Source organism: Podarcis cretensis (genome assembly GCF_951804945.1).
Source record: "Podarcis cretensis genome assembly, chromosome: 11".
NCBI classification, from domain to species: domain Eukaryota; kingdom Metazoa; phylum Chordata; class Lepidosauria; order Squamata; family Lacertidae; genus Podarcis; species Podarcis cretensis.
In genome coordinates, this window is record NC_137180.1 from 53,672,993 (window position 1) to 54,826,425 (window position 1,153,433).

Here is a 1,153,433-nt window from a genome sequence, read left to right on the forward strand (position 1 = left end):
GAATCTGGTGTCCTCTTTCCACAGCCTTTCCCATTCATTCATCCATTCATTCATGTATATATTGTGTCCAATATCTTGGGCCCAACGTATCATGACATCTTTCACCTCCTCCTCTTTTAGGGGGGAGATAACATTTTGACTTGCCACAGTGGTGGCTGCTGCTCATTGGAACTGGTGGGGCATGCCCCCCGACCCGCGAAGGAGCCTTTTTAAAGGCTACGGAACGGGTGCCGGGGAGCGGCGTGGTGCTGTGAGTCCTCTGCTTCCCCCGCTGAGTGAAGCCGCAAGCCATTTGCCGGACAGCGCCGGCTTCTTCCGTCTAAAATTCGGATTTAAATTTAAGAACAACCCGTGAGTAATTTGGAACCGAACTTTTTAAATTATTTCGTTTATGGATCTGGCACGAGCGGGGGGAGGTGAAAAGAGGAAGTCCGCCTCACCCCCATTGTAAACAGTCTAACAGCAAGGATCTGCCAACTAAGGTTGTGAGAAGAGTCGTCGGTTATCTTTGGTGATTGGATAAAAGATATTAATTCCACGGACTTTAAAAGATCAAGTTATCGTGCTGGAGGGCAAGAGCTTATATGTTTTGATTAAGTACCACTTTTCTAGAGACCGGGAGTAACTCGTGAAAGAGCCTGTGGTGGACTTACAGGAAGCCTTTGACAGCTGTCAGATTAGCTGTCAAAGTTTGGAAAGAACTGAAAGTTTTAACTTTAGCCGGTTATTTTGATATAAAGTAACTTAAAGCAAGAGGGACGCAGGTGGCGCTGTGGGTTAAAGCCTCAGCGCCTAGGACTTGCCGATCGAAAGGTCGGCGGTTCGAATCCCTGCGGCGGGGTGCGCTCCCGCTGCTCGGTCCCAGAGCCTGCCAACCTAGCAGTTCGAAAGCACCTCCGGGTGCAAGTAGATAAATAGGGACCGCTTACCAGCGGGAAGGTAAACGGCGTTTCCGTGTGCGGCTCTGGCTCGCCAGAGCAGCGATGTCACGCTGGCCACGTGACCCGGAAGTGTCTCCGGACAGCGCTGGCCCCTGGCCTCTTAAGTGAGATGGGCACACAACCCCAGAGTCTGTCAAGACTGGCCCGTACGGGCAGGGGTACCTTTACCTTACCTTTAACTTAAAGCAAAGGAAGATTGATACAAACAACATTGACTTTTGGGTCGGAAGTGAAAGAAATACTAAGTAACAAGAATCCCTCTAGAGGGGATTCATGGACACTACAAGATGGAAATACGTCGGGAAATACGAGCAGAGCTGCAAGAGCTGGTCGTTCTCATGAGAAAGCTGCAAGAGACGTATGAGCAAGGTCATGTTTGGTCTACAAGCCCTTCAAAGTCGAAACCTACAGAAAATATAGTTACTGAGATGGAAAAGGGCCTGATACTCAAAACACGGGCAGCTGGACAAGAAATGAAACTAAAGAAAGAAGAGGAGGAAAAGACACTTGTTAAACAAGGGACGGCCGAAGTGATACAGAACACAAATGAGAGCCAAGGACTTATCAAGATGATTTCAAACCCGACCAGAGTGAAAGTTGGACTAGCTGGGATGTATGAACTTAAGAAACAAAGACGGAGCTTCACATTTAAACAACTTGACTTGGTTGAAAAAATCACTGACAGTATTGAGAAAGTACTTTTTCGAGTTTGGGTATTTAACATAAAAGATTTCCAAAGAAGCCGGCTGAGAGGGACTGAAGGGGACTTGAGAGCCTCGGACGTAAGGGCACCGGGCTAAAAAGATAGACTTACGGATTTAGGTTTGGGGTGGAAACCGGGGATGGAAAAGGAGGGCTTGGGAGCCCGAAGGGGGCCTGATTTTCACTATGTAGTCTAAAAATCCTCTTTTCTTTTTTTATGTCAATCATTAGTAATAAAATGGGGAATTCGTGGATGGGAACCAGGGACAACCTTAGGAAAAGTATTTTTATTTTGTTTTTGATTTTTTCTGTTCTCTTATCTTTCGTATATATGAATAAGGTATATAGTTAATGTGTCATTGATTAGACTAAAGTAAATATAACATTGAAATAATGGCTAAAATAAGTGATGATATTAAGGTAACAACTTGCTGAACAAATATGGGAAATGGAATACAAGAAGGGGAGGCGTGGGGAAGTCCAGAAAAGAAGCTATTGAAAATGGGATTTAAAAGGTGGAATCTCTTTTTCTTTTTTTCTTTTTTCTTTTCTTTTCTTTTCTTTTTTTCCTTTTTTCCTATTTATGTATGTATTTTTGCTATTTGTACCTTTTAGAAATGATAATAAACATTATTTTTTTTTTAAAAAAAGGAACTGGTGGGGCATGAGAAGGCACAGAGAGCAACAGCAAGTGGAATCAGAGGACAGGTAGAGCCCATCCTCCTCCTGGCCCAGTTCTGCAAAGGCAACACCAAGACTAAGGGGCAGGGGAAAGTAGATAGGCAGTGCCACTCTTTGGAGTAATTGTAAGTAAGAAAACATGTATCAGTGTGTGGGGGGGTGAAGTTGGTGGGGTCCTGCCACATTCACTGAAACAGACCATCCTCCTGTGGCCCATAGAGCAGATCCAATTTTCCCACCCCTGCTCTTTAAGAATCCCAAGCAAATCTGGAGTTAAAAAATAGGCGAGAGGAGCAGCATTCTCCCACTCCAGCCGACTCTTTCAGCTATCGCAAAGCATTGCCTCGTCAGAAGAAATCCGCATTGTGTGTGGGAGAAAGGACTATTGGATGTGCATCCAACACCTTGGGTTATTATTGCTTTCTCTTTTCCAGTGAGGCTTCTAAAAGCATCTTTTGAGGAATTAAGAGGAAAGGAAAACCAAACGCAAGGAACCTGCCAGAGACGGAAAGAAAAGCCATCAAGTCTGTAGCTGTCAGAACCAAAGCGGTTTCCTCTTAAGGCGCCCATGGTGAGTGGCTGCCTTTTCCCCCCAAAGCTTCTCTGCTTCAAAAGTACTGTGGGAAGGTTGAGTTAAAAGCACCACCTTGACAGAAAAGAATGGGAAGGGAGGCAAGATGGTATTAGATGTTTGACAGTGCAGTTCACCAAGAGGGCTGCAGCCACTAGGCTAGCCTCTTGCCAGGTGAATCACTGTTGCTTACTGGGAGGGAAGAGGTGGCAAGGAAGTTGGGGTGCGTGTGTAAATATGCTGGCATGAGCACTAGATTGACTCAGCTGGTGCTTTTGCACCGTGCTGACTCACCTGCTTCCTCTTCATCCTGGTAAGCAACAGCAAGCCACCTGTCATGAAGCTGGCAAGCCACATCTGATGACAGCATTCAGTGCAAAGGTTGGGAATCTCTGGAATGGAGAGTCACAGCTATTGCCCTGGCCACTTTTGCCCCTGATTCTGCCCACACCTTGAAGGTGACCCCTGCAAGGCTAGTCATGAAGAAATGAGGCCCCTGGCCTGCAAAACATCCCCCAACCCTGATTTAATTTGTCCTCTGAGTCGTGGTAGTAAAGCTGCAACGAAAGCCCTTTGGGAGAAGAGAGTGACATAGTCTAGGTTCCACCACCGAGAAGACCCTGCTTTCCATGGACACCCACAACATTTCAGGCAGCAGGAAGATGTGTGGCAGGACCCCTGGCCTGAATAAAGCAAATAAACAAATCAAGTCTGTACGACAGGATGTCACGGGACTGAGCTTGTTGCGCTTCTGGATTGAGAATGCATATCCCAATTCACCCAAACATCTCTTTCACACCTGATGCATGAGGCCGACAGAAGTAGATTTTGTATCAAAACTTTTATTTATTAAACAAAAAAATGCACCATTGGAATAACATTTCTATAAAAAAATGAATATGAGACTGTTCTACAGTACATTACAAAACCCCCCTTTTTTCCTCATGTAGTAGTATACAAGATTGTGTGTAGAAACAGTCATTTATTTCCAAACCCTAAGCAAGTTCCCTTCCTCGTAGAACAAGATTTACACTTAAATATTGCAGTCACTAATCTAATTTGGTTAACAATGCTAGAGTCCAACAATTCAAAGAAAACTTTTGTAGGCTCAAAATGCCCAATTTTTAGGCTTTTTGTAACAACAAGATTCTTTTTCTCCCCCTAAGGCTAGTTAAAACTGTGGTGTAAGTCACTCCTGTTTGATAAATGCCTCCAGACACAGGTTAATGACTTGTATGGATTCTCTCTTGAAGACTGGACAACGGCAGAACCTAATAACTATGAATTAGCCAGAGGATGAAACCTTGGAAGCCATGCTTTAGGATACAATCCTTAAAAGGAGAAGAAGAAATAAATCTCCTCTGCATACCCACACACCTTTTCAATAAGAATTGAGAAGGAACAATGCTTAGTATGTTACATCCTCATTATTTTTTTTACACTGATGAAAGGTTTTTGGTTTGTTGTTTTGTTTTTTACAAATAAGGGCTCCATCTGTTTGGAAGTTCTCCAGCGCAAGACAGGCCCCAATGGAAATGAGCAAAAGCTGCCACTTAGCTTCCATTTCTTTCAGGGGGAGAACTTCCCAGCAGATCGTGTCCAATGTTTCTGAATATCCAATCCCTGCAAATCACTGAATACAGTGCACACCAAATACAATGTATGTGCTTAAGGCAAACAATTGGTTGCAACAGATATAAACAGGAAACTCAAAAGCAAACTGCAGAATTCTCCGATATAGTCAGGAGCTCGGGAAAGCAAGTCAAAAACAAATCCCCAAATTGGGCAGCTGTGAAACCAAATGCTAAGATCAGGAGGCTAAAATCTGCCACTGGAATCGATTTTGCACACTGAGAGAAACTATGCAGCTTTCTATTGGTCTGCATTTTAACAAAATATGTAGAACTGCATATTTCCTGAACCTTTGAGGACTGATACACACATTGCATTTTGCAAGTGAACACCAATCTTTTTTTTCTTTTTTTTAATGTAAACTTACAAATATAATGTATGAAAGAGACAAACACGTGTATCATAGAGCCAGATTGGCTGAGCCAAATGTACTCTTGGTCACCAACTCTGGCTTCCTGCCACATATGGGAAGGCTCTGAATCAGTTTGCGTTGAGAGTCTCTAGCTAGAAACTGGGAAACAAGGTGTGGTAGGGTAGGGTCATGAGACTATAAGAGAAATGGAGAGAAGTGAACTCAAGGCTATACAGCCTTTACTGTCACTGGATTGCGGTTCCCATCATCCCTGACCACTGGTCATGCTAACTGGTGCTAACTGGGGAGTTTGAGTCGAACAGCATCCAGATGGGCACCAAGTTGGCTACGCTTGCTATAGAGAAATAACTGAAGTCCAGTTATTTCACGGCATACCTGTCTCTGGATTGTGTCCTATGTCTCCAGCCCTCATGAAGAAGAGGGTCACATCAGCATATTAAAACATCGCTTCCCGTGTGCGTTTATGTCAATGTATACTTAAGCACTCAAGAGAGCCAGTGTGACATGCTGCTCTCATGGAGGGACCTCCAAATGAGGACTAATTTGACCTGCAAGGCCACACACACACACACCCTAACATGTCACCTGTCAACCAATTGACATCATAGGATGTGGGGCAGGTAAAAACCATGGCTATTAAGGAACAACTGGGGGTCTTGGAGGGTTGATTTGAGAGCACATATTGCATTTGATTCTATTTAAATTTGGTGCTGTAGGCAAGTGTGCTGGGGATCAGATCCACCTGACTCATATGATGTCAGGTGAGGAACAGACAGGTGTTCCCACCCACCTGTGAAATGTGACTTGTGGAAGGTGAACAAATTCCAGAAATTTCTACATAGAAAACTAGCCTGGTAGGAAAATGCCTACTGTGTGGGAAGGTGGTTCTGCATGCCTCACCTGCACTTTGAAGAAACATAGCTCAATGAAGTTGACTACCTCATTGAGAATCTGCCTTGGGTTACAGACACAAAAGTCACCTCCTGGCTTGGTCTTTTCACCCCAGGGAAATGAACACATAGTAACTGTTTGCACATTACGATGAATAAATATCATCCAGCTTTCTAAGTACTCTTGGTTCCCAAGGCTGCTCCTTGAGTTAATTTAATTAAGTGGTCACCTTTTGCAATCTCATCCTAGACGTAAGAAGAATGCCATCCTTACTGTAGAACTTTTTCCTTTTTAAAGCAATTTGAAATCTCATTTACCGTATTTTTCGCTCTATAAGACGCACCAGACCACAACATGCACCTAGTTTTTGGAGGAGGAAAACAAGAGGGAAAAAATTCTGAATCTCAGAAGCCAGAACAGCAAGAGGAATTGCTGCGCAGTGAAAGCTGCAATCCATCTTGCTGTTCTGGTTTCTGGGATAGCTGCGCAGCCCGCATTCGCTCCATAAGACGCACACACATTTCCCCTTACTTTATAGGAAGGAAAAAGTGAGTCTTATAGAGCAAAAAATACGGTATTTCAACCAAAGGATTATGTATTTGCATACGCCTCTCCCATTGCAATACACAGAAATTAAAAGGGATCTAGGTCCCAGTGGCATATTTTGCCATACTGATTACCTGAAATCCAAGCTTCCTTTAAGATGCCTAGGAAGATCTGCCTGGAGAAGACTGCGCCAAAGACTGAGGCTGAGATAAGGGGAGCGCAACGTACAGCGAGATGAGATACACCACAGCTTTAACATCCTGCTCTAGGTCTCCAACCAGATGTCCCTTTTCTCCCCACCCACCCCAATCATAAATTATCCCAAAGAAACCACTCTAAATAATAAATTAAATATTACTTATAAAAAATTGTACCCTTCTTCCCTCCCTCCCCTCCCCGTCCCAAACATGATGACAATTCACAAAGGTAAGAATTGCCAGGTCTATTTTACAATAATAAAAACAGCATTGTTCCTTCTACCTACCAGCATCGTTCCCTCACTCTTCGTCAAAAGACATTTACAGCATAGCAGTGAGATATCACTGGCCTGGGTGACTTCATAGCATGTTATTTTTACCATGTTGTTATTACTGGTCTCAAGGAGAAAATCAAAGGAGGAGGGGGGGGGGGATGATTGAACATTTGCAAAATGTCTGCTAACATAGCTAACAAGGAAGATACATAACCTCAGAGTATTATTATCATTTTTTGAATCAGAGAAGGCATAGAATTGGCTAATAGGGGTGAGCAAAGAGTTGTTACAAAGATTAGTCTTTTCTAATCACATCTTAAAAGACACAAGTTAGAATGGGAGGTGGATTTTTTTTTTTTTGAATACACTCAAATTTGCAAAGATATGATAAAAGACTGATCGTTTAAAATGCACATGGGAAGTCACTGCAGTAGTTCTCCAGACTGGTGTAAACTCATTTGTCATCTCTCTTTCAAGCACCAGATACGCATTCATACAGGGCTTGCTCCCTTCTCTAGCCATGCACTAGAATTCAAGTAGCATCCACAGCAATTCCCATATACAACAAAGCACGGAAAACTGTGGCTTCACCAATATACAGCCTCAGCAGGGTATTTTTAAAGAGAATTCAGAACAATATTCCCTTTTCTTCGTTGATTCAGAGTTATCACTATGCTTATGGTCATAAATATCCCTCCACTCCTTGCTTTCCATAATTTTAGGGGGAATGGATTTGGGCGATCAGATCTGAGGACTTGCAGTTAAGATGGCACATTAATAAAAACCAATGATATCAAATGGAAAGTTTGAATGGGAATGCATTTATTGGAGCACGGTGTGCAATGTGGCAGGCACCACTCTGCTGAGCAATATCCATGCCACAGTGAGTCAGTGTTGCTGTTATAGATGTGAATGGTGTAGACAAATTGGAGAGGAAATAGGCAAGGTCGAGATGAACAAGATGCTGAGTGCTCTGCAACCCTAAAAACACGGGACCTTGTGAGGAGCCAACAACTGCTAGGGCTTCCCTTTCTGTTCTGTCAGGGATTGGAATACACATTGGAGCCAATGAATTATGGCCACTACTTGGAATGAGCTGATCATAGGAGGAGGAAATTGTTTGCTGGGACCTGGGATTAGAGGGAACGAGAAGGTTAGAAAGATTTTGGGCTCAGCTCGTAATAAGCTCAGGGTTTATGAGATGGGGTTGTTTCTAAATCTCACCTATTCTGAACTTCAGCTCCACGGTCATTTATGCTGCATTAGATTAACAATGCTAGTGCAGTAATTTAGTACGTTCCTGTTTATTAGTGTGATGGGAGAATAATCTGAGTAGTAACAAAGTAACATCCCTCAGTGTAAATATACTCTGGATGGAAACAGCAAACTGAATGCACAATTACATCCTTGGCATTTGTTTTCTATGATCAGGATTGACAAGATGCTTACCCATGGCTGGTATTCTTTGAATGGTGATCTGTAAATGATTAATTTGAATCTGCACCTAGAATCACAAAAGCATAGAATTGTAGAGCTGGAAGGGTTATCTAGTCCAGCCCCCTGCAATGCAGGAATATTGACAAAAGTGTCCATGGCAGATGGCCATCCAACCTCTGCTTAAAAACCTCCAAGGAAGGAGAGTCCACCACCTCCCTAGGGAGACCGTTCCACTGTCAAACAGCTGCTACTGTCAGAAAGTTCTTCCTGATGTTTACTCAGAATCTCCTTTCTTGTAACTTGAAGCCATTGGTTTGAGACCTACCCTCCAGAGCAGGAGAAAACAAGCTTGCTCCATCTTCCATGTGACAACCCTTGAGATATTTGAAGATGGCTATCATATCACCTCTCAGTCTCCTCTTTTCCAACTCACTCAACTGTTTCTTTATCATCTTGGTCACCCTCCTGTGCACACGTTCCAGCTTGTGCAGAGCAATTTGGGAACTTTCTTAATCTGTGGGCCATGTGACTGCAGAAATGCCCATGTGAATAAAACCCATTAGAGGTTAATAATAACTGCCTTTTGTTATGAACTTTGTGCAGTCTCACAATTGGGAAATTTTAAAGTGAATTCTGGTGATGTCCGTATAAGGTTCTTGCGGATTGTTCTACGAAATGCAGCATTTTGCATAGAGCACAGAGCTTGATTAATATTAAAGTTGAAAAGGGCAAGCATGGAAAGAAACACCCCAGAGGAAAGCTGACAATGTAGCCTCTGGTACTTTGACTCTTAAGAGTAGAGGAAAGGATGGCTTCACCATTTGGTAACCAGGAGTAATAGAATAACGAAACAAACCAACCCAATGGAACAACTTCTGGGAAGCAATGCAATTACCACACATATTGTATCCACAGATGTATGAAGATGGAAAGTCAGGAAATCTGGGGTATGTAAAGTCTATATTTCTTAAGCTCCAAATAAAAAGCAGTGATGCTAATATCCTGGCACAAGTGGAATGGACATGCCAAATCACGGAGAATGGTAAGCATCAGGTTAAAGTAGGAATGCTGGTTTAGTACGGAGAACCAACATCTCAATTGCTCTATGTGCAGCATAGATTGAGCTCTAATTTTGATCTTAAAGCAAAGGAGGCATAAATCACAGGGCATCACGGCTTCAGGGATCATCCATGAGTTGCATCAGAACTAGGGAGAGGCTTCAGATTGAAAGAGGAATTCTGGCAGGCAAGTACATGGGAGCCAACCCCTTCCAGACCAGATGGGCGAAATTAAGAGAAGACACGGAAATGATGTTCATAAATTGCTGACATATGAACTCATCTTTCCCAGTATCTTCAGAAAGATATTCTAATAGAGGATTCATATGCATTCAACATTTGAGAAGTCAGATCTAGTATGAGTCCATTCTCCACACCTTGAAGTTTCCTACTAGGATGCAAAGAAGGAAAGTCTGGCACTGGAGAGAGATGCGTAAAATAATTTCTGGACAGTTAAAGAAGGTTTGTGAGCCAAGGTTGTGGCCATCATGAGATTATGAAAATACAGTTTTGGGAAGTACTTGTGGATAGAGAGAATATATACCTAAGAAGCCCCATCCAATGGTACCAAAATCTCAGAGAACCCCAATACCTGGTTACCTTGAACCAGAAAATTCAGCACTTGGTATTGTCTGAAATTGCCTCTTAGGGAGATGCATATACACAATCGTGAAGGTCATAGAAATAATGAGGGGTGATGAATCTAAGTATAGCCCTTGGTACCAGATGCAGACACAATTAGGATGTAACAGCTATTATCATAGACACTGTCCTGATGAGAAAAGGCACATCTGTGAAGCATATGCAAAATGGACCCAATTCATCAAATTATTTGTCCATATTGATGCAGACAAAAACATCAAGGGTGAAATGAAGAGGTTTCTGTTCAGTGCTTTGCTATAGACTGATAACAACGATAGGATTGGCAGGGAAGATCAACAGGTTCTAGAAACAAGAGAAAAACACTTATGTCTGCCAAACTCTCAGTGCCATGGACAGTTCGATGGGCAGGACTAAATACTGGAAGTATTTGTCCCTGGCAGCAAAGTGAAGGAATCAATGGTATTGAAGTAACAGACAGACCCAATCAACTATCTTTCTTCAGGACAGTTAAGTAATAAAAGTAGAAACCATATTGATGTCTATGTATGGGAATAGATTCAATAGGTCCTTTGTTTACAACAGGGTTCTCCTCCCAAAGTAATACTAGATTAGGACAGGTACTCTAGAAGTGAAGTTCTGTGGAATAACCTAATTTGACAATGGCAAACACCTAACTGTCCAAATCCATCTCTGAATGTAAACTAGAGAATGAAAAGGATGCCTTAGCATGGAAAAATTGATGACTACGTGTAGAAATTGTCTAAATCTCAGGAAGTTCACCCTTTGGCTTCTGATACTTCCTTTTGGAAGAGTACATTTTCTTAGCTGGGAGATGTCTCAAGGGCTTTGGGGGTAAGCAACTGTAGTGTCGTTTGTGCTAACAGACTGAGGTGGCACCTCTCAGATATATAACTAGAAATATTCAAGAGCACCATCAGATTGTGCACTAAATAAACCATCTGATTTTAAGCACACCCATCCAACTGCTTTGGAACCAGTGGGATAGAAAGTTTGTCCTTTGAGGGGGGATACCAATATTGTAGAAGCCTGTTGAGAACTGGTATCATTGCTCAGCAAGGAAGTTGTTTGAGCAGATGTGCTAGTAGGGTTGCCATATGTCCTGTCTCCACCCCAGGATACGTCCTCTTTTTCATGGGTATGTAAAATGAGAGTTGTCACAGCGATCCATAGGAAATAGTCAAAGTCAGCAAATGTGTCCTCTTCGTTGCTCTTCAAAATATGGCAACCCTATCTCTGTAAATGAGTTCCCTCATTGGGTCTATTCCCACATCAGGGCACCGAATAAAAATAAATCCAGGAGAATAATTTCTTCATGTTGTGTTTGGTGTTGACCTTTTACTCTCCACCAGCATAGATCAGGCCCTCTGAAATAGGAACTCCTCACCACTCCAAGCTTGTTGTCGTTGTTAAAAACGTGCCTTTGCTGTTCCACAGATGCACAAGTTGCTGAATACAGAAGAATAATTCATGGGAAGCAGAATTCACAACATCTAAGACAAATCACATGTCGCCTCCCCTGCAATGGCAACAAGTGAGAGAAAGGGAAGAAGGAAATGTGGGGTTTCATAAGGAAATTTACGGGGGGGACGGGACACTGTAGTGATCCTGATTCCATGGAAGTCAGATGTTAACTGTTGCATCTTCAGGACATAGATGGACACATCCTACTTAACCATGGGTAGGTGCACTTGCCCTCTGACTAGTGTTCCAGAAAGTTCTGAAGATACAGGTTCAGAACCCATTAGGGGCCTTCACAATGAAGAACGAAGTGTGTTCTCATTTTCACATTCTTGCAGAACTATCTTTTCAGCTGATAGTGTTTTAAATGCAGAGTCAGATTTGCTTTTAGGAATTTAGCAGTAGGCCTTATCACTCTACTAAAAATTCATAGATGTTTTTCTCTTCTTCTTTTTTTTTTATCTCTCCCAGTTGGAGAAGCAATCTTGTCATTCCTGCTTTTGTTGAAACAAGACATTGAGTTCCACGGCATCAATGCAACTGGATGCAGCTGGATGCCATCCCAAATTGGTCAGAACATTAAAAACTCAACCTCCCATACTAAATAAGACTGCCTAGTCATTAGGAAATGTTGCATTAGCATTCCAGGCTAAATTGAATAAGAAGCATTATTTTGGGAGAACACTTTCACAATGAAACTAGCATTTCTAATGAAGCATTTGAATTCTCTTTTCTCCTACCCACCATAAGGTTGTGTGTGTGTGTGTGTGTGTGTGTGTGTAAGTTTTCCGAATTATTACTTCTGATACTGTGCCATTTTATTCCAAATATTTTATTCAGGACTTCACATATAATTACCTTCCTAATAAAAAGAGCTATTAGGATGTAAAGATCCTCTCTCCCTTCTATGCTCTTTTAAAATTATGACCTACTCAAGCTTGAAATCAAAGGCAGTGCTGAATGCAATAACTCAGCCGAAACCTTCTCATTGGGCTTTTGCAGCCTCATAACTGATAAATATGCAAATTTAGCTCCCTTTTGGTGATTTGCCTGCGAAAACAGGGATTAACTCTGAATGAATGCGGAAAGTTCAGCACTGGGAAGTATGCACACAACATTTTGTTCATGTTACCACTTATGGATGTCAATAAACACTGCAACAAAAAGCCAGAATACTGGAATGGGAGTGGTAGGTAACACTTAGAAGGCATCATTTCGGTTCATAGCCAGTATCCTGCTGTAATGGTGCAGACCATTCGCTGGCTGCTGCCAATATGGAAACTGTTGTAGAAGGACTTCCTTTTTTAAAAACTTTCTGGCACCTTGTTTGTAAACATTTGCACTGGGGGGTGTTACCCCCAGTAGTGCTGGCAAAATGTCATACCTTGTGACACAACATTCTATTTACCATCCTGTTCTAGGAATTTCTTCACCAGCACACAGATCTAGCCACTGGTTCTTCAACTCACTGTCTGCACCTAGGACTTGCTTGATGTCGACAAAGCTCAGCGTTTCCCATACGTTAGATGTTTTCTTCTTGGATAGTTGTGTTGCAGAGTTATGAAACCAAGCAGTCTTTGGGGGCGTCAGGATGAAGCAGAGAGAGGGCTAGAGTGAGCATCCTTTCCCACTGTGATGCTGCTAAAAAGGTGGCTCAGGGTGGCACAAAACCTGCATAGCTTTAGACGTGCCTCAATTCCTAGCTTAGGAGCAGAACAACTGCATATCAGAGCTCATTTCAGATGTATATAGAGGTTGACAGCATGGCTCTGTTGCCAATTAACTTCCCCCTCTACTCATATCTTATGTTTAGGCATACGTTTAACTATGGGGAGATTTGCAAATACTTGCTATGTGGGCGATTTCTCTCCATAAATGGCTCCACCGCTTGTGCAAGTTGAGTGCTTAAAATAATATTTCTTGGCTTTATTTTTTTTTTAAAAAAATGAGTGTTATTGTTATTTTTCTTCATGTTTTGTGCTGTTGAGAATACTTCCAACCCTTTGGTGCTATGCGATGATGCTTTTGCGTTGAAACGATGAAAAGTAAGAGGATCTACATATTTTGTATGATATCACAGTGGCCTACAATGTGCATCGCAATGCACCTGGAAGATCTACACACACAAAAACTCTCCTAGAACCCTCTTTAGAAGTTAAAAAAAATGTTGGGCCTGCTACACATATTATCCTGGTGGTGTAATTTTGGCGGGGAACCTGAAGCACATGGGTGCTTCCTCACAGTTGAACACGCCAATTTCAACAACAGTGGAATTAAATCATTATGAATAAAACTAGCACAAAGCACAAGAAGGCTCCCTTCCCAAAACGCCAAGCCACATGAGCGATGGGTATGCGAAACATGGGTAAATTTTGCTAGCGGTATCAAAAACTCTTTTGGCTTCCTTAGAAATTCCTACAGTGCTTCTGCCTGAGGAGAAAAATCTAGTTTGGCTTCTCATTTCATATTATGAACAATCCAGGGACAGAGCAATGGATAAGCTCCCCTCCAGCTCATCTCATTATTTATTTCTCGCTTACTCAGAGTCCTCAGAGTAGGGATGGGGAAGCATGTAAGTTCTCCATATCTTGCTAGACTCCAGCTCTTATTAGCCCCAACTAGCATGGCCAATGGTCAGGGCTGATGGGAGTTTTAGTTCAGCAACACATGTAGTTCAACAGGTTCCTCACTTGGACTTAGCGAAAACGAAGGGTGTTTATTTTTGCAAATGTTTGTAGAATTGGTAATGAGCACCTGGGGAGCTTCCTGTCTGTGTTCTCTACTACCCTTCCCATAAGGGGGCCAGCGGTGAGAAGGGCTGGTAGGGAGCGTAAACAGTCGTAAAGGTCCTTCTTTAAGACCTAGGCACTCCAACCTGGATGCTCATGTGGAGAATTGGTTAATGCTGGGAAAGTGAGAGATATTAGAAACTTGTTTGCACAGGCTCTCTGGCAACAAACAGTTTTGGGAAAGGAGAAGGGCTGGAGGAAGTGATGGCTTGCTAGCAGCAGGGAATGTTGACAGCAGGATGAGTCCATTACATGCTCGGTGGAACCGCAGGCTTGGCTTGGAATGGGCTTCAGTGGGAACGGGAATGATTTGTAAAGTGTCTTTACAAGTTTTCAAATTATAAATTTTGGCAGCAGAATCACTTCTGACAATCTGTGGATGGGCACTCAGTCTACCACCCACTAAGAAATGCCAGGAGTGTCTTTGACGTCCCTCAAAAGATCTCAGGAGTTTCACCTGAGGAAGAACCACCCAAATCATTTTGAATTTCACTGGGGACAAAATTGGTGGCCTCCCTCATGTGGAGAGAGGCCAGCCTAGGTCAGGTTACCAGCCACATGATAATGTGTGAAGCAGACCTTAAGTAAGATCCCACCCTGCACACACTGCGAAGATCAGCAGAACAAAATAGGCCAGCAGGAGGCACTGGGGGTGGGTCATGGAGACATCTTGTTTCTTGCTTCTCAGGGCTGCTCTTTCATCACTGCTTCAGACTGTTGCTTGACCAATAGGAATGCATGATGGCATTTCAAGACTGTGAGATCTCTCCATAGAACGGGGTTTGATGGCGCATCGGTTGGCTTTATGGCAGACGCGGGTGTTTGGTGGTGTTGTGTGTGTGAAACGCTGGTATGCTGCAATGTTCCCGGGTTACTCCATTCTTCTGTTCATCCAAAGCTTTCAGAAGGCCGAGCCTGTGATGGCATTAAGCTGCTTCATTAGCCCCTCCAAACTAGCCATCTGTTCACTAAGATCATCCTGTTCATATACCTGCGGAGAAAGAAAGCAGCTAGTTAATGCTGTTTCTTTAAGCTTGTGTCCGAATCTATCCAAGATAATCAGCATGGATAACAATTACGACCAGTCACTGCAGAAACATGGAAAACTGCATTTAAGATTGGGAAAAAATAGAAAGGGACAGATCCATCCATCCCTACCCTGGATCCAACCCTGACCTTCTCCGGTCTTGCCAGTTTTAAAAGCAGTCTTTCGGCGGATATTTTCAGCATGACTATCCTGATTCAGTATCAGTACATCACACATGTAAAATGGAAGAGGTTGAAGGGAATGTCCTATAAAAGACATCTTTATTTATATGTGTTTGAAAGGGAATGACATTATTTGAAAGTAAGTTGGGAGGAAACTTAAAAGCTCATTGTCTTTAGCATGCCCATAGAGGTTGAGTGGGACTGAGAGCCTGAACTTTGCTCCCTATAGGCTCCTCTTCCATTATCTCCTCTAAGTGCTCCCACTTCTGCAGAGACTTCCCTTGGGAAATAATTTGTCCAGCCATTACGAAAAATAAGATATTTAGAGCTGAAACGTTCCACACTCGACAGCTCCTTATACCAGTCATTTCAACCAAAGTGGTCGTTTTCATTTCTTCACTCCCTTCCCAATTGCATAGCGCCAGGCTGCCTTATCTCCTGTACACAGAGCGGCCGTCAAGGCTTGGAAACCATTCAGAGGCAAAAAAAAAAGCTGTGCAATAATCCAAGAGCTGCCCTGGGATGGCATTGTGCAGCGATGGCTTTTGCCCACCAGTTAGGCTGCCTATTGTGTTTCCGCTCACTTCAATTACCATTTGTTTCAGTTGCTGCTGCTACTTGCAGGGGATGGCCTCTAAATCATGGTGCTTGAATTGCACTAGTGGAGCAAAAGCCCTGGACAGGATCCAGACAGGGAAATAGAACCGCAAAACACCAGAAAGAAAGAAAGAATCACTGGAAAGATTCTTCCTTTTAGGGTGTGAGGATAATAAGGGGGGCAGATTTAAAATCCTTCTACACTGGCTCCCAGTATGTTCCCGCGCACAATTCAAATTGTTGGTGCTGATCTTTAAAGCCCTAAATGACAGTGGCCCTATATAGCTGAAGGAGTGTCTCCACCCCCATTGTTCAGCCCTGAGGTCCAGCTCCGAGGGTCTTCCAGCGGTTCCCCTACTGTGAGAAGTGAAATTACATGGAACCAGGCAGAGGACCTCCTCTCTCTCTCTCTCTATATATATATATATATTTACATAAAATTTTCAAAAAAACATACAACCTATTTTCTTATCTTATACAATGTTTTGGCCTTCCATCAACTACATCTGAAGATTTTTCAGTCTTTATCACTTAATCTGCATTTCATTAGTTTCAATATTACTTTTAATAGTCCTTCACTAATAATTCTCTTCATGCTTTTCTCTGAAATATTTCACATAGTCCTCCTTACAAAACTTCTTGCAGTCCTACCAGCATAATCTGTTGATTCCACTTGCTTTGCAAATAATTCACATATTTACTCCAGTCCTCTGAGAATCTCTGACCCTGCAGGTTTCAAATCCTTCCTGTCATTTTATCTAATTCTGCATAGTCCATTAATTTCAGGCAGAGGACCTTCTTGGTAGTGGCGCCCACCCTGTGGAACGCCCTCCCACCAGATGTCAAGGAAATAAACAACTATTTGACTTTTAGAAGACATCTGAAGGCAGCCCTGTTTAGGGATGTTTTTAATGTTTGATGTTTTATTGTATTTTTAATATGCCTTTGGGAGCCACCCAGAGTGACTGGGGCAACCCAGTCAGATGTGCGGAGTATGAATATTGTTGTTGTTGTTGTTGTTGTTGTTGTTGTTGTTGTTATTATTATTATTATTATTATTATTATTATTATTATTATTTTCTGCTTGTGGAAGTGGCTGAACACACTTCCATGTGGCAGAGCTTTACATTCAGGGGCAAAGGTTGAAACTATATAGATTACTCTATCAGGGTCCCCCATTTTGTGGAAGCTGGTAGCTGCCAAGAATGTAGGGTATAGTCGGAGCCATCTATATGGCAAGTGCATTTAGAATGATGCAGCCCCCATCTGGACCGAGTCTGTTCTAGATTGCAAATGGGGAGAGTACAGGAGTCTATGCTCTTCCATTCAAAATAATAATGATAAAATCATTGCACACAGAAAACTAGCAGGTCAGCTAAGCTAAGAGCTTTCTCCCTGGTGTGTGACGCAGTCAGGTAATTTTTGACTGGACTTAATGGGCTTACAGAGAGCCAATTCTTTAGATGGCAACAGGCGTTACTTATTTCAAAATGTGAGCCAGCCCTGCTGTGTTTGGGGCTCTCCTGCTGTTTCACCTGACTGGGGCCATGGTCACCCACTCCAAAGTTCTGCCCCAACAGCTCTTTGTGATCTAGTTTTTTACATGGAGGGAATGGTTTCCATCCAACCAGAGCCAAACTAGACTCGGCATTACTTGCAGTATTGCAATCAAAGTGCACATCTTTTTGTAGAAGTCTCAGGGAAACCTGAATGGAATTGGAACCATGGTGGTTGGGGAGGAGAAGTTTAACTCTTTCCTGCCCTGCCATTGTGACAAGAGAATCCTCTTCTGTGAAGCTGAAACTTGCATTGTGAGAAGACTTCCCACTGTCTTCCCACACAAGTTGGCCAACAAAGATGTGAAGGTACATAGTATCCTTGTGGAAAACTGTGGTTCCCGTGATCTACTCCCCATGTTTGTTGATATGCTATTGTCTTTCCCTGATTCATCTCAGAAAGATTTTGAACTTCCTCGGGGGTTGATAAGCTTTCTCAACAAATCTGAGCTTCTGGGGTCGGTGTGAATGGCGGATAGACTGCGGGTTTGACAGCTCCGTCAGGTCCGACACTGCAGAGGTCCACGGGGGAAGAGCCAAGGCAAGGCGTAGCCCCCAAAAGCCTCAAATGAAAATTTGAGGTGCTGAGGGGTCTCTGCCTCCGCTCCGAAAGGTGTGGAGAGTGGAGGGGGGGGGGAGCTGAGGAAAAGCCAGCGAATTAGGCACTCTGCAGAGCGAAGCCTCTGAACCAGCCAGCAGCGCCTACCATTCCAACTAACTTCAAACTGATTTGCAAGGTGAGAAGGAAATTAACTATTAATTATTAATTTGGCAAAAAGGGAGGATAAAAAGGAAGTCCACTCCTGTCCCTGGGTATTTAAACTGTGTGAAAAACTTTACAAGTGAAAAAGTTGCAGACTAGCCTTGGAAGTTAAAACAGCTAATGGCTGAGAAGGACAAAGTATTTTACAAAGCTCTTTGAATACCGTTCTGGATACTTTACAGATCTTTTTTTAAAAAATTAAAAAAAAAATGAATTTGAATTTGAACGACAGACCTGAACTTGAGAGTGCATTTGAACTTGACACAGACTCTGTAATATATTAATATTGAACCTGAATTGGCTGAGGGTAAGCTTTGGGAGAAAAAAAATGGGGATGAAATGTGGGAGAAATGAGTATTATCCCTTGTATTCTAAGCAAGGGAAGTGCAAATTGCTATACGGTAGAGAAGGAAGAGGAAGAGGAGGAGGAAATGGGACAGTTATTTTCAGTGCCAGCCTTGCTTTTCCAGTAACACCTGCCTTTGGCAGTCCCATCAATCCAATTGGTATGGGACTGGATCTACAAAACATTTCAGCTAGTGCTTCCAGACTACAAGAGAGCCATGGACTTGCGCTTACATTTGCAGCATCCTCTGTTTGTTTGTGACCCTCTTCTGAGGCTTCTGGGGCTGTTGGCACTGAAACAGGAAGCAGAGGGGATCTTGCTTTGCCAGCTAGTCCAAGCGATGCTGTCTTAACCTGAGCCTTGGGAAGGTTGGGTGCTGCAATATAAATGGAGAAGTTAGGACTATATTAGCACATGAATCAAGCCCTGAAGAAAGCAGAAGCAACATGAGAATACACATGAAATCAGCCGTATTTTGCCCAGGCCATTCCTTACATTTATAATCTGTTATCACCTAAAATGTGTAGTACACATTTTTTAAAAGAATGAAACCACAACAGCATATTGAATCTAAACAGCCCAAGATCCAAGTAGGAATCTTAAAATAAAACCCAGTTAGATTAATGCTACAGTCTTAAGCATACTTACCTGGAAGTAAGTTCCACAGAAATTAATCACAACCATTTCCAAGTCAATTACAGGTGATATCTAGGTAATAAACACTTTTAAATTTTTCATGGATTTCGATGGGCTACCCAACTACATGCTCAAGCCTTTCCCACTGCAATCAACGAGTGCAAAATATTAAATCCCCCCAGTCAAGGGATGGATGAATCTCAGATTTGGTCTCTCTTGGTTTCTCATTTTTCTGATCTTAAGTTCAGTTCACATTTCCACATCGGTTTGCAATTTTTAAAAAAAGTCCTCATGAAAATTCAGCAGCATTTTAGTGTGAATTTCTCCATACAGCTGCAATTTTGTATGTAGTTTTGCTTAATATCCACATTTGATGCATAGAATTATATTAGTTTAATTAATATATCCCCTTCATGGATCACTGCCTTGCCGTGGCGAAGGGGCTTGAAGAACTCAGAGAAGCTATGAACTATGCCGAGCAGGGCACCCAAGATGAACATGTCATAATGGAGAGTTTTGACCAAACGTGATCCACCTGGAGGAGGAACCGGCAAGCCACTCCAGTATCCCTGCCAAGAAAACTCCATGGACAAAGACAACAGGCATATAAAAGTTATGACGCTGGAAGATGAGCCCCTCAGGTCGGAAGGCATCCAACATGCTACTGGGGAAGAGCGGAGGACAAGTACAAGTAGATCCAGAGCTGATGAAGCGGCTGGGCTAAAGCCGAAAGGACGTTCAGTTGTGGATATGCCTGGAAGCGAAGCGAAAGGAAAGTCCAATGCTGTAAAGAAAAATATTGCATAGGAACCTGGAATGTAAGAACCATGAACCTGGGTAAGTTGGATGTGGTCAAAAATGAGATGGCAAGAATAAATATTGACATCCTGGGCATCAGTGAGCTAAAATGGACGGGAATGGGCGAATTCAGTTCGGATGACCATCATATCTACTACTGTGGGCAAGAAACCCGCAAAAGAAATGGAGTGGCCCTCATAGTCAACAAAAGAGTTGCGAAAGCAGTACTGGGATGCAATCTCAAAAATGATAGAATGATCTCGATACGAATCCAAGGCAGACCTTTTAACATAACAGTAATCCAAGTTTATGCACCAACTACTGGTGCGGAAGAAACTGAAATTGACCAATTCTATGAAGACTTACAACACCTTATAGAAGTGACACCAAAGAAGGATGTTCTCATTATAGGAGATTGGAATGCTAAAGTAGGGAACCAAGAGATAAAAGGAACAACTGGCAAGTTTGGCCTTGGAGAGCAAAATGAAGCAGGGCAAAGGCTAATAGAGTTCTGTCAAGAGAACAAGCTGGTCATCACAAACACACTTTTCCAACAACACAAGAGACGACTCTACACGTGGACATCACCAGATGGGCAGCATCGAAATCAGATTGATTATATTCTCTGCAGCCAAAGATGGAGAAGCTCGATACAGTCAGCAAAAACAAGACCTGGAGCTGACTGTGGCTCAGATCATCAGCTTCTTATAGCAAAATTCAAGCTTAAACTGAAGAAAGTAGGAAAAACCACTGGGCCGGTAAGATACAATCTAAATCAAATCCCTTATGAATACACAGTGGAAGTGAGGAACAGGTTTAAGGATTTAGATTTGCTGGACAGAGTGCCTGAAGAACTATGGATGGAGGCTCGCAACATTATACAGGAGGCAGCAACGAAAACCATCCCAATGAAAAGGAAACGCAAAATGGGGCCACTAGGTGGCGCATCAGAAGATGGCTGACAATAACATCTCTCCGACCCACACGAGGTAATTTGGAGGCTATGATGGGGGTAATTAGCCTCCTTAACCCCCCCAGGATTATGGGGGGGACGGCCCTTGCCTGCTGTGTCCTATACCACCCCCAAATTTGTGGGGGTGGGGGCACTAGGCACAAAGCCCTCCTGTGGGATTTTCGGCACTCCTTGACGCCGTCCCCGATTCGTGCCGCTGGTTGCAATGATATTTAAAAGAAATAATTTGGACATGATTAATTGCACATACATCAAGGAAAAAGGGGAGTAAATACTGCTGACAGAAGAGATCTCTGATAACAAGACAACAATAAAATACGAGAAGAACGTCAAGATACGGTAATGACTGAGGGGGGAGGGGGGGAAAAACTTGCCTCTACCTTTTTATGTGATTTAACAAGAATCCCCCTCCCCTAATGAGTCAGAAATTAAGGACTTAAGCTGTGGATTTAAGGCTGTGTGGAGATAAACTTTCGATCCAAAGCAATGTTTCAAGATGAAGCTGGAAAGCTAAGAGTTTTGGAGTGACACAGTCAGGAAAAAATGCCATTCGCCATTTTGTGAGGCATTGTGGGAGCTCTTGGGTCTGGGAGGAGAAAGAGAGAAATAGAGTTGTTTACATATCGTGAATCAACTCCTCGGTGGGACTTAAGAGCGACAAATGCCAAAATTTACGATGGATAAAGTGATGTTATCTACGAAGCAGATATATGGAAACCATCTGGACTTAGTGGAGGAACGGGAAATCCACACAGGATTATTACACTTGCTATCGGCTTAAGGAGACTTACAGAAGAGATCGTAAAGGAAAAAGAGAAATTATACGAACAAGATATGATGTGGCAACACCAAGATAAGACTGGATAGAATTATGAACTTTGTTTGGACTGACTGGGAGTGATTTGGACATTAACGCAGTAATAAGAAGATGATCTGAATTCCCCTTTGGATCTTGAAGTATGGGTTCCCCCAACAAAATTTAAAAATTTGGCTTTGTAATTCGGAATTTATATGATGTGATTTAATTTGATGTGATTGGCCAGTTAATAAAAATTATTTTTTTTAAAAAAAAAGGAGATGCAAGAAAGCAAAGTGGCTGTCCAACGAGGCCTTACAAATAGCGGGGGAGAGAAGGCAAGCAAAATGCGAGGGAGATAGAGAAAGATACAGGAAATTGAATGCAGATTTCCAAAAAATAGCAAGGAGAGATAAGAAGGCCTTCTTAAATGAGCAATGCAAAGAAATAGAGGAAAACAACAGAATGGGAAGAACCAGAGATCTGTTCAAGAAAATTGGAGATATGAAAGGAACATTTTGTTCAAAGATTACCATAATAAAGGACAAAAGTGGTAAGGACCTAACAGAAGCAGAAGACATCAAGAAGAGGTGGCAAGAATACACAGAGGAATTATACCAGAAAGATATGGATGTCTCGTACACCCCAGGTAGTGGGGTTGCTGACCTTGAGCCAGACATCCTGGAGAGTGAAGTCAAATGGGCCTTAGAAAGCACTGCAAATAACAAGGCCAGTGGAAGTGATGGTATTCCAGCTGAACTATTTAAAATTTTAAAAGATGATGCTGTTAAGGTGCTACACTCAATATGCCAGCAAGTTTGGAAAACTCAGCAGTGGCCAGAGGATTGTAGAAGATCAGTCTACATCCCAATCCCAAAGAAGGGCAGTGCCAAAGAATGCTCCAACTATCGCACAATTGCACTCATTTCACATGCTAGCAAGGTTATGCTTAAAATCCTACAAGGAAGGCTCAAGCAGTATGTGGACCGAGAACTCCCAGAAGTGCAAGCTGGATTTAGAAGAGGCAGAGGAACCAGAGACCAAATTGCAAACATGCGCTGGATTATGGAGAAAGCTAGAGAGTTCCAGAAAGACATCTACTTCTGCTTCATTGACTATGCAAAAGCCTTTGACTGTGTCGACCACAGCAAACTATGGCAAGCTCTTAAAGAAATGGGAGTGCCTGATCACCTCATCTGTCTCCTGAGAAATCTCTATGTGGGACAAGAAGCTACAGTTAGAACTGGATATGGAACAACTGATTGGTTCAAAATTGGGAAAGGAGTACGACAAGGCTGTATATTGTCTCCCTGCTTATTTAACTTATATGCAGAATTCATCATGCGAAAGGCTGGGCTGGATGAATCCGAAGCCGGAATTAAGATTGCCGGAAGAAATATCAACAACCTCAGATATGCAGATGACACAACATTGATGGCAGAAAGTGAGGAGGAATTAAAGAACCTTTTATTGAGGGTGAAAGAGGAGAGCGCAAAATATGGTCTGAAGCTCAACATCAAAAAAACGAAGATCATGGCCACTGGGCCCATCACCTCCTGGCAAATAGAAGGAGAAGAAATGGAGGCAGTGAGAGATTTTACTTTCTTGGGCTCCATGATCACTGCAGATGGTGACAGCAGCCACGAAATTAAGAGACGCCTGCTTCTTGGGAGGAAAGCAATGACAAACCTAGACAGCATCTTAAAAAGTAGAGACATCATCTTGCCAACAAAGGTCCGTATAGTAAAAGCTATGGTTTTCCCAGTAGTGATGTATGGAAGTGAGAGCTGGACCATAAAGAAGGCAGATCGCCGAAGAATTGATGCTTTTGAATTATGGCGCTGGAGGAGACTCTTGAGAGTCCCATGGACTGCAAGAAGAACAAACCGATCCATTCTTAAGGAAATCAGCCCTGAGTGCTCACTGGAAGGACAGATCGTGAAGCTGAGGCTCCAATACTTTGGCCACCTCATGAGAAGAGAAGACTCCCTGGAAAAGACCCTGATGTTGGGAAAGATGGAGGGCACAAGGAGAAGGGGACGACAGAGGACAAGATGGTTGGATAGTGTCTTCGAAGCTACAAACATGAGTCTGACCAAACTGCGGGAGGCAGTGGAAGACAGAAGTGCCTGGCGTGCTCTGGTCCATGGGGTCACGAAGAGTCGGACACGACTAAACGACTAAACAACAACAAAATTAATATATGCATTTTTATGCCCACTTCACCCTGGTATATGCATTTTTGCACTCATTCCTTCGCTGGAGAGCTACATCGCATAAATCAGAGAAATGTGAATTTCAAAGGATGGATGTGCTCCAGTTTGCATTGTTTTGTCTGTGTGTGAATTAGGTAAATTGGCCTTCATATGCTAACTGAGTCCAATTTCTCCCCTAGCCCTACCTAAATCTCTTAATCCTGAATCCTTCTTCAAACTGCTGGTCTTGCAGGGCTTTCAAAATATGCTCAGGCTCTGACTTCAAGGGAGAGGCTTTTCCAGCTATGGGGAAGCCAGAAGAAAAGCCAGAAGAAAAGTTGGGACATAAACTGAATTATCCCTTGGGTGACTGAAGAGATCATGATAGGACACAAGGGATGAGAAGGCTTCCTACTGTCTATATAGGACTTCATATATAGCAATTCCTATGTTGATTTCCTCCCAAAAGGGTGTAATCCACCAAGAACCATGGTGGCACCTCCCCTAGATCTGAAAGTTACCATGGGTCTTTGTGCTTTGTGCTCCAGAGTAGTACTAAGTAAAAATGGGCTTCAAAAATTGGGAAGGTTTGTTAAAAGACCAGATGACTTTTTGCTAGGAATTACAGGCCAAGACTTGCCAAAAAAGCATAGAAGACTATTCATGTATGCTACAACAGTGGCTAGGATATTACTAGCCCCCAAATGGAAAGACGACAAAATACCAACTAAAGAAAAAGGGCAAGAAAAACTGGTGGTGTATGCTGAAATGGCGAAGCTAACTGGAAAACTCAAGACACAAGGACAATAGAGACTTTAAAAAAGAGTGGGAACCATTTATGTTGCATCTACAGAAATATTGTATAGAAGTAGACTGACTAGTTGGGTTTGACTAAACACTTACAATCAACAAAATAGAGAGATCAAGATGTAATAACAGGAAAATATCAAAATGTACGTAAGAGGTAATTTGAAAATAAGTATGGTATAAAAAGGAGGAGACTATAATAACATTTAATTTAAAGGTTGCAATGTTAAGGTATAACATAACAAGCAGGAGAAGTTAATGTGTAAAAAGCCAGAGCAGGAAGTTGTGGGAATAATATTATTGTGATAAATATAAAACTGTAAAACCTAATAAAATTATTTTTAAAAAAACATTGGGAAGGTTTTTGGTGGTGGAGAAATAAAATATATCAGAGCGCTTGGCAAAACATCAAAGCATCTTCAGGCACAGAAAAGAATAGAGGTTTGAAATATTGACCTGGGGGACTGGCAGGCAGAAGGAAGGATTTGGGGGCCAGCTCAAGTATGTATACTAAGAGTGGTTGACCTTGAGTAAAGAGAGGTGGAGAGGGCTAAGAGACTTCTCTGCACCCTCACAAAACCACAACTACACTAAGGGGAAGCTATCACAGTTAAATTGGTATAAAAAAGCTGCATTTGTAGCTGGACTGAGCAGAGCCAAAATGCCAAAAATGAGAGGAAATTCTTGCAGAGTGGGAACAATCCCAGGGATGCTTATCTGTTATGGCTTTCTTTCTCTGCAGCCTTGAAAGTAGCTACTGTTTCTCTCCTTACGCAGCGAGAGATAATTTCTTGGTCAGTTGGCAGGTCAATTGGTTTCAACTACCACCGTTCTCCTCCCAGTAGGTGCTGGGATGAGGCAAATATTTATTGGATTTCTTTAAAATAACCGATACACCAGTAAATATAACAAAATCTTGAAGCAGTTCACATCAACCGTGAAATCACAAGCAAAAAGTAAATACATTAAAAAAGAAAAAGTTAAGCAAAGCAAAGCATTAAAACAGAAACACTGAGCAGTGTGACCAGAGGCAGGGAAAGTCTATGGAAACTAGTAGGTTTTCAGGAGCTGCTTAAATCTGGCCACAGTGGGTGCCTCCCAAACTGCATGAGGAAGCGTGAGCCAGAGGGCTGGTGTCACTACAGACAAGTAGCTTGGTCTCAATGCAAGAAGCAGTGCCACTGCTTGGACCTTCTGAGAGAAAAATAACGCTGATGTCCTGAAGACTTTTCTCTACTCCATTGTGTTTGGGCAGTGTGTGCATGTGTGGAAAAAGAGAGCAGGGGTATCCAGTCTTGAGAAACCATTAATATGTGTGATCAGGGAGGAGAGTACTAACTTCACCCCTGCTACCCCACATGTTGGAGGGTGACTTTTCAAAGTAGGGACCCCATGCAATGTAGAACACTGAATTCCATGAGTCTGCATCATGTGGAGAGTCTCTATGACCATGGCAGGCTCCCTCTTTTGGATATTTGATCTTCAGCTCATGGAGGGTGACAGGCACAGTGGTGTTGGGCAGAATTGCCATCCTCGCTCCTGTCCCCCTCTTGTGTATCTGGATTTGTAGAACACCTAGAGCTAAATAATGAGTGTTTTGAAAGTACTCCCTTAAAAGAGATGCTGGTCCATTAGGACTTTCCTCTTTCACGATCACTCGTAGCCAAGTAAGATTGTCTTCCATAAACATGGTTTTAACAATGAGTCCATAAGTGACTGTGGAGGCCAATTCTTGATCCTTCCACAGTGGGGACATCGGTTTCCAGGCAGGAGTTGATCACGGTGTGGATTTGCCAAGCGTGCCCTCCTCTTAGCACGTTTCTCCCTTGTGTCCTGAGTTTGAGTGTCCTCAAAGCCCATGACACCTTTGGTAAAGTCTGTTCTCCAATTGGAGCGCTCACAGGCAAGTGTTTCTCAATTGTCGGTGTTTATACTACATGTTTTGAGATTTGCCTTGAGACAGTCTTTAAACCTCTTTTGTTGACCACCAGCATTACACTTTCCATTTTTAAGTTCGGAATAGAGTACAGTGGTACCTCGGGTTAAGTACTTAATTCGTTCTGGAGGTCCGTTCTTAACCTGAAACTGTTCTTAACCTGAAGCACCACTAATGCTGCCGCGTCACCGGAGCACGATTTCTGTTTTCATCCTAAAGCAAAGTTCTTAACCTGAAGCACTATTTCTGGGTTAGCGGAGTCTGTAACCTGAAGCGTATGTAACCTGAAGCATATGTAACCTGAGGTACCACTGTAGTTGCTTTGGAAGATGATAATCAGGCATCCCCACAACATGACCATGTTAAAGAATCATTGCTTCAACACTGGTGATCTTTGCTTCTTTCAGTACACTGGTATTAGTTCGCCAATGGGACACTGCCCTATGAACCTCAGTCTACCCTTGGACTGCCCCCTTCCCACCCTTACTCGCCTGCCTGCTTACTTACAACATGCCCAGGGGATAGCCCTGGCTGTCAGCTTCCTCCTTAGTTTCAAGTGTTGCCTTTGTAAGACTCAGTAGAGAGGAAGATGGGGGGCAAAACTAAAATTACTTGACTCTGCCCATTATTGACTGTGGCTCTATCAACTGTTGGTCTCCCTGCTTTCCACCCTTCCAGGCCAATTGGACACAGCTACCACTTCTCCTTTAACAATTCAGCACAGCTCCCCCCCCCCAAAAAAAATGGCCACCTCCCCAAAATAGGGTGATGAAATGGGGTGGGCCATTCGTATTCTGCTCTAGTTTGCAGTGGAAATATTTCTAAACATCTGGTTTTAAAGATATATATTTGGCTATACTTAAGAAGTGTAATCCAACACCAACAACAGGCTACAGAGAGAATGTTTAAAAATGCATTTTGATTTTCTTTTCTTTAGAACTGATTTTTCCCCCTTTTCAAAAACCCAAACATTAATTTTAATCAAATGTTAAAGCACAGGGTGAGCGAGGCTTGCATTGCTAAATGCTGAAGAATATTCAAAGCAAAGCTCTCCCAAATTAGAGTGTCACGTTGAACTTTGCCACTTATAAATATCTTTCTACTAGGAAGCATTAGACAAAAAGAGAGCCAGATATTTTCTGCATGCCTGAATCTCTTTGATAATCCAAGTTTAGCTGAAATGAAAAAGGGAAAGCTAAGAAAGAAAGTTAAATAAATTCTTCAAAAGATAACAATCAGCACCCTATCTTCACTGTAATAAATGAGTTCCTCAATAACTAGTTTTGCTGAACTTCCCAGAATCTCAAAGAAAGAACAGATGATATAGCCATCCACAGAAGATAACGGGTGTGTGTTTTAAAATAATATGATCCAAGAGGGGAAAGAGTAAAGGGAAGAAAATGTTTTTAGGCACAACTGCTTGAAGGCATTTTGATACTCTCATTTGCTCCTCTATATGGTGTGAGAGTAGGGAAGGGAAAATCTGCCATTTTCAGGTTCTTTCAGTTTCTCATTTTATTCAGTCTTATGCTTAGTGCTTCATACCTTCCACATCAGTTTGAGATTATTTTTTTTAAGTCCTTAAAAGTGGAAAGGGGTCAAACCATCGCAAGAGTTCTTGAAATTTTGGAGGTTGGATAGTTACAATGGAATGGTCTCGGTGATGGGGTGCACATTTTTATTCTTATTTATTTATGATTGTTACTTTGCCAAAAACAAAGAAACAAAGAAAAAAACCCCAGCTTTTAAAATCTTTCAAAACATAAAATCAACAATAAACTAAAAACAGATTAAAGGGTACATCCACATTCTACACAACTGAGTAGGCATGTCTAAACTAAAATGTTTTTAAAGGTAAAGGTAAAGGGACCCCTGACCATTAGTGACCGACTCTGGGGTTGCGGCGCTCATCTCACTTTATTGGCTGAGGGAGCCGGCGTACAGCTTCCGGGTCATGTGGTCAGCATGACTAAGCCACTTCTGGCAAACCAGAGCAGCACACGGAAACGCTGTTTACCTTCCCGCCAGAGTGGTACCTATTTATCTACTTGCACTTTGACGTGCTTTTGAACTGCTAGGTTGGCAGGAGCAGGGACCGAGCAACGGGAGCTCATTCCGTCGTGGGGATTCGAACCGCCGACCTTCTGATTAGCAAGTCCTAGGCCCTGTGGTTTAACCCACAGCACCACCCGCATCCCTAAAATGTTTTAGTAGGTGCCAAAAAGAGGATAGTGAAGGCACCTGCCTCACATCAATAGGCAGGGAGTTCCAGAGTGTAAGTGATCGAAGTAGTCTAGAGCGCATGCACTGGGTAAGGCGATCTTGCAGGTAAACTATGGAATCTGTGGCACCAGTTGCAGAATGGGACTTTATAGAGACAGCACCTGTGTGCTGAGCAGCTAGTAACTGCATATGTATTCAGGACTTAAAGGTAAATAAATAAACAGCATAGGAGGCACAGCTGACACAAGTCTTTCAAAGCTTATGCTAATTTCTTTCATTTCAGTTTGTTCTTCACATTTGCACAGCAATGCTAATTAAAATTATTGCCAAATAAATTACAGGACTTCTGCTCTCTCTCCTGGAACAAGCCAGTCATTCAAAATCCATTTAGGCCTGGCACACAAACTATATAGCAGAATAAAGTTTGCTAATATATGCCTGGCACATGGAATATTTGCACCTGTGAGCCTGCTGTGGCAGGGAGGTGGTAAGGAAGGGGGGGAGAAATCATGTTATTCACATGTAACTCATTAATTGATGTCACTGGGCCTTAAAGAGCTGCTTCTCTGCACAAAGGCAGATGGCTCCGTTTGGGCATTGCTAATGAGAAACCAAAATGGCAATTAAGTTTCCCCTCCTCTGTCTTTGATTTGGGACTAGCAACAGGTGGCAATTAAAGCTCAAAATTTAAAGTAAAAAAAAATCACACACAGAGGGATAAATAAAGAAGAAGCAAATGTTGGGATAACCTCTTAATCAATGTCGTAAGAGTGAGGAATAAGCAACAGGTAGTAGGGTCAGCTCAGAAGTCTGTGCTGAAACTTTACTCCTATGCCAACTCTTCCTGAATTTCATTCTCTGCTACCTTCTGCTCATCCTCTCTCTGCTACCACTGATCACTGATCACCCTTCCTTCCTTCCTTCCTTCCTTCCTTCCTTCCTTCCTTCCTTCTTACCAAACACTCTTATTTTTATTGCCATTGCATCGGTAGCTAGCTCTCTTCATCACCTCACTTTGCCTTGTTCTGAGAAAGCGCCCAAAGTGTGTGTGTGTGTGTGTGTGTGTGTATGTGTGTGTGTGTGTGTTGGGATTCTACCTTAGAGCAAAGCATTGGAAGTGTTCTGCATTTTTACCTAAGTTCAATAATAATAATTATTTATTATTTATACCCCTCCCATCTGGCTGAGTTTCCCCAGCCACTCTGGGCGGCTCCCAATCAAGTGTTAAAAACAGTACAGCATTAAATATTTAAAAAACTTCCCTGAACAGGGCTGCCTTCCTTTTAAAGATAGGATAGCTGCTTATTTCCTTCACATCTGAAGGAAGGGTGTTCCACAGGGTGGGTGCCACTACCGAGAAGGCCCTCTGTCTGGTTCCCTGTAACCTCACTTCTCGCACTGAGGGAACCGCCAGAAGGCCCTCAGCGCTGGATCTCAGTGTCCGGGCTGATCGATGGGGGTGGAGACGCTCCTTCAGGTATACAGGACCGAGGCCATTTAGGGCTTTCAGGCAGCACTCTTAAGCCTTGCAGCAAGTCAGCAGAGGGGCAGGTGGTCTCCCAGCCACCTCAACCTAAATACATCACACTCTATGGAAGGACCTCCCTCTTTGATCCTTTCCCAGATTAAGGCGGGGTGGAAGGGGACTGACCTGCAGAAGCCTGTAGAAGCCTTGCATGTGCAGCAGGAATGCTGCCACCCCTGTGAGGCCAACACTAAGGCAAGAGAGAAGGAGTCCATGGAGACACCAAATTGCTCCCTCCACCAGAGGCTGCTGGATCAGGCAGGTCCATCAATGTGTTTTGACAGTTGCCAACCAGATGCCCATGGGAAACTGGGAGGAAGCCCCAGGCAAAAGAGCACCCTCCCCTCCAGTGGTTCCCAGCAGCTGCTTTTCAGAAGTATTATTGCCTCTGGCCATGGAGACAGAACAGAGATACCATGCATACTGCCACTTGAGGCAGCTGCCTCAACCTGCCTCATGACTGGGTGGCCCTTACTGGTAGCCCCTGGCTCTTACACAGCTCCTGTCCTGGTTTTGTTGTTCTGTACAGTTTTTTTTTCCTCTGGCCCCACCAGGGATGGGGCCCTCAGAAGATTTCCCAGGAGGCAACATGGCCCTCTGGTTGGAAAAGGTTCCTCATGCTTGCGTTACAGTCTCACTTTCCTCGCAAAATGTGACAAAAAGTCTCATGAGATGCCACCAGAGCCTTGCAAAACTTTGGCCAAACGGCATGGTCACTTTGGTGTGTATGTGTTGTTTTCCACCATCCAAGTGGCTCACTCAACAAGCCGTGGTGGGCTAGCCCAGTTCCTGGGTCTCTGCAGCTAGCTGTGCTCACTCCCTGCAGTCGATTAAAATGTCCAAGAAGGCTTCTTTTCTTTGAATGCAAAAACCGATTCAAGAGAATGACAGCAAAACAAAACGCAGCGAAACAAAGCCTGGCGCACGGGAGGTTGGAACTGTAAGTAAACTGAATTAGGCTAATTATAAAATTAATCAAACAAATGGCACTTGGGTCCTAACGCATGCCAATCCAGTAGGGCATCTCAAAGTGCCAGCAAAATCTAGAAACATGAAAGAAAAATAAAAGGGGGGAGGAGCCCTGCACAGGTTGGAAAGCAAAGAGAGGGTGATGCTGATCAGCTGCTGCTGTGCAGAACCACAGCAGGAATTGACTGTAGGAAAATTTTATTTCCTCCATAGGGTTATTAAACATTTCATTAGCTCATTAGTTTGACGATATATGTCTGCCAGGTGCAAATACTGGCTAGCTTATTATTACCGGAAGGCCTCCTTGAGCATATTAGCTGAAGCTTGCTTTAATAGTTCGGCAGCATTTCATATCAGTGCACAAACAAGAGAGACCTTAACAGATGTGACATTTTCCGCTCCTTCCATAGCCTCGATGCCTCAAAATGGTCGCCCTTTTACAATGTTGTTTATGCATATTTTGGCATCTACAAAATATCCAGGTGCCAAACACCTGTGCTGCCATAAATCAGAGCTATATGCGCCACTTGGCAGTACGACTACGGAGCTAATATCTGATGCTATCATCTTGATTAATGCTATGGTTTGTATGCGTCAGGTCTACCAGGTTCAGTCTCTGGCTCTCTCCAGGTAAATGATCTCTGGAATGGGTCCTTAAACTCCCATAATGCCTCATGCTTGTTGCGATGGAGGATCGAGGGGGTTGCATGAGTGTGTATGGAAACTAGCCTATTGTACAAAGGTAATCTACATTTGTTTCTATACTCCCATCAGCACCAGTCGGCATACTCAGTGGTAAGGGATGGTGAGAGTTGTTGTACAACAACACCAGGAGAGTGAAAGGATCCCCATCCTTGTTTTAAACAAACACTTGTCTTTTGCTTTTGTGGCAACATTATTTTTTTAAAATGATGCTTATTGTTGTAATAATCTTATTTAAGCTCCTTTGTGAGGTCCACCTAAAAAGAGGTACAGTGGTACCTCTGGTTACATACGCTTCAGGTTACATACCCTTCAGGTTACACACTCCACTAAGCCAGAAATAGTGCTTCAGGTTAAGAACTTTGCTTCAGGATAAGAACAGAAATCAGGCTCCTGATGCCGGCGTGGTGGCAGCAGGAGACCCCATTAGCTAAAGTGGTGCTTCAGGTTAAGAACAGTTTCAGGTTAAGTACGGACCTCCGGAATGAATTAAGTACTTAACCTGAGGTACCACTGTATATAAATAAATAAATACCCCAAAGAAGTAGGGCGAGCAGGGCTGAATACATCTCATCCACTGGATTCCAAGATTTATTGCCGGCATTAGTTAGGGAAAAGACAACATTGGCGGTCCCCTTGATGTGCAGGATTTTCAGACCTTCTGTCTGTTGTCAGAAGTGGATTATTTATTGATGGGCAGCAGGTGTTTGAAGTGGGGGGGGGGAAACATGGTGTGGGTTTCAACTGTTGTGTAATTCTTATCTGTCAAGGATTAAGAAAACCTGGAAGACTGAGCAGTTGGGAGTAATCCGATTCTGGACACTTCAAACGATCTCCATTGTGCAGTACATAAACTGCAAGAAAACATTGTGTGATGGCACCTTTCATTTCTTTGAGATATTCACCTCAGAATTTCACAAGATCCACTTGTAGCTTGCCATTTTGAGTCCTCCTGTTTGGTTTGGCTAACAATTGATCACTCCACAGATCTACTAGCCAGTGGCAAGAGAAACAGATTACAGCAGACATGGTCTTGGCAGACAGAACTATCAAAAGCTGCCATGAGCATGGGCATTTAGGGCATCTACAGTGAGGGGGGAAAGTATTTGATCCCCTGCTAAATTTGCCTCGAAATCAGTCTCAAAATCTTACTGACTTGGAGAGGATCTGCAAAGAGTGGGACAAAATACCTCCTGAGATGTGTGCAAACCTGGTGGCCAGCTACAAGAAACGTCTGACCTTTGTAATTGCCAACAAGGTTTTTGCTACCAAGTACTAAGTCATCTTTTTGCAAAGGGATCAAATACTTATTTCACTCATTATAATGCACATCAATCTCTGACTTTTGTCTTCTGGGTTTCTGGGGTTTTTTCCTGTTGTTATTTTGTCTCTCACAGCTACAACAAACCTACCATTAAAATAATGGACTGGTCATTTCTTTGTCAGAGGGCAAATGGGCAAATTTAGCAGGGGATCAAATACTTCCTCCCCTCACTGTATCCTAATGCCTAGGTCAATGTATTTCTTGTCCATGTTGATGTTGCATGTTTTCAATCATTTGTCCATATTATTATTATATTAATTTATCAAGGCAAAATGGGTGTTTCTGTAAACATTTCCTTTTAAATGCACATTTTTCTGCATGCGTTTTCCTCCTAATACTGAATGAAGAACTGCACTGCAAAATCTGGACAAGTGTGCATTCTGAACGATAACTGCATTCTGATCCACATGTTAGTCCAGGGAGTGGGAATTCGGCCAGTTTGCCAATAACACTCATTAGAAAGAAGACACGATACTGTGTGTGATGTAATATTTACATGCTAAAACCTATAGCGTGTAAATCAGAGACATATTTTTGTTTTGTGCTGTAAGCCTCCACACTTAGCTCCATCTCTGTACTGCACAACCACAGGGCGAAATAAGACATGCATATTTCCACTGCAGCTATAGGTCCAGGTCACTAGAAGCCTCAGTGGCCCAGAGTGCCCACCACCAACTTTGGTCCTATCTGGAGTTTGAAACTAGGACCTTCTGCAAGCAAATCAGAGGTTCTACCATGGGGTGAAGGGCCTTTGTTCTGTAGTGGGCACTCTATTTTTTTCCAGAGATCACTTACCTGTTTGAGATAAAAGGGGTGTATAAGGGACTTTCGGTTCTATTGCACTCATTGGCGGAGGTAGCAAGGGGTTGGCGAAGCTGCGCAGTGGATGTGTAGGCCGGACACATGCTGTGGGAATTGTCCTGCTTGGGGCATCTTCGCTGCTGGAGTGTTCAGGCTGCGTCTGCGGTAACATGGATGCCTGCTGTGGGGCTGGTCCTTCAGTCACTGCTGCAAGAGGGAAGATGGAAAAAGATGTAACCAACTTGAACACCAACCTGAACCATAAGGTCATTTATAAGTAATAAGTATAAATATTGTTAATCCAGCACCACCACCGCAACTCTTTACTGGGTCTGTTCCTGTTCCTATATTTATAAGGAGCTGGGCATTCTTTCTTAGGAGCGAAAGCCTTGGCAACATCATGGGTGGGGATGTGTATCAGTTGGATAGATCTCTGAGCTTGCAGATACACCTTGCACTCCCTGCCATACCAGTAGAGATTGGAGAAGGTTTTCTTCCACGTTGCAGAAACAGTCCTTAGCCACCTTAGCACTTAATAGGAAGACTATTAGGAAGACCATAAAGTGAGTGGCATATGGTACCTTAACCACAAGCAAGAAAAAGGCTGTATTTGGAAATATGACTGCGGTGGAGGCGAAACCTATTATCTGGCCTTTGGTGAAAGGCAGGTCCCACCACCACATCAACAGATTTCAGCCTGGAACAAATGAGTCTTTAAAGTACATGTAAGGGGCCTTCCATGGTTCCATAGGAATGGAGTTCTCTAACCATCGGGCCGCCACAAAGAAGATCCTATCCCCTTTGCCTGCCAACCCTAATTGGCCATGCTTGTAGGCATTCAAGGAGGGTCTGTGGAGTTGAGAAGAACATAAGAAGATCCCTGCTGGATCTTCAAATCAAAGACCCATCTGGTACGGAATCCTGTTCTCACAGTGGCCAACAAGATGCCTCTGGACTTGAGTGCAAGTGTGCCCCCCCCATCAGCAATTGCAAGAAATACTTCCTGAGACAACAGATGTGGAACATAGCCATTATGGCTAGTAACCACTGGTAGCTTTATCCTCCATGAATTTGTTTAAGCATTTTTTTAAAGCTGTCTAGTTTGGTGGCCATCACCACATCTAGTGGGATCAGACTCCATAGTTTAACAAAGCACTGTGAGAAGTACTTCATTTTGTCGGTCTTAAATCTTCCAACATTCAGCTTCATGGAATGTCCATAAATCCTATTATTATAAGAAAGGGAGATAAAGTTCTCCCCCCGCCCTCGATCTTAATAAATAAGCAGGATCATAGAACTTAATGAAAGCTTCTGAGAACAGAGCCAACTAATGAAGTCATTTCATACTGTGGCTACCTCTTTAAGAATATCTATTTGCCTAGCTCATATTGTTCAGGTACAATACAAATCAACAGCTTATAAGTACAAATACAGAAAATGAGATTCTGCACATGCATAGGTATATCTTATGCACTTGGTTCTAATTTAGTGCCAGACACCAATTAATGCTCAAGTAGAGGAAAGTAGTTAAGCCCAGTGATGCTCTTGAGCCTTTGGGAAGGAGGAAGAGTTGACATTTTCAGCAAATCAAATATAGTGCATCTAACATTAAGTTGTGAGCTTTGGGGGGGCAGGTCTGAAAGTTTTCTAAAAATACAATTGGTGATCTGTTTCTGAATTGAACTCAGAGCAATACAGTGGACTCTTGGGTTGTGAACGTGATCTGTGCGGGATGCACGTTCACAACGCGCAGTGTTCGCAACCCACAGTGACTTGTCTGTGCATGCACGGATGCAATTTGGTGCTTCTGCATATGCGCAACACACGATTTAGAGCTTCTGCTCATGCGTGACCCCCGAAACCCAGAAGTAACCCATTCCGGTGGGTCCGTAACCCGAAAAAAACATAACCTGAAGCGTCTGTAACCTGAGGTATGACTGTATTCCCATTGCTAGCATCAACCTGTATCTATCTACTTACTCCTGTTACAGTGCACTGCTGAATTTGCACAGAGCCCAGTAATTGGCTGTCTATGCATGAATTTTCAAGGGAGGGGGACACACACACCTGGGGACTGTACTTCTTAACTTTTTTACTGTGATTTCAGGATTTGGAAAAATCAACAAAAGACTTAAGTAAAGCAGCCGAGTAAGGAAGACAGTGACACAAATTGCTGCATACAGGATCCTTTGTGTAGAAGCCTATGGCATTATGATATCTACACCTTCTGACAAAGACTGTAGACAAAGAGGTTGCTTAATTAATTTCTATTTAAACCAAATGCCATATCCTTCCTTGAGACAGCTGCAATATTGCCAGAGCTGTTGCTTTATGCTTTATTATCCTGTATTGAGAGTCAATTTTTCTCTGATTTGAATATGCCACTTCAAACCTTCGCATTTAAATTGGGCTCTCCCATTGTCTGGAGTATTGCTTATAGATGAGGGAAAAGAAAAGAAAAGAAAAGAAAAGAAAAGAAAAGAAAAGAAAAACAGCCTGTGTGCTTTCAGCCCTTGATAGTAGCATGGATACCAAAATAGAGATATGAACCCAACTCACCCCTCTATCCTGGACACAAAGTCAATGGGGTGACTATTTCACATGTGATGCTATTGGCGATGCCATTAGGGCTGCACAGGATCAGTCTCAGCTGGGTAGGGACTATATCCTCTCCCAATGCAAACCCCTTATTCAAATGTGAATTTTGCCCCAGCTTTTAGTGGAACTTCACTTTGAATCCAAGAACAAAGCCATTTTCTTCTTACCCCCCCCCCCAAACCTTAGCAGCTGAGAGACCATGGTGCTTGGAGATAAGAGTGTGTGCTGTACATGCATGCATGAGAAGTTTGGTTCCCCTTTTCTCAATTAAAGGAGTCCTGGTAATTAGGACCATGAAGATCCTTGCTTGACAGCCTGGAATGTTGCTTCTAGTCAGCAAGAGAGTATTGGGATACACTGAACACTGATATGATCCAGGGCTGTCACAAGCATTCAGGACTCATGTAATGTGTGCAGAAGACGGTGACCAAGATGATCAAGGGTCTGGAAACCAAGCCTTATGAGGAACAGTTAATAATAATAATAATAAATTTGTTATTTATACCCCGCCCTCCCCAGCCAGGGACGCAGGTGGCGCTGTGGGTTAAAGCCTCAGCGCCTAGGACTTGCCGATCGAAAGGTCAGCAGTTCGAATCCCTGCGGCGGGGTGCGCTCCCGCTGCTCGGTCCCAGCGCCTGCCAACCTAGCAGTTCGAAAGCACCTCCGGGTGCAAGTAGATAAATAGGAACCGCTTACCAGCGGGAAGGTAAACGGCGTTTCCGTGTGCGGCTCTGGCTCGCCAGAGCAGCGATGTCACGCTGGCCACGTGACCCGGAAGTGTCTCCGGACAACGCTGGCCCCTGGCCTCTTAAGTGAGATGGGCGCACAACCCCAGAGACTGTCAAGACTGGCCCGTACGGGCAGGGGTACCTTTACCTTTACCTCCCCAGCCAAGAGTGGGCTCAGGGCGGCTAACACCAGGTATAAAAACAATTGATTGAAATACAACTTAAAAACAAGATTAAAATGCAACATTAAAATGCAACCTCATCTCAGTAGAAACTCAAATCAAAATCTTTGAGGGAGTTAGGTATGTTTAGCGTAGGAAAGAGAAGACTTTGAAGAAGAAGAAGAAGAAGAAGAGTTTGGATTTGATATCCCGCCTTTCACTCCCTTTAAGGAGTCTCAAAGCGGCTAACATTCTTCTTTCCCTTCCTCCCCCACAACAAACACTCTGTGAGGTGAGTGGGGCTGAGAGACTTCAGAGAAGTGTGACTGGCCCAAGGTCACCCAGCAGCTGCATGTGGAGGAGTGGAGACATGAACCTGGTTCCCCAGATTATGAGACTACCGCTCTTAACCACTACACCACACTGGCTTTGAGGAGATATGATAGCCATCTTCAAATATCTAAAGGACTGTCACATTGAAGAAGGAGCAAGCTTGTTTTCTCCTGCTCTGGAGGGTAGGATTCAACCCAATGGCTTCAAGTTACAAGGAAGGAGATTCTGATTAGACATCGGAAAGAGCTTTCTGATAGTAAGAGCTGTTTGGCAGTGGAATGGACTCCCTCAAAAGGCAGTGATCTCTCCTTCCTTGGAGATTTTTTAAGCAGAAGTTGGATGGCCATCTGTCATGGACGCTTTAGTTGAGATTCCTGCATTGCAGGTGATTAGACTTGATGGCCCTTGGGATCCCTTCCAACGCTACAATTCTCTGATTCTATCTCTCAAAGGCATGCAACAAACACCCCTGGAATAAAGCCATAATGTAAAAGTTGGAGGCAGGAGTGAAAGCGAAAGATAATCCAACAGGAAAAGGTTGTTCTACACAACATAATTTCCCTCCCTCTTCTCTAGCCACTTTGTACGCAGGCTAGTAATTACAGGCTGATTATTACAGCTCAGGGCATCCTAATGAATGTGGCCCAAACTGCTTTGCCAACATGAGGCAGCCATAACTTCAGAGGGCCACCTGGAGAGGAACGAGAGTTCAACTCAATTTTCATGTCCATTTGTTGCTTGGTTACAAGTCTGGCAAGGATGTTAAATTATTGCTCCCATGCATTTATTCACATCAACGAGTGTTTCATTTTCCCAAAGAGCATAAAGTTAAACGCAGAGGGCCTGCACCTGAAGTACCAGCACTGTGGGAAGTTGAGGGCCTGATAATGAGTAATCACATCAAATTGGTAAAAAAACACCCACTACGAGGGCTATTCATAAATGCCACACCTTTTATTACAGACAACACAAAGACATAAAACAGAATGTCATAAAAATGTCACAGTATTAACAAAATAAGTCAGAAATCGGCTAACTGCTTTTGGCCCATTTCATGAAAAAATTAAGATAAAATCTGAATGAATGAACGAAACACTAAAACAATGGGGTTTGAGAAGGTGGTCTATGCCTCTAGATCTTGACATGCACCTGAAAATATATCTCCAGTTGTGTATCAGGTATTTGACCTTTCTGTGAAACCCGTACTTTCACCAGTCTGGCTACTCCCAACATCTCCCTCCATGTGCATCAGGGATGGAGAACCTGAAGCTCTCCAGATGTTGTTGGACTCCAGCTTTCAGCATCCCTGATCATGGTTCATACTGGCTGGGGCTGATGGGAGCTGGAGTCCAACAACATCTGGAATGCTGTATGTTCCCCAATCACTGATATATGTAATACTAGAGGCATCTGCTAGAGCAGGCATGGCCAAACTTGGCCATCCAGCTGTTTTGGGACTACAACTCCATCCCTAGCTAACAGGACCAGTGGTCAGGGATGATGGGAATTGTAGTCCCAAAACAGCTGGAGGGGCAAGTTTGGACATGCCTGTGCTAGAGAGAAGACCCCAATTTTGGCAGAGGAGATGTAGGCTTCATGGAGACCTTATGTATCTTGAACATTCCTGCATCATGGGAGGCTGAACCTTTCACATATGAGGAAGGATGGTAGAGAGGAACTGATCCATACTAGAGAAGTCACATCTTGGCAATGGGGCTTGGCAATTGTAGTTCCCATAAAACATCCCTGGAGTAGCAAAGGCCTTTGTGCACCTCACACTTCTCTTGGTAAAGATAATGGGTCTTCTCCACCATCCCATTATCACCTCTAATAAATGGAGCATGATTCCTCCTGAAATCTCTAGCTGTGAGGAAGTTTCCATTTGGATCATGGCCGTGACACCACGGAAGGCTTTGTTAACCACTTCCTTAAGTCCTATTTCTCCAACCGAATTCTCCCCTCCCCCAGTTGTTACTGGCTATAGCGGGGGAGGTCAGGTGCAATATGGATATTTGCCCCTCCCTACGCCCCACTGTAGATAACAGCAACTTGAACAAAACAATTTCAGCTTTGGGAATGGAGTGGAATAAAGGGATAACAACCTTTGTCCTTCAGGACCATATTCTCAGCCCAAATTGGACCTCCATCTTGGCTATTTTTAATGAAAGAAAAAGACATTGGGATGTCCGATCATGAATTTCCCACCTCAGGTCTTGTTTGGCCATAAATGGCAGAAAATTATCATTATACTGTTGGAGGCCAAACCTGTGTGTGTTAGTGCTTCTTTACAGAAAGATGTGATTGTCAGGATGTTGAATTCCAAACCAGATCCCTCATTCTGTGCTTGCATGCTCTGATCTCAGGGCCCTGGGCTGCACAAAGCCCTGCAAATGAAAGGCATGTCTTAATCTAAAACACAGTGGTTTAATTCACTGCAGGTACAAAAGCCTCTTAATATCTATGCTAGTGGGAACACCTAGGGCTTAGCAGTCAGTCATGCAACATTCATCAAGAGCCCCCAAGACCCAAGCATTTCGTTGTTTTTTGCTAGAGGTAACAGCCTCTCTGCTTATCTACATGATGAGAGCAGACCGTTGCACTCTAGTGCCATTGCTTGCAAAAGCTGAGGCGGCCCGGAAGGACCAGCAGCAGAAAACTAAAAAAGAGCATAGCCAGGTGAACTCTCCAGGCACATTATAATGAAGAATGCCTTGGGGTGTGCATATATTTCTCTATAGGCACCAAATGAGATACTAACTAAGTAGGAAATGCTGGACTGAAATGCATCATTACTATGCTTTCCCAGAATCAGATTATCCAATTCCTGGGAAATACTGGGGATAATTTTGTCATAATGAACTGCAGACACTGGAGACTAGCTGAAAGCTACAAGGGAAAGCAGAGGTCAGTGCCATTTGCAAAAAGCTTTCCTATGTATAGTTAAGTTCCCCCAGTTTCTCCTAATGACTAGAGAACAAGCGAGTTTGTGCTCATTTCCTTCTGCTGCTTCTCTTGGTCACTGCAGTCCTTCAGCAATAACAATTGGTATTGATGTTGCCAGAGCTCATAATTATCTCATTCAAAATACAAATTTGCTTAGCTTGTAAGGCTGAAATGCAATACAGATTAGCTTGGGATGTAAAAAAGGGTTCTGCGTGTGCACACACACACACACACACACACACACACAGTGCATTTTCAATTTAAATCTTCTTTTTTTGTTTGTCAGAGTCTCAGACAATAGTTCAAGCTCAGATAGATCTAAGCAAATAAACACAAATGCGTATTTTTTAAGGTTCTGTGTAAATCTAGAAAAAGTCCAGAAAGCCCATGGGACAAAGAAGGCGTACAACCCCTGAGCTTATCTGACTATGATGATCAAGGGTCTGGAAACCAGGCCTAATGAGGAACGGTTGAAGGAGCTGGGTATGTTTAGTCTGAGAAGGAGGAGGAGGAGGAGGAGGAGGAGGAGAGTTTAGATTTGATATCCCGCTTTATCACCACCCGAAAGAAGTCTCAAAACGGCTAACATTCTCCTTTCCCTTCCTCCCCCACAACAAACACTCTGTGAGGTGAGTGGGGCTGAGAGACTTCAAAGAAGTGTGGCTAGCCCAAGGGCACCCAGCAGCTGCATGTGGAGGAGCGGAGACGCGAACCCGGTTCCCCAGATTACGAGTCTACTGCTCTTAACCACAACACCACACTGGCTCTCCCAGGAGACTGAGAGGAGATACAATAACCATCTTAAAATACCTACCTCGACTATATATTTTGTCCAGCTGTCTCCCCATCTAGGGTTGCCATGAAATACCTAACTGGAGCTCCACCAAGACAGCAGCTATTGAACCTAACCATTCTTTGCATCCATTCTGGTACTGCTTTGTCCCCATTTGCTGAAACATTTCCCAAATGTCATATTATTCAAGCTTTGGACCTCTTCACCCATATGCACCTAGTCGCTTTGCATTATAGGTGCTGAGAGTTGTTAGGAGGGCCCTTGTTTCCCTCACAGAGTCACAGTTTCCAGTATACCCTGGAAAGAGGGATTGATGACTCTGAGAACGTAGCTCTGTGAGGGGAATAGCGAGTCTCCTAACAACTCTTGCCACCTTTAATAAACTCCAGTTCCTAGGGTTCTCTGGGAGAAGCCATGGCTGGTATCTTTGTGGTTTAAACATGTGGTTTTAAACATGTGGTGTGGGTGTGGCCCTAGTCCAGGATTCTAACCAACATGCCATGCAGGCTGTTAAAAGTTACACCATGGTAAAACCAGACAGCTCCGTGGGAACTAGATTCATAACAGAAGGTGATGGATGGTTGTGCATAGGCAAAAATGAACAGAGATGTCTTACTAAGCTCCATTGACTCCCTCCACCTCTTTTGGGAGCTGCTATCCTTTGGTCATATTTAACGCTCCTTGGGCTAATACCAAGGGCTTCATTACGCAGGTTGGCAATCAGCCTGATGGACCGTTCGACATGCACTGTCGTTCTTGAAAGCCTTTCTAAAGCTGCAGGAGCTAAAAATTCAAAATGAAAGTTGACATTGGAAGGAAACCCAAGTGTCATGCGCTGACACACATGCAGAGAGACATCTGGATTTGCCATATGAAGGCTTGATGAAGTAAAACTCCTCCACCCACCCTAGCTGCTACGGAAGAGAGCAGTGGGCTTGTTCTATCAGGATTTAAGGGAAGCTGGCCTGACTTGCAAATCTTTACAAATGGGTTCATCTAGGAAAATGCTGGTGGATCTGAGAATTTGAGAGAGGTGCAGAATATGGAATGCAAACAAGGAAGTAGAAAGGGTAACTAGATATGCTAGGAAACAGGATCCAATTTAGGGGCAGCTGGCAGGAAACTGCCTGGGGGGCTGGGTGGGAGGGCCTTGGTCATGGCCGGGGATGGGGCACTGGTTAAAGGTGCCTAGTCAACTATTCATTCAGCATTTGAAATGTATAGTGCAAATAGTTCATCTTGGAAAGCTGTAAGCACTGATGTGTGTAGGCAACCTTGCATTAATTAAAACAAACAAAACAAATGAAAAAAGCAGAAACTTACAACACTGGTGCCCATTCAAAAGGCAGTCGCTGTGATTGGATCCATGTGTGTAGAATTCTCATCTTATATGACAAGGGATAAACCACACATGCAAACTGTACAGTGCAATTGTGAAATGCAAAGTCGCACAATTGCAAGAAAAGGGTGTTCAGAAGTCGAACAAATAAAGGCAGCAGTGCTGAAGGGAGCTTGCCTGGGATGTAATTTGGCCTGGCACCATCCTTGCCAAGACGTCTCTGGAAGCTCTGTCTGGATGAACTGGGTTAAGCTTGTGAGGTGTGAGCCAGAAGGGTCTCTTGCAGAAATCTCGCTTCAGCCACATGTAAATTAAGGCAGCAACCCTTTCCACACTTACTGGGGATTAAGTCTCATTTGAGCCAATAGGGTTTACTTTTGAGTAGACATGCCTAGATTTCTGTTGCAAGGCAAGCTGCTGATTCTTAGACTCAAACTTCCCCCACCCTGCCATATGGGATAATAATACCAATTTCCCCCTTACAACAGAGTTATTACTGAGTTAGTGTATGTGCATTAAGCACTAAAACACACACACACAAGCAGACACTATATAAATACTGTTATTATCACAAAAGCCTATAAGCCAAACTGGCTTGAAGTTGTTAAAAATTTGCCTTTTGCCTTAAATACTCTTTGCTCTTCATTCCACAAACTCTCTCTGCATGGATACAATATTACAAAGTGGTTAAAAGACACGGCCATGGACAAGCAGATGAAATGAAATGAATACAGTAATGAGATATAAACTGCCATTAGATCCATTAGTCACATTGCTCAGCTATATAAAGGACGTAGCTCTATCTGAAGATAAACAATAATAAAGCTTTTGGCGGCAGCACAAACAACCCTCTGTGCAAACTACAAAAACAAACAAACCACAAATTACATAAAAGACCTAACATAAGAAGAGTGGATTGTAAGGGTCTGGGATACAGCCTACATGTGCCGTGCCCTGGCTCCCATCCCACAACACTCAAGCAGTGGCTTTTACTCATAAAAGAGTGACAGATCTTCAGTCAGGTAAGTAATGGTACATGCTCAGCACCAGACACAGGGCTCAAAAATCACGTTTCAGGAGTGGGGCAAAAAGTTCAGAATTGGACAAGAGCAACAAAGACGTCCCAACAAGTTCTCGCATCCCACCTGCCAGGCAAGCCTTTAAAGATTAGGTGTAGTGTGCTCATGTGTGAGACTAACTATCTTTGCAGGAATGCTGAGATAGCAAACACGGGTTTTGTTAGTGTAGGTGGGTGGGTCTGTTCTAATCTGATAAGGTGGTGCCTGGCTCCCCCTGGCTGTTCAAAGCACTCCCTGCCCTCCATTGAGGTACAGTGGTACCTCTGGTTATGAACTTAATTCGTTCCGGAGGTCCGTTCTTAACTGTTCTTAACCTGAAGTACCACTTTAGCTAATGGGGCCTCCTGCTGCCACCATGCCACTGGCGCACAATTTCCCTTCTCATTCTGGGGAAAAGTTCTCAACCTGAGGTACTACTTCCGGGTTAGCAGAGTCTGTAACCTGAAGCGTTTGCAACCAGAGGTGTTTGTAACCCAAGATACCACTGTACTCTGCTCTGCATGAAGTTCAGCGGGTTGGGGGAGAGAGAACTGACAACCCTTCTCCCCTTCTGCACATTTCTATTCAAAATCACAGCTTGTTATGTGTTTCTGAATGCATGTAGCAAGGACACATTCACTAGTGGCCCACTGGAGGCATTTCCTTTTGAGACCATGTAGTCCACCACATGCTTGCTGTGGTGGATGCCCTAGCATCAAGGTCATACCACTGATTTCATGGACTCTGATCTGGACAAGGTGGTCATCATGCCTGGAACAGTTTTCCATGGGCCTGGACCAGCTTCAGTACTCTAATTCAATGCTATCATACACAGGGTACAATGAAGTTCTTATTGTTTGAGGTTGGAGCATTAATGCGGGGGGGGGGCTGTGGCCCTCTGGAAGTTGTTGGGCTCCCACCAGAAAGGCCAATGGTCAAGGAAGATGGGAGTTGTAGTCCAGGACAAAATCCAGGGTCGGTAGCCTAGAATACGCAGCTTAGATGTTTCCATCACACACACACACACACACACACACACACTGAAGCAGCGCCATGGGTTGAGATCACTCTGACAAGATATGCACCTTTATTTTCTGGCAGAAGGAAAAAGAAGAAAGAAGCCAGTGCAAACTCATTATTCTGGTCAATTGCTACCACCCGCTTTGACAGCAGACAAAATGGCAGGCAGGTTTATCATCCAATGGAGGCAGGCATGACTGAAGTCTGCCTTTCCCCTTCATTTTCTTCAGTTTCTCTTTCAGCAGATGGCTGAGGGAGAATATTGGCCTTTTCTTCTTTTTTTGCTAAGGCTGATTTTTTTTAAGCATTGGCTTCTTTGTAGTTCATTAGAAATGGGTTTCAAGAACAGAAAAGAGGGATTCAATCACGGCCCATTTGGCAGGATGAATGGCTGCACCGTCCATAGTGGCATTGCATATGATGAATTTGAAGGGTGCCTCTCTCCAATCAATAGTATGTGCAGTCATGTAATAATGTAGGGACTGTGACTCTGAAATGAGTTACTGCAGTGCACCGTTTGTACTTGTCTACTGTAATGGTTCTAGGGGTTGCTTGTGTGTAAGTTGCCGCCACTCTTGGCTTGGTTGTCTGGTTGAACCCTTTCTGTCTGGACAGCCCTTCACTTCGTGGCTGTCTCAGTCACTGGCAGAATCCGTCAGTGGGCATTTTTTGAATCTCTTCCAGCAAAGAAGTTCTTTGACGCCAAGTCTCCTCCTACTCTCCCTGCGCGGAAGTCTTCTGAGCAGGGAGGGAGTGGGCAGCACCACCACCACCCCATTAGCTAAAGTGGTGTCTCAGGTTAAGAACAGTTTCAGGTTAAGAACGGACCTCCAGAACAAATTAAGTTCTTAACCCGAGGTACCACTGTATTTTATTCTGACAACCACTCCATGAAGTAGGTTAGGCTGAAGCACAAGGACCGGCTCTTGGTGACCCAGTGAGCTTCATGGCTGAGTGGGTTTTTGGTAGTTCACCACACCAGCTGGTAGTTCATCACACCTCAACCAGTGTAATGTATCAACAGAGTAAGCACAGCCCCAGCAGAGTCTTCAGAGATTTCCTGCTCCTAGACAGTTTCTTCCAGATTAAGGGAAAAGCTCTCCTACACAGATCAAAGCAACACATTTTTTTATTGTCTGCAGATACAAGACAAAGCTGAACACTGCTATTTACTATATGCTGCTCTTTGGGTCCTTGAAGTAAAGATACATACGTACAGAGAGATCCCATTTTGCTGCTATCGGCAAGAAATGGCCGTGAAAAGTTCAGGTGTCGCATTCAAATTCTGTGCGGGCCCTTCCGAAATGTACAGTTGTACCTCAGGTTACAGACGCTTCTGGTTACAGACTCCACTAACCCAGAAATAGTACTTCGGGTTAAGAACTTTACCTCAGGATGAGAACAGAAATCGCGTGGCGGCGGTGCAGTGGCAGCGGGAGGCCCCATTAGCTAAAGTGGTGTCTCAGGTTAAGAACCGTTTCAGGTTAAGAATGGACCTCCAGAACAAATTACGTTCTTAACCTGTGGTACCACTGTAGAGCTAACCAGGCATGAGGAAAATGCAATGAAAAGCAACTACTTGGCTGGTGGTAATGTGTACAGAGTGTCATGTTTTCATCTGGTTGCCTATGAATGCCTCTTGCTTTGACAGCAAGAGGAGTGTGGATACTAGGCACACCAGCGGCAACAATGGGAAAAAGAATTCAATCTTGAGAGTAGTCTCTCTCTCTTTCAGCTTCAGTTCCCGGTCTGCTAAATGGGAGGGGGTGGGTGGCTTTCCTTGGGTAGTTGTGAAGGCAAAACAAGGTAAAGATCACAATCAATCAGGGATGAATAAGGATACTTCAGTTGCACGGTTCCTGTCCCAGCAGGCAGAATCTTTGCTAGAGACAGAAGGAGAATAAGAGAACCCTCGGTGCTTTGAGAAAACTCTCTCCCCATCAGCTTTTGCTGCCGAGCCCCCATTGTTTGAGCCAGCAGGAGGATGGCTGAGGTGTCAGACTAAACTCCTGTGCAACCAAGGTAAAGGAAAAAGGCAGAAGGGGGGCAAGGCAAAGGGAAATAAGCAGGTGGCAAATGCAGGTCAGGACAGAATGAAAATATGACATCTATAGGGGTCAGCAGCAGTGGTTGGCAAGGTGACACTGCTTCCCTAACTTCCCATCAGCATCATTGCTATGGTGTACCAGGAGGGTAGGGGCGAGTCAGCAATGAGGTTGTTGTGGTGCGAACACACCAACAGGACCTCTAGGTCCAAGTGTAAATGGGTAAAAATGAGCCTTTAGATGTGCTTTCATGAAACAATTACAGTCATACCTCGGGATAAATATGCTTCAGGATAAGTATTTTCGGTTGCACTCCACAGCGACCCGGAAGTAACGGAGCATGTTACTTCCAGGTTTCGCTTCTCACGCATGCGCAGACGGTCAAAATGATGTCACACGCATGTGCGGAAGCAGCAAAATGCGACCCACGCACATGCAGACGTGTCTTACGTTCTATTCAGGATGTGAACCGGGCTCCAGATGGATCCCGTTCGAATCCCGAGGTACCACTGTAATTGGATTATTCCATTATTTCCACCTGTCAACCCAATTCATCTGGCTCTAGGGGTCATTTCGCTTTAAAAATGTATTGTTACTGGTGGGATAACACTTGTAGCATCCATTTTGTGTCTTATGTATTTCAGTGTCCTGAAGCTGAGGGGGAAAAGAGAAAACACTTTACTTACTTCTTCCTGTTCCAAATGTCCGGTCAACTGAGAGCGTTGGGAATGGCACAGGTCGAAGCGTGAACTGAGGATGTGGGTATCCACATGTGGGGGATGGCAGGATTCCTGGGTACTGAGCACTTTCTAGCGTTGGCACTGGGATGGCACTCACCACAGCTGGAAATAAAAAAAGGGACAGAATAGTCTTAGTGCTGTGGATTCCCATAGAAGACTCACAAGGGGATATTTGGGCCCAGAATTAATTCAAAGGAATGGGGTGATGATTATTATCATGGCTGTTTGGGCAAGGGAGATGCTTCTGAGAGGTGGGAGACATGATGTTTGGCAGAGACTCCATTGTAATATTGGAGCCTCATTGCTGGCTAGGAGAAAATAAAAGCAAAACTGCTGAATCATGTCAAAATCAGCTGCTCAAAGGAAAGAAGGCACATGATGAATTAAATTACAAATCAAGTTGATGCTATTCATAATAAAAACTGATCAATTAGCGCTTATTTAAAGTTCAGCACAAGCCTCCAAATTAAGAGCGAGGCATGATTTAATGGCAGTGAGTAACTGGAAGATGCCCACTGCTGTCAAATCCATGCGAGCTGCAGGAAGGTAGAATTAAAATGTGAAATTAATTTTGTTTTAAAGAAGAAAAAGAATTTATCATAGTTCGTTTCTTTTTTTCCTGATTTGCCTATAGTGGTCTGGAAAATTAGAGAACAACATATTTAATGCACACCATAGAGAGCAGATGGGAAAGAAGGGCTAGGGAGAGTGTAATCTATCTTGATCATTTTGTTCCTTGAATAAGCATGAGGGTAAAAGGAGTTTATTTTGAATACATCACTCGAGGATCTCAAGGTCAGAATTATAAATCTACTGCAATCATTACTATAGCTAAATTTTACAGTCACAATGATCAGGGCCAATTCAGACTGGTAATTTGTTTCTCTAAATGCTTTTTTTTTTAGGTGACTGTAATAATAAAAACAAAAGTATCATTAAAGTATGCAATAATACATCTCTGATGGCAAGCAGAATACGCTCAGAAGACTGCAGAGATTGTGAGAGTTATCAACGTGTTCCTTTGTATTTCTACACAGTTACCACATTTCTCAAATGAGTCGTTCCCTAGGCGTCTCCAAACTTTTATTAAAAATCAATTTACAAAAGATACAAAAGCATCTAAGTAAAATATAACAGCAACATAGTAAGGGCAAAATAAACACCACAACAGGAAGGCCTTACCCAGTAGTAAAACTGCTGGGTAAGAAGAGCTGGAGCTGGCATGGTTGACATTCTGGCCCCAGGTTCATAGCTGCCCGACACTGATAGGATGTTAGCCTGCTACTGCAATTCACGGGCAAGAATTTTTATCTGGCATTCAATTTATGTCATGACCTGATCTTATTTTGTTCTGATTAGATTGCTGTTATAATAAAGTAAGTATTGTGAATGTGAAGCCTATTATTTATAATCTCCATGGATTTAATTGTGCTTCATTGCTTTCCCCTCAACCCCATATATATGTTTGAGATGCTCCTTTGCAACAGTGAATGTGCACTTTTTGTACTGAGAGTAGAAAACCGCAGGCCAGCTACCAACCACTAGCCTGTGAATAAATTACTGGCTGTTTGGCTTTCTCAGTCCTCCTTGCCACCTGTGCTTTCAAAGGAAAATGAAGACTTGAAGTTTCTCCCTGCTGCTGGATTCAAAGAAAAATTACCCATAGCTATCCGATAGGTAACCTCTTTTTGAAAGGCAGTGGCACAAAAGCAAAGCAGATAAAGACTTTTCACATTTGTGGCCTTTGAAACGGTGGAACATAAATGCTGTTGAGGATTAAACAAGAAGATTAAACACTATTTGTGAATTGAGGACGGGTGGGCAGGGGGTGGGGTGGGGGAGAAAGAGAGAGAGAGAGAGAAAAAGACCATCATTAGAAAAAAGTGGCAGCTGTCTCTCTCCTGCCCCCTCCTTCTTCCCAGCCTTCCACCTGACAAATGGATAAATAAGTTTGCATCCATGTCATGCCAGAATCCTCTATCGCAACAAGCTCAGTGGTAGCCCAACAGATTTATGCTGGCACAAGTGAGTGAAGATTCAATTTCATTTTGTGCAATTATAAAACGCATGGCTTTTACAAAGCAATTATAGCACAGATAAACAGATTACACCTACAGATTGTTGTTTTCTGAAAGAACATTTTACAACAATGGCTTATTATACATGATATAGAAGTTGTGTGTGTGTGTGAGAGAGAGAGAGGGGATGTTGCTAGCATTTTCCAAATTCAAATCAGGAAGAAGTGGCAAAAGCTGTTCTAACAAAAAGACAATGCTATCTTCTACTACTTGACTCAGACTAACACCAACCCATTTTTCCAGATGCAGCTGGTACACTGATACAGCATAATTCTGAACTGTAATACTTTGGATTGTAGGTCATGGTAGAGAGTCATGTTTTTTGAATGCACCAGCTTGAATACAATGCAAACAATAACAATAAATCACTGCATGTGTTCAAATAACACACCAAGGTAGGAACATCTTTGATGCACTAGCTTTTTATGAAAATGGGGAACCGGTTCGTCCTACCTTTTTGCAGTCTGCAGTGTTATCTGCCAATTTGTTAGAGCCTAAAAGATTAAGTCCACAACTTTTTGGGGAGTGGGCAGGGCCCTTTTAGAGCCAACATTGTAGACAGATGTTCAAATGTCATTTGTGGCTTGAAGCATCTTCAACCAACTTTGACTGTTCTGCCAACTTCAGTCCTAGACAAGTTAGGTCTGGCCACAGCTATCAATACCTTGATAATACCAAGAATAGATTACTATATTGTACTTTCTTTAGGGCTGTCTTTGAGATTTATCCAAAGACTTTTGGCTTGATACAGCAGGCCCCTTATTTTCAGCTTACAACAACCAGAATTTAATACTTTTTTAAAAATGCAATGTGCAGGGCATTGCCTTTTTATGGGCTTTCATTGAAAAACATGATCCTCAACCTGTATGTTGAAGGAGTCCAGTCCAGAATTCTATAAACTCATTCTGTGCAGTTTGTTGAACAGCGTCTGCTTGCAGCTCAGAAACCAATTACATCCTTATTAGCTTCTAGTAATTACTCCCTGATTAAAATGATCTGGTGCTGCCATGTATTCCAAATTATTGTTGTTGCAGGTTACTCCCCGTCTTTCTCCCTTACCCAGCAATTTGTTTACATTAGGCTTGCATAACTTTTGACCTTCCAGGACAGGGACTATTCCCCTTCAGCTACATACAGGTGAACTCTCCAGGCACTTGATCAGCGTCCCATTTTTGCTTGTAGCTTGGGAACGCCAAAAAGTAAAAATAAAATAAAAATCCCAAGGGGTGGGGTTACTGAGCACCTGGAATGCTTGGTGATTTCACATTGACCTGGGTGGGTCTGGAAATGCCAGCTGAATTATGTTGCATCTATGCTGTGGCAGCTGCATTGGCACCATGCCTATCTGTTTCTTGGCCCATTTTAAGGTGTTGATATTGATACTGACCTTTGAATCTGAAATCAGATGTAGCCAATGTGTGCCTTGCAGATGTTGCTGGACCACAGCTCCCAGGAATACCTGGCGTGCTCTGGTCCATGGCGTCTTTTAATTTCGTGACTGCTGTCACCATCTGCAGTAATTGGAAGGATGCTAGCCCCACAATTCACATGTAGTGGTACCTTGGTTCTTGAACTTAATCCATTCCAGGAGTCTGTTCGACTCCCAAAACCATCCAAAAACCAAGGTGCGGCTTCCTGCACTCAATCGGAAGCTGCGCCGGACGTTCAGCTTCCGAAAAACATTCACAAACCGGAAGACTTACTTCTGGTTTGCAGTGTTCGGGAGCCACTGGCGGAGGAAGGAGGATGCGGTAGGTGCGGTCCACCCCGGGTGTCATCCCTGAGGGGGGTGACATTGCCACGCCACCCCCCGGGATGCTCGCCACTCGCCGTGGGTGACTAGCTCCACCCGTGGGTGCATGTGCACCACTCTGGGTGCTGGAGCAGCTACTGTAGCTTCGCCTCTGTCGGGAGCCTAGCCATTCAGGAAGGTACAGCTTCCTAGATCCAGGAAATCCTATTGGCATCCCTGGTTTGAAAAGACACCATCCTTCATGCCCACCAGTGGGGCATGGAGCAGGGGCTACAGTGATGTCCTGAGCTGGTGGACAGGACCACATAGGAGAAAACACTCTCAAAATTTTTATCTATTGAGATATTGTTACCTTTTCATATGACAAAATGCAATAGTACTTGTATTTCAGAATTAAAGGTAAAGGTAACCCTGACCATTAGGTCCAATTGTGGCCAACTCTGGGGTTGTGGTGCTCATCTTGCTTTATTGGCCGAGGGAGCCTGCGTACAGCTTCTGGGTCATGTGGCCAGCATGACTAAGCCACTTCTGGTGAACCAGAGCAGCACACGGAAACGCCGTTTACCTTCCCGCCAGAGCGGCACCTATTTATCTACTTGCACTTTGACATGCTTTTGAACTGCTAGGTTGGCAGGAGCAGGGACCGAGCAATGGGAGCTCACCCCGTCGCGGGGATTCGAACCGCCGACCTTCTGATCAGCAAGTCCTGGGCTCTGTGGTTTAACCCACAGCGCCACACGCGTCCCTTGCGTCCCTTTCAGAATTAGGTTGGGCTTTATCCTTTACGCCAAGGAACCTGTAGCTTTGCTACATCATCCCTGACATTGGTCATGCTGGCCAGGACTGATGGGAGGCGAAGTCCAACATCTGGAGGGCCACAAGCTCCCCACCCCGGCTGCAGACACACAACTTACAAGGATTGCTGGGCTGTGAGTCCATTGGAATCATGAGCTTGGTGCGTGTTGCTCTGCGGGCTGCCAGTGACCGCTCCAACGTGGACATGCTGCTCCCCACTTCTTCTGTGTCCGGAGCTGGGAGATTGAAATATAAAGGTTAAATGAGCAAGGGCTCTGCACATCAAGCTGAGTAGGTACCCTCATCCCGGGAGTCATCCTGGGAGCCCAAGAGGGCTCTGTGCAAGATAGAAGTTTCCCCATATCTTACTAGATGGAAAATGTTGGTCACTTGGTAAGCATCACCTCCTCCTAGTACCACAGAATATTTGAAAGACCACTTTGAAACAGGAATAATTGCTTCCCCCTTTTTTTGCAATTGACTTTTAATGTTAGTTCATTTCTATGAAATTTCATCGCAGCTTCGCAGTCGTGCCTCTTTGTAGCTGCAGTAAAATGCACATTGCCAAAAAAGAGAGAAAGAGACCCTGACTGTCATCCTAAAATGTTGTTTGTTCCCAACCTCCCTTCAAGTTCACAGCAAAACTCCATTGCAGGGATGGCCAAACTCCCACATGCTAATTATTTGCTCAAATCAGCATTCTGCCTTCTGTGTGATTGGCCGTAGTGTTTAAAAGGCGGCGTATAATCACCCATTTACTCAGGGCCATTTGCTATAGAGATGAGAGTCTATGCAGTGTATTTGGGAACAAAAATAAGTCTCGCTCTCTATTTAATGGCACCAGATTTAAATGTTTTAGCTGAGTTACGAGCATAAAAAGTGGTTTAATATTACCCCAAATTAAGCTCTTGAAGATTTGGCAAGCTAATGATGAATGCAATGAGATAATGTTTTAGTTCTAAATGTGGTTAGGTAAAGGAAGCTGGGCAGATATCTTTTTTGCCATATGCATCATTTGCTATATTAAATACTGACATAAATAACCCAACTAGATCCTAAAGTATCAATTAGTAGTTTTGCCCGTGGAAGGTTTGCTAAATGAAATCAGTTGAAGCTCGTTAGCGCTTCATTAAGCTTCGAATGACCTTTGAACTATGTAAATATCATTTTTCTCCATGTTGACTTCAGATCTGCTTTTTGCTCATGCTTTGCAGAAATAATGATATATTTGGAATGTCCGAGGCCAGATTTAAATGTGATGCTGATTGGGCTAAAATTGCTTTATCATTACGAATTCCATGCAGTGGGCTTCATGTTTAAACTGGGCCCTTAATTGTGCCAGGGATCTGTGGCCCCAGCAGGTGCTATCCTGGCATCCAAATGGGCTGGGGGCCCAATTTAAATGTGGAGCTGGCTAAGCAAAACACTGATGCATGGATAAACAATTTTTGCCCCCAACCGGCATCACCGATTAAATCGGGCCATGGATATAATTAGCAAAGTTTCCAGCTAAGGACCAAAATGAATAAAGAGCACGCAGCCTCAAGCAGGAAATTCCTCTGGCTGCATTTTGCAAAAACTGTATTGGCATAATCCATCATGGACTTTGCCCACACTTTCTGCTCCATATTAATGAAGGAGGCAGTGTGGTATAATGGTTGGAGTGATGAGTGGTGAGACCAGGGTTCGAATCCCCACTCAGCCCCACTGAAGCTCATTGGGCAATGTTGTGCCAATCAACCATGTAAAAGGTAAAGGTAAAGGTACCCCTGCCCGTACGGGCCAGTCTTGACAGACTCTGGGGTTGTGCGCCCATCTCACTTAAGAGGCCAGGGGCCAGCGCTGTCCGGAGACACTTCCGGGTCATGTGGCCAGCGTGACATCGCTGCTCTGGCGAGCCAGAGCCGCACACGGAAACGCCGTTTACCTTCCCGCTGGTAAGCGGTCCCTATTTATCTACTTGCACCCGGAGGTGCTTTCGAACTGCTAGGTTGGCAGGCGCTGGGACCGAGCAGCGGGAGCGCACCCCGCTGCAGGGATTCGAACCGCCGACCTTTCGATCGGCAAGTCCTAGGCGCTGAGGCTTTAACCCACAGCGCCACCTGCATCCCTCTAATCAACCATGAGCTCCTTGCAAATAATGCAATACATGTACATAAACATAGGTCTGCGCTGGTGACCGTACCAGGTGCCTGAACCAGGGATTAGGTGGACCAGTGGGACTAGGGTGACCATGTTGGTATAATGTGAACAATGGGTTAAATCACCCAGTGCTTGGGCTCATGTCTTGAGGAACACATCCCCCATGTCTGGATGTTCTGAGATAAGGGTGCCCGGCGCACTGGGGTTGCCGTAGCAACACCAGTGAGGTCAAGTGTATGACTTGCTGAACTGCTCACCCTCCCATTGGCTCAGGAAATATGGCTATGTGTAGAAACAGGTATAAGAGTGTCTAGGGCACTGCTTTCACTATGTCTTGTCAAGTCCTGTTGCTGTACTGTTTGCTGTTGGGGTCTGACTCTGAATTTGTGAGTGTCAGGGGAAGAGGCTGTGGGTTTTACACAGCAGTGTTAGCTAGAATGGTGATAGTGCTAGTGGATCTCTCTGTACATATGTATCTTTACTTCAAGGACCCAAAGAACTGCATATGGTAAATAGCAGTGTTCAGCTTTGTCTTGTATCTGCAGACAATAAAAACTTTGTTGCTTTGATCTGTGTAGGAGAGCTTTCCCCTTAACCTGGAAGAACTGGAATGGGTTACTTCCAGGTTTCGGCAGTTGCGCATGTGCAGAAGTGCTAAATTGTGCTTTGTGCATGCACAGAAGCACCGAATCGCAACCCACACATGCGCAGACGTGGGTTGCAAATGCTGCCAGTTGCAAATGTGCATCCCGCACGGATCACGTTCGCAACCCGGCGTCCACTGTATAGCCTTTCTTCCAAGGAGGCTCAGAATACACAAAAATCAGCAATACAAAACAAATCAAGAAAGAAAAGTCAACAGCAAAAAATCTTAACCTTCTCTTAAGCTCAGCACCTTTTTGGAGGGGGAGAGGACATGGGCCAAAGGGCCGGAATTCATTGCAGGGTTTTATTTATTTTTGCTTTTTACATTCCACCTTTCCTCCAAGACACCCTTACTTATCATATGAATAACTGCAGGATCAGGTTATCACTTTCAGGCATTAAACCAAACCAAACAGAAATTCACAACAGAGAAAAGCTTTGATATTTGCCTCAAATTCAATATTTGTCAGTGATGGCCATTCACACATTCATCTGTGAGTCATAGAGGGTTTAGTAATGGAGTGTCAACAATCTCTATGCATGTGCTGACTGGCCCTTCGTACAGATAGAATTATTACCAGACTGTGAGGCACTCTTGCTGCCCATCTGAGTTTCAGATTGGCTGTGGCTGCCTGGGGTGATGTCCTGGCAGCTCTGCATTGGGGAATCTCTTCCTGCTGGATCGGAACCCGCTGGCTTTTCGATATTCTTCATCTCCATCTCTTCATGGTGTATCCAGAGATCTGGGGGCCGCAGGTCTTTCTGGCTGCCCTTCCTCTTGCCAGCACTGTGAGTGGCACGTTTTCTGTTGGGGAAGAGAAAAGGAGTGGAAAGTCAAAACACCTGAAGTACTTCAATGCTGTGTAACTTTCCATCCAGTAGATAATACTATTTGCATCATCAGGGCTTCAGTCTTCAGGCTCCCAAAATTCTCATCACTAGTTGTGATGAGACCATATAACCATATAACACTGGCCTTGGAAGACCTACATTGGCTCCCAGTATGTTTCCAAGCACAATTCAAAGTGTTGGTGCTGACCTTTAAAGCCCTAAACAGCCTCTGTCCAGTATACCTGAAGGAGCATCTCCACCCCCGTCGTTCTGCCCGGACACTGAGGTCCAGAGCTGAGGGCCTTCTGGCGGTTCCCTCTCTGCGAGAAGCCAAGTTACAGGGAACCAGGCAGAGGGCCTTCTTGGTAGTGGCACCCACCCTGTGGAACACCCTCCCACCAGATGTCAAAGAGAAAAACAACTACCAGATTTTTAGAAGACATCTGAAGGCAGCCTTGTTTAGGGAAGCTTTTAATGTTTAATAGGTTATTATATTTTAATATTCTGTTGGAAGCTGCCCAGAGTGGCTGGAGAAACCCAGTCAGATGGGCGGGGTATAAATTATTATTATTATTATTAGCAGTGGGAGGAATATTTTGTTGAAAATTCTGGGGTGGGGGTTGCAAAGGTGAAATTTACTAACATTTTTTCTTAGCATATTCAAATCTGGCCAGCGTGGGTGAGTTTCCACTTTTAAAATCTATGACTCCACCTAGTTCCTAGCCATTCCTAGCTGTGATTGGTCAAGCTATGGGGCTGGGCCAATTCGTATTTTCTTTGCTTCAACTCAGCTCCTATGTAGCAGCGGTGGCCTTTAAGCTTTCCAGCCCAGGCCTTTACTGTTGTACACATGCATGTTTGTGTGGGCCCTTCCAGCTGCCATTGCCATATCTGGGATTCGTCTGTGGGAAATAACGTCTGAGCGGAATTTTAGGAATAGGTAAAAAACTCTGGGGAAACCCGGGCGTAGGGCAACCCATATCAGAAGCTTTGATTTTTTTGGCAAATTTTGTGTCCAGATTTTTACTTTTTGAAATATGGCAACCCTAATTTATTTGACCTGCTGTAGAGCCAGGGGCCACCCCCAAACCAGCTAGGGAGACAGCTTGCCATAGTTTTTAGCACCTCTGCAGGCTGTTGTCAAACTAGCATCCATTGTGGGCTGCCCATAGTCAACTGGTGACTTACTGCAACAACTTAATGGTGAGCTGGACCTTTCTTAAAGAGAAAGTAAACAGTGGAATGTGCAAAATAACTGTTCATGCAACAAATCAGGCTTCGTATTATAGAAATGGCATGGAGAAGATGCCATTGGGGCAATGTTCCAATATAGTATACAGCCATGACTGTTACAGTGATAGATGTCTTGATCTGTTGATCATCCTGTCTTCTATGAAAGCTTCCTGTGATTTATCTCTCCTCCCTTTTAAGCTTGAGACCAGGATGACATCTTTAATTTCCAAGGGCATGGGGTCAGATGCCTGGTTTCTGCTTGGTCTAAAAGTGCAACGGGAGCCCCAGCTGACAAAGGATTTCAGTCCCTGTAATAAAGAGTTAAGGCAAGCCATTAAGTAGACAGGAAAGTGAACCTGTGTGGGTTTACTAAACTGACTTTATACATCCATAGTTATGTCTTCTACCAAAAAAGCATCTCCTGAGTCATTTGAGAGAGTCAAGAGGTCCAGTTCATAGCCATAGATTGGGAGATTTACTCAGCTTGACCAGATTTTGCACCCCAGTATGAAAGTAGCTCATGTATGTTTATATATATGGTCAATAGAAACTACTCAATTCATTTTTTAGATAATGGAAATGCAGAGGTAAATACATTTAAGAACTGGAAGGAGTTTCTTCAGATGTCCATAAGAACTTAAATAAGGCATTTATTTTTGAGGACTTAAAAAAAAAGTTTGAATATAACCTGCTGCTGTTGCTATTTATAGAGTTGGATCCAGAGAGAAGTGCTCATGTGATATGGTTTTAGAAGGGAATTAGAGTAAGGCTCTCAATGACTTCTAGTCATGATGGCTACATGGATCGGACTCTGTATATGCTGGGAAGCAATAGCAATGGATGGCTGCTGCATCTGGTTGGCCAGTTTGTGAAACAGGACCCTGGAGAAGATCGGTCTCCAGTCTGACCCAGCAGGGTTCTTCTTGTGTACTCCCACATCATATGTTTTCTTCTGTTACATAAAGTGACACCAGTTTTAGCTCCAGCTGAGGCTACCTGCCAACCCCTTCCAGCTAGACATCAGGCCCCACGCTGACAGCATATGTTGGGAAGATGCATGGAAGGCGTCCAATGAGAGGAAATGTCAATCGTGGCTTGAAGGGATGCAGGCCTGCAGCTTGACAGAGTAAGTCATTTGTTAACCAGATGATACGCAACCGTTAAAACGGCTCCCTCCAGAAACAGAGGGAATAGTGTGAAGTTCCCCTTTTAGAAATGCGTTCTTTATGATGCAACAATCACCCATTAGTAGCATCAACCCTTTAATTAGTAGAGCTGGCTTGCGCGTCTACACTTCCCCCTCTGTTATGCAGCATATGTTGCATTTATTTTTGACATACATTAAAATGTGTGTGTTTTTTTAATCCAAGGAAGCATTCAGTGTCAGATCCCATTTACCGCTTTATGAATATTAATCACAATATGTTCTCTTGCTGTATGACTTAGGATGTCTGTGCAACTGACCACTCTTCACATTTTTTTAAAAAAAGTATTTCACTTTTCATATGAGAAAAACCAAGTGCTCTTAAGCAGTTTACCCACATAGCACATTACTGAGGATGCTGTTTACATAGAATATGGAATTCATTTCTTTTAAAAGGGGTTACATGCAAAGCTAAGGGGACGCGGGTGGTGCTGTGGGTTAAATCACAGAGCCTAGGACTTGCCGATCAGAAGGTCGGCGGTTTGAATCCCTGCGATGGGGTGAGCTCCCATTGCTCGGTCCCAGCTCCTGCTAACCTAGCAGTTCGAAAGCACCTCAAAGTGCAAGTAGATAAATAGGTACCGCTCTGGAGGGAAGGTAAACAGCGTTTCCGTGCGTTGCTCTGGTTCGCCAGAAGCAGCTTAGTCATGTTGGCCACATGACCCAGAAGCTGTATGCCGGCTCCCTCAGCCAATAAAGCGAGATGAGCGCCACAACCCCAGAGTCGGTCACGACTGGACCTAATGGTCAGGGGTCCCTTTACCTTTACTTTTACATGCAAAGCTAAACCATGTCATTCATCTAGTATTACCATGTTCAGCAAATGGAAGCTGCATGTGGATTGACTTGTCTATGTTTATCTATGACTCTAGTTCTATAGGTCAGGGGTGGGGAATCTGTTCCCCTCTAGACATTGTTGGACTCGAGTTTCCATCAGCCACAGCCATCATGGCCAATGGGGGCAGGGATCATGGGAACTGTAGCCCAGCAACAATTGGAGGTTCCTCATCCATGCCACAAACGTACAGTGCAAGCTCTATTTGAAAGGTCAAGTCAACTTTTGTTATTTGGGGGGATTTGATTGGTTTTTCAAATGACCATTCATTAAACCTAATTTGTGCTATGCCACAGAAACTTGAGCAATGTTCCCAGAAACTGTAAGTAAGAGGTTATAAATAATGAGTGTGTCATTCCAGACAGATCTTCGGTCTTGCATCAGCGACACTACTGCTGCCTAAAGACTTTAAAAGGAGACAATTTAGCATTCAGTACATTGTTTATTTCTGCACATTACCACCAGTCTCACTGATAATAAGCAGTGACAGAAATCTGAGACAAGACTATAGAATGAAAGGACATCAATAACAAAGAGATGAAAATGAATGAGTCATCCAAATGTATGTTCTCCTTGTATAAACATCAGGTTTGAGTTTTGTTCTCAATTATTGTCAAGCTCCAGGACTTCTCAGTAAGCAATACCTCCCTGCAAACTTTCTATAATGAATTTTGACAGCCTGTTGCAATATAAATGTAGGGTAACCTGGCTCTGTTCTGAGTGAGTCAGTGAGCCAAATCCATTTATTTATGGTGAGAAGAATGGGTTTTTTGTGGGGGGAGGGGCTATTGGCTTGTTTTTTTTTTTTTGTTAATGTTTATATTATATACTTTATGGCTTTATTTTGCATTTTTATACTGTGGACCGCCCCGAGATCTTTGGATGAAATTTTTGACCAGCGATGGGATCAATGGACTAATTCAATATAAGGCAGCCTCAGCTGTTCTGCTGAATCTGGACCAGTTTGCAATGCCTTTATTCTGTGATACAACAATGCATATGGTAGCTTTTTGTTTTATTTTATTTTTTAAGAACCCAGACTAAATGAAGGGGACATGACAGTTTAATTTAGTGTGGCATTGCTTACACTTTGGAATCTATTGAGAGTAGGCAGGTGCACGCACTGTCCTCTTTTCAATGCCTATTAAATACTAGCCTGTCAGGGACAAGGGTTCTAGTCTAGCCTTTTCTCAGGACTGCTTGTTTTCTGTATTTGAGTGCTTATCCATAAAAAAAGGAAAGAAATGCAAACATCCGATTTCTTGTCTTGCTTAGCAAAGTGGTATAGTCCCTGGAAGACTTCCTGTGTAGAGTGGCTCTTAGATGACTTTTGAACAGGGGTAGCAAAAGTAGTGGCCTTCAAGTGTTCTTGTGTAGCCTTATTGGAGATCATTGATTGGGTCTGTGTTGCTCCTGGACAGGAGGAAGGAAGTCAAATGACACCGAGGGTTGGTTCAGAGAAAGAGTTCTTTATTTCTGCTCTCCGGAACAGCAGAAAGGCACCTGTGTAGTGTGTCCACAATCTAGATAAGACCTAGACATGTCATCCCTACTCCACTGAAACAGCCAAGGTCATCCTTGCCGTCACAAACTGATAAAGGAGAGGGCTCTGAGCACATGTTTATACAGCTGGGTTTTTGTTTATACATTGACTCAAAGCTCAAGTTAATGGATTTTAGCTAAGGAAAAATAGGGATTTTGGTGCCCGTTTCAAACTGCCTGCACAGTCAGTTTTGGGTTTGGGAAACCCATTCCTTCATTTGTCATGCTGGCTAGGGCTGATGGGAGTTGTAGCTAAATAACATTTGGAACGGACAATGTTGGCTGCATCCACCATGGAGATTCGCACAATGGCAGCTTATGTGTATTCTATACATGACTTTCCTCTGGAATGTCTTATTTTGAAACCTTTAAGAGAAATTTTTGTTTGTTGATTATGTTTCTTTGAATGCATACTGTATTTGACCTCCTTTTTTTTTTTGCAATGTTTTATCTGATGTTTTAATGTAGGCTATAAAGCACTTTTGAGATTTGCCCCTGAAAACTATAAAGCGGTATGGAAATAAAATGAATGAATGAATGAACATAACAAATGAACGATTGCATTTGTTTGGTATGCACAGCTAAAGGCTTTCAAGAATCTTCTAAATGATTAGAAGTACACCTTGAACTGTGCCAAACACATTTTATGTGGTGCTGCCTTGAATGTTCTAAAATTTCAGTTTTCAAGTAGAAACCAGAGATTCCAGTAAGGCAGAAAACTGCCTAGACTGAGTAAATATTCTTCTTCCACCCTGGTTGTGATCAGTGCCATTGTGTAGCCTTGCTACTGCCTTAGTGGCACAACTTTCCCCCTATACTGCTGCTGCTGTTTAACTTGGATTAGTTAGTGAGTGGGACATATGCTGGAGTAGAATTCAACCCAGCACAAGGGTTCACAGCTAGAGCAATAAACTGTCAACCTTCCCTCCACATGTGAAAGCACTTTCTATTTATGCATGGGTTCTTTGGATTCCAGCCAGAGTTTTGTATCAAATTTGCCATAATGTTGCTTTCCTAATCATATTGTTGTACTCTGATGCTGCGCAGTAATGGCAAATAACAAGTGAAACAAGAGCTCATTATTCATTACCATCAGGTCTTTCAATAGCTGGTTGGTATGCAGTTTTCTGTCTTGCCAATTTAAAGCAATTATTGCCCCATATCAGTCCTCCCATCAGTAGGGATTCTGCTCATACATAGCTGTAAACAGGTACAAAGGAAGCGAAAGGATACCAATTTCAGTTTGCCTCATTGGTCCCAACTGCATGTAAGCCGGTGGTATGAAATACTTGCCTCCTTTTGTTTCGCATGGCTCCATAAAGGGGCCTCAACTGATATCAATGCACAAGGCAGTAAGGAATAGATCGTATTTAGAAACAAGAAATAATGCTGTGCAAATGTGACTTCTTGCTTTACATGCTGTCACAGAAGGGCTTGGAGGGGAAGTGAAGCTCTCCTATGGTCACACACAGCCCTGACACATCCATGCTTAGCAGAAAAGAGTCAAGATTTTGAAGCAGAATGCCATAGCTAATGAGTGCTGGAAACATAGTGCAAAGCTAAAAGAAGAACAATATCCCAAGGGGAAAATGGCAGACTTCCTAGTGATGCTGCGTTCTTTCAATGCCAGGATGATAATTCCTCATTTTTATCAGCTTAGCTTCAAAGCCTGATCCAGACCCATAGATGCTTGTCATGATAAGTAATAACTGTGCCAGAAGGCATTCTTAACATATACTTAGTTTCCCTCCTATTACTAGTGAGGGCTGTCTTTGTTCCAGATAGCTTTCTAATATAATAGTCACAGATTGATGCTTTTTTCAGGGATGAGAGGAAAGACCACTCTCCTATGATCAAGTTGCCATATGGATTTTTGAGTTCTTTCTGGTTCTGGGAGTTATTTTATAACAAACTCAGAATCCATGTAAGCCAATAACTTGTCTCTTATGTGTATTGGATAGGCTTATGATCTTTTGCCGAAGTGCTCCATTTGAAACTGCTTCCTCACCCTAATTACATAATTTATCCTTAACAGAGCTTATTAAAGTTTCCTAACACATTCTTCAATGCTACTAGTTGGCAGTATAAGGCATACAAAAGTCACTTCACATTTGTTCTGGTTTCGCTTTACTTCCTCCCACCTCATTTGTGATGTCCCTAGGCATTGTGATGTTGGGCAGAAGACAGGATGAGTAGCTGAAGGTACAAAGGGGGAAATTCAGTGGGCAGCAGAGAATGCAAAAATTAGGGAGAGGATCCAGACAAGGCCTATGCTCTTTCTCTGGCAACTCTGATGCTGAAGCTTTTATAGTTCTACAAGCTTATGGGAAACCTATGAGTTGTCTGGGTGGGTTGACCCACCAAAAAGCATGGGAGGATGTCAGAACCCTGGGAACCTTCAGTCCAGAATGCACTCCAAGGAAAAACAAAGGGTGACATCTGATTAAGATGCACAGCATAGACCTGTTGAAATCAGTTAGTCTTGGTTGATTTATGTCAAGTGATTTCAGTAGATCTACTCTCAGGATGATGTAAAAGGTAAAGGACCCCTGAATGGCTAAGCTCAGTCAAAGGCGACTATGGGGTTGCGGCGCTCATCTTGCTTTCATGCCAAGGGATTTGTCCACAGACAGCTTTCTGGGTCATGTGGCCAGAAGGACTAAACTGCTTCTGGTGCAATGGGACACCGTGACAGAAAACAGAGCGCACAGAAATGCTGTTTACCTTCCTGCTGCAGTGGTACTTATTTATCTACTTGCACTGGCGTGCTTTCGAACTGCTAGGTTGGCAGGAGCTGGGACAGAGCAATGGGAGCTCACCCCATCATGCGGATTCAAACCACCGACCTTCTGATCAGCAAGCCCAAGAGGCTCAGTGGTTTGGACCACAGCGCCACCCGCTCCTAATAAGCATAATGTAGTTGAATACTACCCAAATAACTGATCTCAAGGTCCCAGATTCTAGCCTGGTTCTGGCTTTTGATTCTGGGAGATTCTTTGCAGCTCTTCAGTTGTTATTTTTAATTTATATACCACATCCATATCAGAATGGCCTGTCAGCTACAAAGTTCCACTTGTAGCCAACTTCTAACAGTGCATCCTCCACGATGTGCTCTTTGCGCATGCATCCCATGTGCGAAACCCCCCCTAGATCTCTATCAGCTCCTTATGTTCCAACAGGTAAAGAAGCCCCGTTGTTTCCTATGTTATTGTATTTTTGCCATTATGGGTGTGCATGCTTTACAACTTGGATTTCTGCCTGAGTTTTATAAAAAGTGTTGGGGCTGTCTTTCCTGGCCGCTAAATCAAATGAATTTGACATTTACTTGTTCCACAAAAGTGATGAGACTGTGTGAAGTATCTGGATTCCTAAGCATATTTCACCATTGCATGGACTCTACTTTAGGGTGAAAAAAAACAGGTTTGCTCTGATTGACTTGCTCCAGAGCAGGATGGAAAGATTGATGGACAGGGATATTTTCCAGTTACTTACTTCCTCTGCTGTGCTGATGAACGCCTGGTACAAATCACAGCCACAATCACCACCACCACGACAGTAACCACCCCAACGGTGACAACGATGATGACAAGAAGGTTGCTGTTCTTCTGGGGTGTTACACTTCCATGAGGAGGGTGCATCTGCCCAATGGGGGGTTCTGCAAGAACATAAAAAGTCCTGAAAGACTGCAAATAGCTATAATGTAACATTCACAGTTTTCCAAATGAAAAAATAAGGAAGCATGAAGCTTTAGCAAATGACTACTGAAGCCTTGATTCCTTTAAGCTGCTAAAACGTTAAGGAGGACCAGGTCAACCTGACTATAAAGCTTGGGTGGCTAAGCTGTGGTCCAGTGCTGGAATACAAGTCCCATCATCCCAACAGTTGGTCCTAATGGCTGGAGGTGATGTGAGCTGGAGTCCAAGAACATCTGGAAGGCCAAAGGTTAGCTCCTTCTGCTGTAAAGAATCATGAAAGAGGACAATAGGAATTGGCCTTTGGTCATCTCCCTAAGGATGAGAATAAATGAATGAAAGAAAAAATCATCCAAAAATGTTAATAGGAATTGATTGAAAGCCAACCCCGATTAACATTTTTCAGGTGACTTTTTATCACTAGCTACCACTAGCTTTCGAGAACTTTAATAATAATAATAATAATAATAATAATAATAATAATAATAATAATAATAAATTTTATTTATATCCCGCCCTCCCCAGCCGAAGCCAGGCTCAGGGTGGCTAACAACACTAAAACAGTGCAACATTATAAAAACATTATAAAAATTAATTAAAATCAAAATTGATGGCAACCATAAACTAAAGTTTTGTAAAGATTGCCAAAGGAGGGAGTCAGGCTGCGCCCTGACCAAAGGCCTGGTGGAACAGCTCTGTCTTGCAGGCCCTGTGGAAAGATGTCAAGTCCTGCAGGGCCCTTGTCTCTTGTGACAGAGCGTTCCACCAGGTTGGAGCCGCAGCCGAAAAAGCCCTGGCTCTAGTTGAGGCCAGCCTAACCTCTCTGTGGCCTGGGACCTTCAAGATGTTTTTATTTGAAGACCGTAAGTTCCTCTGTGGGGCATACCAGGAGAGGCAGTCCCGTAGGTACGAGGGTCCTAGGCCGTATAGGGCTTTGAAGGTTAAAACCAGCACCTTAAACCTGATCCTGTACTCCACCGGGAGCCAGTGCAGCTGGTATAGCACCGGATGAATGTGATCTCGCAGCGAAGACCCCGTAAGGAGTCTTGCTGCGGCATTCTGCACCCGCTGGAGTTTCTGGGTCAGTCTCAAGGGCAGCCCCACGTAGAGCAAGTTACAATAATCCAGTCTGGAGGTGACCGTCGCGTGGATCACAGTGGCTAGGTCAGGGCGAGAGAGGTAAGGAGCCAACTGCTTAGCTTGGCGGAGATGAAAAAATGCCGCCTTTGTTATAGCTGCAATCTGCGCCTCCATGGAGAGGGAGGTATTGAAGATTACACCCAAACTCTTAATGGACGGTGCTGGCACTAATTGCACCCCCACAAGAGATGGGAGTTGCCCCCTCAATCCCATATCGTCCCGTCCCAGCCAGAGGACCTCTGTCTTCAAAGGATTTAACTTCAACTGGCTCCCACGTAACCATCCAGCCACAGCTTCCAAGCATCTGATCAGTGTGTCTGGGGCCGAGTCAGGATGGCCATCCATCAACAGATAGAGTTGGGTGTCATCAGCATACTGATGGCAGCCCAGCCCCAAACTCCGGACAAGCTGGGCGAGGGGGTGCATAAAGATGTTAAAAAGCATTGGGGAGAGTATCGCACCCTGGGGCACTCCACACACCAAGGAGTGGCGGGATGACAATTCCCCCCCCAAGCGCCACCCTCTGTCCCCGACCAGAGAGAAATGAGTGCAGCCATTGAAGGACTGTACCCTGGATCCCCACGTCGGCAAGGCGGTGGTCCAGGAGTTCATGATCGACCATGTCGAAGGCTGCTGACAGGTCTAGAAGAATCAGCAGCCCCGACCCACCTCGATCCAGCTGCCTGCGGAGATCATCTGTTAGGGCGACCAGAGGCGTCTCGGTCCCATGACCAGTGCGGAAGCCGGACTGGAATGGATCCAGAGCCGATGTTTCATCCAGAAACCTACCAGGCTGTTCAGCAACCGCTCTCTCAATCACCTTACCCAGGAATGGAAGATTCAAAACCGGGCGGTAATTGGATAGATTAAGGGATCTAATGATGTTTTCTTTGAAACCGGGCGCACCACTGCCTCCTTCAGTTCCCCATGGAATGTCCCGGTGCCAAGGGACAAATTGATGATATCCCCCAGGGGGGCCCGCACCTCATCTGGACACGCTCTAATCAGCCAGGACGGGCACAGGTCGAGAGGACAAGTGGTGGGCTTTCCAGCTCGGAGGAGTCTGTCCACATAGGCTGGGGATATCCAGTCAAAGTGGTCCAATACTGGACCCGAGGACAGTCAACTGTCCATCCTTTCTAGGATTCAGTTTTCTTTTGATCTTACAACCCTGCAGAACTTACATGTTGATAATTGTACTGCGAGGAAGGGAGGGAGGAAGACATTAAAGGCAAAAATCTGCAACTCTGTAGTGACTTCTACATCTTGAAAACAGATTGTGTGAATGGGCTTTTTATCTGAGAGCCAAGGGTCTTAAACTGTAAAAGTGGAACTTAGAAACTGGAAAAGTTTGTTGTCTGTAACTTGAAGCTTTTTTTCTAGGAGCGTCTACAGAAAACCAGACATTTGGGCCAAGTTCCTCTTGCCTGGGCTGAAGATCTCAAAATATGTATGCTGACACATGTGGGCATCACTTGAAGCATAACTATTATGCAGAGTGAGAGCTGGCAAAGATTTCTATGGATTTCTATGAGGAGCAATTCTTTTTTGCACGTCAGTAAGATGTTTTATACTGCAGAAACACATCCTGTGATCTGAGCAGTGAAATATCATGGCTTATGAAAAATATCTGATGTATTTTGATGTGTAGGAAGACAAACTACATAATGCTCCACTGGCACAAATTTACTCCCCTTATTCCCCATGCCCACCTATAAAAACAGATGCAATTTAATACCTGCCAAGTGCATGTGCATTTTGCTCTAAAGAACAGGGCTTGCTTGGGAAAGGGGCAATAAAACTCAGGGAATTTATGCTTTGACACATCATGGAAAAGGGGAGATACCCATCCATTGGCCAGAGAAGGAGCAGGTGCGGAGAACTTTTCTGGTAGAACACTTTGCTCCAATTGGGGGAGCAGAGGTGAAGGAAGGCACACTCTAGCTTCTGCCACTGGTCCCCAGGGCTTCGAATTCTGCCTCCTAGGAGGAAGGACTGAGCACAGCCTCCCCAATCCACTTTGTGGCTCCCTTCCAATCATCCTGACCTGTCCAGGGTCATCCCCAAGGCTACCTGCTCCACCCTGGATCCATGCCTGAAGCTGTTTAGTAGAGGTAAGGCTAAGGGTTGTTAAAACCCAATTTCTTACTTACGATGAGGAGGGAGGTAGAGGGAGCAGGAGATATCCCCATCTTCCGACCAAGACCAGGCAGGTTTGATCCTGCAGGGTGTTACCCAATTGAATGAAGATTCTCAGCATTGCGATGGGGCACCAACCAGCACTGCAGAGAGTTAGATCTTGTGTGGTGCTGATTCAGGAGGCAGGAAGAAGGAGAGGCCTGGTAGGAAGAAGGGCAGGCAGGGTGGGAAAGGCTCCCATCCTACCTTCCCTTGTGACAATGCAATTGTCCAGTAGGTTCCACCTTTTGTGGCTTCTTCTTCTTCCTACTCATGCCTACCTCTCCTTCCTGCCTGAGAGCCAGTGTGGTGTAGTGGTTAAGAGCGGTAGACTCGTAATCTGGGGAACCGGGTTCGCTTCCCCGCTCCTCCACATGCAGCTGCTGGGTGACCTTGGGCCAGTCACACTTCTCTGAAGTCTCTCAGCCCCACTCACCTCACAGAGTGTTTGTTGTGGGGGAGGAAGGGAAAGGAGAATGTTAGCCGCTTTGAGACTCCTTCGGGTAGTGATAAAGTGGGGTATCAAATCCTAACTCTTCTGATGCCCCCTGACAGCCTTGGATTGCTCTGGGATGCACAACTTGACCCATAGTAATCTGGGGCTGTCTCAACATGATCCAACCAATGCCTGGATTCCTCCAAAATGGCCCAATATGGCTCAGGGCTCAGGTGAATCCAGTGAACCCTACAGCACCCTAACGCCAGTCATTAACCAGTGAAGGTACAGGCTTCCTTCTTGCCTCTTTCCTTTGTATCACATCAATTGAATACTTAGCCTACAAGCAGCAATTATCTTATCTTTAGACCCCTGACAGTTCTTGGGAAATTTCAGGCACTTCCTAAGTCTTAAATAACAACACAGAAAGGAAGAAGCCATTTCATTTACTTCACACTAGCAGCCATTTAGTTAGCAATTGCTGGTGCCCATCATTTTATTAACATTATCTCCTTGAAGATGGGAGAACAGGAGAGATGGATTCTTATTTTCCTGCCCAGTGGTGTTTATGGTATAATGAACCTCCTCATCTGTTGTCTAATTCGAGTGCCTGTTTTAACACTCAGCTCACAATCTGTAACAAATTATGTTAATATATTGGTACAGCACCCTTGATTCAAAATTATGATCGCTCTCCTCTCAGGAATCATTGGTGTATATACCAAGCTCGGTGTGATGAGCTTTCTCTGTTTGTGCCAACAAAACCATGGCAAGGGACTGTGCACCTAATTTCATTCTTCCCTGCACTTAGGTCCCCAAAGTATTTGCTGCTGTGCTGAGTGTGGAGGGCAGAGCAGAACTGAGCAGAATGGGAACACTTGTGTGAGCTGTGACTGCTTAGTTGTCACCCTGTGAGACTTCTACCTACCCTGGTATTGGTGCTTATTTTATTCTAAGGAGAATCATTTGGATCATTATTTGGGCTCAGGAGAATATCCAGAGGACTACCATGGCTGAAACTCTACTGGTGGGACCAACTCGATACTACTCCTTTTTTTTCAACCTTATTAACATACTGGTGAAAGAACAAGTAAAATAGAAAAATAAACTCTTCTTATTATGTGCTGCAACTCAGACACTTCTCAAAAAAAGGGGGGGAAAAGAAATCCTTGAGTAATTACCTTAATATTATTTAATAACATGTTTCTCGCTGCTAAAGCATGTCAAGAAAATGTTGTCATTTCCATGCTGGTTAAGTTTAATATTCTTTGCTTTATTATACTAAACCACCTACTCCAGAATTCATTTTAAGGCTTCCAGTCCTTTCCAAAGGAGATCACTTGGCTCAGTTCAGCTCATCAGTTAAGCCAGGCTGCTGAGGCTCCATGCTGAACTATAATTCCCATCATCCTGGATCACTGGCTATGCTGGATAGGAATGAAGGGAGTTGTAGTCCAACAACATCTGGGGTCCCAAAGTTGAGAAAGGCTGGGTTAGGATGTCTGACTGGAATTTGGGAGCCCAGACTCTGAATCCCCACTCAGCCATTTAGTTCACTGGGTGACCTTGGGGCAGTCACTCACTCTCAGCCTAACCTACCTAACAGGGTTGTTGTGAGGCTAAAATGGGGAAGAGCAGACCTGTGTGCACTAACCTTGAGGAAAGGTAGGATATAAATGCAATAAATAAATAAATAAATAAATAAATATTTCTAGGTTATAATTGGATTTATTCTATGTTTGCTAAACTGTTGATCTTTGAATTCATTGAAACATGTTTTGTAAACTGATTTTGTAAAAAATAACAATAAAAAAACCCATGCTTTGTGGAGTTTTGTTTTTTTAAAATTGTAAGCTGCTTTGAGCACAGCTTAATATGGAAAGGCAGCATATAAATAAACTCAACCAACCAATCAGCCAGCCAGCCAGCCAGCCAGCCGGGTTCCATGCCAATATGACTCTATCTAAATCAGGCTTTCTCAATCTCAGCCCTCCAGATGTTTTTGGCCTACAACTCCCATGATCCCTAGCTAGCAGGACCAGTGGTCAGGGATGGTGGGAACTGTAGTCTCAAAACATCTGGAGGGCCGAGTTTGGGGGGTCCCTGATCTAAATCAAGGCATTCATGTGCATGCTGCCATTGACCTCCACTAATGCACACAAGAGTAGGAAAAGAAACTGTAAAGTGGAATCCAGTCTGCATGGGAAGCTGCTACACATTAATGACTCACTCCATAGACCAACCTCCACATCAATGGCTTCATTTCTGACACATGGCAGACATTTCATATGACACTGTTTCTAACCATCTGGTGTGCTTTTCCAATAAATACAGTTTGTTGTGGCTTTACAGGACATTCATGTGTTTACCACTGTAATGTAAAGCCCCCTGCCCTACAGATGGAATGCTTGAAAAGCTAGAAGATTTTAATATTTAAAACCGATAGAGAATGATTGATTTGATGCTATCTTTCCCAAAATAACCTTTTTCCAGAAGCTGCTTTTCCACAGACTCAAGTGATGCTGCAGGTATTAATCATCTGGAACCAAAGGGTGCAACATGACTAGGTGGATATAAACTGATTTCCCTTTGCACTGATCCAAGCTTACTTGGCTCTGCACACATGATATAGTGATGCAAATGAGATTGCGGAGCACTTCTGACTTTACACCAGAGATCTCATAGCACAAAGTCTACAGGGCTTCTCATATAGGAGCTTTATCTTGTAGCCACCATTACCTGTGAACAGAGGGTTCAAGGCATCTTCTGTCTTTTTATTTTTAAAAAAACAACAACTTGGAAATGATTTTCACATTTCAAATCCTGGGAAACAAACCCAGAAGTCCTTGGCTTCCTGTGAAGTTTAATGCACACAATATGGTTTCCACCACTGAGGATGTACATTGCCATCAACAGTCAAGACCCCTGATTTACCCAGGCTCTGATAAAGAAAATTATTAGGTGCAAAACATCATGGAGACCTAATTAAACAGGTTTTACTGATACCATCTATGACAGCTACCTAAAAGACAAAAAAGAAGAAGTCATCTATCTACTGATAAGCTACTTTTTTTAAAAAAGGAAGACAGAATCAAGAATTGCTTCCTCATCTTGTGTATGGAAGAAAAAAATAGCCCATCTGATTTAATCAGCTATGTGTCTTGTACTAATTTTCCATTTTTGAGGCTGGCTTTATGTAACCTTCAGGTTACATTTATTTTCTTCTTTTAAATTCATGAATCCCCATTAGGTATGGCGTGGTAAAGGAAAGAAGCTGGTAGCATGCCTTAACTGAAGTTGATAATGATCAGAAGTTATAAATCTTTTGTAAACCATAGGGGTTTTTTCTTCCACACCTTGCAATATCAGGTCAGGCTTAATTAAAATTACATGTCCCATCAGGAGCCTTTACGAGCAAAATGGAAACAAACCTCACTGCATGCATTTTATGTTCTTTTATAATTATCTGAAAATCATTTTTATCGTGTGAGAGCAATTTTAGTAGCCATTTCAGACATCATCCATCAGGAAGCTCTTCTTATTGAAAGGCAAAGATGACTTGTACAACTGTATGCCCCATTCAATGCAATGGGGTGACATCCAACAAGGGGCTCCAATGGCGCCTCTGGAACTGATGTACTTGTTTCCCCTTCATCCCTGGCTGTCACAAGAGCAGATGTGGTGCTTCTTCTGCCATGAACTCTCACTCTTCTTCCTAGGGTGCTACCCTTTGGTTTCTGAAAGGTCACAGGGTATTGCAGAGCCTCTCCTACAAGGTGTGACCTGAAAGTTCAGTGAATGGTCACAGAAATCGGACAGCGAGAAATATTCGAACATGTATACCTTACAGGTCTTCAAAGTAGGCCCTCTCTAATACAATGCACCATTGACAACGTTCATAGAACTGTTGTAAACTTCTGGAGAAGTCCTCTTTTTGTACTACTTTCAGTTCCCTCGTCACAGAAGCTTGGACGTGTGAAATGTTGGGAAATCTGTGCCCTTTCAGTGCAGATTTCAGTTTTGGAAAAAGAAAGAAATCTGGTTGCGCCAGATTGAGAGCATATGGAGGGTAAGGTAAAGGTAAAGGGACCCCTGACCGTTAGGTCCAGTCGTGGCCGACTCTGGGGTTGCGGCGCTCATCTCACTTTATTGGCTGAGGGAGCCGACGTACAGCTTCCGGGTCATGTGGCCAGCATGACTAAGCTGCTTCTGGCAACCCAGAGCAGCGCACGGAAACACCGTTTACCTTCCCGCCTATTTATCTACTTGCACTTCATGCTTTCGAACTGCTAGGTTGGCAGGAGCAGGGACCGAGCAACGGGCACTCACCCCGTCGTGGGGATTCAAACCACTGATCTTCTGATCGGCAAGTCCTAGGCTCTGTGGTTTAACTCACAGTGCCACCCGCATCCCTCATATGGAGGGTAGAACAACTCATATCCTCAGTAACAATTTCATGTGGAATATGCAATGCTTCCACCACCATTCGGACAGAAAACATCGACCCTGCATCAATAACTCACAAACTCCGTCAACATTTGCTGCCGTTCTGCTCGTCAACAGTGTGCCAGAATGAGAGTCATCTTCAATGGTTTGCCACCCTTCACGGAAATGCTTAAACCATTCATACACTGTCTTTCGAGTTACAGCTTCATTTCCATACACAATTGTGTGCATTTTGTGGGTATCTGATGCCGATTGTATGTTTGAATATTTCTCGCTGTTCGATTTCTATGACCATTCACCGAACTTTATGGTCACACCTTGTATTTTGTTAGGGATCTGAGTAACAGGTTTGTTTATATTTTAAACAAAATGGTGTTGAGACAAAATAGGGCCTGCTTCTTAACACAGTGCAATTTCCTGGCTCTGCAGTTTATATATGCTAAATCTACAGTGCATATAATGACTGCTCTGTCATGGCTAGGAGAAGCCAAGGAATAATGAATTTTCCCCCAATTATCTATTCCATTCCCCTCTTTAATCTCCCGAACTTTCTTTTCTCACAGAGACTCTTTTGCTCCAGTGATTCTGGCGGCATCCTCACATGGGAAAGGACTGTAAATTTATTGCAGGCTTCCACCCTGCTTAATACCTTATCACTGTCATCTGTTTTCCTAGCTTGTGTGTTGGGTCACAACTCTTTGAAAGCTTTGTTCAAGCTTCTCCTGACCTCGCCTGCTCACCTAGCTCAAAAGCATGATGCTGGGGAAAAAAGATGTATCTAAACTGATCCGCTGAGCCGTTGTAAAGGTAAATAAATGATTTCCCCAGGGAGCTGGAGCTGCGGTGACAGTGAAAAGTCGCAATGTGATTCCATGTATACATGGGACATGACAGCAGCATAGTGGTGGACACTAGAGCTTACACCAGGGGTAGTCAACCTTTTTATACCTACTGCCCACTAGTGCATCTTTCTTGATGGTAAAATTTCCTTGCCGCCCACCAGTGCTCGATGGAAGGAGGATTCAGCTTGTGCCATAGAACTCCCTACCGCCCACCTAGAATCCTGAAACACCCACTAGTGGGTGGAAGGGACCAGGTTGACGACCCCTGGCTTAAACACTGATCAACAACACTCTCACAGGATGAAATGCATTAGCGCCATGCAAATCTGCTTCCCCAAAAGGGATTGGACAGAAATACAACAGGCAGATCTAGGGATAGGGTTGCCATACATCTGGAATGTCCCAGCCATTGCCTAAATATGGCAGTCGGAAACAGTGTCTGGGCGGAAATCGCTGCAATGTCCGGAAAATCCAGATGTATGGCAACCCATGTCAGAAGTCTAGAATTGGGTGATTTCCCTTAAAAATAGCTGGAAAACTTCTTTTTTGAGATTGTGCAAAAGAAAAGCTCAAAAATTTTGGGCAAGAGTAAAAAAAGCTCAACAACTGTGCCCCCCCCCAAAAAAAAAAACCCTCAAGAACTTTTGTGTCTGGATTTTCACTTTTTGAAATATGGGAAGCCTATCTGGGGATGGCTAGCCAGAAAGCATTTCAGCTTAAGCCAGCTGTACTCAGTTCTTCTGAAGGAATAACCCAAACACCACGAACCTTCTGCTTGTTTCTTTCACACAGAGAAGCCTTCCAAAACCCTCTTGAATTACAGTGGTACCTCGGGTTATGAACTTAATTCATTCCGGAGGTCCATTCTTAACCCGAAACAGTTCTTAACCTGAGGTGTGCTTTTGCTAATTGGGCCTCCTGCTGCCGCCGTGCTGCCGGTTCGCGATTTCCATTCTCATCCTGGGGCAAAGTTCTCAACCTGAGGTACTACTTCTGGGTTAGCGGAGTTTATAACCCAAAGTGTTTGTAACCTGAAGTGTTTGTAACCCAAGGTACCACTGTAATTAGAATAGGAAAGATCTCTACACATCAGATCCATACTTTCTGCACTAAGAAATGCAAACTAACATGCAACTCCTATCAGCCTCTGCCAGCGTTGCCAATTGCCAGGGATGATGATAGCTGTGGTTCAAAACATCTAGCACCAGATGACATTGCAAATCCCAGAGCTGCTCACTTGATGGAAGCCATTCCATCACAGGGCCACGTATCTCAGCTTTTAGCTCCTATGACCTGTGCTGTACTAATGTTAAGTGTTAAGAATCCTTGTGGTGCTGCCATATACGCTGGGGCATTCTCCAAAGTCGTATTTCTCATAATTTCACCAACAAACTCTGACTGTTATGGTAGGGGCTGTGGCTCAGAAGCAGAGCATCTGCTTACATGCAGGACTCAGGTTCAACTCCTGGTATCTCCAGGTAGGGCTGGGAGAGACTGCCTCTCTGAAACCCTGGAGAGCAGCTGCCAGTCAGTTTAGACAATACTGAGTTAGAGGGACCAGCAGGGCTGGTTCAGTATAAGGCATCGTGCTATGTCTTCTTAGGCCAAGTTGCCTGTTTACGACAGCTGCAGTTGACTGTGCCGTAGTAAAATGTATTATTCCATCTGATGAATGCAGAAAGATTTGATGAAAGTGGAGACAAGGAGGGGGACACGAATAACAAAGACATTCTGGAGTTTAATTGTATTGAACAAAGAAGGCCAATTCAGAGGAAAATGGTTTTAGTCCATATTTACCATTAAGGCTGCTTCGGTCGATCAGATTTGTGTCAACCGGCCAGTAGGCCCCATCGCCATGACGACCTGCAAAAAGAAAAATGAGCATCAGTGCAGAATGGCTGATATACCTGAGTCAAGACAGGCTCAATTCTTCAAACAGTGTCAATCTGACGTTTAAGCTATTAGATATTGTAAGAGGAGGTGACTGAACAGCTGCCTGAGAAAAATCTGCCATAAAAGCAGCCTTTTCTAAACCAAATCTCTGAGCACTTTGACGCTCTCCAGCCACATGCTGCTTGTCATTACTCTGCTATTCAGAATTGCTAGTTAAAAGTGACAAAAGAAGGTGAGGATTGTGGCATGAGCTAGAATATTCTCTCTCAGAAGATGACAAACCTGACAGCAGAGATATTCATGCATCTTAAGACAAGTTTAGTGCTAGATGTGCTCACTTCTCAGAGGTCCATTTCCCCCCTCAAAGCTCCACCTTTGACATTTTATTTCTGTGCATGGAAACTGTATTATTCTGCCAGGTGACACCATGGCTCTCTAAGGCAGTGATGGCCAAACTTGGCCCTCCAGCTGTTTTTGGACTACAACTCCCATCATCCCTAGCTAACAGGACCAGTGGTCAAGGATGATGGGAATTGTAGTCCCAAAACAGCTGGAGGGCTGAGTTTGGCCATTACTGCTTTAAGGCACACACATCTGGAGTAGTCAATGGGGAGCCCAATAACGGACTTTAACAATGCTAACTAGGGCTGATGGAAGGGCATCACGAACTAGACCAAATGCTTTCTTGGTGTATATGTCTCCTGTTGACTGACGGACTTCCATGCAAAGTCAAATCACTCAAAAGGAATATGCTACCCAAAGCTGAAGTGTTTTAAAAAATAAAATAATAACAATCCTGCTCTTGTATTGATCGATTCTGTTTTCACTTTGTGTTGCCTGGTTCCTAACTGTTCGTATAATATTTAATAATATGTCACAGAATGAAAAAAAAATATTGACAGATGGTATAGAAATCTTGTAAATAAGTAAAATATATAGCCTCCTTTCACACTCTGTTATACCAAGCAGCATAACAACTTCTGGACGTCGTATTCCAGAACATAGTAATGGATGTGAGTAGACTTTGTCAAATATAAATGGAAAGTGGTTATTTTACTATATGAAGTATTTTTGAAAAAGTGAAGTTCATTTTTAGAAGTATATATTAGCTGTTTGAAGGACGACACATATAATAAGCTAACCTCTAAGGGCACATGGCTATTACACATATAAAATTGTACGAAATTATAGCAGTTTCTTACAATAGCAGGATTTGCAAACTGTTCACAAATTGCCTCACTGCCTCCTGGTACTAATGATGTTGAGTGACAGTGTGCTTATTATGCAAGTCACATTTTCCCATGACTTGACAGAAAAGAATGACTCAGCAAGTGTGGCGCTGCCCTGCACTGCCATTCCTTCGCAAAGACTCACAAAAAGGCCCTCTAGCTATCTTTGTTCTATATCAGTCCTAGGATATATTCTCAGAAGAGTCAGAAGCACTCCAGATAATTTCTAACTGTGCCAGTTCTAGCCCAAAGTGATTAAACCAGGCAGTTTACTCATATACTTCAGCTTCATTTCTTAAAAAGATTATTATGGATGTATATGTGTATATAGAAACACGGGTGGCGTTGTGGTCTAAACCACTGAGCCTAGGGCTTGCCGATCCGAAGCTCGGCAGTTCGAATCCTCGTGGGGGCTCCCATTACTCGGTCCCAACTCCTGCCCACCTAGCAGTTCAAAAGCACATCAAAGTGCAAGTAGATAAAGAGGTACCACTCTGGCGGGAAGGTAAACGGCGTTTCCGTTTCACCAGAAGCAGCTTAGTCATGCTGGCCACATGACCTGGAAAAACTGTCTGTGGACAAACGTCGGCTCCCTCGGCCAGTAAAACAAGATGAGCGCCACATCCCCAGAGTCGTTCATGACTGGACTTAATGGACGGGGTCCTTTGCCTTTACCTTTTAAAGTGTTGAAACAAAATAAAAAAACTCCTTCCAGTAGCACCTTAGAGACCAACTAAGTTTGTTATTGGTATGAGCTTTCGTGTGCATGTACACTTCTTCAGATACACTGAAACAGAAGTCACCAGACCCTTAAATATAGTGAGTGGGTGGGGAGGAGTATTACTCAGAAGGGTGGTGGGAATGGGTGATTGGCTGATAGGTGTGGTAAACTGGTTGACGACTGTTAACGACTGCAATAGGTCTTACAGGAAAAAGCAAGGGATGAGATGGCTAAAAATAGCTTAACCATGTATAGTGAGATAAGAATCCAATGTCTCTATTCAGACCAGGTCTCTACATGGTTTTAAGTTTGGTAATAAGTTGCAACTCAGCAACTTCTCTTTCCAGTCTATTTCTGAAATTCTTTTGTAATAAGACAGCTACTTTGAGATCTTGTATAGAATGTCCTGGGAGACTGAAGTGTTCTCCTACTGGTTTCTCTGTCTTGTGATTCCTGATATCAGATTTATGTCCATTTATCCTTTGGCGTAGGGTTTGGCCTGTTTGTCCAATATAGAGGGCTGAAGGGCACTGTTGGCATTTGATGGCATACAGCAGACCAACATGGCTACCTACTAACAACCGGGCCGAGAGATCAAAGCAGAGTTGGGAACTACAAGATATGTTATCCTGATTACCCGCATGCAGCAAATTCAGGGTCTTAAATTACAACGGAAACTTTATAGACTCGTAAAAATTACAGGGTTTATAGTCTCATAAAAATAACAGGGCTGCCCCACAGGCTCCGAGTGGTCAGGCATACAACTGATGGATTTGCCCATGTTACCTTGGAGGTGCACACCGTGAAACGAGTTTAGGAGAGGCTTTGCAGCAGCCCACAAGGAGACCTGACATATGCTTTGAGAATGATGGTGGTTAACCTGAGAAGTTGTTTCATTGTGCAGGAGAGGCGCCTGGAGCTTAGGTACACCTGAAATTATTCCTCTTTGCTGATTTGCCTATCAACAGTGTGAAGTGCTCTGGTTTGAAAGGCCCAATTAGGAATGTAAGGTCATTATCATCACGGGCGTTTTCAGCATAATCAACTTCTCAATCAGGATAATTGCAGAGCCATTGGCATTTGATCCTCGGAAGCAGAGTAGAGTTGCACAACGGCTCAGTCGTAATCATTAGAAATGGAGAGCAAATTAGTCATTTTGCACCCACGAGCAGGATATGTGGTGTTTGTTTGTTTGTTTGTTTGTTTGTTTGTTTGTTTGTGCATGTGGTCAGAAATCTTAGACCAGCTGGAACTTGAACCCCTTGAAAAATTGTCACATATTTACTGTACAAATTTTAGAAGGAATGCTGGAACATGTGGAAGAAGTAGGCAGCAGCAATGTTGATGTTATTAGAATGGATCCCATCCCATTTGAGCAAAATTCTATCCTTGCCCAACCATACCTTTTTGCTGTTTTCCTAGGGGCGGTGAGAGAGACACATGGCCTTTAGCTTTACAAAAAACAACCCTGTGGTTAGTTTTAAGCTCCAATTATGCTGGAAAATAATGTAATGAGTGCGAATATATATGAGTTGGTGATTTCATTGCAATCTACCGAAACCTCCTTTAATTATCAAATAAGACCCACTCCAGCTTTAGAATATATTCTAAAGTGTTTTCAAAATAGACCTTCTCCTTAGGGAAGCAAAAGACTCTAGTTTTATGCATGAAAGCAAAAGGTCTGAGCTTTTGATTTGTGGCAATTAGGCTGATAGCAGAGCTATAAATCAAATAGCCCTTAACAAGTCTAGTGCATGGCATTTCAACAAAACTAATCCAACCAATATCTCATATTGGATTTATGGTGATGCAATTTTATTACTCAGCTTAGACTTTGCTTAGACATGCAAAGGGAGCCTGAAGCTCACCAGAGGGAGTGTAATCCTGCTCATCCTAGACCACTCAGAAGCATTTGATAATTTGATAATCAATCCTTCTTGACCACCTGAAATGGATGGGAATGGAGAGCAGTGATTGACAGTAGTTCTGTTCCTATTTGAGGGGTCAGTATTAAGAGGTAGTGTTCTCTCTCTCTCTCTCTCTCTCTCTCTCTCTGTATCTGAATATATCATTGCTCTTTCCAGCTGGAGAAAACACACCTGGGTTCCATCTTGCCCCTGTGCTTTTCAATAACTATAAGGAGCCTCTGAGTTTTGCTATGGAAAAGTAACACTTCAGACTCAAAAGCAAATTCAGAAAGACTTCTGTGTTTGCCTTATATAATAGAACCTCATACACTTTAGATTACTATTTAAGCTGAAGAGATGGTACCTATGTTTGCATTTTTCCTCTTCCTTGCTTTTAATTGTTGTGACGTTTTATTTTTTAGAGCGCAAGACTGTGATAAAAACTATCTTGTTTTTATTGATTCTATGTCAGGTACTGCAGGAGCCCATTCAGCTGAAAAGTGGGGAACAGATGCTCTAAATATATAAATTACTTTAAATTAAAACTGAAAACCAGGAGAATCATAGGGCTGCAAGGAACCTCAAGGGCCATCGAGTCAAAACCCTGTAATGCAGGAACCTTTCACCCAAAGTTGGGCTTGAACCCACAACTTTACCAACTGAGCTAACCCAGAGTTCCTCACCAATCTTGGTTTGCTAGAATATCTTAAAACGACAGACAGAAAACAATTCCAAGGTGACATTCCTCCAAGGTTAGGATTGGACATATGAATAGCACTGAAAAATTATTCCAACAGCACCAACGTCTTGGCATATTTTACTCAGTAGTAAGTCCCACTATGGCCAATGAGGCTTACTCACAGATAAATGTACACAGGATGGCAGCCTAAAGCTATATTAATTTTCTGATCTCCTGAATCTTCTGGCACCAAGTCCCCCCCCCCCCAAAAAAAGACCACAATTGGACCACTGACATCCAATTATATCTTATTATCTCCACATCCCGCTGAGTATTCTCCCTACAGGAAAAATGTTTCATAAAAATCAGAGGTGAAGCAGGAGGAGGGGAACTCTTTTGAGAGAATAGGCAAATATGTATCGGTTCAAAATCATCTCTCACTCTTGCTTTCTCAGTCTCTCTCACTCTTAAAAAAGGCTTTGAAATCCATCTGGATTTCTCTTCACTGCATGACAGCTGTGATCCAGGGAAAGGTAAAAAAAAGAAAATAAAAAACGAGGCATCTTTCTGCTATTACAGCATTGAAAGAGGGGCCTGTCTGCATGCTGGCATTAAGCAATAGATGTAACTTTCAGTTACATCTTACCAGCTGGGAGAAAGCACCGCAACAAGCAAAACCAGACATTTCTGGTGTTCGGCCAAACAGTGTTGAGCAGAGGCAGTTTCTGCTTCAAACAGCCAAGCAGCAACATAACTGTTGTAATCCAAACACGGCACAGGTTGAATTACACTTTTGTTTGGAAAAAGAGAGAGTAAAAATTGGAATGCTCAGGCAACGCTTCAACTGCCTTACAAATGCTATTTCCTTGAAAACTCAGACAATTAGCACTCTGTTTATTCATGAGATTAAAAGCAGCGAGGTGTAAAATGGCAGGTGTCCTGTCAAACACAACACATTAATTCCTCGGCCAGAGAAGGCTCGGCATTTTGAACTCAACAGGGTGGGTTTCAAGTTTCTGCTGTTTGCCTTCCACGGAACAGAGGAGGCAACCATTTCTGAAGTTTGAAGCATACGGTTCTGGTTTTCAGCCTGGAAGGTCTGCACAGTGGTGTCAGTCAACTGGAGGATTATGAGTCTCTTTCCAGCAGGTCCCTTCTAACTCTACATTTCTACGGTTCTGTGATTCTAATACACACTGCAGGCCACTGAAAGACAAAACTGGGGAGTTTCTGAGGAATCCCCCTACACTTCCCCCATTTGCTTTAAATTTCTCCCCTTTTCTGTGACTCTTCACATCCATTTTGTACTTTCCAGAGCCATCCTGCAGAGCATAGTCCCACAATAGAGGAAAAAGTCATCTGGTTGTCTAGACCAGGGATGTCCAACAAGTCAACCGTGATCTACAGGTCCCTGTGTGATAGTGGTCAATTGCAGGCTCATTTTTATCTCCATGGGGGAACTTTGGTTTGCCCCTCCCTAAAAAAAAAGCTCAACAACTTTTTTAAAAAATTAGGAAAACTTTTTTTTAAATTAGTTTTCCGGTATACCTCCAGTAATAGCCAAATTATAACAATAACAATTTGGAAGGCATGGTTGGTTTCCTAGGCAACTGAGTGGCTTCTTCCTGCATCCTGGCACTTTCAGCACAGTGCTGAAAGGGACAAAACATCCACCATCACTGTGCTGGCAAAGGATCAGAAAAGAAATGAATATCAGGGTGGTTTTCTTGGAGGAGAGAACATGCCAGACAGTGCAAGGGGCAAACGTTATGGCTCCCCAAACTGATCCAAAGTGGAGACTGCAAGTTTGAAGTTCTTGAATAAGACTGGAAAGTTAAACATTATGGGTCGTGAGTTTTTCTCTGAGTAGGCCTGTTGAAATGAATGGACCTAACTTGGATTTATCCGCTATTTTCATAATTATTTTCGTATCCATTATTTTCAATGAGTAGGGCTAGCAATGGACACAACCCCTAGGTCAGCATTCAACAAAGTTTTACTCAGAGTAAACCCACTGAAATGAATAAGCAGAACTTCAGTCGGTTTACTCTGAGTAAAACTTAGTTGGATACCACCCTTTGCTTTAGCTCAGATGTACAACAGATTATTCCCCCACCCCTGGTCCCCTTCAAACCAAGAGTCCCATCTAACATATGTTTGGGCTTCTCTAGAAACAATTCTCAGTTCTAATTTCCCAGGTTTTCCTATTGTACAGTTGTTGTTGCTTAACTTTCTCCTCATCCTGCGTACAGTTTTCTTTTTCCTTAAGGGAATTAATTCCTCATTATATAATCACTCTGAAACCAGTGCAAAGAAATGCAGAAATGCACTTTGGTATAATTATATAACCACCAAAGTAATTTCGTTATGAAAACAGCTGGCTTTGTATATATACACACTTCGTGTATATAGGCAACCCAAACTCTGCAGAGACCTTGTGCTGGCCACTGGAGAAATACAACCATTTCATAAAGTATGCAGCAGCTAATAGCATGTAGAGCCACCTTGTAGCTTTCAGGAGAAGCAAATGAAGGGCTTTTGTTACTTGACCTAATTAAATTAGGTGCCGACATAAAATCAAATCAAATCAAGGACTGCATTTACTCAACACCTTTAGCCTGACACGGAAAACTGATTTAATAAACGGTGAATGGAAATCTACCTTGAAATGATTTAAGGGCCCTCTTTTGGCCTTGTCCAGCTGGTTTCAAAAATAGTCCTGGCTTCAAGTGTAGGAGTTCCATAAATTTATTTCTCTAGAACTTAGCTTCCTCCTATTTTGCACTTAACAGCAAAATGTGGGCTGTGCCGGAGCAGGAAGTAAAAATGCAGTTAGGCTTGAGTGAGAAATGGGAAAAGAGGAACAAAGGGCAGAGGCAGTCTGTGCATGCCTGTGTTCTGGTTACCAGATTTTTTTCAATGAATCCGGGTGTAAAGGGATAAAGGGTTGCTTGTGCGTAAGCGCAAACCTGCTCCAAGCAGAGTGTTTGGCTTAAAACTTTCCCTAACCGGACAGCCCTTACTTCGTTGCTGTCTTAATCACTGGCAGAATCCGTCAGTGGGCGTTTCCTAAACTTCTTTCAACATAAAAGCTCCTTGACAGTGAGTCTCCGCCTAGATTCCCTGCGCGACAACTTTCTGCGCAGAGTGGGCGTCCCAATGGGAGGTCCTGAGCTCTCTCTGCTGCCCTCGCTGGAAGCGTCCCTGAGCCTTCCCTCCGACGCCCCCTCCTCCTCCTCTCCTTCCTCAGCGGAAGTTCTCCCTCTCTCCCTGCTAGTTCCCTCCCCTGCATCTGGGAGCCCTGCCACCGCCTTGGGCTCCGATGGCAGTTCCCTGACACCGGGGAAACTTTTTTTTGAAGCTGAGTAGCAACAGGGAGTCAGTAGTGTGGATGGTGAGGCAAAAGACCCTGGGCCCAAGCACACATGCATACTGTATAAAGGTCAAAGCCCTTCTTTCACACCCTGTGAAACATAAATTCAAAGAGTTTTTTTAAAGAACTGGGCAATGGCCCACCGCCCGTCCATGACTCCCGAGCCTTCCCTGATCTCCTTCCCCCTTTGTTTTGACAGATCAGGGGAGGCTCGGGAGTCACGGGCGGGCAGCCGTTGCCCAGGAGGGGCCAGCCTGGTAGTGCAGTTGGCTCTGGCTGACTTCAGGAGCTGCTCACTGCCGTGGCGCAGGAAAAGTGGCAGATGCCATGGCAGCGAGCAGTTCCTGAAGCCAGCCAGAGCCAACTGCGCTAACAGGCTGGCTCCAGGCTGCTGAGGCTGCCGCTGCCACGTTTCCCGGGGACAGATTTGCAAATCTGGGGACTTTCAGGGACGGAATTTGTCCGGGGACGGATCTGGAAATCCGGGGACTGTCCCCGGGAACAGGACAAGGAGGGATGTCAGAGAATTCCATTTGAAATGAAAATGGGGGTGGAAATTCATACAGTTCGTATGTTTGTTCATGGTCAGGGATGGAAATCACACAAGCAAATGTGGGTAGCATCTGTTATCTTTTTAAGTCTGCATTTTTTTAAAAAAAAAACTTTTCCACTGAAATGCAATTGAAATTAATCATGTAATTAATTACGTAAACTGCAGCAATAGCAGATAGCAAGATGAACAATGTAGGTTTTAGCAGAAGCCAAACTACAGGGGAGCAGAAACAGCACTGATTGCAACAAACCTAGGATGGGACAGAAATTTGCTGCTTTGCATTTCCTACTGCAGGTCACTGCTGCAACCTCCAATCTTAACTATCTTGGGACTGTAAGGAATGGCTCTTCTTCTTGTGTGAAGTTATTTGCATATGCCATTCAAATAAAGCTCTTGCTAAACTATAACGTCACTTGTTCTGATTGCACCAAAAGTCCACCAAGGGACCAAAAGCTCCATGGACCAGCTAAAAGGGGATACAGAAGTTTTGTAAGAGCTTCCAAACTTCCAGCACCTAATTAATAATCTCCTAAAATTAAATTTCTACACAAGTTACCTGCACTGCTCCCTGCTGTTCTGTGCTTCCTTGCTTCCCAGAGTAGCAATGAGTTCCAGGGGTACCTGTTTTCTTTTGGAAGACGAGTACACTGGAGGTTTATGGCGTTTGTAATATCTAGGTTTTTTTTACAAATTAGTTGAGGATAGGTGGTCTGCTACAACACACCATATCTGCTGCCCTAGATTAGATCCCAGAGTAGGATTTGGGGAGAAATTTACTTCAGTTTTCATTTTAAACCTACCTTACTTCACACTTGTCAAAAGCAATATGTGGACTGAAGCAAAGCTATCCTCTGAAATTTGCACTTGCAAATTTGGCAGTGCACTTCACCACCAAAAAATGTTTGCAAAAATATTAGGGAAAATAACATATAGAGTACATATGGGGAAATTGCTGGCATTAATGTGTATATAAAGAAAAATGCGCGCTAAAGTGCTGGCAGTTTTTGTAAGATCTTTTTAAAATAAAGAAAAACCCAGGGGTCATGTGAGTTCTAAACTGAACAGTAGCCCATCATCTGACTGCTGCATTTTGAAATCAGTCCTAGATATCATTTTGAGAACCCGACTGTTGCTTTTCACGACGCTTTACAAAGAGTCCTCTGCATCAACATTTCTGTGCATGCATGTATTAGTTTAATGCATGCTTATAAAAAAGGGAAGCTGATGGAAGCTACCCATAAAGTTTAGCTGAATGCCTGCAGCAGAAAAAAGGAAGGTGTGATCATTTACCTTATTAGGTTACCTTATGTTTCCTTGGCTCCCAGAGCTTTCCCCAGAGAACCAGTCAAAATGAGGCAACACATGATTTCTGGACAACAAACGGCACTGCTGTGAGCATATGAGGCCTGGTTACAGCCTCCAACTCCTTGAAGAGGAAGGCATATTGCAGCATACAAACACATTTTCTGCCAAACCCATCGCTAACCTCTGCCACTTCCCATTTAATTTCTTTGGTTCCCACAGTGCAAGCAGAATGAACAAATGGAAGGGAGTGTGGGTGGGAGGAGAAGAGATTTGTTTTATTATTACATACTGGGAACTAATGACTTGTTGACCAAAGTGAGGTTACTGCCACATACACAATCTAATTTGAATCTAGCATGTTTATTTATTTCTCCACATGAAATAAAGTAGTATGAGCTTTCTCAGATTGGGCCAAGTCCTAAAGGGACTTGGTTCTTTTCTATCCTGATTCAAACACATTCAAAGGAAAAAGATGTTCCCAAATTCACAGGTGAGCCTCTGGGGTTGGAACACGGCAGCCTATTGCAGCCCACTTCTATTCCCCAGACACTGAATGGGGAAACTGGGGGACCAGTGGGGCATGCTGGGGGAAAACCAACCAAACAATTGATCTGGTCACACTTGTCAGCAGGTAAATTTAACCACTTCTCATTAGGAAATGGGATTTGCTGTGGAAAAGATTCATCTAGTAATACAATCAAGACCTTGGGCAACTAAGGCAGTACTTCGTCTTTCCAAAAATCACCCCAATTCTGGCGAACCAGGAGTCAGCAAACAAGCACCACGCCTGAGCTATAGCAATAATCTTGAAGCTTGATTCGGAAGTTTTCACTGATCAAACCACCCTGCTGCTAAAAGGAATCACGTGCCACCTTCTTTGCAAGGACACTAAACCAGAAAGCTCAGTTCTAAGCATAGTTTGTTGCTTGGCTAACCTTGTTACTGTGATCCTACTCAGAGCAACTGAACACCAGGACTGTAAAAGCATCCCTGACTACTTGCTATGCTGGCTGGGGCTAATGGAATCTTCTACACTGCTCAGTTATAGCATTAAAATGCATTATAAAAATATGACAGCAGAGCAGCAATACGTTGGCAGTGGGAAATTACATTGAGAGCTATATAACTTTTTTATAGCCTTCAATAGAATTTTTACAGATCAGTGTAGATCCAGCCCAACAATATCTGGAGGCCACATGCTCTCCATCCCTGACGCAGAAAAGTGGCACCCTCTTTCCCTCTCCTTTTTGCTACATCCTACCTTTTCTATTTCTATTTTTTTGGTGATGCTCCTTACTCCATCCATCCTTTTCTGCAGGTGGAGGCTGGGAAAATGAGAGCCGGTTGGACTCTGAAGCATGGCCGTCAGTTAATAGCAGTTACCAGTGCATAGCCTGCCTTGCTGCCTGAAGGAACTGCTCTGGCTCCTGTTATTGCTTGAGCTTTTCAATCCAGTGAGCATTTTTAATGTAATCTTTTTATAGAATTCTACAGCCTATGCCCGATAAGTAGAACAAGCCCCCAACAACAACAGAAGCAATGGTCTTGGCATCATGATGATGGGATTTAGTGTGTGTTTGTGTGTGGAGAGAGAGAGAGAGAGAGACTTACTTTAATGATTTATAAACAACAAGGCACAACCAAGGCTGTAACAAGAATATTCAATGGAGGGTCTCCCCCCTCCCTTTGGTCTTTGCTTGGTTTGGCAGAGAAAGAAAGTAGCAGGCAGAAAGCACACGGTGTGCGCATAGCTCAAATCTTTTCCCACAACAATTCCACTCCTACCTTAATGTGGGGGAGGAAATGCAAGTAAACTCTGAATGAGAAATGGAAGAGTCATGGTCAAGATGCATGGAAGCTATAGGCAAGGAAAATCTCAGTTGTAAGTGAGGGTATAGTCAGGTGAAGGGAAAAGCAGGCTTTGCTAATCAGCCACCCTCGAAATGTCGGAAGGCCTTTCCCAACTATAGAGCCCTTTTGCTCCCCTCCAGAAAATGAAAAGAGCCATTTATTCTGTTCATTTGTATGAGGCAGGAAACAATGGTTCTGAAATGACACTCAGGGCGCTTCTGGGCTGCTGCAATTTTCAGTCACATGCCAGCAAATTCAGGTTGTGCAGTTAAAGTGGATTTGAAGCTCTCGCAAACAAGCCTGCTTCTTCCGAAAACCAGACTTGTTTGCAACAGGGAATGCAATAAGAAAAGGAACTGGAAAGTGCAGGATAACAACTGATCACTGCAGCATCATATAACCTCCCTGCACACAAATTGAAATGAATGCCCTACAAACAGCATACAAACAGGATGAATGCGCAGGAAGCAGCCTTTGCCTCTGGTACTACATTCTTTGTAAGGAGATGTATGGGGAGGAAGAGCCTTAGATTAGACAAATTAGCGGAGGAAAAGCTGTCCGAAGCTCCTGTGAGTTGCTAGCAATGGGCAAGTTCCTTCTACTTCCCTTCCCAAAGCATGGTGATTGGAAATGTGAAAACTGAGAGTTCTGGCAAGATATGCCTTGTTTGAGAGCTAGAGCAGTTAGGCACAACACTACAAGCTCCCCACACAGTGGCGTAGCGTGGGTTGTCAGCACCCGGGGCAAGGCAAGTAATTTGCGCCCCCTAACCCGTGGATTTGCGCCCCCTAACCCTAACCCCCAGATGCTGCGCCTGGTGCGGCCGCCCCCCCTGCACCCCCCACGCTACGCCACTGTCCCCACATCCTTTCCTTCCTTCCTTTCCTTCCTTCCTTCCTTCCTTCCTTCCTTCCTTCCTTCCTTCCTTGAGCTTTTCGTTCAACAGAGAACTTCTCTGGGGTTTTTAATGGACCTTGAGACTGTCTGACTCTCTCTGCATCCTCTGAATGTCTAAGGCACTACTTTGGGGAAAGTTTTGCTTCACTTGGTGCAAAGCCTAAATCACTCCAAAGGAGTCTGCATTTGGTGTCGAATTCAGCATTCAATGGAAGCCGGGGCACATCCTTAACAGCTATAAAGAACCTTCTAGCTGGGGTGCAGCACATCTCTGAGTACTAGCTGTTGGGGAACATTGGAGGTGAAGGGCTGTGGCTTCCATGCCCTTTTAGCTGTCTTCCAAGGGGCACCTGATTGGCTGCTGTGAAAAAGAGGATGATATAGATAGCAACCCCACTCTTCTTTGTACAGTCACTGTAATTAACACAATGCCCCAATATTTTCTATGCAAGTCCGCTTGCTCAGTTCTGTGTGTTATGAATCCCATTTTAGCCACCTTCCTCCTTGTTCCTACATCTGAGCCTCTGCTCTGTTTTGTTTGAGGCCTTGTCTATACATATAGAAGAGTGAGGTTGCAGGATACAGTCCTGAGGTGGTAGGATGGGGCTGCACTACCAGTTCAGATTGAAGGTGGGGTATAGTTTTGGCTGCTCTTCCATGCAAAAAACAACAACACAAAAACAAAAAACTCAACAAAGCCTACACAACAGAACTCACCACAAGTAGAAAGGGAACCCAACAGGGGTCTCAGCCTTTTGCCTCATGTGCTGGGTTTCTGTGTGGAAGCATTCAAAATTAGCTTCTCTACTGAAAATCAGAAGTGATGCAGCTCATTCAACCACCTCCTTGTCCAGCAGTTCTCAACCTGTGGGTCCCCAGATGTTGTTGGACTACAACTCCCATCATCCCTGAGCTCTGGCCTTGCTAGCTAGGGGTGATGGGAGTTGTAGTTCAACAACATCTGGGGACCCACAGGTTGAGAAAGGCTGTCCTTATCTCTCCACCCCACCATTCTGCTGCACGAGTAGATCAGGCTACATTCATCAGTGCAACGGCAAAGTCCTTTTTCACCTTTCCCTTATCCTTCAGGTCCCTTTTCAGGAACAGGATTTATAAACCACTTAATCCTCCACACCTCTATGAAGATTACATAAAATAAACGTCAAAATTACCAAGAGAACCAGGTGTTAAGAACAAGGTAACAACTGGGTGTGGGAGTGGGGCTCTGGGCACCCCAACTTCTCAAGGAGGGGATCCTCAAAATTCTGTGGCAGCCATGCACACATGCTGCATGATGTGTTCACCTCAGTAATGCATGCCGTGCAGCGTGCTTACATCACTCATGTGTGCCACACAGTGTGTGCATGACCTGTCAGCTGGCCCCATCATGTGCATGAGTGACATCAGCATGCCCCATGGCATGCATGCATGTTGTGTGGCTCCAGCCCCCTTAATCGTGGGGGCAAGCCGATATGCTTACAAGGCAGCCATTTTTAAACAAAACAAAACAAAACCGTAATTTAAAAACATGTGTCTTACAAAATAAAATGTGATACCAAAAATACCTGTCAGCTTTGCATATCTAGGTAGCTCTTGTCTTAAGCATTTGCTTTTATCAAATGATATCACAACGAATTCAAGAAAGGGAATAAATATTTATTATTCCTGATACTTCTTACGGGAGCGCTGTATTATGACACTTAAAAAGAACACCTTAAAATATCCATGGTCTTTTAACTCTAAGCTGTACTACAACATGAAACAATGCCTCACAAAGCAGCAATAATTGCCCAGAAAACCTCCATTTTTCAAGCACATTCCCATTGTTATTTTCACATTTCACTTTTCCAAATCTCAATTTATTATTCTGATACCACATAGGCAGGGAAATTAGCAGTGCTGTCACCCGAATGATAAAGAGCCCTGCCTTTGATTCTATTTGTGTTTACTCGGAATCGCTACAAGGTATGTAAGGAAAATGGCATCTACTTTATGTTCCAGAATGTCTATTAAGATCAAACACATTCAATTGTTTACTTTGCCCATTTATAACGGAATGCTAAAGTTGGAGAGAACAGTTTGTTACGCTGCATGACTTTCCAGCAAAAACAAATTAATTCCAAGGCTTTGGCCTCATGGAGAAATGCCATCCAGACGTTCTCTTGAGTTACTCGTTTTATTCAGTGGCAGTGTGAAGTGACAGCTACGGGCTATTATTTTAGTAGAAATGTTTATATTACTTAGCGTGCATTAACACCTAGGAAATATGAGTGTAAAGGACATCATTGTTAGGGGCTGCAGCAAAGCTTTTCAGGTTAGGGCTGGGCAATAAATTGGATTTTGCTTGCGATTTAATGAGAAACTTCCTAATCTGCACTTCTCAGACCAATAGATTAACTGAAACACAGTTGTTCTTAGAAATTTGCTTTTCCTTGAATTTTGCACTGTGGTTCCCCAATCAGTCTGTACAAAAATGCATATATGAGAAAACAGCGTGCAAAATGCACTATATTAGGGGAAATGGTTGCAAAAGTATGCATCAGTCAAAACTGCATCCAGAAAGGTGATTAGAAGAAATTCACACTAAAATGCTCATATTTTCCATGAGGATTTTTCTTTTAAAAATGCAAATTGTGACAGAAGTGTGAAAGCCTGAAGTATAGATTTAAAAAAATGAGAAACAGAGAGAAATTTATAAATTCATCCATCCTTAGTTTGGGCCTACATAAAATCTGGGGCTTATAATGTTTACTTTCAAAGAAGAGGTGAGCACCATGAGACTCCAGAATTAACCTCTAGCTTGGATTGAAATCTAAGGTAGAGGAAAATTCCCAACCTACTCACCCACCTAGACCTCAAATGTCTGGGCCACCTATCTCCATTCCATTTAAACAACCCTTATCCTACTGGGCAGTAGCAACAGATGTTTTCTGTGGGAATTGGGGTGGTGATCTATCCCTTCCTGCCCCACTCTGGTGCACTGGTAGTGTAGCAGGCAGCAATGTCCTGATGCAAACCTACATACCCTGCAAGGAAGATGGATGAGTTTCAAAGTCAGGGTGGTTTGGAAATGAACCAGAGCTATTTAAGGATTCTGTCTTCTTGACTTATTTTCTGGGCAAATCTGATGTGGGATGGGGTAAGTCTGACAGCTGATAGTGTACAGTATTCCCCAGACTTGGATTCCCCAGATATTCTTGGGCTACAAATCCCATTATTGTTGACCATTGGCTATGCTGTCCGGGGAGGTGGAGGCTGTAGTCCAACGATCTAAAGGAATCTAAAGGTTGGAAAGGATGCACTAGGAGAAGAGTTTGTGCTGCATTTTCCATATTCATTTTTATTCATCCTCAAGAGCCTAAAAAGTGTTACTTAAGGAGAGAATGTGAAGAGAGAGCTTTCTTGGGGCTGTTGAAAGAGGAGTGGGTGGGAAGGACCTATGTTCAAGTTGCTATAATATTTTGTTTCTGGGGTGGAGTCTTATGGAGCAAAACGTGTTCTGTTTCCTGGTTATCACCCACCCCCCAACATTTATATTTAAGATCAATCCATGTAGGACCATGTTCTGGAAGCAGGGTCAGAGACTGCACATACAGTGGTGCCTCGCAAGACGAAATTAATCCGTTCCGTGAGGCTCTTCGTATAGCGGTTTTTTCGTCTTGCGAAGCAAGCCCATTGACAGCTTAGCGGATTAGCGCTATTAGCGGTTTAGCGGCTTTTAGCGGATCAGCTGATAAGCGGCTTAGGGCTTAGGAAAAGGGGGGGGAGGGGAAAAACCCCGCAGGAACTCGCAAGATATTTTCGCCTTGCGAAGCAAGCCCATAGGGAAATTCGTTTTGCGAAGCGCCTCCAAAACGGAAAACCCTTTCGTCTAGCGGGTTTTCCGTCTTGCGAGGCATTCATCTTGAGGGGCACCACTGTATTTCCATGGAAACTAGAGCATCTTATGTAAGTAGGTAAAGGTAAGTAGGTAAAGAACCCCTGGACACTTAAGTCCAGTCAAAGGCGACTATGGGGTTGCGGCGCTCATCTTGCTTTCAGGTCGGGGAGCTGGCGTTTGTCCACAGACAGTTTTCCGGGTCATGTGGCCAGCATGACTAAACCGCTTCTGGCATGAGGGAACACCGTGATGGAAACCAGAGCGCACAGAAACACAGTTTACCTTCCTGCCATAGCGGTACCTATTTATCTACTTGCACTGGCATGCTTTCCAACTGCTAGGTTGGCAGAAGCTGGAACAGAGCAACGGGCGCTCACCCCATCGCGAGGATTCGAACCGCCAACCTTTTGATCGGCAAGCCCGAGAGGATCAGTGATTTAGATCACAGCGCCACCCTGTCCCTGTCATATGTAGTATATATAATGCACATGCACACCAAGGACACATTCAGACAAACATCACGGTGAGATTGTGCATACCCAGTCAGAGGCTCCTCTGCCACTGTTGGGCCTACTGAGCATCCACACATGGCTATAATATTTACATAGGGCCTACACAGAATGTGCAAATGACAGATGCACGCATCTGATTCAAAGACTGTGTGTGAGCTGTTGATCACAACATATAGAGCTACATGAATCTTATGCACCTAGGCCTAATCCAAATGTTGACACTGGACATCAGGTATGCCAAGAGGAAAACAGGTAAATCCAGAGAGGTGATATCTCTCAAAGTAAAATAATAATAATAAAAAAAAATATGTGTAGAATCATTTCCTCATCATATATAAGGCCTAATTTTCACTATGTCCCAGAGTGACCAGTGCAACCAAAGTACATTAAGTACAGTAGAACCTCTACTTACAACCGCCTCTACTTGGGCCCGATCCAAGTTGTGACTGCTGCAAACCCAGAAGTAAATACTGGGTTTGCTGTGATTCACGCACACGCAGAAGCGGCTTCTGCCATTTGCGCATGCGCAGAAGCGGCTGCCGCAGTCTGCACCTGCACAGAAGCACACCGCTGTCAAATGCAACTGCGCACAACGGCGCTTCTACCAGCGACCCGGATCGACTTATGGACGGACCTCTGGAACTGATTACATCCGTAAGTAGAGGTTCCACTGTACCAAGCTTGATGAAAGGAGAACCTATTCAAGTGGGGAAAAACAGAACCCTCAGGACATGAAACTAGTGTTATGGGATGTTTTACCCATACATATCCAATGGGTGAATCAATAGAAGCCAACAGCTAAGCAAAGACAGCTATTTTCCTTTCCAAATGCCTGGAGAGACTCAGCCATTCCTCCCCACACAAAAAATGTAATTACCTAAAGTGATAATCAACTATTTCCCCCTTCATAGTAAACAAATGACTACAAGCATTTGGCTTGAAATGAAGAACAAACATCACAATGAGTTTAAAAATAGTAAGAAGAGGATAAAACGCTACCAACAATTATGCCTTGAAAAGTTGACTAAACCACCATCTTCCAACATGAGGGAGAAACTGATTTATGGATAGATAGATAGATAGATAGATAGATATAGTGGTTCTTACCATGAGGCTCCAGAACTTTAATCTATAACCCACAAAAGGGTGTAAGAGCAGCTTGGAAATTATGCCAACCTTAATTATACTTAATGTGAATTATTCAGAAGTGCAGCAGAGAGAGGAAAAAATTTATTTCATACAAAGGAGCCTGACATTTTAATTGGTCCTTCAGAAAAGAGACAAAACAATTTCCTCTCAAGAAAATTTACATCTTCCCCATCAAAACAGCAGCCTCAGCCGAGCAGAACTTCATTAACAAGATTAATTATCATGCCAGTGTCTGCCTCATCAGGTGTGCTGGCCAGGTGAAGAGCAGAACACAAAGGAAGGGGGGCTGGCGTCACACCTACAGCTTGGCACTGATTTCAAGAGAAGACAGGACACAATAAGGCCATCTTACCTTGATCATTAGCCATTTTGTCAGGATGTTCCACTGCAAGGCAAAAACAACAACAAAACAACACTGTCAGTCATTTTTTATCAGTAGGCACTTCGATGCATCAAATCAGCCATTTTGTTAGCTAACTTTCTTATCAAGTTGCAGACTCTCTGTTCTCCCCCCCCTTTTTTTTTTTTACTCTCCAGTCGATTGTATCAGAATATGACAGGGAAGATTTTGACGTTATTCTTTAATTTCAGAATCATCTTGAGAGACGGAAAGTACAAGTGTCAGTCAGTTCATTTGTATCTCATAACTAATGAAGTCAGATGTTGATTGTTGAAGGAGAATAAGAAGTCTCAGGTTGTCTCCACCCACAGCTCCCCTGATCTGGGGTATCATTAGGAAAGCTTAATTAAGAAGTGAGATTCAAGAAAAAGAAGAAGAAATGGTTTCTTTCAATAATTAGGCACAAACCCTCCTGCACACTGAAAGCTAGCTCGTCGTTTCATTTCAAAAGCGATTTTACATGCTTTTAAAATATAATAATCACATACAAAGGAAAGATGGGATTACAAGTGCTCCAGTTAAGTCTTCAGGATTTATAGACATTGCCAAGACTCTCAGGCTGCAGTGGCCTTCAGCTATTTATTTAAATAGTGCAGAGAACGCAGCTCAAGTTGAAATCTTACAGAATTCTGTACTGCTCTTCTATTGTTTCAGAATGTTTGGGAGAAATACTATGTTAGGAGTAACCAATGTGGTGATCTCTAGATGTTTTGGACTACAGAACCCATCATCCTTGGCTATTGTGGGCCTGGGGCTGATGGAAGTTGTAGTTGAAGCAATGATTCTTCAACATCAACTTCTTTGAACAGGTCATGTTGTGCAGGTGCCTGATTATCGTCTTCCAAAGCAACTACCCTATTCTGAACTTAAAAATGGAAAGTGTAATGCTGGTGGTCAACAAAAGACTGTCTCAAGGCAAATTTTTAAAAATGTAGTATAAACACCAACAATTGGGAAACACTTGCCTGTGAGCACTCCAATTGGAGAACAGCCTTTACCAAAGGTGCCATGGGCTTTGAAGACACTCGAACTCAGGACGCAAGGGAGAAATGTACTAAGAGGAAGGTATGCTTGGCAAATCCACACCGTGATCAACTCCTGCCCAGAAACCAATGTCCCCACTGTGGAAGGATGTGTGGATCCAGAATTGGCCTCCACAGTCACTTACGGACTCATTGTTAAAACTGTGTTTATGGAAGACAATCTTACTTGGCTATTAGGGATCGAAGAAGAAGAAGAAGAAGAAGAAGAAGAAGAAGAAGAAGAAGAATTCAACAACCCTGGAGGGCACCATGTTAGTTACTCCTGTGTTATGAAATGTCTGCCCAAGAAATATCATTGTGTAGATGCTTTGCATATCTAGCAATTATGCATCAAAGGGGCACCAGAACATAAGCCCGAGTAGTTCAGTGGCATCTCATTCACCACCCAATTTCTCCTTTTTATACCCATTATCCAGTCATGCTCCTGCCCACACGCAGAGCCCACACATAGTATCATCCTCTAGCTGACCACCCAACTGAGTCGTATGCCTTTTGGGGTAGGTCAGCTACCTACATGACTGAATCTTGCTTAAAGTATGAAGCAATTGAAACAGGTTGTGTTCAAAAGGTGACAAAATACTTTTGGTCTTCATAAATGAAGGCAAGTAATAAAGGATGGATACTGTTCTATCTGTCCATTCACTACTCAATCCAATCTTTATGTTGTCAAAGGTGTGACAAAACAAGCCAGAGGGTATAAGGAATCAAATCTCAAGTCTTTGCAGTTTTCTGATAGGGGTGGCACTCTCACAAAATACATTTATTGTGTTAAATCTGCCAAACATAAATATATAACCAATTCTCCATTAGGAGAACATCTGAGGCATAATGAGTGCTGCTGATTTGCTTTGGAATATGCTATTTTGGTAATCCAGCTCTCGGCTTGTTGGAGACAGAGAAGAGGATATATAAAAAATGAAAAGCATCTTTCTATTATAGCCATGGTGGAATTTGGGCAGTTCATGGAAAATTATGGTTTACAAAACCAGAGGCAACATATCCTTGAATACAAAGGAAGCTGTATCTTTTAAAATTTAATTGGATTAAATAAATTGGCAATGGTAAGTCTACTAATATCTCTTACGTATGACAACTAATTGACACCTCGCCATACGAAGGTGTCATGTACCATGTCAGACCACTGGGTTCATCTAGCTCAGTACAGTGGTACCTCAGGTTAAGTACTTAATTCGTTCCGGAGGTCCGTTCTTAACCTGAAACTGTTCTTAACCTGAAGCACCACTTTAGCTAATGGAGCCTCCTCCTGCTGCCGCGCCGCTGGAGCCCGATTTCTGTTCTTATCCTGAAGCAAAGTTCTTAACCTGAAGCACTATTTGTGGGTTAGCGGAGTGTGTAACCTGAAGCGTATGTAACCTGAAGCGTATGTAACTCAAGGTACCGCTGTAGTGTCTACTCTGACAGGCAGCAGATCTGCAGCACATTGGATAGGTCTCTCTCCCAGCCTGACCTGGAGATGCTGGGGATTGAACCAGGGACCTTCTGCATACAAAGCAGATGATCTACCACTGAGCTACACACTTCCCCTTCTACTGAGCTATGCAACAGCACAGGGGACTCTTGGCTGCATATCCCAGCTGTTCGTTTCCTGAAGTTATCTGACTGGCCACTATAGTAAACACGATAGTGGACTAGATCAATATTTGGTCAATCCTGCAGGACTCTGCGCAAGTTCTTGCAGGTCTTATGGATTTATGTTCTTGCAGGTTTTATGGATTTATGTTCTTGAGAGCCAGTGTGGTGTAGTGGTTAAGAGCGGTAGACTCGTAATCTGGGGAACCGGGTTCGCGTCTCTGCTCCTCCACATGCAGCTGCTGGGTGACCTTGGGCTAGTCACACTTCTCTGAAGTCTCTCAGCCCCACTCACCTCACAGAGTGTTTGTTGTGGGGGAGGAAGGGGAAGGAGAATGTTAGCCGCTTTGAGACTCCTTCGGGTAGTGATAAAGCGGGATATCAAATCCAAACTCTTCTTCTTCTTCTCTTCATTGAGCTAATGAACAATCACCCAACAAAATGTTATTGTGAGAAGAATTCTACTAAATATCTCTCTTGGTTTTGGTCGTTGAAAATCTTACAGTCCTGCTAGGTAAAGGTAAAGGACCCCTGGATGGTTAAGTCCAGTCAAAGGCGAGTATGGGGTTGCAGCGCTCATCTCGTTTTCAGGTCGAGGGGACTGCTTTCTAAGTCATGTGGTCAGCAGGACTAAACTGCTTCTGGCGCAACGGAACACCATGATGGAAACCAGAGTGCACAGAAACGCCATTTACCTTCCTGCCACAGCGGCACCTATTTATCTACTTGTACTGACATGCTTTCGAGCTGCTAGGTTACTCTGTCGCAGGGATTTGAACTGCCAACCTGTTGATTGGCAAGCCCAAGAGGATCAGTGGTTTAGACCACAGTGCCACCCGCGTCCCTACAGTCCTGCTAACCCATATTCAGCTATTCTCCCCAAAATCCAGTTCTTGCTGCATATCTAGGACAGTATTCCCCAACCTGATGCCCTTCAGATGTTCTGGACTACAACTCTCATAACTGATCAACAACCATCTGTTCAAAACATCTGCAGGGCACTAGTGTGGAGAAGGCTGAACTTTATAAGGAAGTGTGTAGGAATCTACTGACCCTTTCGCTTCCACATTGAACCAAAGGACAGAAATCCTAGAGCATAATTTTATAACGGGTTTCTTCACAGGTCTATACCTATGATTTATAATTAGGGCATCAAAAACAAACACAGTTTGTCAACATGCCCTGGCCAAAACCTTTATCTCAAGCATTTATGGCATTTGTAACTAAGCTTTTTTTTGCTTTTCATGTCCCTTCCACTGCTGTACTGCTAAGAGGATGTAACCCTTGTCATAAATAGTGCCATGAAAAATTTCAGGGTTGCTTTGGTCTATGACATTGGTTCCTGGCAAGTTCTCTGTAACTCAGGGATGTAAGTTGGTTTCCCATTCCCACACTTGTCACCCCAGTGAAGCATTAGAGGGCACTGTAACGCTAAAAATTCTGCTTGATGTTGTCTCTTCAAAAAAGAGAGAGAGGGAGAGAAACACTCCATGATGACAATATCAGCAATTATAGAGCAGTTTTTCAAAAAAGAGAAAAGGATGATTGCAAATTTAACACCGTTGTCGATCATGTCCTGCAGAAAGCCCCAAATAAGGACCTTTCTTGTCTGTGTTAATAGGAGGGTAATGCCGATCAGAATTAACAAGCAAAGAGCAACCTCTCTCTTCCTCCCTCCCTCCCCGACTGACACATATCAGTTCACATAATTTATACATCCTTCAAATTAAGGTTACGGATGCTCTCTCTATGTACTGTGATAGCAACGCATCTCCTAGGCAATTTCCAGAGGGTTAGTCTGTTAGTCGGCTGCCGTGAAAACAACAAAGAGTCTTCGGGCATCTTAAATAGGAAGCGTTAGATCCCACTTTAGCAACCCTTAGAGCAGACCCACTGAAATAAATGGACTCAAGTCGGTCATGACTTACCCAAGGCCATTGATTTCAATAGGTCTACTCTGAGTATGGCTTAGTCAGATACAACCCTGGAAGAAAGATGATGGCATATACTGTATTTTTCTGTGTATAAGACACACCCATGTATAAGATGCCCCTTATTTTGGGAGACTCCAAATTAAGAAAACACCCCTCAGCACAACCCATGTATAAGATGAGCCCCAATTTTAAACCTAATTTTTTGGTAGGAAAAAACCCTAGTCTTATACGTGGAAGAATACGGTACTTTTATGGAATGTAGTCCATGTCATCGGATGCATGAAGTATGTCCTTTTCATTTGGCAGGTGACACACACCTGGTTAGGAGTGGTGGATTTTACATAGTGAGGTGAAAAGGAATGAAAGGAAAAAAATACAGACTACAGGGGGAACTGTGGGAAAACTGGGTAGAGCTCTTGCTAGCAGGTCCCCTTGATAATACTGGGGTGGGAGCAGTTTGACCACTATACTAGGAGGACTCTCCTGTGTGAGTGTCTGAGGGCCCTGCTCCTTCCTGCCACTCACCATCTGGCCCAGGGCAGGGCCTGAAGCCTCACAGGGACTGCTGCGCTCTGCTGCCCAGGAGGACTCTCCTGTGTGAGTGTCTGAGGGCCCTGCTCCTTCCTGCCACTTACCACCTGGCCCAGGGCAGGGCCTGACAGGCCTCACTGGGACAGTTGCTGTTACTGCTGGAGGGGTGCAGAGTGCTTTTAAAATGTTTTTAAAATTTTCTTTTGAATTTTTTGTATGTGGGGGGGGGGGATGGATGTTTATTGGGCCTGGCAATTTGTTTGATTTTATGTTTTTGTCATTTTTACTGTTTTTTCTTTGTATTGTTTTATTGGTTTGTTGTTGTTGTTTTTTAAGGTGTTATTTTGTTCTTAAGGGGAGGGGTCAGGGCCGCCGGGGAGTAGGTCCCAGCCAACAAAATGGCTGGGGCATGTTCCACAGGGGGGGATGCACTGGGACAACCGATCTCAGTGATCACGGGTAGGAGGAGGAGTTATGCTAAGACCAGACCGTGTCATTACGGAGAAGGCAGGTTTAGTCGTTGTCTGAGGACTATCCCTGCCTCCGGGTCTGGTCCTGACCGGATGGATACTAGAATCAGCAAGGGATACCCACATGACCTGAAGGTGCTGCTGTGCAATGCCAGGTCAATGATTCATAAGACCACTGCCATCCATGACTTGATCATGGATGGAGGACTTGACATGTGTAACAGAGACTTGGTTGGATGAAGCAGATGGGCCTGTCCTTGCTGCTGCTTGTCCACCAGGTTTCTCTTACACACAGCAACCCAGGTCATGTGGGCGGGGAGGGGGGGGTTGCAGTGATTTTTAGTAAGTCATTAGTTTGCACCAGGCGTCCTATTGGGAAGACCCAGTTTTCCGAGTGCATGTTCAGGAAGTTGGGCAATAGGGGCAGTACAGGATTCCTCTTGGTGTACCGACCTCCCTGCTGCACCAAGGATTCCCTACCCGAGCTGCTTCAGGTTGTGGCGGATGTTCTCCTGGAGAAACCTAGCTTGGTTGTCCTAGGGGATTTTAACATCTATGCTGACATGACCTTACAAGGGGCTGCTCGGGACTTCGTGGAAAGCATGGCCTCCATGGGGCTGTCCCTGAATAAGTCTGGCCCAACCCATAGCTGCTGACATGCCTTGGACCTGGTGTTTACCTCTATGGATGTTGGTGATCTGACACTAAGTAAAAGCGAAACGAAAGAAGTGCCATGGTCAGACCACTTCCTGGTGCAACTGGACTTCTCTGCGACCCATCCCCTCTGCAGGGAGGTAGGACCGATTGGGATGGTCCGCCCCCACCACTTAATGGATCCAAATGGTTTCCAGAGAGTGGTAGGGGATGCTTTATCCCATGTTGATGGCCTTTCAGCCGATTCCCTGGTGGCCCGCTGGAATGTGGAGTTAACCAGGGCTATTGACTGTTTGGCTCCGAAGCGCCCTCTCCGATTGCATGGAGCCCGGGCAGCCTCGTGGTTTTCCACGGATCTGAGGGCAATGAAACAATAGTTGAGACGGCTAGAGCGCCGGTGGCGGATAACTCATTCCGAATCTGACCGGACACAGGTTAGAGCTCAACGTCGAGCCTGCCAAGTGGCGATAGCGACAGCGAAGAAGACTTTCTTCGCCGCCTCTATTGCATCTGCAGAAAACAGAAGCAGGAGACTTTTTCAGGTGGTCCGCAATCCCTTTCAGCTCTATAATTCTATTTTCCTATGATTCCGGGGCAGCAAACTTTCTCTCAGTTCATGGCTTGGCACAATAAAGGACTCTTAATAAGCCACTGCCTCACAGTTCCCACTTATAATACAGTTTGCAATTAAGATTCTTTTGAAAATGAGGAGTGACACATTAGAAGAAAATTATGCTACAGTTGTGGCACAGCAGAATAGCTCTCATTAGCCCTGCTCTTCCTGACTTACCTATTTCAGCCACAGGTGAAGGGGAAAGGCAGACTCTTAATGAATTATTTCAGAGACCGAGGGGGTGGTGGTGGTGGGAATCCCTTCTCTGCATGACATTAATTCACTTGGCTCTTTTCAACCTGCAATTCTGTAGTAAAGAACCTTCTAGAACATAGTGGCATAACTTTGGATACTAAAGAAGAACATTGCTGCTGAATATTTACTATTTAGTGTTATTAATCTGTCTGCTGTAAGCCTAATGGGACATTGAGAGTGAAATGTTGTCTTCAGAATGATTAAGTACGGATCATTAACTGCAAAGGGAACTTCTGGTGCCACATTGCATCATTTTTGTAAGCATCTATGAAGAGGGCATTTACTTCATAAAACTTATATGCCACTTGATTGTAAAAAACAACAACCCTCAAAGCCATTTACAAAGAGAACAAAACCATAAAACTATCCATAAAAACAGTTAAAAACAGCTACTTAGAACATTTTTTTATATTAAAAAATCAGCACTAAACGAAAAATGAACTTCAACATTCTACATATCTGGGTAGGATTGTCTAAACAGAAACGTTTTTAATAGCTGCCGAAAAAGAGTACAGTGGAGGTGTTTGCCTAATGTCAAATGGCAGGGAGTTCCAAAGGGTAGGTGCTTCTATACTTAAATATTTTGTTGTTGTTGTTGTTTAGTCGTTTAGTCGTGTCCGACTCTTCGTGACCCCATGGACCAGAGAACGCCAGGCACTCCTGTCCTCCACTGCCCCCCGCAGCTTGGTCAGACTCATGCTGGTAACCTCGAAAACACTATCCAACCATCTCGTCCTCTGTCGCCCCCTTCTCCTTGTGCCCTCCATCTTTCCCAACATCAGGGTCTTCTCCAGGGAGTCTTCTCTTCTCATGAGGTGGCCAAAGTACTGGAGCCTCAGCTTCACAATCTGTCCTTCCAGTGAGCACTCAGGGCTGATTTCCTTCAGAATGGAGAGGTTTGATCTTCTTGCAGTCCATGGGACTCTCAAGAGTCTCCTCCAGCACCATAATTCAAAAGCATCAATTCTTCGGCGATCAGCCTTCTTTATGGTCCAGCTCTCACTTCCATACATCACTACTGGGAAAACCATAGCTTTAACTATACAGACCTTTGTTGGCAAGGTGATGTCTCTACTTCTCAAGATGCTGTCTAGGCCTGTCATTGCCCTTCTCCCAAGAAGCAGGCGTCTTTTAATTTCGTGGCTGCTGTCACCATCTGCAGTGATCATGGAGCCCAAGAAAGTAAAATCTCTCACTGCCTCCATTTCTTCCCCTTCTATTTGCCAGGAGGTGATGGGACCAGTAGCCATGATCTTCGTTTTTTTGATGTTGAGCTTCAGACCATATTTTGCACTCTCCTCTTTCACCCTCAATAAAAGGTTCTTTAATTCCTCCTCACTTTCTGCCATCAAGGTTGTGTCATCTGCATATCTGAGGTTGTTGATATTTCTTCCGGCAATCTTAATTCCGGCTAGGGATTCATCCAGCCCAGCCTTTCACATGATGAATTCTGCATATAAGTTAAATAAGCAGGGAGACAAAATGCAGCCTTGTCGTACTCCTTTCCCAATTTTGAACCAGTCAGTTGTTCCATATCCAGTTCTAACTGTAGCTTCTTGTCCCACATAGAGATTTCTCAGGAGACAGATGAGGTGATCAGGCACTCCCATTTCTTTAAGAACTTGCCATAGTTTGCCATGGTTGACACAGTCAAAGGCTTTTGCATAGTCAATGAAGCAGAAGTAAATGTCTTTCTGGAACTCTCTAGCTTTCTCCATAATCCAGCGCATGTTTGCAATTTGGTCTCTGGTTCCTCTGCCTCTTCTGAATCCAGCTTGCACTTCTGGGAGTTCTCGGTCCACATACTGCTTGAGCCTTCCTTGTAGAATTTTAAGCATAACCTTGCTAGCGTGAGAAATTAGTGCAATTGTGCGATAGTTGGAGCATTCTTTGGCACTGCCCTTCTTTGGGATTGGGATGTAGACTGATCTTCTCCAATCTTCTGGCCACTGCTGAGTTTTCCAAACTTGCTGGCATATTGAGTGTAGCACCTTAACAGCATCATCTTTTAAAATTTTAAATAGTTCAGCTGGAATACCATCACTTCCACTGGCCTTGTTATTTGCAGTGCTTTCTAAGGCCCATTTGACTTCACTCTCCAGGATGTCTGGCTCAAGGTCAGCAACCACACTACCTGGGGTATATGAGACATCCGTTTCTTTCTGGTATAATTCCTCTGTGTATTCTTGCCACCTCTTCTTGATGTCTTCTGCTTCTGTTAGGTCCTTTCCACTTTTGTCCTTTATTATGGAAATCTTTGTACGAAATGTTCCTTTCATATCTCCAATTTTCTTGAACAGATCTCTGGTTCTTCCCATTCTATTGCTTTCCTCTATTTCTTTGCATTGCTTGTTTAAGAAGGTCTTCTTGTCTCTCCTTGCTATTCTTTGGAAATCTGCATTCAATTTCCTGTATGTTTCACGATCTCCCTTGCATTTTGCTTGCCTTCTCTCCCCCGCTATTTGTAAGGCCTCATTGGACAGCCACTTTGCTTTCTTGCATTTCCTTTTCATTGGGATGGTTTTCGTTGCTGCCTCCTGTATAATGTTACGAGCCTCCATCCATAGTTCTTCAGGCACTCTGTCCACCAAATCTAAATCCTTAAACCTGTTCCTCACTTCCACTGTGTATTCATAAGGGATTTGACTTAGATTGTATCTTACCGGCCCAGTGGTTTTTCCTACTTTCTTCAGTTTAAGCTTGAATTTTGCTATAAGAAGCTGATGATCTGAGCCACAGTCAGCTCCAGGTCTTGTTTTTGCTGACTGTATAGAGCTTCTCCATCTTTGGCTGCAGAGAATATAATCAATCTGATTTCGATGCTGCCCATCTGGTGATGTCCATGTGTAGAGTCGTCTCTTGTGTTGTTGGAAAAGCGTGTTTGTGATGACCAGCTTGTTCTCTTGACAGAACTCTATTAGCCTTTGCCCTGCTTCGTTTTGATCTCCAAGGCCAAACTTGCCAGTTGTTCCTTTTATCTCTTGACTCCCTACTTTAGCATTCCAATCCCCTATAATGAGAAGAACATCCTTCTTTGGTGTCACTTCTATAAGGTGTTGTAAGTCTTCATAGAATTGGTCCATTTCAGTTTCTTCAGCACCAGTAGTTGGTGCATAAACTTGGATTACTGTGATGTTAAAAGGTCTGCCTTGGATTCGTATCGAGATCATTCTATCATTTTTGAGATTGCATCCCAGTACAGCTTTTGCCACTCTTTTGTTGACTATGAGGGCCACTCCATTTCTTTTACGGGTTTCTTGCCCACAGTAGTAGATATGATGGTCATCCGAACTGAATTCACTCATTCCCGTCCATTTTAGTTCACTGATGCCCAGGATGTCAATATTTATTCTTGCCATCTCATTTTTGACCACATCCAACTTACCCAGGTTCATGGTTCTTACATTCCAGGTTCCTATGCAATATTTTTCTTTACAGCATTGGACTTTCCTTTCGCTTCCAGGCATATCCGCAACTGAGCGTCCTTTCGGCTTTGGCCCAGCCGCTTCATCAGCTCTGGATCTACTTGTACTTGCCCTCTGCTCTTCCCCAGTAGCATGTTGGACGCCTTCCGACCTGAGGGGCTCATCTTCCAGCGTCATAACTTTTATATGCCTGTTGTCTTTGTCCATGGAGTTTTCTTGGCAGGGATACTGGAGTGGCTTGCCGGTTCCTCCTCCAGGTGGATCACGTTTGGTCAAAACTCTCCACTATGACTTGTTCATCTTGGGTGCCCTGCTCGGCATAGTTCATAGCTTCTCTGAGTTCTTCAAGCCCCTTTGCCACGGCAAGGCAGTGATCCATGAAGGGGAAAGTTGCCCCTTCCCGAGCCAGCCAGGAGTCGAACCTAGAATCTTCTGATCCGTAGTCAGACGCGTTATCCATTGCACATTTCTTACAAAGGCAGAATGGGTATTATGAGACATGTGAAACAGTGCCAGTCCCTCAGGCCAGAGTGGTTGTGTGGGCATGTGGTGGGGTAATTTCACAGGTAACGTGATCCCGAGTTGTTAAGGACACAGTGTTAGGATATAAACACCTTGAACTTGGCCTGGAAGAAAATAAGGCAATCTGTGCAGATTTCTGAGCACAGGTATTATATGTGGGCAAGGCTTCACTCTTGTCAGCAATTGTGCTGCAGCATTCTGCACCAACTGCAGCTTCCAGATCAAGCACAAGGGAAGTCCCACATAGATTCCCTGGCAGTAATCCAGTCTTGAAGTAACCAATGAAAGAACTACTGCGGAAAACATTCCTGACCCAGGAGTGATTGTTAACTGTGGTACCAACAGAAGTAGGTGAGAGGCACTTCTGGCCACAGAGGTCTCCGACCAAGAAAAGGTGAGCAAAATAACGTACAAAAATGAATTATATCACACAAAAAATGACTATGCATTAGGTAAAGGTAAAGGTACCCCTGCCCGTACGGGCCAGTCGTGTCCGACTCCAGGGTTGCGTGCTCATCTCGCTCTAGAGGCCGTGAGCCGGCGCCGTCTGAAGACACTTCCGGGTCACGTGGCCAGCGTGACGAAGCTGCAGCTGGCGAGCCAGCACCAGCGCAGCACACGGAAACGCCGTTTACCTTCCCGCTATAAAGGTAAAAGGTAAAGGTACCCCTGCCTGTATGGGCCAGTCTTGACAGACTCTGGGGTTGTGCGCCCATCTCACTTAAGAGGCCAGGGGCCAGCGCTGTCCGGAGACACTTCCGGGTCACGTGGCCAGCGTGACATCGCTGCTCTGGCCAGAGCCAGAGCCAGAGCCAGAGCCGCAAACGGAAACGCCGTTTTACCTTCCCGCTGGTAAGCGGTCCCTATTTATCTACTTGCACCCGGAGGTGCTTTCGAACTGCTAGGTTGGCAGGCGCTGGGACCGAGCAGCGGGAGCGCACCCCGCCGCAGGGATTCGAACCGCCGACCTTTCGATCGGCAAGCCCTAGGCACTGAGGCTTTAATCCACAGCGCCACCTGCGTCCCTCCCGCTAAAAAGCGGTACCTATTTATCTACTTGCACTTAAGAGTGCTTTTGAACTGCTAGGTGGGCAGGAGCTGGGACTGAACGACGGGAGCTTACCCCGCCGCAGGGATTCGAACCGCCGACCATACGATCAACAAGTCCTAGGCACTGAGGTTTTACCCACAGCGCCACCCGCGTCCCTAACTATGCATTAGATCCAACCAAATCCTACTGACAGGATATCATCTGGAATTAATGGACCCAAGGTAGTCATATCTGTTGATTTCAATGAATCTACTCTGGATAAGACAGGCACTGGGCACAATCCTATGTTAGGAGAAATGTACTTGAAGATGTCAAAGATGGAAAATGAGAAGAATGGGATTTTGGACTGGAATGAGGAAAACTGAAATTGGTAGATTCATTTATCCTTAATCCACATTCAGAAAGAAAGAAGAAAAGCAAAAAAACCTTTTCAGTCATGCTAAGTATATAGATACACGCACACACACGTAGTATTTCTGCATATTTTAGAGATGGAGGTTGTTCTTTTGATGCTTACATGGTTCCTTGTGAAATTAAATGTATTGTGACCTCTCTCTTTCTCCATAATAATAATAATAATAATAATAATAACAAAAACAATAAATTATTATTTATACCCTGCCCATCTGGCTGGGTTTCCCCAGCCACTCTGGGCAGCTTCCAACAAAAGATTAAAAATATATTAAAACATCAGTCATTAAAAGCTTCCCTAAACAGGGCTGCCTTCAGATGTCTGCTAAACATCTGATAGCTGTTTAGGTGTTATGTGGTCTCGGCGGCCGCTCCCAGTCACCAGTCTAGCTGCCACATTCTGGATTAGTTGTAGTTTCCGGGTCACCTTCAAAGGTAGCCCCACGTAGAGCGCATTGCAGTAGTCCAAGCGGGAGATAACTAGAGCATGCACCACCCTGGCGAGACTGTCCACAGGCAGATAGGGTCTCAGCCTGTGTACCAGATGGAGCTGGTAGACATCTACGTGTTTGCATGTGTGGATATAGTTATTGCCAAGAGATCCTTCTGTGGGACACCAAACACATCTTCTTAATCATTATTAAGGACAAGAATCCAATAGCTTTGCATAATTGAGAGTGTGAGCCAGACATCAGAAGCTCTTTGCACCTTACATGTAGAAGCAGATTTATCGGAAAAAAAACAGTTTGAATGTTATTGAACATGACATATTTAGGGTGGATAGCATTAAATATTCATGCCAGGGTATTAGACAGTGTCCTCATAGGCTATTAGATGACGGAAGAAAATTATTTTTTTTATTTTCAAAAAAATACATCTCCTCTGATCTAAAATTCATCTCCCCGATGAGCTTGATGATACCTTGCATAAACGTTACAAAGTAGGTGATTTTGAGTTCAGATCTAGTTAGATATCTAGGTCTCCTTAGCATTTGATGTCTCATTGCTCTGCAGTTATTATACTTAGATGCTGTGACACCTAGTTGGGGGAAAAAAACCCTTCATTTTAACATGGGTTTTTCCTCTGTCACTCATTGCAAGTATGAAAGGAAGCTGGTGCCCATTTAATTTGGTAGATGAGAAGCCATAGCAAAGGAAGTGTTCTCTCATTGCAATTTATGGTGGTTTAAAAGAAGTGAAAAGCCATCAGAGTTGCACTGATTATTTTATGCAAAGAGAAATCTGACTTGGACAGGCGAGGCAAACTCCTGAAAATCCTGGCTGGGATGCGATAAGCTAAGAATGCATGCAGATGAATTGCTTAGAATTGCTTCACCCAGTTCCTGTTAATTCATTACAAACTATTACATAAAGAAGGTCTCCCATGTTCAATTTGATTTCTTGGTAGCTCTTTTTTTAAAACAACAATAAAAATTAAACAGAGAGGTATCAGCTTCTGCAAAAAGAGCAGCCATCTGTCAGAGCAGCTTAGTGCTCTGGGCTTGTAAATTCTCCAAGACAAATTCCAGTGCTTCAAATCAGCCCTAACTTGCTCACTCATTGAGTAGCACAGATGAAGACACTTGTTTCTTCGGGGTTTCATTGGAAGAGGCAAGCGCCAGGCCATGAGAGATTATTTCTCAGGAGAAACCTGATGTCTAGGCTAGCTCACTGACTCTGTGGACTGAAAGTTGCTAGGAAAAATGGAATGGGCTTGCACATTCCAAGGGCACGAATCATTTTTCTGGAAAACAAAACAAAGAACTTGATATAATTTGGAGGGGGTCCCTTTTTGATATTGTGGAATGCCCTTCCCCCAGAGTAGGGGTGAAAAAATATATAAATTTGGTTTCTCTCAGATTTTCCAAATTTAAATACCGTTCCTCACAATTCCATATCCATTTGCTTTTTGGGTGGTGGGGTCCTTATGAAAAATCATCAGCATTCTAATGTGATCATTTTTCACTATGCAGACCTTCTCCTATGTGATTTTGCCTCATGTACACATTTTTGCAGAGCAAGTTTTGCTAATAGAATGCATTTTGGTATATTTCCAATTATATAAGCATTTATATGCATAGTTCATCCTAGCACATGTGTTTTTGTACAGATTACTTGGTGGGAGAAAAGCACTGCATAATTCAGAGAAAGGTGAATGTCAAAGGGTGGTTGTGTTTCAGTCTGTGTATTATTTCAGAAGGAGCAAAATAGTTAAGATCCATTGACACAATGGCTCGCTGAGTGCTCTCACCATCGCTATGGAGCATGTTTTATATATATATATATATATATATATATATATATATATATTTATTAAAATTTTTAAACATAATTGCAGAAATAAAAAACAATGAAACATATATCATAACATATTTTCTTAGCTTCATTGGACTCCCTCACGTCTCCCGCTCCCACTTGCATCATTGTCAATTCTTACCCGCAATTTATCATCTTGTTTACATTCTTGTATCCCATTCATTTAAAATATAATCTAATAATTCTCCCAAAGGTTTATATTTTTTCCTCAATCTCACTTGTCATCCTAATTCCATCTAGTTTAGTGGTGCTCAATTATTTATGATCTAGCATCCTTCTTAACATTCAACCAAATTACAATGCTTTTTTAAATAAATCTTAAATTTCTTCCAGTCTTCTTCAACTTTCTCTTCTCCCAGGTCTCGGATTCTGCCGGTCATCTCGGCTAGTTCCATATAGTCTATCAGCTGCATCTGCCACTCTTCCAGTGTGGGTAGATCTTGGATTTTCCAGTGCTTAGCGATAAGTATCCTTGCTGCTGTTGTTGCATACATAAAAAATGTTCGGTCCTTCCTTAACACCTTCTGGCCGACAATACCCAAAAGGAAGGCCTCTGGTTTCTTAGTGAAGGTATACTTAAATACCTTTTTCAGCTCATTATATATCATTTCCCAGAAAGCCTTCACTCTAGGGCAAGTCCACCAGAGGAGAAAGAATGTTCCTTCATTTTCTTTACATTTCCAACATTTATTATCAGACAAATGGTATATTTTGGCAAGTTTAACTGGGGTCATGTACCATCTATATATTATTTTCATTACATTTTCCTTCAAAGCATTACATGCAGTGAAGTTCAACCCAATGGTCCACAACCTTTCCCAGTCCTCAAACACAATGTTGTGCCCAATGTCCTGTGCCCACTTTATCATAGCCGATTTAACCATTTCATCTTGTGTATTCCATTTTAACAGCAAGTTATACATTCTTGAAAGTACCTTAGTCTTAGGCTCTAACAGTTCTGTTTCCAACTTCGATTTCTCCACCTGGAACCCTAACTTTTTGTCATTTTTAAAATTCTACAAGGCAGGCTTAAGCAGTATGTGGACCGAGAACTCCCAGAAGTGCAAGCTGGATTTCGAAGGGGCAGAGGAACCAGAGACCAAATTGCAAACATGCGCTGGATTATGGAGAAAGCTAGAGAGTTCCAGAAACACATCTACTTCTGCTTCATTGACTATGCAAAAGCCTTTGACTGTGTCGACCACAGCAAACTATGGCAAGTTCTTAAAGAAATGGGAGTGCCTGATCACCTCATCTGTCTCCTGAGAAATCTCTATGTGGGACAAGAAGCTACAGTTAGAACTGGATATGGAACAACTGATTGGTTCAAAATTGGGAAAGGAGTACGGCAAGGCTGCATATTGTCTCCCTGCTTATTTAACTTATATGCAGAATTCATCATGCGAAAGGCAGGGCTGGATGAATCCCAAGCCGGAATTAAGATTGCCGGAAGAAATATCAACAACCTCAGATATGCAGATGACACAACCTTGATGGCAGAAAGTGAGGAGGAATTAAAGAACCTTTTAATGAGGGTGAAAGAGGAGAGCGCAAAATATGGTCTGAAGCTCAACATCAAAAAAACGAAGATCATGGCCACTGGGCCCATCACCTCCTGGCAAATAGAAGGGGAAGAAATGGAGGCAGTGAGAGATTTTACTTTCTTGGGCTCCATGATCACTGCTGATGGTGACAGCAGTCACGAAATTAAAAGACGCCTGCTCCTTGGGAGAAAGGCGATGGCAAACCTAGACAGCGTCTTAAAAAGCAGAGACATCACCTTGCCAACAAAGGTCCGTATAGTTAAAGCCATGATTTTCCCAGTAGTGATGTATGGAAGTGAGAGCTGGACCATCAAGAAGGCTGATCGCCAAAGAATTGATGCTTTTGAATTATGGTGCTGGAGGAGACTCTTGAGAGTCCCATGGACCGCAAGAAGATCAAACGTATCCATTCTTAAGGAAATCAGCCCTGAGTGCTCACTGGAAGGACAGATCGTGAAGCTGAGGCTTCAATACTTTGGCCACCTCATGAGAAGAGAAGACTCCCTGGAAAAGACCCTGATGTTGGGAAAGATAGAGGGCACAAGGAGAAGGGGACGACAGAGGACAAGATGGTTGGACAGTGTTCTCGAAGCTACAAACATGAGTCTGACCAAACTGCGGGAGGCAGTGGAGGACAGGAGTGCCTGGCGTGCTCTGGTCCATGGGGTCACGAAGAGTCGGACACGACTAAACGACTAAACAACAACAACAACAAAAGACTTCTTTAATCTGAGCGTAGTGTAACCAGTCTCGCACTTTATCCTTCATTTTCTCCAAACTGCAATTTCCAATTGTCTCCATCTTTTTCTAGTATTTCCCAATATTTTGGCCATTTGGCCTCCATATTGGGTCTTTTTCGGGCCTTAGCTTCCAGCGGTGAAAGCCACCTCAGAGTTTTATTTTCCAATACGTCTTTATATTTTGTCCAGACATTAAACACTGCTTTTCTGACAATATGATTCTTAAAGGCCTTATTGATCTTAACCTTGTCATACCATAAGTATGCATGCCAACCAAAAGCATTGTTAAAACCTTCCAGATCCAGAACGTCAGTGTCCTCGAGAAGTAGCCAGTCTTTTAGCCAGCAGAAAGCTGCGGCCTCATAGTACAACTTTAGGTCTGGCAGGGCAAAGCCCCCTCTTTCTTTCGCATCAGTTAATATCTTAAACTTAATTCTGGGCTTTTTGCCCTGCCAGACAAACTTAGAGATGTCTCTCTGCCACTTCCGGAAGCACTCCGTCTTGTCCACAATCTGTAGTGTTTGAAACAAAAGCAACATTTTTGGCAATACATTCATCTTAATAGCAGCAATTCGGCCTAACAAAGAAAGTTTCAATTTTGTCCAACTGTCTAAGTCTCTTTTAATTTCAGACCAACATTTTTCATAGTTATCCTTACAAAGACTCAGATTTTTTGCTGTTATGTTTACCCCTAGGTACTTTACTTTTTTAACCACAGTTAGTTCTGTCTCTCTCTGAAACCGTTCTGACTCTGTATCTGTCAAATTTTTTCCCAGCACCTTAGTTTTCTGTTTGTTTAATTTAAATCCCGCCACCCGACCAAAGTCTTGAATCAATTGTAACACTCTTTTCGTACTAGATTCTGGCTCCTGCAGGGTCAAAACTAGGTCATCTGCAAAAGCTTTAAGTTTGTATTGTTTTGCTCCGACCTGGATTCCTTCCACCAACCGGTCCCCTCTGATCATATTCAAGAGCACCTCCAGAACCAAAATAAATAGCAGAGGGGAAATGGGGCAGCCTTGTCATGTTCCTTTTTCAATTTTAAACTCTTCTGTAACCACATTGTTAACTATCAATTTAGCTTTTTGTTCTGAATATATTGCATCAATCCCATTCTCAAAACCCCGTCCCACTCCCATTTCTTTTAAAATTCCCTTCATAAATTTCCAAGAGATATTGTCAAAGGCCTTCTCCGCATCTATAAAAATTAACACTGCTTTTGTATTTATGTCTGTTTGCAAAAGTTCCAAAATGTCAATGATATTCCTTGTGTTAGCAAACAGGTGTCTACCTGGGAGAAAGCCTGCCTGGTCTTTATGAATTACTTCATTTAATACTTTTTTGAGTCTACTTGCCAAAACGTCTGCAAATATTTTGTAATCCACATTTAAAAGGGAGATGGGACGATAGTTCTTAAGTTGTGTCTTTTCAGCTTCCGATTTTGGTATCAATGTGATAAAAGCTTCTTTCCACGATTCCGGCGCCTTCTTCCCCTCCATAATTTCATTGCTGACCTCCATCAGTGGTTGTATCAGATAGTCTTTTAATGTCTTGTAGTACTTGGAGGTCAGCCCATCTGGCCCTGGGGATTTGCCCAATTGCATGTTCTGAATGGCTTGTTCAATCTCTTGTCGTGTTATTTTGCAATTCAGGATTGATCTATTTTCTTGTGACAATTTTGTTAGTCCATTTTTTTTCCAAAAATTGTTTAATCTCAACCTCATTTTGCGGCCCTTGAGTATATAATCTTTTGAAATATCTCTGGAAGCACTTTCTGATCTCCACAGGGTTCTGAATATTTCTTCCTTCAATTTCTAAATTTGTGACTGTATTTAGTTTTTGTCTCCTCTTCAACTGCCAAGCTAGCAGTTTCCCACATTTATTTGCCGATTCAAAAGTTTTTTGTTTCATTAATTTAATCTTCCACTCTATTTCCTGGTTTATCAATTTAGAATATTGTACTTGATGAAGTTTGATTTCTCTCAGGGTCGGCTGTGACTTCGGATTTGATCTTAACTTCTTCTCCAATTCTTTGATTTTCTCCAATATCTTGTCTTTCCTCTCATTTTGTATCCTTTTCTTTACAGCATTCTGTTGTATCAAGAACCCCCTCATTACAGCCTTACTTGCGTCCCAGATAGTTCTTTTTTCCACCGTAGTGTTCATGTTTATCTCAAAATAGTCCTTCAAGGCTTTTTGGGCTTTCTCAACAATCTCCTGATCTCTAAACAAATTGTCATTCATCTTCCATCTAAAGGAGCCGGTTGGTAGTAGTGTCATGTCCATCTTCGTTGCATTATGGTCAGAGCAGGTCTTTGGGCAGATTTCCACCTTTCTGACCTTGGGTGCCAGACCTCTAGTTATCCATATTTGGTCGATTCTTGTCCAAGTCAGCTGGGCTTCAGAGAAAAATGTTCCCTCTCTTCCCAAGGGGTTCTTCGTTCTCCAAATGTCAATTAAGTCCATATTGTCTGTCATTTCAAAAAAAGTCTTTGGTAGTCTGCCGTCCTTTGTAACATTTTGGCTTTGTGACTTATCCATGTTAGTTGATACGACCCCATTCATATCTCCCATCATAATGATGTTGTCATAGTCCAGATCATAGTCGCTATGGAGCATGTTGGCTGCCTTGGTACTCAATGTGAGCAATGAAACATGAAATCGGTGGCTAGAGCCCAGGTGGTGTAAGGCTCAGTCAGAAACTGACCAAACATTTTTGAGGCCTACCTCACCCATCATGTCTATCACATGGTAGTAGTGGCCGCAGTGAATAAATCTTACTTCTCTAACTCCATGGCGTCCACAAGTAGCTGTCTGGCACAACTTTTACAAGTAGTGAATGGGCTTTTGCCCTCTGACCCAGAAAGTGTTGCCCTGACACACATGGGGGGTGGGGGGCTGCCCGCTTTAGAAGATCATCCTTCCCAACCATGCTGGGGGGGCTGCACTGAGAAGGATTGGTAGGAGTCACCCCTGATTCTGAATCTTCCAAGGAACAGGAGGACAGTATAGATTTGGAAGAGTGGTTTGCAGAGGGGCATAGTTCAGAAGGCAGAAGCTGGGAAATACTGGATGGGGAACAGCTAGGAGAAGAAACACTGGAAGAGAGAGGGTTAACAAATTCACAGTCTCTGACTTCCGGGTTGGCGCCTCCAGGCAATGGCGGAGTTCCTCCGATCGGGAGGAATTTGCTCTGTGGAAATTAGGGTCTGACTGCCACGGCGAAGGCAGAGACCCGTTGAAATCACAGGCGGGAGAAGCTTGTGAACTTGGGATTCAGCTGGCACCTTTTGCGCCTCCCCTACTCGCGGGGAAACCCTGATTTGGGAATCCGGAGCGAAGTGGGGTGAGCGGCACAGTGCTTTGAATCGACTGCTTCTTTTACGGAGTGAAGCCGCATCGCTGTTGCCGGAGAGCGCTGACTTTTTCCTGTGGACAATTTGACTTTAAACAACTACCCGTGAGTAGAACAGAAAATTGGATCTTTAAATTCATTAATTTGGCATCGAAGCGGGAAGGTTTTAAACAGGAAGTCTGCCTTCCTCTTTTGTAAATAGATTGAAGGAAAGACGTTGCAAGTTAAAGCCTTGGAAAGTATTTTGTAAAGGATTAAATCTCCATCGGTTAAAACTGTTAAAACCCTCCCTTGGAAGCAGGAGAAGAGGGGAAATTTTTGGACTTAGTGAGCCTGCAGGAGAGAGTGAAAAATTAAATTACCACTGCTCTGAACCTGGAAAAGGGCTGCCAGCAGAACTAACGTTTTGGGAGAGTTCATTGACTGTGAACGGATAGCATGTTGACAGATGGCTAAATAAGAGAAATATATTGTTTCCATTGTCCTCTTCTGCGTTCAAAAAGGAGGAAAAGTAATTGAAAATCGAAACTAACTTTATATTTTAAAATGTGCATGAAAGGATCAATACAAGTGGAGACTGTTTCCCTCTAGAGGGAGCTTGGTTTTTTCCAGCTGCAAGATAAGAGCTGTGAGAATCAGAGATTGACCTTGGACTTTAAGAATGTTGACAGAAGGAGCTTTAGTGACTGTTTTATGTAAGATAAGCTACTCTCTGGAACAGCTTCATAAAAAGACGGATGTTATGAATTCCAAACTTGAGAACTTGGAACAAAAAGTGATAAATTTGGGACAAAAAGTTACCATTAATACAGAAATTGCTCAGGATTTGATACAGGAAACTACCTTGGCAGGACAAACTGGGGAGAAGAAGGAGAAAGTTGTGGTTGTTGAACCTAAAGTAATACAAGTGGAAGCCCCAGCCTTTCAGAGGCAAATCGAGGACTATAAGTGGAGGCCTCTTATGAATGAATATAGAAAAAGTCAGAATTTGAAGATTGGAGCCCTGCCTGCACTGGAGAAGGAAGGTTGGATAGACTCTTTCATGCAGGGATTTATTGACCTTTGGGTTCTGAATCTGGGTCAGGAGGTGATTGTGGGGGTCTTTGGATCTGGAGGAGTCTTGAAACATGATTTGAGATATTGTATGGATCTTGGTTCTAGCTGTGGAGAGTTGGCTGGCCTGTCAAGAGGGAATGGGGGCATGGCTGGGTTGGGGCCTCCCCGAGACTTGCTCTTCAGCATTTTCAGCATCAAAGAATATGAAGAAGAATTGCAGAAGGGACTTGCAAAAGATTTAAGAGCCTCAGACAGAAGATCTCCAGGTTGATGAACTATATGGAATGGACGGAAATGATTGGCAGAATCCGAGACCAGGGAGAAGAGATGGTGGTAGAAGATTGGGAAAGTCTAAAGTTTGTATATAGAAATATTGTAAAATTAATGAGTGTTTGAAAATTGTTGGAATGAAACTTTATGGCTTTAGCAGAAATGCTATAAGGAGTTAAGTATAAATAAGTATTTTAGTATTAATGGAAAATAAGGTTAAAAATATGTTAAGACATTCATAATGTTAAAAATGGAGAAAGATGGAAAGGATTTGCTGAAACAAGTAACAGAAGTGGAATACAAAAAGCGAGGTGAGAGGAAGTTGATGAAATAAGGGAATGAAAGATAGACTAATGAAATGGTATGCTATATGTTTTTTAAATTGTTGTTGTTTTGTTTTGTTTAATTTAGTGTTAAGGTTGTGTTTTGTATTGTTTATTGTATTGTATTGTTTTTTCTTTTGTTCTTTTTTTTCTTTTCTGCCGTAAGTTTGAAAAGTAATAAAGATTATTTAAAAAACAAAAAAAACAAATCCACAGTCTCTGGACAGCATTCACCCCCCATCCCCAAAGACACGGAGAGCTCAGAAAGTGTTAGAACAGAAAGCGCAGAGGGTACAAGCTCAGATTACAAAACGTAGGAGTGATGTAGATTAATAGGGATTGGGAGGGGAGTAAGCCTTAATTGGGAGCACCGCCATTTCTAGGGAGACGTGCTCTTTTCTCTCTCACTGTGATTATTAAAGACTCTAACTGGTAAGACGTTCCTTTCATTTGATCGTCTTATTTACGGCCACGGGAGAGGAAGCCGGTTCCCCAAAGCCTGACAGTATGTGATCAGAATGGTGATCCTAGGGTGATCAGTACTCATCCTTGCTGCCCCCCCCGAATGTTTTCTTAATATTCAATGTGAATGCATTAAATGGGTTGGTGCCATTTATGGACACTCTTGTGGAAAGTGGTAGACTTCACTGTGGCCACTAATCCCCTTGCCCAGAATGCCACAGAATGGGTAGTACATTAGAGGAAGTAAACCTGCACCCAGGCCACCAAAAGAGTTTCCCAAGGTAAAGGAAGGAAGGCACCAGCCACTGTTAACAGTGGTCTGTCCCTGGAAAAACTTGAAGAAACGCCACCCCAAAATTATTCTTGGTGTAACTGGGGCCATGAAATTCAGGGGCCATTTTGGTGCATGCCCTTCTCATTGCTAGGGTTCTCTGCCATTATTGATCTTCTCCTTTAGCTACTTCCAATAAGCTGGTGAGGAACTCCAGGATTTCCCAGGACATGATTTGAAAAACATACTGCACTATAACTACTCAGGACATAAAGATTATTTGTTTCATGTATGGCAGAGAAAACATTGTCCGCACGACATCTTATAAACCTTGGGTATGTTCATAAAACAATTCTATTGTGCCTATTACTTTTTAATGCATTTGAAAGATCTCCAAACAAAACAAGAAACGGAGACTGCAATTTTGAACTTCCATTAACCTCAATGAGTGAGTCACCGCTAGCTTCTTATTCACAAGAAATCAATACAGAAATGAACAGGCCCCTGGCTGGAGGAAATGTGGGCAAAGGAAATTTCATGTTTGATGCTTCTGTAACTGGCACAAATTTCACTCATCTTTTTCTCAATGACTTTGATGCAATCACAACCGCTGCTCATTATTTTGAGCTACGATTGAGCTACAATTGAACTTCTGTTGTGCATGGGACTGCTAGTTTGTTATTATTATTCTTTCCAGTGGCAGAAAACAGTTGTGTCAAATGTTTTCAGGGGAAGAGCCATAGCTCAATGGCCAGGCATGTGCTCTGCATGGAGGAGGTCCTTGGTTCAATCCCCTGAAAAACGTTTGTTGCAGAAATCACTGAGAGCCACTGATAGTCAGTGTAGACCAGGCTTCCTCAACCTCGGCCCTCCAGATGTTTTTGGCCTACAACTCCCATGATCCCTAGCTAGCAGGACCAGTGGTCAGGGATGATGGGAACTGTAGTCTCAAAATATCTGGAGGGCCAAGGTTGAGGAAGCCTGGTGTAGTCAATACCGCTCTAGTTGGACCACGATCTGGGCTCAGCATAAGGCAGCCATCTATGTTCCTTTGGCTAGTGCAATAAAGTTTATAATCAGGGAACTGCCATCAGGTCAGAGGCGAGAGGGGGAAGGGCAGTTGCGTTATAGGGAACCTCCAAAGATCTTGTGAAGCAGCTCCTCCTCTGGCGAGGAGGAAAGCCCCACCTCCAGTGGAGAGGAGGTGGTGGGACCAGGGGATGCTAGGGAGAGCCTCAATGCCAAGGCTGAGCAAGTCAGAGAGGAGGGATGTACCCCTTTGCCAGTGCCCAGTCTGCGCAGTAGGTTTCAGCACAAGGAGGGGAGGAGAAGGCTGGGGGACACGTGACTGTTATGCTGGGGGAGGTACAAGGACAACCCACTCCCAGATTCTGTTAGCGACTGAGCCAGGAATGAACTTGCGACGCTCTTCACTGTAAATAGTTTGCACTAATAATAAGCCTGGAAAAGACAGGTCGGAATCTTGCCTGTTTGCTTTCGAGCAACCACACCATCACCGGACAATGATGATGTTCCTATGTCCATCGTCTTGCCAGAAAGAGCACACCAAAACTGCAACTGATGTCAAAACTCAAAATCCTGCCCTATCCTATGATCCAACTCCTTAACACATCAATTCACAACAAATAGTTGGAAATCCAAACCTTTAAGAGTCCGGAAGAGAATGGGATCTGAGAGAGGACCCACTCCTTTGGCGTTGCGGGCTTGTATTCTAAAGTAATACACCGTGTCAAGATTGAGGTCCATGATCTGATGGGTGAGCCGGTCGCCACTGATGGACTCCATGACCCAGTCGTCAATGGGGGAATTCTTGTCCAAGGTGAAGAACAGGATGTAAGCTGCAACACACACAAAGACACACTTTCTCTTAATACATGTAGCACACATCTTCACACTGACTACAATCTGTGTCATCAGAAGTGGTCCACCTGGTGGGACAAAGTGCTGGTGAACCACCAGCAGAGTTTCTGCAAGTTACCCAATGGTAGAGGGGAAGAGGACAACGGCATGGTGTGGGTTCAATGGTGGGAGTGGTGGATTGACTCAGCCAGCATGCCAGCACAGTGGTGATTTTCCACTGCCTCACGCCCTCCCTCCAGGTAAGTGACAGTGACTGTACTGAAAGGTAAAAGGTAAAGGTAAAGGGACCCCTGACCATTAGGTACAGTCGTGGCCGACTCTGGGGTTGCAGCGCTCAACTCGCTTTATTGGCCGGGTCATGTGGCCAGCATGACTAAGCCGCTTCTGGCGAACCAGAGCAGCGCATGGAAATGCCGTTTAGCTTCCCGCCAGAGTGGTACCTATTTATCTACTTGCACTTTGACGTGCTTTCAAACTGCTAGGTTGGCAGGAGCTGGGACTGAACAACGGGAGCTCACCCCATTGCGGGGTTTCGAACTGCGACCTTCTGATTGGCAAGTCCTAGGCTCTGTGGTTTAACCCACAGTGCCACCCGCGTCCCCAATTTGCAGGGCACACTGGTAAAAATGCAGAAAAGTGGGGAGGCAGCCCTGACAACTGCTTGGGAAGTTTACTAGAAGCAGGGAGGAGGCACCAGGATGGCACCTCACCACCTTGGGCCACCAGGGCTTTTTGTGACCATGTGTTAGGTGTTCAAGTCTGTCTTGCTGGAATCTTGTTATCACTACCTGCATGAGAGCACACCAGAAGGCCCAACGCAGGGCATGTCAATGTGCACACACAGATCCCACATGCACCGTAAGGCTTCCATTGACTTCAGGGACTTCTGCATCTCACCATGGTACCTCCAGTGGCTTGCTCCTACCCAGCCTCTCAGCGTGCAGACTATTGATGTTCCTGCTGCAGATAGTCTGTGTGCAAAAGAGTGTTCTGGTAGACGCACTAAGCCAAGGCATAAGGGAAGGGCTGCTTGGCAGGTAGAACAGCCACATATTTGCATTTACACAAAGATGGCCTGGCAGAGAAGGGGAGAATTCTAATACTCCCCTCCTGTGCATGCCTCTCTCCAGGCAGAGTGAGCAAGTGGGTTACCCAGAAAGTATTTGAATGTATGTCAGTATATAGTCTCATTTCTGCTTAAACGGTTTCAGTCCTAGCATTTAGATGCAATGGTTTATTATGGGTTTGGGAGAAAGTTCCATTGAACTCAATGAGACTTACAGTATTTCTGAGTAGACACATATAGGAATGCATTGTCAGTGTCTCCTTCCACACACAATGAAGTTGCTGGATTAGGATAATTGATTCCCCCCCCCCTTCTCCAGACATGTAAATATACACTGTGAATGACAGGTTTTCAGATCTCTTACTCCATTGTTCCAATCTACGAGGTCATAGTCAGCACATTTCATACACTGCACAATATTCTTCATCATAATCACATGCTTTGGAGATATTCATTAATAGCCTAAAGGCATCATTTAAATGCAACATCTCTGGGTTTTCATTTATTTATTTGTTTCTTTTAAAAGCAGCTCTGTTCTATTTTTCATAGCAAATTAGCATTACAGACTCCTAATGGAGATCTTAATTAGGCAGCGATGTTACGGCAATATTTGCGGGGATAAGGTCTGTCATTGTATACCATTCATTAAGCTCAGAACTTGTCAGTCAGTATTAAAGGGTTTCAGATCATCAGTGCCTTACCTTGCTATTACAAAGTTAAATATCCACCAATAAATCTTACCATAATGTGTCAGGCCAGGCACCCTATCATTATGTACGTTATGTTTTACATTATTGTCAAACAGCCTGCTTATTATTAGCTATCCCTAATTGCCACTGAGCAGAACACATCGGAAGACCTTTGCTCTGGAGGGCCATGTTCTTGTTAATGCATTCAGTATTTTCATCCATGAAAAACCAAGGACTCACTTTGTTCCTTTCTCATCAACTCTCCCTTGCACTGAATTAATTACTGGACACTTTTGCCAGCTGGAATGAAAAAACAAACCAACAAAAATAGTGGCTGGAATTTTCTCCCAACTATGGGAGCTCTGCGCAAAACCACTTCCCTATTCTATAGTGTCTAGCTGCACTGGGCTGTATCCAACAAACTTCTACTCAGCGTAGAACCAATGAAATAAATGAACCTACGTTAGTTTCAATGGGTCTGCTCTGTGTAGGAACAGCAGTGGATAGAACCTGGAGCCTGTTCAATTCTCACCTGGATTTGGCAATGATACAGCTGCCCCAGTAAGGTAAGCAAAATGGACATGTGCTCTTATGCTAGTTACGGAGCATATAAGTAGGCAAGGGGAGACTATTTTGATGAGTCAGAGTATCCTGCTTTCCACAGTGGGCAGCTACAGGCTGATGAGAGATGCATAGGTAGAGCACACAGTGTTAACAGCCCTCTTTCACTGTTCTTTCCCAGCAATGGTTATTTAGAAGCATGGTGCTGTGATCAAATGCATATTTAATTACATATTTCAATCTGTATTTGATATGGATTTTTATTCAGCTTGTTATGGGGGCGGGTCAGATTAATGCAGAAACGGAGCACAAATAAGGACAGGTGAATGTGCACATTTTGGACACTCTCACTTTCTCATTTTCCCAATCTTAAATTCAGTTCTGTGCATTTCCATATCAGTTTGCTTAAAAAAGAGAGAGAAGTTCTTACGAGAATTCTTCACAATTTCCACACAGATTTCTCCCACTACACACACATTTTTATATGCAACACTTCCTTACATTTTTGCAAAGCTATTTCCCCATAACATAATGAATTGCAATTTTATTTTCACTAATATATGCATTAATATGCATACTTTACCCTGGTGTATTAATTGATGTGTACATTACTTGGCCAGGGAAGCACATTGGAACATTCAGGTACGCATGACTTTCAAAAGATGGCAATGTTTAAATTCACGTATAGCTGCAGAATGTGCAAATCAGCTAAGTTTGCTTTTAAATGTTGACTGGACTGAATGCCTCCCCCATCCTTAGACGCAACAGACATATCAATAAACACATATTGAGATTGACATGAGCTAGAAGTAGACCAATCCTTCCTTACAAAATATGCCCCCAAACTTGACAAAATATGCCTTACAAAATATGCCCCCAAACTTTTTGTGGCAGTGGCGTTTCCACTGACAGCAAATTCCATGCCATTTACCAGGGGGCAGGGGGCTACTTGCATATCGAATTTATCTCAACTAGATTCCCACCCCAGTTTTGTGGTCCTGTATTTCCAACTTGATTCCTGGAGTGGACCTTGAAGGGGGATAGTCTATTTCCTTGCTGACTCTGGGGACACTATTAGAAACTCAGGCTAGAAAAAGAGATCAGGGCAGAAACGTTTGTAGCCTGGAATAGAGACTTGAACCCCCAGTGTGTTTATGGAGAGTGATGGTTCTGTTCCACTCATCCCTACCCCCCAAACCCCCATGATTTTGTGGTGGGCTCTGTTTAAAAGCTCACAACTCTATGTATTGGGTGTGAAAAGCAAAAGAAGACATAGAAGGTGAGAGGACCTTACCAGTAATTTTCCCGTTGGCTTCTAATGGAGGTTGCCAGCTGACAATGACAGCCCGGGGCTTCCCTTCTCGAGTAATGACTGTCAAATCCTTGGGAGCAGAGGTTGGGGCTTAGGAGAAGGCAAAAAACAACAACAACAACAGATAAATGTGTAAGGTGACATATTGGAAATGAAAGCTAAACAACATTGGGCACAGTGCGCAACAAAGATAATCAGGGTCAGAACTGTCATTTAAACAGAGTGAGGTATAGTAGCAGCCAATTCATTCGGGCATATCATAGAACTGTGGAGTTGGAAGGGACCCTGAGGGTCATCTAGGCCAACCCCTTGCAATGCAATGTTGCCAGCTTTTATGCCATACACTTCTTAAATGTGAGGGGCTTCTGAAGGTAGGCAAGGAATTTTGCTTGCCTGAGTTGGGGCAGCAAAGTTGGCATTGCACTCAAGGCCAGATGAGTTATTTGGACACTTGAGAAGAGCATCCCACAGGGGCCTCTTCCCCCTCCCTGCTACAAAAAAAATGCAACAACAATAAATTAAATAGCTAATGATTAGTTGCCCTTTCATGACATCCAAGATCAGCTTCTGGGTGACTGTCTTCTTGGCTGCCTGACCAAGGGCGATACACTTGGCAGGATAAAGGCAGAAAACACCCTTCTTTGATCCCTGCTCTTCTCTTTTCTCTACCTTTCTCCTTGCCTTTTCCACTTACCCCTTTCTCTCTCCAAGTGTTTTGGAAATCTAGTCCAGGGGGCTAGGCAAAAGAGAGAAGGAATGGAGCTATTTCTTAACAACAATACAGGGACGAACTGTACCTTAAAGGAAAATTTAGGAGGCTGACAATGGAGAGTTGCTCATTAGCAGCACCTAATTAAGCCTGCTAAAACTAATAACACGTGGTTGAAAATCTTATTTAAAAAGGGAAATTAACAGAGCTTCTGAAAACATTCACCCATTTCCCCATACTGATGTCAGGATGTAGTCAAAGGTTGGCTCTGTATACCCTATACATGAAGGGGGTTGCATGAGAAGAAGAAGAAGAAGAAGAAGAAGAAGAAGAAGAAGAAGAAGAAGAGGAGGAGGAGGAGGAGGAGGAGGAGGAGGAGGAGTTTGGACTTCATATCCAGCCTTTCACTCCCCTTAAGGAGTCACAAAGCGGCTAAGTATCTCCTTTCCCTTCCTCCCCCACAACAAACACTCTGTGAGGTGAGTGAGGCTGAGAGGCCTCAGAGAAGTGTGACTAGCCCAAGGTTACCCAGCAGCTGCATGTGGAGGAGTGGGGAAGCGAACCCTATTCACCAGATTACAAGTCCACCACTCTTAACCACTACACCACACTAGCTCTGTGACTGTAAGCACAGTTCCCGACCACTGTCCCCAGGCTGACATCAACATGTTGTGCAGAACATCTGAAAAGGGGGCATCTCCAGGAATGTATGATTGGGGGCCCTAGTTGTGCAAGGTCCCTAACAGTGGAGGAAGTCTAAATTTAAAGAGCAGTTACAGATCTAGATTTCCCTTTTAGAGATTGCCCTGAGTTTTCAGACTCCAAGGGAGGATCCAGAGGCTGAGGGCAGAACTGCAAGCTGTGGTTCATCTACCCCCTCCATTTGTTAGGCATATTAGTGGGAAATGAGTGTGTAAAAGAGCCATTGTGAGGCACTGGTATTTGTTATATGACCTCTGATTGGTGGAGATCCAGGACTCATGAATGAACCAGGAATGAGAGAGGGGATATGGTCATGCTGACATTGAAAGTGTAATAGTTAGGGGGTAAACAATGGCAACAAGAAGGGCTTGAACACAGAGTAAAGGTACCCCTGCCCGTACGGGCCAGTCTTGACAGACTCTGGGGTTGTGCGCCCATCTCACTTAAGAGGCCAGGGGCCAGCGCTGTCCGGAGACACTTCCGGGTCACGTGGCCAGCGTGACATCGCTGCTCTGGCCAGAGCCAGAGCCAGAGCCGCACACGGAAACGCCGTTTACCTTCCCGCTGGTAAGCGGTCCCTATTTATCTACTTGCACCCGGAGGTGCTTTCGAGCTGCTAGGTTGGCAGGCGCTGGGACCGAGCAGCGGGAGCGCACCCCGCCGCAGGGATTCGAACCGCCGACCTTTCGATCGGCAAGCCCTAGGCACTGAGGCTTTAACCCACAGCGCCACCTGCGTCACCTGCGCTTACCTACTGTGCTTACCTACTGTGCTTACCTACTGTGAAATCAATATTCCCAGCTTCAAAACAGAAACCCCAAAGCAATACATTAAACTGTTGTATATGCAGCACCAATCTAAATAAATGTGATTTATTTAGGTTTGGATGTTGCCCAATATGATTAATATTTATAATATTTATAACCTACCCTTCGCCATACCTATCTTAGAACAATAAAATTCAGTTTAAAAGAAAACAATTCCTGTACAATAGATAAAGACAGCAGCTGAAAAAATAAAAAAAAATAAATGCAATCAGCAGTCATTAAACTATCGTCAGACTGCAGAGTGGTTATCTGAAATGACAGCTTAGAACCTGAAAGTGCCTGAATATATATGCAAATAATTCAAAATACTGAGGAAGTTATATAAGAACAATTCAAGACTTTGTGTTCTTCATGGTTGCCTTTTTTCACTGATTTTTGCATGTAGTTAGAACAGAGAGGGGTAATACTATATAATAATAATAATAATTTATTATTTGTACCCCGCCCATCTGGCTGGGTTTTCCCAGCCACTCTGGGCGGCTTCCAACAAAGATGAAAGATACACTAAAATGTCACATATTAAAAACTTCCCTGAAGATGTCTTCTGAATGTCAGGTAGATGTTTATCGCTTTGACATCTGATGGGAGGGTGTTCCACAGGGCGGGCGCCACTACCAAGAAGGCCCTCTGCCTGGTTCCCTGTAACTTGGCCTCTCGCAGTGAGGGAACCGCCAGAAGGCTCTCGGAGCTGGACCTCAGTGTCCGGGCAGAACGATGGGGGAGGAGACGCTCCTTCAGATATACTGGACCGAGGCCGTTTAGGGCTTTAAAGGTCAGCACCAACACTTTGAATTGTGCTCGGAAACGTACTGGGAGCCAAAGTAGGTCTTTCAAGACCGGTGTTATATGGTCTCGGCGGCCACTCCCAGTCACCAGTCTAGCTGCCACATTCTGGATTAGTTGTAGTTTCCGGGTCACCTTCAAAGGTAGCCCCACGTAGAGCGCATTGCAGTAGTCCAAGCGGGAGATAACCAGAGCATGCACCACTCTGGCGAGACAGTCTGCAAGCAGATAGGGTCTCAGCCTACGTACCAGATGGAGATGGTAAACAGCTGCCCTGGACACAGATTTGACCTGTGCCTCCATGGACAGCTGTGAGTCCAAAATGACTCCCAGGCTGCGCACCTGGTCCTTCAGGGGCACAGTTACCCCATTCAGGACCAGGGAATCCTCCACACCTGCCCGCCTCCTGTCCCCCCAAAACAGCACTTCTGTCTTGTCAGGATTCAACCTCAATCTGTTAGCCGCCATCCATCCTCCAACCCAGTGGCGTAGCGTGGGTTGTCAGCACCCGGGGCAAGGCAAGTAATTTGCGCCCCCTAACCCATGGATTTGCGCCCCCTAACCCTACCCCCCAGATGTTGTGCCCGGTGCGGCCGGCCCCCCCTGCACCCCCCACACTACGCCACTGCTCCAACCGCCTCCAGACACTCACACAGGACCTTCACCGCCTTCACTGGTTCTGATTTAAAATACGGTTTCAAAACAAAACTTTGCCTTCATACATCCATGCTTGGATGCAGTCAGACTACTTGAGCACTTGATAAATTAGTGCAGAACATGGTTTTCTCTCTTTCTAATAATAAAAGAGGATTTCTACACATGTTTTCATCTGATCTCGAGCTCTTTTGAAAAATGAATTGCAATGATGCTTCATCATTAGGAAAGGTCTTTGAAGTTCATTGCATTTATGCAGTGTAGTATTGTAAATACTACCTAACCCATTTATTAAAGTGCAGCAATCCTGGATAGGAGCCAAAAAGCAGCTGCTAGGTGATGGGCCTGTTTTGCCGTGCTTCCCCCTAGAATGTGTCATGCTTTTCGCAGCAACACAGTAAAATGTGGCCAAAGGAAAATGCAATCTGTGTTAGCAGCGGAAGTGGATGGTTGTAGTGGAAGCCATTAAAATAAACTTGCTAACATTTGAAAACATTGGGGGAAGAAACCTAACGGAGACAGAGACTTCCGGGTTAGCGCGATCGGCTAATGGCGGATTCCCTCCGAGCTCCGGAGGGAATCGGCTCTACTGGAGACGGGTCCTACCGCGACGGCGACGCGGGGACCCTCAGAAACCGCAGGCGCGGAAGCCTGCGGACTTGGTGACTCGGTGGGCACCTTAAGTGCCCCCCCGACCCACGAAGAGCCTTTTTAAAGGCTACGGAGAGGGTACAGAGAGTGGCGTGGTGCTGTGAGTAGACCGCTACTGCAGTGGAGCGAAGCCGCGAGCCATGGCCGGAGAGCGCTGACTTTTTCCCCTGAAATTCGGACTTGAAATAACCCGTGAGTAGAACGGAATTTGGACTTTAAAACTTCTATCCTTGAATTCGGTACGATCGGGGGATGTGCTAAAGGGAAGTCCGCACCCCCCCTACCTACAAAAGATTTAAAGCAAGGATCGGAGAACTAAGGTGGAGAGATCTTTTATTTTCGGTGTGATTTAAAAGATAATATTTCCATGAATTTGACAGAAGATTTGTGCTGGAGACTAAGAGTGGAATTTTAGAAGTTTTTGTCTAACCCCCCCCCCTCCCCGGACCCGGGAGCGTCCTGTGTGTGAGCTGGAGAAAAAGGAACAAGGAGTTTGACAGCTGTCAAAGGAGCTGTCAAACGGGCAGTTAAAGTTAAAAATCTTATTATTTAACATCTCTCTGGACTAAATTTGTTACATTTGAATCAAAGTGGTTGGGAACAAAGTAGTTATAAATAACAAAGTAACGGACTGTTGGGAAAGGACTATTAAGTAACCAGAATCCCCCTAGGGGGAACTCTGAAACATTACAATGGCTGCAGATGGAAAATTACAGGCAGAGATAGAAAGAATGTTTTTTCTCGTGGGAATACTGCAAGAGCAGAGCATGGCTATGAACAAACAACTTATAACCTTGAACTCTAAAACAAGCAACTCTGCTGAATGCACAAAGGATCTGACTGGGGAAAAATCTGCAGCTGAATCAGAAGAGACATCTTTGGAACTGGAGGAGAGGGAAGAAGGAGTGGAGAAAGTACAGGTGGAGAGTACCAACCAGAAGCCTACATTGCTAGAACATAAAGAAGAAGATCTTTGGATTACAAATCTGCGAAAGATGCGAAAGAGGAAGGAGGAAGCCCCTGGAACACTTGGAACAATGGAATTTAAAAGAAATAAGAAATATGATTGGGGCTTCCTCTTTGAGTATGGGAGATCAGTTGACCTTTTGCAGCAGCTGTTACCAAGTATTTCGGATGGAAGAAAATCTGATGAGACTGTGCCAGAGCTCCTTCGAGACCTGACGACCAACAAAGAGGGTTACCAACAAAACCGGCAGAGAGAGACTGACAGAGACTTGAAGGCCTCAGATGTGAGGAATCCAGGCTAAGAACTGTCATTGTGGACATTTATTCGGGAGGGGACAGAAACCGGGGTGGGGAGGGAGGGGAGAACAGAATTTCAAAATTTTTATGACCTTTGTGTTTGGCTATTATGACCTATATTTAATATAAAAAGGGGGAAATTCGTGGAAAGGAATTTGGGTCGACCTTAGAAAAGGATTCAACATTTACAAGAAAATTGGATAAGTAAAATTTGGCCAAGTAATAAGAACTAATTTTTAAAAAATAATAATAATATGTAAAGGATGAGAGATAAGAACTTGCTGAGCTAATTATTTGAATTAGGATGTATGAAGGGGGGTGGGGGGAAGTCGGGAAGTGGGGTTAAGAAAGTAAGGATATGAAATTATACATGTTTTGTCTTTGTCTTTTCTTTTTTGTGTGTGTGTGTTTATAAAATGTGAAAATCCAATAAAAATTTTAGTAAAAAAAAAAAGAAACCTAACTGAGACATACCTGCCTCGTAAGTAGTAGCGTGAGCTGTCATACTCCATGTGCTCGACCTTCGACCTTTCGTGACCATGACTGAGAACTCATACATGGTATTTGGCTTCAGTCCCGATACGGTGTGACTCAAGGCTGTTGTGTCTGCAGACTATAAAGGGGGGAGGGACAGAAAATATAGGTATAAAGGACAATCATGCTATATTCCTGATGGAAAACCAACTTTGAGAATGATCTTCTGAGGCTAGTTCCTCATTCGGGGACCCTCACTTATCAGGGACGCTCCCTTTCTTCAAATTGTTCCTCAAAACCTTCCATTCTCACAAACCTATTGATCAGTCCCCCCCCCCCTCTCATTCGCTATTCTTCAAATACAATTATTTGTAATTGTATTTACTAATATCCATCCCTTTTTACTCTGGGTCTTCCTTCTCTTCAACTGTATCCCACCCCTTGATTATTTCCCATCCATCAAGCTTTGACATTGCATTGCATGCTCCCTGGGGACCATAAATGCTAAGAAATTCGGGAAAAATGGAAGGACAATTAAAAAGCCCCTCACCCAACTTCCTGGCCTGAAAATGGACTTGTAAACATGGGGGAGAAGACCTTTCAGTTCAGCTCTACACTGGTGCACCCCAGGGACCAACTTTTTCCCCACCACAGGTTGTGAAAAAGCAGTGTCCTAACCTATTCAAGCTGGGTTGGGACATTGGATGCCCTTTATGGGACAAACAAGTTTTAAAAAATGTTACTGGACTACTTTGGCTTGAATTACTTTTTTGATATTATATTAAACCCTACCTGGGACCTATAACATGCACTTTATTGAAGAAGTTGTTCCTTTAAAACACACACACACACATATAATAATGCTTATTTACCTGTCCTTTGCAACAAGGACATTCTGAGCCATATTCCTACATATTTAATCAGGTGATCGAAAACACCTCTGCTGCCTCTTGGGTAAATATGTACTGATGCTCTTATAAAAAGTTCTGATGTTAATACCTTGTGCTTGTTTGTGCTTTGGCTTGGTTAAGTGTGTACTTTTGATCACGCGTTTTATGGAGGCCAATGCATTATTCATCTTGTTGATGGAAGTGTGCTAAGAACAGGCAAACAGAAGGGTCCTAATAGGTATATTGGGACTTTGGTAATACAATATTTCTCCTCATCTATCTCTTGTTTAAGGTTGCATTAAGGACCCACTTGAGAATGGCAAGTTTTTATCTTGAAGTATGAAAATGAGCAGCAGAACCAGAGGAAGCCAGCAGTGAGGATAATGGACTATTCTGCAACTTTAGAGCATTAAAGAACAACTCAGGAAGGGATGTAGCCCTTTGGAAGAGTATCTGCTTTGCATGCGGAAGTTCTCAGGTTTAATCCCCAGAATCTCCTGGTAGGTTCAGCTATGTCTCCTGCATGAAACCCTGGAAAGCTGATGCCAATCAGTGTAGAAAATTCTGAGTTAGACAGACCAATGACCTGCCTTGGTAGAAGGTGGCTTCCTATGTTCCCATGTACGCAGCTTAGTTCCCATATTTTCCAGGGCTCTTGAGGATTCGGTGACCCTCTTCACAAGTGGGCAGAGGTTAAGTGTGCCAACTCCTAGGGGCAGAAGTGTCTTTGGCCCTCTCAGTATTGAGGGGCATGAGGAGGCCAAACATGGAGTCAAGCGCAGAGCGGTTCAGTGGCTAGCTCCTCCTGACCGCAAGAGAGAAAGCCATGCTGTGGTGGGCTCCATGCTCGTCCTCCTTCCGATGATGCAACGTTATGCACAATGCATGCTGGGCACATAACATCATAGGTGCATGGTGCACAATACACACATGTTGTTTGCTGCCCCCCCTAATCTTGGCCACAAAACAGAGCCTCTGGTGGGGTGCGTTGCGTAGACAGTTTTGTTTATGAAAGTGGAAATGGAAGCTGAAATTATCTCAGAGTGCTTAACTATAAAGATTTTGGTCCCTATGGGTGTGAAGATAAGTTTGAAAATTAGTGCCTCATGAGGCTTCCATTCTCAAGCAATCCTTCACATCAGCAGTGGAGAATCTCTACACGTTGTTGGGTTACAGATTCCATCATTCCTGTTGCTTGGATCTAATGGAAGCTGGAGTTCAATAATGTCTGCACCACCATATAGGTTCTCCATTCCTGCCCAGCAGTATGAAACCATGTTTTCTGGAACTGTGGGGTATGTGGAGCCCAGCTCATGACAGGCCCATTTTTTCAGCAAATGTTGGGATTCAGAAAGAGAAGCCCATTTATGCCTAAAGCGAAACTTCACCTTGTATTTTGCACTTGTAGAGTAGCTGGTTCTCCATCGGACCGTGTAAAACCGAACCTCTGTTGTCTTTTGATTCTTGGGGACAGAGTTGTCTGCCCAGCTGACCCTCACGGCGTCGTGGGTTAACGCGACAGCCTGGACACCTACTGGTGGGAGCATGGGGGTGGAGATATCTGGGACTGAGGTAGGGAAATCATCAAGCAAAGGATAAAAATCAACTTCTAATGGGTCAATGGGATCTGGGTCACAAAAGCCACCAGAAAAAAATGAGCATACCACAAATTAAAATAAAGAACAGCATCGTCAAAGAAACAAATAAATAAACAGCCACCAGTGAGATACACATCACAATGGGTTAAATGTATGGCAATAAAGATGATGGGAGGAGAATATAGGAACAGGAGAAAAACAAACAAACAGCCATTAATTGAAAAATACATGAGCAATAAGTTAACTCACATTAATTTGTCTAGAGCAAACCAACATTAAAGGCATAATCATATGCATTCTCATTACACTATTTTGCTTTCTTTTCTCCCAGTGAAGTTGCAATACTTGGTGTGCTTTCAGAATGATCCACAAGCCTTTTCAAGGAAACACATAATCAATGTGTTATTTTTTAAATTCCCTACAATGTCCTAAAGCAGAAGTTATTTGAAAGCCTTGTTTTGTAAATGCAGTGCATGTTAGAGTTACCTGTATTACTGCCTCTCTCTTTCAGAATTGCTCGATAATTTGTTCTCTGAACATTGTACCATCTGCTTAACATTTTGTTTTCAGGGAAGTCAGAACAGTATGGGCTTATGTGTGGGGGATTAGTCCTGAGCCAAAACTATTTGTCTTGCTTTTCCTCATTATTTTGAGCATTGAAATGCGTTTCTCTTTATGACTGACTACTTTCAGGGCTCATTGAAAATATCTGCTGTGTTGTGATGCTGTTCTCCTCTGTGATGTTTTTGTTACTCCATGTCCTCACCCACCAGCCTTGCTCTCACTTACTGCATTCAAGTAATTCCGCAGTGATTCTGTAATGATTCCAGCGATTTTGCTTACAGCAACATGAGACTACATTTGATGAGATAGGATAAATGATATTTGTAAACAGAACAATGTGACCTCACGCAGAAAATTAAATTGTAAATAAGGTCCATTGGTCAGTGAGGACAAGTTAAAAATAAGAAAATGGTGCTGAGAAGCAACAACAGCTGGGACAGCAGGATGAAACCAGGATCAAACATTAATACTAGATTATATCCAAAGCTGTGCAAGTCATGTTTTGCTTGGGACTTCACCTTCCTCTTCCTTCCCCACACCTTCCAAATCTCCTCCAGAGGGTCCCGTAACCTTTCTGAAAGTGCAGTAGAGAGCTGCAGTGGAGAGGAGAAGAATATTCCAAGGCAGGAGTGGAAATCTGTTCTGGAATGGCAGTGTTGGATACAACGCAATCCAAATTTTCAGAAAAGGTAAGTAAAGCTGTGTGTATTTTGGGGAAAATGTATTTGCCTCTGTTGAATGTGTAAATTGTGGGGAGGGTTAGGGAATATGCAGCTAATTGCGATGGTGATCCATTTTTGTTAGTTTGATGCTGTTAAAAATGATTCACGGCTACAGATGGATAATTGATTTGTTCAGAATCGTGTCTGTCTACTGCTTGAGGACTAAACAGCACTGCTTCTTCTGGGCCTCAGCTGAGCCTTTTGTCTTTACAATGCGCTACGTGGCATGACAATCTCTAGGCCATGGAAGCAGACATTTTGAAGGCACAAATTGACACATTCCAACAACCTCCAGAGTACATTCTGGGGTTTTGTCAACACACTGCAGAATATATAAAAAGCATAGCATTTCAAACATTTTTTGAATTTGGCAGATCTGGATTACAGTTTTGAAGCTCCCTCGAGTTCTCTGCTTTTTGATGCATGTTTTTTTGAAATGGTGGATATTACACCACACATTGTGTCAGCACCAATCTTTGGCTTCTGTTGTCTCCCTGACACTTTTCCTTTTTCATATGCCAGATGAGAAGATCAAAGGTCCCCAGTTCAGCTTTTTTAAATGAACCTCAATTTAGAAACCACAATTTCCTGTGATGGCTTAACTCTGGAGATTGTGGTTTGTTTATCAAATGATGCTTTCAGAACACTACATTTTGATCCTGGCTAGATTTCGCTAACCACAGTTACCTGTATTTGGATGTCATAGAGCACTGTGGTTAGTTTACAACCAGAGGTAAGAAAGAAGGGGAGAGGGAAGTATACAAGTCTGAGAGCTTGGTTTCCTATTACATCAAATCCCATTACACCTGAACTAGGCTAATGAATTTTATGTTAGCAAATTCATTATACTATTCTGGGTGAAGTGGATAAGGAGTCATACTTGTAGAAGTCAAATCAAAGTATCAATATCTGTGAAATTTCCTAGTTGAGTATTAGATCATTTCCTCTATGTCTGTCTATCTAGCTGTATGTCTTTTTTAAAAAAGTGCATTTTATAAAAGCAATTAGTTCTGCAAATTTTCCAAACAATTATCAAGCAGTACAGCAGTGTTTTGAATAAAAATAAAAACACCCAAGAGAAAAATGCTATCGTAAATTTATGCAGAACCATAAATTTGGGCAGAGTGGGTATATTACTGTGGGGGTTTCCCCTCCCCACTTTTTCATCCTTGAGGACTACCTTATGAAACTTCAGTACAGAACAGAACATGCCAAATTTTCATTTGTGCATGAAATTCAAGTAGACTATGCAAAGTGATTTATGCCTCTGTTGGAGAATAATGGAGAATATTACCCATTTGTTCTTAGAGCTTTCAAGTTCTACTTGTAAACCAAACATTCATTCTCCCACCCTCAAAAATGAAGTAATAGAAAAATTTATAGATGCAATATTGCAAGTTTCCATGGCTCTAGCCAAAAGGTAATGTGTGTTGTACATTAAATATATGAAACACTTTACATCTTCCTTTTACATTTTATCTGCCTTGGGAGATCTAGCAATTTGAAGGCCTCTTGCATATGACACAGTGAAAATAATAATAATCCAGTCTAGCAATATTAATGGTTGGAGTCCATTGGGATGATTTGGATTTTGAGCTATTTCATTGCTAAGCAGCAAAACCAGAGGCATCTCAGTAATCTAATCCATTGGCATAGGAGCCAACTGCTAGAGGCCAAGGTCCCTTCACCCCACATAAAATATTTGAGGGGGCCAGGGTCCCCCAAAGTGTATGTGTGGTTACGTAGGGTGGGGCTTACATGGACCCCCAATATTTTATTCAAGTTGGCACCCTTGTCCACTGGTGTTTGAAAAAAGAGGACCCTAAAAACTTGAACCATTTCCTTCCCCAGAATATTGTCACTCGTTGATGTTGGCACATTGACAGCTGACATTTAGTAATTGTGTGCTCTCAGTGAAAGAAAATGGAGCATGGTTTCTCATTTTGTTTGTTGTTTTGACCACACACATTTTCACACCAGAGCCAGTGCTTGGGGCTTGCATGATTCATCATTGGCCAAGGGCTCAAGGTTCACCAGGGAACCAGCTGAGCTTCTTGTGGGGAAATGGAGGCAGTGAAAGTATCTCTGGTATGGTCTGTGTCTTCCCTGGGTTCTCACTGCATTGTGGTACAATTCTGTTCCTCCAGAGTCATCCGTATCATATTGAGGGTTTGCCGGAGACTCTGTGCTCTATACTGAAGGAATCTTTCTCCATTTGTACGCCCTGTCAAGTTTAAGGAAATACGCTAGTGATCTCTTGCCAAAGAGCCCCTGAATCCTTAAGCAAGTCCTCCTTTGCATCCACACATGGCTGTCAATTTCTTAATTTATGCTTGGGATCAGCCAATCTGGAAAACACATCCTTTGACCTTGAAGACATTCCTTTTGTTCTCAGATGTGCAAAGGAGGTTATGGTCACTCTGTGACCAATTACCTTCACTATCAACCCTCTTTAGTAGGTTAAACCAAGAGAGGTAATTGTTCAAGATCTCCTAATGAGCTTTTGCATTTGAATGGAGATTTGATCTGCAGCACTCTAACCACACTGTCTCTCAGTGGGCCACAGTTACAGGGAAAATTGGCCCATTAGGGGTGGGGAGGGTAAGACATTATTTATACTGAGAGCTTCTATTTTTTTGCTGCTACTCTCAGTGTTGCAAAAATGAGTCCTGATGTTGATGCTGAATCCTGCTGACGCAGCTTAAAATATGTATGTATATAAAAGTCTAACCTACAAAGGTTCACAAGGATTTTTACAAGCTACTAAAAGAGGCTGGGAAAGTAACTTCAAGGATGTGATGTACAACACTCTGCCCCATGTCCAGATTTATCGAACTAAGAAGATGCTCATCTCAGTGGCCTTTTGTGGAAGAAGACGTAGCCTCTATAAGGCTATTTCATTTCTCCTTTGTGTTCCTCACAGACACCACCTGAGGTCCACATTCCTGAAGGGACATCCTTTCAAGGGCCAAGTACCAATGCTCGGTGGGGCTAGAGACTAAAATAGGTGGGGACGGAGGCAATGGTAGCTAGAGCAATGGGTGTGATTCTTACCTTGGTACAGAAGACTACATTCCAGAGCTTTCTACACACTTAAACATCCATCCTTCAGGCAAACAAGAGCCATTATTTGAGAACTGGGTGTGGCCTCAAGAGAGACCTAGAGGACTGGGGGCCATATTCAACTCCCTGTCCTGCAGTCCCCTACTCTCTGGTAGGGATTATATTCCACATTTTTAACAACAACAGCAATAACAATAACAATTCACTGGTTAGGCACACAACTGTTGATAGAACCATGTACTTCAAAAAACCTTTAAAAGAAAAAGTTAACCTTAGATCATTTTGTGATTCAAAACCTGCATGCACAGAAGAGGGAGAGGCGACCTTTGCAATCACCGGAGTGGAGAAGTTGCATTTACAATGGAAAACCACCACATACTGAAGTTATTAGAGTATGGATCACTTTATTCTTAGGAGAGGGTTTTTTTTAAGGGTGAAGATTGGAAAACATAATAGATTTTCTCTCTTTATGATTTCCAATACTTTTTTTTTTTAAAATGGGAATACTTCACAAAACTCATAGGTGCAATGAATGGTTTGCCACTTGGAGCTAACATGCTATAATTTGGTCCAGCTATTCCTCATGAACAACCTTAGTGTTCTGTTATTCAGTCTGTTCTTTCTTGCTTTGCTCTCAGTGACTTGACTTTCCTCTACTTTAGGAAAGTTCTGAACAAGATAGGTTTTGCACGAGGAAAGATGACAATTGTCTACCAAATTATACATGTTGCTCCAGTGGGGGGAAATATGATATAATTTTTAAGATTTGTAAGGCATGTTGGAATGCTCAAAGCACTTCTCATACATTGTCTTAGTAATGCTTACAACAGGTCATGGTTATCACCATCTTTAAGGTGATGGAGGGGAGAGACTAAGAAAGAGTGGTTTGCTTAAGACTACCTATTAAGAGTTCGTGTCAGAGTTGAGTATCACTGGGGGCTCCCAGTACACCTAGCCATTGCACTGTGTTAGCTCACTGAAGCTGTTGTCAAATACACACTTTCTTCAGAGTAAATTCCATCGAGTTTTATGGAGCTTATATCTCAGCAGACATCACTGAGCTCTCACATCCCCTTGAATGATATTTTCTATTGCACACTGATTCTGTGGCTTAGAACCCAATACTTCACCTCTAGTGTCATTCAGTAGCAGCCTGGAAATGTGCATGGAAGGAAGATGATGCTTCAGAAAGGATGTGGATGGTTCTGATTGCTATTCAAAGCTGAGCAAAACTGGCAGTGTCTTAAATTAGTACTAATATATCATCTCAAAGTACAACCTCTCTGCCCGACCCTTGTCTGTGTCTCTGACTTTTGCTGGCTGTGGCAGATTATTTTCAACCTAGCAAAACTTATAAATGATAGGGGGAATGACAAAAACCCATTTCTGGAGGGGCGACAGTGTTAGAATTCTTCTAATGTGGCCTTTACATATTCAAATTATGCCCAGATCTGGCATTTTGAAAAGTAAAACTGCTCAACTAGAGAACATTGTCACAAGGCTGCCTGGAGTTTATAGCCAGCAGCACAAATGTAATCATTTCTGAGAGGTATAATCATTTCATTTTGCTCTGTCACTGGTCCTTCAATTTAAATCTAGACAAAGGAACAGTTGACATCGCACAGAGTCAATTTGATCAGAGTCGGTTGCCACTGCCATCCCAAAATATCCATGCAAGGTCAGGTTTTTATGCCCTGAAAGAAGAATGATTGATTCACATTTGCTTCAGTGGAACTGAACCCCATGCTACCACCATAACATCTGTAAAGAGGAACCTCATTGGATGAAATTACCATCCATATGTAAAGGTAATGGTAATGGATGAAGCTGGCCAAAGACTTAACACCCCTTTTCTCCAATCTTAAGTTTTTCACTATATATTAGTAGAATAGAATAGTATTACAGAATTTGTTAATATACTATAGCCTGAATCCTAATGTTTTACTCCATAAAATGGAAGTAACGTTTAGTCACAGAAAGTGAATTACATTTATGGAGGGGGTCTTTCTATACATGGGAGGAAGAGGTCCTTCAGCAGGGGCAACAAAATTAAGGAGCCTCTCAGCATCGTAACTGTTCTTTCAGGGCTCATATAATCCCTGAGTTCAAAGTACGGGAACCATGACTTTGCAAATTTTCCCTTCAATTGTTACTTCATAGCCTGGAAGCAAGGGACGTGGGTGGCGTTGTGGTCTAAACCACAGAGCCTAGGGCTTGCTGATCAGAAGGTTGGCAGTTCGAATCCCCGCAATGGCGTGAGCTCCCGTTGCTCGGTCCCTGCTCCTGCCAACCTAGCAGTTCGAAAGCACGTCAAAGTGCAAGTAGATAAATAGGTATCGCTCCAGTGGGAAGGTAAACAGCGTTTCCATGCGCTGCTCAGGTTCGCCAGAAGCAGCTTAGTCATGCTGGCCACATGACCTGGAAGCTGTACGCCGGCTCCCTCGGTCAATAAAGCAAGATGAGCGCTGCAACCCCAGAGTTGTCCGCGACTGGACCTAACGGTCAGGGGTCCTTTTACCTTTACCTTTAGCCTGGAAGCTGGGATGTTTTCATGTCTGCACCATGACACACTCTCTCTCTCTCACTCTGTGTGTCTGTGTGTGTGTGTGTTCATGGGTGCACACACATTGATCCTAATTGAGAAACCCATTCTACATAGATACAAGAAGGTTCTCCATGGAAATGAGTGGGGACATTTCTTCCCACCAACACAGAGACAACATGTGCTGGGGTAAGAGAGATGACAACTCTTGAGGTTGCCAATTTCAGAGACTTCACCAATGTCTTTTATTATTCTGGAAGAATAATATTTGTGTTGAAAGAAATGCTGATGAAAGAATGCAATAAAGCAGCATTCCTTCTAACAGGAGGAGAGTTACTCTATGGAGCTTCTCCCCTGTAGGCTTCAGATTCAAGTTAGGATACAGGTCCTAACTTGGTGGGGCTAGGTTGGTGCAAGAGAAAGGAGAGGCTTGTGTGTCTTTATAATTCAGCCATTTTTACAAGTTGCTTTGGGCCCCTTTTGTGAGGAAAGCAACTAATATTTATAGTAAATAATAAATACAACTATTTCCACAGGTGTTAACAGCTTCAGTAATTTATTCAGCTCACATTTTACAGCATTGTAAGTACTTGTCCTTATCAAAGAGCACTGGGCAACTGGGCACTGCATGGATTCTCTAATTTAGTGATAAAAAACAAAGGTCTGCTGAGTCAAATCCATCGTCCCCTAAGCTGTACCTTGCCCCTACAGTGCCTTTGTGTCAGCCACAGGTGAAGACACACCTCTTTCATCTGACTTTTAGAGGTGGAGGGGAGGGGTGTGATGGGTCAAGCCAGTTCATAAGACACTGTTGCTGTATTTGCTATGCAGCTTTTTTATGAGGCTTGGTTGTAATGACTGTATTTGTGTTTTGTTGAATTTAATTTCGCTTTCACACTGCGATGAGTCTCCTGCGGTGAAGGGTGGCATAGAAATACCTTAATAAACAGTTGCACACATGGTTTCCCCACTTGTGACCTCAGAGGCAAAAGAGAATCATGGGGGGGGGGGGGGAGATGGTTATGGCAAAGGGATATATTTGCAATCCATTTGGAGCAAAGAAGGCAGACACACCATGCAGCTCCTCTTTTCATCTTGGAAACTTGCAAGGGTTACAGTTACTTTGAGGCTGTAGGACAATGAAAGATGATGGTCTGGGTGAAACACGGGATTTCAGGCTGTGGTGACTCTTTTCTCCATCTCCACTTCCATCCCCAGACATAATCTAAGACATGGGTGTGTGGAGTCTTGTAAAAGGATTATAGTTCAGTAGACTTGAAGAATGGAAGGCAGGCTGTGTAGACCATCTCCAATGCATATTGATACACAGCTCACACAATGCACAGTGATTCGGGGTTCCCCCATCAGTTCTACATGATAGATGTAGGGAATCATTGGTTGTGCATCCAAAGAACAGGAGAAGAACATCCTTCCCCCTTTCAGGTACCTATTCTATTCTGGCATTTATAGCTTATTGCTCAAGAACCAAACTTAAGGTGTGAATGAACATGCATTCAGTACTGTGAATGATCCAGCACAAGGCTTTGCCCCATGCCATTCTCCCATGCAACATCCTTGGAACAAGTCATCTGCTTCTTCTTCTGTTTTGCATGCAATGCAAGAATGGCCTTAATCAGAAATGGGGAACCTGTGGTCCTCCAGACAGCAGGGGACTCCAACTTCCATCCACCCCAGTCAGCATGCCCAATGGCCAGGGATGATGTGAGCTTTAGCCCAACAATATCTGGAGGACCACAGGTTTCCCCCTCCCTTCAGCATTCTTGTCTTTTCTGATGAAAAGGAACCCTGTGAAGCTAAAAAGCTGTTTTCATGTGTGGCTAAGTCATCACAGATATGTAACACAGCTACATTTATATTGCACGATGCCATCTCAGATGTAGTGCTATGGGGTCAGCACAGTCATGCACCTGAAAGCAATGCTCATGCATTTCTGAGCCAGTCCTGACACACTCTCTCAACTTTTAAAGTTCACCACACCCAGCCTAGTGCATTACACTCATCGGTGCAGGTAATCCAATTAAAAACGCATCAACTCACCTTACATAGACATCCCCTGCTTCCTAAGCACATGCGTTGCTACGAGAGAGTTAGCGATAGAAATGGGCAAACATATCAGCCAAGCATTCCAACTCACCTGTCAGAGATCTGGTAGTGGCACTCTCATAAAGCGGGACTCCCTCCCCAGCATTGTTAAAGGCTTTCAAAGATATGACGTAGTGGGAACTTGGTTCTGTAGGAGAAGCACAGACACAACACAGCTGGAATTAATGGCCTGAAAGCAGATTTTGGCAACCATCTAATATACAGCTGAAGAATCAAAGGGACTTGCAGGATGCAGACAGGACCCTTGGCAAGAGCTCTCATGGAATAATAATAAAAACAATTAATAATAATTTATTATTTATACCCTGCCCATCTGGCTGGGTTTCCCCAGCCACTCTGGGAGGCTTCCAACAGAACACTAAAATACAATAACCTATTAAACATTAAAAGCTTCCCTAAACAGGGCTGCCTTCAGATGTCTTCTAAAAGTCTGGTAGTTGTTGTTCTCTTTGACATCTGCTGGGAGGGCTTTCCACAGGGCAGGTGCCACTACCGAGAAGGCCCTCTGCCTGGTTCCCTGTAACTTGGCTTCTCGTAGCGAGGGAACCACCAGAAGGCCCTCGGCACTGGATCTCAGTGGAAGACCAAAAGATGACAAATTAACTGCTTTACACCAGGCCTAGTGCTCTTTAGTTCAAACATGCATTAGGCATATATAAAGTGCTCTGAAAATCTTATAATTTTTTAAAAAAAGATATAATAGTTTTTTGTCAGGGTCTGGGCAGAGGAGGAATGGTGGAGACTGCCTCCCCAGCCTGACCCTTCCAGAGAAGAGGAAGACAGCTCAGAATTACAACAGGGGTTTGAGAGAGATCACAGATCAGAGGGGGATGAGGGGGAAAGTTGGGAAATAATGGGAGAGGAGGAGGAGGAAGCACCAGGGGAGAGACAGCTATGGATACAGTGTGTTTGGAAAGCATTCCAGACCCTCCCTCTCCTAGAACCTGGCACACCTTGAAAGTAGGAGAGCAAAGAGCTCAAAGGCAGAGGGCGCTTGTCAGCACCCACAGGGATGACAAATGAAGAAGTGGGAGAGACAGGGTGGGGTGGAGGTTCACTCGGGACAACGCCAATATCCAGGAGGCTGTGTCCCAAAGCCTCTCTCTGTAAATACTGAATAAAAAGTGGGCGGTAAGAAACATTCCTTGTACTTGCTAAACAAGTGCAAGTTGCTAAATAAGACCAAGAGTGGGTCTAATGGTCAAGAAGATGATTTCTGAATGGGCTGTAGAGGGAAGTGAGGGGCAGATGGGGCTCATCAACTTAGGAAGGGAGTCCATCTAGGAGAAGGACAACTCTGATCCTAAACCTCCACTGCCTTGTGCCAAATCTTCGGGAGAAGAAAAGCCTAAGGAGAAAAGCCTACACAAATCCAGACTAGAGTCCCTAAAATGGTTAGATTTTGCCTCGTGTGCCTCCTTCTAGCAACTCCTGCAGTCAAGCTGGCGCCAAATGTATTATTCTGCTTTCCTTTGGACCACATCAGCAAGGTTGAGAGGGGTGGGTCTTGTTATCTGGGCAGCCCATGACTTCCACACACACTGCCCAGGCTTGCACCCCAGGGAGGTCACTTCAGTGTTGTTAACACAGCAGTTTGACTTCACGCCCAGAGGCACACTCCACTGTCTCTCAAGACAGATGGATGCCAACAACACAGTTTGCACCCAAACGAATTAAATGCAGCCCTTTAGTCATGTGACCTGGTGGCTGCATAACAATTCTGCAGTCCTAGGGCTGAAAGGGAGAAAAGGAAGTTCAAGTCTGGTGGCAACTCCTGGAAGGCTGCTACACATGGGGACCTGGCTTCAACTCGGTGTAATATAAACTGACTGGGTTTGTTTAGAACCTGGCTACATGTTACACTCACCATGAGAGAATTTCTCAGACATGAGCTAGGAATTTCCAGTTGAGAATTCTGAAGAAGAAGAGGAGTTTGTATTTGATATCCCGCTTTATCACTACCCGAAGGAGTCTCAAAGCGGCTAACAATCTCCTTTCCCTTCCTCCCCCACAACAAACACTCTGTGAGGTGAGTGAGGCTGAGAGACTTCAAAGAGAGACTAGCCCAAGATCACCCAGCAGCTGCATGTGGAGGAGTGGGGAATCAAACCCGGTTCCCCAGATTACAAGACTACTGCTCTTAACCACTATACCACACTGGCTCTCATGAAGCCATCATTGGAGATAGGAAGAGAAGGTTGCTTTTCCCCATCAGTGATCTATCCTTATATTCTTATATCTCTGTTAACAGCTGATCATCCTTGCTCCTTTTCTTCCAAATGCCAGTAAAGAAGAAATAAAGAAAGTGGAATGAAGGGGAGAAGTGGCTAGGAACTTGATAATTCCTTCCAGCATTGGTGCTGCTTATCTCTTGGGGAAAGCCATCAGAATTCTCAACAGTAAGAGCTCGGCTTACACATGTTGCTACTTTTAGCATGAGTGTAGCCACAACCTTGACAAACCAAGTACAAGAGCGTCTTCTTTATTTCCATTCACATCACAGACATGCTATGTTACTGGGGCAATATAACTTTTAGATTATTGTTAATTGCTACCTGCCTGGTTACTGAGTGATCAAGTCTCTTGACCCGTTAATTCTTCCTTCAGGAGAGGAGCTATATCAGTAATGTTCACTTTTAAACTTTAATAATAATAATAATAATAATAATAATAATAATAATAATAATTTATTATTTATACCCCGCCCATATGGCTGGGCCTCCCCAGCCACTCTGGGCGGTTTCCATAGAAACCAAAAATACAGTAAAATATCACACATTAAAAACTTCCCTGAACAGGGCTGCCTTAAGATGTCTTCTGAATGTCAGGTAGTTGTTTATCGCTTTGACATCTGCTGGAAGGGCGTTCCACAGGGTGGGCGCCACTACCGAGAAGGCCCTCTGCCTGGTTCCCTGTAGCTTTGCTTCTCGCAATGAGGGAACCGCCAGAAGGCCCTCGACGCTGGACCTCAGCATCTGGGCAGAACGATGGGGGTGGAGACGCTCCTTCAGGTATACTGGACCGAGGCCGTTTAGGGCTTTAAACATCAGCACCAACACTTTGAATTGTGCTCGGAAACGTACGGGGAGCCAATGTAGGTCTTTCAAGACTGGTGTTATATGGTCTCGGCGGCCGCTCCCAGTCACCAGTCTAGTTGCCGCATTCTGGATTAGTTGTAGTTTCCGAGTCACCTTCAAAGGTAGCCCCACGTAGAGTGCATTGCAGTAGTCCAAGCGGGAGATAACCAGAGCATGCACCACTCTGGCGAGACAGTCCGCAGGCAGATAGGGTCTCAGCCTACGTACCAGATGGAGCTGGTAAACACCTGCCCTGGACACAGATTTGACCTGTGCCTCCATGGACATCTGTGAGTCCAAAATGACTCCCAGGCTGCGCACCTGGTCCTTCAGGGGCACAGTTACCCCATTCAGGACCAGGGAATCCTCCACACCTGCCCGCCTCCTGTCCCCCAAAAACAGTTCTTCTGTCAACCTCAATCTGTTAGCCGCCATCCATCCTCCAACCGCCTCCAGACACTCACACAGGACCTTCACCGCCTTCACTGGTTCTGATTTAAAAGAGAGGTAGAGCTGGGTATCATCCGCATACTGATGAACACCCAGCCCAAACCTCCTGATGATCTCTCCCAGAGGCTGCATGTAAATGTTGAAAAGCATGGGGGAGAGGACAGAACCTTGAGGCACCCCACAAGTGAGAGCCCAGGGGTCTGAACACTCATCCCCCCCCACCACTTTCTGAACACGGCCCAGGAGGAAGGAGCGGAACCACTGTAGGACAGTGCCCCCAGCTCCCAGCCCTTCAAGACGGTCCAGAAGGATGTTATGGTCGATGGTATCAAACGCCGCTGAGAGATCCAGCAGAACTGGGAAACAGCTCTCACCTTTGTCCCTAGCCCGCCGGAGATCATCAACCAGTGCGACCAAGGCAGTTTCAGTCCCATGATGAGGCCTGAATCCCGACTGGAAGGGATCCAAATGGTCCGCTTCTTCCAGGCGTGCCTGGAGTTGTTCAGCAACCGCTCGCTCAATCACCTTGCCCAGGAATGGAAGATTTGAGACTGGGCGATAGTTGGCCATTGTGGACGCATCTAAAGATGGTTTTTTAAGAAGCAGTTTAATAACCACCTCTTTCAGCGGGTCTGGGAAGGCTCCCTCACGGAGGGAAGCATTCACCACCCCACGAAGCCCATCGTCCAGTCCTTCCCGGCTAGCTTTTATAAGCCAGGATGGGCAAGGATCCAGGAGACAGGTGGTTGGTTTCACTCGTCCAAGCAGCCTGTCCACATCCTCGGAGGTAACAGATTGGAATTGATCCCACTCAACTTGACTAGACAAAACTCTAGCACTCTCCCGCCCCGGCCCTGCTCCCACGGTGGAGTCTACTTCTTCCTGAATCTGAGCGATTTTATCTGCAAAAAACTTTGCAAAATCATTGCAGGAGAACATGTGGCCCATACTGGGCCACGATGTTGCAGGTGGTTCCGCTAAACTGTGAACCACCTGAAAAAGTCTCCTGCTGCTGTTTTCTGCAGATGCAATAGAGGCGGTGAAGAAATTCTTCTTCGCTGTCGCTATCGCCACTTGGCAGGCTCGACGTTGAGCTCTAACCTTTGTCCGGTCAGATTCGGAATGAGTTATCTGCCACTGGCGCTCTAGCCGTCTCAATGATTGTTTCATTGCCCTCAGATCCATGGAAAACCACGGGGCTGCCCGGGCTCCATGCAATCGGAGAGGGTGCTTCGGAGCCAAACAATCAATAGCCCTGGTTAACTCAACATTCCAGCGGGCCACCAGGGAATCAGCTGAAAGGCCATCAACATGGGATAAAGTATCCCCTACCACTCTCTGGAAACCATTTGGATCCATTGAGTGGTGGGGGCGGACCATCCGAATCGGTCCCACCTCCCTGCAGAGGGGATGGGTCGCAGAGAAGTCCAGTTGCACCAGGAAGTGATCTGACCATGGCACTTCTTTCGTTTCGCTTTTACTTAGTGTCAGATCACCAACATCCATAGAGGTAAACACCAGGTCCAAGGCATGTCTGCGGCTATGGGTTGGGCCAGACTTATTCAGGGACAGCCCCATGGAGGCCATGCTTTCCACGAAGTCCCGAGCGGCCCCTTGTAAGGTCGTGTCGGCATGGATGTTAAAATCCCCTAGGACGACCAAGCTAAGTGTCTCCAGGAGAACATCCGCCACAACCTGAAGCAGCTCGGGTAGGGAATCCTTGGTGCAGCGGGGAAGTCGGTACACCAAAATGAATCCTGTACTGCTCCTATTGCCCAACTTCCAGAACATGCACTCAGAAAACTGGGTCTTCCCAATAGGACGCCTGGTGCAAACTAATGACTTCCTAAAAATCACTGCAACCCCACCCCTCCCCACCCACATGACCTGGGTTGCTGTGTGTAAGAGAAACCTGGTGGACAAGCAGCGGCAAGGACAGGCCCATCTGATTCATCCAACCAAGTCTCTGTTACACATGCCAGGTCAAGTCCTCCATCCATGATCAAGTCATGGATGGCAGTGGTCTTATGAATCATTGACCTGGCATTGCACAGCAGCACCTTCAGGTCATGTGGGTATCCCTTGCTGATTCTAGTATCCATCCGGTCAGGACCAGACCCGGAGGCAGGAATAGTCCTCAGACAACGACTAAACCTGCCCCCTCTGTAATGACATGGTCTAGTCTTAGCATAACTCCTCCTCCTACCTCCTCCTACTTTCCTTCTTACTAATACTGAGATCTTCTCAAGTGCTCAGCTGCCTAAATAATGTGGATTCCCTTGACTTAACTCTTGGGCGCCGCATATTTCACTGGAGCATGACAGAAGAAATGATTATAATTTACAAAGTGTTGTACTAATGAAAATCACTATCATCATCAAACGAGAATTATCCACATCCAGCAAATAATATTTTGTGGTGCTCAACTGCAGGGAAAGGTTGTAGCTCTGTTTTGTATGCAGAAGGGCCTGGGTTCAATCCTGGCATCTCCAAGAAGGCCAGGGAGTGTTCCCTGCCTAAAACCTTGGAGAGCTATGACTAGTTAGCATAAACAGTACCGCACATGATGGACCAATGGTCTGATTAAGTCTGAAGCAGATTCCTGCATACATATTTAACTAACTCACTGGACAGTTGGTCCCCCCCCCCATTGTTATTTATTTTTGTATTTGGCTTTAGAAGTTTAATAACATGTAATACAAATAACTTGGGCACAATTCTGATAAAAGATAAACTTTTTTTAATGGCTGTGATGCTGTGCACATTTACCTGGGAATCCCATTCAACTCACTGGATTTGCTGTACATCCCATAATTTCAGTGAGGAGGTTAAGCAAGGAGCTTCACAATGGGGGACATATTTAGTCAAATTGCTTAATTTTGGTTTGGATAAGGCTGTAGTATTGCTGGCCAAAAACTCACAAAAAATACCAAGCGAAACAAAGCAAGACATATCCATTTTAAGAAAATAGTGGGTGTCAATGATGCAACATTCACCCACTCATTCTTGTAGCACAGATCAGAAGGTGAAAGTATATATAAATATTGGGGCATCAGGGAGGCAAAAAATAGCTGAAGATCATGCATGCAACCAACCCTACAAAGCAAAAATACCCAGGGATTGCTGCCAAATATTTGCAGATGAATCATTTTTATTCCTTTACCCAGATAGCATTGGCCCTGATCCAGCTTTTATGAGCATACAGAGGAGGAAGCCTGCTAGCGACAGGCAGCTAACAGTAAGGGAAGAGGGATAATAAATAAATTCAAATTGTTCACCTTCCTCACACCTTCTCTTGCTGCTTCCCCTTGGCTCCTGGTAATAGGCTTCTCAGAACTACAAATTCTAATATGGTGTTATTTGGAGATCATCTATGACTATGATATCTCTAAATTTCTTAAATTCTTGAGTGGGACATGTCTGTAATACCCATTGACCTAGCTGGCTCCTCAGCTTGCTTAATACTGTATTGTGAGGCAAAGCAAACTATTTAATTAACTTAATTACAAGCAAATCTCTCTTTAGCTGCCCAGCTTCCAGGCTAGCACCCAGCAAGGCAATGTCCCAGACCAGCTTAGCTTCAGCAACATGGCAGCCTCATGAGCCTTCATGACAGAGGTGGGGAATCACGGTTGGGCAGTGGACCAGATCCAAGTGATGTCAACCTTCCATTGGCCACATTTGAGAAGTGGGTGGAGCTCTTTGCCTATCAATCACCTACCATCATAACATGGTAACAAGTCTCTGGGCAAATCAGGGCAGCTTACAATTGGCACCGACAGTTAAGAAGCACCCAATGCAAACTGAGGTTGCAAAAGAAGACTGGGAGCACGCTCTAAGGCTCCCAATTTTTCCTATACAGCCATGGCTTTATCTGTCCCATGTCACGTGGAGTTCTTGCAGCCTGGACACTGAGGTCCAGCTCCAAGGGCCTTCTGGCAGTTCCCTGACTGCTAGAAGTGAGGTTACAGGGAGAGAGCCTTCTTGGTAGTGGTGCCCACCCTGTGGAACGCTCTCCCATCAGATGTCAAGGAAATAAACAACTATCTGGCTTTTAGAAGAAATCTGAATGCAGCCCTGTTTAGGGAAGTTTTTAATGATTGATGTTTTATTGTATTTTTAGTATTCTGTTGGGAGCCGCTCAGAGTGGCTGGGGAAACCCTGTCATATGGGTGGCGTATAAATAATATCCATAGCTGTTGACTTTAAGATTTGAAAATAAGGGATCAGCAGCCTTGAAAATAAAGGATCAGCAGCCTCACCTGTTTCGGGGACAGTCTACGGGATATCTAACAATCCAGGATAGCAGCGGGAAGCAGCGGGAAACGGTGCTGGAATAAGGGAATTTCCCGCAAAAAAAGGGAAAGTTGACAGCTATGATAATATCAGAGGTTCCTCAACTGTACTTCAGACCCTGAGGCCAGGCTGTTCTGTGTCTATGACTGCACTGGGAAAACCTAGCATTACCTTCTTGCCTCCCTTTGCCAAGATATAATTCAAGGTAGTTGCACGATTAGTGATACATATGACCTTCCCACCACCACCTGATGGGCAGAGAATGATGGGGGTACTCAGCATTGGAAGGTTAAGTTTTCAAGGCACAGTGTATCCATCTTTGCAGCGTATGAGTTTCCCCCTAGTGTACAATATAGGAGTCACTGATGGCAGGCAACCACTGGATCAAGGATCCAACACGCTTGACATCATGCCTAGTCCATGATGCTTAGAGTCTGGCATTTACTGCAGTACTTAGCTAGACTAGATCTGGAGAGCTTGCGAGACTGACACCCTTGGTTCAGAATTCCATATTTCATTCCAATTTATAATCCCAGACATGCTCAGGATGATTAATCCTATTATTCAAATGCCAAATGAATCAATATTACTTATTTTACAATACTGCTTAATGATTCCCTGCCCCCATATTTTGTAATTACTTTTATGTTCTACACGGATACATTTGGTTAATGTTACTAATGAGATGGATGGCGTGCTCCTTGCCAAAAAAAAAAAAGGGGGGGGGAGTGAAACTTTTTTTTTTAAGGCTTCATGAATTACCAGAGCAGTTATCCATTCACAACACTTGAGGGCGAACAGATCATTTTCGCAGCATTATTCATTCCATTGGCATTCACTGCAGCCTTATTGGCCAAGCAGAAACGATTTGGTATTCATGGAGATGGATGCAGAGATATATTCATAGAATTTCCACTATTAACTTTCCGACTAAGGATGTGATTTGCACAGAATGAATTTGCCCAGGGTTGCCTCCCACAAATGAACATACGAAGAGCTGGGTGGGTGAGGTTAGCTGTTTTGAATCCTCAACAGCCACAAACACAGACCTGCTGTCTCTATAGCAACATGGCTGCACTCAAAAACTCATCCCGTCCCTCTGTAAGAGAAATTTCAACAAACACCTTTAATGGCTGGGAGGTCATTAGGGAGAGGAGTCTGCCACCAGTGTACTCCATCAAGCTGTTTATTTATTAATTTATTTATTTAAAGCACTCTTGTCCCACTCTTCAAGCCAAAACAAAATTCAACAGGAAGGCTCCTAGAGTGGCTTACAAATTTCACAGATGCAAATTTATAATCTGATGCACATGGCATGAAAGGAAAGGAGAGTAGGAGGAAGGAGGGAAAAGCAAACTCAATGACAATTTCTAAGCCATGGGTAGGCAAATTAAGGCCCGGGGCGGTGTTGTTGGGGCAGATCTGGCCCAATTGCCTTCTAAATCCAGCCTGAGGGCAGTCCAGCAATCAGCATGTTTTTACATGAGTAGAATGTGTCCTTTAATTTAAAATGCATCTCTGGGTTATTTGTGGGGCCTGCCTGGTGTTTTTCCATGAGTAGAATGTGTGCTTTTATTTAAAATACATCTATGGGTTATTTGTGGGGCATAGAAATTCATTCATTTTTATTTGCAAAATAGTCCAGTCCCCCACAAGGTCTGAGGGACAGTGGACTGGCCCCCAGCTGAAAAAGTTTGCTGACCCCTATTCTAAGCACTAGTTTCTATCACCATCATCTCCCTTCCACCTAGGAGGTCATCCTTCAACCCCAGTCCATCTTCCCTAAACACATTTGCCTGCAGGTATCAGAACTCACTTTGGGTTACTGCAGGGACTCAAGCATCTTTTCTAGCCAAAGGACATGTTTTGTTGTCAAACCCTCTCTTGACTACAAAAGATCTCTCATGTGGTATGCAAAATCCAAGGCTGACAATGGTCCATTTCATCATACCAACTCTTTTGCAAACAGGGTTTAGGAAGTTTGGCACTGAGGAGTGGGTTTTCGGGGGGGGGGCAGTGTCCTGCCCCCCACCCCCACCGGCCACCTGGAGCAGGTGCACAATAAGTCAAGAATGACACAGAGCCCACCTTAAGAACATATCCCCCTTTAAAGAACCTTTTTAATCCTATTAGCTGCCTTTAATCACATTAGCAGTTCTCATTATTATTTTTTTCTTTTAAATGCAGTATTAACATAGCATTAACCTCCTATCATGGTCATGTTCGCCAAAGCAGTTAATTTCCCTTGTTGCCTTGAACCACAGCAAGAGTCTGCTTCTGCGATGCTTCCTTCTTCCATCTTGCACAGCGCCCTGCCTGAACAGAGTTCTGAAATAATCCTGCCTCTCAGGAAGGCATAATCTCTGTTAATTAAACCCCTCTTTAAAATCTGACCTCATCTTTTTTTTGTTCTATTATAGTTTGGGATTAATGCAAAGCCAATACAGAGGCAAATACCTTTCCTACAAGGCCTGGAGAAACAGACAATAGATAAACCCAGGACTGATGCAGAGTTAAGTACAGCCAGCAAAGCCCCTTCATTTTCATGGGCCTAGTTGCACCCAGGGATGGAAGGATGAGTCTATTTTAGGGCCATGGCAACATTGCACGTGTTCATTCATAAATCCATCCCATCTTGTTTCTGCACTACCATGGTTTTTATTTGAAATTCAAACAAACCACAGGACACTATATATATTTTTGAACTTTTAAAAAAAGTGGTTTTCTTACAAAATGCACATTTTTGTTTTTATTTAACAAAATGTATGTACTACTGGATTGTAATAAAACCTCTAAGTAGGTTTTTAAAAAACCCAACACCTTTCCGGCTCATCCCATTTTTGGTGAGTTTTTTTCCCCTTCTAATTGTAAGTTTTAAAAACTGTTTTCAATGCTGTATTTTGGGTTGTCGTGACTCACCCTGGGACCTTAAGGTAAAGGGATGGTTAATAATAATAATAATAATAATAATAATAATAATAGCATCTGTTTATTAAAAAAAAGGTGTTTTCTCTTAATGTTTGCACTTTAAAATGTACTTTCCCCTTATTCACCCATTCACATGTTGGTACATTTCTAAAGCTGAGAATTGCATTGCAAAATTCAGAAGGGTGCAATATTCAAAAGACAATTATGTTCCCATCTGTTCATCAGCCCAAGAGGCAAGGCTCAGGTCCGTTTGCATCAGAATTCACAAAGATCAAATTCCTTAAGCATGCCTAGGCACACCTAATGTCCCCCAGGAACCTGCTCTAAATTGTGCATATCTTAGTTAGGATCCTGTTGAGTAATTGGTACCTGGGCCTAGCATGCATCTTTGACTTGGACACATTTTAATCCCTCTGGCTTGAGAGTAGAGTGTGGGAGAGCTAGTCCACAGAAGCCTTTAAGGTCTGGGGAGTGCCCACAAAACTGCTCTGGCATGCTGCTGGCTGGACTCCCTGCGGTTCCCTTATTTAGCAAGAACCAGTCAAATCTCCACTTGACACATCTCAGGTCAGCAGTTCAAGACTTGCTATAGCTTCAAGCCCAAACATCTCACCTCCATCTTCCATGATTGCCCCTGCCCTAACACCTTTCTCTTTTGCTGTCGATGGCTTGCAGCACCCCAAAATCTGTACTTCCCCGGTTCAGAATATGACTCTGTCCAGAAGAGCACCAAAATTGTTATCTGCCTGCCAAATTTAAATGCTGCCAATAAATGGAATATCCCAGAAAATATAGATTTCACAGGAAACCCAACTCCTTAGCAACAAAGTTATGGAAACTGGAGCTGTCTTCTGACACTCAAATTGAGTGTTAAATATGCAGGGATCTACACCAAATTGCAGGGTCCTACAATGTGTGGGGAACCTCCCTGCTTCAGGCAGTCACCCTGAAATTTGTGGTTGGTGTCAACAAAGCCCACCAGGGAACATCTAGCATGTTCATCCCTTCACATATTTAACACACTATCCAAATACCTGAAGGGTGCAACAGTAGCTTATTTTCCAGAGGAAGAGTGGTTATTTGGATGGCCTTGGGAAAAAATACACTTCTCAGGATCCCTATATTTCATAGAGTCCCTACATTTATAGGACAGAGGGAGGGAAATGAAAGAGGAGGCGCGGTGTGGCTTGGCAGCACTGAAAACATTTTTGGGAGATGGGCTGAGGCACTCAGACCCCATTGTGCTGCAGATGATGCTACTGAGGCTGTGACAGGATCTAAAGGCAGAACTGAATTAGAGGAGGGGACAAGTTATTTCCTCATTTTTACAGATAATGGCCCAGTTTACTGAATCCAGTTTGGAACCGAGTTGTTGGAGTTATTTCCTTATGGCATTAGAAATGCACACGGACACATCACTCATTCTGCATTGAGGGCCTCTGCAAAAGCCAGATGGATGCCATTCTGTTTGTATACACTCACTGTAACCAACAACTTGCATAGCAATTTGCATGTGTGTGTGAAACCTGGGCAGGCTTCCAAGTACAGCTGGTCGACATATTGCACAGATTCTATGGTATTCTTAAACTGAAATGGTTCTCTTTTAAGAATTGTGGCAAATTTAGAAAGTATGGAAAATTGAAGTCTAGTTCTTATGGACATGTCAAATCCCTGTCTGGGCTATACCCACTTCAGTACCCAAGTGAACTGAAAGGCCTTTTAGCCAAGCCACCTGCACCAAAACAGATGTCATATGATCAGGTGGGGGGCAGATAAAGATGCAGCTGCACCACAGAGAGCTGTGTGGCACTCAGCTGATCTTAAAAAAAAGGTAAAGGACTCCTGACAGTTAAGTCCAGTCGCAGACAACTCTGAGGTTGTGGCGCTCATCTCGCTTTACAGGCCAAGGGAGCTGGCGTTTGTCCACAGACAGTTTTTCCGAGTCACATGGCCAGCATGACTAAGTCGCTTCTGGCGAACCAGAGCAGCGCACAGAAATGCAGTTTACCTTCCAGGCGGAGCAGTACCTATTTATCTACTTGCACTTTTGGGTGTGCTATCGAACTGCTATGTTGGCAGGAGCTGGGACCGAGCAATGGGAGCTCACCCCGTCTTGGGGATTTGAACCACCAACCTTCTGATTGGCAAGCCCAAGAGTCTCAGTGGTTTAGACCACAGATCTTAAGTACAGTGGTACCTCAGGTTAAGTACTTAATTCATTCCGGAGGTCCTTTCTTAACCTGAAACTGTTCTTAACCTGAAGCACCACTTTAGCTAATGGGGCCTCCTGCTGCCACCGCGCCGCCGGAGCACGATTTCTGTTCTCATCCTGAAGCAAAGTTCTTAACCTGAAGCACTATTTCTGGGTTAGCGGAGTCTGTAACCTGAAGCGTCTGTAACCTGAAGTGTATGTAACCCAAGGTACCACTGTACAGGCAAAAACGAGTCACCTGATGCTATTGTGTTGACAGGTAGTGACCCTGCCCACCTGTCAAACCTAGCCAATGGGTGTGCTTGTGCATGTGTGTGGAGGAGATAAGTACCCAACCTCCTGCATCCAGCTGGAACCAGTCCTACTTGTCTCTGACCCCCTGGCATAACCTGTTATTCTTATTCCCCTCCAACAGTTTCCCAAGCTCAATCCAAGCATGATTTATACTTCGTGCGAGGGAATTGCTCTTGGACTGATGAGTAATAGGGAAGTTGACCCAGGTGTCGCTTTCCAGTGAGGTGGATATTAACACTTCATGTCAGCACTGCACTGCTCAAAGACTTTCCAAAAGGCCAAGTCTCCAGTGAGTTATTACATCAACAAGATGCCTGGACACCCGAAAAGCCTTGATGGCTCTTCGGCAAACACATTTCGTGAGGCTGAGGGCATGAGGGAGGTAACCCTTCCTTGAACTACATGCTATTAAGAAGATGTCGTTCTGATACTATGATAGATTTCAGAGGTCTTTTTGTGTGCTGATGGACACAGATGCCTTCCAACGGAAGACCTTAAAATTAGGGAGCCGGGCTCTCGTTATAAATTCTCTCTGCTTCGCTAAACCATCAGGCACATTATACTAATGCAGTTCAAGAGATTAACAGTAAATCCCATCTTTAAGGTAGCTTTTAAGATGTCAGCCCATCCTACCTCACACCTGCTCTCCAATTTCTCACACAAGAGACATCCCGAATGCCTCGTAGCCAAATGCCAAGGCCTTTTAAAGGCAGGCTGGAGCCTGAACACACTTAAAAGGAAGTCAAACCCCCTGTGGAGACATGAACCTTTACAACTCCCACAGTGCATTGCAACTTTAGTGCATCCGTTGAAGAGCGTAAAGCTTAACCAAGCTTGGGGAAAATAAGTAGTCTGCATGTGGCATATAAGGTTTGGAATCGATGCAACAAACAGAATGTTAAACTGGCCAAGTTGGAAAGCAAGTAGTGAAGTGAAGAAGAAGAAGAAGAAGAAGAAGAAGAAGAAGAAGAAGACGATGACATATGGAGAAATTAATTAAAAATGAGCCACCATAATCTGAGAGGCATTGTGACTTTGGGATATAAAGTGCATTCAGCATGTAGCCCTGTGTGCAAACATTAATGCACAAGTTGTGCCAGAGTTTTCACAGATGCTTTGCCAGAAATGAAAAACAAAAAACAAAATATGTTAAATGGTTGCATGAGCAAAACATAAGCATAGATATCAAGAGATTCCAGGCCAGTTTCCTGCTCTTTTGTGTGCACGTCTTCAGTATGGGTGCCATGGCCCTTTGCAGTGTTGGTTTAGAGCATTGGGATGCGGGTGGCACTGTGGGTTAAACCACAGAGCCTAGGGCTTGCCGATCAGAAGGTCGGTGGTTCGAATCCCCACGAGAGGGTGAGCTCCCATTGTTCGGTCCCTGTTCCTGCCAACCTAGCAGTTCGAAAGCACGTCAAAGTGCAAGTAGATAAATAGGTAAACAGCATTTCCGTGCATTGCTTTGGTTCGCCAGAAGTGGCTTAGTCATGCTGGCCACATGACCCGGAAGCTGTACGACGGTTCCCTTGGCCAGTAAAGCGAGATGAGCGCCGCAACCCCAGAGTCGGCCATGACTGGACCTAATGGTCAGGGGTCCCTTTACCTTTACCAAACTCTTCAGCCAAAAAGCCTTCAAGAGTGGCTTACATACAACAGGTTAAAACAAGACAGCCACTCTCTGTAAGTTGGTAACACAACACAGAAAGAAAATGGGATGTGGAGGGAAGAGGGGGAAAGCAAACTCAGGCATTTAAAACAGTTCTTCTGATGCCCAACAGCAATGGAAACAGTTCAGGGGCAAATGACTCTTTCTTGGAGCTGGTCTTTCAGCTGGGTTGATAGAAGGAGCCCTGCTTCCCCTCTCTCCCACTGAGGCAGACTGTGAAATGGCTGTTTCCAGCTTAGGCAATTATAGAAGCTCCTTGCATAGGAAGAAAGAAGACAAGGAGAACATCAAAAGATTTCCTGCACACAGTTTTCCTGCTGGATGGGGAAGTACATGTGAATAGGGCCTAAATTCATGTCCAGATGTGGAAGCAGATTTGGGTCAATACAACAGCGTGCATCTGAATGTGAAACATATGATCCACATTTGAACTGGTGATGTTATGCATTTCTATAAGTTTTTCAATATGGGCAGGTGTACAGCAAATTCTTTGCACACAGGAAGTCCCAGTGTGATTTCCTGACCAAAGGGAGCAGTTGATGGGGAAAACATTCACAGAGACACTGGAAGCTGCTGTCAGTCAGATTATACATTACTAGGTTAAATGGACAAGTAGCCTTATCTAGTTTAAGGTAGCATTCTGTGCTTTCTAAATCTTTTTGCCTGTTATTCTTCATTTTATTGATTTATTTATGAAAGTATAGGTCTCCTTTTACATGCGTCTCAAGGCAGTTTACAAACATGCAGCAGAAAACAGTTCTTCTTAAAACCGTAGAGAAAAAACAACAATTAAACATAGGGTTGAAAACAATACAAAATGAATACTTGAGACCAGTGCTTTTTTCTGGGGCTACGCAGGGGTACGCATACCCCTAAAAATTTTGTGAATCTTTGTACTTTTGTACATTTGCTGTATTTATTTCTCCCCATTTGAACTATAAAAGAGTGATTGTCTTAAGTCAAAATGAGAGTACCCCTAAATATGTTTTTAGGGGGGGGGGAGTACTGCTTAAGACAGGGACATTTTTAAATTCAGATCCTGACCCTCCACAGAATCTCTCACTTCTTCATGGGGAGCAAAGATAAGGGAAGCCACACTGAAAGCCCTGCTCTGGGGCCATATCTGCAGTACACATTGAAAGCAATATCATATCCCTTTAAACATTCATAACTTCCACCATCGTGGGAACTGCGGTTTGCTATGGGTGCTGAGAGCCATAAAGAGGCCTCAACCCGCCTCACAGAGCTACAAAGGAAGAGGGATTGTGTTAAGTTGTGGGTGAACATATCAGATGACACAGCGATTCTTCAAACAGCTTTTGTTTATTCACAGGCCAGGACAGAACTGAACTGAAGGGTTTAGTCAGCCTGCTTATATAGAGCTCCAGTACAATGTAACTTAACAATTTTCTAAAACTATCCAATCACTGAATGTCACTTTCTATCCCTTATTTGCATAACTATCTACAGTATCCCCCTGCTGGCTCAGGGTGAGAACTTCAGTACATAACAGATTGATTGCTAAACTACTCTGAGAATTGTAGCTCTCTGAGGGTTCATTTTATTTTATTTTATATTATATTGAAAGTTTTCAGTGAGGAAATTAAGGGAAAGGGGGGGCGAGGAAAAGAACATGAAACTGTGATACTGAAATTGTTGTTAGGGTTTCCTAACAACTCTCAGCAGCCTTAACAAAGGACACTTGGCAGGATTCTCTGAGGAAAGCCATGCCAGTTTAAAGTGGGACCTGAGTTACTGCAGAGGCGGCTTCTTCCATTTTAGGGATGTGAATGAGAAACCTACTCTGTTTTTGATTGGGTGTCAAAGTGCTTTTTACAAAAAATTCCTTTCATCTTTTTGTTATAGCTCTTTACACCAAGGGGAAAAAATGTAAAATAAAATTGACGTGCTGAAAGTGCACTTGACCCTCGCAGGTCAAATAAATATAAAGTTAAAAGAAAGGTATATTCGCTGAGTCTTTGATATTCATTTTGGTGTGCTCAATTGAAACGGATCTGTTCTCAGGCTGTTTTATGAGTATCACTCCTTATCTGCCTTTTGTTGTATTCAATAGGTGTTCTCTCTGCCTTTTTTCAAGTGTATCGGTCTCCCTCTCTGGGTATCACAGACTTCTGATGAATTTAGGACTGTGAGGATCAAATTCTATTTGTCTTCCTGCAGGGAAGCAAGACAGGGACTTTGTCATGAAATCGTGAAGCTTAGGCTCTCCACAGATCAAAATCCCTTTGGTTTATATAGCTAGCTGTCAGCCCAGGGATTTCTATACCAAAAGTGGGGAAGAGGAAGGGGGAGAACGGGGACTTCAATTGCTCCAGTGTGTTTCTGAGCACAATTCAAAGTGTTGGTGCCGACCTCAGTCCAGTATACCTGAAGGAGCATCTCCACCCCCATCGTTCAGGCCAGACACGAAGGTCCTTCTGGCGGTTCCCTCACTGCGAGAAGCGAAGTTACAGGGAACCAAGCAGAGGGTCTTCTCGGTAGTGGCACCCACCCTGTGGCATGTCCTGCCATCAGATTTCACTGAAATAAACAACTGTCTGAGTTTTAGAAGACATCTGAAGGCAGCCCTGCATCGGGAAGTTTTTAATGTTTGATGTCTTAGTATGTTTTGATATATGCTGCGAGCTGCCCAGAGTGGCGGGATATAAATAAAATTATTATTATTATTATTATTATTATTAGTAGTAGTAGTAGTAGTAGTACAGTGGTACCTTGGGTTGCATATGCTTCAGGTTACATACTGTTCAGGTTACAGACTCCGCTAACCCCATTAGCTAAAGTGGTGCTTCAGGTTAAGAACAGTTTCAGGTTAAGTACAGACCTCTGGAACGAATTAAGTACTTAACCCCAGGTACCACTGTACTATGGAATGACACCCTAAATAGGAAGGTGAAGTCCAAAAGAGAGCACACTTTTTCTGTTTTGGCTGAATTTGAATGTCAGCAAGAGTGATGTTCCTAGCTGGGGAACCTTGAAAGTTCATCAAAAAAGCTTCTGCACAACTTAAACTAGTTATCAGCACATCTATCAAGAGGAAGACCACAATCTGCTTTGGATGTCAACAGAACTACCCTCAAGTTGAAGTGCTTTGAGGACATCAGGCCTAACATAAAACATATATGGATACCACACAGAGAAATCTCATCTCCCCCAAGCTTTTGCGAAAGCTACCTTCATGTGTTATTCAATGGTGTGTGGGTCTTTTTGTGGTAGTTCTGATTGTTGTTATAGGAATAATAATTGTTGTTGTTGTTGTTGTTGGTAGTAGTAGTAGTGGTGGTGGTAATAGAATACCCTCCAACATTTCTCCACTGAAAATGGAAATGCCCTATGCCATAATAATAATAATAATAATAATAATAATAATAATAAATTTATTATTTATACCCTGCCCATCTGACTGGGTTGCCTCAGCTATTCTAGGTGGATTCCTACATTAAAAAACCCCTTCCTTATACAGGGCTGCCTTCAGATGTCTTCTAAAACTCCTTGGCTCAGGGGTCGCATAACTCCTTCCCCTCCAACATTTGTCTGATGAAAATAGGGATGTCCTAAAGAAAAGAGGACATTCCTTCTGTAATGCCTTCTGTATATCCAGAACTGTCCCAGGAAAATAGGGATACTTGGAAAGTTTGAGATAGGGCCTCATTGGTAGTGGTGTCCTGACAATGGAAAGCTCTCCCCTTCAGGGAGGTGGTAATAGTAATAGTAATAGTAATAGTAATAGTAATAGTAATAGTAATAATAATAATAATAATAATAATAATAATAATAATTTATTATTTATACCCCGCCCATCTGGCTGGGTTTCCCCAGCCACTCTGGGTGGCTCCCAACAGAATACTAAAAACATGATAAAAGATCAAACATTAAAATCTGCCCTAAACAGGGCTGCTTTCAGATGTCTTCTAAAAGTCAGATGGTTGTTTATTTCCTTAACATCTGATGGGAGGGTGTTCCACAGGGTGGGCGCCACTACTGAGAAGGCCCTCTGCCTGGTTCCCTGTAGCTTCACTTCTCACAATGAGGGAACCACCAGAAGATCCGAGCTGGACAGTGGGAATGGAGATGCTCCTTCAGGTATACTGTGCTGAGGCCGTTTAGGGCTTTAAAGGTCAGCACCAACACTTTGAATTGTGCTCGGAAACATACTGGGCACTGAGGCTGGTAACTTTTCTGGCAGCAGCAGAAGACTATATCTTCTTTTGCAAGCAACCTAAACAAACTATGGTGACTGTTGTTGTTTAGTCATTTCCGACACTTCGTGACCCCATGGAACAGAGCACGCCAGACACTCCTGTCTTCCACTTCCTCCCGCAGTTTGGTCAAACTCATGCTGGTAGCTTTGAGAACACTATCCAAACATCTCGTCCTCTGTCATCCCCTTCTCCTTGTGCCCTCCATCTTTCCCAACATCAGGGTCTTTTCCAGGGAGTCTTCTCTTCACATGAGGTGGCCAAAGTATTGGAGCCTCAGCTTCACGATCTGTCCTTCCAGTGAGCACTCAGGGCTAATTTCCTTAAGAATGGATAGGTTTGATCTTCTTGCAATCCATGGGACTCTCAAGAGCACCAGCACCATAATTCAAAAGCATCAATTCTTCGGCCTTCTTTATGGTCCAGCTCTCACTTCCATACACCACTACTGGGAAAACCATAGCTTTTAACTATACGGACTTTTGTTGGCAAGGTGATTTCTCTGCTTTTTAAGATGCTTATATAATATCCTTTGCATTGTCTATATCCCTAGCTAGTATGTGATGTCAGCTAATGTTAATTGATTTTAGGAGGCCGTCTACCAGGTAGTGTGTGTGTTTTCCCTCCCCTCAGAAGCCCCACTGATATGAAAGAAGGCTGAACATCTGCTTAGCAGAGTACTGAACAGCTGTTTAAACAAACTATGGATTGCTGCATTCAATCATAAGCCAAACGATTTACTTTTGAAATGAGGCATGCTACAGTCATGCAGTTCAGCGGTAGCTAAATTAAGAATGCCTTATTAAAAGACCTGGACTTGGTGATAGCAGGAAGAAGGGAAAGGGATGCTTAGCTTTCTCCCAACCACCCTGAAATAGTTCTGCTTGTGTTTAGTTTTGTGCCGTGCATTCAGTCATCATGTGATGGGGATCAAGGAAAACATGACTGCAAAACTTGACTGCAAATGGAACACAATAAGTTTGGCTGCAGCCTGATGATTATTGGCTTGTGGTGGCACAGTGGCAGGCTTTTCCACTGAAGACACCACCAGGGTTGTGGAATGTCCTCCATGGTGAGATATGAGCATCTCCATTTAAATTGGCATCCCACTGTCTCCCAGAGACCTGTTTAGGCAACCAGTCCTCTGAACTTGAATTTTCAATCTGTTATTTTATTTTATTTTTTTAAACTGTTTTAACTTACATGATTTTTAACTGACTTGCTTTATTGTATATTTAAGTTAAGGGTCTTTTGATGCTCTTGTGAATTTTAATCACACATGGATTTTATAGTTCTAAATCTGTTATATGCCACATTGGCATATAATTTGGGATATAAATTAATATCAACGAGAACAACAACCTGCAGGAGAAGAGGAGAATCTGCTTTGTATGTCAAGGATCGCAAACTCAACCCCCGACTCCTCCAGGTGGAGCTGCAATAGACCACTGCAAGCCAATCCACAAATCATGATTAGGTGTTCAATCCAAATAGGTTCATAAACTAAGGTTGCACTCTTAAACCCACATAAAGGTAAAGGTAAAGGTAAAGGACCCCTGACACTTAAGTCCAGTCATGAACAACTCTGGGGTTGTGGCACTCATCTTGCTTTACTGGCCGAGGGAGCCAACGTTTGTCCACAGACAGTTTTTCCAGGTCATGTGGCAAAACATGACTAAGCCGCTTCTGGCGAAACCAAAGCAGTGCACGGAAACACCGTTTACCTATTTATCTACTTGCACTTTGACGTGCTTTCGAACTGCTAGGTTGGCAGGAGCTGGGAACGAGCAACGGGAGCTCACCCTGCCGCGGGGATTCAAACCACCAACCTTCCGATTGGCAAGCCTTAAGCTCAGTGCTCTAGTTTCCATCACGGTGTTCTGTTGCTCCAGAAACGGTTTAGTCCTGCTGTCCACATGACCCGGAAAGCTATCTGTGGACAAATGCCGGCTCCCTCAGCCTGAAAGTGAGATGAGCGTTGCAACCCATAGTCACCTTTGACTGGATTTAACCATCCAGGGGTCCTTTACCTTTACCTTTTACCTAACTTAATAAGGCAGCATCCTATGTTCAAGGAAACAAATACTCTATAGAACCTGTATTTTGCAGCTGATCTGCTGTAACACTGACCTTCTTCCCTCTCAGAAGTCCCCCCCCCCCTTTTTTATCAGCCTTTGGAAACTTTTTCACATCTACTACTAGTGTTCAGGTCTGCTGACTGAAAAGCAGATGAAAATCGAAGGAGGCACGCAAAAGCACTTTGAAAAACCGAGTGTCTTTTAACGATGGCAAAGTAGGAACTAAAATGGAATCAACCGCTTCGTCTCAGCACTAAGAGTAACAGTTGTCACTTTGTTCCCCCCAAAAACAACAACGATGGTGACTTGATAATCCATCCTTAGAAGTCATGATGGGGTGGGGAGGGAGGGAGATGGCCGAGTCTGAGCTACTAAGGGAATTATAGGTCAGTGCCTGCATCATTACTTGTACCCACAAGGCAACAGAGCATCGGTACAAATCCTGGGACATGGTGCAATGTGTTCCTTGTGGCTCATCACAACCAGGACAGGAGATTGATTAAAACAGCCTGTTGTAAGAACGATGTGGGGGAAGCATAATCGGAAGAACACATCCTCTCACGGGAATGCCACAGCTACAAACTTAAACTGGTCTAACAGTCATTATCTTCCTCCGGAGGGAGCTGTAGTATTTTGAAGGAAGCTAGGAATCTGTAAGAGGCCCATGGGATTCTCAATGCCCTTTATTTCCAGGATTTGTTGGCGCAGAACAATGGCAGTTACGTTGGCGTAAAACTGATGTAAGCGTAGCTAAAGGGGGTGTTCTAGTCAGTTCCAAACCCATCCTTGATTGGAACAAGTGAGACATCTTTCAGCACTCAGGAAGGTCCATTTTGGGCCCTTTAGCCTTCCAGCACATTGTTTAAACCTTCCTGTTTAGGAAGTTTTTGGTCTTTTAGTGGCTGTACCATACCCTTGGCATTGACATAACTGGTACATAATCCTTTTGACTTTATATTTCATTTTATTGTCCCTCCTTAAGAACAACAACACATTTTACTTGCTGGTTTGCTAGTCTTTTGGTTCTCTCCTCTTGTATTTTAGTTAATTTTTTTATATATATATAAATATTTATTCAGAATTTTATTATTATTATTATTACAATACAAATAGATAAAACACAATAATACATGTTGTCAGGGGCTCAGGAGCAGAGGCACAGGGAAGAGAGGAGATGGAGAGCGAAGGGGAAGAATCCGAGGGGAGCGTAGGAGAAGATGACAGTGGACCGAGGGATTCCATGAGCCTCTCCAGCGAATCGGAAGATTCACAGAAGGGGGCGCCAGTGGCCAGGGGTAGGGGGTTCCCAAGGGGAATGCCCCAGGAGCAAGGGGGCAGCAGGGACTCCCAGAGCAGTAGCTGGAAATCAGGACCAGCTTCCCCACCAGAGCAGAGTGGGGGGGAAGAGTCCCAAGGATCGGGGCCAGTGCATTCCCCACCAGGGAGAGAAGATAAGGCAGGGCTGACCACGCCTCCATCAGAAAGTCGGACAACGGAGGAGAGGTCAGATCCGGCCAGTGTCCCGGAAGAGGGAAGCAGTGACTGAAGTACTGTAACGGTTAGGAGAAAGGTCACTGGGCTGGCGCGAGAGGCAAGTTCAAATGTACAGGAGCGCGGGACAGCAGAGAATGAGGATTGGGAACCGGGTCCTAAAGCCCGCCGGAGGGAGGGGGAGGAGCTAAGCGACTCAGCGTCGGAAGAGTCCAGAAAGGGCAATGCCCCAGCGGGCAGGAGGACCCAGAGGAGGAGAGAGCAGCGTAAAAGGTGGAGCAGGGCTAGGATCTTAAACTGGTGTCATAGAGGAGGAGACTCAGACGGGACTTCGCCGATCTAGGGTTTAAGACGTAGGGCTGCACGCTGTGGCTTTGAAATGGAAACTGAACTTCAATAAAGACTTTTGTACATTACTACAGCCTAGCATTGGTCCTCTGTGAGCTGGGACCTAGAGGCAGCTCTGACACATGTCATAACACATTTTCTTGTCATCTTTGGACTTCCTCACATCTCCCGCTCCTGCGTTCCTAATTAAAATTTAATCCAGCAATTTATCACCTTATTTCCATTCTTACTAACTAATTTCCCGATATTATATCCCACAATTTCAATAAATTTGTTCAATACCTTAAAAAAATTAATTTAGCCTAGTCATTATCTAATTAAATAAAACTTATCTTCGTCATACACCTCATCTGTTTTAATGGTGCCAAGTTATTCATAATCTAGCATCCTGCTTAAGATTCATACAATTTACAATATTTTTGCAAATAAGTCTTGAATTTCTTCCAATCTTCCTCTACCGTCTCCTCTCCCAGGTCTCGGATTCTGCCAGTCATCTCGGCCAGTTCCATATATTCTATCAGTTTCATCTGCCATTCTTCCAGTGTGGGTAAATCTTGGGTTTTCCAATGCTTAGCAACGAGTATCCTTGCTGCTGTTGTTGCATACATAAAAAATATTCGGTCCTTCTTTAACACCTTCTGGCCGACAATACCCAGAAGAAAGGCCTCTGGTTTCTTAGTGAAGGTATACTTAAATACCTTTTTCAGCTCATTATATATCATTTCCCAGAAAGCCTTCACTCTAGGGCAAGTCCACCAGAGGTGAAAGAACGTTCCTTCATTTTCTTTACATTTCCAACATTTATTATCAGACAAATGGTATATTTTTGCAAGTTTGACTGGGGTCATGTACCATCTATATATCATTTTCATGACATTTTCTTTCAAAGCATTACATGCAGTGAAGTTCAGCCCGGTGGTCCACAACCTTTCCCAGTCCTCTAGCATAATATTGTACCCAATGTCCTGTGCCCATTTTATCATAGCTGACTTTACCATTTCATCTTGTGTGTTCCATTTTAACAGCAAGTTATACATTCTTGAAAGTACCTTAGTCTTGGGCTCTAACAGTTCCGTTACCAACTTCGATTTTTCCACCTGGAATCCTAACTTTTTGTCAAGTTTAAAAACTTCCTTAATCTGAGCGTAGTGTAACCAATCTCACACTTTATCTTTTATTTTCTCCATACTCTGCAATTTCCAATTATCTCCATCTTTTTCTAATATTTCCCAATACTTTGGCCAATTGGCCTCCATATTGAGTCTTTTTTCGGGCCTTGGCTTCCAATGGTGAAAGCCACCTTGGAGTTTTATTTTCCAGTAAGTCTGCTCACATCTTCAAAACTTGAACTTTAAAATCCAGATAACATGGACATTTCTCCAGAAAAGTATTTAGTTTTACACAACCAGACACATGTTACAGGGGTAGTTTGCCTCCCAATTAGTTGCCTCCCAGAACAAGGAGGGCAAGCTTTGCCAAACTATGAGCAGCAAACCATAGGAGAAACCTTGGTTTCAGCTTGGGGTTTGTTGTTGCTGTTGCTTTGTCATTTAGTCGTGTCCGACTCTTCGTGACCCCATGGACCAGAGGATGCTGGGCACTCCTGTCTTCCACTGCCTCCCGCAGCTTGGTCAAACTCATGCTGGTAGCTTCGAGAACACTGTCCAACTATCTCGTCCTCTGTTGTCCCCTTCTCCTTGTGCCCTCCATCTTTCCCAACATCAGAGTCTTTTCCAGGGAGTCTTCTCTTCTCATGAGCCTCAGCTTCACGATCTGTCCTTCCAGTCAGCACTCAGGGCTGATTTCCTTCAGAATGGAGAGGTTTGATCTTCTTGCAGTCCATGGGACTCTCAAGAGTCTCCTCCAGCACCAGAATTCAAAAGCATCAATTCTTCGGCGATCAGCCTTCTTTATGGTCCAGCTCTCACCTCCATACATCACTACTGGGAAAACCATAGCTTTAACTATACGGACCTTCAGCTTGGGGTTAGAAAAAGCTAAATCATGACCTAAGCAAAACCACAACCTATTGGCGCAGCAGCAAAGCCAAGTAGGAGCCAAGCAGCCACAATTTCCTCTCCATGTCCCCATGTATTCATGCTAAGCAACAATGTTAGCTTAGTGTAATGTGCAAATCAGGCTATTATGCAGGCCATTAAGATGATCCTGTGCAGTCATTTCCTCAAAATTTGATCTTTGTTCCCCCGAAGCTAGCACGCACATCCCACCCTCCACCGCATTTCAATACATTTTTCCTGATATGGCATCAAGGCAACGTGTCAGAGAAAGCACACAATGAATAATGGATAATGAAACACCCCCTGACACTATTTTGACACAGGGGAAGTATGAGGGTTTGATTGCCATTGTGTTCAGACACTGGCAGTGGAGGAACGAATGTGCTCAGAAGTCAAGCGTGGGACTTTGCATCCACTCAGCATGGCACTCATTAGCATTTCAACTTCTCTATGAAGCAACGGCACCCTTTGGAATAACCCCACCAGCATTGCAGTCATGGCGTATAAAATGCCGATTATGTTTCGGACTCTGCCGTTGACGTAACAAGCTCATCATTAGATCAGCTTTTTCACAGAGCCTCCTGCACAGCAAAGCAACTTGATTAGGAAAATGTGTTAGCGGCGCTCTGGATGCCAAGAAATTAATGAGCAAGACAAACACAGGCTGTTTTCAGGTAAGCGGTGGTGGGGACTCCTGAGTTTTGATCTGCTGTTTGCTAGATCAGACTCTTGCCTCCACAGAGGAAGATTAAAAAGAAACACTCCACTTTCTCATGCCTGTTACTGTCTTGATGTTAACAGTCACAGCTGCAAGGGCACTGCCTTTGATCCGCAAGCCAAGTCAGAAGAATATCGGAAGTCATACAGGGAGACACACCAATAATCTTTTTAGCAAAGAGCAGAAATGGAATCTCATAGAAATTAGGGATGCGGAGGTGAGGGGGAAATTGGTTAACATTTTAATCTAACGTTTTAACACAAATCTACCTACTTTGCACTTATTAGAGCATCCACCTGCCTCGAGAGACAATGGAATGTGCTTCCAGGGGTGAAGTCAAACCTCTGTATTAAAACACTGAAGGCGGTGTGTCCTAGGCTGCCCAGGTCCTGGGCTGCCCAGGCAACAAGGGACCTTTCTTGGCCTTGATGATGTGGTCCAAAGGAAAGCAGAGCGATACATTTGGCACCAGGTCGGCTGCAAGAGTTGCCAGAAGGAGACATACAAGGCGTCATCCAACCATCTTAGGAACTCCACTCTGGATTTGTGTAGGGTTTGCTCCTTAACCTTTTCTTCTCTTGAAGATATCCCACAAGGCAGCAGAGATTTAGAATCAGAGTCTTCCTTCTCCTAGATAGGCTACCTTCCCAGGTTGATGAACTACGCCTGCCTCTCACCTCCCTCTACAGCAGGGGTCTGCAAACTTTTTCAGCAGGGGGCCGGTCCACTGTCCCTCAGACCTTGTGGGGGGCTGGACTATATTTTGAAAATAATAATAATAAATGAACGAATTCCTATGCCCCACAAATAACCTAGAGATGCATTTAAATAAAAGGGCACGTTCTACTCATGTAAAAACATGCTGATTTCTGGACTGTCTGCGGGCCGGATTTAGAAGGTGATTGAGCTGGATCCGGCCCCCGGGCCTTAGTTTGCCTACCCATGCTCTTCAGCATATGCTAAAACTGCCTTCTTTACCATTGGATCCACTATCAATCTCATCTGCTTAATCCACAGGAGCCTGTCTTCACATGCAGGGGAGGGTTTGAGACCCACTGGCTCCCCTCACCTGGTTTATCTGGCCAGTTGCTACTAGTTTTGTGATATAACTCTGCAACCCAGAAGTGTGCACCAAAATACATGCATTAGTCAAACTATTGTACAAAATTAAATCATACTAGGGGAAATTACTCACAAAAATGTGTAGCTTGGGGAAATACAGGTATTAGGAGAAATGTGCAGACTTTTAAGAGAGAGAAAACACACAAATTGACATACAGTAGGAATAGTGCAACCAAATTTAAGGCTGGAAAAATGAGGGAGTGTATCCGAACTTGAAAAAATAATCATGCATTCCTTTAAAAATACAATATTTGGAAGTGAAAAAGGTTTTCCTTGTAAACCTAAATCCCACTTAATGCACTTGTAGATGACAACTGGGGAATGGCATAAGTTTTATACTTCCCATGTGCAAGGATCCCTCCCATGCAGATTCAGCTGATTTCCACCAAGTCAGACACCAAAACCAGAGGTTAAGCCCAGCTGAGGGCAAAGCAGAACTGGTGGAGGTGGAAAGTTATGCCTGGCTTCCTGTCATCTTAGCAAGCGCAGGTTTTGAAATTCACCTTGTTTAAGGTAACATTCAGTTGAGCACCCAGTTGGAGATAGATTTCCATGAATGTGCTCTGTTGAAGTTCAATTCAGAAAGTGGCTTCCTCTAGGGGACAGAAACCCCAGTTTCCTTTCAGCTACAGGTTTGCTGGTTGACTAAAGGTGAAAGTGCACAGATGACATCACCACGACAAATGCCATCATCACTGGTTGTCAAAAGAGCACCACAAGTGAAGGGGTCACTTTTTGTGCCCCTGAGACAAGGACTTGGACTCTTGCTAAATAGAAATATATACATAAATCTTAATAAATGTTATGTTATAAAGTATAACGTATGCCTTAATATGTTTGATGAAAGTGTAGATCATAAATATTCAAATATTCAAATACTACTTAGCAAGTCTTACTATTGCCAGAGTTTCACAGTATACCCCAATGACCAGAACTGAATATTTCAGGAAGTAATAAGACAAATCATTTTAGTGACCTTCAGTAATTTAAGTGCAAGGATCCAGGCAATAAGAGTTACTGAATTATATAAGAGAAAAAGAGACAAAAATTTTAGGCAGTTGAGGGGGTGGAACTACCCCCAACCTCAGACGTTGCCAATCCTGGGATATGATGAAGAAGGGGAGCTGATTTTTGTCAATCCATCCAACTGAGTCTGTGATTGCAGTCTATACAACTCAATAGAGAACTGAGGCTACTCTAAAACTGAAAAGAGGTTCACACCTGAGCAAGAGAAAAAGCCGGAACTCAGTCATTGTAAACATATTTCTTTCTACTCCTGGTGCTACGGCATGTAGCCAAGACATTTGTTTCAAAAGTCACATCCTGGAGCTTGAGCCCCACTCCAACAAGCACATAAGCTAGGAGTTCAACTTCATCGTTCTCAAAGTTAATTAATTGGCAATCCCAATTAATCTCAAGTTGATTTTGCCCTGGGCTGCCACAACCATTCGTTGGATGCTAAAAAACAAAGACCCCCCCCCCCATGCATGCAAAGAGGACATGGGGTTTACTTTGGGCTAGGCTCTCCTCTCATTTGTATCGGCAAGAAAGATGACAGGATGACATCTAATGAGTCAAGTAACAAGAGGACAGCATTTCAGTATTCTGTTGGAAGCCACCCAGAGTGGCTGGGGTATTATTATTATTAATAATAATAATAATTCAGTCATACCTTGGGTTACAGACACTTCGAGTTGCATGATTTCGGGTTGCATGATCCATGCCAAACCCGGAAGTACCAGAACAGTTACTTCTGGGTTTTGGCGCTTGCACATGCGCAGAAGCGCTAAATCGTGCTTTGTGCATGCGCAGAAGCGCCAAATTGCGACCTGCATGTGTGCGGGTCACGGGTTGCGAATGCTGCGGGTTGCAAACATGCCTCCTGCATGGATCACGTTCTCAACCCGAGCGTCCACTGTATAACTATTTGCTAACAGAACTCATTGCCTCGAAGGGTGGCAGGATCTTTCTGACCTAGGTCGCATCCACACAGTACATTTAATGCACATAGCTTCTACCAAAGGAACTGTAGTATATCCATCACAGGGCTATAAATCCAGGATTCTTAATCCGCAGGTTTTTTTGGGGGGAACCCTAGCATTCCCCAGGGATACTCTGCATTTATGTCCTGGAATAGACAGTTTGACTGGAAGGCCTAGAAACACATTTCGCCCCCTCCCCAAGCTTCTAAGCATTTCCTGGAGTGGAAATCCCACCTACCCAAGTGTTCAATGGAATAGTAGCGCTGCTTGCTGTCCACTCGCACCGTCTCGGCATATGGGCTCCCCACTCCGTAGCCAATAATGTATCCGCGCACAACGATGTTTGGGTTCAGTGGTGGCGTCCAGCTCATTACAATGCTGGTTGACAAAGGCCTCACATGAAGAGAGCTTGGCTGGTCAGGAACCTGAGATTCTAGGAGTCAAAGGAAGATGCTGTTAGCAGTGCCACCATCTGCGTTTGATCAGCGGCAAGAGCACACTTTAGGCTGACCTGTCATTGTTTCTGGAAAGAAGCAAAGTATCACATCCTTGTCACATGCAGAAGTAGCATGCAAGTCATTAAAATATACAGCTTGTAAAATATCTAGGCTGGGTTATCGTCTTTAAACGCACAACTGAATTTTTTCCCATCGCCAAGCACAAGGTGTCTAACTGTGCCATTCAACAGATGCAGTCATCTCCAAACTATGCTTTTCCCTTCCTGTCATTGAATTATTATTCTTTGAAGAGTCAGACAAGCGGGGAAGCAAGAATTATCCTTTATGGAAAAATGGCGGAGGACAAAGCTAGTAAGTTCAATAAATTAAATACGTGGAAGTCACTCTCATTCTCTCTCTGTGTGTGCATATATTACTCACAGAAAAACATTTCATAATAGTGAACAGCAAGCAAGCTCAGAAAAGCCAGTAAGCGAACAATGGACTAGCAACTTAAGCAGTATTAAATAAGTCAGTGCTTCTAACATTACGTGGCGACAGTCTAGGCCTGTGGCATTCATTATCGCAACCATGCATATTTTCATTTTTCCTTCACTCACCCTGCCTCCTCTGATTAATACTAAAGCACGGGGGGGGGGGTGTGTGTGTAAGATATCTGTCTAGGAAAATAATGATATACCGACAGCATTCTATTAACAATGCATTCGTTTGCATTTTATTACGTGCAAGCCAGGAATGAGATGGTTATCCAGTCTAATGGTGTGGGTGGGTGTTTTAAAAACCCTTTGGAGGTGAAAGCAAGCCCTTTTGCTGGAGGTTTGCCTAGGAGCTACCATACCACAAGTCTCCTCAGAAGAGCAAGAAAGCAGCTTGTCTCTTTGAGAGCGGAAGAAACAAGTTGCAATCCTTTCCCCCCACGAGGAGGCCTGTCATATTTTAGCCAAATGGAAGAGGTAAAAGGACTCAGATGCAAAATGCTGGTGCAAACTCCGAGAAAAGGGCCTCCTTTGAGTGTGAAGTATTCCCACTATAAACGTTGGGTGAGGGGTGGCGGAAGGGAGGCTGTAAAAAACTGACGGGATTAATACTTTTCAGCGGCGCTGTCATTGATTCTGCCGTCCGTGCCCTTGATAGTTTATAGGCTTTGCAGTGAATTTTGGGGGCAGAATAAAATTCTTCTGAGGAACTGCTGGATCCACTGGAAAGTCTTACGAGAATGTTAGAGGTCGCATAATGCACACAGCAACATTTGCAAGGGCTTCACAATCGCCACAGTCTCAAAGTCAATCTATTCTTGAATGATGCTTCATTTAAGGAAGAGCAGACAAAGAAACAAACAAACAAACAAACAAATACGACACCATTAAGTATCTCCTGGACCACTGTGAGCACATATTTGAAATGCAATACATTTTCTTACTGTTAAAATAAAGCAAGCTGTTTTGGAATGCTGGACATCATTAGGAACATATTCAAACGCAGCAGGCATAAAGGGGTGGGATGTTGCGCTTCAAGCGCAGGGATTAAAATGAGGCATATCAAAATGTTCAGGATACTTTACTATTTTTCATAATCCTTCATTGCTCTTCAAGGACAACTTTATACCAGGCACTGAATAGCACATGCATGTGTCCTCATAGGTGTACAATCACAAGGGGAGGGGTGAGTAAAGGGAGAGGATGAAAACATAGGAAGGGTACAGGTATAGCTTAAATGCAAAACTTGATGGGATATGGGATAGTTAACTGGTAGCAAATGTTTCCTGCATGGATGTTGGTTTTCCCCACTGAAAGCTGAGGAAGAATTTAAAGAGAAGTAGTGTTCGATTCATAATTTACCTGTAGGAGGGAGGCAAATTGGAATTCTGATCAAATGAACTTTGAATTTCAGCAATATCACCTGCTTCAGCCTTTTTCCTGTGCAGAGGGCTTTATTTGGTCTAGCCAGACACAAGGAGGTGAAATTTGTATCTATGCATATTCTTATATCAGGGACAGCCAATGTTGTGCCTTCCAAACATTGCTGGACTCCAGCTCCCATTATACCTGGCCATTGGGTGTGCTGGCTGGGGTTGATGGGAGTTGGAGTCCAGCAAGATATGGAGGGCACCATATTTGTTACTCCTGTCCTGGATATTTCTACACTGACAGAAGTTCACCTAAGGAGCAACCTGGGGCAAAGGATTCTACCAGTCAGTGAATCTGTCAATCAATGTGACAATGATACAACCTGAAAGGAATATGTGTGTGTGTATTCAACAGCATCCAACTATGAGTAGGGAGATCATATAAATCAATCCTTTAAGAGGGGGGAAAAATGCTTCAAAAGTTTCCCTCCTCCAAATTTATTCTAGATTTTGGACTACCACATTATTTGGTACCACTGTTTATGCACCAATTTTGTATACAGACAGCACAGGGTGCCACTGCTTCCAGTTCTTAACAGTTCCAGGTCTCAGGTTCTATCTCCATGTATGTCGGGGAGAGACCCGTATCTGAAACCCCAAAGAGCCATTGCCAGTCATTGTAGACAATATTGAAGAAGATGTACCAATGGTCTGATTCAGCCTAAGGCAGCTCTCCACATGGTTATCAGTGCTCAGGAGAGCACAGGTTCATCAGTATAAAACACTGTGTCAAGTGCAATCGTACATACAGTTGCATCAAGAGTCCGTTGTTTCATCAATGTACACAGACGCAATGGTAATATAGAGGGGAAGATGAATGCAAATGAATTGGAAAATTGGAGCAAACTGGGCATTATTAATTCCAGGAATTCTTCTAGGTAAGAACTGAATGGAGAGTGAACCTAGTGCAGAAATGAAGATCTGCTCTTGTCTAGAAAGGAAGTTAAACAGCAGCCCCAGAATACACATAAATATATTCCTCCAGAATATCCCTATACAAGACTGATCCAGGATCCCCAACATCATTACTTAAACTGTTTGAGTCGGATGTTTTGGGGGAAATTGAGCATCCAGTGGTTTCCTTCCCCCCCTCAGAGAAAAAAGCATAATGCTTTATGCTCAAAATAAATATTTAAAATGCTCCCAGCTGTCAGAAAGACTATTCTGACTTTCCAGGGAACCTTGGATCAGCAGCAGTGTTTGGATTTCTAATCGCTTTAACAAAACACACTAATTAAATGGGCAATCCATAGGGAGTTTAGGGAGTTTCTTCAAGACACTCTTCATTTTGTGTCTCTGTGTGTGTGTGTTACTGCAGATGCAAAAAAAAAAAAAAAAAAAAGCATCCGGTGAAGGAACTTCTACAGCAAAAGAGCAGAGAGGGAATTGCAGTTAACAATTCGCACAGCAGCACCAATGGAATTTAGCTGATCCTTGCATGTCTCTAACCTTGCAGATCTCACCAAAGGAGCCATCCCAAGAGGTAGCTAGAGCGCAAAACATGAAGCTGCAAGGTGATGGTTGTTTAAAAAGCCAGACTGTGTGTGTGTTCTGAAGCAATTTAGTCTGGGTCTGCACTGGGGTACAGAACTGGGTCAGTGATTCAAGGTACAGGCTTGGCTCTAAATGTTTTTGTGCCCTTGTGCTTGCTTCTGCAGTGTGAACAAACGGAAACAGGTTTAAAACCAAGTATGGCACAGGGTGCTGTTCTCAGCAGTGAGATGGTTATTGGAGTTTCAATTGCAAAATCCCAATTCCAACCCCCATCCCCCCGAAAAAAACACCAGCCTGAGGGAAAGGATCTCATATCCCTACATAGCTCCCATCTGAGCTATACATTTAAAGGAGTATGATAAACAGTCATGGCTTCCTCCAAAGAATCCTGGGAACTGTATTTTGTAAACAGTGCTGAGAGTACTTAGGAGACCCCAGTTCCCTCACAGATCAACTGAATTCATTGGGAAGAGGGACTGAGGGTTAAACCAATTATTGCAGCTTTGTGAGGGGAATTGGGGTATCCTAAAACAACTCTCAGCACCCTTGACAAACTAGGTTTCCCAGGATTCCTTGGGGAGAGGCGTGATTATTGAAAGTGGCATGATACCCTTTTAAATGTCTGCTGCATATGGGGCCATGAATGGCTGTATCATTGACCAATCAGCTATGACAGCTGAATGAAACATCCATATTTGAAAACTGTACCAGAGGGGCAGGGATACTGTGGCCTCCCCAAGTGTTGGGGTGCAGCTTCCATCATCCCAGGCCCTTGGCCATGCTGGCTGGGAGTGATAGGAGTTGGGGACTGGAAGGCTACAGATCCAATGAGGAATGGTCATCACCATCATGGCATTCGTATAAGGTTTTCAGGGGCAATGGAAATCCCAGATCCAAGTGCCCAGAACTGGCTGCTCAAGTGTTTCAGAGCAAGGGAAGACCAAGGTCCCAGAGAACTTCTGCATATTATTTTGATAGCAGATAGACCATTGGGCCTGCCACAAATAGATCGGTTCTTTTGATAACCCCCCAGAGGAATTGTATCATGGAAGAATAAGCAATACGGTTAAAAACAAACCTGGCTTTCAGTAACCACCCAATATTACAGTTTTGGCAAAAGTTGCAACAGCAACAGCTGGGAAAGAAGTTAAAATTAAACACAGGTGCTAGGAGCGTAGTGGGAGAGAAATGAAGCTGCCTTTCTTTTCTCACTTCTGCTTCACTTGTCCATACACAGGGAAAATTTTAACAGCATGCAGCCAGTAAAAACCTTCTGCTGAGAGAAAGCACTCAGACAACAGCTCCAATGGGTCTGGAAGCTGAATGCTCCTGACCTCCACCGCAAAAAAATAAAATAAAAATGAGAGGCACAAATACAAGATGGGTGACACCTGGCTTGAGAGCAGTACATGTGAAAAGGATCTAGGAGTCTTGGTTGACCACAAACTTGACATGAGCCAGCAGTGTGACACGGCAGCTAAAAAAAGCCAATGCAATTCTGGGCTGCATCAATAGAAGTATAGCATCTAGATCAAGGGAAGTAATAGTGCCACTGTATTCTGCTCTGGTCAGACCTCACCTGGAGTACTGTGTCCAGTTCTGGGCACCACAGTTCAAGAAGGACACTGACAAACTGGAACGTGTCCAGAGGAGGGCAACCAAAATGGTCAAAGGCCTGGAAACGATGCCTTATGAGGAACGGCTAAGGGAGCTGGGCATGTTTAGCCTGGAGAAGAGGAGGTTAAGGGGTGATATGATAGCCATGTTCAAATATATAAAAGGATGTCACATAGAGGAGGGAGGAAGGTTGTTTTCTGCTGCTCCAGAGAAGCGGACACGGTGCAATGGATCCAAACTACAAGAAAGAAGATTCCACCTAAACATTAGGAAGAACTTCCTGACAGTAAGAGCTGTTTGACAGTGGAATTTGCTGCCAAGGAGTGTGGCAGAGTCTCCTTCTTTGGAGGTCTTTAAGCAGAAGCTTGACAACCATATGTCAGGAGTGCTCTGATGGTGTTTCCTGCTTGGCAGGGGGTTGGACTCGATGGCCCTTGTGGTCTCTTCCAACTCTATGATTCTATGATTCTATGAACCTTAGCTGAAGGGCAAGGCAACCATCAGAATGAGCAAAAAGGCAGTTATAATGGCTGTGAAAAAAATACAATTACCATCAAGATCGCTCTCTGGAGTTTCTGCAGTATACCAGTCGGAGGAGGGTCCTGTCCCGTTGACTGTCATAGCTGCAACTTGGAAACTGTACTGGCTGCCTTTGTCAAGACCTGCGTATGATACAAATCAAGACATACAAAAAGCTCAGTTAATATTAGCAGGATTTGATGAGCCACAATCTACAAAGTCCATGTACACCCAGAAGGAGCTTTGTTTATTTGTTTCATTTACAGCCCACCAAGGAATTCAAGGTGGTGTACACAGTTCTCTCCAGTGGCGTGTGGTGAAATTTTCCGTAGGAGAGCCGTTGGGGCCACAGGCACCAGATTGCGAGGGCGATTGGTGGAGGGCTGATGTCATGAGTTGTAAGCATTGCACCTCCCTTCCTGAGCCACACAGAAGTTTCCTGGGCTTTGGGACAGGATCTTGGAGCCTTACTGTATCCTTCCTCAAGCTGGGTGTGCTTTAGGAAGGTGGTCAAAGGGCTCTTTGACCTGTCAGAGCATCGTGCCTCTCTCCCTAAGCCGAGCAAAAGCTTCCTGGACTTTGGAAAGGAGGCACCAGGGGAACATTTAGGGGACAAACTTAATTCCCCTAGGCAACTGACCACATGCCACTGGTTCTCTCCCTCTGCAATTAATCCCTACAACAACCATGTGAGGTAAGGTAAAAGTAAAGTCAAAGGCGACTCGCTTTCAGGCCAAGGGAGCCAGCGTTTGTCCACAGACAGCTTTCCAGGTCATGTGGCCAGCAGGACTAAACCGCTTCTGGTGCAATGGAACACTGTGACAGAAACCAGAGTGCACAGAAACACCATTTACCTTCCCACCACAGTGGTACCTATTTAAATACTTGCACTGGTGTGCTTTCGAACTGCTAGGTTGGCAGGAACTGGGACCAAGCAATGGGAACTCACCCCATTGTGGGGATTTGAACTGCCGACCTTCCGATCGGCAAGCCCTAGAGGCTCTGTGGTTTAGACCACAGTGCCACCCGCGTCCCCATGTGAGGGAGCTGAGGCTGAGAGGCAGTTGCTGGCTCAAATTCACCCAGTGAACTCTGGTTTCCCAAGTCCTAGCTTGACAATCTAACCACAACACCTCCCTGCAGTTCTAGAGGTGCCACCTGCCTTGTGCCTTGGCAAAGCATAGTCTTACTGATTGCACCATGCAGTGTTCCTAACAGAAGTGTGAATGAATCTGAACCAGTGTGAATCCTGGCACAGCTAATGCCTTCTGCTCTATGGCTAGGCTCTATTAGAGAAGCATCATGCTGGTGCTAACTGTGCGCTGCGCCTTTGTTCCCTGCGACAGCAATATATGCTTTTTTATCATTTTGTGTATCTCATACTGACCATGAAGCATAAAGATAAACAGTCACATTTAATTGCAAAGTTCCTCTGGGGAAGAATGTTCAAAATTAAAAACAACACTTTTAAATTTTAGCTGATGGCAAATCTTACAATAAAATCAATCGTCTTGATTTAGAGTCCTTGTTGTAGCTCTGAATTTCTTTGCTATTGCAGCTGTCCTCATTAGTGGGCAGAAACACCTGCCTTCACCAGCCGAAGCTTTTAAGGAGACATAAAGTCTTGCTGCTTGGATATTTAAATCATCTCTTTAAAAGCTGCATGATTTCCAGCTCCTTTGGAAATCCTGTAATACGCAACTAAACAGCAGCAATGAAAGATGTGTTTGCTTCCTTTCCATTTGGCCTACTTAAAAATGAATTTCTACAGCCTTCCTTGAAAGTTCTCGAACAGCTCACTTTATATGAGGGCTGACAAATTGCAACAGATACCCTGCACCCTTGGTTTATATACAAGATTTTTATTTCACCTTTCAATATTTATTTCTAAAGTGATGTATGGCCAAAAACGGAAAGAACCAAATTGCAATGTATCATAAAATATCAGGAAACAGAAAACTGAGAACAGAAATAAAATTGGGCCAATAAATACAAAACTGCAGGACAGCAAATTTTTTTAAAAACTTTGAGCTTCCAAAGAAACAATAAAAGAGAAACGGGCTGTAAAGGTAAGAAAGGTAAAGGACCCCTGGACGGTTAAGTCCAATCAAAGGTGACTATGGGGTTGCGGCACTCATCTTGCTTTCAGCCTGAGGGAGCCAGCGTTTGTCCACAGACAGATTTCCGGGTCATGTGGCCAGTAGGACTAAACCGCCTCTGGCACAACAGAACACCGTGATGGAAACCAGAGCGCACGGAAACGCCGTTTACCTTCCTGCCACAGCAGTACCTATTTATCTACTTGCACTGGCATGCTTTCGAACTGCTAGGTTGGCAGGAGCTGGGACAGAGCAACGGGAGCTCACCCCGTCGGGCAGATTCGAACCGCCAACCTTCCAATCGGCAAGCCCAAGAGGCTCAGTGGCTTAGACCACAGTGCTACCCGCATCCCAGAATTGTATCCAATGCTAGACCTGCTCAGAGTAGACCCACTGAAGTGAAGAGCCACATAAACACCATATATATAAATTACTAATGTACCACTTCACCCAAAGAATTATGGGAAGCGTAGTTTGCTAAGGGTGCCAAACCATTCCCAGAGTGGTTTGACAATCAATCCCTCCTCTCAGGGAACTCTGGGTATGGTAGCTGTGTAACCAGAATAGGTGTCTTCTAACAACTATCAGCACCGTTCTCTCACTATAGCTCTCAGTATCCGATTATAGCCCAGGGGAAGACCTCCTCCTATGTAGAGAAGGTCTATAGCTCATTGGTACAGCCTTTGCCTTATTTGGAGAAGGCCCCAGCATCTCCCGCTAGGGCTTGGAAACTGCTTCCTGAAACCCTGGGGAGCTGCTGCCAGTCAGTGTAGACAAACTGAGCTAGATGGACCAACAGTCTGATTCAGTATAAGCCACCTTTCCAGAACAGGAAGCATGGGCAGCCAGAAAGGGGACTGAGTGCTGGTGAAATTTTTCCTGGAAAGCCAAAGATGCACATTATCCTTGGCCACCTCACTGTCGCCCTCCAGTTGTTGTTGGACTTCAAGTCCCATCAACCCCAGTCAGCGTGGTCAATAGTCAGGGATGATGGGAATTGCAATTCAGAAGCAGCTGGAGGATCACAGGTTCCTTATCCCTGCTCTAAAGAAATTCTCATGCACTCTGAGATGGAAAAATAGAAGTGTCTGTTGCAGGGGAAGAACGCTTGCAAGAAATTGGAGGGCTGATTTTGCCAGCACACTAGATGTCTTAGGCATATCATCAGATAATGTGCTCCCCCATAGGCTTTTGGTGCAAGCTGCTCCTATATCTTTATATGGCTGTAATTTTAGCCTTCCGTTCCATACACAGGCTAACTCTATCCAAACTAATCAAAATTAAATTGATCTCATAACAACCACACTGACAGCTCTTAAATAGCACTGAGAGTTATGCAGAAGAAGGAAATTTCATTGGTGCATCGTTACGCAACCACACCAGCTCTGCACAAGGAGCTTCTCAGCAGAATGTTCTCTTCTAAACAATGTTTAGAAGGTACATTTGTTCTACTTCATACCTGATTATCGCCTACTTTACAGCTTTCCAAAGGGAATAAAAGCATGTTTTCTTCCAACAATCACACATGGAATTATTCTTTAGAAAATGAAGGGGCGTTTTTCTTTCTTTTTTATTCCTGGACCTTTCTAATTCTGTTCTAATTTGTATCATGTCTTGGTAAGGAGCTTGGGACGGTATCATATGGCCCCCAACATCCTCTAGATGTGGAAGCTGAAGGAGAACTTCCCATAAGCGGAGGAGAAACTGCCAGAGTCCTATTGCAGAAGTGGCAGAGTTGACCTTTCGGATGAAATATCAAAACAACAACCACACAAGACGCTCTTTTTTCCGCTTCCTCTATCCCTCCCTGTCTAGTAGTGCCATTAACAGTACCAGGATCCCCTCTAATAGCAAACTCAGGTGGTTTAACAGGAACAGAGTCAAAACAAGGACCAGAGAAACAAGAGTCCACCTATTTATTTTATCTTCTAAGACTGCATAGTTGCCATTCACAATTGCTGCACTATGTCACTTCATTTTCTGGATATAGCTAAACAATGAGCATGGGTTCAGATGACAGACAACGCCCAACCATGGTTGAACATTGAAAACAGTTGAAAACAGTAAAGATCTGATGAAGAGAACACAGCAAAGGTTATATTTTCTGAGAATCCTCCAGAAAAATAATATCTCAAAGGACCTGTTGATGGCATTTTATCATTGTACTGTTGAGAGTGTATTAACTTATGGTCTCTGTGTGTGGTTTGGGAGCTGCACAGTCAGGGGGAAAACAAAGCTGTCCAGGGTTGTAAAGACTGCGGAGAGAATAAGTGGGTGCACTCTTCCCACCTTGGATCAAATCTATGCTTCCAGGTGCCATAAGAAAGATGCAGAGATAGTGCAGGACAGTACGCACCCCGGAAATGATCTCTTTCAGCTTCTGCCTTCTGGAAGAAGGTAGAGGGTTATAAAGACTAGGACTAGCCGCCTGAGAAACAGTTTCTATCCAAATGCGATTTTGGTTTTAAATGCAGTGTAAGGTAGTCTCTATGGGAGTATATTGTATTTAATTATGGGGTATCAAAGTTTTTAGGGGGTTAACCAGGCTGGGATAGCTGGGATATCAGGCTTGTTGGTTTCTGAATGTCTGATGTAGATTTTTTCAATTTCGTTGTTCTGTATGGGACAATGACAGTAAAGATTATCGCATCATATCATATCATAACTCAGCATGGTGCAGCAGAAGAAGAAAGATCAAGGAGAAGCAAAGTCCCTAAAATCTCCTGTCTGGGAGCCCACATGCTTACTTATTTGTGCTAAGCCACAGTTTGGCTTAGCAATCCATGCAAAATGGGCCAGAGTGACGTTGCACCACTGTAAAAACGCAAGAGAGAATCCTTGCATATCCAACCTGTCATAAAAAAATGGACATTTTGGTTTGTTTATGAAGAATAAAGAAATACCCCGGTAGCAGCATGACAGCTTTTGGTTTCATATTTGAGTTGGCATTCATGGAAACTAATTTAGGATAGAAACTGCTAGGCGGAATGGGGAATTGTGTTTCAATCTCATTAAGTGGAGGAAAATGGAGAGGCACACACATAGGATAAAGCCATTAAGGAGGAAACAAAGTAAAAATGTATGAGGGTTGTTGCTGTGCAGTCCAATAAGCGTCAGCTAAATGCAAGGGGAATGACATCCCATTCGAACGGAAAGTGTGTTTTATTCCCGAAACATTTCCTTCATCAACAACACTGTAAGGCCGCAACTGTGTAAACACTGACCTGTGAACAGGTACCAGAGGTTGTTTGGCTCCAATGTTTCTATCTCACCCCTGCGGGCTGTCTTCCTGTGTCGTATTTTGTAGCCAGTGATAAATCCATTTTGTGTGCCAGGAGGCGGTGGTAGCCAGCTCACTTTGATGCTCTGTAAAACAAAAACGTTAAAGCTGATTTTATTTCCGTAGAAGAGGTTTTATACATCAAATTACACACAATACTCACCTACACACACACACACACACACACACACACACACACACCCCACATGTATATACACACATTTATTTGACAGTACTCACTGGTACAGAGTACTGTTGCCATTTTGTTTGTTTGTTGCCCATGGCAGTCATTTTGTGCTGCCACCTTTGACACTTTTATCAAAATAGAAGTACTCTTTTTTTAAACTAAATCATACAAACATGCTAAAGCCAGCTGAAGTGTCAGGGTGGTGCCACTTCAGACTCTGGTTTGGGGCTCACAATCGTGGGAATTCTACTCAATATTGATCCAGAGCAGAACTCCAGCGTATAGTTAGCAGAGTAAAAACTTAAACACATTGCAGGATTCCCCAAAAATAGACCATAGGCAATTAGACCAGAGACTTGAAATAGATTCTCCATGCATGCCTCTCCATGAAAAAAGGGAGATAAAGTACTTTTCTGTATATAAAACTAAACAACCATGAGATGTTCATGCTAGGTTCTGGGTGGTTTTTTTTTTACTTTTCATGTGGTGGGCTATGATCATACAGATGATTATTTGGTCATAGGAGTCTCTCTTTTACAGATTGCAATGTGATGCCAATGTGCCCTACTTTACAGAGGCTACACCTCTGTTTGAAGGGTCATCCAGTCAACATCTGGTTTCAAAATGAAGAAACAAAAGGAGGAAGAGTTGGAGGGGCCTTGAAGATGCCCATGAACAGCAGATCTTAGCAGGCACACGCAGGACAACTGGGACTCGGCTACATTAGTCAAAAAACAATGTTTTGAATGCATTATAAACATTCAGCACCAGATGGTGCTGGAGAGCAAAAAAAATATTTTCGATATTCCATAGTGTTTTCTTTTCTTTTGTTATAACGATTTAATTTCTGACTTATTTATACTGTTTTTCCTCCTGTGTGTAGATCCACCCTGGTTAGCTTTCCCCGCTATGAGGAGACAGACTGCCTTTCTGTTTAAGTTTATAGTGTCTGTTTCTAAATGTGAGACTAATGAAAGAACCAAACAGCACTTCAGACAAGTTTGTTCTGGATCCTGCTAGAATGCAGTCAATCATTAAAACCATGTGTATTTCAGTGATAACAAAACAGTAATTTTAATGTTTAATAGCAAAATATTTGCATCAGTTGCTGTGATAAAAACGATGCTGTTTCCACCACCTTGGATGGATAATAACATCAGGGAAAGTGGAGGGTCAGTCAGGATTACAAGTTAAATTGGGAGTCAAGTGACGCCTGCCAATGACTGCACAAAATCTTGTCACAATTCTGCTGCTCCTTCAAAGTCAATTAATAGCAGGTGTCAATGAATACTTTGCAAACATACCCAGTTTTATCAGTAGGAAGTTGATTAGTTCATAAATAAATATAAGCTTTGGCACACACGTAATTTATTTGCTCATTATAAAACTCAGGTTTGTATATATGTGCTGCCTAAGATTTTGTTGCGTGATACAATCTCAGCTGTGCTCTGTGCAGGATGATACAAAGTGTCCTTATGGCTGAACAGACTGCGTATTTCAATTCTGGAAATGGTTATTTTAAATGTGGGTTTAGTAGCCAGGGTTGTAAAGAAAATTGTAGGCAGATAATGCTTATATGAAAATGCAAATGTTCAAAAATAGCTTTAAAATGCACACCATAAGCCACAGAGCAAACTTATAAAACACTCTTGAAGCACTATCATTTCCAGAGAGTAGCAACAATCCTATAAAAACCTAACGTAAATGCAATCCTATAAAACAGGATTAAATGAATGGTTTTATCTAGTAGTTCAGATCCACCAGAGTCAATGAAAGCCCTAGTTCTGCAAGGGGTGGAACACCAAGACTTCCCTGTGAAAGCAGCGAACTGCAGATTCTTGAGATGTCAAATCTCAAAGGATCAAAATAAACAATTTATTTCAAGTCCAAGCAGTCAAATAAACTACTTCAATTCTCCTATGGGAATATCCACAAAGCACAACTGCTTACATAACTGACCATTTTCACCTTAGTAAGAATGGCTACTGTACAGCACAGAGTTGTTTCCATATAAATTTGGGCTCCTTTATGTTACTTGGGTTGCTATTTTAACTCAGAAGGTTTCTCAGCCCACTTTTGGTTGTGCAATGCTTGTGTTAGTTGCTCGTATGTCAGATTACATGATACCAACCATATACAGTGGTACCTCAGGTTACATACGCTTCAGGTTACAGACTCCACTAACCCAGAAATAGTGCACCTGAGCAGCTATCCCACACCTGGGATGGCACCCTCCGAGCCCCGAGCTCCTCGGGAGCGTGCCCGCCCTGGGAAGGGTGGTCATATGCTCTGCCGCTGACCCTGGCTCAATGTTCAGAGCTGATAACATCACCAGTGATGGGCCTGGAATGAAGATCTTAGCGGCTAAAGCAGGGGTCAGCAAACTTTTTAAGCAGAGGGCCGGACCACTGTCTCTCAGACCTTAGAGGGGGCGGGCTATATTTTGAAATATATATATGAATGAATTCCCATGTCCCACAAATAACCCGGAGATGCATTTTAAATAAAAACACACTTTCTACTCTAAAAACACCAGGCAGGCCCCACAAATAACCTAGAGATGCATTTTAAATAAAAAGGACACATTCTACTCATGTAAAAACATGCTGGTTCCCGGACTGTCCACGGGCCAGATTTAGAAGGCGATTGGGCCGGATGCGGCCCTGGGCCTTAGTTTACCTACCTATGGGCTAAAGCCATTCACACAATTGCTCAGTAAACTGTGGCTCAAATTAAGCTCTGCCTGAATCACAACGTGTAGACTGCAGGAGTCTGCTGCACATTGGACGCATTTGTTATAAAACAGAGCTGCACATTTGCATTCATACAGATACAGCGGTCATCAAACATGACTTACACACCGGACTGAGGCCAATTTCCTTTGGGAGGGTGCAGTATTTTCTGCACTGTCTCCGCTTTTCTTAATCAATACTATTTTAGATGTTGCTTTGGCTCTCGCAGAATCAATGGCAAAGCTGCAAGCTATGCCGTAGCATCATAAAGTTCTTAGGAGATAACAGAAAAGAATACTAATTACCCTACTCCAGACAGAGGGGCAGGGTAACCACCTTAAAAACCCATTATTTGGAGTTGTGATATATCACACCTCTTGATTTCCTAATAGGCCTTTTAGAACACAATGCATGCGTTTGATAAGGAGTGCATTTCCCCCCTAGGAAATTTCACACATCTTACTAAGGCAGAAGCATTCCATGAGGCAAAGGGAGGCAGCCGATTTTAAAAGCTTTTAAAGGTGGCAGAGTGGGAGACAAGAAAATCTGACTCTATCAGGCACAATGAATGGATAATAGAGTGGCTGCCAGTTCTGTTTTCTAGAAAGCACTCCTCTATTTGAAGGTGACCATTAAAATAAATTTTTTTTTGGAAGGACTATCTGATTTAAGTCTGGTTTCAAGATAAATAAAGGGGAGGAGCAGCAGCCTCGCCATTGCACTTCAATAGAAGCATTTGGACAGCAGACTGAGCAGGAAGATTTGTGGTAATTCTACTTAAATGATAGCAATTACTTCTAAATTTAAACGGCTCAGGACCGCAATACCTCAAGGACTGCCTCTTCCCATATGAACCTACCCGGGCCCTAGGATCATCTTCTGAGGTCCTCCCTTGTGTGCCTCCTCCTTGAGAGGTCTGGAGGGTGGCAACACGAGAACAGGGCCTTTTCTACAGGGGCTCCCCATCTGTGGAATGCTCTCCCCAGAGAAGTTGGCCTGGCGCCTTCATTATACACCTTTAGGTGCCAGGCAAAAATTGTTCTTTTTAAGCAGGCCTTTGGCTGATCCGATTTACATCCCACGCCCTTTAAAAATGTTTTAAATTTTTTTATTTTTTTTTGGGGGGGGGCTATTGGGCTGTTGTTTTATTTTTATTAGGTATTTTGTGGTTTTATATCTTGATTTTATTCTGTGAACCGCCCTGAGACCCCCGTGTATAGGGCTGTATATAAATAATAATAATAATAATAATAATAATAATAATAATAATAAATTTTCATTTATACATCTAAGTTGGCATATGAACACTGGGGCAGATTTGTCTAACTGGTTCTGCTTGCATAAGCCTGTACAAGGATTTTCTCTAGCACAATGGACCTTTCCCCCCCTCTTCTTCCCCCATGCTCTACAAATTGGTCCAAGGGGGCGTTAGAAGAACCCCCAGAGCAGCACATGGGGAGATGGATGAGATGAGATGTTCCTTGAAGCAAGCAGAAATGCTTCGATTGATGGAGCGATCTCCCTGCCACTATGTTGAATTCCTCCTATTTCAAACAGATTCCATACCCACCAAGTGTTCAAAAAGAAAAAGAAAAAAGAGGGGACGTCCTGTTTTTTCACACAAGTTCATGGTGGCCATTTGGGATACTGTGATTTCTTGCTCTCACCCCTCCCCAAGCACTTTTTTCCCTCCCGGGGGCACATCCCAGAAAACGTGCATCTTGGTTTTTGAACGGAAAAGGTTGGACAGTATGTCCTCTTCTTTTTGGTGCTGTGCATCCACTTTCTTGGCAATGCACAACTGGTCGCCCTAATAGAGACTTCCCCTGTTCCAAAGCTTAGTGAAATAAATCGTAACAAAACAGCTTTCTTGGCCCAGCTCCCATGCATTGCAAAGAGGATCCTACAAGAAATCTTATTCGCGATTGTCTCTCACATTAATAAGTTGGGGGAGAGAACATTAGGAATTCCTTTTAAATCTCAGACCCCAAAATGCTTCAGATCAACTTGGCCAAAAAATTAATATTTATTCTCATGAGGTTTGCATCCAGAGTGTCATCTGACAGTCTTTCTATCTATCTTTGGCTATTTCTCTTCTGTGATTAGAAAATCACTGGTGAATCAGATCAAAGGGCTTTTTAAGTCCACAATAGCCAACCAGATTCCTACAAGATGCCCAAAGCAGGACATGGACACCATAGCTGTGCCTCTTGCTGTCCCCTACCACACCCTAAACAGCTGGCATTTAATAGCATGCTGCATCTGATACTAGTAGCACTACAAAGCAGCCTTCCACAAATACATCTTCCATGAATTTCTCTAATCCCCATCTATGGCCAGACCACTTGGGGAGCATCAAGACATCTTGTGCAAGCAAACCCAACAGTTTAGCTATGTGATGAAGTACAGTGGTACCTCAGAAGTCGAACGGAATCCGTTCCGGAAGTCTGTTTGACTTCTGAAACATTTGGAAACCAAGGCATGGCTTCCGATTGGCTGCAGGAAGCTCCTGTAGCCTATCAGAAGACACAGAAGCCCTGTTGGACATTTGGGTTCCAAAGAACATTCACATATTGGAACAATCACTTCCGGGTTTGCGGCGTTCGGGAGCCAAAACGTTTGAGTCGCAAGGCGTTCAGGATCCGAGGTATGACTGTACAATTCACCTGCTCTTGAATCTCTCACTATTCAGTATCGTTGGAACGCCCATGTTCTCCGTGATGTACATCATGTGACACCCTTCTCTCATGTCTCTTCCTAGGTGACTTTTTCTAAAGTCACAGCCCCGAATACTGTAATTATTTAAATAACTGGGGACTTTCTTCAATCAATTTATCCACTTTAAGACTTTTCAGTTTCAATTTTGGATGCAATGGAACTAGTTCTATATAGAGAACAGCTGAGACTCATATGAGTCTGCCTTCTTGAATCAGTCCATCTAGTCTGGTATTTTATACTTGGACTGCAGGAACACTTTTGAGGTCTCAGGTTCTTTTCCCAGCTCCACTAACTGGACCTTTTTGGGGATGGTGATGGAGACTGGACCTGGGACCCTTTGCATGCAAGACAAAGACTGACAAAACCAGGCTCCAAAGCTACATCAAAAAGATTAATATGAAAACCTGTTGAAGGGAGGGAGGGAAGTCCATGCTCGATAGAGTGTTGAGAAAATAAGTGTACATAAGAATGTAGAAAGGGACACAGGTGGCGCTGTGGGTTAAACCACAGAGCCTAGGGCTTGCTGATCAAAAGGTCGGCGGTTCGAATCCCCATGTTGGGGTGAGCTCCCATTGTTCGGTCCCAGCTCCTGCCAACCTAGCAGTTTGAAAGCATGTCAAAGTGCAAGTAGATAAATAGGTACCGCTCCGGCATGAAGGTAAACGGTGTTCCCGTGTGCTGCTCTGGTTCGCCAGAAGCGGTTTAGTCATGCTGGCCACATGACCCAGAAGCTGTACGCTGGCTCCCTCGGCCAATAAAGCGAGATGAGCGCCGCAACCCCAGAGTCGGCCACGACTGGACCTAATGGTCAGGGGTCCCTTTACCTTTACCTTTACGACTGTAGAACATTAGTGTATTTATTTTGTTTTGTTTGTGTTGAAGAAAATTCAATAAAAAGCATTTTTTTTAAAAAAAACACAAAGCTACATCAAAAAAATTCCACCATGTTAGTGGGCAGCAGCACGAGGGGGGAGGGGCGTTTTTGCCAAATATTCTAGGATGGGTGCAATCGAAATACACCCATATTTCAAGAAGACCATGAAGAAGAACATTCTCAGGGGGGGAAATGGTAAGAAATGCCTAAGAAATGCCTAAGAAATGCCTAAGAAATGCCTAAGAAATTACGGCCCAGCTTTAAATACATCCACCATATTATCAAGCTATTTTTTCCTTTCCTAGCTGAGAAGACAAAAATCAATGGGTACTCCCCCACGTCCTGCAACCACACACTTTATTATTTTAAGCAGCAAGGTGTTCTGTGTCTAGCATAACTGGAAAGTAATTGGTTTCACCAGGAACTTAAGCATCCTGAGGAGAAAGGAAGAAAGTGTGACGTCCTGACACACTGCCAGGAGTGAGCTCTTTCAGCTTCTTCCAAGGGGAAGATCCATTCTAGTAGGTACCTGTTACAGCAGCTGTGAATCTGCTACAGACACCAGCTGCTAAGTGTCAGAAGAAGAAGCACGATATGCAAAATTCATATTCTTTGCTCAAGCTGTGGAAAGCTGGTGTGTGTGAGTTCGGGGGGGGGGGGGAGCACATCACATAGCAGAGAACATGATGCATATCTCTGCTTGTCGCACCTTCAATCACCTGTACCTCTCTAATTGAGCCACTTTATGGAATTATATGTGCTGTCTCTCTCTTGTGTGTTTGCATATGAGAGAGAAATCCTTTTGCTCATCCTTCACACCAAACTGTGGCCCTTTAGGAATCATTGGATTCCATCTCCCTTAAGCCTCATCCAGAATAATAATAATAATAATAATAATAATAATAATAATAATAATAATAATAATAATAATTTATACCCCGCCCAGAGTTGCTGGGGAAACCAACAGAATATTAAAAACATAATTAAACATCAAACGTTAAAAACTTCCCTAAACAGGGCTGCCTTCAGATGTCTTCTAAAAGTCAGTTAATTGTTTATTTCCTTGATATCTGATAGGAGGGCATTCCACGAGGAGGAAGCCACAACCGAGAAGGCCCTCTGCACCTGGTTCCCTGTAGCTTCACTTTTCACAGGGAGGGAACCACCAGAAGGCCCTCAGCGCTGGACCTCAGTGTTTGGGCAGGACAATGGGGGTGGAGACGCTCCTTCAGGTCTACTGGTTTGAGGCCATTTAGAGCTTTAAAGGTCAGCACCAACACTTTTAATTGTGCTCGGAAACGTACTGGGAGCCAATGTAGGTCTTTCAGGACCAGTGTTATATGATCTTGACAGCCACTCCCAGTCATCAGTCTAGCTGCCACATTCTGGATTTGTTCTAGTTTCTGGGTCACCTTCAAAGGTAGCCCCACATAGAGTGCATTGTAGTCATCCAGACTACTGCATGGCCAGTGGTCAGGGAAGATGAGAGTTGTAGTACAGAAGCAGGGTTCTGCTTGTGTCTACTTATTGTGATCTCAATCCCACTGCTCACTTAACCAAAATGGCACTGGCCACACAAAAGACAGAGGTATCAGCAGATTCAGTGATACCCCAAAGTTTGAAGAAGTGTGTGTGCATTGCACAAACATATATGCGTGCTGTCCTTTAATTATGAATTTAGCTGGTCTATATACCACTCAACGTTTGAAGGAGGGGACTCTAAGCAGTATGTAAGTATATGAAAATATAGGAAATAAAAATCAGAGAATCATTACCCCCCCAAAAAAAGACCAAAACCACTAGTCATCAGTTAAAAACAACACAAGCAGCAAATGAATAAAAAACTCATTAGGGTTTAGAAAAGCAAGGAACCCCAATGGACAATAATGCCAAAAGAGCCCAAAGAGGACAGAACATATTCAAGCACCACAAAATGCAGACTGACAGTTGGATAGAATGAGACGAGGGATGGAATTGAGCATCAACATGGAGTGACTGGCTGGGTGCAATCCACACTGCAACAACAACAACAACAACAACAACAACAACAACAACAACAACAACAACTTTTATTTATATCCTGCCCTCCCCAGCTCAAGTCGGGCTCAGGGCGGCTAACATCAAATATATAACATTGGTATAAAATCAAACAATAATTAAATTACCTCCTAAAAACAGGTCAGATTCAAATTAAAGTCTAATTAGATGGCTTCCCACAGGGTTAGGGTTGGGAGCAGGAAGTGCTCATTGGCCCAACTGTTTACGCTGATCTTATATGGGCCTGTGAGAATGCTAGGAGGCCTCTTTCATACTAGTTCTTATACAAAAAGAAAAGGGGAGTCAGGCTGAGCCCTGACCAAAGGCCAGGCAGAACAGCTCTGTCTTGCAGGCCCTGTGGAAAGATGTAAAATCCCACAGAGCCCTGATCTCTTGTGAGCGAGCGTTCCACCAGGCTGGGTATTTTGTTGCTGAACCCACGTATATGTGTGTGTGTGTGTGTGTGTGTGTATGCAGGAGTGCCAACTTGGCCCCATGACCATGGGTGTCATGCAGCATGCATGGCCCTGGCACCAAATTTTGTGGGTGCCCATCCCCTTCATGGAGAATTTTGTGGGTGCTCAGGCACCCAAGGCCCCAGGGAGTTGGCACCTATGTTTATATGTCTGTACGTGTATCGTTGTTGTTTAAGCACTGTCTATGGCATGAAAGTACATTCCATCACATGCAAAAAAAAAATGCCCTCAGTCTTTCAACTGCACATGATTTCTCATGTACATGACTAATTTGCAGAAGGGGGCAGAGATCAAGCATGTTAATGTAAAAAAATGTAAAAAGCAAAGGATCACAAAGCTACAGTGGTGCCTTGCAAGACGAAAATAATCCGTTCTGTGAGTCTCTTCGTCTAGCGGTTTTTTCGTCTTGCGAAGCATCCCTATTAGCGGCTTAGCGGCTTAGAAAAAGGGGGGGAGGGAAAAAACTCGCAAGACTCGCAAGACGTTTTCATCTTGCGAAGCAAGCCCATAGGGAAATTCGTCTTGCGAAGCGCCTCGAAAAACGGAAAACCCTTTGGTCTAGCGGGCTTTTCGTCTTGCGAGGCATTCGTCTTGCGGGCCACCACTGTACAACAAAAGCAACCTGTAGATGTGCCACTTCCAAAATGATTTGCAGAAATTCTCTTCAAGTACAGTGGTACCTCAGGTTACATACGCTTCAGGTTACAGACTCCGCTAACCCAGAAATAGTACCTCGGGTTACAGAAGTTTGCTTCAGGATGAGAGCAGGAATCAGGCTCCGGCGGCACGGCGGCAGCAGGAGGCCCCATTAGCTAAAGTGGTGCTTCAGGTTAAGAAGAGTTTCAGGTTAAGAACGGACCTCCGAACAAATTAAGTACTTAACCCGAGGTACCACTGTACAGTCATACCTTGGAAGTCAAACGGGATCCGTTCTGAAAGTCTGTTCAACTTCCAAAACATTTGGAACCCACATTGGACGTTCTGGTTCCAAAGAAAGTTCACAAACCGGAACACTCACTTCCAAGTTTGCGGCATTCGGGAGCCAAAACCTTCGACTCGCAAGGCATTTGACTTCCGAGGTACGACTGTAATTGGAAGGTGGGAAGGGAGGACCACTAGGCAGAGCCTACTGATGGAAGATATCTATGCCTCCAACCTAAAACCCAACATATACGCTGCAAATTAATTTGCTAACCGTGCCTGAGACCACTTGCAGTTGCCTAGGATACAAGCATTTTCAGCTTCCCAAACTATGTTGCTGTTTTTGCAAAACATTCTCTAAGCGCTCTCCTCTCTCAATCAACAAAAAGAAAATAATTATATTTGGCTGTCACTTTTAAAACATTAAACCCTTCCAGGCAGCATCAGATTCAAAGCGCAAATTCTAATTTCCATGTTGCAATGTTTATCTTCCACAATTATTTTCATAAATAGCTTATATGTTAAATAACACTTAGTACTGTCAAATTATTCGAGCATTAAAAAAGAATACACTGGGAAGAGAACTCAACACGCCAATCCATACATCTATGTCACATGACTAAAGAGAGAAAGGGGGAGGGGCTAAGGGTTGGTTCCCATCTACATGTTCTGTCCTTCAACTCTCCTTTGATGGTTCAAAGATGAATGCATGAAATGGCTCTGTTGAATAAATTTGTTTTGGAGCTGATGTGAAGCAATATTGAAACTCCTTGGGGTTCCTTCCAACTCTATGAAATATCTCCCTCTAGCATCAACACATGGGAACTCACCACCACTTGATTCCGTACGCCACCTTCTGAGGACCATTATTCTCTCAGAACTGTGCCCGTTAGCACATTAGCTGTCAATGCAGCTCTGTCTACCAAGTATTGTTAGGTGCTGATGGGATAGAATCATAGAATCATTGCGTTGGAAGGGATCCCAAGGATCATCTAGTCCAACCCCCCTGCGATGAGGAATATGCTACTGTGTCATATGGGGATTGAACCTGCAACCGTGCCGTTATCAGCAATACACACACTAACCAACTGAGCTATGTCTCAGTCAACAACCTAGCTACTGCATTCTGTAGCAGCTGCAGTTTCTGAACTAAATAATTTTTATTAACCGGCCAATCAAATCAAATTAAATCACATCACATAAATTCTGAATTACAAAGCCGAATTTTAAATTTTGTTGGGGGGACCCATATTTCAAGATCTGAAGGGGGATTCTGATCATCTTCTTGCTACTGCGTTAATGTCCAAATCAATCCAAATCAATCCAAACAGAGTTCATAATTCTATCCAGTCTTGTCTTGCGGTTTCCACATCACATCTTATTCATATATTTTCTCTTTTTTCTTTATGATCTCTTCTGATAGTCTCCTTAAACCGATAAACACCAATAATAATCCTGTGTGAATTTTTCCGTTCTTCCAATCCTCAAATCGGGATGGTTTCCATATATCATCACCTTCATAGATAACATCGCTCTTTCCATCATGCAAAACTGTCGCTCTTAAGTCCCTCTGAGGAGTTTCACCCACAATGTATAAACAGCTCTATTTCTCTCTTTCTCCTCCCAGACTCAAGACCTCCGACAGAACTTCCCAATATGGCGACGGCATTTTTAACTGCGTCATTCCAAAGCTCTTATACATTCCACGCTCTTCTTAAAACATGCTTTGGTTCGAAAGTTTATCTCCACACAGCCTTAAATCCACAGCTTAAGTCCTTAAAATGACAATTCTGACTCGTGAGGGGAGGGGATTCTTGTTTAATCACATAAGGAAAGAAAGGAAAGTTTTTCCCCCTCCCTCATCAGTCATTTGCCATACCGTATCTTGGCGTATCTTCTCATGTTTTATTCTTGTCTTGTTTTATCAGAGATCTCTTCTGTTAGCAGTCTTTACTCCCCCTCCTTCCTTGAAATATGTGCATTCCTTCATCCAAATTGTTTCTTTTGAAGTTCTTGCAGCTAGTGGCGCGGATCAGGGACGGCGTCCAGGAGCGCCGGAATCCCACAGGAGGGCTTTGTGCCTAGTGCCCCCATCCCCACAAATTCGGGGGTGGTATAGGGCACAGCAGGCAAGGGCAGTCCCCCCCACCATCCTAGGGGGGGGGGGGGTAGGGAGGCTAATTACTCCCATCATAGCCTCCAAATTACCTCGTGTGGGTCGGAGAGATGTTATTGTCAGCCATCTTCAGATGTGCCCCCTAGTGGCCCCCCTGAAGTTTCTGAACTAAGCCCAATGGGAGCCCCACAAAGAGCTTGTTTAAAGAATCTGATCTTGAGGCTTACCAATGCCAGGACCACAGTGGCCAAGTTATCTTGGTCCAGGAATAACTGTAGCTGTCTTACCAACCAAAACTGGGAAAAGGCACCCCTCGCCACTGAGGCCACCTGCGGCTCAAGAGAGCACTGGTCGTCCCAGTTCTTTAGCTGACTCAGCCTCAAGTTTAAGCGGTCCAGTTTACAGCTTCCAAAAGGCTATCAGTATGCGGTCTAATTAACCTCCAGGAGGGCTGAGCAGACACAGATACAAAACAACAGCTTCCTGGCAAGAGAGTAATCCTATCACTGTCTAATGCCTGTCAGATCGGCCATGTAATGGGCCTGGCATTTGCCAGCAGCAGACATGACTGTCACAGTAAATCCGTCTGCTACGCACTCCCTATTAGCCTGCAAATAAACCCATTAAAATGCACGTGTCCATTTAATAACCCATCAAGACAATCCTGGTCTGGAGCAGCGGTTTTTAGTCTTCCATCATACGAAGGGCAGGGGGCATTATGAGAAAGGGTTCAGGGAAGATCGTATTTCTCCAAGGCTGCCTCTCTGAGATGCCAAAGTTCATTTCTAAGAGCACCCTGTGGCTTTCGACCATTTTGAGGGCCACAAGCAACTGTCAATACCTCAGTCCTGTTTTCAATTACAGCCAGGAGAGTGATGCTTTCTAAACTGATGTATAATTAGCGGCTATCATTTTAATTACGGATTGCACCCGTTGCGATTACTTAAATGATAGCTACACCAGGGTCTTGTGATTAAGGGTTTATCTAACGAGGGGCAAAACAATGCCAAGGCAATTAACCTATACAAATTCAGATGAGGAGCAAATCTCTAAAATATTTCTTTCTTTTTTTTAAAGAGGATTTCCATTTTAAACAAGGTGGATACACTATTCCTTTAATCCAGAAGTACTGATATGAAGGGGACAGCAATCACCATAATGCCACTAATCACTTGCCTCTCTATGGGGTGGGAAAGTCATTTGAAATAAGCCAATTGTCCATCAGGACAAAAGGCATATCGAGAGAAGCTCCCAGCAGATCACCCTGACTTCTAATCGGTTTTATTAAATAGTTGTGCTTTGGCAGAGGGAATGGTTTTGTGTTCTTTCGCTTTCGCATTTCACTTTTCTGCCGCAATAGCAACTTTCTAGCAACTTTCTGGTATGTGCATGAAGAAGTTCAGTGAACTGTGAAAGCTGCATAATTCTCTTCAGCATTGTAGCTGCGAACAGCATTCACTGAAGACTTTCTGCTGGCATTCTGACCATTTACTCTTCATACCTAAGTGTACTACATGCCCCAGAGGAGTACTTGATTTCAGTGGCATAGCGTGGGTTGTCAGTACCCGGGGCAAGGCAAGTAATTTGCGCCCCCTAACCCGTGGATTTGCGCCCCCTAATCCTAACCCCCAGATGTTGCGGCCGGTGCGGCCGGCCCCCCCTGCACCCCCCACGCTACGCCACTGCTTGATTTGCACACACAAAAAACCAAACATGTTTTAGTGTTGTGGCTCAGGGGAACCTCAGGCTTGGGGACAAAACTCCCAAAGACATGCTCTGAGCTTGTCATCATCATCATCATCATCATCTTACTGATTGATTGATTGATTGATTGATTGATTAGGCTATTTCCTCACATTGCAATAATGCCATTTGCCTTTTGCGATGGAAACACACATGATAAAATGACTGGTTTTTGAGCGGCAGGACTACTTGGAAACTTCAGCTACTGCAGAATTCAGAGGCTAGGCTGCTCCCTGGGGCAAGTCAGTCTGAGCACATAACATCAACCCTGGCCCAACTGCACTGGCTGCCAGTTAGTTTCCAGGCCCAATGCAAAGTGCTGGTTTTGACTTATGAACCCTTCATTGGCTCAGGACTTCAATATCACATGGACCATCTTTCCCCCTAAGGGAGTCACTCCAACCCCATAGCTTTCTGCCAGAGCCCTAAACTGGGTTACTCTCAACTATGGCTAGTTGAACTGTATCATATGTGTAACCCAGGGTTTGAAGTTGGCTTGACTCCACTATCCATAGTTAAAAGACTAACCAGAGTCCAGGTTCAGACATCACAGCAAGTTATGGTTATTTAAAACGGCAGTGCAAACCACTGAACTCTTCCGCCCAGCCTTACCAGAGATGGAGGGGAGGCAAGTGGGTCAGGGAAGATGCTGGGTTCTTTCTCACAAACACAACTGGTCGCCATGCTGGAGCATCTTCTGAGAGCTCACATTCCAGGAACAAGCATCCGCTGGACCAGTTCTTCCTAACATTATTGCAACTTGCATGTTCATCTGCCTCTCACTATGGCCCAGAAAACAGTGATGAAGTGAGAAGGAGGCACTTACCAGATAGAAAATCTTATTGGCTCTCTACCTGGCAAGTAAGCAGGTGGTACAACAAACAGATAATGGTGGTGAAAAGATGGCCTCACTGAAGGAAGCATGGAGGGAGTCTTGTCAAAGGGCCCTTTAAAACTGGCACTGCTCATAACAAGCCATGGTTTACTGTTACAAGACCAATGTCTCTTTTGGCTGCCAGAAATTCTACATTCTCTTTCAGAGATGTAATCTTGTATCTGCTCGTATCAAAAAAGCATCACCATCACATTTTAAATCCTGCCTGTACACTTCACCCTGCCCAAGGCTGTTCCCACATATACAATTTGATTGAACTCTATTTGTTCCTTTTCCTTGAGCTCCCTTCTCTCTCAAATCTATAAAATATTGTATCCTTAAAGGAGACCCCCCCCCCCCCCGCTCCTTGGCACCACATACCGTCCCTGACTGCAGTCGACCATGAAAACACAAAATCTTTACTAATGATTTTCCTTTTGATCTCTCTATTTCCCTCTTTAGTTTTGTTAAATTCTAGGGGGCCAGAAGGTTTCTGTAATCATCAGGAGATTCAGCGATTGGGCTTAGAGGCGAAAGGAATATGACTGGAAGTCACCAGAGAGTGTAGCACATTGCATTGATTTTTATAGAATTAATGGCCAGGGTCATTCAGGCATAGGTCTTAAAATTTTGCACCCTGTGGCATCTATTTAATTAAGTTACTTTTTATTCCACGACACATGCACTAACATTAAGCAGAGTGCTTGAAAATCAAGAACTTTGCCATGAAACAGCTCTCCCCCTTGTTATTCATTTCTAAAAGCTCTCTTTCAAAGTGATTCCCCCCCATCTATTGAAATGGAGATTATTTCCCAATTACAAAGCAATTATATTGTGAAGGAGCCAAACATTTGAAAATGATATTTAGACCTGCACCTTTGGTATTCAGCAGGTATGTTAATAGGATTAGTAATAGTAGTATTCATCACATAAAAAAATAGGGGGAGCCACAAGAAGGTCTGGTCTAAAATATGGTTGTGCCCTTTGCTGGGATGCTCCATTCCATTTTTATAAAGACATAAGAGACTGATGGATCAGGCCAGAGAGAAGCCATCAAGCAGGACTTGAGTGCAACAACAATCTCACATGGTTCCCACCAATTGATATTCAGAAGTCTACTGCTTCTGACAGTAGACATAAGCATAGCCATCCAGCTTAACAGCCATTAATAATCTAACCCACCATGGAGACACAGGCACTCAGATGGTGTGTCCACAGTAGTGGGCAACTTAGGAATGCCCACTGGGAGGAACATAGAGAGAAGAAACACCATGGTACATCTGCACCAGCACAACTGGATGCCTTTATCTGCCCCACCTGCAACAAAACATGTTTCTCCTATATCAGTCTCTGCAGCCACAGCAGACACCATAACTCTCAAATGGTTTGACTTTACCCGCAAAGGCACACTCTTCCATTGGCTCCCGGGATAGGTGGATGCCAACAATTGTTTAAAGCTATCCAACTTGATGGCCACCACTCTCTCCCTTAGACTGTCCATTCCCCCCCACCAAAAAAGCAACAACCCAACCCTCAGTTAGCATTCTGTGGTTACTGCATGTGCTCATGTATCATTAGGCTGTGTTTTTTTATAAAAAGGTTTCTTTCCCCTCCCCCTTTTAGGGTGCTCTCCTAGCAATCTGTTATAGATCTGCAAACCTGAGGCTGTCCTCAAGCTGGTCTTCATACTAAGTCATGTAATTGGTTCATCTAGACCAGTATTGTTGAAACTGACTGGCAACAACTCTCCAGGGTTTCACATGAGGATGTTGGGCACTGGCTGGATGATGAGGAGTGGTGTGAGGCACCAGCTAGGGAACCCCCAAGGGATATCTCAGAGGAGAATGGAGCTGTTTTGCCTCTGTAAGGTTCCAGCATAGAGAACAAGCCTGCTTTGGGTGGGCAGGACTGGTCCAGAGCCTAAGTGTATTTAACTGCTAGTCCAATGCACCAAGTGTAGTTCTGTGGCTTACCACATGAATCACCTCTGCATGGATCCACAAGGCTCCCAGTTTGAGCTCTACACCTCCTGACACACATTTGGTGCCCCAGTACCATTGGAAGTATTGCCTCTGCAGCAGTGGTGTAGCATGGGTTGCCAGTGCCTGGGGCTATGCAGAGGGGGTGGCTAGAAGGGAGGGGAATAGATGGAGTATGCATACACATTCAACTGCCTTACGGCGCCTGTGTCACCCAGGAAATCTTGGCCACAGAGATAAGAAAAGAAGTGTTGTTCCCTTGTTTGGAGAGGTCACTTCCGGGTACACATGGAGAAGCTGTTTTCAACAGAGCCCTGTGTGACGTTAACATATGAGAGTGCTGGAGGTGAAATAGTTAAACAGATTACCCAATCAGGACCCAGGGGGGTGGAGTCAGAGGGACTATAAAACCAGCTCTGGGAGGAGCAAAGGGAGGAGTTCATTGGGAGTTGGGTGGTTGGTTGGAGTGGGAGTGAATTGGGATAGAGTTTGTAGGTAGGGTGAGTTAGTGTAGCAAAATAAGCTGAGTCAGGAATAGTTAGGGGCTAGGAAGACAAGTAAATATCTGAGAGGTGGTTTAGTGAGTGAGAGCAAGTAGCGGAAGTTATAGGTCTGGATAGGCAACTCATGATTGTAATTGACCGATACCGTTTATGAAACCACATGCTTGTTAAAGAAACAAAAGTTTATGTTCCAATTTAACCCTGACTGGACTCAGTATTGTACCAGGTAGGGCCTGGGTGGTGGCAGTGAGAACTAAAGTGGTGGCAAGGGATCAATAGATGGTGAAACATCTGGAGACCCTGTGTGATTGCCACACCCTGTAACTGTATTGAGGCAGCACCAAATGTCAAAATTTTGCACCCTCTAACAATTTTGTGTCTAGGGCAACTGCCCCTGTTCCCCTGCCCCCAGTGGCTACACCACCGCTCTGCAGAAACAGCTTTGTGAGTGGCATGCGCAATTGAGCCAGGCCTGGCATTCAGCCTGAGCTCTCTTGAGTTGACGCGTCCTCCCCTTATGTTCCGTCATAAACTATAAGATGGGCCAAGAATAGCCTATTAATAATTTATCTTCTTTGTGCCAAGTTAGGTCAACAAGCACGCACACAGAAGCTTCCTTAGTGTTTGGGATTTCCTTCACACAGAAACTCGCCCAGGTGTATTTTAGAGGGACTGGGAGACTTCCAAACTGAAGCTGACATTTGGCAGTGGAGGTTAAGCTGAAATATTTATCTCTGTGTCTGTTCTGCTGATTTTTCAATTGGCTATTGTGGATATGTTTCCATGCATTATTATCAGCCTTTGGGTAAAATAAAACCCTCAGTAAATCAAATAAATGGGGATTGGGAGGAGAAGAAACCAGATAATTCCTGTAAGCTGCTTCTCACGGCACACCAATCCAAACTTTGGCTTAACCTGCAGGCTCCCAGAGAGGCACTCACAGCCACTTTGCTCGACCCGGGTCCTTTTGTCTGCTGTATCATGCTCAACTCAGCCACATTTTAGCATTGCATGACATCTGAACAAGAACTCTAGATTAACTTCTTTCCTCACCAGTTAAAAGCCCAGGGTCAGCGATGAGCTTAACCACAAGTAGCGATGGGGGAGACATTTGATCCAGTTTGCATGTAATGGCAAACCTACATAATTCACAAGGGACATGGGTGGCGCTGTGGGTTAAACCACAGAGCCTAGGACTTGCCGATCAGAAGGTTGGCAGTTCAAATCCCTGTGACGGGGTGAGCTCCCGTTGTTCGGTCCCCGCTCCTGCCAACCTAGCAGTTCGAAAGCATGTCAAAGTGCAAGTAGATAAATAGGTACCGCTCTGGCGGGAAGGTAAATGGCATTTCTATGTGCTGCTCTGGTTCACCAGAAGTGGCTTAGTCAGGCTGGCCACATGACCCAGAAGCTGTATGCCAGCTCCCTTGGCCAATAAAACGAGATGAGCACCACAACCCCAGAGTCGGTCACGATTGGACCTAATGGTCAGGGGTCCCTTTACCTTTACCTTACATAATTCACAATTTCCAAAACATGTGATAACTACGATTTTATGGCATCATTTTCTCCGCCTGCATTGCATTTAGAATTAGGGACACCTATGATACATGCAAATCTGGGGTTCCAAATAACCTGATCTTGGGTGCTTCCAGGCTGATGATTATTCTATATTATTATTATTGCGACAAAATGTTTCACCCACCCTTTGCCCTAAGTTCCCAGGGCAGGTTATGACAATTAGAATACAATTTTAAAAGCAGATTTTAATGACTTAAAATTAAGAGAAATAAAGTGGGTCCTAGCATTATCCACTCATTGTTCTTTCATTTTGTGATACAGAATTATCCACATTTCAGTAGATACATTTTCCTGCCTTCCTTCATGCCAATGCTAACTCGCTTTCACATGGCAAAGAGTGGAAACTCCATATCAGAAATCCTAGTGTGGAAGCACCCTTTATTTCTGGAGTGTTGCCAAAGTCTTAGCAACCTATATGAGGAAGGACCATAGCTCGGTGATAGAGAATCTGCTTTGCATTTTCATTCTTCAAATCATCTCTCTGGTGGCCAGCACTCTGCAGCCTTCCTGGATGCCTGTACAGTGGTACCTTGGGTTACAGACGCTTCAGGTTACAGACTCCGCTAACACAGAAATAGTACCTCAGGTTAAGAACTTTGCTTCAGGATGAGAACAGAAATTGTGCATCGGCAGAGCAGTGGGAGGCCCCATTAGCTAAAGTGGTGCCTCAGGTTAAGAATGGACCTCCAGAACGAATTAAGTTCTTAACCCGAGGTACCACTGTACATCAGTTAAAGTCCAGTGGAGGACATCTTCCCATGAAATGAATGACCAGAGCATGCAGCAGGTTCCAAGTCCAATCCCTGGCAGCTCAAGGTAGGGCTGAGAGAGATCAGGGTCTGAAGCCATGGAGAACTGTTGGCGGTCTGTGTAGACTATACTGAGCTAGATGGACCAATGGGCTGACTTGGTGTAAGACACCTTCCTGTGTCTTCCATTAAAAAAATAACCTGGCTCTCTTAAAACCTCTGTGCATCCCCAGCGAGTGCCTAATTCCTTAAAGGCTACTGATGCACACTGAACGTTGATTAAATCACAGCATGAAAAGGAATCTTGCATCTTGCTATTAAGCGTAGGAAAAAAAGCTTAATAGCAGCATGGGGCCAGCCATCACAGCACGGGAGGGAAGATTTAAGCAGCTGGGGAAAGGTTGCCCAGCAGGGAAAGGAAGGCTGGGGGAGAAAGAGGGTGAAGTACCTTTGATCCTACCCACTGCCATAGTTGGCCCAGTCCCTTGCAACAAACTACCTGTCCTTTCCATTTTGTCACAACTGACATTCAGTGTTCTCAGTTACACTAACATTTGTGGGGGAAACCCTATATTACTGGGTCTGCTACAGTTTTGCATAATTGTTAGCAATAAATCTTTAATGTTTGGCCCATTTATAATTCCCTTTTTCTAAATGGGAGTTTGCATGATCTTAGATATGTTCTCATACAGACCAGAAGACACATTCACATTCCCTGATGCAACTTCTGAGACTTCAGATTTGTACCTACCTTTTTCTTCAAGGACCTCATTTAATCCCCCACAGCGACCCTGTGGCATGGGTTAGGCAGAGACGCAGTGAATCTCCCAAGGTCATACCCAGTGAGCTTAATAGCCAAGTGGAGATTCGAACCCTGCTCTCCCAGGTCCTTGCCTGACCCTCTAACCATTACACCACACTGGCTGTCTTGCATATGACTTGATCCATTTCTCAGCCATGTGATCCATTGGGGAACAGCAGTGCTTAACAGCTCAACAGGGCTACCAGCCTGCCTCGCCGGGGCAGGACAGTTTGAGCATATTACACCAATCCTGGTCCGATTGCACTGACTGCCAATTACGGTAGTTTCTCGGCCCAATTCAAAGTGCTGGTTTTGACATATAAAGCCTTAAGTGGCTCAGGACTGCAATACCTCAAGGACCACTTCTCCCCATATGAACATACCTGGACCCTGAGATCAGCCTCTGAGGCTCTTCTTTATGTGCCTTTTCCTCAAGAGGTCTGGAGGGTGGCACCACAACAATGGGCCTTTTCAGCAGCGGCTCCCTGCTTTTGGAATTATTTTATTTTATTATTTATATGTCGTCCATCTGACTGGATTACCCCAGCCACTCAGGGCAACTTCCAACAACAGAGTAAGAATGCTTTCCCCAGGGAGGTTTGGCCGGTGCCTTCATTATACACCTTTAACCAGGCCTTTGGCTGATTAGAAGGGGGGATTTTTGGGTTAGTTTCAGCCCCTGGACTGACTCCATGCCCTCCAACATTTCTCTGATGAAATTAGGTACGTCCTATTCCATAACAAGCAATGACAAACCTAGACAGCATCTTAAAAAGCAGAGACATCACCTTGCCAACAAAGGTCCGTATAGTTAAAGCTATGGTTTTTCCAGCGGTGATGTATGGAAGTGAGAGCTGGACCATAAAGAAGGCTGATCACCGAAGAATTGATGCTTTTGAATTATGGTGCTGGAGGAGACTCCTGAGAGTCCCATGGACTGGAAGAAGATCAAACCAATCCATTCTTAAGGAAATCAGTCCTGAGTGCTCACTGGAAGGACAGATCCTGAAGCTGAGGCTCCAATACTTTGGCCAAATCATGAGAAGAGAAGATTCCCTGGAAAAGACCCTGATGTTGGGAGAGATGGAGGGCCCAGGGAGAAGGGGACGACAGAGGACAAGATGGTTGGACAGTGTTCTCGAAGCTACCAGCATGAGTTTGACCAAGCTGTGGGAGGCAGTGGAAGACAGGAATGCCTGGCATGCTCTGGTCCATGGGGTCACGAAGAGTCGGACACGACTAAACGACTAAACAACAACAACAACAACTTTACTATTTATACCCTACCCATCTGACTGGGTTGCCCCAGCCACCCTGGGCGGCTTCCAACATATATAAAAACACAATTAAACATTTTTTAAAAAACACTTCCCTATACAGGGCTGCCTTCACTTGGCTCGGGGGTCAGATCTCCATACCCGCCAATGAAAATAAGGACACCATAAGGAAAAGCAGGGCACTCTGGGATCAAATCAGAAACTAGGACAGCTTCTGTAAATCTGGGACTGTCCCTGGAAAATAGGGACACTTAGAGGGTCTGTGACTCTGCCCACCCAGGTTAGTCACTGGCTCCTCCTGGACAAAAAGGAGCATAGAAGTCTTCCTGTTCCTACTTGGGCAAGAAGGGCTTCTTGCATTCTTGTGTGTTCCTTGTCTGTCCCCTTCTTCTAGTCAGATACTTGACCCTCCATTCTAGTTTGCTGTGTGGAACAAAGGCAGCTGAACAGAGACAGTCTTCATTGGCTTTGGCCCACTGGCTTGGTGACCCATTGGATATGGCCCTACATTTTATTTCTGGACACCGCAGATGGATGATCAGGGACAATATAGCTGTAATGAATAATGGAAAACAAATCCTTTATTGTAGAGAAACTCATTAATTCTCTTAGTCTGAGAGCTACAGTCCTGAAATTGAAGTTGATGTCAGAGCTTTCAACAGATGGTAAATTTAATGCTGGTTGTAACTGGATTTGAGATTGGGCTGTAAGTGAGTTACTAATAGAATGTTTTGTCCCCCAACAGTAATGTTATTTAATGGATAACATTACACTGCTCTTTTCCTCCCAGTGCTTCTATATTAAAAATAATCTGAGTGGCAGTTATAATTTAGATATGCAAAAATATTTCCATTTCATTTCTAGATTCTTCCAGGAGTAAAGCATTAGTGTTGCAGAAGGAGCAAATTATATGTTTGAAAGCAGTCTAGGAATTTGTGCTACTTGAGAAAATCCAAGGAAAAGCAAGAAGGCATGAATGAATGAGTCTACAATTGTAACATTTGGGGCACCAATTAGGTCAGCAGTGAATTATACTGCAATAGAATATCCTCTGAATTAAAATATGGTTTCTTCATTTGTGTTGATATTAATACTTCAACACCATAAGGCTCATTCCATCAAATGTATTTTTTTTTTTAGTTAGAATGATTTCTTATCACAAGACTCACATTTTTAACATCAAACATTGGTCTTTATGGAGCAATTCAAACCTGGGTCAGGGAGCAGTGGGGCAGAACAGTCTGGGTAGAAGGTTTGTATGTTTGAATAGTCTTTTGAACATCATTTCTAGACTGGCATAATCTTGAGCTGAAAAACTGACCTTTATTTCCTCTTGGCAAAGAGAATCATTCCAACTTTTGCAGCATTCTGATTGGTTCTCTCTAGTTACTCATGAATAATTCCCCCACGCATTAGAAATCGAGCCTATTTTAATTTATTACTTAAACCAAGTTGCTAGATCTTTGTTCATCTTCTTTTAATCACACTCCCAAATTATTAAACATTCTTATCTAAACTGAGTCATAAACATTGCTCAAACTAAGAAGAGATATCACCTTTATCCCAAATGGAACGAAACAAGAGGTTGCTATCCAACTATCTCTTACTCAGAGTAGACCTACTTGAAAAAATAGACATAGGTCTTAATTGGATTTGCCCCAAGGTCTCATATCCACTATAGATCTACTCCATCCTTTTCCAACTTAATTTCCAGAAGAGGTTTCCACCTCCATACAAGGAAAGGTATACTCTAATGCAGTGCTTTTTTCCTAAAAAAATGTTTAGGGGTACTCTCATTTTGACTCAAGAAAAAAAATCACCATTTTATAGTTCAAACTGGGAAAAATTAATACAGTAAATGGACAAAAGTACAAAGATTCAGAATATGTTTAGGGGTATGTGCACCCCTGCGTACCCCCAGAAAAAAAACACTGCTCTAGTGTAGCAAATACAGCATGTATAGTGCAAGCTTTATGTTAAAAATCAGGCAGAAGAACTCTCTCTTCCAGAAAAAAGAAGAAAGAAGAAAATCTTACATTTCCAAACTACAGCTTTGAGATTTCCACAGCATAGCAGCAAAGCATTACAGTATGGCATTGCATAAAATGCAGAATAATAAAACCATAATGGAGCAAATGCAAATGATACACTTCAGATTTGAATTTAAAGAACCCCAAAATTGTATCTGAATCTACCACTGCTTAACTTCTAGCTATGCATGAATGAAAAGTATCAGATCAGGCCAAAGACCTATCTAGTCCAGCATCTACTTTTCACGGTGACCAACGAGATGCCTCGAGGAAGCCCCACCTGAGTATAACTGCACTCTGCCCATTGGCAATTCCCAGTGGGAGCTAATTCCATAGTTTAAGTAATATCTTTTGTTTGACCTGAATCTTCCGACAGCTTCATTGGATGGCCTCAGATTCTAGTATTATGAGAGAGGGATAATGTTTTCCACACAATGCCTAAGTTTATAAACCACTATTATGTCCCCTCTTATTTGCCTTTTATTTAAACAGAACCCTCAAATGTTGCAACGTTTCCTCATAAGTAATTTTCTTATGGGGAGGTGACTCCTTACTTTATCCCCTTGATAATTTGTGTTGGCCTCTTTCGGGGGGGGGGGGGGTGTGTGTGGAATTATCTGTCTTGTTTCATGACTGGCTAAGGTCAACCTGAGAAACAAATCATAATATCTGAGTTTATTTTGAAAGTGAGGGGGGTAGCCAACAGATGTAGTATTTTTCTGGAGGAGAAATCATCAGTCCCAGTCTTTCAGGTATCCATGTTTCGTTCCTCTGGGTTATATCCAACTAAGTTATACTCAAGAGTAGACCCAATGAAATTAATGAACCTAAGTGAGTCATGTCTATTAACATTAATGGGTTGTATCCAAAGTAGTGCTAGTGGAAAACTCCATCAGTGCAAATGTTTCTTCTTGCACAATGGAATGTTCTACCACAATTGAGACACCTGTAAATCAGATCTGGGGTTCTTGGAGTGGATCTTGGGATAGCACAGGGTGCATACAAAGGAGGCAAGAGGGGAGATCCTATTGGGCAGGCTTTCATTTTCCCTTTAGGTCCAAAGGCGTGAGAAGGAGGAGGGTGGAGTCTGCAGATGAGGAAAGGAAATTCTGTGTGAGAGTATGAGTAGGGAACACAGATCCAGAAGCTCTAGAGTGAGGGAATTCACATGCTTCCTTTCAGAAACAACCATCACTGCCCTTCAGATCTTTGCTAATTGGCTTCTGAGAATCAATGGTTCCTCTTCATCCTGGAGAAGAGTGACTAGTGGGGTGCCACAGGGTTCTGTCTTGGGCCCGGTCTTATTCAACATCTTTATCAACGACTTGGATGATGGACACCAAACTGGGAGGGGTGGCTAACACCCCAGAGGACAGGATCACACTTCAAAACGACCTTGACAGATTAGAGAACTGGGCCAAAACAAACAAGATGAATTTTAACAGGGAGAAATGTAAAGTATTGCACTTGAGCAAAAAAAATGAGAGGCACAAATACAAGATGGGTGAAACCTAGCTTGAGAGCAGTACATGTAAAAAAGATCTAGGAGTCTTGGTTGACCACAAACTTGACATGAGCCAACAGTGTGACGCGGCAGCTAAAAAAGCCAATGCAATTCTGGGCTGCATCAATAGGAGTATAGCATCTAGATCAAGGGAAGTAATAGTGCCACTGTATTCTGCTCTGGTCAGACCTCACCTGAAGTACTGTGTCCAGTTCTGGGCACCACAGTTCAAGAAGGACACTGACGAACTGGAACATGTCCAGAGGAGGGCAACCAAAATGGTCAAAGGCCTGGAAACGATGCCTTATGAGGAACGGCTAAGGGAGCTGGGCATGTTTAGCCTGGAGAAGAGGAGGTTAAGGGGTGATATGATAGCCATGTTCAAATATATAAAAGGATGTCACATAGAGGAGGGAGAAAGGTTGTTTTCTGCTGCTCCAGAGAAGCGGACACGGAGCAATGGATCCAAACTACAAGAAAGAAGATTCCACCTAAACATTAGGAAGAACTTCCTGACAGTAAGAGCTGTTTGACAGTGGAATTTGCTGCCAAGGAGTGTGGTGGAGTCTCCTTCTTTGGAGGTCTTTAAGCAGAGGCTTGACAACCATATGTCAGGAGTGCTCTGATGGTGTTTCCTGCTTGGCAGGGGGTTGGACTCGATGGCCCTTGTGGTCTCTTCCAACTCTATGATTCTATGATTCTATAATCTTTCTTTCTTTCTCTAGGACTCATGCAATCTCCACACATCAGAAAGCCAATTTCCATTTTGCTAGTCACAGTAACCAGTCTCCTACCCTTCTTTCTCAAAGTGCCTTCTCTCTGAAAGCCATAGGCAGCTCTTAATATTAATCTTGTTCCTGGGTAAATTTACCTCCGAGACCTTTTAAGCACTCATTCCAATTGCTTGTGTTTGAGTCAAAATCAAATACTGCAGATACAGAGGAAGTTCCCGAGCTACGCTGAAGCAATAACTCTGCAGCATAACCCTTTTCGCAGGGGAATCTTTCCAGAGCTGCGGAGTGCTTACTTTTTATGACTTCAAAACAATTATATGTGTAAGTTAGAACAAAAAAGAGCCGTCGACAGATGAGACAAATCTCACCCAGGTTTACACTTTATTAGAACATTACCCCTTAGAAGAAAGGCAAGAAGCAATTGACACTTCAGGGGCTCGATTCGTGGCCACTGGAGAAGCACAAGCAATCTGCAGCAATGCTCCTCTTCATCATACATACTTTGGAAGTAGGGATGAGACAGAAATTAGATTCAGTTGACATTGAAAGGCAAAGTTATTGAAACAGTCTTCCCCAAAACAATACACAAACAGAAGCACTAGCTATCCTACAGATTCATACTTGTCCGAATTTTGCAATGCAGTTTCCCAGCCAAGAAATGTGTACAACAATGCATATACTAAGGTAAAGTGTCCATATACTTGCATATATTAAAGGACATAACATATTAAAATGCATTTTGTTAGGGAAACTTTCTTCGCAAAAATGTGTATATTAAGCAAAATTGCATATAAAAATATGCGTAGTAGAATAAATTCACACAAAAACGCTGATGAAGTTTCACAAATGCTTCTTTCTTTTAAAAAAACACAACCACAAACTGATGTGGATTAAGAATGGAAAAATGAGAAACTGAGAAAAACTGAAATCCACAAATCCCTGTTTGTAAGGCAGGCTCCTGCATAAATAAAGAACTTTATCAGAGCATCCACCCCCCCCCATATTTATTATTATTAAATGGGAATGAGATAAAGCTAAGTCATGCCTTCCTAGATCACTTCAGAGCATAATGAGAACTTTCTATCAGCAGAAGCAGCCTCTGTATGCAAACCACCAATATAACCTCATCCCTTCCAAGCGTGGATTGGTTGAAAAACTGTTTGTGATCCAAGAACTTTCATCTGCTTCTGTGAGGTATGTCAACTGAGGCTGCTCTGCTACTCTATGTAGAGGTAAGAGTCTTCAAGAGGATTGGAAGAGGTATGATTGAGGCATAGTTCCCTGTAGCACAGATACTTATTTCTTTCGCCTCATTGTCCCCTTTGGTCAAACAAGTTTATGTGCAAGAGTAAGAGAAACTGAAGGGCATAGAAAGATCATTTTGCAAAACCTAAACAAAACAGCCACATCTTTAGACTGATGGGGGGTGTCACTTGTGGCATAACACTTAGGAAAAGGTACTTGCACCATTCACTATTTGTTCAGTGCAGCGAATCCAGGGGAGACAAAACCTGCAAATTTGCACAAATTGTTGATTGGGAGAGTTGTATCAGGGAGGATATGAAACAAGTTGTGGGATCTCATTCACCAAAAAATGGTCAAATAAAGACCTAAGCATCCATAGGCTAGCCATAGATTATCCTGTTTCATGTGGGGGTGGAGAGAATTGGCTTCCAAAAGATGCAGGCTCCTTCCCACCTTATTGTAAAGGGTTATTTTAATTGTACCCATCTCTCAGCAGAAGCCTCAACACAGTGGAATGAAATAAGAGCATACAAGTTTTTGTAGATTCTAGAACAAGTCCCTTTTTTTATGTGAATAGAAATTATAGTGGAATGAGCATACACACTTTGGGCAATGAAGTCATTGTGATCTGGCAGGATATTGCCTTTCATCAGCTTAAGCAGATTTCTACCTGCTGCAAAGGTTTTTGACTTCCCAGTGAAGGGGGAAGATGTAGTATGTGACATTATTATTATTATTATTATTATTATTATTATTATTATTATTATTATCATATTGACGTCCTGCTATGAGGTCCTCCTTGGTCCTGCTATGACCAAGGTTGACTGATCCAGACTCATATTAGGAACATGGGAAGCTTCCTTATCTTGAGTCAGATCATTGGTCCATCATTTCAATATTGCCTACAGCAGGGATGGGAAACCTGTGACCCTCCAGGATGCTGATGGACTACAACTCCCATCTTCCTTGATGCAATCTGGGACTGATGGGAATTTGTAATCCAACAACATCTGGAAATTTTGAAGTCCACACTGATTTGCAATAGCTCCTCAGGATTTCAGACTGGAGTGTTCTTCAGTCCTATCTGAAGATGCCTACCAGCCATAGCTATTAGTCAAAGTGGCTATGTTCTAACACCACTGTCAGAGACAATATGTCTCTGAATACCAGTTGCTAGGTATCACAAGTGGGGCACCACTGCACTCAGGTACTGCCTGAGGGCTTCTCACAGACATCAGTCTGGCCACTAAGAATACAGAAGGATTGGCTAGGCCTTTGGCCTGATCCAGCAGGTCTTTTCTTATGAGTTTTTTTGCCCAGGATTGAACTGGGCACATTTTGCACAACTGCTGCACCATTGAGCCACAGCCTTCCCCTGATGATCTGTCAGGAGTGTGTGGGGGAGCCAGGCCCTGTGACCGGTAGGGCTTCACAGGACTGGGGCTTTCCTAAGTTTGTTCCAGATACCTGGAAAGGAATCCATCAGCAAAAAAGTGGCATAGGCTACAGGAATTCAGGAAATCTGGAAGCTTAAGAGTGGCAGAAAACTGGCTTTCTGAGATAACCTGTTTGCCAGGAGAACATTAAGTGGTGGTTCTTGTTTTAAGCTGCCATTTGCCCTGGGACATTACTGAAGACACTATCTTTATCCATCAAGGGCATCCATTTGTTCTCACAAGAATCTTAGGGACATTCTACTGGATCAACAAAATGTAGGTGGAATCCCATAACCACCTTCAGTTTGTAAAGTGCGGCTTGCAGTGCTGTCAGGTCAAGGAATCACAGAATCTTAAAGTTGGAAGGGACCCAAGGCTCATCTAGTCCGACCCTGAGCAACGCAGGAATCTCAGCTAAAGCATCCATGGCAGATGGCCATCCAACCTCTGCTTAAAAACCTCCAAGGAAGGAGAGTCCACCACTTCTCATGGGAGTCTGTTCCACTGCTGAACAGCTCTTACTGTCAGAACGTTTTTTCCCGAATCATCACCATCATTTTATTATTTATACCCCACCCATCTGGCTGGGTTTCTCCAGCCACTCTGGGCGGCTTACAGCACTTAAAAAATTGTAAAACATTAGACATTAAAAATTTCCAGATACAGGGTTACCTTCAGAAATGTCTTCTAAAAGTCTTCTAAAAGGGCGTTCCACAGGGTTGGCGTCACTACCAAGAAGGCCCTCTGCCTGGTTCCCTGTAACCTCGCTTCTTGCAGTGAGGGACCCACCAGAAGGCCCTTGGAGCTGGACCTCAGTGTCCGGGCCAAACGATGGAGGTGGAGATGCTCCTTCAGGTAGAATATTTCTGGCCATGACATCAAGGGTTGGTGAAAGACTTGTATGTTTAGTCGGAACACTCTGTCACAAGAGACCAGGGCCCTGTGGGATTTGACATCTTTCCGCAATGCCTGCAAGATGGAGCTGTTCCGCCTGGCCTTTGGCTTGGGCTCACTCTAACGCCTTATATGGGATTTGGTATATAAATCTTAGCCTGCGTACCAGGTGGAGCTGGTAGACAGCTGCCCTGGACACAGAATTAACCTGCGCCTCCATGGACAGCTGTGAGTCCAAAATGACTCCTCCCCTTCATCTCCCATTTTCCAGGCTAAACATACTCAGTTCCTTCAAGGTCAATGATGCACACAGAACTTGTATAGCTGGCTTTTAGCATGGCAGCACCTGGAAATCTGAATGAGTCGTGGTTGTCACAGTCACATCGGGGAGAGAGGAGAAAAATAAGAATTCTCCCTTCATCTCTGGGGCTTGAAACCCTCGGGATCCACTCTTATTTGACACATTTCTACTCTCCTCACCAAAAAAAACCTTTGATATATTACTACTTTGCCATAAAGATGTGTTTATTTAGCAGCCCAAATCCCCAATGGGCACAGCTGCTGAGCAATTAGCAATTCAGTTACAAATTAGGTTTGAGAGACATCCCGGTTAAACTTATCACATATGCAGGAATGAAAATTAATTCTCCTTTTTACTCAAGTAGTCTTATTTCTATGATGCCTCGGGAGGTTTCAGCTTCCTGAAAATATTATAACAATGCTATAATACTCGTAACAGAATGTGCACTTTCTCATTTGCCTCTGTGATTAATTACTTGCAGGATAAGGAAACACCATGTTTAATTTTGCTATCAAAAGGTGATGAGCTCTTCTGGTGTAGCTGACATATCGCTCTACTATTCAGGGGCAGGGTGGGGTCTGTATGAACGAAACAGGCAGGAAGAGGGACATGGGAAATGGAAGTAAACTCCACAGAGGAACACAGAACATACAGTAGCTGGGTCAGAAGAAACCAGATCCTGAGTTTTCAGGGCCCAAACCTGAGAAAAAGAGGCAGGTCCCAAACTGTCTATGCAATAATTTGCAGAGAGGGAGGCTAACTGGAAGAAGGGAAGAGGGCAGACGCCTCCTGCTCAAGAGTTTGTGTAATAATTTGCAGATGGTTCCTGCTGGGCTGAACCTTGCAAGCTGCTCATGAAGTTAAGGTTAACAGATTTTTTTCAATGAATCTGGGGACACTTTAATTAAATAAATAAATACTACATGTTCAGGGTGGTGGCAGATGCCTTGACCTCAACCGCCACGTTTCCCCTTCCTCCGAGGTTTCTACCTCCTTTCTCCATGAGCCTGGGCAGCCCCCCGAGTTGTTGGTTCTTTAGTGGTGGTGTTGGTGGGGAAACGGTGCGCAGTGGGTCAGGCATGGAAGGTGGAGAAGGAGGGCCGAGAGCGGCGGCAGTGGTGAGGCTCAGGCAGCATGATGCCTCCTTTCCCATCGGAGCAGCCCCAATCCCATTCCTACTTGCGTGAAAGCAGGAGGGGGCAGGGATCCCTCAGCTGGGGAGGCTTCCTGTTGCCTAACTGAGAGATCCCTGCCCTGTCCTGCTTGCACACAAGCTCTGATAGGCAGTGTGAAGCCTCCCTTCATAGCTGGGAGATCCCCGCCCTGCTTGCACACAAGTAGGAGTTAGGAGGCTGCTCTGAAAGGCAGCATGAAGCCTCCCTTCACAGCTTAGTTGCTGGGGTCAGGGAAGGTGGAGGCAGCCCAGAAGCTGCATCTTACAGCCCCTGCACCACCATCATATGGGGACTTCCAAGCAGCTCCTGAAGCCAGCCAGAGCCAACTGCTCCGGGCTGCTGAGACTGTCGCAGCTGCGTTTCCCGGGGACATTAGATGAAATCCGGGGACATTCCAGGGATGGAATTTGTCTGGGGACTTATTTGCAAATCCAGGGACTGTCCCCGGGAAACAGGGATGTCTGGTAACCCTACACTAAGTCCTATAGATGCCACTATCCTGATATAGTTTCAAGTTCTCCTCTTGCCACCTGGAGGGGACGAAGCAAACCAGGAGACTTCAGGTCAGACATGGGGGCCCAGTACCCTAATTGGTATAGACTAGGATGATGGAATAGATTCATGTCAACATTGTGGCCATTAAAAATGCCTAATTGTACAGTCACAGCCTATAATTTTAAACGGTATCTGACTTAGTTGCCCAATTCAGCCTCTTTACATGGTTTACACGTATTGTATGCCATTATTTTTATCGATTACAATTTAGTAATGTTTTATTGTAATTGTTGAGAATGAATTTTGGTTTAATTATTATTTGTTTATATTTTGAGAGTTAATTTTATTGGGTATGATTAAATTCTAATAGATTATTGCTCATTAAATTATTTGTTATATTTTTATTATGACTTGTTTGCATTAGATCGGATTGCTATAAGATGCTCTTGTATATTTTGTTGTTTCTTCAGCTTGTAAATCACCCTCTGTATAGCAATATGGAAAGGCAGGGTATGAAGTAAAACTCAAATAAAAATTAGTAATGGCTTCTCCAAAGGAATCCTGGGAACTGTAGTTTGTTGGGGGTGCTGATAGATGTTGGGAGAGTTCTATAACCCCTCACACACCTACAATTCTGAGTCAATCTATCCTCTCAGAAAACTCTGAGAATTGTGGCTCTGGAAGGGGAATAGGGAACAATTCTTAGCACCTTTAAAAAACTACAGCTCTCAGAACGAGCACTTAAAGTGGTGTCATAGTGCTTTAAATGTACGGTGCGAATGTGGTCACAGTTTACTTTCTTTTTAAGAGTTTATAGTTTTCAGATCCAGAAATGCAGGAGAAAGAAAACACACATACTACTTTTGGCCACCTCCAAATGATGAAGTGTAAGCTTGCATCCACTGAAATCATGAAGCGTCCTATAAATGAAGCTATTCAAAGATTGCAAGGAAACTTTCAAGAAATTAAAGGACAGTAAGTGGCTGGCTGGGGACGCGGGTGGCGCTGTGGGTTTAACCACAGAGCCTAGGACTTGCCGATCAGAAGGTCAGCGGTTAGAATCCCTGTGACGGGGTGAGCTCCCGTTGTTCAGTCCCTGCTCCTGCCACCTAGCAGTTCGAAAGCACGTCAAAGTGCAAGTAGATAAATAGGTACCACTCCGGTGGGAAGGTAAACGGCATTTTTGTGTGCTGCTCTGGTTCACCAGAAGCGGCTTAGTCATGCTGGCCACATGACCCGGAAGCTGTACGCTGGCTCCCTCGGCCAATAAAGCGAGATGAGCGCCGCAACCCCAGAGTCGGCCACGACTGGACCTAATGGTCAGGGGTCCCTTTACCTTTACTTAAGTGGCTGGCTAACCTTTCTGATTCCTAGAAGCAGGCCAAAAGAAAAGATTCCCAGCCTCTTCTCTCTGCATCTCTATAAATAGTACTGTTGTATAACATGAAAATCAAAGTGTTGCTAATGGGAGGCGTTTTAGGTAAACGATACAGTAATGCAAAAATCAAGCAACTTTTGCAGGTGATGTAAAATTCCTCTGACTCATAACAAGCCCACAGGGGTGCCAACAGAAGAGAAGAGATTTGTATGAACATTAGAGAAAGGAATTACCAGTGTGCTGATTTGGGTGTGCATCAGAGGCGCAATAAGCTTTTAAAGTGGATCGACTTTAAAGTCTTTCCAAAGAATTGTTGTATCTTTCTTTATTTCTGTTGCATATCACCCCCATAAACAAACAAGGTATGCAAGACCTCGTTGTAATGAATAAACAAACAATCGTTGTCAATGAGTCTTCATGTAGCTGTGTGCAGCCATTTATTTGAACAGACACATCACATTTCATTGCATCTTTCCCATCTGCTTCAGCAGCCAGATAAGAAATGCAAAAAGCAGAATTCACAAGGGCATCAAACAGAACTGGTGCCTGACATCCTTGTCTGCATGCTCTCCCCTTGTCTTTCTACATTTCATTTACACTCTAGAACCCAAATATCTTTTTTTTATTCTTGTTATTGTGAGAGACAGCTCCTCCCACGTTTGCTCCAGTCTGAAGCAAGCTTTTCTCACCTTCCCTTATTTATTCCTGCAAAGTCTCAAAAGCTCAGGTGCCTGCCAAACTCCTTCCTCCAAGCTTCCAGCACCCGGAGAGCAAATAAAACTTCATTAAACATCCCTCAAAACAAAAGGCATTTGAGAGCAGTGTGATGGTTTGCTTGAAATGGCCAACAAATGGCTGTCTTCAAAATATTATATTGCTTCCTCCATGTTCTCTTTCCTCCAAGGGAGGTACTGAATCCTGGGACTCAGTTTTAAGTGCATTTTAAGCGCAATATACAATGTGACACCAGAAGGCGATGGTGAGCCTTAGGGAAAATTCAATATATTTTGAAAAACTTTTTTTAAAAAAAGCATTTCCTGACCTTTTTTTTTTATGTGTGTAGATTTCACCCTGGTGTGTTTTTGCATGTCCAGTGGGAGTGGAAGAGCCATAGCTCAGTGGCAGAAAATATGCTTTGCCTGCACAAGGTTCCAAGGCAGGACTGAGAAAGATTCCCTGCCAGAGACCATGGAGAGCCACTGCCAGGTAATGCTGACTAGATAGACCAGCCATAGACAAACTCCAGCCCTCCAGATGTTTTGGAACTACAATTCCCATCATCCCTAGCTAACAGGAGCAGTGGTCAGGGATGATGGGAATTGTAGTCTCAAAACATCTGGAGGGCTGGAGTTTGCCTGTGCCTGAGATAGACCAATAGTCTGACTGTGCGAGCTGGTCTTTGACTGTAATAAATTATCTGTCTGACTCTGTGCAAAGCATCTTACTGTGTTTTTATGCTCAGTCTTGACTGCTTTTCTGCTTCATGCATCCTGACCATTTCCAGACAACACAGAGAGAGAATGGGTTTGCATGCTCTATCCTCTTCTGACATGCAGGCATTTTAAAGTTTTGAAATATTATTATTATTATTAGTTATTGTTTTTGTTTGTTCCTATGTTATGTTCCTATGTTATACAGTTTTGTGTTTTCATATTGAAAACTGTCCTGTGATCCTCGAATGAAGGGAGATACAGAAATTTAGTAAGTAGCAATGAAAGTGCAAAAAAGAACAGTGTTAAGCAGATTTTCTAGGGAGCACCATGTTGCATCCTTCTGGAGAAAGGGAATTCCCTGTCAGTTTCAACTGATTTCCAGGGAGAGATTGCCAGCTGACTGCCGGCAGTTGCACCCGGCTAGAGCAGTCCACACGTCCTTTGTTTAAATGAAGCTGTGGGCCCTAGATATTTGATTACCTGTACCTAAAATATAATGTATTCTCTCCCTTTCTATTTGCAATTCAACATATCATACCTCATTATTTGATCAGAACAGTGTTCTTTAAATAAGTATTTAAAAGTACTAGTTATTAGAAATGATCTGCCGGCATTTATATGCAATTGATCCATTTTAGTCACCACATTTGTCTCTTTCATTGCAAGCTTCTAAAAGAAGAAGAAGAATCTAGGTGGAATATAACTTTTTAAAAAATCCTTGATCCTCCAAATTTGGGGGAATCCACCGCTTCTTTCTGCCCCCATGGACAATGCCATGTCAAGCTGATTTTTCTTGATTTACTGGAAGAAAAGCAAACACAACCCAAAGTGCATCGAAACATCATCCCCTTCCCTTGGAAAAAAGAGAATAGGCCAAGAGGAAGATAATTCATAATCCAGCACTAGCCTAAACCGGGATTTCCTTCATTTTATTAAGAGCTTTATAATGATAAGATTCCCATCAAATCTCTTTCTAATAAGCGCACATTCTTTTAATCCCCCTTGGGTTGTCTGTGGGGCTGATATGAGGAGGGGGGGGAGAGAACTCTCTTTCCGTCTGGCCAAACAATCTTTTAGATTATTTGGCTATATCCACCTCAACAGGGTTCCCCCCTTTGTTATCTCTGCCCTGAAATGATCTTTTGTCAACTACATATAGCCTATATTATATCTATCTATCCACGGTATTTTCCCATGTATTAGACAATGCTTTTTGCTAAAAAATAATAATAAAAAAAATAAGGCAACAATTGGGTGTCGTCTTACAGTGAATGCAGAGGGGGGACATGCGATTAATGGAAGCAGCAAGCAGGAGATTGGCAGCGGCGCCTGGACAGGTGATTGGTGGCTGCGGCAAGGCCTGCTGGCGATTGGCTGTGGCAATTGGTGGCTGTGGCAAGGTGGGCAGGCGACTGGTGGCTGAAGCCAGTGGGCGGGTGGGCTGTTGGTGGAGGCGAGCAGGCAGACAATTGGCAGCTGCGGTGAGATTTGCGATTGGCAGTGGCTGTGGCATGCAATTGGCAGTGGCAGGCAGGTGAGCAATTGGTGGAAGTGAACTCCCCCCCCCCCCCAAAGCTAAACAACTTAATTTCTTAATTTGGGGTTAAAAAAATAGGGGTCATCTTATACATGGGGGTGTCTTATACATGGAAAAATACGGCATATCATATCTATATATCTATATGTATTATACAGTGGTACCTCGGGTTAAGAACTTAATTCGTTCCAGAGGTCCGTTCTTAACCTGAAACTGTTCTTAACCTGAAGCACCACTTTAGCTAATGGGGCCTCCTGCTGCCGCTGCACGGTTTCTGTTCTCATCTTGAAGCAAAGTTCTTAACCTGAGGTAATATTTCTGGGTTAGCGGAGTCTGTAACCTGAAGCGTATGTAACCTGAAGCCTATGTAACCTGAGGTACCACAGTACAGTGGTACCTCGGTTTTCGAACGTCTCCGTTGACAAATGTTTCAGAACTCGAACTCCGTAAACCCGGAAATAAATGCTTCGGTTTTCAAACGCCTCAGAATTCGAAGATGCCACACAGCTTCCATATTGAGTTTTCAGTTTTTGAACGTTTTGGAACTCAAATGGTCTTCCAGAATGGATTTCGTTCGAAAACTGAGGTACCACTGTATAGTATCTAGATATCTATCTGTAAAGTCAATGCCAGCTTTGGATAATCTTTCAGCGCAGTTACTATGGTTGCAGAGAGATGAACGAAATGCCAAATTAAACTGCAGAACAGATGATTTTGGAGGAAAAAGCAGCTTTGCCAAATTATTGCTAAAATCTGACAAACACACTCTCGCATCAGCTGCAATCCTTGACCCTTGGTTTTGAGGGATCTAGATTCAGTTGACTACAATGACATTTCCCCCACTATTGGCTCAGCTGCTGAGGTGGCATGAAAGGTTTATGAATGTCCCAACCAAGTGTCATGTTTAAAGCTGCCAGCACATGAAGCCTCGTGTAAATGGGCTGGTGTTTCTAGTGGTGGGAAGCGGTGCAGTAGAGAAGGGTTTTGGCAGCCCTAACACAGCTTTATAGTCGACTGTCAGAACATGTGTGGTCCCCGCATCTGAAAGACATTGCATTGTGAATTGCATGCATGCGTAGTGTGTACAAATGAATGTTGCATTTACAGGGCATTCTCCGTGGTGTCCCCTGGGCTGTGGAATGGCTTCTGAAGTGTATCTTGTATCATCAAATTATAGTTTTCGGCGGTTGGGTCAAGATGCACCTGCTTACCAAGGTTTACCAACCTGACTAATCTTAACTTTCCGAAACAACCTACAAGTCAAAACACAGCCACCCTTTGAAATGCACAAGTCTCTGAATTCTGCAATGCTGTTCTCTGGTCAAGTGTTCAGATATGTATCTGCTAGAGTAAACTGTGCAAAAATTGCATACAAAAGAGAAAATAACATTCCAACAAGGCTGCTCATTGTTCTCGGATGAGCGACGGTTGCAAACCTTCGCACAATCCACCATTCCCAGCATCCGAAGTCCACATGTTGGCCGGCCGTTAAGGGAATTGCCTGGCTGGGCGAAATACTGATCAGGATTCCCAGCCAGAAAGTCAAGATATAATGGGCCAATCAGAGGCTCTGATAAGGGCAATGCCTTACTGCCTGGCTGGGTATTGACTGCAGGCCATGCCCAGGCAGGCGGCATAAAGGCAACTGCTTATATCATATTCTGCTTTGCAAAACTGTGTCCATCAGGCAAAATGGCATACTAACATGTGCATATTAGGAGAAAGTACGTAGCTGGTGAAATTTCACAGAGGACTTTTTTGTCTTGAAATAACGCAAACTGATGTGGAAATGTGGAGTGCTGAACTTAAGAATGGAAAAATGAAAAACTACGAAACTGAAATGGACCATTTCTCCTGTCCTGAGATATGTGCAAGAGTAAGAGAAACTGAAGGGCATAGAAAGATCATTTTGCAAAACCTAAATAAAACAGCCACATCTTTAGACTGATGGGGGGTGTCACTTGTGACATAACACTTAGGAAAAGGTACTTGCACCATTCACTATTTGTCATTGTTCAGTGCAGCGAAACCAGAGGAGACAAAACCTGCAAATTTGCACAAATTGTTGATTGGGAGAGTTGTATCAGGGAGGATATGAAACAAGTTGTGGGATCTCATTCTCCAAAAAATGGTCAAATAAAGACCTAAGCATCCATAGGCTAGCCATAGATTATCCTGTTTCATGTGGGGGTGGAGAGAATTGGCTTCCAAAAGATGCAGGCTCCTTCCCACCTTATTGTAAAGGGTTATTTTAATTGTACCCGTCTCTCAGCGGAAGCCTCAACACAGTGGAATGAAATAAGAGCATATATTAATTTCTCATTCCTTTGGCAGACGTTTGCCCAGCCTCTAAGTTCATCTGTGCCTTCAGTGTTTATCCAAATCCTAATTATTACACAAAACCAATAAGCTCCCAATAAGACTAGCTCAAAGTCTGGGGAAAACCATCTGTTGGGATGACCGGCCTTGGAACCAAACGCCTACATTCTTGCTCACTCCTGCTGGCAAAGCTGGGTTGAAACTGGGTGATGATGAGCTGTTGGGTCCCCAGGAATTTGGGCCACAGCAAACCAGTTTGAGGCAGAAGAAAAATTGCACAAATCAACCTAAAAACATTTGCAGACATACCACGTACCAGGGCCAGGCCAAATCCATAGGTGGTCATACATGAATGTGAACCTGGGATCTGGGTTCTACAGTTCATGGGTTTCTGAGGTCAGTAGCTTAATAAATTTATTATTATTATTATTAATACCCCACCCGTCTGGCTCGATTTTCTCAGCCACTCTTGGTGGCTCCCAATAGAACAGTGATAGCCAGACTTGGCCCTCCAGCTGTTTTGGGACTACAATTCCCATCATCCCTGACCGTTGGTCCTGTTAGCTAGGGATGATGGGAGTTGTAGTCCAAGTTTGGCCACCGCTGCAATAGAATATTAAAAACACAATAAAACACCAGACATTAAAAACTTCCCTAAACAGGGCTGCTTTCAGATGTATTCTAAAAGTCAGGTAGTTGTTTATTTCCTTGACATCCGATGGCGCCACTACCGAGAAGGCCCTAGGTCCTCTGCTGAAGACTGAAGTACAGCAAAGAGCATGCACTGTGATGCCAACCAAGCCAGATTCCTAGATTTTATCTCAGACTTGACCAATCCAGGGGTTTCATACTGTCAGTCAGTCACCATTACAGTGGTACCTCGGGTTAAGAACTTAATTCTTTCCGGAGGTCCGTTCTTAGCCTGAAACTGTTCTTAACCTGAGGTACCACTTTAGCTATTGGGGCCTCCCGCTGCCACCGCCACACCATCACACAATTTATATTCTCATCCTGAAGCAAAGTTCTTAACCCGAGGTACTATTTCTGGGTTAGCGGAATCTGTAACCTGAAGCGCCTGTAACCTGAGGTACCACTGTACTTTCTTGGTTTGAAGGTAGTTCTGAGTCCTGATTTCAAAGTGTCCCAGGCACTGTACCAGGCTCCCTCTCAATGTCAGGTTCTGAAATTCATGAGTTTCTGTGCAAAAAGTTGCCAAGAAACTTTAAAAATAAAATAAAAATTCAAGCGGCTTTTAAACACTAACAAACAGAAAAGCCAATCTGAGAGTGAATCCTGACCTCACTTTAGCCACATTGTGTGCATGCACAAATGTGGAAGATGCTTAATCCTTTCCCTGAATACACTTACTCCCAAGCCACATTCATACAGATTATTCATACATTTTGTGTACTAAGCAAAACTGAATATATAAAAAAATCTGTTAGTAGAAATGTGCACTAAAATACTGATGCGTTTTTGTGAGGATATTTTTTTCATTAATTGTAAACTGATGTGGAATTGTGGGGAAACGAACTTGGAAAAATGAAAATCTGGGGGGGGGGGGATGAAATTGACAGATCTCTCCATCTCCAGCAATCCCTCTGTTTATGTGACAGTGATACATCAGCAGAGCCTACAACATAAATAGCTTTTCTTCTTTCCTTTTTCTTACTTTAATATCATAACAATTTAGGACATTTTTGTTCTTTCAGACTTCAATTTCATTTCATTGTTCCCCACTCCCATAATAGTCAGGCTTTCATTTCGTTTTAATGGCAAGTGGCAAAATGTGGGAACATTATACTGAAAGTCTGATGTCCCTGAAGTTTGGGCTGGTCTTGCCATGCTGAAAATGGAGTTACCAAGCTACTGAGACAGGTCACCAACTAGTTATTGCAAGCTTTTTAGAAACAGTCAGAACTTCCTGGGAGGTTTATGCATTCTTCTTAGACCCTTCCTTCCCCCTCTCTCTGCCTGAAAATGGACCAGAGGAAGATCTTCATAACAAAAGGAAGATACAAATAAAAGTTGGAAACAGCCCCCTAAAGTCAATCTAGCAGATGTTTTGCGTAACTCAGAGGAAGGCAAAGGGAGCTTGAGAGTAGCTTTTAATGCATAAGAGCTTGGCAAAGTAAGATGCTTCTGTATTGTGTGTTTTTAAGCCGGTGGCAACAAAGGGAATAAAAGATCTGCCTGCTGTGTTTATAATAATAGAATCAAAGTGGTGGAGGCAGACTTGCAGGTCAAGTTGTCCAGGCCACTACTTGGGTTAGGAAATCCAGAGACAGAGCATATCCAATAAATGCCTGGCCTCTGGCATGGGGAAGGCCCATAGCTAAGTGGTACAGAAGAAGAAGAAGAAGAGTTTGGATTTGATATCCCGCCTTTCACTCCCCTTCAGGAGTCTCAAAGCGGCTAACCTTCTCCTTTCCCTTCCTCCCCCACAACAAACACTCTGTGAGGTGAGTGAGGCTGAGAGACTTCAAAGAAGTGTGACTGGCCCAAGGTCACCCAGCAGCTAAATGTGGAGGAGCGGAAACACGAACCCGGTTCCCCAGATTACGAGACTACCACTCTTAACCACTACACCACACTGGCTCTCATTGTATGCAGAAGGTCCTAGATTCAATCTCTGTCATCTCCAAGCAGGGCTGAGAGAAACTCTAGTCTGAGATCTTGGAGTGCTGCTGCAAGTCAGCGTGTAGACAACATGGATCTAGAATAAATTAAAAAATTTAAAAAATGTCCAGTAGCACCTTAGAGACCAACTAAGTTTGTTCTGGGTATAAGCTTTCATGTGCATGCATATTTCTTCAGATACTACTGGTGCCACTGGTCTTTTAAAATTTTTATTTATTTATTTTGACTGCGTCAGACCAACACAGCTACCTACCTGAATCTAGAAACATGGATCTAGATCAGCCTTTCTCAACCTTTGGATCCCAGATGTTGTTTGGAGAAAGTAGACTGGGAGAGATGTTTCTCCCTCTTTCTTAATACGGAGGTACCTTGGGTTAAGAACTTAATTCATTCTGGAGGTCAGTACTTAACCTGAAACTGTTCTTGACCTGAGACACCACTTTAGCTAATGGGGCCTCCCACTGCCGCTACCACGCAATTTCTGTTGTCATCCTGAAGCAAAGTTCTTAACCCGAGGTACTATTTCTGGGTTAGCAGAGTCTGTAACCTGAAGCATCTGTAACCTGAAGCGTCTGTAACCCGAGATACCACCGTACTAGAACTCAGAGGGTTGAGCCGACCATGCTGAATGGTGGCAGGTTCAAGTCAGACAGGAGGAAATGCTTCTGCACACGTTGCATAGTGGAACTACGGGATTAGCTATTGTAAAATGGCGGCTGCAAGCTAGGATGGATTTTAAAGGCGATTTAACTAATCCATGGAGGCTAAAGGTATCTATGGGGACACGTCATGATGGCTATATACCACCTCCAGTACCACAGGGGGCATGCTTCTGAATACCAGTTGCTGGGGAACAAAACTGGGAGAGTGTGCATGTTCTACATGTTTGCTTCCCATAGGATTTTTCTCCCTGTCTTATGACTAGCATCAGAACCTGGCATTTTTGGCTAGTTGCCAGTTCCCTAGTATAGCCTACTGATGATGCCATGGGCCTACATTAACTAACTAATTAATTAATTAATTATCCATCTATCCATCTATCATCTATCATCTATCATCTATCATCTATATCTGTCTGTCTGTCTGTCTGTCTGTCTGTCTATTGGTCTTTTGCCAAAAGTGGTCCAAAACTTGGAGCAAGCCTTGTCTGTGATGTGGCAAGAGCACAGATGTAGCTCTCAAACACATACCCAGTGCGGTTGGTGGGTATTTTGCTGTTTTATATGGTTTCCCTTGATTTATTGGTTTCCTAGATGCCGCCCATTCAGGATGTCCTGGGGAGAAAGGAAACAGGCTTACTTACAAACTCAGTCTGAAATCCAAGCCATAAAAGGAAAATCTGGAGGAAATTGCATTTGATCCACAAGACAGCTATGCATTGTGAGCCTGGCAAATTTCTATTGCAAGCCAGGTAAATGCAGTCTGCAGTGGTACCCATAATCCTTTCAGACAGACATCTTCAGGGTGTAGTAACATGGCTTTGGTCTAGACCAGCATAGTGGCAACCAGGCTACTTGCTGCAGACGCAGACAAAAAAACATGATTGTCTTTTCATTAACAACTTCATCATTTTACACACATATGTAACAATTTTAATGGCCCATAATCTACCAAAGACTGTAAGAGGTCACTGGCTTACTGATGCAATTAGTCTCCCTGTTTCTGCTGATCTTGAATCCAAATTTCCCATATGCTCATTCTTTTGTAAGCTTATTCATTAAATTCAGAAAGGTAGCCCAAGCCATGGCCTTAACACTAGAGGTCACAAAATGGTTGCCAATTATTTTTAATCAGATCCAGCGGAGCAAATGCCCTAATGTGAATCATTTGGACAATGGTATAAAATTTTATTGCAATTTATTGTAAATCAGCAACATTAGTGTGATATCTCTCGGGGGGGGGGGAGGTTATAAATGGCAATCTTTATATGGTGGACTTTAGCCAAGAAAAATGATGTATGGGTTGGATAATTTATTATTTATTTATTTATTTATGTATTTATTTATTTATTTATTTTGAAAAACATTCATTTTATTGATTTACAGTAAAATATTGAGCAATTGAAGTTTTATATTTAAAAAGTTTTATTTTAAGCTTGGAAATTTGTGTTTGGGGACAGGAAAGGGACAACTGAGTCTTTAGGAGATGGTTACAAAGTCTGGTCTTGGATAACAGCAAGCGAATACACAAAGAGTGCATTCCTACAGTAACAAAGAGCAGATATTCCTTTAAAAAAGAAAGAAGAAGAAAGAGCAAGGAATGCAGAATGGTTTCCAAAATTCATCACCCTAAGAATCCTTTTTTTAAAAACCAAAAAACTTTCACTACACTGATTTCCTCCCAATAATAATGAAGTCATCTGTTGGATGGTGTGAGTTGGATGGTGTGATGGTGGGCACATTCCCCCCCTCCCCCATATTGATGTAGGTTTGGGGAGTCAGCCTGCATGATGTCCTTAGTCCCTTCCAGTTCTCCAGATCCTGTATCTGTAGGGGTAGAAATATGAGTGGAAGCTTGCTAAATAAGCCCCTTTGTCTTTTCAAAGGATGTAGCTGGCTAGTTAACCATGACAATCAACAACCCAAAATAATGAGCCAGGTTGCAAGAGCTACAACTAAGTGATGGTCCCTTCTGGGCAAATGGATGGGCCTTCTGCCCAGGGCCGAATTTAGATTTGATGAAACCCTAAGCTACTGAAGGTAATGGGGCCCTTTATATGTCCAGCTGTCTTTTGTCAACAACAAATTGTCACTGTTTTTTGTATTGAATATATGCTAGATGGTAATTTTTGTTGTTTAGTCATTAGTCGTGTCCGACTCTTTGTGACCCCATGGACCAGAGCACGCCAAGCACTCGTGTCTTCCACTGCCTCCCGCAGTTTGGTCAAACTCATGTTGGTAGCTTCGAGAACACTGTCCAACCATCTCGTCCTCTGTCATCCCCTTCTCCTTGTGCCCTCAATCTTTCCCAGCATCAGAGTCTTTTCCAGGGAGTCTTCTCTTCTCATGAGGAGGCCAAAGCATTGGAGCCTCAGCTTCAGGATCTGTCCTTCCAGTGAGCACTCAGGGCTGATTTCTTTCGGAATGGATAGGTTTGATCTTCTTGCAGTCCATGGGACTCTCAAGAGTCTCCTCCAGCACCATAATTCCAAAGCATCAATTCTTCGGCGATCAGCCTTCTTGATGGTCCAGCTCTCACTTCCATACATCACTACTGGGAAAACCATGGCTTTAACTATACGGACCTTTGTCGGCAAGGCAATTTATGGACCTAATAGGTATCTAAAGCCATTTGCACATAACAAAATATGTATTTTATCAAAGTAATTGTAATTTTTTTCCTTTAAATTTTTTTGGGGAGTCCAAGAGATTGGGGCCCTAAGCGATAGCTTATTTAGCTTATACGTAAATCTGGCACTGCTTCTGCCTCTTCACCTGGCTGGTAGACAGAACAACAGGAGTGTTTGTTGTGTGAGATCTGAGCTAAGAGGCAGGCAGAAGTTAGAGATGCAGAAACATGGATGGCATGGAAACTCAACAGAAATGCTGACAATATATGCTGTAAACCAGGAATGGGGAACCTGCATGGCCATCTAGAAACTGTTCAACTTCAACACCCATCAGCCCCAGTTAGAATGGCCAATGGTAAAGGATGTTGGGAGTTGTACTATGAAAACACCAGGAAGTTATCCATTCTCACCACAAGTAGTTCCTCCTCTGGAACGTCAGTATGGGACTCACTTGCCAAGGTGAGGGCCTAATTGTGGGTTTTGTGCTACGGGTCCATGTCTAGTTCAAGAGACAAAAAGTTATTCTGATCCATAGAAGCCAACTCCTAGGGGCTCAGGTCCCTTCAGCCTCCCCAATAAAATACTTGATAGGCGCTGCCATTCAAATGGTGTGATCAATTATGCAGGGCAGGGCTTACCTGGGGCCCTCCAATATTTTATTCAAGTTGACACCCCTGTTCTGAACTTTACAGGTTTTTCAGAAGGGAAGACCACTCTCTCTACCCCCTGCAATGAGGCATCCAGCTAACAGTAATACTTGGGAATGATGGGTCTTTTTTTTTTTGTATAATGACCATAATTCAGGCTGGGGTCTGAAGAGCTGTTTTGTAGCCGCTAGTGATACAAAATTGCTCTCATAATATACTCAGGTGGAAAAAGAGGTGCTGAGAGAAAAATACATCCTATTAGGTTACCCAAACAACAGGAGCAATGAGACAAAATAGATAAAATGGGTACAGAATAGGCATTTCTTCACACAGAGACAAAAAGCTTATTCTAAAATATCTGAGAATTAGAAGTAGACTTGATGGGCAAAATATGCATATCATAGTTCAGAAGTTATTTGTGCGTTGCTCCCTCCAACCCTGAAGTGATGAAAATCACTGTTATCCCAAACTAGCGATGGGCCAGTCTGTCAATTTTGTTTTTTTCTCTGTTTCTCATTTTTTTCAACTCTAAAGTTCAGCTCTCCACATTTCCATATTTGTTGGGGATTTTTTTTTTTTAAAGTCTTTATGGAAATTACATCAGCATGTATATTTCTCCTAATATCCATGCTTTTGCCAACCAATTTCCCCATACAGTGGAAGCTCGGGTTGCGAATGTGATCTGTGCAAGATGCACGTTCGCAACCCGCAGTGTTCACAACCCGCAGCGCCACATCTGCACATGCGCGGGTTGTGATTCAGTGCTTCTGCGCATGTGCAAAGCGCGATTTAGCACTTCTGCACATGCATGACCGCCAAAACCCAGAAGTAACCCGGTGGTCCTTAACCCGAAAAAATGGAACCTGAAGTGTCTGTAACCCGAGGTATGACTGTATATGTTATGCTAGTCATGCCCTCGGCATTTGAAACTGTTGCATTTCCTTTTAAGAACATAAGAAGAGTCTGCTGAATTAGGCCAGTAGCCCATACAGTCCAGCATCCCATTCTCTCAGTGGCCCCCCAGATGCCTGTGGGAAACCCAAAAGCAGCACCTGAGCAAAAGAGCACTCTCCCCCGCCAGGGTTTTTTAGCAACTGGTGTTCAGAAGCATCACTGCCTCCGACCACAAATCTTCCAGAATTCAGCTGCATTGGTTGTCCCTGAATTCTAGCGCTTTGAGAGATGGGACAAAAGCTTTCTCTATTTCCTTCTCTTGAAAAATTCAACACGCCTCTGTCATTTCCCTCCCTTACTTTTCCCTCCCTCTTTTCTCTAAACTAAAAAGTCCCAACACTGTAGCTTTTCTCCATAGGGGTGTTGCTCCATCCCCTTTATCAGTCTAGTTGCCTTAGTAGTACAGCAGGGGTCAGCAACCTAAGGCCCATGGGCCACAAGCGGCCCATGGGGGTTGTTTAACCGGCCCATGGACTCCCACCGCCTGCTCGGTTGGCTCCTGTGCGCTGCACTAAACCGGCGCAGAGCAGAGCAGGCACCGCCTTCTGCAAAAAAAAAATGAGAGGCACAAATACAAGATGGGTGACACCTGGCTTGAGAGCAGTACATGTGAAAAGGATCTAGGAGTCTTGGTTGACCACAAACTTGAAATGAGCCAACAGTGTGACGCGGCAGCTAAAAAAGCCAATGCAATTCTGGGCTGCATCAATAGGAGTATTGCATCTAGATCAAGGGAAGTAATAGTGCCACTGTATTCTGCTCTGGTCAGACCTCATCTGGAGTACTGTGTCCAGTTCTGGGCACCACAGTTCAAGAAGGACACTGACAAACTGGAATGTGTCCAGAGGAGGGCAACCAAAATGGTCAAAGGCCTGGAAACGATGCCTTATGAGGAACGGCTAAGTGAGCTGGGCATGTTTAGCCTGGAGAAGAGGAGGTTAAGGGGTGATATGATAGCCATGTTCAAATATATAAAAGGATGTCACATAGAGGAGGGAGAAAGGTTGTTTTCTGCTGCTCCAGAGAAGCGGACACGGAGCAATGGATCCAAACTACAAGAAAGAAGATTCCACCTAAACATTAGGAAGAACTTCCTGACAGTAAGAGCTGTTTGACAGTGGAATTTGCTGCCAAGGAGTGTGGTGGAGTCTCCTTCTTTGGAGGTCTTTAAGCAGAGGCTTGACAACCATATGTCAGGAGTGCTCTGATGGTGTTTCCTGCTTGGCAGGGGGTTGGACTCGATGGCCCTTGTGGTCTCTTCCAACTCTATGATTCTATGATTCTATGATTCTATGATGCTGGCCAGCTTCTTTTGTAGGAAGCTCCTGCAGTCAATGGGAAGCTGTGCATGTCTCCTCTGCACTGGAAGAAGCGCCGGAAACAGCATTTGCACCTGCGTGCGTGTGTGTGCACCCACGGCCCACTGTGGCATCTGCGGGACCATGAACCGGCCCAAGCTACAAAAACATTGCCGACTCCTGTATTACAGTAAAAATGACTTTCTCAGTATCATGGGCACTGCTTTGATGGTACCTGTAATGTCAACAGAAAACATCAAGGGACACACACACCCATGCTATTTTGAATAATTCTCATTTTCTATCTTTATCCCTCCTCCCATCTTGACTATTTTCTATCACAAGTGCTCTCTGTGTGCTGTCACACTCAGATTCCACTTCCGGTCTTCCCCTGAGCATCTGGGTTGCCCATTGTGAGGACAAGACGTTGGGCTAGATGCCTTTTGACCTGATCTGGAAGAGCTCTTTTTATGGTCTCATCCCCATCCTATTCTAACTGTGTTTGATCCTTATTCCCCCTCTCCATGCAAATGCTTTGAAGGTTGTGTGTTCAGCATCTGCAATGTTGCAATTAAACAAAAAAAGGGTTATTTCCAGGTGTGCCAGGGGGCATGTTGGCTTATATACTATGGCATCAAGGATATAGTAAAGGTAGTAAACAGCTGAAAGAAAGCAGCACTGAAATAAAAAACCTTTCATCTGGAAACATCTTCAGGTGTCCACCTGTCTTGATAACCATTTCTATGCCTTGTGGAAACCACTGTTTTCAGGGTACAAAATGATAGCATTTGAGTAAACACATTCATTTCTGGTGTCCAGAAATGGAACTTTTTTTTAGGAACAGCAAATGAGACAATGTACCAGCTGCATGATTCTTCTTGGACTAAGATTTAAGTGACATAGATATGTACACTCTGGCTTGCACACCGTAGCATAAAAGCCCCAACTTGCTGCCTGAATGACTATGATTAAGGGGGTTGTTTACTCTCTGCCTTGAGTACAACTTTATTATCTAAATGAAATATCACTCCTTTATCCTTCAGAGTTGACCTGCAAGTGATAACTCTGCTGAAGCTGGGACAAGCAGAACAACAACAAAAAGCAGTAAGAGTCTCTTACTTTGGGCATTCAAAACATGCTCTAAACCATTTGAGGCATTGTTAGGAAGTCTAAGCATGCAAACACATTTGTATAACTGTAAATCAGTGTAGGGTGGCTGCGGGTGGCGCTGTGGGTTAAACCACAGAGCTTAGGACTTGCCGATCAGAAGGTTGGCGGTTCGAATCCCTGCAGCGGGGTGAGCTCCCGTTGCTTGGTCCCTGCTCCTGCCAACCTAGCAGTTCAAAAGCACATCAAAGTGCAAGTAGATAAATAGGTACCTCTCTGGCGGGAAGGTAAACGGCATTTCCGTGCGCTGCTCTGGTTCGCCAGAAGCGGCTTAGTTATGCTGGCCACATGACCCGGAAGCTGTATGCCGGCTCCCTCGGCCAATAAAGCGAGATGAGTGCTGCAACTCCAGAGTCCGTCACAACTGGACCTAATGGTCAGGGGTCCCTTTCCCTTTTTAAATCAGTGTAGCATAGTGGTTAGAGTGCCAGATTTAAACCGGGGTGACCCTGGTTCAAATCTGCATTCAGCCAGGAAGCTCACTAGTTGACCCTGGGAAAGTCTCTCAGCATATGTGTAGATTTCATTACTGAACCCAAATCACTTGCAAGTTTAATAAATGAATTATCTGCCAAAGGTGCAGAGCACATACAAAGCAAGTGACCAGTCAGCAGTTAGGGAAGAGGAGGAAATTTGATTTCCTTTGCACTTAAAATCAAACCTACCTAATTCACACTTTTGAAAACAATAAGCAAACTGAAACATGCCAGTCTTTTGAAATTCATACTTCTTCACATTTTACAGTGCAGTTCTTCAATCAAGTAACATGGGCAAAATGTATGCACCAAATGACTATATTGGCGCATTATATTTAGGATATTCATTTGCAAAAATGTGTATATTAAACAAAATTGCATTAATTATATTAGCTTGTACATTCCTACAACCCATTCACAGTAAAGTGGCTTCAACAAACTTTTGCTCTTTATTTTCCCTTCTTTTTTTGTCTCCTCTTCTATACACCCCCTCATTTATTTTCTATTTTTTTGTACTTGCTAATGCTCTAACAGATTGGCTGAGGAAATTATTTATGTAATGATGTCTAATGAACTCTGTCACTTTTCTCCCCATCTAATTTTGACTTTTTGCTATATAGGCAGCTCCCCCATCCCCTTCCCCCAATTAAAAAGTGATGAACAGAAAATCCTAAAATATCTGAACCACATGATAATATGAAAGCCCTATCATCCATCCATCCATCCATCCATCCATCCATCCATCCATCTATCCATCCATCCATCCTTCTATCTACATGAGAAATTATGAGAAATGAGCACTAAAATGTTAATGATTTTTATGAGGACAAATCTGCAAACAGATATGGAAATGTGGAGAACTGAACTTTAGACTGGAAAAATGAAAAATGCAGAGAAACTGAAAATGACAGTTTTGTTCCACTCTACCAGAAGTGTACAAGCTTCTGGATATCCCTGAATGTCCTTGAATATTTCCACCCGCCCATTTTACCACATGACAAAGTGGCGCCTCTCTCAGTTTACTAATCCCTGCGTTGAAGTGCACTAGACACTGTGCAAACCTCAGCAGATACCATGACATTTTGACACCTGAGGTGAACCCTGAAATGGTGCCTACCTCTCCAGGGAAGAAGGGGTGAGTGAAGATCTACAACAGGAACAAGGGGTGTGTGTGAATATTGACATCGGGATTTGCTGCCCTGGTGGATCTTGCTGCCTGAGGCTCAGAGATCACACCAGGCCACTTGTTGACTGTCTGGATATGCACATGTCTGTGTACATTTAAATAAATAAAGGATTTGAGGAAGTGGGGGGCTCAGTCTCCTCCCCAGAAACTCATGGGTATAAAAAAATTACTATGTGCTTCCTCATTTTTGGCATCAAAACCACCAGTCTGTCTTCCTGTCCAGGGGTATACGAAGAGGGGGGGGCAGAGGGGGCGGTCCGCCCCAGGTACCACTCGGGGTGTGTGTGCCAAGATGGCCCGCTGCCTCCTCCCAGCTGTAGAGTGGCCAAGGGCGTGCACACAGTCAGTATGGGCGCCGCTCGTGTGGCATCCGGGCTGCCTCTCGCACAGTGACTGTACAGGATGCTGTGTGTGCACAGTCTGTGTGGATGTTGTGTGTGCGCCGTCGGGCGGTTCGCCCTGCCCCTCAGCGTCCCGCCCCGGGTGCCAGAGAGGTTTCCTCCGACACTGTTCCTGTCTCTCGTGCTCTCTCCTTTTTAAAAAATGGTTGGAGATGCAGATCATTTAGCCACTGTGCTAAATGTTCAAAGCAAAGACTCGGGTAGGTTTGTTACCAGTGGATTCCCTTCAGTAATAGTTACACAGAGCCAACAGGAGTTAATTACACCACCCATGCAATTTACTTATTCTTGATTAGGGATACTAATCTCCAAGGCTAAAGGTGGCACAGAATTCAATGAAAAGAAGCAATTTGCCTTGTTCCTTTCTACTGGTGCTATCTCATACTTCTCCAGTCCATTGTTAACCCTTGCTTATCCAGCAAAGGAAAAAGAGTGTATATATATATATATATATATATATATATATAGACAGACAATGCAAACATTTGAGCTTTAAAATATGCTTTGTGTGTGTGTGTGTGTGTGCGCACACACACGTGTTTTAACGTTATAATTTAGTTCCAAAATGTTGTGCCTCATTTAGAACACCTTTGCAAAGTCCACTTGCTTGTTCACCTAGGGTGAATCGTGACCATTCTCAGGTGAGTACTCAGCCATGCTTGATGTGGCAATGCAGCTGCAAGTGCTGTTTGCCACAGTAATGCATGCAGGAAAATCTCTGCAATGGAGGTTGTGCAAACTTTTCTCATGATGGAGAGGTACTAAGTTCTTAACATGGCAAGTGAGAGGCTATCATAATATTTGGTTTTCTCCTCACATCTCAAGAGATATGCATGTAATACAAGAGAGAAGCCATTCAGTCTTGAATTAGTTGAACCTTAAGACAGGTGGTGTAAATATTTGGTGGTTTGATGGAAATGTCTGGAGACAGGTCTCAAAAATGGGATGAGCAAGCCCAGCAACTCATGCTGTTGAAATAAATGAGGGAGCTCATTCATGGAGGAGCCATGTGCGTGTGTTAGATGTGCATGGCAGTGGTTTTTCATGAATTCGGTATGTGTAATTTTCTATATGAAGCACCTGGAAACCAACCATAATGAGAAACAGGCAGGTCCCGAACCAATGGATTCAAATTTTAAGAAAGGAGAATCTAACTAGACATTATGAATAACTTTCTGATGGAAAGAGCTGTTCAACAGTGGAAGGTGGTATATTGCACTAATCCAATCTTCACTTTACTTTCCTTAATCTAGAATCACAGAATTGTAGAGCTGGAAGGATCCTAAGGGTCATTTAGTGTCCAACCCTCTGCAGTGCAGGAAACTCTGTTTCCTTCAAGCACACTTGGCAATCCACTGGCTGTTGCCCTTATCTCAGTGTTGTGACATAGTTTAGTGCTGTGACACTGTTCAAATATATACATTGAAATACAGGCAATCCTTGTTTTGTGCAGAGGTTACATTCCAGACCCATGTGTGTGTTGGCAGGGCCCACGTAACGCCTTCAAGTTCTGTCCCACACCAGCCTCATTCCTCACATTTAGTGACATTTTCGGGTCACTTCCTGGATCAATGCTATGTGAGCATTTGCAATAGCACGTCAGTCGCACATGCATCAATTGCTCATTGCCTGTTTGCATTTTCATAATAAAGTGCATATTTAAATACATGTATTGGGGGGGTTAATAATATACACAGATTAATGTGGATTCGGGAGGGAGAAGAATTATGCATAAGTGCCAGAGATGGAGCACAAATTGGTCCAGTGATCCACGCTGCACAGAGCTCTGGATAAGTGGCTTGGTGATCCTCAGTATTCATCCTGCTTGAAACAGCATTAATCACTGGAGCTAGGCCAGCAGTGCTCTGCCAATACAGTATGATCAGTTTGGATGGATTTGCAACATGAGAGTTTATTAGAAATTTAATAGGTGACCAGTCTTAAGGGAGGGAAGCAAAAATGCATTGTGACAGGCTGGTCGATGCTACAGTATATCACCTCCCTTCCATCGACAGAAGTCAGCAAACACAGATGTCAAGCCATGCTATTCCCAACCTTCATCCACTGGAAACATCTGGCATTTCTGTGCCACATGGCTGTCACAGAAGCGTAGAATTATCGAGTTGGAAGGGACCCCAAGTGTCATCTACTCCATCCCCTTGCAATGCAAGAATCTCTAACGGATCAAACATAGCAGATGGCCATCCAACCTCTACTTAAAAACCTCCAAGGAAGGAGAGTCCACCACCTTCTGAGGGAAACTGTTCCACTGTTAAACAGCTCTTACTGTCGGAAAGTTCTGATGTTGATTCGGAATCTCCTTTCTTTTAACTTAAATTCATGGGTTCAGGTTCTAATCTCCAGAGATAGAGAAAACCAACTTACTCCATCTTCCATGGAGGGTCATCTAAAGGGATATTAGAAGTTGGCTGTCATATCTCCTCTCACAGTCTCCTCTTATCAAGGCTAAACATATCCAGCTCCCTCAACCATTCCTCATAAGACTTGTTTTCCAGACTGTCATGGTCCAGTTCACGGGTGATCAAAGTCCCGGCTGGGGATGTTGGGACTGGGGTAAGATGGCAGTGTGGGAGCAGAAATGGGTGTCCAGAAGCCAGGAGTCAGGAAGCTAAGAGTCTGAGGGTCAGAGAGTCAGGAGTCAAGAATCCAAGGGTCCGAGGATCAAGAAGCAAGGAGTCATGAAGTCAGGGGGTCCGAGGATCAAGAAGCAAGGAGTCATGAAGTCAATGGTCCAAGGATCAAGAAGCAAGGAGTCAAGGAACCAAACACAGCAAGGCAGGGAATGTGTTGCTGTGGCAAAGAGCCGAAGGGAAAAATGCTGACCTTATATCCCTTCCCAGCTCTTGCCACCAGGTGCTGTGAGTTACCAATCGGCCTCACCTGTGCAGCCATGCCTTGCCTCTTCAGAACAAACTTAGGAAGGCCCCAGGCCTGCAAAGTCCTACTGGTCACAGTACCTGACAACTGCACACACTCCTGACACTGACCCTTGATTGTCTTGGTTGCCAACCTCTGCATACATTTCAGCTTGTCAATGCCTTTCTTAGATTGCGATGCCCAGAACTCAACACATTACTCTGGGTATGGTCTGATTGTCCGTGCTCCTGATGGGCATCCTGGAAGAGCAGGAAGCAACCCAGGAGCAATCGCATAATAAGATTAGCAAAGCCAAGACTGCTGGTTTTTCTACATTTTTTCAAGGGGGCAGAAGTAATTTTTCATGAGTACTTCTGTTACTGTTAAATATTAACTAGGTCCTAAGTGTGCACTCTGCATCACCCAAGGCAGAAAATACTTTGCAATCTTATCCTACACAATTAGTTTCCACAGCATTTGATGGCTGGGGTCAAGGAAGCAGGCAGCTATCTTGTCAATGCAGGTCGCTTGGGAGGAAGAGCAGGATAGAAATTTAATAAATAAAGGAAATAAAAACACCTCACAGAACAAGCACAGCCACTGCAAAGCTCCTCACTATTATCCAACCCTCTCATGCTTCCACACAGAAAAGAGCCACAGAGTCTCCATTAAGTGGGGATTTATTTTATTTTTCTATTTTTTGTTAATACTTCTGCAAAACTTGAGGTTCTACCAACACAACATTCTACTTATCAATCACTGCAAGTGTGGCAAATGCAAAATGTTTAATTGGGGAGCGCTTTCCCCGAGACTATTGGGGATGTAATACCCATTGTAAAAAACCTTGAAAATCCTGTAAAAAATAATAATAATTGATTAAAAAACCCCGACATCATTTGTTAGGATAACTGAACTCCAAACTCTCTCAGGTGCATGAAATTCCGCATAGTTAGCCCTTCACATATTTCCACTATTTATTTCCGTATTGATTGCCAGGAGTTTGGATTCCTTGCCAGTAGCGAAAACAGTAATGAATGTCTCAGTTAATCAACAAAAGGTCTTCCCAGAATGAAGTTATGGGTAATTTTAATTGGTGGATCAATTTATGAGAACTTTGGTTAGCTTGGTTCTGAAAAAAATATTCAGTTCCTCTCATTAGACTGAAAACAGTTCTGAAGCATTTGTGCACTCCAACGGGACCCTTTTTGTAAGAAATAGCCAATCTGTTTAAAAACAGAATAGGAAAATCATCCACTTAAACGCAAAATGCCCCAAGTGGAAATTTCAGCTGCTCTGTCAAAGGAATAAAAGTCATGTTTGGAAGGGTTTTGATCTCTGACAACCTTATTTTTGCTCCCTCTCTGCTCTATCTGAAACTAGGGCGGGGAGAGAGAAGCAGAAAAACCTCATTGTTTTTGATCAGAGGAATAAAGAATTGAAGGATTTCACACAGAAGCTCTCACTTGAGGGTAACATACCCAATCTGGTACATAATGAGTTTTATGGTAGTTTCCCCCAAAACTTTATGCCTTTGCACAGGCAAATCATTCTGTCAAGTTGCAGTCTGAAAAGCCCTACCTCTGCAGCTGCCCACCCCCTTCCTCGTATAAAACATTTCCCATACTGTCAGAAAAACACAATAAAACACTAGCTTCTACTAATTTCCAAAAAACAACAACCACCCATCCAAAAACATTTCACACTATTTCTGGGAACCTCTTTATCAGCTGAATTGAATAGAAACAGTCTGTGCTAATGCTGGCTTTCTGAAATAATTGTTAGGACAACATCGGCATAGGAGACAACTCCTAGGAGCTGAGGTCCTTTTGCACACACCCCAATAAAATATTTGAGAGGACTACCCCCCCCCCAAAGTTGATGGGCGTTGTCATTCAAACAGTGCGTGTGCATCATGTATGGTGATCGATTATGCCAGATATTTTATTCAAGTTGGCACCAGGGGCATAGAAAGGGGGTGGTGGTCTGCCCCAGGTGTCACCCTGAGGGGGTGTGTGACAAAATGGTGGACAGCCAAGGGCTACACTCACTGTAGGGTGGCCAAAGGCACGTGCACACTTTTGTTATGGGCGGCGCTCAAGCGCTGTCCATATCAGCAGTGCTCGAGCGGTGCTGTCCATATCAGCGCTGCGCGTGCACTGTTCGTATCGGTATCATGCATGCGCCGCAGGGTGGTTAGGTTTCTGTTTGTGCCACTGTGCAGTGCATGGAGTCACAAGACTCTGTTTATATTCCAGCGATTCCAGACTGTTGGAAGTCTCAGGGGAGACGGGAGATGGATGTTGATATTACTGGTTTCCTGTTTCTTTCTACCAGTTGCCTCTCTGCTTTCACAGAGAGAGGATGTATATTTCTTTTCTGTCTGCGTAGTTAGAAATAAAACTCTTAGCTCATATTTCTCATCTTCCTGCTGCTTGGATACCCTGCGTAATGAGGGAACATGCCTGGATCCTCAAAGGCTCAGGTCGGAGGACTCGACTGGAGGAGTAGCTCGGTCGAACGCAAGTTCCAACAGTTTGCCCCGCCCCTCGACACCTCGCACTGGGTGCCGGTGAGCCTTCCTTCGCCACTGGTTGGCACTGCTGAACATCAGTCAATTAATTTTGAGAGGGATCAGCCAAACACTATAATCTGCCCATTGCTGGCAAGCAGCCCTCAGAGAACTGGCTAGGGGTGAACATAGCCTTCTGGTTAAAAAAGTTTTAGCCACCCTGTTTGTAGACAATATTGAGTTAGGTGCTTCTACCTGGCAATTGTTTGACTCACCATAAAGAGGCTTCCGTGTCTCTACCTTCATTTGGTTCTGCTTGTCCGCAGTGATAACCAAATGTTTCAGCAAGTCTGAGGGTGAAGGTGTGCCTGGCCGCTTCCATGTCTTGTTAAAAAATAAAGGCTGAGGGAATAGATTCAGAAACCCTGTGGGATTCCTGATGATGTCAGCCTGAGTGAGTTTCTAGTCTTTCAGGAAAACAACTTGCTTTTCTGAAAGCCAAGCCTAAATGAAGGTTTAGTCCGTCACTAATTTTCATTAAGGGAAGGGGTGTTTACCTTAGGAATACACGCCTGTTACAAAAGGCCATTTATAAAATATAATAATAATAATAATAATAATAATAATAATAATAATAATAGAAGAAGAAGAAGAAGAAGAAGAAGAAGAAGAAGAAGAAGAAGAATTTATTACTTATAACCTGCCCATCTGGCCTTCAGATGTCTTCTAAAAGTCAGATAGTTGGTTATTTCCTTGACATCTGGTTGTAGGGCATTCCACAGGACGGGTGCCGCTACCGAGAAGGCCTCTGCCTGGTTCCCTGTAACCTCACTTCTTGCAGTGAGGGAACCACCAGAAAGCCCTTGGAGCTGGACCTCAGTGTCTGGGCCAGACAACGAGGGTGGAGATGTTCCTTCAGGAATACTGGGCCAAGGCCATTTAGGGCTTTAAAGGTCAGCTCCAACACTTTGAATTGTGCTCAGAAACCTACTGGGAGCCAATGTAGGTCTTCCAGGACCAGTGTTATATGGTCTCGGTGGCCACTCCCAGTTACCGATCAAGCTGCCGCATTCTGGATTAATTGTAGTTTCTGGGTCACCTTCAAAGGTAGCCCCACATGGAGCACATTGCAGTAATCAGATAGCCAGAGCATGCGCCACTCTGGTGAGACAGTCTGCAGGCAGGGAGGGTTTCAGCCTGTGTACCAGATGGAGCTGGTAGACAGCTGCCCTGGATACAGAATTGACCTGTGCCTCCATGGACAGCTGTGAGTCCAAAATGACTCCCAGGCTGCGCACCTGCTCCTTCAGGGGCAGTTGCCTCATTCAGGACCAGGGAGTCCCCCACACCCACCCACTCACCTACCCCCTGTCCCCCCAAAACAGTACTTCTGTCTTGTCAGGATTCAACCTCAATCTGTTAGCTGTCATCCATCCTCCAACTGCCTCCAGACACTCACACAGGAACTTCACCGCCTTCACTGGTTCTGATTTGAAAGAGGTAGAGCTGGGTATCATCCACATATTAATGGACACCCAGCCCAACCCCCTCCCCCCGATGATCTCTCCCAGCAGTTTCATGCCCTCTTGATGCTATGGGGCTACAACTCCCATCATTCTTGCCGGCTGGGACTGATGGGAATTGTAATTCCACAGCATTTGAAGGTAGAAATGTTGCTTGTCTCAATCTCAATAATTGGTGTTTGGTTGTTTTCCTATCCAGGGCCGGCCCTGTCATGAGGCAGAGTAAAGCAAGAGCCTCGGGCATCAGATGCTGAGAAAGAGAAGGCTCAGCAGCACCAGGCTGTTCCATTTGCCTCACAGTTTCTTCTGGGACCCCTAATCTGACCTCATGTGGTAGAAGATGCTATCCTGTCACTGATATCAAAGTAAGATTCAGCTTTCGGTCCAGTCAGCTGGAGGGGGTGTCGTCCTTTGCCTTAGCAGCAAAACGTCCTATGGCAGCCCTGTTCCTTCCCTGAGAGTCTAGGAAGCAAAGATTAGATTTTGGATCTCAACACCTGACAAGTTTGAGTGTACTTCTTGTCCTAGACAATAAATCAGGGTTTTTCTAAAGTGGTTGATATTGATCCTCAAGGCTCAATTGGACTGTGCTAGGGGATGAATAAAGACCTAGGGGTTGAAAGGGAGTCAAAAGGGGCCTAGGGATGGAAAAGAAGTTTAAGTAGTATAATGCCAAAAAGAAAAAAGGAACTATGAGCCTCAGAAATAAGGGACACGGGCAGGTAGAGTGCGCCCTTCCTTTGCCAGTGACAAACATCTGTGTTTAGTAAGATCACAATACAACAGTTTTCATTTTTTCACATTTTGTAACTCTTAGTAATAGTAAAGGTAAAGGTACCCCTGCCCGTACGGGCCAGTCTTGACAGACTCTGGGGTTGTGCGCCCATCTCACTTAAGAGGCCAGGGGCCAGCGCTGTCCGGAGACACTTCCGGGTCACGTGGCCAGCGTGAATCGCTGCTCTGGCCAGAGCCAGAGCCAGAGCCGCACACGGAAACGCCGTTTACCTTCCCGCTGGTAAGCGGTCCCTATTTATCTACTTGCACCCGGAGGTGCTTTCGAACTGCTAGGTTGGCAGGCGCTGGGACCGAGCAGCGGGAGCGCACCCCGCCGCAGGGATTCAAACCGCCAACCTTTCGATCGGCAAGCCCTAGGCGCTGAGGCTTTAACCCACAGCGCCACCTGCGTCCCACACAACTCTTAGTAATAGAGATGGATAATTAATAAATGTTGATATCTCATGGCTTTATTTCATTTACATTCCTAATAATATGAGCTGGGGTCCATGACAACTTTATAAGCTCACCAAGGGGTCAGAGAAGTTTGAGGAACCCTGCCATAGATGATAAATGACTTTACAGATTCCCATTGCTGTTATTAGTAGCACAACTCCATAACCACACAGTCAAAGAAAATACAATCTCCTCTGAACTCTAGGGATCAGAGATCAATAAATCTAAAATCAAGTAAAATAACTTTAGTAAAGGTCTGGGGAAAACATTCCTCACGCCCAGCAGGAAGTCTTGTCAACATTTAGAACTTAAATTGAGAATATTTCTTTATTACCATGAGAGAGGGGAAGGAAAAATCCATATCTTCTGAGACTATGCATCATGAATTATTTTGCAGCATTTCAATTTATGAATATTTCTTTTCTCACTTTTTAAAAAATATTTTTATTCCAGTTTTAAAGATAAGTGCCGTGCAGCCTCATTGCCGCGTCTCCAGATACACGCTCGGGAAGCCAAAATGTGTTGCAGTGCAGTGGGAGAAGAATTATGTAAGAGGCTTTTTGATTGATTGTCTTTGCCACTCATAAATAAATCAGTTGTAAGATGTGTACATCCCTCATAATTTCCAGATGAAGAAGAGGAGTTCAAACAAGGTGTTCTTATATTTGCAAGTGGAGCGTAGTTTTGCCCACATAATTCTTAAAAAAAATAAAAATCATCATCATCCCCTCAAGAGAAAAGCTCTAATCTCTTTGCACCAAGGTGTCTGAAAACACAATGGAAAGATTTTAGCTGTATACCCAAGAAAGAGGCAGGTGGTCATTTTGCATAGTCTGGGGAAAATAGTCAAGGACACAGAAAGAACCTTGAACCAGAGTATTCAGGGATGTCAGGAGAGAATTGTGCACCAACACACAGCCTTAACTAAGAGAAAACTCTAGGTAGATCAGACAAAACTGACACCTGATGAAGTGATGCTCCCTGACCACTATGGATCCAGGATACAAGCTTCCTTTATCCTTGCTTTGCCTGATCTCCATCTTCAGCTGTGCAGGAGCCAAGTTTGACACGTAATATCCTATAGCTCTTAATTACAAAGCAGTGGCAGGTTGCCCAGTTCCATCCCATGGGCAAGAGCGCTTTGATGCAGTGACTCAGCCACCCAACATGGCAGCCCAGAAGCATTCACTGGTATATTTAGAATACCTACTTTGCATGTAACACTATGCCAAGTCCAGCCAAGTCTGTATTCCATTGGCACTACTGCTGTGAAACAGACATTGTTTGCTTGCAGAGAGAGCAAAGGCACTGTGATCAATTGAGGAATACCATGTTCCACAAACTGGTGTAGAATTCTAATTGCATTCTATTCAAGTTACTGCGAAGAGTGCAGGGACACATGTTGAAGGCTCCACAGACTCTCCCAGCTCACTAAGCCCTGTTACTCCTTCAGCTTCTGACACTTCCTTTTTCTGGGCTTCTCCATCTTCTCCCTCTGACTGTATATTGTCATCCCACCACCATTCTCTGGGCTCTGAGTCTTCTGCCCTTCTGCCCAGCGGCTTCCTCCCTCCATCCCTCTGCATTCAACTACTCCCTGACCTTCTAGGTCATAAAGCTATTGTGTCCTGGACATTATCATCTGCACTGATGAAAGCTATATAGATGGAAGGGGCAGACCTCAGGCTTAGGAGCCAAACACAGCACCCTAGGCCTCCGCATTTTGCCTTCGGGACTCTTCACAGGCCACACCTCCTCCCAGCCAAACCTGCAATGGCCTCCTTGAGGGTTTTGAACCTGGCTGGAATGTGTCCTTGCACTCTGATGCGGGAGGACAGAGCATGCTGTTGAAGTATGCATAGAAACTAAGCAACTCTAAAATGGCAAAATTTACATTCAGTGCCACATCCACATATGCCTCTGGCCTCACCCACCACTGGCAAGTGCCCCTTAGGAAGTTGCTCAGAAGAAAACACAGCCCTCAGGCTGAAGAGAATTCCCCACTGATATTGGTTGGACGCAGGTGGTGCTGTGGTCTAAACCACAGAGCCTAGGGCTTGCCAATCAGAAGGTCAGCGGTTCGAATTCCAGCGACAGGGTGAGCTCCCGTTGCTCAGTCCCTGCTCCTGCCAACCTAGCTGTTTGAAATCACGTCAAAGTGCAATAGATAAATAGGTACCGCTCCGGGGGGAAGGTAAATGGCATTTCTGTGCGCTGCTCTGGTTCGCCAGAAGCGGCTTAGTCATGCTGGTCACATGACCTGGAAGCTGAATGCCGGCTCCCTCAGCCAATAAAACGAGATGAGCACTGCAACCCCAGAGTCAGCCATGACTGGACCTAATGGACAGGGGTCCCTTTACCTTTACCTATTGGTTGCATACACACCATCCATTTAAAGCACATGACACCGCCCAAAGAATCCCAGAAACTGTAGTTTGTTAACTGTACTGGGAATGGCAGCTCTGAGAGAGGCAAACTACAGTTCCCAGGGTGGAGTTGTCTGCTTTAAACGGGAGGTCTTTCTGGAGCCACAGACAACTAATGGCTCCATAATACTTGGAGGAATGCATCTCCTCCTAAAGCATCGCTGAAAACAAATCTTGCTTGCAGATCCTGCCTGTTGATTTCACAGATCCAGGATAGGATGATGCCTGTGTCTGCCTGCTGTGGGAGCAAATGAGAGTCCTGCCAGCATATTATAGTGTGTAGACAGAGGCTGTGTAGGATGAATAGAGCAGGCAGCAAAGTGACTGCATATTCTGCTATTTTTAGGAATGTATGGGAAGAGAAAGGTTTTCCAGCAGTAGCCCCAGGAGCACAGGGAGGCAGTGGCTAATGTTGCAGATTCCCCATATGAGGCCCCTGACATCACTCTGGATTCACACAGCTGTAGATTGCAGGATTGCATACCTACAGTCAATGTGGTAGAGCACATGTGTTGCATGCAAAGTGGACCAGGAGCTGGAGCTGGTTTCTCCAGTTATCTGGGAAAAAAACCTTGGAGAGTTGCTCTCAGTCAGCACAGAAAATGTTAAGGTGACCAATGCCTGACTCAACTTAAGGTAGCTTCATCTGTTCAAGCATACTGAAGATACATTGCAGGAAGATATGTGGGCCTCTAGGAAAAAAGGGACCTCCAGCTAGATTAGTTAGAATGAGTGTAGAAGTTGGTGGTTTCTTGGTTTGTTTTTAAAAAGGTACACCTTGCTTCCTTCAGTTGCACATGATGTTGTGGTTTGTGCAAACCCACAGCCTGCCCTGCCTCGCCAGCCTCTAAGGCCAACCTTCATTTCACTCTATAGACTTTCTGCATAATTAGGGACACTGCTGGTCCCCACTGATTCATCAGTGAAATGTGTACTTGAATAATTAAGCCGCAGTTGGGCGGAGGCATCTCTTAAGAGCCAGAAAGTACAGAAGGCAATTAATGAGTTTCATTATTTGGTTTGAGAAAAAACAACTTCTTCACGTTTTTTTTTTCTTCCAGGAGGATATCTCTTTTCATGGCTTCCGAGCTGCTTTATGGGTGGCAAGGAATGCTTTAATGTCTATGCTCAAAAGCTAGTATTCTCTTATAAATTCCAGATTGCAACATCAAGTGTGCCACATGAGTGATGCCTCATTAAAAGTATCAGAAGAAACCATTCTCTTGTCTGTCTTTTAGTGTCAGCAACTGCCTTGCAAAGTCTTGTTGTTGCCAGCAATTAATAACTACCCACATCTGCCCAAGTTCTAGCAAAGCAGGGTGGTTTTATTAATTAAATGGTCACTCTGGTACCTGCGACATCTCACCTCATGCAATGTGTGTGCGTGAGCGCATGTGTGCACGCATGCTGGAAATACATAATGCCTCCCCTGCTGCTTTTCTATCACAAACAACCATTGGCAGCTGGGATGGCCAATGTAACTAATGAGGAAGGATAAATAGGTAATCAACAGAAATAGCTTCCTGGCAAATTTAGAGCAAGTATTTGAAAAATAGTCTGCTTATCGCCAGGTACGTTTCTATAACTTTGGCCTTTGCTAGTGCTGAGCTGAAAGTGTTCCCATGGAACAGTCTCCCTCAAGAGATTGTGGACTCTCCTTCATTGGAGGTTGTTAGGCAGAGGCTGGATGGCCTTCTGTCATGCATGAGCTGGCTGAGATTCCTGCATTGCAGGGGTTGGACTAGATGACCATTGGGTCCCTTGCCAACTCTACGATTATATGATTATACGATACATTCATGCCTGAATTGCAGGAAGAAATGTGTCAAAGCAGCCTGCAACGTCAACAGCAACCAGGGATGAATGGTGCCCACTGGAGCTGGTAGGGCAGTTGGCGAGGAACCAGAGCCAATGAACAATTTCATTTTGTTTTGTCCCTGTCCTCCTCCTGGCTGAGTTCTGCAAGATCAACGCTGAGACTAAGGAGAATGAGGTTGCAAGAACACAGGGAAGTGATGGCAGGCTGAGGTTGGTAGGGCAGTGCCCCATCTGCCCTAATGGAGCAGCCACCACTGCTGGCAACATTTAGGGAGAGCTTGCTGTTGCAATTGAGATCCTTTGAGCGATGGCTGGCTGCCATTTTCCTTTCCCGCAAGTGCCCAGGAACCATGCTAGGTTGTCTTAGAAGAATGTTCTCAGTAGTTTTGGGGAAGTATTAAGTTATACACTAAAACTGGGAGGGACCAGGAGGATGTCCAGGCAGTGGCTGGTATGGAGTAATCCCACCCTACTCCTCTCCAGTCTGGTGGGGCTTTAAGGAGTAGCTAGACAATCACCACATCTACACCCCATTTTAAGGATATCCACCAGCTGCCATCAGTGGGGAGCTGACCAGCCGCACTTCTGCCCACTTGGCAGGTGGAAAGGTGAGCTCTACACCAGTGTAATGATGCAGGCAGGAGAAGGATGGAGCCAGGAGGGCTGGCAGAGGGAGACCTCCACCAAGTCCACACACTTCAGCTCAGTGCAAAGGGGGTTTGGAATGATCTGCCAGCCCCTCGCCAAATTAATTCATCCTTAAAAGTTGGCTTTTTAAAAAAGCGGCATTTTTTGCTCATTTATATATTTATTTTGTTTCTAGCATCACAAGGGACCCCAGGGTAGGGTACAATAAGCAATCTAAAACCATAAGAATAAAATCATAAGAGGGGAAAAAATCCAAATTGTTAATCAATACAACCATATGATAAAACTAGGGCCATTAAAACAGATCAGTAAAGCAGACACCGTTAAAACAGCGAACTACATTTTAGTACCCAGTCTAGACAGAAACATCCAGTAAATCCCTGAGTGAACAACCTTGTTTTCAGCTGGCATAGAAAAGCAAAAGTTAATTTATCCATTGCGTTACAGAGTTCTTGTTACGTTGTTCCTCTCCCCTCTACATATGTCATTTTCTTGTTTCTCTTTTTTATTTTCTCTTTTTTAATATCACTTGCTTTCTTCTTTTGCGTGAGAAGCAAGGATGTTTGACACAGAATGGTTTTGCTACGTATCATCACAGGAGAATATTAATTAAAATATTAAAAAAGGGAAAGAACAAAAATCTAAAAAGAGAAGAAAAGTGAGCAAGCAAAAAGAAACGGAGCTGTCCTCTCTCACTTGGAATACTCAGATATGATCAATATTTCCTAAATTATGGCAGTACATGCATCTCCAGGACTGTTTGAATAGTTTTCAAAAACATCTCAAAACGTGCACCCTAAGAGATCTGAATTATTCCAACACGCTAGCTAGAAATCTGAAAACTGGTACACATGTAGCCCAAGACATTTGGATTGCAAAAGAAGCCTGAAAGGCTATCTTTCATATCACAGAGCACAAAATGGAAAGCACTCAGAAACTTGAAATTTAGGACACAGGTAATCCAAGAATTCAATGCCTTCCTAAGCTGATAATTCCATCAGTGAACAAAATGGGCAGAATCTAAGTGGGGGTGGACATAAGGGGTCTGATGAGAGAAAAGCACAGCTGCCACCACAGTGAGATCCCACTAGCCTGAGCCACATTGGGCTCTAACACAGGCCAACTCCCCTGGCTGCTTCCTAGCTAACAGACAACAACAAGCATCTGAACATCAAGGGCTGGTGGAATGAAGACCAGATCCTTACCCAACTCCCATGACAAGCCTGCTTCCCCATTGTATAAAACTAAATAAAGCTGTGGCCTGTTTCAACCCGCAAATGAGTCTTTGTTTCACTTATTCCTGACATGCTAATGACCTGCAACCTGTGACAGCTGCACAATACAAAATTCAGAAACAGGGAAGCCTTCCAAAAAAACCATGTGCAGGACTGAAGGCTGGGCAGTGGCAGGTCCACTCCTCCTTCATACGCTTCAATAAACTGGGTGGTAGTGGTTGGGGGTGGCCGTGTTGGCTTCCAGAAGCATCTAGCTATGCATATTCATACTAGCAAATAGAGTTAACAACAACAATAATAATTCAAGTTGTATACCACCCTTTATCAAAGGATCTCAAGATGGAGTACAACATTAGAAACACACCATAAACCATCCATGATAAAAAGATAATAAAAACACGGTAAAAAAGCATACTGTCAGACAGCCTAATAGTAAAATAATCATAATAATAACAGTCATCCCCCCCCCTCCATGTGTGTGTTTGTATATATGTAGGCATAGACACAAATCTGGATCATTTCCAATTAGGGTGCTGGACCCTGACTTACCTTTGAGTTCACCACTTCCAAGGAGACATTCTGAGGCATAGCACTTGGAACTGAAATGAAGAGGGGGAATGGATGAGATTGGGAAAACCATAATTAGAGTTACATGTGCCAATGGCACCTTTTCTAAAAAACCTATCTTCCTTACCTCCTCTAAAAAACAACAACACACACAAAAAAAATCCTTCCAGTAGCACCTTAGAGACCAACTACCGTATTTTTCGCCCTATAGGACGCACCGTCCCATAAGGCGCACCTAGTTTTTTGGGGGGGAAATAAAGGGGAAAAAAATATTCCCCCCCCCAGGCGCGGGGCTGGGGCGGGGGAGGCCCGAGCTTCCCCCGCCCCAGCCCCCAAACAGGCAGCTCTCTGCAAGCCGTGGGAGCCCAGCGCTGGCTCCCGCTGCTTGTGGAGAGGTCTGCGAAGCCTGGATGCGCTGAGCTCAGCGCGCGCAGGCTTCTGCATGCAGGCAACTCTCCGCAAGCAGCGGGAGCACTCCCGCTGCTTGCGGAGAGGTCCGCGAAGCCTGCAGAGCGAGAGGGGTCGGTGCGCACCGACCCCTCTCGCTCTCCAGGCTTCAGCGAAAGCCTGCATTCGCCCCATAGGACGCACACACATTTCCCCTTCATTTTTGGAGGGGAAAAAGTGCGTCCTATAGGGCAAAAAATACGGTAAGTTTGTTCTTGGTATGAGCTTTCGTGTGCATGCACACTTCTTCAGATACACTGAAACAGAAGTCACCAGACCCTTATATATAGTGAGAGGGTGGGGAGGGGTATTACTCAGCAGGGTGGTGGGAATGGGTGATTGGCTGATAGGTGTGGTAAACCTGTTGATGACTGTTAATGACTGCAATTGGTCTTACAGGAAAAAGCAAATTGCTACACAGCAGGCGAAAACCCAAATGGCTACAGCTAATCAGCCAAGTGGGGAAAATTCCTGCTGTGCTCCTGTCACAATGAAAGATGACACTCGATGGCATAGCAAGGTCAATCGCAAGATGCCCTAAAATTAGGGAGAGGTGGGAGGGTGTTCCGATGCACGAGCCAAAAGAGGAAGCTCTGGGTCATGTGAATGGGTTTATATAGGTTCCTCGATCCGTTTAGACTGCACCCCATTGGCCAGATTAAACCCAGCAACGAGGGACCTACCAATCAGGTGTTGTGGCTATCCAATAGACCCACCCACAAACAGGAGGTCAGTTTCCAGATCTCACTGCAACACATGCCTTCTTTTAGGGAGGACACGATTTAATGGATAATATTTTAACAGTGCTCTTGCTGTTTTATTACTGATTAGTGTTTTTATGACTGCTAATTGTTTTACGACTGGCTTTTTTATTGCTGCTTCTTGATTTTTCTTATACCTTTTAATTGATTGTTTTTTATTACTGTTGATGGCGGCTTTGTAAATGTATTCTAGTAGTAAAAGTCAGGAAAGAAATGTGCATGGATCCCCTACCTTTGGGATCAGGGATGTAAAACATTGGCCGATGCAATCAGCAGGATATTTGTTAGCCAACAGATTAAATTAGATCTTCTCAGACGAACATGCGGATTGGAACAAAGCTATCCTTTGGTTTTCACACTTCTCTAAATTTTGCACATCAAAGTGCAAGTAGATAAATAGGTAAACGGCGTTTCCATGCGCTGCTCTGGTTCGCCAGAAGCAGCTTAGTCATGCTGGCCACATGACCCAGAAGCTGTATGCTGGCTCCCTCAGCCAGTAAAGTGACATGAGCGACATGAGCGCCACAACCCCAGAGTCATCTGTGACTGGACCTAACGGTTAGGGGTCCCTTTACCTTTACCTTTTACTTTCTTGTGGGCTTCCCATAGGAATCTGGTTAGTCGCTACAGGAAGCCAGATGTTGATTTAGTGGGACCTGTGGTCTGATCCAACACACACAGTTTCCAGAACCCTTAACAAACTACACTTTCCAAGACTCTTTGTGGGAAGCCATAGGCTTTAAATGAACAGTGTCGATGTGACCCACATTTATCCTCCTACCCCATCTAGACTGTTTTTTTAGTTTAGTTTAGTTTTAAATATATTGTCTTTTAATGTATTGGCTGTCCTTTATAAAGATCGTGAACCACATGGAGGACTCAGTTCAAAAAGCAGGGTGTAAACCTACTAAATATTATAACACAACATGATGTAAAATCTCTTTGAACCTGTCTTAGACATGAACTGCTATCATGCAAAATGTAGAATGGTAACTTTTATCATGGAGGCACCAGCAAAGCTCGAAAGCTGATTTGCGTGTACATTATGATATCAGCTGTTTAATTCTGAAAGATCAAGCTGTTATAGCACCAAGATTGAGATTTTAATTAAAGATCAAAGCAATCAGGGTGTTATAAATAAGAACAAGATGCACCTGTTTCCTCAAATGAAATGTTTTAACATCAAAAGTTGACCTCAAACACTGGTGTGCATATTTACATGTTAAATAGCTTCAGTTGCTGCCTTGCACAGTTTGGGGCAAGCACTGAGAACTTTGAAAGTGTTTTCATCCATAGGTGATCAGCTTCACATAAAAATATTCTCATTAAAAACATGTATCAGGCAGTTTTATTATGGAGAAATCTGGGGCAGAACCACTCCTCAAGTAGAAGCAGATGACTCTCAGCTTCTCTTAGTTTCTCATTTTTCCCACCCTTCACTTCACTCCATGACACCTTAGACTTTCTTTTTAAAAAACAAGCCTTCACAAGAATCATCTGCATCTTTTTCCTAATATACCCATTTTTATATGCAATTTTGTCTTACATAATTCATGTGCATGTGTGTTATTTTCACTAATGCATGTTTTCCAGTGGACTTTCCAATGTATTTTTTGGCCGCAAAATTACGTCACAAAAGACAAAGAAGTGCAAGTTTCAACGGATAACCATGTAAAAACCAGCTCAAGTAGTAGAGCAGCATTTGAAACCCAGTTAAAATAATCTGGCCAAGGACAAAACACATGACAAGGGCACAGGAACGAGCCAGCAGTAAATCACACTAAACAAGCTGGAGTCCACTTTTTATTAGCAAAACAGGATCTGCACAGGAGTGTCAGGCCTAATAACCACATCAACTCAGGTCTTGCCCCTATAAGGAAGTAGTCACACTAAAGGTCCCAGCCTCCCCTCAGCCATCCATGTCTCCTCCTCTCCAAGATTTCCCCCAAACAATGAGAGACTAAGTCTGTGTGCCTGCCTTTGCTTCTCCCATTTTATGCCTCTCTTGGTCCCACTAGCTGTCGACCTGTAGGGGCACCGCTTTCCTGTCCCTGATGCAGACAACACTGAGCTAGATGAACCAACTGTCTCAACTGGCATAAGTCATCTTCCTGTGCTACTTAATTATAAGATTTTGATGAATTCAGAATAGTTCTGTGCATTTGGTGATGGCTATTAACATTCTCATGCTATTAAGAGGCGGATAATGAGATAGACCCCTGAGTTGACAGCATCTCTGGAAAGGCCCATTCTTCAAACAATCTGTCCTACTTTTGAGAAATGAGCACATATTTACAACTGGCGAAAGAAAAATTAAAAGTTGCAATGTGATTATAGATACAGTTATTGATTTGTTTCATGCTGCTTTGTATTCCAGCCATTTCATATGACAGTCTCCTTTTTATTATTATTATTCTGGGCAGGCATTGCTGCATAGTGTACCAGTTCTTGATTGGGTCAATCCTATTACTCTGAAAGATCAATAAGAAGGAATTATCCAATAAGCTCAGAGACCAAATCACATAGAATTACTGTTCCTCTCCCAGTTCTAGGAATTGTAAAACCAGATTGTGAGAAATAACTAGATCAAGGAAAATATTAACGGTTCAAACCACTTATCATGGTCGTACATATACTGCCTTAATGTGATCAATCTGCCTTGTCCATTCCTGTCAATTTCTTTATTGGTTTTACCCAAAATAGTTGTTCTGGGGGTTTTACTTTGTGAAGTCCCCCTTTAGGGCATTCCCTGCTTATTTAAAATAATAATAGCTCCACAGAGCTATTGCTAGATGGAATTAACCAGGCAATGAAGCATCAATAGCCAGCCTGCGAGAATTTAATTGCTGCTTTTTTTAAAAAAAAAATGTCACAATATAACCAACACCACATATTTTGGGTGCTAGTTAACTACTTTTTTCACTTCTCAGAAAGTTGTCCAGGATAAAGTTCCAGGCTCGTATCTTCACTGAGGGATAGAAGAGAAGTGAAGAGAATGGGAGGGGTGATAATTTGGTTCTCATTTTAATGCCTAATTTGCCCTTCCTGGATCAATTATTTTGACATGTTTCAATACTACTTGAGCTGGTTTTAACACAGGGGACAGAATTCAGTGAGTCTTGTTAAAAAAACAACAACACATTTTAACGTTTTAACGTTATGTTGTTTGGACTTCATGTGAACTACCCAGAAGACTCTGGTGATTGAGAGGGCAAGTGTTTTGCATCAATAAGCAAAGTGTATCATAAACTGCCCTGGTGGTATTATAAATGCATAGAATAAAATAAAATATATTCTTCAATTCAGCCTGCTGTTGTTAATCTGAGGTTATCAGAGCTCTCTAGCTCATTAGCAGACCTTGATGTTGAGCGGAAGGTTTTATTTAAAAACATTCGTCTCTTGATGCTTTTCTGCTCAAGAAGAATTAAAACTTTATGAGCTAACTTTCTAAATTCCTCCATGAATATGAATCTCCCTTTTTCTCCCGGAAAGTCAAAGTTCAGTGCTGAGGCCATCATCCTGGTCTTCAGAGTCTCAATTCAATCTCCATAAATTAAGTGCAATATAATTTTTTCACCCAATTGTGTTGGTGTGTGTGTTTTGTTTTCATAATTATACGCATGAGGTATTTTATTCTGCCAAGGTCTGTTTTGTAGTATAAAAAGGTATCTCAATTAGATGGATAGGTGAAAGTGCCACTTGAAAATGTATTAGAGAAATGTCAACGGTGGAAATAATAGACCAGCTCTCCAAAAAAAAAGAAGGCAGCGGTATCACAAATTAACTTTTACAAGGTAATAAACAGTGCTGCTTACAATAACATCTATAAAGAGGTTTGATCTACTTAGCTTTGAAAAGGATATTTGTAGCCTTATGAAATGAATGGCTATCTCAAACAGTCCTCTGTGGTTACTGAAGAGGTTTTATTCAAGTAACCACAGGTTATCACTGCGAGGCAATCAAGGGAGAGCGATCAATTCCAAGTCTTTCTGCCATCACCATCCCACATTCAAGTTGGGGTCAGGCCAGCAATTACAAGGGTCAGGAAATGTGTGAAAATATGTATAAGGACACAAGGCCTTTGGGCAGGATGCAGTTTGACTTGCTTTCCTTTGTATAAAACAAGCCCGAAGGAGGCCCCCAACCCGCTCACAGGTCCTTGTATGATGAGTGGAAACAGTTGGTCCTGGCAGCAAGTATTAACCACTCTCAGTTCCAGCCTGATAATTGCCACCTGCCCAGATTTTAACTTGTCTGAATTAATTTTAAGATTTATTTTAATTAATTGATGTCTGTTTTTATGCATATTGTGTTGTTTTTACGATGTTAGCTGCTGTGAGCCCGGCCTCAGCTGGGGAGGGCGGGATACAAATAACATTTTTTCATCTACGCCAAGCTAAGCAGTTGGCTCCTTACCTCTCTCGCCCTGACCTAGCCACTGTGATCCACGCGACGGTCACCTCCAGACTGGATTATTGTAACTCGCTCTACGTGGGGCTGCCCTTGAGACTGACCCAAAAACTTCAGCGGGTGCAGAATGCCGCAGCGAGACTCCTTACGGGGTCTTTGCTGCGAGATCACATTCATCCAGTGCTATACCAGCTGCACTGGCTCCCGGTGGAGTATAGGATCAGGTTTAAGGTGCTGGTTTTAACCTTCAAAGCCTAGGACCCTCGTACCTACGGGACCGCCTCTCCTGGTATGCCCCACAGAGGAACTTACGGTCTTCAAATAAAAACATCTTTTTTATTTTTTAAATAAATTTTTTATTAATTTTCCAATTTTTAACAAACACCAAATGAAAACATCTTGAAGGTCCCAGGCCACAGAGAGGTTAGGCTGGCCTCAACTAGAGCCAGGGCTTTTTCGGCTGCGGCTCCAACCTGGTGGAATGCTCTGTCACAAGAGACTAGGGCCCTGCAGGACTTGACATCTTTCCGCAGGGCCTGCAAGACAGAGCTATTCCGCCAGGCCTTTGGTCAGGGTGCAGCCTGACTCCCTCCTTTGGCAATCTTTACAAAACTTTAGTTTATGGTTGCCATCAATTTTGATTTTAATTAATTTTTATAATGTTTTTATAATGTTGCACTACTTCAGTGTTGTTAGCCGCCCTGAGCCCGGTTTCGGCTGGGGAGGGCGGGATATAAATAAAATTTATTATTATTATTATTAATTGATTATTATTATTATTATTAAGAAGAAGAGTCTGTTGGATCAGGCCAACAGCCCCTCTAATCCAGCAACCTATTCTCACATTGGCCAGCCAGCTGCATTAATTCGAGATTTGTTTTAAATAATTCAGTACATTTTTTTAAAAAAAATACATTTTATCTCAAGGTATACATTTCTGTATTCTAACACACACACATTTTTATGCCTTATGGTACTTTTTTTTTGAGCCAAGAACTGTATCCGAAAATTTGGAACAGTGTGAAATCTGAAGGATGATTGGGTTCTGATCTGTGTATTAGTCAGGCAGGTGCGGATTATTTTGGTTCGTTTAAAAGTGCAAACTGAACAAATTCTCTTCCACCCCTCCTTATCATACTGAGACATCACATTCTGACTCAGTGATCTGGAATATTAGGGAAATACTAATGACCAGTGGTCAGGGATGATGGGAGTTGTAGTCCAACAACATCTGGGGACCCACAGTTTGAGAACCACTGAAATAGGCTATTTTAATGGTTCGGGAATTTGGGTCATGTGGGTTCTACTCTTTTGTTTTATTCCTGCTTGCTCTCAGTCTTCTTTGTGGTCCTATGCTGCCCCATCCAGATCTCCAAACCTGCAGATACTTTCTGGAAGCTAACGCCTCACAACCATTTCAAAGGGCAACCCTGAGCAAAGGGCTGAGCCAACCTACCACTCTGTCTCAGTCAATTTATAGGGTTTTCCCCTCCTCCACAGTGGGCCAACCCACCAAGCATTTGATGCATGAATAGCAATTCACAAGGGCAGTGCTTGGCATAAGAAGAGTTGCAGACTGTACCACTTTCTGCCCATTTACCCCCTTCCTCTCTCCTGTCCGTATATTATTTGCTCTGCCTTACCATCCGAAAGGGTTCTGACTGTCAGGTCTTCAGTTGAAACTCCAGGTCCATAACGATTGTAAGCCAGAAATCGTAGGGTATATTCTGTGAATTTCTTCAGTCCTTCCAGCTTGTATGACAGATCATCAACTTCTATATTCTGGGCACAAAGGAAACAGCGGAAATTATTACTGCACCAACTTGTTATTACAGATAATATTAGCTAGATGGCTTCATTTTTGAGGCCTCCTAAAAACTTCTTTATTCCAGCTCTAGCTGGTGAGGATTTTGAGAACTTATCCCATTTCAGATGGATTCTGCAAAGAGGACTTGAAGTTGCAATTGAACCCTGCATTTAATTTAGCCAACTAAATTTATGAATGATTCCCTCCCTCCCTTCATTGTTTTTTTGCCCATGTGTTCATTTGCTCACCTGTTCTTTCCCAGTAACTACTTCTGTACAGTACAGTCTATAACCTTGGACTGGACCATTTGCATAGGCAGGGGGTTCCCACGTAATAAGAATTGAGGTAGGTGATACTGATACAGCCCGCAGGTTTTCTACTGGTCCTGGAACTTGCACTGTGTTGAAAGAAACACAAACAAGAATTAAGTTATACAAAAGCGAAGCTGGGATTTAAGAGTTTTGGGGTTGTCTCGAAGGGAGTCCTTCCACCCATGAAAGGAGTCCCCCGCTCCCATTTGTAGAAGTTTCCTTGATCTATCACAGGCACCTGCTAGTGAAAGAGGAAGGGAATTTCAATTATTGCATCTTTCCCCCTGTAGTCCTGTGACAACATTCCTCAGTAAAGTTGGGTGTGAGGCAATTTGGCTAGATTTGAATGCTTTAAAATTCAGTAACACTGTAACACTTAACTCATATTTTTGTCATTTTGTCACCCCACCCTTACAGATGACACCCGGTGTGAACCGCACCCCCCTTCCTATGCCCCTGGGTCGAAATAAAATAAAATAATTTTTTTTAAAAAAAAATTCCTTCCAGTAGCACCTTAAAAGTAAAGGGAAAGGGACCCCGCGGACGACTCTGGGGTTGTGGCGCTCGCTTTACTGGCTGAGGGAGCCGGCGTACAGCTTTTGGGTCATGTGGCCAGCATGACTAAGCCGCTTCTGGTGAACCAGAGCAGTGCACGGAAACGCCTTTTACCTTTCCGCTGGAGCAGTATCTATTTATCTACTTGCACTTTGACGTGTTTTTGAACTGCTAGGTTGGCAGGAGCAGGGACCAAGAAACAGGAGCTCACCCTGTCGTGGGGATTCGAACCACCAACCTTTTGACCAGCAAGCCCTAGGCTCTGTGGTTTACACCACAGTGCCACCTGCGTCCCAGTAACACCTTAGAGACCAACTAAGTTAGTTATTGGTATGAGCTTTCGTGGTCATGCACACTTCTTCAGATACCCTGGGTGGTGGAGAGTATTGGGATGTTTCAATGTTTCTTTACTGTGAGCAATAAATATTAATTATTGCTTTCTCATTATCCCTCCCATTTGAGGCATTTGTTTAGTTAAATGCATTTAACAACGCCCTACTTTCTTTGTAGGAAAAAAGACATAGCCAGGCATGCATTATCCATTTTGCCTCCCGTGCAGCCTTTAAATGCAAAAAGTAGAAATCAATGAAAAGCTGACAGCCTCATGTCATAAAACACACACAATACAAATGGACTTTAAAAGGCATTTAATATTAATACTCAGTTGTGAAATCAATAGAGTGAGAGTGTTGGTTCTTCAATTCCCCAAGCTTTCCATTTGGTTGCAAGACAGGCAGTTGAACTAATATGCTTTGTTCCTCAGCGTGCAGAAAGTCTTCAATAATTCCATAGATTCCCCACTGTTAAATAACAATTTACTGAAAATTAACATTTATGGTCTGCTTTCCCTCTCCTTTAAAAGTTCCTTTTGATTTGAGGGCTGTGTCGGAATTTCTTTTTTTACAAACTGTACATTAGACTATTCCCCAAGAATATAGAATTGTAGAGCTGGAAGAGACTCAAGTCCAACTTCCTGCCAGTGAAGGAGGCAACTACTGGAGCCATAACAGAAGGCCAACAAACCTCTGTTTGAATACAGGCGACTCCCCCACTTACGCAGGGGTTACATTCTGGACCCTGTGCACATAAGCAAAATGCACACAAGTGGGGGAACCCACTGCAATACATGCAGCTTCCCACCCAACAGCTGTTGAGTAGGGTAGCATGGCAGCAGTGAGAGCTCCCATGCACCATTTCGGAACCCTCCGAGTCTTTCTTTTGCACTTCTAGCTCACTGACATCCTCTTCAGGGTCTGGGGAGAATCTCCCCCTAAGCCACAAGGACTTTCCAGCTCTCTCTCACTATTTCAGATTAGAATTGATGGATGGATGGATGGATGGATGTCCCGGCACTGTGCAACAAGGTTGCGAGTGAGACCATTGTGCACAAGTGGGGAGATGCCTGTACTAGGGCTCTGCACCCCACACAACAGAGGCCTGAGGCAAACTGAGTATATAAAGAGTGCCTCAAATAAGTTGGGTACACACAGCTGTGGATCACTGTGGTTCAGGTTGGAGTGGTCCAGAGCAATCGGTGGCCATTGGGGTTGAGGCACCAGGCAGGAAGGTGAGGCATGCAGTGCACATAGAATGTTGGGACCTACCTGACCAGTGGCTGTGTCTTTCTAGGAGAAGGTAGACCCAAGCCATGGCTTTCCTTCCTGCCTAGTGCCCCACAGGATAAATGCCCCTGATCAACAGCTGCAGGAAAGCCGCCACTCCTTGTCCTGATCCTCCAGACTGAAAACACTGCCAGCATCACCCCTTTATGAAGCCATTTGACTTTATTCATAATAGAGAGAGCATGCCTTGATAGTGTGTGGGTGTGCGATTCCTCCCCTCCCCTACTTCATCTCCTTCTGTCTCCTTGCACTTAACAGCTTTAATGACATTTCTATAAAACCCGCTTCTGGGCTTCTGTGGGGGTGATGCAACTTCAAAAGACTTGGAGGCAATGTAATTATTAATGTAATGAAATCCCTGCTCCTTTGCTCTGAACATGTTTAGAAGACACGACAGCTATTTGGCAAGGGAGAGAGAGAAAATAACAACACACACACACACACACACACACACACACACACACACCTTTGCTGATGATCCATACAGGTTGGGATCCTCATTCCAAGATCCTTATGTTCAGGACTGTCCCAAGACATTTTGCTGTCTCAAACAAAGCCCAAGATGACCCTTGTGATATAGGGATAGCACAAGTGGCTGTGGTTTGGGGGAAATGGTGTCATGAGCTAAATTAGGACCCTTGTGGGACCAATTAAATATTAAAGTGCTTCTAAGAATATATTTCACATTGGGGCACCTTTAAATGAATCTGGCAGGTGGGCTGGATCCTTCTTTTCCTCTTCCTCCAGTGGGCTACATCTGGAAGGTCGGGTGGAAACACACACTTGCCAATCACTTGATGCTGCAATGACATCAGGCAACCCATTTCCCCATCCCCGCAATGCAGTTTAACATCAAACAGTGCAAGCAAAGCCACAGTACTATGCAAGTCCCAATGATCAGGGTCTAGAAAATGCTGTGCATGGGGCTATGCATGGGCCTGCTCTAACCCCCTTTTGGCCTAGCTACATACTTGGTCTGCCCCTATATTTGGCATGCCCCACACCTGAGATCATATAGGACAAATGGGTGTGGCTTGCTTATGGGGCAATTTATGATTATGATTATTTTATTATTATTATGCATTTTTGTATGTATGTTTGCTTTGCTGTTGTTGCTGTTCAGTTTTAAACTTATTTGTATTTTATGCATTGTGACCAATTGTGACGGCTTATAGCTTTTAGCAATAAAGATTTCATTCATTCATTCATATTATTATTATTATTATTATTATTATTATTATTAATTAGCTTTACAGGGACGCAGGTGGCGCTGTGGGTTAAAGCCTCAGCGCCTAGGGCTTGCCGATCGAAAGGTCGCGGTTCGAATCCCTGCGGCGGGGTGCGCTCCCGCTGCTCGGTCCCAGCGCCTGCCAACCTAGCAGTTCGAAAGCACCTCCGGGTGCAAGTAGATAAATAGGGACCGCTTACCAGCGGGAAGGTAAACGGCGTTTCTGTGTGCGGCTCTGGCTCTGGCTCTGGCTCTGGCCAGAGCAGCGATGTCACGCTGGCCACGTGACCCGGAAGTGTCTCCGGACAGCGCTGGCCCCTGGCCTCTTAAGTGAGATGGGCGCACAACCCCAGAGTCTGTCAAGACTGGCCCGTACGGGCAGGGGTACCTTTACCTTTATTAGCTTTACATACCACCCTTCATCTTAGGGTGGTTCTCAGAATAAAACACAAGATAAAAAAAAGTAAAAGCAAAACAGCAAAACAATAACCCCAACTTCCCACCAATACATTTAAAAGGCTGTAGAATATTAATCAGTCCTACACCTGGTCAAAGAGGAACATTTTTCCCGGTGCATGAAAATATATACACTCTCCATGGGAGAGCATTCCCTAAACAGGGAGCCACTACAGCGAAGGCCCGTTCCCATGTTGCCACCCTCTGGACCGCACGTGAAGGAGGAACACAAAGAAGGACCTCAGATGATGAACACAGAGTCCGGATCAGTTTATATGGGGAGAGGTGGTCCTTGAGGTTATAATTGGGGAGATTGTAACTGAGGAAGGCAACACAGCTCTTGAAACCCTCCAAACCAAAGACTGGCTGGGAGAGGAGGAGATTGATAATGCCATTATGGAAAGAAAACATGGTTGGGCCATATCTGCTGAAAACATCAGAGACTCCTCGTTCCCTGACTGAACCACAACAGGGATGATTACGCTGATTCCAGCTCTGGTATTCAAAAGATAAGAAGTTCATTACCCCGCTGGCAGATTTAGGCTAGTGCACAGAGAGCTGGAAGAAGACAAATAGATTTCCATAGTAGACCATCAAACGGGAGTTTTGGAATAATCTCAAAAGCATCTAAAATTGTTTGTGTTCTCTCGCGAAGGGAGAGATTAGATCTGTTTTGCTTTATAGTAATTGCCAAAGCCTTTCAGATTATGTCAGGCCCAAAGTGAACAAAACACACAGCCAAGCTACTCAAGGCCCGCTTAATCATAACCATCCTTTGATGGACCTAAAGATGAAGAAGGGAAATTGACCGCGGCCTTTCAGCCAGTTTGAAGTGTGAAATTTTTCATATGGAGAAGATGATGTGTCCCATGGTTTAAAAAAGTAAAAATTGAAGGAGAAAAACCCAAACAACCTGCTTGCTGAAAGAATCTGAAAGCTAGAAGCTAAATCCTTCTTTGAGTTATTATGGCACAGAGGCTGGAGTCAAAAAAACTAGCATTTTCCCAACAATACAGTGCTCTTTAAAAGCCAAGTCAAAACCAAGTTGTTGAAAGGGGATCCAAATGTTAGATCAATGCAGCAGTAGCTTGAGAATCCTTAAAGCACAGATTAACAAGGTATTTATTATTTACTAGTCATGGGTACACTGCAATAATAGGGAAGCTTTGGGGTCCAATGAGCTATGCTCCTCTCTCTCTTGATCCCTGCGACATGATCTCATTGATCATTTACCCTCAGTTATCTATCTCTTTCTCTAAAAACCACACTTTGAATGCGGTTCACTAGACTTGTTTCCAGCACTCTAGAGTGCATATTCTGTTTTCTTTTCTTTTTCTTGACTGCTTAAATCAGCATGTCGTGGAATAAGGCACTTTCTGAAACTTCTAACTTGCCTTGGGTAGCACAGGGATGGAGAACCTGTGGTCCTCTAGATGTACTGGTGGGCTATATCTTCCATCTTCCCAGACTACTGGACATTCTGGTTGGGAGTGATGGGAACTGGAGACCAACAGTGATCCCAACCCCTGAAGCTGTGAGTGGCTGGAAACAGTGTTGGAGATACAGGAGAACTGCTGCCAGCAGAGGCAGCTTTAGGGCAGCACAACCAGTTGCCCCACACTGGGCATTGAGCTGAGGGGGTGCTATAGGGTGTTGCAACGACGTAATGGAAGGCATCTGTCAGTTGTATATATGAGATTTCTTTAAAATATTTGAAAAGTTCGCTCCAGGATGGTATCCAGTTATTCTCCTTCTGCTAGATGATATTTTTTCCAGTCTTCAATTCCAGGCATCTCAAATTCATTTTCCTTCCACACAAAAAGAGGTTCTCTGAATACTATTATCAATAAAAGTCAACAATAGTCTTCCTCCTGTCCAGCACACCAGCTTTGCTTCCAATCCCGAGAAACAATATATTATTGATCTTTATGCCCTCAAGGGTCTCTTCACTGTGGTCATATACTAAGGCAGGCACCCATAATTTTTCAGTTTTTGTTTATTCATTAATTAATACACAGGTCTTTCTCTGAACACAACAGTGAACAAATGGCTCTCCAAAAGAGCTGCATAGTCTTAGGCAGGCTAAGGCAGACTGGAACGGGGGAGAGAGACACTGTTTTGTTTTTGGAGTCAGTTCTTCTGGTCACTTCAAACTGTGCAATACAGTGGTACCTCTGATTACAAACTTAATTCGTTCCGGAGGTCCGTTCTTAAGCTGAAAGCGTTCTTATCCTGAGGCCCACTTTTGCTAATGGGGCCTCCTGCTGCATGCGCGCCTCTGGCACGCGATCTTTGTTCGCATCCTGAGGCAAAGTTTTCAACCAGGAGCAGCTACTTCCGGGTTAGCGGAGTTCATAACCTGAAGCGTTCGTAACCTGAGGTACCACTGTAACTGCAATATTGAGGACCTCTGAAGATGCCTGATTTGGCTCAGGCCTCCGCTAGATCTGGTGCACAGCACAGCCTATTGAGTAGCCTTATCCTCTATTGATGGGTCTGATCCTCTTTTAAAACCATACAAGTTTTGTACAGTCCATACAACTAATGGATTTCCATATCGGAAAGTCTATGAAAATCACTGCAAGCCTTACAGTGTAGGATCAGTTTCATAAAATAGGAGGAAGTAGGGAACTGGACAACAAATTAGGAGATCATTGTGGAAAGCCAAGCAGATAATGTATAACTAGGTGGCCAAAGCTCAGATTGCTTTGTTTTGAACAAGAACATCTTGCCATACAGTAGCTATACTAAATAGGAGGGAATCCTTGCAGATAATTGCTCGGAATGCTCCTGTTCTAATTGCTGATGCTATTATGATTGCGGATGTTGTTTTGCTGCTATAATTGTGCCAGCTAAAAGTTTACATGGAAAGGGCATTGCAAAAATATAAGCTGCAGCTCATTAGGCCTCAGAGAAACGCTTCTGTATAACAGAGCACAATTAAAACAAATGTCTTCCTCAGCAGAAGATAATTTTTTTCCCCCTAAGGAGAAAGCAAAGCCATCCTACAGAACTGAGCTCTACTGCTGCCTGTATCCCTTAGGCTATCTTTGGCCACCCATACATGATGTTTTTGACACGATCCTAGGTGCTAGCGCAACCCTAAGCTCATAAGTACATCCTACTGAATTTATCCTACTCGGAAGTGCATCTTATTGAATTCAATGTGGCTTACTCACAAGTAAGTGGGACTAGGTAAATGGTAAATGATCCCCGGACTGTTGAATCTAGTCAAAGGCGATTATAGGGTGCAACACTCATGCAGTGTTGGCTGGGTAAAAGCCTTGCCCCAAATGTGGGAGCTGGGAGAGGAGAGGAGAGGGGTGTAATCCTTCAGGGATACTTTTAATACTTTTCCTGGTATTCAACATTATTATATGCCTTTGAATGTAGAACATGTTCTTGACTTACAGGCATTCTTTTGTTAAGAGACTTTGGATGCTATTGCTGGGGATTAAGGAAGATATAGACTAATTCAAATTCACTCTGAGTTACATGGTTATTATTAGAGTCTTACATGTTTTGGTGCTTTTCAAAGGAGACAGTAGGCTTTTTTCTTTTTTAAGGAAAACTATTCGGTTTTATTATTATTATTATTTTATCCCAGAGTTAAATTAAAATGAACATGAGTCAGGTAATAACTAATCTACTTAGTAATAATTACAGTTAAAGACAAGGCCATTAACAAGTTAAACCATCTGGCAAACTCTGGGGAATCCTTAAAGAAGTGACATTAATTAACTCTTGGCTTGTCGCCGTGCTGGCTCACTCAATTTTTAAAACAATTTCATTTTCAGAAGCTTCAAAAGCTTCTGGCAGCCACCATTTTGCGGGGAAACCAAAATGGTGGACACTTAGAGTGCATTTTATTTTTTATTATTTTATTTTTTTATAATAGATTTTATTAAAGTTTTGAAGGTTACAGAAAGAAAAATAGAAAAAGTTAAACAAACAAAGCACACACAAAAAAACCCACAAATCCAACCTTTACATAACTTTCTTTCCTTTGCTTATTTCCTTGACCTCCTCACACCTCCCTTTTTTGTATTCTAGTTCAATTAGATATTTCAGCAAATCCTTTCCATCTTTGTTTTTATCCTAAAAAATTATCTTGATATACTATAATTTTACATTCTCCTCTTTCACTAATTACCAATCCATTTTTACTTAATCCTTTATAACATTTCTGCTAAAACCACATAGCTTCATTCCAACATCCTTCTAACATTCCTTAATTTTACAATGTTTCTGTAGATAAACTTTAAATCTTTTCCAATCTTCTTCCACCGACTCTTCTCCCTGGTCTCAGATTCTGCCAGTCATTTCCGCCAGTTCCATGTAGTCCATCACCTTCATCTGCCATTCTTCCCGGGTGGGTAAATCTTGTGTCTTCCAATACTTTGCAATAAGTATTCTTGCTGCTGCTGTGGCATACATAAAGAAAGTTCTATCCTTCTTTAACACCAATTGGCCGACCATGCCCAGGAGAAAGGCCTCTGGTTTCTTCAGAAAGGTATATTTAAATACCTTTTTCATTTCGTTATAGATCATCTCCCAGAAAGTCTTAATCCTTGGGCATGTCCACCAAAGGTGAAAGAATGTACCTTCAGTCTCTTTGCATTTCCAACATTTATTTTCGGGCAAATGATAAATTTTTGCAAGCTTGACTGGTGTCATGTACTACCTATAGATCATTTTCATTATGTTCTCTCTTAAGGCATTACATGCCGTAAACTTCATACCTGTGGTCCATAACTGTTCCCAGTCAGCCATCATAATATTATGTCCAACGTCTTGTGCCCATTTAATCATAACCGATTTTACCATTTCATCCTGAGTGCCCCATTTCAACAGCAAGTTATACATTCTTGACAAGTTCTTAGTTTTGGGATCTAACAGTTCTATTTCCAATTTTGATTTTTCCACCTGGAAGCCAATTTTCTTGTCCAAATTGTAAACATCCATTATTTGGTAATAATGAAGCCAATCTCGCACTTTGTTTTTTAGTTTTTCAAAACTCTGCAGTTTTAATCTATCTCCCTCTTGTTCCAAAATTTCCCAATATTTCGGCCATTTGGCCTCCATATTGAACATTTTATTTTTTAAGGCAGGGAGAATGAGCTGCTCTATAAGGAAAGTTTGGAGCCTCCACCCATTAGTGGGTGCAAAGCACCCTCACCTCAAACCTGGAGCCTTTCCTGAGACAATCTCTTTAACAAATATTTCCCATGAAATATTGAAAATAAAACCCAAGTCTTAGCCCCATGTAACTTGGGGGTGGGTTAGCTCATCAACAAAATGTGCGCTGTCTCTGTCACTTCCCACACTGTGGAATGAAAACATACACCGTCATGTGATAGACAACAATCCCATGACTACAAACACGGAGCAGGAATCCTAACACCACTAAGAGGTGCTGCCTGCTGCACTCCTGCCTGATTCGTCATTCTGGCCTTGCCTCCTACTAATCCACCACTCTGGGTGCACAAACTCCACTCTTAATACAATTACCTACCCACAGTAGATGAGAAGAGGGAGCTCTCTAAAGGAAGGTAGCTCATATATTTACAGGGGTATAAATAACAAATGGAGGATGTAGAATTGAAGTGCTCCTACAATTTTAATTCATAAATCAGTTCTCAGAAGTTTGGAAAATGCTATCTCTCTCTATATTGTTGGCATCTGTCTGTCTCAAGAGAAAATGGAATGCACTTCTAGGGATGAAGTCCAACCGCTGCGTGCCTGGAGGTCCTGGGATGCCCAGATGACAAGACCCCCATCTTGGTCTTGCTGATGTGGTCCAAAGGAAAGCCAAACAATACATTTGGCACCAGCTAGGCTGCAGGAGTTGCCAGAAGGATGCAGACAAGGCACCATTCCAGCATCTTAGGTATTTCCCTCTGGATTTGTGCAGGGTTTACTCTATAGCCTTTTCTTCTCTTGAAGATATCTCGCAAGGCAGCACAGGGTTAGGATCAGAGCTTTCCTTCTCCTATATGGGCTACCTTCCCAGGTTAATGAGCCCCATCTGCACTCTCTCTCTCTATCTCTCTCTCTCTCTCTCTCTCTCTCTCTCTCTCTCTCTCTCTCCTTTTCTATTGTATCGAGGACCTATAAGTAGTTTACAAAGTAATAATTTACCTAAAGTATCTCAGGTTTGGAAGCCTGAGCCTGAATTCCTGGCGATCCATTATCCACCACTTTTCATGCAACAGAGTGAGATGGACCATGGAGTGCAACTGATACCCTGTACTAACCTGACTGTAGCCTGTGACCCTCTAGAAGTTGTTGGTCTCCAACAGCCACCTGTTCGAGACAGCATGGCCAGAGGTCTGGAATGATGGGAGCTGCTGTCCAATTACATTGGGAGGGCCACAGTTTAGCCATCCCTGTGCTAAAGCAATTCCACACCATAGATTAAAACAACTTCTTCAATTGTGACATGCAGACACACATTTAATTAAATATGCACACTGGGAATGTATTGATCTTCAAAGACACCATTCTCTACAGCAATGGTGGGGCAACCTTCTCCAGCCTGAGGACCACATTCCCTTCTTGGCAACCTCTTTGGGGCCGCGTGCCAGAAGCAAACATGGGCAGGCCAACAGATGCAACAGAGTTTCTACACTTGAATTGATGCTTTTGAATTATGGTGCTGGAGGAGACTCTTGAGAGTCCCATGGACTTCAAAAAGATCAAACCTATCCATTCTGAAGGAAATCAGCCCTGAGTGCTCACTGGAAGGACAGATCCTGAAGCTGAGGCTCCAATACTTTGGCCACCTCATGAGAAGAGAAGACTCTCTGGAAAAGACCCTGATGTTGGGAAAGATGGAAGGCACAAGGAGAAGGGGATGACAGAGGATGAGATGGTTGGACAGTGTTCTCGAAGCTACCAGCATGAGTTTGACCAAACTGCGGGAGGCAGTGGAAGACAGGAGTGCCTGGCGTGCTCTGGTCCATGGGGTCACGAAGAGTCAGACACGACTAAATGACTAAACAACAGGCAAGCAAGAGTCATTACTCTTCAAGGACACATTCCAGTCAGGCAAGGGCACTCAAGGAGGATATGGAGCAAGGCCAGTGAGAGGTGTGGCTTGGGGCAGAAGGCGTGGTTAGGAAGGGGTGTGGCCTGAGAAGAGGCCCCAGGGACTGATAGAGAGGGCTTGGGGGGCCGCATTTGATGCCCGAACCTGAGGTTCCCCATCCCTAGTCTACATTATAGCCTTTCCCCATTCTGATTTATGCAGGATAAATAAAAAAAGATTGAATTAAAAGTTATGCTCATTTCCTTTCCATCCTTTCAAGAGTTCCGAGCCAAAAGTAGCTTGATTGTATCGATCTATGCAATAATGTCTTCCAGGCGGCTTGGATTGTGTGTGTGTGATTTTCCTCCTTCTTAAAGCGTTTTCGGGAGGAAAGACCAGTACGGCATGATTAACTGCAATATTTAATTCCAGGCTGACTGGCAAGTATGTATTGACAAAGTGCAGGTGATGGGATTATCTTGCTGGCATCTGTCTATCACAGGGAGATGGGTTTATTTATTTTAGCAATACACATTGTGCTGATAAATCCGACAATAAACTGCAGATTCAAAGAGTGAATTAAAAGGCTGTCAGTTTTACTTAGCCCCTTTGATTTATTTGATCCGCTAAGCAAAGCCCCCCCTTCCTTTTATGTTGCAATCTCTGTGGTTGACCTTAAGGTCACCTGTGGAATTGCAGCAGAAACTGAAGGCCTGCAAGTTCAGTCCTAAGCCTACTTTGGCACTTCCTGTGCTGGTACCTTCAAACTGCTTGCCTTCCTCTCATTTCTGAGATCCCAGCTGCACATTACATTCTTCCTGTGAAATGTAAAAAGGTGAAGGTAAAGGGACCCCTGACCATTAGGTCCAGTTGTGACCAACTCTGGGGTTGCGGCACTCATCTCGCTTTATTGGCCGAGGGAGCTGGTGTACAGCTTCTGGGTCATGTGGCCAGCATGACTAAGCTGCTTCTGGTGAACCAGAACAGTGCACGGAAACGCCGTTTACCTTCCTGCCGGAGCGGTACCTATTTATCCACTTGCACTTTGATGTGCTTTTGAATTGCTAGGTTGGCAGGAGCAGGGACCAAGCAACGGGAGCTCACCCTGTCATGGGGATTCAAACTGCCAACCTTCTGATCGGCAAATCCTAGGCTCTGTGGTTTAACCCACAGCGCCACCTGCGTCCCCCTGTGAAATGTAGTCAAGGGTAAAGCCAGATTCTAAAAGCTCCCCAGCAGGCAGGCATAGCAGAGGTTCTGCCTTCCTTTCTCTGTCCATTGTTCTGTCCATACATATCCGTTTCTCATTTTAGCTCTTTGTTCTATCCCTTTCCACCCCTTAGGAAAAATCACCCTTGAGTACTGAGAAATGACAAGCAAAGATAAACCTTGGTTGGAGAAAGGGGCTGCAATTCCCTCCAGTGGTCTCTCCCAGTTTCTAGGAAAGCCTTTCCAAAAGGACTGCTCACCCCCAAATGAGAACTTGTGGGCATTCCAATCAAATGCTCACAAGAAAGCTAAGCACTCTCACAAAGCACCCCCACTGCTTATTGTTTCTCTATTCTCGATGCCCAGAAAATAATATTGGCGTGCAGGGGTGCCAACTTGAATAAAATATTGGGGGAGGTATGTAAGCCCCACCCTGCATAATGGATCACAAGACATGGCACGCACACACCATTTGAATGGCAATGCCCATCAACCTGGGGTGTGTGTGGCCCCCTCTAATATTTCATTGGTGCTGTGACCTACAACCTGGGTTGTGGGGGAAGGCTTCACAGTGCACAATGCACAGCGAGGACACAGGTGAGGTTCAGGCTGCATCCTTAGGGGAAAGGCCATCAGGACCTTATTTAGGGTCCTCCCATACCATCCAACGTTTTGGGACAGGAAAGCAGGATATCTGCACACTCTGCACATGGAAAGGAGCATCTCCACCCCCATCGTTGAGCCCAGGTGCTGAGGTACAGCACCAAGGGCCTACTAGTGGTTCCCTCACTGCGAGAAGAGAGATTACAGGGAACCAGGCAGAGGGCCTTTTTGGTAGTGGCGCCTGCCCTGTGGAACGCCCTCCCATCAGATGTCAAGGAAATAAAAAACTATCTGACTTTTAGAAGACATGAGAAGGCTGCCTTGTTTAGGTAAGTTGTTAATGACTGATGTTTTTAACATTCTATTGGGAGCCACCCAGAGTGGGCAGGGTATAAATAATATATTATATTATATTATATTATATTATATTATATTATATTATATTATATTATATTATATTAAAGGTAAAGGACCCCTGGCAGTTTCCAGTCGCAGACGACTCTGTGGTTGTGGTGCTCATCTCGCTTTACAGACTGAGTGAGCCGACATTTGTCCGCAGACAGATTTTCTGGGTCATGTGGCCAGCATGACTAAGCTGCTTCTGGCACAATGGAACACCAAAACCAGAGCAGCGCACGGAAACACCGTTTACCTTCCCGCCAGAGCAGTACCTATTTAACTACTTGCACTGGTGTGCTTTCGAACTGCTAGGTTGGCAGGAGCTGGGACCGAGCAACAGGAGCTCATCCCGTTGCGGGGATCCGAACTGCCGACCTTCTGATCAGCAAGCCCAAGAGGCTCAGTGGTTTAGACCACAGCGCCACCCAAGTCCATCATCTTCATCTTCTTCTTCTTCATCATCATCATTAAGCTACTGGCCATGGGAAGTGGTGTGCTTCTGGATGTGCTGTGCCCGCTTCCAGGAATATGGCAGTGGCAGAGGTCAACCATTATGGCAGTTGCAGGCTACCCCATTGCAGGAGGAGGAGGCAGAGACGAGGCGATGAAAACAAGACATCATGTACTTCCAACAGAAGTGGGGGAAGCTTCTGTGAATCTGTAATGTCCTGCTTAATTTGGGACACTTGAGTATTGTGTCCTTCTAGTCAGAGGGCATAGCTCTGACTCCATCCTCTGACTCAGAGGATGAGTCCCCTCTAGTCCCTCAATCTCCTCATCCTGGCAGAAAGCAAAGACTACAAAAAAGTGAGGGTCCTTTGACCATCCAGCCAGCTCCCTTACAGCAAAGGAGCCTATTGCACTCCAGGCTTGATCAGCTTACCTCAGGCTTCTGTTGACACTTTCTCCCTACAGAGATTATTTCTCTCAAAGCTTTCATATCAGGCCCCCCCGGAGCTGTCCCGTGTCCAGGCAAGCTGTCTTAGAAATTCAAATTGGTACCCAACAACTCTACAAGATAGAAACTGGTGCCCTCTGTTCTCTGGCAACCTCTTGCAGCCTCTTAGAAGAACCACAGCTATAGCTCGCATATGATCCTCATGCAGGGTGAAAAAGATGAGATAATCTTAAAACAGCAAGAGATTTCTATCCTGATTGATAATATGCTAGTCGAATTATACAGTGTGAGAGCGAGTGGAAGTGAAAGTGGGCAGGCTTCAGCTAAATAATTAAAAGAAATGGGAAGACTTAATCCAGCAACACACACACACACACATATGCCACCCTTCATATAAATCTAGTCCTCCTAGTCAGAATAATTATTTGAAGAGCTGGAACTTGTACTGATCTTTTAAACTGATTACAGCTGGAGAGAATGCACATATTTTATTCTGTTAGAAAGAGAGAGTAAGGGGTGTGTGTTTTGGATGCTCTTTTCCATCATCTATTAATCCTCAACTGGGATAATTTGCGTCACACTTTTGGTATTTCAAAATAATACAAGGAACCTTGGCATTCAATTGGAAATGCACACTGATTACGTCAGGAAAGGGCAGAGGCCAAAGCTGGAGGATTATGCATAGAATGAAGGATGTTTGATAGAGTGGAGATTATTTTGTCTCAAGGGGTGGGGAGCCCCTCCCTGCCCAAAATTAACAGGGATTTAAACAAAAAGTTTCCAGGGTGTTGTAACTAGAGCCCATACATTGAAAGCACTATGATACCACTTTAAACAGCCATGGCTTCTCCCAAAGTATTCTTCCAGAGTGACTTAACAATCAATCCATTTTCACAGCAAACTCTGGGAATTGTAGCTCTGTGAGGGGAAGGGGGTTTCTCCTAACAACTCTCAGCACCATGTTAAATGACAGCTCCCAAAATTCTTTGGGGGATACCATAACTGTTAAAGTGGTACCAGAGTGCTTTAAATGTAGCATGCGAATGTTGTCAAGGATAGATGATAGATAGATAGATGATAGATAGATAGATCTAGATCTAGATCTAGATTTACATATAGATGATATAGATATAGATGATATAGATATAGATGATATAGATATAGATATAGATATAGATATAGATATAGATATAGATATAGATATAGATATAGATGGTATAGATATAGATGATATAGATATAGATGATATAGATATAGATATAGATATAGATATAGATATAGATATAGATATAGATATAGATATAGATATAGATATAGATATAGATATAGATATAGATATAGATATATAGTGGGCCAGGCAATTGTAATCAGGTGGTCCTTCCTCTGCCTTGGAGTCTCTGGAGGGGCAAAAATGCAAAACCTCCTTTCTCTTCATCCCTACACTGTGGCTTTGTCAGGCGCAATGTGAAGCCAGCTCAAGGATTTCGTTACTTCTGCGTTCTTCATTGGACTGACCCAATTCACATGTCTCCTCTAGGCATGGTTGCTCTGAAGTGCGCAGAAGAGCTCCCATACCCCAAAACAGTTTTCCTATCCATTTCCATTCAGATACACAATCTACCCCTGCATTGCTTTATACATCTTTCTATTGTGAAAGGAGGAAAGAAGAGGCACTTCTTTTTAATTCACAAAATCATGCATGCACATGGATCTCCCAATTCAAGTAACCCATTAGGAAAAAGTTTTCAGGTCTGCAATGATCAGCTACAGAAAGGAGAATGTGAGATGGGACTTGGAGAAACAACCCTTGCCAACCTGGTGCCCTCCATAAGTTTTGGACAACAGCTTTCATGTGTTGGCTGGAGCTGGTGGGAGTTGTAGACCAAAACACTTGAAGGGCACCAGGTTGCCAAAGGCTGATGAGAAGCATCATCTACACTGATGGCACACATTATGCAACCCATGTCTTTAAAATTTAACTGCAGCATCTGTTTAGCTCCTTGTGATAAAGAAAGGGCGATCTATGATCTTACTACACCTCACAACTTTCCCACATCGCCTCCTCACCAAGATCCCATGAATTTTACCCCAATGATTTTTAAAGGAAAGTTTCTGGCAAGTTGATTGGTCCCCAACTTAAATCTTCTCCCTTCATTTAAATGAAACGCAACAAACATTATGAACACATGCAAATGAAATTAATGTATGCATTCCTTAAGACTAACCTGGTCCAGAATCAGAGGAGGTGCAGCAACAGAAATCAATGGGAGAATTCTAATGCTGCCCATCCATGATGAGAAATCATTTCATAAACATTTGGAGTGTGCATATAAAGGTCAGCTGTAGAGATGTGAAAACACAAATGGCTGCCAACAAATAAGGATACTTACATTCGGGTTGTGTGGCCACCTTGATGGGCTGAGAGCTTTCTCCTGGCCCCCATTCGTTGTACGCGACCACTCGGAAGGTGTAGGTCTCTTCTGGTTTCAGATTCCCCACGGTAAGCTGGAGCATCCCAGGCTGTGATGTGTTCAGAGCCCGCTCCCTAACCAGAAACAGCAGCACAAGGGGGTGGGGGTACGTCAGGATGAAATACTTCCAGTCACATATTTCTAGTTGGATTCACAGAAGTGCTCGATAATGTGAAAACGATGAGGCAGTGCTGCAGAATAAGCAGCAAACAGCTTAATGAATATAATGTTGTTTCGAAGAAACTGTGGATGGCCGGTTGCTGTTTTTTTATTTTACTTACCCATTCTGCAATGTACCGTATTTTTCGCTCCATAAGGCGCACCTGACCATAAGGCACACCTACTTTTTTTGGGGGGGGGGAATTCAAGAAAAAAAAATGCGGTTCTTGGGGGCTTTTGCAGGAGGTGGGCGAAGTGAGAGAGCCTCGCTCTGTCCCTTCCCCCACCTCCCGCAAAAGCCAGGGATAGCCACAGAGGCTTCGCGGGCTACCCCAGAGCTGCTTTACCCAAAGACCTGCTCTTTGGGGAAAGCCACCGCCAGCCCCAAAGAGCAGGTCAGGAGCAGTGGAAAGGCTGCACACAGCCTTCCTGCTGCTCCCAGAGCTTGTCGGGGCTGGCGAGGGAAGCCCGGGTCCCCCCCCCCCCAGCCCCAGGGACCATACATTCGCTCCATAAGACGCACAGACATTTCCCCTTAGATTTTAAGAGGAAAAAAGTGCATCTTATGGAGCAAAAAACACGGTAAGTCATACTGGGGAGAACAAGCATGGCCAGAGGAGAGGTTCAGAGCCAGGCAGAGAGGCTCAGAGGGTCACATTCATCCCATTGTCCTGAGGTTGCCTATCCTAGATTTAAAATAAGCCTCTCCAGCTGCAAACAGTGGCTGGCAAGCCCATCCATCTCAATAGCCTTCTGACTTTGTTTTGTTTTTTTTAATGAATATTTATTGGCGTTTTCAAAAAGCATATACAAAACAAAAAGCAAAAATTAAACAAAAATTAACAAAATACATACAAAATACAAAACAATTAAAAACACATAAAGTTTCAATTACTTATTTTCTTTTACCTTATTTCTCAGACCTCCTCACACCTCCCCTTCTAGTATTCCCATTTAAAAATTATCAGCACAGCAAATCCTTAACATATATCTCCACTTTAGTTTAATAATTTAATCTAACATAATATTATTTTACTTTCCTTCTTTCTTCCATTTCTTCCATTTTATCTTTGCAAACCTTATTTTTATTTAATTTAAATCCCAATTTTAACTTGTCTAAATTTACACATAAATACTTATACCTCATTAATTAATCTTAAACCTTTTTCCTAAAGTCGATCAAAATTTCCCTTCCACGATTTTCCCAATTTCCATACAAATAACCAAATAAAAAATAAAAACAAAGCAAATTATATTTATATACCCTTTGGATTCCCAAACTCCACCCACCCTTGTCCTGGTTTCAGTCCCCAACAAATAACCATCATTCTCTATGTACTATTTAGCCTGGAGATCTCATGTCCGAGGCTTTTAAATCTCTCTCAGTTCCTCTCTGCCGGTGTTTTTGATAGTCCTTAATATTAAACCCCAAATCTCGGAGAGGCTGCAATAGCCTTCTGACTTTGATCTACCTGCATTCCTCTTCCTGGACTAGATCCTGAACATGCCTGGAGAGGCTTCTTTTAAATTAGAATAAATAGCTAACCTCTATCTTTTCATCTGCAAGTTGAGTCAACCCACCCACTCCCCCGAAATTTCTTACAAATTTGCCCACCTAGCAAGAAAAGAACAACATAGATTTCCTCACTACTAAGTCAGACCATTAGCTGATATTGTCTCCTCTGACTTGCAGCTGCTCTCAGGAGTGATTTTCAGTGATGAAGGAGTTAACCCTTTCCCCACATGTTCCTTCAGTGGATATTGTTGGTTAAAAACAAAGAGCCCCAAGGAAATAAGGATTTAATATTCTTTCATGTAATAGACCACCGATTACTGGCCTGGGACTAGCTCATCTTTCATTTTGGGTGGGGAGAAATTGGTAATTTTCTTTGTTCACCCCCATCTTTCAAGACCTTTCTTTAGTGTGCTGTTTGAGGGCTTTTATGGCATAAACAACATTAAATAAGAAATGTAGCATAGCAAAAAGATCAAATGTTTCAAATTTGCCTGAGGAGAGAAAGGGTAATGGTCTCAGAGCTCTAGCCATCACAGAGTATTAAATAACAGATCCAGATGGGCATCTTCAAAAGCAAAGGGGGTGAGTTTTCAATACTAATTCTCCTAATCCACAACCCTCTTTGCTCAGCACAGTTCCCATGGATCTGAAACAGGAAAACTCCAAATCTGATGTTAATAAAGCACCAAATCAAAACAAAACTGGCTTCATTTCTTTGACCATTATCCTATGTGTGTGTTTCCTGTGGCTGATTAGCTGCTCTCCCTGTGCAAAGGTCAGAGGGGGCAGGGTTTCTGTTGAGGCAGGTGATTAGCTGTGGGAGGAGCTTATCAGAGCTTGCAGGGCAGCAGCTGAAGAAGGAGCAAAAAAGGTTTTCTTGTGTGTGTGTTTCCTGTGGCTGATTAGCTGCTCTCCCTGTGCAAAGGTCAGAGGGGGCAGGGTTTCTGTTGAGGCAGGTGATTAGCTGTGGGAGGAGCTTATCAGAGCTTGCAGGGCAGCGGCACGCGCCTAGTGGCGCGCGCAGTTTGATCCATCTCCTAGTTTGATCTATCTCCCCAAACGTTTGTTGGGGGAGACCTAGTGTTTTTTTGGGGGGGGAGTTATTTGTCCTGTCTGCACACTTCTTATGATGGAGGACCGCTGTAGCCACCCCCAACGACACGTTCTCAAGATGGAGAGTGAGGGAACAGCTGCAGTCGCCTGCGGTTCCTGCACAATGTTAGCCATCTTGCCAAAGGTTGCAGGCAGCTTTACCTGCAGCAATTGCATGCTGATTGCCCTCTTAAAAGACAAAGTCCAGCAACTGGAGGAACGTGTAGCTACGCTCCAAAGAATTAGAGAGCTGGAGCTCTTCTTGGAAGCAACAGAGCGCACCGTCTCCACCAAGGAGGAGACAGGGGACTCCCCTGAGAAGGAGGCTAGTTCACCAACACAGGAGCCAGATATATGGAGAAACGTGACTCAAAGAAGTAGGAAGCCCAGGGTTCGCTCTGATTGTTTAGAAATACACAATCGCTTTGAGGCCCTCTCCCCTAGCATGGAAGATGAAGAGCAGACTCCATTTGAGGATCTCTCCCTCATTACAGTCGATCAGGTATATGAAGACGAGCAGCAAAGTCAGTCCTCAGGGAATGTGCAGGCGACCTTGGAACGGACAGCTCACGGAAGAACCCCGACCAAACCTAAGAGGTGGCGTGTAGTGGTGATAGGGGATTCCCTACTGAGGGGAACAGAAGCAGTGATCTGTGGGCCTGACAAGATGTCTCGGGAAGTGTGCTGTCTCCCCGGGGCTAAGATCCAAGATGTAACTGAACGACTGCAAGGAATCATAAAACCCACTGACAAATACCCCTTCCTCTTGGTTCATGTGGGAACCAATGACACTGCAAGCAATAGCCTCCAGAAGATCAAAAGAGACTATGAGGCTCTGGGCAGGAAATTGAAGCAATTAAATGCACAAATTGTCATCTCATCTGTCCTCCCAGTTGAACGACATGGCCCAGGGAGAGAGAGAAAAATAGTGGAAGTGAACAGCTGGCTTCGCAAATGGTGTAAACAGGAACGGTTTGGATTCTTAGATCACGGACTGCAGTTTCTTGAAGATGGACTTCTGGCAAGCGATGGGCTGCACCTCACAACTGTTGGGAGGAATGTTCCTCTTCTATTCCTTCCTTTCTGGAGGATCTAATGGTCAACCTGAGTAGGCAGAGTCAGTCTAGAACTTGAAGTTATTTCACTGAGAAACTGCCACCTGCAGTTCAAATGTTGACCACCTAGGAAAGCTGCACACAGATCCAACTGGTCACAGAATCAGTAGTGACTGCAGGTGTTATCTAGTCCAACCTGCTGCAATGCATGAATCTTTTGCCCAGCTCCTTCTGGCATTCTTCTTTGGGTAGAGCATACTATGGTATAGACTTAATGGGAGTTACTGTGCCGCAGAAGAGGAAAATGCAATAGTTAGCCTTTGAGAACCTTTCAGAATTCTGGCGACACACACGAACAGGGGTTTTAGTATAAAAATTAATAACGAAGCTATATTTGAAAACAAGACAGCATCTAGGAGCTCTTGAGAAGCAATTCATTAAAACACACACAGAGAGAATTGCTCTGAAATGCTGAAATGTAAAATAAAAGGTAGTTTCAAATATGACTCATTTACTTACAAAACATGGAACCCTCCCAGGGTAATTTGCTGAAATGAACGTAGAGTGACTTATAAGTGCATTGGGGTGTCAAAAATGTAATTGCAGCATTTTTGCACACTTGGTAGGTGGGCAGCCAATACTTCTACAATCTATTAAACACCTAATTAGTTGCTTCAAGGTGGAAGAATCATGATAATGTCTCTGACTGCACAGTACTTAATACTATGAAAACGGACCAAAGGTTGGCCAAGGTCCTTTCTCACCTGTTGCTTCAGACTACCTTGACAAAAATTAATAACAATAAAAGTAAGTAAATTACTATAAAATCAAAGAAGTGTAGGGCTGGAAAAGACCCCAAGGGTCATCTAAGCAGGAATAATAGCCATTATGGGATTTCCCTGAGCACTTTGGCTCTCCAAATGTTGCAGCTCCCATCAGACCCAGCAAGTATGGTCAGTGGCCAGGCATGATGGGAGTTGTAGCTCAACATCATCTGGAGGGTGAAAGATTCCCAACATCTGCCATAGGGAGATTAACCCTGATGCACACACAACCTAAGGCACACTGGCTTCTACAAGGGCAGGAAATGTGAACATGTGACCTATGTAACCTCTCCGTAAAAAGGGGGTGGGGGTGGAGAGACAATTGGTACTAAAAAATGGTTATTTCCATGATTCACTTATATACATGCATACCTACTTCAAATTACGTACATGAAAGGTTGGAGAGGGATTTCATCTTTGGCAAACTGCTCCCTGAAATGCCTTTTCTGACACCCCATTAAATGCAACAGCAGATGGTTGGGGTTGAGACGAGCTGTGTGGGGAGGAGCTTGGGTGAGTTCTGAGGAGAAGGGGAGGGGTTGGCATGAGCTGTGAGGGGAGGAGCTTGGGTGAGCTGTGAAGAGAAGGGGAGGGGTTTGGCATGAGCTGTGAGGGGAGGGGCTTGGGTGAGCTGTGAGGGGAGGAGCTTGGGTGAGTTGTGAGTATGGGAGGGGCTTGGGTGAACTGTTATGGGAGGGGCTTGGGTGAGTTGTGAGGAGTAGGGGAGGGGTTTGGCATGAGCTGGGAGGGGAGGGGCTTGGGTAAGCTGTGAGAAGGGGAGGGGCTTGAAATGAACTGGGAGGGAAGGGGATTTGGGCAGGCTGGGAGGGGAAGGGCATTGTCTGGGCAGTGAGGGAACAGGTGAGGTTTGTGTGCCGTGTAAAGGGAGGAGGGGTTGGCTATGCGTGGCAACTCTGTAATCAAGTCAGTAAGCATTTGCCTTTGCTTTTCCAATTCCTTCCTTTTCTATATTTTTAAGACCTTTGCTGTCCCCTTGATTTTGTGGTCTTCTTACTACCTCAGTCAAAATTTTACTAGAAACTCCTTATAGCAGGGACCTGCTCTTTGAGGTGATATATTACCCTGTTAAGTAACACAAATGGACAGTCCTAGGGTTTAGTCTACTTCAGGTCTGTCCCATTTCTGCATTGATCTGCAATGGACAAAAATTGCATTCAAATAGTATTTAAATACACATTTTTGAATGTAGTTTCTCTCACAGTATGGATTTCTAAGCCTACTTTTAAAAGCATCTTGAGACGTTTTGAATGGAAAAACCCATCACAACATTTGGAGGAGTGTGAAATCTGACTGTTGGCTCTGGGTTCTCACCAACCAGCAAGCAGGTGCAGATCAGGGTCCATTCATATCAGAATTCCAAAAGATAAAAATTCCTCAAGCATGCCTAAATAGCCCCTGTGATTCATGCTACTGTACATATAGCAAAGAGGAAGCTGAGGGTTTGTTTCACTATGCATTCAATTGCTATCTTGCAGAACAGGCTTGTAGTAAACATCTTTCCCCATTGTCCTAAAGGTCACAGTCATTGGTCAATTTACAGGAAATGTATTACCTATTCACCAGTGCAGATAATAGGGTGATGGAACAAAGAGTTGATATGTTTGTAATGGCTACAGTGAATCCAACACCAGTTGGATTCATGTGGCTTATTTGCTCTTTGGGCACAGTAACTTGTATCCACCAAAAGTCTATTTTGCCAAAGAAGGACAGAACTTTTTTTATGTATGCGACAACAGCAGCAAGAATACTTATTGCAAAGTATTGGAAGACACAAGATTTACCCACTCTGGAAGAATGGCAAATGAAGGTGATAGACTATATGGGACTAGCAGAAATGACTGGCAGAATCCGAGACCAGGGAAAAGAGTCGGCGGATGAAGACTGGAAGAAATTTAAAGACTATTTGCAGAAATATTACAAAATTAATGAATGTTAGAATGATGTTGGACAGAGATTAAGTGGTTACCAGCTGTAATGTAAAGGTTGAGCAATAAGTTATAATAAGTTATAAATAAGTTATAATAAGGATTTGTTGAGTTAAGAATTCGAATTGGAATACAAAAGGGGGAGGTGAGAGGAGGTCTGGGAAACAAGGTAATGGAAATAGGTAATGGAATATAATATTTGTTTTAATTGTTTTTAATTTTGTATTTTTGTATTTTTGTTACTTTTTGTGTATTTTTTGTTTTTTTGTTTTTTGTATTAATTTGGAAACTCTAATAAATATCTATTAAAAAAAAACAAAACCACAAAAGTCTATTTTGCAATCTTGGAGACAATTGCGAAAGAACCAGCATAGTGGTTAGAGTAGAGGGCGATGACCTGGGAGACCAGGGTTCAAAACCCCACTCAGTCAAGAAACTCACTAGGTAATTTTGGGCCAGTCAGTCTCCAAGCCCAGAACAGATTTTCAGCAAGTCCAGAAATGTCTATTCTGATTTGTGGGACCTTTTTCGTGTGAATCATGTACTCTATCACCAAGCTACAGTCTTCCTTCCACCTAGCACAGCAATAAAAAAGCAGACTTTAAAGGAAAGCGCACCCACCATTTACATCTGCTAAGCTTCTCAACTGAGAAGCATCTGGGAAATCTTTGAGGAATCTCAGGATGCCCCAGAACATCTAATTCAGCTTTCCCCAACCAGGTGCCCTACAGATGTTGTGGACTACAAAACAGCTGCGCTGGTGGGTCTGATTGAGAGTTGTAGTCCAAAACAGACTGGCAAAGGCTGGTCAAACCTTTGAGTGTGATGTCACAGGACGGTTACAATATAAGGACATGCATTAGCTGAAGATGTGCTGCAGAACGGTTCTATATGCAGTTCTGGCATTACGAGAACTGTCAATTGTCAAGCAAAATTACTGTTATTCTCCAACACCAGGAATCGTTCAGGACTGCGGAGTTACAGTAATTTGTCTGACAATTTCTGTGCATGCCTCAGGTTAATGTCAGATCTGCTGTTATTGTAAAGAGAAAAATAGCTCTTTTGTAAAAATAATGTATAAACAATAAATGACTCAGTGTTCTACCCGAGCACTTAAAGGAAACTACATTTATTTTGTTCACACATTGGAAGCCTAAAAGTTCACAGGACCGGAGGCAGTTCTCGCCACAATGGAAGTTTTAAAATGGGTTTTCTTTTTCTTTCTTTTTAAAATTAAAAGTGGCATTTTAAGCCCAGTGCCATCCCACCGGCAAAAATAGATGATATTCTTTACAGTAGCAGACTTGGTAAGGGGCAAACACTATTTTTCAATGGGCCTCTATCTTCTGTTTCATGACAGTCACTACCTATGTGTGTGTGTGTGTATGTGCACATGTGTGCAAAGCAAGGGTATGCATGAGCAAATTGACACAACTTGTTGCTAGAGGCAGAACTAGATGTTATGCTTGACACAGGGATCTTAGTGGCGCCTTTTTTATGATGATTTCCCCCCAAACTAAAAAACTTGCTGTACTAGAAGCTCTGTTGCAAGCCAAACCAGAACTTGTTTCACCTCTTATGGGGGAGTCTGTTCCATAAATTTCCAAATTTGTTGATTCTCCAAATCATTGCCTTCTCATTGCTTCCCCAGTCCTAGACTTTCTGCTTCCCATCTGCTTCCTTTGTTTGTAGCGCTGAGAGGGAACAAAGGGTGGCATCCTCGCCCCTGCCGCTTTTGACATCTGGCATGCTGCTACAGCTGCAAGCCACACACTAGGGACACTGCGTGTTCCTAACCAGCACTGTTTGACAGGCAGGGAGGAACTGTCTTCCCTGCAGCCAGTTGAGGCTTACTGTTAGGATGACATCAACAAGTTGGAATTGCATAGTCTGAAGGGTCCTGACTCCCATCTATTCCAACCTGATGCCGGTGCAGAACAACTGTTGCTAGAGGACCTCTACATGCTTATCCAGGCTCTGCTTAATACCACCCAACAATGAGGAGGCCACCACCTTCTGAGGCAATCTGTTCCACTGGTGTGCATCCCTATATCCCCATGGGACTGTGGAAGCCCTTTGCAATGTATTTTGTTAGTCTGGAGAAGGAGGATAACAGGGAGGGTGTTGCCTGATGCCCAAAAGTTAAGAAATACCTATTTGTTTTCCTGGGCATTTGTGTGACATGAATGCCTGGCTTTTAGCGCCTATTAGGTGTTCATTTTTGTGTTGGATGGATGGTGGATTTTTTTTTCTTTTTCATGTTTCTGGGTAATGTTTCTAAAATAAAGACCGCAGTATATCTGTATAGTTTTAATTGTTATTTGATTGTATTGTGGTGCAGCTGAGAGCTCCAGATTTGGCTGAGTGTCCCAATCAAACACTTAAAGAGAAAGGCAGAATGAGGGGAGCTTTTAAAGTATTTAATTTGAATGCTTGAAATCCCAAGGGGCAAGCTGATGGGGGGGGGGGGGCAAGTGACAAACATCTCTTATGCATTTTAGAGCCTCAACATCCAACCTGCTTTACTTGCATGTTGTTAACATATGCAACCATGCTAAAAACAAGACTTTCTACCTCCTCTTGCAATGCTTCAGAGTGAAGGTAATATCTGACTGCTCAGCTCCAGTTTACCAAAGATGTCAACAACATTTCTAATCCTCCCATTTAGGCTGCGCTGCATCTTCCTGTTTCTATGGTACAGCAATTTCAAGGACCCACAAATAACACCATCTTGCCTCCAGGACCAGTTCCAGAAATGCCAACTTTAATTAACATGTAGTTGTTGAGAGAAAATACATGCATTTCACACTTTGATGACAAAAAAAGCAAAGCAAAATAAAAACCACTTTGGGCATTGTGTACTTTCCAAAGGTTTTGCTGAGGAAAAGAAACTTCAGAGCCCCCACTCCATTGATAAGGGGATAAATGTAATAGCAAGAGTAACTGAGATATAGAGAAATATGACTACATAGCAATGATTAGCTATCATCACAACAACTTTGTGAAGTAGGCTAGGCTGAGAGAAAGTGACTGGCTCAAGGGCAGGCAGTGAGCTTCATGGCTGAATAGGGGTTTGAACACAAGCTCTAATCCAGCACTCTAACTGCATATGATGATGCATGATGAAAACATTAATACCTACTCTGAAAGCTATCCTGCAAAATTACGCAGTTAAAAAGCTGGGGTTTAGGAGTCCGCGACCAGAAGGAGGAGGAATACCAGGAGGAATGGAAGAAATTTAAGGACTATTTAGCTAAATATGTTAAGGTAACTTAAATAGAATTACTTGCAAGTATCAGATTGGCCTAGGATTTAAATATGTGCTGTTATAGAACAATATGTTTAAAGCTAAAATGAAAAGAAAGAAAGAGGTTAATTGATTAAGTAAATTTTAGGTGAAATTAGTTTTGTAAAACTGCTACAATGGCATATATGGAAATTCAGCCAGGGGGATTTGAGGAAGTCACCAATTTTTTTTAACAAAAATTGAATTATTACAGTTAGGATTTATGTTTTCTTGTTTGTTTGTTTTTCTTTTTGATGTTTTCTTTTATATGTTTGTCATAAATTTGGAAAACCAATTAGAAAAATTGGAAAAAAGCTGGGGTTTAGGTACAATTAAATAACAAAACACCAGTACTCAAAACTGGAGCCTCTTATTTCAACACTGGGGAGGGATACGGTTGCTGTACTAAAGTAGGCACAAATACTAGAGCTAAAAGTTGCAGGGAACATCAAGGAATGTGCAGGGGAAGGGCAAGCTGAATAGTTCAAGCGAGAAAAGGAGAGGATGCAGAAATGAATGAGAAAGAAGTTGATGGCATCGGAGAGGTGCACGATGACTTGGGGGGAATCGTAGATTAAGGTATACCTCTACCCCCACGGTAGACGCTCCCAGTGCGGGTGGCGCTGTGGGTTAAACCACAGAGCCTAGGACTTGCCGTCAGAAGGTCAGCGGTTCGAATCCCCACTATGGGGTGAGCTCCCGTTGCTTTGTCCCTGCTCCTGCCAACCTAGCAGTTTGAAAGCACATCCAAGTGGAAGTAGATAAATAGATACTGCTCCGGCGGGAAGGTAAACGGCATTTCCGTGCACTGCTCTGGTTCGCCAGAAGCGGCTTAGTCATGCTGGCCACATGACCCAGAAGCTGTATGCCGGCTCCCTCGGCCAGTAAAGCGAGATGAGCGCCGCAACCCCAGAGTCGGCCACGACTGGACCTAATGGTCAGGGGTCCCCTTTACCCTTTACCTACCCCCGCCACCACCCTCCATTTCTTACTGTGCCACTGTCATAGTGCTACATCACAACTGTGGAAGTGCAGTGACATACAACCAAACATGTGTAACTACTTTTCCTACAGCCACACACCCTAGCATCATCCCACCATTATTTCCTTCCTTCCCCATCTTACAGAAAGTTATGACTAACTCCAGTCAGTGAGTTTCCAGCATGGAAATAAATTTGAAAACAGGAAACAAGATGGCGGAGGAGTTACTCTTGATTTAACTGGGGGTCAAAAGTTATATCCTACACACGACCCGAATGATCTCCAGCCGGCATTTGACCTCTCCACTATCTTTCCGGCCTCCGTCACCAATCTGCAAGCTCCCATTTCCTCCCACCAGCAAGCACCAGAATCCCATCACTGTCAGCCACATACACCCCACCACTACCATTTCCCCACAGCCAGTCACCCAAATGCTGGCATCTGAACTGCCACCTTCAGCCATCATACATTTCCTACCTCAACCATCTTCCACTATCTTCCACTATCCAATCACAGCAGCGCAAGTGCCAAACCCCGCCTCCACCCCATAACTACAGGCCTCAAAGACTGTCAATCCTTTCCTCCCTTTCCTTTCTCCCCTCTCAAATGCGGAGGAAGGAGCATCACGTGGCGCCACATCTAAAAAGCAGCCAAAAATAAAAATCTATTCTTCAAGGGGGGGGGGGGGGAATGCCAGGCACTCATGCTCTTAAAATCACCTTAAGGATGCCATCATTTCAACAGGAGACAAAGTGGAAAGTGAGGCAGAGCTACAGATGAGCTCCTTCTGTATTCAGTTGCATCAGTTGGTTCTTCTAATGTTGTAATCCAGGGATGTCCAACAGGTCAACTGCGATCAACAGGTTGACCTCCGGTTGTTAGAAGTTGATCGCAGTTGATCACAGGCTCATTTCATCCACGGGTGAAAAGGAGCATTCGGCTCCACCCCCTCCCTCTTTCCTTTATCCATGAATGATTTCAAGAAGGGAAGACGGAGTTTCTGCTGGCAGGTTGACTTATTGTTTATAGACTTTTGTTGTTGCCCTCCCAAAAGCAGCAAAAGTATTTGCTGTGTCCCCCTAAGAAAAGCTTCACAAGTTTTGACTTACCCATGTCAAAAAAAGTTCAGCAGGTTTGACTTGCTCCCCCTAAAAAAACCTTGACAATTTAGACTTGCCTCCCTACAAAAAGTCCAACAACTTTGACCTGCACCCCTAAAAAAGGTCAACAACTTAAACTTGGCTCTGTAAAAAAAAGCTCAGCAACTTTGACCTGCACCCCTAAAAAATGGGGAGATCACTTCCAGTTTTTAATTTTGTGAGTAGATTGCAGTCTCTTGGGAGTTGGACGTCCTTGTTGTAATCAATAACTATTGTAACCCATAAAATAAGTGTCTTCATTAGCAGAAATGGTGTGATTCAGTTGGGAGTATGGGGAACAATATTGCTGCTGGGCTGGCTTACTAATTATGATGATTATACATGGGTTTCATAGTTTGTGTGGCCATCTGTCATGAATGCTTTAGTTGAGATTCCTGCATTGCAGTGGGTGGGCTAGATGCCCCTTGGGATCCAACTTTACAATTATATTATTTCCTGGGGTTTGGTGGTACAGGTCTGGGTGTTTTTCTGCAGGAATCTACAAGTGAAAGGTCATCTGTGGGACAAGGTGTGGTTTATTTGTAGTTCGTTGAATGACCCATGGCTATGTTCAAACCAGGCTAATATCTCCTCTTACGCTGGTTCAATAAAAGAACTTTACAATGAATTATCACTCTTACTCCCCATGATACTATATTGATACTAGCATGTATTTGCTTTGTTTTGAGGAGGCTTAAGTCTTTTTATTAAGGCAATACTTTTAGAAGACTTCTGAAAGCAGCCCTGTTTAGGGAAGTTTTAAATGTTTGATGTTTTATCGTGTTTTTAATATTCTGTTGGGAATCGCCCAAAGTGGCTTGGGAAACCCAGTCAGATGAGCAGGGTTTAAATAATACATCACTATCATCATCATCAGTATGCTATCTACTTGAATATTTGACTAGCAGGTTGGGCGATCTGATTCAGTATAAAGCTGTTTGATATGTTCATGATTAGGAAAAGCAAAAAAAATCTCGCAACACTATGAAGATCTTAATTTGTGCAGGTCGCAGAATTTAGATCCTTCTAGGAGCAGAATTCTTCAGCATACACAGGCATAAGCTACACATGCTATCCAAGTTGGCGTCCAGCATTGTGACCTACCTGTTGATGCTTTCTCTGGAGAAGTAGACTGCATATGTCTGAATGTTCCCTTTTGCCTCCGCAGGTGGGCGCCAGCTGAGACGGACAAATCGACTGGAGACCAAAACAGGGACCACATCTCGGGGAGCAGAGGGGAGGATACTGGAACTTGGGATAGCTAAAGAAGGGGAAGGAGAGGAATCCGTCAGAGAGGTTGGTGGTGCAGGGGTTTTGGGGCTAGTGGGAAGAATTGTAGTAGGCACAACTAACATTTTTGAAAACAAAAGGACCAAGTGGATCAGGTGTGATTCAGATGAATGGAGGAACAAAAAGAGAAAAGAAGAAGAGAACTGATAGTAAAACCACTCTTTAAAATTCAGTTCCTTTCTTTTATAAATAATAATAAAAAGAACATCAAGAAGACATAATTTTGTAACAGAAACAGCAAACACCTTAGCATCCCCAACTTAAGGGTGTCGTCGTAAGGAGGGAGTCCCACTAAATTCAATGGGGCTCTCTCTCTCAGGTAAGTGGGGCTAGGATTACAGTTTAAACTACCCCCTTTTTCACGGAGCTCACATTCCTACAGAGAGTTAAGCAAAATTATTAATTGGGTTCAGTAACACTGGCTGCACACACATTACTGGCTTAAAACACAACTAGATTGCTCTTTTTCTCAATTAGGATCATAGCTAGTTTGGGGGAAGATGCATCAAAATACAGTATTTCATAAGAAACAACAGGATGGATATGGACTGCAACATGCTCACATGTGTACACTGCGCCCCAAACCAGGGGTGGGAATGCACTGCATGCCAAGTAAGCAGGAGTGTGTACACAACCTCTGTGCTGGATTTTGACCAGAATCTAAGATCAGGGACATTGTTAGGAGGTAGCTCAAGGGGTCTGAGGCAAGGGTCTTTTGCAGTGGGCCATTGATCTTCCAATTTCCCCACTTTCTTTAAATAAAACAAAATCTTACTTTATTTAGGCTTATAGGGCAGCTGTGTACACTGGAATGCACAGTGCTGATGGGATCTCAGTCACCCACTGTCAGGGACTCAGCGGGAGCGCAGGGAGGAGAGGAGATGGAAAGCGAGGGGGAGCAATCCGAGGGCAGCGTAGGAGAATATGACAGCAGCCCGATAGATTCCATGAGCCTCTCCAGCGAATCGGAAGATTCACAGAAGGGGGCGCCGATGGGCAGGGCAAGGGGCGACCCAAGGGGGACACCCCAGAAGCAAGGGGCCAGCGGGGACTCCCAGAGCAGCAGTTGCAAATCAGGACCAGCTTCCCCACCAGAGCGTAGTGGGGGGGAGGAGTCCCAGGTGTCAGAGCCCACATATGCACCACCAGCGAGAGAAGATGAGTCAGGGTGGACCACGCCTCCATCGGAGAGCGAGGGAACGGTCAAGAGGAAAGTTGCAGGCTGGGCGCGCGCGCCAAGTTCAAAGGTACAGGCGAGCGGCACAGAAGGTAGCCCGGATAGGGAACCAGGTCCTAAAGCCCGCCGGAAGGAGGGGCAAGAATCGTCAGGGTCAGCGTCAGAGGAGTCCAGGAAGGATGAGACCCTAGCGGGCAGGAGGGCCCAGAGGAGAAAGGAATTTAGGAAGAGGTGGAGCAAAGCGAGAGTCTTAAACTGGTGTGGAGGGGGAGGAGACTCAGACAGGACTTCGCCGGTCTAAGGTCGGGACGTAGAGCTGCACGCTGCGGCTTTAAAATGGAGACTGAATCTCAATAAAGACTTTTGTACATAACTACAGCCTAGCGTTGGTCCTCTGTGAGCTGGGACCTGGAGGCAGCTCTGACACCCACCATTTTGATTTCCCAATGACAACTATGGATTTAAATCTGCATGTGCAAACATTATGCAAATTTGTGCCATGGGCTTGTGCCTTAAGTGTCTAGAAACATCTGTTTTCAATAGACTGTCTTCTGCAACACACAATGATACACGTGGAATACCATGGGTATAAGGCCCAAATACTGGATTCCTGAGAAAACTAGGATTATTAGGGATACAAACCTAGAAATTTCTCAGGTCATCCTCAGGTCTCCCTGATGCCACCATTAATAATGAATATGTCAAAGGCCCAATGAAGGTAGTCGTTGCAATTTTGTACAACCATGAACTTGTACCAGCAAGCCACAGAATATAAGCATAACACAATACGGAATGCAACCACAATGCAAAGAGACAAGAATTAAAATCAGAACTTGCAAACAAATGATTAAGACATTAGAAAGTTTAAATTGAGAATCAGTCTTAAGGTACCAGATGAAGGATTTTTGTACAGCTGCACCAAATGTGCAGACACTAAAGACCTGGACACCCTCAACTTCACAGGGGATGGATAGTTCAGAAAATGAGGGGATGAGGATTCAACAGAAGCATTCAACAACGCATCCCCTGCTGACACAATCACACAGGCAGAGGTTACTCTCTGATGTTAAAGAACTACAAGAGACTTGCCAAAGGTCAGAGGTGGGGAAGCTTTTGTGTCCCAATGGCTACATTCTTGGAGAAGCTTTTGGAGGCCACACACCAATGGTGGGCAAAGCAAGGTGCAAACCTGGGAGGAACAGTGGATGTGACAGAATGCTACACTGCAGCCATAGAACATCAAAAGTCTTCTATGCACAGACATATCTATCCAGGCAACCAATAGGTACCATCACTGTTCAAGGACACATTCCAACCTAATAAAAGCACTTCAGCAAGGCTTCTGAGGGGTATAGTCCCAAGAGCCACACTGAAAGGTCTTAAGGGCCACATTTGTTCCCCATTTCTGAGGTTCCCCATCCCTGCCATAGGTGATCAAATCTACTGCTACAAAAATTTCAATCATTGCTCTGGCAGGGCATACTGATACCTGACCTATGTGGGGTCTTCCCAGACTTGGGTTGGCTGTGCCACAAGGGCAGGCAGTTGAGGAGCTGACCTTTTAAATGTTCCTACAGTGCCCTGGAGTGATACTACATTAGACAGTGTGGGAATGTGAAAATGGTGGATGGATGCAAGCTCATCTTCTACAGATCGCAGCAATGCTGCTGTTACTGCTTCTCATCATAACCAATAAACTAGCCAGCTTGGAGGGTCTACCAGTGTCAAAGGTGGCCCTCTTGCCGTACGTTAGTGGCAGAGCATCTCTTTTGCATGCAGAAGTTTCCAGATTCAATCATTGGCATTTTCACGTATTGCTGGGCTTGGGAAAGAGCTCTGTTTGGAAACCTGGAGAGCTGCTGCCAGTCTGGACCAATGGTCTGACTCAGTATAAGGCAGCTTTCTGTGTTCCTACTGTGCAAGGGCACTTTGCCAGCAGGGATCCCACATCTCATGCTGATGTTGGTGTAAATCCAGTTTCCTTTGGATTCAAAATCCAGCCTACAGTCTTGGGGATGCCCTTTCTGATGTATACCTGAGCAACAGCTAAATCAACTCAAGCAAACTGCATCAGTCGCAATGTGATGCCTTGCTTAACTCACCAACCAGCCAACAACACGCTTTACTATGCAGCTGTCTGCATGTATTGAAATAAGTCCACTGAGCTCAGTCGAGCTTATTACCAGGTAAGCTTGTGAAAGATTGCAGCCTTAAATAAAAGGATTTAAACTGGCTCTTTTGGAATCAGGCTGAAATTCTATTGGCTGTTCTAAGCGCTCCAGATATCAGTAATGAACCTGAGTTCAGAAGCCATTTCATGCATCTCCACCCCCTACCCTCTTGCAATTCTGCAAACAGTGATGTGCTTACAACATAACATTTTTTGTTATTGCTGGTGAAGGGAAAGCCCATACCTCTTTCACCTTTGCAAGCTGCTAGCAGGATGGCAGTGAATAGTAAACATGCAAAAAGAGACAAGTACAGCAACAGCCTTTTTTTTTTAATATTTCTCAATAGGTCCCTTCTAAATCAATGAAAGTTTTTACAAGCATGCTCAGTCATTTCATTCCTTTTCCTTTTTTTCTAATCCAGGGATATTTGCCTTTCACAATAGATTGTACTAATCTGCAGACAATGGGCACTCCCTTAACGCTTTGTCCTTGCACAGTCATTTAAACATGTGCCAGAATACTTTTGCCCAGGAATTAATGGCTGAACAAGGTGGAAATGAATCTAACAGCCAGGTCCATTACTGTTAATTATCTCTACAGCCATTTCCAATGTGCAAAGCACTTTACAGCTTACAGCTCATTTATCCTCACAGGGATCTTGCAAGACTTGCCCAAGCCCACCTTTGTCAGTCAACAAAGATCGAAACCAGAGTCGCTCCATTTCTGTACTCAGGCTTAGGATACTAGACTTGTGCCAAATATTTCTCCTGAATCCCACCCCCACAACCATTCTCCATCAATTAATGAGAAAAAAATGCATCTGAAGATTAACAAAAGAGGCAAAATGACGGGGTCATTTGCCTCATTTTTTAAGTGCTGAAGGAGGAATTTGTGAAATGTTCTTTTGTTCAATCTACAAATCATCTGGCATGGAGGGGGAAGGGAGACATGGAAATTGCCAGTTATCAACCACTGAGATGAGTTCCATGGCTGGTGCTATTTGCAGATTTAGAGGCAAGTCTCAGGATGCCCTTTTGCCTCAGTCTTAATCAAACCCTGAAAGAGTCCTGGAAATGGTACTCTGGCGAAGGAGCGAAGGATGAGTTTGGGCATGGGTGGAACATAGGAAGCTGCCTTGCATTGGGGTTAGACCATGAAGCCCTGAAGCCCTGGATAGTCATTGACAATCAATACAGGCAACAGATGGACCAGTGGGCAGACTCAGTTCAAAGTGGCTCCCTACATCGCTTTCTGCTGCTCCAGAGGGATTGCCAGAAGGGACATTAGGAAGAACGTTCAGTGAAAGCTGTTTAATAATTTGGACTCCCTCGGAAGATGGTGAGCTTTCTTTCACTGGAGTATTTTAAGTGGTGGTTGGGTGGTCATCTGTCAGCAATTCTTTAGCTGTGATTCATGTATTGCAGTGGGTCGGGTGAGATGACTATGGGGGCCCCATCCAACTCTCTACAATTCTATGATTCCTATGCTCTGAAGTTCATTGACCATTCCAGGACCATTCCAGGACAGCCAGAGGTAGATAACTGATTATTTCTGTTTTGTTTTGTTTTGCTTTGCTTTGTTTTGTTTACAAACCCAGAAAGCGCAGAAGAGCAAAGTTGAGCCATTCTGACTCGGATTAGATCTCTTGACTGATCTAATCTGCCAGTACAAGAACAGAACAGCCAGCAGCAAGTATACAAACACACAATGGCAGCAGAGAAGAGCTTTTCATCAGGTCATAATAGGGGCATCGCCTCCTCTCATAAAGCCTGTTATTAGAGGCTAAAGGGACCTATATATTCCTAATAACTCATTAGTGCTGCTAAGAGAGCTTTGTAATAACGGACATCTGGCCTTTTGCTCAGAGACCCAAGCACACAACCTATCAAGATGATACTTAAATGAGGCCAGCAATTTCCCCTATGGACATTTATCTACATCTCATCGACATAGTGTGACTGCTAAGAAAAAGCAATGGAGTTGGTGGAAAGATAAAGAACTTCTCTTAAACATCATCCTCAGCTATTGGATCAGGGCCTGCTTGCATGAGCATTTATTGGGGTGGGGGGCTAGGTGGTAAGCGTCCATGCCAGGGCATCCATAAGAAAAAAGGGAGCTGCTTTCTCACACCACAACATGAAAGTAAAGTAAGTACGTTGTCCATGGAGAAGAGAATGGGTGACCCAGAGAGAAAGGAGTCCCCATATATTTAAAGCACTATGATACCGCTTTAAACAGTTGTAGGTTCCCCCAAAGTATTATGAGAGTTACAATTTGTTAAGGGTACTGAGAGTTAGGAAACCGTTCTTCCCCTTCCTGCTCCAATGCAAAGTTTCCTGGGGATGGGGAGAGACTTAAACCACTCTGGAAACTAGTTCAGAGAGCACCCTTAACAAACTACAGCTACCATAATTCTTTGCGGGAAGCCATGACTATTTAAAGTAGTACCATAGGGCTTTAAATGTATGGTTGCTCCAGCCATACAAGTTGCTGGGAGTCACAAGTGTAGGCAAACTGTTGCTACACTCAAGTCTCACTTACAGGCTTCCTATAAGCAGCAGAAATACAATACAGCTCCAGGAAGCTTGGTTGGGTTAAGACAACCCACCTGTTCCATGCTTTGCTTTTGGTCCCACAAAGCTCTAAGTTATGCCTTTACTTGTTCTTGAGTGCCTTTGAGAAGAACATGGAGTCTTAAGATCTTGAACTACCCCCAGGAAGCTAAGACACTGCAACAAGTCTCAGAATGGAAGAAGCTTCTTGGGCAGGCTGGTATGGATGGAAAAATAAACTGGAACAGCTATATTAGTCTGGATGAATGTGAATAGCATTAGCTATTAGAGAAACTGCAGTTCCTCTCCCGCCAACACTACCACCCAGTCTCCTGACTAGAACCTCTTGCGCAGGCTTCCTCAAACTCAACCCTCCAGATGTTTTGAGACTACAATTCCCATCATCCCTGACCACTGGTCCTGCTAGCTAGGAATCATGGGAGTTGTGGGCCAAAAACATCTGGAGGGCCAAGTTTGAGGAAGCCTGCTCTTGAGGTTATTAATAGCATGCATTTGGAAGCAAATGGGATGAATAAAAACTGACTCTTCCTGAAATAAAAATTGTCCAGTCCAAAAATATGGTTGAAAAGCCTTACTTCAAAACTTAATTCTAAAACAAACTTAAAACAAGTTACATTCAGATAGATGCATAATATCATATGCTGATCCCAGCACAGGCAAAATATCTTAGAATATCTTCAATCCAGAGCTAAACAACCTACTTTAGCCTTCGGCTGTTTTCCTGGAGAGAGATTAGCAACAACCTTTCTCTTCAGTGGCTTCAGAATAAAGAACTAACACCGAAAATGGAAATTTACGGATTAGCACATGCATAGATCTGTAATTGTATCCTTTTCATATGGTTTAAGTTAAACAGCTTGCAAGTGAGGCACAGTCCTGTTGGCATCTGTCTGTCTCAAGAGACAATGGATGCAGCCCTACTGAATCATTAACTGTTAAGCTCTCTGCAACTCTTGTTTAGCTTCAATGGAAATTTCCATGCCATGCTACACAGTATACATGCAGACACATACAGAGTTATTTTCTATTTCAATGTACAATTAAACAATTATACTTAAAAATCCCAGCCATCTGTGCCAAGCTAACATGGGAATGTTATGGAAGACAATCCTGTACAGCTCAAACCTCCACCAATTTCCTGGATCAAGGAGCAAAAACTCAGGTCCTGGCTCCTATTTCAGCCTGAGGTGGGCTCTTGCATACCTATGGACCACAGAGAGCCTGAAGAAGCCTAGACATTTCAGCAAGGACATTTGATGCATGTCACAAAAGAAGTGCACACAGGTAATGCCCGGAGTTCAGCCTGATGCAAGATAACAACCTTATCTCTCTGTCTTTGAATGTAGCATTCAGTGATCACAACACCTGCTGGGGAATCTCAGCCATTGCATTTGATATGTTCTGCTTGCAAAAGGCAACTTTTCCATGTCTGATGGGAGGAAACGGGATGTATTTTTTTTTCATCATAAGCATTTTTGCTGGATTCCATTAGCAAATTGCTGCTGATACAAGTGCACAACAGCAGGAGGGGTGGCAGGTGAGGATACAGAATTGCTGGCAGAGCTGAGCTGAGCTGAGGATGCTCAAAAGAGCATCTGGCCACCCTGTCTCTGGCTTGAGCCCCAAGCTAATGGTCTCTCGCTTTCATGAGCACAGACAAATTAAAAGGGAATGGAGGGAACTGCCAATGCTACAAACCAATTAGCTTTGTACAAACTGTGCGCGATCAAAGTGCCTACTAACAACATGCATATCCGAGAATATATGAACTTACGCAGCGTAAGCCTGCAAAAAATCCACAGATCTCCTCCTCCCAACCTCACAGCATCCATTCTGTTAGTTTTGGCATGCACCATCTGAAGAAACGGAGCGAGTCTAAACTTAGAAGCCCAAACAAAGCCCTCTGCCAGCTCCAGTGCACCAAGACCTTTTCACATCTGCCTTATGTCAAATCAGATCATCCTAGCCCATCTAGTCCAGCTCTGACCACTCAGGATGCTTACAGCTCTCTCCTAGATTAGGTGTCTCCCTGCCCTCAGCTTTCCCTGTAACCAGAGATCTTTACCACTGAATATGCCAGGGACTAAACCTGGGATTTTGTGTATGCAAAGTGCGCGCTTTGCCACCGACTCATCAGTCTTCCCTTCACAAAATCAATAACCATTTAGTGCAGTGTAATGTCCTGATTAGACATGCAAGCAGGGAAGTTCCCGGTTTGAATATCAGCCACAAACTCACTTGGCAAGCCAGCACAGGCTCAGCCACATGACAATTCTGGTGATTGCATGCATGTCACACTGATTGTTTTGCAGCATGTTGCACTTGTGCTCAGGTTAAACTTTCTCTCTCTTCTCTTGAAAAGGATCATTTAAGGAGCTTCCAAACAGTTGTTGTCTTCAGGTGTGATTCAGTTACATACTGGCATACTCAGGTCATGCGCCGGAAGCTGATTTGGAGGTCTTGTGCAACAAACCAGCTTTCACAAAAGTTTGGACTTTTTGCAATAAGGAAAGTAATGGGGAACTGCACTGCAAAGTGACAAATAGTAACTGCTTAATGTAACGTCATCTAACCTCCTCATTAACAAATCAGGGTGAATTCTCAACAAGCAGGTAACCTGGAAGGTCAATTCAGACACACTGTCACCTCTGCTCCTGGGCAATGTTGGTGGGTCTGGAGTGAGGTGATGAGGCCAGTCAATGTGCAATGGTCCTTTCAAACCAGTGGCCTGTTCGAGTGGAGGATCTTCCATGTGGTTAGTGTGCTGGTGTGCTGGATCTTCCATGTGGTCAGTGTGCTGGTGTGCTGGATCTTCCATGTGGTCAGTGTACTGGTGAATACCAATTAATATTTAAGCCCCACATCAGTGGGGAACTACAAAGGAAACACAGCTGACCGCCTGAATTCAAAAAGTGCACAGTGCTTGACTCAATCTCTAGTCAAAAAAGCCCCCAGCATTTGTGAAGTGTGGGAAATATAGGTTGTTAGACCTTTAAATGCCCCATTATTAAGTGCTGACAATGTGCTCCCCTGCTTCTACCCCTCTCAGAGTGAATAGACCATGACCTTGAGTAAGTTTAAATGCTTTCCTTATAGTAATCAGAGGTCTCACTCATGCATCTCAATGCCACAGCAAAGATGACACAGGTCAAAAAATTTCTTGGGTGCAAAAATACAAAAGGATGTCTTCAAACGTAAAGTCTGGGTTAGGGAGCTCCAGTCTCATGCATGTGGTCAGTTACATGGTTCAAACAGAAGAGGGAGAGAGGAATAGGAAACAGGCAATACTTCTTCCTTCCCTGAAGGTGAGGCATGTGTGTGTGAATGAGCTGTGCCTTCTCTGGAAATTTACAGCTCTGTGGTCCTTAACTCCTTAAAGGTAAAGGTAAAGGGACCCCTGACCATTAGGTCCAGTCGTGACCGACTCTGAGGTTGCAGCGCTCATCTCACTTTATTGGCCAAGGGAGCCAGCGTACAGCTTCTGGGTCATGTGGCCAGCATGACTAAGCCGCTTCTGGCGAACCAGAGCAGTGCGCGGAAACGCCATTTACCTTCCCACCAGAGTGGTACCTATTTATCTACTTGCACTTTGATGTGCTTTCAAACTGCTAGGTTGGCAGGAGCAGGGACCGAGCAACGGGAGCTCACCCCGTAGTGGGGATTCGAACTGCCGACCTTCTGATCGGCAAGCCCTGGGCTCTGTGGTTTAACCCACAGCACCACCCGTGTCCCCCTTAACTCCTTACTTACTAGCAATTATGCAAAGTTCTGTTGGGCTGCATAAAATCTCCCACAGTCAGGAGGGTCACTGGCCTCCACTGATACTCCTGAGACTGTTACCTGGAGATCAGTGAGAGGGCCCTAGTTTTCCTTCGAGGTCTTGTGCAGTTCATGGCTGATCCTGACAGAAAGTTGGTGGGGTAGACCACATTGGGGGGAGGGCAAAAGGGATTGTTTTAGTGGACCTTTTGCCACAGCACATTCAATTGCCTCTCTCAGGACCCAATCCACATTACCTCACAGAAAGAGAGAGGTAATGTTCCTTCACTGAAGTCTTTTCACTGTTTGCTTGTCTGCTGACATGTCACCAGCAACAGGAGCAGCAGACTCAGGAAGGTACAGGGAATGGCAGCTCTATTGGAAGCACAGGCATAATCTTTGATCCTTGACACTGTCCCTAGTTCCATAGCTCAGTGGTAAAACATTTGCTTTGAATGCAGAAGGTTCCAGGTTCAATTTATGGCGTTTCCAGAGAGGACTTTGCATGCCATCTGAAAACGTGGAGAACCCATCAGTATGAAGAGCTAGATGGACCAATATAGAGCTAGATGGACCAATGACTTGGTAGAAGGTACCCTTCTAACTCCTTATTTCTGGTCCTCCTAAATCAGGCATGGCCAAACTTGGCCCTCTAGATGTTTTGGGACTACAATTCCCATCATCCCTGACCACTGGTTCCTGTTGGCTAGGGATGATGGGAGTTGTAATCCCAAAACATCTGGAGGGTCAAGTTTGACCATGCCTGTCCTAAATGGAAGGACTAAGTTCCAGCAGGCAATATTAACCAAACTATCCCTGTAGCTGTAAATAGGATGCTGGCCTGTTGTTTGGGGGAGCTAATATATAGGTACATTTCTGAGTGGAAGAATGAAGCTGTGCCTGCAATTTTAATTTAAAATACAGTGTAGCCAAGTCTGGGAGAAAGTGGCCTAGGGGCTGCTTCACATGAGACTAATGCGCTACATTTGCTGCCTAGGACTCTTATGTTATATTCATTTTGTTTCGTCCTGGTAGTGGAAACTCCAAACAAGTTCCAGAAGCTTACCACTTTGTTTGCAACAGATCATGGCCAGTGTATCTCTTTGTTGCTGTGCCGAAATCTCTGGCAAGTGTCTCTGTCCCCCTTCATTTTCAAAAATCCAGGCACGAGCGAAAAAATTGCCACTAAGGCTGTGAAGCTTAAACAGAAAGCTCATTGGCCTGCAAATGGCACATGTGCTCTAAATCCATTATGTGTAAGCAAGCAAAAAAGAAGTAACTCCCTGCAATGATTAATTGAAGTAATAAAAACTCATTATGTGATCATAAATTGTGGGGATGCATCGACCACTATCTTGTTTCCTATCACTTTAGGTAGAAAAAATGTTAATTTGCTAGAGTTTGGGAAATAATGATGTGGTGCCAATAATTATTTTAAAGGAAAACTTCTGCCAACCACACCAATAGAAAATTACTGTGTGTGTGTGTGTGTACACACACACACACACACACACACTAAATAAATAAATAAATAAATAAATAAGAAAATGCAGCATGGACTTAACATACATTAACATTGATAGCTACTGCAAAATATAAAAAGGTGCATTACACTATACAACTTCAGACATACAGTTCTATGAAAAGACCATAACTCAATGGCAGAACATCTGCATTCCATGCAGTGTTAGGGAAAGTGAAAAAAAGGGTTAATTCTCCATGAGTCAGCAAAAATGTCACACACAGACCCGCAGTTGCAGGAATCTTGTGACTTTCTTATCTGAGTTGCTAGGCAAGTTCAGCATGTAGCACTGAGTATGTACAGTGAAACCTTGGTTCCTGAACACCTCTGTTTTGGAACATTTTGGCTTCCGAATGCTGAAAACCGAAAAGTAACTGCTCCAGTTTTTGAACAATTTTCGGAAGCTGAACAGTCTTCCGGAACAGATTACATTCAAACACCGAGTTTCCACTGTATAGGACTTGGGTTACAGCATTCATTGCTGGGGGTTATTAGAGACTGTTGAAGAAATCTATGGAACTGTGTAAATGTTGGAAACTTTGAGAGGAGATCATCTGAAGGAAGCTGCATAATTTGCAAGATTTCTGGACTCAGAGAACTCTGGCAGTTGCAGAACTTTGTTAGCAACTGAATTTTTGAACTTGTCTTGTGGACTTTGTCACAGTAAGGACTTTGTAGGCAGAGAACCCTCTCTGGGCTCAGAGAGTGAAGATGTCTTGTAGCAATTGCAAACAGTGTACAGTGGTACCTCAGGTTAAGTACTTAATTTGTTCCGGAGGTCCGTACTTAACCTGAAACTGTTCTTAATCTGAAGCACCACTTTAGCTAATGGGGCCTCCTGCTGCTGCCGCGCTGCCGGAGTGCAATTTCTGTTCTCATCCTGAAGCAAAGTTCTTAACCTGAAGCACTATTTCTGCGTTAGCGGAGCCTGTAACCTGAAGTGTATGTAACCAGAGGTACCACTGTATGCATATAGTGTTTGTGTATGTCACGTAAAAGCTATCTTGAGTACACAGTTGTTTCCTGTGGTGAGTTTAACCACTTGAATCAACTTACACAGCACATATGCAACACCCAACATGCAGAAGGGTCCCAGGTTCACTCCTCAGGCATCTCCAGGTATGATTCAGAAGGACTTCTGCCTGAAACCCTGAGACCTGATGCTTGTCAGTGTGGACAATACTGAGATAGACTGATCAATGGTCAACTCAGCATAAGGCAACTTGCTATGTTCCTTGCTATGGATAACATGCCTTATTTAAGTTTGTAGGTATTTCTGATTCCCTTTAGACAAAATTCCATGGTGATCCTACATTGTTCTGAGTTTTGGCTGCAAAATCACATATGCACCCTATTTGTTGTTGTTTAGTCATTTAGTCGTGTCCGACTCTTCGTGACCCCATGGAGCAGAGCATGCCAGGCACTCCTGTCTTCCACTGCTACCCGCAGTTTAGTCAAACTCATACTGGTGGCTTCGAGAACACTATCCAACCATCTCGTCCTCTGTCGTCCCCTTCTCCTTGTGCCCTCCATCTTTCCCAACATCAGGGTCTTTTCCAGGGTGTCTTCTCTTCTCATGAGGTGGCCAAAGTATTGGCGCCTCAGCTTCAGGATCTGTCCTTCCAGTGAGCACTCAGGGCTGATTTCCTTCAGAATGGCTAGGTTTGATCTTCTTGCAGTCCATGGGACTCTCAAGAGTCTCCTCCAGCACCATAATTCAAAAGCATCAATTCTGCGCGATCAGCCTTCTTTATGGTACAGCTCTCACTTCCATACATCACTACTGGGAAAACCATAGCTTTAACTATACGGACCTTTGTTGGCAAGGTGATGTCTCTGCTTTTTAAGATGCTGTCTAATATGCACCCTATATTGTGTTGCTTATATTAGGCCGGGGTGGAGAACCTGTGGCCCTCTAGATATTTTTGGATTCCAAATCCCATCAGTCTCTGCCAGTATGTTCAATGGTCAGGAATGATGGGAGTTGTCGTCTAACATTTGGAGGGCCCACATATCCCCTGTCTCTGTATTTGGCAGCAGTTTGGCATTCCTGTCAAGTTTCGTTCTTAAAAAAGAAAGAAAGTATTATTTCACTTCTCTCCTTCATTGGACGGGCAAATTGTTGTTCATGTTTGTGAGAAAAATCAATTGTAAATACAGCCATAATGGCCACTTTCATTTATGCACCGAACAGGTCTCAGTAATTAACTGACACCAAACACTAGGAAATCAATTGGCAAAAATAACAGTGATCAGGCCTTCAGACTCAGAGTCACCCTATTATTGCCTCAATCAAGGGTTGCTGGGGCAGTGTTCACTTCATAGCTCAGGTGACACCTGTCATAAGCAATTAGTCAACTAGAAAGATGTGGGTTACGTGAGAGAAGGAACAATAGCTTGGAGATTTCAAAGAAATTCAATCACCCGCAAATGGTCCCTTAGGAAACAGAGGTCAGTTAATCTAGTCAGGCATTTTAGGTTCCCTGAAGAAGAGTCGGCTGCATTTTATTATTATTTATTATACTAAAAATGATTAATAAACTAATGATTTGTAACTCCATAGATAGGGCTGCCATATTTTGAAGAGCAAAAACTAGGATGCTATGACGGCCATTCAAAACAAACAAATGCAGTTTGTCTCAAATGTTACCCCTGAAAAGGAGAACATGTCCTGGAAAAAGAGGACACATGGCAACCCTGCATAGGAACATAGAAACCTGTCTTACTCTGGGTTAGAGCACTGGTCTATCTAGCTCAATATTGTCTACACTAGCTGACAGAGGCTCTCCAGGGGTTCAGGTAGGAGTCTTTCTCAGCCCTACCTGGTGATTCTGGATCAGACCAATGGCCCATCTAGTCCAGCATCCTGCTCTCACAGTGGCCACCCAGATACCTATGGGAAGCGCACAAGCAAGACTTAAGTGCATCAACACTCACCCCTCCTGAAGTTTCCAGCAACTGTCATGCCTCTGACAGTGGACATGGAACATAGGCACCAGAGTTAGTAGGCGTTGATAGCCTAATCTTGCATTAATTTCTTGAAACCTCTTTTAAAGCCTGTTATTAGTACAGTAATAGCACCATTTTGGTCACACTGGGCCTGGAGCCTCAGAGGTGCCTCTGGAGATGCCACAACTATGATTTGCAATGGAGTGTGAGAAGTGGAGGGGCCTTGAATTTTGGCATCACACAGGAATTTGAGACCCCAAGATCTGTCACTGGTAGCATATGCCCGGATTGTCCTACTCTCGTGTAAGACCCCAGCAGAGACACATGCCCGACTGGCATGTTCTCTCCCTCCTGGTTGGTTGTTTGGGAGCTTCAAAGGCTTTCTCCAACCCGAATATCACAGCGACTGCTGATACCAAAAGGTATTAGCATGCTTAGGGATCCTGCAGAGTATTTGCAGTTTGCGTAACAGAACTCAGTAGCACAGCATTTTGGATAATCTACTTTATTGACATATAATACACTCGGAGCATTCTGACTTAGCTCCTTCCTCTTTCTCATCAGACAGAAAAGAGAGAAAGAACAAAGGACAACAGTCCCACTTCACAGAACGCAGTAACACAAAACATCCTGTCTCTGTCACTTCCCACACTGTGGAATGAAAACGTACACCGTCATGTGATAGACAACAATCCCATGACTGCAAACACGGAGCAAGAATCCTAACAGCATATTACTTTTCTGGCATTCAAGCACCACTTAAAACCAGCGTGGTGGTGATGGCATCCATCTGTCTTGAGAGACAATGGAGTGAGCCTGTGGGGATGAAGTCAAACTGCTGTGTTAGCAGCACCAAAGTGACCTGCCTCTCCAGGGTGGAAGTCTGGGCAGTTTGCATAGATCCTGTGCTGCCCAGACAACAAGACCCCTCTCCCAGCCTCACTGATGTGGTCCAAAGGAGAGCAGAGCAATACATTTGGCACCAGCTTGGTTACAAGAGTTACCAGAAGGAGGAACACAAGGCACCATCCAACTGTCTTAGGGTTTACTCCTTAGCTTTTTCTTCTCCCGAAGATGTCCTGCAAGGCAGCGGTTATGTATTTTTCCTCAGGCAATGAGTATAAGCACAAGACAGTGGAGGTTTAGGATGAGAGTGAATTAAGAGTTAGGTTTAGTTTGGAGAGACTTGGGTTTACTCTCCACCCTCCTTAGTCATTAAACTTACTGGGTGACCTCGTTGCCAGTCAGCATCTCTCAGGCTAAACGGCTTCTCAGGGTTGTGGTGAGAATGAGGGAAACCATACAGACTACTGTGAAGTTTCACACATCTCATTTATGCATTTGCCCAATTCTCTCTTAAAAGCATATAAAGTTAGAAGCTCCCAATACATTTTGTAGCAATATATTCCACAAATGAATTGCATATTGGACAAAGAACTCTGGTGTCTAATTCCCACCAATTCCATGGGGTAACTCCACATTATATAGAATTATAGGAAAAGGAAACATCTTGATTGGACTCACAGGGAAAACGAATTGGGGGGGGGCTCTAATGGAGTCCTCAAACCCTAGCAAATGCTTGTGTCTTTTCAATGAGGTCTGCCTTGTTCATCAGAAACCACAGACTTATGTCTAGAGGGTTGCAGACTCTGTTTGCTCACCCAACATCTTGCAAAATGGAACTATTTGCATCCCTGAAGGTAGCTATACGGTTTTTAATGAACACAGCAGTTTCCAGTAATCCAAATGAGAGCCTGTGAGGAATATACATAATTAACATATGTGAATAATTAATGCCAGCAACAGGGGGAAGCGGAGAAGATTAAAACAAATAAACAATGAGAGAGAAATAGCATAAGTAGAAATAGCGTAAGTATCTGTATTGTTATGTGTATGTGAGTGTGTATGCATAGAGAGACAGAAAACAGATGTATAGACGGACAGATGGAGCAGGGCTCACAGCAGATTTAGGGTATGTGGTTCAGATCTCAAAACAGAGGGTTGCCTCTAACCCTGCAAAATGATGTTCCACTCACATAATGGTACTTCTCTTTCCTTTCCTCTCACCTCTTGCCCTCCAAATCATCTTGGGAGGGTCCCCCAACCAAATTCTGAGGGTTCATGGAGGCTGCAGTAAGGAAGAATGGAGGAGGTATTCCATTCTTCAAGTGGAAGTTCGTTACATGAGCAGAATAGCAACATCAGTGTTTGATGAACTCCAGAGTTGGAGATAGGGTAAACCTCGTCCTCTTCTTCCTCCCCAACACCTTTTGCCAATTCTCTAGTCAGAATCAGATACCTCCAACAGCAGAAATCTTATCAAGGAACTCTCGTGGAACCATGCCATGGTGATTTGAGTCCTAAGTAATCTTTTTGTGCTCTACAAGACACATTTCTTCTTCAGCAAATATCTCAAATGGGCTTCATTTGGTTTCTGCTCAGTTGTGACACCAGAAAATTTTGGCTTCTCTTCTGCTTGAACTGTTTACCATTTCAGCTAGCAATTATCAGGACTCTGTAGCTAAGAACTAGTGCCTGTGTGTTTGACTTTTCCTCCTCTGTTCCCAGTTCTTTTCCTTCTGTGTCTTTAAGATTGTAAGACCAAAAGCATGGGCTGTCTAAATGCTGAGCTGTTAAGGTCATTCTAGAATGCTTCCCCCCCTTTTCCCCTTTTTGTCTGAAGAGTAAAAATGCCCCAGATACATAAAAAAACAGATGAGATGTGCTGATTTGCTACATGTTGGCTGATTCTACCTTAACACAACCAGCAGGATAGGATTGAATTTAGCACCCCTTATTCTCAATTATGTGATCAATTCAATTCCAGAAAGGGGAACAATACCCAGGAGAACACACCATTTCCTTGGACAGGTGAGCAGGAAACATGTCAGCGTATTTGTCAAGAAAACACACTCCTTTACGTCCCTCATGCTTGTAGACAATATCTGTTTATATATAGAGCAACCTTGAAGATTTATTATGAAGGGTTCATACAGATCCAATCCCTTCAACCATGCTATATATTTCAGTAAAGTTTTCAGCCTTGCCTCCTGTGGTTATAAACTGGGAACAGCAAACCAATAAACAAAATGAATCAAATCCCTCACTCAAAAACACTGTTCTTTTAAGGACACACTTTGGCTTCCAAACATCCTCTCTCTGTGCTGCAGAGGACTGCTTGTACCTACATCATTCACTGTAGTACAGAGTATTTATGCCTCATGGTGCCCTTCTAAGATGCCTGGTCAGGAACAAAAACTTCTTGCTGGCTTTTGTTAAATGCCACCCAAGCCCTGCCCACATAGCAACAAGGGAAGACAAGACTTTCAAGAATCTTAACCACATATACTGATCTTCATGCTGAGTGGATAGGGAGCAAGGGAATAAGGAGGGGGGATAAGAATGTAATAATGCTTCTGATGATGATATCATCATCAGTACCCACCCAACTGACTGGGTTGGCCCTGCCACTCTGGGCAGCCTGCAATATAAAAACATAATAAAAGACTGCACATTAAAAAGCTTCCCATGAGAAAAGCCTTCTTTTGTCTGCCCTGAATCTTCCAGTGTTCAGCTTCATTGAATGCCTCCAAGTTTTATTTTATTTTTTATACATATTTATTAAAGTTTTTTGAATACAAATGCATAAATAAAAAACAACATTACTTATATCATAACATAATTTCGTCACTTCTTTGGACTCCCTCACGTCTCCCGCTCCCACTTACATCGTTACAAAAAAAATTTCCAAGCAAATTACCCACTTGTTTGCAATCTTATCTCCGCTCATTTAAATAAAATCTAGCAATTCTCCAAAAAAATTATATTTTCCTTAATCTCACTTATCGTCAAATTCAGATCTAATTCAGTGGTGGGCAATTATTTGTGATCTAGCATCCTTCTTAACATTCAACCAAATTACAGTAGTTTTAGTGTCATGAGATCAATCAACAGTTAAGGAAAAAGGAGAAAAAGCTGTCCTAATAATTCATTGTACTTTTTAAATAGTGTGGTATGGAGATATTGGAAGGGACCATGGTGTCTTCCATATGCAGGAAGTCCCAGGTTGAAGGCACACAATGTCAGATGCTTGAAGTTCAGTGTGAAGTTTCCACAGTCTGTGGAAGGCTTGACAAATAAAGGCTTGACATATCTCGCTTTGCATGTCATGGGTCTATCTCATATATTAGTTTCACCTTTTTAGTTGAATTACTGAAATAAATGAACTTTTCCATGATATTCTAATTTTCCCAGTATCACCTGTACCTAGGCAGATCTGCATGTCTTATTGAAAGCTCCTTTCGAGGCTGACTGCTGCTGAAACCCAACTTTGAGCTCTGCTCTTGTGATCTTCTGCATGAGTTCTCTATGGAGCTGTCCAGGGTGCTACTTAAGCCTTGCAGTGGTCCTGCTGAGGCCGCTTCTCTAAAGAGAACAAAACACTTCGCTGACACTTCAATCAATAGCTGAGCAGCCCAACACTGCTTCTTCTTCATTTAAAAGAGAACAGTGTTACATCACAGCAAACATTTTGAGAGAGGGTCCCAGTGGAAGCTCAGATGGCAAAAATAGACAGCCAAATGGATGAGTCACTCAGCTGTCTTGTAACACCTCCTGATTTGAAGAGAGGTTTGGGCAAAGTATGCAGGTGGGGGTAGTGATACACACAACTGATTCCCCTCTTTTCTTTTTGGAAACTAACCAATAACTTCAATTACCCTTCGCTGACCACTGTTAATGGAAAGTCACCTTGACTTTTACAACCCTTTCATTTGGCTACCAGGAATAAATTTAGCCAGCTAGCTTCAGAACAAACAGGACCGAAAGAGACATCTGAATTCAAGGAGCAAGTCAAAGAGCAAGATCTTTTAATGAACAGGCCAGCTCTGCAGTGGCTTCCTTGACGGCTCATAATGCATGAAACATTTTGGGCTAAACACCTGGAACAAGCAGCTGGGGGTGGCGAGGTCAACAGTGAAATCTGCAAGCAGCTCAGAAAATATGTTCCCTAAAGTGCAGTTCCAAAGTTCTCCCTTCTCCAGCTGTTACACATACTTCAGAGTCAAGGCACTGGGCCATTTATACACACTGCACTCAACAGGAAGCCCTCTAGCAAGCCACAAAACTAGCTGTCTCACAGCACAATGCAGCTATTCCATGCACATATTGCAGCAAACATTTGCCATGAAACGATAATTTAAAAGGCACCTTTCAAAGCATTCACACAGAGATTACCTCACAAATTCCTGCAACAATCCTGTGAGGTAAGCCAATATTATTTCCTCCATATTGCAGATGGGAGACTGAGGCTAAGAGAACAGCAGTTCTCCCTAAGGCTACTGAGTGTTCATGACAGTAATGTGGTTCGAATGGCTTGTGAATTAGCCCCAAGGGTAACAAAGACACCTTGGAGTGAATGCAAGTCAGCTCTCTTTCAGCACACAACTGACAGCAGCCTTCCCCAATCTGATGTATTGGATTAGAACTTCCAATCATGAACGTTGGCCACACTGGCTGGGGGTGATGGGAGTTGGATACCAACAACATCTGAAGAAAAATAGAAGCCTCTTTCATAGAGGTGTTGTTGAGGGACTGGAGGACAGATTTTGGCTCAACGCTACTCTTAGCAGCAATAGATAGATTGTGGGTGGAGTAAGAAAACCACACAGTAAACACAGTCTTGCCAAAATTAAAAGGAGGTGGGAGAAAATAGATAGTGTGGGGAAGAGCTGAACCTTCTGGGGCAGAGAATTCCACATTCTGAGCCCCATAACAGAGAAGGCACTTTCCCTTTTCTTCCAACCAGCAATACTTGTGAAAGTGACAGGACATACAAGAAAGCTTCTCCCACTGACCTTGGGGAAAGAGCATGATTCCATCATGGAGGAGAAGACTGTGCTTGGCAGTATCTTTCTCTAAAAAGATTTTCAAATGGATAATTAATCTGCCCAGGAGCAGAGTGCTTGTCAGTGAAGTTGAGACAAACACCCCCCCCCCCGGGCAACAAAGGGCAACAGAGGTTCTAGTCAAGGTGGAAGAGGGCTCCCAGACTTACTTTAGAACTCTCTCCCCAGAGGCGGCGCGTCCGGCAATGGCTGCCCTCTTCTAACTGCAAAGAGGGAGCTCCGCAGAAACGGGTCATCCGCTATGGCGCAGCGGAGACCCACATCGGAAAACCACAGGCAGCGTAGGCCTGTGGCTGTGGGACTCGGCGGGCACCAGGAGCGCTCCCCGAAACATAGAAGGGACCCCGTAAGAGGTCCCGGAACGTGGAAGGGGGTGCGGTGCTGTGAGTCAATCGCTCTTTCTGTGGAGTGAAGCCGCGTAGCTGCTGTCGGTGAGCGCTGTCCTCTTTTCCTGGAAACATTCGGCTTGAAACCAACAACTCGTGAGTAAGAAAAGAAAGAAAGATTTGGCGGATAAAATCTTTGCTAAATTCGGCTAAAAGCGAGAGACGAAACCAGGAAGTCCGTCTCTTGCCACTGCTTAAGATCTAAAGCAAAGACTTGGATGTTTGGAGCCTTTGAAGAGGTGTTAAAGGCAATTGATTCTCACATCTGTTTAAGTTGCTGTAGGACTTAACTCTTTAAAAGTTTTATTCTGATTATGAACTGTGTTGTACCTGCCCTGCTGGATTTACAAATTGACAAGGAATCCCAGGCAGTCGGACTGCCTAGATAACAGAACTGTCAGATTGCAAGATTTTGACATTTTGTTGCTGGAGCTATTATTTGCTGAGCTTTACTGGAACTGTTGCATTGCACTGCTACATCCTGCACTTACTGAGACATTGTTATATTTTGAGACCAACTCTGCCAAATACAACTCAGTTGAAGGTCTCTAGGAAATTAAAGGCTGTTTGGATATTGCTTTTAAAGCTTTTGAAGTATTGAACTTTGGAAAAATTTAAATAATCGATATTAACAACTTGACTTCTTCCCTTTAATACAAGTGGCTCCCTCTAGAGGATTTTAGAACTACAACCATATGTGACTTTCCTTTCGATTTCGTCTCCTCCTATTTGGTTGTTTATTTTGTGGGCTGGTGGATTCCCATGAGAACATATTCAATTTGACCTTGATTAGCAGACAGAAGTGGAATGAGCAGCACTGGGAGACAGACAAGAGCGGCTAAAGGGAAAAGACAAACAACTTTGAATCTACTTTCACAGCCGCACAGATCATCTGTTCCTGATGTTTTGGAACTAGAGGAAAGTGAACAGCTGCTGGGAGAAGATATGGCATCAGGTGGATCTGCTTCAGTATTAGACAAAATACTTGAAAAATTGTAAGGACTGGAAAAAAAAGTGGATGAACAAACGGCAAAGATTGATCAGACCAGAGATAGTGTTAACAAGTTAACTGAACAAGTTGCTTTGAACGCCCAAGCAATTGGCAATTTATCTGAATCCACTGTAGAAAATCGGAAACTGGCAGAGGAAGCCATTCAGAAAACTGAGGCACTGGAGCAGGAGGTAAGACCACTGCATAAGCAGGTCGGGGAACAACAGGCCTATTTGTCTATGATTGAACTTCGAGCCCGGGAAAACAACTTAAAATTGAGGTTTATACCAGAACTTGAATCCGAACAAGGGAATCTAATTGAGTTTTTAACAAAAGAATTTTCCAAGTGGTGGCCTCTGGAGGAGGAAAAAGACTTTAAAATTGTGACTGCCTTTAGGCTTGGGAAATTCACAAAGAAGGACAAGCCCAGAGATTGTTTGATTACCTTGAGATCCAAGGAGGAAAGGGACAAAATATTAGGACTACACTACGGAAAGTCACTTGAAATTTTGGATAAAAGAGCAGAGATTTACAAGGACATTCCTAAACAACTTCTGGACCTTAGATCCACCTATCTTGAACTAGTCAGGCTGTTGAGAAGCAACTCAATTATCTTTAGGTGGGAATTTCCACAAGGACTATCTTTTACGTTCAGAGGGAAGAAGGTGAAAATCAAAACAGCTGAAGATAGAGATAAATTCTTGAATACCTACGGAGAGGACCTTCAGAAAGGGATTGAAAGACCTTCAGGGGCTGGACCACAGTCTTTACCAACACCTACACCTGTGGGGCCTGAAGGTCAGGATAAAAAGACACCACCACCAGAACAATAACAGATTTGACCAGGATGTCTCTGCAACTTCTGAGCTGGAACATAAATGGCACCAACATTCCGGAGAAAAGAAGAAGGATATTTCACATTTTGAAAAAAGAACAATTGGACATTATCTGTTTACAAGAAACACATGTGACTAGGCTACATAGAAAAGTGTTAATAAATAAAAGATTAGGCCAAGAATTTATCTCTTCGGACCGAGTAAAGAAAAGAGGCGTGGTGATATATGCAAAAGAGAGCCTGTCACCAAAATTTTTATTCAAAGATGAACAAGGACGAATTTTGGCAATTGAGATTCAGACTCAAGGAGAAAAGTTTTTGATATTAGGAATTTACGCGCCAAATGAAGGAAAATCAGAATTTTACAAGAAGCTGCACGAGATCATGCTGGACTATCTGAACTATGATAACATCATTATGATGGGAGATATGAATGGGGTGGTATCAACAAACATGGATAAATCGCATAGCCAAAACGTAACAAAAGAAGGCAGACTACCCAAAACATTCTTTGAATTGACTGACAACATGGACTTGATTGACATCTGGAGAACAAAGAACCCTCTAGGAAGAGAAGGAACATTCTTTTCTGAAGCCCAACTGACTTGGACAAGAATCGACCAAATCTGGACAACTAGAGGCCTGGCACCCAAGATAAAAAAAGTGGAAATCTGCCCAAAGACCTGCTCCGACCATAATGCTGTAAAGATGGATATGAGATTAACGCCAACCGGCTCCTTTAGATGGAGGATGAATGACAATTTGTTTAGAGATCAGGAGATCAGTAAAAAGGCCCAAAAAGTTTTGAAGGACTATTTTGAAATAAATTTGAACACTACGGTGGAAAAAAGAATTGCATGGGACGCAAGCAAGGCGGTTATGAGGGGGTTTCTAATACAGCAGAATACTATTAAGAAAAAAGCACAGAATGAGAAAAAGGATAAGATTTTGGAGAAAAGAAGGTGAGAAGAAACTAAGATCGAAACCGAAATCAAAGGAGATCCTAAGAGAAATTAAACATTATCAAGCACAATATTCAAAATTGATAAATCAAGAAGTGGAATGGAAAGTTAAGTTAATGAAACAAAGATCCTTTGAATCGGCAAATAAATGTGGAAAGCTGCTAGCATGGCAGCTGAAAAAGAGACAAAAACTGAATACAGTAACAAACTTAGAAATTGAGGGAAGAAATATTCAGAACCCAATGGACATCAGAAAGTGCTTCCAGAGATATTTCAAGCAATTATATACTCAAGGGCCGCAAAACGAATCAGAGATAGAACAATTTTTAAAGAAGAATGGATTACCAAGGTTGTCTCTATGGAACAGAACAATCCTGAATTATAAAATAACACAATCAGAGATCGAAGAGGCCATTCAGAATATGCAATTGGGCAAATCTCCAGGGCCAGATGGGCTTACCTCCAAATATTACAAGACATTGAAAGATTATTTGATACACCCATTAATGGAGGTTTGCAATGAAATTATGGAGGGGAAGAAGGCACCGGAGTCGTTGGAAAGAAGCTTTCATCACATTGATACCCAAACTAGAAACTGAAAAGACACAACTTAAGAATTACCGCCCTATCTCCCTCCTAAACGTGGATTACAAAATATTTGCAGACATTCTAGCAAGTAGATTTAAAAAAGTTTTAAATGAAGTAATTCATAAGGACCAGGCAGGCTTTCTCCCAGGTAGACATTTGTTTGCTAATACAAGGAACATTATTGATATTTTGGAACTCTTGCAAACAAATATCAATACAAAAGCAGTGTTGATATTTATAGATGCGGAGAAGGCCTTTGACAATATTTCCTGGAAGTTCATGAAGAAAAACCTGGAAGGAATGGGAGTGGGGCAGGGGTTTCAGAATGGGATAGAGGCAATTTATTCAGAGCAAAAGGCAAAACTGATAGTGAACAATGTGGTGACAGAAGAGTTTAGAATTGAAAAAGGTACACGACAAGGTTGTCCTATATCCCCTTTGCTATTTATATCGGTCCTGGAAGTGCTCTTAAACATGATTAGAGGAGACCGGTTGGTGGAAGGTATTCAGGTCGGAGCGAAAGAGTATAAACTTAAAGCATTTGCAGATGACCTAGTATTGACCTTACAGGAGCCAGAGCCTAGTACCAAAAGGGTTCTGCAGCTGATTTATGAGTTTGGTCGAGTGGCGGGATTTAAACTTAATAAGCAAAAAACTAAGGTTCTAGAAAAAAACTTGACTTCTTTAGAATCAGAAAGGTTTCAGAAAGAGACAGATTTAAATGTGGTCAAAAAAGTAAGATATCTAGGGGTAAACATAACAGCGAAGAACAGGAACTTATATAAAGATAATTATGAAAAATGTTGGTCTGAAATCAAAAGGGATCTAGATGTTTGGTCAAGATTGAAACTTTCCTTGTCAGGACGTATTGCTGCTGTTAAGATGAATGTATTGCCAAAAATGCTGTTTTTGTTTCAAACTTTGCAGATTGTGGATAAAATGGAGTGTTTTGGGAGGTGGCAGAGAGATATTTCTAAATTTGTCTGGCAGGGCAAAAAGCCCAGAATCAAGTTTAAGATATTAACCGATGCTAAAGAAAGAGGGGGCTTTGCCCTGCCAGACTTAAAGTTGTACTATGAATCAGCAGCTTTCTGCTGGTTGAATGATTGGCTACTTCTTGAAAACACTGATGTTTTGGATTTGGAAGGATTTAACAATGCTTTTGGTTGGCATGCATATTTGTGGTATGACAAGGTTAAAATACATAAGGCTTTCAAGAATCATGTTGTCAGAAAAGCAGTGTTTAATGTCTGGTCGAAATATAAAGATTTATTGGAAAACAAGACCCCAAGGTGGTTATCACCAATGGAGGCTAAGGCCCTGAAAAGACTCAATATGGAGGCTAAATGGCCGAAATATTGGGAAATAATAGAAAAAGATGGAGATAACTGGAGGTTGCAGAGTATGGAGAAAATAAAGGATAAAGTGCGAGATTGGTTACATTATGCTCAGATTAAATAAGTTTTTAAGTTGGACAAAAAGATAGGATTCCAGGTGGAAAAATCAAAGTTAGAAACAGAACTGTTAGAACCCAGCTCTAAGATACTTTCAAGAATGTATAACCTGCTGTTAAAATGGAATACACAGGATGAAACGGTCAAATCAGCGATGATAAAATGGGCACAGGACATAAGGTATAACATTATGTTTGCTGACTGGGAAAAGTTATGGACCCCAGGTTTGAGATTTACGGCATGTAATGCCTTGAAAGAAAATATTATGAAAATGATATATAGGTGGTACATGACTCCAGTCAAGCTTGCAAAGATATACCATTTATCTGACAATAAATGTTGGAAGTGTAAAGAAGCTGAAGGAACTTTCTTTCACCTCTGGTGGACTTGCTCTAGGGTGAAGGTTTTCTGGGAAATGATATATAATGAGTTGAAAAAGGTATTTAAGTATACCTTCCCTAAGAAACCAGAGGCCTTTCTCTTGGGCATTGTCGGCCAGAGTGTGCAAAAGAAGGATCAAACTTTTTTTATGTATGCTACGACAGCAGCAAGGATACTTATCGCTAAATGCTGGAAAACCCAAGATTTGCCCACACTGGAAGAATGGCAGATGCAAATGATGGACTATATGGAACTGGCGGAGATGACTGGCAGAATTCGAGACCTGGGAGAAGAACTGGTGGAGGAGGACTGGAAGAAATTTAAGGATTATCTACAAAAATATTGTAAATTGTATGAATGTTAAGAAAGATGTAAGATTAGTAATAATATGGCTTCAACAAATTAGTTATAAAGAATACAAATTTAAGTGTAATTGGAAGAAAAGATAAATTTTGGTTAAATAGTATTTTATAATTAAATCTCTAAAAGAGTGATTTTAAATTCCAAAATTTGAGATTTAATCTTGGGAAATTATATTATATGAATGGAATCATCTTAATAATTTGCCAGCAAAATTTATGAGTTTAGAATGTAGGAACAAGAGGTGTGAGGAAGTCCCAGGATGAGAATGAAATGTGGATATTGGAAAATACTATGTTATTATGTATGCTTTTTATTGTTTTAAATTTTTTTAATAAATATTATAAAAAAAAAAATAGAACTCTCTTCCTAGAGGAGCAAGACTGACTCCCCTCCTTGTTGTTCTTCCACCACCAAGAAAGGTGAATACTTTCTTGCTCCAACAGGCTTTGGGGAGAGGCCTGACTGCTTTTAAGGGAAAGGCTGGTGCCGTGATATTTTTGGTGCCCTCCCTGTGGAACGCCCTCCCACCAGATGTCAAAGAGAACAACAACTACCAGACTTTTAGAAAACATCTGAAGGCAGCCCTGTTTAGGGAAGCTTTTAATGTTTGATGTATTAGAGGATTTTAATATTTTTTTTGGAAGCCGCCCGGAGTGGCTGGGGAAGCCCAGCCAGATGGGCGGGGTACAAATAAATCATCATCATCATCATCATCATCATCATCATCATCATCATCATCATCTAGATGAGCCTGTTGGTCTGTTTCAACTCTACAATTCTATGAATGTTAAATGAAAATCACTATTGTTTTTTCTGTGTTTATAGTGGTTCTTATTTTTATCTATAAGACTTCCCGAGTTCTGTCAGGGGGAAAGGTAAAGGTAAAGGGAGCCCTGACCATTAGGTCCAGTCGTGGCCGACTCTGGAGTTGTGGCGCTCATTCTGCTTTATTGGCTGAGGGAGCCGGCATACAGCTTCCGGGTTATGTGGTCAACATGACTAGGCCACTTCTGGCAAACCAGAGCAGTGCACGGAAACGCCGTTTACCTTCCCGCTGGAGTGGTACCTATTTATTTACTTGCACTTTGACATGCTTTCGAACTGCTAGGTTGGCAGGAGCAGGGACCGAGCAACGGGAGCTCACCCCGTCACGGGGATTTGAACTGCCGACCTTCTGATCGGCAAGTCCTAGGCTCTGTGATTTAACCCACAGCGCCACCTGCGTCCCATACAGGGGGAAAGGTAGGGTATAAATAAATAAATATGATGTATTCAAGAATGATTGTGAGCACAACTTCTACAATGAAAAGGCAGGCTACTCCTTTTTACGTTTTGATGGAAGGGCAAGAGATAGCCCTTCCCTGGGATGTCTCTTTGCCCATGCAAGGGAAGAATGTACATGTTTTCCATCAAGCCCACTACCCTCCAGCTACAGGCCTGTGATATCCCATTTCCTTCCTGACAATCCTCCAGTCCTTAGGAACAGTGGGCTACATACAGTGGTACCTCGGGTTACAGACGCTTCAAGTTACAGACTCCGCTAACCCAGAAATAGTACCTTGGGTTAAGAACTTTGCTTCAGGATGAGAACAGAAATCATGCTCCTCCGGCGGCATGGCAGCAGCAGGAGGCCCCATTAGCTAAAGTGGTACCTCTGGTTAAGAACAGTTTCAGGTTAAGAGCGGACCTCCAGAACGAATTAAGTTCTTAACCAGAGGTACCACTGTATTTTGAGAAGGGGAGGGGGAAAGCCCCATTCTATGAGCAGAACTCTGCTTGTAATAAGCTAGAATACACTGAATGAAAGTGACTTTACCCTTGTATGAAACTTTGCCCTACTCCATTCTGTAAAGAACGCTGGCAACAGTGAGATAAAGACTTGATCTACAGCATGCAAAGTTAAAGGAAACCTGGGTCATTTTCTTTACAATCTACTTTATATTTCCTGCGTTGGGAAGTGTTTCATTTCATTTTGGAACAGATTGTACATTGCTGGCTTCCTGCGTAAGTCAGTAAAATTCAATATTATAGAAGGGGAGGGGGAGGTATCAAATACAACAATGCACCCATGACTATTGCATTATTCTAGGAGAAAAGAATCCACCGCTGCCGGGGATCAATTTTGATATTTTGATATTAATCCTAGTGGGGATGTTAACATAAGATTGTTGAAATCCTGCCATAAACAATAGGCCAGCCTTTGTGAGCTTGTTCTCACAATGCTCACTTTGGTGCTCCAAGCAGTCCTATCTAGTGGTGCTGGCAGGATTTTCCGGGCCCAGTTTACGGTACGTAGATTGGGCCCTCTGCTGCACTCTCCGCAAAGAAGACACAATTCTGCATTTAAAAATGCATACACTTTATGCCATATGTGAATCGGAACCCTCTTTTGTAGGTGTGATTGGCATGCCAAAAAGGAAAGCATGTCTGACAGACATGCTTATAGACAGGTGAAGCTTTCCTTGTGAATGTCATTCCATATTACTAAAAGGTTTACTCTGTTTAATATCTGCCTACCAGCAGGCGTAACTCATCGTGTTTCTCTGCTTGAGATGAAACAGGAAGGTGCTGCCCAACACACACACAATGTGCCCTTCTGCCCCTTGCCACCCCTGTTGAAGTTTTGTTTACTGGGGTCACATGGCTTTGGCTTCCAGGTTCTGGCAAAATCTTGCAATGCCCCAGAACCAGTGGTGTATCATGGTGGGGCTACAGGGGCAGTTGCCCTGAGTACAAAGTTGTTAGGGCTGCAAAATTTCAACACCTAGTGCTGCCTCAACACGGCTGCATGTTTCCATTGCTAGGCTCCATTGAAAATAACTTCTCCATGCAAACCAGGATGTGACCTCTCCAGACAACAGAATGGCACTTCTTATCTTATCACCATGGCTGCGATCTCCTGGGTGACGCAGATGCCGTTAGGCAGTTGAATGTCCATGCATACTCCATACAAGACTGCCAATATTTTGTGGGAGACATTCAGGTGAACACTGGGAAATTTAGGTTTGTGCTGTTAAAGTGGATTGAAGCACTCTGTCACCCTGCTGGAACAAATCCAGTTTTTGAGGCTAGGAAGGTAACGTGGAGTTGCAGTGAAAAGTGTGGGATGAATGAATGACTGATTGGAAGATCACCACTGCACCCAGGGGTGGAGGAAGAGGGGTGCGGGTTGCCCCGGGTGTCACCACTGAGGGGGGTGACAAAATGCCAGGTGGCACTCACCACGGGGCCTGCAGTGCGCCCGAGCCACGCGTCTCTCCTGTGAGTGATGCGGTGGCTTGGGTGCCTGCAGGCTCCACGCTGCCTCAAATGGTTCACCCACCGCCTCCCCCTCAGCTGTAGAGCAGCTGAGTGGGAAGAGGCAGGCAGACTCCTCAGAGGCCCCATAGAGCGTCCTGCCGTGGCTCGCCCCGCCCCTGGGTGCAGATCATGCACGCCGCCCTAGGCACCCAATCGGCTTGCTCCACCGCTGACTGCACCAGCAATCAGGATGTATTTTTATTGTATTATAAGGGGTAAAGGTAAAGGGACCCCTGACCGTGGCCGACTCTGGGGTTGTGGCGCTCATCTCGCTTTATTGGCCGAGGGAGCCGGCGTATAACTTCCGGGTCATGCGGCCAGCATGACTAAGCCGCTTCTGGTGAACCAGAGCAGCGCACGGAAGCGCCATTTACCTTCCCACCGGAGTAGTACCTATTTATCTACTTGCACTTTGACGTGCTTTTGAACTGCTAGGTTGGCAGGAGCAGGGATCGAGCAACGGGAGCTCACCCCATAGCGGAGATTTGAACTGCCAGCCTTCTGATCGGCAAGTCCTAGGCTCTGTGGTTTAACCCACAGTGCCACCCGCATATAAGCACCCCGCAAATGAATGAAAATGAATGCTTAACAAAGACTGTACTCAGTCTAACCTCAATGTAAGCTTTGTGCAAGCAAATCAGGACTGATGCTCAACAGAAGCTCTTGAGGAACCCCAAATTTATCCAGCTTGTAATTCTCAGTTCTCTTTTGTCTCAGAATGTAGAATGAGATTCTTTGAATGCACACAGGGCCCCTAAGGTTATATCTATTCATTGTAGGGATGCTTGAAGAATTTGGTGTTTGCAAATTCTAATGTAAATTGACCTGAGCTGTAACCCCCTGACTAATGTTTGCTTTTGCATTTCCCAGCACACATCTAGGCTCAAAAGAAGCAGCACAGAAAGTGTTTTTTAAAAATAATAATAATCATGTTTTGATTTTTTGTTTGTTTAAAAAATGGCTTCAAAATGCAAATTTGTGTAGTAATAATAATACTAATGGTGATGATGATATTATTTATACCCTACCCATCTGGGTTACCCTAAACTTATAGATGGACACATTTGAGAATGACACAGACCAGAAATAGACTGGTTTCCCAAATTCTTTGTCCAAGTCCTGGCTGCTAATTGGAATTCAGTGCAAGCTCTAACTAGTGTCAGGAACTTAGACATACAGTAGATGGAAATTTATGGCAATGTGTTACCAAGCAAGCAGCATTTTTAGCCCATTTAAATTTGGGGGAAGGGGGCACACATTCCACCCCCCTCCAACACTTGCAGTTGATGATCCAAATCTGGATTGAACTGTGGGGTGTTTATCCATCCCTATTTGCATGGGCAAACACTTTATAAACTAAGCAAATTGTTCTTTTCCAGATAGCGCCCAGTACCCTTTTTGTATATTATAACACTCCAATGAAGGTTTTTTTAAAAAATAAATAAATAATTGGAGACTCAGGAGAACCACAGAAAATGTAGCATATGGCCCAACACAGATAATTATTTCAGTGTGAGCTTAAGCTGGGGCGATACCAGTAAAACTTTTCTGCTACATGTAAAAGGCATGTTGGTATATTTGTGGGTGGGCAGTTATCTGTGCTGTATTTCTGCATTTTGGATCTGCTCATGGTTATTATGGTCCTCCAAGTGATAGGTGTTTAATTTTGCATTGATGTTTAAGAGGGAAGCTTAGCTAAGTATTATCCATGCAGTTCTAAAATGTGGTGGTTTGTTTGTTTTTTACTGCATTTCTTGTACTTGTCTTTCATTTGCAACATTTTTAGGGTGTTGCAAACCACTTGGAGTTTTTCTTTGCCGTGTGGAGCTGAATATAAATTACCTAAATAAACAAATAATAACAATATTAACTGAATCCAAGAGGATTTCTTCTAATACGGACTACTGTTAAAGGTAAAAGGTAAAGGGACGCCTGGCCATTAGGTCCAGTCGTGACCGACTCCAGGGTTGCGGCGCTCATCTCGCTTTATTGGCCGAGAGAGCTGGCATACAGCTTCCGGGTCATGTGGCCAGCATGACTAAGCCGCTTATGGCAAACCAGAGCAGTGCATGGAAACGCCGTTTACCTTCTCGCTGGAGTGGTACCTATTTATCTACTTGCACTTTGACGTGCTTTCAAACTGCTAGGTTGGCAGGAGCAGGGACAGAGCAATGGGAACTCACCCCATTGCGGGGATTCGAACTGCCGACCTTCTGATCGGCAAGTCCTAGGCTCTGTGGTTTAACCCACGAGCCACTAACTACAGTCAATAGGCTGTGTTCTGCACATTGCCATCTTGTTAACAGAAGCACATCTGAACACTCAGCCATTTCCACTGCTGGGGCAACCAGCAATGATTTAACTTAAGCAAATATTATGATGCTAGTACTAATAACAATAGTACTTCTTGGCCAAAGGGCCAAGGTTAAAATTACAACAGAAGGCTAAAATGGACAAAGTTAATTCTGAAAAGCTGGAAAGGTCAGGAAAGAAGTCAATGTTTTTAAATGCTCCAAAGTAGACGATGCAGGTGATTATGAACTCTGATTCTCAGTTTGGATAAGGACCTAAATTGCAATGTCACTTTCAACTCCATCAAAAGTGGCAGTGTTTTGTGGTCAGCATTTTCCTCCTGGTCAGTGATGACATTGCTTCACCTCTCCATTACCTCTTCTGTAAGCCATTTCATTTAACTCCTTAGTCTCTGGTTCCCAGCTTGCTCACATTCATCTCTTCCTACCCTTGCAATCTATGCCGATAGCACTCAGTATATTCACTCATCCCCCCTGGGAAGGTAGCCCATCTAGGATAAGGAAAGCTCTGGTCCCAAACCTCCTCTGCCTTGTGGGATATATGAAGGAGAAGAAAAAGCTAAAGAGTAAACCCTACGCAAATCCAGAAATCAGTCCCTGAGACAGTTGGATGGTGCCTTGTATGTGTCCTTCTGGCAACTCCTGCAGCCAAGCTGGTGCCAAACATATTGCTCTGCTTTCTTTTGGACCACATCTGCAAGGCTGAGACAGGATTCTTGTCATCTGGGCATCCAGGACCTCCATATACACTGTCCAAGTTAGCTCCCCGAGGTCACTCCCGTGCTGTTAATGCAGCGGTTGGTCTTCTTCCCCAGAGGTGCACTCCAACTTCAGTGTGATTTTATTTTTAAGATGGCATTAGGAATTATTAGTTCCCTTTTCCCCATCTGTCCACTTTGAGGCCTATAGTATGTATGGGTTTGGTTTGATGAAGCTTCATGAAAGTAAAATACAAAAGGAAAGGAAAGGAAATGTGTGGATTCGTGGTGGGTGGGAATCATTTCATTCTTAAATATACTCTATTTGAAATGTTATGTCAAAATGTTCTTTATATCTGAGGTTCCTAATCATTTACTGAGACAGGCTTCAAAACAAGCAAATAATTATCAAGAATCCTTAAATAATTGAGCAACAAGACATAGTATGCAAATGTATCTTTACTGTGTTCTAACTCCCCAAGGTTCATTATTTATAATCATTATACAGTGATTAATCTTGTGCATTTTACACCACATCCCTTATAAATAACAAGATTGATTCTTTTTAACAGGATGCAGGGTGCAGATTTGAACAACTCTGGGCAGATACACCTCTAGATTATTGTAATTTCCACCATTTAAAATCACAGGAGAAATTATTTTCTGGCAGGTTTGCACACACATTTATGGGAGGGGAAAGGATGCAAACTGGAAACAACATTGTTTAATGTCATTATTTATTGGCAGAGCTTTTTGGAAGGCAGGTGTTCTAGTTGGAATCCTGTGCCTCCTACTACCACTGGAATCAATGAAAAAGGATATATATAGGTCAGTGGAGAGGAAGCTGCTTTATACTGAGTCAAAGCATTGGTCCATCAAGCTTAGCTTTGCCTATACACAATGGAAGTGTCTCTCCAGGCAAGATTCCTTCCCAGCTGTACCTGGAGATGTAATGGATTGAACCTGGGACCTTCCTCATGCAAATAATATGCTCTACCATTGGGCCACTGCGCTCCCCTCAAGTGCAATCTGGGAATGGCGGGCAAGCATGTCGTTCTGACCATTTAGAAATAGATGAAGGCCTTCTTATGCAGGAGGACTGAGCAGCCTTTTTCCCCTGTCAAGGGCCTTATTGCATCAGGGTAATCTGTTGGGGGCAACGTATCAGTGGTGGGTGGAGCCAAAGTAATAAAGGAGCCCAGGGTTGGAAGTGGGTGCAAGGCAGGAAGTTAGACTAGACGGGTCTTTGGCCTGGTGCAGCAGGCTCTTCTTATGTCTCAGCCTGTGATTCTATGGCAGTGAAAGGAAGAATAGCTCCTTATTTGCCCCTGTCTGCCCTCTGATCTTCTAGACCCTTCTGATTGCTATCCATTCCACTTTTCCAGTGTTTCCTGTCTACTTGGTGGAAGGGGTGACAGGAAAGAGGGCTATGCTCCTTCCTGTATCCAGTATCCCCCCCTTGCGAACAGCTTAGTAACAAGGCACAGGGACCAGCAGTGGAGAGTTAAGAAACTCCCTGAGGATTTGCAATCATTCATCCCTTCAATGTTTTGTGGGTGCTCAAAGGGTTTGCAAGCCATCAAGTGTGGTGTTTAGCTATTCCTACATAGACGAAGAGTCCCAATATCAAGAGTCCCAATAACAAGAGTAATACTTCCTGTCTTCTATTGAACTTCTGTTCTTTTCTATGTTCTTTCTTCCTGCACGGTTTGAAGAAGAATGTATAAAATTAGCTTTGCCTTTGTTTTTGTTTTGGATTATTGATTTGGGAGGGATGGATTGTCCAGCATCTTATTGATCCAGGAACCCTGCTGTTTGCTGATGCAAGCAAATGCAGATGAATGTAACTTAGCACAAGCCAGCCCTTAGGTTTTGAAAATGTCTCAAAGTCCAATTGCCTCTCCACCATTCCATGCTACCATCTGCTTAATACTTCCCAATTTAAAAACTGTAAAGTGCTACCACCACCCAAAATCCCCTTTCCATACAATCTATGGTAGCCCTGATATAGAACACCCACACCCACACCCACACCCACACCACTTCTGAGCGTTCTCTGTTTCATCATCTTATAGTTGTACCATTAATCCCACTAATGCAGACTGTTTCAAATGGAACTCACAAATTACCAAACATTTTGTTCATGCATTTAAGTCCTATATATGCAGGTTAGTGCATTTCATGTATAATGGAACAAGGAAAAAATATTGTCATAACCAACAATTAAACCTCCCTCTCTGCAATAAGTTTTTTCTTTCCCCTTGGGCAACTAAACAAATCCTCTTATATTTCCTTTCCATTGTCGCACTTCCACTCCCCTGCTCAATCTAACATGATTCCCCCACCCCCTCCCCGGCCTGGCCAACTATAATGCTATTTTTTATTTTATTTTTGCAGCTGATATATTATTTTTCTTATCAGTCTCTGACAATTTGTATTCTAACATCCCGCTGTCTGCCATCACACCAGACTGGTAGAATTATTCTAGTGTGACCACTGTTTGAATGTACTCTTTGGTGTACTCTCAAGTTCTGCCTGAGGCAGTTTCTCAGAGTGCCATTTGTTTATACCACCCTGATGACCTGAGAAAGAAAATAGTCTGTAAAGTGTGTGTGTGGGGGGAGCACACAGTTGAAGCTGCTGTTCTGCATTATAAGGCTTAGTAAAAATAGATGCCATGGTATGGTTTGTTTCTTTTGCAAATATCCTTTTAAAAAAGAAAGAAGCAGCTACTACTACTGTTTCAAATAGAGTTCACTCTAGAACAGGGGTCAGCAGGGGGCCGGTCCACTGTCCCTCAGACCTTGGGGGGGGACTATTTTTTTGGGGGGGGGATGAATGAATTCCTATGTCCCACAAAAAAACACACATTTTAAATAAAAGGACCCATTCTACTCACGTAAAAACACCAGGCAGGCCCCACAAATAACCCAAAGATGCACTTTAAATAAAAGAACACATTCTACTCATGTAAAAACACGCTGATTCCCAGACCGTTCGTGGGTCGGATTTAGAAGGAAATTGGGCCAGATCCGGCCCCTGGGCCTTAGTTGCCTACCCATGCTCTAGAATATGCAAAGAGAAATCCTCCCAAAACTGGGAGGTCATTATCGGAAAATGATCAGCATGATCTGCAGATGAGGGAGAATATATGGGTTGTTCTGCATGAACTGCAGATTTCCTTTTCTTTCAAATACCATCTGGGGCTAAAAGTTCTGCTCTGACTTTCAATGCAGGATTTATTTATTTTATTTTTTTTAAAAAATCCCCTCAACAGAGAGTGAAGTGTTTTAAGCTTTATAATAGTTATAGCATTTGTCAGTGGCTGCAGACAGGCATAACACTAAACTATGGTTTGTAAAGACAAGCCATGGTTTGGTGTTGTGTTTGAACTGGTGATGGCTGTCTCCTCTATCAAACATGGATTGTGTTAGCTGCCCTACAAGGCTTCTCGTGGACTGTCTCACCAGAGTGGTGCATGCTCTGGTTAGCTCCTGCTTGGACTGCTGCAAGGTGCTCTATGTGGGGCTACCTTTGAAGGTGACCCGGAAACTACAACTAATCCAGAATGTGGCAGCTAGACTGGTGACTGGGAGTGGCCGTTGAGACCACATAACACCAGTCTTCAAAGACCTACACTGGCTTCTAGTACGTTTCCAAGCACAATTCAAAGTGTTGGTGTTGACCTTTAAAGCCCTAAACGGCCTCAGTCCAGTATACCTGAAGGAGGGTCTCCACCCCCTTCATTCAGCCCGGACACTGAAGTCGAGCGCTGAGGGCCTTCTGGTGTTTCCCTCACTGCAAGAAGTGAGGTTACAGGGAACCAGGTAGAGGGCCTTCTCGGTAGTGGCGCCTGCCCTGTGGAACGCCCTCCCATCAGATGTCAAGGAAATAAATCTGACTTTTATAAGACATCTGAAGGCAGCCCTGTTTAGGGAAGTTTTTAATGTTTTATGATTTATCACATTATTATTATTATTATTATTATTATTATTATTATTATTCTGTTGGGAGCCGCCTACATTGGCTGGGGAAACCCAGCCAGATGGAATGGAGTATAAATAATAAATTATTGTTATTATTATTATTGCTATGATTTTATGAGGTGCTGTCAAATCAAGATATCAACACAAATGCAAATGCAACACGTTGGCTAATAACTGGCAGTGGATATATAATTAATTACAATGCCATTCAAAATATACTAATACGCCACTTCAAAATAATGTATGTATCAAACAGTACATCTCACAAAATATACAAGTAACTGTAAGTTGCTGTATGTATAAGAGTCAAACGAGGAGTCAAACAAGTCAATGAATAGTGAGGAACGCCAAACCGTCTCTCAAAGGAAGACGTCCTATAAGAGTCTTAAAGGAATCACGATATCTGACTGCTCTCCTGGCCCCACCCCACCCTCTGCCCATGTCCCACGATAACTCTCATTTTCATTCTTGGCTCTCCTCCTATCAGACGCACCCTCTGCCCATGCAGTTTTGAGTAGGAGGAGGAGGATGAGCTTGAATATATTTAAACAGGACAGGGGACACTTCTTTCCAAAAAAAAAGGGGGGGGGGACGGCCACATTTTTCTAGGGATGGGTGGCAACCTTACCTTGCCTCCTCCACAAGGTCTCACCAGACTACCTGAGACCAGCCCTTCCCTCACCCAGGAGGCAGCCATGCTATCCTACAACTCAACCGGGGTCATGATACGTTCACACCGAGTCATGAGTTGCAGTGGTGGGCAGGTGGGGAGGAGAAAACAATTGCCTTCCTCTTGTAAGGATTAGTAAAAGAATCTATGTGAAATGAGTTGAACATTCACAAAGCGCTATCTAAATGGGGCATACTATGCTCCTTGAATGAAACTAATTCAGGAAGACAAGCCATTTTCTGCACCTCTAGGCAAGCACAGCGAACCTTCAGCATTTAACTAAGACAACAAATCTTCAAGTATCACATCATCCCTCATGGCAAGACTATGACTGCTCCCCATGCCCCCCCGCCAAACCCTTCCAAAAAAAGTAATTCTGTGGTGAAAATAAGAATGCCAGATCTTCATACTGTCTTCCCAAATATCTCTTTCATACACTGTTATTTATGTGTCACTCAGACTCTGTTTCATAATCAAGGCAAGAACACTGTGTTACATCTCTTTAAAACAGAAAAAAAGGACAACTAGGTCCTTGCTTGATTTGTCTTGTTGGGTTTTCTCCCTAATAAGTGATTTATGGGATCCTTCAAAGTAGAATGTGTTTCTTAAGTGGTTTTGTTTACTCAATTTCATGGGGGACCCAAAATTCACAGGGTAATAAAGCTCAAGATGAACTTTAGGTTCAAATTAGAATAAGAACTTGTGCATATTTTATTGAGTTGGCTTAAAAATCTGCTATATATTTTGGAAGGTTGGCTTATTTGCTATGCATTTGGAAACCTCTTAATGTACTGTAATCAAAATGTTACATGGCGGTTCCTGAGCTGAAGGAACAGGTTTTAGTTTCTGTTTGGTCTAAATGGACACCATTTTGAATTAAGATGGTGAACTGAACCTTTCAAAACTGCACATATTTTTGTTTGTTTGTTTCTTAGAATTCCTGAGCAAGGTCAGGGACAGCGCTGCTAGTATTTCTATAATATGAAACATCATTTTGAATCCTGGACTTGTTCTGCAAAGGGGTCACATTACAGATAGACAGATAACACATTGGGAATGTTAGCTGATATTAAGAGTCACAAGTGGGGGCTGCAACAAAATGTTGCAGTGTATCTGCACACCCTAATAGGTATAAATATAATTGTCCAGAGACTTGCTGGTTTATTGCTGGAACATTTGACTCAAAGACAGTGCATGTGCCTGACTTTTGGGGTGCAGGTCAAATCCACATGCAGGGAAAGAGGGAGAGTCAGAGAGCTGATGGGGTAGTGCGTTTGAGGTACACCACCTTATACTGAATCCAAGGTAAGAACATGAATTTAGTGTGTGTGAATTTTATTTCTTTAGGACATGGACTTCCAACCTGGTGGGTTATATGCTGGGGAGTATAGGGGCCTGGGATAATAGGTCAACCCTACTGTGTTAAAAACAAAAGCCTTCTCTCTCTCTCTTATATATTTGTGTGACTTTATTGTGTGCATGTATCTTTTTTAAAAATACTTAAACTTGTTTAAAGCATAAGCTTGTTTGTTCTGATTGCACATCCAGCAAGCAACCAAGCTTAAAACGTAATAGGATAGTTTTGTAGGAGATTCTGCATCAAACTCTGGATCGGAAATAAAGTCTCCTAAACTTAAATTTCTACACCCTGTTTCAGCTCTAGTCATGACTAGTCATGACCTGCGTTCAAGATTACAGGGGTCAAGTGGCCACATACAGCGCATCATTTGTCTGAAAAGGTCCATTGTTGTTCACGATTCCAGCCAATCGTTACTTCCAGATTGGGCGTTCCACTCTCCCCTTGTGTTCCATTTTTGTTTTCCAAACGCTGCGACATTCCATTCTTCAGTCCTCACTGGACTGTTTTTCAGGAGAATTACTTAGCCACTGTCCCCAGCAGCAAAGAAGCAAATATTTCAGTCTATCAACAGGGCATGAAACTGATGACCTCTTTGCTCCTCTGAGCATCTGGTACTCAGACATCTATTGCTTCTGAAAGTGGAGGTTCTGTTTAGCTATCAGTATTTATTGATTACATCTTTTAGCCAAGTCTTTTTCTAAGGCGCTCAGGGCAACCCATATGACCCTCCATTTTATCGTCCCAACAACCCTAGTTAAGGCACTTGGAGGTTTTCAAGCTGGTTTCATGGTTCAGTGGAGAATCTGAACCTCAGCTTTTTCAGAGATGGAATTTCAGACATTAGATATAAATATTGTGAATAAATGAGAGCTGGTAGTCCCTGAGATCTTTAAACCAATGAATCTCAGTGGCTTAACAGAAGGGGTGCTGAGAACTATACCCCAGCAACATCCAGAGAACCACGGGTTCTCTCTCCCTGCCTTATATGCTATGGGGGCTTCTCTGAAATTCCAGAGCTCATACAGAGTGTAGAATCACAGAACTGTAGAGTTGGAAGGGACCCAAGGATAATCTAGTGCAACCTCCTGCAATGCAAGAATCTCAGCTAAAGAATCCATGATGCTAAAGCTATTGCTATAGTGGTATAGCAAGAGAAGATCAGAAAATATTCCTCTATGTCACAGGAGCAGCAAGGATCCTAACTGCTAAAAACTGGGGGGGGGGGAGAAACTGTGCCAACAAAAAAGCAATTTGATTCAATTTTTTTCATATCCTAGATTATGAAAGAAATATGTAACCAAACACAATTATTATCTTGAACTTGGAATGCTCAGAGCCATTGTGATAATCAGTAGCAACAGCCTAAGAGGCACCGCTGGCATGATGAAGACTCTCGTTGGAAATGAACCCTGCAATTCACATTTAGCACAAGTGTTGTCTGCATTTTCCAAACCCCCACAATGAAAAAAAAAAAAAAACTTTCAAAGCTTTGCTCATTTAGAACCAGACATGGTTTTGTGTCAGGATGAATATTGAGAGATGGGAAACCTGGAACCTGCTGCCCAGAAGGGAGCCTGAAAATCAATGACTCATCATCGGTTGAACATCAAACTACCATTGTTCAAATTGCCAGCCCTTAAAGTCCAAGAGAAACTAATGAGTAGTTTAAGCAGAATCTATGAAAAAGAAGCCTGTTACTCTTTCTAGCTTTTACTAGAAACTGCATCAATAGGAGTATAGCATCTAGATCAAGGGAAGTAATAGTGCCACTGTATTCTGCTCTGGTCAGACCTCACCTGAAGTACTGTGTCCAGTTCTGGGCACCACAGTTCAAGAAGGACACTGACAAACTGGAACGTGTCCAGAGGAGGGCAACCAAAATGGTCAAAGGCCTGGAAACGATGTCTTATGAAGAACGGCTAAGGGAGCTGGGCATGTTTAGCCTGGAGAAGAGGAGGTTAAGGGGTGATATGATAGCCATGTTCAAATATATAAAAGGATGTCACATAGAGGAGGGAGAAAGGTTGTTTTCTGCTGCTGCAGAGAAGCGGACGCGGAGCAATGGTTCCAAACTACAAGAAAGAAGATTCCACCTAAACATTAGGAAGAACTTCCTGACAGTAAGAGCTGTTCGACAGTGGAATTTGCTGCCAAGGAGTGTGGTGTAGTCTCCTTCTTTGGAGGTCTTTAAGCAGAGGCTTGACAACCATATGTCAGGAGTGCTCTGATGGTGTTTCCTGCTTGGCAGGGGGTTGGACTCGATGGCCCTTGTGGTCTCTTCCAACTCTATGATTCTATGATTCTAAAAGTGAAGTTAGTGGAATTAGGGACAGTTTCCTAAACCTGTAGGAATAGTTACCAAAATCTGTACTTCTCTTCTGCTGTTCATTAACTCAGAGAGTATCCTCTGTGTCCTCACCATATCATGCAGAAGGACTACCTGTAGGTGGAGGTCCACAAGCCTCCAAAACCCACGATGCAGTGTGACTGTGAGCAAATGTCCACATGTACAAAAATATCTAAGAGATGTATGGTGAGCGAAAAGAGGACTAATTGGAATCTAGAAAGATTTTTCGCAGGAATTCATTGCTCTGGGCTGGGAAAATATGTCTCAGGATCAGACTAAGACAGAAGTATTCTGCCTTTAAGGTTTCATTACACATTCCAAATGGGTTTTCAGTATAAATCTTAAGGCCAAATATATTGGTAAAAAAAGCGGGGGAACCCAGCAATTTTCTTATCTGTTCTCACTTACTATATTTAAAATGCCTGCCAGGGGCAGTGTGTGGATATCCATGCTCATGGATGAGTGGAGATATATAAATGCTTATGTGTCACAAATGTTCCCTCCTTCATACACTGTAGGTTGGAATAAAGTTTCCCTCCCTCCAGTTGAAAGTGTGGGAAGGCACTAAGTCATTTATACCTTGCTGTTTTGGCATTGCCATAGCAATGATTCAGCTGTCACCTCACCTCCCTCTTTGAGGAGTTTGACGCACCTGAATCAAGGTGCAGTTTGCCTAACACTTTGTGAGTTAAATTGGAGTAGCAGGCTGAGAAGAAATTTTCCCATGAAAGCTCTCTGATTATTCTATGAGGCCCATTGTTTTGTTTCTTTGCTTGCTCTACTATGCACAACTCATTCATTTGAGGCTTTGTTGGCCAATGAAACTTGCTCTGCGAAGGGTGTCTGAATTAGCTCCATTTTGGCTGTTTCAGTCTTACTTTTGATAGGGTTTGCCGTAACTTTAGGAAGCGTGAGTATGAGTACACATGTTGTTACACAGTGGAACAAACTGCCCAAGATTGTGGGAGATTCTTCATGGAGGTTTCAATAATAATAATAATAATAATAATAATAATAATAATAATAATAATAATTTATTACTTATACCCTGCTCATCTGGCTGGGCCTCCCTAGCCACTCTGGACGGCTTCCAACAGGATAATAAAAACACAATAAAAGATCAAACATCAAAAACTTCCCTAAACAGGGCTGCCTTCAGATGTCTTCTAAAAGTCAGATAGTTGTTTATTTCCTTGACATCTGGTGGGAAGGCGTTCCACAGGGCGGGCACCACTGCTGAGAAGCCCCCTGCCTGGTTCCCTGTAATCTAACTTCTCACAGTGAGGGAACCACCAGAAGGCCTTCAGCGCTGGACTTCAGTGTCTGGGCAGAACGATGGGGGGTGGAGACGCTCCTTCAGGTATACTGGGCTGAGGCCAAGGCCTCTAATCAGAGGTTGGTTGGTTGGTTGGTTGGTTGGTTGATCAGGGATCCTTTATGGAGTGACGTTTGTGGTGGACCAGATGAGCTTTGCTTCCTCTCCCTTCTGACTGCAAACTTCTGGGGAGCACCCAGGGCAGCTTCTAGGAAAGCAAGATGGTCCCTTTGGCACACCCATCAGGGTTTGTTTCTTCATCTCATCGTCTGGGGTTTGGCAATTCAGGATTTCTTGAAAGGGGTGGGGCTTATTTCAACAGTGTGATCTTGAAAAGTTTTCCTTCCTAATGCTAGAACTCCTGGGCATCCAATAAGGTCGAATGATGGATGATTCAGTATAGATAAAAGAAAGAACTTCTTTACACAGCACATAGTTAAACTATGGCATCTACTGACAAAGAAAGCAGTGAAGGCCACCAACTTGGATGGCATCAAAGGAGGCAAGACTATCAATGAATGTTAGCCATGATGGCTATGGTCTGCCTCCACAGTTAGAAATGGTATGTTGCTGGATACCAGTTGCTGGAAACATCAGGAGGGAGTTGTGCTCAGGTCTTGCTTGTGGGCTTCCCATGGATATCTGGTTGGCTACAGTGATGACAGAATGCTGGACTAGATGGGCCACTGGTCTGATCCAACAGGGTGATTCTTATGTTCATATAAACATATGGCACTGGGAAACCAGACTCTGCTCTCACATCCAAAGATGGGATTATCCAAAGGCCAGGGATAGCGCTCCTGGAACCCACCACTTTCCCCAAGAGCAGGTTAATACTTCACTGGAAAAGCTGTTTGTACACTTCCAAGTCATCCCATTTTGCAGTTGCTGAGGGCTACAGATAATTCCCTTTCAGAAAGGCATTGTTACTTTGCGCTGCAGCTATTCTGGTAGTAAAAAAAGGCTTACCGATCAAATGATTGTGCCCTTGTTCTGGCAGTGAATGACTGTCAAACAAACACCAGCCTCTTGGAACATTGTGCAATTGTTCCCACCTACGCATGAGTTTGGATGAAAACATCCTTCTTCGGGATTTGGGAGATGGAGGAGCAGGCAACAGTATTCAAGTGTAGCAAGTCTTTACTGTTCTTTCTCAATCACTGGGGGAGTGAGCAAAAGGTCACCCCAGTCACCGGACAAGTCATTGTTAATTAGAGCAAAACCTTGCCCCTGTAGGTGGAAGGGTCATTGCCCTGGGCCATTGCTGCATTTAAAGGTGGGTGTCTTTCTCCAGCTTGCAACTAGGAATGCTGATAACCACTCTCCCATTCCAAAACCTCTCTCTGGAGGGGAACAGAGGCAGTAGTGATCTGCACACCTTTGAAGTGTGTTGATAAAACAACAGCATCTATAAAAAGGATTCCAACCAGTCAATATAGTCAGTAGATGATGCCATTTCATCGTTTTATATACAGTGGGACCTTGGTTCTCAAATGCCTTGGTACTCAAACAACATGGAACCCAAACAGGGCAAGTGTTCCAGTTTTTCAGAAGCCAAACACATTCCATTTTGAGTGTTATGCTTCCGATTTGATTGCTACACTTCCGTTTTGAGTGTTACGCTGAGGCCTGTCTGTTTTTGCTATTTATTTTGTGTTTTCCTTTTTGCGGCTCTTTTGTTTTTGTGACTGTGTGGAACCCAGTTCAGCTACTGATTGATTGATGGTGTGACTGCAGTACATTGTTTATTGCTTTCATTTTATGGATCAGTGGCCTCATTAGATAGTAAAATTCATAGAAAATTGCTGTTTTAGGGGTTGTTTTTAAAAGTCTGGAATGGATTAATCCTTTCTGCATTACTTTCTATGGGAAAGCATGCTTTGGTTTTGGAACACTTTGGTTTTGGAACGGACTTCTGAAATGGATTAAGTTTGAAAACCAAGGTACCACTGTACTGTTAACTAAGTTACCATCTTTTGTGGTGAAAAGCGAACATAAAGACTTGAAATAAATAAACCCCTCAGGACAAAAAGGGAATAAGTGGATGGCAGAATCAATATAACTTTGTACATACCCCCAAATTCCTAGAAATATCCATGGGTGTCATACACAGGGCATCATTTTGTTCAAGGTGCCTATAATGAAACTGAATTACTGGAACAAATTTCCATGAATATCTGATATTAGGGAAAGCTAGAGTGTGACTAATAATGCTGAAGAAATTACTCCACAGTGATTGCTGCTTATATATCCCTGGGTCTGCCCCTGGGATGCTGTCAAGGTTAAGAGGACATTGTCTGACTTCCTCAGACAACATGGGGAATTAAATGGAGATGCTTCAGGTCTCTACCTTTAACATCTATATCCATGGAAATCAATTCTACAAATTACAAAGAAACAAGTATATGATTTTTGCACTTGCGCCTCTTGCACACTTATTTCCTATGTAGTGCCTCATTATTGTGATACTATGCATACTTAATTTCAAAGTCCCACAGAATTCAGCAAGCCTTATTTCTGCAACACGTGTTGGAAAGGGTTTATTTTATTTTATTTTATTTTATTTTATTTTATTTTATTTTATTTTTTTTACTGTACTTTAGTAATGGCCTTCCCCAGTGGTTTGCCTGCAGCATCTGGTATACAGAGTCTCCCCACTTAGGTGGGTGTTACATTCCCTGTTTAGGGAAGTTTTTAATGTTTGATGTTTTATTGTGTTTATATATTCTGTTGGGAGCCACCCAGAGTGGCTGGGGAAACTCAGTCAGATGGGGCAGCATATAAATAATAAAGGAGTTGTTGTTGCTGTTGTTGTTGTTGTTGTTACATTTCTGGGTAACTCGCATGTACATGAAATAATGTTTAGTGGAGAACATCTAAAATGACCTCTCCACAGGCCTCAAAGATTGGTGCAAAGGCTCCTGTGATCGCTAGCCATTTCCCTGATCTTCTGTGCCATTTTTTTTTTTGTAGTTTTCTTGCTCTTTGGGGGCCCTTTGTGCACCTTTTTGCGGTTTAAATGGATTTATTAAATTATTTCCTGGTGCCACATGTCTATGCGGTTGTGCACAAGTTAAACCTGCATAAGTGGGGATATCAACTCTGGATATGGGAGATCCAGTCATCTGTCCCAGTTCTCTCTATTTCCATTGCATTTGGAACTATAGCAGCATAATCTGAAAACAAGAGGTATGTGGCTAATCTGACCGAAAATTTAACCTTGCATGTTGTCTTGGTTATACCAGTTTTGCATTTTTCGGTTTGTTTGTTTGTTTGTTTGTTTGTATGTTATGACTTGTTTAGCCTACAAACTATTTGTTGCCCAGTTAGGTTTTATTAGGGGTGCTTACAGAATCAGTCCTTGCCAGATTCCTCCCTGGAGTTTGAGGTTCTGAATTGTAGAGTAAGGTTACCGAGGAAATGATTAATGTCAGGAACCAGAGTTCTTCTGGGTTTCGTATTTCCAGTATGTTTTCAACAGTTTTTGAGTTGTTTGACTGTATCATTTTATGCGGATCATTTTATATTTCCGTAAGCCACCTTGAGAAGGGTGAGAAGTGCATCTTCTTAACTAAATAATAAATAAACCAGCATAATGTTCTTAATAAATTATAGGGCTGTGCGCTGGCACTGTGTGTACTCTGAGTAACGAGGTGAATGGGAAAAGTTCAAGGCAGTCTTCCACATTACCGAGTTGGATCACACTGCTAACATGACTTGCTGAGGCAAATCGGGGAATGCCTCACTTCTGAGTAGCTCTGTTGCCCCTGGTTTCCCATAAAGTTAAACGTATGGGGGTGGGATTGAAGTAATAAGTCTTGTCAGCAGAAGCCCTGCACAAGGTCTTCTGCTTGTGAAACAGGACTTCTCTACTCTCTCCCTCTGCCATACCCCTGCACCTCTGAAATTGGCTCTGTCAAGGTCAGAAGAACTCCGAAAAATGGCAGGGGGAATAATTCCATATGAAAAATCGAAAAGCTTGTGCTGATGGAACATAATGTGATGCTGAATTATCTCCATGATCATTCCCCCCCCCCCCCATTCAGCCTGGACACTGAGGTCCAGCTCTAAGGATCTTCTGGTGGTTCCCTCACTCAGGGGAAGTGAGGTTACTGGGCCTTCTCGGTAGTGACGCCCACTCTGTGGAACGCGTTCTCATCAGATGTCAAGGAGATAAACAACTACCTGACATTTAGAAGACATCTTAAGGCAGCCTTGTATAGGGAAGTTTTTAATGTTTGGTATTATGTTATGCTAATAATTATGTTATGCTAATAATTATGTTATTATGTTATGCTAGGGACGCAGGTGGCGCTGTGGGTAAAAGCCTCAGCGCCTAGGGCTTACCGATCGAAAGGTCGGCGGTTCGAATCCCTGCGGCGGGGTGCGCTCCCGTCGTTCGGTCCCAGCGCCTGCCAACCTAGCAGTTCGAAAGCACCCCCGGGTGCAAGTAGATAAATAGGGACCGCTTACTAGCGGGAAGGTAAACGGCGTTTCCGTGTGCAGCTCTGGCTCGCCAGAGCAGCGATGTCACGCTGGCCATGTGACCCGGAAGTGTCTCCGGACAGCGCTGGCCCCTGGCCTCTTAAGTGAGATGGGCGCACAACCCCAGAGTCTGTCAAGACTGGCCCGTACGGGCAGGGGTACCTTTACCTTTACCTTTATTATGTTATGCTAATTTTCCAGATGCACCGATACATAAAAAATTGGCATGTGCAAATATTATGCACATCTGTGCTAAGGGTTTGCACCCTGAATCTGCAATAAGTACCTAACCACAGGGGGGCTGCTAGGGGCGCATTGGAAGATGGCCGACAATAACATCTCTCCGGCTCACATGAGGTAATTAAGAGGCTGATATGGGAGTATGCAGCCTCCCTTGTTCCTCAAGGATATGGGGAACACTGCCTTGCCTGCTGTGCCCATAAATCACCCCCGGATTCGAAAGAAGGGGGTGAGGGCACTAGGCACAAAGCCCTTGTGTGGGTCCGGCTCTTCTGGACGCTGTCTCTGATCGCGCACTAGTTGCAGCAACTCAAAATAAACAATTAGAGAGAGAAGCAAATGCACATATTTCAAGTGAAGAACGGGAGTGAAGACTGCTAATAGAAGTGACCTCTGTGAAAAGAATGACGGTTTGGATTTAACAGGAATATATCTGAAGAAGATACATCAAAGGTTTGGTATGTCGGAGTGGGACTGGATGGGAGGGGGAAACTTTTTTCTTTTCTTCTATGTGATTAACCAATAACCCCTCCCCAAGAAAGAACTGTTGCATAACTGACCTAAGCAGGATGATTAAAAACTGTGTGGAAATGAATTACTAACCAAAAGTTTGGCTTATGGAGATCGAGAGAAGAACAAGGGCTCTTGGAATGACGCAGTAATAAAAAGGGAGTCGCCATCTTGGCAGGTTCTGTCGAAAGATTTATGATCGGGAGGAGGAAGCTATGGACTGGCAGAACCTTAGAGGACTGAGAAAGGGCGCGATAGATCTGTGAAGATTAACGAGCAAAAACCCACACAGGATTACAATTTGTTTCAACCCGCTTGTGGAGACTATCAGAGGTCACAAAGATAAAGGAAAAATATATGAAAATAACAAGAAGAGATGTGGAAAATAACAAGAAAGGATTGGATATAATGGTGAACACTATTTGGACAGATTTGTGGACATTAAAGCAGCAGCAACAACAAGAGGATTGGATCCCTTTCGGAACTTGAAATATGGGTACCCCCAACAAAAAATTTAAAATTTGGCTTTGTAATTTGGAATTTATGTGATTTGATTTGATTTGATTGGTCTGTTAATAAAAATTATTTTAAAAAAAGTATCTAACCATACACATGCAGGCCAGAGTTGAAGGTTTTTTGTAGATAGTCACAGTTATGAGGAACACATTTTTTTAAAAAAAGCTTTTTGAAATCTATAAACATTAATCTTTCTGTATTTTACCTAAATTTTATGGGTAGTAGTAGTGGATTTTATGGGTGAGGGGAGAGACTCCATCAGGCAAGGCCTCCTTCCACGTGCCTTGCTATTTCCTCTGCTTCTCAATGTGTATTGTATTGTTTTATGTACTGTGGCTTGCCGTTTTATTGACTATAGTTTAGATATTATTGTAACTGTTGAGTGGATTTCTGTTTAACTTTTATATGTTGATATTATTATTTTATACTATTCTAATGATTGTTGAATGTTACTTTTTTGATGGAGGTTGCCTATTTAAAAGTTATGTTTTGTTATCACATTTTTGTATTGCATTAGATTGTTATAAGATGTACATTTTTTATTTCTTCAGCTTGTAAACCGCCTTAAGTATTGTAAGATAGAAAGGCGGTATACAAATTAAAAATGATGATGATGATGAACCAAAAAGAGGGTGTCTCAAAGGGTAGAGCTCAAAAGAAAGTAGCTAAGAGAGCAGAGATCTCAGCAGGAAACATCTAGCACCAAATGAAGGGTCACCAACTCCAAGACAATGATGTCTAAACAAGTACCCCAAACTGCCTCAGCAAGGCTTGAGAAATGTGTTCCAGTTGACACAAGATGATAATGAGGATGATTATGCAATATTAATTAAACTACATCTCATTTCACTGAAACGTTTATCTCCTTAAGCATAGCATAGTGGCACTGGAGCAATTTCCCTGTTTCTTTTAACTTGCCAGGTACGTGAACTGACCCTGAATGCCAACCTGCCGTTCTTTCATGCTACTCACCTGTTTTATCTCAAGCTGGCTATTTCTCTCTGTATCGTGGCACTCTCCTCTTGGAGCATTAACGAGGGACATTTTCTTTCGAACTGAGTTTCAGCTTTGCTCTTAACTCCTTCAAAATCTCATCTCTTTCTAATAAAACTTTCCCTCCCCCTGTTCTGCCTCTGGAACTTAGAGCAGTCATTTAGTACGAAATGACTGCCAGTCACAGGTGATCTCTGCAATGGGAGGGGATGTTCAGGAGTATTGCCATCAAGGGCCAGCCCTGTCACTGGAAGGAAAAGTTGGCAGTTGCTGCAACAACAGCTCACACAGCCCTTCTTAGGGAGCCCACTGGAAACTCCCCACTGCTGGAGAGCAGAGCTTTGTATACTGCAAATGTCACGCACCCCCTAAACTAGCCTGCTGCCCTCAGATGCACCTCATGACTAGGTACAAAAGGCAAAAGGTAAAGGACTCCTGGACAGTTAGATCCAGTCAAAGGCGACTATGGGGTTGTGGTGCTGATCTCACTTTCAGGCCGAGGGAGCCGGCATTTGTCCACAGACAGCTTTCCGGGTCATGTGGCCAGCAGGACTAAACTGCTTCTGGCACAATGGAATGCTGTGACAGAAACTGGAGTGCACGGAAACAGTGTTTACCTTCCTGCCACAGCAATACCTATTTATCTACTTGCACTGGCTTGCTTTCAAACTGCTAGGTTGGCAGGAGCTGGGACAGAGCAAAGGGGGCTCACCCTGTTGAGTGGATTCGAACCGCCAACCTTCTGATTGGCAAGCTCAAGAGGCTCAGTGGTTTAGACCACAGCGCCACCTGCAATACAGTTTAGGTGGGGATGCCTGACCACTGACAGATTTGAGGCAGGCAGATCATATACTGTAACACCAATACTGTTACAACTATACCAGCTGCCTCTATGCTTCCGATCTGAATACAAAGTGCTGGTTTTAAGCTATAAAGCTTTTCACACACACACACACCTGTACAGTGGTACTTTGGAAGTCGAACGGAATCCGTTCCAGAAGTCTGTTCAACTTCCAAAATGTTTGGAAACCAAGACGTGGCTTCTGATTGTCTGCAGCAAGGTCCTGCAGCCAATCGGAAGCCATGGAAGCCACGTCAGACATTCGGGTTCCAAAGAACGTTCAGAAACCGGAACACTCACTTCCAGGTTTGCAGCGTTCAGGAGCCAAAACGTTTGAGTCACAAGGCATTCAATTTCCAAGGTATGACTGTATTTTTATTCTGCCTTTCCACAGTTCAAACCATGCTCAAAAGCACCTTACAACATGAAAATATACATAACAAAAACCATCATAAACCATAAATAAAGCATTAAAAAATGCACAACTAAACAGAATAATTTCCACATAAATCACAAGATCTAAAATAAAGTTACAAAAACAACAACAACCAACCCAGCAAAAGCAGCAGCAACAACACCCAACAACAAGCCCCAAACAATACTTTGGCCCAAGAGACTGAGTTAGAGCTACTGCTCAGGACATCAGTATCTTCTGGACTCCATCTCCTGATATGATCCTACATGGACCTTTAGGTCATCTTCTGCAGCCCTTCTCCAGGTGTCCCCTATGAGGGAGAATTAGAGGGTGGTGGCAAGGAAAAGGGCCTTTTCAGTTGTGGCCCCTCGTCTGTGGATTGCACTCTCCAACAAAGTCTGCCTGGTGCTTTCACTGATATTGTTTTGGCACTATCTCTCCCCCCGCTGTGCCTTTTGGTAGACTGAAATGATATTGTTTTGTTATTAATGTGTTGCCAAGTTTCCCGTGGCTGCTATGTAAGTTTTTTGTTCTGTTTTCACAGTATTATGTATTTATATTTATGTTTTAAAAGTCTTATAAGTTGTTTGGAGATCTTAAGGAAACAAGCAACTAATAATGACGACGACGATGATGATGATGATGATGATATTCATATTCACTGGAGGATGCTATTCCATTGCTATTCTTGAAGCCAGATTCAGCGGCCAACCCAATCTGCTTCTGCAAATGGAATGGAAGGGGTACTAAGCATGTCCTTTGCCTCAGGCAGCAAGAAGTCTCAAATTCTGGGCTATGATGCCAGTGTGTGCATAGGAAGCTCCCTTGCACTGAGTCATATCAAGGTTTCAGATAAGAGCCTTCCTTTTCCAACCCAACTTGGGAGACGCCAGGGATTGAACGTGCAACTAGCAATGGACATCGCCAAAGTCCCAGCTTTTCAGTGCTGTTTCACTTTTCTCCTCGGTTTCAGTGCAAAGCTGGCTCTCCCCTGTGGCAGACGGCGTTATTGCTCTGCCTAGTCAGAGAAATCACAACACATGAGACTGAAACTGTTGTCGAAAGAGTTTGGCTGCTCTTGAGTGGCAGGCAAGCTATCTCATGAAAGAGCCACCATGTATGTGGTGCAATGGCTAGTTGAGCTGCCTTGAAAATCATTTTGAAACTCACTGTGGGAGAAGCATTTCTGCCTTTTAGTCAGCAGGAGTTTGTTGGGCTATGTGATGAGCAACATGTGAGGTTTCTGCATTAGGGGACTGTTTTCAGCTTCTCCTTTACTCTTGGGAGAACATCTGCAGTGATACTATTGTGAAATAAAACAGAAGGCTGTTTTATGCTGGCTTTTGTTAAGGAAAGGGCTTTTAATTGTGCTCTGCTTTTTTATTCCTTAAAAAAACCTAGATTTGTTTCTCAATATTAATTCCATTAGAGTTTAAGAAAAAGTTGGATAGCCATCTGTCATGTACAATCTAATTGAGATTCCTGCATTGCAGGTGGCTACACAATGTCCTTTCCATCACTACATCCTATGATTTTATAATTATTTAAAAGACAATTACCTTTTATTTATTTTTAGCTTTCTGCATTTCAGCTGTGCTTGTTTAATTTCTGTAAAACACCTTGAGTCCTGCTTCTGGGAAAAGAGAAGGTATAAATAAATAAAATAATAATAATAAGTAATTGGTGTGTTGAATACTATGGTAGAGGATCCACTCTGTTCAAGGATGCTATTGGATTGGATCCAGATCACTGATTGATCTTAGTTCTCATTTAAAAGAATGGAAATTAAGTTTCTAGTGGTACCAGGGCCAGCTTACCCATAGGCGCTGGGGTGCAGGGCACCCGGGCAGCAGACTCTCAGGGATGCCAGGCCAAGAGTTTGGGGCAGAGATTTGGAGTCCGGAGATTGAAGAGCCAGGCCAGGCATCAGCCACTGCCGAGCGGAGCAGAGTCCGTCGGAGCACCACAGGCTTTTCTGCTGTGGGCGCTGAGGCAGCTGGCTGGCTCCGCCCTCCTGCACGCCTGGGATTGGTGGGCCATCAAGAGGCCCACCCAGCACATGGACGCTGCTAACACAAGGTGCGCAGCTTCCCTCCCAAGCCTCTGCGGGAAATGCTCTTCTCCCACAGCAGCATGGGAGAGAGTTGTGCACCCCACCCCCCAAAGGACGCGGGTGGTGCTGTGGGTTAAACCACAGAGCCTAGGGCTTACAAATCAGAAGGTCGGCGATTCAAATCCCCGTGATGGAGTGAGCTCCCGTTGCTCGGTCCCTGCTCCTGCCAACCTAGCAGTTTGAAAGCACCTCAAAGTGCAAGTAGATAAATAGGTACCGCTCTGCCAGGAAGGTAAACGGTGTTTCTGTGCACAGCTCTGGTTCGCCAGAAGCGGCTTAGTCATGCCGGCCACATGACCCGGAAGCTGTACGCCGGCTCCCTCGGCCAGTAAAGCGAGATGAGCACCGCAACTCCAGAGTCGTCCGTGACTGGACCTAATGGTCAGGGGTCCCTTTACCTCCCCCCCCAAAAAAGCTCAAGAACTTTGGCCTGCCCCCGCCACATATGCTAAAGACAGCCCTGAATGGAACTCACATTCAGCGTATTGAGTCTGAGTCCAACCTACTTTCTGTCATAGTATTATTCATATTTGATGTGGGCGCTGAACTATGGCTTTTATCTATGCAATCAGAAACCTTTTTTTTAAGTCACTGCCATTCTTTCTTTCTTTTTTTTCTGCATAATTTTTATTGTTTTTTAAATCATAACAAACAAACAAAAAATACAGCAATTTACACCTTGTTGTCACAGATTTCTTTCTATAAGACTTCCTTCAGCTTCCCCTCAAATCATCCATACCCTAATTTAACAAATTCACACAAATCCTGGCTTATATTGACATTATTTTCTCTTTCCTTCTTTTTCTCTTTAGACAATATTCCAACCTTTTCACAGAGCTTTTTTAAACCCAACTAGCGTTATCTGACCTTCACTTATATTTTCCAGATATTCCACGAATTTCCCCCAATGCTCAATGAACCTTTGGTCTTTTAAATATCTAATTTTCCCCGTCAATCTATCCATCTCTGCGTATTCTAATAATTTTGCTCTCCATTCCTCAAGCGTCGGTATGTTCTGTTGTTTCCAGTTTTGAGCCAATAGGACCCTTGCGGCCGTTGTTGCCTATTGAAAGAATTTACTGTCATTGTTCTTTATATCACTTCCTGCTAGGCCTAACAGAAAAGCCTCCGGCTTTTTCCCAAAGTTGTATCTTAATATACTCTTCATTTCATTATATACACTTTCCCAAAAACCTTTGATCTTTCTGCAGTCCCACCACATGTGGAAGAAGGATCCCTCTTTTTCCCTGCATTTCCAGCATTTATTGCAAGTTTTATATATTTTTGCTAATTTTGCAGGTGTTATATACCAACGGTAAAACATCTTCATAAGGTTCTCTTTTAATGTTATGCAAGCTGTAAATTTAAGATTTTTTTTCCAGAGTTTCTCCCATTCTTCATAGTATATATTATGGCCGATGTCCCTTGCCCAATGAATCATCACCGACTTCACTTCCTCATCTATCAAGTTATACTCTAATAGCATATTATACGTTTTAGAAAGAATTTTATAATCATTGTTTATTATTTCAGTCTGGAATTTAGATTCTTTATCCGCGTATCTTCTCTCGTTAATGTCTTGTCTAAACATTTCGTTTATTTGGAAATAGTGTAACCAATCATAAACTTTTTCTTTAACCTGGTCATAAACTTTTTCTTTAACCAGGTCTTTAACCTGGCCATTATTTCTTTTCATAGCAAGTCTTTTTAAAAATAGGGGCAGTTCCTAATCTGAAGGTACATACAGCAAAATCACTAATGGTCCAAAGAGAAAGTAATCAACACTACCTATCTGTAGCTGCCCTGGATAAACACAGTCAGCTAGAAAGCTGCTGATATTCTTCTAGAGGCAAAGGATTTGCACAATTAAAAACCTTATGAATTTTAAATGATTCATCATTCAGTTCATTCCTCTGGAAAATCTGTCTGCCTTTGCAGACTCCCCCCCACCCCCACCGATATCATTCAGTTTAAATAATTATTATATTCACATTGTAGTTTTGTAGTTTTCAGCTGCCTTTTATTCCCAGTGTTATTATGTACACAGCTTAGAAAGCTCATCGATTAAGCTCTTTTATCATTTTTGAGAGTGTTTAACTGTGCACTTTTTAAAAAGAAAAAGAAAAAGAGAGAGACAGTTAACTTGATAAACACCTTGTTCTGGAATTAAGGGTGATCAGGGAATTGTGACACACAAACAGAGGGCATCTCATCCCACAGGGCAGCAGAAAACAGACCTTTGGGTTTTCATTTCTTCTCACATAGCAGAGTGATAGCTCCTCCCCAGACAAAGCAAATCTGAGATCTTCACTGGATCTACAAAACTACAGTGCACAAGGCAACATTCAATCCAAGCAGCTGCGAGGACTAAAACAACCTCAACTTTACTTTCTTCTCCAGCTCTGAAGGGTTAAAGAGCTCAGCTGAGAAGTCACACACACAGAGAGAAAATGTGATGGATGTCTCCTAGGTCTGAAATTTCCACTCAACTGACAGACTTCTGTGCATACATTTTCCTCCAGTTTCCCATCGTACATAAGGTGATTATTGATTCTTTATGGGCTCTTTTTATAACATGAACCTCATGGAAATGAAGCCTTAAAAATCATGGCCATTTAGCTGGGAGGGGTTTGCAATACTTTTATGGTGAATGCAGGGCTCAGTTCGTTGGAAACTTCTGATGTACACAAACAAACCCCATTAAAACAAATTGGTCACCTACAAAAACCGACCCACCAAATGCTCCCATTAAATACTATGGGAACTACACAGCAAACCAAGCTGTGCTCTTGCACAAACCTCATTCACTTCGATGAAACTTGCATGGAGTACAATTCTTCCATAGAATGTGTTCCTATTTTTCATGTTTGCATACTCTTCTGAATGCTCCCCTCTGAAAACTGCTCATACTCATGAGATGATGTTGAAGAAGCACTTCTTCCAATGTATTCTTCCTTAAGACGGAGATCTCCTCTTATTAGTTATTCTCTTAGCCAAGTTGCTTAGTCCATGTTTCCAAGGCAACAGACAGGAAGCGGGAGTTAAGCAAAATCTTTCATCTGAGGAGGGGGGGATGCTAGGAATGGATGAGGGAGCCTGAGCAAGGTCAGGCGTTTACCGCTAAATACAAATCTGTCACGCCTAATAGATGACGCTCTTTAGTTTCCAAGCTACTCGGCCTGCTCCCAGCAGCCAAGGAGAAAATAAAAAAGGCACTCATGCATGAATGCCAATCAGCATGCGCTGGAAACATTGATGTATCCGCACATGTGCCATAACAGCTGCACCGGAGCAGGGCTATGAATGGTAAAGGTAAAGGTAAAGGTACCCCTGCCCATACGGGCCAGTCTTGACAGACTCTGGGGTTGTGCACCCATCTCACTTAAGAGGCCAGGGGCCAGCGCTGTCCGGAGACACTTCTGGGTCACGTGGCCAGCGTGACATCGCTGCTCTGGCGAGCCAGAGCCGCACACGGAAACGCCGTTTACCTTCCCGCTGGTAAGCGGTCCCTATTTATCTACTTGCACCCGGAGGTGCTTTCGAACTGCTAGGTTGGCAGGCGCTGGAGAGAAGGTCAATATGTAAAAATCTGAATATCAGATACATTTCCATCATCTTGATGTGGGCAGAGGAAAAGCTTGTGTTGTTGCCAGTGTACTCACAGGTGGGCAGCGCATGAGAATGAAGGTGGAGGAAGGTGGAGGAAGGTGGAGGATGCTCAGCAGTTCAGCATCGGTACAGAAAACTCACAGAATTTGGTACCAGCTACAGAAGCCTGTAATGGGATGCGGGTGGCGTTGTGGGTTAAACCACAGAGCCTAGGACTTGCCGATCAGAAGGTCGGCAGTTCAAATCCCCATGATGGAGTGAGCTCCCGTTGCTCGGTCCCTGCTCCTGCCAACCTAGCAATTCGAAAGTACGTCAAAGTGCAAGTAGATAAATAAGTACCGCTCCAGCAGGAAGGTAAACAGCATTTCCGTGCGCTGCTCTGGTTCGCCAGAAGCAGCTTAGTCATGCTGGCCACATGACCTGGAAGCTGTACGCCGGCTCCCTTGGCCAATAAAGCGAGATGAGCGCCGCAACCCCAGAGTTGGCCATGACTGGACCTAATGGTCAGGGGTCCCTTTACCTTTACAGAAGCCCGTATTTTGAGAACTTCAGCTTGCTTGCTTAACAAATATCAACAGTTTCTAGCCCTCGTGGCTTTAAGCCATGTGCAATGTGTACTGAGATATCTCTTTTTTTTAAAAAAATAAATTTTTATTAAGATTTTAAAGGTTACAGAAAAAAGAGAGAAAAAAGAGCAATCAAAAAAGAAGAAAAAGAAGAAAAACAATACACATCCAAAAACCAAAAAAACAGATAAAAAAGAGAAAAAGATATAAAAAAACAAGTCAAACCTTTAACTCACTTACTTACATTCACTTATTTTCTAGACTTCCTCACACCTCCCATTTTTGTATTCTAATTCAATTAGATATTCCAGCAAATCCTTCCAGCTTTATTTTAATCCCAATAATTTATCTTAACATACTGTAGTTCCCCTTTTTGTATTCTAATTCATATAAATATTCCAACCAATCCTTCATCTTATTTTTATCCTTATATCTTATCTTATTGTGCTATAATTTCCCATTCTTTCTTTCACCACATAACCATCCACTTTTACTTTATCCAATCTTAACTCTCATCGAAACCTATATATCTATATTTATTCTTAAGACGTTTCCCTAAGGTCAAAAAAGATTCCATTCCACGAATTTCCCATCTCTCATTAAGAAAACAAAAAACAAATTATATTATATACACTTTAAATTCCCAATTTCTTTCCACCAGATCCCCTCGCCGGTTTCGGTCCCCAGCAAAAGTCCATCAATCTCGTAAAGCCATCAACCCGGAGATCTTAAATCCGAGGCTCTTAAATCTCTTTCATTTTTTTTATTTTGTTTTAATGAATATTTATTGGCATTTCCAAATTTATACAAAATACAAAAACAAAAAGAAAAACAAAAAAATACAAAAAATACAAAAATACAAAACTCAAAAACAGTTAAAAACACATAAAATTTCAATTGCTTACTTTTCTTTTATCTTATTTCTCAGACCTCCTCACCCCTCCCCTCTCTGCATTCCAGTTCAAGTTGTTAACTCAGCAAGTCCTCACCTAATTTAATTCACTTTAAAAACCAATTTTACTTTGTCTCATCTTAGCTCTCACCAAACTTATACATCAATACTTATTCTTTAAACATTTTCTAAGATCGAACACAATTCCCTTCCACGAATTTCCCAATTTTCATACAAATAATAAAAAAATAAAAATAAAACAAATTGTAATTATATACCCTTTAAATTCCCAATTTCTATTCCACCCATACCCCCTTCCCGGTTTCCGTCCCCAACAAATGTCTATCAGTCTCAATATGCAATCAGCCTGGAGATCTAACATCTGAGGCTCTTAATTCTCTCTCACTTCCTCTCTGCCGGTCTTTTTGATAGTCCTTAATGTTGAACAGCAAATCTCGGAGAAGCTTTGGCCCAACAAGGTCCATATTTCTTCCGGTCAGACCTCCATACTTAAAGGTGGAGCCTATGGGGTAGTCCAAATCGTGTTTCCTACTCCTTTCAAGTCCAATTATCCCCACAGCTCCAACCTCCACCTTAATCAAATTTGTAATCCTTAGGTCTTCAGATCTCCACATAAGGAGATCTCTCCATTTTTCACTCTCCAATTCAGGCCAGACTTTCCACATCACATTTTAATTTTCCTTTATTGCCATCATGTCAGGCCTCAAATTGCAGCTCTCTTTTGACCTCTGCAAAATTACGGCTCCTCCTTCCTTTTCTTTAGGGACAACATATATCTCCTTCTCCAATTTCTCAAAGCTCTCAAGTTTCTCTGTTTGTCCAGTTGAATAGGCTTCTTGTTCCAGATCCTTATCAAATTCAATGATGGTGTTTACTGTTAACACTGTTTACTGTAGCCAAAACATCAATTTGGCCTTGTAACTTTCCCAAGAGAACAAATGCTCTGTTCAGCTCAGCCTGAATTTTCCCTCCTCCAGCCATTCTTGTAATGTCCCCAAACCCCCTTGTGATGGGATAATGAGCTGCTTATGCGTAAAAGCTGAATCCCTCAGAGCTTTGCAAAGGTTTCAAAGCTCTGCCTTTACGGGAGCCCTCAAGGCATGACTCCCTCAATCGCTGGCAGAATCTGTCAGTGGGCGTTTCCGGAATTTGCGCCAACATAAGAGTTCTTTAACAGAAACTCTCCTTCGGGATTCTCGGCGTGACAGCTTCCTGCGAGGGGTAGGTGTACCCAGAGGAGGTCCTGAGACCTCCCCGCTGTTCTCACTGGAAGTCTCCTGGAGCCATCCCTCCGACTGAGTTTCTCCATGAACTCTCTCTCTCCCCCTGCTGGTTCCTTCCTCTGCATCCGAGGGTCTCCTAGCCACCTGACTCTCCGATGGCAGTTCCCTGAGACCCCTCTAGGGGGATTTTAGCTCCTTAATGTTCCTTTCAGCTCAAGTCCAAAAATCCAATTAGTTTGTATCAGCCCTTCCTTATTTTCAACAAGTTGTAACAAAATATAACCAGCAAGAGCAACAGAAACAAATTTCTCTTTTTCCGTCTCGACAGCTAACTTGACAGCTGTCAAACTCTTCCGTAGCTCAACAGGCTCTCTCGCGGAACACTCCCAGGTCCGGGGGTGGGGGGGGTGGCACTTCAGCTCCCAAGATTAATTCTTTGTCTGCAGGCTCCCCTGCTTCCAGTAAAGTTTCATATAATGCCAAACTGTGAAATTTAAGTCTTTTGCAAAAAGAAGAAAGATTCTCTTGACCTTAGTTAGCAGGTCCTTTGCTTTAGATTGTTTACAGAGAGGGAAGGCTGAGTTCCTGTTTGGACCTTCCCCGATCGTGCCTAATTCATAAAAAGGAATTTTTCTTTAAAGTTCCAATTTCCGTATTACTCACGGGTTGTTACTTTAGAGTCCAATTGCTCACAAGAAAAAGTCAGTGCTCTCCGACCACAGCTGTGCGACTTCACTCCGCGGGAGAAGCAGTCGACTCTCAGCACCGCGCCGCTCACCCCGTACCGTTCCGGAGCCTTTAAAAAGGCTCCTTTGCAGCTTGGGGGGGGCGCAAAAGGTGCCCGCCGAGTCCCCACGCTCACAGGCTTCCGCGCCTGTGATTTTTAAGGGTCCCCGCTTTGCCGCAGCGGCAAGACCTGATCCCGCAGAGCCGATCCCTCCGGAGCTCGGAGGGAGTCCGCCATTAGTCAGTGGCGCCAACCCGGAAGTCCCTCTTAAATCTCTTTCATGTCCCCTCTCCCGGTCTTTTTGATAGTCATTAGTATTGAAGACCAGATCTCAGAGAAGCTCCAACCCAACGGAAATCATATTCCTTCCTGCCAAACTTCCATGGTTAAAAATAGGGCCTATAGGATATTCCACATCTTGTTTCGCACTCCTTTCAAATCCAAAGGCCCCCAAAACTCCAACCTCCACCTGGCACAGATTTGTAATCCAAAGGTCATCTGATCTCCACATAAGGTGATCTCTCCATCTTTCATTTTCCAAACCAGGCCAGGCTTCCATCTCCAAAAATTTGCTTCTGAGATATCTCATACCTGGGAGTGGGCTGGGAGTCAGTGAGTAGAGATCTTGTGATTTCAGTGATCTGGGCATGGATTTTGCCTGAATCAAGGCAGCTTTTTGCCAGCCATCAATACCAGGGCCAGGCTCAGTAAGGGCTGTAGCATAACTATAGGGCATTGCAGGTGTTTCCAGAGCCCCATTCTACCCCCTCAGAGGTTAGGGCAACTGTTCCTTGGTTCCTTCTACAGCACATGTCTTCTCTGCCTTCCATCAGACCAGGGGAACCCTGCTCATCTTGGGGTAGGGAGTGAATTACCAAGCCTACTATTGCCAAGCTATTCTTTCCTCCTTCAAGATACAGGTTCTGCCTTCTTCAGATCTCTCCTCCTCCTCCTCCTTCCCAGGACTCACTCTGAAGATACTCTGAAGGAGCGTCTCCTCCCCCATCGTTCTGCCCGGACACTGAGGTCCAGCTCTGAGGGCCTTCTGGCGGTTCCCTCACTGCGAGAGGCCAAGTTACAGGGAACCAGGCAGAGGGCCTTCTCGGTAGTGGCGCCCACCCTGTGGAATGCCCTCCCATCAGATGTCAAAGCGATAAACAACTACCTGACATTCAGAAGACATCTGAAGGCAGCCCTGTTCAGGGAAGTTTTTAATATGTGACATTTTAGTGTATTTTTCATCTTTGTTGGAAGCCGCCCAGAGTGGCTGGGGAAACCCAGCCAGATGGGCGGGGTACAAATAATAAATTATTATTATTATTATTATTATTATTATTATTATTATTATTATACTGGAGAGCCACAGGTCCCTTATCCCTCTTATAAATGGCTGTAGCCTGCAGCCTCTCATTACTCTTCCACATGTCTGCAGACTCACTAGTGATGGTCTCCCCAGGAGAAAGCAGATGTTATAGCTGCTGCTTCCCCACACAGAGGGCAATTGAAAAGGCTTTCCAAGCTGCCCAACACTTATTATAACACTGCTACCACCTGCTGTGCTGCCAGGGAACTCAGGGCCCACAACAGACCACCAACACCTGGAAGTGAACCCCTGAATCTAAAGCAGCTACATTGGCTGCCAGTTTGTTTCTAGGCCCAATTCAAGGTACTCACCTTAGTGTCTAAGGCTCTAAATGACTTAGGCCCAAAATATCTCAAAGACCGCTTCCTTCCCTACAGACCCTCTTGGGTGTTAAGCACCACAAAAGGGACCCTCTTAGTATTTCCACCTCTCTCGTAAGTTTGGAGGTGGCCCAGGAGAGGGCATTCTTGTGGCAGGACCTACACCATGGAGATGAAATACCCACCAACCGCCCTGATTTGAGCAGCACATCCAGGAGTTACAGAAACCATCCCGGCTTCTGACTGGATCCCAAGATGTTCCATTTTGGTTCCTGCGAGAGTGCAGCCCTCAAAAGACACATATTTTGGGGGCAGTGCTCTCTAGCAAGTAACCTGGCTCCCACAAGAGCAAGTCCCCAAAAGGCACCGATTTTGGGGTGCCATGTGACTTGCACAAATCATGTGACTTGCACAGGAGCACGGCCCTCACATATGCATGTCCCAATGATCCTCTGTGGCAAGTTGGAGGGTAGGAAAAGAGTGTGAGTTCTTCACTGTACAGCTTTGGTTGATTGCTGAAGTCACACCTCTTTTCACTGCTTTTGACACCTGAGATGTGTGTTCCCAGGGACCACACTATTCCTGTGATTGTCATCCATCTTATTTTTTATTTTTATTTTTTTAAAAAATAATAATTGTTGTAACCTGCCCTGGGAGCTGCTGGTGCAGGGCAGATCATAAATTTAATACTGCTGCTGCTAAAAGCAACCATGATTTTTCTGTTTTGTAGCCACATCTATCATGGGATTCAAGGAACTGGAAGTCTATAAAACATTTTTAAAAAAGAAAGGTATAGTTCCGCATCTCATAAAAGGAAAGACTATGCATAAGCCATATCCCATCACATACAGTTTGGCATTTCTGCAAAACAGACTGGATCGAAATTAGATGCCGTTAAGCACGGTCTGCACATTACACAAACCCACCATAATGTTTATGATGTGTAATAGGCAGGGTTTTTTTGCTTTATGTTCCTCTCTGATGTTTTACAAAGTAAGACACATCTGAAGGTTTTGCAAAACAACAGCAACAACAACTCTGCCATTTAGAACTGCAACAGAATGGCTTGAAGGTCTGGGCACCCCTGAAAAGTGAAGCAACAAATGAAGTGAGAATGGATAGGAAGATATTGCGTATTGAGTCTAAATACTGGGCCATTGAGCTGAATACTGTCTGTCCTGGTTGGCGGAGAATGCTGAGGTACCCAAGGGTGATTGCATCGTTCCAATAAGGTCAACAAGAAGGTGGGGCTTCCTTTCCCCTCTCTCCAACCTAGCAGTTCGAAAGCACACCAGTGCAAGTAGATAAATAGGTACCGCTGCAGCAGGAAGGTAAACAGCGTTTCCATGCGCTCTGGTTTCTGTTACCGTGTTTTGCTGCACCAGAAGCAGTTTAGTCACGCTGGCCACATGATCCAGAAAGCTGTCTGTGGACAAAAGTCTGCTCCCTTGGCCTGAAAGCGAGATGAGTGCCGCAACCCCACAGTTGCCTTTGACTGGACTTAACCATCCAATGGGTCCTTTCCCTTTCCCTGCTACATATAGGGCTGGAGAAGGGCTGAAGGTCCCAGGCATCTTCAGGTAGGACTGGGGGAGACCCTTGTCTGAAATCCTAGAGCTCCTCTGCCAATCCATGTAGTAGTCAACACTGAGATAGATGGACCAATTATCTCGGTTCCGTATAAGACAATTTTTTTACATTTATGTTTTCCTGCACTGTCTTAAGTAAGAGACAAAGCAGGAAGCCTTATTCAACTGTGGCTGAAACACTGTCGTTTGAGTGACCTGTCTTTTTAATGAGCCTCAGAACCCCTCCATGTTTAAGATCTTATTTAATGCCTAGTTCTGCATCGGTAGGTGAGCAGCTGTCTCGATTTTTATCTATCAGTACTTCACAGTGAGTTACATTAATTTAAATCTGGAACAAATCTGTTTCACTTAATGAAATTACACCAGATTTGTACTGGCGAATGAAAGATTAAAGTGGCCGTCATTCCTACTGACAGACGCTTTAGCAGCAGAAAGCAAGAGAGCTCGGCGAGGCTGCCAAAGAATGGTTAACTCAGTGAAAACGGGGAGTGGCAGCGGTGGGAGGAGAGATGAAGAATCTAAAGCTCCATCTGCACCAGCAACAGCCAGGAAAACTGTGTGTGTCAAGCAAGAGTAAACTCCTGTGCAAAAGTGATTATCTGCAGCAGTATTTGCTTATTGGGATAAATAAATCATTTGCACACACAAACACACAACAAAGGAGGTCACAACAGGGTATTTTTAATATATATAAAATCCCTCCTCATCCAGAGGGCTGCCACCAGGGGGCGGGGGGAGGAAGCCAGCCTTTAATGTCAGCTTTGTGGGCAGAAATCAGAAGGTGAAAGTTTTCACAGTCTGAATATTGAAAAGAAATACAGAGTCAAAACTGCCAATATCTATAGAAAAAGGTGAGCAGTTTATCTTCAAAGCTATGATATTAGTGGGAAAGGCAACGATAGCTTTAGGATGGAAAAATGGACAGTATAGGTATGGATTGGTTATTTGTTTGAACTTATTCAGTCGTACATTGTCGCAGTCATATCACAGGAAACAACGTGGAAGGTCAAGTCCACCACGATAAGGAACAGATGGAACCCCTATCTGCAATGGATAAAAACTACTGGAACAAAAGACATTCAGTGGAAACTAAAGACGCTATGCCCATGGCTGGATAATAGTTTGAACCCTTCCAATGGATATGGGGGGGGGGAGGAAAAAATTGTACTAGAAATTTAAAATTGGAAGAAGATAATATAATGTATGTAAAAATCCCAAACTCGAATAAAACTTCAAAACAAAACAAAAAATGGCCAATATCTGCAGTGTGCATCTAATATAGGAAGCTGCAGGGCTTTTTTTTCAGCCAGAACTTACCAGAACTCAGTTCTACTCTCAGGTGGGTGACATTGCTATTATAAGAGAACAAGGTGAGTTATGACACCTCTTTTTCTAGAAAAATAGCACTGGGAAGCTGCCTTCTACTGAGAGAGGCCATAGGCCCACGCAACTAAGTTTTGCCTACATGAACTGTCAATGGCTTCCCAGGGTTTCAGATGGAGGGTACTACCTCCTAGTGGTGTAGCAATAAAAGTTCAAGGACATTTGCAAAGCTAAGCAGGGTCTGGTCTGGTTTCAAACTGGATGGGGGACTGCATGTTGAGATTCCAGCATTGCAAGGGGTTGGGCTGAATGACCCTCAGGATCACCCTAGACTTGCCTCTGCTTCTCCCCCCCCACTCTCTTTATTCTCACCACCAACAAAATTGGTTTGGCATTAAAAGTTCCTGGGTGGCTGATCAGGCCCCCAAACAGAGGGTTTGTCATCTGATATGGAAAATTACAAGCTAGGTTAGGGATAGCCAACCTGGTGCCCCCCAGCTGTTGCTGGACACCACCTCCCATCAGCCACAGCCAGTGAATAGGCATGATGGCAGCTGTTATGTAACAATATCTGCAGGGCATTGGGTCAGATACCCAAGACCTAAATGGTCCAACAGCGTGACTTTTTATAAGACAGTTTTACAAACTTTCACCACGGAACACTAAACATAATCATACGTAAATACCACTTGACATCTATGCAACAGGGAGGCATGGGCAAATCTGACAATTTTAGATTCTTGCAGTTTCTCATTTTTTCCAGTCTTGAATTCAGTTCTACGTATCTCCACAGTGGTCTGCAACTTTTTAAAATTTGTCATTATATTTCAAAAACATTTAATGGACATTTCTCCTAATATACATGTCTGCATGCAATTTTGCCTAATATAATGCATTCTACAATGGCATTTTCACTAAAATGTGGATTTTTATGCAGAATTCACTACACTAGAAGTACTTTTGTACACATTACCTGGCTGGAGAACCACAATGCAAAATTCAGAAAAGTTTGAATTTCGGGGAACGGCTGTGTTCTGTTTCTCTTATTGTTTCAGAAAGTGCAAATGAGTTAGCTTCACCTTGAAATGAAAACTGAATGGAATTTCTCCCCCCTCCCCTAGCAGTGGTACAGCCATTCTGTACTCTGCATTTTTGTAGTACAGTGGTACCTCGGGTTACAAACATCTCGGATTACAAACACTTCGGATTACAGACTCCACTAACCCAGAAGTAGGACCTCGGGTTAAGAATTTTACCTCAGGATGAGAACAGAAATCGTGCAGTGGCGCAGCGGCAGCAGGAGGCCCCATTAGCTAAAGTGGTACCTCAGGTTAAGAATGGTTTCAGGTTAAGAACAGACCTCCGGAATGAATTAAGTTCTTAACCAGAGGTACCACCGTAATTTAGTCTACATGTTGACTTTAAAATAAACAACATCATCAATATGTCACTCACCTTCTAAAGAGTCGTCTCAAGGCAATTTACACACAGGTGAATTTAAATTTAAATTTAAAAACAGGTGAAAAGCACAAAAAAACAACCAATATGTTTAAAGCAAGACTAAAACTCTAACAAATAGGCACTTATAAATACCCTTTTATGCAGCTGTAAAATCCTGTAGGAACTAAAATGCCTTCAGTTCTTCCCACAAAGTGTTGATAATGGGCACCTCTCATATCTGAACACCACGGAGAATCACAGAGTTGGAAGGGAATGTGAGGATAAACCTGTTCCTGTGTTTGGCATAAATTGTGAGCAGCCCTACAAGGATTATATCACACTCAGTGCCAGATTTACGTATAAGCTAAACAAGCAACAGCTTAGGGCCACACTCTCTTGGGGGCCCCCAAAAAAATTAAAGGAAAAAACCTGGATGTATATTTCCAAAATATAAGATAATAAATAAATAAAATAAAACCTACATACAGCAAAAGTGTTTTGTGTTGTGTAGGCTCCTATTTGTTATGTGCAAATGTCTTTAGATACCTATTAGGTCCATAAATTACCATATATCATATATTCAACACAAAAAACAGCGACAATTTGTTGTTGACAAAGGACAGCTGGACATATAAGGGGCCCCATTACCTTCAGTGGCTTAGGGCCTCGTCAAACCTAAATCCGGCCCTGATCACACTACACATTTTTTTCTGTACCAAATATCATGAGCCAGGGGGAGAGGGAGAGGAAACATGGGGTCACTGCATACCGTCGTGTGTGAGACCGAGTCTTCCAGAAACGTTTTCCTCACCCAAGAATTATTTTTAAGTCATTTCGCCTGCTCATGTCGCCAGCAAAAGACCTTGTCTACAAGAACCGGGAGAGCAAAGTGAAAAATCCTTTAAGATGATTTTTTAAAAAAGAAAAAAGGGGGGAGAGGATGTAAAATAAGAGACTACAAGGGAAAATTCCATGCTCGTAAAATTTTTAATCTGCTCAAAGAATACGAGAGAAAGGCTCTGAAAAGAAGAAAGAGATTCAGTCTGGTCTTGTGCAGGAATATAGCCTAATTTAAAGACTAGGGGTTTTCAAAGTCTCTGGTCTGAAATCAAGAGGAAATGGAAGAAGTCCTTTCAAGTGAAAGTCACATAGTTCAGCCTTCAGTGTATTTAAAACAGAACCAGAAACAAAAGGAACCAGCGTGACTGTACTGGATGCATGCCACTCTTATTTTTACAAACAAATTTCCCCGGGAATTGGCACTGAAAGATCTCTGTTGGCAATTTTAAGTAGCATTTTTTTGCTTTCGTGAATTTTCAGTGGAACATAATATATGTGTGAGCAGAATGAAAGCAGGATTTACTAGTATATGACAAGGATATATGCATGCATGCTGTGACCTCACTTTGATTCTCACCTCATGGCAACCCCTCCCTCCACAAACACCCTGGGAAGGACGGCTGAGTCAGCAGTGACTTGGCGAACATCTGGGGGGAAGAACCATTGGCCTATATTAAGAGTGTTTCCCTTGCAGGCAAAGGGTGCCCTGGCATGTTCAGTTAAACGGCTCAGGAAGCACACAATGGAAGAAGAAGAAGAAGAAGATGGAGAAGAGTTTGGATTTGATATCTCGCCTTTCACTCCCTTTAAGGAGTCTCAAAGCGGCTAACATTCTCCTTTCCCTTCCTCCCCCACAACAAACACCCTGTGAGGTGAGTGAGGCTGAGAGACTTCAAAGAAGTGTGACTAGCCCAAGGTCACCCAGCAGCTGCATGTTGAGGAGCGGAGACGCGAACCCGGTTACTCAGATTACGAGACTACCGCTCTTAACCACTACACCACAATGGAAAAGACCTGCCTTTGCTAGTTGGGGTTGTCAATACTTGGCTAGATGGACAAACAGTCTAACCTGTTTAGGGAAGCTTTTAATGTTTAATAGACTATTGTATTTTAATATTCTGTTGGAAGCCACCCAGAGTAGCTGGGGAAACCCAGCCAGATGGGCAGGGTATAAATAATAAATTATTATTATTATTATTATTATTATTATTATTATTTAGTCGTTTAGTCGCGGCTGACTCTTCGTGACCCCATGGACCAGGGCACACCAGGCACTCCTTCTTCCACTGCCTCCTGAAGTTTGGTCAAACTCATGCTGGTAGCTTCGAGAACACTGTCCAACCATCTCGTCCTCTGTCATCCTCTTCTACTTGTGCCCTCAATCTTTCCCAACATCAGGGTCTTTTCCAGGGAGTCTTCTCTTCTCATGAGGTGGCCAAAGTATTGGAGCCTCAACTTCAGGATCTGTCCTTCCAGTGAGCACTCAGGGCTGATTTCCTTAAGAATGGAGAGGTTTGATCTTCTTGCAGTCCATGGGACTCTCAAGAGTCTCCTCCAGCACCATAATTCAAAAGCATCAATTCTTTGGTGATCAGCCTTCTTTATGGTCCAGCTCTCACTTCCATATATCACTACTAGGAAAACCAATGCTTTAACTATAGCATAATTCCACATATACTAACCCTTAGGGACATAGGAAGCTGCCTTATACTGAGTCTAATAATAATAATAATAATAATAATAATAATAATAATAATAATAATAATTTATTTAGACCTTGCCCATCTGGCTGAGCTTCCCCAGCCACTCTGGGCGGCTTCCAACAAAATATTAAAATACATTAATGCATCAAACAATAAAAGCTTCCCGAAACAGGGCTGCCTTCAGATGACTTCTAAAAGCCTGGTAGTTGTTGTTCTCTTTGACATCTGGTGGGAGGCCGTTCCACAGGGCGGGTACCACTACCGAGAAGGCCCTCTGCCTGGTTCCCTGTAACTTGGCTTCTCATAGCAAAGGAACCACCAGAAGGCCCTCGACACTGGTCCTCAGTGTCAGGCTCAGTTATTGCCAACACTGACTGACAGCAGCTCTTCGGGGCTTAAGATGGGGCACATTTCCAGCCCTACTTGAAGAATCAGGGAATAACCTGCATGGAAAGATTAAGCTCTCCCACTGGGCCTTGAGGTAACCCACCCCCTGCCCAGAGATACAGACCCTCCAAATGTTCCTATTTTCCAGTGACAGTCCCGGATTTACAGAAGCTGTCCCGGTTTCTGATTTGATCCCAGAATGCCCCACTTTTCCTAAAGAAGAGGCATCTTGGCCTCTCACAACACTCATGTATTCTGAGGGGCAAGAGGGCCGAGCAACAGTTTTACTGCTCCAAAGTCTCCAGTCTCTTCTAACTGCTGTGCCATTCGAGGGGATGGGAGGCAAGGAGGCTGATGAATATAAATAGGAATAAAGTCTATTATAATTACAAATCCAGCTACCCAGTGCTCTGCTCTAAACCCTGAAATGATAGGCTTGACACCGCCATTCCCACCTAGACACCAATTACAAATACATCTAACAGAGGCCAAGGAACCTGACAGAGGAGAGGGCTGGATGGAGAGACAGGCCCTTCTCAGGGATTCATCCTTCCACGAACTTGGGGGGGAATCTTATCCCATAAATTATCAGCAGATCATCCCTTCTAAATAATTGATGTTTAAATCAGGTGTGTGTTATTATTCCTGAACAGAAGAGAGACGGAGAGTTGGGAGAAGAAGGGGGAGGGGAGAGAGATATGAAGCCTATTTTCTCTTGTCACTCAGAGCGATGCAATATTTCCATTTTACCCATAAGAGATTCTCAGGTGTTCTGGGGGAGCAAAGAAGGTTGTGTTCTTTTCTTTTCTTTTTCCCAAAGAAAGAAAGAAGGCAGGGGGTTGGGGGTTGGGAGGTTTTCTCCATAGCATTCTGAAAATTGTTTACAGGAGAAAAGCAAGTTACATTCAGGAAATATTTTATATATACATTATTACATTTCTACCTGCTGCTTTAAAAGGAAAAGAAACAACTTCCAACAGAATTTTTAAGGTGTTTTGAGGACCTATTCTGTTTAAAATAGAAGAATTCTGGGGGGTGGGGGAATAGCAATGGGCTAAGCCCTACATCAGAAAACACACACTAAATTTAAATGAAATGTTTTCATGCGAAAACTAGAATAGCATCTGGAAGTTTTCATTCTTTTTGTATGTATATGCAATGTGATGTGTACAAGGTTTGGTGTATTGCAGGCAAACGGTAGCCACCTAATTGTGTAAAATACTACTGAGGAAAAGCTCTGGCTGCAGAATCTAATGCTCATTTTATCAGCCCTGCAGAGAAACCTCCCCTCGCCCCCCCACTGTTGACATTCTGAAGTCTCATTTCCATCTTGTGGTAGGTTATTCAATAAACAACTCAAAACACTAAAGAAAACACACACACACTCCTGCCATTGTAACATGGCAACAACAAAAGGAAGACATTGCTTAGCATCACAATCCAAGAGGGTGCTCTTTTGATCTCATTAAGAGACTGTCTGCTCCTAAACTCTAAACTGGGCTTGCACTGCAAAAAATCAATTTGTGAGCTCATTACATAAATCCATATTAAACTATTTAGTCTATATTTAACACTATAGCAGGGATAGGCAGGGTGAATTAAATGGATTGTATTTCTAGATGGCAGAAAGCCAGCATTAACCCTTCTTCCTTTTTTTCCTTTTAGTATTATGTGTGCGCACTTCTTTTGTAGGCCTTCTAAACCTTTTTTGTAACTGGAGGAGAGAGAGGGAGGGAAATTGGCATTTAGAAGCAGCTATGGGAAAGAAAGAGGTGTTCGCATGCAAAAGGAAGGGGGTGAAAAATCGACAGTCCTTCATTATTACATCTTTAAATCCTAATGAGATCAATATATTCAATCCTCCGGGTGCTATTGACAATGCATTTGTGCGGCCTCATTCGAATTCTGCCCACATTGCCTTGTTCTAAGCAAAGATTTTGCAATTACATAGATGGAAAGTGCCAGAATGGATCATACTATACATGCACCGGCAAGTAAGTGTGGTTGTTTGTTTGTTTGTTTCCCATTCTTTGCATGGATGGAGCCAGAGTGACTTTGTGCTCATATCCTCCGTGTGCAGGATATTATTGGCGGTTCGAATCCACACAATGGGGTGAGCTTCTGCTGCTCTGTTCCAGTTCCTGCCAACCTAGCAGTTCGAAAGCACACCAGTGCCAGTAGATAAATAAGTACCACTATGGCAGGAAGGTACACAGCATTTCCGCACACTTTGGTTTCCATCACGGTGTTCTGTTGTGCCAGAAGCGGTTTAGTCCTTCTGGCCACAAGACCCAGAAAGCTGTCTATGGACAAACGCTGGCTCCCTCGGCCTGAAAGCGAGATGAGCGCCACAACCCCATAGTCACCTTTGACTAGACTTAACCATCCAGGGGTCCTTTACCTTTACCTTTTACCTTTTACACTAGATAGGCTTTTGGTTTGATCTTGTAGGGAGCCCCTTGCAGTCTTACCCAGTTCAAAAAACCTCCAAACTCACATTGGATTTCTCCCTGGACAAGATCCTGAGATACTATGGGAATCAGCAGGTATTCCCCCATCATCACCACTTTGCACTGAGAAATCTTACCACCAAAACGTTATATTTTCCTGACAAAATCCCTCAGCTGTTTTGTCCTACAAAGTTTGCTTGAAACTTTTAGTTTTGTGGAAGCTCTTGGTGCAACTCCCCTACAGCAAAACCCTCCAGAAAAACCCACGTGCCAAGTCTAGAAATACCCAAGCACCGTAATAATTGGGAATAGTGAGAGTCTGTGCCAACAATAGGATTTACAGACCCCAGAACCTATGTGAATAGTTAGCTTTGGCCTCTGCTTCCCACACCACCCTTCACTGATGGTTTGGGCCACAACTTTCATCAACCCCATTCATCATAGCCGGTTGTTGTTACTGTTATTTATTCTTTATTCATCACTTTTCACAAAGAACGTGTCCGAAAGTGACTCACAAGTCATAAAATACACATAGCAAAACCAGCACTGAAGGCAAGTATATAAAAACGACAAAAGAACGAAATGTCCCAAAAGTGCTCATCCATCAATAACTATAAAAAAGGGACGAATCGCAAGATGAACACCATAAAACAGGCCAGAAATCACACCTCTCCAAAATTCAATTTAACAACCCAAAGTCTGGGAGGACAAAAAATGCCTTAGCCTGGTACCTAAGAGCTGAGCAACACTGTGCCAAGCTGGCACAGGAGAGTCTGACACTAGATGCCTGGGAACAAGTTCTAAAGGGCATTTGTTACTCATGGATGATTAATATGCATACATACTATACTGCCGTGACTGACTAGAAATGGGGGGGGGGGCATTCAAAGGGACCTTGAAATAGAGAAAGGGCACAAATCCATCCTCATTTTTATTTTCTTTTTACAGAACAGTCAAAGGTCTACGGCAGAAGGCTGTAAGGGGTGCAAGAAGAGTCCATGCTAAAAAATAAAATATAAAATAAAACTATTTGGTACCATCCAGATAGAGTTTTTAACATCTGAAACCTGATCATCCTTTTCATGATATCTTTCTTCCTATCATGGGAGGCACAGCAAAGCAAAGCAAAACAAACACAAAAACAGACTCCGTGCAAATTTCCTCTTATGTGGCATATGGAGACTTATTTACAGCAGAATGAGAATGCCACCTGCTCCTCACTTTTTTTCTAATTGAAATTCCATCATTAACAGAGTCAAATATTTTTCTTTAATTAATACCATTGTTGTTTAACAACAGAGCCATTAGGAAGCAACATGAATCCACTTTGTATTATGCAACATCTTTCATATGCCTCAGGGAAAGTGTAAAAACATTTTATTAAAAATAAAACTGCACTTTAAAGCACACTTACTTTGAAGCAAGTCCTATTAAATGCCGTGGGGCTTACTCTTAGGTAAGTGTCCTTATGCCCACCTACTTGAGAGTAAGCTCCAATTAAGTTAATGGGACTTACGTTTGTGTAAACACACACAGGATTTCACTGCATGCCAGCTTTCTTGGGCTTCTCATACTCAACCTGGCATTTCCAGATAAAGCTGGGAACCTTCTCTCTCTGAAAACCTAGAAAACTACTGCCATTATAGGTAAAGGTAAAGGGACCCCTGACCATTAGGTCCAGTCACGGACGACTCTGGGGTTGCGGCGCTCATCTCGCTTTATTGGCCTAGGGAGCCGGCGTACAGCTTCCGGGTCATGTGGGCAGCATGACTAAGCCGCTTCTGGTGAACCAGAGCAGCGCACGGAAACACTGTTTACCTTCACGCCGGAGTGGTACCTATTTATCTACTTGCACTTTGACGTGCTTTCGTACCGCTAGGTTAGCAGGAGCAAGGACCGAGCAACAGGAGCTCACCCCATCGCAGGGATTCGAACTGCCGACCTTCTGAACAGCAAGTCCTAGGCCCTGTGGTTTAACCGACAGCACTACCTGCATCCCTATTATTACTATTAGGCAGTGCTAAAGGTGTCAGGGCTGTCTCCAGACTTCTGCCACTGATGTGCCCCATTGATGCTGATTGGCAAACCCCAGTACCCCCAGCACTGCTGCTTGTGCCTGATACCAGGCCCTGGCATGCTGCTACAGATATCAGTTTCCCCTGCCATAGGTGGGCTGGCTTACCCAGTGGCAAAGTAATGGGCTGAGAGTTGAGCGTCTCCTGGGTAAGCTGGCAGGAGGCTGTTGGAAGCTACAGCACTCTCAGGGCCAGCATCACCAGGAGTCCAAGAGGCAGGGAGGGAGTGCCAGGGGTGGTAGCAGCAAAGGCCCAGGCAAGGTGTGAGTCCCAAGATGTCCTGCCAGGGCAGAGGTACCCAGCATCTGCCAATGGGCCCTAGCAGCTATTGAAGTTTGCCAAGTGCCAGTGCCAGGCCTGCTCATTGTCTCTATTTGTATTTCTGCCTTCCAACACAGTGGCATCATTTATTTTGGGCATTTATCCCCAAAATAGTGTGTGTACGCTTTTGCAATGCAGTTCTGAGTCATGGTTGCTATGGACCTGAACATTATGATCTGCAATTGGCCTCAGCTGCACACCCTCTTCTCCATTCCCTAGCACAGACCTCTCTCCAAGTCGTCCAATAAAAACCAGACTCATAACTGTGCTCAGATGCTCAATTGGTTTAACGGCCTATCTGTGCATCCAATCCATCCTACATAGGTGGGTGGGAGAGGGGGTATGCAATAATAACATTATTAAATCTGTTGCCTCTTGGGCATCTGATGCCTCAGCAGCATTCTGAGTATGTCAGTCCAATGAAGTGTGCCTTCTGGGTCACCCAGTGGCTCTCTAGGTCAGCATCCTGCCCCCCAGCAATGACAAGGGATGGAAGCTCCAGAAGAAGGGAATGTGATTGTGCAATTGCAATACAGGACTGCTATGGCTGTCATGCAGTGCTGTCTTCATTGAGTCTGCAGTTTACGGAAGGAGATATAAAAACAGTCCCATCAACCTGCTTTTTATGTGCAAAATGCTTTGGGGAATTATAATATTTAAATGGAGAGGAGGCAGATGGATAATTGTTTAAGGCAGGTAGCATTAAACTGAAGCGGTCTGAACTTTTCACACTTATCTGACATAACAACGCCTATTAAGGTTTCGTGAAAACTTGACACAGCAACTTTTAGGGGTGGTTATTTTCTCCCCCTCAAGAGCTTCTAATCACTGCGTAATGTGCTGCAGCACTGTAAGGAGGACATAAAAATTGCTGAGTTTGTGCCAGATAGATACATCTATATTAATCTCAAAGATAAGATGAGCTTTCAGAAGAAAACTCTTGCCGTTCCACTTAAAAATCTTTCCATGGAAAACGAAGCCTAGAAGTTATAGGAGTTCAATCTACTCAATAATGTTCACTTCTCTCCAAACCTAGTTTATCTTGCAGTGCTTGGAAATAACTAGTTCAGTTTAATGAAGTTCAGTGAATTAGTTCAAAAATCTCTGAACTATACTTGAAAGTAGTTTCCATAACTGCTGAGTGAACTGAACATTAATTAATATGCTTTTGGTGCAGAATTTTTAACTATTACAAGTTTATATTCAAGTTCATTTTCTTACATGTGTTCTTAGAAAAACTCTTCAGGCCTTTAAGCTAAAGGTCATAATTGTTGGGAAACATAAATGAAACAATTAACATTCTGCTATGTGTGCACTTTGATGTTTTCATAGTCTTTTGAAATATATTTTACACTTCAGCAAGGAAGCATCTAACATTCTAAATGTGATGATTGATTGATTGATTACCACAGATCATTTGGAAGCAGTTGAATTAGAACTCTGAATTGAACATGAACTGAACCTCTTCATTTTGTAAAGGGGCAACTGTGAACTGCAGTTAGTTCTGTTTGAGGCATGTCAGATTTGAACTAGTTCCTTAAAAAAAAAATTGAACCTTCGAAACTCTGTGCTTTTGAGGTCGAGATTCAACCTATGTAGCAAAATACAAAAGTTCAAAATACAGTACTTCTAAAAACAACAACACCTTGCATTGCAGATTTGAATCACTGTTCTGTGCTGCATACATAGGATGACCCACAACTGGCTCAAAATCATAAAACAGGTGTGAATCAATGTCATTGAAGCCATATTCATTCAAAGAGCAACTGGCTTAAATTGCAGAACAGCTTGCACAGTGGGCCCTGTAATTAATGGGTTCAAATTAAATACATTTTTTCCCAACACAATGTAACACAGTAATCTGTAGCTCTAGAAATTCTTCTGTATATTAAAGGGTGTTAATCATTGTACTTAATTGTCCACAACTGGCTAAGAGGGGACTAAGTAGTACATTACTTCTGCTACTTGTGTGCAAGTACTTTAGCACTGCAAATCCAGGCACAAATTAAATTTTAAAAGATCCTGGAGTGTTAGGGCAAATTGTGTAATTAGTCTTTCTATCCCGCCAGCCCTCTGAAGTTTCCCAGTAATGATGTCCCTGTGATTCTGCTAAAACCCACATTGTAGCCTTCAAACAAGCCACTTATTTCTAGTCTAGTTCCACTCTCTCAGATGTGGTTGCACATGTTCTCAAACACATGCGTATGGCTCCATTGGTGGGGGAGTAGCTAAGGAGAGGGATTGGGCACTGGGAATGTCAGACAATTGTGTTAAAGTATAGGAGAGCATTAGTTCCTCTGGTAGGGGACACACTGCTCTCCTTCTGCGGCAGTTTGTCCCTGCACTCAGCTCTCACTTGTGGCTCTTAGAAGCTGCCATCATGTGACAGTGGCCACACCATGGGAAACAGCCTTGACTGGTGGGCTAACTAGGTGAGTGTAGCCAATGAGTTGGGGACTTCTATGGTGGAGTGAGCAGACAAGACCACTAGTGGGTCCAACAGTCAAGAAGGCAGTTTCTGCATGTGCCACAGAGGGAAGAGAGGAGCAGGAAAATTCTAGTCCCAACCATAACTGTCAACTTTCAGATTTGAAAATAAGGGATCAGCAGCCTCACCTGTCCCAGAGACAGTCTACGGGATATCTAACAATCCGGGATAGCAGCGAGAAGCAGTGGGAAACGGCACTGAAATAAGGGAATTTCCAGCAAAAAAAGGGAAGGTTGACAGCTATGGTCCTAACCCTCTGCTGCCTTGTGGGATATCTTCAAGAGAAGAAAGGGCTACACAAATCTGGAGTGGTTGAATGGTGCCTTGCACACCTCCTTCTAGCAACTCCTGCAGCCAAGCTGGTTCCAAGCATATTGCTCTCCTTTCCTTTGGACCACATCAGTGAGGCCGAGATGGTGGGTCTTGTCACTGGGCAGTCCAGGACTCCAAACACACTGCCCAGGCTTGTGCCCCAGGGAGGTCGCTTCCGTGCTGCTAAGGCTGTTTGACTTCTTTTTTTTTTTTATAAATATTTATTGAGATTTTTTAGATACAAAATGCAAAAATAATAAACAATATGGCATGGATCATAACACATTTTTCAGAACTTCTTTGGACTCCCTCACGTCTCCCACTCCCACTTACATCATTATAATTTTTTTCCAGCAATTTATCATCTTATTTATATTCTTAAATCTTATTCAGTTAATTTAATCTAATCTCCAAAAATTTTATGTTTCCCTCGATCTCACTTATCGTCAAGTTCAAATCTAATTCAATGGTAGGCAATTATTTATGATCTAGCATCCTTCTTAGCATTCAACCAAATTACAATACTTTTGTAAATAAATCTTGAATTTCTTCCAGTCTTCTTCAACCCTCTCTTCTCCCAGGTCTCGAATTCTGCCAGTCATCTCGGCCAGTTGCATATAGTCCATCAGCTGCATCTGCCACTCTTCCAGTGTGGGTAGATCTTGAGTTTTCCAGCTCTTAGCGATGAGTATCCTTGCTGCCGTTGTTGCATACATAAAGAATGTTCGGTCCTTCTTTAACACCTTCTGGCCGACAATGCCCAGAAGGAAGGCCTCTGGTTTCTTAGTGAAGGTATACTTAAATACCTTTTTCAACTCATTATATATCATTTCCCAGAAGGCCTTCACTCTAGGGCAGGTCCACCAGAGGTGAAAGAATGTTCCTTCGTGTTCTTTACATTTCCAACATTTATTATCAGACAAATGGTATATTTTGGCAAGTTTAACTGGGGTCATGTACCATCTATATATCATTTTCATTACATTTTCCTTCAGAGCATTACATGCAGTGAAGTTCAGCCCAGTGGTCCACAACCTTTCCCAATCCTCAAACATAATATTATGCCCAATATCCTGAGCCCACTTTATCATAACCGATTTAACCATTTCGTCTTGTGTATTCCATTTCAGCAGCAAGTTATACATTCTTGATAATACCTTAGTTTTTGGTTCTAACAATTCTGTTTCCAACTTCGATTTCTCCACCTGGAACCCTACCTTTTTGTCATTTTTAAAAACTTCTTTAATCTGAGCGTAATGTAACCAGTCTCGCACTTTATCCTTCATTTTCTCCAAACTCTGCAATTTCCAATTGTCTCCGTCTTTTTCTAATATTTCCCAATATTTTGGCCATTTGGCCTCCATATTGGGTCTCTTTCGGGCCTTAGCTTCCAGAGGTGAAAGCCACCTCAGAGTTTTGTTTTCCAGTAAGTCTTTGTATTTTGTCCAGACATTAAAAACTGCTTTCCTGACAATATGGTTCTTAAAGACCTTATTTATCTTAACCTTATTGTACCATAGATATGCATGCCAACCAAAAGCATTGTTAAACCCTTCCAAATCCAATACGTCAGTGTCTTCGAGAAGTAGCCAGTCTTTTAGCCAGCAGAAGGCTGCGGCTTCATAGTACAACTTTAAGTCCGGCAGGGCAAAGCCCCCTCTTTCTTTCGCATCAGTTAGTATCTTAAACTTAATTCTGGGCTTTTTGCCCTGCCAGACAAATTTAGATATATCTCTCTGCCACTTCCGGAAGCACTCTGTTTTGTCCACAATCTGCAATGTTTGAAACAAAAACAACATTCTTGGCAATACATTCATCTTAACAGCAGCATAAGGCTGTTTGACTTCACTCCTGGCGGTACTTCATTGTCTCTTGAGACAGATGGATGCCAATGAAAGATGTACTTAAAGTACAGTAGAGTTAGTTCTGCCAAATTACATTCTTTCCCCCCTGATCATTATTTACATTTCTCAATTCCAACACGGCTGAGTCACTGTTCATGGTCTCCTGTGGTTTGGGTACAAAACTTGTATCTACCAGGAGCCTTGTGGTTATCTCCCGCTTGGACTACTGCAATGCGCTCTACGTGGGGCTACCTTTGAAGGTGACTTGGAAACTACAACTAATCCAGAATGCGGCAGCTAGACTGGTGACTGGGGGCGGCAGCCGAGACCACATAACACCGGTCTTGAAAGACCTACATTGGCTCCCAGTACGTTTCCGAGCACAATTCAAAGTGCTGGTGTTGACCTTTAAAGCCCTAAACGGCCTCGGCCCAGTATACCTGAAGGAGCGTCTCCACCCCCATCGTTCTGCCCGGACGCTGAGGTCCAGCGCCGAGGGCCTTCTGGCGGTTCCTTCATTGCGAGAAGCAAAGCTACAGGGAACCAGGCAGAGGGCCTTCTCGGTAGTGGCGACCGCCCTGTGGAATGCCCTTCCAGCAGATGTCAAAGCAATAAATAACTACCTGACATTCAGAAGACATCTTAAGGCAGCCCTGTTCAGGGAAGTTTTTAATCTGTGATATTTTAGTGTATTTTTGGTTTTTATGGAAGCCGCCCAGAGTGGCTGGGGAGACCCAGCCAGATGGGCGGGGTACAAATAATAAATTATTATTATTATTATTATTGTGTTCATCATTATCATTTATACCCATTACGTGGAATCAGACAAGCTCTCTTTTCTGTTGCACATCCAGCACTTAGTAAGAACCTTTCTATGCCATTAGGCATTTTAAGTAGACGTTCTGATTTCATGGTTAGTTTTGACTGGTTTTACATTTATTGCATCTTTTTCACCTTACTGTACATCACTTACAGACCAAGTGTGGTAGAAGTTGTTGCAATAAAGTCACAAGTAAACATACGATAAGCCAAACCTGCACCTCTTTATAAATAATACATAGCATCATGTTGTGTCACAAAGAAAGAAGTGACACACTAATAGGCAAGATTCAGAGACTGACATATTCCATTTATTCCTCCTCCTCTTACAACCAGCAGAGCCAAGAGGAAAAACACCCAAATGGTGCTTGAGTTAGATGACGGGTTTTATTTTTAGAAGCTTGTTGAAGGAGGTTTTGAGTTGAATGCTATTTTTTCCCCATTGCATCTTCTTCTTTGCAACTCATTGCACAGGATACAGGGACTTTGGGGGGGGGGGGGGGACGGTTTACTACACAGATGAGACATGGAAGTTCAGATTGCCCAACATGTTCTTCAAACTTAAAAGCAGCCATTGCAATTTGAAAGGGAGCAGTAGCACTTAAGAGGTGAGCAGGAAGGATTATAAGGGTTTGTCCTACTCAATTATCCTCCTGAAATTATTAGACTTCTGTCTGAAAAAGAAAGTTCAGAGAACTGTAGGCATCTTTTTGAACTACATGTCTAAAAGCTTTATTTTTATTTTTAAGAGGGGGCAATTTAGATCAAGGAAATGGGACAAGGGGAAAAGTTAATCACCCTGATGTCAGCGTTTCTCATCAGAGTAAGAAACACCATCCGCAAGGCTGCACTTTAAGTTACAAAACTTAGCCTAGTTTTCCGAACAGTAAATAACGAAATGAGAGCCTGTTCTCTCAGGAACTGTTCCTGGACCAGCACTCTAAGAATGGAAAAAAACAATCTAATTCCAGTCCATTATCAATTTCATCTCTATTCAAATCTGTTCTGCCCCATTTTGCATTTAGCTGCTATTTTTTTAAAAAAAATCTGCATGACAAAGTTACATATGTATCCAAACATTAGTGCTGTGCAACCATTCCAGCTGAATCCCAGATCCTGAACCTAATTAGGTCATTTTGCATTGACCCAGGGCTTGCATGAGTGAGGTGAAGGAATCCTAGATTAGCCTAGGTCATATCTGACCCACCTGGAGCCATCCAGGACTGCCAAAAGGAGAGATGGGGGAGAGATGCAGTCAGCCTGCTTGTGTCTCCTTAGTTTCTCCCTTCTGACGGCATGCTTAGTTGGGTTTCAAGACCGTAATTAAACACTATGCAAGGCCTCAAATTCAGTTTATGGCCCAGATCTGGATTGGGGGAGTCCTGCATTATCCTGGATCAGAATGGAGCCACACTGAAGCCCCTCTTAAGGCCCTGAATCAGATGGGAGGGGCATGCATAACCCTATCAAATATGTTCTAGTTGCAAGTAGGTAGCCGTGTTGGTCTGTCGTAGTTGAAACAAAATAAAATAAAATAAAATAAAATAAAATAAAATAAAATAAAATAAAATAAAATAAAATAAAATAAAATAAAATAAATAAAATAAAATAAAATAAAATAAAATAAAATAAAATAAAATAAAATAAAATAAAATAAAATAAAATAAAATAATCCTTCCAGTAGCACCTTAGAGACCAACTAAGTCACACCAATAACTAACTTATTTGGTCTCTAAGGTGCTACTGGAAGGAAATTATTATTATTTTTTTTCGACTATCAAATATGTGTCACTGAACACATTTTTTTCACTAAATACACATTTTGAAATGCAGCACGTTCTCTAGAAAACAAGCATTTTAAATGTATTTTATCTATTACTCTGTCTATCTATCAGTATTACACCCCATACTTTAGCTGGGAAGGGTAGAGCTGTTCATTTCCTTATCGGAATTCACAAATATCCAAGTTTCCCTACCCAACCCATTCATGTTTGAAAGGCACCACTGATATTTTCCTTTGCATTAGAAAATTCAGTCTAGCGGCTGCCAACAAAATTAATAACTAAACATTCTCTCACCTTGTTAACTTGTACCTACTTCATTAAGATCACATATACCAGGTCAACCTGATGATCTCAGGGTATCCCAGTTCATAGTTTCTTCAATAATTTTCTGTCCATAACAGATATCACCACATATTATTAAAGTCTCCCTTGGTGTCATTACAACACCAGCCTCACCCATTGCTGGCTTTATAGATCTTATCTAACTTCCAAGGTGTAATATGCTGTTGCCGCAGTTAATAACTTATAACAATTTTCTTTGTTATAGGCTCCTCTCTTTATTGCAAAATTCTGAAATATGAGCCTCTGGCTCAATTCAGATGACACAGTGATGGCTCACTCAAGCTGCTCCTGGTTCTGAGTTTGCACTTTGAATCACAGATTAACAAATCAAATTTATTAGCTTGGAAAGACACAAAGCCACTGAGGTCAACAAAAACACCAGGAATATAGCAAGTTGCAGAAGTTCACGATTTATCAGGTGCACATCTCTGCACCAAGTCGTAGCACAATAACCTGTGACCCAGCATTTCTTCCACTGAAGCATGTTGTGGTCCCTGAATTTGTGGGCACATGCTCTAAATAATGGAGCTATGAATAATGGACCCTGCACTCTTCATTGCTTTGAGAAGAGATGTGGGTGTGGATGAGAAAAGCATCATGGAACATCTTCCTAGGGCCATTTGCAACTCCATTTCCGAAGTGCAGTGGAGCTGTGCTGCAAATGGGTGCTCAGCTGAGCCATGGCTATGCTTTCAAAGGTTAGGAGAAAAAGAAAGCTGTTCTTGGATCACAATTTGTAAGTACTATCCTCACCACCTCCTTGAAAACCTGAAGAATTGCACCTCCAAGAATGTCCTTGAATGTCCATCGGTCTTCAGTGGAAAGGTCCAGTGAAGAAAAGGGGGCATTTTCCATCACCATAGTTCAGTTGACCTTGTCTTCCCTCCTCCCTACCACCTTTTCTAACTTGTCAATCAGAAATGGTGGCCCATTTTCCTACAAAAAGAGGTGCCGGACCTCACCATGAACACCTTGCTTGTTCTCTTATAATGGCAATGACACCCACCTGAGAGGTGCTGGTATGGAGTTGCGGCTGAAATAAGCCCTGCTCCCATGCATATCAGGACAACCCAGTGTGCATTTTGCCCCCAGAGGGAAACTGGGGATTCAAGGAAGGGATCCACATTTGAGGCGATTCCATACCCCAGGTGTACAGAGAAAAAACAAGGTATGTCTTGTAAGGAGGGAATAAGTAGTCCCATTAAAAGAACTTCATATTCTCCCAAGGATATCAGAACAGCATTTGCTGCAAGGCAATTTGCGGGTCAGAGTTGAATCCAGATAAACATTTGGCTAATTTGGTTTTAAAGCAGGTTTGTTACAACTCACACATTCAGTGTAAGGTTATAGGATGTTAAACTAAAGGGCGCCATAAAATATGCATAAGCAATAATTCACAGTTAGCATCGTCACTGTTATTATTATTGGTGCTTATGTGGACTCATAAGGGCATAACAAACTGGTTATGCATGCTAAAATATGGGTAATCAAATTCTCCTACATATGGGACATAAAGAGAATATGGCAGAAAGTCAAAAAGTCACTCTCCCCCCTCCCTGCCCATCTGCATTGTTTTGTATGTGATGTGCTTTGGAGCTTTTGGTTTTATATTTTGATTGTGTATTAGATAGATAGGAGGAATTCCTCCTCTGAATGTGTAGGGATGGTTACAGGATGACAAATGGAGAATCACAGAGTTGGAAGAGACTTCAAGGTTTATCCAGCGACTCCCAGATGAGGAAAGATTGCAGCATTTCAAACTTTCTTTTTAGGGAAAAGTCAAGTATGAGGTGACATGGTAGAAGTTTATAATATTATGAATGGTATGGAGAGAAATGTTTTTCTTCCTCTCTTTTACTAGTAGAACTTGTGGACAATCAACAAAGCTGAAGGTCTGCTAGATGGAACAATCCCTTATCATTTCCCAATATGCATGTTCTGACCTCCCCCCAAGAGTGGATTTGGGGGGCGTATGGGGAAAGGGGAGGGGAGGGGAGGAGAACTGGGTGAATGAGGAGCCCCCAAGGAGGACCAGGAAGACACGACTTAGACCCTAGGTCCTGGTGGTGTGACAACGGAGAGGAGGCTGGGGAAGGAATGAGCTGGGAGGTGCTGGAAGCAGTAGGTTTAAGAGATGGGCCAGAAGAAGGCTTCCACTACAGGGCTGGAGGCTGAGCACCTCAGTGTGAGCACATACATAGACGGGGGGAATCAGAGGGTACATTTGCCATCCCACAGCAGGACAGCTCAGTGCTGCTGGCTCTCCTCCTCTCACAACCTGCTTTAGGAGAATCCTACATGTTGCCAAGCAATGGGCCAGACAGGCCCAGAGGAGGAGCTTACCCCCAAAGTCACAGTCTTTGTCTGTTGGAGAGGGCTCCAGAATGAGAAGAAGAAGAGGAGTTTGGATTTGATATCCCGCTTTATTATTACCCGAAGAAGTCTCAAAGCGGCTAACATTCTCCTTTCCCTTCCTCCCCCACAACAAACACTCTGTGAGGTGAGTGGGGCTGAGAGACTTCAAAGAAGTGTGGCTAGCCCAAGGTCACCCAGCAGCTGCATGTGGAGGAGCGGAGACGTGAATCCGGTTCCCCAGATTACGAATCTACTGCTCTTAAGGGGGAAGGTGGGGCTGGAGCTCAGTTTCCAGAAATTTCTCAAGCCGAAGGCATTGAGCCAGGGACTCGCTGTGTTACTTTCTGTGAGTAAAAGTCAATTGCATTTCAAGCCTCTGGCCTTTTCCTGACCTGCAGTGGTCAAGGCACTTTCCTGTCAGCCTTCCTGACAATGGGAGCCCTTGAAACTGCCTTCTGCTAGCACACTGGTTTAGTTGAATCCATGCCATTGTGGTTATTTCTGATGGTTTCTAATATATTTTTGAATTCTTATTGTTCACTTGCTATGCTGTGAGACACTTCAGGCACAACTTTGTGGGGGGAACGGCGCACAGATAAATAATAATGATGATCCTATGCATGTCTACTCAGAAATAAGCCCTGTTTATTTTTATTTATTAACAGACATTTTCCCCAGGCAAGTGGGGGGGGGGGAGGACATATAGCCTTAAATTAAAACCACGGTTGTTCCTGGAGAATGAAGTGCATTGAAATGACCTCCATTGCACTATTGCTTTGAGCAAAATGTCCCTGTTAACACATAGTAGCCTGAATAAAAAGGACATGGGTAATACAATGTAAGGATAAGGTGAGTGAGATGAGGTCAGTGCTGTAACAATGAAAACCCAAGGCTTTATTGATCAGTGCTCTGTGGGAGGGGGGCACAAATGTGAGAAAAGGGAGGCAGAAATTGCACATAGCCCTAAAACGTAAATACAAATTATTGACATTGAACCTAAGGCATTGAACTGCAACATCAATTTATAGCATATGATTGTTTTTAGGCACAGAAAATGTGGGGATTCTAATTGCTGACACACTGAAGGTGGAGGAAATAAAAATATGGGTTTCAGAGATGCATGTACTTAGATTCTAAAAGAGTGAGTTTGTTAGGTGTGGGTTACATCATCGTAAGTTGTTTAAAAAAGTAGAGACATCACCTTGCCAACAAAGGTCCATATAGTTAAAGCTATGGTTTTCCCAGTAGTGATGTATGGAATTGAGAGCTGGACCATAAAGAAGGCTGATCGCCAAAGAATTTTGAATTATGGTGCTGGAGGAGACTCTTGAGAGTCCCATGGACTGCAAGAAGATCAAACCAATGCATTCTTAAGGAAATCAGCCCTGAGTGCTCACTGGAAGGACAGATCCTGAAGCTGAGGCTCCAATACTTTGGCCACCTCATGAGAAGAGAAGACTCCCTGGAAAAGACCCTGATGTTGGGAAAGATGGAGGGCACAAGGAGAAGGGGACGACAGAGGACGAGATGGTTGGACAGTGTTCTCAAAGCTACCAGCATGAGTTTGACCAAACTGTGGGAGGCAGTGGAAGACAGGAGTGCCTGGCGTGCTCTGGTCCATGGGGTCACGAAGAGTCGAACACGACTAAATGACTTAACAACAACAACAACATGTTAACCCTTCATCCAGACATGGCGGAACTGCAGAAAAGTGTTCTAAACCTAGCTTAGGGCAGTAGAGGGGAGCTTTTCAGTGCCATCCTCTTTACAGTCTTTAGGCTGAGGGTCCTTCATGCCAAAGGACTGCTTTTAGGCCAAGATCCCTATCAAGGTCTCAGATGATCACTCACAACAGAAGTGATGCAATTTTAAAAGGTAAAGGTAAAGGTACCCCTGCCCATACGGGCCAGTCTTGACAGACTCTGGGGTTGTGCGCCCATCTCACTTAAGAGGCCAGGGGCCAGCGCTGTCCGGAGACACTTCCGGGTCACGTGGCCAGCGTGACATCGCTGCTCTGGCGAGCCAGAGTCGCACACGGAAACGCCGTTTACCTTCCCGCTGGTAAGCGGTCCCTATTTATCTACTTGCACCCGGAGGTGCTTTCGAACTGCTAGGTTGGCAGGCGCTGGGACCGAGCAGCGGGAGCGCACCCCGCCGCAGGGATTCGAACCGCCGACCTTTCGATCGGCAAGTCCTAGGCGCTGAGGCTTTAACCCACAGCGCCACCTGCGTCCCAATTTTAGGGATCCTCTATACCTGCTGAGGCAAAACCAATGGATTCTACCCCAACTTCCTTGACTTCCTGACCATGCTTTCTTTCTGCTCCTCCAATTCTACTTCTCCTGAATCCTCTTTGGATAGGCTTACCAGACATCCCCGGTTCCCGGGGACAGTCCCCAGATTTGCCTGGGAAACATGGCAGTGGCAGCCTCAGCAGCCCAGAGCCAGCCTGGTAGTGCAGTTGGCTCTGGCTGGCTTCAGGAGCTGCTCGCTGCCGCTGCCACTGCTGAAGGGGAATCGGAGATGTCCGGTGGTGCAGATCTCTTGCCCCCTTCCCCCTTTGTTTTGACAGATTGGGGGAGGCTCGGGAGTCACAGGTGGGTGGCCGTTGCCCAGGAGGGGCACAAGGCATGTGATTTCTCTGCAAGGCAAGGTGCAAAAACCTTCTTTTGCATCCTGTGAAACATAAATGTGCAGAAGTTTTAAAAAACTGGGCAACAGCCAACCGTCTGCGACTTCTGAGCCTCCCTCTATCTGTCAAAACAAAGGGGGATGGGGGCAGGAGAATGGGGAAGGCTCGGGAGTCACGGGCGGGTGGCGCACCATTGCCCAGTTTTTTTACAAACTCTGTGCATTTATGTTCCACAGGGTATGAAAGAAGGGCTTTGCGCCTTTATACAATATGCATGTGTACTTGGGCCCAGGGTCTTTTGCCTCACCATCCCCACCACTGACTCCCTGTTGCTACTCAGCTTCAAAAAAAGAAAAAAAGAAAAAAGAAAAGTGTCCCTGGATTCACTGAAAAAAATCTGGTAACCAAGACTTTGGAGTCCCTGCAAGTAGAAGCCTGGGCAAAGCAGGATTCCTTATTTATTGTGGTCTGCAAGTGCCCTAAGAACACAAGAACAGCCCTTTTGTTTCAGACCAAAGGCCTACCTGGTACAGCTTCCTGCTTCCTACAATGGCCAAACAGACATCTATAGGAATTCCACAATTTCCCCTTTAGCTCTTGGGTCTCCTAGATTATCAAGGGTGGCTTCCAGATGTTGCCAGAATATAACTCCCATTACCCTTGAGCATTGGCCATGCTGTCAAGGGCTGATAGATGCTGTAGTCTGTAGATCTAGAGGGCCAGAGGTTCCCCATCCCTGTCTACAATTTGTGAGCCGACACTGCACACAGCTTTAAGCAGCATGGTGTCCTCCACATGTTGTCGAGCTCAGTGGCGTAGCATGGGTTGTCAGCACCCGGGGCAAGGCAAGTAATTTGCGCCCCCTAACCCATGGATTTGCGCCCCCTAACCCATGGATTTGCGCCCCCTAACCCTAACCCCCAGATGTTGCGCCCGGTGCGGCCGGACCCCCTGCACCCCCCACCCTACGCCACTGGTCGAGCTACAGCTCCCATAGTCCCTGACCAATGACTACGAAAGCCTGGGCTGCTGGGAGATGGAATCCAACAACATCTGGAGTGGATCACACCAGCTACCTCTGCTTTTACACCCTGCCAAGTAGATCTGACTCAACCCACTGGGAGCATCTCCCTGCAAGCTGTACTGAAATGAAGTTTTTGTAAGAGGTGGGAAGATTTGCCTACGATTCATAACAAGGTATATATATATATATATATATTTGCAAGTAATTCCTGTGCAGCCTTATGATCCTTTCTCCGTCTGATAAAGCCAGTACAGCGTGGGGGCTGTCTAGCACAATATTGTGGTAAGACATGGTTTTCTTTATCATGGCACTTGTAAGTTAGCTCCTGCAAACAATGCCTGGAGCTACTAATTAATATTTTTCTCACATGCCCAGGATTGAACATGCATCCTCCAGCTAAGTTTCTAGCTAGCGAGGAAAGTGTTATGAAATACTGTTGACAATTATCCTACTGGTTATACATCAGGTGTGGGAAAAGCTGATTATTTCAAATTTGCCTTGGCTGGCTTTCTCTTCTCCCCCCACTGCCCAATGTGTTACTCTATGGAATAATAATAAAAAAATGCTTCTCTGAGCCTATATCTGAATAGCAAAACAAAACAGAGCTAAAGCAAATGATTTTCACTATGATTATTTGCTAGTTCACTTCTGGGGAAGGAAGTTTCCTCAGGGACATGCTTCTCGTTGCCTGTTGTTTTAATAGCCTCAGAGCCACTCAAGTTTACGGCTACAAGTCGGCAAAAGCCATTTAAGAAGAGGCTGAAAGACTTGAGCTGTGTTCAGTCATAGAAACGCAAGGGGGGATATTGAGTTTTTAGCAGCCTCATTCTGTGCATTCTCTGGCCCCACTCCATACATCGGGGTGGGTCTCCTGGTGCCCTACCAGATGTTAATACTCATCATTTCTGACCGCTGGCCATGCTGGCTAGGGCTGATGGAGTTGGGAGTCCAACAACCTTTAGAGGGCCACAGTTTTTCATCCCATGCATCCTACATCCTCATGTGCTGTAGATCAACAAAAAGAAGCACCTACAGTTGTCAGGAGTTCAGCCTCAAGTAGGACCCTGGTAGAGACACATACCGAACTGGCATGTTCCCTTCCTCCTGGTCAATCGTTTGGGAGCTTCAAGAGCTTTATTCAGCCCGAACATCACAGCGACCGATTCCAACCAACACCGGCACACTTAGGGATCTGCAGAGTCTTCGCAGCTTGCATGACAGACCTCAGCAACTCAGCATTTTGGCTAATCTACTTTATTTACATATAAACACACACGAAGCACTGCAACATGGCTCCCTCTCTCTCTAGCATCAGACAGCAAAGAGAAGAAGACAAAGGACAATAGTCCCACTTCACAGAACACAGTAACACAAACATCCTGTCTCCATCACTTCCCACTCTGTGGAGTCAAAACATACACAGTCATGTGAAAGACAACAATCCCATGACTGCAATCATAGATCAGGAATTCTAACACAGTACTCTTCACCCAACTGAGAACCTTAAGTGGCCAGCTTTCCTGTTTCAGTGGAGGGACTATACCAGGGATGGGAATGCGCATCCTCTCCACAGTCATTGCTGGACTTCAACTCCCATTGGACCCAGCCACCATGGCCAATGATCAGGGAAGATGGAAGCTGTAGCTCAGCAACACCAATTCACTAAATGCATGAGGGAAGTATGTTTAGTTGCCCCAAAAGGCTTTTCCCTGCATGCTCCTGGTTCTGTGTCTCCATGAACCAGTCATCTGCCATTAGGACCTTTCCCTCAACACAACTATTGCAAAAGGATGAGTTGGTCACCACTCACAAGCAGGGATGGGGGAGACATTTGATTCGATAATGCAGAATCTATCACATTCTCACCTTCTGAACTGAATATGTGAACTGAACCACAGCGATCCTTTTGGAATTCCTTAACTGAATTCCGTGAAGCTGTTTTCCAATAAAGCAGTTTTTATAAAAATGCATATATTATGGGAGAGCGTGCATAAAAAATAGAAGATTTTGGTGAAAACTTATCATACAAAAATACATTTTGTTAAGGGAAATTGCTTGCAAAAATGGGTATGTTAGTCAAAATAAAACTGTGGTCATTAGGAAAAAATCGCACTTAAAATGCCGATGAGATTTCATGAGGTTTTTTTTTTGGGGGGGGGTAATTCATGATTTGCTGCAAAATGGGGAAAACTGAATTTAAGAGCAGGATAATGAGAAACTGTAAGCTGAAACTGACAGATCCTTCTATCCTGATTCACAAGACTATATCAAAAGTTCATTAAGCTCTTTAAATTACTGTTTGACCTACTGCTACCAGGGACAGTCTGCCATACTTAATCTGCAATGCTTTGAGGGAAACCATGTCTGATGGAATATAATATACAGAAATGTCTAAAAGACAAGGGACTGTTGGTTTAAATGGAAACAGACACTGAAACTGACTGGCTCTTGAATGGATATTGGTATGAATTTTGAAAGGAGTAGATTTTGAACTATGGTAAACTTCATCTCTAGGGATCTGTGAGCTTTTATCACCAATCATCAGTTCTGAATTTTGGATTTGGGGATGATCTGAGTGGCTATCTGGACATACAGTGAATTTACCGCTTGGGAAATAAACTTGTGAGTGGAGGCCCCGCTCCCCGCTTTGTTATGAAATGTGGTGCTTTGGGTTAAACCACAGAGCCTAGGACTTGCCGATCAGAAGGTCGGCTGTTCAAAGCCCCATGACGGGGTGAGCTCCCACTGCTCAGTCCCTGCTCCTGCCAACCTAGCAGTTTGAAAGCACGTCAAAGTGCAAGTAGATAAATAGGTACCACTCCGGTGGGAAGGTAAATGGCGTTTCTATGCACTGCTCTGCTTCGCCATAAGCGGCTTTGTCATGTTGGCCACATGACCTGGAAGCTGTACGCCGGCCAATAAAGCAAGATGAGCGCCACAACCCCAGGGTCGGCCATGACTGGACCTAATGGTCAGGGGTCCTTTTACCTTTACCTTTTAAGACACATGGACACAAGCATTTTAGGTTAATGGGCTAAAAAAGGCCACAACTTTATTGGTTACAGAATGTGAGTGGTTTTGGTTTAGGCACTGGATCAGAACAGACTATACTTGACTCCTGCCTGCTCTGCAGGGTTAAAAAAGGTAAAGGTAAAGGTACCCCTGCCCGTACGGGCCAGTCTTGACAGACTCTGGGGTTGTGCGCCCATCTCACTTAAGAGGCCAGGGGCCAGCGCTGTCCGGAGACACTTCCGGGTCATGTGGCCAGCGTGACATCGCTGCTCTGGCCAGAGCCAGAGCCAGAGCCAGAGCCAGAGCCAGAGCCGCACACGGAAACGCCGTTTACCTTCCCGCTGGTAAGCGGTCCCTATTTATCTACTTGCACCCGGGGGTGCTTTCGAACTGCTAGGTTGGCAGGCGCTGGGACCGAGCAGCGGGAGCGCACCCCGCCGCAGGGATTCGAACCGCCGACCTTTCGATCGGTAAGTCCTAGGCGCTGAGGCTTTAACCCACAGTGCCACCTGCGTCCCATAACAACCTGTAGGGGTAGCTTGTTGATGCAAATCAACTGGAAGCTTTCCCCTAGAGTCGCTGGAGGGTCATGCCATGGCCCTAGTCACCACCTGGGCATCGGACAGGAACCACAACCGCCGGATTCCTTTAATGGAATCCCCTTCAAGGGGCGGGGTAGGTGATGGCCGCCACCTCCCCTCCAACACACAACACATTTCCCAGTGCCTAACCGCCAAACCTTACAAACTTGTGATGTTTTGCTATGAGGTAGGCAAGAAACCAAGAGGCTGGTGCCAATCTGCCAAGTAGAAAGAATTCCTACCAGACCCCTTGGACAACCAAGGTGACCAACTGAAGTCCATAGCAAGGACAGGTGCAGAAGCAAAACCTAGAGGGAGGGAGGGTGATCCGAGGAAGCTGGAACAACAAGGCAGTGCTTGTGTGCCCGCAACCATTTTTAAACAGCTAAACCCCACCTCCCAGGCAGCCGGATTGGCTGGCTAGGGTGTGTGACACAGGCACAGCATTCCAGTAACGCAAGGGCCTGGCCACGCCCACATGTGAACGCGGGAAGCAATTCCTGCTCACAACCCCTCCCCTCAGGGAAGAGGAGAGGCTTTGTGAACCTAAATTCTAGCCAATTAGTCTAGACTTGAAATTGGAAGACTGAATATCTGCAAAAGGAGGAACTGGCCACCACTTAGAAGACTATATCAAAAGTTCATTAGGCTCCCATAAATATCCTCCGACAGCCAGGGGTGGCTTTAATAGGCCATTGTCTGTATTTCAGCACCAAACAGATTTGTCACAGTTGCTAGTGGTAACACCCCGTCTGTGGCCTGTGGACAGGCTCAAACAGAACAGCTGGGGAATGCAGCCCTCATGCCGTGTGAGATAGGGATGGTGTCCATTTATTGACAAGGTTTTAAAACAGAGAGGGCTATGTTCTTCTCAGTGTGATGAAGTCCAGGGCTCAATTTGTATTTATACCGGGTTCCGCCACCATCTGTGCATGCTGCCGTTCTCAACATCTCAGAGGAATCAGAGAGGCATTGTTTGAAGATCTGATTAAATAGCCAGGGAAAAGCAATCCATCATTTATAAGGGGGAGAATGGAGACAGTTTACAATGGCGTCCCCATAGCTCTTTAGGATTTTGTCTTCATTTGTGTTTGCTTTCATTCTAGTCCAATGCCAAACTTTCTTTTTCAAAAAAACCCGCACACCCAAAGAACAGCAATTTGCTGTCAAGCACTCAAATATCTAGGTGGCAACTGCAATGAATTATACAACTTCCTCTAGGCTGTTCCCAGTGATGAATTAAATGACTCTATCACAAAAGATGGCCTCTATCACTCCCCCACTGGGTTGGCATCTGTGTAAAAGAGCAGAAGCTGAATGTGGGAACCAGACTTCCATGTAAAACAGCCACACACACAAACTGTAGGCTTGCCAAAAGTGAGGTGTGTGACACACACAGCAGTTCTTAAGAGGAAGGTCATCCTTCTAAGCACAGGTGACAAGTAGCATCACAAGCAGGAGCAGCTGAACTTCCTGGCACCAATGGGGAGGGGCAAGGTGTGAATGGATCAGCACATTTCTGGTCCATGTGAGTTTTGCACTCGCATAAATCCATTATTGGGATGCAGGTGGTGCTGTGGGTTAAACCACAGAGTGTGGACTTGCTGATCAGAAGGTTGCGGTTCGAATCCCTGCAACGGGGTGAGCTCCCATTGCTCGGTCCCTGCTCCTGCCAACCTAGCAGTTCGAAAGCACGTCAAAGTGCAAGTAGATAAATAGGTACCGCTCCAGCGGGAATGTAAACGACATTTCCATGCGTTGCTCTGGTTCGCCAGAAGCGGCTTAGTCATGGTGGCCACATGACCCGGAAGCTGTATGCTGGCTCCCTCAGCCAATAAAGGGAGATAAGCACCGCAACCCCAGAGTCGGCCACGACTGGACCTAATGGTCAGGGGTCCCTTTACCTTTAAGTCCATTATGTTCTATTTATGGATTATTCTATGTGTGTGGTGGTGGTGGGTGAATAAAAAGATAACTGCGCAAATTTGTATTTAAATGCATTTTTCTCCCACACAATGCATTTTGAATTTATTTTATCCTAAACATACACAATTTTAAGCATTGCTTTGGGCTGAAAACTGGCACATTGCCAAAATCTGGAGAAGTGAAAAATCCGAAGGGTAACTGTGTTCCAATCTGCACAGTAGTCCAAGGTTGGGAAGCAACTGGATGAACTTTGTATTTTAAGGCGCACTGACCTGTATCACACTTTCCAATATATGTTAACTGAAATTCAATTTTACAAGGCAGTTCTCAAGCCAAATACCATGTTCAAAAATGTGTATATTAGGGCAATGCATACATTAGAAAGGTGTATGTCAGTGACAATAGCATGTAAAAAAAAAAAGGTGTTATATTAAACTGTTTTGGAAAATGTGTATATTATGCAAAATTGCATTAAAAATGTGAATATTAGAAGGAAATCACATTCAAGTGTTGATGAATTTTCATTGGAACTTTTTCATGTTATTAAGAAAGAAATATTAACTGCATTTAAGATGGGGAAAATTAGAAACCCAGATTGCCAGATTCAGCTACCCTCAGTCCAGGGAGTCATGGACCAGGTCGGTTCATATTGGAATTTGCAAATAATTAATTCCTAAAGTATCCCTTTCCATATGTTGCTTATTTATTATTTTATTTCATAACATATAAATATACCATTTACAGTGAGTGTCTGAAAGCTAGGTGAATATCAGCACTTAAATGTAATGTGAATGTTGACAACCCTAAATGGTTTTCTGGATGTACAAAAATGCAGAAAGAGAAACATCAGAGAATGATGAAAGCCATCATAGGTACAATGTGACTTGCAATATGTCAGATCATAATCACATTGTTAATAATAAAACAACTGCTGCATATGAATTTCAGTGGCAGGATATCAAATGACATGCACAAAGAAACACAGATTTGATCAACAGCAAGATTGCATTGGAATGTCTTTGTCCTAGAAAAATGAAAGAATCATGGCGCACGCCCTTTAACTTTTGCAGGGCTGGAATAAAATCTGCTGTACAAAGGTGAGAGTCACATCCATTACTCCACCAACTTTTGTCGCTGACCCCCACTCACCTATAGAACGTGCCCCATGAACCTCAGAAAAGGTTCCCCACCTCTGCCATAATACCTGTGTGAATCAGGCCCTGATTTGCATTTGTATGCATGTCATTGAAGATTGGCAGGTTAGGAACACAGATTATTTTCAGGGTCAAAGATAAAGAGATAGAGATAAAGGCTATGGTGGAATTAGCCACCTGCCCCTGTCTCACCATCTGTTTTCATAAGGATGGTTTATTTTTATTTTTTTAAAAATGCATTTATTTTATTTTTATTTTTCTACCTTTGGTTTCAGTCAATTAGCCAAGATTATTCTGCCTCCAGAATAACAATAAGGTGAGAATGCAAATGGACAGCAAAAAATACGACACACTTTCTATGGAGGTCAGACCCAAAGAAGGAGTTTCAACTCAGTACCTCTGTTCTGTTCTCTAAACGTGGCTTCTTTTTCACCACCTCCTCTTTAAAGAACAACATCCGTCCACATCAAAGTCTCCTTTTCAGCATATGCCTGATCTTTCACTTTCTTTGTAATGCAAACACTTTAAACAACAGCATGCAGCAAGGAAACACATGTCCCCTTCAGGTAATGAAACATTTGCAGGTGGGACGCTCAGGACCAGATTTGGCGTCTCCTTCCATCCACCAGCCTACCAAAGGGCCCCAGCCACCATGGACCTGCCTTCTTCCATGGGCTTCCTCTAATTGCCTTGTCTACACCGCCTCCTAGGTCAGCACAAATAGCAAAACTACCAACTAAAAAGGAGATGAAGGCATGTATGTCACCAAGTCCTACTCTGAATGGTCCCATTTAAAAATGCATTTAAGTTAGTCGTTTTCATGGATTCCAGTGGGCTTACTCTGAGTAGGCTTAGTCAAATACAACCCAGAGATGTGATTCCACACACCTTCTGCTGGGGTGGGGCATGGAGGGGAATGACATTTCCTGCAGCACATGTGGCATCTACTTAGCATCATTCAAGGGACTAGCCTAGGGCTCTTCTGTCCCAATGGAAACGGGTGATACACAACAATGAATGATTACTCGCCAGTATCGCTATAGACCAGGCATGTCCAACAGGTAGATCGTGATCTACCGGTAGTCCAGTGGACGTCAGTGGTAGATCATTGGTAGATCACTGGCTCCCCCAAAGAAGCTCAAAAACTTTGTCCTGCACCCCAAAAAAACAGGGCCCTCCTTCCTAAAAAAAAAAAGCTCAAGAACTTCAACCTGAACTCCCCAAAAGGGGATTGATCACTGCCAGTTTTTAACTCTGTGAGCAGATCGCAGACTCTTGGGAGTTGGCCACCCCTGATATAGACTGATGACCACAATAGTAAGAATCCAAGCAAAAAAAATGCAGGAGCTGGTGTAGGTCACACACAGGGGTGGATGAAGTGGGGTGCAGTGGGGGCAGACCTCCCCAGGTGACATTTGGCGTGCCTCCCACCCACAACTCCCAAGCCTACCCCAAGCCATCAGGGGAAGGGGGGAGCTGCGATGCTTTGCCGGTGGCATTCCCCCTTCTCCCTTCGTTTTGACAGCTGGGGGAGGCTTGGGAGTCACGGGCGGGTGGCGCACTGAATGTCCACAACCAGCGGCTTGCTCGGCCCCAGTGGGCAGCTCGCTCCACTCCTGGCTGCAGGGCGTGCACACCGCTCCATGCACCTGAGCGGCTATCCTGAACCTGGGAGGGCACCCTCCATGCTCCTCCCCCTTTGGGAGCACGCCCCGCCCCCCTCAGGAGCGTGCCCGCCCTGGGCAGCGCTGGCATATGTTCTGCCGCTAGTCACACAGTCCAAGACTCTGCTAATCATATTAATTAAAACAAAGCAAACGATTCTTTATGTCTCTTGCATCTTACCAGGTTCAGGGATGATGAGCTGTGCACTGGTTTGAGCATTCCCAGCATCATTTTCAGCTACACACTGGTAGAAGCCTTCATCTGATTTTACCAAGCCCAGAATCCGCAGGTTGCTGCCACCCTAAAGAGAGGGAGAGAAGCAGATGCAATTACCTAGAGCTGTGCCTCACAAACTTCACAGGTTTTTTTCTCTCTCCTGAATTAAAATTGGAGGCACACTTCAGTTTTACAGTTTCCTCAATGTTTTCAGTGAGATAAGCTGTGGGAAAACTTCTTTTCTATATAGCAGTAGCGGCCAGCAGGGAGCAGGGGACTCCTTGTACCTGACCTCCCATTGCAGGGTAGCTACTGCTTATAGGGAGGAGTGAGGACACTGGCATTTTGCAAGCAGATGGGTAGGTGTGCCAGGTGGACTCCGTTGGTGCACCCACATGGCATCAGCCACCTGCTGCCTCACCCTCTTCTGCAGTGGTGTAGCGTGGGGGGTGCAGGGGGGCCGGCTGCACCGGGTGCAACATCTGGGGGTTAGGGTTAGGGGGCGCAAATCCACGGGTTAGGGGGCGCAAATTACTTGCCTTGCCCCGGGTGCTGACAACCCACGCTACGCCACTGCTCTTCTGTCTCCTGCTAAGAGGTGGAACAGTGGAACGAACTCCCTCGGGAGGCTGTGGGTCCTCCTTAGAGGTTGATTGAGCATCTATGATGGATGCTTTCCTTGAGTATCCTGCATGGCAGGGAGCTGGACTAGTTGGCCCTCGAGGTCCCTTCCAACTCTACAAGTCCAGGATTCTAAGAGGTAATGACTGCTGTTCAGAGGTCAGGTGCAAGGAGCCACCCATCCCTATAGGCCACTACCTCTGTTCAAGGCTTCATTCCCTTGGGGCCAGTAACCAGTTGGGTTCATTGGCTCATGGTGTGCAGGTCTGATGCTAGTGGTGGGCAGATCTGACGCTGTATTGTTTTTAATATTCGGTTGGAAGCCACCCAGAGTGGCTGTGGAAACCCAGCCAGATGGGTGGGGTATAAATAATAAATTATTATTATTATTATCTGGAGCCAAAAAGGTTGATAGGCCTAGCACCAACTATGAGTATGGCCAGAACTGCAAGAAGATCAAACCTCTCCATTCTTAAGGAAATCAGCCCTGAGTGCTCACTGGAAGGACAGATCCTGAAGCTGAGGCTCCAATACTTTGGCCACCTCATGAGAAGAGAAGACTCCCTGGAAAAGACCCTGATGTTGGGAAAGATGGAGGGCACAAGGAGAAGGGGACGACAGAGGATGAGATGGTTGGATAGTGTTCTCGAAGCTACCAGCATGAGTTTGACTAAACTGCAGGAGGCAGTGGAAGACAGGAGTGCCTGGCGTGCTCTGGTCCATGAGGTCACGAAGAGTCGGACACAACTAAACGACTAAACAACAACAACAAAGAACTGAAAGCAGATTTGTCACAGGTCCTTTTTTTCCTGCCACCAATTTTCTCTTTTGTCCAGCCAACCCCTTTCAGCCAATTTTTACCACTCCTTGCCACCCACATGACAAAGGTTGCCTGCCCTACCACTGCACTGCAAGACTATCTGTCCACAAGCCCATCTTTTTTTGTGCTTCGGCCACGCATTGCTGTTGATCCTCTGAGGACAGGTAACCCCGATCCGCATGAGGTGGAACTGCAAAAGTCTGGACCAATTTTTACATTTTCTGTATTGTATTTCTTGCACACCGCTGAGAGATTATTGCAGTTAAAGCAGTTTATTACTGTTACAGTTTATTACTGTTGCCACTATTGAAACCCATCCCCTCAGCAAAACCCTTTTAGTGCCAGCCTCCTTTAGTCATGTTTTAGAAGCCAGCATCACCAGCAACATGGATATGGATAAAACAGGGGAAAGAGTCGTGTGGAAGGTTTCCAGCAACTGGAAGTCAGAAGCATGGATGAATCCATCACTCTGTCATCCCAGTGGCCAACCAGATGCCTATGGGAATCCTGCAAGCAAGACCCAAGGGCAAGAGTATTCTGCCCTCCTGCGGTTTCCAACAACTGATAGTAAAAAGCAAACAGCCTTCAAACATTAAGGCAGAGCATAGCCACTATGGCTAAAAGCCTTTGCCTCCCTGAATTTGTTTGATCCTCTTTTAAAGCCATCCAAAAAAGCATCCTCTTTAAGGTATGCTGCTATTCACTCATGCCCACCAGTTCCTCCCTAGAGGATTGTAATAAAATGCACATACATTAAATAATGTGCTGACTCGGTTTGCTCACCCTGCTACCAGGACATTTGATTAACTAATAGTAATACTGCGGCCGCACATAAGGGCAGTGCAAACACTTTATGCAACATGTAGAATCAACATCAAGAGGGGTCTGCATTGCATAATGGGTGCACTTAGTGTCAGAAGATTCGGTGGATTTGTTTGGGTGTTTTTAAATACTTTTGCAGGCAAGCGAATGGATTTGAAGGTCAACACTTCCCAGGTTACAGGCAGCCACAAAGGGAAGGAGGCCATTTCGTTTCAGCTGCATCCGGGCAGGGTTTCATCTGGAGGTGCTGTTGGCAGGCAGAATTAAATGATGCTGTAAAACTTTGGCTTCTAAGGAAGAGTCTTTGGCACCGCAAAAAAGGAGAAGAAATAAATAAAAATGTTCTGCCTAGAATGATTCTATTATTAAAAGTCTTTCTTCCCTGGGCAGTTTTGGAAAAAAAGAACAAAAAGGGAACCTGCCCTTTCCCAATTACTTAATGAAAATGTCTGTCTCTTGGCAAGCTGAGCAAAGCCTGCCTGATTGTCTTTATTATAAACAGCAATGGTGGGTAAAGTTGTGTGAACTTGGATGCTCCTATAACTGAGTAAATCTTCCTCTCTGAATGAAAAGCGGGGAAAGCGCCCATGCCTTTTTATTAACTGGAACATGTTTAATTTAGATAATCATTGTCAATTTCACTTAATAGAAGGAACATTAATTAAGAAAGGGCAATCTGATCTATATGCATGAGATTGCTAAACCTCTAAAATAAAAGTCATTATGGCGGGCTGGATTATCCAATGGCCACAATTTTTTATAAAGCATCAGTTAACTACTTCTGAACTGAAGACAACTCTGCATATTCCACGTATTGTCTGGGCAGGCATACAATGAAGGTTCGGTGTAACCTTAGACCGGTAACTTCCATTGTACATCCATGATTTCCTGTATCAAAGAGCTTTATGCAAGCTCTATCGGGGGGGGGGGGAGAAAGTCTGGAATGTTATGACAGGATGGGACATACCTGTTTTGACCGCCTAATGGTAAGAGCTGTTCAACTGTAGGGTAGATGTCATTAGGACGCCAAGTGATTGGCATCCACCTGTCAGAGTGGGTTTATGGAGGGTGTTTTGCACTATCCTGATCCACTTCTTGACCCTTGCTATAATTCTATGATGCAGTAGTCTTCAAAATTTCCTCACCTGGGGCCCACCTTTAGTACAAAAATACACCTGATTTCTCACTTATTTGTTTTTTCTTTTTAACCACTTTGTATGATAGTAGGGACGCAGGTGGCGCTGTGGGTTAAAACCTCAGCGCCTAGGGCTTGCTGATCGAAAGGTCGGCGGTTCGAATCCCTGCGGCGGGGTGCGCTCCCGCTGCTCGGTCCCAGCGCCTGCCAACCTAGCAGTTCGAAAGCACCTCCGGGTGCAAGTAGATAAATAGGGACCGCTTACCAGCGGGAAGGTAAACGGCGTTTCCGTGTGCGACTCTGGCTCGCCAGAGCAGTGATGTCACGCTGGCCACGTGACCCGGAAGTGTCTCCGGACAGCGCTGGCCCCTGGCCTCTTAAGTGAGATGGGCGCACAACCCCAGAGTCTGTCAAGACTGGCCCGTATGGGCAGGGGTACCTTTACCTTTACCTTTATGATAGTAGTGCTGTTGTTGTGTTTCACATTAGATAGGGCTCAGTAACGGGTCATTAAAGACCAGTGGTCTGTGGCAGGGGTTTTTTCAGCTGTGCTCTGGGGATCCTTGAAGTACCCCAGAAACATTTTAAGGGTTCCTCAACAAGCAGTGAGTGATGGCAGACAAGTTTCCTGAACAGACAGGTTGCCCACTGCTACACATATTTGTAGCATCTTTGAAGGTGCCCTAGGGAAGTTTTTAATATGTGACATTTTAGTGTATTTTTCATCCTTGCTGGAAGCCGCCCAGAGTGGCTGGGGAAACCCAGCCAGATGGGCGGGGTACAAATAATAAATTATTATTATTCTTATTACTAGGTATTTCTTCTGAGGCCCTTCTCCAGGTCTTCCCTCTGAGGGAGTCTCAGAAGGTGAGAGGCCTTTCCGGTTGTAGCTCTTCATCTGTGGAATGTTTTCCCCACTGAGATCCACCTGCCACCTTTGCTGACATCTTTTTGGAACCAGGTAAAAACGTACCTTCTACTCATAGGCTTTTGATGGACTAAGCTGATTTTCTTTTGCTGTTAGTGTGCTGCCATAGCTTCCTTTAGCTATTGATGGGGAGTGTTCTTTTTTTAATGAGTATACCCAAGTGACCAGGTAGAGAAGTCTGGCTGGTGTATATTAAAGGACCAGGTTCAGAGCACTACAGGGGAAACAGTTGCTACAGCCGAAGGCAGATGGAGGGAAATAGCAAGGGAAATGGAAGAAAACTGGGGAAGCTTGGAGGATCCAGGAGCTAAATGAAAACTAAAGCTAAAACTAAGTCTACTTTTGGTAGAACCTTTTACAGAGCCCATTGAATTGTCTGTTTCCTTGTTTTGGAATAATGGTAAAAACAAATAATGATTACCACTATCTGAAAATAATCACTAGGAATGACGACTTCTCCATTCTTGATCCATTGCACTGTAGGAATTGGTTTTCCAGAAACAGAGCATTCAAACTCAATGTCCATACTTTCATAGGCATAGAGATTTGAAGGATGATTGATAAACCATGGTGGAACTGCAAAAACAAAACAGGGAGAAAAAGATCTTAGTCAGCATGAATGTATATATATCACAAATATATATATATCGACAAAAAAAATTTGACACATCGTGTTCTGCTCTCCCTTTCCTTCTCGCCGACAGCCCAGAGAAAACGATTTCCTCCAGCCTACATCATTCAATGCTGAAAGCTTAAACCTGGCACTGGCCTCTGCCCACTATATATAGCTGGAGGAGCGGTCCCTCCCCTCCTTGTCTGGCAGTGTTCACTATCTCTTGATGGCTTCCTTCATGGGCCATCACTGGTCTTTGTGCCTTAATGGCTTAAACTCAGCTAGCTCTGCCAGGCTAGGGTAGCTTACTAGCACAAGCTAAACCCAGGTATGTTGGTGTTTGACACAGTTTAATCAAACTTGATTAATTCTAACTTCTACTAATTCTAAGAATTATGGGTGACTTGCACCTACAAACTCCAGCACCCTGGATCTATAACAGCAGCCATTCAACTGCAACCATATCTAATATAGGTTTCCATGATGCATCATGTTTCAAAACTGACCAGACCTTTGATGTGTCTGGGCAAAGCTTGGATAACCACATTGATTATGTAACAGTGGGGACAACATCTTCATTTGCATAAGTATAACCTGTGATTAGCTTTGCAAAATGAATCAATACGAGCAACATTATTTCCAAGCACAGAGGAGGAAGACTTAAGCCAGATTATCTTTTCGGAGCACAAATTCCTATTAAGCTGGCAATTATCTGTTGTCTTGTATTACTATAATGTATTAACACTTTTGCTGTATGGTATATGATATGCTAATTTAATTTAATTTCATCATTACCATAATACTAGTTATAGTATGATAAAAATTTGCAATTCAAGAGAAACTGCTAATAACATCACATTTCTAATGAGTTTTCCCATCATCAAAGGAGACAAGGAGGGGTGAGGGGAATCAGTCCTGTTTGTCAGCTTTCAACCAGGGAACAATATTCATTATTTTGAATATTCATGGTTGCTAGAAAACCAAATTAGATTTTAATTTCCTGGGTAGCATCCCTGGCTTATTTTTTGATACAGAAAATGCAATTGTATTTCTTAAGCAGCCATGCATAATGTCTGAATTATAAAGTTTTTACAACTGTATCAATAGCAAATGCCATTGTGAAATATGCACACAGTGGATTCCAGAGTCCACCAGGGCTGCAGACACATATCATGAATTTTCAACCTTCTTGTACTCAGTAGCTAAGGTTCAATTCATATCATTACTTTCCATCACACAAGGTCAGTAAAAATACTTATGTTAAAAATTATATCTAGGCTTTCCTTTAAAAAAATCCAAGTCAGGTAAAATTTCAAGATAAAAAATAACCATATCCAAAAGTGACAATATGAACATTTTAAAAAATAAAATCATAGAGCAGTAAGATATAAACATAGTAAGTATGAATGAGAGCACCAGCGAAACAGTAGCTGTATACGGGATCCTCCTCAGAGGGGGTCCTGGTTGCGCGCGGGCCAGGGGCCATCCCCAAAAACTTATTTGGTAGGGTCCTAGGGTGGAGCCAGGCATGTATAGTGAGGCCCCATAGCCAGGTTGCTTGAGCCAATCCGGTTATGGAGACATGATTGGGGAGGCTATAAAAGCGGAAGCGCAATGTGGTCAACGGCCCTTGCTTCACGCTGCTGAACACCTGCCCTCCCGTCCCTATGGTTTGTTTGTTTGTTTGTTTGTTTTGTCTTGGCCTTGCTTTGGACATAGTGTGGTTAACCTGTTTTGGAATGGGGACCGGGTAGGTTTTTTTTTTCATTTGGCAGATTGGCAATGGCCATTTGGTTTTTGCCTACCCCCTTAGCAATCGTCACAACTTTGTAAAGTTTGGCGGTTAGGCATTGGCTGGGGAGCTGAGTGGGAGGTGAGGTGTGGCCATCACCTGCCCCTCCATGAATAAGGGTATTCTGGTAGTAGAATCTGGGGGTCCTGGATCTTGTCCAAAGTCCGCTTGAGGGGCTAGGGCCATGCCAGGACCACAGGAACCCCGGGGTGAGCTTTGGTTGATCTTCATCGATGTTGCTCCCTCGTTTGGTGTTTACTCTTCCAGACTTCCTGTCAGAGAGGCAGGAGTCAGTTATAGTCTGTTGCCAATGCCTAAGGCCAATACCACTCACTATGCTGTAATCAATAAAGTTGTGGCCCAAATTTGCCCAATTACTTAAACTAAAATTATGTGTCAGTGTGAAGTTATTTATTTGGGGGGTGGCTTGGGGCCTTGAGGCACAAAAAGTGGTACCTTGGTTCTCAAACTTAATCTGTTCTGTAAGTCCATTCCAAAACCAAAGCATTCCAAAACCAAGGTGCACTTTCCCATAGAAAGTAATGGGAATTAATCCATTCCAGACTTTTAAAAACAACAATTTAACAGCAATTTAACATGAATTTTACTGTCTAACGAGACCATTGATCCATAAAATGGAAGCAATAAACGTTGTACTGCAGTCACACAATCAACCAACCAGTAGCTGAACTGGGTTCCACACAGTCACAAAAACAAAACAAAAAGAGCCGCAAAAACCAAAACGCAAAATAAATAGCAAAAACAGACAGACCTCGGCGTAACACTCAATACAGAAGTGTGACACTCAAAACGGAAGGATAAGACTCAAAACAGAGCAGGCTCAGCTTCTGAAAAAAGTTTACAAACCAAAACACTTACTTCCGGGTTTGCAGTGTTTGGGTTCCAAGTTGAGAACCAAGGTACCACTTTACAGGCAACTTGTGGCTCCCAGCCTAATTTTGAAAGCCCTTTTGAAAGAGAGGATTGGAGCCCACTAGCATGAGCAATCTGTCCCCTGCCACTGCAGCCCCACTGGGTGGAGAGGAAAAGGAAGGAACAGGAAGGAGGATTGGTGGAAAGGGAAATGGAGGCTCTGCATGCTTTATAATGTCCTTGTACATTGCTGACTTTAGCGCCACACAAAATCAGCATACAGCCCCTGACAGATTGCAGGAAAATGCAGCAATCATCAGGAAAAGAAGTGGAACATCCTGGCTATACAAGGAATGTCAGGATTTTTTTTTTTTTTTAATTAAAAAAAAACTTCATTAAAAAAGAGTAAAAAGGATGGCATGGAGAAAGCAAACAGAGAACAGCTTTTCTCCCACTCTCAAAACGTTATAACTCACGAACATCCAATGGAGGTGTATGTTGAAAGATTCAGCATAGGTAAAAGAAAGTCCTTCTTCTCACAGCACATAATTAAACTATGGAACTTGCTCCCACAGAAGGCAATGATGGTCACCAACTTGGATGGTTTTAAAAGAGGATTAGACTGATTCATGGAAGTCAAGGCTATCATTGGCTACTATCCATTAGGGCTATGTTCTACCTCCACTGTCAGAGGCATTATGACTCTGAACAGGTGGGTAGTGTGCTGGGCCCGGGGGTAAACCCGAGCATCGCAGTCCAGATCCGGTCCCGAATCCAAGGGTTCTGCGAAGAGTCAGTTCAACAGGGCCAAGGCAGGAAACCAGGCTAAGTCAGGCACAGGGTCACAGGCACAGGTACTAGCAAACAGCAATGTTGCTCCCACAACCTGAGGCAGGGTCTGACAGCCTTTTATCTCTGTCAGAGTAACAGCCGGTCCTGATCCCCCAGTGACTCACCACCTCCCTGTCTTGCCCGAAGGTGAGCACTCCTCCTGCAAGTCTCTCCTTCTCTCAGACCTTAGTCTCTGCAATTCGCCTCAGCCTCTCCTGACCCAACTGGTAGTGGAGCAGCTGTAAGTGATTGCCCAGCTGGAGGCAACGAGGTAATCCCCACATCGGGAGCCAGGAGAGGCTCAGGCCCCTGACTCTGCCCAGTTGGTGCTTGTTGCAGGGGAACCTGTGCAGACTGGAGCTCTTCAGAATCAGGCCCCAGACTTGGTTCCGATGCAGCCTGATGCAGAGGGTCCGGTGCAGACTGAGACTCCTCTGGTTCCGAGTCCGAACCTGAGTCCCAGGCCATCACAGATAGAGTGCTGTCCAGCTTGCAGGCTCCCTGTAGTCATCTGATTGGCCACTGTGAGAATGTTAATAGCTTTTTCCTCCATGAACTTGCACAATCCTCTTCCAAAGCAAACCAAGTTGCAGACCATCACTACCTCTTATGACAGCGAATCCCATAATTTAATTAATTGAATGAATACTTCCTTCTTTGTGTCCAGAGTCTTCCAACATCCACAAAGTATTGACAACAATGGTTAGAGTTGTAATTCTGTCTGTTTCACGAGGCTGCTGAACTACAGGTATGCACATGAACTTACGAAGCAGACTCATACATTCACACCAAGCCTCTCCGCCATTTTATTTTGTCTGACCCGAATCTTCCAACAGCCATCTTCACTGGACGGACATGAGCTCTAGCATTATGTGGAAAGACGAAAAATGTCTCCTAATCTACTTTGCCCATACCATGCATAATTTTTGCCCTGCTCCCTCTTACTCACTCTTTTTTCTAAAATAAAAATCTCCAAATGTTGCAACCTTTCCTCAACAGGGTATTGATCTAATCCAGTCCCTTGTTCTGGCTGCCCTTTTTTGAGTGGGACCCCAAGGCCAAGGAGATAGCCTAATGAGCTACTACAGACATATCAGTCCACTATAGGTCCTTTGCCTATAGGCCAGTTTCTCCAACTTAAGCTCCAGCCCATGACCTCTGGGAGTCTTAGCTGGAGAATAGGCCCGGAAGGGCCTCAAGCCTGAACCCTGACAACTGATTCCTTGGCATTTGTAACAGGGAAGCATACCAGAAACCGTTTCAAGTGCTATTAGATTTCAGAAACATGAGGCAATGTAGTTCTGATCCACACACACAAAATGAGTGTGGTTCTCTATGCTTCCGCTATAGGAATCCCGTGCCTAAACAAACAGACACCGATCCATCTACTTTAGGCCAATTTGCACAACTCAGCTGATATTAGAAAGCAATTTTGAAATCAGCTTCTTTCCCTTTTAGCTTTATTCTGATTTTGCCCTTTGGTCATAATCAAATGCTGGCATTATACACCAGTTCTCTGATTAGCCTTTCACACCGTTCCAAAGGAACTGCATGGTGGGAAGGAGGGAAAGGTTAATTGTTTGTTGACTCTGCTTGTAAGAAAGAAAGCTATGAATAGCAGTGCAGTCTGGGTAAGGACATAGCATCGCTCAATTGTTTCCATCCCCCTCCTCTTCACTACAGATTTCATCATTGGACGTCTGTAATATCACACCACTCAACTGTCCTAGGAAAATTGGGACATTCCACTTTTTAATGCAATCCTGTCAAGGTTTAGTTCCCATACAGTTTCTTTCTTGCTTATATTTAAATACCACTTTCCAGGAAGACCTCACAAAGTGGTTTACATAAGATATTTCACAATAAGCATCAGTATTTAAGAAGTTGCTCCTAAACCATTTGTCTAGAAGAGGATATGTCTAGGGGGTGGATTTTTCTGAAAATATTGTTGTTGAGCCTCCCCCCCCCACAAACTCTTGTCTTGCTGTTTAATCTCTGATAATAATTTTTATTAGTTTTCAGTTACAACAATCCAATAATAGCCTCATTACAGCAATGCCAAATTATAATACAATTAATAATACCAATAACTGAAATGCCAAATTATACAATTTAGGTGCCCCCCCACGTACTAGAATTAATGGTTTGATTATTTATTTTGTTTCTGTGTTCTGTCTTGCTGCTTAATCTCAGTTGGGTGCATTTCTTCAACCAGTTTCACTAAAACAATGAACAATTCTTTTTGCATGTTATATGTATTATTACAAAGATGTTGTTGGACTACAACTCCCATCGGCTCCTTCCAGCATGTCCAAAGACCAGGGACAATGGGAGTTGCAGCCCAAGAAAACAGAGTGCATTTGATACTTATGCTCAATTTCATATATCTATCACATATACAGACTTAAAGTGAATATTGTGAATAATGATAACAAATACAATACAAGCTACCCTCCTGTAAGGAAAGCATTATATAGTTCAACCATAGTCATGTTGGACAATAGTAGAGAAATGGGCAAGTGTAGTCAATTAATAGTCTATCTGAGAATTTGTTGTCTAATGATTTTTCAAAAATCAATTTTTCACCATTCAGAAGGACGTTAAAGAAATGGTTGCCGAAGAGAGTAATGATCAATTTTCACCTTTAATGTCATTATAAAACTGATATTCAAACATTCCCGGTAGCAAGTGACTTCAAAGGCTATTTCTCATTGTCTGAGAACACCCTTTGTCCACATTTATGGCTCAGCATGCCCGGCATCAAGAGAGCTGATGCTGAGGAATGGAATTCCCTCCTGAAGGGGTGTTCGTGTGTCTTCAAGATTACTGTAGAAAATGTCAAGCAATTCCTGTAATGAGCTCACAAAGGTGTCCCAGCAACCCATTGAATGATTACCAGCAAAGGAGCTCGTTACGTGAGGGGCATGGCTGGACGACCTCACCATTCCTTGAAATGTCTTCCTTAGAAATGACACCTGCTTTCGCCAAGGAGAGCATTTCTACGGCAAAAGATGTCCGCTATTTGCTAATGCATAATGTCTCATGCTTTGAATAGCAATAAAATAAATGTGGTGGTGGAGCCAAGGAAGATGATGGCTGTCATCAGTTCCTTAGCCCTGTCAACATTTCCAAAAGGAAGTCTCTAGGGGGCACATCATTAGCAGGCCAGATTGTCCTTTTTTAAGCTGTTTCAAATGAATTTCTAATGTATTTCTCATGATAGATTCACTTTATGAACAATACTCTGGCAATGTTTCTTGTCTTCTCCTTGTAACTTAACCAGATTACGTGCCTGCTGCTTTTGGCTTATAGGTATATGGTTTAATGTGATTATGGAAAAAGACAGACAGAATGAAGGACCTACAGGGATCACATTACCAGCCCATTTATGTCCATTTTGCTCAATTCAAGCAGAGGAGAGTCTGCAAACATGAGAACATAAGGAGAGCCCTGCTGGATCAGACCAAAGATCTATCTAGCCCACCATCTTGTTCTCCAAGTGGCCAACCAAATGTCTGTGGGAAGTCTACAAGAGATAGGAGTTCAACAGCTCTCTTTCCACTGGTGATTTCTAGCAACTACTATTCAGAGGTGTGCTGCCTTTGATGGAAGTGGCATCGCACAGCCATAGTATGTGAAATTGTTTTAATCCCTTCCTTAGGAACACAAGAGGGAAGCGGGTGGTGCTGTGGGTTAAACCACAAAGCCTAGGACTTGCCGATCAGAAGGTTGGCGGTTCGAATCCCCACAACGGGGTGAGCTCCCGTCGCTCGGTCCCAGCTCCTGCCAACCTAGCAGATCGAAAGCACATCAAAGTGCAAGTAGATAAATAGGTACCACTCCAGCGGGAAGGTAAACGGTGTTTCTGTGCTCTGCTCAAGTTTGCCAGAAGTGGCTTAGTCATGCTGGCCACGTGACCCAGAAGCTGTGACCAGCTCCCTCAGCCAATAAAGCGAGATGAGCACCGCAACCCCAGAGTCGGTCACAACTGGACCTAATGGTCAGGGGTCCCTTTACCTTTACTAGGAACACTGGAGCGCAACTCTTTCCTGTTCAGATGCCTCTCTGTTCTTGCATCTGTTCTGTACTCCCACGAGAGCCACTTTATTTTGTAAGGCTTTTATATATTAAAAAAACCTGCAGATAGGACTTTGGGGTCACATCTCAGGTTTCCTGTTAACCTTTAGGGTAATTATAGCCAAAGCTTTTCACACATAATTTTTGCTTAGTTAGAAATTCTGCAGCTCCTTTCTACAAAGGAACCAGAAGTCCCCAGGCTAAGAACTAGCTTTCAACATGTACCTGCAAGAATGCCAATCGAATTTTCCTGGGCTTGTTCTATGGTATACAGATTATCACAGATTATCATAGAATTGTAGAGTTGGAAGACTGGGGACCTTATATTCCCCTCACTGCAATAAATTGCCAAGAACTGCTGCTCATAGGAGTCAACCCCCAGGGGGTGAGAGGTCTTTGCCCCCCCAAAAATATTTGAGGTGGCTGGGGCCCCCCAAATTGATGGGCATTGCCATTCAAATGGTGTGCATGTACCGAGTCATGCGATCAATTATGTGGGGTGGGGCTTACCTGCCCCCCATATTTTATTCAAGTTGCACCCCTGCTAATGCTTAAAATACATATACTAAATAAATCTAGCCTAAGCCCCCTTAATAATGGCAGTTTATCTGTATCTGCCTAATAAGCCTGAGCATGTTGCCTCCATGTTTTGCTTATTAACTTTCTTTTTAGATGTGCAATTGACTTGCTTGTTTAAAAATAAAACTAATGTGTCCCTGGTAACTTGGGGTCTGGCACACATTTAGCCCCTGTGTCTCCCTTTTGTCGGTGGCCTTGTGTAACCCTGTCTATCACTGCCATTCTGATGGAACATCACCACTTTCAATTTCCATGTCATCTATTGGTTGGTAATGCCTCAATATAAGACAATGAAAATGGCTCAGAGACTATGCCACTCAACTATTCCATGGACAAGAGGCACCTCAATTTTTTTTTTTTTTTTTTTTTAAAGGAAAGGGTTCTGACCTCCCTTTGTCTCCTCAGCCTGGTCCTCAGACCCTTGTCGGCATAAAATAGTCCACAAGAATATCCTTGCAGAGTGCTTTCTGCTTTTATTCTTAAAAGTCTTTGTGCAGAAGCGACTGACCAACTATGCACATCAACACTACCAGCTTTCAATAACCAACCAACCAACCCAACCAAAAACTAACATTTCTCACTCTCTATAAACAACCCGGTGCAGGCCGCTGACTCATGCTGACCCAGCTTTTTAAGCATTAAAGAAACAGCGGCCATTTTAGCCATGACAAACCTTTGACCTGCCTCCCATGGTTTAGAGGAAGCTGCTTTTACTTAGTCGGGCTATTGGTCCATCTAGCTCATCCACAGAGACTGGCATTCAGGATCTCAGTCAAGGGGCATTTCTAGCCCTGCCTAGAAATACCGGCAATTGAACCTAGAGCTACTACATGCAAAGTAGATGTTCTACGAAGAAGCTACAGCTAATAGGTAGCCAAGTAGGGAAGAAAATGAGACAGGTCAGAGAGGTGGGGAGGACAGAAAGCCAGATAAACAAGAGCAACCAGGAGATCTAAGTTGGAAACAAGCTGATGATCCAACAATGGAGGAACATCCTGAAAGTGATTCAGAAGAAAGTGTTTTCTCCAGCTTCCTGTCATGATGAGTTCAGCATCTGTGCATCTCACAGGGACAGGTGAATGATCTACTACAGGGGTCAGCAAACTTTTTCAGCAGGGGGGCGGTTCACTGTCCCTCAGACCTTGTGGGGGGTCTGGACTATTTTTGAAAAAATAATAATGAATGAATTCCTTGTTGTTGTTGTTGTTTAGTCATTTTGTTGTGTCCAACTCTTCATGACCCCCATGGACCAGAGCACGCCAGGCACTCCTGTCTTCCACTGCCTCCCGCAGTTTGGTCAAACTCATGTTCGTAGCTTCGAGAACTTTATCCAACCATCCCATCCTCTGTTGTCCCCTTCTCCTTGTGCTCTCCATCTTTCCCAACATCAGGGTCTTTTCCAGGGAGTCTTCTCTTCTCATGAGATGGCCAAAGTATTGGAGCCTCAGCTTCACGATCTGTCCTTCCAGTGAGCACTCAGGGCTGATTTCCTTAAGAATGGATAGGTTTGTTCTTCTTGCAGTCCATGGGACTCTCAAGAGTCTCCTTCAGCACCATAATTCAAAAGCATCAATTCTTCGGTGATCAGCCTTCTTTATGGTCCAGCTCTCACTTCCATACATCACTACTGGGAAAACCAGGAACGAATTCCTATGGAACGAATTCCTATGCCCCACAAATAACCCAGAGATGCATTTTAAATAAAAGCACACATTCTACTCATGTAAAAACACCAGGCAGGCCCCACAAGTAACCCAAAGATGCATTTTAAATAAAAGGGTGCATTCTACTCATGTAAAAACACACTGATTTCCGGACCGTCCACAGGCTGGATTTAGAAGGTGATTGGGCTGGATCTGGCCCCCGGGCCTTAGTTTGCCTACCCATGATTCTACAACTTTGGAGACTTTAGTGGATCCAGAATTCATGTCTCTGCTCAACACCTCTTTCTTCTTACTGTCTTTGTCTCTTTCTTGGAAATGATAACACTGGGCAACCATTTTTTACTTTTTGAATGTTGTCTAGATTTCTACAACTGATTTAGGGTATTTTTGCACTGCTGAATCTGGAAATGGCATCCGTTTCTCTCCATCAGGTCAGGTTTACTGTAAACTGAATGGTGGGCATTGATAAAGGTAAGTACATGTAAATTGCATGTTGCTTCACCATTTTTCAAACTTCAGGGCTTGAACTTCCATTTCTTGGAACTCCTGGAATGCTCAGTGGCAGGGAGGTCTCTCTTCAGAGTCCAACAGTAGTCAGCCATCATGACTGCGTCCCAGCGACCCTGATACCTGGTCTCCATCTCTTTCATGTCCTGATGGAATCTCTCCCCCTGCTCGTCATTCATTGAACCCAGGTTCTCAGGAAACCAGTCCATATGTGAAAATAGGTAGTGCATCTTGACACTCATGTTGCAGCCCAGGTTTCTGAAAGCAGTCAGCATGTTGTTGACAAGTTCTGCATAGTTTCTGGCCTTATTGTTGTCAAGAAAGTTCTTCACTACCAGAACAAATGCCTTCCACGCTTCCAGTTCCACTTCGTTCATTGAGTTTCCGAACTCTGGATCTCTGATGAGCTGACGGATCTGAGGACCGTCAAAGATGCCAGCTTTCAACTTCTGCATGATCAATCGTGGAAAAGCCTGGCACAAGTAAGTGAAGCAGTCACCATCCTTGTCCAGAGCCTTGGTGAACTGCTTGATTAAGCCGAGCTTGATGTGCAGCGGTGGGAAGAGTATTCTGTCTCTGTACACCAGAGGGTCGTTGATGACGTTCCTTTCTTTGCAAGGCACCAATTCCTCCTGCACATGCCAGTCCTTCTTTGTGTAATGCTGAGCACGGTTCCTACTATCCCACATGCACAGAAAACATGGGTACTTGGTGAAGCCAGACTGTTTTCCCAACAAAAAGTTCACCATCTTCAGGTCAACACAAATAAACCACTTATGCTGATCATAACCAATTTTCTCCAGCACATACTTCACCGCTTCATAGTTCTCCTTCAGTGTAGTCGAGTGAGCCAGGGGTATAGAGGCAAACTGGTTGCCGTTGTGTAGCAGAATACATTTCAGTGATCATTTGCTGCTGTCAATGAACAGTCTCCAATCTTTGGGTTCGTACTGTGGCACTCCAAGCTTGAGCAGAAGCTGTGCAATATCTGCACAGTACACCAAGTCCTTCTCTTCCGAGAAAAAATGGAGGTCTCTTGATGCCTGTTGCGGAAGAAGCTGATGCAAGCACTGTCAGAGAGGAGGTTTTTTTCTTCAATCTGGATGCCAACAGTTCGGCAGAGTCCTTTGACAAGCTGAGGTCGTGAACTAGATCATTCAACTCCTTTTGGGAAAATGGATGTGGAGCATTATCTTCAAGAACCACTTCTTCATGTCCTTCAACACTGGAGGCATCTTCGTCACTAATGTCAGGAAGTTCTCCGAAGATAGGCACTGAAATTTCATCACAATGAGCTACAGGACGATGTGCTGATTGAAGATCAGGATACTTGAGGCTGCTCCGGTTCTTTCTGTTGATCCTAGTCACATCAACAGCGCAGAAATAGCAGTCAGTGACATGGTTTGTCGGCTCCCTCCAAACCACGGGAATTCCAAAGTTCTGACTCCTCTTGCCATTGGTCCACCCACGTAGAGTCTCGGTGCATGCCTTGCACACCATGTGTGGTGCCCAAGCTTTATCCTGGTCACCAAGTTTAATACCAAAATAAGCAACTTTATGCTTTGCCACACCAATTTATGGAAGATTTCGAGGTTTTATGACTTCAAACTGATCCCTTTTCGACATAATCACCCAGAACTATCGGACCTGAATACTTTTTGTCATTAAAATAATCATTTCCAATCAAAACAATTATTCAACATGGCATTTTACCCCCACCAACTTCTTCTAAAATGCTCCACACAAGCATACATGTGAACAAAAACATAAAAAAACAACATGTGGCCATAGCTCAAAAACTTGACCTGATTGAGCAAAACCAATGTGATTTTTGGATTCAGTGCATCAGATTCGTCCTAAATCAGCTGAAAAAACGCAGACAACAAATTTGTTGTTGACCAGTGTAATTGCTTAGCTGGGCAATCTCTCAATCTCCTTATCAACCTGAACATAAAGCTAAGAGGTTTTTTTTAAAAAAAAAAAAAAATGCAGAAATTAAGCAATCACCAGTATAACTGAGTCCTGCAGCATCTGGGAGCTAAACCCATTGGATTGAAATCCACAATCATAGCAGCACCTGAGACTTTTTTCTTTCTTTCTTTCTTTCTTTCTTTCTTTCTTTCTTTCTTTCTTTCTTTCTTTCTCTTCCCTCCCACTTTGTGACTATATATAATCATAAAGAACCATACATCGCATAGCAACAGGTCTGGGATATGAGAATATCATTTCTATCTGTGATATAAAACACAGAAAATAAAAAATAAAATGTGATGACATGGGGGAGTGACATTCAGTACACTGAATTCAAATCCTAGAAGGAAAAAGTGTTAAGATAGCATTAGTGATTCATAAGTTACTTCCCCCAAAACTAGGGGCATAGTTTAGATTACTTCTGAGCCAATCTGAATTAAGACTTGTCTGGAAATCCATAAACCCACCAATTCCCCAAATGCCCTGCCCTCTTCTCCTTCCCTTATTATAATGTGAGTGGTTTCTAAATCTTTCAAAATAGACAAACCATTAACTGTGGTTTGCTGTGATGTGCAACCTGGGACAATCAGTGCTCATAACATATTTCTCAGACATGTCTTCTCTATAACATGGCCCAAACAACCAACATTAGAATCCCAAGTGGAATAGACCACTGGATCAGTTCTCAGAAGGGAAAAAAAGTGCACACACTCCGGGGGAGAAGTTGAATTTAAAATAAATGGGGAAATAATACAAAGAACAATTGCGGCTGAACCAGGCTACCTTCTCACCGTTCAGCCAATTTGTTGCTCTAGGGATTGAATAACCTTTGTTCTCAGCACTAAAAGTTAAGTACAGATAGATGAAAGGGAATCAAACCAAGCCTTGCAGCTATAGGCAGTCCATTACATTGCTGCCCTTCCATTTTTGATGAGGTGGCTCCATTTTGATCAAATAGGAAGAAATCATCGAACTCTAATTTGATTAGCAGCAAGCATGCCATGTGGTTTTTAAGTAATCCAAGGTCACCGGGTAGGGAAAGCACTGCTCTTTTGCATGGGTTGTTCAGGGAAATGCAAACCATTCAGCCATTTCATTTGCTGCACAGAGGTGCCATTGCAGGATCAGTTCTAAAATTTCTGCAAGGGCAGTGCAGTGCAAGGAATCACAAGACCGTGTCTGGTCCCTTGTACCATAATCACACACTCATGAAAGGATTGTCACCAATGTTTCCCACACATTGGTTCATTTCTTATGCCCTTATTATTTTAGATTGTCCAGGAAGACTCCCATGGAGTTTCCCACTGAAGCCCAGACTAGATCCAGACTACAACTACTAATTAGTTTCCAGGCCCAATTCACAGTGCTGGTTTTGACCTATAAAACCTTAAATGGCCCAGGACCGCAATAACACAAGGACTGCCTCTTTCCATATGGACCTACCCGGACCCTGAGATCATCTTCTGAGGCCCTTTCTTCATGTGCCACCTCCCTGAGAGGGCCGGAGGGTGGCAACACGAGAACAGGCCTTCGCTGCAGTGGCTCCCCATCTGTGCAATGCTCTCCCCAGGGAAGTCCACCTGGTGCCGTCATTATACACCTTAAGGTGTCAGGCAAAAACGTTCCTCTGTAACCAGGCATTTGGTTGATCCAACTTACATCCTATGCCTTTTTAAAATGTGGTGTTTTTTTTTGGGGGGGGGGGGCTATTGGGTTGCTTTTTTATTTTTATTAGGTATTTTGTGGTTTTATATCTTGATTTTATTCTGTGAACCGCCCTGAGATCCCTGGGTATAGGTTGGTAAGGTAAAGGTAAAGGTAAAGGTACCCCTGCCCGTACGGGCCAGTCTTGACAGACTCTGGGGTTGTGCGCCCATCTCACTCAAGAGGCCGGGGGCCAGCGCTGTCCGGAGACACTTCCGGGTCACGTGGCCAGCGTGACATCGCTGCTCTGGCGAGCCAGAGCCGCACACGGAAACGCCGTTTACCTTCCCGCTGGTAAGCGGTCCCTATTTATCTACTTGCACCCGGAGGTGCTTTCGAACTGCTAGGTTGGCAGGCGCTGGGACCGAGCAGCGGGAGCGCACCCCGCCGCAGGGATTCGAACCGCCGACCTTTCGATCGGCAAGTCCTAGGCGCTGAGGCTTTAACCCACAGCGCCACCTGCGTCCTATAGGTTGGTACATAAATTAAATAAACAAACAATAATTATTTACATCCAATGCTGTCTTCAGTATTTTAGGGCTGTGGCATCAACAAAGCAGACTCCTGAGGAACCTGTTAGCTTCCATAGGTAGGCATACATTAAAAGACCGAGTGTCCAAGCCCCTACTTCATCTTCCTGCAAACCAATAGTTAAAGCTTGTTTGGTGCACAGGGATAGAGTATTATACCACACAGGGACGCGGGTGGTGCTGTGGGTTAAACCACAGAGCCTAGGACTTGATGATCAGAAGGACAGCGGTTCAAATCCCTGCAACGGGGTGAGCTCCCATTGCTAGGTCCCTGCTCCTGCCAACCTAGCAATTCGAAAGCACATCAAAGTGCAAGTAGATAAATACAGTAGGTACCGCTCTGGCGGGAAGGTAAACGGTGTTTCCGTGCGCTGCTCTGGTTCGCCAGAAGCGGCTTAGTCATGCTGGCCACATGACCCGGAAGCTGTACGCCAGCTCCTTCAGCCAATATAACGAGATGAGCACCGCAACCCCAGAGTTGGCCACGACTGGACCTAATGGTTAGGGGTCCCTTTACCTTTACCTATTATACCACACACTATTCCTTGACTGAATATACTCCGGCTATCACTTGTTGGGGCAGCAGTTGGATATAGTCTGAGGCCTGGGTAGGCAAACTAAGGCCCGGGGGCCGGATGCGGCCCAATCGCCTTCTCAATCCGGCCCATGGACGGTCCAGGAATCAGTGTGTTTTTACATGAGTAGAATGTGTCCTTTTATTTAAAATGCATCTCTGGGTTATTTGTGGGGCCTGCCTGGTGTTTTTACACAAGTAGAATGTGTGCTTTTATTTAAAATGCATTTCTGGGTTATTTGTGGGGCATAGGAATTCATTCATTCCCCCCCCCAAATATAGTCCGGTGCCCCATAAGGTCTGAGAGACAGTGGACCAGCCCCCTGCTGAAAAAGTTTTCTGCCCCCTGGTCTGAGGCCTCATGCCAATCCCTCACATTCATTCCCACACCTTCTCCCTGCTGAGCTTTGATTCAATAGACATGCTGGTCAGATCTTCTCCTTCCCTTCCTCCTCAGTTTTAAGGAACTCCGACGCCTCACTGTTAACAGTAGTGTTTCTTCCCAGCTTTTTCTTATCCGCTTTGCTCCCACTGCAGGGAGGAAAGATACCCTGCCTTTCTCTGGCTGCAGACTTCCTCTTATCTATTCTCACCAATAAGACTTATTGACCAGCGTCCTGATTCTGCATCCACACAGAGGGGACACACAGGGAAGCGGTGGTCCTTTGCAGATGTCAATGCATCTAGTAGCTGAGATAAGAAGAAGCACCGCAAACAAATCCAGATACAATGTGAGGTTTTTTTATAAAGAGAAAGAAAGAAAAATGAAACGAAACAACAATTGCCTTGTTACATTCTGGGGGGAGAGAGGTCAGAATTAAAGATGGCTCCAGAGCAAAAATAATAAAAAATAGTGAATGCAGGGTCAAAGCATAATTTCCTTCCTTTTGTACATCTCATTTCTGTGCAGGTAAATATGGGGACATTTCAGCAAATTTCTAAGGGGGGAGAATTAAGAGGGGCACTTGCTGCCTCAAGCTCCTATTAATTCTCTAGAAGCCTCAATTTGCTCAGGGGTGCATTAGTGAAATAAAAAAATATATGGTCGTAAGGCACTAGAGCACCTCACTTTTGCGGGCGGAGAGGCATGACTCATTATATGCAAGCTGAGAATCTTATCCGGAAGCCCCTCGGGTACAATTGTGCCATACGTCTACCTGTGCCATTTCTGGGCTGCCTAGAGCCTTGACCTCAAGCTGTTCTCAACTGCAAAATGTCCAAAGCATATGAATTTTAACAGCAAAACAAGAAACAGGAATCGAAAAGCAAAACAATTACGACTGAGAAGCTGTTCACGTGCCTACTGGATGATGCTCTAGAAGGTATAGCAAGCGGCAGGTCAGATTATTATTCACTAGAGAACAGGGGAAGGGAAGCAATTCTAAGGACAACTGAGTGTGGCAAGGACTGCAAAATCGGGTGAGATTACTCTAGTCCACTTCATACATTACTCGAGCAAAAGGGCAATGTGGATAGAAAGGGGATGCAAGTCTGTGCCTCTAGCATTAGGACAACCACCAGCTGTAGCCTCTGATGAACAATTACAACCTCCCTCTTCCCCATGCATTAAGAATGGAGAAGCATGGGTTACAAAATGGTGACACAACACACAGAGAGTTTCATGTCTCCAGGACTCTCTCTTTAGAAAGGGAGGCAAATATCTGCAAACAGGAAACTTAGAAAGGTGCCTTATGCTAGGAATAGGTGAACATGTCTGTTTTGATTTTTCCAGTCTTAAATTCACATTTCTCCACATTTCCACATCAATTCACAATTTTCTTTAAAAACCCATAAACTTGCCTTGAAAATTCATCAGGAATCCAGTGCAAATTTATCTTAATATACACATTTCTGTATGCAATTTTGCCTAATATACTTGCTTTTGGCCAAACAATTTCATCTAATATAAAGCATTTTGGTATGCTATTTTCACTAATATTTCTGGTGTGCAAACCTTTCTCTGATACAGTGGTACCTTGGAAGTCAAATGGAATCTGTTCCGGAAGTCCGTTCAACTTCCAAAATGGTTCAGAAACCAAGGTTTCTGATTGGCTGTAAGAAGCTCCTGCAGCCAATTGGAAGCCGAGGAAGTCGCAACAGATATGAGGGTTCCAAAGAACGTTCGCAAACCAGAACAATAACTTCTGGGTTTGCAGCATTTGGGACCCAAAATGTTTGTCTTGCAAGTCATTTGAGATCCAAGGTACAACTGTATGTGTTTTGTAAATATTGCTTTGCTCAAGAACTACACTGCAAAATTCAGAGAAGGGCAAATTTCAAGAGATGGCAGTGTCCCAAATCGTGCATTGTTTCAAAAAGTTTGAGTTAGAGTGGCTGGCCATCCCTACCTTATACTGAGTCTGACCCTACCTTATACTGATTCCTTGTAGCTTAGCCTTGTTCACACAGACTGGAAGAGGCTCTCCAGGATTTCAAGTAGGGGTTTATTTTGGTCCTACTTGGAGATTCTGGGATTGAACCTGAGGCTGTCTGCATGAGAAACATCTCATGCTCTCTCACTGCATCTTGAAAATTTGGACAATTTGGCTTGTGCATATTGAGAGGTGGTTTTGAAAACAAAAAACAGCCTCAGCTGAAACAGGAACATTGGAGAGAACATTGTGAGGCATAACAATGAATAGCTAATACCCTCTGAAATCTATTGTTGGGGGGGGGCAATTTATTTCAAGGGAGCACAGAGGGACAGCAGGGAGGGAACTTCAAATCCCCCTGTGTTTTAGGATCTCATTCCTCAGGAATACTTGCCTTTCTTTTCTCATCATCATTATTGTTACTGGGGTTTTTTTTGTGTTACCGAATTATTCGATGCAAACCCCCAACAGATATTACACACATGAATTGCCATACAGAAAGGCGCACCTGTATTTCTGACTCACTTGCTGATTCTACACAGTAAGGGATTATTGTTAGACACAATAAAACAGGTTTAAGTACCAGGCATGTTTGCCAAAGGCACAAATAATATTGTGGGTTAACAGAAGAAGAAAAGAAAAAGAAGAAGAAAAGAAAAACAGTGCAGAGGTTGTTCAGTCTGTGTTTACAGAAATGTTAGTATGAAGCATTTAAAAGTAACCAGAACAAATCTTCCTGAAGTGTTATTTAGTGCTGATTTCTAGTTCTCTGGCTGTGAAAGTAGGGGAGCGATTTCTGCATTCCGGGGGTGGTTGGACTGGATAATTATTTCAACTATGTGGGTAGGGGTGATGGAAGATGGGATTGATTCACTGGTTGGGATTCAATTAAGTTGTTTTAGGCATGGAAAGAAGTCAACTTGCTTTCCCATTTCTTCCCCTGTGCTCCCTAAATCTACTTTGGAGGGTTGGGGGGATTGGGGAAATAGAGGTGATGAAGTCCCATTGCATGAGTGGTCTTCATTCCCTGTGTGCATGCCCTATTTACAGTTATGTTCCACCCATCTGTTTCAGTTTTAATGGGAACCCTCAAAAATCACAATTCCGGAATGAATACATGGACCAAAACACAGCTACCTTCTAAATTCTAAAATTTGAGCTGCAACTCCCTCAGCTCCTATGCTTATGGGCTAGTTTTATACCAGTTTGGGTATTCAGATGTCCTCCTCCCCATCTCCCTAATCATTTGAGGGCATCCTCTTTGCCTGCCCCCCCTTCACTCACAACACTATCAACACTCCCGCAGCCCTCTCTGTGTTAGAAGCTGAACTTCTGTGAAACAGAAGCCTGCTCTACTTGCCAAGGTTCCCTGTTTAATTACAATCCTGGAAGATCACAGTCCTAAATTATGCAAGGTTCCTAATTGTGTAAGATGCCTGTACAAGTGGGAAAGGGTCTCTATTACAACAATGAAAAGAGGTGTGGGAGAAGTGATGGCATTGTGTTGGAAGGAGTGTGTCCAGGGTGTGTGTCCCCAATGGAATTCCTGAAGAGGGCATTCTTTAGGTTGTCACTGTGCCCCCAGAAATTTTCCCCATCAAGGTTACCATTCCCTTTAATGGTAGAACTGCACCAAGACAAACCTGACATCCATGCTTCATGGTTCCTGTAGCTTCATCCTTGCATTAGTATTCATTGAACGCTTTCTGCAGCAGTGATACTTCTGGAATCACCAGAATCAGGAAGATCAGAAGCCAATGCAAATTTCAGCTCGCATGCCAGAAGTATGTGATTTTAAATATTTACCTAATATCTAACGCACTAATTTTATTCAACTAAGCCATTTGTCGATGTATCTCCATGACTTCATTGCTATGCCATTCTACAAAACCACAGTGACAAAGAACTCAAAGATAATGGCCTCAAGGATTTTCTTATTACAGTCATGTGTATCCCTTGGCTTGGCTCATTACCTCTTGACTCACATTATATTTGTCTCTATTACACAAAAGTTTTCCGTACATTTTCTCTAGGCACCGCAATGCTTGCATCCCTCATGATCCGGTTAGTTGAATTATCCATTATTAGAGACAGACAGATGACAATGCATGGCCCTGAACTGGAATATGAATGGGGACTATTAATAGAATTAAATTATTAGAAACCTCTGTTGCATTGTGTGTCTCTCCAAAACTGCAATCAGCAACAAATTTTATAATTACACTCCTCTCCGTTCCGCATATTTATTCTCTCTCTGTACTGCATTATTTGCCTCTCTGCTATTATATGCACAAAACTAACAGAAGGTAATAAATTTAGCAAGTTAGAAGGAGATATTGAACAGGTAAGGCAATGTTTCTTCCATAGATCTTATCTTACCTTTGCAAGCATTAGGGTCATGTAGATGCTTGAGTCACATACAACCCTCTCCAACATAAATCATATTGCCATATATGAATTAAACTTCTAACCTTCTCTGTGCCCAAAGTGACATCAAGGGTCTGAATGAACTTTTTTTGTTGTTGTTGTTCCCATGTCTCCTCTAATAAATTTTGTTTATCTTTCCTAGCAAAAGTCCTGTTTTTAGTAAGAGGTGGTTGGTGGGAATAATCATGAATTGCAGGGATCCCTGAAAGCAATGGAAACCCATCCATTTAGGCAAATGGGGCAGTCTTTTCTCAGGCAGCCTCAACCTGCCTGCCTTCTTATTTAAAACCAGTACAGGGGGCTTCCTCCTCCTCTTAGTCTCAGTGCTGCCTTTGAAGAACTCAGCAGAGATGAGGATGGGGGCAAAACTAGCATTAGTTGGCTCTGTCTGTCATTGGCTCTGGCTCCACCTACCATTGGCCTCTCTGCCTTCCACCTTAACAGTCTCAATGGGCATCAGCCACCACCGCATGCAAGTCACAAGATCCTTGCTGTGCACAAAATGACAAGGATATTAACCATGGGACTGTACCACATCCTGACTTACTTGTTGCTCCACTGCAAAACATAGGGGGTGGAAGGTCTCCTCTTTCACTGCTCATGCAGAAGTGGCAACATCAGAACTCCCCAGTTCTCATAAATGAGTAGAAACCAGGAGAGGTGGCATGGATGGAGAGGCTCAAAGGGCTTCATTCAATCTCTTGCCAGAACAAGTTGCTCATTCAGAGCTCTCCATGGTGCTGAAACAACTGATCTACCTGGTCTATTATTCCACAATGGGGAATGAATAGGACAATTTAGAACTGGGACAGTCAACATGGTGCCTTCCAGATTATGTAAAACTACAAGTTCCGTCAGCCTCAACTAGCATGACCACTGGCCAGGGAGATGGAGTTGTAGTCCAACAAAATATGTTGGTTCCCCCTGATTTAAGACTATGGATTCCATCCAATGTTAGTCATACTCAGAGGATACACAATGGGTGGTATTCAAAAGAGTGTTATTCAGAACAGATCCATGGATATAAATACATCTAACTTAGGTCCATAAATTCAATGAGCCTATAATGAGTAGAATTTAGTTGGATACAGCCCATTTGTTGCACCACATCACTTGAATCTTTATTTTGAATTGGTGATGTGAATTTGCATGAGGAAATGTCTCAGGGTGGGATCAACAGAGAAATGCATATAATTATTCAGGGTCCCCCCCCCCTCCATCTACAGATGAAATAAAGGCCCAGCCTTGTTTGCAATTCAGCTTTGGTTTGACTTTCTACCAGATTATGACAGGGTATCTCAGTGACATAAGTACAATAAATACAATTCTATAAGGCTAGCGACACTGACATTTTTGAAAGGGTGTCCTATTGTATCTTCCATTGTTCCTCCTCCCATAAATATTACAGAACCGCTCAACATAATCTCCTCCACATTGCTGGGATCTCCACTGGAGAGCTGTGTGAATACCACAGATTAACTATGCATTTGAGGCTTTTGAGAAGCAGGCATTGAGCACTTTTATGCTGTTCCACGAGAAGGCAAAAGGTTACACTTTGGTATTCAATGACCTTTGGAAGTTTTAGTGTTTTGATCAACAGTAAGTATATTTTAACAGGAACCGGGAAGGGTAGCCCAGCCCACCCACCCCCTGCAGTCAAATTCACTAATGGGTTGTAAGCTGTAAAGAGAAGCAAAGATACAGCCTGACACATTTTTAAGAGAATGACATGACATTTAACAGCTAGATGGCTAGGATACATAAGCATTAGGCCTATTCGGAATCAGATGGTGAAAATGCCCTATTTATTCTGAGCTTTCAGGAATACAACAGCATGGATGATAAAGGAGCTTCCATTTAATTGATAAACTTCAGAAGTTGTGGTATGGGAGCACTGCTGCACTGTGAAAAGAACCTGTAAATTCACTGATACTGGGAATATATATATATATGATTGAGTATTTTCCCTTCCGTTTCTTACAAATGATGCATAGAACCACCACCACACACTGATCCAAGGAATATTCTACATTCTTTAAATTTGAATGCCCAAAGAGGCTCCCAGGTTCATTCCCCACTATAAACAGGTAGTTCCCTGTCTGAAACCCTGGGAAGCTACTGTTAGTCAGTGTAGACAATATTGAGCTAGATGGACCAGAGGTTTGGCTCACTGCAAGGCGACTTCCTGTGTGAGTGCCTGGAGGCAGTTGGAGGATGGATGGTGGCTAATGGATTGAGGTTGAATCCTGACAAGACAGAAGTACTGTTTTGGGGGGACAGGGGGCGGGCTGGTGTGGAGGACTCCCTGGTCCTGAATAGGGTAACTGTGCCCCTGAAGGACCAGGGGCGCAGCCTGGGAGTCATTTTGGACTCACAGCTGTCCATGGAGGCGCAGGTCAATTCTGTATCCAGGGCAGCTGTCTACCAACTCCACCTGGTACGCAGGCTGAGACCCTATCTGCCTGCGGACTGTCTCGCCAGAGTGGTGCATGCTCTAGTTATCTCCCGCTTGGACTACTGCAATGCGCTCTACGTGGGACTACCTTTGAAGGTGACTCGGAAACTACAACTAATTCAGAATGCGGCAGCTAGACTGGTGACTGGGGGCGGCCGCCGAGACCACATAACACCGGTCTTGAAAGACCTACATTGGCTCCCAGTACATTTCCGAGCACTATTCAAAGTGCTGGTGTTGACCTTTAAAGCCCTAAGCGGCCTCGGCCCAGTATACCTGAAGGAGCGTCTCCACCCCCATCGTTCTGCCCGGACGCTGAGGTCCAGCGCCTAGGGCCTTCTGGCGGTTCCCTCATTGCGAGAAGCAAAGCTACAGGGAACCAGGCAGAGGGCCTTCTCAGTAGTGGCGCCTGCCCTGTGGAACGCCCTTCCAGCAGATGTCAAAGTGATAAATAACTACCTGACATTCAGAAGACATCTTAAGGCAGCCCTGTTCAAGGAAGTTTTTAATGTGTGATATTTTAGTGTATTTTTGGTTTTTATGGAAGCCGCCCAGAGTGGCTGGGGAAACCCAGCCAGATGGGCGGGGTACAAATAAATTATTATTATTATTATTATTATTATTATTATTATTATTATTATTTTATTTGTTTCTATTATTTCTATCCCGAACTTCCTCCAAGGAGTTCAAGGTGAGGCATTTTTCCATCCTCACAACAATTTTGTGAGGTAAATAGGTCTGAGCAATAGCTACTGGCTCAGGAAACTGTGTGTCTGAATGGGGATTTCAGCCCAGTTTCCCTAGTTTAAATCCACTGCACTGTCTCTATTCCAGTATGAAATCATGACAAAGTATTTCTACATTGCCCTTCAGCGAAAACTTCCTGGAGGGCAGAATGTTTTAACTAGAAATGAAAAGCTGTTTTTTAAAAACAAACAAATAAATGCTGGCATTATTAGGACAATTATCCACAAATAAATCTGTTTTAATGCAGAATCAAATGATTATTGTACAGGATTTGCAAATTATTATCTGCAATTGGCTAACTTGTGTACTATGTTCCCACTTCAAAAGCACCTCAGTAAGGCAAAGTGACACACCAATGCACATTTTAAAATTCATAGCAGTTATTAGATGACACCCAGAGTTTGTCATACTCAGACAATAAATTAAGTGTATTGATTTCATAGTCTCTACTCTAAGCATGACTAACATTGTCTGTCACCTGTCTTATATATGCAAAAGCAACATCAGGATGCTGTGATCAGTGGCGGAGCAAGCTGATTGGGTGCCTGGGGTGGTGCGCGTTCCCTGCGCCCAGGGTTGGGGCCAGGTGCCCGCGGGGTGGGGCTAGCCGGGGCAGGACGCTCCATGCTGCCTCCGAGGAGTATGCCTGCCTCCTCCTACTCAGCCACCCTACAGCTGAGGGGGAGGCGGCGGGTGAACCGTTTGGGGCAGCGCAGAGCCGGCAGGTGCCCAAGCCACCATGTCACTTCCAGGAGAGACACGTGGTATGGGCGCGCTGCAGGCCCTGTGGTGAGTGCCACCTGGCATTTTGTCACCCTCTCAGTGGTGACATGGGACACGGGTGGCGCTGTGGGTTAAACCACAGAGCCTAGGACTTGCCAATCAGAAGGTCGGCAGTTCAAATCCCCACGACGGGGTGAGCTCCAGTTGCTCGGTCCCTGCTCCTGCCAACCTAGCAGTTTGAAAGCATGTCAAAGTGCAAGTAGATAAATAGGTACTGCTCCGGTGGGAAGGTAAACAGCGTTTCCGTGCACTGCTCTGGTTCACCAGAAGCGGCTTAGTCATGCTGGCCACATGACCCGGAAGCTGTACGCCGGCTCCCTCGGCCAATAAAGCGAGATGAGCACCGCAACCCCAGAGTCGGCCACGACTGGACCTAATGGCCAGGGGTCCCTTTACCTTTACCTTTACAGTGGTGACACCTGGGTTGGACCACCCCTACCACACACCCCTGCCTCTGCCCCTGGCTGTGATTGATACTGGGGAGGAAGTATGTGTGTGGGGGGGGGAAGGGTGCTCAGCCCCTTCCCCTCCCCACCTCTTTATTTTTGCCAAAAGTGCTCCTCCCTATACCTGTTTTCTCACTGTGGGGAATCAGACATGCTCTTAAAAAGGTAAAGGATCTGATTTCTTTCCACAGGACCTGTAAGACAGAGTTGTTCCGTCTGGCCTTTGGCTTGGAGTCAATTTGATTCCCTCCCCCTCTTTCTTTTTTCCTTTCTCCTCCTGTGATGAGGCTGCATTTTAATGTTTTAATGTTGTTTCTTAATCTTCTTTTTAAGTTGTATTCATTCAACTTGTTTTTATTATTGGTTGTTAGCTGCCCTGAGCCCGGCCTTGGCTGGGGAGGGTGGGGTATAAATAAAAATTATAATTATTATTATTAAAGGGACCCCTGACCTTTAGGTCCAGTAGCGGATGACTCTGGGGTTGTGACGCTCATCTCGCTTTACTGGCCGAGGGAGCCGACGTTTGTCTGCAGACAGTTTTTCCAGGTCATGTGGCCAGCATGACTAAGCCGCTTCTGGCGAACCAGAGCAGAGCACTTAGCCTCTGTGGTTTAACCCACAGCGCCACCCGCATCCTACAGTCATGCTCTTACCATAGTACATAAACATCTGAAAGTCAGTGGAGACAAAAGCAGATTTTTAGAAATAGAAAAAAAATATCAGAGAAAAGGTCTTCCGTGCTCTCATCGGGAGATGCACAGCACAGTTGAACATGCACAGAGTTGTTTTTAAAGGTACAGTACAATTTATTTCTGATCTGGAGTTAGTAAGTACTTTGACATATTCATGTGCCAGAGTATGATGTTACCAAGGAAGACAACTCTCAAAGCACATACAAAACACTCCTCTAACACCTTGAAGAAGAATGGTGAAGATTTGGTGCTCTATATATTTTATTAAACATCCCCTCCACCTCACATTACATTTTATAGCTCTCTCAGGAAGACCATTACACTACAGAGAAATGTTGTAGAGCCATTAGGAATTAATCTAGCCCGCCATATCAACATGTAGAACATGGAAGGCAGACTTCACAGAACAACTGCTCAATCAAGTGAACGAATACCAGCCGCAAAAGGAAAAGGACAACAGCCAGCATCTCATAATGAATAAATTAAAAGACCTGTTTCTCAGCATTGAAAAGCTTGATGGTTTTTTTCGGTTTAAATAAAGTGCAAACATGATGGTACTAAAACTATCCTAATTGGGCCTTTATGCTGATTAAATAAACCTTAGTTGATTAACCAGTGCAAACTGCATTAATTAGCAAATGAGGGAGGGGAAACAATAGTACTTTTTTTAAAAAAGCTAACTTTCATAACTTTTAGATGATGTGCATATTTGCTATTTATTTACTACTTTTATATTTCTTCTTAATTGCCTTTCTGGGTTATCAGTTTAAGAACAAAGCCCTGAATGGACCTACTTGAGATTCATGAACAGCATAATTGATGCTGGCCACGGCCTGCTTGATTGGACATGATTTTAATTATATTTGTATATTATTGTACTACTGTACACCATCTTGAAAGGCACACATAGCAGGTGGTATATAAATATCTTAACAAATTGCTGTACCTGCCAGTAAATAACCTTTGGTGGGATATAATCCTAGAAATATATAAAATAATGTGGTAAAGGTAAAGGGACCCCTGACCATTAGGTCCAGTCGTGGCTGACTCTGGGGCTGCGGCGCTCATCTCGCTTTATTGGCCGAGGGAGCCAGCATACAGGTTCCGGGTCATGTGGCCAGCATGACTAAGCTGCTTCTGGTGAACCAGAGCAGTGCATGGAAACACCGTTTACCTTCCCACCAGAGCGGTACCTATTTATCTACTTGCACTTTGATGTGCTTTCAAACTGCTAGGTTGGCAGGAGCAGGGACCGAGCAACGGGAGCTCACCCCGTCGCAGGGATTCGAACCACCGATCTTCTGATTGGCAAGTCCTAGGCTCTGTGGTTTAACCCACAGCGCCACCCACGTCCCAAAAATAATGTAGTACCTTGAGTATAATCAAAGCATCTTCTCCAAAGCATTAATGAATTAATTGTCTTCAAGGCTGTGTTCAGAGAGCAGCACTGGGTGGTTATTCCCCACCCCACACACCCTGACGCTTACATTGTGAAGTTCCACAGAGTTCTATCCTCTCTACTTTCAACAGCCTTTTTCTAGCTTTGTGTGGTTGGCCAACTGCAGCCATTCCTATATAGGGATACCCTGACCTTTGTAGTCCATGCATTGATGGCACTGAGACTGGTTTACAGCAATGTGTTCTAGGTGGACCTGCTCTCCAGCCTGGTTTGGAAACTTCAGCTGGTGCAGAATATGGTAACCAGGCTGCTGAAGAGGGACAGAGCCAAACTAAAACCTTTTAGAGACCCTAAGCACTTAAAAGATTTTGGTGCCTCCATATAGATCTAAATCAAACTATAAACAATAATACACCGTAAAATAAAGTATTATTTTTTCAAAATGAAACAAAACCTTTTTGTATAATGTTTCTTTTTGTATACTTCCACTTTATTTGAATATTTTTCTCCTGCTTTTTCTAATTGCAAAGGCTTTGATCCGATCCTCGAAACTAATCTTGCATAACGTATCTGCTTCTGTGCTTTGTAGCGATAAGGCACCCAGCCTGCCTTGTTGTGATGTTGGGATTTTTGATGTATGTAAACTGTGTTACTTTTATTGTTGTTAGCTGCTCTCAGCTAAGGTTGGAGAGGGCTGGATATAAATAAAAATATTATTATTATTATTATTATTATTATTATTATTATTATTATTATTATTTTATGTGCCTCAACTGAGAAAATGAATGCTCAGCTGAGCAATTAATGTTAAAGAAATCCAGCAGTGGGAAATTTCTGCGGAGCCTCCCTTCCCTTGGTGGCCTAAGCACATGCTTATTTTGCTTAATGGTTAATTAGGCCATGATGGGGGCACACGGCTGGCAACATGTGACGTCACTGTTAACACATTTGCACCGGCTGCTCATCTACTGCTGAGTCAGGTTCAAGGTCTTTGTATTAATTTACCAAGACTTGAACAACTTAGGTCCAGAGCATCCCTTGGATAATCCGTAAGAGCATTGCTGGTTGTCCGCCAAGTTGGCGGTGCCCATTTGACACCAACACAAAGCTCAGCCTTTAGTCCTGTGTGAAATGCCCTTCCAACCATCGTACAAACATTGAAACATTTGCTGAATACTTTTCTTTGCTGCTGGAGTTGTTGGATGGTGTTCTTTTTATTTAAAAGAATGAAATTGTGCTATATCATTATTCTCGATATTCAATAACAATCTGATGTAGGGAATGCATTAAGAAGTGTTTTTGAACCTTTTCCTAGATTGTGCAAATGAAAACATACCGAGAGGCGTACCCTCTGGGTTTCTCCTTGGGTTCTGAGTACCTCCTATTCAACTGTTCTGAACAAGTACTTGAATATATATATATATATATATATATATATAAATTATAAGTGCTTGAGCTGTACTATTCAGTTAACAGCTTGGTAAAATGCATACTAAGTAGGCTATTATGATCTTGAGAGAGCATTCATTTTTTGTTAACAAGTGCATAATTGATTTCATCCAACAAAGTTTACTGGTTAAGATTTAACTTGTTGCTGACATTCGTGTCTGGAGCTATTAGAGCTAGAACTATCAATAGCTACTTGCCATGAAAGCTAGGTTCTACCTGCACTGTTGCAGACAGTTTGCCTCTGAATACCAACTGCTGGGACAGTGCTGTTGCACCCAGCTCCTGCTTGCACACTTCGATATACGATATCTTTATTGTCATTGTCCCTTGCGGAACAATGAAATTGAAAACTACATAAAACTACATTAAAACTACATAGAACTATCACAAAACTACATAAAACTACATAAAAGCTACATAAAACTACTACAAAACTACATAAAACATTCAAAAACCCCTAAAAACTCTAAAACCGCATTTTAAAAAACACTATACTACAGAGACCCCTTATGCTGCGTTTAGAACCAGAATTGCATTAGCGTAGAAACTGTTTTTCAGGTGGCTAGTCCTGGCCTTTATAACCCTATACCTTCTTCCAGAAGGCAGAAGCTGAAAGAGATCATTTCCGGGGTACGTACTATCATGTGCTATCTCTGCTGCTTTCTTATGGCACCTGGCAGCATAGATTTGATCTAAGGTGGGAAGAGTGCACCCAATAATTCTCTCTGCAGTCTTTACAACCCTGGATAGCATTGTTTTTTCCCTGGCCGTGCAGCTCCCAAACCACACACATGACCATAAGTTGTACGCTCTCCACAGTGCAATGGTAGAATGCCATCAACAGGTCCTTTGAGAGATTGTTTTTTCCAGAGTATTCTCAGAAAATATAACCTCTGCTGTGCTCTCTTCACCAGGTCTTTGCTGTTCTCTCCCCAGGTTAGGTCGTCTCTCAACTCCATTCCCAGAAATCGAAACACTGAGACCTGTTCCACGCACTTCCCCTCAATAATAAGTGGCTGAATGTTCAATTTACATTTCCTAAAGTCCACAATAATTCCCCATATACTCCAACTTGGACTCTGCGATTTCTTTCTTCATGTGCCCCTTCCATGGTACTGCCCATCACAATCCACCATCCCAATAAAGGAAAGAGGTTTTTTTTTTGGGGGGGGGGTCATCAGGTACATAAGAGTATAAAACTTCTCCTAAGGGGGGGGGGGTGGTGGTGACTTATTAAATTTATTAGTCACTTTTTTTTTTGCCATGGCAACTCAAAGCGACTCACAAATACAATACGGTTTTGAGTTTTAAAGAAGTGATATTGTTTTGGTTTCTCATCCTTATGGCCAGCATGGTGTAGTGGTTAAAAGAAGTGGACTTCTAATCTGGTGAACCGGGTTCGATTCCTCGCTCCTCCACATGCAGCTGCTGGGTGACCTTGGGCTACTCATACTTCTGTGAAGTCTCTCAGCCTAACTCACCTCACAGAGTGTTTGTTGTGGGGAGGAAGGGAAAGGAGATTGTTAGCCACTTTGAGACTCCTTAGGGTCGACCAGCCCTCTTTATGGTCCAGCTGTATGGAAGTGAGAGCTGGACCATAAAGAAGGCTGATCGGCAAAGAATTGATGCTTTTGAATTATGGTGCTGCAGGAGACTCTTGAGAGTCCCATGGACTGCAAGAAGATCAAACCTATCCATTCTGAAGGAAATCAGCCCTGAGTTGCTCACTGGAAGGACAGATCCTGAAGCTGAGACTCCAATACTTTGGCCACCTCATGAGAAGAGAAGACTCCCTGGAAAAGACCCTGATGTTGGGAAAGATGGAGAGCACAAGGAGAAGGGGACGACAGAGGATGAGATGGTTGGACAGTGTTCTCGAAGCTACCAGCATGAGTTTGACCAAACTGCGGGAAACAGTGGAAGACAGAAGTATCTGGCATGCTCTGGTCCATGGGGTCACAAAGAGTCGGACATGACTAAATGACTAAACAACAACAACAACAACAGGGTAGTGATAAAGCGGGATATCAAATCCAAACTACTACTACTACTACGCTTCTTCTTCTTCTTCTTCTTCTTCTTCTTCTTCTTCTTCTTCTTCTGTTGGACTTTCTTGGAAGGCAACTACTTTTGGCTCATTCCCCAAACCTTCAAAGGTCCAATGCCATTGTTTGTAGTGCAGACATTTTTCTTTTACCACTGCTGGGGCACAAGATCATAAGAAGAGGCCTGCTGGTCTATAGAGAACCCACAAGCAAGACCTGAGTCCAACAGCGTTCTCCCCACTTCTGTTTCCCAACAGCTGGTATAAAGAGGCAAAAAGTTTAAATAATAAAAGGCATAATTTATTTATACCCCACCCATCTGGCTGGGTTTCCCCAGCCACTCTGGGCAGCTCCCAACAGAATATTACAAACATGATAGAACACCAAACATCAAAAACTTCCCTAAACAGGGCTGCCTTCAGATGTTTTCTAAAAAATCAGATAGTTGTTTATTTCCTTGACATCTGGTGGAAAGGCGTTCCACAGACAGGCGCCACTACCAAGAAGGCCCTCTGCCCGGTTCCCTGAAACCTCACTTCTTGAAGTGAGGGAACTGCCAGAAGCCCCTCAGAGCTGGACTCTGGGCTGAACGATGGAGGTGGAGATGCTCCTTCAGGTATACAGGACCGAGGCCATTTAGGGCTTTAAAGGTCAGCACCAACATTTTGAATTGTGCTCGGAAACATACTGGGAGCCAATGTAGGTATTTCAGGACCTGTGTTATGTGGTCTTGGCCACTATTCCCAGTCACCAGTCTAGCTGCCACTTTCTGGCAGAGCAGTTCATCCTGTGCTTTCCCAAGGGCTGAAATAAGCCATATGAAATACTGGTAAAACCTGTTCTTAAGCTCAATTTCAATCACTAGCTAGGGAGCTGTTTTGTTTGCCAGTAGTAGCACCCTCAGCCTCAGGGCTCGCATACTTTCCAGCTGCATTTGTCCCATTACTGAACTCATTGATGAATTTAATCAGAGGTTCAGAAAGCAAATCTCATCCATCACCTTACTTGTTTGAGTGCACTATTTACAATTACAACAGTATCCATATTAATGCTCTTTTGAACTCCACATTTCCTGAGCATTTGTTGGATTAGTTTGTGGTTATCGATTATTTATAAAAGGGCTTGGTGGGGAGGAAAGTGGGGAAGAGAGAAAGGGCTTATAGAAGTGTAATAAACATTGTTCCTGGCTGTCACCTCTGTTAATATCTAAAAGCTACAAGAACAAGCAAAACCATCCTAGTTTGAACATTGAGTTTCTTCAACACTGTTGCTCTCAAGAACCTAATGATTACTGCAGATTTGAATATCTCAAAATTCCTTAAATTCTAAGCCTAAGATTCCTTAAAGTCTGAGCATTTTTTTAAAATACAAATTTTATAGCTTTTTTAAAAGTGAAAAAAATGGTTTTTTAATAGAAAGAATGATTGCCTCTGGAGGTCTGATTTGAGGGGACCTTTTCTGCTTAAAAGGTAAAACTGGGCTGAATGTCAACTTGCAAAACAAGGGGATCACTTGCTTGACTCTCACCTGGTTTGGCTGATCAATTTCTAGCACAAAGCGTCTGACTGAGTCTGTTCCTTCCCTAATAGATGAGGGAGGTCAACAGAATGCTTTGAAATAAATTCTCCTTGAAGCCTAATTATTTAATTTAATAAACTCAAAACCAGTTTTTAAAAATAAATCTTTTCAAAAGGGAGTACACAACATTTGTAAATAAGTAAAGTATATAGCAATAGCATAAAATATATATGCATTTTTAAAAATAAAAATAAATCCAATTAAAATACAAAGTAGATATCAGCTTAATATCCATCACTGTGACAAGCATGAATAATGTGTTAGCTGGACCATGAAGAAGGCTGATCGCTGAAGAAGAGATGCTTTTGAATTATGGTGCTGGAGGAGACTCTTGAGAGTCCCATGGACTGCAGGAAGATCAAACCTATCCATTCTGAAGGAAATCAGCCCTGAGTGCTCACTGGAAGGACAGATCCTGAAGCTGAGGCTCCAATACTTTGGCCACCTCATGAGAAGAGAAGACTCCCTGGAAAAGACCCTGATGTTGGGAAAGATGGAGGGCACAAGGAGAAGGGGACGACAGAGGATGAGATGGTTGGATAGTGTTCTCGAAGCTACCAGCATTAATTTGACTAAACTGCGGGAGGCAGTGGAAGACAGAAGTGCCTGGTGTGTTCTGGTCCATGGGCTCACAAAGAGTCAGACATGACTAAACGACTAAACAACAACAACAAGCTGACATGAGACCCACAGAAATTTTGTGGACATGATTTGCCAGGAGCCACATGTATGTTTTGACCAGGATTGTTAAGCAATGTTCAAGCGCAGGGGTAGGTAAAAATGTCAGTTTAGGTTTCTCTCCGTCTCTCATTCCCTCATTCCCTTCCAACCCTACAATCGTATGAGTCTATCCTTCCACTCTCAGAGGCAAGTAAGCCCCTGAATATCAGGTGCTGGGAACCACAAATAAGTAGAGCAATGTTGTGCTTATGTCCTCTGACAGACCTTTCATTGGCGCATGTTTGGTCAGTGTGAGGACAGCTATGACTCTTCCCAACATAATTCCTAAGAAAACACTATTTTCCTGCTCTCAGCATCTGAGTATCAACTAACCTCCAAATTGCAGCCTACTCTTATTCTGGTATTCCATTTTGGAAGTGTCATAGTGGCAGAAAGGATGTGAGGGGAGAAAGTCTTTGCGCTGGCCGCCTCTATCTCAAGGATCCTGCCAGGAACATTACGTGCAGGTGTATTTTGATGCATTTGTCTGTTTGTTTTATTGCTATTTTGTTAATGTTGTTAATATTGTTTTATAGATAGTAATGCTGTTGTACTTTGTGAATCCTATAATATGATATTTGTTTAGCTTATTCTTTGGTCGTTTTGCTAATAGTGTTACATAGATGGTAATTGTTTTATTTGGGATTGTTTCACTGATGATTTGTTAAGTATTCTATGAGATTTATGCTGTATTTGTGATGTTCCATTATGTTATTTTTCTCTTTTGTTTGTAAGCCTCTTTGGGATTTATTTGAATAAAAAGCAGCATAGAAATATCTATCTATTTATCTATCTTTATCTATCTATCTATCATCTATCTATCTATCTATCTATCTATCTATCTATCTATATCTATCTATATCATCTATATCTATCTATCTATGTCTATCTATATCATCTATTTCTATCTATCGATCTAATCTATCTATCATCTCAGACATTTATTTTAAAATGTTTAAAAAATGAGCTACAACCCAGAGCAGAGGAAACATTTTGAGTTTCTACTTCAGTTGTGAAAACATGTAAATGAATGACTTCTACATGAATCTCACCTAAGAGAGAAGACACAGTTACCTCACCTAAAACAATGGGTGTTCCTGGATTGAAACATCAATTAAGAACCCAGGAAATTATGATGCATTGACTTTCTCCTATTCCCCATTCTTGGCTAGAAAACAACTCAATTCAATATCAAAATTTTATTATTTATGCCCTTATAAAGTTACTCAATCCTTCCTCACAGTGGAGACCTCTTGTTCCCAACACAACATCCGCTGCTGGCATCAAAACTAATCATTGCGGCATTGAAACACCATCACATAGCTTAAGATATTTCACACTAAATAATGCAGATCTCCCAAATCCCCTCTTTGATGCAAATCAAAAGCAGAATAATGGATAAAAGCACAAGACAGCCACACACCCATGCATGCACACAGACACACACAATCCACAGACAGGAGGCAAAACAAAACCCTCCTATATTCAGTATTGATCCAGCATCTACATGCAACATGGTTACCAGCACTATGCTTTTGGTTTGGCTGCAGTCTACTCCAGGTCAATAAGGCAAGGGTATCAAGACCTAATGGAACAACTGTGCACATATCAGAATTACTGACAGCATAAAGCAAACGTGGAGCTGGTTCTGGAGCAGAATGTTCTCATTGCTTCAGACGTTTGAGTTAAAGGTAAAGGTAAAGGTACCCCTGCCCGTACGGGCCAGTCTTGACAGACTCTGGGGTTGTGTGCCCATCTCACTTAAGAGGCCAGGGGCCAGCACTGTCCGGAGACACTTCCGGGTCACGTGGCCAGCGTGACATCGCTGCTCTGGCGAGCCAGAGCCGCACACGGAAACGCCGTTTACCTTCCCGCTGGTAAGCGGTCCCTATTTATCTACTTGCACCCGGAGGTGCTTTCGAACTGCTAGGTTGGCAGGCGCTGGGACCGAGCAGCGGGAGCGCACCCCGCCGCAGGGATTCGAACTGCCGACCTTTCGATCAGCAAGTCCTAGGCGCTGAGGCTTTAACCCACAGCGCCACCTGCGTCCCGTATGAGTTACTGCGTCCCGTATGAGTTTGAGTTACTGCTTATCAAAACCAATTTACTAAGCTGTGATTGCCACATAGCAACAGCAACCCGGGTCAGCCTGAGGCAAAAGCCCTCCCCCCCTTCCCTAATCAAGATATAGTATATGATTCTCAAGGATGCTTAAGTTGTTCTGGGACCTAAGACTGAAGATCCCACAAGTACTCAAGTCTGATTTACAAGATTCCTTCTGCACACACATGCCAAAAAGGGAAAACAGGTTGTGCAAACCTGATCTCTGCGCATCCCACCATGTGGAAAATCCACATTACATGGTGGAGTGAGGCACATGTGCTCTCTTCTTCACCACGGGAAGAGTACAAGTTGTCTCAGTAAGCATGTGTGTTGGCCCACATTGATTCTGATACCTGCCATTTCAGAATCCTTGTGGCATCAAGTTTACTTGCAGGATCACCATACCCCATACCTGACCACTTGACCATTTTGAACAGTGTTACAGATGCCACATAATACTCATTCAACCATTTTTAAGAAACTGATCTTTTAGTGTGGCAGTGCTGAGCCCACACTTTGAAACTCCCGGTATATTGGCATCAGGAAGACATCTTCAATGTTCTCTCCATTTTAATAATAATAATAATAATAATTAATAATAATAATAATAATAATAATAATAATAATAATAATAATAATTTACTTATACCCCACCCATCTGGCTGAGTTTCCCCAGCCACTCTGGGCGGCTTCCAACAAAGTATTGAAATACAGTAGTCTGTTAAACATTAAAAGCTTCCCTAAAGAGGGCTGCCTTCAGAAGTCTTCTAACATTTCTGTTTAGGTAAGCCTATCCAGAAAGGTTTATGTTCCATCTTGCAATCTTTATAAGGTTAATTTTAATCGATTTTAATTGGGTGTTTTATTGATAGTGCTAATATTTCATATAAAAACATCCTTGGGTGTTTTTAAGCAGAGGTTGAGTCGCCATCTGTCATGTCTAGTTGAGATTTGTGCATTGTAGGGGGTTAGACTAGATGCCTCTTGGGGTCCCTTCCAACTCTACAATTCTATGAATTTTCTTGTTTAAGTACTTATCTCCCCCCGCCATGACAATAACTGTGCTTTTTTTTTTGGGGGGGGGTCTGGCTGCCAATTAAAGAAATTCCTGTAACAATCTATCTGTGATATTGGCCTTTTTTGCCTAATAAATTGCCACTCCTTGGCTTAGGGTTTACCACAAAGTTGTGTTAATATGGCTCAGATTCCTGTTAATAGAGGTGAGGTGCTTGAAGAGATAGCACATATCAAGCAAAACAAAGAAGCACACCAATTTTAATTGCTAAATATCTGCGTTTTCCTTGGCATTCCAAATACTCCTTTTGAGAAGCGCTTAATGCGAGCATCTGGGATATGCGAGGTAAAAAGGCCAAAAAGCTAAGCACTCCAACTGTTGTAGGGAGTGTTATAAGTTTGCGACTTGCAGTGTAATCCTTAGCACTTCCTGGCTGAACTGATAGCTTTATGCAACAGATCAGTGGTCTATAATAAGTTTTCCCCTGCTGAGAAGTCACAGGGGATAAACCTGTTCAAAAGGTCTCATATTTCAGGCACTGTACCTTGCTGAATATTTCTTTTTATCCCATCCCCTGGACTTTAAGCTGTTGTTGTGCGGGTTTTCAAATGTTATTCTTCTGTATATATTACCTTCAGGCACATGTTTGCTGCATAACCGAACTCTGGAACTCTCAGAATGTAAATCTTTTGTTGCAGCTTTTCCTTTTGACTATTACTGATAAAGAGCTGGCCAGATTGTATGTTGACTCACAGCCCTAGTCCTCATGTCTTCTCATTGTGAAGGAGAGATTTCAATCAGTATAAAATGGGTTCCACCATTTTGCTTATAACCTTTGTCCAGCATTTCTTATGAAAAAGGGTTGAGGGCGAGTGCCACACCATTAAGCTATAGAAAATAAAAAGAATGGTTGCAAAGGTGTCTGTTCATAACTGCTAGCACTGGCTTCAAAATTTGATCAACTAAAGCTGTGGTCCTAACCATTGTCTACTCAGAAGTAAAGATGATCAAATCTGTCACATTAGGTTTCTCTTGCCTTCTCATTTCTTTTCAACTCCATTTAAATTCAATTCTCTACATTTCCACATCTGTTAGCAATTTTATTTCAGCGTTTTAAAACGCATACTGACTCAGTATCTCCATCTTCTCGGTAGTGGTGCCCACCCTGTGGAATGCCCTCCCATCAGATCTCAAAGATATAAACAATTATCTGACATTTAGAAGATATCTGAAGGCAGCCCTGTTTAGGGAAGTTTTTAATGACTGATGTTTTAATGTATTTTTAATCTTTTGCTGGAAGCCACCCAGAATGGCTGGGGAAACCCAGCCAGATGGGTGGGGTATGAATATATATATATATATATATATATATATATATATATATATATATAAATAAATACTACTACTACTACTACTACTACAAGGGACGCAGGTGGCGCTGTGGGTTAAAGCCTCAGCGCCTAGGACTTGCCGATCGAAAGGTCGGCGGTTCGAATCCCTGCGGCGGGGTGCGCTCCCGCTGCTCGGTCCCAGCGCCTGCAAACCTAGCAGTTCGAAAGCACCTCCGGGTGCAAGTAGATAAATAGGGACCGCTTACCAGCGGGAAGGTAAACGGCGTTTCCGTGTGCGGCTCTGGCTCGCCAGAGCAGCTTCGTCACGCTGGCCACGTGACCCGGAAGTGTCTCCGGACAGCGCTGGCCCCTGGCCTCTTGAGTGAGATGGGCGCACAACCCCAGAGTCTGTCAAGACTGGCCCGTACGGGCAGGGGTACCTTTACCTTTACCTTACTACTACTACTACTATTACTATTATTATCTCCCATGTGGCAGCCCTTTAGTTATTTGAATATAAGCCCTTTAGTTATTCCATGTGGCTACCATTTCTCCTCTCAATTTCTTATCCAGGCTAAACACACCCAACTCCCTCAACCATTCCTCATAAGGCTTGGTTTCCAGACCCTTCATCATCTTGGCTGCCCTCATAGAATTGTAGAGTTGTAAGGGACCCTGAGGTCATCCAGTCCAACCCCTTGCAATGCAGGAATCTCAATTAAAACATCCATGACAGATGGCCATCCAACCTCTGCTTAAATACCTCCCAAGGAAAGAGATCTCACAAGTTAACTGAAATGGTGCCACCCACCCTTAACTGGGACAGCCGCTCCAAAAGGAGATCCTAGTTGATGGTATTGAAAGCTGCTGAGAGATTGAGGAGAATTGAAAGGGACACATTTCCCCTGCTTGTCTCCCAACAGAGGTCACCATACAGGGCGACCCCAGCGGTTTTTGTGCTGAAACCAGGTTTAAACCCTGACTGAAATGGATCTAGAAAGTCAGTTTGCTCCAAGAGCTCCTGGAAATGTGGCCGTCGCATTGTTACAGATAGAGACGTTGCTTTTGTTCATGTTTGTCCATGCCCTTTTTGTGCAATCTCCAAATGGCTGGAATGAATTTTGGCAGAAGCAATTATATTACCATCAATGCATAGAGAGTCACAACTTTGGGTATGGGATAAGCAGAGTTGACATTTTGTTTAGAAAGTCTTCCATGCAAATCTGTTGAGTAATGCAAAAAAACAAAAACAAAGAGGAAGAAACACAGAAAACATAAATTCAGAGCTGTTTCTAAATAAAATGTTTATTGAAGATTTTTAGGAGGTTTTTGAGTAGTTTCTTAAGTGGAGCGTTATTGGTTTCCCACAGATTATGTACTCCGCAATCATACTGAATTATTGAAATGTCTAGCATCTAGCTATTTATCTGTGCAAAATGTACTGTTTCATCTTCATACTGTGATTCCAGACTTCATAGAGGAAGAATTTCAAAGATGAATGTGCTTACATTTATTCATAAAGCTAACATTTCCTCAGGCACTTCAAGATACCCAACAGAATGCCTGCATCTTGATTTATAGATGAGGTTCTAGTTCTCAGGTGTCGATTAACAAATCTTACCATTTGAGGTCTTGTATTGAGAGCCCCTCCCTTCCTCTTCTCAACCAGGTCCCTTGAAGGTGGGAGGGGAAATACTTGCAGTTTAAGGAAGCAACCACTTAACTACATACCATTAAAGCAAAACAAATCTTCAAAAATTAATCCTACAATATATCTCTATGCTTTTTTTTTTTTGGTTCCGCGTTGAGAGTTATTTCAAACATGGTTTTTTTAATAACTCACCTGCCTCTTCAAAGGAATATTCATACTGACTGGTGTGAACCGTAACATATAAATTGTTCAGTGTGTCTGGCTGTTAACCAGAAGGTCAGTGGTGTGAGGCCACCCAGGGACTGTCAGGAGCTCAGCCTACACTCGAGTAGGACTCTGGCAGAGACACATGCCTGACTGGCATGTTCTCTCCCTCCTGGTCAATCTTTCAGGAGCTTCAAAAGCTTTATTCAGCCCGAACATCACAGCAACTGATGCCAACAGACATTGGCAAACTTAGGGATCCGCAGAGTCTTTGCAGTTGCATAACAGACTTCAGCAATTCAGCATTTTGGCTAATCTACTTTATTTACATATAAACACACACGGAGCGCTGCAATATGGCTCCCTCTTTCTCTAGCATGAGACAGCAAAGAGAAGAAGAACAAAGGACAATAGTCCCACTTCATGGAACACAGTAACACAAACATCCTGTCTCCGTCACTTCCCACTTTGTGGAGTCAAAACATGCACTGTCATGTGATAGACAAAAATCCCATGACTGCAATCATGGAGCAGGAATTCTAACAGGGACAGCTGCATTGCAGAGGGTTGGATTAAATGACCCTTGGTGTCACTACCAACTCTACAACTCTATTATCTTTATATAATAAATTGTGTAATCTAGAGGGTTGGCTTGAGGGTGGGCTGGCAGTAGTTCATGGCTGGCTGGCAAACAACAACAACCACCCCGCCCTCTTACTGGATACTTCATTTCCTTTTCCACATACACACCCCACAACAGTCATCCAACATTTCATGGCCGCTGAGCCATGCCTGTCTCTGCCTCATGGGGTCCCCACCCCAAATATTGTTTTTGTACTTCTGCAAACATCGAAGCTTACCAAGGCTGGTGATGCTTCCCTGCATAGCAAGGGTGATGCCTTTTAGCACAAACAGAAAAGAAGGCTCCCAAACTGCACTGAAAGCACAAACAAGGGGAGTCATTGACCTGGTGGGTAAACATACCCTCAACCGTTCCTCATAAGGCTTGGTTTCCAGGCCCTTGATCATCTTGGCTTCCCTCCTTTGCACATTGTCAATATCCTTCTTAAATTATGGCACCCAGAAATGGACACAGTATTCCAGGTGTGGTCTGACTAAGGCAGAATAGAGTGGTACTATTACTTCCATTGATCTGGACACTATACAGTGGTGCCACGCAAGACGAACGCCTCGCAAGACGGAAAACCCGCTAGACGAAAGGGTTTTCCGTTTTAGAGGCGCTTCGCAAAACGAATTTCCCTATGGGCTTGCTTCGCAAGACGAAAATGTATTGCGAGTTCCTGGGGTTTTTTCCCCTCCCCCCCTTTTTCTAAGCTGCTAAGCCGCTTATCAGCTGATCCGCTAAGCCGATAAGCCACTAAAAGCCGCTAAAAGCCACTATGCTGCTAATAGCGCTAATCCGCTAAGCCGTCAATGGGCTTGCTTCGCAAGACGAAAAAACCGCTAGACGAAGAGAATCGCGGAACGGATTATTTTCGTCTTGTGAGGCACCACTGTACTTCTGTTGATGCAGCCTAGAATAGCATCAGCTTTCTTTTGCTGCTGCAGCACAGTGTTGACTCACATTAAGCTATACATGGTTGCCCCCAGCTCCATCCACTTTTGCCTCTGGTGCCACCCATGACTGTCATGAAGCCACTTTGGAATATCCCCCATGAGAGAATGCAGCTCTGAGACTGGAAAAGTTTCCCACCCCAATCTAGAGGGCTAGAGGCTCCCAAACTTACATATGATCAGTAAAGATCAGTCTACTGTGTGATCTTCTGCAAACTGACTTAAGAGTAATATAATAATAATAATAATAATAATAATAATAATAATAATAATAATAATTTATTATTTGTACCCCGCCCATCTGGCTGGGTTTCCCCAGCCACTCTGGGCGGCTTCCATAAAAACCAAAAATACACTAAAATATCACAGATTAAAAACTTCCCTGAACAGGGCTGCCTTAAGTTGTCTTCTGAATGTCAGGTAGTTATTTATCACTTTGACATCTGATGGGAGGGTGTTCCACAGGGCAGGCGCCACTACCGAGAAGGCCCTCTGCCTGGTTCCCTGTAGCTTTGCTTCTCGCAATGAGGGAACCGCCAGAAGGCCCTCGGCGCTGGACCTCAGCGTCCGGGCAGAACGATGGGGGAGGAGACGCTCCTTCATGTAAATGCATGTTTATCAGTGGGACTTACTTCTGGGTCATATGCATAGAATTATGTTGGACTCTAATCCAAAGCACACTCACTGTGGAGGGAATCATATTTAACTCAATGGTATTTCTCAACATGCATGCCGAGGATCTCACTGCGAATCAGCAGTATAATATTAAATCACAGCTTTCTTTAATTTGTGCCTTCAAATTGCAAGAGCCTCAGGCTTATGAACATCTTTGCTCTCCCACCTACTGAGATGAATAACCATGTAATTAGTTGTGTGCTTCAGCTCCGCCATGTTTAATAGGATTGGAATGCATGCACATTTCTTTAGAATGAAGGCCAATAGTTTGTAGAGTGACACAGCCCAAGAAAGCCAATAATAGCAGCCGACTGTAGAATTCAGCTGAAAATCTTCCTTCATGCTAAAGACACCATGCAGCACACATAAAGGATGCTCAGATCCCGCTCCATGAAACTAACAGGAAGGCAGCCTGCTTAATTGTACACTAGACTGCTCCCTAAATGAGTAAACTAGGCTCTGTCACAACATAAACTCTGATGCAGATAATTTCTCATTTAGTGCTGGTTAGTGGGATGCTTTGCTGAATCTCACGCAGCCCAGCTTCGACAGAAAGAGTGATTAAAGGACTCTTCTACATGAGATCCACTGCTGCCTTCTCAAGAGGGCCCTTAAGGGGCCTCCTGACTCCAGCATGACCTCTGGACATGTCCAGCAATGCAGAGGAATGGACACCAGGTCCATTCTGCACCTTCCATTTGCATCACCTGAGGAATCAGATGGGGAGGTCAAGAAACATAAAATACATATAGTATAAATAAGAACAAAGCAAACCAAGAATCCCCCCTCCCATCTGGTTAGTTACTATGGTGGGGGGCGGGAAATGAAATTGATGGTCCTAGCAGAGGTTTTCTATTGTTCCTATGGTATAAGCTAGAGGAAATCTTCATGACAGGGGAGACTATAAATGCAAATGTAATGAAAATCAAACTGGGTGATTTTAAATTATAAATGTTAACTATATGTTAAAGCCTATGAGAACTAATGCACACAACAGTAATCAGATTGATTACACCTATCCCCAAGAAATATAATTTCATCACATGTCACTTGCCTGTGCTGTGCATTAAAGCTGATTTTTATGGGGTGGGGAGGAATTGATTTCTTTTCCTTTGCTTAGACTAATTGCCACATTAAGTAAATAAGATTATCCCAGTATGTGGCAGCACCTACAACTAGTCTTACTCACTTTTTAGTAAAACTTAGAAGGCAGGGGTACTATTTTATTGATTTCCTAAACTTCTGCCAGATGGATTTTGCAGTGGAGAAAGTCCCTTGGGCTCATTTGTGTGCCAATGCTGCTAACAGTGAGGGCAATGAAATTTGAAGCTCTTAGCATCATAGATTTAGGTGATTGCTTCCTTCAAAGAAACCATAACCTGGATCATAATATATTAGCATTACAAGGATTTCTGCACCAGTATTTTCCCATTAGATTTCCAGTGTCCCCCCCCCCCCCCCCGTTTTCTGTGTTTGAAAGTCATTGGCTAGGCTGCTGCGATGATATAGAATGGGAGGAAGTGAGAGGAAAGTAAGGAGACAGAGACCAATAGAAACAAAAAGAGCTATGTACTTGGGAGGCAAAAAATGTATGGTACAAGCAGTCATACTGTTTGTACCATCATATGAACATTTGGGTTGCATTTTTTGTGTGGCAGATTTTTAACAATGTAATGCAGAGTGAGGTGTGAATGAGTGTAATGAACTGAAAAATGTAGCAAACGGTGCATGTGCAAGTTTCAGAATTATGTCTAGACATTCTCCAAGTTAAGGCAGAATTCAAGAGTATTCCAATACATGACAGAGTGAACCCGTGTAGTAATGAGAAGAACAAAGGAAATGAATTATTCCCTACTGATGAAATGATGCCTGAATTGTGCCTCTTTCAAGTGGTACAGTAATGAGTAACTCACATCACTTGGGAACTGTTGTACTTTTATTGCCTCCACGTAAACCACTTGGAATTGTTTTATTATCTTGAGTGGCATAAAATGTTATGCCTTTTCTGTGTCCCTGTGCTAAGCGTTTAAGGTTTGAAAAGAATGGCATATTATAATACAGCTGTCCTAAGATGACCCATTTATGTGATCTACATACAGAAATGTACTACTGAATTTATTGAGGAATGTATATTTTGCAGGTCTCATGGAAGTAGTTTAGCCGCCATGTGACTTCCTGAGTGCTCTGATCTAAATCTCTTGTTTTCTTAACATAAAACATAAAAGATTTAAGTGAGTGGGTTAATAAAGAGCATTTTATATCCTTGACATCCTTTTCTCTTATGTTGTCTTGTATGTATTAAAAGCATCATATTTCCTGGAAGTACAACTATCTGTGGCAAGTGGTGGAATTAAAAACATAATTTTACTTCAGGGTGTCAACGTTCTCTCCAGCTACTTTCCCTCTGGTTCTTCTACCATCATAAACATGGACATCAGCTTGCTCTACACAGGCTATACCCAGCTACCTGAGAGCCAGCACCACTGAAATCAATGGGTCCTACAGATAGGAATGTATCACTCATCAGTATTCAGTGGGAACATTTTAGTTTGCAGTCACAGCTTTGCAGAGCAAATCTAACAATATGAAGCCAGCACAACTTCACAACAATATGAAGTCCAGTGTAAGTTACCACTGTTCCAAACTGCATTCAGGAGCCTCAGAGAGGGGCTACTGGTGGCTGAGTCAGCAGGTAAGTTTTACAGATTTGACCCTGTCACTGGGCTGAGCTGAGAAGGGATTGGAACAGGTGCAAATATCTTCTTCCCCAGGCCACTTCCCCCAGAACTCCCGTTTTGCGGAGTGGATTACTGTCAGGGACCGTGCTGAGGAGGGCTGCCCTGAGGAGGAATGGTGGGAGCCACCCCCTCCTCATCATCCTGAATCTCCCCAGGAGCAGGAGGACAGTATAGATTTGGAAGAGTGGTTTGCAGAGGGGCATAGTTCAGAAGGCAGAAGCTGGGTAATACTGGACGGGGAACAGCTAGCAGAAGAAACACTGGAAGAGGGAGAGATTCACAGTCTCTGAGTAGTATCCGCCCCCCTTTGCCAAAGTCACGGAGAGCTCAGAAAGTGTCAGAACATAAAGTGTTCTGAACAAGCTCATATTACAAGACATAGGAGTGACGTAGTTTAACAGGGATGGAAGAGGAAGGGAACTTAATTGGGAACACTACCATTTTTAGGAGATGGGTTCTTTGTTCTCTTGCTGTGATTATTAAAGTTTCTAACTGGTAAGTAGACTCCTTTTCCTTTGTCCTGCTTATCTACTGCAAGGGGGTGGGGGTGAAGAAGTTGATTCCCTGAAGCCTGACAATTACAGTGGCTTAAATTCTGCTGAAAGAGCCCCAGCTGAGCTGGGGTAAGGCACTTACACCAGTGCAACTCTGTCTCGGTTGGGGTGAGGAGTTTATGCCAGCTGAGTCCCAAATCCAAACTCTCATCCCAGTTGATCTTGGGTTTGGAACGTACTGTTGGGAGTTCGAATATATTGTCTGAAGACAGACTGGAGAGATGAGATGAACGTTATTAAAATCTGAACATAAATGGTAATTAAATATTGCATTAAAAACAACAACAGCCTCTTAGCAATGTTGTGGGGCAAAATATTACACACATTCCACTGATGTGGCCCTTTCATTCATGCTTCCACTCTGGCAATATCATTCTGATGCAACTCGGATTAACACGACGTCTCTGTATCTGTATCCTCTCCACTGTGGGGGTTGGAGGAGCAGAGCAAAGGAGCTTAGGGATTCCCTTGACTCTACAAGGTCATTACAATTTGTTAGGGCACAGCATGAACACCACTGAGACTTTGACTTGCCAAGACTAAAGCAATCCAGCTGCCACATATTTATTGACAAAGGCCATGACTTATGTGCTCTTCTCACCGGAACTGACAAGACTGGAGCGACTTCTTGAGTAATCATGTTGCCGATTCAAGAAGGCGATGCAAAAGAGGACTAGACTGTGCACTTCACCACACATATTTGGGATGAGGCAAAATCCCCAGACTTTTAAGGTAGATTGACTTCTTTCATTGGGATCAAACTGGATTGATCAACAAGGCAGGTCCTGAGCAGGCTTTGTTTCCGCATTTCTGCCCTCTGCCGAAACTCGCTTGCATAAATTTGCTGCGTGCAAATGGCCGCTTGAAATTTTCTACCTTGTTTGTAGGGAGAGACGCGGAGGGGCAGGAGAGATATTTCAACAACCTTTTGGGCTCTAGGGAATGTTTTTGGACAAGTCAGGCCTGTACAAAAAGGATAGGTTCCATTCAGACTGGGATGAAGCCAGACTGCTGGTGCTTAAAATTAAAAGGTGGCACAGGAGCTTTTAAACTTATTTCAAGTAGGGAAGCCAGCAGGAGCTGAGGAGAGAGATGGGAGAGACATTCGAACCTACAGAAATATGTATATTGGGAGAAATTCACACTGAAAGGTTGAAGCATTTTCACGAGCACTCTTTTTGGTAAATAAATAAATGGCAAACCAGTATGGAAATGTGGAGAACTGAAATTATGATTGGGAAAATGAGGGTATGAGAGAAACAAAAACGGGCTGGTGCAATTTTGGTCACCACCCCTTAAGAAGTTTATTTTAGAGATGGAAAGATTTCAGAGAAGATGAAGCAAAATGAGCAAAAGCCTGGAGCAATCCCCCGTGAGGAAAGTTTACAACATTTGGATTTTCTTCATTTAGAGAAGCAGCAAGTAACATAGGACATGATAGAGGTGTATAGAGTTATCCACAGGGGAGAGAAAAGTGAATATGGAAACGTTTTCTCCCTCCCTTATAATGCTGAGAAGTTGGACCCACCCACTGAAGCTGAGAATCCCACTTCTCTGCACAGTATTAGCTGCGTAGATCACAGTTTGTCAAGAGGGTGTTTTGAGAACTTCCCCTGTGTTTAACTTTCCCAAGCGAGCTTTGCGCATAACCTTTCTGAGTTTGTTTTCTTTCCCCTCAGCTTGGCATCAAGAGAAAAGAAAATGATTAATACCCTTGTTCTTGAGCTAAGCATTTTGTAATCGCTCTAATTAAATCAAGCAATATGCATTTAAGCAGGGCCCTAATTGTAAAGTTTAATCATAACCACAAACAACCAAGCGTCTTCTTCAAAGCATTAATTGGGAGCACCTTGAAGGCTGCAGCTGTCTAGTTTTAGTGTCGGATATGCAATGAGTTTGCATATTCTCTTCATTTGTTTAAGTCATTCTAGAGAATTGGTTTTCTGAATCCTCCCTCCTGGAAATGTGTGTGTGTGTGTGTGTGTGTGTGTGTGTGTGTGTTTACTGCATTTAAATCCCACCTTTTTCTAGGAGCAACAGGTGAGAGTTAAGTGGAGGGTGGGGACCAAAGTTGGACAAACTACTCCAGAAAGAAAACAATGTTTCCACCACCAGAGGAACTACATACATACATACATACATACATATCCAAATAAGTTCTACTCAAAGTAGCCCCATTGAATTGATTAACCTAAGTTAGTCATGGCCATTAACTTCAGTGGGTCTACTCTGAGAAGGAACAGCATCGGACATTAGCCACTGTACATAAAAGAAAAATGGCTTCCACCAAGGGACATTTTTGATCCCATTTTGAAGATGTGCCCAGGGCAGGGGGAATCTAAGTGGTGAGTGTGTGAATTAAAAAGCAGTCCTCAAACCAGCTCAGGAGGTTTGAAGTGAAGCCCTGCCACAATTCAGAAAAATGCACATTCTGTGGAGCAAAAAACCTCTTTGGTCCTCCTATCTATTTTTAGTTTATTGCTGATTTTTTGAATGTTTTCAATAGTTTTTTTAAAAAAACTGTTCTTAGTGGAAAAAAAATATTGTCTTATTCTCTTTGTAAATGACTTTTGGGCTTTTTTAAAAACAACAACAACAACAACAACAATCTAGCGGTGTATACATTTTAGTAAAAAAATTAATATTAGTCCAGGGCAGTCAGACTAGGCAGTTCATATTGGAATACTGAAGAAATTCTGGAATATTGAAGAATACTGAAGAAATTCTTCAAGCATCCTTAAGAGGAAGCAGACTCAGATCCCGATTTTTCATTTATAATTTGTAAGGTACCTTCAAGGATCCTCCAAAGTCAGGGTGAAAAGTAATGAAGACTAAAAATGGAAACAAAAATCTTATGCAACCATTTTTTCCCCCTACTTGAGAGAAGAGAAGGAGATGAAAATGAGTAATTATTAAGCCACAGCAAGAACTAGAGAAAGAAAAGCTTGCTGAAAGTGACTGAACTACTGTTTTCCACCAGTGAGCTTGACTTTCGCTTAATAAACTGCAAGCACAGTGGGAGACATCCTGTAAATTGTATTTATTCCCCTCCCCTTTCTTACTGACATTTAAGGCACAGGATGGGCTAAAGGAGAAGGAGAGGAAAACTCAACGTACTGTGGCCACGACCCTCTGAACACTGAGACCTACACTCAAATCCAGATTCTGGCGCTGTAAAAAAAGGAATGGGGTAGAAATTTAATTCAATTCACATATAAAGGCAAACCCACCTAATTTGCACTTTCTGAATCAAAACACAAACCGAAACACAACCGTCCCTCAAAATTTGCACTTTCCTGAATTTTGCAATGCAGTTCTCCAGACAAGTGACAGATACAAAAATAATGTTTTAGATCTATTTTTATTTATTCATTATATTCGTTGGTTACTTTTGTGGAAATCCAGCCTGATGGGTGGGGTATAAATAATAAAATTACTACTACTACTACTACTTTCTCACAGCATGACCCAAAACTACTTGCATTAGCTACCAATCTACCATTCAGAGTGGTTTTAAGGATTACTGCAATAATCAGTTCTATACATATTTGGAAGCTAAAGCCATGATATTGACTTTGGTTATTGCAAACCATGGTTTGGAAGGATGTCTGAATAAAACCCCTAGTTGAGTTTTGTTTTTTAATTGACTGGACATCTCCTTTGGAGTCGGGGAGGTGTACACTACAAGGAAAGGTTTTGTGGAGAGGGCCAGAGATTTAAAATGTCAGAGGGCTGTCAGAAGTCTCTCATTTCCTCTGTAAGCTCTCAGACTGGGAAAATAATTGGTAGAATGGGGTCGCCAATGTGTTGCCCTCCAGAAGATACTGAACTGCAGCTCACACCAACCCTGCCCATCCACCATTCTGCCTGTGGCTGATGGGAGTTGGAGTCCAAAAAAATCTTGAGGATGTCACGATGACTACCCCTGCAGCAGAGGATTTTATCTCCCCCTGTCAGGTGGCAGAGGATCCAACCCCTACGGCAGTTTGCCAGGAATGGATAAGATAAGGAAAGATTCTTACCAACTGCTTTTTATTCAATATTCACAGAGAGAGACTCTTGGAATAATGGCGTTGCCCCGAGTGAGTCTCCACCCTCTCCCTCTTTGAGCTCTTTGCTCTCCTACTTTCGATGCTTGCCAGGTTCTGGGAGAGGGGATGTTCTGGAATGCTTACTAAAGACACTGTGTCTGTCAGCTGTTGCCCCTCGGCTGCTTCTTCTTCTTCCTCCTCCTCCTCTCCCATTATTTCTCAGCTTTTCCCCTCATCTGCCTCTCAGCTGTGATCTCTCAAACTCCTATTGTAATTCTGAACTGTCTCCTTCTCTGGAAGGGTCAGGCTGGGGAGGTGGTCTCCACCATTTCTCCTCTGCCCAATCTTTGGAACCCCCTGGCCACATTCTCAGTACAAGATATTGTTTGTTGCAGTTAGTAAACCTGGAGGATCAAGGTAAGCATGTTGTTCTCCCATCTGTTGCCAACAACCAAGCACAACTTTGCACCGTGAACATTTTTACAAAGCAATATATATTGGAGTTAATGGTTTTTGTATTGCCGCCACAGAAACAATGGACCTGGACGCCTTTCCATATAAATCGAGCTGAAAAGAAGCACAGCTATCCTTCCCAGAAGTGAGCTGCGAGGTGTTTATTTTAAGCGAGCTCGAGGGCACAGATCTCCACTAGACTGCTTTCCAGGCAGCCTCTCTTGCACGTATATATTTGCCCACTCCACATAACCTCCTGCAAAGAAACAAATTGTCTGCAGGAATGCATGGGTGAATATTTACGGTTTAGTAAGTGAGCAAGAGGCATGGCGATAATCCAAAGAGGGCTCCCAATCAATAATACATGGCCAGAGATGAGTGGAACTGAACTGAAAAGAAAACATCTCCTCCTCTTCTCCACCCACCCTCCCACTGCGGAAAATATCAGTAATATTTTCTTTGTAAAATGGGATTTCCCTTGTCAGGCAGCTAGGAAAATAATGTTTGACATTTTCAGATAACAGGAATTATTGGCAGCATCTCTGTGTGTGGTGAATGTGTCTGCTCAGTTATTTATTTCTTTAAGCACTCACCCAGTCTAACATTTGATCAACCTCATCTTCATTCCCTTTTAGAAATATTTATTGATCCACCTCATCTTGGTTCCCCTTCAGCAATATTTGTTGAATAAAAAACTGTATATGCCTATTAGATAAAATACTGAATGGCACAATGAATCACTGGCATTATTTACTTTGTCTTAAAATAGTTTCTTATATGTTTTATCCACCCTTTCTTCTATAGTGGAGTCCAATGGAATATGCACATGGTTCCCATGGGGTCAACCCTAGGGATGAACAAATATGTCAGATCCAGTTTGTCTCAGCTTCTCAGTTGTCCAGTCCTAAGTTCATTTATCCACAAGTCCACCATAGTATATTTATAGTCCTCGTGAAAATTCATCAGAACTTTAGAGTGAATTTCTCCTAATATTCACACTTTTGTGCAATTTCTCCTAATATACACATTTTTGCTGAGCAGGTTTCTCTAATATTGCGACTTTTATGTGTTGCTTTCATTAGTATATGTATTCATATGAATATCTGGCAGGAGAACTGCATTGCAAAATTCAGAGAAATGTGACTTTTGAAGGATAGCAGTTTTGGTTCGCATAGCATTTCAGAAAGCGACAATTGGGTGAATTCAACTTTAAATTTGAACTGAATAAAATCCCACCCCATCCCTAAACACAGTTCCATGCACAGATTCAGATCTGCTTGTTTTCAGCAGAGTGGTTGTCTTATTTGCCTCCCAGCTATAACGAGGGATTCTTTGGGCTCCTTGCAAAAGTCCTCAGACATTTCTCCTTAGCAGAAACCTCAACTTTCACTGCAAAATCTTGCTTTAAGAGAAACGTCTGAGACCTGTAACAAATGTACCTCCAGCACTTCATAGGGAGTCCTTCCGTTCGGGACCTCAGATAGCATTGAAACCTTTGCCCATTTGGGGGGAGAATTTCTCAACTAAAATGATCCAGCTATTCTGAAAGCTTCCGTATCATCTCAGTGCCATCTCCAATCTTTCCTATAGAGTTCTTCCTGCCTCCCATTCCTCAAACTAAACTATGAAGAAAGTTCAAAATCAGTTTGAGAGAAGGCTTCCCTACTCCAGCGAGGCATAGGCAAATCTGTTTTTCTCAATTTCTCATCTCCCCACACCCGATTTTAAATTCAGCTCTTCATTTCCTCAGCAATTTCCACCACCACCCCAAAAAAAATCCTCATGAAAATTTATTAGAATTTTAGTGTAAGTTTCTCATAGTAAACACCTTTTCGAATGCAGTTTTTAATAATGCACATATTTCATGCACAATTTATCCAAACATTATGTGTGACTTTTCACACACACACACACACACACACACACACGTGTGCATGTTTCTCCAACGTGTACATTTATGGCCACTTTATTTGATGGGAGCACTGCAGTGAAAAATTCAGAGGAGTGCCTTTTCCAAAGAATAAATTTGGGGGTGCAAAATGTGTCTGTGCTTTCTCTTCCTGTCTCCGGGGGTTGGGACAGATCTAGGAAATTGGGGTAAGAAGCAATGGGGGGGGCAACACCCAGAGCACTCACTCAAAAATCCAAATGTGCCCACAAAAGATCGGCAACCTCTGTCATTAAAGTCTTGCCAACAGGGAATTCCCAGCAGAAGGATATCTGGGAACTGTGGTTTGCTTCTGGCTCCTTGAGCACAGGATGAAGTCTCCCATTAAACTAAATCAAATTCAACAGAGCTTATCTTGGGGGGGGGGGGGGGGGTGATCACATTCTGTCTGCTTCAGAGCATTCCAGCATTCAAATGCACCTTTCCACCCCTCTCTTATCTTATTTTGTTTGCCTGTAGGGATGATTTCAAGCCTAGCAAGAATCTAATAAGCAGGGAAAGAAGTAAAATGTCAGTAGAAGCTTATTAACACTGGCTAATTAAGAAGAGGGGAAATACAATAGAGCATGCATCTGTCCCCCATGTGTAAAATGTAATATGCTGTGTTTGCACTAATAAAGTGGGCTAAATCTACTGCTTGCTATACTCTCTGAGCTGTTGTGTATTAATATTCAATATGAAAATGCCCAGTCCTATTGAGGAGCTCCTTTTAATAAACATCCCGTATTTGCTTACCATACCTCTGAGGCCACACAATGGAACAGGATCATTCAGGCTGTGCCAGAGCTCTTGCATTCCTCTAACTGCAGTTGCATTTATTTATAAAATTGGACAACTGACTTTCTGACCCAAACCACTAATGACTGCCTCCTGCTGCTCTTCATCGAACTCTTGTACGCTTTGCTACCATACCTTCCACTCGCAGCGGGGAGCTCTGCCTTGCAATGAGAGCTGCAGTGAACTGGGGCCCTCATCGCTCATGACATATAGACCTGGAGCACTTGTAATGAAGAGGGCATGTGGTCCCTTGGGAACTGCAAAACTACTACGATCAGTGCTGCTCCAACTGGCCCAGAACTAAGGGCAGCTCAGCAAGGTACAATGAATGTGACATGTGTCAGCGAGAGCAAATGCTCCTCTTACAGAAGGTCCCAGTTTCAGTCCCTGGAATCTTCAAGCAGGGCTAGGAAAGATTTGTGGATGCTGTACAAAACCCTGGAAAGTCACTGCCAATAAGTGTAGACAATCTTGGGCGAGAGAAGCCAATGTTCTGACGCACTTATAAGGCAGGTGCTTACATTCCTAGGTGATGGCAAAGGGAGTTGGCAGAATTCTGGGCTCTTGCACTTCAGAATGTGTTGTGTGTGCATGTATGTATGTGATGTTTCAGAATGGAGAAATGCAGCACAGCAGGAATTAGCCTAGTCCACTCCTTGACAAGCTATGTTTGCTATATCTTTCCACAAGGGCCAACATTGATGCCAAAATCCAGCATCGCCTGAGCTTGGCGAGGGCTGCTTTCTTCTGATTGAAGTGTTTGAGGACTGGGACATTCACAGGGAAACCAAAATGCTTGTTTACAAAGCTACCAATCTTACTGTATGCCTGTGAAACATGGATCACTTATAAATGCCATCTCCAACTCCTCGAAAGATTCCATGAAGTGATTTTTTACACATCACTTGGGAAGACAGGCGAACTAATGGCAGTGTACTAGAAGAAGTAAAGATCATCAATGTTGAAGCAATGATTCTTCAACATCAACTTTGTTGGACTGGTCATGTTGTGTGGATGCCTGATTATCGTCTGCCAAAGCTCTACTCCAGACTTAAAAATGGAAAGAGTAATGCAGGGGGTCAACAAAAGAGGTTTAAAGACTCTTTCGAGGCAAATCTAAAAAAAGTAGTATAAACACTGACAACTGGGAAACACTGCCATGCGAGTGCTCCAATTGGAGAACAGCCTTTACCAAAGGTGTCAGAGGCTTTGAAGACGCTCAAACTAAGGACGAAAGGGAGAAATGTGCTAAGAGGAAGGCACGCTTGGCAAACCCTCACCACGATCAACTCCCACCTGGAAACCTATGTCCCCACTGTGGAAGGACACATGGATCCAGAATTGGCCTCCACAGTCACTTACGGACTCACTGTTAAAACCGTGTTTATGGAAGGCAATCTTACTTGGCTAGGAGTGGTCACCAAAGAAAGAAAGATGCTATATTTGCACATTTATGGAGGATTCCCTCCCACCCTCATGGAAGCACATTTGGAAATAGTAACACCCATATTGCATCCACATCTGCAATCTCTATGATAGTCTTTAAATTGAATGGCTTAGAGCCAGGCTAATGAAATGATGGTATTTCATGTAATGCACAAACATACATACCTCTGGTACCAGAACAGGCACTAAAGAAGAAACTATTTTTTAAAAAAACAACAACCAAGAACAGCCCTTTTTATTGCATGGCTTCCTCCTTTCAGTTTTCTTCTTTCCAAGATCCTAAGGCGATAACTCCAAAACAGAGCAAGACTGTCTCCTTTTCCTAGTCTGCTGCCAAATATCAATTCACTAGTTCATCATCCTGCATTAAATTATCCTCCAGTATCATAGAGCATTTGCCATCTAAACCAACAGTGACAGCTTAGATCACATGTCACAACCTATTGCCGTACCTGCTCTGAAATATAAGCTTTGCAGAGAATACCCAGGTGATCCAATTGGCAGAGACAAGGATCCCCTGCAGAGAAAGTTTGTCTCCTTCTCTGTTTCTGATCTTCTTATGTAACCACAAGTCAACAGGCCGTGAGACAGAGCACAGCAGCCATCTCTAGCAGGAGATACCCAGTATTTATGGAGCCACAGCGCTACGGGGCAAAGGCACCCATGCTTAATGGGCCTGGAACTAGGCGTATGAGAAGAAACATGAATACCTAATGTGGATTTCGAAACAAAACACCACAAACTTCAGGCAGGGTTTTAGGAAATGACTGCTTTTAAGGAAAGGTCTTTTAATAGTGCTGCACTGTTTTTAGTAGAATAGTCTGAAGATGAGGACCGGGGAATGCATTCCATGGCAGATCAGCTTCTGTCCGATGGAGAGCTGGAGGGCGAAGAGTCACAGCAGCAAGAATGTTGATTGATTGCACAAAACTGGAAGACTGGAGAAATACCAACTAAAGAACAATGGCAAGAGAAGTTGATGAACTATGCAGAACTGGCAAAAATGACAGACAGGCTAAGAGAAAAAGATGACAGTGACTTTGAAAAAGAATGGGAACCGTTTATATAATAATAATAATAATAATTCATTATTTGTACCCCAGCCACTCTGGGTGGCTTCCAACAAAGACCAAAAATACACTAAATACTTGCAGAAACAAAGAAAGTTGATAGACTTGATGGCAGGATTTAAATAAACATCCACACTATTAGTATTAGAAAATGTTTAGAAGATAGAGAAATATTATGGTGTATTTACTTTTACTTTTATATTTGATGTTTTGTTATTAACAACTTTTTCTGTTAGGAGGTAGCAAAGTGGATGAAGGGAGAAACAAACCAGAAGTGGAAGTTGGGGGAAGCCTAGGTGGGGAGGGAGGAAGGAATACATAATAAATGTTAAGAATCTGAGATGTATGTAATGAATGAAAAAGAAAAATTTATACATATATATTAACAAAGGACTTCGGAATAATAATAATAATAATAATAATAATAATAATAATAATAATAAATTTTATTTATATCCCGCCCTCCCCAGCCAAAGCTGGGCTCAGGGCGGCTAACAACACCAAAACAGTGCAACATTATAAAAACATTATAAAAGTTAATTAAAATCCAAATTAATGGCATTGCATTGGAATGCATTGCATGGCAGCCCAGCTTCTTTCCGATGGAGAGCTGGAGGGGGAAGAGTTGCCCCTTTTGTCCACAGCGTATAGTGAAGCAAAGAGAGAGAGAGGAGCTGAACAGTTTGGGGGGGGTGTTAACCAGTTATGAGATAATGACAACAGAGCCAGAAGGGAGTTAGTTGAGACATCACTTGAGAGCGTGGGGGACCCCCCCCTCACCACGGACTCGGAGGTCCAAATGTATCAGAGAGCAAAGGAGTCAGAGGGAGGGAGGGACTTCAGTTGTTGGAAGGAAAACTAGAATAGGCAACTGCCCTCCTTGAGGAGAGCTATGTATTTGTGCTCACAACATGTAAAGGTAAAGGTAAAGGGACCCCTGACCATTAGGTCCAGTCGTGACCGACTCTGGGGTTGCAGCACTCATCTCGCTTTATTGGCCAAGGGAGCCGGTGTACAGCTTTCGGGTCATGTGGCCAGCATGACTAAGCCGCTTCTGGCAAACCAGAGCAGTGCACGGAAACACCGGAGCGGTACCTATTTATCTACTTGCACTTTGACATGCTTTTTTTTTTTTTTTGGCAGGAGCTGTGGCTGAGCAACGGGAGCTGACCCCGTTGCGGAGATTCGAACCGCCAACCTTCTGATTGGCAAGTCCTAGGCTCTGTGGTTTAACCCACAGCGCCACCCGCGACGCTGTAATAAAAGGACTATAAATCTATCAGCTGCTCATTAATTCTTATCTGTTGAAGTTACCAAAGGGAGGGGAGGATTCTCCACGCCTGACTGAAGATTTATTTACTAGATTTTAAATATTAGGGTTTTTTTATTGTAATGAGGTTTAAAATATTATCTTTTATATGATTTTAGTTTTGGGTGTTTTATCTGCCTTTGTTTTAATTTTTTGTGAGCCACCTCGAGTCCCAGATCTGGGGGGAAAGGCACAATATAAATAAATAAGCATAGATGTTCAAGCTGATCTGGCATCACTTCAAATGTAGATTTCTCCACCTTCCCTGATATATTACACAGACAACCTCTTCTTTTTCCCTCGGATGTGCAGGAAGACATTCCCACTGATTTTTAATTTCAAATGATGTGTAGAAGTGTTTAAGAGGGATACTTTGCTAAGAAGCCATTCAGGACTTAGCAGTCACTGGAGAACATTCAGGATTACAAGGCTTTTTTGGCCCACTGAACACAAAGAAGAAACAATTATTCCTTTCTAGGCCTTCAGACACAATACATTTTCAGCCAATCTGCTTCAAAGGAGAGCGCCTGCCGAACGACAAAGCCAAGCAGGTAAACTACAACGTGGCTTTGTGTCCTCTTACAGCTGCCAAGATTAGAAGCAATTTTGTTCAAAAATAATAATGTGGTTTGCTGCCTCAGGGACATTTTGTTAGAACTTTGCTACAAAGCTTAACTCTGTTATTGTTTGTTGCCATCATGCTGTTCATGGGTATGTGATATTTATGATTATGATTTAAAAAAAAAAAATCACTGTTGGCATCTACTGTAACACTTAAACAGCAATAAAACCATTACCTTATATAACTGTGTTCATCAACCTAGTGCCTTCCAGACTACTCCCATTAACTTCAGCCAGTATGGGAAGGGGCTGGGATGGGGTACCAGCTACAGATGCAGAAGAAATTTAATTCAGTTTGCATTTAAAGGTGAACCTAACTAATTAGCACTTCCCCATACAAATTGAAGCAAAGCCGTCCTTTGAATTTCACATGTCTCTGAATGTGGCAATGCAGTTCTCCTGCCAGAAAAAGTTATTTCTAAAATAGCATGCATTACATCAGAGAACATTACTTTGCAAAAAAAAAAAGTATACATTAGGCAAATTTTTATACAAAGAAGTCACACTAAAATCCTAACTGAGCTGAACCTAAGATTGGAAAAATGGGAGAAACTGAAAGTGACAGATTCATCCATTCCTAGCACCAATGAATACTGTTTCATAATAATGTAAGTCTTGTTCCTTGGCACTTTTTAATCTGCTTTGCTGGCACAGATGAACGTGAAACAACTTGAAGAAGAAGAGGTAATGAAAGGTAAAGATTGTCGTTTGGAATCAATGTTCTTTCACTGGAGAGAGAGAGAAAGATTCAGAAAGCTCCTTCAAATGCCCTAGTCATGACAGCACTGCTCTTAGGTGGTTAAAGAGATGTTGGTGCCTTTGTGGCATCGGCCATTATACCACCTCAGTGTTGGGATACTGCCAGGGAGACAAAGGCCATCATGCAGGCCACGTCGTCTGCAGACGATCATCAGTCTCCCATGGGAACAGCATCGGTCAATTAGCGACACGAGCCTCAGACACATTCCAGGACTCACGTACGCCCTTTTCGCAGAGTTTCCACAACGGAAGATTCACCCAGGAGAGCATATTTTACAGCTTTATTCAACGTTGGTCAGAACAAAGGAAAAACATGACTGCTTGCTTCAATGTCGAGGAAACAGGCAGAAAACAAAAGCTATATACAAAACGGAAACTCCCTGTGAACAGGAAGTACGCAGGCTTGTGACACACAAGAGCCTGCTCCCTTTTTAAGGAGGAATGGAAATATCCTAACACTCAGACCTATTTGCATGTCCAGCAACCAACATAAATCATGCCAAGAAGAGGCAGCAAAGATGAACCTCTTATGTAGACAGTTCTATGCACATCCCTGGTATTTGACGCAACAGATGCCGCAAACATTTCACAGTGCACCTTGAACTGGTTTGGAATAAGTCAGGCACTTTCCTTCCGAAGTAGGAAATGTATTGTCCTTCTCCAAACCCATCCAAGTCCATTCATCCTCTGACACGAGCCTATTTCTCCATCTATTCCAATCTCCCTGCTACTTGCTGGAAGTTAGCCTTTTCCTCTTCCCACCTCCATAGAGCTCTGCAATGAAAGCCAGAGGCCAGAAATATTGAGATATACATTTTGTTTCCCCAGCGTTCCATAATAGCTAAAACTGTAGCACTAAGTTTCTCCTTTCCCCCATTGACAGAACCAGAGGAACCTCAATAATGGGGAAGATGGCTTCTTCTCTGAGAACATAACAAAACAGGAAGCTGTCATAGGATGAGACAGGATATTGGTCCATTTAGCTCAGTATTGTCCACACTGAGTGGCAGTGACTCATCAGGGTTTCAGGCAGGGGTCTCTCCCAGCCCTGCCTGGAGATGTTGAAGATTGAATCTGGAGCATTCTGCATGCAAAGAAGATGCTCTAACTACTGAGCTACAGGCCTTCTACAACTTGGTATGTTTAGAAGGTTGTAATGGTGGGACTTGCAAAGGCCAGAGGGTGGCTTAAATTACAGGTGTCTCCTCACATATGCATGTTTAACTTGCATGCAACCACGTTTACGTGTGGCACTGGGAAATAATTAAATAAATTGATTCAATCTGCAAAAAGGCACGTAAATAGCAAAAACAGCCCCCAAAAAGCAGGAAACTGCAAAAATAGCATGAAAACAGCTGGAAAACAACTGGCAATCCTAGCTGCCTTTGCAACTGCATACCCACGAGCCTTTGCGCTAACCTTTGAGGCCTGTGAAGAGTGTGAGAAAGGAAGTTTGGAGGGTTTTTCAAGAGGGTTTTTAGAGGTTTAGAAGTTATTTACAGGCTTTTAAGATGGTGTTCCCCAGTATACGGCTTTTCACATATACACACCGTACCCATGAAAGTAAGTGAGGAGATGCCTGTATTTCAGATTACATATGCTTGTTATAGCTAAAGAAGCCCTTGATAAGTTTAATTAGCCCTAAGTACCTTCATGGACTTAAAGTTCCATTTAACATTGTAAGTTTTGTTTTGATTCTTTAAAGGTCTAATTTGCCAGTGGTAGGAAAACAACTTGATATCTCAAAGTGTGACATCACAAACTGAAATGCAATGTCAAAACAAAAGAAAACACAATGCCAAGCAGAGCATTGTGAAACCAAAATACAGGGAACAAGACATGTTATTTGGGGATATGTCATTTGTAAAACTGGTTGTTAAGATAGCTAATAGTGTGTGAACACTTTTGTAGGCAGAATAATTAATTAAACTCTGTTAGTCTGCTGAATTATTTCCTTCTCATTTCCCCCCCATCCCTTTTGTTGTGGCATTTTGAACATATGAGCCTGTGAGATCAAGCATCCTGTCTCACTGTGGCCACCTAGATACCTGTGGGGAGTGCAAGTTGGACCTGAGCACAGGAACACTTCCCCCACTTTTTGATGTTACTGCCAACTCATAAAATTGTAGAATTGTAACGTTGGAAGGGAGCCCAATATTCCCAATGGCAATGCAGGAATCACAGAGAATCCCTCTGCTTAAAAAACTCCAACGAGGGAGACCCAACCACCTTCTGAGGGAATCTGTTCCACTGTCTTACAGCTCTTACCATCAAAAGGTTCTCCCTGATGTTTAGCCGGAATGTCCTTTCTCGTAATTTGAATCCATTGGTTTGGGTCCTACCCTCTGAGGAGGAGAATACAAGCTTGCTCCATCTTCCGTGTGACAGGCCTTTAGATATCTGAAGATGACTATCATACCACCTCTCAGTCTTCTCTTCTCCAGGCTAAACACACCAAACTCCTTCAACTGTTCTTCATAAGACTTCGTTTCCAGACCCTTGATCGTTTTGCTTGCCCTCCTCTGCTCACTTTCAAGCTTGTCAATCTCCTTTATTTGTGGTGCCCAGAGCTTGACAAAGGACAGCAGGTGCTGGGTTTGACCAAACCAGAACAGAGTGGTTTAACTATGTGTTGTGGGTACTTCTTTTTGACCTGTACTGAATCTCCCAACATTCAGCTTCACTGAATTTCCATGAATTCTAGTAATATGAGGAAGGGAGAAAAATATTTCTCTAGCCGCTTTCTCTTTGCCATGCATAATTTTATCAATTTCTATCATATGACCTCTTACTTGCCTTTTCTCTAAACAATAATGTTCCAAGCACTGCAACCTTTCTTCATGAGAACTGAAGAATATTAAAGAGAATGGTAGGTGTTATATTGCATGCTTCTTTAAATTTTCTTACATTTTGCAATTGTCAGTTAATGATCTTGCAATGTTGCCATCTTTTATTATTGCATTATTTACAACTACACTCAAACTAGTTATAAAACTGGCCAAAACTTTAACTTTTGAGAATTTTAGGAATGCCTCTATCTCAGTTTGAGTTTCATATGTACCATTTGGTTTATCTGAGAGTGCTCCCTCAACAGCTGCTGCGTTATTGAATATTTTGTACAGAAAGACTGAGGTGGTTGTTGTTTTTTAATGCTTTTTCCTGATGCCTCTCCTGATGCCTTATTGATTATTTTATAGAGACTTTGTTCCTACTCAAACTTTTTTCTTTTCGATTAAATAATGTTATTAAACTTTTTAAAAAATTGTGTAACAGCAATAACAAACAAAAAGGAAAAAAAACTAAGAGAAAACCATATTTTCCCTTCCCACAGTTCACAATAAAGAGGGGGGGGGGGAACCATCACAAACTTACATAACTATGTACAAAATCATACAGACAATTAGAGTAAGTTGTCAGTAAGTGAAAAATAGGTGCTTAGAGAAGTGAAAATACATTGTCTCGGAGTTCAACACAGCAGCAATGCTTTTTTAATGGTCTGCTTCTCTTTCCCTTCCTTTTATGTGCATAAAGATACCAAAGAGCAAACAAAAATCAGTTAGTATGTCCAAAGGTGAGAATACGCTAAAGGTGGTAACTGTTTTCCATTACATTAGCAAAGTTAATAAACGGGAACCTATTCAAACAAATGATGTGATCCTCATTTCCGTTCCTGGGTTGTGGATGAGCTATGGGCAATAAACCAGATTCAGATATTTTTTAATGTCTACTGCAAATTTCTTTAAATTCATAGGAGTTTATCTCAGTGAAGACCTTACTTGGAAAATCAGTACAACCCAGGTGGTTAAGAAAGCCCAACAGACTCTATCTCCTCAGAGTATTGCAAAAGAACAATGTCAATCAACATTTGATGATCTCCTTCTACCGGTCCACAATAGAAAGTGTCCTTTCATACTGCATCACAGTGTGGTACGCTGATTTGACATCAACTGATAGGAAGTACCTACAGAGGGTGGTGAATACAGCACAAGATATTATGGGCTGTCCCATGAATCCACTGGATGAAATAGTGGAAGAATGTTGCCTCAGGAGAGTGAGGAAAATTCTCTGGAATGATTCACACTCTGGCCAGCACTTTCTTGATCTCCTGCCCTCAGGCATGATTAGTCGCACCAACATGGTAAAGAACTGTTTCTATCCGTGGGCTGTTAGGCTGCTGAATGAATAGATAACAACAAGGCAACTGACTTTCAGGTTTGGTGGGTGTGCGTCAGTAAATGAGGGGAAATAAGACTAAGAGAGCTGAGTGGGGGGTTGCTCGTGTAATCTCACTGTATACAAGTTGTACAAGCGACAATCAAGTATTTCAATTCAAAAGAAGGAGGAAGGACATGAGTCCAAGGCTTGTGCCTGCTTCTTTATGTAATGCTAAACCATGGTTTAGCATTCCAACTGACTAGAGTGGAGATCTACTTATCCAAGGTCTTTTGGTGGTGCAGCAGAACTTGCCCTCCCTCTCTTCTCCTCAAGTGTCCCTTACATCTGTTCTGGAGGTTCTCACAACTCTCCAGAGCAGATTTGGGGAAGGTGCATGTGAGGAGAGGAACTTCCATTGGGCTAGCAGACATCTTTGAGGCAGCAGATCTACTTGGCTGGATACCATGCAAAATAACGTTTTGTTGTTTTTCTTTCATTCCAGGCTGGAAGCTGCTTTGTGGTTATTTTCTTAATTGAAAAGGCAGTGCATGGACACCTTAAATAAATGTGTATTTCTGAAATCTGGACTATTTGTTTTGCATGGTGGCATGGAAACAGGCGTTTAAGCCCTTTTGTCTTAGGCTTGACCTGTTTATTTCCTCGCCCAAAAGTGTCTTGAGATACAGTGGTCCCTTGGTTGTCAAACTTAATCTGTTCCAGAAGTCCATTCCAAAACCAAAGATTTCCAAAACTAAGGCTCACTTTCCCATAGAAAGTAATGCAAAATGGATTAATCCGTTCCAGACTTTTAAAAACAACCCCTAAAACAGCAATTGAACATGGATTTTACTATCTAACGAGACAATTGATCCATAAAATGAAAGCAGTAAACCATGTACTGCAGTCACACAATCAATCAGTAGCTGAACTGGGTTCCCCACAATCACAAAAACAAAACAAAAATGCAAAATAAATAGCAAAAACAGACAGAACTCAGTGTAACACTCAAAACAGAAGCACAGCACTCAAATCAGAAGCGTAACACTCAAAACAGGGCATGTTCAGCTTCCGAGAAAGGTTCGCAAAGAGGAATATCTAATTCCGGTTTTGCAGTGTTTGGGTTCCAAGCTGTTTGAGTACCAAGGCGTTTGAGAACCAAGGTACCACTGTAGTGCCATGAAAAAGTCTTGCATCAAAAAGGTCACACAAGGGACAAGTATCTAATGAAGCCTCTCTTAGTTGCATTTGTGTTGGGGAGTTTTGTTTGCAAAGTGAATACAGGCCGTTCATAACATAGTTATATTAGACCCTCCATTCTCATATGCCTTTTTTTTTTTTAGTGGGAGATTTAATTTGAGCAATTTGTTTCTTCTCCCTTTAAATGCTTTTTCCCACTGCCCCTCCATTTGCATCCCCATCTCCCATTGCTCTTCCTTCTGCTGTCGGAATGCATTCAGAGAGGGCATTGAGGAGTGTCTATTATAAAACCAATAAGAAGAGAGGAGACCTTATCTGTGCAATTAATCTTTATAGCTATCTGCTGCATTCAATCTCACCTTGCAATTTTCTGTTATTTTAAAACTTTAATGTTACCAAGTTGGGGAAAAAAAGAAATCACAAAATAATTGCAATTGCTTCTCAGGATTATTTTTATGTTCTAATTTCTGCTCTTATTTAAACCAGCTTTGGTTGTAGGGAAAAGAAGAAGAAGAAGAGTTTGGATTTGATATCCCGCCTTTCACTCCCTTTAAGGACTCTCAAAGCGGCTAACATTCTCCTTTCCCTTCCTCCCCCACAACAAACACTCTGTGAGGTGAGTGAGGCTGAGAGACTTCAAAGAAGTGTGACTGGCCCAAGGTCACCCAGCAGCTGCATGTGGAGGAGCGGAGACGCGAACCCGGTTCCCCAGATTACGAGACTACCACTCTTAACCACTACACCACACTGGCTCTCTGTTGCGGTGCATTAACCACACTGTGCTGCCTCAAAAGAAGCTCACACCAAGGAGGTAAATAGGAAAACACAAAGGAAGACCTCATAGTGATGTTCAGGGAAAGGCCAGAAACATGAATGTTTGAAGGATTGCTGTTTTCAGATACTCTGCAGAAAGGACAGCAATCATTTTAAGGGGGAGGTGTGCCTGAACGGACAGAGGGACGGTGCTGCGAAACAAATTGGTACATCCATAAAGTCATAAAACAAGCACTAGGTGCTGTGTTTCAAACGGGGGTTTCAATAAGTTTTGGTGGAACCTAGGTATAGGCAAACCTGTCAATTTATGCACCTCAAAGAAGACACACCAGTAGGTCATGGAGGTGCGTGATCTTGGAAAATGCAAAGCTTATCTGGGGGTACAGGGATAAGTAAACTTAAACTGCTTATTCAGGCTATGTATGGAGCTCTTGAACCAATATCAACACACCTTTGGGGGTAAAGAAATGCAGAGCCAGTGTGGTGTATTGGTTAAAAGTGGTAGACTCATAATCTGGTGAACCTGGTTCACGTCTCCGCTCCTCCACATGCAGCTGCTGGGCTAGTCACACTTCTTTGAAGTCTCTCAGCTCCACTCACCTCACAGAGTATTTGTTGTGGGGGAAGAAGGGAAAGGAGAATGTTAGTCGCTTTAAGACTCCTTCAGGTAGTGATGAAGCAGGATATCAAATCCAAACTCTTCATCCAGTCCAGAAGCCTCCCTGCAGCTAATGAAAGCCAATTGGGTGGGGAGCTCCTTGCCACCTTTGAGATGGTCCTCTCCTTCCTCCTCTCCCCATCTACTTTCTTTATTCATCTTTTCTAGGAAGGTCTTATGAAGTGGCTCACAAAGTCCAGCTGTTGCCTTTGGGTACTGAGGAAGCTCTTAGGAAGGGCTGTAGCTCAGTGATAGAGCATGAAGAAGACCCAAGGTTAAATGCTCAGAATCTCCAGAAAGGATTTGGAAAGACTCCTGGTCTGGAACACTGGAGGGCAGATTCCAGTCAGGATAGATATTACTTGTCTAGATGAACCATTGGCCCAATAATGTTACAATTTTTCCATTTGGCTAGCATCTGATCATCTGATTTTTTTTCCCCCAAAATGTGTGGGAAGATACATCCCTGTCATACTCAGCGGTGAAGAATATATACTTCTTAAATTCTGGGAATCAAAATTTAAAAAGGATGTTGACAATGAACATGGAACACGTAGAGGAGGCCAACCAAGATTATTAAGGGTCTGGAAACCAAGTCTTATGAGGAATGGTTGAAGGAGCTGGGTATGTTTAGCCTGGAAAAGAGAAGACTAAGAGGAGATATTGCAGCTATCTTCAAATATCTCAAGGGCTGTCACATGGATGAGGGAACAAGCTTATCTTCTCCTGCTCTGAAGGGTTGGAATTGAACCAATGGCTTCAAGTTACAAGAAAGGAGATTTCTTGTAAACATCAGGAAGAACATTCTGACAGTAAGAGCTCTTTGACGGTGGAACAGACTCCCTTGGGATGTGGTGGACTCTCCTTTCTTGGAGATGTTTAAGTAGAAGTTAAGTAGAGTTTTCATTGAGTTTCCTGTATTGCGGGGGTTTGACTAGATGACTCTCAGGGTCCCTTCCAACTCCACTATTCTATGACTCTGGTGATTCACATCTAGTTCAATGATGCCTGGGTGTGCATCATTGGCAGGAGTGTCTCCACCCCCATCATTCTGCCCGGACACTGAGGTCCAGTGCCAAGGGCCTTCTGGAGGTTCCCTCACTATGAGAAGCGAAGTTACAGGGAACCAGGCGGAGGGTCTTCTCAGTAGTGGCACCCACCCTGTGGAACGCCCTCCTACCAGATATCAAGGAAATAAACAACTATCTGACTTTTAGAAGACACCTGAAGGCAGCCCTGTTTAGGGAAGCTTTTAATATTTGATGAATTATTGTATTTTAATATTTTTTTTGGAAGCCGCCCAGAGTGGCTGGGGAAACCCAGCCAGGTGGCGGGGTATAAATAAATAAATTATTATTATTATTATTATTATTATTATTATTATTATTATCTGGCTGGTGCATGTGGTCTGTGACCTAGAAAGGAATCTGCAATGGAAGCTACCCCTGCATTACCGGCACATTTTTCTTTTCAATTTGCTGGTAAATAAGAAAGGATTGTCATCTGATTGTTTTAACATTTACATATCATCTTAAAGAGAACCTATTTGAAATTGTAACGTGGCATTTGTGGAAAACAGTGAAAATACATTCCTTTATTTTTAAAGGTGGATATGGTCCTGGAGATATAAAATGAAAAACTAATAGACAAATGAAAAAGAATGGGAGAAGGCTCCAGTAATAACCCAGAGTCTGGGTCAATTGATATTACCACACTTGTATTCTCAAATATACCTGTGCTTTAAGGATTTTATAATCCAGAAAATAAATACAGACCAGACCAAGAGAGCATGGAAGTCTACTGCTGGCCCTGATGGCATGAATCATATAACAGCATTTTAGGGGGACTTGAGGGGGCTTACGGAATCAGTGATGGGGCTTTTCCTCTCTTTATTGTGTTTCGCTTTTTAATAGTTGAAATAAAAGAGCTAGCAGCTTTGAAATAAAAGAACAGGCTGATTTTATTGAGCAGTTTACAAAAGAGAAAGAGGGATGGGGGAAGCCCTGCTCCTCTTCATCCTCCTCCTTAAAAAGTCCAATTTTGGGGGGCTGAATTGTGGCTCCTGAAACTGCCCACCAGAAAATGTGCCCCAAATTCACCATTTGCAAATGGGGTGGTAAATAGGGAGCATTTTTTCAGTACAGGCCTAAAGTATTCACAGACGCAAGGATTTGTAATTTTATTATTTTTTATGCCGCTCACCACAGTAATACTTTTCTTTTAGCATTGGCAATATTCTCTCTTTTTTTTAATTGCCCATAAAAAAATAACATCAGAACAAACGCTCAGTAAAGATTGGACATCATATAACCTCTCTGCAAGCTTTGTGCAAATAAATAAGGGATTCATGCTCAATAAACAGGTTGTGTGTGGGAGCTCTGAGATGGTAAACCAGTGTCTCAGCTCTATTACCTTAGACTGCAGGTAGTGACATAAAAGGTTCAATAGTCCCACAAACAAACAAACAAACAAACCACTCCATTTGTAAGACTAGCAAGTCAGTGAGGAGGATTTCCAGCCTAGAAGGTGTGTTTTTTTAAAGTTATTAATGTCTTGATTGTTACCATTCTTTTATTATTAATCATAATCTCCATCACCTTCTATACAATCATCCAGTGCTTTTTTCTGGGTAGGACACAAGGGGTACGCATACCCCTAAACATTTTGTGAATCTTTGTACTTTTGTCCATTTACAGTGGTACCTCGGGTTAAGTACTTAATTCATTCCTGAAACTGTTCTTAACCTGAAGCACCACTTTAGCTAATGGGGCCTCCTGCTGCTTCCATGCCACCGGAGCACAATTTCTGTTCTCATCCTGAAGCAAAGTTCTTAACCTGAAGCACTATTTCTGGGTTAGCGGAGTCTGTAACTTGAAGTGTATGTAACCTTAAGCGTATGTAACCCGAGGTACCACTGTATTGTATTTATTTTTTCCGATTTGAACTATAAAATGGTGATTTTCTTGAGTCAAAATGAGAGTACACCTAAACATTTTTTTAAGGAAGAAAAGTGCTGCAATCATCTCAAGGCAATGTACAATAAAAAAAGTTTAAAGCATAAACACCAGCAGGTGCATTGAAAATCCTACTAAACAGACACTTGTGGCAAAGCACCATCTACCCAAATTCATACAGAGACGTCTTCCAAAAACCCATCTCAAACCCGAACACCGTGTTAATGGAAGACAATCTTACTCGGCTACGGGTGATAGCCAAAGAAGAAGAAGAGGAGGGTCTCATATATTAGAAGCAACTCATTGAAACTGGCCGGGCAGCACATTGACACACAGTGCCAACTTGTAAGCAGGGTGTTATATTCTTTTTCCTGGTACCTTGGGGTTTTTATTTCAGCTTTCTGTATGGAGGAGTATTCCACCATATGACCAGCAACCAAAATTTGAAGTGGTACAGTTCAGGCACGAGAGGGACGTAGGTGGCGCTGTGGGTTAAACCACAGAGCCTAGGGCTTGCCGATCAGCAGGTTGACGGTTCGAATCCCTGCAACGGGGTGAGATCCTGTTGCTCGGTCCCTGCTCCTGCCAACCTAGCAGTTCGAAAGCACATAAAAGTGCAAGTAGATAAATAGGCACCACTCCGGCAGGAAGGTAAATGGCATTTCCATGTGCTGCTCTGGTTCACCAGAAGCTGCTTAGTCATGCTGGCCACATGACCCGGAAGCTGTACGCCGGCTCCCTTGGCCAATAAATCGAGATGAGTGCTGCAACCCCAGAGTCGTCCGCAACTGGACCTAATGGTCAGGGATCCCTTTACCTTTACAGTTCAGGCACATATTTATCACCACAGAGGGAACTAGACCAAAAGCCAGCAGATTTGGATCCTACTTCCAGGATAGCTCCAAAGTCCATGCTTCTGACTAACACTGTCTCTGGGATGTGCTTACTTTTAAGTATACCAACACCAGCAGCCAGTCAATTAAAAAATAAAAAATAAACTTTGGATTGGTTGAGTTGCCGGGATCAAAAGATGACAAAGGTCAAAACTCGGGGGGATTAAAGGAAGAAAATGATTTTATTTTAGCATTGCAGCAACTTAATCCCTTCCAGATGAATATGTGGACAATGATTGTTTTGTGAGATTTGTTTTTATTTGCACACACAAACACACACACTTCCAGTGCAGAGATAAAAACATTCAAGGTCAGAGAAATTGTGGGGCTGAATTGCTTCTCAAATTCTCCAAGCAGAGATGCTATCCCAAATGAAGCACCTGTTTCTTATGCAGCCAGGTAAAACCAGAGAAGCCATATGGAAGACACACATGTCAGTTCTCTGCCAGCTTCCAAACCAACCTAGTTCTGTTCATTCATCTCTCACTGGGCTACAGATACTTAATAAGTGCTTGCAGTTTCCATGCATGTATTGGAAGGTTCCATACGGATGCCTGCTTCAATGGTAACAAAACCCAACACATCATCCAACACATTCAAAAGCTTCATGCTTCTGCCAAAAAAAGCAGCCTCTTCATACTCGAGGGTCAAATCACTGTCTCCAAGTCAACTGAAATTATTCGTCTTCTCCCCCTCTCCCCCAGACCACTCACTAACTTCTGCTATTCAGTTTCTCAGCAAACAACTTGTCAGGAGAGTAGGAGGTCAAGAGTACCAGATGTCAAGGAGTGGTGAGCAATTACATGTAGAGAATGTCTGACAAACAGCAATGGTTGTATCCATCCATCTGGGGCACCCATCTTATTTATTATCAACTATACCTCTGAACTATGACTTGATGTAGTTCTGTTCCCACTTAGGCATAGGAACAAAGGATGCAGGATTATACTGAATCAGGCCATAGGTGCATCTAGCCTGCACAGACTGGAAATAACTCTCCAGGGTTTCAGGCTGGGTTCTCTACAGAGAGATGGTGGGGACTGAACCTAGGACTTTCTGCATGCAAATCAAATGTTCCAGCATTCAGCAATGGCTTTCCCCCTGGACTGCAAGTTGTGAGGATCTGCACAGGTAGGTTGCCTATGATGCAGTGGGACTGAACCTGGGAGTTATTTCCCCACTTTGCCAAATGGTGGGAAGATTGCCAGTGTACTCAGTGTGAAACGGAGCCACTGTGGTCTCTGTGGCGTTTGCCCTCCTAGGTGTGTGACATCATACTGGGTTCATAAGGAAAGGGTTAACTAATTGTAAAATGACTAACCAATGAGAACCCAAGGGGCAGAGTTAACTGTGTATAAGGTTAAGCACAGAGGGGTTTTTTGAGGAGGAGTTAGAGTTAGGGTGGTTGAGAAGACAGTCTGGAGTTAGAAGAGACAGAGAAGATAAGTCTGTGGGTTGGGCTAGTCTGATGTGAGAGAGTGAGAGAATTTGTTGAGAGGAGTCAGTCAAACAGTTGCGATCTTCAGTCAGAAGGTATTAGGAAGGTATAGGCCGGTAAAGAGGGACGCAGGTGGCGCTGTGGGTTAAAGCCTCAGCGCCTAGGGCTTGCTGATCGAAAGGTCGGCGGTTCGAATCCCTGCGGCGGGGTGCGCTCCCGCTGCTCGGTCCCAGCGCCTGCCAACCTAGCAGTTCGAAAGCACCTCCGGGTGCAAGTAGATAAATAGGGACCGCTTACCAGTGGGAAGGTAAACGGCGTTTCCGTGTGCAGCTCTGGCTCGCCAGAGCAGCGATGTCACGCTGGCCACGTGACCCGGAAGTGTCTCCGGACAGCGCTGGCCCCTGGCCTCTTAAGTGAGATGGGCGCACAACCCCAGAGTCTGTCAAGACTGGCCCGTACGGGCAGGGGTACCTTTACCTTTACCTTTAGGCCGGTAAAGAAACTGAAGTTAAGATACTTACAGGTATATTATCAGAGAAACCATAAACTTCTTAATGTTTGTAAAATAAACTTGTTTTTGTTTGTTTTTTGGTTCACTTTTAACAACTGTCTGGACTCAGTGTTTTACCAGAGAGTAACTGGTTGGTGGCAGCGGGGAAGTGAGCACAGTGGTGGCACAGGGATCAATAGACCGTTAAATATCTGGGGACCCTGTGTGATCACCACAGTCTCGTACTTCCGTCTTGTTGTACCTGTATTGCAGAGGGTTGGATTTAATGGCTTTCAGGATCCTTTCCAACTCTACAGTTCTGTGATTCTATGAACATAGAGCCTCATCTCTTCTTCAGGTTCTGCCTTTCTCTATATGACAGAAGCAGCAGCTGAGCTGTTGACCTCCATCTCTTCAGATGGTGGCAAACTTTGGTTTAAAAGGAAGACATGGAAACCATCTGCTGAATGATAATCACAAGTCCTAGAAAGTGCACTGAATTCACCTCCCTTTCATAAACCTCTTGGAGTATTCTGATTGAGACCAGGAGTAGGAGGCATTTGAAGAAGAGGACTCTAAAGGGAAGGAAGGGGGAATGAGAAAATGGAACAGAACCTTTTTGATGAGTCCCCACCACCACTTCCAGACCTGCCCCAAACTACTGAGGATGTGGGCATCCCAGAGATTGCCTCTTCCTCATCTGGTGAAGAGAGGATGCCATTAGGAACTGTAGTGGCCATTTCCCCATTGAAGGAAAAGGAGGTGAGTCTGGTATCACGAGAAAAGAGGAGACTCAACTCCTTAGGTAGCATGTTAACTTTCAAGCCAGGAATTCTGACAGAGACAGGGATTCTTGTGAATAGCTGTGGCATCTCCGCCTCTGTTTAAAAACACACACACACACTTGCAGTGCATGGTGGCAGTCCAAGTATCACTTACATTTAAGAACATTCTCAGAGCCATGTGCATTCCTCTCAAGGACTCAAAGATGATCTTTGTTTGGATTCCATTGCTAAGGAGCATGGCAGAGTGGGAATCTATGTGGCACAGCCTGGGGAACCTGTGGCCCTCCAAATGCTGTTAGACTCCAACTCCCATCATCCCTGATCTTTGGCTATGGTGGCTGAGGCTGATGGGAGTTGGAGTCCATCAACGTCTGGCTGGCCACGATTTCCCCAGCCAGGATGTACTGGCATACGGAAAGCACTTTGCATGATGAGATATTTCCCCGCTCTCTCCAGTTGCATCTTGATGAGGGCAACAACAACAAAATACAATCTAGCTGCCAGATTTTATGCCAGATTTTAATAAGATAACCTGCTCAAGAAAACACAGATGCCTCTTGGCTGCGAGGAGCTGATGAGGGAAACAGCCACAAAGACCAAGGCTTCTCGTTTTGAAAATAAAACACAGGAGGCAGTGAAAAACGGCCAGAATTTTCTTCTCCCCCAGCTGATACATATCTTATTTATTCTCCCTTGTAATGTGTGAATGCTGTGCTGTGCCCTATTTTGTCTTCTGCCTCAATTAAAATGTAAATTTCTGCAGCCCATCTCTATAATTCCAAACAGCTCCGGGGATGGGAATTTAAACTGCTTTTAATAAAACCAACTACAGATGCTGCAATAAGATCCCTTTCAGGGTGTTTGAAATCTATATATTTTTTTAATGCCAGCCCACGTGAGACTTGGCGGTGCTGCAGCTGGGAATATTTCCATAAAAGCGAAATGAGGAGTCATGATAAGCCCTGGTGCATGCCCAGGCGTGCATACACATTCCTGCTTCAACAATCATTTGTGGCCAAGGATGTTTCCCAGTGAAATAAGCACATTTCAGCATTGGCTCAAAGGCCACATTTGACACTCATTTTAGTTGGGATGATAATCACTCCAGACTGTGGTGGAGGGGGGGGAATGCATTTCCCCTAACCTGTTCACCCACATCCTTCCTCATTTTTCAGACCTCCAACAAACATCACTGGATGGTTTGACTGGACCATTTGAATAAACCAGGGGTTGGCAACCTTTCCCAGCCAATTGGTGAGTTTGTAATGTTGAGAAAGTGCTGTGGGTGCCAGTCTCAAAATGGCTGCTAGTGGGGTATTGCATAACAAAAATGGCTGCCGTGAGGACGTGGCATGATAACATGACTGTCACATCTAAAAGAGCATGGGAAGAGACAGAGCCACAAAGTTTTCCCCACCAAGCTACATCTTCCATCAGCCCAGGGGGTGGCACTGGCTGACAACCTCCTCCCTTAGTGTCAGTGATGGCACTGTAGGACTGAGGAGTGATGAGGATGAAGACAAAGCTAGAATTATTTGGTTCGGCCTACATTGGCTCTCCATTGGAAGCGGGTGGCACTGTGAGTTAAACCACAGAGCCTAGGACTTGCCGATCAGAAGGTCGGCGGTTCGAATCCCAGCTACGGGGTGAGCTCCCGTTGCTCAATCCCTGCTCCTGCCAACCTAGCAGTTTGAAAGCACGTCAAAGTGCAAGTAGATAAATAGGTACCACTCCAGCGGGAAGGAAAACGGCATTTCCGTGTGCTGCTCTGGTTCACCAGAAGCGGCTTAGTCATGCTGGCCACATGACCCGGAAGCTGTACGCCGACTCTCTCAGCCAATAAAGCGAGACGAGCGCCGCAACCCCAGAGTCGGTCACGACTGGACCTAATGGTCAGGGGTCCCTTTACCTTTCTACATTGGCTCTGGCTCTGCCTACAGCTGGTCTCTCTCATTTTTGCTCTACTACTCCAAATGGGCACCAGCCACCACTGCAAGTCAGAGGCTGAAATGAAGATGGAGGATTATTTTTAAAAACTAAGGTGACAATATGTTTTTCATGAAATAAAAGAAAACTGGTTTTATCTAAATCAAGGTTGGTGGGAAGAGAAAAATCTGTGTTGCAAGCCTTCCAATTAAACTTAATAAACGTCAGTAGTACAGGATCAAATTCATTGGAGCACTTAATTAGGTGCTTAACTACAAGACTAAAGACATATACTTCATTACTTTACTGAATCTGGGCCAGGATTACAGGATAACACTTTCTGTAGTAAAAGTCTTGCTTAAAGTGAACGACTTATGACACTGGATGGAACATTTGGGCTCATACGCTTTCTGGATTAGGTGGGCCTTTCACTGAGTTTTTTAGGGGTCCCTATCTCACAGAGCCACTTCCCCATATTTAAAATGGAGATGGATATTGCTTGGTTGAAGGCCCTCCAGATGTTGTTGGATTCCATCTCAGGCCCCAACTAGCATGACCAGGGATGTTGGATGGAAGTCCCATGGAAGTCCATGGGTACCCTCTCCCTGCCTACAAGGTATATTCTGAGGGTAAAGATCTTAGGATTGTAATTAAGTGTGTCTTAATAGCTAGAAGGTTTAGGAAGTAGTGAAATAGATAACTTCTGAAACACATAAAACTAAGAGAAATGTATTAGAGTGTCAACAAGTCATAATGTGGGCTAGAAGCAATAATACATTTTGGTCACATGCACACTATACACTCAAAGCGTGTTTAACACACTTGTTATGTGCAGATGTATGTAGGTGTCTGTGTGTGGATGGTGGAGTCAATGGAAGTTAAAGAGCTTGAATGCAGAATAACGGCATTCTTCAAAATTGGAAATTAAAATGCTATCTTTCAAAAATGGGAGTGGGGGCAGAAATCCAGAGCCTCAAATGGCTAATATTCTAAGTGTCAGCTGATGTACTCTAGATTTAAGGCAGTTCTGGACTCAAGGGTTCCAAAATGATTTTCAAGCCAAATTTGAAAGTAATTGTGAATTTCCTAACCACAGTTCCATAGAACTTCAATGTCTCTTCTGAGAATTTGTTTAGAGCTTGATTCCACCTATGAGCACTGGAACTTTGAAAATTACTATGGCAATGACCAGACTTTCTACTGCAACAAATTTATTTCAGCATCTTCTTGGTTTTGCATGCAACTTTCTCTTAATACAAATGCTTCCATTTCTCTATTGCTGCCTTTCTGCTAGCCAGTGCCAAGAAGAAACAAAGGCCATGCCATATGCCAGCTCTGCCTGCCAAGTTGGGTAAGCTGATTTCTCATGAGGATTAAGGCTCTGCAATGCCAAAATGGAGCTCGCATTAAGGTGATGCTTTCAACACCACTCCCTAGGAATTAGTAGCTAATGCAGATCTTCTGGCAGCATGTTTAGAATTTAATCTCCAATGGAGTATCAGCCATGGATTTGGAATGGAATGCTCATTTGCTTCGTGATTCTAGGGAAAAAATGGAGTAATAAGCCATCTTACAATTTCCCCATTTCTCAAAGAGATACAATTAATAACATAAGCAGGCTAGTGTTCACAGTGTAGATGGGACTCTCCAAATCTCTGCTCTCTAATGCTCAACACAAATATTTTCTACTAAGCAAGGTTATTTCTTAATCCACATTTCTTGGATGGAGCAGAAATTTGGGGGCACTCTGACTGCACTTAATTAGGAAAAGAGAGAGAGAGTTTAGAATAAAATACTTGCAGCCACTTTGGGCATCACCAAGAACATGTCTTGAGTTCTCATTCAGATTGAAATTGGTCATTTGAGAAGGAATCATAGATCATGCTTTTTTTTTGTAGAAAGCCAATCATTGGTGTCTCCAAATAAAAAAGTAAGGTAGCAAGTGATGGAAAAGACCTGTCTCTTCTTGGAGAACTGATGTCCAGTTTCAAGCTAGGTCATGGTGTTTGACTCCAACTTCCATCAGCCCCAGCGATCATGGTCAGAACTGATGGGAGTTGTAATCCCAATAGCATCAGCTAGACCATCCCATATGTACAAGGGCAAATAGTCTGTCCTGGTACAAGACTGTTTTCTAAGTTCCTAGGCGTGCTTTCCCTGCTAATGGAAATTGATTCCTGCATTTCCAGTTACTGGACCCAAATTCTCTCAGCACAACAAAGATCCTGCTCAAAATCTGTTTGCAGGAGCAGAATGTTCTTAGCACACTGAAAGAAGCCTCCTGCTTATGCAGCCATATTGCTTCCACACAAGCCTATTGTATTCGTAGCCAACCTGCAGTACAGTGGTGAAAAGGAATGAAAAGCTTAAGGCACAATCCTATATACATCACATGTAGTTCTAACAATTTGCACAGAATTGATTTCCATGTGGATTTAAAAGATCATGGGGAACTGAATTTCAGAGGATTTGCTTTTCATTACAGTTGCTGCAGATTGTTTTGCTGAAGGTTCAAATGCACATCCTCCAATAAGTACACCCATTTTGGGGGTTGAGACCTACTGGATAGGTTTTTGTCTTTCGTTTTTGTAAATAAACCAGAAATGCAGCAAACCTTTTTGTCTTCTGATGTAAAAATTGAATGTTCACAGTTGTGAATAAGTGTCCCAAATAAAGAAGCAGATCTAAAAATAGCTACTGCAGATTGACACAAGCTGTTGAAAAGAAGAGAGAGAGAGAGAGAGAGAGAGAGAGAGAGAGAAGGAGGGAGGGAGGAGCACTAGTTAAAGCAGAGGAGTGCACAATAGCTAGCACTAGTTAGAAAAGATGGATGACCAACAGTTATCGATTTCCTAAAATGAGGGATATGATGATGGATACTAAGACAGCGGATCAAATCCTTGCACAGTGCTTCGTCTTTATATGAAGATAAATGCGTAATAATGCTAACATCCAAAATAACATGCAAAGTAACAATCTGGAAAAACTTCACAAAAACTTACCGTATTAGCTTGAATATAAGCCACACTTTCCCCCAAATTCCAATTGTGAAAAGTTAATGTGTGGCTTATATTCGCGACCTTACGCCACCAGCAAAGCGGTGTGGCTCCCCCCCCCCCCCGGGAGCAGCCCGGGAGTGTGGGGCAATGGCGCCCGTCCCATCCATGGCTCCCCAGCCTCCCCCAAGCTGCCAAATTTTAAATGTGTGGCTTATTTGCAGGTGCAGCTTATATTTGGGCCAATATGGTATATTTTGCTGGTTTTTATTGCTGAGGGCTCCTACACATGACCTGTTTCTTGCTTTGCTTTGCTTGAACAAAGCTTATGTGGACATTAGATTATGTTCAGCCTTTATTATATATTCATTCTGATTTCCTCATGGGAAAGTTAGACATCAGTGAACATTCTTCCTGGATTCATCTTGATTTGCTGGCACATCAGTTATATATCTTCCTGGTAATCATTTGTTTATCCTACTCTTTTCAGTGTTTTTTCCTGTCACTTCCCTAACAGCAAAAAGTCAATTCACTCTTTAAAAAACAAATATATATTGCACTGGGCCAATAGAGCATTTTAATCCAGTTTAATTGTACAAATTTAAATTTCCGGAGTGTGCTTGAATCCCTCCTGCAAAATATTGACAGTCTGGAGGTAACCTGAGGTAGTAGGTAGCATAAAGATGTAACAACAACAACAACAACAACAACAACAACAACCTTCTACACACATGTCCTGAATATCCAGTGTCATTTCTCAGTTACACAGAAATAGCAGGGAAGGGTTCACATAGCAGTTTCCACCTTCTGTTCTGTTATACTTGGATTTGAAGTGCCTCGTTTGCTATGTGTGATTTGGGCATGATAAGAGGAAAGTGTATAGTTAAATAAGAAGAAGTCTTCATTTCCCCATTTCTTTTCAACTAAGAAATTCCAATATGCCTGCACTCTGCGAACACCTTCTCAGTATGCAAGCTGAATGGCCCCTGTCCATCTTATGTGATTATTTACATGTTATTGCTTTCTCAAATGGTCTTTTGAAATGCAGCAGTGTTCGGCAAATCAGTTTTGATCTATTCAGTGACACCTTCTGAGAAGCAAGGCAGTCTCTCCTGTCTTTACCAGAAATTTGATTGAGAAACACTTTTGCCTACTGCCTTGCACCAGCTGTGAAATGAGTTTTCAGCCCTACTCAATGCAGTGAACTGGGTGAACCCAAAATAAAAAGAAGTTTAAGAGAGAAAGAGGGAGTGAAGACCTATTTGAAATGCAGATTTTAAAATCATTTGGTTGCTTCATCTAGTGGATTAATCAGGGGTGCATATTAATGTTTGCTGGCCCATGTTGATATCAATTTATATTAGTTTATAAAATGAGGTATGACATGGAGAAAGTGGATAAAGAAAAAGGTTTTTCTCTATGTCTTGAACACTAGAACTTGTGGGATGTATCATCACTGAAGCAGTCAAACACAACATTTCCTGTTGCCTAGAGTGGACACACAAGGGAATGTTGCTCCAGACAGGGAGGACTTCCTGCCATACCTGCTCTGGAGCCCCCTACTCCTGTGTGTGACCAGATAGATGGGCGTGACCCTAGCAGACCCTATAAAAGAGCTAGCCACACAGCCATCTTCCTCTTTGCCCTCTTTTGACTCTTGCTCTTTTGCCATCTTCCTCTCTTGTGGCTCTTAGCCAGCACATGGTTCATCCTTCCAGAAGATGGAAGCCACCAGGAAGATGGAAGCCTAGCTCAGACTTCTTTTCTCTACAAACGTAACCGTAATCACAAGATAAAGCCTGCCTTCACCACTGTGAACTGATTGTAAGTAAACATTACCCTTACTTTTAAAGAAGATTGTCATGTTATTGTTTTTAAGAGGGAAATAAAATGGGAAACTTACCAGGAACTATCCAGACTGGACAAGCCAGACTGGATTGCTTAATTTAAATGATTCTAAAGAACCATTCTAAAGAGTCCCATGGACTGCAAGAAGATCAAACCTATCCATTCTGAAGGAAATCAGCCCTGAGTGCTCACTGGAAGGACAGATCCTTTAGCTGAGGCTCCAATACTTTGGCCACCTCATGAGAAGAGAAGACTCCCTGGAAAAGACCCTGATGTTGGGAAAGATGGAGGGCACAAGGAGAAGGGGACAACAGAGGACGAGATGGTTGGACAGTGTTCTCGAAGCTACCAGCATGAGTTTGGCCAAACTGCGGGAGGCAGTGGAAGACAGAAGTGCCTGGCGTGCTCTGGTCCATGGGGTCACGAAGAGTCGGACATGACTAAACAACTAAACAACAACAACAAAGAATCCATCAACTTGCTTCCAGCAATGTGCAAGGGAATGTGCTCTGCTGCTTGCTCACTAGCGTGAGTGAGGAGGGATAATATTTAATCTCCTACTTTCCTCAACATTCCCACAGAACTCATGGTCATCCAATGAAGCTGAATACAGAAAATTCAGGACAGATAAAAGAAAGTCCTCCATCATGCAGTGCATACTTAAACTATGGAACTCACTCCTACAGGAGGCAGTAATGTCCACCAACTTGGATGACTTTAATAGAGGATTAGACAAATTAATGGAGAAGGCGAGGCACAGTATATCTCTGAAGACCAGTTCCAGGGATCACAGGTGAGCAGAGTGCTGTTGCACCCATGTCCTGCTTACAAGTTTTTCATGGGCAACCGATTCATGGGAAAGGCTATCAATGGCTACTTGCCATAATGGCTACTCTCTGCTTCCACAGTTGGAGGCAGTAATTCTTCTGCATGCCAGTTACTGGAAAGCACAGGACAGGAAAGTGCCCTTGTGCCCAGATTCTGCTTGGTGACACGAGGGTTGAGTGCTCTTGTGCTCAAGTCCTGTTTTCAGGTTTCCCATAAGCTTCTGGTCAGCAATTGTGGGGAGAGGATGCCATTGGCCTGATCTGGCAGGCTGTGTTCACAATTTCATGAAAACTTGATATGCCTCACAGTTGACTTGGGATATTGTAAATCTGCATTCGAATTTATGTTAAGATTTCAGTGTGAGTGAAAATATAAGGTCCTGCCTTGTGGCTTGCAATTCACAGTCTTCTTTACTTCCCCAAGGTATTCTTAAATAAATGTCCCATGTTACCTCAATGGAAGCCATTGCAGCATAGAGCACTCCTAAAATGGGATGGACAATATATTGACATATCACCCCAAACCGATTTGAAGTCCATATCAGCTCCAGCTAGCACATTCTGGCAGGGAATGATGGGAGTTGTAGTTCAAAACATCTGGAGGGAACCCAGTTGGCATCTGTGAAGCCATGAATGGATAACACATTTGTCACATGATTGTATCTCCCAGGAGTCTTTGTCGTCTTCTTCTTCTTCTTCTTCTTCTTCTTCTTCTTCTTCTTCTTCTTCTTCGCAACTGTGAAGGAGGGGGATTATGATCGCCTCACTCCCAAGGCTGCCATTTCTAAATGAGAAATAAGCCTGCAAGAGATGACTATGTGATGAATGTATCATCTATTTGGCACCTAATTTAGGGAGCAATCAGAGGTGAAGTTTCTTTTCTTTTTCTTTAATAAAAATCTTCCAAAGATTTCCTACCCTTGAGGCTCAGTTACAAAGGTACGGGGAAATTACTTCAGCAAAATGAAACTTTTAAAATTTGATCCTTTTACTACTGCAGTGTTATTTTCTAGCTCTGTATTAGGTACACAAATAATTCATAATGATATAATAACTAAAGTATGAGAGTACCAAAAGTCAATTATCATGTTTAAAGGTTAAGAGCTTGGCTGATGAACTTTAATTTTCTTTTCACAGCCCAGAGCTTTCCTAAGAAACCATCTCACAGCGAAAAGAACACTTGAGAATTATTGAGTTTCTTTATCAATTTTCCAAAGGAAAGGGTCTATATTATTTTATTTTTAAATAACATTGCGACCTGAATCATGAAACCTGCAAGATTTTCCACATACAGACATTTCAGGGGCCTAGATTACAGGAAGGCAGATTTCGGATGGCCCCTAGTTTTTGCATTCTGGTGAAATGGACACATTCTTATCCAAGTTTTTGACAAAATAAAACTGATAAACCTTCAGCTCCCATGGGGTCCATTGCTATTTTTACAGCAGAAGACTAGCAGTGATCCATCTATACTGTTGATGTCTCTTCTTCCCTATAAATTCATAACATATATTGATGATGTTGAATACATTCTAATCACAATTTTTAAAATTCATAAGAATGAAGGTGAGTAAATTTGGAAAAGAAGTGAGATCCTTTCACAACCCTTCAACACATGTTGTGAGTGGATAGGAAAAGAGATAGCCTCATAGCATTGTAGAGTTGGAAGTGACCCCAAGGGTCATTAATTTAACCCCCTGCAATGCAGCAATCTCAACTGAAGCATCCATGACAGATGGCCAATCAGTGTCTAATCAGTGTTGCTGGTTGCAAATATCTACTGTAGCAGTCGATCAATTTCTGGGAGAACTGATCTTCATTGTGATCAGATGAATACAGCATAGACTATAATAAGCTTGAGGAGTGGGGAGAGGAAAAATATCCAGTGCAAGAACCTGGGCTTTCTACATACTGAGTCACCAAACATGGTACAATTGTGGACCACAACTCCCATTAGGCACATGCATGGCTAGTGATCAGGACTGATGGGAATTGGAGTCTTAAACATCTGGAGGGTGTCACATTTGCTCCTCGGGATAGGATTGTCACATTTTGAAGAGGAAAAAAGAGGATGTTATGACTCTATGACAGAGTCATTCAAAGCAAATAAATGCAATTTGTCCCAAATTTTACCCCTGAAAAAGACGGCATCTCCTGGAAAAAGAGGACACATGGCAACCCTACTTGTTGTACAAATTTGTTGCTGTTGTATTTTTCAAAACATGCAATTGCTGGCAAGTAGCATACAAATAGCACAATCACAAAGAACACATAGAGGAAAACATGACTGCAGGAAGCCAACCCATTTTCTTTCTCCTTATATGTATGAATGATCCATTGACAATATTGAACTGGAAAAATACTCTATTCCCCTTGCAGTCACTGAAGCCAGACAGGCAATCACTCTCCAGCCCATTCCCATCTCTAAGAGCCTCAGGAGGTTAAGCATCCATTTCTAATCTGCCTACTGTTTAGATTTGCCGAGCTTGCTGAATTTCTAAGTTCAGTTAATAATTCTCAATCGGAAGCATGGAGTAAGATGACTAATCAATCAGGAGGGAAAAGCCTTAAACGAATTAGTGGTGCTTATTATATATATATATATAGAGAGAGAGAGAGAGAGAGAGAGAGAGAGAGAGAGAAGTCAGCTACAGTAAAACAAACACCAAACCATCAAGGCTTGTATTCATGAGAAGTATTGTTTTCCCATAAGTGGAAACCTCATTATGATGAGAGCAGACATCTTAGTGAGGGTCAAACTAGACAGGGCATCATTCATACAATTAGCAATTGCATGAATGGCCCTTTCTAAGTACTGCATTTTTCCGTGTATAAGACACCCCCATGTATAAGATGACCCCTATTTTTTTTTTAACCCGAAATTAATAAATTAAGTTGTTTAGTTTTTTGGGGGAGTCACTTCTGCCAATCGCTTACCCATCTGCCCACCACTGCCAATCGCTTGCCACAGCCACTGCCAATCGTACACCTCTCCGCAGCCACCAATTGTCTGCCCTTTCGCCGCCACCAACAGCCCACCCGTCCACTTGCCACAGCCGCCAATTGCCTGCCCAATTGCAGCAGCCACAGCCAATCACCAGCAGGCCTTGCCACAGCCACTAGTCGCCTGCCCAATCGCTGCTGCCAATCTCCTGCTTGCTGCTGCCATTAGTCACATGTCCCCCTTCTGCATTCACTATCCGTGTATAACACGACACCCAATTTTTGCCCCCCCTCTTTTTTTAGCAAAAAGCATCGTCTTACACACAGAAAAATACGGTAAGTTGCAGATGTGGGAGACCTGATCCAAAGAAAAATTATGGTGGTGATGGTAGTGTGTGTGTGTGTGTGTGTGTGTGCGCGCGCACTAGGGCTTATCCACACCTCCATTTGGCCTGCCACATTCCCCTGGGGAAATCTGACTTTTAGGACTGAATTGGAATGGCAATTTGATTCTCCATGGATTGCCATTTGTTCCAATTTAATGCTAAAGAGCAGGTTTTCCAGGGGAAAACAGTGAAGCAAAGGCAAAACCGCTTGGACTCATGCCTAGAAAGCACAGGTCAAGTCAAAAACCACTCAGCCCCGTGTTTCCAGGCACAGGAGAAGTGGAACACTTAAGACATCTGGTTATTTCATCTGCTAGGTATGAATTTGTGAGGGAAATCAACTTGGGGGTGATAATCAATGATTTTGCAATGAAAAAGACCTGGGGGGAAATGAAGCTTTCAAATGAATTTGTCTGTTGATAAAATGTTAACAGCTGCATTGATCCATCAGAATATTTTTTTTAAAAAATATCAATGTAACAAGGACTGTGTTAGGACCAACCCTGAGCTACAAATAGTCAACAAGCTTTGAAGAACTGCTCATCAGACTGGACACTACCAAAATAAACCAAAATAAGCCAAAGTACCTGGTGCGGCGGGAGGATTTTTAAATTTTTGCTGTGATCTAATTTCAGAAACTTCCCCATGCCTTGTGAGATTCTTTGGATAGGATGGGATGAGGCTGTGGCAAGTGTGGGAGGAGGACCTGTGTTATGACTTTGTACCAGCCTGTCCGCCCCCTAAATGCTATCCCTACACTAGACCAAGAAACGTTCAGCCATATGGTGTGGCGTTATGATGTATCTAGCATTTCTGCTAATGTACATTAGCAGAAACACAGCTCTAGTTTTCCTACTTTTATTATCATTAGTAATGGTGGTAGAGAGAGAGGCTTAAACATAATCTTTTGCGCTCTTGGGCGGGGGGAGCAGGTAGTTTATAAAGGACTTAAGTCTCGACCAGGACTACCACATCGTAGGCAATTAAACTGGTCATACTTAATGTATTAGAGTGATAATGGAACCACGGGTCCAGGGGCCATATGTGGCCCTCCAGGCAACATTATCTGGCCCTTATAACTTGCCCCAGGCTACACCTTCTGTCCTTCACCAGCCTTGCTCTGCCCCTGCCCTCAAGTGCTTTTGCCTTGCAAGAATGCACCATTGGGTTGTAATAACAAGCTCTTGCTTGCCTAGATGGAGCTGCATGTAAAAACTCTCAGATTTTACAAAGGTAAGTGTCACATCTATTGCCTTACCCCTACCCTACCTCTGGTATATAGTCCCTGGGAGGTTGGGCATGACCGAATGGGGCTATTTGGCTAAAAAGAACTCCCCACCCCTGCTTAAGACCACAAGAAGCACACGGAATAAAAATGAAAGCAACAACAAGTTCACGTGACCAGCAGGATGCTGGCAAGTATGAGCTGGAAGCGGGGCTGGAGTCTGACTCGGGAGAGGGGGGTCAGTGATTTGTGGGGAACTGTACCAGCCAGGAGGCAAGAGTCGGAGGCAGGGGAAGCTTTAGGGCTGGAGGGTGGAGCACAGGATGGGTCAGGAGAAGAGGAGGAAGAGACAGGTCAGGAAAGTGAAGGACCAGGTGCTTCCTCGTTGTCTCCCAGAACCAGGAGGGGGTTGAAAAGGGATGAGCAAAGGAAGTTTCCATGCAGGCATAGTCTCCAGCTACATGTGTGCAGCCCATCGGAGGAAGGTTCATAAAAAGGTGGTGGAGGAGTGGTCCCCTGTTGCTGCAACTGCTCCATAGTATGCAAACCTGCGAATACAGTGGTACCTCGGGTTAAAAACTTAATTTGTTCTGGAGGTTCATTCTCAAACTGCAACTGTTCTTAACCTGAGGTACCACTTTAGCTAATGGAGCCTCCCGCTGCTGCCGCGCTGCTGGAGCATGATTTCTGTTCTCATCCTGAAGCAAAGTTCTTAACCCGAGGTACTATTTCTGGGTTAGCGGAGTCTGTAACCTGAAGCGTCTGTAACCTGAAGCGTCTGTAACCCAAGGTAACAATGTAGATGCTTAGTGGGCGTAGGTATCCAGAGCTATAGAAACAACTGTAAGTGTTGTCTTTGACATTAAAGAGTTGACTATCTGCCATGTGCACTCCTTTGGCTAGGGAGAATCCTTGACGGTTCACCCCTTTGTACACCATGCAGTGAATTCTTTAAGCTATGAATTCTCAGCAACGTGGGCATTGTTTAGAATTATTCCAGCGAAAGCTACATGAAACCAGAGATGCAGAAAGGGACTTGAAAAAGCATAGCAACTCCAGTGATAGAGTTTGTCAGCTTTTGTCTTCTACCCAAATGGGATCATTTTTCTTTTCTGTCCTTTTTACCAATGTTACGTATGGGAAATTAGGAAATGACAAAGAGGAATGGCTTGCAATAAACACACTAATCTTCAAGGTGGGGAGAGGGTGGGGGGAATCATTAGAGGGCTGTGGATTTGTTTACAAACCGAATTAAAGATGAGTAGCTGAACAACTTTCTTGGCTGCCTGTGCAGCTGAAATGCAACCCAAATAAGGGCTCCCACTGAAAGTGGGTGGAGAAAACTAAGGAAGATGTAAATTCGGATGACAAAAATCGAGGAAGGAGCCAAAATTCTCATCTTGGCATCTAGCAGTTGAAGAATAGTCATAGCAAGTGGAAACAGATGAGACACACACAGCTTGCAGATAGTGACACTCTGGGTAGGTCCAAGAATGGGTGAGGGAGGCATTTTTCCAAGCCCCGAAGGCCATGGTGAATGGGGCTCCTTACCATGGAGGAAAAGTTGGGGCAATATTGTAGATTATGCTTGCGGACGTTTACATAAAGCATTTACCCATATCTCTGTATGAGGCATCTTGGTCTATGATGGAGCTAAGCAGGAGAAATGATGAAACAGAGCAGGATGGTGTAGCCTCTCCTCTTGAAAAAAAAGTGAGTGACTAAGCTTCTTGAAGGATGGCATGATCTGCAGAGACAGAATGCTCTCTCAAGAATTACAAAAGTCAGAATTCCTGTTGGCATTTCCTTCACACATGCAGAAAGAGTAGCGGGAGATGGGCACAAATAAGGAGGGGCAAGCAGCATAAGAATCAGGAACATTAGCCTTACTCAGGTCTTCTTCCCAATGTGGGATTACCACTGTGTAAAAGGAAGAGTGGGGTTTTGCTTCCTAATCCCATCCCCTTCATTGCATCAGAATCCGGCCTACAGCTTTGCTCGCATCCCCAGCGCTTCTACCAACTCCTAGTTATTCTGGGGTTAGGGAGAACTGAGCATCGAAGTGTTACTTAAACTGCAGCTTGAACTGTCAGCTGCCTTTGTTTTAGAGAGATTTACCATTAGTGTAAGAACTTAAGAGCCCTGCTGGATCAGACCAAAGACAGACATATATAGACACAACACGTAGGCTAATAACTGTTAGAGCGTATATAATAGAATAGCACTGATCCGTAGCATGAATCTGACTTACATACTCTTGTGAAAAATATTGGCTGATGAAGACTATCACGAAACAGTAGTATCATTCCGGAAACACTGTCCTTGAGACTTTTGGGGTGTCTTCCATTGTAACTGTTGTAAAACTATTAAGAAAACTTTACTTTTTAGACTTTTGAGAAGTCTTCTGTTGGAACCTTTGAATAACCATTGTGAGTTTGACCTTTGATGCCTATCTTGAACACATGGCTCGGCGTTCTGTGCCACATTGTATATATGAACTCCAATAGATTTATTTCTACTTTTTGAATGATACCATTATTCTATTATATATTGTGTCTATATTTCTGTGATTGGTTCTCATCGCAACACAGGGATCAGAACTAAAGGCCTATCAAGTCCAAGATTCAGTTCTCAGCAATGGATAACTACATGCCTTTGGGAAGCCCTAAAGCAGGCATGAGCACACCAGCTGTTTCCTTAACTTGTGTTCCCCAGCAACTGGCATTCAGATGCAAATTGTTTCTGATACTGGAAAGAATGGTTTCATTTCTACCGAAGGAAGTTACAATTTGAGAAATGGGAAGGAAGCAGAAAAAGATTGGAATGGTTCGATCTTATTTATGAGCCAAGCCAGAATTCAAAGGACATTTGGCAACTGGGGAAAGGGGTGTATTCTTTTGAACATGTCCACACACTCACATATACACTGTAACACTCAGCAACTTCTCTTACTGATATCTTGCCCCTGGACTTAAGCCTATGCACTATGTATATATTACAATGAAGCAAGACAGCCACACAAAAACAAAGAGGATCTTTCTGCATTTGGCATGAAGTTGATGCAGCAAGGCAGGAGAATTAAACTTGGAATGAGTCTCTAGTCCACCTTAACAGTTACAAATGTGCTGGCATCAACAAATATACCCAAGTGCTACCAGTAATTGTGAATTACTTTGCCATGCTTTCTATTTAGGAAGTGTTAGGAATTAAAGTGCACACTAGACAAATGAGTTCTGCTCCCCTGAACCCACGAAACAACAAAAACTATTTCAGAACTATTTAGAAATCAAGTGAGGACAATATACAATAAAACACAATCCAGTTTAATTAAATGCTCCACTTTCGTCTTTCTGCAACTAACAAGAAAAAGACACACTGATTAAACAGACTTTTCGAATCTATAAAGATCCAAATGTCATTTTTTATTGTTCTAGTTGTACTGAAGGAAAAACATAAACTGCCTCCTTCCATTTGCTATCCCATTTGTAGGTGTAGAACAGGCATGGGCAAACTTACCCCTCCAGATGTTTTGGGACTACAACTCCCATCATCCCTAGCTAACAGAACCAGTGGTCAGGGATGATGGGAATTGTAGTCCCAAACATCTGGAGGGCCGAGTATGCCCACGCATGGTGTAGAACGTAGGAACAGCTGTTCCAATGCCATTTTGGGGCCACAATTCTGCCTCCCAACAAAAATGGGAGAGAGGGTTCATACTGTGGTGATGGGCAAGGGGCCTTCTCACCCCTCTCTCTTTTACCATTTAGAAGCTGCCATCTCTGCCAGCAGCAGGAACAGAACTGTGTTCACCTCCGGAAAAGATGCTAACATGCCCACACTAGTGCCGTTCCTCTAGTGCAAATGTGGCGCCAGCTATTTCATCCTGCTGATGTGTTGCCAGATATGTCTGTAGACCTAATAGCTTTTAAATGGTAAAACAGAGGGTGGAAAATCTCCTCCCCTCTTCACCAAAATGGTTTCATTAGTTTCATGCCCTCCTCCACTTGCCTTGCATAGGGATCCACCTGAAATTCGCCACCCAATATTGAGCAAGGCCAAAAAACAGAAGTGGGAAGGAGCTACTGCACTTAACTTCACTGTAGGTGGGCCATTGCTGCTTCCAAGGACAGAAAGTGGAGGGGCAAAGAAGCCAGGGGGCTGGCACAGTGCAAATGCACTTTGTGCTATGCCAACCTCCCAGCTGCTAGTGTCTTCAGGACCATGTTGTGGTCACTTCCTCCCCAAATACCCCAAGAAATGTAGCCAAAGGGTTATCTTCAGCAAGGGTACTGTCTGTGTAACTGCATACACTTTAGCTGAACCATGTAAATTAACAATTTAAAGTGGTACCTTGGTTCTCAAACTTAATCCGTTCTGGAAGTCCGTTCCAAAACCAAAGCGTTCCAAAACCAAGGCACTCTTTCCCATAGAAAGTAATGCGAAATTGATTAATCCGTTCCAGACTTTTAAAAACAACCCCTAAAACAGCAATTTAACATGAATTTTACAATTTAACATGAATAATGAGACCATTGATCCATAAAATGAAAGCTATAAACAATGTGCTGCAGTCATACAATCAATCAGTAGCTGAACTGGGTTCCACACAGTCACAAAAAGAAAACAAAAAAGCCAGAAAAACAAAAACGCAAAATAGCAAAAACCACAGCGTAACACTCAAAATGGAAGTGTGGCACTCAAACCAGAAGCGTAATACTCAAAATGGAAGCATGGCACTCAAAATGGAGTATGTTCAGCTTCCAAAAAAGGTTAGCCAACCAGAACACTTACTTCCGGATTTGTAGTGTTTGGGTTCTGGTTGTTTGAGTACCAAGCCGTCTGAGAACCAAGGTACCACTGTATGCTCTTTTGCACAGACACCTGCACACACATAAAGACAGTTTGTACCTGAGTTCAGTGCAGCACATGAACAAGCCTTAAGGGTACTTAAACTTCACACACACAAAAAGGAGCTAGAAAGCTAGGAGGTAGATGAGAGAGATGTTGATAATAGCTTCCATAATAGCTGATTTCTGATTTTCACATTTTCCACATGGTTTTTATTTTATTGCTTTTATGTATAATTGTTGTAAAATGCTAAACTGCTCAGATTTTTCTATATAAAAAAAGAATAGCTGTATATCAATATTTCTATAGATAAAATGAATAAATAAATAATCTCAGTGCATTTTGGACCCTAATGGCCCTTCTCCAGGGAAATTCAGAGAAATAAAGATCTGGCATGTACTGCCTCTTTTTTTATATGCTAAAAATATGTTTGAGATCTCCTGTCTCCTGCCACAGAGTTCTCTGAAGAGAGGGAAGTACTCTTAAAGCAATTTAACTCTGCAGTGAAGATATAGCCTACGATACCACAGCTGTCCAGTGATGGACTAGGCCGGCTGAAATGCATATTCGCATAGATACTCAGAATATGAGGGGGCACTATAAAACATGCCCTGTGCATTGTCTCACTGCCACATATGTCTACCTAGAACCTGCAGGAATCTGAATAGGTTCCTTTTATTAGGTCAAATTCAAATACACGAGCTTCAGAAGTAATTACATAATAGAGCCTCTTTTTTCACTTCATCCCCTCAGGAGAAACTTGACTTCAAGTGTGTAATTTGAAGAGACCTTTTGTTCATTCCCACAGATGTATTAAAACATTTCCCTGCAGACTTTGCAAAGAGATGGTGGTTTTTTTATATAAAAAAACCAACCGCTCCATCTATTGCATGTGATACAAGAGGACAAGAGTAAAGAAAGCTAAACGTGCAGCAGAAGCAAATGATAAAACTTCCAAATCTTGTACTTTATGCTTGAAGAGGAAATGGGATGTTTGAATGATCACAGAATCATAGAATTGGAAGAGACACTGAGGAATGTCTAGTACAGCCGCTTGAAATGTAGAAATCTGCAGCTGTCCTTTATGGGGACTGAACATGCAAACTTGATCTCCCATTGGTAGTGGTGCCATAATTCCTGCAGGCATTTGCAGCCCCATTTTCCACCCATGTGGCAGGAGCCATGCTTTGAAGATGACTAAAACTGGGGGAGATTCAGTATGTAGCCCTTGGACTACCTGGTAGTAGTCAGTGTAAGTCCAGGTGCTGAAGAGGACAGGATCTGACCTGTGCAGAAACCTGAAAGGTACAGATCAGGTGAGTTTGCTTCAGATTGTGGACAAACGAACTTGCTCCAGATTCCCTAAGCCACAGTGATCCATGCTCTGGCAGTTCCTAGATGAATTATCACAATGGCTTCGATGTGAGGGGTTTTATTAAATACAACCCAGAAGCTGGAATATTGATGGGTACAAGGAAGAGGTAGTCATCAAGGTCCCATGATAGGCACAGCACCACAAGAGGCAGTAGTGATGGCCACCAATTTGGATGGCTGTAAAATAGGGTTGTTTTACAGGGACGCAGGTGGCACTGTGGGTTAAAGCCTCAGCGCCTAGGACTTGCTGATCGAAAGGTTGGCGGTTCGAATCCCTGCGGCGGGGTGCGCTCCCGCTGCTCGGTCCCAGCGCCTGCCAACCTAGCAGTTCGAAAGCACCTCCGGGTGCAAGTAGATAAATAGGGACCGCTTACCAGCAGGAAGGTAAACGGCGTTTCCGTGTGCGGCTCTGGCTCGCCAGAGCAGCGATGTCACGCTGGCCACGTGACCCGGAAGTGTCTCCGGACAGCGCTGGCCCCTGGCCTCTTAAGTGAGATGGGCGCACAACCCCAGAGTCTGTCAAGACTGGCCCGTACGGGCAGGGGTACCTTTACCTTTAAAACAGGGTTAGACAAATTCACAAAGTACAAAGCTATCAATGGCTACTAGCCTAGAGGGCTAAACTTTGCATTCATGGTCAGACACAGTACCTCTCTGAATAACAGTTCCTGGGAACTGAGTGCTGTTGCACGCTTGTCTTGCTTGTGTAACTGGTTGGCCTAGATTGGCCATTGGCCTGATCCAGCAGGCACTCCTTATGTTCCTTTGTGGTTCCCTCCTCTCTCCCCCAGTAGAAGTAAAGTTTTGCAAAGTGCAGAGTGAGACCATGTAGCAGTGAGTTATACAGAGCCATGCCATTCAGCACAGCGCTACTGCAACTACTCAGTCTAACAACTCTTAGAGGTCCCTCACCACTGCCACCTCTGAACATAAAGGTAAGGGTAAAGGGACCCCTGACCATTAGGTCCAGTCGTGACCGACCCTGGGGTTGCGGCACTCATCTCGCTTTATTGGCCGAGGGAGCTGGCGTACAGCTTCCGGGTCATGTGGCCAGCATGACTAAGCCACTTCTGGTGAACCAGAGCAGCGCACGGAAACACCGTTTACCTTCCCGCCAGAGTGGTACCTATTTATCTACTTGCACTTCGACGTGCTTTCGAACTGCTAGGTTGGCAGGAGCAGGGGCCGAGCAATGGGAGCTCACCCTGTCGCGGGTATTCAAACCGCTGACCTTTTGTTCGGCAAGTCCTAGGCTCTGTGGTTTAACCCACAGCACCACCTACATCCCTTACTTCTGAACATAGGCACCAACTATAGGGGGCCCTGGGGGACCGGGCACCCAAAAAAATTGTGGGTGCTCAGCACCCACAGCACGGGCTCTGATGTGACTTCTGGTACAACCTGGAAGTTGCTTCAGAGTTCTCTCAAGGCCTCAGGCATGATTTCTGAGGCCCCACAAGGCCTTGGAGATCAGGTCCAAGGCCCTGCTAGGCCTCAGAAGCGCTGCTGCGGTGTGCTGATTAGCTTGACGTCATGACATTATAATATCACATGACATCGCAGGCACCACTGGGCACTCATAACCTGAGGCCCAAGTTGGCGCCCCTGCCTCTGAATCTGTCAGATTGTTCAAATGGAGGTACCAAGGAGGGGTTGGGACTTTTGGCAGCTGCCCCACATCGGTTGGAAATAAATATTGCAACCAAAGTCCTCATGTATAACAATAACTGCTCATTTGCTTTAAAAAAAAATAGACTTGGAAAGTTAAAAATACTCCAAAAAAAATAGAGAGAAACGACTGAATATTGATGGGAGCTACATAATTATTTTCAAAGATATACCGGTGAGATTGTTGAAACGGAGAGACCCTTATAAACCATTGGTCCAAATTTTGAAGAAAAACAAGATTGAATTTAAGTGGGAATTCCCTCAGGGGATTTCCTTTATATACAAAGCCAAGAGACATAGACTGACAAGTCCCGAAGAAACAAGCAAGTTTCAGAGACGTTACAAAGAATTGATGGTAGAAGAGGAGGAGGAAGAAGGTGCAGTAGGAGGAGTTGACCCAATGGGAGGGAAATTTTTAAAGGAAAAATCTAAAAAGAACAGAGAGACAGATGAAGAGGAGGAGGAGAAGGATGAAGAAGAAGAAGAGGAGGAGGAGGAAGAAGAAAAAGAGGAATCATAAAGAGAAAATTTGATAAAATTGTATATTTTAATTATTGGAAGACATGGCGTTGAAATTATGGAATTGGAATATTAATGGGATGAACGATAAGAAGAAAAGAAACAGTATTGAACAATATTTAAAAAGAAAAAACTTGGATATCATCTGTCTACAAGAAACACATGTGGCAAAAAAGCATAAAAAAATCTTGATTAATAACAGATTGGGCAATGAATTTATATCCTCAGACAAAGAAAAGAAGAGAGGCATAGTCCTTTATGTTAGGAAAAACATAGAAGCTCAACAGATCTTCAAAGATGAAGAAGGAAGAATAATTGCAATACAGATCAATTGGCAGGGCGAAAAACTAATAATTGTCGGGATCTATGCACCTAACGGAAATAAGACTGATTTTTACAAGAAATTGGAAGAAAGACTGTTTGAATATATGGATCAAAAAATCATAATAATGGGAGATATGAATGGAGTTGTTTCAACGGAAATGGACAGATTAAGAGAAAAAAGTGACAGTAAAGAGGGGAAACTACCGAAGACCTTTTTTACACTGGTGCATAACCTCAATTTAATCGATATCTGGAGACTCAGACACCCATTAGAAAAAGAGTTCACATTTTATTCAGAACCGAATCAGTCCATGTCAAGAATAGATCAAATCTGGATCTCGAATGAACTAACTACTAGAATCCAACAAATAGAAATCCAACCTAGAGTAATTTCGGATCACAATCCAATAAAAATGGAGATAAAGATGTATGAAGAAAGAACATTTAGATGGAGATTGAAAGACTACCTTTTGGAAGATGAAAGAATCATTCTAGACGCCCGGAAAAAACTGATGGAGTACTTTGCAGACAACATGAATAAAGGCACAAAGATTAGTACAGTTTGGGATGCAAGTAAAGCGGTAATGAGGGGATTCTTCATCCAGCAGAATGCGATCAAAAATAAGAACAGAGAGAAAGGGAAGAAGGAAATCCTAAAACAAATAATGGACAATGAACAAAAGTTAATTAAGAAGCCAAATAACATCAAGATAAAACAAAATATTAAAATTCTGCAGACACAATTCGCCATGATTATAAACAAAGAAGTTGAATGGAACATTAAAAGGCTGAGACAAAGGAACTTTGAATTCGCAAATAAACCTGGAAAATGGTTGGCATGGCAAATAAAAAAAAGGAAAGAACAAGGTACAATTAACAGAATTATTGTGGATGGCGAGGAAATAGAGAACCCAAAAGGTATTAGAAAAGGATTTTTGGATTTCTACAAACATCTATATGCAAAGCGAGAGAAAAACAACATAAAGCAGATAGAGAACTTTTTGAAAGGAAAAAAGGTGCAAAAGATCCCGACAGAAATGAAAGACAGACTGAATGCCCCAATAGAGAATGAGGAGATAGTAGAAATTATAAAACAGATGAAAAAAGGAAAGGCACCAGGACCAGATGGATTTACAGCAACGTATTATAAAGAAATGAGGGACTCCTTGACGGTACCACTTAAAGAAGTTATGAACAACATCTTGAAACAACAGGACATACCAGGAACATGGAAAGAAGCCTTTATAACACTCATACCTAAACAAGACTCTGATCTCACACAAGTGAAGAATTATAGACCGATATCTCTACTAAACACAGATTATAAGATTTTTTCGGGTATTTTAGCATCAAGATTTAAGAAGATATTGCAACAGCATATCCATAAAGATCAAGCAGGTTTCTTACCTGGCAGACATATGAAGGACAATGTAAGAAATATAATAAATATTTTGGAATATTTGACTGCCAGCAATGAGAGACAAGCTGTTTTAATGTTTGTGGATGCAGAGAAAGCGTTTGATAATGTTTCATGGGAATTTATGCTGAAAAACTTGGAAATGATGGAAGTGGGAGAAGATTTCTATAATGGTATAAAGGCAATATATACAGAACAAAGAGCTAAATTGATAGTAAATAATGTAATTACAGAGGAAGTGAAAATAAAGAAGGGTACAAGACAGGGATGCCCTCTTTCACCACTGTTATTCATCATGGTTCTGGAGGTCCTACTGAGTTCTATTAGACAAAATGAATTAATAAAGGGGGTAACAGTAGGTCAAAACCAATATAAAGTTAAAGCCTTTGCCGACGATCTGGTAATTACGATGGAAGATCCGACAAATAGTTTAAAAGAAGTCATAAAAGAAATTGATCAATTTGGAAGAGTGGCCGGATTTGTATTAAATAAAAGGAAAACTAAACTTATGGTGAAGAATCTGGATCAAAGTGCGATTGAAGAAGTGCAAAGAGAAACAGAGATGGAAGCGGCGAAGAAGGTAAAATATTTAGGAATATGGCTAACCCAAAAAAATATTGACTTATTCCAAAACAATTACGTGACAATTTGGAACAATATCAAGAGAGACCTCGAAGTGTGGAGCAGGATGAAGTTATCCTTTTGGGGCAGAATTTCTTCAATCAAGATGAGTGTGCTTCCAAGGATGTTGTTTCTATTTCAAATGATTCCAATAATCAAGGGGACAAAGATCTTCAGAGATTGGCAAAGAACGATCTCAAAATACATCTGGCAGGGCAAAAAGCCACGAATACAATTTAAACTACTAACTGACGCGAAAGAAAGAGGTGGCTTCGCCCTGCCGGACTTGAAACTTTATTATGAAGCATCTTGTCTCTGGTGGATAAAGGATTGGATAACACTAAAAGACAATAAGCTACTGGACTTGGAAGGGTTTGATAATAGGTTTGGCTGGCATGCCTATTTATGGGCAGGAAAGAAGAAAGCTCATAAAAGTTTTGCCAACCACATTTTCAGAGGTGCCCTTTTAGAAATATGGGACAGGTACCAAAATATTTTGGAACCAAATGTACCACATTGGTTATCCCCACTAGAGGTCATGAGTGTTAAAAAGATAAACATGAGAAAGGATTGGATGACTTATGGAGATATTGTAATTAAAGAAGGGGGGAAATGGAAACTGAAGCCATATGAACAAGTTAAAAAATATGTATATGATTGGTTGCACTACTTCCAAACAAATGATATGTTTAAGAAAGATTGTAAAGAGAGGAAATATATTGAAGGAGAGTCTAGATTTCAGAAGGAAATAATTAATAATGATTATAAGGTATTGTCAAAAATGTACAAAATGTTACTGGAATGGCAAACAAAGGACGAAGAAGTTAAGTCAGTTATGATACACTGGGCCAGGGATTTTGGTTACAATATACAGTTAGCAGACTGGGAGAAGGTGTGGAATGAAAATATGAAATTCACTGCATGCATGACGATAAAGGAAAATATTATGAAAATGGTATACAGATGGTATATCACTCCCGTAAAATTAGCAAAAATGTATAAGACATGTAACAAATGTTGGAAATGTAAAGAGAGGGAAGGGACATTTTACCATATGTGGTGGGAGTGTAAGAAGGTAAAAGGCTTCTGGGAAATGATATATAATGAGTTGAAGAGGATGTTTAAGTACACGTTTGTGAAAAAACCAGAAGCTTTTCTATTAGGAATTACAGGAAGAGAAATTAATAGAAGCGATTATAAACTTTTTCAATATGCAGTGACTGCGGCAAGAATTTTAATGGCTCAAAAATGGAAACAAGAAGAATTACCAACATTGGAAGAATGGAGACGGAAATTGATGGACTTTGCTGAACTAGACAAATTGACAGGAAAAATTAGATACCAGAAAGATCACAAGTTCACACAGGACTGGAGAAAGTTTACGACTTATCTGGAAAATATTTGTGATGAACAGACAACGCTAGTTGGATTTAAAGAGGCTTTGTGACGAGAAAGGGTATTGTGGGAGGGATAAGAGTTGTAAAGATTAATTAACTGGCAATACAATTATAAAGGAAATGTGAAATAAATATAAAATTATGAGGATTGTGGAGGGAGCGGGGGGAAGTCCAAAAGAAATTTGATATTATGGTTGATGTGAATGTGTCATTTAAATTTGTAAAAGAAAATTTTTCTAAAAATTTAATAAAAAAAAAAAAAAAGGAAAGTTAAAAATGGAAGGTACATGTTTTCTTCTCTTATACATGCAAGTTGGGAGAAAATACATTCATGGTTAATAAGTGGTATACAGTCATGGTTTAACAGGCTATATTGAAATAAATCATTGCCCATAAACCCTATGCTGAGTGTAACTAATGCTCCTACAATATACTTATAAGGGAAGACTGTGTGTTTGTGTTCAAACCTTCATAAGTATTTTTTAATTGCTTATGCCTGGGTAAAATAATAGAACTGCAGTCATGAAAGGACCAGAGACTCCAGACTTGCCACTTCTGTAAGCATTGCTTTGGGGAAAAGGAATTGAAAATTAACTATCATCATGCCAGTACAAAAAACTATGGCTACACTTCATAAGATCATAGAGTTGTACAGTTGGAAGGGACCACAAGGGTCATTTAGTCCAGCCCACTGCAATACAGGAATCTTTTGCCCAATGCTGGGCTCAAAACTACCAGCCTGAGATTAAGAGTCTCAGATGCTGTTGGCTGAGCTATCTCAGGTTGGAATACTGTATCTAATCCTGACCACCACACATCCAAAGGGACATTGTTAAGGTCTACAGAGAGGGGCTGTTTAGTAGAGATGTTGCAATAAATTAATCTAGGGAATCTTGCAGGTGTGAACTCTCCTGAATGATTACTGAGAAGAAGGATTGGGATGTGGAAATGCATCAATGTTAGTTTTCTCATTTTCCCAATCCTTAATTCATTTTGCCACACTTCTGAACAAGTTTGTTTTAAACAGTATGTATATGGTCATTAAGAAATTCAGCATAATAAAAATCAACCATAAAACAAGTGTTACAGAATGTGAGATTCACCACTACCATGTGAGACTATGTCCCCAGGGTATGATTCAAGGATAAGATGGCAGGGGTGTGGGGGGTGGGGAGAGATGAAAAGAATTCACTTCACCCAAATGCATCCCTCCAAAACGAACTCTGTAGGAAGGCACATTCCATTGCCTTGGTGATTGATATATCCAGAAAAAGGAACTCTTTCAAAAATCGCAGTGTGTATGTCTACCAAAGCACACATTTCTATAGGCTGTTTTGCCTAATATACACATTTTTGAAAGCATCTGTCCTAATATACTTTTTGTGTGTGTGTCCTTTTCACTAATGCAAGTCTGTGTATGTTCGTATGTTTCCCGTGCACAGATTAGATACCAGACTGAACAGACAACATGCTGTTACTCTCAGCGGGAGATTTTACATATTTTACATATATATTATGTATTTGACATTCATTTCCTTCTGTAACTCTAACCTGAATTCAATATCAAATACACTTGCATAATATGCAGAATTCCTCCTGAAAGGAATGGTATTTCAAACACCCATCATTCTCAGGGGGGATTGCAGCATTGATTTCAACATGTATAGTGGCAGGACACCAGTGTGCAATGCACAAGAGAGTGAGAATCTGGCAGCACATGAATAATAGAGTGTACATAAGAAGCTATGGGTTAAACCACAGAACCTAGGACTTGCCAATCAGAAGCTTGGTGGCTCGAATCCCCGCGATGGAGTGACCTCCCACTGCCCGGTCCCAGCTCCTGGCAACCTAGCAGTTCGAAAGCACATCAAAGTGCAAGTAGATAAATAGGTACCACTCCGGCGGGAAGGAAAACGGCGTTTCCGTGCGCTGCTCTGGTTCACCAGAAGTGGCTTAGTCATGCTGGCCACATGACCCAGAAGCTGTACGCCAACTCCCTCGGCCAATAAAGCGAGATGAGCGCCGCAACCCCAGAGTCGGTCACGACTGGACCTAATGGTCAGGGGTCCCTTTACCTTTACTAAGAACATGAGAAGAGCCTGCTGGATCAGGCCAATGGCTCAGCATCCTGTTCTCACAACCAGATGCCTGTGGGAAACCTACCAGCAGGATCTGAGCACAATGGCAGTCCCCATTTTTGGTTCCAGCACCTGCTGTTCAGAAGCGTTGCTGCCTCTAGCTGTACCCCCTGCTCTGATACACACATTGGTCCTGGCAGGTGAGTCCATCGGCTCTGGAATCATGGCTTTCCAGATTCCTCCTCCATCCCCAGCATCTTCCAGTCATCTTGCTTCCACAAGATTGCTACTTCCCTTCAGTTGGCCAATCTCTGCTTAAGCATCCTTTGCCTAAATTCGTCGTATATACAGAAGCAGTATGCACAGTGCTTCCGACATTAGGTAAAAGGTAAAGGTAAAGGACCCCTGGACAGTTAAGTCCAGTCAACGGCAACTATGGGGTTGCAGCGCTCATCTTGCTTTCAGGCCGAGGAAGACAGCATTTGTCCACAGACAACTTTCCGGGTCATGTGGCCAGCAGGACTAAACCGCTTCTGGTGCAACGGGACACCGTGACGGAAACCAGAGTGCACGGAAACACTGCTTGCCTTCCTGCCGCAGCAGTACCTATTTATCTACTTGCACTGGTGTGCTTTCAAACTGCTAGGGTGGCAGGAGATGGGACAGAGCAACAGGAGCTCACTCTGTTGTGGGGATTCGAACCGCCGACCTTCCGATCGGCAAGCCCAAGAGGCTCAGTGGTTTAGAACACAGCGCCACCCATGTCCCACATTAAAGCCCTTCCCATCACCCTAGAATCCTGTCCATGCTGTCTAGGAAATAACAGACATATTTTGTGACTGCCTTTGCAGAAAATAACATTCAGATACTGGTGTTTGTACAAATACAAATATTTCAGCACATAAAGTGTACATGTACCCAGAGACTTAAATAACCAACAGGCCAGGTTCAGTAGTTTTCTACTTACATGTTAAGTTCAGCATGTATAGGCAAACTGGGCTGGTAGATATGATTTGAGACCAGGGGCAGATCCCGAGTAAACACACTTTTATATATCCATGCAAAAAGCATATGCAAAAGAATGCAAGAATAGCATTGACTGCAGGAAGGAGTCTATGCTCAATCTTTTTCTTTTTATGACATAGCAATAGCACAAAATTATAAAGCAACAATGTAAAATTATAATGATGTGGAATATCACTAAATTATCACCCATTTATGTATGCTGATGCTTATCAGTTTATGTTGCGTGGATTAATTTGTGCATCTGATCAGGGCAGAGGGAAAAAAGGCGAATCTAAAAGTCACTGGTTGTCTGTCATTTTGAATTTACACTCATTTGCTTAATCTCATTATACAGATGCACAATGCTAAGCCCACTTGGGTGGTTTGGCGATTTAAATACTCTCTTTCAGCCATAGCCCAGTGTTTGCCTCTGCTAGGACACGTGGCCTCTGTTAACCCAGCTCACTTGTCAGATAAATCCTTGCTGTGCTGCACTCCACTGTATTTTAATAAATCAAGCCTGAACCAATTCTCCCAGGATGTTTTGAGAACCAGCAAATAGGTGGAGGAGACCCCACCATGACCTGATCTCCGACTGCCTAGTGAATTTCAGTACAGTCTGAGTGCTCCAGAGGGGATTGATGGGCTACCATAGGCAAGAACTACAAATTATTATCGTGTTCCTCCCTCAGCATGGGGTGAATTCATCAGAAAACTTTCTGACATGTTGTGTGAGAATTCAGTGGGTAACAAAAGGGCTTGAGAATGAGAAGTAACAATGAAGTGGGAGGTTCATTCGTAGCTGAGATACTCAGCTACGTGGAAGTAAGAGGACTTCTTAAGCTCCATTTAGAGAGATATACTAGACAGTAGACAGAGGTGCACAACAGCCACTAGGTTCAGTCTGAGCCCTGATTTAACACTTATAAAATCTGCCTGCCTCAGCCTGAGGCACTTCATATACTTGATTGATTCAACTTGATTATTTAATTTCTATACTGCATAATATATTAAAAGTATCTCCAAGCAGTGTACAGTAGACTGAAGCAGCAACAGACAATTTAAACAAAGTATTTCAAAAATACACAGTAACATATAAAAATGTTACATTAACACAAAGTTGCATACACACACACACACACACACAGAGAGAGAGAGAGAGAGAGAGAGTGGTACCTCGGGTTACATATGCTTCAGGTTACATATGCTTCAGGTTACAGACTCCGCTAACCCAGAAATAGTACCTCGGGTTAAGAACTTTGCTTCAGGATGAGAATAGAAATCGTGCTCTGGCGGCGCAGCAACAACAGGAGGCCCCAGGTTAAGAACAGTTTCAGGTTAAGAACGGACCACTGGAACGAATTAAGTACTTAACCCGAGCTACTCCTATGTCTGTCTGTCTCTCTCATATATATATACCGTATTTTTCGCTCTATAACACGCACCCAACCATAACACACACGTAGTTTTTAGAGTAGGAAAATCCGTAGGCATGCCACCCGTAGGCATTCCCTCCATAACACGCACAGACATTTCCCCTTACTTTTTAGGAGGAAAAAAGTGAGTGTTATGGTGCAAAAAATACGGTATATATCTATCATCTATCTATATCTATCTATCATCTATCTATCTATCATCTATCTATCTATCTATCTATCTATCTATCTATCTATCTATCATCTATCTATCTATCTAATCTCTATATATATCTCAGTATCATTTCAGGGGCTTCTCTCCCCCAATCCCAATTCAGTGTTAGCAAAAAAATTAATAATTGTCATTGCATTTGAATAGCAATGCCCGTCAACTTTTTTGGGGGGGTGGGCTCAAATATTTTATTGGGGGGACGCAAAGGGACCTCAGTCCCTAGGAGTTGGCTCCCATGCAGGGTTGCATCTAATAGCTGCATGTTTTTCCCTCATGTGACCCCATCTTTCTCATGTGGTTTTCTACATTCTTGTATTACCATGGAACCTCGGGAACAAAAGCTTAAAGCCACACACTTCTTTGTTTAACATGTCAGTAAGCTGATTACGCTAGACTTTTTTTGTTAAGAAGCAGGTCTAAATCAAATCACCACCAGAGCCAATATTCCTCCAGGCTGAAGGTAAAGAAGAATGGCTCGCCTAAGGCCAACAAATGGGATCACAGCTGAGATTTGCGTCAGGGACTTCCCCGCTGACAGCTGGTGTTTTTAAGAAATCTCCAGATCTTAATTTCGCTGTTGGCACTGACTATAACCATGTTCTTAGGTCTTACGTAGTGTTTGCTTCTACTGCCCATCAGCTGATGGGCAGTTAGAAGCCCACCTAGGGCAAGGAGAGGAACAATTGGAAGCCCACTTCAAGCTCCAGAGGTCATGAACTGGCAGGACGATGGGGAGGAGGAAGAGGATCCTGATGATGGGTGTAGCCAGGACTGGGACACACCAGGGCAAGAAGAGGATGGGGAAGGAAGTCCTCACAGGGTGACAGAGGATAGCGAGGGGATAGGGGGTCAGTGTGCAGGAACCGGAACAACAGGACCCATCTCCAGAGCCAGAGGGGGCTTTGTCTCCATGAACACAGCAGGCTGAGAGGTTTAGATAGCAGTGGGGGGTATGCTCTAGGTGGCTGAGACAGGCAAGGGCCCACAGACCAGCTCCCTAGCTGGCCAGGTGGAGCTTGCTAGCTCTGGGAGGAGGCGAGTGATTCCTCAGCTGGAGTAGGCTCAAAACAGGTGAGGGTCACTGGCCTCATCCAGCCCAGATGCTGCAACCAACATGCAAGGTATAAAAGGGAAGCAGAGCTGAGGTGCTGCATCTGCTCAACTCAGTACATTGGTTGGAACTTGGTGTGGATGCTCCTGGACCTCTGGACTTTGTTTTGGGTTTGACTCTGAACTGCATTTCCTGGCCTTTGGACTTTGCTTGTGTGGATTGAGCCCTGGTCTTTGAACTTTGGACTTGACATGCAGTCATACCTCGGAAGTCGAACGGATTCTCAAAATGTTCGGAAAGCAAGGAAGCTCCTGCAGCCAATTGGAAGCCGCGGGTGTTATGTACTGAAGTTCTCACCCTGGGCCAGCAGGGGGATACTGTAGATAGTTATGCAAATAAGGGATTGAAAGTGATGTTCAGTGATTGGATAGTTTTAAGAAATTGTTACAGTTACATTGTAAAGGTAAAGGTAAAGTTACCTCTGCCCGTACGGGCCAGTCTTGACAGACTCTAGGGTTGTGCGCTCATCTCACTCTATAGGCCGGGAACCAGTGCTGTCCGCAGACACTTCCAGGTCACATGGCCAGCGTGACAAGCTGCATCTGGTGAGCCAGCACAGCACACGGAACGCCGTTTACCTTCCGGCTGGTAAGCGGTCCCTATTCGAACTGCTAGGTTGGCAGGCGCTGGGACCGAACAACGGGAGCGCACCGCGCCACGGGGATTCAAACCGACGACCATGTGATCAGCAAGTCCTAGGCTCTGAGGTTTTACCCACAGCGCCACCCGTGTCCCCTGGAGCTCTATAAAGCAGGCTGACTGAACCCTTCAGTTCAGTTCTGTCCTGGCCTGTGAATAAACAAGAGCTGTTTGAAGAATCACTGTGTCGTCTGATATGTTCACCCACAACTTAACAGTGGAAGTCATGTCGGACATCTGGGTTCCAAAGAATGTTCACAAACTGGAACGCTCACTTCTGGGTTTGAAGCATTCAGGAGCCAAAACATTTGAGTCACAAGGCATTCACCAACCAAGGTATGACTATATTGACTTTGTGCTGGGTGGGCCAGGGGTTGAGGACACCAGATGATTCCTTTGAAGCCCTGTCCACACCTGATATCAGGTATGCTGTCAGGTGTAGGACGAGTGGGCAATCCCTAAAATGACACTGTGGATTCCTCACCCCTGCATTATACTATCTTTAATCAGTAAATTTATCTGTACTTGTCTCTGCACATTTGGACATTTGCTGCACTTTATGACAAAGCTGTCATTTCACTGAAAACAAGGATTATATAAGAACAGCCACTCTAATTGCTTAATTAATGACATTACTGTTATTTGAATGTATTTTAAATACATTTTCTGTTCTCAGATGTCCTGTTTGTTATCCTGTTAGAGAAAGGGTGGCACTATAAATGTGGTAAATATCTTGTTTACATAAAACAATAGTAGATTTGCTCCTTTTATTCACTGCTGCTATTTTGTAAATGAACCTTTTGCGCTTCCCATGTTTGTGCTCTGAAAGCCTAGACAGCTTGTGAAGTAGCAATGTGCAAAAAAATAAAAAAGGGTACAGAAAGCACTTTTCTATGATAAGAGTCTCTGAAAGAAGGCTTGACATGGTGGGTGGACAACATGATTGCAAACCTTCCTGTGCAGCTCGAGAGAAAAATATTCCCCATTTGCTTATTTTTCCTACAAGTAGAAGTGGATGAGAGCTGTGCCATCAGCAACACTGTTTGGCTGCTAGTTTTCATTTGCAGCATCAGTGGAAATTTTCAGGTGATTCAAGAAATTACACAGCTACATCCAGCACATGGGTGAACCAGAGGGGGAAAGGGTTCTGAAGCAACAAGCATAGTCACTGAGAGACTAAAAACTTCCATGAAACAAAGCAAAGCAAAACATTCAAAAGCAAGAAGCTGTCTTGTACTGAATCAGCCCCTTAGTCCATTTGCTCAGTATAGTGGTGCCTCGGGTTACATACGCTTCAGGTTACAGACTCCGCTAACCCAGAAATAGTGCCAGTGTGGTGTAGTGATTAAGAGGGGTAGTCTCGTAACCTGGGGAACCGGGTTCGCGTCTCCGTTCCTCCACATGCAGCTGCTGGGTGACCTTGGGCTAGTCACACTTCTTTGAAGTCTCTCAGCCCCACTCACCTCACAGAGTGTTTGTTGTGGGGGAGGAAGGGAAAGGAGAATGTTAGCCGCTTTGAGACTCCTTAAAGGGAGTGAAAGGCGGGATATCAAATCCAAACTCTTCTTCTTCTTCTTCAGGTTAAGAACTTTGCTTCAGGATGAGAACAGAAATCGTGCTCCGGCGGTGCGGCAGCAGCAGGAGGCCCCATTAGCTAAAGTGGTGCTTCAGGTTAAGAACAGTTTCAGGTTAAGTACGGACCTCCGGAACGATTTAAGTACTTAACCCGAGGTACCACTGTACTGTCTATGCTGACTGGCAGAAACTCCCTGGAGTCTTTCCCAGCCCTATGCAGGATAGAAACTGGAACCTTTTGCAGACATAGAATTCAATGACAGTTTCCTCACTTTGCCAAACACTGAGAAGATTGCCAGTAAAAGGAGCATGAGGCAGCACCACTGTGTGTGATTCACAAGGATTCCCATCCACCTGTCTTCTACTTGCAAGCTGCCACAGAGGAAGACCTCTTTGCTTCTGGGCATGCCCATCCCCAGAAAGGTGCCCTCAAGGGACTGAAGGCCTTCGTCTGAAAAGGGTTCACCACCACCCAGTAGTGTAGCATGGTTTGCTGGTGCCCGGGGTGGGGTGCAGATGGTGTACAGAGCCTGCTGCAACAGTCCAGCTCTTGCCACCGATATCACCGTAGTGACGCCAGCCGTGCACCACTTTGCAAGGCTGGAATCCCAGCCTCATAAAGTGGTGCAGGAACGGCAGGGCAGCATGAGCAGCAAAGACACACACACCGAAAATTGTGCCTATGCTACACCCCAGCCACTACCATTTTAGACCTAGGAACTGGGAGGCCACTAATCCCTGGCTCTAGCCACTAAGCTTCTTTGAAGAGGAGACTACAACACTGCCTTTTCAACAAAGAAGAGAGTATCAAATATAATGGTTATAAATCACCCACTCTCCACTTCCATCTCATTTTTTATGATGCTGCCAGGCTGACAACTTCTAGTGAAATATATTTTATTGCAACAGACAGTGCGTGGTAATTGTTACGAGCATGAGCCACACTCCTGGTGAATTGATGAATTTTGCTGTAAACAGAATCTGTTCTATGTAATTGTTAGCAAAATGTCCGATCCATTTAAGAGCTAATTATAACTACCAGTTTTAAGACCAGTCTGGGCAAAACTCTTCTGAGTGCAGGGAGGAGGCACAGGATGGGGTCCGAAGGCTCATAATTTGTCACAAGTTTCATTAAGGTCCTTGAAGTGTGATTAAATAAAATTAATATGGAAGATTATTTCCAATATCCTTCAAGAGCGTTTTTTTTTTATCCCCTTTGCATTTTACTAAGCATTCCCAAGCTTATCTGCTAGTAACTAGTTTAATGATTTTCAAATGGTGTTCCTGGGTGTACTTGAGGTTCTACAGAAAGAAATGTACTGGGAATTACTCACTGAGAGGATCACTCATGGTTCACGAGGTCCCTTAGAAGCAGAACTCATGGTTCATGAGGTCCCAAAGCCCATGATTACCTTGGTGTGCCAACTCCCATCATCTCCTCTCAGTGTTTGGAGTTGTAGTGCGGACCACGTTGGGCACTCCAGCTCTAAAGGAACCAGATAAACCAACTACAAGAAGCAAGTTGACACTTTCAAGTTCAGAAACTCGGGATTTAAGCCTCAAATTAGGGCAAGCATACACCCTAATATCAACTATTCATACAGAAGCTTCTTTCTCAAAAGAACTCTCTTTGTCAGTGTTGAACAGTTGCTAAAAGGCACAGCAACAAGAAAATAACATGCACTATTTTGTTTATAGACACTTGTTTCTGAAATGAAAAGATGACTTGAATATTTAAACTGATATTTAACAACTCCTTAATGGTCATACATTTTAAATTCAATGAATAGTAACATTGACTGTGAAGAGTCAAACAAAAGGAGAGGTCTTTGTTTAGCGATAGTCACATGCATCAAACTGCAGTGAGAACAAGTGATAATTTGCAACCGTCTTCTACATCCATGCTTGTTTGTATGCTATTTTTATCATTGACTGGGACTAAAAAGAAATGGGAAAACAGAAAGAAAAACATTTCTTTCTTTCTTTTACATTTTAATAGCTTCACTGTACAACACTACCAATTTTAAATTCTCTTTTCAAGTAGAGGACTGTCTGCTGACAGCTGTCCAGATAGAAGACTATTCTTCTATAAGGCAAGGAACATGGCTATCCTAACAGGAACCCGTGATAAGCAACCAGTAAGGTCCTAGGCACAAGAAACTTGAAGACTTTCACAGTCCTGACAAAACTTGACAGATAGGTCTCTAGATATAGATGTGAGTGCTACACTACACAATTGCAAAACATCATGCACATTCTATCATTAACCTGCTTGTAAGACCAAATAAAAAGAAAGCGTTTTGCAAAACAACTTGTTTTGCTTCTCTCTCTCTCTCTCTCTCTCTCTCAAAAATTACTTTTGTCATTATGAAATAATTGAAACCCATGAAACATTAATGCACCAAAAGCCAGAGAGTTCAAAGCCTCCATCATGCATAATTTCCATAACATTGCATTGTGGCTTAATAAAAGGATATTGTTGTGCACACATCAAATCTCTTCTAATCCAAATAAGGGCTTTCTGTTCACTAATGAAAGCATTTTTATGCATAAGGTTTAAAGCCCAAATGCTAAATAAGCATTACAGTGATATTGGGCTCCTGTTTGAGTAAGTATTATCTGTGTGGTTCCTTAAATCTTTTGGAATCACCCAAAGGTAACTCAGCATTGTTCAGTAATTAAAAACAAACCACCTCTCTAAATGCAGTGTTTGTACAATTCTGATTCCACGAAAAACTGACACACTGGCAAACTCAACTCTTTGATCCCAGACCCAAGACATTTTCCCCTCCTCTCACATCTCTGTCAAATAGCATGCTTACTGGCTAATGAATCATTTGCAGAAAGAAAGAGAGGTTTTCACAAGGATGAAAGCAGGGGCAAAGTGGTATGCTTTGCTGCTCAGCAGGTGGCATGGAAAACAACAGTGCTTCCATTTTTTCCCCTGAGTACTGTTATTTCTGTGTGGTAACCGCTGGCATCAAAATGTTGCATCACAACCGTGCCGTGCATGATGCCTGGATAGGGACCCAGAGACAAAATCAGTCAAGGCTATTCCTCCTGACAGTGGCACTAATATATGTGCTAAAGCAGGTTTTTGTGGGGACAGCTGTGGTGAAGGCAGATGCATGTCATCTGGAATAACAGGAGATGAAGTTTGGGAATTGGATGAATAATTAAAATTTTCATTTTCAGAAGCATAAGTTGCATGCCCAGGGAGGACTGGGGCTTGACTGGCCTCATAAGAACTGCTGCTGCGGCTGCTGCCCAGCAAGGACTTGGGTCTTTTGGGGAAAGTTTCGTTGGGAGTTTTTGCTGCTGTTAGTGATATTACTGATATTAACTTTTTGTATCTTTATTTTTATGTGGAAACTGTTCAGTTTGGTTATGTAGTTTTCAATGTGTCTTATTTATTTTTACGACTACTTTGCTATGTTTGTACAGTGGTACCTCAGGTTAAGTACTTAATTCGTTCTGGAGCTCTGTACTTAACCTGAAACTGTTCTTAACCTGAAGCACCACTTTAGCTAATGGGGCCTCTTGCTGCCGCCACGCCACAGGAGCCCGATTTCTGTTCTTATCCTGAAGCAAAGTTCTTAACCTGAAGCACTATTTCTGGCTTAGTGGAATGTGTAACCTGAAGCGTATGTAACCTGAAGCATATGTAACCCAAGGCACCACTGTAATTATGTAAATCTTTTCATATTGTAAGCCGCCTTGAGCATTGTTTTAACTGTGGAAAGGCGGCATACATATAAAATGATGATGATGATGATGTTTGCACAGATGAAATGCATGTGGAAAATACACACCTTGCACATTTGCCAAAAAATGGAGCAAGCTGTTGTTGCACCATGTTGGTAACAAATGAAAGGTCAATAAACCCACAAACAACAACAATCCACAGGCCTTATGCCAAGTTAGACTATTGGTCCATCTAATTCTGTATTGTCCACATCATGAGTGGGGAAACCTTGGCCTTGCTGTTGCTGAACTACAGTTTCCATCATGGTCAGTGGCTATTGATGATGGAAATTGTTCAGCAACATCAGGAGGCCCAAGGGTTCCTCACACCTGGTCTACAATGATGGGCAGGGGTCTCCTGGTTTTCAGTTCTAGTACCTAGAGATGTGAGCGAAACATGGGACCTGTTGCATCTTGCCACAAAGCCATGACCCTTTCCTTTCCAGGTAAGCATTAGTAAGCTGGGAAGAGAAACAAGAGAAATCTGCTGAACATTTCGATTACGTGCCAAGAAGCAGTTAGGGAATAACCATAAAGCTTGGGAAGCAGGACCAAGCCCAAGGTACTTTGGTGCCTGGGGTTCAGGACAAGGTTTTGCCCCCTGCCATTCCATGTACAGAATCCAACCAAACTAGCAGCTGAATCTTAGTTCAATACTGGCTATGGTGAATTTTTCATAGAAGAATGAAAACCTTTCATGGACTATTTTTCAAAAATACTATAGTCAAATGAAATTGTGGGCAGGATTCGAGCTAAAAGCAGCAGCAGCAGCAGCAGCAGAAAAATGATAAAATAGTTGTAAAAGAGGAACTTTGTGTAATAGATAAAGATATAATGCAGTAGAAAAGGTTTGAGTAAAAACGGTGCGGGGAGTGGGGGTGGGTGGGAAGTCATTTTTTGAATGTAACTATTTGATATGAAGATTATTGTGAAAATGTTTGGAAAATTTAATTAAAAAATTATATTACCAAAAAAATAAAAACCAGGCTGTGGGATGACATCCTTGACAGGAGCTGGAAGCAGCAGGCTTGCTTAGGAGGTGTAGAGCAAGCCAGCTTAGAGGACTCTGGGGAAATGATGGAGAACTGCTGCCCCACCCACCTGCTGCCTGAGGCAGCTGTCTCACTCTGCCTAATGCTAGGGATGGCTCTGCCAGGAAACGAAGCAGCACATCAACACAGAACAATGCTAGGATGCAAACTAATGTGCAAGCTATAAGCCTCAGCAAGCAATCAGCGGTTAAATGGAAGGGTTAGAAATATGAACCCTAACAAGCCAGGAAGTTGCTAGATGGTGATCATGGTCAAACATTGGGAAGCCAAGGGGCTAATGTTAAAGTTAGCAAGTATACAAGCATGGGGTCTAACTATAAGCACTGACAAGCCAGGAAACATTCAGATGGGGAGGAAGGATAAGTACCAGCAAGTTAGTCAGATGTTAGATTAAGAGGAAGGATAAGAGCTAGCACGTCAAGAAAGCACTTAGATGAGAAGGGAAGAAAAGCACCAGCATGGCAGTAAGCATTCAGATAAGACACAGAGATAAGCAAGAGCAACAGGTCAGGCAGCACTTTGAATGAGGAACAATAGACACACATGAAAGGATCATGTGAACTAACACACACACACACACCAATATGCCATCTACCCATTCTGAAAATACTATCCCTACCCTGAATCCATGCAATGGGGACTTTTTGGCGAGGCAGAAATATCCACAGATGCAGGGATATGCTAGGATGTGAGCTGATATTCAATCAGGCCACACAAGTTCAGAAAAATCAGCCTGTGTGTTATCTACTGAATTGAATAGGATCCAAAATGCAGCAGTCTGATTGGTCCTAGAACAATAGGATTCAGAATGCAGCAGTCTGATTGGTCCTAGAACAATGCAGCAGTATGATTGGTCTGCAGGAGCCACCCAATCCAGCTCCAGGTGGAAGTGAATCCACAACCTGATTGGCCTACAGGAGAATCCTGGAATTAGCCAATCACGTGCAGCCCATTGTGTAAATAATGTATATAAAGCAGATACTTTGAGGGGAGTTCCATTCCCTCCTCACCACTATGAGCTGAATAAAGAGCATGAAATCCACCCTCAACTCCGAGTATATTTCACCGTGCAAAAGTTATGTTTCTGCTTAGGGATGAATGCTATCCTGTTGAGTGTATAATGGCACATTTTGGCAAATCATGTCCTCCTCCCAGAGAGCACGCTTTGCGGTGAGATCACCAAGACTGCCCTCACTGCTATTGTGGGTGGGAGCGATTGGATAGCCACAACAGCCCGACTGGTGGTCCCTCAGTTGCTGGGGTAATTCTGGCCGCCAATGGGATCATTTCATGCACGTTGCGTTGAGCTTTCTCTTTTCGTCTCGTGCATCGGATCACCAGCCCACCCTCCCTATATTTAGGGTTCATTATCACCTTACTATGCCGCCGTGGGTCATCTGTTTTGGGGACAGGGGCCCGGTAGGAATTTTCCCATTTGGCTGATTGGCTGGCACCACTTGGGTTTTGCCTGCCGCATAGCAAATAATCACAACTTTGTAAGGTTTGGCGGTTAGGCATTGGTTCAATGTGGTGTGGAGGGGATGTTGTCACACCTACCCCTCCAATGCGCAAAAGGTATTCCTTTAAAGGAATCCAGGGGTTCGCCTTGCTTTTGTCCGATCCCCATCCAGGGGTGAGGGCCAAACCAGAGCCCCTGGGAGCATTTGGGGTGAGCTTGAGTCTGAACCTGGTCCAATGCTTCCCCATGATGTTTTCCCTCACTGACCTCTGCTGGAGTCCAGTCGTCAGTGCTGCCCTGCTAAGGTCAGGTGCAGCTAGCCATTCTGAAGAAAATCAGCCCTGAGTGCTCACTGGAAAGACAGATCCTGAAGGTGAGGCTCCAATACTTTGGCCACCTCATGAGAAGAGAACTCCTTGGAAAAGACCCTGATGTTGGGAAAGACTGAGAGCACAAGGAGAAGGGGACTGCAGAGGATGAGATGGCTGGACAGTGTTCTCGAAGCTACCAACATGAGTTTGACCAAACTGCGGGAGGCAGTGGAAGACAGGAGTGCCTGGTGTGCTCTGGTCCATGGGGTCACAAAGAGTTGGACATGACTAAACAACAGTAAAGGAACCCAACAAGCTCAACATAATGAGGAAGAAAGCAAACACAGGAAAATCATCTTATCCACAGAGCTAAAAAAATCACCTAACCACAGAGACAATATTTGGAATTCAATTTGAGAATAAACACAATTGAATGTTTTTCATGGCATTGTAGGCATGTGAAGATGTCTTTCAACCTGACTGAGATTCAGAAAGAAAACCCAAATAATAACAAAGAAATCTGAGGGTGTTCCAGTTAATTTGCAAACCAGTCATTGTGATATAGCAAACAAGTAACAGGTTTTTGTTTTTTCACTTATTAGATTAGCCCTTGAAAGTATATATTGTATTAAAGGTGGGGAGAAGATACAGTATAAGCCAGCATTTTTATGCCAGTGACGTAGTCTGGACACTTTGTGTGAGCCTCCACAATAAATATCTATCTGGAAGTGCAGTGAATCCTTCTTCAGATGCAAAGGACTTTTTCAGGCCACAAAAGATATAGAATTCTCTGTACTCACCTAAAACAGATAGCTCAGCTGAAGCACTGCTGTTCTCCTCCCTGTAGGTGACCACACAAGTATACGTCCCAGAATCATCATCTGTTGCATTAGATATCAGTAAGTTACTCCCAGCCAGCAATGAATACTTTTTGGATCTGGAATATTGGCAAGAAAACTTGGTTTAAAATAAGGGAACAGGTAGGATGGTTTTGTTAGTTCTAGAAGGTTTACATCCCACCCTCTCCCGGTAGCTCACACCAATTTAAAAAGAAATTATACAATATCATAAGCATGAATGATCAATTATATTCAGTGGGAGGGCTGTTCACTCCTTCCCATGTGTAGGGGTCTAGCAGACATATAATTTTCTCTCCTTTCAGCAATGGTATTCCCACATGGAAGAAAGCAGCTGATCCAAAAGCGAGCAGCAGAATTCTAGATTTGCTCTTCCCAATGCATTGTTGTAAACTGAGGAACTAGGTACCTGAACGGGATTGATTCATCTCCTCGCAGCCACGTAAACGTTGGGGCTGGATAGCCAGAGACACAGCATTCCAGCACAGCGTCTTTCCCTTCGACAACTACCACATTTGACGGTCTCTGCAGGAAAAATTGTTGCCTGTGCAAGCCAGGATCTACAAAAGGAAAAGGAATGGTTATTACTTAATAATCACACCATTTGTCTTAGGAGCAGCGGGGAGGAGTATTTAAATATTCTCAGTGGGAAATCTTCCGTTTCACTGCAAGAGAGAAAATTCACACACGCGTGTACACACACACACACACACACACACTAGAATAAAGGAGCAGAAAGACAGCAGAAAATGAAATACAGGGTAAACATTTGAATCCAGAGAAGTGAACAGCAATTTACATACTAAATGAAAGCGTAATTCTACAGAGTTTGACTCAGAAATAAGTCATACTGAGTTTAATGCAACTTACTACCAGGCACTGGTGTAGTGGTAAATTTTAAAATACGAGTGCATTATGACATTCCCCCATAGGGGAATCCAGAAATGCAGGCTTCTGTAGAATTAAATGCTATGAAAAATTGTGACACTTATATGGAGTCCTAGCATATGATAAACTTCCCAGCAGCATGGCTCCAGTCCCACGTATAGTTTCCTGGGAGTAAGCTTCATTGAGCTCAGTGATGCTTACCTCCAAATGTATGGATTAAACTTGCAAAACAAATTGAGCTTTAGCAAAAGTTCTCCTGTCCACTGAAATGTAACCTTAAGCCTTTAATTAGAAATGCACACAAGCTTGCAAAGATTGCTATGACTTAAACTCTTAGAGTTTATTTTCTTGCCAGAGCAAGGAGACTCATCAGTAACTCCGGTGCTCCAACTGATAACATCACCACATCCTGCATTCCCTTGTCCAGCTGCTCCAGGTACATGAGTGCAGGATTGCAGCCTGATTCTAGGCTTAATGGGCAAATCCAGCAACTAAAGCTTTTGATGATTAATGAAGGGTCAATTTTAATTGGTGAGGTTGAAAGTTAATGCCATACTCGTGCATTTTGCAAAGCTGTGTTTTGGTTCTGGTGTGTTCCTCCAATAGGGAATGAAAAATAAAATATTAAATCTGATATTTCCTTTTTAACCTTGAGTGCTAGTTGCCTCACAGTAGTTCCAGTTCCTAAAAAAACAAATAAATAAATGAGGTTTGGTGAAATGCATATTTTAAGGGGGAGAGGGGAAATTTCCCAAAAAGCTTCCATGGCTATGCAACTCAATATTTTTCAGTTGGTTGACAGCCCTGATATGGAACACAGATCGGAGTTTAGAAAGTATAGTTCAGGGATGGCTCTTGCGAAGCCAGAGCACAGATTAAGAAATGTAATGTTAAGTCTGTTCACACCTTGCAGACAAGAGGGGAATCCCTGAAAAACCACCATATATACTGGAAAGCAGAACACTGGATCTGGTACAGACTGGGAATTAGAAGTCATTTCAGATCCAAAGTGAGACACTTAAGAAACACCCCCACCCTACTTATTTTTAGTTAACACCTGAACAGATATGTTATGAGAACCAAACTTTATTTTGTTATCTCCCCATTGAACACCCCCCCAAATTTAGCAGTAACCTAACTTAGGGACGCGGGTGGTGCTGTGGGTTAAACCACACAGCCTAGGACTTGCTGATCAGAAGGTTGAGGTGAGCTCCCGTTGCTCAGTCCCTGCTCCTGCAAACCTAGCAGTTCGAAAGCATGTCAAAGTACAAGTAGATAAATAGGTACCACTCCAGCGGGAAGGTAAACAGCGTTTCCGTGCGCTGCTCTGGTTTGCCAGAAGGGACTTAGTCATGCTGGCCACATGACCCGGAAGCTGTACGCCGGCTCCCTTGACCAATAAAGCGAGATGAGCACCGCAACCCCAGAGTTGTCCACAACTGGACCTAAAGGTCAGGGGTCCCTTTACCTTTACCTTTAACTCTGTGGTTCTATCCCCCATTTTCTTCGAATTTTCAAAAGTAGGCAAGCAAACATTCTAGACCCAGCAGCCACTATCATATTTTCTGTGAAGAAGTAGTTCAAAACAGAAGCATCTCGACCCCAGATGTATATCAGATCCCCCCTCCTGATTAACATAATGTGCTCTGTCATTATCATTAAAACTTTCCTGTTCCCTACATTGCCGATTGCCTAAATGAATGTCCTTGCTATGCAAAAAACAAAACAAAACACTGAGAAAGGGGGCAGAGAAGTAAAGCACCAACCCACAATTCTTTAATTAAATCAAGGATAGGCTTTACATCAGTATAATAAAACACTAGAAAGATTTGGAAGGTTTATAATGTGCAATGAAATTGAAGTGTAATAACAGGAGCCCTTTTTGTGTTCGTTGAAAGGAGGAATTGTCTACTATTGTGTGAGAGGGCTGGGATATTTTATGGAATTTGGCTGTAACTACTCCAGATAAATGGATGATGCTTCACAAGGGAGACTGATTTGTCACTGCTCGCTTTGAGTCACACTGCACAGAACCATGAAAGTTGAAGGAGTCACTCAGAACAACAATTTATTTTGCTAGAGAAATGCACAACCTTCTTTGTGGCCCTGAATTACTTCCTGTTGGAGTGTTTAGCTGAAGGCAAACTACCATGCCACAATTGCAATTTCCACTGAAACATAATCAACAAATACAATGCATTAGGCTGGTGCAAATTTGATTCCATTGTTTTGCAAAGCAGCACTTCATCCTAACAACCTAGCGAGGTTCCATTAATATGACACTAATGAGACAGAATGCCTCATACTCCCCATTCCTAAATATGATTAAAATGGAAAACCCACCATCTCCTGAATACTCCTGTATAAAGCCCAAAGCTCTCTAGTGCAGGTCACTATGTGCAACAGGTTACAACTGAAACTTAGTAACTTGCTCCTCAGTGCCATTGCGGTTTGCTCAGTTTCTGCAAGGATGTGAAACCCCAGTGCCACCCTCCCGATTTGCAGATAGCTGCTGGTGGTTTGAGAAGCCACAGGGTGACTCCACCTGATCACCATTTCCATACAGAACAGAGGGGATGGGTAGGATTGTGACATATTAATTACAGTAGGCTGGAGGCAGGACGCTAGCAAGGATAAAAGGGCCTTTGGGAAAGGATTCAACTCTGTCTCGCAAACAGCCCAATTCTTTGCTCCTAGACCAATAAAACAGAAAAGTCCCTGCCATCATTTCCAGACCCTCAAAGTGTTTCTGTTTTCCAGGGACAGTCCTAGATTTACAGAAGCCATCATGGTTTCTGATTTGATCCCGAAATGTTCTGCTTTTCCATAGGATGTCTCTATTTTCATTGGAGAAATGTTGGAGGCTATGGAACAGGACATCCCAGGGCTTTTTTTTCCAGTTGAAATTCGACAGAACTCAGTTCCAGTACCTCTCAGGTGGGCACCATTGCCAGAAGAAGAAGAAGAAGAAGTTTGGATTTAATAACATTGCTTAATAACAGGTGGAGACGAATCAGCATATAGAGGGGAGATCCAAAAAATATCTACATGGTGCCTAGGGAACAACTTGCACCTTAATATCATCAAGACAAAGGAGATAGTGTTGGACTCTCGGAGGAAAAGAGGAGAACTAGCCCCGTTGTATATGGGGGGGGGGGTTGTGTGGAGAGAGTCTCTTCCTTTAAATTCCTAGGAGTTTATCTCAGTGAAGACCTTACTTGGAAAATAAATACAACCCAGGTGGTTAAGAAAGCCCAACAGAAACTCCATCTCCTCAGAATCTTGCGGAAGAACAATGTCAATCAACATCTGATGTTCTCTTTCTACCGGTCAACAACAGAAAGTGTCCTTTCATACTGCATCACGGTGGTTTGACATCATCTGATAGGAAGTGCCAAAGAGGGTGGTGAATACAGCACAAGATATTATAGGCTGTCCCGTAAATCCACTGGAAGACATCGCGAAGAACGTTGCCTCAGGAGAGTGAGGAAAATTCTCAGGGATGATTCACACCCTGGCCGGCACTTCTTGATCTCCTGCCCTCAGGCAGAAGATATAGAAGCATGATTAGTCGCACCAACAGGGTAAAGAACAGCTTCTATCCATGGGCTGTTAGGCTGCTGAATGAAAATATAACAACAGGGCAACTGACTTTCGGGTTTGGTGGGTGTGCATCAGTAAACGAGGGCAATTAAGACTAAGAGAGCTGAGTGGGGGGGTGCTCGTGTAATCTCACTGTATACAAGTTGTACAAGTGACAATAAAGTATTTCAAATTCAATTTCAATTTGATATCCCGCTTTATCACTACCCAAAGGAGTCTCAAAGCGGCTAACATTCTCCTTTCCCTTTCTCCCCCACAACAAACACTCTGTGAGGTGAGAGGGGCTGAGAGACTTCAAAGAAGTGTGACTGGCCCAATGTCACCCAGCAGCTGCATGTGGAGGAGCAGAGACATGAACCCGGTTCCCCAGATTATGAGTCTATCACTCTTAATCACTTCACCACACTGGCTCTCTAAGAGAACAAGGGAAGCATTCATGGTGAGTTCTGGCACCACTTTTTCTAGAATAATAGCACTGGACATCCCTATTTTCACTGGGAAAATGTTGGAAGGTATGGAATAGAACATCCTCAGGGCTCTTTTTCAGCTGGAACTCACCAAAACTCAGTTCCAGCACCTCTCAGGCGGGCACCATTGCCATTATAAGAGAACAAGGGAGGAATTCATGGTGAGTTCTGGCACCTCTTTTTCTAGAATAATAGCACTGGACATCCCTATTTTCACTGGAGAATTGTTGGATGGTATGCACTTCAAAATCTACAACAGACGAAAAGCACTAGCAAGGCAGTAGGGGTGGAGGCAGGCAGGCTGAGGCAAGACCAGTGATGTTATTTTAAAAGGCACAACACAGAGATGAGTGAGTTCCCTCCTGCTTCTCTTGGGTTGGCTGGAGAATATGACAAGCTCTTTATTTCTTTAAAGCATCTTCACCCTGATCTATTGACAAAAAGCCTCCCAGGATGATTTATATTTGTTAATTTGTAAAAAAAAAAAAAAGATGGAAAATGGAAAAAAAGATGAAGATTTGTGTGCATCTTTAAAAACCAAAAGGCAAAACAAGACTTTTCTTTTCTGTCTTGTCAGAATGGAAATGTCAAATTGAATGCCTGGCCATTGGGCCTTGGGGGCTGTGTTGCTAATCCAACTAGGGAAGCAAACCTACTGTAAACCACGATAGAGAAATCCGTCATTAAAGCGATACTCATCTCTCAATTTATATAATGCATTAAGGTGTATAACCACAGTGCGAGCAACCTGTCTGAAGGTCTGAATCCCTCCCCACCCTGCTCTCATGATGGAAATTCAAGCTGGGCTCCACAAAGCCAACTAAATGATGTGATAAGGAACAGGATAAAGCAATAAGCAGGTAAAAGGATAATCAAATTCATACCGTGATCTCACTCAGAGAGTGTTTTCAAAAATGCATTATCAAATTTATGGCTGTTTTAACCAGAGGCAAGACCAAAATATTAGATTAACATTTTTATTTATTTATTTATTTGCATTAATCCAATCAAGCATGTTGAATTCATACTCCATGAACTCTGAAGTTAATGCTCACTGGAGCAAAGTCAGGCTCCTTTTTATTATTATTAACTGCTTGTTATTATTTTTTCCCTTGTTTGTGAAGAAAAGGATACGCTCTGCTCTCTGTGGCATGCAGGCTGGCCTTCCTGGCTCCAAGACAGGTTAATATGTAGTAATACCTCTTTCAATATAAACACATTTCCCCATACTGGATCCGAGCACTGATCTGCCTGATCCCATGGTGTCCAACCAGGTGTCAGTGAGAAGCCATGAAGCAGGGATGGGAAACCTCAAACCTGGAAACCTGCCTCTTCAGGCCTCTTTATGTGGCCACTGGAACTTTCTGCAAGTCACAGCCTATTGCCCCAACCCACACCCCTCACATGCTGTGTTGAAGGTTTTCCCTGTCAATAAAGACAGACACCGGGTCAGAATTTATACACCTGTGCAGGGGCTGCAGTGGCATCTCTCCCAAAGGCTGAGCCCCTCCTTGCTCTCTATAGCTTCCTTTTATAGTATGTGAAATATACTAGGAGTTGAGTGTGGATTTCATGCTCTTTTTTCAGCTCATAGTAGTGAGGAATGGAAGTTCCCCCAAAATGTCTGCTTTATATACATTATTTACACAATGGGCCCCATGTGATTGGCTAATTCAGGGATTCTCCTGTAGGCCAATCAGGTTGCAGATTCACTTCCACCTGGAGTTGGATTGGGTGGCTCCTGCGGGCCAATCAGACTGCTGCATTCTGGATCCTATTGTTCTAGGACTAATCAGACTGCTGCATTCTGGATCCTATTGTTCTAGGACCAATCAGACTGCTGCATTTTGGATCCTATTCAACTCAGTACGTAACAGTATGCGACAAACAACCTCTTATAGGCTTACTCAAGCAGGCAAAGAAAGCGGAACCATACTCATGTAGGCAAGAGAAACAGAACTTTTTAGCTTCCCCTACCTCCTGCCCTGTCTGCCCCAAACTATGAGTGAGTTTGTGTACAAACTAGCCCACTGCTCAAAGCACGTGTGTTCTATGCCCTGCCCACTTTGCCTCTGACCACTCACATCACTCTCTAGAGAGCCTTGGAAGGTTGCCCAGAAAATAAATAAATAATAATAATATTAATTGTATCCTGCCCATCTGACTGGGTTGCTCCAGCCACTATGGGCGGCTTCTAGCATATAAAAAACATAATAAAACATTAAAAACTCTGCTATACAGGGAATATGGTTTGAAAGGCTTCCCTTCCTGTCCCATAAAGGTAATGGTCCTCTCCCAGGAATAACAGGTCAAAAGCAAATTTAAGATGGGAAAGCTTAGTTGAATTTGGACCACTAAAGAGAAGAGAAATAGAAAAGAATAAAGAAAGCAGACAACAATGCGAATGGACAGAAAGATTGCTAAGGCCAGATAGTTGTTGAAGATGCATGTCTTTGATCATCATAATTTTCATCAAAAGAGCCAGGTCGAGTATGCCGACTGATTTCATATTTTCTCAAGTGTTCCTCACCTTTGGAGCATCACATGTTCCCTCACTGCAAGTTCTGACATAATTTCCTGCCATTCATCAAGTGTGAATGTAGTGCTAGCCTCTCAGGACCTCACTAGCACTTGCCTAACATAATTCCTTCCCTTTGGACACTGGGTAAACACCTACACACAGCATTATGCTCTGGTGCCTTAAGAACATGGATAGGGAGCTGGATAATGCCCGTGAACCAGAATCTTATCTCCACCACCTCCATAGGCCAAGCTTGCCATGTGGGTGCAAACAGCTGCCAGTTGCCTGACATTAGAATGACCATTTTTGCCCATGTGGTCAATACATCCACATCTATTCAGGCTTTCCTTGAAGTACAACTTGGCCACATCTTGTATCACTAAACTGTTTTACCTTGCATTTTATTTCGTATATACTATACTGTGAGTAGCTTTGAAAAGGTGCTCACCTTTGCCTATAAACCACAGGGCTCCTTTGTTTCTGGACCTGTCATGCTGACAAGTTTTTGCCATAGGCTTGCAACTGATAAAAGAGGCAGAGCACGTGGGAGGGGAAAGGGTGGGGGGCAGAAATCATCATTTTAAACTGTTATGCTATTTTAATGAGCTTGTTTATTATACGTTTTAATTATGGATGTTTTAATGAAATTGTTCTACTACGTGCTTTAATTATGGGTAGTTATATTTTTATAATTCAGTTTTGCTTGCTATTCTGCTGTTGGCTTTTGCGTGTCTGTGAACTGCCTTGGTATTTCTTCTCAAAATGAGGTGGTATTATTATTTTATTGTTATTATTATTATTATTATTATTATTATTATTATTATTAAATAGTGGAGTCTCTGCTTTGCACACGGGACGCGGGTGGCACTGTGAGTTAAACTGCAGAGCCTAGGGCTTGCCGATCAGAAGGTCGGCGGTTCAAATCCCCATGATGGGGTGAGCTCCCGTTGCTCAGTCCCTGCTCCTGCCAACCTAGCAGTTCGAAAGCACAAAGTGCAAGTAGATAAATAGGTACCACTCTGGCAGGAAGGTAAACAGCATTTCTGTGCGCTGCTCTGTTTTGCCAGAAGCGGCTTAGTCATGCTGGCCACATGACCCGGAAGCTGTACGCTGGCTCCCTCGGCCAGTAAAGAGAAATGAGTGACGCAACCCCAGAGTCGGTCACGACTAGACCTAATGGTTAGGGGTCCCTTTACCTTTACCTGCTTTGCACACAAGTTCAATTCTTGGCATCTCCACATAGGACTGGGAATGTGCCCTGCCTGAATCTCTGAACAGTAGCTGCCAATCAGTGTAGACAATACTGAGTAAGATTGAACAATGATCTGAACAGCTTCCTATATCTCTATGAATCTGAGAACACCTCAATCTGCTGGAAGGCAGAACTTGCACATAACATATGTTGTATGCTGTTTTCATTTGCTAGATTGATTCCATATGTTCCTTGCCCTTGGACCACACGGCGAAGGCCGGGTTATTAGTATTCATAATACATGAAGTGAAAAAGTAACAAGCCTAGGAAGGAAGGAAAAGAGAAGCCTTTGCTGCTTATCACTCAAGTGCATTGGTAGTTTTAAGTATTTTAAGTCTCTTACACAGGCAAAGAATGCATAGCAAGATCTTCACATTATCCCATGTTTAGTGTGTGTGTGTTTGTTTTCTCCCCCATACACTGGAGAGTGGACTTGCAGTGAATAAGCAGGACTCATTCCATCAACTCCACTGAAAGGCCCAGGCCCAGTAAGATGTCTCTCCTTCAGCTGTCATTTGTCAGCAGGCTGAAGCCACAGAAGCGATGGAAAGGAGAGGGTCATCCGAACAGCACTGCTGAAAGACGAACTCCACGGAGTTGCTTCTGTCTTTGAACGGCTTCCATTCCAGCTGACTTTAGAACTACTATTGGTAATCAATTCCCCCCTTCCTTTCTCACCATCCTCCCATTTTATGTAATGTCTTTCAGTTTGTAAACACATAGTGTTTTAATTTATTTACATTCATTCATTCATTCATTTGTCTATTTATTTATTTCCAATGTTTATATGCCACCCAATGACAAGTGCCCTCTGGGTGGCTCACAAGTAAATACTAAAAAAAATAAAATAGAAAAGGAAACTATAATCTCACCCAGAATAGGACTAGCAACAGAAAATGACGTCCATAAAATATATGTATAAAAAGCAGGGGAGAGAGAGAGACTGAAAATGCATGCACCTGACACCTAAAAAGTCATCAAGTGGGCACTAGGAAGACCACTATGGGATACCAATACTGAAAAGTTCCTCTCTCTAGTAACCCATCTCATTTGTTTCAATTTGTCCTCACTCTGTCCTGCATCCATTTGTGAAACAACTGGCAGAGGGGAAGTTCACAGCCACAAAACAATTTATATGTTTTGTTATCAAATTGTATGTGAACTCATTGAACAGCAGGGTAAAAATGATCTAGATCAGAAGTGGTCCTCCAAATGTTGCTAAATACAGCTCCCATCAGGCCCAGCCAGCATGGCCAACTGTCATGGTTGATGGCAGTTGTAGTTCAGTATCATCTGGAAGACCAAAAATTCCCCACACCTGCTCTAGAAGATACCATTGACAGTGCTTTGGGATTTTATGGAAATGGTAGTGATTGGATGAGCTGTCCTGATGTCACAGGCAAGGGGCTGGGCAAGCAGTGTCATGGCCCTAGTCATGAATGATATCCAAGGCTTAAAACCATAGAAACCACCTGAAAAAAAGTCAACCAGTTTTGTTGATACTTAACCCAAGGTGATAGCCATGAACCTGACTCTGAGTCATCACACCCATGGACTTATTTGAACTCAAGCCTGATTTATGTGAACCACAGAACCACATCCTTAAGAATGATTCAGCTGGGCACACTCCTGTCTCATGGTGCATCAAGAATCCACTGAGAGACAATAAGCATTTGCTTCCAAGGCTGGGCAGCATCCCTGCAGTGCCTCAGGTGGTGGAGATAGACCCTAAGAGGGGTACACAAAAAGCTGCTGAGTCTGATCATTGGTCCACCTAGCTCAGCACTGTCTACACTAGTGGTCTCAAACTTGGGTCTCCAGCTGTTGCTGCACTAAACTCCCATCATTCCTGAACACTGGTCCTGCTAGCTAGGGATGCTGTAGTCCAACAATAGCTGGAGACCCAAGTTTGAGAAACACTGGTCTACACTGACTGGCAGCAGCTCCCTGGGGTTTCAGGCAGAATCTCTCCCACCACACCTGGAGATGCTGGTGGAGATTCATGGCAGCTGTTTAACTCCTGAGCTGTGCACTCTGTAAGACCTCAGCTAAGCCATGTCTTTGGCAGAGGTGCTCAGATCTAAGGCAGGGGAAGGGAAAACAGGAGGGCAACAGAAAGTGCTGAGGGGGGTTGAAAACAATAGGAAGGGCCTCATTAAACACACACACACAGAGGCAAGGCAAGGAGTCCTGGACAAAAGATGAAATCCTGAGAAGCAAAGATAAACCAGAAGCGAGAGTGGGGCAGTATGTGGGTTTCAGATGCGAAGAGGGCTGACTTTTTTGAAACAGACAGCAAAACACCCAGCAACAGGCTCCTCGTTCTTTTTGATTGCTTTCCAAGCCCGCACATTGCAAAGTGAATCAAAGCAAACAATAAAGTCCTACATTTGTCAGGTAACCTTTTGGGCGATACCTCCGCCAACCATCGCATCAAAGCACACAGAGTTCAGTCTGCTGTGGAACCTCTGAATATCATCTCCTTCTTCAAATAGATTCAGCTCCAAATTACATGACACCCTTAAGCCTCTTGCTATGACTCAGGCCGGTGCTTCACATATCTTAAGCAAAGAACAGCAATCCTATCAATCTCAGATTGATCACACAGGTGCAAATTTCTTTAATCGACAGTGGACAAAACCCTCACCTGGCCACAGGCCAATGTGCTCTGTGTAGACAGAGTGAAAGTCAACTCTTTCCCGACAGCTATTCATTCTGGCTCTTATAACTCTATTATTCTTGTGAGTTCATGGAGCAATTTCATCCCAAAGTGACTCACTGCCAAAGGATGTGTGGTCATGTCTGTGTTTCTTTTTGTTCACCTATCTTGTCATTCACAGTGAATAATGCTTGTATTGGAACAAAGTTCTAGGGATGGTTGTGGAATCCTATTTAGAACTGACAGCAAAAAAGGGGAGGGGGACCTAAAGTTATGGAAAACTTGGGAGTTGTTTCTCAGGGAGATTCATCAAGTGAAATGGCTAGTTCACATGGGGTATGGGTTGATCCCAAATAAGTCATATTCAGAGTGGACCTTCTGAGATTGATGGGTGTGACTAACTTGACTCCCTAGATTCCATTGGGTATGACTGAGTTGAATGTAGCCTTAAGAAAGGAGGGTTGGAAGGACCATGTACCCAAGCTCATTGCTTAAGAACATAAGAAGTGACTGTGCGATCAGGCTCACTTGCTCCAGCATCCTGTTTTCATAGTGGCCAACCAGATGCCTGTGGGAAGCCTGCAAGCTGGAAAGGAACGTAGCAGTGCTCTGCTCACCTTCAACTGGTATTCAGAAGTATGAAGTAGAACATAGTTATCATAGCTAGTAGCCATTGATAGCCCTATCCTTTCTGAATTTGTATGATCATCACTTAAAGCCATGCAAGTGTGGGGCTTGCTGAAATATTAAGCAATATCAAACTGGATCTTTTCTATTCACAGGTGGAGAAACTGGGGCAGGGTATTTTATTTCATATTCTCCAGGGAAAGGCTGATTTTTTTCCTACTGTTCAGGAGGAGCTTGATGACGAAAAAGCAGCAGCAGCGGCAGCAACCACCACCAGAGAATTCTTTTCAGAGAAGTGTCAGCTCAGTCCCACAGAAAACTTCAGGATGTTTATGCTTCAGATAGATAGACAGATAGCTAAGAAGACAGGAGCTGGTCCTACACTTGAGTAGGACCCTGGCTGAGACACATGCCCAACTGGCATGTTATTTCCCTCCTGGTAGATCGTTTGGGAGCTTCATTAGATTTCTTCAGCCCGAACATCACAGCAACCAATGCCAACAGACATCGGCACACTTAGGGATCCACAGATTCTTCGCAGCTTGCGTAACAGAATTCAGCATTTTGGCTAATCTACTTTATTTACATATAAACACACACAGAGCACTGCAACATGGCTCACTCTCTAGCATCAAACAGCAAAGAGAAAAAGAACAAACGACAATATAGTGGTACCTCGTGTTAAGTACTTAATTCATTCTGGAGGTCCGTTCTTAACCTGAAACTGTTCTTAACCTGAAGCACCACTTTAGCTAATGGGGCCTCCTGCTGCCGCTGCACCACCAGAGCATGATTTCTGTTCTCATCCTGAAGCAAAGTTCTTAAACCGAGGTACTATTTCTGGGTTAGCAGAGTCTGTAACCTGAAGCATATGTAACCCGAGGTACCACTGTAGTCCCACTTCACAGAACACAGTAACACAAACATCCTGTCTCCGTCACTTCCCACTCTGTGGAGTCAAAACATTCACTGTCATGTGACAGACAAAAATCCCATGACTGCAACCATGGGGCAGGAATTCTAACAGGGACAGCTGTGGTCAGGATTCCTGCATTGCAGAGGGCTGGATTAAATGACCCTTGGTGTCACTTCCAACTCTGCCTTATTCTGAGTCAGGACAATGGTCCACCTAGTTCAGTATTGTCTACACTGAGGGGCAGCAGATCTCCAGGGTTTCAGGCACGAGTGTCTCCCAGTTCTACAAGGAGATGCTGGGAACTGAACCCGTGACCTTTGGTATGCAAAGCAGATGTTCTGACACTGGGCTGCAGCACTTCCCCATTTGTTAGGTCTTGCGTATGGGGAATTCTATCAGCTTGAACTGTGGCAGTTACTGGAGTGCCATGACCTGCAACCTTAAATAGCAACTAGGGCTAATACAAAATGGATGGTAGTTTAGATAACAAACATGTAGAGCAGGGAAGGGAACTTGTGGCCCTCCAGATGTTTTTGGAATCTGACTCCCATCTGCCCCAGTTGGCATGGCTAGTGATAAGGAATGATGGGACTCATAGCATCATCTGGACATCAACAAGTCCCCCATCCCTCATTTCGATGCAGCTGCATCAACTGCAAGGCATCATGGCAGAGTTCACTAGCAGCTCATAAGTATATCTTTATTACGGTCCAACGACCCATAACATAGATATAGAATAAAATACAGACTCATATAGACAACCCCCCAGGGAAGGGAGACCAAAGCGTTATTTGTTTAGTCATGGGTATGTTGATCTTTGATCCGTATGACTACTGAAAGAAACTTTGCCACAACCACTGTGATATCGTTGGACTTGTCATCCAGAAGATAGGCTTCAGATTGACCCAGCTGATTTGCCAATAGTGGTTTAATCAATAGCTCCCTCGCTTGATCATATTGTCCACAATGCAATAAAATATGCCTCGTGCAGTCAACATCCTGAGAGCACACACAGATCCTATTTTGATAAGGGATACCTGTCAGTCTGCTCAGGAAGTCTCCAACTTCCTGAGCAATAGCTCCCCAGCCCCTAGCTGTGCCATTCCAGGTCAGGTATGGGAGAACCATTTTAGAAATATATTCACGGAAAATTAAAATTTCCCTGCCAGTTTTTATGATGAAGATTCGGCAGAACTGTCACTGCTTCCACAATGGAGCCCAGTTACAGTGGAAGAAGTCTATACATTAATTGGGAACCTTTATCTCAGCTGACTTGATCATATCAAATCAGCACTGGTGGGCTCCTCTTCGGGCGGCACTCTTTACTATAGTAAATAACTCGGGCAAAGTACCATCTAGCTGGAAACATGCAACAGTAGTCCCAATCTTCAAGAGAGGCCAGCCAAACGTGCCTTCTAACTATAGGCCAATCAATCTGCTTTCAGTTTTTCTAAATGACTATAATATACTATCTGAAGCTCAGGCAGCTTTCTGCGAGAACCACTCAACATCAGACCACTGTCTAATGCTGTCCTTTCTAGCCAAGAAGTACACCATACCTCTACAGGGAAAACTCTCTGTGGCCTGTATGGACATGAAATCTGCCTTTGATTCCATCCCCAGACTCCAGCTATGGTCCAAATTATGTCTAGTACAGGGGTCTGCAACCCGCGGCTCCGGAGCCGCATGTGGCTCCTTTACACCTTTGCCGCGGCTCCGGGGCGGATACTAGCGAGGGGAGAAGGCGCATTGTGCGCCCCGACACTCCCCACTGTGGCGGGCGCTGTACTGGCTGTGACGTCGCATGGGGGCGGTGCGTGCGTTAGTCACGCACCGTCCCGACGTCACCTTCCCAGTTTTGCGGCTCCCAGTTTTTCCCCCTTCGGAAATGGGTCCAAGTGGCTCTTTTTGTCTTAAAGGTTGCAGACCCCTGGTCTAGTACATATGTATAACGTCCTTCTCAACTCTGCAATTCTATGATTCTGTTAGATATGCCTCCGACACATGGAGTTTCTTTGGAATGAACACTGAGGTCCAGCTCCGAGAGCCTTCTGGCGATTCCCTCACTGTGAGAAGTGTCAAGGGATCAGATGTCAAGGGAATAAACAACTATCTGACTTTTAGAAGACATCTGAAGGCAGCCCTATATTGGGAAGTTTTTAATGTTTAATGCTGTATTGTGTTTTTAATATTCAGTTGGGAGTTGCCCAGAGTGGCTGGGGAAACCCAGCCAGATGGGCGGGGTATAAATAATAGTATATTATTATTATTATTATTATTATTATTATTATTATTAGACAATTAAGTTTGTCTAGTATATTTTTAAATGGGAGAACAAGTACTCTCCTAGTTTTTCAATCACATGGTGAGATCTAGGTAGTAAATGTTATCTCCCTAAAAAATGTGTTTTGACTTGCAGCTATACTATAAACAGCACAGTTGGATCTGGGGCAAGATTAAGCACACTGTTAAACAATGTGGGGTTGCTTTGTTTATTATTAAAGAGAAAGCTGTTAAGGTCAGTTCATGAACACACTGTATTTCAAAAACAAACAGCAGGGGGGGGGCTAAAAGAACCTTCAGAAATATGCAATTGTCAGGTTAGGATCCAGTGATTTACTATGAAATCTTAGAAATGAGCAACAAACATATTGGTCCTCTTTATTTGAAGATTTTTTATTTATTTATAAAAGCTGCGCAAAATTATTTCTCCCCTTCCCATCCCTACTGCCATTTGAATTAATTGCTCATTGTTCTGAGACAGCCTGATGGCTATCTTTCATTTTTTTTCCCTACTCCTCCTAGCAAGATATAGGTTGCATCTAATACTGCACAAAATGAATTCCATTTGCACACCCAGGCTTCCCTTCCTCTCCTCTACCTGTGTCCCCCTAAAATCTGCTCCAGGGGTCTCCCCCCCCCAACCTCCACAAAACAAATACTAAACAAAATGAGAAAGTTCTGTAGGACAGGAGTGTGGGTTTGGTATTGGAGGGGATTTTACAAAACTGCCTAACATTCTCATTGGGAGGGTACCCAGGAGCTTTAGTGTAAATCCCCCACTGGTTACAATATCTGAATATTGTGGGGTTGATTTTTTATATATATAAAGCCAGGCAACGCCCGCTGGTCTCAAACTGCTGAAAGTAATAATAATAATAATAATAATAATAATAATAATAATAATAATGGGATCTAAGCAATGCTTTGGTCGATGGAACCACTGGGCTGAGCTGGCTCATGTGAATATTGTTTTATAAAGGGAAGGTAAAGGTAAAGGGACCCCTGACCATTAGGTCCAGTCGTGACCGACTCTGGGGTTGCGGCACTCATCTTGCTCTATAGGCCGAGGGAGCTGGCGTTTGTCTGCAGACAGCTTCCGGGTCATGTGGCCAGCATGACTAAGCCGCTTCTGGCGAACCAGAGCAGCACATGGAAATGCCGTTTACCTTCCCGCCGGAGCGGTACCTATTTATCTACTTGCACTTTGATGTGCTTTTGAACTGCTAGGTTGGCAGGAGCAGGGACCGAGCAACGGGAGCTCACCACTGCGGGGATTTGAACCACCGACCTTCTGATCGGCAAGTCCTAGGCTCTGTGGTTTAACCCACAGTGCCACCCGTGTCCCAAAAGTTAGTTCAGTCTAATTAAAAAGTTGGCCAAATAAGCATCTCAATTTCTTAAAATCTCATTAAAGCAATTTATTAATCAACTGAACCAATTCCATACATTTCAAGATGACTTTCAGATATAGTTTGCTATAAGAACATTCAAAATCACCTACCATGGGATCAATACATTTATTGAGTGAATGGCAAACATATCCTCGCCTTTGTCTTCTTTGCAATGTAAGAGGGCATGCAATCAGTTGTGATTAGGTATCAATTTTTTTTAATGCTTTTTATTGGTTTTCCAAAACAAGATTAAATAAAACATACACTCTTACATTCAACATTTTTGTATCTTCTTATTTACCACGCATTATCGCGCCTGGACTTCCTTCCTTCCCTACTTCGGCTTTCAAAGTTAAAATCCTCTCTTACAGATTCTTATTTACACTCTATCCATGTCACAAGATTTATATTAACCCTGCAGCAGTCTTTAAGCTTGTACAGTTATTTCGTATATACTCAACAAATTTACTCCACTCCTATTCGAACTTTGTTACTTTTTGGTTCCGAATCTTATAGGTCATTTTTGCCAATTCTGCGTATTCAAACATTTTTGTCAGCCACTCCATTAAAGTTGGGATTTCCTGGGTTTTCCATTTTTGAGCCACTAGAATCCTAGCGGCGGTCGTGGCGTACATATATAACTTATGATCCTCTTTTCTTAATTCATCCCTTTTATCCCTAGCAAAAAAGCCTCTGGTTTTTTTGGGAAGGTGTGATTAGGTATCAGAAGCAAAATAGGACAGACTTTGTGTCACACCAGCTGACACTGCTTGCAATTGGCTCAGTAAAGAGACTGGCAGTCTCCGGGGTCTGGCTTGAAAAACATGGCAGCCAAGAAGTGCTAAAGGACTATGGCAACTGCCTAAGAACCCCCTTACAAAATACTATTAATATCAATGTTCCTTGTAATGGAGATTTTCTTGATGCTGCCCATAGAGCAGAAAGCCTAAAAATGTGCTGTTAGTAGACAGTAGAAAAATGCTTGTTGCGGTATGTGTGTTAGTGGGAGTCAAGTTCTAAGTCAATTAGTTAGTGAGGAAAGAGCTTGCTCATTCCTGAGATGTACCTGGCTGAATCTGATGACTTCCTCATTAGTATTACCGGGCAGATTAGGCACATATCTTTCTGTTTAAAGGGCTCAGATTACAGCATGGGACACAAGTCATTGGTCATTATCAGGAAGATGTGGGTCCTTGTGGAGCTGCAGAATTATCAGAACATTTTGAGAAGAGCTCATCTGAGAAGAAGACTTGGGGAATTGTCAGACTTCAGGACTCAGAGTCGTGGCAAGACTCTCTGCAAATTGACTTAGAACTTGGATGTGGACTTTGTTCAGCAAGGACTTTGAAGTGCAGAAACCTCTCTGGAACCAGACAGGAGAAAAGCCTTTGTGTACCCTGTATGTAGTGTGTAAATACAGAGTGTGTGTTCTGTGTGTGCCAAGTAAAACAACTCTGCCTTAAAGGACTGTTTTCTGTTGGTGAGCTTAACTACTTTCTTGAACCTCCCATGACGCACACAAACACAGAGCAAGATTTATAAGGTGATTATAAACACACACACACCAACAGGCCTGTTGGGTGTGTATAATGTCTTTCTATAAGGTATTAAAAAAATAGACTTTTGGTATGGAGGGTCACTATAACTGAGACATGTCTCAGAGAATTTATTCAGCCTAATGATGATGCCTTTGTGCTTAAATGCTAAAGCAGTTCTCCTGAATGGGAATGAAGTCTTCGATTGCTGACTGGGACCCGGGGTGCTTTATGTGGTGTTTAAGGAGCTGTGAAGTGTTAATTTCTGCTCATCTAATGTAGCTGTTGCTTAACAACCATCAAGCTCTTTATATGCAAAGCCTGTTGTTGTCTTGTTCCGGTTTTTTTATGTTTTGTTGGGGGTGTTTTTTGTAGATGGAATGGCAATTTTATTTTATTGTTCTTAATGCTGCTTTGTATCCATCTCATCTCCTCTCCCTCCCCCATCCCCATTAACACCTTTATGCATAGAAGTGAATCATCTAAAAAGCCAATTGACTCCAGAATGTTAAACAAGAAATAGACTAACAAGGTTTTCTTCATTTTTGCTCCATTGATTGCCTTGGAATTGTCTCTGAATTGTAATTCTTTCCATTAGGAGTGAAGAGACAAAAGAGAAAAGACTCGAGGAAAACAAAAAGTGGAAAAGGCTCATTGTCATCTTCCGCTAATGATGATGCAATATCGTTAGTAATAAATGGGGGGAAATAGTTACACAAAAGAGCTGCACGGTCCTCAATTATTTGTTTGCTTTCTTTAAAAAAAAAAACTGTATGAAAAGCTTTTAAAAATTAAGGTACCGGTAATTGAAAATAATGCATCAGTGGCAGGTTGAACTTCCAGCCCATGGAGCAAATTAGGTCCTTCAAGCCTTCCCATTTGGCCCACAAGGCCATCTGTGGGGACTTTAAAGGGGTTCCCTGTAACTGTCAATCAGCTGATCAGCAGTTAGAGGGAGTCTCTTTGAAGGCATCCTCCCAGCGCCAATCAGTTGATTGACAACCTTCTTTGAATTTTGACAGGTGTCATTTTCTGGGTGTCATAATGACATCAGTGGCTGACAGGAGGGTAGTCACACCTATGTGCCACATTTGGGTGATGGGGGAGGTTGGGATTTGGCCAGTTGGCCATATCAAGTTCCCTAGGCCTCTCTTAGTTTTTGTTTTCTTCTTATGCCTGAAAATATTCCACTAGTGCTGAAAGCATGTTGGCCCACCACTGTTATTTCTCCTCAAGTCTTGGAAGTGTCAATTCGGATTGCCTGGTCCAAATGACATTTCTCAGGCCTGAAGAAGTGAGGGGCATTTCAAATGAAGTTAGCTAGTGCATTGAAAACCATTGCTCTTTGGGGAAACCCGTCAGAAAACAAAGCAGAAGTATAACTGTCAAACTTTACTTCTCTCAGATAAAAGCATCCTATATTTCAGAGTTTATTTAGCAAGGACAGGGATGGATGAATCTGTCACTTTCAGTTTCTTATTTTTCCCAGTCTTCAGCTCAGTACCAAGTAGATTTGAATTCCATTTCTGTATCAACTCACAAAGTTTACTTTTCTTTTTAAAAAAGACTATTCAAAACTTTTGCGTTTTGTGTACATTTCTCTGAATGTCTGCAGTTTTAGACACACCTTTGCCCAATATTAACCTTTCTGCAGGCAAACCCCCCATAATAGGATGTAGTTTTGTCCATTGTTTTCACTAATACATGCACTTTGGTGCACACATTTTGGATGGAGAACTGCACCAAAGAGCTCTGAGAAGTGTGAATTTCCAAGGGTAGCTGTGCTTCTGTTTCATTTATAGGTTCAGGAAGCACAAAACACGTACCAGTGTTGCTATGCCAGATTTGGAGAGAAGAACCCTATTACTGCCAACTATTTCTGTGGCATATTTGCTTCACAAGGTAAGTTTGCCCCAGGCACCTCTCAAAGCTATTCTACAAGCAACCAGACCATTAATCCCCTTTTAAGCCGGAGGTACTGAAGCAAAGTGAATGGCAGTGCCAAGGTTACCCAAAATTCCAGGAAGAAGTGGGGTTTAAATCCGATATCATACTGCAACACTCCCTCATTTGGACCACATTGACTCCCCCCAATAATATATTGTATACTGAGTAACAATATTTTCTTATCCGCATCAAACAGATCTGCAGTTTTTGTTTTTTATTGTTTTTACATCAAGACTTCAAAATTATATTTATTTGTAGTAGGTCAGCACAAAGCCTGCTACCCCACCTTCACCACATAGTGGTTCAGAAATGAAGACAAAAATTGAATAGTTCCAGGGTCCCGTGAGAAGCTGGGAAATAGATTCAAAGGCTGCAGTTGAGAACACCATATATTGGTTGGTTGGTTCTTCTTGAAGCAAGACATTTCCCCTCCCCCCAGTGCTCTGGGAAGGTATTCATGGGATTTGCTTTTGTAAAGGTCACATTTACATGTTGCATGCTCTGCCCTTGTGAAGAGACCACAGTGGCAGAAAACAGGCACATAAGCTGGTAATACTTACAATTTAAATTGCAAAAAAAGGTCAATTTTCACAGGTTCACTTCTAAAGATATTCACATATTGGTGGGTAAATTTGCATTGCAAACCAGATGTAATCAGACTTCAATGCCATAACTTTAATGAGTGATTTTACATATATTTTTAAAGCTTCTTACCTGACAAAACTCTGACTTCTGCCTCGTTTCCAGTTCTTGAACTGGCAGGGTTTTTTGCAAGGCATCTATAGATCCCACCATCCCCTGCTTGAATTCTGCTAATTTGTAAAGATCCAGAAGGCAGAACTGCCACACGGGTATCACCAGGATTCAAAACCAGATCTTCTTGGTTCCTTTGCCAGTGGATGGTTGGCATAGGTTCCCCTACGACTTCGCATTTTAACAAAACAGTGTCTCCTGTAAATGCTGTGACGGAGTCTGTCTGGGATAGAAACCTCAACGGACCTGTGGAAACAGAAACAAAACACCAGTTGAAAAGAAGATCTAAAATGCAGGGGTATCTTTCCCCCTTGTTTCCTGCTGGTTTGGTTTCACTTAATTGCTCTTCAAGTCTAAACTGGGTTAACCTATTTACTTTGTACCATATTTTTTTGAATGAAACTATGGCTCAGAAGTAGTTTATGAACAATATCCATCAAGATGAATGGCAGCTGTGAAAAAGGTGAATTCCATAATAGGGATCATTTTAATATAACAGGGATCATTTTAAAAATACAGTGAAATACAGTGAAAATAAAACTACCAAGTAATTATTGTAGAAGTGGGGTAGGAAAGCTTCCGGAGGCGGCGCGAACGGTAATGGCGGCCCCTTTACTTCTGTGAAGGGGAAGCTCCGCGGAAACTGGGTCGTCCGCTACGGCGAAGCGGAGACCCACATCTGGGAAATGATATATAATGAGTTGAAAAAGGTATTTAAGTATACTTTTCCCAAAAAACCGGAAGCCTTTCTCTTGGGTATGGTCGGCCAGATGGTGACAAAAAAGGATACTCATTGCCAAGCATTGGAAAACTCAAGATTTACCCACACTGGAAGAATGGCAGATGCAACTGATAGACTATATGGAACTGGCTGAGATGACCGGCAGAATCCGAGACCTGGGAGAGGAGAGGGTTGAAGAAGACTGGAAGAAATTTAGGACTTGTTTACAAAAATATTGTAATTTGGTTGAATGTTAAGAAGGATGCTAGATCATAAATAATTGACCACCACTAAACTAGATGGAATTAGGACAATAAGTAGATTGAGGAAAATATAAACCATTTGGAGAACTATTAGACTATATTTAAAAGAATGGGACCTAAGAATATAAACAAGATGACAATTTGCTGGTTAAAATTTAAGACGATGTAAGTGGGAACAGGAGATGTGAGGGAGTCCAAAGAGGTTTTGAAAATATGTTATGATATATGCTATATTGTTGATTATTTTTGCATTTGTATTTAAAAAATCTTAATAAACATTTATAAAAAAAAAAGGAAAGCTGGGAGGGAAAAAAATCAAATTTGACAACCAATGTGCCCCTTTGGTTTCAGATAGCACATGGGTAGACGAGTCTAAAAAGCCTGAGACACAAATTTTCACAGCCCACTAGTGTCTATGGTGGCTCATTTACCCAAAGTAATGCATTTAGTGTTAGCTCTGGAAGTGTATACTTTGATTCTGACCAAACCAAGCCTCCTAGAGTACAATATACACCAGGAGGCTAACTTTGGTCAGTATAGACTCAGGCACGCCCAACTCTATAGAGACTGTGATCTACTCACAGTATAATAAAAGTGGCAGTGATCTACCCATTGTCATTGCCCATAGTTGTTGAGATTTTTAAAGGGGGGATTGCATAAAATCAATCGCCCGGCACTCCAATGCCCTCCATCCTTCCACCACTCTGAAGCAGGCTCAGTGATTACAAACTTTCACAGTGCATAGCACAGGGTGTGGGGAACATCACAATCAGTCATGAGAAAGCAGGCAATCACTTTTTTTACTCACATGATTGACCTGGAGCTCCCCAACGGTCAACCTGTCAATTGCGGTTGACCAGTTGGACATTGTTGGTATAGAGTATACACTTTCAGAGTTACCATCTTGGCTAAATTGCATGAAGTCTCTTTAAAGATGGCACTGGACACCCCTATACCTTTCAAGAGTTAATTGCACTTTCTCGTCTTCATGCTGGAGAGGACATAAGCTAAATGGAATGCTTCTCCACATGTGGTGGGAGTGTACACTGCTTAAAGATTTCTAGACCCATTTTCCCCCACTACCATTCACCATTACAAGGCAGCATCTTGTATCCGAACCCATGCTACCCTTGATGTTGATGGAAAAAATCTATCAATCCAATGGTCAAGCATAAAGAGTTGAACTTCTTTCTCATGACAGCAATGAGGCAAACCATTGTTTCCAATTAGAAAAAGCACCACCTTCCACCACAGAAACCTGGACCCAATATGTGTGGAAGATAGCACTTAAGGAGCGCTTAATTCATACTAATAGGATGACAAGAGGGGTAACAAAGAAAGATGGGTTTGATTCTGTATGGTCTCAATTTATATCATTTATTAAAATAGTACAGTAATCTCCCTTCTGTCACAGCAGCCACTATGGAGAATTGTCTTAATGCTTAAGATTGAAGTATACCCTGTGGATGTGAGCTGAATTTGTAATGTAAGATTTTCCATGTTTGTTTTGATGCCATACAAGACTTGATATCTGCACATGTATTATTTGTCTTGGAAGACAACACTTTGTCAATCAAAAGTGTGTTTTCAAAACCATAGGATATATAATAAAACAAACACAAAAGCTATTTCGCCAAGAGGATCTCTGTATTGAAGATTGGAGTGGAAAGCCAATGTGGTGTAAAGTGTTGGGATAGGACCCAGGAGAAAAGGATTCCAATCTCCACTCACTCATGAAGCTCACTGGGTGACCTTGGGCCAGTCACAATCCTTCAGCATAACGTAGCTCAAAAGGGATAATTATGTATGCCACTATGCCCCTTGGAGGAATGCAATACTAGATAAATATAAGTCAGGAAATGGGGCATTCTGGCAAACCTTAACACAAGTGTCTCTTTTATTTTACTGAACTACAATATTTGAATACAGGTATATGGATAGCAATCAGCTTCCATATTCAGAGCCGGTATACCTCTGCATAATGAGGCAAGGAACAGGAGACAACTGTTGCCCTTCTACCCTGATTATGGTCTTCTCAAAAGCATCTGATAAGCTATTATTGGAAAACAGGGTGCTATAAAACTATATGGGCCTGTGCTCCATTGTAGGTGGACACTTCTCATGTGTGCTCTTTGTGTCCTTCTGGAGCGATGTGCAGAAGAGGAAGCTCATACAACCCTCCACACGGTCCTCACATCTGAAGCTTGTGCCAATCCCTGTAGAAGAAACGTGTACAGTGGTACCTCGGGTTAAGAACTTAATTCGTTCTGGAGGTCCGTTCTTAACCTGGAACTGTTCTTAACCTGAGGTACCACTTTAGCTAATGGGGTCTCCTGCTGCCACCGTGCAATTTCTGTTCTCATCCTGAAGCAAAGTTCTTAAGCCGAGGTACTATTTCTGGGTTAGCAGAGTCTGTAACCTGAAGCGTCTGTAACCTGAAGCATCTGTAACCCGAGGTACCACTGTACGTCTCCCTTCAGGTGTTACTGGAGGGGGTCTCAAGCTTAGGAAAAGAACACATGCTTTGCATGCAGAAAGTTCAATTCCTGACATCTTCAGGAAAGACTAGGATTATGCCCCACCAAAAACCCTGCAGAGCCACTGCCAGGGACTGAGAACCATTGGCCGCCAGATGTTGTTAAATTACAACTCTGCTCTAGAAAGCATGATTAATGGTCAGGGATGATGGGAACTGTAGTCCAGCAACATCTGGAGTGCCACACATTCCCTGGTGTAGACAGTACTGAATTAAACTGACCAGTTCTCTGACTTGGCTAAAGGCAGCTTCCTATGTACCGCCATGCTCTGGAATTGCAAAATCCAGAAATTTGACTTGCTCATGCTTCATCCGAGCCTCATCCTCCAACTCCTCCCCCCCCCCCCTTTTTGACTTTTTTTTTTTCTGCAGCATTTGCTCTGTTAATTGATGCAACTGTCAAGACAAAGTCTTCCACAGCTCAACTTCACATTGTGTCTTTGTCCCTTCAGGGAAGATTGTCTCCTAACCAGGGTCTCGGAGAATAGTACACCTGCTTTTAAATTCTAATCGGGAAATGGCACGCAAGCCTGATTTGCCCTACGGCCTGGTTGGCAGCCTATCAAGATCCCCATCTTCCCCCTACAGAAGGCCTAATTATTAAGTAATTAAAGTTCATTTAATAAAAAAGGGCTTATCATTTGGGGGACAGACCTTGGGGTCTGGAGCATGTGTGTGACTGTTAAATATTCAGCAATTTAGTAACAGTCGGTGCAATCCCCCAAGGAGCAGTGCTTTAAAATGCTTTGTTTGTTTCAAATTAAAGTCTGCAAGGTTATTTAACAGAAAGGAAGGACCTATTTCCCCGCCCATTGCCTCCCTCCTTCCATTTTCAATTTGTACTACAGCTGAAGGGCAGAGAACCAAAGTAATGGAAAGGAGCCATTTGCTTCAGTTTGGTTCAGATAATACCGAAGGAAACGAACAACAGCAGAGTTGCAAAGTCAAATCTTCCACAAGTCCTTCTTGAGCTTTGGCTGAGTTTTGTTTCTTTCTTACTTTCTCTCTCTCCCATATTAGACTGGAACTACTGCCAACCTAGCAGTTCGAAAGCACGTCAAAGTGCAAGTAGATCAATAGGTACCACTCTGGCGGGAAGGTAAACGGCGTTTCCGTGTGCTGCTCTGGTTCACCAGAAGCGGCTTAGTCATGCTGGCCACATGACCCGGAAGCTGTACACCGGCTCCCTCGGCCAGTAAAGCGAGATGAGCGCCACAACCCCAGAGTTGGCCAAGACTGGACCTAATGCTCAGGGGTCCCTTTACCTTTACATGTGGGGGTTGGGGGTACTGCACTGAGTACATGGGGCACAGGGACAAAGCTCAAACTTTGGGAAGAGGGCTCAGGAGATGGGGAACGCAATGGGGATTCAAGAAGGCAGCAATTTTCATTCTGGCCTGCATTCATCACAATCAGCACCATTTCCATTCTGCTGCACTTCAGATTCCACCAAACACCATGTTATTCATCCCACTGTCCAATACTTAACCATAACTTGGGTAACTGATCTTCTTGGCGATCATTTGTAGCCGAGTAAGATTGTCTTCCATAAACACGGTTTTAACAAAGTGTCCGTAAGTGACTGTGGAGGCCAATTCTGGATCCACACATCCTTCCACAGTAGGGACATTGGTTTTCTGATGGGAGTTGATCATGGTGTGGATTTGCCAAGCATGCCTTCCTCTTAGCATGTTTCTCCCTTGTGTCCTGAGTTTGAGGGTCTTCAAAGCCCATGACACCTTGGGTAAAGGCTGTTCTTCAATTGGAGCGCTCGCAGGCAAGTGTTTCCCAATTGCTGGTGTTTAAATTACATTTTTTTAGATTTGCCTTGAGACAGTCTTTAAACCTCTTTTGTTGACCACCAGCATTACGTTTTCCATTTTTAAGTTGCTTTGGAAGACGATAATCAGGCATTCGCACAACATGACCAGTCCAACTAAGTTGATGTTGAAGAATCATTGCTTCAACACTGGTGATCTTTGCTTCTTCTAGTACACTGGTATTAGTTCACCTGTCTTCCCAAGTAATGTATAAAAAATTTTCGGAGACACCGTTGATGGAATCTTTCGAGAAGTTGGAGATGGTGTTTATAAGTGGTCCATGTTTCACAAGCATACAGTAAGTTTGGTAGTACAATAACATACCCAACTGTATAAGCAACTTCCGTTCATTTTTATGTAAAGGAAATGTCAAAACAATGTAAAAAGAAAGTAATGAATTCCTTATCATTTGTGGACTTTGAAACAATGACGTGAACAAAAACTGATCACATTCACATGACTGATTTTTATTCCGGATCACAAACACTGCAGCAATTTCCATTTCACTAGCCATGACAGTGCAGGCAATGAGACCTGAAGCACAACCCTGGCCAGAAGCTGTGAATGGTCCAAGATTCCAACTCCTTACCAGGCTATATTGGTAGAGAATTGTATCTAACTTAGTCAGAGATGGGGGCGGGGGTGGGCTGAATCTGGCTGGTGGGCCAGATCCTTACTTTCCCCACCCACCCCCACAAACACTCAGTCAATGATCCCACTAACAATCAGTGAGTCACACTATGGGAAGCTGCCTTATAATCTAACAAACTAATGATCCGCCTAGCTCAGGATTCCTTACTGACAGCAGCTCTCCAAGATTTCAGACATGAATCTCTTTCAGCTATATGGATATTAAACCTGGGACTTTTGCAAAGCTGATGTTCTACAGCAGAACTACAGGCATTCCCCTAAGCACTCTGCAGCTTCCAATGCACTTGCAAATTTATTTAGTTGGTTCAGGGTGTTGTTGTTGTTGTTGTTGTTGTTTTAGAAGCAGGGTTTTTACCTGGGGACAAAATTTGAGTTTACAAAGTGAAAAAGAATGGTACACGTCATTTTCTTTACAGTAAACCTTTATCCAGCACTCTGCAGCCTCCCTGGCTGCCAGAACTCCTGTTATGAAAAAGCTCCACAGAAAGGATGTATCCAATGGATAAATCCACAGGTTTTCCCTGTGTTTTGATCAAAGTGCAGGCACTTTGAAAGCCTGTGGAGTGCAGACCCCTGGACAGTTGATTTACAGACTGAAAGAAAGGACACTCACAACATTCCAGGTCACCTCAAGAGTAAAGTAAGCAAAACAAAAGACCAGCACCTCACACATGAGAATTTCACTGAAATTCCCTCTTCCCTTTGAGAATTTTCAAATGCAATTGCTTTTCACATTAAGTGATGGACAAAGGTTGGGATGGAAACAAGGTAATTTTTTTCAGCATAGGTCTAGTTCTCAAGTTCTTATTGTGCAGAGCAGCCATTAGATGCCCCTCATCTAAGTTTAATAATATGAATGAAGGGTGTTTCTGCTCCTGTTCATTTTCAGACCTAACATTCTTTTTTCTTTCTCTTTTTTTTTTGTTCAGATACATCATCATCCACCAGGTTTTTCTTACTCAAACCTGGTGTATTCTTACCAAGATTATATATGGTTTGTCTTGCAACTGAGTCTAATTCTTAGTTAAATAGCTCACTTTTTGCTGCTTCCATTTTTTTTTAATAAATATTTATTGAGATTTTTTTAAATACAAAATGCAAAAATAATAAACAATATAACATGTATCATAACACATTTTTCAGAACTTCTTTGGACTCCCTCGCGTCTCCCACTCCCACTTACATCATTATAAATTTTTTCCAGCAATTTATCATCTTATTTATATTCTTAAATCTTGTTCAGTTAATTTAATCTAATCTCCAAAAATTTTATGTTTCCCTCAATCTCACTTATCGTCAAATTCAAATCTAATTCAATGGTAGCACTTTTTGCTGCTTCCAGTCTTGAAATTTCAAAGAATTATTTCTCATTGTATCTAGTCTAAAGCCTATCATTCTTGTGCACCATTAAACAAATTGATGCATCCCATTGAGAATGGTGCAGAAGATTAGTCGTTCTGCTGCAGGGAAAGTACTTTACATTTGGTGTTGTATCCTGTTTAGTGTTGCTAATAAATGCGAACATTGTGTGAATTAGCACTTCTGATTCCTGGTGGAATACAGAAGCAACAGAAAAAGAACCTGAGAAAAAGAAAAAGAAACCCAAGAATAAGGGGGGGGGGGGTGAGTAGTTAAATAAATATAATGTGCAGACAGGCTAAATTTTTAAGAACAATGGTCTAAATGGCTCTGTCTGAAAATCCCATTTTTTGAAAAACTATAAGCAAAAAATCTCAGTGGAAGTAATAATATTGATGCAGAGTTTCCAGTAAATCTGTGCAATTCAGATTTCTGATTTAGAAGAACCTACTGGGAGAAAATTGGTGTTAATCATATGCATCTAAGAAATGCTTTTATAATGGAAAGCTAAGGAAGCTACTTCACATCGGGGGGGGGGGGGAGTGATAACCAGAGTCTTATTTTTATCAGGTTTGTTAGTACAATTCATCCGATGTTTGAGTTGTTCAACAAAAGGCAATGAAATATACTTTAGTCACATGCCATTTACAACACTGGGAAAATTACTGTCATTTCAAGAGAAGTAAAAAAGGTGACACCAGAAAGCATAGAGGATGAGAATCTCAAAACAAATCTCCCTAAAAAGCAAATCATTTGTATAGTTTGATAGTGCAACAAAAAGCCACCAAGTGTATTTTGCCTAAAGCAAGCTGATTATGGAGATCCCTGTTCAGCTCAGATATCTGCAGAAATGTTAAGATGAAGACCACAGAATTTTAATCAGATTTGCAACATTTCTTGGCAGGAAGGTTTATGAAATGCCTTTCTGAATGTATAACAGTGCCCCCAGCTCCCAACTCCTTTAGACGGTCCAGAAGAATGCCATGATCAATGGCGTCAAAGGCCACTGAAAGATCCAGCAGGACCAGGAAACAGCTTTCACCTTGGTCCTTGGTCTGCTGGAGATCTTTGACTAGCATGTTTCGACTCAAGGCAGTTTCAGTCCCATGATGAGGCCTGAATCCTGACTGGAAGGGATCCAAGTGGCCAGCATTCTCCAGGCATGCCTGGAGTTGTTCAGCAACCACCCGCTCAATCACCTTGCCCAAGAATGGAAGATTTGAGACTGGGCGATAGTTGGCCATATTGGCAGGGTCCAGAGATTTTTTATTTTTTTTTAAGAAGCGGTGGGTGGGGAAGATGGCAGTTCCCAACAACAGCCACAGCAGCAGCAGTCGTCTCTGGTCGGGGAAGATGGCAATTCCCATCCAGAGGCTGTAGGTTTAGCTTCAGCAAGTTGGTGGTCTCATGAGCCTTCAGGCCATCCCCTGGGGCATTTGATGACAGCTAGGAAACTTCATAAAGTGGAAGGGAGTCTGGGAGTTTGCTCTTCTCGATGATCATTGCTGTTAGCTGCTGGGCTGAAGCAATGGCTGAAGGATTTGGTGTGGGGACCTCGGAGCCAGTGAGAAACAAGAATGGTTCCTATGGTGACACAGAGAGGATGCCCCAGCTTAAGTATAGGAACAGGAAGCTGTTTTGTGGAGCTATCACAGTGGCAGAGACAAACTATCAACAGAGTTTTGAAAGACATCATTGGGGGTGTTAATTATCTCTGGAGCTGGCAGGACCAGCAGAACCGAGTGCCAATATTCCCTGTTAATAAGAGTCCTGGGAGGTATAAGCGGCAGCCCACAATGCCTCTTTCCAAGGGTGTGATTGGAACTTGTCAAGGGGATGACTTTTACTCAACAATGGGGGAGTCCTCATGAAAATTCGACAACATTTTTGTGGAAAGATCTCATAACAAACACATTTTTTCCTATGTATTTTTGTCTTATATACACATTTTTGGAAACCAACTTTCCCTAATAGAAAGTACTTTTGGATGTTATTTTCACAAGCATCAAGCATTTTTATACACATTTTAGTATATGGATTTTTGTGCATGTTCCTTGGCTGGAACATTTAAAAAATCAGAGAAGTGTGCATTTTGAAGGATGGCTGTGTTTCGATCTGCATATTATTTTGGAAAGAGTGAATCAAATTGGTTCCCCTTTAAACGGAAGGTGAATTTCATTTCTCTCTAGCTCTCTCTGAGTTCTGTGGAGGCCCAACCTAGTTCCATGTTTGAGGCCCTTAGCCCTAATAAACACACTTGGTGAACAAATGAAACGTGAAAACAAAATAAGGTGTCAAATAGCAAGAGTGAGATGTAATTTGAATACATTTCTTTAACAAATGCTTTTCCAGCTATTTCTGTGATGTGCACTAATTACTGAAGAAAGTCTCACTTTCATGCAATGTCACTGTCAATGCTGTGCATATGACAAAATCTATATGAGTTCACAAAAAAGTATGGCTTTTCCCAAATCACGTGTCTTATTTGCTTAAATTTGCAGATCTCAGATGAGAGAGTATGTCACAATTTGATCCAATTCACACACACACACACACACACACACACACATTTGTGAAACTTATCAACTGCCAAAAAATTAATAAGTGTCTAACTGTACTAGGGTTGCCATATTTTGAAGAGCAAAAAAAGAGGATTCTATGACAGCATTCAAAGCAAATACAGTACATGCAGTTACAGATAGGTAGCCGTGTTGGTCTGCCATAGTCAAAACAAAATAAAAAAAATTCCTTCCAGTAGCACCTTAAAGACCAACTAAGTTAGTTCTTGGTATGAGCTTTCGTGTGCATGCACACTTCTTCAGATACCTTCTTCAGGTATCTGAAGAAGTGTGCATGCACACGAAAGCTCATACCAAGAACTAACAGTACATGCAATTTGTCTCAAATTTTACCCTGGAAAAAGAGAATGTGCCCTGGAAAAAGAGGACACATGGCAACCCTTAGTAAGCTCCACTTTCTGCTTGAGGTCGTGGGCCAAATGCCCTCCTGCCCTTCCTGCTTCTGATTGGCCTTGTTTCTCCCCTATCCCTAGTTGCAGCAATTTAGCAACAGAGAAACTACCTTATACTGAGTGAGAACATTATGCTGTCTGGCAGTGGCTCTGCAGGATTTTGCACAGGGACCTCTCCCAGCCCTAGCGGAAGATGCCAAGAATTGAATATGGGACCTTCTGTCAGTGGAGAACTTTGGGCTCTCAGATCTCAGCGGTGCCCTGTGTGATGCTAAAGTTCAGTGTGCACCCCTCCCCTGCCTCTCTTGTTCCATTCCACCGCATTTTTGGGTGCCCCGTGTAGGGCAGTGACAACACCGGTTGTGGCACCCTAAAACCGCCTTTGCTTCTGTCTGCGACGCACAACCAGAGATACAGCCCTTGACTGGCTTGGCACAGATGAGTTGTGTACCAAGAAACAAAGCAAAAACGCATGACTTGGTACCTTGCCAAGAGTCCATCACACCTCCCTACGTAGTCCCTCAGAGTTTCCTATAGTGAAACTCAAGAACTGCAACCAAACGTTTTGGCTGGCAAGTTCTTGTGCAGACCACCTTCTGTTCTGCACCACTTCATTTGTGCCAAAGCTGAGATTCAGTAAATAATTTTAGTGTCAGGGCTCAGCTCTGTTTATTATGAAAAAATAATGACACCTCCTTTGAGCATCTGTGGAGTTTGCATAAGTAGAGAAAAGAGATCCCAGTTTGATCGAATTTTTTTTCCCCTTGCAAAGAGAAAGTCTGGACAGACAAGCTCTGGCCGTGTTGCTTTTTCTTCTTCTTTAAACTGAGCACTGCCCTCACTCCCCACTTCCCACCCCAGCATGAGAGACATCAACAAAACATGAGAGAATCTCTCCCCTTTGTATTCTGCCACCTTTTTTATGTGTGTGTCTCTCTGGCATGTTTCCATCTGTCTCTCTCCTTCTCACATCAACTCTTCCTCACCCTGTTCTTTCGGTGACGGGTAAACTCCTCTCAGTTTGATTTGGAACTGGGTCAGCAATTACAAGCATCACTGGAGAATTTTTCTGAAGGGAATTATGTTTGATTCGTAGTACACTTCAGCATTACAAGCTAAGCAAATTTGTATTCTGAAGCAGGTAATTACAAAGTTGGGAGACATTGCCCCTCGCTTTCCACCTCCTGCCTCATGCTTTAATATCCAGGCATGTGCTTCACAACCATTGCAAGCACAATGCAATATAAAATGTCTAAGAGAGTAATATGGGAACTAACAGTGTAACCCAATATATGTCTCCTTGGAAGTAAGCCTCATTGAGTTCAAAGATACCAACTCCTCAGTAAGAGCACACAAGAGGGGTGCAGAACCTGGGTCCCCCAAATGTTATTGGACTCCAGTTCCCATACTATCTGACCATTGACAATGCTGGCTGGAGTCTGATGGGAGTTGTCCAAAAACATCTGGAGAGTTGCAAGATTCCCATCCCTGATGTATAAGTTTGCAACATAAATTGCCTAAATTACCTTCAGGATTCTCATTCTCTAATTTTATGACCTTGCATTAAGGGTCATCATCTTCTTAAAGTAGATTTGTTTGGGTTATTTAAAAATAAAAAATGGTGTAAGGCTGTTGTTGATTTGTTAAAAAAAAATTAGAAAGACAAAAGAGTTGTTTGCAACTAACTTCCACTCAAGAGTAGACCCATTGGAACTAATGGACACAAGTACCTTAAGTATAATTTCAATGGATGTACTCTGAATCAAACTGTTGCTGGGTACAACTCTATATATCTTCCAGGAGGTGAAATATAATAAAAATCAAGAATGTAATTGGAAGGAAAACAGGAGAACCCAGAGGTAAAATAAATGATTTGCATAGCTAACGGTGTCTCAAAGAAAGGAGGAAGATAAAAACAAAATAGAACTGTTTCTAGCAATGTGGCATAATTGATAAATAAGGTGGGTAACCATGTTAGTCTCGCAGAAAAACAACAGTGGTTTAAAGACCAAAATATATTACACCATAAGCTTTCATATGCTGGAGTCCACTCCACTTCATCAAAGGAATTAAATAGCAGATAAAGACTGGAGTTGCTCTTTTTATGCAGCTTGCATGTAATAGCTGATTTCTGATTTTTAGATTTTATTGCAAGAAAAGAACTATCGTGCTAAATGCCTGAATTAGGATTGCTAAGAACCTGGACCCTGTTTTGGCTGTTTAAGGCCATAGCTCATGGCTAGATTGTAGGTTCTGTCTGCACACAGTCCCAGGTGCAATCCTTGGTAGAGACCCCTCTGAAGTGCAGATAATGAGTGGTATTTATTCTTTACTCATTATGGGCCTATTGAAAGCAAAGGACCTAACTTAGTCAAATTCATTCAGTCTTGATGAGGCTACTCTGAATAAGACTTAGTTGAATGACACCAAGTATTGAGCTATATGGCATAGCTGTCAACTTTTCCCTTTTCTTGAGAGGAATCCTATTCAGAATAAGGGAATTTCCCTTTAAAAAAGGGAAACGTTGACAGCTATGCTATATGGACATATGTTTGGACACACCATTAAGCAGCTTCCTAGGTTCCTAGTATTAGCATTGAAATAGGACACAATCTCAATTGCTGTCAGGGACAAACTTAGGAGCTGGCACACCAGACTGATACTTTAACCATTACACCACATTAACTCTGAACTACAACACCTATCTCCCTTTATTGTCCATGATATTTGTGGCTGATGTGAGTCTCTAGGGAGCACCGTATTGGCTATCCCTGTTTAAGGTAACCTGATTTTGCACCCATTAGTAAAAAAATAAAAATATTCCTCATTTCTCACAACCTGGTTGGTTGGTTAGTCTTTACTCTTCCCTTGTTGAGCTATTTGCTATTAAACCACTGTCAAAAAAAGAAAATCACAACAAAACTGTATTTAAAGAAACCCAAAGAAAAATAACTTTTTTGCTATCTCTTGTTACGTCTCTTATTTTCTGTAAGCCAGACCAGTTCTCTTACCCTGGAGCTAGACTTTATATCACCCTCGCATTTGGACTGGTTTACTGAAACCAAAGGGATATCTAAAAATCCCAAATTTTCTCAGCTTTTCTCTTGCTTGTTTACTTGCTGGGTGTCAGTCAGCATGACCAGTAAAAATCGAATGTGTTTCTTTCTTTCTGGCTGAATATTTATGCTGCAAGCAAAAGAATTGTCTGTTGTGAACTGGACAGTTCCACAGTCAGTTTAATGTTGGCTTATTCACTGTGTTCTCTGATCCAAGTTCTCTGGCAAAAATAGCTGTTGCCTTTGAGACACCAGAACTCTGGAAATCTAGTAACAATGATGAAATTTAGCTGCTTACTACTTCTATGACGCGGGTGGCACTGTGGTCTAAACCACAGAGCCTAGGGCTTGCCGATTGGAAGGTCGGCGGTTCGAATCCCCATGAGAGGGTGAGCTCCCGTTGCTTGGTCCCGGCTCCTGCTAACCTAGCAGTTCAAAAGCACGTCAAAGTGCAAGTAGATAAATAGGTACCGCTCCGGGGGGAAGGTAAATGGCATTTCCGTGCGCTGCTCTGGTTCACCAGAAGCGGCTTAGTCATGCTGGCCACAACCCGGAAGCTGTACGCTGGCTCCCTCAGCCAATAAAGTGAGATGAGCGCCACAACCCCAGAGTCATCTACGACTGGACCTAACGGTCAGGGGTCTCTTTACCTTTTTACTTCTAGTAGTAATGATACAGTAAAAATACACACACACACAGACACACACGTATTGGTCATAATCTAGCAAAGAGATATCTTAAACACATGGGTTGGTATTCAGCTAACTCACCCCATTGGTGCAAGGATTACTGCTAGCACAATGAGACTTCTCCCTTCTCCCACCTCCCTCCCTGCTTGTGCCCCACACCATCCCCAAATCTGTTCAGGAGCATTGAGGGATTTAGGAGGTGCATGGAGGGAGAGGGGCTGCAAGCTGCAATCCTTGCACTAATGGAACCCTGACTTAACACTAGAGTGGTACCTTGGGTTACAGACACCTTGGGTTACTGACACTTCATGTTACAAACTTCACTAACCCAGAAGTAGTACCTCGGGTTGAGAACTTTGCCCCAGGATGAGAACGGAAATCGTGTGGCAGTAGAGCGGCAGCAGCAGGAGGCCCCATTAGCGAAAGTGCACATCAGGTTAAGAATGGTTTCAGGTTAAGAACGGACCTCCGGAATGAACTAAGTTCGTAACCCAAGGTACCACTGTATTCAACTCATGGATTTCAAGGATCTGCAAGGCACATGGCGCTATGCTGTAATGCTGCTATATACTCTGGGCAGGTTTAGTTAAGTGGGAGAAGGAAAGAGAGGGAATGAGACATTAGAATTCTAAAAAAGGGAGGGGGACCCCCCAAGATAGAGTCAATGAATATGCAGTTCTATACCAGTGCTTGGAAAGTTCATTTTAAAAAGGAATTAGTTCCAGTTCACTCCCTCCAAAATGGAACTAGTTCAGCCAATTCACAGTTCCAGGTGGCCCTTGGAAGTTTTGGTTTTTAGGGGCACATAGCTGTGCTTGGGGTGAAATATTTGGGTGGTGGCGGTTAACCTTTGCTGCTGCTCAAATGTTCTGGTGCGCTGATGCGCCCTGCTTGGCTATGGTCCCCAACCACACTGCACAAAGGTGCAGTCTCAATGGCTTACCCCTGTACTGCTGATCATGTGTCTCACCATCATGCACATGCTCCCTGCCACATCTTCTGCAAGGTCAGCAGACACATCTGGAAGAACAGGGATGGAATAATGTTTGTGGGGATCCTCCAGATGTTGTTGAACTTCCACCAGCCCCAGCAAACATTGCCAATAGCCGGGAATGATGGGAGTTGTAGTTCAGCAACATCTGGAAGGCCCAAAGTCCCAATATCTGGAAGGCCCAAAGATGTAGGATCTGTTGTAGGTCAACAGTGTCACCCAGAGCTGAGTCAAAGTTCAGTACCAGGTATGCAGATAGACCTGCCAAACACACTGGGTTACTGTCGGACATCACATTTGGCAAAAAAAGGAATGCTAATGATATAAATGAACTCATATCTGAATTATCACCATCAGCACCCCACTGTGGGACCAATTATCTGCAGCAGTAAAAGTGGGTATTTCACTTCACTTTTAAAAATGCAGATATTTCTAATATCCCTAGAAATGGACAGAGTCAAGGAAGAAAAGTACTATAAATACATGAAGCCAACCTGCAGTGAGTCAAACTATGGGTTCCTCTAGCCCAGAACTATCAACTTTTGACCTACAAAGACCCTACAGGGTCTTGGAGAAAGAGAGGTCTGTCACAGATCAAATGCTACCTGAGATCTTTTTAATTTAGCATGTGCTCTTCGAACTCTGACCTAAGCTCCTGAAGAATCCAATTGTATTTGGGAAAAATGTATCCAATGATGGTTATTTATAGGAATGGAAGGTGTCCAAACAACCTTTCACCAACCTATATTGCTCACTCTAAGAAGCAAACTGAGGTGGAAGGTACCTAAAGGACTGATCACTGAGAAACAAGGGGGTGGCTTTCAGCATGCTTGGGGGAACCCCAAGATTTGCAGTACAATTCTTTTTTAAAAATGAAGAGGGGTAAAATCACAACAAGGGTTCTATTTCCTCAGCAACTATTGAGGTGTGTCAGCTGGAAAGGTAAAGGTAAAGGGACCCCTGACCGTTAAGTCCAGTCATGGACAACTCTGGAGTTGTGGCGCTCATCTCGCTTTATTGGCCGAGGGAGCTGGCGTACAGCTTCTGGGTCATGTGGCCAGCATGACTAAGCTGCTTCTGGTGAACCAGAGCAGCGCACGGAAACGCCGTTTACCTTCCCGCCAGAGCGGTACCTATTGATCTACTTGCACTTTGACGTGCTTTCGAACTGCTAGGTTGGCAGGAGCAGGGACCAAGCAACGGGAGCTCACCCCGTCACGGGGATTCGAATCACCGACCTTCTGATCAGCAAGTCCTAGGCTCTGTGGTTTAACCCACAGCGCCACCTGCGTCCCTTTGTGTAAGCTGGAAAGAGGGGAGTAAAATGCCCCTCTATCAGTCACTTAGAGATTATAGTATCTTGAAAAAGGACATAATTGGCTAGAATCTGAAACAAGAGCAAGAACCTGATTAGCAGCCAATGATTCACAGCCACATTTTGTTGCAGTTCCCACTCGACGCTAACTGTCATCCAAGCATTTCTGAGTATGATTTCCTGTAGCTATAAGGCTCTGGGCTGGCATCCTTTCGCCATTATTCACCCAAATTATGAACCTGGCCATGATATGACACATTGCAATAACTGGCATGCTATGGAGAGCGCAACATGAGCTATTCCCCTAATGATGATCAATTCTAAGGTCTGTTAATTAACATTTCCTTAATCTGGTTAATCTTTGGAGAGGCTTCCTAGGCCTGTTGTAGGGTGGCTGAGTGGGAGGAGGCAAGCAGACACCTTGGAGGCTCCGTGGAGCATCCTGCCCCAGCTTGCCCTGCCCCAAGGGCAGCTGGCAGGGCATGCGCGCTGCCCCAGCTGCCCAATCGGCTTGCTCCACCTCTGGGGTCACATCCGGCTGGGTGTGGCTGCAAGAGTGGACTAAATTTGCTAACTCAGCTCCTGCTTGCTTATCAAGCAATGGGCATGATGGAGGATAAGGCTAGCAATGACTAGTATCAATGATGGCTATGCTCCCCACTCAGACACAGTAATGCTTCTGAATGCCAGTTGCTGGAAACTGCAGCAGGGGAGCAGGTGCGCCGAGTTGCCCCCAACATTGTGGGGGCCCATCGTGCATGTATGATATCACACTCAGACCCCCCCCCCCCAACCCAGCCAGGCCAACTTGGTCCACCACCACCACCACCAACAGTCTTGCCTTCACTGCATCCCTGGAAGAGGATGCACCAATGTGAAGATGCTTATCACTGGCACATCCTTTTGAGGAACACAGTGGAATGGTTGGAGCCCTCCTTGAAAGCATTGGGTGGCCCTGGCCCCCATGGCTCCTGAAAGATGACCCTCCCCCATAGATAGTGCCAATGGAGTAGAGAGTGTTATTGTGCTCAGTTTCTACTTGTGGGTTTCAAGGTGAGAACAGGATGCTGGATGAGATAAGCCACTAGTCTGATCCCACCAGGAATCTTCTCATGCTATTGTGTTCTTGGAAGCATAAGCTGGTGCAGCAGCAGCCACCAGCAGTGACAGAGCTATGGGGAAACTTTACTTCAGTCTCAAAGGCGGTGAAGAAAGCCAAGAAGAGGCAGATTTAAGGGAGAGAGGACTAAAGCAGAGAACTGTGAGTGGGTCAGTTACACAATTCTGGGCACTGGAGATACCCTGTGGGGAGGGGAAAGTGCATATAAAGCATTGGATGATTAAAACTGTGCAAATATGTCTCAGAGGAAGCTTATGGAGACCAGAGTCTTGGCCCTCCTTCACAGAAGGAGCTGTTTGTTAAACCGAAATGCCATCTTTTATATTTCATGTCGATTCATTAAAAAATATAGAGAAATGATTTGGGAGGCCTTGACTGTAATAGAGAAGAAACAGGAAGGGAGGGCAATAAAAAGTTATTATATGTGGGGTGGCAATGCAAAATCATTAAGGAGGCCTGGGAGAAGATATACAGTACAAAGATTGGAAAGGAATGCGGGAAATGATTGTTGTTAAAAAAAAATGAAGTTACGATATTGAGATGTTCAGGTTCTGTTGGACTTATTGAACAAAATACTTTGTTCCAATACTTAAGAATGAATGCCAGGCCAAGAAGAGTGGATGCCAGAATAAGACTAACCAGCTCCTACAGAATGAAGAAGCCTCCGTCAAAGAAGATAAAGAAGATTGGCAAAATAAACTATTGAAGTATGCAGGACTAATCAGTTAACTTGAAACCCAAGGAAGAAAGAGGACTTTGAACTTTTAAAAAGGGACAATTGTTTAATGCATATATTTTAAGCTTTGTGTATAGTTCTTACATTAGTATAACTTTTAAAAATCACTTGTAATAAGATGACGAAGGTTTAAAATTGAAATACTAAGAGTATAAGGTTTTAAGGACGTGCATGAACAAGTGTTAAACAATGGAACCAAGAGGGGGAGGGAAGTCAAGCAAAAATTATGGTTTAAAAATTTGTTGATGAGGCTTTTTGTTGTTATTTTTGGAAAATTAATAAAATCTTATCAAAAAAGAGAGATTCATTAAAAGATAGTGAGAGATGTTTGATCTATTACTGTAAAGATTTAATCTACACCTAAAGCAACGTCCAGTGATGTCTGCCCACTTGCGCAAGGAAAATCTGCTTGGACAATGGGATTTATGGGTTCTCTTCTCCTCCATACGCCAAATCAAACTTTGTTGGATCTCACCCGTAATATAGAAATCATTCCCAAATGACCCAAGAAAACACCCGACTACCGTGTCCACATAGGAAGTGGCAGCTTTTAAATAGTATATAAATAGTATATAAACAAAAGCAAATGGCTCAGTGCAACTTACAATCTGTGGAAAGTGGTTTCACAAACTAGCTCAAGGGTATATATTCTATGGAAAGATCTGTGCTCTAAATAAAGTACAGTACATTAGCGAAGTAACTGTGTAATTTTAGCTGTTAAAAATAAAACCCTTCCCTCCTCCACCCTCCAGTGTGTGTCCCCCCCCCCATCATCCATATTAGGGAATAATCAATTATGTATCCCTTTAACCAAATAATGAAGAAGGAGCTAGTTATTTATGGTCAATGTTTAGACCGAAAGAGGATGCTCTAATTACAAGATGATTATTATTTTCTCATTGGTGCTGATCTGCCTCATTAGCACCATAATCCCTTCCCTTCATCTTACAGACTGCTGGTAACCTTTCCGATGACTTTGATATTCAAATTACCCACTTAGGGAAGGGGCCTGTGGGCCTCTGAGCACTTCCTGGGAGGGGCCGAGAATCATAAAATATATTCATTCTGTCCCATGTACTAATGGCAACACAATTATTTGAGTGAGGATCCTCATGTACCCAAAACACTGCCGTCTATGCACAAGAGTGGGGTACGAAGAGGCTTGGGCGGCCTGGACAATGACCAAAAATTGAGAGAGAGAGAAAAGTAGGGAGCACAAAATAACTCAAAGAGGACTAAGTAAGCTCAGCACTCACAGAAACTGGGGGAAATGAAATGGAGTATTCAGGAATAGAATATGTGTGGCTGGCTGGAATGTTGGAAAGAAGCACTCCATGTTGCAACCTTTTTGGCCTGAGGGCCTTCTATAGTTTGGCCCCAACTTTGCCAGCTGAGCTCCAATATCAACACACACACACACACACACACACACACAGAGAGAGAGAGAGAAGTCAGACCATTAGTCTAGCAAGGTCTGCACTGACTGGCATAGGCTCTCCAGAATTTCAGATGAGAGACAGCCCCAGTCCTACCTGGAGACCTGGAGATGCCAGGGTTTAAACTGGTGGCCTTTCCCAGGCAAAACAGATTTTGTACCTCTGAGCTTTGGCCATTCCCCAAGGCCCATCTTTACATGCAAATAAGCCAAGCACATTCTTAAGATTCACACATGTACTTTGGCCCCCAGTCTCAACCAGCCAGGAGACTGTGACTTTTGGATGCTTTCTGCCACCATCACTTTCAGGGAGTGTGCAAGGACTTCCTGTGATTGTTTGTTTCCCGCCTAAACCGATTAAAATTATTTACAGTGAGGCAAATCTTCCCGATTTAAGAGTTGGCAAAGTGCAAGTCTATAGATTTACTTTAAAATAATTGCCTTATGCTACATACGGTATTTGATAGAAAGTCCCGTGGGCTCATTTTATGTTCATCGATCAAGGCAGCTTGAATTATAAGCTCCCTGTCTCTCTCTCTCTCTCTCTCTCTCTCTCTCTCTCTCTCTCTCTCACACACACACACACACACACACCTATATCTATATTTATACAACCTTCTCAACAAATAAAGTAGATAGGCTGATCACACACCAGGAAGTGGGCTCACAAAGTGTTTTTTTAGGGCATTAAGTAAATCATAATACATAAACCTTTGCCAGAGTTGGAGGGGGAGACAATAATGCCATTAAAAATATTGTTAATCTTGTCAGATTTGTAACTTGGCAGCTGCTCTTGGTTAGTGGGAGGTGAGGAGGAGAGAGGAGGGGAATAAGTTGACAATGATAAAAGTAGTGATTTGCAGCCTTCAGAATGGGAGGCATCTAGAAGTGATCAAGGTTAGGGATGTGAGAGAAATTGGGTTTAGAAACATAAGGTCGGTCAACTGGATCAGGCCATATATAAATATACTGTTGTGGGTTTGGTGGGGTCAGTCTAGATGATGCTCCCAGTCCCTTCCAGCTGCCCATTTGGGCAATAAGTATTGGGCAGAAAGAGAGACCCACGTTCTGCTCAGGCCCTTCCCACCAGTCTCTGCCAACCTGGGGGTACCAAAATGAATGCGGTCCTTGACTGCAAAGCAAAACAACAACAATGGTTCTCTACCCCCCCCCCCGGTGAATAGGATTGCAGCCTAGGATTGCATTTCTTAATTTGGGTCAGTTGTTTAGTGGGGTAGGAGAGCTGGAAGAAAAATTCACACCTGGGAACCAATGCGCCCCTTTGGTTTCAGATAGTACATGGGTTGATGAGTCTAAAAACCCCAGTACACCAATTTTTCATAGCACTCTAATGGCTGTGGTGGCTTATTTTCCAGAAGCAGGCCTTTTTTCCAACCAGAACCCACTGGAACTCAGTTCCAGTAACTCTCAGGTGGGTGCCATCATTATTAAAAAGAGAAACAGGGAGGTGTTTATGGTGACATTTGGCACCCTTTTTTTCTAGAAAAATAGCACTGACCAGAAGTAATGTATTTAGCCATAACCCTGGAAGATTCTGACCAAACTAAGCCTCCTAGAGCACAATATACACCAGGAGGCTTTGTTTGGTCAGCATCGAGTATAGACTTTCAGAGTTATGGCTAAATACATTACTTCCGGCAAATGAACCTCCATAGATGCAAGAGGGCTGTGAAAATTTGTGTCCAGGGCCTTTAAGACTCATAATATCTGAAACCCAAGGGCACATCAGTTGCCAGATGTGAAATATATTGGCATTACTTTCAGATCTCCATCACTTTGCCTTATCACTCCACTGTGCCAGTCTCAGCAAACACCTTGCTTATAACTACAAGTATATGTTTTGCTTGAACTTTAGGAAAGGCTTTGTGTGTGCTGGTTGGTGTTCCTGTCCATTGGCTAGAGGAACTATCTCAGCAGATATACCTGACACCTATTGTGGGACATAATACATAAGAAGCAGTCAAGTACAACATCCCTTGTTTTCCTAGAGTGGACATGTGGGGGAATTTTTGGTCCAGCCAGTTGAAAACTTCCTGTATCTTTCTGCTGGGCTGGAACATCCTTCCTTTGCATGTGACTGAATGTGGGCGTGACCTTACCTGTTCAGGTAACAAAAGGGCAAGGCATGCAGCACACTCTCTCTCTTTGACTTCCTCCATCGTTGGACCAGATTTTTAGCTAGAAATGCTTTCAGCCAACAGAGGACACTGGGATATGGGATAGATCCACATATATATATCTGTCTGCCTTCAGGGATCCATCTGTGAACTGATGTGAGTAAACTTATTTTATATACTTTAAACAAGATTGTGGTGTGTTTATTCTTTTAAGAGGGATATAAGGGAATTTACCAGGAACCTAATAGTGAGAGGCTTACACAAGCCAGCAACCAGCTATCCACTGTGTATGTTTAAAAGGGGAATGTAAAAATCTGCTAAGTAAAAGAACTTGCTAGTGCAAGTTAGGAAGGATATTAATAAACAATATATCCACTCCTGCCTCCCTGAACATTCCCACACCTATCAAGCCTTCCCAGTGAAGGTAGACAGCACAGAAGGGGTAGAGCAGGCTTCCCCAACCTCGGCCCTCCAGATGTTTTGAGACTACAATTCCCATCACCCTGACCACTGGTCCTGCTAGCTAGGGATCATGGGAGTTGTAGGCCAAAACATCTGGAGGGCCGCAGGTTGGGGATGCCTGGTTGAGGGGGAAACTGGGAGAAATTTGTTGGCACGAGACTTTAAAAAAATAGTCCTTCCAGGCTACACTGGCTTGCTACCAGCTACAGTCCCATGCATAAGACTGCCAAATGCCCCCAGTTTTACAAAACTGTAGAATTTCGTCTTCTTTGAGGATTGCTAGATTTGGAGATAACGGAGCAAGAAAAGCAATCTGGCAGAACCAAATGCATTATTAATTGGTAACTGGGTAAGTTGCAATAAGGTCTCTCTGTGTGTGGCACAGCTGATTTGTACCACAGTGGGCATGCACGCAAGCACACATGCAGCACCACACACAAAAACTACATTTTCACAGAGGTGGCTTTTTTGCAAGCTTGAGAGATGATAGCAGCTTGCATCAGATCAATGCAATGTGTCTTTGCATGCTTTTAAAAAAAGATGCAAAACATCAGCTGGGCTGGGTGATAATTAACAGGACCAGACCTGGCATGGAGAGGGAATTTAACCTTCTCCTGCTGTGGTTTCCTGAGGAAAATGCCTCCTCTGAAGCTCATTTTACCATTGGGAGAAAATTCCCAGTTGACACCAGTGGGGGATTTTCCACGCAAAATACCAGCTTCAGAAAAGTGGTGCTTCTTTTTCTCAGAACCACAGCAGGGGAAGTTCCCTTTCTAGCCTGGTCTGATCCTGTTAATTATCTCCCACCCCAGCTGATGCTCTGCATTTTAAAAAAGCATTTTAAAACAAAAACATAGGCTAGTTGCATTTAATGCCACACCTAGGTTAGCCTTTAGCCTTGTTAATAATTTGTAGCTGAGCTTCAAAGCCACGGACGCTCTGCTCATAAGCTTATATATGGCACTATATAAGCCATATTGAAGGCTATAAGTCAGGGGTCAGCAAACTTTTTCAGCAGGGGGCCGGTCCATGTGGTGGGCTGGACTATATTTTGAAGAAAAAAAATATGAATGAATTCCTATGCCCCACAAATAACTCAGAGATGCATTTTAAATAAAAGGACACATTCTACTCATGTAAAAACATGCTGATTCCCGAATCATCCACGGGCCAGATTGAGAAGGCGATTGGGCTACATCCGGCTCCAGGCCTTAGGTTGCCTATCCCTGCTATAAATGCATCAAGCTACTATAAGAGCTATAAACCACCTATAAGACCTATAAACCACCTGGGAAAGCATGATTACCTAGGGTCAAAGAGTGCCTGACAGGTGGTGTGCAAACATCATTCACCACTAGCCTACAGTACAGCAGTAGTAAACAGCAAGGGAGAGTATGCAGTGCTTGGGAAGACAAACGTATAATACTGTTCTGATGTCAAGTTTCCAGTATTCCTATGACGCGTTGCACCAAGATAATTAGAGATGCTTCAAACAGGTAGAATATGAATCCCCCCACCCTTTGCAAAAAGTAAATCAAATGGGATTATGATGCAAGCTCTGAGCAAATGATATATATGTCATTTAAAACCATGAACACACCCTGATGATAGAGTTCAGCCTTGCCATAACTCCAAAGGAACTTCATTCAGGGAAGAGGAGAGGTCTCAGGAGACCTCTAGTGCCACTGTCACAACTGAGCAGCCCGATTTACCCAGTCCGAAAGACACTTTGCCTGACCCCCTTGAAACCTTACATACCATACCTAGTCTCTTGTCGCGACTCTAGATTCTCCCCCTTCAGCTCCAATTGCCTAAGAGTAGAGGTGGTGTTGGGCTCAGAAATAAGTTTGGAGTTTGTAGAAGAGAGCTAGATTGGAAGCTTTGATAACAATGGTGCACTCAAATGCAGGGAGGAGAAATCAGAAGACACGGTGTGCAATAGGACATAGCAGATTACTAGGAAGCAGAAGGAACTGCCTGAGAGGGGATAAACCTCCCAGTATATGCATTTGCTAGGATACCAGGTCTCTCTTGGTTTTGGTAGCTCTAACTGAGAGATGAGGCACTTCATCCCAGGGGACAGATGTGGAACTCTAGGCTTCTCCACAGGCCATTGTGACTTTCTCCAGGCAATACCCCTACACCATCAGCTCTACTCACAATGAGTGCTTTTGCCTGGCTAAATTTTAGCCCCTTTAAGGATGAAAGGATGAATGAGTCTTTGCAGATGCTCCTGATTTTTGTGTGGCTGTAATTTTGCCTACTGTGCAAAGATGAGAATAGCATCTATTGCTCTGACCACTTTTGCTCCTGGGTGAACCCACACTGACCTTTAGCTCTGCCCACCACTGACACATGACCCCCTGAAATGTTGCTCATGAAGCAATGATGCCCCTGGCATGAAAAAGTTTCCCCACACCTGTGCCTTAACTTCCTTGAGCTTCAACTCATCCTTGTTCCAGGTGATCCTAGCTTCAGCAACAGCAGTGGTGGTTCAGCTGAGAGAGGTGGTGGTGCTTACTTGACCTTCCATTACTGGAATTTCTGTAGAAGGGTGGGGCAGCAAGGAGGTTGGTGCAGTGAAAACACACTGGCAGGGCCAATCCAGCCCTCCTGCTGGGGTGTTTGCACTGCACTGACCTCTCTGCAACTTCACTTCTCATCCTCTCCCTTCTGGCCATGCAGTGATGGGATATCAGCATCCACCCCGCTCAACAACAGTTCTCCTTTGTCCTGCTCCTGGGTACTGGGAATTAATGAGGGGCACATAGCAGTGGGAGAGTGGACAGGAGTCCCAAGACTAATGGCAAGATGGAGAAAGAGAAGAAGGAAAATTGGGGCAACTGAGCATGCTGTACTTAGTGAAAAGGATATCGGAGCATTTTCACTCAGTGGAAGCTGGGGGAATTGACTTAGATGAGTACTATTAAAAGCAGCCATTAAGGCCTCGTTTTCTGCTCCATACATTTGCCCCCAAGGAGCGTAAACTTGCATCCCAGGCATTTGCACAGTGGTCTGATAGGTCTTCATTGACCTTAGTAGAGTTAAAGGGGTCACACGGCTGAACAGTTCCTGAGCAATTTTTTTCCAATGTATTAAGCACAAAAAAGCTTCATTCTAACACCATCACACATGTTTGTTCCACTGATGCATCTCTGCTCCCTCCCCCCTCACCCAAAAAGAGCCATGTTTATTTGAGCAAATGTTGTTCTCCATGTAGATACACGTTTTCTCCTGTGTGTTCCCCACAGGAATTTACTCTCAGTTTTCCCATCATAGATAAGCAAGTCATAAAACAAAGTGGTCCACTGAGGCATCTCGAAGGAGGAGTTTACACACAGGCCTGAATCTCTGAAACGAGGAAAGCGGCTAAGGAAGATTCCTCTAAGCTTCATTTTGCTGTTTGTATTCTGAACTTAATAGTACCGCAGAAACAATCCAACTCAAGTTAGTTGCACCCCCAGTTCAGCTATTGCTAAATACCCTCCAACATTTCTCAGATGAAAATAGGGACATCCTATTCTACATCAGGAAGCTTCTCCCACATTTGATCTTGCCGCACACATACACGTCACATACATCAGTCATCTTGAGCCAATGACAATCCCTCTGCTGAACCTACCTCACAGGATTGTTGTACAGAAAAAAATCTGTGAGGGAAGGGATCTTTTACAACACCTCCCACAGATAAATAGAATGGAAAAAAATGTTTCACTGTAAGTTCCTGTCAGGGAAAAAGATGGGAAATAATAATAATAATAATAATAATAATAATAATAATAATAATGGAAACTGTGGGAATGACTGAAAGAGGACTGAATATTATATATAGATTATATGGAAAAATACTGTAAGAAGAAAGGAATTATAACCGCTTGAACAAACACAGCAGTATATGTGATAACATGTGACTAATGAGAATAATGTAGAAGAATAAGAAAACACAGTTGTTGTTTTTTAAAAAAATAGTAGATAGGAAACCATGGGAAGAGTGGAAGGGAAGTAAATGTAAAGATATATAGGAATTAAACAACTTGAAGGAAATTAGACATGATAGCATTATTATATGTTCATGTTTTATATTTATGTTATCGCCTTTATTTCCGTTTTGTGCATGAATGTAACAGAGTAAGTAATGATGGAAAGATATAACAGAAAAGCAAATAAGAAGCTCTGAGCCCGGCTTTGGCTGGGGAGGGCAGGATATAAATAAAATGTTATTATTATTAATAATAATAATAATATGGAAACTATGGTAATGATCAGGAACATAGCAGAGAGTTAATCCTACTGAACTGAGTGGGATGTACCTCTGAGTAAAAATGCTTAGGATTGCCATGTAAGGCTCCACAGTCTTTACCCAGTTACCTGGGAGTAAGCTCCATTGAATACAGTGGGACTTCCTTCTGAGTAGACAGGGTAAGTTTCCATTTACAATAAAGGAAAGGTTTCCTTTAAAAAGAGCTGGCTGCTGAAGCAATGCAATTACAGAATTTAAAGTGGATTGGTGACATTTTCCTTCAAAAGGAAGGACTTTATATGCCAGCTCCATTTCTATCATTTGGTGCAGGGATTTTATTTTCAGTATAATCAGGATTCCATTTTTGCACCTACACACACACACACACACACACACACACACATCACTTTTAACTGTTCTCTGAGATGCGGAGGGGAGGAAAAGGGAAAACCCGGGACATTCCGGGATCAAATCTGAAACTGGGATGGCTTTTGTAATTTGGGGACTATCCCGGGAAAAACAGGACACTTGAAGGGTACGAGTGCTTGAAATGGCCACGTTCGCTGCTTGATCCATGACTAGTCAAGCCAGATAGCCAGAAGGTATATAATTGAGATTATATATGATCACTGCAGATGGTGATGGCAGTCACGAAATTAAAAGACGCCTGCTTCTGGGGAGAAAAGCAATGACAAACCTAGACAGCATCTTAAAAAGCAAAGTCATCACCTTGCTGACAAAGGTCCGTATAGTTAAAGCTATGGTTTTCCCAGTAGTGATGTATGGGAGTGAGAGCTGGACCATAAAGAAGGCTGATCACCGAAGAATTGATGCTTTTGAATTATGGTGCTGGGGGAGACTCTGGAGAGTCCCATGGACTGCAAGAAGATCAAACCTATCCATTCTGAGGGACATCAGCCCTGAGTACTCACTGGAAGGACAGATCCTGAAGCTGAGGCTCCAATACTTTGGCCATCTCATGAGAAGAGAAGACTCCCTGGAGAAGACCCTGATGTTGGGAAAGATGGAGGGCACAAGGAGAAGGGGACGACAGAGGATGAGATGGTTGGACAGTGTTCTCGAAGCTACCAACATGAGTTTGACTAAGCTGCGGGAGGCAGTGGAAGACAGGAGTGCCTGGCGTGCTCTGGTCCATGGGATCATGAAGAGTCAGACACAACTAAACAACTAAACAACAACAACATATAATTGAGATATACACTGACAATTAGGCAGCACATTGTCATTCCTATATCCTTTATCTGTGGGGGTAGATTATCGCCCTTCTGACAGATGTGCATATCTCCAAGGCCAAACTGTTTCTTTGGCTCTGCTTTGTCCCAAACATCAGATTTCAATGGAGGGGGGGGACTGTTCTGGTCACATATGTGCTATCAAAACTTCCATATACTGGTCCAGTATACCTGAAGGAGTGTCTCCACACCCATCAGTCTGCCCGGACACTGAGGTCCAGTGCCAAGGGCCTTCTGGCGGTTCCCTCGCTGTGAAAAGCCAAGTTACAGGGAAGCAGGCAGAGGGCTTCTCGGTTGTGGCTGTGGAACGCCCTCTCACCAGATGTCAAAGAGAAAAACAACTACCAGACTTTTAGAAGACATCTGAAGGCAGCCCTGTTTAGGGAAGCTTTTAATGTTTAATGGACTATTGTATTTTAATATTTTGTTGGAAGCTCCCCAGATGGGCGGGGTGTAAATAATATATTAGTAGTAGTAGTAGTAGTAGTAGTAGTAGTAGTAGTAGTATTCCATATGCTACCTCCTAGAGAGCCTGTGTACAGATTGGAGTGCAAGACTAGGACCTGATTCAAAGGTTCAAATCGCTACTCCAGCCATGATGCTCATCATGTCACCTTGGTCCAGTCACTGTCACTCAGCTTGGCCTACCTCAAGGGGTGGTTGTGAGGATAAAATTGAGGGGGTCATGCATGCATGCTGCCTTGAGCTCCCTGGTGTGTGTGTGTGTGTATCTCCTTTCCCTTTTTAAAAATCAATATTTTACAAGCTTCACGTGTTTTTAGCAAAAGTGCATTCCCCTCGCAGTTGTGCTGCATGATAGGCTAGATAGTCAGAAACTGCATAGCTACTTAGTCAGTCTCATGCATGCTAGAAAACATTTTGAAGATTAAACCTAGCATTATGGCAGCCTATGTGAGCCCAAACAGAATCCATTGAAGTAATGCACACATTATGTATTCAAACAACCCACCAGTAGGGAAAATAAACTGTGCTGTGGTTTAGTACTATTTTAAGACTCGCCATCTTTTTTGCATATTTCCCTCCTTACCAAGAAAGGCCTTATCAAAGAATAAAACACTGTTTTCTTTGCTGAGGATTTATCTCAAAATACATCCACTGCGCACATGCAGATAGATATAGGAAGAGTTAAAGCTGCTCAGGCGTGTTTTATGGGCTCTCCCCTACGTCTACCAATGTAGGAAACAAGGCTAGTCGCAGCCAAACATGCACAGGCAACCTGCCGTAATAAAGCAGAGTGTGTGAAATGGGGAAAAAATTTTGAGGAAGGAACAAATTTTCCGTTTCATGCATCCAAAGGGATCTGCTTGGATTGCCAGAAGACCGGGGAGTGTGTGGGTGGGTAGAATGAAATGAAGCATAAAAATGTTCTTCCGGTATAATATTTTGGAATTAGCTGACTGCTCTTGCATTTCCAAGCATGCACACACAAGGAAAGAACAGAATAATATGAGAACTGCATGAGAAGAGCATTCCGCCTCCAATAGCAATGAGAAAGATGGTTCCATAGAGGAGGGCGGGGAGAGACACGTTTGGCGAGCTCAAACATGGGTAGGTCAGAGATAAGTAACCTCAGGCTTGGGGCCCAGACGTGGCCCTCCAGATCACTCTGTCTAGCCCCTCAGGACTCTTCCCAGGCGTCAGGGGCTGGACTGAAGAGGAATGGTGGGAGCTGCTGCCCCCTTCTCCTGAACTTTCCCAAAGGCAGGAGGACAGTATTGATTTAGAACAGTGGTTTGCAGAGGGGCATAGCCCAGAGGGGGAAAGCTGGGAAATACTGGGTGAGGAACAGCTAGAAGAGGGAACACCAGGAGAGAGACAGTTGGCAGATTCAGTGTCCTTGGACAGCATTCCTGACTCCCCTTCGTCCAAGACTAGATGGGCTTTGAGAGTGATAGAACAGAGCTTAGCAGCAACAAGCTCAGATTACCCGATATAGATTAATGGGGATGGAGAGGGTGAACCTTTACTGTGAGCAATGCCATTTCTAGAGAGATAAGCATTCCTTTGTCTCTCACTGTGACTATTAAAGAAACTAACTGGTAAGAACTCTGCGTTCATTAGATCGGCTTATTTACTGCTACTGGGGGAGGGATCCGATTCCCTGAAGACTAACACCAGGACATCCCCACCCACAGCAATGCCCTTTATCAACCCTGCTTTGCATCCACCATGCGTGTTTATGCACAGGGGCAAAGGAAGGCTAACTGGCACCCAGGGTGGGGTGTACGTAGTGTCGCCACGCATGCATAGTACTTAGTGGCGGCACACAAGCGCTGCGGGGTGGCTTGCTGATGGCCCCACTTGAGTGGCGTACAGACGACAGCAGGATCCTCTGCTTGTGGCTGCAGTGGCGGCGGAGGGATCTTGTCATTGTCTGTACAGTGCTCGACTGGCGCCATCAGCTACGTACGGCGCATGTGCCGTACGTATGGCACACACACATGCACTGCCGGGCAGATTGTTGACGCTGATGCTTGAGCACCGGGCAGACGGCAGTGGGATTCCACCGCCGCCATGAGCGGATGATTCTCTGAACATGGCTGCAGCAGCGCGATGGCGGTGGCTCACGCCACCACGCCCAGGGTGCCAGGGCGAGCCCCTTGGCACCTGGGTCGGACCACCCCCCCACCTCTTCCTCTGCCACTGTTTATGCCCAGCTGAAACGTGTCCCTGAACTCTGAAAATGCCTTTTGCTTCCCTCTATGAAGGATGTGAGCAGAATCACAGAAACATAGAATTGTAGAGTCGGAAGGGACCCAGATGATCACCAGGTCTAACACGTTGCAATGCAGGAATATGCAGCTGTCCTTATGGGAATTGGACCTGCGCCCTTTGTGTTATCAGCACTGAGCAGAATATTTGCTTCTGTCTCCACTTTTGCTTCTAGACCGGCCAACTATTAGCAAGTAGCACCCGGAAAGTTTAATAGAAGGGCTAAAGTAGGTTCTTAAACCCTAGATTTTGCAGCCATCCAGCTCAGCCCATGTCTGTTTCAACACATGTTTAAAGGGGGGGGGGGATGGAGCCCTAACAGTCCCTTTTGTCACCTGGTCCCCCTCCCAAATGATGTGTTTCCTGCTCTCAATGGGCTTTTTCTGACTGCCATTCAACCCCTACCATACATATTTTGCCTCTGGCAATCAAATATCTCTTCTTTCCCTAGATAATTCCACCTAATAGCTATCAATAAGCAATCTCCATGCATTTCCCCAACTCCTTAAAAGAAAAAGAAAAAGCAGCCAACACTACTGGCCATCCCCAGCTCTTGTGGCAGCAGATGCCCATTTATCTGAGTGTTGTCTTGTTTCTCCATTTGTCCCTGACTTTGAAACATGTCCTCTTTTAGGCATCCTCACAATCTTTGTCGCTGGGATCTTTTATATTGTGCACCAAACACAATCAATGCCTGCTTGCTCTGATTCGCACCATGACTCATTTCTATTATGACCCAGACATCTTTTTAAGAACTTGAGTTGACAATCATGGAAATATAACAGCTGAGACTGTCAACTGTACCACTACAGGTTTGTGGGATTGAAAAAAGGTGATTGTAGAGTCTCCTTTTTTTATCTATTCAAAATAAACTCCAGAAAGTACAGTCTGGCATCTTAGAAAGCGGTATTATCCATTATAGAGACCGAGAGTGTGTATGGCAGCTTTAATGACACATCATTTTTGATGGGAGCAACACAGTCCATCCAAAGGGAGCAGAATGCAAAAAGGAAAGGGAAAGAAAGGGAAAAAAGGTTCAATCTCTTTTGTAAGTTAACTTTTTACCTTCAATATTAGGGATGTGGAGAATCATGTATAGAAATTTCACTCACCCTCTCAAAACATTTTTTCCCCAGCAGGTGGACTTGAAGTGGTGAGTTCTACCCAATGCCTACGCCAATCCTCTTACATCTGTACTCAATAAAGTTGTGGCCTGATTTTACCCCAAAACACTGGTTGGCATGCCTCTTATTCTTGGAGCTGAGGCAGTCCAAAGGACAAGGGAGATACCTTGCCAGGCAAACCTCTGTCTTTTGTGTGATTGGAATGTATCTACTACATTCTTGCAAAGGAAAGAATCACATCCTTTGATCTACCCATTTTTGCATTGGGACCTGACCACCACTGCCATGTGGAATGTAGTCCTTAGGAACTAGCAAGGTTAGCCACCCCTCTGTTAAGGAAATTGCTTCCTTTTTACATTTTAACAATATCTTTCTGCACTGGTTTCTTTAAAGGAGGGAGGGAGGGGGAGAGAGAGAGAGAGAGAGAGACAGAGACAGAGAGAGAGAGACTTCACTTTTAAATAAAACTGCAAAGGGTGGTATTTATTCAAATGAGACCCACTGAAATTATTGCACCAAACTCAGAGTACAGTCATACCTCGGGTTACAGATGCTTCAGGTTGTGCAATTTCGGGTTCTGCACCGCACCGAACCCGGCAGTACCGGAATGGGTTACTTCTGGGTTTCAGCGCTTGCGCATGCGCAGAAGTGCTAAATCATGCTTTGCGCATGTGCAAAAGCACCAAATCGCAACCTGTGCATGCGTAGACACGGCTCTGTGGGTTGCGGATGGTGTGGGTTGCAAACGTGCTCCCTGCATGGATCACATTCGCAACCCGAGCATCCACTGTATAGCTTAACTGAATATCACCCAAATAGCAGTCAACTCTGTCTTCTGAACTTACAGCCAAGAACATAATGGGCTTTACTAAAAGCACAGACCCTCAGGATGGCTGTAGAGTGCAGACCGCTGGAGAGATAATTTGCAACTGGATAGCTCAGTTTAGTTAGAATGTGCTGCTGATAATGCCAAGATTGCAGGTTCAATTTCCGTATGAGACAGCTGCATATTCCTGCATTGAAGAAGATTGGACAAGATGAATCTCAGGGTCCCATCCAACTCTACAGTTCTACGATTCTATGAAAGTAAGGATACAAGCACCCCTTGACCACATCAAAATCGGCTAAATATAATCACAAAATCCCTGCACTGCACCCACCAAGATCTTCACTGATATCTCCTCTTTCATAATTTACAAATGCCATTTCTTTTCTCATCAGTTGATGGGAAATGGTAACACCTTGCTTCAAACTAGGACAGCATCAATCTTTTTCTACATAATCAACTCTCCTCCATCAGCTGGATGAGAAAGTCCCAATAAATTGACCGAGCTCTTTCAGTTGCCTCAACTGCTTGCACTGTGGAGAAGAGGCTCCCTTTGTTACTGCAAAGAATGCCAAAGATTATCTTTAAATGTTTCATAAAATTTTGTAGACAAATTATCTAGGCTGGAAGTTTGCTCGACTGGAAATTGTATATAAAGATTCTCCAACTTTGTTTTTCCTTGTGATCCTGTTTAATGTCACTCAGTGTTCCTCTGACATTTCAGGAGATTGATGAGTAGCCAAATATCCTTGTATGGAAATATTCCATCTCAGTGCTCTGACTACAACTCAGCATACTTGACAAATGTGGCCTTCTTTGGATCATTTACAAAATCTATGGTCCTCTTTCTAAATTGGTGGTACCATTTACTTTTTTATGAGCTTTGTAAAACAGTTTTTTATTGGCTTTCAATAACTGGAATTAAGCGAGTATGTGGGTGGAGTTTCAGCATTATCTTTTACTGGGTTGGAATTAGATTGTTTATCTGTATATAAATACAACCCCGAGCACTGATGTTGATATGCACCATAGCTTTCTTTTAAGCTTACCTTGAAGATTGTAAAATACTCACCCAAAGCCCTTTTCAGACATCCTAAATCTCCCACCACCTCCAATTTGTGGGCCAGATTTGAAAGCTGGGGACCATTTCCCTTTCTTCCCACAGTTTGAAAGCAACAGTGTTCTGTAAGAACTAACATTTAGCTGATGTCCTAAGAGGAACTCCTAGTACAATTGAATCTAGTGGTGTTCACCCAACAACATCAGGTGATGGCTGTCAGTGAGCCACTTTGCAATAGGAACAAGCAGGAGCTCACGTTAACCCCCAACTGGAGCCACATCCTTACCTGCCCCACACCTGAGGTCATGTATGACACCAGGCTTGGGGCAGGTGGGTATGGTTTGTGGGGAGGAGAAACAGTTCCATGGGCCAAAGTGGGACCTCTGCCGAGCCATATCAGTTTGAGGGCCAGAGGTTCCCCACCCCTTCCCCTATACAGTGGTACCTTGGTTCTCAAACTTAATCCGTTCCGGAAGTCCGTTTGACTTCCAAAGCATTCTAAAACCAAGACACACTTTCCCATAGAAAGTAATGCAAAATGGACTAATCTGTTCCAGATTTTTAAAAACAACTCCTAAAACAGCAATTTTTACTATCTAAGGAGACCATTGATCCATAAAATGAAAGCAATAAACAATGTCCTGAACCGGGTTCCACACAGTCACAAAAAGAAATTAACTGAAAAAGCCCCCAAAACAAAAATGCAAAATAAATAGCAAAAACAAAAGTGCCAAATATAAGCTCCAAATATCACTTCCGTGTTGTGTGGGTGCTCAGGACTCGCCAGCTGACAAATCTCAGCATAGCACTCAGAAGAGATGTGTGGCGCTCAGAAGGGCAGCACAGCACTCACATCGGAAGCACAGCACTCAAAATGGAGCATGTTTGGCTTCCAAAGAAAGTTCACAAACTGGAACACTTACTTCCGGGTTTGCAGCATACGGGTTCCAAGTTGTTCAACAACTGAGCCATTCAGGAATCAAGGTACCACTGTGTTGTGTTCAACTGATCATGAATCATGTTTGCAAAGTCCACCACCACCTGCCATGTATTGATCAGCTGTAGTATGTAGATTCTACATATATGTACATATTAGCTCTGTCTCCAGGGTAGCAGAGTTCATATTCAGAGTTTACAAGGAAAACAGCTTGTGCATGCACACACTCAGTCAACACAGCACATGGAACTTGTGAGTGGTGCTGGTGAGCACAACTTCACTTCACCCTAGATCAGCCTTCCTCAACCTGTAGGTCCCCAGATGTTGTTGAACTACAACTCCCATCACCCCTAGCTAGCAAGGCCAGAGCTCAGGGATGATGGGAGTTGTAGTCCAACAACATCTGGGGGCCCACAGGTTGAGAACCACTGCCATAGATGCACAGAATTGTAGAGTTGGAAGAGACCATGAGGATCACTAGTCCAACCCCCTACCATACAGAAGTCTCAACTAAGGCATCCATGAGAGATGGCCAGCCAACCTCTGCTTAGAAACCTCCAATGAAGGAGAGTCCTCCGCCTTCTGAGGGAGTCTGTTCCACTGTTGGAAAGTTCTTCCCGACGTTTTGTCTGAATCTCATTTCTTGTAATGTGAAGCGATAGAATCTAGTACTCATAGACTCATAGAATCACAAAGTTGGAAGGTATCCCCCATCTAGCCCAGCCTCTGCAATGCAGGAATCTCAACTAGATTATCCATGACAGATGGCCACACCACCTCTGTTTATAAACCTCCAAGGAAGGAAAATCCACAACCCCCTGAGGCAGTCAGTTCCACTCTCAAACAGTTCTTACTGTCAGAAAGTTATGCTTGAAGTTTAGTCAGAATCACCTGTCTTGTAACTTGAATCCATTGGTTCTTGCCCTCTACAGCAGAACCTCCTTTTCTTGTTGATGCCACACATCTTACAATGTGTTCTCAGTGGGATGGGGGGGGGATAACCCCCTCCCTCCACCAGCCAATTACTTTCCATCGCAAAGAGAAGCCAGTGGGATTCAAAGCAGCCCAAGCTCATGCCGAACTGCACCAGGAGTCTTCACGCTAATCATCAATCACTGCATTATTTTGCCTTTTGCACAATCATTTCCTCAAATGAGAAGTGCATAATTGGCACCTGTGATTACTTTAAACATAGCTACTGATTAGCACTGAAGAGATGGGAAACCTCCCAACAGCCAGCTGATCACATAGCAGATTATTGTCTTAAATTGTGCCTCAGTCCTAAACCCTGTCCCCGATGGCTGAACAATTGGTGCCTGGCTGACTACTAGAGCAGGCAAGTGGCCAACACTTGGGGGCCGGTGAGCACATCTGCAAAGTGGAGAACCCTTTGCGATCCACATACCACACTTTATCCATTATTAGCTAGCACTGAACTTCACATTCGGTGGGTACTTTACAAATCCACTCTGGATGTGAATTCTTAATTTGTAGGTGTCAGCCTGTTGAATTCTAGACTTCATCATGGCAGGGAACCCTTTTGTCCCAGTGAGCCAAAACTAAGCAACCAAGCAGGATTGGGACCAGATCATGCTTTCTTTTTAAAATAAATTTTACTTTCCATTTTTCAACATAAATTCCATATATTTTCCATATATACAATACTGGGATCTTTTTCAATCCATCAGACTTCCAAATTTAACCTTATTTGAGAGCCAGTGTGGTGTAGTGGTTAAGAGTGGTAAACTCATAATCTGGTGAACCGGATTTGCTTCCCTGCTCCTTCACATGCAGCTGCTGGGTGACCTTGGGCTAGTCACACTTCTCTGAAGTCTCTCAGCCCCACTCACCTCACAGAGTGTTTGTTGTGAGGGAGGAAGGGAAAGGAGAATGTTAGCTGCTTTGAGACTCCTTCGGGTAGTGATAAAGTGGGATATCAAATCCAAACTCCTCTTCTTCTTCTTCTTCTGCATGGATGCCATATGTCTTGAATAAACCGCATGTACCAGAAGCAGCCACCATTATTCAGTACTGAAATGATCACATGAACCCTGCTTGCTGTTGTGCAGTGCACTGCCCCTGAGCTATGCAAGGTAATAACATATAATATCAGTGTCATACTTATTAATCAACATTGAAATCAATCCTTAGTGAAAGAGAAGCCACTCTGCACTGGGGGAACTCCAAATCAGTGTATGGAATATTACCAGACCTTTTTTGGGGGGGGAACCCCCACTAGTCTATTCATCTGGGCTAACTAAATGCTTTTGGACAGGCTGGTGAGAAAACATCCAGGGTATTATTATTTTTAAAACCTCTACATCATCAATCATGATAGTGGAAAATCAAGCAAGAATGTTTCCCAGCTCCAGCTTGCAAATGTTCATGACAGTCTTCGCCACGCTGTATTAGTCCAATTTGATCATGTTGCCCATTTGCTGCGGATCCTGTTTTTAGTGACGCTTCCACGGAAATGACAAGCAGTGCTCATATCAATATAGCATTCAGGCAGTGATTGCCGAGGCTTATGTTCCAGAACATCAACATGAGCAAAGGGGGCTGGGGAGGGCAGGATGACTCACTGTAGCAAAGCACACCTTTTCATGGCAGATTTGTGCAGAGGAGCCATTCACACAAAATGGATGACTTCCCCCCGCCTTTTTTTGAATGATGGGAAATGTAAGACAGGTCCATGATGTGCCAACCTAATAATCAGTGTTTTTTCTTTCTTCAGGGGACACTCAAGGGTACGCAGTACCGGCACCCCTTCTGATGTTGCTATAAAGTGTGGCACAGTGGTAAATTAATCAACGCAGAGTCGACTTCATAAACAGAATAAAACTTTTACTTGAGAAAATAAAGTTGTTCATAAACAGCATAGTTAAAGAGCATGTACAGAGTGCTCATAGCAGCTACCTGACTCTTCACAGAGACACAGTGCTAGTTACTGATTTACAGTCATACCTCGGATTACAGATGCTTCAGGTTGCGTTTTTTTGGGTTGCGGACCGCCAAAACCCAGACGTACTGGAATGGGTTACTTCCGGGTTTCGGCAGTTGCGCATGCGCAGAAGCACTAAATTGTGCTTTGCGCATTCGCAGGTGCACCGAATCACAACCAGCGCGTGTGCAGACACGACGCTGCAGGTTGAGGACACTGCGGGTTGCAAATGCGCAACCCGCACGGATCATGTTTGCAACCCGAGGATCCACTGTACTAGAGTCCTGGAGCCACACTGTCTGCAACAACACAACACACACACCAGCTCTCTCTCTCTCTCTCTCTCTCTCTCTCTCTCTCTCTCACACACACACACACACACACACACACACACCCCCAGAGAGGCTGGCTACTTTTATAGGGAGAATGAGTCATCATTCAAGATGAGTCACGAGTCACAGTGACTTAGCAGTTTGCTGTTCACAGCAGATAGCAGGCTTGAACGATTGTGTAGGCCTTGTAGGCCTTACTGCTTCTGCTCTCAAGAACCTTACTGTAACAACTTCATGGTGATTACCGGCACCTCTTTTTCTAGAAAAAAAAGCACTGCTAATAATGAAGTTTGAAGTATAAAAATGACTTATACTGCTGGCTCCCCATTGTCCTCAACAGACAGCAGCTCCAATTGCCATTAACATCCATTTTTGGGCCAACAAAATCCATTTCTGGGCCAACAAAATCCATTTTGTTGGCCCCAAAATGGAAATCACAAGAAATCCCTACGATTGCGGAGTGGCAGGCGAAGATGATGGATTTTGCTGAGTTGGCCAAACTGACTTGCAGGATCCAAGACCAGGACGATCAGAAATTCCAGAAAAACTGGAGTAAATTTATGGTATACTTAAATGATAATTGTAAAAATCTTAAGACACTAGCAGGACTGAAGTAATTCCTACAATGTAGATAAGATGTAAAGATTTAGAATGCGCGATTGGATCTGATAAGGGATACCAGCTGAAGGGAGGGAGGGAAGTCGCATGCTAGGCAGAGCAACAAGGTATATATGTTGATTAATGTATTTTATGAATAAGTGTGTAAAGAAAACAATTGCCATTAGCATCTAAGCTTCAAATCAGACAGCTAGTTCCTCCCAGAGTAAAAGTGCATGCATGGAAACCCACCAGACATTTTATTGATCCTACAAATCTCCATATCACTGACCAGAAATAACTTGCCTACTGGCAGACCATCTTTGTGTTATAAAGATGTCTGCAAACGTGGCATGAAGGCTAGCAACATCCACCCTGTCGTGTGGGACTCCCTTGCAACTGACCGCAGTGCCTGGAGGCAGACCATCAGGCTGTGTATTCACTCCAGTGACCAAAAGAGGAATGACCATTGGAAGAAGCACAGAGACAAGAAACGCCATAGAACATCTGCAGCAGCGCAACCGGACGCCTTCACCTGCCCCAGCTGCAGCAAAACATGTCACTCCCTTATTGGTCTCTACAGCCAGAGCAGGTGCTGGAACCAAAGGCAAACTCCTCCACTGTCTCCTGAGACAAATGGATGCCAACAAAAGAAGTCCCACAAATTCTGAATCAAAGAGGGAATTCTTCATAGACCTACAGGGGGAGTTGGAGATGAAGCAATGGCTTAATCGAGAGTAAGAGGGTATAGAATGATTAACAGTGAAAAGGAAATCATACTGTTATTACATAATAGATAATACAGCATCACATGATGCTATTGATTTTGTTTGTTTGTTTTATACAACTTATATTTTATAGTGCATCAGGTTTATTAAATTGTAAGGTACGTAAAGGTAAATCATCCCTGGACTGTTAAGTCCAGTCAAAGGCAACTATGGGGTGCACCGCTCATCTCCCTTCAGGCCGAGGGAGCTGGTGTTTGTCCACAGCTAGCTTTCCGGGTCATGTGACCAGCATGACTGAACCGCTTCTGGCACAACGGAACACCGTGATGGAATCCCGGGCGCATGAAAATGCCATTTACCTTCCTGCCACAGTGGTACCTTTTTATCTTCTTGCACTGGTATGTTTTCAAACTGCTAGGTTGGCAGAAGTGATGCAGGTGGCACTGTGGTCTAAACCACTGAGCCTCTTGGGCTTGCCTATCAGAAGGTCAGCGGTTCAAATCCACACAATGGGGTGAGCTCCCGTTGCGCTGTCCCAGCTTCTGCCAATCAATTACATTGTACCCCCTGCTAGGATTATTATTTTAATGAAGAGCAGGTTAGAAATCCAAATAAATAAATAAAATAAGGTGGGGAGCATTGCCATATTCTGAAGCCATGACTTGTAGTCACAAGTTTTCAGGCAAGGAGTCTGAATCAAGCCACTAACCCCGCAAAACCCTTTGCTTTCTCTGAGATCTCAGAAGAGGCAATCATTATATCCTGAAGCTATTTAAAAGGTATTGCAAATCATTAAATCAGAGTTGAGGAGTCTTTAGACCTCACTGTCTACCACTTGGAACTCTTCCCAAGGCACACACACACCTTTCCTCTCATCTGGCCCTGCACTTTAGTCCAAGCTTTTGTCGGGAATTTGTATTGAGCTCTGATAATGTCTCTTCCTTGTCTGAATGATGGACAGAGAGCAGGTGTGTGGGTGCAGAAGTTATCCTATGGTATGAAACTATCATTTACAATCCAGTTGGATGGGCAGGGTATAAAAGTAAGTAAGTAAGTAAAACAATAACTCTACCAAATTTTTGTGGGGAATTGCATATTGACTGAGTAGGTAAAGCCCAGGTGAAGCTCCATTTTATTGAGACTGGGCAGACTGGGTTGATACCAGGTCTTAGGGCCACCTGTGTCTTCCTCCTTGGTCATCTTCTGACTGGCCATTTTGCACCAATTCATATATATGAAGGTGCAAATGCCACCTAATGCCTTCATAGTAGCACATGGCCACTTCACTAGAGGTTATTCCAATCCACAAGCAAGCTAAGAGGCATCAGGTCAGATCAGTCCACTTGAAAAACAAACTGAACAAATTAATCATCAAGGTCAGAGAATAGGTACTACAAATCTACAGTTCAAATAATATTGCCATGGTAAATAGCATAGGTTGGGCTGCCTATCGGAGAGAAAGCACTGATGTTGCACCAATTGTGCTTGGATTCATTTATTAAGAATAAAATACATAAATTAAATAATTATGGCACACATCTTGCTCACCATGACTTGATGATATATCTGAGCTACTAAATTTCTGGGGGAAAAAATTAATTCTCTATTGAATGAATTCTTACAAGTGTAGGTACTCCTCTCCCCTTTCCACCTTTTGCTTCAGCTCACATGGTATTTGCAGCTTGGCTGGTAATATATACCTTCTCTGAATGTAAAATACCCCCCACGGTCTCCCCTCCCTTTAACCACCTGGGTCCTGGCTTGCATATTATCCATGCAGGAATTCTGTTAAGCAGGAAAGATACTACTAGAAAATGCCGCCACCCTCCACACCGCTGGCCACTCTTATTCTGAAAGACAGACTGCAAAGAGCTTCGCCCACCTTACAGCTCAGGCTGAATTTTGACTTCACTATTTTTCTCCAAGAGGGCATGCATGTAAACACTCTGGATCAGAAATTTCTTGGTCAATACATCAATCTCCTCACCACCATCACAATTCAAGCATCGCAGAACAGCTGTAGACAAAACTACTAGTACATGTGAAACCTTTTCCCAGTCCTATATATAATATTAGAAACATCTAGTGCTTCAAGCTAGGCTACGTTGCTGAGACTGTTATTGTTTCTCAAGAATTTAGAGGAGTGGTGTTGGGTTTTCTGCCTTCGGCAAGCACTTTTTCATCTATACCAACTCATTTCCCATGGTACTCCTTTGTATTGTGTGTGAAGCAAAGCCGGCCCTACCATGAGGAGAGTGAGGCAGCTGCTTCAGGTACCAAATGCTGAATGGTACACAGAAAGCAGAGCTGTGTGCTGTTACTGCAAGGTCTTCCCTGTACCCACTAAGAGGGAGCTGTTCATTTGCTAGTGCTGAAGTCAGAAATGGCTCACCAGACTGGATGGAGCTGCTAAGCTAGCTTCCTGGCAAGTGGGCCACAGTTGCCTATCAGGAGGGGGAAGGGAGAGGCAGTGAGGAGGTATGGTGCAAATACACCTGCAGGAGCACCACACCGGCACAAAGAAAGAGTCAATTGCCATTCAGATTGGCTTTTGTTCATAGGTTGGGGAAAGAGACAACTTGCCCTTCTCCGTGGACAGGAAAATGTATTGAGTAGGGCTTGATGGATTCTGGGCATTCTTCAGCCCTATGGTTGGTTCATGTGTCACATTGCCAAAGCCTGGTGGGCCACCCTGGTAGCTTTGTGTGAATTGGAAGCACATCTCTCCTACAACAGGCAATGGCCATAGATAGAAGAGGTCATGACTGGGTGGTGTTGCAGCACATGCGTTTATGTGAACTGATTTGAGTACAGATGCATTTGTGGAAAATGCAGTACATGGCAATGCCTAGATTCCTACACTGAGCAAGGAGCTTCAAGGGCCCCGCCCAATTCTATGACCATTCTACCAGCTCCATCTGGTATGCAGGCTGAGACCCTACCTGCCTGCAGACTGTCTCGCCAGAGTGGTGCATGCTCTAGTTATCTCCCACTTGGACTATTGCAATGCGCTCTATGTGGGGCTACCTTTAAAGGTGACTCAGAAACTGCAATTAATCCAGAATGTGGCGGCTAGACTGGTGACTGGGAGTGGCCACTGGGACCATATAACACCGGTCCTGAGAGACCTGCATTGGCTCCCAGTATGTTTCCGAGCACAATTCAATGTATTGGTGCTGACCTTTACAGCCCTAAATGGCCTCGGCCTTGTCCACCCCCATCGCTCAGCCCAGATACTGAGATCCAGTGCTGAGGGCCTTCTAGCAGGTCCCTCCCTGTGAGAAGTGAGGTTACAGGGAACCAGGCAGAGGGCCTTCTCAGGAGTGGCACCTGCCCTGTGGAACACCCTCCCATCAGATATCAAGGAAATAAGCAACAATCGGACTTTTAGAGGACATTTGAAGGCAGTCCTGTTTAGGGAAGTTTTTAATGTTTAATGCTGTATTGTTGTTTTTAATATTTGATTGGGAGCCGCCTAGAGTGGCTGGGGAAACCCAGCCAGATGGGCGGGGTATAAATAGGAATAATAATTATTATTATTATGACAGAGTTGCCAACTTAAATGCATTCATATTCCATGCAAAACAACATGGGCAGATTGTGTGCTTTATTGAGGGTGCATTCAAATCAGCATTAGATGCGCATCCTGCGGTTCTCAATGTAGTAAGTTATATGTGTGCATAAGCATGTCTGTGCGCATGGCTCTCTTTAGGTGGATTGACGTGTGCATGTGTTCATTGTGTGTTGGGCCATCCCAGGTCACCAGAAGGTAATAACAGTTCAAATTTCCAATCATTAAAATCTCCAGCTCTTGGTCGGATGCAATCTTTAGCCCCAGATTATTTCTTTTCCTAGGCTGTTATTGCTGTGCTGAAATTTAATGAACAGTGCTATGGGTACACATACAGCTTGAAAATGATGTATGGTACAAGCAAACCAATGATGCAGATTATTTCATCCATTTTAATTAAATTTTAGTTTGGGGCATTTCTATGTTTATTTTTAGATTGTGACGTTTGAGCACTGAGATAGGTCTCCAAACCTATTGGTTCACATGCTGTTTTGGAATGTGCAGATTAGGTAGATTTGCCTTTAAATCTGAACTGAATCGAATTCCTCTTCTATCCCTACTTACAATAGGCCTCTAGTCAGGTCTTCCTAGTGTTGGCTTTGTTATGTTAAGCCAGGACAAGAGTGCTCCATCCAGGACAAGAGTGCTCCATCCAACTAGATGAAGACCCTTCCAGAAGGTGGGCTAAAGGGAAGCAGGATTCTACTCTCTCCTGATTTGTGGGTATGTCATCGATGAATGCAATAGAAGGAAAGATCTGGCAGTCAGTGTTGCAATGAGGAGCTGGAAACACAGGTACACTCTCCATGAGAAGCTGAAGCAGTGGCCTGACAGAAGCCAGTGCAAGGGTTTCTGCTAGCAATAGGGGGCTTCCTCCATCTCCTCTCCTTGTACCTTCCCCAAATCCAATCTAGAGGGTCAGGAACACCCCCAGAACAGCATGCAGAGGTAGGAGTGAGGATTATTCCATCTCATAAGCAGAAAAGCTTGCACTGAAGGAACCACCAGAGCAACAGGGCATTGAATTTATCCCAATACAGTGGTACCTCGGGTTACATATGCTTCAGGTTACAGACTCCGCTAACCCAGAAATAGTGCTTCAGGTTAAGAACTTTGCTTCAGGATGAGAACAGAAATTGTGTTACGGTGGCGCGGCATCAGCAAGAGGCCCCATTAGCTAAAGTGGTGCAAACACACACACACACACAAAAAAAAACAAAAAACAGACTGGTTTGAACACTTTAGCATCACTTTTCTTTGCAGAAATCCCACCTTACACATAAAAGTTGGAAGGCCTGGAGAGGCCCCCAAAACGATATTTACAACTACCCTCCCCCAACTCACAATAATATAAAAAATAAATCTAGCCTCTTGCACTTTGACCTCCATAAGACTGGGCCAACATTTTGAGGGATAGTTTCCTGTTCTAATTTTTGGGTGGGGGAGACAGTAGGCCAAACCTGCTTACCTTTATCACTGCTGTAGTTTTGCAGCAGAAGTGGTCTTCCTAGTGGCCAACAGTATTCCTCCCACATCCCTCCAGATTCCCAGTGAACATTATTTCAACAAGTAGGATTATTTAGAGATTTATTGGGGGGGGGGGAGTGAATTGCAGCAACCAGGCTTTGAACAGCATCTGTTGCCAAACCCTAGCCCCTTTACTCTCTGAAAACCACAACAACAACAACAACAAGAAGAAGAAAATGCCCCCAGCTTTGCCTTAAGTTTCTATGGCAAATCCTATTAAGAGCTGATCAACACAATTCAATATAGTCTCACCAGCAAATTCTTCTAAAGCAAACTTTGAAAAAAAATCTATTTGGGAGCTACTTTTCCAGCCAAACCCCGAGGAGCCTTGGGGGAAGACAATGAAATTCCAATAAGAGAAGGAAATTTCTCAGGGGAGTTCTTCCCCTCACTACTCTGTCCCTCGATTCCACCCAAACCTTATTTCAAATTGAATTTGGAGGCTGCCCCTACAGATGAAACATGAGGAATTTTGAGTTTAGATTACTTGCAATGTTCCGAAAGACTGTTTTGCACATCCCGACAGTGTTTTAATTTCTCCCTTTGCTTTCAATACTATGTTTTGCAGGACAAAAGGTTGTTTCAATATTATGATAGGGCACTTAGGATAAACCATGGAGTATTTTTTTTGTAATTGTTTTCAGATCAGTTTTTCCACCCTTTGGCAAAATGCACACTTTAGGGGTGGAATTCTCCTGCTTACAGACTGTGAATTTTGCCAGAGTGGCTCAGCACCACTGGGTTTTCACACCTCCTGAAAAAATATTGCATTAACTCAGAAGCGACGTGTGCAGACTGGCTAGGAAACAATTAGATTTGTTTTTATTCTGGAACTGTTTCTCTCTCTCTCTCTCTCCCTCCCTCCCTCCCTCCCTCCCTCCCTCTCCGCACCACCACACAGGGATAGAGCCGCAAATAAGCCTGGGTAACTACAAAATATGGAAGCATGTTGCATGTCGCAAGCCACTTCTTTATAACCATCTAGTCTTCCGTAACCTGGTGAAACAACCCATTGCCTTTGACAATGGCTGAGGTTGGTGGGGTTGTAGCTGAAAAAACTTGAAGGGCACCAGGTTGGGAAAGGCTCAAATAGCATGTGTGTGTGTGTGTGTGTGTGTGTGTGTGTGTGTGTATTTTCTCCCTGAAGGTGAGATAACTTAAAGTACAGATAAGAGAAAAGATTGTGTTTGGAGAAACATGTAGCCTCCCATCTGGGAAAGATTCCCCCATGTCATTTCCCTAGGAGCTAAATTGGAGAATTCCTCCACCTAGAATCATAGAATCATAGAGTTGAAAGAGACCACAAGGGCCATCGAGTCCAACCCCCTGCCAAGCAGGAAACACCATCAGAGCACTCCTGACATATGGTTGTCAAGCCTCTGCTTAAAGACCTCCAAAGAAGGAGACTCCACCACACTCCTTGGCAGCAAATTCCACTGTCGAACAGCTCTTACTGTCAGGAAGTTCTTCCTAATGTTTAGGTGGAATCTTCTTTCTTGTAGTTTCCGCTCCGTGTCCGCTTCTCTGGAGCAGCAGAAAACAACCTTTCTCCCTCCTCTATGTGACATCCTTTTATATATTTGAACATGGCTATCATATCACCCCTTAACCTCCTCTTCTCCAGGCTAAACATGCCCAGCTCTCTTAGCCGTTCCTCATAAGGCATCGTTTCCAGGCCTTTGACCATTTTGGTTGCCCTCCTCTGGACACGTTCCAGTTTGTCAGTGTCCTTCTTGAACTGTGGTGCCCAGAACTGGACACAGTACTCCAGGTGAGGTCTGACCAGAGCAGAATATAGTGGCACTATTACTTCCCTTGATCTAGATGCTATACTCCTATTGATGCAGCCCAGAATTGCATTGGCTTTTTTAGCTGCCGCATCACACTGTTGGCTCATGTCAAGTTTGTGGTCAACCAAGACTCCTAGATCCTTTTCACATGTACTGCTCTCAAGCCAGGAGATGTTGGTGCTTTTGCTAAATTGGCAATCATTAAACCAATGCCACCTTCATTTCATATCTCACTGCATGCCTCCCACTAAGGGAAAGGACAACTCTGCATGTTGAACATGAATACAGGCATACAGAGGTGAGCAACAGCTAGAATGGCAGTGCATACCCTAAGGTAAAAGGTAAAGGTAAAGGGACCCCTGACCATTAGGTCCAGTCGCAGACGACTCTGGGGTTGCGGCGCTCATCTCTCTTTATTGGCCGAAGGAGCCAGTGTACAGCTTCCAGGTCATGTGGCCAGCATGACTTAGCCGCTTCTGGAGAACCAGAGCACATGGAAATGCCATTTACCTTCCCGCCGGAGTGGTACCTATTTATCTACTTGCACTTCATGCTTCTGAACTGCTAGGTTGGCAGGAGCTTGGACCAAGCAACGGGCGCTCACTCCGTCACGGGGATTCGAACCGCCAACCTTCTGATCGGCAAGCCCTAGGCTCTGTGGTTTAACCCACAGCGCCACCTGCATCCCTATACCCTAAGGAAGTAGAGAGAAATAATTCAACTTCTGAACTTCCTTTTGCTCCCCCAAGTATTATTAATTACATTTACACCCCACCTTTCCTCCAAATAACTAAAGGTGGCATTCATTTATACCCCACCCTTCCCCACTGATTTTTCTTCACAACAACCCTGTGAGGTAGTTTTGGCTGAGTGATTGGCCCAAGGGCACACCTCGTTCCACTGCCTCCCCTAATCCTTCCTCCAGCTGCTTGGTCTTTTATGGCATTAGCAGAAAACCGCTGGCAGGATAGAGACCCTGCCCGCTTCACATTCCTCTCACAGCTACACCCTCCTTCCTTAGCCATCAAAAGTTAGACCTGCCTCCCAGAGACTACCTCAAAATGACAGCATTCTTAAGCACACAAAGCTGGGGCTGAGGAGGAGGAGGAGGAGGAGGAGGATGAGGAGGAGGAGGAGGAGGAGGAGAAGAAGAAGAAGAAGAAGAAGAAGAAGAAGAAGAAGAAGAAGGGGAGTTTGGATTTGATATCCTCCTTTATCACTACCCTAAGGAGTCTCAAAGCAGCCAACATTCTCCTTTCCCTTCCTCCCCCACAACAAACACTCTGTGAGGTGAGTGGGGCTGAGAGACTTCAGAGAAGTGTGACTAGCCCAAGGTCACCCAGCAGCTACATGTGGAGGAGCAGAGATGCGAACCCAGTTCACCAGATTACAAGTCTACCGCTCTTAACCACTACACCACACTGGCTCAGCAGCCATGAAATGAGCCCCCAAAAGGTATGGGAAATGAGCGTCCAGCTCAGGGGTAGTCAACACTGTGTCTTCCAGATTTTTTGGACTCCCAACTCCCATAAGCAAGTTGGGGGGATGTTGGGAGTTGGAGTCCTACAACATTTGGAAGGCACTAGATGATGATGTCAGTATTCAATGACAATTTCATAACCTGCTCAAAGATTCAGCAAAACGAGTGGGAAAGGCATTTATAGCCTCTTAGGAGAATACTCAGCTCAAATTAAAATCAATCAGGCAAACCACTCCTTTACAACCATTAGGTGAATCAATTTATGAAATTAATATGACCCTTTATATTTTCCCATCAAACTAGCCCCCATTCATCTTGCACGTCTTAATCATCTTTCAGCTAACAATCTTTGAACAATTAGTTTTAATACTCAGCCCCCTTCTGTCTCCTTTTTTTTTTTTTTAAGGTGGGGATTTTGTTGTTGCCATTTTAGCTAGAGGGCAAATCTCATCCATTTTTAACATCCCAGTTTAATGAGATAGCCTTTTATATCATCTTCATGATTATCTTTATATATATATAATTTTATTTACATAATTGAAATAAACAAAAGAAACATTCTTCATCATCCATTAATACAAAAATATAAAACAAATCAACTAAAATAAAAAAAGAATCTAATAAAATAGAATAAAGAATACAGTGGTACCTTGGGTTACAGACGCTTCAGGTTACAGACTCCGTTGACCTAGAAATAGTACCTCGGGTTAAGAACTTTGCTTCAGGATGAGAACAGAAATTGTGTGGTGGCAGCAGGAGGCCCCATTAACTAAAGTGGTGCTTCAGGTTAAGAACAATTTCAGGACCTCCAGAACGAATTAAGTTCTTTTTTTTTTTTAATAATATTTATTAAAGATTTTCAAATATAACAGAAAAAGAAAAACATCCAAATTTAGAACCTTATTTTCATTGGCATCTTTCCAGGACTTCCCCTCCCCTCCCCCTCTTGTATTCCAATTCTTTCAAATAAATTCAACAAATTCTTACCCCAAGTTTTAAACTTATTATCATTGGCCCAATTTAAAAATATTTTCCCATCCCCTAAAATCGACCTGTTCCCTTTCACGAGTTCCCCTCTTTACCATACAATACAGATTTGAATAAAAAAAATAAGAAAAAAGAATAAAATGTAATTTAACACCCTTTGGATTCCAAATTTCCCTCCCCCCTTTCCCGGTTGCGTTCCCAATGTCCATCAATGTCTACTGTCGTCCTGGAGCTCCCACATCTAAGCCATAGTCCTTCACCAGTCCGCTTTGCCATCTTTTTAATAGTCTTTGCCGTCTTTTGGTCATCTTTAATTTCGAATGTCCAATCTTGGAAGGAGTCTGTCTCAAAAAGGTCCATTTTTTCCATCCAGATCTTTGTATTTAAGAGTAAAACCTCCAATTTTATTCCTTTAGATCTTTCAAATCTGGATGTCCCAAATGTTCCCACTTCCACCTTTGTCCAGTTCTTGTTATTCTTGTTGTTCTTGTTGATCTCTCTCCTCCTTTTTTTTTTTTCCCCCTGTTCTTCTGCACAAATGTTCTTATTCCAAAAGCTTCTAATTCCTCTACAGAGGCTTTGTTATTCAGGAACAAAACATTACGTCAAGTCCCTTCCATTCTTCAATAGATAAATCTATTGTCTCCTTTAGTGTATAAACCTCTGTAGACAAAATAGTGTTCCACTTCTGCAGTTTCCCAGGAGATAAAAAGTCCTATTCAAATTCCATAGCAACAATACTTGTAGTGTCCCACAGCTCCTCTAGAGGGATTATAGTAACTCAGTTTCCTTCCAGATCACACCCAACAGTCAAAGTAGCTTGTTATTCCTTGTTTTAAACAATTTATATCCAATTTGTAACAAATGTAACCGGCAAAGTCCTCGTAACAAAGTTCTCTTTTTGTTCTTCCACTTTGACAGCTCCTTTGACAGCTGTCAAAACCTCTATTTCTCCTCTCCCGGCGCTCTCACGGATCGCTCCCGGGGTTCCGGGGGGGGGGGGGGTTTGCATTTTAACTCACATTCCACTTTTCTCCTCCAGCCCAGTCTTATAATTTTCCATCGCGAAATTAATAACTTTATCAAAATAAGGTTGCGCTCGATCTTAGTTGTCAAATCCTTTCCTTTAACTCCTCTACAACAGGGGGGGGGGGCTGACTTCCTTTTTGCGCCTCCCCCGCTCGCTCCGAATTTTAAAAAAAAATTTTTTCCCTTTTTAATCCGAGTTCCAATTACTCACGGGTTATTCTTTTAAGTCCAAATTTTCAATGGAAGAAGTCAGCGCTCTCCGTCGAATGGCATGCGGCTTCGCTCGGCAGGGGAAGCGGAGGACTCATAGCACCCCCCCGTCACCCGCTCCGTAGCCTTTAAAAAGGCTCCTTCGCGGGTCGAGGGGGCAAACGGTGCCCGCCGAGTCACCATGCCCATGGGTTTCAGCGCCCATGGTTTTTGAGGGTCCCCGCGTCGCCGGTGCGGTAGAACCCAGCCCCTGCCGAGCAGGCTCCCTCCGGAGCTCGGAGGGAGTCTGCCATTCGGCGATGGCGCCAACCCGGAAGTCTGCCAGAACGAATTAAGTTCTTAACCCAAGGTACCACTGTGTCGTCTTACTTTACATGCAACTTCCCATCCACTCCATATTTCACATATTCTTTATTAACTTATTGCCAAAACTTGTCAGATTGTATAAACAAATATTTGATTATCTGTGGTCTCGATTCTTACTACCAACTACTACAGATGTTATTTGAATGCTACAACAGAGTTTAGACTGCAACAATTATTTTTCAAATATATTTTAACTACTTCCCACTTAGAAACGAATACATGTTTTGGTTTATTTTTCATCCCCCCCCCCCTCGATGAACTGTCCAATCATCTTCATGATAATCACTGGACGAAGGAGTGGGGAGAGCGGAACACCAATTTTTGACACCCTGTGTAATATATCTGTACTTAATCTGGGTATTCTTTAACAGGAAGTTATCAGAAAATGAATACAGGCTGATGGGAGGAAAGCCCAGTAGTAAGTAATTAATAGGAGCAATATTAGCATGGTCTCTCCTTTAGTTAAATATATTTGTCTGATGCCCAGTAAGTAAATTATGTGCGGAATAGTGGAGGCAATAATATTAAAACTCTACACACATACACACACAAACATCAACACTTTGGGAGGATATGAATGTACAAGATTGATGAAATCTTTAGATTAGGGATGTTTCAGAGCTAGAGAGAAGGTGGAGTTAGTAGCCATCAATAATAACTTCCTATATGGATCAACATTCAGATTTAGTATAAGGAGGGCACAGCCAATGGGATGCACTCAGTTGATTCTTTAAAAAAAGAATCCAGTCATAAATTCTGTTCTCCAAAATTCCACCAGTCTGTGACTCATGGAAATTTGTCAGCATTTTAGTGTGAAGTTCTCTAATGCACACATTACTGTATGCAATTTTGGCCTATGTCCATGTATTGCCCTGAATCCACATTTTTGCAAAGCAATTTTCTGCAATATACCACATCCTTGGGTATCATTTTCACAAATATATTTATGAACATTTGACTCTAGCATATGTGTTTCTGTACAAATTACTTGGCTGGAGAACTGCACTGCAAAATTCGGAAAAGCCCAACTTTCAAAGGATGGCTGTTTTTCGGTACACAGATAGTTTCGGAAACTGTGGGTTAGGCAGCTTCACCTTTCAGCCCTTGGGTAGGAGACAACAGTAATCAATGGGCAAAGCTGGTCAGCACCCAAATGAGAAACTGTGATAGAACAGCCGTGGCCCCAGCCTGGTGGAATGCTCTCCCACAAGAGACCAGGGCCCTGCGGCTTTTGACATCTTTCTGCAGGACTTGCAAGACGGAGCTGTTCCACCGGGTCTTTGGGCAGGATGCAGTTTGACTTGCTTTCCTTTGTATAAAACAAGCCTGAAGGAGGCCCCCAACCCGCTCACAGGTCAATGTATGATCAGTGGAAACAGTTGGTCCTGGCAGCAAGTATTAACCACTCTCAGTTCCAACCTGATAATTGCCACCTGCCCAGATTTTAACTTGTCTGAATTAATTTTAAGATGTATTTTAATTAACTGATGTCTGTTTTTATGCATATTGTGTTGTTTTTATGTTAGCTGCTCTGAGCCCGGCCTTGGCCGGGGAGGGCAGAATACAAATAACATTATTACTATTATTATTATTATTATTATTATTATTATTATTCCACCTTCCACAATCAACAAGTCAGTCAGTCAGTGCATTGAGCAGAGAACCCACCACAGCCAAACTACACGTCTCAAAACTTGGCTGAGAGTTATCAAGAGCATAAAGCATTAGCCGTCATGGCAACCATAATGCCATTTTAACCATCCTATTTAGGGCTCAAGTCAATAGCGCCGAGCCATGACTGCTGGCCCACAAGCCAGCCTGGGAAAAGAACAAGGCGTTCGGAACAAAATGGTGTTTTCATCCTGTCCTAAAAGAGATTAGAAATGGTGGTTACATAACCGGATGAGCTCCCTTGGGAAACTAATGGGGAAAAAAATACACCAAATCATATTAAGGCTTTAAAGTTGCATGTTCGTTAGAATGGGCAGTGCCTTACAAAGAAAGGGATAAGCAGTTGTTTGCGTTCCGGGCTTGAAAAGGAAATTACACAGCATCCCGGGATTATTATGGATCTTGTCAAAACTACTCCAGAGGCAGACGGTGGGATTACAGCAGAATTGACTTTCTCTGGATGGTTTTAATGAAAAGTCAGATTTCTGAGACAACGTTATAATAATGTTTCCTCTTTTCCTCACAGCCTGGAGCATCCATTCCCCACCCCTTTTCTTCTCCCAGCGTGTCTTCCTAAACTCTAATCTGTTCTTTGATGCTCTTTTATATATATTTCTCTCTCCAACTAAAGCTTGTTCCTTTGGCATACATATGATTTTCCAACGCACCATTATAGGCATGGCATGTCAGGAAAAGATCAAAGATTCACACTGTTCGCTTGTCTGTGGGGAAACAGCCGTTTGTACTTGAGCCGGAATGACATAGTGTGAAATTGCCTATGCTGAATATACCAGAATAATCGCATATGTTCCTTTCAGATACCCAAGAAGGAGAAATGTAATGCATATATGGATGAAGAAACGCTCTCTGGTGTTGATAGACAAGAAGGTACCTGGCACGTTCATAAATCATGCACCTATAATTGTTCTGAGCGACGCGCGTAATATTTTGCAAGTGTAATTGAGCATAATGCTCTTTCAAACGCACGCATACATCTTTCTTGTGCTTAGAGTAGGTTATACATTGCTGCATCAGTATAATTAACGAGAAAACCCAGACTCATATATATTTATTTGCTAAACTAGGGCTCAGTGAGTGGTTTGGGGTGCATGAAACAATAGCTTTGCTGAAGCTAACCTGATCAGTTTGTTGAATGCAAGACAGCAGGAAGACACATCTACGAGCTGGATATATTTAATATCACTGAATGCTCACTGGGTACCTAAAATGAAATCTCTCCTTCCCTCTCTCTCTCTATATATATACATATATGGGTGTGAGTTGATAAATAAAATGAATAAAAATCCACGCCCAGCTCCCAAACATCTCCGATTTGGAACATTTCGGCTCCTGAACACCAAAAACCCAGAAGTAATTGTTCTGGTTTTCAAACAATTTTCAGGAGCCAAACTGTTTCCAGGGAGTTTTTTCTTCTTTTTTCTCCATTGATTTGCCGACTGCCCTTTGATCTTCAGTTGCGTGGCAAGTTCCCACCTCCCACCAGAAGAAATAAAGACACAAGACACCATAAGTTAAGATTAATGGGCGAAGATTGGCTACAACTTTATTGATTGCAGGACATGAGTGGTATTGGCCTAGGCATTGGTCCTATCAACTATCCGGCTTCAGGCTGTATGCCTGAGAGGCCGGGAAGGGTTAACACCAGCAGGGGGAGCCCTGATGATGCACATCAACTGGGGTCACCGTTCAGGGGCGTGCCTTGTGCCCTGACCTCCCTAGGCTACGGACGGGGCTACGTCCCCGGAGTCCTTTACCACACTACCCTTCGCAACAGAGGGAGGTGATGGCGCTCCCCCCCATCCATCTACATAACAATACCCCGACCAATGCCTCACTGCCAAACCATGGAAGTTGTGATGATTTGCTACGAGGTAGGTGAAAAAACCAAATGGCCGGTGCCAATTTGCCAAGTGGAAAAATTCCTACCAGGCTCCTTAACGGCGACCAACAGAAGTCCATAGCAAGGTAAAGGGAAACCTTAAAGGGAGGGTGGGTCGGAAATTGGATTCCCCTGTACACGTGGGGCTGAGAGCCAGCCTCCGCTCGAGAGTTGGGGGCGGGAAGACTGCAACCCCACCTCCCCCCTAGGGTCAGAAGTGGCTTTGTCGAATGTTTCGAAAGTTGAACGGTCTTCCGGAATGTATTATATTCGACAACCGAGGTTTGACTGTGAGGGTATACCAGGGTCTAGAAGCATATTGTGCCTCTAGTTGCACCCTGACAAAGTGGTTAAAAAAAATAAAAGAGTGGAACCCAAAATGGGGTGGACTGACTCATTTTGGATACTACCTCATCACATTCCATATTCCTGTCAGCCTGAAAAATGATTCATTCTAATCCCCATCTCACAAGCCCTTGTCCATATCTGAAAGACCATCTCCTTCCCTACAGACCCCCTCAGGTGTAAAAATAATCAGAGAGGGCCCTCTTGGTAGTTGCATCACCTCAGACATTAGGCTGGTGGTGGCCCAGTAGAGGGCAGCATCTAAGTTGTGGAATTCCATCCCCACAGAGGTTAGAGTCATAGAATTGTTGGAAAGGACCATAGAGTTGGAAAGGACCACGAGGGTCTTCTAGTCCAATGCCCTGCAATGCAGAAATTGTTCACCCAATGTGGGGCTCCAACCTATAACCCTGAGTTTAAGAGTCTCATGTTCTTGTGACTGAGCTATCTGGCTTCTTCACTATACAGTTTTCGGGAAATGTTGGAGATACACCGCTTTATCCTGGTTTTTGACACATCAGGTGCTTGTTTTTAGGATCCACCTCTATACTTGTGATTGTAATCTGTTTTAGCTTTATTTTTAAATTGTTGTCACCTGCCCTAGGACCTGCTGGTGAAGGGTAGGAAATATAGTCTATCATCACCATCATCACCTACAACATTTCAGTACCCACCCTCCACCCCACAAAATAACTTCCCTTTATTTTTATGATTTATTTTTTTTAAGTACTCATGTGTGAATGCTTTATAAATGCTTGTGAATGATAGTGGGGGGGAAGCAATTCAGGAGAAATGATATCAGCTGCACATGGCGAAAGCATCAGTTCAAATCCTCTGGCGACAGATAATGTTTTTATGGAGGGAACATTCTTCATATCTTTGATTCTTCCATTGTCAAATACATTATTACTACCTTGCCTACACAATTTTCCCTGACGACCACAAATGTCCTACATTTAATAAAAACTATTTAATACACTTTTTGCCCAAGAAACAAACATTGTGCAGTGCGTCGCACGATTTAATACTCCTGGTATTTAAATTTAAGCTTGGAAAGGGGCACAATGAACTTTTGATATTTAGTACTCCTCATTCAGTATTATCTTTTTCCTCCAATGGAATATCCTCCCATCACTGAGATTTCACAGGAATTGAACTAAATAAAAGACACGGGGAGAGGGTTTTCTGACCATTTGTGAGCATATTGCAATATTAAGATGAAAAGCCCTTCTTCCTGGATTGGAGCTGCCTTTGAAACTATCTAAGTTCTCACTTTGGGAGTCCCTGTTGTTGTTTAGTCATTCAGTCATGTCCGACTCTTCGTGACCCCATGGACCAGAGCATGCCAGGCACTCCTCCCTCCCACAGCTTGGTCAAACTCATGTTGGTAGCAGAACACTGTCCAACCATCTTGTACTCTGTCATCCCCTTCCCAACATCAGGTTGTTGCCTTTGCATAGGGCAGTCATTAGACACACAAATTTAACACCAAAAAAGAGACAGTCTCACAGCTCTCTGCTATTTCTGGAGACACGAGCAACCACGGTGAGTAATTACTCTGCTCCTTGCTTTGTGTTTATTATCTGACCAATTAACACGACAACAATGCCCTGTTTCGCCTTGGAGTCCTCTTGTGTTAAATAGGAAGCTGCCATATAGGGAATCAGACCAAACGCTCACATAACTCAACACAAATCCAACACAAGTCCCTAAGATAGTTGGGTTGGCACCTTGTATGCCTCCTTCCAGCAACTCCCGCAGCCCAGCTGGTGCTATGAAGGTATTGCTCTGCTTTCCTTTGGGCCACATCAGCTAGGCTGAGAGGGGGGTCTTGTCGGCTGGGCAGCCAAGGATGTCCATTGCCCAGGCTTGCAGCCTGGAGAGGTCAATTTGGCACTGCTAACACAGCAAAAACAATGCGGCAGGCAGCAGTTACGAGTTAGTGGTCTTTACAGCCACAGCAGGCGCTGTGATTCTCCAGCGGCTTGACTTCACCCCAAAGGTGCACTCCATTTGTTGTTGTTGTTGTTGTTTAGTCATTTAGTCATGTCTGACTCTTCATGACCCCATGGACCAGAACATGCCAGGCACTCCTGTCTTCCACTGCCTCCCGCAGTTTGGTCAGAATCATGTTGGTAGCTTCGAGAACACTGTCCTAGATGACTCCATTTCAGAGCAGCTATGAAGAAACTTTAAAGGGACAAGGCAATAGGGCTAGGTGGTTTTGGAAGCAAGTTTTAGAAAACACTCTCAGACTCACTAGTTCCACAACTGACTAGACAATTTCTGCTTCTCTGAATTTTGCAATTCATTTTCTGTCATGGATGGGCTGGAAGAAGAAGAACGATGGGAGATGCCAGCCCAATAACCTTCCAAGGATGACATAGAGGAAGAAGACTTAGACCCAGGACAGTGGTGGTGGGGCACTGAAGACAGGTCAGAGGAGGGGGCAAGCTGGGAGTTTTGAGTGAACACAGGGAGTCAGAAGAAAGAAGATGTTCAAGAACATGGCTTGGTGCTAAGGGTCTCAGTTTGAGCACAGACTCTGACAGAGAGGAGCCAGATGCAGCCTCAGTTTCACAGCAGTTGGCCAGTCCCTCTGCAGTGGGCTCGCCTCCTCCACTGACCTGGGGATCACAAAGAGCCTTGAACAGAGCCCTCCCATCAGATGTCAAAGAGATAAACAACTACCTGACATTCAGAAGACATCTTAAGGCAGTTCAGGGAAGTTTTTAATATGTAATGCTGTACTGTTTTTAACACTTGATTGGGAGCCGCCCAGAGTGGCTGGGGAAACTCAAGCAGATGGGCGGGTATAAATAATACATTATTATTATTATTATTATTATTATTATTATTATTATTACATTACTGAGCAATGGGCCAGACAGGTCCAGAGGGGGAGTCCCTCTGCCTTGCCATAGTTTACATCTGCTTGGGAGGAGTTCAGAGGCAGCTTGCTAGAGAGGGAAGGAGGGACCAGAAGCCTGTCCCAGCAAGGTCTTCAACTAAGGCAGTCGAGCCTAGGCGAACTCTGCTGTGTTTTCTAAATAAAAAAAGCTGACTTCACGTTGGGTCTCAAATCTTCATTCTGACCTGTGGATGACCCTGCCTGCCCGATAGCCCTGACAATTTTCCACCCAAATAATGTGTGCACATAGTAGGGTACAGTATGCAAATCACCACATAAATTAGCAAAAATACTATAGAAAATAATGTATTATTTTTTTTTTAAAAAAAAGCCTGTTTTGCGAAATACATATATGTGACAAAACTGTATTTTTTCTTCTTTTGTATAGAAAGGCAGTGTCGTGTACTGGTTACAGTGTTGGGAGACCAAGGTTCAAAACCCCACTCAGCCATGAAGTTCACTAGGCCAGTCCCCTCAGCCTAAGCTATCTCACAGGGATGTTGTGGGGACTAAATGAGGAAACGGGAACCATGTGCAGCATCTTCAGCTGCATGGAGAAAAAGGTGAGATATGCATGAAATAAATAAATAAATAGGAGAATTTTGCACAGGAATGCTGATTAATTTTTATGAAGCCTTTGTTTTTGTTTTTAGAGAAGCAAATTTAGGAGGATGCCTTATTATCGGTTCACAAATTGTTTCTGAAAGTACAAATTAGATAAATCCATCTTTTAAGACAAACTGAATCCAGTTTCTTCCCTATTTGTCAACTATCAAAATTGCATTTTTATTATTTATATTATATTATATTATATTATATTAATTAGAATGTTGTATTATTTTATTGTTGTTAGTTGCCCTGAGTCCGGCTTCGGCTGGGAAGGGCGGGATATAAATAAAATTATTATTATTATTATTATTATTATTATTATTATTATTATTACATGTGCATTTCCACGCATGCACTAAAAGAAAAGCCCTGCTGTGTGAATCAGTCCTGAATAGTAATCTGCATAACTGCTTGGAACCCAGTCAAGGTGAGCAGAAGCCACTGTCGTGACAACCTGGAAACTCTCCACTGACCACTAACCCTTCCATATGCTGGGCTGCAGACATGAGGAAAAGGTTCCATGCAACAGCCGAACACAAACTGAGAGCTGCTAAGAAGATGCTGCTCCTCTCGAGATGACATCTTGCACTCCTTGTAACAGCCTGTGATTGCCTGCGGTAAACAAGGCATATAGATAGACCTCCTAGAGAGTATACTGAGCTCCAGAAATCAGGTGCAGGTCCTGTTTGCTCCGAGACAGACTCATCTGACATGCTGAGAGCAATTACAGTCTCTAAGAATTACTATCTGCACAGCCGGTTATTTCAAATATGTAATTTGCTCTGATTAATTGTTTGCTGAGGGATCCGGCTGAAACCCCGAGAAAAATGGCACATTCGCCAGAAGAACTTGGAAAGAGGAGAAGGATACACAAAGGTGCAGTCCAGTCCAATGGTGCTACTTTATTATTACCCCCAGGAGAGAGATGGGAGGGGAAAATACCACAATCGAGAGGTGTGGCTGCCAGCCTGTGCCTATGAGCTAATTGTGGTAAGTTTCTGTGGAATGTCCTTTGGGAATAAAGTCTTCTCATCCCCTCACAGTTTTGCATACTACTATTTTAATTCAATGAAACGCGGGTGGCGCTGTGGGTTAAACCACAGAGCCTAGGGCTTGCCGATCAGAAGGTCGGCGGTTCGAATCCCCGCAACGGGGTGAGCTCCTGTTGCTCGGTCCCAGCTCCTGCCAACCCAGCAGTTCGAAAGCACATCCAAGTGCAAGTAGATAAATAGGTACCACTCCGGCGGGAAGGTAAACGGCATTTCTGTGTGCTGCTCTGGTTTGCCAGAAGCGGCTTAGTCATGCTGGCCACATGACCCGGAAGCTGTACTCTGGCTCCCTCGGCCAATAAAGCAAGATGAGCGCCACAACCCCAGAGTCGGTCACGACTGGACCTAATGGTCAGGGTCATTTTAAATCAATTACAGCTGTTTGGCAGTGGAACAGACTGCATGGGAAGCTGGTGAGCTCTTCTTAATTGAGCGTACTTAAACAGAGTTTGATCAATCATCTGTCAGAGATTCTTTAGTTGTGATTCCTGCACTGTGGGGAGTTTGACTAGATGGCCCTTGACATCCCTTCCAACTCTACAATTCTATTATTCTAATATTCTCTTTCCTGTTCAATTTCAAGTTATCCAATTAGGTGGGGGTTTATATTCAATTTATGAATTTCTTCCTGTTGGTGGTATATAAATATATTAAATGCATGCATTTATTTATTAAAAAAGACATTTTTTATGCTACCATAAAAAATATTTGATTGTTGTAAAACATTTAAAAACACAATTAAAAACAATACCAAAAAAATTACCTTGAGCTACAGACAATGCCTGAACCTCCACCCTCAACAAAAACCTTCAGAAACCTTTCAGTTCAAACATTTTTATATCACCCTTCCTCAAAACTGATTCTAGGGATACAGAAATAGGGACAGCATTAAGGTAGCTATGGGGAATCCCAATGCTATTTTTGAGACAAAAAGAAAAAAGTGAATCAGGAAAATATACAGCTCCATGATCCCTTTGATACTGTCTAACACATATTTTATCCCTGGTCCATTTTTCAGAGGAGAGAGGGAAATATATTGGAGCATAAAAAATACTGCATCACAACAGAAATGCCTGTATCACGCAAAATGATAACACTTGAACCAAAGTCCTTAGAGATGGCTCTCATTGTGTTCGCATGCGTGTGTTGGGGGGGGGGTGTTCTATGCAATGTGTACCTCCAGACCTATGGTTATTCTCATTCTCACATCCATAATTTACAAGTTGTTTTGACTCATGGTACAATGGAGTAATAATCATGAAAAGCTAAGCTGTGAAAAGACCAGCAAAGCCTGACAATGCTTGTCATTGGCTCATTATTATTATTTTTTTACTTATTGCCTTTTACTTTGTTAATCATCACCTCACTTATCACTAACTAAAAGAATTCTGTTGCCTTTTCAGACAACAATCAAGCTGATTCCACGATTCTACTAGACCTGCCTCAGCCTCCACAAATTCATCAAACTCGTGCACCAAAACTACACACATCGGAACAAAGGAATCTGCCTAATACACAGTCAGATCATTGGCGCATCTAGCTCAGTACTGGCTGGACTGGCTGGAGATACAACAGATTGAACCTTCTGCATGTAAAGCAGATGTATGAATGGCCCTTCCCCAAATCATATGCACATAGGCTTAGCCCTTGATATCTGTTTCCTTAATTTTCCAGGGTATGAGATTGTGCAGACTGTGCATCTACAGTTTCACAGAATCATAGAGTTGGAAGGGATTCCTGAGGATTATTTAATCCAATCCCCGGCAGTTCAGGAATCTCAACAGGCAGTCGGCCATCCAATATGAAACCAGACCAGTCTCTGCTTAGCTGTGCAAATCTGCTAGTGGTTTGATCTCTGCACAGACAGAGGTTTTAGAATGGGGCCAGCAGGCACGATCCAGCTCATTGCCTCACCAACTCATTCCTTCACCTTGGGTTGGAATCTGGAAAGGGTGAGAAGTACAGATGGCAGGGAAGTTCTCTGTACTTGGGCCAATAAAATGGATTCAGGGATTCTTGCTCAGATTAACATCACCAACCACTTTCAAGGCTACAGCCACTTTCAGTCTATTTATTGAAATCAATGGGAAGTGCTGCAGCCATTGATTTCAATAGGAAAAACTCAACAGGCTGTACCCAGGAAAAACTAGTCCTGTAAGAGGGCAAATGGCCATCTTCTGCAAGGGCCCCTTGTGGTATTCATCTGTTTGCATAATGGCTGCTCTGAAATGCTGTACCTCAAAACACACACAACTGTGAAATTGGGCTAGTTTGGAAATTAGCTATTTCCCACTTTGGATAAGGAGTTTGATCACCTCTAATGAGACAATAAGTGCATTACAGACCTCCTTTCCTGATGCCTGTCGATTCTAGAAAATGCTAAAATACTTCCCACACATGCTGAAGTTTCTTTAAAGGGTTAAAAATACAATGAATTAGATTGAGACAGAGGCAAGGAGGCAGACAGAGGGAGTAAAGCTTGCGAGCGCAAAGTTGTTTTAAAAGACAAAACGAATAGCACATCAGAGCGTGGCATAAATCAGAGAGGGCCTCCTTCCTTCCTCTGCATGAACTTTGCAAGATCTGTGACTCTTGGCAGTAGAATTTAAATCATGCTTTCTTCAGTGACACCATGGGCTATACAAGGCCTTTAAGGGGTAATGTTCTGATCTGTTGCTAGTCAGCATGCTTGGAATTCCATCCCAGAGCAGGTGCTTAAAATATTCATGGTTCTGGAGTTTGCCACATGTTGATGTCAGCCTCTATAATGAGAAGATCAGAAGTCTTTCCTTGCTGAAGGAGACCAGAGAGCCACTTTGTTTGGCAGATCCAGCACCAGCACCTGGCATTCTTGGGCAGTTGCCTCAGCAGCTAAGAAGGACACAGCATTAAAGCTTGCCCCGTCCCCCACTGCCCACCACACATTTATTCTCAGCACTGGACATCTGGGTCTAGGAGGCATTTTGCTTTCCCACAATACAGTGGTACCTTGGATTACAGAACGCTTCAGGTTACAGACGCATCAGGTTACAGACTCCGCTAATCCAGAAATAGTACCTTGGGTTAAGAACTTTGCTTCAGGATGAGAACAGAAATCGCATGGTGGCAGTGGGAGGCCCCATTAGCCAAAGTGGTATCTCAGGTTAAGAACAGTTTCAGGTTAAGAACGGACCTCCAGAACAAATTAAGTTAAACCGAGGTACCACTGTACTCCCAAACAACAGGCATTGTGAGAAATTAAGATAGAGGCTAGATAGAGATGCTTGGTGCTGGGTGTGACTGCAGATCACCTGTATGGAAACCCACCAGCGGTAGCACTTGGTGAGCTGGGGCGTTGTTGCTCTCCCAGCTTCCCAACACAGTGAGAGTGAGACGAGGGAAAGAGATCTTGGCACTGAGCAATGCCAAACAGACGCTCATGCCACAATGCACCCCACAGCACTGAGCTTCCTGAGCCTTGCCCATCCTTCCAAGCACCAGAGACCCACTGTGAGACGACTTCCCCCTCTCACCACCAGCCCCTACTGCCCACCAGTGTCCACTGATGGAGAGGGTTGCCAGATGAAACTTGTGTGCAGGGGTCTCTTGTCGTCATCATCATCATTTTATTTGTATGCCTCCTACCTTTCCATAGTTAAAACCATGCTCAAAGCAGCTTACAGCATGAAAAGGCTTACATAATGACAAAAGTAGTCAAACAATAAATAAAATGCAGCAAAAAGTGCACAGCAAAATCAGACAATTCGCACATAAATCTAAAAATAAAGATACAAAAATTACAGTGGTACCTTGGGTTAAGAACTTAATTCGTTCTGGAGGTCCGTTCTTAACCTGAAACTGTTCTTAACCTGAGGTACCACTTTAGCTAATGGGGCCTACTGCTGCTGCCATGCCACCACCGCACAATTTCTGTTCTCATCCTGAAGCAAAGTTCTTAACCCGAGGTACTATTTCTGGGTTAGCGGAGTCTGTAACCCGAAGCGTCTGTGATCTGAAGTGTCTGTAACCTGATGTACCACTGTAATATCAATAAGAGCAGCAACAACCAAAACCAGCAACACCCCCAAACAATACCCTAATCATAGGCAATGGCCATCCATATCCCTCTGGGATGCTCACAGGCAAAGCATGAAGGCAAAAGCCCTTGAATACTGGGGCAGAATACACTGCCTCTGGACCTTTTAAACACTATGCTTACCAGAAGACATCATTTTCCCATAGGGTATGTTTCCAAATCCTTTGACTCCCACTGTAGGATTTAAAAGTGCATTGTCTATTTTTTAAGAGAGACGGATGATTGTGGGCTTTGAGCTTTTTGGAGCTTTCTTTTAATCCCCAACAACTACAGCCAAAGTAATGAGGTCTTAACAATGCTTCCAGCTATAACTACAAACAAGAAGAATAAGATTTTTCCGCTTCTAGGCCTAAGGCTTGTTCCTCCCGCTCTGTAATTGTGTTGTAGTTTCACTGCTGTTTGGAACAAAAATGCTGGTTTGGTTCCAAGCACAACTGAGAGTGCTGCTTACAGTTATAGCATTTAGAATCCTATATAGTTTGGGTTTAGGTTATTCTAAGGAGTGAATAGGAGGCTTCAGTGCCAGAGGCGGTAGGCCTCTGAATGACAGTTGCTGGGAATCACAAGTGGGCAGAGAACTGTTGTGCTGTGGTCCTGCCACTGTGGTGTAGTGGTTAAGAGCGGTGGACTCGTAATCTGGTGAACTGGGTTCGATTCCCCACTCCTCCACATCAGCTGCTGGGTGACCTTGAGCTAGTCACACTTCTTTGAAGTCTTTCAGCCCCACTCACCTCACAGAGTGTTTGTAGTGGGGGAGGAAGGGAAAGGAGACTGTTAGCCACTTTGAGACTCCTTCGGATAGTGATAAAGTGGGATATCAAATCCAAACTCTTCTTCTTCTTCTGCTTCCAGGATTCCAATGGGCATCTGGCTGGTGACTGTGAGAACAGGCTGCTGGACTAGATGGGGCACTAGCCTGATCCAGCATGGTTCTTCTGATATTCTTCTGAGCCCATGGTGAAAAGCAGGATATAATGTTTTTAACAGAAGTGTTCCACAAGGAGTTGGTTTCAGGCACCAGACGCATTGGCAGACTAACTCCATGTTACAAAGTTATCTGCAAATTAGACATGAAGACTGGCAACATTGACCCTGCCCTGTGGGAATCCCTTTCAGATGACTGCAGTGCCTGGAGGTTGTGTATCCATGCCAGTGACCACAGGAGGAATGATAAGGTAAAAGTAAAGGACCCCTGGACAGTTAAGTCCGGTCAAAGGCGACTATGGGGTGGCGGCACTCATCTCGCTTTCAGGCCAAGGGAGCCAGCATTTGTCCACAGACAGCTTTCCAGGTCATGTGGCCAGCAGGACTAAACCCCTTCTGGTGCAATGGAACACCATGATGGAAGCCAGAGCACATGGGAACACCGTCTACCTTCCCACCGCGGTGGTACCCATTTATCTACTTGCACTGGTGTACTTTCAAACTGTAACAACAACAACAACAACAATTTATGTATACCCTACCATCTGGCTGGGTTTCCCCAACCACTCTGGGCAGCTTCCAGCAAAATATTAAACTACAATAATTCCTCACATATTAAAAGCTTCCCTAAACAGGTTGGCAGAAGCTGGGGAGCTCACCCTGTTGTGGGGATTCGAACTGCCAACCTTCCAATTGGCAAGCCGAAGAGGCTCAGTGGTTTAGACCACAGTGCCACCCTCATCCCTTATAGGAGGAATGACTGCTGGGAGAAGCAGAGAGAGAAGAAACACCATGGTGCATCTGCAGCAGCACAACCGGACACCTTCATCTGCCCCAGCTGCAACAAAACATGTCTCTCCTCTATCGGTCTCTACAGCCACAGCAGGCACTGTAACTCTCCAACAGTTTGACTCCCCCCCCCCCCAAGACACACTCTTCAATTGATTCCTGAGACATACGGATGCCAGCAACCATGTTTTTAACTAAATAAATCTGTAACCTCAATATCCAGCAGCTGGCTCATCACACCTGCCCATCTTGCCCTGAGCCACAGCTTCTCATTTGGCATTTAATTCAGCTCAACATCATTTTGCCCTCAATGTGATTACCACCTGGGTCAGGTAAGTATCACTGGGTCTATGAATGTTAAGCCCCACCTGTGCTAAACATGTAAAGGAGTAATGCCCCACTTTAGACAGCCATGGCTTCCCCCAAAGAATTATGGGAGCTGTTGTTTGTTTTGAGTGCTGAGTGTTGTTAGGTGTCCTCTATTCCCCCCACAGTCTCACAGTTCCCAGAGGGACTGGTTTTTAAACCACTTTGTAGCTCTCTGAGGGGAATAGGGGTCTCCAAACAACTCTCATAATCCTTAACAGTTCCCAAGTTTCCTTGAGGAAAGTCACAACTATTTAAAGTGGAATGCTTTGCTCTAATTGTGTGATGTAGGTGGGGCCTTGGACTCTATAGATGCTGATAAATGGGACCCCTGGGGATGGGTGAAGCTTCAGTGCCCCACAGAACATGGACGATATAAACATGGAAGTATCTCTTAAGCAACCACCTGACTGCGATCAACTAAACCAAAACCTGCAGATGTGAATTCCCTGTCCTCTGTGACGTTAAATAAAGAAATGCTCTTTTCAGGCACCATGCCTTATTTAGATATGTTCACCTCTCTTATTTTCTAAATCTGTGAAATATTCATTCCTAAGTTAAAATTGTGTGTGCCAGACTTCAGCCCAGGTGAGTTCTTACGGATGAGTTATCAGCTCAGGAAAATAGAGTTTATAATGGAAATTTCAGGCAAGCGCTTAACTGCGGTTGCACTAGTGGCAGCCATGAAAGGCAATCGCTCATTTCATTTTACCAAATTGTATTGCTACACAGGAAATTAAAAAACTTAACTTTTTGCACTCCACTAAATTGCCCTCTTCTCTTCCTCTTCCAGAACTACTTTCTTCTTTTTCCCATTTCCCATTTTGTTTTTATTTTTTCTCTGTGTGTGTGTGGGTGTGTGGGTGTGTGTGTGAGAGAGGGGGGGGGGACCTGGTCATTACAGGGGGTTGAGTTAGATGATCTGTGGAATTCATTCCAACTTTACGCTTCCATGATTCAGCCTGATCTGAGACTGGCTTTATTAAATCAGTTTCTTTATTAAATCAGAATTTACTGTAAGGACAAACTAATATATTTTTTTCATGTCTGCAACTAGAAATATAGTAACACAGTATTGGAAAACAATTACTAACTTAACTCTAGAGGCATAGCCAGAAAGGCTAAGGAATACAACCCTTATGGAGAAACTAACAAAGCATCTAAGAGTACTCAGGAACACAAAGACCAGCAACAATTTCAAAACTGTATGGTATATATTAATTCAGTACATTGGAAAGGACAATGCTGTCCCCTCACCACCAGCTACCCCTGGCTCACACTGGGACAAGCTGTTAAGACAGAGAGTAAAAGACACGTAACTGATGTAATCAATTCTAAACAAACTCACTTAATATTTGACTGCGTTCTTTACATTGTATATGCATGGAATGTTGTTTTTTTAGGGGGGGCATATGTTATATATACCTGAAGGAGCATCTCCACCCCCATCGTTCAGCCCAGACACTGAGGTCCAGTTCTAAGGGCCTTCTGGCAGTTCCCTCCCTGCGAGAAGTGAGGTTACAGGGAACCAGGCAGAGGGCCTTCTCGGCAGTGGCGCCTGCCCTGTGGAGCCCTCCCATCAGATGTCAAGGAAATAAACAACTATCCAACTTTTAGAAGCCATCTGAAGGCTGCCCTGTTTAGGGAAGTTTTAAATGTTTGGTGTTTTATTGTTGTTGTTGTTTTTTTTAAAAAAAAAATATTCTGTTGGAAGACACCCAGAGTGGCTGGGAAGGCCCGGCCAGATGGACAAGGTATAAGTAATAAATTATAATTATTACTATCACTACTACTACTATTTATTTATTTATTATATTTATTTTTAGAAAATGGAAAAATAAAGTTGAAGAAGTGAAGAAGAAAAAGAGTACTTCTTGTTATTCAGCCAGGTAATATCACCAAAAGCAACCAAAAGAAGCTTGTAAACCAGAGCTCTTGTCTTATTAAGCCTTTCCTTTGAAGCATGAACAGATTTCAAGTATAGGAGGTCATGATGTCATCAAAGAGGTTAAACTGAAACCAGGAGAGCATGTGAGCAGGTCACAAGAGCATTTCACTCAACACAATTAGATTAACCTTTCGAAGTCCCTCTGGTAGTTGTCTCAAGTCCCCACCCCCCACCCCTCTTTTTAATGAGGTGAATGAGATTGAATTCCAAAGAGTATGTATTTGGTGGTATATGGAGGTTTTATTGTTACCCACCACACGGTAACTTTCCGTAGCGAATGAATTCCACCAGAATCCCCCTGCAGCGAACCATTTTTGAGGCTTGTCCTTTGAGCACATGATCGATAGTACCTGTTGCTGCCTTCGCAAAGCAGATTTTCTTGGTCAACCTGCCTGCAGGAAGCCATGTTGCACTATAGGAAGGAAAGTTAAGTGGCAAAAAAAGAGGCAATATGCACCCAGTTTTGCCTGCTGAAATAAATTTCCCAGTGGTTGAAATCTCAAGTTAGATATTTACTTTACTCCCGGTTCTTTCTTCTCTCTCTATTTCCCGAGAGAGAGATTGGTATTCTTGCTGCAACCAACAGGAGAATGGAAGAACCATTCCTATACATTTAGCCACATACGAGGCTGCTGAGTGTCCATTCCTGTCCATTCCTCCTTGGGGATACCTCAACCCACTTTAATCCAGGTGCCAAGTTTCAACTCTTCTGAATACCACAGGAGAGGAGAATGATTTTGTGCTTGGATCCACTTTGTGGGTTTCCCAGAGGCATCTGTTTAGAACAGGATGCTGGGATAGATGGGCTGCTGGCCTGATCCAGCACACTCTATCTCTGCTCTACTGTTAGGATAACAGAGGGTTACAGGAGGCAGGGTGGGGGGGAAAGAGAGAGAGAGAGAGAGAGAGAGAGAGAGAGAGAGAGAGAGCTGCTTACCTTGGTTAGGTTGGTTATGCAACCAACAGCACTTACAGCCTTAAGGCTGCCAGCAAGTCAAAAGTGACCTTTTAGGACACTGTGGTCTTGCACTTGACTTAGCAACCTACAGTCTGGCTTCTCCATCTGGCAGGTTATGGCTGAACAAATAGCCTAAAGGTCGCCGAATGCCATTTGGGTGGACCGTGGAGGAAGAGAAAGAGCAGTCCAAGAGCAAGTCGAGACAGAAGGCTCCGAGGAACAAAATGCTGACAACACACGTTAATACCCTTGCTCATCTACGAGGAGACAGTTTGTTGGTGGGGAGAGGGAAAGTGGTTACGGAGAAGGACAAACAAAATGATTCAGGTAGTTGGGAAAAATCTTTAGCATATATTTGATGCTGCTTTGCAACAGAAATGTTATGGATATTCAGAGTAGAATACATGAACAGACTGAGGACCCCCTCCCCCCCAAGATCCTTTTTATTGTAAATTCATGAGGACTTGTGCTTCTGCTGGTTTCTAGACAGTTAGACATGACGAGTCTTTCAATACGGTGTGTGCTGCAAAGGTTTAGAGCAGACATACTGTCTCATTTCCGATCAGTGCATGTCCTACAACTTCCTGCTGAATTCTGTCCACCTCAAAACAGGATTCTGCAGACTGTAGTGTAGGCACTGAGCCCTCAAGAGCTTTCTACAATGCAAATATGACCAAGCCAGACATGGAAAGCAAGAGCTAGCCCTTCTCAGCAAAGAAAAAACATCTGTAGTCAAAGCCCAATGATCGGAATTCTAGCTCCAGTTCCTGGTTTCGGTTTCCCTAACAGAAAGGAGGGACTCTTGGCTGGAAAACCCCAAGGCAGATCTGTATCCTGGATCAGTCACACCTATGGCCCCTGATAGTCTCTGACAATAATGTACGAAAACTGAAGGGAAAGGGTAAGTAAGTGTGGGAGATGGATTAAGGATTAAATCTGTAGATTAAGATGTAACCTCCCCCCATCTCATGTTTGTGGGAGAAATACAAAAATAAGCAGGCTGTGAAGCCTTTTTTAGCAGAGTTAAAGCACATTTTGCAGCTTACTGAAGCTTAGTAGTAAGGCAGTTATACTTTTTCATCCCCTTTTATTTGTGGTCTGCTGACTTTCCCCTCTTCACCCTTGTCGCAGAAGATGAACCACACATTTTAATAGGATGAACCGAAAGGTTTACTTACATTTCAAGGCAGGCAGCAAATACAGCAAGGCAGTATACAGAAAAATACTTCTAAGTTACAGTAAAATAAAAGCTGGGAGTCTCAAACTAGGGTGCATTATTCTGGAGCTCCCAGGCACAGGTGTGCTTAGCTTGGAAACTGAAAAAGAGGGAGTCTCCTCAGAAATGGAATGAAGTGTAAACAATAATCTCCTTTATTACAGAATTCCCACTCAGAAGAGGCAAGAAAGTGGCCACTTTCCTCTCCAGAATGTATAATACCTCTCTAAGTGCTAGCCCTGTGCTTGTCTAGCAAAACATGCATTTGTGATTTGGCTGCAAACCTCTCAGTACCAAAACTCTCACACATTGGAAGTGAATTGAGAAATCACAAAAACTTTTAAAAATGCTGTGCAATAAACACACGCACAATAGAATAGTATTAAGAGATTGACTTGACACTTCTGTTGGGTCCTTTTCTATAAGGAAGTGATAGAAACCTCGTCATCTGCCATTAAAAAAACAAAACCTCTAGAAAATGTGCTGGAGGGAATGGTTCTTTTCAGAGAAGAGAAACTAGTTGGATAATCTAATAGCCAATCTTCCAGGGCTATGATGTATTGCATCATATCTTAAGTGTTTAATTCACTTAAACTGATGCCCTGTTTGCTGTGGCTTCTATGCCTATTCTTTGAGGTGGTGCTACTGCTGATCGATCATGCACATATATTTTAAAAACATTAGCCTACACTGAAAAAGCCTAGGGGGCAAACACCTATGCACATTAGTCCCAGGAATTGCATGCAAATATAAGTGCATTTGCATGATCAGTGTAGAATCCATCTTTTTTTGATTCAATCAACGTTGCTAATGTTTGTTTTCAGGAGTGAAAATCACATGGTCACCGCTGCAGCTCAGTGTCCCAGATATAGTAACAGGGTTCTGGAGAGTTATGGCAGACCTGCCAGCATCTTGGAAAGAATTGCATTTTGCAAACAGTCCTGGTATGAGAAAGAGCTGGGATCTGGTGCAACAGCATGCGGATCACATATAGAGCTATACAGCTTTCTTTCTTGGGGGAAAAAGGCACTTCAGCTAACATTGCACAAACTGCTGTTTGAGTCAATATTAGGGATGGGGGATAAGCTGCAACTAAGATTTATAATCAGAGCAGGGATTTGTATTTCTGTTCCCCCACCCCACCTCCGTACAGCACCAAGTACATCAGTGGAATAATAATTAGCATTGCCATCATAATTTCCTTTGGTTCCATGACACATTCCTGACTACTGCAAGTACTTAGGGAGTACATAGTGCATTCCACTGTGTCAGAAAGTACAATAGTAGAATGGACTTCTAAAACAAATCCAGACAACATGAACATCAATAAAGTTCAGATCGGGAGGAGAATTTATAACAGGAACACACGAAGCTCACAAGGTTTTGCTTAGCTGTTGCATTACTCTTGGTACTGTTTAACAGACCTAACTCCAGTTATCAACTCAAAAGAGGCAGAGACAGCAGTGGAATCATACAGATTTGACACATTATTTGCTAGATCTCCAATTGGACTCAACAGGCTTGTAACCGCCTCCCAAAAATTGGTAAAGATATAAAAATGTTCTTTAGGCCTTGAAAAATCTGCAGCTCATGATTAAAGTGGCAATCCCCCACAGCAGAAAACAACAAAATAAACACTAATTTGCTCCCTATGCTGTATTTGATGTACTTTCCAGGTACCTGGGAATCCGAGAACCTACTTAAGTTTCAAATCCGCTTACCAGCTTCTCCACAGATAGAGAAGACTCCTTAAAAGCACTGAATAAGGAGCTTACTGATAATAGTGAAATAAATGCAATTAACACCTGCCTGGGTTGTTCCAGTTCGATGGGGATAATTAAATAGCCTGATACTAATTTAAATGAACCTAACAGATTAACCTACCCACACTTGTGACAAGGTTCTGAATGCATCACTCAAATGCCTCAGTTCACAAAGAGGTAAGGGGTTAGCACAACTACATTCAGCCTGAAAAAATCAGACATGCTACCTCTAAAATGACTTCAGGAAAACCTGATCACCTAGGTCTTCAAGCAGTGTTAGTTAAGGAGGACCAGAACTTCACCTCTCTGCAAGGCTCAGAGATGAAACATTCCAGCCAGCCTCAGAACCAACAAAAGAAATGTAACACAGGAATCTTAAGCCTCACATTGGAAATAAAGCAATAGCTTTAACAGAGGAATCATGAATGCTCCTCCATCAGTGAAGTGGCTAAAAGCAAGCTTAGTGGAGAATATCACACCCTTCAACATTTATCTGGCAAAAATAGGATGTCGTATTGCAGAATAATAATAATATTTTTATTATTTATACCCCACCCATTTGACTGGGTTGCCCCTGTCACTCTGGACAACTTCCAACATATATAAAAACATAGTAAAACATTAAACTTTTTTTAAAAAAAGAAAAACCTTCCCTGTACAGTGGTACCTCAGGTTAAGTACTTAATTTGTTCCAGAGGTCCATACTTAACCTGAAACTGTTCTTAACCTGAAGCACCACTTTAGCTAATGGGGCCTCCTGCTGCCACCACGCCGCCGGAGCACGATTTCTGTTCTCATCCTGAAGCAAAGTTCTTAACCTGAAGCACTATTTCTGGGTTAGCGGAGTCTGTAACCTGAAGCGTATGTAACCTGAGGTAACACTGTACAGGGTTTCAGATGCCTTCTCTACTTGGCTCAGGGGGTCGTATAACTCCACACCCTCCAACATTTCTCCGATGACAACAGGGACGTCCTAAGGAAAAGCAGGACATTCTGGGATCAAATCAGAAACCAGGGCAGCTTCTGTAAACCTAGGACTGTCCCTGGAAAATAGGGACACTGAGAGGGTCTGGAATATTCCATACACTTATGGGCATTATGGCCAACATAAGCTATGTCCATAAATCCATGGAATATTGTCCAAACCAGGGGCAGGATTCAACTAAGCTTCATCCAGAGTAAACTCATTGAACTGAAATTAATGCACCCAATTTAGTCATATTCATTATTTTCAGTGGGTCTACTCTGGGTAGAACTTAGTTGAATGCCATCCTGGAACCCAGAAACTTTTGCAAAATGTCAATATAACTATAAAAATGGTAAGAGCTGCTCTGTTTCTTATGGATTGCCTTGCCAGACGCAATCGCAATGCAAACAGCATTCACCACCAACTGGGTATGAACTGCCCCCTTACTTTAAATACAGTCCATTAACCCAGATCTTGTAAACAGCAATTTTGCATTGTATCAGCATGAGTTGTTTATAGCACCAATATAAGAAACTGGGGGGGGGGGTCAAGTTTTTTTTTTCTTAAACCCCCCCCCCATAGAATATACTACTAAACAGTTACTTATTTTAATAGGGTAGCTATTAAACAGACATGGCAATATTACACACATAAAATTGAAAGGGGGAAAAGCACCTGAGAATAATATAACAAAACCAACATTAAAACCTAGCCTTGGAATAAAGCCTGTTTGGGAAGTAGAAATAATTCATGTTAAATATCAGCTGCAGGAGTTGCTCCAAAAGCCCTCAAACAAAAATTTGAGATTACATGTGCCATTGTTACTATTCAATACAATACAACACAAAGCCCCTATTATTCTCCATACTTGCGACGTAACAAGATAATTCCTAAACAATTATTGGGATGTCTTACAGAAAGAGGTTTGAATTATCAGATCTGCTCTCAAGTAAATAGAAGTACTACTAGAAAACTATCATCAACAACAACTATTCCTCAGAGGGCTTCTCAAAGTCCAACATGCACAGATATTCAATGGGCTTGGCATATTTACAGCTTAAAATTATACTGAGTATGTGGTCTAAAACTGCTTCACACCAGGCCTGAGTGTGAAGCATATTAGATTTGCATTAAAAGAAAATCCATAGCAGGGAGATATTGATATGAAGTTCATAAAAGTGCAGCCATCCACGAAAATTTGCAATTGGCTAGTCACATTTCCCCCATGGATTGTTTTCCCCTTTGCATTGTCAGTTGCCAGGATTTAGACATTTGTTATTTCAGTGCTATCAAACAAATCAATTTTTAAATGTTGCAAGAGCAAAAACCCTTGAAAAGGGAGCCATTTTTAAAGTGCTGCACCTGTTTGCTATTACATATTAATGCATTGGTAAAAAGTGCAATGGGACGTTTAACCTCGGGTTGCCACTCCTGGCTGACAACTTGGGCTGAAATTAGGGCAATGCTGCAATGCACTCTATGTGGGGCTACCTTTGAAGGTGACCCGGTGACCCGGAAACTGAAACTAATCCAGAGTGCGGCAGCTAGACTGGTGACTGGAAGTGGCCGCCAAGACCACATAATACCGGTCTTGAAAGACCTACATTGGCTCCCAGTATGTTTCCAAGCACAATTCAAAGTTTTGGTGCTGACCTTTAAAGCCCTAAACGGCCTCGGTCCTGTATACCTGAAGGAGCGTCTCCACCCCCATCATCCAGCCCAGACACTGAGGTCCAGCTCCAAGGGCCTTCTGGCAGTTCCCTCCCTGCGAGAAGTGAGGTTGCAGGGAACTAGGCAGAGGGCCTTCTCGGTAGTGGTGCCTGCCCTGTGGGATGCCCTCCCAGCAGATGCCAAGGCAATAAACAACTATTTTACTTTTAAAAGACAACTGAAGACAGCCCTGTTTAGGGAAGTTTTTAATGTTTAATAGACTATTGTATTTTAATATTCTGTTGGAAGCCACTCAGAGTGGCTGGGGAAACCCAGCCAGATTGGGGGGGGGGGTATAATATATAAATATATATGCTGAAGCCTCTCCATTTTGATTTCAAGCCTGCTTAGAACAGTGGTTTTCACACTTTCTTCTTTATGGAAATGTAGGAATGTCAAGAGTCTACTATCAGGTCAAGAGTCAGCAAATTTCCAGGTTTATTAGGCAGAAGACCCTTCCTATCTGCAGTGTCAGGGACTGGCTGGACAAAGAGGAGCGGTGGGAGGCATTGGTGGTGGGACACTGGGGAGAGATCAGTGGGAGAAGATGGCTGGATGCTGAAGAGGCAACAGAGTTTAGTGAGCAGGGGCAGCCGGTGACAGGAGCAGTTCAGACTCTGAGGCTGAAGCAGAGGAGTGGGTCTCAAGAGGCTGCTGAAGAACCAAATAAATATTCCTTGCGACAAGTCCCCTTCCTCCATGGTCTCCAAGAATGCACAGAATAATGAGGAGAGCAGAGCTGAGGCCGGACGTGTGCAGGTGCAGTTTGAGATTGTCCTGGCAACTGCTATATAGGGGCAAGACCTTCTAGGAAGGGTTGCTGAGTTGTAAGCCATTTCCTTGTATACAGAGCTAACTTCACTGATAATGGAGGCCTCTGTCTTTCATGCTGATCCACCTTTGGCTCCAGCCCTGACAATCAGCTACCCAAGCCTTTTAACTGAAGATGTCAATGAGTCAACCTGGGACTGTGTTCCTAGAAAGCATGTGCTGTGTCACTGAGCCCGGACCACTTCCAAGGACAGTAGTCTTTCAAGAAAAATTTGTGTCCAACACAGAAATTCCAACAAGGGCACGTTTCAGTTCACACGGGATACTGACTGACAGGGTTCCCCCCCCCCAGGGGGTACTCAAGCTGGAATCTGAAAAATAACTTCTTCCTGTGGGATCAGAAACTATCAATAACAATAGTATTCACTATTATTTGGGATTTGGCAAGTGGCTGTAAACTTCTAAAATGTAAGCGCTATGTACCCTGAACACTTCCTTGAACTTATGCATTGCAGAGGAGAGGAACAGTGTTGAAAATATCTCTTTCAAAAAGTGGGAATCTGCCCAAAGACTTGCTCCAACCATAATGCGGTGAAGATGGATATGAGATTAACTCCAACCGGCTCCTTTAGATGGAGGATGAATGACAACTTGTTTAGAGATCAGGACATTATTAAAAAGGCCCAAAAAGCTTTGAAGGACTATTTTGAGATAAACCTGAATACTACGGTGGAAAAAAGAACTGTATGGGACGCAAGTAAGGCGGTCATGAGGGGGTTTCTGATACAACAGAATACTATCAAGAAAAAAGTACAGAATGATAAGAAAGATAAGATCTTGGAGAAAATTAAAGAAGGCGAGAAGAAGTTAAGATCGAGACCGAAATCAAAGGAGATATTAAGAGAAATCAAACATTATCAAGCACAATATTCAAAACTGATAAACCAGGAAGTGGAATGGAAAGTTAAGTTAATGAAACAAAGATCCTTTGAATCGGCAAATAAATGTGGAAAGCTGCTAGCATGGCAGCTGAAAAAGAGGCAAAATCTGAACACAGTAACAAATTTAGAAATTGAGGGAAGAAATATTCAGAACCCAGTGGAAATCAGAAAGTCCTTCCAGAGATATTTCAAACAACTATATACTCAAGGGCCGCAAAATGAATCAGAGATAGAACAGTTTCTAAAGAAGAATGGTTTACCAAAGTTGACTCTTCGGAATAGAACAATCCTGAATTATAAAATAACACAATTAGAGATCGAGGAGGCCATTCAGAACATGCAATTGGGCAAGTCTCCAGGGCCAGATGGGCTTACCTCCAAATATTATAAGACATTGAAAGACTATTTGATACATCCATTAATGGAGGTTTGCAATGAAATTATGGAGGGGAAGAAGGCACCGGAGTCGTGGAAAGAAGCTTTCATCACATTGATACCTAAACTAGAAACTGAAAAGACACAACTTAAGAATTACCGCCCCATCTCCCTCCTAAATGTGGATTACAAAATATTTGCAGACATTTTAGCAAGTAGATTTAAAAAAGTCTTAAATGAAGTAATTCACAAGGACCAGGCAGGCTTTCTCCCAGGTAGACATTTGTTTGCAAACACAAGGAACATTATTGATATTTTGGAACTCTTGCAAACAAACATTAATACAAAAGCAGTTTTGATATTTATAGACGCGGAGAAGGCCTTTGATAATATCTCTTGGAAGTTTATGAAGAAAAATTTGGAAGGAATGGGAGTGGGGCGGGGGTTTTATAATGGGATAGAGGCAATTTATTCAGAGCAAAAGGCAAAACTGATAGTCAACAATGTGGTGACAGAAGAGTTTAGAATTGAAAAAGGAACACGACAAGGTTGCCCTATATCCCCTTTGTTATTTATATCGGTCCTAGAAGTGCTCTTGAATATGATCAGAGGAGACCGGTGGGTGGAAGGTATCCAGGTCGGAGCGAAACAATACAAACTGAAAGCATTTGCAGATGACCTAGTTTTGACCCTACAGGAGCCAGAGCCCAGTACTAAAAGGGTATTATAACTGATTTATGAGTTTGGTCGAGTGGCGGGATTTAAGCTTAATAAGCAAAAAACTAAGGTTTTGGGAAAAAAATTGACTTCTTCAGAATCAGAAAGGTTTCAGAAAGAGACAGAATTAAATGTGGTTAAAAAAGTGAGATACCTAGGGGTAAATATAACAGCGAAGAACAGGAACTTATTTAAAGACAATTATGGAAAATGTTGGTCTGAAATTAAAAGGGATTTAGATGCTTGGTCAAGACTGAAACTTTCTTTGACAGGACGTATTGCTGCAATTAAGATGAATGTATTGCCAAAAATGTTATTTTTGTTTCAAACTTTGCAGATTGTGGACAAAATGGAGTGTTTTGGGAGGTGGCAGAGAGATATTTCAAGATTTGTCTGGCAGGGCAAAAAGCCCAGAATTAAGTTTAAGATATTAACTGACGCTAAAGAAAGAGGGGGATTTGCCCTGCCAGACCTAAAGTTGTATTATGAATCAGCAGCTTTCTGCTGGTTGAAAGACTGGCTACTTCTTGAGAACACTGATGTTTTAGATTTGGAAGGATTCAACAATGCGTTTGGGTGGCATGCATATCTGTGGTATGACAAGGCTAAAATACATAAGAATTTCAAGAACCATGTTGTCAGAAAAGCAGTATTTAATGTCTGGTTGAAATATAAAGACTTATTGGAAAATAAGACCCCAAGGTGGTTATCACCAATGGAGGCTAAGGCCTTGAAAAAACTCAATATGGAGGCCAAATGGCCGAAATATTGGGAAATAATAGAAAAAGATGGAGATAACTGGAGGTTGCAGAATATGGAGAAAATAAAAGATAAAGTGCGAGATTGGCTACATTATGCTCAGATTAAAGAAGTTTTTAAGTTGGATAAAAAGGTAGGATTCCAGGTGGAAAAATCAAAGTTAGAAACTGAACTGTTAGAACCCAGCTCTAAGATACTTTCAAGAATGTATAATTTGCTGTTAAAATGGAATACACAGGATGAAACGGTCAAATCAGCCATGATAAAATGGGCACAGGACATAGGGTACAACATCATGTTTGCTGACTGGGAAAAGTTATGGACCACAGGTTTGAGATTTACGGCATGTAATGCCTTGAAAGAAAATATTATGAAAATGATATACAGGTGGTACATGACCCCAGTCAAGCTTGCAAAGATATACCATGTGTCTGATAATAAATGTTGGGAGTGTAAAGAAGCTGAAGGAACATTCTTTCACCTCTGGTGGACTTGCCCTAGAGTGAAGGTTTTCTGGGAAATGATTTATAATGAACTGAAAAAGGTATTTAAGTATACCTTCCTTAAGAAACCAGAGGCCTTTCTCTTGGGCATTGTTGGTCAGAGTGTGCAAAAGAAGGATCTAACCTTTTTTATGTACACTACAACAGCAGCAAGGATACTCATTGCTAAAAGCTGGAAAACTCAAGAATTACCCACACTGGAAGAATGGCAGATGCAACTGATAGACTATATGGAACTGGCGGAGATGACTGGCAGAATCCGAGATCTGGGAGAAGAACTGGTGGAGGAGGACTGGAAGAAATTTAAGGACTATCTACAAAAATATTGTAAATTGTATGAATGTTAAGAAAGATGTAAGATTAGCAAAAACACGGCTCCAACAAACTAGTTATAAAGAATCTAAATTTAAATTTAATTGGTAGATGAAAAGATAAATTTTGGATAAGTAATATTTTATGATTAAGCTTCAATAAGAGTATGTTAAATCCCAAAATTTGAGACATTAAATATTGGAAAATTATATTATATGAATTAAATTAAGTTAATAATTTGCTGGTAAGATCTATGTTTAGAAAGCAGGAACAAGAGATGTGAGGAAGTCCAAAGTTGAGAATGAAATGTGGATAATGGAAAATATTTTGTTATTATGTATGTTTTTTATTGGTTATACAAAAATTTAATAAATATTATTATAAATATATATATATATATATATATATATATATATTTCAAATAAACACCCACTATTACTGATTGTGTCATGCCCCTAAGCAGCTTTTGTGTTGCTCCAAACACAATTATGAGCTCATGAGGAAAAACACTTCAGCTTTATACCTCCTTTTAATTCCCCCCCCCCACCAAGGTTATGTTTTTAACATGTTTCCAGAAAATGGTATCTGTGAACAAAATCACCAATCCTTAAGCTCCCCAATTAGAGGAAAAATAAAAATGGAATCAGCGTAGAATAGCTGGTCTGAATGTGAAGGAAATTATGCCTTACTCAATCAAATTAGCAGAGCTGAATCACCTCTGCAATTATCCTTCTCATCATTACCAATGCATGCAATTGATACATGAAGAAAAATGTCCCTTTCTCCTCCCTTCCTCCCCATACACCTTCAAATGACCAATGCTTATGCTGGCAACTAAAGCCCGAGAAACCTCAGTGCATTGACCCAGGAATTGTTGATGAAAAGAAAAACCAAATGGTTTAACATAATGTCTCTATCTTCAGACCTACCAATTACGAGAAATACCAATAATCAGTAGCCTGTTAAATTGGGACTTTTAATAAGATGTTAAAGTAGGAGGCAGCCTCTTAGTTTCTCTTCACTGCTCTCATTCCCTCTCCAGCCAAGAATACTTTTACAAATGGCGATTGCAGAGGCTTGGGGAGCCCTTGAGAAAGTCCTGGGAAAAGATGATTTCTGATGCCCTGTCAGCACTGTGCACAAAGCATCTTGCCTAATTAAAAAGATGGATCCCACTCATTCTGTTCTCTTGGATCCAAAGGCATTTTTGCTCTGTTCCAGGTGGTGAGGCAGATTGGGGTTCCAGTCCAAGCAGGGCTGCAAGGTGAAGGAGGAAGGCAAGACTTCACTTTCCAGGTAGCACCCTGGACAGCTCCGATAGAAGCTGAGGCTAGAGTGATATGTCCAAAAGGTGGCCTTTTTCTACTGTGACTCTCTGCTTGTGGAATGCATTCCCTAGGGAGAATTGCCTGGCGCCTTTGTTGCTTTGGCCGCCAGTCAAAAACATTCTTCTTTTCCCAGGCCTTTGGCTAATCAAACCATCTATGACCTTTTAATATGTGTGTAGCGGGGTTATTGTTTTTGTTTGTTACTACAGTGGTACCTCGGGTTAATAACTTAATTTGTCCCAGAGGTCCGTTCTTAACCTGAAACTGTTCTTAACCTGAGGTGCCACTTTAGCTAATGGGGCCTCCTGCTGGAGCATGAATTCTGTTCTCATCCTGAAACAAAGTTCTTAACCCGAGGTACTATTTCTGGGTTAGCGGAGTCTGTAACCTGAAGCGTCTGTAATCTGAAGTGTCTGTAACCCAAGGTACTACTGTATGTTAAGAAGTTTTGTGTTTTTATATTGTATACTGCCCTATGATCCTTAGGTAAAGGGCAACAGAGAATTGTTGTTGTTGTTGTTGATGATGATGATCCGTACAAGCAGAAATAAATACTGCCTCTGCAAATGGCTATGCTAGACTGAGACGAAAATACGGGGGCAGTCTCCAGCTCCGCCTCCATTGGGAAAAGCCTCTTGTAGTTACAGGGTTCTTGTTTGTTTTAGGAGATTGTGTTGGAATTAGGTGGCTCTGCTGTAGCATTCAGGCTGGAATCCTCATGCTCCAAGGACATCAGTGCAACTGCCTCAAGTCAGACAGGTAGACACAAGATGGGCTTCTTACTTGTTGCAGTCTGAGCAAGTGGGATCTCCATCACCTCTTCAAAGTCCAGGGCTCCCTGTTCAAACTGGGACCTTTTGCTTGACCAACAGTTGGCTTTCCCGATGCTGACTCACCCTGGCTATTGCGTTGTAGACACCAGCTTTTGACGATGGTCTTTCGACAATAGCTCCCAATTTTGAATTACTTCGAAATTCCAAGGAATGCCTCCAAATCCACTTCAAATGTTGGTTTGTTTGAAATTTCGCTGGCAACTTGTAGCTTTAAACAACATTGTACTTGCAAGGCTCACGTATGCTACGCTAAGTAAAATTGACTGCTTTCATCAGGAACTGGTTTATGAACTACTAATGCTTTGAAAATTAGATGAAACCAAGCACATACTCGCTCTTGGAAGAAAATGCGTTTGACTTAGTGGGTCCCTGTGGTTTGTCATTCATAACCACGAAAGACATTGATTTAATATGTTACCAAGACATAAAAGCAAGATCTTAAAATGCTGCAAGCAGCCCTATTGTCTCCGAATGAGAGTCTAATATTAGATTGTAAGGATTCAGTGACCAAACCCATCCCCACTATATGAAATATTAAAGGGCAAGTAATTTATTTTAATCTCTTTGCTAGTATAATATTCTTTTAAAAAAAAAAAAATGCATCAAAGCAATTTAACATTTAGTAGCATGAAAGTTCCTCATGCCATACATAAAAATCCTCCAGAAAATCATTACTTCTTATGGAACCCATTTAGAAAAGGTAGAAACAGACTTGGTATTTTAGCAAAACCTGCTTTAGGATGCAATTGCAGTTCTGCAACTATAATGGAAATACAGAAGACCTTTGTAATATGAGGAGTTAGTGGTGTACAACAATGTTTCCTCTCATGCTTAGACTTCCCTTCTGAAGTTAACCAGCTGCATTTCCTGTCTTGTGCTGTGTGTACACCAATATTTTCTTGGAGGTCCTTCTTTAGGGTTCCCTCACCATCCAAGGTGATGCAGGTGGCTTCTGGGGGAAAGGGCCTTCTCAGTGTAGGCACCTTCAATGTTCTCCTCAGGGATGCTCCTACACTTGTTGTCTAGGCTAATCTGATTTCAGAGCGAGGTGAAGACCTTTCTTTTAATTTTTCTCAGGTCTTTTATTTCTGTCTGATCGGTCTCATTTCGGTTGAGTTTATTGTTTGTATGCTACTCAGATTTTTACTGTTTTATTATATATTTATATGTTTTTATTCATATATTTTAAATGTGCTTTGTTGTGGTTTTAAACATGGTAAGCTACCCTAGGAATTTTACTTATGGGCAGGATGTAAATCCCCTCAAACAAACAATTATATACCTAAAACAGAATTGAATCTGTTGCCCACTCTCTCCCCCTTACTATAAGGTTATTTTCAGATACTTTCTTGAATGCAGAACAAAGTGTTGGGACAGTTTCAGCATATGAAAGACATGGTTGTCCAACACTCTTGGATATATCTTCAGACCTCCATAGAAGGAAAGAAGCAGTCTGACTCTAGAAAGTAGACACTTGGTGTAAGGCACAAAAGTACACAGAATGAAGACTCTCGTCAAGGGATGACATTCTCCAACAGAGGCAGTACAAAGAATTTCAGCATGAGAGTTTATACCACAAAAAAATGTGTCAGTGCAATAGCCTGTGGTTTTAACTTCACACAGCTTGCTCTATGAAACTCAACACTCATTTTTACCTGACAGCAACTTACTTCCAATATAAACTTGCTTCTTCTCCCTTCCACTGAAAATAGATCTTTGCTACATGGCCTGCCTGAGGGCTTCCCAGAGACATCTGATTGGCCATGGTGAGAAATAGGATTCTGGGATTGGAAAGCCATTGTTCTGATAAAGCAAGACTCTTCCTGGATGAGCTTCTGTTGAAATTACATGAAATTAGTGCACGCAGCAGGAGGGGTAACATGCCCATTGGCTGTTCCAGTCCTCCATGCACTTATCAGATCTTGTGTAAAAGCTTTACATATGCAGGGTATATTTGTGTGATCTGTGTCAGTTGCAGATTTTGGAGGGTCTTCAGGCAAGACAGGCTCCAAGGGCTCTCTCTCCCCCAGTGACCACAGCTCATCACTGCAGCAAATCTAAGGGGCTATTGTCAGGGATGCCCTCAGCAAATGCCCAAACAGCCAAGTTTTGATGCTGGCCCTTCATGGTGGTCATATCCAGTCTCCGTGCTTTGATTCTCCATGGATTCTATGCCATCTGCCCGGTGCAATGATGGCTATTGACCTAGATGGCTTTAGAAGAGAGTTAGACAAATTCATAGAGAAGGGGGCTATTGATGGCTACTAACAGAAATACTTCTGAATACCAATACTTCTGAATATCACAGGAGAGGATACTGCTATTGTGCTCAAATCTTGCTTGCTGGTTTCCCATGGTGAGAACAGAATGCTGGACTAGATGAGCCACTGGGCTGATTCAGTAATCTCTTCTTATGTGCTGGAGTTGTGTGTGAATTTATGAAGTAGGCAGAGGTTATCTGCATTAACAGTTAGAAAACAGGTTAAGGCACAGCTTAATTCCAGAATATAACTGTAATGTGATTTTCTCATAAGCAAAGAGTTTTGTTGCAACACCTCAGGCCTAGAAAACCCCTCCTCCTCCTGCTGCTGCTGCTGCTTCCCTTCAATATGGCAAGCAGTATTTCAGAACAATTCCAAACAAACTTGCCAGCTCACTTAACTGAGAAGGCCAAATCAGCAATGCTTGTGAAACTCATGTTGTGCAATCAGAAGCCACGGGAGTATTCTTTCTCGAAAGGGAAAGCGAGCCAAGGGAATTTGGGCAGGCTGGAGCCCTCCCAACCTGTTTAAACTTTTCTGTTTAGATGTTTCGGATTTTTAAGGATGGATTTACATACACTGGATTCTTTATTTTAGCATGAGCTGGTTGGGGAGCGCAGAGACGGCTGCTAGCCACAAAATACACATCTCAAAATGAATAAATGAATCCACTTTGGGGGAACAAATAAACAGTGAGTTGTGAGGGTCATAGCTCAGTGGTGAAGCATCTGCTTTGCATGCATAGGCTTCTGCATGCGCTCCTAAAACCCTCGAGAGTCACTGGCAGTTGTGACCTAGATGGGCCAATGGTCTGACTCGCTATGAAGCAACTTCCTGTGTTCCTATGCAGTACAGCACCTTTGCAGCAAGCATCAGCAAGCCTGTAAAATCTGCTGAAGGACTGTTGCTGTAATTTAGGACAAGGTAAGACTTTGGCTTGATAGTGTGCTGTTAACTGCTGTCTATGTTAACAGTCAAAAATATCTTTGCTACAGTCATGCTTGTACCCAGTCTGGGAATAAAATCTCTTGACCGAGACTTCACAGAGTTTGTTAGTCATTTTTAGTTAGTCATCGTATCTACGGGACTGCCTTTCCTTGTCTGCCCCACAGTGGACCTTAAGGTCCATGAATAACCATAGTTTAGAAGTCCTGGGCCCTAAAGAAGTCAGACTATCCTCCACCAGGGCCTTTTCAGTGATGGCTCCGACCTGGTGGAATGCTCTGTCCCATGAGACTAGGTCCCTTCAGGATTTAACCTCCTTCTGTCAGGCCTGTAAGACAGAGCTATTCCGCCTGGCCTTTAATTTGAATTCAGCCTGATCTTTTATTTCCCTTCTCTTCCCTCCACCTCCCCTTTTATGAAGATCACCTGCTCTGAGACCCCACAGCTAATTCTCCACTGGCTTCCTCGCTGGCCCAAGTAGGACCAATTCAGCCAGCTAGCCCTGGGGATTATCTAATGCTTATTTCCCCTAAACTGATTTTTGATTTTTATTGTTATTCATGTTTTTATACTGTATTTTATGCTGCTTTTATAATTGTTTTAAATTTGTTGTTAGGCTCCCTGAGCATGGTTTTTGAACTGGGAAGGGCAGGGTATAAATAAATTATTATTATTATTATTATTATTATTATTATTATTATTTTAGAATAACTTCATCATTGTTCACCACTTCCATGAGAGAAAGAAGATAAACACTGCTAAACTCCACTTGACCACTAGTACCTGTGCAGCGAGAGTGTATGGATGGTAACCTCTAAAACAGCTTAGGGACAGAATGTTTCCCAGTTATTCTTTAAAAGAGGAAGGGAGAGGACATTTTTGAATGGAACACAATGCCCAGGTAGCATTGACCTGTGACAGGGGCCTCTCAGTGGCAGTTCACCATTTGTGGAATGCCCTCCTGGAAAGGTGCCTCTGTCTCTCCCATTATTAACATTCAGGAGGAACTTACAAACATCCCTGATAGGGCCGCACAACATATTCGGCCAAATCCCAAACTGAAACCTTGGCCAAGTCAGGTGGAGACAGCCCCAGATTTTCCTGGGTCAGATAATTTATTTATACCCTGCCCTTCCCAGCCTTCATGGAATGATCATGTGCTGTCAGGGGGTGGGGTGTCAGGCGAGAGAGAGAGGCAGGCAGCCCTACTGAATTCCCCATGCTAGGAAAGCAGCAGACCCGATCAGGATTGAATCCTCTGCCCACCAATTTAAAAACCCCAAGGAAAGATTAGCCCGGCCTCCAAAATTGATTTTGGGTCAGGTCAGGTGTTACCCAGGTCAGCCTGAATTGGGCGGGGACTGTGCAGATGCTGTTCCTGGAAATCTCAATATTATTAGCTGTGAAGCTACATGATTGTTCTTAAATGTTTCTAGATATTCTTCATATTTTTAATTTATTTTAACTTTACAATTTTCACATTCAAGGGGTTTGCTACCCTGGGTTCCTTTATGAAGAGAGGTGGGGTAGAAATTTAATCAGTAATAATATTTGTAAAAATAAAAGTAATCCTCATACGTTGTGCAAAATCACCCAGTCGCCTGTTACGTATTGCTGCAATATCTTCTCATACCTCCATAGCCTCTTTCAGTGGGAGTTAAAATCGTCTGTCACTTGTTGCGACTGCTGTCCTGCCTGAATAAGCACATGTGAGCAACTCTGATAAACTAGACCAATGCTTCTTCTAGTCTGTTGTCCTATTTCTACAAATAGCCAGCCAGATGATCTCTTAAAGCCAGCATGTGAGGCATGACAGCAATTATGCCTTTCTGTAAAACTGGGGGTTTATTTTATTTATCTTAAGTCTACTGCCAAATCAACCCAAGTCTGACAGGTAGGAGGGAGCATTCTCTGCACCAACTTCTTCTGTGCCATAGATATTTTTAAAAAGAATCTTTCCCATGCCTCATTAGTTGCATGAACTTACCCCAAGCAACAACCTTACTCTGGAAGTAATACTTCTTGCTTTGCTTTGCCTTACAGATGCCAAGATAAACATGATACCAGGTCAGCCCTTCCTTTTTTTTTTTTTTTATCCTTACACTTTCTCTCTCTCTCCTTTCTTATATTCCATCTGCCCTGTGCCTTAAGACAGGAACATGCTGCCAATATTTTAACGAGGGTCAGCTCAAGCACATTTCCAGTTCAGCTAGCAATATTTATCTCTCATGCAGAGGAAAATGTTTCTCTGCAGCTGAATGCAGAAATTCTTCCCTTGCAGCCTCCGACGTGTTCCCCAGAACACTAAAAATCATTTAACCCTCTCAAACAGCAGGCGCTCCTAATTTCTAGCATTTGAATGATTCCATTAACAGGTGAGGGAAGGCCATCTAGAACAAGGGTTAAAAGTAAAGGGACCCCTGACCAATAGGTCCAATCATGACCGACTCTGGGGTGGCAGTGCTCATCTTGCTTTATTGGCCGAGGGAGCCGACACAGCTTCCGGGTCATGTGTCCAGCATGACTAAGCCACTTCTGGTGAACCAGAGCAGCTCATGGAAACACTGTTTACCTTCCCGCTGGAGCGGTACCTATTTATCTACTTGCACTTTGACGTGCTTTCGAACTGCTAGGTTGGCAGGAGCAAGGACCGAGCAACGGGAGCTCACCCCAGCGTGGGGATTCGAACTGCCGACCTTCTGATTGGCAAGCCCTAGGCTCTGTGGTTTAACCCACAGTGCCACCCGCGTCCCAAGAATGAGGGTTGCGATGCACCAAATGTAATACAAATTAATAAATAGCACTGCCCTTCTAGCAGTATTAATGGACCATTTGTCCCAAGTGTTGACTGCAGGGACTTTCACACAACACTGTGCAGTTGGGTAAGGTAGAAATGAGAGAGGAAGTGGGATTGCAAGTGATTCTGGAGTTTATGCTAAGCTTCAGAGGGGTATGGGGAAGAGAAAGAGGGAAACTGTGTGAAACTGGAAAGATCAGAACAGCCTCAAGTTTGTGATTCTGGTTCAAATAGGGATTGGCAATATATAAACCAATCTAGATGAGCATCTAGATGAGCATTAGGCTCCAGCATCATACCTAAATAATAATAATAATAATAATAATAATAATAATAATAAAATAATAATAATAATTTATTTGTACCCCGCCCATCTGGCTGGGTTTCCCCAGCCACTCTGGGCGGCTTCCAACAAAGATGAAAAGTACACTAAAATGTCACATATTAAAAACTTCCCTGAACAGGGCTGCCTTCAGATGTCTTCTGAATGTCAGGTAGTTGTTTATCGCTTTGACATCTGATGGGAGGGCATTCCACAGGGTGGGCGCCACTACCGAGAAGGCCCTCTGCCTGGTTCCCTGTAATTTGGCGTCTTGCAGTGAGGAACTGCCAGAAGGCCCTCGGAGCTGGACCTGGGAGCCAATGTAGGTCTTTCAAGACCGGTGTTATATGGTCTCGGCGGCCGCTCCCAGTCACCAGTCTAGCTGCCGCATTCTGGATTAGTTGTAGTTTCCGGGTCACCTTCAAAGGTAGCCCCACATAGAGCGCATTGCAGTAGTCCAAGCGGGAGATAACCAGAGCATGCACCACTCTGGCGAGACAGTCTGCAGGCAGATAGGGTCTCAGCCTACGTACCAGATGGAGCTGGTAAACAGCTGCCCTGGATACAGATTTGACCTGGGCCTCCATGGACAGCTGTGAGTCCAAAATGACTCCCAGGCTGTGCACCTGGTCCTTCAGGGGCACAGTTACCCCATTCAGGACCAGGGAATCCGCCACACCTGCCCGCCTCCTGCCCCCAAAAACAGTACTTCTGTCTTGTCAGGATTCAACCTCAATCTGTTAGCCGCCATCCATCCTCCAACCGCCTCCAGACACTCACACAGGACCTTCACCACCTTCACTGGTTCTGCTTTAAAAGAGAGGTACCTCCAGCATCATACCACTATAGCAGCATCATACCACTTCAAACAGCCATAGCTTCCCCTAAAGAATTATGGGAAGTGTAGTTTGTTAAGGCTGCTGAGAGTTCTACAAGAAAACAATGACCAGAGTGGTGATACAACGACTACTGTGATCGACACAAGATAATATCACCAAGGCAACTATCTGTAACTAAACGTCCATAAAAATGGGAAAAGTAGTTTCTTTCCCAAATAGGTTTTATCTTAAACAATAGCAAACACAGTAAATAAAGAGTTCACTTGTGGTTCAGTGCTCATTTCTTCTCTTTCCGAATTAGATTTTGTCTTGAACAATTGCAAATGCAGTAATAAAGAGTCCACTTGTGATATACCAAGTGCTTTTTTTCTGAAAAAAATGGTCAGGGGTACTCTCATTTTGACTCAAGGAAATCACAAATTTATAGTTCAGTTTGGGAAAAACAAATACAGTCAATGGACAAACGTACAAAAATTCACAAAATGTTTAGGGATATGCGTACCCCTAAGTCCCCCCCCCCGAAAAAAATCACTTGATATACCAGTGGTTCAGTGCTTGGACGTCATTCCAGTAATCCAACATTTCGTCGCTAAAGAGCTTAGTCATCAAGATTTGTAGTAAATAATAAACAAGAGAAGACAGTATGTAAATTACTTAAAGCAGGGGTATATTTGTCCCCATCTCTATGTTTCCATCGGGAGGTGCGCAGAAAGAGGATGACATCCTTCAGTTTGTTAAACCTCCTAAACTACCTAGATGAGCATTGTTGTTGTTTAGTCGTTTAGTCGTGTCTGACTCTTCGTGACCCCATGGACCAGAGAACGCCAGGCACTCCTGTCCTCCACTGCCCCCCGCAGCTTGGTCAGACTCATGCTGGTAACCTCGAAAACATTAGGCCTCAGCATTTAAGCAGCATCACACCACTTCAAACAGCAAAGAATTATGGGAACTGTAGTTTGTTAAGGCTGCTGAGAGTTCTGCAAGGGCAACACTGAGACAAAGGAGAGGGAAGCTGACAGGCAAAGCCACCCCACCCTGGACTGGTTGCAAGGAAGAAGTTTGTAGGTAGAGGCTGGTTGAGGGCAGTCTCCACTGATTGTGGGGAAATTATGCAACTTGGCTTTATTTTTCTAGGAATAAAAAGAGAGGCGGGAGGGAGAGGGAGAGAGACTCTTGCAGGGGAGGGATTAAAAAGCTTTCGCTTAGTACCCCAAACCAGCAGTGGGGTGAGGCTTCCCTGCAAATCTTCATTCACATCAGGATTCCTTCCCCACAGTCTTCATTCATTATTTGGGAGGTTCCATTCAAGGTTCTATTGATTGGTTGCGCTAATATAGATCACAGCTGGAAGACACTTCTAAAGTACAAGACAGCAGATTACCAAGTACAAATGGTGGGATTCTTTTTAACATCCGGATGTAGCAAAGTCTTGGATTTGGCAACCTTCACGAGGGTCATGAATCTGAATTCAAGTATTTGTTAAACACCCTAAATCATCTTGCGATTTCAGAAGTGGCCAATTTGCGTCAGCTCTGTACAAGAGGCACTTCACCCAAAAATGAGCGGCAGAAACTAATGCTGCTGAATCCAGTAAGTTTTCTAATGAATTCCTGTCACTCTAGAAAAGCTAAGTAGGGGGGGGAGAGAATACTAATAAAAGCACATTTCACATTCTGCAGAAGTTTGGTATTTTGTTTTTTTCTGACCCTGAATTAATCTGGAAAGCAGTTAATTTCTAGCTTCAAAGACTGCTTCTTGTTTTTGAAGATAATAAACATGCTTCAAATATCACACAGCAACAAAGGGTTGATTAGACATATTTAAGCATGAATAGTAGCTTGTCAGAAATAAATTACTGTGGCAGTAATGTCATGTTTAACTTCATTTCTGTGGAGGAGAAATACCACATATTTTTTTTAAAAAAAGGAATGATAAAAGTTTTCCCTTTTGTCCTGACAGTTATTTAAAATTAAAAGTTGATTGCACGCAACAAGATTTCCATCATTGTTGTACTCTAGAAGAGTTTACCACTGGTACACTGAAATGAGAAGTAGTGTTACTGCTAATATTTGGGTCCTAAGCCATTTAGGGCCCCAATGGTAGGAAAGAGACACAGCACTGGATCCATAAAATGAACAGGCAGCCATTGAAATTATTTTAAAATTTGGTGTGATGAGCATAAGCCTGTCCACACCAGTTAGAAGTCTGGTGGCCACATTCTGCACCAGATTCATCCCTAGGAACTGGTGCTCTGATTCTACAGCACCCTCACACCACATACTTCAATTCTAGGCTATCCCTTACTCCACATTTACACTGATCTTTGCGAGTGTCAAACCCAGCTCTTTGGTTGGGGGAGGGGCAAAATGAGGCAAGGTGAAAGGGGCACTCTGTAGCCAGCAGCAGAAGTTCAGTCCCCCAAGTCTGCAGACCAGAAACATAAGTTTTTATTGTTTCTCTTCATTTCCTCTGTCCTATTCTTGTATAGAGGTATCCTTGATTATTTGTTTCATCTCCCTGCATTTCTCTCTTTTGGCCACAACAGTCTGAATTCCTGCCTTACCCGGATTAAGGTCCACTATGTGCTTCTGTCCTAGCAAGGATTAGGAAAAGCATTAATCCAAAATGCACAAACAAAACAAGTCTTAATCCATGTAGAGTTAGCATGAGAACATCCTCTCACCATGCCAAGAAAGAAAGAAAGAAAGAAAGAAAGAAAGAAAGAAAGAAAGAGGTGAGCTCTTACCTGCTACAGAGACTTTGGCTGTCCGACTGATGATAGCTCCAATACCTTCTAATGATGCTTCACATTGATAAAGACCCTCATCGGGTTTATGGTGTCTGGAATGGACTATGTTTTGTATCAAAAGAGATCCATTGGGAAACTGCTGCCTTCTCTCATCCACTGCCAAGTTTAAAAAGACTCCATCTTTTTTCCATTTGATGACGGGAATCCCTTGATCCGATTCTGCCGTGCAGTTGAGCAACACGTTACTTCCTCGCATGGTGACAGCATCCGAAGGCTCAATCAGGAACCGCAATGTTGTAAATCCCTTAACTTGTGTGCCTGTTGGGATAAATGGTGAAGAATAGCCCAGTTAGTTCACTACAATCCTCAGAAAGCAACTTTTTGGTCTAGGGGACATTGAGATTGCCTCTGAAGAAATGATGCTAATGTATAAATTCCTTTAATTATGGTTGAAATTCCCACTGACATTTTGCCTGCGTTAAAAGCATGCAAATCCACCTCGAATTTTGCTTTAGGAAAAAGTCAGACACAACTTATGGTTGTGTGGCCCTTCCAAGAATATCAAAATCATCCCTCGCCTCACCTTGTCAATCTGCCTTGAATTTTCTTTTGGCAGAAAACTGGTGGCAATTCTATAAATGCTATTTTAGAGAAGCTTCTCTTTCTTAGCAAAATTTCAACGGGGATATATTATTACCTTATCAACCTATGCAAACCAAATAATGAGAGAAGAGAGACCAATTTGTAATTGAAGCAGCCAACCCAATCTCCCCACAGCCTCCGCGTCTCCAGCCAAGATAGCATACAGAAAAATGAGCAGTTAACATCAGGTTCAGCCAACAGCAGAGGCCCAACAACAACTTCTGCTCAACTTATTTCTTATTTAGAGGGCTTAGCTGGGATTTACTGTAAGTGGTTTATTACATCTGCGCCAGCCCTCTGCACCGAGATGAATTTTACTCCCAAGAGGACTGCTGTTATTCGATAGAGCTCTCTCAAATGAACAAATTCCTAGGGAAGAGAAAGCAAATTCTGAATGCCACCAAACCACTTGGGTGGAACACTAAAGTACAGTACACATCTCACTGCCTGCAATTTCATAAAATCCAGTGCAACAGCTTCCCGTAAAAACTGAACTACAAGAAAGACACTAAAAAAAGGGCTCTATGAGTTTTCATATCACTAACCTCTATTACAAAGGTTTCAAACTGTGCACTTGGGGACCATTGGATTTCTCAGAAACTTATCAAAGGTTTCCAAGTGAAAAGATTAGACATGATGACTGTTGCAGGCAGGTTATACTAGCACCTGGCTAGAAACTTTGAAGGCATCAGTTTACATTCAGCCACAGACATGAATTGGTAAGGATGCTTCAAGTATTTTATCTTTGCGAATCCGCATTCAGCCTGACCTGATCTGCACAACCTTAATTAAAGTATGGACCAGAACTGTAAGCTTCTTCACATTCTGAGCATGCCAGCTCAAAACCCTATCAAAAGACATTTTATAAATGCATGTTTTGAGAGAAATATTTTTAAAATACTATTTAAATATTTATTTAAATTTCTGTGAGGGTTTTTTTTTTTTTTTTGCCTTCTCAAGTCACATATCAACATGGAAACAGGATCAAATAGGTGGAAAAATAGACTGAATCACCCAACCTATGAATTGACTCCATTCAACCAACTCAGTCCACAACCAAGGTTATAGGCTGGAACTAACAGACAGCATTTCAACAATGAGGTCCATGCCTTCTTAGTGTGTGTAGACCAGCCTTTGTCAGCCTGGTACCTCCAGTTATTTTGGACCAGGGATGATGGGGGATATAGTCAAAAACATCCCACATCAGCCCTGGCCCAAAACATATGGAAGGCACCAGGTTGTCAAAGGCTGCTGTGAACATTTCCTTTCTTTGGTGTACATCTTATAACTTATACTTTATACTATGAGATGTACATCTAAGAAACGTGATGTCTACACATACTAAGAAGATTTTCATGTGGCTGCTAGGGTTGGTGGCAACTTCTCATCAAGTGTACTGTTGGTGAGAAATACATATTTGTGTTATGCGGCCTTTTCTAAGTCTCCAGATGTTTTTGACTTCAACTCCCAGCATCCCTGACTACATTGGCCACACAGGCTAGGGATGATGGGAATTATAGTCCAAGACATTTGGGACAGTTTCTCTGCCTTTACTAAGGATGGACAGTCTGTGTCAGTTTCGGATTCTTTCATTCAAAAGTCCATTCCATTATGCTGTTAAATCAGACTACATTTTTTTTAAAAAAGAAGTATGAAAAATGGTATAAAAATATTTTATCTCAACGCATGCCTTTATAAACTTATTTTACCCAAAAGCAATTGTGAAATAATACTGTTAATCTGCTTTAAATGGTACATTTTATGAGTTGAGAACTATAGCACAAAATTTGAAAAGGTGCAAAATCCAACAGATAATTACAGTATATGTATGCATTGGTTTTGGTCTGTGGTCTGCAAAGTAGGTCAGTTTGCTTTAAAATGAGGACTGTGCAAAATTCTTCTTCCTCCATAGTTTTTATTGCACTCATACCTGACCCCGTCCATAGCCCAACTTCTAAACTCCATAACACTTCCAAAAATAATTCTCTACTTTCACTGACACTTTAAAAACAATAGTCGTAGAATAATCAGGGAGGTTTTGTATGCTCCAGTGAAGATGCCATTCGTTTTAGCAAAACCATTTAAGACCTTACGCCAGTGATCTATTACCGCAGGAAAACAATCCTCGTATTTTGAAACCGTGGTGCTCTGTCAGTTTTCAGTGTGCTGAGTACATAAAGTCGCAGGAGTTAAACAAAGATTAACTCTATTTTTTGTGCAATTACCCCAGCCATTGAGTCACAATTTCAGCTATTCATATTCACTCCAAAAGCTACAGTTAGCTGAAAATTGCTTTGGTAGACGATGCTTAACAGTTTGAGTGACTGGTGAAAGAGTTTTGGAAGGGGAAAGAAAGGGAAATCACCTCTGAAATACGGTGCCTGGAGAAACCAAGGTGAAGAAGCAAGAGTCACAGGGTGTTATATCACAGAAAATGTATGACTGCTACCCTAGGAGCTGCTGGAAGAACGTTCAAACTGCTTCAGTTCCTTTTTACAGGAAAGAACAGGTGTGGACTGCAGGGAGGGATGTTGGCACCATCACTGCTTCTCTCTCACCAGCAACCAGCCTAGGATTTGGGAAAGTCTTGCCCAAAAGTTCCAAGAACATTACATACGTTATACATATGAATGGCTATGTTTCGTTTTGCTCCATGTAAGAAGCAAGTTGTGTCCAGGAACTGGACTAAAAATAGATGACCTTTTAGGTCCATTGAATGTAGTGTGACCAGCATAATAATTAATTTAGAACTTTGGGGGGGGGAGTGATTCCCCACCATTAAGCATTCTCCGGATTTCTCATTATTGAAGTGAAGGTAGTTTATCCATTGTTAATTAAGAGTAATTAAGAGTAAACTAATTAAGGCTAAACTAACACCTCCGGGTGCAAGTAGATAAATAGGGACCACTTACCAGCGGGAAGGTAAACGGCGTTTCCATGTGCGGCTCTGGCTCTGGCTCTGGCTCTGGCTCTGGCCAGAGCAGCGATGTCACGCTGGCCACGTGACCCGGAAGTGTCTCTGGACAGCGCTGGCCCCTGGACTCTTAAGTGAGATGGGCGCACAACCCCAGAGTCTGTCAAGACTGGCCCGTACGGGCAGGGGTACCTTTACCTTTATTATTGCCAACCTAGCAGTTTGAAAGCACGTCAAAGTGCAAGTCGATAAATAGGTACCACTCCGGCAGGAAGGTAAACGGCGCCAGAAGCGGCTTAGTCATGTTGGCCACATGACCCGGAAGCTGTACTCTGGCTCCCTTGGCCAATAAAGCGAGATGAGCACCGCAACCCCAGAGTCGGCCACGACTGGACCTAATGGTCAGGGTCCCTTTACCTTTACTATTAATGCCAATTTGACAGCCACATCCCCATCTTAAAATATTATAGATGTGAAAATATAAAGTTATGCACATGCACACACACTATAAGAAATGTGATCTCACAAAAAGTACAGTGGTACCTCGGGTTAAGAACTTAATTCATTCTGGAGGTACGTTCTTAACCTGAAACTGTTCTTAACCTGAGGTACCACTTTAGCTAATGGGGCCTCCCACTGCCACCGTGCTGCTGCCTCACAATTTCTGTTCTCATCTTGAAACAAAGTTCTTAACCCGAGGTACTACTTCTGAGTTAGCGGAGTCTGTAACCTGAAGCGTCTTTAACCCAAGGTACCACTGCAGAGGGGAAATGACACAAACATATCCCATTTGTTTTCTATGCATTTGACAGAGAGGAGGGGAGACCACCTTCAATAATTAGAAATGGTTGTTGCAGAAAGCAGTGGGAAAAAGGAAGCTAGACAAGGAGCATGTACTTTTCCTTGTAATGAAATCATTAGAAATATAAGTCTGTAACACAATGTGTCGGATCCAGTTCTGTTCAACCCAGCAAGGACAGACCATTGCACATAAGAGGCACAAATGGCAGAATGTGCAGGTTGTTCAGACCATTTAGAAGGTTGCTCTGGGAGATTTTCTGGCGGTACTGTGCTCTCTCTGTAATCTTCTCCTTTGGCCAGGGCTTGGTGGGTGCACACAGGTTAAACCCCAGCCTGACAGCCCATAAATCCCTGAGATTTGCTGTAGGCTCAACAATTGTAAGCACATTGGTACAGCCCTATCTGTTCTTAATTCATCTCTCAATGTGATGATTTCACCCTCCTTCCACCCTCACACTGTTTTATCTGCAACTAGTTATAGAGTTAGGGGTGGGTCTTGCAGGCCGCCTCGCTCAACCCACTCCCTGATACAGGGAACCCAGAGGTAAAACATCCCTAACAAACTTTTTAAAAGGTATCTCCTAATGTTCAGCTGAACTCTACCCTTCTACAACTTAAGCCCATTAGATGTTTTCCCACCCTCTGGGGCAACAGCTCTTTTCTGTGTCTTTGTCCCCCTTCTGTGTGCCGATTTTCAGGTCACTGACAAGAGCTATCATGCATTTGCACTCAGTCTTCTCTTCCCTGGGCTAAAATTGTCTGCTTCTCTCAAACTTTCCTCTTATGACTTGTCCTTCTGCACATTATCTGATTTGCCTACATCCTTCTGAAAGTGTAAAACTGGGTACCATACTCCATATGAGGTCTGGCTAGTGTCAAGTAAAGTGGATCCATGGATCCATGGGGCCGGCTCTTTTATATGTTGCTGCCTAGCCAGTCATGGTGGTGGCCAATGCCTGGCTGGCCAGCAAAGGAATTCCCCAACACCTGGGCCCTGATTGGCCCATTTGAACCTGGCTGCTAGCCAGAAGGTAATGCAACAACCAAGGGGAATACACCTTCAGCTGATGACCACGTGGGTCTGGATGGCTAGGAAGGAGGCAGAGAGTGAAGGTCCATTTGCCCCCGTTTGCCCTCCTATGTGTGTGACATCGTACTGGGTTCATAGGGAAAGGGTTAACTAATTGTAAAATGACTAACCAATGCACTCTACGTGGGGCTACCTTTGAAGGTGACTCGGAAACTACAACTAATCCAGAATGCGGCAGCTAGACTTGTGACTGGGGGCAGCTGCCGAGACCATATAACACCGGTCTTGAAAGACCTACATTGGCTCCCAGTATGTTTCCGAGCACAATTCAAAGTGTTGGTGCTGACCTTTAAAGCCCTAAACGGCCTTGGTCCAGTATACCTGAAGGAGCGTCTCCACCCCCATCGTTCTGTCCGGACGCTGAGGTCCAGCGCCGAGGGCCTTCTGGCGGTTCCCTCATTGCGAGAAGCAAAGCTACAGGGAACCAGGCAGAGGGCCTTCTCGGTAGTGGCGCCCGCCCTGTGGAATGCCCTTCCAGCAGATGTCAAAGCGATAAACAACTACCTGACATTCAGAAGACATCTTAAGGCAGCCCTGTTCAGGGAAGTTTTTAATGTGTGATATTTTTACTGTATTTTTGGTTTCTATGGAAGCCGCCCAGAGTGGCTGGGGGGGCCCAGCCAGATGGGCGGGGTATAAATAATAAATTATTCTTATTCTTATTCTTATTCTTATTATTACCAATGGGAACCCAGGGGGCAGAGTTAACTGTGTATAAGGTTTAAGCACAGAGGTTTTTTTTGGAGAGTTAGAGTTGTCAAGAAGATAGTCTGCATTTAGAAGAGACAGATAAAAAAGTCTGTGGGTTGGGCTAGTCTGGTGGGAGAGAGTGAGAGAATTTGTTAAGAGGAGTCAGTCAAACAGTTGAGATAATCAGTCAGGAGGGATTAGGAAGGTATAGACCGGTAAAGAAACTAAAGTTAAGATACTGACAGGAATATTATCTGAGAAACCATAAACTTGTTAATGTTTGTAAAATAAACTTGTGTTTTTGGTTCACTTTTAACAACTGACTGGACTCAGTATTTTACCAGAGAGTAACTGGTTGGTGGCAGCGGGGAAGTGAACACAGTGGTGGCACAGGGATCAATAGACCATTAAACATCCAGGGACACTGTGTGATCACCACAGTCCACAACCAACGCCCACCAGGAAAATGGTGAGTGTCCATTAATATAGAGAACTCAATTGTGTCCATTAATATCAATGGCTCTATACAGTAAAACTTAGTTGAATACCACCCATTGTTTCCCAGGATTTGCAAAGTATGGTGCTATCATTGCAGCATAAAATTGCATTCCCTGGGCATTCACTGTCCTTCCATCCAGTTTTCTCTCTTTCACCGTTCTCATCTTTGCAGCACCTCCATGGTAGTTTAAGTAGATAAGTGGCATGGACTTCTCCAAGGTCATACAGTGAGCTGACCAGAATTTTTGAATCCCTGTTTCCCCAGAGCAAATAGGATTCCTTAGCCAGTAGGTTACCCTGACACTGCAGAGCAGATGATTGCAGATGAAATGAACAGGCTTTGTAGTTCTTCACTAATGACTTTTTTTTCTTTCGTACATGGTGATCAGCAAAGCAGCTTTTAAACTGATCTCTCCCCAGGGGGAAGCTGACAGGAAAACCACTGCAGCTATCATTCTGGAATTTAGCAGGATTTGTCCCCTCCAAAGGGATGAACATGCCTGCAAACTTCACCCCCAAATATAAAAGCTATTAATGTTTCCAGATAGCTAGACAGAACTTTAGCAGGGGCTGGCACAAAATCCATTGGACCTGTTTATCTGTAATTTGGCAGGCTCAGTCCATTCTGGAGGGCCTCTTATGCCTACAGATTTCATCCACTTCAATCAAAATGTTAAAAAAAGAGAAAAGTACGTCCTCTTTTCTGAACCAAGATTGGTTTTTATTTATTGTTTAATAATACTATCTAACTTCATTCACGTAGTTTGAAGATTTTTTCCTATGACTTTTGCATTTTTAATATTGTTATTTGTAATTACAGATAAATAAAAAATACTGTATAATAAACATTCAAATGAAAAAGCAGTTATCGTCATTTTAAAAATATTTTAGTTAATTTGGTTAATTTCATATAAGGTGGGTGGGATAATTAAGCCTCTTCTACACACACGTATGTCAAAGCATCTTCAGATCTCAAGTGAAATTAGGCAACCTCTGAAACACATCAGACCAAGGTGGACTGTTTTACAAAGTATCAGATTGAGGTTCAAACATTGTTATCATCATTTGTTTGTACCCTGCCCATCTGACTAGGTTGTCCCAGCCACACAGGGCGGCTTCTATTGGAATATAGAAATACAACAAAATATCAGGTATTCAAAACCTCTTGTGGTCAGAGCCCAGCACTGGAACTCATGAAATTCGCATTAGATCTGACTTGTGGAGGGGACAAAGGCATGCTCAGAAATATGAATCAAGGCTCTGTGGAAGACAGCCTGACATGGGATGAAGCTCTAAGAAGTTATCTGTAATTATTGAGAAGTATATCTGAAGGAGCGTCTCCACCCCCATCGTTCTATCTGGACACTGAGGGCCTTCTGGCAGTTCCCTCACTGTGAGAAGCCAAGTTACAGGGAACCAGGCAGAGGGCCTTCTCGATAGTGGCACCTGCCCTGTGGAATGCCCTCCCGCCAGATGTCAAAGAGAACAACAACTACCAGACTTTTAGAAGACATCTGAAGGCAGCCATGTTTTAGGGAGGCTTTTAATGTTTGATGCATTACTGTATTTTAATATTTTGTTGAAAGCCGCCCGGAGTGGCTGGGGAAGCCCAGCCAAATGGACGGGGTATAAATAAATTATTATTATTATTATTATTATTATTATTATTATTATTATTATTATTGCCATCAGTTGAACAGTTGATGAAATGGAAGTACAGTTGAGGACATGCTTCTTTTAAAACAGCTAATTTGTTTGATAGAGGTTGGGTGGCCACTTGTCATGGATGCTTTAGCTGAGATTCCTGCATAGCAGGGGGTTGGACTAGATGACCCTTGGGGTCCCTTCCAGCTCTGAGATTCTATGATGAGGTTACCCTAAGAAGTCTCAAAGCGGCTAACAATCTCCTTTCCCTTCCTCCCCCACAACAAACACTCTGTGAGTGAGGCTGAGAGACTTCAGAGAAGTGTGATTAGCCCAAGGTCACCCAGCAGCTGCATGTGGAGGAGCAGAGACGCGAACCCGGTTCACCAGATTACAAGTCCACCGCTCTTAACCACTACACCACACTGGCAACAACAATGGCGGCAAGGAGCAGAGCTAGCAAAATCATCCTTCACAACACTTCCCTGTTGTGAGTTTACTTAACACTTTCCACGAATGCTAGAAAGGGCTTACATGTGTGTGTGCCTCTGTATGTTTGCTTTACTGAAGAAAATGGCATAGTTCAAAGTTTTAATGGCATACTACCCATTTCAAAAAGTTATTGAGACATCAGGCTATACCCAACTCTGCAACATAAGACTGCATTTTTTTTTTTATTGACAACAGTATAAGCCTTGAGATCAATACTCAAGCAGTATGAACATGTCACCAGAAATAAACTCTGGAAAGAAAATACAGCCCTGTATTGTATACAGTTGGGTGCGCTTTCTTGTCGATAAGATGCAATAAAGTCAAGGAGAAAAGGGCTTTTCTGTCTCCAAATACCTGTAGTTCTCAACAGAGCTTCACAGCTGGGTTTCTTCAATCTTTCAAAAATATGTTATTTGTGTACAATAAGAAAAAAAAGAAAAGCACACCCTTATTTTGAATACTGAAGAAGTTTCTGTTGTGACAGATCTTTGGCACTGTGCTGCCAACCTTAGAAAAATATATATATATATTGCCTGAGTTTCCAGTTTGTCCCTTAAAAAATATGAACTAGCAAAACTTCAAATTAAGTTGAAACGCCACACACAAGGAAGCTCAGAATGTGGGCATTTCATATTGAGTGGATTACCCTGCTTAAAAATGTATTTGGACGGTGAGCAGAGATAGGTTCTTGAATACCTTCTTTCTCTCCTCCCAACACCCTGACTGCATATTTAATACCTACCGCCTCCCTGTTTGACAGCTCCAGATTGCCCCAGGTGGGTCTGATCCAGTCCAGGGCAGCCTTAACCTGCTGCTGACAAATCCTGGAATGGCTGGGATCTGTCCTATTTGCTCCAGCCTCCAAAATTCACCTAAACCGGATGCAGAGCCCCAGTGCATGGATTAGCAATCTCACATTTGCTTCAACTCTCACATTGAAACATTTAGGTTCCAATCCTATCCATGCTACTTGTATAAAACAGCAAATAGCTAGCAGCCTCAAGTGCTAGCTAGGCAAAAGCCAGTTGTGAAGCTTTGTTACATTTAAACAAATTAATGTACCTATGTCCCGATAATGCGAAAACATGGGGTAATTCAGACAATCAATAAGCACGAGAAAACATGCAGGTTTATTACCTGAAATCTATGGTTATCTTGGATGCACGAGGCTGCTATCAAGGATCAATGCAGCCTGATAAATGCATTTCCAGATTGACCCGCATGTATCTTCCTTTCTTATCATGCTCCATCCTTCCTCTCATGGGTTCAAAGTGGCATGACAGGATGATTGAAGAACAATCCTTGATCATGTGCCCAATGAGAGGTGCTTTGCAACAGGCGACAATAAGGCGACAGCTACCATCTGTCCACTAAGACACGGTGTGCAATCAAACATTGCATTGGGTATGGTCTGTTGCAATGATGTGCGCCTTCACTACTATGATGATAAACAGGACAATGTGGCTCTCGACAGACAGAGGCTAACAGCAAAAACCTTGAAGGGGATAGCTCAGTGGCCAAGAATCTGCTCTGAATGCAGAAGGTCTATGTTCCACTCCCTGAGATCTCTAGGTAGTACTGGGAGAGAACCCTGTCTGGAATGCTGGAGGGCAGCTGCCAATAGTAAGCTGGATGGATAAAGAGTCTGACTCAGTATAAGGAGGTCTCCTATGGTTCTATGAGGTCTTTGAGTTTAAAGGGTCTTAGGGAGCAGAACTGGGAAAGATCCCTGCCTAAGAACTTACACCAGGCTTCCACAACCTCGGTCCTCCAGATGTTTTTGGCCTACAACTCCCATGATCCCTAGCTAGCAGAACCAGTGGTTAGGGATGATGGGAACTGTAGTCTCAAAACATCAGGAGGGCCGAGGTTGAGGAAGCCTGACTTAGAGAATCTTTGTATGCCAGAGTATGCAGTGCAGGAAGAAATGCAAGAATGGGTGCTTCAAGATGTGAAGGCAGCTATTGTCAATCTGGTGTCTACAGATGTTCTGGTGTATAATTTCCATCATCCCCCATCAGCATGGCCACATAGGGTGGTGCTGGTGGGATTTGTACTCCAAACCATCTGGAAGACACTAGGTTGTTGTAGGCCACTTTAAGGCCATGAGAATTTAAAAGAAGGGGATGGATTCCCAGCGTTTCTTTGATCCACATGTGTCAAAAGGGTCGAGAAGTGTTTAGTCTGGGATGGAAGCATTTAAATCCAAGAGACAGTTTACCTGAGACGAAAGTTAATGTGGGAGCAGGGCAGCAAGAGGAAAATCAGTATGCTTCCCCCACTTTAGCTCCAGTTGCAGAGCGTTGATCCTCTTAGTTATCCAGATTTTTCTCTTTTAATATACCCAGACACAGCACTTCATCAACTAAGCAGCACATCACAATTCAAATCTTGTGATGTCACACAACCTAAAAGAAATGGTGTCCCATTCAGGCACAATCTTTGCTTTTGGTCGTGCCTCTGATGGGTTCTTGCCTTCTTCAGGGTAGTGGGGGAATTTAGTGAGGCAAAATTTTGATTTATACTTTGGAGTGAACTCTTTAATCCAGGCTTCCTCAACCTCAGCCCTCCAGATGTTTTGAGACTACAGTTCCCATCATCCCTGCCCACTGGTTCTGCTAGCTAGGGATCATGGGAGTTGTAGGCAAAAAAAATCTGGAGGGCCGCAGGTTGAGGAAGCCTGCTTTAATCCTTATTTGTTCTCTCTCTCCTCCCAATGCACACTCCCAAATTCGCATATATTAGCATAAGGAGACATTAATTACACTGCACCAGGGCTAGGACAAGCCCGGTGCTTCAATCAATCTCAATGAATCACATTGGGAAGGTGAACAACACCGGCTAGCCTTATCAAGACAACATAATAGACACAAAACGCATGCTCTGTGCCTGTTGCAGCTGTGATTTATCCCCAACACCCAAAAACAAAAAGCGGAAAATTACCAGGGGACTAATAAATATCAATTATCTTAATGATACATGGATAAATTGTGTGCTGCTGTATTTGCTGGAGCTGAAGACTGTGCTTACACAAGGGGGATGAGGTGGGACGCACTGGTACAGCCCTGGCAGCAGGAGGTCAGCTGTCTCCTAAGCCTGCCCCCTGCTGCACAGTAGCACAAGAGGCTACATAGATCTCCCAGAATAAAACTGGAAGCAAGCTTTCGTTTCGTGGCTCTTTGGGAGCAGTAGTCCCAAAGGTAAGGCTCAGTTAAACTGCTGCTCATGCAGAAAAATCATAAAGCAGGAATGCCTCCCGAGAATATGAGAGGCAGGGTGTCATTAGGCTGGAAAGGGGTGTGTGTGTGTGTGTGTGTGTGTGTGTGTGTGTGTGTTTACATTGTTTGGTGTACACACAATACATTTTCCCAATACAGTTAACTGAGATCACAAGCCACAAGCCAAGCCAATCAGCACAAAACTAAATTGCAAATCTAACTGCAACTTTCAACAGCTTTGCCAGCTTCATGGAACCCACACTGACTTTCCTTAATGTTTTTTCGGTAGAATCCAGTAGCAACTGTAGAATTGCCAGCCCAGGTTTCAAGGATTTGTCAGGTTTCACAGATTTTGCTGACTCACAGTCTGGACACACCTTTAAAGAAATGCTTTTGTTTGTTTGTTTAGGTATCATCTGTAAAAATTAGCTCAAGGAAACAGAAGGAATAGTGTGGTTTTTTTAATTAAATGAGGCAGAAGCCGAGAGAGGAAGGTGCCATGTCAGAAAACAGCTACGGAATATCACAATGGATGAAATCAAGGTGGCTTCTTTGTTTTATTTTGCATTTCTTTGAAGAAGCATTAGTTTTGAATCGTCTATGTTTAAGAGTCTTGTCACTCATTGACTGGCTTCAAAAGGTTGTGGCAAGGCTCATTATGTTTTGGAGTAAATGGGCTTATATGTGGCTTAAAGAATTAGCGGGTTGGATAGTCTGTCCATAATTTACAACGTACTGTTTCTTCCTAACTTAACTGTCTACAATGTGTATAACTTATATAATATTTTTTTTCATTATTTCCATACACATATTTGCTCAACAAATCCATGCTGCTATACCACCTTTTCAGGAAAACCCTAGCTTAGGGCTTGTCACACTTATCTTTTGCCCCACATTTTCTAGGCACAAGCTCTGTGTCTGAGCACTTTTTCTCTTCCCTGCCGCTTTCCCCAGGAAAACCCGTTCTTTAATGCTGAATTGGAATAAATGGCAATTGAGGTTTTCTGCAGGTTGCTGTTTGCTCTGACTCAGGGGTAAAGAGCAGGTTTTCACAGGGAAAGCACTGGGGCAAAAATAACAATAATAAAGTGCTTGGATAAGGGGCTTTGAAAACACAGACTTCTGCCTAGAAATGTGGCATAAAAGGAAGTCTGGCTGAGCTTTTAGTAGATAGATAGGTATTGGTATTGATATGGACTAGGGGCTGCTCTATGGGACATGGGTGGTGCTGTGGGTTAAACCACAGAGCATTGGACTTGCCGATCAGAAAGTCGGCGGTTCAAATCCCCGCGACGGGGTGAGCTCCCGTTGCTCGGTCCCTGCTCCTGCCAACCTAGCAGTTCGAAAGCATGTCAAGTGCAAGTAGATAAATAGGTACCGCTCTGGCGGAAAGGTAAACGGCGTTTCCATGCACTGATCTGGTTCGCCAGAAGCGACTTAGTCATGCTGGCCACATGACCCGGAAGCTCTACGCTGGCTCCTTCTGCCAATAAAGCGAGATGAGTGCTGCAACCCCAGAGTCGGGCACGACTGGACCTAATGGTCAGGGGTCCCTTTACCTTTACCTAGGGGCTGCTTCCTTTGCTGGCATTGCTCCACAACCTGCCTACCCCATCTCCTGCAAACCCCACCTCCCTTGCCATCCTCCAAACACCTTGCCATCCCCTCCCTTTACACCTCACTCAACCCCTTCAACCCTCCACATTTTTTTTTACATCTCCAACCCCCACATCCGCTCACAGCTCCTTCAACAAACCAACACCTCCATCCTCCACAAAACCTCACACAGTACCAAGTCCCAGATTTTCAGAGGCCAAGATGATACACCACAAACCTCAAAGCAGACAGTCATTAAAATACCGCACTATCCAGTTTAAACTATTACACCTGGGTGCTCAGCCCTGACCATATCCTATTGCACAGGGAGCAGCTACATTATCCAAAAAGTTCTCATCTGGACATAGCTGTCAACTTACAGATTTGAAAATAATGGACCAGCAACCAAAATAAGGGATTTTAGTCAACCAGCTCCCGAGCCAAAGGCGGAAAGCCCAGCCAGCCCACCAGCCAAACAAAGCCTCAAGTGGTGGTTCCCACAGCGCAGCAACCCGGCAAAGGGGATTCAGCAAGGAAAACGACCATCATCTCTCCACTGGGAAGTGCTGAGCAAAGACGAGTCCCCAGGCAACACGGCCGATTTGATCGGCACAAGGCATGCAAGCTCCACCCCCAGTCGTTCTTAGACTCCTTATTGGGTGAGCAACGCAGCCAAGCAACACAGTTGGAGCCTCCCTCCTCCCTGGCCGGGAGGGAGGGAGGTAGGGAGGGGAGCTGCTTCCTTTGAAACCCGGGAAATTTAAGAGACATCATCAATAAGGGACAGCAGTGGGACAGGGCGCTGGGATAAGGGACTTTCCCGCCAAATAAGGGATGGTTAGCAGCTATGCATCTGGAGAGAAACCTTCAAAATGCTCGTAACAGAGAAAACCTACTTCATCTCCCACACCTGTGCATTAGGGCACACCTATAAATAACAATGGGACGCGGGTAGTGCTGTGGGTAAAACCTCAGCGCCTAGGACTTGCCGATCACATGGTTGGTGGTTCGAATCCCCGCGGTGGGGTGCGCTCCCGTCATTCGGTCCCAGCACCTGCCAACCTAGCAGTTCGAAAGCACCCTCGGGTGCAAGTAGATAAATAGGGACCGCTTACAAGCGGGAAGGTAAACGGTGTTCCGTGTGCTGCGCTGGCTCGCCAGATGCAGCTTGTCACGCTGGCCATGTGACCCGGAAGTGTCTGTGGACAGCGCTGGCTCCCGGCCTATAGAGTGAGATGAGCGCACAACCTTAGAGTCTGGCAAGACTGGCCCGTACGGGCAGGGGTACCTTTATAAATAACAATACTTTCCTTTCTCTCCCAAGCTGCAATCTCTTGCTATAATTATCCTTTATGCATTATTCCATACCCAAAATAAGAAAGAGCATTCCGTTCCATTTCTGGAATGAATAACTCCCTCTCCCAAATCTTTAGAGCCTTTCATTGACAGATGCCAGAGAAGAAGAGCAAAATGATTGCCGTTAAGAAAACAAATGGCACTGCTAAGATAATGTATGTTACCGTTAAGGAAACAAATGATGTTATTCAGTGCAGACACAAAGCAGCCTTTTTTTCCAAGCTGCAAAGATCCCGGCGAGCCAACAGAGCAGGGGTCCTGACTGCAATATTTCAGCTTTTCAGAACTCACAAGAAGAGATTTGAAGAAGAAGAAATGAAAAGTAAAGAAAGAAAACGGGCAGAAAATGGGCATAATCAAAATCACAAACTACCTATTAAATGGTGCATGGTACAGCATTGACTGCATCTCAGTGAAAACATCAGTGTCTTTTGCAAGAAAGGCTTCAGCTTGCATCCAGTTCTGTGCATGTTATTTTTTCCTCCTCCTCATCTGGAGGAGTAGATGAAGAAGCTAGGAAATTATCATCACACAGTTCCCACCAGTTCATGTTACACTTCCCTACTTATTCTTTCCCTTTCTACATATTAGGTATGGATGCAGAATAGACCTGCACAATTTGTGGCTCAACAAGCAAAATGTAGCTTACCAGCCACATACTAGGTGCTTGACAACTGTCCTATTTTTGCAGTCCCATGCAGGCAGGGAAATCAATTCTCTTGAGTGGACTGCCCTACATGGCAAATCACTGATGTAACTGGTCTCAAGCAGTGAGGTCCTGATACAGAGTCAGGAACATAAAGCCACCTAATGCAACCCTAAGCTATGAAGAAACACTCTGTTCCACAGTTTCCATTTCCCAGTTTCCTACAAATCAATCTATGGAACCACAGATTGTCACAAACAGATCCACTGGAAGAATCAGAAATGACTCGTCGGAACAAGTCAAGCTGTAAATTGCTGGAGAAAGTTAACAACAAAACCCAAACCCTGAGACACTGCAAATAGGGCCACAGCTCCCCCAAACATAGTCCATCAACCCATCAATTAGGACTTGCCTAATCTCCACAGAGACCTCAGGACACAGACACATCAGCTGCCTAATTGTGAGTTTCTTGTGGGATTGTTATTTGCCAAACAATGTGCAGAGAGGCGCTTTAGCTCAATGGCACAGCATAAATTTTATATGAAGAGCAGGCCAATCAAACTTCCTCTGTGGAAGGAGTGGAAGGGAGTGCTTCTCTAAGGCAGGGCAGACAACACTAGCCTAAATGGACCACTCACCCAACTCATATGGGAAATGGCGATAGCTCAGAGGTAGAGCATCTGGCCTTGCATCCAGAAGATCCCAGGGTCAATCTCTGGCAGCTCCAGGTAAGGCTGGGAGGAACTCCATCCCCTGCTTGAAATCTTGTGGAGATCTTGAGGATCAATGTAGTCATTTATTGAATTAGTTGGACCAGTGGTCAGACGCTGTATAAGGCAGCTTCCCATGTTTCCTCCCTAATTCTTTCTGGCACCCATTTGCCACACCAAACATCAAACTGGGTTTTCAAGTTTTCCTAAAATTCAGTTACATTGACAGGTCATAGAAGTATGGAGCATGATGTTGTGGACTTCTAGAAAAAGCAGGCCAGCCATATGGCAGCATCAGCAACATTATCCCTTGCTAAGGGATAATAAATATTTGGGTGTACGGTTTTCTGCTAGCAATGTTTGTCATCCATGCACATTTTAATCAGGAGGCATTTGGCTCTTAGGGTGGCCAAGAGCAGACAAGGCCTTGGCACGAGTCCCTAAAGCCAAGGTCCCATCTGCATAGTATTATCTACATGACTAGGTTTCCGCCCTCAAAATCAATGGAACCGTATGGTCTTATTCCAGTCTGAAAATCATTTCAAATGGATCCCTGTGTCGTAACAACTCTGCACTTGTATGTTGGCGATTTCAATTTGGAAACCCATTCAAGGGAATAATTTAACATAGGGCTGTTCCTTCTGTTTCCCTTTGGTGGTGACAAACGCCCAACAATTTTTCTATTCTCTTTTCTTTCTTTTTAAAAAATGAATTTATTGTAAACAAGCCTTTATAAAAATATAAAAAATATTTGTATACTGCCAATTCGTCTCATCATGTCATATATATATATATCTCAAAGCAGTTCACAGCAACTTTACAAAAAACAAATACAATGAAAGCCATATAAAAAAGTTAACACCAGGAGTTCAAATTATGAAGGGAGATGGGAACTGGCGAGTGGGAGATTCCTTAGCAATGAGTGCAAATCTGATGGATTTATTGTGGCATAATGTTTATTGTGAATAGCAAATTACATGAACTGACCTCTAATATCGCATGTCTCAAAGGACACACTTAGCAATTCACTCGTTATTCTGAGGCAATAGAATAGACAGACCTTCCTCACACATATGCCACATTCATCAACTCAGCCTGTCGCTGGCTTTCTGCATACTTGGGTTTAGAATTCAAAAATATCATTCGGTGTAGGTGAGGAGACAGAGCCCACTGAGAAGGATAGGGCAGAAGGTAGGGAGACCAACAGCAGATGGAGACAGAGCCAAGGACAGGCAGAGTCAAGTAATTCTAGTTTTGTCTCCATCCTTCTCCCTGAAGAGATCTATAAGGGCAACACCATAACTAAGGAGAGGGACGCGGGTGGCACTGTGGTCTAAACCACTGAGCCTGGGCTTGCCGATTGGAAGGTTGGCAGTTCGAATCCCCATGACGGGGTGAGCTCCCATTGCTCTATCCCTGCCCCAGCCAACCTAGCAGTTCAAAAGCACGTTAAAGTGCAAGTAGATAAATAGGTACCATTCCGGCAGGAAGGTAAACAGCGTTTCCATGCACTGCTCTGGTTTCGCCAGAAGCGGCTTAGTCATGCTGGCCACACGACCTGGAAAAACTTTCTGTGGACAAGCGTCGGCTCTCTCGGCCAGTAAAGCGAGATGAGTGCTACAACCCCAGAGTCGTTTGAAACTGGACTTAACTGTCAGGGGTCCTTTACCTTTATAACTAAGGAGGAGGAAGCTGGCAGCCAGGACCAGTCCCCTGGTGACAGTTTTCTTGAGCATACCCAGCCCAAGGAGGACAAATGGCTGGTAGTTCAACTAATTGTCGACAAAGCACTAACTTATAGTAGCTCCTGGAACCCCTGACCATTAGGTCCAGTCGTGACCGACTCTGGGGTTGCGGTGCTCATCTCGCTTTATTGGCCGAGGGAGCCGGCGTACAGCTTCCGGGTCATGTGGCCAGCATGACTAAGCCGCTTCTGGCGAACCAGAGCAGCACACAGAAATGCTGTTTACCTTCCCGCCAGAGCAGTACCTATTTATCTACTTGCACTTTGACGTGCTTTCGAACTGCTAGGTTGGCAGGAGCTGGGACCGAGCAACGGGAGCTCACCCCGTCACGAGGATTCGAACCGCCGACCTTCCGAGGTGCACCAAACACATACACAAATGCTTTGGGAAAGCTGGTGTCCCTCTCTGGGCTTGAATTCCAAGATGGACTTTTGGAACAATGGTGTGAACATGCCTACAGCCAAACTCATCTGATGTTGCAAGCGTAAGCACCCTTGACTTCTCCTACACAAAAGTCCCAGTCCGGGGAGGGGACAGAGGGGGTTCTTTCAGGCCCCTACATTTGAACACTGACTCTCCCTCTGATCCTGGTGCATCCTGTCCTTTCTCCAGCTCTGGCCCCATGTCTTGCATCTCCTCCCTCATCTCCAACTGCTCAGACCCCTCCTCATCCTCCAGTTCTGGCTCCTGCCTAGTGGGAGGCACAAAACCCCATAAATCGCTATCCCCTTCTCCTGGATCAGCCTCTTGGCCTGCTTCCACTTCCACTCACTCCTCGGAGCCTCACCAGCTCCTGAAAGCAATTTACTGAAAGCCAAGCAAAAGGAGGCTCTGCATTTGCCTGCTAATTTTGCTCCCTGCGAGAATTGGTGGAAACTCCTCTTTTGACATCCTAATTGAATGCTCAGTTTACACTGTGAGTCAGCTGTGCAGATCCACAAATGAGTGATCTGTAGGATGGATCATTTCCCAGCACTTAATGGCAACAGAGGCTTAGATAATGACCCTATCCATTCAGCATGCTATAGCAAAGTGACTGAGTCACCCAATGGCAGTGAACACACTGTCCCCATTCATAATGATTTTTTTCTCTCTCTTTCTCTCTTCATTGAAGACTGACTTAAGCCTAGCATATTGATAGCCTAGAAGGTCAGGATGATGAGCTGAAGGCATCACTTGGATGTTATCTCAGTGCATTCAGAACTGGCTCTGATATCCATGTTCTTTAAAAACAAAGGGAGATGGGTGCCATGGACTGAATATTCTACATGAATGGATAGTGCAGCTGTAATATGAGCCTATTCAATGCTGGGATGAGAACTGAAGATGTTATCTATCCAATTATAGGTGAATGGCTTAATTAGCTGTTTCCTTGTCATAGCTTTCCAACAAATGAAGAAAATAAAAAGGTGTTGTACCCCATTTTTAGTTCCAAGTATCTAAGTTTAAAAAGGTAAAGGGACCCCTGACCATTAGGTCCAGTCATGACCGACTCTGGGGTTGCGGCGCTCATCTCACTTTACTGGCCGAGGGAGCCGGCATTTGTCCGCAGACAGCTTCCGGGTCATGTGGCCAGCATGACTAAGCCGCTTCTGGCGAACCAGAGCAGCGCACGGAAACACCGTTTACCTTCCCGCTGGAGTGGTACCTATTTATCTACTTGCACTTTGTGCTTTCAAACTGCTAGGTTGGCAGGAGCAGGGACCGAGCAATGGGAGCTCACCCCGTCGCAGGGATTCGAACTGCCGACCTTCTGATGGGAAGTCCTAGGCTCTGTGGTTTAACCCACAGCGCCACCTGCGTCCCTATCTAAGTTTACCCTCACACCCTCACACAAAACCCAAAAGATAACCCATGGTGGTTATATAGGATCTATGGGGGTGGGGTGGGGGTTCACCACACCTGACAAGACCCCTGCACACTGAGTTGTGTGGTTCACCAGAATAGATGCATCTGATCTCATTTCTGGAGGTCGCACCTAATTCTCAGTGACAAAACAATGCCCTCACAATCTGACTCCACCTCTGCTGCCTCCTTCTCCGACTCAGCCCCTCCTACTACCTGATCAAACACCTGCCAAATTGTAGGCAGATGTATTCAGGTGTTAGCATGCAGGGGAATTTAAAATACTTTTTAAAAGTCTTTAACTTTTTTTCTGACAGAATTGGATGCACGTTGCAGGCCTGGCTGCCTCTTCTGAGGGAATGAAACTTGAAACAATAAGATCCAGTTGTTCTCTTGCAATGGCAGATGTTACTATTTTGGAGTGGGAAAATAGAAATCATATTCTCTCCTATGTGTTTTTCCCTCCCCCCCCCCAATCAGTTTGAAACCTGCGGACATGAGGAGGGTGCACCTGAGTAAGAAACCAGCAAAATTCAGGTGACTAGGTCTAGCTCATGCTTTTCCCCTTTGTTACTGAAATGCTTTAAAAGTCACATTTTCCCTTTACTCCACTCCCTTCCTTGAAGGAATGGGTGACATTAAAACAAGTTTTAGAGCAGAACAATAAAAATTAACATACACACAACAAAGCTAGGGCTATTAATGTGAACAGGTCTACTCTGAGTAAAACCACCCATTGCCCATGAAGAAAAAAGAGAGAAAGAATGTATGCTACTACAGTAGTGAGAATCCTATATGCATAAAGATGGAGAGAGGAGATAGCACCTACAAGGGAGGAGTGGCAGATGAAATTAATAGAATACGCAGAATGAGCAAGCTTAATCAGGAAAATTAGAGAGCAAGAAGATAAAATTTTTATTTTTATTTTTTTATAAATATTTATTAGGATTTTTTTTTAAAAAATTACAATACAAATAGATAAAACACAATAGTACATGTCATAACACATTTTCTTGTCATCTTTGGACTTCCTCACATCTCCCGCTCCTGCGTTCCTAATTAAAATTTAATCCAGCAGTTTATCACCTTATTTCCATTCTTACTAACTAATTTCCGGATATTATATCCCACAATTTCAATAAATTTGTTCAATACCTTAAAAAATTTAATTTAGCCTAATCATTATCTAATTAAATAAAACTTATCTTCGTCATTCACCTCATCTGTTTTAATGGTGCCAAGTTATTCATAATCTAGCATCCTGCTTAAGATTCATACAATTTACAATATTTTTGCAAATAAGTCTTGAATTTCTTCCAATGTTCCTCTGCCGTCTCCTCTCCCAGGTCTCGGATTCTGCCAGTCATCTCGGCCAGTTCCATATATTCTATCAGTTTCATCTGCCATTCTTCCAGTGTGGGTAAATCTTGGGTTTTCCAATGCTTAGAAATGAGTATCCTTGCTGCTGTTGTTGCATACATAAAAAATATTCGGTCCTTCTTTAGCACCTTCTGGCCGACAATACCCAGAAGAAAGGCCTCTGGTTTCTTAGTGAAGGTATACTTAAATACCTTTTTCAGCTCATTATATATCATTTCCCAGAAAGCCTTCACTCTAGGGCAAGTCCACCAGAGGTGAAAGAACGTTCCTTCATTTTCTTTACATTTCCAACATTTATTATCAGACAAATGGTATATTTTTGCAAGTTTGACTGGGGTCATGTACCATCTATATATCATTTTCATAACATTTTCTTTCAAAGCATTACATGCAGTGAAGTTCAGCCCGGTGGTCCACAACCATTCCCAGTCCTCTAGCATAATATTGTACCCAATGTCCTGTGCCCATTTTATGATAGCTGACTTTACCATTTCATCTTGTGTGTTCCATTTTAACAGCAAGTTATACATTCTTGAAAGTACCTTAGTCTTGGGCTCTAACAGTTCCGTTTCCAACTTCGATTTTTCCACCTGGAATCCTAACTTTTTGTCAAGTTTAAAAACTTCCTTAATCTGAGCGTAGTGTAACCAATCTCGCACTTTATCTTTTATTTTCTCCATACTCTGCAATTTCCAATTATCTCCATGTTTTTCTAATATTTCCCAATACTTTGGCCAATTGGCCTCCATATTGAGTCTTTTTCGGGCCTTGGCTTCCAATGGTGAAAGCCACCTTGGAGTTTTATTTTCCAGTAAGTCTTTATATTTTGTCCAGACATTAAACACTGCCTTTCTGACAATATGGTTCTTGAAGACCTTGTTAATCTTAACCTTGTCATACCATAAATATGCATGCCAACCAAAAGCATTGTTAAAGCCTTCCAAGTCCAATACATCAGTATCTTCAAGAAGTAGCCAATCTTTTAGCCAGCAGAAAGCTGCTGCTTCATAATACAACTTTAAGTCTGGCAGGGCAAAGCCCCCTCTTTCTTTCGCATCGGTTAGTATCTTAAACTTAATTCTGGGCTTTTTGCCCTGCCAGATAAATTTAGAAATATCTCTCTGCCACTTCCGAAAGCACTCCGTTTTGTCCACAATCTGTAATGTTTGAAACAAGAACAACATTTTTGGCAAAACATTCATCTTAATAGCAGCAATTCGGCCTAACAAGGAAAGTTTCAATCTTGTCCAACTTTCTAAGTCTCTCTTGATTTCTGACCAACATTTCTCATAATTGTCCTTAAATAAACTCAGATTTTTTGCTGTTATATTTACCCCTAGGTATTTTACTTTTTTAACCACATTTAACTCTGTTTCTTTCTGAAACCGTTCTGACTCTGTATCTGTCAAGTTTTTTCCAATACCTTAGTTTTCTGCTTATTTAATTTAAATCCCGCCACCCGACCAAACTCTTGAATCAATTGTAATACTCTTTTCATACTAGATTCTGGCTCCTGCAGGGTCAAAACTAGGTTATCTGCAAAAGCTTTAAGTTTGTATTGTTTCGCTCCGACCTGAATTCCTTCCACCAACCGGTCCCCTCTAATCATATTCAAGAGCACCTCCAGAACCGAAATGAATAACAATGGGGAAATAGGGCAACCTTGTCGTGTTCCTTTTTCAATTTTAAACTCTTCTGTGACCACATTATTAACTATCAATTTAGCCTTTTGTTCTGAATAAATTGCATCAATCCCATTATCAAAACCCCGTCCCACTCCCATCCCTTCTAAATTTCCCTTCATAAATTTCCAGGAGATATTGTCAAAGGCCTTCTCCGCATCTATGAAAATTAACACTGCTTTTGTATTGATATTTGTTTGCAAGAGTTCCAAAATATCAATAATGTTCCTTGTGTTAGCAAACAAATGTCTACCTGGGAGAAAGCCTGCCTGGTCCTTGTGAATTACTTCATTTAGGACTTTTTTAAGTCTGCTTGCTAGAATGTCTGCAAATATTTTGTAATCCACATTTAAGAGAGAGATGGGACGGTAGTTCTTAAGTTGTGTCTTTTCAGCTTCCGATTTTGGTATCAATGTGATAAACGCTTCTTTCCACGATTCCGGCGCCTTCTTCCCCTCCATAATTTCATTGCTGACCTCCATTAATGGTTATATTAAATAATCTTTCAATGTCTTATAATACTTGGAGGTCAGCCCATCAGGCCCTGGAGATTTGCCCAATTGCATGTTCTGAATGGCTTGTTCGATCTCTTGTCGTGTTATTTTGCAATTCAGGATTGATCTGTTTTCTTGGGTCAGTTTTGATAGTCCATTCTTTTTCAAAAATTGTTTTATCTCAGCCTCATCTTGCGGCCCTTGAGTGTATAATTTTTTGAAATATCTCTGGAAACACTTTCTAATGTCCACGGGGTTCTGAATATTTCTTCCTTCAATCTCTAAATTTGTAACTGTATTTAGCTTTTGTCTTTTCTTCAACTGCCATGCTAGCAGTTTCCCACATTTATTCGCCGATTCGAATGTTCTTTGTTTCATTAATTTAACTTTCCACTCTATTTCCTGGTTTATCAATTTAGAATATTGTACTTGATAGAGTTTAATTTCTCTCAGAATCAGCTGTGGCTTCGGGTTTAATCTTAACTTCTTCTCTAATTCTTTGATTTTCTCCAAAATCTTGTCTTTTTTCTCATTTTGTAACCTTTTCTTTACAGCATTCTGTTGTATCAAGAACCCCCTCATCACAGCCTTGCTTGCGTCCCAGATGGTTCTTTTTTCCACCGTAGTATTCAAATTTATCTCAAAATAATCCTTCAAAACTTTTTGGGCCTTCTTGATGATCTCCTGTTCTCTAAACAAGCTGTCGTTCATCTTCCATCTGAAGGAGCCGGTTGGTAGTAGTGTCATATCCATCTTTACAGCATTATGGTCGGAGCAGGTCTTTGGGCAGATTTCCACCTTTCTGATCTTAGGTGCCAGACCTCTAGATATCCATATTTGGTCGATTCTTGTCCATGTCAGTTGGGCTTCAGAAAAGAATGTTCCCTCTCTTCCCAAGGGGTTCTTTGTCCTCCAGATGTCAATCAAGTCCATATTGTCAGTGAGTTCGAAAAAAGTCTTAGGTAGTCTGCCGTCTTTTGTCACGTTTTGACTTTGTGACTTATCCATGTTGGTTGATACGACCCCGTTCATATCTCCCATCATAATGATGTTGTCATAGTCCAGATAATCCAGCATGCTCTCATGCAACTTCTTATAAAATTCCGATTTCCCCTCATTTGGTGCGTAAATTCCTAATATCAAAAGCTTCTCTCCTTGATGTTGTATCTAAATTGCCAAAATTCTTCCTTGCTCATCTTTAAATAAGAATTTAGGTGACAGGCTCTCCTTTGCATAAATCACCACTCCTCTCTTCTTAACTCGGTCCAAAGAAATAAATTCTTGGCCTAATCTTTTATTTATTAACACTTTTTTATGAAGCCTAGTCACGTGTGTTTCTTGCAAACAGATAATGTCCAATTGTTCTTTTTTCAATATATGAAATAATTTCCTCCTTTTTTTCCGGAGAATTGCAACCATTAATGTTCCAGCTCAGAAGTTGCAGAGATATCCTGAATAAATCTGTTATTTTTCTGGGGGTGGTATCTTTTTCTCTGGGTCTTCAGGCTCCAAGGATAAAGGTGCAGCTGGTAATCCAGGCCCCAAAGGTGTTCCAATTCCTTTCTGAAGGTCCTCTCTGTAGGCAATTAGAAATTTATCTCTGTCTTCAGGTGTTCTGATTTTAACCTTCTTCCCTCTGAAGGTAAAAGATAGTCCCTGAGGAAATTCCCACCTAAAGATGATTGAGTTGCTCCTTAACAATCTGGCCAATTCAAGATAGGTGGATCTAAGGTCCAAAAGTTGTTTCGGAATATCTTTATAAATTTCAGCTCTCCTATCCGAAATGTCCAATGATTTTTCGTAATGTAGGCCCAATATCTTATCTCTTTTCTCCTTCGATCTCAAAATTATCAAACAATCTCTGGGCTTGTCCTTCCTTGCAAATTTTCCAAGTCTGAAAGCCGACACGATTTTAAAGTCCTTTTCCTCCTCTAAGGACCAAAATTTAGAAAATTCTTTCGTCAGGAACTCAATTAAATTTCCTTGTTCAAATTCTGGAATTGACCTTAACCTTAGGTTATTTTCCCGGTTTCGCAGTTCTATCATGGACAAATACGTCTGATGCTCTCCAACTTGTTTATGCAGTGGTTTTACCTCTTGTTCCAAATTTTCAACTTTCTGGGCTGTTGCCTCAGCCAATTTACGATTTTCTGCAGTGTCCTCAGCAAGCTGTCCATTTGATTTTACATTCAAAGCCACCTGTTCAGTTATTTTGTTTAGGCAGGTTGTGTTTTGGTCAATCTTGGCCGTTTGTTCATCCGCTTTCTTGTCCAAAGATTCCAATTTTTCCAAGATTTTTTCTAAAATTGAAGCAGTTGCTCCTGCAGCCATATCTTCCGGCTGCAGTTGCTCAGTTTCCTCTTCCCCTGCCAGTGAAAGAATAGGCACAATTTCTTCTTCCCGTGCCGCGGGCAAAATAGGGACAGACGACCTACGTGTCTGTAAGGCTGAGGCCAAGGTTGTTTGTCTAGTTCTTACTCTAGACTTCTCTTCTTTAGACTCCTTTTTTCTTGCGCCACTCATTCCAAATTTATCTAATAGTCAAGGTCAAGCTGACTTGTTCCCATGGGAATGCAACAGCCCAGAAAATAAACAGTCACACAGGAGGAAAGGAAAGAAACAATAAAGTAAAATCCTCTAGAGGGAGCTCAAAATGTCTTGAGGGAAGAGGCTAAACCAGCAAGAATCCATAAAGTCAATAAAAATCCATAAAGTCAACAAAGTCCAGTTAAAAGTCCATAAAGTCAACAACATCCAATTAAATTGTCCAGGAACCTTCAAAAGCTTGAATTTAGCAGGGTTGGTTTGAATGTATTACACTGTCTCTGATAAGTAGCAATTGATTTTTCAAAGTATCAAGTCTGTAAGCACTCAGGTTGTAACAAATCCCAGAAATCATGTAGCAAAAACTGCAAGCTGACAGTTCTATTTATTCAGGCAGCCCAAGCACCTGGGTCTCTCAGTCCAAATTTATAGTCCCCAAAAGAAGAAGATTAACACAGTTCCAATAAAAAGGTAAATCACAAGGGTAACTTAAATCTTCACTTTAACCCAACTTCAATGGAAGCCAAGATCAGTTAGTTTTAGCGCCTCTTCAAAGGCTCCATAGCTCAGGATCTTTGCTTTGATGTTACCGCAGCAGTGGAAGACGGACTTCCTTTTTGACGTCTCTCCGCTTTCAGCCAAATTTCTGTTAATTTTAGCTCAAATTTGTTACAGTCTCAGTTTTACTCACGGGTTGTTATTTCTCAAAGCCGAATTTTTCAAAGAAAAAAGGTCAGCGCTCACCGACAGCAGCTGCGCGGCTTCACTCTGCAGAGTAGCGATCGACTCACAGCGCCGCGACCCCCTCCACGATCAGAGGCTCCTTACGGGGTCTCTTCTCAGTTTTAGGAGCCGCTTCTTGCGCCCGCCGAGTCCCACGGCCACAGGCTCTTGCTGCCTGTGGTTTTTCGGTGCGGGTCTCCGCTTTGCCGTAGCGGACGACCCGTTTCTGCAGAGCTTCCTCCTCAGCGAGTGAGAAGGACCGCCATTGCCGTTCGCGCCGCCTCCGGAAGTCCAAGAAGATAAAATTTTTAAAGAGGAATGGAAGCCATTTGTAGATTAACTAAAAAACCATTGTAAAAATGTTAGAAATTTAGTCAGTTTCTAGAGAGCTCAGCAGTTATAGTTTATAATGAGAAGAATCCGAATGTTTAAATAGTTAGGAAAAAAATAGAGGATCCAGAAGGAAATTTTAGGTAGCCATGGAAAGATGGGTGGGAAGTCAATGGAACAGAATTATGAACTGATGTAATGTATCTATTTTTTCTTCCTTTTCTTCCACTTTTTTATTTTATTCTTCAGTTCTGTATTTTGTACTCTTAAAAATTCATAAATACATTTTCTTTTTAAAGTAACAACATGATGCATCTGTAATAGCAAAACCAGACGCTGTCATCTGCCCTAGCTGCAACAAAATATTTTTCTCCTCTATTGGGTCTCTACAGCCAAAGCAGGCGCTGTAATTCTCTAGCAGTTTGACTTTACTTCCAAAGGTGCACTTTTCCATGGTCTTCTGAGACAAACAGATGCAAACAACAATTTGTTAATGTGAAAGTCTCCCCTCAATCACCTTCGTCTGCCTTGTGATACACACACACACACACACACACACACACACCGCCAATGCATGCTCCTTCTATACCGGTGTGTTTGTCAGATCTATACAGCAGTACCTTAGCATGAACCTATGCCCTCTGGTAAAGCTGTCCGAGAAACATCACAACACATGAACTTACAGACATAGTTCACCAGTGCAATAAGTCAGGAGTGGAATATTAAGATGCCATTCCACTGCAGACTAGCTCTTTGGCCCTGGTCAAAACAAAATAAAAGAAAAAAATTCCTTCCAGTAGCACCTTAAAGACCAACTAAGTTAGTTCTAGGTATGAGCTTTCGTGTGCATGCATACTTCTTCAGATACACAAGTGTGCATGCACACGAAAGCTCATACCTAGAACTAACTTAGTTGGTCTTTAAGGTGCTACTGGAAGGAATTTTTTTCTTTAATTTTTTCCTTTTATTTTGTTTTGACTATGGCAGACCAACACGGCTACCTATCTGTAACTGGATCTTTGGCCCTGGTTTTATATCTTAAGAACCATTGAAATACATCAGGGGCGGGAGAGGGAAAGTAAAATGTTATTTTTAGATTCCAGCATGACACACTTCAACTGTATATGTGCAGAACAAGCCATTAAGAGCACTTGGAGAATCGATGTTACATAAGAGCAGAGCACAGACTGCTGTCTCTGCAGATTACCAAGCCACTGGCCACAGAATGTGATAAGACAATGGACCACAGAGGGACACATTGAAGCAGAGAGAATAAATGCTGTGGAACTTCGTTAGCACATAACCCACAAGGTAGTCGTCCGCATTACTTCTCTCTACCAGAAATTGCACAATGCTAGTGCAGGAATGAAGTATTCAACTCAGCTACCACCACTTCCGGATATCAGGCTGATGAAGTGAATAAAGCTAATCAGTCATCAACTTTTGTGTAAAAGGACAATGAGATTGATTCATTTCTGGTACTGACAACAAACTCCTAGCTCAGAACAGGCTGTAATGTGTCTTGTTCTTTAATTCAAGCTGTATGAGTTTTGCACTCTGCACTTGCTGGCAGATCTTGGGGTTCTAAAAACAACAACTAGATTTGACATGCCTGAAGTTTCCCCGTCTCTGCAATCATGGCCATGCACATAGGGTATGCTGGGTGTTCCTAGGAAAACCCTAATGTTTCAAAAAGGTAGGGTTGCCATATCTTCAAGAGCAAAAAAGAGGGCAGCCCAAGCCGTTGCCAGCCTGAGCTGGGGAAAGAGGTGCGTGGCTGAGAGTGTGTGGCGCCACCGCCGCCGTGCCTGCAGGGCTTGGGCTGGCAGCAGCTGCGGTGTGCAGAGCAGCCCGAGCCCAGGAAAAACCCAACCCCCCAGACATTTCCTTTAAAATGTAAAAATCTGCCTGGATGGGCATGTTGGCTCCCCAAAAGAGGACACATCCGGGTTTTCCTGGACATATGATAACCCTTAAAAAGGGTGTGTATGTGGCAATCCAGCTGCAGGGAAGTAGTGGTGTGTGAGGAACGAAGGTAGAAAGGAGGAGGGAGGGAATCAGACAAAGAGAAACTAGAATTAAAAAGGCTGGAATAGAACAGTCGCTTTTACCTGCATCTGTCTCTGGAAGTGGTAGATGCAGGCAGAAGCTGCAGGTCCATTCCAGCCTTTTTCTTCTTCCTGCGACTATCTCTGTCATATGGCTGTGCCTCTGTCTTGAGTTGAACACCAAACTGGGAGGGGTAACTAATGCCACAGGAGACAGAATCAGAATTCAGAATGACCGTAACAGATTGGAGAACTGGGCAGAAGCTAACAGAATCGATCTCAATAGGGACAAATGTAAGGCAGGAAGAACCAGATTCACAAATATAGGATGGGGGGCACCTGGCTTACTAGCAGTACATGTGAAAAGGATCTAGGGGTCTTGGTGGACCACAAGCTTATGATGAGTCCACAGTGTGATGCATCAGCAAAAAAAGTTAAAGCTATACTAGGCTGCATCAACAGAAGTATAGTGTCCCCAACAAGGAAAGTAATAGTACCACTCTATTCTGCCTTAGTCAGGCCACACTAGGAATGTTGTGTCCAATTCTGGGCACCACAATTTAAGAAGGATGATGACAAGCCGGAATGTGTGCAGAGGTGGGCAACCAAGATGATCAAGGGTCTGGAAACTAAGCCTTACGAGAAGCGCTTGAAGGACCTGGGTATGTTTAGCCTGGAAAAGAGGAGACTGAGAAGAGATATGATAGGCATCTTCAAATTTCTTAAGGGTTGCCCCATGGAAGAGGGAGCATGCTTATTTTCTCCTGCTCTGGAGGGTGGGACTCGTACCAATGGCTTCAAGTTGCAAGAAAGGAGATTCTGGCTAAACATTCAGAAAAACTTTCTGACAGTAAGAGCTGTTCAGCAGTGGTGGACGAGAGGTGGTGGACTCACCAACTCTAAGACTCTATTATTCTAAGTGCATGAGATCTCCAAAAGAACATCTTACAACATACTAATGCCTATGGGAATTATAGGATTATATTTTATATATGTTGGGCACTCTGCTAAAAAAGGCACTCGTGTACCCAGGATTACAAGGAGTTCAAAGTAAAAAAGAAATCCCTGCATTAGGATAATTCTACTAGGGTGCTCTCTAGGCGATATATATGAGGCAATCCAATTTTGTTAGACATTTGGCATGCAAACACAAGTGGCCTTCACTGTTCTTAGTTGCCTGATTTTTATGAGGCAGTTTTCCAACCAATTTTTTAAGAAACAGGATCTATTAGGGGAAAGCATGTATAACAAAAAAAAAAAAAAACATACAAAAATGTGTTACATAATGGGGAATTGCTTGCAAAAATGTGTATGTCAGTCAAAATTGCATACAAGAATGTGTTTAACAAAATGAATTAAAATTCTATTGAATTTTTCTGATTCTTTTTTTTAAAAAACAAGATTCACAGATTGCTGCAGAATTGTGGAGAACTGAGATAAGAGAAACTAACAACCGCCCAGAATGGCTGGGGAAACCCAGCCAGATGGGTGGGGTATAAATAAATTATTAGTATTAGTGTTCGTATTAGTATTAGTATTAATTAGTCCATCCCTACACAGCATAGACCAATTGAAATTAACTGAACTAAGTTAGCAATACATATTAATTTCAATAGGTTTACTCTGAGTAGGAATAACAGTGGACACAATGAAAATCAGCCGAAGAGTTCATCATAGCAGGTAATGGAAAAGAGCATTTAGCACTTTTATAAAATGACGCCACTACATTGAATTGTGCACATACAAAGATGTCTTTGATTTTAAAAAAATACTCTTAAAGTCTTATGAGTAAAGGAAATAGTTAAGCATTCTCTCCTGGAGAGAATACTGATGTAAAAAACAGAACAAAAAAACCAAACCGCACAGCATGGGAGGTGTGGAAGGTTACAATCAAGCATTTTACCTCAAATTACCAGTACTTCCACCGATAAACAGCACTCAGTCATTTTAGCAAAGCACTAAAGAGGTTTTAGCTCTCAAATGGCCCATTTCTACCAATTATGCCAATTAATTAGTGGAGGAGGGGCGAGAATTGATGGAACAGAGGTGTCTGAGCTTCTCCAGGAATAAACTCAGAAAGAATGAAGATCCATTTAGATTAATAAGCAGTTATCAAAATATTCCATGTGACTCTCAGTGTCACTGTGAGGTTGAATCAGATTTGGTTTAGAACTCGTTCTCCTCCACACTTGTACTGTACAGCAGAGCAAAAGCAGCAGGGAGGGAAAATTCATACTTTTTTGCCATGAGGCTATCCAGCTAAGTGATGGATGCACAAAAATGCACATATTAGGTAAAATGACATACAAGGATGCAACAAATGACATTGCTGATTTTTGAATACTGCTGCTCGCCCTTGAAAGCCTTTCCCTTTCTTGCTTTGAACTTTTCTCTTTATTTATTGTTGTTGTTATTGCTTTTGTGTATTAGAAAACAAAAACAATTATACTGCACATATTTCTAATGTCTCACAACAAATGTACCGGTAACTGATTTGTAGAAAACACAACCTGAAAAAAGAGACAATGCACATACTCTTGTAAACTGAGAAAATCTTTAATAAAAACTATTTTAAAATAAAAATAAAAACAATTATTAAAATGCATTATATTAGGGGATATTGTTTTGCATGTATATAGCATACAAAAATGTTTATATTAGGTGAAATTCACACTAAAATGCTGGTGGCTTTTCATGAGGACATTTTTTTTTTTCTATTTTTAAGAAAGCAAACTGATAGCTTGGATAGCTCAGTTAGTAAAGCTTAAGACACTTAATCTCAAGGTTGTGGGTTCGAACTTCATGTTGGCCAAAAGATTCCTGCATTGCAGGGGTTTGGACTAGATGATCCTTGTGTTCCCTTCCAGCTCTACAATTCTATGATTTGAAAAATGAGCAACAGAACCAAAAATGGACAGCTTTCCCCATCTCTAGACACGTGGCCCTGATGTGCAGAACAGCATTCCTGTTTAGATATGACCGGCTTCTACTTTCTGTTCTTTTTGAATTCAATTGAAGTCATTTTTGTTCCAATTGGCTTTCTGCTGTTATTTTCTGCTTTGCTTTTAACTGCTTTTTATTTTATATTGCACATTGCCTGCCTTGAGACCCATGTGTAAGAAGGCAATAATAAATAAATAAATAAATAAATAAATAAATAAATAAATATTTAAAGTGCATGGAGGAGTTGTTCAAAGAGGATAAAGTTCAGGCTCTTTCTTTGTGGGTAGATCTGTCTCTACCTCATTCAGAGCCCTTCCAGCCAGGGGACACAGGCCTACCACCATCCTCAGACACAGAGGAGTACCTCTATTTCCCAAGAGTCACCAAGGCCAAAGACTACACAAAATAAGGGGCCTTCAAACCACCCAGTCAGTTCCTCCATAGTGGTGTAGACCAGTGTTTCCCAACCTTGGGCCTCCAGATGTTTTTGGCCTACAACTCCCATCATCCCTAGCTAGCAAAACCAGTGGTCAGGGATGATGGGAATTGTAGTTCAAAAACAGCTGGAGGCCCAAGGTTGGGAAACACTGGTGTAGACCATCAGGCCTGATCAGCCTACATAAATATAGCTGCCTGCAGAGGTAGATTCTGATTAAGCTGCTTTCCTAGCATCCCTTGGAACTGTCCAAGGTCTTGAACATCCTCCTCTGACCTGGACAAGCCTGCTTCCACTGTGAGCTCCAAGTTCCCACAAAATTAGGCAACTAGGACAGTTAAGCCAGCTAGCTATTTTGCCTACCAAGTGTGACCTTGCAAGAACAATTGTCTTTCATGAGATTCTTCATGGTTTTGCGATGAAACAGCCTAGAACAAGTAACACTTTAAAGTGAATCCATTTACAAAATGTTTGAAGCCTTGTCGATCCTTTAACAATCAAACGAGAGACAGGATTATAACTCTATTCAGACCAACCCAAAATTGCAAGAGAGTCAGCAAGCTTTGCAGGGCACTCCTTCACGCTCGATGCTATATTAAACAAAAATAGCAAAATAAATAAATCAGGTAATGTGCATAATCCTAATTTGTAAATTTAGGTGGGGTTCCGGCATTGGCCATGGCATAATTTGAGAAATGTAGCAAGTGTGATTTCTATATTCTTTTTTTTAATAATAATTTTTATTAAGATTTCCATTTTAACAATCCAATCAAATCACATTAAATATAGAAAGTGTGATTTCTATATTCAAAAGATTTCAAGGTGTGATTTCTGAATTCAAAATGGTTTTTTCCAAGAACTCATGGGAATGTATCAGTTAAATCTGACATCAGGAACCACAAGACAGAGAAACCAGTAGGAGAACACTTCAATCTCCCAGGACATTCTATACAAGATCTCAAAGTAGCTGTTCTATTACAAAGGAATTTCAGAAATAGACTGGAAAGAGAAGCTGCTGAATTGCAACTTATTACCAAACTTAAAACCATGGAGAGACCTGGTCTCAACAAAGACATTGGATTCTTATCTCATTATACATGACAAAGCCATTTTTCACCTTCTCACCCCTTGCTTTTTCCTGTAAGACCTATTGCAGTCGTTAAGAGTCGTCAACAGGCTCATCACAGCTATCTGCCAATCACCCAATCCCACCACCCTTCTGAGTAATACCCCTCCCCACCTTCTCACTATATAGAAGGGTCTGGTGACTTCTGTTTCAGTGTATCTGAAGAAGTGTGCATGCACACGAAAGCTCATACCAAGAACTAACTTAGTTGGTCTTTAAGGTGCTACTGGAAGGAATTTTTTTATTTTGTTTTGATCATGGGAATGTATGTACAAGATAGGCTCATGGCATTAGTGTCAGAGGGCTTCCCCACAAGGGTAGACTTTGGTCTTTCAGATTTCAGCAGTGCTCTGTGCAAGGCCACAATTCAGCACCTCCTGCCTCTCGCCTTTTGCTCAAGTCAGTATGTCAGAGTTGTGATACCCTTCAGCACCCCCTAGGCTTGGTGCCCAGTGTGGCAGAATCCTTTGCACTGCCATAAATCTGCCTCTGCCCTCCACCCATTGACACTTGGGCCCTGCTGTACACTTAAAAGCGGTCCATTTGTTTAAAAGCCCACTTAGGTCGTTAAGTCAAAGATATGATGACCTTTGGCCCTCAGTGTAGATCAGTTCAGATTTCTTGCAAGAGACATCTGTCCCTGTCCTGATGGGCAGAGAGGAATAGGGGAAGAGAGAAAGTGAGGTGAGAGAGGAAAGGGGTGGCCGAGAGAAAATTGAGAAGGCCATGCCCAAGTTGGACACTGGTTCTGTCTCCCACAATTCAAGGACAAGAAGGCTGTCAGTAGCTACTAGACATGATGCTCACATTCTGCCTCCAATGCCAGAAGCTGTATGCCTGAATTCCCATTGCTGGGATTCATTGAGGAGGATGCTGTCTGCAGCTGTTTTTGGACTACAGTTCCCATCGTCCCTGATGACTGGTCCTGCTAGCTAGGGATGATGGGAGTTGTAGTCCAAAAAGGAACGAAGTACATTTCTCAGCACAATTCAAAGTGCTGGTGCTGACCTTTAAAGCCCTAAATGGCCTCGGTCCAGTATACCTGAAGGTGCGTCTCCACCCCCATCATTCTGCCCGGACGCTGAGGTCCAGCGCTGAGGGCCTTCTGGCGGTTCCCTCACTGCGAGAAGCAAAGCTACAGGGAACCAGGCAGAGGGCCTTCTCGGTAGTGGCACCTGCCCTGTGGAACGCCCTCCCACCAGACGTCAAAGAGAACAACAACTACCAGACTTTTAGAAGGCATCTGAAGTCAGCCCTGTTTAGGGAAGCTTTTAATGTTTGATGCATTACTGTATTTTAATACTTTGTTGGAAGCCGCCCGGAGTGGTTGGGGAAGCCCAGCCAGATGGGCAGGGTATAAATAATAAATTACTATTATATTGTTATTATTATAAGTGAAGCCTTTGAAAGAAAGAAGGTTCCCCACCAAGGCCTTTCCATTGACTTTTTTTTTGTGTGTGTGGAGTTCAACTGCAGAAAATTGAAGAAAAATAATAATAAATGCATAATAAAGGTGCCCCCCCCCAACACTGAAAATACAGTAATGCATTGTCAGCCTGGATAGTTCAGTTGGCTAGAGTGTGATGCTGATAATGTCAAGGTTGCAGGTTTGATTCTTGTATGGGACAGCTGCATATTCCTGCATTGAGGAGTTGCACTAGATCAGTGTTTCCCAAGCTTGGATCTCCAGCTCTTTTTGGACTACAACTCCCATCATCCCTAGCTAGCAGGACCAGTCATCAGGGACGATGGGAACTGTAGTCCAAAAACAGCTGGAGACCCAAGCTTGGGAAACACTGCACTAGATGATCCAACTCTACAATTCTATGATTCTTTGATTCTCTGAGTAACTCTTATGACAACTCTTTAAAGTAGGCCATTATAATTATTGGCATACTACAGACAGGCTTTTTTTTTTCTAAGGCCGACTCAGTGAGATGAAGTTTGAACAGGAATTTCCCAGGTCACCCCACACTCCATCAGCTGCTTTGCTGTCCTAGTTCTGTAGAAGAGAAAAATTAGGTAATAGACCAGCTATGCTGCAGCTGCTCTTAACACAACTACAATTCCATTATCACCCTTACAGCGAAAGGGAGCTCAGCTCTCAGAAACCCTATCTTGCCTCTGGTTCTGAAGCTTGTTTAACACGGTCGTATCAGAAAGCAAATATATCACAAACAGATGTTTCTTATTTGCAGTTTAAAAGTATACCCTTTGGGGGGTGGGGGAACACACAATTCTGACTACAATTTCTTCTGCTGACATTGGTTAAGAATGCAAGAAATTCACCAGCACTTGGGCTTCCAGGCTGTTCAAGGAATATAAACACAAAGCACTGTAACTCACCCTGAGATCATGTAATTGAAAAGAATTTCATATTCTTCCCCTTTTTACCAGGTGTCGATTTCCCTGCGCTCCTTTCTCTTGCCTTTTCTGTGTCACCCCCTCCCCTTGTAAGCTCCATGGCCTTTGGCTTTGTAAATCACCACACAGTACCATATAAACTATGTTGTAAGTGCTCAAAGATCCTCTAGAATGCAGCATAATTCTTCCTTCCCCACTGCCAGAGGCTCTATGAGATTTCACAATCGTAACTACAGGCAGAAATTCAATAGGTGCAGTGTTTCTTGAAATGACGAGCTGCTTCTTTTTCTGGAAGGGCCACTGCATCATCTGAAAGCTGCATCTGTTGTACATCTGGCTTCTGGGAAACTTTCACAATGCAGAGGTCCTCTGAGGATAAAAGAAGCTTGCAGTCTAACCACAGAATTTATTTCTCCAAGAGTTTGGGTGCTTGGAGAGGGAATGTAATGCAGGTTCCCTCCCTGGGATATACAAGGAAGCACTGCTTGCAAGAAGTACCATTAAGATCTCATTCCAATTTAGAAGCAAATTGCATTTTCTACAGCAGGAAAAGAATACAGTAGTACCTCAGGTTACATGCGCTTCAGGTTACAGACTCCGCTAACCCAGATATAGTACCTCGGGTTAAGAACTTTGCTTCAGGATGAGAACAGACATCACGCGGCAGCGGGAGGCCCCATTAGCTAAAGTGGTGCTTCAGGTTAAGAACAGTTTCAGGTTGCGAACGGACCTCCAGAACGAATTAAGTTCTTAAACCGAGGTAGCACTGTATCATGCATCAGGGCTCCTGCCAAGTGTTTTTTTTTATTTATTCATGCAACTTCTCCTGCCACTGACTGTAATATGATTTTGCGTATATGGACATGAGACCAGCAAACCCTCTCAGATCCAGTTTGAAACATCAAACGTATCAGGACTGATGCAATTTTATGGCATTTCTTGCACTTCGAGCATTTCCAGATGGCCTGTTTATTGAACATTCATTCTGTTTTGTTTGCAGGGAGATCAGATGCCAGTTGCCATTTAATGAGCATTCATTCTTATATGTTTGCAGGTGGAGTGTTTGATGACACATCAGCAAAGCAGCAAGCCATGTGCTTCTCAACAGAGCTTTTTTTTGGCCAGAGCTTGCTGGGACTTAGTTCTGGTACCTCTCAGGTGCGCGCCATTGCCATTATAAGAGAAGAAGGGAGGTGTTCATGGTGAGTTCAGGCACCTCTTTTTCTAGAAAAATAGCACTGGTATCCTGAGTGTTTTCCCATCATTTTTTCTTATTCAATTTTGAGGGAAATGGGTTTGCTGTACAAGTCCTCCCAAACAACTACAGTTGCACAACCCCGATTTCACAGTATGTGATTGAATGTAGCAACAGCCTGGAAATGCCTTTACATTCAGTTGCTATGGGGTATAGCACTCAACACCTAACCTGTTCCATGGATTCCCAGCCTGTGCTTTTGATTGTAGTTCTGCAAACTTTCTGTTTCCCACAAGCCTGTGGATACCTCCCAATTTGTGGATGGGTGGTGTCATTCGGCTACATAAGCGACAGTGCAGTTAGCAGGAACTTTGGAAACAGAATGATCTATCGGTATGTGTGAAGGCTTCCTTGTCTCTCTCCACACACACACCCTGGTAGGATTAAATGAAACAGATAGGTGTGTACATAGGTTTCTTATGCTTCCGGCACACATTCAAATTAAGCTGGGACTAGCAATTAACAAAACCTCTAAAGGATTTTTGCTTATCTAGTTTAATTTTTTATTCTCCTGAGCAGGTACACTCCCAGCATGTTTGATCATTGACTAATTTAGCTCAAACAGCAGGAAACCTAAAGGAACAGTTTGACTTTGGGGCTGCAAGGTAAAAACAAAAACAAAACCTACTGCAAAGCACTTAGCAGAGTGCAACAAAACAGCCTGAACATGCAACAAGATGCACCTCCAGCACTGTGGACCCCAGTTAACATAGCTGGATTTGGGCGATTTCAGAACTTCTTCAGACCAGCGTGTACATACTCATTGTACTTAATTTATATAATCTGCAAACTTTTATTCTACCTTCTCCCATCTTCCTTAAGCTTATGTCTCTCAGTTTTGCCCTTGCAAAGTGTGGGATGTGATCCGTGGGTAGCAGTCAAGTGCAACATTAGTAGTAATGCTAGAGTGGACATGCAAGGGAATGTTTGGTTCAGTCAGTCGAAACTTCCTGTTCCTCCTGGCCTGGAGCATCCTTCCTCTTGCATGTGACCAGAGGTGGGCGTGACCTCACCTGTTCAGGTAACAAAAGGAGAAGTCACACAGCACCCCTCCCTTTTTCCTCTTTCTCCTTTCGTCTGCTTCCAGCTAGGACTGCTCTGTTGGCTTTCAGCCAACTGCAGCACAGGGATTGTCTCCCACATGGGGTAAATCCACATGTTGCTATTTGTAACTTTAAGTCTTTAAGCCTGCCTTCAGGATTGATATTGTGTACTGCCTGAATGTCAGTAAGCTTACTTTTTGTTGACTATGAATAAGTTTGTGGTGTCTTTAGTCTTTTAGGTAAAGGTAAAGGGACCCCTTTAAATGGGACGCAGGTGGCGCTGTGGGTTAAAGCCTCAGCGCCTAGGGCTTGCCGATCGAAAGGTCGGCGGTTCGAATCCCTGCGGCGGGGTGCGCTCCCGCTGCTCGGTCCCAGCGCCTGCAGTTCGAAAGCACCTCCGGGTGCAAGTAGATAAATAGGGACCGCTTACCAGCGGGAAGGTAAACAGCGTTTCCGTGTGCGGCTCTGGCTCGCCAGAGCAGCGATGTCACGCTGGCCACGTGACCCGGAAGTGTCTCCGGACAGCGCTGGCCCCTGGCCTCTTAAGTGAGATGGGCGCACAACCCCAGAGTCTGTCAAGACTGGCCCCTACGGGCAGGGGTACCTTTACCTTTAAAGGGACCCCTGACCATTAGGTCCAGTCGTGACCGACTCTGGGGTTGTGGCACTCATCTCGCTTTATTGTCCGAGGAAGCCGGTGTACAACTTCCAGGTCATGTGGCCAGCATGACTAAGCTGCTTCTGGCGAACCAGAGCAGCACACGGGAACACCGTTTACCTTCCCGCCAGAGCGGTACCTATTTATCTACTTGCACTTTGATGTGCTTTCGAACTGCCAGGTTGGCAGGAGCAGGGACCCAGCAACAGGAGCTCACCCCGTCGTCGGGATTCGAACCGCCAACCTTCCACTTTAGTCCTTTAGGAGGGATTTAAAAGGGGATCTTACCAGGAACATACAATTCAATCTGAGGCAGAATGAACTGCATAATAATAAGAGGTTCTAATGAGCCTGCAACCAGCTTTCTGCTGTGTGTGAGAAGGGGAATGCAACTCTGCTACATAAGAAACTTGCCAGCACAAGTTAGGAAGGATATTAATAAACAATATATCCTCTCCTGCCACCCTGAACATTCCCACACAAAGCTGCTCAGTGGGTTGGTCTTCGTTCTGAACATGTCACCCCCCCCCCATGAGATGATTCTAACAGAATGAGCACCTACTCTCCACCCTCCCTTGCACCTGGAGGCTGGTCTTCTGCCTGCATCAGAAAATGCAACTTGTCTCTGTTTTGGCCTATCTGCCCCAAAGGTGCATCCTCCAGGACATGACATTTTTGCCTACTTTCAATTATAGATCTGGGCCCCACCAGGAGAGTGACATTATGACCTTTGGGTTCTGGCCCAGTTACCACTGAGGGCTTGCACCCCAGCAAACTCTGACGCAGTTTTTTTTCTATTGCTAGTTTATCTAGATTTCTGTTATATAGAGTTGGAAACTGGACACACATCTATTAGAGAGCCCCATGACATCCTACTGATTTTCAAGCGATTAAATAGCAAAATGCACAGTGCAATTTCATGGTTTATTTCTACTTAACACCTCACCCGTAGCACTTTTGAAATGCATGCTGCTGCTTCTTTTAATTTAAATTCATGCATTTTCAATTTTACAGCACACCATACTTGAAGTGCATGCTTTGCAACCTGCAAAAGCCCTTTTCTTCACAAATACACATTTTCAAAAGTGTACCAACAGATGACATGTTCTACCATGCGACCTTGAACGTATTGGGCTGAGTGATGTTTTGCGACCCGAAGAAATAGCCAACTGGCGCATTGCATCAAAGCATGCACACATGGCATCTTTGGTGCAGGGTGATGGTGGTGCCAATAAATGTTCAGTTTGGACAAGCAACTTCTGCTCTCCCATAAAATCCACAGATTGCACCCATAATATGTTTTCTACTCCTTACCAGTGCTCTGAGATATACAACTCCCTCTGCCTTTCTCTTTCTCTGTGGAGTAAGTAAACTGTCTTGAGATTCCTGCTCAGAAATAATGGAGGGATAGAAATACTAAAAATAAATATCACATTAAATAATTCAGTGCTTTTCAAGAGTCAAAAAGCACCAGGCAGCCTGCTAACTGCCTCCACCTCCTTTAAGTCCAGAGCAAAACCTCACCAGCAGCCACTGCCTCACCCTTTCCCTGCTTAAAATGTATGAGCAAGGACTGGGGAGAAATTTAACACAGTTTGCTTTCAGTGGTCAATCTACCTAACCTGCACTTCCTGAAACTGTGTGCAAACCAAAACCCAGCTGTCCTTCAAAATTTGCCCTTCTCCGAATGTTGTGATGCAGTTATCCAATCAAGTACCGTGTACAAAAATGGACATGCCAGGATCAAACGTGCATAAATGTATATATTAGTGAACATAAGGTACAAAAATGCACTGCATTAGGAGAAAGCACCTGTTAAAAAAAAAAATGCATATATTAGGTAAAATTCCATTCAAAATGTGTCTATTTGGAGAAATACACACTAAAATGCTGATGAATTTTCAATAAGGACTTTCTTTCCTTTGCTTTTCTTATTACAAAAAATGCAAACTGTGTGGAAATGTAAAGAAGGGAAATTAAGGCTGGAAAAGTGAGAAACTGAGCAAATCTGAAATGAACCTAATTTACTCACCACTATGCTTGTGCAAGGGACGCAGGTGGCGCTGTGGGTTAAAGCCTCAGCGCCTAGGGCTTGCCGATCGAAAGGTCGGCGGTTTGAATCCCTGCGGCGGGGTGCGCTCCCGCTGCTCGGTCCCAGCGCCTGCCAACCTAGCAGTTCGAAAGCACCTCCGGGTGCAAGTAGATAAATAGGGACCGCTTACCAGCGGGAAGGTAAACGGCGTTTCCGTGTGCGGCTCTGGCTCTGGCTCTGGCTCTGGCTCTGGCCAGAGCAGCGATGTCACACTGGCCACGTGACCCGGAAGTGTCTCCGGACAGCGCTGGCCCCTGGCCTCTTAAGTGAGATGGGCGCACAACCCCAGAGTCTGTCAAGACTGGCCCGTATGGGCAGGGGTACCTTTACCTTTACCTTATGCTTGTGCAACGAAAATGAGCATGGTAAAAGGACCAAGAATTCCGCTCAAATATTAACAATGTTTATATGCATTTCTGCAATGTAGTATTTTAGCTCAGCTGTTAGGACCTGAAAGCAGGGGTTGGAGGATTGCCTTAACTCCCACTCACCATTTAAGTGGCAGTGTAGTTTAACCCTAACCTTTTAAAAAGAAGGATGGTGTTTTATATATGTATGGAAATGTTTGCTTTGCAGAAGCCCTCCAGGCACTGAGAGTGATTGTTTATGAGCGTCTTTATCAGGCTAAGAGCTCCAGTGAGTGCTGGCTTTCTGGCTACGCTATGAAAACAATATAACATAAAGCAAGTTTTCACACTGTGAGGTTGCAACTAGGCCTGGGCAAAAATGGTTCAACAGAGCCATGGGGAAGGACCACAGCTCAGATGCATTCAGTAAGTCCCAGATTCAGTCCTTGGCATTTCCAGGTAGAATTGGGGGGGAACTCTGGTTAGAAAAACCCTGGAGAGCTTCTTGCTAGTCAATGTAGACAAGACAGACCACTGGTTTACCCAGCTCAGTATTGATCACACCAACTCACACCCCTCTCCAGGGTTACAGGGAACAGTTTCCCCCCCCAGTCCTATCTGAAGATGCTAGGTCTGAACATAGGACTTTCTGCATGCAAAGCAGATGTTCTACCCCTGAGCTATGGTGCTTCGCAAAGGTTGGAAGCTGCATGGAGCAAAGACCTAACTCTTCAACTGACATTACATTCTATGTTGTTATGTTTAAAGATACATTAATATCCCACCCTCCTTCTGTAATGGAACCCAAGGCAGTGTACCCAAGGCAGAGTCCCAAGCAGTCTCCCATCCAGCCACAGAACTCTTAGCCTTCAGATCTTACTATACCACAGGATGGATGAATCAGTCTAATTCCCATCTGTGCCAATTCTGCTTCATTTCTGAATTAATCCAAAAATACACATTTCTCCCCAACATATGCCTTTCTAAATGCACTAGGTGAGCCAAAAATTGTTTCACAATAGTCAGAGAAGTGCAAAATCCAAGGGAAAGCTATGGTCCAATCTAATCTTCACGCAAGTCCAGGAGATGCAGAGGAGATCAATTTCCTCAGCCTTCCCAACTGTAAGTCTTCACCTCTGTTGATGGTACTGCATAAAGTAAATGAGGAAGAGGAGGGAGAACTCACTTCCAGTCTGGGAATAGTAGACTTTTTGCAGTTCCCCCCTTTCCTGCCCAAAGAAAGAAGATAGGGAAAGCATGCTGGACTATGAGGGGGCTTTGAGCAGTTCCAGCAAGGCCCTTCTTATGTTCTAAATGCTTGGTTTTGCTGGTTATCAAAGACTGCCTCAAGGAGCCCTGAAGTACATTGCGGTGTGAAGCCTGGGGTCTGAGGCTAAAGGCCCAGTCTCCTGACATGTATCCTGCACAGTTTTGTCTCAGAGCCCGGCAAGTAGGGAGAGCATTATTGCACTCAGGTCCTATTCTATTCCAAACTTAAAAATGGTAAGCATAATGTTGGTGGTCAACAAAAAAGGTTCAAAGACTCATTCAAGGTAAATCTTTTAAAAAATGTAGTATAAACATTGCCAACTGGAAAACACTGGCCTGCAAGTCCTCCAATTGGAGAACAGCCTTTACCAAAGCTGCCATGGACTTTGAAGATGCTTGAACTCAGGATGAAAGCAAGAAATGTGCTAAGAGGAAGGCATGCTTGGTAAACCCTCACAGTGATCAACTCCCACCTAGAAACCTATGTCCCCACTGTGGAAGGACGTGTGGATCCAGAATTGGCCTCCACAGTCACTTACAGACTCACTGTTAAAACTGTGTTCATGGAAGGCAATCTTACTCGGCTACGAGTGATCGCCAAAGAAGACGACTCCGGTCCTGTTTGTGGACATCTCTGAGAATGAGATGCTGGATGTCTTTGGCCTGATCCAACAAGGCTCTTAGTATCTCCTTAAGTGGATTAAATTTCTGTAATATCTGCAAAAGGGGATGCGGGTGGCGCTGTGGTCTAAACCAGAAGGTCGGCAGTTTGAATCTCCACAGCGGGGTGAGCTCCCGTTGTTTGGTCCCTGCTCCTGCCAACCTAGCAGTTCAAAAGCACGTCAAAGTTCAAGTAGATAAATAGGTACCGCTCCGGTGGGAAGGTAAACAGCGTTTTTGTGCGCCAGAAGTGGCTTAGTCATGCTGGCCACATGACCCGGAAGCTGTCTGCGGACAAATGCCAGCTCCCTCAGCCTATAGAGCAAGATGAGCGCGCAACTGCAGAGTCGTCCGTGACTGGACCTAATGGTCAGGGGTACCTTTACCTTTACCTTTTTAACATCTGCAAAAGGTTCCTTGACTAGGCAAAAAAAGAAACTAGCTCAGCGTTGCATTCAGTAGTACTATATATATTATCTTTCAGAGGCTAACCTCCCAGCAGATGTCACTGTGGCATGAGGAAGCACAACAGAAGTACACTGCATCACCTCAGCCATGATGTTCCCAAATGGTACTACAAGAACAGCAAACCTTACTTGTCTCTCCACACCTTTTACCCACCCAGTTACTATAACCACACTTCAGAGTCTCTGGGAGAAAGAAGTTGCCTCTTTCTTTCTTTCTTTTTTAAGTGTCTCAAAATAGCATGTTGAATTAGGGAACAAGTAAATAAATCATCACCTCACTTTGAACACCTTCCTTCCACTAGACCTTTAGAAGGCAGCTGCATACCATTTGCTGCAGTATTCTTAATGTCAATAAAAACCTTTTACACGGCATCGTAAGATAAATGAATGGCTCCGGTTTGTCAAGTGCAAAAGAAGTCTACCACATGTGCTTGTAATATTGCTCACATAGAGAAGAATTGGGGAAGAAAATGGGGGGAAATAGCTTAACCTTTCCACTTGGAACACTGAACATGCTTTGGGCATTTAATATTGAAAAATGTTGTGAGCAGACAGTTGAGGAGCCCCAACATTAACAGGTAATTTTATGGGTCTCCCTGACCCATGTGGCAGGGTTGCCTGCATAAAGCTACCATGCACTTATTTTTGGCACCAGATACTCTGCATTATCAAAATGTCAGTAAAAAAGAAGACTGTGAGGTTAAGGAATGAGGCAAAACAAAGTTTGTCCAATATGTTATTAATTGTCCATTTGTTTCCATTGTCTCCCATCAATGGCCAGGACATTTCAATGCTATCTCCACTTGCAGTCTAAGAGAGAAATAAGCCTGCAAGAGTGCTAATTGTCCCAAACTCATTCCTGGCCTCTATGTGGTGCCTTTAATTTCTTTAATTATTTTTATCACTTTTTATGCAAATTGTTTTTACAGACTTTCATTTTGTGCAATATATTACAACAGCTCTTCAAAGGAGGGTCTTGTTATTCCCAGTTTATGAGGACAGGAGCTAAAAACAAAACAGTACCACTCACCACACAATTAAGGCAAGGTTGTGTGAATGCCATATTTCCATGAAAGCATAGAAAAATCACAGAATGTGAAAGCAGACAGAGAATGTTGCTTCCTGATAACACAAATTCACCTGTTTGAGCTCTTGTGACTCACTAGGGTGATGTCATTGAAACAAATTGAAATTTCTAATAGATTGGGAGAGGGTTCTGGTATCTGCATAGCTCTTCCCTTCTCACAGCGAGCAACACAAGGATAATTAAAAAATATTTTAGAAATTGGGAATTATGCAAAATATCTAAATTCATATAATTATTCTGGTTGCAGAATCCAGCTTTACTTGATGCAGAATGTTGATTGCCTAGGTGTGTGTGTGTGTGTGTGTGTGTGTGTGTGTTTTAGCATCAGACCCGGACAATTGACTGGTGTAGGTCTTCTAAGCTTAAATCCAATATGCTTCCTAGTGCATAAATCTGATCCCCCCCCCTCAGGGTAACACAGAAATACTTCCCAAATCTGACAGAGAATCATCTCAGCTGACAGAAGAAATGGCATAAATCATATGGCAAATCTTATCTTCCACACCCACCCTGAACAACCCCCAAGTGGGAAAACAAAGGTTCTGTTAGCTTTGAAATGGTTTGGAGCTGAGAGTGCCCATGGTTTAAAAGAAAGAAAGAAAGAAAGAAAGAAAAAAGAAAAGAAAAGAAAATACTGGAATGTTGAAGGTAAGAAGAATGCATGCAAAACTATGCTTGGAAGGTCACAAGAGAATGTATGAAAGAAGGGAAAGGAATGGATTTCATGGCTTCCTAAAGCAGAGTTTAGAAACCATCACCACCACAGCTGTCAGTCAGTGGTGTGAATTCCCCAGGGGTCAAACCCACTTAAACTGTCAACTGATGAAGCTCCCAACCTAATGGAGTTAATGCAGTCTACACTCCTTTCATTGCGCCAAAGAAATGACACATTTTCTAGCTCCTTATATGAAGCACTGCATATTTCCTCCCAATATTTGACAGTCACCACTGGAAACCATCATGACTTAACGCCCAGGCACTTGGTTTGACAACTCATGTAACTGCGATTTTCATATGTGGGAGTGTAAATTGCACATTTGTGCCACCCCACAGGAATGAAGACACATGTCAGGGTGTAAGATCGAGGTCCACAGTTTTGTTAAACTTCCAGACCTGTAATAAGCATATCATAACCAGTAAGCATAAATCAAAGCAATCACATACAACTTTGAGGAGCTGTTTCAGATTACAACTTTCCCCAGGTTCTTGTCTGTGCACGAGGCTCAAGGGGTGTGCTGTATGTCCACCTAATTCAGGAAACTTGTGGTGGCCACAGATGATGTTGTTGCATTCCAAGTCCCATCAGCCCCATCCAGCATGACCAATGGTCAAAGGTGGAAGCTATAGTCTTGCAACATCTGGAGGGCAACAAAAAGGGGATGTCTTTTTCATGTACTTTTTATTAATTTCTTTTTTTAACACAGTATTTCCAACATATCAATAACAAACAAACAAAAAATGGTCAAAGGCCTGGAAACGATGCCTTTTGAAGAACGGCTTAGGGAGCTGGGCATGTTTAGCCTGGAGAAGAGGAGGTTAAGGGGTGATATGATAGCCATGTTCAAATATGTAAAAGGATGTCACATAGAGGAGGGAGAAAGGTTGTTTTCTGCTGCTCCAGAGAAGCGGACACGGAGCAATGGTTCCAAACTACAAGAAAGAAGATTCCACCTAAACATTAGGAAGAACTTCCTGACAGTAAGAGCTGTTCGACAGTGGAATTTGCTGCCAAGGAGTGTGGTGGAGTCTCCTTCTTTGGAGGTCTTTAAGCAGAGGCTTGACAACCATATGTCAGGAGTGCTCTGATGGTGTTTCCTGTTTGGCAGGGGGTTGGACTCAATGGCCCTTGTGGTCTCTTCCAACTCTATGATTCTATGATTCTATGAAAAAACTCTTTGCTCTACTGAGCTTGTGACTTCCCTCCATCCCTTCAGCCGTTTTTTTTTGTTTGTTTGTTTTCAAGTCTTTATATCACACTTTCTATCTTCAACCTCTGACCATTTTATCCTTACAGTCATATATATATATATATATATATATATATATATATATATATATATATATATATATATCAGTGGGCTAGCACAGCCCATATTGACTTGGTGGTTGATGGAAGCAGAGGGGCAGCTCTTACTTCAATAAGGCTGGCTCCCGGGTCCATGATTGGCCAAGTTTCTCCTGCATCACATGACACTCTTCCATCATGAAACCTGCATTCCAGACTCAATAGAGGACAGCACAAATTTGCACTGCACATAATATGATACGTTGAGATGCACAACTATGGATGAGTACCCCATAAAAGGCTATTTCCCCCCCCCCAAACTTATTTCACAATGAATCTAGTGATGCAGAATTGGGAAAGGTATGAACGATTTGGTCTTCTGAACAACAGCCACCCAGCTCCACAATAGCATGCTAATAAGCCCTTGGACCAGGAACTTTTAAGCTATGGTGCAAATGGGAAGGGTACACATTGAAGACATAAACTAGCTTGCAAAGCAACTAGTTTGGAAAGAACTATTCATATTCACTTTTGTAGTTAACATGTCTCAGATAGGTGATGTCACTTTTTAGCAAGACAGAAATATTGCATGCTTGGGCTTACATGCTTGGACTTCTCCTGTGAGCAAGAAGATGGCAGGATGTATAGAAAATGGCATGGACCCTTCTTTAAAGCAGGGATGGCAAACCTGTGTTTCTTTGTATGTTCTTGGACTTCAACTCCCACTATCCCTGACCACTGAACATGTTGGGTGGGGCTGATGGGAGCTGGAATCCAACAATGCTTGGAAGACTATGGGTTTTATCCCTTTAGGAACCAGTTGTCCATATGAACATTACCAGAGTACAGTGGTACCTCGGGTTACATACGTTTCAGGTTACATACGCTTCAGGTTACAGACTCCGCTAACCCAGAAATAGTACCTCAGGTTAATAACTTTGATTCAGGATGAGAACAGAAATCGCGCTCCGGCGGCGTGGCAGCAGCAGGAGGCCCCATTAGCTAAAGTGGTGCTTCAGGTTAAGTACAGTTTCAGGTTACGTACGGACCTCTGGAATGAATTAAGTACTTAACCTGAGGTACCACTGTAGATTATTTCCAGTCTAGAAAACAGAGTCCTGGTTTGTTTGTTTTTGTTTTCCTGATGACTGCACAATTAGTGATCCACCTTGTGGAGGTCTTATACTATAGGTTTCATTTTACAGACAGAAGGAGAGTGATACATTTACTCAAAGCTATTCAGTAAGACTGTTACTGAATTGGGACCTGAAACGAGGCAGGTGTAGCCTTAGGCACCCTAAGCAGCGTATTCAGGAGTTCCTCACTCACTTTGCATGGGCTTGTGTCTTGGGAAGTTATGTTTACAAACTCAGCCTAAAGAAACAACTGTTTTCACAGTATCAGCGTTCTTGCTATATCTTAGCTTTTTCACATAAAACCATCAGCAACATCGTATTTCTAACCCATTTTATTTATTTAGAAAATGCGGGCCTTGCTTCTTCTCATCGATCTTCAAAGCGGCTTACGATAATTAATTCATCACAATGCAAATAAAATGAGCCTATTGGTAGTGAGGAATCACCAAGCCATCTTCCATTTCCCATGGCATATTAACCCTTTTGCATGTACAAAACACACAAACATGTTTATGCAACCTTAAAAACTACAAATCCCAAATTGAACAGAGGCACTAGTGGAATGCTTGCTCAATATTGGGTACTTGTGAGCAATTAACTACACATAAAGAATGGTGGAGCACATAGATCTGGCTGAAAATCAAATAGGCAGATGGATTTTCTGCAGAAATCTGCTGCTTGGGGTCAGAGAAACAGCATTCCTCCTGGGTTTGGCACATGCTTACCCAGTGCTGTCTACACAGAGTGACAGTAGCTCTCTAGGTTCTCAGACAAGAGGCTTTCTGATTGGAGGTCTCTAACTGAAGGTAGCAGGGATTGAAGTTAGTCCCCTTACATATCCAAGCATATGCTGTGCCACTAAGCTATGATCCATCCATCTTGCAAATATTTTCCCCCCACACCCCATAAATTGCAACTCCAAGCTGTTTCCTGGAATATATTTCATCACTTAAAAAACAACAACAACCAGCTCCCTGAATCTTTAAAAGAAAAACGACTTTATCTTAACATGCACACTTGGAATCACTGCTCTCCATGCAAAATGCTGGCTTAAGGAGATTGACAGCATACTGCAAACTCCGCGCCGACAAGATGGACCAGTATTTTGGCAGAAGGGGCCACGGCTGCATTAGCTTTCAGTCATGTCATACAAAATGTCAGAGAATCCAGAGACGTTCTTGGCAAACACAGGTTGGAAGCTTACAAAAAGCCAAGTGAATGAGAGGGCTTTCCTAGACTGTGAACAAAAGCACTGATGTGTCACATACTGAACTCTGTCACTGATTAGATATAATTGTATCATTATCCAAAGTAAAATTAATGGAGGCAGCTATTCAGGAAAATAAGCTTTGAAGTAGATTTTAATTGTGGGAGAAATCAGTCACATTTGTTCAAATTACTGGTTGTGGTGCCAGTTTGCCAAATCCTGTTTGTCATTTGGAGACACATATCCCTTCTCCTCCTCCCAAACTCAGCAGGCTACAACCACAGAGCAGTCATATGCTTATGATGGGCACCTGTAGTCTAATGTCTGCTCAAAATGTTGGTCTGGAGATATAATTTAGTCCCTGTACATTTAGGATTTATGTCACCTAGAAGGAAGGTAATGTGAGAGAAAATGTCACCTACTAAGCAGTGACAAATAGAGGTGAGCTCGTTTTTTAACAGATGAACAAAGGGAATTTGGAAAAGGAGGCTCAAAGATTCCCAAACTTTGAAGGGGATGTATGAAAATGAGAATTCCCTGGATGCCAAGATCCAAGTTTGGGGCAAGTACTCTTTGGTGAGAGAACCCCGTCAGAGATTAAAAATCACATGCCACAATATTAAGCGTGGAAATATAGACCGCTACACGTTTAAAATATGCCCTTCTAAGTTCTTTCCAAAGTTCCCACCACACATTTGGTAAGTTAAAAATGGTTTACTTACAAGCTCTCAAAAGGTCAGATTCATGTGTAGTCATAAAACACAAGCAGTAAAACTTGGCTTAGTTACAGTGGTGAAAGCTCCTAAATCATTGGTATAGAAACACAATAAAGGCTTATTGGAGGCAGGTGGCTAAGCTGCAGCAACAAGTTTAGCTGATTCTGAAACCTGTACTGGTACAAGATTCCAGTAGGGATCAATGCAAACAACAACAACAACAACAAACCACCCTCACCCCAAAAAACCCTGCATCTAACACATACATTAGTGTTGTATAGCATTCACAAATCCTCATAGAACTGTAGAGTTGGACGGTACTTCTAGGGTCATCTAGTCCAAACCCCTGCAATACAGGAATCTCAACTAAAGCACCCATGACAGGTGGCCATGTGACCTCTGCAGAAAACCTCCAATGAAGGACAGTCTACCACCTTCCAAGGAACTCTAGTCCAACAGCTCTTACTGTCAGAAAGTAATTCCTCATGTTTAGTCAGAATCTCCTTTCTTGTACAGTGGTACCTCAGGTTACAAACACCTCGGGTTACAAACACTTCGGGTTACAGACTCCGCTAACCCGGAAGTAGTACCTTGGGTTAACAACTTTACCGCAGGATGAGAACAGAAACTGTGCGGCGGCAGCGGGAGGCCCCATTGGCTAAAGTGGTACCTCAGGTTAAGAACGGTTTCAGGTTAAGAATGGATCTCTGGAATGAATTAAGTTTGTAACCAGAGGTACCACTGTAACTTGAATTCATTGGTTCAGTCCTACCCTCCAGAGCAAGAGAAAGCAAGCTTGCTGAATCCTCCATGTGACAGCTCTTTAGATATTTGAAGATGGCTATCATCTCTCCTCTCACTCTCCTCTTTATCAGGCTAAACATACCCAACTCCCTCAGAATGTGATGAAAATGTTTTACAGATGGTATATGACACCTGTAAAATTAGCAAAGATGTATAAGGTTGACAACAAATGTTGGAAGTGCAAAGATAAGGAAGGGACATTCTTCCATCAGTGGTGGGAATGTAAGAAAGTGAAAAGTTTTTGGGAAATGATATATAATGAGTTGAAAAAAATGTTAATGTTAAATGTTAAATGTTAAATGTTAAATGCTCTGGTTATCTCCCGCTTGGACTACTGCAATGCGCTCTACGTGGGGCTACCTTTGAAGGTGACTCGGAAACTACAACTAATCCAGAATGCGGCAGCTAGACTGGTGACTGGGGGTGGCCGCCGAGACCACATAACACCGGTCTTGAAAGACCTACATTGGCTCCCAGTACGTTTCCGAGCACAATTCAAAGTGCTGGTGTTGACCTTTAAAGCCCTAAACGGCCTCGGCCCAGTATACCTGAAGGAGCGTCTCCACCCCCATCGTTCTGCCCGGACGCTGAGGTCCAGCGCCGAGGGCCTTCTGGCGGTTCCTTCATTGCGAGAAGCAAAGCTACAGGGAACCAGGCAGAGGGCCTTCTCGGTAGTGGCGCCCGCCCTGTGGAATGCCCTTCCAGCAGATGTCAAAGCAATAAATAACTACGTGACATTCAGAAGACATCTTAAGGCAGCCCTGTTCAGGGAAGTTTTTAATCTGTGATATTTTAGTGTATTTTTGGTTTTTATGGAAGCCGCCCAGAGTGGCTGGGGAGACCCAGCCAGATGGGCGGGGTACAAATAATAAATTATTATTATTATTATTATTATTATTAAGATATACTTTTGTGAAAAAACCCGAAGCTTTTCTTTTAGGTATCGTAGGAAAGGATATTAGAAGAAAGGACTGTAAGCTTTTCCAGTATGCGGTAACGGCAGCCAGAATCCTGTTGGCCCAGAAGTGGAAACAAGAGGAAATACCGACGATAGAAGAATGGAGACTAAAAATGACAGATTATGCAGAACTGGACAAATTAACTGGGAAAATCAGATATACTAAAGACCAAAAGTTCATCAAAGACTGGGGGAAATTTGTGGATTATCTGAAAAATATATGTGGTGTGAATACAACGCTAGTGGGATTTAAAGAGGCACTGTAAAAAAAAGGAAATAAGTATTGTTTATTAGAAATAATGGGAGTAAGGAGGAAAAATGGCAATACGAAAGAAGGGAATGTGTACTAAAGGTATAACTACGGAGGATTGTCAGAGACGCTGAAGGAAGTCAAAAAATAATTACAATTTGTTGTATGCGGGATTAAATGAATAATCGGATGGAAATTTATAAAATGTATAACAATAAAAATTATTATAAAAAAAATAAACATACCCAACTCCCTCAACCATTTCTCATAAGGCTTGGTTTCCAGACCCTTGATCATTTGAATCACCCTCCTCTGCACATCTTCCAGCTTGTCAATATCCTTCTCAAACTGTGTGCCCAGAACTGGACACAGGTATGGCCTGACCAAAGCAGAATAGAGTGGTACTGACTTCCCTTGTTTAGGACACCATACTTCTGTTGATACAGCCTAGAATAGCATTACTTTTTGCTGCTGCATCACACTGTTGACTCAAGCTTATGGTCTACGAAGACCCCTAGATCCTTTTCACGTGTACTACTGGCAATCCAGGTGTCCTCCATCTTATATGTGTGCACTTGGTTCTTCCTGCCTAAGTGCAGAACCTTACATTTGTCCCTATTGAAATTCATTAATAATAATAATAATAATAATAATAATAATAATTTTTATTTATACCCCGCCCTCCCCAGCCAAGGCCGGGCTCAGAGCGGCTTACAAACAATAATAAAAACAAGAAGAATGAATTACAACTTAAAAACAAAAATAAAATACAACATTAAAATAATGGAACATTAAAATATTAAAATGTATCCTCATCGCAGGAGGAGAAGGAAAAGAAAGAAAAAGAGAGAGGGGGGGGGGGAATCAAATGAACCTGAAGTAGTCCAAAGACAGTTTGAAGAGCAACATCTCAGGGATGTTTTGCCTGGGCCTCACAAGAACCACCCTAAACCCATCCCAAGCCCTGACTAGATCTTGATTCTTTCACATAGCCCCACCCCAGCCCTCAGAGTGAAAGCAGCAGTGACCCAATGGGAAGCCCAGAGTCATCAAAGGAATCTGTTTAAGCAAATCAGTTCATGTGTGGAATTCAAAAAGCTCTGAATAAATAGACATATATTCAGAGGGTTGGGTTTTTTAAAAAAATATATCAATCGCATATTGAGATGACTTACTTAAACAGCTGGTTCTCAGACAGATATTAATGGTGCAGGAGTCCTGTCTAACCTATAGCAGTAGCTCAATATTTGACCAAGTCTTCCAAACCAAAAACTCATCAAATGCGCTCCTAGCAGTCAAAAGGGATGAGGTATATAGACAGATCATCATTTCAATTAAGACCTCAAAATTTACCCTCCCTGCCCCCATGCTTCCCTGCACAATGTTGTACAGCCCATTTGGCCTCACAAACTAGTCATGAGCGGCATTGGAATTAAAAATATTATTATTATTATTATTATTATTATTATTATTATTATTATTGCTGAGGGATGGGGACTATAGGATCTTCCACCTCACACGCCAAAATAGCTTGGCAGGCTTTGAATACTATTTATCTTGATTTGTAAATTACTTGGTCCTGTGAAACGGAGCCTAAGGCTGTGTTGATATGACATGACATTCTACATTCAAGGCACACAGAAATCTGTTGTTGTTTTTTCCATGTATTCCATACACATTCAGGACGTATTGCATATTTTATGCCCCTGAAAAGGGCTTTTTTTTTTTTTTTACACACCAAAAATGTTTCATTCCAAAAAAGCTCAATGCAGATTGATCTGCATAACCCTCCAGTGTCTGTTTGGAAAAGGGTAGAAGCTATGGCATGAGTTATCCACACTTGCCCAATTACGTTGGTGAGCTTAAACCAAGATCACAATTACAACTTTGTTCTTCATTCACCTGAGGCATGTGCGGGGAGCAAATGGCCTGGATGACCTTATCAAGGTGAGGGCTCAATGAGTGTACATGTGCGCACAATAGATGAGCTGTACAAATAAACAAGCCTAGTCTCTTTTGATCAAAAATTTGTACCTTTATACGAGCAGCTTGTAGGGACGCGGGTGGCACTGTGGGTTAAACCACAGAGCCTAGGGCTTGCCAGTCCGAAGGCTGGCGGTTGAAATCCCCGCGACGGGGTGAGCTCCCATTGTTCGGTCCCTGCTCCTGCCAACCTAGCAGTTTGAATGCATGTCAAAGTGCAAGTAGATAAATAGGTACTGCTCCAGCGGGAAGGTAAACGGCATTTCCGTGCACTGCTCTGGTTCACCAGAAGTGGCTTAGTCATGCTGGCCACATGACCCAGAAGCTGTACGCCAGCTCCCTTGGCCAATAAAGCGAGATGAGTGCCGCAACCCCAGAGATGGCCACAACTGGACCTAATGGTCAGGGGTCCCTCCCTTTACCTTTACCTTTTACAGTCAGCTTGTACCTGTGTTCAGTTTAAAATATGAAGTAGTCCGACTAGCAGATGGACATAAAAGTGGGTTCTGTGAGTTCTTGCAGTGGCTAAGAGAACTGCACTGCAAGGCTGGTTGCAGAAGACGCATCCACCATCTATCACTCAGTGGTCTGAAGCTCTCATTGCCTTTTCAGCATCTGCACATAGAGCTTATAATCATCAATGCCATTCTGAAACCTACTTCAAGATCAGGACTGCCCTTCCTTCCTTCCTTCCTTCCGTCCTTCCTTCCTTCCTCTTTCTCTTCCTCTCCCTCTCTCTCTTTCTCTCTTTATTAAATTTGTATACCACCCTATACTCATAGATGTCAGAGCGGTTCACAGCATAATTTATATATTTAAATCAGGATTGATGGAATATTCTTACTGTGAATGTCAGCTGGCAATAGTTTTGCTGCTGATATTATCATTATATTTCATTTTCTGCTATATTCACAAATAACATATTGGAAAACATGTGACAAGTCTATTGTGTATTTGTTTCGGTTCTGTTCAAAACTGCATCAGGACACTACATCAGTAGGCAAGATTCTGCCCCACGCCTTCCATGAAGGACCCTAGATCATTGGTAGAACATCTGCTTTGCAATGACTTGCATCTCTTGGCACAGCTGGAAATGTCCTCTGCCTGATGCCGAGCAAGATGGACAATGGTCTGACTCTGTATAAGGTGACTTCCTATGTTCTTATTCTCTGAATGCAAATAAGGGCTAGAGAGGCAGATGCTTCCTCTATTTCCTTGCACAGCAAAATGCCATCCATTAATTGTACACATGCCATTTCCTAGTGCACCTTTTTGGAGGAAGCCATGCCATTTCCAAGGTAAAAATAGATAAGATTTATGATCTGCTGGTTGACAAAGCTAACTACAGTGGAATAAAACACACACAAGGAGGCGGGGGCTGGAATGCTTTCTGGGAAACCAAACGCTCAATTATGAGTCTTGGATCTAAGAGCTCGAAGAGTTCTGTGCCTGCCTGGTCGTATATTTCCTAAACAAATTAAAATCAATTGCTACATTTCTCGGTGACAGCTCCATGAACAAAATGCACAGTAGCAGGATGCAAGGCAGTGGAAGCCAAGGCAGCCAGTGGCACAGTTTAAACACAGCCCCATTAGAAGACAAATAGATTGTGTCTCCCATCTCGGCTCTTCAAACGGGTATTTTTGGAAATGTTTTAACAAAGCTTAAATGCTTTTCTAATATAAATTGAGTTAGAGGCACACTGGTGAAAGTCTTCAGTTAAAGCACAAGGAAATCAAGTTTAATAAACCCCAATGGCTAACAGGAAGAAAATTGCTCTTAATGCATTTTAACTCATTGTAATTGAAGAGGGAAGATCCCTAATGACAAGCTTTGCAAAACAGAGTTGTGCCAGTTATACAATAAGGCCGTCCTTTGCCTACTTTTCAGCTGTGAATGGTGGACTAAGCCTGCAATGCATGTTGGTTAATTGCACTATTGAACAAGCCAGCTCAGAGAACTGCCTTTTTTCCACCAAGCAAAATTATGTGTTGGCCTCTTGGAAAGACTCAGACTCCACCAGGGGCAGGAGCAGCTTCCGCCTTGGCTAAGGCAGAATAACAGAGGCACATCCATTTCTGATTAAGATACCATATTTTTCCATGTATAACACGCCCCCTTGTATAAGATGCTCCCTATTTTAGGGGATTCAAATTTAATTACCAAATTTTGGGGACTCAAATATTATCAGAGTTGTTGAGCTTTTTTGGGGTGGGATTGCCCACAGTTGCTGAGGTTTTGGGGGGATGGATATGGATTGCCAATTAAGCTTTTTTTGGGGGGGTGCAGAATATCACTAAGAATCGCTTGCTCACAGAAGCCGACAAGTGCCTGTCCATTCGCAAACAACAGCTGAAAATTGAACGCCGAGTTGCCACAGCGGTAGCCAATCCAAGACAGTCCTTAACACAGCAACCAATCACCCACCCCAATTAATGCAGGAGCAGCCAATCCAAAGCAGCCTTTGCCTCAGCTAATAATCACCCACCAAATCACTGCTTATAAGCTGCAGCTTATGGCTGCAACCAATCACCCGGTCCCCCAATGCACTGGCTGTGAATAAGACGAGCCCCATTTTTTAACATTATTTTTGAGTAAAAAAACAAGTGTGGTACCTGGTTCACCCTAATATTGGATTCAGGTGGCCCCATGCACGTCTCCCCCAAAAGGAAATACATGACCAAAAAAGAGGCCAAGATGATACAGATCTGTATAAAAATTACATGTGGCAACTTATATGAATGCTATTAAATTTATACACTGTTGCTAGAATTTAAACAGAAATACACCTCACCATGGTGGTGTAGACTGTGACCAAATGACCTGTATGCCTGCTCTGTAACTTACAACATACATGAGGGCATGCAAAGCATGTGTTCTCCACTAGGGATGAACAGGAGGAGAAAATTGATTCTGTTTCCATTTAAAGGTGACTATATCAAACCTGCATTTTCCAGAACAAAATGAGAACAGAAGCACAAACATATTTTGATATTTCGCAGTGCAAGCCCTCTAGCCCAGCAGTTGTTGACCAAAATCCATATATTAAAATGTGCATAAATATTAGTATAGGAATGAAAGTAATGTTAAGGAAAAAATGCTAGCACAAATGTGCATGTTAGTCAAACGTGCACAACAGTCAGAGAAATTTGCACTGAAATGCTGATGAATTTTCACGAGGATTCTAAGAAAACCAAAAACCCAAACCCTAAAACTCTTGCAAAAAATTTGGGAAGCAGCTTTAAGATTGGAAAAATGAGCATTGGGGACAGCCAAAATTGAGATCCTCCCAAAGTTGAGATCCTCCCAACCCTACTCTCCGCTAAAAGCTACAGGTATGGCTATTCCACCCTAAGTGATACGAACTCTCTGCCTCATTGTATATGGACACCCAGCCTTAGTAAGAGAGAACAGAGATGGGGTGGAGGGGAAACAGTAAATGATCAATGGACAGAGATTTCTAGTGGAAAAGGTTAATTAAATCTTTTGGTAGCTTATAGTTTAGGAACCACTTCTGCACAATGTAAATATATAAAGTGCCCTTTTCTCAGTTTCCATTTAGCCACATACTTGGCACATGAGAAGTGAAGCCTACAATAAATCATTATTTAGCTTTTCCAGAAGGTAGAAATGCTGGAAATGTATAGCTGTTGAACTGCAAATAAATCTTGCACTGCAGACGTGTCCATTGTTGCTGGCTGCATTAACTACAAACAACCTGCTTTTCTCTTTTCGCCTCCTTCCACCACTCTTAACAGAAATGTATAGAACACAATTATGCTATTAGGACAGATTCCTGCATAAATCTCCTTGGGTAAGGCCACTGCAGTGCTTCCCCCCAAAAAACCACAGGGAACAGAAGTAATTATTGCCTATCCATTGCACAATCACTGATGAAGGTCACTGACCAAGCCATTACAGAAATTGCTCTCTTGCACATACATTCTTAACCTGCTTGTGCTGCCTTTAGTACTGCAATAACCAACGGCAGAAGGTTCAAATTGCTTAAGATTGTGTTTTGATATAAATATTCTGCTTGTAGCAATAAAAGAAGCACCAATGGAAGACTCAAAATCTCACCAAAAAAGGCTCTGCTTAATGTGAAAGACATACAATAAAACTGAACTAAAACTATGCAAAGTTTTCCCCACAAAAACATTTTTGGCAATCCCAATCATCACTCTCCCTCTAGCAAATTATTTTTTAATCACTCATTGTATAAATGTTTGTTCATTAAGTTATTTTTCTCTTCTCTCTCAATTGTCCTCAGATGCTTTCACTGATGTCATCATGTAGTCATGACTGACTAGGAAGATGTAAGAAGAAGCAAACAGAGGGAAAATGGTACCCAATGACCAGTAGTCATTAAAAACAATGACACCAACAGGATAAAAAAGTAAGTAATTCTGACCCAGAATAAATATTGTGGAGGGGATTTCTACCCCATCAAAAAAGCTAGGCTTTTTGGTTTGGTTTGGGGGGTTTTTGGAGGGGGAGATCAAAGTCAAAACTGAATAATATTCTGGATATCTATACAAAGACATGGCAGTACTACAGTAGATATCCTGGCTTCTAAACTTGTTATGACTCTAGTTTCAGAAAGACAGAGGGAAGTCTACATGGTGTATCTTTTTTAAAATCATGGAAAGCTCACATTCAAGTAATTACCCTTGATAGAACTTGAAAGTGATCTGGAAGAAAATAGAATATTTTTGAAATAGCATGGAAACATTAAGAAGCTGGGATATGCTCAAGCAGAAATCACCCAGGAGTACAATCAAAAACAGAAGGATGCAATTTTTGCATGCAGTCAATCCATTTCCCAAATGGAACGAATATTATTGTAGGCTTGTAAGATTCTATGCTTGGCCCCCTCAAGCTCACCTAGAGCCTTTTGATGCTTTCTGTTTAAGGTGGAAGTCTTAAACATAAATACAGTGGTACCTCGGGTTACATACGCTTCAGGTTACATACGCTTCAGGTTACAGACTCTGCTAACCCAGAAATAGTGCTTCAGGTTAAGAACTTTGCTTCAGGATGAGAACAGAAATCATGCAGTGGCAGCAGCGGGAGGCCCCATTAGCTAAAGTGGTGCTTCAGGTTAAGAACAGACCTCCGGAATGAATTAAGTACTTAACCTGAGGTACCACTGTACATAAGGATGTATTTATTTTGTCCACTATTTGTTACTAATTTTTTTAAAAAAGCAAGGGAATCCATCCATTGGCTTATTCCAACGTGCAGCTGGACACATTTTGTACAGTGTCAAAAAATTGTGCAATGTGAAATATGTTTTTGGGATTCAACAAGAAACTAGGTTTTTTTTAAAAAAAAAGGTGAGAAAAGGATAAAATATAAAATTAAAATACTGCTTTCTGTTAGTCTTTATAGCCTGTGCTGCAAAAACTTTCTCCAGCAGCCACAGCTCCTCCCAGCCCTTGAAATGGCTTAGCCCTTGGGCGGCCAGTTATACATTGCCACAAAAGAGGACACTGATTTGCATAAGTTTTGCACGTGCAAATTAATCTGTAAACATGCATATCACTGTAATCTAATTAAAGATACAATTGTATGAAGACTATGACCGGGTAACTTGTGTGTCTGCCTGCTCAATCCGCTATCTAGGTTCTAACAACTGCTCAAGGCCCTTCCTGCTCTCTCTACCTCTGGGCCAGAAAGATCTTCAAGTAGAGGACACGCAAAAATACAGGACTTTTGGTTTATACCCCCAAACAAAAGACTGTCCTTTGTAAAGTAGGACACATGGCAACCCCATTTAGTCAGCAGGCAACATGGCAAATCAGAGGACAGGTCCCTAGCTCTCCTCCAAGCAATTTGTGCAGACTCCCTATTTTTCCATCTCCAACCTGTCTATCCTCTACTCTCAGTTATAAGAGCAGCTACACCAGCATAGGAGAAGTCTCTGTTGTGTCATACTGTAGTTCCCAGAATTCTTGAGGATTAGCTTAGCATTTCAGCACCATTTCAGCATTGGTGGTCTTCAAATTGATGGGTTATGACCCACTACAGATTTGTGGCCTAATCTAAGGAGGGTAAAAAGAGGGGAAAGAAATGGGTCCCCAAACGTGTGTTTGGGGTAAATGTAAATGTTGGGTCTGTAAACATCAATGACAGCTGTCCTGGAGAGAGTACCCATTAAGATGATTGATTGAGATGATTGTCTAGACCCTGGAAAGTTCAGGTCAATGCAGCAGCTTTATGAGATCACATCTCAGAGACATTCCCAGACTGGGACAAACCTCAGCTAGGTCCTGAACTCAGCATGCCAAGGTATAAGGCCTTCAGAGAAACTGAAGGACAATCATGTTGATAGTGTTAAGTAGACACAAGTTGCTTATTAAAGTAACAATAGAGTTGAGATTTTTAAAGCTTTTTTTGGCAAAGTTGTTGACGTTTTTTACCAATTTTTAAGGGAAATCAGCCAACACTCCCAATATGGGCTGCCAGACACCTGAGTTTCCCCAGGCATTTTAGCTGCTTTTCGAAAATTCCACCCAGACGCCATTTTCGACGGACGTATCCCAGCTACGTATGGGAAATTCCTGACATATGGCAGCCCTAAGCATCAACTATGCAGTTTTGGAGAGGTCATTTTGTGGAGAGCCTTCATTAATTCCTAGTAATATGCCATAACAGAATATGTAAACAGAAAGCTGAATATGCAGCCAATTTGTCAGAGGAAACACAAGTCTAACTGTGGGTTAAGGAAGACAGATTATCTCATCCCAAAATATTAGCGGGAGGACAGCATCCACTTACTCTCCCATTTTTTCCTCCAAGGCACCTTCATTATTCTTGATCCTTCTCGTTCCCCCAATCTTTGATCTCTTTATTTCCTCCATTCTCTCTTATTTACACTTCCTGCTCTTTTATTTGTCAGTTACTAAAAGTATGGGGGTGTTGGGGAGGCTACTTGTGTAGTGTTGGGGGACTCAGTTAAGGTTAGAATAAACCCTAGACTTGTACTGGACCATGGCATGGATTCCACAAAATGCTGTTGGAAAGTCAAGAGCAGCTTGCAAAGGAGCACGTGCAGCTGCAGTTTGAGAAGCCCATGACCAAAGACCCCCTTGGGGACGTGGAATTAGCATCTTTGGATCCTTGCCTTCGCCAGGCCTTTTCTTAAGTGCTCAAAGTGCTTTGCATATATTATCTCTGCAACCTTTGCAACCCCAGTTGACAAATCATTTTTAAGCAACACCATGTTTTGAATGGAAATGCTGCAGAGGCTCTTTAACACACACACACACACACACACACACACACTCTGGTGTGTTTGCTGTTGTTGTGGGAAACTGCAGTCAAATATAACTAGCAAGCAAGGGGCTAATTAATGCATGATGGGGTTAAGATCACACAAGTTTATTCCTAGACTCAGGTCACACCCCTCACCTGGAAGGAAGTTACATTTTCTCCTTTGTTCATTCTCTTTCACCACGTGAACTCACCAAGATAGGACGTGCCTGAGCTCACTCGCTGCAAGCTTAGACAATGTGCTTGGAGCTATTTCACTTTATTTTGTAGCCCAAGCTTTTCTACCCGAGTTCTTCCTGCTGCTGCATGGAATAACACATGTCTCTGATCTTTGGAGTTTTGTAAGTAAAGCGTTTAAACTTGCTGAACAGTGTGGCTTGCTCATTGCAAAAGGGAAGCACTGCTGGCAACTTAAATGGGATATGTAAAAATGTTTAACAGCCTAAATCCACATGCTACACTGCTGCTTGCTGTTGTGACTTTACAACTTTGCTCTCTCTTTTGCTAGAATTACTTGACATGCATTTCTGGATGCAGGCATCCAGGATGTTCTTTTATTGACTTCCTCATGCAGGTGATCTCTGTTACTATTTCCATGCCACAATTGTTACCCTTGGGCTTGATATAGAAGCTTCAGTTTGGGCTTGGTCTGGAAGCCTTAGCTGATGCAAAATGCCATAGTTGAGCTGAAAGTGGCTACACATGCCATAGTTGAGCTGAAAGTGGCTACACAAACTGCCAGCACATAACTCTTGTGCTTAAAAGTCTGCACTGACTGCCCGTATGTTGCAAGGCCAAGTTTAAGGTTATGGTATTAATTTACAGTTTAAGGTTATGGTATTAATTTACAAGGGACGCAGGTGGTGCTGTGGGTTAAAGCCTCAGCGCCTAGGACTTGCCAATCGAAAGGTCGGCGGTTCGAATCCCTGCGGCGGGGTGCGCTCCCGCTGCTCGGTCCCAGCGCTTGCCAACCTAGCAGTTCGAAAGCACCTCCGGGTGCAAGTAGATAAATAGGGACCGCTTACCAGCGGGAAGGTAAACGGCGTTTCCGTGTGCGGCTCTGGCTCTGGCCAGAGCAGCGATGTCACGCTGGCCATGTGACCCGGAAGTGTCTCCGGACAGCGCTGGCCCTTGGCCTCTTAAGTGAGATGGGCGCACAACCCCAGAGTCTGTCAAGACTGGCCCGTACGGGCAGGGGTACCTTTACCTTTACCTTTTTATTAATTTACAATTAAATACCTTAAAGAATTACATATTTCTTTAATCCCTGCCTGATTGCTAGTAATGGTCCCCCATGGTCCAGATACATGGTTTGCATCCACCAGGAGCCAGGCTTTGGGGTGCTATAGGGGCTTTTTCAAATATTCAGTCCAGTCTCAATCCTTTGGGGGTAGGTGTCCACCAGTTCCTACTTATTGTCTACTTCCTATACAACCTGAGACTCAATCAAGACATTATGCATTCTAATGTTGTGGAATTCTGGACTATACCACTGTATATTGCAGGTGTTAGGGTCATATTTTGAAATGTTTAACTATTGAGGTTAATAAACATGTAATAAACACCATACCAATGAGGTTGGAACCACTGAACATTTTTCTTTTTCTTTGATAGGCTTGTTTAGTGTGTATGTAGAAAATATTACTTGTGAGAATGTTGAACCAATATCACCCCATACCTGCAATCCAAAGAGGTACCATTCAGAATTTCATTCTCAGTTCCTACTTCCTCATTCTGTGTAATGGGTAGCTTGGTGAGGGGGTTCTGAGACCTAGCCTTTAAATGTGGTGGAATGCTGCAGTAGAATAATGAAGTAGTAAGATAAACCTTACCACTGTCAAGCTCCACCACCTTCTTTCTTTGTCATACCTGTTGCCCAACAGGAGACTGTTGACATTTTCACTGGCAAAGCTTCAAGCCGATGTCAAAACTCCCTGCAGTTTTGAGAGCAAAGGCAGGCAGAGGCAGCTAGCAGGATCAAGGCGGATCTGTGCTCAGTCCAGCTTGCAAGCATCAGAGCAGGGTGGCTGCTTATGTAAGCACCTCTAGGAACATAGGATACTTTCAAAGTGTTGGTGCTGACTTTTAAAGCCCTAAACAGCCTCAGCCCAGTATACCTGAAGGGTGCCTCTCCACCCCCGTCATTCTGCCTGGACACTGAGATTCTTCTGGCGGTTCCCTCACTGCGAGAAGTGAGGTTACAGGCAACCAGACAGAAGGCCTTCTCGGTAGTGGTGCCCGCCCTGTGGAACGCCCTCCCATCAGATGTCCAGGAAATAAACAGCTACCTGACTTTTAGAAGACATCTGAACGCAGCCCTGTTTAGGGAAGTTTTTAATGTTTGATGTTTTATCATGTTTTTAATATTCTGTTGGGAGCCGCCCAGGTTGGCTGGGGAAACCCAGCCAGATGGGGGGGGGGTAACAACAACAACAACAACAACAACAACAACAACAACAACAACAATGCTGAGTCAGTCCATTAGTCCGTCTAACTCAGTACTGTCTACACTGAATGTCTATAGCCAGCTTTCTGAAATTTCATGCAGATGCCTCTCCCAGACCTACCTGAAGATATGGTGATTGAACCTGCAACCTTCTGCATGCAAAGCAGATTCTCTACCTCTGAGCTACAGCCCTTCCCCTATGCCAATGCTCATGACAGCCATATTGGACATGAGGATGTTCTACTCGCAGTGCCTTTCAGCTGTTCTGCCACTGAACAAAAACAAAGGGACAATCCACAGGAGTTTCTTCACAAGCCCCATCAAAGTGGATGGGAGCTGGACCTGAGAGCCCTTTTGCACAACTCCCATTCTATCAAATGGGTTTTGCACACAGGATTTCCCCAGCGGATTCCTACCACTACTTTCTGCACAAATCTTCATGTCGAATGACCTGGAAACTTCTATCATCCGTTTGCTATGCTGTTTATATTATTTAATTCTGGGAAGGCAAGAGGAGTAATGAATTGTGAGCACAAAGAATCAAGTCATACCATTGTGATGGTAAATAAGATGCAGAAGGGGAAATGGTATCATCTGGCCTTTCCTGTGTGTGGGTGTTATATATATATATATCCACAGTGGAAAAAGATCAGAAATGACACTTTGCATATCACAGAGAACAAAGGTAGCCGACGCAGGCGAGGGAAGGAAGAGGAACAGAAGAAACCAGCCTTGGTGTTATCATAATGATCCCATTTTTTTAATTGGTCACAGTTTCAGTCATGCCTTTGGTTTGAGTGGCAAGGGAAAATCTTCTCCCTGGTGATTAGTGGTCAGTTGTATGTGATCAGAATAAAAAAAGGGGGGGAGGAAAAGGCAGCCGTGACTGTTTTATCGATTCTGCTTCTCAGCGGCAACAAGCCATTCCAAAAGTCGCTTAGTTTCAGAGACATCGAAATAGCAGAGAGGCCAATGTCTGGTCATCTTGATCCTCCCCAGCAGAGGTCAGTACATTAATAACTAATACCATGAAAGTGAGAAAGGGGAGAAAGGTAAAGCAACAATATTCATGGATATAAAGGTCTTGCATTATGGCTGAACCCCTGGGGGCCAAATTAGGAAAGAATTTGGAATATCCCCCAAATTTTTTTAAAAAAGCTTATATACAGATGCAAAGGAGCTGATCCATCACACTAGGAAAGGTTTAACTTTCCCCCTGCATCTTCCCAGTTTAAATTGCCCCAGTGAAGTTATTATGAGAGAGAGTTTATCAGTATATTTCCTTCCCTTGCGAATAACAGCAATCCAATGCAATCCATGGCTAATTTTAAACAAAAATGTTGTTTAATATTATTGTAATTTTAAACACACATAAATGCCACACAGAGTTTGTGACTTGTCCCAACAAACGAACCAAAGCTCTATTCTCACTTTTGGCTCCAGGTGCTAAATGAATGCATAGAGGGGGAAGCGGGGTTGTGGCTGTGGGTCTCAGGGGCAGTCAGGTCCAGTTGCCCCAGACCTTGAAGGGCTAAGCCAGCCAGAAGCCCCTGCCAGGGACCAGATACTCTTTTTGCTTTCCACGCTCTCCATGGTCTTGGTGGGTCCCACCCCTTATTTCAATGTATTAGAACAAGTGGGAGCATCAGGCCCTGGGCCTCTGTATCTGCCCATTGGAAGTCTCCACAAGCCAAGCCCCCTTCTCTCTGGGCTTCACCCTTCACTGTCCCTGCTTGACTGGCTTCACTGCCCCCAAGTGTTTTTGCCTGGCTGGAGTGTGTCACTGAGCTCTGATAAGGTTTCCTGGATGATGGAGAGGGATGTGCAGAAACCACAGCAGGAGGCGGCAGTGCTTCTAACTGCCACTGGCTGGAAACTGCAGGAGGGGAGAGAGTGATGTTCTGCTCAGCTCCTACTGCAGGTTCCTCCAGCTGCAGCTTGCTGGATCATCTAGTCCACCATGGCCAACCAGTTAGCATGAAAGCAGAACCAAAACACAGCAGCACTTTTCCCACCTGTGATTCCTAGCAACTGCCTGATCACCTCATCTGTCTCCTGAGAAATCTCTATGTGGGACAAGAAGCTACAGTTAGAACTGGATATGGAACAACCGATTGGTTCAAAATTGGGAAAGGAGTACGACAAGGCTGTATATTGTCTCCCTGCTTATTTAACTTATATGCAGAATTCAGCATGTGAACGGCTGGACTGGATGAATCCCAAACCGGAATTACCGGAAGAAATATCAACAACCTCAGATATGCAGATGACACAACCTTGATGGCAGAAAGTGAAGAGGAATTAAAGAACCTTTTAATGAGGGTGAAAGAGGAGAGCGCAAAATATGGTCTGAAGCTCAACATTAAAAAAAAACAAAAACCTAAGATCATGGCTACTGATCCCATCACCTCCTGGCAAATAGAAGAGGAAGAAATGGATGCAGTGAGAGATTTTACTTTCTTGGGTTCCATGATCACTGCAGATGGTGACAGCAGTCATGAAATTAAAAGAAGCCTGCTTCTGGGGAGAAAAGCAATGAGAAACCTAGACAGCATCTTAAAAAGCAGAGACATCACCTTGCCGACAAAGGTCCGTATAGTTAAAGCTATGGTTTTCCCAGTAGTGATGTATGGAAGTGAGAGCTGGAACATAAAGAAGGCTGATCGCCAAAGAACTGATGCTTTTGAATTATGGTGCTGGAGGAGACTCTTGAGAGTCCCATGGACTGCAAGAAGATCAAACCTCTCCATTCTGAAGGAAATCAGCCCTGAGTGCTCACTGGAAGGACAGATCCTGAAGCTGAGGCTCCAATACTTTGGCCACCTCATGAGAAGAGAAGACTCCCTGGAAAAGACCCTGATGTTGGGAAAGATGGAGGGCACAAGGAGAAGGGGATGACAGAGGACGAGATGGTTGGACAGTGTTCTGCTACCAACATGAGTTTGACCAAACTACGGGAGGCAGGAGTGCCTGGCATGCTCTGGTCCATGGGGTCATGAAGAGTCGGACATGACTAAACGACTAAACAACAACAACAACCACTTGTAATTCCCAGCAATTGGTACACTGCACTCAGAAGTGGAGGTGGAACATAGCCATCATCGCTAGCAGTCCCTGATAGCCTTTTCATTTAAAGTCATCCTAGTTGGTGACCATCACTGACTCTTGCAGGAATGAGTTCCATAATTTTAACTCTGCACTGTGTGGAAAAATGCTTTCCTTTGTCTGTTCTAAACTTCCCAACTTTCAGCTTCATCAGATGGCTCTGAGTTATAATATTATGAGAGGGGGAGGGGGGAATCTCCATCTGTTCTTTCCAAAGCACTCATAATTTTGCACCCTTCTATTACATTTCCCTCTCACTTATCTTTTCTCTAAATCTTTTCTCTCTGGTTTCCTTGTAATCATGCATCAGACTGCCTTGCTACACTCCTTTGAGCCTATTAGAATACATGAGAATAGAGTCCAAATATATTCTTTGGTCCTGCTCAAAGTTTTCTGTTAACATTCAAAGAGACACAAATAAGACGAAGGAAAAGGAATATTTCTCTTCCCATGGTACCAGCATTGTCTTTACAAGAATTCCTTTAATCAGTGCTCTCTCTGTTCTATCTCCCAAGTTTTAGCAACATGAATTAAATCCGCCACTCTCCGACCCCAGCTGAAATAAGGAATTGTACATTGTTTTCATTTTGCATTCACTGCAGCTGATTGGATTGGGCTTCTGCATTTGTGAATATGAAAGCAAAAGGATGTGTGAAGTCTTGGAGAAGTGTGCTGATTTTAAAACATTGGTTTGCCTTTAAAAAATTTAAAAACTGATGTCTTTTCAAAGTTGCAGGGATCCCTTTGATGTAGCTCGTCTTTGTTTGCTCACTAGCCTTACCAGGGATTGCTGACAGATGACCCATCAAATGCTCATTTCTTTGTCTTCCAAGTCCTTATCGTGCCTTATTTCATACAGAAAAGGGAAAATCTGCTTGGCTTCCTGCCTGTTGTTTCTGGAAGAGCAGTTGGTGAGCCTGGGGTCTCCCATGGACCCGTTGGCTGTTAGGCAGAACATGTCTGTTCCCTTTTCTGTCCCAGGAGACACGTTGCATAAATTAGAGGATATTGTTGCAAATGCTGTCAGGAATAAATTTGTTCTTATTTGCCACAACTGTCAAGAGGAAGGAGGGGCTGCCGTGATGGGCTTTCACAAAAACCACTCCCTCCTCAAAGGCACAGATGCAAATGCAACCTCCTGCTAGGGTGTTGCCTTGATAAACGTTAGCCAAACTTGGTTGTGGGGAAACCGATATTCTAAAAAATAAATAGCTCTGAACTGGCAGGTTCATATTTTGAAAAAAACAAAGCATGAGGGACTCAGCCAAGGTGATTTCTGAAATAACAGGCCACCATTAAAATGGCACAATCTTTTTCATCTGCTTAAACTTGGGTTGGTAGGTAAGTGTGAAAGTAGTGCTTGGAGAAGGCCAATTCCCCCCCCCCCCTTAAATCATTATACATCTTGTTCTTTATGTTTTGTTCTCTGATCAGCTGCTATTTCAACATTATTTAATAATTAAAAAAGGGATCCCTCTTCCTGGGAACAATGGCCATGCCAGTTAAGGATCACATGGCAAAGGGGATCGTGTCAAAATGCCACACAGTCAATCTGAATTGGCTATGCAATAATATTACAAAGCCAACTGAGAGTGAAGGAACTGTTTCCTGTATCAGTATAGTCCTCACTCTGAATTAGCAGATGTGTTTACCCACTTCCAGTGTGCTGCCACCAATCATTAAAGAATAAGGGGCTTTTCACTGTAGCCAAACCTTTTTGGTGGGGCAGGATTTCTGCCTTTGGGCTTACCTAATGACCATAACCCACACTGCACTATTCCATCTTTGCATTACATACCAAATATGCAAAGAGGTCAGACTGCACAAAAATAAAAATGATCATGGGTAACTGCATATATAATTAATTTTGTATTTATACAAACCAGCGTCTCTGAAATATTCCATTATTTCAAAGTTGTTTGATTGCCCAAAATTGCAAAATGAATTGTTTTAGTACAGAGCATTGACACATTTCCTCTCAGAGCTGTCCATACCTTTAGGTAGAGTGAAGCAAGTGCCTCAGTTAACAGATGCTTGGGCAGGAGGCTGAACCAACAGACCCCTGTTCCCCTGAGTCTTCCCAGTCACTCTCATCTGTTGCCACACAATCTATCCTGAGGCCCATAATCTGGCCTACTGCTCTCATCTGCCATGGAGGTTGCTATCCTGTTACCAGTGTTGAAGTCAGATTTGTGTTGTCAACTGCCTTGTGATTTTCAGATGAAGGGTATACATACATCCAACAACAACAAACAAACAACAATTCAACTAGAAGTCTAGTCAGCTTCTGTATGTAGAATGGAGGGGATGCCATCCAGTCTGCCTCGGATGGCAAAATGTCTTGGGCCGGCACTATTTTTTTAGCAGTTCATCTCTGTGATCCTGATCATTTTGTGTGAAGGTGGAAGCCGCTTAGCTATACCCAGCCAGTGCAGAGGCAAGAGAGCAAAACAGCTAAATTTTATGTGGAAGGATTTTTAACTTTTACAAATTTCAAGCAGCAAGCCATTCCAGTTCACAAACTCCCCCCCCCCCAAGTCCTCTGAATCTCAAAAGAAGATCGCCATATGGGGTTATGGGGCCTCTAGACAGCATCTTAAAAAGTAGAGACATCACCTTGCCAACAAAGGTCCGTATAGTAAAAGCTATGGTTTTCCCAGTAGTGATGTATGAAAGTGAGAGCTGGACCATAAAGAAGGCTGATGGCCGAAGAATTGATGCTTTTGAATTATGGTGCTGGAGGAGACTCTTGAGTGTCCCATGGACTGCAAGAAGATCAAACCTATCCATTCTTAAGGAAATCAGCCCTGAGTGCTCACTGGAAGGCCAGATCCTGAAGCTGAGGCTCCAATACTTTGGCCACCTCATGAGAAGAGAAGACTCCCTGGAAAAGACCCTGATGTTGGGAAAGATGGAGGGCACAAGGAGAAGGGGATGACAGAGGACGAGATGGTTGGATAGTGTTCTCGAAGCTACCAGCATGAGTTTGACCAAACTGCGGGAGGCAGTGGAAGACAGGAGTGCCTGGCGTGCTCTGGTCCATGGGGTCACAAAGAGTCAGACACGACTAAACGACTAAACAACAACAACAGTTCATGAAATATAGGTCAGGATCCATCCAGAAGCAAGCACATTTTAACACCATCCTTAAAAATCTCTCCTGCTGAATGGAAAAGGCATTCCATATTGATCAAGTCAATATTAGCATCTCATTGGGTACTGCCACGCAGGCCTAGCCTCTAATCATTTGTTTGGCATAATCCCATGGCTTACGTCCCCCAATTCCCCCTTCCTTCCAAAAATTATTTTGGTCGTCGTCTTCTTTTTTAATAATAAAAAAATGAATTGTTTTCCCAAGCGCTCCAAGTCACAGCTATATTATTAGCAGCAGCTGGAGGAGATATCATATTCATTATAAATATGTAATTGAATGACTGTTGCGACCCAGTTTTTCCCAGGAAGGAAAGGCAACAACCTGCTGTGCAAAGGTGCGAAGCAAACAGCTATTCCTTAGCTCCCAGTTCCAGGAGATAGTTCAGCCCTTTAAACCTTACCCCCGTCACACAGTTTCCAACTAACTTCCACATGGCTGGGGCAACATCTAAATTAGTGCTGTGCGAAACATTCAGTGTCTGGTGTGTGTGGCCATTTTCTATTAATTAATGAGAAAAGAAGTTGCACTAAAAAAAAACTTTCCCCTTTGATAATTGGTGCAATTTCCTTTCTCAGTAATTGATAAGAGTATGGTAGGGGGAAATGGTGGAATTCTCATGAGCATGGGGCCGAGTTTCTGTTGTGCTTAACGTACTTTTGATGTGGCCTCAGGGTGTTCATTCATTCTACAAATCAACTCTCTAGTTTTCTGCATTCCCAGGTTTCTGCACTTCCTGAAAACCCTGTGAGGTCCTTGGGCTTGGCTTTCTGTAAAGTCAGGGAGGTTGTCTCCTAGTTAGGTCAGGTACATGTTAACTCAACCTCAAGGGAGCCAATCACGGACGTATGACTAATCAGGCATATGGCTCCCACAAAGCTATGGTAACATTTGAGCGATCCCAATCTCTATGTCTTTTATTTACAACTGTGGGAATTGCAAAAGAACAAAAACTACAGATCTGACCTGTCCTGTTTATATGCATTCAATTTGTATCTCTGGTCATAATTGCAGGAACAGTATAATTACAGAAATACTACCTAGCAATTACAGCTCATTATTGTGCACAATTCCATTGGCTTTTTCCTAAGTAAACATATATATTTTCCCCATCACCACAGTAAATCAAGATCAAATTGCCAGCTTCTGGACATCATCCAGTCTTCTTCAGCTGCATCTGCTCCTCTGTATCAACATGTATAGAAGCCACTGATGTTCCACAGTTCCAGGCAACACTTTAAATAGTTTCTGTGTAATTAATGATCTGTAATTAAGCTTAATATGATTATATTTATGTCCTCCGAGGTAGCTTGCTGATAATTAGTGTACTAAAAACAAATGCGAGGTGAGCTTCCACTCCCTTTATTATGGAATTTCTTACTAGCGATTTGCCAAAAGGAGACATCCGCTATCTTTCAAACAGCTTGTTTGATGAAAAGAAGGAGAAGGGGGGGGGGGGAGAGAGAGAGAGAGATGTCAAGAAAAAGAGAAAGGCAGTTTCAAAGGCTGTGTTTGGGTGTCATAGTACAAAAGCAAGGGTAGCCAATGGCAGGGGAAGAACCGTAGCTCAGGGTCACAGTGTCTGCTTTGCATGCAAAAAAGTCCTGGGTTCCATCCCTATCATCTCCAGGGCTGGGGGAGATCCCTAGCTGAAATTCTGGAGAGCCAGAAAATTCTGGAGATCCCTAGCTGAAATTCTGGAGAGCCACAGTGAACCAGTGTAGACAATACCAAGCTAGCTGGACCAATGGTCCTACTGAGTGTAAGACATTGTTCATGTGTTCCTCCCATGCAGGTGCTGTTGGACTCCCATCAGCCAATGGTCAGGGGTGATGAGAGGGTGCAGGCTACCTTTGGAGTAAGCTGATCTGAACAAGCCTAGGCAACATAGCTGTCAACTTACAGATTTGAAAATAAGGGACCAGCAGCCTCAGAAATAAGGGATCAGCAGCCAAAATAAGGAATTTTCAGAGCACAGGTATGCTCAACTTCTGAGCCCCTCCGAGCCAAAGGCAGAAAGCCCAGCCAGCAGCCAAACGAAGCCTCAAGTGGTGGTTCCCACAGTGCAGCAACCTGGCAAAGGGGATGCAGCAAGGAAAACCACCGTCACCTCTCTGCTGAGAAGCACTGAGCAAAGACGAGTCCCCAGGCAATGTGGCCGATTTGATCAGCACAAGGCATGCAAGCTCCACCCCCCCCCCCAGTCATTCTTAGACTCCTTATTGGGTGAGCAACGCAGCCAAGCAACACAGTTGGAGCCTCCCTCCTCCCTGGCCGGCAGGGAGGGAGAGAGAGGAGCTGCTTCCTTTGAAACCCGGGAAATTTAAGGGACATCATCAATAAGGGATAGCAGTGGGACACGGCGCTGGGATGAGGGACTTCCCCGCCAAATAAGGGACGGTTGACAGCTATGCTAGGCAAGTGTTCCCTCTCTTCCTCCAATGCAGCCATAAGGAGTTAGGAAGTTTCTCCTTCACCAAAGGACTGTCACGTTCCCTGAAGCATTGCCAGTGCCTGATGTGCATTAAGGAGGAACCCCACACATTTCTGCAAGCCTCCCTGCGTGCTTCAAGGAGCGCTCCTTCAGCAGTGTGTGCAGTTTCACTCTTCTGCGATCCTTGTTGCTTCTGCAAGAAAGGGGAATGAGCACTCACACTTTACATTGCGGGTGCCCTTTGCGGGATCGCACGCGGTGCTACAGTTCCCAGGGAACTTACTGGCAAACAGGGACTGGCCCGCCTCTCAGTGTTATTATTTGGAGGTTCACACCCAGCCTCAATAGTCAAGTTTCAATGCTGGGAGGTGGGGCCACTCCCATATATATATAGGGGGTGGAGCCGACAGTAGCCAGGCATTCGGCTCAGGAAATTCACCCACACAACTCTCCCTTTGTTTAATGTTTTCTTGTTTGCAGGTTAACTTTTTCTTCCTGTTTAGCGGGCACTGCTATGGTCTTTGACTGGTTGCTGTTGAAGGACTGGGAATAAATTTTCCTGCATTGGCAGGTTTTGTCTTCCCTGTAGCAATTTGTCATAACTTTGACGGTTTATGGCCTTGGGTGGAATCCTTGAGTCATTTCTTCCCTATAATGGGGGGGGGGCGTGAAGTGGTGACTCACCCCCCTGCGGTGGCGATTCCAGGGTCCCTTCCTAAAAGGAGTTATATAATGGGTGTCATTGGCCATACACTGAAAGGTTGTCAGTAAACTACCCTTTGTGCAGGGAAAAGGGGTGGGCTGCCTGCGTACACATACGTCTCGCAGTGCACCCCCGTATCTCATTTACCCTGATGTGCCCCAGTTCCCCCGGCTGGGGGGCTGGGAGGGATACACGCCCAAGGCCTAAGCCAAGGTCTTCCTACATTCGGAAGTTTAATAAAGTTGTGGCCTAATTTAAATTCCATAACACATTGTCAGAGTCTTTGTTCCTTTCTTATGATCCCAGGGGGCTTGGGCTGTCATGGACTGGTCACGCGATGGCTGTAGCTCAGTGGCTGAGCACCTGAATGCAGAAGGATCAGAGTTCAATCCCCAGTGTGTCTGGGCAGATCTGGGGATGTTCCTTGTCTGAAATCTTGGACAGCCATTGCCAGCCTGATCTGGATGGACTAATGATCTGACCCAGTACAAAGATGCTTTATTATGGTCCTATGGTGCTGCCTTTCTTCCTATAGAAGGTGTAGGTGTTTGGCAAAATTGGCTACCACTAAAATTGCATAATTTATGTCCATCTGCTTAAAATTTTTGGTAGGTAGGTGAATGTGAAAGTAGTGCTTTGAGGAGGCCAAAATGTTTCCTTAAGTCATTCTTCATCTTGTTCTCTGATCAGCTGCTGTTTCAACATTATTTAATAATAAACAAAGGTTCTCTCTTGCTGGGAATAATGGCCATGCCAGTTAAGAAGCACATGGCAAAGATGTTTAGGGAAGTTTTTAATGTCTGATGCTGTATTGTTTTTAATATTCAGTTGGAAGCCACCCAGAGTGGATGGGGAAACCCAGCCAGATGGGCGGAGTATAAATAAATTATTATTATTATTATTATTATTATTATTATTATTATTATTATTATTATGTCATAATGCCAGCCACATGCAATTTCAGAAAATGAATAACCTTGAGTTGCCCTCCAGCCATTGCTGCCACTTTTAAAGCCACCACCCTACAAACACACACACACACACACACATACACATGCAGACACACTATCCATAGAGCCCAATGAAGGTTCAGAGGTCAGAACACTCAAGCGTTCTTTTCTACTATGATCTGCGTTACTCAGCCAAGTTTTCAGGAGATCAATAAGAACAGCAGGCCGACCATTATCACTCTATGATGTCGCCTCACGGCCAATAAAACTGGGTCTGTCTACCTGCCATACTCCACGGGTCAGGAACTTAATTAGAATTTAGTGGAGAGAAAGCATCTGCTTAGCTGCCGAGATTGTCATTTCCCCCATCCTCCTCCTAATGTTATTGTTTAGCAATGTCTCCTTGTGTCATTACTTGGCAATTCTTTCCCCTCGTTCTTCCAAAGATGGATTTGCATAATGGGCAACTATATAACTTTGCTGCAGCTAGGGTTCTCTCTCTTTTGGGTGGTGGCAGGCTGGGGAGGGAAGACTTTCTGCACTTAAACTAATGGTCCATGTTATACATCCACTTGCTAACATCAACCAACGTAGCAGTGCCAGAAGAATTTCAGGTTCGAGGCTTTGATCCACCACATTAATTTATGAGGTAGTTAAGTAAATAAAGCCTTCTTTCTAACTTGAAGATGACTTTGGGGGTGTTGTATCTCATGGTTGAAGCCTCCTCCTCAAATTCACTAGTTTTGCAAAAATGTGATGAGGAACACTGGGATTTACTGTGTTCTGGTGTGATGCTGGATCCCACAGAGAAAGTGGTGAAGCTGATCAGAGATCCTAAACCATGGATAGCTCACAGTGAGCAGTTCGTTCAGATAAAGGTTGGGAACAGACTGAGGCCTCCTCCTGGTTTAATCCTTGGTGTCTTCAGATAGGGCTGAGAGAGATTCCTGCCTAAAATCCTGGAGAGCAGCTGCCAATCAGTGTACACAATACTGAGTTACAGTAGAAGGAACATAGGTCTGACACAGGTCTCTCAACTTGGGGAGAAATTCTCAATTCACCCTTTGGGTGACCTGAGATTATTTTAGCCACATAGATTAACTTTTCCAATGAAAGAAAAAAACAGGTTGAAAGTACTAAGCAGAATTAGACTGTCGTTTTCTCTACAGATATAGATAAGGCAACTTCCTATAAGTGTATCAATAAACTTGAAAGCACATTCAACCACTGGAGACGGGTGGTAGCAGAGAAGAAAACTACACAATATTACATAGCAGAAGCAAACAGTTTGGGGTCCATTTGTGGAGTTTTTTTTACATAATAGCTCTGAGATGAACTACCTCCCTGAGGGGTTAGAACTTAGAATTTTCAGTAGCAGTGCTGCTAAGAGGTGAACAGCTCAACTTAAGTTGGGAGGGAAGAATGGTAGGTGGAAAATTGGGAGCACAGAAATTACTAGTTATGACACTGACCAGATCAGCATGGAACAAAGCTTCAGGGAAGTGGCAGCTTTGACCAGTGACTCAAAGAAAACAAAACCTGCGGGGTTCATTTCAAAAGCAAAGGAAATGTTTGCAATCCCTTCATATTCAGTAATGAAAACCACATTGGGCTGGTGGTCCCTTTGTTGGCACCACACTGAAATGCTCAGTGCACTTTAATTTATGGGGGTAAAACAACTGCTGCCCCATAAAACAAGACCTGCAATAATCATTTGAGAGGCAAAGGAGGTACATGGGTTGATGGGGGAAAGGCAAAGGTTCATTTATATAACATGACCAGCTTCCTTTTTATGCTTTAGTTTTACAATTGAAACAAAGCAAAGAAATAGACCAGGCATAGCCAAACTCGGTCCTCCAGATGTTTTGGGACTACAACTCCCATCATCCCTAGCTAACAGGACCAGTGGTCATGGATGATGGGAGTTGTAGTCCCAAAACATCTGGAGGGCTGAGTTTGCCTATGCCTGAAATAGACTGAAAGACTCCTGCAGTGATGCATAGGAGGTTTAAAGCTGTATGCATTTATGGGATGTCTGGGGGGGGGATGACGACACCACAAGCCATTTATACAAATAGGTGATATGAATCCTATGCTTGAGGAAAATGGTTATTATGAAGCAATACATGGATTTGTACCTATTAACACATGCTGTATGCATTCTTAATCATTAAACCATCTTCAAACAGAAGCTGCTTGCCGGAATGAAAAGTGCAGGGGTGGGGGGAAAACAGCAGCCCTTTAGGACTCCAGACATGTCTGGTGTCCAAACAACTAACTCATCAATCACAGCTCTGATTGCACTCATTGGCTAAAAACACTGAAAGGCAGGAACAGCCAGGCTGGCTTATTGCACGGAAATAACTTAGAAAGCTAAGGCTTGCCTGCACAGTTTGCTTCATAACTTTCAGGATTGAAGTGTTGTTCTTTTGTTTTTCGAAGCAAGTCTTTACAAAAGAGGGGAAGGCACAGACAGTCCTGCCCATGCATTGAAAGGAGGTGCACTTGGAGTCAAAGACTGTGTGGTCAAGCTCCCCTAATGTCCCTTCACCCACGGCTCATCCATGCAAGATGGGACCTCAGCCCAATCAGGATCCCTCTGGAGGAGTAGAACTCCTTTAGCTGTAGTTTGCAAGTGTGAGCATCAGGAAGAGGTTGGAAGAAGCCCATGCACCCATCCTAAATTATTCTCTCATCTTGGGGAGAAATTCTCAATTCACCCTTTGGGTGACCTGAGATTATTTTAGCCACATAGATTAACTTTTCCAATGAAAGAAAAAACAGGTTGAAAGTACTAAGCAGAATTAGACTGTCGTTTTCTCTACAGATATAGATGTGTGCATCAAAGAAAGTACCAGGGAAGTCGTTCTGATTTAATAGGTACTATCTAAAGATTGAATTTCTCTTTTGTACCTCAGGAGGCAATGATCTCTAGAGCAGAATTAACCTCAGAGAGAGATAGTGAGAGAGATTAATGAAAAATAACAACTTAATATCCCCTGTAAAAACTCTTTCCAAAGTTCAAGTTCATTTAAGTACAAGCATCTTTCCCACAAATTCTACAGGTGGGAAGTTTCCGTTTATTTACATTCATTCCAACTGCTTGCCAGCTCTCCTTGCCTTCCTACCCTGAAATTCTGAAATTTCTGTGTTTTGATTTTGTCTCCAAAGCCAAGTAAAGGTAAAGGTAAAGGTACCCCTGACCATTAGGTCCAGTCGTGACCGACTCTGGGGTTGTGGCGCTCATCTCACTCTATGGGCCGAGGGAACCGGCATTTGTCCGCAGACAGCTTCCGGGTCATGGGGCCAGCATGACTAAGCCGCTTCTGGTGAACCAGAGCAGCGCACAGAAACGCTGTTTACCTTCCTGCCAGAGTGGTTCCTATTTAACTACTAGCACTTTGACATGCTTTCGAACTGCTAGGTTGGTAGGAGCAGGGACCGAGCAACGGGAGCTCACCCCGTTGTGGGGATTCGAACCGCCGACCTTCTGATCAGCAAGTCCTAGGCTCTGTGGTTTAACCCATAGCGCCACCAAGTAATGCTGTCTAAATTCCAAGGGCAAGCTTATTTTGTGGGCATCCAAAGGCAGTTAACTAAGAGATGTCAACTCAGCCATGGCCCAATGGGTCTGTGCATCTGGCTTTTAACCGGAAGGCTGGTGGTTTGAGCCCCTACCCCACCCCAAGACTGGTATGGGCAGGATTCCTGTATTGTGGGGGGCTGGGCTAGATGAGCTTTGGGGTACCTTCCAACTCTACAATTCTATGGTACTATGCCAAGTGACCCTGTTGTTTTTAAAAGGCATAAGCTGCCTTGTATCCTGTAATGGTTCTAAGGGGGTTGCTCGTGTGTAAGTTGCCGCCACTCCTAGCTAGGTTGCCTGGTTGAAACCTTTCTCTCTGGACAGCCTTGCACTCGTGGCTGTATCAGTCGCTGGCAGAATCCGTCAGTGGGCATTTCTTGAACTTCTTCCAGCAAAGAAGTTCTTTGACGCCCAGTCGCCTCCTACTCTCCCTGCGCGGAAGTCTTCTGCGCAGGGAGGGTGTGAGCAGCGGAGGACCCGTGCTCTCCCCACTGGTCTCCGGTGAAGAGTCCTGGAGTCTTGTCTCTGATTCCCCCATCTGCCCCCCTTCTCCACTGGTGTTACGCTGATTTCCTTCCCCAGCAGGTGGGCTGCCTCTCTCCCTGCTGGGACCCTCTCCGGCATCGCTCTGGAGCCTTCCCTCTGCCTCTGGCTCCGATGGCAGTTCCCTGACATATCCCAACTTGGGAGAAAGGCAGGATATAAATACATTGGATAATAACAAACAAATAATAACAATCCAACTACAGATCAGGAGCTGATAAACAGCAGAAAAATAAACATAAGCAATCTCATTAAGGAATGAGATTAACCATGTCTAAAAGCTTGAGCAAAAATCCAGGTTTGAAGCTGGTGCTCACTAAAAAGGAAACAAAAAATGCATTTTTGCTGAGCAAAGACTGTATTAATCATGGAGCTACCAGTGGTGGGGAAAAAGAAGTTGTATACTCCCCACCCCCCCACCCCCCAAAAAAAAATGGATGGGGGAGGGAGTGGTGTGTCTTGTCATTTTGGTTTTAAAAAATTTCCTCAACGCATTGGATTGTTTTGCCACTAGAATGTCTCAGGCTGAGCTGGATGCTGAAGAGTCATATTCTTCCTCTTGAGAAAGTAAAGAGGAATGACTAGTTTGCATATATAATATTGTCATTCCAGTTCTTTGAAAGTTCTGTCTAGTTGCATTGGGCGCAGATTTCATTTTCCCTACCAAAGCAGAAGAGCACTGACAGCACATAAGTCAAGCGTCCTTATCTGCCTGAGCACAGCGCAAGCATATTTACATCTGCTGCCATCGCAAAACACCAGGACGCTGCTTCAACCATCTCAGCAACAAAGTATATCGGAACATCCTTGTCACACACAGCAGGATTTCACACACTACCAGCCCTTTGGTCTCCTGCTCCATTTCAATCAAGGAGGCCTCATCCAAACATTCAGGAGCTTCTAAGCGCAAAGGAAGAGGTCCCTCTTTAAAATGTCAACTATAATGTGGCTTGGGAGGGTGGGGGCAGGGGGAGGAACATGACAACTGCTCTGGGGAAAAAATCCATGAAAAATGGCAAGAAAGCAGTTCTAAAGCCAACCGTAAAGCAACAACCGTAAGCAAATGTTTCATTTCTGCACATCTGTCTTTGGATTCTTCCAGATGACCAATTTAGTGAGCATTCATCCTGGCTTGCTTTTGCAAAGCTTACATGGAACTCTGACTATATCTGATCTTTATTGGAAATATGTTCTGATTTGTTTTTGTGGGGGCGAGTGGGGAGTTAAATGAAATTAAGCATTCATCTTGGCTTGCTTACATGGTGTCCATCCACCTTCCTGTTAATCATTGTGCATTCCAAACTTTCTAATGCATTTCCTAATCACTTTCCTACCAGCAGAAAGTCTATGTCTTAAAGCGAATCTCTTACACTAGGGCAACAGAATGCTTTAATCCACTTTAGTTGTGCATACAGTACCTAAATTTCCCAGTAAACACCTGAATCCCTGCCAGAAACAAGCATAGGGAAATGGTGAAGAAAGAGCAAGGTTTGATGGGAGTCTCACACCCTGAAGTGGAAAAATTGGCTTGCAGTTTATCAATATTCACTAGAAATAATCTATCAAGTACCTGCCTACAGCAGCCAGGCACTGTATATAGATCTCTTAAGCTGGCACTGTCCCTTTCCATAAGCTTATGGTTCTAGGGATGGAGATATAAGGGATGGAGGCCAACAAAAACTGAAAAACAGGAGATGAGGTACTGAGCTCCTGTTGTTGTTTTTAACCATGAGCTGATCAGGGAGGGGGAGGGGGAATAAGGACTCTGGCTCAAGGCTTTAAACTCCCCCTCCCCTCAATCGCACGCCTTACCCTAACCAGAGGCCTCTATTCCTGCGACTTGCAGTTGAAAGAGCTCCCAATGCACCATTACTTCAATTTCTTTTTAAAAAATAGATGCCTTTGGCCCTGATTCAGATCAGGACTGCAGCAGGGCAAGGGCTAAAAGCCCCCTCCTTGATGCCATGTTCCCTGCTGCCCTCAGGTGTCAGCGGGAGGAAGCTGTCCTGTCGCTGGTGTTTAAGCAAGATTCAACCGCCAGCAAGTCAGTTTCTGCTCATGGAATGGGGGCACCATTTTGTTCATCATTTCAGGCAGCAAAATGTCTTGGGCCCTCCCTGCTTCATCCCATTCCAATGGCTGACAGTGGCAGGAAATTGCCCAGCATAATGATTGTGTTGCTGCCCACCTGGGCTACCTTTTATTTTTTAAAAAATGTACTCCAGGTAAAGTAAAAAAGGAACAGCCACATTTAAGCACAGCAGACAAGGAGCCCTGCTTATTCCTTAGCCTCCAGGCCCATACTGGATTGCTCCACCCACACACCCTCTTCAAGAAGAAGAAGAAGAGGAGTTTGGATTTGATATCCCGCCTTTCACTCCCTTTAAGGAGTCTCAAAGCGGCTAACATTCTCCTTTCCCTTCCTCCCCCACAACAAACACTCTGTGAGGTGAGTGGGGCTGAGAGACTTCAAAGAAGTGTAACTGGCCCAAGGTCACCCAGCAGCTGCATGTGGAGGAGCGGAGACGTGAACCCGGTTCCCCAGATTACGAGACTACCGCTCTTAACCACTACACCACACTGGCTCTCAAGTACTTGCCTTAACCGGGGGGGGGGGGACTATATACACAATGATAGCAAGACATGGGGGACATTTCAGAAGTGGAGAGCAAGGATTCAACATAAGGGTGGCATTTTCAGCTACTGCTCATCTTTTTGTATGACATTTCATTGCACCCTCTACTGTTTAAAACCCAGGATTCTCCACTCAGTTTTCCTCACAGCCACCAGAACTTTACATTGCTTCCTCATTTCAGTAAACAGTAGTTGGGAAATAATTTGCAAAGCAAGTATAATTGCACAAACCACAATTGTGTACAAAATAATCTTGGACAGTGTGTTCTATCAGCCCCCCCCCAAAAAAAATCCCACAAATATTTGCCCTACCAAACCTCAGCTCTTATTATGGTTCCTCAATTGTCAGCAAATAAACCAGTTTAGGCCCTCACCACGGATGACATAAATTTTGAGGAAAGACACCAATTCAGCTGCAGACCACACAGTGTCCTGTGAGTGTTTCTATTTGATTCTTGCTTTATCTAGACACAGCAGGAAGTAGTTCTACAGAACTTCAGCATTTGCCAAGACATTAGGAAGGGATTTGGCATAGTGCTCATTATTGGCCTAACGTGGAATTGATGCCTTTTGAAAAATGTAAGGCGAGCTCAATTACTCCATGGTCCCATGAGGGGAAAACACTCTCGAAATACTGCTCTTTTTAAAAAGAAAAGAGAGGAACGGAACAGTGCTCAGGAAGAGGCAATAATTCTTTCTTGAATTATTTGATATACATTTACCCAACAGATTAAGACCAAAGGAGCCCTGGTGATTCCTTTCTCCAACACCGGTTGAGTAGATTGTCTCCAACCCACCAGCGCACTTTGAGTGGTTTTCCATGTCTCAGTTTTTGTTTTCAAAAATATCACTCATCACTTAGAGAGTTGGGCAGTTTTCTTCTGAAACTGGTTTCAGATTGATTTGAAAGGTTTAATGGGATTTACTGTCTATAGCTCGGTGAACTGCATTTAGCAATACACAAATGTCACCGGGTTTTGCAGAAAGGAAAAAAGGGAGAAAGGAAGCACAGTAAATGACCAGTGTGCATGATAATGAATCTTGAGGGTAACAGAGCCACATGAATCATTTCAGCTTTTGGTTTGTTTTCATGTTTGGAGAGGAACCCAGACTTCAGTGGAGTCCTTCCTCGCTTAGTAGTGATGTATGGAAGTGAGAGCTGGACCATAAAGAAGGCTGATTGCCGAATAATTGATGCTTTTGAATTATGGTGCTGGAGGAGACTCTTGAGAGTCCCATGGACTGGAAGAAGATCACACCTATCCATTCTGAAGGAAATCAGCCCTGAGTGCTCACTGGAAAGACAGATCATGAAGCTGAGGCTCCAATATTTTGGCCACCTCATGAGAAGAGAAGACTCCCTGCAAAAGACCCTGATGTTTGGAAAGATGGAGGGCACAAGGAGAAGTGGACGATAGAGAACGAGATGGTTGGATAGTGTTCACGAAGCTACCAGCATGAGTTTGGCCAAACTGCGGGAGGCAGTGGAAGACAGAAGTGCCTGGCGTGCTCTGGTCCATGGGGTCACAAAAAGTCGGACACGACTAAATGACTAAACAACAACAACACAATGATGTTTTAGACCACAAACACCTTCATTCCTGATCCTTGGTTATGTTGGCCAGGAGTGCTAGGAGCTGGACTCCAGCAACGTCTGAAGAGTTTGAAGAATCAGTTTGAAGAAGGCTGCTGTAAACATACGATGGCCATTTACAGAGGACAGTCCTTTATGCGAAGGAGTCCTCTGTTTGAAAGGCTGTTTGGTCTAAGTCTCTTAAAAAAGAACCATAAGAATGGAGAGAAAAGGGGGTCTTGAGCAGGACATAGGACCTGGACTGAGCATGCAGGTAACCTGTTCATGTCATTGTTCCCTGCTATGGTTAGAGGCAGCACCAGCTCAAGAAACGTGAGGGAAATATAGATCTACATCGGGAACAAGGGGGCAGAATCAAATCAACTTCACCCAATGGTTGGAGTGGGAATCAAAGGCCATTGAAGGGGGAAAGACCTCTGAATCATACTGTGTGGGTGCAGAGCCCAGGCCACCCCAGAGGGCAGCCCCAACATTTCCTCATCATCATCATCATCATCATTATATCCCACCCTCCCCAGCCAAAGCCAGGCTCAGAGAGGCTAACAACAGTAAAAAATAGCACTGTTTACATAAAATCACAGTCAATTAATTGAAATACATTCTAAAATCAGTTCAGAATCAAATTAATGGCAACCATTGGGCTAGAGTTCTATGAGGATTACAGAAGGAGAGAGGGGATCAGACTGTGCCTTGGCCAAAGGCCTGGTGGAACAGCTCTGTCTCGCAGGCCCTACGGAAAGATGTCAAGTCCTGCAGGGCCCTAGTCTCTTGTGACAGAGTGGGGCCACTGCCGAAAAAGCCCTGACTCTGGTTGAGGCCAGCCTAACCTCCCTGTGGCCTGGGACCTCCAAGATGTTTTTGTTTGAAGAACGTAAGGTCCTCTGTGGGACATATCAGGAGAGTCGGTCCCGTAGGTACAAGGTTCCTAGGCCGTATAGGGATTTAAAGGTTAAAAGGGGGGTGGGAGGAGACCAGCACTTCTTAGTTGTTGTAAAGGTGATGTAGGGAGACTGTTGCTGCAACAGTGGCAGTAGGCGGTGGGCCAGATGTGCTGCACCTGTGGATCCTACCGTCTAAAGCAGTCGCCTCATCTGGTCTCACGGATGGGCTGGCACTGATTAGAGGTATTGTTTCTCTGTTTAATTGTATCAATTATTTCTAAATGTAGATGGCGGGTGAAGAGGTAGTGACAGCAGATGCTGGAAACCTCCTGCATGGGTGCAAACTTCAACAGGCAGCTGAAGATGCTAATCCCGGTTGCCAACCTTGTTTCATTGTGTGACCCAGGAGCAGACTCTCCATCAATCTCAAATTGCAACATGACTCCTTGCAAACACAAACACACACACACCAGAAGGAAAGGAAGGCAGAACTCCTGTACAGTGGTGCCTCGGGTTAAGTACTTAATTCGTTCCGGAGGTCCGTTCTTAACCTGAAACTGTTCTTAACCTGAAGCACCACTTTAGCTAATGGGGCCTCCTGCTGCCGCCACGCCGCCGGAGCCCGATTTCTGTTCTTATCCTGAAGCAAAGTTCTTAACCTGAAGCACTATTTCTGGGTTAGCGGAGTGTGTAACCTGAAACGTATGTAACCTGAAGTGTATGTAACCCGAGGTACCACTGTACTTTTAAGATGTACAAGAGAGGGAATTTGGGCAGGCGCGATTCAAAAATGGAATACAGAATCTGAAATGGCAAATTCATCCATCCCTAGTGTACAGTTAGGTTGGTTGGCAGAGATGCTTTTGGTTTCCTCACACAATTATGGTCCCATGTCTGCTTGTGTGGAGAGCAACTGGCCTCTGTGAATCAGGCCTAAGCCAACAGCCCTGTAGCATACAACAAATACACCTCTTCTGTAATTATCCAGATAAGTAGTCTTCATAATATTCTGGACATTCAGTTTCTTCAATAACTGACAATTAATATTCCCCCATCTCACCTGGCATGGAATTTTTAATATTCATTCTTCCGCCACCCCCTTTCCTTCTTCCCGATAACTTCAGTTGCCAGAGTCATTAATATGATAATACTCTGGTAATGACTTTGAAAAGATTCCACACAAATACTACATGGACTAATACAATGACTAAGTGTGGAAGTGCTATACATAATTCATTGTGCGAGTGTGTGTGCAACAAAAGGATCTACCCAAAGCACTTTGAAAAATGGTATATATTTGAAAAGCAGATATCCAGCAACACACACACACACACACACACACACACACACACTGCTAGGCCTAGATATGGTTGAAAAATACTGAACCATTTCTTGGTTCAAGAAGTGGCAGAAAGACATATCAAAATTTGTCTGGCAGGGCAAAAAGCCCAGAATTAAATTTAAGATTTTAACTGACGCAAAGGATAGAGGGGGGTTTGCCCTGCCGGACTTAAGACTTTATTATGAATCAGCAGCTTTCTGCTGGTTGAAACACTGGCTACTTCTTGAGAACACTGACATCTTGGATCTGGAAGGATATGACAATAGTTTTGGTTGGCATGCATACTTATGGTATGACAAGGTAAAGGTGTATAAAAGCTTTAAAAACCATATTGTAAGGAAAGCATTGTATAACGTTTGGATTAGATACAAAGATTTGTTGGAAAGTAAAACCCCTAGGTGGGTGTCACCAATGGAAGCTAGGGAAGTAAAAAAGCTTAATATGGATTCTAAATGGCCAAAATATCATGAGATTTTAGAATACGATGGTGAAAGGGTGAAACTTCAGAGTTATGAGAAACTAAAGCCTAAGGTTCGAGATTGGTTGCATTACCATCAGATAAATGAGACGTTTAAACAGGACAGGAAAATAGGATTTCAGAAAGAGAAGTCAAAATTAGAAACAGAATTGTTGGAACCCAATACTAAGAACTTATCAAAAATGTATAACTTGCTGTTAAAATGGAATACACAGGATGAAACGGTGAAATCAGCCATGATTAAATGGGCACAAGATATCGGTCATGATATTATGTTTGTTGACTGGGAACAGTTATGGACCAACGGTATTAAATTTACTGCATGTAATGCCTTAAAAGAAAATATTATGAAAATGATCTACCGGTGGTACATGACCCCAGTCAAGCTTGCAAAAATTTATCATTTGCCTAATAATAAGTGTTGGAAATGTAATGAGACTGAAGGCACTTTCTACCACCTTTGGTGGACCTGCCCAAAGGTTAAAGCTTTCTGGGAAATGATCTATAATGAAATTAAGAAGGTCCTTAAGTGGACTTTTCCTAAGAAACCAGAGGCTTTCCTCTTGGGCATGGTGGGCCAAGTGGTGTTAAGGAAGGATAGGACTTTCTTTATGTATGCCACTACAGCAGCAAGAATTCTACTGGCAAAGTATTGGAAGACGCAAGAACTACCTACTCTGGAAGAATGGCAAACAAAGGTGATTGACTTTATGGGACTGGCCGAGATGACGGGCAGAATCCGGGACCAGGGGAAAGAGACAGTGGAAGAAGACTGGAAGAATTTCAAAATATATCTTAAAAATAATTGCAAAATTGAGGAATGTTAGGATGTCAGGGGGTAAGAAGTAAAGAATTGCAGCAGTAAACAAAAAAAAAAACTTAAGAAATTTTTACGAAAGGGAACTAAGACAATGGACTTAAGGGTTGCTAAAGAATTATTAAACAAGGATGCAGGGATGGGGAGGTATGGGGAAGTCAAAGAAAGAAGGGTATGAACCGATGAGCACGAAGTTATACTGTTTTACATTGTTCTTTATTATATGTGTGGAAAATTAATAAAAATTATTATTAAAAAAAAAAAAAATACTGAACCATTTCTTCTACTTGGTACACTGCTAAGTCCATCCATTCACTTAGATTTATCTTCTGAATGCTTTATAGCATTGGTACATTTAAAGATATTTTAAAATAAAATAAAGGGGGAGATTGTACTGTAGATGTTTGTGTGCATTTTCCCCCAGGAAAACCTGACTTCTCTTAGAAATATCAAACTAAAAGCGGATCAGAAGCAAGACTTTATGAAGTTTGCTCTTTCTGTGTAGATGAAAGCACCGAGAACAGCAAGGATTTGACACCAGAAATTTTAAATATTCACAAAAGGCATTGTTATGTTATAATTAAGAAAAGGAAGCTTTCCTTCATTATCCTCATCTGAACAGCTGTGACAATCAAAATCAATTCACTTCCAACAGCCGCTGTAAGGAATGAGAAATGCTATTTTTCAGAATGTTATTACTGTTGAGATCTCATTTAAAGCTCAAGGGGCCACTGCTGAGCAAATGTATCTTTAATTTTGCTGGACAACATGGGGAGAATTTTCTTCTCACTTGTTAGTGAGACACAAACCAATAACTGTGCTTGCAACAGGGCTTTAAAAACAACAACCCCGCTTTGATTTTTAAGTCGTGGTTCAGCAACTGAATTCTAGGTTTATATTGATTAAACTAGACTTGCCACCAAAACTAGTTAGAATGAGCCAGGAAGCAAAGAACTGCTTTTTTTTTTTTAACCGAGTCCAGGAGTAAACAGAAGAAAACAAGGGCAAGTCTATGTACCTGTAGCTGAGATTAAGCGGAGAGTCTGGCAACTGTGTGGCAGACTCGGGGCTCAGCTACATTGACAAAGAAAAATCACTTTATATGCATTGTTTATGCATTCTAACACTGTGACACCAGATGGCGCTGTAGAGTTCTGTTTTTGCTAACCTGATTTCTGATACAGTACAAAGTTTGCAATGCGTTTAACTGATACGCTTCTTTGATGTGTCTAGATCCAGCCTCAGATGCATCAGAAGCATGTTTGCTGCAGCTAATGAAGAAAGGAGGTAAGCCACAGGTTGCACTGCAAGCCAAAGCGACAGATACATGCCCTCCAAGTGTCCTGATTTTCCAGTGACAGCCCAGAAATTACAGAAGCCATCTTGGTTTCTGAAACCCGGAATGTTCCAGTTTTCCTTTTCTTCCCCTCCACATGTCAGAGAACAATTAAAAGTGGCAGGAAGATCAAACCCTACCCTCCTGTACTTTATGGAAACAAGAGCCTTTGCACATGCGCTGTGTGTGTGTGTGTGTGTGTGTGTGTGTGTGTGCAAAAATGGAGCCCTGTTTATGCTCAAGAGAGTCATTTAAGGATCTCCTTTGGAGTTTTCAAAAGGTTGTATCTGATACTATCATCTCAGTATGTGATTATATGTGGATTCCAACACTAGCCAAATAAGGAAAACGTATAATAAGATGTATAATTACCACAGATGAGCTTGGTTTAATTTTACCTGCATGGTTCTTATTTGTTCGGTTTAGGTCACTTTTTCTATGCCTGGGAAAGTTATTTATTACTTTGAGAAAGGCACAGTGAAGGACAACCAGTACATTTAGAACTGAGAAGAGAGAGAAAGGGATAGGTTGCAGTAAATGAGGGGATGGGAAGAGAAAAAGAAACCATATATATTCTTTCTGTAAGCAAAGCTGATTGTTTTAGAGATGTAGGTAAAATGAGAAAGATAACCACTATGGCGAGGAGAGAAAAATGTACTCAGGTGAAAAACCTGGATGAGTAATAGTGTAAGTCAAAAAAGTAAGCAGAGAGTGCAAAATTGAAGCCTCTCTTTGGATAATTGGTCATAGTCAGAAACATTCTTTTGCCTGATAGCAGATTCCAAAAAAATTGTTATGGGGTTTAATCAAATCTGAAATTTCTGCAAATTGCAACCAAATGTTCTTATGCTGTTATTTATAGACCTCTGAATGTTTTCATTCTGTGAACACAGTTTGCACCACTGAGGTTGCCAATTAACCAGAAAGAGACCATCCTACTGTTCTGCACATATCACTGTGGTGGAATCAGTACATCAAGTTCTTCACCGCATGGAGTGAAAACATTATTGCCAGCTAATGTAAAGTTGCTGTTAAAGGCACAGCTGCAGCAGTTGGTTGAAAAGATCACAAACCCATGCAGCATTCTTTTCTATAGCAGAGCATTCCCAGAAGCAGCTCACTGAGTGGGGAGGAGTCACCATGCTAGCCTCCCAGCAGGTGGGTTGCGGGGAGGTCAGTGTGGTGCAAACACACTAACAGGAGCATCTGATTGGCTCTGCCAGTTCTTTTGCACTGCACTGAACTCCCTGCTTCCTTGTGCTTTCCCTCCCAATAAGCAACACCTGCTGGGAAGCTAGCTTCTTAGCTCTGTCCCACCCAATGAGCCACTGTTCCCATTATTATACTACAACTGGGAGATGAGTTGAATCTATTTCCCCATTTGACAATGCCAAAAATGCCTTCCTTTATAGATTCTTGTGTGTGTGTGTGCATAGTTTCCTACTTGGCAGGGGGTTGGACTCGATGGCCCTTGTGGTCTCTTCCAACTCTATGATTCTATGATTCTTTGCAAAGATATAGACTATCTGCTTGCTTGCCTTCACTGATCTGCCATCGTGGGGGGGGGGGTGTCAAATGCAGATGTATCCAACTGCAGTAAGTACAGTGGTACGTCAGGTTAAGTACTTAATTCGTTCCGGAAGTCCGTTCTTAACCTGAAACTGTTCTTAACCTGAAGCACCACTTTAGCTAATGGGGCCTCCCACTGCCACCGCGCCGCCGGAGCACGATTTCTCTTCTCATCCTGAAGCAAAGTTCTTAACCCGAGGTAATATTTCTGGGTTAGCAGAGTCTGTAACCTGAAGTGTATGTAACCTGAGGTACCACTGTACAATAAAATTTCACTAAGTATTATGGACATCAACTGGGGATGAAAAAAGGGTGGTGAAGAAAAAGCAACCAATTATATTGATCAGAACAAAAGTGGGTGTGGCGATCGCACAGGGTCCCTGGACGTTTGAAGGTCTATTGATCCCTGTGCCACCACTGTGCTCACTTCCCCGCTGCCACCAACCCATTACAATGGCTAACCAGATGCCTGTGGGAAGCACTTGAGGACCCAATCCATTTCAACCCAAAGATTTCAAGAAAAAGAAATTCAACAAGGAGCTCCTGCTCTCTAGAGGAGCTATACTGATGGTTATTCCTGTCTGACTTGGTCTGTCCTTTCAGCCCTAGTCTCTTTGAGAAGGCAAATAGCTGAAAGAAGAGATCAGGTTTTTTCCCCCCATATAAATTTTTATTGGTTTTCCATTGATTATACATATATACAGTCTAGATTACATAAGTTGCATATAACATAGCTGTTACAAGAATCATATATATAGTACACAGTTATTTTGGGCTCCGCCGAGCCTCGGACTTCCCTTCACTTCATTGGTAAGTATCAGATAATTTATAAAGTTACGTTTTTTATCTCCTTTACATATTTGCCAAACACTGTTAGAGTTGTTCCAACCCTGCCAGAGTCATCGAAGTTCTATACTTATCTCTTATATACGTCAGATATTTGTTCCAATTTTCATGAAACTTCTGGTCATCCTGGTCTCTTAGTCTTCCTGTTATTCTAGCTAGTTCAGCATAATTTATCATCTTGATCTGCCAGTCATTTATAGTAGGTATTAATTCCATTTTCCAGCTTTGGGCTAACATAGTTCTAGCGGCCGTTGTGGCATATAGAAACATATTTTTGTCCTCTTTTTTGATTTCCTTGCCAACTATTCCTAGCAGGAAAGCTTCAGGCTTTTTGGGGAAAGTATACTTAAATGTTTTTTTAAGTTCGTTGTAAATCAGTTCCCAAAAGCCATTTACTTTACTGCATGTCCACCACATATGATAGAACTCACCATTCCCTTCTCCACATTTCCAGCATTTCTTAATCTTCAGTTTATAAATCTTAGCCAATTTCACTGGTGTGAGATACCACCTATAAATCATCTTCCAGAGGTTCTCCCTTAGTGCCGTACACGCCGTGAATTTCATATTTACATTCCACAATTCTTGCCACTTTACAAAGTCAATGTTGTAACCAATATCTATGGCCCATTTTATCATGGCCTCCTTCACCTCTTCGTCTTTTGTATACCAATGCAGTAAGAGGTCATACATCCTAGATAATGTTTTGTTTTTACCTTCTATGACTTCCACATTAAATTTAGATTTTGTATCTTCAAATCAGAATTTCTTTTTATCATCTTTTAACAGATCATTCACTTGATGGTATTGCAGCCAACACGTGAGTACATTCTTTACCTCCTCATAGGGCTTGAGTTTTATGCCCTGATCAGTTTTATTGATAAGATCTTCATAGGTAGCTTTTCCCCCCTCCATGTTAGTTTTTTTGACAGTTAAGACATTTATTGGTGAGATCCACCATGGGGTTTTCTTTTCCAGCAGGTTCTTATTTCTTTCCCATACTTGAAATAATGGTCCTCTAATTATATGATTTAGAAAGCCTCTATGAACTTTCACCTTTTCGTACCACAGGTACGAGTGCCACCCGAACCTGTTATCATAGCCCTCTAAATCCAAGATATCAGTATTCTCTAGCTTTATCCAGTCTTTCACCCACGTTAAACAAGCCGCTTCGTAATATAAACTCAAATCTGGTAAAGAAAAACCCCCTCTTTCTTTTTTATCTACCAGTATTTTCATTTTTATTCATGATCTTTTTCCCTGCCAAATGAATCTCGCTAAGATCCTCTTCCAATCTTTACACTGTTTTAGTCCTTTCATTACTGGTATAGTTTGAAACAAAAATAACATTCTGGGCAGGACATTCATTTTAATAGCCGATATCCTCCCTAAGAAGGAAAGTTTCAATCTCTCCCAGATTTCTAAATCTTTCTTGACACCCTTCCAAGTAGTCTCGTAATTATCTTTGTATAAATTTATATTTTTGCTGTGATCCACACTCCTAGATATTTTACTTTCTTAGCAACCATAATTCCCGTCCTTTGTTCTAGCTCTACTATATCTTCCTTGGTTATATTTTTTGTTATCATTTTAGTCTTATTCCTGTTGAGCTTGAGACCTGCCACTTTTCCAAATTCTTCTAGTTTCTGTAGGGCTTCTTGTAAACTGTTCTTAGGATCTTCCAATGTTAATATCAGGTCGTCTGCAAATGCTTTTATTTTGAATTCTTTGCTTCCTACCTTAATTCCTTTAACCTCCGGTGTTTCCCTTAACCTTTTATTAAACACTTCCAACACTGTTATAAATAACAAAGGGGATAAGGGACAGCCTTGCCTAGTCCCTTTGGCAATATCAAAGGCCTCCGATATATTGTTGTTTATTATAAGTTTGGCTTTTTGCTCTTGATAAATAGCCTCAATACCTTTTCTAAATCCTTCACCAATTCCCATCGTTTTTAAATTTTCCTTCATGAAACGCCAGGAGACGTTGTCAAATGCCTTCTCAGCATCAATGAAGATCAGCGCCACCTGCTTGTCTATTCTACTATCCAGATATTCAATAATGTCTATCACATTTCTTACGTTGTCTTTCAATTGTCTCCCTGGGAGGAAACCCGTTTGGTCTTTATGGATTCTTTAATTTAAGACTTTTTTTAACCTTTCCGCCAATACGTCTGTGAATAGTTTATAGTCGTTATTTAATAATGAGATAGGTCTATAGTTTTTTACCTCTAAGCCATCTGTATCTTTTTTAGGGATTAAGGTAATATACACTTCTTTCCAGGTGTTTGGAATTCTCCCTTCTTTTAGTACATTGTTCATGACTTCACATAGCACTGGGGAAAGTTGATCACTCTGTCTGTTCTTTTGCATAGAGATTGACCTGTTTGATCTCTTTAGACAGCAGTAGGGCTGTTATTGTTTTAGTTATGACCCAGCTTCTTAACTGTTGTTGGAGGCTTGCTGCTTTCACTCGGAGCCTGAGGCTTCACAACACGGGGTCTGTTGCTTCCCTTTCGTGCTGCAGCTCCAATCCTGTTCTCAAACTTGATTTAAAACAGGAGAGTGCCGGCAGCACCGCCAGGTACCTGTCCCCCAAGATAATCCTCTTGGGGTTTCGAGGTCCACGGAGCCTTCGTGACACCTCTAGACCCCCGCATTGTTCGAGACCCTCCTGGAGGGCAGCCTCGTGCTCCTTTCCTGTGGCTGCGGTTTGCCGGAAGTCCTCTCAGAAGGGGCTTACATTTCATTGAAAAGAAGAGATCAGTTTAATGAACGAGGGGAGAAAATGACTCACAGGCTCAGTGAAAGAAAGGGAACTATAGAGCCCTGTTATATAAAGTGGCAAGCCTGAAACTTCTCTAAGCTGACAGCGATATGACATTCTTGCAATCTAATGGCTATTTGACATGAGTTAAGTGAGTTATCTTGGCCCAGCACTTAGCTGACATTATACAATCCTGACCTGCAATAAGAGGCTTTCTTGTTAGAAGTCCCGGTAGAGACATCAAGGGAATCAATAAGGGAGACAGGACTGGCTTCTCATCAAGACTGTAATCATCCTGGGTCCTAGAACAAGGATAGTCAATGTGGTGCCATCCACATGTTGCCGATCTACAGCTCCCATTGGCCCAAGCCAGGAAATTGTGAGGGATGATGGGAGTTGGAGTCCAACAAGACCACATTGTCTATTACTGCCCTGGAATAGCCCTTGTTGCCTGCAGTTAGAATGCAAGCTTCATTATCTTGAAGCCCTCTGGGTTTAAGGATTCAGGTACAGCCACATATTTTGGGCCTGGAAGGTCCAAGAGAGGGGAATAATGGTATTTTCTCTCCCTCTGAGTCTTTCTCTGAACCAGAATGGAGACAGAAGCCTGAGAACATGTCAGAAAAATACAGTGGTACTTCTGGATACGAACGGGATCCGTTCCAGAGCCCCGTTCGCATCCTGAAGTAAACGTAACATGTGACTGTGCATCTGCACATGCACAGGTCACGTTTTGCCACTTCTATGCATGCACTTGACGTCATTTTGAGTGTCTGCGCATGTGCGAATGGCGAAACCAGGAAGTAATGCAGAGCGCAACCCGAAAATATTTAACTTGAAGCTACTTTAACCCGAGGTATGACTGTATATAAGAATATAGATGTCTGCTGGATGAGGCCAATAGCCCATCTAGTCAAACATTTTGTTCTTATATATTGGTCAACCCAAAGCCTATGGCCATAAGCAGGACCTGAGCACAACAGCACTTAGCCCACTTATTATCCCCAGCAGCTGTTATTCAGGAACGTATGCTGGTAAAGGGTGCTGTAATGGTTAGCGTGCTGGATTTCACTGGGGAGATCTGGTTTTGCATCCCTGATGAGCCATGAAGTTTAATGGATAACCTTGGTCAGTCATGGTCTGAGCCTAGCCTACTTAAAAAAGGATAATGTTACAGGCCAGATCTAGGGGTTGTATCCAGCTATGTTTTACTCAGAGCATACTTATTGAAATCAATAAACCCAAGTTAGTCATGCCCATTATTTTCAACAGGTCTTCTTTGAGTTGGCTACAACCCCATTCTCTAAGCCCCCGAGCTTACACCACCAGCAAATCTCCCTTCTGCATTTAGATGACATCATTTATGCTTTGAAAAAAATATTGTCCTTACATTCTCCCATTTACCTGGTCCACTACACTACTGCTTATTGGATTAGCATGAGTTCCCACCCACTTGGGATTTTTTTCTGAAGCAAACCATAAAGTAGCAATCCTAAGCAAATGTTTCATTTCTGTAGACCTGCCTTTGGGCTCTTTCAGATGACCAATTTAATGAGCATTCATCCTGGTTTGCTTTCACAAAGCAAAACCTACATAGAAATATAGAACTGCAGAGTTGGAAGGAACCCTGAGGATCATCTAGTCCATCCGTCTGCAATGCAGGGGTATGCAGCTGTCCCATATGGGATTCGAACCTGTAGCCTTGATGTTATCAGCTCCATGCTCTAACCAACTGAGCTGAGCACTATTTGTTGGGAAGCTGGAATACAAAAACAACCAATAGATAGATATGCTGTCTCCCAACAACACCCTACTGCTGTCTAAAGAGATCAAACAGGTCAATCTCTATGCAAAAGAACAGACAGAAATCTGACGTGTAAACGTGGCAGCCTTTGGAAACAAGAGTGGGAGCAGTTTCAATCTGCCAGAACAATGCTGCTGACCCAAACATCCCTATTCCTCAAATCAGGAGCTTCAAAGGCAAGCTTCACGTACCTTTCACCCCACGCATAGTTGTCCTCACAACATGTTAAAACCACAGCTCCAACACTGTTAGAGAAATATACTAGTTTCGCTGCTCACATTTGCCCCTGATAACCAGAAGGCTGGGAACTACCAGCTTTCTTTTTTTTTTTAATGATTATTTATTAAAAGTTTAAAGATTACAGAAAGAAGAAGAAAAAAAAAACTTTTAAAAAAATTAAGCAAAAGGGAATTACCAGCTTTCAAATTTCCCCAATGTGGTGTTGCACTGGGGCACTGGGGGAGATTTAAACAGTAATTCAACTCAGCCACTCAGTGGCTGCTTGGAGCACCGCTGCTGAACATTGCCAGGTAGGACCCACCAACAGAGGTGTCATCATGTCAGTGGAATGCCAGGGGTATTGGACCAGGTTTGCCAAGCATGCTTCTGTCTACAAAGCCTCACTCTTTCATCTGCCCCACCTGCCACAGTTCCTTTCTTGGTCGGAACCTTGAGAACTCCCCCCACCTTCCTTTAATGGAGAGATTTTCATCTTTTGCCTTCATCCAAACACAACGGCTAACCCAAATCACTTTGCTAACTGAACTGAGTTGCAAGACAATGAACGGCATTGCGTGCTACCTTCCCAACACGAAAGGTGAATCTCCTTTTTCCTCCTCCTCCCTCTCCCCACACCACACGTGCATCTCCCCCGCCCTTCCTCTTCATCCTGAGAAAATATGAGCACATAAAAATGGAAATAGAAATGTTAATTTATATTTAGGGCTTAGTGGAATCAGCCTTGTTTTAATTACAAGATGCAAGTCTCAACTTAGCGTAATTTAATTTTTCCTTAAGATTTATGAGGCTGAGGCGCGCGCGCACACACACACTCAACCCAGTTAAGCTGGCACATTTAAAAAATGCTTTCTTGGGAGAATTTCCTCTGTGTAATTTATTGCACAGATTGGGGTTTCTTTGAGGGCCGGGTTGCTGTTGGGATTTTATTCATTTTTGTTCCCCCTCTCCCCTCTTTTTAATTGTATGAGAAATTGAATTATTGTCCTTGAAGTAGGACTCTGGGATGGGGGCCTGTGAGATTCCACAACATCCTTGTGACCATTCTGGATCAAAATGTTAAATACAAGCGAAACAATAAAAAAGTGGGTTTATTGGAGCAAAACATTTTTTCTCCTCCTCCTCTTCTTTTGTTGCAAATTCCCATTTTTCTTTGCAATGTGCTCAGTGCTACATTTTCTGCATTGCTGATTAAGTCTAGTGTCCTTGCCGACATTATGATAAGTCACAAAGCTGTTTCTCAACAGCTGGAGGAAAAAAAATGGCACATTGCTTATTATTGCCAGCAAATGCAGAACATAAAAAGACACAGAAAAGGTAGGAGGGGGTGAGATGAACAGAGGAAAAAGATGGAAACTTGAAAGCTTGAATTGAGTGCCTGAATTACGAGGCAAAGACATGAAATGTCTCAAAGAGGAATTCTACACTAAGTAGCAGTCCTTGAATAACCTTGTTTAGCAAATTGCAATGATAATAATAAAAAGCCACTGTGTATAATCCAGTTACAAACAGCTCACAGGCTTCATTCACAGAGAAACAGTGTAATGAGATTAAACCATGCAAGTAAACATGTCTGGCGGTAGTGTATTGGGTGGGAAGGAAAACGCATGAACATCTGAATGGGTAAATAATGGAAAGTAATTAAGAAGGCCAATTGATGAAGGTGGGAGAAGAGAAGAGAGCAGTTAGGAAGGGCAAACAGTGGGACAAAAGATGAGGCTATAGCTCAGAGATAGAGCATAGTTCTCTATACTCAAATAGGTAAATTTCAAAGTAAAGCACTTGGGCTCTCCTTTGTTTAGCGTTGCTGCACAGGACTTGAACCGAGTGGGTGAGTTGGATATGGAAATAATCATATGCATGGTTAGCTCTGTTCAGACATAGCCACTTCCAAACTGGCAAGGAGGTGGGGTTGCGGGCTTCACACCCATCCCACACGCACGGGGGCTGGTTTACAGCCTCCGCGCGTCTGAGGGAACTCCTGGCCATGTCACAGCTCGGCCAACCAATCTTCTGGCTGGCTGGGTATGGCTAGCGCTATTTAGCGCTGGAGCGGCTGGGAGATCTCCCTCTTTGGCCGCTTCTTCGATCCGGGTAGTCTGTTAAAGGATTCCGGGGGGCGTGGCCCTGTCCGAAGGCTATGGAGGTGAGGCCCAAGGCACGCCACCGAGCGGTGACCCCGGGGGAACTCCTAGTTGATGTGCATTAGCAGGACTCCCTCTATTGGTGGTTAATCCTTCCCAGTCTTCATGCATGCAGGCTGAAGACTGTTAGGACCAATGTCTAAGCCAATACCGCTCATTACCTGCAACCAATAAAGCTGTGGCCTATTTTAGCCCATTAACCTTAATTACTGGTGTCATGTGTCTTTATTTCCTCTGGGGGGGTGTGGGAACTCACCACACAACCAAACAACATTTCTAGGAATAAAGTGTGGAGGAACGCTAATGCCCCTGTCCTCACCTGCTCCACTCTCTAAATGAATGGAGGAAGTTGTTGGGTTTATTAGAGCAACTTTTCTCACTCAGGTGGATTTTGGGATGCTAAATCAGCACTCATCTTCATTGAGACAGAGGTGGTAAAATAAAACAAAGGAAATTATGAGCTCCATCTGTTAAAGGTACAAAAATCCAGTTGAATCTGGCTGGGAAGACCAGATATGTACTGTGGGAACTAACAGATGTAGCTCTTTAGGCTGAGTAAGATGCTCAGGAAATCAAAGAGTCAGTTGAACTGCCAGCCCAGAAGAGGGGGCGGGGGAGAGCAGGTGAAAAAGAACTAGATAGGTTTGTGGAGGACAGATGTTAATATCTGCTCAGGAGAATGAAAGACAGTGACTCTTTATCTCCCCAGATGTAGCATTGCTTCAGAGACTCCATTACGGAGTGCTAGGCTGAGCTTCAGTTCCCAATAACCCTCTGTCACCTATCACATTAAAAGAAAAAGAAGATCGTGGATGGATAAGGCAGAAGGTGATGAGGCACCCTAAACAATCAACCACATTTTGAGCAAGAACACACAAAATCAAAAGGGGGAAAAAAATAGAAGGAAGAGAAGGCACACATTTGAGAAATTGTGTTCTTCGTGAAAGCAAACCAAGGAATCACACAAACAACTCGGTCACATATTAGCTTGGCCCTTGCCTTCCGCACAAAATGTGTGTGTGTGGGGGGGTGTCACTCATTTGCAGGACAAATATAATACGAAAGGCAGCAGTGCACGTATTTACAGCATTTTAGCCTCACCTAATAGTTCTCAAGGAATCTTACAAATAAAAAATTGTCTTTCATTTATGAAAATTTGTATGCCTCTTGATCGTATACAACACAAACCTCAGTGTTTCACAAAAGAATAAAACAATGACATTATCAGTAAAAACAGTTAAAAACAATTTAATATTCTAAAAATTAAGCTCAGCAATAACCTGAAAACCACATTAAAACGTATCAACATTCTATGCCTCTGGATAGGCTTGCTTAAACAAAAAGAGGTTTAACAATCATTCTTCCCAGTGAAGTTTGGGAAATGTAGGTCTGGGAGGGGTCGAGGGGTCTCCTAACAACCTTCAGCCACCTTAAACTACAGTATAAGTAATAAATTATTATTATTATTATTATTATTAATTATTATTAGTAGTAGTATTAGTTCCCAGGATTATTTGGAAAAGCAATGGCTGTTAAAGTGGTGCAAATGCTTTAAACATATGATGCGGATGTGGTCACAGTGAGCTGAGATTCCTGGCCTTTCCTCCCTCTTCTCATCCTCCTCTCCTTGTTCTGCTGGCTCAGAGCAGAAAGGCCTTGCTCCATCCAGCAATAACAGTGTACTAAACATCCTTGTTGCAATGATTCCCTAGCAAATACAAGCCAGTATTCCCTTACATCACACTGATATATATTTTTAACCGAGGGTTGACTTTTCAAAAGGTATTTGGTTAAACTTTACATATTGTTTTTTATTGAAGCTATTGTCAAGAATGTAGAAATCTCTGACATTTAAATGACATTTTCTAACCGGCAGGAAGAGGAGACCTGCATTTTTTCATGAGCTATTTCAATTTGAGTGCAGATGTTGAAATGAGCTCTCCGCAATGGGTTGCTAATGTTATTTCTCTTGCACTTTGTTTTGTTTATGATAAAAGTACCTAAGTAATCATAATTATGAAGAGAATGTGGTGTGTGTATGTGTGTGTGTGTGTGTGTGTGTGTGTGTGTATACACACATGACATTGCAAAACATCTGAAGAGCCTTGCTGCATCAGATTCAAAGTCCATCTAGTTCAGTGAGAACCAACATGGTGCTCTCCAAAAGTTAAGCTAAAGCTCCCATGATCCCTGGCCATTAGCCATGCTGTCTGGGGGCTGATGGCAGCTAGATTCCAACAACCTCTGAAGGTTGTTTACCCCTGCTCTAGGTCATTGATGCCCATAATCAACTAGATATATCTGGAAAGGCAACAAAAAGAGAATGAAGGCAACAAAGAAGCATTTTGCGATGTTAGCCCACACCTGCTGTCTGAAGTGGGGCAGCCTAGACACCTCAGTGAGAACTGGAGTCCACTTGTGGTTGTTGCCGTTGCTTTGTTCCCAAGAATGGCTCAAAGTGACAAGTGCAAAGAAATACTAAAACGACATACGATAAATGTTGGGCAAAAGATTTCCTGCACTGTTGACTAGATGACTCTCAGGATCCCTTCCAACTCTATGATCAATCAACACACACACAAACACCTATACAAATAAAAGACAGGTCTGGCAGATCCCGCCTCGCTAAAAGAGGCCACAAATACTTTAAAACCCTTCAGACTAAGGGTCAAAAGCCCAGTGAAAAGGAAAGGTTTTGTCTGGTGCCAAAAACCAGACAAAGAGGGCATCAGCAAGCCCCCTTGAGGAGAGCATTGCACAAGCCACTCAGTGGATTTGTAACTGGCTGTCTGACCGAACCCAAAGGGTGCTCATCAATGGTTCCTCTTCATCCTGGAGAAGAGTGACTAGTGGGGTGCCACAGGGTTCTGTCTTGGGCCCCGTCTTATTCAACATCTTTATCAACGACTTGGATGATGGACTCAAGGGCATCCTGATCAAATTTGCAGATGACACCAAACTGGGAGGGGTGGCTAACACCCCAGAGGACAGGATCACACTTCAAAACGACCTTGACAGATTAGAAAACTGGGCCAAAACAAACAAGATGAATTTTAATAGGGAGAAATGTAAAGTATTGCACTTGGGCAAAAAAAATGAGAGGCACAAATACAAGATGGGTGACACCTGGCTTGAGAGCAGTACATGTGAAAAGGATCTAGGAGTCTTGGTTGACCACAAACTTGACATGAGCCAACAGTGTGACGCGGCAGCTAAAAAAGCCAATGCAATTCTATGCTGCATCAATAGGAGTATAGCATCTAGATCAAGGGAAGTAATAGTGCCACTGTATTCTGCTCTGGTCAGACCTCACCTGGAGTACTGTGTCCAGTTCTGGGCACCACAGTTCAAAAAGAACAATGACAAACTGGAACGTGTCCAGAGGAGGGCAACCAAAATGGTCAAAGGCCTGGAAACAATGCCTTATGAGGAACGGCTAAGGGAGCTGGGCATGTTTAGCCTGGAGAAGAGGAGGTTAAGGGGTGATATGATAGCCATGTTCAAATATATAAAAGGATGTCACATAGAGGAGGGAGAAAGGTTGAAGCGGACACGGAGCAATGGTTCCAAACTACAAGAAAGAAGATTCCACCTAAACATTAGGAAGAACATCCTGACAGTAAGAGCTGTTTGACAGTGGAATTTGCTGCCAAGTTCCTTGTGGTCTCTTCCAACTCTATGATTCTATGATTCTAAGCAGGGAGCCACTACAGAAAAGGCCTGTTCCCATGTTGCCACTCTCTGGATCTCCAGGAATGGCTATCCCACCATTTGAAAAACAATTCCACAATGCCTGTTCATAATCTCTGAAGCCACTCATAGTTTCATGAAGCAGAGCCAGCATCAAGGTTAGGCATCTGCCAAGAGTCCTCAACATAGCAGGGGGTCCCACTGACAAGAGCTTCCTGAACTGACACTTGCCTATGTTCCAGTAATCATAGCACCAAAGAAATGAACAGCTCTCCAGGGCCGGCCCTACTGTTGGGCAGAATGAGGCAGCTGACTCAAAACAGGACAGGACAGACATTTGAGAGTCTGTTGCCTAAAGGTCCTCCAAAACCTAGAGCCAGAGCCAGCACTGTCATGAAGCATGGTAGACCTGCCAACCTCCTATTCATGTCCCATCACCTATCCAGCTTTCACACCAAGCAGGCACATTCTATTTTCTTTTTCTATGAGATCAAACTTCAAAAGAGTAAATAATTAGAAGAATTGGATATACCTTATATGCCTTGAAAATCCATTTCATATTCTACTTTAAGGGAATTAGGACCACTCAACGATCATTATGCTATAAGAGGTTATGAAACAGTAGCTGTACAAACTGCAGATTTATAAATATGCAACGTATCCTTCACACCCAGACAAATTAGTTTTTAGAGAGCTCGGAAGCTGGGGGAGGGGATAGTTCAGCAGCACAATTTATCAGCGACATTATCCAGATTTCAGCATGATGTTCTTCGAAGACATCCAACACAGGAAGGTCAAATTCTTCAGGGATATCTCCTGTTCCGATTCTCCTCTCCCCAGTTATTCTTAGCAATGCCACTGTCGTAGAGACAACATCTGAGAAGTTTAGGTGCTGTGCGGCATCACATTAAAATTCTGCATTCAGCAAGGACCTCTTCACCTTGAAGAGTGTTACCCTCCAAGTGCCCTCATGATCACTTTTGAAATAATACATGTAATGTTCTAAAACAGGCAATTTTGCACTTTTGAAAAAATGAAAGTGATTGCCGTTTGCTTCAGTCAGATGAGGTTAGATGCCAGGGAGTATCGGCTCACCTTGGCTGTTCTACAGCATCGGTTAAGCACTGAACTGCAACCTGTTGTTCCGTTATTAGACTTACAGATCATGCAGTGAATGAGAATAATGATAGATGAGTTTTCTCAATGGGGTGAGACACACGTTGCTCCATGTCATATACCCAGCCAGAGAGCCTCTACCCTCCACTTTCCAGATAGCTTTCCTGGAATGAACCTTGCCCAATGACACAGAGGGCCCATTCATATGAGTTCTCCAACTCTTCCCCCTTTTCCAAGCTGATCTGAACTAAACCCAGGGAAACCAATTCATCAACTAACTTTCAAGGTTCATGTATAGTAGAGATAAAGGTTGTAGCACATGACTTGGAGAAGCAACAAGTGCTTTAGGAAGCTGTTTCTTACAGAGGTCTGGAGTCTGATGAACTTGAGCATTGATTTGTAGTCTTGACAGGCTGGTATTTAAATCCCAGCTTAGATGTAAACTCAAAATCTGGTTTCATGCCTGTAAAACAGGGAACAACTATGATCTGCTTCAGAGGACCACCAGGAAGCTTAATGAGTCATGAAATTATTATCACCTACCTTTAGACTCATGTGAGGTTAGCTACTGGTTGATGGCTACTAAAAACATTTGACCCAGGATAGTTGACTCAGTTTTAAATTCCAGATTTGATCTTTGAACGGATAAGCAGCTCACCCTTAAAAGCTATTGCTATGATTCCACCTACTCAAATAGCTTTAAATATTCAGAAGCACTCTCTCCTCTGAACATGGCCCTTCCAAGGAGAAAAAACATCAAAAGTCTGACTACTTATGGAACTGGGAAAACTCCTCCTAAAGCATGATGATCTATCGTTGACATTTGAAGCACACTCACACTGTTCTGAAATACACATATGCACCTGAATCAACTAGGAGGGCCACAATCAGAGCAAGATAAAACTTAACAGGTGTGGAGCTGTAAGGAGACATTTCAAGATGCAATTATGCAAAAGTATCTTTTAAACCAGAGTTCCTTCCTATACTACAAGAACTGAACTGTCCACCACTCCTCTGGTCAGAAGAATGGTCTTGTCAGAAGTAAAATTAACAAACTGATCCTGAGCTAAAACCTTGTGCCTCCCTAGGAACCTGATTCACCATAATTCTCTTTCTAGGAACCTGATTCACCATAATTCTCTTTCTAGGAACCTGATTCACCATAATTCTCTTTCTAGGAACCTGATTCACCATAATTCTCTTTCTAGTTTGAATGGAAAACATCTAGGTTGACTCTTATGGACTACATTATTGTGAGCCTTTAGAGACAGATGATGTTTAAATTCATCAGTCTGAGGACAATCTCACTGCAGACTACACAATGGAAAGAGTCTGCCTAGATCAGGGGTGGGGAACTTGTGCTTCCCTAGATATGGTTGGCCCCAAGTCCCACCAGCCACAGCCATAGGATGGGATCAGGTGGGCCACAGGTACCCAACTCCTGATCTAGGTGGTTTCTGAGGGCCACTACCTCTACAATTCATTGGAATATTGTTTAGAGCCAGAATCTGCCCAGCAAATCAATGCTATCATTGTTGCTAAGGTAACTTGTTTTTCTTGAGTTTCTTTCTCAATATGCACTCTGCTATTTTGATAGGAAGGATGTGGGTGGTGCTGTGGGTTAAACCACAGAGCCTAGGACTTGCCAATCAGAAGGTCGGCGGTTCGAATCCCCGCGATGGGGTGAGCTCCCGTTGCTCGGTCTCTGCTCCTGCCAACCTAGCAGTTTGAAAGCACATCAAAGTGCAAGTAGATAAATAGGTACCACTCTGACGGGAAGGTAAACGGCATTTCCGTGCACTGCTCTGGTTTTCCAGAAGCGGCTTAGTCATGCTGGCCACATGACCCGGAAGCTGTATGCCGGCTCCCTCAGCCAATAAAGCGAGATGAGTGCCGCAACCCCAGAGTCGGCCATGACTGGACCTAATGGTAAGGGGTCCCTTTACCTTTAATTTTGATATGGGGCTCTTATCCTTCATAATACTGAGCTCCTCCTTGCCAAGTGTTCAGTGCAAGTATTCAGTTGGGGCTTACTCCCAGGCAATAGTGGGTCAGGGCTGCAGCCTCTCACTGGCATAATCTCACAGTTCAGTATAGACTTGTCATGCTGTCTCATTTCTATCACTCAGGCATGAGGTGGGTACAATTTAGGATCCTGTTGATATTTTGCACTCTGTGTCCTGGATTGTAGGAATGTTTCCTGCCACTTAAACACATACAAGTCCCTTTTTATATTTGCAAAGTACATTCAGACAATTGAAATACAACTCTCAAGCTAATTTCCATGCGAAAGGAGCAAGAATGAACAATGCATTAAAATTCACAGCAGGAAGCAGATTAAGGTTGCATTCCTAACCCCACTTATCTGGGAGTGAGCACCACTGAATTCATTGAGACGTCTGAGTAAATATGCTTAGAATTGCAGCCTTAGTCCCTATAGCCTGCCTCTAGCAATGAGCAACTTATACAAAGTTGACAAACAAACAACAAAAAAATTTTTTGGGGGGGGAGCAATGAGGCACCTGTAGAGGAAGTGCCAATTATGCATCAATACATTTGCAAATAATGTACATTGCACAGCATTTAAATGTACCTTTTTTAAAAAAAAACAAAAACACTTTTGTTACAGAGAGCCAAGGCAAAAATCATTTTGTGCCAAAATGGTGGCCAGGAAGGATAACTGTCAGTCTTGACAGTTTCCTCTGGTATTTCTATTAGAATACAAGCCTGGCCAAGTTATTTTGCCATTTGAGACAGAAATTTTTACAAGTGCCTTTCCCTAGGAGTAAAAATCCAACGACAACAAAATAACTCACAATTTGCTGAGCTTTCATGACATGCAGCATCAGCTGTTGATGTGGCCACCTTATTCTTCCTAATAGTAGAGCTGGTGGCCCTTTCTGGAAGCTTCTCTGATACATGCATCTCTAGCTGTCTCAAAAATAAAAATGACTGCCAGACACATTTTCCTGCAGGTACGTCAGGCAGCTTTTAAAACCACCTGGGGCTCTTTAACCTTAGTGCCTGTAAACCATGTGGCATGAATATAATTGCTGAGGGAGACTCATAATAATCAATATTAAATGCATTTCAGAGGCGTCCTTGAATTAATTTACCTCAGAAATTGCTCACATCTTCCCCCACCCTTCTCTCTCCTCCTAACCTACAAAAAATATAATGTATTGCTATCAGGATAACTGGTGAACTCTGTTGCATCATTTCCTGCCAGCTCCCTGCACTTTAATTGATCAAAGACACTGACCTGAGCCAACAGCCTCTATCATGACCACAAAGAAGACCTGGGAGAGAGAGGGGGGGGGGAGATCGATTGAAATTCTGAAGGATACCACAGAGGGATGGATGGGCGGATTAAAACTTAACTACTTGCATTATCCCTAATCAATTAGGTCTTCACTCATGTAGTGCTGCCGCACCCAGAAATCAACAGGAATGAAGAAGAAAAGTTGCCACAAGAAAATGTAAGCAACAAATTTGGTTAAACTTTGATGTTTTGTTTTTTGCCTAGAAATAGAAAGAGAAGAACTTTTTCTACAACCAGGGGAGCCAATTGGAATAAAATATCAGGGAGGGGACAGGTAAGAACCACCCTGCATAATCGATCACAAAATACGGCACATGCACATTGTTTGAAGGGTAATGCCCATCAACTTTGCCCCCCAAAAAACCCTCAAATGTTTTATTTGAGCCCTTAGGAGTTGGCCCCTATGTCTGCAACAGATGAAATTCTTCCAGTTAGAAACAATGAAGTTCTGCTTCTCCTTATTTCCACCAAAACTGCTAGGCTAGTTAATGGCCCTACCATTAGGCAGAGTGAGGCGACCACCTCAGGTGGAAGATGTTAGGAGATTCCTGTTCCCTTGACAGACCTATAATTGTGAGGGTTCCCCGGAATTGTTAAACCACTTTAGGAATTGTTTTTCTGTGAGGGAAATGGGGGGCTCCTGATAACTCAACACCCTCAGCAAACCACACTTCCCAGAATTCTTTGGGGGAAGCCATGACTGTTTAAAGTCGTATTGTAGTGATTTTAAGTGTATAGTGCGACTGTGCCATCAGAACCACATTTTAAAATTGGCCTTGGTACGTGTCCCCTGTTGAGCTCTAAGATTTATCTATTATCCTCAACGGTTGTGACAGGGAAGATATGAAGCTACCTTATACTATCACCTCTCCCTATAGCAGCCTGCCTATGTCTTAAGATCAGTCCTCAGTGGGGGGGGGGGGCTTTCCCCATGTCCCAAGTGGATTATGTGGTGCTGTGGGAGAGGGCACCACATGCAAGCGATGCAATTATGCATTCTATCCCACCCTGGCGTCTATGCCAATGGAGTGTGGGTTGTAAATATTTTTTAATAAAATAAATAAATATTGCAACAGCTATCCATGGATGGAGTCTCTGCTTTAACTGTCAGGGGATCTCCAAGTTGGCAGTGGAACCACACACAAGATTCATTAACTGAAAGTGTCAAGGCTCAAAGCAAGACTTCCTATATGCAGAGCATGTGATTCAGCAATCTAGAGACCATGAAAGCAAGGTTTGTGGGGGAGGGAATACAGGTGGACTACCCCCCCATTTTAAACAGAGAGCACCTAACATTTTCTCCCCTCCCTCTCATGACACAAGAATTTCCTGCAGAGTCAGCCTTGCTGGAAGAAGCATGAGTGGCAGACTCATGATTTATAGCAGTGGTTTGGAACTTCAGACCTGGGGCAAAATGTTGTTCTCCTAGCCTCTGTCTTCAGCCCTCAAGACTCTCCTCAAGCAACACCTCTCACCAGCCCAGCTGTGCACCCTCAAGTGGTTTTGCCTACATGGAACATGTCGTTGAGCAGTGATAATGCCTCTTACTTACCTGGATAAGGAGTTGGAGGTGGATCCTGTATACTCGGAGGTTAAGTCCCGATAGTGCACCACAGTCCCAAGAGCAATACTAGAAAGGAGTCAAATAGTCCAATGGTTCCAAACAGGTTCAGGTCAATGAGAAAGGTTTAAGGTCAAACCATAAAGCTCTGCAGAAAATTCAAGTTTTGAATCCTATGGTCAGTCCTAAAATTTCAGTCCAGTGGAGTTCCTGAAGCAGCCAAGCCATGAACTATCAATGGAGAACGTTTAGCAAACACAGAGTCTCTGCCTTGCTTCCCTTTCATTCCTCCCAATCTTGTTTGACACACCTGAGCTTGCTCCAGCCCAGCAGCAGTGCCTCTCCACTTGACAAAACATGTGATCCTCACCTGAGCTTAATCCAGCTGAGTGATCACAACTTCCTCCCAGACCTAACAAGCCCCATGATCTTCACCAGATCAACTAGTAAACTGGGCTGTGTTCTCCCACCTGCCTTGGTCTCTTAAAGTGCACTTTCCACAGTTCCTGACACCTCAGAGCATGCCTTGTTTGGGGAGACATGGGCAACACTGGTTCCTGTGAACTGTCAGCTGCCCCTTCAACATCCTCTGATGTCCCATGAGTACTTCCTAAGTCCCCAACCTGCCCTCCCATTCTTCAGCTTGTCATGTTGTGTACCAATCATGACTACACCCCCCACCAGGATCTTCTTACCCTTCCTAACTGTCCTGCCAGCTCATGACAGTAGGAAACTGTTGAAAGAAGAAGAAGAAGAGGAGGAGGAGGAGTTTCGACTTGATATCCCACCTTTCACTCCCCTTAAGGAGTCTCAAAGCAGCTAACAATCTCCTTTCCCTTCCTCCCCCATAACAAACACTCTGTGAGGTGAGTGAGGCTGAGAGACTTCAGAGAAGTGTGACTAGCCCAAGGTCACCCAGCAGCTGCATGTGGAGGAGCGGGGAAGCGAACCCAGTTCACCAGATTATGAGTCCACCGCTCTTAACCACTACACCACACTGGCTCTGTGGCTGGAATGCACACTACTATACAAAAACGTGCTCTATCCACTTTTGCTTCTGGCCCTTATATATTCTTAAATGATCGGATAAGCAAGAACAGCATGTCTCTTCTGCACAGCATGGAGGAAAAAGAGACCTGGTAGCCCAAGATAATTTGGAACGTGCTAAATTTTGCTGTACCCATTCTCCATAACAACAGCCATTATTTGTTTCCTACATAGTACATTATTATATAATATATAAAAAGACTTGTATGTGACTGTGAGGAGTGGAACATTTAATGTCGTTGGAGGGGTAATAATACCTGAATAAGTAGCAAGTTAATCTTGGCCGCTATGCAGTAGCAGGAGTTGCTAGTACTTAACAAATTGACTAGAGTAGCTTATCAGTTATAATAATTGCTGTGCCTCTCCTACTTTCAGTGGCCCTGCATTAAACAGTGGCATAACTATAAAGATTTTAAATCAGCCTCTATGGTATACAATCCTCTCCCCCCGCAAGCCACCCCTCCCACGATAATCTCAAATGTAGCACTGAGAAGTTAAAATGCCAATTTTGTATTAAATCAACTAGCCCAGTGGTGTCTGTGTGCAAGGACATGCATTCTCTATTTGTCTAGTGAGCTGCTTTTGATCAGGCATAGGGAGATCTAAACACTGCCATCTTTCTGTACTCAATAGAGATGACTTCATAAACATTTTGTTTCTGACACTAACTGGACTTCAATTAAAATCAATAGGAAGCCGGCATCTATTTTCTAAGAACAGTTTAGTAATCTTGAGAGGAAAGCCACAGCTGGCAAAAGCTAATGTAGGGGGTAGCTAACAGATGCTGCTGGACTTCAACTCCTATCAGTCCCCAGCCAGCCTGGCCAATGGTCAGGCATGATGGGAACTTTAGTCCAACAACATCTAGAGGACTTTCTAGGGGCCTTATACCAATGGACAAGGGTATCAGGGACTGGAATGAGGAGGCATAGAAATGGTGGGGATCAGGGGAGTCTTTAGCATATGCACCACCGAGGTGCAGAAATCCTCCCAGCATCCCCAAGTCACTGAGTCTGACAAGCACCGCCATTGTGGATGACAAGCGCCACCACTGGCACGGCACGTCTTTGGTAAATGAGCGCACAAAGTCAATACATTTTGGTAATACCTAGGTATATATGTGTATTGTTTTTCTAGCTTGATCAAAATTATTTATTATTTCATAACAGGTAGATAGTTAAGAGCTTAGGTGGCTTCAGCGGCGGGTGCCTGGCGCCCCCCCCCCCGAATTTGGCACCCAGGTGCCCCACACCCCTTGCACCCTGGTGGCAATCTTTCCCTGCCCTTCTCCTGTAGCTGACAGGGAGGAGAGAGACAGTATTGAAGTGCAGCCAAGCTATGAGGGAGATAATGAGGCAGAGAAGGGCAAGCAGCCAAGCTATGCTGAGTTAGGAGAAGTAAGGAAGGGCAGAGAGCAGCCAGCGAACACTTCAATAGACAGCATAGAGGATCCTCCATCCCCTAGGATGCGACGGTCGTTGAGGGTGCAAGAGCAACACACTCAGCGATGTTTGGCAACGGGAGGCTTCCGTAGGGGCTGGTGGTGCTGTTGGGGAAGGCCGAGGAGGCAGAGTGAGCAACTCTTTCATGGAGGAAAGACTGGAATTCTTTGTCTGTTACCACAGTGACTGAATAAATCATAAGTAAAAGCTTTCTTGTTTCCTCCTGGCTCCTTGAAACCATCAGGAGAGGAGGGAGAGACTCCTCAGGCCTGACAGAGGGTGGGGGCAAGAAATGTAATTTTTTACCTTTGCATGGTGGTCTAGTTTCTACACACACACACACATCCCCTTTGGGAAGAGCCATAGCTCAGTGGCAGGGTATCTGCCTTGCACACAGAAAGCCTTAGGTTCAATTCCTGGCAACTCTAGTAGGATTGGGAGAGACTAATGTCTAAAACCCTGCCAGTCCGTGTCGTGAGTGTACTGAGCAAAATACATACCCTCCAATGTGATGTGGCCCCAAACCTGGGACACCATCTCTTGGGTCCACACTCCTGTGTGAGTGACATGACCCGCACAAGATCACAGACTTGGAAAAGGCACTTGTTTTCATGCACAGCACCTAAAAGCATGTGTTTGGGGCTGCTTTGCAAAATCACAGAGCCCCCCCGAAAGCTTTTTCCAGGGCGAGATCTTGGCCTGAAATTTTGCTGCCCTGCTCTCATGGGGGAAATGGGATGTGTCGCTTTTTCCAGGACAGTTGACAGGTATGCCAATGATCTGACCCAGTATAAAGCAGTTTCCAATCTTCTACACACCCCTCTCTATTCTCCACCCGAGAGTGAGCATTCGAGTTTAATGATGCATCCCAGCCGTCAAAAACACTCAAAGAGGATGTGAATTGCTGCCAGTAAGAAGAGCGACCTGGGGAGAGTCCTCATGGCTCTTGAGAGCTGCATTTGGCCCCTGGGCCTGAAGTTCTGCACCCCTGCCCTAGAGACACCAAGAATCTAGTTTCACACCAGATCTACAGGGCTGTTGCCTATTGCGGCATGTCCTGCAAATTTGGTTTTGCTACGTCAATAGTTACTGCTTTGTGCCTGCATTACAGAGCTTGCCCTCACACCCACCTCCTGCTTCTTTCTTGCTCACCTGGCTTCAGTCCCCTGCTTGGAGTTTGCTATCTTGCAAACCAAACGTTGAGTAAACATCCTAATTGGTGTGATCACAAATTTTCTGCATTGTGATGGGTGGCAGGAGTAATATTGACCAATCACTGGGAGCTGACAGCAAAATGTCAAGAGCAGGTTGTCACAATGCACCTGGTAATGAACCAACTTTGAATATAAAGTTGGCCGGGGAGGGCAGGAATCGAGTGAGAATGGAAAGGTATAAACACTTCTGATTAACAACCAATAGCACCAGCTGGAACAGACAATATAACAGGCCCGCTAGAGCACGAGGGTCATATCCGCTGGTGACAGGCCAGGCATTTCAACCTTATTAACAATGAGATGAAACCTCATTTGCTCGCAACTCCATAGGATGTTCTGCAGACACCTCTTGCAAATTGATGCTAGCAGATGGAATTGTATTTTGCTCAGATTCACCGGCACCAATAAAGAATTTCAAGCGGTATGATTTCCTGTCAACCATACGCGTGTCACATCCAGTGCCATCAAAACAGAGCTAACAAACTGCATGGCAACGGAACAAGACCGATGTCTAGAAACTTTGGAGTCTTAAGGCACATCAACATGCTCAGAAACAGCATGGGGGGCAGGCAGCCCCAAACTCGGCCCTCCAGCTGTTTTGGGACTACAGCTCCCATCATCCCTAGCTAACAGGACCAGTGGTCAGGGATGGTGGGAATTGTAGTCCCAAAACAATTGGGTATTGCCCCACAGACTCTGACCATTTCACATATCTGAAGTAACTCCCTTGTCAAAAACTTCCAGGCATGGAAAAGCGAGCAAGGATTGTAAACCAACCCTGCCCTCAGACCAAATTCTTTGAATATACAGAATTGGCTAAAATGACTTATAAAATTTGAGACCAAAAAGGGACAAAGTTTGAAGAAGAGTGGAGTAAATTTGTTGCATATATAAGATTTAATTGGAGAAGTTTAAAAACGGTAGCAGGGTTAACATAAATCCTGTGATGTGAATAGAGGGTAAATAAGAATCTGCAAGAGAAGATGTAAAATAGGAAAACTGAAGCAGGGAAGGAGGGAAGTCTGGGCGCAAAACTGTGCAGGGTAAATAAGATAATACAAAATGTTGATTGTAAAAGATTAAGTTTTATTTATGTTTGTGAAAAAAACTCAATAAAAAGCATTTTTTGGGGGGGGGAATAAACCAACCCTGCCCTGATGTGCTAGCTTTCTATGTGCTAGGATGCTCTAAGGTGGCCTGGACTCCTATGGCTACCTCCTTTAAATTGCTCCCGTGAAGGCCTGACTAAGAAAAGATCTCCCTCCTGCAAACGACTAGAAGTCATGCATGTTATCTGAACCTGTGAACCATCTAAATTGGAAAGTAGCTGGCATCAAATAATTTGAAATTCTCACCTGTAGGGATTGATTCATATTTGAAACATGGTGTCATTTGGTATTGTACTAAACAAATCATAAAATTGCATTTATTTCAAAATCCTCCCCTAAGAAGGCCATACATTTTATTCTTACAGCTACCCTGTGAGATAACTTAAACTGAGATGCATGTGTAAATCAATCCATCTGCTATGCCGTTTTCAGGATATCATTACCGCCTACCGATCAAAGCAACACTGAAGCTTGAGAAGATGGGTTTTGTTTTGTTTTTCCCAAAGGGGATCTTGAGCAATAAGTAGAAGCTAGTTATAGAATATTAAAAAATTAAAGGGATTAAGCCATCAGCATGTAACTGCATAAACATTACTTTTTGTGGGGAATGATTTATGGCCGAAAAACATGAAGCCGCTTTAGGGAGACTTCCATTAAACAAACAGTATTTAATCTATAATCTCCAGAGACTATCTCCAATATTGCAGTGGATGCCATCTAATTTTGTCACTGGGGAGGTAAATTGTTTTCAATTGACTGGGTTGTTGGGGTCCTGCAGAGGACCCAAACAACTCGGGACCCCAATGCCTGGAGGAGTGCTGGTTCCCATACCAATACTCTCAAATTTACCTGGTCAAGTTTCATTCGGCCAGAGAGAGCTAATGTTGTGCCCTCCATATCTTGCTGCACTACATTTCCCATCATTCCTGAGCACCGGCCATGGGGATTATGGGAATTTAAAGTCCTACAGCACATGGAGGGCACTGTGTTGGTTTCCCAATGCATTAGGGATTCTCCCCTGCTCCAGAACCTACTTCTGAATTTTGGCCACAGTTCTTCTACCAGAGGAGAATACAAACAGCTTCTCAAAACTCTCCACTCTAGCTATATGAGAGAAATCAGGAGGGACATTTTACTTCATTTTTCCAAGAGTGTGTGTGCGTTTTCATGGGTGTATTTTCCAAGATGGCAGGGTTCTCCAATAATAATAGACACATTTCAGACACATACAGATGAAGGATTAGGGGTTGCTTGGGGATGTTGTCCTTTTGCTGCTCCTGTAAGTGATAGGAACAGCAACTGTCTTAGCAGCACGAGTACTATGTTGTATTTTCCACAAATGCCCTGTTCTGGGGCTCTGTGGGATAATGATGTTGTTGATGACAGCAGCAGCAGCAAAAACAATAATAGAGAATGTTATTTCACACCTGTGCAAATTTTGTATCTGTTCTCTCATAAGTCTATTTTGCTCCCATTTATACTTTGATCTATTACTATTTATAAAAAAGTTTTGAATAAAAAATCATATTTAAATATGAATTTAAATGCATTTACCAGCAAAAAAACCCACAAAATTTTGTTTAGCATTCAAACACATTTTTAAGGTGAGAGGTGGATCACAAAATTCAGAAACATGTGAAAGCTGAAGGATAATTACTTTCCAATTCAGATATTAGTCTGGAAGGTGTGAATTAAGATCCGCTTGTTTAAAAATGGGACCAAATGAATGGAGAATTATCCGAGTAAGTTCTGTAGAGTGGTCTTCTTTTTCTGCGGCAATGAAATATCTCAGAAATAGTAAAAATGAAGTCTTCTGGGAAATTTCAGCTCAAATCTAACTCACATGCCTTTCATTATGAATGCGCACAGAAAAGCAAACTTGATGAGATTCTTCTTACAACTGTATCAAGATTCTTTGTGCATCAGTAAAGCACCAGAGGGAGAGGCATACATACATACACACCCACCCACCCACATGCATGCTGAACCCATAAATATGATTCTCCCTGTTGTCTACCCATTCTTACCCAGGGCCACTAATTTCATGATGAAATGTAATATTCTTCCTATGTCCCTGCCTTCAAAATGAAGAACTATCGTGAATTAATCCAGTGCCATTTCTCCACCTCAACAAGCACATTGATCCTGCAAGAGATATAATTTGCGTGTTTTATTCTTTTCCAGATACAATTAAGCCTTCTTCCAAAGTATTCAATGGTACGACTGAAGGAGGCGGAAAAAGTTGCTTGCAGTAGTAAAAAGAAACAAAGTCTTCTCTAAATGCCTCAAGATCAGCAGGCATATGTTTTCACAAAAGTATCATTGTTCGTATCCGTATAGTTAGAGCTATGGTTTTCCCAGTAGTGATGTATGGAAGTGAGAGCTGGACCATAAAGAAGGCTGATCACCAAAAAATTGATGCTTTCGAATTATGGTGCTGGAGGAGACTCTTGAGAGTCCCATGGACTGCAAGAAGATCAAACCTATCCATTCTGAAGGAAATCAGCCCTGAGTGCTTACTGGAAGGACAGATCCTGAAGCTGAGGCTTCAAGACTTTGGCCACCTCTAGAGAAGAGAAGACTCCTTGGAAAAGACCCTGATGGAGGGCACAAGGAGAAGGGGACGACAGAGGACAAGATGGTTGGACAGTGTTCTCGAAGCTACCAGCATGAGTTTGACCAAACTGTGGGAGGCAGTGGAAGACAGGAGTGCCTCGTGTGTTCTGGTCCATGGGGTCACGAAGAGTTGGACATGACTAAACGACTAAACAACCATCATTGTTATCCAAGGAATGACTTAGGGTACATTCAGACATGGGGGTTATTGCATTCGTTTTCCTGGTTACAAGACCAGCGCTTCCATCCTGGTTTCTAATGCTCCTTTCACACCAAACTACCTGTTGTGTTATAGAATTGTGGCTTTTTGACTGACATACTACCATGTCATGCTAAATTTCATTTGCAACAGTGGGTGTGGTGTGACACAGCAGCAGACATCATTGGACGTGTCATCACCCATTATGCACATTCATGTTTCTGCTCCCCAGTGATTCCCGTGAGAACAGGGAGCGAGGATTTTATGGTAGAAAATGGTTCCAACTTTCACCACACAGTGTGATCTAAGAAAACAGCACAAAACTCCTACCATTTCCCAAATTAACAGGGTTGCAAACATAGAGATGAGCACTAAATTGCTAGGTTTTCAGCAGCAGTTTTTGCATTTCACACAAAATGTGAAAAGTTTCAGGCGAGGAAGTGCTGGAGAAGTGAAATAAAGTGCTGCCTTAGAAGTTGTAGAAGAAGAACAGGGTAGAATCAAAGCAAGAGAGGATAATAATAATAATAATAATAATAATAATAATAATAATAATAATATATTATTTACAACCTGCCTAACTGGCTGGATTTCCCCAGCCACTCTGGGTGGCTTCCAACAAAATATTAAAAACAATACAACATCAGACATTAAAAACTTCCCTAAACAGGGCCGCCTTCAGTTGTCTTTTAAAAGTAAAATAGTTGTTTATTGCCTTGACATCTGCTGAGAGGGTGTTCCACAGGGCAGGCAAAACTACCGAGAAGGCCCTCTGTTTGGTTCCCTGTAACCTCACTTCTTGCAGTGAGGGAACCACCAGAAGGCTGGATGATGGGGGTGGAGACGCTCCTTCAGGTATACAGGACCGAGGCCGTTTAGGGCTTTAAAGGTCAGCACCAACACTTTGAATTGTGCTCGGAAACATCCTGGGAAACAGGACTGGTGTTATATGGTCTCAGTGGCCACTCCCAATCACCAGTCTAGCTGCCACATTCTGGATTAATTGCAATTTCCGAGTCACCTTCAAAGGTAGCCCCATGTAGAGTGCATTGCAGTAGTCCAAGCATGTGATCACACAGAGATTACCCCAAAGTTCTGGACCCACTAGTCAGCTGAAGATAACCATTTGTGGTTCAGTTGTCATGGATGCAACAATTGGCTTGGGTCCAATTCAGGATGCTGTTCCTACTCCCCTGTACCTGCAACCCACAAGTTTCATCTAACTAATATATAGTGACCATGACCATTGATAACCTTAGCCTCCATGACTTTGCTAATCTCCTATTAAAGCCATCCAAACTGGTGGCCATCTTTACATCTTGGTGGGGATTTCCATGGTTTAACTATTCACTGCATGGTGAAGTATTTATTCCCTCTTGTTTGTCTCAAATGGTCCAAAATTCAGCTTCATTGGGTGACTCTTGGTTTGAGGACTGTGAGATGGGGGCTTTATCTCTACCTACATTCTCCACAAGATGGGTAAGATCATGAACTTCTACTTCTGAATATGTATAGAGTGGAATGATGGAACAGGCTTTTAGGATAATAAGAAATTGCATTAGTCCATCTCTTTCAGGGTTTGAGACAGCCTTTCCCCAGGCCTATTTGTAGATGCCAACAGGGCCAGACATATCACCAGACAAAGTGAAATGTTCACCCATGGCAGCAGACAATCACCTGCAGCTATCACTCCTGAGCCCTCCCCCTTGTCCATTCCCTTTTGCTAGAAATCAGAGTTGTGTGTGTCAAAAGCCTGTCACACGCCTCCCAAATGAGCCTCCTTATCCTAGATATATTGGAGGATGCTACCCACTTGCCCATGTTGAAGTAAGATTCAGCTGCCAGTCCACTCAATATCTTTGTGTAGAAAGGGGGTGCACCATCTTGCAAATTGCCTAGGGCACCAAAGTGTCATAAATCCAAGACTTTCTACACTTTCCCTAGCAAAATGACCACCTGCCAGCCTTGACCCGACCCCCCAACCCTCTTTCCGAAAAAGGATGTAGGAGAAATTAAGGGCAGGAAAACTTCAGACAATTCTAACTACTTGTCTACAATGCCATTAAAGGTAAAGGGTAAAGGGACCCCTGACCATTAGGTCCAGTCGTGGCCGACTCTGGGGTTGCAGCGCTCATCTCACTTTATTGGCTGAGGAAGCCGGTGTACAGCTTCCGGGTCATGTGGCCAGCATGACTAAGCCGCTTCTGGCGAACCAGAGCAGCACACGGAAACACCGTTTACCTTCCCGCCGGAGCGGTACCTATTTATCTATTTGCACTTTGATGTACTTTCGAACTGCTAGGTTGGCAGGAGCAGGGACTGAGCAACGGGAGCTCACCCCGTCGTGGGGATTCAAACTACAATAGAAAGTGGTATGGAAACAAAAAGAAAACGAGCCATATGACTGCATAAATTGTTGGCAAGAACGAACAAGCTAGAGTGCTGAGGAAAGAGAGTCACGTGGGTGCTATATCTTAGGTCCCCAAATCATTTTTTTTTGGGGGGGGGGGAATTCTGCTGGCGAAGATTACAAAATTGGAGATTCAATTGCTCCAAAGAGACCTGTCAAGGATGTCTTAGGAGAGCTGAAACATATTCATTTTCTTATAAGAGTTGCCAGTGGGAGTTCCAATCAAGAAACTATTTTTTTCTCCTCTCTCCCCTAAAAACACTTTGTATAAAATGAAGCCTCTGATCCCAAGCACCAACAAAAATAACATGCTGACATCCTCATATACTGTAAATTCAAGGCCTAAATTCTGGTTGAAGTTGAGTAGGGGTGTGTATGTACACCCCCCCCCCCCAGGGAAAGAGGGTCAAAGACAATATGAGTATAAAGCTGATAAAGGACCTTAAGCACACTGTGGATGATGATGATGATTAACCTTGCAAAAGGCAAACAAGGAAGGGAAAATTTCTCTCTTATTTGTCTGATCTTTTACCCTCCCTGCCCTTCCCTCCTTCCCTCCCTCCTACCCATGGTTTCTGGCAAAACAGCTGCTGTGGACCAACAAAACACAAAAAAGCAAGACTTGTTTAAGGCTTCTTATCTAGTACTATAAGCAAGTCCGGCTGTTTGGATATCTGAATCTGTGATGTATACAGCAAGGTTTGGGTACTAATTTCCCAAGTTTGGGCAAGTGGCCTTGTTTTGTTTTGTTTGTATAATGAGTGTTTGGATAGTGGGACTTGCATGTACTTATAAGAAGGTAAATGGTAAAGGACCTCTGGGCAGTTAAGTCCAGTCAAAGGCGACTATGGGGTGATGGCGCTCATCTTGCTTTCAGGCCGAGGCGCCAGCATGACTTTCCAGGTCATGTGGCCAGCAGGACTATTCTGGTGCTGTGGTCTAAACCCCTGAGTCTCTTGGAAGGTCGGTGGTTCAAATCCCTGCAATGGGGTGAGCTCCCGTTGCTCTGTCCCAGCTCCTGCCAACCTAGCAGTTCAAAAGCATGCCAGTGCAAGTAGATAAATAGGTACCACTGCAGGGGGAAGGTAAACAGCATTTCCATGCTCTCTGGTTTCTGTCATGGTGTCCTGTTGCGCCAGAAGCAATATAGTCATGCTGGCCATGTGACTCGGAAAGCTGTCTGTGGACAAATGCTGGCTCCCTCAGCCTGAAAGCGAGATGAGCGCCGCAACCCCATAGTCGCCTTTGACTTGGCTTAACTGTCCAGGGGTCCTTTACCTTTTTTTTACTTATAAGAAATAATACAGGTTCCCCTCACCCCCCAAAAAAAGAGCTCGAAACATGGGTACCCCCAACAAAAAATTAAAAATTTGGCTTTGTAATTTGTAATTAATTTGATTTGATTGGTTTGTTAATAAAAATTATATAAAAAAAGAGGAAAGAAATCTGCTGCCTGGTTAACTGATCAATAGCATCCATGTGTCAGATCAGAAGCAAGTCCCATTGAGTTCAAAGGGGTATATTCCCAGGCAACTGTGCATAAGATTTCAGCCTTTAACTCTCCTTTCTTAGCTCTTTTTAAAGCCAAGACTCTATTTGGAACGCTGTAAGAGTGTGTTTTTTCTGCATCAGTTGGGGGTAGGACTAGATAATTTTTAAGGTACCTTCAATTATTTGGTTCTGTTTATCTAACTGACTGACTGCAACATGCAGTCTTAGTAATTTCAGAACTCACAATTATTTGCAATTATTCAGTTAAATGTGGAGCTATCCATTATGAACAATTTCAGTGCCATGTTGATAGTGAGAAATTCTAGCAGTAAATAATGCTATCCAAACAACCAGGATTTAAAATATAAATAGAGGGTATTTCAGAAACCACAATGTCTAGAAAACCTAGCTTTTCAACTCTGACCTCTGTGGCTGCGAAACAGACCCGCCTGGGTGCATTTTCAGCAAAAACAGCCCCAGTGCCCATGTGAAAGGCAGAGATGACTTCTTAGCAAATTAACATGTGAAGAAAGCTAGACAGTTCCATAAATGCCTGCTAGCTCCTCTGTATAGGAGGCCTTCTGCAAATATTATGAAGTGTTGTTAACTCCACATGCAAGAGCCTAATGCTTTCTCTGTTTTCTGTGAGATAGTCTTTAATTAGTCAATAATTGCTTGAAGGCACCAATTGATTGGCTTTATAAACACAGGAACATGAGAGTGGCCTTTTCATTTCAAAGCTGCGTTTAAGATTTAGCTTTTGAAAAAAAGCAGCAACAGCAGCAGCAACAGCATGCCATTAAAGGGAATGCAGCAAAGCTGTCTACAGTGTACATTAAATGCCATGACTAAACACAGGCTTCTCAGCCTCTTCCCTTCCCAGATTACAAGAATGACAACTGGGAGGCGAGACGGGAGGAGAGGAAGGAGCAGTGGGAATTATTCACATTCATTTCTAGGAACAACACCATCCTGTTCAACGTTTTTGCCGGATCTCCAAACATTTCTCTAGAGGGCAGGATTTAATGAGCATCACCAAAGTAAAACAGAAAAACAAGCCAAGCCCAGTGTTGTTTATTAATTATTATTATTATTATTATTATTATTATTATTATTATTATTATCATTATTAAATCTACACTGCCTTCCTTTCCAAGGGTACCCAAGACAGCTGACAGATGATTAGATAATATGAAAAAAGTAACACTGCAAATTAAACCCCAAACGCGCATCATTTTGCATGTAGGGATCTTGGAGAATTCCATCAGAAATTGGAATGGGAGTGGTGAGTGCTGCAATTTGCATGCTCTTCGGAGATGAGGTATGTAAATCATAAATCATCATAATAATAATACCCCTCTCATCTGGGGTACCCTCTCACTCTGGGCGGCTCCAAGAGAATATTAAAAGCATAATAAAACATCAAACATTAAAAGCTTCTCTAAACAAGGCTACCTTCAGGTGTCTTCCAAAAGTCAGATAGTTGTTTATTTCCTTGACATCTGATGGGAAGGTGTTCCACAGGGCGGGCGCCACTACCAAGAAGGCCCTTTGCCTGGTTCCCTGTAAACTCCCTTCTCACAGTGAGGGAACTGCCAGAAGGTCCTTGGAGCTGGACCTCAGTGTCCGGGCTCAATGATGGGGGTGGAGTAGGAGCTCAGAGGATGGTTTGAACATGTGGAGAGGAACATGTGAAAGAAACCAGTCTAGGATGGCCATGAGTCCTACTTTACAAAGGTAAAGGTAAAGGGGCCCCTGACCATTAGGTCCAGTCGTGGCCGACTCTGGGGTTGCAGCGCTCATCTCGCTTTATTGGCCGAGGGAGCCAGCGTACAGCTTCCGGGTCATGTGGCCAGCATGACTAAGCCGCTTTTGGCTAACCAGAGCAGCACACGGAAATGCTGTTTACCTTCCCGCCGGAGTGGTACCTATTTATCTACTTGCACTTTGATGTGCTTTCTAACTGCTAAGTTGGCAGGAGCAGGGACCGAGCAACAAGAGCTCACCCTGTCGCGGGGATTCAAACCGCTGACTTTCTGATCAGCAAGTCCTAGGCTCTGTGGTTTAACCCACAGCGCCACCCGCGTCCCTTTTTAAAAAGGTAGCCCCTTATTTGAACGTGTCTTCTATTTAAAAGACTGTCTGCTCCATGTCTGATGTTAGGATAAACAGCCATAAGAGGGGAGAGTAAGAGGGACTGTGAAAAAGTGGAAAGACCTATATAGCAGACTGTGCAGCTGGGCAAAGAGATCCTGAGTTGTTGCTATTGTTGCTGCTGTTGTTGTTTTATTTCTTTATGCCCCACCCTTTTTCCTGACAGGGACTCAAGGCGGCTTATAGACAAAACTAAGCACAGCTAAAATCATAGAAATAACAATTAAAAAACCATTAAACTATGATAGAGATAAAACTCCCTCCCATCTGTTAAAAACATGGTGATAATTGCAATAAAAACAGCATGCCACCAGCTTTTGCATTAAAAGCAGTCAAGTGCCCCAAAGCCTGTTGGGACAAGAAGTCAGGGGCAGAGGAAGAGGGTGCAGTGGGGGTGGTCCGCCCTGGGTGTCACCACTGAGAGGTGTGACAAAATGCCGGGCGGCACTCACCACAGGGCTTGCAGTGCGCCCAAGCCACCCGTCTCTCCTGGGAGTGATGCAGTGGCTTGGGTGCCCGCAGGCTTGGCGCTGCCTCAAATGGCCCACCCACAACCTAACCCTCAGCTATAGGGCAGCTAAGTGGGAGGAGGCAGGCAAACTCCTTGGAGGCCCCGCAGAGTCTCCTGCCCTAGCTAGCCCCACCCTGTGGGCGGCTGGCCCCACCCCTGGGTGCAGAGCACGAACGCCACCCCAGGTGCCTGATCAGCTTGCTCCGCCGCTGCAAGAAGGTAAGACAACAAGGTGGGAGTCAGTCTGATTCTATCTGTGGGGATCCCGCAAGCAGAATCTGTGTACAAAGGCAAGTTTTCCCATTTGTGATCCCCAACAACTGGTATTCAGAGGTACACCACCACTACGGACTGCTAACGTCGATTGCTTTTTCCTCCATGAATTCATCCAATCGTCTTTGAAAGCCAGCCAAGTTGGTGGCCATCACAAGTACATGGCACCACACATGTCTTTTACCAAAGTGGGCGTGGGAACAGGATGCAGAGTTTCTGGTTTCAGCAGAAAACACACAATCTGTTCACGATTCCACCCTTAAGAGTTTTGCATCTGAAACCCAGTGCAGAGCTTTGGGTCTTAATGAAAGCAGCACACAACTGCAATACTTATTTGTCAGCACCGCCAAAGGCAGTAATCGTAGAATTATAGAATTATAGAGTTGGAAGGGACCCCAGGGGTCATCTAGTCCAACGCCCTGCAGTGCAGCAATCTCAGCTAAAGCATATAACTTACAACACTGCCATAAACATCTGCAAATTCTCAGTTTCACAGTTCCTGAAATAGTAAGTTCACCATTGCCCTGTTTTTAACTGAGGGATGCTTTCAGCCTTAATGGCATCGCATTATTAAAACAAAATGTTTTCCCTGAGGCTGATTTAGAAACTCTTGGATCTAGCAATTGGCTAGGCCAATGCAGCTGAAAAGTCAAGGGGAAAAACCTTTATTGATGGATTATGGAGGCAAGACTTTATATTAGTCAATGGAGCTGCATCACTTTCTTGCAGCTGAGAGATTTGGTCCAACCAATGTTCCTGTGCTAGATAAATCTAATCCATTGATCTGCAGGAGGCATTTATAGAGCACCCATCACAGCAGTAATGAGGAGGTAATTGTCCCGAGGAACTGAAGATGCCTGTAAACAAAGCTCACCCAGATTCTTTGCGTTAGGAGGGCTGTATAAGGAATGACAGAAGCACTCAAATGCGTTTAATCTAGAGCAAAAAAGGAAGGCACCAGTGTGTGTGTGTGTGTGTGTGTGTGTGTGTGTGTGTGTGGTGTAAGGGGAGAGTGATAAGAGATCACGAGTGCTTTACAGGCTCTTGTAACAGGAATTGTTCTCAGCAGATGATAGAAAGGATCTTAAAAACAAGGTCAGCTCTCCTCCAAGATGCACATGCACCAGATACAGAAACTGTGTGCTAGATTTCTCCCATCGACATCCTCTCTGTTCAGCAGCTACCTGCATTTAACTGCATCCCACTTTATAAACAATCCTACTGCCAAGCACTTAGCTCCAGGGCTTAAAAGCTTTCACTGGCTGCCCATGGGTCAAGGTCAAGGTTCTGGTGTCAATTTACAATTAACAACTTAGATCCAGGATGCCATAACGACTGCCTAATTCTAGATATCCTTGCCCAGTCACTGTGATCCAGTCCTTTTTTTATAAAAAAAAAATGTTTAGAGGTACTCTCATTTTGACTCAAGAAAATCACAATTTTATAGTTCAAACCAGGGAAAATAAATACAGTAAATGGACAAAACTACAAAGATTTACAAAATGTTTAGGGGTATGTGTACCCTGTGTCCCACCAGAAAAAAAGCACTGCTGTGATCTATTATGGGAGTCTCTCCTACTGGCCCCACATGGCTCAGAAGAAATGCCTGTATCAACCAGAAGTTTGTGCATTCAGTATTATGAACACAAATTGGTGGAACTTTCTCACTGCTGAGATCTGACAAGCCCCTTCCCTGTTGAACTTCAGATGCTTGACAGAGACCTTTCTATTTCAGCAGGCATTTTAAATACAGTGGTACCTCTGGTTAAGAACTTAATTCGTTCTGGAGGTCCATTCTTAACCTGAAACTGTTCTTAACCTGAGGTACCACTTTAGCTGATGGGGCCTCCTGCTGCTGCCGCATCACGATTTCTGTTCCCATCCTGAAGCAAAGTTCTTAACACAAGGTACTATTTCTGGGTTAGTGAAGTCTGTAACCTGAAGTGTCTGTAACCTGAAGCATCTGTAACCCGAGCTACCACTGTAAAGTTTTCTGCTTTTAGGATTCATTTTAACTGATTTTACCTGCGGTATGTTTCTTGTAATCTTACTGTACACTGTACATCAGAGAATAACACACACGTATAGAGCGGAAATAAAATAATAAATAATAAATAAATAAAATATCTGTGAATTAGACACAAAGGGTGTCAAATAGTGCTGTACCAAAATCTGGCACCAGGAGTGTGAAAAATGTGAGTATCATTCAAGTTTCATAGAATAAGAAAGCCGCAAGCAATGGGTTCCTTGTGGAATAACGTTTTACTGCCTCTGACAGTGTAAGGAGAATATAGGTATTGTGACTAGTTGTCATTGATAGCCTTATCCTCCATAAATGTATCAAATTCAAAGTCCTAAATGGCTTTGTTCCAGTATACCTGAAGGAGTGCCTCCACCCCCACTGTTCATCCCAGACACTAAGATCCAGCTCCGAGGGCCTTCTGGCAGTAGTGGCATGGTTACAGAGAACCAGTCAGAGGGCCTTCTCAGTAGTGGCACCTGCCCTTTGAAACACCCTCCCATCAGATGTCAAGGAAATAAACACCCTTCTGACCTTTAGAAGACATCTGTAGGCAGCTCTGAACAGGAAGGTTTTTAATGTTTGAGGGGTTTTTTGTGTTTTAATAATTTGTTGGAAGCCTTCCAGAGTGGGAGTCATATAAATAATAAAACCTCCCATTCAGATGAGTGGCATATTATTGTTGTTTTTGTTAAAGCAGCTATTACTACCCTTCATGATAGTGAATTCTATAGTTTAACCATGCCCTGCACGATGAAATGCTTCCTTTTGCCTGTCCTGAATGTTCGGCTTCATTGGATTGCCCCATGGTCTAGTATTATGAAAGATGGAGAAAACCTTCACCCTTTCCACTTCATCCACACCATGCACAATTACGTATGCTTCAATCATGTTCCTCTCCTTTACTTGTGTTCAGGCAAATATGGATAAAGTGTCAGGAGCTCACTCTACACTCGAATAGGACCCTGGTAGAGACACTTCTTGGGAGAAAAGCAATGACAAACCTAGACAGCATCTTAAAAAGTAGAGACATCACCTTGCCAACAAAGGTCCGTATAGTAAAAGCTATGGTTTTCCCAGTAGTGATGTATGGAAGTGAAAGCTGGACCATAAAGAAGGCTGATCACCGAAGAATTGATGCTTTTGAATTATGGTGCTGGCGGAGACTCTTGAGAGTCCCATGGACTGCAAGAAGATCAAACCTCTCCATTCTTAAGAAAATCAGCCCTGAGTGCTCACTGGAAGGACAGATCCTGAAGCTGAGGCTCCAATACTTTGGCCACCTCATGAGAAGAGAAGACTCCCTGGAAAAGACCCTGATGTTGGGAAAGATGGAGGGCACAAGGAGAAGGGGACGACAGACAACGAGATGGTTGGATAGTGTTCTTGAAGCTACCAGCATGAGTTTGACCAAACTGCGGGACCCAGTGGAATACAGAAGTGACTGGCATGCTCTGGTCCATGGGGTCACGAAGAGTCGGACACGACTAAACGACTAAACAACAACAACAGAGACACATACCCGACTGGCATGTTCTCTCCCTCCTAGTCATTTGTTTGGGAGTTTCAAAAGCTTTCTTCACCCCGAACATCACAGCGACCGATGCCAACAGACATTGGCACACTTAGGGATCTGCAGAGTGTTCGCAGTTTGCGTGACAGACCTCAGCAACTCAGCATTTTGGATAATCTACTTTATTTACATATAACCACAAACGGAGCACTGCAACATGGCTCCCTCTCTCTCTAGCATCAGACAGCAAAGAGAAAAAGGACAAAGGACAATAGTCCCACTTCACGGAAGACAGTAACACAAACATCCTGTCTCCATCACTTCCCACTCTGTGGAGTCCAAACATATACCGTCATATGATAGACAAAAATCCCATGACTGCAACCATGGGGCAGGAATTCTAACATAAAGCACCCTCAACTTGGGTAGGTTGGTGATTGAGTGGGGCCAACATGCATGGGGTGGTGGTAGTATTGGGGACATGTTTGCAAGTGAGCCTTGCCCCATCCAGAGTTTGAACACCTGACCACACCTGTTCTTCAACTTGCACATTGATTTTTGCATCCCATAGTTCAGTTTATACCATTAGAAATGTTGCCTATGATTTTAAGGTATAAGAGTGTGCAAGATTTATTTTTTCTACGTGCTTCAAGTGCTGCAAAAGGAATTTATGCCAAATTATGCATTCAGCTCTAATGCTATTTCCATCCTGGGCAATCTCACATTTACAGATGCTGCTGAGATCCCTTTTGTAGTTTTACCACCTGCGTTGGCTGACCGTGGAATTTAACCCAGCAAGACTAATTATGATGTGCACTCCCATTTAGGTGACAATCACACATACTAGCAGGCATGATTTTGATAAATGGACACCATCACTGAAATAATGGTGTGTCATAGGATATCACTTATCCAGAGAACAAAAAAAACAAAACAAAAAAAACCAACCCTCCAAAACCTTGTATAATAGCATTTATTTCCCCAGCACAAATGCAAAGCCAAACAATTTGTCTGATATAGGTTTGTGTGTTTATAGGGTTGGAGCCAAGCACAGGGGGCAAAAATGATATGAGGAATGCTAGTAATATAGAACGACAATATCATTATTCACTCTGAGACCCTGAATGATGGGGCATGGGAAAAATATGGGGTGGCTCTATTGTCCCTGATTCTTCATCCCTGGAATACTGAAAAGCAAGAGTATATGGTTTGCCTAAAGTAAGATAGACTCAGCTCTTTGTCAACCATCACTCATGATGGGTATGAATGCTGGAGGAATTCAGAGTTTGCAAATGTTGCCTCCCACTTTTCCTTGGGGGTGGGGGAGGAGTTGGCCATATCCTCCTCCCTTGAAAGAAGAGAGAGTTGGTTTCATCACAAGAGGGATGAGGTTTTCCATGTGGGGCTTGATCTTTAACCAGTTGCCTAACCCCAATCTTTCTGGGACATCTGAGATTACAAATGAATGGCAACCAGCAAACTCATGATACTTTCAGTTTGCACAACCCTATCATGGGAGGTAGGGCAGTCAGGGAAGGATCAAAAGTTAATGAGCAAATTTTATGCCAGCACAAAAATACAACTCATATATTGACAACCCTTTACTGTATCTACTTTCTTTTGAGCCCAGAGAACTAGTTTCTCAACTCCCATCCAATGTTAGCATATTAGGTGGATATATTTGGCTGAGGCCCTCCTGTATAAAGTACTTAGTGTAAGGGTTAAGATCTGAAATGTTGGGATTTCTGACAAGCTAATTGGTGCAAGAGCTCCTTGATAAATTTCAGGAGTAATTACGCTTGGAGATTAAATGGCGACTGTCATTAAACACAACAGGTTGGAGGGTCATTAGCATTTCCTGAGACACATAATGACCGGAGGTTGACAGAGAGCTACGTCTGCATTTTAGCCAAGGCTGTTTTCCGAGGAAGATTTTTTTAATTAAATGCTTTCTTTTTATCACACAGAAACATGAATAGTTGACTATCATTCAGAAAACTAATTTATCAACTATCCATCTTCGTAGGCCTTTTCTCAATCAAGCTATGGGAAGGCACTGAATATGAAGTAAGCTTTAAATATATAGAGAGAAATGCAAGGGTATCATTTCCGCTTGCCTGTTAGAATTACTTCCCGTCTCATTTTCCTCTCCCCATTTTATCCTCACAACAATCTTGTAAGGCTGAGAGACAGTGACTGACAAGGGTCACCCAGTGAACTTAAAGATTTGGACTCTGGTATTCCTGGTCATAGCCCAGTAATCTAACCATTACAGAACACTGATTTTCTTTCTTGCTTTCATCTTTTTTGTTGATTTTTGTGCATTAGGAAAAAAGAATATTCTAAAAATCTAATCAACACATTAAATGAGCAGCTGCAGAATACATTGGTTTCTACTGAAATTTGCAAAGCTCAAATTTGTCAAGTCCTAGAAAGAACCACATTGTTCTGTATTCCAAAGCCTAGCCTTTCATTCCTCCACTGATTATCTCAAAACAGCAGATTTTCCTGAAATAGCTGCTACATAATGGGGGAGCAATAGCATGATGGTCTAAATTCCTTCATTTTTCCAAGCACATATTCATAATTCCTCCATCCAATTGTCCCACAAGGGGCCATCTTAAGCAACTTGACAGGCACTTTGAGATAATGGCAGGTGTCTGAATGTCCTCCCCGCAATGAATAGTCATCTCCATGATGCTTGTAATGATAATGGAAAGCAGGGGGAGGATGGAAGGGAGAGGAGAAGGCAGGTCAATTTGATTAATACTACACGAAGGATGTGGTGAATCTTCTTCTGAAGCTGAATCAGGCTTCCAAAGCAAGGATAGATTGTAGAGCTGACTGCAGTGAATGAAAGGCTAGAAGCAGAATTTCCAGTGTTACAAAAACTTTAGCTGGATACAGAAGTCACTTACATACTCAGCTGGGGGGTAACATCCAAAGCAGCTCTGAGTTTCGGATTATAAGGCTTAAAATAGGAATGCAAAGACCATTCCATTTAACGTCTTTGTCGCCTTTGCAAATGTCTGTTCTATCCCATTTCTGCATTAGTCTGCAATTTTTAACGTTTTTTATAAAAAAAAAAACACAGAGAGAAACTTACATTTAAAATATCATTTTAAAAAATGTATTTGTAGCTGGATTTTGTCCCACCCACCCGTCTGCAGAGAACGACGTGGTTGCAAAATTCGGAGAGTTGCAAAATCTAGTGCACAGCTACAATCCAATTTGCACTTTACCCCAGGAAGTGCACATTTGTATTGGAGTTCACAAAATTGAATTTGTCAAACATCCCAGGGCCAAAGGTTGGGGGTCCAACACCCCCAACATATCCCATCTTTTCATCAGCATTTTGAGTTTGACATTGCTTTCTGCCCACGAGAATATATCACCTTTTCACAGATACTCTTGCCTGGAAACATCTTTTTCCCTTTGCATCTTTCAACACATCCTAATGCTGAGGTTTAAAAATGTTGTTCTAAGATGCAGTTGCTCTCTGGAAGAAAATTGCTCAGAGGCAGAAATCTTGTAAAGTTCAGACCTATTTCGTGAAGGTGAACTTCCCCCTGAAGGCAACAGTGAAACTGGTGGGTTTGGAGAAAATGCAAAGAAAAATTAAACGACTCCATCTACACACACAAAAATGCATTATTTACAAATCAGTTCATGCACCTCCTTTTAGGTATTGGGCTGGCTGCTATTTGTATTCCTTTCCAATCCCTGCGCTACCAAAAGGCCCATTATTATGATGAGCTGGGGGTAGTAGTACACACTGTATCATAGGGATTCTGAGAGTGGTGCAGTAAACATGTATGTGTGTGTTCTGTGCATAGAGCAGAGGTGCATAGTGCCATGACACACTGGGGTTCCTTGAATGGTGATCAGGGGTGCTGCAGGCAACACTGGCCTCTGTCCCTCTTTCCTTCCCTCTTTTCTCGGATGCCCTCTCATGTCTCTGCCTCCCAAAGGCTTGCACAGCTATTTGTTGCAGCAGCCTTAGCTACAAGATCTGCAAGCCGATGGTACCTCTGGGGCTGGTCAGGGGGTGCTGGTTGCCCAAGAGCTGAAGTGGCCCCAGAGTAAGTAAGTAAGTAAGTAAGTAAGCAAGCAAGCAAGCAAGCAAGCAAGCAAGCAAGCAGGTGAGCCTAGCCAGCCAGTCCACCAGCCCTTACTGTTGGGAATAGACAGACAAGTCCCAGGCTCCTGTGGGGTAGAGTGCAGAAGCACCTCTCTTTGGGGTGGGGTGGGGTGGGGGCAGCTCAGAGACTGGGGCGGTGACAGCAGCTGCCCAGAGGACTCCCAAGGAGAGGAGAGGAGGATGAGGGAACCCTCCACCAGGGAGGCTGTTCAAAAAATGGTGAGAGGCTGCCAGCTCTGCAGGCAATGGGTGACATAACTGGGCTCCTGAGCCCCACAGGCGTGCCTCAGAAAAAAATTAGTTGGTGAAGGAGCTGTGGACTCAAAAAGGTTGAAAGCCTCTGGCATAGTGAGATACTGCCCTAAGGTGGAGTTCCTATCAGCGGAAACTAGGACACAAAATGTCCAAAGTTGAGAGCCTGGTTTTGCCCCACAAACTGCGTCCAGATTGGATTACCTTTATTGGTCAATTGGGAACACTGGGAGCCAAGCCACTTTGCATAATCTTGTCCTGGGTCATCCTTTTTTGGGGGGGCGGAGACACACCAGAATGTGATGAAGATACAAGAGCCTATATCTTTATCCCATCTACAGTGGACACTCGGGTTGCGAACATGATCCATGTGGGATGCACATTCACATCCTGCAGCATTCGCAACCCACAGCTGAAACCTGGAAGTAACCCATTCAGGTACTTCCGGGTTTCGGTAGTGCGTAACCTGAAAAAACGCAACCTGAAGCTTCTGTAACCCGAGGTATGACTGTATTAGATGGCTTTCTCAATCCTGCACCTGGCCCTTCTCTTACCTATAAGTAGAATTAGTTGCTACACCATTAAGGAGGCCCCTTACTGCCCTTGAAGTTTGATGTAACTCACACATGTGAAGGTGGTTGGTTGTTGGCAGAAAGACCCTGAGTGAGAGGCAGGGAAGTGAAGATCTCCCTAGGGCAGCCTTTCTCAACCTGTGGGTCCCCAGATGTTGTTGAACTACAACTCCCATCACCCCTAGCTAGCAAGGCCACAGCTCAGGGATGATGGGAGTTGTAGTTCAACAACATCTGGGGACCCACAGGTTGAGAACCACCACCCTAGGGTAAAGAAAGCTTCCAGATTAGAGGTGTAAGGGTCCAGCACTTTCTGTGGGTGACGAGAGTTAAGAGCTACCTTTGAGAGAGCACTCTGTCTTCTTTTGCTCTTTCTTTCTCTGTATTTGTTTTTTATCTTATTGTATTACGAAAAAGCTTCAATAAAACCTTATGGGGGGGATGAAATTTGCTGTAACACAGTACCCTCACGTCATTGCTCATACTGCTGATGAATCCTGAATGATATTTATCCACTTGTTTGGATATTGATAATGACCTTGGTGAGTTGCAATTGATCATCCACAGCAGCCTTCAATAGCCAAGACTTGTCTTCCAGGAAGATGGATGGCTATTTAAAAGGTGCACACCAGCAGTAGCCTTCCAGAAAGCTACAGGGGTGGGGTTAATGTATACAGAAAAAAGGTAGAATTTTAGGGTTGTAACATACAGTTGGGAGTGATACCATAGCAGCACAGAATTATTATTTTTTTAAAGAAAGGCATGGGTTATAGTCCACTAAATTTTAATCAAAGTATACATACTGAAATTCAGGGATCTAAGTTAAGGGATCTAAGGATGGAGGAAAAATCCACAAAACAGTTCACATTTTAGGGTAAGTTTGTCTTTCATACTTTCTTAAACAGAACATGAACCAAAACAATTCTTCTTTGAAATTTGCACTTCTCTGAATTTTGTGATGCCATGCAAAAATAGCATGGCATAAAAATGCATATATTTGTGAAAATGACAGACACGAATACATTGTATCAGGGGAAACTGTTTTGCAAAAATCTGCAGTGTAGGATAAATTTGCACTAAATTTTGATGAATTTTCTTGAGGACAAAAATTGCAAACTGGTGTAGAAATTGGAAATGGAGAAAGAGAGAGAAACCAAAACCAACATATTTGCCCATCCCTAACTAAGTTAGGAATGCCCATTAATTCCAGTGGGCTAATGTTGGATATGTCCTTATGAACTTATAAGCCTCTAGTTTAGGTCCAGGAGTACATCTATGCCTGGGCTCTACCTAGAGGTGTCTTGAATCCTCCTCCATCCACAACTATATCCCTCAACATAGAAAGCATTGCAGTTCCAGGACAGCCTTTTGCCTGACATGCTGGCTTTCTGCCTGACATGCTGGTGGGGGATGTTTTCAATGGGGGAGCATCACATCACCTGAGGTGCCCCAGGCCCATGTTGATCACTTCACTGAGAACTGTGTCCTAGACTGATTTAACTCATACCATATATGTACTTACAAACATTCATGACAATTGAATAAAATCTACACTAAAATGTACACTAAAATATGCTCTACAGGTTAGGCCAAGTGTGACCCTCCAGATGTTGTTGCACTCCAAGTCCTATCAGCCCCAGCCAGCATGGCCAATAGTCAATGGTCCTTCCCTATGTGTCCTTAGCTCCTACCCTCGACCAGCCAGGAATTGCCTCTCAACACACAAAGGATATATCAGAGTCTACAATGAAGCAACACATGCACCCCTCACTGTGATTGCAGCAAGCGACAACCATGGTCTCTGCACATGGGCAACAAAGTAAAATAGAGGCTGCAGGATAGGATTCACTAAAATCTGCCATTAAAAAAAAGGATTTGGACAATCAATCCTAGTACAATGCTCTAAATGGAACATGCAGGTCCTCTTCAGTAAGGGCAGAATTTAGTAGCCTTCGAAATCAATAGGAAACTCAACTGAATTTGAGTGATCATTGTCTCTCTTACACACAAAAGTATTGGCTTTGCTGCGAGTTTCCTGTGTGATCATCATTTATCCTCTCTTGATTATTTTTCAGTCAGTTATAGACTGAGGAAGATGATCTCTTCCCTTACCTAGAGGTACATGATAAGGTTCATCAGATCATTTCTTAATGACTGCAAAGTACATTCAGTTTCCCACAAGAAAGTGCTGAATGTGATTATAATGCCATAGTGTTATTCATTTTCTCAGTGAACTTTTGCCTCTGGTTGTGTTTAATTTTGAAAAACAAACCAAAGCCTGCATTAATTTTTCACCGCATGTGACAAAACGTTCAAGCAGGAAAGATTTGTTCACTCGGGCATTTATGCCCATCAGTCATCACTGATATAGTACTTTTTGCACACATCACATTTTGCAATCCTTCAGCTTATTCATTTCAACATTCTGGTGTAGGTCTCTGGCGCAGCACATAGTTAAACTAGGGAATTCGCTCCAGACAAAATGTAGTGATGGCCACTAACTTGAATACAGGACTAAACAAGTTCACAGAGGGTAAAGTTATCAATGGCTACCAGTCATAATGGCTATGTTTTACCTCCATTGTTGGAATCAGTATGTCTGTGAATACCAGTTGTCTGGAATCACAAGTGGGGGGAATGTTGAACACAGGTCCTGCTTGCAAACTTCTCATGGGCATCTTCTTGGCCACTGTGAGAACATGATGCTGTGCTTGATGGGCCTTTGGTCTGATGCAACTGGACTTGTGCTTTTCTACAAGAGCATATGGCAGCAATGGCCATCATATGCAAATGAGTCCAGTCAATTATCTATTCAAGGTTATGCCCACCCAGTCCTCCTGGTCCTCTGTTTTCAATTAGCACATAACTCTTATGAACATGTGGCTACCTTTCATTAAGTTAGATAATTAGTCCATCATTAGCCTGGGTTTGTCAAATCTGACTGGGAGCAGGTCTTGGGGGTCTCCAGTGGGGATTATTTCCAGACATACAAAATGAGATCTTTGGAGAAGCAGATATCTAGTTTAGACTGGGAGCTTCTACATTCAAAGTATGTGTTCTGCAAGGAGCTATAGCTCCCATAACTTTGAGCTGGAGTGGGGAACCTCCAGCCCATGGGTCAATCCTGCTAAGTTTGGATGTGCATGCCATTCCCTTCATGGGAACAAATATGTACAATAAAAGTGCAATGTGGGGCTGTTGAAAGCCCTTTTGCAAACAGCCCATGCTACTCTTTAAACCTCCTGTTCTCAGAGGTTCAAAGAGCAGCACAGGGCTGTTTGCAAAAGCCATGTACTCTGAAGTCATAACAATTGAGATTTCAAAGCACAGTACAGGTATTTAAGTATCTCAATATGTGCACAACCATGGATATGCGCATTATGCCGAACCCAGAAGTGACCTGGAAACGTCATAAAGATGTCAGTGAAACATCCCTAGAAGAGTGGAACAGGGGCAGAATGGGGGGTGTCACTGAGGTGACATGTCTGTGCTTGGCCTCAACCATTTCAGGTTGAAGGCGGGGTAATCATGTGACTGAATGCTCCTTCATTCAGAATATTCCTGGTTCCATGCTAGCTTATCCCTAGAATGTTCAGTTGAGAAGAGCTCTGTTGTTGTTGCTGCTGCTGCTGTAAGGAGGAACATTCAGTCATGTGGGACCTCAGCTGAAGTGGTATAGCCCAGACTACTGACAGAAAAGAGATTTGTCTGGTCTGCTTTTAAATAATCAGAACTGTAGTCGGAAGGGACCCAAAGATACCTAGTCAAACCCCCTGCGATGCAGGAATCTCAATTAAAGTATGCAAGACAGATGGCCACCCAACCTCTGCTTAAAACCCTCCAAGGAAGGAGAGTCCACAACCTCTTGAGGGAGTCTGTTCCACTGACTAACCCAACTAAATAGTCCTGAAGCTGATTGCAGATCTGAACACAACTCCCAATCAGATTATGTGCTTCCCTGAATTGGGCAACACAGGTCTGGTATTCAGAACGTGGATAGAAATATATGTATCTTCTGGTTTAAATGAATATAAAATAAATACTATACATAAAAGTGCACTGAAAATGATATTTTGGGGAAATATGCAATAACGCATCCCATTTAAATGTGAATTTTCCATATATTCTTTCAGACAATCTGCACAAAATGGGACAAATGTAGGCTGATCTGCCCATTTTTATCACACAGTTTTACCAACTCAGAAAGAGCCATGCACAACACCAGTGGTGGGGTACCCATGGCCTTCCAAATGTTGCTGGACTCCTCTTCAGCCCCTGCCAGTCTGGCCCAGCAGCATCGGAAGGGATACAGATCTCCCAGCCCTGCATTAAATAAATAGCTTGGAAAAGGAGAGCAGCTCCTTGTATAATGCGCAAGTGTTCCTATTGCCAAACAGAATCCTGAGGACTGGAGGTGTTCACCTTGATTTACTTGTCTAAAATTTGGCACTCTTGCTGGCAGGGGCCATTGAAGTGCACTGTCAGTAGTTTGTGGCATTTTAATAATAATAATAATAATATTTTTTTATTTATACCCCGCCCTCCCCAGCCAAGGCCGGGCTCAGAGCGGCTTACAAACAATAATAAAAACAAGAAGAATGATTACAACTTAAAAACAAAAATAAAATACAACATTAAAATAATGGAACATTAAAATATTAAAATGTAGCCTCGTCACAGGAGGAGAAGGAAAAGAAAACAAAAGAGAGAGGGGGGGGGGAGAGAGAGAGGGGGGGGGAGGGAATCAAATTGGCTCCAAGCCAAAGGCCAGGCGGAACAACTCTGTCTTACAGGCCTTGCGGAAAGAAATCAGATCCTGCAGGGCCCTGGTCTCATGAGGCAGAGCGTTCCACCAGGCCGGAGCCAGAGTTGAAAAGGCCCTGGCTCTGGTTGAAGCCAATCTAACTTCCTTAGGGCCTGGGACCACTAGGGTGTTGCTATTTATGGACCTTGAGGCTCTCCGTGGGGCATACCGGGAGAGGCGGTCCCGTAGGTACGAGGGTCCTAGGCCGTGAAATACATTTTGATGATGTATTGTTTATCCGATTATAAAGCTGAATGCTACCTGAGAAAATGTTGGTCTCCTCTCTTTGACATCAAAGGGCAAAATGACTGACTACTGGTTTGAGTCTTTATGCACAGTGAGCCATAGCAGGGAGGGCGGGGAACAGAAAAGCAACAGAGTTGTTTGGGCAAATTCCTTCCTTCCTCCCAGAGCTTTGAAGTTTTGAAAGTTTTATGGCACTGAAATATTCTAAATCTAGGGAGGCATCGATTCGGCAGGCTGGATTTATCTCCATGAGAATTCTTGCTCAGCCTGAATCTGTCCCGTTTTATAATTCACTCCCAGGGATTTTTTTGAACTCATTCACATTTTGCATCTTAGCAACTGCAGGATTTATGAAGAAGGTTGCCACGCTACGTTGAAATGATGCTGAGCAAGAGGGAGGCGGAAGAGGGAATGGCTGTAATGAATTGGGAATGCAGGCAATGGGAAGGGGGCACAAGCGGGAAGACAAAATGATGAAGCTGGCAACATCTCAAGCACTTTCAAACTCTTGTCGCCAATTTTCACCTTGCACTGGACCAGGTGCTGCTTTGCATGAGGTCAATTTTTGCACTTCTGCTGCCTTCCATTCGTATACATCCCCGCGACTCCAGGAAGCTATAGCGAACTGGAACATCCAATAAGGAGCAAAACTGCCACGAAACATGCATTATATCTCATATCTGAAGAGCAATCCTGGAGCAGCACTTTAACAACTCATCGGGTTTCAAGAAATTAAGCAGAAGCGGCTCGCTGCGTGGGGCAGAGCCAAGTAGGCTAAATTTTTCATCGCGTGCATCTCTGCTGCTTATCGATGAGGGAGAAGCAGCAGCAAGGAGTTCAGCACAGTGGAACTACAGTGGCAGAGCCAATCTGGTGCCCCACTGGAATGTCTGCATCATAGTGTGTTCGACAGAAGGGAAATGAATTGATATTGATTCTTGTATATTAGTAACTTTGTATTAATGTTATATTTTCATATGTAACTGAGTGTTTTTGGTAATATTTCGTTTAAGTTGTCTGTTGTCATTTCTTTTTTGTACAGCGTTTCGAGATATTTTAAATACGTTAAGCAGTGTAGAAATTGAATACAGTGGTGCCCCGCAAGACGAATGCCTCGCAAGATGAAAAACCCGCTAGACGAAAGGGTTTTCTGTTTTGGAGGCGCTTCGCAAAACGAATTTCCCTATGGGCTTGCTTCACAAGATGAAATGTCTTGCGAGTTTTTCCGACTTTTTTTCCCTTTTCTCCCCCTTTTTCTAAGCCGCTAAGCCGCTTATCTGCTTATCCGCTAAGCTGATAAGCCGCTAAAAGCCGCTAAAAGCCGCTAAGCCACTAATAGCACTAATCCGCTAAGCCCTCAATGGGCTTGCTTCGCAAGACGAAAAAACCGCTAGACGAAGAGAATCGCGGAACGGATTCTTTTCGTCTTGCGAGGCACCACTGTAATCAATCAATTGTGATCTCCCCGCTACCTTGACTCTCCCCCTCTCCTTCCCAGTAAGCAATAGCTACTCACTTTCTGGGAAGCTTGCATAGGAAACATGCCCCTCCCAGTGAACTGCTTCTGAAAGTATAAATAAATAAAGCAGCATGCTCACCCTGACATAGCAAGGGCAAGTATACTCCTGTGGCTGGAATCCAGAGGGGAAGTGGCTCTCTCTGATAAGTGAAATCAAGTACAGTGGATGCTCGGGTTGCGAACGTGATCCATGCGGGAAGCATGTTCGCAACCAGCAGCGTTCACAACCTGCAGCGCCGCATGTGTGGGTCACGATTCGGCGCTTCTGTGCATGCGCAAGCGCCGAAACCCAGAAGTAACCAGTTCCAGTACTTCTGGATTCGGCGTGGTGCACAACCCGAAATCACGCAACCCGAAGCATCTTTAACCTGAGGTATGACTGTATATGTAAGATAAAAACCAGATTATAACAGGCCAATATTCTACATGTCCAGATTGGTTACCCCAAACAAAAAAATGTTTTTAGCAGGTGCCACAAAAGGTACAGTGAAGATGCCTGCCTGATGTCAATAGGCAGGGAGTTCCAAAGTGTGAGTGCAGCCACACTAAAAGATTGCTTTCTTACGAATGTGGAATGGTGTAATGCTGGAAAACGTTGATCACTTCTCCTACCTGGCCAGTTATCTTTCCACAAGGGCCGACATTGATGCCAAAATCCAGCATCGCCTGAGCTCTGCAAGTGCAGCTTTCTCCCAACTGAAGTGCAGAGTGTTTGAAGACCAGGACATTCACAGGGAAACCAAAATGCTTGTTTACAAAGCTATTGTACTACCAACCTTACTGTATGCTTGTGAAATATGGACCCCTTATAAACGCCATCTCCAACTCCTCAAAAGATTCCATCAACAGTGTCTGAGAAACATTTTCCACATCACTTGGGAAGACAGGCGAACTAATGCCAATGTACTGGAAGAAGCAAAGACCACCAGTGACAAAGCAATGATTCTTCAACATCAACTTTGTTGGACTGGTCATGTTGTGCGGATGCCTGATTTTCATCTTCCAAAGCAACTACTCTATTCCAAACTCAAAAATGGAAAGCGTAATGCTGCTGGTCAACAAAAGAGGTTTAAAGACTCTCTAAAGGCAAATCTTTAAAAATGTAGTATAAACACAGAAGTAATACACAAACCAAAATACAGCTATCCTTCAAAATTAACACTTCTCTGAATTTTGCAATGCAATTCTCAGACAAAAAAAAAAAAAAAAAGCATACCAAAAAGTGTGCATTTGAGGAAAGCATGGACAAAAGTGTTTCTATTGGTGAAAACAATGTAAAAATTGCATTAAGGCAACTTGCAAAAATATGTATATTGGGCAGAATGTCATTTAAAAATGTGTGTATTATGTGAAATGCACACAAAGATGCATACAAATTTTCGTGCAGATTTTAAAAGGAATTGTAAGCTAATATGAAGATGGGGAGAACTGAACTTAAGACTGGAAAAAATAGAAACTGGGGGAAATTGAAACTGCCAGATTTGTCTGTCCCTATCACACAGTAAGTCAGAACCAAAGAACCAATGCAGGGTTGAGAAGAAAGCCAGAAGTCAAGGCTTGAGAACACCTAACAAGTCAGAGCTCAGAAAGACCCAAGGACTTGAGCAAACCCCACGAGAACAGGAATACCTTCCTCACTTGACTGGTGGAGACAGCCCAAAGCCTGAGGGCACTTCCTTGAGAAGCTGTCGCCTGCAATTCAGCAGCTCACCACATGGGACAGCTGTCCATAGATCCCAGCAGCTCCTCTCACCACAATCATTACATCTCATAATTCGCCATGCACTGTGCAAACACTATGTGTTCCTTTGGTCTGTTCTGAAAACTGGAAGATTCCAAATTCTAGTGTTACCCGAGTACGGGGGGGCAACGGCGACAAATCTCTGCATAATTATTATATGCCCCTAGCAGGTTCCCCTCTCTTAATTTTCATTTTTAGAAATCAAATAGTCCCGAACACTTATGCCTTTCCTTGTGTGGAAGGCATGGCAACCCCTCAATCATCTCGGTTATCCTTTCCTGCTGCTGTTCCACCTCTACAATACCCTTTTGCAAGATACAGCAAACAGGACTCGCAACATCCTTCCAAGCATCTGCATATAGATACACACACAACAAATGGCATTCTGTGAAATGGCATCTGCGAAGCCGACTAGCATTAGGAATAGGTCTACCTGCAAAAAGCTTGATCCACACGCGCGCACACACACTCCCTCTTTCTCCACTGCCCCCCAAGGATTTTAATCCAGATTGTGTTTACCTGGCATGTATTATTAATGGAGAGGATACGCAGCCTAGTGTCTGAAAACATGCAGATGTTAAATGGATCAGTGACATACCTTATTAAATTATACCCACTGGGCCAAGTGAATTAATCTTTAAGGCTACGGTATGCAGTTTTATCCCCTGGTGTGAGCATGACCCTATGCAGGCCTTTCCTGGTAGAGTTCATGTTCCTCCCATTGATCTTTCCTAACTATTCACTAATTGGTAAGGCATGCTGTATGTGTTTAGCCCTTCCCTCATAACCTCTGAAATACGGCTACAGATATTCAATTACTGGGAAGACTCCCTGGTTGGCACGCCACATTTTTTATTCTTGCCAGTGTTTGCCCATCTTGATAAAAAGGAAGACCCAGCAACACCAGGCTGCAATCCCAATTATTTATGGGGGAAAGGGGCTTGGCATCTTGAGAAGCCTTTGCTTGCAGCAGTAGAACAGGGATTTTCAATAAAGAGGAATAAATTCACTCCTGACAACTCCCCTGGAAGACTTAGAAACATAAAAGGCTACAACTCAGAAAATTTGGAGTACACATGTTTTACATAAGAAGGACTAGGATTTCAAAGAGTGCATATACAGTGGTACCTCGGGTTACAGACCCTTCAGGTTACAGACTCCGCTAACCCAGAAATAGTACCTTGGGTTAAGAACTTTGCTCAGGATGAGAACAGAAATCGTGCTCTGGCAGCGCAGCAGCAGCGGGAGGCCACATTAGCTGGTGGTGCCTCAGGTTAAGAACAGTTTCAGGTTAAGAACAGACCTCTGGAACAAATTAAGTTCTTAACCAGAGGTACCACTGTAGTTTAAAACCACCCCCCCCCGCCCCCTGCAAAACAAAACGAAAACTCGTAACCTTGCCTTTCCTTCAGTCACCAGCTTTTTCTTTAAAGCATTCTCTTTGTATTCTTTCAGCTAAACAAGCCTACCCTTATGGTTGAGGGATCCAGACTTGGAGATGGTTACCAGAATGATAGCAGTGTATTCCCGTGGTTACTTCATCAAGGAATATAAGAAGACCCTTGGACGGATCAGGCCAAAGGACTGGTTGATCCAGCATCCTGTTCTTGCAGTGGCCAATCATGTACCGGTGGGAAACCCTGAATGAAACAGTGCCCGCCCCAACTGGGTGGACAGATCAGGATGAGACAGATCAGTCTACTACCAGTCCATGCCAGATTTCCATGTGTTTATCCATAAGTCTGTTCTGACCCCTTTTTTAACACCAGTCTATGAATATATAGCTGGGATAGCTCAGTCAGTAGAGCATGAGACTCTTCACCTCAAGGACCAGTGAAGGTGGTGAAGGTCCTGTGTGAGTGCCTGGAGGCGGTTGGAGGATGGATGGTGGCTAACAGATTGAGGTTGAATCCTGACAAGACAGAAGTACTGTTTTTGGAGGACAGGGGGCGGGCGGGTGTGGGGGATTCTCTGGTCCTGAATGGGATAACTGTGGCCCTGAAGGACCAGGTGTGCAGCCTGGGAGTCATTTTGGACTCACAGCTGTCCATGGAGGTGCAGGTTAATTCTGTGTCCAGGGCGGCTGTCTACCAGCTCCATCTGGTACGCAGGCTGAGACCCTACCTGCCCGCGGACTGTCTCACCAGAGTGGTGCATGCTCTAGTTATCTCCCGCTTGGACTACTGCAACACGCTCTATGTGGGGCTACCTTTGAAGGTGACCCGGAAACTGCAATTAATCCAGAATGTGGCAGCTAGACTGGTGACTGGGAGCGTCCGCCAGGACCACATAACACCGGTTCTGAGAGATCTGCATTGGCTCCCAGTACGTTTCCGAGCACAATTCAAAGTGTTGGTGCTGATCTTTAAAGCCCCAAACGGCCTTGGTCCAGTATAACTGAAGGAGTGTCTCCACCCCCATTGTTCAGCCCGGACACTGAGATCCAGCACTGAGAGCCTTCTGGCAGTTCCCTCATTGCGAGAAGTGAGGTTACAGGGAACAAGACAGAGGGCCTTCTCGGTAGTGGCACCCGCCCTGTGGAACACTCTCCTTTCAGATGTGAAGGAAATAAGCAGCTATCCTATCTTTAAAAGACATTTGAAGGCAGCCCTGTTCAGGGAAGTTTTTAATATTTAACGCTGTACTGTTTTTAACACTTGATTGGGAGCCGTCCAGAGTGGCTGGGGAAACTCAGCCAGATGGGCGGGGTATAAATAATAAATTATTATTATTATTATAAGGTCATGGGTTTGAGCCCCCCATTGGGCAAAAGATTTCTGCACTGCAGGGGGTTGCACTACAATTCTACAATTCTGTATTAAATCAACCTAACCCAATGGTTGAACTGGGAAACAAAGGCCATTGCAGAAGGGAAATTGGCCCATTCTGAATCATGCCAGGTGGGTGCAGACCCCAGGAGACCCCAGGTGACAGCTCCTGGCCTTTCCTTCGTAGGGGTGGGAGAAGACCAGCAACACCTCCTATTTGCTGAGAGACCACTGTAGAGGGATGTTAGGGCACCAGCCAAGGAGGTGGCAGATTTTGCCTTCAGGGAGTGTGACGCAGCTACCGCTTGCCACCACAGCAGGTGGCAACGCATTCCTTGGAGGCTGGATCTGCCACCCTGTTGATCCTGTTGCACAAGCCAGTCGCGTTGCCTTGCCTCATGAGTGAGCTGGCCCTGGGATCAAGCCATTCCAGCATCCCACTCTCACAGTGGCCAACCAGATACCTGTCAGAAATGGCAAGTAGGACCTGAGCACAAGTAATAGTAATTTATTATTTGTTCCCCAGCCACTCTGGGCAGCTTCCAACAAAGATTAAAAATACATTTAAAACTTCCCTGAACAGGGCTGCCGTCAGATGTCTTCTAAATGTCAGGTAGTTGTTTATCTCTTCGACATCTGATGGGAGGGCGTTCCATAGGGCAGGCGCCACTACCAAGAAGGCCCTCTGCCTGGTTCCCTGTAGCTTTGCTTCTCACAGTGAGGGAACTATCAGAGGGTCCTCGGCGCTGGACCTCAGTGTCCGGGCAGAATATGCGGGTGGAGATGCTCCTTCAGGTATACAGGACCGAGGCTGTTTAGGGCTTTAAAGGTCAGCACCAACACTTTGAATTGTGCTCGGAAATGTACTGGGAGCCAATGTAGGTCTTTCAGGACTGGTGTTATATGGTCTTGGCGGCCGCCCCCAGTCACCAGTCGAGCTACCGCATTCTGGATTAGTTTCCGGGTCACCTTCAAAGGTAGCCCCACGTAGAGCGCATTGCAGTAGTCCAAGCGGGAGATAACTAGAGCATGCACCACTCTGGCGAGACAGTCTGCAGGCAGGTAGGGTCTCAGCCAGCGCACCAGATGGAGCTGGTAGAGAGCTGCCCTGGACACAGAATTCACCTGCACCTCCATGGACAGCTGTGAGTCCAAAATGACTCCCAGTACTCTCTTCTCTTGTAGCTTCCAGCAACTGGTGTAATCAAGCCAGAAGCTGTTGACAGTCATAGGTTGACCACCTCAGTGTTAGACAGAAGCAGCATTCAGTCTTGCTGTCTCTCTGATATGCCATTTTTCTGTAGGTGGGAATGATTTTCTTTTCACATAAATGCACACACACAGGAAAGTGTCTTATTCTGAGTCAGAGCATTGCTCCATCTAGCTGAGTATCCTCTGAAATAACTGGCAGTGCCTCTCCATTGTTCCAGATGGAAGTCTTTCCAAAACCTACCTGGAGAGGCCAGAGATTGTGTCTGCGGTCTTTTTCATTCACAGCACATTGTGAGCAATAGAACTCTCCCAGCTGACCTTTAATTACTGCAACGTTTTAGTAATGGCAGTCACATCCTGTCCAACTCTTAAAGGTACAGGCGCATATTCCTTATCTCACCAAAGGAACTGAGAATTCTTTCAATTATCCCTTTGCCCATGTGGTTGGCTGTTTCCTCTAAGTCTGCTCCCTGCCCCCCACCAACAGAACGAGGCATTTCCCCTTCCTAAATCAGCTGCCTTAACCCCCAAGATCTGCATGCAATTCTTTGTGAAGAGCATAGCCCCTTGATCAGTTCCCTGCGTATAATAAATGCTGTTGCTGCTATTTTCTGGAAGCAGAACTGAAAGCATCAATTGCTGTAATTAACCGATTAATGGCTTTGATTGCCAATTAAAAACAGAGCTCTGATTATTTGGATCCGGCCATCTGGAAGAGCTCTCTGAGTGATGTTACTAGAATCCAATCAGCAATTCCTATTGCAGTTCCTTCTCTCACTGGGGCTGAAAGGATTAGTCTGAAGGTTAAAAAGAAGAGGAGGAGGAAGAGGACGAGGCATCCTGGTCATTTTACAACTAGGAAAGGAATTAAAATTCTTTGGTGGTTTCTACAACAATGCTAGTGCATTTTGGAGGTCCACCACATATAACACTGCCAATGTTTATATGCCGAAGTATTCAGGCAAGAATTCATTACTTTTGGGGAGTAGAGATGAAAACAAACAAACAAACCCAATTCAGATGAAGGGGATGGAGAACTTCTCTATGAGAAAGTCAACTAAGAGGACCTCTCCAAACTGAGTGGATGGGCTGTAAAGTGGCAAATGCAATTCATTGTAAACAAGTGTGAAGCGATTCATGTTAGGGCAAAAAATAAATAAATCTTAATTTCACATGTATGCTCATGGGGCTGTGGCAGATCAGGAAAGAGATCTGGGGATCATAACAGACAGCTTGATGAAGATGTTGACCCAGTGTACGGCAGCTGTGAAAAAGGAAAATTCTGCACTAGTGATCATTAGGAAAACAAATTAAAATAAAACTGCTGATATGATAATGCAGTAAGCTGCAAATTTATGTGGGGGTTACATTCCAGGAGTTGTACCTATGTTGTTGTTGTTGTTGTTTTATTAAAGCCAAAATCTTGTATAGTCGAAACAGATTGGGTTCAATGGCAGGTGGGATTACCAAATATGTTTTTCCTGGAGCCTGCCCCCTTTTCAATTTCTTTCTCTTGTTTTGCCACATGCGTAAATGCACGTAAGTTGTTGGTTTACTGTGCCATTATGCAAATCTATCAAGCGACTGCATTTGCAATAGAGTTCTGGTTATCTCACCTCAAAAAGGATATTGTGGAATCCAAAAAGGTACAGAAAAGAGCAACTGAAATGATCGAGGGAATTGAATTTCTTAGTTTAGAGAAAATGTAGAGAGTAAGAGGCAATATGATAGAAGTTTACAAAATCATGCATGGCACAGAGAGAGGAAACGGGGGGGGGGGGAATCCCATCCCCCAATAGGCATTCAATGAAGCTGAATGTTGGAAGTTTCAAGACAAAGAAAATAAAGCACTTCTTCACGCAGCACATAGTTAAACTATGGAACTTGCTTCTGCAGGAAGCAATGATGACCACCAACTTGTATGGGTTTAAAAGAGGATCAGACAAATTCATGGCTATCAATAGCTACCAGCCATGATGCCTATGTTCTGCCTCTATAGTTGGAGGCAGCAGTGCTTCTGAATTTGTTGGTAACCACGGAGGGAAAAGTGCTCGTGTGTTTGAATCCTGTTTGCTGGTTTCCCATAGTCCTCTGGCTGATGACTGTGAGAACAGGACAGTGGACTAGATGGGCCATTGTCCTGATCCAGAAGGCTCTGGTTATGCGCTTACGTTCTTACAACACTTTTGCTGGAGAGTGGTGGGACTTCTCAAATACAACAGAGGACAGAAGGCCAGTCTCACTAACGTACGGATTTCATGATAACTGGGTTCCCGTTTTCAATAGACCAAAGTATGGCATTATTGGGATGCGGGTGGGTTAAACCACAGAGCCGAGGACTTGCCGATCAGAAGGTTGGCGGTTCGAATCCCCACAACGGGGTGAGCTCCCATCACTCAGTCACTGCTCCTGCCAACCTAGCAGTTCAAAAGCATGTCAAAGTGCAAGTAGATAAATAGGTACTGCTTTGGCAGGAAGGTAAACAGTGTTTCCGTGAGCTGTTCTGGTTCGCCAGAAGTGGCTTAATCATGCTGGCCACATGACCCAGAAGCTCCCTCGGCCAGTAAAATGAGATGAGCGCCGCAACCCCAGAATCGGCCACGACTGGACCTAACGGTCAAGGGTCCCTTTACCTTTACTTTTACCTTTATGGCATTATTATGTGGAAATTCTTATTTTTACAATGGTTTAAAAAGGGAAAGGGGAAAAGGAAATCTCAAAGGTCCTAATAGATTTTGGGAGCAAGTACCAAGCTGGTTACCTGTCACTACAAACAAGCACAAATACCTTGAGATTCTGCTTGATTTGTGGCAATCTTTACTATGCAGCATGTAGCTATTCCATGTTAATAAGGCATTGTCGGTAATGAGCATTCATACGCAGGTGCAGAGAGAAAAAAAAATCAATAGACCCGCGGGACAGTTTCCTGAGAAATGTCAAAGGACTATTTGTTTTACATTAAAATTTCATGCAGAGGCAACAAAACCACCGCAGCACGCAACATCCATTTATGCTCCCAGTTGTACTGGCATCTCGTCAGCCCCAACTACTGCATCATTTCTGCAGCCTCCCAAAATTATCCCATTATATCACACCCACCCCAGAACTATTGGAGCTTAAAACGGTAAACACTGTTTGATACACTGCAAAAAGAGCCGATCACTGAAATTTCACAGGGGTTTTATTACTTATGTCCTGCCTTTGTGTCGGGTTCATGTCCAAGGCAGCAGCATGCAGCCAACTGTTCTACAATCAGAAAAGGTTGTACTTAACATGGCCCTTGGATTACAGTGGTACCTCAGGTTACATACGCTTCAGGTTACATACGCTTCAGGTTACAAACTCCGCTGACCAGAAATAGTGCTTCAGGTTAAGAACTTTGCTTCAGGATGAGAACAGAAATCGTGCTCCGGCGGCGCGGCGGCAGTGGGAGGCCCCATTAGCTAAAGTGGTGCTTCAGGTTAAGAACAGTTTCAGGTTAAGAACAGACCTCCGGAACGAATTAAGTACTAGATAGCCTGCCTAAGCTTGAGGAGGCTTAGTTTGGCCAGAATCAAGTATAGTGGTACTTTGGTTCTCAAACTTAATCCGTTCCGGAAGTCTGTTCCAAAACCAAAGCATTCCAAAACCAAGGCGCGCTTTCCCATAGAAAGTAATGCAAAACGAATTAATCAGTTCCAGACTTTTAAAAACAACCCCTAAAACAGCAATTTAACGTGAATTTTACTATCTAACAAGACCATTAATCCATAAAATGAAAGCAATAATCAATGTACTGTGCTATAAAATAAATAAGACAGTATTGTAGATGATATAAATTAAAGTTAACTTTTTTCTTACCTGCCCTGATGATAGTCATTGTTTGGATGGAGGCCTTTTATCCATTTCCACAGTCATACAATCAATCAATCAGTAGCTGAACTGGGTTCCACACAGTCACAAAAACACATTAACCAGGAAAGCCACAAAAACACAAAAGAAATAGCGAAAACAAAAGCACCAAACTTAATCAGTTCCAGAAGTCTATTTGACTTCTAAAATGTTCAAAAACCAAGACACGGCTTCTGATTGGTGCAGGTGCCCTGGAAACAATAGCCGACAGCCGCATTGGATGTTCAGCTTCCGAAAAACATTGGAAAACCGGAATACTTCTGAGTTTTCGAAGTTTGAGAACCAAGGCGTTTGAGAACTAAGGCACCACTGTATAAACTTCCAGAGTTAACACTAAATACATTTGGTAAATGAGCCACCATAGCTGCTAGAGGGCTGTGGAAATTTGTGTCCTGGGCTTTTTTGACTCATCCATGCATGTACTATTTGAAACCAATGGGGTGCATTGGTTGCCAGATGTGACACCCCCCCCCAGCTCTCCTACCTCACAAATATATTAAGAGGTTCTACAAATGAGCTCATGTCATCAAACTGGAAGCCAAAAAATGTAAAGGATGACCCCTTCCTATATCCAGGTTTCCCCTTTATAATAGAAATGTGTCAGGGAGGCAGGGCAGAATGGTGGAAAACACCAGGCAAGGCAAGCCTGAACTTGGGATGAGATTTGGGTTTGGTTCATACTGGGGCCAGAGGTTTTGAGCTCTTCCAAACTCTAAAATTGTTCACAGGGTACCATCCCATTTTTACTCCATTCTATGTAATCTTTTGACTTTCTCTGTACTGGTAGCATCCACCCTGGAGCTAACAGGGAGCTAGTGAAGAACTGATGTCAATCCCCAACTCTTTGGTTACTTTCCTGAGCAAATGTGGGGGTGATGGGCACCTCAGCAGCTGACGAAGCGCTGTCTTGAAGATAGGCCACAAGACGAAGTTGTTTTTTTCCGAAAGCTGCTACAAGTGGTTTGTAATTGGAGACCTTTCAAAGCATATCATTCTGTCTCATTTTCATTTGCGTGAAAGAATGACGGGTACTAATTGCATCTGCACTTCCATTCTCGTTAGCTATCCAAACAAAGTGTGTGAGATGTCATTACTGGGAGCCCTTAATTAGACACAATGCGCTGTATTTATAACTGCTGCCCAACACAACATCTGCCTGTTGGATTTGGTAGGATGCGATGGGGGCACAAATAAGTCTGACTTGTTTCTGACAAACCAGGTTTCCAGCTTCTCTACATCGCGCTGTGCACAAGTGACATTTTCTTATCATGCCAGTGTATGACAGAGAGGAGTAGATTTCAACTCTTTCAGATTCTTTCAGATGATTGTCCTTTAATCTTCCCACCATGCTTGACATCCATTCTTGCCACATCAGTGGGGCATGCCACACCCTTTGTGAACCACTAGCTTAGGGGCTACCACAGAGAATGCCACAGAGAATGCCCAGCTCTACCTCCCTTTTAAATCAGAACCAGTGAAGGCAGTGAAGGTCCTGTGTGAGTGTCTGGAGGCGGTTGGAGGATGGATGGCGGCTAACAGATTGAGGTTGAATCCTGACAAGACAGAAGTACTGTTTTTGGGGGACAGGAGGCAGGCAGGTGTGGAGGATTCCCTGGTCCTGAATGGGGTAACTGTGGCCCTGAAAGACCAGGTGCGCAGCCTGGGAGTCATTTTGGACTCACAGCTGTCCATGGAGGCACAGGTCAAATCTGTATCCAGGGCAGCTGTTTACCAGCTCCATCTGGTACTTAGGCTGAGACCCTACCTGCCCGCGGACTGTCTCGCCAGAGTGGTGCATGCTCTAGTTATCTCCCGCTTGGACTACTGCAATGCGCTCTACGTGGGGCTACCTTTGAAGGTGACCCAGAAACTACAACTAATCCAGAACGCGGCAGCTAGACTGGTGACTGGGAGCGGCCGCCGAGACCATATAACACCGGTCTTGAAAGACCTACATTGGCTCCCAATACATTTCCAAGCACAATTCAAAGTGTTGGTGCTGACCTTTAAAGCCCTAAACGGCCTCGGTTCAGTATATCTGAAGGAGCATCTCCTCCCCCATCGTTCTGCCCGGACACTGAGGTCCAGCTCCGAGGGCCTTCTGGTGGTTCCTTCACTGTGAGAAGCAAAGCTACAGGGAACCAGACAGAGGGCCTTCTCGGTAGTGGCACCCGCCCTGTGGAACGCCCTCCCACGAGATGTCAAAGCGATAAACAACTACCTGACATTCAGAAGACATCTTAAGGCAGCCCTGTTCAGGGAAGTTTTTAATGTGTGATATTTTATTGTATTTTTGGTTTCCATGGAAGCCGCCCAGAGTGGCTGGGGAGGTCCTGCCAGATGGGCGGGGTATAAATAATAAATTATTATTATTATTATTACTTCACTCCATTACCCCTGACGGCATCTCGTGCAGCTTCAAATAGATATTAAATAGCATGGGGGCAAGATGGAACCTTCCAGGATCATACAGGAAACTCTCATGGTAACAAACATGGCCTCCCAAAACTACTTCATGGAAACTAATGATCCTAAAGATCATTAGTGAACAAAACATGCAACAAAGAAAGGAATTTGTTTTATGGAAATAGGCATACAAAAATGCAGATATTAGAATAAAGTTGCATTAAAATGAATTTCCATGAGGACTTTTTGTTTTTTTAAGTACCATCACAAACTGATGTGGAAACGTGGAGAATTGAAATTAAGCTTTTGGGGAAAAGAGATACTGAAATAAATCGAAATGGATATTTTTGCACATCCCTAGACCAAATGCACACCCTCCCCCTGTTCACATTTGCTTCAACCCATCACATTCCCTATTTTTGATAGCTCCTGCTTAGAAAACATCAGTAAAGTTCAGGCTGCCTAGATCAAACTTTTCAGAAACCAAATTTAGGGGAGGAAAGAAACAACACCACCCAGTAAATGCCCAGAAGTTACAATGAAATGGTCAATATACTGCAATGGACCTAAGTTAGTCATGTCAATTAATTTCAATGGGTCTACTCTGAGTAGAGTGTAATCTGCGACAATCCATTGTTTTACCTTTCTCTACAGCCGTTCTGCTAACTACTCTTCCTCTATTACTCGTCTAGCTTTCTTTTTTTAAAAAAGAAACCTGAGTACATTTTTTTTCCTTTGACTACCACAGATACACGCTAGTGATATTCCGGCACAATCTGTCTTGAAATTTGAATGAAATGCCAGCAGCCGGGCCTCTGCACCTTCATCTTCATTGTCAGCTAATTTTTACAGACAGAGAACAAGGTCCCTCATTTACGGATTCTGACAACTTGAAGACATGAGTAAGGGTTGCTTGATGCTTGATTTCCACACCAGCAGAGAGGAGGGGGAAGTTTGAATGATGCGACTCCGGCGACTGCCAACATTTTAGCTTCAATTAGTGTTAAATGTAGACTGGAATCTAAAAATGGGTGCCGGTGGTGGGGAAGCGAGTGGTGTACTTAATGAGTATTTATGTAGTGGCCTTTTGTCACTGATGGGCTTCCCTGCTCCTTAGAAGCACGGGACTGGAACAGAACACAGAACTAGTTTAATCCAACACACTCTGGAAAGGCACAAAGCATATACACACACACACACATCTTCAAGGGAAAGCAAGGGCTCCCTATCCTGTTGCAACTGTCTGCAGGCCAATAATAATATCTCAGGAAGACAATCCAGGTGGATCAAAAAAGTGAGCCAATTCAAGCAGCAGAAGGCAACTCCCAACTTGGCAGACAATATTTCCAGCCCAAACAGTTTGCTCTCTATTTATGGGCTGGATGGTACTGTAAATGCCAGTGAGTGAACGCCTTTCCCCCATATGAATGCAACCTAGGCCACACTGTGATGGGCTGCATCCCACAAGATCAACAGAGATCATCATCTGGGCAGTCCGTGGAAGCTTCACTCAGAAAGATGCCAAGCCTAGCTTGACTGATTTAGAACAAAGGACTTGATGGTGAGAGAGAGAGAAAGAGAGAGAGAGAGAGAGAGCGCCACATCAAGGTCAGACTTTAGACAAAGTCTACGCTCGTCTGTTCTCAGAAGCAAAGCTTCCAGCAAGAAGTTGCAGTATGGATTAAAACAGTGTCAAAGGGAAAACAAAAGAAATGAAGAGTGCAGAAAAAGGCAAAGAAGAGAGGTTTGCTTTCAATCATCAATGTGGGCATGAATTTTAATTTCTTCCATGGGGCATACAAGCAGGAGAAGAATAGATAACTGTGCAAATGTCTTTTGAGTGACAGACAGAATATTCTCAGTCAAATTTCTAATGTCTTATGGCTGGCTCATTTTGTGTTTCATAGGAAATGTTGACATTTCATACTTGAAACCAGATTTAAATTCGCAAGGTTCCCAACAAGCAAAATGTCAGGAGCCCGGTGGATCCCTGAATAATCTGTGGTACTTTCCAGGGAACAGAGTAAGTGATCCTGTTGGTGTATGATGGAAAAGGGTGTTGTGTATGATGAAAAAGACTGAACAACAGCACTGGTGACATAGAACTTCTCTGGATCAAGCACTGGTTAGAGCACATAATCACATTTAACACTATGGGTAGTGAAAAAGTCTTGCTTTGCAACCTTCTTGTATCCTGAATTAATTTTTGACTGGAGGTTTTCTTGGTTGTCTGGAATCTGGTTCCACTTGCGGGTGAGGATGGGCTTTTGTTAGCAACAGAGGTCTGCTGTGACCATTTGGTCTGCCATTCTGACGATCTTAACCAGGCATCCCCAAACTTAGCCCTCCAGATGTTTTGGGACTACAACTCCCATCATCTCTAGCTAACAGGACCAGTGGTCAGGGATGATGGGCACTGTAGTCCCAAAACATCTGGAGGGCTGAGTTTGGGGATGCCTGATCTTAACCCTGCAGAGATCTAGTGGCTACCATTATGGCTATAGCTCCAGCTAAGGTGTCCAACGCTTTGTCTTCCCTGCCTTAGTGGGATCAATTTCAGTTGGTAAAACTTGGTGACAGCAACGGGGTGCTTGCAGGGATGTGTCCAACTACATGCCCTCTTGATATTGATTCCTAACAGGTGAAATCAAGCAGAGGAGGGTTGATTGGGTGGGCCCAGAGAATGGCGAATGCTTCCTTGAGTGAAGGTGTGGGGCTTGCTGGCTGATAGAAAGTAATACAGTGGTACCTTGGTTCTCAAACGCCTTGGTACTCAAACAACTTGGAACCCAAACACTGCAAACCTGGAAGTAAGTGTTCCGGTTTGCGAACTTTTTTTGGAAGCCAAATATGCTCTGTTTTGAGTGCCACGCTTCCATTTTGAGTGTTATGCTGAGGTCTGTCTGTTTTTGCTATTTATTTTGCATTTTTGTTTTGTGTTTGTGACTGTATGGAACCCAGTTCAGCTACTGATTGTTTCTGTGACTGCAGTACATTGTTTGTTGCTTTCATTTTATGAATCAGTGGTCTTGTTAGATAGTAAAATTCATGTTAAATTGCTATTTTTAAAAGTCTGGAATGGATTAATCCATTTTGCATTACTTTCTATGGGAAAATGCGCCTTTGTTTTGGAACACTTTGTTTTGGAACGGGATTCTGGAACGGATTAAGTTTGAGAAGCAAGGTACCACTGTACTGCAGTAACTAATGCAACAGCCAGTTCTGGACTCAACAGACTGCAACAACTATCACCTGGTCACAAATACCTCCATCCTAGGTAGAAAAACTGCAGAAATTCCTGGTTGAGACTGGGTTCTGACCTGGGTTTGGGAACAAACCAGCCTTGGACAACCTGATGGAAGATCTTTGCATCAGAACAGACATATAAGGGTGTTGTTTTTTTCTGGATTTTGTCGTGTGGGGTTTTTTTTAATGACATCCTGGATTTGCTTATTATTCCATTAAGTTCAAGGAGAGAGATTATTTCTTTCATATTGTACTTGTCGTCCACCTTGTGTTTCCTTGGGAAGTAAGGCAGAGCAATTTAGTTTAATAACAGTAATTTTGGTCTATCACCATTTTCTCTTGGTGCATTTTCTCTTAGGCCCACGCAGATGGACGACAGTCATTAAATGTATATTTTACTCTCTTTTTTGGGAAACCACATGGGGTTTTATTTACAGTTAAGTGGTGTACAAATCTTGCTTTAAATAAATTAATTGTGATAAATAATTTCTAACCGCTGCATGCTTAGCTCTACTGCCTATGGAGAAAATTAAAAGATGAAGAGGATTCCCAACCAGCACTGAAGACTCCCACATGCTAACTCTCTTAAGTCCACAAATCTTTCCTCCCAGTTTAGCAACTACTGCTCTCTGCTTCTACAGAAATTGCAGCCAAGCCCCAATTATGCATAAGGTCTGAGGCTGTATTATTTTGCAGAGATATCTTTCGCCAGGGGGCCAAACGCACCACATATTCGAGTCCACACACTTTTCCATTTGTGACAGGATTGCATTTTGGCTTCTTTTAATACAAATATGTTCGTGTTTTGTTTGCCGAGGGATTTTCTCTGTGGAAAACCACCTCCAATCCCAGCTAATCATCTTACATAAAACGAGCTAAAACACAGGGAAAGAATATCTCCTGGAGGGATAATGCAATACTCAGGAAGAGCGCAATTGTGATTGCAAAATTTAATTGAGCTTATTTTTATCTCCCCTGTAGATCCTGTATTGGGATTTTATATACCTATTTTCCCCCTCTGCTCTTTCTGTATCTGAGATTTCCAGTTCTGGAAGGATAAGGCTATCAATAGCTACTAGCTATGTTCTCCATCCATTATTGGCACTGATTGTGCTCAAGTCCTGCTTCCAGGTTTCCAATGAGCATCTAGCTACCCCCTATGAGAACTGGTTGCTGGACTAGATGGGTCATTGGCCTGATCCAGCAAACCAGTCTTATACTCTTATCACAGTGGATGTCATCCTGCTGCCTTTCCATGTGTTCAGCAGTATACCTGGATTTTGACCCTACCACATGGTGAAAGTTATAGATTACAAATGCTGTATTGATTTGTTGATCATATAATGTGTTGTTTATTGTTGTCGTTTAGTCGTTTAGTCGTGTCCGACTCTTCGTGACCCCATGGACCAGACCATGCCAGGCACTGCCTCCCGCAGTTTGGTCAAACTCATGCTGATAGCTTCGAGAACACTGTCCAACCATCTCGTCCCCTGTCGTCCCCTTCTCCTTGTGCCCTCCAACAGGGTCTTTTCCAAGGAGTCTTCTCTTCTCATGAGGTGGCCAAATATTGGAGCCTCAGCTTCATATAATGTGACTTTTCCTTTATTTGAGATGTCTAGCTTAATTTTTTTCCGAGTTGTTGCTTTGTTAAAAGTGTTTCATAGATCATAATAGTTTCACAGGTGATTTGTTCATTATTCCATAATATTTATGCTGTGCAGTGGTACCTCGGGTTAAGAACTTAATTTGTTCCAGAAGTCCGTTCTTAACCTGAAACAGTTCTTAACCTGAGGTACCACTTTAGCTAATGGGGCCTCTTGCTGCTGCTGCCCTGCTGGCGCACGATTTCTGTTCTTATCCTGGGGCAAAGTTCTTAACCTGGAGCAACCACTTCCTGGTTAGTGGAGTTTGTAACCCAAAGCGTCTGTAACCCGAAGCATCTGTAACCCAAAGTACCACTGGTATTTATGATGCTCTATCATGCTATTATTGTTTATTGTTTGTAAGCTGCTTTGCGATTCCTTCAAATGAAAAGGGGCATAGAAATATAATCAATCAATCAAGTGACTGGAGTCAGCCATAGGATGTTCACAGGGCCATCTTACCCATAGGCACTAGGGGTGTGGGGCACCCCGGCACCGGGCTCTCAGGGGCGCCAGGCCGAGAGTCCGGGGCCCGAGAGTTGAGTCTAGGGAAGAGCCCACCCACTGGTTGGAGCACTGCAGTGGGCTCTACTTCTGTGGGCAGCTCTGTATTGCAAGTTCGGGGGCAACCGAGCCAGTGAGACGCTGAGGCGGCTGGCCAGCTTTGCCCTCCTGCACACCTGAGACTGGGCAAATGTTTAAGACAGCCCTGGATGTTCATATCCACAACCTGGTTCTAGCCATAAAACTCAGTGACACTGAGGTGGTATCACTACCAGTAAGCCTACCCTACCTCACAGGGTAGTTGTGATAGTAAAATGCAAAACAGAGAACCTCGTACACCAGGCACCCCCAAACTTGGCCCTTCAGATGTTTTAGGACTACAACTCCCATCATCCCTAGCTAACAGGACCAGTGGTCAGGGATCATGGGAACTGTAGTTCCAAAACATCTGGAGGGCCGAGTTTGGGGTGCTTGTCGTACACCAATTTAAACCCCTTGAAAGGCAGGCTAGCGACCCATGGAATAAATAAAGCACTGAACTAACAGAGGGCTTTGTTATGCCCACTTCTCAATCATCTCAATCAGGGTGAGGAATCTCAGACTCTCCAGACTGTGTCCTAGGCTGAAGTTGGAGTCAGATGACATCTGAGCCACACATCAGTCACCCTCTACCTAAATAATTTAGTGCTGCCCACACATCTAAATGTGCTTGACAATAACACTCACACTTTAAAACTCCCTGCCTATTGACATCTAGAAGGTGCCGTCACTGTATTCTTTCAGTGCCTGCTAAAAACATTTTTGTGTAGGCAAGCCTGTCTGTACATGTAGAATGTTGACATGTGTTTCAATCTGGTTTTTAATTTTCCATTGATTTTTAAAAAAAAATTAAAAAAATGCTTTAAGTTGTTTATAACTGCTTTTTACTGACCATTTTACTGCTCTTTGTTCTTTAGGGCTTTTATGATCAATTGGTATATCCATCTTCTGAAATTAATACATAAAAATGAAACGCATGTGAATTTATGGGTTGAATAAAGACATTTGGCATGCTCATTCTTGCTTATCTTATTCTGAGTCAGATTGGAATATTGTTTTTAATCTGTGGCTAAAAAACCACAATCAATGAATTACCAGGCCAGAGCCTGTTGTCTGCCCTCCTTTTCTGCTCAATAAAAGTATGCCTGCCCCCCCCATCCCCACAATGCAGACACTTATTTTGTATTGCATAATGAGCAGCATAACAACAGCCTGTGCAATAAACGCTCAGAGTCAACACATATAATACTTCTGACTTCTCTTGTATCAGTTTTACAGATGTCAAATAGTTCAAAACATCAAGAAGAGCAGACCACCTCTGATTTTATTTTTAACACCTGTAATTCTTCCACACTATAAGGCAGGCACGTCCAACTCTCTAGAGGCTGCAATATACTCCCAGTATAATAAAACTGGCGGTGATCTACCCATTGTTGAGCTTTTTTTTTGGGGGGGGGAATATTGGCAAGAGTTGTTCAGCTTTTTTTCGGGGAGGGGGTTAGCACAAAGTTGTTGAGCTTTTGGGGGTGGATTCATATAAAATAATAAAACAAGTGGGACGCAGTGTGATTAATCAGAAGCACCCAAGTGATCCAGATTAAACTCTCGCTCTCTTTCTCTTTTTTTATAAAGATTTTCTTATTTTACAGAAGTATGTGTAATGTCTCTCGTATTTTTTCCATGTAACATTTTTACAAATCTGTTTCAGAAACACCATAACCAGACACTGGAGAGACCTGTCAGGAGTAAGCATGGACCAATGGTACCAAATAGTATGGGAAACAGCCCTACTAGAAAAATTAACCAATAAACTGAAACTGACACAGGGACAAACAGAAGAAGACGCCTTTACCCCGGTATGGCTCCCCTTTATCACATAAACAGCCCAACAAGACAATGACAATAATCCACCAACAGCATACAAATCAATATGGCTAACCTGATCCAAAACACCCACTCACACACAAAAACAAAGATCACCACAGCCAATCACAAACAAACAACCACACTCTAGGCCAACCCCAACCTCTCTCACCACCAAAGGAACACAAGTGAACAGCACAAGCAACGCTGATACTGTCTCTCTTAAATACACACACATACACTCCTTAGATCCTTAGGCACTATCAGTAACCTAAGTGAAATAAGAATTCTAATCCAGGCCGCGTGCGCCTTGGAAAAGCAGCTCAGTACCAAAGTGCAGGCAACAGTTATTGCTGCGAGACATTTCACAGCTACAGTTGTAGCCTCACGCTGGCTTGCCTCTGTGGTTGGGCAGTAAAGCTACATTGGGAAGGGATATGTGTTGCAAGAGATACGTTTCTGTGTGGGGATTTTGCCAGCTGGGACTAAAAGCTTAGAGAAAGAAACGTTTCCACAAAGCCTGACTTTGCAAAATTTCCAGAGCAGTTTTACTGATTCGTCAAGTCATTTCCTTTTCAGCTCCAAGAGGTTCCTGCAGTTTTGGGAAGCTTACCCAGATCAGGCATGCACTTTTTAGAGGATCAAGCAGCTGGGCCCTTCCAGCCAGAAATCTCCAAAGGATTATGTTAAATCCACACACAGCCAGGTGATTTTCGCTCACCCACAGTTTGGACAGCTTACTTCATCTCTAGTCCAGCTGTTTTGTCAGTCCTCCAAGCATTACATTCAAATTGAATGCTGCAGGATCATCTGGCACCTTCCTTTCCATGTACATGCAGGCAGATATTCAACAGGAGTAGCTCACAGAAAGGGTCAAAAACTTGGCACCATTTAATCTGACACTTTAGATGGGGTTGGAGTTGGAAGTTGTCAGTCAACACACACACACACACACACACACACACACACACACACACCTGTGAACTGACTGGTTAATTATCATCAAGAATTGTTAAATATTCAAAACGTTAAGCCTGTGGCCCTAATCATGTTGACTCAGACATAGGCACCATTAAACTCAGTGGAACTTACTCCCAGGTAAGTAGGGCTAGGATTGCAAGCCTGATTTATTAGAACAACAAACAGAGGAGATTTTGCTAATTATGAAAACTGGGGTGAGTGACCTCAGAAAGAGGGGGTAAATGTGGCCCTCCAGACCTTTCTATCTGGCCCCCAGGACTCTCAAGTTTTTTTGCCTAGGGTTTTTGTCGAGAGTTGCCAGGACACCCTGAAAGTTGAGCTTTTCTAGGAAAACCCAAAAAGTTTTTGAGGTTATTTTAGACAAACCTCAAAGTTGTTGAGCAGTTAATTGACTTGCCTAAGATCCAGGACAAAGCATCGCCTTTCAGAAATTCCCCCTGGATGTCAATTCTGTCTTTGAAATCCCAGTAATGTTCAGGAAAATCTGGATGTATGGCAGTCTATTTTTGCACTGTGATTATCCTTCTTGCTTGCATGGATGAAGGAATGGGGGTGGGTAGAGAGTGCTTTCTCCCCCCCCCCCAAAAAAAAAGGTTGGGAGAAGTGAGATAATCTCTCAAATAATCTATTTTCATGGAGCACAGAATCTTCTTCTTCTTCTTCTTCTTCTTTCTACCCCGCCCACCTGGCTGGGTTTCCCCAGCCATTCTGGGCAGCTTTCAACAGAACATTAAAAACAGAATAAAACTTCAAACATTAAAAACTTCCCTAAACAGGGCTGCCTTCAGGTGTCTTCTAAAAGTCAGATAGTTGTTTATTTCCTTGACATCTGACAGGAGGGCGTTCCACAGGGTGGGCGCCACTACCAAGAAGGCCCTCTGCCTGGTTCCCTGTAACCTCACTTCTTGCAAAATCTGCCCCTTCAACCACATTCATACCCGCCAACATTTCTCCAATGAAAATTAGGTTGTCCTAGTCCCAAAGAATTTACTATTGTTGTTGTTGTTGTTACCACCACCCTGACCATCTGGGCTGGGGCAACCTAGCCCAACATATTTTAAAAAAACATAATTAAACATTAAAAACTTCCCTATACAGGGCTGCCTTCAGGTTGTATAGTTATTTATCTCATTGGCTCAGGGGTCACATAACCCTATACCCTCCAACATTTCTCCGATGAAAATAGGGATGTCCTAAGAAACAGTGGGACATTCCGGGATCAAAACAGAAACTGGGATGCCTTCTGTAAATCCAGGACTGTCCCTGGAAAATAGGGGCACTTGGGGGTGGGTGTCTTTAAATTGTAGGTCACACTGGATCTTGATGGGATCTTGTTATTTTGTTTCTGCAACCAGCTCAGAAAGCTCCTCTGCAGGGGTAACAAATGTGGTGTCTCCTGACATTATTGGACTCCACCTCTCATCAACCCCAGGAACATCTGGAAGAAGGACTTATCCTGGCTACCCATCCTCTACTTCCTGAAAGGTGGTATATAAATCTTTTAGATGAACAAATGTGTTTGGTGAACTTCCTAGAAAGACGAGCGGACGGAAAGGCCAGAGAAAATGAATCTAAGGCTCTTCGACCCAAATATATATGACCCGTTATAGCTCTTCTCTCTTATGGCACGCCATTTCAGGAGCATTCCTAAGCGGCTGTCAAAAGCTTTCTTGGCGGAGAGAGCTGAAATGGTCAAGGGACTGGCAAAGGACACCCCCTGGGACTGCCAAGTGTCAGAGGCATGCTGGAAAAGCGGGAGAGAGGGGGAAGAAAAGAACAGATCAGCTTCTAGTGACAGGTAAACTGGTGGTTAGGCTGTCTGCATAGTCAGGTTTAAAAGACAGCGTCAGAGGGCACAAAGGCAGCAGATGTTCGGCAGCATTGTTATTCAGCAGACACACACACACACCTTCTTTGTGTACAAAGCTGTTAAAAAGTGCTAATTCTGATCTTGTTAACTCTTTTAAAAATGGGGGGGGGGGAGCAGTAGCAGCCAGTCTGATGAAGAAGAATGGCAGAGGTTACCTCCTGACAGCAGCATCACTGGACCACAGTCAAAGCACTTATCCGTGTCCAGATTCTGTGCATGTCCTGTCATGCTGTCAGTGTAATGCGCTGGCCCCTTCCCATGTGCTGTTGGCACACCCAGTGTTAGTTCCATCCAGGCCACTGGTATGCTAATTCTATATGTGCATCGGCCCACGACCATTGTAAGCTAATTTAAGCATGACAGTGCTTATGTGAAGGACTTGCAATGGCCAAAGGTGCCTGCGCTTACATTAATATTTTGGACTACTACTCCCATCAGCCCCAGGCAACATTGGCAATGATCAGGAATGATGGAAGTTGTCATCAAGAGCACCACAGGGGGTGGGGGCGGGCATATGCCAGTTTGGAGAAGACTGGTGCATTAATAGGCCTGAGTGAAGGATCTGTCAATTTGGGTTGGCTCCGTTTTTTCGTTTTTTGCATTTTGCGAAAATTTGGAGGGGAGGGGATTGTGAAAATTTGACAGCATTTTAAGGCAAATTCCGTGTTTTTATAGGCATATATAAATACATTTTGGGAAGCAATTTTCCTTAATATAATGCATTTGTGTGTGTTATTTCACCAAGGTGTTCATTTTTATGCACACTCTCCCTGAATACATATATTTTTGTAAACGTTGTTTGGTTGGCAAACTGCATAGTGGATTTTGGATAAGTGCTGATTTTGAAGGGTAGACGTGCTTCAGTTTGCATAATGATTTGGAAAATGCAAACTTGAGAGATTTGGCTGTGAATGAGACCTGAGTCGAATTTCTCCACCATCCTTAAAGGTAAAGTGACCCCTGACCATTAAGGTCCAGTCGTGGCCGACTCGGGGTTGCGGCACTCATCTTGTTTTATTGGCCGAGGGAGCCAGCGTACAGCTTCCGGGGTCATGTGGCCAGCATGACTAAGCCACTTCTGGCGAACCAAAGCAGCGCACGGAAACGCCGTTTACCTTCCCGCCGGAGCGGTACCTATTTATCTACTTGGACTTTGATGTGCTTTCAAACTGCTAGGTTGGCAGGAGCAGGGACCGAGCAACGGGAGCTCACCCCGTCGCAGGGATTCGAACCACTGATCTTCTGATCGGCAAGTCCTAGGCTCTCTGGTTTAACCCATAGCGCCACCCGCATCCCCCACCATCCTTAGGAAGCTGTTTTATATGCACCATTTTTAGTCCACCTTGATCAACAATGTGCAAACTGATAGGTAGCAGCTCTTCAGGGTCTTAGGCTGGGGGCTCTTCCAGGCCTACCTGGAGATGCCAGGTATTGAACTGGGGACCCTCTGCATGCAAGGCAGATGTTCTGTCACTGAGCTACACACCTTCCCATAGACTCATGGGGAACAGTTCCAGATTTAGGTTTGATGAGGCCCCAAGCTACTGAAGGTAATGGAGCCCTTTATATGTCCAGCTGTCCTTTGTCAACAACAAATTGTCACTGTTTTTTTTTTGTGTTGAATATATGCTATATGGTAATTTATGGACCTAATAGGTATCTAAAGCCATTTGCACATGTTGCCGTGCAACTAGTCAATGCAGAATATAGGCACCCTGTATATAGAAATAAGCAAACCAGTAATATTTTAGGGAACAGGCTAGCAGGTGGAGCCCATTACTCACATCATAGGAGCCTGTACAACACAACCACTGTTGCTTTATGTACGTTTTATTTTATTTGTTTTTTATCTTATATTTTGGAAATACACATCCAGGTTTTTTCCCTTTAATTTTTTTTTGGGGCCCCCAAGAGAGTGGAGCCCTAAGCTATAGCTTATATGCAACTCTGGCACTGGTGGGGAGTCTGGAACACGCAGATGTAAATATAGAAGAAGAGAGTTTGGATTTGCTATCCCGCTTTATCTCTACCCTAAGGACTAGCCCAATGTCACCCTGCAGCTGCATGTGGAGGAGCGGGGAAGCGAACCCAGTTCACCAGATTACGAGTCCACCACTCTTAACCTCTACACCACACTGGCTAATATATATCAAAATATGCATCCACATGAGCCCCACAGCACATGGCCTGCCATTTTGTATGCCACAGCTGGAGAAGTTTGTTTCCAACTGTGAGTGTGATAACACAGCATAGGACAAGCATGTTTTCCCAATATATCTTGAGCTCAAAAGAACAAGCACCCCTTTGTCTTCCAAGTCAGTGTGGAAAAAGCTATTTCAGGTACTATGTCTGGTAGGCAGAGAAGAATCAGTAATGTGTTGTGTGTGTTTTTTGTAGGGTGGGGTGCGAGTTTTCAGGCAATTGTGAGAATAAGGCCATCGGAAGTAGAGTTTTCCTTTTTCCAGCCATGAAATATTGGAAAGTATTCACTCTGCCAGCATTCAAAAGGAGGAAAATTACATCTTCGCACCCAATCTACTTTGTGAAGGATCAATGCAATTTAAAACCAAACACACACACACACAAACCCCAAGCCAATGAAAAATTCCCTCTCCACAAGGTTGGGGAAGAGTTTGACACAGCTCAGCTAAAAAGTCCCTGAGGACTTATGATTGATTTTGCAAACGTGATACTTATCTCCGTTAAATAGTTATGCTACAGCTTTAATAAAGATCGAATCAAATGGCAAACAATAAATTACCCGGCAAAGTTCACACCTGAATTAATAAACAACCATTGTTCAAGGGCGGGAGGTGGGGGGTGGAGCAATAAAAAACCCTTGAGAGTCCAATGTAAGGCCATGATTTAGTGGAATGTATTTTTTTTTTGCCTTGGTCCCTTTCCTGTGGCGGTTCAGAATGAATACTAAGGAGATAATGCAAAATGCTAAAATGCCATGTGCTCAAGGGAATGAATTAACTGACTACCAAATATTGCAAGCAGGTTGTATTCTGCCATGAGCATCAGGACTCCTTTTAAAAATATATCTCAAAATGTGGTAATTAGAATTACAACTGTCCTGTGTACAATGTATAAAAGGAGGGGGAAAATGTGTCCAACATATATTACATTTTTATCTCACTCTTCCTCTTCTCCCATCCATTTCTTTGTTAGACTGGTTCCCTCCTTGTTGTTCTTCTGTCAGCAGATAAAGACTTTTTTATTTCAACAGGTCTGTAGGAATTGACTGTAAGGGCTATCAGGTAAGGGCTGGTGCTGTGGTGTGTTTTTTAATTGTCATTGTTATTCGTATTAGATCTGTTCCCCCCCCCCCATTGTTTAATTTTACTTGTGTTTAATTGATTTTTAGGGATGGACTTTCCCCTGCTTTTAGCATTTCTCTTATCAGTGTTTTGTATTTTTATTTGTAAGACGCCTGGATTTCCGGTCTGGGGGTGAAAGTGGGATAACGATAAATATAATAATGATAGTCATAGTAATGATGATAATTTCTGCCTCACAATGAAGAGAGTGTTCAGAGGAGACAAAGCATCTCCGAATACTAGCTGCTGAGAAGAATGCTGTTGCACTCAGACTTCACTTGCAGGCTTCCCATAGGCATTCAGTTGACCACTGTGTGAAGAGAGTTTCAAAGAATTGTAGACTTGGAAGGGACCCTGAGGATCATCTAGTCCAACCCCCCCTGCAGTGCAGGAATATGCTCCTGCAACCTTGGCGTTATCACCACCACACTTTAACCAACTGAGAATGATGGATCGGAAAGGCTTTGGGCCGGACTCTTATATTCAGACACACTGCCCCAATCCATGCATTAGAAGCTGGGGGTCGCAGGGTCATGGAGGTTAGCACCACAGCTGTCCTTATGCTTGCATGAGCAGGAAGGGATTCTCTGCATGTGCTGATGTGCATACACATGAGAGCTCCTTCACATGAGGGGCAGGGGAAGGTCCTGTTTGGACCATGCATGTGGTTACTGGAGGTATGGTAAAAGGTAAAGGTAAAGGACCCCTGGACGGTTTAGTCCAGTCAAAGGTGACTATGGGATTGCGGCACTCATCTCACTTTTGGCCAAGGGAGCTGGCGTTTGTCCACAGACAGCTTTCCGACTCATGTGGGAACAGGGAACCAGGTAACGGGCCTTCTCGGTAGTGTCACCCGCCCTGTGGAATGCCCTCCCACCACATGTCAAAGAGAAAAACAACTCCCAGACTTTTAGAAGACATCTGAAGGCAGCCCTGTTTAGGGAAGCTTTTAATGTTTGATGGACTACTGTACTTTAATATTTTGTTGGAAGCTGCCCAGAGTGGCTGGGGAAACTGAGCCAGATGGGTGAGGTATAAATGATATATTATTATTATTATTATTATTATTATTATTATTATTATTATTATTTGGCCAGCATGACTAAACTGCTTCTGGCATAACAGAACACCGTGATGGAAACCAGAGCACACAAAAACGCTGTGGTACCTATTTTTCTACTTGCACTGGCATGCTTTCAAACTGCTAGGCTGGCAGCACCATTAGCTAAAGTGGTGCTTCAGGTTAAGAACAGTTTCAGGTTAAGAACGGACCTCCAGAATGAATTAAGTTCTTAACTTGAGGTACTACTGTACTGAGTTTATGGTCTGATTCAGTAAAATCAGTGTCTTATGTTCCCTGTGTTTCTTTAAATATCCTGATGGAAAGAAATAGGACTCCTTTGATTTCCACAGGAACTGTTTGCAGCATCTTATGGGAAAAGCCAGCTTACGGTTAAGATAAAATTGTCTATGTATGTATCTCTGAAATATGCAGACTTATGGACCCAAATAAGCTGATGGACCCATACAGTGAAAAGCAATGGAAAATTAGCTACTCTGGCAGTTTTCCCCTTTGGCAAAGAGTTAAGCAAACACAATTCTCAGTATGCAATCTTGTTCCATTGTAAATTTACATATCTTTCATTGTCTCACCATTGTCTCTTCCTTTGCCTTCTTTTTCCTTACATATAAGAAAAAGGATTTAGATTGGGGGGGGGGTGAATGATTTCAAGAAGAGCTGAGAGAATGAGCTGGAAAGTGGTGACAATGCTACTAAATAGGTAGGAGCGATAAGAGTTGCTAATTTAACCAAAGGGAAGACTATCTTCCATCCAGGGTAGATGCTGGCAAGGAAGAACCTCCAAACAATGTGACAATATCTCATAGAACAAAAGCCCAACTGCAAATCCATTTATAATGAAGGAAAGGGGAACTTCAGTATGCCAAATGTGTAAATATAAGGTAGGCTTAGTGATGTGCTGAACGGCTCACTATACAAACCATCTCACCTGTGGCCTGTAGCTGCAGCCCTCCTGGGTGTCCAGGGGAAGGCATTTGAGGCCAGCCCTCCCAGGTTGGAGGGCTACTACAAAAAGGAATAATTTGTAGGACAGACCTGCCTTTGTCTGCTCAGGGACAGCCTTGGCCTGGGGTCTGCATCATGGCACCCATGGACACTATGATACCCTCAGACACTCTTGGGCAACTGCAAAGGCCTCCAACTTTTAATTTATTTATCTGCTTTTTGTTTGATTGGGAGATGCCTGTTTTCGGGGGGGGGGCTCCTTTTATCTATTTTGGGGGGTGGGTCATGGAAAGAGGGGGGGGGGTTCTGAGCATTGTCATTTTTTTTTCATCCGTGAAATGAGTATTTTGTGGTGCCTGTGACAGTTTCTTAGCTTTCCAAATGTACCTTGTGACCCCCATGGACTGGGGACTCTTAGCCATGGCTATATTCAGTGCAGAGGATTTGGTTGTAAATGTGAACAATAATGGCAAGTAACTGAAGCTGTTCCTTTCAACAAAAGTTAAAGATAAGTCACTTTGGTCATTTGTTGAGAAGCCATCAAGGAATGCTGTTGATGCTACTACTGCTTCTCTCTCTCTCTCTCTCTCTCTCTCTCTCTCTCTCTCTCTGTGTGTGTGTGTGTGTGTAAGCACTTTACAAAAAAAAAAAAATGTTAATGTGGGAACACCACAACACAAAATTGGTTTGCAAGACAACCAGAATTGCTAAGTTTGACACTGATGGAGGATCAACCAACATCTAGCAGAATTCAATGAAAGTCTAAGAAAAGCCCCAATGCACTATTTTCAACTCAATTTCTTTGTTGTCACATTCTTAATTGCTACTCTGAGATGCTGGCAACATTGCTGAAATTTTTACGACACCTTCTGTTTTCCAAAACACATAAAGCTGTGCAGGGGGCTTAAATATAAAGATGCTTCCACAAAATGTGTGTGTGTGTGTGTGTGTGTGTCTCTATCATTTTGAAACAGTATTAAGGACTAGCTGTGCTGAAAGTGATGCATGATAACTGTCAGAAACGGGTTGATTGATTATTGATCTCAATCACTTGCTACTCTCTTATGATGAAATTTGCTGTAATTCCTTTGTACAGCTCTTGATAACTCTGCATCTTTTCTCTTTGAAGGCAACATATGCATTAGTGCAGCAAGAAAGATCACTCACTGAAGAAGAAAATAACCCACATATAATTTTAAAACAGACACTAATCTACCACCATGGTCTGTTAGTGCGATTTTGTGTTGGAATGTTTTAGAACACAAGTGTGATGAGCTCCCATGGGCTAAGTACTTGGATGTAAGAACACAACACATGACCTCCACAGGGCATTCTCTGGTGCAATCCCACTTGTATTACTGCAAGTGCTATATGTGGAGTTATCCATGAAGACTGTTTGGAAGCTGCCATTGGCCAACAGCAGAGTAGTAAGACTTATCTCTGGTGTTAATGACAGAATGTCTGCAACACTCATTCATCCCCTGTCTGCACAATACATTCAACATCGTCATGGCTTTCCCCAAAGAATCCTGGTAACTGTGACTCTGAGCCTCTGGCCTGGAAGAGCTCCTTTCTCCTGACTCCTCTTGATTGCTCAAACACCTGACTTCTAGCACTTCCCAGCTTGTCCCTTCCACAGACTGCTCCTCAGTATCCCACCACCAGAATCCAGGATCTAAGTCATCATCTTCTGTGCCCTCCCTGGGGTGGATAGCTCCCACCCAAGACTCTTCCTCATCCAGCCAGTCTCTGACACCTTGTTGTCAGGGACCGTGCTGAGGAGGGCTGAATTGAGGAGGAATGGTCGGAGCCTCCCCCTTCCCTTGCTCCTGATCAGGATCCTGAGTCTTCCCAGGAGCAGGGAAGTAGTATAGATTTGGAACAGTGGTTTGCAGAGGGACATAGTTCAGAAGGCAGAAGCTGGGAAGTACTGGGTGAGGAACAGCTGGGGGGAGAAGAACTGGGAGAGGGAGAGAGTTAACAGACTCACTGTTGCTGGGGTGACGTGGGTGACTAGGGGGAAGTGGGTGGAACCATTAATTGGGGGCACCTTCAGCCCGAGGAATGGATTCTTTGTTCTCTTGCTGTGATCATTAAAATTTCTAACTGGTAAGAGACTGCTTTCGTTTTGTTCTGCTTATCTACTGCCAAAGGGGGGTGGGGAGGAAGCCGAGTCCCTAAAGCCTGACACTAGTCCCCTCATAGAAATGGAGGCAGTGAGAGATTTCACTTTCTTGGGCTCCATGATCACTGCAGATGGTGACAGCAGTCACGAAATTAAAAGACGCCTGCTTCTGGGGAGAAAAGCAATGACAAACCTAGACAGCATCTTAAAAAGCAGAGACGTCACCTTGCCAACAAAGGTCCGTATAGTTAAAGCTATGGTTTTCTTAGTAGTGATGTATGGAAGTGAGAGCTGGACCATAAAGAAGGCTGATCGCCGAAGAATGGATGCTTTTGAATTATGGTGCTGGAGGAGACTCTTGAGATCCCATGGACTGCAAGAAGATCAAACCTATCCGTTCTGAAGGAATCAGCCCTGAGTGCTCACTGGAAGGACAGATCCTGAAGCTGAGGCTCCAATACTTTGGCCACCTCATGAGAAGAGAAGACTCCCTGGAAAAGACCCTGATGTTGGGAAAGATGGAGGGCACAAGGAGAAGGGGACGACAGAGGACGAGATGGTTGGACAGTGTTTGCGAAGCTACCAGCATGAGTTTGACCAAACTGCGGGAGGCAGTGGAAGACAGGAGTGCCTGGCATGCTCTGGTCCATGGGGTCACGAAGAGTCGGACACGACTAAATGACTAAACAACAAAAGTCCCTTCATAGAGCTACAATTCCCCAAGTTCCCTGGAAAGAGGGATTGAATCAAATTACAAGAAAAGAGATTCAAACTAAACATTAGGAAGAACTTTCTGATGGTAACAGCTGTTTGATAATGGAATGGACTACCTTGGAAGGTGGTGTTCTCTCCTTCATTGGAGGCTTTTAAACAGATGTTGGATGGTCACCAGACAGGCATTATTTAACTGTGATTCCTGCATTTCAGGGGGTTGGACCAGATGACCCTCGTTGCACCTCTCAACTCTATAATTCTGCAATTCTATGATTGCTAAGATGCTATGAGAACTGTTGCTCTGTGAATCATCCTCCACAGCTTTAGTTTTTATGAGGGCTCCCTCCATTAATAAAAACAAAAAGTGGAGGAGAATATTTGCACAGGGAATCTGGTGCCCACAAATCCCAGAGAGAACCATTTCAGACTCAGGCGCTGGGATTTTTACTTATTAATTAACATCTCTTTGTGCTAAGACTTCAGAGCACTGTTCCCTGAAAGATAAAATCGTCTTACAATTAATAACAAAGATAATAGCAAATTTCCCTGCAGGTTCCAGATAGGGATTCTGTCACAACACTGCATGAGAACACAGGCGATAACGGGAACGCTCTTACGGAGGGATGTTGGGCAGGCTTTTTGCCACTACAGATTAGCTGCTTCTGGCAGGCTTGGAGACATGAAATGCTGACAAATTTTATGCCCTGGGGAGAGACCATCAAGGTAATGGCAGAGAGGCATTCTCCTAACCAGGCTGTCAAAAACAACAGGAATTACATACCACAGGCTGCTGTGCATAGTAAGCAGAGAAAAGGACCACTCTCCCTCCAAACGTTTGAGGGAAGGGAGATAATTCTGTGGCAGATGGGGGCCAAATATCAAGGAGAGACAGAGCTGTCAGTTTTTGATTGTCTCTGTTTTTCACCCCCCTGCTTTCAACTTAAGTTAAGGTGTCACTTCATTTCCACATCAGTTTGCAATTTTTAAAAATTGCATGCAAATTTGTGCAGATTTTGTGTGTGTGCATTTCTTCCAATACACACATTTCTGCATGCGATTTTGCCTAATAGAATACATTGCTGAGCACAATTTTTGTTTGGTGCAAATTTTGAGAAATAGCTGTGTTTGGGTTCATGCATTGCTTCAGCAAATGCAAATTACGTAGGTCAACATTAAAATGCGGACTGAATCCAATTTATCTTTGGCACTGGCACAGTTCTCTTGTCTCTGGAATTCATTCCAAATCAGACTAGTCAAGTATCTGATAATGCAACTCCTGAGTTTTCTCTGACCCTCACACTGGGTTATTGGATGATGGCCAGTGAAGGCACACAGTGATGCATAACCCCAACCTGGGGCCTTATGGTGAAGGGCAAGAAATAAATTCTCTGGTTCCCCCATAAAAATCGACAGAGTTACCATTGGGGGAAAGGGTTGGTAAGCAGGAAAACCACAGAAGATTGGAAAGTACACTAGCAATAGCCCTAGCTAAAGACTAGTTTCAGAATCAATGTTCTGGGCTACAGCGTTTCCATAGAAGATACAGAAAGCTGTCATCTGGATGTACTTTAACATTAAATAACACAAGATGCTGACCCAAGATCCGCTGCCTTGGATCTCCCCATCAGCTGGTGGCAAATATGGGAACAGCTCCATATAAGAGCCAGCTGGATGCTATCCATCAGAGCACTTACTTGTCTACAGGAACTATAAAATTAAAAACATGAGGCTTACCACCTCCAGCGCTTAATAGCATGGAGTCAGTCTTTTGTTACAACATGAGATCATTGACTGACAGCAGTTCAGGCTGGCTGTGGGCTCTTTCTTCCCACCTTCCCTTGGCAGTCCTTGCTTCCCCAAGTCATTTGCACATGTCTCATTAGCATCTGCCCTTCAGGCACCTCTGGCAAAGTTCCTCCTGCTTTCTAGTGGATGATTCCAGGTTGCATTCTATGAATCGGAAGTATGCATTGAGTTTCATTCATCCCTTCACTCTCCCATCTCTTGCCTCCACTGATACTTGTTTTGCATGTGTGTGTGTTTTTAATTTACCTTTTAGAAAGCATACAAATATCCTTAATTTTCTACTCCTGGTGTAAACATTCTACTGCTAATAATGCATATTCACTGTTGCAAATAAACACCCCCAAATGCAGCAGGTCTGATCCTGAGACTATTGTCAGTGGATACAAAATGCCCAGTGAAGGCACAAACTGATGCAAAACTCACCCTGGGACCTTGTTTTGAAGGACAAGAAAGAAATCAGATTAAATATAATACGTTGTTCTGTTTTTTATATATCTAATTACCCACCCCCACACAGCAGAGTTCTGTTTTTCTCGTCAAGCTAAACAGATTGACTTTATTCCTAGGCAAGTTGACACCTTATGGGATCTAGGCATGAATATATAATCTTCTCATGGTTACATCTTTCCCAAAGTGAGGCCACTGGCGATACATCTGAGACTCATTCATCCTTCTGCATTACTAAAACATGTGAATCAGTACACATGCAAACCATTAATGTACCCATGTGTCACTTTATCCATACTGTATATTCTTAATCCATTTATTTTCATTCACATTGCTAGCAAACATTAGGAAAAATACCCCATCAATTAAATATAATTATGCTTAATGATTGCTTAAACTTGTTGTCCATAAATCATGACCAGTAAGCCATCAGGAACCCATTCATCATGAATGCTGTCATTAGCAATGTTTATATTTATGGGATCTAAATGCCAAATGGCTGCATGTCCGCATTACTAAGCAAGCCAGGAATCTAGCAAAACCTAACTGATATTAAAACCATATTCCATACAGCTTTCCTACTGATGGGAAGATTCCATCCTCAGAGAAACCCTCCTGCATAAGCCTGATTGAAATTAAAGTGAGCTACACAAGAGCATCTCTCCCACTCATCTCTAAAAGATATATGCAAGAAAAATATCCTGTTGGAGAAGGTTGACAAAATCTGCTGGGTTCAGGTCTGTATATGAGCTTTGATGGTTTGTAGTACTCACCTCAAAGAAGAGGTGGGTGTTATGAAGCCCCTAAAGCCTTCTCTCACTTAGACTGAAACTTGAGCAGAATACCAATTCTTTACTTAGCCATGCTGCCCAAACCAGAATGCCTACCCCAGTGGTCCAAAGTGGGAATGGGAAAATTCCTATTCAGTTCCAACCAGGTAATCCTTACTTCACAACCCATACCTATCTCCACTACTGAGAAAAGGTCACAGCCCAAACAAAATAGTTGGGAGGGAGGCCTTGGAATTCCCAAGCTGTTGTCATGTTCAGGTGAAGTCAGGACTTCTATGTAAATTCTGCAATGAGCAGTACACTAGTGATTTCACATGCACCCACACAGATTTCGGTCACGCTTAAACGTCTCAGCCTTGGTCCCACATTTGGGATCAGGGAAAGTGTGCATTGGTGAAGTACATTAAGAATCTGGCACAATAAATGTCACTGTCCTGATAAGGGTAACTATCAGGCATCTTTGAAATTTAACATCCTTGCTAGATTATAGTTATATGCTCAAAAAAACCCCCCCACAACCCAATGTTTTCTTGTTTTAGAACTCTCCTTAAAAATACCAAAATCTCCCACATCTTTTCTGAAGTGGCATTCCCAATTCTTTGATAGTATTAATAGACAAACTTTTACACATATAATTGTTAGTTACTGATCTGGTGCCAAAACGTTGTCAGTGGCGAATCAATTAGCATGAACATATGTTGATGCATAATTCACCATTTACAACAGGGCTTTGTTGTAAATTTGATGGAAATGCATGAAAGAGTCTTCCCAGACTTAAGTTGCACGGTTGTAGCCTGTGGCATTCATAATGTACAGCCAATTATTTAGTACAGGCCCTTGCTGGGGATGTGGCAGAACCTCACAGTAACCAGGTTTAGAATACAAATTGGGTGTGCTCTTGAAGCAATCCATGCTCCAAACTCCCTCCCCGTCTTCCCCAGTAGTTATTCAGTAGCTGTGATGGTAATCTGAGGCAGAGAAGAATCCCAACCTTGCAATCCCTCCTACTCATTTATTTGCAGGGATGGACTAATTCTGTCCCATTTGGGTATCTCTGACATCAATCACAGTTCTGGTCCATCCCATTCTGCAATGTTCCATCCAACTGTCTTCAATCCATATGTACTTTTGGGGAAAAATTAGAGCTGTACACAGCCCTCACATGCACCCCATTGATCCCACTTGGGATGTCCCCAGTCAGGTCAGTCCACCCCTTCCTAAATAAACATATGGCTAGGAGGGGGAGAAGGAGACATAGCAGCTCCCCCCACCACTGCAATCCCAACTGAGAGCAGTGGACAGTCAATTCTACTAAGTGTCTTCTCCTCTGCAGAGGACAATGCACCATGCAGGATCAGTGCCTCTGTAGAACAGTCGTGCAAAGGCGCTGTGTCCCTTTGCAAGCAGATGTTCCTCTGCAGGAAAGCATCTTGTGAAGGAGCATCCTGCACCACACAGGATCAATGCTTCCATCGACAGCGCCACTGATCCCGCATTGTGCAGCTTCAGGGACAGGTCGCAGGAAGAAAGGAAAACCAGGCAGCAGGCTTCTACCTACTCCCAGGAAAATGCAGCTGGTGATTAGGGTAAGTCACAAACTTTCTGTGGGGAGTGTCCCCACATGATGTCTGCATCTCCTTTCTGGCTGACAGCCATTGATCACTCTGGGCCATCTACTCCATCCTGTATCACTGTCTGTACCTGTACACTGTCATCCAATGTCCTAGCCCCTCCAGGTATGTCTGGTTTGGCTTGGGCCTCAGCCATATCCAGTTCACAGCTCTAGTCAGTAAACAGTTTTGTTATGTACTAAGCTTGGATCCTAGAAAAATAGACAAGTAGAATCCTGGAATGCAACAATTGATTGGTCTTTTCCTGCAAGCCAATCAGGCTCCAGGAGGAAGTTAATCAGTCTATTAGGCTGGTAGGATCGTAGAATGCAATGGCTGATTTGCCTGCAGGAAAAGACCAATCAGGCTCCAGGAGGGAAGCAGAATCAGCCAATCAGACGGGACTCATTGTGTAAATGATGTATATAAAAGCCTGAGGTTTGGGGGGGGGGGGCAATTCAATCACTGTTTTACAAGCTGCAATAAAGAGCATGAAATCACTACAGGACTCTGAGTATATTTCAAGTTTAATACATTCACCAGTAAACAATGCATTCAGTGCGCATCTTTTTGTGTAAAATATGCTTTTTAATGCACACTATTGCATTGCAACACCCGGAGATGTGCAACATCTGATTAGGAGTTGCATTCCAATCTGCAGGCATGTTTCGGACTCTTGAAGCAGGTTGGTCTGCTGTGAAAAGGGGGCCAAACCAATCCCCGCCCTGGTTATCTGGGGGCAGCTGTGTTTCCCCTCCCTGGGGAAACTGGAATAAATGGCAGTTGTGGTCCCTTTCAACTCTATGATTCTATGAAAAGAGATCACCTTCACTTATTGCCACCTCGCATTGATGCCATTGGGAACATGGAGGAAGTCAAATTGGATTGGAGCTGAGTTCATAATCAACCAATGTATTTTTCTATTGTTTTGGGAAATAACTCACTTTGTCAAGCCCAATTGCACACTGAACTGACATGGGGTAGGGAGAGGGCATGCTGATCAATAGTCTGTGCATATCCTGGGTATCCTAAATGCACGCTACAAAATTCTTAAACACAACAATATGATGGTTTTGACAGCACAGCCCGATTCAGTAGTTGCTCATGTGTGTAGGTCATTTCCATGCTGAATCTGAAGTTAAGAGCTCTTAAAGGTAAAGGTAAAGGGACGCCTGACCATTAGGTCCAGTCGTGACCGACTCTGGGGTTGCGGCGCTCATCTCGCTTTATTGGCCGAGGGAGCCGGCATACAGCTTCCGGGTCATGTGGCCAGCATGGCTAAGCTGCTTCTGGCGAACCAGAGCAGCGCACGGAAACGCCGTTTACCTTCCTGCTGGAGCGGTACCTATTTATCTACTTGCACCTTGACGTGCTTTCGAACTGCTAGGTTGGCAGGAGCAGGGACCGAGCAACAGGAGCTCACCCCATCGCAGGGATTCGAACCACCGACCATCTGATTGGCAAGTCCTAGGCACTGTGGTTTAACCCACAGCGCCACCCGCATCCTAAGAGCTCTTAGGAGAACATTATTACCCTCAAAGAGTTACAAACCCAGAGTGCCTTAACAAACCATCCTTTTTTCCAGGGAACTCTAGAAAATATAGCTCTGTGAGGGGAACAGCAGCTCACTGGGTGGCCTTGGGCCAGTCACACTCTCTCAGCTAAACCTACTTCTGATTTGTTGTAGGGATTAAATGAGAGAGAGAGAAGAACCATTTATACCACCTTGAGCAACTTGGAGAAAAAGGTGGGACATAAATGAAATAAACAAATTCACATTTTGTTGGCATCACACATGTTTAAGGAGGATTCCATTTAAGCTGTTGGTTTAGTCCTGCAACTGAGATTTCAGACTGAAACTTAGTTGCATTCTTTTATAGAAACCTTATGTATTTTTTTTAAAAAAAATGTGTGTGTGTGTGTGTGTGTATGTAATGATTCAAAATGAAGGCAGTGTATGTGAATATGCATAATGTTACTACAAAAACTCCCGCTGATAATCTCTTCCAGCCTTTACTCTTTCTAGAAGTGTACAACTTCATTTTCTAATTAAAATAATGTTTCTTTTAAAGTGCCTAATTAAAATAGATTATTCTATTGAAAATTCAATTCAATTGAATTCTTCTGTTCAACCAATTCAGCTGAATTATTAGAAAGGCAAACTATGCAAGACGCAGAGGCAAACAAGCTAAGTTACTCCCAATTAACATCAGGTGGTCTCAAGGCCTAGTCTTAGAAACTATTGCATGTGGAGAAGGGCAAAACATTTTGCTAATGATGTCAACATTTCCCCCCTCCTTTTTACATTCCTTAGAATTCTTATGTTCGCCACCCACCCCTCACCCATCCTAAGAGGATACGCCATGTTCATCTCAAAGTTGTCTTTGCAAAGTTCAAATTGGGGCTGCTAATATATGCTTAGAAGCCCCCAGGGTGGGTGGAAATCACTTGGGAGATGAAAAGTTTGTGCTTGTTGCAGCAAAAACAGTCCCCTCTCTGCACTGCTTCTCATGAAATTCCATATAAACTTCATTTGTTTTACGGTTTACCTTCAGTCAAAATTTAAGGCCAAATGACATGTGATGTTTAGTGCAGAATTACCATAGATGGTACCATCAGCAATGTCTAGGCAACACGGTGGCCATGTACGTATGCAATAGACAATCTTTTATAGAATTCCTTCAAACCATAACAAGTCCAAAATGAAATCTTTAGTCTCAAAGTCTCTGAAAATCTTTAAATGAAGCGAGGTACCAGACTTTGTACGATGAAAGACAAGCTGTGAAGACACTTTGCAACACAGGGGTTTGTTTGGTTACTTAGATGGTACCATGACAGATCTTTAGTTGAGTTTCCTAAATTGCAGGGGCTGGATTAGATGGCCCTCAGGGTACCTTCCAAATCCATAGTACTATGATTCCATAATGAAATGAACCTTCTCATTAAAAGAAGTAAACATTTTTAAAGGAACTTTTGAAATTAGTTTTAATTACAGTGAGCTACATATGTTTGAGAGTCCCATGGACTGCAAGAAGATCAAACCTCTCCATTCTGAAGGAAATCAGCCCTGAGTGCTCACTGGAAGGACAGATCCTGAAGCTGAGGCTCCAATACTTTGGCCACCTCATGAGAAGAGAAGACTCCCTGGAAAAGACCCTGATGTTGGGAAAGATGGAGGGCACAAGGAGAAGGGGACAACAGAGGACGAGATGCCTGGACAGTGTTCTCGAAGCTACCAGCATGAGTTTGACCAAACTGTGGGAGGCAGTGGAAGACAGGAGTGCCTGGCGTGCTCTGGTCCATGGGGTCACGAAGAGTCGGACACGACTAAACGACTAAACAACAACAACATGTGTTTAAACATTTTTTCTCTGGGCTTTCACGATGATTCAGTTAAAATGTGGCTAAGTATGTTTTCTTTGATCTTGTATAGCACCATTTCAATTGCAGTAATGCTAACTGCAGTGATAAGTTAAAAGGGGAAACTTCAGCAGAAGCAAAACGCTGAAAGCAGAGGGCTTAGTTTTTTGGAAAGGATCCAAATGACCACTTTTTAAAAATACTTCAATGGCAAACTAAATTTCAAGTTAAAAAGCAAGTTCAAGAAAGCTGATAAGGAGTCGTTCAGGTGTAAAAATAAAGATATGCCTTTTCAGAAATAAATTAAAAATTCTAATTTTAACAAGGTACAAAGAAGAAACTGGTTAATATTCCTTGGTTATCCCTAAGCATGGAATAAGTTCTCATTCAAATTGCCATTGCCATTCTCCCCCACTCCTGTCTCTTTCACACGGACCATATAGACAAATTATTAGACCACTGGTGCATTTAGCTCAATATTGTTTACACAATAACAAGGCTTCAGACAGGACATTCCCAGCTGCACCGGGAAATTGAAGGGATGCTGAATCCCTACTGTACTCTTTTGTATTCCTGCTGTACATGGCTTAGAAACTGTGGCATCGAGCAATATATTAATTTGTTAAAACAAGCACCCAGAGGGCATCCCATTGGCAACCATTGGTGCAGGCTCAGCTTAGACCAGGCTTCCTCAACCTCGGCCCTCCAGATGTTTTTGGCCTACAACTTCCATGATCCCTAGCTAGCAGGACCAGTGGTCAGGGATGCTGGGAATTGTAGTCTCAAAACATCTGGAGGGCCAAGGTTGAGGAAGCCTGGCTTAGACCTTCAAATGAAAGAGTGGTGGTTAGCAGCGTCTACTCAGCGTGGGGTAAATGTTGTTATAAGGCTGTTTCTAGAACATAGGTGTAGCCAGGGGGTAGGGAGCAACTGCCCCTCCCTCAAATCAGGAAAACAAATTAAAATATTTAACTAAGAGTATAAATAATCAGAATATTTGAAACTGGTTTTAGTTTAGGGCTGTTTTTTTAAAAAATAGGATTTTGTAATTTTGTGAAATATATTCGTTAACGGAGTGAAATGTTAATTGTTTTTATTTAACTTCCTAGTTTTCAAATGACTGAAGATTTTGACAGATTTTTTTCCTGAGCACTTGGGGTCAAAGGAAAGTAATTTAAAACAACTGTTGTTGAGACATTTCATTCCGAATCTGCTGGACAGAGTCAGACAGTGGTACCTCGGGTTACATATGCTTCAGGTTACATACGCTTCAGGTTACAGACTCCGCTAACCCAGAAATATTACCTCGGGTTAAGAACTTTGCTTCAGGATGAGAACAGAAATCATGCTCTGGCAGTGTGGCAGCAGCGGGAGGTCCTATTAGCTAAAGTGGTGCTTCAGGTTAAGAACAGTTTCAGGTTAAGAACGGACCTCCGGAACAAATTAAGTACTTAAGCTGAGGTACCACTGTAAAATAAAATAATAAAAATATAATTTATTATTTATACCCCACCCATTTGGCTGGGTTTCCCCAGCCACTCTAGGTGGCTCCCCACAGGATATTTAAAATGCAATAAAACATCAAACATTAAAAACTTCCCTAAACAGGGCTGCCTTCAGATGTCTTCTAAAAGTCAGATAGTTGTTTATTTCCTTGACACTTCCTTGACTACCGAGAAGGCCCTCTGCCTGGTCCACTGTAACCTCACTTCTCACAGGGAGGGAAGTGCCACAAGGTCATCCGAGGTGGACCTCAGTGTCCGGGCTGAACGATGGGGATGGAGATGCTCCTTCAGAATGATGACAGGTCAGTGTCCTGCACCCCTAACATAAATCCTGGCTATGCCCATGTTTAGAACAAGGTTGGGGAAACTTCTCCAACTGTAGGGCTATATTCCCTCCTGGGCAACTTTTCAGGGTGCACATGCCCTGGATGAGGCCAGAGGCAGAAGTGAGCAGATCAATGGAACCAGACAGAGGGCCTTCTCGGTAGTGAACGCCCTCCCATCAGATGTCAAGGAAATATGCAGCTATCCTATTTTTAAAAGATATCTGAAGGCAGCCCTGTTTAGGGAAGTTTTTAATATTTAATGCTGTATTGTTTTTAACACTCGAGAGTGGCTAGGGAAACTCAGCCAGGTGGGTGGGGTATAAATACATTATTATTATTATTATGTAAATGCTACCTTTGTACAGTTGGCTCATTTCTACACACACAGCTCCATCCTTCGCCCAGGTGAGAGTTCAATGATACATTTCAACCAGGCAACAAATACTCAAGGAGAGTGAAGCAGATCCAGCAGAAAGGTTGGCTGGGAAAGGTGTGTGCCGGGGAAGACCCCTGAGGTCACATTTGAACCTCAGACCTGAAGTTCCCCATTCCTTATCCGGAGCACGTCACTGGATGCATTTCCTTGCCCACATTGTCTAACAGTTTAGCAGTAAAGTCTCCCCCATGAAGAATGTACGAAGACTGCTGTACTTCTGCTGTCAGAGGCATTCATTCTCCAAATACCAGTTGCCAGGAATCACAAGTTAAGTGTGTGTCCAAGATTTGGTGAATAACAACATATATCTATGAATACTAATAATTACGGATCAATTTGGTGAATGTGGGGGAAGCCATAGTCATCAGTGCTGATATGATGCTAAATAAGGTAGTCAACATTTTCTTATGCATGTCTTAAAAGTGGGGATATACAAACTCTCTCTCTCTCTCTCTCTCTCTCTCTCTGTAATTCAGAAGATCCATCTGGGATTGTCAATATTTATGTGATGATTAATCACAGTGATTGATCTAAATTATGGCTGGGGGCTCACAAACAGAGGTCAATGTGGAACTAACAGTGCAATCTTAACCATCTCTACTCAGAAGTCAGTCCTAGTGGATTCAGCAGGGCCAGCACTCAGGTAAATGAGCTTACGGTTGTAAGCTCAAGGTAGACACATTGCTGAAATCCATTGATTTCTAACCCATAAAAGTCTACACTCCTCTGAGCCTGAATAACATCTTCCACAGAATGAAGTGGACAATGAAAGAGAAGAAATAGAAAGAACTGTGTCAGTGAGCTGTTGCGAAAGAAAGATATTGCCCATTTCTCATCCTACCATTCCGGTTATCATTTTAATGTGATTTTGAAATATTAAAATGGGAAGAAAGGAAATATCGATCCTTCATTGTGTCAGCAGAAAGCGATTTCTTTCAGTGTAGAAACCACCACGTTAGAAAATTCCAGAGATGCAAGCCTTTTTTGTTTTATTTCTCTATATTTTTTAAAAATGTGCTAGAACCATTTATATTCCAGCTGCAGATAATCATTGTGCTACACTGGTAAACTACTGTATATTTGACCACACCTGGAGGCATTAAAGATAGGGGGGTATCACAGGTGCTGGCTTTCCCCCCCCCCCCACACACACACTCTACCCTACTGAGGCCTCTTTGTGGGCACAAAATCATGCATTCTCTTTTCCTCCCCTCCCCTCCCTCTTTACCCCCAGTGACTTCTGTCCATCACGGTTCACTAGAAGTTCTTCATCCACAAATCATGTCCCACTCAGCTGCCAAGCAACCTCCAGCTGGAATGGCAATTAGCCAGATGTCAGTGGTCCTATTATCTCCATTCCTCAGTTCTCCATTATTTAGTCACTGCACGATGGGGGAGAAGGAGAGAAAGAGAGAATTACAGTAGAGTGCCCCACCAGGGCTCCACTTTAGAAGCCTGTGAAGAAACCTAAGGCGGGCTGGTGGAAGCAACAAAAACTGAGACAGGAGCCACTAAACACAGTCATTATTGACTCTTGCCTCGCATATTAACTCTTTGTTGGCAGACGGCACAAGCTCCCCCCCACCCTCACATGATGGAAACTAGAAAGACCCTTCAGGGGAAGAATTTTAATGAAGATTCACCTTTTCTCACACACAGCATTGAGCGCATAGCCGTCCCGGTTTCTGATTTGATCCCACTTTTCCTTAGGACATCCCAATTTTCATCAGAGAAATGTTGGAGGGTATGGAATAAGACATCCCCAGGGCTTTTTTCCCCAGCTGGAACTTGCTGGAAGCCAGTTCCAGTACCTCTCAGGTGGGGGCCATTGCCTTTGTAAAAGAACAAGGGAGGTGTTCATTGTGAGTTCCAGCACCCACTTTTTGTACAAAAACAGCACTGGACCTTCCTATTTTCATTGGAGAAATGTTGGGAGTATGCAAGTGTTGTTTGGCATTCAAAACAGACAGTACTGCCAGTGGCGTAGCGTGGGTTGTCAGCACCTGGGGCAAGGCAAGTAATTTGCGCCCCCTAACCCATGGATTTGTGCCCCCTAACCCGTGGATTTGCGCCCCCTAACCCTAACCCCCAGATGTCGCGGCCGGTGCGGCCGGCCCCCCCTGCACCCCCACGCTACGCCACTGAGTACTGCACCAGTAATCTGAGTCAATATGAGGCAGTTTACCTCATATTAAGCCCCAATAAAAGTCCCCCATGCAGACTGATTGCACACAGAAAGCCTTTGAGCAATCTCAATATTGCTAGAAAGCTGAGGTTATACATGGCAAGTCCTATCACAGTATACTAAGATCGAGGTTCCTCTTCACCAACACAATCATTTTTAAATGCAGGGGGAATGGCAGTTAGTATTTCTGGGTCACTGTTCAAGGTCATCAATTAATCAGCACTTCAGATGCCCAGGCAGGTGATTAATCAGTGGTCTGGGAGAAAAATAAACCATGTACGAAAAGCAAACAAGACAGCCGGATTCTGTAAACATTTAAAGCATGGACTGAAGACTGAACCTTCCAAAAGTGAAATTGTGCAGCTCCATATTTATTTGCTTTTCTTTGACTCCTTTCCCTACCATGCTGAAAACACATGATTTATCTCTTGCTGCTCCCATTCCCTGAAAATAAATCCTCTGCTCTTACTTTGCACTTGTGTAGCATGTGAGCTTCCAGATGGAGAATATACCAGTTGCCAGCTTTGGACCCATTCCTTCAATATTCTGTTAACAGACTCTAGGGTGGAATTACAACAGCAGGAATAGGCTTGATTCCTGCTGAGAAGGATTGCCTTGATTCTCACATAAAGGGATAGGCTTTATTTCCGTAGGCAGGAATAGGCTTGATTCTCAATGGCTACAACCCCAAAGGCAGTGAGAGCACTTAGCCCCTAAGTCACCCTATGCTCATTGCCCCCCCCCCATTCCATGGCTCTCCAGCCAGAGATTGGGAGAGAATTATCCTTCCTTGGTAAGTGAGCCTTAGATATTTGAACCCAACATGCGCACCCAGGGCTCACTGTCCATCAATGACTCGCTGCCCAACAATGACAATGAAGCCTTCATAGTCTCTGGTATCTTTGCTAGCCAAAATGTAAACATTCCAGATGTTTGCTAGAATCCAGGGAAGAATCCAGGCACCAGACGTCACTGCTCAGACCGATCTGGGGATGCCATGAATCGGATCTGGGATCTTTACCGTGCAAAGCACGTTCTCTGACTGTGCTACATCCCTTTCCCCTAAGTCTAATGCTTTCCCTATGGACACAATAGGGGCAGGATTTATACAAGGGGCAGCAAGGAGTCAGAAAATAGTAGCTGTCTCTAGGCAATAAAGAGCATTGGAGCATTTGAAGAGGCAAGAGCTATTGATTGATTCCAGCTCTTCGATGCAGTTTGAAATTATTTATGGATAGACATTATTTATAAATAAAATGTACTTAACTGAACCACGGTTAAAATCAACTTACTCCTATGCTGCATACATTCACACTAAGGAATGAAACGTCCGTGTTTCCACCAACTTAACCATTTCAAAACTTCCACACCAAGTCTCCTTTCTCTCTCCTGCAACAGAAGCAATGTATCCCTAGACCTCACTCTCCTCCCTTTGTACTTGCCAGAGATTTCTATATTCTTTTTTTCCTTTTTCTATATATTTTTAAAGCTGTGGGTGTAGCTGAATCATCCCATTTATTAAACCATCGTTGCTGCTACAGATGTATAGCTAAAATATGTGTGAACTGCCTCCATTGAAAAGAATCAGCAACCACACTTGGATTATGTCATGGTTTAATAACCCAGGATATGCACAAGCTCCCTCTGCTTTCCCCTTCTGTCTACACAAGCCTGGAAAACAAACCAAGGAGTTGCAGTGAACCATGGTTTCCTGTTATGTGCAAACCAGGAAACTAAGGTTAGTGGTTTCAAAACGAGCCAGGATCTTAAACCATAGTTTAGACTTGATTTTAAACCTGCTAGGTTTGGAAGCCATTATGCAGATTCCCTGGTTTGCATGTAATGAAGCTATGTTTAAGAGCAGCTCTCTGATTTGTTAACCCACTTGTGCAAACGAAGAGGTAAATCGGCTGCAAGCAGGTGCACAAGCTCATGCATTTCCCAACTTATTAAGCTAGAACTGTAAGCAGGAGGTCTATCTGTAGTATCTGATCTTTGATGGCTTATACGCACCAAAGTCACCATCCAATCAGGAGATAAATATGCATGTTTGAGCAGGGCTATAGAAATATAGGTAGTTAGTTCTGCAGTGCTTTGTATTTTCTGATCCTCTTTCTTCTTGCACCATCTCCTTTGTTCTCTCCTCTTGGCTCCTCCTCTCTCGCTGTCAATCATATTTTCCCTCCTAACTTGCCTCCTTCATGACTCCCAAAGTTCTTTCTTCCTTTCTTCCACTGAAGCCTGCCTCCCTATTGGCCAGGGCCAAAATTCTATCTCACGGCCTTTCAGTTGTATATAATAAAACACATTATTCTTATCAGTTTCAGCCTCCAAGAACTGCCACAAAGCTAATATGGATGAATAGCGAAATAATTTATCAAAGCATATCTCCATTTCATTCTGGAAGCAATGTCTCATTCGTATCTCCTTTCAGCCCCCTCAGGCAACTCCTCTTTGCTTCTTGCTTCTGAAGAAATGTTGGGTGTGTGTGTGTGTGTGTGTGTGTGTGTGTGTGTGTGTGTGCCAACAGTACCAACTCTTCCTTCTGGGAGAGGCCTGAAACATCAAGTAAGCTTATAGTGTATTAGAGAAGGGATGGGGAGCTGGGGCCTCACTACTCCGCATCCTACAGCATCCTGGGACCTACAGCATCTGCTTTTCACCTTTTACCTTCTACAATGATGCTTTTCAACCCTAACCACAGCACAGGGGAACTTTTTTTTGTGGCAGGCAACGAGAAAGACAGGGAATGGGTTTAGACTGTTTGGGTCTTCAGCAGGGTTCTACTGCACAAATGTTTGGTCTATTATTTAATTTTCATGACCATAGGACAAACAAGCAAATAAAAGCACTAGCAATAATAAAACAAAGCTAGTCAAAGAGAAATAGAAAACCCCAGAAAAACATTTGCAACCAGCCCAGCCTCATAACATTAGCCTTCTGAGAAATCTTCGGCTAAGAGGTGCATTGCTATCCAGCACTGAAAAGTAAGCAGATGTACTCCAATACATGGCTGGCATGTGTCCCCTGGAACATTGCACAAAAAGGTAGCATGCCTCTTGGGCTAAGAAGTTCTTCCCACCTGTGTAGTACATCAAAGTGACCGTAATGCTGCACAAAGAAAGAAAGAATTTCAAAATGGAACAGTGAGGTCAAGAATGCAAGACGAATGCAAGGATGTACTAGGGAGGTACCAAGTATGGGTTATTTCTGAGACCCAATTATAATCTTAGAATGGTGTTCCAACAATTCATTCATCAATTTCACTTAATAAATAGATACCCTGTTTGTTTTCTTACTAGGTGTCTCGGTTGCTGGTTTGTGTTGAATGTCTACCTTACAATGGAGTCCCACCATCATAAATGACTTTAACCAACCTTCAAGAAGTCCATCTATTAAGAGGCTGGTGGGGGGAGCCATCTCTGGCCATCAGTCAAACCCCACCGAGCATCTTCTGAGGCTTTCCACAATCAATATGATCTATTATGAGCCTGAACTTTGAATGCAATTATCTAAAATATCAATGATTTTTACACATAGCAACTGTCGGTTTAGATTTCCTGTGTATTTTATTGTTTGTGAGAGTTCCTTAAATATTTTATTGGAACAGGGAGAGTGTAAGCGCTGATGGCTGGAGAGCGTAAAGAAGAAACGGCACTTTAATTGCAATTGCATCAACAGAAGCAGTGGAGGATTTCTTGCTGACACATTTGAAAATGCCAGGAAAGGATCTGGAGTCTGTGTTGGAGGGCTTTGCCGAGCGCATTTATCACAGGGCGTTAAACACAATGAAGTCTGCCTTAAGCAACCTGTCAGTTGCTCGAACGGCTGCATAACATAGGCTGCCTTCTAATAAAGGTGAAGTAAAACATAACCCAGTGGAGCAAATCTTCCAAAGTAGTTCAGCCATGCAGCTTATATACCTGGCCCTTCAGCAAGAGCTTGTCTGCATGAGCGGGAATTAAGTATATAGACCCACTTCAGGTCAGTGCCCACTGTTGCCAGAGTGAAATCTTGATGTATTGGGACAAGAGGCAGCCACTGCTTGTCCCATCCATTCTTTCCCCAGACCCATTTTCTTCCTCCTAGCTGTTGCATCCTGTCTGCTTTAGGCCCACAGGAATGGGGCAGAACCATACAGGACAAGCTGCAAGCAGTGGAGATTAGAAGTTGGAGCTGGTGATCATCACCTGCAGAGAGCCATAGCAGGACGAAGAATTAGCTGGGCACATTCTACAGAACCATGGACAGCTCCCAAACTAAGCAGTTGCCAAGGCAAATTGTGTTCTTATGTACCAGCAGTTTTGATGAATTCAAGGAACATCATAGGAAGCTGACTCAGTATCTAGATCAGTATTGAGTACACTGACTAGCAGCTGCTCTCCAGTGGGTGCAAATGAATTTAAGCATGAGATGTCCGTATATTGGTCAAATGACACAACACTGGTCCATGACACAACAAATCCCCTAGGAAGGAAGTGTTAGCATTATAATCAATAAAAGTAAACACATCTGAATGCATCCAAAGTGTGGGCACCCAGAAAACTAAAATGCAGCCCACCAAAGATATGACCCTCACAAACACCTCTTGGTCACCTCAGAAGAAAGGTTAGCATGACCAAAAAAAACCACAAAACCCTGCATCCCACCCATGAGGATTTTGTTGAAAGTTTTTCTCCCCTTGGATGATTTTCAAATGCAATTTATTTTCTCATGAATTGATGGAGAATGGTTGCAGGGAGTGCATGGCTGTGAGAAATTCTGAGCAGAGCACTACTTCTAAGCATTCATTCGTTCTGCACGCAAAACTCAAGGGAGGGTTTTCTAAAGCCCACTTCACTTAAATAGCTATGTAGCCATTTACTGTTTCAGTATTTGCAATGCAGTAAATGGTAAAAAGGCTCGAGGAACTGGATCTTTGCAAATTCCAGTATGTACTGACTTGCTCCTCACCTCTTGAACTAATGTGTGGGTGGAAACTTGGAGCACATGTGAAAGCGAAATGGCCTGGAAATAAATTGATTCTCCCATCCCAGAATTTCAGACACAGAACTTTTCCAGATTTACTTGGAGATTAGAACCTGGGTCCTTCTGCATACAAAGCTTCTGAATAGGATGCAGGTCTTCCAAGTGTCATACTACTTTGGGCTAGCCACAATACCAGTTTTGTCATACAAGCATCATTGGGGCGCTAGAGGTCATGCAGAAGGTCCCAGATTAAATTTCTGGCATCTCCAATGTAGAGCCAGAAGATGCCCCACCTGAAACCACAGTAGACAATACTGCAATAGATGGTCTGACTCTGACACAGCTTCTTATGTCAGTTGCAAGCAGCTGTTCTAGCTGCATGAATACTAACCAAATGTCTCCCTGTTCTTTTCCTCCCTTTTGCTGGAACTTCTGTTTCCTGGCCTTTCCACTTTTTATTTTTATTAAATGTCAGCACATCAAAACAATCTCATGCTAGGTTTAGTAAGATGATTTTTCCCATCATGGAATTGACAAGTGCTGCCTTAAGTCAGAGCCTTGATAGTGACAGTGTCGGTGAGCAAATATCAGGGTTCGGATGGATGCAAAGCACATTGGGTGTTGTCTTGACAGCGCCCCCATGAAAGGCCACTGAACAAACGGCTATATAACAACGGTGTCAAGCTCATTGAAATGCAGACGTTATTCAGGGCAATTGCATATGCATGGCTACCTTCCCACTGCCTCCTTAACAGATGTCAATGAATCAGATATACATGTTCAGTGAAATGAAGTGCAAACACGGCTGCAGAAAATTGAGGAGGGATACAGTCGAAGTTCAGGCCTGCATATCACGCCACGTGGCATCAGCAGCACAGGTTCCTGACTCATACAGCTGCAAAATCAAAACTCCCTGGACTTGGATTACATAGCAAAGGTTTACTTATGTGCTATGATTTCTGCCCTTGCCAAGGCAACACTGCTTCAGAAATGTAAAAGGTAGCAACAGATCTCCAATTCTTTCTACCCCTTGCAGTACAGAAAGGGCTGCCAACCTATGTCACCTAGTTGCAAACAGGATGAGACCCACAGATGCATAAAGAACAGACCCAAAATGTATAAATTGAGAGCCAGTGTGGCATAATGCTTGAAGTGTTGGACGACGACCTGGGAGACCAGAGTTCGAATCCCGACTCAGCCATGAAGCTCACTGGGTGGCCTAACCTACCTCACAGGGTTGTTGTGATGATAAAATGGGTAGTGGAGAACCAACTACATAACCATGAGCTCCTTGGAAGAAAAGGTGGCATATAAATGAATAACGAATAAATAAATATTAGGACAGGGAAAGTGATGATGTACCAAATGGAGAGTAATTACTGGTTTTGGTGTGATATACTATTTGTTTTATTTTTTGTTACTGGTTATTGCTTTTCCCCCGAATGGGATGCAACATCAAAGCTTTCTTTATGTTTATGCAATCTCTCAGTATACTCTTATGCACATAAGAACAGACGAAGTGTCCTGACTAGTCATTCAAATTATTGTAATTCTGTCTCATCCTTCCTCCTAGGAGCTCAGAGTACCATCTGAGATTCCTCCTCATTTATCTTCCCAAGCTCCTTGTGAGGGCATGCTAGGTTGACAGAGAGTGACTAGCCCAATGTCACTCAGTGAGTTATGTGGCTTTGTGGGGATTTGAATCAGAGGGTGGTATTCAACTAAATTTTACACAGAGTAGAGGAAGTGAAATGTATGTCCATGAGGAAGTCGGGTTCATTCATTTCAATGGGGCTACTTATGTTTAACTCCACCCTGGGTCTCTTGATTCTTAGACCATCACTCTAGTCACCGTGTCACTATGTCACATTAACATTTAATCCCTCAAATGAAGCAAACCCACGAATGATGAGTCTGTTCTCATGCAAGCTTTAGAGCCCATTGTAGCTCATGGAGCATGATCTGTATCTGCATGTAGAAACCTCAAAAGAAGACCGTGTGGGCATTCACACTGTAAAGGTAAGGTAAAAGACCCCTGGACGGTTAAGTCCAGTCAAAGGAAACTATGGGGTTGCAGCACGCATCTCGCTTTCAGGCCAAGGGAGCCAGCATTTCTCCACAGACAGCTTTCTGGGTCATGTGGGCAGCATGACCAAACTGCTTCTGGCGCAACAGAACACTGACAAAAACCAGAGTGCACAGAAATGCCGTTTACCTTTCCGCTGGAGCGGTACCTATTTATCTCCTTCTATGGAGGTCTCCTTCTTTGGAGGTCTTTAAGCAGAGGCTTGACAACCATATGTCAGGAGTGCTCTGATGGTGTTTCCTGCTTGGCAGGGGGTTGGACTCAATGGCCCTTGTGGTCTCTTCAAACTCTATGATTCTATGATTCTATCTACTTGAACTTTGACATGCCTTTGAACTGCTAGGTTGGCAGGAGCTGGCACCGAATAACAGCAGCTCACCCCGTCACAGGGATTCGAACTGCCGACCTTCTGATCGACAAGCCCTAGGCTCAGTAGTTTAACCCATAGCGCCACCTGCGTCTTACACATCCACAAATAATTACAGCATCTGTCAGAGAATGCCCAGTGCACAAGAGTGAGACTCATATCACAACATTTTGCAAACTATAATAAGATCGATGATTACGGCGAGCCACTGTTGGAAGAACTGAATCTCTTTTTGGAGGGAGAGTTTTTTAAAAATGTGTAATAGCACATTTCCTGAGTGGGCTATTATACACAATTAAATTTCCCCCAAAGAAGTGATTTGTGGGTTGTGGCCAAAACAGCTGAAGACTGAAACAAAGGCCTCATAAGTGGCAAAGGGCATAATACATGCCATAAAACTTGACAGGGATGGTAGCTAGCTCTTAGCCCTTGCTCTTAGAATGTAGAGCCTGCCAAATATATTGCATTCATTATTTCTTGTTCAGCCTCTGAATACTCTTTGGATCCTGCCCAGGTGTGAGGCAGAAGCATCCAAGGAATCGGTACACACCGTGAGCAGCCTCAGGTCAAGGAGATTTGCAGTCCTTCAGCAGCAGCAGCAACAAAAGCCCAAATCATCTTTTCACTGTCTTTCCCTTCCCAGAGGAATCTCTGTTCATTTCTTTCCATGCTGCCTTGTTTTTTTAAGCTAAGCTAAGAAAAATTTACTGCTTGTTCGGGTCTGGGAGATTGTGTTAAACAGCTGGAAATCTTGACTTGAGTGAGTTATGATCAGAGCGGCTTACTTAACATGGAAGAGGGAGCCAAATCTGGTCTTTTATGCCTCTCCACTTCCACCCTCAAGCACATGCTGCTAACGGAAGGTCTTTATTTTTCTTGAAGCTCTGTTCGGTGGTCAAAACATTCGAAGCAGGGCTGTCAACTATATGAAAAGCCAGAGGCAATTTGGGTTTACGTGTTGGAAAAAAAGAGAAGTGTGAAATAATTCCTCTGGAGAAACCGTAAGCACTATGCCAGCAAATTTAAGAAACTGCTTTCAACAGCCAGTTATGAATCTGTTGGCACTTGCAGAGCTGGGAACATTTGGAATTTTTTGGTTACGACCTAAATTGCTCTCAATCCCGATTGGGTTCCAATCTGACCTGGCCTGATCTGGGCCTGACCCAAAGCTGACGACCTTCCACAATCTTCAGTTTAAAAATAGGGATTCAAATGGTAGTTAAACAAGTGGTCAGCTGCATCGCCACCTTCCCTCGTCCCAACCACATGTTTAATCAGGGGCCCTCGCCGTGGGGTCCTCGCCACAGCATCACATTCACCCAGTGCTATACCATCTGCACTGGCTCCCGGTGGAGTACAGGATCATGTTTAAGGTGCTGGTTTTAACCTTTAAAGCCCTATACGGCCTAGGGCCCTCGTACCTACGGGACCCCCTCTCCTGGTATGTCCCACAGAGGACCTTACTGTCTTCAAATAAAAACATCTTGAAGGTCCCAGGCCACAGAGAGGTTAGGCTGGCCTTGACCAAAGCCAGGGCTTTTTTGGATGTGGCCCCGGATCTGGTATAATGCTCTGTCACAAGAGACTAGGGCCCTGCAGGACTTGACATCTTTCCGCAGGGCCTGCAAGACAGAGCTGTCCCACCAGGCCTTTGGCCAAGGCACAGTCTGACCCCCTCCTTTGGTAATCCTCACAGAACTCTAGCCCAATGGTTGCCATTAATTTGATTTTGAATTGATTTTAAAATGAATTCATTTTAGAATGCTGTGTTACTTTTATTGTTGTTAGCTGCTCTGAGCCTGGCTTCTGCTAGGGAGGGCGGGATATAAATAAAAATTTATTATTATTATTATTGATGTTGGAAGATTTGAGATAGATTAAAAAATGAGATCTTCTCCATGCAGCACATAGTTAAATAAGGGGACCTGCCCCCACAAGAGCAATGATGAGCATGGACTGGGATGTCTTTAAAAGAGGATTGGGTAAGTTCATGGAGGGCAAGGCTACTAGTGGCTACTAGCCATGAAGGCCTTGGCCCACCTCCATGGCTGGAGGCAGTAGCACCTCTGTTACCAGTTGCTGGAAACCATGGAAGGGGAGAGTGATGTTATGTTTGAGTCCTGCTTGTGGGTTTCCCACAGGCATCTGAAAGGCCACTGTAGGAAGAGGATGCTGGAGGAAGAGGATGGGCCATTGGTCCAATCCAGCAGCATAACTTCTTAATTTCTTATGTAGAAAACGTATTTCCATGTGCACTTTCTGTGTATCCAAACTGCACCACAGTAGTAATCTGACTGGGATTTGCCAGTTCAGGAGTGTTGAATGAGGTCAGTCCACTACAAAAAGTTGACCCAACAAATTCTTCCTCTATCTTTTTTACTTCCTCACTTCAAATGGCAAGCAATTCATATATTCTACTGAGTGATGAGATTCTCGATTGTGCATTTAGTAGCCTGCATGATACAAGGTTTTTAAGCGCATACCTGACTTTTAAATGCATGTGCTGTTTTTGTTTAAGCCAACCTGTAGAGCCAACCTTTTCCATAGGTATTTCATAGCCAAATTGCCTGCAGCAACTTGGCGGCTTAATGTAGAGTGTTTGGACCACTGGACAAAACAAAGGACGAGGAAGGGAAATAAGGGGAGAAGGGTGATGGATGGTTGAGCTGTTGAAAATGCAAAGTATGAAGTGCAGGAAGGCAGAATAGGCAGGAGAAAGAGATTAGAGAAGGGAGGAATGGGAGAAGTGGATGAAGAAGCTTGTTAGATTGAAAGGGTTCAACTAATCCAGGTCCCAAATTGAATTGGAGGGGCCTTGCACAGCCCTAGCAAAAACCATTCTGGATTAGGCATGCCTACAGTTAATGCTGTAATGACATTCTCACTATGAAACACATATGAATGTGGGTGGAGGCTGGTCATCTCTGCACTCCCACCTTTCCTCCTGCCTACAAAACTGTTGGCAGCATGGGAGGAGATGTATGCATATGAATAAATAGGATTCCTTTTCCTAATAGATTCTCCTTTTCCTAACCAAGTTCATAGTTTTTATTAACTTACCACTAGATTTTGCATCTGATTTTTTTTTCCCCTGGCAAACATGGCAACCATCCTGGAAAGCAATAGGAGAAGCAGAATCTCACAATTCAGTGAGAAGTTTTTGTCTCATTTTGTACTCACGGAAACTCATTACAGAGCATTGCGCTCTGCATTTTCTTGTCTCGTCTTTGCCTGTTGCTGGAGTCGAGCAGGAGATGCCATTTTTAACCTTGTAAAAAGCTCCCATTACATTAATTGCTAGATCTATTAGTATCACTTAATTACGACATCTTGCGCATCTTGGAACCTCTGGTGGGGCCAAATTGTCATGATTTATTGTAGGCTGGCAATGATATTTTTACATTAGTAAGCAATTAAAAAATGTAAACAATGCCCCCGGGGAACTTCTCGAAGGCTTGGAAGAGCTGACATCATTCTGAGTTACAGGCAGCCCCAGTGAATGATTTCCCCAAACCGGAGCAAAGAACTAACACCGTATTCACATATTTACATGTGAAAGAAAAGCAAAAGCATTATTTATGTCAGAGGCGAGTCTGCTGAGTGGGAGGCTTTAAGGGTGAAAAACTGGGCTATTTTCTTTTTTTTTGCAAGCAATCTTTAAATGTTCTGGTCCCTGAGGTATTGTGCTCTGATGAGATTATGAACTATATAGGACAGGAGCACCCTGGAAACAGCTAGAGAAGACTCTGGTAAGTCAGTTCCCAACTCTCAGTAAGAGTCTATGGTTCTGTGTCAGGTATGGGTGGTCTGTGGCGCTTCAGATGCTTTGGACTCCTGCTCCCATCAGCCCATCAGTATGACGTGAACTGGGCCTTATTCACACAATAAATGTAAAGTACTATGATGCCAGTTTAAGCAGCCATTGCTTCACCCAAAGAATGATGCTGCAGTTTGTTAAGGGTGCTAAAGATGGTTAGAAGAACCCATTTCCCTTGCAGACCTACAATTTCTCACAGTAGTTTAACAGTCAATCCCTCTTCATAGGGAACTCTGGGAATCGTGGACCTGGGCATCATAGTGCTTTGAATGTATAGGATGAATATCCAAAAGGTCAAGGGATTTTTACACCTGCTATATTTAGAAGAGGCAAGGGTATGTAGATAAGAAAACATGACTTTCAATGGGGCTCCAGGGATGGAGAAGAGATTGGGTTCCCACCTCAGTGACATCCTTAAATATACTCCTTGAGTTTCTACCATTATCCGGCATCACTGTGATGAAGACTAATGGCCTCAAGACGCATGTTCACAAAATGATGAGCAATCTCATCACATTATTCAATATTATGTGTGTTGAGGGGTGTAATCAAGACTGTGTGAGGATGGGACATTTAAGCCTTCCCTCTCGGCATCTACTTTGAATGCAGAAGACCCTAAGTTCCATCTAGTAACCCTGTGAGAAATCCTGGAGAGCTGCTCCTAGGCAGTTTAGATGATAGTGAACAAGATGGACCAATGATCTAAGGCAACTTCATCTTCCTCTGTTCTGTGGATCTTGCATGTTGTGCAAATTCACCCAAACCATCCCTCCCCAGTTGCAGTCTCTGTGAAACTAGCCCCCTTCACAAATACTGAAATTAGATGCTTTAGCCGAGATTCCTGCATTGCAGGGGCATGGACTAGATACTTGGGGTACCTTCCAACTATGATTCTATAATTGTTAGAGGGGAAGTTCCATTTAGCACCAATAGCATGTTTTTCCTAATAATTAAAGTGTCAGGGGTGCAGAGGGAGAGAGAGATTTCAGAGATTGTGGCTGGCAGGCTTTAAGCCTTTTCTTTCTTTGCTCCAACCCACAACATGCGGCATTTTTAAATATACACACTATTATTAATCAGACTGTTGATGCCACATGTAGTCCATAAATTGCTTTTCCTGTTGGAAGTACAACAGCAGGGATCATTCAGTTAGCAATCTAAGGGTTGATTATTATGACCAACAAAGGGGGTGGGTGGGTGTGGAGGCATTTCCTAGCAACCATGATCTTTGTTGAGGTAACTCATGTTCCGATTGGTTGTGTAGTTCTGAGGAATTCCCCTACCCCTAGATATTTAGTTGTTGTAAGTCTTCTTGCTACAGACAAGACCTGTCTTTCTCCTTGGGTGATACCAGGCTTCCTCAACCTCGGCCCTCCAGATGTTTTGAGACTACAATTCCCATCATCCCTGACCACTGGTGCTGCTAGCTACGGATCATGGGAGTTGTAGGCTGAAAACATCTGGAGGGCCAAGGTTGAGGAAGCCTGGGTTATACTCTTCTTCAGCTTACTTATTAAAGCATTATCAGCATTTATTTTCTCCTTGGACTCCATCTGCATTGTTTAAGTGACTGTGCTAACATCTCCAATCCCCATGAGCAGTGTACTTTTCATATATGTGTGTTTGTGACAAAACTTCTTCACTTGCTGCTTGCCACTTTACTTCTTGCCTCTGCTGACTGTATCAGCTGGCCCTTGTGAGTGATTAAAGAGCTAAGCCCTTAGGAAGGGTCTTGGCTGAATGCTAGAGCATCTTCTCTGCACACAGAAGGTCCCAGGTTCAATCCTTGGTGTCTCCAGGTAAAACCATAAAAGATCCCTTTCTGAACACCTGAAGAGCTGCTGTCAGTCAGTGTAGACAATACAAGGCTAGATGGACCCTTGGTCTGAGCAGTATAAGGCAGCTCCCTATGTTCGCTAGCAGTGCTCAGAAATGCTAGCCAGAGTTTGCAGCCCAAGAGAAAAAGTCCGAGATGAAGGGAATAGACTATGAAGTGTGACCAAAGTCAGGTGGAACAAGAGGGAGGGAGGGCAGAAAGACCTTCAAAAAATATGAAGAACAACACGATTCTCCAGTGCTTATTAATTCCAACAGAGAATGGCTGTTGTGGACCAAGGTGCAAGGCTATTGATACAACCAAAGGAAGCTTCTGTCTTCGTATCCTTTAAGGCTTCTGAAACATGCCCATTGTTCCTCATTAGTGTAAAATCCAACCATCTGATGTTGCATTCGCAGTGCGCACCCAGAGGACTTGGTGGAGGTTTCTGGGTCCGCAGCACTTCCAAAGATGCACCACAGGTGGCTAGTTAGGAGGGCCCGGCTACGATGCAGGTGTCCCATTTGAGCAGAACACCTGCTGACAGCTCCAGCTACCCATGTAGCCATCCTTTAATTTATCCACAAGGGAAATCCTTGAGCAGAGGCTGTACAGCAGCTCCGTCTTCCCATATACCTTTCAAAGTGGAGGCAGAGCATAAGCTAAAACCAATGCGCTTTTAGATCTTAGGTAAAAGTAAGCAGTCAATATTTGAATTTACGTTGCCTGCTTCTGTGCATCTATGCTGAGATGCAACACAAGGGTGGGGAACCTCAGGTCTGGGGGCAAAATGTGGCCCTCCAGTCCTTTCTATGTGGCCCTTGGGATTCTCTCCTGGTCACATCCCTCCCTGTCCTTGTTCTATAACCTCTGAATGTTTTTGTTTGGCTGAAATATAGAATTGAATTCCGATAATGCCTATTGCATGTCTGGATGGAAGATGGGGAAGTAAGTGTGTGTGTGTGTGTGTGTGTGTGTGTGTGTGTGTGTGTTTGTACAAACACATACAATCTGACATACGTAGGGCTATGATGTAGCCTAAGCAGCTACTTTTGGAGGAAGGGTGGGATTTAAAGTGTTGTAATACAGTTGTACCTTGGAAGTCGCATGGAATCCATTCCAGATGTCTGTTTGACTTCCAAAACATTCAAAAACCAAAGTGCGGCTTCTGATTGGCTGCAGGAAACTCCTGCAGCCAATCAGAAGCTACGGAAGCCCTGTCAGACGTTCAGGTTCCAAAAGAATGTTCGAAAACTGGAACACTCACTTCCAGGTCTCGATCATTCAGGAGCTGATTTGTTCGGGAGCCAAGGCGTTTGAGATCCAAGGTACGACTAGGAATAATAAATCAAATGGAACAGCAAAAGTCATAAGAAGAGCCTGCTGGATCAGACCAAAGCCCATCTAGTCCAGCATTCTTCTCTCACAGGGGCCAGCCAGGACCCAAGAAAAGAGCATTCTCCGCTCTGGTTTCCAGCAACTGGCATTCAGAAGTATTACCGACTGACCATGGAGGTGGAACATAGCCATTATGGCTAGTGGTCATTGATAACCTCCTCCTCCATGAATTCTGATCCTCTTTTAAAATCATTCAGGTTGGTGGCTATCTACCCCACAATAAATAAATAAATGATGGTTGTTTCTAGAATATATATTCCATATTGGTTCCATCAAAATCACAGCCATCTATTTTTATTTTTATTTTAAGCTGAACTCCCAATTCAGCTGGGAGCAAGTCTCAGGGAACTCTCTGAATCTCACTGAAGCTGAATAGACTTGCACTGTTAATGATGCTAGCAGTACTCCTCTGTTTGCCCTTGTGGACCACCATTATTATTTTATTTTTTGGTTCTGTTGCGTTTATTTTTTAAAAAAATAAAATTGTTATTATTGCCATACAGACTCCTTTGTCGAGCTACAGCTACCCCCTCTTTGCCAATCAGGGAATAATTTAATAGACTGCAGGAGTTGAGTGATTGGGAATGGTTCTTAATTAGTTTCTCAGCTCCCTCCGTCCCAGTGGCTCTGCCTCAATAATGCATAGGTTTTAATTATAAAGAAATTTCCTATGGAATTTAATTGGAATCCGAGGGCTGAACCCCTCTGCGTCACTGCCAAAAAATTAAGGGCATTGTTTTATTAAAGGATTGGAAATAAATATCGAGAAGCAATGGTGTGAAGGAGCATTTATGCAAATGGGGGAAAGGAAGGCACCGTTCCGAATAGACCCGCCTCACTATTTCTTTCTGTCCTCAACAGTTTCAAGCGACCATTAGCATATTAGCTAAGCAATCGAGCTGAAACAAAATATGGCTTTGGAGGTTTGTAAATCAAAGTGCAGCTCACTTTTTCTCTGCATAGGTGGAGAAACATGAACAAAAGCAGATCTTAAAATATGGGGAAATGCTACACCATAGAGCTTTAGGGACTCTGTCCTTGGTCATCCTCCCACTTCCCAGAGGGACACAGAAAGAAACAATTTCCCCTTGGCACAAGACTACGTCACCCCTTGACATCCGATGGGAGGGCGTTCCACAGGGTGGGTGCCACTACCGAGAAGGCCCTCTGCCTGGTTCCCTGTAACCTCACTTCTCGCAGTGAGGGAACCACCAGAAGGCCCTCGGAGCTGGATTTCAGTGTCTAGGCTGAATGATGGGGGTGGAGATGCCCATAACTGGCCCACATCCAACTAAAGCAGGAATGGGGAATCTGTGCCCATAGAGGTGTTTTTAGGTTCCATCAACCCCAGTCAGCATGGCCAGAGGTCAGGGATGATGTGAGTTGAAGTCCAAAAACATCTGGAGGGCAATAATCTCTGCAGATCCCTGCTATAAAGCTCATCCAGAGACTCACTTAGATTCTTTTCCCATCTTCCCTTACATTCCCTTCCCCAGCACACATACTGTAGAAACAGACCACCATATGGGGTCATTCCACAATAAGTAAACATATGCAGAGCAGCATAGAGGTACATCGGAAGGTTAATTTAATAACGTGCAGATAACCCCCATGACTGGGGTAGTCCTTATTTTTAGATCAGGTTGAAAATGGTGAAAACACGCCATAAAATAAATCCTCATAGAGTTCTTTGACAACAACACAATTTTGATAACTTGCCGGCAAAGCACATTTGATCATGCTAAAGAAGAAACAAATCTTCCTCTCTGTTAAATATATTTACTCATTCAGTGGGGCAGTACAGAACACAGCAGGAGCTCTCACTGCCTAGACTGCAGTAATAACCTTCTAAGTCATAACTAACGAACTAAACAAAACCCTCTCATGACCTTTACGCAAAATATCCCTGAATGTAATAAAAATTCAAATTTCTTAAATCCCTCAACTTCAAAGCTCTGGTTGTTGCTGCAATGTTTTGTTTTGTTTTCAATCAGTGTCATGCAATAGTTTATTTGTTATCATACATAAATAAGCTGACAGATTGATAGATTGACAGATCAATAAATCAGAGGAGAGGCATGGTGAAACTGGCTGCATTCTTGGATGCAGAGAATTCTTGCAAGATCAAAATACAGCAGTGATAGCTACCGAAATAGGGGAAAGAAAATTGCGACAATGATATTGCGGTAAGGAACTTTCTGGATGCAAAAAAATCGTAAGCTCTGATAGCAAAAATAAAAATAAAAATACTTAAATGGAGGTTAGAGCCACACTAAGGCTGAAATCAGATAGATATAAATGAATAGATATAATGCTTTATTTATGCCAAGTGTATTCAGCCCTTCCTCTCAAATGAGCTCAAGGTTATCTAATTTGCACTTTCCACAACAATACATAAACCAAAACACAGCTATCTTTCAAAAGCTGCACTTCTCCAAATTTTGTGATGCTGCTCTGCAACATAAAAAAATGTATATATTAAGGAATAAATGCATAAAAATGCATATAATACTGAATATACATCATATTAGTGGAGATTATTCGCAAAGAGGTGTAAGATTAAAATTGCATACAGAAACATGTATATTAGGAAAGATTTGCTCACAAATGCTGGCAAATTTTAATGAGGACATATATATAGTATATATAAAATTTATATAAAATGAGAAACTCAGAGAATGTTCTGAACCCCTGGCCTACCTGGCAGCAAATCAGTATGTCAAGACTAGAGTCCAAAGTCCAGGGGTCAAGCCACATCAAGCAAAGTCCAATGGTCAGGAAACACAGTTCAGGTTCAATCCAAGCAGCCAAGTCTGAAGCCCAGCAGTCTGGATACTGTCCAAAGTCAAACCCAAAAGCACATTCCCATAGATGCCCAGAAGCATCCAAGCCAAGGTCCACTAACATGGACAGTTGAGCAGACACAGCCCCTCAGCTCTGCTTCCCTTTTATACTTTGAATGTTGATTGCAGCATCTGGGCTTGATGAGACCTATGACCCCCACCTGTTCAGAGCCTATTCCAGCTGAGGAATCACACACCTCCTCCCAGAGCCAACGAGCTCCACCTGGCCAGCTAGGGAGCTGGGCTGTGGGTCCATGCTTGCCTCAGCCTTCTAGAGCACCACTCCTGCTGCTCCCTATGCCTCAGTTGAACTCAGTTCCAGCACCTCTCAGGTGGGCACCATTGCCATGTGCGGCAAGGGAGGTGTTCATGGTGAACAAGGGAGAACAAGGGAGGTGTTCATGGTGAGTTCTGGCACCCCTTTTTTTCTAGAAAAATAACATGCTCCTATAAATCCAGGAACGTCTCTTCCAAACAATACATGAACCTCACAAGTGAAGTATGAAGCCGCACATGTAATTTTGCACAAAACACTAATTGCCTGGCCTTTTGTGCATTGGTTGTGATGCCATTTGGCCCAAACCCTGGAAATTGTCGCTGAACCCATAATATGCTTCAGTTGTACTGTAAAGGTAAAGGTACCCCTGCTCGTACGGGCCAGTCTTGACAGACTCTGGGGTTGTGCGCCCATCTCACTCAAGAGGCCGGGGGCCAGCACTGTCCGGAGACACTTCCGGGTCACGTGGCCAGCGTGACATCGCTGCTCTGGCCAGAGCCAGAGCCGCACACGGAAACGCCGTTTACCTTCCCGCTGGTAAGCGGTCCCTATTTATCTACTTGCACCCGGAGGTGCTTTCGAACTGCTAGGTTGGCAGGCGCTGGGACCGAGCAGCGGGAGCGCACCCCGCCGCAGGGATTCGAACCGCCGACCTTTCGATCGGCAAGCCCTAGGCGCTGAGGCTTTAACCCACAGCGCCACCTGCGTCCCTCAGTTGTACTGTAGCTGTTGGCAATTCTTCATTAACAGGAAAAGGACATTTCAACTTCCAGTCCATTTTGTCTGGTCTGAATTTTAAGCAAACAGATTTACTTTGCAATACACAGATGGGAACATAATTATGCTCCTGATTTTGCACTTCTCTAAATGTTGTGATGTGGTTTTCACCCTCCCCTCCAAAATACCAAAAGGCGTACGAAACTGCATGCTTTAGGATAAAATACATTTAGAGCAGTGTGCATTGGGATTGGATACATATTTAAATACTTTCTGTGATAAAATATGTATTTAAGTGTGTGTTTATTTTTAAATATGGATTTTCATACTTTTTTTAAAAAAATGAAAATTGATGCAAAATTGGGGCAGAGCAGACTTATGAATGAACACACTCAAAAACTGACATGGACTGGGAACAGACAGATCCATCCATTCCCAGTGGAGGCACATCATTAAGTCAAGATCTAGAGTAGAAGTGAGGAACTGAATTTGGCTAGCAGGCTGATTATTGATCTCCCCCACCCACCATTGGTCAGGTAGCGAGTACCTGTAATTATTAAGTTTGCAGATGATACTACCATAATGGGTCTAATTACAGGTGGAAATGAATCAGCATACAGGGGGAGGTTCAAAAAGTATCTACATGGTGCTTGGAGAATAACTTGCACCTAAATATTAGCAAGACAAAGGAGATGGACTTTCGGAGGAAGAGAGGGGAACTAGCTCCGTTGTATATCGGGGGGGGGGGGGGGCGTTGTGTGGAGAGAGTCTCTTCCTTTAAATTGCTTGGAGTTTACCTTAGTGAAGACCTCACTTGGAAAAACAATGTAACTCAGGTGGTTAGGAAGGCCCAACAGAGACTCAATTTTCTCAGGGTCTTGTGAAAGAACAGTGTTATACAACAATTGGTGACCTCCTTCTAGCGGTCCACAATAGAAAGTGTCCTCTCATATTGTATCACAGTGTGGTATGTTGGCTTGACAGCCACGGACAGAAAGTCTTTACAGAGGGTGGTGAACACAGCACATGATATCATGGGCTGTCCCCAGAGCCCGCTAGATGACATCGCAAGGGATCATTGCCTTAGGAGAGCGAGAAAAATTCTCAGGGACGATTCATACTCCAGCCAGCACCTCTTTAATCTTCCACCCTCACAGGAGATATAGAAGTATAATCAGTCGTACCAACAGGCTAAAAAACAGTTTCTATCCGTGGGCTGTTAGGCTGCTGAACAGAATATAATATAGTGCAACTGACTTTTTGGGTTGGTGTGTTGTGCGACAAGCACACAGAGTGCAATGAGATTGAGTGTTTGTGGGGAAGGGAGGTTTGGTTAATTTCATTGTACACAGGTTGTACATTGACAATAAATGTATTATTATTATTATTATTATTATTATTATTATTATTATGGCCACCAATCAATCACATGATGTCACAATAATGTCAGGTGACCCATTTTGCATAGTGCTCTGCACAAATGCCCCACAGACCAACTGGTTACCAGGAAGGACAAACATAAGCTGGATCAGACCACTGGCCCATCTGGTCAATAATAATAATAATACTAATAATAATACTACTAATAATAATAATATCCAGCACGGGATGATCCTGGGAAGCCTGCCAAGCAGGAACTGAGTGTGATTTCCAACAACTATCATACAGAAGCACATGGCCTGCAATACTTGCAAAGCACTTCACACGAGGCTTTCCATGTGTCTCCAGACTCCCATTCTGCTTCATCTTCATCTTGACCAAAATGGTATTGGAGGCCGCATGGAGAGCCACACAAGCCAAAGTAGGCAAAGAATGAACTCCATGATGGAGCTGTGACCCTTCCAGACTGATTCTGGGGGGATTTCATTTCAGAAATGCAAGTTCCTTCTGTTTGGAGATGCTGGGTACTTCTATATCAAGAGCCTGTGAGCCACATAGCCTCTGGGGCAATCTTCCAGTGGCCACATGCCAGTGTTGGGTGTGGCCTGGAGAAGCAAAAATGAATGAGGTTTCTACACATGCATATTCACATCTTTCCCTTCTTCAGGAGGAATTATCACAGCTCAAGGACAACAACCAGCCAGGCAAAAGCACTCAAGGAACTTGCAGTGTAGGACTAGTGAGGGGTGTGGCCTAGAGAGAGGGGATGTGGCCTTTTGAGAGTCAGGAGAGTCAGATAGAGAGGCCTGAGAGAGGGCAACATTCAACTCAAACGCCTCTGATTCCTCCACTCCTATTCTATAGGCAAAGCACATTCTACAGCCTCCCTCCCAGCTGAGCTGCTGAGATTGCCTCAAATCCCCTTTCCCTGTCCTAGGGAAAGTGTCATCCAAACAATCACACCACTCTAAAATTTCAGACCGTATCATTGGCAGACAAACTGTAGTACAGAGATGTTCTGTGGGCTGCCTAAATCTTTGGGCATGTTCCCAGCCTCTGCCAGAAGAATCCACGTCGTGCACCAATGCAACACAAGTTGTCATATTATGCCTCTGATAATCCACTCGTGGAAATGATGGCTAGAATTGCAATAACAGATGGGGGTAGGAGAGAGAGAGAGAGAGAGAGAGAGAGAGAGAGAGAGAGAGAGGACTGAAGCATCAGTTCAACTTTGATGGATGCCTCACTGCTGGACCGAAAGAAGATTTGAAGCACAATCCCTCTTTAAATGCCTATGTAATCTTGAAGTACTAATAACCAGGTAGAGATTTAATATCTAGGACACTGGGGCCAAGAAGTCGAGCAAAAACATACAGGCTAAAAATGTTGCCAAAAGGAGGGGGGAGGAATAATGATGAAAGAGATTTTCTTCCGCTGCAGCATTACACAGAATAATCCGAGTTTAATGCCATTTAGACCTGTAGCAGTTTAAGAACCTGCATTACGGGTTGAACGGTTGGATCCTGAGAAAAAAGGAGAGCCTATGCCAAGGATCACAGAGCTAGTTATATAGAGGAGAGAATTTTGTCCTGGGCAGCTTCTCATGCGTAAGAAAAATCACTTTGAGGGTAGGCAATGCAGCCAGTTGGCAGAGCAAGTCTGGATCTGGTTGGAGACCCCAGCGCATCATCAGCTCCATGATGGAAGAATGACAATATAGGAATGTGCTAAATCAAAAGATTTAAAAATTGGTTGCATGTGAGTCCTGCGCTCCATTGCATCTGCTTGCCCATTTTAAAGCATGAGTGGGAAAACTTTTTGTTGGAGGGCCACATTCCTTTCTAGGTGACCTTCTGAGGGCCAAATCCCAGCGGCAGATGGAGCCAGAGGAAAAAGTGAATGAAACAATAAATGTAAATGTTACCTTTGTACAGTAGACTGGTTTCAACACACACCCCACTCTATCCTCCACCCAAACAATCAGCGGAACTTATCAGAGCTCAAGGATGCATTGCAACCAGGCAAGGAGGGTGCAATACAGGACTAGTGAAGGTGGCACTTGGGAAGCGTGTGGCTGGGGAGAGTTTTATGGGCCAGATAGAGAAACCTGATGAAAAGCATCAGCTCATTTTTTCCCCCTACTCGGTCAGTTGACCTGTGAGTCATCAAGTGTTGAGATACAGTGGTACCTCAGGTTAAGAACTTACTTCGTTCTGGAGGTCCGTTCTTAACCTGAAACTGTTCTTAACCTGAGGTACCACTTTAGCTAATGGGGCTTCCTGCTGCCGCCGTACAATTTCTGTTCTCATCCTGAAGCAAAGTTCTTAACCAGAGGTACTATTTCTGGGTTCGCAGAGTCTGTAACCTGAAGCGCCTGTAACCTGAAGCGCCTGTAACCTGAAGCGTCTGTAACCTGAGTTACCACTGTACATTCATAGAACCATAGAATTGTAGAGTTGGAACGGACCACCAGAGTCATCTAGTTCAACCCCTTGCAATGCATGGATATTTTGCTCAATATGGGGCTCAAACTCATGACCCTGAGATTAAAGAGTCTCATGCTCTACTAACTGAGCTACAGAATGGCATGTTCCTGTATGAACCTGCCAGTTCATTAAGATCAGCCTCAGAGGCTACTCTCCAGGTTCTGCCACCATTGGAAGTGAGATTTTCTAGGTATCAATTGGGGACCTTGGAACTGGGTGACAACTGGAGCCAGTTGTCAAGTGGAAATGGGCCCTTTTTGGTGGTGGACCCCCATTTGTGACATGTTCTATCTAAGGGTGTCCATCTGGCACTAAAAGCAAAAGGTAAAGGACCCCTGGATGGTTAAGTCCAGTCAAAGACAAGTATGGGGTTGTGGCGCTCATCTTGCTTTCAGGCTGAGGGAGCCAGCATTTGTCCACAGACAGCTTTCCAGGTCATGTGGTCAGCATGACTAAACCACTTCTGGTGCAACGGGACACTGTGATGGAAACCCGAGCGCACGGAAACACTGTTTACCTTCCTGAGGAGCGGTACCTATTTATCTACTTGCACTGGCATGCTTTCAAACTGCTAGGTTGGCAGGAGCTGGGACAGAGCAACAGGAGCTCACCCCAACATGGGGATTCAAACCACTGACCTTCTGATTGGCAAGCCCAAGAGGCTCAGTGGTTTAGACCACAACACCACCTGCGTCCCATGCACCACCTGACACTACATAAGAATGAAGACAAGCCTTCTGGATCAAGCCATTGACCAATCTAGTCCAGCATCTTGCTCTCACAGTGGCCAACCAGATGCCCATAGGAAGCCTGCAAGCTGGACATGAGTGCAATAGCACTCTGCCACCTGCAGCTCATCACAAGAGGCATTTAGAGGCATAATGCCTCCACTGTTGGAATACAGCCATCATAGCTAGTAGCTGCTGTATTTCTGGTGCCAAGTAAATATCTCTTAGTTCTCCTAGGTGAATAAATAATAAGTTCCAAACTCCATGCTTTAGGTCTGTGACTTCCTTTTCTTGTACATTGCTATGCACCAGTAGTCTTCGGTGTTTTCAGACCTGGGACCCACCTTTAACCCAAAAATGCATTGGGGAGAGTTATTCCTTATTTTATCGTTTATTTGTATCTTAATAGTGCTGGCAGTGTGACCCATCTTAGATCAGACTATGTGACCTGATAATGGGTCCTGACCCACCATTGGAAGACCAATGTTTCATAAATCTTTTTGTAAGCTGCCTTGGAGACCCCAGCTGAAAGGTGGTCTAAGAACCTTTGAAAATAAATCAATGAGGTGCAGTGGCTGCTGAGCTACAATGCCCGTTTTTAGTTGTAGCAAACGAAACACGGACATCTGAAGCTGCCTTAAACTGCATCAGGACATGGGCAAATCAATGGGCTTAAGCGTGCTTAACTCTGCATTGGATTCTTGCCATTCTCAATTACATTTGGCTGCATGGATCATTCTTTGTTTAAGACTCATGTCAATTTAGTTAATTTCAGTGTGCCAAATCCATGTTCATGGCACTCACAAGAACACCGGTTTTTTTGGCTTATCTGCAACCGGTCTTTCAAGAGCGTGGAAGGAGAAAAAAATGATACTCATTTGAAAACCCATTCAAAAGATGATACAGTGATGAAGTAATATCAGAAAGTATCCTGGAAAACATGGAAATCCACGCAGTGTCCAGCTGTTCAGTTAGCAATGTTTTATAAATGGAAAGGATCAAATAGTTTGCAGAAAACTGCCCAGAGATGCTTTCCAGGTCAATTATTTTGGTGGGCAAAAACAATAATATGCACAGATCTAAGGTGCAAACATGAATTCCTACATTGCTGCACACCCTGCTGCAGCTGACTGCTGAACAAAGGGAGGATATACTGCTTACATCGCCTTTGAAGAACGAATATTAAAAAGGGCAAGAGTCATTGTCTAGGTCCAAGAAAGCTGAATCCGTCTTGATTTTGCCTGACAGAACTACCCAAGTGGAGCAATCTTATGAATTATAGTGAAGCTTTACTTGTCAGGAAGAACAACAACAAAAAAAAACAAATGTACTAGTCAGGAACAAGAATGACAAAACATATATGTGTGATGCTATTTTTCACTGTGTTCAATGGAGCTCTGCGGCTTGGATACTTCCCCAAAATAGATCCTGCATTGGAGATGATGCATCCACTTCTCTAAATTGGTTCTCCTTCTCTGCAACTAACGTAGCACAGAATTCCATGGAGGAGATGTTGACTGGCAAAGAGAGAGGGAACCTTTTTCACCCCAAGGGTCATATTACCTCAAGGGCAAACTTCTGGGGACCTCATTCCAGTGGTGGGCGAAGCCAGAGGAAAGTGGGCTGAACAACAGAAGTGATTCTTAACTCTGGGTAATAGGGTACATTCTAGCCATGCAAAAGTCAGAGGTTTCCACATAAGCATCTCTCCATGTAGGCAAGCAATTCTGGGAGGTCACAAAGCAGGGCCAGAGAAAGGTGCCGCCTGATAAAAGGAGTGTGGCCTGTGGGAGAGGTCTTTGCTTGAGCAAAGGGCCTGATAAAGACCTGGAGGGCCACAAGGTGTGAGATTCCCAACTCCTAGGTTAGTGGTAGAGGACACCCTAGCCTCAGGAGGATAACATTACAGTGGTACCTCGTTTTAAGAACAGCCCTGTTTACGAACTATTCGGTATACGGACTCCGCAAAACCGGAAGTCATGTTCCGGTTAGTGAACTTTACCTCATTTTATGAATGGAAACTGAACAGTGGAAGGGCACTGGCGGTGGGAGGCCTCATTAGGGAAGTGGACCTCGGTTTAAGAACAGCTTTGGTTTAAGAATGGACCTCCGGGACGGATTAAGTTCGTAAACCGAGGTACCACTGTACCTTGTAGTTATGTGCTCTGGAGCAGTTCCCATTCACTTCAATGGATCTTGTGTAGAATAAAAAAGAACATCACCAGCCTCTCCAGCTCTTTTACACTCCCACTGACTGAAAAGGAATGGCATCCTCCAGGTGTGCAGAACCGTACTTGAGGTCTCTGCACTTGCTATTGATTTTGCTCAGTGGCCTTGTTGGTACAAGCAAGATCAAGGCGAAGTTAAAGCGGTGTTGTCTGCATCTATCCTTGAACTAGACTTTAATGGATTAGTTAGAGGAAGAGAAATCTTTGCAAACATAATTTTGGAATGAGAAGCAGCAGGGGGAGGGCGGGCTGAAGCAAGAGAGGAGGATCGTAGCGAAAACTGATACAACAATTCAGCACTTTGGTCTGGGAAAGATGCCACAGATAGCATCTTTTCCCCAGCCTGTTGATCAATTGAACCTTCCAGACGTGCAGTTTGCTTGCCTTGCAAAGAAAATTCCTTCCATTTTAGAAAATGGCCCAGCTATCTATGATGCTGCCTCCGTTGTGCTCCTTCTTAGTTCTAGACACGGATGGGCTGATAATGTCAATTTTTGTTTTCTCAGTTTCTCATTCTGCCCCCTCCCCATCTTTAAATTCAGTTTTTCCACAATAGTTTGTATTTTTTTTACTTTTAATTTTTAAGTCTTTTGAAATTTAATCAGCATTTTAGTGCAAATTTCTCCTACTATACACCCGTCCTAGATCCAGGACACACAGAATAAAGTCCTTCTTCATACAGCACATAGCTAAACTATTGGATTTGCTTCCATGAGAAGAAATGGGGGCTGCCAGCATGGGTGGCTTTAAAAGAGCATATTGGACGAATTCATGGAAGATAAGGCTAGAAATCGTAGGCGGGGAGAGTACTCTTGAACTTGGGTCTCGATTGTGGGTTTCCCACAGGTATCTTGTTGGCCCCTGTGAGAACAGGAAGCTGGACTATTTGTGATGGCGTGTGCATGCTCTTCGCAATAAGCATCTCTGCTCACTCAGAGATATTTACAGTTCTTTATTTTACATATCTACAGGCAGCATGTTACTATCATGCATCTGAATCATAGAATGCCCAGCTCCCTTAGCCGTTCCTCATAAGGCATTGTTTCCAGGCCTTTGACCATTTTGGTTGCCCTCCTCTGGACACATTCCAGTTTGTCAGTGTCCTTCTTGAACTGTGGTGCCCAGAACTGGACACAGTACTCCAGGTGAGGTCTGACCAGAGCAGAATACAGTGGCACTATTACTTCCCTTGATCTAGATGCTATACTCCTATTGATGCAGCCCAGAATTGCATTGGCTTTTTTAGCTGCCGCGTCACACTGTTGGCTCATGTCAAGTTTGTGGTCAACCAAGACTCCTAGATTCTTTTCACATGTACTGCTCTCAAGCCAGGTGTCACCCATCTTGTATTTGTGCCTCTCATTTTTTTTGCCCAAGTGCAATACTTTACATTTCTCCCTGTTAAAATTCATCTTGTTTGTTTTGGCCCAGTTCTCTAATCTGTCAAGGTCGTTTTGAAGTGTGATCCTGTCCTCTGGGGTGTTAGCCACCCCTCCCAGTTTGGTGTCATCTGCAAATTTGATCAGGATGCCTTTGAGTCCATCATCCAAGTCGTTGATAAAGATGTTGAATAAGACCGGGCCCAAGACAGAACCCTGTGGCACCCCACTAGTCACTCTTCTCCAGGATGAAGAGGAACCATTGATGAGCACCCTTTGGGTTAGGTCAGTCAGCCAGTTACAAATCCACTGAGTGGTAGCATAGTCCTCCAGTTCAGATTCTGGGAGTGGCTTTCGCCGGCTTCTCCTCCAACAGAAAAGGCAGGCAGGTTTCCTGTGACACCTCTCCCGCCTCCTATTTAACTCTCTCCTCTCCTGGGCAGACGGAATAGGCACCACCTCACCATCGGTGCCAGAACTTCCTGTGCGGTGCTGGGGTTCTGCTTCTGCATCAAAGAGCCTTTCCGCCTCCTGGCTCTCTCCCCCTTCCCCATCCGTCACTTCCTGTCCACCTCCCTCTGAATGTTCCTTCTCCCCCCTGGCATTCTCTGGCAGTCACATGACAATATTGGAATGATCCATCAGGCATTTTTTACATTCGTATGCAATGAAATGAGCCGTAGCATCCCTTGGTTCCACTAAGCCATACAGTGGTACCTCGATTTAAGAACAGCCCTGTTTATGAACTATTTGGTTTAGGAACTCCGCAAAACCAGAAGTAGTATCCCGGTTTGCGAACAATGCCTTGGTCTAAGAATGGAAGCTGAACAGTGGAAGGGCATCGTGATGGGAGGCCTTGTTAGGGAAAGCGCGCCTCAGTTTAAGAACGGTTTCAGTTTAAGAATGGACTTCCTGAACAGATTAAGTTCATAAACCGAGGTACCACTGTATATGGAACACTCTACAGATTGGTGTTGAGACATTATGCATGCAAATTTGATTCTCTATCATTGAAAGAAAATCCTTCCCAAAATGCATTAACCAAGATCTGGTGATTCAGAGTTCAGAAATTGTGTATGTGTGTTGGAGATTGGGTGGCAGGCAATTTGAATGAGGATAATTTCAGAAGCATCCCCAGGAAAAACAACAACAAAGGATTAGCTTTCGAGAGGCCTGTGTGTACTGACTGCCTTCTGCCTGCAAATATTGTCTTTCTCAGTTGTTGTTTTAAGAATTTAGGATTCACCTCATGTTTTAACTTTAAAAGCAGTCAGTAGAGACCGAAGCTCTCAACTCCAAGGAAAAAACAGAAGGATGCCTGCTGCTGCCCTCCTCCTGCTCCTGAATTGTAATGTGCGGCCTTCTGCGTCCCTGAAATTCTTACTCTAAAAGATCCCCCTTTCACCCACCTCTTCTAAGCCAGTTGTGTATCCTTTTTCTCTGAGTAAGACATAAACTTGCTTCCTTCTCGGAATGTGGAAAAATTTGAGAGTCCTCAACTATTTAAGTGGCAACATTGTTTTCTGCACAGCTAAAGCATTAGGGAAGGAAGGGGGTGGGGTCACTGAAGCATTGTACAAAGGAAATTAATCACACACACCAAAGAATAGATCAATAGAAGACACTGGTTTGCATATGTTGATTTATATACCTGGATGTAAATTTAGAAATCAGGCTTATAATTTAAATGAAATGCAATACCTTTCAATACAGTGGGAAAGAAAGTGAATAACTGACCTGTGCAGAACAGGAAACTATCTAGAGCTGGTAAATGGGGGAAATGAGATATACTATCTCTTGCAAATACAGTCATACCTCAGGATACAGACACTTCAGGTTGCATTTTTTCGGGTTACGGAACCGCCAAAACCCAGAAGTACTGGAATGGTTTGGGGGGTCACACATGCACAGAAGCGCTAAATTTGTGCATGTGCAGGAGCGCTGAATCGCAACCTGCGTGTGCGCAGGTGCGCCACTGTGGGTTGCAAATGCTGTGGGTTGTGAATGTGCATCCCACACGGATCACGTTCGCAACCCGAGCGCCCACTGTATATAAAGTGTTCTGCTCTCCAGGTGTTATGATGAAGTGGCGTACAAGTTCATAGAATTAAGGAAATGTAGAGTTGAACGGGTACCAAAGGGCCATGTAGTCCAACCCCCAGCAATAGATGAATCACAGCTAAAGAACCCCTGACAGATGGCCATCCAACCTCTGCTTAAAAAAATCTCTAAGGAATCTCAAATGAAGGAGAGTCCACCACCTTCTGGAGTCCATTCCACTGTCAAATGACTCTTACTCTCAGAAAGTTATTCCTAATGGAGGAAGTTATAGCCATAGTCAAAACTGTGATGGCCCATCTGTATATTCACGCCATTGCCTGGTGCTAAAAATGCATGTGTGAATTAGTGGGGACAATTGAGGGAAGCAATTGCAATATGCTTTCAGTCTCCAATAATACACCAGTTTTCATCTTCGCCAACTGACTCTCATTTGATGACTCAGCTAATGTTTTGCTTGCCCTAAGTCTGGGATGTGGATCGTTTTTCCAGCCAGGGGGCCACCTTTCGCCCTGGCAAACCTTCCTGGGGCCACAGGCCAGTGCTGGGTGGGACAACAGGCAAAAGTGGGCGGAGCGATCAATGTAAATTTTACCTTTGTACAGCAGGCTAGTTTCTACCCTTCATCCAGGAAAGCGAGAGGAATTATCAGTGTTCAAAGACACATTCCAGATAGGCAGAAACAATCAAGGACAAACAAGAATGCAAGCCAATGACCCTGTAGCTTTGCTTCTTGAAGTGAGGGAACTGCCAGAAGGCCCTCGGCGCTGGACCTCAGTGTCCAGGTAGAACGATGGGAGTGGAGACACTCCTTCAGATATACTGGCCCAGGGCCATTTAGGGCTTTAAAGGTCAGCACCAACACTTTGAATTGTGCTCGGAAATGTACTGGGAGCCAATGTAGGTCTTTCAAGACCGGTGTTATGTGGTCTCGGCGGCCGCTCCAAGTTCAGTGTTCTCAGGTACTAAAAGAAAACTGTGTTTATGGTGGGGTGGTATCCTAAGTAGGGTTAAAGGTAAAGGTAAAGGTACCCCTGCCCGTACGGGCCAGTCTTGACAGACTCTGGGGTTGTGCGCCCATCTCACTTAAGAGGCCAGGGGCCAGCGCTGTCCGGAGACACTTCCGGGTCACGTGGCCAGCGTGACATCGCTGCTCTGGCGAGCCAGAGCCGCACACGGAAACGCCGTTTACCTTCCCGCTGGTAAGCGGTCCCTATTTATTTACTTGCACCCGGAGGTGTTTTCGAACTGCTAGGTTGGCAGGCGCTGGGACTGAGCAGCGGGAGCGCACCCCGCCGCAGGGATTCGAACCGCCGACCTTTCGATCGGCAAGCCCTAGGCGCTGAGGCTTTAACCCACAGCGCCACCTGCGTTAAGGGTTAAGGGGTGCTTAAACCCTTTGTACACTAACGTATCAATTCCGTCAGCATTTGCTTTAGTCAGTGGGGAGCTTTAGATTTCAACAGAGCTGCACAGGCAATTAGACCATGAGTCTTTCACTAAGATTAGAATGCAGCCTTAACCTGCTATGTCATTAGATTAATAGAGTCACCGAATTGTAGACTTGGAAGGGCCATCTAGTCCAACCCTCTGCAGTGCAGGAACCACAGCTAAAGAATCAGAAACAATATAGAGTCCTGTGGTTCCTTAACAGCTAACAAACTTATTATGAGTTGGATTTTGCATGTCCCTTCCCTCCACCTTTTGTGCCTCCCCAACCGCCTATTATCCAGCCTGGGCTTCTAGTTCACATAAAGCTGGATAGCAGCCGAGTTATGCATAAAATATGGGCATCCAGGTTGTAATTTGAATAAATGAGTCTGAGCTGCCCTTCATGTAAAGTTGCACCCCTCCCATCCTTTGATGCTTTAAGAGTACAGTTCCTACCTGTTATTATCATTTCCCTTCCGGATATCAGACAATTTGCAGGCGGCTTTCTAGTGATCTGAAAATGCAACCATTATTTCCATGCCTGCACCTGTTTCCATTTTGCTGCTCTTCCTTTTTCAGGAAAAAGGGAAGAAACATCCATAATGCTTTTTTTCCAAGAAAGAAAGAAAGAAAGAAAGAAAGAAAGAAAGAAAGAGGACACCATCTTCTCTCCCATCAACAAATCTAACTGAGGCTGAGGTCAGATTATCTCTGGCACTGCTGTACGTTTCAGAATAATTAAGGGCAAAGCATGGTTATTGCACATAGCACGTCTGACAGCAAGACAAATTAGGAGTGCCCCGGTCAAGATTTAATGACAGTAGTTGAAGCTGATCATGAAGAACTTGTTGAGTTGACAAGTTAAACCACAGACTATCTCAGTGGCTCTTCTATTTTTTTCCCCTTTCCTTTTTTTTGCAGTCACCTTCCTTGTTCATACAAAATACACACACCAACCTTTTCTCTTTTTTCCTTTTCCTTTTCCATTTTGGTATGGGGATGGTGGTGGAGGACCTCTGGTCCTTCAGATGTTGCTGGGCTACAACTCCCAGCATCCCTGACTATTGTCAGAGCAGGCTGGGACTGGCGGAAGTTGGAGTCTAACAACATCTAGAAGGCCACAGGCTCTCTGTCCCTGCTGTAACATCTGGCACTTGAAGGACAAGAGATTTTTGTTATGTTATGGTATTCTGATGACCACCGTCTTCTTCAGGCAACTGGAGTTTGTGACATAGCCGAGCTTCATACCTTATAGGCAAAAAGTTTTGCGTTTTTCAATCTTGCAACTGGGTGAAAGAAACATTTTTATTTTCTTTAAAAAATAATGTTAAGTTGTGGGCAAACATATCAGACGACACAGCGATTCTTCAAACAGCTCTTCTTTATTCTGAGGCCAGAACTGAACTGAACTGAAGGGCTCAGTCAGCCTGCTTATATAGAGCTCCAGTACCTTGTTACTGTAACAACTTTCTAAAACTATCCAATCACTGAATGTCACTTTCGATCCTTCATTTGCATAACTATCTACAGTATCCCCCTGCTGGCCCAGGGTGAGAACTTCAGTACATAACAAATAATAAATAAAATAAAAGAGAAACAAGGTTGAGTTTGGGAGGGGGCTAGAAAAAGATTGTTAAGGTTGCTAAGCTATCAGAAGCAGTTTCTAGGTTTGGGGGTTGCTGTTGCTACTGACATTTTTAATAATAAAAGAATCTGCTATAAAGTCCCCAATTTTTGCTGCAAACTCTGGAAATAATAAAAGGCGGTGGTGATGACCAACAATCTCTCTCTCTCTCTCTCTCTCTCTGTGTGTGTGTGTGTGTGTGTCTCACTTTCAATCCTTCATTTGCATACAAACTATCCAATCACTGAACGTCACTTTCAATCCTTCATTTGCATAACTATCTACAGTATCCCCCTGCTGGCCCAGGTGAGAACTTCAATACATAACTTGTACTGTGCTTGATTCTCATCAGCTCAATCTATGCCAGCAATGGAAATGCTGTGTCCCTTAGATATTGATGGACACCAACTCCGAAGAGCCTCAGTCCACATGGGCGATGGTCAAGGATGATGGGAGCTGGCATGCAACAACAACTGGAGGGCCACACACCCCTCATTTCTCTTTCTCTCTCTCCCTCTGTCTTTCCACACGCCCACAGACACCAGTACAAGTGGCAACAGCATTCACCATGTTGCATCCTCCACAATGTCTGGGACCTCGCATCCATCAAGAGCATTTTGTTGGTGCAGAATGGTGACAGCCACAACAAAATGGTGGACAAGATTTGGAGAAAATTCTCCAGAGCACCCTTCCTTTTCATGGGGGTAGGGAGATGATAAAAATACAGGACGTTTCTCAGAAAAGTGTATTTTGGCTGACTTCGGTTCGGCTCCAGGCTGAACTGCAAAATCTTTGTTGGTTATTTAATCTGGTTCTTGCCATCTCAGAGATAAATGGAGATACTAGAGAATGGAAGTGGAGAGAGAGAGAGAGAGAGAGAGAATATCTTCCTGTCTAGCTACAGCTGCAGCCCTGACAGCTCCCAAGTCAGAGATGTGGAACCCTTTAGCAAGCGTAGCCCATCTCAGAGTTTGGTGTCAAAAGGCTGTGTGGTGTGCCATTAAAATTCATTACTGTCACAAGATGGAAGACCTCAACCAATGCTTCTGACAGGCCTGAAATCAACAAATGAGAACGGTCAATTAAAACCTATTTTTTGGAAAGGGCTGGGGCAAAAGTTGGCTAACTTTGCTGCCTAGATCTGTGATGATTCCCAGTTGTAAATTTCTCTTGCCCCCCTCCCCCCCCACACACTTCTTTTCTCCCCCGTTTTCAACTTCTGAGCCAGCCTCACATTAACTGTTTTTATTATCCCCTCTTCCTAAGCCTATTAGAGTTTAACTAGGAAAAGTTGCAGTGATGTTTTACCCCCTGCTTAAATTGTCTCTGCAAGAATAAGGCTTCCAGCTCCCAGCTGTCAGGCCTCCCAGAGGTTCAATAGGCTTAATCCTAAAAAGATCTCAGCATCATTTCCAAAGGTTGTAATGACATTAAGTCGTCAGATAAAACTGTTCTATTGCAACCTGTGAGTACAGTAGAGGCTCAGAGCTGAATAGAGGCAGCACGGGGGAAGAAAAACATTCTCAAGATTTTTATTCCCCTTAGGCCCAATTCAGCACCTGCACCTGCACATGGAAACTGCTAAGTAGTGCCCCTTAGGAAACTACTTTATGCTGAGCTGAAACATTGGTCTACCTGGCTTAGCATTGCCTACTACATTAACTGACAGAAGCTCTCCAGGATTTCAGACAGAGCTTTTCCCCAGTCCTACCTGGAGATGAAGCGGGTAGATCCTAAGACCATCTCCATGAGATCTACCACTGAGCCACTGTGCTTCTTCCACATCACAGGTTGCAAATTGGTAGCTATATCATTTGGCAGGGCCGGTTCTACCATCAGGAAGAGTGAAGCAGCCATGTCAGTTGGAAGGTGTCGGGGCAGCAAGATGTCAGAACCTACCCTGCACCCTCCAAGCCAACCTGGTGAAAGATGTGTTGTACTATGTTGGTTAGAAAATGTATTTCACAAAGAATAAATTGTATTGGGGCAGGGGGAGGAAAAACTATGAAATGAAATGTGCTGCCTGGAGGAGTTGGTGATGACAGACGGTGGACTGATATTTATAGACTTCTTCAAAGGACTTTTAGAAGCAAGAAGACACTCTCTTGGGCTCAAGAGAATGAAACATACACACACAGACACCCCATATTTTTCTGTGTATAATACACCCTCGTGTATAAGACGCCCCCTATTTTTGGAGACGCAAAATTAAGAAAATGGGGGGAGATTGTCCTGAGTTGTTGAGCTTTTTTTGGGGGGTGGCCCAGAGTTGTTGGCCACCTATCATATGTCCCCGAGCTGGAATAAGCCAAATAAGCCACCAATTCTGCAAACCTTCACCCCACCCTATAAAACATGAGGATGGGCAAGCAGATCAAGGTTGAAGGCCACATCCTTGGGGGAGCCACAGACCAATGGCAATGAGAAGGACCAAAGCAAAAAAGATGACAATATGCCACCTCTCTCTCCTTTTCTCCCTTTCATTGTTCCATTGTTCCATCCTCCATCCATGCATTAATTCTCCCTCTCCCTCTTCTCACATGAACACCTGTTCACAAACACATACAAACCAACACCATCATCCCTCCCTCCCCTTCAGTCACCCATCACTCATTCATTGACTTATATTCCCCCCTCTCTCTTTCCCCCCTCTATCTCTGGCTTAGGGGGCTGTATTGAAAGCAATGGGAGGACCATCAGTGCTACCCACTGCAGACTACCCACCTGTGCTATTAAAACATTGTCATGATGTCATACTTGCTAATATCCACACAACCCACAATTAATTCTGCTTTATAATTTAAGAGCATCCTCTGTAGCAAACCTCACAGAAAAAGGGGTGCGATCTCGTATAGTAATTCTGTATCTGACACCTCTGAAACATGAATTATGTGCCAAGTGGCAAGGAAAAAAGAACAACAAAATGCTTGGAGGGGGGCACATGTTGAAAATTGTGTGAATTAGGGCATCTTACACTTCCCAAACCGCTCTCAAAATCAATAGGAGTTTTGCCCGCAATTAGAGTTGTTACCAGAACTATCATCGCTCCAAGAAACAGTGCAAATTAAGGGCAATGTCCTCATATTAACACATAGCTGGAACTGATGGGAAGCAATGATGGTCCAGGGGTTTTGAGCAATGGAATAACATTATTAATTGGAGAAGGATCTCTGATATGTTTGTTTTGTATGGATTATTGACTGTTGAATGGCTACATTCATTCTCTCATGTGGGGTATATATATAGAAAGTGATTATCCTGATTACAACATCCCAGTTAAACAGTTAAAACTTAATTCTTTTCCTCAGGGGAAAAAACAACAACCAATGACAGAATCCCAAGTAGAATCTATATAAACCATGGACCGTTTCTGGGGAAATGTGCTATCTGTGAAATATGGACTCCTGCCTTGGGGAAACATTGCAAACACCAACTTCTTGTCCTCAATGAAATCCTTCTTTGTCTTCCATTCATAATCATAAAACTGGGACCCACAGAATGGACTCTTCCTGGTAAACAGCGACTGTTGGGACATCTGCATTCTCTGTGCTGCAACAGGGAACAGAATGTCTGTGATGGAACAGGTTTTAACACAACCCTTTCATACTGAACTGGGATCATAATCAGGCCAGGGAGCTTTGAGTCAAGAGTCAGGAGGTATCAGTTTAACCGAAGTGCTTTGACAATGTGTGTCACCACCGCCCTTACGCACTTAATTATAAATTGGAGAAGTGTCAAAGGGACAAAGAGGGCTGGGGAATAGGTGGGGGGAGGAGGCAGAGAGGAACAAAACTCACGAGAAGTGGCACTAGACAATATTTGCTAAACAAGGACTAACTTCATTTGATTTCCTTTCAGGACGCAAATGTGTCGCACTCTTCCCAGACAATGGAAGGAGCAATTAAAAAAAGAACAAGTACCGCCGTGAGGGTCTGAATAGAGCCACTTCAAGCGCTAGACCTTAAACAGATGCGGCTTCTTTTGGCAACACAAACATAAAGGGGGACGGTGCTTCCTCGGGGTGGCTATTGTCAAGCTGAGACTCTTTGGGGACAGCTTAAAAAAAAAGAAAGAAAGGAGGGAGGTGATGGGTTCACACAGAGATGAGACGCGCCCATTGTGTCTTAACAACTGTGCCGCAGAGGCCTTGGTGAGGAGTTCTGGCACGCACCTGGAGTCCGGGCCTTTTTTGCTGCAAGGAACCATGAGGAGAGGACTTGGTGGCCAAATGATTTAGTAGCAGATGTCTATTCCCAAGCAAGAGAGGCCCCTCAGCTCCGCAGAGTGACACAAGAGACTCTTCCGTCCCCTGCAGAAGAGCATTGAGCCTTCCCTGCAGACAGCTGAGAATCCTAGTAATTTATTTTACCCACCGCTGTGGCTCAGGGGCCCTCCTGCCTGCGGGGCATGAATTATAAAAGCGCGCAGGGAGTAATCGGCAGGGATTTAGCGTGTGGCTTTGCTGAAATTAAGAAAAATCAACCCATTTTGCAGCAGGCTTAAGGACATTCCTTTGTGTTGTGCAATTAGGTTTTTTTAAAAGGGAGGAGAAGGAAGAACCCCGCTGGCTCCCCCCCCCCCGCAAATTCTATCTTAAACCATGAAAAATTAATTAATATAGTCTGCAAGTTAATAAAAGTGTTAATTAAGGCTGGAGTCCGATGAATCCTAAATGGGAGTAAGGCCCACTGAAAATCAGTGTGATTTACTCCTGGGTAAACACATCCAGGACTGTGCTGCACAGGAGTTAAGGAAACACACGAGTGTAAAATTAGTGGGAATTAACAATGCTTAACTTTGGCTGGTTCAAGACGATGCATATTAAGCAAATAACACAAGTGATTGGACACCATTTTGCATATTGATATGCATTCTGGAAAATTCAAGAACTTTGGGGTTTCTTGGTTGGATTAATAAGATTATACAATTCAAAAAAATAAACATGATCCAGCCAAAATTAAGCAGTTTAAAGTCCCCTGGATTTCAATGGGAGAGTTACACATTTGCTTAACTCTGTCTCACTTGACTTCAAAGTACTAAGCTTTGCCTGCACAATTATTCATTTTCCGAATGAGAAATTTATGCTCTTCACGTAAACCTCAGGTTGCTAGAAAATATAGCCAAAGTCGCCATTAAATTTCTAGCTCTGTAACATCTCTTGTTTAGGCTGTATATTTCCTTCAAAGGTGTGGAGACGTGGGAACTGAGCCATATATATATATATATATACCTCAGATTTTGCCCTTGATATAAATAAGAGCATTTGTATTGTAACATGGGGCAAGATGAAATGGCAGTTAATTTTTCTTGGTCCCCACCCCCTGCATCCTGTAAACTAAATCAAAAGTGGCTTAACCAACCTTATTGGTCCTTGCAGGATGGAGAGTGGGCAAATAATGGTGCTCTGCTTGCAATTAATTCACACACTGCTCCTTCTGTCCCAGTGTAGACAAGAGGGGAATACATAGGTGCAGTTAGGACAATTAGTGAGCAATCCAGCAAGCAGGGCAATGTAAAAAGCACCAGAAAACAGGCAGCCTGCCAGGGTGCCCAGATGACATTGGCTCCCCCATCTCAGGACATCTGCCCTCTTTATAACCTTTGTCCACCCTCAGTCCTCCCTCTTGCATCAGGAGCCAATGTCTGACTTCAAATAGGTTTTCGTATTGTATCTAAAAATACAGTTCCTTAGACACAAAGCTGGTTTTTCACACGGGGCAGTTCAAAATCACAGGCGTAATTAGTGGCTGCAAGGGGCTGATTGCAGAAGCAAATGCTTAAGTTCTACAAAGCGGCATATCCCATTGATTGGAAAAAGAATGGGAGGAAAGTGGTTGGCTACCACAGCTTCTCCCAGACTCCCCTGCAGAGTACAGACAAATGGTTTTCCTTTCTGCGTATTCCTTGTTTCTGCCCCCAGATCTTTCAGTGGGTTGAGGTAAGCTGTGGAGTCTCCCAAATCTCTGTATTGGGGCCGGTGCAACTTAACTTGGTTATCAATTATCTGGTATCATAGATCATAGTCAAGTGGCTAGGTTGGTGGAACAGGGATGGGTGAGAAATTCAGTTCAGTTCACACAAAGGTGAACCACTTTCCAAAACAATACACAGACATCCTTCAAAATGTGCACTTCTCCAGAATTCGCAGCGCAGTTCTGCAGCTGAGTAACGTGTACAAAAATGCATGTGCTGGGGTAAAGTGTCCCTAAAATGCACGTGTTAGTGGGGGGGGGGGACATTGTATGCATTGTATCTGAGAAAATGCCTCTGCGGAATTGTGTGTATTCGGCCTTCACGTGACAGAAATTTTAAAAATTGTGCATGGCATAAGCCAAGTGGATAGAGAAAAGGAGGATATGACTATCAAGGGCTGTGAGCAATGATATCTATGTTCTGCCTCCACAGCTGGAGGCAGGAATACTCCTGAATATCAATTGCTGCAAGCCACAGAAGGCTCTTGTGATTGGGTCCTGCTTGTGGGTTTCCCATACACATACGTCAGGGACTGGCTGGATGATGAGGAGTGGTGGGAGATTCCAGCTGGAGAACCCCCTAGAGAAACCTCAGAAGAGGAAGGCTCAGAGCCAGGGGAGTGGTGGTCAGTCAATGAAGACCAGTCAGAGGAGGAAGGGGGTGAAGTTTGGCTGGATGCTGAACAAGCTTGAGTGAGAGAGAGGAAGAAGAGGCAGAAAGCCCTGGAGACGTAGGATAGGCAGAAGTAGGGGCAGAAGAAGAAGAGGAGGAGGAGGAGTTTGGATTTTATATCCCGCTTTATCACTACCCGAAGGAGTCTCAAAGCGGCTAACATTCTTCTTTCCCTTCCTCCCCCACAACAAACACTCTGTGAGGTTAGTGGGGCTGAGAGACTTCAGAGAAGTGTGACTGGCCCAAGGTCACCCAGCAGCTGCATGTGGAGGAGCGGAGACGTGAACCCGGTTCACCAGATTACGAGTCTACCGCTCTTAACCACTACACCACACTGGCTGAGCCTGCAACAGATTCACAGGAGCTTGCCAGTCCTGCTGTGTTTAGCTCCCCTCCTCCTTTGTCTCCAAGGGCATGGAGAGCTTTGCATGTAGCAGAGCAAAGAGCACATCGAGCGGGGCGAGAGCTCTCCCCAATGGAGTTTAAGGCTGCTGGGAAAACAGCCAGCTGGGGAAGAGACAGGGGAAAATGGGAGGCCCGGATTATCAGTTCTGGCAACTGCCATACCAGGACCAGTCTTGTATCTCTCTTTATTCAAGGAAACAGAATACACAATCAACTTTACTGCTCATCTCTGAGTCTCCATGCTGACCTGCAGTTGAACCAGCCCTGACAGCATCTGCTTGGTCACTGTAAGAACGGGGTACTGGACTGCATGGGCTACTGGCCTGATCCAGCAGGCTCTTCTTATGTACTTAGCACTCCTGGCTCTTCCCCAAAGGCTGCTTACAGATCAGCACTTATCCAGACAACTCCTCCCTCTCTCTCTCTCTCTCTCTCTCTCTCTCTCTCTCTCTCTCTCCAAATCTCTGCAGAAATCAATACAATGCCCACAGTGGGTTGGTGGCCCCATCAGCAGTCACTTGCATCATAGCTGCAGGGGTGTAGATCATTTGTTGCTTTCCACAACACCACATTAATGTAATCAATACATGAATATTCCTTTCACCGTTTAGCTTCTCACCTGACAATTGTCGTATTTGTTTCTCATTGCAGGAACCCAGGATTCAGTGAAAGATCATTGTGATTAAAGATTGATTAGGTGGTGGAGTAGGGAGAAGGTATTTAAGGCAACAAAAGGGTTCTCATTTACTATCTCCTTTCTTTCTTTCTCTCTCCTCTCTCCTTTTCTTTCTTTGTAATCATCTGCCGGCTAATAGATGTAATGAACTTATTATTCACAGTATTTCTGAAATTGCATTACCCAATTAAAAGCCTCTGCTTAATGGACCAGAATTCAATCTAGAAACAATAAAGATGCTGAAACTTCAAGAAGCTGCTTTTCTCTTCACCTTCCCGCCACCTTCAAAGCTTCAGCTCTAGTAATACTATCCTTCAAAAGTACCTTGAGGGCTTGGTGATGCATGGAACACGCTCTGCCATTATAAAGGGACCAGCTTCTTCTAACACAGGAGCTTCCAAACTCTAAGCTGTAATCCCCTCAGATGAATGGAAGTCTACAGAATCACAGAATCATAGAGTTGGAAGAGACCACAAGGGCCATCGAGTCCTACCCCCTGCCAAGCAGGCAACACCATCAGAGCACTCCTGACATATGGTTGTCAAGCCTCTGCTTAAAGACCTCCAAAGAAGGAGACTCCACCACACTCCTTGGCAGCAAATTCCACTGTCGAACAGCTCTTACTGTCAGGAAGTTCTTCCTAATGTTTAGGTGGAATCTTCTTTCTTGTAGTTTGGATCCATTGCTCCGTGTCCGCTTCTCTGGAGCAGCAGAAAACAACCTTTCTCCCTCCTCTATGTGACATCCTTTTATATATTTGAACATGGCTATCATATCACCCCTTAACCTCCTCTTCTCCAGGCTAAACATGCCCAGCTCCCTTAGCCGTTCCTCATAAGGCATCGTTTCCAGGCCTTTGACCATTTTGGTTGCCCTCCTCTGGACACGTTCCAGTTTGTCAGTGTCCTTCTTGAACTGTGGTGCCCAGAACTGGACACAGTACTCCAGGTGAGGTCTGACCAGAGCAGAATACAGTGGCACTATTACTTCCCTTGATCTAGATGCTATACTCCTCTGTTGTCTAGAACTCCTCCAAAACCTGGAATGTGGTTTTGGGTAGAAACCAACTTCCCATATGGCAGCTGTCACTCTGTTGTGAGGAACCCAAAGGCTTGGGGGTGAATATGTCCTTGCAGTCCTCTCTAACTGGCTCTCAGGAGGCCACACCCTTTCTCCAGCCACTTCCCCCAATCTCCAGGCCACACCCCTCTCTAGGTGCACCTTGAACGCTTTTGCCAGGCTGAAATGTATCCTTGAACCCTGATAATGTCACACATTTGCTCAGCAACATGCAGGATTCTCCTTGAATGGGGTGTCAGAGTGGGAGGAGAGCCAGCAAGACTATGGCTGACCTGCTGCTGTGGAGCAGGGACAATTTTTTACTCCTCTCTATCTGAATCTGTGCTCACACTGTGACTCTCAGCCTCCAGCCCTATCCAAGAAGGCCCTCTTTCTCCTGACGCCCCTCAATTACTCAAACCCCCTGCTTCTGGCACCTCCAGCTCGACCCACCACCAGGATCCAGGATCTAAGCTGTCATATTCTGTGGCCTCCCTGGGCAGACAGCTCCCATCACTGTTCCTCATTCAGCCAGTCCCTGACACTCCACTATGAGAGGCAGCTGAAAACCAGTTGCTGGGAATTGCAGGAGAAAATTGTGCTATTGCGCTCATGATCAGCTTGTAGGCATTGCAAGAGCATCCATCATGTGAGCACAGGATACTGGACTAGATGGGTCACTGGCCTGATCCAGAAGGCTCATCTTATGTTCTGTCCTGAATCAGTGGTGTTACACCAGTTTTGTTTCCGGGCAAATGCATTCATACCAATCAAGAGTCCCTTGGCATAAAAGGAAATAAACAGATCCCCTAAAACGTATTGCTGAGCATGGAATTATGACAGTGAGTTATGTTCATTTATCAGCTGCCAATTGAAGCAGGGAACCAAGGTTGACTTATTTACTGTTTTTGCTGTGAACTCCACTGAGGGAGTGCAAAGCTTTCAACCTATCACATTCGATTCTGCATAATTAAACCTTTTTGCTGAGCCTCTCTGTATTAATTCGTAACACTCAACTACTTCTTGGGGCTGGAGCTGGGGGGGGGGAGGAACAATCCCATATCAAACTTGACGGCCTGGTTCATGGTCTGCACTGAGGAGGGAGGGATTATGACGACAAGACAATGCAGTGTGCTAATTTAACTCCTGTAAAGCTCTGCATTGGTGAGATCTGTAGGTAAATTGTGGCCCAGTTGATCTGAACTCCTGGTTTTCCAAACCAGTAATCTCCGAAGACAGTAAGCCTGATCTGACTTGTTTCCATTCTGTGTCCATTCTTTAAGCTTTCAATTGTAAGTCCATTCCATTTTTTAAAAAATCTCTCAAAAATACTTAAATATTAAAAATACATTTTTGCCAGTATTTTCAGCTAAATCTTAGGGGCAAGGAACTGGATTCAGTCAGTAGACTGGATCCATCCCTTTGCCTTTCCCCATGGGCCATGGCTACTAGCCATGGTGGTTGTACCTTGCCTCCACCACCGGGGACAGTAAGGTTTCTGAATACCAGTTGCTGGAAAGTGCTAGAAGGAAGAATGTTCTTGTGCTCAGGTGAAGGCTCAGTCAAGCATCTCCTCAAATAGTCACAGAAGCCATACAGTAAGCTTTTAAAGTGGCTACCAACTGTGCAGATTCTAATTGGCTCAGATCACCCACTGCTTGGGGGGGGGGGATCATTTGGAATGACATCAAAACTAAGCTCAGGCAAAAGAGTTACACATCTTAAGAGCTAAGCAGTCCTCCTGTTCATTTGTGACTGTGGTATTTTTGAAGTCACGAGAGTTTGGCGTAGCATGAACACGGCGGGGAACCGTTACACAGAATTACAACATGAAGGGCTAGGAAGTGCCTAGAGAATTTCCGAGACAGACTTCAGGAGTCTGTCTGGCATTTTGGACACTCCAGTTCTCACACCTGTTGCAAGCAGAGAGAAAGAGTGAGAGAGGAGATTGAGAGAGGGAGAATAGACTACCATAATATATGCTTTGTGGGGCTGCCTTTGAAGACAGTCCAGAAACCAGTACAGTGGTACGTCAGGTTAAGTACTTGATTCGTTCCGGAGGTCCGTACTTAACCTGAAACTGTTCTTAACCTGAAGCACCACTTTAGCTAATGGGGCCTCCTGCTGCCGCCACACTGCCGGAGCACGATTTCTCTTCTCATCCTGAAGCAAAGTTCTTAACCTGAAGCACTATTTCTGGGTTAGCGGAGTCTGTAACCTGAAGCGTATGTAACCTGAGGTACCACTGTAATCTATTTTAGGACTGTCACACAACAACTTGATTAATTATATTGGTGACTCTTAAACTGTGACCATTGATCACCAACTCACTTTCACTAGGAATGCAATGGACGTTCATGTTTTTCATCTTTTTAGAACGAGAATTGCATATTTGGAACCACAGACAAGTGTCCTGGATACATCAACAGGGTTTTCAGGTGATAATTGAAGATTAACAAAGGAAGGGAGGAGGAGTAAGTCTGTTCTGAAGGATGTGATGGTGAAAGATTTTATTTTCAACAGTTTCCTGAGCATCTGTTCAACAGCAACCCAGGAACCTCTTACAAAGGAAAGGTGACAGGTAGCAGTGAAAGATGTGTTCTTATGCTAGTAAGTGAAATAACTTGTAATTTACCCATTTGGAAAATTCTCGCGGAGGAGGGGGTAGAATACACATGCACTTTTGCAGAAATCTTCAGCTGAAAAAGACTCCCGGTGTAGTATAGAAACAGTCCCTGCTCTCAGGCTAACAGCCTTAAAAGCATGGCACAAAAGGAAAAATAAAATAAAATTGTGAGGTGGAGGGTGAAAAAGCAAACCATGCACTAAATTACTAGTTAATATGGGGAAGTTGCAGTTTAAGGAGAGAAGGAACCAAAAGTTGCTAGCCAAAGCAGAACCGATAGGCTGGTTCTTGCTTCCCTTCTCTCCTTTGCTCAACATGCATCTCTGGGATGAAAAGACTGCAACATGGCAGAGTAATATGGTTGTCCACCCACTGCTTGACCACTGGAAGACAATTTGCATGGCCTCTATCTTTTGTAATGTCATCACACATTGTCTAGACATTTCCCAAAATTTCATCTGCAGCCTTAAGGGCCAAATGCTGGTGTCAGGGACGCAGCGGCAGCGCAGGGAGGGGAGGAGATGGAGAGCGAGGGGGAGCAATCCGAGGGCAGCGTAGGAGAAGATGACAGTAGCCCGAGAGATTCCATGAGCCTCTCCAGCGAATCGGAAGATTCACAGAAGGGGGCGCCGATGGCCAAGACAAGGGGGGTCCCAAAGGGGATACCCCAGAAGGAAGGGGCCAGCGGGGACTCCCAGAGCAGCAGTTGGAAATCAGGACCAGCTTCCCCACCAGAGCGTAGTGGGGGGGAGGAGTCCCAGGTATCAGGGCCAGCGTATTCACCACCAGCGAGAGAATATGAGTCAGGCTTGGCCACACCTCCATCGGAGAGCGAGGGAATGGTCAAGAGGAAGGTTGCCGGCTGGGCGCGCGCGCCAAGTTCAAATGTACAGGCGAGCGGCACAGCAGGTAGCCCAGATAGAGAACCAGGTCCTAAAGCCCGCCGGAAGGAGGGGCAAGAATCAGGGGGGTCAGCGTCAGAAGAGTCCAGAAAGGAGGAAACCCCAGCGGGCAGGAGGGCCCAGAGGAGGAAGGAGCTAAGGAAGAGGTGGAGCACGGCTAGAGTCTTAAACTGGTGTGGAAGGGGAGGAGACTCAGACGGAGCTTCGCCGGTCTAGGGTTTAAGACGTAGAGTTGCACGCTGCGGCTTTGAAATGGAAACCGAACTTCAATAAAGACTTTTGTACATAACGACAGCCTGGCGTTGGTCCTTTGTGAGCTGGGACCTAGGGGCGGCTCTGACAGCTGGTATAGTAATAGAGGAGATTTGCAGGATGTGGTTCCTGTGCCTAATGCCAGTGTCCAGGCTTGTACAGTTAAGACACAGAAATGTAGAGTGAGAGAGATACAACCTCCAAATTATACTGTCTTCAAAAGTAGAAGAAATTGATTTACCCAACATACGTGTCTGCCATTGCACAGAGGCATACAGGCAAAGAACTGAGGGATGGAAGTTTCTTGTTAACAGATCAGCCTAACAAAGGACTGGTGGCCTTATCTAATATCTTCTGCTATATAAACCTCTTGGGGAATAATTGGCAAAAATGACTCAAGCTGTGTCTTTCCAATGGCCTATTATATTCAGTGGAACATCTTCCTTAAATATTAGTGCCCTGGAATTAAAACTAGATAAGAGTGTCATTAATAAACTAAGGGGAGACATAATTGATCTGTGGAGGTTTAATGATGACTCCGAGCCATCGAGCACAGAGAGGCAATTCATCTCTCCATCAATGTCCAGCTTCCGCCCTTTTCATGACAATGGGCTCAGTTGGAAAGGGAAAGGCTTATCTCCGTTAATGGCTGGGGTGTAAGAGCTTGCTGCAGCAAGATGGATTGTTATGGCCTTGCTTTATTAATTACGCATGCTTCTCTGTAGCCCTGAATCATTTAACAAAGAGGGCAGCCACCTTTTCACACTCTCCACTCTCCAAGAAGAAATTCCACCTCTGTCCTTTGACATTCGGAAATCTTGCAAGCCTTGGTTTACACTTCACCTAGCTTGGGTTTGCTGCATGAAAACAGGGCAACCCTGACATCGAGCACAGTGGGGCAATGGTCTAAGGTCTCCATGCCTAGATTGGTGGTGGCAACAGCACCATCTTGCTCTTTTCCTCAGGCAGCAAAATATCTTAATCTGGCCCTGCACATAAACACACAGAGACACCTGTGTATGGTGTGGCTTTTGTCAGGAGCTCGTCCTACACTTGAGTAGGACCCTGACTGGCATGTTCTCCCCCTCCTGGTTGATCGTTCGGGAGCTTCAAAAGCTTTCTTCTGCCCAAACATCACAGCGACGGATGCCAACAGACATCGGCACACTTAGGGATCCACAGAGTCTTTGCAGCTTGCATAACAGACCTCAGCAACTCAGCATTTTGGCTAATCTACTTTATTTACATATAAACACACACAGAGCTCCCTCTCTCTCTAGCATCAGACAGCAAAGAGAAGGAACAAAGGACATTAGTCCCACTTCACGGAACACAGTAACACAAACATCCTGTCTCCATCACTTCCCACTTTGTGGAGTCAAAACATACACCGTCATGTGATAGACAAAAATCCCATGACTGCAACCATGGAGCAGGAATTCTAACAGCTTTACCCCAAATCTCTGTGGTAGGGGAAGGGCTACAATTCTGTGGTAGAGCATCTGCTTTCAGACAGAAGGTCCTAGTTCAGTCTCTAGCATCTCCAGGTAGGACTGTGAGGTCCCATGCTCCAAAAACCTGGAGAGTCACTGCCAGTCCTTGTAGGCAGTACTGAGCCAGGTGGATCAACAGTCTTATTTATAAATATATAAGGCAGTTTCCTATGTTCCTAAGTGTATGGATTCTAGTGTACAGGTTTGTTTCAGGAAAGAGAACATGTGGATTCAATTTTCATTTGTTCCAAAACAAACCTTCGGAGGGACAAATGAGTATGAATTGGTACCATTTGGAAGGGGAATGGCTTGCCTCTGTCCAGCAGCAGAGCTCACTCCTACAGCTGATCCTGAAGGGCCACCATTTAATTCACTCACGACTTCTTGGGCATTGTATGCTTCTGTGGCAATGGGTAGGGGAGTTGCTTCCTTCAACAAAATGGTGTCTATGAGGGCTGCCATCCCACCCCAGAATGCCCTGGAATGAATGAATGTAGCAGAATAGGATAGGTGTTAAAACTCTTTCCCACACATATTTTTTCACACACACACAGTTGTCATTGGACACCTGGGGGGCGAATACTGGTACAAATATTGCCTGGGGGTGGTATTTGGTTATGAAAATGGTGCAAGGAAGGGGAGAATCCAGTTGGTGTTCTCACTGTCTTGTGAACCACTGGAGGGATCCACTTATGGAGGAGGAGGAGGAGGAGGAGGAGGAGAGGAAATTCTTGCCAGTTTCCACTTGAACCCCTTCTTCTAACTGCCCACCCTTTTCAGAAAGGTCTGAGTCCCTTGACTCTCTGGAGCTGATGGGGGAACAGGAAATGACATCAGCATGGAAGAGGGGAAGCTGGTAAAAATCCCATCCCTCCTCTTCTGTGAGCAGATGCCTTCACTTACATAAGTGTAAGGGCCACTATGGATCCCACCCATTTAATACCCTGGTCATATTTTTGATTTTGCACTTCAAATCTGGGATAGTGTATTCCATGATGCTTGACTGTCAAGCCTTGACTATCGAGATGGAGCTTGGCCACTCATGAGGATGCCATTTTCTGGGGCAATACATACTTCCAGTACTATTGGGAGAACAGAATGATCCTTAAGGGAGCAGGAGTTGGTTGCCTCTGATCTAGACATCCCTCTCCCATTCCTCTCCATTGTGACGTCTTGCAGGGATTACTCTTTCATATTACTGCCCAGATGAACAACAAAGCCTAATCTAAATTCTGCAGTGACAGGTGGTAGCAGGTTGCAATATTAATGGAAATGAGAAATGCAGCACCTTTTATGCTGGCAGGAAGCTGGGTCTCATCGTATAATCAACAGCAGCCTTATTTAGCAGCACACTCGGTGGAGTTCCTCATTCAGGTTGGATTTCTCACAGCTGCTTTGAAACTCATTTGGACTTATGACAAAAACACACAGCCTAGAAATTACACATCTGAACAGGAAAGTCAGGTCCAGTGGGTGTGGGGAGGAGGAGAAATCTGGCTGCATCCATCTTGCATCAGTTTGTCTCGCTTGGCCAGGAATCAACACAGAAGAACAAAGTAAGAGATAAACAGTTTCCTGCATTGCACAGTGCAGAGATCGAGAACCTCAGACCTTTGGGGTGCAAATGTGGCCCTCCAGGCCTCACTGTTGGACACATGAGTCTCTCCCCATGCCACACCTTGTCACACGGACTATGCCCTCCTTGAGTGCTTATCCCTGGCTGCATATGTTCCAACATTCCAGGAGGGCAAAGTGGGTGACAGGATGCTGTCAATGGCTCCTGGCTGGTTGCCCAGGTAAGTACCGTCCATTTTTATTTCAATCTTTACAGTGAGAGGCTATAGAACCCAGACTCTTGGATAATGGCGTTGTCCCGAGTGAATCTCCACCCCCCCCCTCATCTCTCCCACTTCCTCATTCATCACTTCTACAGGTGCTGTTACATGCCCTCTCTCTTTGAGCTCTTTGCTTTCCTACTTTTAAGGCTTGCCGGGTTCTGGGAGATGGAGGGTCTGGAATGCTTTCTCATGACAACGTGTCAGCTGGGTGTTGTTCCAGCTGTCCCATGATATCCCAGCTTTTCCTCTCATCAGCCTCTGAGCTGCTACCTCCCTCAAACCCCTGTTGTAAATCTATACTGTCTTCCTCTTCCTCCTCCCTGGAAGGGTCAGGTTGGGGAAGCAATCTCCACCATTCATCCTCTGCCCAGTTCCTGACAGCAGGACACACACAGACACCCCACTCCATCCTGACCACACCATCTCCATGCTCCTTAGTTCACCCACCCACCCAATCTCGGTGCTACCTGCTTGCCCTATCTCCGCACTCCGTTGTTCACCCACCAAATCTCAGCACTCCCCCCCCCCATCTCTATGCTCATTCGCTCACATTGCTCTCCCTCCCCCCCCCCCACGTTCACCTGCCACCTCCACCAGCACCGCAAAAGTACTTCTGGAAGCCAGCTTCCAGAAGTGCCAGGGCAGAAGGAGTAAGAAGAGTAGCGACGAGGGCAAGGTAGGTTTCACTTCCATTTTTATTTTTATCCTGTGCTCTGGTGGGAACCAATTGATTTGCATGGAACAAAACACACACACAAAAACCACACACCGTCTTTGGGTCCCGTGCTCTAGCACAACCGGAGCATGGGAGCCAACACAGGGCACCTGGGATTAGGATCAGAAGTCAGGGCTGCTTCTTTCAATCCAGGATGTCCCACTTAAAATGGGACAATTGGGTGGCCGGAATGCATCCTTGAACTCTTCCTTGCCTGGAAGAAGGATGGTGCAATTGCAGTGTGTGTGTGTGTGTGTGTGTGTGTGTGTGTGTGTGTAGAAAACTCCAACTTTTGCACAGCTGGAAAGCAACTTCCTTTACAAGATTAAGTGTCCCATCTGATGCACTGTCTCTTTTTACATCTGGCCCCAACCAATGCTGGGTGGGGGAACGTGGTCATTGGACTGAAAAATGGTTTCCCACCCCTGATACAGCATCTTAAGAAAAAGCAACAATGGGTACAATGTAGGCACATGTAATGGCATTTGAAGCCTTTTGAAGCGTTAAGCAAATGCCTAAATCTCTGTCACAGACATCGCTGGGACTTAAGAAACATTGCTGGAACTGTGACATTTTAATCCAATTTATGATTCAGTTTAAATATTAATTAGCAGTAAGCAGTGTTAGTGTTCTCCCCACCTTTCTTCCATCCCAGAACCTAAGGTGGTGTGCATTTGGTTCCTAGGTTGTTACCCATCTAGTTAGTGGCTTTCCCTCCACCAGCAAACAAAAGCAGCACAAAGGATATTTCAAAAGAGGGGTGGGCAAGTCTTATCACTTTCCATTGTTCTCAGTTTCTGCACATTTCCACATGGGTTTGTGATTTATTTATTTATTTATTTTTTAAAAAAGGTTCACCAGCATTTTAAACTCATCTGTACATTGGGACTTCTCTCAATATGCACATGTTTGTATACAACATTCCCTTATATAATACATTTTTTTTTTGTATGTTATTTTCACTAACAAACACATTTTTATGCATACCTCACCTTAACATAGGTATTTTTGTACACATTATTTGGCTGGACTGCAGAATTCAAAAAAAAAGTGTGGATTTCAAATGTTTATCAGTTCGTGGATTGTTTCAGAAAGTGCCAACTGAGGGGGGGGGGGTTAACCTTAAATGCTGACTGAATCCAATTCCTGCCCCCATCCATGTTTCACACTACAGGATGTACGTCAAAGGTAGGCTGAATACTCAAGAGTGTTACTCAGCTACGTTTCACTCAAAGCCGACCTACTGAATTGAATGGACCCAAGTTAGTCATGTTCATTACTTTCTTGAGTAAACCTTAGGCTGCATTCACAACATACATCTAAAGCATTATGATACCCCATTTGCTTTCCCCCGCAAAGAATCCTGGGAAATGCAGCTTGTGAAGGATGCTGAGAGTACTTAGGAGACCCGTATTTCTCTTCCTACAATTCCCAGAGTTCCCTATGAAAAGGGTCTGATTGTTAAACCCCACTGGGGATGGTTTTGTTTATTTGTTTGTTTTATTTAGTTATCTGTTTATACTCCTAACAACTCTCAGCACCAACTAACGACTCACTTAACCAACTACAGCTCCCAGAATTCTTTGGGGAAAACCACAACTATTTAAAGTGGTAAAGGGTAAAGGGACCCCTGACCATTAGGTCCAGTCACGGACAACTCTGGGGTTGTGGCGCTCATCTCGCTTTATTGGCCGAGGGAGCTGCCGTACAGCTTCCGGGTCATGTGGCCAGCATGACTAAGCTGCTTCTGGCGAAACAGAGCAGCACACGGAAACACCATTTACCTTCCCGCCAGAGTGGTACCTATTTATCTACTTGCACTTCGTGTTTTCGAACTGCTAGGCTGGCAGGAGCAGGGACCAAGCAACGGGAGCTCACCCCGTCATGGGGATTCGAACCGCTGACATTCTGACTCTGTGGTTTAACCCACAGCGCCACCCGCTGTGGTACCATAGTGCTTTTATAGGTATGGCGTGAATGTGGCCTTTGTATGCACGCTGCCCTTATTCTGCTCCTTTGTACATTTGACAATTACTATTCCAGCCATCCCTGGGAGCCAAGCTTGTTAGAAAGGGCTTTGCTGTTTGCTGAGGCAAGGAGAGTGCCCTGGGAGCTCAGGCGTCACCAGCTGCCACGTCCAGCAACTCCCTGCAGGTCCAGGCATCCCACTGTTCTCCTGAAAAGCAATGCAGCTGAGGTCAGCAGGGAGGCAGGGAGCCATCTGCAGATGCCTCCCAATAAAGCCACAGCTGGAGCTGAGTTATTTGGGTGAGGTGAGGAGGAGGTGCAATGTCACCCACCATCGTTGCCAACAACCTGCAGGTCTCGGCATCCTGATGTTCTCAGTGCTTCTTGGCTGATATAATGTCCCAACCTGGGTGGGGTGGGGCAGGGGGCGTTACTATTGGAAAGCTCTTTCTGAAGACTCCCTGAGAAAACTCCTGAAAAATACCAAGCCAGCTCCAAATCAAGCTGAGTAGAGTTCATCACAAAGCCCATTTTCAGTATCTGGTGCAGGATCCAAAAGCAAAGGGGAGGAGGAAACGGAGGTTTGTTTATTTATTATTTCCTATCACTTAAATATGGCTTTATTGTAAAAAAACACAAACAAACCTCAAAGCAATTGACAGAAAAAGATAAAACTATCAAATTATCAATAAGAACAATTAACAACAATAATTTAAAACTTTCTCGAGTTAAAATAGCAATAGACTAAAAACAGACGAAAACTCGCACCAACTTTCTAAACATCTGGGTTTAGAAACCAAGAATGTTTTAAGCAGGTGCTGAACAGAGGACAGGGAAGGGTTATCAATAGGCAGTTCTGAAGTGGTAGGTGCTGCCGCGGTAAGAGATCGAGATCTTACAAATGCTTTCTGTGTTGCAAAAAGCACGATGGAGTTAATTCCACAGGAATGAAGAAAGAGGCAGACTTGTCCACACACAAAAATACTAATATGAATCGTTGACACCTCCACAGCCACACCCCTCTATCCAGGCCACGCCCCTTATAGGTACTGCTTTACACCCTCCTGGAGTGTTTTTGCCTGGCTGGAATGTGTCTTTAAACACTGACTGTGCTTCTTACTTGCCTGAATAGAAGATGGAGAGGAACGTGTCAGTGTGTGCCAAAGCTAGTCTGCAATACTAAGGTAAAATTTGCACCCACTTGTGCCTCTGCCTCTCCTGCCATGCGCATGTGGCCCCTGGGAGCTTTCCCAGAAGAGAATGAGGCCACGAGGTTCCCCCGCTAATGCTGCGCCGAACAGCTGGGGCTCAGCAAGACTCACTAGAAGGCAGCTTCATTTGTGCAGAAACTGTTGCAGGCATCAAAATCTAACATACCTTCTTGGTAGCTATAAGAGAAGTAAATCAAGGGTTTATTAGCGGGACCCTTCCTGCCTTATGCTGGCATGTTGGTGTCTGGATCTGTCAGTCACCCTGGTGCCTTTATAAGCAGGATGCATTTAATAATGTGTCTATTACTATAAAAGGATGCTATTTTGGGCCAGGTGTTACAAATGATGGCATCGGAAGGGCTGACATATGCCATGTGTATTATTCCATCACAGGCGCAATCAGAAATGCATTAGAGCTTGTTTTGTTGTCTTGGGTTTCTCCTGCCGCCCTCCTTTCTTCCCACCAGCTTGGCTGCGCGGAAAGAACATGTTGCTTTATGTCATCAGAGGGAAAATGTGAAGCGCATTGTCATATTCGCGGCAATCTACAGTTTTCGTACCCTGTGCCCTTGTCAAGACACTTTTATTCCCTTAACAGCTGATTAGCTGGGGGGGTAGGGGGATTCACACTCGAAAAGCATTGATGGGGGCTTGAAAGGCCTCTTTCGCAGCCTAACAGCTTGGGCCCTGCATTCCTAAGAGGCTGTCTTCAACCTTTGTGCAGCTGCGATCCCTGAGATCGGCCCAGAACGCTATTTTGACAGTACAGTCAAAGGTTGGACATTCCACCACACAGATGGAATATTTGGTGCTCAGCCGAAAGTTTGCAGACTTTGTGTGGAGGCAATTGCGGAGAGAATTTTGTGAAATGTGCAACTGAAGGTGGCAGCTTCTAAAGTCTCAAAATCTTCCCACTTTTTGGCCACCCAGAATGCCCCAAGTACCTGCTATTCCTTCCCACTTCCAAATGCCAAGAAGATAAAGGACCCCATGACGGTTAAGTCCAGTCAAAGGCGACTATGGGGTTGTGGCGCTCATCTCGCTTTCAGGCCGAGGGAGCTGGCGTTTGTCCATAGACAGCTTTCCGGGTCATGTGGCCAGCTTGACTCAACCACTTCTGGTGCAACGGAACACTGTGATGGAAACGAGAGCGCACGGAAATGCTATTTACCTTCCCACCACAGTGGTACCTATTTATCTGCTTGCACTGGTGTGCTTTCAAACTGCTAGGTTGGCAAGAGCTGGGACAGAGCAACGGGAGCTCACCCCATCACAGGGATTCGAACTGCCAACCTTCTGATCGGCAAGCCCAAGAGGCTCAGTGGTTTAGAACAATGCAACAATAACAAGTAGCCTAAGGCCCAGGGTTGTTGGAAGGATTGGGAAGAATGTGGTCTACCAGATGCCATAACTTCCCAGGCATTCTGCAGGTCAGTCAGTCAGTCAGTCAGAAGTGGCTGTCAGTCAGAAGTGGCTGTATCAGTCAGTCAGAAGTGGCTGTATCATAAGATGGGATTGATTGATTGATTGATTGATTGATTGATTGATTGAATTTCCATGCTGCTTTTCTTTCAAATGGATCCCAAAGAGGCTTACAAACCATAAATAAAAATAACACAATCAGGTTCAATGGAGCATCATAAGTACAGCATAAATCATATAAAATAATGAACAAATAATCAGTTAAACAATTACAATCTATGAAACACTTTTAACAAAGCAACAACTAAATAAATTAAGCTAAACATCACAATGAGAGCAAATCCACAATGAGAGCAAAAGTCCCATTATGTGATTCATAAATCAATACGGCATCTATAAAACAATATTAACAATATTAACAAAATAGCAACTTAGAAAAAACAAGCCAAGCACTGCTAAGTTCATACTCACAATCTCCATGTCTTCATGGTATTTCACTCTATTCAGTTCATTAAAATGCACATAATGCCCATTGTTCAGCCTGCTCAGCCAGATGCTGTGCCGGTTGCTGTCCTAGCTAGTGGTGGGCCACAGTAGAGATGGTGGGGCTCTCATGTCTACCACCGGTGGCAAGGTAGATGTTGCTCCAGGTAGCCAACTCATGCACCGTTGATGAGGAACTCATCTATGTTGCCCTTGGTAATCAGGAGATCCAAACCCACTTGAGGAATATTATGTGAACATTATGCTCTGCTGGTCTGAGTTAAGATCCATTCTCCTTTTTTAACTGCCCCCACTCTTTAAGTGCCCCACATCTTGAAACATATGGACACACCTTCAGTCATCAAAATACTCGCATGCACACACCAAATTCACCAGCTGAAATTAGGCAGGCATGCCATGTCATGATGTTTAAGTGCTTACTGAACACATTATTTTTCTGTTTAACAAGGCATTCACTGTGATGTGACCATGTGATTTATGGAGCAATTGTATATCCGAGGACATTGTTTTATTGTTTGTTTTTTAATTTATAAAGATGGTTTTATTGTTTTCAGAGTTGGTTGAAATGATCTTATTGTTTTGAGAACTTGTGTTTCTGTTCTTTTTTCTGTCTTGTGCACCACTTCAGTTGTGTTATTCTATGAAGTGGGTCTATAAATTTGTTAAATAAAAATAATGAGCAGAAGTAGCAGCAGCAAGATGCATGATTAGGGTTCAAGAAGACATTCCGCCAGGCATAAAAAAACACCCAAGGAGGGAATAAAGTAGGGGCAGTGTGGCCCAAGGACCAGAAAGAGCAGAAGGTCACAGTTTATCTACATCTGGTTTACAAGGCTTAGAAGGACATACCACAAAATGATGAGACCACAGCCACCCATTCTCTGAATTTTCTCAAAAGCCTGAATTTCCATCTGTTCCTATGCAGTATTATGCCTTTGCTGTTTAAGTTCCTTGCAGTGTCTCTGAAACCCACTCACCTCTAGCTATCTTATATGACAAAGAAGAATGTATCAAGAAAGAGAGAGCCAATCTCGGATGGATGGGGGGCTTCTGGGCAGCTGGCCAGTAAAACTCTTATTGTCCATTTGCCCCTGCATTTAGATTCCCATTTAGCCTCGAGATCAAGCAAAGCAATCAAAGAGGATTTCCTTCCTTTTATTTATTTTAAAACATCGACTGCACAGGAGAAAGATTGGGACCCCAAAACAGATGCTAGATGATTCTTTGGCAGCAAAACTGACATTCCCTGTGCAAAGAAAAGGTTTTAAAAAGGAGGGGAGGGAGAGAAAAGCAAATCTCAGTTTTATTGTATTGTGAAAATTAAATCCGAGAGTCCCGACAACATTTGAATGAGAAACAAGCCTTTTAACCTTTACTCTCATGGGGCTAATAAACATATTTCAGTCTATCCAATCTCCAACCACAAGGAAAATACATTAAACATGAGGGGTAGGGGAGGCTTTGGAGAAAGATGTCTCTTTCATAGGGACCTTTAATCTTCTTGTGCTGTAATTTAAAGGAAAGAAACGCCACTGGGGTTGTTTAGCAATCATCCGGCAAAATTTTGAAAAGACACCATATTCTCTCGTCACCCGCTTCCCCCTCCCCACTTCTCCTCTGGCTCAACTACTCTTGCAATTTGAGAGCAAATGCAGTTTCATGTGAGGCTGATACAACAGAAATCTTACCATTTGCTAGTCTCCAGGCCAGGAAGCGATGCACACACTCAACCCTATTTATCTACTTGCACTTTGACGTGCTTTCGAACTGCTAGGTGGGCAGGAGCAGGGACCGAGCAACGCAGGGGATTCAAACCGCCGACCTTCTGATCAGCAAGTCCTAGGCTCTGTGGTTTAACCCACAGCGCCACCCATGTCCCTACATAAAGTGGTACCTCGGGTTAAGTACTTAATTCGTTCCGGAGGTCCGTTCTTAACCTGAAACTGTTCTTAACCTGAAGCACCACTTTAGCTAATAGGGCCTCCTGCTTCTGCCGCACCACTGCTGCACGATTTCTGTTCTCATCCTGGAGCAAAGTTCTTAACCCAAGGTACTATTTGTGGGTTAGCGGAGTCTGTAATCTGAAGTGTATGTAACCTGAAGCGTATGTAACCCGAGGTACCACTGTACTGAGATGTCTATAGTAAATAATAATAATAATAAATTTTTATTTATATCCCGCCCTCCCCAGCCGAAGCTGGGCTCAGGGTGGCTAACAACAATCAAAATAATCCAACGATTGTAAAAACATTTCATTATAAAAATTAATTAAAATCAAATTTATGGCAACCAATAAGCAAAATTCTGTGCAGATTGCCAGAGGAGGGGGGTCAGGCTGCGCCCTGACCAAAGGCCTGGTGGAACAGCTCTGTTTTGCAGGCCCTGCGGAAAGATGTCAAGTCCCGCAGGGCCCTGGTCTCTTGTGACAGAGCGTTCCACCAGATTGGAGCCACGGCCAGAAATACACAAAACCTTCCCTGTGATAAGCACCATCTATCCCACCGAAAAGCTGCAGAAGGCAAGACTCAAATTTGACTTGAAAATGTAGAGTTGTGACTCCCGTTTTCATTTGCCCATAATACTTCGGGCCCCGATTTTTGAAACATTCCCATCCAGTGCTAGGTGGCCAGTTGTTTTCGCCCAACCTCATTGATGCTTCTTGCTCACTGATATGCTGAAGTGGGGTTGGGAGTTTACACCACCAGGATGGTGCAGGTGTGGCCCAGAGGACTTCACAGTCAGTGTCTCCTCAAACCTCACACTGCAGCTAGTTATGTCATAGGACAGGGCTTTGGGGCAGAGGTCCAGCTTCACCCCACCCCCTCAGAAGAATGAGAAGGGATGTCCCCAAACACTGCAGGGTTGGCCTATCACATCTTGAAGCCATAAAGTACATAGCACAGAGATTCAAGTGCATATTGGAAAGGCAGTAAAGGCAAAGGTAAAGGTAAAGGGACCCCTGACCATTAGGTCCAGTCGCCATCGACTCTGGGGTTGCGGTGCTCATCTCGCTTTATTGGCCGAGGGAGCCGGCGTACAGCTTCCGGGTCATGTGGCCAGCATGATTAAGCTGCTTCTGGCAAACCAGAGCAGCGCACGGAAATGCCGTTTACCTTCCCGCCGGAGCAGTACCTACCGTATTTATCTACTTTCACTTTGACGTGCTTTCGAACTGCTAGGTTGGCAGGAGCAGGGACCGAGCAATGGGAGCTCACCCCATTGCGGGGATTTGAACCACCAACCTTCTGATCAGCAAGTCCTAGGCTCTGTGGTTTAACCCACATTTCTACAAATGGCAGAGGCCCATGCCTTGTGGTTTCGACACAGCTATTTTTTAAGGGGAGTGAGCAACTGACCGCTATTTGTGATAGGTAAGAATTGGGACAAAGGATGTGTCAGATGTGACATGAAGGCTAGCAACATCAACCCCGCTGTGTGGGAATCCCTTCCAGATGATCATAGCACCAGGAGACAGGCAGTCAGGTTGTGTGTCCACAGCAGTGACCAGAGATGGAATGCAGAGAGAAGAAACGCCATCGTGGACCTGTAACAGCAAAACTGAATTCCTTCATCTGCAACAAAACATGCCTCTTCCATATCGGTCTCTACAGCTACAGTAGGTGCTGTAACCTTCCAACACTTTGGCTTCACCCCTAAAGGCGCACAACTCCGTTGTCTCCTGAAATAGATGGACAATAGCAGCAGCAGCTTGGGTTCCTCAAGCTCAATATTTTTTCCCCAATTTTTTTTTATTAGTTTTCCACATTTATAACAAATCTAACATATTAAATACACAAAACAAAACACATTAGAATACTAAAAAATAAAAAACACATATTCCTTCTTATATGCATTTTAAATTCCATTGTTAAGTGACTTCCTCAAATCCCCCTAACTGAATTTCGTTATATCACCTTGTAACAGTTCTCCCAAACATAGTTCCTTCAATTAAGTATATTCAACTCTTTTCTTATTGTCTTAAATCCATATTGCTATACCCGGAAGTGTCTCCGGACAGCGCTGGCCCCTGGCCTCTTAAGTGAGATGGGCGCACAACCCCAGAGTCTGTCAAGACTGGCCCGTATGGGCAGGGGTACCTTTACCTTTACCTTTATACCACATTCTTATTGTTATCCATGGCCTGTTTAGGACTTTCAAGAACCTTCTCATTTATCTTATATTACAATATTTAGCTAAATAGTCTTTAAATTTCATCCAGTCTTCTTGGTATTCCTCCTCTTTCTGTTCGCGGATTATCCTCAAGCTCAATATTGTCTACACTGAATGGCAGTTGTTCTCCAGCATTTCAGGCTGAAGCCTCCTCAAGCCCTTCATGGAGATGGTGGGCCTGGAACCTGGGCAGATGCTCCACCACGGAGCGATGCCCCATCCATTAAGACTTAGGAATATAGGAAGCTGTCTGGAACCGACTCAGACCAAATGGCCCACCTTGCTCAATATTGTCTGCACTGACTGGAAGGGACTCTTTGGGGTTTCATTCAGGGATCTCTCCCTGCCCTACAAGGAGATGCTGAGGACCTTCTGCATGCATAGCAGATGCCATCACCCTTCTCAGTACCATGATATCATTTTGCCTATGTCCTATTGCAAATACCATTAATGTTTTGCATGGCATGCCCTCTTTGTGCTTCATCCAAAATTTTCAGAAAGTCTGAGGCTATGAATAAATGTATCTCATTTAGAGTGCCACAGTCCTGTTCTCCCTTTCTTCCCATGCCTCTGAAGGACAGCCTAATACCACCAGGCTCTACTAATGTCCGTTTGATTGACTCTGCCTAAACAGCCTTTTATGAGGCGCAGGCACCTTCCGTTTGATGGATGGCTGCAGTTTATGGCACAGACCTCATTTGCAGGCCGAGTTTGGAAATTCTTCGTCCCCCATCAGAACTCATATGAATTCTCACGGCATCATTATCGCATTCTAAACTCATTAGAGTGAAAGGATGGAGAGGGTGGACTGGGGATTTGTGAAGTATCCACTAATCTCGTTGTGTCAGAAAATAAATTCAGTTTTCTGTTGAGGGACTTGACCCAACTTGAACTTTTGTTTCCTATTAAGCCCCAGGTTCATCTGCCAGGGGAGGGTCTGTGTGGAGAGGGGGGGAGAGGAAAGAAACTCACAGAGAAGTTTGGAATGTGCTTGAGCTGTCAATCACCAAATTCCACCTGTAGTGGCAAATAAAAATTGGGGAGGGAGAGTCAAAACACGCCTAAGCAGCTGTTTAAATCAAAATGTATAGATTCTGATGCAAAACCATCTAAATTTTAAATTTGGAGATTCCCGCTTGATTCAAATAGTCAAGGAATCTAACCAAGTTACCTGAAGATTGAAGCGTTGAAGGGAAGCACACACTGCCCTCGCCAGAATGTCCCCTTGAACTCTGATAATGCTTCTTGCTTGTCTGGACGGAGCAGGATGTGTGGGTGTGAAAAAACTACCTTACTGTACAAAGGTAGAATTCACATTTATTGCTCCACCTACTTTGTCTTCTGCCCCCCCATCCACCACTGGCATGTGGACCCAGAAGGAACTGTGGCCCCCTAGGCTGAAGAAATCCCCCCCCCCCACTGCTCTAGGATGTGATAGCCATTGCCTTGCATGCCTGTCACATCCTTGAAACAAAATGGGTATGAATGGATCCTGGGTCCAGGAAACAGTCCTCCACAATGGGAAACTGAGAACAAATGTCCCCAGATGATGCCATGATGCCTGAGTACCATGATGGCCTCCATTATTGATGGAAGCCAATGTGCAGCTTTACCAGCAGGAAGGATCCCTTGAGCAAAGTTCCTATCGTTCAGCGTCACCTAACTCACAAAGCTTTTGAGAGCATAAAATTGGATAACCTTGTGTTTGCTACTCTGAAATCAAGAAAGGGAGAGGGAGATACAAGAGAGGGAGAGGGAAGCAGGGAGAGAGGGAGAAATTGTTATGTGTGAGGTTACAACATTTGAGGGTTTTCAGTTTAGAAAAAGGTGATAGCAAAAGGACCTATGAAGAGTCTGTTAGATGAGGCCAAGGGCCCATATAATCTAGCATCGTGCTCTCACAGTGGCCAACGAAACGTCTGTAGGAAGCTGGCAAGCAGAACCCAAACACAAAAGCAGTAACTAAATACATTAATTCCCTCTACCCTTCTTCCCTCCCTGCATGATTTGAAGCCTCCAAGCAACTGGCAAATAAGGGGAGGGTGGGAATGATAGAGGTGAATACAATTATTCATGGTGTGGAGATGGTAGATAAAGAGTAAAATCTCTAACTCTCTCATAATAGCAGTACATAAGCTCTGGCTGGCTATTGTGGGAATCATATGTTGCTCTGTATTCCAAAAGATTCCCAGTTCCCAGTTTATTTGTTGTGAAACCCATCATTACCAATAGTGACAAACACTGGTATCATCAGACCTACGGTATCTAACTCAAATGCATTTTTTAAATAACACATAAGGACTCGTGAAGTGTCAAAAATGAAACAGAAAACCACTTCCCCACTAAGTATCAGTACGTACCACTTCGCTGTAAACAACTGAGATGACAACCTTTAGCTCTGCACAAAGACTGCCGCTTTGACTCCTGTCAAGTGAACTCTGCTAATTCATTTCATTTTTTTAAGGGAAGAAAAATCTTCCCATTCTGAAGAAAAATTTAGTGTAGAAAAAGTCTACTTTAATTTATTGCCTGGCTGTTCTGTACAGACGACGGAGCTGGCAGATGAACTGAAATACTAAATGTCAACACTATAACTCAACTTTGAAAAAGAAGGGCAAAAAGAAAAAGAAAAAAGAAAAAAGTAGAAGCCCAAAACATTTACAGGTCTCCTTACCATGGCTGTGTAATAACTATCTACCACGTCAAACCTTTAGAATCACTCACTGAAAATTGCTGTGGAGTTTTCCTTGAAAAGCCGGCATTGACAATTAATTTGTCAGTCAAATTCCAGGACCCTCTTCCTAAAACAAGGCTAGGGAACCTTTTTGGCTCCTGGGGCAAGATTCTGATCAGGATCTGCCTCACCCACCTGTCAATCAAATGACCTCATAATGACATCAGGCGCAAGGTGCTTTAAAACCCCAAAGGTGCTGCTAAAAGAAAGGTTTAGATCCTGCCAAACTGAGCAGGATTGAACTCCTTGTTTATCAGCTGACAAGTTAAAGCCCACCATCTTGGCTGTGCACTTATTCCCTGATGGTAACAGGAGTGTGCAGCAAACACCGAATTTAGCCTTGTCCTCCTGCTGATCATATGGCCTCAGCTGATGGGTGGGTGTCATTTGGGGGGGGGTGATGAATGGCTTTGCAGTCTAACTTTGACCCTCTGGTGGGCCAGCTTTGGCCTACAGATTGAAGACTGCTCGCCCCCTGTACAAAAATAACATTGTTAAACTTGAAGACATACATCCCAAACCAGGAGGAGAAATCAGTGTGCAATAGTAGCCATTATCACTCTGCAGTCCCCATGCACATCACAGCCTGCTGAACTGACTGCCCTTCCTCCCTGCCCTTCCTCAGTTGTCTGCTTTGTGATGGGGGTTATACTGTAAGCTCCTTGGGGCAGGAACCCATGCTCTTAAACTTCACATCGAAGGCACACGAACAACAGCAGCAACGATAATAATATGAAGATGGCACATGTGTGATGTCGAAGATTCATGCCGCCAACTGATGTGAAATACGAATGCTACAGGTGGCATTCTGTTAAACTAACAACAATAACAAAATTTCTATCTATTCTCTTGAGTCTGTGATCTCATCCAATACGACTAAAATGAGAGCCAGTGTGGTATAGTGATTAAGAGCGGTAGTCTCGTAATCTGGGGAACTGGGTTCGCGTCTCCACTCCTCCACATGCAGCTGCTGGGTGACCTTGGGCTAGTCACACTTCTCTGAAGTCTCTCAGCCCCACTCACCTCACAGAGTGTTTGTTGTGGGGGAGGAAGGGAAAGGAGAATGTTAGCCGCTTTGAGACTCTATAAAGGGAGTGAAAGGCGGGATATCAAATCCAAACTCTTATTCATCTTCTCTTCTTTTGCTGCCCGCCCATCTGCTTTCCTCCTCTCCCAACTTTGTCCTACTTAAGGAGAATGTTTCGCAGGATCATTTGCTTGATGGCGCAATGTGAGTCTTTTGCTGATTCCCCATATAGGAAGGAGGAACATGGGGAAAATAAGATGGCATCCCTGCACACACAAAAATGAACAAACCTTCTTTTGAAAGGTCCAGCAAGGCACATATCGTAAGTGACTACTTCCCATCCGCCCAAGCGAACATCTGCTGCAAATGCCAAATGCAGCATAAATGCTTTTAGCATTTCACTCCCCCCTTCTCCTCTGATTAAAGCCCAGAGACCAAATGGAAGGCTGGAGTTCCGCACTGATTACATTCATTTTGCATGCGGTCAAGGTGTGATTGTCCCAGTGTGCAGAGCTACACTGTGCTGTGAGTGAATGGAACGGGAGGCAGACAAAGCCCAGCAGGAGAAAGCTTCCTAGTTCTCTTTTGCTCCCGGATCCTAATGTCAGAGGCACAGCAGCGTGTCCTGCTTATTCCATGTGCTAAATTATTTACTTGCAGGGAAGGGAGGAATACAAGGTCGCAACCAAAGACGCTGGTTTCACGTGTCCCAAACTTTGGCATAGCCTGCAAGATTTTTTAACTCCCCTGCCCCCTTCATTCTCAAGAGTTGAAATCAATGTTATATTTATAACGAGCTGAATTTGAATATGTCTATCTTCTAAAAATGTCCCCCCCCAAAGTACTTTTTTTTCTGAAAAGCCATGCTAACTACTATGTCAGATAGGTTAAAAAAGGTTAAGATACCCCTGACCGTTAGGTCCAGTCGTGGACAACTCTGGGGTTGTGTGTTCATCTCGCTCTATAGGCCAAGGGAGCCTGTGTTTGTCCACAGACAGCTTCCAGGTCATGTGGCCAGGATGACTAAACCGCTTCTGGCGAACCAGAGCAGCGCACGGAAACGCCGTTTACCTTCTCGCTGGAGCAGTACCTATTTATCTACTTGCACTTTGATGTGCTTTCGAACTGCTAGGTTGGCAGGAACTGGGACCGAGTAACGGGAGCTCACCCCATCGCAGGGATTTGAACTGCTGACCTTCTGATCAGCAAGCCCTAGGCTCTGTGGTTTAGACCACAGCGCCACCCGCATCCCTTGTCAGATAGGTTAAAGGTAAAGGGACCCCTGACCATTAGGTCCAGTCGTGGCTGATTCTGGGGTTGCGGCGCTCATCTCGCTTTACTGGCCGAGGGAGCCAGCGTACAGCTTCCAGGTCATGTGGCCAGCATGACTAAGCCGCTTCTGGAAAACCAGAGCAGCGCGCAGAAACACTGTTTACCTTCCCGCCAGAGTGGTACCTATTTATCTACTTGCACTTTGATGTGCTTTCGAACTGCTAGGTTGGCAGGAGCAGGGACCGAGCAACGGGAGCTCACCCCGTCGTGGGGATTCAAACCGCCGACCTTCTGATCGGCAAGTCCTAGGCTCTGTGGTTTAACCGATGCCATAAAAACATAAGATCCTGGTAGATCAGGCCAATACCCCATCTAGTCCAGCATCCTTTTCTCACAGAAGCAAACCAAGTGCCCCCACTAATGGAAGCCGGCAAGCAGGATTTGAGCACAAGAGCAATCTCCCGTCCCGTGGTTTCCAGCAACTGGCAATCAGAAGCATCGCTGCATCCCAACTGTGGTGGGCGGAGCATAATTATCCTGCCTAGAAACTACCAATAGACCTTCATCGGAACTGAGGGAAGATGGTGGCTGCCAGCAGTGAAAGGACCTTTGGGTTGATTTGGCATAAACAGCAGCGTGTGAGGAGATGCTGTACGGACAGAGGGGAATCATACACATAAAATTCACACAGAAACGTACACTTCAACTCGCTTGTGGGAATAACTCAGAGGACGTGAAAGAAGGAAGGTTAACAACAGGAAGATTTAAAGGAACTATTGGAAATAACTATTAAAAGCAGTAGAGATATGAGATGATCAGAGCCCTCCCCCCCCCCCCCGAACTTGAAGCATGGGAAGTCCCAATAAAAAAATTAAAATTTGGCAGAATATTTGGATTATTTGATATGTACAGTGGTGCCTCGCAAGACGAAATTAATCCGTTCCGCGAGTCTCTTCGTCTAGCGGTTTTTTCGTCTTGCGAAGCAAGCCCATTGACGGATTAGCGGATTAGCGCTATTAGCGGCTTAGCGGCTTTTAGCGTCTTTTAGCGTCTTTTAGCGGCTTAGCGGCTTAGCGGCTCAGCTGATAAGCGGCTTAGCGGCTTAGAAAAGGGGGGAGGGGAAAAAAGCGCAGGAACTCGCAAGACATTTTCGTCTTGCGAAGCAAGCCCATAGGGAAATTTGTTTTGCGAAGCGCCTCCAAAACGGAAAACCCTTTCGTCTAGCGGGTTTTCCGTCTTGCAAGGCATTCGTCTTGCGGGGCAGCACTGTATATGTATAATTTGGAATATTTAACATGATTTGATTGGATTGTTAAAATGGAAAACTCAGTAAAAATGATTGTTTTAAAAGAAAGAAACTACCAATAGACCTCTCTTCCAGGAAGCTGCCTCAAAGGAGGCCCTCTCATTAGCTGTTCCATTAGCTAGCCCAGAGGGATGTTCAAGTGATGTGCTGGTGGCCACGGGTTTATGGCTAGAAGCAGCAGCTCCTCTGACTCCCATCACACTGGGGCTGGTTTCACTGGGTGAGAGAGGTGACCCAGCCCCAGAAGAGTTAGGCCACCTTCCTTAAGTCAGAAGGCTGACTCTCAAGGTGGGGCTTTTATGGAACCTGCTCCAATCCAAATACCTTCGGAACCCAAAATACTCCTAGGCAGCTAACAAATCAAAAGCAAAACCACATAAAAGAAGAACTCCCTAAATCATTCCCCCCCAATTATTATTTCATTTGCAAACCCTCTATATAATATTCAAGTTTAACTTTTTAATATTCTTTTAAGAATATTCATTTAATGTATGTGCTTGCATGTGTGTGTGTCCCCCATCATATATCTGTAGCAATGTTACAAACGCAACTCATCCTTAGTGTTGCTTTTGGCATGCTTAAGCTAGTACACAGGGCCATTTAATTATTCCTAGCATAATCGCTCCAGGTGTAGAACTGAAGTTGGCCAAAGAGAGAAATACTCCTGAGAAATCATCACATATGGTCAAAAACATGGGGATGAGGCACAATGGCATTTCTGCTCTCTCTCTCTCTCTCTCTCTCTCTCTCTCTCTCTCTCTCTCTCTCTGTGTGTGTGTGTGTGTGTGTGTGATCTGAAGCTTCAATATATGCACCTTGGCCCCTGGGAAGGGAAGGGAAGCTTCAAAATCCTGGCCTCACACCACACTGTTCCCTTGGGCAAATCTCTTACAGGGATAAATTAGAGATGGAGGAAAGGAGGAATCAAAGATTGTATTCTGGTAAGACTCACGTTGTGAATGGTTAACAGCTAAGCCTGTACATATTGCGTGCTTAGATTAAGAAAAAGGTCATTTCGCATACATATATAAAAATATATTCATCCTCTCCCCCCGCCTCCTCTTTTATTCCCTCCTCTGTAATGAAGTGAGGAATAAAAGCAGATCAGGACATAAAGGCCAAGAGATGGTTTTCTTATGAAACAGGCAAATCCTTAGGATTTCATTCCCCCTGCCATTGTTCTCTCCATGCGCTGCTGTGCCAGAGGCATAATTTATTCTAGTGTCACAAAAGGTGAAAGGAAGATAAAGCTCAGCCCTCAGGACCTTCAGATGGCAACACTCCCAACTCAGCAATATTGCACCCCTGCCTGGACCAAACTCTTGCGTACGCCCCCTTTGCAAGGAGAGGGCATTGTTTTATTAATGCCATTAGAAGGCACTTAGATAACCGAAAATGAGATGTGAGTGAAAGGGAGAAGTTCCTCTGTTCGATTCATCTCAGCATCCAGGAGGAGGCAGAAAGAAATAGACTTCGTATGCTGGAAATAATAAGCTGTGCAGAGTATCTGAAGTCAGCTGCCAAACAGCCAATGTGCCAGAAACATCAAACGCATTAGGAATCTGCAGGGCAAACTAGGTTTTTAATTCTGTAGCCACACATGGGGACATCTCTGTCAGATCATAAGTGGAGAGGCACGATAAAAGGAATGGTGACTGTCCAAACACACGGCGTGTTGGCAATAAGTCCCGGCCATTGAAAAACCCACAGCAAGGTACAAGGCACAGTTCAAAAGGAAAGCCTGGTGAGACAGTAAAAGAGTCAGGAAAGGAAGCCTTTGTCCAAAAAGAGAAAAAAAAGTGGGATATGGCAAAGTCAAAGTGAACTGCAGGGTTTAAAAAAAAGAAAAGAGGGTCCTGGCAAAAATGCAATTGACAGTTCAGATGTTCCACAACTTAGGAGAGATAAAAGCATTTTGAGATTGAGAGGTGCTTCACTCACTTCTTTAAAACAGGCATAACTCTTCCCCCCCATCACTAGATGAGTAAAAAGGTAAAGGTAAAGGACCCCTGACAGTTACGGTAAGTCCAGTCGCGAACGACTCTGGGGTTGTGGCGCTTATCTCACTTTACTGGCCGAGGGAGCTGGCATTTGTCTGCAGACAGTTTTTCTGAGTCATGTGGCCAGCATGACTAAGCCACTTCTGGTGAAACCAGAGCAGCACATGGAAACGCCATTTACCTTCCCACTGGAGTGGTACCTATTTATCTACTTGCACTTTGGCGTGCTTTCGAACTGCTAGGTTGGCAGGAGCTGGGACCAAGCAACGGGAGCTCAACCCGTTGCGGGGATTCAAACTGCCAACCTTCTGATCGGCAAGCCCAAGAGGCTCAGTGGTTTAGACCACAGCGCCACCCGCGTCCTACTAAATGAGTACCAAGGCTGAAATAATGTGATGGGGTGAGGGTGTTGTATGCGGATTAAGACTGAACTGAGGGCCCCCTCTTCACGCTCTAAGGTACCTCAGGTTGTTTACCAGGGTATCCTAACTTAGCTCCCTCCATGTCTGCGCTCCTGCCAATGTGACCAAATTGAATAGCCAACCAGCAGTACACAATCCTTAATGATAAAAAGAGGTACTCCATGTGACGATTTTGAGTGCCCCCACCTGGAAAGAAACAACACAACCCACTGGCTCTTGCTCAGTGATGAAGCATCTTATTTGCCTGCAAAAGCTCCCTGCTTCAACCCCTGGCTTCTCTGGGTAGGGCTAGGAGGCAGTTTCTTATGTGACCAACTAATTCCAAGCAGTTGCATGAGGCTAGCTGGCTGGCTTGAAGTGTAAATGCCACCAGTGGGGAGCCAGCGTGGTGTAGTGGTTAAGAGCGGTGGACTCGTAATCTGAGGAACTGGATTCGCGTCTCCGCTCCTCCACATGCAGCTGCTGAGTGACCTTGGGCTAGTCACACTTCTTTGAAATCTCTCAGCCCCACTCACCTCACAGAGTGTTTGTTGTGGGGGAGGAAGGGAAAGGAGAATGTTAGCCGCTTTGAGACTCCTTCAGGTAGTGATAAAGCGGGATATCAAATCCAAACTCTTCTCTTCTTCAGCAGTAAGTGGCAGAAATGCCCCACCTATCCTACAAGAATGACCACCGCCACCCCATTCTTCAGCCTCTGAACTGGACGGCAAAATTTCAGAAGGGGCAGGGGTATGTTAGCCCAATGCTTGACACCCCTTCTGATAAATAACACATCAGTTTTGGTTGTGCATGGACATTCAAGAGGGCAGGAAGCAGGAGGGGATTTTTGATACTGCCAAAAATGTTCAAAAATAAACCCGCAATTGGTTTGGTCTCAGCTACATTTGTCTCTGAGTGTCTGAGGTTGCAAGGGCTGAATGATGCTTTCCTCGAGCTTAGCCTGAAAGGATCTCACCTTGAAATGTTTTTCCCCCTGTAAAAGATTCATCAAATGATTTTGAGATAGACCTTCTGCTTTGTTTGTTTTGGCAAGAAGCAACTGATGCGAAGGGAATCGTCCAGGGGTCATGTACATCTTTGCACGTTTTAATTTTTTGAGAGAGTGTTCTCCAAGTGTAACAACATTATACAAGATTTGTAGAAAGGCTCTCTCTGTGTCATGAAGGAAGACGGTCATAAATATTACAAGCTAATTCTTATGAAGGAACAACACAAAGCAGTTCCAACCACCACTAAATGCCACAACAATCAGATCGGATCTGCCGTGCTGAGGAGATCTCCTTTGTTCCGAGATGCTCTTGAACTGATCAACTCTCCCTTTCTTCCTCCCATCTCTTTTGTTTACATTTGATGTGCACAGAAGCTTAGAGGTACAAAGCACAAATATGCCTCATCCTTCTCTTTTGAGCTTTTTGCACTTGAAGAAATGCCAGTTTGCAGTGGATCTCTTCATAAAAAGGCCCTTTGTGTTTCACAGGCGGGAACACTGATTCAACGTAGGTGATCCCCGAAGGGGAAAGAAGTTAGCCGAGGTGGTGGTGAAGTTCTCTGAGTTCCGGCTCAGAATCAAATGCCATCGACAAAAAGCAGATGTGAGTTTTGCAAGTCTCAAACTTCTTCCCCAGCAGGCATCAAGATCTGGAGAACAGCAGGAGAACAATTCCTGGCTTCTCCTCACCCATATCTGCTGCCATCCCACATCCTGCCACGCTGAAATACATTTCCCTTTCCCTTACATCAGTACTGCAGAAGTGGAAACAACTACTATAAATATGGGAAACCTGTGGTCCCTCCAGGCCCTTGGAAATCTCATCAAGTCACAACCTTCCTTTGCCACACCCTGTCCCCAGGCGACCCCCCTAACTGGACATGCTTCATGCCTTCCTCAAGTGTTTTGCCTGGCTGGAGTCTGTTGCCAAACTCTGAGGATCCTTGCTTGCCTGGCTGCAGAAAGGAGGGAAGGAGGGAGAGAGAGAAGAAACTAGCCTACTGCATGCTCTCCAACATTTCTCCAGTGAATATAGGGATGTCCTATTCCACACTAATAAAAATTGTATTATTTATAACTCGCCCATCTGACTGGGTTGCCCCAGCCACTCTTGGCAGCTTCCAACATATATAAAAATATAATTAAACATTTAAAAACATCCCTATACAGTGGTACCTCGGGTTACATACGCTTCAGGTTACATACACTTCAGGTTACAGACTCCACTAACCCAGAAATAGTATCTCGGGTTCAGAACTTTGCTTCAGGATGAGAACAGAAATCGTGCTCCAGCGGCTCGGTGGCAGCGGGAGGCCCCATTAGCTAAAGTGGTGCTTCAGGTTGAGAAAAGTTTCAGGTTAAGAACGGACCTCCAGAATGAATTAAGTACTTAACCCGAGGTACCACTGTACAGGGATGCCTTCAGATGTCTTCTAAAGGCTGTATACAGTGATAATTTTCTAGAAAGAGGTGCTGGAACTCACCATGAACCCTTGTTTTCTTATAATGGCAATGGAGCTAACCTGAGATGTGAAGGAACTGAGTTCCAGCTTGAAAAAAGAGCCCTGGTTGTATTGCTACTTATCTCCATGGGGACTGGGGAAGAATCTTGAAACAGACAGACCTGAAGAGCCAACTCTGTCCTTACTGCAATGTAAATCAAAAGGGGAGGAGCCATAGCTCAGCAATACAGCACATGCTTTGCATGTAGATTTGGAGCTTTAATCCCTGGGATCCCCCATTTCGAGAGGGTCAATAAGCAGGTGATCGGAAACACCACTTCATGAGGCCATAGGAAGCAGCTGCCAGTCAGATTAGGCAATGCTGCTTAGTGTCGTCTGATCTGGAGCAAGGCAACTGTTGCAAAACAGAAGCATATATGCCCAATAGCTGCACATCACTCATGGGAATTCGATAAATAAAATAAAAAATCACCCTCACTTTTCTTGGAGAATGTTCACCACCCATCATACCCTACTCAGCAAGAAACCCATGCCACTTTAGATCTTTCAGAACTTGCCCAGCCTTACTGATCTTCACTGCCCTTTTCCGACTTTCAAATCCTTTTCACATTCATCACCCCTCCACACACAGCGATTGAGGAAGATGTAAGCCAGCCTGCCGGCATGATGCGATCTAATTTTCAGCTAGCCGGTTCAAAAGGAGGAGGTTGAGAGAAAAAGACCAAAGGAGAGTCTTTGTCACCTGCTACTTGGACTTGAGGAAAGCAGTCAGATTTTTGAATCATAATTTAGGGATGAATTCCAGAGGCAGGGCTGCCTTAGAAGCAAAAAAAACAACAGGGCATCGTGAAGCACCTTAAAGTGCTCTCCTACACGTAGAGATCTCTACTGAAATGTGTTTGGCCACATCTGGACTTTGGGGGGCAGGTGTTTGAAGGGGGAAAGGGCAACCTCAGACAGATGTATTAGTTGCTATTGTGGGCATATTGTGGGCCATTAGCATGTCCTAGATGGGGTGCTCGGGGGGCCGAAGGCCGGCCCTGCCATTGGACAGAAGAAGGTGGTCATGTTGGGCAGCAGATGCTGGCTGTCATTGAGATACAGCATCAGGAATGAGGTGACCTACAAGACTCCTCCCAAGTCTATGATTCTATGAGTCTGAGCATTACAGTATTTTAGTTTTCCAAGAGTGAGATATACTAAGGTTACATCGGAAAATCATCTACCATCTGGTCAGAGGAGTCAGATCTTTGTTGCTCCTGGTTTAGCACCAAGGAGGCTCCGTGACAGCACATTTGTGTTTCATTGTCAGAGCAGCCGCCTCTGTCATTAGATATACTGTTTCATGATTAACATTGAGTCTGATGGTGAAGGCTGCTGCAAAAAGGGATAGGGAGGGGGAACCTACAGTCCTGGCTGCAGAATGTCGAACTGGCATCAACGGCTAGGTGAAAGAGCCAGAATGCACAGTACTCAATGCCATTTGCAATTACTCCTGAATAGTTTTGAAATTCATGCAAAGGGATGGGGGAACTCAGGGCTGGGAGCCAAAAACACCCCCCAAGCCTCTCTATCTGGGTCTCAGAACTATCCCCAGGACACACCCTCACTATTGAACTCTGATATGCTTCTTGCTTGCCAGAATGAAAGATAGAGAGGGATGGGTGAATAGGAAGCTTACATTCACCAGTCCCAATGAACATCAGTGGACATGCTCTGTTCCCACATCAATGAATCTTAACACTCGGCAGAGTCGCTCCACACTTGACATGCAGGCAACCCAGTGAGGCCAACCATTAAGTGAGAGCAGGAGGCATTTCTTATATTCTTAAATAAGAGTGTGCACTCGGGAACTCTTAGCACTGATTGATTATCTAATGAAGTGGACTCCAATCCATGAAAGCTTAGGCTGGAATAAACTTATTTGTCTTTAAGGTGCCACAAGACTGTTTGCTGTTTATGCGTTATCAGGGATGCTTCTGAAATTCTTCTCACCTAAACTTCTCCCCCTCTCTTTGGCGTTCCAAATTATTTTATCTTGCTTCCGAATTTGAACCAATGCATTAGGGTCTTTCCACTACTCCTTTAAAAATAAAAATAATCTAAACTGTATACAGAATGCTGTATTCTGACAATTATCAGTTCCTTTGATGCTTTTTTTTTATCCCTGTACATTGCTGATGTGCCATGCATGCATGGATAAAATATAGCAGGCTTGATGTGGCTACATGTAGGTGCTTTGCATGGATATGCAATATGCTTCAGTCAAATACACAAAATTAATCTGGATAACAAGTGGGAATGCAACAATTGATGTACCTCTGTTCATTGTTCCTATTCATTAGCCATACACCAACACCCAGTTTTATTTTCCACTTCCCACCTAGTCTTTCACTCAACTCCTCTAGCCAATAACCATTCAGCATTCCCTGGCCACTGAGCATGCTCAGTTCTCATTGAGCTGTTGGGGTAGTGGAGATTTATTTTGTTTAAGAAAGATGCTTCTGCAAACTCTGGGATTCCACTTCATCTGCTGATGCTTTCCCCTTGTGCCTAGATCAGGCATAGGCAAACTCAGCCCTTCAGATGTTTTGGGACTACAACTCCCATCATCCCTAGTTAACAGGACCAGTGGTCAGGGATGATGGGAGTGGCAATCCCCAAACATCTGGAGGGTCAAGTTTGCCTATGCCTGGCCTAGATGGTAGTGCTATGCCAAATAAGGACTAGAACCCAGAGAAATTATGAATAAGCATGGTGATACTGAGGCAGCCCATTTGAGACTGTCCACCTATTAAGCTATTTGGATGTCAGGGGCTGGGCAGATTAGGAGGAGTGGTGGAGACCTCCACTCCAAGAAGCTTCCAGGCAGGAGGAAGATGATGATGATAGTATGGACCCAGGTTCATGGTGGCGGCAAACAGGGCACGACCCAGAAGATAAAGCAAAGAGCCGGACAACAATGGAGCATGAGGAACAAGAGCAAGCTAGCAGATGCTCAAGTCCTGATCAGAGACAGGACTCAGAAGTGGGAGGAACAGTACAGCAGACAGTGGACACTACGTCACTTGGAAGCTTGGTAGAACCTCCTCCTTCTCTGAGAACCAGGCACTCCCTTCGTATCTTAGAGCAGAAAGCCAAACAGAGACAGAGAGTTTCCTTTGCCGGCCACCATAAGCAGTAAGGAGGGGTTTGGAAGCTAGGAAGTACCACAAGGGGTGGTGGAGTGGGCACTATGAGCAACATCTTGAGGGAGCATAGTTCATGGTTTCTCTGTGTATTCTGTTGATTTAAATAAAAGAACTGGAAGAAGCTCTCTAGTCCTGACACTGGAGAAGGTTCTGTGACGTGTACCACCGTTATCTGAGATCAGGTTGAGAGCGGGTCTCCTCGATGGTGTTGCCTAGGTTTTGGAATCCCCCTCTTTGAGAGCTGCTCCTGGTTCCATCACTAACTTCCTTCCAAAAGATGCTGAAGGGTATCATTTTATGTTAGGCTTTTCACAAGGATCAGATTCCTTTTCCCCACCTCTATAGTCATTGCTTCCTGTTTAAAATGCCATTGTACTACTTTCATTGTGTGGTGCTTTTTATGGCAGTGTTTGTAATTCATGTTGATATGTTTATTATGCTTTTTAACTTCTTCCATATGATACTTTGGGGGCCTATTGGCCAAAACATGCCATAAAAAATATAGAATAACATTAACATTAGTGAGTCTCATAGAGGGGAAAATGACACCATGCAAGATTGATGACAGCCTTGCCCTGGTGTAGAGAGCGAGAGCCCAAAGCCAAAAACCCTGCAAACTTAAAATTCTAACTTTCCAAACCAAAATGCAAACAGAAATGCAGTTATCCTTTGTATTTTGCAGTGCTCTGAATTTCGAGAGGCAATTCTCCACCACTACCACCCCCCAAAAATGTGTACAAATGTATTTGGGAAAAGCACACACAAAAATGACATTAAAGTTAGTGCAAATTACATGCAATCATGCATTAAATCAGGAAAAAATGTTTGCACAAATGCATTTATTAGGCAAATTTGCACAGGAAAAATACGTGAATTAGGAGAAATGGTCATGAAAATGCATTCACATTTCTGTGTTTGCTTTTTTTTAAAAAAAAATCACAAACTGATACAGAAATAAAACAAACTGAAGATAAGGCTGGAAAAATGAGAAAGCGAGAAACCAAAATGGGCAAATTTGTCTACTCTTCCTGTGCTTTCGTTCAGTCAGTAGAAACAGGAATATCTGGATCTCTTTTTCTCGTGCACTGATGGCAGAATAGAGGCCGACAAAAGAGGAAGGCAGGCTTGTTAGAACTGCTCTCAATCCTTCTGGGAGACAGCATGTTTTGAATTATTGCCGCTTAAAAGACAGAAATGCTACAGCATCCGTAGAAGCAGAATCCCCAGAGGGACAGCTGATCCTTTCCTTGCCCAGGCTGTATATTGCCTGGGAGACCCCCAAAAGGGAAATGCATAAACTGCCAGTATCCCCTATTGGTATGAGTTGTGTTGCCTTTCCATTTTCCCTCCTGTGGAACAATGCAAACCTCTCCTTACTTTCCTATTTTTAAAAGGCGCAAGGTGACTTTTCATCAGCATTTCCCCTGGCATCCAACATACATGGAAAACCAGCTTTCTAAAGGCATGGTTCATTGCCTCGGCCCTCGTACATTCCGCCAGCAAAGATGAAAGAAAGCAGCTTGTTAGGCTTAGGGTGGTGCAGCAGCAAAACGCGTCTGGATTTCCATCGCTATAGGACTGAAGGGAAAGGGGAAAACAAATATGTGGCCTTCCAGATGTTGCTGGACTCAGCCCCAGCCACAAACTTCAGGGGTGGGTGGGAGCTGCAGTGAAGCAACATGTAGAGGACTGCAGGTACCCTGGCCATACCATCTTGTGGGATAGGGAAAGGGGCAGGGAGCAAAAAGTAAGTTTTGTCAGATCTGCACAAGTTAGCATCATGAGAACATAAGAAGAACCCAATGGCCCATCAAGCCCACCATCCTGTTCTCACAGCGGCCAAACAGATGTATATGAGAGGCCCTAAAGCAGAAGGACCTCTTTGAGTGCAACATCCATCTCCCCGCTTGCAGACCCCTCCCAAGTCTCCCTATTTTCCAGGGGCAGTCTCAGATTTACAGAAGCTGTCTCGGTTTCTGATTTGATTCCAGAATGTCCCGCTTTTCCTTAAGATGTCCTTATTTTCATTGGAGAAATGTTGGAGGCTATGGTAGGATGTCCCTATTTTCAAAGGAGAAATGTTGGAAGGTATGGCGAACCGGAAACTGTTCTTAACCTGAGACACCACTTTAGCTAATGGGGCCTCCCGCTGCCGCCCTGCCGCCACCGCACAATTTCTGTTCTCATCCTGAAGCAAAGTTCTTAACCCGAGATAATATTTCTGGGTTCGCGGAGTCTGTAACCTGAAGTGTCTGTAACCTGAAGCATCTGTAACCCGAGGTACCACGGTATAGGGAAGTTTTTTAATGTTCAATGTTTTATTATGGTTTTATATATGTGGGAAGCTGCCCAGAGTGGCTGGGACAATCCAGTCAGATGTGTGGGGTATCATTATTATTATTATTATTATTATTATTATTATTATTATTATTTAGGATGCCCCTATTTTCATCAGAGAAATGTTGGAGGGTATGCATCTGTGATTCCCAGCAACTTCTATCCAGAGGCATACTTTCTCTGACAGTGGAGGCAAAACAGCCGTTGTGGCCAGTTGCCAATGCTAGTCTCACCCTTCACCAATTTTTGACCTGCAATAAGACAACTTTCCAAGTTTCAAATACAGACACCGGTCAGAGAAGCGGGCAGCAAGATGATTTGGCTCTTAGTGTTAGCACTGTTTCTACCAGCTGTACCCCCTTCCCTGGCCGCCAATGTGGTGTAGTGGTTAAGAGCGGTAGACTCGTAATCTGGGGAGCTGGGTTCGCTTCCCCACTCCTCCACATGCAGCTGCTGGGTGACCTTGGGCTAGTCACACTTCTCTGAAGTCTCTCAGCCCCACTCACCTCATAGAGTGTTTGTTGTGGGGGAGGAAGGGAAAGGAGAATGTTAGCCGCTTTGAGACTCCTGAAGGGGAGTGAAAGGCGGGATATCAAATCCAAACTCTTCTTCTCTTCTTCTTCTTCTTCTGCCTGGATAACATTTCTTAAGTAAAAAGTTGGCAGTGTAGTAGAGGTAGAAGATAGACATCATGGCTAGTAGCTGAACACAGTTGTGTTTGGAGACAGGGAAAGAGGACACAAGTCATATGTCGCAGGATCAACGCAACTCCAGTTAAAGGATCAGGTGGCAAGCTGTTGGAATGACATCTGTCATTAGAATAGCCATTGCCAATCAGAGTAGAGAACCCTGGACTCAATGGACAAATAGTGAGATCTGGATGAAGAAGGTTTCCAGTGTTTCCAAAGTCTTTGAGTCTCAGGTGCTTGGCGGCAGGGATGAGCGGGATTCCCCTATCCCACGGTGGGCAACTTTTCATACAAAGTGGGCCGCAAGAGAACTTTGACATGGAACTGTCAGGCCGCACACTGCCTTGTGCATGGGGTGGGGGAGTGGGGACAAAATTTCACACTCTGTCACACACATCCCTCACACTGCCTTCCCAAAGATGGCTAAGCAAGGCACTGAGCTTTGGAAAGGAAGAGCAAACCTCTGGCAGGGTCTTAGAGCCTTCCCAAAGCTGGGAAAGTGCTAACTAGGCTTTGGGAAGGAGGACAGTGGACTCTAGGGCCATGTCAGAGCCCTCCCACCTCTTTCCCAAAGCCCAGTGCCTCACTTACCTGGCTTTGGAAGGTAGCACAAGGGCTGGGGAGTGTTAAATGCTTCTGAGTGCCATGCGTTGGACCATACTGCCCCTCCCTGTTGCCTTATTTTTCTGTGTGTTTGATACATCCTACATGTGCATGCCTCTGGAATTCCCATTTACTTAGGAGAATCTCTAAAATTAATTATGCCATTGGATCATGCACAATTTGCCACAGCGTTCAAGCCCTCATAATAAAGGAATGTGATATTGCAATGATTTCCTGGTGCACACATTCAACAAAAAAATGCATAGGCCAGTTTAAATGTGCACCGGCCGCGCATCACAGCCCACACAGTTGTAGCTTCCTGCTGCAAGACGCCCCTTTTCTGTAGTGAAGTTCACAACATAATAACACAGACTGGCAACTGCTTGACCTGTCACAGATAAGACCAGCTGGCTGTCCAGTCCTGAAAAATTGTACTTCAGAAAACCGAGCTTTACAAACATATATAATCCAGGGAGAGGATAGAGACATAACTGTCTAGCCATGTAACAAATGCAGCAAAGGTAACAATTGTAAGGGCCACTACTGAGATCTCAATAACCTCCGAGGAAACATTCACTCCCTAACAATCGCTTCAAGTTGTGAGTAGCCTCAGGTGTGCAGGGCATCGCTGTCTTTGAGACTGCAGATATATTATCTCTGCAACAAGAGAGCTGAGGAGTCAGAGGTGGAAGCTTTAGGAACCAATCAACTGATAACTGGACACTGTGTGCTGAGCACCACTTCAGATGATGACATTGCAATTGCCTGCATGTGTCAGGAGGACTAGTAGTGGCCCGTTGGGTGACGCAGAGCTGCTTTCCCAATTCTAGCATCACTGCAGATTACTTGGACAGGACTGGGGTAGGGCAAGGGGGCACCAAGGTCAGATCTGTGCAGACGTACCAGTAGAGCCAATGGTGGGCTTCCACCTGTGCATCCATGCAGCTGCAACCTTGCTGCTGCTCTGCCTTGTCCAGGCAAGCTGCTGTGACCAAAACTGCTAGAACACTAGAACTCGGGGACAGTCAGTGAAGCTGAATATTGGAAGATTCAAGAATTTGCTCCCACAAAAGGGAATGATGGCCGCCAACCAGGATGGCTTCAAAAGAAGATAAGACAAAATAGGAATAGAGTTGATGGAAGATAATGCTACCAATGGCTACTACCTCTGGGTAGCTTGCAGGTTTCTCATGGGCATCTGGTTGCCCTGTGAGCCTAGGATGCCATGGGCACCTGTGAGACTAGGATGCTGGACTAAATAGACAACTGGCCTGATCCAGTGGGTTCCTCTTATGTTCCACTGCCATACGCTGCAGCTGACCCCACACACTCTTTCTGAATGGGTGCAGGCAAGGTGTGGGGATGGTGGTATTGTAGTGTCAGGCTCTGCTCCTCCTCTCTCGCAAGACCATGGCAGCTGGTCCATAGAACTGAACCACAGAATAGTCGAGTGGGAAAGGACCCTGACAATCTAGTCCAACTCTCTGCAATGCAGGAATATGCAGCTGGCCCATATGGGGATTCAACCAATGGCCTTGGCATTAACAGTGCCATGCTCTAATCAACTGAGCTAACTGAATTATGGTGCTGGAGGAGACTCTTGAGAGTCCCGTGGACTGCAAGAAGATCAAACCTATCCATTCTTAAGGAAATCAGCCCTGAGTGCTCACTGGAAGGACAGATCCTGAAGCTGAGGCTCCAATATTTTGGCCACCTCATGAGAAGAGAAGACTCCCTGCAGAAGACCCTGATGTTGGGAAAGATTGAGGGCACAAGGAGAAGGGGACGACAGAGGACGAGATGGTTGGACAGTGTTCTCGAAGCTACCAGCATGAGTTTGACCAAACTGCGGGAGGCAGTGGAAGACAGGAGTGCCTGGCCATGGGGTCACGAAGAGTCGGACATAACTAAACAACTAAACAACAACTGCCTTGGAAAACTCCCTAACTACAGAGGTTTTATTTTTCTGATGCAACCCCACATTGCCATATGCATTGTCCTCTGAGTATATATTGGATCTTCCCTGTCAGATCAGGAAAGCTGCTTTTGCAAGGTTTTCAACTGTATGTAAAGTTTTCTCATAATGTACATTTGTAAGATTGCTCCAGGCACTTAGCATTGCAGCACCTAACCTTTGAAAGTCTCTCCCCTTAAATATTATTATTATTATTCAGGTAGGTAGCTGTGTTGGTCTGATGCAGTCAAAATACATACATATATATATATATATATATATATATATATATATAAAAATAAAAATGTCCAGTAGCACCTTAGAGACCAACTAAGTTTGTTCTTGGTATAAGCTTTTGTGTGCATGCACACTTCTTCAGATACACTGAAACAGAAGCCACCAGGTCCTTATATATAGTGGGAGGGTGGGGTGGGGTTTTTCTCAGAAGGGGTAGTAGGATATGGGTGACTGAGGCAATCACCCATCTCCTACTACCCTTCTGGGAAAAACAAATTAACTGGAAAAGCCTCAAAAACAAAAACGCAAAATAAATAGCAAAAACAAAAGCGCTAAACTTAATCCAACTTAGTTGGTCTCTAAGTGCTACTGAACATATTATATATATATATATATATATATATATATATATATATATATATCAATTATTATTATTAGGCAGGTTCCATCTCTGTTGTCTTTTTGGCACCTATTCAAGACTTTCCTCTTCCAACATGCCTTTTCAGTAGATATCACTCCCAGAATTGTTTTAAAGACATTTTAAAGAAGTTTGAATTGTTTTGCTATTTGCCATCTTGGGTTCCTTTGAGAGGAAGGGCAGGATATTATTATTTCTTTAAAGGTCAGTTTGAGATGATGATTATTTGTGGAAAGTCACTAATTAGTGGAATAAATGATGGCAGTGGTGATGATGAAATAAACAACAATGCAAGAACAAGCCAAGAATGCAGAGTTGATCTAATCAAATCAGCTTCCCACAATGGCAACCCTGAATAAGGAGAGAGAGAGAGAAAGAGAGAGAGAGAGTTCAGCATCTAATAATTATTCAGGGGAGCATTGCGAGGTGGTTCCTGGATAGAGGACAAAAGATAAGTGGGAAGAGGACACCCAAAAAGCGATAAGGAAGTTGGCATTCAAAATGCAAGGCCAAAGGAAGGAGTGAAGACGTGAGGCAAGACACTAGGAAAGACAATTGAGTCCCAGGGACGTGACGGGAATGTACAGCAGGATAAATTATAGAGGCTTCCCCCCCCCCTCTCTGTTCCAGATCAGCAGTGTGAAAGATTACACTGTTTGTCTCCTAGCATGTTAAAGAAAATCCTTCAAGAGACATCTACTGGGAGGAGGGTTCAGGGATAAGGGTGGAGAGAATATTCAAGTGGAAGAAATGAGAAAGAAGGTGATGAAGAGAAGGCGCTCTCTGGACATGAGATTTATCAGGAATTATAAACAGAGCACAGACTTTTGGATGCTGTTAGAAATAAGAGGTTATCATCCATCCAAAGGGAGCTAGCAGATTCCTCAAAGAAACAGCCTCCTCTGTGTTTCTCTTGAGGTAAATGATTGGTTCACAGCAAGTATTTGCTTTAAATACATCTTTCACACCAACCCACACACCTGCCGGACTGAATATGCGCTATGTATCCTTAGCGATTTTCACAATAAGATTAGTATCACATGATACACATAGATTTGCATCTATTCTTCTTGGCTGGCATTCTCGTCTTTGATCTCATTTCGATCCACATTATAGATGTGTAAGCACTGAAGGGAAAACACAAAAACGGCATGTAGAATAACTTGGATGAAACAGGCGGGGACGCCACTTTTAGATGAAAAGAGATTTCGTTCTCCCCACCACCCTCAGCCATGCAATTATGATCTCACGATTCAGCTATTTGAATACGGTGCTTTCTTGAGGATGTCTGCTCACGTAGTTCTTGTGAGTGGTCAGGTGAATGTTCTGGGAGATACTCAAGGCTGTATTGCTGCTGGAGCAAAGTAGGTATGACCCATTCTGAGCTTTCTAAAAACAGAGAAGTGTGACTTAGCCATTGTACTCCCTGCTCGTGTACCCTCTGGACTGGGCTACTGAAATGTATTCTACCTGGGGCTGCCCTTGAAGATGCTGCGGGCATTTAAAGTGGTCCAAAATGGTCTTCCGGTTTTGGTCGCGGTCGGTGAAGAAGCGCAGAGAGCCCCTGTAAGGGTTTTCTGGGCAGCACGGAGGCTTGGGGGAGCAGCATAGGCACTGCGCCCCCCAAAAATCCCAGGGGGGAGACCCCTGGGGGATAGGGTTCCCGGCAGCGTGGAAGCGGTTTGTCTACCGGGTTCTCTCTCTTCTCTGGGGGGGGGAACTCGGGATGGAGCCGCGAGCGCAAAAAGGGGATATACCGACTCCGTGTTGTGATGCCTCTAGCTTCTGCCGAAAAAAGAGCGACGAGCCTCCACAAGATAAAACGGACTCCCCTACGTGTGGTGAGTTAAAGTATCTATAAAAATTGGAGGTTAAGCGAGGGGAGCCGTGGATGTTTAAAGATTTTGGCAAGGAATCCATCCGGTTGAGAGCAGAAAATGGCGCGGGCTACAGAATCTCAGACGTAAAAAAGGAAGTAGCCGCTTCGGTCCTTCTCTATACAGCCTGACTGAGTGAGTACAGAACGACGGGGGTTTTTCCACCCCTATCAACAAGTTAAAGGTAAAGGTAAAGGTACCCCTGCCCATACGGGCCAGTCTTGACAGACTCTGGGGTTGTGCACCCATCTCACTTAAGAGGCCAGGGGCCAGCGCTGTCCGGAGACACTTCCGGGTCACGTGGCCAGCGTGACATCGCTGCTCTGGTGAGCCAGAGTCGCACACGGAAACGCCGTTTACCTTCCCGCTGGTAAGCGGTCCCTATTTATCTACTTGCACCCGGGGGTGCTTTCGAACTGCTAGGTTGGCAGGCGCTGGGACCGAGCAGCGGGAGCGCACCCCGCCGCAGGGATTCGAACCGCCGACCTTTCGATCGGCAAGCCCTAGGCGCTGAGGCTTTAACCCACAGCGCCACCTGCGTCCCTTATCAACAAGTTACTAACTATTAATTATAAAGTAACGAATTATTAGCTACAAATCAGTGAGGAAGATGTCTGGTTGAACTATTCTCTACCGTGTATCCTGCTTCCTCCGTGGAAAGATGGAGATACTGTTGCAAACTATAACTGAGCTACAATTACAACTGAGCTATGCGGCTGGGATTGTACTAAAAGCGGCGCTGAAAGGAGAAGTAGGAGAGAGTGGCGCAGCAAAGATAAGTGGGAGAAAGCGGCGGCGAGAGAGTAAAAGAAAAAACGAAAAGATAAAGAGACAAAGGTGGACTTCCAATACAAACGCCACTGGGAATATTGTGTTGAAAACTCCCTGGAACGCCTTTTGGAGCTGAGCATGGATACTTTAAACAAAGCATCGTGAGCTAAGTACAGTGGGGGGAGGCGATACTATAATGTTAATTTAAGGAGTGTTTTACCCCTCCCACTATCCCACACAACATCCCTCCCCCTCTCTCTCCCTCTCCCTCTCTTTCGCTCCTTTGATACCACTAACCTGTATGATGTCAGTCTCCTCCCCTGAGGTCTAGCAATTGAATTGATAGGCTCTGCTACAATTTAAGGGGGAAAACAAAGTTAGAATTTGAACTGGTTTGTGCGTTGGACACCATTTTAGGGTACAGGAGGAGTTGTGTTTGACAGTGTGGAACTTTAACATATAACAAACTCTGTTACTTACCTTTATTGACGGTGCTGGACATTTCTATAATAATTTTGAACTCTGTGCCCAAATTACGCCTACCTTTACTAATGTTGGATTAGACCGTCAAGTGGCCGAAGTGTTTCGAAGATTTTGGAGATATTGGAGATATTGAAGAGACCAAGTTCAAATTTGGACAGCCTAATATACTCTGTGTGAAATAATTTATTCTATTGTAACTTGACCTGGGATCTTCTGGTAAAGGGCAGTAAAGAAATCTTATAAGGAAATAAAATGTGTCACACACACTAATATCCTGTCATAATCAAGCACAGTGTTCCCCAAACAGTGGACCTCCAGATGTTCTTGAATTTCCAACTCCCATCAGCCCACACCAGCATAGGCAATGGCCAGGGATGATGGCAGATGCAGTCTAGAAGGCCATAGGTTGAGAGAAGCCTGCTTTAGCATGACCAAGGAATGGAACCATAGGCTCCTCTATGGGGCTGAGGACAGCTCAGTCATCCCCCCAAGGATGTGGGGACAGGGCTGAGCCCTCCCCCAAACTTGAGGGGTCGGGCCCCACTGGGTCTCCCTGTGGTGGCAGAGAGCCTCGCTGGCCCTTGCGGCCTCCTCCTGATGCCTGTGACATCACACCTGTCTGTCACATGTGTGACATTGCACACACATGACGAGTCCCACCCCCTAATTTGGGTGGAACTCGACGCCTCTGAATGGAACCCAGAAAATGAAGAAATGGGAATGGTCATTTCAGGCCTGATTCCATGCTAGATGTCTCCTATTGAGGTCTTTGGAAAAGAATGGGCAGCAATATAGAACACAAAAGCAACATGGAGGGGAATCTGCCTGTGCCTCAGACCCTAGATTTGCCAAGAGTAATGAGCAGGTTTAGCCTCCGCCCTGATAATGCCCAGATTTTAATCTCTCTCCCCCCCCCCCCCCATATATGTAAATGCATCATATTCACTTCTTTGGGAAAGGTTCAGGGTGCCTAGAAGTGTCATAAGAGCCTTTGTCAAATTCAAAATGTTTGCGCAGCAGTGTGCAAAGTTGCAGTCATTATTCAGATCAACTTTCCAGGCAAGCAATTTGTTATGGAGAGAGATAGAGGAAAACACGCCACCATCTCCAGTAGACTCATGTGAATTCATCCATAATATATCAAAGCAACCATCAAGACATGTATTTACCTGTTCTGTACAGTTCCCAGTGTATTGTAGAGGTTAATGCAAAGTAGCAGGAGCAATTTTACCGATGTGCATGTATATATGTGTATATATACCAGTAAAATTGCTCCTTCTGCTTTGCATTAATATAGTATGTGCATCACTTTATATCTGTAGCAGTTGGAAGTAGCTCATCCTACTTCAGATCCACTCTGCATCATTCTGATTCCATTTGTTATTTGTGTCTGAATCTGACCCCTTAAATCCAGAGCTCTGGTTTGCCCCCATTGTGGGAATATCAAAAGCAACTATAATCACTTTTCCTTTTCACAGAAGTGAATGAAATTTGCAGACAAAGGAGCCCCTCCCAAGTGGATTACACCAGACATATTTTCTGGAATTTCCACAAAGTAATAATTTAAGTTTATTTTTTTAAAAAAAAAAAGAAGGGAGGGAGGGTCTTGAATGTTTTTCTGGCAGAATTGGACGCAAATGGCAGGCCTAGCCACTTCTTCTGAGGGGATGAAGCCTATCAAATTTCAGAAAGAGAGCTGCATTTCTCTGAAATGGGCAGATTTTAACATTCTGGTGTTGGAAAACAGAAATCCCATTCCCTCTCCTAGGTAACTTCCTGAAATTACTCTCTGTGAAGAAAAAAGAGATTCCATGATAGCTAACTGTTTGTTAGAGAAAAGAATGCTTTCAGAGAAAATAGGCAATCCCAAATTCCTACCCCACTGCTTACTCCCATTTCTCACAGCCAAAGCTTGGAAGAAAATGGCAAAGCCTGTGTCTATTCAATCCCCTACCCCAAAAAATCACTGTGATTGGAGCCCACTGGGTTAATCGTTCACTGTGATTAAAAGCTAGACCTGTCCATCAAAATGAAAGATTATCCACCCCTTCCCCTCTCCTCTACACCCTGTCACCTCTTGGGCTCTGAGCATTTCCCATTAGCTTGGTTTCATTTCTCAGAAAAGGAAAGAAAAAGAGTGGGGGGGGGACAAAACAGGTATGCATTTAACTTGAAAGGAAAACTAAGGCAACCGAGCTACTCAGAAAGTTGGACACTCTCTGATCTGCCTTGACATTACTTGTTAGCAGTGCAATCTAACAGGGTGACATGAAATAATACTCAGATCCACCTTGTTATTTAAGGTAAACAGAAAGTTTACACACACATACGCACACCTAATCACTCACTCAAGCATGCAACAACATGCAGAAATCATGAAGGCCTGTTTCTTCAGGCAATCATGATGCAATAGCAAATGCACTAATACAGTATATATGTACAATCTCCACTGACCCCAGTCAGCCCCCATGACTCACGAGAGCTGCAATAAACCATATGTGTCTCGTTTTTGCAATGAACCATCATTCCATGTGAGCCCCAAAACTAGGTTAATTCAGCAAGTGAATAAGCTTTCTTAGCAGACACGTAGCAGGGTTCATTGACAGGGCAATGGGTGGAATAGAAAGTCTGAACGGTGATCTGTGCTGCGATTGGCTCATACACATAAACACCGCGGCGTACAATGCAATTGGCAGCATGGTTTCCAGTATGCAAATAATCACTCTCAGACAACCTGATCCTTCAATTCAACATTTGGCTGTTAATTAGGTGTGCTGTACATGACTCTCCTGCAAGGATCAATTCTCCACTAATGGTAGTTGGAGCAGGGTTGTGCAAAATGTGAAACTGGTGAAGATACTTTGCTAGTGCGTGCACACACACTGGGTTTAGGGATTCCATTGCTAATTTGTATTTCAAACGTTTAATTATTATATTTATTTATTTATTTATTTATACCCCGCCCATCTGGCTGGGTTTCCCCAGCCACTCCGGGTGGCTTCCAACAGAATATTAAAATACAATAACCTCTTAAACATTAAAAGCTTCTCTAAACAGGGCTACCTTCAGATGTCTTCTAAAAGTCTGGTAGTTGTTTTTCTCTTTGACATCTGATGGGAGTCCATTCCACAAGGCAAGTGCCACTACCAAGAAGGCCCTCTGCCTGGTTCCCTGTAACTTGGCTTCTCGCAATGAGGGAACCACCAGAAGGCCCTCAGCGCTTGATCTCAGTGTCTGGGTAGAACGATGGGTGTGGAGATGCTCCTTCAGGTATACTGGACCGAGGCTGTTTAGGGCTTTAAAGGTCAGCACCAACACTTTGAATTGTGCTAGGAAATGTACTGGGAGCCGGGTGGCTATCCAGGTAGTGTCTGAGGGGCAGAGCTTGATGGGCTGTGGTGGAAGCCATGCTAACACTAACAGCAGAACGGTTCCCTGGCCCACTCCTGTGACTTAAAAGGCTGTCTTACAGCAGGTCAGAAATTACCTCCACCATCAGAGGCAGTATGCTAGGAGTCCCACTGGTTGGCTTCTTTCATAGGCATCTGTTTGGCCACTGGGAGAATTGACTACATGGGTGTTCGGGTTGGTCCAGGCTCTTCTGAAATGATCTTGCTATTCGGACCATCAAGCCCAGTGCCATCTACAGTGGCCCTCCAGGATCTCGGAGAGAGGTCTTGGGAAGTGCATTCCGAACACCCACCCACCTCTCCCTACTTTTAGGGCTTTGCGCTTGACCTTGCTATGCCGTTGTGTGTTGTCTGTAGTTGGGACGGGCACAGCAGGAATTTTCCCCACTTGGCTAATTGGCTGTTGCTTTTTGGGTTTTGCCTGCTGTGTAGCAAATTGTCACAACTTGTAAGGTTGCGGAGGAACCAGCGACTTGATGGTTTGGTCAACCCCTGAGAGGGGGTTGTGCCCGTGCCTGAGTCCAGGGGGACATTTGGGTGGTGGAGATAGCCTGTTCCCAGCTTTCCACCTATCCAGGTGTTCACCGTTGGCTGACCTATGGCGGAACCCTGGGTCAGCACTACCTGCATGGCAGGGAGCTAGTCAAACCAGAGCCTATGCAACCACTACTTGCCATAATCAATAAAGTTGTGGCCTAAATTCTGCCAAAAAACCAAAATTTTGAGTCAAGTGTGAATTTATTTAGGGGGGAGGTCTCTGGGTCTACACACGCAAAGATGATAGATAGATGATAGATAGATAGATAGATAGATAGATAGATAGATATAGATATAGATATAGATATAGATATAGATATAGATATAGATATAGATATAGATAGATAGATAGATAGATAGATAGATAGATAGAGATAGATAGATAGATAGATAGATAGATAGATAGATAGATAGATAGATACAGTGGTGCCTCGCAAGACGAAAAGAATCCGTTCCGCGAGTCTCTTCGTCTTGCGGTTTTTTCGTCTTGCGAAGCAAGCCCATTAGCGGCTTAGCGGCTTAGCGGATCAGCTGATAAGCGGCTTAGCGGCTTAGCGGATCAGCTGATAAGGAATTCCATAGGAAATTCGTTTTGCGAAGCACCTCCAAAACGGAAAACCCTTTCGTCTAGCAGGTTTTCCGTCTTGCGAGGCATTCGTCTTGCGGGGCACCACTGTAGATAGATAGATAGATAGATAGATAGATAGATAGATAGATAGATGATAGAAACACTGTACAGGGGACTTAAGGGGCCACAAAAAACCTTTCGGCAACAGGGAGCAGGCTATTTTAAAAAACATATTTATTATTATTAATTTTAAACCCCAATAAAGCACCCATTCCCCAACTCTCATTGCAAGATGCATTTTCCTAGCCAATGCTCTATGCTGCTGATGTACAGTATAGTTTTTTCCCCAATTCATGCTGAAGGCCACCCTTGCTGTAGGTCTCAGCTTGACTCTACTCCTGTCTAATCATAATATGGACAGGTGGTTTAAAAAAAAAAAAAAAGTTCTCACCACTTTGCAAAAATGCATCTGTGATCATGAGGACTAGAAAATTGCAGGCTGCAAGGGCAAGCGTGGAGTGCTAGAATCCCGAGCCATTCATCCATACATGTATTTGCATAGCAAGGCCCCATGACCACCCTTTTCCCTAAGGTGCAAATAACTAGACAACACATGGCATATTGGTTTTGAGCCATACATGTATTTCTCAGGAATTGGATACCACTTTTCCCCACCCCAGATTATATCCATTACGGAGGACTCCAGCTCTGAAACTGCCACTAACATTCTAAATGCTGTCTCTGAATGAGCCAGCAGAATCTTTGCCGAACTCTCCATACGCTAATATGATTCTAAATGATGTGTGATAAACACAAGTCTTGCCAGTTTGCCAGAAGCAGCGCTGCCACAGTGGGTAATGTAACCCACCCTGTAATCGACTGATCTCTGGTCTCTGACAGCTTTCTCTCTCGCTTTCTCTCTCTCTCTCTCTGAGGCAAGCCACGATTGCTCTCATTCCCCCGCTCTCGATTATGTATGCTGCATTTGGTATTCTGAGCCACGCTGCTCATAAGATGAGTGTCAGCCCTTCTTTAGAAAAGAAAAAGGAAGATGATGAAGAGGAAGAACCTGGGTTTCTGCTTCAGCACATTGTTTAAATTGGAAAACTAAAGTAACTCAACAGAACATGAAATTTACAACACTCCCAAACAGCATGGTTTCAGTAAGTATAGGATTTCCTCACAACACATCAGAATTCTAATATCACAGGTTTATTTGGCTTGGTGCAATAATGCAAAAAATGAAAAAGAAGAGGGACACAGAATTACAGCTCACCCCCCCCCCCATCAGATGGTGTGTTGGACACTTACGCAACCTCATTATTTTATATCAGCTACAAAGTGATTGACAAGCAGAAAGGACTTTGAAAATTCAGCCAGATTCCGAGCAAATTAGCATCGTTCCAAATCCATTTTGCTTTTGCTTGGATTTGCTCCCTGCAAGTTAAAACATCCTCAAGGCCTAACATGCAGTTTAATTTCACTGTTTCAAGATACAAACATCTGATAGCAATTTAATAATTTGCTTAATTATTGCCTATCTGGTTCTGGGATCTTATTCTTTCAAACTTTGATAAGAAATCATAAGGAGCAAACCCACTTGTGGTTTTTTTCTTTTCTTTACTGCCTTTAATCTTTGAGATAGCTTTATCTTATTACATAATTACTCATCTTTTAAATTTGCAATGAGTATTATGAAGATGGGAAATTGCAAGAGCCTTTATTAAAGTGTGGGAAACTTTTCAAAAGAAAGCAAAATATTCCATGTGCTACATGGAGCAAATATTTAGAATAAACTGGGCTTATTGGATAGGGTACAAAATGATGTCCATATGTGCCCATAGAAATGTTATATAATTTGCATTTCTTACTATGCTTGTGTGTGCCTGTAAAAATATAGAGCATCTTTCTAGTCCCCATGACTGTGAACAAACTAACATTGACTGAATGTTAGTTGTAACGGGTTCTGTTATAATTGGTGGAGGGGCAGTGAGCAGTCTATGCCATTCCCCCTGGAATGCCAGTGTCAGGGAACTGCCATCGGCTCAGGCTCTATGTTCTTCCCCATGTGTTTTTCTTCGGAGGGACCTTTGGAGCCAATCCTCAGTAGCTGACTCACTTCCTTTCATTCTCATGGACTCCAATCAGCACAAAGGATGAGGAGATGCCAATAAGCTCCCCTTTCATACTGAGTGCGCAGCTCTAGAATGCTGGGGGCAGGGACTTGCTGGGACCATGCTGCAGATATAGTCATGGGTCTTTGACTCCCATAGAACCCTGGACCACAACACTTTGGGTGGGTGGTGCAGATTTGACCACATCAACAACAGCACTCGCAGCCTGAACATCAGAATTAGATGGAATGCAACATCACGTGTTTTTGAGTTATCAAGACAAGTAACCTCTTAGCCTCTTTGGAATCCTTAGAACATTCCTGTAAGGAAGGTGGATATTATTATTATTATTATTATTATTATTATTATTATTAGTGAGATTGTGGAAGAGGCCAGATTTAACCTGGGGGTTTCTTGATTTGAAGCTCAGTCCACCTGCCCTTCTGTGCTTCACAAAATGAACCAACTAACTCTCCCTGTGCAGCTTGTGGGTGGTTTGCAAATGCAAAGAAGGGGTGTCTATTGTGTCTATCTGGGAAGTATGATGTGCTTTTGGAGGAACTGAAGTAACCCGTACAGTATTTATAGAAATATTATAGTATTATGAAAACGCAAGCAGGATTTGAAATATGAGTAACAGCTTCGAAATATTGAGATGAACAATTTAGGATGATTCAATATAGAGATTAGGAATCAAAAATACACAGCATTTAAGGGTGAACATAGAACATCACAGAAGGGTGGATGGGAGATCACAAGGGGAGTTCAATGCAATGTCCATAGAAAAATGTTTAAAATTTGAAAATTCAATAAATAATATTTATTTTTAAAAGGGAAGAACAATGTGCTTTAGAGCAGGAGTGGACAACCTCTGGCTCTTCAGGTGTCCTTGGGCTTCAGTTTCCATCACCCCCGACGATGGGCTGACCTGACCAAGGCTGATTGGAATTGTATTCCAACAGCATCTGGAAGTCCAACCACATCCAGAGGACCACTGGCTTCCCGCTCCCTGCTCCAGAGGAATTAAAATTCATAATGTTCAATCATATTTGAAGTTTTCGTATGCTCCCAGTGATGGCGGCGCTGAAGAAGCACCTGAGCATGCAACGCCAGGAGCAAAACGACTTAGCATTTCAAAGCACACCGTGCAGTTGCGCTGCTGTCACTTAGCCATGTTGCGCATTGTTCTGTCTTCCCAAATCACTATCAAGTTCGTTGGCTTTTGCATAAAATATCCCCATTCCCCTTTTGGAGCTTCCAGCAGCCTCCTCCGAGGTGATGGATGTGATCCAGCGCGTCTGACTGCCACGGGAAATGAGAGGCGCCGCTGATCTCTCAGATTATCTACCCGTCATAAATTATAATTGGTAATATTCGGATTTCAGATGCAGCCTGCCTTCCCCACCCCCAGCCCCCCACCCTTCTTAGCAGCAGATGAGATGACATTTGTGGGAAGGGATGGAGGGGGAATGGAATGGGGACAGTGATGAGTCCAGATGGTTTAAATCTTGCAACAAAGATGAAAGACTGACAGATCTATAGTAGAAGTAAGATAAAGATGGGAGTGGGAGATATGCAGGAGGGGAGATGGGGAAAGCAAATCACTTACAGATATAATCATACGTTGGAAGATTTCTCTTGTGTAGTATGCTGCCACTCCCTGGTTTTAAAACAAACAAACACCGCTCCCTCTAACAGCAAACTCAAGTAGTGAGTGCCAATGGAATCACAACCCAAACAGGGCCACCAAGACACAGGAGGGAGATAACAGAAAAAGGTAAAAGGTAAAGGACCCCTAGACAGTTAAGTCCACTCAAAGGCGACAATGGGATTGCAGCACTCATCTCGCTTTCGGGCCAAGGGAAATAACAGCATACAGTGAGGGGAAAACGTATTTGATCCCCTGCTAAATTTGCCTGTTTGCCATCTGACGAAGAAATGACCAGTCCATAATTTTAATGGTAGGTTTATTGTAGCTATGAGAGGCAGAATAACAACAGGAACACCCCCACTGTCCCCTGCAAAGAGGGGTGGGACAAAATACAGTGGTACCTCAGGTTACAGACGCTTCAGGTTACAGACCCTTCAGGTTACAGACTCCGCTAATCCAGAATTAGTACCTTGGGTTAAGAACTTTGCTTCAGAATGAGAACAGAAATCGTGCAGCGGTGTTAGCAGGAGGCCCCATTAGCTAAAGCGGTACCTCAGGTTAAGAACAGTTTCAGGTTAAGAACAGACCTCCAGAACGAATTAAGTTCTTAACCCCCTCGGGTACTGTACCTCCTGAGATGTGTGCAAACCTGGTGGCCACCTACAAGAAATGTCTGACCTCTGTAATTACCAACAGAGGTTTTGCCACCAAGCACTAAGTCATCTTTTGCAAAGGGATCAAATACTTATTTCACTCATTATAATGCACATCAATCTCTGACTTTTGTCTTCTGGGTTTCTGGCGGTTTTCCTGTTGATGTTATTCTGTCTCCCGCAGCTACAATAAACCTACCGTTAAAATTATGGACTGGTCATTTCTTCGTCAGAGGGCAAACGGGCACATTTAGCAGGGGATCAAATACTTTTCCGCCTCACTGTACTTGAGGGGGCTCTGAGGCTTACAGAAGTCTCTTTAAGAAAACACCACTAAAATGGAAAACTCTTAGGGAGGGAGTTGAATGCCCTGTTTGAACCTTCAACACCTTATAATATCCCGGAGTAGGTGCGGTGACCAGGTTGTAGCAGGTGCCATGATGGGGAATCAGTGCTTATCTGGCATTCTGTCACTGACATTGCTACAGCTAACTGAGAAGGTTGAGACTGTGATGATTTTGGAGGGGTACAAATGCACTGGCAGGAAAGCAGGACTGGTTAGATTCTGGCTAAACATCAGGAAGAACTTTTTGACAGTAAGAAGAAGAGTATGGATTTGATATCCCGCTTTATCACTACCCAAATGAGTCTCAAAGCGGCTAACATTCTCCTTTCCCTTCCTCCCCCACAACAAACACTCTGTGGGGCTGAGAGACTTCAAAGAAGTGTGACTGGCCCAAGGTCACCCAGCAGCTGCATGTAGAGGAGCGGAGACGCGAACCCAGTTCCCCAGATTACGAATCTACCGCTCTTAACCACTACACCACACTGGCTCTCAGTGTGGAACTGAGTCTCTTCCTTGGAGGTTTTAAAGCCGAAGTTGGATGGCTACCTGTCATGGATGCTTTAGCTGAGTTTCCTGCATGGCAGGGGGTTGGACTAGATGACCCTGGGGTACCTTCCAACTCTACAATGCTATGATTCTATGATGCCGATCTGGCAGCCTCTCTACCCCTCTCATTCTCCCTCCTGCAGCAATACTGTTGGTGGGAGGTCAGGTAACTGCTGCTGCCCTGCCCCTCTGACATTGATTGGAAGCGTTTATACGCTGCAGCTGGGATGATTAGATCAGTCTCTTTTCAATTTGTGTCGTTTTTGCATGTGCCCATTCGTATATCCATCCAATCTCATTTCTGCATTAAAACATTATTTTAGTTTTTACCAAAATTTTCACTCAGAAATTCTTTTTAAATGCATATTTTATCACGTTATGACAAATGCATCTCAAAGTACACATTTCTGAATACATTTTGGCACATTTTAATTCATTTTTGGCTTTTTTTCTGAGCCAGGAACTGTACTGCAAAATTGGAAGAAGTCTCAAATTCAATTGATACTTTCCAACTCTCACACTAGTGGGGTGCCACAGGGTTCTGTCTTGGGCCCGGTCTTATTCAACATCTTTATCAACGACTTGGATGATGGACTCAAGGGCATCCTGATCAAATTTGCAGATGACACCAAACTGGGAGGGGTGGCTAACACCCCAGAGGACAGGATCACACTTCAAAACGACCTTGACAGATTAGAGAATTGGGCCAAAACAAACAAGATGAATGTTAACAGGGAGAAATGTAAAGTATTGCACTTGGGCAAAAAAAAATGAGAGGCACAAATACAAGATGGGTGACACCTGGCTTGAGAGCAGTACATGTGAAAAGGATCTAGGAGTCTTGGTTGACCACAAACTTGACATGAGCCAACAGTGTGACGCGGCAGCTAAAAAAGCCAATGCAATTCTGGGCTGCATCAATAGGAGTATAGCATCTAGATCAAGGGAAGTAATAGTGCCACTGTATTCTGCTCTGGTCAGACCTCACCTGGAGTACTGTGTCCAGTTCTGGGCACCACAGTTCAAGAAGGACACTGACAAACTGGAACGTGTCCAGAGGAGGGCAACCAAAATGGTCAAAGGCCTGGAAACGATGCCTTATGAGGAACGGCTAAGGGAGCTGGGCATGTTTAGCCTGGAGAAGAGGAGGTTAAGGGGTGATATGATAGCCATGTTCAAATATATAAAAGGATGTCACATAGAGGAGGGAGAAAGGCTGTTTTCTGCTGCTACAGAGAAGCGGACACGGAGCAATGGATCCAAACTACAAGAAAAAAGATTCCACCTAAACATTAGGAAGAACTTCCTGACAGTAAGAGCTGTTCGACAGTGGAATTTGCTGCCAGGAGTGTGGTGGAGTCTCCTTCTTTGGAGGTCTTTAAGCAGAGGCTTGACAACCATATGTCAGGAGTGCTCTGATGGTGTTTCCTGCTTGGCAGGGGGTTGGACTTGATGGCCCTTGTGGTCTCTTCCAACTCTATGATTCTATGATTCTATGATTCTATGATTCTAGTTTGGGGAGCATGGATCTGTTTGCACACATCAAAATTCCCAGAAATCTTTTTCCACAGGCATCCCTACTGTAACGCATTGTTGCAAGTTCCACATTTTTTCTCCTTACAATACACATCTCTTACTTTTCACAGGGCTCCCAGTGGTCACTCATTCAAACTGCTGATGAAATCTACACCCACTTAGCTTTAATAATTGCTATAGCCTCTGATTGCTATCCCTGAGCCTTTGACTGAGTATTTCCATACCCCTTCTAAAATCGCATTTGTAATTCTGCCTCTGAAGTAACAAATTGTCTAATTTTGTGCTGCTCAAATCCCCGGCAATCTCTGAATCAAACCAACTGGTATCCCCTTCTCTTGCCTTAGAAGACGGTGTTAGGGAGAAGTATAAAGCAATTAAATGTCAGGAGCAATTAACTCATGCATTTTTCATGGACCACAGAATGGGATCACTTTAGAAAGCTTCTATAATTAAAGTTAATAAAAATGAATACACAATCCCCCCCCCCAAAGTGGCTTGTAAGTCACAGGAGTTTCTTTTGCTACAAAAATAATCCATATTTTCCTCTGCACAACTTCTGTAATATTCATTCAGACATTGGGGAAGAAACCAAGAGCAGTTTGGGGGGACCCTGGAAATTCGTTGAAGGGTGATCCTGGGAAGCCTCTGGAAATAGTCTAATTAAGAGCATATAATATAATATATATATATTAGTAAGAGATTGGTTTCATCTAATATAGGAACATAGAAATATAGGAAGCTGCCAGAAACTGAGACAGACCATTGGTCCATATAGCGCCATATTTCCTACACCAGTCTTCCCCAATGTGGTGCCCTCCAGATGTTTTGAATTACAACTCCCATCATCCCTTACCATTGTCCACGCTGCTTGGAGCTGATGGTTGCAGAAGCCCAAAACATCTGGAGGACACCAGGTTGGGGAGGTTTGGTCTGCAATGACTGGCACCAGTTCTCCAGGGTTTTAGATAGCGGGCGCACCCAGCCCCACCTGGAGATGCCAGGATTTGAACCAGGGATCTTCTGCATGGAATGCACCAAGCAACTATAGCTGCTGAGCCTGAAATGGCATAATATTGCTCTCCTCTCCAGAATTCCTCCAAGCAGCTCATTACTGGCACCTCTAGTTTCATGGCAATCCTAAGACGTAGGCAAGAAAGCTATCAAGTATATCCTTTCCTCCATCCTAGAAGTGACATTTATAACAATCCATGGCAGCCCTGTGACGTTGACTAGGTCAAAGCATTAGCCCTACACAGGCATCTTACATACACATTGCTGCAAGGGGGCTTCACTGAGTAGCCATGGCCCCAGCATTACATATGCAGATTCGCCATGTCTCTTGACATCTGAAAGGACAGCACAAGTGTCTGCAGAAATGCAAAGGTTCCCTCCCTTCAGACATTCACCCTGTAGAGGGGATACAGTACACCTCTGGATAACAATTGTTGGGAGGAAAGTGCTGTTGCGCTCAGATCTTGCCTCTGGGCTTCCCACAGACATCTGGTTGCTCACTGGTTGGCCTTTGGCCTGATCCACTAGGGCTCTTCTGACTTTCTTATGTCAGAGGGTAGAGCTAGTCCGTGCATGTGAAATCCGTGGCATGGCTATATGGTGTGACCTTGCTTCCTGACAGCCCATTGGGACAATGTGTGAGAACATCTGCATTGTGTTATAGAATGAAAGTGTTCAGTAAGTTTGTCCGCTGTTATCTACTTCTGTGGCCCTGATCAAAGTCACCCAACCCTACAGCGGTTTTTTAACTATAAGCTTAAGACATGAGAAATCTGATGACATGTCTCCATCACTCTGCCAAATTTGGACCTACAAATAAGAGTCCCTCGCTGCATCTGCCTTGTTCCGAGTCAGAACTGTGATCTATTTAGTCCACTGTTATCTATTCCAGGGAATGGGCAACAATTTTCAGCCTGAGGGCGACATTCTTTTCCGCTCAACTTCCTGGAGCGCACAAGCCAGTGGTGGGCAGGGCCAGATGTAAAAGTAGGTGGAGCAACACATTTCACCTTTGTACAGCAGGCCAGTTTCCACATTCACTCACACAGCCCTCATAGATGTGAAACAGACATTGTAAGGCACTTGCAAAAAACCCCAAAACCCTGCAGACTCCTGGTGACAGACTTTGGGCTCTCAAATTTCAGCAGCACCCTGTTCGACACTAAAATTCAGCACCCCACTCAGCTCTTATGCTCCATTCTACAGCATTGTTTTGGTGTCCCCTGCAGAGTGGAACCCAGTGCAACCACACCAGTCACGTTACCCTAAAGAAACCTCTGAAACTCTGCAGATCACAGCCATTGGGTATAAGGCAAGGTGATCCTTCAAGTCACCTGGTCCCAGTGCTGAGCTAGACAGACCATGTCATGGATGCTTTAGCTGAGACTCCTACGTTGCAAGGGGTTGGGCTAGGTGACCTTGGAGTCCCTTCCAACTACCATTCTATGATTCTACAGCTCCATATAAGACAGCTTCCAAAGGATGCTACTCCAAATTGATACTCCCAAAAGGTACTCTTTTGGCAGAAGGATAAAAAGCCCCATGTCACAAACAAGACCAAACAACCCGACACCAAGGTTATTTTGTTTCATGCCCCAACACCCAACAGGGATGAGCTGGGATTTACGAGTCAACATGCAGTTCAGGAGGAGCTATTGAAACTCCCATTCAGACAAGCATTTAGCATAAATGTCTTTATTCAGCGCATGTTATTCAACAGCCTCCTTTTTAAATTTGCAGAGAAGGGATTTGAATCCTATTGACGGAGATAGTTTTTAATCTCAGAAACATCCACATAAAGCTGCTGTCTTTTAAATGCACCCTGCATGCTCCAGCTATCAAAGCCTCTTGGAAGATCCTGTTTGTTTGATGCTTTCTTTTTATTATTATTATCGGTTATTAATATCAAGAACTGGATAAAACCAGCACTGCAGTACCAACTGGCTTGTGCATGACTCCTGCTGCTAACTACACCAGAGTTAAGGGGAGGCAGGATGAAGGGAGGGATGCTATTTGAATTATGTACTGTGTGATCAGATCCACAAGCACCTGGAAAAGGCTGCATTTGGTCATTTTATAAAATGGAGCACATGGAATTGTGCTGGATGTTGTTGTCATGAGATCAGCTCATAGACTTTACTCTCAGATTGTCCTGGCTCCCACCCAACATACACAGTCAAAGAGAGTCTTCCTCATTAAGTAAGAGATTTTTATTCAGGCGAGCTGAGCAGCAGACACAGTGCTCAGGATCCACAATTCAGGAGTTCAGGAGCAGGGCAAGTAGTTCAGAACTGGGCAGAAGCAATGAAGATGTCCCAACAAGTTTACCTACCCCCACCCACCAAGCATGGCCCACTCATTCCTGAGACTCTCGCCTTGTGGGAATGATTAGATTGCAAGGTGATACTCTGTCAGGCAGTGACATAGCAACCTCTGCCAGCACCTGGAGCAGACCAGCATTCAATGGAAAACACTTCAGGGGACCTCCGTGGTGCTCTACAGACCCCCTTGTCACCCTACCACTCCCACCCAACCACTGACTACCTATGCTACTGCTGTCAATGAAGGTGAGTTTCTTCTCACCTAGGAAGGCAATACCTGGTTCTAGATGACCAGATCATTCCATTCTGGCTCTGGTTCAGTGGCCACTGCCTCCCGTTCAGCCTCCCACCTCAGCTGAGCAAAGCCCATCACAGCCTCCAAGGCTCTGCAGGAAGTTCAGAGGGGAGAGCCAGCACCCCCAATCCTCTTCTAAAGTGGCTGAAGTTAGGGTGCAACCCAGGTACCCACAACTCAGTCCCCCTCCCCTGTTACTTCCTCCATCAGAGTCTGCCACCCCAAACCAGATCCCGAGAGTGCCGTGGGTCTCATGACAAAGATGGATATTGCAGGCTGGACAAGTAACTCTTGGATGCTGCAGATATCAGGTTACATGGATAGGATTCCAGGAGAGAAGCAGTTGGTGGGGAGCCATGAAGGAGGAGATATAATACTGGTGCTAAAAAAATTTAAGCACTGCAGATTAAGAAGTAGGAACACTGTGTCAAGCTTTGATCAGGGAAAGAGATGGAAAATGAGAGAGAACAAATGGGCCACTTATTAGAGTACTTGTTATGTAAGGGAGTTCATATTTTGGAGCTTGCACTATCTCTACTAAATGCACACTTTCATCACCACTTCTCCAGAGTCCCTTCCCTCATCAAGCAGGGCAAGCTTTTTGCCAATTTCTATCCCCTCTGCTTTCTTGTTTAAAAGCAGCAGTGCCTCGCAATCGTGCATTTTCATCAAGAAGGAATTAGGTAACCTCTGCCCAGAACAAATTCCACACTGGTAACAGCGGCCGATTGGGAGGGGGGAATGAAAACCCAGCAGGATGAAAAGTTCCTAAACCAAAGTGCCTGAGCTCTTAACGTTTCTGAAAGAAGGAACTGAAATGCTGATTCACACAGAACATCTTTCAGAAACTCTCTCCGCTAATGATCCTGTTGAAAGACGCTGACCTTGTGGGTTCAATTGATAGTTCAGGACACTACCAAGATAGCTAGGTGTCCTCCTTTACTGAGGACGGTCCTCCATTTGAAGTGATTCTGTGATGCCAGATTTAAATACAAAGGGTAGCATTCAACTCAATTTTGTTCAGAGTAGACCCAACAAACTTAAAGAACATGATTAAGTTAGGTCCATTAATTTCAATGAATCTGCTCTGAGAGGGGAAAAAAAACCTATTTGAATAGCACCCACTCAACCGCAAGAGCAGGAGGGGCCTTTAAATATATCTATATCTATTATCTATATCTATGACCTGCCCTTCATCCTAAAGTCCCAAGCCAGGCTACAACATTAAAGCACAATATTAAAAAAAGCAGGTGGCGCTGTGGGTTAAAGCCTCAGCGCCTAGGGCTTGCCGATCGAAAGGTCGGCGGTTCGAATCCCTGCAGCGGGGTGCGCTCCCGCTGCTCGGTCCCAGCGCCTGCCAACCTAGCAGTTCGAAAGCACCTCTGGGTGCAAGTAGATAAATAGGGACCGCTTACCAGCGGGAAGGTAAACGGCATTTCCGTGTGCGGCTCTGGCTCTGGCCAGAGCAGCGATGTCACGCTGGCCACGTGACCCGGAAGTGTCTCCGGACAGCGCTGGCCCCTGGCCTCTTAAGTGAGATGGGCGCACAACCCCAGAGTCTGTCAAGACTGGCCCGTACGGGCAGGGGTACCTTTACCTTTTACCTATGACCTGCCCTTCATCCTAAAGTCCCAAGCCAGGCTACAACATTAAAGCACAATATTAAAAATAGTTTAAAACAACATGAAATGACAAAAATAAGGTGAGTCCTAAAAATGTACCCCTCGTGTCAAAGGCCAGGGTAAAGATATGCATCTTCAGCATTTGCCGGAATCTGTACAATGACGAATAATTGATGCTTTTGAATTATGGTGCTGGAGGAGACTCTTGAGAGTCCCATGGACTGCAAGAAGATCAAACCTATCCATTCTGAAGGAATCAGCCCTGAGTGCTCACTGGAAGGACAGATCCTGAAGCTGAGGCTCCAATACTTTGGCCACCTCATGAGAAGAGAAGACTCCCTGGAAAAGACCCTGATGTTGGGAAAGATTGAGGGCACAAGGAGAAGGGGACGACAGAGGACAAGATGGTTGGGTAGTGTTCTCGAAGCTACCAGCATGAGTTTGACCAACTGTGGGAGGCAGTGGAAGACAGGAGTGCCTGGCATGCTCTGGTCCATGGGGTCACTAAACAACTAAACAATAACAATACAATGAAGGTGTGAAATGCCACAGAGAGTGCCCTCCTGTGCCTCTGAGGCTGGATGAACTACCCAGAAGACACCCTCTGCTGATATCTGCACCCAAGAGGGTATGTAGGGAAGGAGGTAGTCTTTCAGATATTTGGGGTCTGAGTCATTTAGGGTCTGAAACACTAACGTGAGCACCTGAAATTGGGCCCGGAAACTAGCAACCAGTACATCTATTTTAAAACAGGGGTTACATGAGATTGAAAGTGAACACTAGCCAGAAATCTGGCTGTTGGCTTTTGGACCAACTGAAGTTTCCAAAACATCTTCAATGGCAGCTCTGCAATGATCCAATCTGGAAGTTACCAGAGCATAGAATACAGTGGCCAAGTCATCTCTGTCCAAAGGAGTCATAGCTGCCAAACCAACTGGAGCTGAAATAAGGCACTCTGAGCCACCAAGGCCACCTGAGACCCCAGTGACAGTGTTGAACCCAGGAAAGTTCCCAAACATATGTTGTACTTTATTAAACCCCTGGGAGCTGTCATCAGGAAGGTTGGAGTGAAGTGTCACCAATATGCAGGTGGTACCCAGCTCTGTCTCACTCTTTGCTTCATCTGAATCAGGAGAGGCAGTTGAGATGTTAGACCAGTGTTTGGAGGCAGTGATGGGCTGAATTTGGCCAGTCAGCTGAAGCTGAAAAGACAGAGGTTATGTTTTCACAGGTCCTCACGTCCAGGAGATGGGGATGTTGTCTGCCCTGGGCAGGGTTGCAATCTTCCAGAAGGAACAGAATGGCGTTAGAAGAGGGTTATACAAATTCATGGACGAAAAGCTTATCTGTTAAGTTGTGGGTGAATATATCAGACGGCACAGCGATTCTCCAAACAGCTCTTGTTTATTCACAGGTCAGAACAGAACTGAACTGAAGGGTTCAGCCTGCCTGCTTATATAGAGCTCCAGTACAATGTAACTTTAACAACTTTCTATAACTATCCAATCACTGAACGTCACTTTCGATCCCTTATTTGCATATGTGGACCTGAACTATCTACAGTATCCCTCTGCTGGCCCAGGGTGAGAACTTCAGTACATAACATTATCCATGGCTATTAACTATTATGGATACTGTCACTACAGTCTGAGACAGTAATGCTTCTGAATACCAGTTGCTGGAAGCCACAGGAGAAGAAGGATGCTATTGTACTCAAGTCCTCCTCAAGGGTTTCCCACAAGCATCTGGTATGCCACTGTGAGAAGAGGATGCTGCTAGATGGGCCATTGGCCTGATCCACCATGGTTCTTATTATGTTCTTATGCTTTCAGATGAACATTTTGTTTGTGCTTTTTCTGCATATAGATATGCTTGGCGTAGCTTGGTTGGAAGCTGATGCTAAGGGTAGTTCTATTTTGTTCATTTCATCTGTTCTGCTTTTGCTGCTAGTTTGATTTAGACTTTGGTGTCTTATCTGTCTTATTTGGTCTTGCAGTATGAACTGCTGCATGTGCATGTGCTGATGTTATTAGGGGTTGGATATTGTTAAACTGACCTTCTGTTATGCTTTATGCTCACTTAAGCTTTTGATATGCTTTGCACGAACTGTTTATTGTTGAACTGTCAATGTGGTATCGTAGAGCTATTATAATTTATTTTATCATTGGTTTTAACTGATGTGTAATCTGAGATATGCATAGTTAAAGTAGATCTGTTGAAATAGAGGAAACTAATTTAGCTATGCCCATTAATTCCAATGAGTCTACTCTGAGTATGACTAACATTGGATGCAAGCCATAATAGCTGTACTATAGTTAATAAACTAAAAATGAAATCCTGCACAAGGCTGGGATAAAATGCTTCTCCCTGAGATCTAATTTCCTATCTGCAAGAATTGCCATTCTCCCTCCCTCCCTCCCTCCCTCCCTCCCTCCCTCTCTCTCTGTGTGTAGAAAAGGATTAAAGCACATGAGTCTCACCAGTTATCAAAAGTGGTACAGCTCAGGGTTAAGTTTACTATCTCCATGAAAAATAAACCTTAGTTGCTCCTAAGAACTAAATGCATGTGGTCTGAAACAAAAAGAAGATGACTGTCACCATAGCCTTCCCGCAAATCAGAGGTTGGAAATCTGTGGCCCTCCAGATGTCACTGAACCCATCATCCATTGGTTATGGTGAACTGCCCTGAGACCTTCGGGTATAGGGCGGTATAGAAAAATAAATAAATAAATAAATAGTGGTGGCTGGGACTGATGGGAGGTGGAGTTCACTAAGATCTGGAGGGCATCAGGTTCCCCAATCCTTCCATAAGTGGTGCCCATGTACTCTGCAAGAACAGTTGTGATCTTTGCTTATGGATCTCTTTCTCAAGCACATACCAATACATACATATAGTGGGGGATATCTGTGAGCATAGGTCCATTAAATGTAATACAATGCACCTGCCAGATGTAAAACTACAGTTAATTATGGCAACGGGATTACTAAAGAATTGCTCTGCGGCATAGTTTTAATGTCTTCCTCGTTGTCATTTTATCAGCATCTTCCTTGCTGCTATATTATATGGAAGCCAAAGAAGGAATGGAAAGTTTTGTTCCAGCAGAAACCCACCTGAAACCGCACAAAGGAAGCCAGGTGCAATAAATGTTTCATTGCGGTTTGAAAGTTCTGTATATATTTATATATATAAACTTTATAGCTGGGTTAAAAGGTAATAAGATTTCACGCTTCAAAGCATAGGAAGATCACCTAGGGAGAAGAGAAGTACAGAGGGAATGTTCTCCAAACATCCAAGAAGGAGAAGAAAATCTTTTCACTGCCATCTATATAGGTTAGGATTTTAAGGCAAATTCAGCTACTGCATGGCACATCATGCATCAGACGCTTTCTTGGCTTGTCGGTCCACAGGTAACTGGTAAGGCTCGTTAAACTGCAACTGTTATGTGTATGGGATCATTAGAGGCAGGGGAGAAAATCCACATGTCCCAAAACCAATTATGGAAACTGAAACAAAGTTATCCTTTGAAATTCACGCTCCTCTGAGTTTTGTGGTGCAGTTTTCCATCCAAAAAAATCTCCGTGACAATGCATATATTGGGGAAAGTGCACACACAATATGATGTGTAAAAAGGTAAAGGGACCCCTGACCATTAGGTCCAGTCGTGGCCGACTCTGGGGTTGCAGCACTCCTCTTGCTTTACTGGCTGAGGGAGCGGGCGTACAGCTTCCGGGTCATGTGGCCAGCATGACTAAGCCGCTTCTGGCGAACCAGAGCAGCGCACGGAAACGCCGTTTACCTTCCCACCAGAGTGGTACCTATTTATCTACCTGCACTTTGACGTGCTTTCGAACTGCTAGGTTGGCAGGAGCAGGGACCAAGCAACGGGAGCTCACCCCATTGTGGGGATTCGAACTGCAGACCTTCTGATTGGCAAGTCCTAGGCTCTGTGGTTTAACCCACAGCACCACCCGTGTCCCTTTGATACGTATATTGATATTCAATTTCATAGTAAACAACAGGACCTGAGCAGGAAGAGCAAAGAGCTTCCGGGTCATGTGGCCAGCATGACTAAGCCACTTCTGGCGAACCAGAGCAGCACACGGAAACACCATTTGCCTTCCCTCCAGAGTGGTACCTATTTATCTACTTGCACTTTGACATGCTTTTGAAGTGCAAGGTTGGCAGGAGCAGGGACCGAGCAACAGGAGCTCACCCCCTCATGGAGATTCGAACCACAGACCTTCTGATCGGCAAGTCCTAGGCTCTCTGGTTTAACCCACAGTGCCACCCACAAACACATATCATGAAAGAATGGTGTATTAGCACAAATGTACATGAATGTGGCTGTAGATTTGTGTGTGCGAGAGTGAGAATCCACCCATCCTGTACCACCAAAGTAAATGGAACTTTGAGAGTAATACAAGCAACATAATCTTATCAATAGTCAACATTATTTCCCATTCAAGTGATTTTAAGTGCTTGTAGCAATGTGCGCCCATGTGTTGTCTATATTATAGATTCTGAGTAAATCCAGTGAGCTGTTGAACATATTACAATTGTCAGTGGCTACTAGTCATAATGGCTACAAGTCTTGATCGCCACATCCTACCTAGGGATCAGAAACAGTCTGCCTCTGAATAGCAATCGCTGGAAATCAACAGTTATATTGCATAGGCATCTGAAGGTCCACTGGAGGAAAAAGGTTGCTAGATTAAATGGACCTTTTGTTTGATCTTCTTAGATCCTTAGCTGCCTTCCTGTGTATAAAGTTGTCTTCAAAACCACAGAGATAGCCAACCTAGAACAGCGCAACTCATCTACCCAGCATATGGCATTGATCATTAACATCATGTAGCCTCTTGTCATCTTGACAGATGCTTGAAGCATAGAAAGCAGCGAGGGAGGCAGCACAGAGATAAACATTATCACCTGCTAATGTCTGCACATCCAGCTGCTATTAAAGATACAGCAGCAGCAGCTAACAGGAATGTTGGCCACAGGCTCTGTGAATGAATGATAGAAATCAGGTGGATCCAGTTGATAGTGCACACCTTGCCTACCAACAGCAGCTCTGATGCGGCTTAATGGGAGGAAGAAGAGGAGGGCCAAGGCAATGGTGATGTCAGCACAATGTGGGTACATTGGTGAGAGCATCAGGTTGGCTCCACTGGTATGTCAACACAGCATCAAAGTCAAACCCCTCTTGTTCCTCTCCCTCTTTCTCCCAGTAAGTCAAAATGATGATGATGCTGGGAGTCCTGGCATGTGTTGCCAATATTCCCCGATGGCCACTTCTGACAGAAATAAGGAGTGGAAGCTGGTCTATTAAGGTGGCTTCCCAGCCTTCTAATCTGCCACCACGGATGCCAAGCAAAATCAGAAAAGAAGAATTCCCTAAGAATAGCCCTTCAAGATGGAGGACAGGGCGTCCCATCAAAAAACCTAAGCGTGATCCAGTTCTCTGTTGCAATCTCTCCTTCTGCTACATGGGAATGAACACCAAATTAATAAGGTTATACAGGACAAAATGTGGAATTATAATTTTTTTTTAAGCCAGATATGAGTCACCGGGGTGCAGTTTTAGATTTCTGTTGTGCCGGACAGGGAAGAGATTTGAGTTTGAATGACGATGTGGCCAAGTCTTCCTGCTCTTAGGTACTTTCAAGGTGACTTTGTCGCCACTCTTCTCCAAAGCACTTCATTTTAAGAGCCTCTGTGGAAGGGCTGCACCAGATGAAATATCGCCTTTGTCACACTACCCAAGCATAGGGCCATTCTTCAGTTACAGTGGTGCAAAATCACTCCTTTTCCCATTGTTTCTTAAAGTGATGAAAATGCCACAGTCATCAGGCCAGGAGACACTTTTTTCCAGGCACACTGCAAGCATCACAGGCTATACGTAGCGCTTGGTGAGGTTCACTCCTAAACATTTACAAGTCCTATCAGCCCTAGAAAACTTGGCCAATGGTCAGGGAAGATGAGAGTTGTAACAACATCGGGGGGAGGGTCAAAGGTTCCCCATATTTGCTTTGGAAGCAGCCTCTAAACCTCAACAAGGTGACTGACTTAGGTCCAAGCTAGATGTGAAGTTTATCATGTAACATTCTCTCTTGTAGCTGATTTTTCTTTTAAGAAATAGCCAGTGAGAGGACACGAGCCCAACTGCAGGAGGATGGCTTTAATTCATAAATTATTTCATTGATTTTCTGTGTGTTTATTAAATTTCTTTCCCTCTCTCCCTCCCAATGGAGCCCATGGCAGGAAACAAGAAAGTAGCAAAACAATGCAATTAAGGAGAAAAACACATAAAGACATATAAAAGCAGTAAGAACGTCTAAAACGATTTTAAAGCAATCACATATCCACACAGCTAATGATTCAAAGGTTGCTGGGAATGATACATTTCCGCCATCAAATGCCTGGGTGAACAGGAATGTTTTTAAATTCCCCCTGAATGGTCACCAGGGAGGACACTCCACAGATTTACTACATTTATATAGAGCCACCCAATAATTGTTCTCTGGGCTGTTTGTGCAAGGAAATGGCACCACAGAATGATAATAAATTAACTGTTTGTGGCATTCAAACTTGCAGCGTTGAGAAGAATAACCAGAGAATAACCAGAGAACATGAGTGTCCTCACCTGGTGTCAAAATGGCATTACAGAAGGCTGGAGGAAAGCTTTTCTGGGAAAAGCCCCACAGCCATGGTGCTACTGCCAGAAATGGCTACATTGGTTCCACCACCATGTTCCACCACCTGGTGTCTGGTGCCTCACAGGCAGGGACTGGCAGGTATCCATAGAGGGTGGGGGGGAGTCAGGGACCAGGTGAGCGACCCAGGGGATGGTACCAGAGATGTATAGGGTTTGGCGCCACCCACGAGACAGGAGACAGGGCAGGGGGAGGAGTCAGGGTAGACTGAGAAAGAGGAAGGTGTGAAGGATGTGAAGGAAGAAGGGTCTGTTCAGGCAACAGATGGGTCAGTAGACTCCCCACCTTCCTCCACCCCACTGTCACCTAGAACAAGGAGGGGCTTGAAGTGGGAAGAGCAGCGAGGACTTCTGTGCAGGAGAAGTCTCAGGGGAGGGTGTATAAGCTGGCAGAGAGGAGAGGTCTCACTGTTGTTGCAACTGCTCCACAGGGCGGAGATCTGAGGGACAGCTGCTAGAAGGTGGACTGATTAATGAGGCCTCTTTCATTTCAGAGGGCCTTCTAGGTAGTGGCGCCCGCCCTGTGGAACGCCCTCCCATCAGATGTCAAGGAAATATCGTGGTACCTCTGGTTGTGAACGGAATCCGTTCTGGAGGCCCGTTCGCAACCTGAAAGGAATGCAACCTGCGTCTGCACGTGCACGGGTCACGATTCACCGCTTCTGCACATGCTTGTGATGTCATTTTGTGCATCTGTGCATACGCGAGCAGCGAAACCCAGAAGTAACTCTTTCCGGTACTTCTGGGTCGCTGCGGGACGCAACCTGAAAACGCTCAACCTGAAGCAAACATAACATGAGGTATGACTATAAACAACTGTCTGACTTTTAGAAGACATCTGAAGGCAGCCCTGCTTATGGAAGTTTTTAATGCTTGATGTTTTATTGTGTTTTTAATATTCTGTTGGGAGCTGCCCAGAGTGGCTGGGGAAACCCAGCCAGATGGGCGGGGTATAAATTATTATTAATATTATTATTATTATTATTATTCAGTTCATTTAAAAGTCATCATAATCATAATCATTTGTTAAACTAGTATACAAGATAAAAACACAAAATGCATAATACAAACAAGACAATACAACCCTTCCCCACACCTCATGTAATATGATTTCATCTCTCACCCAGGCTCTCCATTCAGAAGGATGGGCGAATCTGCCAATTTTGGTTTCTTTCAGTTTCTCATGTTCCACTCATGTCAGTTCTATACATTTCCACATCAGTTAGCATTCCTTGTAAAAAAACTGCCAGCATTTTAGTGCAAATTTCTCCTAGTGTGCATTTCTGTATACAATTTTCCCAATCACATGTTTTTTTATGAAGCCATTTCCCACTCCTCCCCCCCCCAAAAAAAAAATAATGCATTTTTCTATGCTCTTTTTACTAATAGATCCTTTTAAAATTGTATATGCATTTTTGCACACATGACTTGCCTGGAGTACTGCATTGCAAAATTCAGAGAAGGGTGAATTCCAAAGGCTGTGTTTTTATTCACGTGCTGTTTTCAGAAAGTGTGGATTAGGTTGGTTTGCCTACCTGAATTGAATTTCTTCCACATCTCCAGATTTGCTCAACAAGGTAAGTGTGTGTGTGTTTGTGTTTAGGGGAAAAATCCAATACTTTCAGTCTGTCCAAGCACCATTTTTAGTCCTACCTCTGTTTAGAATATATGACATTCTTTTGCTTATAGGGTAAGACTGGAGAAAAGGCTGTTTTTAAGCTCATGGTATTTGGTGTAAATCAGTCTGTGAGCCAAGGCTAACTAAGTACCCTTGACTAAATCCCAGCGCTGTGTTTACTGACACTGAGAATTCTGAATAAAAAGCCCTCTTCCCTTGCCAGCCTTACAGAGCCATAAAATATACATTAAAAGCCCTTCTTTGCGGAGAGCAGGTGCCGAGACCAAATCTTCACCAAAAAGAAAAAAGAAGGAAATAAGAAAAAAGAAGAACCAGGGCACACTTCTTGGATGTGAAATGCATTCTCAAATTAGCATCAAAATGCATTTGTGTGGTCTTCTTTAGGCTCAGATATTTAAAATGCGTGGATTAAAATCTTTTCCTTCCTCCTTTCTCTTCCTTCTGCAACAAGATGGGGTGGGGAGAAGGAACATATGCACACCATCTTCCACTTGCATATAATGTGAGAGGGAGGGGCACTGAATACCATCAAGAGGAAAAGGGGGAACAATTAGGGTGAATAGTAGTTTGATGGAAGTGGACAGGAAAGGAGGATAAAGAGAATTATGCATGTTCAGAGGGGGACACAAAAATGATTATAGGCATGGGTGGAAGTAGGGTAAGGAGATTAAGGTTTCTGGTACAGAGAAGAGAAGATAGAAAGACCAAGAGAAAGCATCCTGGACTTTTAGACGGATGCAGGCAGGAGGAACTGCTGAAGGGCAAATGTAAGGCTATATCCAAATGACATCTACCCATCCCAGGTAATTCAGATGTGCCCATAGTTTGGTGAAAGTCACAGGGCCGTCTTTAGCATATGTGCCGCCGGGGTGCAAAGATCCGCCCAGAGCCCCCAAATTTAGTTTACCCCCAAATTAATTTTATTATGCTTATGTCAGACACCACGCTTATGCCATACCTCTTGTTTACGAAAGAAGGGAGGAAAAAGAAATGTGTTTCTCGCTTATCGTTCATCGCAAAATGAAGAAAAAATGCAGCTCACAGGATTCATAGTGTGTGCTCTAGGTGGGTTTTTGTGGAATGGAAAACTAAAATCACGTGCTGAAATGCATATGTAGTAGAGCCCTAAGTAGTAAGTAGTTGGTCAAAGAAAATGCCGACAATGAGCAAAAATAAACATTATTTTTTAAACAATTTCTCTAAACGAATTTGAACTGTAGGTGATGAAATTAAAACACACCGTTGTGAATGACAAGCACTGCCGCTGACACAGCTTGTCATTGGTAAATGAGCACACAAAGTCAAAAGTCCTTCAGTGAAACAGTAGGTATAAAGGTAAAGGTACCCTTGCCCGTACGGGCCAGTCTTGACAGACTCTGGGGTTGTGCGCCCATCTCACTTAAGAGGCCAGGGGCCAGCGCTGTCCGGAGACACTTCCGGGTCACGTGGCCAGCGTGACATCGCTGCTCTGGCCAGAGCCAGAGCCAGAGCCAGAGCCGCACACGGAAACACCGTTTACCTTCCCGCTATTTATCTACTTGCACCCGGAGGTGCTTTCGAACTGCTAGGTTGGCAGGCGCTGGGACCGAGCAGCGGGAGCGCACCCCGCCGCAGGGATTCGAACCGCCGATGCAAGCCCTAGGCGCTGAGGCTTTAACCCACAGCGCCACCTGCGTCACAGTAGGTATACATTTCAGTAATACCTAGGTGTGTATATATACTCTATATATAGAGAGAGTTCTTCTAGCTTGATCAACATTATTTATTATTTCATAATAGGTAGATAGTTAAGAGCTTAGGTGGCTTCAGCAGCGGGTACCTGGCGCCCCCCAGAATTCAGCACCCCTTCCACCCCTGGGTAAAGACGGCCCTGGTGAAAGAGAACATGCTTTGCAAGTCAAGAATCCTCCATCTGCTTACTGGGGGGGTCTACAATTCAAATGGATCTCAGGTTAGAAAGGCCCCTTCCTGAGACTTTGTGGAGCAGGATTGCCAACTTGAATAAAATATGGGGGAGGGCTAGGTAAGCCCCGCCTTGCATAATCAATCACATGACATGGCACATGCACACCATTTGAATGGCAATGCCCATTAATTTTGGGAGGCCCTCAAATATTTTTTTGGGGGGGCAAACAGAACTCAGCCCCTAGGAGTTGGCTCCTATGTTGTAGGGCATCCTGAGCTACATGGACCAGTCCTCTTGCACAAGGCATAACTGCTTCTGCCTAGGATGTGTAAACCCTAAACATCAACAACAACCAACCTTTCCATGGCTAACAGTTTCACAGCTGCCAACACACAGTATCCTTTAACCACCAAATTTCTGGGTAAAAAGGATGGTTTCAGAATTCCATCTGAATAGAAGCACCGCTCCAGGGTGGAATCCACTATTGAGAAAACAAGAAAACGATGTCTCCAACAACAGGGCAGTGAACAGTGGCAGCTATCTGCCCTGCTGACTACAAAAGCCAAGGTGTTTGAGTAAATGATCTCTTAAGGCCTTGGGTCCCAAGCCAGGATTCTGGAGTTGGAATCTCCATTGAAATGAATGTGGCACCTTTGCAGGTGAGGGAATGTCTACATTGACACACAGAGCCTCTAAGCTGCTAGGCCACAACAACCGGAATAGATTGCCAATGTATTTTATACTATGATGTGTAATTAATTTAGGGGGTTTTTTTGAGGGGTTGGCTATGGAAATTCCACCCATCCCTGTAGCTCATACAGGTCAGCAGCTTCAGTCTGCTTGCCTGCCTAGCTTGGAAGGCTGGCAATTAAAGAAAGAGCGTTAGCTAAAATCTATATTCCACCTAACTATACAAACGTACTTTAGAAGGGAATTGGAATTGTGAAAACTCAAAAAGCGCCATTATTTTCTAAAACACACTTAGTATGTATGCATGCATGTATGTGTGAGTGAGAGTGAGTGTGTGTGTGTGTGTGTGTGTGTGTGTGTGTGTGTTACTGATAGGGTTGCTAAGTGACAACAATTCACTTGCTTACTACACCATTTAAAAGAGGAGGAAAGTGCGAACACATAAAGCAAGGAAATGAAGAGTTAATGATGTCATCAATCTTCCAGTGCCACCCTAACCAAAATAAACACAGCGGTCTTATCAAGTATGAAGGAATACATATTTCATCCTAGCACCACCTTAGCTCTGACCCAGAGATTTCTCTTGCCTAGCTTGTTTGCTTTGTTTATTTCAGTGCAGAAGTTTCCCTGTTTATTTATCTTTTGTTATCCTTGCTAAGAGTCTTACAGAGCAATAATAATAAACCCTTCTGCTGGGCTGTGTGGATTTGAATTAATAAGCTCAACTTGTCCCCCATCAACCACCAAATGGGTGTTCTCTTGCTGATGCCATCACACAATTGCATGGGGTTCAATTCATACATGATCACTATGTCAGCCTAGAGCTGTCTCAGGGATCAGACCTGATCAGTCTGTACTGCCCGCCATCATCTTCCAGCATGGTTGGCTGCAGACATGGAGGTGGGTCAACTGCTCCACAAAGTCCTGACAGCAGGTTTCTAGGTTACATTCCATTGGACAATGAAGGGTTCAAACAGAAGCTGCTGCAGACCCAATGTGATATAGAAGCATCAGAGAAAACTACACCAGTGTGGTGTAGTGGTTGAGAGCGGTAGTCTTGTAATCTGGGGAACTGGGTTCCCGTCTCTGCTCTTCCACATGCAGCTGCTGGGTGACCTTGGGTCAGTCACACTTCCTTGAAGTCTCTCAGCCCCACTCACCTCACAGAGTGTTTGTTGTGGGGGAGGAAGGGAAAGGAGAATGTTAGCCGCTTTGAGACTCCTTAAAGGGAGTGAAAGGCGGGATATCGAATCCAAACTCTTCTTCTTCTTCTTCAAAGTAGGGTCTTTCTACAGGTCAAAGATTGCCAAATCACAGCCGAGCATTTCAATCAGGATTATGTGAATGACAAATTCGTCAAAGGCTCAGGAGTCTATTGCTTCCTAAAAGGTTTGCCATCCCAGTCACATGGAGGCCAAAGGATCATAGAATTGAAGAGTTGGAAAGGACTGCAACGGCCATCTGGTCCAAACCCCTGCAATTTGGGAATATTTTGCCCAATGTGGTGCTTGAACCCACAACCCTGAGATGAAGGGTCTCATGCTCTACCAGCATGAACTAACCCAGCTATTCCTCTCCAAAGCATGTGCAATAGATTCTGTGCTAGTTGACCTGATTCTCGTGGCCTATCCTGATGAAATATTTGTGCGCCATGATAGCCCCGCTTCACAAATGCCTGGAGTTAGAGCATGTGCTCAACAGGAAAAGGAAGCTAGGCCCTGTGGAGTAATTCAGGGGTACAGAATCCAGGTGTCATTGGCTTTCAACTCCTATTAGCTCCAACCAGAAGGGCCAATAAATAGGGATGTCAATAGCTGCCCATAATAATAATATAAGTATAATAATTTATTATTTATACCCCGCCCATCTGGCTGGGCTTCCCCAGCCACTCTGGGTAGCTTCCAACAAAATGTTAAAATACCGTAATACATCAAACATTAAAAGCTTCCCTAAACAGGGCTGCCTTCAGATGTCTTCTAAAAATCCAGCCACGTTAATCATCCTTGACTTGGTTGATATGGAATGGGAGGAAGGAACTCTGGTGAGAGTTGTAGGGAACATAGAAAGCTCATTCAGATCATTGGTCCATCCTGATTCAGACCATTGGTCCACTGAGTTTCACTAAAAGAAGGGTGAACCTTCTCTTAAATGTGCTCTTGTGGATGGATGTGGGTGGGTGGGTGTTAGCTAGCCTCACTTTTGCAGGGCTGTGGAAATCAAGGAATCTCATTCATTCACTCCCTATTGCCCCTGTAGTGCTTATCTCTTTGAATTGGTGGCTACTCTTCAGGATGATAATTAAAGAACTGGCTGCGCATTCTACCATGCTCTGTATATACAAGGAAAAGGGGTGTGGAGAGCTTCTAATATGGAATAGTACTCGAGGCGTATTATGCAAGGCCAGAAACTCCTCCATGTCTACCCAACCCCTATAAAAGAAGAAAGAAATAACAATTTGATGCGTGGATGGTTATATGCAAAATCAGCATATATACATATGCTGATTTTGCAGATATCTATCCACGCATCAAATTGTTATTCCTTTCTTTTTCGGGAGGTGGTGTAGAAGTGGGGTTGTCTCTGGTCTTGCATGAAATATCTGCAGTGGGTGTAAAAGCAAGTTGCCAGCATCTCTCACACTCTAGCATGACCAAGAGATGGAACAAAAGACAAAGCTATGCAGGGGAAGAAGTGGGACTGTGTTTACAATTATTCCTTCTATCTCAGATGTTCAGGCAATGAGTGCCATTGCTCATGAGCCAGAACATTGCTTACTACATACAAAAAGGTGGTAGCAGTAAGTCTGGGGAACCCCAAGGTCTGCAGAAGTACAAATATATATATTGTTAAGGAAAAGACCTAAGGGGTCAGGGAAACCCAAAATAAGTCTGTTGAAAACTGTACATTTTTTAAACTTTTATTGATAAATGCAATACTTACAAACACAAACCAGAACACAAAACAAACTTATTATACATAGATACATACACCTCTCAACTTAATTACAAAAAAAGAAAACAAACATACAAACTAAACATACAGACATAAATTTTGACTTCCCTCCACCTATATGTGGCTTCCTTTTCTTCTTTTCGCTGTGTTATCAATATTGGCTCCTGCCAACCTAGCAGTTCGAAAGCACGTCAAAGTGCAAGTAGATAAATAGGTACCACCATAGGTAGGAAGGTAAACAGCATTTCCATGCACTGCTCTGGTTTCTCCAGAAGCCGCTTAGTCATGCTGGCCACATGACCCGGAAGCTGTACGCTGGCTCCCTTGGCCAATAAAACGAGATGAGTGCCGCAAACCCAGAGTTGGTCACAACTGGTCCTAATGGTCAGAGGTCCCTTTACCTTTACCTATAACTGAAATCCAACAAGTATGCTTAAATCTATTGTTCTCAGGGTCCTTAAGCACACCAGCTCTGCTGGTGAAGGTAGCTAATAATAATTTATAATAATAATAAAGCCACAAAACACTTGATCTTTCAAATATGAAATAACTAAGTTTATAAGTTGTAGAAGTAGAAAGAAACCACTTGATTCTTAAGTTCATGCAGCACTGCTGAAATCAAGAGGCTGGATTTTTCTCTCTCTCCCCAACCTTGAACAAAAGGGTTGATCTCTCTGCTCTCCAATTTATTTCTATGTACTGAGTAAGGAAACACAATCCTAACCTACCTCACAAGAAGCTTGTGATGATTGATGAACGTTTTGTGATTCCAAAGGAAGCATTTTGTTTGGAAACTGAAAGTTCCTGGGACCTTCAACAAGATAAAGAAGACATCTGAAAAGCTTTAGGAAATTACTCAGCCTCAAAGTTGATTCTCATGTTCTTATTTTTGTGTGCATACCGTATTCGGTCCCTGTTTTCTGGGGGGAAGGAGCTGGCAAAATATTATCCCAAACTGGCAGGTTGGGGAAGAGATCGAGAACACCATGTATTGTTTTTGCTTGACTACACAAGAAATTAGTTTTAAAGCTTTGGTGCAGAAAAGAAGTCTTAAAGACTTAAATGTTGCAAAATAATAATAATTTAAAAAGTACATTGCAAAGAACTAGCAATGGTTCCGTCCTTAAACCATTTCTTCCTCTGATCCCAGAGAGAATCTAAGCAAGATTTACAGAGTTTTCATTGCTGAAATCAAAATGTGTCTCTATTCTTTCTCTGCATGCTGGTATCTCACAGTGTCTGTCTGTGTGTGTCTCTCTGTTGCAAATAACCTCATTTACATGTACTGTATAGGTAAAGGTAAAGGTACCCCTGCCCGTACGGGCCAGTCTTGACAGACTCTGGGGTTGTGCGCCCATCTCACTTAAGAGGCCAGGGGCCAGCGCTGTCCGGAGACACTTCCGGGTCACGTGGCCAGCGTGACATCGCTGCTCTGGCGAGCCAGAGCCGCACACGGAAACGCCGTTTACCTTCCCGCTGGTAAGCGGTCCCTATTTATCTACTTGCACCCGGAGGTGCTTTCGAACTGCTAGGTTGGCAGGCGCTGGGACCGAGCAGCGGGAGCGCACCCCGCAGGGATTCGAACCGCCGACCTTTCGATCGGCAAGTCCTAGGTGCTGAGGCTTTAACCCACAGCGCCACCTGCGTCCCCTTACATGTACTGTATACACACAAGCAATTACTCAGATTTCAGATCTCCTGTTTAGTCACAAGACTTAAACCTTGTGGTACAATCACCTACCACACCCAATGGAAAAGTACGCATTCTGTCTCCATACAATCCCCTCCCTGCCCCCCCAAAAATGCACTTTATTACACTTATAACTTTAACACTAGGCTAGAGCTGCTGTCATCTTTCCCAAACTCTCTTGAAGTTTGATTTGATTGATTATATTTCAATGCTGCTTTTCATTCAAATGAATCCCAAAGTGTCTTGCAAATAATAAATAACAATAACATGATAGAAAAGGAGGAGGAGGAGGAGGAGGAGGAGGAGGAGGAGAAGAAGAAGAAGAAGAAGAAGAAGAAGAAGAAGAAGAAGAAGAACAACAACAACAACAACAACAACAACAACAGAACATCTCACATTAAAAATGTCCTGATGCAGGGCTGCTGTCAAATGTCTATGGAAGACTGTATAATTATTTTTCTCTTTGACATCAGAAGGGAGGGCATTCCATAGGCAAGGTGCAACTACCAAGAAGGCCCTCTTTCCCTGTTCCCTGTAATGTCACTTCTTGCAATGAGGGAACCACTAGAAGCCCCTTGCAGCTAGACCTCAGAGTCCAGGCTAAACAATGGGGGCAGAGATGCTCCCGACTAAATATTAGGAAGAATACAGTGGAACAGACTCCCAGGAGGTTTTTAAGCAGAGGTTGGATGGCCATCTGCCATGGATGCTTTAGCTGAGATTCCTGCACTGCAGGGGGTTGGACTACATGACTCTACAGTTCTATGATTTGCTTTAATGGACCAGCCTCAACCAGACCCAGGTTCATACCCCATCTCAGTTAGGAAGTTTACTGGATGACCTTGGGCCACTCACTACCACTATATCTTGTTGTGGAGAAGAAAAACGAGAAGGAAACATGTATGCTCCCCTCGGAGGAAAGATTGGGCATAAATCTTATAAATAAATAAAAATAACATCAATAATAAAAACAAAAAAAATTTCCTTCCAGTAGCACCTTAAAGACCAACTAAGTTAGTTCTTGGTATGAGCTTTCGTGTGCATGCACACTTCTTCAGATACGATTCTTCAGATTCTTCAGATTCTTCAGGTATCTGAAGAAGTGTGCATGCACACGAAAGCTCATACCAAGAACTAACTTAGTTGGTCTTTAAGGTGCTACTGGAAGGAATTTTTTTTGTTTTGACTATGGCAGACCAACACGGCTACCTATCTGTATCAATAATAAAGATCGTCCTACTCATACATCAGTGCTGAGCTCAGCTTTACTTGTCTTTTCTCCCCCCCCCTTTTTTTTAATCGACAAACATTATAACAGCCTTCAGTCTCAGCAGCCTGTTACTGCCCTGGTGACCCCTTGCTATATCCAGGGGCCTGTGAATTATGATTTCCGTGATGTTTCTTGGTGCTATGTGGGCCTCCGCGATGCTATTACTTGCATTATGAAGTCCAACCCAGTTAGTTTCTGTTGATACGAGGTTCCTCGAATGCACTCTGCCCTATTGATTCTGTGTGTCTGAAAAGGCAGCCTCATTTATTATGGTTTGATTTAAGCAGATAGAGCCCGCCTGAAAGGTCGCTCATTTTTATCTGTTTCGAGCAAACAACACCCCCCGATTCCATTACTACCATTTCCAAATCGATGCCGCTTTGCTCTTTCCCCCCTTTCTCACTCTTGGGAGTATTGGGAAGATCAATGGGACTCGTTCCACACCCAGTTTGCAAAACACTACACAGAAAACAGCACAGGAGACAAAGAGGGAAGGAGGCTTTTGGATGAGACCAATGACCTGAAACTTCAGAAATGTCATCCCTCGGTGGCATGCAGCAAAAATATCCAAATTTTACCATGCCAAAGCATTTCTAAGGGTAAGGTAAAGGGTAAAGGGACCCCTGACCATTAGGTCCAGTCATAGGAGGCTGACGTACAGCTTCCGGGTCATGTGGCCAGCATGACTAAGCTGCTTCTGGCGAACGAGAGCGCTGCACGGAAATGCTGTTTACCTTCCCGCCAGAGCAATACCTATTTATCTACTTGCACTTTGACGTGCTTTCAAACTGCTAGGTTGGCAGAAGCAGGAACTGAGCAACGAGAGCTCACCCCGTCGCAGGGATTTGAACCGCTGACCTTCTGAATGGCAAGTCCTAGGCTCTGTGGTTTAACCCACAGCGCCACCCACGTCCCTTTATTTCTAAGGGTATAACATAGAAAAAATGTTGATGGAACACAGCTCCTGTGGACAGTTAGGAACATAGAAAGCTGCCCTATCCTAAGGGGTAGTCCACGCTCCACTTGTCCCACCGCTTTCCCATGGGAAAACCCGCTGAATCGGAGCAAACATCAATTGGGTTTTCTATGGATTGACGATTGCTCCGATTCAGCTCTAAAGAGTGGGTTTTCCTGGAGGAAGTGGTGGGGGAATGGGAAACCACTCAGACCCATGTCTAGAAAGCATGGGGCAAATGGAAAGCTTATTTCCAGGCACAGGAGAAGTAAAGTGTGGATGGAGCCCTTAGTGAGACCATTTGCACATCTAGCTCAGCATTGTCTACAGTGGTCTAAACCACTGAGCCTCTTGGGCTGGCCGATCAGAAGGTCGGCAGTTTGAATCCACGTGATAGGGTGGGCTCTTGTCCAAGTGTCCCTATTTTCCAGGGATGCTCCTGATATAGAGAAGCTGTCCCAGTTTCTAATTTGATCCTGGAATGTCCCACTTTTTCTTAGGGTGTCCCTATTTTCATTGGAGAAATGTTGTAGGGTATGGAGTTATCCAACCCCCAGGCCATCTGAAGGCAATCCCGTATAGGTAAGTTTTTTTAAATGTTTGATATTTTATTATGTTTATATATACGTTGGAAGCTGCCCAGAGTGCTGAGGCAACCCAAAAAGATGTGTGGGGTATAAATAGTAAAACTATCATTATGGAATGGGACGTCCCTATTTTCATCGGAGAAATGTTGCAAGGTATGCAACTGACCTACTATAATATTAGAGTCTGAGTCCTGATAGATGCAAGTGGTTTTATCCCCAGGATGCTTTGCATACAAGTTACAGCAGTTCACTGAGGCTATTTTGAATTGCAGGTACCATAAGCTGAAATGTTGTGTTTTATAGAACAAAATAAAAAAATAAGAGCAACAACCACAACTTGCTTACAGAAGCAAATCTTTGGAAGTCTGGCCCTTGATTTCAAATACAGGAGGAAGGAATAGGGGAAAATACACTGAAGAAGACCAAAATGTAAGATTTATCAGCTCTGTTGTGGCTGCAAGCCACCCTCCCATTAACAGCCCACATCCAAATAAACACAAAGAGTGTTGGAAATAATTGGCTCATCTTCTTGCTGTTTTAGAAATTTAGCGGCTGCATGTGTAATGGCATTACAATAATCAGATACAATAAATCCCCTTCTCTCAAGTGAGATAGAAGGCTTTTAAATCCCAAGGAAAGGCACTCCATCGGGCCCCTGCTTTACCTAGACCAGGAGAAGCTCCTCTTGCATTTAATTGCATTTTTGGCCCTCGTTAGAAATGAGCTGGCGTGCTGAAAAATGCAGAGGATACAAGAGAGGCAAACCTTGTTTTCCACACCTTCTCACCCGCTCTGTATCTGAAAATGCCTTCTACAGCTCATGTTACATAATGCACAGCATCAAAGTCAAACACCAGCAGAATGAAGGAGCAAGGAGGGTACAAGAAGTCTCGGGAAGAGAGGCCTCGAAGCTGAAACGAAAAACTTTCCTGACAGACAAAGAAAACAGGCGGCTGTTTCAGAAATCATCAAGCACTACTGAATAGTGCCGTATTTCTCTGCTTTTATAGGGAAAGTTATTGGTGGCCTGCGCACATTCCAGAAAGTTCTGTGGGTGAGCAGCACAGGAAAGGCCATTCCACACACTTCATGGCATCAAATCCAATTTTTGTTCATTCAGCTGAGAACTGCAGTTCATCTAAGTTCTACATTTCAAAAAATGTCACCTCGTTTAGAATTTGCGCTTCTGGGTGCACAGGCAAAACACACACAGAGAGAGTCATAATGTGAGAGAGCCTATGTTGAAGTTGGCTTCAGTAACCCAATCTGTCACATGACTTTAAAAAACAAACATGTTTTGCTAGGTCAATCCTAGAGTCCATGTAGCCTTGCATTTGATCTTCAACAGGGTCTAGCTTAGTTGACCCTAGGAAGCTCACAATAAACCAAAGATGTGGGGTGCCATTTATTATTATTATTATTATTATTATTATTATTATTATTATTATTATTAGCCATTTGCCTCTAGGACATGTGGGGAAAGGATCCTCTGCCCCTTTGACCTAATTGGGCCCACCAGGCCTCAGAGTTTGACCTTCCAGGCCTGTTTGGCAACCCACACCAACATTCTTGGGCCTGAAGTCATATATGACTCTAGGCATAGGAAAATTCAAGGAAGGTGAATTGGAAGGATGTTCCCAGTCCGGTGATTGACAGATGGGTGGCCTCAACCACCTGTCACAGTGGCCTGATCCAGTTCCTGACCACTATTCCTCTGGTACTTGGGGGCACACAGTTCTCTCTGAATGCAGAAGGTTGCCGTTAGCTATTACAGCTAATAGCCATTCATCGACTTACCCTCCATTGATCTGTCTAATCTTTGAAAAGAATTCCTTCAGAGCCCTCACCAGGTTCAGCACCACTTTCTTGAATGTGGGAAGCACATGTATAGAGAAATACTCATGCCTCTTTAACCTTAGTATGCAAAGAAAACTGCTGTGCAAGGACCAACCTGCTGAGAACCTGGGGCTCCACTGCTACCTCACTTCACCTGGCCCAGGGTGGGGCCTGACAGGTTTCAGAAGACCTGCTGCTGCCCAGCAGAGAGGACTGCTTCTTCTGCTAAATTGCTTTTAAATTGGTGTTTAAACTCTTTTTAACCTGCATTCTATGCCCTTTTAAAATGTGTTGGGGGTTACTGGGTCACTGTTGTTTTTATTTTGATTATGTACTCTGTGGTTTTATCTTCTGAATTTATCCTGTGAACCACCCTGAGACTTACAGGGCGTGCAGGTATGGAGGAGGTGGAAAAATTCAATTGATAATGATAATAAATAACAAACTAGCAAACAAACAATGAAATAGTTAACTGTGTAGACTAGCCCAAGGTCTTGAACAGGGGTTCCCAAACACACCTAAAACATTAAGAAATAGTTATGGGTACCAGAGTAGCCATTTCACCAATGAAAAACTAGTGATGCTCAGAACCTCTCCAAACAGGCAAAATCCATCCCAAAACAAATAAAACACAGGCAAAAAAGCTAACAATACCCCCCAAAAGAGCACAACCTCTTCCAGCCACCCCCTTTTTTCAAAAACAGTGGGACAGGCAGGAGACATTGATGGGCACCAAGGAGTGTGTTTGAGAACACCATGGTACCCAAAGGTGTCACACTGGGGACCCTGGTTTAAAAGCATCTTTGAACCTTTTGAGTAGAACTGAGAAACAGTCAAGTTCACCCCAGGACTTGATACTGTCCTCTACCTCAAGCTAGGCAAAAGCTACTGACTGGCCCGTTCTGGAGCCAAAGAGAGAAGGTTGTTGCTGTCTCCAACATGATCTTTTCCATCTTGCTCCTGTGAGCTTTCAGAGGACACCTGGAGGTGTCACTGGAGGAGACAAAATGCTGGAGCAGACGGACACTTCACCTGTTCTTGCATTGGCAGTTCATGTGTTTTTATCTCATTTTGAGGGGGGGGGAGAAATTGGCTCCCTCTGCTCCTCGGAAAAGTTCAATTTGTCTGAATGCTGATAATAAAGAAAAACCATTTACGCTAGATTTTCATAATTCTTTGGCACTCCACCACAGCACACCAGAACCGGGGCCATGTCCAGAAGGTTTGCAAAGATTTTTAAAAAATGAATATGTTCCCACATTTCTGATAAGGCTGAAGCATTATGCTAGCCAAACACCATCCATCACCCATTACAACAGCACCTCTTTGCTATCTCAGTAATTTGCATTTTGCACTGAATATATTTCATGTGGATTTATTCATATTATCCTTTCTCCCTCCACTTGCTTCCTTTTGGGGCTTTGGAGAGAGGGAAAAAAGGGTGTCTGCCTGTTTTCCTCACTGACACAGCAGCCCCGAATTGTGATAAATCATTTAAAGTTTGACTGCATTGTTAATATTGGTATTCATGTGGCTCTGACACTTTAATTGCCTCCACATGCGGAGATGTGGCGTAAAGATTTCCTAATGGCTTTGAGTTACCTTTGTGAGTCGCAGTGGCAAGTCGTTTAACTACAAAACCTGAAGGCATTTGTGAGTGGGGAAAATATAGGTGTGCTCACCACTGCCTCATGCAATGTCATATTTCAATTATCGAAATTATACGTCTGGAGTGCCGAAAAATGAGCTCATATCTAAATAAATGTCTTGGAGGCAAGTCTAGACACCATACGTCTATCCTGGGCCTGAATCGGTGGCTTTTATTTCTGCTTATCCTATGGGGCATTCACATATTCAACGTGACTGTACTGTATTCCATGCTCAGGTAACTTCCAGAATGGATTGTTGCAATGCAGTCTACCTGAAGCTGACCTTGAAGACCACTAGAAACTTCAGTTGGTTCAACATGCAGCAGCCAGATAACTGACTGAGGTTCCACGTACATCTCATATAATTCCTATTTTAAAGCAGCTACACTAGTTCATTTCTGTGAGCAATTCAAGCTGCTCATTTTGGTGTTTAAAGCCCTAAACAAATCTGGCCCCAAATATCTGTAAGGCTGACTCCTTCCCTGCAGAATATCTTTGGTGCTGAGATGGGCAAGGGGGCCATCTTAAGTAGAGAAACCATCAGTTCAGAAGTCCTGCTGGCTCACACCAGCCAGAGTAAAAGGTGCACAATGGGAAGGAGGGGGTAGATTTTCCTCTTATTTTCATTTTCTTACTGAGTCCTGTGGAGGAAAATTGTTGTTGTTTAGTCGTTTAGTCGTGTCCGACTCTTCGTGACCCCATGGACCAGAGCATGCCAGGCACTTCTGTCTTCCACTGCCTCCCGCAGTTTGGTCAAACTCATGCTGGTAGCTTCAAGAACACTGTCCTACCATCTCGTCCTCTGTCATCCCCTTCTCCTTGGGCCCTCAATCTTTCCCAACATCAGGGTCTTTTCCAGGGAGTCCTCTCTTCTTATGAGGTGGCCAAAGTATTGGAGCCTCAGCTTCACGATCTGTCCTTCCAGTGAGCACTCAGGGCTGATTTCCTTAAGAATGGATAGGTTTGTTCTTCTTGCAGTCCATGGGACTCTCAAGAGTCTCCTCCATCACCATCATTTAAAAGCATCAATTCTTCGGTGATCAGGCTTCTTTATGGTCCAGCTCTCACTTCCATACATCACTACTGGGAAAAATACTTCTCTCCTATTGAGAAAATGGAGGGCAAATAACTATACCAGCTCTGGTTCAGCCTTTCTAGGGTCATGTTCTGAGAAAACAGGAATCTGAACACTAGGAATGGGCAAATCCATCTATTTCTTCTCAGGTTTTTATTTTTCTACTCTCCACATTTCCATACAAGTTTACATTTTTTAAAAGTCATGAACATTGATAAGTGTGAATTTCTCCTAGCGAGACATTTCTTGGATGAAATTTTGCCTGTTTCACTCATTTTCACAAAGGAGTTTTCTGCAACGCGATGCTTTTTTTTGCATGTTATTTTCACTAATATGTGCGTTTTATGCAGAGTTTATCTACTATATACATTTTTTGCCCACACTACTTGGCTAGAGGACTGTACTTAAAAAAATGGAGGAGCGCAAATCTTAAAGGATGGCTGTGTTTCTGTTCTGTTTTTTGGGGGGTGGGGAGTGCAACTTTGGTAGATCCACCATCAAATGTGAAGAGAGAGAGAGAGAGAGATGGTCTCTGAAGCAACTGCTGCTGGTACAGAAGTGACGCCAAAGCTCTCCGCTGCTACACAATTAAAGGAAGCTTCTGCCCATAGGACTCTCCAGTGATGTAGAAGGAGGTCCTCAACATCCAGTGACCTCTCAATTGTTCTTCCTGTCAGCGTGTGGTTGAGCCAAAGGGTTAAAAAGAAGATGACGTAACCACTACATTGTATTTGGTTAGGGTTTGATGGCTTCTTTCCTAGCTGAAGCATAGCTGTCAACTTTTCCCTTTTCTTGCGAGGAATCCTATTCGGAATAAGTGGATTTCCCTTAAAAAAACAGAAATGTTGACAGCTATGAGCTGAAGGATGTGGGGTTTTTTTTGTTTATTTTATAAATATATATACAGTGGTACCTCGGGTTACATACGCTTCAGGTTACATACTCCGCTAACCCAGAAATATTACCTCGGGTTAAGAACTTTGCTTCAGAATGAGAACAGAAATCGTGCTCGAGTGGTGCGGCAGCTGCAGAAGGCCCCATTAGCTAAAGCAGTGCTTCAGGTTAAGAACAGTTTCAGGTTAAGAACGGACCTCCAGAATGAATTAAGCACTTAACCCGAGGTACCTCTGTATACCACTTGAATGTACAAAACCTCAGTGGCTTACAAAAAGCATTGGCCCAATGAAGGATAGAACAGAGTTTTGCCACAACATGAATCCAGGCCAGAATGCTGGCCTCAGTCATAAGCATTTCTAGATCCAGTCTGAGAGTTGGCAGGGGAAGGGTTAAGAACCCTCCACCTACATGAGGCTTCTCTGCTGTAAATTGCACCCTCCCAGTGCTACTTTGCAGTTTATGGGTGCCACTCAAGGCTCCCATACCCACTTTTGTTATTGAATGCCTAATTCAGCCTTGAGATGTAACTATTCCTGAGCTTAGTCAATCACACTGACCTGAAAATTAGTGTCATGGAACTCAATGGGACTTATTTCTGGGTACACATGCACATGAAATAAATTATTTTTCACATAATACAGCTAAATACCTTTTTGTTTGATTTAGATCTTATCTTCTCCCAAAAACTCAGAGGAGACAACTTACTTACTGAATAAGCCATTACCTGTTAAGATGGCGCATTTAAATCCAAATGGTAAAAACAAATGCTGTGGCAAAAATAAATAAGAAAGCAAAGATAAAATCCAAGCTGTGTCACTTTAAATACGCCTTTCCCCTAACATAAATCCTAGAAAATAAATGCTAGGACAAAAAAGGAATGTCTTACAATGCTTTCAAGAAGAAGCAACTCAGAGGCATGGAACTGAGGGAGATTACCCTCAGGGCCTGCAGAAAAGCCTACAGCAAAGTTTGCCAAATTTGCAATATCTGGGACACGGTGGTTGTTGTTTTTTCCCCTTCTCAAATTGAAACCGTAGGCACAATACACTCCGAGGAGACTGCTAAGGTCAAACTAGTTATGACATTAGATGTGTGATCCCATTTTGTATGTCTCTCTTCTTTCCTTTAAATAACAGCGGTGGGGGGACCAGCATTGCAGAACTGGCCCACCCATTAGGCAAACTGTGGCAACTGCCTCAGGCAGCCAAGGGCCTGGAGCAGCAAATTAGCCCCAACACGGCCTCGCTCACCTTGCCCACTGCTACTACTCTTCTCCACCTCCCTTTATTTTTAATGTTTTGCTAGCATGGTGATAGTGTGTCTCCTGCACCAGTTCCTCCTCTCTGCCTTGCTCTGGGGAAAGGAAGTGGGTGATACCTCAAAATGAGGCATTCTGGAAGGATGCCTGCAGTGCCACTACTGTTCTGGAGCAACTATTACATTATTATTACATTATAATATATATTATATTATTATATTATATTAATATAATATATTAATATATTATACTCATTAGTTGACACCTGAACGTCTTCAAGTGACTTACAGCAAACACACCCACACTAACATAAAGGAAGGGGAGGAGGGGGGTCATACTGTCAGGAGTTCAGCCTACACTTGAGTAGAACCCTGGCAGAGACACATGCCCGACTGGCATGTTCTCTCCCTCCTGGTCAATCGTTCGGGAGCTTCATAAGCTTTCTTCACCCCAAACATCACAGCCACCACTGCCAACAGACACTGGCACACTTAGGGATCCACAGAGTTTGCGCACCTTGCATGAAAGACCTCAGCAACTCAGCATTTTGGCTAATCTGCTTTATTTACATATAAACACACATGGAGCACTGCAACATGGCTCCCACTCTCTCTAGCATCAGACAGCAAAGAGAAAAAGAACAAAGGACAATAGTCCCACTTCATGGAACACAGTAACACAAACATCCTGTCGCCGTCACTTCCCACTCTGTGGAGTCGAAACATACACCGTCATGTGATAGACAACAGTCCCATGACTGCAATCATGGAGCAGGAATTCTAACACATACAATGATACATTAGTGTATCTTCTACCATTGCATTTATGCAAAAAACAGCAACAACAAACCCACCATTTAAATAATAAGAAACAACATTAACTGGAAATTCTCTTTTAAAATTATTCATAGAATTGTAGAGTTGGAAGGAACCCATCAGTCAACTAGGCCAACCCCATGCAATGCAGGAATCTCAGCTAAGGCATCCATGAGAGATGGTCAATCAAAAGTTTAAAATTTATTAGTGGCCCTACAGAGGCTCCCTCTTCAGAAAAGTAATGTGTACTACAATACTGGGGAATCTGTGCCCTTCTAGATGTTGCTGGACTCCATATCCCATAATCCCTGACCATTCAGTGTGCTGGTGAAAGCTGATGGGTGTCGGGATCCAACAGCTTCTGAGGGGCTCACACACATTGCTTTTCCTAGGGACCGCGGTAAAAGTAGAATTAATCTGAGCCTTGAAAAAGCACACAGACCTACTGGCTACTCCCTCCCATTTTGCTAAGTTCTCTCTCCCCCCCCCCTTTGGGGAAGCTGTGGGTCTGAAGGGCTGCGTATGGCAGTGGTGGAGACATAAAACTAAACACAGTGGTGGCTGCATCCACTTGAATTGGGGAGCCCTGATTGAGAAAGTGTTTGCATTTATAACACGTTCCTGTCAAATGCTTGCATCACCCCTCCACCTCTCCACAAGCCTTTGGGATAGGACAGGGGTGGAGAACCTGCTGCACACCAAAATCTTGCTGGACTGCAGCTTCCACCATCCCTGACCACTGAGCATGATGGCTGAGGCTGATGGGAGTTGGAGTCTAACAGGTCCTCCATCTTTGGGGCAGGGCAGGCTACAGATTTGTCCAACCATTTGATCCATGATTCCTGGGCAAGTGGGATAGGACATGGAAGCAGTGCGTGGAAGCATCTATCCTAGGCCCACCTTGCTCATTGACTGCCTAAAAAGTGCCCCCATTCTGTTATTTACTCCCTTTTACTACAAATAGTTGTGTCAAAATCAATTGGACTTTATAGGACAGCGGCTGCACATTACGGCTCCATTTAAACATATGCTGCTTAAAGATATCCATTACGGTTATATCTCTCGCTCTGTCTTCTATTATGTTCCAGAGAGGTCATTCATTCCACTCTATTCATTGAAATTGTTCAGTAAAAAGGGCAATAAAGAAATCTCAGCTCAGCAAAAGAAGGCAGTGGTACTCGAGATAATCTGCATTTGTATGTGTAGGGCTGTTGTTTTTCGAGATGAATTTTAAATTAATTTTCTCTTCAAAGTTTAAAGACCTTTGTCCTCTTGCCATAAACCAGCAAGGTCAATGTATGGGGAGAAAACGAATGTACTTCTGAGTCTTTAACTCTTCATTACAGTCAAACCTCCATTTACGTAACCCTCTGGTTATGTAAACTTCGGGGTGCGCACGCGGCAAACCCGGAAGTATTTTACTGGATTTTGCTGCGTGCACATGCACAAAAGCAGTCTGCGCATGCGCAGAAGCGGTCCTCAGGTTGCAGAAGTCTTTGGATCCGACCGGACCTCTGGAACGGATCTCATCTGCAACTGGAGGTACCACTGTATTTTAGTTAATTTTAATTAGGGCTGCACTAACTATTCTCATATTTAAAGAATTGTGTAAATGCAGTACTATCCGGGACCAAAATGCCCCCCCACCATAAAATGCCTTAACCTATTCTTTTAAATACCATATTTGAACATAAGGAGAACCCGGTTGGATCAGGTCAAGAGCCCATCTAGTCCAGTATCCTAATCTCACCATGGCCAACCAGATGCCTGTGGGAGCCTGGACATAACTACAACAGCACTGTGTTTTTTTGCAGCTCTTAAGCAGGCTTCTCCATGATCACTACACAGGCTAAGCCAATCTAAGGAGTCAACTTGATTGTGGTATACCATTGTTAAGCCAATTCAGAGTGATGGCACTGCTTCCCTCACTCTGAATGGGTGAACACTCTGGAAAGAACCACAAAGCATCAGTTTAAAGCACCGCTCTGTCCTTTAAGGATTAGCTCTAATACTCACAACATGCTGGCTGTGTTCAATTTTCTTTCAAAATGACAAAAACGCTTGTAATGTCCAGGTACAGTATACAACCGGGAAGGCCTGTTACCTGCCTTGTAGGCTTCCCAGAATGATATGGATGGCCACAGTTGGAAACAAGGTGCTAAACTTGATGGATTTTTGATGCTGTGCATCAGGTGTTGGCAGGCCTTCTCTCTCTGCCCTCTGTGTTTTGTAGTAGTTTTAATGTTCCAGGATCTGGAACGCTCATCCATGAAGCTCATTATGTGACTTGGGCCAGTCACTGTCTATCAGTCTAGCTAGCCACATGCATTGTACTATTGAGAGGGTAAAGCAGAGGTAATAAGAGAATCATGCACCCCACCCTGACCTCCTTGGAGGGAAGGGTGAGAGAAGGAAGCAAATAAAAATAGCATAAAACAGGGTTGGGGAACCTGTGGCCCTCCAGATTGGGCAAAAAGATTCCTGCACTGCAGGGGGTTGGACTAGATGACCCTTGTGGTCCCAACTCTACAATTCTGTGATTCTATTATTCTATACAGCAAGCATGGCCAATGGCCAGAGATGATGGGAATTGTAGCCCAGCAATGTTTGAAGGGCCACAGGTTCCACATCCCCACAATAAAACAATACAAAACCTCTCTGATAACACTGAGGTAGACAGGGAGGACTATCTGCTGAAAGTACGGCACAACAAAATTGTTTGTGCTTGCTTCTGAAATAACTCAAGAGAGGGATCTATGCAAATGGCCAGCCCAAGATTGTTCCTCGGCTCAAGAGTGATGACTGTCATGAGCAGGCAGGACACTGAGGAAGGGCAGGAGAAAGCGGTGTAGCCACGATTGGTACCCACCAGGGCAAGCTGAAGATGGGGAAGAGGAGGTTGGGGACTTAAGAGGTACTCACAGGACATTGGAGGATGCCAAGGGGGCAGCGGACAGTTCGTGGGAGCCAAGAGAAGGAGCCACATCACTGGAACCAGAGGTGCCCCCATTTCTGCAGACAAGGTGGGCTCTAAGGTATTGAGAACAGTAGAAAGTGCATTCCAGGAAACTGAGGCAGGCAAGGGAACACAGCCCAGCTCACTAGTGTACCAGGTGGAGATCAGGGGACTTGTTAGGTCTAGGAGGAGGTTTGTGGTCACTCAGTTGGGTTAAGCTCTGGGCAGCTGAAGATCACATGCTTGGTCAAGTGGAGAAGCACAGCTGCTCAGCTGGAGCAAACTCAGGTGTAGCAATCAAGCTTGGGAAGGATAAACGGGAAGCAAGACAGAGACTCTGGGTCTGCTCAACTTTGATGGAGCACAGCTTGGCTGCTTCAAGAATGCCACTGAATACCTGAGATTGACCCCAGGTATTCCAACCCTAGATCTTCTGCAGAGGCGAGAACCTGGCCTTAAGGTTTGACTTCAGACCTTGCTTGTTATATTGGAACCTGGACAGATATTTGACCATTTGGATGGTCTCTAGCATTGCCCTTGGGACTGTGTGCACCACCGTCTTACCTCTGGGTATGCCAGGGTTCAGGACAATGACTGAAAAAGCCAGCTCCTTCAAACCAGACTTGGACTGGATTTCCCTTCAAATGAAGGACTTTCCTCTGTAAAGTAGGACAAATGGCCATCACACAGCCATGGTGCCGTGACCCTCATCAAAGCACCTTCATTCTGCATGCATGAACAACTGGAAAGGGCTTGCATCTTCTTCTGAAGCCTCATTTAAATCTAAAGGCCCACTGTTTATGTACTTCTAACATCCTCACTCCAGGCGATGCGCTACCTGGGGAAATCCTTGAAAGTTAATACAATGTGCATATTTTATGAACCCGTAAGATGTTAGTAAAAGGATGGTGTGGCCTGAGCATTCTCAGAGAGTCCTAAAATATGTGTTTACCTAGGCCTTAAATTCATTCCAGGATGATCTATGCTCCTCAGAAAGCTGAGGGTTGAAGGGGTTGCCTTTAAACGCTTGGCACCCAAGGATGCGCCACACCTGAGGCCTGTGAGAAGGCAAATCCGAACTTCAAAAGATGAATCTTATGAGCTCCACTTCAAGGGCTCTGATCTCCCGTTGGCATGCATGCCTGACTCCAACTGGCAATGTGAGTTACAGCCCAATAGGTGAAAAGAGTGAACCCCAAAGAACTGGAGGAGGAGGAGGAAGAGGAGGAGGAGGAGGAGGAGGAGGAGGAGGAGAACAGGAAGCTGAAGAATAGGAGAGACAGACCAAGGACATAGTGAAAGGAGCAGGCTTGGAAATAAGGCTGGGTTAAGATTCCTTGTCCCAAAACTATTACCCTAGCCTCCCAAAACTGTTATCTTCCTGTGAAAATGGGAGGGGAGATGATCTGCTGCTGCTTTCTTGGGGGTGAAATGGGGCAGGAGAGAAATTGTGAACAGAGCACTGGACTGATGTGTATTTTCAATGCTACAGCACCTGTGTGCAGGAACTCTTAGACATGGGTTCATAACTCAGAACTACAGCAACATTAAAAGTCCCGGCAGGACACAAAAGAGGACAATTGTGCAGAGCCAAAGTGGTGTAGGGGTTAGACTAGGACCTGAGAGAAAAGGATTCAAATCCCCATACAATCATGTGGCTCATGGTGGCCTTGGGCCAGTAGCTACCTCTCAGGCTAACCTACCTCACAGGGTTGTTGTGGAAATTAAATGAGGGGAGAGTGAACCATGGATGGCATCTTGAGCTCCTTGGAGGAAAAGGTGGGATATAAATGCAATAAAATAAACAATAAAATAAGACCCTTGCCACTTTCTCCAGATGGTAAGGACTTACGGAATCAGCCCCCTATGTGGAGAGAGGTATTTACAGCCTGCATAAAATAGCTCTTGCAGCCATATCTACGGGACAACTTAAACCAGGGACTTGTGGGTTCAAATATCCACTTGGCCATCAAGCCGGTAGTGTCATCTTGGGTCTAACCTATTGTCATGGGGTTGTTCTCAGAATAAGGGCATCACCAGACATCATTTCTTAATGTGCATATTTCTGCTTGCGAGTGGTATCAGGGTGGTCATACATTATCATGCTTTCAATACTGTTTGCACCTGCAAATGTTCTGAGTATGTGCTACTGCTTTTTTCCACAATTGGTGCATGTCACATGCTTTCCTGTGGAAATCCTATAGCTTCCCATGCTACAAATGTTCCAGGAGGTTGTGTGTGCTTGCTTGCGTGCATGCGTGTGCCACTTTTGTTGGGCTATTGTGCCCCTTCAGATGACAATGATTTGGCAACACTAGATAAGCATCACAGAGCAATGAAGAAAGGTGAATGCACGATTATTGCTCAGTGTGGAGAATGGTTCTCCCAGCCATTCCCCAGTCGACCCTCACAAAAGGAGGTAGGTTAGGTAGTTCCTCATCAAAATACAAGCAAAATCATAGATCTCCCCCACTTTTAGTGTAGGTCAGGCTTTTCTTCAGCTGGAGCGGAGGTGACAAGAAGGAAGTAGAGTGGAAGAGAAAACCAGGACTTGAAATTCAGAATGTTTGGTGGTGACGGATCTGTCTGTCGAAAGGCATCTGTAACCTGCAGTGCATAATTAAGCAGCAGAAAAATGAAACTGTTCCTGGTTATTACTAGCTAACAAGTGATGAATGGATGATGTCGACTTATGCCCATACGTCGCCTGTTGCCTGACACAGCAGTTGCATTTATAATATTTGTTCTCCTTGATGTTGTCAGCTGATCGTGTAAGAAGCTCAATACGGGGTGGGGGAGGATCTGCTGTGAAAACCATTCCTGTGTGCTGGCATTTAGGTTTGTGAGCCCCCCAGAAAGGGGAACCCCAAGCACAATGAAGAGAAAGCCCACGAGGTCTCTCTCTTTCAAATGTCTTTGACACAACGCTATTCCGTCAGGAGCGAAAGGCCCTCAAAGACCAACCAAGTGCATGGAAATCTTTATTCGCCTACAGCTCCCCAAGCACTAGTTAAGCCTCTGGAGGAAAGGAGTTAAGAAACACAGCATCTTCTGAGTAAGGATAAATTGAAATACTTGTGTTCAATAAGGTTGAAAGTCAATGTTCCTAGAAGGTTTCCGTCTTGCAGTTTTATGCTCCTGAAACTCCCTCTGGGACCTTGCTGAAATTACAGCTTTTTCTTCTCCGGCTTCCTAAGCCTCCCGCTCGTCAGGTTTTGCTCCTTCTCACAATGGAGCAGAGCACGTCTGGTGTGGTCAGGGATGAATTGAGCAGCAGGAAAGCTAGAAGCTTACAATTGGAGAACATATTGAGATAATTTTTTAAAAAACAGCGAGACTGTCTCACCATTGTAACCTTTTCAAGGTGTCTGAAGATGATGTTCTGATTAGACAATAAGAGGTGAGTGGGTGGAAAGGATTTCTAAACCTGCCAAGTGTGTGTGTGTGTGTCTCTGTGTGTCTCTGTGTGGAACCATATGTTAAAGAGACCTCAGATATTCTGTGTTTCTCAGGGTGGGTAGAAAAGCCTACTTCTGTTCTGTGCCCATTTCGCATGTGCTCAATCATAGATCTGTCCTGCTTTTAAAAAATAAGCAGACGTGAAGAAATGAACAAACAATTGGCTTGTAAATTGTGTGCATTTTGTACACATTTTCTTGTGTAGTTTCGCTGAAAATACATGTTTGTACACTCTGAAATGCTTTCCTCCTAAAATATGTGGTTTTGTGCAATACGCATTTTTCCTGTAAAATACTCGTTTTCATGAACCAAAGCTGTGTTGCAAAGTTCCAAGAAGTGTTATGGGTAACTCTGCTCTGATCTGCAGAGAATCAGGTCAGGTCACTGCAGAATGAGCAAGTTTTGTCTCCCCTAGCTGATGAGTTTTGTCTCCATCCCAATGAGTAGGGTGGCCAGGTGAAAAGGAAGAAAGGCTCCTGAGTCTTTAGTTGTATTGCAGAAGAGAACGTTTCAGCAGGTGCAGCTTATCATGCAACAGACCCCTGCTGAACTTTCCCCATCTGCAAGTGTCTAGGCCTCTTCTACATCTGCCCACTCTTCTCATAAGTCTTGTCAATGTAGAAGGTGGTTATGCATGTTGCCCCAGGAGTAGTGGTGGTCCATATATCATCTAGAATATTTGCTCACCTCCTCAAACCTCTCCACAGATGCTTGGGGGGTGGGCTGTGGTGAGGATTTTGAAGAGCAGCTGGCCAAAATGTCTACCAAGAAGTGCCTCCTTCCAGATGGGGGAAGGAGCACATCTCAGTGGTAGAGAGTACATGCTTTGCATGCAGAAGGTGCTATATTCAATCTCCAGCAAGAAGCAACCAATGGAAAGGAGCAGGTAGCAGTTGCTGGGAAAGACCTTGGAGGGTTGCTGCCCATAAGAATAGCTAATACTGGCCCTTGAGGGACAAATAGCCAGCATGTTGGCTTTTGAATGCGAAGTAGTTTAATAGTCCACCCCATTTCCCATGGAACTCTGGGAATTGTAGCTCTGTGAATGGAATAGCTGTCTCCTAACCATTCTCAGCATCCCTGGCAAATTACAGTTCCCAGGATTCCTTCGGAGCAGACATGGCTGGTTCAGCTTTAAATGTATTGTGCAGATGGAACCTTAGAAAACGTTCCTTTGGAATCAGGATCCCAACTAAAGGAGACATTACAAAAGCACTTGATGACATCAGCTGGCTTTCCTGTGCTCTGGGTGTGAGGAGGTGAGCAGCAGAGTATTTTTAGCCCTTGCGAGACAGAAAGGAGCTCTAATTTTCCAGGAGGTGATGCACAATTTGAATGCAATTTCACACAATGGAGTAATGATATGATAACTTACACTTGCAAGCAGGAAACGAGGCCTTGTGGTCAGCTACAACGCCGTCTGAATCACAATCATTCTGAGGAAATGGATCCAGATGAAGCGTGGGTGTTACAGGGCAGCTTGAGAAGACCTTGAATCTCAAAGCATGCCTTACTCAGCTCCATGAATCAAGGAGGTTTGGATACTTCCCTCCCTGGAGGATTCGCTCTGAGGGCTGCCTGTGCTTGTCTCACGCCACAGGGTGGGATGAAAAGGGTCAGTCTTTTGGTCCTGTGCTCTGGAGCAGCCAGAGCATGGGAGCCAAAATGGGACATCTGGGATTGGGATCAGAGGCCAGGGTGGCTTCTGTCAATCGGGGATATCCTGCTTAAAATGGAACGGTTGTGCAGTATGCTACTTTAAACCATCAGCTGAGTGTTTTCGCCTGGCTGGAATCTGTCATCTAACTCTCATGGCGACCTTTATTTGCCTTGATGTAGGATAGAGAGGGGACGCGGGGTGGCACTGTGGGTTAAACCACAGAGCCTAGGACTTGCCGATCAGAAGGTCAGCGGTTCAAATCCCTGCGACGGGGTGAGCTCCCGTTGCTCGGTTCCTGCTCCTTCCAGCCTAGCAATTCGAAAGCACGTCAAAGTGCAAGGAGATAAATAGGTACTGCTCCAGCGGGAAGGTAAACGCTATTTCCGTGCGTGGCTCTGGTTCACCAGAAGCGGCTTAGTCATGCTGGCCACATGACCTGGAAGCTGCACGCCGGCTCCCTCGGCCAATAAAGCGAGATGAGCGCCGCAACCCCAGAGTCAGCCACGACTGGACCTAATGGTCAGGGGTCCCTTTACCTTTAGGATAGAGAGAGGGGTGTGTGAGTTTGTGCAGAAACTAGCCTGCAGTACAAATGTGATAGTCCACCTTTTGCTTCTGGCCCTGTTTACTGCTGGCCTGTGGCCCCTGGAAGGTTATTCATAAGGGAATGTGGCCCTCAAGCTGATAAATGGTCCCCATCCTTGATGTTAAAGCTACCAGAGTTGTAATCTTCAGTGAAGGCCCGGCCCACCCATGAGGCAAGGTGAGGTGACTGCCTCAGGTGGCAGGATCCACAGGGACAGCAGATCTGGCCTTCAAGAAATGCATTGCCCGTTGCTGTGGCTCATTCATTGGAAGCCAGATCTGCTGCCTCTACAGCAGCCTTTGGGTGAATAGGAGGTTCTGCTTGTCTCCTCCCATCTCTAGGGAAGAAATGGTGGGGGCTGCCCTCTGGGGTCTCCTGGGGTCTGCACCTGATTCATAGTGGGCCCATTCCGTCCTCCATCTTGCATCAGCCTTTGATTCCCACTCCAACTGTCGGGTAAAGTTGATTTAATTTTCCCCTTTGTTCCCAATGTAAATATTCGCTCACCACTTCTTCCCTGGCAGGGTGGGAGAAGACATTTTATGGTTTCCCTCAGGTGCCAAGATGTCTTGGGCTGGCTCTGCTTCCTGTCATTGGAGCATGATTTCAAGCGACAAGGTAACTGACTTCTTTGCCACGAGCAGAAATAAAGTTAATTAATTCCACCTTTTACTCTTTTTCCTTGGGAAATTTCTGCTGCTTCTGCTGCTGCTGAATGAGACCAAGGAGTTACGAGTAGTTGGCCTCCTCAGACACTGAAAATCAGCAGCTGCCATGAGCAATCCTTTGTTGGAAATTAAGGGTCGAAGTAATAAAGTGATAAATGAAGGTGCAGCTTTGGGAACAGACTCTCCTCAGAAATCCAGGCTGGTCCATTTCCTTTGCAGCTCAAAGCCAAGAACAGGACTTCGCTTTTCCCACTGCACAAGTTGGATCTAATAAATTAGAAAATTTGCATTGCAGCCTGTGACAAAGGTCATAAATATTGTTGAGGTGAACTTGTTGTTTTTAACCTCATTTTCATGGAAGGTGAACATTCAGTTCACTTCGCTAGGAGTATAAAAAATCAGAGGAGACATAAAAATTTGCAAGAAGCCTACATTACTGTGGCTATACACCAGTTTTAGGGTGCAATCCTTTACTTGCTTACCTGGAAGTAAGTCCCATTAAACTCAGCGGAGCTTGGTTCGGAGTAAACACATAAGATTTCACCTAGGCTTCCATCTTGGACAGTGTTTCCCAAAACAAAATAAAAAAATTCCTTCCAGTAGCACCTTAAAGACCAACTAAGTTAGTTCTTGGTATGAGCTTTCGTGTGTATCTGAAGAAGTGTGCATGCACACGAAAGCTCATACCAAGAACTAACTTAGTTGGTCTTTAAGGTGCTACTGGAAGGAATTTTTTTATTTTGTTGTGACTATGGCAGACCAACACGGCTACCTATCTGTGTTTCCCAAACTTGGGTCTCCAGCTGTTTTCAGACAACAATTCCCATCATCCCTGATTAGCTAGCTAGGGATGATGGGAGTTGTAGTCCAAAAAACAGCTGGAGATCCAGGTTTGGGATACACTAATCTAGGAGAACCAACTTTTCGTCCAGGCCCTGTTGCAATGTCTTGCTCTGTGACAGCAGCCTAATGGCATAAGGTGCATCCAGACATGGAGAATATGGCATTAGTTTTCTTGATTACAATGATAGTGCTTCTGTCTCTTTTTTGCATGTTATTTTCACGCTGCTGTGGTTGTTGTGCTATGGAACTGTGACTCTTTGGCCAATATGTTATGCTAAATTTCTTTCACACCAGTGGGTCTGGTGTGACACAGCAATTGACATCTTTGGACAATTTCACTTCTTTCCTAACCTTTCTGCACAAGCGTTCTTGCGTAATCAGCTCCTCCCCACCCCCGCCCTCCCCCCCCCCAAAATGGCAGGAAAGAACCACCCCAAATTCCTTCACTTTAGTCCAGGCTGTCTCAACCTCAGCCCTCCAGATGTTTCTGGCCTACAACTCCCATGATCCCTAGCTAGCAGGACCAGTGGTGAAGGATGGTGGGAATTGCAGTCTCAAAACATCTGGAGGGCTGAGGTTGAGGAAGCCTGCTTTAGTCCCATGATTTTCTGGGTTAAGTAGGCTGCAAATTGATTTTTTTTCTGGAATCAAATAGTGCAGAAATGAGTGCTAAACATGGACTATATTCCATTAGTTTTTCAAAAATGGCTTTTAAATTATGTGGAAGCTCACGTGTAATGTGGATGTTATGAGGAACAAGGGTATTAGGTATGTTTACCCTGGAGAAGAGAAGACTGAGAGGTGATATGAGAGCCATTTAATTGATGATGATGATGATGATGATGATATAGATATAAAAAGGGCTATTACATTGAAGATGGAGTGAGCTTGTTTTCTGCTGCCCCAGAAGTTGGATCCAAATCAATGGATTCAAATGGCAAGAAAGATGATTCCGACTAAACGTTAGGGAGAACTTTCTGGTGCTAAGAGCTGTTGGGCAGTGGATATGAGAGGTTGGGCAGTGGATATTAGAAGGTGGCTGTGGCGTTTGTACGGAGCCCCCGGTTGTCTCACGGACTATTGACCCGTATACCACTAATCCACTGCCACCAACCAGGTCCTCCCCAGTAAATCACTTAGCCTCACTCAGGTTCTTAAGTTAACAAAGAAGAGTGTAGTTTATTGCAGACACAAATAAACTTTAACTGCATTCAAAACATTGTTACTCTTTACCTTCTTAGTCTTATTTTTATCCTGCCTCTAACTCTGCTACCTCCCCTCACACAAGAACCAACTGCACTGTCTCTCTATTTCCAACTGTCTGCCAACTGCTTTCCCAACTGCCTTTCCCAACCAACCAACTAAAACCAACCAACCCAAACCTCAGGCTAAGCCCTTTTATAAACAGGTAGGCTCCGCCTCTGGCTTTTCTATTGGTCTACCTATTAACTCTTTCTCTCCCCCTGCACAGACATTTTAAAAAGAATGGGCAAACGCCACATCGGCAGGCTCTCCTTCCGCAGAGGTTTTTAAGCAAAGAGTGGATGGCCATCTGCCAGGCATTCTTTAACTGTGATTCCTTCATTGCAGTGGATTGGACTAGATGACATTTGGGGTCACAACCTACAAATCCATGGTTCTATTGTTCTAATTAACAGTCAGAGAAGTGACAAGTAAATGGAATTAACTGTATGAATGTAGCCACAGACATGTAGCTGACGCTTCTTCTCCTTGTAGGTAGGTGTAGTGAGGAAAGTTTCACCCGCTGAATTTCTGTATATTCAGTTGGCAATGCTAAAGGCACAAGAGCTCAGCACTAGGAGAAACAGTGGCCACTGAATTCCCTTCACATTTTGTGAGATATTATCAATCACCTCCTTTGCAGTAGATCTGCAAGAAATGATTAATTAATGCAGTATGCTTTGAAACGCGTCTTAGGAAAAGCAAAAGTAAATATGAGTTCTTACCAAGGTATCGTTGTGCCTTGAAATGGCAAACAAAAGAGCTTTATTTTAATATTCGCATTAGTGTGGGATTTTTGTTTAATGCAGTCTGGGGTGGATGATAAAATACACCAGGATTCTTTATTCCTAGGGTTTTGGAACAATTAACATCTTAACAGTGCAGAAAACGTTCAACAGATAATTAAGTTCTACATTTAGAATAATTAGGAAATCCAGGTGTTAACAGGCAGCAGGGGGGTATATGTGGGATGTCATAAAAACCGTTCCTAAGTGGTATGTATGGGAAAGAGTGCAAATGAATTGTAGGGAGTTCTTCCCTTGCTTGAGCTGCTGTTTTCTGTGTTTTCAGACCCAAACATGCATTTGGAGAACCATCTCTTGATTCTTTAAAACCATATATCCGTATGGTGCTAATGCAACCCACCTTAGATTAGGTTGCAACTCAGAAGTCACTGGTTGTTAGGTTCTTGACAGCCCCCTTTCAAAGCCATCACATACAGGATCCATCATTATATCTTATGGCAGCAGAGTCCATAGAATTATAGAATTGTAGAGTTGGAAGGGACCATGGGGGTCATCTAGTCCAACCAGTGCAATGTACGAATCTTTTGCCCAATGTGGGTCTCAAACCCACGACCCTGAGATTAAGAGTCTCATGCTCTACTGACTGAGCTATCCCAGTACGGAGGAGAAAGGAGAGAGAGATTCTCCTTGTCCATTTTATCAACATCATACATACTCTTATAACTTTCTGTCATGCCCCCCACCCCAGTTACTTGCCTTTCTCCAAACTACATAGTCCCAAACATAACCTTTCCACAATATGAGGAGTTGTTCCAGTCCCTTGATCATTTTGGAGTACCCTTTTCTGCACCTTTCCTAGCTCTACAATATCAGATGCTGAACATTCTCCAGATCCCCTCCAGGTACTTGAGCTGCTGCCGAATATTTGAGACGTATCTGTTTGAAATCCTATGATTCAATATTTTCTATTTGACAGCTGATATTTGACATGTAATAGTATTTTGCTTGACAGCTGATATGGTTTCATACTTGATGCCTGCCAAAACACCAAAGAGATTCCAACAAGCGTAAATTTCCCGAATTCCAATCTGAAGGGTGAAATTGAAATTTGAGTGCCAAAATTGCGAATTTCAAAAATTGTGGATTTTTGTTCCAACACTTCTTGATACACTTGATACACATGTCTCACAAATCACTGGAAAAGGTCCAGTGAATATGGTGTGTCCTCTTGTTTCTTCTCTTTTTAAGTATGAATGTAATATTCACAATTTTGCCCCCCCCCTTTCTTAAGTTCTAAATTCCATTTATATCCCACCTCTCCTCCAAAGATCTCGAGGTGATGTACACGCTTTCCCACTTCTCCATTTTATTCCTGTGAGGTACATTAAGCTGAGAAATAGTGCCTGTCCCGAGGTCACCCAGTGAGTTTCATTCCCCAGAGGTCCTAGTCTGACATTCAAACCACACTAACTTCTTCCAGAAGCACACACAAAATAATGTCCAGTGTGCCATATTGGCAATCTGTGCCAATAAGTCAGGGGCATCTGGAGTGGAAATGCTTGCAAAGTTGCTATCCCTAAGCATTAAATCAGCTGCAAATTTAAAATACAGTCAGGGCCAGCCCAAGACATTTTAGCACATGAACCACAAAATTGCACCGCACTCCCCACCAGGGAGGTAGGAGTGAGTGGAGAACTACCATATTTTTCCATCGCTAAGACTCAAAATGGGAGGAGATGGCCCAAAGTTGTTGAGCTTTTTTGGTGGTGTGCAGAAAATCACTAACCCGACTGACAATGCTTGCATCGCAGCAGAATAATAATATAAGAATAATAATTTATTATTTATACCCCGCCCATCTGACTAGGTTTCCCCAGCCACTCTGGGCAGCTTCCAACAAAGTATTAAAATACAGTAGTCTGTTAAACATTAAAAGCTTCCCTAAAGAGGGCTGCCTTCAGATGTCTTCTAAAAGTCTGGTAGTTGTTGTTCTCTTTGACATCTGGTGGGAGGGCGTTCCACAGGGCGGGTGCCACTACTGAGAAGGCCCTCTGCCTGGTTCCCTGTAACTTGGCTTCACAATGAGGGAACTGCCAGAAGGCCCTTGGCGCTGGACCTCAGTGTCCAGGCAGAACAATGGGGGTGGAGACGCTCCTTCAGGTATACTGGACTGAGGCCATTTAGGGCTTTAAAGGTCAGTACCAACACTTTGAATTGTGCTCGGAAACATACTGGGAGCCAATGTAAGACAACAAGCACCTGCCTGCTGGACAACAGCAGCCGGCAATCGCACGCCAAAATCACGCAATCGCACACCAGATCACCACTGACAAGCTGCAGCTCGAGGATGCAATCAATCACCAGTCCCCCATATGCACTATCCGTGTATAGGACGACCCCCATTTTTTAACATTTTTCAGTAAAAACACCTTGTCTTATACACAGAAAAGTACAGTACATCTGGAACAAAGATGGAATAAAAATCTACATTGGGATCTGCTGGCCCTGTGGATCCTATCACCTATGGTGATCACCTCGGCTTGCCTCATGGGTGAGCCAGCCCTGAACATAAAGTAATGAAGTTAGCAAGGTGAAACATCACTTGTCACCTGTGATTTTGTGCCATGGTGTGATGGCTGGGAAACACCCTCACCAGAATGGCTCAACTGGTGCCTACACTAAAGTTTTCCTGAGTGACATGGATGCCCGAATGACATTTCCCGAGTGACATGGAGGCAGTTGGATGTGCATACGTACTCCGTCCGTTCCCCTCCCTCCTACTATCCCCCTCTGCGTGGCCCCGGGCACTGGCACCCACGCTATGCCACTGCTCCCCACCCCACCATGCAACACAACCCTGTTATGACTGACATGCACCTAATGATATGCCCCAAATGGTGAACATTTTCCACCCACTCTACATTACCCTGCCCATTGGCCTTTAGGTACTTCCATACCTACGTTTCAGTGCCAGTGTGTTCTTCGAATATCTTCATTTCACCCCACAACAGAGCTCTGTGAACCCCAAAAGCTCAATTGCTGGTAACTATCTTCTTCGGAGAAAAGCAATGACAAACCTAGACAGCATCTTAAAAAGCAGAGACATCACCTTGCTGACAAAGGTCTGTATAGTTAAAGCTCTGGTTTCCCCAGTAGTGATGTATGGAAGTGAGAGCTGGACCATAAAGAAGGCTGGTTGTGAAAGAATTGATGCTTTTGAATTCTGGTGCTGGAGGAGATTCTTGAGAGTCCCATGGACTGCAAGAAGATCAAACCTCTCCATTCTTAGGGAAATCAGCCCTGAGTGCTCACTGGAAGGACAGATCCTGAAGCTGAGGCTCCAAAACTTTGGCCACCTCATGAGAAGAGAAGACTCCCTGGAAAAGACCCTGATGTTGGGAAAGATGGAGGGCACAAGGAGAAGGGGACGACAGAGGACGAGATGGTTGGACGGATTCTCGAAGCTACAAACATGAGTCTGACCAAACTGTGGGAGGCAGTGGAAGACAGGAGTGCCTGGCGTGCTCTGGTCCATGGAGTCATGAAGAGTTGGACACGACTAAACGACTAAACAACAACAACAACATGGGAGAAGTGGGTACTCTTGTGCTTAGGTCCTGCTTGCAGGTTCCCCACAGGCATCCAGTTGGCTGCTATGAGAAGAGGATGCTGGACTAGATGGGCCATTGGCCTGATCCTGCATGGCTATTTTTAGGTTCTTAAATGCTTGCAACAGAAGCTGATTCAATCCAGTATTATTATTTTTTGCTTCTTGGTTTCATCGCATTAGATCCTGCTCTTTCCTAGCCTCCCCCCACCCCCAGCTTTTCAAAAATGTATTTGGATTGTTTTTGCCATTTATACACCTTGCTAGGAGTTTCCTTTTCAACAGCTATTTCCGTGAAAAACAACAACCTACCAGAAGGCTATTTTGAAGCAGCTTCGCATGGCATGAAACTAATCATTTCAAAGGCCACACGTTTTTGGTTTTCTTTCTCCCTTGCAACATGTGGGCAAATATCACAGCGATAATTCCGGCTGCAGTTGCTGGCAAACACCAAGCACTCCCTTTGCTGCACATTAAATCAATATAATGAAAAATAATCCTCCCCTATCAGCCTGCTGCGCTGCGTAAAATTAACGTTTTTAGGTAACAAGGCATTTTGCAGACGAATCCTTTCAAACCACATCAAAGAATCCGATCTGACTTAGAAGTCTCCTGAGCCTAAAGGAGCCACAGCTGTTGATCGAAACAATTTATTAAAGCCAGAGCAAAGAGACGCCTGGGAAGAACTGGGCTCCCTCCACATTATTTTACTACCAAGACCCAGTGCCAGAGTTTATTTTGGGTTGAAATCTCTCAGTTTTCTTCCCCCCTCCTTCCTCTGAGCATAAATGAAAGGGGTTCAACAAGAGGTTGTATAACGTGGGCGGGTTGGAAGTCATTAATTGAAGGCCATTATTGGAATATAATGGTCACCCTTGAGGAACCTGACCTAAAGGGGAATCCTCAGTGGTCCAGGCATGGAGGTGACACAGCTGGCAAGGCCAAAGAGAAGCAATCAGTGAATACTCTAGGCTCCCCTGTGTTGTCAGAGGGGAGGCAGGGTCAGTGGGTTGGGGGTTACACATTGCCCAGAAAAGAGAACAAAATGGGGCATAGATGTGCATAACGATTGTATGTGCTTACTTATGTAAAGGCGCACATTTAGAAATGACCATTACCAAAATTTAAGTAGAAATGCAATACCTCTCACCAAAGTGGGGAACAAGAGTTTGCACAGTTGACCTGCTCAGGTACTCTCAGTGTTGATGGACAACTTGCAGGCTCCCTCGTGTTTTTCTCTTTAGCATTCTTTATCTTTGAAACAGCCAATCAAAGACAAGATGCCTTATAAAAGCCCACGGACATCCTTTCAAACTGAGGACTGTCCTCTGTAATGTAGGACATAAGGCCATCACCTGGGGTCATCTTTAGGTGAGTATCAGAGCCTAATGCACAGTATGATCTCACATCCCTAAGTCAGTTTGTGCTGTTAAGAATGTGTCTTGAGACAAATTCAGGACCCCTTGCCTAAATTCTGGCCTTATTTTTTTTCCATAAACAAGCACACACCTCCCTCTTCTTTTCCTTTCTTTCCTTTCCTGAGAATTGAAATCAAGGAAACTCCCAGATCTTTCATTTTGATGGACAGGTCTTCCTTTCCATCAGAGTTGAATTAGTTTCCAAGGCCCCTCCAATCACAGTGATCTGGGAGAGGGATGCAGGAAGAAATAGTGTTGTTCTTCACATGGGTCGTCATTCTCCTCTGAGTTCTGGCTGGGAGAACAGCAGGACTTCAATCGCAGAGTTAGACCATCGGGGTGACCTAATTTGTTCCCAGTCATTCTTTACCCACTAACAATTAAAATATTATAGTTGTTGTTTTTTGTTATTATTAATGGAAGGCACTTCCAGGAAGCAAGGAAAGGTGATGAGGGAAATGTGACTATTAAAATTATGTTTCACATTTTTCCAGTCTTAAGTTTGGTTCTCCACATTCCCACATCAGTTTGTGATTTTCGTGTGTGTGTTTGTGTGTGAACATGTCTTCACTAAAATTCGTTAGCATTTTAGTTGAATATCTCCTAATTTAGCCCATGTCCATATACATTTTTGCTGGCGATACAAATGCGTGTAAACAATATTTCTGATTATAATGCATTTTTTATTGTTAGGTTCAGTAATGTATGCATTTGTTCTGCACATGTCACTGCAGAATATGCAATTTTATATGCATCACTAAGCTGGAGAACTGCATCAGTTTGGAATTTGGAAATGTGCAAATTTTGCAGGAAGGTTCTCATATTGATTTGGAAAGTGAGAATTAGAGAGAGTTGCCTTTAAATGCCGACCAAATCAAATTTCTTCCCCGTCCTTGCTCTGAATACCAGTTGCTGGAAATCTCAAGTTTCCCATAAGCATCTGGTCATTGGGAGAACAAGATGTGGAACTAGAGAAGCCTTTGACCTGATCCATGGAAGTTCTTTTAATGTTCTTATGCTCTTACCAAGAGAGTATTATCATGTGGGAAATGTCTCAAACCTAAATGAAAGCCTTGAGATCTAGCAACTTTGTGGGCCCTAGCTATGGATGGTACAGTAGAATAGAATAATACTGCAGGATAGCAGATGATCCCCTATAAAGCCAAAATCTGTTATAGCAGCTGCTCTGCCTAGCAGGACCTGTTGGCTGTTAGCTACCATGGGACTACTTCTTTTCTGATAGTGTTCCTCTATTCTACCCCAGTAAAAAGGGCCTGTGGGTATTTTTAACTCTGATGCTCGTTAGCGTGCAAAAAAACCCCAGTATGTTACTGCCAGTTAAAACTAGGAGGCATGGGGATGACAAATGAGGCTCCTTCATTTAAACTCCATGATTTACATAGGGATAGTGCACTGAAATTAGATGCGATTCGAGAACAACCACAAAATGTCTTCAGTGAAGCCGTGTCTGAAGAGCGATGCTGTTGACAGCTCCGCATTCTTCACAGAGAGACTTCCAAATAGCGACAACATTCTAAATGCAGATCTTCAACATTTCAAGGGGAGAGAGTGTTTGCCTACAGTATTTTATATTTTAGTGGGCAATCTCTTATTTTAAAAAGTAGAAAGCATTTCTGACGATGGTCTACATTTTCTCCTTGGGGAAACCGGAGCTGTGTTATGCCCCAACTGTTCCCAAATGACATTTAAAAAGAAAAGAAAGAAGTAGCTTTCACCCCTCCCATATCCAAGAATCTCCTGATGAGTCTGCTGATTCTCCAGAGAGGAGGAGCAGTGTTTTGCTTTCTACTTATTCAGCTCCAGCACCAAGTCAGTCAGTCAGTCAGTCAGTGTGTCGGAGAGAGAGAGAGACTGAGTGTTAGAGATCGTGTGTAGAGATAAGGCTGCTGCTAAGAGCAGCTGCACTCAGTGTAGCATTCATTTATGCTTAGACCTATTTAGCTCTGTATATAGTTTTGTATCATAGTTGTAGTTATAGAATAAAAGAAGATATTGTACAGAGCTGCTCTCCGAGTCGTGTATACACTGCCAGACTCTGCTATACTCTGCTGTGCGACGACTGTATTGTGGAAGTGAATCCGGTGCTCACAACTCTAAGCTGTGAGTCCACAGCACTTTGACCTGGTGGACTCTGGAAGTGCTACCCAGCTCGCCTAGCCCAGTCGGGGTTGAAGTGCATGAGTCCAGTTGGTGACACTGGCTCAAGGGTGATGCTGACAGAACCAGTGGCAGGGAGCCACAATATGGGAGCCTAATGCAGCTGTCCAGGCTGCCAAAGGCCTCTCTATCTGCTCCTTCGAACTCTCCCAGGACCACTATCTGCTCTCCCCAGGCTTTCCTGCCTACCCTGTTTCACACCCCAAATGATTGCAAATGTGGCCTTGGACACTGATAATTTCTCTTGTTTGTCTGGATGGAGAATAAAGGAGGGTGCAGGCACGCCAACTCCTGGGGGGTTCGGTCCCCTCAATATTTGCTGGCAGGGGGGCCTGGCCACCTCAATGTTGAGGAGGTGAAGCAGTCTGAGTGTGGTGCAGTTCAGTGACTGACTCCTCCAGAGAGAAAGTCGCACTGGGCTCCCTATTTGGCCTCCTTCCAAAGATGTGATGTCATACGTGTGATGCTCGTGTGACATCACATCGTCAGAAGGAGGCTAAGCAGGAAGACCAGCATGGTTTCCTCTCTCATGCTCAAGATCAGCCAGCCATTGAACAATGCCCATTTGGTCTCCTCCCGACAATGAAGAAGAAGAAGAAGAAGAAGAAGAAGAAGAAGAAGAAGAAGAAGAAGAAGAAGGGTAGTAGTAGTAGTAGTAGTAGTAGTAGTAGTTTGGATTTGATATCCCACTTTATCACTACCCGAAGGAGTCTCAAAGCGGCTAACATTCTCCTTTCCCTTCCTCCCTCACAACACTCTGTGAGGTGAGTGGGGCTGAGAGACTTCAGAGAAGTGTGACTAGCCCAAGGTCACCCAGCAGCTGCATGTGGAAGAGCGGGGAAGCGAACCCAGTTCACCAGATTACGAGTCTACTGCTCTTAATCACTACACCACACTGGCTCACCACACAATGAGTCATTGTGAATATGATGTCACACACACGACTTACTCCACCCACCCCCATCTTGGGCGCAAGATGGAGCTTCTGGAAGAGTGTGTGAGTTGTGTAGAAACTAGCCTACTGTACAAAAGTAAAAAGCCTGTTGCTCCACCCACTTTTGTCTCTGGCCCCACCCTCCACAGGTATGTGGCCCTCAAAAGGTTAGGATAGGAATGTGGCCCTCCACTTGCAAAAGGTTTCTTACCCTTGAACAAAACAAATAATGGGTTGAAGTCTAAGCGTTGGGAGACCCCCAGTGAGCGAGGACAAATACGAGAGAGTGCATGATATTGGTGGTTTAAGGAGTAGATCAGTACTAGTAGAGTGACGAATGCAAGGAGGAGAATGTAGAGAAAGCAATGAGGAGACAAAAGGTGGAACAAGATTGTGGAGAGATAAGAGGAAGAATCTTGCACTTAATGAGAAAGATAAAGGGAGCCAATGGAAAGAAAGATAAAGAGGTGTAATAGGGTTACAAGGCTGACCGAGATAAATCAATTGGACCGATGAGTTCCAGGGAGAAGCAAGTGCAGCAAGATGAGAAAAAGGAAGTTGTCCTTAAATAAAAGATTGCTGCAATAAAAATGGGACACAATGAAAACCTGAACCAGAGTTTTTGCAGACTCAGTAGGAAGGACAATGTTAGCCAAAGTGATGCCTTCTAGATGTTGTTGAACTACTGCTCCCATCAGCCCCGTCCAGCATGGCCAATGGCCAGGGATGATGGGAGCTGCAGTCCAACAATATCTGGAGGGCATGGCATTGGCTCCCACTGCATTAGAAAGAAACAAAGTTGCCCCATGCACTTTTTTACCCGGTCTAATCCCCCTTTCAAAGCATCTGAGCTAAAGCCCATTACCCCATCCTATGGGGCAAATTTCCATAAACTAATAAACCATTGTTTGGATATATTTTTCTGGTCTTTCCTGAATCTACCCCAATCAGTGGGGTCGCAACAGGGGGGGGCGGATCGCCCTGGGTGCCATGTCTGGGGGGGGGGGTGACAAGAAGGCACCCCACTGGGGTTGGCGGCGGCGCGAGCAGCCATCGCGCCACTGCATGTGGAGGATCCGCCGTTCATGGCTGCAGCCACGAGCAGAGGATCCCGGCGCCGGTGGCAAACCGCTATGTACAGATCATGTGCGGCATCGCTACGTAAGGCGCATACGTCGTACGTAGTGACACCCCGCCCTGGGTGTCATGACGCCTGCGTTCGCCCCTGACCCCAGTCAGTGTTTGCCCACCCTGCATCCATCACCAATTTTTCCCAGGGTGATCTCAGAAATCTACAGTATTATTACGATGGAAAAAGAAACATTGCTTTCTCTACCCACTTCCCCTATGAACCTCTGTCATTCACGTCCTACCTTAATTGCCTTCCTTCTAAATGGAAAACCCTCAAGTGCCTTGGCCTTTCTGCACAGGAAAACAAATTCATTATATATTAATTAATAGTAATCAAATAACTCTTGAATATTAATGTACATTGAATTAATACCCATTGCATGAAATAAACCAAAGGGCCCCACTGGTGATTTAAGGCTGTTAATGGAGTCAGTTCTAAATTTGCAAGCAACAGAAATATGAAAGGGGGGTTTATGAACTGGCCTTATGCTAGATCAGACCACTGAGGCATGGAGCGCAATTCTGCCTGACCGTGACTCTCCAGGGTACGCAGGCCTGACAGCTTTCTGATTGCTGTGTCTTTACAGTGCAATCCTATCCATTTTTTTTTTTTTTTTTTGCTCAGGAACAAGTGCCATTATGTTCGCTGGAACTTGCACCCAGGGGTTTGACTCTAGGGCTTCAATCTAAGAAACTTTCAGAGGGAAATCCACGCTTCACACAAAATATATTATTTTCCCACTGAGCTACAACCTCCCCAAATTAACAGCCTGTGACAACATCCTATTCACACGCATTTTTCACTTCTCTCCCGATACGCACAGCCCAATCTGCTGTTTGCTGCAACCACATCAGGTAGCTGCCAACCACATAAAACATTCTATTTACACTCTCCTTTGCTTCTCATATGACTCCTCCTGTTTTCACACGTCACTAACTTCTGAGGTTTCGGTGCCATCCGTTTTAAAATTCTCCCTGTTACATCGCATGCTGTCATTCCATTTTCTTCCCTCTTTCCTGCCAGCTTCCCGTAAAGCCAATTTGATTTTGCTCTCCTGCTCCTGTCACTGTTTCCAGCGCCCTGTTGTTTCTCCACTCAGAGTTTTTGAGGGTAGAAGGATGGATGGAGCGGGAGTAGGAATTTGTCTCTCTCTTTTGAGCTGCTGTAGACCAGCCTTTTTTGACCCATGGCTCTCTAGCAGTTTCTGACTACAACTTGCATCAGTCCAGGGTCAGGGATGATGGGAGCTGGAGCTCAGCAACATCTGGTGGGCATCAGGTTGGGGAAAGATGCTGTGGGTTTTTGTTCTTGTACAGACCATGAGCCTCTTAATCTCAGGGATGTGGGTTCAAGCCCCATGTTGGGTGAAAGATTCCTAGATGATCCTTGTGGTGTTTTCTAACTCCACAATTCTATGAATCTATGAATTTATGATCTAGCTTGCACTGCTCTACCACACAGATATTGTTCTGTTGTGAGCTCTGACCTCAGCAGGGTTGAGGAAAGAGAGCCTATGATAGCGCCGATGCATTATGATGCGTTACTTATATACAGTATTATAAAGTTTTGTATATCATTTGTGGTTGTGGGTCTTAGTTAAATTATGTACGTTGTTTAGAAATATTTATTTCATTACATTTCTTTAAAATATGGAATTGTTAGTACTACCATTGTTTGCTTTTGAATACCGAATTTGTGAAATGTGCAGAGTATGAACAGTTTCTCTTGAATGTCATGAGAATGACCGATACAGTGGTACCTCAGGTTACATACGCTTCAGGTTACATACACTTCAGGTTACAGACTACGCTAACCCAGAAATATTACCTCGGGTTAAGAACTTTGCTTCAGGATGAGAACAGAAATCGTGCAGCAGTGGCGCAGTGGCAGCAGGAGGCCCCATTAGCTAAAGTGGTGCTTCAGGTTAAGAACAGTTTCAGGTTAAGAACAGACCTCCGGAACGAATTAAGTACTTAACCCGAAGTACCACTGTACAAACATTTTTTCTTGAGCTGTTCTCAAGGAGTCGATTGTCTGTGTTCAGACATGCACAGCTCCTGCTTTTCAACATTGTTCATGACTATGAGAGCTTTGGCTTGGAGGCCTCAACCCTATGCATCTTAATTTTTGCTTGCAATTTTGCCAGTCCAAAGGTTCAGATAAATCTCCCCAAATCTGAAATGATTGTGGTTCAGTATCAGAAATTGGTGGAGGAATATGGGAACGGGAGGGAGATGAATGATTGTGTCAGAGGTGGTTTGAGTACTGACAAGCAGAGCCTGCAACAAAATGACATGCAATTCCATTTCTCCCCTCCTTGCTTTTCTGCTTTACCCTTTCCCAACATTCTGTGCTCATTTGTTCGCCTCCCCATGAGTTTTTTCAACAATTTTTTTTTTTTTTTTTTTAGTTGCTGGGGAAGGGACATCTGCATCACATGCAGAAGTTACCAGTTTCAATCCTTGCCATCACCAGGTAGGGTAGGGCTAGAGGAGATGGCATTCTGAAATGCTGGAGAGCAGCTTCCTATCAGTGTGGACAGCATTTAGCTAGCTGGAGCAGTAAACTAACTCCTAATAAGACAGCTTCTTATGTTTCTATGTGAACCAGTTACATCCTTCTAACTCCTGGCTCCTTCTTCTCTTCCTCCACCCAAGCTGTAGGCTTAAGTACCTGCAGGGTAGAGGTGTAGCAGAGAAACCACCAGAGCCTTTGTGAGGGTACAGTTGTGCTATTGAGCTGAGATGCCAAGAATGCCACACATGGTGTCTGTGGGAAGAATGCCATCAGCGGCTGGGGGCGGCTTCAAGATATGCTTTAGGAACATCACACATTTGATAGGTTTTTTTTTTTACAATAAAACATGCAATCCCCGAATGCAGATTTAGTCTTTTCGGGCCCCACTCACCCATTCCAGCTGGACTGTTTGAGAGAAGGCCTCCCAGATTATTTGCAGACTTGCATATGCATGCAACTTCCACCTGCAATGTTCAACTGGAAGAAAAGTTCAAGGACGCATTCTAGGCAGACAAAGACAATTCAAGCAAGGTGTGGCTGAGGATGGGGAGCAACTTGTGGGAGGGAGTTCCAAGGACCAGCTAGAGATGCCTGCATTCCACCTCCAGTTCTGAGGTCCTCCACCTCGGGATGCTACTTTCAAATGCTCGAAATGTTTCACATGAATTATCCAGTTGCACTCCTTACAACAGTCTGTGTTCATATCCCCCATGTTGTAGATGGAAGGACTGATGGAGGGGTTTGGATTGCCTAAGGCCATTGAGTGAGCTCTTGGCAGAGACAAGATTCAACTTGGAGTCTTCTTGATTCAAAACTCAGTCTGTTAACCACTACTACATCACACCAGGTATTCCACTGAACATCTGTACTACTCGAAGATCTGCTTTTGTTAGCTACAGGCTACAATCAGCAAGACTGATTCCACAGCAACGTAAAGTGTGTAGCAGACCTAGGAGTCAGATACAATTGTACATCATTCTGTTAACCTGCCCATGGAATTTAAATGTATTACTTGCCCAAGTAAAAGGAAATCTATATGGTGCAAAGGCTTGTAGGCTATCAGACTTATTACATTTCTGCATGCACTAAACTAATTTCAGAGACATGGCTACAAGGGCTGGGGGTTTTAATTTGGTGGCAACTTATCTCAAAGGAGAGAATAAATCCATCTCAAGCCTTTGGTGCAAGAGGTAGATGCAGTCCTCAGAACTGCAAGTGAAGTAATGGAATAAGAGCAATTCTTCCAGTGGAGATTCACAGTGCAAGCCTCTACACAGAAGTAGGTTCCATGGAGTCAGGGCCAGATTTAGTTTTGATGAGGCCCTAAGCTCCTGAAGGTACTGGGGCCCTTTATATAACAGGTGGAGCCCATTACTTACATCATAGGAGCCTACACGACACAAAACACTGTTGCTGTATGTAGGTTTTATTTTATTTGTTTTTTATCTTATACTTTGGAAATGCACAACCAGGGTTTTTTTCCTCCTTTACAGTTTTTTGGGCGGCTCCAAGAGAGTGGAGCCCTAAGCTATAGCTTGTTTAGCTTATATGTAAATCCGGCACTGCATGGACTTCGAGAGCTCACAGCACAATCCTAACCATGCCTAATCAGAAGTACAGTAAAATAGATTTGAATCCCAGTGCCATCATCATGTGGATAACACTCATCTCTATCTATCTATCTATCTATCTATCTATCTATCTATTGCTCCACCACCTGAATCAGAAGAGGCTATTCAGGTGTTGGACTGGTTTCTTGGTGTCAGTCACAGCTTGGATGTGGATCAATAAACAGAGACTGAATCCCAACAAGATAGAGCTATTGATTCCCATATCTTGGAATTGGGAAGGTGGCCTGTTCTGGGTAGGGTTGTGAGGTCACATAATCATACCAGGAAGAGATCCTGGGCTGGAACACAGCTTGCAAAGTTTTACACTGTTGTGAGAATGTGTGGGGCTTTCCTAAAACTCTTCAGCATAAAAAAAAAGTTGAGCTAGACTGATTGGCAACTTGGTCAACAGGATAAGTTAAATGCAACCCCCTGACCCTGTCCTATGATTCTGATGAAGGCTTCACACCCTCTGTGAAAGAGCCAATGGCAGCTGGTGAAGAACTAAATTAGGTACTGCTCTGCTGGTTGGTGACACAGGGCAGAGCCTTCTTTGTGATGGCCCCCTCGTTATGGAACTCCCTTCCTTTGAAAGTGTGGCTCTCCCACACACAAAAAGCTTTCTGGCATGAACTGAAATGCATCTTTTACTTCAGACTTCTGGGAGGCAATGGATGATTGAAACAGCTAATTAAATTTCTAAGGGCTAATCAGATGCCTACTATTATGCTGTCTTATTATTTTGCTAGGTTGGATTTAAAAAAAAAAATAGTTTTCAAAATATTGTTTTCTTCTGCCTTCACATGGCAGTTTTGTGAACAGCCCTGGGATCCTAGGAATGAAGAGCACTTTTTAAGAAATGAAAGATTTATTCATTAATTAGAATTGTCCATTGTGCTCTTCCTCACCTCTGCCACCACCACCCTCTCCGCAGCTGTTTTGACAGCTGAGATGCTACCTAGTGTTTCCAGCTAGGAAGAAAGAGCAAAAGCCTTGGAAAAAAAATCAACACTCAGCATCACTTGCAGCGTGGGGAAGAAGGCAAAAGAGGAGACCATTTTGTCTTCAGGGTCTCTGTAATTTCCCTGCATTATTCAATAAGATATTGCAGAAGTCGCCAATTTCATTCATCCCAACTCAGACGGGAATCGCTGTATGAACGTCATGCTTGTTTAATTTGGTTCCGTCTGTGAGCGAGGAACAGGCGTATGTTGTTTACCACATAGAGTTTTGGTCACTCAGGCATATGGCTAAACAAGACATGGATTAAGCAGGTCTGACTGTATTTAATTTGCAAAACTAACAGCACAGTTGGAGGCAATGACAAATCCTCTGCATGAGGAGAATGACGATGATGCTTTTCCAATTAAAGACTGCAAAAAGAGAGAGAGAAACAATATACAGATGCATCTTAAACTACGCTCTGGTCCATGCAGAGCAAGAAGAACAAATGTGCTATAAGATTATATGAAGTCTGTGGATTTTTGACATCTTTAAAATGACTGAGGACAGATCTGGTTTCTATCTTTTTATTAGGCTCTCCACCCACTGATATTTATTAAGCTATAGAATACAGCATGGGTCCAAATAGATCCAGTTATATTTTGCTAGTGGCTTTTCCTATCCACCTTGGGATGTTAGCAGGATTTGATCTTTGCAGATACCAATATGAACTACACCTGCCTGACTGATATACAGATCAGTATGAAGTTTAACCGCTTGCTTTTTACACTTCCAAAATGTTCAGATGTAGTACTTTGCTCAAAAAAGAAGTAGTAAAATAATTCACATGCATACTTTGAGAAGAAAAATGAAAATGAGTTAATGAATGGATCAGGCAGACTTCACTGGGGAAAACAGTCCAGAAACAGGGAGCCACATCCCCAAATACCCTCTTGTCACCACCCTTCAAACGTCACTCAGAGGGGGCACCTGGAAAAAGGCCTCAGGTGAATTCAGAAGGGTCCAGATAGATTCCATTGCAGTTTAAGTGCAGCTTAATGCAAACATGGATTGGAAAGCACTTATGGGGAAGGTGGTGATTTATGCATCATCAACGAAGAGCAGGAAAGTGGGCACATATCTGCAAACATTAATTGTCATTTGATGGACACCTTCAGTACCCCTCCTGCTTTCACTTCTCATGGTACTTTGTCTTTAAACCAGATGGTGGTTGGAGAGCCCCTCAAACAGAAGATGGTTCTGTCTGACAAACCTTTAAGCAGAAAACTTACAGTAGGATACATGACCACAATACTTCAGGTTGAACACATCCAAAAGTGACATCAACAAGAGATTGGCCCATCCCAGTTTCTGCCTGGATTGCATCATATTTGTTATGAATGGGTTGCTTGATTGTTCCATCTTTCCATAACTGTTCAGAGCAAGGAGAGGCTTTGGCAAGCTTCAGAGTCACTAGCAACAGCAGATAACACTTTGAGTGGGTGGGGAGAGGCTGGCACTTATATATTTGACCCTGGAAACAGAGAATTCTCCATCAGAGCAGCTTGGGCCCCACCCAGCATTGAAGGATGTTGCATCAGGGCAATGAGTGTGGCCTTCTTGGCGAAATCTTTTCTGCTTCACCCAAAGGGTTGAAGAGACTCTGCACTCCTACAGACTGATGTTTTATAGTGGGCATATTCTGCAACACATGATAATAGTGCACTAATGGTAGATTCTCTCCTCCCTCCCCCCCCCCCCCCCCCGCTTTTGGTTTTTCTGCAATGCTTCCCCAACACATTATTGATGCCCAGAGAGGCTATAGCCCAATAAAAGTAAGACAAAGGACAATGATAAACCAGAACATCTGGAATATCAGCAGGAAGTTATGGGGTATGCACTGACTGTTGGGAAATGCCCTGGGGTGCCCCTTCAGCCCCAAACTCTGAGCATCCTCTGGTATGCCCAGCTCTGGAAAAGGCAATTCCCTTCTTCTCCAGTGCGCTTCAGCAATATATATCAAATGATATATGCACACTAATCTTCTAGTGGTCCACACTAATCTTCTAGCTGTTTCGGCCAGCATCCAGTCCTGTTTCCCCCAGAGTTCCTGTCCTTGCCCGGCTTCCTGCTGTGGACCCCGCTTCGCCCGAGGAGGACCGTCTGCCAACCCTCAACTCAGGTCCTGGACCTCGCCCCATGGTAACCTCCCCCCTGGACCAGCACAGCTGCCAAATCACCACCAGGCTGCAACTTCGTCTGGTACAGCTGCTTGAAAAAGTCAATGCAGACGCTGACTCTTTTATAACATGCACTGCTGCAAGACTGTCCCACATTTCTTTGGCAGTTTTCTTATTCCTTATATAGACTACTTGCTGGTCACTGACTGCCAAATTAATTATTGCCCTGGCTTTCGCATCTCTTTTCGACCAAGCATTAGTTACAGGGTTAGGAGGGTCATCAGTTACATAGGTCCATACTTCTCTAGAGGTCAAAAGCGCCTCCACCCTAAAAGACCATAAACTATAGTTCTCATCTGTCAGCTGTGGGAAGACCAGAGCCTTCTCAGCTTCTGGAACCCGGTCAACCATTCTGGAACTCTTCCAGACCCACAGAATTACACCAACAGGAGAAGGAGTTTTCAAACCTTTCGCAGAGTCCAAAAAATATGCAGTCATCCACTCAGCAGCTGGGCCCATAACCAAAGATGTTGGCTATTTGCAGTATAGTAACGCTGCAGAGAGCTTGCTGGGGAGACCATGCATTAAAAAGGGACTCAAAAATTACTTAAACAAGGTTTTAATTACAAAAACAAAAACTCCATTTACACTAAATACATCAACAAACAAACATGACCCAACCACCAACCCATCCCCCAGGGTAATGGGAGAGCTAGGTGCTGCTCCTTATATACTACACCCAATTGCTGACACAGCTTAATCAATATAACTCAGCAGCACCTGCTATGTTTCACAGCTGTAAAGCTGGGTCTCGTTATTTTGCTCTGGCCCTTGCTCTGGCCCCTTAAAGACATACACATCAGGTGGAACAATGATGAACCTTTACATTTAAAGAAACCATTCAACAGCCTGCAGTTCCTCTTCATATATTCATATATTCCTCAACTCCGTTATAGACAGTCCCTGATGTTGCCCCGTTCAGGGTGCCTTCCATCTTGTTCCTCCATGTTTTTCTCCCAAGCTTCAAAAAGTGTTTCCCCACATACAGACACTTTGTAGTTTCAGAACGATTGGAAGGGGCGATATTTTATTTGATAAAAACAAATTTATGTTTGTTTTTGCTTTGTTGCTAGTTGTACTGCTTGGGGGAAAGAAGCTGCCCCGAGTCTGCTGTCTGAGAACAAATTGGGAGGCTTCTGGCATGTCTGTGTGCATCAGTGCACGTAGTAGACTAAAGTCAATAGCTGTATTGGTCTGTACTAAAGTGCGGGGGGAAATCTGCTGTATGCTTACTTGTTAGAAAGACCATCAAACCCAGTGGGGCTTACTTCTGAGTAGATCTGCACTGGTGATCGCTTTGGTAAAACTTGAAGGAGGACAGTCTTAATTCTGGATTATCTCTTCCTAAACACCTTTGTCTCTGATTCCACCCATCAGAAGCTCTGACCCTGCCCGGCCTGTGGCCCCCAACAGATTATACTCAAGGGAATGTGGCCCCTGAAAAGGACAGTAGCTTGCCCATCCTTGCATTAACTCTTGATGGAAGTGCAAGAGAGCTGGAAACAATCAGTCCTAACTAGAACCCAAGGGGGTTGGAGAAAAATACTTCCCTCTATTCCCATCATCAACCTTTCAATAGAGTGAATATCTCATTGACAGGAGGGAATCCTACAGTGGTTCCTAAACCCTGGTCAGGTCAGGTCAGATCTTGGGACTTTGCTTAACATGCTGTTGCCCTAGGGAAAGTTCACTGTGGCAGTTGAGACTTACCATGCCAAAATGAGATGTGCAAAATGGTGGCCAACTGACACAAAACAAAATTAGCGTAGCTGAGAGTTGTTAGGAGAACCCTATTCCCTTCCTCTTCACAGGGAACTCAGGAAATTGTAGTTCTGGGAGGGAAATAGCAGTCTCCTCACAACTCTCAGCACCCTTTGCAAACTACAGCTTCCATAATTTTTTTTTTTTTTTTTGGGGGGGGGGACCCATGACTGCTTAAAGTTGTATCATAGTGCTTTAAATATATGGTCCAAATTTGATTTAGGTGTGCGCTGAAGAAAGAATATAGGGTTGAGGTTTACACTGACAGAAAAGCCGTTGGAACCTGCTATATAAGATGCTCGGGTGTTACGTACAAAAAAGGGATGCAACCCGTTTCTCATTCAAGCCACTGGCCAAAACTTCATTGGTATTAATGGCTCTGGATTACACCCCAGGTGCATGCAAGTTAGTGGCAAAGGCATGCTCGCCCTGCCCTGTGATGATCTCAGAAATGGGACCTCTGAAATCTTCCTCTGCATTTTAATCTCACTCTCCTTTCCAATACACGGAAGCCCGCCTGTCACTGTTGCTTGTGAGGGGTTTTTTCGAGAATGCTAAAGTGGTTTTGGTTCATATTTATGAAGCAAGAGTAAAGTTCATCTTTTGGAACAAGGCCCTAGGCCTCAGGCAGCCACAAGGGCTTATGAGGCTCCTTATGCATGGCTGAACATCACTCCAAGAGCCCTGTGGCATTGGTTTGCTTTTTTGTTCTTCCCAGAAAATATGCACATTGAAAATAAGCGGCATAAGGTTGGCTCTCGTCGGACCATCTCCCAGTAGGCTGTGGGAGCAGTCCTGACCCATCCTTGGGCATGTGTCAGTGTGTGTGCCTTCCATACAGCAGCAGGGAACATGTGCAATAACAAATCATGGTTAAGGCTGGCAGCAACTGCGGCTACAGAGCATTCCACCCAGCCGTACCGCAAGCTGCTGTGATACCAGAGACCTCTGCTACATTCACTTTCTCCATGTGAAGTCAGCAATGCTCATGCCGTCTGTACCTGGAATTCTTCCCCTGATCGTATTCCAACCTCAGCTGAAAACTCACCTTAACTTGGAAATCCTTTGTCTTAATTCATTAGCTCCCATTCCTGTCTTATTCAGTGCCAAACACAGGTGCAGTTAAGTAAAGGTAGGCCACGTTACGCCACATTCACGCCGCACATTTAAAGCACCATGACATCACTTTAAACAGTGATGGCTTCCTGCAAAGAATTCTGGGAGTACAGTGGTACCTCTGGTTAAGAACTTAATTCGTTCCAGAGGTCCGTTCTTAACCTCACACCGTTCTTAACCTGAGGTACCACTTTAGCTAACAGAGCCTCCTGCTGCCACCACGCCATGCCACTGCCGCGCAATTTCTGTTCTCATCCTGAGGTAAAGTTCTTAACCTGAGGTACTACTTTCGGGTTAGCGGACTCGGTAACCCAAAGTGTTTGTAACCCAAAGTGTTTGTAACCCGAGGTACCACTATATTTTAAAGAGTGCTCAGAGCTGTTAAGAAACACTACAGTGTTACCTCGGGTTACAGACACTTCAGGTTATAGACGCTTCAGGTTGCAGACTCCACTAACCCAGAAATAGTACCTCGGGTTAAGAACTTTGCTTCAGGATGAGAACAGAAATCGTGCGGCGGCGGCAGCGGGAGGCCCCATTAGCTAAAGTGGTACCTCAGGTTAAGAACAGTTCCAGGTTAAGAACGGACCTCCAGAACGAATTAAGTTCTTAACCCGAGGTACCACTGTATTCCCCTCCCAGAGCTGCAACATAGCTCATAGACACCCCAAGTGTCCCATTTTAAGTGGAACATCCTGGATCACAGAAGCCAATCCCAGCTTCTGTTTGGATCCCAGAACATCTGGTTTTTTCTTCCAGAGTTCTGGCGTAAGTCTCCATGCCAGAACGCTAGACCAAAAGACACCCACTCAGGCGCAAGTCAACAAGGTCACACCAGAGGTCGTGCGACCCTGCTGATGAGTGCCAGAATGTCTTCCAGTCTGGTGCTCCGGCATGACCCTGCTGGCAATCGCCAATGGGTCTACTCTGAGTAGGTCTTTGTTGAAGACACTCCAATGCCACATATTTCATCTTACAACATGCTTAGTATACCATCCTCAGTGAATGTATCCTTTGGAAGGCCGAGTGTTGTTTACCACTGGAATGATGTTTATTCCCTTGCCTTTAGGAAACTTTTACATGACGGCCTGCAGCTGCAATTTTTGTAGAATGGTTGCAGGTGTGTGAGGGGGGAAAACACAGGAGAGTTTTTTGGCACAGCACTACCGTAAACACTTTGCCACATGACGAACTGCTTAGACAGCCTCTGAATCGAGAGAAGCTGAAGAAATTTGCAGAAGAAAGCAAATTTGACTGGAAAACTAATGGGCTCCCCACTTGTTAGCAACAGCCCCCACCAGCCTTAAAACCTGATAAATTTTCTGCCACATTAATTCATTGTCTGAAGCCATTGTCGCTCCGCTTTCCACACAACCAATCCAGCTCCAGTACTTAAATCACAATTCACCGTTGTGCAAATGAGGGTGGATATACCAGTCAAATATTTATGCAAGACAAGCAATTTCATCAAAGGCCCATGAAAAATATATTATTTATAGACAATCTTAGCTTTATTGCATGGCAAATCAATATCTTTCCCCCCTCTCCCTCTCCCTGCATTGATCATCGCAGCATACACCATCGTGCCTGCAGTTTCACAAAACTCAGGTGTATCAAAATTTATTGCTGTTTCCTCGGCAAAACTCTGTGGGATACAAATCCACTCGTACATAATGTTTTGCCCCTCTAGAACAGACCTCGATTTCTTTATGATCATCTATGTAGCCCTCGCAATGGGTTGCACAGGCATAGAATTTCATAGAATCATAGAATTATAGTGTTGGAAGTAACCCCAGGGGTCATCTAGTCCAGCCCCCTTCAAAGCAAGAATCTCAGCTAAAGCATCCATGACAGATGGCCATCCAGCCTCTTCTTAAAAACATCCAAGGAAGGAGATTCTACTACCTCCCTAGGGAGACTGTTCCACTGTCAAACAGCTCTTACTGTCAGAAAGATCTCCCTGATGTTCAGTCAGAATCTGCTTTCTTATAACTTGAATCCATTAGTTCGGTTCCCAGCCCCTGCAGCAGTAAAAAAAATAAGCTTGCTCCATCTTCCATGTGACAGCCTTTGAGATCAGAGCTTTCCAGGTGGTGTGTCGTGATACGTTAGTGTGTCGGCTGCAGTGTGTGTCGTGTGAACATGTGTCCGTATCTCTTTTTTTAAATACATTTTTATTAATTTTAACATATCATTTCCAATAGTCATTTAACATCATTTCATACCTTACACAACATTTTAGACTTCCGTCAACAACCTCTGAAGATTTTCCATTCTTTATCACTTATTCTGCATTTCTTAATTTCTCTATTACTTTTAATTATCATTAACTAATAGTTCTCTTCATAAAAAGGTAAAGGGACCCCTGACCATTAGGTCCAGTCGCGATCGACTCTGGGGTTGCGGCGCTCATCTCGTTTTATAGGCCGAGGGAGCCGGCGTACAACTTCCGGGTCATGTGGCCAGCATGACTAAGCTGCTTCTGGCAAACCAGAGCAGCACACGGAAATGCCGTTTACCTTCCTGCCGGAGTGGTACCTATTTATCTCCTTGCACTTTGGCGTGCTTTCGAACTGCTAGGTTGGCAGGAGCTGGGACTGAACAATGGGAGCTCACCCCATTGCGGGAATTCTAACTACTGACCTTCCGATTGGCAAGCCCTAGGCTCTGTGGTTTAGACCACAGTGCCACCTGCGTCCCTAGTTCTCTTCATAGTCTTGCAATATTTCAGATAATCTTCCTTACAGAACTTCTTGCAGTCCTACTAGAGTGATCTGTTTATTACAATTGCTTTTCAAATAGTTCAAATATTTACTTCAGTCTTCTAAGAATCTCTGGTCCCACAGGTTTCGAATCCTTTCTGTTAATTTATCTAATTCTGCATAGTCCATTAATTTCATTTGCCACTCTTCTTTTGTTGGTAATTCTTCTCGCTTCCATTTTTGTGCCAGTAATATTCTTGCTGCCGTTATTGCATATAAAAATGTCCTTATCTCTTATAAGGGGTGAGTTTATCCTCCGGTTTGCTAGTAAAGGTGAATTACATATTTTTGCCATTGAAAGCCAACTTAAGCAAAAGAATAGAAAAATGTATTGTGCATACATCATAATTATTATTTTCCATTTTTTCGACAACAACAAAAAAAAGGACAGGAGAGAAGGCCTACCACAGCATATTGTTTCATTATTATTGCCGCTTCTTTTTTAATGAAGACACAGCACTCTACTTTATAGCCCTCATTTATACCATAATCAAAAGCATGTGAATCTTCCAAAGCCTAAAGAAGAATTGCTGAATCGGTGATTTAGAATGTAAGGAGAGCCTTTATGGATCAGGTCAAAGGTCCATCACAGTTTATCATTCTGCAGTGGCCAGCCAGGCACCCAAATGTGAAGTCTGCATGCAAGACAACAAGCTTGTTGCATGAGCCACCGGTGTGTGCCTTGAAAAATACAATCTTCAAGATGGATGTGTTTAGCACTCTAGTAATGACCACTATAGGCTCATTAGAATGGATAGACCCATAGGTATAGGGAGGTATTTTTATATGCAACAGCTGCAGCTCAGACTTTGGTGGCAAAGGGGTGGAAGGAAGAGCACTCACCCTGCCTATGGCTTCCAGCAAGCATTCAGAAGCATGATCAGAAGCCTCTGATCATGGAAGACGATAGCCATCATGGCAGACCATGGCAGTCCAATAGGAAACAAACAACTACCTGACTTTTAGAAGACATCTGAAGGCAACCCTGTTTGGGGAAGTTTTTAATATCTGATGTTTTGTTCTGTTTTTAATCTGTTGGGAGCCGCCCAGAGTGGCTGGGGAAACCCAGACGGATGGGCGGAAAATCAATAAATCAATAAATCAATAAATCAATAAATCAATAAATCAATATAATTACAGTGGTACCTCTGGATGCAAACGGGATCTGTTCTGGAGCCCCGTTCGCATCCTGAAGCCAAGGCAACCCACGTCTGTGCATACGTGGGTCACGTTTCGCTGCTTCTGCGCATGTGCATGATGTCATTTTGAGCGTCTGCACATGCGCGAGCGGCGAAACCCAGAAGTAATGTGTTCCATTACTTCCAGGTCGCTGGGGAGCGCAACCCGAAAACACTCAACCTGAAGCAACTTCAACCCGAGGTATGACTGTATTATTATTATTATTAGTCCCCATTTTCCAGGCACAGTCCCAGATTTAGAGAAGCCATCCCGATTTCTCATTTGATCCCAGAATGCCCTTCTTTTCTCTAGGATGTCCATATTTTCATCAGAGAAATGTTGGAGGGTATGTCATGGCTAGCAGCCATTGATGTTTAGCCAAATTATGGCTCACGGGAACTGTGCAAATATGCAAAATCTCCCAGAGAGGAGTTAAGGACTACTTTGCTCTCCCTAGGCTGCACCATGCAGAGCTAAGCCAAGGTTCAGCTTTGTGTGTGTTCTCCAAACCTGGACTCAGGATTAAGCTCTCTCCTCCCTAATCCTGAACGGTAGCCAATGTTTTTGTTCTTGAAACAGCAGCGAAAAGAACCAGGGAGAAGCAAAGCAGCTGTGAGTTACCCTCTGGAAGCCTACATACTCATGCCATCCCATAAAACCATAGTTTGGCTTACCATATTGGGTGAACCAGGTGAGAGCATGCATTTAATATTGTGTGTTCAGTAACAAATATAGCATTCCCACACTGTTAAGCAAACTATTTGAAGGATGTACTTAATCTGGAAACAAATGTCAAGTTCTCAGAAATCGGCAAGCTATTCATTTGGTCCCTGCTGGCAATAACTAAGAGCTGTTTGTTTCAAGCTAAAGCCTTCTAACTTCTTTGAATTACACTTTGGAAGATTAAGGTAATTAGCGCTGCTGCATTTTCTCCATTAGGGATACTTGCATGCCAACATCATGAGCTCCTGCAGTTTCCTGATTCATGAGCACCGTGTGTGCAATCAGCAGAATCAGGTGGTAAAGCCTTTTGTTTTTCTAAATGTCCTGGACTGCAGCCATTCAGGGCTGCAAATGGAAGGGTAAGCGCATATTTGAATACTCACACAGAGGAGGGAAATCTCCTTGAGCACTGAATGCTCATCTTTGACATGTTCCTATTTTTTTCATGACCTTGCTCTGCACACTTTTGCACCCTGAAGTGGTACGATCCAACAGGCACGTTGCCTCTTAATTCTACCAGTGCAGTCCTTGAGTTCCATGGGGATTTCAGCCTTGCAGTGTGATCCCATCAATGTTGTTGATTGTGCTTTTGACTGTTAAGTACAGTGGACGCTCGGGTTGCGAACATGATCCGTGCTGGAGGCAGGTTTGCAACCCGCAGTATTTGCAACCCACAGCACCACGTCTGCGCACCCATGGGTCGTGATTTAGTGCTTCTGTGCATGTGCAAGCACTGAAACCTGGAAGTAACCCATTCCGGTACTTCCAGGTTTGGCGCAGTGCACAACCTGAAGCATCTGTAATCCGAGGTATGACTGTATAACGGTTAAATTGACACAGAAATGAAAAATGGTTTAACATGGTGTTTTTCCATGGGGCTATATTAAAGCCAAGGAGAGCACTTGGAGCTCTTGCTAAGTGAATGATTGTTGTTTCTCCGGTAGCTAACATACATGTACTGTAACCTTAGATCATGTGAGAGGTATTAGGTTGCACATCTCCATTTTGAAGGGAGTTTTTCTCCCAAACCCAATGGAGTGAAGATGTAAAATGAAGTCCTCCTGAAGAAAGGGTAAACAACCTGGAGGCTGGAATGCAGGCTGTGTGTGTGGGAGAGAGAGAGAGAGAGAGAGAGAGAGAGAGAGACCTTTGCTTTTAGGAGATGTTTGGATTATTTCATATTTTGTAAAACGCTGAGCCTGTGCTGAACAGTACAATACATTGTATGAATGTTTTGGCTGAATCATTTACTGTATTCTGTTTTATTTTAAAGAGTTCTGCCAGTAAAAGTTTGAATAATATTTTTATGGGTCTGGACAATTATTTATTCCAAATAATTATTATGCTTCCGGACACTTCAAACTGTGCAATATTAATATCTGCAACAATAACTATATAACCATATACATAGAACCAGGTGTGCAGAACAATGAGCTCCATCAGTCCCGCAAGGCACCGTACCCAAGGGAGCTCATTTCTCCCTTGGCGTGCTGGACACATGGGGCTGTGGTGGGCTCCTTCACCCTCTGTGCCCTGCCACCCTCCCCAGCACTTGCATGTGCCCACCCCAAACACCGTGAGCTCACACAATGCCGCTGAACCACAGAAAGACCCCACAAGCAGATCAGGATGAATGCTCATATAACTGCCTCACAATCAAATAATGCTCAATAAAGACCAGGTATGGCCTAACCTCCTCAAAAGCTTTGTGGATGCAAATCAGGATGAGCCCTTGATAAATGGGTCATATAGAACAGCCTTCTGCATTCTTTGAACTTATGGGGCCTAATTTCTGAAGAGAGTTATAATGAAATGAATGCCCCATTTCATTATAATCTGAAATAAACCCGAGAGCGAAGCATGAAGCTTTGTTTATCTTCAGCTAGGCCTCATATGTTCTCACCGTCATTGGGCACAATGTGGGCACCTCATGGCGTTTGGAGCCAAGAAACAGATGCTACCAATTTTGTTGCTTTACCTTTTGACCTGCTGCTGTTGCGAACGTCTGTGGAGATTTACTCAGCCCTCTGCCTAGAAGGTGTTTTGGTGGTGAAAGGCATGACACTGTAGATAATGGAGATAAGTCACCAACTGTAGCTCAGCAGAGTACAGAAAGGCGCTGTTTCTTCCTTTGCTAAGGCTGGGAAGCGTCAAGAAAATGTGTCAGGTGTGGTGACGGTTGGAGGCGAGGCAGCTTTTGTCAACGGGAGACTGGATTTTTCTTTCCACTCACTATCCTAAGACTAATAGCTCTTGAAGTATGTATTCTTTCAGAGTTATAAGGTTGTGAAGGGATAGCTTCAGGTGACTGCTAGAGGGAGAGAAATGCTAACTTCATACTTCACAGTAGGCTGAAAAGACCAGCTACTCCTGCATAGGCAAACAAGGACTGTTTCAAGGGCATTTTATGAGGGCCATAGATTCTGATTCCAGACATTGTTGAGTCTGTGATATATTTAAAGCAGTATCATAACACTTTAAACAGCCACAAAGAATCCTTGGAACTGCATTTGTTAAGAGATCTGATATATGTTAGGAGACCCCTAGGTAAAGATATGAGTGCTCACTGGAAGGACAAATCCTGAAGCTGAGGCTCCAATACTTTGGCCACCTCATGAGAAGAGAAGACTCCCTGGAAAAGACCCTGATGTTGGGAAAGATGGAGGGCACAAGGAGAAGGGGACGACAGAGGACGAGATGGCTGGACAGTGTTCTCGAAGCTACAAGCATGAGTTTGACCAAACTGCGGGAGGCAGTGGAAGACAGGAGTGCCTGGCGTACTCTGGTCCATGGGGTCACAAAGAGTCGGACATGACTAAACGACTAAACAACAAAGGTAAAGGTAAAGGACCCCTGGATGGTTAAGTCCAGTCAAACTTGACTATGGGGTGCAGTGCTCATCTCGCTTCAGGCTGAGGGAGCCGGCATTTGTCTGTGGACAGCACAATACATCAAGGACTGCCTCTCTCCATATGAACCTACCACCTGGACTCTGAGATTATTCCTCCAAGAGAGGTTTGGAGGGTGACAGCTTGAGAATGGGCCTTTTCTGCCATGGCTCTCTGTTTGTGGAATGCTCTCCCCAAGGCAGATCGCCTGGTGCCTTCATTATACACCTTTAGGTGCCAGGAGAAAGTGTTCCTCTTAACCTTTTTTTTTTTTATATAATAATTTTTATTAATTTTCCACACAAATAATAAAAAACAATATAAAACAGTACAACTTCAAGCTCATCAGTTCATTCCCTTCTTTCTTTGACTTCCCCATACCTCCCCATCCCTGCATCCTTTTTTAATAATTCTTTAGCAACCCTTAGGTCCATTATCTTAATTCCCTTTCATAAAAATTTCTTAAGTTTCTTTGTTTACTGCTGCAATTCTTTACTTCTTACCCCCTGACATCTTAGCACTCCTCAATTTTGCAATTATTTTTAAGATATATTTTGAATTTCTTCCAGTCCTCTTCCACTGTCTCTTTCCCCTGGTCCCGGATTCTGCCCGTCATCTCGGCCAGTCCCATAAAGTCAATCACCTTTGTTTGCCATTCTTCCAGAGTAGGTAGTTCTTGCGTCTTCCAATACTTTGCCAGTAGAATTCTTGCTGCTGTAGTGGCATACATAAAGAAAATCCTATCCTTCCTTGACACCACTTGGTCCACCATGCCCAAAAGGAAAGCCTCTGGTTTCTTAGGAAAAGTCCACTTAAGGACCTTCTTAATTTCATTATAGATCATTTCCCAGAAAGCTTTAACCTTTGGGCAGGTCCACCAAAGGTGGTAGAAAGTGCCTTCAGTCTCATTACATTTCCAACACTTGTTACTAGGCAAATGGTATATTTTTGCAAGCTTGACTGGGGTCATGTACCACCGGTAAATCATTTTCATAATATTTTCCTTTAAGGCATTACATGCAGTAAATTTAATACCGGTGGTCCATAACTGTTCCCAGTCAGCAAACATAATATCATGACTGATATCTTGTGCCCATTTAATCATAGCTGATTTCACCATTTCATCCTGTGTATTCCATTTTAACAGCAAGTTATACATTTTTGATAAGTTCTTAGTATTGGGTTCCAATAATTCTGTTTCTAGTTTTGACTTCTCTTTCTGAAATCCTATTTTCCTGTCCTGTTTGAATGTCTCATTTATCTGATGGTAGTGCAACCAATCTCGAACCTTAGGCTTTAGTTTCTCATAACTCTGAAGTTTCACCCTTTCGCCATCGTATTCTAAAATCTCATGATATTTTGGCCATTTAGAATCCATATTAAGCTTTTTTACTTCCCTAGCTTCCATTGGTGACACCCACCTAGGGGTTTTACTTTCCAGCAAATCTTTGTATCTAATCCAAACGTTATACAATGCTTTCCTTACAATATGGTTTTTAAAACTTTTATACACCTTTGCCTTGTCGTACCATAAGTATGCATGCCAACCAAAACTATTGTCATACCCTTCCAGATCCAAAATGTCAGCATTCTCAAGAAGTAGCCAGTGTTTCAACCAGCAGAAAGCTGCTGATTCATAATAAAGTCTTAAGTCCGGCAGGGCAAACCCCCCTCTATCCTTAGCATCAGTTAAAATCTTAAATTTAATTCTAGGCTTTTTGCCCTGCCAGATAAATTTTGATATGTCTTTCTGCCACTTCTTGAAACAGTCCATCTTATCCACAATCTGCAACGTCTGGAATAAAAACAACATTCTAGGCAATACATTCATCTTAATAGTAGCAATTCGGCCTAACAAGGAAAGTTTCAACCTTGACCATATTTCCAAATCCTTTTTAACTTCTGACCAACATTTTTCATAATTATCCTTAAATAAGTTCACATTCTTGGATGTTAAGTTTACCCCCAGGTATTTTACCCTTTTTGTTATTTCCAAGCCTGTTTCATTCTGAAAACTCTCTCTTTCTTCCATTGTTAAATTTTTTTCCAACACTTTCGTTTTTAGTTTATTCAATTTAAAACCTGCTACTCGACCAAATATTGGTCGATATATATATTTGGTCGATATTTAGTGTTCCTCTTAACCAGGTCTTTAGCTGGTTGACTTCTGATGTTCTTTCAAAATGTGTTATGGAAGGGGGGGTTGGTTATTGGATTATCTTTGTTTTTGTTTTTATTATGTATTTTGTGTTTTTTATATAGTGATTTTTGTTGTTGTTAACCACCCTGAGACCTATGGGTATAGGGTGACATACAAATTTAATTAATAATGATGATGGTGGTGATGATGGTGATTTCACAAGTTCCCCGAGATGAGGGATTGTTAAACAGCTCAGAGTTCCCTGGGAAGAGGGATTGTCTAAGAATTCTAACCATCCAGCACTTGAGACCTTCCCTAGGCCACATCCCTCCTGGGCCCTTCACCTCTCCTTCACTGCGGGCTTTTGCTTGGCTTGAGCTTTGGTGATACCACTTCCATGCCTGGATGGAGAGGCAAGGTGTATGTGCAGCCTAGTTTACAAAGATAAGGTTGACCTCCTGTGATTATAATGCTTCTAAGGGACATGGATGGCGCTGTGGGTTAAACCATAGAGCCTAGGACTTGCTGATTGGAAGGTCGGTGGTTCGAATCCCTGCAATGGGGTGAGCTCCCATTGCTCAGTCCCTGCTCCTGCCAACCTAGCAGTTCGAAAGCACGTCTAAGTGCATGTAGATAAATAGGCACCGCTCCGGCGGGAAGGTAAACGGTGTTTCTGTGTGCTGCTCTGGTTCGCCAGAAGTGACTTAGTCATGCTGGCCACATGACCTGGAAGCTGTCTACGGACAAATGCTGGCTCCCTCAGCCAGTAAAACAAGATGAGCGCGCAACCCCAGAGTCGGCCGTGACTGGACTTAACGGCCAGGGGTCCCTTTACCTTTACCTTGAAGGGGCCATTGTAGAGAAGGGCACATGGACTTTCCCAATGCCTTCCTTGTGCTGGACCAGTGTGTCCCAAACTTGGGTCTCCAACTGTTTTTGGACTACAACTCCCATCATCCCTAGCAAGCAGGTCCGAGATGATGGGAACTGTAGTCCAAAAACAGCTGGAGAGATATGTTTGGGAAACCCTGGGCTGGACCCAGACACCCAGTCAACGTAGTTCCCCACATTTATATTTCCTACATATTTCCTCTTAGAATGAGCTTCTGCGACAGAGAACCATAAGGGATTGAAGAAGTGCAACCTCTACCAGGCCTTTCTGCATTATCTATGTGACCTGCTGTTTAATCGGTGGGCATTTTCATCTGCCTTTACATAGCCCGAGAGCAGCAATTAGCGGGACATGACATCGCTGGACAAGGTCATCTGATACAACCGCATGACATGTAGGACTTTCAAGGGAAGAAGAACTCTCCCCCCCCCCTTTATGAATTGAGTAGACTTCTAAGCAAGTAGTCAGGGACTTTGGAGATACCTGCCTGTACTAAGCCAAGCTGGGTATTATGGTCCCAGCCGATAGCTACTTAAAAGTCCTCATTTGATGCTTGATTCACATGCTGACCTCCCTTCCCTTTGAATCTTTCCCTCTGATCTTCTCCCTATTGCTAGTTGAAGTCTAAAAGGCACTAAGAGCACTTGGGGGATGGTGGGATTATCTCTACAATATTCACTCTGTTCCTCTCTTAGCTACAAAGGGAGAAAATCGGCATCAAGAATGTCGCAATCCATATTCCTTCCCCCTTTTTATCACTTTTCCCTCTCAAGACTTTGTGATGCTGATCAAAGGAGCCGTTTTAAAGTGGCCCCTTCATTCTCCCACCCTGCCTTTCCCCCCTTTCTTCTCTTGTCCATCATACTTAATATTAAACCACAAGAGAACGTTTGAGTTGGATGGGGCTGAAAGTGAACCAAGATTTTCACTGCAAGGCAAGGCTGTCCGCAGTCAGTTTCTGCATGACCCATAGGCACAGAGTAAGACCCATAGGCCTTACATGTTTGGGCCCCAAAGTAGTCATCTTGTTTAGAAGGTCTGTGCTGATGGTAGGAAATCTGTAGCCCTTCCACTCCTATCAGCCCCAGCCTCCACAGCCAATCATGGATGACGGGAGTTGGAGTCCAACAACATCTGGAGGGTCAAAGGTTCCCCACTCCTGGTCTACTCCATTCATAAAAGGGTGGGAGCCATTAATGCAAATGATGCAAATTTGCATCATTGTGGATAAGAGCAAATATTGTGGGTAAGAGCAAATTTGCATCATGGGTTCCCAGAAGGTTCCCCACGAAGACATGCAGACATTGGCTGAGAAAAGGATCCCTACTCCAGTGGCAGCAGAAAGAGCCATCAACAAGCTTTCAATAGGAGATTCATCAGTATTATTAATGTATGTATGCATTGATTGATTGATTTCTATGTAATTTTTGTTTTTTATATTGTATTTTTATGTTGTGACCCTCCCTGAGATGTACAGATGAAGGGCAGTATACAATTTTTAGCAGCAGCAGTAACAACAACAATGGGTGGTGATTTTAACACTGCTGAAATAGATATCGGCATCCTCACATGAGTGAGAAAGAGGAAGGCTAATTACTAAATAAAATAACCTCTCCTATTCATTTAAATCCATCCAACAGGATGCATTTTCCAGTTGCCAGTGCTATCAATCCAAAATGGAACTAGGTCAGTTGGAGGGATCCAACACAGAGCAGAGTCCACAGGCAGTATTCACTAAACACATAGCAAAAAGGGAATTCCTCCAACAGAAATTGGGCATTCTCAACTATTATTCCTGTACATACATTATACAGCTGAGGACCATGCATACCTGCCCTACAATGGACCTGAGATGTTGCATTCGTGGGAAACTTTGCAAGGACAATGTACTTGATTTTTTGCTAATTAGGAAAAAGGCCTTAAAACAAAGAGTTGTTTTTTAAAAGCTCTCACGATAATATTGACCTAATAAAGTATGAGATTAGATTAGAAAATCAGGACCTGCAGCTGAAATATTGCAATCTGTTTTCGCCTCCTAATAGGGATGCTCTTATTCAAGGTTCCAGCTAGCAATTCCCTCTTCCAGCATGCCATGGCATTCCCCCAAGTTATCAGTTTCCCTTTTCCGACTGTCACACAACATTCCATGGCTACTGAGCATACTCAGTCCTCATTGGGCCATGTCGTTCTGTTTTGGTTTAACTTTGCAAACCTTGGGTTTCTCAGAACCTGCTGACACATCTTTCATTTCCCCCCCAGTGCTCCCATTTTGGCTCAATGCCTGTTGGCACTCCCTGCCTGAGATCAGAGTTATTAGATTAGATTGCTAATCTAGCATTTCATGGCACCACCCCAGGTTCTGCCTTTTAATCAGCAATGCTTCTGCAATATCATTTTTCTGCTTTAGGTGATATCTTGCATTATGCTTGCACAGAAAACAACAGCAAGGTTAAGACAAGCCCTGCTGGATCAGATCCATCTAGCCTAGCATCTCCTTTCTAACAGTGACCAGCCAGATGCCTCTATGAAGCCCACAAAGCTTTAACTCTTTCCTTGCCAGCTGGACTAAGCATCTTGGCTTTGCTAAAGCAGCTGTGCTCGTATTAAGGAGATTATTAACCTCACAGTCGGGGAGATTTTGTGAATGTCAGCTGTCTTGCATCTTATCTGCTGTGTAGGGAATTTGTCAGGTCCCAGCATTACGTCGTTGAAGTATTAGTTATATCTTGATTGCAGGCATAATTGAGTTGTATCATATTAATAAAGTTCCATATTAATTCAGCGGCCGTGCTTCTGAGATTGCCAGCATGAAGAACGGTCCACCCACAAATTCACATGGGAAAAAGCCAGGGATTGTTTTAATGCTTAAAATTAGCACTTTCGCCTCTTGCTCTGACATTTTCTTCCCCCTCTTGCTTAAATGTGTGTGCTGGCTTTGAGCCACCAAAATCCCTTGGCAGGGTTGCTTTGTCTCAGATTGTCTTGATGAATTGGGAGTAAAAAACGTTTTGGTTTTTTTTATCTTAATCATGCATTGAAATGAATGCACTGGGTTTTTTTATTGTAAAAATACAAAATCTTCTTAAGCTTAAGTGTCATTTAGTGTTAATTCTTAAACTATTGCTGAACGGGGCCCAAAAAAACTGAAAAAAGAAGATTCCCTCTATTGCTGAAGCTGAGGAGTAAATGAAAATCGTTATGTAGCCAAAATGGCACCACCCATGAATACAAGGTAGGAGATGAATCCTGCCCCTGCACAGAAAAAGGCTGAATTATTATATGCCTGGCTCACCAAGACCAATTACTACTAATAATAACAACAACAACAACAACAACAACAACAACAACAACTATACTATACTATACTATACTATACTATACTATACTATACTACAAAGTAGCCCAGGGCAGCAAACATAACAATAAAATAAAGGTAAAGGGACCCCTGACCATTAGGTCCAGTCACGGACGACTCTGGGGTTGCGTGCTCATCTCGCTCTATAGGCCAAGGGAGCTGGTGTTTGTCCGCAGACAGCTTCTGGGTCATGTGGCCAACATGACTAAGCCACTTCTGGCAAACCAGAGCAGTGCATGGAAACACCGTTTACCTTCCTGCCAGAGTGGTACCTATTTATCTACTTGCACTTTGAAGTGCTTTCGAACTGCTAGGTGGGCAGGAGCAGGGACCGAGCAACGGGAGCTCACCCTGCCGCAGGGATTTGAACTGCCGACCTTCTGATCGGCAAGTCCTAGGCTCTGTGGTTTAGACCACAGTGCCACCCACATACCTAACAATAAAATTTCTACAAACAATTATAACACACAGGGAGACTAGGAAAGATTTTTACGGAAAATGCTTGTCTTCAGGATGTGCCAGGAAGACAACAGAGGCAGCACCTGTCTAATCTTTAATGTGAGGGAGTTCATGCAAGATATGAACATTCAGTGTGCAAACCAGGACTAGCCCAATACAGTTTATTGGTTGGTTGATTGGTTTAGTTAGTATTGGGACCACCTGAGAAGGTGCTCTCCCCAGCTACGTAACAGGAAATGATTCCGCATATGATAGTATGAAATGGCACAAGTTCAAGAACAATTAAAATTCCATACCAACTTGGGAGGGTGTTTACAGTCCAGTCCAACTAAGTTCTGCCTGGTGATACTGGACATTCAGCCTGTGTTGATCAGCAGAAGAGTATTTCATAAAGGTGAATTGTCGAAGAGCAAGGAATATTGATGGATGTGTAAGATTAAGATGCCATTATGATTCTGGATCATGATATTTCCAGTACCAGACTCCAAACTTACTACAGGAATATCTGTTCAATCTGATGTCAGTTTGGCTGCTTGCTGGGCTAGAACATATATTACACCTGTGAAGGTAAAAGGTAAAGGACCCCTGGATGGTAACGTCCCGTCAAAGGCAACTATGGGGTTGCGGCGCTCATCTCACTTTCAGGCCGAGGGAGCCGGCATTTATCCACACACAGCTTTCTGTGTCATGTGGCCAGCAGGACTAAACCGCTTCTGGCACAACGGAACACCATGGCGGAAACCAGAGCACACAGAAATGCCGTTTACCTTCCCGCCAGAGCAGTACCTATTTATCTACTTGACTGGTGTGCTTTTGAACTGCTAGGTTGGCAGGAGCTGGGACAAAGCAACGGGAGCTCACTCTGTCATAGGGATTTGAACCGCCGACCTTCTGATTGGCAAACCCAAGAGGCTCAGTGGTTTAGACCACAGGGCCACCCACATCCCTGTATGTTCATCTAAGAGAGTACTATAACAACCCAGGTTTAGGCCCTGGGAATTGGAGCACAGGACTTCTGCAATGGGGGGAGTGGTTCTTCATTGCGTCTTCTAAATGATGCTCCAAAGCCCTGGCCCAAGACACTTTGGCACCTGAGGGGAACCACAAAATGACACACCCCCACCCTGACACAGGAGAAGGGCAGAGCGAAGGGTCACATCAGGAACAAAGGGGGAATAAAAATCTACTTCAGGATCCACTGCCCCAAGGATCCTATTCATGGGAGGGCTGGACCCTGGTGCAGGATCCTATCTGCATGTGGTGATAGGAAGAAACAGGAAGACCAGAACAGCCTCTGTAAAGGGCATGCCTCTGAAGGCATGGATTCAACCATCCCTCAGCCATTCTTCCTCAGGTGCAGATCCTTTCCCTCAGGTTTTCTCCACCTGAGAAGTGGGAGTTTTGGAGACACAGACTAGACTTGCTGACAGCTGTCCCAGTCTGTGCCTTCAAGGGCTCCTAGTCAACAGCCAGGGCCCATCCACTACCTTCACACAAAACTTCATTTTGTGGGACCTAAGCAAAGACTCTTGCCTTGCTGCCCCAAGCCCACTTCTAGCAGTTGACTGAGCTGATGTGATGAAATGTTCATCAATGTAACTGCTGGGATGGGGAAAATCTTTCAGTCTTTTACAGGCGGATCTGTTATTGTGAGAAGAGAACACAGTCACTTAGCTTGGCAAGAGTCTCAAAAAGCAGCTGGCCAAGATAATCAAGGATCAACCTGGGTTGCTGGGAAGTGCAGGGAGGGGTATTGTTTTGTTTGTTATTATGGGATGTATGGGGGAGTGTTCTATATTATAAACTGTCCAGTGATCTTCAGATGAAGGATGAGATATAGAAATTTAAAGAATATACTGAGCTATTAGATACCAGGCAGAAAGCATGGGGCAGGGATTGTGAGTGATTGCACAGAGTACAGATAACTGCAGCAGTTTTGGGGGAGCAGTTGAATTCGTGCAGAAACAAGCAGAGTTGGATTGGCTTATAACATCTCACAACTGAAGAGAAACACAGGATTCCATGTGAAGAGTTATTGGGACTGATCTGGTGGGGAGGGTGTCATAGAAAGCTAAGAAGACTTACCCATGAAGAAGCGAGACGAGAACTTCATTGTATCTCTGAAGCCCGAACCAAACAGCAGCAGGAGACTGCCGGTTCCACCCAAATACAACTAACTCCAGTGCCATCTATTGACACTAAAATATATAATGGCAGGAAGGAACATACGAAATAGTATAATAGTGGGATAGATTGTTAGCCAGCCTTCTGTCTCTGACTGGCAGCAGCCTCTAATGTTCCAGGAAGAGGCCTTCCCACAGTCTACCATTTCAGATTGAGAACAAGTGCTTTTTGCAATTGAGCCAGAAGAACATCTCAAACAGTATGCCACAAAAAGTAAGCGGTGGCCAATGCAGCCTTCATCATCCTGGTGGTATTCAGTTTTCAACTACTGCTCCTATCAGCCCCAGCCAGAATGGTCAGGAGTTCTAGGAGTTGTAGTCCAAACCTTCTGGAAGGCACTAGTTTGGGAAAACATAGACCAGTCCATGGATGATGGGCTTGCTACCCGCCCCTAGAAAAATGTGGTAGTCCTTTTCTTTCTTTCTTTTTTAGAGAAAAGTGTCCCCTGTCCTGTTTAGACTTCAAACAAGATGCCTTTTTTCACGTATTCAGGCTCATCCTCATCCTCATAACTGAGTGGGTATAGGGTGGGTCCGGTGGGAGGAGGTGTTTGAGAAAGAGAGTTTTTGGATGGACTTCATGGAACTGGCGGAAATGACTGGCAGAATCCGAGATCAGGGAGAAGAGTCGGTGGAAGAAGATTGGAAGAAATTTAAAGTTTATTTACAGAAACATTGTAAAACTAAGGAATGTTAGAAGGAGGCTGGAATGAAGTTATGTGGCTTTAGCAGAAATATTATAAAGGAATAAGTAAAAATAGATTGTTAATGGATGAAAGGAGGAAAGGTAAAGTTACATTATATTAAGATAAATTATAGGATAAAAATTGGGAAAGTTGGAAAGGATTTGCTGAAATAGCTAACCGAACTAGAATACAAAAAAAGGGAGGTGCGAGGAGGTCAAGGAAACAAGTAAATGAAAGATAAGTTATGGGAAGGTTCATTGTGTTTTTTAATTGTTTCTATTTCTCTGTTTTTCTGGTTTTTATAAAAAAAAATTCCTATTCTCCTCTTTCTTTATTGTGATGTGTTGTTAAGTTTTTGTTTAACTTGGAATTATCTCTTTTTCCTTTTGTAACATTTAAAACTTTAATAAATATTATTTTAAAAAAAGAGAGAGAGAAAGAGAGTTTTTGTGCAGGGTGGGTTGTGGGGAGTGAGAGAGGGGGTTTGCAGTGCAAGGCCTGCTAGCATGGAGTCTTGGGTTTTGTATGGGTAGGAGGTGTGCTGGGTGCATTGGGGAGCAAGGGGGTTGCATCAGCACAGGTCTGCTCCAGTGTTGGTGGAGAGAGATTTCTTTTTGTGCTTGCAGAAGGGGCAGGTGGTTGGACTTGGAGTGCAAGAGATGGGGTTGGCCAATGGGCTTGCTCTGGTGGAGAGCAGAAGAGTTTGCATTGCGCAGAAAGGGAGAATGGCCAAAGAGCAAGATAAGAAGAAAAAGAATTCACTGAGCGCCCGCATAGTGTTTTTGTTGTTGTTTTCATTGAATAAAACACTATAGCCCCCATGTGCCATTGAAACGGATTGCTTTGAAGTAAAGTAATTTTTAGTTCCTTAATTTCCCCCCAACCTGTCCCATATTTTGCCTGACCTGTCCTTTATTACGCCCAATCAAAGATGGCAACCCTAATGGGCGATGTTTAGCTAACTTTTGCTCAGAGCAGACCTATTGAAATTAATTGACCCAACTTATTCATGTAAATTAATTTCAATAATCTACCCTGAGTAAAACTTAGTTTATTCCACCTCGTGTCTGTTTATGGCAGGTATCGTGAGCTGCCAACCTGCAGTCGAAACAAAGTAAAAAAAAAATCCTTCCAGTAGCACCTTAGAGACCAACTAAGTTTGTTATTGGTATGAGCTTTCGTGTGCATGCACACTTCTTCAGAACCAACCTACAGGCTTTTGTCTGCCCCCTGTCTCCGCCGGCAACTTTGTTGGCCCCAAAAGCACCAACCAATTTTTTATGCAGTGAGTGGCATCTAAATCCAGCCCATGGCAACAATCGGAAGGAAAATTGCATCCTTTCTGCTCTTCAGATGATCAATCTGAAGAGCAGAGAGGACCCTTGAGAGGTATTCTAGTGTGGGTGCTATCAATGTAAGCTAGAAAATCACTTGTTAAGCACTCACCTTATCCACAATCATGCTAAGTGGCCTTCAGTAAGCCACTACTTGCGATCAGTATCAACCCTTGGTGCCCTGGGCAGTTGCTGATGCCCTTGTACCCTAGCAGGGTTCACAGGAGCTGATACCTTCCCTTTGGGCTTCCCATCAGCCATTGTGGTCACCAGTGTACCATTTTGATTTCCCTTGGGTTACACTACATCAGGCACTCTCGGGCATCATGGGAAATTAAAATGGCAGCTCCCAAGCACTCATGGAATACAGCTGCCACCACCATGTAAATCCAGGAGGACCAGTTGCTGGAAACCATGGGAAGATGGCTCTTGTGTTCATGTTCTGCTCTTGTGTTTCCCACAGACATCTGGCTGGTCATTGTGAGAACAGGATGCTGGTCTAGATGGGTCACTGGCCTGATTCAGCAAAACTCTTCTTATGTTCCTATCAACCTAAGAGGGGGTTCATCCACCAAGGGATAGTTTACACATGGCCCCTTCAAACCCAGAGCCAGCCTGGACCACAAATTCTCTGCCTCAGACACCTATCTACATATTGTGATTCACAATGCAAACTTATCTGACAGGGCTCTCACAAGGAATATTCTGTTAGTTACAATGTTTGTGTCATCACCCTCCAACATTTCTCTGATAAAAACAGGAACCTCCTATTGAGTAAAAGTGGGATATTTCCGGATCAAATCAGAAACTGGGACGGCTTCCGGGCTTCTATAAATCTGGGGCTGTCTCTGGAAAATGGGGACTCTTGAAGGCATGTTATGAGCTGTGTTTCTGACTGGAATCAATTGTGTCTCCCCCCGTCTCAAATATACAGACCATGGCTCAGTGAAGTACCCATTTTGCTTGCAGAAAGACTCTGGTTCAATCCCTGGCAGCTGCAGGTAGGGCTGGGAATTACCTCTGTCTGAAACTCTAGACAACTACTGCCAGTCCATTGTTGACAATACTTAGGGTTGCCATACATATGGGAAATCCCAGAAATGTCTTATTCTGGGGCGCCTACATGTCCATCCGGGGGAATTTTTACAATTTTAAGCAAATGTCTGGCTTGAGGAGGGGGGGGCGGCTTAAAAAAATGTCTCACGCAGGCAGTTAGGGTTCAGGCTCGGATGCCAGCAGGTGGTACCCGGGCTCTATCTCAGGCTCTGTTTCTGTCGCGGGCTCTTGTGTGGGCAGCTCTGGCTCAACAATCTTTTTTGTCCAGATTTTTACGTCTGGAAATATGGCAACCCTGCGATGCTGAGCTACTTGGACCAAGAGTCTGGCTCCGTACAAGATGTTTTGTACGGAGCCAGACTCTTGGTCCAAGTAGCTCAGCACTGAGCTGTTCCATAGGATGACAACACTATGAACCCAGTTTTCTTACTATTCTGATATGGCAGCAGTACAAATATGATAGGTAAAGGTAAAGGGACCCCTGACTGTTAGGTCTAATTGTGGACGACTCTGGGGTTGCAGTGCTCATCTTGCTTTACTGGCTGAGGGAGCCAGCGTACAGCTTCCAGGTCATGTGGCCAGCATGACTAAGCCACTTCTGGTGAACCAGAGCAGCTCACGGAAATGCCGTTTACCTTCCTGCTAGAGCGATACCTATTTATCTACTTGCACTTTATGTGTTTTCGAACTGCTAGGTCGGCAGGAGCAGGGATCAAGCAACGGGAGCTCACCTCATCGCAGGGATTTGAACCACCGACCTTCTGATCAGCAAGCCCTAGGCTCTGTGGTTTAACCCACAGCGCCACCCGTGTCCCTTATATAAATATTATAGCAACCTGCAATTCACCTTATTTATTTAAAACCTCCATACCACCCTTCAGTTCATAATTTCCCAAAGTGGATTTACAGTGGCTCATAAACACAGCCATAGCCAACCAACAGTAGAGCACAATTCATATGCAAATCTCTCCTGCAAAGAAAGTTCAGAGAAACGACAAAGAGGAAAGAGTCACACTAGTTTCACTGGAGAGATAACTCCATAGCTGTGGTGCCACCACTGAAATGGCCATTCCCTAGGAACTGCCTGCTTCTTTCGCAGGGAATCTGGGGCAGGGTTTCTAACGGTGACCTAAATGTCTCAGGAGATTGACATGTGGAAAGAAGATCCTTCAGATTACTGAGATGGTGTAAGTGGACTGCTTTGCACATTTCCAATGAGCTTTACAAATGCAAAGTATTATTATTTCATTCCAACTGAATTACACCTGTCTCAATAAAAGGAAGATAGGCAAGGTGTTCTTTAAATACTATCCCAGATGTAGGGTTCTGTTATTCCCTGATTAAACCATTTGTACGTGTAAAGATTCCCCCTCCTCTAAATAAAATAAAATACTGCTTTTCTTTCACTGCCTCCATTTCCCTTTTAGCAATCTTTTAGTGTGTTTTTTTGTACCAGGTACAAAATGTGATTGCCACATTTACAATATTCTTTTAAAAGCTTCCTCTGTTTGACAGCCAATTCCCCCCCTTCTCCCAGTTGCTTTGGGCAGTCACTTCGCACAGTATTCATTTTTCCTGTATTTTTATTCTTAAAAAAAAATAAAAAATAGCAGCATATATTGGCATCCCCATTGGCAAATGGTTACTATCAGTGCAAACAGTGACAGACATTTAATTGCGTGATTTATTGTGTCTCTCTGTAACCGCAGATTCCTTTACAGTTCATACATCTATAAATGAGATGGTGCAACAGTTTTAGATTATCCCACTGTAACACGAAGGCTTACACATCAAGCCTTAAACTGACAAACACCATTTAAAAGCGGGGTGGAGGGGGAGAGATTCCGATAGGCCTGCCGTTATCTGTTCCGTTATCTCATTCGAAAATAATATACTCTCCTTTATCAGGATCTTTGTGATGGAAATGTAAAGCTATGATGTATGCCTCTGCACTGCTGCTGCCTTCCGAGGGGGATAAACCACATTCTTCTTTCTCCGCCTCTGGGTCCATAGAAATGCAAGCTTGCACCGTCTCAAATAAAGTCTTTTAGCATGAGCTGCAATTATTGGCATGCAGCCTATGTGTTTTTCACTACATCAAGCATGGGGAACCTGAGGCCCTCCAAAGGTTGTTGGACTTCAATTCCCATGGTCATGAACTGGAAGGGCAGTGGGGTGGCGAGTAAGAAGATCTCCACAAGGGGTGCAGCTGCGACTGGGACCCCCCGTGGCAAGCCGGGGATGGGAAAGGATGGATTGGGTTTCTGGAAAATACCCTTAAGAAGTTTTCATCCCAGCCATACTGATAACTTTCTATTGCCTCAGAGAAAGTGGACTGCAAACATTCCACACAACACCATGTCCTCCATTCAGTATCCAAGCCTTCACCACCACAAGTGCAACACAATATAGAATCTATATTACATTATAGACTAATCTCAGAATGACTTTTCTGTTTTTCTCTCGCTCCCAAAGTGCAATGTTTACTCCTGACTAATGTATCAACAGTAAATGCTGTAGCCAGCAATTATGCAATAAATAAAGGAAAATATAAATAAATGTTTGAACAATCTCATAATCTTTCTCTTAGACACCACAAATTATCCAGCCCAACAGAGCAAGTTCCTCACAATCAAATTGGTGAACCTGATTCTGACCTCACCATTATTTAAATCGCAAGGCATGTCGATTGTCTACACCTGATTTGCATAGCTGTAAAACCAGAGGAGCAGTCATCAGAATATGACCCAAAATTGTTTGTTTCTGATAATTAAAATCCACTTAATGTTCCACCCCAGGGATTATTATAATATAGTCAAGTGATGTTTTTGTGTCTTTGGTTAATTGAGGACAGCAGGTGGCGCTGTGGGTTAAAGCCTCAGCGCCTAGGGCTTGCCGATCGAAAGGTCGGCGGTTCGAATCCCTGCGGCGGGGTGCGCTCCCGCTGCTCGGTCCCAGCGCCTGCCAACCTAGCAGTTCGAAAGCACCTCCGGGTGCAAGTAGATAAATAGGGACCGCTTACCAGCGGGAAGGTAAACGGCGTTTCCGTGTGCGGCTCTGGCTCTGGCTCTGGCTCTGGCCAGAGCAGCGATGTCACGCTGGCCACGTGACCCGGAAGTGTCTCCGGACAGCGCTGGCCCCTGGCCTCTTAAGTGAGATGGGCGCACAACCCCAGAGTCTGTCAAGACTGGCCCGTACGGGCAGGGGTACCTTTACCTTTTACCTGTGGAGTTTTGTTAATATTCTTTTTATTCAGACAACATCAGCATTTCCCAATATTTCCATCTATTTACTTTTCAACAAATAAGATTATTTCCCAGATTGGACCAATCTATAGCTCCTCCCCACCCACTGTAGTCAAATACAAATATTCAAGTCATAGCTTTCCTTCACAATCTACTTTGCATTACCTCTCCAGCTATGTGAAAGCAATCTTTTTCCACTTAGACCAATGTACCCAAGGGGCCAAGAGATAAATCTTGTTTGTTTACATGATCTGCATGCATTTATGATTATTTGAAATGGCATACATCAGTATCGGCTTGCAGGATTCAGAAAAGAGAACATGCTGATTGGATGAGTGTATAGTTAAAGGGTTGATGCTTTTGAATTATGGTGCTGGAGGAGACTCTTGAGAGTTCCATGGACTGCAAGAAGATCAAACCTATCCATTCTTAAGGAAATCAGCCCTGAGTGCTCACTGGAAGGAGAGATCCTGAAGCTGAGGCTCCAAGACTTTGGCCACCTCATGAGAAGAGAAGACTGCCTGGAAAACCCTGATGTTGGGAAAGATTGAGGGCACAAGGAGAAGGGGACGACAGAGGACGAGATGGTAGGACAGTGTTCTTGAAGCTACCAGCATGAGTTTGACCAAACTGCGGGAGGCAGTGGAACACAGGAGTGCCTGGCGTGCCCTGGTCCATGGGGTCACGAAGAGTTGGACACAACTAAATGACTAAACAACAACAATAGTTAAAGGGTAGCCAAACATGGCATCTATCTAGTAGACTGGAGTTGGTCTGGCGAAATCGAAGTTCAAATCCCAGCTGTGAAACTCTATGTGACAATAATAATAATAATAATAATAATAATAATAATAATTTTTATTTTTATCCTGCCCTACCCGGCCAAAGCCGGGCTCAGAGCGGCTAACATCATATAAATAAGACAATATGCATAATACAATATACAATATGCAAATAACATTCAACATTCATTAAAACAATATAGAATAATATTAAACACCAGTATTTCAGGATTAAACATGAATCCACTCTTAACAGTTACAGTAAGTGATTTCTAAACTCTATTCAATAAAACAACAGCAAGCCACAGTGCACAACATAATACAAGACAAAAGGAGAACCAGAGACTGGAGGGTGGGGCAAGGCAGGTGGAAAGAGTGTCAATCACTTATGAACTGGAGATATATGAGCTGCCCATGGCTTATGTTAAATTGGGTCAAAAATAAACCAAGCACCATAATCTCCTCTACCAGCTTCCCAAACCACCTACCCCAGGCTTCCTCAACCTCAGCCCTCCAGATGTTTTTGCTCTACAACTCTCATGATCCCTAGCTAGCAGGACCAGTGGTCAGGGATGATGGGAATTATAGTCTCAAAACATCTGGAGGGCCGAGGTTGAATAAGCCTGATCCTACCCAGTATGAACTGGGCCACAACTGAGTTCAGCAATAGGAGCACTTCTGCGAAGGATAAAATGAGACCAGCATGATCTCATTTGAATTCAAAAATCTGCAGTTAAGGATTGGCTTTTGATCCAAGATTCATACCTTTTGATTTATTTATTTTTAAAGTGCATTGATTGTCATATTATGTTTTTACATAGTAATGATTATAACATGGTATTTTTTTAAAAAAAAGAATGTGACAAGCCATGCAAGCACTTTATATCTAGGAAGTACCAGAACCAGGAAAACAATTTTATTGGATTTAGCCATATGCACACATTTACTTAATGATCCTTACAACGGCGCCTTTCCACTCTAAGTACAGTTTGCAAAATCACTTGCGACACTCTTTTCTTAAGGCAGAGGAAGTAGCCACAGGGGAGTGGGGTGGGGGATGTAATGAAGTCATTTTGTTTTCTATGGAAGGAACGTAAGGCACCATTCTGACTATTTCCAAGCAGCGGGGAAACACTTCATAAAGGCATTGCCCCCCGCCCCCAGCTCCTGTAAAAATGATGTGTGCAGCAAGCAAGCATTTCAGGAGAGTCAATGGATGTGATTATTTCCTGCATCAGCGTTGCTTCTTGGGCTGTGTTGTCATGGCAAGGGAATCAAGCATAGCAGTTGACTCTACAGAATGGTCACTATCAGAGTGGATTGAGAAGCAGAGGAGAGGACTTCAAGTTAACACTAAAGGGTGTTAAAAGCGTTTGCATGCCTTATATCTTGGTAATCCTCACAGCAAGCTAGTAAGGTAGCAATTCACAGTGGGGCAGCCTGTTGACCAGTTACTGGAGGGGAGGAGACCCACAAGGGTACACAAAGATGCTCAAAATTATTATCTAGGCTCAACACATTTCAGCTGAAACCTTTGCCAGGTGTATTGGGTGATGGGGAACCTGTGGACTTGCAGATGCACTTGTTGGACTGCAACTCCCATCAGCCTCAGCCACCATGATCCACGGGCAGGGATGATGGGACATGTAGCCCAAGAACATCTGAAAGGTCACAGGTTTCCCATCCAGTGGGAAAGTCCATTGATTTCAATGGGTCTGTTAGGAGTATGAGTAACGCTGAGTTTCACCCATTGTAAAATAGATATTAAGAAATAAAATGAAGGCCTCTTCCTTCCCACCCTTTCTTCTTTTCCACCCATGGCCCCATTTAGCTCCTGACAGCAGCCACAATGAGATGCCTCCCACACTGAACAGATGTCATCTGAAAAGCCTAATCAACAAAGGATCTGTGTGGTTGCAGAGGTGTATATAGGGTTTGATGGAATTATTCTGAAAGATCACCAAGCAAGGTGCAATTTGTTGAAGACGACTTATCATCAGCAGAGCTTGTGGCATTCTTATTATCCTCATCCAAAAGGGAAAAGAAAGAAAGGCAAACTGTATCATCCCTTCAATTTAAAGTATGTATGTTGGAGAAGCTTTGTCACAAAGCAGGATGAATGGAATGTTATATATCAGGTGTGCACTGGCAGGGGCTGATGGGAGTTGGAGTCCAAGTTTTGGAGGGTACCATATTGGTTACCGTTATTTTATACCATGAGATCACATCTTCCATGCCATTAGAGTCATGAAGCATGCCTGGAGAGGCAGAAATAGATTCTGCTAAACTCACCAGCACAAACAGGAATGTTTTTTTGTTTTACAGATGTATCACTCCCTCAAAATGGGGGGGGGGGAGAGAGAGCACTGAAATGTCATTTCTGACTGTTAACTTACTCATAAAACTGCCAGCACAAAAAACAAATCTACTCACATGAATGTGTAGCATAGGAAGATACAGCAGCAATAGAGCTAGACTTCAGCTAAAAGCTCAGTGTCATTTCCCAGATGTGCACAGTCTCCTTTTAATCTAAGCCATAAGAGAACTTCTCTGGGAAATGGCATTTGAGTTACAATACATCTGAGCACTACAAGCTTGGGCACATTTATATTTCTAACCAAGTAGTTCTGAACTACTGAATAATTCTGAACTCTAAAGAAGCAGAACCAAAACAGACCAGCTGGGATGTTTGGTCTGGAATGGGTTTCTTTCTGAGCAGAGCTCAACAGCTGACTACTGGATAAACCCACCACTGACTACTGGATAAACCCACATATGGTTGTTAAGCAGAGGCTTGACAACCATATGTGCGGAGTGCTCTGATGGTGTTTCCTGCCTGGCAGAGGGTTGGACTCGATGGCCCTTGTGGTCTATTCCAACTCTATGATTCTATGATTCTATGATCCTATGCTCCCTTCACTAATGCTAATGCAATGGCAAAGCAACTGAAAATGAAGAAGCAATAATATTTGACACAGGAAGGATGGGGTAAAAATCAGGCTACTCAAAGATAATGGGGAAATTTTGATCTTAAGAACCAGATGAATTGATATAGCCATTCAGGAATATCATTGGAATAGTTCATTAAGACTTTCCTCCATTGCAGTACAATAACTGATAAGTCAAATCCATCTACCAGCCTTTATGAGATGGTTATAGATGATGCAGACAGCTACAGAAATGAGAGGAGGATGAAAACTCTATAATATTATTGTAAAGCAGTAAAGGGACCCCTGACCATTAGGTCCAGTCGCGAACGACTCTGGGGTTGCGGCACTCATCTCGCTTTACTGGCTGAGGGAGCCAGCATAGAGCTTCTGGGTCATGTGGCCAGCATGACTAAGCCGCTTCTGGCAAACCAGAGCAGCACATGGAAACACCATTTACCTTCCCTCCAGAGTGGTACCTATTTATCTACTTGCACTTTGACATGCTTTCGAACTGCAAGGTTGGCAGGAGCTGGGACCGAGGAACAGGAGCTCACCCCATCACGGGGATTCGAACTGCCAACCTTCTGATCAGCAAGCCCTAGCCTCTGTGGTATAGACCACAGCACCACCCACATCCTCCTTGTAAAGCAGTGGTGGAGCTCAATTAGAATCATGACTTGGTGCCAATCCCAAAGAATATCTGATCATTTCAGAAAAGCTAATGGGCCTCCTATTGGATGGAATACATATTGCAGAACCAAAACAATGCCAGCCACTATATCTACAGATTCTTTTCCATACTCCCCTGTACCGATCTCAGGTTGGGATTCACACAAACACATTTGTTACTTTATGCCTGTGACATTAAAGAGGTGATTTGTAGAAGAGGCATGGCGCCTCCAACAATGTGAGCAGAACTTTCACACCTGACATCACCTCAAAACACCAAATACTTCTCAATGGAGGCAATTCACACATCCAGTTGAATGTCATTGAGCGATAGGTTGCCAAATGATGAGCTATTGAGTGATATAAAACGCAAGTGTGAGTTAGCCATCAATAGTGGCATCTACCTCGTGAGCTGCAGATCTTGTTTAATTAGAAGACTTACTCAGTTCAAACTCCTACAGACTTCCAGGGAAGGTTTTGTTACATCCGCAGACTGGAATGTCTCATACGATGAGTAGGGTAACTTTCTACATAGCTCTATGCTGACTAACATCTCAGTCTAAAACACAAGCCCAGAAATTAAGATTGGATCATTAAACTCCAACTGAGGCAGCTGGTACTCAAGAAAACAGAGGAGATCTGAACTCAGCTCAGATCATAAAAATGAACAACTCTGTGGAAGTAAACAGTGAAACTCTGTTCTGCTCATCCCACATATTAAGTTTAATTTCAAAGGAACTCTTCCAAAAACCCAAACCCTGAAGGTATATTATTACTGCAATTGAATCTTGTAGCAGGTTTGTAGACTTCTCTGAAGCTGTTACTCTGGAGCAGGGAACTTTAGGATTGCAGGGTTAATGGTGCATTTTTTGTTCTCCTTTCTCACAACAATAAAGTGAAACTGCCTTACTAGAATTCCTATTTTACAGACTGGAGTTTGTGACCAATAAATAATGACCAACGTCTCCTGCCATGCACCCACACCCCAAACCACCCAATTTGAACCTATGTCTATGTCACAGAGTAGTCCTGTGCCGGCCCCCGTGGCATAATGGGGTGGGATCCATGCTCTTCCCTAAGCAGCACAAGCCCCAACTTTCCGGCAACATTAAACCGAATGCACGGTGACTTGCCCAAGTCATACAACACGTGTGGCAGCTCCCACCACTCCACAACACAAAGGGCAACTCTGCCTGCGTGTGAAATGGATGCTATGACAGACCACTGTTGATTTATATTGCACCACTTGCCGAGAATATGATTGCTCTCCTGCCCAGACACCAGGAGGTTCTCTGGCAAGGCGATGCATCCCTCTCTTTGACTCTGCACCATAATAAGGAAGTGCGGAAGGAAAAGGGATTAAGGGTAAGAACGGGCGGGGATCTTCCTTCCACTTTCAGACAAAGGGGTCCTGAGCATTCACTTCCCTCTGAACCCCGAAGTACCCACTATTGTGCGGCACACAGGAGAGGGTTAAATGCAATCCGTAAATGCAGGGGGGTGATCCCCCCCAAAAAAAACCCGATCATTTCTTTATCATCTGCGTTTCCAAACTGCAGAGTGGAGCACACCCAGTCATGCTCAGGACCCTGTGTGCACTAGACACTCTCGCTTCTGGCCCGTGAAATGGATGGAACCTCGTTTGTGTGGCCGGCTTGTTCATTTGTGTTTTGTAGGGAAGCATCCTTTAGGCACCTTGGAAACAATAGGAAGGGAAGAGGAAGAGAAAGGACTGTGTGAAAACGAGAAAATAACGTTTATTTCTCTTGTAACGCCAACGCTGAGCCGTGCTCATTTTCGGAAAGAAAGTTTAAAAGGAAACACACACGCGAATCTTGCATCTCCGAAGCAGCGCTGTGCTTTAGCTAGAAAGGGGGTAAAGGACAAAGCTACATTGTGCCGCAGATCTGTAAGCCCTTTGTTACCCATCAACAAAGTCTTTAAATGCCCTGCTGAATGGGAATTTCACCAAGCGGCAAACTGGCTACTTGGCCTTAATAAGGGCACCTCCTACTGGTCCTTTCATGGAGCGAAATGCTGCTTTCTTCCTGATCAGTCCCCTGCTAGGATGCTGAAGGGGGGAGAAAATAGCTCCCGGAGGAGGGGAGGGGGAGACATTCAAGCAGATGAGCGGCTTGCCTTTGGCCTCTGCCCATTCAAGTGGCGCCCAAAGCTGCGCGTAAAACAAACAGCCCTGGGCCAAAATTTGCCTACAGGTGAAACGAGGGGAGAGGGAAACTTTGCCTGGTCTTGACGTACAGAAACCCAGCAGCAGCCGCCCTGCCCCGTCGCCACAGCAGTCAAGCGTGCACAGAAAGCGTGGGCCACAAAGGCGGGAGGAGAAAGACCTCAGCAGCAGCAGGGAGCCAAACATGCAACGCCAATTCCTCCGAGGCGGCGAGCAAAACGTACCACCAAAATCCACAGCAAGAAGGACCGCCTTTCATGACTCCCCTTTTCACTCCCGAGCACCACAGCGTGCTACACCTCTTCTGCTCGTCCTATAACCCGACCCCATCCTCCAGTGCCTTCCCCGTGAGCAGATATGTGTACATATACCCGCACCCACCCACCCATTTCTGTCCTCAGCCGGCAAAGATGCTTTGCAAGTCCATCATCTTTTCAGAGAAAGAGCATCACACCAACATGTTTCCATGCGCCATCCGTTCAGCCGGGAACTCGGGAGAGACGCCTATTCATTACCCCATTCTGGCTGTCTCCAGCGCGCCTTGTGTGTGCATAGCGCACAGACACACGCACGCGCGCGCACCGAAAGAAATGAGCCTCGATGCATTTAAAAGGAGCTTCTTACGGTTCACCTGTTAAGCCTTAGACAATCAGCGGAAGCGTTATCTTTCTTGGGCCCCTCTAAAGGATGCCATTTCAAATATTTGCAAGCGACCGAATGACACCGGAGCAGAGTAAACTTTTCATTCTGCATTAGGCTGAAATGTTGCATTTTTGTACATTGGTGGGGTGGGGGTGTCATGTTCGCTTCTGTTCTGGGTGGGGTGGGGTGAGAGAAATCAGCATGCATTGTTCATCAGTGGCTTATATGACACTCCTAAGGTACGGCTGGATTCGTAGAACGTGATCCGCTCCTTCCAAGATTGCCTGCTAATGAAATGCTACTGTTGATCATCCAAAGCAAAGCAAAGGACCGCTGGAAGAGAACGTTCCCCCCCCCTTGCCATCACACACCAGTCCCCAAGCCCTATTCGCTGCAAATGGCACCACTACTTTCCTCAACACTTCCTGAGAAACCTCTCGTTTCGTTCCAGGGTTTTATTTTATTTTATTTACCCTGTTCTTTCATCTCCAGCTCTTCTCAGTCTCCTGAGAAACGCTGAACAACACCATATCGCTTCCCTCTCCTCTCCGATTCAGCAACGCGACCAGCTTTCCCATTTTTAATTAGAAAAATGTGTCTGCCAAGTGCAAAGAGAGGCGTGCCCTCCAGAATATCAATCAAATGGAGTTTGGAGACACTCTACGTGAAATGTTTCCTTTTTTTCTGCACACTCTACCTTACGGACAACCTCTTGCATTCAATATAACAAGAGGAACAACCCCCAAAAAAACACAACCCCATAATTTCTAAAGCTGGTGATCTCTCAGCCCGGAAGAGCAAACCGCTAAGCAGAACAGAAAAATCACACCATCATCACTTTCTGCTATATTTCCCTTTCGATTGGAGGCTTCCTTCCATTCTGACTGAATTTTCCTTAATAAAGACCAAAAGAGGATCTTCTTAATGGACTTCCCTGCCCAAGTCTCTCGCAAAGCTCACAGCAACTCATCCAGCTAGAAGGCTGTTCAGGCAGCACGAAATCACAAATCTGCAAGCATCTCTTTGAACTGTCCTGCTTCATCCATTAAAGCCAAAAGGAAGAAGGGAAAAGCAGGAGGAGGGTTGGAATAAACCCACAAATGACTTACCAGTGACTGTAAGGTCCAGAGTGATGACAAAGATCCCAAACAGCAGGAAAGCCAGTTTTGGTACCCAAACACATCCAAGGCTATTCTCCATATTTCAACCCACACCTAAGCGATATTTGGGTCCGGATCACACAGGCAACAATCCCGGCACGTCTCCACAAGCCGCTTCGGTCTCCTCCCTTTTCGATGGGGTGGTCGTGGGGTTCCCTTAGCTTTCCCCCCCGCCACGGGCAAGGTAAGTGGGTCGGAAGGCAGAAAAAGAAAAAGAAAAAGTTAAATGTAGTCCCCAAGCCAGGAAATGTCCAGAAACTAACGAGGAAAAAGAGGTGAGGAGAGGAAAGGGTCTCCCAGCGTTTGAAAACCATCCATAGGCGCGCGCGCATACAAAAATCCTGCAAAAAAATCAAAAAGCCAAGGAAGGCGCATCAAAAGCGTCGGGGCTGCTCCATCTCTGCTGGTGTACAAAGTAAAACGCAATCAGAAACGCCGACGATCCCGTGCAAGACCAAACAGCTGGGCTAGTATTGGTAACAGTGTTATTATTCCTCCTTCTTGGCTCCGCAGATGTTCGCTGCGGGGAGGGTGGCAGAGAGAGGGGCGGAGAAGGGGGAAGGATGCGATGGTCTCTCACTTGTTACTGGTGCTGTCCACCAGCAGTATGTGAGAGGGAAGAGTTAGAGCTGTAACGTCCATTGATCCGGAGAAGTGGAGGGCTGGGAGGGAAAACGTGGAGAGCGGAGAAAGACGCCGACTGGATCGGGGGAAGAAAAGACTCTGCTTGGGGAGCGCGAGCGAGCGAGAGACAGACTGGCGAGAGGGAGAGAGAGAAAAAGGCAGTCTGCTTTGCCTCCAGCAGCTGTATTTGCTGAGCCTACATATGAATGAGCAGGGATGCCCTCTGTAGGCAAAGCGTGGGAAGTCACTTTTCTCAATGGGCCTTAGTAATACAGCCCAGACACACGGCTGGTTGCAGTTAGGCTGGGCTGCGCCCACCCCCGTGGGTGGGAAACTTTGCTTTGGCTCACTTGGTTCAGTGTTCAGGAAAATCTCCCGAAATACTTTAAAGCAAGAATTGCACATCTATGTGCATGGAAGTGTGCATGTAATTATTATTATTATTATTATTATTATTATTATTATTATTATTATTATTATTATTATTTAGCAGGGCAAAGCAGTTTGTGTATTGCTTGTCCCTTTATGGGTTTGCTTGCTTAACCATCAGGATCCCACCTTTCTCTAACAGAGACTAGAGCTGGCTTAGGATGCAAAACCAAAAGGCCATCTCCCATTTAAAACAGTTTACAACAGGGGTGCCAACTTGAATCAAATATTGGGGGGTGGCAGGTAAGCTCCGCCTCACATAATTGATCACATGATGTAGTGCATCAACTTTGGGGAGGGCCAGCCCCCTCAACTTTGCGGAGGACAAAGACCCCCTCGGGCCCTAGGAGTTGGCTCCTACAGTTTACAATATAACACAAGCACAGGAGTGGGTTTTTTAAAGGCACAAGGAAATTTACAGGAGCAGAAAGTAATATCAATGCAGGCCAAACACTTTAAATGTATTTTGATGTATTTTTAATCTTTGTTGGAAGCCTCCCAGAGTGGCTGGGGAAACCCAGCCAGATGGGCAGGGTACAAATAAATTATTATTATTATTATTATTATTATTATTATTATTATTATTATTATTATTTAAAAGCCCACATTTTTGTTCAGAGAGCAGTGAGTACAGGCTTTTGGAGTGGGGTGATTCCACAGAATATATATATATATATCTCACATTTCCCACCTACTATTCTTCAGAAAATGTGAAGACAGACGATCAACAGGGTCTCAGTTGTGGAATTAGGTGCCTGGGGAGACTTATAAGGAAGTAGTCCTCCAGATATCCAGGTCCCAGACCAGCCTGGTGCCTTCCATATGCTTTGGACTACAGCTCATCTCATTGTTGTCCATTGGCCCTACTGACTGGACAGAAGGGAATTGGACTCTATCAGAAGAACCTGAGTTTTGGAAAGGCTCATCCAAACCATTCAGGACATTCACAGATGAGACAATCAATCACTTTGATGGGAGCCCAGTGGTGGGGGCTGCCCATTTAATCTGGTGGGGTGGTCACACGAGCCATTTCTCTCTCACACACATCTACACATAGCAACACTTGATGCAGACACTTTTTCATGTGACACAGGCAACAAGGTCTATGGTCTGGAAGATGGAGAATAAAAGAGCTGGAGAAGGAGGGCATTTCTGTACTTCCTAGTCACCAAGCAGCTCAGGAGCTGCTCAGGGAATAGGAAAAGACCCCTTTTCCCCTGAGAAAATTACACCCTTGAGAGTACAAGAATGTGCTTGAAGCTGTTTGGAGGAAACAATTCTGAACATGCTCAGAACAGGTCCCAGGTTTACCTAACAGAGACTGGTCTGTTAAGGCAAAAAGGGCTCAGCCCCACCAAATGAAATGACCAACGGGTGTGTGTTTTTTAAGTCCTCTTCTCCATCTCAATGCCACACTCTTTCCTGCCCAACACATCCTTCCACAATCCACTTCAATGGAAAGAGAGTTCAGGACACTTTTCTGTCAATATCCCATTCACTGGCCAACCAGCTCTCTGCAATTGGTGGGGGAGTGCCCCATGCACCCCAATAGACCAGCCACCATTGCACATGAATGATGGTGCTTTATAGGGCAGCAGCAATAAGAGACGCCTCTGTCCCAAGGTGCTTACAACCCACATTACAACAAAGAGGGAGAGAGGGAGCAAAAGGTGAGAGAAGATTCAACAAGGATTGGAGAAGCACAAATGCAATTCACATGCTTAGCTTAAGATTTAGTTCAGTGAGATAAAAACATCCTTGTCTATGTCTACAGATTTGTATGCTTAATTTATGGATCACAGTTGCTTTTTCATCCCAAAGGTGAGGGCTATAGCTCTGTGACAGAGCTGTCCTGGGTTCAACCCCCAACATCTCCAGGTAGGACTGGGAGACAATCCTGCCTAAAGTCATATAGAGCTGCTGCCAGTCTGTGTCAACAATACTGGTCTAGATGGACCAGTGGTCTGACATGGTATAAGGCAACTTTCTATGTTACTGAGCGACTCAAGGTTGACATGCAGAAGACGCCTTTGCAATAAAGCCAGTCCAAACTATCCACCAACCTAACAAAAATAAAATAAGGGTTGTATCCAATAGTTGGTTGGTTGAGCTTGATGAATGCTACTTTACACAATGAGCTGCCCCCCAAAATGGCTTACAGCAAACATTCAAGAACATCAAAATACAGAGCATTGGAGGTACAGTCAAACCTCAGTTCCCAAATGCCTCTGTTATCGTACGTTTCAGCTCCCAAATGCCAAAAACCTGGAAGTAAATGATCCGGTTTTTGAATGTTTTTCGGAACCCAAACGTCCAACATGGCTTCCGCTTGCAAGAAGCTCTTGCAATCAATCGGAAGCCGTTCCTCAGTTGTCGAATGTTTCGGAAGTTGAACAGTCTTCCAGTACAGATTACATTCAGATTATGTTCCAGTACAGATTACGTTCGACAACCGAGGTTTGACTGTACAAATATGCCAAATACAAAGCCTGTCAGTGGATTCAAAAAACAACAATTTAGCAAGCACAGAATGAATTCAATTTTTTTTTTAAAAAAAAAAAAACAGTCTAGGCTTAAGTACATAAATACAAACAATACTAGAGCTTACAGACAAAGAGGCACATGAGTGCCTCAAGCAAAAGGAATCCTGACCACACTGTGATTGTTGTGTTGCAAGATTTTACCATTGCTCACGTGCTTTTCGGTGCTCTCAGTTGCATGAGCAGAAATAACGCCATTCGCACAGTGACTTCATTGACTGCAAAATTGTAATAAAACCTGCATCAGCAGCTGATACTTCCAGGAGGCTGGGGGAGAAACTTACCACCATTGCCCTCCCTGAAATCTGCATTTTGTGGCTGTCAGCCTCCTCTGGAGGAGTTATATGGGAACGCTTTTGTATGTCATCTAGCCTGGTAGGAACCCCTTCCAACTGAACTGTATTTAAGCAAGGTTCCTTGGACCAGTGCCAGAAACTTTATTGTCACTCAAGACCCGCTTTGCAACCTGTTCAGTACCTGTGAATGTTTGTGTACAGCAGAGTAAGCAGCACTAATCACAAACTTGGCTGCCATGCAGATGTGACGGTGGCTGCCAGCTGCTTTGATCTGTGGGCCTTCAGAGCAAAGAGGAGGCATTCATCATTACCTCTTGCCCTCTGGAAGCCCAGGCTGCATTGCAGATCTTTGGCTGCATTTGAAAGCTTTTTTTAAAAAAAAAAATGTGGGTGAAAAAATGCTCTAATACAAATTCTTATGAACACAGGGATGCTTTAGGGATCAGACAAATACACGGGGAACATATCTCTCAATAACCAATGACTGAATCATTTTATTTTCAGGCCGCCTTTCCAAAGTTAAAACCATGCTCAAGGCAGTTTGCAACATATAGCATAGCTACAAACATAACCAAGGGAAATTATGGGCTAGTTGTTCCTATTTTTCTTACGCATTTTGTGGTTTTTATATTGTAATTCTATGTTGTATACTGGTAAAGTGTACTGCCCTGAGATCTACGCATGAAGGGCTGTATACAAATTTAAGAAATAAATAGAATAAAAATAGGCCTAAACAATAAACGAAGCATCAACAGGTACACAACCAAATTAAACAACTTCCATATAAATCATAAGATCCAAAGTAAAGGTACAAAAACAATTGCAACAACAACCTCCCACCCAACCAAAACCCTCTAAACAATGCCCCAACTTCTATCTAAAGTTTCAGGTTCAAAAGCAGTATACTGTTTGAATACTTGCAGGAAAACACCACTCTACAATAATATGTAGATCAGAACCAGAAATCAGATTGGGGAAGTGCTGTAGCTTAGTGGTAGGGATTCTGTTTCATATACAGAAGGTCCCAGGTTCAGTCCCCAGCATCTACAGGTAGGACTGAGAATGTCCACTATCTGAAACCTTGGAGAGATGTTGCCAGTCACTGCAGAAAATATTGAGATAGATTAACCAACAGTCTGACTCGGGATAGTAAAGGTAGAGGGACCCCTGACCATTAGGTCCAGTCGTGGCCGACTCTGGGGTTGCGACGCTCATCTCGCTTTATTGGCCAAGGGAGCTGGCGTACAGCTTCTGGGTCATGTGGCCAGCATGACCAAGCCGCTTCTGGCGAACCAGAGCAGCGCACGGAAACGCCGTTTACCTTCCTGCCGGAGCGGTACCTATTTATCTACTTGCACTTTGACGTGCTTTCGAACTGCTAGGCTGGCAGGAGGTGGGACCGAACAACGGGAGCTCACCCCGTCGCAGGGATTCGAACAGCCGACCTTCTGATCTGCAAGTCCTAGGCTCTCTGGTTTAACACACAGTGCCACCCGCGTCCCTCTGACTCGGGATAAGACAGTACAATTCCTATGCTGGAGAATAAGGCATCTTTAAAAGCTCAGCTGGAAGGAAGAAGGATGGCAGTACTGAAACACAATAAAACGCTTGCTGTTAGTTTACAACGATTTCTAGCTTTGTGCTATTCATTCATTCACCATTTTATTTATGTGCCGTCTTTCCATAGTTAAAACGATGCTCGAGGCGGCTGACAACATGACAAGATTTATGTAATTACCCACATAACAAAAGTAATAAACAAGAAATAAAACACATCAAAAGGTACACAACCAAATGGAAAACAATTTCCACATAAATCATGAAATCTAAAACTAAGAATACAACATTAATATAAATCACAATTTAAAATGACATAGATAAAAAAATAAAAGCAATTTAAAAAACAAAAACAAAAACAGAACCCTCTCTGCCCAGCAGCAGCAGCAGCAGCAGTCCTTTATGGAGCCCCAAGCCAGGTGGAGAGAAGGAGGGCAGGGCCCTTCAGGCTCCCAGCAGCTCAGCTATAATACTAGAAGCAATGTGTGGTGCTACGAGTGGGGTATAGATCCATACAGTGATTGTGAAGCCTGAAAGAGTGTATAAGACAGGCATAGGCAAACTCAGTGCTCCAAATGTTTTGGGACTACAACTCCCATCATCCCTAGCTAACAAGACCAGTGGTCAGGGATGATGGGAACTGTAGTCACAAAACATCTGGAGGGCCAAGTTTTCCTATGCCTGGTGTAAGAGGAAAGATGGAACTGCTTAGAGCTCAAGATCTGTTGGATCTCTCCAACCATGGCTGCAGACAACTGGGGAAGACTTCAAGTGGCGCTCATGAGAAGACATAAGAAGAGCCTGCTGGATCAGACCAATGACCCCTCTAGTCCTGTTCTCACCAGGTGCATGTGGGAAAACCACAAGAAGGACCCCAGCGCAAGAGCTTTGCCATTGCAGCTAGTAGCCATTCACTGCTCTCTCCTCCCTGAATTTTCTAATCCTCTTCTGAAGCCATTCAAGTTGGCAGCCATCACTGTCTTCTGGAGAAGTGAGTTCCATAGTTTAACTACGTTCTGCATGAAGAAGTGATTTCTTTTGTCTCTCTTGAAACTTCCAAAATCCAGCTTCAATGGACACCCACAAGTAAAAGGTAACCCTTTTATTGAATCTTGTAAAGTCCCAAGGTATTGATTTCTTTAATTCCTGCTCACTAACTGCAACGGAGAGGTCTAGATGTGATGCTGTGGTTAACAAGTTTCAGGAACACTGTGTACCAGGCAAAATGAGATCTTTGAAAGAGATGCTTTTTTTTTCCATACAAGAAATCGAAATGAGATGGAATCCTTACAGTTTTTCAGCTGACCCAAGAAGGCTGAGCCAGGCATGTGACTGTGGATAGCTTGCTGACTCATTAATAAGGGATCAGATTGTCCTAGGAGTACATAATTGCAAATTGAGAGGAAGATTGCTAGAAATTAAAGATCTTATATTGGCAAAGGCAACTGAAGTGTGTTAAGCGGCAGAAATCACACAGAGAAGCATAGATTTTCCCTGAGGTTTTTTTGGGTGTCAGGGGGGAGAATGATGGTTTCTAGTAGCTATTGCAGAGTGCAGAGGGGATCCGACTTGAAACCTAAACTTGATTATGTTGAAGAGCAAGCTGAAGTCTACACAGAATGTGGCTGTGTGCATGAACCCCAGCAGCACAGAGCCCATGGGGTGGGCACTGGAGTATGTGCAAAAAAGAGCCAAAATATGGACCACTTTGCTAGAGTCTGAAAGCAAAATCGGAGTGATAAGAAAAAGCTACAGCTGTTCTAGATAAAACACGTGACTTGCTTTTAAAACATAAATAGCAGGGACCAGATTCTTCCCAAAGCAGTTTCCGCACAATACAGCATCATCATAACAAATAATCAATCAGTAACAATAATGGTTTCAATTTAACTGATTTTATTCTGTTGCCTTTTCAGCACCTGCTGAAGACCTTCACCTTTCAACATGCCTTTTCAGTTGAGTTCTTTCCTAGTCTCCTTTTGTATTGGTCATTTCTATTGTTTTATTGCCTCCCTGGGCTCCTTTGGGAGGAAAGGTAAGGCATATGTTGAACTTTTGGATCCCTTCCAGTCAGGATTCAGGCCTCATCATGGGACTGAAACTGCCTTGGTCGCACTGGTTGATGATCTCCGGCGGGCTAGGGACAAAGGTGAGAGCTGTTTCCTAGTTCTGCTGGATCTCTCGGCGGCGTTTAATACCATCGACCATAACATCCTTCTGGACCGTCTTGAGGGGCTGGGAGCTGGGGGCAATGTCATACAGTGGTTCCGCTCCTTCCTCCTGGGCCGTGTTCAGAAAGTGGTGGGGGGGGATGAGTGTTCAGACCCCCGGGCTCTCACTTGTGGGGTGCCTCAGGGTTCTGTCCTCTCCCCCATGCTTTTCAACATTTACATGCAGCCGCTGGGAGAGATCATCAGGAGGTTTGGGCTGGGTGTTCATCAGTATGCGGATGATACCCAGCTCTACCTCTCTTTTAAATCAGAACCAGTGAAGGTGGTGAAGGTCCTGTGTGAGTGTCTGGAGGCGGTTGGAGGATGGATGGTGGCTAACAGATTGAGGTTGAATCCTGACAAGACAGAAGTACTGTTTTGGGGGGACAGGAGGCGGGTGGGTGTGGAGGATTCCTTGGTCCTGAATGGGGTAACTGTGCCCCTGAAGGACCAGGTGCGCAGCCTGGGAGTCATTTTGGACTCACAGCTGTCCATGGAGGCACAGGTCAAATCTGTGTCCAGGGCAGCTGTTTACCAGCTCCATCTGGTACGTAGGCTGAGACCCTATCTGCCTGAGGACTGTCTCGGCAGAGTGGTGCATGCTCTGGTTATCTCCCGCTTGGACTACTGCAATGCGCTCTACGTGGGGCTACCTTTGAAGGTGACTCGGAAACTACAACTAATCCAGAATGCAGCAGCTAGACTGGTGACTGGGGGCGGCCGCTGAGACCATATAACACCGGTCTTGAAAGACCTACATTGGCTCCCAGTACGTTTCTGAGCACAATTCAAAGTGTTGGTGCTGACCTTTAAAGTCCTAAATGGCCTCGGTCCAGTATACCTGAAGGAGCATCTCCACCCCCATCGTTCTGCCCGGACGCTGAGGTCCAGCGCCGAGGGCCTTTTGACGGTTCCCTCATTGCGAGAAGCAAAGCTACAGGGAACCAGGCAGAGGGCCTTCTCGGTAGTGGCGCCCACCCTGTGGAACGCCCTCCCACAAGATGTCAAAGCAATAAACAACTACCTGACATTCAGAAGACATCTTAAGGCAGCCCTGTTCAGGGAAGTTTTTAACGTGTGATATTTTACTGTATTTTTGGTTTCCATGGAAGCCGCCCAGAGTGGCTGGGGAGACCCAGCCAGATGGGCGGGGTATAAATAATAAGTTATTATTATTATTATTATTTTGGAATGCCACTGCCAGTCAGGATAGACTATACTGAGCCACATGGACCATTGGTCTGTCTTGGTATCAGGAATCTTGCAGTTTCCAAAGCCTTCAGACCTTCAGAGAAGATTTGGGGGTGCAAGAAAACTCATCGCCTGAGCAGAACGACACTTCCATTTGTGCAAGGACACTACAACCTTCTATCTCTCTGTATTGTTTTAACTTAAAAGAATATGAATTGGAGAATCAAAGAGATACCACACACACACACGTTTGTTTTAGCTCCACTTCCAGATAAAGTGTTTGTGCTCTGCAGTAGCAAAAATTATGGTATGGGTGGGGCAGTGGGGGGAGAGAAAACTGATTGAATTCACCCTCCGCCAGACAATCACACACAGAGCAACATTCTCTTTAGAATTCTTGCTTCTTTTACCTGCATAGTCTTTTGGAAAACAATTGGATTTCTGCTCCCCACCACCACCACAATCTTATAGTCCAATAAGCTATATTTAACGCATTTCATATTGTGTTCCTGGAGATTATGTGCAATTACTTCCCCCTCTTGTAATTTTGTTCTCTAAAAATCACTACTCCCCTTTCATTTGTTCCAAGAAATGTTTTATACACCTTCGTGAATTTATCCAACTGTGCAACACCTAATTTTAACAAACTCCAATGAAATACTCCTTAAGCATAATTAGAAAATGGGTATATGTTAAACAAAGTGTGAATGCAATTCTCTTTTCCACTTAGACCCCCAAAGCCATTTTTCTTCCACATTATTTAGTTATAGCCTTGACTGATTGTGATGAATCCTGTCTTCCATTTTTCAATATTTCAAAGGTTTCTTGTGTGTCTTAATGGCTTTGCTGCAAATTCAACCCAATATCTAAAGCTGCAATCCTATGCATACTTGCACAAGATTACATTTCACTGAATTCAGCTGGACTTAGTTTGTGAGAACTGAGAAAACATTCAGACAGCAAGCATCAATTCTTTGTTTTGGGATCACAAACTCGCATTTATGAATGTTGGCAAGCCAGGCAAAGTCATTCACAGTTGTCTGGAAACCATGAAAGAATAATAGAAAGCAGCAGGAGGAAATAACCAGAAGAAGAATAGAATTGCAAAGTTGGAAGGGGCCACAAGGATAGTCTAGTCCAACCTCTTGCAATGCAGGAATCTTTTGCCCACTGTGAGGCTCAAACCCAGTTGTGGTTGGCATGTCTGCCTTGAGAAACAATGGAGTGTGCCTTAATGGGTAAAGTCAAACCGCCATGTTAGCAGCACCAAAATGACCTTCCTGGGGTACAACCCTAGGCAGTGTGTATGGAGGTCCTGGGCTGCCCAGTTGAAAACACTCCCCCCCCCGACTCATTAATGTTGTCCAAAGAAAAGCAGAACAATATGTTTGGCACCAGCTTAGCAGCAGGCGTTGCCAGAAAGGCACCATCCAATCACCTTAGGGACTTCATTCCAGATTTGTCTAGGGTTTACTCCTTAGCCCTTTCTTCTCAAGAAGATATCCTACAAGGCACTGGAGGTTTGGGATCAGGTTGACGAGCCCCATCTTCCCAGACTGATAAGCCCCATCTGCCCCTCACTTCCCTCACGTGTCATACTCTACCAGCTGAACTATCCCAGCAGAGGTGATAGCAACAGTGGCTGGTGCCCCTTGGGACCGGTAAGGCAGAAGGCAGGGAGCCCAACACTAGGTAGAGCCAGAGAGGCAGAGTCAACTAATTCTAGCTTTGTCCCCATCCTCCTCTTTGTTGAATTCTACAAGGTGCACACTGAGACTAAAGAGGAAGTATGTGCTGATCCAGGGGGGAGGTTACCGTGGGGCGAGGTCCAGGACCTGAGTCGAAGGTCGGCAGACAGTCCTCCACGGGCGAAGCGGGGTCCACACCGAGGAGCCGGGCAAGGACAGGAACTCTGGGGGAAACAGGACTGGATGCTGGCCGAAACAGCTCTTCAACGACGTTGCTCCCGCAACCTGGGACCAGGCTGACTGGCCTTTATCTTCTCTGAGGCCAGGGGCGGTCCCGGCCCCCAGGAGACCCGCCTCTCCTGGCCTTAAGGCGAGCACTCCTCCTGGGAGAAACCAGTTCCCTTCGCCTCTCTGCCCTGAGTCTCTGCAGTTCAGGAGAGGCTGAAGGGTTACTGGGCCCAGGGGGAGACTCACCTGTAGGCACTGAGTCCTCAACCACCTCCGGAGCCAGAGTGGATTCACCTGGTGCCTGCTCCTGAGGATCCGGCACAGGTGCAGGCGCTTCAGAATCAAGGCCCTGCCCCAGTTCAGCCGGCCCTGGAGGCGGGGACTCCTGTGCAGGCTGGGATTCCTCCGGTTCAGCCTCTGAATCAGATTCCCAAGCCATCACAAAGTAGCTGACAAACAATGTCAACTCCTGGATTGATTGATTGATTGATTGATTGATTGATTGATTGCAAGTAAGAAGGCAGGGAGATGGGGGCTGGCTGAGAGCAGGCTGAGGGTGCTGAGGTTAGTGGAGTGGTGCCCCATTTGGGTGGCAGATGGCTGAGGAATGGGCCACAGGATGGAGACTGGTAGCCAAGACAAGGTTTTAGAAGCAGACACTGTCATACCATGGACAGCTCTGGCACAGCAGATAAGTTGCTCTGGCAATATGCAAACTGTACCAAACCCTTTTATTCAAGGGTTGCCGCTGAATACCAGTTGCTGTGAGTTGCAGGTGTGTTTTCATGGGCCTCTAGTTGACCACTGTGAGAACAGAGTTCTGGACCAGATGGGTCCTTGGTCAGATCCAGCAGGTTCTGCTGGTGTTCTTATGAAAAGCCCCCTGCAACTGATCCCAGACCTCTGGCAGGAGCAATATGCCTCTTCACTGGTGGGAAAGAAGAGAGAGAAAGAAAATGGGTTGCAGGGGACAGAAAGGAGTGGCCTAAAGAGAGAGAGGGGTGATGGGGGTGGAGAAAGAGAGTTGGGGCCTTATCACCCTTTTAGCTCTATCCACACACCCCACTGCCTTCAGCCTCCCCCCAACATGCATCCCAACAGGCAGAGATAGAGATTCCCCTTGAGGGAATGCAGCCCTTGACAGAAAAAAAGTCTCCATCCCTGGATTTAAGGGGTGATCGTTGATTGTTTGAACTGGATTGTTTTTTGGAGGTTGGTTGCTTACATGCTTCTCTGTACAAAAGCAAATTAACTATGCACATCAACAACAAAAAGTCAGGGTTGTCATCTAATCATAGGAACTTAAGAGGCTGCCTTACATTCAGGCAAACTGATGGCCCATCAAGCTCAGTATTGTCTAAACTGACTGGCAGCGACACCCCAAGGTGTCAGACAGGGGTCACTTCCAGCCATACCTGGAGAGGCCAGACATTGAACCTGAAACCTTCTGCATGCAAGGCAGGTGCTCTGCTACTGAACTACATCCCTTCCTCTTCGCTGAAGAGCTAGTTTTCCATGTATAGGCTTCACCCTCCAACACCACCATGGAGAATCAGAATGTTCCATGCCTAAAGCTACAGCGGTACAGTCGCAACACAGCATTACTGCTTCAGTGAGAACACCTTAAAGATAGCGGTTGTTTTGGAAAAAATGGGGGAAGGGGAGAATTGGCCAGCTTAGACTTGGTTACTTGAACCGCTGTTTGTAAATGACTATTTTGTTACATGGAGCAGAAACTTGTCCATTAAAAAAATAAAAAAGGCTGAGGAAAGGAAATGGAATAGCTCCTCGTGTCAAAGTTATAGCTTGAATTTTACATCTGCAGAAAGTCTTGGCAATGTGTCTTCTAGACCCAATCACTGCAAAGAGGTCATTTCTGAGGTCCTGTAGATGGAATTCTCCTACAGTGGAGTTAAAGAACTGGGTGGAGGGAAAGAAAGGACTGGCAGACACCACCAAAAGGGTCAACAGGGCAATGCAGTTCTAAATCTCTATTGAACGATCTTACAGTGCAATGCTATGCATGTCTGCTGCAAAGATTTAAGCCCCATGGAGTTCATCAGCTAGCAATCCTATACATCAGAGGTGGGGGAACTTTTTCAGCCTGAGGGTCAAATTCCCTTCTGAGCAGCCTGTCAGGACCCAAATGCCAATACAGTCATACCTCGGGTTAAACATGCTTCAGGTTGAACATTTTCAGGTTGCGCTCCGCGGCGACCCGGAAGTAACGGAACGGGTTACTTCCAGGTTTCACCACTCACGCATGCGCAGACACTCAAAATGATGTCACACACATGCACAGAAGCAGCGAATCGTGACCCACGCACGCACAGGCACGCAGATGCGGGTTGTGTTCTACTCAGGATGCGAACGGGGCTCCGGAACGGATCCCGTTCGCATCCAGAGGTACCGCTGTAGAGGGAGGCAGAAGCAAAATTAAGCAGAGCCATGCATGTGAATTTTGCATTTCTGCAGTAAGCTAATTTACACACACACACACACACACACACACACACACACACACACACAGTCCAAAATCCAGGCAAGCAAGTAGTATTATTGAAGTTCAAGGGCACCTTCCACTCAGGCAAAAATGCCCAAGGATGACACAAAGCAGAGCTGTGTGTTTGTGTGTGCAGTGGGCTCTGGGGAGAATCTCAAGGCCCGGATTGAGAGGACTGGAGAAGCACCATTTTCACCCCCAGTCACAGGTTGCCCATCCCAGCTATACACTCTCCCGGAAATAATGGTGCTTATTTCTGAATAGGTATGTATAGGATTATGCTGCAGAACTGTGAGTATCTGCAGTCACCAATCTTCCACTCTCAAATTCTGCCACAGAATCAAGTAGGGTCAAATTTTCAATAGAAAATTTCATTCTTCTTCTTAATGCTAAATGCAACTGCCCCCGCTCAAAACATACCTGCTTCTGTTATCCCACTGTTAAGATGAAGGCTAGGTCATTGTCTCCTTCTTTGTTCCTGAATTTATAGCCCACCTTTCTTCCAAAGAGCTCACCCCTTCTCCATAACAACCCTGTGAGGATAACTGGCCCAAGGTTATGGAGAGAGCTTCATGGCTGAGCAGGGATTTGAACCCTGAGTCTCCTGGGTCCTTGTCTGGCATTCTAACCATTACACCACACCAGACCAGCTCTCTTTAGACTGAACCTAGAAGCAAAGATTGGAAGGTGAAGCTTTATCAGGACATGGAGGTAATTAATGTAAGCTGCTAATAACTGCAAATTAAGTTCACTTATGAAAGGCAAATGACGTGGGTGGCGCTGTGGGTTAAACCACTGAGCCTCTTGGGCTTGCCAGTAAGAAGGTCGGTGGTTCAAATCCCCATGACGGAGTGAGCTCCCATTGCTTGGTCCCTGCTCCTGCCAACCTAGCAGTTCGAAAGCACGTCAAAGTACAAGTAGATAAATAGGTACCGCTCCGGCGGGAAGGTAAATGGAGTTTCCATGCACTGCTCTGGTTCACCAGAAGCAGCTTAGTCATGCTGGCCACATGACCCAGAAGCTGTACGCTGGCTCCCTCGGCCAATAAAGTGAAATAAGCGCCGCAACCCCAGAGTCGGCCATGACTGGACCTAATGGTCAGGGGTCCCTTTACCTTTACCTTTATGAAAGGCAAAGCTACAGGGACCAATGGAACAGCCTTAGCCACCATTAGTGGTGCTTTTGACCTATAAAGCCTGAAATGATTCAGGACCACAATACCTCAAGGACTGCTTCTCCCCATATGAACTGACCCAGACCCTGAGATCATCATCTGACACTCTTCTTCATGTGCCTTTTCCATGACAGGTCCAGAGGATGGCAACACGAGAATGGGCCTATTCTGCAGTGGCTTCCCACTGCAGAATGAATTTTTGTGTTTTTACATTGTAAACTTCCCTGTGATCCTCAGATATGGAAATAATAATTATAAGAATGGTTGCCTCTATTTCCTTCAGGGCTGTAGAGGGCTCTGCGCTAAAGCCATCATGCTACACAATAGGCCACTAGTAGGGTGTGGGGGAAGAAGATTGCTTTTGCTTTTGCTCTAATTTTAATGTGAAACAACTTAATTCACATGAACTGAAACACAGCTAGCCTTCAAAATGTACAGTTCTCCAAATTTTGCAATTCAGTTCTGAAAACAGTCAGTGTGTGCAAAAACGTGTATCTCTTGAGAAAGCATGCGTAGGCATGCATATTTTTGTGAAAATTATACCAAAAAGCATTATATTGCGAGAAATTGCATGGAAAGATGTGGGCATGTTAGTCAGCATTGCAAACCAAAAAATGTGTTTCTTAGGATAAATCCAAACAAAAAGAATTGAATGAATTTCCATGAGAATTTTATATATATATATTTTTAATGCAAATTGCTCTAGGAACATTGGGGAAATGAACTCAAGGTTGGAAATAAGGCAAGCTGGGACAAACCAATATTTATTGCTTGGCCCATCCCTAGACACTAGGCAAGGTTGCTCCTTCAAGGAAAAGTTGCTCCCTTTCCTAAAAGGAAAGGGAGTTCATGATGGCTGGGAGTTTGTTAAGAGGGAGATAGTAAAAGCACAACTTCAGGCAATACCAATGAGACGGAAACATGGAAGGTGCCTAAAGAAGCCAGGGTGGCTATCTAAAGAACTTTTAACTGAGTTAAGATTAAAAAAGGATGTGTACAAAAAATGGAAAAGGGGGGAAACCACCAAAGAGGAATTCAAACAAATAGCCAGCACGTGTAGACACAAAGTCAGAAAAGCTAAAGCACAGAATGAACTCAAGCTTGCTAGAGAGGTTAAAAGCAACAAAAAATGCTTTTATGGGTATGTTCGTAGCAAAAGGAAGAACAAAGAAACAGTGGGGTCACTCAGAGGAGAAGATGGTGAAATGCAAACAGGGGACACAGAAAGGGCTGAACCCCTCAATGCCTTCTTTGCCTCAGTCTTCTCCGATAAAGATAACAATGCCCGACCTGAAGAATTTGGAACAAATGATTCAGCAGAGGAAACACAGCCCAGAATAACTAAGGAGATAGTACAAGAATACTTGGCTAGTTTAGATGTATTAAAGTCTCCAGGGCCAGATGAACTGCATCCAAGAGTATTAAAAGAACTGGCAGATGTGATCTCAGAACCACTGGCAGTCATCTTTGAGAATTCCTGGAGAACAGGCGAAGTCCCGGCAGACTGGAGGAGGGCAAATGTTGTCCCTATTTTCAAAAAGGGGGAAAGAGAGGACCCAAATAATTACCGCCCAGTCAGTCTGACATCAATACCAGGGAAGATTCTGGAGCAGATCATTAAGCAAACAGTCTGTGAGCACCTAGAAAGGAATACTGTGATCACCAATAGTCAGCATGGATTTCTGAAAAATAAGTCATGTCAGACTAACCTGATCTCGTTTTTTGACAGAATTACAAGCCTGGTAGATGAAGGGAACGCAGTGGATGTAGCCTACCTTGATTTCAGCAAGGCATTTGACAAGGTGCCCCATGATATTCTTGTAAAGAAGCTGGTAAAATGCGGACTTGACTATGCTACCACTCAGTGGATTTGTAACTGGCTGACTGACCAAACCCAAAGGGTGCTCATCAATGGTTCCTCTTCATCCTGGAGAAGGGTGACTAGTGGGGTGCCACAGGGTTCTGTCTTGGGCCCGGTCTTATTCAACATCTTTATCAACGACTTGGATGATGGACTCAAGGGCATCCTGATCAAATTTGCAGATGACACCAAACTGGGAGGGGTGGCTAACACCCCAGAGGACAGGATCACACTTCAAAACGACCTTGACAGATTAGAGAACTGGGCCAAAACAAACAAGATGAATTTTAACAGGGAGAAATGTAAAGTATTGCACTTGGGCAAAAAAAAAAATGAGAGGCACAAATACAAGATGGGTGACACCTGGCTTGAGAGCAGTACATGTGAAAAGGATCTAGGAGTCTTGGTTGACCACAAACTTGACATGAGCCAACAGTGTGACGCGGCAGCTTAAAAAGCCAATGCAATTCTGGGCTGCATCAATAGGAGTATAGCATCTAGATCAAGGGAAGTAATAGTGCCACTGTATTCTGCTCTGGTCAGACCTCACCTGGAGTACTGTGTCCAGTTCTGGGCACCACAGTTCAAGAAGGATGGTGTTTCCTGCTTGGCAGGGGGTTGGACTCAATGGCCCTTGTGGTCTCTTCCAACTCTATGATTCTATGATTCTAAGAACAGGACTCCCTCTCTGGCCACTTCCAGATGACTTATTAGCGTATTGGCCCGAATATAAGTCACACCTGCAAATAAGCCATGCCTTTAAAATTCAGGGGGGGGGGAGAAAAAAAGACAATACCCGAATATAAGCTGCTCCCTTCCTCCCTTCCTGGCCTTGGGGTGAGGATGGGGGACTATGTGTGGGGCGGACACTGCTTCCCTGCGCTCTTGGTGTGTTTGTCTTGTGCTCCCTGCTGCATATTGAGTGTGGGGGGGGGAGCCTTCCCCCTTCCCCGCTTCCTCCCTTTCCCGGCTGTGGGGGGAAGGTCTGGGGAGCTGTGGGCAGGAGTGGGCACCGCCTCCCCCCATTCCTGGGAGCATCACGGGCTGAGGGAGAGCAGTGCCACAGTCCAAGCGGTCCTCCCCCGCGTTTTTTCCTACCCAGCTTTGGGAGAGGCTGGGGGGGGGGGGCTGCGGATGGGACGGGAGTGATATCGTAAAAGCCAATTTTTGTAAGGTCACGAATTTAAACCACACTTTAACTTTTCACGGTCGGAATTTGGAAGAAAAAAAAGTGTGGCCTATATTTAGGCCAATACGGTAATTGAGCATTAGTTTTATCTGTTTGCAGAAAGTTTGTGGGGTGATTATATGACATTGGCTGTTAGCAAGGATGTTACGTGACATCACACCATCCCATACTCTCCGATGCAGAGTTCTGGATCAGAATGAGGCTTGCAAGGGCAATCTCAGGGCCAAGGGCTTTTCCAGGACTGACACCCAAAATCTGTCTAGTGACTGAACCTTGGTGGTGAGCCCTAAAATAAAGATCACCTAGTGAGAGGATATGGCTTTTGAACACGCTGAACCCATGCACCTCTCCTTTTAGAAATTAATCAAGGTAACCTGTAGTGCAGTGCCACATATTGTACTTTGGGGTGGCAAACTAAAATCTGAGTAGCAAAGAGGACAGCAATAAAGAAGTTAACGTTTTCATTGTTGAAAAATGTGTGAAAATTGTTTTTGGGTTTTTTAAAACCGCCTTTCCACACTAACATAAGTATTTTTTTTGGATTTGCATAGTAATGATTTTTCTTTTAGGATGGGGGTGGGGGGTTGGCATTAAACAGCCACCCTTCTGCAAAAAATATGTCCAGGCCACAACATTTAAAAATATCTAGGTTTCAGAGGGAAATGTTCCTTTCCATCAGCGGAGAGGAATATTGGATTCTAGAGCATAGTCGTTCATTGAATGGAACTGCCAAAGAATTCTTGGCCTCTCCTGGGGTTCCATTCAGTTATAACACCGCCTTATAAAAAGATAAGATATCATCGCCGTCGCTCAGTAATTTTTCTGGGGTTGGGAATGAAAGTGCAGAACAAATAAAACACACCAAACCCAAAGTATGAAACTTTCTCCCAAAGGAGGTCATCTGATGAGGGCTGGAGGCAGATGTAATGGATGGGTCTGTCAAAAGGGTTAGACATTTTTATGACAGCTAATGATGTTTATTATTTATTTACCCACATTTCTGCTCTCAGCTAGTCTGGCATGAGACTCTTGCGACTGCTCACCCTCCCTGATTTGAGATGTATCACCTTAACCGGGGAGGAAATTTCAGATGTATATGTGTGCGTGCATGCATGTTTAAATCAAGTGAATAACCGCAACATGAACTGCACTGTCAAAGCTCCATGCGAGCATTAGCTAATGAATCTCCAACTAATTAGCTTACTAGCTTCGATGAGATAAGAATAATCAGATTTCATGCTAGAGGGAGCTAGCTGGCTGCTGTAACTGGGCAACAAGTTGCCTTTTCACTCTCTCTTTTTTTGTATTTTGCATCCAGGCTCTGCTAAATCATATCTTTGAGAGAGGCGAGAGTCTGTGGTTTTCACCTTCTCAGCAGCATTCTCTGAGGCACGAAAGTCAACTTGTTGGGTGACATCTGTCAGAAGCAGGGAAGGGGACGTGATGAGTGACCCATCTGATATCCTCCCTCCCGTGCTTGTTCCCATGTGTCCTACTTTAAAGAAGGAGATGGGATTTTCTCTTCTTTAAAAAGTCAACCAGTCCTCTTTATTTATGTAGGGTTTTCAATTCGGTCTAGCACCTTGAGTGAACCTAAAATGAATCCTTCATCTATGCCACTGTTTCCCAACCTTGTGCCTCCAGCTGTTTTTGAACTACAACTCCCATCATCCCTGACTAGCAAGACCAGTGGCAAGGGATGATGGGAATTGTAGTCCAAAAACAGCCGGAGGCACAAGGTTGGGAAACACTGATCTATGCAATGCTCTGTGGGCTTTGACGGTTGACAATTCCCTCAAAGCATTGGAAGGTGACATCCCCAGGCGTGCCGCCACCCAGCAGAAGTAACACCTGCACAGCAAGAACCTCTTCTCTGTTTCATGTACCAGAAGATCTTTGCTAGGGAGTAGCTTCTCTGTAGCCCACACCTCATAATAATTTATCCAGTAGATCAGATCATTTCGCTCAACTAGTCCAGAATTCTCTGCTCACAGTGGCAAAATAGATGCCTAAATTCCACAAGCAGGGCATGAGCCCAACAGCACTCTTCCACTAAGAGACATACTGGCTTGCAGACCCATTTACTCAGAGTATACCCATTTAAATTAATGGCAGTGACTCACTTAGGTCTATTCTGAGCAAACATTCATTGAATACAATGAACTGTCTCTGATAGCAGAGGTTGTATGAAGCCATCATGACTACAGGCCTTTGATATGAAGCCATCATGACTACAGGCCATCATGACTACAGGCCATGAATATGTCCAATCCCCTTTTAAAGCTGCCCAACTCAGTGGCCACCATCTGATGGTAGCAAATTCATTCATACAACACACAACTTCAGCTCCATCTTGCAAGGCCCTGCCTTTTCGCTTCAGGTTTACCCTCTGCTTACTCCTGTCATTGGCCTTCTTGTTCACAATGTTGCTTCTAGGTAAAACACAAAACATGTCATTGACATCTCAGGCAATTGTTGAATGGAAGATCGACTGGGTTAAACAGGGAGCTGAGGCACCTTCCCTGTGAGTAAATATTAAAATAGAAGAAGACTGATGGGGATGGGATTTGATAACGGTTTGCAAAAATATATAGGAACGCAACAAGCCTCCATTTATTGGGTCAGGCCTTTGGTCCACCTAACTCAATATGGTCTATATTGCCTAGGAGTGAGTATCTACAGTTTCAGGAATGTCCCAGTCCTACCTGGAGATGGTGAGGATTGGACCTGAGACCTTCTGCATGCAAAGCAGATGCTCCACACCTGAGCTATGGTTGTCCTTCTAAATTGCAACATAGGAAAGCTGCTTTATGCTTAGTGAAACCATTGGCTCTTCAAGCACAGTATTGTTTACACTGATTGGCAGCAGCTCTCCAGGGTTCCCAGAGAAGCTGCGGACTGAATCTGGGACCTTCTGCATGCAAAAAAAAAGATGTTCTATCATGGACCTGCAACCCTTTCCCAGTGCTTTGCCCAACATGGTGTGGCAAAAGTGGAAGGAAAGAAGCTTGTCTCCCTCTCTGCCCTGCCCCCATATGAGAGGAACAGGGATCCTGTGTTCCCCCAGATGTTGGATTCCAACTCCCACCATCCTCAGCCAGCAAGGGCAGTGGCCAGAAAGGATGGGAGAAGTACCCAACATAATCTGGATGGATGCATCTCCCCTGGCTTGCCTTGCATTATTAGAAATTGGGCTTCCCTCTTGAAGTTGATTGGCAGAACAGATTCACAACAAAGAAGAGAATGCAGCTCTTCACACAGCACATAATTGTGGAAGTCTGTAAGGTATGCATTGCCAAAGAAGAAGAAGTCTTCCCAAGAGGATACGGTTTTTGCATAAAATTTGCATTTTCCAATTTATATGTATAGCTGCAGTTTTAAAACTTTTACTGTAATTCAAATGGAAACACAGAGCACCTCACCATGCTGGGGATGGAGTGATAGTGTGACCATGTGCAAAATTTTGATGGACATCTTCCAGGTGCCTTCCTTTCCCTGCATAGGATTTGTCCTTTTTATAGATACTGATGGATGAGCACATCTTAGGTATTTCATTTTATGATTGCTTTTGTTTGTGACTTTCTTGTGACTTATTAACTTGTAAGATGCTTTTGAATACTTCATTGTGTGAAACAATGGCTAATTGTGAATAATCTCTTTCACTCGTGTGCATATCAGTGTTTTAGATCAGATGTGATTATTCCACATCTTTGCATGACTTATTAATTCTACCCATGTGCAAACTTGTTATAAGGAATTAGATGGTGCTGTCTACTAGCTGTGAATGTTAAGAGCACAATTCACTCACCTTTAAAAATAGAAAATGTATCAAAATGCCTATTAGTCCTGCTTATAGAATATGCATAGCTAAGACCTTGGCAAGGGCCCAGGATAAGAAGAATGAAGAAGTATCTGCAACTGATTGTTTAAAAACAAGAGTGAAGACCTATGGCCATCCAGATGTTGCTGGACTCCAACTCCCATCAGCACCAGCCAGCATGGAGTTGCAATATGGCAACATCAGGAGAGACAAAGGTTCCTCATCCCTGTTTCAAAATGCAGGTGTTTATAATTCAATCTGGAATATAGCCAAGACTGGGCTCTTGAACTGTAAGTGTAAATAGGTAAAGGTAGGCAAAGGCGACTATGGGGTGCGGCGCTTCAGGCCGAGGGAGCCAGCATTTGTCCACAGACAGTTTCCTAGGTTATGTGGCCAGCATGACTGTGATGGGATGATGAGCTGCTTGTGCGTAAAGCTTAGTCCCTCAGAGTTTGCTCAACTTAGCAAGGCTCTGTTTTTTTAGCGGAGCCCTTAAGCATGGCTCCCTCAGTCGCTGGCAGAATCCGACAGTGGGCGTTTACGGAATCTACTCCAGCATAAAAGCTCCTTGACGGAAACGCGTCGTCTAGATTCTCGGCGCGACAGTTTCCGGCGAGGAGTGGGTGTACCTATGGGAGGACCTGAGACTTCTCCGCTGTTATCGCTGGAAGACTCCCTGAGCCATTCCTTCGTCTCTCTCTCTCCCTGATTTCCCACTCTCCCCCTGCTGCTGCCTTCCGCCGCTGCTGAGTCTCTCCTGACTTCTGAGAGCCCCTCCACCTCCTGTCTTTCCGATGGCAGTTCCCTGACAATGACTAAACTGCTTCTGGTGCAGCGGACCACTGTGACAGAAGCCAGAGTGCACGGAAATACTGTTTACCTTCCTGCCGCAATGGTACCTATTTATCTACTTGCACTGGCATACTTTTGAACTGCTAGGTTGGCAGAAGCTGAGACAGAGCAATGGGAGCTCACCCCATCACACAGATTTGAACCACCAACCTTCCAATCGGCAAGCCCAAGTGGTTTAGACAACAGCGCCACCCGCGTCCCTATAGTAAGTGTAAATAATATCCATTCTCACAGAGAAATCTGAACCTAGATCCCTGTTCCTCCACCCCCACAAGATATGCCTAATTTTTAAGTACGTGCTTTCTGTCACAAGCACATGTTGTTGGGAAGAACATGTAATGATGCCTGAGGAAGCCCAAAATGGCCTAGGCACAGCATATATAAGAGACACCACCCTCCTTTTATGCCCTTATGTTTCAAAATAACACTCGATATCAGCTTGGAACACTGTCTGAAGCCCACGATCAGTGCACTGAACCAGGACTGCAGAGAGGTGATTTTGGTGGCTACTTCCCAGTGATGGATTTCTCTGGAGATTCACCAAAGCCTGAGCTTGTTCATCTTCTGGAGGAAATGTAGGATGCTTTTATTCAAACTGGCTTTTCATAGCTGGGAATAGAGTGGGAGAGGATGCCTAACCTGAGCCATTAGATTAGTGTGAACGGTGAGTCCAATCAACCCCATCCAGTATACCTGAAGGAGCATCTCCACCCCCATTGTTCTGCCCAGACACTGAGGTCCAGCACCGAGGGCCTTCTGGCAGTTCCCTCCCTGCGAAAAGCTAAGTTACAGGGAACCAGGCCGAGGGCCTTCTCGGTGGTGGCACCCTCCCTGTGGAATGCCCATCTATCAGATGTCAAAGAGAAGAACAACTACCAGACTTTTAAAAGACATCTGAAGCAGCCCTCTTTAGGGAAGCTTTTAATGTTTAACAGACCACTGTATTTTAATACTCTGTTGGAAGCCACCCAGAGTGGCTGAGGAAACCCAGCCAGATGGGCGGGGTATAAATAATAAATTCTATTCTATTCTATTCTATTCTATTCTATTCTATTCTATTCTAGACATCCACTTGACCACTTAAATTGGCAGAACTGATACTGTTACAGGAGCTGCATAATACATGTTCCACATTTGTAAAAGCTCCATCTTTTAGTGTGGCAGCATCTAAACTCTCGAACTCTCAGCAATCAGGCAAGTACCTTAAATGTACTCTTTTTGGCGCCTCCTCTAAACCTTCTTGTTTAGACAAGCCTACCTAGATGTTTCGATACAGGTTTTAATCTCTTTTTAGTCTATTGTTATTTTAACTTTTTGAAAGTTTGAATTATTGATGTTAATTATTCTTATTGATGTTATTGTTTTTATCTTTTTTATAATTCACTTTGAATGTTTCTCCCCGAATCAAGTACTGTAATGCATAAATTTTATGAAATAAATAAATCAACAAGAGCAACCCAGAAATGGTTCAGCGTAAATTTGCTTTGACAGAGAGCTGGTTGTGGTTTTAGTGGCTGCATGAGCAAAGATAAGAAAGCAGGAAGGCTGCCCCATTCATCTATAATGGATGGGATACATTTAGTACTCTTGAACTCCAACTCCCATCAGCCCCAGCTTGCATGACCAATGGCCAGGAATGTTGGAAGTTGTAGTCCAGCAGCATCTGGAGGACCACTTCTGAGCCATAACTGTCCTGCTCCACCTTATATTTCCACCTGTGTTGACCCCATTGCTTCTCATGTATCCAGGTAAGCACATCTGCATCCTGCCTTCCCACTAGCTTAAATGAACCTGGGTCACAAAGCCCATTAGCAGTGAAGTTCACTAGCAAACAATTAACGTTCTTTCTTGCCCAAATTGATTGACTATTTTGTCCATGCCTAATTCATTACACCATCCCCCTTCTAGTAGTTAATCGAACAAGCCTATTATGTCTACCTGTGAATGACAGGCTACTGAGCCAACGCTCTTGGGAATGGGAAGCTGTATGTTTAGGGAGACTAATTATTTCAAATCTGATGCTCAGCCCCATATGCTACTCCCTCTGGAAACCAATGTACCATCTGGTCATTCCACTTCCACCCCCACCCCACAATTTTGCTTCAGGGTTGTCTGCCTTGTGTTGAAAGGCTTTTTTTTTTCCAAATTGCCTCCCAGGATCACATCCAAGATGAGAGGGAATTAAGAGTGTAAATACTCAACAAACTTTACTGAACCAGCTGAACCCTGGCTTCCAACGTGAACCTAGATTAGCAGCTTAATGGCAGCTGTAAAATATCAGCAAGTAAATAACCTGTCACTTGACAGCATTTGCTTTCAGCAAGTTTCAAAGCTGAGTCTTTTTGAAACAGGCCCTCGTAGAATTCAATGCTGAAAAGCCAAATAAGGACTCAAGAAAACAAGTAGAGCATCACTCACTGGATCAGATCAAAGGTCCGTGTTATGAGCTGGTGGGTGCTTTGTTGTTGTTGTTTAGTCGTTTAGTCGTGACCGACTCTTCGTGACCCCGTGGACAAGAGCACGCCAGGCACTCCTGTCTTCCACTGCCTCCCGCAGTTTGGTCAAACTCATGCTGGTAGCTTCGAGAACACTGTCCAGCCATCTCGTCCTCTGTCGTCCCCTTCTCCTTGTGCCCTCCATCTTTCCCAACATCAGGGTCTTTTCCAGGGAGTCTTCTCTTCTCATGAGGTGGCCAAGGTATTGGAGCCTCAGCTTCACGATCTGTCCTTCCAGTGAGCACTCAGGGCTGATTTCCTTCAGAATGGATAGGTTTGATCTTCTTGCACTCCATGGGACTCTCAAGAGTCTCCTCCAGCACCATAATTCAAAAGCATCCATTCTTCGGCGATCAGCCTTCTTTCTAGTCCTGCTCTCACTTCCATACATCACTACTGGGAAAATTAATCCCTGGATCCAGCAAATGTTAGAAGTTAATCAAGGCTTGGGGTGTTAAACTGGGTGCTAGGCCTGTTTAATCCCTGGATCCATCAAGTGTTACAATCTAATGAATCCAATCAATCTAATCAGTCCCGTGAAGTGATAGCCTGGGTGATGAGCCATTAAGGTGGATTAAGGGGCTCAGTGGGAGATGACAAATGGGTGGGGCAATCTCCCTACACAGATAAAGCCAGAGTTTAGAGCAGAGATTTGGTGAGTGATGTGAACTGGAAGCAAAGCAGCAAACTGGAGAGAGAGGCAGTGAGAAATGTTTGGTGTCTGTTTGGATCCAAGGCTGCAGTTGTGGGAGAAACAAGGCCCTTTTGGGTGTTGGTGCTGTGAATTCCTCCATCATAGGCACCGGTTGTGTATATGTGCAAGTAAACCTTATATCATAAAGACACCACAGTCTCCACTGTGCCTCATTTCTAAATGGAAACATGTGCGCCGAGTCAGTGCCTGGAACCCCTGGGATGTTGCGCCACTCAGAGTTTGGGGTGGTGTATAATAGTCCATAAACCTGTTTCCACCCACAGCCTCTCTAGGTGTCATTGAACTCCAGCTCCCATTTGAGTCCCAGCTAGCATGTCCAGGTAGGGCTGGGACAGACTCTTGCCTGAAACCCTGGAGAGTTGCTGCCATTCATGGCCAGATGGATGGATGGTCTGGCTCAGCATAAGGCAGGTTCCTATTACAAACACTCATCACCTTGAACTTTGTGTGGCAGCACCTACTCTTTGGAACTCCCTGCCTCTAGACAGGAGCCTTCACTGCACTTTTCATCACTGCTGCCCTGCACTTTTTCCTCCTCAAGCTGGAGATTCCCTGTGCAATCAATGGAGCTCTCCTATTTGGATTTTCAAACCATATGGAATCTCCAGATTTAGGGAGGAGAAAGTGTAAGACAGCGGTAGTTGGGAGGAGCATCTTCACCCCCATCGTTCAGCCCGGACACAGAGGTCCAGTGCCAAGGGCCTTCTGGCAGTTCCCTCACTGCGAGAAGCAAAGTTACAGGGAACCAGGCGGAGGGCCTTCTCGGTATTGGCGCCCGCACTGTGGAACACCCTCCCATCAGGTGTCAAGGAAATAAACAGCTATCTGACTTTTAGAAGACATCTGAAGGCAACCCTGTTTAGGGAAGTTTTTAATGTCTGATGTTTTATCATGTTTTTAATATTCTGTTGGAAGCTGCCCAGAGTGGCTGGGGAAACCCAACCAGATAGGCAGGGTATAAATAAATTATTATTATTATTATTATTATTATTATTATTAAGAAGGCACAATGGGTTCACAATTCCATTAAGCTGAGCTATGGACAGGCCAAGAGGGGGGGGGGAATAAAATCATATAATTGTAGAGTTGGAAAGGACCGCAAGTGTGATCTAGTCTAACCCCCTGCAATGCAGAAATGTTTTCACCCAATGTGAGGCTCAAAACCATGACCTTGCAATGAAGGGTCTCATGCTCTACCTATTGTGCTATCCCAGACAACTCCAGGAAGACATTATAGTGAGCTATTGGAGGTGCAACTGCCTCAGGACTGTCCTTGACTGCCCCTACATCAGTTTGTTACCATGCAGTGTAACAGTTATCCCAAGCTGCTGTGTTTTTTGATGCCTCCTGATATGATAACTTGAGCGTTGGTCAATTTGCATCAGCAGGAGCTGTCATTTCCCCCCACATCCCAACAAAGAACATTTTTGACAGCCTGCGTGACAGCTGAGATGGCTGAAAACTGTTGTGCGCCTAGGACAGCATTTCCTAAAGCATTTGGAAACCGCTCTTGACCCCCTCCCCCGCCTCTTTTTATTTGATTGATTGATTTCCGTTTAGAGATTATGACATCAAGGGTCTGTAATCTACCTGCGTCAGTACAATGGTAAAGGCAGCTTTTGCTAACATGACACCCCCTGGGAAGCCTTCACTCTAAGTCAGACACTGCTAAAACAGCTGAAATCTCTAGCTAGGGAAATCCACATATAACCAAAAACAACCTTCACCAAGTCAGTCCCCTCCAGGTGTCTTGGAATACAATGCCCATCAGTCCCAGCCAGCACCATATTGGCTGGGGCTGATGGGAGTTGTAGTCCAAGACATCTGGAGGGAACTGACCTGGCGAAGGCTGGCCTAAATGTATGTGCTTGCAGAAGACCCCCAGTGGAATCATGAGCTGCTTTGACAATTAGACTATTATACTAGGATGCAGGTGGCGCTGTGGGTTAAACCACAGAGCCTAGGACTTGCTGATCAGAAGGTCGGCAGTTCAAATCCCCACGACGGGGTGAGCTACCGTTGCTCGGTCCCTGCTCCTGCCAATCTACAGTTCGAAAGCACATCCAAGTGCAAGTAGATAAATAGGTACCGCTCCGGTGGGAAGATAAACGGTATTTCCGTGCGCTGCTCTGGTTCGCCAGAAGCGGCTTAGTCAATGCTGGCCACATGACCTGGAAGCTGTACGCCGGCTCCCTTGGCCAATAAAGCGAGTTGAGTGCCACAACCCTAGAGTCGGCCACGACTGGACCTAATGGTCAGGGGTCCCTTTACCTTTACTATCCTGAGTCAGGCTGTTGGTTAATCTATCTCAATATTTTCTGCACAGACTGGCAACATCTCTGCAAGGTTTCAGATAGTGGACATTCTCAGTCCTACCTGTAGATGCTGGGGACTGAACCTTTAAATGTGAATGGAATCAAATTTATCCTCTGTCCCTCTTCGTAGCTGAAGAAAAATGGCAGGCAAGTATTTTAAAATTAAATTGTCCGGATCTTCATCAGGAGCTCATAGCACACATGGATTACTAGATGAGACACAATAACTTTTTTAAAGCTGCTATCATGGGGGTTATGGGGCAACAGTAATGGTTTCTATATTTATAAATAGGTGACAGTAGGTTGTCAGACAGTGTGAGTTAATATTGCTTAAGCACCAGACAGGGTGTTGACATGCATATGCGATGTTAGGATGGTGCATTCACTAAAGAATCTGCCTGCAGTTGCAAGGACCCAATTTTCTCACAGGCCTGAAGCTACTGACAACTTTTATTTATTGTTGTGGAATTGGTTATTTGTGGCCTGGAAATCTGCATATTTCACTAATTGGAATTTCAGTCACAAAAACGAATGCTACCGTGTTACTATATTGATAGAACTGCAAAGCTGCAAATGACTAATTAAGCCAAGCAAATTAATCAAAGTCTATTGATGTTTATACAGTCTTAGAGACTGCAACTTTTGAATCGGTGTAAAACAACATCCAATTCACAAATATGAGATGGGCAATATGTACTGTTCCATCTCCTCCTCCTATAAATGTGTGATTTATGTTTCGAGCCAATTTGGGGTCTGAGTTTTGATCGCTTGGGCAGCTGTTATGATGCTGCACACTTTGAAAGGTGGAGAAGATGGAATGCCTGGTCCATATGACAACACTCATTGTGGCTTTTATGGGAATAGATAGAGATGCTATAGCCTATGGTAGGACTGTCGCCTTAAAACTTTACTGGAAACAAAGGATATGTCGGGGTTGGGGGTGGGTGGGCCCTACATTAGCAATTTTCCTACACTTCTGACCCAAAATAGAAGTTACCATCTCAGTTGGAAGGGAATCCCAGAGCAAGCTTCCCTTTGAGTTAATGCAAAGCAAATACAGCTGCTCTACTCCTGATTACACACACACCCTTTTATCATTCTTCTCCAGTCACCTCGCACACTGCCCATTGAACAGCCAGCTGGATTCCCACTCTGGGGTTTGGATGGTCTCTGGCCCTTTACAAATCCCATCCAAGGAATCTGCCTAGGGACAAATCGTCTGATTATTTGTCGCTCTAGTCGAGAACCAGAGCACGGCATATATGGAGGTGTGGGGAGGGTTGGCCGCACAACCATCTTGCAAGATAGTTTTGTCTGAGAGAGAATGAGTTGCCAGAGGTGCCTCTAGATTTCCATGGACTACAACTCCCATCTTCCTTGACCATTGGCCATGCTGGCTGGGGTTGATGGGATTTGGAGTCCAGCAACAGCTGAAGGGCCTCAGGTTCCCTACTCTTCATATACTACAACAGTGTTTCTCAAAACCTGGGTCTCCAGATGTTGTTGGATTACAACTCCCATCTTCCCTAGCTAGCAGGACCAGTGTCAGGGATGATGGGAGCTGTATTCCAACAACAGCTGGAAACCCAAGTTTGAGAAACACTGCAGTTTCTCATAGCTAGTGTGGTATAGTGGTTAAGAGCGGTGGACTTGTAATCTGGTGAACCGGGTTCGCTTCCCCGCTCCTCTACATGCAGCTGCTGGGTGACCTTGGGCCAGTCACACTTCTCTGAAGTCTCTCAGCCCCACTCACCTCACAGAGCATTTGTTGTGGGGGAGGAAGGGAAAGGAGATTGTTAGCCGCTTTGAGACTCCTTAGGGTAGTGATAAAGCGGGATATCAAATCCAAACTACTACTACTACTACTACTACTACTCTTCTTCTTCTTCTTCTTCTTCTTCTTCTTCTTCTTCTTCTTCTTCTTCTTCTTCTTCTTCTTCTCAAGCAGAGAGTCTACTTCTCACAGCAGTGAACTCCAGGAGTACCTGGTGCTTTAGTGATGTCTTTCCAGCATAACCATCAGTGAGGGACATGGCCCAGGAAGAGTTTTGAGGACCAGAAAGAGAATCCCAGAAGGCCATTTTTGGCCCCTGGCCCTGAGGTTCCCTACCACCAACTTGCGGTTTATTTGCAGACCACCTCTCAGCTGAAAAGCTACCTGAGGTGGCTTACAAAGGTTATCAAATACACAAAATTCAAGCAACAATATACGAAACAACAAAAAAGTAAAATGAACTATCAACTGTGCTTTTTCAGGTGGGGAGCCCTCTCTCCCAAATCACCCATCCTCCCGCCTAAGAGATAAGGCTAGTCCCCCCCCCCCAATGGACTCACCCCTAGTAAGGACAAACAGCTTCACGCTCATGGTAAGCAAGTGTATGGTGTTAAAAATTTTCCTTTTTTTTTTTAAATTTTTATTACATTTTCAGTTTACAAAAAAGAAAAAGAAGGACAAACCAGAAAAAAGAAAGAAAGAAAAACAATCCAACTTTCAAAATACATTTTTAGGTTACTAACTGGACTTCCCCACATCTCCCTCACCCTGCGTTCTTTACAATAAACATATCAGCAAATTATTACCTTGTTTCGTATCTTATTTATATCTTTCAGAGTGTTTTACTTCTAAATTTAAAGTACCTTTTGTCAAATATTTATACCTTAAGATAATACATAAAATAACTTTAAATTTCAACTTTTTCTTACTTATAACTTATCTTTCTATTTTCCTAATCTAATTGCAGGAGCTAAAATTTCCAAGTCATGCAGATTCTTAACATTCATACAACTTATAATGTTTTTGTAAATAGTCCTTAAATTTCTTCCAGTCCTCTTCCATTGTCTCTTCTCCCAGATCTCGGATTCTGCCAGTCATTTCAGCCAGTTCCATATAGTCCATCAACTGCGTCTGCCACTCTTCCAGCGTGGGAAGGTCTTGTATCTTCCAATATTTTGCAATGAGTATTCTTGCTGCTGTAGTTGCATACATAAAAAAAGTTCTATCCTTCTTTAACACCTTTTGGTCCACAATGCCCAGGAGGAAAGCCTCTGGTTTCTTAGGGAAGGTGTATCTAAACACCTTTTTTAACTCATTATAGATCATTTCCCAGAAGGCCTTCACTTTTGGACAAGTCCACCAAAGATGAAAGAATGTCCCTTGAGCCTCCTTACATTTCCAACATTTATTATCAGACCGATGATATATTTTTGCAAGTTTGACTGGGGTCATGTACCACCTATATATCATTTTCATAATATTTTCCTTCAGGGCATTACATGCCGTGAATTTCATTCCAGTGGTCCATAACCTTTCCCAGTCTTCTAACATAATGTTGTACCCAATATCCTGAGCCCATTTTATCATGGCTGATTTGACTATCTCATCCTGGGTGTTCCATTTAAGCAGCAAGTTATACATTCTCGAAAGCGCCTTGGTCTTAGGTTCTAACAGTTCTGTCTCTAATTTCGATTTTTCCACCTGGAATCCTATTTTTTTGTCTGACTTAAAAACCTCTTGAATTTGAGCATAATGAAACCAGTCTTGCACCCTATTCTTTAATTTTTCAAAGCTCTGCAGCCTCCAATTATCTCCAATTTTTTCTATTATTTCCCAGTATTTCGGCCATCCGGCCTCCATATTGGGGTTTTTTCGAACCTTGGCCTCCGCTGGTGATAACCACCTCGGGGTCTTACCTTCCAATAAGTCTTTGTATTTTGTCCAGACCATAAATATAGCTTTCCTGACAATATGGTTTTTAAACATTTTATGAACCTTTACCTTATCGTACCACAAATATGCATGCCATCCAAAAACATTATTATACCCTTCCAAATCTAGGACGTCAGTGTTCTCAAGGAGTAACCAATCTTTCATCCAGCAGAAAGCTGCAGCTTCATAATATAACCTTAAATCTGGCAGGGCAAACCCCCTCTCTCTTTTGCATCCGTTAATATTTTAAATTTTATTCGGGGCTTTTTGCCCTGCCAGACAAACCTAGAAATATCTTTCTGCCACTTCCCAAAACACTCCACTCTGTCCACGATCTGTAGGGTCTGAAACAAAAATAACATCTTCGGCAATACATTCATCTTTATAGCTGCAATTCGACCCAACAAGGAAAGTTTCAATCTTGACCAGATCTCTAAATCTTTCTTAATTTCTGACCTGCATTTTTCATAATTATCTTTAAATAGATTCAAATTTTTGGCAGACAAGTTTACCCCTAGGTATTTTACCTTTTTAACAACATTTAACTCTGTCTCTTTCTGAAACCCATCTATTTCCAAAGGTGTCAGATTTTTCTCCAAAACCTTGGTTTTTAGCTTGTTCAGTTTGAACCCCACTACCCGACCAAATTCATAAATTAATTCTAACACTCTCTTCGTACTAGATTCTGGCTCCTGTAGTGTTAAAACCAAATCATCTGCAAAAGCTTTCAATTTAAATTGTTTCACTCCGACCTGTATTCCTTGTACCAACCGGTCTTCCCTAATCATGTTCAAAAGCACCTCCAGAACAGAAATAAATAACAGAGGGGATAGGGGGCAACCTTGTCGTGTTCCTTTTTCAATTTTAAATTCTTCTGTCACCACATTGTTTACTATCAGTTTAGCTTTCTGCTCTGAATAAATTGCCTCTATTCCATTTTCAAACCCCCGTCCCACTCCCATCCCTTCCAAATTTTTCTTCATAAACCTCCAAGAAATGTTATCAAAGGCCTTCTCCGCATCAACAAAAATTAACACTGATTTTGTATTAATGTTGGTTTGCAAAAGTTCCAAAATATCAATAATATTCCTAGTATTATCAGACAAATGTCTTCCTGGGAGAAAGCCTGCCTGGTCCTTGTGAATTACTTCATTTAATACTTTTTAAAATCTACTTTCCAAAATATCTGCAAAAATTTTGTAATCCACATTTAGGAGTGAGATGGGACGGTAGTTCTTAAGTTGAGTCTTTTCAGTTTCCACTTTAGGGATCAATGTGATGAAGGCTTCTTTCCACGATTCCGGTGCCTTCTTCCCCTCCAAAATCTGATTGCATACCTCCATTAATGGTTGTATCAAATAATCTTTCAATATCTTATAATACTTGGAGGTAATCCCATCCGGACCTGGAGATTTGCCTAGTTGCATATTCTGGATGGCACCCTCTATTTCTTGTTGTGTTATTTTATGATTCAGGATTGTTCTCTTTTCCTGGGCAAGTTTTGGTAAACCATTTGTTTTCAAAAATTGGTCTATCTCCTTCTCCTCTTGTGGCCCTTGAGTATAGAGCTTTTGAAATATCTCTGGAAACACTTCCTAATTTCTTCGGGTTTCTGGATATCTTTCCCTTCAATCTCTAGATTGGTGACTGTATTCAATTTTTGTCTCTTTTTCAATTGCCATGCTAATAGTTTCCCACACTTGTTAGCTGATTCAAATGATCTTTGTTTCATTTGTTTAATTTTCCACTCAACTTCTTGATTTATCAATTTCGCATACTGTGCTTGGTAAAATTTAATTTCTCTCAAGATCTCCTTCGATTTTGGCTTAGATCTCAACTTTTTCTCTCCATCTCTTATCTTCTCTAAAATCTTATCTTTTTTCCCATTCCAGATTCTTTTCTTTATCGTGTTCTGTTGTATCAGAAACCCTCTTATAACTGCTTTGCTTGCATCCCAGATTGTTCTCCTTTCCACCGTAGTATTCAAATTTATTTCAAAATAATCTTTCAAGGTTTTTTGGGCCTTCTTCACAATCTCCTGATCTCTTAATAGGGTGTCATTCATTTTCCATCTAAAGGAGCCGATTGGAGTATCTGGCGCCCGCCGAGTCCCACGGCCACGAGCTCACTCTGCCCGTGGTTTTTCTTGATGGGTCGCCGCTATGCCGCAGCGAACAACCCTTTTCTGCGGAGCCCCTCTTCAGAGCACGAAGAGGACCGACATTGCTGTTTCACGCCGCCTCCGGAAGTCCTGGTGTTAAAATTTTCCTGACCCTTTAGCAGGAGGGCGCAGATTGCCAAGCAACTCCAGGATGACAGAATCTCAACCAGGCATGGTTTGGTCACCATGCTGGGCTCATAGAGATGGCCATTATGCTGCACATTCTACCACAACATTTAGCACATGTGTGCATCTGGTATGTGGCAAAATGCTCCTCGCCAATGAACAGGATGAGATGCACCACCAGGCTACTCTGGGTTGAGGTGTAGTTCCCCCAACCAACCCCAGAACAGCTGGGATCTCTGTATGGACTTTCTGAAAGTAAACATGCTTCCGGTAGAATGGAAGCCGCCTCTGTTTTTTTTTAGAGAGAGAGATTGCATGAGGGATGTAGGCGATAAATCATGGCATCTCCAGGAAGAGGATGGTGTTTCATCATATTGAAGGGGAGCGGGCAGTAGCCATCTGTCACATCTTTCAAAGAGTTAAAGGGCAGACTTTCTTGAGATCATGGCACCCAAACAGTGTGTGGATTTCAAAAATGAAACAGTGTTTTCCACTTAAGATCCAAAAACAAGAGTTCATTTTCTACCCTCACCCCCAAAATGCTGAGGATTAGGAGGACCAGATCTCTAGAAGAGACCTAGAACTAGAACTGTGCACTGGATTCAGCTGAGGCCCAAATCCTGAATCCAGCCAGGGGCGGGGAAAGGGAGGTGTGGTGGGTGCGGACCGCCCCGGGTGTCACCACTGAGGGGGGTGATGAAATGCTAGGCAGCACTCACCATGGGGCCTGCAGTGTGCCCGAGCCACGTTTCTCTCCTGGGAGTGACGTGGTGACTTGGGCTCATGTAGGCTCTATGCTGCCCAAACAGTCCGCCAACTGCCTCCCCCCCCCCAGCTGTAGGGTGGCTGAGTGGGAGGAGGCAGGCAGATTCCAGAGGCCCCGCAGTGTGCCCTGCCCTTGCCCCGCTCCATGGGCAGCTCACCCCACCTCAGGCACACGAGCGGCTTCCTCCACCATGAATCCAACTAATCCTGTTTGGAAGGATCCAGGTCTCGGGTGAGTTGGGTTGAAGCAGCTCTGGATTGCTAAAGATTGGGTTGAGCTGTCGGTGGGGTGTCAGGAAGGAAGGAGAGGCAGGCATGAGCAAGAAGAAGGATTAACTGCAAAATAAAGGGGCATAACTGGCAGCTGTGTCTTCACAGCAGAAGGTAAGGGAAGAAGGCTTCTCCTTCTTTCCATGTCTCCACACCTTCCTACCACCTGGAGCAGCACCAAGCAGAATCTGATCCTCTTGCGTATCAGCTCTCAAGCAGGAAGAGCTTGATGACAGTCACTGCTCCTTCATGAAGGAGCAGCACGATGCAAGATTGGATCCTCATGCTAAGCAGATGGTAAGCAGAGGGATCCGGTCCTGTGCATTGCCCATTACCCATGTGTTATGCCCATGAGCAGGGAAGCCACTAATTAAGGTGCAATGCCATGCAGGATCAGACCCTTCTGCTTCTCACTGTAAAAGAGTGGCAGTGAGGAATTTATTTTACAGAACTTCTCCCATGTCCAATCATGGCCAAGTCAGTCCCACGCCCTGTAAGATCCAGGTTCATTACCCTGAGGTCCTTGGTGGCCTAGAAAGAGGTGGCATTGTTACTTACAAGAATGGGGGCAGATAAAAACACTCCATAGGCCCTGTGAGCCAGATTTTCTAATTTTCTGAAGGCAGTGTTTCTAGCAATTTATGGCATCCTTGATCTGGCCTGCTATTAATGTTTCACTAAATATCTCTGTATCAAACTGCACCTGCTAGGCTGGTAATCACTCCGTGTATAAAATGGCTTGCCTACCTTGAGGGATTATGGATACGCTGTAGGTAAGAGGGCAAAGGATCAGGCATCGCCTCTACAAATTGACAATAGCAGCCTGCACAGCTAATTCCTTCAACTCGGCCTCCCAATCTCCCTCCCCTACCCACACCGGAATTCATAGAGAGGAACAGCGCTGTCCAAGGTGCTGGATTAACAATGCAGTGATAACATCTCTTCCTCCCAGTTTGCTAAACTGCTCTTCTGAGTACAGTCACTATTATACTTCCTGGGACATAATAATGGGGTACAATCATTCTTTGATGACTTCTTCTCCCAGAAGGTCTCTCTTTGCTGGATGTGGATAATAATATACATTTTTCATTGCACCGGCTCCCTGGGGTGGGGGGTGGGGGGAGAGAATGGAAGAAAGAAACCCTTCACACCTTCCTAGTTTCTCATAGCATCTTTTGAAAGCAGTGTGTTTTCTGTGATATTACCTTCTTGCGACAGACACATCTCTCTCTTTTATATAATGTACATTCTAATCTGCTGCCATGTGCTATATGCTACAACTTAACCTTTCTCACACCCTCGTCTCACTCTTCCACACAGTCTTCCCATCATTCCCTGGGTTAAAGAAGATGCAATCGATTGTTTCCTGGTACTATTGGCGTTCATGGACTGCTTTCTTGTTAATGAGGTGAGCTCATATTTTTTTTAGAAACATTGCCAGGTCAAAGGCATTCGAATCCCAGTGTGCTTCCCAAAAGATGGATGAAATATTTGAGGGGGCACAGAAAATATAAACACCATAAACTATGTTCGTAAGCACATAACAGCCCATGATGAAACCCAACTGGTAAATTTATGAGAGCATGGTTTATGATTGCAGGTGGAGTCCCATGGACTGCTGGTGAACGCTAAGGGCTTTGGATAGTATTTATAATTTATCCACCACATTTATAGCACAATCCTATACATGCTTACTCAGAACAAAGTCCAGCTGACTCTAGAAGGGCTGAGACTACAGTCCTACATAAATTCCTTTGAACATAATAACACTGACTTCTGGATAAACATGCATAGGTATGTACTGCACACCCAAAAGTTTGGGTCTTTTAATGTGCACAAGGTGACACGTCTGCCCATGATTAGAGTGATTTAGTGTTGAAATTGCTGCATCTGATTGCCACATGAGGCAGGTTACAGTAACCAGGCAAGGCAGAATAGCTTAAATGCTAGTGTAGTTGCCATGCAGGTAACCTCAACAACTAATGTGCTGTGATGAGCACACCATAGGATTTAAAAGGTGGGAGACCTTCAAAGTCTTGCTCTGCCATGAAGTTCACTGATTGACTTCCCACGATTGCTGCATGGATAATATGGGATAACCCTCTTGTATACTGTGCTGAGCCCCTTGGAGGAATTGAATCAAATGAGTCTATTCCTTACAAGACCATGAATAATGGAATAAATAAATAAATAGTCCTATTGGGGCTCGCACCAAGCTAACTTGCATCTGTGCTATCCAATTTCATTGCAGCTGGATCATATTCCTCAATTAAGTCCCACTCTGTCAGTTTATGTGGCTTCAGAAATACAGCTTTGAATCTCACCTTCAGACATTTTAAGAGTTTTCACATAGACTTCAGTCAAGAGGAGGGGAATGCAAAGGAGCGCTTCTTGGGGACTTTTTTCACAGATTGAGCAGTGATGTCATTTGCAGGCATGCCAATTGAATTGATGGAACCTCCTTGCACTGGCAAATGAATGAAATGGTACCAAGACATTCAAGTTTGGCCATTAATTGGGGCAAATTAGCATAGAGGAAGTTGGAGAATGAAGCCTTCCTACTGTTCTAGGATTATCACACGGTGCCAATTCATTGGGTATTATACTGTGTACTGCTGCTCATGGGTGTGGGGGGGGTTAATAATGGATCAACACAGCTGCCTGCATTTTTGGAGTTTCTACTCTAAAATCCACTACTCTACTGTGGATTGTTTTGGGGGGAAAAGAAACAGAATGCAGCCACAGAAGCCTTCCTAAATATCTAACCAGTGAATGTTGTGGAAGCCATCTCTCTGCCCATTAGTAAATAGACTGAACTGATTCCTTCAATTCATTTCATCCAGGCCATTAAATGGCAATAAAACCATAGCCACTGTAGACCTAAGATGAATTTGAATCCAACATATAGAGATCAAAGGGCTTCTGATTCACTTTCTTTGCCTCCTCTGTGAGCTATCGGTTCCCATCAACAGAGATATTTTACCCCATATATAATAGCTGTGTTGTGTGTCACGACTAATATATCCCATACGGCGTCAGTTCCTTTACACTAATATAAGGACAATTGGGCTGAATCTAGCTGCAAACCGGTAAATAAATATACAGAAAATGACATTAGGGATAGTATTTTGGCCATGGGGATTCCAGAGTGGACAGGGGGGAAAGTCCAGTGTAATTTCATCCCACAGCCCAAAGTGGGATCCATGATGAGATATGACAGTTAATCTGTTTTCTTATTTCCTGAGTCTTTTAGGCCTAACATTATGTATTTTTCTGGGTGGAAAAAGATGACCAGAGGTTCTGTTAGTGCTTCATCAGCAGAATGGCATTTTAGAGGAGGGGGAGAGAGAAGTGATATTGACCATTAATCCCTTCACACACCACAAATTGGAATCCCTTGGTAAAAGGTCTCCCCCTGCCCCTGAAGTTATTGATTCCCTCAGATTTCTGAAAAGCTGGCAAGAGCTTCAATTTGTGGTTAAAATTACAACCAGGGTTGGTAGCAGAAACCCCAATAATCAGGGGAAAGCAAATGAAAATAACGCCATGCTTCCATCTTCCTACAAACACTTTCAAAAAAGCACCTACCAGGTCCAGTTTGAGGCTTTAACACACCCACACACATCCCACACACAATCCACAAACCATGTTTTATCCCTCTGTGCCTTCAGCTTCCTGCCCCACCCCCATACAAATACCCCTGCTGCTCTTGTGAATGAGGGAGGGGTGAAAGTACCTGGTATAATCCATGAAGGAGCAATTGCTGCAGTTACACCCCACTGCTGCACTGTAATTTTATGCTGCTTTCCTTATATTGCTGTTCCTTAAAAAAATAAAATGTTTTATTTGTTAAGATTTGTTTTTGAGCTGTTGGCTTTTCTCAAAAATGGAAAGCAATGCGTGTGTGCAATTTTGACCGATTGATTATTTAATTTCTATACCGCTCGATCTATTAAAAATATCTCTAAGCAGCTTACAAAAAAACTGAAGTAACAACACATGGCTTAAACAAAACATTGCAAAAATATGCAGCTGCATATAAAAATGTTATATTGATACAAAGTTACTAATATGTATAAATCAATATCAATTCATTTTCCTTCTGACACACCCCCTGTCTCATCCTCAGGGTTCTCACCCAGGGTCCAAACAAACTCTAGTCTCATCCACAAATGTCTCACAATGAGAAGAGTTCCTGGAAACAGCAGACACCACCCTAGTCTCTCAGTCTAAAATTGCTTTTTATGGGCAGGCCCAAGCTGGAGGGTACTTCCTCAGACTGCCTATGGCTGTGTCCCATTCAGCTGCACTCTCCAGACCCAACTGCAGGTACAGCAGGTTGGTTGAGTCTCCTGGAGGGGGGGTCCAAAGGATGGGGCTCCCCTTCACTCACAGCTCTTTCTTCACACTCTGTCCTCTCCTCCTTCCACAGCTGCTTTAAAAACAAACTTATATTTTACCAAAAAAATAAAAAAATCCAAAGAACAGGGATGCAAGACTGGAGGATTGAAAAGAAGGTGAGAAAATAAACAGGAGAAGTGAGAGATGTGGCAGAAAGAGGCACACAACAGGCAAGGAGGTAAAGCGTGCTTCCTGTAAAAACAGGTAAATGAGCATCTTGCAGATGAGCCAGGATGAGGGATTAAGATGGAAAATGCTGTTGTGATCTAAATATCCTAAGTGGTAAGTCAGGATCAAAGTTCCAGGTAAGCAGGGACCACTAGGGGCGCATCAGAAGATGGCTGACAATAACATCTCTCCGACCCACACGAGGTAAATTGGACAAAACAAAATAAAAAAATTCCTTCCAGTAGCACCTTAAAGACCAACTAAGTTAGTTCTTGATATGAGCTTTCGTGTGCATGCACACTTCTTCAGATACACTGAAACAGAAGTCACCAGACCCTTCTATATAGTGAGAAGGTGGGGAGGGGTATTACTCAGAAGCGTGGTGGGATTGGGTGATTGGCAGATAGCTGTGATGAGCTTGTTGACAACTCTTAACGACTGCAATAGGTTTTACAGGAAAAAGCAAGGGGTGAGAAGGTGAAAAATGGCTTTGTCATGTATAATGAGATAAGAATCCAATGTCTTTGTTCAGACCAGGTCTCTCCATGGTTTTAAGTTTGGTAATAAGTTGCAATTCAGCAGCTTCTTTTTCCAGTCTATTTCTGAAATTCCTTTGTAATAGAACAGCTACTTTGAGATCTTGTATAGAATGTCCTGGGAGATTGAAGTGTTCTCTTACTGGTTTCTCTGTCTTGTGGTTCCCTGCAATAAACCCAGATGCCAACTTTGCTGCCACATACACCCGTTTCCGAGCACAATTTAAAGGTCAGCACCAACACTTTGAATTGTGCTCGGAAACGTACTGGGAGCCAACGCAGATCTCTCAGGACTGGTGTTATGTGGTCCCTGCAGCCACTCCCAGTCACCAGTCTAGCTGCCGCATTCTGGATTGATTGCAGTTTCCGGGTCAACTTCAAAGGTAGCCCCGCGTAGAGCACATTGCAGTAGTCCAACCGGGAGATAACTAGAGCATGCACCACTCTGGTGAGACAGTCTGCTGGCAGGGAGGGTCTCAGCCTGCATACCAGAACCCAGAATTAACCTGCACCTCCATGGACAGCTGTGAGTCCAAAATGACTCCCAGGATGCACACCTGGTCCTTCAGGGGCACAGTTACCCCATTCAGGACCAGGGAGTCCCCCACACCCACCCACCCCGTGTCCCCCAAAAACAGTACTTCTGCCTTGTCAGGATTCAACCTCAATCTGCTAGCCACAATCCATCCTCCAACCGCCTCCAGGCACTAGTGGTTAGATTAAGACTGAGAGGACCTGGATTCATAGTCCCAATGGACCCTACTCACTGGGTGGCCTTTGATCTGTCCCTACCTCTCAGTGCAACCTAGAAAGAACCCTTCATGGTGCCCTGAGTTCCTTTTGAGGAAAGGTGACGTGCAAATATAGGAAATAAACTCTCAGAGAGCATGATGTAGCAAATGCTTAGTGCAGTTGTTTCGTGTTTAATTCCCAGGAAACATTTAAAGGTAAAGGTAAAGGTACCCCTGCCCGTACGGGCCAGTCTTGACAGACTCTGGGGTTGTGCGCCCATCTCACTTAAGAGGCCAGGGGCCAGCGCTGTTCGGAGACACTTCCGGGTCACGTGGCCAGCGTGACATCGCTGCTCTGGCGAGCCGTTTACCTTCCCGCTGGTAAGCGGTCCCTATTTATCTACTTGCACCCGGAGGTGCTTTCGAACTGCTAGGTTGGCAGGCGCTGGGACCGAGCAGTGGGAGCGCACCCCGTCGCAGGGATTCGAACCGCTGACCTTTCGATCAGCAAGCCCTAGGCGCTGAGGCTTTAACCCACAGCGCCACCTGCGTCCCAGGAAACATTTAACAGTGTGCAATTTGGCAGGCTCTGCAGAGAAGAAAACACTCATCTGCCCAGGAAAAGAGTGATCTAGTGTTTTAGGTATTGTCCCTCCACTGAATGAACTGAAGTGTTTCAAGGGGAAAAACCAAAAAAACAAGCCCGCCAGTAGAAATTAAACCATGGTGCTGAAGCAAAAATAACGTCCATGTGCAATACCTCTGGAGGGCTTTTTCCAAAAGCCAATGGAACATATGGGCCCCTGTAATAAAGCCATCGCTCCTGTTAGTTGCTTGAAGCAGTGGTGCCATTTGGGAAATGATAATGTCCAGCAGTAAAATGGTATCATTGCATTCCCCCCCCCCGCCATCCCCATTCCAACTAGTTTGAGGAAGCTGCTTTCAGAGTTGCTTTCCCTCCTCTGAGCCCGACATCCATCCTAGCTTTGTTGCGATGGATGGTGCCGCATTGTATATTATCTAGAGGGGTTGGAAGCAAGCAGCACACATGGCTTGCTGCTGGAAATGTCATGCTGTTTGCCGTTTATCAAGGGGGCTGGGACCATTCCTTTCAGTAAGTGACTGAGCCAGAGACTCCCCCATTCTGAGGAGGATGCAGGGAGCGGTGGTGAATATGAAACAGCCTTTCTACGTGGACACACCGTGCAAGGAATAGCTAGGCCATTTGAGATTTTCAGGTTTCAGGCGGGGGTGAAAAGATGACTAAGGAGAAACAAGAATATGAGAAGAAAATGAAAAGAAGACAGCTAAAGGTGGTCTAAAGGTAAAGGTAAAGGCACCCCTGCCCGTACGGGCCAGTCTTGCCAGACTCTAGGGTTGTGCGCTCATCTCACTCTATAGGCCGGGAGCCAGCGCTGTCCGCAGACACTTCCGGGTCATGTGGCCAGCTTGACAAGCTGCATCTGGCGAGCCAGCACAGCACATGGAACGGTGTTTACCTTCCCGCTGATAAGTGGTCCCTATTTATCTACTTGCACCTGGGGGTGCTTTCGAACTGCTAGGTTGGCAGACGCTGGGACCGAACGACGTGAGCGCACCCCACCGTGGGGATTCGAACCGCCGACCATGCGATCGGCAAGTCCTAGGCGCTGAGGATTTACCCACAGCGCCACCCGCGTCCCTTAAAGGTGGTCTAATCATCTGCTAATTTCAGGTTCTCTCTGTTTCCCTTTTTTTCTTAAAAAAAAATGAAAATATATCAACGTTTCATGGGGAATTTCTTCTCATACAATAATAATAATAATAATTTATTATTTATACCCCACCTATCTGGCTGGGTTTCCCCAGCCACTCTGGGCAGCTTCCACAAAGACCAAAAATACACTAATACGTCATACATTAAAAGCTTCCCTGAACAGGGCTGCCTTAAGATGTCTTCTGAATGTCAGGTAGTTGTTTATCTCTTTGACATCTGATGGGAAGGCATTCCACAGGGCGGCCGCCACTACTGAGAAGGCCTTCTGCCTAATTCCCTGTAGCTTTGCTTCTCGCAATGAGGGAACCGTCAGAAGGCCCTCGGCGCTGGACCTCAGCGTCCGGGCAGAACGATGGGGGTGGAGACGCTCCTTCAGGTATACTGGGCCGAGGCCATATAGGGCTATAAAAGTCAACACCAACACTTTGAATTGTGCTCAGAAATGTCCTGGGAGCCAATGTAGGTCTTTCAAGACCAGTGTTATGTGGTCTCGGCAGCCGCCCCCAGTCACCAGTCTAGCTGCCGCATTCTGGATTAGTTGTAATTTCCGGGTCACCTTCAAAGGTAGCCCCACGTAGAGCACACTGCAGTAGTCCAAGCAAGAGAGAACTAGAGCATGCACCACTCTTGCAAGACAGTCCGCGGGCAGGTAGGGTCTCAGCCTGCATACCAGGCTTTTTCAAAAGCCTAACATAATAATGACAATGACAATGACAATGACAATGACAATGACAATGACGATGATGATTATGATGATGATAATGATAATGATAATGATGATAATGATAATAATAATAATAATAATAATAATAATAATAATAATAATAATAATTTATACCCCACCCTCCCCAGCCAAGACCGGGCTCAGGGCGGCTAACACCCTATATAAAAACAAGTTGATTGAAATACAACTTAAAAACAAGATTAAAATACAACATTAAAACATTAAAATACAGCCTCATTTCAACAGAAACTCAAATCAAAAACTTTTTTGGAGATGGTAACGTCAAGTCCTCACCAAGGCTAACTTTCCAGACTGGTCCTACATGGGCCAGAAAAAAGCCAGGGAAGTTCCCAAATAGGAGTTCCATCACAGGAGGGAAAAGGAAAAAAGAAGAGGGGGAGGGAATCACAAATACGCCCATTTTTTATGCACAATCTGGTCAAGAATATGGATGTTTGTACATATCACTTGGGTGGAGAACTATATTGCAAACATCAGAGAAGTGCAGATTTTGGAGAGTGCCTCTATTTTGGTTTGCACAATGTCCCAGAAAGTGCTCATTGGGTAGGTTCATCTTTAAATGCAAACGGAATTAAATCTCTCCCACATTCCCAAGTCCAACATCCTGTTCTTACAGTGACAAACTAGATACCTATGGAAAGCCCACCAGAACGAATTCAATAAGGTCAAACTGCTTGTCTGTGTAGCTCAGTCATGGTGGTGGTTGCTCGGGATCTGACAAAGATGTCTCTCTCATCTCCTGCTGCCTGCTTGTCTTTTCTTTTAACCAGATATACCAGGAAATAAATCCAGGCTCTTCTGCATGCAAACTATCATAGTGTTATGGTGAGGAGAGAGAACAGATGTGCTGTACCCTTGGGGAAGGGGCACATCAAAGGAGGCACGCTCCATATCCTCCAAGTGTCCCTATTTTCCAGGGACAGTCCCAGAATTATGAAAGCCATCCCAACTTCTGATTTGAACCCAGAAGGTCCCTATTTCCCCCATAAGGGCCGCCACCACCAAGCTCAGGAGTGAGGATGAACTGGCACTTGTCCTGAGTGGCCACAGTGCTGGCGGCTTAGAGGGAACATCCCATTGCCTCTCCATGGCCTCCCGGTGGTCACTGCTGCCTGCATCCTCCCCTGAGCAGCTCATAGCGGCTGCTGGGGAGCAAGTGAGGAGGAGGAGAGGCTGCCATCAACAGGACCTGCTAGAAAAATGCAACCTGTGCTGCTGATACAGTAGAAGTAGTATGACTCATGCAACACATTGGCGACTAATATACACACAATAATCACCAAAACGATTATGCATTCTTTATCAATCTTCTGAGAAAAATACAAAACCTTATGTAAAGCCACAGAGACTTGCGAACTACCCAACCTAAGATGAACTTATAATGTCTGATTTCAATGGATTTTTCAAGTGCTTAACTCAGTCTTTTGTGTTCTTTATCTTTTTTAGGTAAGTTCATGAAGATACCAACAAAGGGTAAGTTCGGTATTGTTCACAATACCGAGAGATGCTAGTGAAGTTGTAGATGGATGTTAATGAAGTTGTAGATGACAGGGTGTCAGTGTTCTGCACCTGTTTCGCTCTGGCAGTCCAACTACAGTGGTGTCCCGCAAGACGAATGCCTCGCTAGACGAAAAACGTGCAAGACGAAAGGGTTTTTCGTTTCTTGAGTTGCTTCGCAAGACGAATTTTCCTATGGGCTTGCTTCGCAAGACAAAAACATCTTGCGGGTTTGCTTCCTTTTTCTTAAAGCCGTTAATACCCGGGGAATCCGCGCTCCACAAGACGAAAAAATCGCAAGACGAAGCAACTCGCGGAACGAATTAATTTCGTCTTGCAAGGCACCACTGTAATCAAGAGGCCACTGTTTGCCCCTGATGGGGCCCTTTTACTGGGGCTTGCAGGTAGCACACTCCCAAGGTAGTTTTTCAGGCTTCTTCAGTGGTCTAATCTCAAAGCCTTGATACGTATAAAGGTAAAGGGACCCCTGACCATTAGGTCCAGTCGTGATCGACTCTGAGAGGGAGCCGGCATACAGCTTCCGGGTTATGTGGCCAGCATGACTAAGCCACTTCTAGTGAACCAGAGCAGTGCACAGAAACGCCGTTTACCTTCCTGCCGGAGTGGTACATATTTATCTACTTGCACTTTGACGTGCTTTCGAACGTCAGGTTGGCAGGAGCAGGGACCGAGCAACGGGAGCTCACCCCATTGTGGGGATTCGAACTGCCGACCTTCTGATTGGCAAGTCCTAGGCTCTGTGGTTTAACCCACAGCGCCACCCGCGTCCCTTTGATACGTATATTGATATTCAATTTCATAGTAAACAACAGGACCTGAGCAGGAAGAGCAAAGAGTCAGTCATGTATTGGATTTCGGGGGGGGGGGTATTATTTACTGAGACCTTTTGCAGATGCCATAATAGATATTGGCAAGCACGCTGGTGACCCCTGACTTAGGGTGTTTTAGAGAAGGGCAACCACTGAACGGCCCTAACCAAGTCAGAAGCCTGCTAGCCACAATGTCCTGCCCATTACAGCTCCATGTGTGTGTGTCTTCAAGAGGTGTCCTACATGACACACACAGCGCAGCCATGAAGGTACCAGTGTCTATATAACAGTGGCTTGATCACAGTACTCGACTCAGTCTCTTTCTTCTTGCTGAGCTCCTTTGACATATCTAAAAATTGTCAGCGAAGCACTCCTTAATCTTCTTTTCTTATCCTCCTCTTGTGAATAGCTTTGGTATATATGCTCATTACCAGACTGAAGTAAGAATGGGGTTTGTTCCTCTGGCATTGATTCAACAAGACTCTATTTGCATAATACTAACACAGAGATTCTGCATCGTGCTTGGATTATGGGCGAAAGGTAAGGAGGCCTTGATGAAATCCATATCCCAGCCCCACCTCCTGGATCTCCCCCATAGCTTTCTGAAAACAGGAGCCATGGAGGACTGCAAAAGGCACCCCTCTCACAATTCAAGCATCAGTACTGGATAATATATCATCCCTAGGGAAGGGAGTGGTAGACCATTTGCTTTGCATGCCGAAGAAGAAGAAGAAGAGGAGGAGTTTGGATTTGATATCCCGCTTTATCACTACCCGAAGGAGTCTCAAAGCGGCTCCTTTCCCTTCCTGCCCCACAACAAACACTTTGTGAGGTGAGTGGGGCTGAGAGACTTCAAAGAAGCGTGACTATCCCAAGGTCACCCAGCAGCTGCATGTGGAGGAGCGGGGAAGCGAACCTGGTTCACCAGATTACAAGTCTACTGCTCTTAACCACTAAACCACACTGGCTCTCTCCCAGGCTCAATCCCTTTCATCTCCAGGTAGGGCTGGGAAGACTCTGACCTTCTGCATGCAGAACAGCTGTTCCGCACTGAAATGTGGCCCTTCCCACAATGCATCATGCCACAACATTGTGGGGACCATCAGAAATGGTGACTTACCACCCACACACCAGGACAGCCCAATAAGAATAACTCAAGGGACGTAGAGTACAAAGGAAGGTGGGTCCTGCCTGAGGTTGCCAGGAGCTGCCACTGGGCCTGCTAATCTGACAGCAAGGAGAAGATGATTTCGAACTGCTGCTGAGACTCTGTACTTAGTTGTTGGCTCGGTGAGCCAAAAGTTGCCCTAGTCTGCTCTGGCAGAACTTAGGTGTTTTGCAGTGGTGCCCATTGAGACTGCTAGGATGGAAGGCAGAGAAGCCAAAGGTAGGTGGGGCCAGAGCCAATAACAGGGAAGGCTAAGTAACAACAGCTATGATGTCGGCTTACCGTATATGCACCCACTTGCCTGCTTCAATCAGTGGAATTGGCACTATTACATGTGCCACGTGATACCTCTTCTGCATTTGTAAGAATTCAGTCGTTTAGTGTGGCACTTTGGAACTCCCTGCCTATCAATATCAGCAGACACCTTCACTGTACAGTGGTACCTCGGGTTACATACGCTTCAGGTTACAGACTCTGCTAACCCAGAAATAGTGCTTCAGGTTAAAAACTTTGCTTCAGGATGAGAACAGAAATCATGCTCCAGTGGCGCGGCGGCGGCAGCTAAAGTGGTGCTTCAGGTTAAGAACAGTTTCAGGTTAAGAAAGGACCTCTGGAACGAATTAAGTACTTAACCCAAGGTACCACTGTACACCTGCCAAAAACATTTTTGTTTAGAAAAGTCTGACTTGGATGTTCAGAAAGGTAGTATGAGTTTTAATCTGTTTTTAATCGGCTGCTGCTTTAACTTTTGGAAAGTTTTATTTATTTATTTTTAATGATATTTATTAAAATTTCCAAAAAATCCAGAATAAAAAAAGAAAAAAGAAGAAAAAAAAGAAAAAGAAAAACATTTGCGTTTAAAGCCTTACTTACATTAACATCTTTCCAGGACTTCCCCATCCCTCCCCCTCTTGTATTCCATTTCCATTAGAATAATTCCACAAGTTCTTACCCCAAATTTTAAAGCCTTATTATAATTATAATTAGCCCATTGTTCAATTTAATTTATCTTGTATAACCATTTCTCTTTATATTTTTTGTACTTCCCTAAAATCGACCCCAGTTCCCTTCCACGAATTCCCCTTTTTTGTCACACAAAGTAAAACAAAATAAAATAAAAAGATATAATTTTACAGCCTTTGGGTTCCTAATCTCCCTCCCCCCTTTCCCGGTTTCGATCCCCAAAATCCATCCATCTATCTACTGCCAGCCTGAAGATCCCACATCCATATCTAAATCTCTCTCGATTCCACTTTGCCGTCTTTTTGGTAGTCTTTAGTTTCAAAAGGCCCAATCTTAGAGAAACTCTCAGAAAAGATCATTCTTCTTCCATCCAGACCTCTATATTTAAGAGTAAAACTCAAATTCTTTATCTTGATCCTTTTAAAGTCTGGATGTCCCAAATGTTCCAACTTTGAGCTTAGTCCGGTTCTTATTCCTCAGGTTTCTTTTCCTGTTCCGCTGCAAAAACCTTCTAATTCAAAAACTTCTAGTTCCTCTACAGAGGCTTTATTTGTTCAGGAACACAAACTTACGTCAAGTCCCTTCCATTCTTCAATAGATAAATCCATTGTCTCCTTTAGTGTAGAGGCCTCTGTAGACAAAATAATTAACTTTTGGAAAGTTTTAAATTATTGCTGTTCATTTTTTTCTAAGTGGTAATTTTGTTGTTTCATCTTTTTTGGTAAACTGCTTTGAGGCTTTCTCCCCCTTCGTTTCACAATCAAGCATTGTCTAAATTTTATGAACTAAATAAATACTAAGATAACTAATAACTGATAATAATTTTATTATTTATACCCCACCCATCTGGCTGGGTTGTCCCAACCACTCTGGGAGGTTTCCAACACATGTTAAAACAAAACAAAACATCTGATATATATATATATATATATATATATATATATATATATATATATATATATATATATATATATAAAACTTCCCAATACAGGGCTGCCTTCAGATGCCTTCTAAAAGTTGTGTAGTTCTTTATCTCCTTGACATCTGATGGGAGGGTGTTCCACAGGGAGGGTGCCACTGCCAAGAAGGCCCTTTGTCTGGTTATCATTTGGTCCCTATCCTGCCCCCTGATGAAGTGCATAAAAGTGACACTGAGACTAAGAAGGAAGAGACTAACAGCCAGTGCCACTCCCTGGTCTAGCTGTAAGTAAGGAGCCAGGCAGGCAGGCAGAGACTAGCAAAGGACAGTGCCCCATTTGACATAATGGACCAGCCTCTGTTGAGGTGCAAGGAGGAAATGGGAGTCATTTCCAGTTTCCTTATTTTCTTGCCATGCTATGATTTTCTATACACAGCAAAACATTCCCACACACCCCCACACCCCACCGCTAATACAACTTTAAGAGCAACCCAGGCAGCAGCCACAATGAACAAAGCTCTCCTTGCCAAGTGAGTGATGGGAATCCAGCCATTGCATTCACTTTGGACACAATCACTTCAGTTGACATGCGGGTGAATTAGATGCAACAGAGAGTCTGCCTGGGCCATCGTATCCAAGCCGTGAGTCTCATTCCCATATTTATCTGCAGAATCCTGAGTAAATAGCTGCTCCGTATGAATTTCAATAAGGTGCGGCAGAAAATTATTACCTGTAACCGTCTACATTTGCTTTCTTTGTTGACTGAGGAGATAAGTTTGAGCCGGAAGCTGTCCTGACTTGAATATTGAATAAATACGATCAGTTCCAGGGGCGCATGGCTCTGAGACTTCTTTGATACAGAATTCCCGACCACAGCCTGATATGTATTTAGGCTAATAGAAATCACACTTGATTTGAGAAGAGCAAGAAATGGAATCGGGCACTATGTCGAGATTAAACACATACAGAGCTTGGAAGGAGCAAGTTCTTTTCAAAGAAGCTTATTGAACTAGTTCAAAAATCTCTAAACTACACCTCAAAGGCATTCCCATAATTGCTGGGTGAGTTGAATGTCAATTACCGTATTTTTTGCTATATAAGACGCACCAGACCATAAGACGCACCTAGTTTTTGGAGGAGGAAAACAAGAAAAAAAATATTCTGAATCCCAGAAGCCAGAACAGCAAGAGGGATCCCTGTGCAGCAATCCCTCTTGCTGTTCTGGCTTCTGGGATAGCTGCGCAGCCTGCATTCACTCCATAAGACGCACACACATTTCCCCTTACTTTTTATGAGGGAAAAAGTGCATCAACTACATATTTTGGAAAGTTGTCTGTTCATTTCCTATGCATTTGTACACCTTGTATGATAGTGTATCCAAATTTTGCATCAAGGTTCCTGAGTTCAAGGTTTCGGTCTGTGCTTGAATACAATTGGATGCCATTTCAAATCAAGATGGCAGACTGAACCTTTCAAAATTTCACTGATTTTAACCACTGATTTCAAAATTGCATTGATTTTGTTGAGTTTCTTAGAATTCCCCAGCCATGTTGAGTACAAGGTTTAGAATACTGCAGACTTTTTGTTCTGCTGGCTGCACATATGAGAGCATCTCTGTTGCTCATTAAAGAGGTGACAAATGAAGTTGGGGTCAGTGGGCCTTAGATTTTGAGTTGCTCATTGACCTCCCCAACCTTTCCCTCCAAAGAGCTGGATTTTACAAATGGCATGCTCAATAAGGTTCCCGTAGAGTTTAATTGGTACGTTCATTCTCAGTGAAGCAGGTTATGTACCCCTCCCTGCCCCAACATCTTTTTGTCTAAAGGGAAGAAAAAGACACCCAGACATGCTCTGACACCCAAATTGCATTAACTCGATGGAAAGCATAATAGTTTTCTCACTATACTGCTAACACTCACTCAGGTATTCACAGTTCCAGAACTCTGCAGTCAAAATGATAAAGCGGCTAGGCTTTGCAGTCTAAAATGAATCTTTAAAATTTTCCCCTTTCTGAAATTGCTGTGTCTGAGGGAGAACTGGCTGGCCCGCATGAGGAGGACGCTCTTTTCCAAACCAAGAGCAACTTCATTTGTACAGTACTTTGGTTTTGAAACTTCCTTTCTTCAGGGGTCTTTTCCTTAGGGAACAAGACATCTGTTGACAGTAGTGCATCACAAAGGATTCTGAGGCAAATTCTAGGGCCAGGGCTGAATGAGGAAACAGAATTTGATTCTGAGGCAAATTCTGAGATGTTCAAATACCGAAGAAGTGGCTCATCTGATACCGTTCTGCCCATGTGATGGTTTCTTATTGTTCGTTAGTTTATATGTTACATTTATATTCCACATTTCTTCCAAGGAGCTGAAATGTGGTGTACATGGGTTCTCTCCCCCCCCCCCCGCCATCTCCCCACAACAACAATAACCCTGCTAGGTCACCCAGTGAGCTTCACAGCTCCCTGCAAGAAAAAAAGGAGTAACATATCAGGAACAAAGATTCTTTCCCAAAGGTGTACCTTAATGTTCTAGTTTTCTTATCACATGTACTGAAAATAAGTAGAGGAGCATTCAACTATGTGATGTCCCACCTGCAGCATGAATTGGTACAGTACCATCTCAGCATTGTACCTCATTCCCACAGCACTCTGTTGCATGCCTAGATTGAGCTTTGGTTCATGTGTGACACTGCCTGATCCAGTTGGCCTTCACTGTTCTCTCTCTGCCAACGGAGAATGCAAACATGATCACACCCAAACCTCTCTTGCAACTACACTCAAGATTGATAGTATGGGCAAACTCTTTCAATCAAGGCAGCTTGTCAGCCATTACTAATCTTCTCTTCGAGGGACTCGGGGGAATAGAGTTTGCAACTGGTATATGTGCTGTAAATTGTTATGCTTTGTAAGGAAAGTTTCTTAAAAAAAAAAAGATATCTGTCTTTCGCTTTGTAGCAGAGAGTGAGAGATGCCGACTTGCTAATCAGCAAAGTCCGTATTCCCTCTTGAAATTACATGAGGTTGTAGAATTAAAGGAAACATGCTGGGTTCACTAGGAACATGAGCCCTTTTTCCTGCACTGCCAAAGGACCCTCTGGTGCTTGCTTCATACAGACATCAGATAACTTTAACTCAGATAGTTGTTTGGGGGTGTTGTTGTTGTTGTTGTTGTTGTTGTTGTTGTTGTTGTTGTTAGAAGCAGTAGTGTATAGCACTGATAGGCCATGAGGCAGAGGGATGAATTCTATTTTCAGAAGAATCCCAGACCCTATTCAGACTGCATCACTTGTAGAATGCTTTGGGGGCATGACATGATTGAATGTTTCCATGTAGAAAGAAATGTGGAGGTGACGCTCCACCTGTGCTGAGGCAAACCTCGCACCAGGCATGCAACAGTGTGCCAAGGAGCATTGTGCCCACGCTCCATGACCTTTTGCCTTCTTGGCTAGCAAACAGGGTTTCCCCCCGACCGTTTGTCCTCTCACAGATTTGGTTACTAGACATAACGTTTGGCTGGAGCATGGCTGGGGACGCAGATGTAATCAAGTATCGGTGAAAACATTTTAGGGAAACACCTGCTGACACGTGTATTTGCTAACACTGGAAATGTGCTTAGATGGAAATACGTCATGTTCAGAGGGGTTTCTCTACTGTTTCCAATTGTTGACTTCTGCTAATAAAAGGGGCCTCTGCAGAGCTAGTCGGCAGCCTGCTTGGAGCATGCTTGCCAGTGTGCTTCTGCACAGCTCACCTGCATGCAACCTCCTGTCGTCCTCTGTTAGTCCTACAAAGAAAGAAAGAAAATATTGCATAAAGCAAAACAGGGAAGGCCCTGGACTACATTCCACTGACAATCTAATTTTTCATAGGTAAGGTGATGTCATGGATGGAGTACTGAGTATGAACTGGGGTGATCCTGGTTCAGATCCCTATATATTAGGGCTGTGCACCACATTTGGTCAAGTCCTAAACCAAATCAGATATATTTGGGGACTTGGGCATCGGACGAGTCAGGTACAGACAGACAGGAGTTGCTACTGGTCAGGATGGATGGCAAAAAGGAAACTGCCTTATACCAAGTCAACCTACTGATTCATCTGGCTCAATATTATCTACACTGAGAGGGAGCAGCTCTCCAGGGTTAGAGATAAAAGACTTTCCCAGCCCTACATGGAGCTGCTGGGATTTAACCTATGGCCTTCTGCATGTAAAGCAGAGGCTGTTCCACTGAACGATAGCCTTTTTCCTGTCACACCTCGCCAAGGCAACATGAGAAGGCGAACATTTCCTGTTTCCTGTTTTCCCAATCCAACTTTGCGAGTCAGGAAGCAACAAGAGTTCCTGGACATTTGATTCAGCCAAAGAAATATTCTACAGTAGATGCTGGAATCCAGCATGACCCATCATACCATGTTTATACTAATGTGATACTTGCTGGCAATGTGACTCTCATACCAATTCTTTGGCAAATCTACCATGGAAGTGCTTTCAAACACAGCTGTTTGGGCAGAAGGCCTCTGGATGGGAATTTTGGCCTGCATTTAATAATGCTGGGATGTTTTCTGGCTGCTTGAGCACTTACTGACCCCCCAACAACTCTGGCTGCATGAATGCTTTTTGATGGCCAAGTCATCTGTCTTCCACCATTGGAATATACACAGTTGGATAGAGTGGTGCTTTGTATGTGAAGAATGGGACTCCTTCTGAGCAAATTGAATCTCCCTTGTCAGAATGGGTTTTTCTGGGGGTGGGGTGGGGTTGCAGTGTAATGTGTATACGGTACTTAGCTGTTTATGATTTATATTAAAACTTGGAGGAGGACATCATGGCTGGGCTATGATCAACAGTCTCTCGTGACCCAGGAACCACAGCCTATGCTAGTACTCAGGACTGAAAGACAAACTAAAAAGCAGGGTCAAGGAGCATCTTGTCTTCTGCCAGAGGAGGCCAGGTTGAAAAGCTGCAAGGCAAGGCATGTTTAATCATCCAGTCAGGGACAACATTGCCAGATCCTAGGCAAGGCAAATCAGTACCTTGGAGAGCTCCCAGTACTGACTTGTACTCATTCAAGGAAAGCTGTTCACAGCAAGATAGAATTGAAGAATGTCCAAAAGATGCAGGACCACACCAGAGCTCAGGAAGACTTTGCTGCTCAAGCAAGGCTTAACCAGAACAGGGAGTCTTCTTATACTATTTCCTGCCCATGTAGGATAAGGCTATTAATGGTTATGAACCTTAAAGGCTATGTTCTACCTCCACTGTTGGAGGCAGTTTGTTTCTGAATACCAGTTGCTGAAAACCAAAGGAGGGTGAGTGCTGTTGTGCTCAGGTGCTGCATGTGCTACCTGGTTGGCCACTGCAAGGAGAGGCTGCTGAACCATTGGCCTGATTTAGCAAGGCTTTTCTTATGTTGTTAATGGCCAGGCTGGGCAGTCAAAGTCTTTCCAGGGGCCTAGCCAGATGCAGCAAGGTGCAATTCATTGGCCTACCACCTGGGGCAGCCACACACAAGCCCAAAGGCTCCTAGCTGAGCCATGGCAGCTATAACTAGGGCTGACTGTATTTCCTGCCAAGGTCCATCTAGATCAGTGAGGTCAAAGAAAACTGATCTAGTTCACCATTCCATTTGAAGCCAACCAAATGAGACTTGGAGGTTCACATGCAGAACACAAGGGCAGAAGATTATTCCAAACTATGAACACTCTTCTGCAGCTTAAAATTGTGCAGTTACTTTATTATCACAGGTAGATTGGCTCTTGTTTTTCGTAAAGCAGGGAGGGGAAACTTGTGGCAGTTCAGATGTTTTTGGACTACATCTCCCATCAACCCTAGTCTGCATGACCAAGCAATGGATGTTCAGCAACATCAGAAGGGCCACAGGTTCTCCATGCTATAGGAACCAAACAGGAAGTAGTGTAAGATCACCTGACTTTGACCCAGTGCTTCCTATCCTCTAGAGCTTTGTTGTATAATGAATAATGGGGTGTAGCTTGACACCTCTGTTTTGGCTTCAAACCCCACAATGCCTTGAAATACATGTTGAAAGAAAAATATGCTCAGTTTTCTTTCAGCACTGCCAGCTATTTCTTTATAGTTCCTGCTTAACAGCCCTTTGGCAACAGCTATTTTTTGGAGGACACTTCTGAATCTGTATGTAGGGTTGGAGAACCTGAAGATTCTTAGGATATTTAAATAATACGCACTTAAGGGAAGGTGCGCTGAAAAATGTTCACTGAGGCTATTCTTGTGATGGCTGCAAGCTGACCTACGTTTTCACCAGACCATAAGAAATGACTGATATAAGAATGAGCTGACGGTCAGCTATTGATTTTCACTTTTGGGGGGTGAAAATAGATGTATCTTCATCCTGGCTTTTAAAAAATTGAACTCAGTTTTTTAGATCCCTGAAATAGCTCTGCAGCCCTGGGGTCAATACTCCTTCATAAACAAGCAACCATAAGAGCATATGGGTAGGTTTGGTTAAAAAAAATATGAGTTACATATTACTTTTTGACCTATGCTCCTTCCACAGCACAACTATCTTTCATATTGCACAAAGTATGGAATTTGTTTCCACAAAGGGTAGCGATGGCCACCAACTTGGATGGCCTTAAAAGAGGATACTACAAATTCATGGAGGATAAAGACATCAATGGCCAAGATAGTCTCCCTCCACAGAGCATATGGCTCTGAACACCAAGTGCTAGGAAACAGAGTTGAGGAGAGTGCTGCTTGCAGGCTTCCCACGGGCATCTGGCCGGCCGCAGTGAGAACAAAATGTTGGACTAGCTGCACCTGTGCTCTTAAACTGGCTTTTGATTCATGTCCCCATGCAGAACTAGACAACTGCAAAACGCCAAACTCAACACGGCAGGCTTACCATTCATACAGAGATAATAGACATGCAGCCATGATCTTGGCTCCAATAATGATTTTATAGAAGGACACTACTAAGCATGGGATGCGGGTGGCGCTGTGGGTTAAACCACAGAGCCTAGGGCTTGATGATCAGAATGTCAGCGGTTTGAATCCCCATGACGGGGTGAGCTCCCATTGCTCGGTCCCTGCTCCTGCCAATCTAGCAGTTCGAAAGCACGTCAAAGTGCAAGTAGATAAATAGGTACCGCTCTGGTGGGAAGGTAAATGGCATTTCCGTGTGCTGCTCTGGTTTGCCAGAAGCAGCTCAGTCATGCTGGCCACATGACCCCGGAAGCTGTACGCCGGCTCCCTCGGCCAATAAAGCGAAATGAGTGCCGCAACCCCAGAGTTGGCCATGACTGGACCTAATGGTCAGGGATCCCTTTACCTTTACTAAGCATACTCTGTAAATCATTCACAGCATGATGATATTGGGTGAGTGATAGGTGGGTAGTCCTACCCACCTGTCAAAGTTGACCCTGGGCAAAGGAGTAGAGTTCTGCTTCAGCTGCACCTTCCCTGCAGGGAACTAACTGGCAAAGCAGCACCCAGATGGACTGACCTTCGACTGCCTGCCCATCAGCTGACATCACCCAATGACATCAGCTGATGGCCAGGTGGGCGTGGTTTCAGGGGAAATGGCCTCACAGACCAACTTGGACTCCCTGGTAGGCCACAGGCTAGAGGTTCCCCTCCTCTGGATTAGAAGCTGGATGCAGCTCTCAAAAAACATTTGAGTTCTTTCATATCACTTTATTTTCAGATATTTTATTGATTTTTTTGCTTTGACCCCTGTTAGGCTATAGTCTTTAAAAACACACACCTAGGAATGATGTTGTTTTTGTCCATGGAGTTTTCTTGGCAGGGATACTGGAGTGGCTTGCCGGTTCCTGCTCCAGGTGGATCACATTTAGTCAAAACTCTCTACTATGACCTGTCCCTCTTGAGTGGCCCTGCACCGCATAGCTCATAGCTTCTCTGAGTTATTCAAGTCCCTTCGCCACGACAAGGCAGTGATCCATGATCACTGCAGATGGTGACAGGAGCCACAAAATTAAAAGATGTCTGCTTCTTGGGAGACAAGTAATGACAAACCTAGGCATCATCTTAAAAATCAGAGACATCACCTTGCCAACAAAGGTCCATATAGTTAAAGCTATGGTTCTCCCCGTAGTGATGTGTGTGATGTGTGGAAGTGAGAGCTGGACCATAAAGAAGGATGATCGCTGAAGAATTGATGCTTTGAATTATGGTGTTGGAGGAGACTCTTGAGAGTCCCATGGACTGCAAGAAGATCAAACCGATCCATTCTTAAGAAAATCAGCCCTGAGTGCTCACTGGAAGGACAGATCCTGAAGCTGAGGCTCCAAGACTTTGGCCACCTCATGAGAAGAGAAGACTGCCTGGAAAATACCCTGCTGTTGGGAGAGATGGAGGGCGCAAGGAGAAGGGGACGACAGAGGACGAGATGGTTGGACAGTGTTCTAGAAGCTACCAGCATGAGTTTGACCAAACTTCGGGAGGCAGTGGAAGACAGGAGTGCCTGGCATGCTCTGGTCCATGGGTTCACGAAGAGCCAGACATGACTAAACAACTAAACAAGGAATGATGTGCACAGATGTCTCCTCCCTACCACTGCCAGTAAAGGAGAACATTGCCAACCATGTGTTCTAAAGCATTTGTGTCACCTTTAATATTGTGCGCATGCATGTTCATGTAAATTATTAATTTTCCATTTTCGGCATTACATTCTCATGTCATTCTGTCATGACAAAACCCGAGAGCAGAAAAGAGAGAGAAAGACACATTCTGATTACCACTTGAAATTGAAGAGGCTTCTGATCGAATGCACTGCAGTGCTTCATAAAGATGATAATGATTCTTTGTCTGCAGGTTTCCACTCTTACTCCAAACAAGGCCAGTCAGAAGACATAATGGAATAATTTCTTTGCTCTCAATTACACCAAGGTCCATCTAATTCAGCATTATCACAGAACTAGGCAAACTTTGGCCTTCCAGACTCCTATCAGCTCCATCCAACCAAGAGTTTTGTCCACCTCCTTCAAACAAAGCCACTTGTTCAATGCTGGGAGTTGTATAGCAATATTTAGGAACAAAGCTCAGTGGAATTATTGTTGTTGTTGTTATTATTATTATTATTATTTATTATTATTATTATTATTATTAATTTCATCATTATTATCATTATTTTTAATTTCTTACCCACCCTCTACCTTAAGGTCCTAGGGTGGGTTACTACAACTTAAAAATACAATATTATGGTCACAAGAACGGGGTGGTTCCAAAAATGTATATCTCCTGTCAAAGACCAAGGTAAAGAGGTGCATCCTCTTCACACAAAGGAAACTATGCAGTGAAGGTGCTAGATGCACTTCTCTGGAGAGGGAATTCTGTAATTTAAGGGCCGATGAAAATAATATTCTGTTCCAAGCCCACCCCTTACATTCTGAGGGCATATAAAAAATAAATAAATAAATTGTCCAGTAGCACCTTAGAGACCAACTAAGTTTGTTCTTGGTGTGAGCTTTCGTTTGCATGCACACTTCTTCAGATACTGTACACTGAAACAGAAGTCACCAGACCTTTATATATAGTGAGAGGGTGGGGAGGGGTATTACTCAGAAGGGTGGTAAAGGGACCCCTGGGTATTACTCAGAAGGGTGGTAAAGGGACCCCTGGCCATTAGGTCCAGTTGTGACCGACTCCGGGGTTGCGGCGCTCATCTCGCTTTATTGGCCGAGGGAGCTGGCGTACAGCTTCTGGGTCATGTGGCCAGCATGACTAAGCCGCTTCTGGCGAACAAGAGCAGTGCACGGAAACGCTGTTTACCTTCCCGCCGGAGTGGTACCTATTTATCTACTTGCACTTTGACGTGCTTTCGAACTGCTAGGTTGGCAGGAGCTGGGACCGAGCAACGGAAGCTCACCCCATTGCGGGGATTCGAACCACCGACCTTCTGATCAGCAAGCCCTAGGCTCTGTGGTTTAACCCACAGTGTCACCTGCGTCCCCAGAAGGGTGGTAGGAATGGGAGATTGGCTGATAGGTATGGTATACCTGTTGACGACTGTTAATGACTTCAATTGGTCTTACAGGAAAAAGCAAGGGGTGAGATGGTCAAAAATAGCTTAATCATGTATAATGAGATAGGAATCCAATGTCTCTATTCAGACCAGGTCTCTCCATGGTTTTAAGTTTAGTGAGACTCCCTGCAGATGGGCAGGAGTCAGGATATAGCTGGGTTTCACCCAATGCCTAAGCCAAACCGCTCACATCTGTAACCAAGAAAGTTGGGGCCTAATTTATCCCACAAAACTAAATTATTTGTGTCCATGTGTTTATTACCTGAGAGAACTGCGGGGCAATTGGCACACAATATTGAACTAGGTGCACCAGTGGTCTGACTCAGTACAAAGCAAATTCCTATGTTCCTGCAGCTAAAAAGGTCCATAGCTCCGCAGTTGAGCTTGCCTGCAGAAGGTCCCAGTTTCATTCCCCAGGGCTAGGAATGTCCCCTGCCTGAATCCCTAGTAAGTCCCTTCCAGTCAGTGTAGACAATACTGGCCTGGATGGCCCAATTGACTCAATATAAGGCATCTTCTTATGTTCTGTTGTGGAGGATCACAACCTCCCCATCTCTGCCATGCCTGGACGAGACTAACTGGAAAATAGTAAAAGATGGTTTGACTATTTTGGTTCTTGAAATTGCATTCTTCCAGACCATCCTCTGGTCCCTTACTTTCCCCTGTATGATGGCCCGACTCCTATGAAAGTCTTTTGACTGTTGATGTATTCACAGCTGGATTACATGACTGCTTTATTCTTCTTCCTTGTCTCCTGCTCCTGTTTCAGTCTTTGCACATTTGGTTCCTATCTGACTTCAGAGGCAAACACCCTGACAGCTGACGCCGTCTTCACTGTGCAGGTTATTAATCCATTTCCCCATTTCTAACCATTTTTCTATATTATTCTGTCTCAGAAAAGATTTATCTCAATTTCACCCAAGAACGTGATAAATTGTTATTCCAACCACGTGCTCAATGTCTGCTAACTCGGTTATTAAATTTTTCCTTAAAAAAAAAAAAAAAAGCTGGTTAGTCTGACAAGATTTATATACACTTGGAGGAACCACAGGAAGAACTGCCGTCAAAGATCCACACTCTTTGTTTTAGCCATGGACAAATAGGCCGTGGACAAGATTCACCACGTGCTAGTCAAAACCAAAGGTTTTGACCCAAAGAGTTGTAGAGCTGGAAAAGACCCAAACGTCCAACCCCCTACAAATATTCCTCAGACACGCAGAATATTGCAATCGTTTTCCTGGTTATACTGCTAGTGCTTCTGCCCTGTTTTCGAAGTCCTCTCACCTTACCTGGTGGTCGGTGTTGCGGCCAGGCATCCAGGACCTCTCAGTGATCCAGCTGGGGGGTGGAGCACATCACGCTGACTGCCAGGCACATCATGTGCCCGGCTGTCCAATCAGCACAGCTGGGGGCATGGCCACGGGCTGTTTAAATTGTGGTGTGGCTGGGCCCCTAAAAGGCCTCAGTCCAGTATACCTGAAGTATACCTGAAGGAGCGTCTCCACCCCCCATCGTTCTGCCCAGACACTGAGGTCCAGTGCCGAGGGCCTTCTGGCGGTTCCCTCGTTGCGAGAAGCCAAGTTACAGGGAACCAGGTAGAGGGCCTTCTCAGTAGTGGTACCCACCCTGTCCTGTGGAATGCCCTCCCACCAGATGTCAAAGAGAAAAACAATTACCAGAAGACATCTGAAGGCAGCCCTGTTTAGGGAAGCTTTATTCTGTTGGAAGCCACCCAGAGTGGCTGGGGAAACCCAGCCAGATGGGCAGGGCATAAATTATTATTATTATTATTATTATTATTATTATTATTATTATTCCTTATTTCGCCTCCTCGCCGGATCTCCTAGCCCACCTGCCCTCTTTATATGCATTTCTATAACAGTGACCTTGCTATGAACAAATGTTGGCCACCATATTGGTGGGGCCGGGTAGGAATTATTTCATAACTTTATTCCTGTGATTCTCTGAGTTAATGGAGTTGGCTGTGGACTCACTGCAATCCCAAAGAGAACCAAGCAGCACTGATATTATGAGAGGGTAAAAACTCTCTATCCATTTCAGACGCAATATGCATAATTTTGACACCTCTATCCTGTGTCCGTTCCTTTCCCCCCCCAAGCTAACCCCCCACCCAAATTCGTAAACATTCCTCATAGGGGAGTTGCTTCAATCTCTTAATCAGTTATGGCTGCCCCTTTTCTACATGTTTTCCTGTCCTGAAACACCCATTTTGAGATCTGGCTAGAGTGTTGGACCAGAATCCCCACCCACTCAATTGGTGGCCTCACGCCAGTCACTCAATCTCAGCCTAACCTACCTCACAGGGTGGTTGTGAGGATAAACAGGGAGAGAACTATGTATGCCACTTGAGCTCCTAGGAAGAAAGGTGGACTACAAATGCCAATGAAAAAAATAATAAATGTAAAAAATAAATATATAGTACTGTATAACACTATACACAGTTCTAGCAGGTGTATAATTCTCTCAGCATAGTGCCCTCTCATATGGCTTAATGAAATGCCCTCTAGGGTCCTAATGCTGGTCACCTGATGCTGGTCACCTGACACTGCTGGTCCTTAGAACTTCAGTCCCAGTGCAGCTTCTGTATTGGCTTCGGTGGGTTAGATGATTCAACACTCTTCCTTTAATTTGTCTTGGGACTGGCATTTTTCTAAGTAGCTGCTTTTTTGTCATGCTACATCTGGAAAATTGCCACCTGGAAAAAATCGCCACCTGGAAAAAATGAGACCTTTCATATGGTTATTTTTAACAGACGCGTATACCTATTTCCTTTCCACTGGAAAAAAAACAACATTTACTGATGTTGTGTTGCTGCTGCTGCTGCTGCTGTTATTGTTTAAAAACAACTAGTTTTAAAACGAGTGAAGTAATTGAAGGTAACACTTGTACATTTTTTGAATCACACTCCCAAACCCGACAGGCATCTGATTCCCAGAACACGTCCCTCTTTTTGTAAGCCATGTAAGAGAAAATCACACCTAGGAAAAAGTTTTGCAGTTCTGCACCAGCAGGGAAATTCTCCAGCAGTCAGGATTTTTGCCTGAAGAGGTGCTTAAAATAATTTGGTGTGGATGTTGATGTTTTCTGGGTAAGAGTCGAATCATTCTTTGAGAGAGACATCACATCTGAGGATTCTGACTCAAAAACAAACAAACCACAAAACCCCAAACCAAATGCGACACATGTCATTTTATATTCTGGAGATAGGGCAGGGCCATTTGCTTGTTCTTAAAGGAACAGAGGCTTAGCAGTAAGCTGGGGTAGCCAACCAGATGTCCTTCCATGTTGCTGGACTACAACTTCCACAAGTCCTGGCCATTGGTCACGTTGCCTGAAGTCCAGCAGCACTGAAGGACACAAGGCTGGTGCAAAGAGAAGTTTTCTGGTCATTTCATTTTATTAAACTTATTAAACTCTGGTCACCCAAAGGTCTCCAAGCAACTTACAGTAAACATACACACACATATAATTCCATAAGGGAAGGGGTGAAAGGGGAGAGTCATGTAAACATTAATATATCATCTAACAAAACACTTATGAAAAAGCAAAAAACAAAAACCCACCATATAAATAGTACCAAGCAACATTAACTATATTCAAAGAATAAGCAAAGAATACTGCCACCCACTGGTTAGGTATCTCTGCTAGAAACGCATTTAGATCTGATGTCCATTTAACATTTTTAGCATCTGGGAATGGTTATATTGTTAAGGTTTCCCTCCATCCTTGTCAGGATCCTAGAAACTATAGTTTGGTGATGGTACTGAACATTATCTGCTATAGATCTGTATTCAGCTCTCTCACAAACCCATAATCCTCAGGGTTCTGTAGAGAGAATGAATGCTTTAAACCAGTTTGTGATATAGATACCCTTTAGTGTTTTAAGCGAGTATCTGGATTTTCATATTAGACAGGCTCAGTACAATAAGTGCCCCACGTTCTAAGTACCAGGGATCACTGGAACTGTAATTTTCATACAGGGAACATAACATTTGGTTGTGTAGCCCTTAATAAAACAATACAGGTCCACATGCCACTTGAGCTATTTCTCTTGGCACTCCTAATGAGTGTGCCAGACAGAGAATGGAGGAATCAGATCTCTCTTCAACCACTTACACATCTCACTTTAAGGATTAACCAGGCTGTATAACTGGAAAAGGGAATTCAGAATGCAAAAAGAAGGGAAAGATGCAGCACAATTGTATTCAATTATAAATCAACCACAGAGTTCCAATTATAACAGGGGGTAATTCCTGAACTATGATGTTCTCTGCTTGTGGGTACCACTAATACCTCCAATCTTTAGGTGGAAGTGAGACCTGGATCTGTTGCAGTTGACATGAAACAAGCCTTCACCAGTGGAACAGGATGACCATCCTGGAATCAACAAAGGTCCTTGTTGAAAGCCTGAACATCACCTCATCTAATTATACAGAACTTCTGAAACCAACATTAAAGTCAACATTGGCTTACAGAAACCAACGTTAAAAACAAGGGTAAAAACAACCCAAAATGCTCACCAATAATATGTATAAAAGAGCAGTTCCAACACAACCCCACCCTACTAAAAGCTAAGCAGAACCTGGTGCCCTGCAAATGATTTGGTCTACAACTCCCAACATCTCCAACTACTGACCATGCAGGAGAAAGTGGTGTTAGATAGCTCTTGCTTGGAGATGTCCCTTTGCTAGCTATTCCTTATGTCCTATTTTCAGCAAATCTAGGATACAGAGATTATGCTGCTCCACAGACTATCCTGTACTATTGAGGTCATTCAAACAGCAAACCAATCCAGTGATGTCAGCAAAGCAAAACAGTAAGTTTAGCAGATCACTGTATGAATCCTAATGAAGGAGTTGTCTAAAGTTTGGAAACATGTCCAGTGAGTACAATCAAGGTCTGAAACAACCTCTTAAGCCAATTCTATCACTTTTTGTTTCATTGTCTCCTTTATGGGCGATGTTTTTCAGGCACCCTAATCAGTATCATATCTAAGGGCTGCCACCTCTGCTTGTTTTGCTCGCACATCTCTGCCTTTGTTGTTGTTGTTGTTTAGTCATTTAGTAGTGTCTGACTCTTCGTGACCCCATGGACCAGAGCACGCCAGGCACTCCTGTCTCCCACTGCCTCCCGCAGTTTGGTCAAACTCATACTGGTAGCTTCGAGAACACTGTCTAACCATCTCGTCCTCTGTCATCCCCTTCTCCTTGTGCCCTCCATCTTTCCCAACATCAGCGTCTTTCACAGGGAGTCTTCTCTTCTCATGAGGTGGCCAAAATATTGGAGCCTCAGCTTCAGGATCTGTCCTTCCAGTGAGCACTCAGGGCTGATTTCCTTAAGAATGCATAGGTTTGATCTTCTTGCAGTCCATGGGACTCTCAAGAGTCTTCTCCAGCACCATAATTCAAAAGCATCAATTCTTCGGCGATCAGCCTTCTTTATGGTCCAGCTCTCACTTCCATACATCACTACTGGGAGAACCATAGCTTTAACTATACGGACCTTTGTTGGCAAGGTGATGTCTCTGCTTTTTAAGATGCTGTGTAGGTTTGTCATTGGTATCTCTCCCCTTAAAAGGTAAAGGTACCCCTGCCCGTACGGGCCAGTCTTGACAGACTCTGGGGTTGTGCGCCCATCTCACTTAAGAGGCCAGGGGCCAGCGCTTTCCGGAGACACTTCCGGGTCACGTGGCCAGTGTGACATCGCTGCTCTGGCCAGAGCCAGAGCCAGAGCCAGAGCCGCACACGGAAACGCCGTTTACCTTCCCGCTGGTAAGCGGTCCCTATTTATCTACTTGCACCCGGAGGTGCTTTCGAACTGCTAGGTTGGCAGGCGCTGGGACCGAACAGCGGGAGCGCACCCCGCCGCAGGGATTCGAACCGCCAACCTTTCGATCGGCAAGCCCTAGGCGCTGAGGCTTTAACCCACAGCGCCACCTGCGTCCATCTCTCCCCTTAGAAGTCACCAACAAAGTCATCAGCAAAGACAACAGGCATATCTCTCCCCTTAGAAGTCACCCCACATGCTTATATTCTTCTCCCTAATGTCAGAGGTGGAAATCAGCCAAGCAACCAAGATTATCACAAGTTAGTGACATAGTAAAAGCAGGAAAAGGCTCTTGAGGAGGGCACAGAATGGGACTGGTGAGGGGTGTAGCCTGGGGAACAGTGGTCCATTTAGTCCAGCATCCTCTTCTCACAGTGGCCAACCAGATGCCTGTGGAAAGTCCACTAGCAGGACCTGAGCACAATAGCACTCTCCCCTTCTGTGGTTTCTGAGAATTCAGAAGGATTGCTGCCTCTGACTATGGAGGCAGAAGGTGGACATCAGGATTAGTACCAATGAGAGTCCAGAAGGCTGTGTTAATCCAGTTCCTCACTCCTGGATTAAAGAAATCCAAGAGTTTGATAAACATAGCCTGAGAGTGGTCACATGCCACTAAAAAAAGGCAGCTGGCACCCACAGGCATTTTAATCACAAAGGAAAGCTCAGCCCTTCATTATCAAAGTTGACAGAGGTTTCCTTCTCAATGTAGAGAGAATAAATAATGCCTGGAGCTGACAGCGTTTATCAAAAGCATTGCTCACTTGACAAGCAATGTGTTGCAATGACAGGAGAGAGGGAGCATGTATAAATATGAAAGGGACGTGCCAGAAAGACCAGGGTTTGAGGGAGGAAGAGGGCAAAGTGTAGCACCAATGGAGACAAAAAGGCAATGGAAGCCTGAAGCAACATAGAAACATAGGAAACTACTATATTGACTAAGGGTCTGACTCCATGCAAGGCAGCTTCCTCTGTTCCTTGGTTTCATCTGCTGTACACTGACTGACACCTGTTCTTCAGAATTTCAAGTCAGGATCTTTCCTTCCCAATCCTACCTAGAGATGTTGGGGATTGAACATGGGGCCAGTGTGGTGTAGTGGTTAAGAGCAGTAGACTCGTAGTCTGGTGAACCGGGTTCGCTTCCCTGCTCCTCCACATGCAGCTGCTGGGTGACCTTGGGCTGGTCACGCTTCTCTGAAGTCACTCAGCCCCACTCACCTCACAGAGTGTTTGTTGTGGGGGAGGAAGGGAAAGGAGAATGTTAGCCGCTTTGAGACTCCTTCGGGTAGTGATAAAGCGGGATATCAAATCCAAACTCCTACTCCTACTCCTACTCCTACTCCTCCTCTTCTTCTTCTTCTTCTTCATGCAACCCAGATGCTCTACCGCTGAGCCACAGCACATTGCCTGTGCCAGTGCTACGTGTGACACCCACACCACTGATTTTCTGTTCATGCTTTTGTTGGATATAAGCAACCTTGCATGCTTCCAGTCAGTAGGACAGTAGGACAGTGTTGAGACTAACAGATAGGAAAAGTACACTTTGTACTTTTGCACTAAATGCGTCAGCTCCACCACTTTCTCCCAGTCTCTTCCCCTCTCTCTTCACCCCATTTCCTTGCACAAGGATGCCATGAAAGCAGCTCCAGTCATGTTGTGTAGAATCCAAAGCCATGAGCCAAAGCTTGCTTTGTGAACACAAAGCAAGAATAAGTAATGCACCTTTTATTCCTTATCAACGGGACTCCTGTGTGTTTTACTTTTAAGCAGTGCTAGTGATGTGTGAATGAGACAGGACGGGCCAAACAATTTTATTATATTTTTAATAACCTTTCCATTTTTAACGCTTTACAACCAGAGCCCCATGTAGAATGGATTGCTGTAGTCTAGCCTAAGAGTTATGACAGCATGAATGATTTGTCTCCGACTCCCGGGGTGAATTGAGAAGATTGAATGAGTGTAGGAGTGTTCTCTGTAGCAAACCAGTGCCATATCTAAATAAAAGCTAATGCGGACAAATGGGTGATGCCATTCAACTACATTAGACTTCTCTACAGCTGGCTTGGCAACAGAGTGTACCATGATCCACAGTCCAGTTACGCTAAAGCCAGGAAATTCATTACGCAGAGCTTACTAGGGCACCATGTCCTCAAAGCGGCATGAGAAGGAACAAGCACAGGTCATTTTGATTGACACTGCAGCATGGAGGAATATCCATTTATGGGAGCATAAACAACTTGCATAGGCAAAATGATCAGGCCTTATGAGATTGCATTCTACATATGGCACACCATCTCACATAAACCTCATGCACAACTGGCCAGAAAGGCTTGAAAATAAGTGCTAAAATGTTTGCTTGAGGAAAATGTGTTGTTTTAAATTAAAGAGCGGAAAGAAAGGCGATTTGCATCTGCGTATCCAACCCCCCATCTCTCTAATGCACATGCACATCTATACAGTGGTACCTCGGTTTTTGAACATCTTGGAAGACAAACGTTTTGGCTTTCGAACGCCAAAAACCCAGAAGTAACAGCTTCGGTTTTGAAATGCTTTTTGGAAGCCAAACATGCCATGCAGCCTCCGTATTGAGTTTTCCAGACATAAATGCTTCCGAAAATACATGCTTCAGTTTTTTATTATATTGGAAGTCGAATGGTCTTCCGGAATGGATTACATTTGAAAACCGAGGTACCACTGTATTTATAACTTATTGATAACCAGCAGAGAGGGGTTACAAGCTAATCTGTTTTAGGATGAGCCAATTTGGATGAGAGCCAGTGTAGCGTAGTGGTTAGTCAGCGTTGGCCTATGATCTCAGAGACCAGGGTTCAAATTCCCATTTGGTCATGAAGCTCACTAGGTGATAACTTCTCTCTCACTTGCCTCCCTGCCTCACTCAATGCCATACAGCCACCGCACATCCCTCCAGTCCCATCATTCCAATTTTTGCCTCACCCCATTCATCACCATAGACAGATGCACCATATACAGAAGCTGCAGGTTCATTCCAGCCTCTCTCTCTGCATCTCTCTCTCAGCATCCCTCCTCCTACCTTCCACATGGGTCATGGCAGACCTATGAGTCCTTTAGTGGTGAATCTGTACTGGACAGTCTGCACGTGATTCTTCTTTATTACTCGGTCTGCGGCCAACTAATAATGTTGGTCCCCGGTGTTACTGTAATTTTGTGGTCTGGCAATATTGTTCCTATATAGAGCAACAAAAGTGGGATTACAAACCCCAGCACATTTGCAGTGTGAAAGGTTACAGGATTTCAGCAGGAAGTTACAGAACACAGGTTCATAAAAGGAAGGGAAGCATTGTGGAATAGTGTGTTTGATGCTTCATTTAGCAGCTCATGTGGGTGTCATTGGTATACAGTGTTACTGTGGGGGTTTTTGAAATCCTCCCCTCACTTCCTATGACTCAGGATGTTGCATTCCACTTTTTATACAAAGTCCATCTGCTCCTGCATGCAAAAGCACCATAATCCCATGTCTCTGACATCACCAATATTTCTTTCCAACATCCAGACATCACATCACCATACAAAGGATTAGGCCTTTGAGTGGCCTGCAGGGGACAAACCTTAGAAGCAGATGGGCTCTTAAGAAATAAAAGATCCTGTTTTCATGCAAATATAGCAAAGCTCCAGAACCAGAACGACAACAAAAAAGTATGATTCTCTTCAGACACATAATCTTCAAGAAGGCATCATATGTCTCAAGCTTTGAACTGGGGGAAGCAGTGTAAGATTATCTCTTTAAAGTCAGGAGACTAAGGCCACACCATCCATTTAAAGCATTATGATGCCACTCGATACAGCAATGGCTTCCCCCAAAGAATCCTGGGAGTTGTTGCTTGCTAACAGTGCTGAAAGTTGTGAGGAGACCCCTATTCCCTTCCCAGAGCTACAATGCCCAGAGTTCTCCGTGAAGAGGCATTGATTGTTAAACCACTCTAGAGAGTGTAGCTCTGTAAGGGGAATTAAAGTCTCCTAACAACAAACAGCACCCTTACCCAACCCAGGATTTTGGGGGGGAAGCCATTACTGTTTAAAGTGGCATCATAGCACTTTAAATGAATGGTGTGAATGTGGTCTAAGTAGACAGGACTAATTCACACATTACATTTGAGTGTACATCCAAGGGGAAGAAGACATGTTATTATGGGAAATGCTCGAGCACTGGCATACATAAAGGCTTCACATCTCTTCCTCTTTCATCCCTCAGTAACACAACAAAACATCTAGAAACACAGCGCCATGTTGCAAACTGTCCTCACCTCCATGTTCCTCCATGTGTGGAGGGGTAGAATTGCAGTTCAGTACAGTACAGTACACTTTTGAATTCTGGTGCTGGAGGAGACTCTTGAGAGTCCCATGGACTGCAAGAAGATCAAACCTATCCATTCTGAAGGAAATCAGCCCTGAGTGCTCACTGGAAGGACAGATCCTGAAGCTGAGGCTCCAATACTCTGGTTACCTCATGAGAAGAGAAGACTCCCTGGAAAAGACCCTGATGCTGGGAAAGATGGAGGGCACAAGGAGAAGGGGACGACAGAGGACAAGATGGTTGGATAGTGTTCTCGAAGCTACCAGCATGAGTTTGACCAAACTGCGGGAGGCAGTGGAAGACAGGAGTGCTCTGGTCCATGGGGTCACGAAGAGCCGGACACGACTAAAGCACTGAACAACAACACACATTGATAGCGTGAATTTCACACATGTAAATTAATTTAAACAAATGGATAAATATTGTATGGCTAAATTTTACCAGGAAAAAGAAAAGGTTCTGCAGGGTTGCTGCTTTGAGTCAGAGAGAGACAAATTTCCTACCGCTTCTAGTTCCCTCCAGCCGAAGATCACAATTTTAAAAAGGTATGGTGAATTTGACCTTTGCAATTTTCAGATATTTTACCAAGTAAATCAGAGACAAACTGACCTTCTCATCACAGGGCCTCTGTGCAATAAACTTATCTGATCTGGCGGGGGGGTTTGAAATCTGGTGCAGTGGTTAGGGCTTTGTGGACTAGGACCTGGGAGAGCAGTTGTAAAGCTCCCTTAGTGGGCTTGAGCCAGTTATCATCTCTGTACCTAACCAACCTCACAGGATTGTTGTAAGGGTAATATGGGGAAGGTGAGAGCCATGCACATCACTATGAGCTCCTTGGAGCAAAGGTGAGATATAAATGTAATAATAAACAAATAACAAGAAATTCTGGTTACATTAATTGGCTATTTTAATGCAAAATGTTCACCTGTGGCCAGCATCATTAAAAGCTGCTTTGGCTATCATTCAGTGCAACTGTCAAGGTAGCATGGAAGAAGAAGAAGAAGAAGAAGAAGAAGAAGAAGAAGAAGAAGAAGAAGAAGAAGAAGAAGAAGAAAGAAGAAGAAGAAAGAAACCATGTAGAATCAAGCAAGTGAGTGGAACAAAAGTATAAACTGGAGTTCATGATAAAATAATTATAGAGCTGATAAAACTATTGCTACCAGTAAAAGCCTAGCCAAATATTTGCCTGGCATCGAAATGGCATTACATAAACACAGTGCCACAACAAATTTTCAGGAGAAAATTCCTAACAGCGCTTAGCAATGGAGCTGTTCTTCTGCCTTAGAAGGTGGCGGAATCTCCTTCCCTGGAGGTATTTAGGCAGAGACTGGAGAACCATCTCTCAAGGATGCTGTAGTTGCAATTCCTGCATTTAGCTGAGGGTTGAATTAGATCGGAGTAGGTCACGTGGAACCTTCCAGATGTTTAGGGCTCCATCTTCTATCAGCCCCTGCCGGCATGGCCAACAGTCAGAGATGATGGGAGTTGCACTGCACATCTGCCAGGCACCATGCTGACGACCCCTGAACTAGATGGTGATATGATTATGATGACTAGTTACTTTTTAAAAAAAGAACAATAAAGGAACTGAAAAATGATTGACAAATACAGTGGTACCTCTGGTTACAGACGCTTCAGGTTACAGATGCTTCAGGTTACAGACTCCGCTTACTCAAAAATAGTACCTCACGTTAAGAACTTTGCTTCAGGATGAGAACAGAAATCGTGCAGCAGCAGCAGCGGGAGGCCCCATTAGCTAAAGTGGTACCTCAGGTTAAGAACAGTTTCAGGTTAAGAATGGACCTCCAGAATGAATTAAGTTCTTAACCCGAGGTACCACTGTATGAACATTAAAGCAAGGAAAAGGACAAATCAGCCTAAAATTATATATACAGTTGTACCTTGGTTCTTGAACGCCTTGGTACTCTTCCATTTTTGGCTCCCAAATGCTGCAACCTCGGAAGTGAGTGTTCTGTTTTGTGTTTTTTGGAAGCTGAATATGTGATGTGGCTTCCGCAGCTTCCAGTTGAGTGCAGGAAGCTTCTGCAGCCAATTGGAAGTTGCGCCTTGCTTTTTGAATGTTTTCGGAAGTCGAACGGACTCCATTCAAGAACCAAGGTACAGCTGTATATAAATACAAGGGGACCACAAAATGCATAGTAAAAACCAAATGCATAATATAAACAAAGAATAAGCACAACAACCACCCACTTTTAGAGTTTTTGCCCTAAGAGTAATAAACGTTCCACTAACAAGGTAGTTACCATGCAATGATTGCCATGGCTAGGAAAGATGCTCAGGCAGCCTGTTACACAGATACAAACCCGTTTTCCTGAACTGCAGCTGAAATATATTAAAGTCTAGTTATGGCAACCTGAGACTTTGCCATGGAACCCTGGACATCCTTTCGCACTTGGTTCCTCGCACCAGGCAGCTGGTGAATGATATGGCCTGCGCTTGTGCCAGACTAAAACAGAAAGCAACCTTGGATGGAGCCCACATCCCATGAAATCCTGTGGCAAAATTCCCGCTGAAGTTAACAGAGGTGGACAACACCCTTTCTGTCCAGTGTCCTGCCTTACCTCTGGGGACTGGATTTGCATTCTCTTCCCTGCTCTCTGAAAATGCCTTTGTCTTTTCTTCCGCAGTGTCGGTTAAAGTGAGAGGTGTTGGCCGACACTCGCTTCCCATTATGTTTAGGCTTTGGGGACACTGAGGGGAGGCTGGAAGCAGCAGTGGCCTTCTGCAAAGCAGCCAGTTGGCACATCCCAGTGATAGCCAGTCACAGGAACACTGGGCGGCTTCTGGTTCATTGCACTCCAGGAAACGGGGGCCTGAATGCATCTCCTTGCTGCGGAAGCATCTAGCCAACAGCTCTGACTCTTTGGGAATCAATAGGGAAGATCTCTCCCCCCTCCGCTTGGCTTCTTGCACCAGTCATGGGGAAGGCGGCCAGCCTGTCTGGTCCAGTACAGATTGCTCTCCCATGCTTTTGTGCATCTCCTCCCCACTGTGTGGTATGTGAAGGTATTGGACACCCCCCAAAGATTTCTGGCTCATCCCAATGTCATTCTCACATGGTGTCAGGTTCCGGTCTTACACAAAGCCTGGCCCCTATTGAGTATGGCCGGGGGGCATAAAGAAGGCAAAGGGGAATGCTACTGTGCTCATGGCTTGTTGGCAAGATTCAAGTCAGCATCTGGCAGACACCAAGATCAAAAGGGGACTGAAAAGTTGAATCTTTCCCTCCCTTCTTCCTCTCCTAGGCTCCACGTCATGTTAGATGTTTTACTGTGGTTTTATAATTCATTGGAAGCCGCCGAGAATGGCTGGGGCAACCCAATCAGATGGGTGGCATATGAATTATTATTATTATTATTATTATTATTATTATTATACGATAATCTTTATTGTCATTGTCCCATACAGAACAAAGAAATTGAAAAATCTACATAAGACATTCAAAAACCAACAAGCCTGCTATCCCAGCTATCCCAACCTGGTTAGCCCCCTAAAAACTCTGATACCCCATTTTTAAATACAATATACTCCCATAGAGACTCCTTACACTTCGTTTAAAACCAAAATCGCATTTGGGTAAAAACTGTTACTCAGGCGGCTAGTCCTAGTCTTTATAACCCTGTAGCTTCTTCCAGAAAGCAGAATATTATTATTATTATTATTATTATTATTAATAATAATAATAATAATAAACTGGAGCCTTTTAAAGGTGCAGACCTCTGACCTAAAGATAGACACTTCTCCTGCGTTCCATGGTTTCACAACAGGTGCACTCCCAATGCTGTTGGACTAGCAAGGTAGCTTGGTGTGCCTCAGTTCCTTTGACTCAAGGGAGGCACTTGTGGGGATCCTGGCTCTAGTTCTGTAGGATCCAGTTCAGTGGGTCCCTGCATGCCATCTTAAGCTTTAATGGTCCCTCAGTCACCAGCATCAACCTCAGAGCCAAGAACCTGGTCTAGGTCCTTAATCCGCCACTGTATGTGATTCATTTTTCAGCTCCAGGGTCATTGCACTGCTTGATCTCCTCCCATCTATTGGTATCAAGAAGGTTATTATTTGTTAGCTTCATGGGTTGGCCTCTAGTTACTTCCTCTGGCTAGGGCTGCATGGGGTTAATCTCCTCTTCTAACCCCTCAAGTTGCTAGTTCTAAACCAATTGTTGGAACCTGCCCTAACAACCAGCTGGTGACCACCACCATCTATTTTAAATGGAGTTAGTGTGATGCAATTGATTTGGCTTTAAATTTTGTTTTAACTTTTGGGCACCTGTTATGTGTATCACCAGAGGACTTGTGTCGGCACTTATTCTAAGATACAAACCATCAATATGCTTCCATTTCTCAGATTTCTGGCAAAATGCAGAATTTTCATCCCCCAAAAGAAAATGTTTCATGCAGCAAAAAGCTGTGAACTGCTTCATAAAATACCTTAAACATTTCACTGTTGACACTTTCTTAGCAACAGATCACTGGTAACCAAATGTGGGCTTGCAGTTTTTCAGCACTGAAATGTATCATTTAAGAACTACTGATGTGAGTCTATATTTTCTCATTTCTTTCTTTAATGAAGTTTAATGAAGGCAGCACAAAGCTTTCTACAGCCAATATACTACTTATGCCAATAAACCATAAATGATTTTCAGCTGAATCACCTGAGCTCTCTGTACAGGGTAAAGGTCCTTATGCACCTTAAACCTGAGAATACTAGACTCACAGGCATGTATATTAGTCACATAGACAAATGCTTACTCTTTCTGAGCTGAAAGAATGGTAGCCTGAATAGAGATTATTTCTCTGACTCCTAGTAGCCAATTTGTTGCCCTCCAGATGTTGCTGAACTGCAAATCCCATCATCCTAGGACATTGACAATACTATCTGGACCTGATGGGATTTGTAGTCCAACAACATGTATAGGGCACCACATTGGCTGTCCCTGCTCGAGGTAGAAAGCTCTGATTGGATAAAGGCACCTTGTGGTCCTGTTGATGCCAAATGTTGCTATTCTAGGCTACATCAACAGAAGTATATTGTCCAGCTCAACTGTGTCCAATTTTGGGTACCACAATTTAAGGAGGATGTTAACAACCCCCAACATGTGCAGAGGAAGACAACCAAGTTGATAAAGGGTCTGGAAACCAAGCCTTATGAGGAAAGGTTAAAGAAGCTGGGTATATTAAGCCCGGCAAAAGGAGACTGAGAGGAGATCTGAAAGTAATCTTCAAATATCTGAAGGGCTGTCACGTGGAAGCAAGCTTGGGTTTTTTCCTGCTACATAGGGAAGGACCCAAACCAATGTCTTCAAGTAACAAGATAGGAGATTCCAACTAAACATCAGGAAGATCTTTCTGACAGTAAGAGCTGTTTGACAGTGGAACAGTCTCTCTCAGGAGGTTGTGGACTCTCCTTATTTGGAGGTTTTTAAGCAGAGGTTGGATGATCATCTGTCATGGACGCTTTAGCTGAGATTCCTGCATTGCAGGGGTCGGACTAGATGAGCCTTGGGGTTTCTTCCTACTGTACAATTCTATGGTTCTAGGACCATGAATACCCAGAAGCTGAGAAGTCCAAGCCTTATCAGTAGTGGCAAGAACTTCAAATTATAATGCCGACACCACAAATGTCAACATATACATTAGCCACAATCTCCATAATTTCTATTTCTGACCTTTCCCTCTATTGCCTTTTTTTCCAAATTGAAATGCTTTTTTAAGGCAGGAGTATGCTGTTGAAATACTTTCCATTGTGTAAGAAATGAAGTCAGTCCACTCTGCAAAAGTATGAGTCTCCTTTCGCTAACCCTATGATTGCAGGTATATTATTGGCAAGCTTCTCTGCTACTGCTGCCATCCAAAGCTCTGCAGGGCAAACTATGTGTGGTCAACTGTACAGAACTTTTCCAGTTTTGCATAATGACAAGTCTAGCCACAAACAGCAAGCTCTTTTCATCTCACACTTGTTCTGCCTTCTTCAAACACAGAGAGCAGTAACATTTTCACAATCGTTTGCCAGCAACGGCCAATCCTATATTAACCTTTACCATAGGAAATATTTTGACCGGTCTAATACACACATTCAGTTTTATACAACACATAAAAGCCCATTCAGAAAATCTTGATTTCTTAAGAAGCAATTTCATCACCACTTGATGAAGAAATAGTTTTTTCCTGAAAACTCTTGGATAATTCTGTTTAGCAAACATTGATCATAACAGTTAATAGGGCTATTGGGTGCTTGACACAAAACGCTGGTTTCCAGCATCATGTAAGTTTTTTCATCATGCTTGTGTTAGCCTTTGAGTCACAAAGGAGCCTTCTAAGACAAGTCGCAGCCCTTTAATATAAAGCACAATAGGATTATAAGGCAGAAGAGAGAAGATATAGTTTGGTTGGTAGAGCATGAGACTCTTAATCTCAGGGTACAGTGGTACCTTGGTTCTCAAACTTGATCCATTCTAGAAGTCCATTCCAAAACCAAAGCGTTCCAAAACCAAGGTGTGCTTTCCCTTGGAAAGTAATGAAAAACAAATTAATCCATTCCAGACTTTTAAAAACATCCCCTCAAACTGCAATTTAACATGAATTTTACTATCCAGCAAGACCACTGATCCATAAAATGAAAGCAATAAAATATAAAATAAATAAGACAGTATTGTAGATGATAAAAAAAATTTAAAAAATTATTACCTGCACTGATGGTAGTCATTGTTTGGATAGGGGGCTTTTATCCATTTCCGCAGTCATACAATCAATCAATCAATCAATCAATCAGTAGCTGAACTGGGTTCCACACAGTCACAAAAACAAATTAAACCAAAAAGCCTCAAAAACGAAAACACAAAATAAATAGCCAAAACAAAAGCTCCAAACCTAATCAGTTCTGGAAGTCCATTTAACTTCTGAAATGTTCAAAAACCAAGGCACAGCTTCTGATTGGTGGAGGTGCCCTGGAAACAATAGCTGACAGCCACATCAGATGTTCAGCTTCCAAAAAACATTCAAAACCAGAACACTTACTTCCGGCTTTTCAGAGTTTGAGAACCAAAGTGTTTCAGAACCAAGGTACCACTGTAGTTGGGTTGAGCCCCATGTTGAAAGATCCCTGCATTGCAGGGGTTGGTCTAGATCAGTGTTTCCCAACCTTGGGCCTCCAGCTGTTTTTGAACTACAATTCCCATCATCCGTGACCACTGGTCTTGCTAGCTAGGGATGATGGGAGTTGTAGGCCAAAAACATCTGGAGGCCCAAGGTTGGGAAACACTGGTCTAGATGATCCTTGTGATCCCTTCCAACTCTACAATGCTGCGATTCTGTGAAAGCTCAAATTCAAATACCGCAGACACTTTCTTGTTTATCCCAGGCTGCCCCACGCTATCCAGGTCTTGTTAATCTGATGTTTGTTTTCTGGCTTGCTTAAAACAACAAATATTTGCTTTTGTGCTTAGATTAAAAGTTTATTTCCACTCTTGGAAATATGGTCATATATCATCACAGTAATGTGAAACACACACACAGACGAACATACAATGATGGATGACAAATCATATCATGCAGATGGTTGCAAGGGCAAAATTGGGATCAACCGAAATTAGTTAGCATTACAGCGATAAATAGTAACAATTCACACAACATGGGCTTCAATAAAAGCAGCATGAGATTTAGATAATGCTAATATATAAGCTGCTGACTTGAATAATGCTTTTTAGCATCTGTTTGCCACCCAAAAAGTCAGTCACTTCAGGTTCTGATGGTTTTTCTATAGACTTGTTTCTCATAAAACAGGGGTAGAAAAACTTTGGGGTTGGGTTGGCAGTGCCGGATTTACGAATAAGCTAAACAAGCTATAGCTTAGGGCTCCACTCTCTTGGGGACCCCCCAAAAATTAAAGGGGGCGGGGACTGGAAGTACATTTCCAAAATATAAGATAAAAAAACAAATAAAATGAAGAGAGTCCCATGGGCTGCAAGAAGATCAAACCTATCCATTCTGAAGGAAATCAGCCCTGAGTGCTCACTGGAAGGACAGATCCTGAAGCCGAGGCTCCAATACTTTGGCCACCTCATGAGAAGAGAAGACACCCTGGAAAAGACCCTGATGTTGGGAAAGATGGAGGGCACAAGGAGAAGGGGACGACAGAGGACGAGATGGTTGGACAGTGTTCTCGAAGCTACCAGCATGAGTTTGACCAAACTGCAGGAGGCAGTGGAAGACAGGAAGGCCTGGCGTGCTCTGGTCCATGGGGTCACAAAGCGTCGGACACGACTAAACAACTAAACAAAAAACATACAGCAACAGTGTTTTGTGTTGTGTAGGCTCCTATGATGCAAGTAATGGGCCCCACCTGCTAGCCTGCTCCCTAAAATATCACTGGTTTGCTCATTTCTATATATCGGGTGCCTACATTCTGCATGTGCAAATGGCTTTAGATACCTATTAGGTCCATAAATTACCATATAGCATACAGTGCTACCTCTGGTTACGTACTTAATTCGTTCCGGAAGTCTGTTCTTAACCTGAAACTGTTCTTAACCTGAAGCACCACTTTAGCTAATGGGGCCTCCTGCTTCCGCCGCACCACCGGAGCACAATTTCTGTTCTCATCCTGAAGCAAAGTTCTTAACCCAGGTAATATTTTTGGGTTAGCGGAGTCTGTAACCTGAAGCGTATGTAACCTGAAGCGTATGTTACCTGAGGTACCACTGTATATTCAACACAAAAACAGCAACGATTTGTTGTTGACAAAGGACAGCTGGACATATAAAGGGCCCCATTACCTTCAGTAGCTTAGGGCCTCATCAAACCTAATCTGGCCCTGCTGGTTGGTCATATTTTTAATCTCTCCACTGTGTCACCTCCCTCCCTCCCCTGCCTCCTCCCTCTCCCCCCCTCCCCAGTCAAGGGAAGTGATCACTTGTCACTTCCAGTGCCGCCAGGGCGCAGCCTCCCTGATAAAATATTTTTTAAAAAACCGGGGGGGGGGATTGGGGGGCAGAAAACTGGGGGGACCCAGGTTGCCATATGTCCTGGAAATTCCTGACATCTCTTAAAATTCAAAAATTGCCCCCAGGTGCCATTTTAGGCATCTGATTTCCTGGCATGTCTGGAATTTTCTGATGTGTGGCAAGCCTAAGCAAAGGCAAACTTATCCGGCTAGAGTACTGTCTTGTGCTCTGTTTGGGGCTGGCTTTGAAGGTTTGGAAAAATCGACTAATACTGCATGAAACAGCTCAAATCTTAAGCAGTCAAAACACAGGACACATAGGGATGTCAAAAAAATTAGATGAAAAGGGAAGCAGAACTTGCTAATGTTCACTTCTTCATCCCGTGTCCAGAATGGAATAATAATAATAATAATAATAATAATAATAATAATAATAATTTATTTTCCCCAGCCAATCTGGGCAGCTTCCAACACAATATTAAAATACAATAATGCCTCAAACATTAAAAGCTTCCCTAAACAGGGAATGGGTTTGCTATTCACTGTTGTTGTTGTTGTTGTTTGTTGTCTGCAAATGACACTTAATTTATTACAATTATCCCCTGCTTTGATAGGGCTCTTCCTTTGCACTGAATTGAATGGTGTGGGATAATGGCATGACAATGTCATTAATTACAGAATTACGTAAAATTTCACCGTAGTAAACAGCAAGACTAAAAGCATAGTTTTTGACAGCGGCAGAACTGCAGCAGAACAGAACCAGTGGTGCAGGTGATTAATATAGACCAGAATGGAAACTGATGCCTTCCTACATCTCTGGTTGACACAGTAATATACCAATTGTGTTTCAAAGTGCTGATGAGCTACAGCCCTTCCCCTGTTGCCTCCTGAAAATTACCCATTAAACACTTAAACAGTGAAAAGGCAGATGATTGATTAATCAACTACAAATTATTAACTAAGCAACAGTACTCCTTCAGATAATTGCTTTGATGACAGTCGTAACTCAAGGTGTTTTTGTGCAGCACAGAGTGGCCAGGAATCATTCTTCTTTGTTTCTCTTTGTGTTTTTGTGCCAAGCAATTGGTTGTGTTTCAGTTATAAGCACCTGGTAACTGCAATCCTGCAAAAATTTGCTTAAGAGTAAACCCTATTAAACATTGTAGAATGTGCTTCTAAGTAAATACATACAGGCTTGTGCACTGTGTGTAGCTTCTAAAGATGGACAAAACTGTCCATTTGAGTATTCTGATTTCCTCCAGTTTTAAGTTTCTTTTTCCACATTCTGCATCAGTTTAGGAGGAGGAGGAGGAGGAAGAGGCGGCGGAACTGCCTTCACATTTTAGCGGACATTTCTCATAAAATACATATTTCAATGCAATGTTGCCTTAATATGCACGTTTTGTAAGCAAGCTGCTTTCATCTAATGAATCTCTCTGTGTTATTTTCACTAAGATGTGCATTTTAAATGCAGATTTTGGGGGCTGGAGAACAGCATTTTAAAATTCAAATTCCAGATGATAGCCGTGTTTTTGTTTGCATATTGCTTGGGGAGAAATGTGCACCAGACTGAATTTCTGCCCCCATCCGAGGTGGCTTCATCCACACCAGGGTAGGCAAGTTATTTGCGCCTCTCCCACTTACGATGAGAAGCGTGGTTTCATGCATCTCCACTTCATCCGCTCCGTGAAAATGCCTGGCATGCGAGAGGCAGAGAGACACATGTTTTACACAGTGATCCCTTCAATATGTATGAGCCCAAAACAAGCCATAGAAAAGCCTGACAAATGCGGACATGCAGAGGTTTTTCCTTTTTAAAATGCATTTTTCCCCTTGAAGCTTTTTATAGAAGAAAAAGAGGGTGGCATCGTAAGGCTGTGTTGCAATTCAAGCGTGGCAGCAAGCTGTGTCAAGCTTAAACATTAAACATGGGTTTCTTTTAAAGCCTCGGTTTGCCTTGGTCTGCGTGGGTGACCTGGGGAAGGAGACGAGTTCTCTTTGACGCCTTGCTTTCAACCAGCACTGTCTGCATCACAAGAACACACGTCGGAAGCAAATTTGCAGTGATACGGGGAATGCTCTGGTTTCTGCAAGTGTGAGTGGGTGTATTGCACTGTTGTGTATTGCTTTTTAACTGTGCTTCTAGTGACAGTAAGTGATTCTGATGCCAGAAGGAAATATATGCAGTGTTGGTGAAAGGGAGGGAAAGGAAGGACACTTCATGTGTATTGTTATGATTCCATAACTTACATGCTTTTTTAATCTGTATTTTGATTTGTCCTCAATGCACCTCCTGTCATTATTATTATTATTATTATGGTTCCTGTCATTTGAGTATTACTTTCATTTTACAGAGAGGGAACTGGATTTTGGGTGTTGCCTAAACAGCTCCTGTTCTGTAGACTTTCCCCCTTGAGAAAACTGCTCTTTAGCACTCATTTGGAACAAACACCAGTTTTGCTTTTTGCCAGATGGACGTTTGCACCAATTAGTGCTAAAGAGCAAGTTTTCCCTGGGAAACGAGTGCAGCAAGGGAGAAACTGCTCAGACCCATGCCTAGAAAGTGTAGGTTGAGCAGAAAACCGCTGTGACCCACACTTTCTGGACACAGGACAAGTGGGAGTGTGGATGAGCCCTTAGAATTGAAGGACAGCACCCAGGCACCAGAAAGGAAGAGGAGAAGATGTAGGAGGTCTTCTTCTCCAGCTGCAGGGATGGCAGCAGCTCTAGCTGCTGAGACAGGAGTAATGACCACTAGTCAAGGAGTCTTAGGGAAGTAAGAGTATGTAAATGTCAACAGTTTCCTTTTTTGAGGTGTGACCAGAAATAGGAGCCTGCTGGATTGGTCTACTGGCTTATCTAGTCCAGCATCCTGTTGTCCTAGCCCTCCCCAGCCAAGGAAGGCATACTTCTGATAGTTAGCTCTTTGTTGACATGAAAACCACTCACAGCAGCTTCCATAGTACTCTGGATACACACACACACACACACACACACACACACACACTTTTCCAGCCTCTAGGCCCTGCAGAGTAGTTACAGCAACAGGGAGACCACCCACCTGTCAGGATTATCCTACACACGAGTAGGAATCTGATAGAGACACATGCCCGGCTGGCATGTTCTCACCCTCCTGGTCGGTCGGGAGCTTCAAAAGCTTTCTCCAGCCCGAACATCACAGCAACCGATGCCTTGGAGACATCAGCACACTTAGGATCAGTAGTGTTAGCAGTCCGCATGACAGACTCAGTAGCGCAGCAAAATTGGCTATATTACTTTATTTACACATAATGCACTTGGAGCATTCTGACTTAGCCCCTTCCTCTTTCTCATCAGACAGCAAAGAGAAAGGACAAGGGACAATTGTCCCACATCATGGAACACAGTAATATAAACATCCTGTCTCCGTCACGTCCCACAATGTGGAATGAAAACATACACCATCATGTGATAAAACAATCCAATGACTGCAAGCACGGGGCAAGAATCCTAACACCACCATCCCACTGGCTTATATACCCCCTTTTGACTGGTTGTGTGCCTGTAACCTGAGACTTTTCCTGCACAGAAGTTGCCACTTGCCCTTGAGACTGACCCAGAAACTCCAGCGGGTGCAGAATGCCGCAGCGAGACTCCTTACGGGGTCCTCGCTTAGAGATCACATTCACCCGGTGCTATACCAGCTGCACTGGCTCCCGGTGGAGTATAGGATCAGGTTTAAGGTGCTGGTTTTAACCTTCAAAGCCCTATACGGCCTAGGGCCCTCGTACCTACGGGACCGCCTCTCCTGGTATGCCCCACAGAGGAACTTACGATCTTCAAATAAAAACACCTTGAGGGTCCCAGGCCTCAGAGAGGTTAGGCTGGCCTCAACTAGAGCCAGGGCTTTTTCGGCTGCGGCTCCAACCTGGTGGAACGCTCTGTCACAAGAGACAAGGGCCCTGCAGGACTTGACATCTTTCCGCAGGGCCTGCAAGACAGAGCTGTTCCACCTGGCATTTGGTCAGGGCGCAGCCTGACCCCCTCCTCTGGCAATCTTTACAAAGCTTTAGTTTATGGTTGCCATCAATTTTGATTTTAATTCATTTTTATAATGTTTTATAATGTCACACTGTTTTAATGTTGTTAGCCGCCCTGAGCCCGGCTTCGGCTGGGGAGGGCGGGATATAAATAAAATTTATTATTATTATTATTATTATTATTATTATTATTATTATTATTCTCACTTCATGCCGCTCCTGGTTCTAGGAGACAGCGGTGCGGGGGAAGGTGGAGAGTCTACTAACCCATCCATTGGCTGAACAGTTTATTCTTCTTCTACCACATCTGCTGTGCCTTCCTCCACCTTGGACTGCCCTGGCTCCCTCCCATCCTCTTGTTCCTCCCTTGTGGGTGGCATCAAACCCCGTAAATCACTGGTTCCCTCTCCTGGGTCACTTCCCCTGTCCCCTGCCTCTACCCCACACTCTCCAGAGTCCTGTCAGTCCCTGACACCTGTTCTCACAGTGGCCAACCCACAAGCAGAATCTGAACTCCAGAACACCCTCCCCTCCTGTGGCTCCCAGTAACTCATATTCATTATCATGGAGACAGAACATAGCCTTCATAGCTATGTCATGTGTTTTAAGGTAAGTATTATACAGTGGTACCTTGGTTTTTGAACGTAATCCGTTCTGGAAGACCGTTTGACTTCTGAAACATTCAAAAACCAAGGTGCAAAGGACGGCCTGCAAATTCAATAGAGAAAATTGAAAACAACTCAGAGGAAGCCGTTCGACTTCTGAGGCGTGTTCGAAAACGGAAGCATTTACTTCCAGGTTTTCGGTGTTCGAAAACTGAAACATTCGACTTCCAAGACATTCGAAAACCAAGGTACCACTGTACAAGCAGTTTGAGCAGCAGTCTCAGCAACTGATGTTGAAAGGGTATCTGGAAAGGTGTTGGCGGGTACCTGTGAGCAAGATAGGTCTTGCCACCCTAGTAGCAACCAGTAAGTAAAGAATGGCTTTATGGACATCAGTTAAAGTCACATTTTATCTGTTCTATAATTGCAGAGGTTCTATAATTGCACATCTGGTGTGCATTTATGGTATTATGGTGCATGCATTGTGGTAACCTGCCCCGGGACCTTATGGTAAAGAGTGGGTAGAAAACCTAAGAAATCAATTAATTAATTGGTGGCATTTGCTTTTCTCAGATAAACCACAAATTTCATTCAAGCATCAAAGGGACTAAACTGCTCCTTTTCCTTTCACTTTCTTAGCGGCAGACTGGCTGGATGCCCTGGCATATTTTGTTTTCAAGCATTCCAAATGAACACAATCTGCATTTGGCTTCTGGCTGATCGCCGAAGAATTGATGCTTTTGAATTATGGTGCTGGAGGAGACTCTTGAGAGTCCCATGGACTGCAAGAAGATCAAACCTCTCCATTCTGAAGGAAATCAGCCCTGAGTGCTCACTGGAAAGACAGATTGTGAAGCTGAGGCTCCAGTACTTTGGCCACCTCATGAGAAGAGAAGACTCCCTGGAAAAGACCCTGATGTTGGGAAAGATGGAGGGCACAAGGAGAAGCGGACGACAGAGGACGAGATGGTTGGACAGTGTTCTCGAAGCTACCAGCATGAGTTTGACCAAACTGCGAGAGGCAGTGAAAGACAGGAGTGCCTGGCGTTCTCTGGTCCATGGGGTCACGAAGAGTCGGACACGACTAAACGACTAAACAACAACAACAAAGGCTCAAAAGAAAGGAAAAATAAGTTGTAATGAACCAGATTAGGTGACTGATGTTATCAAAGCAAAAGCAAAAGATTTTGAAGCCCAGTGGTGGTGGTGGGGAGTGGAATTAATCAGGGAGTCAAGTGAAAAGATTAAACATAAGATATTCTCTTCCTTTTTATTCCTGGATTTGCAAGCTCAGTGTAATCGTCTTATAGCCGTCCTCACTTTTGTATTGCTCCGTTCCCTTCCAGGTGTTATTAACAGGGTGCAATACATTCTCCAAGAGTGGCTTCTAAAATATTAAATTAAAATGTTGAACAAAAATAAATATGTTTAATGGTCATTTCTGAAATTATTGTGTGGGAAAGTGGCAGCTTGCCAGATTGAACAATCCTCCTCCCCCCCCCCAACCCTGTACTGCTCTTGGGGTTGCTCTGACCTTCCAAAAGCCGGGGGGGGGTATGTAAGGGACACGAGTAGTGCTGTGGGTTAAACCACAGAGCTTAGGACTTGCCAATCAGAAAATCAGCAGTTGGAATCCCCACAATGGGGTGAGCTCCCATTGCTCAGTCCCTGCTCCTGCCAACCTAGCAGCTCGAAAGCACGTCAAAGTGCAAGTAGATAAATAGGTACCACTCTGGGGGGAAGGTAAACGGCGTTTCCGAGTGCTGCTCTGGTTCGCCAGAAGCGGCTTAGTCATGCTGGCCACATGACCCGGAAGCTGTACGCTGGCTCCCTCGGCCAGTAAAGTGAGATGAGCACCGCAACCCCAGAGTTGGCCACGACTGGACCTAATGGTCAGGGGACCCTTTACCTTTACCTATGGGGCATGTAGGGGGATGAGATGGAGGATGACGCCGAACAGAGGGAGGTCCGCCACCAGAAGCTGCTAGAATGTGGTGGCAGAGAACTCCACCACTATTGCTCTACATTCCCAGGGCCGACGATGATTAAATTTATTACCTTTCCTTCACCAGCAGCTCCCAGGTGGGTTGCAACAATCTAAAACTGAGCATTTAAAACAGTCAAGAGTCAGTGTGGTGTAATGATTGAGAGCGTTGGGAGACTAGGATCCCAAACCCCACTCAGCCGTGAATCTCACTAGCCAACCTTGGACCAGTCACTGGATGTCAGCCTGACCTACCTCACAGGGTTGTCATGGGGATTAGATGAGGAGGAGGAGAACCAGGTTCATCACTGTCAGGGAACTGCCATCAGAGCCAGAGGGAGGGAGAGGGCTCCAGGGGGATTCCGGAGAGCGTCCCGGGATGGAGAGAAGCAGCCCATCTTCTGGGGAAGGGAATCAACGTAGCACCAGTGGAGAAGGGGGGCAGATGGGGGAATCGGCGAGGCGGTCCCATGATTCCTCGCCGGAGACAAGCGGGGAGAGCACGGGTCCTCCGCTGCCCACACCCTCCTTGCGCAGAAGGCTTCTGCGCAGGGAGAGTAGGCGGAGACTAGGCATCAAAGAGCTTATTTGCTGGAAGAAGTTCAAGAAACGCCCACTGACGGATTCTGCCAGTGATTGAGACAGCCACGGGCGAGTGGCTGTCCGGACGGAAAAAGGTTCACTCAGGCAACCCAGCCAGGTGTGGCGCCAGTTTACGCACGAGCAACCCCTAGAACCATTACAATCACCATTGTTCCTTGGAGAAAAAAAGTAGGATATAAATGAAATAAGTAAATAACATTGCATTGCATTAAAACAGACTTGACAGGGTTTTGGGTTTTTTACTACAACTCCCATCAGCTGCAGGCAGAATGGCTATGGCAGGGGGAGCTGGGAGTTGTCACCCAAAACATCTGGAAGGCACTGGGTGACCTTTCCCTGGTTAAAAATAAAGAACATGCACAATACTATGAGTGGGCAGGTCAAAGAAAATCCAGCTGCTTGCCACGAGCACATTGCATGGCTCTATTATCATCATTACTTTGTACTGTTCTAATTTTCTTTTTTGGGTGTTCCCCAGTTTTGTTCCCATAAAGGGTTTGGATTTTTCCTGCACCGTAATGAAAGATGTTGTCAAGCTGCAAATGCTGATACAAGGAAATCTCCCTGCAAAATCAATTCTGGCGTAGTACATTTGTGATTATTTGCTTATTTCGGTACCCATGCTAAGGCTTCTCCTGCTGACGCACAAAAGTCCCTGCCAGAGGCCTGACGAGAAACAAGTTTTCTGCAACTTTAAATTGAGGACGTTTTATAACTATCGAGTCTTCCCTTTCTTCAAACAGGTTTAAGCCAAGCTATTTCTGATTTGAGCCTTGGGGATCTTGCTTAGCATTAATCTCCAGAGGCATTCCAAGGCAATCTTTAGCAAAAGCCCTCAATGAGGTGGCCAGCGACACACTACCAAAAAGAAAAGAAAAAGAGCTGCATCGCCCAAACAAGGGTGGAGGGAAACACACATTTGCATTTGCTAATTTATATACAGAGATGCACATTTAGAGATAAGTCATGCTTTTCCGATAACTCCCACCCTGGATTATTGCAACCTTTCTTGGCCATTTTCATCCCATCCCACAAACAGGATGAAAAATGTTTAGGCCAAATATTTTGGCTCAGATTTACTGCAAACTTGGTTCTAAATTTTCAGATTATTTTAAAACACACACAGAGAGAGAGAATTCTAACATCCCCCAAATGGTGTCATGGACTGGCTGGGTGCAGAGAAATGATGGGAGGAACCAGCTGGGGAACCACTAAGGGAAGAAGGCTCAGAGCCCAGGAACTAGTGGCAGAACAACAATGAGTGATCAGAGGAAGAAGACTGGGAGGAGGAGGAGGAGGTGTCAGAAGCTGAAGGGGTAACAGGGCTTAGTGAGCAGGGAGAGTTTGTGACAGAAGGAGTCCAGAACCAGAGGCAGAATCTGAAGGAGGAGGGTGGGAGAAGAGAGGCCAAGAGACAGAGGTGAGTGAAGAGTCATGGGTATCTCTCCTTCCTGCTGCAACCAGCTCCCTTCCCCCCTGGTCTCCCAGAACCAGAAGAGGCATGAAGCAAGAGGAGCAAAGGCAGGCATGCAGGCACAGTCTCAGATTGCTTGAGAAAAGCTTCGGAAAGGAGGAGACATTGATGGGGAGATGGGGACCTTTAGTCTTAACAACTGATCCATGGGGGCAAGACCTACCAGAGATGAGTTCCTGTACTCGCTAGGCCTGAGACTCTGCCACAGTGTGATTTACTGCTGGCTCGCTCTCATCAAACAGACATTCCAGCCATTTGCCGTGATATAAGAACATATGAAGAGTCTGCTGAATCAGGCCCATGATCCTTCTAGCCCGGCATCCTATTCTCACATTGGCCACCCAGATGCTTGCGAAAAGCCTGCAAGCAGGTTCTGAGCACAACGGCAATCTTCCCTCCTGGGGTTTCCAGCAACTGGTATTGAGGACGCATACCACCTCCAAGAATGAAGAAAGCCAGAGAACAGTGGTGGACTTTGAGTTCTCAAATTCCAGCAGCTCCCAGTCATGCCACCCTAAAACCGCCTCTGCACATGCAGGAGCAGTATAGCTTGGAACATCATATGGTGGTGACACGAGAAGTTCCTGGATCTTCACTGCCTGCTCATCATATGCTTCCAAAAATCACCTGGCTGTTCACTGTAGGAAGCAGAACGCTGGGTGAAAAAGGTATTTGGTGAGATAGAGGTTGTCACTTTTGGTCAAGATCTGTTAAAGGGGAAGAACCAAAAGGAAGGAGGCCAAAGAAGTTTGGAGGAGGAATGGGAGGGGCCAAAGAGGAGAAGGTGTGGCTTCAGGAGGAAGAGGTAGGAACATGGCTTTAGGAGGGTGTGGCTTTAGGAGGAAGGGGCAGGGCAAAGGGGGGGGTCACTGATACCCTATTGCCAAAGGGCTCACAAAAAACTTGAGTTGTCCTTGATCCACACTGCACATGAAAATAGCATAGGTGGGTTCCTCCAAACGCCCCAGTAAGAGCAGCAGCCTGGAGAGCAATGGCACCTTTCTGGAAGAATTGGTATTCTGTGCCTTTTGCAGTATGCAAGCACCTTCAGGAGGTAGCAGTCTGAGATAAATGCCTATTTCCAGAGAGCGGTTTGACGGGGAAAATATACCCCTTAAAGCATTTGACGAGTGATTTGTATCTGAGAGCAAGCGAGCGTGCTGCTCTGAGGCCAACTCCTCCAAAAGCCCCTCTGCAAACAGAGGCCCACTTCTCATGCAATATTGTCACCTTTCTATTGAACCCATCATTTTGGAGCACAGGCTAATCGGGATGTGTGGAGATTTACACATCAGTCCCTGCTCAGCCAGTTGAGAAGGAAATAGATATGCAAGATGCTGACATCTCCAAGCAGTAAATGGAATTGTTTCTCCAAAGGTCCCGGCTGTGCTTAAGCAAATGAACCTTGAATAGAAGAGGTGGCAAATGGAAGACACAAAGCAACACATTATAAAAATGTGGGGAGGTTGTTTATTTTCTTTTCATTTTGTGTCTTACACACAGATGCACACGCCTGGCGCAACCTTGGAAAGTGCTGGACCACAAAAGAAGAAATCTCATCTTTGTTTATTTATTAACAGCATTCCGACCTTTAATTGGTAAATGCCAATCAGAACTCACAGAGAATGCCATAGATCAACAAGTCGCTTTCACTGCATTCTTTTGAGTTCCTGCTAAAATTACATTCTTGTCTGATGCTTAGAAAGTTGAATTAATTTTAATCTGTTTAGTATTTTAACTTTCATATGTTTTTAAGTACGGTTGTATTTTTTAAACTGATTTTCTTGTTCTCTCTTTTTGTAAACCACTTTGAAGTTTGTTTGTTTTTTACAATCAAGCAGTGTATAAATTTTATGAAAATTAATATAATATAATATAATATAATATAATATAATATAATATAATCACAGACATGGCCTTTTTGGTGATGACTCTGAATATGGAACTTCCTTCCCATGGAAGACACATTTGGCCACCTTCTTGTTTTTTAGGTGGATCCTGAGAACATTTGTTTTTCAATCCGCTTTTGGTTAGGTAGCCCCTGTGGTTTCAAATGTGCCTTTTTATTGTTAACCTGGTGGTGCTGGAGGGCTGTAATAATGATAAACGTTGGGTTGGCTCCACAGGGGTGGGCCTCACTGGCCAAATGTGACAGGTGGCTGCTGCTGCCCACCTATCAATCACCTCTGCCCCCTTAGCCCCATCCCAGCATACATTGCTGGGGGAGTGGGACTGTAAACACCTCAGCCCTATAGAGTTGGCACCTATGGCATTTTGCATGTTATTTTCACTAATACGTACATTATTATGCACACCTCCTCCTAATACACACCTTTTTGTTCAGTTTTCGATTGGGAAACCACTTTGCAATGTTCAGAGAAGTGCACATTTTCAAAGGATGGCTGCGTTTTGGTTCGAATACCGTTTCAACCGAATTATAAATTACTATTATTAATATATAATGCCGCATTATATTGGTCTACTCCCCGGAGCTATACACGTCTTGTACAGGTAGGTTCACATTAAAATGTGCACTGAGTTTCTCGGTTATAAAATGGAAAAAACAAAGCGCAATAATTGCCATCTGGAAGAAGATTCTTGACAATGAAATCTTGACAGCTCTGGGTAACATCACCAGGATAAGATACTAAGCTTTGTCATATATGTAACAGTGTATCTTTAGATGCGTACCATCTCCCCTTCTGAATCTCTCAGGGTGTTATCTTGGGGGAGGGGGTTTCACACAACCACCACCCCCGTTACCCATCAGATGTTGGAAGTGTGCAAAAGGACAAGTATCGAGAATGTTTTCCAGCTGGAGGAATTCACTTCTGGGCAAGCAGAGTGGGCAGAAAAACAAATGTGCATTTTACCTCTGCGTCGTCGGCTAGCTTCTATTTTTATTTTCAATTTATTCAATTTATATACAGCGGTACCTTGGGTTAAGTCCTTAATTCGTTCCAGAGGTCCGTTCTTAACCTGAAACTGTTCTTAACCTGAAGCCTCCTGCTGCCACCGCGCCGCCGGAGCACGATTTCTGTTCTCATCCTGAAGCAAAGTTCTTAACCCGAGGTATTATTTCTGGGTTGGCAGAGTCTGTAACCTGAAGCGTATGTAACCTGAAGCATATGTAACCCAAGGCACCACTGTACCGCCCTTTTCCTGAAGATCCCAGGATGGTGAACAATATTAAAAACATAATTTACATATAACAACAACAACAATCCCAGAAAAACAACACAGTAACAGTCCCTCCACATTTAAAATGTCATACAGTGGTACCTTGGGTTAAGTACTTAATTCGTTCCAGAGGTCCGTTCTTAACTTGAAACTGTTCTTAACCTGAAGCACCACTTTAGCTAATGGGGCCTCCTGCTGCCACTGTGCCGCCAGAGCATAACCTGAAGTGTATGTAACCCGAGGCACCACTGTAGATTGTTTAATGGCTGAAGACCTGGGAAAAGAGGAATGTTTCTCCCTGGTGCCAGGCAAGACTCTCTGGGGAGAGTATTCCACAAACAGGGAACCACCACAGAAAAGGCCTGTTCTCATGCTGTCACCCTCCAAACCTCTTGAGAAGAGGGGATACAGAGAAGGGCCTCAGATGACAAGCACAGGTTGGTTTGTATGGGGAGATCTGCTCCTTAAGGTATTGAGGTTCTGAACCATGTAAGGCTTTATAGGTCAGCACCAGCACTTTGAACTGGGCTTGGAAACTAAGAGGCAGCAGTTGGGTCAGAATCAGCGTTATACGTCCAACTCATCTTGCCCCGGTGAACAAGCTGGCCATCAAATTCTGCACCAGCTGGAGTTTCCAAAATGTATTCAAAGGCAGCCCCACATATAACACATTGCAGTAATCTAACCTAGAGGTTACCCAGAAGTTAGGCTATCCCTGTCCAGATAGGTTACTCCATTCTATTTCCCACACCCTCTGGATTCTCCCCACCCTAACACCCTCACACATCCCTCACTGTACTCTATGCAGGCAAACAAGAAGTATTATGAGAATTCAAGGATGCATTCCAGCCAGGAAAAAACACTCAAGGAATGTGCAAAACAGGGCAGGGTATTAGCTGGGGAGATTACTGAGGGCCAAATAGAGAGGCCGGGGGAGGGGCACATTTGCCATTGGGCCTGATATTTCCCATCCCTGTTTAAGGTGACCACATAACACCAGTCTTGAAAGACCTTGGCTCCCAGTACATTTCCGAGCACAATTCAAAGTGTTGGTGTTGACCTTTAAAGCCCCAAATGGCCTCAGTCCAGTATATCGGAAGGAGCGTCTCCACCCCCATCGTTCAGCCCAGACACTGAGATCCAGTGCCGAGGGCCTTCTGGCGGTTCCCTCATTGCGAGAAGCAAAGGTACAGGGAACCAGGCAGAGGGCCTTCTCGGTAGTGGCACCTGCCCTGTGGAACACCCTCCCATCAGATGTCAAAGAGATAAACAACTACCTGACATTCAGAAGATATCTGAAGGCAGCCCTGTTCAGGGAAGTTTTTAATGTATGACATCTTAGTGTATTTTTGGTTTTTGTGGAAGCCACCCAGAGTGGCTGGGGAAACCCAGCCAGATGGGCGGGGTACAAATAAATTATTATTATTGTTGTTGTTGTTATTATTATTATTATTATTATTATTATTATTATTATTATTACTATTATTATTATTATTATTAAGGTGGCTATGGTGTTGAGTGTAGGGATGAAAGTGGCGCTGTGGGTTAAAGCCTCAGCGCCTAGGACTTGCCGATCGAAAGGTCGGCGGTTCGAATCCCTGCGGCGGGGTGCGCTCCCACTGCTCGGTCCCAGCGCCTGCCAACCTAGCAGTTCGAAAGCACCTCCAGGTGCAAGTAGATAAATAGGGACCGCTTACCAGCGGGAAGGTAAACGGCGTTTCCGTGTGCGGCTCTGGCTCGCCAGAGCAGCGATGTCACGCTGGCCACGTGACCCGGAAGTGTCTCCAGACAGCACTGGCCCCTGGCCTCTTAAGTGAGATGGGCGCACAACCCCAGAGTCTGTCAAGACTGGCCCGTACGGGCAGGGGTACCTTTACCTTTACCTTTATGGTGTTGAGCCAGCTAGCCCAGTTTTCCATTGCCTCTGTGCCACACACCCCTGCATCCATATATTTATCTGGTGGAAGTGCAAAAGGGCCCTGTGAATGCACCAAAATATGCAAATAGGCCTTCTCCTCATAAGTAGGGGGCAGTGATGGCTTGCTACTGACCAAGGATTCCCTCCTTAAATGGATGAGCCCTATAACCTAGTGCCTTCCAGATGTGTTGGACTACAATTCCCATAATCCTTGGCCATTGGCCATGCTGGTTGAGGCTGAGAGTAGAAGAAGAGAAGAGTTTGGATTTGATATCCCACTTTATCACTACCCGAAGGAGTCTCAAAGCGGCTAACATTCTCCTTTCCCTTCCTCCCCCACAACAAACACTCTGTGAGGTGAGTGAGGCTGAGAGACTTCAGAGAAGTGTGACTAGCCCAAGGTCACCCAGCAGCTGCACTTGGAGGAGCGGAGATGCGAACCCAGTTCACCAGATTACAAGACTACCACTCTTAACCCCTACACCACACTGGCTCCCATAGTTGCAAGAGTAGTTGTGAGTCCAACACATCTGGAAGGCACCAAGTTGGGAAAGACTTTTCTCACCTGTGTCATAGCTGGGGGGTGGGAGAAGGTTGCTACTCTGTTAAGACTTTGGTGCATCTATCTGATTCCTGGAGCATATATATAGTATGAGCCCCGAGTCCAAATAAAAACAGAATATTATAGACTTTGCACTGCCATTTGAAAATGGCAGCCTGGTGTTGCCATTATTTCCCTTCTTTGTGCATATATATCTAAATCATGAAGTCATTTCCTTGTGTCTTCCTTGCCTAGCAGCAATCAATGATGTGGAGCAGGGGTGGGGAAGCAATGACATTGTTGTGATGACATCACAACACACATCATAAGTGTGCTTATAAAAAACAGAAAGGACTTGGCTCTTCACAGAGCTGATTTTTGAATGACAGGTTCATGTTGAGAGCAGGATCCACAGTGCTGATGATACATCTTGAACTGACTCTAAACCTACCTCCTTATACTCTACAACACCTGCTTCTCATCCTATGCTCTGCGGACAGGGAAAACAACTGCTTGCTTTATCTCAGGGTTCCCGGAAAAACAAACAGGCCATGTTCCTCAGCAATCTGCCCAGAAAATGTGGTGATGTTGCCTTGTTAGCCCCAGAAATTTATTTCTGGTGCTGTTAAGTATCTTTGAGATAGGAAGTGAGCCGATCCTGTGATAATAGGACTCAATTTCTCAGACATGCATTTTGTAACAATAACACTCTTTGGCAAGGACTGCTCTAATGAGCTGGTTCCTGAGCTTGTTAAAGTTTGAATTGTCTAAACTGCTGAGTGTTCCTGATTCTTGCAGGAGACAAAGACTGCCGAGGTTGTTAAGAGGCTAGGGCCCTACGGACCAGATCTTTGCGAAGTATTCCAGTTCATCAGTATTCCATATTCCACTAAAAGGTATCAGGGTGCTGAGGGGCAGATTCAATGCACCTCATGTAATAACTCTCTTCCTTGAAATGATTTCTCTTCCCTCCATCCATCCCGCAAAGATCACTTCGGCTTATCAGCTAAATTAAGCATTACAGAAAAATAATAGAACAATTTGGTTTCCAATTCTCCAGGTTTCCAGTAATAAAGATCACTAATACTTCATGGGGGGGGGTGTCTTTGTGTTTTAATATTTTGTTGGATGCTGCCCAGAGTGGCTGGGGCAACCCAGTCAGACAGACAGCATAGAAATAAAAATATGCTGCTGTCGTTGTCGTTGTTGTTGTTGTTGTTGTTGTTAGGGATGAAGATAAATTTGATACATTTAGAGCCAGACTGATCACATTTGCACTTTCCAAAACAAAATGTAAAGCAAAGCACAGCTTCAAAACTTGCACTTATTCCGATTTTGCAATGCAGTTCTCCAACTGTTTCAGCAACACCAGACTGAGACCTAAAGAGGACTTCTACTTAGTATGGGTGTTTAGTTCCACCTGTACTCTTCCCACTTGTGATTCTCAGCAATTGGTGCTTAGGGCCATGCATTTGACAGTGGAGCTAAAATGTAGCCATCACTGACTAAAAGATAAAGGTAAAGGGACCCCTGACCATTAGGTCCACTTGTGGCCGACTCTGGGGTTACGGCGCTCATCTTGCTTTATTGGCCGAGGGAGCCGGCGTACAGCTTCCGGGTCATGTGGCCAGCATGACTAAGCCACTTCTGGCGAACCAGAGCAGTGCTCAGAAACGCCATTTACCTTCCTACCGGAGCGGTACCTATTTACCTACTTGCACTTTGACGTGCTTTCGAACTGCTAGGTTGGCAGGAGCAGGGACCGAGCAACGGGAGCTCACCCTGTTGCGGGGATTCGAACCGCCGACCTTACGATCAGCCCTAGACTCAGTGGTTTAGACCACAGTGCCACCTGCCATTAATAGCCTTCGTGAATTTGTCTAATCCCCTTTTAAAGCCATCCACGTTGGTGGCTGCCATTGTATCTCCATTGCAAATTTCATAGTACAACAATGTGTTGTGCAAAGAACTTCCTGTGTCCTGTCCTGAATCTTCCAGCTTCATTGGATGGCCCCAAGTTCTAGCATTATAGGAGAGGTAAAACAAAGCATCTCCCTATCTACTTTCCCTATACCATGCATACTTTTAGACATTAAAGGTAAAGGTAAAGGTACCCCTGCCCATACGGGCCAGTCTTGACAGACTCTGGGGTTGTGCGCCCATCTCACTCAAGAGGCCGGGGGCCAGCGCTGTCCGGAGACACTTCCGGGTCACGTGGCCAGCGTGACAAAGCTGCATCTGGCGAGCCAGCGCAGCACACGGAAACGCCGTTTACCTTCCCACCAGTAAGTGGTCCCTATTTATCTACTTGCACCCGTGGGTGCTTTCGAACTGCTAGGTTGGCAGGCGCTGGGACTGAGCAGCGGGAGCGCACTCCGCCGCGGGGATTCGAACCGCCGACCTTTCAATCGGCAAGCCCTAGGCGCTGAGGCTTTTACCCACAGCGCCACCCGCGTCCCTCTACTTTTAGACATTATGGTTAAGCAAATAAATAAAATGGAACCCTGCAAGAATTCAGCCCTATATAGTAGTAACTGTAACAGTAACAGTAACAGTAACAGTAACAGTAACAGTAACAGTAACAGTAATAAATATTCTTCCTTCTTATCTTTAGATATGGGTTTTGTTTTCCCCGATTGGATCCTTCGAGATGGGTGCAAACTCCACAAAATGTCAAACGAATAAATAAGCATTTATTCCAGAGAGCTTGAGTGATAAAGGAAGATTAAGCCTGATTAAATTCACACTGCCATCACTTCTACACCATTTCCAGCGCAACTCGGACGACTGACTACCTGCCGCTCCTCTTAATTCGTGAAAAACAAGAGTGCTCTCGCCGCCAGACCCATGGAGGCTATTGGAAGAAAGCAACCCAGTTTCAAAGCAATTTGGCACGGTGATTACCCCATTTGTGCTGCCGTCGTAGCTTCTCCTGTTTCCATTCCTCTCGCTTTCGTTTGCAGAAAACAAATTTTCCAAATGACGTTAATTAGAGTTTTCCTTAATAACAAATGTGCAAAATCAGCCAACACACGAATCCTAGGTCGTGAACTCTATTCTTCACGTGCTGGAAATAATGGCAACCGATAAACAGCATTCAAATGGAAATGTGTGCAATCCCGGGCCTTAATTGGCTGAATATATCTAACAAGGGAATGGGGCTTCTTATGCAATCAAGATGTCTCCTTGCTTGGCTTCCATGCAGAATTTCTAACAGATGTCCTTAAGGGGTGGGCAATGTGTGTGTGTGTGGAGGGGGTGACATTAAAAGGATTTTGCAAATAGGCTAATCTCCTTCTGTGTATGCATACATGCAAAAGGCCTGCACGCTTCCCTCTGTCACTTTGAAGTCTTTTGACCAAGGCAGCAGAGGCCACAGGTGGCGACTTAGTCAGACATCTTTAAGCTGCCCGAAAAGATTCCTGACCATATCTTTTATGTAAATATCGGCTCTTAAAAGACAAGTAACAGTTGTTTAGTCTTGTGATGGGAGCAAATCCTGGACCAATGGACAACAGCACAAGCACGTCATTAATATCCAGCTTCCTCTGTGTCTTGGGCACACAGCAAAGGGACTGTATCAAGGCAGTGGCTTTCCTTCTGACTGCTAGAGACAGACTACATTTACAAGATTAAAGAAGTGTTGTTTGATATTTTTCTGCATCTTTGGTTGTTTTAGATATTCTTGAACTCTTCAGCAGCTGAGAACTTAGATATGGTTTTTCTGTAATCTTTCTTGCTTCAGATATTATATATAAAAAAACCAGGAATGCCTCAGATATGATTTTTTCCTGCAAATCTTTATCACTTTTGAATGTTAACATTTTTAAGGCTTAACACAGCACGGCTTAGTCAGTGATCTTTATCCAGAAAGCAAGTCTGATTGCTGAGTGTGCATAAGAGAGGGAAGACAGAAATGCTCTTTTTTGTATATTTTCTACCCCATCCATTTTCAGTTAGGACTGTGGAGAGAGAGTGTGTGTGTGTGTTGTGGCTTTATGACCTCTAGGATTGGATTGGATTGGATTGGATTGATCTTTATTATGGCCATTGGCCCATTACACGACAGTTTCCCATACCAACATATTATACTTAAACCTCCAAATTTAAAATCGCCAAAACTTACAAAAGACAAACAGGAACCGAAGCAAAACAAAAACAAAGACCACCATCATACATTACAATAAATTTGTAACCTATACATCGCCCTCTGCTCATAAATTAATCAAGGATATCAATGGTGATATCACCTAAAACATAGATCATGGTTTAAAACAATGGTGGTATCACCTAAAACATAGATCATGGTTTAAAGGGATTGTCCGAGCCACACAGGAGACCGTTTCTCTTCTTTAGGGATAGGACGCTGATCAAGAATCTGGCAACCATGAGTGATCTTAGGGGGTCATCATCAATTAGTAGATATCTCAGTTTGGCTTCAATCGTATCATCGGCAATTCCCTTAAGATATTGAGCAAGAAACTTGCTCCTGGCCGGTAAGTGAAAAGCACAGTCAAAAATTATGTGATGCAACGATTCCGGTGCCCCACAATTACAATCACATAAGAGCAATATCTGTCCATTGGAGAATCTATTTCTCAGCACGTTCGATGGGAAGGTGTTGAATCTTGCCTTTACAAAGGCATATCTATGAGCTGAGGAAGTTAAGGAATTCAAATAGTTTGGGAGCCTTAAGAGGGGTAATAAACCAAGATTTAGAGGTGAGCAGGTACCATTGCCCAAGACCATTTTCTGCTGCAAGTCCATCTCCTCTAGCTTACAGGTTACTGTTCTTTTAGCTGGGACTATGTCCTGCTCTAGTAATTTGGATGGGGAGATTCCCATTGCCGTGATTTTCAGCTGTAAATGCCTCAGATATTATTTTTTCCTGCAAATCTTTATCACTTTTGAATGTTAACATTTTTAAGGCTTAACACAGCACTGCTTAGTCAGTGATCTTTATCCAGAAAGCAAGTCTGATTGCTGAGTGTGCATAAGAGAGGGAAGACAGAAATGCTCTTTTTTGTATATTTTCTACCCCATCCATTTTCAGTTAGGATTGTGGAGAGAGTGTGTGTGTGTGTGTTGTGGCTTTATGACCTCTAGGCTAATTGTGTAATCCCCAGACATTTGGGGCTGGTTCCCATAATTTTCTTGAGCAAAGCAAAATGTTTTGAATGAAAATCATCAGCATTTTCACTTTAGTGCTTGTGGCTGAGTTCTCCTTATTCTCTATGGAAACCGGGTAACTGACCTCATCTCCTAAGAGTGATGTTGCTGCATGCAGGTATGGGGTTCTGCAAATACTGCCCCCTCCACACTCACTATTCAAGGACCCCCAGTCTGGAACCTGACTCAGATGAGATCTTCTTGGAAAGGGCAACCCAATAGAACAAAGTGTGTGCAAGGCTCAAAGGCTTTGGCTCCCCCTAGTGTGGACTCTGACACAGCCACCGTAAAGGACCCTCTGTCCCTGGGCTCTGGTGAAATCAAAGGACTCGTGGACATACTTCTTTCCACACAACTTCTTTCCCACGACCACCTCCTGGACGCCAGTCTCTTTCTGATGTATCCCAACCCTGCCCAACTCCTTGGTCCATGCCTTAACAACTTTGTGGACAGCTCCTTGCTGTTTCAGCAATCATGTCCTGGGCCCTGGAGCTAGAGCTACCTTTCCTTGCTAGGTGGACACACACACACACCCCATCTCCTTTGCACACCCATGATACTAGACTTACCAGCATGAAAAGATCATGTGTGTGAATGTGAGTATGCAGAAACCTCCAAGTTTTGTGTTACTGGATGTAGGTGTCAGGTTTCAGGGACTTGTCTTCTTCCCCACCCACCTTTGGCCATAGATAAGCAGAACAAAGAGAAAGGAGTCTCTTACCAGTTAGAAATTTTAATGATCACAGTGAGAGAACAAAGAATCCATTCCTCAGAATCAAGGTGTTCCCAATTAAGGGTTCTACCCACTTCCCCCTAGTCACCCACATCACTTCCATGTCTTGCAGCTTGATCTTTCAACTACTGTGTTTTCTGTGCTGCCACCTTATCTACTCTTCTTGACCTTGGGCTGAGCAGATGGATGCTTTCCAGCGAAAGCAAGTCTGTTAATTCTCTCTCTCCCAATTCTTCTTCTTCTCCTAGCTCAGGAGTTAGCTGACTTTTTCAGCAGGGGGCCAGTCCCCTATCCCTCAGATCTTGTGGGGGGCCGGACTATATTTTGAAGAAGAAGAAAAAATGAGCGAATTCTATGCCTCACAAATCAGGGGTGAACAAAGCCGTCATGATACCCAGGGCATGGCGTCGCTACATAGGGCACACGTGTGGCGTTGCTACGTACGACGCATGCGCCGTACGTAGCACCACAGCACATGCACTGTACATAGCGGTTTGCCGCTGGCGCTGGGATCCTCTGCTCGCAGTTGCAGCCACGAACGGAGGATCCTCCACATGCGGTTGAGGCAGTGCGATGGCTGCTCACTCCACCACCAGCCCTGGTGGGGTCCTTCTTGTCACCTCTCCAGACATGGCACCCGGGGCGCACACACACACACCCCGCACCCCGTTGCGACACCACTGTCACAAATAACTCAGAGATGCATTTTAAATAAAAGCACACATTCTACTCATGTAAAAACACCAGGCAAGCCCCACAAATAACCCAGAGATGCTTTTTTTTTAAAAAAAGGACACTTTCTACTCATGTAAAAACACGCTGATTCCCAGACTGTCTGTGGGCCGGATTTAGAAGGCGATTGGACCAGATCCGGCCCCCAGGCCTTAGTTTGCCTACCCATGTCCTAGCTGCTCACCACCCAGTTCTTCCCAACTCTGTCTTCTGAACTATGTCCTTCTGCAAACCACTGTTCCAAATCTATACTGTCCCACTGCTCCTGGGGAGATTTGGGATCATGATCAGGAGCAGGGGGAGACTCCCACTGTTCCTCCTCAGTGCAGCCTTCCTCAGCATGCTCCCTGACAGTAGCTGTACAAAGTTAAGAGCCACATTCACTGTGCCACACAATTTTGTACCTGGACGTGACTATTATGGGCATGTGGCCTGCAGAAGGATGCCCACAAAGGGATGTAACCCTCGGTCAGAAAAAAGTCCCCTGCCCTTGGACAAAAGCATGCAAAACAGGATACATGTGCTGGTCCTGGGGGGTTACCGCGCAGCGTGGACCGAGTCCAGTCCGAGGTCGTGGTATGGGGGCTGTCCGTCAAGGCTGAAGCAGGGTCCAAGGCAGGGAGTCGGGTGAGGTCAGGAACTCTGGCAGAAGAGCAGGACAGGGTGCCGGCAGGAACAGGTTACCAACAACGTTGCTCCCACAACCTGGGACTGGGGCTGACTGGCTTTTATCTGCCCCGAGGCATAGGGCGGCCCCAGTCCACAGATGACTCGCCTCTCCTGGCCTGGAGGCAAGCACTCCTCCTGCAGGAACTTAGTTCCCTCCGCCTCTCTGCCCTGAGCCTCTGCAGCTCAGGAGAGGCTGGAGGGTTCCCGGACCCAGAGGCAACCTCAGCTTCCGCTGACGGAGCTGAGAGTGGAGCACCTGCAGGCAATGGGTTCTCCATCACCTCCGGAGCCAGAGCAGATTCAGCTGGTGTCTGCTCCTGAGGATCCGGCACAGGTGAGGGCCCTTCAGGTTCAAGCCCCAGCTCTTCCGGTCCTGGAGGCGGGGACTCCTATGCAGGCTGGGATTCCTCAGGTTCAGCCTCTGAATCCAATTCCCAGGCCATCACAATGCAGTCCCCCCCACAGGTGTTTGTCCCCACCACACCATTTGAGAGGTATTGGCATAGCCAACTCTGTCATTCCCGTGCGCCGGGCTGTGTCATAATGAAGCATGAAAGCGAGGAGAGACAAATGGTGCATGGCAAAGTTAGAGACATGAAACAGAATGTAAAGTGCAAAATCAGATTTCTCCAGTTTTCCTCTGAGGAAGAGACACGCACCCAGGGAGAGCTGCTTTTCCCTCCATGATTTATACCTTAATTTGGCCTGATAATGTCTGTGTTTGTCTCAGTGCTGTGATTAGCTTCTCTGAAGAAAGGAAGGAAAGTGGGTGTAATAAGGAGGGCAGGGGAAGGAAAAAAGGAAGAAGAGTGGAAAGGTATTTTGAACGCTCTCTGGGAAGACGTTGCTTTTTCTTCCCTCCTCCCCCACCAAGCATAATATTTATAAATTTCTCATATGGCATAATTATTCCAAATGAGGGCACATCTCTTGGCAGGATCAGCACAGCTGTCTGAAATTGTAACCCAATTTTGTATCTAATTTTGAAGGGGGCTGTGTGTGCTTTTTTAATAAAACTGAAGGAAAAACTATGGTGAATTGTTTGGTAGGCAGAGATTTTACTTGAAATCATCTGTAAAACATGTACCTGTATCTGAAAAGCAGGTACAATGTTAGCATGAAGGAGTGACTAAGGGCTAGGACCAGAAAGACAAGGGTTGAAACTCCTGCTCAGTCTTCTTCTTCATCATCATCATCATCCTCATCAACATTAACCTGCCCTTCACTCTAAGGTCCCAGGGCAGGTGACACCAATTACTGTTAAAAACAGTTAAAAACAACTTAAAATCATAGAAAACAGTGGATCCTAAAAGTATACATCTTTGGCATCAAAAGCCAATATCTTGGCTCTGTCTAGCAGCTGTTCACAAGCAGAGGTATATCCTGATGGCCAACCCACAACAGTAATATTCTGGGGCATTTCAAAGGTTGTTAGGAGCCATTGTGTCAATTCTAAAGGGTCTGAGTTGCCTAGGGTACTTGATTATATGATTGTCAATGGGAGATAATTTGAAGAACACCTGCAGAAGATGAAATTTGTACTAGAGGAGCTGAGCAAGGCAACATAAAGGTGAAACTAGCAAAATGCAGTTAAAAAGGTAAAGGGACCCCTGACCATTAGGTCCAGTCATGGCCGGCTCTGGGGTTGCAGTGCTCATCTCGCTTTATTGGCCGAGGGAGCCGGCGTACAGCTTCCGGGTCATGTGGCCAGCATGACGAAGCCGCTTCTGACAAACCAGAGCAGCACATGGAAACACCGTTTACCTTCCCGCCGGAGCGGTACCTATTTATCTACTTGCACTTTGACGTGCTTTTGAACTGCTAGGTTGGCAGGAGCAGGGACCGAGCAAAGGGAGCTCACCCCATCGCGGGGATTCAAACCGCCGACCTTCTGATCGGCAAGTCCTAGGATAAAGGTAAAGGACCCCTGGATGGTTAAGTTCAGTCAAAGGAGACTATGGGGCTGCGGTGCTCATCTTGCTTCAGGCCGAGGGAGACGGAGTTTGTCCACAGACAGCTTTCCAGGTCATGTAGCCAGCATGACTAAACCGCTTCTGACACAACAGAACACCGTGACAGAAACCAGAGTGCACAGAAACACTGTTTACCTTCCCACCGCAGTGGTACTTAATTATCTACTTGCACTGGCATGCTTTCGAACTGCTAGGTTGGCAGAAGCTGAGACAGAGCAATGGGAGCTCACCCCATTGCAGATTCAAACCGCCAACCTACTGATCAGCAAGCCCAAGAGACTCAGTGGTTTAGACCACAGTGCTACCTGCGTCCACTGCAGTTAGTGATAGGACAAGGTAAAGTACCTTATGCCATCTAATTCTTAAAGTGAGATAGGAGCAGACCTTGACACATTATTAATTTATTCATCTTATATACAATTGTCTCCAGGTGATGTTTAATAAAACAAGAAGAATAGTTAAAGAAAACAACAAAACTACACAAAATAGACACACGTGGCAAAGACTGAGAAAAGCCTGTTGGAACAAGAATGTCTTCAGTTGTTTTGGGAGAGTACACATAGTGAGTGCCTGTCTTATCTCAACAGGAATGCTATTCCACAACAAAACAGAGGCTGACTAACCAAAAGCCCTGCTCTGGGTGACTGCAGAGCAGGCTTCTGAGATCTTCGGAACTTGCAGGAGAAACTCTCCTACAGACAGCAATGATCTACTAGGTGAATATTTATGTTCATCCTACGCCAATCACCCAACAGGGTCCAATCAACCTAATCCAATATTCTCCGCAGCAGAGATGGAGGACCTTGTGGTACCCCAGATTTTGTTGGACTCCCAACTCACACCAACCCCAGCTAGCATGGCCAATGGTGAGATATTGCAGTTGTAGTCCAGAAACATCTGGAGAGCATCTGGTTCCCCCTTCCCATTCTACTGTGACTGGTGACTCACTAAGCCACCACAAGCATATGTCTCAAAAGACACTTAAAAAGCAGTGGGCAGGGAAAGAGATAAGTGTCCCTCCCTCAACTGCTTTTTAACTCCCAATTGCCCCCCCCCCAAAATGTGGCTTTTCTACACAGGAAAAATCTGTGAGGATACTGTTAGGCATGTGCATAGCATGTCATTTGGAACTCAAGCAAAGGTATTCTCTTATTATTATTTTCCAAAAAAAATTATTGGTTTTCCAAAAAAATTTTTAACAAACAAACATAAATCATATCTGAACTTAATCCAATCTTAGTAACATTGTTAAATGACTTCCTCAAATTCCCCTAGCTGAATTTCAATGTATATCATTGTAACAGTTTTCCAAAACCTATTTTTCTCATAATATTAACTTGATCACTTGACATCTTTCTTTCTTTTCATTTTAACTTTAAACTTTAAACATATTATTCTCTAGCATCACATATTTAAATCCTAAGCCTATCTGATATTTGCAAGTTTTTCCAATTAAGTTATCTTAACGTATTTAAGTAAATAGTCTTTAAATTTCCTCCATTCTTCCTGGTACTCCTCCTCCTTCTAGTCGTGGACTCTTCCAGTCAGGTCGACTAGCTCCGAAAAGTCCATCATCTTCATCTGCCATTCCTCTACTGTTGGGACTTCTTGTGATTTCTGATTCTTAGCTAACAGAATTCCAGCTGCTGTTGTGGCATACAAAAACAGTCTAACATCTTTCTTGGGCAATTCCAAACCTGTTATTCCAAGTAGAAAGGCCTTTGGTTTCTTAATAAATGTATATTTCAACATTTTTTTCAATTCATTATAAATCTTCTTGGGGCAAGTCCACCACATATGATAAAAAGTACCTTCTTTTTCTTTACATTTCCAACATAGATTATCACTGTTATGATAAATCTTTGCTAATTTTACAGGTGTTAAGTACCATCTATAATAATTTTCATAATGTTTTCCTTTAACACCGTAGATGCAGTGAACTTGACCCCTTTCCTCCACAACCTTTCCCAGTCTTCAAACATTATATTATGTCCCACGTCTGGTATTCTCTTATCTTTTTACCTGAGATTCTTTAAAAGGTAGCAAATGAGGTCTTCATACACCTTATGATCAGAGAACAGCAAACCCCTTCCTCCTGAAAGCAGGTCATCTGTGAGCCATTTACAGCAACTGAAAAAATGTTGGGCACTCAGCATTATTCTGTTCGTTTTTCTCCACCCTTGTGATGGAAAGTTAGCAAGGAACAAGGGAGCTTCCTAATGAAAGTGTTTCAATTGTATTTACTGAAAATCAGAGTGCAGGTGCTGACACACACCACCTGTATTCTCACTTTAAGCAACCTAAAATATTAATTGCATACACTTGGAGTGAATGAATGCAAGCCAACAGATTTCCAAAGTCAGTTATTGCAATTATTATCTGATGATTTCAGATATTACCCAACTGAGCACCCAACAGCCATTCTTTCTCAATGGGCCTCTTACAGGCCCTCGTATTGAAAAGAATGCAAGTTGCACAGACACAAGGCTTCCTGGATTGCCTCCTTTGTGTCTAATTGCTATGGATTTGCCCTTTAAACATTATAAGGAAATTAATAAGACATGTTGTTGGTCAATAGGATCTGATTAAATAATTCAGTAGCAGCTCCCTTAACCCCCCAGGTGTAATCTATTAGGACTGTCCACAGATGCAAGATTTTTTTTTTTAAAAAAAAGTTGATTAATGATCTGGCTTTTAATTGATTTAATTTAAATAAATTTGCATATTGCCTATGCCTCAAGGCAAGCGACTTTTCCATGGGTGTTGTAGGGAGACTGAGATATAGCTTAAAATGCAATAAACAAAAACCACAATATGCGATTAGCAGGCCATTTTTTTGCATTCACGTGGCTCTATAGAAGAATAAAATGTCCCCTTCCATGGCAACTTCACCAGTTAACAGCCCCTCACAAACACACAAAATTAATCAACTATAGCTTTATGTTGATTCCCAATGGGATGGCAACAGCCACTTGCTCATTCCAGCTATGCTGGGCCAACTTACAGCCAACTAACAGTTTTTGTTAGTGTTAATACCGTGGCTGAGTTTTCCAAGAAGTTTGGATATAGTGATACTGGGCTAACTTACAGCAGCATAAGAAAACAACTTTTAAAAATTGCCTGGAGATCATTATAGTTGAAAGCAGAGATGAAGAACCTTATATAGTTCATGTTTCTGGAGTCCAACTCCAATTAGCCCTAGCCAGAATAGGCAATGGTCAGGGATTGCATGTGCTAATTTATATGCACAGATGCAAATTTAGAGATAATTAGCCATTATCACCAAGTACTGCCAGGTTGTTTTATAAAAAGAAAGAAAGAAAGAAAGAAAGAAAGAAAGAAAGAAAGAAAGAAAGAACAAGATACTAAGTGTGTATTCAATATCACTAGTTTGTGACTTTTCCCAATTATGTACATTTTATTATTATTCAAGGTTTCTTGGTAAACAAAAGTATGTGCCATGTCTCTTTTTTCAAGTTACATTTTCTACAGGTCAGTTCCATTTGTTGAGACATTGCTGTTACCTTAGGAAGAAAAGGGGGAAAGAGGGGGTGGGCATGTAGAATAGAAGCATTGCCACCCGACTCCAATTATGTACATTTTGACAAACATCTTGCCCCAAAATGCACCTCAGCTTATGCTATGTTGGGTATGTCTTGACATGTGACTATTTTTCAATGGCTTAGGATTGTCACTGAGGCTGAATTAGATCCAATTAGACACAATTCTCCATTTTTAAGGTCCACGGTGGCAGACAGCTGGAGGCTGTTTGCTCATTCGAAAGCAATCCCCCTTCTTCCAATGACCCCTGTGATGTCATTAGAGAGTATTTAAGAATTCCGTTATAATAAGAGTCAAAGAATTATAATGGTCACATATACCACATGATATGGAATTCTTTTTTTTAAGCCGCCTTTAGCAAATGAGACAGGAAAACACCTACCAAACTGGGCTCTCCGATCACCAATTTTCCAATTTCAGTTTAAGGCAGTGTATACGCTAATAATAATAATTAATAATAAATTTTATTTATATCCCGCCCTCCCCAGCCGAATCCGGGCTCAGGGTGGCTAACAACAATAAAATAGTACAGCATACCAAAATCATTCATTATAAAATTAACTCAAATCAAACTAATGGCAACCACTGGGCCAGAGCTCTGTGAAGATTGCCAAAGGAGGGAGTCAGGCTGTGCCCTGACCAAAGGCCTGGTGGAACAGCTCTGTCTTGCAGGCCCTGCGGAAAGATGTCAAGTCCCACAGGGCCCTGGTCTCTTGTGACAGAGCGTTCCACCAGATCGGAGCCACAGCCGAAAAAGCCCTGTCTCTAGTTGAGGCCAGCTTAATCTCTCTGTGGCCTGGGACCTTCAAGATGTTTTTATTTGAAGACTGTAGGTTCCTCTGTGGGACATACCAGGAGAGACGGTCCCGTAGGTACGAGGGTCCTAGGTCATATAGGGTTAAAACCAGCACCTTAAACCTGATCCTGTACTCCACTGGGAGCCAGTGCAGCTGGTATAGCACCGGGTGAATGTGATCTCGCAGCGAGGACTCGGTAAGGAGTCTCGCAGCAGCATTCTGCACCTGCTGGAGTTTCTGGGTCAGCCTCAAGGGCAGCTAACCTCTTCGTAGCACAAAACTGTAGTATTTCTCAACTTAGAATTAGTCATGCTCATCTTCGATATGCTACATTCAGGCTAGAATGATTCTAGATGAGTGGTTCTCAAAACATTTTTCTCTGGGCCACCCTTTCAGAAATGTTGTTGTTGTAGCAGCAGTGTTTTATTTGTACCCTAGCCATCTGACTAGGTCAAGCACAGGCAAACTCGGCCTGCCAAATGTTTTGGGACTACAGTTCCCATCATCCCTGACCACTGGTCCTGTTCGCTAGGGATGATGGGAGTTGTAGTCCCAAAACATCTGGAGGGCCAACTTTTCCTATGCCTGGACTAGGTTGTCCCAGCCACAAAATAAAAATTTACTAACACCAAATCAATTCCCCCTCCCCAATATAAATACATTGGAAAACAATAAGGAACAACTCTTAGCATTGCTTGATTTATAACACAGAACACAGCTACTTTAGAATATGATCACGAGACAAAACAATGCAGCTACATAAGAATGCAAATCATTCCCAAAATTTGATTATAAACAAGCCTCTTACATATGTACTTTAAGCATGTAGACAAACTCAATGAGAGGTGTGTTTGCATTTGCCGGACAATCTCATTTATATTGTGTGTAATTTGTGACAAACAAACCCTCATTTCCCCATTAACACAAAGAAGCCTTTGTCTTTCCTGATCTTTCATATTTCTCAGAAAAGATATTCTGAAAAGGTATTTATCCATATTCCGCAAGGGGAATATGGGGGAAAGGTGGGGCTGGCTAAGCTGCCCCAGTGGCTGTTACCAAGAGGAGTACAGTGGTACCTCGGGTTACAGACACTTCAGGTTACATACGCTTCAGGTTACAGACTCCGCTAACCCAGAAATAGTACCTCAGGTTAAGAACTTTGCTTCAGGATGAGAACAGAAATTGTGCAGTGGCGGCAACAGGAAGCCCCATTAGCTAAAGTGGTGCTTCAGGTTAAGAACAGTTTCAGGTTAAGAGCAGACCTCCAAGACAAATTAAGTTCTTAACCTGAGGTACCACTGTACAGTGGTGCCCCGCAAGATGAACGCCTCGCAAGACGGAAAACCCGCTAGACGAAAGGGTTTTCCGTTTTGGAGGTGCTTCGCAAAACGAATTTCCTATGGGTTTGCTTCGCAAGACGAAAATGTCTTGTGAGTTCCTGCAGGTTTTTTCCCCTTCCCCCCCTTTTTCTAAGCCGCTAAGCCACTATCTGCTAAGCCGCTAAGCCGCTAAAAGCCGCTAAAAGCCACTAATAGCGCTAATAGCGCTAAATCGCTAAGCCGTCAATGGGCTTGCTTCGCAAGACGAAAAAACCGCTAGACGAAGAGACTCGCGGAACGGATTCTTTTCGTCTTGTGAGGCACCACTGTATTCTGAAAAGGTATTTATCCATATTCCGCAAATAAATAAATAAAATTATGTACTATACTATACTGAAATGCTGAAATGCTTCTTCGTTCTTGATTCTTCTGACTGCACTTCCATCCTCACCCTTTGAGAACCATGGATCTAGATCCTGCCATTCATAAAAGTAGGTGTGGTTACTTGGTATGTGTTTGAAACCTCTCCCGTTAATTGGGTCACTCCTGCCCTTTCTGTCCTGCACATGTCCCAGGTGAATGAAGGAAATAGCAATTGAGATCTTAGTACACAACCCAACTACAATGTCATCAGGCAAGTGCGAATACATAGACAAACCATTGCCAGGACCACCCACATCTGTTGGGACGCGGGCGGCACTGCAGTCTAAACCACTGAGCTTCCTGGGCTTGCCGATCAGAAGGTCGGCGGTTCGAATCCCCGTGACAGAGTGAGCTCCCATTGCTCTGTCCCAGCTCCTGCCAACCTAGCAGTTTGAAAGCATGCCAGTGCAAATAGATAAATAAGTACTGCTGTGGTGGGAAGGTAAACAGCATTTCTGTGCATTCTGGTTTCCATCACGGTTTCCTATTGTGCCAGAAACAGTTTAGTCACGCTGACCACATGACCCGGAAAGCTGTCTGTGGACAAACACTGGCTCCCTAGGCCTGAAAGTGAAATGAGTGCCATATTCTCCTTCGACTGGACTTAACCATCCAGGGGTCCTTTACCTTTCCTTTTTTTTCTTTTTTACATCTGTTTTCAAATCAACACACAGCAAGGTAATGCAGTATCATTCTACAACAAGCTCTTATTTTCAGAATGGAACCAGCTTCTCCAGAAGGCCTTTTCCAAGGCAAAATAAAATAAAAATTGCACTACAACTAGATTGTTTATGGGGTATGTATAACCCCCCCCCCCAATGCTTAGTCTCCGTTGATTCTGGAATAAAATGTTGCGTGCATAATTTAAGATTACCGTATTACAAGATTTCACATATAACAAGCAACTCTTAGGAAAAGAACTTGGTTGCAGACAGAAGGTCAAGACCATGCATATTGTTAGTGTCCTGCAAAGACTCTTTGGGGGCCTGCACCCAGGTCTTATTTTAGATGTCAGAAATTGAGCCTGACCCGGTGTCATTCCCCCTAATATTTTTTACAGAGAATCAATACACTGACGAGGCAATAGAAGGAACCAATGCAAGGGCAAAGCCCCAAGTCATTTGTAATAGGAGAAACCATTATTTCTTGTGACATCGAAGGGGACCCGGGAGTAGAATTGCTGGTTTTCCTGTAATTCAAACCCCACAAGTCCTGGAGATTGAATTTTGGACTGAAAAGATGGAGCCTTCTGTAGAAGGGGGAAACCCCAGCAGCATATGGCAGGAAACGTCATCTAGTTTCCCATGGGGCAGACCTTGGCCTGTGTCTTCTGGCTCATTCTTGGTGCCTGGTGGACACGGAGGGGGAGCCCATATAAAAACATCAGAGAAAACCAGAAAACAGCCTCCTCCCTAGCTTCGGAAAACCCATCCTTAAATCTACTTCTGGGGATTCTGAGGAGGAAGCTACACTCTTGAAACTTCATACCCAGAAGTAGTGGTAACCCTACTATGGAGTGCAATCCTTGGCCTGCAAACAATGGCAGCTGCAGCAAGGCAACCAGAAAGATGAGCTCCAGCATTCTGTGCAGCCAGATGTGCGGTTAGGTGGCGTTACATTCTGTCTTAGTGTTCTTTTATCCATCGAGGGGGGAGCTTTTTATACGGCCATTTCAAAATGTGGTGAGCCAGCTGTACTTTGTTTTGGGACCCTCCCGCTCATTCTGTTGACTGGGGACCTGAAATTCTCCCCCTAAATCCTGGCCAGATGGCATCACTAGATGCAATGTCTCTTGGTGAATGCCGCACCATGCATCTCAAACCACATACTGCTTTCAGCATGGCCTAGATGAGGAGAAGGAGGGGACTTCATAAATCGGTGCTACTGAAGAGCATGCAGAGTTTATAGCAATAACTACTTGGTTTCGTTTAACTGCTTTAAGCAGCTGGTGTTAATTTATCACATGCATATTCCACCTTTCCTCCACGTAGCTCAAGGAGGCACAGGTGGTTCTATTCCTCCCCATTTGATTCTAACAACAACCTTGCAAGAGATTGTGACGGGCTCAAGGTCACGCAGTGAGTTTCATGGCTGAGCAAGGATTTAAACGCTGCTGCCCCAGGTCCTAGTCCAACACGCTAATGTTAGGCTGCTGCCAACGACTTCAGGGCTGGTTGCCCAGGAATGTACAAAGATGAAACATTTTTACCTATATTCAGTATTTACAGAGAGAGACTATAAAACCCAGCCTCTTGCATAATGGCATTGTCCCAAGTGAATCTCCAGCCCCGCCCCGCCCCGCCCCCTGTCTCTTCCACTTCCTCATTCGTCAAGCTCAATGTCTCTCCTACAAGTGCTGAAAAGTGCCTTCTGTCTTTGAGCTCTTTGCTCTCCTACTTTCAAGGCTCGCCAGGTTCTGGGAGATGGAGGGTCTGGAATGCTTTCTAATGACAACATGTCAGCCGGATGTTGTTCCGGGTATCCCATGATTTCTCAGCTTTCTCCCTCATCTGCCTCTGAGCTGTGACCTCCTTCAAACCCCTGTTGTAAATCTAAACTGGAAAGGTCGGGCTGGGAAGGCGGTCTCCACTATTCCTCCTCTGCCCAGTCTCTGACAGCTAAACACTACACCACACTATGTTCTTGCAATCGGTCTGTCTCGGGAAGCAATGGAAAAGTGTGCTTTGGGGGGTAAAGTCATACCGTTGGAGAGTTACAGCACCTGCTGTGGCTGTAAAAAAAAATCCCCCAAAAGATATCATTTGATATCATTTAAACTGTGTCATTTAATCCAAAATATTACAGTGCAATGCAACAAGGTCATTTAATCCAATCCTATCTACTCTGAAGTGAGCCGCACTAAGGGGCTTGCTCCCAGCCTCACTGATGTAGTGGATTTGCTCAAGAGTCAGCAGTTTTGGAGCTGTATTATTATTATTATTATTATTATTATTATTATTATTAAAAAATCAGCTCATAGAGCATTTGAGGATGAAATGGAAGTGCTATCTGGGGTGACTTATGAGGGATGATTTGTAAGTGGTTTCAACAGAGGGAGCCAGTGTGGTGTAGTGTTTAAGAGTGGTGGACTTGTAATCTGGTGAACCGGGTTCGATTCCCTGCTCCTCCTCATGCAGCTGCTGGGTGACCTTGGGCCAGTCACACTTCTTTGAAGTCTCTCAGCCCCACTCACCTCACAGAGTGTTTGTTGTGGGGGAGGAAGGGAAAGGAGAATGTTAGCCGTTTTGAGACTCCTTAGGGTAGTGATAAAGCGGGATATCAAATCCAAACTCTTCTCTTCTTCAACAGGAAGCCCGGGCACTTCATATTCCCTGTTCCCTTGCACTTATGCATCATGACAGCTTGAAACAGAACTTATACAAGGGCAACACATATACAAATCTTTCAAAAGAATGGGTGCAAAATTTCTATTCATAGAAACATGGAGTTGGAAGGGACACCAAGGGTCATCTAGTCCAACCCCCTACAATGCAGGAAACCTTTGCCCAACGTGGGGCTCGAACCCACAACCCTGAGATTAAGAGTCACGTGATCTACCAACTGAGCTATCCCAGCTGGCGTGACCTTGGTGACATCACAGCATCACTTAGCCAATCAGATCTGGCTACATGATGATCTCATCAAGGGGCAGCTCCCAGCAACCATTTTTTTGAATGGGGAGAAGGAGTGTGTCCTCTTTGTCTAGATGACCAGCCTGATGCTCCTTGCCTTGCCAGCAGCTGATTTCTCAAAATGTACAGTATCTGGAAATGGATTGATGCCGATGGTGATATACTATGTTGAGTCTTGAGTGATGTCTGAACTACCGCTGAGTAGACGGTCATCTGTGCCCACCCACTGACACTCCAGTGTCTCAGAGAATTTGTATGCAAGTAGGTTGTCTCAGTCCATCGTCTGTCTGAATTCCACATGTTGACACATCTCAGCTGTCACGTACACACTGGCCCATCAAGCACACTCATGTCAGTGTTGTCACTGAGAGATATTAGCTGTTTCTGGGTGTTCCACAGAGATGTAACAACATTGGACTTGCCGTATCGTATCAGTTCCCTGACCTATTTAGGTAAGATCTCCCCATCTTATAGGCTTTTATATATATATGCATAGAAACTATTTATGAATTTGCAGGCACAGCAAAAGAAATGGGGAGAAGGAAATTTAAAAGCTGGGGAAGGGGTTAAATAGGAATAATACCTTCTGCTAACTTCATTGAGCCTATTGGTGCAATAGAGGATATCAGAGCACCTCCAATTACACACACACACACACACACATTTTTTAAAAATTGTTGAAGTTATTCCGAGAGCCTGTTCCAACAATAGCATGATGCTTGGTCATGAATCCTAAACTACCTATCACACCAGCTGATTGATGCACACTCCGGCAGCTTTCCAGGGAGGCTTTCCCTGAGGTGCAAAATAATACAGAAGCTCCTTTCAGGAGACAGAAACATCAGCGCTGCAAAGTAGATTAGGCATTTTCTATCAACCGAACAAGAGGAGGACGAAGAGCTACTTCCTCACACAGCACAGAGTTAAACCTGTCCGTTTGCATTTCTTAGTACAGAAAGTATTGATTTGATATGTAGAGATCTTTCCTGTTCTAATTAATTCAAGAGGGTTCTGGGAGCTTCTCTGTGTGAAAGAAACAAGCAGAAGGTTCATGGTGTTTGGGTTATTCCTTCAGAGAAGCTGAGTACAGCTGACTTAAACTGATTCTCTTATCTCTTCTGTCAAGGTCATGCTGACTACAGTGGACGCTCGGGTTGCGAATGTGATCTGTGCAGGACGCACGTTCGCAACCTGCAGTGCCGCATCTGCACACACGCAGGTCGCAATTCAGCACTTCTGTGCATGTGCAAAGCGTGATTTAGTACTTCTGCGTATGCGCAAGTGCCAAAACCCAGAAATAACCCGTTCCAGTACTTCCGGGTTCTGCGCAGTGTGCGACCCAAAATCACACAACCTGAAGCTTCTGTAACCCGAGGTATGACTGTATAATAATAGGCCAGAAGGAGCCTGGGTTTCACTTTCTCTTTCTGTCTCTCTTTTCCTTCTGGTGAGGTGTTCTGGTTTAGACTTATTATAAGTTATTGTAAGTTTAAGTTAAGTCGGCTGCAACTGGATTCCTTACGGGCAGTGCCAATCCTGGATGTCTTGGATTTGTGACTATTATGCTCATTTGCCTTCAGTAGCAGTAAAGCTCTGCTGAATGAAATATTAATGGCCTCTGGTCTATTTTTGGGGAATTCTGCAACATGTTTAAGTTTTTATTCTGCTAACTATATATCAGAGTTCTGCTCTGGATCACTATTGAGTAGGAGGAGGAAGGAGGACAGCAAATAGTTAAACCATGACATTTGCTCCAACAAGATGTAGCGGTGGCCTTTGGCAGAGGTGGGAAACACTATTCATCCCAAGGGCCACATTCCCTTCTGTGTAATGTTCCGAGGGCCACATGCCAGCAGTGGGTGTGGGCAAAGCATGGATGAATGCTTCTTAAGACACAGCCCCACTGCAAGTTCTAGAAAGCATTTCTTGAGGTTACTGTTTCAGCCTTCATATCAACGAAAGCTGCATTATGCCAACCAAAATCAATCACTCGTCTTTACAGCAAAGGGACTTAAGTGTATACCGTATATTTTGCTCTATAAGACTCACTTTTTCCCTCCTAAAAAGTAACGGGAAATGTGTGTGTGTCTTATGGAGCGAATGCAGGCTGCGCAGCTATCCCAGAAGCCAGAACAGCAAGAGGGATTGCTGCTTTCACTGCGCACCGATCCCTCTTGCTGTTCTGGCTTCTGAGATTCAGAATATTTTTTTTCTTGTTTTCCTCCAAAAACTAGGTGCATCTTGTGGTCTTTTTTTTTTTTTAATAAATTTTTTATTAGGTTTTCACATTTTATAAAACAAAAACAAAATCAAAAACAAAACATATATAGTTTTAAACTCTTATTTTCATTACCCCCTTTCCCTGACTTCCCCCCACCCCCTCTTCATACATCCCAATTCCAAAAATTAGTTCAGCAAGTTCTTATCTCCCATCTTTAACATATTATTGTTATTTTTAAACTTAATCCTTTTTACTTATCCAAATTCAATTTATCCAATTCTCTTTTAAACATTAAATCTTTTTTTTTTCTAAGGTCGACCTAATTACCCTTCCACGAATTTCTCCCTTTGTATTTTTGTTAATTATATGTCATAATGGCCAAATACAAAAATCATAAAATTTTAAAATTCTGTTCTCCCCTCCCTCCCTACCCCAGTTTCCATCCCTTCCCAAGCAATTATCCTAGCCCGGATTCCTCACATCAGAGGCCTTCAAGTCTCTGTCAGTCTCTCTCTGCCGATTTTGTTGGTAGCCCTTTTTGTTGGTCCTCAGGTCTCGAAGGAATTCTATCTCAGTCACATCATATTTTCTTCCATCCAAGATACTTAATAGCAGTTGCTGCAAAAAGTCAGTTGATCTCCCATACTCAAGGAGGAAGTCCCAATCATATTTCTTTACTCTTTTGAATTCCAATATTCCAAGTGCTCCCGGGACTTCCTCCTTCATCTTTCTCATCTTTCGCAGATTTGTAATCCAAAGATCTTCTTCTTTATTTCCTGACAATATGGGCTTCTGATTGATATTTTCCTGCACTTTTTCCATTCCTTCTTTTCTTTCCACTGGTTCCAAAAAAGTTTTTTCTGGTTCAGCTGCAGATTCCTTATCAGGCAAATCCTTTATGCATTCAGCAGAGTCGTTTGTTTTGGAATTCAAGGTCATAAGTTCTTTGTTCATAGCCGTACTCTGCTCTTGCAGGATTCCCACAAGAAAAAACATTCTTTCTATCTCTACCAGTAATTTTCCCTCTGCAGCCATTGTAATGTCTCTAGTTCCCCCTAGGGGGATTACAGTTGCTTGATAGTCCTTTTCCAACAGCCCGTTACTTTGTTGTTTATGACTACGTTGTTTCCAGCCACCTCAGTTCAAAAGCAACACTTTTAGTTCAGAAAGTTATTAAATAACAAAGTTCTTAAATTTTAGCCGCCCGTTTGACAGCTCCTTTGACAGCTGTCAAACTCCTTGTTCTATTTCCTCTGGCTCACACACAGGACGCTCCCGGGTTCGGGAGGGGGGGGGTTTACACAAAAGCTTCCAAAACTCCTCACTTTCTCTCCAGCACAAAGACATCTTCTGTCAAACTCATGGAAATATTTTTTATCTAACACCAAAAACAGTACTCTCCACCTTAGTCCACCGATCCTTGCTTTAGATCGTTTGTAGATAGGGGGGTGCGGACTTCCCTTTAGCACATCCCCCGGTTGTACCGAATTCAAAGATATAGATTTTAAAGTCCAAATTCCATTCTACTCACGGGTTATTTGTTTCCAGCCCGAATTTTGGGAAAAAAGTCAGCGCTGTCCGGCCACGGCATGCGGCTTCGCTCCACTGAAGTAGCGGTCTACTCTCAGCACCACGCCGCTCCCCGTACCCTCTCCGTAGCCTTTAAAAAGGCTCTTCATGGGTCAGGGAGGGCGCTTAAAGGTGCCCACCGAGTCACCAAGTCCGCAGGCTTCCGCGCCTGCGGTTTCTGAGGGTCCCCGCGTCGCCGGCGCAGTAGGACCCGTCTTCAGCAGAGCCGATTCCCTCCGGAGCTCGGAGGGAATCCGCCATTAGCCGATCGCGCTAACCCGGAAGTTGCATCTTGTGGTCTTATAGAGCAAAAAATACGGTATATCTATTTCATCCTTCATGAGAAGCTATACAACTTTGTGTATAGTACCAGTGAGATAATTGTAAATATAAATGCTCCAGTTTCAGATTTCTCTCTCTCTCTCTCTCTCTCTCTCTCTCTCTCTCTCTCTCTCTCCCCCTCACCCCATATCTGTGTGCGTGTGTTGAGCCTTCAAAATTAATTATCAGCTTTTACTTTGTTACTTTTTGACACAGTTTAACTTTATTTGCAATCGATGTGGGTGTGCCCCCCCCAAACTCCCCACATTATTTTTCATCCTGATTTTTCATGGATCCCCCAGCTGAAGCGAATCCATTCTTATGCATTCTCATTGCACTGTTAGCAAGAACTAATGAGTTCTGAGAATGGGTACATGAGAGGTCTCACTTTTGGAAACACCAGCAGGAAACTGAAAGGAAGGTCACATCCAGGGGCGTGGGAAGGGCACCTCTCCCCGGGTGTCATACCTGAGGGGGGTGACAAAATCCACCCTGGGCAGATTGCTGCGCCACGCCCCTGGGCACCGATCACCGTGCCAATCACCCCCTTGGGCAGATCACTGCACCCATCACCCCCCCGGGTGCCAATTGCCCTCAATGGGTGCCAATAGCTGTGCCACCTCCCTGGGTGTCAGTCTCCATGTTGGCATGCACCCAAGGAAATGGGGGCAATTGGCAGGCCCTCAGCTGGCTCCAGCCCACCAGCCGGCGTGCCGGGCAAACTCCTGTCCTTGGTGCAGCATAAATCACTGACCCAGGCTTTAGAAGACTGAGCACGCTAATCAGCAGAGAAAACGCTGCACAAACAGAAGTGGCATGTGAGGCTGTGTGAGCATATTTACAAGCAGGTTTTATTCAGCGTAGTCTGGCTCAGTCTGGCCCAACCCATAGCCGCGGACATGCCTTGGACCTGGTGTTTACCTCTATGGATGTTGGTGATCTGACACTAACTAAAAGCGAAACGAAAGAAGTGCCATGGTCAGATCACTTCCTGGTGCAACTGGACTTCTCTGCGACCCATCCCCTCTGCAGGGAGGTGGGACCAATTTGGATGGTCCGCCCCCACCACTTAATGGATCCAAATGGTTTCCAGAGAGTGGTAGGGGATGCTTTATCCCATGTTGATGGCCTTTCAGCCGATTCCCTGGTGGCCCGCTGGAATGCGGAGTTAACCAGGGCTATTGACTGTTTGGCTCCGAAGCGCCCTCTCCGATTGCATGGAGCCCGGACAGCCCCGTGGTTTTCCACGGATCTGAAGGCAATGAAACAATCGTTGAGACGGCTAGAGCGCCGGTGGCGGATAACTCATTCCGAATCTGACCGGACACAGGTTAGAGCTCAACGTCGAGCCTACCAAGTGGCGATAGCGACGGCGAAGAAGAATTTCTTCACCGCCTCTATTGCATCTGCAGAAAACAGCAGCAGGAGACTTTTTCAGGTGGTTCACAATTTAGCGGAACCACCTGCAACATCGGGGCCCAGTACGGGCCACATGTTCTCCTGCAATGATTTTGCAAAGTTTTTTGCAGATAAAATCGCTCAGATTCGGGAAGAGGTAGACTCCACCGTGGGAGCAGGACCGGGGCGGGAGAGTGCTAGAGTTCTGTCTGGTCAAGTTGAGTGGGATCAATTCCAATCTGTTACCTCCGAGGATGTGGACAGGCTGCTTGGACGAGTGAAACCAACCACCTGTCGCCTGGATCCTTGCCCATCCTGGCTTATAAAAGCTAGCCGGGAAGGACTGGGCGATGGGCTTCGTGGAGTGGTGAATGCTTCCCTCCGTGAGGGAGCCTTCCCAGACCCGCTGAAAGAGGCAGTTATTAAACCGCTTCTTTAAAAACCATCTTTAAATGTGGCCACGATGGCCAACTATCGTTCAGTCTCAAATCTTCCATTCTTGGGCAAGGTGATTGAGCGAGCGGTTGCCGAACAACTCCAGGCACGCCTGGAAGAAGCGGACCATTTGGATCCCTTCCAGTCGGGATTCAGGCCTCATCATGGGACTGAAACTGCCTTGGTTGCACTGGTTGATGATCTCCGGCGGGCTAGGGACAAAGGTGAGAGCTGTTTCCTAGTTCTGCTGGATCTCTCAGCGGCGTTTGATACCATCGACCATAACATCCTTCTGGACCGTCTTGAGGGGCTGGGAACTGGGGGCACTGTCATACAGTGGTTCCGCTCCTTCCTCCTGGGCCGTGTTCAGAAAGTGGTGGTGGGGGATGAGTGTTCAGACCCCTGGGCTCTCACTTGTGGGGTGCCTCAGGGTTCTGTCCTCTCCCCCATGCTTTTCAACATTTACATGCAGCCGCTGGGAGAGATCATCAGGAGGTTTGGGCTGGGTGTTCATCAGTATGCGGATGATACCCAGCTCTACCTCTCTTTTAAATCAGAACCAGTGAGGGCGGTGAAGGTCCTGTGTGAGTGTCTGGAGGCGGTTGGAGGATGGATGGCGGCTAACAGACTGAGGTTGAATCCTGACAAGACAGAAGTACTGTTTTGTGGGGACAGGAGGCGGGCAGGTGTGGAGGATTCCCTGGTCCTGAATGGGGTAACTGTGCCCCTGAAGGACCAGATGCGCAGCCTGGGAGTCATTTTGGACTCACAGCTGTCCATGGAAGCACAGGTCAAATCTGTGTCCAGGGCAGCTGTTTACCAGCTCCATCTGGTACGTAGGCTGAGACCCTATCTGCCTGCGGACTGTCTCACCAGAGTGGTGCATGCTCTGGTTATCTCCCGCTTGGACTACTGCAATGCACTCTACGTGGGGCTACCTTTGAAGGTGACTCGGAAACTACAACTAATCCAGAATGCGGCAGCTAGACTGGTGACTGGGAGCGGCCGCCGAGACCATATCACCGGTCTTGAAAGACCTACATTGGCTCCCAGTATGTTTCCGAGCACAATTCAAAGTGTTGGTGCTGACCTTTAAAGCCCTAAACAGCCTTGGTCCAGTATACCTGAAGGAGCGTCTCCACCTCCATCATTCTGCCCGGACGCTGAGGTCCAGCGCCGAGGGCCTTCTGGCGGTTCCCTCATTGCAAGAAGCAAAGCTACAGGGAACCAGGCAGAGGGCCTTCTCGGTAGTGGCCCCCGCCCTGTGGAACGCCCTTCCAGCAGATGTCAAAGCGATAAACAACTACCTGACATTCAGAAGACATCTTAAGGCAGCCCTGTTCAGGGAAGTTTTTAACGTGTGATATTTTACTGTATTTTTGGTTTTTATGGAAGCCGCCCAGAGTGGCTGGGGAGACCCAGCCAGGTGGGCGGGGTATAAATAATAAATTATTATTATTATTATTATTATTATTATTATTATTATTATTATCTCCTTCATGTCCGAAGCAAAACAGAAAGCTATACACAAACGGAAGTTCTCATGCAATGTTGGTGTGTGTTACAGACATGTGACACACAACAGTCCCACGTCTGTTCCTTAAGGTGGAATGGAATTCTCAACATCCTGCGCTGATTGCCCCCCTGGGTGGCTTGAATGTGCGCCACTCCAGGTGCCCGGGCGGCTAACTCCGCCGCTGGTCACATCCACACTAGAAGAAGAGGAGGAGGAGGAGGAGGGGTTTGGATTTGATGTCCCGCTTGATCACTACCCTAAGGAGTCTCAAAGCGGCTAACATTCTCCTTTTCCTTCCTCCCCCACAACAAACACTCTGTGAGGTGAGTGGGGCTGAGAGACTTCAGAGAAGTGTGACTAGCCCAAGGTCACCCAGCAGTTGCGTGTGGAGGAGCGGGGAAACGAACCCAGTTCACCAGATTATGAGTCCACTGCTCTTAACCACTACACCACACATGATGTGTCACTTTTGACAGTAGGCTTACACAAAAAATGAAGTCCAACTTCCTGCATTGCAGGGGGTTGAACTAGACAGCCCTTGGCAATCCTTCTAACTCTACAATTCTATGATTCTATCTGCAGTAGGGGATGCAGGTGGCACTGTGGGTTAAACCACAGAGTCTAGGACTCGCTGATCAGAAGGTCAGCAGTTCAAATCCCCACAATGGGGTGAGCTCCCGTTGCTCGGTCCCTGCTCCTGCCAACCTAGCAGTTCGAAAGCACGTCAAAGTGCAAGTACATAAATAGGTATCGCTCTGGCAGGAAGGTAAACGGCATTTCCGTGCGCTGCTCTGGTTCGCCAGAAGCGGCTTAGTCATGCTGGCCACATGACCCGGAAGCTGTATGCCAGCTCCCTCAACGAATAAAGTGAGATGAGCACCACAACCCCAAAGTCGGCCACGACTGGACCTAATGGTCAGGGGTCCCTTTATCTGCAGTAGCTTTGAATGGGAGTAATAAGCTCACACATGTTTCTGTGAGCAGCCTTGATCAACTGAAGGATCCAGAGACTCTTCAAAGGTGGTGTCACACAGAACACATCGCAATAGTCCCATCTCCATATAGCCCAATGCATGCATTACCATGGCAAGTTTGGGTGAACAGACCCAACTGGACCCATTGTTTCCAGTTGTATGTGCAATGCCTCAGCTTGCATTTATTTTCAGTAGTACATTTTTCCTCCTTTTTTAAAAGTCCTGATCTTTATTGACTATATGAGACTAAAGGCCTTATCCACACCCCTACCTTTCCTCTGCTCTTTCCAGACACGGCCTGAAATTTAAAGCTCTGTAGAAAACCCGATTGACTTTTGCTCCGATACAGCTTTAAAGTGCTGTTTCTGTTTGGGTTTTTTGCAGGAAAATGTCAAGGCAAACAAAGACAGAGTGTTAAAAGTGCAGACTTCTGTCCGGAAAGAGCAGGGCAAAAGTTAAGTGTAGATAAACCCTAATGTTACTTGCAGCGCTACCTATAAGCCAAAAACAACAACAACAACAACAACAACCCTATTCTGGCCAATTATTTCTGCCCTTGCATGTTAAAGGTCTCTCTGAATATGCAAAAAAGAAAAACAAAACACAAAAAAAGCTTAAATCCTCTGTTTACCAACACGGTCACCCCTATTTAGATTTATTTGCACAGGGGTTGCTGTTCTTAAATAAAGATCAGACAATATTGAGATAGATTTAAAAGAATTGCAAGCCTTGCATATGGTTTACTTAATGAATGCAAAGGCAGTAACTTCCATAAAGGTCATGTACACATTTATTATGATGCTAGTGTTCTCTTTTGTCTCTGATTCAGCTCATCGTAAAATACTACATCAAATATTATGTTACTTTTAAGGCTCCTTAGCTCTTAGGACTACATTCTGCCCTTATTTTCATTTTCTTACATTCTGCCCTCCAGGCTAGTTGATTTGTTATTTGTCCCTTTTGTCTCCTCTCTCAGCTTCAGCGCAGTCTCCTGCCTAGACAAATCAAACTTCCAGTTGGTATTTATTTGCAGGCGATGCTACAGAGCTCAATTCAAGGTGCTTGTGATGACATGTTTAGCCCTTTAAGACTGACCTAGGCACTTGAACAAGCATCTTCTCCCATATAGATCTGCTGCCCATGACCAGCACTGGAACCAGGAACATTAATGAGCTCTGAAGGGAGCTGTTAAACCAGCAAAGGTCCAGAGGAGACAGAGCGTCTTCTACAGCTGCTGCTACTCTGCCCGATAGTTGCCTGCAGCTGGGTCTTCTTCCTCCTGAGAAGGGATCTGTCAACGTCAGTTCTCTCCTCTTTTTTTTCATTTTCCCAATCTTAAATTCATTTCTCCACATTCTGCAGCAATTGTTTTTCAAATCCTCATGGGAATTCATCAGAGTTTTAGTGTGGATTTCTCCTAAGAAACACATTTTTATATGCAGTTTTGACTAATAGGTGCATTTCTGCAGGCTATTTTCCTTAATATAATGCATCACTGTAGGTTATTTTCACTAATACCTTCCTTTTTCTTTCTTCTGACACATGCATTTTTGCAAACACTGCTCGGTTAGAGAACTGCATGGAAGAATTTGGATAAGTGCAAATTTCAAAGGATGGCTGTGTTTCAGTTTGCATATTGCTTTGGAAAGTGCAAGTGTGATAAATTCAGCTTTAAATACATACTGCATCTGTCACCGATGCCTACTCCTGAGTAGATCCTGTCTCCTATGTAGACCCCTGCCAATAGAGCTGTATGGAAACCAAATGAGTGATATTTATTTTTCCATCTAGTTTGCCACAATCTTTGCTCCTGAGGCCTGTTGAGCAATTGAAATTAAACCCTGAGCTTTAAATTCATCTTTAGTGCTTTAAATTCATCTTTAAACAAGGCACAGTCCAAACAGTCCAACTAGAGGGTGCATTTAAATCAGAGGTCAGCAACCTAAGGCCCATGGGCCGATTCCAGCCCATGAGTTTCCTGGAACCGGCCCACAGCTGTTCCATGGATCGGCGTGGAGATTCTGTGCTCTCTTTTCTGCGGTGTCATTTTTTTCCTTGCCTTGGGGACCGACTTCCGGGTCAGAAGAGCCCTGGAAATAGTGTGTGTGCATGCGCACCGGCACTCCTCCATCCTGGAAGTGCGCCAGAAATAGTGTATGTGCACACACAGGCACGCACGGGCACACACGCTCCGGCCCACCAAGAGTTCTGCCTGGGAGTGGACCGGACCACCTCAAAAAACGTCGCTGACTCCTGCTTTAAATAGAGAATTGTCCTCTTATAATCCTCCCTATAGGGGGCTGTTCTCTATAAAGTAGAACACATGATATTTCAGACTCTGGCTCACCACTCAGGGCCTCCCAAGGTTCCTGGTTCTACTCCCAAAGATTTCCAAAACACTGGTACTTTTAAAAAAAATCAAAACATCAGTTCATTGCTTTGTTCTTTGCCGGGAAATTCAGTAATTTGCAATATATGAGTTTATTGTTCTCGACAAGTGAGAATGCATGGAGTTTTGTGTTAAGCCTGTTTTGATTGCTGAGTTGAGAGTTGGGAACAGCAAGGGTCAGCTCTGAGTAAATCAAAGGAATGATTGTGCAGAAATCCCCTACAAGCAAACTTGTTTGCATTGGTAAACAAAATTAGTTCTGACTGCCTTTTTCTTCCTTTTGGGCTTGCTTTTGGGCAAGAGTTTCAAAAGGAGTTCCTGGTAGGGTAGTTTGCAAGTGCAGCCCCCACACTGCTCCCCCGCCGCCTAGTACCCAACACAGAGGGAGGGATGCTCAAAGAAATGGGATTAATATTCATGTGTTGAATCAGTGGCTGCCAAAGGCCTTGTTCTGGTTTCAGCTGTATTTGCTTCACACCATACCTCTGCATAATGAGCAGCGCATATACCAGAGGCGCATTCGTGCCTGCGTCTCTGACAGGATGTCAATCTCCAGGCTAGCTGGAGGCAATTATTTGTCACAAGGCTCCACGCACAATGGCGTGCCGGACCTCAGATATGGGTAGTCACGTTAGTCCAGTAGTTGGATGAAATGGAATGGTATAGAGCGACAACGAACCAACATTGGCAATGGCTAGACCTGCCAGTGTGCACATCAGGATCTCTGATGTGTCCATGAAAGGTCTCATAAAATATCCCATCAAAAATCCACAGTGCATGAGAGGCTGGTTGTTCTTCCTACTCACTTCTTGTTTCCAGCCCTCTAAAACACACCTGCACTTCACTGGATGACAGGATTGGACACCTACACTACTATCCCATCCATTCTGAATAGAGGATACTTCTAGGGATGCCATACGTTCTGAATTTCCTGGATGTATCCAGAATACTGCAGAGATCGGCAAAACATCCAGGAGAATCCGATTTTGCCAACCTGCTCAATGACTTTGCCAGATTTTCACTGCTTGAAATATGGCAACGCTATAATAACATCACTACAACAGAACACCAAGAAAAAGAACAATGAACAGTTTATTTGACATAGATCAAAATTTGAGTGAGTATAAAGCTCCAGTAACTCTCCATTCAAAAGCAGTCCCAAAGCTTATGGTGTTTATACCTAACAAACTCCACTCATCTTTCATGCCTCAACCGGAAAGCCCAGAAAAATCCCCTTAGAGTTCTTCTGGAAGAAACTCCATCCACATCTGCATTTTGATGTGGCATTATTGTACCACTTTAAGCACCATGGCGTCCCCCAAAGATTCCTGGGAGCCATAGTTCGCTGAGAGTTCTTAGGAGACTCCTATTCCCCTCTTAGGGCTACAATGTTCAGAGTGATTTAACAGCCGATCCAACTTGCCAGGGAACTTCCCTTGGGAATCACAAGTTGAGAAAACAGGGTTGCACTCAGATTTGACTCGCAGGTGTCTCAACTGGGCATCTGGTTGGCCTTTGTGAGAAGAGGATGTTGGACCACATGGGCCTTTGGGCTGATCCAGCAGGGCTCATTTTATGTTCTTAAAGGCCGACGTATTGTGTGGCAACAAAACCCTCAAATAATTGTGAATCAATCTCCTGCCATTGAACCCATTGTGCAATCCAGAGTTCTAGAGGGTTTTGGGTTTTTTGAGAAGATACAAGTTACATACATAAGATTTTTTGTGACTGGTCAGACCCTGATAACCACGTTCATGTAGTTCTGCATTCTGGAAAGTCCTCCTTCGTGTCCAGCTCACCTCAAGTTGCAGAACAAGCAACCAATTCACAGATTTGCACCTCTTCCACAAGGCCCTTCTTCAAACTCCATCCTATTCCCCAAAGTTCAACATAGTTTTAATTTTCAACTACCCCTCCATCTACAGCCTTTTGTAAATAATTTGCAATTGGGGGGGGGGCAAACACGCTTATATTGTATGGCGATTGAAAACTCTTGCCAGCAACAACTAAACACAGGTTCTGCAGGCGAACATTTTGGTAATGGGCAAAATGAAAACAAATGGCTTGTAAATAGATAGAAATTTGTCTAAGTGAGCCATCGGTAGTCTTCTCAGTCATGCAGAAATGCAGTTTTCCTTGTGTCTAATGGAAAGGATGGCTGTGCACCTTAATTTTAACAGGGAGCGGCATTAGCTGGGATTCACACAGCATTGTCTCCTTCAAATTGGTGGGGAGTGTGGCTGAACTGAATATTTTCCCTCCCTGCAATTATTCTCAGTCTGGATGGGGGTGGGGGGTGGGCTTATTTGAGATAAATTTTATAACTCGGGCTGCAGCAGCCACCTCATTTATCACTGGGCCCCTTTTGGTTTTTTTTCAATGGAAGCGACAGCATCACCCTGGGCTCTTCTGCTCTTGAGGTTGCAGGTGAAGACCAGCTGGGGAACGAAGGCATTGTCTCCATATTAGCATAGGGCGATGGGAACAAGACTGAAGTGCCACGGCTCCAAGCCAAGTACCACTTGGGAATCGACAGCGAAAACTATATTGCTTGTAACAGGAAGCAAGTTTAACAGCAAACAAGTCTTAACCGGCAATCAGGATGCCGTGTCATTAAACTAGGTCAAAGCAAAAGCTTGGTTATGGAATAAGATTGTCACTGGCACAGCTTCGGAGATAATTTGAAAGCCTAGCCTTACGCGGGAAGGAGGACAAATTATATAAACAAGTAGATGGAGAGTCATATAGGTTTTGCTTATCAGAGTGTTCGACATGCACACACCCCTGGAGAGATGTGCAGATGTACGCCAGCTGACCATGCTTCCCTAGATTAATGGCCACGGCAACGAATCCCACAGGCAATGTGGTAAATTACTGGAAATTGTTGTTTTCGAGATGTAAATCTGAAGGGGGAAAATCAATCTTGAGTGTCAACGATGGCTGCAACAAATGAAAGCTGTAGGCTTCTAAATCGATTGCATATTCTTTCCGTAGCTTTTTTTTAAAAAATAAAATGGTAAAATCAGGTAAGGTTGGTCATGAAGGATAAGAATATATATTTTTTCTAGACCAGTGGTTCCCAATTGGCGGTCCACGGACCACAGGGGTCTGTGGCACATACCTGTCAACACGTACGTGCATCCCGGTTTTGCAGTAGGACATGTTGGAAAGTATGGTGGCAACATCCATGTAACAAAAATTACCACAGAGATATCAGCATTTTCAAAAGTAGGGGGTCTGTGGCTTGACTTCTGAAAAACACGGGGTCCGTAGTACTTAACTAATTGGGAATGATTGTTCTAGACAATCGTGGAACTGTTTTGTCCTCCCAAAGGCTGATGTGGGAGGCAAAGCAGTTGAAAACATGGAATTGTTGAGTGTTGCAGCCATCGTTTACTCTGCTGAAAGACTGGCACTGGAGGTTTATGGCTTTGTAGGGTCCAAAATACCAAGCTCAAGAATATGAGAATGCAACATTGTGCTCTTCTGATTGTATTGTCAGGTAGGCATCCCCTCGTCTCTGTCAGCCTGCACTGTGCTTGGGGTTCTCCTAACCCTCTGGAGAAGTTTCGGGGGAGGCATGGAGATGTGGGGGGAAGATGGGGAGCACCATTGTGTGAACAGGAGCCCCTGCACTGGCTTCTGCTAGCATACTGGATTAGTAGAATATGGTCCTCTGCAATGCTTTCTTTTCAGGGTGTAATCAAAGGCCAGCACCTCTTTTATTGTTGATAAAACATGTGGCACTTACTGTAACAACTTCATGGTGAGTAAAGTAAAGGTAAAGGTATCCCTGACCATTAGGTCCAGTTGTGACCGACTCTGGGGTTGCAGTGCTCATCTCGCTTTATTGGCCGAGGGAGCCGGCGTACAGCTTCCGGGTCATGTGGCCAGCATGACTAAGCCACTTTTGGCGAACCAGAGCAGCGCACGGAAACGTTGCTTACCTTCCCGCCTGAGCGGTTCCTATTTATCTACTTGCATTTTGACGTGTTTTCGAATTGCTAGGTTGGCAGGAGCAGGGACCGAGCAACAGGAGCTCACCCCGTCGCAGGGATTCGAACTGCCAACCTTCTGATCGGCAACTCCTAGGCTCTGCAGTTTAACCCGCAGCACCACCCGTGTTCCACTCATGGTGAGTACCAGCACCTATTTTTCTAGAAAGAAAGCACTGGTCCTCCTGCGTCTAACATAGGTTTGCCAGGTACCCTGGGAAATGCATAGGGCCAGTCCTACTATTAGGCAGAGTGAGGCAGTTCCCTTTGGCAGCAAATACTAGTAGAGGGTAGACAAACAGAGAGTTGTTGGAAGACAGAGCTGTGTTTTTAAGGCAGCCTGCCTGTCCCCTCTCCATAAGCTAGCCTGCTGCCCTTTCATGTAGTGAAGCACCAGGAAAGGACGTCCCTATTTTCGTTGGAGAAATGTTGGAGCGTATGGGATTGAACTGCCTGTTTGATCATTCTGCACATGGAATGAGGAGAAGCTGCCATCTTATATTTCAGCTGAGGAGCAAAATGTCTTCAACATACAATGGAAGCTCTACAATGAGGACACTATGTGTACTTCCCAGGAGAGAGAATGCCCTCATTTGGTAGCAGCCACAGAGAATGTCCTCTCCTGGGTTGCCACCTCCTGAACTTCTGAGTGTGATGGAACTACCAAGGGGTACCCTTCTGCAGGTCACAACACTTGAGAAGGTCTGTAGAGGTGTCAGATATTTGGGCCTTGAGCCACTTAGGCCCTTGAACATCAATTTGAGCTCCTTGAAAAGGGCACAGAGGGAAACTGAAAACCAGCACAGCTGCATAAGAACAAAGATGAAGTGAGTTCTAAATGGAACCCCAACCAGGAATCTGGCAGCTGCATTTTGGACCAGTTGAAATTCCCCAGTCGTCTCCTAGGGCAGCCCCATGTAGAACACACTGCAGGTCAAGTCATCACTGCCCCAAAGAATGCTATAGCCCTTCAGATGGTGAATCTTCAGTACAGGACTGCAAGCTAAGTGTCAGAAACCTGATCTCCAGGCTTCCCTGCATCTATTCACTTAAGACTGGCTTTTCTGATGCATGAAATATATGCTTTAAGCTATATTTTTTAAAAAAAATCCCTTCAAGTTGTTTAGCTATTAACATTTTTAAAAATCATTGATTTGTGCTTGAAAACAGGAACACAGTTTTCGTTAAAATGCACACACACACACACATACACAGAGTAGTGGCACAAAACAAAATAATGTAATGAATTGATAGCATGGCCAGAGGCGAAATGTGTAATGATTAGAATTTACTTTATTTGCAAAGGCAAATAAAGAACTAACCCCTTTGTTCATAACACTTCGGGCCCCAGTCCACCAAACACAATCAAATCCCCATCTATTAAACTCCAAGGTGGCTTTCACCTTTGGAAGCTAAGGCCCGAAAAAGACTCAATATGGAGGCCAAATGGCCAAAATATTGGGAAATATTAGAAAAAGATGGAGACAATTGGAAATTGCAGAGTTTGGAGAAAATGAAAGATAAAGTGCGAGACTGGCTACATTACGCTCAGATCAAAGAGGTTTTTAAAAGTGACAAAAAGCTAGGGTTCCAGGTGGAGAAATCGAAGTTGGAAACGGAACTACTGGAGCCTAAGACTAAGGTGCTTTCAAGAATGTATAACTTGCTGTTAAAATGGAACACACAAGATGAAACGGTCAAATCGGCTATGATAAAGTGGGCACAGGACATTGGGTATAATATTATGTTTGAGGACTGGGAAAGGTTGTGGACCACTGGGTTGAATTTTACTGCATGTAATGCTTTGAAAGAAAATGTTATGAAAATGATATATAGACGGTACATGACCCCAGTTAAACTTGCAAAAATATACCATTTGTCCGATAACAAATGCTGGAAATGTAAAGGAAATGAAGGAACATTCTTTCACCTCTGGTGGACGTGCCCTAGAGTGAAGGCTTTCTGGGAAATGATATATAATGAGCTGAAAAAGGTATTTAAGTACACCTTCCCTAAGAAACCAGAGGCCTTCCTTCTGGGTATTGTCGGCCAGAGGGTGTTAAAGAAGGACCGAACTTTTTTCCTGTATGCAACAACGGCAGCAAGGATACTCGTCGCCAAGCATTGGAAAACTCAAGATTTATCCACACTGGAAGAATGGCAGATGCAACTGATAGACTATATGGAACTGGCTGAGATGACTGGCAGAATCCGAGACCTGGGAGAGGAGAGGATTGAAGAAGATTGGAAGAAATTTAAGATTTATTTACAAAAACATTGTAATTTGGTTGAATGTTAAGAAGGATGCGAGATCATAAACAATTTGGCACCACTAAATTAGATGGAATTAGGAAGATAAGAGATTTAGGAAAATATAAAGTTCTGGAGAATCATTAGATCAGATTTAAATTTTGGGATATAAAATCTAAACAAGGTAATAAATTGCTGGTAAAATTTTATAATGAAGAAAGTGGGAGCGGGAGACGTGAGGGAGTCCAAAGAAGCTATGAAACTATGTTAAGATATATGTTACATTGTTTAATTTCTGCATTGTATTTAAAAAATATCAATAAATATTATTTTAAAAAAAACAAATCCCCATCTATTAAGACCAGCAAAATATTTCATTTACATCACTTGATCCAGAAATGTGCTCAGGGCAGGGCAGGCGCTCTGAGCAAGAGCCCAAGAGGAAAGAACAATAATAACAAATGAGCCTGAGATTGGACCTTCCATTTGTGAAGAGATTTGGGATTTGTAGCAGAGTGAGGGCTGGCTGATTTGGGATGGCCGATTTGACATGGATGAGTGAAGCAAGATATTCTCAAGCGCAATGTTTACAGTTCCTGGCTTGCAACACAGAAGCCATGTCTTAGGCTGGAACTAAGGAAATATAGCTGAGCAGACCTATGCTACTTTCTATCTCTCCCTATCTATTCTGGTACAACTACATGGGCTACCAATCACGGCCCAAGTCCAATCGAATCCAAGTGTTCCTCCCCACCCTGAAAGCCCTCAGTTGTCTGGGCATCATATACCTCAGAGTTTGCTTTTTCCCATCGAAGCTCAAGCTCAAGCACAACTCAACTTTTTTGAGCTTTTTTGGGGGAATAAACCCAAATTGTTGAACCTCCCCACCCCCAAGATAATGATTTTAGGCTTTTCAAGCTGTTTTCCCCCAACACCATTTTTACACCCAAAAACCAGGACATAGCAGGAATTTTCCTGACATATGGCAAGCCTTCACTGGTGCATCTAGCCCAGCACTGCTGACTTTGATTGACAGCTGTTCTCCCTGATTTTAGACAAGACTTTCCCATTACCTGTTGTCTGAGATCTCATACCTAAAGGTACCAGGAACTGAACATAGGACTTCCTGGTGCACTGTTATTGAGTAATAGCTCTTGACCACTTTTCATCTATGAAATAAAAATTAACCTGGTGACTTGGAGATCACCAGTTGAAATCTCAACTCTACCATGAACTCAATGATGGGCTGTTCAGTCATTGCTCTGGTCCAAGGCAAGCATTATTAACACTGTTTACAGATGACCATAAGAATTTACTGTTCAAGGACCTGTTGTTGCTGCTGTTGTTGTTGTTGTTGTATTTAATTTCTATACCACCCTTCATCTTCATCTGAAGATCACAGGATGGTTCACAATATAAAAACACAAAAGTACATACCATAATAACAAAACAAAAAACCAATAACCCCAGACACAAACAGTTTAAAAGGCCATAGATTGTTTAATTAGCCAAAGGAGAAGAGGAATGTTTTTGCCTGGTGCCTAAAGATACGTAACGAAGGGGCCATATCTGTAGCTAGACATAGAATAACACAATATTGGAAAACAGCTACTAACTTAACGCCAGAAGCATGGTGGAACTGACTTTGGAATATAACCCTTATGGAGAAACTAACGAAACGTCTTAGAGCACTCAGGAACACAAATACCAAAGGCAATTTTGAAACTATTGCACAAATAACAAAGTAAACCAGGTAAGCAACATTTGTGGCCAGTTTGTTGTGGATGAATCTGTCTGCGGACTAGTACAGTGCTTGCTTTTTCATTTATACTTTCCCTTTCTCTTTTATGATGCACACACTTGTCCTTTGACATATGGCCTTTTGTTTGAAAACTGTCACCGGCTCATAAACATTTTCCTTGGAAGTCTCTGTTAATTACATGTCAGGGTTTCTCACAGGGCACTGCGTACCAAATGGCGCCGCAGCATCCACAAAAGCACCACTGTCAAATAATTGCTTTTAAATGCTCTTTAACCTGTTCCCTTGCCATATTGTGCTTGGGTTTTCCCCATGCAGGCATGAACCTTGCCCTCTCTGCCTCAAGCAGAGCTGCTTCCTTGGCTATAATTTTGCTTCTTGGGAGTATTCATGTGTCAAAAATAAATAAATCCTAATGTGTACTTACACTCTTGAGTAAAAAATGTGAACTGCTACGAATCCTTAATGCTCAGAATCTACCATACTTTCCTCTAAGCCAGCATTTCCCAACCGGAGGGTCTTGACCTGCAAGTACATTCTGGGCTTCATAATTTTTGCTTAGGTGCCTCAGATGATGCTTATTACAGAAGCTGGACAAACTTGTGGCTTAAATGCATGATGCTGAAGGTTGCCAGAGACGTGAGGTCCGAATTTCATGGGACAATGAACTGATGGGTCACCATGCCAAGCAAATTCAGACTTGTGTGCCACCATACCAAAAAGGTTGGGAGCCACTAATCTAAACCACAATGTCAGGGAACTGCCATCGGAGCCAGAGGGAGAGGGGGGGCTCCAGAGGGATTACGGAGAGCGTCCCAGGAGGGAGAGAAGCAGCCCAGCTATTGGGGAGGAAAATCAACGTAGCACCAGTGGAGAAGGGGGGAAGATGGGGGAATCGGCGAGGTGGCTCCATGACTCCTCACCGGAGACCAGCGGGGAGAGCACGGGTCCTCCGCTGCCCACACCCTCCCTGCGCATAAGGCTTCTGCGCAGGGAGAGTAGGCGGAGACTAGGCGTCAAAGAGCTTCTTTGCTGGAAGAAGTTCAAGAAACGCCCACTGACGGATTCTGCCAGCGACTGAGACAGCCATGGTTGAGTGGCTGTCCGGACAGAATCGGGTTCACCCAGGTAACTCAGCCAGGTGTGGCGACGACTTACGCACGAGCAACCCCTAGAACCATTACACACAAGTAGAGTTTGGCCCTTTGCTAGAGGATCTTGAGGCCCAGATCCTACCCAAGGTGGTGGAGCCTTGGAGCTGAGTGGAATCTGGTGGGGTAGGGTGGAGATTAATAACATATGGCAGAGGACATTGTGTGATGAACATAAGAAAAGTCTGCTAGATTAGGGCAGTGGCCCATCTAGTCCATCATCCTGTTCTCACAGTGGCCGAACCAGATGCCCATAGGAAGCCCACAAGAAGGACCTAAGGACAATAGTGCTCCCACCTTCTGCAGTTTCTACCAGTTAGTGTTCAGAAGCATTACTACCTCCAACATTGGGTCTGGTGCCTCAGGTGTGATGCCTGATGGACATTATGCAGCTAACAGAAGCCGTTTTGGCAAGTAAACAATGTATAAATTAAAATTAATAATAGCAATCAAGGATAAGTGAATCAGACCATGAATAGTCTACTTTCTCAAGGATTCACCCATAAGTCACCTTGGGACTGTTTTTAGTAGAAAGTGTCCAAGAAAATGAAGTTGTTGTTGTTGATGATGATGATCAATTCTTATAAAACTTAAAGAATTGTATTGGAAAGGTTGACTTCCAGAAATACCTTTCCCCAAAATTTAGGAGGATACCACCAAACCAGAGCAAATCCAGAGGTGGTTGACAAAGATGGTGATGAACCATAGGTCAGTGGCAGAGCATCTTTCCTGAATGCAGAAAGCCCCATGTTCAATCCTCAGCATATCCAGGTAGGGCAGGGGTCTCTCCCTGCCTGAAACCCTGGAGAGCTGCTGCCGGTCAGTGTAGGCAATTCTGAATTTGATGGACCAATGGTCTGGCTCACTATAAGGCAGCCATCCATGATGGGCCTGGGGAATCCAAGCCCTGTGAAGAGATGTTGAAGGGCATTGGTGTGTTGAGCTGGGAGAAAAGACTGTCAGGAGGTGACATAGATGATGAAGCTCCCCCCCCCCCCCTTGCTCCAGAGCTCAGGACCCAAACCGATGATATAGACAAGAAAAATGATTTAGACTAAACATTTAGGAAGATCTTCCTGGTGGTGTGAACTGCTGGATAACAGAAGAGGCTGTCTTGGAAGCAGATGGACGCTTCCTCAGAGTTTTTAAGCAGAGATTAGAGAGCCAACTATCTGGGTTTCAGAAGATTTCGTGCATGGCTCTGGGGTTGGAGTCATGGAATCACAGAAGTGTAGAGTTGGAAGTGTCCCTGAGAGTCATCTAGTCCAAGCCCCTGAAATGCAGGAATCTTCATGAAAGCATCCATGACACAGGAGGACCTCTGAGTATATGACCTCTGAGATACCTTCTAATGTAAATTTCATTTCCTGTACACAGCTTAGAGGTCTTGAATATTGCGTCGTATATCCATTCCACTAAACAAAATAATTAAAACAGAATAATAAACCTGATGACAGAGGCATGAATACAAAAAAAAAACACTCATGATTTAAACTTCAGAAAGCTTGATTAGTATAATATTGGTACACGCCGTAACTTATTGACAGTATTAAGGGCAAGGGATGACAACCCCAAGATCAGGCAGTGGGAGAGACTAGGAGTCGAAACCTCAGTCCTTTTTTGTTTGGATTCTGAAAAGCTGTCTGGTACGAAGCCATATCACTGCTTCTGCTGTTGCTTACAAGCGATTTTCTATAACTTGCAGATGAGCTCTTTTCAAGTTTGATCACAAACTGTTATGGAAACAACACTTTTTCTTTTTTAATCTGAAGGCGCCAACACGGTCAACATGCAGCTTTCCAGCACATTATGCCAATTTAGAGCTCAAGGAGAAATCAGATGCCCATTTCCTTCCCTCGCCCCAATCGGTTATTTTTTATTTATTTTTTGCATTAAGAACAATTTCTCTGCTGAAGCTCACATGGTTGGGGACGCTTCGGAAATGCAACATTAGCAAGGTGCCTCCGAGACTCTTATCCAAAGCGTCATTACCTGTAATGACAATCTAAAGGCATGATTAGAAACTCCCACCGCAGAAGGCGCACGATGGCGCTTTTATGATTTAAATGAAGGACAGTACAAACAACTCTTAGAAAACCTCACGCTGAGCTGTTGTTCCACTGGAGTCAGGCTTGATTAGGAGTGCATGTTCCCCCTTTTATGAACACCTGTGTCTAAAGCTGACACATAATTAACTTAGCCGTACCATTTCCCTCCGATAATGGTGTAATTTGCCACGCCTTTCAGACCCAGGACAGCTGGCGCTATTGAAAAATCACCTCCGGATTAGGCCTTAACTCCCTGGCCTAGCTCTTTGGGGCCTTCTTGAGTCTCCATGGCAACAGCCTATAGTCTGTAAATTATCACCTCTAATAATGATCGGTAAAGTCTATCTGATTTTTATGCCCGTTCGAGCCATAATAAAAGACAGGGCACACGAACGTTAAATAGAGGTCTGTGACCATGGGGAAAATATATATTATTTACACTGTGTGAAAATGAATAGGACGGAAACAAATGGGAGGGCTTCCTATTGTGCGAGTGTACACACACACACAGTATTTTATGGTCCTACCTGTTCACATTTTGAGCGATTCTCTCCTTTAAAGAAAAATATTTTGCCTAGATGTAAGGAGGAAAATGCATTAACAACAGGGATTGTCACTGCTAATTGATGCACTGGTTAAAGCTTGTGTGGTAAAATAAAAGCAGATGAATTTTTAAAGGAAGATCTTCAGGTTTCCACAGCTGTGTACCTGCCTCCCTCTTTCTTCCCCCATGTCTCACTCTACACTTTAATCCACTTCCTGCTTATATTCATTATGAAGCATTAAGTGTTGACAGGGAACATATCCTTGATAGAGTACAAAATATAATCATGAGGACCCAGTATTTGAATTTGATTTTTTAAAGTATGTGCCAGCTGGAGAATAGGAATACATTCTGTGATGGCCAGCGGACTACTGGGAGTGCTCTGTCAACCAAGCAAGGTGTGAAAAGAGGATGTAATTTAAAGTAACCTACTAAAGGCAAATCCCTCCAGATGTTGTTTTTGTTGTTCCTTCCATCTTTTCCTGAAATCCTTATAAAAGCATGAAGCTAGATTACAACAACAACAAAAGGATACAGGAAAGTGTGCTTGACTGGGAGGGTATTGGCCATGGAGATGAATATATTGCCCAGAATAACATCTTCCTCCCACCCCCCACTTTTAGCTATGAAATCACACAAAATCACAGCCGTATCCAATCAGAACTTAATGAGTACATTTGGAAGTATGAACCATCAAACACAATATCACAACTTTTGCAGCTTAAGAAATCCATCGGGTGCCTGTCAGTTCCAAACGTTGCAAGGTGTTATCACGCAGCAATATTAACTGCAATGACACTATGGTTTGATACATTCAAAGAAGTGGCGCTGTGGCTTGCAGAACAGGTTGGAATTGATTCAGTAGTATCAGACTGGATTTGCTTTAACAAACATGAAAATGGTTCACAGGAAGTGGCTGTGAAGATTTGACAGGAGTATAAGTGTGCTATATATCTCCCCATTAGTTCCAGTACATGACAGCTATGGAGGGTGGGGTGGGACCTTGTCCAGAATGAAGGCCACATTCCCCTCTATGCAACCTTCCAGGGGCCACAGGCTAGTGGTGGGTGGGGCCACAGGCACATGTGGGTGGAGCAATGAAATGGGATCCTCATATCAGAGGGTCCTGGTTGCACTCAGGACCCAGGGGCTCACCCCTATAGGGTTAAAATGGTGGGGGGAAGTAGCAGGAAGTCCTGACCATGCCCCTGGGATTGCACCAGGCTGTTTAGCCAGTAGCCAGAGGGTGGTGTGATCCCAGGGGCTTTAAAACCGGTAACGTGACGCAAGCAGGGGCACTTGGTTCGCACTGCCGAACACCCGCCCACCCTCCCTAGAGTCGCTTGACCTTGCTTTGGTTTGGGTTGCCTGTTTTGGAACAGGGGCTGGGTAGGATTTTTTTTTTCCATTTGGTAGATTAGCTTTAGTCATTTGGTTTTTGCCTACCCCTTAGCAAATCGTCACAACTTGTAAGGTGGTGGTTAGGCATTGGCTCAGTTGGATTGTGGGGAGGGGAGGGGCGGCCATCACCCAGGGTATTCTGTTAAAGGAATCTGGGGGTCCTGGAACTCATCCGAAGTCCGCTTGAGGGGCTAGGGCCATGCCAAGACCACAGGAACCCCAGGGTGAGCTTAGGTTGGTCCTCATTGACTTTGCTCCCTTGTTTGGTTTACCTCATTGGACGATCACCCTGAGAGGTGGAGTAAGTTATAGTGGGGAGTCAATGCCTAAGCCAATACCGCTCAAGTGATTGTATTTCAATAAAGTTCTGGCCAAATTTTGCCCAATATAAGTGTCCGTGTGTAGTTATTTTGGGGGTGGGTCTTGGGGCCTTGAGGCGCAAATGGATGTTTTGTCTTTGCATACAATAGGCAATTTTTCTACAGACCCTCCAAGTGTCCCTATTTTCCAGTGACAGGTCCCAGATTTACAGAAACTGGTCCTGGAACAGGATTACCCCAGGGCTTTATTTTTTCTTTTCTTTTTTCTTTTGAAATAATTTTTGTTTGATTTTACAAATGTAGAGTTATAGCCACACAAAATGCATATCCATATTTAGAGTTTTCTCTAGACTTTTCACCTCCCCCTCCATATCTTCTGCATTACAGTGTCATTGTAATCCTGCTAATGTTTTCATCTGCTTACAGTGGTCTCTCAAGTAAATTATAAATTTCCCCCATTCTTTATTGAAGTTTTGGTCTTCTTGGTTCCTGAGCTTTCCAGTCAGTTTTGCCATTTCGGCATAATCCAACAGCTTATTTTGCCATTCTTCTCTGGTCGGGACTTTGTCTTCTTTCCATCTCTGGGCTAGTAACATCATAGCATACATAAAAAGTCTTTTCTGCTCCTCCCCGGGGCTTTTTTTTTTCCAACCAGAACTCGCTGAACTCAGTTCAGGCACCTCTCAGGTAGGAGCTATTGCTATTATAAGAGAACAAGGGAGGCATTCATGATGGGGAAAAAAGAGCACTGGGCATCCATGTTTTCATCTGAAAATTGTTGGAGAGTATGGAATAGGATTGGACCTAGGTGGTGCTGTGGTCTAAACCACTGAGCCTAGGGCTTGCCAATCAGAAGGTCGGTGGTTCAAATCCCCGTGATGGGGTGAGCTCCCGTTGCTTGGTCCCTGCTCCTGCCAACCTAGCAGTTCGAAAGCACATCAAAGTGCAAGTAGATAATAGGTACCACTCTGGCGGGAAGGTAAACGGTGTTTCCGTGCACTGCTCTGGTTCGCCAGAAGCAGCTTAGTCATGCTGGCCACATGACCCGGAAGCTCGGCCAATAAAGCAAGATAAGCACCGCAACCCCAGAGTTGGCCATGACTGGACCTAATGGTCAGGGTTCCCATTACCTTTTTATGGAATAGGATGTCCCTATTTTCATCAGAGAAATATAGGAGTGTATGTCTTTATCCTACATCCAGGGAGCCAAAAGGCATTAGCAGATTTCAAGGGCACGTTGCAACCAGCAACCAACACTCAAGAAAGGTATAGTGCATTATTTGTATCCATGAACAGCAAGAGTGTAATGGCTGAATGAGGCCAGCTTGCTTCTGTATGGATTTTATTATACAGGGGGATATAACTCCGTATGCTGTTTCAGTGCGAAGACATGTGAATCTTCATCAGCCTTTCTATCAACATTTACAAATAAGAAATTAGATACAAACTATGTTGAGGGGGTGGATATGACAAGGAATTTAACAGCTTGTGAAAGGTGATTACTTTCCAGACAATGGAAAGGGCTGCTGTCTAAGACTGGCAGGATTCTAGCAGCGGAGGATTGTGGAAATACAAATTCGATAAGGCAGAAAAGGGAGAGCACATTTAATATCGCTGTTATTGATTAACAATGGTGATTTGTTTGTGACCAGGCTATGGAAAATGTAATTAGCATGCACTTGAAAGAAAATGTTATGAAGCTAATACAAATATGGTATTGTACCCTTGTAAAATTAGCAAAAGAAGATCAAACCTATCCATTCTTAAGAAAATCAGCCCTGAGTGCTCACTGGAAGGACAGATCCTGAAGCTGAGACTCCAATACTTTGGCCACCTCATGAGAAGAGAAGACTCCCTGGAAAAGACCCTGATGTTGGGAAAGATGGAGAGCCCAAGGAGAAGGGGATGACAGAGGACGAGATGGTTGGACAGTGTTCTCGAAGCTACCAACATGAGTTTGACTAAACTGCAGGAGGCAGTGGAAGACAGGAGTGCCTGGCGTGCTCTGATCCATGGGGTCACGAAGAGTCGGACACGACTAAACAACTAAACAACAACAAAATTAGCAAAAAAAGTTCCCAGCAATCTCTTATCATTGTTGGGGATCTAAGTCTGTCAGAACTACTTTTGGCATAGTTGGATGATTAAAGACCGAGGGCAGGGGAATCAAACAAGAAATTAGAGAAAAAATCAGGCATCGGTTTGTATTTACATTGGGTAATATGGAACACCAGGCTCCCAAAGTTATTTCATATGTTGATAATGATTTGGGACCCAAGTACCTCATCAAGTACTATCCTCCTGTATATTAAGATCTTCTGGGGATGCCCTGCTTCTTATTCCAACTTCAGCTCCTGCTGGGCAGAACATTCTCAGTGGTGGCCCCCTGATTATGGAACCTCCTCCCCAATGACACTGACATGGCTCGGCCACCAACTTCGATGGCTTTAAAAGATGATTAGACAAATTCATGGAGGATAAGGTGATCAGTGGCTACTAACCACAATGGCTATGTTCTACCTCAACCAACAGAGGTAGCATGCCTCTGAATGCTAGTTGCTGGGAATCACAAGTGGTGAGAGGGTTGTTGCATTCAGGTCCTGCCTTTGAGCATCCCACAGACATGTGGGAGAACAGACCAATGGACTAGATGGACCATTGACCTGAGTTGGTAACAATTTGCCAGTTGGTTCTCTTTTTTTTTCCTGCCACAGTTCCTCCCTCTTAGCCCACTAGTTAGTCTTACTTCTGGAAATAATGCAGGCAAACATCACATAATTTGACAACAATTTCTCCTGTCTCACTGATGGGCAGAACTGCTGGCACTAAAGCATCTTTCCTTTCTTGGGTTTAGAGTTTTGCCATAATTCAGAAGAACACCATGACCTTGGGATGTCCTTGACAATGAGTTTTGATGGAGAGTCATTTGTTGGATGTTCAATTTCAGTGAAACCTGGAAACGTTTTATTTGTTTGAAGGGAGGGGGGTATTGTTCTTTAAAGGCTGCCAAGGTGTCTCTCTCATTTTGTGCTATTATTAATATTAATATTATTGCATCGACACTGGTCAGTGCAAACTTGTGGCCTTGACACTTTGGATTCTCCTCTAAATGTTGCTTACAGCAGTGAAATATGCCTTGTTTTTGTTCTGGTGCCACCTCAACTGGCATTCACTGCTGTTGCCTTTAGCACCTTTCGAGAGTTTCATTGCTTTGCCCAACGTTACTTCCACCTTGTCAATAGCAAGTGCTAAGTAAGGAGAGATGGAAATGCCCTCAGGAATATCTGTGGAAACAATTAGATCCATTTTTGTGTGTGTGCTTGCACAGAATATAAAGAATATGAAGGGACTAAAGAGGGATAAAACAGAAGATGAAAGAATAAAAAGAGAGAAAGGGATTCTGTTAGAAAGAAATTGGACTTGACTTGATAAGAAAGTTCTTGGTAGAAATTAATTCTTTATCAGGAGAAACTGGAAGGATTTCAGGGTGAAAATAGACAACGTTCAACAAAGGATTAACATGTTATTAAGATTATCATTATTTCAATTAGTTGCTTGCCCTTCACCATAAGGTCCCAGGGTAGGTTGCAGCCATGTAAAATACAATATGGAAAAGAGTTTAAAACAAATCACAATCGAAAGAACAAGTTAGATCCTAAGAAATACACCTCTCAGGTATCCAAGACCTGGGTGAGGAGGTGTGTCTACAGCATATGGCAAAAGCTGTATAATGAAGTTACCAGACACATCTCTGTGTGGAGGGGGTCCCACAACTTAGGGGCTGCCACAGAGAATGCCATCTACTGGGCCACACAACCCCTGAAGGAGATGGAGCTACTGAGAGCGCTCCCTATGATTATTTTAACACCTTGTTTTTAATATTGCATTTTAATGTGGTAATCGAGAGCCAGTGTGGTGCAGTGGTTAAGAGCGGTAGACTCGTAATCTGGTGAGCCAGGTTCGCATCTCCACTCCTCCACATGCAGTTGCTGGGTGACCTTGGGCCAGTCACACTTCTCTGAAGTCTCTCAGCCCCACTCACCTCACAGAGTGTTTGTTGTGGGGGAGGAAGGGAAAGGAGAATGTTAGCCGCTTTGAAACTCCTTCGGGTAGTGATAAAGCAGGATATCAAATCCAAACTCTTCTTCTTCTAACCTGACCTGGTACCTTAAGGTGGAGGGTGGATAAATAATGGTGGTGGTGGTGGTAGAGATGGTATTGCAGATATTTGGGTCCTAAGTAATTTAGGGCTTAGGATCCTCAGCACAATAAATCTGGTACAAAGGCTTGATGTTTTGGATGAGGATGAAGGTTTATATACTGCTCAATGCCAAAATAGGCTTCTAAGAAGTGTGCCTGGCTGAGTTCAGAGTTCAGTGTTGGTCTTGGGAATGTTAATGCAGCAGTAAGGGAGCATATGTCATGAATGAGCCAGCTCCCAGTGAAAGGTTGCAGCCAGCTCCCCGTGAAAGTTTGCAGCCAACTGAAGAAAGCAGCCAGGAACAGAGAGGGTTAACTGCCATGCAGGATGAGCATCGGCTAGTGCCAACTCCCCCTCCCCTTGGAATGCCGGCTGATAAGGGAATGGCTGAGAGCAGGACAGAACCCAGCCAAGGTTCTCTGGAAGTGCAACTTGGCACGAACAGAAAAGGAAGTAGTCTGTCAGAACGGGAAAAGATTGGAGCTGAGCCAATCCCTCCTAAGAGAAAGTTCAATATCTTCTGTAACTGGGAGGAGTCTTCAGGAGGGTCATCTTGATTGATGATGGTGGAGGCTGTGGTAAGCCTCCTGGAGCTATCTGTTTGTTTTGACAATAAAACATCCTTTTTAATTAACTACGCTTACTGTGTTATCAAGCCGGGGACTGCACTCCTGACAGCATGAGATGATTTTGAAGAAATGGAAGAAATGGATAATGAATTTATTTATTTACTTGCTCGCTCATACTTAGACCCACCTTTCCTTCCAATATGAGCGCAGAGCGGCTAACAATACAGGAGGGGGCATAAAATGGAGACAAGGGTAAACAGGGGGAGAAGACATGATTTGTTCATTTGCACGTACTTAGTCTCAGGAGAGGGATGCATTAAAGACTTAATGGGGGCGGGGAATGGGTCTTGAGGAAATGTTTGAAGGAAGTATGAGATGTGGGGTCACAGAGGCATTCCAACTTAAGAGGCAGCAACAGGGAAAGAAATGTCTGCTTTGGCTGTGAAATTGTGGGGTTCCCTGTCTTTTTCAGCTCAGCTTCTTCCTGGACTCCTCATACCCACAAACAAGCATACGAACAGGCCAGTTTCTGGGCAAAACTGAACCAAGACGAGTGCAGTCAGGTTGCATTCCTTGGGAGAGCAGTGCTCACATGCCAAGGTAGAGATAGTGCCTGACAGCAGGTTACCTAGTTTAGTTGCAAAAATATGGATGTAGGTTGGTGTTAACCTCACGGCAGCGAAATGTGAAGATAGCGCAGCTCTGATTATTCCAGGAAAAGAAACGTGTTATTACTGAAATGAAGGACGGTGTGGGGGTGGCGTCGGAAGACATTTGAAGTGTATATAGATTTAGTGAAACTTCTGCAAGACCTCAACTGGGAATCTAGCATCGCAGTCCATAGGCTAAGTAAAAATTGACTCTTCTGCACCACTTTAGCCATCCTGTACCTCAAATTAGATAGATGTCAAAGGTGAAAATCGATGCAGCCAAAAATATCAGTGGGATGCATCACCTTTATTGTGAAGAAAGGGAGGCTGATTGAACGTTCCTCCCATGTTGCATGTGCCCTGCACATAGAAAACTGGATTAAAGTGTCATTTCCAGTCGAAGGAACACAGGAAACAGCCTTATACAGAGCCAGACCATGGCTCCATCCAGCTCAGTATTGTCTACACTGACTTGTGGTGGCTTTCCAGGGTTTCAGTCAGCGGAAACATCCATCCATACTTGGAGAAGTCAGGGATTGAACCTCAGACTTCCAGCATGCAGAACAGATGTTGTACCACTGAGCTGCAGTCCGTCCTCACAGGGACATAGCATGGAGAGGGCCAGAGGAGCCATGATTTTGAGGGGGCCTGAACCAGGCGCCCCCATGCAGGGATCCCCGCCCCACCCTGCCTGACACCAGGGTTCTCTGGGCCCCGGAGCCTGGCCTGGCCTGGCCTTGCTGATGTGCAACCAGCCCCCTCACTGAATGGCTGCCTGGACAGTGTTGGGAGGATGCAACCGCCAAGGGCTGCGTCAACCAGCCAGGCTGCCCCATGCATGAGTAGGCAAGTGGCACAGTGCAGCCCCATGAACCCCTCGTGCCCCGCACCCACCTGGTGTGGTGTTGGCAGCAAGGGCAGGGCTGGTGCGGCGGGTTTTCTTCACTCTCCTGCCCCACCCCTGGTCCTGCCCCTGGTCCCACCTGGTGCAGGCACCAGCATAGGACACAGTGCCACTACAACCTCATAGCTTTGTCTTCTCTCTGATATGCTGGTTTTCTGTACAATGAGTTTTTCCAGATAGATTGTAGAATGCCCCTCCTGGGGTCTCAAGCACCACAGCAGAGCTGGGCAGAAAGTATATGAGGATCTACCAATAAAGTTTTGTGTTATTTGCTGTAGATATACAAGAGTTTCTGGTTCCAAATTGTTTAGCATAAGCAGCAAAAAACACACGCTCCCTCCCTCCCTCTCTCTCTCTCTCTCTCTCTCTCTCACCTGAATTAGGTTTAAATGAAGAAAGCAAACCAGGAGTGGACTTCTGTGTGAAGTGATGGGGTGGGGGGCAATTGATGGCAAGTAGGACTTAATCCATTCACAGTTTCTATTCTGGCCTCTCCTCTTCCAGATTCCCCTCTCCTGGCAGGACTAGGCCTTCTGCTCGGGTTTCGAGTGAGTTGCAGGTTGCAGCTAATTGCCTGAGTAAAGCTATTATCTGAATCTGTCAGTGCGCTTTGAAAATCCGAGTGTGATTTGTCAATGTTCCTGGGGGGGTCATCGCAGATCATATTTTTTCATGGCAGCTGAAGTATCTGATGCCTTGGCTTTTGCCCTTTGCAGCAAAACATTTGATTAACTGCTATCCTAAAGGCTAAATCCGTCCCCAGAGCTCCATCTCCGGCATCGCTTTTGATACACTGACCACCAGGTAATCCCATTTCTCTGAAGGTCTCGCAATGAGTGGTGCCAGAGCATCATGACAGCTCCTTACCCTAAAATTGCAACAGCGGCTATGATGGAAAAGCGATCCAGGCAGCTTCGAGAGTGTTTCAGTTCAGCAGTCATCATTGTCAGTATATCAAAATCCTTGCCTTGTAGCCCCGAGCAATGGACTGATTGACAAATACTTTTATTTATTTATTACATGTGTATCCTGCCCTAAGACCATCAATTCTGGAACAGGACTGGTGCAACTAACATTCCAAAACCCACTTAGCCATAGAGCTTATTGGATGATTTTGGTATAACATGAGGAAGGGGGTGGAGCATGAGAAGAGCATCTGATTCTATTCAAGATGGTAGTGGTTGTTGTTGTTTAGTCGTTTAGTCGTGTCCGACTCTTTGTGACCCCATGGACCGGAGCATGCCAGGCACTCCTATCTTCCACTGCCTCCCGCAGCTTGGTCAAACTCATGTTGGTAGCTTTGAGAACACTGTCCAACCATCTCGTCCTCTGTCGTCCCCTTCTCCTTGATCCCACCTTTTGAACACTGTCCTAGAATCTGTTAGGAAGAAGTGGGATGTTTTAAAAAGAGTTTAAATCAATCAATCAATCAATCAATCAGCATGTCTCATGTCTCCAGCATAAAGTGCTGTTTCGGCGTTAAGGCTGCACAAATCTCTATCCGAAATCTCCCCTAAAAAGACAGTGACAGAGGTGGAGAAAGGTGGGAACAGTGGGTGCATTCTGCTCCGGGTGCCATCCCTTGGGGGGGTGACATCGCTGTGCCTGTGGTGGGTGGCGCACCCACGGGACACTCACGGCAGGCGGCAGCACACATGCGGGATGCTCGCAGTGGGTGGCCACGCACCCCCAGGACACTTGCCCCCCCCTGGACCTTCACCCTGCCCCTCTGGGACCCTAGACCAGCCCCGCCCCTGTGGGCTGCTAGGCCCGCCCCCCCCGGGTGTACTCTGCTCCAGGTGCCAGAGCAGCTAGCTCCGCCTGTGGACAGTGATAGACCCAACATAGGTATCTGAAGAAGTGTGCATGCACACGAAAGCTCATACCAAGAACTAACTTAGTTGGTCTTTAAGGTGCTACTGGAAGGAATTTTTTTTTGTTTTGACTATGGCAGACCAACACGGCTACCTATCTGTAACTAGACCCAACATAGTTCATCGTGCATCTCTTTAATTTTCCCATTCTCTCCATCTCAGAAATGATGTGCTTTTTTGAAGCAGGTCCCCATGAACTGGGTTTTTTCTAAAGGGTTAGTCAGTTGCCCTCTGAGAAGGATGGAAATCAGGAGGATGAAGAGAAAGGATTTGTGCTATAAATGGAGATTATTTTTCTGTTAAATGACAATTCATCGAAGCTTGATAATCTCTCTGTTTCTCTCTCTCTCTTCTCAGCTAATAACATTTTTATCTCTCTCCCATCAAGCCTATGCTAAATCTTTTTCTTCTCTTCCCCCCCTCTCCTTTTTGCCCTGCCTTGTGCCAGAGAGACTCAATTCTGCTTATTGTGTCCAGTGATTCTAATCAGCCATTCAAAAGGATGTGACTGTAGGAGGGATGGAGGACAAATGAAAAACAAGGTTAACAGGAAATAATTCATTATTATTATTTTTCTGAGGGGTGGGGAGGAAGACATTTGCTGGAGAAGCCTGGGAGAGGATCACAAGAGAGCAATGCTTCAGTCAGCACCAGTCATAACATTAGGAAGAGGGAGGCAGCCATCTCAAGAGGTACCGGTAGATTATGCTGAGGCAAGATGTTAGGAGGCAGTGCTGCAACCACCAAATTGTCTGCTCTATATTCCTTAAATCTGTGGTGGGTAACCTCAAGCCCATGGGCCAAAGGCCTTTTTATCTGACCATTGAGTCTCTTGCCTTGGCCACACCCCTTCCTCAATCACACACCCTCTCCCAAGGCCACACACTTCAGCAGTTTGGGGACTGAACCTGCAAACTTGGCCTTATCAGCACCATGCTCTAACCGACTGAACTGTACTTCATACCTCAGTGGCTAAGAGTGCCTTATAGCAGCTACACCAATTATGGCCATTCTTGGGATGGTCTGATCATGATAATTCATTGTCAGGAATAAGCCAGCTCCAAGTGAAGGTTTGCAGCCAACTGCAGAAAGCAGCCAGGAACAGAGAAGCTTAGATTTTACTCAGGCAGGAGAGAGCCGACAGCTGCAGACTCCGGTTCTTCCTGACCTTGAATGGCAGGATGATATGGCAGTAGCTGAGAGCCAAAGCTCGCAGGAAGCTCAAACAGGCGCGAACAGACACAGAGACAGTTCCTCAGAACAGGAAGAGGCTGGAGCTGACCCACTAAGTCCGAAGAGTCAGCAAATGGGAGGGCTCCTAGATAGGAAGCAAAACAAGAGACGTAAGGGTCATAAGTTCAATATCTTCTGTTGACACTGGAAGGAGTCTTCAGAAGGGTTATCAGGTGATGATGCCAGAGGTTTTGTTAGAGCCGTCCAGAGCTATTTGGTTGTTTTTGCAATAAATCCTCCTTTTTAATTACCTACGCTTACTGTGTTATCAAGCTGGGAACCTGAACTTGTGACAGTCATGAATTGATATCCTCAAGATTTGATTATTGCAATGTGCTCTATGTGGGGCTACTGTTGGGCCACATGTGGTGTAGTGGTTAAGAGCAGTAGACTTGTAATCTGGTGAACTGGGTTCGTGTCCCCACTCCTCTACATGCAGCTGCTGGGTGACCTTGGGCCAGTCACACTTCTTTGAAGTCTCTCAGCCCCACTCACCTCACAGAGTGTTTGTTGTGGGGGAGGAAGGGAAAGGAGAATGTTAGCCGCTTTAAAACTCCTTCAGGTAGTGATAAAGCGGGATATCAAATCTTCTTCTTCTTTTTGGAGGCTCCAGCTGGTACAAAATGCTGCAGCTAGACTCTTGATGGGGACAGACTATCGCCAGTGCATAACTCCAGTGCTCAAAGTTTGTACTAGCTGCCAGAATGGTACTGGGCAGGTTAAAAGTTCCTGTATATACTAACGGGGCCCTTATCAACTTGGGTCCAGGATACCTTAAAGAGTGCCTTAGCCTTTATAAAGGTAAAGGTAAAGGTACCCCTGCCCGTACGGGCCAGTCTTGACAGACTCTGGGGTTGTGCGCCCATCTCACTTAAGAGGCCAGGGGCCAGCGCTGTCCGGAGACACGTCCAGGTCACGTGGCCAGCGTGACATCGCTGCTCTGACGAGCCAGAGCCGCACACGGAAACGCCGTTTACCTTCCCGCTGGTAAGCGGTCCCTATTTATCTACTTGCACCCGGAGGTGCTTTCGAACTGCTAGGTTGGCAGGCGCTGGGACCGAGCAGCGGGAGCGCACCCCGCCGCAGGGATTCGAACCGCCGACCTTTCGATCGGCAAGTCCTAGGCGCTGAGGCTTTAACCCACAGCGCCACCTGCGTCTTTATAGCCTTTATAGCCCTGCACAATCACCGATATCTTCAGAGGAGCCACTGTTAATAGTCCCCCATGGCTCCTCTGAAGATGCACAGTTCGGATACACCAGGAGCCATGCATTTAGCATTTTGGGTTTAATTTTGTGGACCGAATTCACAACTTTCTGAAACTTAAATATAGCCCTTCTTTGAAATCCACGCTTTTCTGAATTTTGCAATGCTGTTCTCCAGTCAAGTAATGTGCACCAAAATGCATGTAGTAAAGTGTGCATATATACACATATATTTGTGGGGGGAAAACATACCAAAAAAATGCATTATATTAGGGGAAATTGCTTTACAAAAATTTGTGCCTTAGGGAAAACTATGTCCAAAATGTGTATATTGGGGAAAATCTGCACTAAGATCTTGGTGAATTTTCATGAGGCCTTTTCAAAAGAAAATGTGGGTTGGAAAAATGAGAATGTGAGGGGAATTGAAACTGGCAGATCTTTACTGCAGACTTAGAATCGGAGGTCTCCTCGCACAGGGATCCAGGAAGCTAGACTTCCCACCAGATCCCCATTCTGCCAGAGATGCTGAGAAGCCATCAGATCTATAAATCCCTGCCTCGCAAGCGATGTCTCCCTATCAGTCACCTGTGCTACTGAGTGACTCTAGGAAGCATGTGCCCATCACTTCCAGAGCCATAGGAGCTATAGAGATAGTGAGTCAGACAGGCACTTCAAGGCTGCCAGTAGAGTGCCCAGCTAGCAATACACAGAATCATAGAATTGTAGAGTTGGAAGGGACCGTAAGGGTCATCTAGTCCAACCCCCGGCAATAAAGGAACCTCAACTTAAAGAGGGAATGGAAGGACATCTCAGTATACACTTGGATCAGGGCTGGGCTAAGGACCCTGAGAGGGTTGGAGCCTCCAGATTCCAGATAACCTTTCTGCCTGCATTGCTTTCCTGAACTGGAGAAAAAGTGTGAGCAGTAAATAATACGAAATCAAATATTTAAAGTACATAAATGCAGCAAATTGTGGAAGCTGGAGAGCCTGCCTGTTACACTCCTTTTTTTTTTCTCTGCATGACAGCATGATCATGTTGCCTGCAGGTATTGCCAAGCTGCGCCCTCCAGAATACCAAACCAACAGGGCGGGGCAGATGCCTTTGTGCCCTGTTTGTGGGCTTCGTGGGGAGGTGGCTGTGAGGTTAACATATGAGAGTGCTGGAGGTGAAATAGTTAAACAGGTTACCCAATCAGAACCCAGGGAGTGGAGTCAGAGGGACTATAAAACCAGCTCTGGGAGGGGCGAAAGGAAGAGTTTGTTGGAGGTTGGTTAGAGTGGGAGTGAATTGGGATAGAGTGTGCTGGTCCCGAGGGTTAACCGTGAGGCGAGGTCTGAGTCCAGTCCGAGGTCAAGGTCAAGGGTGCTGTATGGAGGCTGTCCGTCAAAGCTGAAGCAAGGTCCAAGGGTGGGTGAGGTCAGGAGCTCTGGCAGAAGAGCAGGACAGGGTGTAGGCAGGAACAGGCTACCAACAATGTTGCTCCCACAACCTGGGACTGGGGCTGGCCAGCTTTTATCTGCCCCGAGGCATAGGGCGGCCCCGATCCTCTGGTGACTCACCTCTCCTGGCCTGGAGGCGAGCACTCCTCCTGCAGGAACTTAGTTCCCTCCGCCTCTCTGCCCTGAGCCTCTGCAACTCAGGAGAGGCTGGAGGGTTACCAGACCCAGAGGCAACCTCACCTTCCCCTGACAGGGCTTAGAGTGGAGCACCTGCAGGCAATGGGTCCTCCATCACCTCAGGAGCCAGAGCAGACTCAGCTGGTGCCTGCACCTGAGGATCCAGCAAAGGTGAGGACCCTTCAGGCTCAAGCCCCAGCCCCAGGTCAGCTGGTTCTGGAGGCGGGGACTCCTGTGCAGGCTGGGATTCTCCAGGTTCAGCTTCCGAGTCCGAATCCCAGGCCATCACATAGAATCTGTGGGTAGGTTGAGTTAGTGTAGCGAAATAAGCGGAGTCAGGAACATTTAGGGGCTAGGAAGACAAGTAAGTATCTGTGAGGTGGTTTAGTAAATGAGAGCAGGTAGCGGAAATTATAGGTCTGGATAGGCACCCCATGATTGTAATTGACCGATACCGTTTATGAAACCACACACTTGTTGAACTGCAATTAATAAACAGAAGTTTATGTTACAATTTAACCCTGACTGGACTCTGTATTGTACCAGGTAGGGCCTGGGTGGTGGCAGCGAGAAATAAAGTGGTGGCACAGAGATCAATAGACGGTGAAACATCTGGGGACCCTGTGTGATCACCACAGTGGCATCTGATTGGACGCTGCTGGAAAGAGAATGCTGGGCTGAGATGGGAACCTTGCAGATCTCACAGGGCTCTTCTATGCTCTCATTGTGAGCTTCACTGCCCATGCAAAGTTGCACACGTGAAGAAAAAGGGAGCAATGGAGTTGAGAAAGGGGAAATTGGAACTGTGATCAAGGAGAAGCCCGGAGGATGGGCAATGCCTGTAATCATGGAGGCGAGATGGAGCCGTGAACAGAAAGACAAATCTGAGCTGTGGCAACCCCATCCCATTCTTTCCTTGCCAAGCCCTGGAGACAGTATATTTTCTCATTTGTTACCCGACATGCAATCTTATTTCCTCAGCCACCACTCCCTTGTCATTCCGCCCGTTTCCTCCTTGCCACTGCTTTCAATTTCCGTCCCATATAATGAAACCATATGCAATGCGCTGGGAGCTCACGGGCCATTAAACTTCCGCTAATCTGGCCCCCGTGATAGACTTACCTGCGAGTTCCCTTATTAATGGTGGATTTGTTATCTGGATGCAGGTTCCAAATCAGACAGGAGATTGCTGGTGCCTGCAGCCACAGGAAGCAGCAGCAACTAATTAATCTATTTTCTTCTCGCCCATTAGCTTTCTCCCTCCATCTCCCACCCCCCTTCCCCAGCCTTCTCCTGTTTGACTTACTTTATTGTTCTTTATATAAAGCAAAGGCGCTCTTAAATGCTTGAAGGAGGCAGCTGCAATCATCAGAATTCCCTCCCTCTGCTGCTTTTAACTCTGGGCACGTAAACAAGGTAGGCAGCAGCAGCAGCATGGCAGGCTGAAATTCAACAGGGGGAGTGTGTACCCCCAGAGAAGGTTATTAATGGGAGGCAATGGTGGCTGGTGCACATTTAGACGGGTGGAGTGGAAGGCAGGGAGACCCACAGAAAGTGGATCCAGAGTCAATGACAGACAGAACCGATCCTCCTCCCAGATGAATTCTGCAAGAGAAACACTTGAGACTAAGGAGGAGGAAGGTGACAAGCACATGAGGACATAAGTTTAGCCTGCTGGATCAGGCCAGCAGCCCATCTAGTCCTTTTCTCAAAGTGGGCAACCAGATGTCTGTAGGAAACCCACAAGCAGGACACAAGATTCGCAGCAACTGGTATTCACAATGGATTTGATAGTGGAGGTAGAAGACAGCCATCATAGGAGCCAACTCCTAGGGGCCAAGGGGTCTTCAGGGCTGCCAATAAAATACTTGAGGGGGTGGGCCCCGCAAAGTTGATGGTGTGCCTGCACTGCATCATGTGATCAAATATATGGGGTGGGGCTTACCTCCCCCCCCCCCCAATATTTTATTCAAGTTGGCACCCCTGATGTCCATCAATGGCTACTGTGGCTATTGGATGTGAAAAGACAGGCACCCAGGTATTGGTGCTGACCTTTAAAGCCCTAAACGGCCTCGGTCCTATATACCTGAAGGAGCATCTCCACCCCCATCATTTAGCCCAGACACTGAGATCCAGCACCGAGGACCTTCTGGCAGTTCCATCGCTGCGAGAAGCCAAGTTACAGGGAAGCAGGCAGAGGGCCTTCTTGGTAGTGGCACCTGCCCTGTGGAATGCCCTCCCAGCAGATGTCAAGGCGACAAACAACTATTTTACTTTTAAAAGACAACTGAAGGCGGCCCTGTTTAGGGAAGTTTTTAATGTCTGATGCTGTATTGTTTTTAATATTTGGTTGGAAGCCGCCCAGAGTGGCTGGGGAAACCCAGCCAGATGGGCGGGGTATAAATTATTATTATTATTATTATTATTATTATTATTATTATTATTATTATTATCTGAGGTTGCTATGGCACTGCTCCATTTGCCCCAATAGCCTTATTTTCCAATCAACTGAGGCTGGCCTATCATGGGCTATTAGTCATGATGATGGTTATATTTGATCTGCCTCTGAGTATCAGTTGCTGTGGAATGACACAGGAAGAGAGCCATTTGCCTTCATGGCCTCCTTACAGACTTCCCATAGATAGTCAGTTGGCCCTATAGGAATGGATTTAGGCACTAGGAGAGGATACAGGAGGACTCCATAGAAAGCCCTGGGTGCTGCATCCATTGAAAAGGTAAGTAAAAAGGTTGACAAAGATTCTTTGTAATTTTTGTGGGATGTAATTTTTAATTACACGAAGAGGCCGGCAAACAACAGAGCAGGAAATTCTGCCGACGACGGTGCAATATTATTTGATGATTCAACCTTATTCGCCAGCGACGGATTGCAGAGAGGGTCTCACAAAAAAGGGTGAACCAGCAGTATGATGGCATGTGAACTTTAGCTGTTGACAAATGGAAGGCAACGCACTGTTGAAAGGAGCAATTCAAACAGCTCATTGTTAGCTCCAAAATTAACTACACGAGCCCTCGGAGAGGTGGACCTCTGCATCATTGTCAGCAGCTCAATGGAAACTTCACTTGAAGGTGCTGCTACGCTTGCGTGGCGAAATGGGCCAAAGGTTGAGATGCATTTGAAAAACGATGAGAGAGAGTCACGGCGGAGGGGAAGCTTTATGCTTCTGCCATGCCAAGTCAGAAATCCACTCTGACGGCCATGTTTGGCTGAAGTCATCTCATTGTGGAGATATTGCAGAAGAAGAAGAAACAGATTTTCCCATAGGGGAAGTGGATTCTCAGCAAGATAACAGGAAGAGAGTCAGTGGTGGCATACTGCTTAGAGAGCCTGACAAGGCCCTGGGAGCCCAGGGTTTGAATCCCCACTTGGCTGTGAGGCTTGCTGGGTGACCTGGGGCCAGTCACTCACTCTTAGCTTAGCCTACCTCAGAGGGTTGCTGTGAAGATGAAATGAGGAGGGGGAGAACCATGTAAGCCACATTAAGCTCCAGGGAGGAAAAGGTGGGATAGACTGCACCTGCTCTAATGTCACAGTAGCATCCGCACTGTCCTATGCCAAGTAATAGAGTGCTAAAGGGGGTTCAGAAGACTTTAGCATTGCACTTCTGAGACTCAATGGACTTCTGGGAACAACTGTTATCAAGCAAAATTGACAAGCATTATTTGTGCCCGAACACTACGGACTTCCACATAACAACTTGGCTGATGTGAGTCAGTCAACATGTTCTTGATCAAATCCATCGAGGAAAAGCTATAGCTTAGTGCAGGCGTCCCCAAACTCAGCCCTCCAGATGTTTTGGGACTACAACTCCCATCATCTCTAGCTAACAGGACCAGTGGTCAGGGATGATGGGAATTGTAGTCCCAAAAACATCTGGAGGGCTGAGTTTGGAGGTGCCTGGCTTAGTGGATGCAGAAGGTCCCAGTTTCAATCTCCAGGTAGAGCTCGATAAGACTGCTATTTGAAACCCCATAGAACCTGCTACCAGTCAGTGTAGACCAGCCTTCTCAATCTGGTGCCCCCCAACCCTTTGGACTATGACTCCCATCAGCCCCAGCCAGCATGGTCAAAGGTCAGGGATTATGGCAGTACCCAAAATACGATACAATACAATACGATACAATATCTTTATTGTCATTGTCCCATACAGAAGAATGAAACTGAAAATCTACATAAAACATTCAAAAACCCCTAAAAACTCTGAAACCCCATTTTAAAATACAATATACTATAGAGACTCCTTATGCTGTGTTTAGAATGAGAATTGCATTTGCGTAGAAACTGTTTCTCAGGCGGCTAGTCCTGGTCTTTATAACCCTATACCTTCTTCCAGAAGGCAGAAGCTGAAAGAGATCATTTCCGGGGTGCGCACTATCCTGCGCTATCTCTGCACTATTCTTATGGCACCTGACAGCATAGATTTGATTTAAGGTGGGAAGAGTGCACCCAATTATTCTCTCCGCAGTCTTTACAACCCTGGACAGCGTTGGTTTTTCCCTGACCGCGCAGCTCCCAAACCACACACAGAGACCATAAGTTAATACACTTTCCACAGTACAATGGTAAAAAGCCATCAACAGGTCCTTTGAGAGATTGTTTTTCCTGAGGATTCTCAGAAAATATAACCTCTGCCACCCTATCTGGGATGACTAGTGCTGAGGTCACTAAGCAAAATGGACCAATAGTCTGACAGTATGAAGGAACTTCCGCTTGGGCCAAAAGACAAGAGTTGCCATTCATAACTACATGACAAAAAGAAATTCAACAGGACTAGACTTTCCTTTCTTGCTCAAAGATGTGGAGAACTGCAGGCGTCCTGAAACTATTTTTTTTAAAAAACGACAGGAGCTCTATCAGGAAAAAAGCATGTGACAATTATAAGCAAAATCTTGTAAATTCCACGAAGCTAACAAGTCTTGCATAACTCACCCTCTCATCAGATGAAGCTGGAAAATTCAGGGCAGGCAAAGGAAAGTATTTCTTCACACAGCGCATGTTAGAGTTGTTTAGGGAATCCCTGATCTGGACCTAATGTAGAAATGAATTCTCTCCACAAGAATGGGCTTCAAAGCCTTACTGCATAACGGTCTTAAATATTAGCTATCTTAGTATATTATAAAAGGTACTTTGCAATGGGTATGTATTTTTGTATATCTATGAATAAGTATCAATGAATAAGTTAATTTTAAAAAAATAAATCAGCTCTGCAGCTGATGTTTCCAGAGATGAGCCATCGGGTAGCTTATCTCACTCTAATGGGAAAATACCAGCCACCTCTGACGCCTTTACCAAAATGAAACTTTTTTTGCCTAAGGTAAATTTCCCATTATAGAGTTTTAAATATAATGCATTCAAACACAGCAATTTATGGACACTGAACTTATAACTTTAACAGAGCATGGATAAAGTATGGAATTCAAACCCACAAGATGAAGTCTACCAATTTGGGTGGCTTTAAAAGAAGATTGGACCAATTTGTGGAGGTTAAGACTATCTAAGGCTACTAGCCGCAATAGGCATGCAGTATGTCTCTTAAAGGGACGATCAGAAGGTCAGCAGTTCGAATCCCCGTGACGGGGTGAGCTCCCATTGCTCGGTCCCTGCTCCTGCCAACCTAGCAGTTCGAAAGCAGGTCAAAGTGCAAGTAGATAAACAGGTACTACTCTGGCGGGAAGGTAAACGGCGTTTCCGTGCACTGCTCTGGTTTGCCAGAAGCGGCTTAGTCATGCTGGCCACATGACCCAGAAGCTGTCTGTGGACAAACACCGGCTCCCTCAGCCAATAACGCCAGATGAGCACCGCAACCCCAGAGTCGGTCATGACTGGACCTAATAGTCAGGAGTCCCTTTACCTTTATGTCTCTTAAAACCAGTTGCTGGGAATCAGAAATGGGAATGCTGGACTGGACAGGTCTTTGACCCAATCCAGCAAGGCTTTCCATGTGTCCTTAGATGCTGACGACAGCGAACGCAGCATCTCTTTAGCCTTTAAACACAGGTTGGTATAATACTCTCTGGGGTATTGGGAAATGAGGTTGATAAATTAATGCATGGAACTAATGCATTTCCCCTTAGCAAAGCTTGTACTGAATTGCACATTTGTTACCACCTTCCTGCTACGGTGCCTTACAATTCTGGTATTGCTTCCGCTCGTTAGGTGTAGCCTTGATTGATCATTCAGCCTAATTTTAGAGAAAATAAATGACTGCAGTATGCCTGCCACTAACAGATATTTTTCTTTCAGTGTTCACAACGAAAGCTTTGTACGCTAGTTCCACATGGCAGCTGTTTCTGCATCAGATGGGAATTAGAAAAAAATAGAACCAGGTGATTTAGCCCTGACCTTTGCACAAGAAAATACACACACACACACACACACACACACACACTTGCATGGGAGACTTGCATCCACTGTGTCTGGGTAAACCTTTTGACTTTTGAGTTGAAGGTATCTAAGAATGTCCTGAGTCCTAAGCTGATGATATCATCTTCAGGTGACAGGCTTTGTAATATAACACATAGGGTTACCACCATAGAAGCTGACATTTTGGCCAGCAACCTTTTTTTTTTGGTCAAGTAAAAACCAACAAAAGTGGTAGCCACCCAAAAACAACTGGACAGAAAAGCAAAAAAAAGAATGAGTTTATTGATCCAACATACAGTATCTTGCACCCTGCTGGTTTTTGGTGAAATTTGGAGAACAGGGTTTCAAAATAGAAATAGAAGAGAACCAGCAAAGTTTTAAAAAAAGTGTTGGATCAGCAAAAGTTTTCTTGGTCTGCCCCGTTTCATTTCATTTCATTTTTTGCTTCTGTTTCCAATGTTCCAATGTCTGGCAATTTATATTGAGGTCTGAAGAGTCAGTAAATTCAGGATTAGTCCTGCACATTTTCCTCCAGAAGCAAATGAAAAAGAAGATGACCTCTCCCATTTCAGTCACAGAAGCAGACTGCACTGGAGGCTGAATTTCAGGGACTGTTGAATTTGTCAATTTTAGTTCTGCTGAGTTTCACACATTTTCAATTTTCAGTTTTCCACATCTCCACATCGTTTTGCTATTTTTTGGGGCATTTATTTTTAATACGCCCTCACCAGCATTTTAGTGCAAATTTCCCTGGATATGAATGTTTGTATTCGATTTTCTCTAATATACACATCATTGCAAAACAATTTCCCCTAAACTTTTTGCATGTCATTCTTCATAAATCATTTCTATGAACACTTTTGCTTGGACGGAGAACTGCATTTCAAAATTCAAAGAAATGCAGATCTTGAGGGATGTGGTAGCCAACCTAGCAGCTCGAAAGCACACCAGTGCAAGTAGATAAATAGGTACCGCTGTGGCAGGAATGTAAATGGTGTTTCCGTGCGCTCTGGTTTCCTTCACAGTGTTCCATTGCACCAGAGGCAGTTTAGTCATGCTGGCCACATGACCCGGAAAGCTGTCTGTGGACAAATGCTGGCTCCCTCGGCCTGAAAGTGAGATGAGTGCTGCAACCCCATAATCGCCTTTGACTGGACTTAACCGTCCAAGGGTCCTTTACCTTTACCTTTTTGCACCTTTAGACCACACAAAAAAAACTGGTGTGTCTACACTCAAGCCTGAAAAATATCTCGCCTACTTTGGCCCTGGAAGGGAGACGAGGAGAGGACAGCTGGCTTTGAGATGTTGTAAGGTGTGATCAAACTTTGTTTCCCTCCATCTTGCGATGGCCTCATCTGCAGCAAGCTAACCTGTCCTTACAAACTTGATTTGACAGGTGGAATGTTCCTCCTCTCCCAGGGGATAAGCAATTAGTTTTCAGGCCTGGTTTCAGGTGTTGTTTCTGACCTTTTAAAGCTTTCAATGATTTGGTTCATGGTTTCCTTAGAAACTGACTTAACGTGAGATGCCAGCAGTTGCAAACTTCAGGGGACGTGATGAACAGTGTTAACTTCCAGACTTGCACTGGGAGGCAGGGACCCAAGGAGAGAGTCTTCAGGTGAATGTTGTGAATGTTGAGTCATACCATCCAAAGGGGGGTAAGTGAGGACCTATGCAACCAGCACCCTACAAAAGAGGCACTGTCTGGTGCTTCTCATTTCCTGGAGTGACCAGACCCATGAGGGACTTGTGTAAGAGGGAATTTCAGCAAGTGCTGACTAGGAATTAGGAGAAATTCAATCCAGTTTTCATTTAAAGGTGAAGCTGCCTAATTCTCACTTTCTGAGATAACACACAGACTGAAACACAGCCCTACCATTAGACAAGGGAGGCAGCTGCCTCAGGTGGCAGGATCTTACCTGTGTCAGCAGTTGTGCTGCAGCATTCTGCACAACCTGCAGTTTCCAGGACATCATCTGCAAGGGAAGTCCCACACAAAGTGCTTTGCAGTTCTGTGGCATCACTGAATGTCCTGAGATAGCTCCTGGGAACCTATAGGAGTCTGGACCGGTTCTCATTCCCAGCCTTTACAAATATGAGGTTGAGAGTTTTGGAAATTCATTAGGTTTCTTATACTTTCTTCTAAAGCTCCAGTTCTAGCAGGCAGAAGAGCCAGGAGACCTCTTGGGCAAAAGAGCCTGGATTAGAGGTCATCTTCAGAGAAGTTGGAGTCAAAAGGATCTGAGGATAAGTCATAGTGAAAGACTGGATCCGACTGCCCAAGTTAAAACATCCTTAGGGCAGGTAGCTGTTTATTCACTTTTTCCTCCACTCTGCACTGTATTTGTAGCTCTATAAGCCCCAGCTCCTAATCTTGCTGCTCACATAAACTACTGACTTAAGCAAAAGGGAACAAGATCTGCTAGATAAATCTGCCAGGGGGCAGACAGTTCCCGTCTTCTCTTTCCAATTAGAGTTAATGGGACTCACACACATGCATCAAATGACATTTTGTGCCACGAGTTCTTAAGAATGAAGCAATTTAATATATTTTTCCTACTTTCCCACTTGCCTTTTATTTTATTCCTAAAGGAAGCTCAGAATGTACTCCACCTACCCACCCACCCTTTTCTTTTTGAGCCAGAAAGTTTCAAAGATTTTGGAGTTCTCATTCTTTAAAAACCATCACCCTCAACTATTTGTTTTCATCACCTACTTTGTTTCTAAGATTTCAATCCTGATTTTCCTGCCCTAAAATGGCTCATGAAGTGGCATGCACAAAAACCAATCTGACTACAATTGCATACAGCCCGAGGACAAGTAATGAGGTGCCTTAGTAGGAGTCATCAACCAGAGAGCTAAAACCCATATAAATTAGTGGTGTGAAATCTCCCCTTGGCTACCATCATAATAAATTTGGGGGGGGGGGTAGGAGGAGGAGGAGAATGGTGATGATGGCAATTCTGGTCCCTCCAGGGTTGGCCCTACCATTGGACGGAATGAGGCAACTACAGAAGAAGAGGAGGAGGAGGAGGAGGAAGGGTGATTATTATTGGTGCTGATGACAACAACTCTGGTCTTTCCAAGGCTGGGCTGGCCCTACCACTGGGCAGAGTGAAGCAACTACCTCAGGCATCAAGTGCTAAGGGGCACTTCTTGGTTATTCCTGTCGGAGCCCCGTACGACCGAACTGCAATGGCTACTCCTCCGGCCATATCTTCGGAAGCCATCCAGGCTCTCCTCCAATGGTGATTAATGACCTAAGCCTTTGCATGAGACTTCAGGCATGCTCTCCATTGTGCAGAGTACCCAGACAGCAGCAGAAGGAGCCAGAAATATGTGCTACATTGCTACTTTATTTCTAACTACGCAAGACAGAAAATAATATGCGTCTGCTCTCTGTGAGAGACAGAAAACAACATGACAGAGAAACAGGAAACCAGTAACATCAACATCCGTCTCCTGTGAGACTTCCAACAGTCTGGAATGTCAACAGAGTCTCGTGACTCCAAGAACTGCACAGTGGCATAACAGAAACCTAACAATTCCTTCAGCCATTCCCTTCTGTTGCCATGTGGCCTCTCCTGAGCCTGCTGATCTGACCTGCCGCCTCAGATGTAGGGGGTGATGCTGTCACAGCCTTCACCAATCCGCGTGGTCCATCTCAGTTTAAGGCAGCTTCATACGTTCAGCTGTGCTGGTAAAACTGGAAAGTGCCTAGTACCTTGAGTGATAACGCTACACGTTGCAACCTAACGTGCTCAACATCGCCTGCCCCTGCTTTGCAAGACTGTGGTTGTTTCACTCCAAACTAAATGAGAAGCAACTGCCCAGACTTTTAGCCAAATCAGACCATCATAGGATGTGGATTAGGAATACATTAGCAGCGTTTTGTAGGCTTCTATGGGATTGTCCTGCCACTCGCAGGACACACAAAATCCCTTACAATGTAGCAGCGTGATTATATAATTTAAATTAAGATTAAATCAAACCAAACCCCAGAAGGCACCACCTTGCTTCCTGACAAGTCAAGAGGTGTGATTTTCGCAAGGTGAAAGATGCAAAGGCAGCCAGTTGTGCTGACTATACCAAACTGCATTTAGTCTTGGTGACAATCCGGCATTAACGCCAAGCTAATCGTTTGCTCATCCATCTCATTTTCTCTTGACTTGGTCACTTCCAGGGACTGCATATTGAGCCAGGCTAGATTTATTTCTTGGCTTTGATGGCTCCTGCTGTCATCTTTCATGGACCTCTCAAATTGACCACATAGTCAGTCCAGACAGAATGAGTCAACATACTCCTGTGTCCCCTGGAGAGTTTTTAAAATGTGTTATGTGGGTGTATATTTGTGAAAGGCTTTGTGTAGGTAGGTTCACCTTGTTAGGATTAGCACAAAGGGAGCGGATATTACCAGAACCGGTTAGGTTAGGTTAGGTTAGTTTAATGTATTAAATTGATGAATCAATTCTCACAACAAAAAGCTCTGAAGCAACTTACAGGGGGGGGGGAATACAGTAGTAAAAAGACAGAAACAAATGGAAGTTTTCTTTTTTTATGACAGTATGGGATACCAGCATCTCTATCTTCACTGCCCTGGCAGCCATTTTGTGCTGGCACCCACAGCATGTTTATCAATATATGAATACTAGAACCTCTTTTGGGGGTTTTTTTAACCAAAGAAAAGCCACTGCATCAACGCAATTAAAAGCATACAGTTAGAATAAAAACATGCAGTCATCGGTGCTGCCTAGAAGCCCAGGAAAATGAAAATGTCTTTCCTGGGCACTAAAACAATTCCAAAGTTGGCAGGATGCAGATCTCCTTGAGAGGGAGCATTCCACAAATGAGGGGCTACCACAAAGAAGGCCCTTTCTCTAGTACGAGAGGATACACAGAGAAGGGCCTCAGATGACAATCTGGGCAAGTTCATATGGGAAGAGGTGGTCCTTTAGCTATAGATGCCCCAAGCCATAAAAGGCTTAGGCAGCCATGGCTGTGTGTCCTGAGCTCTGACTCTCCAGTGTGCTCAGCTAGTGAGGAATCCAGGTCAAGGTTTAGCTCTTCTTACCCACGTTGTCTAGGCCTAGAATCGCAGCATCTGCAGCCTATCAGGCAAGATCCGTGGGTTTAATATTAACTGGACAACTCATCTGCTCCACCAGAAATGGAGAAACTTTTGATTCTGTCAAGGGCCTTCTTCCCTTGGGGGTTTGCATTTTGGTGGCGAGAGGGGCAGAAGCAAGTGGTGGGAAGGGCCAGAGCAAAAAGGGGGTGCCCCCTTCTCTCTGTCACCCACTTCTCTCTCATGCTCTCTTTCTCCCATACAGTGGGCTGTATGGGGAACTCTGGTCAGAGGTCTAATCTCTTGCGGAAGCCATTTCCCCCTCTATGTTCCACTGCTCCATCCATTTTGGCTTCCCACCAAAACCACTGCCATTTTCTCCTTCCAACTCCCCTTCCCATCCATCTGTTGGTGTGCAGAGGGCCAGGAGGCCAGCTGGCTAGCCCCGGCTGGGCCGTTACCTTCCAGCTGTCCCGCTCCAAAGACCATCACCTCTGCTCCGATGTAAATCAGCGACCCGGGCTTCTGAGCCACGGCACACTATCAGCAGATAGAACTGCGCACACAGAATAGGCGTGAGGCTTGTGGAAGCATATTACAACTACAGATTTATTAATCATAAATCAGGACAAAGAAACATGTCGTCTGTCTCTCATGTCGTCTCAGAGGGAACAGCTAAAAGCAAAAGCAATACACAATAGAAGTTCCCAGCATAGTGGGCTGGAATGTAAACAGACATGTGACATGTGACAATCACATGTCTGTTCCTTAAGGTGGAATGGAAATGTCAACACCACCCACCCCCTCTGAGCTCCCATCAAATCGCACACCCCTTGGGCCACAGGTTCCTCCCCACTGGTCTACATCAATCGATCTCAAACAAAACAGTGGTGGTATTGTATAGCTCCAAAGCATTTTAAATTATAAATGTTGTTGTTCTGAAGGACATCTCTTCCCATTTGCCTTTGAAAGGAAGTCTGATATCATACTGGCAGTGGAGGCTGGTCCATTAGGGTGAACAGGATGCTGCCCCACCAATATCACCCTTTCCTCAGCCAGCACACACACCCCAAGCCTGCCTTTTTATTTACAACAAATCCAGAGGGTGGCACTGGCTGGAAGCTTCTTCCTCCTTAATCTCATTTTTTCCTCTTTAATCATATTCCTCCTTAATCATTTTGCAGAACTCAGAAAGGAGAAGGCTGTGGACAAAGCTGGGATCAGTTGACTGTGCCTACTAAGGGCTGTGTTTATGTCTGCCATTGGCTCTGGCTCCACCTACTGTTTGCCTCCTGCCTTACACCCCCCCCCCCACCAGTCCCCCCAAAAACCTGCAGCCACCACTGAATACTGGAAATAACTGAGTAGCTGAAATAAATGCATGTTCTTGTAGGGGCAGGGAAACCTTTAAAGAGATGATGTCACATTGTGCGGTTTGCTTGGCTAAACATCTATTTTAACAAGCTTTCCTAGCTCGATGAAAAGGTCTCTGCCTTACGTATTCATTGGTACCAGTGAATAGCATGGTAATACTCAATTCATTATAAGCAGCATGGATGCAGAGAGTAAGGTTCACGGAGCTCAGCGGTGCTTACATCTGACTGCATAAGTTCCAACTTGTAAAACTCGCTGAACTTTAATGAAATATCTGCAGCCAGGTGAAAGGCAGCCTTTAGTTTTTAAATTAAAATACGCCATGCATCTTGCAAAGAAGTGTTACAATTTGAGCCACATCGCTGAGGAACAAGGATACAGACCTTGCTTGGCTATTGTCTTCATTCTCCAACTTCCTCTATGCTCGTCTTTGTCACATCTTGAAAGCCTTGTCGTAACCTAATTTCACTTGACAGAGCAAGTTCCCTTGGTACTCCTGCAGATGACATCATCACCTGCAGATGACATCATCACAATCGTTGAACAAAAGACCAGAAGCCACACTTCTCCATATTCCCCTTCTGCTATCACTTAATTGTAATAAAGCCCAGTGGTGTTATATCCTTTGCTGGTGCTTGGGGTAGGCACACACACCTGCACACAGCCATGCTGGGTGGGAATGGGGGCAGAGTGCAGAGGGTGAACAAAACCTGTTGCAGCAGCCCAGCCCTCACGACCACCATCACTGGACGGGGGGGCACAGAAAGTTCATGGGGCCACACTGCACTGCCTGGCTGCCCACATGGGGAGAGCCAGGCTAGTCATTGCAGCCTCTGGAGGACGAATCCATCAATGCTGGCCAGGTGACTATTCAGCAAAGGAGCCAGGCATGCGGAGGCCAGGCCAGGTGGGGTTCTGGGGCCCAGAGACCCCCAGCAGCAGGCAGGGTGTGACAGGGATCCCAGTGTGGGGGCACCTGGTTCACTTCCCCTCAAAATTGTGCACCCCAAGCTACAGCTCTGATAAAACCTCTAAGTGGTTTAGCAAAAAAAGCCCAAAACATTAGACTTATGCGCAAAACGCAATTCAAACAGGCATTTTTTTAAAAAAAAATTAAAGAGAGAATTAAAATCAACAATAAGCTCAAAAGGGATTGAATGGCATGTAAACATTCTGCATGTCTGAACAGACTTCTGAAAAGAAAAATGTTTTAAGCAAAAAGGAGGACAGCTGATGTCGATAAGCAGGGAGTTCCAAAGTGAAGGCGCTGCCACAGTAAAGAAAAAGGGGAAAAGTTTCTTACCCATGTGGAATGAGTATCATGTGGCACCTGTAACAGTGTTTAAAAGAGCAGGAAAATAAACTAAGTGGAGTTGTTCAACAGAGCAGAAGGTGTTTAAGCCACAGCAGGTTATTAAAATAGGCAACGCCCCACCTTGTTTCCCTAAAATAGGCCTTGCCTGAACTCCTCTCCAACTGAGATTGCAAAGAGCGAGAGATATTTGAAGCCAGTCACCTTGAACCAGGTAACGACACTCCTATGGCTCCTTAGAGCATCAGTTACGTGCCAAAGCGTTGTAACTAACGAATGCACAGGGAAGCATTTGGGCTCAGAGAATGACGGATATGGCTGCAGTGGGAGGCCGATGCTTCAGACTAACCTTGGGCTCACCAAGATGATAGAAGCTGGGAAGGAAGAAGGTTTTCTCCAGTCCTGAACGCCCTTGACTACCTCCCTCAATGGGCAGGTGTTGCAGAATCTGGTGGGGGGTGGAGAGCAACCTTCATTCCGATCGAGGGTCAGATGAATGCCTGCAAATGTGTGAAAGGAAACTTGAAGGCTGGATGAATTTCTGCACATTAAAAAAGGAGCGACGAAAGAAAAATAATGGCTGGCCACATTCACAGCCTAGATTTAAAGAACTACACCACTTTAAACAGTCCTGTCTTCCCCTGTAGTTTGTTAAGGGTGCTGGGAGATATCAGAAGACCCCCATTTCCCTCACAGAGATACAATTCTCAGAGTGGTTAAAATATCAATCCCTCCTCCCTGGGAACTCTGGGCCTTTGGCTCAGAATAAACAGCTGGTATTTTTCAGCTTTTTTAAAAATGGGGATTACGGGCAATAAAATGCCAGCAAATGAAGTAGTCTATAAAAGAGCGAGACTTACCTCCAACATTTCTCTGATGAAAATAGGGATGCCCTATTGGGTAGGCAAACTAAGGTCTGGGGGCCGGATCCAGCCTAATCGCCTTCTAAATCTGGCCTGCGGATGGTCCGGGAATCAGCCTGTTTTTACATGAGTAGAATGTGCCCTTTTATTTAAAATGCATCTCTGGGTTATTTGTGGGGCATAGGAATTTGTTCATTCCCCCCCCCAAAAAAAAAAAAAAAATATAGTCCTGCCTCCCACAAGGTCTGAGGGACAATGGACTGGCCCCCTGCTGAAAAAGTTTGCTGACCCCTGCCCTATTCCATAACAATAATTTTTTTATTATTATTATTTATAGTCCACTCATCTGACTGGGTTGCCCTAGACACTCTGGGCAGCTTCCAACATATATAAAAGCATAATAAATCATTAAACATTTTAAAACTTCCATATAAAGGATGCCTTCAGATGTCTTCTAAAAGTTGTAAATTACTTATCTCCTTGGCTTGGGGGTCACATAACCCCATACCCTCCAACATTTCTCTGATGTAAATAGGGACATCCTGCCATACTCTCCAACATTTCTCTGATGAAAACAGGGATGTCCTAAGTAAAAGTGGGACATTTCAGGATCAAATCAGAAACTGGGGCGGCTTCTGTGAATCCGGAACTGTCCCTGGAAAATAGGGACACTAGGAGGGACACAGGCAAGGGAAATATGCAGAGGCCTGCTCAGTCAGGACAAAGGCCTGCCTAGTCCAGGACTCTGTTCTCGCAGTGGCAGATTTTGGTCTTTCAAATACCAGTGGTGCCCAACGCAAGGTCAAAATTTGGAGCCCTACCCTGCCTATCACCTTCTGCTGAATTCACTACATTAACTTTGAGGCACCCTGTGATGCCCCCTAGGCTTGGCACCCAATGCAGGGGAACCCGTCATGTTCCCCTAAATATGCCTCTGTCAACCAGATGCCCAAATGGAAAACCTGCAAGTATTACTTGTGGGCAGTGGCACTCTCCCCAGCTCCGATTATCAGCGACTGGTGCTCAAAATCTGCATTCATTGCTCCACCCACTATTGCCTCCGGACCCCGCCCCCACCTCTGGCACACGGACTCTGGGAGATTGCCCAGAAGTGAATGCAACCCACAGGCTGAAGAATGTTCCCTCCCCTGGCATATGGCACATGCAGGCAAACCATGGGCTGCATGTAGCCTGCCATGCCACAGAATCCCTGGGCATTTCCCACTGTTGTTGTTGCGTGTTGAGGTCCCCAGGGCCACCCCAATAACTCACACAGCACACAGAATTTTTTGTTTAAGATTTTTGGCATAATTTTGGCCACAACATTATTAAAATACAAATTTGTGAGTGGTTGCTTAGGCATTGGTTGCGACTATCTGCCCCCACCATGGGGGACAGACTGACATTCCGCACAATGTGAAAGTCAGAATAGGGGAATACACTTGGGGGTAGCGATGGAGCAGGGAACCTGCCCTCACCCCAAATGCAACCAGGAGCACATTGCTAGGGGCCGAGCCCCCTTGACAGAGTGGACAAGCAATAGTTAGCCCCCAATTCCTTTAACGGAATCCCTTGCAGCAGCAGCATTAGAGGGGCAGGCACAGCCAATCCATGCCCCTCAACCAACCAAACCATAAACCAATGCCTAAACGCAACCTTACAAGTTGTGATGATTTGCTGCGCAGTAGGCAAAAACCAAATGGCCCCAGCCAACCAGCCAGATGGACAAAATTCCTACCGGGCCCCTGCCCCAAGAGCAGATGACCCCATGACAGGCATAGCAAGGTCAAAGTGAACAACCCTAATTCTAGGGAGGGGGGACGGGCAATCCGATGCACGGGCGAAGAGAGGAAGCCCTAGCCTCGTGCAAGGAGTTTTAGCATTTCTGGCTGTCAATCAACAAATGGCAACATTAACTTCTTCCCAACAACAAGGGAAGCCCCAATCTCATCAGTGGCCAACGATCAATTAGCCCGCCCCCAACTTTGGAGTGTCCTGGCGGCCACCACTGCAACACATGCTCTCCATGAAGGAGAACACGCTTTGTTGTTTAGTCGTTTAGTCGTGTCCGACTCTTCATGACCCCATGGACCAGAGGACGCCAGGCACTCCTGTCTTCCACTGCCTCCCGCAGTTTGGTCAAACTCATGCTGGTATCTTTGAGAACACTGTCCAACCATCTCAGCATTTCCCACACTGACCAGCTATTTGACCAGAGGGGAAGAGATTGCTGTGCTCACCCAGCTTCGTCATGACAACTGCGGAGTGCAGGCTTTAACCTGCCCCTGTCAGTGCTCCCGATAAAGCCAAGTTTTTCATTGCTAGTGTGCTAATAGCAAGGCAGGGACAGAAATTTTAACTGCATCATGATGGCTGGGGAGTGCCAGTTAAATGCTGTGCTCCCCAGCTATCATAGCTGGGGAGGTTAAAGTGTCTATGTGCAAGGGGGGCAGGAAGAGAACATCAGTGGGAGAGGAAGGCTTTATGCCTGCAAGTCGGAGATAAGTAGAAAGGGCAATGTCATATGTCTGCAGGGGAGACAAAAATGGGAGTTAGCAAAAATTTATAGAAAGTATCCAAATCTCTGCTGGAAGTGCAAGAAAGAGATGGGGACATTATACCATATGTGGTGGGGGTGTAAGGTGGTAAGACAATTTTGGAACGAGATACATGAGGAGATCAAAAAGATCCTCAGGAGCTCTTTTTAAAAAAAAACCCAGAGTCATACTTATTGAGTTTATTGACAAACGACATACCCAAGGACAAAAGGAATATATTTTTGTATGTAACTCCAGCCGCAAGAATACTTATGGCAAAATATTGGAAAACAGAAAAAGTACCACAAATGACAGAATGGCAAGTTAAGATTTGTGAGTTAGCCGAGATGGTAAAAATGACTGCAGCAATCAGAGGCTGCTCCAATCAAAAATTCTATACAGAATGGGAAGGCATAGGGGAATACATGAAGAAATATGGTGTTAAAGCAGAACTCTTAATAGGCAATTGTTAAACGTGTAAGGACAAAAAAAGTAATTCTAATTTAACAGTTTTCATGTTACTCTATCAAAGCAACTAGGGGGGGAAATATTATGATGGGATGATCTCACACAGGTGAAGGGAAGCAGTGGGGAGGAGGGGAGGGTTAGGTTGAATTTGGGAAATAAAATAATATATGGAACAGCAAAGCATATAAAAGATTCTTATAGAATAGTAATATATTGTAACCAGAATAGAAGTTTAAAAGGGGAAGTAAATGTACTTTTAGTATTTTCATTATTGTAATAGTTATTATTATTTCTTATCGGTAGAAGGCAATGTTAATTTAGGCTTCTTTGTTTTGCTGTCTGTATAATTTTTTTTAAGCCAATAAAAAAGGGGGGTTGAGGAGGGTCAGCTGGGGGGGGGAGTAAGAAGTGTCCTTATTTTCATTTGATGAATGTTGGAGGGTATGCATTTATCTAATAGTATTTAAATGTTTAGAAACCGTACTTTCGTAGTACAGCAAGGCAGAATGTATCATGCAAAATTACAATCAGAAAAATAAAAACATTAATGAAAATGCCACAACAACAATTTTATTTTTTGTACCCCACCCACCTGACTGGTTTGCCCCAATCAATAGCTACTTTCTAATCTGCAGGCCAGTCCGAGACCATCAAATTAGATTGTTTCGCTTTAAAATATGGACCAAGTGAGTATCTCCTCTACCCTTACTTACCATGTGTGTAAGCTGAGGGAGGGGACAGGGCTCTGTCAAGACTTTGAGAATCCTCCACACACAGGCACTGAGCCTCCAGTGGACTTGGCTGGCATTCCAATTATATTCTGTTAATATTGAGTGAAAAGCCTTGACCACTTATGCAGCCATTGATCTCATATTCATTACAGTGGAAATATGAAAGCCCAAAGACAGGAAAGATGAAGTTTTCTGCCACTAATATGCAGATGGAGAAAGCTATTGGCCTTGGACTATCAAGTGGAGAAGTAAACTAAGAGCATTTGAGAGCCGTATCGACCACTTCTGGATGCAGAATGCAGGTTCCAGCCCTTTGCTTTCATCAGGACCGTTTCATAAAAGAACAAGTGAAATTATGGTCATGGCAATGGGTATAAAGAAGGGGTGAGTAACCTGTAGCTTGCAGACCACACACAGCCACCAACCCTGAAGGTTTTTGTGCCCACTCTCAACGTGGCAACTGATAGATAGATAGATAGATAGATAGATAGATAGATAGATAGATCTCAAATCACCTTTACGGTGGTTAATGCTGTTTATAGCAACAAGTACTTCCAAGTTGGAATGCAGGTGGCGCGGTGGTCTAAACCACTGAGCCTAGGGCTTGCCGATCAGAAGGCCAGCAGTTTGAATCCCCACGACAGGATGAGCTCCCATTGCTCAGTCCCAGCTCCTGTCAACCTAGCAGTTCAAAAGCACGTCAAAGTGCAAGTAAATAAATAGGTACCACTCCGGTGGGAAGGTGAACCGCGTTTCCGTGCGCTGCTCTGGTTTCACCGGAAGTGGCTTAGTCATGCTGGCCACATGACCCGGAAAAACTGTCTGCGGATGAACGTCGGCTCCCTCGGCCAGTAAAGCGAGATGAGCGCCGCAACCCCAGAGTCGTTCGCGACTGGACTTAATTGTCAGGGGTCCTTTACCTTTACCTTTACTTCCAAGTTGATTCCCAGTTTACTTCTGCTGTTCTGCAGTTATAGAGCATCGAGAAAAGTAGCTTAACCTTCCATGAACAGTTTCCTATACTATAAATGGAACGTCTCTATATTTGCATCACTAGGAATTGGCTTCCCCAGTTCTCTGCTTGCAAAAGAATATGTGAAATCCTTGTGAAAATTCAGCAGCATTTTAATGCACTTTTCTCCTAAGAGACACAATTTTTTTTTTTGCAATTCCGCAACCATCTACTGGCTTAATGGACTCCTGATTTGGGAACTAGCTTCCAAATTCCCAGGGAATGAGGCATACCACAACACACACACTCTCTCTCTCTGTCCCGGAATTTCAGTTTGTGTATTGTTTCAGAAGGTGTGAATTGGATAGATGTGAACTGAACTGAATTTCCCTGCCGCCCTAATCTCTATCCCCCAAATGCAGCATTTCTCTAGCATTACTCTGTCCCATAGAAGTTAGTGGGAGCCATTTGGGACTGCAGTGGTGCCCCGCAAGACGAACGCCTCGCAAGACGGAAAACCCGCTAGACAAAAGGGTTTCCCGTTTTGGAGGCACTTCGCAAAACGAATTTCCCTATGGGCTTGCTTCGCAAGACGAAAATGTCTTGCGAGTTCCTGCGGTTTTTTTTCCCTTCCCCCCCCCCCTTTTCCTAAGCCCTAAGCCGCTTAACAGCTGATCGCTAAAAGCCGCTAAACCGCTAATAGCGCTAATCCGCTAAGCTGTCAATGGGCTCGCTTCGCAAGACGAAAAAACCGCTATACGAAGAGCCTCACGGAACGGATTAATTTCGTCTTGCAAGGCACCACTGTATTTTTCCAACGGTATTTTCATAACCCTGTCCCCTTTACCGTCATAGCCCCATCTGAGGTGATATTTCTTGGCTGCACCAGGGTATGGGTGTGTGATGGAACCTTGAGGCCTGGCTCAGAACTGACACCAGCCCCTAACATCCTAGCATTGGCCACTTCTGATATCTTCAGAGTATTGTGAAAGAACGATGTCAATCAACATTTGATGATCTCCTTCTACCGGTCCACAATAGAAAGTGTCCTTTCATACTGCATCACGGTGTGGTACGCTGGTTTGACATCAACGGATAGGAAGTGCCTACAGAGGGTGGTGAATACAGCACAAGATATTATGGGCTGTCCTGTGAATCCACTGGATGACATCGTGGAAGAACGTTGCCTCAGGAGAGTGAGGAAAATTCTCAGGGATGATTCACACCCTGGCCAGCACTTTCTTGATCTCCTGCCCTCAGGCAGAAGATATAGAAGCATGATTAGTCGCACCAACAAGGTAAAGAACAGCTTCTATCCATGGGCTGTTAGGCTGCTGAATGAAAAGATAACAACAGGGCAACTGACTTACGGGTTTGGTGGGTGTGCGTCAGTAAACAAGGGGAATTAAGACTAAGAGAGCTGAGTAGAGGGTGCTTGTGTAATCTCACTGTATACAAGTTGTACAAGTGACAATAAAGTATTTCAATTTCAATTTCTTCTCTGAACCCTCTTCCTCTTCTGTCCATAAAGACTGATCTGTTTGTCCCACGTAAAACCCAGAAGAGTGTTGTGGGCAGACGATGGCCATAAACCATGTTGGAAGATGGACGGGTGAATGGACCCCTGGTGTTATGAGTTATGTTACAGAGTTACCAGACTGGACTTGAGGACTGATGGTGTTTCTCCAGTGGAGGCTGGCCCATTAAAACAAATGGGGTGCTTCCCTACCAATCAGTCGCTGCCTGCCTGCCTTTTCTCTTATTTACAACCAGTCTAGGAGGTGGCTCTACCTTATCAGCGTCTTCCTCCTCCTTAGTCCCAGTGTTGCCCTTTATAGAAATCAGCTGGAAGGAGGATGGGGACAAAACAAGCATTCATTGGCTCTGTCTGTCCTTGGCTCTGACTCCAGGTACTAGTGGCCTCCCTGCCATGATTCCACGCCAACAGTTCCATAAGGCAGCAGCCATGACTGGGCATCTGGGTCTTCCACGCAGCCTGGCCAAGAGCCTAATTGCCTCCTCTTTAAACCTCAAGTCAAAGATTTGTAGATGGGATGGTTTTATAAATTATTCCCACTATATTTTTCAGCAGCTAGCCCATGTTCGGAACCTCTTGGGCTTCTGCAACTTTTAGCACTAATAAGGCTTCATGCAACCCCAGAGCACCCTGCTCTCTTAAAACTCTCAGTCGGTTCCTGCACCTGTAAATAATACGTTAGTTTTCATTCCGTTAGGTGTTCGTGGCTAAATATCCAGCTCAGCCTCTGTGAAAATTGTTTTACTGTCTCCCTCTCTAGGCCAAGCTTGAACTTTTTATCTTTCTTTCTGTTTAGTTGCTTCCTCTAATTGCCCACTTTAAATTTCTATCTTCTTGCCTCTTGGGCAGTTCATATAACTAGAATGCAGACTAGAGATCTCTCTTAAATTCACCAAAAGTAACTGTATTACCAAATGTAATGGGTGATGTAATTGAATCTCTGCCCTATCTAGGGCATTGCATTTAATACTATTGTATAATTCCCAGCTGTTTCATCCTGGCTGCCTCTGGCCTTTGACCTTTTGCAGAGCCCTTCAAAAAGGCCTGGAGTATATCATTAGCCAATGCCCCCCTATTCTTCTTCTGAACTCTTTGCTTCCTTTCTCTTAGGTCATTTCAGCGTGTTTTTTCCTCAACTCTCCTTTGCTTCTTATCCTGCCTGGGATTCCCCTTCCTCTGCTGTCTGTATTGGAGCACCTTCACATTTCTAGGTTAAACCCAATACATGTTTTATCATGTCAAAATGCTCTGATGGAAGTGACCAACAAGACAGCTGCAGGCACAAATATGCCCCAAAGCATTTCCTACGGTGCCAGTGAAAGGTCTCAAAGCACAAAACACCTCTTCCTGCTCAGTTCCAGTTTGCACACAATCAGCTTCTCCTACAGGCCCCCATATAGTTCCGTATAGTATAGTTAAAGCTATGGTTTTCCCAGTAGTGATGCATGGAAGTGAGAGCTGGACCATAAAGAAGGCTGATCGCCGAAGAATTGATGCTTTTGAATTATGGTGCTGGAGGAGACTCTTGAGAGTCCCATGGACTGCAAGAATATCAAACCTCTCCATTCTGAAGGAAATCAGCCCTGAGTGCTCACTGGAAGGACAGATTGTGAAGCTGAGGCTCCAGTACTTTGGCCACCTCATGAGAAGAGAAGACTCCCTGGAGAAGACCCTGATGTTGGGAAAGATGGAGGGCACAAGGAGAAGGGGGCGACAGAGGATGAGATGGTTGGATAGTGTTTTCGAGGTTACCAGCATGAGTCTGACCAAGCTGCGGGGGGCAGTGGAGGACAGGAGTGCCTGGCGTTCTCTGGTCCATGGGGTCACGAAGAGTCAGACACGACTAAACGACTAAACAACAACAACAACAACAACAGGCCCCCACAGCAGCCATTTTGTGTTATGCTACACCCCCACAGTAGCCATTTTGTGACTGGCACCCATGGAACCTTCTCAAAATTCCAGATAAGTCGATTTGCCTACAAAGGTTGGGAATCCCTGCCACTAAGATTTTGTTTGCATTCTCAAATCAATGCCCGGTTCATATACTCGGTGAAGGTTATCCTTTTCTAAGGGAAGCATGAAAGCTTCAGTGAGGGCTTTTGGTTAGACCTGTAAGTCACAGAGAGTGCTGCCTTCACTTAGGGCAAATGAGGGAGGTGGGGAGAGGGGCCCATTTGGACTGGGTGGGCCTCAGTCTCAAGGAGAAGCTCAAAGGTAGACATTGGTGTTTTGAGAGGGGAGCGGTTACATTTGATAAGTTTCACAACTTATTTTAGAATAGAATCATAGAATCATAGAGTTGGAAGAGACCACAAGGGCCATCGAGTCCAACCCCCTGCCAAGCAGGAAACACCATCAGAGCACTCCTGACATATGGTTGTCAAGCCTCTGCTTAAAGACCTCCAAAGAAGGAGACTCCACCACAATCCTTAGCAGCAAATTCCACTGTCGAACAGCTCTTACTGTCAGGAAGTTCTTCCTAATCTTTAGGTGGAATCTTCTTTCTTGTAGTTTGGAGCCATTGCTCCGTGTCCGCTTCTCTGAAGCAGCAGAAAACAACCTTTCTCCCTCCTCTATGTGACATCCTTTTATATATTTGAACATGGCTATCATATCACCCCTTAACCTGCTCTTCTCCAGGCTAAACATGCCCAGCTCCCTTAGCCGTTCCTCATAAGGCATCGTTTCCAGGCCTTTGATCATTTTGGTTGCCCTCCTCTGGACACGTTCCAGTTTGTCAGTGTCCTTCTTGAACTGTGGTGCCCAGTTTTATGCATAGCAGCCCAGAATGTGACACACACTCTCCGAGCAGAGCTGCAAATTTAAGCAAATAAAAGGTGTGATTTGGAAAAAATACACATTTTTCCTTCTTAAGTGATATAAGTTATTTATTTTGGGGCCTCAAAAGCTGGAAGTGGTGTGAGGCTCTCTGAGAGAGCCTTCCTTCACCTCTCCAGTATATAAGACTCTGGAAATGAAGCTGGACTCAATAACTGGGGAAGAATAATCATCCCACCTCCTTTAGCCTGCTGAGATCAGGCAACCTGTTCTGTATCTTTACTTACTTGTTCCATTGATTGCAGAAGTTGTTTGAGTTCATTAACAAACCCTTGAGGGTGGTAGCCTAAGAGTTAATCTCCTACTCTGCAGGAGATTTAGCAGGCTGATGGGGCAAAGTTGTTTATTGGGAGAAGAAGAACAGTAGCTCAGTGGCAAAGCATCCGCTTTGCATGCAGAAGTTACTAGGCAGTGAATCCAGGTAAGGCTGGGGCAAACTCCTACTAGAAAGCTGTGAGAGTCAGCACTTCCAGTCACCGTAGACAACACTGAGCTTGGTGGACTAAGGGACTGACTCAATAAAGTGCAAGCTCTTATGTTTCTATTATTACAAGTGAGCTTCTAGCAGGCAGATGTGCAACGTCCTTGTAAGCTAAACCAACCTTTGTAAGGTGTCATGGGGCTAACAGGAAGAGCAGGTCATTCATAGGTCAGAGAGAGAGACGGGAGGCTAACTTGCAGTTAGTTTCTTTATTAAGGAAAGGGGGAAAATACAAGGAGGCTCATAAAGGCATACTCCCCTAATGCAGAAGTTGCTCAAACTGGCGTGCCACCCCTCCTTTGCTCTCTAGCCCTCAGAGTCTGTTCTCCTCCTCTGTAATCTTCTGCTATAGTGAGTTCCAGGAGCCTCTCTCTGTGTCTGTCTGGCCTGTTGTTCAGCAACATGGGACATCCTTCATTTTCTAGAAGTGGGGCTGGACAGCCTTCAGCAGAGAGACTCTCATAATGGAGCTGCAGGAGAGATGAAGGGTTTGGCTTGCCTCTGTCATCTCTGTCAGTGCCTGCATCCAAACTGGAAACCTCATCACCCTGTCCTGTGCTGGGCCACCTGCCTGCTTTTGCCTCTTCATGATCCCTCAAGCTTTCTGCTTCTAGTACTTCCCAGCTTGTCCCGGTATCCCATGACCAGGATCCAGGATCTAAGTCATCTTCTTCTATGCCTTCTCTGGGGGGCTCTTGAATAAGGGGCTTCCACCACTCTTCCTCATCCAGCCAGTTCCTGACATAAGACATCCATGCTTCTCCACCATGCTTAGTCATGGGCAGTGCTGAGCTAAGCCTTTCATCAGATCTTTTTTGGCAATTCATGGTTGGTGAAATGAAAACACACCCACCCAAGAGGTTGTGAGCAGAAACACTTTGCAGAAAGGGAGGTTACTTTTATCTTGTTAGCTGTACAGTGGACGCTCGGGTTGCGTCTGCGCATGCATGGGTCGCAATTTGGCACTTCTGCGCATGTGCAAAGCACTACATAGATGTCAACTTTTCCTTTTTAAGGGAAAGCCTATTCGGAATAAGGGAATTTCCCTTTAAAAAAGGGAAACATTGACAGCTATGAAGCGGTATTTAGCACTTATGTGCATGCGTGAGTGCCGAAACCCGGAAGTAACCCGTTCCAGTACTTCCGGGTTCGGTGTGGTGCACAACCTGAAGCATCTGTAACCCGAGGTATGACTGTACAAGGTGGATGTACCATCCCCCCGGGGGGGTAGCCAGCTTTTCTGCTTTGCTTTAAACTTATTGTACATCACTTAGAGGACCATGCTATGAGGCAATTAACAAATATGGATAAACAAATAAGTTACAACAAACAAACAAATATTAAGTAAATGCATACAGACTTCAAAGAAGTATGAAGTTAATTAGCCATGGAGAACTCAGAGGCAGGATCTGGCCCTGGCATCTTGAGAGACACAATGGGAGAGATTTTTTTAAGCATGACCTTTACTCGCCTACTGAACTCAACCGTGCACTGAGATTTTGGTTTCGTAGGGAAACCAAAATGCTTGTTTACAAAGCTATTGTACTACCAACATTACTGTATGCTTGTGAAATGTGGACCACTTATAAACGCCATCTCCAACTCCTCAAAAGATTCCATCAATGGTGTCTCTGAAAATTTTTACACATCATTTGGGAAGATAGGCAATCTAATGCCAATGTACTGGAAGAAGCAAAGATCACCAGTGTCAAAGCAATGATTCTTCAACATCAACTTCGTTGGACCGGTCATGTTGTGTGGGTGCCTGATTATCGTCTTCCAAAGCAACTACTCTATTCCAAACTTAAAAATGGAAAGAGTAATGTAGGGGGTCAACAAAAGACGTTTAAAGACACTCTCAAGGCAAATCTAAAAAAAATGTAGTATAAACACCAGCAACTGGGAAACACTGGCCTGCAAGCGCTCCAGTTGGAGAACAGCCTTTACCAAAGGTGTCATGGGCTTTGAAAACACTCAAACTCAGGATGAAAGGGAGAAACGTGCTAAGAGGAAGGCACGCTTGGCAAACCCTTACCATGATCAACTCCCAGCTAGAAACCTGTGTCCCCACTGTGGAAGGATGTGTGGATCCAGAATTGGCCTCCACAGTCACTTACGGACTCACTGTTAAAACTGTTTTTAAGGAAGACACTCTTACTTGGTTACCAATGATCACCAAAGAAGAAGAGCACTGAGAAATATTCACCCTTGAGTTCAGTTAGAGACTTTCTCCAGAGTACTAGCTACTACTTTACCATTTTATTGCTCTTAAACACATTTCTCAAAGCCCTGCATGTGCTCACAGTGGTATGACAAAGGAATCCATACAGCTGGGTAGAGGGATGGTGTTTGGCCCAACTTTTAGAGCAGCATTGTAAAACCACGGGCCTGTGGGTCAAATGAGGCCCATGAGGCTGATTCCCTCTCCCAACCACGCCCATCAGCCCAATGGCTGCTGTGATATGTTGAGATGCCAGACAATTCCAATGAAAATGTAAACAGGAGTGGAAATTGCCAACATCCGCTTATTCGTGCCGTGTCCAGAATGGAAATCAATCCAGCAAACACGATTGGTATTCACTGCTGTTGTTGCTTTCGGTCCACAAACGATACATAATTGATTACATCTCCCCCCTTTTGCGTTGGGTTCCCTTTGGATTGAAATGAATGGGATGGAATAACATAATGACAATGCAAATATGTAAGTTGTGCAGTTTGTGCAATTCATTCTACAAATCGAATAAGTTACATAATTTCACCGCAATCAACAGCAGGACAAACTGCAGCAGAAAGGAAACAGTGCTGCATGTGACAAAAACATGTCAGAACATGAAAAGATGCCTTCTTCTATCCGTATCAGGAGCTTCCTAGGGCAGCTGATGGGGCTCTCTAAGTGCCTAACAGCTGGTGTGCTGAAAGCACACACCTTTGATCAGCTGATGGGTGCCGCAAGTGCACCCCTTGGAAAGTGAGCTGTCCAATGAGCTTCAAAGGAACTCATCTCAGCACTGATCAGCTGAGACAATCTAGAAGCAGCTGAGACAGTTTAGAAGCAGGTAGAGGTCCAGTGCTAGAAGAAGAAGAGTTTGGATTTGATATCCCGCCTTTCACTCCCTTTAAGGAGTCTCAAAGCGGCACTCCCCCACAACAAACATTCTCTGAGGTGAGTGGGGCTAAGAGACTTCAAAGAAGTGTGACTGGCCCAAGGTCACCCAGCAGCTGCATGTGGAGGAGCGGAGACGCGAACCCGGTTCCCCAGATTACAAGACTACCGCTCTTAACCACTACACCACACTGGCTTTCACATTAAGGGCCTTCTGGTGGTTCCCTCACTGCGAGAAGCCAAGTTACAGAGAACCAAGAAGAGGGCCTTCTTGGTAGTGACACCCGCCCTGTGGAACGCCCTCCCACCAGATGTCAAAGAGAAAAACAACTACCAGACTTTTAGAAGACATCTGAAGGGAAGCTTTTAATGTTTAATAGGTTATTATATTTTGGTGTTCTGTTGGTAGCCGCCCAGATTGGCTGGGGAAACCCAGACAGATGGGAGGGGTATAAATAAATTATTATTATTATTATTATTATTATTATTATTATTATTATTATGAATTAATGCACAAGATCGATGAGTCAGCAGGGTTTAAATGGAGATCTGCAGTGAACAGAGTTCACCAAATCACTGGCAGTCGAGACGTCTCACCTCCCACATCTGTAAACAAAGGACAGGCATTAATGGTGTTACTTCAATCCATAACTGGCTTGGCTCAAGGCAATGACTCCGTTCTGTACCCATCTGACAAGTGTGCGTCCAAGGAAGGGCTCTTAATTTCTCATTGCTGTGTTTTCCTCTTTTTTTGTTCTAAAAAACCTCTACTCGGCTGAGAATGTCAGACAAGAAAGACAAAAGAAGGGGGGGAACGCCATCTATTTTCAGGTTTTTCATTTAAAATGGCTAATTCCTTCACTTTTACATTACTCGTGCCTTTCTTCCAACCTTTTTTCTTTCCTCTCCCACATCCCCATGCATGAAATCTGAATTAGAATACTACCCTTTGCATATTTGCTGTGTTCATCAGCAATTTATGTTCACTGGGGTGCAAAAGAAATTGGTGCACGTGGCGCTGAGCTGATACTCAGGGCTTTGTGAGGTTTCTCGCCTAGTGAAGTCGCCTTACTAGGAACCGGAGTACTGCCCACTCCACACTCAGGTCAGCTACAGATTGCTCTGTACTTTCTCATACATACAATGCGCTGGATACTTCACCACACTCTACCTCCCAACCTTTCCCTACACCAGATCACCATCTGATGTACCCAGCCACCTAGCGTACTCAGTTCCCCCTTACTGAGACGCAGAAGTTTGATCAAGACTTCTCTTCCTCCCAATTAATTGGAGGGCCAAAACCCCTTTGTGCACTTACCCATGGCTGGTTCCCTGTTTATTTCTCTGGTTCCCCCCGATCCGTCGCCGCCAGTGAGCAGGGTATCAGACAGACGAGTCTTCTGCGTTCCCCTGGAAAAATTTCCCAGTGCGCGCTGGGTAAGCAGTTTAGAGGTCCTCCCTCTTGTACCCTGCCCAGTAGGGCGAAGGGGCTGCGTTCCAGCAGACCACTTATCCGAGTCACGGCACCATAAAATGTAGCACCCTGCTTGTGGTTAACGCTTAGCTGGAATGAAATATTCAACGCAGCAATAGAGAAATTAAAATAATAATTTATTTGTCAGACAAATAAATATGAGGCACAGTGGTATATGGTTACCAAGCTCTGGCCTGGCCTCCTGCCATTCTGGCCAGCACTTATATTTCCTTAATCCAGCCCCCTTGCTCCTCCTGTGGCTGCCTCTGTCCAATCAGCCTGGTTGAAATTCCTATTGGCTGTTTGCTAGAACCAATCACAAAAGATACACCCATTTCCTTTTGCCCTTTTATGGGAAATAAAAGCCATATTTATAATTTATAAATATTTGTTTGCCATATTTATAATTGGCAAACAAGTAGCCATTAACCTCTACAAGGCACCTTAATTACCAAATCACCTTTGCCCCCTTAATTCTAAAATAGAGCAGATGGCTAAAACAGATGGTGGCTAATTCTATTTTAAACAGGTATCAAAGATCTTTTGTACGCATCATCAATGAAAGATCTCCTTCATTGGAGGTTCCTTTAAACAAAAACCTGACAACCATCTGTCTAGAGTGCTCTGATGGTGTTTTCTTGCTTAGCAAGGGGGGGGGCTAGGCTAGGCTGGTGGCTGATGGCCCCTGTGATCTCTTCCAACTATATGAAATAGGAATCTAGCATAAGGATTTAACATTTCTTAGCTTCTAATTCCTTTGCATAATTACATTTAAGCCAATATATTTTTAATACATAATATATATAATTTTTATAAGCAAAGACGTTTTCAAAGTAAGAAAAAACTTAAAAACACTTTCTTTCCCTATTTCCATTAGCTCTTGCCCTTAGGAAAATGTGGCTCAAGTCTCTAATGGGAGGCACAATAATTCTTACTATTTACCAACTTAATTGTAGCTTAATTGTACTCTGCAATATGCAAGGTCAGTGACCTCGCTCAGCCTTTTATGACCGCAATAAACCAGAGGGCCTCTCTGGCGAAGAGGATGAACATCTGCCAATATCTTAGCCAGCCTAGTTCCTGCCTGGCATGAATCATTTGTGAATTTGAACTCATTTTTAAGATACAACCTTGATCAAAAAATATAAGCTTGATAAAAATGCAGGCTTATGATTAGATGCCTCATACCGACCTTGGAAGAATGGAGAACAACACTAATAGACTATGCAGAACTGGATAAACTAACTGGAAAAATCAGATTTCAAAGGGACCATAAGTTTTTAGAGGACTGGGGAAAATTTAGAGAATATTTGAAAACTGTATGTGAGGAACATACAACGCTAGTGTGTTTTAAAGAAGCTTTGTGAAAAAATAAGGAATATTGCAAGAATGTAAATGAGGACAGAAATATTGTACTTAAAGGCAATATCAAAATTAAGGAATGTGAAGATAGAAATTTAACTACGAATGATTGTCAGAGAAGTTGAGGGAGGTCCAATAAGCTAAAATATGTGATGTGGAATTATGTATGATTGGAGATTTTATGGAAAAGTTTAATAAAAATTTATTAAAAAAATAAAATAAAATGAGTGTGTGTGTTTTAAAATAAAATAATTGATTTTAAGTTCAGGAGTTCAAGGATAATTTGAGAAAATACTTTTTCTAAGTTGTGCATCCTTGTTTCTCAGTTTGATCCTTTTGTGTTGGTTTTTTATGTTTTGTGACTTGCCGTTATTTTCATTGATTATAGTTTAGTAATTCTTCACTGTAATTGCTAAGGGCAAACTGTTTAATTATTATTTGCTGGTATTTAATTTTACTGTTTACATTGAATATTGCTTTATTTGATATGTCGCTTATTGTAAAGTTATGCTTTTATTGTAACTTTTTTGTTTTGGATCAGATAGTTGTTGAGTATGTGATCTTTGCTGTCTATTTTGTTGTTTCTTCAGCTTGTAAACTGCTTCGTGTATATTAATATAGAGAGGTGGTATACAAATTAAAAGTGAAGTGAAATAACAACAATATAATCCATATAAAATGAAAGGGCACATCCAATACAAATCAACAGAATAAAAAGCGACAGAAGGTTCCAGATAGGAATCAACAATTAATGATAATTAAAACCAGCCCTTCACATGCCATGAAATGTTAGGAAGCAGAGGAAAGTTTCCAACTGGCACTGAAAAGACAGCAACTTCAGTGTCAGGCAGCCTCATTGCAGAAAGCATACCGAAGATGGGGAGCCACAACCAAAAAGGCCCCGTCTTCAATTGAACCTATCTTGGTCATGGCACGCAGAAGAGGACCTCCAATGTAAAACAATGCAGATATTTAGTTGTGAGGCATGAAGAACCAGAATAGCTTGCTATCACTCCCCTTGCTTTCTGCATCCACAGAACTTTCCAGAACTTCAGATCTCCATGTAGTTTACTGAGGGTGGAGCCAGGGAATCACAATACCTATCAAGGTGCGGCTAGCATTATGGTCCCACTACCTCCTTGACACAGTTGCTCAGTGTATAGAAGAGAAAAAGTGGACAGGAGCAGCTTGTTCGATAGGGAAGGGTTATACTGATGGCCTCCTGACAGTGGCAATGTTGTTGTTTACTGGGAGGGGGCAAGGCAGTGGTGAGACTGTACGGTGAACAGTGCACTGCCAGAGCCAATCAATGCGCTGCACAGCCCTGACCTCACCATTGCCCCGCCTCTCCTTTCTGCCTCAGCACCCCAGTAAGTGTCAGCGATACAGTGGTACCTCAGGTTACAGACGCTTCAGGTTACATACGCTTCAGGTTACAGAGTCCGCTAACCCAGAAATAGTACCTTGGGTTAAGAACTTTGCTTCAGTATGAGAGCAGAAATCGTGCTCCGGCGGTGCAGCGGCAGTGGGAGGCCCCATTAGCTAAAGTGGTGCTTCAGGTTAAGAACAGTTTCAGGTTAAGAACGGACCTCTGGAATGAATTCAGTACTTAACCCAAGGTACCACTGTACTGCTGCGGGGGGGGGGGGCTATCCTGCAGCTCCGCCCCACTGGACAAGCCTCTCCCAGAGCTGAAAGACCATTATTCTTTCGTTAATATCAGCCAGTTGAAGGAAAGAGGAAAAGACAGCCATTCTCAGGCAGTGTAACTAGAAAAAGCAGCGCACACTTTTCACCGGGGACTTCTTAAAAACCCATTCGGCTCTGGCTACTAGCCAGCCTTCACTTTCTCAGCCAACTGTAACCGCACTTTTCAGCTTTCAACCATTTAAATGCTTTGGCTCCCCTACCCCACCTCTTTGTCTCTCTTTCTGCCTCACTCTCTCTCCTTCTTTCAGTTTTTGAGTTTCCACCACCTATTTTTTTAGCAGAACTCCAGAAGAAGAAAAAACGGTTTCCAAGTCTGGGTCGCCGGTTGCTGAAAGTCAGCAGGGAAATTATGTGCTCTCATTTCTCTGCACAGATTATGCCCAGACAAATGACACAAGAGCACAAGGGAACAGGAATCTCAAAGGAGCATCTCTCCTTAGTCATTTCAAGATTAGGAACTCGAGGTAAAATATGGTGCAAAGTGCAGAGGAGCCCTGGAACTTTTTAAAGGTCAGTGCTGAATAACATGGAAAGTTGATGACTTTTAAGGCAGAGATGCAGCACTGTGTCTGGCCCTTGGGGATGTCTCTGGGCCACACCTCCTCTCCCCAAATCACGTCCCTCACTGGGCTCCGCAAGTGCTTTTGTCTGGCTAGACTGTGTTCTTTAACTATGATAACGCCTCTTGCCTGCCAGGATGGAGGGTGGAGAAACAGGTGTGTGTAGAAAACTCGTGACCTGTGCGTAGTCTACTGCATAGTCATGTCCACCCACTTTTGCCTCTGGCTCCACCCACCACCAGCATGTGGCCCCCAGAAGCTTGCCTGGGGCGAATGTGGCCCTTGGATTGCAAAGGGTTCTCAGTCCCTGCTATAAGGCAAGCAGTTTTATAGCCTGTGTCACACTCCATTCTCTAGATCAGTGTTTCCCAGCCTTGTGTCTCCAGCTGTTTTCAGACTACAGTTACCATCATCCCTGACCAACAGTCTTGCTAGCTAGGTATGATGGAAGTTGTAGTCCAAAAACAACTGGAGACCCAAGGTTGGGAAACACTGCTCTAAACGGTGGTTGTCTGCTGTACAACCCAACCTCCGCATAGTAGTTATTTTCATATCAACATGCACTGAAGGCAGTTCACAGCTTTACTAATAGTTCCTGCTCAACTCATCTGCTTGGAAGTGCTGACAGTGCCATCTGTCTTCTGTGAGTTCTACCTCAGGATATGATATTCCAAAAAAGAGCTTCACAAGAAAAGCATCTGGTGAGGCACAGCAGCTGCAACTGAGCTGGGAACAAAGACTCCTATTCTCTGCTGTTTCTTCCATCAAGTTCCACACCTGGACCACAGAATCATAAAGTTAGAATGAACCTAAATGGCTATCGAATCTAGAGGGGGCTAGCTTGCAGACCATGGCCAAATACAACCTCCCCCCAAGAGATTTTGTAACCCCTATGACCCCCCAATTTTTTCACAAATATTTTTACCCCTCTTGTGGGTCCCCTGCTGTGATCCCTTGATGCCAAAAGGTTTGTGGACCACAAGCTTATCATGAGTCAACAGTGTGATGCTACAACAAAAAAAGCTGATGTTATTCTAGGCTGCATCAGCAGATGTATAGTGTCCAGATCAAAGGAAGTAATAGTACTGCTCTATTCAACCTTGGTCAGACTTGGAATACTGTGTCCAGTTCTGGGTGCCACAATTTAAGAAGGATGTTGACAAGCTGGAACATGTGCAGAGAAAGGCAACCAAGAAGATCAAGAGTCTGGAAACCAAGCCTTATGAGGAACGGTTGAAGGAGTTGGGTATATTTAGCCTGGAAAAGAGGAGACTGACAGGAGATATGACTGCCATCTTCTAATATCTTAATGGTTGTCACATGGAAGATGGAGCAAGCTTGCTTTCTCCTGCTCTGGAGGGTAGAACCAAAGGCTTCAAATTACGAGAAAGGAGATTCCAACTAAACATCAGGAAGAACTTTCTGACCGTTTGACAGTGGAACAGACTCCCAGAAGAGATGGTGGACTCTCCTTCATTTAAAGCAGAGGTTGGATAGTCATCTGCCATGGATGCTTTATTTGTAATTTATTTATGATTCCTGATCTTATGATTCTATATACCATGGTGGTATTCATGGTTCCTCACTCCTCATTTCAGAAATATCTTACGATAACATGGGGATCATAGGGTTGCAATCATTACCTACAAAGATTAATGCACAGACATCTGAATCCTCAAAAGCCAAGTGTTTTGTAGTCAGTACTAAGCTGCATGGAAAAGGCAAAAGCATAGCAAAACTCCTGTACATTCTGCCTCGTAGAATTTGGAAGGACATTTCATAGCTGCTGAGCTAGCAAGAGCTGTCAACCCCCTTCTCCTCAGCAATAAGTTACACGGCCTCAGAAGGGGTGACAACTTGTGATCTGTGTTTCAGAGGTTCAAAGATCCCTGGTTTAGCGCATCAGGAAGTCATATACAGCATCAGGTATTAAGGAACATAAGAAATGTCCTCCTGGAACAGGACAAAGGTCCATCGTATTGCCAGAGGTTGAGAAAAGAGAAGCCAAAATGATCAAGGGGATGGAGCAAATCCCCTGTGTGGGAAGGTTGCAGCATTTGGGCTTTTTTTAGTTTAGAGGAAAGGAGAGTAAGAGGTAACATGATAGAAGTTTATAAAATTGTGTGAGGGACAGAAAAGGTGGACAGAGGGGGAAATGTTCTCCATCTCTCATAACACCAGAACTCATGGACAGTCAATGAAGCTGATGGTTGGAAGATTCAGGACAGATAACACCGACAAAATTGGCAAAAATATATAGGATGAGGGATAAAAAAATGTTGGAAGTGTAAAGAGGTTGGTGGTGAATATTATCACATGTGGTGGACTTGTGATAAAGTAAAGACATTTTGGGAGCTGATTTATGATGAACTTAAGAAAATACTAAAATATAAAGGTAAAGGTAAAGGGACCCCTGACCATTAGGTCCAGTCGTGACCGACTCTGGGGTTGCAGCGCTCATCTCGCTTTATTGGCCGAGGGAGCCGGCGTACAGCTTCCGGGTCATGTGGCCAGCATGACTAAGCCGCTTCTGGCGAACCAGAGCAGCGCACGGAAACGTTGTTTACCTTCCCGCCTGAGCGGTTCCTATTTATCTACTTGCATTTTGACGTGTTTTCGAATTGCTAGGTTGGCAGGAGCAGGGACCGAGCAACGGGAGCTCACCCCGTCGTGGGGATTTGAACTGCCGTCCTTCTGATCGGCAAATCCTAGGCTCTGTGGTTTAACCTAATATACTTTCCCTAAAAAGCCAGAGGCGTTTTTGCTTGGCCTGATGGGAAAGGAGATTAAGACAAAAGATCCAAGACTATTCATGTATGCCACAGCTGCTGCAAAGACTTTGTTGGCCCCAAACTGGAAATCATAAGAAGATCCTACCATTGCAGAGTGGCAGACGAAAATGATGGACTATGCGGAGTTAGCCAAACTGACCGGCAGAATTTGGGATCAGGACGATCAAAGATTCCAGGAAAATTGGAGTAAATTTATTGTATACTTAAAGGACAACTGTAAAAGCTTAAAGACACTAGCAGGACTGAAATAATTCCTACAGTGTAGACAGGATGGATAAGATGTAAAAAGATAAAACACGTGATAGGATGTGATAAGGGATATCAACTGGAGGGAGGGAGGGAAGTCGCAAGCTTGGCAGAGCAAAAGGTTTATATGTTGACTAATGCATTGTAAGAATGAATGTGTAAAGAGAATAATAAAAAATTATTGGGGTGGAAGGAAGATTCAGGACAGATAAAAGAAAGTCTTTCTTCATACAGCACGTTGTTAAATTATGGAACTTGCTCCCACAGGAGGCTGTGATGGCCACCATCATGGTTTTGAAAGAGGATTAGACTGATTCATGGAAGTCAAGGCTGCCATTGGCTACTAGCCACAATGGCTATGCTCTGCCTTCTCAGCTGGAGGAAGCAATGCTTCAAAAGATCATAATGTGTCCTTGTTAATTCTCCTCCACCTCTTCATGTGCCTCCTCTGCAGCATGAGAATGGGCCTTTTCTGGGATGACTCCCCACCGTCAGGCTTTAGAGGATCCAACCCCCTATGGCAGGTTTCCATGAATGGATAAGACAAGGAAGTTCGTACCAATGCTTTTTATTCAATATTCACAGAGAGAAGCTTAGAAATGCAGCCTCCTGGAGCAATGGCGTTGCTCTGAGTGAAACCCCACCCACCCTCCTCTGTCTCTCCCATTATCATCCCTACAGTAGCTGAGCTGTGCCTTCTGCCTCTGAGCTCTCTGCTCTCCTACTTTCAATGCCTGCTGGGTTCTGGGAGAGGGGGGTCTGAAATGCTTTCTAAAGACACTAAGCCTGTCAGCTGTCTCTCCCCTGTGCTGCTTCCTCCTCCTCCTCCTCCTCCTCCTTTCCCATTATTTCCCAGCTATTCCCCTCACCCGCCTCTGAACTATGATCTCTCTCAAACCCCTGTTGTAATTCTGAACTGTCTCCTTCTCTGCAGTGGCGTAGCGTGGGTTGTCAGCACCCAGGACAAGGCAAGTAATTTGTGCCCCCTAACCCATGGATTTGCGCCCCCTAACCCTAACCCCCAGATGTTGCGGCCGGTGCGGCCAGCCCCCCCTGCACCCCCCACGCTATGCCACTGCTTCTCTGGAAGGGTCAGGCTGGGGAGGCGGTCTCCACCATTTCTCCTCTGCCCAGTTTCTGCCCAGTTCCTGACACCTACTTGTGGAATGCTTTCCCCAGGAAGGCTCGTCTGGTATACTACTACTACTACTACTACTAATAATAATAATAATAATAATAATTTATTTATACCTCGCCCATCTGGCTGGGTTTCTCCAGCCACTCTAGGCAGCTTCCAACAGAATATTAAAATACAATAACCTATTAAACATTAAAAGCTTCCCTAAACAGGGCTGCCTTCAGATGTCATCTAAAAGTCTGATAGTTGTTTTTTCCTTTGACATCTGCTGGGAGGGCGTTCCACAGGGCAGGTGCCACAACCGAAAAGGCCCTCTGCCTGGTTCCCTGTAACCTCACTTCTTGCAGTGAGGAAACTGCCAGAAGGCCCTCAGCACTGGACCTCAGTGTCCTGGCTGAACGATGGGGGTGGAGACGCTCCTTCAGGTATACTGGACCGAGGTTGTTTAGGGCTTTAAAGGTCAGCACCAAAACTTTGAATTGTGCTTGGAAATGTACTGGTACCTTCATTACATATCTTTAGGCACACCAGGCAAAAACATTCCTCTTCTCCAAGGCCTTTGGCTAATTAAACCATCTATGGCCATTTAAACTGGGGGGGGTATTGTTTTTGTTTGTTACTAGGGTAAGTATTTTTATATTGTAAACTGCCCTGTGCTCTTAAGATGAAGGGTGGTATAGAAATTTAGTTAAAAGCAACAACCACAAAAACAACCAGTTGCTGGAAACAGCAGGAGGGCAGAATGTTGCTTTTGTGCTTAGGTCCTCCTTACA

The 1,153,433-nt window shown here is 43.8% G+C and overlaps 1 protein-coding gene and 2 long non-coding RNA genes across 6 annotated transcripts; 2 read left to right on the plus strand and 1 right to left on the minus strand.

Annotated features, from left to right (window-relative positions):
• Positions 1-14,826: 14,826 nt before the first annotated feature.
• Positions 14,827-969,033, minus strand: DCC (DCC netrin 1 receptor; the record flags this gene model as incomplete). Of its 3 annotated transcripts, none has more annotated exons than XM_079994683.1 (29): positions 14,827-15,166; positions 18,880-19,022; positions 34,326-34,538; positions 48,036-48,191; positions 52,835-52,951; positions 56,081-56,307; positions 64,640-64,802; positions 75,679-75,744; positions 94,183-94,215; positions 118,730-118,924; positions 122,557-122,664; positions 128,638-128,776; positions 130,916-131,094; positions 140,172-140,267; positions 169,276-169,470; positions 175,064-175,174; positions 180,355-180,496; positions 245,331-245,380; positions 252,610-252,748; positions 253,022-253,170; positions 269,475-269,629; positions 282,658-282,814; positions 377,929-378,049; positions 382,712-382,866; positions 492,463-492,599; positions 492,929-493,079; positions 513,323-513,607; positions 603,006-603,326; positions 968,224-969,033. In XM_079994683.1, the coding sequence occupies 29 exons, from the start codon at positions 968,312-968,314 to the stop codon at positions 15,077-15,079; spliced, it is 4,284 nt and encodes a 1,427-aa protein (XP_079850809.1). In that variant the 3' UTR covers positions 14,827-15,076. The 3 variants fall into 3 exon arrangements, with proteins under 3 accessions (XP_079850809.1, XP_079850808.1, XP_079850810.1); XM_079994682.1 differs by having other exon boundaries at positions 130,916-131,154; XM_079994684.1 differs by lacking the exon at positions 968,224-969,033 and adding an exon at positions 967,588-967,600 and having other exon boundaries at positions 130,916-131,154.
• On the plus strand, positions 56,186-68,058 carry LOC307226461. The gene is made up of 3 exons (XR_013843448.1): positions 56,186-56,291; positions 58,532-58,692; positions 67,966-68,058. It is a non-coding gene; the product is annotated as an uncharacterized lncRNA (long non-coding RNA).
• LOC307226423 lies at positions 437,527-444,099 on the plus strand. Of its 2 annotated transcripts, XR_013843403.1 has the most exons (4): positions 437,527-437,608; positions 438,311-438,549; positions 442,910-442,949; positions 444,036-444,099. It is a non-coding gene; the product is annotated as an uncharacterized lncRNA (long non-coding RNA). The 2 variants fall into 2 exon arrangements; XR_013843404.1 differs by lacking the exon at positions 444,036-444,099 and having other exon boundaries at positions 442,910-443,792.
• Positions 969,034-1,153,433: the final 184,400 nt, after the last annotated feature.